Below are 1,153,433 nucleotides of genomic sequence, written 5' to 3'. Positions count from 1 at the left end.
TCTGTCGTCCCCTTCTCCTGCCTTCAATTTTTCCCAGCATCAGGGTCTTTACAAATGAGTCAGTTCTTCGCATCAGGTGGCTAAAGTACTGTAGTTTCAGCTTCAACATCAGTCCTTCCGAAGAATATTCAGGACTGATTTCCCTTAGGATGGACTGGTTTGATCTCCTTGCAGTCCAAGGGACTCTCAACAGTCTTCTCCAACAACACAGTTGAAAAGCATTAATTCTTCTGTGCTCAGCTTTCTTTATAGTCCAACTCTCACATCCATACATGACTATTGGAAAGACCATAGCTTTGCCTAGATTGACGTTTGTCAGCAAAATAATGTCTCTGCTTTTTAATATGCTGTCTAGGTTGGTCATAACTTTTCTTCCAAGGAGTAAGCGTCTTTTAATTTCATGGCTGCAATCACCATCTTCAGTGATTTTGGAGCCCCCCAAAATAAAGTCTGTCACTGTTTCCACTGTTTCCCCATCTATTTGCCATGAAGTGATGGGACCAGATGCCATGATCTTAGTTTTCTGACTGCTGAGTTTTAAGCCAACTTTTTCACTCTCCTCTTTCACTTTCTTCAAGAGGCTCTTTAGTTCTTCTTCACTTTCTGCCATAAGGGTGGTGTCATTTGCATTTTTGAAGCTATTGATATTTCTCCTGGCAATCTTGATTCCAGCTTGTGCTTCTTCCAGCCCAGTGCCTCTCATGATGTACTCTGCATAGAAGTTAAATAAGCAGGGTGACAATATACAGCCTTGACGTACTCCTTTCCCTATTTGGAACTAGTGTGTTGTTCCAAGTCCAGTTCTCACTGTTGCTAACAGTTCTAACTGTTGCTTCCTGACTGGCATACAGATTTCTCAAGAGGCAGGTCAGGTGGTCTGGTATTCCCATCTCTTTCAGAATTTTCCAGAGCTTGCTGTGATCTGCACAGTCAAAGGCTTTGAAATAGTCAATAAAGCAGAAATAGATGTTTTTCTGGAACTCTCTTGCTTTTTCGATGATCCAGCAGATGTTGGCAATTTGATTTCTGTTTCCTCTACCTTTTCTAAATCCAGCTTGAACCTCTGGAAGTTCATGGTTCATGTATTGCTAAAGCCTGGCTTGAAGAATTTTGAGTATTACTTTACTAGCGTGTGAGATGAGTGTAACTGTTCAATAGTTTGAGCATTCTTTAGCATTGCCTTTCTTTGGGATTGGAATGAAAACTGACCTTTTCCAGTCCTGTGGCCACTGCTGAGTTTTCCAAATTTGCTGACATATTGAGTGCAGCACTTTCAGAGCATCATCATTTAGGATTTGAAATAGCTCAACTGGAATTCCATCACCTCCACTAGCTTTGTTAATAGTGATGCTTCCTAAGGTCCACTTGACTTCGCATTTCAGGATGTCTGGCTCTAGGGGAGTGATCATACCATTGTGATTATTTGGGTCATGAAGATCTTTTTTGTACAGTTCTTCTGTGTATTCTTGCCACCTCTTCTTAATATCTTCTGCTTTTGTTAGGTCCATATCATTTCTTTCCTTTGTTGTGCCCATCTTTGGGTGAAATGTTCCCTTGGTATCTCTAATTTTCTTGAAGAGATCTCTAGTCTTTCCCATTCTATTGTTTTCCTCTATTTCTTTGCACTGATCACTGAGGAAGGCTTTCTTATCTCTCCTTGCTATTCTTTGGAACTCTGCATTCAAATGGTTATATCTTTCCTTTTTGCCTTTGCTTTTCACTTCCCTTCTTTTCACAGCTATTTGTAAGGCCTTCTCAGACAGCCATTTTGCTTTTTTGCATTTATTTTTCTTGAGGGTGGTCTTAATCCCTGCCTCCTGTACAATGTCACGAACCTTGTCCATAGTTCTTCAGGCACTCTGTCTATCCCTTGAATCTATTTGTCACTTCCACTGTATAATCGTAAGGGATTTAATTTTGATCATACCTGAATGGTCTAGTGATTTTCCCCACTTTCTTCAATTTCAGTCTGAATTTGGCAATAAGGAGTTCATGATCTGAGCCACAGTCAACTCCTGGTCTTGTTTTTGCTGACTGTATAGAGCTTCTCCTTCTTTGGCTGCAAACAATATAATCAATCTAATTTTGGTATTGACCCTCTGGTGATGTCCATGTGTAGAGTCTTCTCTTGTGTTGTTAGAAGAGGGTGTTTGCTATGACCAGTGTGTTCTCTTGGCAAAACTCTATTAGTCTTTGCCCTGCTTCATTCTGTACTCCAAGGCCAAATTTGCTTGATACTCCAGGTGTTTCTTGACTTCCTACTTTTGCATTACAGTCTCCTATAATGAAAAGGACATCTTTTTTTGGGGTGTTAGTCTAGAAGGTCTTGTAGATCTTCATAGAACTATTCAACTTTAGCTTCTTCAGCATTACTGGTTGGGGCATAGACTTGGATTACCATGATATTGAATGGTTTGCCTTGGAAATAAACAGATCATTCTGTCATTTTTGAGATTGCATCCAAATACTGCATTTTGGACTCTTTTGTTGACTATGATGGCTACTCCATTTCTTCTAAGGGATTCCTGCCCACAGTAGTAGATATAATGGTCATCTGAGTTAAATTCACGCATTCCAATCCATTTTAGTTTACTGATTCCTAAAATGTTGATGTTCACTCTTGCCATCTCCTGTTTGACCATTTCCAGTTTGCCTTGATTCATGGACCTAACATTCCAGGTTCCTGTGCAATTTTCCTTGTTACAGCATTGGACTTTGCTTTTATCATCAGTCACATCCACAACTGGGTGCTGTTTTTGCTTTGACTCTGTCTCTTCATTCTTTCTGGAGTTATTTCTCCACTGATCTCCAGTGGCATATTGGGCCCCAAACTTTGAGGTTCCCATTTGTTTGGCCTCACTGTGCATAAGGCACACAAACTTGGGTTTGAAACCACAGGTTCGTCCCTGTCTAAAGAAAATGAACAATCTGTTCTTCGTGTGGGAACTAATGCCACATCTGGGCTCCATTTCCATTCACCCTGACATGGAACCCAATAGCCAACAGTGTCACATTGAGTTCACAGTTAGCTTTAATAATCCCAACAGTGATTAGGTACTTGAGGGAACTGTGATACATGAAAAGAAAACATTGTGGAATAGAGAAATTATCTCATAGGAACACAAGAGATAGTTCAGCCTAAATAAGGAGCTTGAGAGAAATGAATTTGTATCTTCAGAGACATTTATGAACACACCACATCAATTAAACAAGAACATGCTATGAAAATGCTAATTAAAATGTTGGAAGATAAAATAGAGAAAACCAAAAGAAAAAGAGTATAAAATGATCATCAACAACAAAAACATTTAAAAATAACCCGGGGGCTCAATATCCAGCTGATGGACGATCCAAACGAAAAATATGTGGGAAGGAATTACAAAGAAATATTACAAAAGAATTTCATAGAGTGGAAGGATATAAAAGTTAAAACAGAAGGGCCTACCTACCCACCATAATGAATAAAAGATAGCACAAGCATCATTTAAAAATTCGGAATGTTGATATTAAAAGAGAGATCTTAAGTGCTTCCAGAGAGGGACAGAGACAGAGACAGGGAGAGAAATGAAGAAAAAATCAACAACCCACAAATAAATGGGCACTGAAGGCTTGAGAGCAACTCTAGATGATAGACTGTAATGAGATGCTTCGTATTATGAAGGAAAGCTCCTGTTCACTAGAATTCTATTCAGGAAAAATAATTGTGAATTTTGAAGGCAGAAGAAAAGACATTTTCAGACAAATGCAGTGTTGAAAAGGCTTGATTCCACACATCTTTGAAGGAAGTCATTTGAGGACACAGCTCTGCAAAAGGAGAGAGTAAAGCAAGCCAGAAGGAGACGTAGGATTCTGGAAGCAGTACCTGCAACTTGGACAGGAGGGAAGAGAAATGAAGATGACATTTTTGCTGTAGGTCTAACGAGAGATCAGTACAGATTTTACAGCTGAAGGAAACTCGGATTTGTATTTTCCGCCATTTATAAAGACATAAACACAGAATTGTTAAGTCAGTTGAAGCTGGCAATCTGGACCCAATTAGTCTAACTTCAGAGAGTGAATGCTTACTTTCTTTTAATCTTATGTTGCTTCTTCTTGTAACTTAAAGTGATTTATGGTTTCCACCAAGAAAATAAAAATTTTAGTATGCGTCGTGTATGCTAAGCACTCTTATTAGAGTCAGAATGCAAAAAAAATAAAGTTATGCAAAATTGCTAAATTAAGAAATGACTTTCTAGAAATCCAGAAATAGTTCCTAGAGAAATGAATGTAACCACAAGGAGAGAAAATTTTAAAGAGTGAAAGGTGGTTTAGTTGAGGGATTTCAGGGGCAGAGGGAAGAGGAGGGCAAGAGATTAAATTAATCATGTGCACGTATTCCTTTGAAATTTTAATTGTTTTTTGCTGTGTATTTTAAAAAAATATTTAAGTAATTTATTTGGCTGCACCAGATCTTAGTTGCAGCAGGCAGGATTCTTAGTTGAGGCATGTGGGATCTTGTTCCCTGACCATGGATGAAACCTGGACCCTTTGCATTGGGAGCACGGAGTCTTCCCTAATAGACCACCAGGGAAGTCCCTGTTTCTCTGTATTTTAAAAAGAATGAACAGGGCTTGTTTTGATGATAAACCAAATGAGGAATTACAGCAAGGCACAAAGGCCCGGAAGAGTAAAACGTTCTTGGCTTGGGGGAGGTCGGTGTGGCTTAAGGGACTGAACTGGAGGATGGCTGGGGGCAAGTAGGAGAAGTTGGAGATGACTCTGGAAAAGTAGACCAGGGCAGGGCTGTGAAAAGCATCGAATGCCACTCTAAATAGATTGGAATTTCCTTTGTTGGCAACAGAACGATGAAAAGTTTTTGAGCCGCGTGATTCCATCTGTGTTCTAGGAGGCGCATCCTTATTGCCGATGTGAAACAGGCGCTGAGTATGGGAAGGCAGGAAGCCGGAGGATGGAGGACGAGAGCAGCGCCGGGTGCAACCGTCTACGGGTCTGAACGAAGGCTTTCATCCTGGGAGGAAACTGAAGTTGCATACCAGTGACTGGAATCAAAAGTCCCCCTGCCACGTTAGCTGCCGCCCGGGCCTGCTGCTGTCTGCGGTTCAGCGCCCTCTCTCTGGTTGGATGGTCCCCGCCCCGGGATGCTCTGATGGACCTTGCGTTGAGGGCAGCGGGGTGGCCTCGTGGAATTGCAGCCCCTCCTCCCCCGGGAACCGCTAGAAGCCCACGCCTGGGCGGCGTCTCAGTTCAGCTTTTTAGACCTTCCTATAAAGTATTTTTTGGCTACTATTAAAGCCATGTTTTAGTTTTTCATATGGGATTTTTACCAACTTCTCTGCACCCCCTCCACACCCTTGAATGGTTCCCCTGGTTTTTATAAGCAGTTTTTCAGTTTTTTCCTCCTGTCTTGCCAACACATCTAAGAAGTAGGATTTTTTCTTCCTCCTTCTTTTATTATTAATAGCTTTAAAATAATTTAATGGAAAGAATGAATGTTTGTAAACTTCTGGCCTCCTGCTTTCTAGGTTCACACCCAGGGGTGCCCTCCCTCTGAGGCTAATTAACATTCTACGTGCTGGGTGTGGGTGTCTGTGTGGCTAGTAGCTCTCAGATGGTTTCAGCCCTGTCTCCCCAGTTACCACGATTTCCTCCCTGACTTCTTACCTACCTCCTTGTCTTTCTCCTGCCTCTGGTTGCTAGGCAACATAGCTCAGGGGCAAAAAAGTTTGGTTGGAAGTGCCCAGGTAAGGAACACTGGGAGTTGAGCAACATGCTGAAGGTCAAAGGCAGCCATCCATGGCTGTGGCATTCTCTCCTCTAGGCATGAACCTGACTCAGGAGGGGAAATATTTGAAGGCAGGGAGTGGTGTGAAGTAGGTAGCTTTCCCTTCACACCCAAGAGGCCATATGGTTCCTAGCCTTCTGGCAGAGAGGATCAAAATTGAGCTGAACAGGTCTTTGTGCATTTCAGGAATGTGTTCATTTCCCTCCAGGCTTCTCCTGACCTTGACTCTGCAAAAATGACAAACTCACTTGTTAGCAGAGGTGGCATTTGAGGGTTGGGGATCCACCTCCCTATTACCATGTCATTCAAAATTTGACCTGGGGACTGGCAGCAGAGGAATCACCTGAGAGCTTGTTAGAAATGCAAACCTCAGCCCCACCCCAGACCTGTGAGCCAGAATCTGCGTTTTGTCAGAATGGCTGGGTCGTTTGTGTGCACATTAAGTTTGAGACTTGGATCAGATACTCCGCTGTCAGTTTGGTTAGAATGAAGGCACCTGGCTGACAATGGGACTGGTGTCCCACAGAATCCTGCCTTTCCCTGGTCAGTGGAGCATCACAGAGCCATAGAATTGGGCTCTTCTATGGATTTATGGAGAAGTCCGTGTGCAAAAGCACAGTCTCTCCTTTCTTCATCCGCAATGATCTTTCCCAGGTTCCCCCGACCATGCATGCTCAGATTCGTTCTCCCACCTCATCCTTGCAGAATCCTAGTGGGTAGCAAATTGGGGTTATTAATCTCATTTTAAATAGTAAGCCTCCGTTTTATGGATGAGGGAATGACTATCGCATTCAAGGTCACAGAGCTGCTAAACTCTACTTACCCTTCTAATCTCCCAGCATCTCACTCCCAGACTAGACTTTCAGCCCTTTTCAGCATGAAGCTAAGAAAAACTAATTACTATGGAGAAAAAAAGAAAAGCCATCAGAAGCATCATGTTGGATTTGGTTTGAATCACAAATTCCACCACGTAGAGCTGCATCTAAAGCCTTCTTCCCGAGCCTGTGCAAACGATTCCAGTGGTTCAAAGGCCCTTGGAGCAAGAGGTTACACGGATTGAGTTTCAAAGAAAAGAATGTCGAAAAGAGATCTCCCAGATGAGGATGGAGTCCAGATGTGGACACGGCTCTTCCAGATGTGTGGGAGAGTCGGTTTGGGGAGCGAGTGGCCTCACATGTCTGCAGGATGAAATGGAAAAACCACTAGCAGCCACGAGAGAAAGTAGGACAGGGGGAAGAGGAAAGATGAGAGGGAACGGAATCCAAGCTCAACTCTGCAACACAGGACCAGACGAATTTGAGGTGCCTGTTCCCACGTGAGCTGACATTTCCAATCTGCGGTTCGTGTGGAGGCCACACCTCATACTGTGCTGCTGGAGAGAAAACTGAGACGCTGTTGTGCCTTCAGATCGCTGAATGAATCTGATCTGCCCCACAGAGGAGTTTTCCACGTGAGGCTGCAGGGCAGGCCAGGCACCTAGAGTCTTGCACAGGGCAAAAGGGAACCCAAGGCTGGAATGCGGAAGAAGGAGCCAGAAACTGCCTGGTCCTTCCTTCCCCCACAGTCTGAATCAGCAGCTCGTTTTCTCTGGCCTCACCTTGTTTTTTTCACCAGGGCTGGGACATCCCCTCTTTCTCAGATGAGTAAGTCTGCACAGAAAACAGAGATCTTGTGCACCGAGTCATCATGGTTTGTCATGTCTCTGAAAGCCAGCTGTTGTTGTTCTTCAGTTGCTAAGTCATGTCCAACTCTGTGACCCCATGGACTGCAGCATGCCGGGCTCCCCTGCCCTTCACCATCTCCTGGAGTTTGCTCAAATTCATGTCCATTGAATCGGTGAAAGCCAGAGTCATTGTCCAACTCCTGGCTGCAGGGAATAAACCCCCTTTATTTCCCTTGGTCAGCATCTTTCCCTTCTCCTGGAAGATGTGCCGGATCACTGCTCCTGGTGTGCTGTTGTTTCTCTGCACACCACTCCCGCACCCTGCCCTGCCACTCTCCCAAGCCTTCCTCTCCTTCCATGTAAGGACCATCCTCAAGTTCCTGAGGTCCTGTCACTCTTGGCCATGCATTCCCTCTTACCCTTCCCAATATGTTTCAGCAACACAAATAACTCACTCTGCGCTGGTCCCACTAGTGGGGTCCATGTTTCTATTTCCTTCTAAGGGGTCCCAGAATCCAAAGAATACATTCCAACAAAATGAGTACATTTAAGTTGTTAATTATGTATATTATTAAAACGTGCACATGTAACAATGCCTACATACTGATTACACACACACATACACACACACACACACACAGTCACAATCTCTGGCCAATATGCTAATAACATAATGAATGCTCAGTTGAAAAAGATAATTGCCATAAACACACTGGTGCTGCTGCTGCTAAGTCACTTCAGTCGTGTCTGACTCTGTGCGACCCCAGAGATGGCAGCCCACCAGGCTCCCCCGTCCCTAGGATTCTCTAGGCAAGAACACTGGATTGGGTTGCCATTTCCTTCTCCAATGCATGAAAGTGAAAGTGAAGTCACTCAGTCTTGTCCGACTCTTAGCAACCCCATGGACTGCAGCCCACCAGGCTCCTCTGCCCATGGGATTTTCCAGGCAAGAGTACTGGAGTGGGTTGCCATTGCCTTCTCCCATAAACATACTACTATATGTAAAATAGATAATCAATAAGGGCCTACTATATAGCACTGGAGAAGGCAATGGCAACCCACTCCAGTACTCTTGCCTGGAAAATCCCATGGACAGAGGAGCCTGGTAGGCTGCAGTCCATGGGGTCGAGAAGAGTTGGACACGACTGAGCTACTTCACTTTCACTTTTCACTTTCATGCATTGGAGAAGGAAATGGCAACCCACTCCAGTGTTCTTGCCTGGAGAATCCCAGGGACGGGGGAGCCTGGTGGGCTGCCGTCTCTGGGGTTGCACAGAGTCGGACACTACTGAAGTGACTTACCTTACCTTATATAGCACAGGGAACTCTACTTAATACTTTGCAATAACCTATATAGGAAAAGAATCTGAAAAAAGAATGGATATATGTATATGTATAGCTGATTCACTTTGCTTTACACCTGAAATTAGCACAATATTGTAAATCAACTATACTCCAATATAAGATAAAAATTAAATTAAAAAATAATAAAATATTCAAAGAAATTTAAAAAAGAGTTAATTAGTTTATTAGTTAATCTGTTTTCCTATGTGGTATCTAATCTTCCCTGGGTCTGCAGCCCAACACATTTTTCAAAGCCCACATCAGTCAGAGGTTAGATTATCCAGTTACAAGGTACTGAGGTCATTGCAGAGTAAAGTTAGGAGTGGTGCACCCTGGGTACAGAGATAAATGTCATTACTTTGGGAATCAAGTACCAGGAAGTATAGGACTGTAACCGATCAGGGCCCTATGAGGCCTTTCCAGAATAGACCCCTACCAATATCCTCTGTCTGCCTTTTGTCTTTAGAGAAACTTTACAAAAAAGAATAAATTTAATCTGAGAACTGAGGAAACGCAGGAAGAAAGGAAAACAGTCGAGCAAGACAAGATAATAATAGTTAAGCCATTCAACAAAGTGAAGGACCATTAGTTCTCCTTCAAGGACTATAGGTGATATTCTGAGTCATGTTCTTTGAGCTGTTGCAGAAACTGAAACTCCCACCAGATGGAAGAAGTTAACTATATGCTGCCCACAAGCACATAAGTTGGAACCAGAAGGCTGAAGATGCGGACTCCCAATTACCTCACCACCAAACCAATCAGAAGAATGTCCACAAACTGATCACATACCTCACAACCCCCCTCCCTCATCCTGTCTTTATAAACCTTTCCCTGAAACCCTTTGGCAAGTCCGCATCTTTTAAGCACTAGGTGTCCTGGACTCCTTACTTGTACCTGTATTAACCACGCACTTTCCTTCACCGCAACCCATTGTCAGTAGGTTGACTTTATGGTGCACAGGAAGTGGACCCAAGTTTGGTTCTGTAACAGTATCATTATTATCATCATCATCATTGTTGGCTAGTGGCAAATGCTTTATTTCCTTCATTTTATTTATATATTTTTTGGCTGTGCTGGGCCTTCTTTGCTGCACTGGCTTTTCTCTAGTTGTGAAGAGCAGGGGCTACTCTCTAGTTATGGTACTCAGTTTTCCCATTGTGGTGGCTTCTCTTATTGCAGAGCATGGGCTCTGGGGCTCGTGGGCTTCAGTAGTTGCAGAGCATGGGCTCAATAGTTGTGGTTCCAGGGCTCTAGAGCGTAAGCTCAATCGTTGTGACATGTAGGCTTAGCTGCTCCGTGGCATGTGAGATCTTCCCAGACCAGGAATTGAACCTGCTGCTGCTGCTGCTGCTAAGTCATTTCATTCGTGTCCAACTCTGTGCGATCCCATAGACGGCAGCCAATCAGGCTCCCTCATCCCTGGGATTCTCCAGGCAAGAACACTGGAGTGGGTTGCCATTTCCTTCTGCAGTGCATGAAAGTGAAAAGTGAAAGTGAAGTCACTCAGTCGTGTCTGACTCTTCACCACCTGATGGACTGCAGCCTACCAGGCTCCTCCGTCCATGGGATTTTCCAGGCAAGAGTACTGGAGTGGGTTGCCATTGCCTTCTCCGGAATTGAACCTGTGTCTCCTGCATTGGCAGGTGGAGTCTTTAACACTGAGTCACCAGGGAAGCCCTATTTTCTGTGTTTTAGTCTAAGTTGAGTTAAATTCTCAAGCTACTATTTGTTTTATATTTGATTCTAAGGGTAATGTGATATTCCAATTAGTACCTTGTCCAGTTTTATAAAATTGATTCTATCCTGGTTCACTAAAATGTACATCTTTAAGTTTTTATATGTAAACCCACTTAGAATTGGCTTCAGGCCTAGGCAAATAAAAAGCTAGGCTAAGTTCACTGTGTGGTTCAGAAAATGTTTACACTTCATCCTGGCTTTTAATCACCAACTTATGTATTTCATGCTTCTGAATTGGATAGATTTCTGTTTGGCATTTTGGGTGGCCCTGTTGGTCAAAAGTTCTTGTAAGCTGGTTGTATTCATTGTTATTTTAGAAAGATTCTAGAAAGCCTGGTGTTACAAGTAGCCTACCTTGCCCCCAAATACTGCCCTGTGGGTCCTTAATCACTGCATTTTGCTCAAGCTTTGGATTATCAAGCTTTTCCACCTTCTATTTCTGGGCTTTGCACAGAGTCACACGTCTGCTCCAGGAGTGATGGCATTTGGGTTTGCTTACTACCCTGGTTCGAGCAGGCCTGTTCAGGGAGGTAGGATAAGGCTTTTCTCCTATCAGAACTTCCACCCCTGCTGGAGAGAGAATCCCAGCCCATCACTCCTCAGTGGTGACTAAGGCTCAAAAGCCTGCCCTTGTCCTTGGCTTCCACCTGTGTGATTTCATTTGGAATGTACCTTTCTGTTTACTTGTTCTCCTCCTTTCTTTTCACCTATCTGTCATGCTTAACTCTAGCCTCGCATAGTGTCAATTCTAATCCTTTGGTGACCTAAGCTAGAGAAATGCCGCAGGAATAAACTGTTCGCCATCCACGAGTTTTCTCCCCTGCCTGCTATGGCGTCTATTCCTCTGACTTTAATGCACTGGTGTTACTGAACACACTCTCAGGTGCCTGATGCACAGTGAGGCCAAGCAAACCAAAATATCGGAGTCTGGAGAAGAGAGGTGTTTGTTGCAGGACCATACAAGGAGAGTGGTGGCTCATGTTCTTAAAACCCCGAAAACCCCCAAAGCGTTCCAGCAAAACATTCTTAAAGACCAGGTGAAGAAGGGGTGTGTTGTTGGTTTTTGCAAACTTCTTGGCGTCGGAATTCTTTGTTCTTACAGCTGTCTATGTGGGTCATGTCATAATGTTCCTATAAACCTCCAACTGGACAAATGTTATTCTCTGTTCTGCAACTTTTAATCTCTATGTGAATGAAAAACTGTTTTACCCTGAAAGGTGAGAGCCTTCAGAATGGGCTTTCCTGTACATTTCAGGCTAAGGCAACATTCTAAGTCATGGAACACAAAGAGTAAAGTAAAAGAAACAGAGCCAATCTGAAGTCAGATTTGCTCTTCCCTATTACATTGAGTTAAATCTATCATTTGCTATATAACTATGTGTCAAGAAATTGACTCATGTTTATCATATTTATTGCTACTAACAACCCAACCAGCTAGATGGTGTTCTCCCCATTTTACAGATCGAGGAAACTGAGGCTCAGAGTGGCTGAATGCCTTGCTCAAGTCCCTGCAGCTGGAAATCAGATGAAACCTGGTTCATGTGACTGCAGAGCCTCTTCTCCAAGGACTTTTAGTTCTAGTTCTGGGTACCCCAAGAGGTCTTCTGTTATTTCAAGAAATTCTCAAATGGCCAAACCCATCTGTTTCAATTCAGTGTATTAATAAAAACAATAATGTTTATAGGTCTCATAGTAATAAAGTGAAAGGAAGGAGAAGAGTGTTATAGCCTGAAAGGTTGGAAATCACCCTCTCTACACTGGAAGGAAGACTTCAGGTTACACATTAGATGTTTCCAGTAGAATGACTTTGGCCATAGGTGTGTGAACCTGTCACCGCCCTTTAGTTTGGTGGATGGATTTAAGTCTGCAGCTGAACCTGATGGAGGAGATTCCTTCTAGGTTCATGACCCTGCTCTTGGGGACGCAGAGTCTTGAGCTGGCAGGTCCTGAACGACAGAACAAAGACTGAGTGAGATGCACAGGAACAAGGGCTGGAAGTTCATTTCATCAAACAATTGAAAATGCAGATATTCTTTCTAGAACTTGTACCAAAATGGTGCTTTCTATTGCAAGAAAATACAAACCGCTTCCCCATCCAGTTTATTTCCTTGTACATACCCTCTGACACCCTTGACACGGATCCCTCTCGGCCTCTGGAGAACAAGTCTGTGTAAGTCTAGAGAAGCATGGTCTAGTGTGGGTTTACAGCTTTATCCTGCCTCCTTCCACAGAGTACTCGAGGCTGCACAAATAATACTGTGAGGCTCTGGTGATGTCATTTTTCCCAGTGATAAGTTTGCAGGCTTTGCTGTGGATGACTCTGCTGACAGTCCTGAGAGGGTCACACAGTCCTCTGACAGAAGCCCCAAAGCTGAAAGTCACGGTCTAACTCTGAAGTCTTATTGTGAGAATTGGTATTTCTGGAGGATGCACAGGAAACCTTTCTCATGGCATCAAGGAGATTGAATCCAAAAAGACTTGAGGAAAGGGTTTGTTTTTTTTTCAGCCTCCAAAACAAACTTTTAGGAAAGTGCCTTATCATCCTTTGTGTGTGCGTGCTAAGTCACTAGTAGTGTCTGACTCTTTGCAACCCTAAGGACTATTGTCCACCAGGCTCCTATGTCCATGGGATTCTCCAGGCAAGACTACTGGAATGGGTTGCCATGCCCTGCTCCAGGGTATCTTCCTGCCCCAGGGATCAAACCCACGATTCCTGTGATTTTTCATCATTTATTAACTGCAAACCAAGGAGAGAAGGCCATACCCTTCCAGGATCTTCCTTCTGGGCAATTTTTTTTTTTTTTTTTTTGCCAATGATGAGAGTGATATAAGAGAGAGAGAGACTGAAGTCTCTTGTTCTTCAGGTTAAATGTGAAGTTTGCTCAGGAAACATGAGCAAACATCTTGGAATCCTTATCACTCCATATAAACTGCTTTACTGGTCGACTCTACAGAGAGTATCATATTTACAGAAATGAAATGATACCTTTGTGGAGAGTCTTTCATCATAGGATTTCTTGGCCTGGTCATCTGACCCCTAATTTGCAGAGATAAGAATAAAAACTGAGAGAGGTCACAGTTGAGGAATAAGTCATCAGCAGAACATGATGAGAGCTTAGCCTTCACTAACCTGGCATCCAGTTCCAAGCCCTGGGCTCGGGACACGAGACTTGTTTGCACTCCCAACCCTGGATAAGCAACCTCATTGCAATGAAGCATGTGTAGTTAGCAGAATGGAGTGAGTCTAATTGCTGTTGAATTAGTTGAGAGTTCAAGATCAGCTGGGTTCTTTTACCACTAACCATCATCCAACAATACTATCGAGCATCTATATGCCATGGATGGCACTGGATACCAAGCAGAGAAAGGAGAGGCTGTGACATTTCAACATTTAACTTGTACAGAAGAAATGGCAGGCAGGGTCTTATACTTTTCTTTAGAGAGAAGGTCAGTAAATAAACATGAAGCCAGTAGAGAATGACATGAAGTATGCCATCAAAATGGCAAAGAAAAGAGTATGAAGAAACACTGAAGGGGATGAATGGGTGTTGGTCTCCAGGCCAAGGTTTGAAGGAAGCATGGACAAAGAATGGTTCAGAGAGAAGGGGAAGCTACATGGAAATGTTATTGTTCAGGCCAAGGGGTGGGAATCTCCGAGGTGCATGAAGGGCTGGATAAGAAAGTAGCAGACTAGACCTGTAGGGCTGTTTATGCTGAAGCAGGTGATGATTGGGTTAAGGAGTTCGGTTCAGTTGCTCAGTTGTGTCTGACTGTGACCCCATGGACTGCAACACATCAGGCCTCCCTGTCCATCACCAACTCCCGGAGCTTGCTCAAACTCATGTCCATTGAGTCAGTGATGCCATCCCACCATTTCATCCTCTGTTGTCCCCTTATCCTCCTGCCTTCAATCTTTCCCAGCATCAGGGTCTTTTCGAATGAGTCAGTTCTTTGCATAAGGTGGCCAAAGTATTGGAATTTCAACTTCAGCATCAGTCCTTCCAGTGAATATTGAGGACTGATTTCCTTTACAATTGACTTGTTTGATCTCTTTGCAGTCCAGGGGATTCTCAAAAGTCTCCAGCACCACAGGGTTAAAGGAGGAAGAAGCCATACGCAGTTCCCAAATCAGGTACAAAATGGTTTTTGAAGCTAGTTATTCTCACCAGCTACACGTGGTATCATTTAATTAAAAAAATAAAAAACAAAATACTACACATGTTATCATGTCTAGCAATAGACATGAGTTTGAGCAAGCTCCGGGAGATGGTGATGGACAGGGAAGCCTGGCATGCTGCAGTCCATGGGGTCACAAAAGAGCGACTGAACTGAATTGAAGGAGTTTAAAGGATGAAGCAGCGATGATAACCTTGGAATGGAGGAAAAGACCTCAAAACAGGAAGTGAGAAAGAGAAAGAATTAGCAGGACTCAGCAAAAAGGGGGAAAAAAAAAAGCTATGGCGGAGTGATATTGAGTGTATTTTGGCCGAATCTTTTCTGAATTTTTGAGTTGGAAAACACTTTAGTCCAGTATCCTTTTTTTATAAACGAAGAAACCCAGGCCAGGTCAGATCTGTAAAGAAGCTGTACATACAGAATTTAAGTGGGTTAGTGAAGTTCAGCCAGGCCCTTATCTTATTTAGAGAATAATGTAAGTCTTAAGGTTCAGTCACAGAAACTTCTGTAAAATTATGGGAAGATCAGAGGAAGCAGAATGTAAGGTTTGAACTCATGATTTCGGTATTCTGAGTCTAGAAAGATCTGACTCTTGGAGACTTTTGGTGGACAGAGAGTTATTTTGCAGTGAGGCTAATCTGGATGGAGGGATTCAGGTCGAGGATGGGGTAGGGGTGGGGGGGTTCCTGGAGTCATACCCTGCTCCTGGGGGCTCCAAGATCCGGGGATGATCAGGCCTGTGTGAATGGTTGGATCTTTTCTGGGGAGCCCCACTCTGGCTGGGGACACCCAGCTTCCCATCCAGACTCGTGCCAGCTTCACACCATGTGATTCTCTGTGACCCTTCAGCCAGCATCGTTTCTCCACACCATATTATAACCAAAAAAAAAAAAAAATTAAGAACTTTCCCATGGATTAGGAATGCATTTCATCTAGCTTCATTGAAAATACATTGTTGGACTTGTGTTCACAAATTTGCCCAATACTATAAATATGTATGAAATCGCAGAGGCTCCCACACCCATAGAAAGGCCAATTTTTGCACAGCTAACAGACAAGGAGAATTTTAAGTACATCCTGTTTCACTAAAGCTTAATATTTTCCCATTTTGTCTCTTCCTCCTTCTTCTTCTTACTCTGGCTCATCAACCTCCTCACCCTCGGCAATAGAAGTTTTGCTATGAGGGCTGAGCTTGGGCAGAGCTGAAGTTTTCCTCTTAAAGTGCTGCAAAAAATTTAAACTGTGATAGACTTAACAGCCCTCCCCACACACCCAACACAGCTCTCCTCTGTCAAACAGGAAACTAATACCTGGGCTTGGTGTTTGCAGCTCTGGTTACCTTCCCCCAGGGTCTTCCTGGCCATTCAACACGGTTAAAAATAGTAACCACCAGAGCCAGAGAAAAGATGATTTCATTGTCTGCCCACTGCCACTAGTGGCCTGATTTGGGTGGTGGCAGATGGAGCTAGTCCTCTGACTCGGCACCTTGTGAATTCTCGTGTAAGGTCAAGACTGGTCCCTCCCATAGGATTGCAACACCGTGGTGCTCCCCCAGGGGCCAGCCTGTCTTGGTGGTTGGCGGGGAAGGCAGTGAATCAGGCAGAGCCAGCTTGCCCTGCACGTGCACACACAGACACACAGCAGGTGACATAGTCACAGAAAACTGCCATCCCCTGTGGCTCAGCCAGTCCACGTGCAGACCCCCTGGCTCCCCGGCTTGAGAAGGCGAGGCTGGGGCAAGACCTCTCTGCCCTCTGAGTTGGCCCCTCCTGCTATGGTTTGAGGAAAATGCATCCCCCTTGGACCAGCCAGATACAAAAATTTGTACAGTTTACTGAAGCCTACTTGGCCTTAGGGAGCTGTCCGAGTGACAGGTGTCATGGGGACCCAGTGGTCTTCCAAGGCTGGGAGGAGAGCAAACTACTTTGAGAAGGAACAAAAGATTTGCTGGCGGTTAATCTTGGGGAATAAATGAGAAATCAGTTTTTACACCCCACCTCCAACTGGTATGTCGCTGGTATGTGAGTTAAACCCTCCGAGCGTGCTCAGTCGCTCAGTCTTGTCTGACTCTTTGTGACCCCATGGACTGTACCCCACCAGGCTCCTCTGTTCATGGGATTCTCCAGGGAAGAATACTGGAGTGGATTGCTATTTCCTCTGCCAGGGGATCTTCCTGACCCAGGGATTGAACCCTCATCTCCTGTGTTAGTAGGTGGATTCTTTACCACTGAGCCACCTGAGACGCCCTTAAAATTCTCTTAACAGAGGTAAATTCACAATGCTGAAAAAAATCTATGTCCCTCCATAGAGGGCTTATGGTCCTTACTTGTGTTAATCTGTTACTCAGTCAATCAGGCAAGTGGGTTTTAAAATAACATCTATCTGCCTGGCACCTCCCAAAGAGTTGTGGGCATTCAGAAGATTTACAAAACCTGTTTTGCTATCTTTGGGGACTTTAATAGAGAAAGAACTAACTCAACTGCAGTCAACTGGAAACAAAACATGCCAAGCACTCAAACTTGGCATTCCCTGGAGAATGTTGTGAAAAAAAATCATAAACCCCTGCCCTCAGAGAGCTGATGGGCTAAAAAGGCAATAACGAGGAGAAATAAGTAAGGATATATAACATGCTGGAGAGGGTAATTGCTTAGGAGAAAAAGTAGCAAGGAAAAATATGACGTGTCGGAACCTCCCTGGTGGTTCCATTCCCAATGCAGGGGACCCAGGTTCGATCTCTGGTCAGGGAACTAGATGCCGCAACTAAGTTCACAAGCCACAACTAAAAGATCCTGAATGATGCGACTAAAAAATAAGTCAATAAAGAACCCACAGGCACAACAAACATCAAAGATACCGCATGCCACAGCTATCGGTAAGGCTGGTGCAGCAAAATAGGTAAGTTGAATAAATATTTTCGCAAAGAAAGATTGGAGGTGCTGAAGAGAACACATACGCTGATTCACATTGTTGTAATGCAGAACCCAACACGACAATATAAAGCAATACTTTAAAGAAAAACGATTATATTGCATAATTACACCCTTTGGATAGATACATCAGGATCTAGAAATTTACCAGGGATGTCCTGGAGTGCCCATCCTGACATCTGAGGCTGGAAGGCTGTACGGGTGTGGGAGCGTCCCCTGCTCTAGGGATGCTCACTGGGGTGGTGGTGTGGGCAGAAGAGCACAGGCTTTGTTCTCAGCCTTGGGGACATGGGTTCAAGTCTTGCTCAACCAGTTCCTAATCCAGACATGATACTTCCTTTTCTGAGTCTCAGTTTCCTCATCTTGAAATTGGGAATACCGGCTTTTTTTTTTTTTTTTAAACATAGCCGTTATAAGAGATATACATAAAGTTCCATTATTATTAGTGTCATGAAATCGCAGGACTATGTGAAATAAAGAGATGGGCTCTGTACGGTTGTTGTGGAATCTTGTCATAAGTCTGAAGGATGTTAACAGTAGTCAGTGGAGAGCACTCAGCCTGGCGTGAGTGACTAAGTGGGGACAATGAGAGGATAAATGATGCACTGTTGACAGTGGACACTGGGGGTGAGGGTGGGGGAGTGTGTGGTTGGGTGGCACAGTCTGATCTGGGTCCTCAGGGAGGAAAGCATTTTGAGGGCCTTGACTCCACTGCTAATGAGAAAAGGCAGGGAGCAGGTAGACGGGACATCAGCCATGGGGCGGCGAGCTCCTGGAAGCCTTGACAGGTGCTGCTTCACCGGCATCGCAGACTCAGTGATCGCCTATCAGTCCTTCTCCGGGAGGGTCCCTCAGGATGAGGCCTGGGGGGGCTGGCCTTGGCAGTTTGGTCTCGCCAAGCAGTGTCTCTTCCTCTCTCTTCCTGATCTTGACAGTTCACCCATGTGAATGTTCGAAAGCCACATGATAAAAACCTGATAAACCCAACTAGGACAGCCTGAGAAGTTTCAAGCACTTAAAACTGGCCTGGAGAAGGCCTGAAGGAAGCCCTAGTAAGGGAGTCAAGAAGGGCAGAGGGACTTCCCTGGTGCTGCAGTGATTAAGACTCCTCACTTCCACTGTACGGGGTACGGGTTTGATCCCTGGGTGGGGGAACTAAGATCCCTCATGTCTCATGGTTTGGCCAATAAATAACTAAAGAAAGAAAAAAAAAGAAGGGCAGACAGCACTGGGAGGGTTCATAAATAAAGCTCGGGGAGAAGAGAGTGTTTCAGAGCAAAGGAAAAGTCCGAGGGGTCTGGTGGAGACGGTGACTTTCTGGGTGGTAGGAAAACCTCCCAACTGGGGCTCCCTGAATGTTTAAGCCACTTTGCCAACATGCGTGCTCACCACTGAGGCCTGGTCTCCAGGGGACAGGCATGTCTGAGGCTTTGCACATGTCCCTCCCAAGCATCATCCAGACATCCTGTATCATCATGGCACCAGGGCCCCTCTTGGCTTCACACAGGTCTGTCTGACAGGCATTCAATTACTTGCTGATTCATTGATCGACAAGGCCGTTACTAGGACTGCTTAACCCATCATTTCTTTTTAACACTTATTGAGCACTTATTATGTGTTAGGCATCATGCTTTGCTTGCACTATCTTGTTTTATTCTCATAAAAACTTTATGAAGCGTGTGCTCTTATTATATTTGTTTTGCAGAGAAGGAAACTGAGCTTTTAAGAGGTTACACAATATAGGCAGGCCTGAGGGTAAGTAGCCTCAGATGCCAACGTCTGCGTGCTCGAGCAGAATGCTATACAGCCTTACCATCTACCATTGCTTCAGTTTTGACTTCTTTATGTCTGTAAAAGTGAATTTTTAGACAGGAGATGAGTGATTTCTTTTTTTTTTTTTAAAGAGGGCAGGGAGATGAACATATTTGTAGTACATTTTCAATCTTCCATTCACTTATAAGCAAGTTTTGTTCTATAAAAATAATACAGCACTGGGTGAGAGGAGAGATAAATTAGGAGTTTGGGATTAGCATATACACACTACTGTGTATAAAGTAGGTGGACAACAAGGACCTACTGTGTAGCACAAGGCACTAAACTTACTATTGTATAATAAGCTATAGTGGAAAACTTATCTGAAAGAGAATAGATCCATATGTGTAAAACTGAATCACTTTGCTGTATACTTGAAACTAACATGGAACTGTAAATTAACTGTGCTTCAATTAAAATGCAAAAATAATAATAATAGAACACCAGCTATGCTTAGGCATGGTTGATAATTAGTGAGGACTCATATTTTTTCTTCTGGCATGTGCAATCTCAGTTCCCCAACCAGGGATCAAACCCATGCCCCTTGTCATGAAAGTGCAGAGTCCAAGGCACTGGACTAGCAGGAAATTCCCAGGTAATGAGTGAAGATTCAAACACGAAAGACCATTCTTGTCATCCAGGATCTTGCAAAGGAGGAGACTGACCAGTAAATGGGTATTGTATCCCCCTGTGATGAGTGTTAAGACCAGTGTGCTTGGAAGCTGCGGGAGCTCTCAGGAGGGGTACCAAATCCTCACTGGGGCAGAGGGTATCTACCTGGGGAAGTTGATGACTGAGCTGAGTCTTGAACAGCAGGTCTGAGGGAAGAAGCATTTCATCCAGATGGGACATCAAAGGGACCATGTGGCTGGGATGTGAGGCTTGAAGACCGAGATATGATCAGATACAAAAGGCCTTGTGTGCCGCCTGAGTAGTGGGTTTGTGTTGTACCTTAGCAACAACAGTGGGGTGCCATGAAATGCCTTTCCATAGAGGAGAGACGTGGTGGCTTTGGACAGTCACTCAGAAAAGCAGAGAAGAATCAGAGCAGTGCACCTTTAGTGGGGAGGGATGACAAGATGGGGAGAGGACACAAGATAGGGAGTGACTGCCGAGATCCGGGTGAGTGACCAGGACCAGGGCTGTGCTTTGGGCAGGTTTGATTTGGGTAGAGAGCCTTAAACACTCAAGTTCCCAAATCAGAAAACACATACTAAGCCTTCATGTTAGTGTTATTAGCATTATCCTTAAATTCAAATTGGTATTTCTAGTGTTCTTATACCAAATACCCTTTGATCATCACCAATGGAGTCTAAGTCTACAGACATGATTGAGACAGTGGCAGTTCTGTTCAAAGTTTCCACATAGGTCATATCTTTCTCTTCCTATCAACCTTCTGGGATGGCTTTGGTTCTCTTCACTTTAGAAGTGAAGAAGCTGAGGCTCAGAAAGATGAAGAACTGCTCAGAGGCCTTCAGAGTGACAAAGCTGGGCTTCAAACCAAGCCCAGTGCTCTCGGTGAAGTCCCATTGTAGATTTTTGGTATTTGTTGGAAGAGCTAATTCTTCCCTTTCCTACCCACACCCACACTTTATAACTAACTGTTGGTTAATAATCCAGGTTCTTTAAGAAGTTCATTCTTGTACCCTCCAGGTCTTGTCATTGAATAAGGGTTCAGATTGTGCTGGGCATTGGATGGAAGGATTTATACTCTGTAAAATGCTGTCACCTGTGTTACCATATTGTGTGTGCACTAAGTCGTTTCAGTCATGTCCGACTCTTTGTGACTCGAGGGACTATAGCTCTCCAGGCTCCTCTGTCCATGGGGTTCTCCAGGTAAGAATACTGGAGTGGGTTGCCATGCCCTTCTGCAGGTGATCCTCCCAACCCAGGGGTCGAACCCACATCTCTTATGTCTCCTGCATTGGCAGGGGGGTTCTTTATCACTAGTGCCACCTGGGAAGCCCATTACCCATATTAGACCCTCATCTATTCCTCTGAGGTGGGAAGGGCATTATCTCCATCTCACAGATGAGAAAACCAAGGCTCAGGGAAGCAAAAGTCATACAACTAAGTGATGCAGCTTACTGTTAATACTCTGAATTTATCTTTTTCCTTTTTATTGTCTTTTATGGACTGAATTCAGGTACAGTGGCATCACCTGGTGATCTTTTGGGAAAAAAAAAATGGCTTGGCTCTCTGGCTGCTTTTTGTTCATGTCCAACTCAACTCATTCAGGAAACAGGAACACCTACAGGGTCTAGGCACTGGGTGTTAGAGGATGCCCATCCTGGCCCTTAGGGAGTGAGTGGTACCCAGAGGGGGTGGGTACTGTGCAGTCAAAGGTGAGATGGCATGGCATATGCCATCCTAGAGGTACGCGTAGAGCCTCCTGGCTCATGGGCAGGGATTACTCACACTGCTAGGGTGGGATGGAGGGATGAGGAAGGCTTCACCGAGAAATTGACATTTGAACTGGCTACAGAGGTTAAACAGCATTTCTTCAGGGCAAGAAGGGCTGGACAGCAACAATAACACCATGGGTATCACTTGCTAAACCTTGGCTAGTCACCAGGCCCTGTGTGAAGAGATTTACAGATATTATTTCTTTGGTCCTCCCAATAAAACCACAAAGTATCAACTGGTATCATCCTCATTTGAGGAAGTGAAGGCTTAGGGAGGATTTGCCCTTTAGCAGTTTGATTCCACCATGTTCTTTCGATCACTGCAGTACAGGGCCAGGTACTCAAACTAAAGAACAGAGCTTGAACACAGTCTCCGAAAACAGGACCAGCACCCTTGAAGAGGGGAGTGGGTTTGAGGAGGGCCCAAGCTTGAAAGGTGGGCTGGGCCAGTGTGTGATGGGTCTTGCATGCATGATTTTATCTTGCAGATAAAGTTAAATTGCAGCCATGTGATCTGATTTGTTTTCCACACCGATAACTGATGGCAGGACACAGCAGGGGCTGAAAATATCCATGCCTACAGGAGACCAGCCCCCTAAAACCAAAAGATCAGGCCTAAAGGGGGAAGGGATGTCCCCTCCCCACCGAGGGTGGCAGGCTTCACACCTCCAGCTCTTTCCAGCTCATCTAGGCCCTTTGCTGCCTTTCCCTGTGAATTTTAAAGAGACCTTGGAAAACCACCGTCTTATTAGACATTTTCTGATTTTAAAGGTGAGGATTGTTTTTAGAACAATTTCTGGGCCAAATAAACTGTGTACGTGTGCTGTTAGTTCGTGACCTCTGGTGTGGAGGCTGGCTTGTAACACAGATCTTGTAGAGACAAGGAAACCAGTATCGGGAGACCACTGTGCTAGTCGAGACAGAGTAAGAGGCCTGAGCAAAGACCACAGCGGGGGATGTAAAGAGGAGGCGGACCTGAAATGTTTACTTTAAAATTCACTGAAATAGAACCTGGTGAGTTTGGGGACTTCCTTGGTGGTCCAGTGGCTAAGACTCTGGCTTCCCAGTGCAGGGGGCCTGGATTTGGTCCCTGGCCAGTGAACTAGAGCCTATATGCCTCCACTAAGAGTTCACATGCTGCAGCTGAAAAAAAAATAAGATCCTGCCTGCCTCAATGAAGGCCGAAGATCCTCAGTGCTGCAACTGAGACTTGGTGCAGCCAAATAAATACAGTACATAAATTTTTTTTTTTAAATGAAGAACCTGCTGAGTTTGGATGTAGAGGCTGAAAGGAGGACTCCAGGTTGACTGGGCAAATGATGGACCCATTAATTCATTTAACTTGGGGACAATTAGATATTGATTGTCTACTAGACTGAAGGAAATGGCAACCCACTCCAGTACTCTTGCCTGGAAAATCCCATGGATGGAGGAGCCTGGTGGGCTACAGTTCATGGGGTCGCAAAGAGTTGGACACGACTGAGTGACTTCACTTCACTAGACTGAAGGTGAAGGTGAAGCTGAAGCTCTAATACTTTGACCACCTGATATGAAGAGCCAACTCATTGGAAAAGACCTTGATGCTGGGAAACATTGGGGGCAGGAGAAGAAGGGAGCAACAGAGGATGAGACGATCAGATGGCATCACTGACTGAATGGACATGAGTTTGAGCAATCCCTGGGAGATAGTGAAGGACAGGGAAGCCTGGTGTGCTACAGTCCTTGGGGTCACAAAGAGACAGACATGAATGACTGAACAACAACAACAAATCTAACAGATGCAAGATATTGTGTTGGGAGTTGAGATACAGCAAGGACTAAGACATTCAGGACCTTGCTGAGAGGAGCTGGAATTTAGAGAAGAGGCCTATTGGAGGGAAGGGTGCACAGGGACTTGTGGACTCGGAGGGGCACCTCTCCCGGTCTTAGAAAGCGAGATGTTGGGCTGGCTCTGCTGATAAAGGAAACCAGAGACGTGCACGTACAAGAGAGATAGCGAGTCTGATTTAGAATGTGTCTGAACCGAAGCTTATCTACAGCCCGTCTACTCTGTGGTCTGATCCTCTCTCTGTTGCTTTTTGCTTAGTGACAGCGGAAAGTCCAGACATATGACACATACCTTTCTTGCATCATGTTTTCCCTTGCCCTTTGTTAAAATGGTCAGTACAAGTGGGTACATGGCCGAGAGTACCAAAGATGCTGACGTGACCGGTGTCATCCACGGGTTCCCCTCCTCCCTTCCCTCTAGCTATTCACCTTAGGTGTTGCAATATTTGTAAAAGGAACCTGGGCTTGTTTTTTTTTTTTTTTTTTTTTTTTCTTTTTTCAGTTTGCTCATTGCTGTTGTGGTGAATGATCTGGTTTCTTTTAGATATTATTGTGCTTCCCTGGTGGCTCAGCAGTAAGGAATCAGCTTGCCAATGCAGGAGATTCGGGTTTGATCCTTGGGTTGAAAAGATGCCCTGGAGAAGGAAATAGCAACCCACTCCAGTCTTCTTGACTGGACTGGGAAATCTCATGGACAGAGGAGCCTAGCAGGCTACTGTCCATGGGGTTGTAGAGTTGGACACAACTAAGCAACTAAACAAACAACAATTATTATTGTAGGGTTTTAAATTCAAATGTTTAAGGGGAAAATTCTCTGTGCTGTTATTCACTCTACATCCTTCCTCTGCTCACCCCACATTCTTTTTCAAAATGCAGGCAAGGTTTCGTTTCATTTATTCAGCAAATAATTATCAGGCACCTTCTGTGTTAATTCAGCAAATAATTATTGGGTGGCAGAGGATGAGATGGTTAGATAACATCACTGACTCCATGGACATCAGTTTGAGGAAACTCTGGGAGATAGTGAAGGGCAGGGAAGCCTGGCATGCTACAGTCCATGGTGTCGCAAAAAGTCAGACACGATTTATCAACTGAAAAAACAATAACTGTTCCAGGAACTGTCCTAGGTGCTTGGAATGCATCCATGAACAGAGAAGGACTTCTGTGCTCATGCAGCGTGACTCCCCTGAAGCCTAAATGGTTTCGCTCTCGCTGATTTCTCTGTTGCTCTCTGAGGGTGTGCATAGATGGATGGGCACCTCCCAGCCAGGAGAATGTTCCCTCCAGCTCTTTCTCAAGAGGGAGGCTGTGTTCTCCCTCATCTGAGACTCTCCAATCCTTGACCATGGATTGTCAGCAGTGTGCCAGGCTTCTTACCCAAGCAGCTGGAGTGCCACAGTTCCCAAAAGAACCTTAAGTACTTTGCCCAAGCTCTAAATATTAAGGTTACAGCCTTTTCGTGGACCATAACTAGAAGGCCGCTCCTCAAAATACTCTGAAAACGATTATGCTCTTTTGAGAAGACAATTTAACGGTGTCTTTATTAAAAAAAAAATACTGTATTTATTTATTTTTGGCGGTGCTAGGTCTTTGCTGCTGCACAGACTTTCTCTAGTTGTGGTGAGCCAGGGCTACTCTCCAGTTGCAGTGCTTGGACTTCTCCTTGCAGTGGCTTCTTCTGTTGTGGAGCACAGGCTCTAGGGCATGCGGGCTTCAGTAGTTGTGGCTCTCAGTTTCTAGAGCACAGGCTCAGTAGCTGAGGTGTGAGGGCTTACTTGCTCTGCGGCACGTGGGATCTTCCCAGATCAGGGATCGAATTCGCATCTCCTGAATTGGCAAGCAGATTCTTTACCACTGAGCCACCAGAGAAGTCCTTAACTGTGTCTTTAAACCCTCCCATGGACCAATCCACCAGATGTACCTTCTGTGATAAAGACCTTAGTCTTTCATTCTTTGCCCTCAACGAAGAGTCTTTTCTAGGGGGATGAAGGGTAGGTCTCCAGGTAGTCCAAAGCATGCCTGGAACCCAAGCTTGAGCTGCTTCATTGATGTGAATTTGGTAAAGCAGGATACTCAGGCAAAGGTCCCTGGGGAGGCTGACCCCCACCAGATCACAGGGCAGGCAACGTAGGCCCAGGATCGCCAAGATAAGCCTGCAAGAGTCATTTGTGCTGAGGGAGTTCCTCACCCAGAGAACTTGAATTTAGAGACCGCTTGGAGTCACAGCTGCTCTGTGAGTGTCTATAAAGCTCTAATTTGGACAGTGTCCAATTGAAGTAGCTCAAAACCATCTCACTTGTCTGGAAATTCTACAGCTTTTTGGACCATCCTAGATCTGTAGCAGACCCTTTATAGCTTCCAAGAGCCACAGAAAACTCAACAACATAGGGGAAAGAAAAACAGTAATAGTTAACAAACAGTTGAAAGAAAAAAAAAAAAAAAAAAACAGACCTGGGCTTCCTGGTGGTAGAGTGGATAAAAATCCAGCTGCAAATGCAGGAGACATGGGTTCAATCCCTGGTCTAGGAAGATCTCACATGTTGCAGAACAACTAAGCTCCTGCTCCACAAGAGAGGCCACCTCAATGAGAAGCCCATGCACTGCGGCTGGAGAGTACCCCACCCTCCACAACTAGAGAAAGCTCGTGCAGCAACAAAGACCCAACACAGCCCAAAACAAATAAACACCTAAGAGACCCCAGTGCTATTCCTTAATGGTTCTGTGGTCTTCATCAAGCTATTAGGCCTCTGAGCCTCAATTCCACCCTTTAAATAACATGAGAAAAGGAAGATGTTAAATGCAAGGAAAGTATATTTAGAAGACGCTATGCAAATGTAAGTTTTTGACTGTTGTTATCTTCAGCAGGCCTCTTTTCTGGAGTCCACAACTGTCTTGGACCTGAATCCTCAAAGTTGCCCCAGGGCTCCCCCTCCACCGGCCGAGGACAGCCCAACAGCCAGTGAAGGCATAAAATGGGTGAGGTGATGCCATGAGCCTGGAATTTCGGGAAATGGGTGTCCTCCAGCTGAGAACACGAATGAGAGGTAGCCAGAGCCGCAGAATATTTTAAATCTCAAATTCCTGGCAGCCCCCCAGCTTTAGATCATTAGGGTTGGGCGGCCTGATTTGGCTCCATTTTCTTAGATGAAAGATCAGAAGAACAACAATATGAATGGTCCATCATTGTTTATGGGATAAAAAGAGAAGGCAGAGGCCAGAGAGAGCTGGTTGGCATCCATTCATACATGCCTTGCACGAGTTTTTAGAGTTGGGAAAGGGGCCATAAGATATTGAGCCTCACAGGTGCCCTCCGAATCATGAGGAACAGGATCCAGAGAGCTTTAAGACATTTTCTACATCTGCATGCACTGCTCTGAGGGATGAAATCAATCCTACATGCCTGTCCAGTGAATGAGGGACAGAATAGTTAATAAGATGGCAAATATGACATTCCATGTAGAGATGTGCTATGTTCAAAGAGTTTTATCACAGTACTGCTTTCTAGTTACAGAAAAATCAAAGCAACATAAATATCCACTTACCCATTAATAGGGAATTGTTTAAATACTTCATAATAGAAGGCACGTGATGGAATATTTTGTAGGCGTTACAAATAAGGTAAGTCCCCTACCTACAAACAAATTCCATTCTGAGAGAGTTCAATTTGTTCGTTAAGTCCAGCAAGGTTAGCTTAGGTACTCAATGAACACAATCGGCTACATAGTACTTTACAGTGATAGTTTTATACTACTTTTCACACAATACATACAGAACAAGCACAAAAAATAAAGAAAACACTTTTAAGCTTACAGTATAATACCTTGAAAAGTACAGTAGTACCAGCTATATCAGCACTGCTTTTATGCTTGCTTCTGGACATCCTGGGCTTAAGATACTGTACTTCTGACTCTACACTGTGTGTGTGTGTGTGTGTGTGTGCACGTGCGCTCCCGTGCTCCATTGCTCAATCATGTCTGACTCTTCGTGACCTAATGGACTATTGCCCACAAGTCTCCTCTGTCCATGGGATTCTCCAGGCAAGAACACTGGAGTGGATTGCCATGCCCTCCTCCAAGAGATCTTCCCGACCCAGGGATCGAACCCTAGGTCTCCTGCACTGCAGCAGGACTTTTTACCATCTGAGCTGCCGGGGAAGCCCCACTCTATACTGTACTGTACAGCACACAAAAGCACCACCACTTGTGAGGATGCATGCATATGGCAACGTGCGCCAGACGCATGAACTAACTTACGGGACTGGACACGCGAACTCACACTTGCATCTTTGAAAGTTCACAACTTGAGGGCTTCTGTGTAGGGGACTTATTGTGATGACTATACCGCACTAAAACAATAAACAATTATGTGTATCTACATTTATTGACATGGGAAGCTGTGGGGCTTAGCTAGAAGGTCACCTCTGTTGACTTTCTATTGTGTGACAATAGCAGGCGTCAATGCAACATATACATCACCCTGGGTAAAATTTTATATACGTACGTGTATGTGTGTGTGTGCGTGTGCTCATTCGCTCAGTCATGTCTGACTCTTTGTGACCCTATGGGCTATAGCCCACCAGGCTCCTCTGTCCATGGGATTCTCCAGGCAAGAATACTGGAGTGGTTTGCCATGCCGTCTTCCAGAAAATGTCCCCAGTCCAGGGGTAGAACCTACGTCTCCTGCATTACAGGCAGATTCTGTACCGCTGAGCCACTGGGGAAGCCCACATATGTGTATGAATGGACAAAAAGGAGTCTTTGTAATAATTATCTCAGAGTGAGGTTTTGGATGACTTCTAACTTTCTTATTTACATTTTCATGCACTGTTGGAATTTTGTTCAGAAATCATGTTTTTTATAATCAGAGAAGCTGATTAAATCGGACATCCTCCTTGCTGTCATGGATCCTGTGAGGACTGCAGGAGGCAGACAGTGAATGTCCCCACATCTGGCTGGTTTGGAGGTGCTCTCCCCTCAGAACTCAGCGAGTGCTTCCCAGCACACCATCCAGAAAAAAAAAAAAACTTTCGGGAGGGCATGATGGATTTTCAAATGGAAATTGTTATGACCATGGGTAGATTAAGAGGTCCCCATAACATCAAGATAAACCTCCATTTAACAGTAAACAATTAGGAAGACTGAGGGTATTTGGTTTGAGTCTGTGGATGTGACCACTCTACAAAGAATCACCAATGGGTGGCAGAAGAGATGTAGGTATCCCCCAACTGTAATTAAGATGCTGGGTCACAGACCAGAATGGTTAAAGTGAATTTATAAGTAGAAAGATGAAATGGAATAAATTGCACGGGATAGCCCCGGAATTTGGATGAAGCATAGTTGAAACCAAGGTGGGGATGATCAGCAAAGGGTCTGGAAAAGGAGCTCTGTGTGTTTGTCAGCATTTACCTAGCTCTGCTAAGGAAGAATGGCTGTGAATTCTGTGGCCACAAGCTCTGCCAGGCTCCAGATCCTTGAGACACTTCTTACATACCACCCACAAAGAGTCAGGTGGCCCTGGCGTCCGTACGTTTGGAGGAGCAGATCACCTTGTGTATGTGTGTGTGTGCGTGTGTGCAAGTCATAAGGGTTTGAAAGAAATCTCTTTAGTCCTGCAAGACTTAACAGTTAAAACTATTATCCTAAGCAATTCTCCTGAAATTTAACCAGAAAGAATTTCCAGTGAGGCTGAATTATTGAGTCACTTTTGTTGTTGTTCAGTCGATCAGTTGTGTCCGATTGTTTGTGACCCCATGGACTGCACCATGCCAGGCTTCCCTGTCCATCTCCAACTTCTGGAGCTTGCTCAAACTCATGCCCACTGAGTCGGTGATGCCATCCAACCATCTCATCCTCTGTTGTCCCCTTCTCCTCCTGTCTTCAATCTTTCTCAGCATCCGGGTCTTTTTCAATGAGTTGCCTCTTGGCATCAGGTAAGTAAGTACTGGAGCTTCAGGTTCAGCATCAGTCCTTCCAATGAATATTCGGGGTTGATTTCCTTTAAGATTGACTAGTTTGATCTCCTTGCAGCCCAAGAGACTCTCAAGAATCTTCTCAAACACCATAGTTCAAAAGCATCAATTCTTCGGTGCTCAGCTTTCTTTATGATCCAGCTCTCACATCCGTACATGACTACTGGAAAAGCCATAGTTTTGTCTAGATGGACCTTTGTTGGATTGAGTCTCTTCACTTAGCATTTTTTTTTTTCCACCAAGAAGTGATCTGGGTCTCTGAAAGAGTTATAGCTTGGTCTCAAAGATCATTTCAAGAAGGTCCTGAAGTCTTGTGTGCTCTGCTGACCACAGAATCCCAGGGGGAAATACATTCTAAGACTTTCAGGCTGGACTGTCCAGCTTTATACCCCCTCCTCTGACAGTTTTCTTCAGGAAAATTCAAAGATACATTCTAACTGTTTTTCTCACAGTGCTGGGAGTTTAGCAAGCAGGTCTGCTCTGACCAGTATTGGAGTTCAAGGGGTAAATCTTGAAGGAGGACGTGAGATTCCTTTACTTGGGGATTGGACACTTGGTTGACTTTAATGGAACACAGGCTATGTGGTCAGCCTTCACCCTCTGGGCTTGCTGCCTTCAAGGCAAAGGGAGAGATAGTCAAATCTCTAATTCCTTATAAATATTCAATCCTTTACCTGAAATGGTCCATTAAGCAGTAGGGATAATGTATTCATGAGAGGCCAAGTGGTGAAGGTGACATACCTTTACTATTTACCTCCCAGAATGGACTACCATTGGCCTTGGTTGGAAAAAGGCAGAATCTTTGCACTTTTTTATTTTGATCACAACTGCTTGTTTGTATGCTTGTTATTCTCTGGTTATGAATCTGTAACCAAGCAGCCACAGATCAGGAGATCTGTTCTTTTAGCCATTCTGACCATCCATGCACATCCTGAAGAATAGATCACAGTGATTTATAACAGTCTGGTAATTGTAATTATTCACTTTCCCAGGTGGCTCAGCGGTGAAGAATCTGCCTGCCATGCAGGGGATGTGACAGGAGCCAAGGGTTCAATCCTTGGGTCAGGAAGATCCCTTGGAGAAGGCAATGGTAATCCACTCCAGTATTCTTGCCTGGGAAATCCAATGGACAGAGGAGCCTGGAGGACTACAATCCATGGGGTTGCAAAGAGTCGGACATGATTTAACAACTCAGCAACAATAACAGCTGTCCAAGGTGGTGGGGTCGGCTCACTTCCCCGGTGAAGTTCAGATGTCATTGTCAACACAGCCCTCCCTATTCTATAACTATTAATACCTGCATCATACCACTTTGCTAGCAAGACTTTCCACGCAGCTGAGAAGTACTCAGCCAAGAGCCTGTACTCTTGGAAGTTCTTGGAGTTTCATCAGTTTAATCTTTCAAAAGTAGTTTCAGGATAAGCTTGCTCAGAGACAAAAAAGGGGAAGATGCAGGGGGTACCTAGAGACCTCTCATTTCATGAAATCATATTCAAATATTTCACTGAGAGGAATATAGGAAAGTAAACAATAAGAACAGGAAGGAAAGAGTGGGTGGAAGGAATGAAGGCAGAAGCATAGCAGAAAGAAAGGAAGAGGGAGGAATATGACATTTTTGGTAAATCCTAAAATTTTAAACCAGAGTGGCAAGGACTTCATTTGACTTTGGAAGATGCTATACAACTTTTTTGGGGGAAGGATTGAAGGCAAAAGGAGAAGATAGCTTCACCAACTCAGTGGACATGAATCCAAGCAAACCCCAACAGATAGTGGAGGACAGGGGAGCTTGGCATGCTTCTGTCCATGGGATTGCAGAGCCGGACATGACTGAGCGACTGAACAACAGCAACAATATAACTTTCATTTACTTCTATTTACCTTTCAAACACTGTTTGCTAACATGAACATCAGACACTCCCCACACACATAATAGCTTTGTTTGTGTTCAGTCGCTTCCGACTCTTTGTGGTCCCATGGACTGTAGCGTGCCAGGCTGCTCTGTCCACGGGATTTCCAGGCAAGAATACTGGAGTGGGTTGCCACTCCTTCTCCAGGGGATCTTCCCAACTTAGGGATTGAACCCTCGCCTCCTACGTCTCCTGCATTGGCAGGTAGATTCTTTACCACTATAATAGCTTTGGGGAACATGTCTGAGATTCTTTTTGGCTAACTGAGCAAGTTCAAGCTCTTATGAGTTTTCTTTTCTGAGAGCAACAAGGGGCCAGACCTAACTTAGACGATCTATCCTTGTATCTTGTCCTGAAAAGCCCTGAATTTACACATCCATTTAAAGTATTTATGCCAGTTCATACTTGAAAATCTGCCCCAGATGGCATCGAGCCAGAAGCGGATGCCTGTTGCTTCAGAGGAGGAGGGGATGTATTCCTGCGTGTGAGCACAATGGTGTGGCAAATGGGCAAGAGGGGACATTCCTTCCCAGGGCTTTACTGAGGTCAAACGAAACATTGCCCAGTTCTTTACCCATGTGGAAAACCAGTGTGTCTAAGCCAAGTGGGGGAAATGGGAACTGAGAGCAGACAGGCAGATCACCCTGAATGATTTGAAACTGTGTGGCAGACAGAGTTGCATCCTTCAGCCCCACGTGGTTCTATACCCCTTTACCGTCTGCAGTCTCAAAGCTGTCCAGCTCATGGCCAGGAAGAGAATCAAGCTGACTATTTTCATCACATCCAGAGGCAGATTAAGCTGGAGCCTCCGCTGGGACAGATCCAGTTTCCTGCCCGGACTTGATAAATTTATAAAGAGAGTTCACTGACACGGCAAGGGTTAATTCCAAGCCTTTAGAAATCGCTAGACAGGGAAGCCCGGCATGCTGCAGTCCACGGGGTCTCGAAGACTGAGCAACTGAACAACAGAAATCTTCGATTGGCATTCGTCTTTTAGAAATACAGTAGGTCATCTGTATCTGAGGGTTCCACCTCCATGGATTCAACCAACCGCAGATCGAAAATACTCAGAAAAATGAAAAATTCCAGAAAGTTCCACAAAGGAAAACTTGAACTTGCTGTTTGCTGGCAACTATTTAGGTAGCATTTACTTGTATTTACAATGACTGACCTAGCATTTACGTTGCAGTAGGTATTGAACCTGCCTGCCAATGCAGGGGATGTAAGAGATGCAGGTTTGATCCCTGGCTCAGGAAGATTCCCTGGAGGAGGGCATGGAAACCCACTCCAGTGTTCTGGCCTGGAGAATCCCATGGACAGAGGAGCCTGGAATACTACAGTCTACAGGATTGCAAAGAGTTGGACACGACTGAAGCGACATAGCATAGCACACAACACAGGTATTATAAGCAAACTAAAGATGATTTGAAGTATATGTGAAGATGTTCACAGAATATATGCAAAAACTCAACATTCAGGAAACAAAGATCATGGCCTCTGGTCCCATCATTTCATGGCAAGTCTATGGGGAAACAATGGAAACAGTGACAGACTTTTTTTCTGGTCTCCAAAATCACTGCAGACGGTGACTGCAGCCATGAAATTAAAAGATGCTCGTTCCTTGTAAGAAAAGCTGTGACAAACCTAGACAACATATTAAAAAGCAGAGACATTACTTTGTCGACAAAGATTCATCTAGTCAAAGCTATGGTTTTTCCAGTAGTCATGTATGGATATGAGAGTTGGACCATAAAGAAAGCTGGGTGCCAAAGAACTGATGCTTCTGAACTGTGGTGTTGGAGGACTCTTGAGAGTCCCTTGGACTGCAAGGAAATCAAGCCAGTCAATCTTAAAGGAAATCAACCTTTCTTAAAGGAAGTACTGATACTGAAGCTGAAACTCCAATACTTTGGCCACCTGATGCGAAGAACTAACTCAATGGAAAAGACCCTGATGCTGGGAAAGATTGAAGGCAGGATGAGAAGGGGATGACAGAGGATGAGATGGTTGGATGGCATCAAAAGCTTGATGGACATGAGTTTGAACAAGCTCCAGGAGTTGGTGATGGACAGGGAAACCTGGCGTTCTGCAGTCCATGGGTTTGCAGAGTTGGACATGACTGAGCAACTGAACTGAACTGAATGCCATTTTCTATCATAGACTTGAGCATCACAGATTTTGCTATCTTTAGGATCCTGGAAGCACTCTTCTCACTGGATCCCAAAGACAACGGTATTTACACCACCACTGCGTGTGTGTATGTATTGAGATCAAAGCATTTAACATTTTCTCTCCAAGCTCTGAACGTCTCCCAAAGTACAAAGGAATGTGAGATTCACCAGGCCTACTTGGAAGCTATGACATGGGTTCATTTTAAGGTTGAATTGCAGGACAGCTGTCATTTCCTGATCCACCCCTCTGCCTCCCACCGCCAGGTGGTGGGAGAGGAAAACTAGAACTGTTTTCTGAGTTCTGTCCTCAGAAGTCCTTTCTTTTTCTTTCTGGCTGCACCCTGCGGTATGTGGGATCTGATCGAACCCATGCCTCCTGCAGTGAAAGGAGGAATCTTAACCACTGGACCACGGAGAAAGTCCCTAGAGCTGCTTTCTCAATCCACTGACTCTCCTTTGCAGAACAAGTATGGGAATCCAAGAGTCCAGAAGGACCAAATGACTCCTCTGCTCAAGCACCGTAAGACAAGTTTCTAATTTTTTTCCCCTTTGTTTACTGTTAGAGGGAGGCAGGAGGGAGATGGTTCCCTCCCCAACCCACTGTTCCCCAGCCCCAGATTTCTTTCTAAAAAAATGCAAGCAGACCACATACCCCTTCCTCAGCATCCTTGGACTCTGCTCCTGGACCCAGCCCCCTTTCGCGTGCCGCTGGGGCATGGGAGATTTTGAAACTGGCAGAAAGCCTTGGAGCTGAAAGGCAAGCCCCAGAACTGTGGGGGGAAGGCCTGCAGGTGGGGCGGCCTGACAAACTGCAGCTCAGGGATGCTGTGCCTTCATTCTGCCCTTACAGCCCGTGAGAATCTCCAGATCTCTTCATCAGACACCCCTGCTCCCTAGAGTTCGGCTGCTCTTGAACCACTGAGTTTCTCACAGAGGCATTTTTATTATCAGATGAGTGGTGGAGTAAGTGTGTGTGCATTTGTGTTTTTTCTTCATCAGTCATGTCAGATAATATTCCCTTCTAAATATTAAAAAAATATATCTTTTCTTAAAAACCAAAGTAATGTGGGTTTATGGCAGAAGATTTGGAAAATACAGAAATGCATCCCAGAAGAAACCTAAAATCCACCTACGATTTTACCACCTCGTTTCATTGGCATTTAGTTGAACAACCATCAGTCCCTACTCTATTCTTTTATGGAATATAAATTCCAAGATGACAGAGATCTTGCTCATATCTGCGACCCTGTGCTCTGAACAGTATGCTAGTGCATGGCTATGTTCAAATATATAGGCTGGATCAGTAAACTCTAGAAGGATAGTTTGAATTGAAATAAGTTGTCATGATACAGTAGAGAACAGCAGAACTGGAGTTGCTTGGGTGTGGCTGACCCGTGACTCAGCTGCTCCTGCTAATTTTCTGTTCTCCTTGGATCAGTTACTTCACCTCTCTGGGCCTGGGTTCCATCTTCAGTAAAATACTCATTCTAGTTAATATTTATCAAGGGCTTATTAGGTGCCTAGCATGTGATAAGCTCTCTACATGTATTTCTCACCATAACTCCAAGAGAGGTACTGTCTACCACTTAACGCCCCAGGAAATTGAGGCATACAGTCACATAGCTAAGTGGACAGCAGCCAGACTCTGGGCTCCAGTGGATGCCTGGCTTTGGGGTGACATGACTTCTAAAGGCCCCTCCCGGCTCTGGTGCTGAGCGAGAGAGGAGTGGGACAGGGAGATGGCTGGGACAATTATGCCCAAGGCGCTCAATTGTGGAGCAAGGTCCAGGTGATTATTTCTTAGAGATCAGAGAGCAAAGTCCTGAACTAGACGACTTCCTCCAGACTACTGTGAACGTGAGAAGCCTGGCTGGGCATTCCTGGAGCCTAATTACAAGGCTGTTCAGCCAGCCCCCCTTCATTCAGAGGCAGGTTTCGGAGGCCTCCTGGTGTGTTCCCTTTTTCACCCCTGCCCATCCCCAGGAGAGTGCCCAGGGTCAGACAGGGAAGTAATCAGAAGTCAACCTGATCATTCCTGACCGTGAGCAGCTGTGGATGTGTTTGGTGGGAGAGGAATAATGGCACACTTGTGGGATGATTAGCTGGGATGTCAGTGGGCAGGGCACTGCAGTCCCCCTGTTCCTGCCCCCACCAGATAAAAGTGTGGGCTGATCACCTGTGTTTTACTTGTATCCATGGCAACCCACTCTCCTTTATGGTGAGGAGGAATGGGCTTCAGTAAACAGATCTATTTGTGTGACTCCTGTTGCTTATTTGAAGCCATGTCACTCCTTTTTCCACTGTGGTCTGTGTGTCTGAGTCACAGGGAGCCTAAACTGGCTTCTCTGAATTGATGGCTCCCTCCCAGCCTGTCTTGACTGACTGCCAACTGAGCAGGGCGTAGCTTACTTACCAACACTTTTTTTTTTTTTAAGCCGGACTGATTCATAGAAACTCCTTTAAAACAGTAAAAAGAAACCGCCCATCACACACCCCAGCACACCAGCTCAGGAAACTTATAACCTCGGGAGGCCAGCCCTCTGCTCACTGTGTTCACAAACCTCCAGGAGAGCGGACGCCTGCCACCAGCTCCTGCCACTCAGGGCGCCTCGGCTGGTCACCGGACCCTCAGGTAGGACAGTTCCCGACACTGCCGGGCAGCCCAGAGAACTTTCCTTGCTTCCCACTGCTCTCCTCCTTCTGACCTCACTGAAGCTTTTTCTTATTTCCTGTGCTATTTTTCTAGGACTCCTTGAATTGAGTCCTTCAAGCTTTTTAGCTAAAAGTGGGCATTGATACAACTCTTTCCCTTAAGGTTCAGTAAAATCTAGTTTGACGGGGGCCCCGGGGTTGGGGCAATCAGTCCGTCTGGGCCGTGATTATGTCTTGCAGGAACGGGGTTCTTGTTCTGAAAGTGTGCTGGGAGCAGGGACTTTTGGAACACGAGAGGATAGCATTTTTTTTCTGGAGGAAACCCGACGTACCTTTGAAACCGGACAGCACTTGGGCTGCTTGCCAGACTTTGTCAATTGCTCTGTTGTGATTTAAATTGCTCAGGACTTGAATTGTTTCTCTGTTTGCCTGTCTTTTCGGGGTGAGGGTGGGTAGCTTCTGCTTTTCAGTTTATTTTCCAGGTGGCTTTTATGGGGCTGTCCTTTAGCTTGTTCATTCACTTTTGTATAAGTGTAAATGTTTTTGTTTTTTTTTTTTTCTTTCCACGGGATAGGAGGAGAGCAGGGTGGGCTTGTTTAAAGAAAACCGTTAGAGGGAGAGAGGGAGGGAGAAAGAGGAAACTTTCTCTCTTTAAGTGGTATTTGAAATGTAATGCAGGAGGGGCTTCTGGTGCCTGATGTGGATTTCAGAGCTCTCTCCCAGGGTCAGATGTGGAGGGTGGGGTCTCAGGGAAAAGTTGGGTTTGGAGGGCAGGGTGGGGCTGGGGGAACTTCATCTGTTCTTATTAAAAATAAAACAAAATACTGCATCGCTTTGTGCTTTTATCCCAGAAGCAGCCAAGTTCGGTGCAGAGCAAAAAGACAGCCTATCAGAAATGTTAAAATGATTTTTATTTCTTAGGTAGATGTGAGGTGTTTTTTTCCTCCTGCATTGTTTTGGAACATTCAACTTCTCACTCTTTCCAAAACATGCCGTACAAACGCAAACACTTGTGCTAATCATGAAAGGATCTGGAAAAGGAAGAAGGGTGATTTTTATTTGCTTTTTCTTTTCAAGGTTAGCATGTTGGTTGGTTGAGGTGTGGCCCATTTCAATATAGATACTGGGGTATCTCCCTGCCCCACCACCCTACTCTGCACACAAGATGAGGAGAAGGACAGGATGCAGCTTGCCTGATGAAATTAAGTTTTTTCTTTATAAATGTGGTTCATTGGAAGAGAAGATTCAAACATAATCAGCCTGGATACAGGCAAGGTGCCTGCTAAAATTGCCCTCCAGGGGATGATTCAGTTAGTACAAGGGCAATTTTTTAAGCTGCAGGGGACTCCCACCTTCGCTTGAAGTTTTGATTATTTCTAGATTACATCGACGTGGATTGGGGAGGCCATTGTCATTAATGGTATCCTGAGAAGCTAGAAACAAATCTTTGAGTCTGTGCAGGCTAAAGCTAATAAGAAAGATTTAACCAGTCAGGAAACAGAAAACAGTGACATCTGTGGGCACATAAACTGTCCTGAGTCTCACTATTTGTACGGTGTCACTTTACGCTGGAGTTTTATGCAGAGAAAAGCGTGCTGTGCGTTACTGCCTGGAGTTTGAGGGCAATTTTAAAAATGCTGTTCTTATTCCCGCTTTCCCATCTTCCTCCAACAAGTAGTGAAAGAGTTCCTTGGCTATGGGGGTTTTTCTGGATTTCAGCTATGTATGCTCAACAAGACTGGACCGGGAGTTTTTTCCATTTTTTCCTGTTACTGTCTCCCACCCTTGGGGGGTGGATTGAATTCCACCCCAGACTCTGAGGACTGGGGCAGGGGTTTGGGGCAGATCGGCAGGATGTCTGGTCTGGCGTCCTGGTCTGAAGACACCCTGGATTTTACATTGTTCGAGGGTACGAAACTATCCTGGGAGTTGGCAGGAGGCCCTAGAGCACCAACCCAAGGCAGATCACATCCTAGGGCAGACAGTGGCTCCCTCCCAGGAGGGGAAGAGACGTCCCTTCCGCAGACCACAGAAAAGACTGGGGCTGTCTCCTCTCTTCCTGCTCCCCTCCTAGGCCAGACTTGGCCCGTCCAGTTCCCATAGACATCCAGACTCCGGGGGATCGAGGGAAGGAGCCCCATAGAGCCCACCCTGGGGATGCAGACCGTCTTTGCTTGGTCTGCGTGGCTCTGGGAGTTTCAGCTGGTACCCAGACCCACTGGGACCAGTGGAGAGAAAGCAGCCAGTGCCTCAGAAGACTGAGAGATGAACCAAAATGGCTTTTCTGTAGGCGCCTCAGCATCAGATAGGGAATATATCTGAAAAACGGCCTCAGAAAAAGGCACAGGGCAAATATAGTTACGTGTCATCCTTGATTTGTGCATTGAGTTTGGTACAGATCTTGGAGGTCAACCCATTCATTCTCCTGCCATATGCAGAAATCTTATTTTTCATACCACCTTGGATGGATGAGTGTTTTATGCTTACCTAAAATTTCCAGAGAAGGGACTCGGCACCTTAGAGGGTACTTCCACACCCACCCCGCTTCACTGGACAACTCTCATCGCTAGAGTTTCTTACATCCGGCAAAATTGGCTTCTCTATAACGTCTATACTTTCTTCCAAGTTCTCTAGTCCTGAAAATATTCCATTTTTGCTGTTGCTGTTGATCCATCCAATGTTCCTTATCTTCTAAACACTCGACTCTTATTTAGTATTTGATGGATAAAACTTGATAGATCTGTGCTGCTGTTATTATTATTATGACTACCTAAGATTTGGAAGGAGCAGGGAACCTTGTTGAAGTTTTGAGGCTGTGTACATACTCCTCCCTACCCAGGTGATCTGATTCTGAGGTCTCTTTTTCTAAACAAGGTGTGTGGTTTATTCTTGAACTGACTGCATACATAGCTGCCTAGCACAAAAGCTCAGAGCCACCTGGGACTCTCAGATATATGTACTCAGAGGGACACCCGGTGGCAACCACGAGGTCATGGTTAAATCAATGCAGTGCCAGAAACACAGGCTTCTAACTTGGCCTTGTGGGGCTGGTCCCTTAACTTAGTCCATAGTTCGTGGAGCCCACGCCTTGCCCCTGTTACTTCCTGTAATGGTAAGTACAGCAACAGGCTGCCAGTCAACATAACCTCGGTCTAATTGCCGGCAGGCCATCTGGATGTCCAGCTCCTTGGAGAGGGCTCATAATCCTTAAGTAGTGTAGAACTGGAATTTTCTGACCATAAACTTCCCTTTTCCCATACTCCTTTCAGTTCTGCCCAGATGACCCTGGATTCCTATTTAGTAACCAAGGGAGCTGAAATACGCTTCTAATTAGGAGTTTGTTTGGATTCCCAATACCCTATACCCCATACACACATGTTTCAAAACCACGCTAAGTTACACTTCTGTTACAAGTCATTTCTCTCAGTTTAACTGGGAAATCCGCTGAAACTGAACCACAAAGATGAAAACAGAAGCCCATGTGGGCATTGCTGCTTCTCTCTCTTCATTTTAATCACAACATTTGGATCCACCTTTCCTTCTCTGTGGGCTTCCCTGGTGGCTCAGAGGTTAAAGCCTGCAATGCAGGAGACCCGGGTTTGATCCCTGGGTCGGGAAGATCCCCTGGAGAAGGAAATGGTAATCCACTCCACAATTCTTGCCTGGAGAATCCCATGGATGGAGGAGCCTGGTGGACTACAGTCCATGGGGTCGCAGAGAGTTGGACATGACTGAACGACTTCACTTTCTTTCTTTCCTTCTCTGCTGTGGAAATGGCATTTCTCTGGAACTAAATTGGACCCCTCTACTGGTGCCCCTGGCCTTACTGAGGATGTGGCAGTTTTCATATTTCCCAGGCCTGTTTCATGAATTCTGTCTTCCAACGGGGTAATTAAAATTGAGAACCCACTAGGCTTGGGTTGAAATTGGTGGCTGGAACCCTCCGGTAGGTGCAAGATGGCTAAAATAGGAGGCTTGAGGCGCTTGGTCTTGTCCTGAATCTGCCATGTGATGTGGGCAGAACATTTGCCTTCTCAACAGAGGGAACAGAGCTTGGTGGTTTCCATGGACCCTTGTGGCCCCGAGACCCTATCGTTCTAAGATCCGATAGTTCCTGTTTGGAGAAGTCCTGTGGGTTATGCCAACAGCAAGTTTAATCCATAAACACTGGTAGGAAAGTGAAATGATGTAACATGTCTGCATGGAAACAGGAGGATGGAGGACCCAGGTGGACTCCTCTGCTTCATCCACTTAGAGATTCTCCAAGTATAGGCGTCTGCAGGCTTTACCGCTGGGTAGCAGTGAGCATTCATCCAGCTCTCGGAAGCAAAGAAAGAGGTTTGATTTATGAAACCTGAGCAGTGCCTGGTTAGTGAAGCTTTGTGGGGACATTGACAACATGAACCCAGACCAGACTCCAGAGACAGAGACACAAAGGTGGTTCTGGGAAAGGAGCCTCACCCTCTTTTCAAGGAGGGTGTGGCCAAATGGTGTGGATGGGAGTGGATGGGAAGCTGGGCTTTGGGGAGGAAAGGGGAGGTGCCAGGAGGAAAGGGGTGGGGAGCAAAGGGACTTCCCGAGGTTTCTTAGGCCTGTATGCTGGCTGAGAGAGGGGGGCAGATGGAAAGGCCTAGAAGAGGGAGAAGAATTGATGCTTTCAAACTGTGGTGCTGGAAGACTCGTGAGAGCCCCTTGGACTGCAAGGAGATCAAACCAGTCAATCTTAAAGGAAATCAGTCCTGAATATTCATTGGAAGGACTGATGCTGAAGCTGAAGCTCTCATACTTTGGTCACCTGATTCAAAGAACTGACTCATTGGAAAAGATTCTGATGCTGGGAAAGATTGAGGGCAGGAGGAAAAGGGGGCAACAGAGGATGAGATGGTTGAGCGGCATCACCGACACAATGGACTTGAATTTGAGCAAACTCTGGGAGATGGTGAAGGACAGGGAAGCCTGGTGTGCTGCTGTTCATGGAGTCTCAAAGAGTAGGACAGAACTTAGCAACTGAACAACAAGAAGAGAGAGAAACTGGAAAGAGGAAGCAGGGAGAGGGTGAAAGAAGAGGGCAGAAGTGTGACGATGCTGTACCCCTGACTCCCTCCTCTGATTTGGGGACCACCCACTCTCAATGTCAGGATAGTCCTTGGGGCCAAGAATTTTGTTCTTTGTCTCACCTCTTCTTTCCCATCTGTGAAGAACCTTCTGTTGTTAAGGAGGCAATGTTAGAATTTCTGTGGATTACCTGTGCAGTGGTCATCTTTCCCTGGGGACACTTTTTTTTTTTCCCTTTCCAGAAGGGTCAGGTCAGGACTGACAGCAGAATGAGGTCCCTGATACTTTGATGTCTTCTTTCAAATAATCAAAGAACCCTGCCTGGGAGGCTGGATACCGGGAGCTGGGGAGAGGTTGCAGAGGTCAGGCCAGCCAGGTGTGTCCACACTCTAACGAAGCTGAGACCTCAAGCTTGCCTTGGCTGGCTGTGCTTCGCTGCCGGGGAGGGGGCCTTGTGCTGTGGGTGGGGGCCAGGGTGGAATGTTTGAAGCTCCTCTGGGGCCAGGAGTGCTAGCAGGGTGGGCTGTTTTGGCCTGGGCTGGTTCTGCTGGTGGACCTTCTCAGCAAGTCAGTAGGAAGAAGCAGTGACCCTCCAAAGGCCCTTTGTTTATTTCCAGTGGCATCACTTTGGAGAGTCTGTGCTGACCCTCTGATTAACTAGGAGGGGTTGGAGAGGCAGAATAAAGCAATAGATCTGGTAGAAGTTCTAGAATTCTGCCGCAAGTAGGAAAGAGAAGCTGTGCTGCAGTGGGGAAAGCCTGGCCCGGAAGATGCGAGGGAGTGGGCTTCATCCCGGTTCTGTTTTCACTCTGGGGACTCGCTTTCCCACTTTTGTCAAGGAACTGGACCGAGTTACTTCAACCCTGCTAAGCCTCTAAACAACCAACTGCCTGCAGAAAGAGCCACAAGCCCACAGCCCATGCCAGGCACCGGGGTGCCCCTGGCTACACCCGCGTCTGTCCCTGGGGGCCCCACCACCTCCCAGACTACAGCCTGCTGGTTGAAGCCTGTTGCTGGTTGAAGCCTGTTGCCGCCACCTACTGTCAGACCCGCTCAAGCACCCCCGCCCCCCCCACCCCCCAACCTCCACCCGGGCCGGGCCACACCTTGCGTTTCTTCCAGAACCCTAGTTATTATCTTGGCAGTCTCTCCCTCGGAGACGGTCTGGCCGCCAAAACACTCCTCTTTTGTCAGCAGCAGAAGACAGCGAAGGTTCCATCCTTGCCCTGGGGACATCGCCTGATGGCCTGACCAGCTGCGGTCTGGGGGCGGGGGCTGGCCTCGGTCACCCCACCCAGGTCTGGCCTTGGCCTTGGCAGATGTCACCCAGCCCCAGCCCCTCCCCGGACACAAAGAGGACAAGGGGAAACCAGAGAGAGAGAGAGAGGTTATTCTCTGTGGGAACATTTGCCAAAACAAGATGCAAGCTGCTTGTTTGCTTTTAGCAGATTTGCTGGCCCTCGGACTCTGCCTGAGAAGTTTCAAGCACATTTCACGGGGGTGAGTTTCTCCTTATCCATAAACGAACAAAAAGAATAACCAGCAGCCGTGCAGCCTTTGCTGTGTATCAGGCAAGAGCCCTTTGATCCTCACGCTAAGGCTGTGAGGTGTGCAGATGATAGTTAAAAGGGGCTGGGGTCACCACGATGTATGCTTGAAACAGCTTACAATTTCATGTGCTAACTATACCCAATGAATCTGAACTTTTTAAAAAAAGGAGTGCAGTCAGGAGTCGCACCCAAAATTCATGCTTTTTTTTTTTTTTACTACTCAATACTCTGTCTCTCCAGGAGCTACTGTCCAGAGAGGATACGTCATTTTCCCAAAGTCAGCAGAGTCAGAATTTTTTATGAGAACCTGGTTTTCAAAGAGGTGCTCTTTTTCTTTCTTGCTTTTGGTTCCCCCTAAATAACATGCTTGTCCCACTACCCCCACCCCCAGTTCCTTATCTCTAACTGTGTGAGAATCATGCCAATCTATACTAGGGCCAGATAAGCACCACCCTTTCTATAATATACCCTGTTCACAGGTGGGAGGTGTAGTTCCCTCACCTCCTGGATGATGAAAAACAAAATAGTTGTTTTCTTTGGAGCATGTAAATTCCTGTTGCTTTTGCTGCTTGACTGCTGATGTTTCTTCTGGTCATTAAAAAAAAAAAACAAAAAAAACTGCCCTGCATTTTAAAGAAAACAGACCCCAGTATGAGTGTACGCAGTGAATTACAGCCCAAAGTTCTTTCTTGCCATACCAAACATCCAGATGTCCAGAAGCAGGAGGAGATGGTGTTTTAGGATTCTTTCTCTCCACATATTTCCCATGGAGAAATTAACGGCCCCCCTTCCCCACCCTCACGTAAAAACAATATTTAGAATGGAAAAGTACACTTGATATAAAACAACAAGAACAATGGTCAGAAAACCTCATCCAAGGTCTCATTCACTGAGCCCGTCTTTAATCCCAGCCTTTTCCTCCTGCGGATACATCCTCTACGGCTGCTCCCCAAAGACAGTATTTCCTCTTCTGCTTTTGCGTTCAGTGGATATTCATTTTGCCAACCCACATGATCCTCAGTGGGAAATAAACACATCAAAACAAACCAACAAGAGCAAAATGATCCCGACGCATAGAGGACAGAAAGACATCAGTGCCACCACCCTATGCCGTGTTCCTAGGAGAAGCACAGCTGCAGTTCTGGGTGTGACGCCAAGGAGGATGGTCAGATGTGGGCTGACTCATGGAGATCGTACGACTGGGAGTGTCTCTGCCTTTCATCTTGTGCCTCCAAGAAAGCCTTGTGTCTTGGTCTGAGAAAGCGTTCTTCAAAGTCTGCAGTTATCCAGAGGAGATGGGAATTTCACTGAAAGCACCAATGGACAAAAAGACAGAGTCTGTCTGGCAGTCGGGTCATCTCAGGACTGTGTTATGATTTACTTGAGATCGGGGGATCTCTGGCTAATATTCTGATAACCTGGAAGTTCTGCTGGCAAAGTGACCACTTCAGAAAAATGCTGTTAAGGAAGCATTAGACAAAGGGCAGGAGTAAGATGGAGGTAGTCATTGCCAACAGCCACCTCTAATGCATTGTCAGGACTTTTCTGATGAAAGAGTGGGGAAGTTTTTGTAAGTAGTGAGTTACCCATGACTTACTCTTGCCTGGAGGGTCCCATAGATGGAGGAGCCTGGTAGCCTGCAGTCCATAGCGTCGTGGAGAGTCGGACACGACTGAGTGACTTCTTTCACTTTCCATTTTCATTCATTGGAGAAGGAAATGGCAACCCACTCCAGTGTTCTTGCCTGGAGAATCCCATGGAGGAGAGGCCTGGTGGGCTGCAGTCCATGGGGTCGCACAGAGTCGGACATGACTGAAGCGACTTAGCAGCAGCAATAGCAGCAGCAGAGAAGTTTAAGCATGATTTAGGTAGTTCCTGGTTATAGATTTGTAGATGAGTTTCATGTTCTGGGGAGGGATTTTAAAGCCTCCTTTCAGTCCAGAGTTTCTGTAATTGAAAGAAGTAGATAGGAAAGTAAAATTTGTAGATAAAATAGTACTTAGAAGTTTAAAATTTTTTATTTGCATTTACCTGTTTCTTCTTGAATAAGAGGAAACAAACACACATATAATCCTGCATATTCAAATGTCAAAGATACTCAGGAAATATTCTCAGAGTTTGCATATAGTAAGATGTTCAATACCTACTGTTGTTCAGTCTCTGAGTTGTGTCCGACCCTTTGCAACCCCATAGACTGCAGCTCACCAGGCTTCCCTGTCCTTCACTATCTCCTGGAGTTTGCTCATACTCATGTCCATTGAGTCAGTGATGCCATCCAACCATCTCATCCTCTGTCATTCGCTTCTCCTCCTGCCCTCAATATTTCCCAGCATCAGGGTACAGAAATAATTTCTAAAAATAACACAGGACTAAATTTCACCTAGATAAAAAAAAGTTTGGGGGGGATCATTTTCTCTCAAGAATTCTGTTGTTTATTATGAAGACTTCAGTTATCTTGACATTCATTGTTTTTCTACAGGGAAGAAAATATTGCCTTTCTTGATTCTTTTATTTGGTGGCTGAACAGATACTTGGCACATGTCATAGACAAGATTCTCCTTTCAGAAACTTAGAATCTTGGGGGTTGGGGAGCCAAACATTTCCACAAATAATTCTGTTACCAGGTGGGCTACCACTAATGATTTTAATAACAGGAGAAAAATGACTACTTTTGACCTCTGTATCAGGGAAGGCTTCCTAGAGGAGGCAGAATTTAAACTTCCTTGAAAACAATGTTATAGTTAACTGGAGGAAGGCTATAAAAACAGACCTTTAAAAAAATTTTGTTTTTAATCCTAGGATTTAAAATTCCTAGGATTCCCAGGGCCAGTGTGGAGCCCCTTTCCTGATTGGTGGTGGGGTGGTGGTGTGTTTGGAGGATGTGAGGAGTGACTTGGTCAGATAACCCAGTGGTACTGAGGATATACTTAAGAGGGAGGATCAGAAAGAGGATCATGGAGAGGCGGGTGGTCCCGAGCTAGACAATGACAGTGGGAGTGGAAAGTAAAGATGCGCGGGAGGTTAAGTACTGGAGGAAGCATGCATGACCTGACTGTTATTTTCAGCAGTAAAACTGGGATGAGAGGAAGGAGCAGTGTGGACTTTGGCAGCTGGTCACTATTGCTCCTGTCTCCCCAGAAGAGTCTGGGCTGTCTTGGCTGCCAGGGAAATGACTAAACTGTCTTCTGGCTCTCGAGACAGATCCACGTGCTTCTCAGAAAGTTATCTTGTGCCATCTGGTCGAGGATGCTTCCACTTTGCCTTTGTCTGGGAGACTCTCACCCACTCCGAGTGAATCACAGACATTCGAGCTCTGTGGGACTCCCCCACTCCCATCACTCACACAAGCCCCCGACTCACTGTTTCTGATCATGTGACACCCCCAGTCTCTGGCTAGTTCTTCAGTGACTCAAGCCCAGGATTTCCACCACTTCCTTTGCTGGAGAAGTAGGTCTTGGGGCTCTGTTCGGTTGTATTGCTCCCAATTACTGTTCCTCAGACTGCTCGAAGGCCCTGCTTCCCCCAGACTGTGGTAGCTACTCAATAAACACACTCCAGGGTTTGGAAGAAGTTATCAGTCAGCAATCTGACCCCTGGCTTAGTGATCATGCAGCCAAATTACCAACATCTCAACTGTCCAGATGAGAAGTTGATGATTCTCAATGTCTCTGCTATGAGTTACCCATCAGAAAAGGAAAGGTGTCCACAGAGATCTGATTAATTTCTCATGGTTGTGCATGTGTGCTAAGTCGCTTCAGTCATGTCCAACTCTGTGCGACCCTATGGACTGTAGGGTCCTCTGTCCCTACACCAGGCTCCTCTGTCCATGGAGTTCTCTAGACAAGAATACTGGAGTGGGTTGCCATGCTCTCCTCCAGGGGATCTTCCTGACCCAGGGATCAAACCCGCAATTCTTGTGTCTTCTGCGCTGCAGGCGGATTCTTTGCCACTGTGTCACAAGGGAAGCCCTTCTCATGGTCAGACCACCCTAAAGGTGTTAGGTTGCCTGCAAAGGGTGAAGAAGCAATAGAAGGCAGCCTCAGGGCTTTGTTCTTTTGCTTCTTTCATTTTGTGGGAGGAGATAAGAAACCAATAAATATTGAAGTGGATGGAGCCAGCTAGAGAGGGCCGTCAGCCCTTCACCCACATCAGCTGGGCATTTACAGCTCCAGTCACCAGCAAGCATAATCTTCAGGTTCAGTTTCACTAACTGCAATGAATATCCTATTAGCAAAGATCTTCATCCAGATCTGGAATGGTCAGTGGCTGTGACGCTTGTATCAGGGACAGGAGTGTAAAGAGACCGCTGCCCTAGTGTGGTCTGAGCGATGTGGGAAGGAAAGGGGAAGTGTGGTCAGAAACAAGGATGGCGGTGGAGGAAAGAGAACTGGCGGGCCTGTCGGTTAGGGCAGAGAGAGGAACAGGAAAGGGATAACTAGAGCCTGTATGTAGCTCTAAGTGGCTAACCTCCATTTTTCTTGACAGTCACTTCTCTGCTAGAGTCAGCATTCATGCCTCCAATACTTTTCTCAGTTTTCCACCCAGCCCCATGGAGTCCTGACCAACCCTGTCCCATGTCTGTTGGGGGTGGTGAGGATAAAGGGGGGATCCTACCCTGCTTCCAGTGCCAGGTGGGGAGACCTGTTCCTGGCACCCTGCATAGAACAGTCAGTGGACATCCTATCCCTTGAGAATGCTGTGGATTCAGTAGCTCTGGTGGCCTGGGTCCAACTCCAAGCACCACAAAAAATGTTGTTATGGAAGCCCCAACAGCAACATGACGAGCTTTGGGACTGCCTTGAGCTTCTATGCTCTATGAGGGGGTAGGTGTGTCTCTTAGATCTTCAGAAATGCCATGCTGTTTTCCGTTGCAGTCTGGTTGGAGCTCCCCAGCTAGGACAAAGTATCTGCTTTCCACTGGAAAGGGCCGTAAATAGCATTCTTTTTCATTCTTAAAAAATTTATTTATTTTTAATGGAAGCATAATTGCTTTATAATATTGTGTTCGTTTCTGCCATTCATCAACATGAATCAGCCATAGGTATACATATGTCCCTTCCCTCTTGAACTTCCCTAAAATGCTTCATTTCAAATGCTGTAAAATTATAATCCTTTAATTTCTAAATATACAATTGCAATCTTTGATAATTATTACTCAAGAACAGTTATGTTTTATGAGTATTGTTGTCAATTGTTGTCACCAATAGAGCAACACGCAGATGTGTCCATAGCATTTTGAAGAGCTCAGAGAGAGAAATCAATGACAGCTTTAGTGAAACCTACTGCCAGGACAGAAAGTTGTAGCAGCCAATACTTCCAAAGATATAAATGCTCGGAAGTGGTCTCTTTTCAGTACTTTCATATGAAGCAAGATTCACACGAGGGCAGGGAATGAGGCTCTCAGAAAGTGGCCCTGCATGTGATGGGTGGGTAGATGTCTCAAGAGCACTGGGTCCTCTATTATCTCTACCCAAACTGCTCTCCAATTTGATAGGTCTCCCCTCACCTGTTAAGTATGTGGACTTCCCAGGCGGCTCAATGGTAAAGAATCTACCTGCCAATGCAGGAGATGCAAGAGTTCCATTCTCCAGTTGGGAAGATCCCTTGGAGGAGGAAAGGGCAACCCATTTCAGTATGTTTGCCTGGAGAATTCCCATGGACAGAGGAGCCTGGCGGGCTACAGTCCATAGGATCACAAAGAGTCAGACACGACTGAGCACACACACATGCTGGTCCCTAAAGATCTTAAGAATTACCTCCCATCTTCCTATCTTGGAGTTTCTCTGCTGGGAGGGGGCAACCTATAGTATAGGGATAGACATTTAAGAAGGTAGTTCATTCTGCTTCCAAATGTGTTGGGGAGGGCTACTGAAATTCAAGGAAGCCCTTCTAAGCTGGCAATGGATGATCCCAATAAAACCTGACAGATTTCAGGCAGTGAAAAGATGGAGAAGCTACTACCTGTGTTATGTGATAGCTCCAGTAAACAGCTTCTACTTCTGGCTGGATACAACAGCCAAAAGCAGATAGAATTGTGTGTTCTGTGCACTAAGAACACTTGCTAATTCAAGGTATTTTGCTCCTTTTTTTGGTGGAAAGATATAGTGTGATTCAGTTCAGTTCAGTCTCTCAGTCATATCTGACTCTCTGCGACCCCATGGACTGCAGCTTGCCAGGCTTCCCTGTCTGTCACCAACTCTTGGAGCTTACTCAAACTCATGTCCATCAAGTGGGTGATAACATCTAACCATCTTGTCTTCTGTTGTCCCCTTCTCCTCCTGCCTTCAATCTGTCCCAGCATCAGGGTCTTTTCCGATGAGTCAGTTCTTTGCATCAGGTGGCCAAAGTATTGGAACTTCAGCTTCAGCATCAGTCCTTCCAATGAATATTCAGGACTGATTTCCTTTAAGATTGACTGGTTTGATCTCCTTGCTGTCCAAGGGACTCTCAAGAGTCTTCTCCAACACCACAGTTCAAAAGCATCAGTTCTTCAGTGTTCAGCTTTCATGTTCCAACTCTCACATCCATATGTGGCTATTGGAAAAACCATGGTGCGATTACAGAAATCTAAATACCCTGAAAGAAAATTGCTATCTTGCTTGATCTCCTCACCCACTCCTGCCTGAACCTCACAGGGGAATAGTGATCAGGTGGGGCTGTGGTTTTAGATAAGAAGTGAGAACTGGTGGGCAGGAAAACTCGTGTATGTGGAGTGATGGAGGTGGTGGTGAGGCAGTAGACTAGCCAAGGGGGATGAGCAGGGTATTTGGAAAGCATGAATGTTCAAATGATCAAAATGGAGAGTGTGAGCAGGGGCAAAAAGAATCAGGCTCAACACTGGAGGGTTACAGAGCAGTCTAAGGAGACAGAGAATTCTGCTGGATCCCCAGCAGTGTGTCAGAGAGGAAACTCCTAACATTCTCCTTGACCTCATATAGGAGGCCTTGCTTGGTGTACTGTATTCCGTCTCTGGCCCCTCAACCCCTATTAGGAGCAGGATGTTTGTCAATTAAAAGCAAAGGAAAAAAAAAAAAAAAAGTCATTTCTATAGCCCAAGGAGGATTAAGCACAATCTCGTTATATAATGTTTTAATTTCCTGCATTCAGAGAATTAATTCAGGCCTGTTCCCTTCCCTGTAAGGGGTGAGATCAGGATCTAGTGATGGTGTGAGTCTGGGGGGAGTGGGGAGGGTGACCAACACAGGGATGGGAAGAGTCAGTTTCTCCTCTTCATCCCCAAGGGTGGTCCTTAGTGGTCCCTCCCTGCAAGGAGCAAGGATTAGGTGTAGAGATAATTTCTAAGGGGAGCAAAATGATTTTATTCACACTGCCCTGTGACCCCAACAGCAGGTATCCTATTGCTTCACATGGGGCAGCCTGGTGAATGGATGACTCAGTTGCTGCTCAGTTTCATATAATAGCAATAACAATAACAGTAACAGTAACCCCATTAGTATCTGCCAAGCCCAAGCACTGTGTTGGGAATTCTCCGTCTAGGATTAAATGTAACACTGTACGATGAGCATTGCAACCCCCACCTTCCATAGGAGGGAACTGACACCTGGAGGTCCAACAACTTTATGTGATTCTAACTCGACCTGTGTCTAATTCAAAAATCTCCTTTCACTGTGCATTAAAGTCAAGCAGAAAATTGAGGAGGTGTGATTTAGGAGGTGTGCAAGGATCTGAGAAAAGCAAAAATGCACCGGAATGTATGGGGAGATTATGAATAACAGGCACGAAAGCTCTAAGCTCTGTCCTGAAGCCAAGCAGTAAACATCATCATTTTGATCATTCACAATTGGAGAAATTTCTACAGAAAGAGTCTGGGTGGTAGGGAAGTGCTTAGATGGCGAAGGAGGGTGGGAGCGGTTGGAATGGGTCAGGGTGGGCAGTGGAGGCCAGTGTCTGCCTTTCATTCTTGGCTTGTCAACAGCAACCTCCTCCTTCCCCCCACCAGGGTACAGTAGATCATTCTGGATTTGGAGTGCCTGATGAGGAAAGGGACAGATCAAAAGCACTGGAAGTGTTGCAATGGTCATATCCACGCTCTCCAATAAGTACCCTGTCTGAAGTGGAAGGGACTCAAGCTCAAAGCTTTAATTAAATGAGGTGGAGGGAGAGAGAGAGAAATGGGACACAGTTACTGGATGTGCACAGCCATCTCCTCCCTGGGAGGGGACAGCCACACATCCACCCTCCCTAGGGTGTGAGTAACATGAGCCCTTTCCTTCTGAAGTTCCAGCAAGCCTGCACCGCCTCTTAACTGTCTTGGGTGTGACAAAGCATTCCTGCCACTGTCATCAATCAAAGTGGCCGCCCCCTCATGCATCCTTCACACTTCCTCTATTCTAGGCTTGATGATCCATGGGCTCCCCTCTTCACTTCTGCTGAGATGATGACTGAATGCTTCCATTTACCCATGCACATTCTTAATCTGTTAGTTCCCCATCCTCCCATCCACCGTGTGATGGATGCATCTGCTGATGGGCTGTACTGAGTCCAGAAGGATTGGCATTTGGGTAAATGTCACACACAAGCCAAAGGCACGTTTGATCCCTCCCGCTGCATCCAGCCCTCAGAACTGTCATACTGAGTCGTAGGAAATATAATCCTCTGCCCCCAGACCAAAAGCAGAGTCCCTGCCATGATGTAGCCCAAAGACTCAGGTGCAACACAAGTCTTAAATATTCCACTGGTAGATGATCAGACCATTAAACTGTAATTGGGTTGTTATAACTATTGAATATCCAACAGCATTATTATAGTGGAAGTTGTGGCTCTCACATTTTATATTTCATACGGGATCAAATTAGTAGCCCATTTGGTCTCTGGGCATTGAGTAATAGCTGCCAGTCTTAGGAAGGCATCCGCTTCAATTAAAATCGCTGGGTGAGCAGTTTGATAGAAGTGTGGACAACTTCCCTAATGGAAAATGCAAATTTATATGACATTGTTGCATAGAGACCTGAAATGACAGCTGTGAAAGGCCTTTAAAAAACCAAAATCCTACTTTTGACCTGTACAATGCAAACAAAATAATAACAGTTACCATAAAATTTTTCCTGTTTTGAAACAGGCTGTATTAGAGGGATGAATATATAAATATCTGAGGTAGAATTTTCTTTCTGTTTAGATCTATGTAAACAGATGAACAGGCACTTGGGGAACTGGGCTAACTAATTAGGTGTTGGCAGGAATTTATGGAATCATGATGATTTTTACTGTAACTCCTCTTGATTTCAGCAGAGAACCCACCCACCTGGGAAAGCTGAAATAACGCATTGAATGAGAGTAACCTCTCCTTTGTCTTTCGTGTTCTCCTTTCTTTTCAGAGCTCTCTTCACCCTCAAGCCATAGAAAAGCCAAGATGCTGGTGTTACTGGCGAGTATCTTTGTGGTCCACATTGCCACCGTCATCATGTTATTCGTTTCTACCATTGCCAACGTGAGTCCTGTTCTTCTGTTCATTCATTCATTTGGAAGTTATTTGAATATTTACACTAAGTGCTACAAAAGATGTTTAAGCCATTGTGAATTTACAGCTTAGTTGTGGAAAAAATTAAACACATACTTGCACTTCAAACAACTAAATATTAATAACAAGTGTCTAAATGAATGATCTCGCCAGGTTGGAGAATACAGTGAGGCTTCTCAGGGGAGGTGGAGCTTGGAGGATGGGTAGATGGGTGGGGTTTCTCTCTGCTAGAGATGCAGAGTGAAAGGAACTTGGGAAGCATTCCAGGAGGTGTGCCCAGCCAGGGAGTACAGGTGGGAGGGACAGGCTTTGTTCAGGACGTAATGAAGACACCATGCGGCAGGCCAAACTTCCTTCTGCGAACCTTGATTAGAAGGAGAAATGGGAGTGAGATGATGAGATGCTTTGGTGGTCCGACCAACAAATACAAGTTTTGAGCAGAGAGTAGCATGTGAGAGTGCAATTATGCAAGATTAACCACGTTTGCCTGAATTAACTAAAAAAAAAAAAAAAAGACTAAAAATACAGAGTAAGCCATAGGCTCTGCTCTCTGAATCTGGGGCTACTCTGACCTCTAGTGGTAGTTTGCAGAGTCCAGTTTGCTTTTCTCGGAAAAAACAAAAACAAGACAACTCCTTGGACCTAAAAACCAAGGCCATGCATCACTAGATAAACAGATATGATCCCGGAATCTCTGTGGGTCCTTGTTACAGTTGAAGGATAATGGGTTTTAAATTTCAGAGAGAAGAGTTTTACCAGCATCGGTGGGTACGATTATAAACAAGAATCAGTGAGACATCACTGTGATGACAGACCCCTCGCCGTGTGGACTCCTCCAAACTTGAATTTAGTGTTCTGTACAACCCCCTCCCCCACCACCGAGTCTCTCAGTTTACCAGGTCCAGTAAATGGCTTCAAACTGTTTTAATGGATGCCCAGTGCTGAAATCTGAATTATCAGCCTCTAACATGGGGCTGAACACACAGCTGCTTATTAAGTCAAGAACAGGCAGGCGATTGGACATCCTGGCCCTGCTTTTCCAGTAACCCACATGAACAGACACTCTGTGTGGACAGGGCTGGGCGTTTGCTTTTCATCCCAGAAGGATAACTGTTTCTCTTGGGCCTGGAAGGAGGGGGCGCTGGCACTGTGGTGAGCCTCGGTGAATACATATTGGGTCGTTTTTCTACTTTCAGCTACCCCCACAGGATAGCTCTGACTGGACTATGTTATTATGAAATTACTTTTCATGTTGTGGCAATCAAGGTTTATCCTTCTATTTAGATGAACGTGGCTTATTGATCTCCCAGTCTCAAGGCTGTTTTCTTTGCTGCCTTTATGTTTCTTCCTTTTTTTCCAGTTGATCATTTTTTCCTTAGCTTTTTTCACCTTCTTTGCCAGGCCCTTTATTGGAAACAGTCTTGGTAGGGTGTATGAATTGTACATCTTTAAAATCAATTTCCTCACGCAGGGTTTCCGTTTCTTAGAGCCTTAGAATGATTTAAAAAAAAAAACCCAAAAAACCCAATGGTTGAATTAAATCTTTCTTTTTTAAGTAATGAGAGATGTGAAGTCCAGAGAGTGAGGTAACTTCTCCTCGGTCGTACATTCTTCTTTCTCTTTTTTTCTTGGGACCTCTGCGACTTCAGTTTTAGCAAGACGTTATTTCCACCTAGAAATGAGCTTCTTAGCCGTGTTTATGGCTAAATATGGCATCTTCCATAAGATTTAGTCTAGACACAAGTTGATGATTGTTTCTTTTTCTTTCAAGCCAGGGAGTTAGTTTTTAAACAGTTTTTTAAATTTCTTTTTTTTTTAAATTGGACTGTAGTTGATTTACCATGTTGTGTTAGCTTGAGGTGTACAGCAGAGCTAATCAGCTATACATATACATATATCCACTCTTTTTCAGATTCTTTTCCCACCTAACAGAGTACTGAGAAGAGTTCCTTTATGTCTTTTTGATTTCAGGTCTGGGTGGTGTCAGATTTGGGAACAGGATCAGTAGGTCTTTGGAAAAACTGTACCTCTGGTGGCTGTGGTGACAACCTTTCCTACGCTGGTGAAGGTACGTGCCAAGATATTGTACCCAGTGCCCTTGAGGAATGGCCAGCCCCTTGGGGACTGGGTAGCCTGACATCCTCACTCCCCCTGCCCTCTGTCCACAGATGCCCTCAAGGCTGTGCAGGCCTTCATGATCCTGTCTATCATCTTCTCCGTCATCTCCCTCGTGGTCTTCGTGTTCCAGCTCTTCACCATGGAGAAAGGCAACCGCTTCTTCCTCTCCGGGGCCACCATGCTGGTGTGCTGTGAGTATCAGCTTACTCAGAAAAAGCTTTCCTGTAGATCTTACCCTGGGGGCTCTCAGTGGCTTGAACAGCTGAGCACTAGGAGCAGTGAAACTGCCTTGTACAATTTACTGGCTTGGTTATTTGTGCTCCTGGGGAGAACCCCTGATAGCTACTTGAAATAAGAACCCTCATCAGCTTCACTGTTTAAACCTGGGGCTCCTGGGCAGACACCAAGGAGCCGGGGTCTGCCCAGCTGTAGCGCTTGTATGGGTTCGTGCTCAGTCACTCAGTTGTGTCCGACTCTGTGACCCCATGGACTGTAGCCTGCCAGGCTCCTCTGCCCATGGGATTTTCCAGACAAGAATACTGGAGTGGGTTGCCATTTCCTCCTCCAGGGGATCTTCTTGACCCAAAGATTGAACCTGTGTCTCCTGCAATGGCAGGTGGATTCTTTACCACTGAGCTACCTGGGAAGCCAGAGCTTGTATACAAGACAGTTGAAGGGGCAGGGGATGTGGGAGTCCTTAGATAGATGAAATTGCTGATGGCCATTGCCTCTCTCCCAATACACCACACAGTTTGATGGAAGGTGTATTCTTTTGCATCCCCCAAGGGCAGCCTGTCCTTGTGTGCTGGGGTCTAGATGGGAAAGCCAGTGGAGAGGAGGTGGGGAAGACCAGAGAAGCTGTGTTTTACTTCACAGCCACACAAACCAGTGCAGGTGTGAGAACTCAAACACCAATGGTACAGCAACATAACCATCAAGCCTGGTTCGGGGCCAATCAACAGAACCACCGCTGGGGGCCAAATTTCAGATTTCATTTTCCCATCGCCCACGAGGAACATAGGATCTTTCTAAAGTTATAAATCTTTTTCTCGCTTTGAATGTTAAGAAACCAAACCAACAGTGAATCATTTCTCCCCACTGCAGGGCTGTGCGTCATGGTGGGGGCCTCCATCTACACTCATCACTATGCCAACGGCTCTATAAACAACTACGAGCCGAGTCACCACGGCTATTCCTTCATCCTGACCTGGATCTGCTTCTGCTTCAGCTTCATCATCGGCATCCTTTATCTGGTCCTGAGAAAGAAATAAGGCTGAACACATTTACTGGGGACCTGGGGGGTGGGGAGGAGGGAGCCCTTGAATTTGGGAGGGGAGTGGAAGTTGCTAAGCAGGAAAAACCAGGAGAGGGATGGGGGGGAGGGGATGGAAGGGGGGAGGGGCTGAAACCCAAACATGATGGAGGGGGTCCTGTACTGTCCAGCCCCTGCCCTGGGAGAAAGCCGTTGGCTGGGACGGGTGCTCCCTGGATGTGGCTTGGCCTCCAGCTGTTCTCCGTTACACACACTGCCTGGGGCCCCAGCAGCTGCCACATCACTGGCTCCACTTCCGAGGGTGAATTCAGTCTTCAGACTCACTGCACCCAGTTATCACAGCGGTACAAGTTCCGGCCAGGGCAGATATTGTTTTTGTGTGGAATAAGCCAAGCCTGGAAGCCATCCTGCCCTTCTGACCCAGAGCAAAACATCACCATGTGAAGGGCTCGAGGGAGGACTTTGGCCAGTGTGCCAGGATCCCTCTTTGTTAAGCAGAGATTTAACTCTGTGGTATTTGTGACAAAATGGGAAGAAGAGACATAGTGATTAAGGCCAAGTTGGTGGCTTAGCTAAACTGAGAAAGAAATTTTCACAGTGGAAGGCCTGGGGCGTGGTCACAACTCAGACCAGGCCTCACACAGCTGTCCCTTGTGGAGACCTCTTGCCGTGGACTTTGCTTGGTCTCTCGCTTAAAGCCAAGGCAGCACTCTGGAATTTCTGTAAAGCCACAAACAAGCAATTCAGTGGTGGGAGCACCACACAAATTATGGGAAAAGGGGGCAGTCCTACAGCAGGATTATATCAGGGTTATGTTATTAGGAACCTCTCTCTGTGCAATCATGTTGTATAAGATGTGAGAGAGATGGACATAGATCCTTGCAACTCAATCTGTTACTCTTCCCCTAAATTATACCCTTTTGAGGAAGTTTTATCTAATTAGCCAAGGTGGGGATCAAAACTCCTAGGCTCAGAGATGGCTCTAGCTTTATGAGCTGAAGGGGTCGCCTATCAGAGGTCCTGCCTGTCCCACAATACGGATGAGGCAAGGCAATTTTGGAAGCTTCTTAAAACACATGCAAACCAAACCACACATCCTTGGGTGAAAGGTGCTATACAATTGTCAAGTATTAAGCATACTAGATTTCAGTCACAGTAAGAACAGAGTGTCTGTACTTCCAGGAAAATAAGAAAATTTCTGTGAGAGAAATAAAAATATAGGTGATGGGCAGATATTTTCTTTAAGGGAAAAGCAAAAACCCCTAAAAACTCTTGTGGTGCCCAGTCCGATGGTCACTGAGCTTCTCTGTTGCCGCAAGAGTGTTTCTTTGTAGGACTTAGAAGTATGGTATTAGTATGGTAATCCTGGTTAAGCAGTCATTGCTCTGGCCTGGCGCAGCTATGTTTAAGCCATCTCAGATTCTGGCTAAAGGGATTGTTTGTTTGTTTTGGTGGAAGACACTTCCTTTATCAATTTGAGAAGATCTACCCGAGGGAGAATCTGAGACATCTTGCCTACTTTTCTTCTTCCAGCTCCCCCTTCATTCCATTTCTTATATAGTTTTCCTTTTGGGGAGCTGTTATGCCACAATTGCTGGTATTTATATAAAAGGATTATTACTAAGTTTATTTCTTTATGTTCATTCTGGTTAGGGGAATGTGGAGGGTGGGCCACCAAATTATCTGGACTAGGGGTAAATGGGTTGGGAAGCAAAAAAATGTGGGACGATGAACTTTTTAATTATGATTTAATGATCATGCGATTATAGAAGGCTGTCTTGAGTGCAGAGGCAGATTTGCATATCAGGTATATCCAAAAGAGATACTAGCGTTGTGTTAAAAAGTTAAACTATGACTGGAGTGAACCATGTATTCCCTGGTCTTTTGTTTCTGTGCCATTTATGTCTCATGTAATTTGCATTACATTGGTGGGTTGTTCTAGTACTGTATTTGGCTTCTTCTTTAATAGATTGATATTTCATATACTATAATTGTAAATATTTTGATACAAATGTTTATAGCTCTAGGCATATAAAAACAGATTCTGATTCCCTATACTGTGTGGGTGTTTTCTTTCTAAAAATGTATGACATTTTCCCCTAATTAAGTTGTCAATCAGTTTGATTTGGACAACTTGGCATTTATCCAATATAATAAGCTACTTCCTATGCATTAGGCATTTATACAATAACTCTTTCAGAAAACTGAATGTTACTATACTTTCATCTTGCTTTCATTAAGCCTTTTAAGCAAAAAAAAAAAAAAAAAAAGAGGAACTTCACAAACTATTAGAGGTTATTATCTTGAATTAGAATGGCTTATGATATTAAGAAATGAGACACTTGCTAATTTTCTTTGAAATAGCCAACTCCACTAATGTGTCTTTAACATATAAAGCAATTCGCAAAGGTGTGTATCACATACATTTGCACGAACCCATTCATTGCACAACCTAGGATGTACCTGTATGACAGAAGGAAAGCTTTGAGGCTTTCTGGGTGCAGTGAGGCCTGGAATCAAGAGTGGAAGGCAGAGTTGATGCTGCACACCCCAGTTTCATGGTGACACCAATATGATGAGTGCTTGCAATGTGGAGTAGGTCATCTTTTAGTCCCTGGTGGCCTTGGATGAAATCACTACACAGAGTAAAGCACACACAGAAAAACCCCACAATGAAAGCTGAAAATAAGACTTTGACATATTTTAAATTAATCAAATTGCATTGATTATTGATAGCCACTTAGAGACCTATGTGTGTTGGTTCCAAAAGTTATCTTCCTAAGCTGATTGTCTGGAACTCACAGCATATGGTCCATAGAGATAATTTAAAATGATCTTACTTATGATATGGGCTAAAATGACTTTTGTAAGTCTAGCCTGGAAAATAAGTCTAATAATGATTTAACTATTATTGTTATCTTCCATGGAAATGACTTAGTCAGATTTTGAAACCTGGACCCCTCTGTTGCCCCTCCAGACCCCTCATTGCAACAGGAGTGTATCTGATAGAGGCAGAGATGGGAAATGAATAGGAGTCAATCGCCAAGGGGGCATGGCTGCCTGGGAGTCACTCTTCCCTGGTCATGTCAGAATTTGCCACTGAATATAGGAGAAAGTGGTAGGTAGCATGACTCTGACTGGCTTCAAATATATAATTTTTTAAACTGGAGGTTCTTAAACTTGGGACTGCTTGTTCTATTCTGCAACTGCAAGATTTAGAATCAATCTTAATTTCCCCATGTTTATTAGCATATCAATAGCTTAAATCCAGTTTACCTAGGAACATTAGAATGATTCCTATTCCTTGGTACAATAATTGACAGGCTTTTGGAAATGATGAAATCTTACTATTTTAGTTTGATTTCACAACTTTCCCTCGATCTCATAAAATAATTACAAAGGGCACACATATCTGTAATTTTGAAGATGAATCAAAAGTAAACCTGTTTTGAGTATTTGAACACAATTTGCAAGAGCTCTTGAGGTAACTAGGCCTTGCAAAATCAGTTGGAGAATTATAGCACTGGGTTTATGAGTGTGATCGATTACACAAATGAAGCTGACATTTGGTCATCTTGTTTTTAAAAAGTTAAAATCATTCTGGCAGTAATATTTAAATATAGATTTGCTTCCATAAACCAAGTTGTCAAACTCACTTCAACATGGCATGCTTGAACTGACTTTACTAATTTCTTTCTCCATACTAATTAACATTCTTTACCTCTCATTATATTTAAAGTTTGTCAGAGCTCCTGGAAGGCCAGCTAAAAGATCAATGCAGACAACTGCACTGGGTTGACCCAGAGGGATGGGATGGGGAGGGAGGTGGGAGAGGGATTCAGGATGGGGAACACATGTACATCCATGGTAGATCCATGTATGGCAAAACCACTACAGTATTGTAAAGTAATTAGCCTTCAATTAAAATAAATAAATTTATATTTAAAAAAGTAGTAAATCAATCACTATAAGATAAAAAATAAAAAAATTAATTTTTAGTAGAGTATAGTTGCTTTACAGGGCTTCTCTGGTGGCTCAGATGGTAAAGAATCCAGCCATTAAAAAGAAAACATTTGCATCAGTTCTAATCAGGTGGATGAAACTGGAGCCTATTATACAGAGTGAAGTAAGCCAGAAAGAAAAACACCAATACAGTATAATAACGCATATATATGGAATTTAGAAAGATGGTAACAATAACGCTGTGTACGAGACAGCAAAAGAGACACTGATGTATAGAACAGTCTTATGGACTCTATGGGAGAGGGAGAGGGTGGGAAGATTTGGGAGAATGGCATTGAAACATGTAAAATATCATGTATGAAATGAGATGCCAGTCCAGGTTCGATGCACGATACTGGATGCTTTGGGCTGGTGCACTGGGACGACCCAGAGGGATGGTATGGGGAGGGAGAAGGGAGGAGGGTTCAGGATGGGGAACACATGTATACCTGTGGCGGATTCATTTTGATATTTGGCAAAACTAATACAATTATGTAAAGTTTAAAAATAAAATAAAATAAAATAAAAAAAAAGAATCCACCTACAATGCAGGAGACCCTGGTTTGATCCCTGGGTCAGGAAGATCCCCTGGAGAAGAGAATGGCTACCCGCTCCAGGAGAATCCCATGGACAGAGGTGGGCTATACTCCTTGGAGTCGCAGAGAGTTGGACACAACTGCACACACACAGTTGCTTTACAATGTTCTATTAGTTTCTACCGTACAGTGACGTGAATCAGCATTATGTATATGTGTATCCCCTCTTTGTTGGATTTCCTTCCCATTTAAGTCACCACAGAGCACCGAGTAGAGACCTCTGAGGTGTACAGTAGGTTCTCTTTAGTTATGTATTTTATATTTAGTATAAACAGTGTATATATGTCAATTCCAATCTCCTAACCCACTTGCCCCCTTGGTAGCCACACATTTGTTCTCAGTGTCTGTGTCTCTATTTCTGTTTTGCAAATAAGATCATATACACCATTTTTCTAGATTTCACAGTTCAGTTCAGTTCATTCACTCAGTCCTGTCCGACTCTTTGCGATCCCTTGAACCGCAGCATGCCAGGCCTCCCTGTCCATCAGTAACTCCCGGAGTCCACCCAAACCCATGTCCATCGAGTCAGTGATGCCATCCAACCATCTCATCCTCTGTCATGCCCTTTTCCTTCTGCCCTCAATCTTTCCCAGCATTAGGGTCTTTTCAAATGAGTCAGCTCTTCGCATCACGTGGTCAAAGTATTGGAGTTTCAGCTTCAACATCAGTCCTTCCAATGAACACCCAGGACTGATCTCCTTTAGGATGGACTGGTTGCAGTCCAAGGGACTCTCAAGAGTCTTCTCCAACAACACAGTTCAAAAGCATCAATTCTTCGGTGCTCAGCTTTCTTTATAGTCCAACTCTCACATCCATACATGACCACCGGAAAAACCATAGCCTTGACTAGATGGACCTTTGTTGGCAAAGTAATGTCTCTGCTTTTTAATATGCTATCTAGGTTGGTCATAACTTTCCTTCCATGGAGTAAGCGTCTTTTAATTTCATGGCTGCTATCACCATCTGCAGTGATTTTGGAGCCCCCCAAAATAAAGTCTGACACTGTTTCCACTGTTTCCCCATCTATTTGCCATGAAGTGATGGGATGTCATGATCTTCATTTTCTGAATGCTGAGCTTTAAGCCAACTTTTTCACTCTCCTCTTTCACTTTCGTCAAGAGGCTCTTTAGTTCTTCTTCACTTTCTGCCATAAGGGTGGTGTCATCTCTGTATCTGAGGTTATTGATATTTCTCCCGGCAATCTTGATTCCAGCTTGTGCTTCTTCCAGCCCAGAATTTCTCATGATGTACTCTGCATATAAGTTAAATAAGCAGGGTGACAATATACAGCCTTGATGTGCTCCTTTCCCAATTTGGAACCAATCTATTGTTCCATGTCCAGTTCTAACTGTTGCTTCCTGACCTGTATACAGGTTTCTCAAGAGGCAGGTCAGGTGGTCTAGTATGCCCATCTGTTTCAGAATTTTCCACAGTTTATTGTGATCCACACAGTCAAAGGCTTTGGCAGTCAATAAAGCAGAAATAGATGTTTTTTTTCGGAACTCTCTTGCTTTTTAGATGATCCAGCGAATGTTGGCAATTTGATCTCTGGTTCCTCTGCCTTTTCTAAAACCAGCTTGAACATCAGGAAGTTCACGGTTCACGTATTGCTGAAGCCTGGCTTGAAGAATTTTGAGCATTACTTTACTAGTGTGTGAGATGAGTGCAATTGTGCGGTAGTTTGAGCATTCTTTGGCATTGCCTTTCTTTGGGATTGGAATGAAAACTGACCTTTTCCAGTCCTGTGGCCACTACTGAGTTTTCCAAATTTGCTGGCATATTGAGTGCAGCACTTTCACAGCGTCATCTTTCAAGATTTGAAATAGCTCAACTGGAATTCCATCACTTCCACTAGCTTTGTTCATACTGATGTTTCCTAAGGCCGATTTGACTTCACATTCCAGGATGTCTGGCTCTAGGTGAGTGATCACACCATTGTGATTGTCTGGGTCGTGAAGATTTTTTTTGTACAGTTCTTCTGTGTATTCTTGCCACCTCTTCTTAATATTTTCTGCTTCTATTATGTCCCTACCATTTCTGTCCTTTATTGAGCCCATCTTTGCATGAAATGTTCCCTTGGTATCTCTAATTTTCTTGACGAGATCTCTAATCTTTCCCATTCTATTGTTTTCCTCTATTTCTTTGCATTGATCGCTGAGGAAGGCTTTCTTATCTCTCCTTGCTCTTCTTTGGAACTCTGCATTCAAATGGGTATATCTTTCCTTTTCTCCTTTGCTTTTCACTTCCCTTCATTTCACAGCTGTTTGTAAGCCCTCCTCAGACAGCCATTTTGCTTTTTTGCATTTCTTTTTCTTGGGGATGGTCTTGATTCCTGTCTCCTGTACAATGTCATGAACCTCCATCCATAGTTCATCAGGCACTCTATCAGATCTAGTCCCTTAAATCTATTTCTCACTTCCACTGTATTGTCATAAGGGATTTGATTTAGGTCATACCTGATTGGTCTAGTGGTTTTTCTCCACTTTCTTCAATTTCAGTCTGAATTTAGCAATAAGGAGTTCATGATCTGAGCCACAGTCAGCTCCCGGTCTTGTTTTTGCTGACTGTATAGAGCTTCAATCTGATTTTGGTGTTGACCATCTGGTGATGTCCATGTATAGAGTCTTCTCTTGTGTTGTTGGAAGAGGGTGTTTGCTATGACCAGTGCGTTCTCTTGGCAAAACTCTAATTAGCCTTTGCCCTGCTTCATTCTGTATTCCAAGGCCAAATTTGCCTGTTACTCCAGGTGTTTCTTGACTTCCTACTTTTGCATTCCAGTCCCCTATAATGAAAAGGACATCTTTTTTGGGTGTTAGTTCTAGAAGGTCTTGTAGGTCTTCAGAGAACTGTTCAACTTCAGCTTCTTCAGTGTTACTGGTTGGGGCATAGACTTGGATTACTGTGATATTGAATGTTTGCCTTGGAAACGAACAGAGATCATTCTGTCATTTTTGAGATTGCATCCAAGTACTGCATTTCAGACTCTTTTATTGACTATGATGGCTACTCCATTTCATCTAAGGGATTCCTGCCCACAGTAGTAGATATAATGGTCATCTGAGTTAAATTCACCCATTCCCGTCCATCTTAGTTCACTGATTCCTAGAATGTCAGTGTTCACTCTTGTCATCTCCTATTTGACCACTTCCAATTTGCCTTGATTCATGGACCTAACATTCCAGGTTCCTATGCAATATTGCTCTTTACAGCATTGAACCTTGCTTCTATCACCGGTCCCATTCACAACTGGGTGTTGTTTTTGCTTTGGCTCCATCCCTTCATTCTTTCTGGAGTTATTTCTCCACTGATCTCCAGTAGCATATTGGGCACCTACCAACCCGGGGAGTTCATCTTTCAGTGTCCTATCTCTTTGCCTTTTCATACTGCTCATGGGGTTCTCAAGGCAAGAATACTGAAGTGGTTTGCCATTCCCTTCTCCAGTGGACCACATTCTGTCAGACCTCTCCACCATGACCCATCTGTCTTGGGTGGCCCCACACGGCATGGCTTAGTTTCATTGAGTTAGACAAAGCTGTGGTCCACGTGATCAGATTGGCCTGTTGTCTGTGATTGTGGTTTCAGTCTGTCTGCCCTCTGATCCCCTCTCTCAGTGCCTACTGTCTTACTTGGGTTTCACTTACCTTGGATGTGGGGTCTCTCTTCAAGGCTGCTCTAGCAAAGCGCAGCTGCTACCCCTGACCTCGGGCATGGGTTAGCTCCTCTCAGCCACACTTGTGCTCCGTCGCAGCCGCCTAGATTTCACATGTATACATTAATGTATGATATTCATTTTTCTCTTTCTGACTTGCTTCACTCAGTATGACAGTTTCTAGGTCCATTCATGTCTATGCAAATAATGCAATTTCATTCCTTTTATGGCTGAATAATATTCCATTGTATATATGTACCACATCTTTTTATCCATTTGTCTATGTCCTGTCTTTTGTGAATAGTGCTAAATGCAGACAACCCTTAATGCAGACAACTCTTAACTTCATTTCAGCCACTCATTCCCATGACCTTTCCTTGAACCTTCCCATTCCTACCTCTAGTTTTTGAATTTCATGCTATCTTAATTCCTTAAGGATACTTTTTGGCACATCCCTTCTTCCCGTTTTTCCAACCTCTCTCCCTCTCTTTACTGGAAATGTTCTCTTGTGGATAAAATATGTTTAATTTTATCTTGTTGTAAGCAAAAGAAAACGAAACACTCTTTTCTACCCTAATACTTTACCTCTTGCTGTCTGTGGGGCCCAAGTGAGAGTACAAATGGAGGTCTGCACACCTTGCCTGAATATTTATTTAGCTGTGCTTTGTGGCTTGTGGGATCTTAGTTACCCAACTAGGGACTGAATTGCACTTGGCAGTGAGAATGTGGAGCCTTAACCACTGGACTGCCAGAGAATTCCCATGTCTAAATATTTAAACATTACATATCAAGTTAAAGTGAAGTTGCTCAGTCATGTCTGACTCTTTGCAACCCCATGGACTGTAGCCCACCAGGCTCCTCCATCCATGGGATTTTCCAGGCAAGAGTGCTGGAGTGGATTGCCATTTCCTTCTCCAGGGGATCTTCCCAACCCAGGAATCGAACCCAGGTCTCCCTCACTGCGGGCAGACGCTTTACCGTCTGAGCCACTAGGGAAGGTCCAAGTTAACGAGCTGCTAAATAAAGAGTGTATTCTATGGTTCTACCTTGGTAAATATATGTCTAGAAAGTCAGGATGAGGTTTAGAATTGTCAGAGTCCTTGAGGTTCTGGGGTAGAATATGGTTTTGCAGAGGAGGCTTGGTGTTTGGTCTTTGCTTCCCAGCCTGCCTTCCTTACCCCTGACTTATGGCTCCATCCATCATCCTGAGGGTCCTTGAATGCTTGACTGTGGAGACCCTGGCCCACACATCCAAGTCCAGCTTTCCTCTCTTCTCTATCGTGCAAATGGCCACCCCTCAGCCAGTTCTTGGGCCAAGAGCCTGCACACTCGTGACATGGTCTGGCCTCTGTATGGAGTGGACTTGAGATGAAGCACAGGGGAGGGAGGCTACAAGTGAGCTTGGACTTTTGGGTGGGAACTTGGGGTCCTGAATAATCAGATATAATCTGGAAGGAGAGTGTGGGCTCCACTGGGAGTGCTCCTTTAACTCCAAGTTCAAGGACTTTTTGTCGACATAGACATGTGGCTAGGGGAGGGGCAGGCAGAGCCATAATACACTGGCCTGGGAAAGGCCTTCTCACCTGGTCTAAGGCACTGGTTTTCCAGCCTGACTCCTCACTCACTTTTGACAGTCTCACTCAAGCCAATCTGCTTCTCCCCTCCTCATTCCGAAACAATTGGTCTCTTATGGGTCAATGGATCCTTTAGATGCTCTAGTCCAGTGAACAATCTTTTTTTGTTTGGTTAGTTGGTTTTCCTTGACCCCCTGTTCCTTTTATCTCTGTATTCTGCATGAGAGACTTAATTAAAATTCATACAATGAATCACCACTGATCTTGTAATGATTTCAAAATCTGCATCTTGACTCAGACCAGTTTTCTGGCTCCAGTCCCATAAGCACCAAGAATTCGACAGAACCCAGTATGTTCCTCCCCCTCGTGTGTCCCTAGTCTCAGGAAACAACCACCCATCGCTTAGATGCCCTTAGATGCTATAAACCCGAGTACCATTCATGATGCCGCCTTCGCCCTCATTTTTTACATCCAATTAGTAACTGCATCTTGTTGATTTTAACTCCTAAATATTTCTAGACTCTTTCCCTTTATTGCTAACCATTTTGCTGTGATATTGGTTTAGACCTTTAATAGTACTTATTTAAAGTAGCTGAAAAGTCTCTTAAGAATTCACGGCTCTAACTCATTTTCCACTCTGTTGCAAAGATGATTGCTTATTCCCCTGCTTTTAATCCTTCCTTGGTGCCTTCACGTTGTTCATGATAAAATTCAGAACCCGTCCATCACCACCTTTCCTCCCCAACCTCATTCTATCCTGGAACTAAAACATACTACTTACTCCACACTGTGGGGAGTCTTTCCCCATGCTCCTCCCTTTTCCCTGCTTCCTTCGGATTCCTTAAGACTCAGCATATTCCTCATCTCTGGAAGAGTGGCCAGGCAAACACCAGGCCCTACTGGGATGCCCTTTGTCAATGTCTTCATAATACCCTGTGCATATTCCGTCAGAATGTTTTTCACGAACCATTTTAATTGTGGGTTTAACTGCACGGCTTCCTTTCGAGGGCAGGGAATCCACCTATCATTTATTACTGTCAGCATGTAGCACTCTGCCTGGCAATTAGCAGATGTTTAATATAATTGTGTGAGAGATGCCAGGAGAGGTGCTGGGGGGTAACGTGATGGGTTACAGACCCCATCTAAGGAGAACTGGACAAGTTGTTCCAATGCAGGCGTTGTGTGATTAATACTGAGAAGGAAGTGGGGATATAGGCTCTTGTGTGTTAGTTGCTCTGTCGTGTCCGACTCTGTGTGACTCCATGGACTCAAGCCTGTCGGGCTCTTCTGTCCATGGAATTCTCCAGGCAAGAATACTAGGGTGGGTAGCTATTCCCTTCTTCAGGGGCTCTTCCTGACCCAGGGATCAAACTCAGGTCTCCTGCACTGCAGGTGGGTTCTTTACCATCTGAGCCACCAGGGATGCCCAAAGATGCCCCTAGGTGGGTGTTTAAAAACCTTCTTGGGGTCATTAAATTTGATTTAAAAAACCCATCTCTACAAAATGTGCATACTTTTTTTTTTTTCCATGAAATTTAGGACACTGACAAATTCCCCTGGAGCCATCCATGGATTTCCTATATAACACATCCTTTTAGACTGTCTTAGAGAAATCTGCTCTGACCCTCACCCACCTGTGCTCTGTGGGCTCATGCCTCTGAGGAGCATCTGAGATGAATTTGAAGGGCAGGTAAAATTTTGGAAGTTGTACTTATGGGAGAAAGAGGGAAGCTAGTTCAGAAGGATGGGCTGAAAAAAGCATGGGGATGGGAAAGCTGGCTGGAACAAGTGACTTATTTGGAAAGGTAGATTGGGGTTTCTGCTACAAAAGGGGCCAACTCTGAGTTAGGAATTTGAAACTGATTGTGTGGGATCATGGGAAGTAATTAATTTTTTTTTTTTGGTGGGGGGCATGACATAATTGGAGTGTGCTTTGAGAGGATGGCTTTGGCAGATGGTTGAGTGGGTTCCAAAGCAAAAGAAAGACGATGGGGAAAGATGGGTGCCGTGGTTGATGAAAGAGATACAACTGAAGAAACTGGACAGAGTGGATGGGTGGGGATGGAAGAGATTTAGGCAGAAGACATGACTTAGTCACCCAGTGACTTAGCAGGAATTCAAGGAGAAGCCAATAAAGATTATTCTGATGTCACAAGGCTGGACTTTGGGAAACTGGCCATGCTGTTAATGAAACAGAAAAGCTGGAAGAAGAATTAATTTGAGGGAGAAGATGATAAACTCAGATCTGGACTTGAAAAGTATAAGGAGCAAGCTGGCCATTTAGGAAGCTCTTGACTTCACTGGGTCACAAAGAGTCAGACACGACTGAGTGCATGCGTGCACACACACACACACACCCTTTCAATGCTAAAGAGGTTCTAGAAAACTCTGGGGAGCATGCATATTTTTTTGGTCACGGTTGTCAATTCTGGATCAACTTGCTTGGGGCGGGGGACACTTCTTAATTCAGCTGTCCCTCCCTTAAAATTTTACTTTTAAATGATTTTATGGCCACATTTAGCTTCCTCAAATTAGTGTCATTTTTTTGTTTGTGTTAGCTCCAATGTTACTCCGTGGGATAACAAGGCCACTGAGATGGGGTAACCATGGAAGGATGACAAGAGAACAGGGCATGGATCCAGGGCACGCTCGGAGTTTTAATTTGGCATCCTACAAAACTTCTTGTTAAAATATCCGATTTGCTTAAATTTGCTTATCAGAAATGTTACCTTTTACAAACTTTCCCTTTGGACATGTTTAACATCTGTTTTTGTTTTAGAAGTGCTGGTCGTTTTTCCTTTTTAAAGACATCTTTTACTTTTGTCCAAATACTGTTATCCTCAAAATGGAGACAAACTACTTGGGAAAAAGTACTTTGCTGTTAAGCCTCTGAACTTCCATCTCACCAATGGGGGATCCAGAATGATGCCTAGACACAGGCAACAGGAACCTGGCGTGAACAGGAATCTGGTGATATGATGAACAAGCCCACGAGATACTAGGATGTATGGAGAAATGTGCGAATGAGTGCAATAGTTTCCCTATATTCTGAATTAGTCAGATTATAGTCTGAATTAGAGGACTGTGTTCAGCATCGGTCACCACGGTTCAAAGGGATGTGAAGAGTTTGGTGTGACTGTAGGGACATGCAACAAAGATGATTAAAGGGTTGGAAAATAGGTACCAGGATGAAAGAGGAAAAGGTTTTTTGATGTCTCGGGACGAGAAGACTAAGGTGGGGCATGATTCTGAAAGGTCTTTACAAAGGATTTATAAGGGATAAGGGAAAGATAGAACTAGAATGCAAAAGGGAGGAAGATCGGGAGCAAACTTAAGGGATGAAAAAGTGCCCCATCTTGGGTAATTTAGACCAGAGTCAACATTTTGCCCTACTCTTGGCAGACACTACCAATTAATCACAACGCCCTTTTTCTTTTGGTGAGGGGGTGGTGGGGTGGAGTTCAGTATTTTTTATTTGGCGAGGAAACAATCAGTAAAACCATAAATGATACTATTCAACTCACACAGGGCTGGTAAAATGAAAAAAACAACGTTTTCAGATGCCGGTAAGGAAATGGAGTGGCCAGACTTCTCATACACTTCTGGGGGGAATGGTATAAATCTCTCTGGAAGAGAGAAAAGACTAGATATCTCTCTGTTTGACTATGTCTATTTTTAAATGTTTTTAAATTAATTTTTTTATTGGAGTATAGTTGATTTACAATGTCGTGTTAGTTTCTGCTGTACAGCAAAGTGAATCAGTTATACATACACCCATCTTTTAGGATTCTATTCCCATATGAGTCATTACAGAGTATTGAGTAGAATTTCTTCTGCTGTCTCTCAGTCATGTCTGATTCTTTGTGATCCCATGGACTGTAGCCCGCCAGGCTCCTCTGTCCATGGGATTCTCCAGGCAAGAATACTGGAGTGGATTGCAATTCCCTTCTCCAGGGGATCTGCCTGACCCAGGGATCAAACCCTTGTCTTCTGCACTGCAGGCAGATTCTTTACTGGCTGAGTCACCAGGGAAGCCCCGAGTGGGTCCTTGTTAGTTATTTATTTTATATATAGTAGTGAATTACATCACTCTTGTCTGTGGGGCTTGGGCCAGCCCTCAAACATCCTTCATTTGGAGTTCCAGGGAGCCTCTACCAGTCCTTTGAAATTTTTGCATAAGAAACTCTTTTCTGACTTTAGGTTTAGACATTTAACTTTCTGAGGCAAGTTTTATCTGATGCTTTTCCCACCCTCTTTCTATAACTTTGATTCTACTAAATCTTTGGTTAAATGAGTTTCGTGAGAACTGGACACAGTGTATAGATGATAATGGATCTTGGCCCTTTGAGCAAAGTGGGACATCTTTGAAACACTTTTAGTTAAGGAGTGGGGGGGGGGGTTGCTACTATGTTTTCATATAAAGTTTAGTTATCCTCTCAAGAAAGCTCTTCAGAGTCGGCCTAGAAAGTCTCATAATACTGAGAAGCTTGAGCAAAAAGAAATATATGGATTAAAAAATAGAAATATACTGGAGCTAGTTACAAGAGCTTCTCCAAGAATCTTCTCTTTTAAAATGGTCTAGGAGGTGAGATTTCCCTGGTGGCCCAGTGGTTAAGACTCCGTGCTCCCAATGCAGGTGGCGTGGGTTCCATCCCCAGTGGGGGAACTAAGATCCTGCATGTCATGCAGTGCAACCAAAAATAAAGAAAGAAATAAAAAAATAAAAAAAAAATAGAAAAAGTGGTTCAGGAGGAGAAAAACTGGCTTTAGGTTGACCCTGAATGCTTACTGGCTGGGGAAGGCATCGTGACATGAAGCTAATTGAACTCTGCTTTTTCTGTAGCTTTTAATATGCTGTTATGAAAAGACCCGATGAACAGTGCTTTTCTGGCATCGAGTCTCTGGGAGGTGAACAGTGATAAATGGCAGATCAGGAAGCTGAAGGGCAGAAATCAATACTTGCTGTTTACTCTGTAGTAAATTATGAGAAGCTCTGGACGAGAGGGACAGATGCTGGTTCTCAAATCACACTGCTTGAACTTTAGTTGTTTATACATTTCCTCTCTCCCCGAGGATCTGAGTTTCTATTTTTGCCATGTATGCCCTAAACATATGGGGCTATCCACCAGGACAATTAAAAAAGTGGCATGTACTTCAACTTAATATCTGTATTTTCTTCTCTACTTTCTCTAGCTTTTCTAATGATGGCTAGCATCATTTGTTTTGTTGAAGGAAAGCCTTTGGATTGCAAAATGGATTAAACTAAAATAAAAAGAACTAATTGTGCTTAAAAAAAAAACCATAAGAATTTCCTATTCTGAGTTTCAAGGGCGTCTTTCTCTGTGCCATTTGGCTCACAAACATACATTCTGGAGCCACTAAATTTGAAATACAGAGGGATTTTAAAAAAGGTATTTCTTCCAATGAGGTCAGCACAATTTTCACCATATTTTAGACAAATTTACCATGTTCGTCCAAGTGAGAGACTTACATATACTCACTTGAAGTCTCATCTCTGAAAAATAATAAAGAAAAAAAAATCAGTCTTCAAAGATATTTTTGCTGTTTTCTGGGGACAGTTGTTGACCTTTAGTTTTTTTTGATTTTCCTATCTTTTCCTTATTTATATTCCTTGCATCCCCCTCCCATTTTTGGAATTAGCTTCTTGAAATTTGCGGCAACAAGGCTGCTGTTAGGAAATTTGCTGTTTTTTTTTTTTGAAAGGCTAAAGAATTTATTATTTACATGCATGAAGGCAACACGCTGCGTCATAGATGCAGATCAGGCTGATCACCAGGAGAAGTGTACGAGATGTCATTGGAGGAGGCTTCTTGCGGCCCATCACACAGGTGTGTAGGGATATTTACCTGAAGTAGCTATTGGGTAACTTCTAGAACAATCAGAGTCAAGACTGCAGAGAGAATAGACCCAACCCTATTCCCCATCAGGCAGGAACATTGTAACTCAGAGGGAGGGGGTTGGAGTTCTTGCCTAACCTGTCCCCCTACCCACGCTGCCTGCCTATGGACCGTGGGCTCACCTGTCCAACCTATAGACAGAGCCCAGAAGCTGGTGGAGCCTCCTACCAGATTTGATCATGATTATTTAGAGACAGAAAGTGAGCAAAATTTGTAAATAGCAACCAGGAGAGCCTTAGAGATCTCTGGGCTGTGAAACTGAGAAATAATAGTTTGAGGGGCTGAGTTGGGGCCAGATCATAAAAACTACTGACACATGATCTAATTAACCCAGGTATTTCTCCCCAACTTCCTCCCAACCCTCCCCACCCCCACCCCTCCATCGCCGCCCTTGACTGTAAGTATCTGGAGTGCTTGTTCAATGACTTTTTGTTCCATTGTTTGCCTGAAGTCCACCACATTGCCTCGCTCATATAGAAGAAGACACTGAATAAATATTCATTGGACAGATTAAACAAGAGAAGGGATGAAAGAATTTTAACTTAAGATGAAGGAGAAATAGACTTCCATTGAAGCGTCAGGGATACAGGCTATATTTGCAGGGGGTTTCCTGGCAGGGAATATTGTTGAAGTCTGTTATGGGTTACTGAGTTTCATGTAATCTAAAGAGACCCGTGATCACATGTCCACTGTACTGAAGTGATTTCAGTAGGCTGCCTGGAGGAGGGCACGGACTAGTTACTCACAGCCTCTCATTCTTCTCTTGATGCTGGTTTTGATTCTCAGGAAGCTTCCCTTTTTCCCTGCTCCCCAAACTGGCTGTGTCTATTTCCCAGATGACCCTAATTTCCTTATGGTCACTGCAGTACAGGAGCCTTGGGTCCTGCAGCATTTTTGACAGAATGGTCCTGGCAGTCATTTTCAGAGCAGAGATGATACCTTCTCTATTACATCAATGATGTCATCAGCCAAGGAGGCTGAAGAACTAAAACATAAGGGGCCAATGATCCCTCTGCTAAAAAATACAGTACATCATTCCTGGTGCTAGATAGCAAGTGTCAAGAAACAGAAGTCAGAAACTATTCCCACCCATCTTTTTCTCCATTGACATCCGTTGACCTATATTGTACATTGTGTAAAAATTCCATATAGCAGAGAAATTAAGAGTAAAAAGGTCAGGTGAAGGTAGAGAATGAGTTTGAGAGGACTCAGAGTAAAATGACCTGCAATAAGAAAACAGTTTATGAAGACCGAAGCCATAATTTCTGATTTTTTTTTTTTTTTCCAGCCAGAAGATAAGTAAACCTAAAGGATGCTATGTCAGTCTTGGGTCAGTCAGGCATATTTTACAAGAAGGAAATTAATGCATTCCATGTTTCGGATCCCACCTCGATCCTTCTGTCTTAGGGCTACCTGTGAGGTGTGAAGCTGCCAGCTGCTTCTTGATGGATCCTTCAGGGCTGGGGCCAAGAGCCAACCCTTAAGGAGTGCTCCGTGATGAGTATCTTCATTCTCAAGAGTGGCTGGTTCCTGGTCTGTTATTTCACACATTGACACTAGATGTCAGGGAAAGACTTAGCGTTCTAATTTGCAGGTCTCACACCACTTCAGCAGAAAGGAAGGCTGCCTGCAGAGAGGAATCGGATGTTGAAGATTGGCAAATTTCCCACCGTGAGCCACTAGGGACACCAGGGTTCTTATGTCAAAACATCACCACCCTGCTCGAGCTCTATTAGACATACTCTAGCTGCAGCTGGATCTAGTTTATAGAAAGGGTTAGATCAAGGTCATTTCGGAGAAATATATATATTTTTGGGGGGAGTGGGAGAGGAGAACCATCAGTTCAACTTTATTACAAAAGATATTCAATTTTACTTAGGAAAAAACGACGGTAGATATAGCATGGTCATGTTCCTATAATCCTTTTAATTAATGAATTAGGAAACAGCCAAACCAATTAAAAATTACATGAAAGTCTCACAAGATCATTCCAATACTCTGTGGTAGTTCCTTTCATTTTGTAAAACTGGTATTTTGTTTTAAATGATATTAAGTAAAAATGTGGTTTTACTGCAGAATAGCTAAATCTTAACCTGCTTTAGTTATATCGCCAGATTCCCAAAGCTCTCAGCCCCTTAGCAGGCTTTCTGATGTAATTAAAAAAATGTGCCTTTTCATTACTATGGATGCCCCATTCAAAAACATTTTTTTCTGTTTCTATTTTTCTTTTTTAAAATTTTTGACCTGAAAGAAGGCAATATGAGGGAACTGGAATCAGACAGGACAGTGGCAAAGAACAAAGCCAGAAAAAGGGACATAGTTTTCCTCATTATGTACATTCCCCCACCACCTCCAATTCTAAAGGGTCATGGCCACCGTGTTCTCAACCACCCTTTGGAAATAGCCAGTCATCTACCCTCCCAAGTTAAAAATAGCACTCCCGCAGCAGGAGAAGGGTCCACCCAGACGTGATGTTGCAGCCTCGCCTGTGGAAAGACGTTCCAGGAGGCCTCTTGGTGATTCTGGAAGCCTTTATATCATCATCATCAAAAATAGCATTATTAATGTCATATGGGTGTGTCCATTTATTTGTGAGCTGGATGTTGTACAAAGCACAGGGAGCATGGAAAAGAAAACAGAGCTTCTGTGAAAGCTCACAATGAAGACAGAATACAGACATGCCAGCAAATCATTCCAAGTTCATGAGAGATATTTACAACGATTGCTAGTTGTCCTATATAGCAATCTTGACAACTCTATCCTCCTGGAACTTTCAGATAAAAAACTGATGGGGACAAAGAGCAGAGGCAATTTCCCAGTAGAACTCGGATTAGAGGATTACTCAGACAAGAATAAAAATACAAAGGGTTATCAGTATTATTGATTCATTGATGGATTTGCTGACTGATTTACTGATTTATTTGTAAGACACACGACATATACTATATGCTAAGCATCATTCTATGGATTTTTCGATGTCAATCCATTCCAACCTTAAAACAACCCTACTAAGTATATGGGGGCTTCCCAGGTGGCACAGTGGTAAAAAAAATCTGCCTGCCAATTTAGAAGGTAAAAGAAACTCGAGTTCAATCCCTGGATTGGGAAGATCCCCTGGAGGAGGAAGTGGCAACCCACTCCAGTATTGTTGCCTGGAAAATTCCATGGACAGAGGAGCCTGGTGGGCTATAGTCCATGGCGTCGCGATCGGACACATACTGAGCACGCATGTGTTACTAAGCATATAGGGACGGGGGAGCCTGGTGGGCTGCCGTCTATGGGGTCGCACAGAGTCAGACACGACTGAAGTGACTTAGCAGCAGCAGCAGCATGAGCTCGATGTGTCAGATAAGTAAACGGTGGCAGAGATGTTAAGTAACTTGCCCAAGTATTGACAGGTATCTGGCGGGTTCGTTTCACTTACCTTTTCTTCTACCCAACCTGAACTCCCACAGGACCATCTGTGCTTTTTCTCTTCCACCCAGAGATGGAGCTTTATGTAGTTTAATAACAATCTTCCAGGTCGTAAGGGCCCTCCAACAGGCCAGTGAAGGCTCCGCATAGTGACGAATCCTCCCACCCACATTCAGCCTCACCTCACCAGTCAGGTGAGTGAGTGAGCCATTTTACAAGCAGCCCCAGTCTAACCTGATAGCAACTCTGGCTAAAATCTGGACCACAGCCTTATAAAAGACATTGAGCCAGAACCACCCACCCTGGCTACTTCCAGATTCCTGACCCTCAGAAATTACGTGAAATTTTAAGTATCACTGTTTTGGGCCACTAGCTTGTTACACAGCAGTAGGCAACTAATATACTTTCCTCACCTATTGGTCAATCAAGACTCTGATCTCCACTTCTCACAGAATAGTCTGATGTAAGTCTTGCGGATGAAGTTTGCCCTGCAGACTGAACTCAGGGGTCACTGTGATGGAGCAACGCCCTCTGTTGCTGACAGCTGGAAGTGTCTTAGCTTCCTCACGTAGTCAACCAGTTTTCACTGGCATTCAGCTGCCCACTACGTGTTAGTAGAGATGTCTCTTTGCAGGTATTAGAACTCTAACAGTGGATATGGATGAAGAAAAGACTTTGTGGTGTGGTATCTGTGCCAGGGTGGAGGCAAGTGGTGGGGCTGATGGTTTGAAGGAGACCCCTACTAAGTCACTTTTAGGGAGAGGATTCCCGGGAGTGTTAATTAGCAAGGACGTCTATGAGTTCACAATGTAGGATATAAAAAAGAATTGTTTGAGGGTTTGAAAACCCTGAAAAACTGAAAGCTGTCAACACTTTTGGGTTGAGTAACACCTATGTTCCTACATAGATTTTTTTTTTTGCCAGTTTGTAATTTGGGCCAGAAGCTTGTAAAGACCTAGGTGTTGGCCCAGAATGTCCAGCTCACCACCATTTAACTTCCTGTGCTTGTGGGATGTCTGGGCACGTTAGATTTAGTGAACCCGAGTATCAGAGGAGATCCCACTAACATGGTAAACATGCTTAGTGAAAAGCGGCTGGGACTTAAAGTCACACAGACCTGAGTAATCTCCCTTTAGACTTGGACAACCTGGGCCTGTGTCTTGGGTCCTGAAATTCTAGAGGGCTCTGTTCTGGGGGAGTCCAAGGGGCCGAGAGGACATTCTTGCCTGCAGCCCGACTCCTCCTAGACCACGCTTTGGGTGTGAGGGGCTTTCTGCCCAAAGAGACCTAAGCGTCCTTCCTGGATGCATCCTCCCCATCACCAGGTTTATCCTCCCGAGGATGGATCACCTGGACTCTTGGCTTGAGGGGTGAGCAAGGGATGTCTGTTTGAGGGGACAGATGACAGAGCTTACACGTGGGGTAAAGGGTGTCTACACACACATGTCTGTGAAACCACTTACGGCGCAGGATGGAGCAGAGTGGAAGAGAAATTTGGCAAGCTTGAGGCTTCCCCTTAATCCCTTGTCCAGGTCTTCTCTGGTCATTCAGTGATGATGAATCTGCCTGTCAATACACGGGACATGGGTTCGATCCCTCCTCTGGGAAGATTCCACAGTGTCTCAGGGCAACTAAGCCTATGTGCCACAGCTACTGAACCTGTGCTCTAGAGCCCATGAACCACGGTGAGAAGCCCACCTACTGCCACTAAAGAGTAATCCCTGCTTGCTACAACTAGAGAAAGCCCACACACACCAACAAAGACGCAGTGCAGACAAAAATAAAATAAATAAATAAAGTCTTGTCCTGAGCCCTGCAAATGTTGAGTATCGGCCCGGACACTTCTTATAAGTTTAAATAAAATTCAAATTCCTTATAATAGCCTATAGGACCTTTTGGGATTGGTCTACCACCTACATCTCCTGTTCAGCTACCAATCTACCCCTTCTCAACACACCCAGCCTATTCAGGCCTTTTTGTCCCAGGACAATGTTAAGTTTATTCCCTCCATGGGATCTTTGGCCCTTGCTGTTCTCCCTGCCTGGAATCCTCTTTTCCTGGAAGGTCTTCGCTTCTTGGTTCATTCTCACCATTCAGATTTCAGCTCAATGGCCCCTGCACAGAGAGGATTTCATTTATCAACCTGTTTGTAGGAAGTGCTTCTCTGCTGGACTCGATCACACTACCAGGCTATTATCCGGATAGCAATTCTCACTCTCTGAATCACTTCGTTCATTTGTTCACTTGCTTTTTTGACACCCACTCCCGCCATGTCACATATGCCTCCTGAGAGACGGGGTTATCTCGCTCACTTAGTGAATCCCAAGGGCTTTGAAGAGTGCTTGACATAGTGTTGATGCTCAATAACTGTCTCAGTGAATGAACTTTTCAGATAGATTTACTGGCTATAAAATGAGACTATATGTAGTCATCATGTAGAAATATGCTGCTAAGTCACTTCAGTCGTGTCTGACTCTATCTGACCCTATGGACGGCAGCCCATCAGGCTCCCCTGTCCCTGGGATTCTCCAGGCAAGAACACTGGAGTGGGTTGCCAATCCCTTCTCCAATGCATGAAAGTGAAAAGTGAAAGTGAAGTCGCTCAGTTGTGTCCGACTCTTTCGACCCCATGGACCGCAGCCCACCAGGCTCCTCTGTTCATGGGATTTTCCCGGCAAGAGTACTGGAGTGGGGTGCCATTGCCTTCTCCAAGAAATCACGTATAGATTAGAAATAGTAGAAAAGCACCAACCAGGACTTCCCTGGTGGTCCGGTGGCTGGGACTCCGTGCTTCCACAGAGGGGGCCTGGGTTTGATCCCTGGTTGGGGAACAAATATCCTGCATGTTGCTTGGTGCAGCCAAGAAATAATAAAAATTGTATATGTATATATATAAAGTAAAGCACCTAGCAACTGTCTCTGGTATGTATCGAAGTGAAAGTGGCTCAGTCGTGTCCGACTCTTTGTGACCCCATGCACTGTAGCCCACCAGGCTCCTCTACCCATGGGATTTCCCAGGCAAGAATCTGGAGTGGGTTGCCATTTCCTTCTCTAGGGGTGTGTTGTTGTTGAGTGTTAGTCGCTCAGTCGTGTCTGACTCTTTGTAACCCCATGGACTATAGACCTCCAGATTCCTCTGTCCATGGAGTTTTCCGGGCAAGAATACTGGAGTGGGTTGCCATTCCCTTCTCCAATAGTGATATGTATTAGGAATTCCATAAATGTGATTTTCCATTATCTCTTGCCCATATAACAAATCCATCTCAAGTTGCCTAAAATGATAAAATTCCATGCCTCTAGCTCCAAGTTCCCCCTAGATTACCCTACTCGCCTTCACCCTTTCCCATCTGTGTTCTGCTCCAGTTCTTGGCTCCTGTTCCCACCCTGGGCCTGCTGCTTTTCTGTCCCAAATTGTCAGTGTGAGTGTGCCCCCTGGTGGCCATTGCAGAAATCACCCTTAAATTGATCTCCCTTTCGCATTCTCCTCCTATCTCTTTTCTAAAGTTCAGATTGTGTTACGCGCCGTTAGTCTGCGTAGAAAACACTTAATGATTCTCTATTGTATGAAGAATGAAGTCTCATTACCTCAGCCTGGCGTCCCAGGTACTTCAAAGTCTGAGCACAATCTGCCTTTCCAGTTACAGTCTCTTCTACTCATTTGCTTCCTCTCATATACATTCTCATGTGTATGGTACCTTGACTTTTCTCCAAAAACACTCTTCTACTTCATCGACTTTCACGTTGTTCTCCCCATTGGAAATGCTCTCCCTTCATGTTCACCTGCCAGGTTAATCCCACACGCCTCAAAGCCAGTTCAAATGCTGGCTCCCATGAACTGATCACTCCTACCCTCGTGTTGAAATCCATGGTGCCCATACACCACTATTCATGTTTCCACCATCACAACTACATTATGCCTTATAATTGGTATGATTTTTTTTTACAGATTTGTCTTTGCCACTTTTCTAAGTTCCTTTAGTGCAGAGATGGTGTTTGCTTTGCCGATTACACCGATGGGCATAGTTGGTCAAAGACACTTGCTTAATGTGTAGATGAATATAAACGCTGAGACTGGGTTCCATGTCTTCTGGAGCCTGGCCAGGCTGGTCTAAGAAGTAAGAGGGCACATATGCTGATATTGGAACAGGATATTTGAAGACAGAAGTGCCTTGGGCAATCTGGTATACGCAGTCACCCTGCACCGTAAGTCGAGTCTCCTCTGGGGTCTTGTGAGCCCTGCCTCCTTAAGGGAGTGATGAACACAATCATTTCTGAATCCCCTTCTTTCTATTGAAAGGAGGGAGGTGAAGATCTGGGTATACTGTCTTCTATCCTCTGAGGAGCCAAAATAAAGGAGAAATGTAAAAGGTGATATTACTAGGGTATTGATCACATATGTATGGGAAACTGCATTTCTGCAACACTCTATCTTTCCCCAAATTTAACTGAGTTTCATATATCTTCACTTCGTATCCCAAGGTAGCTTTATATTACAAGTACTTGAGATGGACAAGACTTCGTTATGGTATAATCTCTCAACTAATCTTTAGACAAAAGACTCAGGAATATCCAATGAACACAACACAGTCCTGGAGAGTCAGTAACCAGATACATAAGTTTTTCTTTTCCCTGAGTCACTTTGTGGTGTCTCCTAATGACCTTTGTTTCAGTTTTCTCACTTGAAACTTGGAAATATCTGATTTCCAATATCACCAACAAATTAGGCTTCTAATGAAGTCATTGAAACACATCAACAAAACTGAACTTTTTGTTTTTCAGAAAAATGCCAATTATCTTAGAAAAAAATCAAATGTGATGTTATATATTTGGGATCTGTACACTCCAAGACCAGCATCATATGGTGCATGGCCTTCTATCATTTTTCTTGGCTCTTAGGACATTTTTCTGGACTCAGACAACAGCCTTCCTACTGTTCTGATTGCTGACATTCCTAATTTCTATGCACAAGATCCTCTTCTTGTTCATAAGGGAGCAGCAGGAGGCTAGTTGTGGAATACCCACTGTTAGGTTCCATACACAGGGTAATATCAGGCCAGGTCCCAACAACACAACCTCAATGGGAGACCCAGACCATCTGGAGAGACTGTTGGGAGCCACTGAGCCAGTATTTGGGCTCTGTCTCCATTTCTGGGTGGAGAAATACACTTTCTCATGGGCATGTCCTACTGAGGAGTAAAGGGGCCAACCATAGAGGCAACAGAGGATGAGATGGTCATATGGGATCATTGACTCAATGGACATGAGTTTGAGCAAACTCTGGGAGATGGCGAAGGACAGGGAAGCCTGACATGCAACAGTCTATGGGGTCTCACAGAGTCTGAGCGACTGAACAACAAATACTATATACAACCACTTGCCCCATGCGATGTAATACGTGAGACATAAATACTTAGCCCTATGACTTATAGCCATGTCAACTAAATGTGCGTGTGCTAAGTAGCTTAGTCATGTCCAACTCTTTGCGACCCTATGGACTGCAGCCTGCCAGGCTCCTATATCCATAGGATTCTCCAGGCAAGAATACTGGAGTGGGTTGTCATTTCCTCCTCCAGGGGATCTTCCCCATCCAGGGATCGAACTTGTATCTCTTGTGTCTCCTGCATTGGCAAGCACTGGGTCCTTTACCACTAGCACCACCGGGGAAGCCCCATCAACTAAATACTTGAGTGTCGATTTTAGAGAAATTGGAGTCTGGTGGGTTTAAGGCAGGCTTCCACAGTCCCTTGTTTTTGCTTTTAAATAATCCTAAATCAATCTTGGATCTTAAGTACTTTAAAGGCCAGTTAAGCTTCTCTGTGTCTGTTCAGGAGAAATTTCACTTAGTAGTGATCTGTTGGAGACCCTGAAAATCATCTTTGGGCCAAGGTCCAGAGATCCTGGAGGGCACTAGCTGGAACTTGGCATCCTCAAGTTCACCACGATGTAAATGCTCCCGAAGACCCACCCTGGGTCAGATCTTTCATGCTTATGCAAACTTGTGGATGTTATTCCAACAGCCCCACTCTCTACCCATAAGACCGTGTATAACTAATACCCTGTTCCCAGCAGACACAAGCTCCTGGGCATGGCTCTGGAGTTTAGACCACCACCCAGGAGGATCAAGCAGAAACCTCCATTTATAGCATTTCTGTATTCCCTGCCAAATGCTTCATGTCTCAGCACATTCTTCTTACAGCCAGATTGAGTCTATGAGAGAAACAGTTGTATGGTGCATGGTTATTCTGCTTTATTTGAAAGTCTCTTTCAAACATGCCACCCACCAGTACTGCTGTGGGTCCTGGAGTAACTGGGGCTGCTCGCTCCTAGGTTGTAGAGGAGCCAAGTTCAATAGCTTTCACGACTCTCCTCTGCGTTCAGGATCAAGGATACCCGCCAAGCACTTGCTGCAATGAGCTAGCCAACTGCAGAGCAATGCAAGCACAGTTAGATGAGGCTGTGATTCTAGAGCCAGTGTGCTGCATTTTGAAGGTAAAGAATGTCTTCCTTAAGACGCTGTCTTAGCCAAATGTGTATTCAGTGGTGTGATCCTCTCAGCCCTGTTCTAAAGATAATGCAGGGGACACAGGTTTGATCCCAGGAAGATCCCACATGTCGTGGAGCAACTAAACCTGTGCTTCACAACTACTGAGCCTGTCAGCCTAGAGCCTGTGCTCTGCAACAAGAGAAGCCACTGCGATAAGAAGCCTGGGCACCAAAATGAAGAGTAGCCCCAGAAAGTTCACAGTGCAGCAACAAAGTGCAACAACAGAGACCCAGTGTAGCCAAGAAAAGAAAAAGAAAGAAAACATTTGCATCTTAGAGCAATGGCTGTGGGATGTGTTCACTCTTACGCCACCCTCCATCCCATGTATAAGCTCCATGAATAGAACTTGTCACCAGCAGAGAATTTTTTTAAATTATAAATTAATTCCTATGTCAGCTTGAGCTTGAGTGAATGAGTGACAGATGGGTAGATAGGAAAAGAGGGAGAGAGAAGGGAGAAAGCAGGGAAGACAAACAGAAAGATGAATGAGGATGAATAATGGGAAGGAGAGATAAAAGAAAAGCAATAGAAAACGGAGAAGGGAGAGACATGAAGCAGTGGTTTCTGGTAATTGCAGAAATACATCACAGATATAATGGTAGAAAGGAAGGGATTAGAACAGTGAACAAAAACAGTGAGAGTGTGATTGTAGATGGAAGAAGGAAGATGAATAAAGTGGGGAAAAGGAAAAGCGAAAGGAAAACACTCAAGAAATAGGTAGGAAAGGAGATGTGCATTTGGAATTTAAATGAACTATGTTGTCTCCTAAGTTTCTAACGTACAATGTGTCCTGTGATGACAGTCTAATTCCAATTAAGATATGCTAATAAGGCTGACCATATACCATAGACTCACCCTGCCTGATAAGCAGTTTATTTTCCTTCTGGGTTGGGGGGAAGGCAGTTATCTTCACTTTCCACACCGAAGTTTCTCATTGGCATTCCTCCTCCACAGACACACAGGCAGTGAACACATATTATTCTGTCCCATTTTGTTTAGGTCCACCACACTTCACCTCTGCTGAATTGACCATTCACTGCTCATACAAACTTCCTCTCCTTCCACCCGCTTTCAGTTCCCTTGATCAAAAGTCATATTTACATGAATCTTCTTTTTTAACGGGGCAAAACTGATTTTGTCCTGGTTGATTTATCTCTGTAGACATATAATTATTTTTGCAGAATGTAAAGCATCTTAGGAGGCTGCGAAGATGCCTGAGAAGTAATGCTGATAGAAAAGGAGTCATCACGTCTCAGAGCCATCTTGCTGACCTGCCAGTTATCGACAGTGAAGAGGAGCTGAATCGTAGTAATTGAGTGAAAATCTGGATTGTTCTTCAAGGGATCTTAGAAAGAGGCTCCAAGAATGGCAGGAAGACTTAACATACATAGCAACCCATTACTGAGCGTCTGAGCCCTGTGACAGACATGATGCCGGGGTCATCACAGTTCATGGGGCGGGACGGGGGGTACTCATCCGTTCCACCTGCAGATTCCTCCAGAGAAAGTCTTTGTTCACGTACTGCAGGAGCTCAGCATCCTTCCCGAGGGGTTCTGAGGTTCCCAGGAATTGCTTTTTTGTCTGTTTTTTTTTTTTTAATTAAATTAATTTTTGTTGGAGTATAGTTGCTTTCCAATGTTGCATTAGTTTCTACTGCACAGCAAAGTGAATCAGCTATATGTATACATATATACCCTCTTTTTTGGATTTCCTTCCCATTTAGGTCAGCACAGAGCTTTGAGCAGAGTTCCCTGAGCTATACAGTAGGTTCTCATGAGTTATCCACTTTATATATAGTATCAGTAGTGTATGTCAACCCCAATCTCCCAATTCACTGTACCCCCTTTCTCCAGGAATTGCTTATATTTTCCTAATGTCATTGCCAAGCTCTTGCATCTAAATCAGCCCGGATTTCTCTGCCAACTCATTTCTATGTCTCCATGGTGCACCAACATGTCTGGTACATTCCTTCCCAAAATGGCATCACAGACCCTCCCTTTATTTATTTCCCAGGCAAACATGACTCTAAACAAAGATAAGAAAGTAGCTCTCTAGTCAGACTTCAGGAGTTGAAATTCAGGCTCTGACTCTTGCTGGTTGATGGTCTTAAGCAAGTAATGTCACCTTTCTGTACCTGGATTTCTTTCTCAGTGAAATGAGGATGATAATAATAGTTCCTTCCAGAGTTGCCATGAGGATTAATGGCTTAATAATATGTGGAACCCTTAGAAGAGCAGCTGGCACAATGTAAGACCTCAATAAATGTTAGTTATTACTAGTGATAGGTTGTAACTGTGAAGAAATTTTACTGAAGACTTTAGGTTATAGGAAAATTATAGCTTTGGGAAGAACAGTGTGAAACTGAGTAGGAGACACTGCTGCTGCTAGAATTCATCGGCCTCTCTCTAAAATTTGATTGAAGTGTGGTTGATTTACAATGCTGTGTTAATTTCTGCTGTACAGCAAAGTGATTCAGTCATACACATGTGTATTCTTTTCCATAGCTTTTCCCTTACGGTTTACTATAGATTATTGAATATAGTCTCTAGTGCTATATAATAGGACCTTGTTGTTATCCCTCCTATATAAAGGAGTTTGTACCTGCCAGCCTGAAAGTCCCAGTCCATCCCTCTCCCACCTTGGCGACCACAAGTCTGGTCTCTGTGCTCTCTCAAGTCTGTTACTGTGCTGTAGACAAGTGCATTTGTGTAATAGTCTAGCTTCCCTGGTGGCTCAGACAGTAAAGAATCTGCCTGCAATGCAGGAGAGCCAGTTTCAATCCCTGGGTAGGGGAGATCCGCTGGAGAAGGGAATGGCTGCCCACTCCAGTATTCTTGCCTGGAGAATCCCATGGCCAGAGGATCCTGGCGGGCCACAGTCCAGGGTGTTGCAAGGAGTCGGACACGACTGAACGGCTGACACTGTCACTTTCACTTAGATTCCACGTATAGGTGACATCACATGGTATTTGTCTTTCTCTTTCTGACTTACTTCACTTGGTATGCTCATCTCTAGCCCATCACTGGCCACTCTCTTGATCCACAGATTCCAACTGGCTGTTTTTCTCCTTAGTCCTCAGCCTCCACAGTCTTGCTGGAGCCCCACACTTCCCTCATTTATATACTCCTCTCTCTCATCTCCCATTCCCCCGCCTCCTCCACCATCCTGGACCACAGGGTCAATCTCTGAGTTCCGAGGAAGCCAAGAATAAGGAAACAGCAGGATGGTTTCTGCACTCAAGGTAGACAAACCTTCCACTCTTGCTATGTAGATGCCTTGGGTCTTCATGATCTTAATCCCTTCACCCAGTTTGGGGACTGAAGTACACTTTTGCATGACCACAAGTCCCACTTGAGAATTTCCCAAGCAAAACAGCAGTCTCTTGGCAAAGATGAATTCCCCTTGCATTCCCAGGATGGATCTAAGGCTGCAGGAAGTGGGAGACCCTCCGGAGGTTCAGGACTTCTCCACTAATATTAATCATATCAAAATCGTATCCCTTGACTGAGACACACTTATTGTGAGCCCACGGAGCTTGTTTGATGTTGTTGATGATCATCACCTGGAGGAAAAATTTGAGGTTCTTCAAGAAACTCAAAATCGGAGAAGGGCTCAAAATCGGAGAAGGCAATGGCAACCCACTCCAGTACTCTTGCCTGGAGAATCCCAGGGGAGGTGGAGCCTGGTGGGCTGCTGTCTATGGGGTCGCACAGAGTCGGACACGACTGAAGTGACTTAGCAGCAGGGCTCAAAATAAGTGTGTGACCATGACTCTGAGATCTGTTCCTTGGAAACATCTGATGAAGCTGGAAATTGAAGCCATATGCTTCCCTTTGCTACAAAACATTCTGTCTTCTAATCACCCAGGCTTGTAGTTCCATCACTTGGCAGAAGAGTTCTCTTGAAAACCATCAATATTCTGCAAGTTGCTATGTGGTACATCCAGCAGCCTTTTCTTAATTCACGTCTTCCTCCTGGACCCTTCAGAACATTGGACATGATTAAGATTCTGTTCTCTCTTCGCTCTCCTGGTCTTTCATCTCTTGGTTTTCCTTGACTCTCTGGTTGTTCCTTCTCTAACATTTTTGTAGCTTTCTCTTCCCACCCTTTTCCTCCAAATGCTGTCATTGCCTAAGGCTTTATCCTTGACATTTCCCCTGTTTCCTATACTTTTTCCTCTAGTAACCTTATTTATTGTTACATTTTCAAATATAATTTCTCTGCAAGAAATCCCAAATTCCCGTCTCTAGCCTTGATATTTCCCCTGACTAGACTCACTTTTTCAACTGCCTTTGCACCTTTCTATTTAGATATTCAGCTGAAACCTTAAACTCAAAATTTTCATCTTCAAAGCCACTGGCATTTGTTAATGTCTATTTTTTTTTAAGATACCGGAATCTTACATTGATGCAGGTTAAAAACCTCTAACTCAATTGTTTTATTTTTTTTATTACCGTATCCACTGTAAGAAATACATTTTACATCATGACTGTTATACATTTACATGTAACACACACATACACACACATACAACTGAAACAAAATTTCATAAAATAGTACTTACCCTTACTATGTGTGTTTCTTTCTAATCTATTTTATTCTAATCTACTCCATTAAAAAAATCTGGTTGTGACCCATTAAATTGATTTTATGATCTTCTGGGAGCCAGCGTGAGGAACTCTGCCCATGGCAAAGGTCATGAGGAAGGAGGCTCGGCATACGCAAAGGTGGGATCGAGCCTCAGGAGTCCCCCTGGAAATTCTTGAGCATCTACTTCCAAAACCAGAGTCTGCCTATGTTACTGCCTTGTGCTCTCACCTACACCTCTGACTTTATGGGGGGGCTGTCCCCCACCACCTCTCTCTGAAAAAGAGTTAACTCAGAGCTCCAGTTAATAATAATTCCTGGGCGTGACAGGAGTGTTTCAACCTACAAACTCCTCTGAAGGTTCTTTAGCTTGGCTGACAGGTTTGTCCGGCCACATGTGATTGTTCACAGCCTCCCAACTGTGAGACGCATGAGGTGCTTTAAACCTTCTAAAAACAGATTCTTTTGAGAAGTTAGGATATTATTAGTGTAGTATAGTGGGCTGATTAGAAATTGTATTGGTGAAGGGTTTTTCATTTGTTGAGCCTATGTTTGCTGCTAAGTTTCCACATCCCCTGCCCTTATACACATTAATGAATATATAGAAGAAATAAGTATTAACCTTTGATATTAATCATGTTAGACTTTAGGCTAAGCAAATTCTTTCCTTAATTAAAACCCACTGCACCCTCACCCTATAGGAATGTAACTTTATCTGGTACCTTCAGAAGGTGGCGTCTGTTTTAAGAATAATCACCCCTGGAGAAGTAAGTGTTCTGGTTGACTGACTGCTGTCACAAGGAGAGGGTCATAAATTGTTAGCAGGCCCCCTGGCCAGAAGATGATGTAACACCTCTAAGACCTTTGTATACATTTGTATGAAGCACCTGATTTTGATAAAAGTCAGGACTGCTGACCCCGCGTGACTTTTGTATTACATCTCTGTGTATAAAAGCAGACCCTGGAAAATAAAGAATGGGATCAGTTCCTAGAAAGACTGGTCTCCCCATGTCATTGTTTCTCTCACTTTCTGGCTGAATTCCCATCTGGAGCATGGAGGCTCGTCAAGCCTACTAATTATGCCTGAGCTTGTAAGATCTGACCGGGGAGGCCTTAGTGTCTCCTCTCCTTCGGCAGAATGGAAGGACGCCTGTGGCCTACGTAGGTGACGCAAATTTCTTGTCTTGAAATTTTATTGGTTTTCCATGTAAACCAAGTTATTCAGCCTCTTTTCTCCACTGAATTTTCCTGCTGAGCTATCCCCATTTAACCACTCTTTATATCTTTAATTAACGCTTAATTGATCTATTGTTTCCTGGTCACCGACATTGTCCCCGCTTTGAATTCCCTGGATCCACCGGGGCTGGACCCCGGCAATGATCCACTAAAGATATATGCATGGCAGCTTTAAAAATACTGCCTTTAAATAATTTTTGATTCATCTTTCTTTTTAAACTCCCACATCTAATCTGTCATGAAGTAATGGACTTATTTTCAAAATGTCTTGCACGTTCAATCTCTTTTTCCTATTTTCTCTCTGGCTTTTCCAAATGTTTCCTCCTGTATTACTCAGCTCAGGCTAATCCCCCATGCTCTCAGTTTCTTTGGTTGTATCTCTCTTAAATTACTTAAGTATCACACCCCATAACTTTCTGTTTTCTTACCTTGCTTTATTTCTTTCTTCCAAGACCTTCTCACTTGACAATATACAATGAATGTATATGTTTCTTTATTTTCTGCCTCTTTCATTGGATTGTGAGATTGAAGACACAATATCTCCAACACTTAGAACTGAACTGTGCTTGAGACACAGATCACTGATAAAACAAGGCTGGATATATTTAAAATGGATAACAAACAAGGACCTACCCTATAGAAAGGGAACTCTGGTCAGTGTTACATGGCAGCCTGGTTAGGAGGTGGTGTTTGGGGGAGAATGGATACCTCTGTATGTATCACTGAGTCCCTTCACTACATACATACTCACCTGTATGTATCAGGTGAGTCCCTGTTCACCTGAAACTGTCACAACTTTACTAATTGGCTAAACCCCAATATAAAGTAAAAAGTCATTGAAAAAAATAAACAACAAGGCTGGAGGGAAGAATGAATGAAGGAATGACTCCCAGCAGCAAAGAGACCAAAGCTTCCTCCAGGGCTAGAGGGAAGGAGTGTCCTGTAGCTTCCTTTTGTTTATTCTATTATTATTATTTTTAAACTACCTCTAATCTTCTGCCCAAGGTGACATGTGCTAGAATTGATTGATCAGGGGATTGACATGTGCTAATTGACTTAATACCTCAACTCATTGCCCATTACTGAGTCAGGCACTGTGAATGGCTCCAATCAAGGCTAACCCTTATAGCCGAGAGTTGGGTGTATTCAACCAAAATCCCTGAGTGTTTCACAGTTGGAATAGGGAAGGGGTTGAAATATACATATGTGTGTGTATATGTGTGTGTGTGTATGTGTATGTATGTATAATGTTCTTTCAGATGGCCTCTTTGGCAATTTTTAAAAACTGGCACCTTAAACATTTTTTTATTTATTGACTGTGTTGGGTTTTTGTTGCTACTTGAGGGTTTTTTTTTTCCTAGCTGCAATGAGCAGGGGCTACATTCTAGTAGCAGTGCACAAGCCTCTCGCTGTGGTGGCTTCTCTTTTTGTGGCACATGGGCTTCGTTGCCCCACAGCATGTGGAATCTTCCCAGACCAGGGATTGAACCCGTGCCCCCTGGCAGGCTTAACCACTGGACCACCAGGGAAATCCCTGGAATAGATATTTTTGAGAGGATGTTGAGAGGCAACCAAAATGCCCACCACAAGAGTTCAGACAAGGCCTATCAGAAAGTTGCTTTTTTTCTTTTTTTTCCCAAAATTGACTTTGCACTGTCACCTGCTAAGCTGGCCTCTACAAAGTCAGTGAAATGACACATCCCTTCCTTCCACCCCCTTAGCCACTCTGCCCCTCCTTTAAGCTAAATTCTTTGGTCTAAAATATACTGCCTGTCATTCTCCAAAATACATTAAATGATGCACTGTCACAGAGTTGCTTTGAATGGAATGAAAACACTGAGAGAATGAATCTATAGTTAAAAATGTGTACAAACTATGCACCCAGAAAAATGGAAGTGATGCAGAACACTTTCATCTGTATTCAAAGATGCCCTTGGGGAGAGATGGGGAGGTGCATTCAGAGACATGCTAAGCATTACTGGCAATGGTTGAGGTGGCAGTTGCAGAGAATTCACCCCAGAGAGGTCATTTCTGCAACTTACATGTGTTCTCCAGCAGACGGGATCACTTTCTGTAAAAAGTTTTAGTTGCAACCCTATGGACTGTAGCCCTTCAAGCTCCTCTGTCCATGGGATTCTCCAGGTTAAAATACTGGAGTGGGTTGCCATGCCCTTCTCCAGGGTATCTTCCCCTCCCAGAGACTGAACTTGCAGCTCTTTTATCTTCTACATTGGCAGGCTGGTTCTTTACCATTAGAGCCACCTGAAAATTCAATAAAGATTTAAAAAATGGTCCACATGAAAAAAATCTTTTAAAAAAATAGTATGATGCAGGATCCGGAGATAAGATGGTAGAGGGTGGTGTCCACCATGGAGTAATTGGTGGGAATGGGAGACATTTGTCCTCAGATGTCTCCTTCAACCTGAGAATGTGAAAATACAAGCTTCACGACTCTTTTGGAACAAAGTTCAAAAATTCCGACATCCTCTGGGAGGGTTAACACCTCAACACCATGGTTTGTTATCAACCACGAGTCCATCAGCAGAGACTGGTTTTCTCGGATGATCTTGTCTCTTCTGATACCAGGGCAGGATGAGGCTTTACATAGAGTGTTTCCCTGGATTTTCCAGACACCCTTACGTGGCAGATATTATATAGATAAGAAAATTGAGCCCTAAAGAAAGTGCAACTTTATTCGCTCATCTGTTGTTCTCTCTATCACTCAGCCAGCAAGTTTACTAAATGCCTGCAAAGTAACAGATACTGTGCTAGAAGCCAGGGTACAGAGATGAGTTTAGATGAGATAAGGCCTCTGACCCCAAGGAACTGCCAGTTAAGTAGGAGAGAAAGATATCGGATTCATGCTGGTCATTGTACATGGAATTGTGTCCATAGCTATTTAATGGATGAACTGGGATCATGACTCAGGTCTCAGAACTCCTAATCTAACTTTTTTTTTTTTTTCCATTGCCTCAAACCATAGCTTTCATTGTAGCAACTGATTTCTTGATTGTGAAATAAAGCTCATGTATGAGATGTGGAACAGCTAGTAAAAATCATTACGGTTCACCTCTTGTGGAGGACTCTTTTGAACAGACTTAATGGGCCATATGAAATAAAAATAATAATCAGAACACTTTTCAAAGTATCCTGCAAGATTGGCACTGGTCTTTCTCTACTCCTGATCATTCAGTGATGGCTCCTGTAATAGCAGTGAGTATTCACAGCCTCAAGAATCCTGGGCTACATTCTGTGGTTCATAATTTTGAGTTATATTAAAATTCTTCTTTTTGCAGAGTAGCATTTCTTTCCCAGTCAAAATAATTTGCATGGCTTTTGCTAATCGGCATGGCTGTCTAGCTTTATTAGAGGGGCAGGTAGAAGGAAGACCTAAGATGTCACCTGTCCAGAGAATTGAAGAGCAGCCTGAAGCAATGCCAGCAACATGCAGATGACAGTAATTCAGAATCACTGCTGACAATACCTGAGAGTCAGGTAGGACCTTAGAGAGATTATTTAACCCAACACTTGTGATGTAGCAAGGCTCAGGGCAATGGAAAGAACTGTCAGAAACACAGCAGGTGAGTGTCAGAGCCAAGACCAGGTTGAATGCAAGTCTGCTAATGCTTGGTCCTTGATCCTGATGCTGCCATGGCAAGGAAAAGAAACGTGTTCATCTGGCCAAATGCTTCAAGAGGAGACAGACTCCAACAAAAAGAATGAAGCTGTAGCAATCTAGGAATCCATTTTCACAAGTTATTATTTCTGGAACGTCACTGAACATGTATGTCAAGTTACCTGGGTCACAGAGCTGTAGTTCTGGTCTGTCTTTTTATAATATAACTAAATGATCTTTTGCTGGTTAAAGTTTCTTAAAAAAAAATTATTTGAAGTATATATGACAAATCCACAGCAATGGTGAAAAACTGAAAGCATTTCCTCTAAGATCGGGAATAAGACAAGGGTGCCCATTCTCACCATTACTATTCAACATAGCTTTGGAAGTCCTAGCTACTGCAATCAGAGAATGAAAAGAAATAAAAAGAATCCAAATCAGAGAAGAAGAATTAAAACTCTCACTGTTTGCAGATGACATGATTCTATACACGGTTAAAGCTTCTTAATCCTGTGTATCTATTTTCTTTGGATGGGGTTGAGTGTAGACTGAAGATATGATAAAAGCTGTAATCCTTTCTCTGGATATTTGTACACCCATTCCCAATTTTACAAACATTTTCAAGGGTTTCATGAGCTTCTTCAATCTCACTCACAGTACAAGCACACATTCAGATACCTTTTTAAAGAATATTTATTTATATCATTCATTTGGCTGTGTTGGGTCTTAATTGCCGCTTCCGGGATGTTTTGCATAGACTCGCTAGTTGGCTCGTGTGGACTCAGCAGTTGTGACATGCAGGCTTAGTTTCTCTATAGCATGTGGGATCTTAGTTCCCCAACCAGGGATCAAACGAGCGTCCCCTACAGGGCAAGGCAGATTCTTAGCAACTGGACCACCAGGGAAGTCCCTGGATACCTTTAAAGAGACTCTCTGACAAGATATGATTGTGACTCATCTCACTGTCTCCATGGGTCTCTTAATGGTGGGCAAGAAGGAATTCTGCCAGAAGACTGCCTCAGGACTCAAACTGCATACATCCTGTTGGTTCTATTTTCTGGAGAATCTTGACTGATACAGATTTTCCTCAAGGGGCATTGATGCTAAAATTGTGGCAAAAAGACTACGATGTCCAGAGAACATCTTGTTCCTGGCAGTGATAGTTGTATGTGCCTCTGCCAAGGTGACGGATAAAATTTGTGCTCATTCCAATTGATCAATCTTCCAACTGTTCCTTGAGAAGCATTATTTTAGGGAAATCTGAGCAATGTATTCAGTTTCAAAAGCACTAGGATGATCAGACTAAAAAGATCAGATTCCTAGAATCTAGTTTGAGGGAGCAAAGCATAGAGTGATCAGGTCAATCAGTAAGACTGTGCCTCAAAACAGGATTAAATACACTGACTGAGAAGGAAGGAAGCTTAGAGGTTCTTCACTAATGGGTTAGGGGAATGATGGCCGTAGAGGTCAACTAATCTCCTGGGTGGCTCAGTGGTAAAGAATCCCCCTGCCAATGCAGGAAATGCAGCTTTGACCCCTGGGTCAGGAAGATCCCCTGGAGTAGGAAATGGCAACCCACTCCAGTATTCTTGCTGGAAAATTCCATGGACAGAGGAGCCTGGTGGGCCATAGTCCATAGGGTTGCAAAGAGTTGAACATAACTGAGAGACTGAGCATGCAGCACACACAGAGGTCGATAATTTCAAGAAAGTATAGTTTTTCTGATTGTTTTTTAATTTTAATAGAATATTTTAAAGCAGTTTTAGGTTTACAGAAAAGTCATGTCAAAAGTATAGAGATTCCAACAAATCCCTTCCTCACTTCACATACATCTTGCATTAATGTGGTACATTTGTTATAATTGATGAGCTGATACTGATACTTTATTATTAATTGAAGTTCATAGCTTACATTAGGGTTTTGATTTTACCTTTTCCAGACTGTCATGAAGTTGGAATCATACAGTATGTATCCCATCTAGACGGGCTTCACTCACTTAGCAATATGCATTAAAGATTCAACCATGTAAAAACCAAAAAACAAAAATGGATTGAACTACTGTGGGTGCCCAGGGCTGCCAAATGCAGCTTCCTGCCTTCGTGCCTTGGCACATGCTGTTCCTTCTGCCAGAATATCCCTACTCACACTGTGTACTAATCAGGGTTCTCCAGGGAAACGCAACCAATGGAAACAAAATATATGTATATACTGAAATATATACATATTTCTCCCTTCCTCTCTCATTTATTTATTTTTACAAGAGTGGTTGTTTTTAAAGTTTATTGAGGTATAGTTGATTTACAATGTTAATTTCAGCTGTATAGCAAAGTAATTCAGTTATATATATATATATATACACACATATATATATATATATTCTTCTCCGCATTCTTTTCCATTATGGTTTGTCACAGGATACTGAATAGTTCTCTGCTATATAGAAGACCTTGTTGTCTGTCTTCTATATATAATAGTTTATTTATTTTAAAGAATTGGCGCCTATGTTTATGGAAGGAGGTGGGCATGCCCTAAATCTGCAAGGTGAAGAGCTGATGCTGCAGTTCAAGTCTGCAGGTCATCTGCAGGCAGGAATTCCCTTTTGTTCAGGAAAATCAATTTTTTATTCTATTCAAGTCTTCATTTTATTGGATGAGACCTACTGCATTTTGGAGGACAATCTGCTTTACTCAAGGTCCAGTGATTTAAAAGGTTAATCTCATCTAAAACATCCTCTCAGAAACATCCAGAAAATGTCCGACCACACATCTGGGGACCAAGGCCCAGCCAAATTGACACATCCACTGTTTGCCTGTGAACTCCTCCTAATTCTTTAAGGTCTAGTCTAAACATCTTACTCCCTTTCTATTTTGCCACTGAACCCAGCACATTCTTATGTTCGAATTCGAATTCCGCAGTATTGTAATGATTTGGTCACATGGCTGTGGACTTGGCTAGACATTGAACCTTCTGAGGGCAGGGACTGTGGGGTCTATTGAAAGGGGTGTTACAAGATGACACGCTAGGCCTACCTAGGGCCTAACATGGGGAGCTGCTTAGCATAGTTTATGGAATCAGGTGATACTTTAATGGAAGGACTCAGATGCTAGAAGCAATAACAGCCTTAAGTTATTTAAGTTCTGAATATCTGTTGCATCAGAGATATTACGGCCACCTTGTCATAAGAACGCATGTACACACACACCCATATTCATTTTGACAGATCCTGAAAAGATCTGCTGAGGTTCTTAGAGATGCATTCAGTGGTTAACCCTTCCTGCCTTCCTGGGCATAAAGAACCAGGGGAAAGCATCCAGGGTTATAACTTCGGAAAGATTTGCCTTTGGTTCATGTGGCAGCCCCTTGCTGATTGCCTGGACTTGGATATGATTTGCATATTCTCAAAGCCTTTTAACACTAATCATGTGAGAACAATAATATTGACATCTACAACATAGTGTTGGTAGAAAAATCAAGTGCCTGGGCTTCCAGGACTCAGATGGTAAAGAATCTGCCTGCCAAGCAGGAGACATGGGTTCGATCCCTGGGTCAGGAAGGTCACCTGGAGAAGGAAATGGCAACCCACTCAAGCGTTCTTACCTGGGAAGTCTCACAGATAGAGGGGCCTGGTGGGTTACAGTCCGTGGGGTTGCAAAAGGGTTGGACATGATGGTGACTACACAACAAAAGCATAGAGTAGCTCCTTAGTAAACATTGATTCCTCTTTCTTTCTTATGTTTAAATTTATCTCTACTGGATTAACCATTGGAAGTAGCTAAGAACATTGTTGATGAGTTCTTAAGACAGTCTTCCTGTCTCTTGATAATATAAGCTTCTTTTTTGTCTTCCTTCACTTTTTGACCAAGAGGGAGAGTTTAGATTGTCTAGGGCAGAGATCCCCAACATTTTGGGCACCAGGAACTGGTTCTGTGAAAGACAATTTTCGCATGGACCTGGGTGGGGGGAAGGTTTCGGGATGATTCAAGCATATTACGTCTATCGTGCACTTTATTTCAATTATTAGTACATCAGCTCCACCTCAGACCGTCAGGCGTTAGATCCTGAAGGTTGGGGACCCTTGGTTTAGGGGATGGTCCCACGTGAAAGAACAGGAAAGAGGCCTGGTGTGTGCACCATTTTGTTTTTTCTCCAACTAGTAGCTCCTAATCTTCTCTGGGACATGGTCACTTCTGAGGAGCTTCAGAAAGCGAAGGCCTCTTTCTCCAGAAATATGCACATACATTGTGTATTTGCATACAATCTCAGAGATCCGTGAATCACATATGTTCCAGATTAAGGGCCCTGGGTCAGAATCTCATCTGTTGTCTGTCTGTCTTCTGTCCCTTGCTTCACATTCTCCTTCTGTCTTTCTTTCCCTTGCTGCCTATCAGTTTAGTTCAGTTCAGTCGCTCAGTCGTGTCTGACTCTTTGCGACCCGGTGAATTGCATCACGCCAGGCCTCCCTGTCCATCACCATCTCCTGGATATTTTCACGTATTTAACTAATGTATTTAGGATTAGGATAAGGATTATGGATGGATAGATGGGTGAATGGATTAGAAAATGGAGTTAGAACGGCCCCTTCTTTTTTCCTGGAAAGTTCAGTAGTGTGTCACCTTGGACACACCTTGCTGATCTGGTATAAAGCAGAATGTGGTGATGGTTAAACTCTGGAGCTAGACGGCTGGGTTCAGATCCTGGCTGTGTGGGACTTAGGGCCATTAAGTCTTCCTCTCAGTTTTCCTGTTTTTAAGGTGATAGTACCACCGCAGTGAAGAGTTGCAAGATTTAAATAAGCCAAGACATACATGGGCTTCCCAGGTGGCGCTGGTGGTAAAGAACCCACCTGCCAATGCTAGAGATGTAAGAGATGCGGGTTTGATCCCTGGGTCTGGAAGGTCCCCTGGAGAAGGAAATGGCAACCCACACCAGTATTCTTGCCTGGGAAATCCCGTGGACAGAGGCACCTGGCAGGCTACAGTCCGTAGGGTCGTACAGAGTCAGATACAACTGAAGGGACTTAGTGTCCACTCAAGACATATATGGATTTTAGAATAAAATACTTTAGCAAGTGCTCAGTAACAGCTACTACTGTCATCAATTCTGATAATTTAAAATTGCAAATAATATAATTACTTATTCACAAAGCATGATACATTACAAATAATAAATTCAACACCACTGAGAGGAAAACTGCAACTAGTAATCCTTTTTTCAGAAAAAAAGACCTTGCCTACCCCTAAGGTGACGGACTCTTAAATAGAAACTGTGGTTTAACAGGGTAGCTAGGAAACCATCCTGGATTTTTTCTTGAGACCTGGTGGAAAGAAGGAGACATTGTGTATAAGATTTTTTTTTTTTTTCCCCATACTAACAAGGCTTTACTGTTAAAGGAGGAACCCAAGCCTACTTCTAGACATCGCTAGAGGGGTTTATGTCCTTTTGTCTTTTTCTTAGGAAGCATCTCTAGACTAAATTATTTCTGTGTGCATGCAAAGAGGCTTTGGTCATGTCCGACTCTTTGTAACTCCATGGACTGTAGTCCCTCAGGCTCTTCTGTCCAAGGGATTCTCCAGGCAAGAATATTGGAGTGGGTTGCCATGTCCTTCTCCCAATAATTATTCTTATCCTAAGGCAAATGGTGTATCATAACGTCAGATTATGAAGCTGATACTTTCCCACGGGAGGTTGCATAAAAGAAAAAGATATGAAAAGAGAAATGTAAATGTGTAGTCATCACTAACACTTCACATTTTTAAGGTAAAAGACTGTCTAAAATGGAACCGCTTTTCCCTAATTTATAGGACTTGTTTATATGTGGCCTTTCATTCTTCTCTTGCAATATGTTTCTTGTTGCTTTTTAAATAGAAAATATGAATTCTTGCAAAACTGCAGCTGAACTGTCCACTTAATGGAGGGCTAGCAGGAGGGAGAAGACTCATTTATTCCAGGCCAGATCTTTTTAAAATATTGTTTTATTTCATATTTAAAAATTTTTATTTTGTATTGGAGTATAACCAATTAACTACGTCATGATAGTTTCAAGTAAACAGCCAAGGGACTCAGCCAAACATATACATGTATCCATTCTCCCCCAAACTCCCTTTCCATCCAGGCTGCCACATAATATTGAGCAGAGTTCCCTGCGCTGCACAGTAAGTCCTTGTTGGCTATCCATCTTAAATGCAAGAAGCCATAAGTTCATTATCCAAGTCTCTGAGTCTCTTTCTGTTTTACAAGTAAGCTTATTTGCATCATTTCTTTTTAGATTCCACCTATGAGGGATGTCCAGACCAGCTCTTGACCTCTGACCTGTGCCATTGGAAGGAGAAGGTGCAGCTGAGCCTGAGTCCAGGAGGTGGCGCTGCCTGCACAACCCAGGAGGGAGGGTGGTCCAGTGCGGGAGAATGGGAAGGGTTCTTGGGAGAGAGCTGGGGGAGGAGGATGGGAACGTAGGGTGGAGGGGTGGGGGGAGGACTGAGCAGTGGCCATGGCTTTGTGCTAATGGTTCTAACAAACTGTCAGTTTCAAAGAGGGTGTAATTGAATTCGAATTGTTTTGAGGTGGGAACAAAATCTAAGAATGTTCAGATAGGGAACATCTGGAGATGCCAGAACTGAATGAGCTGGGTCTCCTAGTAGCCTATTTGCATGAGATTGAGGCCGCTTCTGGGACGAACTCCTCCCAAGGAAAGACAGAACTTTGAGGAGCAGGACCAGTTTGGTCCTGGATCACTTTGTGCTCATTTGCATGCCCCAGACGCGTCCATACTCTTTGCCTAGCCCGCCAGCCTCCTCTGCCTATGGAATTTTCCAGGCAAGAGTACTGGGCTGGGTTGCCATTTCTCCTCCAGGGGATCTTCGGGACCCAGGGATCGAACCACCATCCCTTGCATCTCCTGCACTGGCAGGCGGGTTCTTTACCACTGGTGATGCAGCACCACCTGGGAATCCCTGCTCAGTGTTGGAATGACTTGAAAGTGGCTCCTGAATCATGACACATGCCTGTGTCTTGCAGGGGCGAAGAGAGAGGAATATGTTAATGTCCCCCCACCCCACTGGAAGAGACGTTTACTAAAATCCCAGGAGGCAGGGAGGTACAAGCCTACAAGCCATACAACCTTGGGGCTCTCCTGGCAGAAGCTGACACTGGGGTGGTGGGAACATGGCCAACAGTGGCTGTAATCACCATGTACCCAGGACTTATTTTCTGGCTGACCCTTGCCAAGGGCTTTATAATCTTCTCTTATTTAGGTTTCAGAATAAATCTGGAAGGTAGATTTCTATCTCCAGTCTCATTTTACAGAAGAGGAAACTGAGGTGGACTTAACTTGTGGGCGGACTGAGGAAGTTGCAGGCTGGGTTTGCACCAGGTGGGCCTGGCCTCTGGGCACATGGCTGCTGCTGCCCTTGTCCTGGGTGCCTGTTTTTTCTTCTTCTTTTTTCTGGTGCCTGTTTGAATCTGTGACAACAATGGGACTTGCCCATGGTATGCATCTAAGGAGAAGATGGGGTTGTTGGGGAGAATTCAAAGCAGTGCTGACTGGCATGATCCTGAGGTTAACATGATGCTTTTGAGCTTGAACCAGGCCTTGATGACTTGAGTTTGGGAAAGGAATTGAGCTTTCTTTCTTTTCTCTTCTTTTTTCTTTTCTTCACTTTTTGCCCATATTTAGCAGCAGCAGCAGCAGAGATGTGGGATCTTAATATCCTGACCAGGGATCAAGCCCATGTCCCCTGCATTGGAAGCATGGGGTCTTAACCACTAGGCCACCAGGGAAGTCCCAGGAATTGAGCTTTTCAGGCAGGGGCCTGGAAGGAAGAAAGAAGTGGAGGCTGGAGCAGGTAAGGTGTGATCAGGGGCAGTGAGAGGCCTGTCTGACTGTGTGAAGGGGTTGGGGGCCTCAAGGCCGTGCAGGAGGGCTGGCCTGGAGCTGGCAGGCTGGAATGACATGGCACTGGTGGTGGCACACGTGGACACAAAGAACACAGTGAAGGGAGGGTGGGGTGGACTTCACTTCCCTGTGTGTATTAAGTCGATACAGTTGTGTCCGACTCTCTGTGACCCTATGGACTGTAACCCACTAGGCTCCTCTGTCCATGGGATTCTCTAGGCAAGAATACTGGAATGGGTTGCCATGCCCTCCCCAGGGGATCTTCTTGACCCAGGGATCAAACCCCGGTCTCCGTGGGCTTCTGCATGGCAGGCGGATTCTTTACGCACTGAGCTACCAGGGAAGCCCTGGGATCCCAGAGACTGTAGGTTGTCTTCGACTGAGGGCTCCCTCTCCCAGCTCTGACCAGCAGGTGTGGATTGTTAATGGGTCTCCATCAACCCAGCAGGAAGTCGACATCTCAACCCAGCAGGAACTCCACATCAGAAATGAATTTTTTTTTTCTTTCTGAAGAACTTTGCAAAAAAAAAAAATAACTTTATTGTCAATTCTCAATTATCTGTGAGGAAATAAGGTTAACCGAAATCTACAGATTTCAGTAGCTAATAGCTTTGCTTTCTTTTGCAACCCATCATTCACCTCAGCTTCTGGAAAATAGCACAATAGACTGATCAGATTTTTGCATCTAATTTTTCGTGTCCTCTACCAGAAGTGTTAACAAACAGTGAAATGGCCCAAAAGTGGACAGCAAGAGGGAAAGAAAGGAAAAGCAGGGGTTTGGAGAACTATCCACATAGATGTTAAATTCCTAAGAAACCCAGAATGAACTTTGCAATGTCTGTGTTCTTCCCATCTTGGCTGCCGTTTTGGTGGGGACGAGGAGAAAGGGTATGCTCTGTGTGTGTGTGTGTGTGTGTGTGTGTGTGTGTGTGTGTCTGTCCTTAATTGCTCAGTCGTGTCTGACTCTTTGCGACCCCATGGACTGTAGCCCACCAGGCTCCTTTATCCATGGGGATTCTCCAGGCAAGAATACTGGAGTAGGTTGCCATGCCCCCCTCCAGGGATCTTCCCAACCCAGGAATCAAATCCAGGTCTCCTGCATTGCAGGCAGATTCTTTACCAGCTGAGCGACCAGGGAAGCCCATGGAGAAGGGATGGGAGGTAGAATTCTGGGGCATAATAGGTGTGGATGTCATTGAACTTCAGAGTTCAAGGGCACCCTCCGAAGTCTACAGGTCTTGAGAAGTTTGACAAAATACCCTGTTGGGGAAGCTTACATGGGGAAGGGGAACATGGGAACAAAATTGGGGTGAGCTAAACTGAGCTAGTGGGGTAAAGAAATTCAACAAACAACTTCATAACCATCATCCTTCCCTACCGGGAGCCGGCATATTGCATATTGAGTGCATATTGCATATTGCATATTGAGTGCAGCACTTTCCACAGCATCATCTTTCAGGATCTGGAATAGCTCAACTGGAATTCTGTCACTGCCAGGAGCCAGCGTGAGGAACCCTGCCCATGACAAAGGTCATGAGGAAGGAGGCTCGGCATACGCAAAGGCAGGATCGAGCCTCAGGGGTCCCTCTGGAAATTCTCGAGCATCTAGCCCCAAAACCAGAGTCTGCCTACTTTCTGCTTTGTGCTTTCACCTACACCTCTGACTTTACGGGGGGCTGTCCCCCACTACCTCTCTCTGAAAATAGAGTTAGCTTACAGTTCCAGTTAATAATTCCTGGGTGTGACAGTGTTTCAACCTACAAACTCCTTTGGAAATCCTCTAGCCTGCCTGAATAGGTTTTTCTGGCCACATGTGATTGTTCAGAGCCTCCCAACTGTGAGAGGCAGGAGATGTTCTAAACTGTCTAAACACAGATTCTTTTGAGTAGTTAAAAGATTGATTAGAAATTGTATTGGTGAAGGGATTTTCACTTGTTGGGCCAATGTTTGCTGCTAAGTTTCCATATCCCTTACCTGCTGTGTCCCTGGCAGTGTATTGATTAATATAATTGGTGTAAATAGTAGCTTTAATGTTTGTAACCTGGGACCCTTGAGTTAATTCTTTTTCTTGTTATAGCCCACCACACCTTTGCTCTGTAGGAATGCAACTTTATCTAATGCTTTTGGAGGGTGGCGCTTGACTTATCACCTTTAGAGAAAAATAAGTTTTCTGAAGAAAGGGTCTTAAAATGTTAACAGGCCTCCGGGCCAGAAGATGATGCAAATCACCTAAGCTTTTGCATATGATATGTTTGCAGGAAGAAAGCCTGGCTTGCTGCATGACTCTACCCCTTCCCCCATTATCCTCTATGCATAACTTAAGGTATAAAAACTACTTTGAAAAATAAAGTGCGGGCCTTGTTCACCGAAACTTGGTCTCACCATGTCGTTCTTTCTCTTACCTTCTGGCTGAATTATTCAGCCTCTTTTCTCCACTGAATTTCCTCACTGAGCTATCCTTATTTCAGCCTCTTTTCTCCACTGAATTTCCTCACTGAGCTATCCTCATTCTATTACTCTTTATATTCTTAATTAACGTTTAATTAAGCAATTGTTCCCTGATCTTCGCCTACGCCGTCTCTCTTTCGAATACCCTGGATCAGCCGGGGCTGGACCCCGGCACTTCCCCTCCTCTTCTGTTCCCCTGGAGAGTGACTTCGGGTGGTAAATATTTATGTAATTATCTGAATTAGTGATGATATCATCCACGCCTGTGTAACTTAGGACATATTGTGATTTAGCTGGAAGTCCTTTATCATCTCTGTTTCTGCTGTTGTTGTTTCTGTTTAGTCCCTAAGTCATGCCTGACTTTTTTGCAACCCAATGAACTGCAGCCCACCAGGCTCTGCTGTCCATGGGATTTCCCAGGCAAGAATACTGGAGTGGGTTGCTTTTTCCTCCTCCAGGGGGTCTTCCTAACCCAGAGACTGAACTTGGGTCTACTGCATTGCAGTCGGATTCTTTACTGTTGAGCCACCAGGGAAGCCCCGTATCTGAATTAGTGGTGATGTCATGCATGCCTGTGTATCTTAGAACATACTGTGATTTAGTTGGAAATTTCTTATCATCTTCATTTCTGCTAAGTAGGATGTATTCTTGATGTGAGGATGCAGGACCCTGGGAAGAACATTTAGATTTGAGAGAAGCCCTGGTGTGTAGTCTCATGAGTGCCCCTTCTTTCTTTTATCAGTAGAGGAAATGGGGTTTGACTAAGGAGGCTGTAAGTGAGGCTGGTATTCGTGCCTGGGAAATCCCATGGACAGAGGAGCCTGGTGGGCTACAGCACATGGGGTCACAAAGAGCTGCACACGACTGAGCGACTGAGCACACACACACACACACACAAAGAGCTGCACACGACTGAGCGACTGAGCACACACACACATACACACACACAAGTGGGGGTGAGGGGGCTGCAGAGAGTAACTCGTATTTTCTACCTTTTTTTTTACTTTTCTAGTATTCTTTTTAAATTGAATTAACTAATTTATTGGTAGCACTGTGTGGCATTGTGTGAGAGCTTAGCTCCTGGACCAGGATGGGACCTGCGTCCCCGACGTCGGAAGCATGGAGTCTTAACCACTGGACTGCCAGAGAAGTCCTCTACCTTCCTCGATGGTAGGGGCACACAGAGCTTACCCCAGATCCCAGGGAGATGCTCCGGGGCTGAAAGAACTGTCTGCAGCCAGGGCATGTGGAGAAAGAGGACCAGCCCCTGGCAAGAGGAGAGAGGCCAGGCTCTGTGTGGGTTCAGCCTCTGCTCAAACCCTTATCTGCTGTTGGAACAGCACCTCACAGAAGAAGATGGTGCCACAGCTCCTTTTCTTATCTCATCGTGCGGCCCGTTCCTCTGCACGGCTCACCCCCGACAGCTGCTCTTCAGGCCTCCTGCAGCCCAAGAGCCCATGAGCAATGCCCCAGCCATCGCAGTGCTCTGCCACACCCGGCGCAACCCTAGAGCACAGTCTTCGGGGATCTCCAGATCCTGGAGGGACTTTCCGTGGGCTGGGTGCCTGGGGCTCCATGTCACGTGAATCAGAGCCTCAGAGAAGAGAATCCCGGAGAACAAACACCCACCCAGGCTCATCCCACACACTTAGTAACATCCCAGCATCTTCTTTTGGGATGTGCATGACTCTGAGGCTGGTGGAAAGATGAAGTTGGGTGGGAAGTTTGAATGCTGTGTTTTAACATGGAGTGGGTACTCAGCTTCTTAGTCCCGGCCGACCCTTTTCGACCCCATGAACTGTAGCCCACCAGGCTCCTCTGTCCATGGGATTCTTCATAGTGGAGTTGGTTGCCCTTTCCTTCTACAGGGGATCTTCCTGATCCAGGGATCAAACCAGAGTCGCTTGCGTCTCCTGCATTGGCAGGCAGATTCTTTACCACTGAGCCACCTGGGAAGCCGAGGTGACCTGGAGAGGAGATCCTTATATGAATTTTGGGCATGTTTGCTCCCTTGAGATCTCTTCAGTTATTCTGCTGCTTACTCTCGAGGTGAAGGAACTTCCCTACCTGGTTGGTCCTTTCCGATTTTCTGGAGGTAGATGTCAACTCTGACCGAGACCCTGGTGATCCTGAGGAGACTCGGCTCTTGGGTTGCTGGTTGGGAAATCCCAGTTTTGGTGCTGTGTTCCTGAAAAAGCCGGAACAGCTTGTTTACCAGGTTGTCAGGAGACTTAACTTTTGTTTCTGGCTCCATGGGTTAGGTGTGGCCACCAATGACGCAGGCTTGGCAAAGTCACGCCACCATCCTGACTTCAGTTTCCTTATCTGAGAAATGAGGGGGTTACGTGTAGATAAGGTCAAAAGGGATTGTTCACATCTAATAGGTTTTTATTCTAAATATCTGGGCAGACAGCTTACATCTCTGACTCTATTTCTTTCTCCACAAATGGAGGTCATAATACTCACCTCTACCTTCTAATCTATGTGAAAACACTTAGACCTCTGGGGAGGAAAAGCATTATTTAAATCCAGAGTAGAATTATGATTATGTTTTATTTGTTCCCTCCTAGTTATTTGTCATGGCTACGTGCTACAATTAGGCCCTGGGGTGAGTTATGTGAATAGTCATGCTGGTAAGTTTATCAAGTGATGGAGGGTTCTGATTGTGGATGTGGAAAAGACACCCAAAGTCTTTTATTTAGTTATTTTTGAGTGGAATCTGCTATCTTTTTTGTACCCTGATGGAATAGATCACTATCTCTAGAATATAAGTTTTGTGGTTAATTTGGACTTTGGTTTCTTGCCCTTGAAGGTCTGTGGGTGTTGTTTCTTCTAGTTCTGCCCTGAGGATGCATGGCATGGGTCCTCTTCAGCTCCCAGCAAGACCCTGCTAGTGCCCAAAACTCTGGTGGTACCTCAAGCATAACCAGAGTTCCCATGCCTCGAAAATCTTTCTAACCCCCATGCATAAACAAGCACTCACCTCACCCAGCTAGCAAACACACACAGGTCTATAATTGGTTTTGTATTTTCCCATTGTAACCACCAGAGGCCTCCCAAATTGTGGTCGATTTTACTGTCAGTGGAAATCTACTGGGAGTTAACCAAAAAAAAAAAAAAAATTTAATATTGAATAGAATGCCTATGAAAGTTCAAAGTCTGTTACCTTGTCCATTCAACATCGCTATTCATGCAAAATGTCATGCAAATCAGTCCTTATTTACTGAGCACTTTGCTTCAGTAACCAAAAAAAAAAAAAAAAAAGCTAAGAAAAAAAGCTGCTTATGTTTAGCCATCTATTTTTCCAAAAATAGGACTGCAATTAAAGTAGTACCACATGATGAGACCGATGATATCAGTGCAGGAAAAGAACACCATCTCAGTGGCTGGTGCTCACTGCTGATCATCGTCAGAGGCTGGGCTGTGTGGCCTGAAGAGAAGTTCTATAGCAGCAGAGCCATCAGCGATGTAGATGCTATGCAGGGCACGCAATGATGAATGCATCCTTCGTGTGATTAATCATGGCAGCTGTGCCTTTCAGCGGGGGACCTCAGGGACCCTTTGGGGACCAGATTTCATCCCTGTGGTGCTGTTTCTTTTTCTACAAACATGAGAGGATTGGGCTAGGTGATCTCCAAGTCTTTGAGAGGCTATTAGTGTTTCCTAAGACATTCAGGACCACTTACTATGTGTCTGCCACATGCAATTACAAGCTGCTTTGCAAATGTTTTCTTACTGAATTTTCAGGTCCACCCTTGGAAGTGAGACTAGCCAGCTCTATTTTAGAGATGGTGAAACTAAGCTCAAAGAAGTGAAGTCACTTACCAGCGATCACACAGGTTGTAAGTGACAAAGCCAGGATTTGTACTTGGATTAGTTTGCGTCTGAGACTTCTCACTGCCTTATCCTATGTGGCATGCCTTCTCAAACTGAGAGAATAAACTCAGTTAATCTCTATGATTTACACAGGGTTAATATAAGTAGTTATGTAGATGGAGTATACTATTCCTTGCCAGTTACTGCGCCAGTTAAGAATCACACTAGTGCTAAGCAACAGGCCAGACACTAATGGCTTAAACATGCATGAATATATTCCCTCTCATAAGTGCGGATGGGTTGTCTAGGGCAGACATGGAGGCTGTTGAGTCATCAGAGACCTCAATGCCTTCTGTCTTTCTGCTTTACCATCTCCTAGGATGTTGTTTCCATCCTTAGGGATGACTCATGGTACAAAATGGCAAATGGAGATCCAGCCATCACATTTGGGTTATCGGCTGGAAGAAAGAGGAAAGCAAACACATACAGTTGGCAGGTCTCTTCAGCTGACTTAACTCCATTTCAACAACATTTCAAAATGTCAACACAGCCCCCTGCTAACATCTCATTGGCCACAATTTAATGACATGGCGGTCACACAGAGGGGTGAAAATGTAAAGCTGACCAATGTTATCTTTATTCTGGTTGACTAACTGCTCAGTTAAGCACTAGGGTTTAATATTGTTAAGGAAAAAGGGGAAAATGGGTATTGGGCAGCGAGTAGCTATCTTTGCCATAGGGATCAACTCCACAGAGACCCCCAGTTCTTTACTGCTATTGCAGCCCGGATTTCATTCAGGTTTCTGCCTTTCCCCACGTTCTACAGCTGCATAGGTGGAGTCAGTCATGTCAGTCATGGTGGTACACTCTCCTTCCCTGTGATTGCTTGGGATTAGGTATATCACAGGTCCCCAGCCTTTTTGGCCAGTTTCATGGAAGACAATTTTTCCATGGATGGAGGCTGGGGTGGGGATTGCTTGGGGATGATCCTCATAAGGATCACACAACCTAGCTCCCTCATGTGCACAGTTCACAGTAGGGTTCAAGCTCCTGTGAGAATTTAGTGCTGCTGCTGATCTGACAGGAGGAGGAGCTAGGTGGTAATGTGAGCCATGGGGAGCGGCCGTAAATACAGATAAAGCTTTGCGCAGTAACCTGCCACTCACCTCCTGCTGTGTGGTCCAGTTCCCAACAGGCCATGGACTGGTACTGGTCCATGGCCTGGGGGTTGGGGACCCTTGAGGTATATGACTAGTTTTGGAAAATGAAATATGAAAGAGCTTCTGGAAAAGGTCTCTTTGCTCTTAAAGTTTTGGTATTTGGGTAAGAGACTGTTTTAATTTTTCTACTAGACTTTGTAATGTCTGGCAATGACATCTGAAAATGCGGCAACCATCTTTGTCACCATCTGGGGAACCTACTTCTGAGGACAAAGTCACACCTGGAAGATGGCAGAGGGAAGAGATGGAAAGAATCTCGGTCTTTGAGGATGTGACCAACTTTGGAGCTGGCCTACTTCTGGACTTCTTATGAAATAGATTTCATATTTAAGCCAGTTGAATCAGGGCATTTTTTTACTTGCAACCAAAGGTAGCCTGTCTGATATGTGGGAGAAAAAAAGGAAGAGACCCATTCCTCTCTGCTCGCAGGCTGGCAAGCGAGACACCCGTCTATGCCCCTGTATTTCTCTATTTCTTATAAGAAGTACCTTTGTTTTGATTTCTACAGAAAGGATACCTTTCTACAGAGTATTTAATAGGCTCAGGTTAGAATATTTTAGCGTATACAGTAGATAACTAATGAGAACCTACTGTACAGCACAGGGAACCTTATTCAATGCTCTGTGGTGACCTAAATGGGAAGAAAACCCAAAAAAGAGGGGGTGAATGTACATGTATATCTGATTAACTTTGCTGTACAGCAGAAAATAGCACAACATTGTAAAGCAACTATATTCCAATAAAGATTGATTTAAAAAATATTTTAGACTTATAAGGGACTTATCCCCCTTGCTTAAGGCTCAAAGGGAGTCAGTGATTTCTCAAGGGTCAACACCTTGTTAGGGCAGAAACGGAGCTGGGGACCAGGTCTTCAGAAGATCCCCCAATTCAATGCTCTTTTCAACACAGCTCTGCCCCTTTCCTCTGCTTTCAGTTCAACCCCTGCTGCAAGGTCTGAAATGCTGTGGGTTCGTTTTGATAATGGTTAGAACTTTCCCAAAGAGAGGCCCCTTCCCCCTAGCCTCATCTCTCAGCCTCTTCCACATGACCCCTCTTGGTTCCAGGCTCCCAGGCAAGTCACGCCTGGAAGGATGACTTACAAGGATAGGCAGAAGATGGTTTTCGGCACTGACTGTTGCAAACCACATCAGCCATGGCTGTCACCCCTCCTCTCTGACTTCTCTTGCCAGAGTGTGCTGGAAATCGTAAAGACGGCCACACTTCCTTCCCTTGAAATTGGACCCCACAGGTTTTGTGCACTCAAGTCCCATCTGCTATTCATTCCAGACCATGTCATGTCACAATTATTCCCAATCATGTCTCATTTGGCCAGCCAGGATGCACCTGACTGGGAAAAATTCCCTTAGTGAGAGTCAGAAGGGTGTGCAGCTGTCCAGGGCTGGGCTGGGGATGTTCTGGGACCCGAATGACAGGCTCAGTCATGGTCTGTGGATGTTCTCCAAGACAGGCAGAGTGGCAGTCCTGGGCTGTGAAGTCACACCAACCCCAGCTCAGCCACCTACTGATTTAAGACCTTGGACAAGATATTTAAATTCCTGGTGCCTCAGTTTCCTCACCTGTCAATTAAGTATAATAATAGCTTTCTTGTAGAGCTTGTGGCTCAGATGGCAACGAATCTGCAGGAGACCTGGCTTTGATCCCTGGGTCAGGAAGATCCCCTGGAGGAGGGCATGGCTATCTGCTCCAGTATTCTTGCCTGGAGAATCCCATGGACACAGGAGCCTGGCAGGCTACAGTCCAAGAGTCAGACATGACTGAGTGACTAATACTAAATGATATAGTGTATATAAAGTACTTAGCAGACACTCAATAAACAATTTTTAATTGAAATACGGGTAATTTACAATGTTGTATCACTTTCTGCCATATAGCAAAGTGACTCAGTTATGCATTCTTTTGAAAATTCTTTTCCGTTATGATTTATCACAGGGTATGGATTACGGTTCCCTGTGCCATGCAGTCAGACCTTGTTGTTTATCCCTTCTATGTATAGTGGTTTGCATATGCTAATTCCAAACTCCCAGTCCATCCCCCCACACCCCCAACCCTCTCCCATGGCAACCACAAGTCTGTTATCTGTGTCTGTGAGTCTGTTTCACAGATAAGCTCATTTGTGTTATGTTTTAGATTCCACATCTAAGTGATATCATACGGTTTTTGTCTTTCTCTTTCTGACTTACTTCACTTAGTATGATAATCTCTGTCTATCCATGTTGCTGGAAATGTCATTATTTCATTCTTTTTATGGTTGAGTAGTACTCCATTGTGTATGTATACTACATCTTCTTTATCCATTCATTTGTTATTGGACATTTAGGTTGCTTCCATGTCTTGGCTATTGTGAATAGTGCTGTTGTGAGCAGAGGGGTCCATGTATCTTTCCAAATTATAGTCTTGTCTGGGTATATGCCCAGTGGTTGTATTGCTGGGTCATATGGCAACTCTATTTTTAGTAAAGTAAGCAATTTTTAAAAGTATATAGAAGACACTCAATAATTGATTAAAAAATAAACTTTCCTCATGGAGTCACAATAGTATGTAGGCTTCAACTTGTGTCTTTTTTGTTTCTGAGCTGATGCTCTTTGCTTCTCTGACTTGATACTTGCTGGTTCCCTGGGATCTAGGGAAGAGGTCAAGTGTCCCTCCTCTCCAGTCAGAGATTCTTAGAGTTGAAGGGACCTCTGTGTTCTGCATCCTGACATGCTTGGTCTTGGTTTCTTACATTCTCTTGCTGAGCAAACATGATCAATCCAACAGGTGGAACTTGAGTTACTCTTATCCCAGGAGTTATCATCATCCTACCAGAAAATACCTCCCAAGGGACTATTGAAGCACCGGAAAGAACCGTGTCCTCTTCTGGTGGAGGTCAGTCTGGTTCTATCCTGTCCTGTCTCTGGCTGTCTAGGCCTCTCTGAGCCTTCTTCTAGTGGGGTTGTCCCCTTTCCTCTGAGGTCCCCTGGGTCTCATCTGACTTTTCAAAGGGTAGACAATCCTTTCCAAAGGGCAGCCCTGGGTATTGTCTTAACCACCCTTAGCAAGAGATGGAATTAAACAGAAATGGTATCACCTTTACCCTGACCTCTGAGCACTCCATCTTCTGACGGATGACCAGCTATATGTACCCTCAGCAGGTCATATGATCTTTGATGTTTACCATCCTCCCTGGCTTCCCAGGTGGCACTAGTGGTAAAGAATCTGCCTGCTAATGCAGGAGACATAAGAGATGAGGGTTCGATCTCTGGGTCGGGAAGATGCCCTGAAGGAGGACATGGTAACCCACTCCAGTATTCTTGCCTGGAGAATCCCATGGACAGAGGAATCTGGCCAGCTACAGTCCATAGGGTTGCAAAAAGTCGGCCACGACTGAAGCGACTTAGCACACAGCACACACTCCCTGGCAGTGAAGTAAGGGGAATTGAAGAGCTGAGTTCTCCCATGAGACTCTTAGATTTGAGCAACAACGACCTCATAATAGCTGGTAAATTTGGTTAATTCTATTAGTGTGCTCTGTTTAATTGCAGTGGTCCTATTAGCTTCCTGTTCAAACACAGCCATATCGTTCAACTCTTGCGATTAGTTTCTTATTTGTACTGATGACTTAGGAATGCAGCCTCGGCTATGAGGAGTATGATGGCTACATCAGCACCGGCATTCTCCAATCAACTGCACCACCATTCAGGAGATGCCTTTCATGTCTTCTAACCGCAAATAGGCTAAGGAGGTAGTAAATGAAAAAAAAAAAAGTTAAGCAGACTCTTAAGGGGGAACATTTGCTATTTCATGATTTGCATAGTTGGAGGAGTTTAGTGTCAGGCAGTCATCCTGTCTTGGCGACACTTGAAAAATCTTCACAAGGCACTTGTTCTCAAGGTTGGCCTGATTGGATTGGACACAGCCTGCCGAGGTGGAGATTTCATCGCAGTGTCAAGAGGCCAGCCCCGGAAGACTTCTAGAAGCCTCTGGCCTCTCTTGGCCATCTGGTCTTAAATGCCAGAGGACATGCTGGAGCTGGTGAAGGACGGATAAGGATGTCCTTAGGAGCAGGGCTCATGCAGGCTCTTGTGACACAAGTGGTTGTCTGCAGTTTGCCCCCAGGAATATTCAGAGGGGCTCTGGGTCGTGCCGATGTGATCACGGATCTGTGAAAGCCCTCTTGTGCTCCGAGCTCCACACTTTTCTTTAGAGGCAGCAGATGGCTCCCCTGGCAATGCAGAGGACCAGGCTGCCTGAGATCTGCCGCTTCCTCCTCAGCTCACTCACGCCATCAGTTTCTTTGTTCTTTGTCCTGTTTTTCCCCTAATGTGTATTCATCAATGTAGGTTCTTCCTTTTATCTCTGTTGTCTCTTTAATTCTCTAATTCTCAGCAATTTTCTGGCCTTTTCTCTCCATCCTTACCCTGCAACCTGCTTTCTTCTCTCTCGTGATTCCTTTCTTCTCTGTATCCTACCCACCATCTTATTCTCTGGGCTTCCCTGATGGCTCAGTGGGTAAAGAATCCACCTGCAGTGAAGGAGACACCAGAGACACTAGTTTGATCCCTGGGTCAGGAAGATCCCTTGGAGAAGGAAATGACCACCCACTCCAGGATTCTTGCCTGGGAAATCCCATGGACAGAGGAGCCTGGTGGGGTACAGTCCAAAGGGTCACAGAGTCAGACAGGATTGAGCGACTAAGCACATCTTATTTTTTATTCTCTCTCCCTTGTTATCATCTTACTTTCTCCATTTTGTTGTTTTTCTTCTCCACAAAGCTTTCTCGAAACATATTTTAAGACAGATGTCAGCATTCTGATAATAACAAAAACTCAACTCAGAAGGATTTTACTGAGGAACCTACCTCCCATGTATTCAACTTTGGGCCCCTCAGTAGCTCTCATGTCCCATCCCAAGTTGCTATTCACCTGGCATCTGTTCAACATGCTATTTCACTCCAGAATAAGATTGGTTTTCTTAAGATCAGTGTATTAATTCTTGGAGTGGGCTGTTACTCTAGGTGAGGAAGCTAAGTGGTAGAGCGTGATGTTCTACAAACTCTATAATGACCAAGGTGAGAATCAGGGAGCACTCGGTCCAGGAGTGGAGGTCAGAGCTTTTGGGAGGTCCTCCCTGACTCCCCATGGTGGGTTAGATGCTCCACCTGCATTTGGCCCCCATCTCCCTGCCTGGGTCCTTGGCTGTTGCTCCCACCAAAGCGTAACCTTGCACAGTATCTGATGGTAGTCGGTGCTGAGTGTGAGGAATCCACAGAACCCCAAGATTCTAGCAAGAGCCTTTCTCCCAGGAGTTTCTTTCCAGCTCACCTCTAGAGTGTGTGTGTGTGGGTTGTTTTCTATGAGTAGCCACACCGAGAATCCCCACGCCTATATGAAACCAGAGAGCATTCCATTTAAAACAACTTTTGTTTTGACATGTACCCAGTGCTTTGACTTCCCTCATGGCTTAGATGGTAAAGTGTCTACCTGTAATGTGGGAGACCTGGGTTTGATCCCTGGGTCGGGAAGATCCCCTGGAAAAGGAAATGGCAACCCACTCCAGTACTCTTGCCTGGAAAATCCCATGGATGGAGGAGCCTGGTAGGCTGCAGTCCATGGGGTCGCTGCAGTCCATGGGGTCGGACGCGACTGAGCGACTTCCCTTTCACTTTCAGTGCTTTATTTTGTTTCTGGCTGCGCTGGGCTGTTGTTGCTGCACGTGGGCTTTCTCTAGTTTTGGAGAGCAGGGGCTACTGTCTAGCTATGGTCCATAAGCTTCTTCCTACGGTGGCTTCTCTTGTGCAGCACAGGGTCTAGGCACCTGGGCTTCAGTACTTGTAGCATGTGGGCTTAGCAGTTGTGGAGTACAGGCTTCATTGCTCTGTGGCATGTGGGATCTTCCCAGACCAGGGGTTGAACCTGTGTTCTCCGCGTTCTAATCCACTATGCCAATAGGGAAGCTGATTAGGTATCTCAACGAACAGTTCAGCATTTCTTTCCAGCAAACATTTCTGGGCTTGGGCTAGGAAATACAGGTGTCAGGAATACCAAGTTAAATAAGCATGCCTCCTGTCCTTGAGGAATGGACAGTCCAGTGATAGGTTCTTCCTCAATCTTGAGTTTAACCTGACATCTGCTGGGTTGGCTCGTGGGGCCTGGATAGCAGACTCACTTCTGCTAGAATTTTCCAACGTGTAGTTTACCCATGTTAAGTACAAATGCATTTTCTTAACAAGCACTTGTGTAGAATATGTTATCAGGTACGGTATGTATTTTTTGGAGATTAGGACCCTAACATGATTTTTATTTAGGTCCACAGCCTATTTATTTTTTTCCCCAGAATTATTTCCACAGTTGTCAATAGATTTAAAAATCACTTGGTTGGGAAGTTACGTTTAATTCACAAAAATGTCATTGAGCTTTGCAGTGGTCACCAGAACCACTTTTATCCACAAAGTCACCTTGCTTAGAAACTGGTCTGACTTTGGGAAATTAAAAATTCAAACTTTGGGGCATGACAAAGAGGTTTATTATCTTGAGTGTGGTGATGGTTCATGGTTGTCAGCGTGCGTGCATGCTCTGCTGATTCAGTTGTGTCTGACTCTTTGTGACCCTATGGATTGTAGCCCGCCAGGCTCCTCTGTCCAAGGGATTCTCCAGGCAAGGATACTCGAATGGGTTGCCATGCCCTCCTGCAGGGTATCTTTCTGATCCTGGGATAGAATCAGGATCTCCTACATTGCAGGCAGATTCTTTACCACTGAGCCATGGGAAGCCCTCGTGTATGTCTACATATGCCCAAACTTATCAGATTGACACTTTCAATACAGGTAGCTTATTGTATGTCAATTATATCTTGATAAAAGCTGATTAAAAAAACCCCACTGGGCCCCAAATATGTCCCTTTCCTCTGCTTGAAATTTATCATTTTGTTTTCTTTCACTGTCTTTGACTTCTTTCATCAGATGTCATTTGATTCTATCAGATTTCACGAAGTAAATACTACTAGGGAAGGACAAGGACAGTCCACAAATTCTCACACTGTTGTATCAGTTAAATCAATTCACTTACTTTTTAACAACAGGAGTCTAGAGCTATAAGCTGGACTTCAGAGAAAGAGAAAAATAATTTTGGAGCCGGGGAAATTTGGAAGATGAGAGGACAGGGTGAAGTGACTTGGTGACCAAACAGATTCTAGGGAGGGGTCCCAGGGTATGAAAGTGTTAATTTCTGTGAATTTGAATCAAGGGTCAACCCTGTTATTGATCAAGAAATGTCCTCTAATTCTTTTCTGTAGGATCCATGGTGAATCTACTGGAGGCTTTGAAGTCAGGCAAACATGGATGTGACCACAGTTCCCTCACCCATTTGGCAAGTTTTTCAACTGACCTTAACTTCATTTACCAGATGTGTCAAAAGGTATAAGAATATTTATCTTAGATGGATGTTGTGAGGTCAAAATGAGATTATATAAATGGAGAGTGTCATCAAATGCTCTGCACGAGGTAGAGCTTCCTTTCCTCACTTTAGGGACAATTTTACCATAGATCTTTGTTTCTTAAGCTTTGATTATTAATTCTATAAATACATATGGTGTAGTTTCCAATGCACAAGTACCATAGATCTTTTGAAGCTTCATCAAGCCCACTAAAAAATACGTGTATACATTTCTTCCCAAATCACCAGAAGTAATTCATTATAATGGTTTTGAAAGAATGCAGAATACAAATCAGTCAATGGACTAAAAAAAACAAAAACAAAAAACAAAAAACTCCCTTCCCTGTGAATTAAGAGAAAACGTACACCTGAAAATATAAACATTCAGAAATAATGTCATTTACAGCAACCTGGATGGACGTGGAGATGGTCATAATAAGTGAAGTCAGTCAGAGAAAGACAAATACCAAAAGATGTCACTTACACATAGAATTTAAAAAATGACACAAATGAGCTTATTTGCAAAATAGAAACAGATTCACAGACATAAACAACAAGCTTATGGTTACCAAAGGGAAAGGATTAATTAGGATTTGGGATTAGCAGATACAAAATACTATATATAAAGTAGATGAACAACAAAGTTGCACCGTATGGCACAGGGAATTGTATTCTACATCCTGTAATGAACTATAAATGATAAAAAACCATTTATCATATATAAATGACAACTATATATGATAAGAAAAAAATATATATATATACATGTACATACAGGCTTCCCTGGTGGCTCAGACAGTAAAATATCTGCCTGCAATGCAGGAGACCCAGGTTCAATCTCTAGGTTGGTAAGATCCCCTGGAGAAGGGAATGGCTAGCCACTCCAGTATTCTTGTCTAGAGAATTCCATGGAGAGAGGAGCCTGGTGAACTACAGTCCATAGCATCACATTTATATCCGAATTACTTTGCTGTGCACTAGAAATTAGCACAACATTGTAAATCCACTATACTTCAATAAAGAGATATAAGCATTCATTGTAACCCTTACAGAGCCCTGTTAAGGGTGGGTGGCTGTGGATAGGTAGGTTATGTGACCCTGTGTCCTATCCTTTGGTCAGCTCTGATCTCCTTTTGATTCTGAAGATCCATGCTGACACTTATTTTCAGATATTATTGTCTTACTTTGAACTCAAGATTAAAGAAAATTTGGCATCATTTTAGATTGCAAAGTTCAAGAATGCTTGCTCAGTGTGGAGGGCGGAGAGTGGATGTACCACGTGACTCAAAGCAGATCTTGCAGTTCTGCTGTTTCTCTTTTAATAAGGCCAGACCCAGAGCATCCAGTCTTACTCTTGACTTGCTTCCAAGCACAACAGAATTAGCCTCCATGTTATCCCTGACCCTTCTCCTCCTTCCTCTCTTGCACCTTCTCCGTCACTGAATCACGCCTATTCCTTCTACACCTCAAATCTGCTCCACCCTTTATGCTGCTTCTCCAATCATCACACTACTCTTCTTTTTTCAAAATCTTACTTGCCTTATTTTTTATACATTTTTCATGTTCTTTTTCATTATGGTTTATTCCAGGATATTGAATATAGTTCCCTGTGCTATACAATAGGACCTGTTGTTTATCCATCCTAAAATACAATAGTTTGTCTCTGCTGATACCAAACTCCCCCTCCACCTCTCCCTCACCTCTCTCCCCCTTGGCAACCACAAATCTGTATTCTATGTCTTCATCACACTATTCTTTACACACACATGTCCTTTGTGAATCATTCCATCTTTAGGGGCATCTAACAGTCCTTTAAATTCTTTGTAGAGGCATGTTATCAAGAGTTAGAAGAGACTTCAGGGTCATAGTTTTTTGTTAATTAATTTTTGTTGGAGTATAGTTGCTTTGCGATGTTGTGTTAGCTTCTACCGCACAGCACAATGAGTCAATGGTACTATGTATATCCCCGCCCTTTTACGGTCATCTTTTGTACTCCGCCCATGGTATCAGTGCTTAATTCAAGGCCACACAGCTGGGGCTGCTGCACTGATGTCCTGATGCCCAGGGACAGGTGACCTGGAATGTGCTGGAGCAAGGGATGCACGGATCCATGGTGCTGGGCATGATCACCTGGAACCACTTGCTCTTAAAGCAAGGAAAGGCTTGAGAGTCCCTTAATGTTGGCATTTTTGTGTATCACAAGGAAAAACCCTCTGGACAGTTTATCTGCTTGTGTCACTCTTAAACCTAAGAGTCTCCTGCTCGCTTCCACTAAGGGGGCTGATGACGGGTTAGTCCCCTCAGGGTACCAATGCATCTCCTCACAGCCCAGGACGAGTCCTTTGCGTCCCTGTCCCCAGATGCAGGTAGCTGACTCTGCAGCCACACAGAAGCACTTTACTGTCCACGCACCTGCCTTTGCATTCCTGGTCCCGTTGACTAGAACGCTCTTCCCACTTTTCTTACGTAGAAAATGTCTAGTCCAACCCCCTTCTGGGCCACCTCCCATGTTATCGTGATCCCTTGACCACCTCGACAATGGTAATCATAGTGCAATGACAACCATGGTAATGAGGATAGACTGAGGGTGGGCTGTGTGATGGGCAATGTGCTCTTATAGACTTATTATTTCATTTCAACATCAGTTTATTGTTCAGTTGCTCAGTCACGTCCAACGCTTTGCAACCCCATGGACTGCAGCACGCCAGGATTCCCTGCCCTTTACTGTCTCTTGGAGTTTGCTCAAACTTATGTCCATTGAGCTGCTGATGCCATCCAACCATCTTATCCTCTGTCGCCCCCCACTCTTTTTGCCTTCAATCTTTCCCAGCATCAGGGTCTTTTGCAATGAGTTGGCTTTTTGCATCAAGTGGGGCCAAAGTATTGGAGCTTCAGCTTCAGCATCAGTCCTTCTGGTGAATATTCAGGACTGATTTCCTTTAGGATTGACTGGTTTGATCTCCTGGCTCCTCCAAGGGACTCTCAAGAGTCTTCTCTAGCATCATTGAAAACAATTTAATTAGAATGCTACATTCATGGATGAGATGCTTGAAGCTTAAAGAGGTTTAGTTATTTACCCAAGGTTACAGCTTGAAGATGCTGCCCCAAGGCTGACAGTCAAGTCTGTCTGATTCTAGATCCTAAGTCCCTCACTATGACATCACCTCTCACCACTGACCATGTTGTCTTAACAGTGATCTGTAAACTAGTCTTGCTGGTTGAGGACAGGGACCACTGGCATATTCCCAGTGCCTAAAATAGTGTCTGGCATATTTTAAGTGTCCAGTAAATGTTTGTGGAATAAGTCATAAACAGTTCATTTCAGCAGGGTCCTCCCCGCCTCCAACAGTCTTTGAACCAAGCCTGGTGACTTGGGTGGAGGGTGTTAGTCCACACCCAGGAGCAGCAGCAGATGGTACTTCTGAAGATGCTCCTCCCATCACTCCTGCCCTGAGCTGAACTTTCCATCTCCTCTCCTCCTCCGAAGAAGCCCCCCTATTCCAGGAAGGTGGCCAAGTGAGGCCATGAGTCTTCCAGCAGGAAACACCTGGCTGGTCAAAGGTTTTTGCAAAGCTTTGTGTCCCACCATTACCCATTTCTTCTCTATCCCTCTGAGATTTCAGGCAAGCCAACTGGTATCTCTTTCTAAACAGCTGAGAACACCAGATGGAAGGGGAGGGGGAGGTGGAGGCACAGGAAAAGGCAGGAAGGGGTCTGGCAGGGGCTGTGGATGAGGAGGACATGTTCTGAAACATGGGCTGTAGGGGAACTGCTGGACAGGCCGGTAGAGGAAGGAAAGGAAAAAAAGAACTGAGAAAGTGAACAGCTGCCATATGTGTGATGCACAGACACACAGGGCTTTCAACATACCATTAAAATAGAGACAGAACCGTTCTGGTTTCCGTAGCAACAAGGCCTATTGGTGCCTCAGCCAGAAAAACTTATTGGGAAAAAAGGCATTTGCCTGTTAAGGAGCCTGATGAATTGGGAGATAATTATACAGCGTTCTGCCACCACTAAAGATACACAAATATCCTCCAGGAAATAGTTTAAAGAGCACGATTGTCACAAACCCATGAAGTCAGGGGGTGGGAGGGAGAGGCAGCAGGCAAGGATAAAAGGCAACTGGAATGATTCTAGGTGGGCAGTCCCGGGGAGCAGGGGCTTGTGAGGGTAGGCTAGAATCAGTTGGCATGTCAGGCATCAGACACCCAGTGAGAGGCCAGAGCTGGACACAGCTCTGTATCTGATTCGAAGAAGCCAGTATATTGGGTCCTATTCTTTGTCCCTTCACGAAGTAGTGGGTGGATCTGGATCTGTAAAACCGACACTATTTGATTCAATATGAGAGAGTCTGTTGACCAGAGCATTGGGATCTGCATTTATTAGGGTCCTGCCAGTGCCATGGAGTGAGTCATGTGAATCTCATGGTACATCTGGTCCCTGAGATGGGGTGGGAGAGAGATTCTTAAAAACTGGGGCAACACAGACTTTTGCCTAGAGTAGAAGAAGGAGAGGAAATCAGTAATTATTTTGGACTCATAGCTTGGGACACAGTGCCAGACAAATGCTGCTGCTGCTAAGTCACTTCAGTCGTGTCTGACTCTGTGCGACCCCATAGACGGCAGCCCATCAGGCTCTGTCCCTGGGATTCTCCAGGCAAGAACACTGGAGTGGGTTGGCCAGGCATATAACAATTGCTAAATATAACAGTGAATGAAGGATTGAGTGAATAAATGGATAGATGGATGATTATATAAGAGAAATGACAAATGCATGGATAAAGAATCATGAAGAACTGGCTTCCCATCTTCTTTCCTCTTGTTTCTCCCTAGGAATTTAGCAGCAACTCAGTTTCCCCACCTAGAAGAAGGGGCAGGAGGGTGCACACTGTCAGCCATGGAGACTTAGAAGAGAGTCATGTCCCAAAGTTAGCCCTGAGGCCCCTGGGGCAAGAGGGTCCAGCATCTTTGGGAGACTTCAAGGAGTTGGACTTTCTGTACATGTCCCTGCACCACGGATGGTAGATTATCTGATACAACCTTCTAGGGACGTATCCTGAATTAGAGGGACGAGCTCGGCCCCCCGCCCCCTTCATCAAAGCACCAGGACCACTTTTCATGGCTCTTGGGGCTCAGGAAAACCTTCAACTTTGATCTGAATCCATTTTCCATCCTCTGGTTTCCTGTAGTGCTGAGTGATGTCTTCATTTGACCCTTAACACCTGCTAGAAGAGGGGGATGACAGAGGACAAGATGATTGGATGGCGTCACCGACTCAATGGACATGAGTTTGAGCAAGTTCCGGGAGCTGGTGACGGGCAGGGAAGCCTGGTGTGCTGTAGTCCATGGGGTTGCAAAGAATCAGACATGACTGAGCGACTGAACAACAACAAGCTGTGTATAATCCTTATTTATTGCTTGGTTTCTCCTGTGTGGACATCACACCTCTCCGACTAGACTATGCTCTTTAGGGGCAGGGGTCTCCCACAGAACCTCTTCTTCATGCAGCCCCTAGCAGGGTGCCCTGCCTTTCAAAGTTGGCAGTGCTAACACTGATCAGAGCCTCGAGAAAGGCATCAGGCTCCACTGAAAGCTGGGTTCAGCTCTGTGCTCACCAGACATACCTGTGCTCACACACCTACCATTTTGTGGGTGCTGCCCAACCCCCAAGGCATGGGCTTGAGGGCTGCGTGAACTGATGGGAAAGAAAGGGAGGGAGTCAGGGAAAGTGATGGAGGACTCAGCTGCCTGTACTCATAGGCACTTGGCCTGTTCTTGAACTCAGTGTACCACAGTTATGGCTCAAACGGGTCCTTCCCCGGGAAGAGAAGGCAGAACCAGCTTGGGGTAGCTTCTCTGTCCTGAATGTTGAGATGAGGGAAGAACCACAGGCACGACTCCTTCTTTGTCATCACAGTCCTGGAAGAGCATCTGGCTTCTTCATTTTCTTGACAAGGAGATGGAGGTTCAGAGAGGTTGAGCAAATTGCCCAAGGTCACACAGCTAGTGAGTGACCTATGTTGGACTTACACTCAGGCTTTACTCTGTGGCTCCAGTGTCCAGGCTCTTGACTCCTGTCCTGTGTTGGCTCCTGTGACTCAGACTCCCTGGAGGAAGCCAAAGTATGTTTGATTTCCCTGAATAGATGCCTCTTCCAAAATACAGCTGGTTTGCAAGTGTGAACGAAAAAAAATCGGATCAGAGCCCATTGCTAGTTGAAATAAAGAAGGAAGCAGAGTTCAGAGCAGGGAAAAACTTATACGTCTTATTTTGTGTAAGCATCATATTAAACAGATTCTGTTCCAACTGTAAACAGATTTTCACATTTCCACCTTCCTCCTCCCCGCCCCATTCCCTCCATCAGCCCCCACCATCTCTAACAGATTGTTCCCTGCCTTCTTGTTTAGATCACAAGTAAGAAAAATTGGCTTTCTTTTCATTCTCCACCTCCCTGGCCTGCAGCATCTGCGGAGTGTGTGTCCGTGTGTGTATGCGTGTATTTCTTACCCCTATTTCTCTTGAAGATCCTCCCTTGGCTTCCTGACCAGCCGCCCCGTTGGCTTCGGAAGCTCTGCGGAGAGTTTCTCCGGCGGCCGCCAGGGGTCGCGGTCGAGCAGGCGGAGCCTCCTCTCCGCAGGGACCTCTTGCCTGGAATCGCAAGCCCATCTCTTGTCGATCTCAGCTCGCGGCATTCATTAGGCCGCAGCTCTGCAGTGCTCGGCGAGGGGAGTGCCAGAGCAGGGCTGCGAACGGAGATCGGGCTTTTTCAGGTACCTAGAGCCCAGCCGCCTCAACTCTCCCGCCCTGGACTCGGAGCAAACAGGGTTCCATCAAGAGGAGCGAGGCCAGCCCCTCGCCCTGGCCCAGGGTCGTGCTCTGCCTTTTCAGGATTCCTGAAGGAATACAGGCGTGGGAAAACACAGGGCCCGTGACTCAGCAGAGGGCAGTACCCCCGCCAGGCCTGACTTCATGGGGAGAGGAAGGCTGCGCTTGCTCTAGGAGGGGAGGACATCTCTCCCAGCCCTGCCTTCTTACCGTCCCCCGGCATCCCGATCCCGGTAGACAGCCCAGGCCCCCAGAAGTGAAGTCCCGCTTTCCCTCCTGCACACACGTGGACGCTTGCAGCTCACCAGTGACAGCTCTGTCACCCCAGACAGACTTGGCCCAGCCTCGCCTGGTCTGCGCCAGAATTTTATCAGATGGGATGCAGAGGCGTGTGGAGAGGGGCGCGGAGGGTGGGGTGGTGGGGTGGGGTGGGGTGGAGCACGTGCTGCCTTTAACATATGAATTTTTCAACACTACATTTTCATCTCTCTGCCCTATTTCTCTCCATTCCCTCCCACTGCTCTTTTCAGAGGTGGAGATGCTTAAGATTTCAGGCAATTGCTGGGCTTCTAAGATGGAGGCACAAGGCGGGAGGAAGTAGGCAAGGGAGCAGAGGGGAGCAGGGAGAATGTGGCTGCCCAGGATACCAGCGGTTTGTCAATGAAGAGAGCCTGGGGGCTGGCCAAGGCTTTGCCAGTCCTGGGAAGCACTGCTGAGTGGTTTGATTCAAGACAGTGAGGTGAACCAGCAGAGGCAACTCTGCTTTCCCTTCTTTATTTCTCTGGTCCCTTCTTCTCTTCCCTCCTTCCCTCTGTTTCTTTCTTCCTTTCTTAGAGACGGATGTGAGCACTCATATAGAAAATTATACAAGCATGAAGACATGTTGACACTATAAAATGGACTTTGATCTTTTATGTGTGTGTGTGTGTGAGTTGCTCAGTTGTGTCTGTCGCTCAGTCTTGTCCAATTCTATGCAACCCCATGGATTGTAGCCTGCCAGACTCCTCTGTCCATGGAATTCTCTAGGCAAGAATACTGGAGTAGGTTGCCATTCCCTTCTCCAGGGGATCTTCCTGACCCAAGGATTGAACCTGGGTCTCCTACTTTGCAGGCAGATTCTTTACCATCTGAGCCACCAGAGAAGCCCAGATAATACGTTTTACTGGGGTAAGGAGCTGTGAGAATTTCCTTTAATGGAAGGCTCTGGGGACTTTGCTGAAATGAGTGAGGTATAAGTTGGATCTTGAGGGATGGGTAGGGCTCCTGCAAGAGGGAACAAGGCCTGTCTAGAGGGAAAAAAGAGCTTGAACAGAAACATAAAAGTGAGAGATTTTGTAGCATTTGGGGAGAGTAATGAGTAGGCAGCTGTGGTGCAGCAGCAGGTACAGAGGAAGGGATGGACTGACTGCAAGGAAGTGAAGGGAGGTTGGACCAGAAGATGGAGCGCTCTGCCTGCCTGGATGAGGAGCCAAGATTGCCTTTACACAGTAAAGTCTATCAAAGGTTCCCATGGCACAACAGATCTGTGCTTTAGGGGGATTCTTTCAAAGATTGGCAGATAAGGGACCTAGAGACTAGGAGGTTGCCAGGACGGAAGATTTGCATCATGGCGGTAGAGCTGGAGACAGTCAGGTCCTGAATAGAACTGCTGCGCTAGGAGTTGAAAGAGAATGAGAGAAACCAAGAGCAGGGGCTTCATGCTTGCATTTCCTCCCCCTCCCCCATCTCTTTCCCTTCTTCCACTGTCATCAGAGCTGGTGATCTCCCATCACTCTTCATTAAAACATGGAAACTATTGGAGGAGCGCTCCCTCTTCTCCCAGCCAGCAGGTCAGTATCTCTACCTGTGTAGGTACCTTTGTCTCCATCTTTCCTCCTCCTGGGAGGCAAAAACTGCCCCCTGTCAGAGGTCAGTGCCTCCCCTCTGCTTTTTAAAATTTTTATTTATCTGGTGTGCTGGGTCTTAGTTCATTGCACGTGGGATCTAGTTCCCTGACCAGGGATCAAACTCAGGCCCTCTCTACTGGGAACGTGGAGTCTTGGCCCCTGGACCACCAGGGAGCTCCCCTCTCTTGTGCTCTTTTGAAAGGTTTTTCTTCTTTGTGGTTCCTTTTTCTTGCATGATCAGTCTCTCCCTCTTTAATACTCATTCCTACCAACATACAGTCTTGCTCTGTTATTCCCTATCTCCACCAAGGCTTCGACTGATATGACATTCCTCCCTACCTCTAGCCCCGTTTATAGTAAAACTTCTCCAAAGTATTGTCTGCATGTACTGCTTCCACTTCTTCACCTACAAATTGCTATTCAGTTTGCTCCAGTCTGGCTCACAGCATTGCATTGCCAAAATTACTTTGCAGTCTCTATCCTCCTCATCCCAAATGGGTAGTTTTCTGGCTTATTCTTGGTCTTTGAGTAATATTTGGCATACTTGGCCCCTTCCTCCTCATGAAACACTCTTCTTAGTTTATAAGAAGCTCTTCTGGATTTTTTCTGTTATCACTGCCTTCTTCTTCTCGTGCAAGTTTGCCGACTCATCCTCTTTCCTTTCCTCTTCTCTTCCTGGCTTGTCTGTTCTCTTCCCTTCATCAGTGCGCTCCTGTGGTATAAATACCATCTCTACAATGATGTCTTCTAAATGGACCTCTCCCCATGGAGCTCCAGCTTGCTGTATCCAACCGTCAATTTGACATCACCACCAAGATGTCTCACTGGCATCTTAAATTTAGCATGTCTAAAACAGACTCTTCATTCCCTGCTGTACTCGACTGCCAGCTGGCCCTGTTCCTTCTTCTATGTCCCCAACTCATGAAACAGCATTATCATCCACCTAGTTGCTTACACCAGAAGCCCTGAGTCACCCCGGATTCCTCCTTTCTCCCTATCTCCATATTCAGTCCATCAGCAAGTCCTATCAATTTCTCCTCCAACGTGTGTCTCAAATTGGTCCACCACTCACCGCGGTCACTGGCATCCTGTGGTTCAGGCTGTCACTGTCTCTTACCTGGCCTTATGCAAAAGCTTTGAACTTGCTTCTGTACTCCAGCCCCATAATCCACCTAATCCCCATCCATGAAAGTGAACTTGGAAAAGCATAAATCAGCTCAGACTCCATGCCCTACTTAAATGCTGCCATTTGAGTTCCTATCACATTTAGAAGAAAATACAAATGCCTTGAGTGGACTCCAAGGCCCTTTCTGTTCTTATCTCAGGTCCCCCTCAATCTAATCTAAATATGAGGACTCCCCCTTCCATAAGACCTGCCGCGAGGCACTCACTGCTGCTCCTTGGACATGGGAAGCTCCTTCTCTGCCTGTAGCCTTGGCATCTGTTGGTTCTGGAACCTGGATTGCTTGTTCTTCCTGGGTCTTTTGATGAGAGATTCCCTACTCATCCTACTCAGATGCCCTTCCTGACCACCTTCATCGCCCGTTATTCACATCACCCTGCTTCCTTCCTTCACAGCACTGACCACACTCTGCGACACACTGCTTATTTACCTGTCTATTGTCTGTCTCCCAAGAATCAGAAACTTACCTGTCTTGCTCACCCCTGTATTCTCAGGACCAAGTAAAGCTCCTGGCTATGAATGACAGTGTTAGCTGTTAGGTAGAAATGAAAGGTTCTGGTGAGTTATTCCATATACAGAGTAGAGAAGGGAGACGTTTTATTAAAGATGGAGGGACTGGAGAATGCTAATGCCTGCACTAGGAGAAGGGACAAAGGAGAAAGTAGAGTCTCAAGTGGCGAGGTGAGTAAGGTCATGCTTTCACATTGAGTGTGAGTTGCCTGTGGGACATTCAGCTGTTTGATGAGGATGTGGGTCGATAGCTCGAGATGAAGGTTTGAGAGACAGCTATGCTAACATCGTAATGAAAGCCACGGGCATGGAAGAGGTGGAGGGTGGTGGGTCAGGTGGAAGGAAAGCAGGAGAGACACAAGGAGGGGACCTTCGGTAGGGCCCATAATTAAGGGATGGGAAGAAAGGAGGAGTCTTTCAGGCAACCAGGGAAGCAGGAGGGAAGCCAGGGGAAGGAAGTATTCCTGAAGCTCAGAAAAGGTGAGATTTTAAGAAAAAAGGGTGGTAAAATTTCAGTTCAGCTCTACTAATATTTATTGTGTTATTCCTCTATGCCAAATGCCATACTGGACCACAGAGCTCCAAATATAAATTCTCACTCCTTGTGGGGAGGAGTTTATAGAATCTTTAGGACAAATAAATATGTGAAAACAATTCTGTAAATAAAAACTATGTACTGACACAAAATAGCCCTGTGTACTTTGTAAGTGTAGGAAAGTGAAAAGTGAAAGGGGCTTCCCTGGGGGTTCAGATGGTAAAGAATCTGCCTGCAATGCTGGAGACCCGAGTGTGATCCCTGGGTCAGGAAGGTCCCCTGGAGAAGGGAATGGCTACTTACCCCAATATTCTATCCAGATATAAAGATATATGTCAAGTGTATTAGAGCTGTTTCCTGTGGGGGAGAACAGGAGTACAGAATAGAGATTAAAAGGTATCAGTACATAAATAAAACAAGAAAGGACTCAACCACACAAAGAGGTTAGAGTATCATGAACAGACTTCTGCCCACTCTCCAGATCCTTGCAGTTTTTCCTTTAATATCAAAACACTTTTTTTTCTATTATAAAGTGCTAAAAATTTTTTTGGTAAAATCTTTAAATGGTAGAGAAAGAAAATAAGCATCTCTTGAGATCCCATTGCTCCAAAACACCTACTGTAATATTTTTGTAACCGTGTATCCATGCATGTACATGTATGTATATTTTTGGTGTCTTTACTTATTTAAAATTTGCAGGGCATTTTTGTTTCACATTACCTAGGAGCAGATCCTCTTCTGATGAAGAACCTCTTGCCATCTGTTCATTTCAACAGTGGATCTAAGGGGAGTATACATTTGTCCATTGTCCTAGGAGGAAAGCATAATACAATGCATTTTGGTTGCACAAGAATCAAAAGCCTAGATATGGGGATAGGGGTGAGATCAGGTAGTGAACTTCCTTAATCTCCTTATGCCTCCATTAATTTAAGGAGTCAAAGAGCCTTTAAAAAGAAGGAGTCAGTGAGGCAAAATAAATAAATAAATAGAGGTGGGGATGAAGGGATGGGTGCATTCTATCCCCCAGGGTCTCATAAGCTAGTCTGGCCTTTGCATTTTGTTATATGATTGAACATCAGTGGAAGATTCACACAAGCGGTGACATGACCTGCTTATGTTTCTTACATGCACATCTAAACTTTTTCCATAACAGGGGCCTATGACCCACCGTCTTCTGTAGCTTGCTAGTTTTGCTCAGGCGTTTGTAATGTCCAGACTTCCTGGGTGGTGCAGTGGTAGAGAATCCACTTGCCAATTCAGGAGACATGGGTTTGATCCCTGGGTTGGGAAGATCCCCTGGAGAAGGGAATGGATACCCACTCCAGTATTTTTGCCTGGGAAATCCCATGGACAGAGGAGTCTGGCAGGTTACAGTCCATGGTGTCATAAAGAGTAGGACATGACTTAGTGACTGTGCATGCCTGGATGTAATATTTGGTCATATCTCTTTCATATGGGAGGTACGTATCTTTGCAGAAGTGCCCCTGGAGCACAGGAGAAGGCATGTCCAGCCTTAAGGAATCATGGAATCTTTCCTGGTAGAGATCCTTAAGCCATATAGATGATGAGAGGTAGCCAGCCTAAGAAATCAGTGACAGGATGACATATAGGCTCAGAGGAGAGACAGAGTGGGTAAGGCAGAGTGATTAGGCACAAGCTGCAGTTGCAGAACAGGACAAAGACGCCCCTGGAGTCAATCTCTTTTATTGAGATGTAGTTGAAATATTATATTTGCTTCAGGTGTGCAAACAAGACTTGATATTTGTATATATTGTGGAATGATTGCCACAGAAGTCTAGTTAACACCCATCATCACCCACAGTTACAATTTTTTTCCTTGTGATAAGAGCCTTTAAGATCTACTGGAGTCCATTGTTAAGAGGTGATGATCGGCAATCTTGAAAAGAAATCCGCTTTGGGGATGTTGTGAGGATGTGGTTTCAACAGGCATTATCGGATTACGGGGACAGAAACCACTCAACTGAGAAGGGCAGCTGGCTATTTTAAGGATCACAGACAGTCTAACAGATATCCAAGAACAGGATAGGTTAGGATTGAAACTGGAAAGTCAGGGACTGAAATCATACTCTGTTTTTCATGGTGAGAATCTGATTGGCTGATCTGAGTCCACGACTGGACCTGTCCACTCCAGGTCCAGTTGTCTTGGGCAGGTTGGTAATTCCAAAGCAAACAGCATGGGTTGAGCAGGCTTCCCAAATACGTGTCTGCGGCCATTCCAGAGGACAGACTCCAGAGCCAGAGGGAGGCGGAACCTCAGGGCTACCGCTTGCCAGCTGTGTGCTATGAGGTTAATGGCTTAACCAGTCTGGGTTTACTTTCCTGTACTGAAAAATGAGGATGCTAATGATATATATATATATATATATAAAAGACAATAATATATATAAAACAATAATATATATATTATTATTATTATTCCTTTTCAAAGAGCATTTTTGTTGGGGTCCAGGTCTGTGGCTTTGGTCTCTGTTGACAGCAAAGCTCTAGTTTTCACCTGTTTGACAGAGGACCCTGAATCTGACTGAGAAAACGCCAGCACCTTCACTCTCTTGGCTCCACTCTGAGGTCCTGCTGAGGCCTTTTCTCCAGTCAGTCTCTCCTCTTACCTTCTTCTTGTGCACACAATGCAGACCCTGCCTCGTACCCACTTCCGTGCCCTGGAGCAGCAGGCCCCAGCCAGGTACCAGGGACTGATTTCATGCAAGACAATTTTTCCGTTGACTGGAGGTGGGGCGATGGCTTGGGGATGATTCAAGTGCATTATATTTATCGTACACTTTATTTCAAATCTGATGCTGCCGCTGATCTGAGAGGAGGTACCAGTCCATGGCCTGGAGGTTGCAGACTCCAACCTAGAGGATCCACTCTACCTCCTTCTGGCAACTGCATCTGTTCTCCGGTTATTTATGAACCTATTTCCTTTAGCATGAACATCCTTTGAGGGCAAGACTCATGCTTATTTCACTTGAATACCTCCCCCCTCCACTATAATATAGTCCAGGTAGCTCAGGGCTGTGAGGCACACAGTGGGTGCTCAATAAATGCAGGTTTTCCAAATGTGGAAAATAAATTCTCAGTCTCGTTCCACTGATCTAATTCATCTCGATTTCCACGGTAACATCCTTTTCACAACACACACTGGCATTTTAAGAGACAATTTTACTTTCAAAATACGTCTAAAGTTCTTGAAGCTCTATTGGAAAAGGGTCAACTGTGGCTTCCAATCAGACATTTGGCCCCCAGTATTAGAATCACTGGGGCTTCTCAGATGGTTCAGTGGTTTAAAAAAAAAAAACATAAAAAGTCTGCCTGCCAATATAGGAGACATGGGTTTGATCCCTGGGTTGGGAAAGATCCCCTGGAGGAGGAAATGGCAACCCACTCCAGTATTCTTGCCTGGGAAATCCCATGGACAGAGGAGCCTGGCAGGCTAGAGTGGAGTTCAGAGTGCCATGGGCCTGCTTTCCTCTCTGGAGGCACTTGGATGCCGAAGGCTGTGTATGGGAAGGAAGAGATTTGTGATTATTGGCAACTTAGGAAAAACTCCTGTGAGTCGAGAAACACTCAGCTCTCCATCTTCATCCTTCTGTTTTACCTCTCTGTACTTCATCTGTCAGATTGGATAATGACATCTGCAGAACTTGCCTACTTATGATTTTAAAATATCTAAGATGATGAAAATGCTTTGAAAAGTGCCAGGTGAGATGTAAATACCAGGCATTCTATTTCTGCCTGCACATAGATTTTAAGGTTTCAGTTCTGACAGGTATGTCTCAACCACTGAAGAATATCGAGGAGACATTCATTATGTGTGTGGAAATATATACTCAGACACACAAACACTTTTTTTCCTTTATCTCAGAAGGATTTATTTCAAAGAAAATGTTATAAATACAGTTAAAATCCACTGGATACTCCTCCCTAATTTTGTTTCTCTCCTTCCTTTCTTAGAAATAACCAACACCCTGAGTTAGGTGTTTATCATTCCGCATTAAAAAAACAATAAACTTTTACTATATATATGGTCATAAAAATACATGGACTTGATTTTCATGTCTTAAATTTTATATAAATAGTCGTACACTGTACACATCATTCTGCAGCTTTCTTTTGTTTGCTCAGCATTATATATATATATATATATATATAAAATTGTTGTTCAGTCCTTAAGTCCTGTCCAGCTCTTTGCAACCCCATGGATTGTAGCATGCCAGGCTCCTCTATCCTCCACTATCTCCCAGAGTTTGCTCAAACTCATGTCCATCCAACCATCTCATCCTCTCTGCCCCCTACTCCTTTTGACCTCAATCTTTCCCAGCCTCAGGGTCTTTTCCTATGAGTCAGCTCTTTGCATCATGTGGCCAAAGTATTGGAGCTTCAGCGTCAGTACTTCCAATGAATATTCAGAGTTTATTTCCTTTAGGATTGACTGGTTTGATCTCTTGGAAGCCCAAGGAACCCTCAAGAGTCTTTGTATACTTTCTTGTAGTACAACTGGTATGTAAAAACTTCACACATTTAATGTACACATCTTGATGAATTTGGACATGTACCTACACATGTGATATTATCACCACAATCAAGGTTCTAAACTGATACAACACTGCATGGAGATTTAAAAATACAATCTGCATGTCTGTTTGTGCCTCCATTGATACCAGCAAGGATTTTTTTGGTAAGGATCTGTTCATGGCAAGTGTTTGTCGGGTATGTCATGATGATGCATTTGTGCATCCTGGTGTAGTGGGATAAACTTGAAGTCTGCCCCGAACATATCCAGTTAAGTTGTACATATATTTATTAGACCTACTCATACTTATCGACTCAGATATACCATAGGTCAATCCTGTTCCCCACTGAACATAATAGGCTCCTATTGCCAAAGTCAGATTTAATAGTTAGCTTCCTAGGGCTTCTCTGGTGGCTCAGATGGTAAAGAATCCTCCTGCAATGCAGGAGACCCAGGTTCAGTCCCTGGGTTGGGACGATCCCCTGGAGAAGGGAAAGGCTACCCATTCCAGGATTCTGGACTGGAGAATTCCGTGGATTGTATAGTCCATGGAGTCTCAAAGAGGGCGGACATGAATGAGTGACTTTCACTTCACTTCCTAGGGAGGTGCTGGTCCTATGTTCTCAACTGCAACATTTACTGAGAACTTCTTCCGCATTTTCATCTTTTATTTTGGGCAAATATCCAAAATAAATTGGCACTAACTGTTGCACATCTATCTCTCAGAGAGCTCTTTGTCTATCCTCTCTCCTGAAAGATAGTTACTCACTTGCCCAAGAAAGTTCCTATGTTTTGGTGGGAACTTTAATTCCAGGAAGAGATCTCTGAGACTTGTTACTACATTCCCGGGAAACTCAAGTACACAGCTTCTGACTTAGAAGCACACCAGGTTTATGATAAATGAAGATCCTACTTCCCATGACTGATTACATTTGACAAGAGAAGTACAGACCAGATCCTGACCCCAATTAATGAAATTGCCAATTGCTATTTACAGAGGTGAGCCCCGTGCCTGTGATATGTTTATAAAACCTCATTAATTCAGACTTCATTAATTTAGAATTTGGGTTCCTTTGGAGAGGGCTATCTGAGCTGCATTTATCCTTGTGTTAACTACAGAAAGGATTCTGCTGCAAAAGCTGGCGAAGTGAAAAGTCATTGTGGGGAGATATTTACCACACGTTGGCATAATTCCAGCAAACAGAACTGCTTCATGGTGTTCCACCAGCCTGGACTTAGTTGCTGCAAGACAAAATTGGGTGTGGGGTGGATGGAGCAGCATTGCATGAGGATTATAATCCTACAACTGTTGGATGAATTTGGACAAGTTACACACACCTGTGATATCATCTCCACCAAGATTCTAAACTGAGGCATCACTTCATGGAGATTTAAAAATAGAGTCTTATCAGGAAGATTCCACATGACGCAGAGAAACTAAGCCCAGGCACCACAGCTACTGAGCCTGTGCTCTAGAGCCTGTGAGCCACAACTGCTGAAGCTGTGAGGTGCACCTACTGAAGCCCGAGCACCGAGAGCCTGTGCTCCATAGCGAGAGAAGTCATGGCAACGAGAAGCCCGTGACCACAACTAGAGAATAGCCCACGTTCACCTCAACTAGGGAAAGCCCGTGCAGCAGCAAAGACCCAGCAGCGCCAAAAATAAAAATAAATGAAATTATTTTAAAAAATAGAGTCTGCATGTCTGTGTGTGCCTGCATTTATACCAGTGAGGACTGTCTGTAAATATCTGTCCATGGCAACTGTACGTCAGGTCTATCATGATGAAGCTTTAATATGTTCTGGTTTAGCGGGATGAACTTGACATCTGGCCCTGCACATACCCAGCTAAGTAAGGCTCTTCCTCCTCTCCTGTGACCACGAGTCTCTTGCTCATGGCAACTCTGTTTCTCTCTGACATGTGTCCCTTTTTCTTTTTAACCAGTTCTTCTGTCGGCCTGTAGTGTTCTGGGGCTGGAGAGCTTCATTTTACACTTGGTCATTGTGTTCTTACTGGTCCTAAACACCAAATGCCCAGTCTTCCAGCATTGTCTATTCCACCCCTTCCCACACAACTACTGTATTTTATGCGAAGTTTTGAAGGCTGTACGCTAAGGGCCAGATCCATACTGATAGCCCTTGTCTCATCAGTCTTCCCTAGTTGGAAAGAGCTACATGGTACAAGCTGTGGTCACTGTAGCAGCACAGTGCCTCTTATAATTGGGACACAGGGCAGGGCAGGCCAGGAGCCAAAGTAGTCGGTCCACTTGAGTCCAGGGAAGGAAACAGTAGTCCATGTAGGGCAAGCCTTCAGTTGTAGAAGCAGTCATAGACTCACACAGCACACCTTAACCTTCTCTCACCTTTGTTTGGGTCTAGTGTAAAATTGAAATTGTTAACCTGGGGTGAGACCCAGGACCCCTGAAGTCCATGGTACCTTCTACTGCCTTTAAGTATCACTCTTGCCCAGTGATGCGCCTTCAGCCTTCTTCTTTTCTTCGGATTCTCCCTGAGAAATCTTACTGAAGCCCTGGGTTTCAATCATCCCTATGCTCACCCAGAATGCATGCCTCCAGCCCAGCTCCCCACCAGGCTCCAAACAACAGTGTCCAGTTTCCTCCTGGTCATCTTATCTGTGTGTCCCACACATATCTGAAATTAGGTTTAAGCCAAAATTATTTTCTTGTCCTGAAATTTCTGCTTATATTTCCCAACCTCCTAAATTTTCCAGTTTAGGGACTGTCAAGAGCTACTCCCTGGTTGTCCAAGTCTGAAAAGCCCTAAGAGTTCTGAATCTTCTCTCTCTAGCCACCGATCATATCCATTCAGATTCAGCGCCTTCCAGGACTTCCCTGGTGGTCCAGTGGTTAAGACTCTGCACTTCCAATGCAGGGGGAAAGTTTTCCCTCTCAGGGTCCTTGGACTTATTCACATCTGCAGAGTCTCTTTTGTATTGGAAGACACAAAATCACAGGCTCCCTGGATTAGAATGTTAACATCTCTGCAGAGCCATTATTCTGCCTAATTTTAACACATATTAGATCCAACCAGTCCATTCTGAAGGAGATCAGCCCTGGGATTTCTTTGGAAGGAATGATGCTAAAGCTGAAACTCCAGTACTTTGGCCACCTCATGTGAAGAGTTGACTCATTGGAAAAGACTCTGATGCTGGGAGGGATTGGGGGCAGGAGGAGAAGGGGACGGCAGAGGATGAGATGGCTGGATGGCATCACTGACTCGATGGACGTGAGTCTCAGTGAACTCCGGGAGTTGGTGATGGACAGGGAGGCCTGGCGTGCTGCAATTCATGTGGTCGCAAAGAGTCGGACACGACTGAGCGACTGATCTGATCTGATCTGATGTATTTTATATACATATATCCACCCATGTATATGTGTATTATCCATATATATATATATATATGATCCATCCAAATATATATATGTATTATCCATATGTAGCATCCATCCAGATATATTATCCATTCACATACATATGTATTATCTATATATATAATATGTAATATATTTTGTTGTATAGTCACAGAGTCCTGTATGACTCTTAGCAACCCCTGGACTGTAGCCCACCAGGCTCCTCTGTCTGTGGGATTTCCAGGCAAGAATACTGGAGTGGGTTGCCATTTCCTACTCCAGGGATCTTCCCAACCCAGGGATGGAACCCATGTCTCCTACTTGGCACCTGGGAAACCTGTGTGTGTGTGTGTGTGTGTGTGTGTGTGTGTGTGTGTGTGTGTGTGTGTATACATATATTCACACTTCCTGGGAAAATTTGATTCCTGTTTAAAAAAATTTTTTTTTTTTGATTTGTGGTTTCTATGAAAAAGTATTAGTCACTCAGTCATGTCTGACTCTTTGTGACCCCATGGACAGTAACCTGCCAGGCTCTTCTGTCCATGGGATTTCCCAGGCAAGAATACTGGAGTGGGTAGCCATTCCCCTCTCCAGGGGATCTTACCAACCGAAGCTGGATCTACTTCATTGCAGGTGGATTCTCTACTGTCAGAGCCACCAGGAAAGCCTTATGGTTCAGCACGATTCACTCTGCACCTCAGGGAAGTTATCCGTTTGCTCACTTCCTGTGCCCAGCACACAGTTGGTGCTACATTTTATTGGAAAGCCGTTCCACTGTCCTAGCCCTCTCTGTGGGCGTGAGTGAGGTTGCAGCCGTACAGACACGGCCCTGGCCAGCAGGCAGCTCTCGTGGGCTCCACTGGGGGGAGCTGTCGGGGCTGCCCCGTGGCCATGTGTCCTCTACATGAGCACTGGCTGTAACCTCAACACCCAGGAAAGTCTCACACACCTTTCACGTATTTATTCCCCCAGCATCCAAGGGATGTGAAGCAGACTCAGGTGTGGAGAAAAAAAACAGAGACCCGAGGTCTTGGACTTTTCCAGTCAGCAGACAGGAGTCCACAGAGGTCAAGAGAAATCCCACTGCTGGACCTCACAGCTCGCCTTCCTGCCATTCACAATCTGTCACACAGTGAATGGGTTCTGTGGTGGAAAGACAGACTGTGACAGGAGGAAGTCCACAGTGCCTTCTAGAAGCCCAGGGGAGCTTTTCAGGAGACAGTACATCTGGCATTGCTTCAAACCAAGACAGGCCTAGATTCTGCAATGAAATAAACAAACATGGTGGATGCTTGTAACTCCTGGAGACCTTAGACATTGTCAATGACTCCCCACTTCTCTCTGGATAAAGTCCTGAATCCTTAACAATACCATAGTGTCCTGCATGGTCTGGGCCCTGTCTATTTCTCTGGTTTTCTCTCATCAATATTTTCCTGGCTCTCAACAGCCCAGCCAAGCCACTCATCCTCCAGCTCTCCAAAGTAGCCATGGCCTTTGCTCACATTAATTCCTCTCCCTTGCTCATTCCCTTTCCCTTTCCCTCTCCTTCATCTAGCGAACTCACATTCCACTGTAGATCTCTGCTTAAATTTACATTTTTAAGGAATACTTTCCTAATGCTTTTGAAATGTGGTACTGGAGAAGACTCTTGAGAGTTCCTTGGACAGCAAGGAGATTAAACCAGTCAATCCTAAAGGAAATCACTCCTGAGTATTCATTGGAAGGATTGATGCTGAAGCTCCAATACTTTGGCCACCTGATGTGAAGAGCTGACTCATTGGAAAAGATCCTGATGCTTGGAAAGATTGAAGGCAGGAGGAGAAGGGGATGACAGAGGATGAGATGGTTGGATGGCATCACAGACTCAATGGACATGAGTTTGAGCAAACTCTGGGAGACAGTGAAGGACAGGCAAGCCTGGTGTGCTGCAGTCCATGAACAACAGCATAAAAGGAAGACTTTCCTGACACCCTGTGCTGCAGTATTAGTCAGTGTTCTCCAGAGAAACAGAACCAGTAGGAGCTGTATGTAAAATAAATAACAAGTGTATAAGAAAGATACTTACTCAAAGGAGTTGGATCTCATAATGATGGAGGCTGAGAAGTGTCACATCTGCTGTCTGTGAACAGGAGACCCAGGAAGCTGGTGGTGTATTTCCAGTTTGAGTCTGAAGCCTGAGAGCCAAGAGCACTGCTGATGTAGATCCTCATTCAGGAGCAGGAGAGATGGATGTCCCAACTCAGTCAGCCAGGAGAGCAAGAACTCTCCTTTCCTCTGCCTTTGTGTTCTAACTAAGTCATCAATGGATTGAATGATTCTCATGCACGATATTGTTTAGTCGCTAAGTTGTGTCTGACTCTTTGCAACCCACCAGGCTCCTCTGTCCATGAGATTTCCCAGGCAAGAATACTGGAGTGGGTATCCATTCCCTTCTCCAGGGGATCTTTCTGACCCAGGGATCAAAACTGGGTATCCTGCATTGCAGGCAGATTCTTTACCATCTAAGCCACCACACACCATAGGGAAGGCAATCTGGATTAGATTCAGATGCTAAACTCATCCAGAAACATCTGCATAAACACACCCAGAAATAAATTTAATCAAATATCTGTGTACCCCATGACCCAGTCAAGCTGACACATAAAATGAACCATTACAGTCCCCCTATTAAATATAACAACACACCACAGCCGTGACTGATCATCTAAAGTGGTATAGTTACTACTTTATAAGGTCTGTCTTCCCTTTGTAGCCTACAAATTCCATAAAGAACTTATCTTGTTCACCATTTTATTCTCAGAGGATAGCACAGTGCTGGAATCGAGTTAGCACTTAATGAGAATGTTTTTGAATTAATAGCTTTCCAGGAAAATCCCACTACTTGCTAAGGAAGATATTACTAAAGCGATTGTGGGAGATGGAGAGATTCCAATTCCATTGCAAATTCTGAGGCAAAGCGCTTTATCTTACATTCTTTCATCCCTGAAAATTTTACCTCCCTGATTCCTTATTCCTGAGTCTTAGCAACTATTAAACAAATACTCAATGAGAGAAGGAAGAGAGCTAATGGTATGACACAGGGTGGGGAACTCAGAGAGCAGACGTGGGTCTGGGGCTGGTTTTGTTGATAACCCGGGAGATGACTGTGTGCGGTGACTTGACTTACTCCACTTCAGCTCTAAGCTTGGTCTGTGCCTCAGCCCTGCTGCTCTGTGGTCCCGAAGCAGAGGGGTTCTTTCCACTTTCCATCTCTGTTGGGGGAGAAACAGTGGATTCATGTCAGGGCATTGAGACGCCCTGACATTGCTCACCAACGTAACAAAAATGCAGATGGAAGTCATTTAACAGAGGAAGGATGAAACCAAGTGGTCGGGGCACAGTGGGATGGAAGACTGTGTCCCCTGAAAAATTGGAGCTGGTAGGAATCATCAAGTTTATCTAGCTCAGGTTCATATTTTATATGTGAGGCAGCTGAGGACTGATTAACTCACTGGTTCATCCAAGATTAGTGACCAAGCTGACTCAGAAATTGAAAGTGTTAGTTGCTCAGTCACATGGGACTCATTGCAACCCCACGGACTGTAGCCCACCAGGCTCCTCTGTCCATGGAATTCTCCAGGCAAGAATACCGGAGTGGGTAGCCATTCCCTTTTCCAAGGGATCTTCCCAACCCAGGGATCAGTCGTGGGCCTCCCACATCGCAGGCAAATTCTTTACTGTTGGAGCCACCAGGGAAGCCAAACTGACTCAGATTCATCTGTTTAAACTTCTAACTCTGGATTCTTCTTACCCTGTCCCTCCCCTAGTCCACTCTAAGGACTCATGGACACACCTGAACAGACACAGGTAAGTGGTGGACTTTATAAACCTCCACAACCCAGGTGCTAGCTATTTCCTTTGAAATGCAAATAATACTGGTCTGGGACCCTCATTCCTTGGGCAGTGGGGCTCTACTTTCTCTCCTAGTTTCCCCAGAGATTCTTAGACAGAAACTTCCTCCTCTGCTGGTTACCTCAGACTCTGAGATCTCTGCTTCCTCTGACTTAATCCAATTTCTGGATCCTCTGGGCCACCTGTGCATGCTGTCCCCCACCCCCAGAGCCTTCATGCCCTTCTGGCTTCCCCCTCGGCTGGGCGAGGCAGGGGCATGGGTGTGAAATTGGAGGGCAGGAAGCGTCATCTTTGGGAAGCAGCCTTAAGGCCAGTGGAAGCTTTGTCCCAAGAATGGCTGTGTTTTAGCCCCACCAAGATGGCTCCTGGCCCTTTCTGGCTTTGGGGAAGAGTGTTCAGAGGTTCCACCCGCCCTGTCTTCTCCATTAGAAGGGTGTGCGGAGCTCAGCTGTTATTACTTAGGGCACATTCCCATTTGGGCGGCTCTTTCACTGAGGTCTTTCTCTCCTGCTTCCTTCTCCATGTGTGCTCGCGTGCCTGTGCATTCTGGCCTCTTTCTCTCTCTTTGAAAGGCTGCCTGCCCTGTGTCATGTTGACAAGGAGAAGACACGCTGGGAAAATGTCACAGCTGAATGGTCCTGAGGGAGACAGCTTTGTCAGATGCCAAGCGTGTGGGAAGATAAGGCCAGCTGAGGTCTGGGGAGGCAGGGATTGAGTGGAAGCCAGGGGCTGGCACCACTGGTGCCCCCAAGATGGCCTGAGCACTTGTTTCAGAGCAAGCTGAGGGCAGAGGCCTGGTGTGGGGGAAGGGCGGTGTGAAGCTCCTTTTAAACTTCGTGGCTTGGCCCTGCCAGCCTGGGCTCTGTGGGTGATGAGGGTGGCTGACAGATGAGTTCGGGCATGGAGGTTCTATAGCACCTCCAGGGGTCTGGAGAAAGCAGCTTCCTCAACCCAGAAGGACACATCTGAATCCTTCAATGGGGTTTTGAGCACACTTGATAAGAGGAACACATGCTGGCGGGAAGCTGAAAGTTAGGATTTTTAGGACTCCTCCCCCAGTTTTAAATTTCCAGTGCACTTTTCCTTGGACCTTGGAATTTTCCAGAAGCAAGTGGACACAAGCCCAGGTCCTTCGGTAAAACCATTGTATCTGTGGTGTTTGGACAGGAGTTGGTTGTGTTTGGGGCTTATCTTGAACCATACTGAAACCAAGCCCATGTACTCAGCATGCGATAGACTGGGATTCTCAAGAGGCAATGTTCCTGCCTACGGGGAAATAGGAACGCTCTTGCTGAGAGGAGACATGTGTATGTGTAGCTGATTCACTCTGCTGTACAATAGAGACTAACACAACATTGTAAAGCAATTATACTCCAATAAAAATTAGTTTGGGCTTTCCTGGTGGCTCAGATGGTAAAGAATCTGCCTGTAATGCAGGAGACCTGGGTTTGATGCCTGAGTCGGAAATATCCCCTGGAGGAGGGAATGGCAACCCATTCCAATATTCTTGCCTGGAGAATTCCATGGACACAGGAGTCTGTTTAAAAACAAACAAACAAGCAAACAACAACAACAACAAAAACAAACAGAAAAAAGGTTCTTTCTCTTCTGCATAGTAAAGGGTCATCTCTCATTTATTTCTCCCAGGAGCATGTCAAATGCTAGATTTATTCAGCAAAAGGCCACACCTCTCTTTACCCTGGCATCTCCCCAGGCACAGACTTGGAGGAGGAGACAGGCAAGGGAAACTCAGGAACCAGATAGAAGACTGTACCATCATCCTCTACTACACTGACTCAGGCAGTGATCACTTCCTTTTATTCACAGCTATTCTCCAAATTCATGAGGTGCCCAGTCATAGGAATAAGACACTGTACATTTTCTAATCATTCACTCATTCATTCATTCATTTAGTGAACATACTATAAAATTTCCTTTTGTTCCATGATAGAGACTTTGGAGACGTTTAGAAAGCCTTGTCTTTAGGGATATTATAGGCTCATGGCAGAAAGAAGACAAGCAGACAAATAAGGACAATTCAATGGAAAAAGTAATTAGCATCATACCAAAGGTTTAGGAATTTAAGAGAATGAAGTTACAAACTTCCTTTACGGGTGGGACGGGGGGGTAAGGGGAAAGATGGGGGAAGGGATAGTCAGGGTTGACATGTACCCACTGCTATACTTAAAATGGGTAACCGACAAGGAACTCCTGTGTAGCACGTGGAGCTCTCCTCAATATTATGTGGCAGCCTAGATGGGGGCTGGGGGAGTTTGGGGGAGAATGAACACATGTGTGTGTATGGCTGAGTCCCTTTGCTTCGCACCTGAAACTATCACAACATTGTTAATCAACTGTATGCCCAATACAAAATAAAAAGCTTAAAAAAAAAAGAACTGTGTATGCCCACTTCTCATCGGCTAGAAGCAGACTATGGCCTCTGTAAACAACAAAAAAAGATTTGTTAAGATTGTGAGATCATAGATTAAGCTTTGAATGACAGAATTAAGGACAGTTCTTGGGAAGCCTAAATAGGGACACAGCTTTTAGGATTCTGCCTTAAGCTCTAACTACATCGTTTTGCTACTCCTTTCTCTTCCACCCTGGTCTGCTTGCACCAATCTTGCAGTGCCTTTTTCTTAGAGTAACTTAGAAGAGGCTACCAGAAGTAGTGACATCCAAGCCTGGGAGGAAGTAGCTTACACTCCCCATATATTTTACCAGCTCACATTATTTCATATCTCAGGGGCCGTCACTCCTACCAGCCTATTTCTGGGCACTATACCAAGGGAAGGTGGGTGAGTAACTACACGGGGCTTGGTCTGCTTCTGAGTCTGGGTGTGGAGGAGGGATCTGATAGAAGAAGAAACATGGAGGGAAAGATCTCAGGAGAGAGGACCTCAAACTGTCACCTACAGGTGATGCAGGTGCTCAAAGGGAGGAGAGGACTGGATGGCGGAATCAGAGAAGGTTTTGAGAAGGAGCTAGAGTAGGGAGTCTGCTATGAGACTGTCTGCCTCATAGCATCACAGGTATACCTGTACAGAAGCTCAGTCATTATACTTGATGATCCTCCCTTCCTTGGCCAGTGCTGGCAGGTGAGTTCAACAGCTGATAGTCCATTGGGAAGGCTGACTCAATGACACCTCCTTCCCCATCCATTGGGAATGGGATTAACTGGATGCTGGTTAACTGGCTAGTGGGCTTGGAGATGAGAAACATGGAAAAGCCTTCGGAGGCCATGTTTGATCAATATACATGGAAAGCTAGAAAAAGCAGAGTCTGAAAGCAGCAGAGCAGACTCATGGGAGGAAGTAGAAATAGAGCCTGAGTGACTATCGAGGAAGGAAAACTGGGGTGGGAGCAAGAGGCAGAGTGAGAGAAATGAATTGCTGCTCCTTGAGGCTTTCTCGTGTCTTTTTCTAGTCCCTTGTAAGATGTAATTGTAGTCAGTCCTTTTCATTTTCATGAGATATCCTTCAATCTTTCCAATCAATTCCTTTTGAGTCAGTTTCTGTTTCTTGTTATTTTTGAAGGACAAGGGGATGTGGACCTGTAGAGATGCGCCAGAGGTGAGGAAGAACATTACGGGCAGCTTGAACAAAGCCTAAATAAAGGAAAGAAGAGTAAGAATAGTTCAGTTTGGCTGGTTCCGTTTGTACACATGGGCTAGGAAGTGGGATGGGAGAGTACGTAAGGTTAGATTGCAAAGACTAAGGAGTTTGGAAGTTAATCGGGATGTAGAGCTTCCCTGGTTGCTCAGATGGTAAAGAATCTGCCTGCAATACAGGACACCTGGGTTTAATCCCTGGGTCGGGAAGATCCCCTGGACGAGGAAATGGAAACCCACTCCAGTATTCTTGCCAGGAAAATTCCACGGACAGAGGAGCCTGGCGGGCTATAGTCCATGGGGTCACAAAAAGTCAGACATGACTGAACGACTAACACCTTCACTTTCAGGATTGAATCACTGAAGTTTTGAGCCAGAAAATGAGTTCATCCGAATTGGTCTTTGGGAAGATCACAGTGAGTGGACACCACTTTTGTATCAAAAAAATGAGCAGTGCTCCTTCTCTCCTAGGAAGGGAAGGGAGAGGATATCCCTTCTAATCCCCACTTCCATAAGATCTGGCCTGAGACAACTTATTTCATACTGGGTGTGTACTCCTTCTTCACCTTTTATGGTAAGTAGCACCCCCAAAATAACCCAGGATTCTTCTATTCTGCTTCCCAGATTAGTCACCTCTAAACTGGGTGTGAGGATTCACAATTGGAATTTTAAAAACCTGAGTGATCAAAATCTCTGAAAAGATCTATTGTAAAGACAAATTTCCTCCCATCTACAATAAGAAGATTATGCAAAACAGTGTGTTCTGAGATCTTCCAGTTTTGAGAAAGTTTAAAAGTGAAAGTGAAAGTCACTCAGTCGTGTCTGACTCTTTGCAACCCCATGGACTATACAGTCCATGGAATTCTCCAGGCCAGAATACTGGAGCGGCTAACCTTTTCCTTCTCCACGGATCTTCCCAACCCAGAGATCAAACCCAGGTCTCCCACATTTCAGGTGGATTTTTTACCAGCTGAGCTATCAGGGAAGCCCTGACAATGTTTGCTGCTGCTGCTGCTAAGCTGCTTCAGTCCTGTCCAACTCTGTGCGACCCCACAGACGGCAGCCCACCAGGCTCCCCCGTCCCTGGGATTCTCCAGGCAAGAACACTGGAGTGGGTTGCCATTGCCTTCTCCAATGCATGAAAGTGAAAAGTGAAAGTGAAGTCGCTCAGTCGTGTCCGACTCTGTGCGACCCCATGGACTGCAGCCCACCGGGCTCCTCCATCCATGGGATTTTCCAGGCAAGAGTACTGGAGTGGGGTGCCATTGTTTGGGTGACTCCAAAAGGCAGAATAAAGTGGCCTAATGATGGAGGCTGTTCGTGATGTTTCTTATACTAATTGGACAGAAAAACATCTTTGTGCCCACCCCCAAACTCATGCAGCCGGGCAGAATCATCAAGGTGTGGATCTGAGGTCTTACACCTTGTGTGTCACTGCATGCAGTCATTTTCATGAGTCCCTGTCACAGGAAGAGACATAAGGAGTACAGGATCCGTGAGGACCAACTCATTTAGCAGCCAGTCTGCTCTCAGCAGTGATGGCTAACAACCAGGTTAGAAACAGGAGATAATTTTAAATAAAAATGATTGCCAAGGGTGAGTTGAAAGAATTCAGTAATGGCTTAGCTTAGGCAGATGAGTTCTGTGCTGGGCTGGGAGGAGACTCTTTTAGACGGAGGTGGGGATTTTGTAGAGCTAGGAAATGAAGGGATAAGCCAGAGGACAGTTATCGTACACATCCCTATGGCCGCTTGCTGGATACATAGAAGTTCTGGCCAATTACCCACGGCTCTTTCCATTCCCCTGCTTGCCAGTGCTGCTAATGGTGGTGGGGTCAAGAGAGCATCCCGCCTTCAACATCCACCTCATCACTGCCTGACTCTATTGACAGCAGTCAGTTCTGTGCTGACAGCTCTCAGCAGCCTATGTAGAGGTGCCCGTGGAGAGGGAAAAGTCCTGAGATGGAAATGGAGACGGGTGAAAACAGTGGAAAAGTTGTCAGGAAGCAGAGGGTGAATGGAAGGTGAAAGGAAAGTGAAAGTGTTAGTTGCATAGCTGTGCCCAACCCTTTGCAACCTCATGGACTGTAGCCCACCAGGTTCCTGTGTCCATGGGCTTCTCCAGGCAAGAATTCCATGGAGTGGGTGGCCATTCCCTTCTCTAGGGGGATCTTCCCAACTCAGGGCTTGAACCCAAGTCTCCTGTATTGCAGGCAGATTCTTTACCATCTGAGCCACCAGGGAAGCTCTACGCATGGAGAGCAGGTGGTCCATTTATCTTTGCCCAAGTTGTGTGGAAATGAGGCTTTGCCGTAGCACAAGAAAAGATGCTCAATTCTTGGTCTTAGTTCCATGCTCTCTAATGCTCTCTGAACAGAAGGCTTCAGGGCTTATTCTAATGCTCACGTGGTGTGAATCTATGGATTACTGAGCTCATTGGGGTTCATTCTCCATCACCTAGGGAGGATGCGGAAGAGGCTCTATGGCTGTGATGGAGGCCTTTTCTGCTACAGAGGCTTCGATCATAGTTTGAAGAGGAAAACAGGAGCAAAAAAGCCTGACTGGTTTCCCAGGGGTTCCTACTTGGTGACAATCTGATTAACTGGGGAGGAAGCAAAATACTGCCCTGTTTATTTTCAAGTGTGGTCCAACAGGCAGTACTCTCCCTTGATATCTGGGCAGACAGGGTTTGAACTCTATCTAAACAAACTATGTGGAATGGGAAAGGGGTCTTTCACCTTCATTTACTCAAGTTTTGAAAATTATCATTTCAAGTGTTTTTTTTTAAAGTAGTAGTTTCCATATTGTGTTGGTGGATGTGATTAAAATTAATAATGTTTCAACGAATCCCAATCATTTCACCAAATGCAGAAATCCCATCTGTAGCTGATTCCTCCCTGCCTGCCATTCCCCCTCCAATAGACATGTTTAATATATGTGCTCAGGACAGGGCAATAAGACTGAATAGAAGTTCACGTGGTTCAATATATCCTGGGTGGGAGTGGGGGGCGAGAACCACATAGACACAACTTAATATAGATGAAAGCACAGTGTCTGGTTCATGATAGAGTTTACTAAATGAATTTGTGTCTAAAAACCAGAAAGAAAGGAATTAATACACCCTCAGTAGTAGGTTTTTTTGGGGGGGGGCGCTGTGCTGGGTCTTCACTGTTGCTGGACTTTCCCTCTAGTTGCAGTGAGTGGGGAACACTGTCTAGTTGCCCTGCACGGGTTTCTCATTGTGGTGGCTTCTCTTGTTTCGGAGCACAGGCTCTAGGGCATGGGGGCTCAGTAGTTGTGGCTCCCAGGCTCTAGAGCACAGGCTCAATAGTTGTGCACCGGCTTAGTTGCTCCGAGGCATGTGGGATCTTCCTGGATCAGGGATCGAACCTGTGTCCCCTGCATTCTTTACCACTGAGCCACCAGGGAAACCCACACCCTCAGTAGTTTTGCTCTTTGCTTTTTGAAGAAGCCTTTTCCACCACTGAATAATTTTCTCAGAAAAATCTTTCTTTCCTTATTGAAATGATTTCTGTGTTTCTGTCTGCTCCACCTTCCACACAAACATACTGGCTGACCAGTGTTTGTTTTTTCTTCCTCTCAAAAATTTTTTCATCCTTTATGAACGATTTCAAGAACCACATTTATTTGCCTTTCCCCTCTTATATTTCTCTTTCTCTGTTGGCCAGGGAAGAGACTGAAATGATCCTTAGAAGATACGCCAGAGAGTGAAAGTCTTGGGCTTGCTTGGCTGTCTGAATCTCCTTTACTTGGGTTTAGTTTAGTTTAAAGGCAAAGGCCCAAAGAGAACCCGAGATGCTTCCTAACTGGGCGTCCTGCACTGGGGCCAGTGCATGCGGAGCCTGTAATCTTGCAGCCTGGTTACAAAGTATCTTTGGGTGATAATACCAATTTTTACGCCCACCTGTACCTGAAATGCAAAGTCCCTGATTAGCTTAAGCCTTTAAGGATTTTGTCATAATTTAGGAATGGTGAAATGTTACAATGTATGAGCAAAGCCATGAAACTCTAAGATTGTCTCTATTTATCCCAAGGTGAATGGGAAATAGGCACACTATTCAGTTTATAGCAGTGTTAGAGATTTGTGAAGGGGCCTCTCAGCAGTGATTTCAAAACTGGCTTGAGCATCTTTTTCTCTTGTTTCTTCAATGTGACCTTTCTCTTCCAAGTTAATCTCCTCAGTGGCTTCTATTCCCTCAATAGAGTTTATGTCCACTGGCTACTTCTAAAGCAAAGCTTGTAGCCCATTTTTGATCATTTTAATTTCAGTGTTTGTGGAACTTTCCCAGTGGTCCAGTGGTTAAGAATCCACCTTCCAGTGCTGGGGACGTGGATTCAATCCTTAATTGGGGAACTAAGATCTCATATGCCATGAGGCAATTAAACCTGGGTGCTCCAACTAGAGGAACCTATGCACTAACACCCAATACAGCCAAATAAATAAATAAATAAATAAATTTTAACATTTGTTCCCTGTAGTCTCTGTTTACTAGGTCACCAAGTCTGAAAACTAAACAAAACATTTTCAAGTTTATGAGGCTGAAGCTTCTTGGCAATAGATCTGTGATTATGGCAGCAAAACAGAATCAATTTTTAAAACTTGCTTTGAGGTACTGAACAATTGTTTTTGGAGAGATTTTACAACCTTGTGGGCATATATTTTGCAGTTCTCATTTCATGCCATAGGTTGGTCATTTTTATTTTCTCTGTAGATTTCTCCTCCAACTTTGGCGTCTCAGCTGGGCACAGTAGTATCACTTTTTTCTTTTTTTTTTTTATTGTGGTAAAGTTGCATAATATAAAGCATACTATTTTAACCACATTTAACTGTACAGTTCAGGGGCACTAAATACATTCACATTTTGTGCAACTCCTTAACTGAAACTCTGTCCCCATTAAACACAACTCCCCATCCCTGCCTCATACCCCTCCCCTGGAGCCCCTGGTATCTACCAATGTACTTTCTGACTCCATGAATCTGACTCTTCTAGGTACCACGTATAAGTGGAATCAAACTATATTTTTCTACACCTAATGTATACTGGAATGCATTTTTAAGGTTAACTTAATAGATGTCCCACAGATTGTACCTCCCCTTTTCCCCCCGTGCTACACGGTACCTAGTCATTGTTTAGTTGCTAAGTCATGTCTGCCTCTTTTGTGACCCTATGCACTGTAGCCCACCAAGCTCCTCTGTCCGTGAGATTTCCCAGACAAGAATACTGGAGTGGGTTGCCACTTCCTTCTCCAGGGAATTGTTCTGACCCAGGGATCCAACCTGAATCTCCTGCATTGGCAGACGGATTCTTTATTGCTGAGCCACCACCTACTCATTAGTTATCTATTTTATACATGAAAGTGAGAGTGAAAGTGTTAGTTGCTCAGTCATGTCTGACTCTTTGCGACCCCATGGACTGTAGTCTGCTAGGCTCCTCTGTCCATGAAATTCTCTAGGCAAGAGTCCTGGAGTGGGTTGTCACTCCCTTTGGTGTGTATATGTCAATCCCCATCTTTCAATTGGGAGTATCACTTTTTGAAACAGGGCAATGTTGCCTTGTGTCTTGCTCTCTAATCCATTATAGGTTCTGAACAAATAAAGCCAGGGTATGCCACCCTTATAGATGGAGGAGACAACACCTCTTCAGGAAGGTCTACAGAATCAGAGACCCCTTTTCCCCTTTTTCTAGCCCCAAACATAGCTGGGCAGTACTCTCTTTCCTCTTAATATAATACGAAGTTCCCAATGTATCAGTCCTAATTAATAAGACATTGGAAGTCAGAGTTGTGCATGTCTCATAAACTCTGAGTTTGGACTTTGCCTCAGTTGGCTGGGGGAAACTCATCAAAGTGTAGCAGAGAGGAAGGGAAGCCCAGACCAGGGCAAAGCCAGAGAAAGAGAGCTAAACTGAGCAGTATTTAAACTATTTGCATATGGCCTAGAGAAGAGCCTGCAGAAATACTAGCCATTCAGCTCTTGAAGATTTCAGCTTTCCATTTTGGTCTCTCCTCCCTTTCCTCAGCTCTTTATTGGCATGGGAAAGAACTTAATCCGTAGGCTGATTACTCTCCAGTTGGAATGACATCTTCACTCCAGATGTCAAACTGCCTTCCTTTCTTTCCCACTGGGTGACTAATGGATAACTCAGATTTAATATCATCAACCCAAGATGCTAAGGTCCTTCTCCCATATGTACTCTCTTTGCAGTCTTCCCCATCGTAGTCAGTGCTAGCTGCAGCCTTTGCGTTGCTGGAGTTGTTTCTGAAGTCTGTCTCTCATAATCCATATTGCTGACAACTGCAGTCTCATTAGCTTGACATTGAAACCGTGTCTACATTCTGATCATTTCCTATTACCTCTGCTGCTTCCGCCTTCATTCAAGCTGCCATGATTTCTCCCTTGGATTACTGTAATTGGTTCCCAACCAATTCCCCTAGGTCCACTCTACACCCTGTTCATGGCACAAGGGGGTTAAATGATCCTCTTAGAATTGATAGACTAGGCCACTCCCCTGCTCAAATTTTACACCTGGGACTTAAGAGGCCCCACATGACCCCTTTCCTCCCTGACCTCGCCTCTATCTGTTGTCCCCTGCACTTACTCTGTTCCAGCCACTCAGGCTGCCTTGTTCTGTGATGGAGTGGGCTCTGTTCCAGCCACTCAGGCTGCCTTGTTCTGTGATGGAGTGGGACACACTCTTGCCTCAAGGTCTTTCTATGTGCTTCCCCCTCTTCTTTGAATCCTCTTCCTCCAGAAATCTGAGAGGCTTGTTCTTTCATCTCCTTTAGGTCTTGCTCCCACGTCACTTTCTTATTGAGGCCATCTCTGGTCATCTTCAATAAATCATGCTCCCACTGAAAACCGCCCTTTCTGCTTCCTTCTTTTGTTTTTTATCTTGGGACTTATCACCATCTTGCCATTGTCTTCATACTATGAAAGTTGGCTAGTGCTGAGTATGAGGCTCTCAAAACTCATTGACATCAGTCATTTATTTTTCATGCTTGCACATCTGTGAGTCAGCTGAGGCCAGGTTTGGCTTTGAGCTCTGCTTCCAGCTGTAGGTCTGGTCTGTCCTTCTCCTGGCAGGTAGGACTAGGTGGGTTCCATGTGATTCCATCCTGGGGCTTACATGGTTGGCCCCAACCATGTCAGGACGAAGGGAAAGCTCTTGTCATGATGATGGCAGAGGTGCAAGAATATAAGCCCAGTCCACAGGCACATTTTGAAGATGTTTTCAGCCTTCTCTAAGACTGCTTGTCTGCAGTCAAACGCCTTTTGGTGATGTGCTGAAGGTCTCTTGTCCTGAGATGAAATGTTTATGTCAGCCAGATAGGAACTCTCCCATGGCTCACTCCATCATTTCTCTTGTTTAAATATCACCTTTCCAGAGTAACTTTCCCTGACAACTGTTTCAAACAGCATCCCTTACTCTATCTCTATGCTCTGCTATATTTTAAAATAACATTTCCCTCTACAGTATGTTTTAAATTCTTTTTTTATTGAAATATAGTTGATTAATAATATTATGTTAGTTTCAGATATATATCAAAGTGATTCAGTTATACACATATTGGGTGTATATTATATAATTATATATACATAATTTTTAGGTTCTTTTATACTATAGGTTATTGCAAGACATTGAGTATAGTTCCCTGTATACAGTAGGTCCTTGTTGGTTATCTATTTTATATATGAAAGTGAAAGTGTTAGCTGCTCAGTCGTGTCCAACTCTTTGCATCCCCATGGACAGTAGTCCACCAGGCTTCTCTATGGCATTCTCCAGGCAAGACTTCTGGAGTGGGCTGCCATTCTCATTCCAGGGATCGAACCCCTGTCTTTTGCATTACAGGCAGATTCTTTACCATCTGAGCCACCAGGGATAAACTCCTTATTTATCTCTCCCCACCATTTCCCTTTGGTAACTCTAAGTTTGTTTTCTAACTACATCACATTAGAGTAAATATTTGTTTCTTTTTGTCTCTCCTAGAAGAATACAAGCTTCCTGAGGGGAGGGACTTTCTGCCCAAATGAATTTTCAGCACCTTGAACAGTGCTTGAAGCCTAGAAGGCTTTCAGTTAACAGTGCTGAATGAATTAGGTCTAAGTCTGTATCAGAGGCTTCTCTGTGGAGGGGAGGGGCTTGCCCCTAAATTATGTGGTGTCATTCTATGACATCCGTTTATTCAGGGCAGAGCTCTTTTTGACACAACATCAATATTTTTGATATTTGTGTGTTTTTTATTTGCTCATAAAACACTGTCTGTGCCCCTGTAAGAACATCTCTAAATTTTTCCTGATACTGCATGTGATGCTTTGATTATTTCTGAAGCCATTCTCTGAGTTGCTAATATATTTGTCTCTCCTGTCTGCAGATACTTTGAAGGTGGTAGAGTAGAGCTAAAAATATTCAGAGGTAGCAAAGCCATCAGCTTTGTTTCAACCTTGTGCACTGACTGCTCTTGTGTCTTATCCTAGCATCTGGTATAAAAACAAAAATCTTTAACACAGGAAGATATTTAAGTCCTCAAGCAATCTATTATTGTCACAGATAATGAACAAGGCAGCTTTTAAAAACACCAAACAATGTTCTAACCTGTCTTTCCAGGCACCCACCTTGCTACCACAGAGAGAATGTTATCAGATTCATCTCAAATAACCTTACTTTTATATAACTTAGAATGTAATGATTTTTTTTTTTTAAGTTGCATGTTTGTATAGTGTTTGTTCCTTTCTGGAGAAATTTCACGTCAAGTATATTTTCCTTATATGTCAAAGCAGGCATGGCTGCTCCCATTTCAAATGGGACAAATCAGAGTTCATTGATATCCTTAGGTCACTTAGCTAACTAATGACTGAGTCAGGACAAAATCTTCAGCCTTCTGTGCTTACTGATTTTGAATGTTGAAGTAGTAAGGTCACTACCTGTGATTCCCAGTATGCTTGCAAGCATGCTCAGTTGCTTCAGTCTTGTCCAACTCTTTGTGACCCCATGGACTGTAGCCCACAAGGCTCCTCTGTCCATGGGATTCTCCAGGCAAGAATACTGGAGTGGGTTACCATTTTCCTCTCTGAGTGATCTTCCGGACCCAGGGATTGAACCTGTGTCTCCTGCATTGCAGGCAGATTCTTTACTGCTGAGCCACCAAAGAAGCCTTGATTCCCAGTATATAGACTTCCTGTTTTCTAGATTTGAAAACATATCAGTAAGCTTACAAAAGAAACATCAAAGGAACGGAAGTGTGTTTGGTAAAGCTGTGAGGCTTTACACTCTCCCCTTTGCCCCATCACCACATTTGAGGATAAAATCAGGTGCTTTTACTGGAAGTGGGCACAAAAGGGCACTATGAAATGGGAAATGGGAGGCACTATAAGGGGAGAGGGGGTTCTCCCAGCGGTGTATATAAGATGAGGACATGCATATTAAGGCTCTAGGCTCCAACTCTGTCTTTTTCATTTCTCCTCCCAAAAGCTTAGCTCTGTCCAGTACACAAGCCAATCCTGACCAGTTGTCCACAGTCTCAGGCCACCAGGTAATGGGTTCCAGCATTTGCTATCATGGACCAAGTATCTGATATGAGCTGTGGGAAATTCTATACCCATCAAGTCCTTGCCCTCTTTGGCCTTCTTTGACTGCAGCTATCACTTTGTATGATTGGGTTTCCATTTGGAGCCCTGGCCTGAATACTGAATCACTTATATGGGACACTGATGTCCTGGTGGCTCAGACAGTAAAGAATCTGCCTGTGATGCAGGAGATAATGGTTTGACTCCTGGATTGGGATGATCCCCTGGAGAAGGGAATGACAACCCACTCCAGTATTCTTGCGTCAAGAATCCCATGGACAAGAGGAGCCTGGTGGGCTACAGTCCATGGGGTTGCAAAAACTCAGACATGACTGAGCGCCTGATACTTTCACTGATGCCCTACCAAGCCCCCACCAGCTCATACCCTGAGGACAGGTGGCTGGGTTCTGCTTTCTGCAGGCTCAGGCCCTGGTTGGGAATATGAAGTAGTCAGTTTCTGGTAATACTGCTCCAACTGCCTGCCTGACTTTGAGCATGTCCTACAGGGTTCAATGCTAAAACCCCAATACCTTCCATCCTACCTGGAATGTAGTTGATAGTCAATGAATACATGAATGAATGAACAGAAACACTTTCTGACTTCCTACGTCCCCTCACTGGGGAGGGCCTTTTAGAAGGACACTTGTCTATCTCTATTAAAGCAAGTTCATGTACACTGAGGCCAAACAAACTGAAATGCTCGAGTACCAAATGAAGAAAGGTTTGTTGCTGTTGTTGTTTAGTTGCTAAGTCGTGTTTGACTCTTTTGCTATCCCATGGACTGTAACCTGCCAGGCTCCTTAGTCCATGGGATTCTCCAGGCAAGAATACTGGAGTGGGTTTCCATTTCCTTCTCTAGGGGATCTTCCTGACCCAGGGATTGAATCCATGTCTCTTTGTGTGTCTTCTGCACTGGCAAGTGGGGTCCTTACCACTAGTGACACCTGGGGACCCCAGAAAAAGGTTCATTTCAGGGTAATGCAAGGAGACTGGTGGCTCATGCCCTAAAAAGCCCCCAGTTCCCTGAAAGCTTTCTGCAAAGCACTTTTAAAAGCCAGAGGGAGGGAGAGGGGTCGCAGGGCTTGTGATTGGCTTGTGCACAATTCTCTGATTGGCTGATGGTGAGGCATCAGGTGGTGTCACAGGGGTGAACATTATCAGTCCTTAAGCTCCAGGAGGCCTGGGGCTATGTGCTCATGTCCTCTGTTCTGTTCAGTTTAGTTGCTCAGTCGTGTCCGACTCTTCGTGAGTCCATGGACTACAGAACACCAGGCTTCCCTGTTCATCACCAACTCCTGGAGCCTGTTCAAAGTGATGCCATCCAGTCATTTCATCCTCTGTTGTCCCCTTCTCCTCCTGCCTTCACTCCTTCCCAGCATCAGGGTCTTTTCCAATGAGTCAGTTCTTCATAACAGGTGGCCAAAGGATTGCAGCTTCAGCTTCAGCTTCAGCATCAGTCCTTCCAATGAATACCCAGGACTGATTTCCTTTAGGATGGACTGGTTGGATCTTTTTCCTATCCAAGGGACCTTCAAGAGTCTTCTCCAACACCACAGTTGAAAAGCATCAATTCTTTGGCACTCAGCCTTCTTTATGGTTCAACTTTCATATCCATACATGACTACTGGAAAAACCATAGCTTTAACTAGATGGACCTTTGTTAAAGTAATATCTCTGCTTTTTAATGTGGTGTCTAGGTTGGTCATAGCTTTTCTTCCAAGGACCAAGCATCTTTTAATTTCATGCCTGCAGTTTCCATGGTCATCAAGTAGTTAACATCATCCATTTGTGGGGGATGGGAAGGTTTTTTACATCTGCAAAACAACTCAGGAAATGTGCATCAAATACTGTTATCTAGGTACTTCAGAGAGGAGCTAGAGCAGAGGATGTGGTGAAGGGCCTGCCCCCCACCCCAAGGCCCCAATGGGGTCCTGGTACATCTGGACAAAACCTGAAAGCATCATCCTTTTGGACTTTGAGTCTTGGGCTCTCTATCGTTTGCAGCAATTCAGTTAATTCAGCTTTCTCGAGCAAGCTGTGCTTACAAGGGTCTCCCACTCAGTTGCCTCTTTTTTATCCAAGATGTCTGCCCTACCACCACTGTCTGTAGTATAGAAAGATGGCCCCTTCCTCTTTGGGGGACTACAAAAGCCATTTTGGAAACCAACAAGTGTGCTTTCACTAAATGAATTCTAAAATTGCTATTTGAGGAGCAGGAAGGAGAAATCTCTGGCTCGTGCTCAGGATTTTGAAGGCAGAATTAGATTTGGCAGTAGGAAAAATTCAATTCCATTTAACAGAGATTTATTTAATTTTAAAGTACTTTTATATGCTGTGAACGACAGGAACGAAGAAGAGGAGTCAGTCATGTACTCTGCTCTCTAGGGAATGACAATCCGGTAACTGAGAAAGATCCACTGATAATTGAGGTAGGCACAATAATTCCAGTATCAGGCAACTTTAGCAAGTGGAATAATGGGGCAAAGGCAGACCCCCACTGGCCCCCAAATGGGGAAGGTGGTAGACAGTTATGTATTTCTGGGAGGTCAGGGGAGGGAAAGAAATTCCAGAGTACTAATAACTTTTCCTTGATGAATGAAATGAAGTAAATTGAATTTAAAATTTGGATTAGTTAATACACTCCGGTGATCAAAACAGTTTCAGGTGACACATAATAAGTCTTACTCTCACCAAGTTCCCTTCCAGCCCATCCCCTACTCGTAGTCCCTACAGCTAAGTTTTTGTATTGGTTTCTTGTGAATTCTCCCAGGGCTATTTTATGTAAACAAGGCAGATGAGAATTCATATTCTTTTTCCATTCCTTTCTTACACAAAAGTTTACATTAAGTCCTGTTTCCATCCTGATTTTTTTTTTAATCACAGTATATACTAGAGATGATTCTGATCAATCAATAAAGAGCATCTTCATTCTTTTTTTTTTAAATAAATCCGTGAAAAGTCTTGCAGTTTATTTAACCAACTCCCTTGGTTGGGTGGTGGTGGTGGGGTTTCTAACAGTTTGCCATTAAAAGTATTGTTGCACCAACACACACTGTTCAATTTCACTTGTATGAGGTCCCTTCTAGAATAAATTCGTAGAGTCAGAAAGTACCTCGGTAGACTCCAGGGGTGGGGGTGGGTGGGGAGGGGGGGATGGAGACGTAATGTTTACTGGGGACAGAATTTCAGTTTAGGAAGGTGAGTAATTCAGGAGATGGATGATGGTGAGAGTTGCACATCAATGTGAATGCACTTTGTGCCCCTGAACTGTACAGTTGCTGCTGCTGCTGCTGTTAAGTCCCTTCAGTCGTGTCCAACTCTGTGCGACCGCATAGACAGCAGCCCACCAGGCTCCCCCGTCCCTGGGATTCTCCAGGCAAGAACACTGGAGTGGGTTGCCATTGCCTTCTCCAATGCATGAAAGTGAAAAGTGAAAGTGAAGTCACTCAGTCGTGTCCGACCCTTTGCGACCCCATGGACTGCAGCCCAACAGGCTCTTCCATCCATGGGATTTTCCAGGCAAGAGTACTGGAGTGGGGTGCCATTGCCTTCTCCGGAACTGTACAGTTAAATAGGGTTAAATAGTATGTTTTCTATTCTGTGACTCTTACCACAATTAAAAATACTATTGCAACACTGCAATACTTCATTTCATATGTGTGCAGGTGTATGTGTGTATGTGGGGGTGGGGGTGTTAGTTGCTCAGTCATGTCCAACTCTTTGCAACCCCGTGGCCTGTATCCTGTCAGGTTCCTCTGTCCATGGGATTCTTTAGGCAAGAATACTGGAGTGGGTAGCCATTCCCTTCTCCAGAGGATCTTCCTGATCCAGGGATCAAACTTCCGTCTCTAATGTCTCTTGCATTGCAGGCAGATTCTTTACCTTCTGAGCCACCAGCAGGTGTATATATAGGGCAAATACCCAAGTAGGGCTGCTCAGAATCTTCTCTTTTTTCTTTTTCAGACAGTCTCAGCATTATTCTCCGTCTCAGAGACACTTGCTTTGTCACAGAGACTCTCAAGGACCAAAGGACTGGTGTCTTCTGGTTGAATTCCAGTTCTAAGAGGAGATGTAAGGTGAGACCTTGAGACTTGCTACATCCTAAGATCTAAGAAGCCATTTATTTCCACAAGACCCACTTACTGGACTGGCTCTGTTATCACATCCTGACTTCAAGTTCCATTGATATTTGTGTCAGTCTAGTCAGTGGCTTGCTCTGCCCTGATTCATCTGTGCAGCCAACAAATGTTTACTGGGTACTTACCAGACCTTAAGGATTCCTGGAAAGGGGAATGGCCACCTGCTGTAGGATTCTTGCCCGGGAAATTTCATGGGCAGAGGAACCTGGTGGGCTACACGCCATAGGATCTCAAAGAGTCTGACATGACTGAGAGACTAGCACTAACACACTACCAGACCTTAAGCTCTGATAGACGCTGCAGTTCAAGTGGACTAATGCTTGGTCCCTGCTCTCTAGCTCACAATCAAGACAGAGATGGAAATGTCTAAGTATGCATTCAGCATGGCAGATGTTGCTCTAAACATATGTGTAGGTTGAACTTGGCCTCCAGAATCCGCACCTCCTCTGTGTGTGTTCTTGGCAACCTATTGGGATTCCTCACTGTCACTTGCCATGTGCTTCTCATAAAGCATGGAAACTTGGGTCAGAAAACTCTCATTTGGGTTTAACCTGTGTTACTTAACAGCTTGTAGTGTTTTGGAAAATCTAAACCTTCATTTGAAATGGATGTGAGTATCAAATGATATAAAAGCTTGAAAGTGCTTTGCAAATTATTGTTGGCATTTTTTCTCTCTTAGAAAATAGCACTGAGTGAGAACTGTCAAGGGTTGTGGGAATAATTTTAGTACTTGGCTCTGGACTGTGAGAACCTCTCAAATCGTTCTTCTTTTCTGGGTTGATTTGTCCAGGTGACCAGCAGTCAAAGGCAGACATTAAACTGTTCCTATAAGGGCAGTTGGTGCAATTTCTCAGGTGGGCTCAGTGTGCTGCTTACAGAGGTGCCAAGCTGGCCCACCTGTCCTCGTCACTGTTGGTGTCACTTCATCACCACTGAGGCCCTGAGCTGACCATCTTTCTCTCACCAAGGTTGGGGAAGGCTTTAGGAGATGATGTCCCTGGGAACTGTACCAGAAAAGTATGAGAGTAGTACCCGAAATATTCCTGCATACAGACGACAGGTCAAAGTCAGCACACGGTCAGAATCAGGCATCCATATTAGCCAGCATGTGGCCAGGAAAAGAAAGCCCAGGCCAGGGGATCCTGCAGAAGAGATGTTATACGGGGAGTGCATGTCAAAGGTAACGGAGGGGCTGAGAAGTGAACTTGGAGAGAATAGGTGGACAACCTAGGAACAGTAACATTCACAGTCAGCCGCCAACTCGGCGGGGAGAGAACGAGGGGCAAGTGGTAATTATTATCAGTGGCCAGAAGACAGACATACTAGTGGTCTGTCTTGGATCACAGAGTAGCCCCAGCACAAGGATGGGAATTAGAGAGAGGGGGAGATTCTGTCTTCTTCCTCGATCCTCTCCTCTAGTCCCCTGCTTGTATCTTCCATGAGCAGATCCAGCGAGAAAACCATTGGCAAGTGAGCCTGGGAAATAGATTTTGCGAGAGAAAGTTAGGGAATGCATCTGAGAGCAAACAGGCAAATGACCAACACAGAATCTCAGCTCTCTTAAAAAGTGTTTCCTCTAAGTGGGGAAGGTTGCTTCCAACTTCCCTGTTTTTTTCCTGAACCTATATTCTTTTGTCTTCAGGCCTATCAGGTTTTATAAGAATTTAATTTTTCATTTTATTGGATATAGTTACTTTACAATGATGTGTTAGTTTCTACTGTACAGGAGAATGAATCAGCCATACACATATATATCCCCTCATTTTTAGATTTCCTTGCCACTTACTTCACCACAGAACACTGAATAGAATTCCCTGTGCTGTACAATAGGTTCTCATTATGTTATCTGCTTTATGTATGTGTGCATGCTAAGTTGCTTCAGTCAAGTCTGACTCTATGCAACCCTATGGACCGTAGCCTGCCAGGCTCCTCTGTCCATGGGATTCTCCAGGCAAGAGTACTGGGGTGGGTTGCTGTGCCCACCTCCAGGGGATCTTCCCATCCCAGGGATAGAACCCACATCTCTTATGTCTCCTGCATTGGCAGGTGAGTTCTTTACCGCTAGCACCACCTGGGAGGCTCTATTTTATATGTTGTATCAAGAGTGTAAATGTGTCAATCCAATCTCTCAATTCATATCACTATCCTCCTTTTCCCTTGGTGTCCATACATTAGATCTCTGCATCTATATATCCAAAGGAATATTCAGTTCAGTTCAGTCACTCAGTCGTGTCTGACTCTTTGCAGCCCCATGAATCGCAGCACGCCAGGCCTCCCTGTCCATCACCAACTCCCAGAGTTCACTGAGACTCACATCCATTGAGTCAATGATGCCATCCAGCCATCTCATCCTCTGTCGTCCCCTTCTCCTCCTGCCCTCAATCCCTCCCAGCATCAGAGTCTTTTCCAATGAGTCAACTCTTTGCATGAGGTGGCCAAAGTACTGGAGTTTCAGCTTTAGCAAAAGGAACGAAATCAGGTCATTTGTAGAGACATGGATGGACCTAGAGACTGCCATACACAGCTAAATAAATCAGAAAAAGAAAAACAAATACCATATATTAATGCATATATGTGGAAACTAGAAAAATTGTATGTTCGTGCTCAGTCATGTCTGACTCTTTGTGACCCCATGGACAGTAGCCTGCCAGGCTCCTCTGTCCACGGAATTCTTCAGGTGAGGATACTGGCGTGGGTAGCCATTGCCTTCTCCAAGGGATCTTCCCGACCAAGGGATTGATTCCATGTCTCTTGTGGCTCCAAGACTGTAGAGATGATCTTATTTGCAAAGCAGAAATAGAGACATAGACACAGAACCCTGTCAGGTTTTAGATTCTTTGTTACTCTTTCTTCCCGCAGGCCCATCCAGTCTGGAGCAGAGAGTGCTTCCCGTAGGCTCAGTTGGGACCATCCTTCCACATTCTGCCGTTCTTTCTGATTCCTGCAGTTGACTAGCAAGTTCGTTCATCAGTTGCTTGGTTGGATGGATAGGTAGGAAGGGGAAGGCCAGGATAAACAATTCACCTCTTATCATCATCATCCAGAAGCCAGAGATTTATGAGAAGGAGCAAGATGATTGCTGAGGCTTCACCTCTGTTATTACCTACCACTCCTCCGGTGGTTACAGGAAAAAACTTTAACTCACTTTACTGTCAGCCACAGTCTTCTAGTCCTGATTAGAATGATAGCATTTTAGAGCTAGAAAGGTTGTTAGAAATCATCAGTCCCAATGTTTTCTTCTCCTTCGTTTTATAAACAGTGGAAATGAGGTCCAGCGAGGTTAAGTGACACAGTGAAGATCATGTAACAACCTAGCCGTGTGAGCAGATTTTAAACAATCTTTTTCCATCTGCTGGCATCAAATTTCAGTCAAGTTCCATACTGATTCACTGTCTTAATCCTGCTGCTGCTGTTGGCGCTAAGTCATGTCTGACTCTGTAACCCCATGGACTGTAGCTCGCCAGGCTGCTCTGATGATGGGGTTCTCCAGGCAAAAATAGTAGAGTGGGTTGCCATTTCCTCCTCCAAGGGATCTTCCCCACCCAGGGATTGAACCTGTGTCTCCTGCTTGGCAGGCATATTCTTTACCACTGAGCCACGTGGGATGCCCCACCATCTTAATAGATTCTTCCAAAAACATTTAAACACTTCCACGCCTACTACTTCAGAATTTCTCAGCATAGCAGATCAGTTTAGGTGGTCTCGGATCACTTTTGGGAGACCTTTATTTTCTCCTGCTGCTTCCGCCTCACCCGATATAAATTGTTCTGAGTTGAGGAACATCGCCAGTGAGTTCAGGTTTGAATTGGCCCGTGGCTTACAGTATCAGAAGAAGGCTTCCCCTTCCCCAGAGTTGTTTGTGGTTCAAGGATGCAGGGGCTCTTTCTGTGAGGAGTTCTGCAATTTTATTGCCAGTAAAGTAAAATGGAAAACCAATACTATCATTTTCACTGTCGGTTTTATTTCCCTGGTGATACATGAAGAAATTGGTTCAGCAAAGAAGCCAGCTGGAAGTGTGGAAATCTGCAGAGCTCAGGTCCACGGGCACGCTGGAGAGGATGTGGAATCTAGGGAAAGAGGAAGGTCCGATCCTTGGTGTAATGGCTGATCCCACAAGACCTCTCCCCAGCTTCAGCCAGTGACTTCTGCAGTTTAGTTTTTAATCTGAGTCGAAAAGGAGAAAAAGATATACCAAGAGGAAAAAGAAAAATGAAGGGGGGAGAGGCACAACAGAAACGGAGAACAAAGGAAAAGAAGGACATAGAAGATGCTCCCACAGGAACAAAGAGCCGGGAGCAAATAAAAACCAAAGGGGGGTACACGTCAACAAAAAGAGCATGGCAGGGAAATGTGACTTTTTCTTTTTTTTTTGGTCTGCGGCACTAAGCTGAATTAGCTATTTTTATCAGTGTGAGGTAATCAGACTCAAAGCATGTTTCTTTCCAGAGAAATCAGGGTGATCAAAAGAATAGGTCACCCTGGTTTACAGCTGCAGGGAGTACCACACTGAGATCTTGCATGGGTGGGAGTTGAGAATCTGGGGGCAGAGGACCACTGTCTTAATCCCCTGTGGATGAGGGTTCACTCATACCAGTCCTCCGAGTGCACTGGTTAAACATTCACTCCTTCTTTGGCCACTTGCTCTGATGCAGTCGTGATGACACCAACTTAGCATAAAGATTAATTCACCCATCTTTGCTCAGTTGTTGTGAGTCAATATTTGGTTGGAGATTGGCCATCCTCAAGTTTGGAAAACAGAGCAGTGAGTGAGAGGCAAAACCTCCTGGGTTAGCATCCGGGTGGGAAGGTGTTGGAGCTTCCCAGGTGGCTCAGTGGTAAAGAACCCACCTGCCAATGTAGGAGACACAGGAGATGTGGGTTCGATCCCTGGGTTTGGAAGCTACCCTAGAGAAGGATATGGCAACCCACTCCAGGATGCTTGCCTGGAAAAGTCCATGGACAGAGGAGCCTGGTGGGCTACAGTCCATTGGGTCACAAAGAGTCAGACACGATTGAGCATGCACGCACAGGCATAGGACGACGTTTGTTCTGGGCAGTAATGGAGGAGAAGGAATCTTCTAGAGTGGCCAGGTGCCAGAGGGTTGTATAAAATGGAAGCAACTGCATTGTAATCAGCTGGAAGAAGAGAAGGAATTGAGGTACAGCTTGAGATCCTCAACGTGCTTTGCAATTCCATATGTTGGTGAGGCTATCAGTTGAGGTACTCCACTGGACTGTCTCCTCGAACTTAGAATCATTGGCAGATGAAAAAAAACAATTGGAGCTAATTCATCCTATGGCTGCACCCTGATGAGTCCATCAATTGGCCTCTGTTACCTGGATTCCCAGAGTTGCCTGGCTTCTGACCTTTCCAGATCTGTTCTGCATCTTTATGCATTTCTTCAATTTTGGGAGCTACCACCCTTTCTTCCAAAATCTTCTCTTTTTTTAACTTCAGTTAGGAAGAATCTGTTTCTGTTGCTTTAAGTCAAAGAACTCAACCAATAGATGCTCTGACTTACCATTTTTTAAACATTGTTTTTAACATGGTCCATTTTTAGTCTTTATTGAATTTATTACCATATTGCCTCTCTTTTATGTTTTGGTCCTTTGACCAAGAGGTATTTGGACTTCCCAGGTGGTGCTAGAGGTAAAAAACTCACCTGCCAATGTAGGAGATGCAGGAGATATGGGTTCAATCTAGGAAGATCCCCTAGAGTAGGAAATGGCAACGCATTCCAGTATTCTTGCCTGGAAAATTCCATGGACAGAGGAACCTGATGGGCTACAGTGCATGGAGTCACAAAGAGCTGGACATGACTGAGTACACACATGTATACATATACATGTGGGATCCCAGCTTCTTGACCAGGGATCAAATCTGTACTCCCTGGAACTAGAAGGAAAGTCCCAACCACTGGACCACCAGGGAAGTCCCAGTACTCTATCTTACTTCCAAATCACTGACTTTCCCAATCTATGTTTTGAATCTCTAGCTTTTCCAATAATAAATACTTTCTGGACCTAAAATAGATGAATGTCCCCTCAGTATAATGGTACATCTAATAAGCCCTATTATGGTACAGCTAATAAGCCTTAACCCCTCTGTTTCCCTTGTGGCTTAACTGCTAAAGAATCCGCCTGCAATGCAGGAGACCTGCATTTGATCCCTGGGTTGGGAAGAGCCCCTGGAGAAGGCAACGGCTACCCACTCCAGCATTCTGGACTGGAGAATTCCACTGACTGTATAGTTCGTGGGGTTGCAAAGAGTCGGACACGACTAAGCAACTGTCACTTTCACTTTCAACCCCTCTGAAACCCCTGTAGCTTCCATTCTATCTTTAAAGGCTACAAATGAAGGTTTGCAAGTGTCCATAGATAAACACATGGCTCTGACCAGGAGAGGCAGCAGTCTCGTGCAAAGGATCAATCCCAGTTCTGTAACCAGTAAGTTGCTTCATCTCTCCAGCACATGTAATTTCCTTTCTCTAGCATGGATTTCACAGGGTTGATGAGGAGGCTGACTGAGCTCACCTAAGTCAGGGTCACTTGGCAGCTGGCACGTAATGGGTTGAGTCTCCATATTTGTTTGGGGCAATGCGTTCAATGACGTCCACAGTGAATGCAGATGAGGGACTCCAGAATACTTGGAAATGTGTGGGCCTTGACCAAGGTCACTGAGCTCAAAGCTTCTGATAAGATGGGACAGAACGACACCTAGGAGCCTAAAAATCAGAGAAGCGTAAAGGGGTCTTGATGCAGAGATAATAAAACAGGAGGGCCTTAAAGAGAGAGTTACACCAAGAGAAAGCAGAGCGCTGGAGAGGACAGAAACTTGTACTCAGAATATGTTTCTTGAGTTATCTCTGCTTCTGAACTCCTACTTTGTTTCGTAAACTGAAACCTGAAGGCCGGATTATGAGACTATTGAACCAGAGCACCAGGTTGGAAAGACTGGAGCTTGCATGAAGCTGAGGCAGTCTGCATAAGCTACAATTTCTGCAAACGACTAAGGCTCTCATTAAGCAAACTTTAATTTCTGTGTGTTCTCTCCACTGTACCTTAAAATAAATATATTCTTTATGATCTGGAGACGTGCCTACTCTTCTCATTTGGAAGAAATATAAATGTTGGTAGCATGGTCTCTGGAGGATGTTCCTACCTATCCTCATTAAGGGAGGAAGTAATGAGAGAGCGGGAGATTAGTTAGTTGGGGAATCAAGGAAGAGAGGGAATTGACACCTCGGGGCTTAATCTTGAAAATTGTTCTGGTGCAGGCAGCAACATGCTGAGCAGAGGAGGAATGGGATGGGGGATGCCAAAAAAAAAAAAAAAGAAAGAGGGAAAAGAAAAAAATGATCATCAAAATAAAATAAATATACCTAGAGATTATCATACTAAGTGAAGAAAGCCAAAGACAAACATCATAGATACCATCAGTTCAGTCATTCAGTCGTGTCTGACTCTGCAACCCCATAGAATGTAGCATGCCAGGCTTCCCTGTCCATCACCAGCTCCAAGAGCCAGCTCAAACTCATGTCCATTGAGTTGGTGAGGCCATCCAACCATCTCATCCTCTATAGTCCCCTTCTCCTCCTGCCCTCAATCTTTCCCAGCATCAGGGTCTTTTCAAATGAGTCAGTTCTTCATATCAGGTGGCCAAAGTACTGGAGTTTCAGCTTCAGCATCAGTCCTTCCAATAAACACCCAGGACTGATCTCCTTTAGGATGGACTGGTTGGGTCTCCTTGCAGTCCAAGGGACTCTCAAGAGTCTCCTCCATCATCACAGTTCAAAAGCATCAGTTCTTTGGCACTCAGCTTTCTTTATAGTCCAACTCTCACATCCATACATGACTGGAAAAACCATAGCTTTGACTAGATGGACCTTTGTTGGCAAAGTAATGTCTCTGCTTTTCAATATGCTGTCTAGGTTGGTCATAACTTTTCTTCCAAGGAGCAAGTGTCTTTTGGGGCTGCAGTCACCATCTGCAGTGATTTTGGAGCCCAAGAAAATAAAGTCTGACACTGTTTCCACTGTTTCCCCATCTATTTCCCATGAAGTAGGATTGGATGCCATGATCTTCATTTTTTGAATGTTGAGTTTTAAGCCAACTTTTTTACTCTCCTCTTTCACTTTCATCAAGAGGCTCTTCAGTTCCTCTTCACTTTATTCCATAAGGGTGGTGTCATCTATGTATCTGAGGTTATTGATATTTCTCCCAGAAAACTTGATTCCAGCTTTCGCTTCACCCAGCCTAGCATTTCACATGATACACAAGTTAAATAAGCAGAGTGACAATATATAGCCTTGACTTACTCGTTTCCCAATTTGGAACCAGTCTGTTGTTCCATGTCCAGTTCTAACTGTTGCTTCTTGACCTGCATACAGATTTCTCAGGAGGCAGGTCAGGTGGTCTGGTATTCCCATCTCTTCCAGAATTTTCCACAGTTTGTTGTGATCTACACAGAAAAAGGCTTTGGAGTAATCAATAAAGCAGAAGTAGATGTTTTTCTGTAATTCTCTTGCTTTTTCTATAATCCAACAGATGTTGATAATTTGATCTCTGGTTCCTCTGCCTTTTCTAAAAGCAGCTTGAACATCTGGAAGTTCACAGTTCACATACTGTTGAAGCCTGGCTTGGAGAATTTTTGAGCATTACTTTGCTAGCATGTGAGATGAGTGCAATTGTGTAGTAGTTTGAGCATTCTTTGGCATTGCCCTTCTTTGGGATTGGATGAAAACTGACCTTTTCCAGTCCTGTGGCCACTGCTTTCCCAAATTTTCTGGCATATTGAGTACAACACTTTCACAGCATCGTCTTTTAGGATTTGAAATAGCTCAACTGGAATTCCATCACCTCCACTAGCTTTGTTCATACTGATGCTTCCTAAGGCTCACTTGACTTCGCACTCCAGGATGACTAGTCTAGGTGAGTGACCATACCATCGTGGTTATCTGGGTCATGAAGATCTTCTTTTTTGTATAGTTCTTCTGTGTATTCTTGCCACCTCTTCTTAATATCTTCTTCTTCTGTTAGGTCCATACCATTTCTGTCCTTTATTGAGCTCATCTTTGCATGAAATGTTCCTTTGGTATCTCTAATTTTCTTGAAGAGATATCTAGTCTTTCCCATTCTATTGTTTTCCTCTATTTCTTTGATGACTTTAGATGCCATATGTGGCATCTAAAAAAAAAGATACAAATGAATTTATTTACTAAACAGAAAGAGACTCACAGACATAAAACACAAACTTACTGTTAACAAAGAGGAGAGGAAAAGGAGAGGGATAAATTAGGAAGTTGGAATTAACATAAACACACTATGGCACAGGGAACTATACTTAATATCTCATAATAAACTGTAAAGGAAAATAATCTGAAAAAGAATATATATATGTCATTTAAAAGTTATATATATTATATATATATATAACTATATATATAAAGCTTCCCTGGTGGTCCTCAGATGGTAAAGTGTGTGCAATGCAGGAGACCCAGTTTTGATCTCTGGGTCAGGAAGATTCCCCTGGAGAAGGCAATGGCACCCCACTCCAGTACTCTTGCCTGGAAAATCCCATGGGCGGAGGAGCCTGGTAGGCTGCAGTCCATGGGGTCGCTAGGAGTTGGACACAACTGAGCGACTTCACTTTCACTTTTTACTTTCATGCATTGGAGAAGGAAATGGCAACCCACTCCAGTGTTCTTGCCTGGAGAATCCCAGTGATGGGGGAGCCTGGTGGGCTGCCGTCTATGGGGTTGCACAGAATCGGACACGACTGACGCGACTTAGCAGCAGGTGGTCCTCAGATGGTAAAGTGTGTGCAATGCAGGAAACCCAGTTTTGATCCCTGGGCCAGGAAGATTGCCCTGGATAAGGAAATGGCAACCCACTCCAGTATCCTTTCCTGGAAAATTCCATGGACAGGTACAACTGAATCACTTTGCTGTACATCTGAAACTAACACGACATTGTAAATCAATTATACCTTAACAAAATTTTTAAAAATATATAATAAAGTGCTAAGCTATTTTAAATAACAGCTTTGGTATGACATCTTTATTCAGTCATAGATGACATTTATTAAAAATGCTCTAATTTCTCAAGCTGTTTCAGCACACTAAGCAGAGAGAGAGAAGCCCAAGAGTTAAACTGGTGATTTAAACCCAAGAGTTAAACTGCAGCTAGATTCCTCATCTCTCCATGCCGGGTGGGATGCCAGTCTGATGACAGCAACAGTAGCTAAACAGGTCTCCAAACTGGAATTGTCATAGGGCTCTTTGTTGAGTTCATCTACCTTACTTAGCATTTTAAGTCTCTCTGGCTTAATGAAATGTCATCTTTTCAAAGCCGGAGACCAAATAATTGTTTAAAGTGAATCAGAATGTGAAAGGTGAAGGTTTTCATAACTCGATGCTTAATTCATTGTGATACCGCAAATCATGCTTCACACTCACTAAAGGATGTCCTATTTCAGGACGTGTGACCTTTCGCCACTGCATGCTTCGCCAATTACAGCACTTCCCTTTCTCTCGAGTAGCTGAGGGGAGGTGGTTTCAATTTCCAATATTCTGATTAACTGGATATGGACATAAAATCCAATTATCAGAGAATGAAAATTTCTTCTTCTCTGGATGATGGCTTTACCTTTTCAGCCCTTCTGTTTCTTCTACCCTCTCTTCAGGTTAATCTTCTTGAAGACCAACTCATTTCTCCCCAGCTCAAATCTTGCAATAACAGGACTTCCCTGGTGGCCCAGTGGTTAAGACTCTGCACTTCCATTGTGGGGAGCGTGAGTTCAATCCTCGGTTTAAGAACTAAGATCCTGCAAGTTGAACAGACAAAGCAAACAAACAAACTTCAATAACCTCCCGTGACCCATAGAATAAAGCTGTCACTCAAGATTGCTCATGATCGCTCCTAAATGTATCTATTTTTACACCGATTTCTGTGCCCTCTGTGCCCCTCACACTCTTCTTCATAAATATCCTGACCTTTCCCCATGTTTGGTGTTCCCTCCACAGAGGAATTCCTTCTTCCCTGTTTCTGCATCCTTAAATCCTGCCCATTTCTGAAGACTCAGGTCAGTTCCCTCCTCTTCTGAAAGTCTTCCTCAACCTCTCCCTCTCCCCTACCTCCTGGTTTTACTAATATCTTCCTCTTCTGAAATCTCATAGTCTTTTTTTTTCCTCTATATTTTCTTTTTAAAAAATTATTGACGTATATTTGATTTCCAATGTCATGTTAATTATGGTGTATAGCAAAGTGATTCAGTTTTATGTATATATTTTTTTCATCGTAAGTTATTATAAGATATTGAAAATACTCCCTATGTTATACAGTAGGACCTTGTTGTTTATCTATTTTACATATAGTAGCTTGTATCTGCTACTCTCAAACTCCTAATTGATCACCCCCTGTTTTGGTAACCACAAATTTGTTTTCCAGGTCTGTAAGCATGTTTCTGTTTTGTAAATAAGTTCTTTTGTGTCATTTTTTTTTTGATTTCACATAGAAGTGATATATGATATTTGTCTTTGACTTACTTCACTTAGTATGATAATCTCTAGGTAGGGCCATCTGTACTGCTGCAAATGGCAGTATTTCATTCTTCTTCATGACTAATATTCCATTGTGTATCTGTATCACTTCTTCTTTATCCTTTCATGGGTTGATGAACACTTAGATTGCTTCTCTGTCTGATAATTGTAAACAGTGCTACTATGAATTTTATGGTGCATGTATCTTTTCAAATTAAAGCTTTCTCCAGATGTATGCTAAGGAGTGGGATTGCTGAGTTATATGGTGGTTCTACTTTTAGGTTTTTAAGGAATCTCCATACTATTCTCAATAGTGGCTTATCAATTTACATTCCTACCAACAGCGTAAGAAGGTTTCCTTTTCTCTACACCATCTCCAGCACTTACTGTTTGTAGACTTTTAAATTATGGCCAGTCTGACTAGTGTGAAGGGATACCTCATTGTAGTTTTGATTTGTCTTTCTCTGGTAATTAGAGATATTGAGCATCTTTCATGCATCTATTGGCCATGTGTATGTCTCCTTTGGAGAAATGTCTTTTTAGGTCTTTTGCACATGAAATCTCATATTCTTGATGTCTGCCTCTTTGGGGAAATGATTTTCCCCTTTAAGCCATTATCATTTACATCTACTTTATCTTACCAGTTAGTCACAATTTCCCTGAATGTATAATTTGTGACAGATACATCTCTGTCAGCCCCCTAGATATTGCCACATGTCTTGTACACAGTAGGTGTTCATTAAATAAATGAACCAACAGAACCATAATTTCATCACTAGGATGGGTCAAAAGGTGCTTTTCTCTTCCTTAGATGATTCATAGAGTACTTCAGAATCTCACAGTGCTTTTGATTTATTATGATTAACATCAACCATCATTAGAGAGGCTGCAAATAAGTCTGGTATTTGAATTTTTTGGTTTGGATTTCTGAACAAAACCAAGAGTAAGTACATTTAGCAACAAGGGGATGACAGAACCTAATGGAAAAATGCAAGGTTTCATTGACTTTAAATAAAACACAGTAAAGGGGATTAGGAGAAAATTAAATCCATCTGGACAATGTGGAGTGACTGGGTCTGGAAGAATCTAATTAATCATGTCAGAGTGTGATCAGAACCTTGGCATTACTACTACCCAGCATCCCCATTCCCTGGGGATGATGACTTTAGGAAACACAGCCATCCCAGAAGACAGTAGCAGGCTTCAGGCAGAAGCTAGGCAACTTCCTTCTTAATCATCAGAACCACAACTTGGATTGAAAATTTACTGTGGCTCCCTGCCCCAGAGGATTGAAGGCACGGCATTTATTTCAGGGCTGGTATAGTCTCTGCCCACAATGCCACGCCTGCAGGCTGACAAGCGTCCATACAGAGTCATGTACCTCCAGATAAAAATAAGAAAGAGGTTAGCGACCAGGCATGGGTTAAAAGGCAACACCCCTGACGCCCGGCCATGCTGGGAGCAGCGTCAGGTCAAGGGATCTGAGGAAGAGAGAAAAGGGAATGCAGGAGCTCAGGGAAGGATACGATCAGGGTAGCGGTGGGTCGGCTGCCAAGTAAGTTAATCAGGAAGTGGATGTCAGTAAGATATATAAGACCAGCCCAAGCAAAGAATCAACATCTCTGAAACTTTAAGAAGTTGAAGGAACAGAGCAGATAGGTTGTCGATACGGAGATAACTGGAGCATTTTGCCATTTTCTTTCCAGAAAACAGCTGCATGGCCCCAGAACAGAGGAGAGAAATGAGATGCCAGGGGAATTTGTTATTCCAGCCCCAGCTGCATTGATGTGCCCTCCAATGACACTCACTGTGAGGTCTCCTGTCTCAAGGGTTGGCAGATGATGCTAAATGAAGGCTGGCAGCAGGAAGTGTGAAGGTGATCACTGGAGGTGCTTCTCCAGACAGAATGATTTCCCCAAAACAGGGGCAAGTAGTTGTTTGGAAATGGACCCTCCCTGGAGCATTAAGCTGATCAGGATATCTACTAGGGATTCTCTTTCTTAGACTTTTATCTGATTTCTCCTTGAGGTTATAGGAACCCAGAGTTCACTTAAAATCATCTCCAAGTGCTCCCTGTCTTGGTCTTTGACACTGACTGACACAACTGATTCTTCCACAGCTGGTGGCAAAGAAACCTTCTCAAACCTTCTCTGGAGCAGCCCAAGTCCATCCTACAGTAACTTCCATGTGGACAGCGAAGTGCAGGTGTTTGTGTCATGGAATCTTCTAAAGAATAGAGTCGATCATGTTGAAGCTGTGTGTGTGTGTGTGTGTGCACTAAAGTTGCTTTAGTCGTGTCCAGCTGTTTGTGACGCTATGGATTGTAACCCGCCAGGCTCCCCTGTCCACGGGATTCTCCAGGCAAGAATACTGGAGTGGGTTTCTATGGCCTCCTCCAGGGGATCTTCCCAATCCAGGAATTGAACCCGAGTCTTCTGTGGCTCTTGCATTGCAGGTGGATTCTTTACCACTGAGCCACTGGGGAAGCCCTATGTTGAAGCTAGAAGAAGACAACTTTGTAGTTCACACAGAGGGAAGCAAGCTCAGAGTAGTTAAGTAATCGGCCCAAGGTCACAGAGTCAGAACCAACAGAACCCAGAACTTTTGATTTCCTGTCTATGAAATCATATGAATGTGGCCATCAGAGACCACATCAATTCCAAGTCAGGCTTTTAGGTTCCCACCAAATTAGTGAACAGGAAATTGTGGGCCACTGTCCATGCAGTGGAAATTGATTCTTGAAGTAACTGTCATTGAGAATGTGTAAGAATGGATGAGGATGTGTGAGCAATTTACCAAAACCGCTCTGAGCCCCCACTTCCTTATTTGGAAAATGAAAACTTCTCACCCCCCTCAGCAGTTTACTGTGGAGATAAAAGGGATAAAAATGTAGGTAGAACATTAACAAGATGCACACTAAGTCCTTGCTTCTTCAAAAACAAAAAAGATTCAAGAATGTTCAAGTTTGGCTGTGTATTTCATGGCTTTAGGATTTTGTAGAGTTTAGTTAACTCCTACAGAGTTTTTTGGTTTGTCTATTTTTTTTTTTTTGCCATGGTCTGGAGAAAGAAGCACAATATGTGAGTTATATGTGATTACATGATCAAGAAACAAACATATTGAGGTGTCAGTTCTAGCTCTGCAACTTGCAAGCTGGATAATCCTGTGTAAACATTTAGAGTCTATGCTGTATCAAGTTTCCTCTTCTCTGCAGTTCAATAATAGACTGTGTTTTCTGTGTCTACTTCATAGGATTATTGTGAAGATCAGATAAAGTAACAAATGAAGAAGTGTTTTACCATTAACTCAGTGGCCATGTATCGAGTATGTCCGTTTCCATCGGTCCTTTAATCTGCACAGTAATCCCATGTAACAGACATAAGCTTGCTCTATTTGAAAACCTGAGCTCAAAGAGATGTTCAGTGACTTGCTAAATCTTTGCAGTTACTAAGCAGGACAGCCACGTCTCAGAACCCAGCCTCTCAACTGCAAGTGCTTTTCTGACTATTATGTGGAATCATATGAAACTGCAATTTTTGGAGGTAAAAAAAAAAATCAAATGTCAGCAATTTCATATGGTTTAACCTGATATAACACTTCTGTATAAAGAACTATTGAAATTCAAGACAGCGTAACTGTTGAGTAGAACTTAGGCTCTGATTAGCACCATTCAAGAGAGTGTGCCTTTATATCATGCAGAGGATCAGAAGGGGGTCATAAATTTCACATTTCATCCAAATGAGAATTGGCAGAACCCTGCTTTGGTTGAGCATATTCACTTAATGGTTCAGCCACAGGTCATATATAGAAGACAGGCTGCATCAGTAGTGCTGTCCTTCTACTGGGGCCCTGACAGGCCATGTAATGGTGAATATCTACCTATTAGGAAAGTGTAAATTCATGACGGACCTGAATCCAAAGGCAGACTGACATCCTAAATTATTTACGAATGTAAAGTACATATCTTTAGCAAATATGCCTTTATGAGATTGAGGCTTTTTTTTTTTTTACTATTCTTTTTTATTATAGTATAGCTGATGACAATATTATATTAGTTTCAAGAGTACAGCAAAGTGATTTGTATTTTATTTATTTTAAAATATTTTATTTATTTATTTATTTGACTGTGTCGGGTCTCAGTTGCAGAATGCAGAGTCTTCCCTGCAGTGCAGTGGGCTCTCTAGTTGTGGCATGTGGGCTTAGTTGCCACATGGCATGTGAGATCTTAGTTCCCCAACTAGGGGTGGAACACATACCCCTGCAAGGCAGATTCTTTTGTTTTTCTTAATATATGTATTTTGTTGAAGTATAGTTGCTTTACAATGTTTCAGATGCACAGATGATTCAGTTATACATATACACATATTTTATTTTTGAAATTTTCCATTATAGGTTATTACAAGATATTGACTGAAGTTGCCTGTGCTATACAGTAAACCTTTGTTGCTTGTTGCATATCTATTTTTTAAATTAGAAATCTAGTATTCTATTCATACTAAGTCAAGTGGAGTCAAAATACCATAAGTTTTTAAAAAACTATTTTATTTTATTTTACTTTGGCATCACAATGCAGCATGTGGGATCTTATTTCCCTGACCAGGGATTGAACCTGCATCCCTTGCATTGGAAGCATGGAGTCTTAACCACTGGACCACTGGGGAAGTCCCCAAAGTGATTTTTATAGTGAATTATATAGATTAGACTCTAAAGTATTATAAAATATTGCCTATATTCCTTGCATTGTACATTACATCCTTGTCAGTTATTTATTTTATACCTAGTAGTTTATCTTATACCTGATAGTTTGCACCTCCTTAACCCATCTTGCCAAGTCCTGTTGCTTTTTACCCTAAGATCTCTCCAGCATCTGTTTTCTTTTCATCACTCCCTTGGACCCTTGGTGGTCCAGGTCACCAGCATCTCTCACCTGAAGAGCCTTCTAAATGATGAGATTGTTTTCTTAATATGAACTTAGATTGGTCTGTTCATGAAATTGCTGTATTTTGGGGGGAAATCTCCAACTATTTGCTGATAATAGTAGATCCTGGTAATCCTATGGGGGACGCTGGTTTGAGTTTCTCATCACTCACGCTGGAGAAAGACTGTGAATGGGCTCTAGGAGTTGACCTTGTGTTACCCAGACTGGAAATGAGACGTCCTCCACATGTCACACAAGATTGGACAGTTGACCTCTGGGGAGATATGTACAGAGTGTCATGATTGCTTTGATCACAAGGCTGGGTTATACCTCATAAATAAGGGTGGGAATTTTCCCTAAAGATAATAAGTATTCCTACTGTTGGTTATCCTGAGGAAGGGAAAGAGGAGTGCTTTGTACAAGGGAAGGGAAATCTCCCTGTGAGTTGAAGGGCAGCTAGGGGCCAGGATGGCAAATTAGGGAGGAGTTTGGCTATTCCTGTAGGGTTGAATTCAGCCACTTACTTCCAGACTGGAAGGACTGATGCTGAAGCTGAAGCTCCAGTACTTTGGCCACCTGATTCAAAGAGTCAACTCATTGGAAAACACCCTGATGTTGGGAAAGATTGAGGGCACAAGGAGAAGGGAGTGATAGAAGACGATTGGATGACATCGCCGACTCAGTGGACATAAGTTTGAGCAAACTTCAGGAGATAGTGAAGGACAGGGAAACCCGGCATGCTGCAATCCATGGGGTCACAGAGAGCCAGACAAGACTTGAAGACTGAACAACAACAACATGGGAAGATTCCCTGGAAAAGGGAATGGCCTCCCACTTCAGTATTCTTTCCTGAGAAATCTGATGGATAGAGGAGCCTGGTGGGCTACAGTACATGGGACCACAAAGAGTTGCACGTAACTGAGCGACTAAACAACAACAACAACAACACGGGTAGAAAGACGCCCTGGAGGCCTGCCCAGCCCTGCCAAGATGAGCAAATTCAAGTTACTGCATTTCGAGTTTCACTGGTGACTTTTGGAAATTGCAGCCAGTTCAACCCCTGGTGTGCAGGTCTTAGGGAGATGCCACGAGAAGGTGGGCAAGCAACTTCCAAATATGAGAACTGGTGATCAGGCCTGGCCCCAGAAAGGCAGAGAAAGCCCCAGATTTTCCTACTCAGATGTTGATGAAGGCAAGGGGCTTCAGATGCTGAACCTGGAGCTCTGGCCCTATTTGAAATGGAAACCCTTAGAAAGGCTCCCGGAACAGATATTCTGTTTCCAAAGTAGCAGTGCCAATGCCAAGTTTCTGGGCCAAGTAAAGGCCACAAAATCAAATAATATAGCTGCTTTCAAAGGACAGCTAAGTTATTGGATGACTGCTGAAGCATGTCTATGCCAGCCACAGAAGCTGACAGACCAGGATGGGTAAAAAACAGGCCATCCTTTGAGAGGTCCCTCATTTATCACTGCCCTGCATGGTCCATGATGCTGAAGCCTCAGCAGTGATCTCTGTCTTTGTCGTGCTGCTGTAGACAAAAAGATGAGTGCACAGCCATGAGTGTGTCCACAAGAAGACCGACGAAAGGCTTGGAGGCAAGAACAGCCTCAACCCAATGCCACGTGCAGAGTATGAACCTGGAGACAGACACAGAAGCCAAGACAGGATGTCTTCTCTTGAGAGTGGGTGCTGGTGTACTCAGGACAAATAATGCAAACCTTTTCCCTGAGAAAACTGAAGCCAGCCCAGTGCCTGAGGGGTGGGACAATTTACAGTCATCCTTCGTTGCCAGGCTCTCCATTGTTTCCTGGTGGGTGTATGCTTCCTTGTATTCCTCATTTTGCTTAGCTTCTATGTTGCACGCAGGCCTGAGTGCCCCCCTCAGGGGCCTAGCCCATCATGGCATGTGTGCTGAGTGTGCTTGAATTATTTGAGCAGTAAGAGGCTCAAGATGGTGCACAGAGATGAGTGTAATGTCATGCCTCCTGCTCTTCCTTATAACTGTTTCTCCCAAGCTGGATCCAAGGATGCTGGGCATCTCTGCAACCCGAGGCTGCAGTGACGGGGTGCATCTCCCCTGGGGTATTCCCAATCCTTCTTCAACAGGTTTGGCTGGGCTCCCTGACAGATTGTGAGTGGTTGCCTTTCCTTATGCCTGATGCTCAGGGACTAAAGATGTGAATTTGACCTTGGACCACTGGATAGCAGTTTGTATCTAAAAGGTCACCTGCAAAATACTACCTGATACTACAGAAACAGGAACAGCTCCCGACTTTGTGAACCAAAAATAATGAGAGTTTTCATTTCTTCTGGAAGATTATTCTAGTTTAACTTCCCTAGTGGACCAGTGGTTAAGAATTCCCCTTTCTGGAGAAGGAAATGGCAACCCACTCCAGTACTCTTGCCTAGAAAATCCCATGGACAGAGGAGCCTAGTGTCCATAGGGTCGCAAAGAATTGGACATGACTAAGCGACTTCACTTTCACTTAGGTAAACAATGAGCTTCCCTTGTGGCTCAGCTGGTAAAGAATCCGCCTGCAATACAGGAGACCTGGGTTCAATCCTTGTGTTGGGAAGATCTGGAGAAGGGAAAGGCTATCCACTCCAGTATTCTGGCCTGGAGAATTGCATGGTCTGTATAGTCCATAGGGTGGCAAAAAGTTGGACACGACTGAGTGACTTTCACTTCACATAAGAGTCACCATGCTTACTGATCTTCACCCGTGCAGAATTAGCATAGAGTAGTCCTTAATACTAACAATCTGGTGATCTAGAAAGAACAAGCTGGTTCTTTCACTCTACTGCATTTTCAACTTCTCTGACCCTATAGGAAAACTTCCTGTGGAGTCCACATATGCTGAACCCTGAGTATTTTAGATGCTTCTTTGAGTCACCCAGAGGAGGTTCCAGCCAGTGTGGAACCCGAAGTCTCTTTAGGGCAAGGCCCGAGGGCCTTCCTGTTAGCCAGCAAAAGGAGAGCAGGTCTGGGGTCCCCAAGGGATAATAGCAAGACCACTACTGCTTACTTAGGTCCCAGCCATGCTGGTCTAGGGGGCTGGTGAAGTTACTCTGATGGGAGACCAGGCTGATAGGGATTGGCAACTAAAAACAGCACCCAAGATTTTTAGGACAGTGGAAGTATTCTGTATGATACTGTAAAGTTTTATGACATACATTTGGTATGATAGAACTGTGCAAATGCAAAGAACTGAACCCTAATGTAAACTATGGACCTACGTAATAATACATAACGTTTTAAATAATATAACAATCAAATGTAGCTAAGGTACCATACCAGTAGAAGATGTTAAAAATAGGGAAACTTGGGGGCTGGGGAAGAGGGAATATTTGGAAATTCTGTAGTTCTTGCTCAATTTTTCTACTAAAATAAACTTTTTTTTACTCAAAAAAAAAAAAAAAAAAAAGAATCCCCCTTTCAATGCAGGGGACGCAAGTTCGATCCCTAGTAGGGGAGCTAAGATCTTACATGCCTCAGGGCTACTGAACCCATGGGTGGCAATGAGAATACTGTGTGCCACAAGTAAGACCTGATGCAGCCAAATAAATAAATATTTTAAAAAATTGCTGCTTGAAAAAATGATCTGCTTTGTATGAGTTGTTGCAGATAACATAGATTCTCATCCTAAACTATTTTATGAACTTGATACAAGAGTTTCTTTGTATTTTCTGAAAAGGGCCAAATAGTAACAATTTGAGGCTTTGCTGGCCACATATGGTCTCCGTGCTTCTCCTTAACTTCGCCCCATCTTGTCCTCTTCCTTCCCTCCTCTTCCTTCTTCCTCTCGTTAGAACCATAAAACAGCATTCTCAGCTTAAGGACTATAAAGACTGGCCTTGGGCTGGATTTGGCCCTCAGGCTTGGTTGCTAGTCCATGTTCCAGAGCCCAGTGTGAAGAAAATCATCTGGTGTCATACAAGGGAGCACTTGTTAAAGACTTAAGTTGAGTGGATCTAGGTGAAGAGCTCAAAGTAGGGTGTATTAGATTCCCCAGGGTACCACAGCAATGTACCACAAACTCATAAGATTGCCCTTTTCTCACGACATTCACCATCTCGCAGATTTATCATTCTTCTCCAGACAGAGCAAAACATAAGCCTTTCTGGGAAGGGTAGGTATCTCTTTCCTTTCCTAGTTCATCATGAAGCCTGGATATTCCTCATAATCACACACGATAGTGTACTTATGGCCAAAGTATGGTATGCTCATGTAACAGAATCTCATATCTGTTTCTCCAAAAGGCTTGGAGAAGGAAAACAGGATGCACTCAGAGAAGCATGTGTCACCCTAGAGGGGAACTCACAGGTAAACAGGCATATAGCACATAGCCACGTGGAGTCACCCAAATTGGCCCTCACCCAGGATACCTACCAGGCTTGGTCATGTGACTCTTTTGGCTGATGAGATGGAAATGAAAAATGACAGAAACTTCAAGATCCAGCTTATGGGTCCCGATGATCTCTTCTTCCTCTGCCATGAGATTTTTTTTTTCCAACCAGAAGTTCTCTGTCGACCTAGGACCTAGAGTAGAGATGGGGAGCACAGTGTTGTCCTTCTGGGGTGGATGAGTCGAATGGGTGAGAAAGAAACCTTTGCTACTGTAGACCAATGAGGAGTGCGGGATGTTTGTTACCACAGCAGTGAGTAGAATCTAGCTCATTCTGACTCTCCAAGTTGACTGTGTATTTGTATGAGGCTTAGCTACATGCCATGTAGCTAAGGGCTTCCCTGGTGGCACAGATGGTAAAGAATCTGCCTGTAATGCTGGAGATTTGGGTTCAATCCCTGGGTCGGGAAGATCCCCTGGAGAAGGGAATGGCTACCCACTCCAGTATTCTTGCCTGGAGAATTCCATGGACGGAGGATTCTGGTGAGCTACAGTCCATGGGATAGCAAAGAGTCCAGCAGGACAGATCGAGTAACACTTTCACTTTTCACTTTCATGTAGCTAAACTATGAAGTTAAGAGGTGGTAGACAAATTCATAATCAGGTTCAGTCTGCTCTGATGCTTGGAGATCCTTGGGGATGCAATTGATGTATACATTTTAAATACTTACATTACTCACATTTACTTCTCTTGGTATCCAGAGTCTGCTGCAGTTTTCTAGTTCAGACATTCTGATCCATCCTGCATTTCCTGATCCCCAGAAAAGTAAGGATTGCCTGAAACCAAGACGCAGGGATTGGCAGAATGCCAAGGTGGTATTATTGCCAGGCTAATAGTGCTTAATAATCAATTAGGCTTATTCATTAGTATTATTAACTCTCTCCTCCCAGCACCACCTGCAGTCATTTACACCATGGCAGACAGATGCTTTCCAGATGTTCACAAGGCCAGTTTCGTGGGTTTTCTTGACTCTAATCAGGCAGGCTGTGAAGATGCCTGAGGTGGAGAGAAAGCGGCTGGGAGTGGGGGCGGAAAAACAGGGAGAGCAATGAGCGCTCGTTTTCAGGGACTGCTGTTAATTCATGTCGGGTTTGTGAAGAACGCGGCGTCCAGGCTGCGGGAGACAGAAGGCACACCCCATCTGCGAAGCGCTCTGGCCAGGGAAGGACTGGATACAGGAAACAGCGGGTTCCTCTCGGGTCCCCCTCCCCCGGCCTGGTGAGCACATTCCACCAGGTATGGTGGGCTGGGAGTGGGATCCCTGGTGACTCCGCACCTGCCGGTTGTCTGGGAAGCGGGGACAGTGAGCTTCTGGGTGAATTACAAAGGCGTCATTAGTTTAAAGACCCAGGGCCAGCTTTTCAAGAATGTGAGAACTGAGGGTTTTCCACATTCACAGCAGCTTGGATAAATTACAACCTGCTGATCAAAACCGCGCAGTAGGAAGGAAGGTATCTAGACTGGTGAGGCCGATTCCGCCGCCCGGATCTGTGTCTTTTGGGCCAGATGTGTGCCCTGTCTTTGGGCAAGTGGGGCCTGGGCTCAGAGGGGGAAGACTGGGCGGAGCTGCACCCTGACCACGCCCCCTTCTCTAGTCCGAGCCCAGGGGCCCCTTTCCCAGATTCCGGAGGAAGCAGATGGAGAGTGGGAGGAACCAACAGCTCCTGCAGCCCTGGAGCCGGCTACTGGACGGCTGTAGTAATTATAAGAAGAAGAATAGAATTGTCACGAGTTATTAAAGATTTAGCAGGCGCGCTTTTAACCCTCACAACAACCCCGTTGTTGCATTGTGGCATTATTGTTCCTATTTTACAGATGCAAAAACGAGTCCAGAGAGTGTAAGTTCACATGCACATCATCTCAGTCCACATCCACACACGCTGCTAAAAGTTGCACAGTCGAAATTCAGACCTACATTGTCCAAATTCTAGCTGTGACTTCATTTCCCTGTTCTACCAAAACTCGCCATTCTTGACCCTAGGACTGTGTCTTGTGATTAGGTTTGGCAGAAGGTTTAATTCAAGGGTTTTATTTTTGGTAGCGGGGTGTTCAGAATTAAAATATAGTGTAGTCAACGGATGAAGAATTTTTTCAAGCTAAAAACTTATGAGCCTCTGTATTGTCAAAGACAATTCAGAGAGCTTTACTTGATATGAATATTTGATTAGCAGCAAACAAACCATTTGTGAACAGAGAAACTTCAAAAGTGAAACTGGTCTGAAACTCAGAGGCATGATGTTACCTGACACCTTATAAAGTGAAAAGGAGAAAGTTATTTAATCTTTTTAATGATTGGTTATTACAATGGGGGTTTCCAGATGGTGGGAGATTGGTTCCAAACGATTATCTTTTATCATTCCAGGAAGATAACCTAAGTCTTATTTATAATTATAAGAATCATTTAAAATACAGTAAGATTGACTTATGTTCATGAAATAGACTAGATTATTTTGTTTATTATGTTGCTGAACTGATTTTCTCTGGGGGATTTTTAAGGCTGGTCTCCTTTTTATTTTAACAGAAGGTAGGTTTAGGTAAAAAATTGGGGAAAGCCGGTTGGCACATATATTTTTTAGGGGTTAGATTAAAGAAACAACAAACACATGTGTATGTGTACACACACAATCTTTGTAACTGAATAACTGTTTTGGCTTCCTGATATCAGCTGCATGGGAGCAAGATGGCCTCTGAGAACACAAGTTCAAACACAAGAGGGCAGAGAGTGTCTGAAGAACAGCTGGTTGTGTGGGTTGGAGACAAAGCCCCTGCCTCCAGGGCTGCCCTTCAGGCTCTCATTCTGGGGTTGTTCACCCCATCAGTTCCCTGGGTAAAGCCAAATGGGAGATGGCCCAGGGCGAATGTGCCCCTAGGCTGCTTTCTCACTAGAAAATCCCTCATATTTGTAACAAAGACTCTTCAGTGTCAGTAGGAAGTGCCAGGGTTGGGAGGGCTGTGAACTTAGAGGCTTGCAATTGCTTGATGCAAGCCCTGATTCCCTCCACATGGAAGGGCTAAATGCTGAACTCCCAGCATACTTCCAGCCTCAGGGCCTGAGGCCCTCCAAGAGACTGAGATATTTGCTGGGAATGCCTGATTTGCTCATTTCTACATCATTACCCTTCATGTGGCTAACATATATTAGGCACTGATAAATGTTGCTAGAATGAATTAATAAACGTGTAACACATTTCCTGAGTTAGAGATCAAGCTGTGGGGAAACATTTCACACTATATTTAATAAAATTATTCATTCAGTGTCTATTGCACTCTTTTTTATATGGACCCACGTAAAGCATTGTGAGGGATATAAAACTAAGACATCTGGTTCCTATCCCTAAGGACTGGGAGCTGTAGTTAGGAAGGAAGTGTGTTATCACTGATAATTCTTCTTTAACCTGGATTCTTTTCCTTTAATCTCATGTCCAAATCTTTCCCATCCTTTAAGATCCTGTTCAAATGATGCCTCTTCCATGAACCTTCCCCCTTCTCTGCATCCTCAGAGTGTATTATTTCTGTACATGCATTAACTACTATTTTATGCTAAGCTTCTTCGGAATACCATTGGCATCTGAATCATGGATATATATTCTCATCTTAGAGCCTTATTGTTGTTGTTCAGTCATTCAGTTGTGTCCAACTCTTTTTGATCCCATGGACTGCAGCACACCAGGATTCCCTGTCCTTAACTATCTCCCAGAGTTTGCTCAAACTCATGTCCATTGAGTCAGTGATGCCATCAATCATTTCATCCTCTGTCGCCCCCTTCTCCTGCCTTCAAGCATCAGGGTCTTTCCAATGAGTCAGCTCTTCGCCTCAGGTGGCCAAAGTGTTGGAGCTTCAGCTTTGGCATCAGTCCTTTAAATGAATATTCAGGACTGATTTCCTTTAGGATTGACTGGTTTGATCTCCTTACTGCTCAAGGGACTCTCAAGAGTCTTGTCCAGACCTAAAACATAGCAAAATCTCAGTGTTTTTAAAATTAATTATTAAACCAATGAAAATGTGCTAACAAAGAAAGCAAATTTTGAGGATGGCACAGAAATTGGGATAGGTAAAGAGGGAGGAAGGGAATCTATTATTAGAATGCTTGAAAGAGTCCATTCAAAATGTGAATAGTGCCACCGCTGAGAAATCCTGAGTTAGAAGAAAGCAAAAAAGAACATGAGCTCCAGTAAAATTTTACATGAGAACCAGTAAAATACGTTAATGTACTCAACTATGGATCAGTGTAAAAATCGGTAATGTATAAAAAAGTAGAAATACAGGAGGAGGAAGGGGGAGGGTGAGACGAATTGGGAGAGTGGGATTGACATATATCCACTACCGTGTGTGAAATAGCTGGCCTGTAGGGAATTGCTGTACAGCACAGGGAGCTCCGGAGGAGGCAATAGTACCCCACTCCAGTACTCTTGCCTGAAAAATCCTATGGGCGGAGGAGTCTGGTAGGCTGCAGTCCATGGGGTCGCTAAGAGTCGGACACGACTGAGCGACTTCACTTTCACTTTTCACTTTCATGCGTTGGAGAAGGAAATGGCAACCCACTCCAGTGTTCTTGCCTGGAGAATCCCAGGGATGGCGGAGCCTGCTGGGCTGCCGTCTGTGGGGTCGCACAGAGTCGGACACGACTGAAGTGACTTAGCACAGGGAGCTCAGCTCAGTGCTCTGTGATGACTGAGAGGGGTGGGATGGGGTGAAGTGTGGGATGGAGGTTGAAGGGGGAGAGGATATATACATGTATATAGCTGAATCACTTTGCTGTACAACAGAGACTCATACAACATTGTAAAGCAACTGTACTCCAATTTTTTTTTTACTTAAAAAATTTTTTTTTTATTTTTTAACTTTTACAATATTGTATTGGTTTTGCCATATATCAATATGAATCTGCCACAGGTATACACGTGTTCCCCATCCTGAACCCTCCAGTCCAGGTTCGATGCACGATACTGGATGCTTGGGGCTGGTGCACTGGGATGACCCAGAGAGATGGTACGGGGAGGGAGGAGGGAGGAGGGTTCAGGATGGGGAACATGTGTACTCCAATTTTTTAGAAAAGGCAGAAATAAATTCTAGCAGTGGGAGGTAGTTTTCAGTAGTTGGTTAAAGTATGGTAAAGTCTTTGTTTTGTTAAAGAGGAAGATAGAAATAATTTTATGCTTTATATAAATAGTGTGTTTGTTAAAACAGTTGGGAATAACAATTAAAAAAAAAACAGAAATACAATCTACAGGTTCCAAGGTGGTAAATGAGGAAAATTAGGACTAAGACAACTTTATTAATTTAACAATAGGTGGAAAAGAGGGACAATGAAGCAGAAAAAATATGAAAAACAAAAAAAGCAAAGTAAGATATAAATAAGCTCAAACATATTAGTAGACACAAAAATGAAAAGGATTAATCTCACCTATTATAGGTCTCAAAAACATCATCTTGAATGGAAGAATCAAATGGTATGTTGATAAATACAGGCTGATGATGCCATTTGCGTAAAGATTTTATATAAATGAATGTCAGTCACGGATAAATGCATGCATAGTAAATATTTTAAAACATGAATGGAAAAGATACAAACTACCCTCAGGATACTGGTTTGTTGTGGGATGGGAGAGGAATATCACTGGAAAAAGAGAACAAAGGAGCCTTCAACCTTTCCTCTGAACTTCATTTCAAGAAAAGGAAAAATCTGAAGGGAAGATGGATGACATTTGGGTATTGAGTACACAGATGTTCATTAGCTTTCATACTTTTGTGAACATTTCAACTATTTAAAAAATCATTGTAATTGGATTAAAAATGGAATACATTCCCAAGAAAAAAGGAAAAAGTCAGCATTGATAGAGTTTTAGAAGTATATGTATTTTTTATGATGACACTTTCTTGCAAATCTGGTTTCATTACTTATTAAAAATGTCTCGTAATTGTTTTTAGATTGTATTTAATTACATATTTATTTTTCTATCAGATAGTTATATAATTATATGTAAAATAAACCAACCAACAAATAGGTAAATAGACATATACATAAATAGCTAAGTAGGCTTTCCCTGGTGGCCCAGTAGTAAAGAATCCGTCTGTCAATGCAGGAGACCTGGGTTCCATTCCCGGTCTGGGAAAATCCCAATGCAATGGAGTAACTAAGCCCGTGCCCCACAGCTGTGGCGCCTGTGCTCCAGGGCCCAGGAGTTGCATCTACAGATGCCCTCATGCCTAGAGCCTATGCTCTACAACGAGGGAAGCCACGGCAATGAGGAGCTCACGCATGCAACTGGAGAGCAGCCCCTGCTTGCTGCAACTAGAGAAGAGCCCACGCAGCAGCAAAGATCCAGCACACACACAAAATTAATTAATTAAAAATTTTTTATAAATAAATAGGTATGTACATAAATAAAATATCTTCAATTTCACCTGTAAGAGAATGCAGTGTCTGCAGGACATGTGGAAGTGAAAGGAAATCAGAGACATAAGATGTGTAATGGAGAGAGGTTTGCACCTGTCCCAGCCCTGCCATGTGGAACTTTGGGCAAGCATGAATCACCAGGTGATGGGATTCTTTGTAAAAAATAAAAGAGGTTAATAATCCTTGCCTGATACAGTTGAAATGACAAGGAGGAAAGCACTGTGCAAAATTTAACAGGCAAAGTAAAAGATGTGAAATAAGAACAGACATGAGCTGATTTGGCTGTGAAAATTCAGGTAGGGGAAATGGGAATAGAAGGTATGCCCCCCAAGGGCAGGGTATAGAAAGTGGCGATGCTTATAAAATAACCCTATACACCTTATACCTTAGGCCAAAGTGGACCAAAACTAATTGCAAACGTTACATCCCAGAGGGCATCTCCCTACTTGCTGCTGGAATTAGGTAACAGGCAGAGATGCAGGATGGGTCAGTTGGAGCAGTTGGCTGCTGAATACAGATGGGCCATGCACTTTACATATATATGTAATAAAACTGACAAATGTGTCAGTGTGCTGAGCAGGGTAATTGCTTTAGAGGCCACATCTCCAAATATTGACCCAACCTGGGAGACTTAGCATAACTATTGTCTCCTAACACCAGGGGAGATGGTAGGCATACTGGCCATAGGCTAAATGAGTTCTCACAAATTCTCTGGTCCCCATCAATCTAGTAGTTACTGCCATGCTGATCCCTGTGGCAGTTGGGCAACAAGTTATATTGGTTTAATATAGTTTGGAAATCTATAGCACTTTTCATTTTCCTATGTATCCCGAAGCATTTAGTCTTTAAAGAAATGAAGTCAGAATTTTCTCAGGACTATCATTGGAGCAGCAGAGAAGGAAAAAAAAACTTCAGTTGCTGTAACAGATATCAAAAGTGCTCTCACAGAATCCCCAGTGAGCCATGAAAATGACGCTTGGATAAAAGTTTCTCTCATTACCCCAAACAATAACCTCAATAACAACAAGTATCTTTTATTGAGTGATTAGCATGTGGCATGCAATTGGCTGAGTGCTTTATGTGGGTTATGTCATTTATACCTTGCAACAATTCTATTAGGTGGTTACGATTATATTGATTCTTAGGTGAAGACATCAAAGGTTAGAAATCATACAGTCAATAGTTAACAGAATGGGAATTTCAACCCCAATTTTTGGCTTTCCAGGACCTGAGCTCTTAAACACTATTTTAGTGTTTTTTTAGCCTTAGGCAGCTAGGTACTCTCATGACTTTGTTTCAAAGCCACATGTTGCCTGAATGATTATTTATTAAATATTTAACTCAACTTCCTTTCCCCAACATAAAAGAAACATTTCATAGATGAAAAACAGAGATGGAAAGCCACACAAACAAATGCATTAATTAATGAAGGCAAACATCTTTGAAATATATGTCAAGGTCTATTTCTATGTTGGATCAAGAAATAGAACTTTGCTACCTAGTGGCTTAGTTGGTAAAGAATCTGTCCACAGTGCAGGAGACCAGATTCAGTCCCTGGGTCGGGAAGATCCCCTGGAGGAGAAAATGGCAACCCACTCCAATATTCTTGCTTGGAGAATTCCATGGACAGAGGAGCCTGGAGGGCAACAGTCCATGGAGTCACAAAGAGTCAGATACCACTGTGCAACTAACTTTCACTTTTCACCTATCTCAGAACCTCCTCCATGCTTTGTGTCTCAACTGGAACTCCCTTCCCTTCTTCCACAAGTAACCACTATCTCAACTTTTTGGGTGTTTCCTTACAGTTTTATCATCCTAATTTGTATCCCTGAACATAGGAGTCTTGCTCTTTATAGAAACATGATATGTCTTTAATGAATTTTTCAATCTATAGATTCTCCTATCATTCTTTTATTTTATTTAAAATTTATGGTTATAGATCTAGGCTTTTTGCCTGGTAGAGTTTTAGTCGGTCTGTGTGTGTATGCGTACTGAGTCTCTCCAGTCATACCCGACTCTTTGCTATCCTGTGGACACCTGACCTTCAAGGATGGAGAACTTATATATTTAATGCTTGTGTAAAAGGTGCTATAGTCATTTTGGTCGTCTGAAACTTGTTCTCTGCTAGATTTCTCAAGAGGTGCTCATGAGAACAATATTCTCTGGGTTCTTGTATGTTACTAACAGTTTGTATTCTTCATCCTTGAAGGCTAGTCTTGCTTGATGTAAAATCCTTGGGTCATTCTTTCTTTCCTTGACTATATTACTAATGTTTCTCCATTGTCTTTTGCTATCTTGTTTTGTTGTTGTTGTTCAATTTTTAAAAAGAAATTCGATTTATTGAAGTATAATTTACATGCAGTAAAATTCACAAGTTTTAAGTTTCTTGAATTTATTGAGAAGACTGCATCTGTCTTACATTACATACATTGTTTGAGAAGTCGGAGTTTAACTTGTTATTCACTCAATGTAAATGATGGAGTTTTTTTGTTTTTTTTTTAGTCTGGCATAAAGCATTGCTGGCAAAAATCTGATAATGATCTAATTTTCTTTCCTTTGTAAGTCACTTGCACTTTTCATCTAGTTATTGCTCCCTTCCCCCCCAACCCCCGTTTTTAAAGTCAAGTAATTGTACGAATAGGTCTTCCTTGAGTTGATATGCTCAGATATAAGTTGTGCGTTTTCAATATTTTTTTCTAATTACAGGAAAATTTCCTTGGATTATCTTTTTTTTCCATTTATGATGATCTTTTGCTTTTCTTTCTTTTTTTCAGGAATTTCTATTATCTGTATACTGCAGTTTCTTTGCCTATATTTAATGTTTTTCTCTTTATCTCACTTTTCCTTTCTTTATTCCTATTTGATTTAAAAACTTGCTTCTTTTCACCTCTAATTTCTCTTAAGGAGCTGTCTGTTGTTCTTATTCCCCCATGTGTTCTTTCTTGTTTAGTTCTCACTTTTGAGAGGAATTATTCTTTTGTTATCATTTCCTGAGTTCTGTAGCCCCACTTCTGAGTTTTTTTTGTAATTCTGATTTATGTTATTCATTCATCTCTTTTATCACTTTTAAATGTCTTTCAGTTAGTTTTGAAATGGAAGGTTACAGTTTTGATCTCTTTGTGGGCATTTTTTTTTTTTTCCTGGAAGGCTTATTATTCTGGGCTTTATTCTTCTTTTTTTTCTTATAATTATTTGTGTGGGATTTGACCTCAATACTTTTCATATGCTTTTATATATATGAAATTAGCTTCTCTGAAATTTTAGGAAAAAAGCTGTATTCAGGTCAAGATAGTCTAACTTCACAAGGCTCTCTCTTCTGTGGTTTTGGGTAGCTTGAAAAAATAGCACTTCTCTTTCTGAAGTCTGCTGGCTGTGTTACCCTTTCCCAATTTAGTTTGCATTTTTTTCTCTATTTTCCTTATTCTGCTCAATTTTAATCTCACCCCAGCAATTTCTCTTCAGTCTGAGTCTCTCTTGGAAAGGGTTGTAAAGTGGTCAGTTTTGCAAGTTTATAGACGCTAGACTTCTCCATTACCTTTGAGCCTACCGCAGTTCACTCGTACTCACCCACAGCTGAGAGGGAAAAATAAGTGTTTGTCTCAGGATCTTTTATCGTAAACTTTCCCATAAACACCTGTTAGTTATTTTAACAATCTTCTCATATTGTCTGTGAACTCTTGGTTTTGCTGTCTAGTTGTTTTTGTTTTAGTGTGAGGACTCAGGAAGATTGAAAAACAAAAACAAAACTATGCTGTTGCTGTCTTCTGATTTCCCCCAGAATCTGCTGTTAACTTTTAGTTCCATTAAAAAAAAAAAAAAGTATCAAGGTGAAATCTACATGTAAAAAAGTCATCAATTTTGTATTTCTTGATCTATTGGAAATGTTGCTTTCTCATTGTTGACTTGCTCTGCTGAGTTTTTGAGAAGTTGGAGGCTAAATTGGTATCCATGAATTGTTAATGACTTAGTTTTTATAAAGTCTGCAGTCCCAGGAAAAAAGTTTTATTAACTTCAGTGTCTTAATAATTTTACTAGGCTATGTCCTAGTGTTCATTATTTGGGTTCTGGTGTTTTGAGATATAATATAGACACTCTGGGTCTAGTCAAGGCTATGGTTTTTCCAGTGGTCATGTTTGGATGTGAGGGTTGGACTGTGAAGAAAGCTGAGCGCCAAAGAATTGATGCTTTTGAACTGTGGTGTTGGAGAACACTCTTGAGAGTCCCTTGGACTGCAAGAGTTGACTCATTGGGAAAGACCCTGATGCTGGGAGGGATTGGGGGCAGGAGGAGAAGGGGACGACAGAGGATGAGATGGCTGAATGGCATCACTGACTCGATGGATGTGAGTCTGAGTGAACTCCGGGAGTTGGTGATGGACAGGGAGGCCTGGCGTGCTGCACTTCATGGGGTCGCAAAAAGTCGGACATGACTGAGCGACTGAACTGAACTGATAGACACTCTGAACATGCAGATTCAGTTCTTTTTTTTTTTTTTGGAAAGTTTTCTTGCAATGTGAAAGAAAGTGAAAGTGAAGTCGCTGAGTCGTGTCCGACTCTTGGCGACCCTGTGAACTGTAGCCTACCAGACTTCTCCGTCCATGGGATTCTATAGGCAAGAATACTAGAGTGGGTTACCATTTCCTTCTCCAGGGGATCTTCCCGACCCAAGGATCAAACCCAGGTTTCCCGAATTGGAGGCAGACGCTTCAACCTCTGAGCCACCAGGGAAGAACTGAACTGAACTGATAGACACTCTAAACATGCAGATTCAGTTCCTTTTTTTTTTATTTTTGGAAAGTTTTCTTGCAATGTAGTTTAGATATTTTTGTTTTGTTTGTCTTGCTTTCCTCTATGGAATCTTCACTTATACAAATGTAGGATCTTCTTTCTTTATGTTCCATTTATCACTTTCTCTCTAAAATTTTTTACCTATTTATTTTCTAATCATTCTCTTAGCTGTTTTCATTTCTCTTCTCAGTTTCACTTAATATCCTTTCAACCAAATCTATTTTCACCTGAACACTTTATAATCTAGTCTTCATTTCTGAGAATATTTTGTCTGATTTTTTCTTTTTTTTTTTTTTGCCGAGTTCATGTCCAGCCAACTCTCATTTTATGGCTTTTTTCCCCTAAGTCTATATTGAGATTTTTGAATTTCTGTTTGAAACAGATCTTTATTCCACAAATGCTGTTTAAATGCTATTTAATTCATGTTGAGGCACTGTTACAGTTTGCCTCTGCTTCATGGTTGATTTGGGGGAGAATTTTTTTTTTAATCATTTGGAAGTTTTGACTCTCAACTTCTATTTTCTTCTTGCAGCAGCTTTGCATGGTGTTTCCTGATATTTTCCATTTATTTTTTAAATGTTTTGGAAGTTTTCTAGACTAGCAACAGCAGAGGTTTGTATGGGGAGAGTGAGGAGTTGACTGACTTGCCATGTATCTTTGCTGTTTTTTTTTTTTTTAAATAGAGTGAAGTACACTTTTTTTAAAAATCTTTTTATTTGGGGAGAGGGACGCTCTTGATTTTCTGATGGAGTCTTCCATTATTTCTGTAGAACTCTTTTCAACTTCTCACTTCTTACTTTCCCTTTACCACTAAGCCACTCCAAGAGACACTAGATAAGTCAGAAGATAAAAAATATATCTGTAATTGGAAACTGAAAACCTAATATAAAGAATTGTTATCTAGTAATAGGTAGTTAACTACTAAGGGATAAAAGAGGACTCTCAGGATTCTAGAAGAAGCAAGTTAAAGATATCAGCTACTACTTTTAGGCTGAGGAAAAATAGAAATAAAGCAATTAAGGACATAGAAGAACATCCTTATATCCTTCAAGCATGAGACTCAGATTTACTAAAGAGGGATGTGCAGCCTGCCTGTAATGACAAGACTTGCTGGAATTAATGGGTCAAGTGGGGATGCAGTTGCCAAGAGTGTAGCTGCAGCTGCTGTGGAAGTGGCTCACTGGCACCAACCAGAACCAGCCGCTAAACGGGGAGAGGATGGTTTGAAGATGCAATTGGAGCTAGCAAAGAAGTAGCCCACTGGAGTGGGTCAGAAGTGATTACTAGGTGGGGACAGGGTGGCCTGAGGGCACAATTAGAGTGGATCCATGACTGCCACTAGGCTGCAATGCTGGATAAAAAATGGCAAACTAGAATCTGGAAGAAGAATCTACTCATACAGCTATCACCTTGGTGTTAATCCAGCATCCTCTGTAGATAAAGCTTTATTTTGTGTCAGCTGGCAAAAGAGACATGTTTACAGGGTCTAGCTTCAGTATCATGAAGTGGGTCAAGGAAGAGTGGGTGTGGAACAGTGAGATAGTAAATTGATAACTGATACAGACATGTTCTTTTTCAACTTGTCTTCTCTCCCAGAAGTTTTGTCTTTCCAATACTGCCAGCTTTGAAAATATATCCTTTCAACACCCTTATTTTCAGCTCTCAGTTGCCAGTAGTCTGATTTCCTATGCCGGACATTTTCTCAGCATTTCTCAGCTCAGGATGAAATCTTCACTTTCTGAAATTAATATTTATATTTCTTCTGTCATCTCTAGGACACTGCACTCTTCTTTTCTTCATAATCTTCCCCAGAACCGCTGCTCTAGCATGAGCTACAGATGTGGTTCTGCTGGTTTAGAGGTTTGTTTTCCCACTTACGTGTAAAATGAAGCTTGCAACTTTCTTTTTGTATCACTAAGCTATTATCATGTAAGAAATCACTTATGTGGCAGTTAACAAAAGCATTTGTTTCTTGCTTAATCATCTTTGGGTTTGCTGAAGTTTGGCTGAGCTTAATGTGGATTGGATCCAGGTCTATTCCATGTGCCTTTCATCCTCCTTGTGGCTCTGGAAAGCATGTTGTTTCATGACAAAAGACAGGAATTCAAGAATCCAAGCCCATCTATGAGAACGCATTTCAAATCTGTACTTGCAACACACCTCACTAACCAAAGAAAGGCATATGAGTGAATCCAAAATCAATGAGGCAGAAAAACTTGTTTTCTCCGTGGAAGTTGAAAAGACAGGAAATGAATATTTTCTGAACACTAGTACCATAGGCTTCCCTCTTGTTCATAAATAAATATCTATGTCCCTCCCATATTCAGAATAAACTCACTCTCATCCCAAAAGCCCCCAGATTCTTACCAAATCATGGTGTAAAGCTTGAAGTCCAGGATCTCATAGTCCACACCAAATCTGAATTCGGATTCTTCTCTTGATCCAGAGATTTGTGAACTAAGAAGGCAAATTGTTCTCTACCACCACTCCACATGTAGCCAGTATACAGTGATGGACCAGAAGCAGGTAACCTGCACCTAAGTCTTCTAACTACACACCAGACATTCTAATTTTAAAAGAGAGAGAATAGCAATCACATAGGATGTTGTCACCGATCCATAGAAATTCTGAAATCCTGCTGGTCTTGTGTTGTCAGATTTTTCTATATTGGAGGTGGCAATTTTCCTTCATTAGGCCCTGGTGCTCTCCTGTAAGGTCTGAAGACCTTTCTTCTTTACTGTGTTTGGCTCTACCCTTGGGGAGTTCCTTCTTGCTTTATCATTTGATTCCTATCAACACAAATGACAAAAGTCACACACACACACACACACACACACAAACACATGATACATGCCTTTCTTTTTCTACACTTAAATTGCAGCAAATTTGGACCCACCATTCTACTATGGAATCATGTTCACCAGCTTTATACTGGTCCTTTTTTTCAGTTGAAAACATCTGATAGACTTTACTTTCATCTTTTCGGGGATATGGCTTCACAGGTGGCTGAGTGGTAAAGAATCTGCCTGGCAATGCAGGAGACACAGGAAATGCAGGTTCAGTCCCTGGGTCAAGAAGATACCTAGGAGGAGGAAATGGCAACCCACTCCAGTGTCCTTGCCTGGAGAATCCCATGGACAGAGGAGCCTAGTGGGCTACAGTCCATGGGGTCTCAGAAGAGTTATACACGGCAGAGTGACTGAGCATGCACACATGCACTTTAGGGATAAAATCAAGTATTATAGCCACACCTTTGATTTGATCTTTATCCTGAGCTCATGTTTTACTGGAAATACCTGGATCTTGCATTTTCTTTGAGGCTGTCTCATAATGGTAGCATCTTTGATTTAGTAATAAGCACTTCTATTTTCCAACCCTGTAATTTTCTTCTAAATATTGCTTGGCAACTGGTAGTATTTTTTCCTGATCTAATCACTTTCATGCATTACTTTATCAACCAGTTCATGCTTTCAATGTTCTACCTCAAAACTTCATCAAACACTAAATATTTATTAGGTACACTTTCTGCTGTCTAAGATACTGCGGGTAATATTTATGGAATAATATGCCACTGTATAACATAGACACTATTTTTTATTGTCATTTTATAACATTTTTCTCATCACCTACTTCCTAGCCCCCAAATTAATATAAAATATTTCAGGTTTTTTTTATAGCAGCATCTCACTTCTGGTACTAATTTCTTTCAAAAGGAAATATATATACATACACACACACACACACATATATGTACATACACACACATATTGATAGTAAGTTCTTGTTGGTTATCTATTTTAAATATAGTAGTATATACATGTCCATCCCAAATTCCCAATCTGTTCCTTTCCCCAAACCTTCCCCTTTGATAAGCATAAGTCCATGAGTCTGTTTCTGTTTTGTAAATAAGTTCCTTTGTATCATTTTTAAAATTTTTCTTTTATAAACAAAATATGTGATATTTGTCTTTCTCGGTCTGACTTACTTCACTTAGTCTCATAATCTCTTCACTTAGTACGATAATCATGTTGCTGCAGATGGCATTATTTCATTCTTGATGGCTGAGTAGTATTCCATTGTTTATGGACGACATCTTTATCCATTCATCTGTTAATGGACATTTGGTTTCTTCCATGTGTTGGCTATTGTAAACAGTGCTGCAATGAACAATTGGGGTGCATGTATCCTTTTGAATCATGTTTTTCTCTGATATATGCCCAGGAGTGGGATTGCTGGATCATACAGTAGCTATAATTTTAGCTTTTAAAGGAACCTCCATATTGTTCTCCACAGTGGCTATACTAATTTACATTCCCACCAACAGAGTAGCAGGGTTCCCTTTTCTTCACACTCTCTCCAGCATTTATTGTTTTTAGATTTTTTGATGATAGCTATTCTGATTGGTGTGAGGTAGTTATCTTATTGTAGTTTTGATTTGCATTTCTTGAAAAATTAGCAATGTTTAGCATCTTTTCATTTGCCTCTTGATCGTCTTTATATCTTCTTTGGAGAAATGTCTATTTAGATCTTCTGTCCTTTTTTGATTGGGCTGTTTATTTTTTGGATATTGAGCCACATAAGCTGTTTGTAAATTTGGGAGACTAATCTCTTGTTGGTTGCATCATTTGCAATAGTTTCTCCCATTCTGTGGGTTGTCTTTTCATTTTGTTTGTGGTTTCCTTTGCTGTGTCGTAGCTCTTGAGGTTAACTTGGTCCTATTCGTTTACTTTTGTTTTTATGTCCCTTACTCTGGAGATGAATCAAAAAAGGTATTGCTGCTATTTATGTTAAAGAGTGTTCTGCCTATGTTTTCCTCTAAAAGTTTTATAGCATCTGGTCTTATATTTAGTTCTTTAATCCACTTTGAATTTATTTTTGTGTATCATGTTAAAGAATGTTCCAGTTTCATTTTTTCGTATGTAGCTGTCCAGTTCTCCCAGCATCACTTATTGAAGAGACTATCATTGCCTTGTTTGCCATAGACTAATTGACCATAGGTGTGTGGATTTATTTCTGGGCTTTCTATTCTGTTCCATTAACCTATATTTCTATTTTTGTGCCAGTACCATATTGTTTGGTACTAATTTCTATGTCTGTCAACGATTGGTGCCAAATAAACAACCCTAGAACTCAGGAGTAAAACATAATACTTATTTTTCACTTATGTTTTTGCATGTTGACTGAGACTAAGGTGATGTAGTCTATGTTTGGGTGGGTTTGGTTACAACCTGCAGGTTACAACCAGTTCTTATTCAAGTGTCTCTCATCTTTTTTTGGACCAGCTGCTAAATAAGGCATATTTTTTTCATGGCAAAAGACTAAATGCAACCATGTTAGCACACAGCAAGTTTCTGCCTGCATCACGTTCCCCACATGTGATTGGCTGAAGCAAGTCACATCTCCATGCTCAATGTCAATGGTGGTGGTAGTGATTCTTAGTTGGGAGGGAGAGTGACTATTTGGTGAACAGTAGTCAAATCATCATGATCATGATTGCCTCCTCAGCGATCAATGCAAAGAAATAGAGGAAAACAATAGAATGGGAAAGACTAGAGATTTCTTCAAGAAAATTAGAGATACCAGGGGAACGTTTCATGCAAAGATGGGCTCAATAAAGGACAGAAGTGGTATGGACCTAACAGAAGCAGAAGATATTAAGAAGAGGTGGCAAGAATACACAGAAGAACTGTGCAAAAAAGATCTTCACGACCCAGATAATCATGATGGTGTGATCACTCACCTAGAGCCAGACATCCTGGAATGTGAAGTCAAGTGGGCTTTAGCAAGCATCACTACAAACAAAGTGGAGGGATGGAATTCCAGCTGAGCTATTTCAAATCCTAAAAGATGATGCTGTGAAAGTGCTGCACTCAACATGCCAGCAAATTTGGAAAACTCAGCAGTGGCCACAGGACTGAAAAAAGTCAGTTTTCATTCTAATCCTAAAGAAAGGCAATGCCAAAGAATGCTCAAACTACCACACAATTACACTCATCTCACATGCTAGTAAAATAATGCTCAAAATTCTCCAAGCCAGACTTCAGCAATACGTGAACCGTGAACTTCCTGATGCTCAAGCTGGTTTTAGAAAAGGCAGAGGAACAAGAGATCAAATTGCCAATATTCGCTGGATCATCTAAAAAGCAAGAGAGTTCCAGAAAAACACCTATTTCTGCTTTATTGACTATGCCAAAGCCTTTGACTGTGTGGATCACAATAAACTGTGGAAAATTCTGAAAGAGATGGGAATACAAGACCACCAGACCTGCCTCTTGAGAAACCTATATGCAGGTCAGGAAGCAACAGTTAGAACTGGACATGGAACAACAGACTGGTTCCACATAGGAAAAGGAGTACGTCAAGGCTGTATATTGTCATCCTGCTTATTTAACTTATATGCAGAGTACATCATGAGAAACGCTGGGCTGGAGGAAGCACAAGCTGGAATCAAGATCGCTGGGAGAAATATCAGTAACCTCAGATATGTAGATGACACCACCCTTATGGCAGAAAGTGAAGAAGAACTAAAGAGCCTCTTGATGAAAGTGAAAGAGGAGAGTGAAAAAGTAAGATCATGGCATCTGGTCCTATCACTTCATAGCAAATAGAAGGGGAAACAGTGGAAACAGTGGCTGATTTTATTTTGGGGGGCTCCAAAATCACTGCAGATGGTGATTGCAGCCATGAAATTAAAAGACACTTACTCCTTGGAAGGAAAGTTATGACTAACCTAGACAGCATATTAAAAAGCCAAGACATTACTTTGTCAACCAAAGTCCGTCTAGTCAATGCTATAGTTTTTCCAGTAGTCATGTATGGATGTGAGATTTGGGCTATAAAGAAAGCTGAGTGCTGAAGAATTGATGCTTTCAAACTATGTTGTTGGAAAAGACTCTTGAGAGTCCCTTGGACTGAAATGAGATCCAACCAGTCCATCCTAAAGGAGACCAGTCCTGGGTGTTCATTGGAAGGACTGATGTTGAAGCTGTCCAATACTTTGGCCACCTTATGTGAAGAGCTGACTCATTTGAAAAGACCCTGATGGTGGGAAAGATTGAAGGCAGGAGGAGAAGGGAACAACAGAGGATGAGATGTTTGGATGGCATCACCGACTCAATGGGCATGGGTTTGTGTGAACTCCGAAAGTTGGTGATGTACAGGGAGGCCTGGCGAGCTGCAGTTCATGGGGTTGCAGGGTCGGACACGACTGCGCGACTGAACTGAACTGAACTAAACTGAGTCGAATCATCTAATCTACTATACTCTGTCTCCTGGTGATGTACTAAGACCGCAGTTTTAGCTATACTTCTTCCACTTGTCCACTTGTTCTCTGAGGGATACACGAGAAGTTTAGATTTAAGTAGCTGCCATTATCCTATGAGAAACTAGAAGTTCTCTGTTTAAATCAACTCATTTTTTTAGACAAAGTCTATTAAATAATAATAATATCCATTAACATTTTTCATGTGTTACATATATTTGTCACATGATTTTGCATATATATTATAATTTTAAGGAAAAAAATTTCCCTATACTACATACAACCTTCTGGTTTATTAGCTAGTGTACATGTATCAGACTTTTGGAAAAATACTGTATTACCCTGTAAAATTTCCCCAAATCACCAATAAAGGTGTCCTTTGTCCCTTCGTTGTTTGTCCTTTCCACCCACGTAAGCAATCCAGTCCATTAAGTAACAGTATCTTTAACCTAAGGATCTTAATTGCCTGGGTGGCAGGTTTGACTTCAGCACTTGGCATGCAGTGATAACCAACACACAGCACTCACTATGTCACAGAGGTGTTTCTAGCGCTTTACATATTAGCTAATTTAATCATCACAACCACCCTCTGAAATTGGCACTATTAGTTTCCCCACTTTACAGGTAAGATACCTGAGGCACAGGAGTCACAGACTTATCTGGTAGCTATTTCCTTCCGGGTTCAGATCCAAGCAGTATGATTTCAGGATCTACATGCTTTTTTAAAGTTTAAAAGTCATTAATTATTTTTAGTTGTGCTGGGTCTTCACTGCTGCATGTGGGCTTTCTCTAGTTGTGGTGAGTGGAGGCTTCTCTTCCTGTGGTGCTCATGCTTGTCATTGTGGTGGCTTCTTTTACCGTGGAGCCAGGCTCTACGGCCTGCAGGTTTCAGTAGTCGCAGCATGAATTCTCAGCACTTGCAGTGTGGGGGCTTCGTTGCCCTGCGGCCTGTGGGATCTTCCAGGACCAGGGATCAAACCTGTGTCCCCTGCATTGGCAGGCAGATTCTTAACCCCTGGTCCACGAGGGAAGTCCCCAGAATACACACTCTTAATGATTCACGTGTTCTACCTCTCATGGCAGGGGCTCGGTAAGGTTTTTTGGGTGAATGGATGCACAAAATCCACTACATGGTTAAACAGCAAAAAAATACAAACTTTAGGGCCGCTGTATGGCATTTAGATTCATAGACACCTTATAGCACCCTCCACCTCTCTGAGATTGTAGGACCTGTTGTTTGTTTCATAAATGGCCCTGTCCCCCAACCGGCCATTAAAGCAGTACTCTATTTAAAAAGGAACTCAATGTAATGTGCTATTCATTTGGTACTTTGCAGTTAAGTAGGCGTTAACTCATCACTAGACAGAAATGAACCTCTTTCTGCTCACGGTTCTGCAGCGCTCCTTGCTACAACAGTATCAACTGCCCCTGTGGGAGATTGACGTGGATCCTGAGAGGGTGAAGAGCTTCAGGCACCAACCTAAGGCACCCTGAGGAAAGATGAGCTCTTTTCTTTTTCCTTTCTTCCCCGAGGCAAACATTAACTCAGCTGGCTCTTAAAATTTATTTGTGCTTAAGATAAATTAACTAGAACCAAAGAGCCTTTCTGAGGTGTTGGTACTGGACTAGAGTGCCCTGAAGACAGTAATCCATTTCAATTCCACTATTGCTGCCTTTTGCGGAACATGTTGGAGGCCATGGTGTTTGCCATGGTCTTGGGCCAGGCACCCTGTAGGCTGCTGGAGCTGGAAGCTCCTCACACTTTGAAGCTTTGATATAGATTCCTCTTTCTGTCGCCTGTATGGAATTGTGAGGGGCACTCGAGCAAGAAAGAGTAATGTGACCTTCCAGGGCTGTGTAAACAATTGTGTCCTCTATGAACTTGGAGCTTGAGTGATGATGCAAATTAGGGCTTTGGCTTATTCTTCAGGGTGAAGTACCCAGACCTTGAGAATATTTCATCATTATTTCTTCATACCCAGGAAGAGTTCTGCCCTGCCCCCTTCTTAATTAAAGAATCCTTGTAATAAAATTTCACTCTGAGCATTTATCTCCTACCCCAGGCTTCAACTCTGCCCCCTCCCACCTCAGTGGTGGTAAGAATCAAAGGGCATTTCAGGCTGTTGTTTGTTACTGTTGCTGTTTAGTAACTAAATCATGTCCAACTCTTTTGAGATCCCCATGGACTGTAGCCTGCCAAGATCCTCTGTCCATGGGATTTTCCAGACAAGAATACTGGAGTAGGTTGCCATTTCCCTCTCCAGGGGATCTTCCTGATCTAAAGATTGAACCTGAGTCTCCTGGAATGGCAGGCAGATTCTTTACCACTGAACCACCAGGGAAGCCCCATCTCAGGATGACCAAAAGTCAAACAAAGGAATTTACTTAACATTCACTTAATGAGTATTTATTGAGAATCTTCTAGACACTGTGAGAGTCTTAGCAAAGCCCTACACCTTCATGATGGGTCCTGGGACAAAAAAGGAAAACCTGGATTTTATTTCGGGTCCAACTCTGTGATCTGGGATGATGAAACTCTGGGTTGCTTCATCTGCAGGTTAGGGGTCACAATGGAGCTTTGAAAAGAAATACTTTATGTATGATGTGTCTCATAGTGTTCTCCTTTGATAAGAGCTCAAAAATGTTGGTACTACTCCAATATTTTGGTACTACTAAAATGGTACTACTACAATACTACATTTGGTAGTACTCCTTTCCTCCCTCTCCCCAGAAACAGAGGAAACAAAGATAACTGGGGCACAGTCTTTCTTCTTGGGAGGCTCATAGTTCAGTGGGGGGAAGAGTTTTACAGAAATAACCTCTAATAAAATGTCTACAGAGGATGAATAACGTGCCCTGGGAGTCCAGAGGAGGAAGGAACTTATTTTCTAGCAAAATGAAAGCTGGAGAGGTTTTAAAAGGTAGGAAAACTCAGCTTCCTTATTTTACAGGTGAGAAAACTCAGGCCCAGAGAGGTCATGTGACTTGTTCAAGGTCATGTGACCTTTTCAAGGTCATGGTACATTCCTGGCAGAAAAAAATAAGTGTTACTCGCTCAGTCACATCCAACCTCTTTGAGACCCAGTGGACTGTAGCCCACTAAGGTCCTCTGTCCATGGGATTCCCCAGGCAAGAATACTGGAGTGGATTGCCATTACCTTCTCCAGGGGATCTTCCCAACCCAGAGATCGAACCTGGATCTCCTGCATTGCAGGCAGATTCTTTACCATTTGAGCCACTGTGGCAGAAACTGAGAGTAAAACTCATGACTCCACATCCCCAGCTTAGAGCTATGTCACACAGACTATGAGGCAGTCACCGACACAGGAAAGATTTCTTACTAAACAAAAGCAGAAAGCTAGATTTTGAGTAGAAGGATCTAGAAGCTGAAAAAAGGCTCTAGAGGAAAGAAAGCCAAAACTTCATCTCATGCTGGACAGAGCCCCTGCCTGCTCTGTAATTGGGAACTTGAGTACTGTTCAAGCTCTGATGATCCCCACACTCTCTCAGAAAGTAGGTATGTTGTCCCAGAAGCCAGACCTGAGAGTGAATTCTGCAGGACAGCTCATTCTAAGGGAGGGTACAGTAGAGAAGGAGAACTAGGAGGAGAAGGAAGTTTGTCCCTGATGTAGGAACCACCATGAAGGGCCTCAAGAACCTTGGTGTATGTAGAACAGGAGCCTGCAACTGAAATTAAACCTATTTAAATCTGAAGCGAGAGGTTCATTTCATCTAGACCCAGGTCACGCTTTTGCACTATGCTGATGTTTAATGAATGTAATTTAAAAAATTAAATTAAATATTAAGATAACTTAAAATTAAATTTAAAAATAAATTGTAAATGATCAGATTTAAATTAATTAAAATTAATTTTTAAAATGAAATTTTAAAAATTTACACATTTTTTCAGTCATGTAGATTTATCTTCAGAGACTCTGATCAGGAGCATAAAGCTCACCTTCTGCTCCTTGCTGCCTCCCCCACTGTTGCAGCCCCTGGGAGCTCCGGAGGGTCAGAGGTCCATCTGTGGGAAGGGAGGGAGGGGTCGATGTGTGTGTTCACATTTGTTACCAGTGGTTTTGGGATTAGCCTGAGATAGTAAAGACCAGTTCACCTAATCCTTCCTAGCCCACCAATGTTTCAATTGCATTGCATGCTTTAACTCTAGAGCAAAAGGAAAAAAGCATCCTAATGACCAGAGTGCTGAAAAAAGAAATAGAATAATCCCCACCTAACAGTTCATGTCCTATATCTGGTTCCAGTACGAGGCCATATTTACACTTCAGCTGTTCTAAGGAGGATGTAGTCTCTGTCTTTTATTTAGTAGGGGAAAAAAAGATAAGAATTGAGTTGAGCCTCAAAGCAGAATTCCACAGACAGAGGAGCCTGGCAGACTGCATTCCATGGGGTTGCAAAGAGTTGGACACAACTGAGCAACTAACACTTTCACTTTTTGAAGCAGCAATAAAACAAAACTGTATTCCCTGGGATCTTAAGTCCCTGGTGGGCAGGTGGCAATCTTAGGGGGTCTCCCCTCCCCGTGACTTCTTCCACTCTGTCCTCCCTGCCCACACCAAATGGAGCAGAGGCTCTTGTCAGAATGGAGGTGGGGGGGGTTCTTTCTAAGGCTTCTTTCTTCTTAAGACTAGGTCAGAGTCTAATTATTATTATTGGTCAATCTACTTAATTAAAAAGTCAGTATATCATAGTAGAAATAAAATTATTTCTCTGGCTAGATTTTGCTGACCCTTAGAAGACTCTCATTTTGGGTCTATTTTAAATCAAAACATACTCATTTTCTGAGTCTTGGCTACAGTATTAACATGATAGCAGGTTTCCTGATGGTGGGGTGGGGGGCCGCGGGGAGGGGGTAGGGGGAGACTGGGCCACTGAAGAGAAGCATCCTTTCAAATTTTAGTCCAAAGCTGGTGTCTGATAGCTGTTCATTTGGTGGTCCCAGGTGTGGACATGGTGACATGCTCTCACACCCAGCTCCAAAGCTAAGTTGCATTCACATGGAAACTGACAGCCCTTTGTCACCCCAGACTTGCCATGTCCAGGGCTTCATGCTTGTGGGAATAAAATCTAAAACCAGAGTTGTAGAACTCAGCTCATAGCAGCTGTTTTCTGGGCTTGGGATTCAAAGAATGACAATTCAAATGTGCATTATCAGTAGTTGCTCCATGCAAAGGAAAAAAAAAAAAACAACCCAGAAAATTTCATCTATTCCCAAGATGACTCTGGTCTATTGAAAGTGGGGCCTCCTGAAATCCCAAGATTATAAGTAATAGGGCCTGCACTAGTTGTACAGTTTATGAGGAGAACATCATTTTAATTTGCATTGGCCTTGTCCTTGCTCTTGTAGTCTAATACCCGGGTAGCATGATAAGGAGCGAGGGAACTAAATTTTCAAATATTAACAGTTATCCAAGGGAACTGCATTTCTGACACTACACTTGACACATGCTTTCCAGAAAGCTTGCCTGTGGCTGACAGCCTGCTTGGCACATTCCTGCTGAAGTCCTTTGGTGATGAAGAGCAGGGCTGACACATGGCCAGATTCCAGGCAGGCCAGTGAACTGGGGGAGATAGAGGCCTCAGAAGGGCATCAGCTGATGAATATATCTGATCTAGGGAAGGGAAGGTGCAGCAAAAGAGTCATCCAGGAGAAGCAGATTGAAAGAGCTTTGAAAAATTCATTTTCCTTTATTTAAAAAAAAGTTTTTGCTTTTTTTTTTTTAACTTTTTATTTTGTATTGGGGTATAGCTGATGAATGATATTGTGCTGGTTTTAGGTGTATAGCACAGTGATTCAGATATATATATATTTATTATATATTTTTTTCAGATTATTTTCTATTTTAGATTATTAAAAGATATTGAATAGAGTTCCTTGTGCTCTACAGTAGATCTCTGTGGCTTATTTATTTTATGTATAGTTGCTTTTTATTATATAATAAATTAATATTAAAATATTAATTTATTTTAATTTATATATAGTTATTTATTTCATGTATTGTTGTGTGCATCTCATACTCTTCTAATTTATACCTTCCTTGCTCCCTTTCCCCTTTGGCAACCATAAGTTTGTTTTCTATATTTGTGAGTCTGTTTCTGTTTTGTGAATAAGTCCATTTGTATTATATTTTAGATCCCACATGTAGGTGATATCTTATGATATTTGTCTTTCTTTGTATAAGTCAGACTTTATTTATTATGATCATCTCGAAGTTCCTCTATGTTGCTGCAAATGGCATTATTTCATTTTTTATGGCCAAGTAATATTCCATTATATATATTGCTTCCCTCATGGCTCAGGCAGTAAAGAATCTGCCTGCAATGCGAGAGACCCTGCTTTGATCCCTGGATCAAGAAGATCCTCTGGAGAAGGTAATGGAAACTCACTCCAGTACTCTAGTCTGGAGAATCCCATGGACAGAGGAGCCTGGTGTGCTATAGTCCATGGGGTTGCAAGAGCTGGACATTACTTAGCGACTAAACCACCACTTACACATATCGCATCTTCTTTATCCATTCATTTATCAGTGGACTTGTAGGTTGCTTCCACAACATGGCTATTGGAAATAGTGCTGCAGTGAACACTGGGGTGTATTTATCTTTTTGAATCTTTTTTGGATATATGCCCAGGAGTGGGATTGCTGGATCATATGGTAACTCTATTTTTAGTTTTTTAAGTACCTTCCATAGTGTTCTCCATAGTGGCTGTACCAGTTTACATTTTCACCAATAGCATAGGAGGGTTCCCTTTGAAGAATTCTGAAATAAGGATATGGGATGATGCCAGTCACCTCCACATTCCCCAATAGAAACCCACTTAATTCAAAGAGCTGGGCTTATTAGGAAATATTAAGCACCAGCCTCCTAGGTATTAAGCACTTTTCTGTGTATAATATGATGGAAACCACTGTTAATTTCCCAGCAAATGCTGCATAATAGAATTTTAGCTGAGAGGTAATTATTCACCCAAGGACTCGCTTCTGGTTCCTTTTGGAACCAGGCATGACCACGTGACAAACTCCCTCTCTAATGTGAGCAGAAGTGACATGAGCTCCTTTCAGACCTGGCTGTACACCTTGTTCATGAGCTCCTGCCTACCACCACACCACCCTGATGGGTGACAATAACTGGGGATTCCCAGTAAATTTTGGGGGCCATGAGTTGGGGACGATAGAGCCACCATCTGTCTGGATCCCTTAAATAGTCCTTGGAGCATAATGCTCCCCAGCTTCCTGCTCTAGGTCATAAGATGAAAAAGAAAAAACCTTCCATTATTCTTGGGCTGTTGCATTTTGGGGTCCACCCATTGTAGAAATTTAGACCTCACTGTCCTAGTCCATTTAGGCTGCTCCAGTGTGACACTGGAAGATCTGAGGCTCATGGGGGAAGAGAGGGTTGGATGTAGGAACTGAAAAGGCTGGTGGGTATGAGATAGGATAGCTCATGCTTTAAGGAACATCTGCATTTATGTTGGAGAAGGAAATGACGACTTACTCCAATATCCTTGCCCAGAAAATCTCACGGACAGGAGAGCCTGGTGGGCTACAGTCTGCAAAAGAGTTGGACACAACTTAGCAACTAAACAACAACAACATTTATGTTATCTGATTATTTTTTCAGAAGTGAGGATGAAAAGAGTAAAGGAAAGAGAAGATGAAGGGAAAAATAGAACTGTGAGAGGTAATGATCTTGAAGTCTGATGTTGAACTAGTTCTGATGCTGAACCAGAGAAAATTGTACCAGCCTCCATTTCCACAGATGGACTAAATAAAAGGCTGGTTAAGAGGCTTCGAGATTACTTCTCTTCCAATCACCACTGGAAAATACACATGGCTCTCCCTCCAACTAGATGCCTGCTACCTGGATATAGCTCAGTCGGTAAAGAATCTGTCTGCAATTCAGGAGACCCTGGTTCGATTCCTGGATTGGGAAGATCCCCTGGAGAAGGAAATGAAAACCCACTCCAGTATTCTTGCCTGGAGAATCTTATGGACAGAGGAGCCTGGCAGGATATAGTCCATGGGATCGGAAGAGTCTTAGCGACTTGACTTAGTGACTAAACCACCACCACCAATACACAGATATCCAAGATTTGCTGGGGAGAAACTTTGGCTCTAAAAAGTCAGATCTTTTTAGAGCTGGTTCCATAAACCACAAGCTCAGGCCACACACAGAGCTCTCCTCTAGGTCTCTTAGATTATGTCAGGTCCTAGGTTTATTGACACCATCACCTCCACTCAACAACTCTACAAGTTGCTAATCTCTCCAAAACAAAGGGCTTGCAGGAAAAAAGTGGCAGAGAGATGGCAGCGGACCAAGACCTAAGGGCAAATGCTGGAGAAGGTGCTGTGTTAGCATCCTTTGTGAGTCTGTGCCTTTGAGTTAGGGCTGTAGGTGTGGTCAGGTAAAGACAACTCATAGTTATTGGCTTTGCTGGTGGTGTTGAGTTGCTCAGTTGTGTCCAACTGTTTGCAACTCCATCGGCTACAGCGTGCCAGGCTTCCCTGTCCTTCACCATCTCCCAGAGTTTGCTCAAACTCATGTCCATTGAGTCGGTGATACCATCCAATTATCTCATCCTCTGTTGCCCCCCTCTCCTCTCTTCTATCTTTCCCAGCATCAGGGTCTTTTCCAATGAGTCAGCTCTTCGCATCAGGTGACCGAAGTATTGGAGCTTCAGCTTCAGCACTGGTCCTTCCAGTGAATATTCAGGGTTGATTTCCTTTAGGATTGACTGGTTTGATTTCCTTGCTGTCCAAGGGACCCTTAAGAGTCTTCTCCCAAGTTATTGGGTTCAGAGAGGGTAAGTCACAGCCTCCGGTGTCACTACTGGTAAAGAACCCAACTGCTAATGCAGGAAACGTAAGAGACACAGATTTGGTCCCTGGGTTGGGAAGATCCCCTGGAGAAGGACATGGCAACCCACTCTAGCATTCTTGCCTGGAGGATCCCATGGACAGAGAAGCCTGGCAGGCTACAGTTCATAGGGTTGCAAAGAGTTGGCCACGAATGAATCGACTTAGCATGCATTCAAGTCACAGCCCAAGTCCAGATCTGGGTCTTTGGACTTCGGAGGGCCCCCCACTCCCTTTTTTATAATACCAGCAAGATTTTTTTATATAGATAAGATTATTCTAAAATTCACAAGGAAAGGCAAAGGAACTATAATTGTCAAAACACTTTTTCAAAAATGGTATAGCTACTTTGAATATTGAATTATTCACTTGGCTGCTTTGGGTCTTAGTTGCAACACATGGACCTTCCGTGATGGCCCACAGGTTCTCCAGTTGTGGCACAAGGGCTCCAGAGTGTGTGGGTTCTGTAGTTTGTGACACATGGGCTGTCTAGCTGAGGTGCATGGGCTCACTGGTTGCAGTGCTCAGGCTTATTTGTCCTGAGGTGTGGGATCTTAGTTCACTGACCAGGGATCGAACACATGTCCCCTGCATTGCAAGGCAGATTCTTAACCGCTGGACTACCAGGGAAGGGCCCTCTTTTGCAGCAGGGAAAGTCTCCAGGTTCCTGGCTGGAAGCTCTCCTAGGCCCATATCTTTCCCTTTGCAATCCTTCCACCAGGCTGGCCTTCCGAGGAGGGTGCCATCCAGACCTGGGTACCCCTGTTAAGGACAGCAGGAAGGGGAGGGCTCTGGTGCTGTTGGGGACCTCACTGCTGGCTCCAGTCATCTCTCCCAGCCCTGCCCTTTCCTTTGAAGGGATGCAGTTGACAATGGGCCTATTAGAGCCCTAATTGAATCATTAACACACCAGCCATTAGCAGCTGCTAATGAGGGAATCCAGGGGATTACAGCATCAATTATCAAGTTTGACTTCTGAATGTGGCTCTGCCAACAGTGGGCTCTTGTGAGAGTCTTTAGAAAAATGTGACAGAGCCTGGGAGGAGCGGCACATGCTCGTGGTATGGCCATGCTCCAAAGATGCTCTTATAGGGCCTACTCTACGTGGCTGCACATCACAAGTCCTGAGGCAGTTGGTGCACTGTAGACAGGAGAGTGTCCCCCACACAGGCCCACATGCCTCTCTCCCAGAGCTCTGCAGCCTCCTTGAAATGCAATCGCTTCTTTGCCCCCCACAGCTATTTTTTCCATGAGTATTGTCATTCATCGATGGTCTTCTTAATGCCTTCAGCCAAAGCGAAAGTGTTAGTCACTCAGTCCTGTTCGACTCTTTGCTACCCCATGGACTGTAGCCTGCCAGGCTCCTGTCCATGGAATTCTCCAGGCAAGAATACTGGAGTGGGTTGCCATTCCCTTCTCCATGGGATCTTCCCAACCCAGGGATTGAACCCAGGTCTCCTGCATTGCAGGCAGATTCTTCACCATCTGAGCCACCTGGGAAGACTTGCAGCCAAAATCATTCCCAAATTCCTATCAACCCCATCCATCTATCAGTCACTGAGCCCTTGGAATTCCAGCTTGTAAATATCTCTTGATTCCTCTTCCTTTCCCTCCCTATTACTTTAGTGCAAGTGCTTATCATCACCATAGAAATGGTCATCTAGAGCAATTGTTCTCTCCATCTCCAGTTCATCTCCTCCTCCCTGTCCAAATCATTCTCTTTCTAAAAATTAAATTTGATTGTCCCCCCTCAAAACCCTGCAGGGATCCCTTCAGCTTACATGAGAAAGAGTAATTCCTCAACGGAGCATCACAGGACCTCCGTGATCTTGGATCCTTACACCTCACCCTCATATTCCCTTATTCCCTGCTTTTCAAATCTGGCTGGAGCCACAGTGCCCTGCTTGCCCTTTCCCAAAGTACTGAAATGTTGGAGCATCAGCTTACTTTGCACATGCAGATATATCTGTCTAGAGTGCCTTCCCCACTGGGGAGCTTGTTCCTGTCTATTAAGTCTATAAATGAAGTTTTTCTAACTCACCCGTTCTTTCCTGGGAGTCCTGTACATATTTTTCTCATTGTACCTAATCATAGTAGAATTATAATTGTTTACTTGTCTCCTCCCTTGGACTATGAGGTCATTAAGTGCATCAGCTTCAGTATTTCTTTCTGGAAGCGCATGTGTCTGACACATCAAAGACGTTCAGTGTGCTACCATCACTTCAGTGTGCATTTGACCAGTGGACAATGATGATGCTTCTTCCAGTTCCTTTCATGGACCTATATTGACATGCATTTTATTGTTCTATGTGGGACTGTTAGTTGTTCAGAGTCTAATTGTTTTGAACCCAAAGAGAAATGTTTTAGTTGTCAGAAATACCTCCCCCCAACTCCAAGAGCTCAGTGCACAGCCTTTGGATCCATGAATACTTAGGGAATTGAACTAAAATCTGTAAGTGTTAACTGAGCCACTTGTTCTACTGAACTCTAGAAGGAAGTGCTTGGGAAAAATGTCAGGCTGAAATAACCCATATGGGAAAAGCATCTGAAAAAGAATGGATATATGTATATGTATAACTGAGTTATTCTGCTGTACACCTGAAACTAACACAGCATTGTAAATCAAATATATTATAAAATAAAATTGAAATTGAAAGAAATTTAAAAAGCCCATGGGGGGAATAAACTAGAAGTTGAGGATTAACAGATTCACATTAGTATATATAAAATAGATAACTGAGCACCTACTATATAACATGGAACTATATTCAATATTTTGTAATAACCAAGAATGGAAAAAAATCTGAAAAAGAATATATATATGTGCATGTATACAAACATCTATGTTTATGTATAACTGAATCATTTTGCTGTACACCTGAAATTAATACAATATTGTAAATCAATTTTTGTTTCAATAAAATAAACAAACAAAAAACCCCCAAACTGTCATAACAGCCTCAGATGGTGTGCAGCCCTGTGTCCAACCTACATATGAGAAAACCAAATTCCGTGGAAAGAAGCAAGACGCAGAGCCAGGCTCACACCAAAGTGCCTGCTGCCAGGGCTCCAGGCTCCCACCCACAGTGACTCCTGCCTGGTAGCCGTATGTGGTTAATATAAATCAATCTCTCCATCTGGGAGGGACACTCTGCTTCCTCCCCTCCCCTCCATCTGTTAACACTTTGCAATCCCATGGGTTGTCCACACATCAAAGCCTGTGAATTTGGACAAAATGAGATAACAACGCAGAGGCTAAATAAACCCCTGCCCAAAGCTGTAGCCTTGTTGCAGCCCAGAACACTCTCTGGGAACTTTCTATTTTTTTAATTTATTTTTTCTCATTAGATAACTATTTTATACATGTTAGTGTATATATGTCAATCCCAATCTCCCAATTCACCCCACCACCCCTTCCCCCTCTTGGTGGGACTTTTTAAATTGTTCCCAAATGAGGGATGCAGTCCCAAAATGAGGACATTAAAGCTCTGTGAAAGAAGATAATTGTTCAGCGTGGTCTTCCTGTTGCCCAGAAAAATGCCTTGCACACAGTAAGCACTTAATAAATATTTATGGAAAACAAACTGCAAATGGTAGAAACAGGAGCATCTGAGCTGAGTTTAGAAGGCCACGCCCATTCTTCTGCTGTTGACTCGTACGGGAACACCCAGTGTTACTGAGCCGCTTCGTGTACACTCAGCCCTGTTCTTCATCTGTTTCCTCCATCAGTCTGGAGTGGAAATCCATAACACAGCTTGCATGACCTGCAGAGTCAGAGACTGCAGGCTGCCCACTTCCTGGAGAGCCTCTTCACCTCTGCTGCTGCTGCTGCTGCTGCTGCTGCTAAGTCGCTTCAGTTGTGTCCGACTCTGTGCGACCCCATAGACGGCGGCCCACCAGGCTCCCCCGTCCCTGGGATTCTCCAGGCAAGACCACTGGAGTGGGTTGCCATTTCCTTCTCCAATGCATGAAAGGGAAAAGTGAAAGTGAAGTCGCTCAGTCGTGTCCGACTCTTCTCGACTCCATGGTCTGCAGCCTACCAGGCTCCTCCGTCCATGGGATTTTCCAGGCAAGAGTACTGGAGTGGGGTGCCATTGCCTTCTCCATTAGTTCACTGAAAAGCAAAATTTCAAAACAGGCTCGGGACTAGGGTGAGCAAAAAGAGGCACTCGGATGCAAAATTCAAGGAGGTATTAGCTCTCAATCTGACCACGTGGTCTCACTCACCTTATGATATAGGTCTTGCTCTAAAGAAATTCATTCTGTCAGCTTTTTAAATGGGGGTGGGGCGGTCTGTGTGTGAGTGTGTGAAGTTGTTTCAGTCCTGTTGGACTCTTTGCAACCCTGTGGACTGTAGCCCACCAGGCTTCTCTGTCCATGGGATTCTCCAGGCAAGAATACTGGAGTGGGTTGCCATGCCCTCCTCCAGAGGATCTTCCTGATGCAGGGATTGAATCCGTATCTCTTATGTCTCCTGAATTAGTAGGTAGGTTCTTAGCAACATCTGGGAAGCCCAAATGGGGGTAAAACTGCCTGTTAAAAAATATGCATATATATATAAATTTTCTCCTAAAATGTATTATGTTAAATCATATATGTTCGACCTCATCCTGGGTGAATTTTTATTTTTTAAATTGGAGGATAATTGTTTTACAATGTTCCGTTAGTTTCTGCTGTACATCTCACCCTGGGTGAGTTTATTTAGTTTTTGAAATGGAGAAACAAAGCCCATATTGTGATATTTAAATCATGCCATGTGGATCCCAATCTTTCTTTTAAGTGAAATTTTGACTGAGATTATCATAGATTTATATGCAGCTTCCAGGTGGCGCTAGTGGTAAAGAACCTGCCTGCCAATGCAGGAGACACAAAAAATTTGGGTTCAATGCCTGGGTCAGGGAGATCCCCCGAAGGAGAAAATGGCAACCCACTCTAGTATTCTTGCCTGGAAAATTCCATGGACAGAGAAGCCTAGTGTGCTACAGTCCATGGGGCCACAAAGAGTCAGACACGACCGAAGCAACTTAGCACGCACACATGCCACTGAACGTTTAGTCAGTCTACTGGCTAGCGTTCAGGCTTGAAAAAAATTGAAATGGATTTATGAAAAAAATACAGAGAAACCCTATGTCCTTTATCCAGTTTTCCCGAACAGTAACATCTTGTAAAACTATAGTACAATATACAACTGAAATATTGACATTGGTACAATCCACAGGTTTTGCTCAGATTTTTTTCATTTTACTTGTCCTCATTTTTGTGTGTGTATTTAGTTCCATTTGATTGTGTGTGTAGGTTATTTATCCACCTCCATAGTAGGATGGTGAGCAGGCCCATCAACACGAGGATGCCTCTGTCTTTCTTCTGTAACCACACCCTCCACCCTACCCACACCCCCCTCCATATACAGTTCCGTGACTTTCCATGGTCTTTAACAATTTGAAGGCTACAAGTATTCCATTCTATGACTTTACCATATTTACCCAGTCGTTGAGAGTTGAACACTTTTTAGATATATCTTTTTGTTATTGTTGTTCATTTATTTCACTCTTCTGGGATCCATTTCACTTAACCTTTTCACACATCCAGATTTATTTTCCTAGGATAAGCTTGAGAAATCTATCCTTCATCTTCTAAATTCTTAATTTGATCCCTCAGAGCTGACTTCATGTTCCTTTTGCTCCAAAAGAAACAGAGGGCTCTTCAAAACATTAAGTTCTTGAACAGTGGACAGAGCCTGGCCAGGACTAGGATCCTCAAAAGCATGTGCTTCATTTCCCTAAGGCAATTTCAAAAGAGAAACTGTAATAACACTTGGGAGAAATGAGAATGTTATTAAAATAGGTGCAGGTCATCAGTTTGAAGACAGCAATTATCTGGAGGTGCAAGTTCGGGTTTTCAGACACCTTGCCTAGGAGCCTCTTTTCATATGATGGGGCAAAGGTAAAGGGAGTGGATGAGGCAGGATATTAGCCAAAGATGGTAAAGAGGGAGGAGGCTTGTCTGCAAACCCTGAGACACACAGCTCCCCTTGAGGGATGAAGAATGCCCCTGGATGGGAAAAGGTTGCCTGCACAGGACACAGCCTGGTGCAGGGAAAGATAGATGGGTGGATAGTCTGAAAATGCAACCAGGTCAGGTGTGGCCAGAGTCTGGATCAGGGACACTGGACAGGAATGAAAGCATCCGCAGCAGTTCCCAACCTTTTGGGAACCAGGGACGGGTTTTAGCAGACAATTTTTCCATGGATGCCTGGGAGGGGAATGGTTTGGGGATGATTCAAGAATATTACATTTATTGTGCACTTTACTTCTAATCTAATGCCACTGCTGATCTGACAGGAGGCATCCATCCATGGCCCAGAGGTTGGGGACGCCTGATTTAGAGGATATTGTTGAAAGAATTAGAGGAGGAAAAACCATTCAGAATGAGAAAACTTGACCCTCCCAGAGGAGGGAGGAGAGTATTCATTGGCAGGAAAGAGACAAAAGGAGCTGGATCTTGCTCTCTTCTGAGGCCTGGGTGGCCAGAACCTGTGGGTCTTATACAAACTTCCTGCCAGGCAACACGGTCTATGGAGAGAAGCTGAGACTCCCTGTGGAGGCTCTGCCCTGCTGGACCAATGGGCAGAGAGACTTCCTTCCTTTTCTTGCATGGGCAATGCTGTCCTAAGATCTGGGCAACCAGCCCCTGTCCTTGGTTTTATAGTCCCCAGGGTCCCAAGATAGCCCTCCTCTTGTTCTGTCTCTTTCACTCATCTCCACTCCCTGAGTGAGGGATTAACCAGGCTAAAGGGTGTACATAGTCAGAGGCCACCTCCACTGCTATAACCTAGACCACCATGTGCTGTCATGCTTTACACCTGAAGCCGAGAATTCCCTGCCCAGATGGTCTCAGGCCCATGCTAGGGCTTCTGTAAGCCTCTTTCCAGGCTCTGTGCTGTGTGGGTGACCCATGCTTACAGGTATGCCCCTGTGCCCGTGGGTCTGCATGGTGGGTATCGGTGTTGAACCTGGGGAAGGAGAAAAAACGGGGTACAGGTGAGTCCTTGGAGCAACTTGAACTAAACTGCACCCCGCCTCTTCCTGATGCCTGGAAATGCTTCTGATCTTATTTTGGTTCTGTTTGAAACGGAGAGTGCTTCATTTGTCACTTTGTCAGTTTCCCGAGCAATTACCCTTCCAGGATTCCAGCGGCCTCCCTCACCCTACAGTTTTCACTGCTGGCCATTCTGACATCCCAATGTGTTGGGCAAAGCATTCCACCCTTCCCACCTCTGTCCTGGCAAATGAGGCAAAGCATAAATACAGAGGGTTAGGGGATGCCTTCAGGGGAGGAAGAGGTCTCACTAGGGCAGTGTTCCATCTTATGTCATCATGATACTCACAGAAGGTGCTTATTAAAAATCCTAATTTCTAGGTGCTATGCCTGGAGAGTCTAATTCTTTTGGGTTTGGGGGAGACTCAGGAACAGTGGTTGAAAGCTGGAGTCCCCTGGGGAGCTTTAAAAAGTTCTAAGGGCCGGGTCCCAACTCTAGAAATTCTGGCTCAATTGGTCTGGGGTGTGGCTTAGGCATCAGGGTTTTTTTCTTTCTTTCTTTTTTTAAAGTGCCCTGAAGGTACAGAGAAGCACTGCTCAAGCCTCAGATGACTCTTCTGACCAGGTAAGGGTGGAAATTCTGCAGGTGGTTCTATAAAATACCACAGGGAAGAAAAGAATTACAGGCCAGATTTTCTACACCTAGGAGGTCTTGTTCTTTTTTTGTTGTTGTTTGTTTTTCAGAAGCAGCTGGCTAGCTCTTTTGTCCTCTGTCTCTTTCTCTCCAAGTTGTTTCCTTAATGCAGTAAGAGAATTGTTCCAGGGATTGAAAACTGTAAGGGTGCCCCTCCCATCAGCCTTTCCCACCCCTCCAGTAAAACCCTCCCTTTCTAGCTCCCTAAACCCCATGGACGGAGGAGCCTGGTAGGCTGCAGCCCATGGGGTCACAAAGAGTCGGATATGACTGAGCGACTTCACTTTCACTTTCATGCATTGGAGAAGGAAATGGCAACCCACTCCAGTGTTCTTGCCTGGAGAATCCCAGGGACTGGGGAGCCTGGTGGGCTGCTGTCTATGGGATCGCACAGAGTTGGACACGACTGAAGTGACTTAGCAGCAGCAGCAGCAGTGATGACTCATTTCCCCCAAGAAGTAGATGGAGTAGGTTACCCAGAGTCCTAACCTGGTAAATTTCAGGGTTTTGTTGTTGTTCAGTTGCTCAGTTGTGTCCGACTCTGCAACCCCATGGACTGTAGCCCACCAGGCTTCTCTGTCCATGGGATTTCCCAGGCAAGAATATGGTAGTGGGTTGCCATTTCCTTCTTCAAAATTTCAGATAATTTTTTTTCCTCTGGGATAAATGATTCCCTTCATTTCTTTCCTTTTATTTCTTTATTTTTTGACCATGCCCAACGGCATATGGGATCTTAGTTCCCTGACCAGGAATTGAACCTGAGATCCCTGCACTGGAAGCGTGGAGTCTTAATCACTGGGCCACCAGGGGAGTCCCATCTCTTTCCTATTATTTCATGAACTTTCCTATTATTCCAAGTCCCATCCTAGTCCATCCTTAGGGACTCACATTCCCAACATGTGACCTGGCTAAGCAAGGATATTACTGAAGACAGGGGCTCAAGGCTTTGCAGGAGGGGACTGAGATTAATACTGACTCAAGACAGGAAAGATGGTAGAAATATCTGAAAGGTCAAATGCAGGATTCTAGGCTTTTTATGAGATTTCACTTGCCTTGTTCTCACCATCATTATACCAAGTGAATCAGAGGCCAGTCAGTGGTTAGCCACAAGACCTTCAAGGATAACTCACACCCATGTATTGCAAACTTCTTTTTCCCCTAGTGTGGGCTTCACTGTTCATGGGGAGTCAACATATGGGCTGAAGTGTAACATACAACTTGGAGGGAAGGGCACACCTGTGTCAAAAAAGGCACCCTGCCTAACAGAGAAGAAGAGAAGAAGCAAATGACAGTGTCCTCACCAAATGTCTGCCACCATCCCTAATTAGCCAGAGGGGCAACGTATTCTCTAAGCTACAACCTGTGAGCTTGATGCCAAAACATAGCCAAACCTTGCTACCGAAGGGTCGCTTTGTAGCATCTGGAAAAAGATTCTATGATTTCATGGATCCAACCTGGATCTACGGAGGGCACACCGAAGCAGGACATCTTTCTCTGACAAGGGCATGTTAGGCTGGTCAGTGAGGAACACGTGGACTTCAGTCAGCAAAGTGACAAGGACTACCGTGGTCTTGTTTCATGGACCAGAAAGAAACACATGGTTGGATACACGCATATATCGACCTGTTGGTAACTAGCTGAACATCTGGGCACTGAAGGTACGATTTAATGAACATGGAGATAAATCATCTGTAGGTGCCTTGTTTGGAAGCCCTCCTTCTGTTCTGTTGCATTCAAGTTTATTATCTATGACTTAAGGTGACACAATGGTAAAGAATCCACCTGCTAATGCAGGAGATATGAGTTTGATCCCTGGGCTGGGAAGATTCACTGGAGTAGGAAATGGCAAGCACTCCAGTATTCTTTCCTGGGAAATCCCATGACAGAGGAGCCTGGGAGTCTACAGTCCATTTTGTGGCAAAGAGTTGGATACAACTGAGCACACACGCCATGCCATGCCACAAAGAGTAATATACATTTTCAGAAGATGGGGAGCTGAGTAAAACCTCTCTCTCACACACACATACATACAGAGAGATAATTGATGGATGATAGATGGGAAGATTTTTGAAAGTCTGGGTTCAAGAGAGAAACTGGGCAAGATGATATTTATCAAATGCCCCTAATAGCGTGATTGCAAGAGAGAGCATAGCTTGGCAGCATCTCATGTGGAAAGGCTTAGCAGTGTGTCCACAGAATCTGCAGTTGCTTTGTGAAGTCTCCTGTAAGGTTGCCTGGATCTTGGACTGTAATAATAGAAGCAGAGAGTCCCCAGCTCAGGAGATGATCTTCCATTCTGTACTGTCCTGGTCCAATGTCATTGGGAATTTTGCCTTCCATTCTGGACATCATGCTAAGAAGCTGGGACCATTCGAAATGGCAGAGAGAAGCTAACTCTTAATAAAATGACCTGAAACACTCTCAATCAAGGAAGAGAAAAGAAACATCGAGGGGGCATTTCAGGAGTCACATGGAGAGGGCATTGCTGTGTGAAGTTGTCTGAGATTTCTCTGATTTCCTCAAAGGTGGAAGGAGCATGTATGTGAGAAAGCTCTGGAGGACTGGCTTAGGGCTCAATGTAAAGTTCTCCAGAGATGGAGAATGCTGGGCTTGAACTAATCCCAACACACAAGGACAGATAAGTCAACATGCAGCTGATGTGGAAATTGTCAGAGGTCTGCCTTGCAGGTGGAAGGGGAAACGCTGTACTCAGTTTGGTTTCAGAAAAACTCCAAAAAAAAAAAAAACCTTTAATGGCCAGAAGCTTCTTTCTTGGCCATCCTAAAACTTCCCCATTTGTGAGCAGTCCCTGTAGGTGAAGGCTTTGATTCCTGTTCCATACAAACCTTCTGGAGGTTCTATCAGAGAGTCCCTGGGACAGCAAGGAGATCAAACCAGTCAATCCTAAAGGAAATCAACTTTGAATATCCATTGGAAGGACTGATGCTGAAGCTGAAGCTCCAGTACTTTGGCCACCTGATGTGAAGAGCTGACTCATTTGGAAAAGACTCTCATGCTGGGAAAGATTGAGACCAGGAGGAGAAGGGGGTGACAGAGGATGAGATGGTTGGGTGGCATCACAGACTCAGTGGACATGAGTTTGAGAAAACTCTGGGACATAGTGAAGGACAGGGAGGACTGGAGTGCTGCAGTACATGGGGTCTCAAAGAGTTGGACATGACTTAGTGACTGAACAACAATATATATAAATGTGAAAGAAGGAGAGAAGGGGGACTTCCCTGGTGGCCCAGTGGTTAAGACTCTGTGCTCCCAATGCAGGGGGCCTGGGTTCGATCCCTGGTCAAGGAACTAGTTATCATATTCTGCAGCTTAGACCTGGTGCAGCCAAATAAAAATAAACATATTTTTAAAAGGAGAGAAGTGAGAAAATTTAAGGCGAGGAGAGTAAAGAGAGGGTGTGAAGATAGGAGGCTGGAGGTAAATTGGGGAGGCTTTAAAGTGTAGGAAACCTGGCTTCATTTCCATTTGCCTGGTCTGTATCACCACTGCTGATGAACTCAGATGATCCCACGTCCACTGACTCAGTGGACTGTTCCCAGCCCAGGTCCTGGTGTCAATATCTCTAAGCACAGGTGGGAGCTTCTGCTGCTGACTCAGGCCTGGGAGCAGACCATGTGCAGACTCCCCTGGCTCCTGCCCCAAAATCGATCCCCAGTCCGCAAAGCTGGACACGAAAACCTCATGCCAGGGAGAGCAGAGGGAGCAGGTGCCTGGCCCCCTGCACCACCCGTCCTGGCAGGCTGGGAGTCTGGCTGGCATCACGCCCTGCTCATTTCCAAGAGCTCGCTAGTTAGATATTTACTGGGAGGGAGGCTTGGCAAGAGGAGACAGCTGGGCAGAAATGGTGGCACAGGCTCATTCACCCACTGGGCTGCAGCGGCCCAGGTTCATCGCCCCTCACGGAGTTTGGTTTATGTACTTGGGCCGCCCCTCGCCCGAATGGCCGGGGGAAGGGGTGGGGCGGTCCTTCCATCACAGAGGCAGCACGGAACCCTTATTAGATTTCCCTAACTCTGGAGCCTGGGAAATCTGATTTATTTTAGAGTTAATCCATCACCCTCTGGCATCCTTTCAAGACAGGCCTTGAGCATAATTGCAGGATCTGGAGAAAATGGGGGAAGTCAAGTTCAATTTACTCCATTAACATTTTAAAAAACATTTAATTACGATAAAAACCAAAGAGCATTTAATGTGAATGGGACTGTGGCTTTATCTTCTGCACATGTTCTTCCCACCCATCACTCTGTCCCTGCTGTCACTGGCCTGTTGGAATTTTGCGCCCTGGTTTTGGGGGTCCCACGAGCTGTGGCCCCTCTGTCACCTTTGGCTGACTATGGTGGGGCCGGGGTGGGGAAGGAGGTGATGTGTCCCCTCACTGCCTTTCTTGAAGATCTAGATCCATCTATTCCTTTCTGCATGGTCCTTGTGTAGTCTCTCCCTCTGCCGTACTCTACTTTGCAAATCTTCTCCCATCCCCTTTTTCCATCCAGGGCCAGAGGAGTAGGACAGGTGGGATGTGATTTTTTTACTTCTTTTTCTTTTTTTTAAGTTGGAGTACAGTTGATGTACAATATTATGTAAGTTACAGTTGTACAATATAGTGATTTACAATTTTTAAAGATTATACTCCATTTATAGTTATAAGATATTGGTTATATTCCCTATGTGGTACAATTTACCCTTGTATAGGTAGCTTATTTTATATCTAATAGTTTGTACATCTTAACCTCTTACCCCAGACCCTCTCCCGCTGGCAACCACTAGTTGGTTCTCTATATTCGTGAATCTGCTTCTTTTTTGTTATATTCACCAGTTTGCTGTATTTTTTAGGTTCTGCAAATAAGTGATATCATTTAATATTTGTCTTTCTCGGTTTGACTTAGTTTACTTAGCATAATGCCCTCCAAGTCTACTCTTGTTGCAAATGAGGAAATTTCATTCTTTTTTTATGGCTGAGTAGTATTCCATTGTGTGTGTGTGTGTGTGTGAGAGTGTGTGTGTGTATACACACACATACCACGTTTCCTCAAGGGGTGTGATTTTAGAAAAAACTACTGTATTTCACTTTTTTTCAAGGCCACCAAGTTGGATGAGAAAGACTAGCATTTTGTCAGATTTCTTTATACTCATAATGAAGTATTGCTTTTACTTTTAATTCCATATGGAATTGTGGTAGGCTGTGTGTGTGTGGTCGCTCTCCATGCTTCGGTTTCTCTATGTGTAAAATGGGCCTTACTATTCCTGCCCTCCCACCTCACAGAACGCCCAGGGAGGTTCACAGACCACAGGCACGAAGGTGTGTTGACACAAGAGAAGGTTGTATAATAAAAATGCAATGCACTGATGAATCGTAGCCACCCTGACAAGACAGCCAGATCTTCAGCTGCGCCAGGACAAAGCCTCATATGTGACAGGCGTATTGATGGCAGACTCAGCTTTGGGCTTTCAAAGACCAGAGTTGCCACCTGCAATCGAGAATCTTCCTTCAGAAACCACCAAGAGCACCAACCACTCACACTCCCTGTGCCTGGTCCCCTTGGGCTTGGTCCTCTGGCCTCTGCTTGAGGCTGGCGTGTCATTCCCAGCAACCGAGAAGCTGTTTCATTTCTCTCCAGGAAAATAGCCCTGCACAAAAGCCCCACAGCTCAAGAAGGGACTCTGGGCATTGCACAAAAGAAGCATCTACAGATGCTGAAAACTGAAAACATAATTAAAACACTTCTGCCTCCCTTATCTGAGACAGGGAAGAAAAATGAGTGGGATGATGAGTGAAAGAAAAAAAGCCCTTATCTCTCCTTTTGTAAATAAATTTTCTTTTGGCTTCAAGGAAAGGGTCACCGCCAAATTGTGTTCATAGCAAGAGGAGGCCTGAGCGTGCCAGGAGGAACGTGATGTGTGCCTGGGACAGTTCTTGGCGCCTTGGAGGGCATGGCTGTAGGTGAGGCAGCCACGGCTGTTCTGCAGCTGCCACGTGGTGCCACAGACTGAGACCTTGCAGCCTCCCATCCTGGACACGTTTCCTGCATGGTGCCAACCCCCCAGCTGCCTGGCCATACCTAGCCCAGGGAGAGGGGACTCAGCTTGCCTCCCCTGAGTCTCCCTGCTGTGCCCCACCTGTCTGCAGGTTGTCCCCTGCCCCTTGCCATCCTACCTCATTCTTTTCAGAGCATTGGGAATTCAACCCTAGCTCAGGCGCTCCCAACATTGAAGTATTCCTCCAGTCATCCTGCTCACAGCGGTTGGATCAGGATTAAGTGCAAAAGAAGAACAATACCCAAAAACAACCAAAACAAGAGAAACAACAACAACAACAACACAGGAGAGGCTGTAGAAACATCTTCCCTCCCTCCCTGCGATGAACCAAGAGCCCCTCCGGAGATTTCCTCTCACGTCCCAGAAGATGCCGGTTCCAACACTGCATTGCCTGACCTGGCAGATCCCCATGGAGAAAACCCGCTGAACACCCAGGTTTCGTTGGTCAGACCACTTTCTCAGCAGAGCAGGGTCTATGCAAGTGCCATGACACGGGGTGGCTGACCCATGTGGAATTCAAGAAAATCAACCTCACAAAGGATTTTCCGAAGACTTAATGAAAACATTCAGTTGCAGAGTCAGTAACAGAAGCAAAAGAAAAAATTCAGAGGTGTGGGCACAGGAGAAAGAAAGGCCTGGGAGAAGACTGTAGAGTGCAGGAGTTGATAAGGTCGTGAGCTGGGGGGAGAGGCTGTCCTGGGGGGTAGGAAGTCTGAGCACCCAGGTGGAGGCTGAAGCAGGTGGAGAACCAGATCCATACCCCCTCCATGCGGCCCTGGACACCAGGGAGCCCCGAGGAGCTATAAACAAGGTTTTTGCATTGATCCACCCAGAGGTCTGGCCGGAGGACCAAGGAATCCCATGAAAAAGCAGGACTAGAAGCCTGGAAGGAGGAGCTGGAGGGCTTAAGGCTGGAGTCAGTCAGGAGGTGTAGAAACTTGCAGCGGTTATTATGATAGGAAAACCATTCTGGCTGGAAATCAGAGAGAATAGGAAATGGGTCAGGAAGCTAAAGAACGCGTTTCAGCACATTTAGACTTTCGGCAAAGAACCAGGAAGCTGCTTGCTTCCTACGGGTTCTTATTTTAATGAAGCCAGTAGATCAAGACCTTTCCTGGAGGGGGCTCAGCATGAGCGGCGGACCTCGGAGAGGTGCCTGCTCATTTACCGAGCCCCGTCGATTCTATTGCCTTTATGCCCCTCCAGCTCCCACTGCTTTTCTACCTTAGTTCAGACTCTCATCTTTTTTTCTCCTGCATTATTAAAACAGCCCCCTAAATGGTCTCCCCACCTGTGGTCTCATCACCTTCCAATCCTCTCCTCCCTGCTTCCATACTGATGCTTAGACATCCCAAATCCGATTTGCCTTATTCAGGGGCTTAAAACCCTCCCAGGCTCCCTGCTGCCCCCGGGTGTGTTCTCAGGCTTCCTTGATCATTGACACCCCTGAGATGGTTGCAAGAATGCAGATTCCGAGACCCCCTGAGAATCTAATTTATTAAGTTGGGGGTTGAGCTTCAGAATCTGTACCACCAGTTAACATCCTAGTTGATTCTTCTGCCCAGGAACGTGTAGGAGACACTGTCTAGAGCTAATGCTGAACTCTCACTTGTGTGAAAGGTCCGTGTTTGAGTGGCTGTGCCCCTCTCCACTCTCACTGTCTGTGCACCCTGACAGCTCAGCTGCATCTCTGGGCATCACTACTTGGAGTCCAGCCAGATTGGGCTCTGAAATGGGGATCAAAAACCAAAGATGGGTTGAAACTACCAACCCCAGGCAGTTCAAATTCATCTGCAAGCAGTCCACTCAACTCTGGGCTGAGAGAAAGCAGGTACACCTGCTGTGGATAGATAGATTTTCTTTCTTTCTTACAAAAATGAGAGAACTACAGGCAGACAGGGAAAAGCAGTTCAAAAACCATATTATATGAAAAACTTGTGGTGGCCACTGCTTCCTGCCGTTCTGAGAGAAACAGTTTAGTAAGTAAACTGAGGCAAGACAGACATGACAAGTAACCATACTAACACGAGCTGGGCAGTGACTCTCCAAATTGCTTGCGGCTGAAATTTCCAAGCTCCAGATGGTAGAATCGTGACGTCAGCAGTTTGCCTGGATGTCCTCAAACCTCTCCCTTTGGCTTCTCCTCTTGCCTCAATTGTGCTTCCCAGGTGGCTCAAGTGGTAAAGAATCTGCCTGCCAATGCAGGAGACGTGAATCTGATCCCTGGGTTGGGAGATCCCCTGAAGGAGGAAATGGCAACCCATTCCAGTGTTCTTGCCTGGAGAATCCCATGAACAGAGGAGCCTGGCAGGCTACAGTTCATGGGGTCACAAAGAGTTGGACATGACTGAACGATTAACGTTTTCACTTTCACAAAATATTACTACTCCTATTCTTCCTCCAGTATAAACATCTAAGAGTAAGAATTCGAATTCCTGGTGAGTTTTTTTTTTTTTTTTTCCGTCTCTTGTGCAAGTACTATTCTCAGGTACCAACCCAGTTGGTGGGTTGGGATTTCCAGGTGGGATCTTCTCTTTTGCCCTGCTGGCACACCAGGACGGAGGGCTTTTCACTGTCCTGGATCATAACAAGCTTTGATGTGGATAGAACCCATCTTACTCTTAGTTTCCTAGAGCTGACATAACAAGGAACCACAAACTGAGTGGGTTGGAACAACAGAAATGTTTCCTCTCACAGTTCCAGAGGCTAGAAATCTGAAATCAAGATGTAGCAGAGCCACGTGCTCTCTGAAGTTCCTGGGGATCCTTCTTTCTTGCCTCTCCTTAGTTCTGTGCTTACCAGCAACCCTGGGCATGACCTGACTGGTAGACACATCACTCAGAACTCTGCCTCTTCAGGATATTCTCCTGCTTGTTTGTGTGACTATTTTCTCCTCTGGTAAGGACACGAGTCACTGAATCACGGTCTACTATAAATGCAGTACGGGGCTTCCGCAGTGGCTTAGTGGAAAAGAATCTGCCTGCAGTGCAGGAGACCCAAGTTCGATCCCTGGGTTGGGAGATGCCCTGGAGGAGGGTATGGCAACCCACTCCAGTATTCTTGCCTGGAGAATCCCATGGACAGGGGCACCTGGTGGGCTACAGTCCATGGGGTCACACAGAGTCAGACATGACTGAAGCGACTTAGCACAACACACACAGTGCAGTATGGTATCCTCTTAACTAATTACATCTGCAAAGACCCTATTTCTAAATAAGTTCATATTCTAAGGTTCTGGTTGGACTTGAATTTGGGGGAGGGGACACTCTTCAACCTAATACACTCCCCTTGGCACTTCTGTCCTCGCTTTCAAGCTCCTTGTATACAGCGAAGCCATCTAAACACATATCCATCTCTTCCTATTTTCCCATCATACTTCTCTTTGCTAATGGCTTTAGGTTATTTCCAAAGAGAGTGAAATATTCTTCTGTTCTTCCCAGAGCAGGGGCTGAACACCCTTGGCCAAAGAAGCCTGGGACAGAGAGTGGTCAGTGCTTCAGAAAGCTGTTTTCTCACAAACCTGCATGCAGAAAATGATTGTGCTTCTTAGCTCATCTTGCATTTAGGTGTGACCTCTAGACTGGGCTCTAATCTGTAGTTTGAGCAGAATCAAGTGCTCTATTTCCAGGCCAGGCCCTGGACCATCTCCCACGTAGGATCCTCCACGTTCGTTCCTTCTCTGTTGTGTGCTACGTCACTTCAGGTGTGTCCCACTCTTTGCAACCCCATGGACTGTGGCCCACCAGGCTCCCCTGTCCAAGGGGATTCTCCAGGCAAGAATACTGGAGTGGGTTGCCATGCCCTCCTCCAGGGGATCTTCCCAATGCAGGATTGAACCCGCGTCTCTTATGTCTTCTGCACTGGCAGGTTTCTTTACCACTAGTGCCACCTGGGAAGCCCTCCTCTGCTAGCTTGAGGCAGCTGAGCAGTACAGCCTTGAAAGCTGAATGCTAAAAATTGCAGAGGCAGAAGATAAAAAGAACTGGATCTCTGTGTTATTTCCTAAAAGAGAGCTGCCTGTAGGTCAGGAACACCATTTTGGATTTTGTATGAATAAGAAACACACTTTGCTCGTGTTAAATCTGGGGGCTTGTTTGCTATAGGTGTTAGCCTACTCTGAGTAACCTGGAGGCTAGACCAAGCTTATATGGCCACATTTTTATTAGTGTCAAAGACACAGGCTTTTAAAAATATATTCTTTTAAAATGTTTTTAATTGATTCTTTTTGGCTGCACTGGGTCTTGGATGCAACCATGGGCTTCCTCTAGTTGTAGCGAGTGGGGGCTACTCTTCATAGCCCCCATACTCATGGAGGTGGCTTCTCTTGTAGAGAGCGGACTCTAGAAGCTGGGGCTCAGTAGCTGTGGGGCACAAGCTTAATTGCCCTACGGCATGTGGGATCTTCTTGGATGAGGGATAGAACCCGTGTTCCCTGCACTGACAGGTGGATAACAACTGGACTACCAGGGAAATCCTTTAAAGTCTTTATTGAAATTGCTATAATATTGTTTCAGTTTTATGTTGGTTTTTTTTTTTTTGGTCACAGGGCATGTGAGATCTTAGCTCCCTAACCAGGGATGAAACCCATACTCTCTGCTTTGGAAGGCGAAGTCTTAAACATTGGATCACCAGGGAAGTCCGTGTGATCTCCTTTTTTAAGGGCCTTAATCACTTCCCCGGAGAAGGCAATGGCACCCCACTCCAGTACTCTTGCCTGGAAAAATCCCATGGACAGAGGAGCCCGGTAGGCTGCAGTCCATGGGGTCGCAAAGAGTCGGACACGACTGAGCGACTTCACTTTCACTTTTCACTTTCATGCATTGGAGAAGGAAATGGCAACCCGCTCCAGTGTTCTTGCCTGGAGAATCCCAGGGATGGTGGAGCCTGATGGGCTGTGGTCTATGGGGTCGCACAGAGTCGGACACGACTGAAGTGACTTAGCAGTAGCAGCAATCACTTCCCAAAGGGCCCCTCTCCTAATACCATCACAGTGAACATTAGGTTTCAAGATATGAATTTGGGGGAGGACACAAATACTTAGTCTACAGCATTGTATATTTGATTTTGTGATTTTATCCAACTATTTCAACTGAATTTCATGTTAAGTCTTCTTGGGCTTTCCTCCTGGTGTCAGTGTGTCCTTCAGCTTTCTCTGAAGAAGACTGTTCCACTTCAGTATGAAACCTCTTCCAGGCAGGCCTGGGCACCCTTGTCTAGCTCTGTTTTCTCACCAGATCCAAGATGTTTGGCCTCCATTCTCAGGAATCCATACACCTGTTACAGAGTTGTTGTCGAGTGGGGGTACCAGCATCCATCCATCTCCTAGGGAAAGACTCTCACAGGGACTGGATGGGACCACTAGAGTCAGCATTGGTGTAAAGTGGGGGCAAGGTGGCTTCCGTCTCTTCCTACCCTCCTTCATGGTTCCTAAAATAATTGCGACCTCTGGCTGCCCAACCCTCCAAAGATCTGCTCACTTCTGATCCTACCTGAGTGTTTCTAGATTTGTTATGTGTTCAGATCAGTCGCTCGGTCATGTCTGACACTGCGACCCCATGGACTGCAGCACCTCAGGCTTCCCTGTCCATCACCAACTCCCACAGTCTACTCAAACTCATGTCCATCGTATCAGTGATGCCATCCAACCATCTCATCCTCTGTTGTACCCCTCTCCTCCCGCCTTCAATCTTTCCCAGCATCAAGGTCTTTTCTAATGAGTCAGCTCTTCGCCTCAGGTGGCCAAAGTATTGGAGTTTCAGCTTCAGCATCACTCCTTCCAATGAATATTCAGGACTGATCTCCTTTAGGATGGACTGGTTGGATCTCCTTGCAGTCCAAGGGACTCTTAAGAGTCTTCTCCAACACCACAGTTCAAAAGCACTAGTTCTTTGGGGCTCAGCTTTCTTTATAGTCCAACTCTCACATCCCTACATGACTACTGGAAAAACCATAGCTTTGACTAGATGGACTTTTGTTGGCAATGTCTCTGCTTTTTAATATGCTCTCTAGGTTGGTCATAGCTTTTCTTCCAAGGAGCAAGCGTCTTCTAATTTCATGGCTACAGTCACCATCTGCAGTGATTTTGGAGCCCCCCCAAATAAAGTCTATCACTGTTTCCATTGTTTCCCCATCTATTTGCCATGAAGTGATGGGACCAGATGCCATGATCTTCATTTTCTGAAAGTTGAGTTTTAAGCCAACTTTTTCACTCTCCTCTTTCACTGTCATCAAGAGGCTCTTTAGTTCTTCACTTTCTGCCATAAGGGTGGTGTCATCTGCATATCTGAGGTTATTGATATTTCTCCCAGCAATCTTGATTTAGGCTTGTGCTTCATTCAGCCTGGCATTTCACATGATGTACTCTGTATATAAGTTAAATAAGCAGGGTGACAATATTCAGCCTTGATGTATTCCTTTCCTGATTCGGAAGTCTGTTTTTCCATGTCCAGTTCTAACTGTTGCTTCTTGACCTGCATACAGATTTCTCAGGAGGCAGATAAGGTGGTCTGGTATTCCCATCTCTTTCAGAATTTTCCACAGTTTACTGTGATCCACGCAGTCAAAGGGTTTGGCATAGTCAATACAGCAGAAATAGATGTTTTTCTGGAACTCTCTTGCTTTTTTGATGATCCAGCAGATGTTGACAATCTGATCTCTGGTTCCTCTGCCTTTTCTAAAACCAGCTTGAACATGTGGAAGTTCACAGTTCATGTGTTGTGAAGCCTCACTTGGAGAATTTTGAGCATTACTTTGCTAGCGTGTGAGATGAGTGCAATTGTGCGGTAGTTTGAGCATTCTTTGGTATTGCTTTTGTTTGGGATTGGAATGAAAATTGACCTTTTCCAGTCCTGTGGCCACTGCTGAGTTTTCCAAATTTGCTGTCATTTTGAATGTAACACTTTCACAGCATCATCTTTTAGGATTTGAAATAGCTCAACTGGAATTCCATCACCTCCTTTAATTTTGTTTATAGTGATGCTTCCTAAGGCCTACTTGACTACACATTCCAGGATGTCTGGTTCTAGGTGAGTGATCACACCATCGTGGTTATCTGGGTCATGAAGACCTTTTTTGTATAGTTCTTCTGTGTATTCTTGCCACCTCTACTTAATGTCTTCTGCTTCTGTTAGGTCCATACCATTTCTGTCCTTTATTGTACTCAACCCTTGGTATCTATAATTTTCTCGAAGAGATCTCTAGTCTTTCCCATTCTATTGTTTTTCTCTATTTCTTTTCATTGATCGCTGAGGAAGACTTTCTTATCTCTCCTTGCTATTCTTTGGAACTCTGCATTCAAATGGGTATCTCTTTCCTTTTCTCCTTTGCCTTTAGCTTCTCTTTTTTTCTCAGCTATATGTCAGGCCTTGTCAGACAATCATTTTGCCTTTTTGCATTACTTTCTCTTGGGGATGGTCTTGATCACTGTCTCCTGTACAGTGTCAGGAACCTCCATACATAGTTCTTCAGGCACTCTGTCAATCAGATCTAATCCCTTCATCTATTTGTCACTTCTACTGTATAATTGTTAAGAGATTTGATTTAGGTCAAACCTGAATGGTCTAGTGGTTTTCCCTACTTTCTTCAATTTAAGTCTGAATTTGACAATAAGGAGTTCATGATCTGAGCCAGTTAGCTCCTGGTCTTATTTTTGCTGACTGTATAGAGCTTTTCCATCTTTGGCTGCAAAGAATATAATCAGTCTGATTTTTGTATTGACCATCTGGTGATGTCCATGTGTGGAGTCTTCTCTTGTGTTGTTGGAAGAGGGTGTTTGCTATGACCAGTGTGTTCTCTTGGCAAAACTCTGTTAGCCTTTGACCTGCTTCATTTTGTACTCCAAAGCCATATTTCCTGTTACTCCTGGTAGCTCTTGACTTCCTACTTTTGCATTCCAGTCCCCTATAATGAAGAGGACATCTTTTTTGGGTATTAGTTCTAGAAGAGCTTATAGGTCTTCATAGAACAATTCAGTTAGAACGTGGTTACGTGTGCATGTGTGCTAAGGGCTTCAGTCGTGTCTGACTCTTTGCAACACTATGGACTGGAGCCCGCCGGGCTCCTCTGTCCGTGGGATTCTCCAGGCAAGAACACTGGCGTGGGCTGCCGTGCCCTCCTCCAGGGGATCTTCCTGACCTGCACTGGCAGGTGGATTCTTTACCACTGGCACCACTTGGGAAGCCCAGCTTGTTATACCCATTATCCATTTTCTTTTCCATCTTCTTGCTTTCTTTTATCCCCTGATTAAAAAAAATAATAAAAAATCTTAAAGTTTATTTTTCTAAGCTGAATGCCACTTGGTTATCCTTACTTTGTTGAGTCTATTTGTATCATTATTCTCCTGTTCTCTTGCTTGTGCCAGCCCCCAGCTGAGCATGAACACATCATTTCTAACCACTTCCAGATCATTAATAAAGCTGTGAGGGAAGACAGGTTCTTACCCTAAATCCTGTGGCACCAATTAGATACTTACCCCCAGATGGGCTCCTTGGCAATTTATTACCACCCTGCGGTCTTTCAGCCAGTGTTTAATCAATGAGGCTGGGTTCTGATCCAAGCTGACTTTCAACTAAGTTTCCAAGGAAACTTTCTGGAGACCAGTTGGTTTTCTGAAGCTGTCTTCTCTCTTGCAGCCCTTCCAAGCTGCTCATTTGGGAGCACAAAGACCTGCCAGACCCTTTATTTGGCTCTGAGGATTTTTGAGGGAGGTTGCATTCATCTGTCTTTACTTCTATCCGCCTTCCACTTTTTGAGGAAAGGAAATCATCTTGGACTGCTCCCTTCAGTTACTAAACTGTTGCCAGGATGGGATTGGAAAAAGGAGGATGTCTTCTACTCTGGGCAAGACTTTGACCACCGAGTCCTGCTTCCCAGACATGTCTAGGTGCAGAACTTTATGTAAAAGGGGCTGTTCTAAAGAGCACCAATTACACGGGGTGGGATGCCCACCCATGCTCAGTGAATCTGAAGGTTACATAATAAATATTGAGCACTGATCATGTTTTAAGAGTTGTACCAGAGATGCCCATACAAAGCTAAAGAAGCCATAGTCTACACCCTCAGATGACTCCAACTCTGGTCAAGTGGTGGTAGAATTGTTGGACTAAACAACGAGGTTGTTGTGTTAAGTTACTCAGTCATGTCCGACTTTTTGTGACCCCCATGGACTGCAGCACAGCAGTTTTCCCTGTTCTTCACTATCTCCTGGAGTTTGCTCAAATTCATGTCTATTGAGTTGGTGATGCCATCCAACCATCTCATTCTCTGTCGTCCCCTTCTCCTCCTGCCCTCAATCTTTCCCAGCATCAGGGTCTTTTCCAACGAACTGGCTCTTTGCATCAAGTGGCCAAATTACTGGAGCTTCTGCTTCAGCATCCGACCTTATGAATATTCAGAGTTGATATCCTTTAGCAATATCTAATGGAGAAGGAAATGGCAACCCACTCCAGGGTTCTTGCCTGGAGAATCCCAGGGATGGGGGAGCCTGGTGGGCTGCCATCTATGGGGTCACACAGAGTCGGACACTACTGAAATGACTTAGCAGCAGCAGCAGCACCAGCAGCAATATCTAAAGTTTATCGCCTTTATCTCCTTTTATCTCCTTGCTGTCCAAGGGACTCTTTAGTGTCTTCTTCAGCACTGCAATTTGAGAGCATCAATTCTTCGACACTCAGCCTTCTTTATAGTCCAGCTCTCACATCCATATATGACTTCATCTCTAACCTGAAAACCTAACAAATGGTCCCTGCTAGAAGTTAAGATATAAGCTGACCATGATAAATAGAAATACATTTGAAATTATATTACCTGCAACACAAAAATTTTAATGTTTATGAGTTGTTATGACTGTCAGCTGGGTTTGGCTATCAGAGAATGGGATGTGGAGCAGACACTTTTCTTGGCGAGTTGCTGGGTGGTTAGCTAGGTACATCTTCAGCATTACTGGATGTGGACACATTTTCCTCCAAAGTAATTGCACTGATTTGCACACGATAATGGAGGAAGTCTGGGTATCTGAATTAGCTCCAGCACCAGGCACATGAGGAACAACAAAGCTAGGAGGACAGCTCTCCAATCCATCACTCAAAACCTGGTGCTGGAGTCTCTGTACCACAGTCACACAGATGATAAAGATGCAGATTTCTTCATCCCACCCTAGCCTTTCTCCATAACAGTTTCTGAGCGTGAATCTGCATTTTAAACCAGGAGGCTTAGATGGTTCTAAAGCAGGAGATTTAAACCTGGGGTTCACAGGCGTGGTAGGGCAAGGTCCTCAAACTACAGTGTGTAGAAGAGTCACTGGAAGAGTGAGAAAAATGCAGACCCTGGAATCTAAAACTTACAGATTCATCTTCAGTGTGTCTGGAGGTGGGGCAGGGAGCCTGACGGCACTTTTAACTGGCATTTCAGGTCGCTCTAATGCAGGGGGTCCTGCGACTGCACTGTGGGAACTGCCCAGGAGGTCTCAGGGGTTCTCTGCTCTGCATCCCATCCTTCCACTCTCACGTCCTGACAACTTATACACAAACTTTTAATGTATGTGTCTCTGTGCCATTTAAAAAACATGTTTATTTATTTTGTCGCTCCAGGTCTTAGTTATGACACACAGGATCTTCAATGTGGCAGGCGGGATTTTTAGTGGTGGCATGTAAACTCTTAGTTGTGGCACGTGGGAACTAGTTCCTGACCGAAGATTGAATTTGGGCCCCTACATTAGGAACTCGGAGTCTTACTGGACCACCAGGGAAGTCCCCTCTGTGCTGTTTTATAACAACAGTCTTTTATTTTTTCAGATCTCCAAAGTGAAGGTGAAGTGATAAGTCACTCAATCGTGTCCGACTCTTTGCAACCCCATGCACTACACAGTCCATGGAATTCTCCAGGCCAGAATACTGGAGTGGGTAGCCTGTCCCTTCTCCAGCAGATCTTCACAACCCAGGAATCAAACCGGGGTCACCTGCATCGCAGGTGGATTCTTTACCAACTGAGCTATTAGGGAAGCCCAAAGAGATCTGAAAAAGAGTGCAGAAAAAAAGTTAAGATACACTGTTATAGGTACAGACTCTTCTTACTTTCCCATAATTTCTTACATCTCTGTGTAAGCAATATAGAAAAAGAATGTATCAGCCAGCAGCTGTGGACACTATCCTTCAGGTAAGCTATTTGCTCCTCAAATGATGCATAAGTCCTGTCCCAGCAGAAGCCCAAGGACAAGAACACAGGAAAAAATAAAAAGCCTCCAGTCTTCAGGTTCTGATTCAATATTCTCCCTGCCTAGCCTTCAGGCTTGATTTTAAGGAAGTCAGTTTTTAAATTAAAAAAAAAACAATAATAATGATTTATTTATATTACTAAATGTGCCGTCCCTGGAAATACACTTTTTATGATCTACCAGACTTGCAACTTCCCAGATCCTCTGAATGGTCTCCCCTGAAGGACAACTTTTGCTCTCCTCTTTATTTAAATGAAAGACAATCAAAAGCTGCATCTTCTCAATCTCCTATCATTTATAGTTAAACTGAGGCTCCCCGAAAATAATAGCAAATGAAGCAACTGACAAACAACTAATCTCAAAAATATACAAGCAACTCCTACAGCTCAACTCCAGAAAAATAAATGACCCAATCAAAAAATGGGCCAAAGAACTAAATAGACATTTCTCCAAAGAAGACATACAGATGGCTAACAAACACATGAAAAGATGCTCAACATCACTCAGTATCAGAGAAATGCAGATCAAAACCACTATGAGGTACCATTTCACGCCAGTCAGAATGGCTGCGATCCAAAAGTCTACAAGTAATAAATGCTGGAGAGGATGTGGAGAAAAGGGAACCCTCTTACACTGTTGGTGGGAATGCAAACTAGTACAGCCACTATGGAGAACAGTGTGGAGATTCCTTAAAAAACTGGAAATAGAACTGTCTTATGATCCAGCAATCCCACTGCTGGGCATACACACTGAGGAAACCAGAATTGAAAGAGACACGTGTACCCCAATGTTCATTGCAGCACTGTTTATAATAGCCAGGACATGGAAGCAACCTAGATGTCCATCAGCAGATGAATGGATAAGAAAGCTGTGGTACATATACAAAATGGAGTATTACTCAGCCATTAAAAAGAATACATTTGAATCAGTTCTAATGAGGTGGATAAAACTGGAGCCTATTATACAGAGTGAAGTAAGCCAGAAAGAAAAACACCAATACAGTATACTAACACATATATATGGAATTTAGAAAGATGGTAACAATAACCCTGTATACAAGACAGCAAAAGAGACACTGATGTATAGAACAGTCTTTTAGACTCTGTGGGAGAGGGAGAGGGTGAGATGATTTGGGGGAATGGCATTGAAATATGTATAATATCATATATGAAACGAGTCGCCAGTCCAGGTTCTATGCATGATACTGGATGCTTGGGGCTGGTGCACTGGGACGACCCAGAGGGATGGTATGGGGAGGGAGGAGGGAGGAGGGTTCAGGATGGGGAACACGTGTATGCCTGTGGCAGATTCATTTCTATATATGGCAGAACCAATACAATATTGTTAAGTTTAAAAATAAAATAAAATTTAAAAAATTAAAAACAAAACAAAAAACTGAGGCTCCCCTTTCCATTTTCTCATGTTTTCACCTGTGTTCACTTGAGCTCCAATTAAAGTCTCATAAGTTTTTGTTCGTTTTGCTTCCTTTTCTGTTTTCAGCTTGTGTTGATTCAAACAAGGGAAAAAATGATGTGCAGATGTGGCTTTATCTACTGGCCAGGTGGGTGGAAAAAACAAACATGTTTCAAGGCCAGAATCTGGGGAGTAACCGCCAAGTTTCCAACCTAAATGGTCCAGGGACACACTGCATGCTGGAGTGGGCAGAACTCCGGCTTTGAAAACTGCAAGTTCTCGGCAGCTTTACCTGTGTGACTCTGGGAGGGTAGCCTACACTCTCCGAGCCTCAGTTTCCCCAACTGCATGTGGGCAGCCGCTTTGGCTCCACTCCTCCAGGCAGACTGATGTTTTCTCAGCTTAGCCAATAGGAGTCAGCACCACTTTCTCTTTCCAGTGGATCCACCCACACCGTAGAATTATAGAGCCACTTGGAGTTTACTGAAGATGTTGTAGAGAATCAGAGGACGGTTTATATCACACACTTCTGCAGAAAACCCCTTGAGTTCCCACGAACAGATCTTCTCTTGCAAGTCTTTCCATCTGCTAATCCACAGCCTCTCATCTCTCTCTCTGCTTCACACAGAGCCCAGACTCACTCTCGGTCTCCCCACTTCCCACACCCCTGCTCCCTCCTCCAGTTTCTGTGGATCTCTAAGTCACTGTCCGCTTCCTTGTTGCTCAGACCTGCATTTCCAAATCTACAGTCATCATGTGCTCAGAAAACAAGGATTTTTCTTCTGCCCCTACCATTACCTTACTTTGGAAAAACAAAAACAATTCAGCACTCAAATATTATTTCCTAACCCCCTTCTTTTTAAGAATCTCCAAATGAATGTCAGTCTTTTTTTTTTTCTTTAATGTCACATGTAACAAGTGATAGCCTAAAGAGGTTTCCATGGGTAGAGCTACTTCCCAGGGCCTCCAGCCACCCCAACACCTGGGAGAAGGAGAAGGGGAGGCTAATGGCACATTACCAAACCCCTAATCCATCTGAGGCACAGTCACACACCAATGCACACAGGCCAGGAAGCTCGGCCTCTGAAGACAGAGGGTATGAAGAGCCCCCATACATTTTCACCTGTCAAAAGGGGCAAATGATGCCTATTGGATAGGGCTCAACTAATGACTAAATGAAATAAAACCTGTGAACCACCCAGCAAGTCTCTGCTATCAGGAGGTGATCAAGGAAGAAAATTAAACCTCAATTGAAAAAATTTTTAAATTTTAATTTATTTATGGCATGAGGGATCTTAATTCCCCTTTCAGGTTCTGAACACGTGCTTCCTGCAGTGAAAGCACGGAGTCCTATCCACTGGATCACCAGGGAAGTCGCTAGATTTTAAAAAGTTGATTCACTTTCCTGGGAAGAATCCCCCTTTTCTGGGAATTCTTTTACTTCCTTTATTTCTGTTTCATTTTTTAAAAAATGTCCATAAAATCTGTAAACTTATTTCTTTGAAGCCACACAGGCTAAGGTCAATTAGTTTCCCTGTTTGAAGGAATTGTAGTCCACTGGGCCTTGATTATGGTCTCCCCTGGGAGGGATTCATTCCCTCCACATTTGTATATATTGACTTCATTCACCCTGCCCCCACCCCTCACCTTCTACCAGCATCCCTCACCATCAGTCCCATATCCATCCTCCCTCTAGAGCCTCCCACTGCAGATGGCCTATGTCTCATGTCTCTTCATCGCATTTTGTCTTTTATCACCCACTCCTGGTTAGACATCTGTTCCTGGGAATCAGGGAGGCCTATGATTCTAACATTGTCATGCATTTTGCCTGCATGTCAATTTCAATCATGCATAATCTCCCTTGCAGATTTTCATGGAACCACTCGATTTTGTAGAAGAAGATACATACAAAATCCATCATGATTGATCTTATCATTCTGTTTCTCACTTTGAACCACCAGGCTCCTTGCTGTTCTGTTTCTTGAATACAGCAGCACCCTGCTGCCTTGGAGCCTTGACTGCTATCCCCGTGGCTGAACACTCTTCCCTCAGATTGCTGCTTGGCCTATGCACCCACCTGTTTCAGGCCTTGGCTCAAATGTCATCTTCTCCATGAGGCTTTCCTTACTGTGCCCCGGTGCCACTGAGTCCCTCCCTGTTTTATTGACTTCTAACATTGTGCGTGCATGCATGCATGTGTGGAGAGAGAGAGAGAATGAAATGTATATAGTTTATAGTTAGCCTGCTCCCACTAGAATGAAAGCTCCATGAGGGCAGGAATTTTGTCTTTTTTGTTTCTTAGTATATATTCTCTGTATTATATACATGTGTGCTATACACTTATTATGTATAGTACTGCTGCTGCTGCTGCTGCTAAGTCGCTTCAGTCGTGTCTGACTCTGTGCGATCGCATGGACTGCAGCCTACCAGGCTCCTCTGTCCATGGGATTTTCCAGGCAAGAGTACTGGAGTGGGTTGCCATTGTCTTCTTGATATATAGTACTATATATATGTATATATATGGGAAGATCCCCTGGAGAAGGGAAAGGCTATCCATTCTAGTATTCTTGCCTTGAGAATCCCATGGACTATATAATCCATGGGGTCGGAAAGAGTTGGATACAACTGAGCAACCCTCACTCATATATACATATATACATATAGTACATATGCATGTAGCGGGCTTCCCTGGTGGCTCAAATGGTAAAGAATCTGTACTATCCATAATATGTGTACAGTACATGTGTGTATAAGACACACGTGTGTGTGTGTGTGTATGTGTGTGTGTGTGCATGTGTTTTAAGTTGCTTCAGTTGTGTCTGACTCTTTGCGACTCTTTGTACCATAGCCCGCCAAGCTCCTCTGTCCATGGGATTCTCTACGCAAGAATACTGGAATGGGTTTCCATGCTCTCCTCCAGGGGATGTTCCTGATCCAGGGATCGAACCCACATCTCTTATGTCTTCTGCATTTGAGGGCAGACTCTTTACCACTAGCACCACCTGGGAAGCCCACATGTATGTATAGTACATGTATTTTATATATATATATATATCCCTTCTTTATATTTTATACCTAGAATATATTCCGTCACATAGTAGGTGCTTTGTATATAACTGTTGAATAGAATGAGTCGGTAATCATTTATTTCAGACAATGGTGGAATGAATTGTCCAAGTTCACACAGTATCTAAGGTAGAGAAGGAAGTAGCTCAGGTCTTTATGTGTGTTTGTGTGTGTGTATGTGTGTGTGTGTGTGCACTTAGTCACTCAGTCATGCTCTTTGTGACCCTTTGGACTATAGCCCACCAGGCTCCTCTGTCCATGGGATTTTTCAGGCAAGGATATTGGAATGGATTGCCATTTCCTTCTCCAGAGGATCTTCCTGCCCTATGGATTGAATCCACATCTCCTAGGTTTCTACAACACAGTTCAAAACCTTTCTCCTTCCTTCACTGCCTCCATTATCAACCACAACCTATAGAACTGCTCTTGGGTCACTGCCCCTAGAGTGAAGTTAAGGAAGGCTTGGGGTCTCTCCCTCAGCAAGGATTAAAGAATGTGATGTTTTTAATATATTAAATGTATGTTATTTATAAAAGTGGCTTCATTTACTATGTTTCGACCATGCTCTTCCTTCAGTTCTCTAAATCAACCTCATGCCTTTGCATACGTGGTTCTCCGGAATGCTCTTTGCTGACTTCTTCCTCATTTTTGCCCTTCAAGCCTTGGTTTAAATGTGCTTTCTTGAGGATCTGCCGCCAAGAAGCCACATCAAATAAGTTTCAGTTATTTATTTTATAACATTTGTTGCTATTTGTTTGTGGTTATTTGTTATCATTCTCCTCCTGTAGGGCTGGGGCTAACTCTATTTTTTACACCTTTGTACAACAAGGCCAACACAGCATCTGGAATGAACACATCAGTGGATAAATCTATTACTAAATAAAATTCAAAGAATTTGAGGGTAGGCCTTATTTTGCATTAGCCACCAAAGCCACATTTTGAGCACATGATGTCTATAGGAGCAGCCATCAGGGGGTACAAGCTAGTTGGTTCAAGCCCATCATTCTATGGTTGTTTATGTTTGCTTAGGCCTGCCTCTAACTTGCCAAGTAGATCCCAGGCAAGTGACACAATATATCTATATAGCAGTAGAAACCCAGACTCAGAAAATATATGTCCTGTGTGCATATGTAACATTGTAAGTCCCTACTTATAAACTAAGTTATATCAAGCTGTGATAATACTTGTTTTTTTCCTTTAAAAAATCTTTATTGAATCTGTCACATAATGTTTCTGTTCTCTGTTTTGGTTTTTTGGCCACGAGGCATATGGGGTCTTAGGTCTCCAAACAGGGATCGAACATACACCTCCTGCACTGGAAGGCAAAGTCTTAACCACTGGGCCACTAGGGAAGTCCCATCAAGCTGTGATAATGTGTATGTATTCATATCCAATTCAAGTCTTATTGGGTTATCTTGTCTAATGTCTGTCTTGTTAGATTATACCTCACTGGAAACTATTTCAGATCAATGGGTAACTATTCACTGGGAACTTAACCAGTGCCTAGCCCTGAGAAGAATATAGGAAAATTCTAAGATAATGACCCATTCATCTAGTAGGATGAACACAGTTTACACAAGATGATGTAAACAGGATTCTCCTTCCTAATGCACACATTACTCAGGACAGGCAGTAAGTACAAGGCAATTTGAAGGGAGGAAAACATATATGTGCTGAAGTCTGAAGAGAAGGGCTTATGATTGAGGTGGTATTTAACAGGAGTTTGAAGGATGGAGGAGAAAAAATCAACATATTTATTGAGTGCCTACTATGTGTAAGATACTAGACTGAGTACTATGGGGAATACAAAGACATAAGAATGGGTCTCTGCCTTTGGCAAGTTTTTCATCTAGCTGTAGAGACAAGACATAAATTAGTGAAAAGTAAATAACGTTATGAGAGTTAAATAGCAGCTTAAGACAAGAGCAACACAAGCGATGTCAGAAAGCACTGTGTGATGAATTACCCAGGGAATGCTACAGATAATAAAAACTTTAGGAGTTCAAAAAAGGTGGGCTGGGAAGGCTTCTCAGAAGACTTAGGACTTAAACTTGTGTTGAAAGGATGGGGAAGATTGGTTAAGAATATGATGGAAGATGAGAGAAGACCTTATCAGGGAGGAAGAGTGGAAAATTACATAAAAGTAGAAGGGTAGGGAAAGAAAAATGTATGTTGCAGGAAAACAAATGAACCAGATTGGCTGGAGTAGATAAAAAGTAAAAAAAAAACAAAAGAGAAAGAAAACTTCTCTAAAAACAGAAGAGGATGATTAAGACCAGATTATGAAGGCGATGAAAGCTGTCCTACTGAGTTTACATATCATCCTCTGTGCAATCAAGAGACCAAAACTTCTATAGGGGTGCGATGTTTCAGAATGATTTGTCTGGCAGTGAAATGAGTGGCTTTGAAAGGAGCAGCCTGGGACTTCCCTGGGGGTCCAGTGGTTAAGACTTTGCTTTCCAATGCTGGGGGTAAAGGTTTGATCTCTGATTTGGGAACTAAAATCCCACATGCCTTATGGCCATAAAACCAAAATATGAGACAGAAATAATATTGCAATGAATTCAATGAAGATTTTAAAAATGGTACACATCTAAAAAGAAAAAAAACCTTTTAAAAAATGGAGCAGCTCTTCAAGAGGCTGATGTAGGGGTCCAAGCATGAGGCTGGAAGGATCTAGTAAGGGCAGAGGTGACTATTCACAATGGAAAGTGCACACACATATTTAAGAAACAGCGAAAGAAAAATCAACAAGCTTCTATGACCAGGTGAATATGGGCTTGAAAAGAGAGAAGGGTCAAATGTGGGTGTTGAATATTTTGTGCCTGGATTTCAGGAGGATTCAGTAACACCCACCCACCTACACACACACACTCACTGTCATTAACTGAATACCTGAGATTTACCAGGTGCTGGGCTTAGAGGTTGAAATGCAAAGACAAATAAGACAAGACCCCGACTAGATTTCTTACAGCCTAAAATGGGATAATAATACATATTCAATGAGCAATATTAGAGTGCTCCATATATTCCAGAAATAACAACAAGCAATGCCATATAGAGAAGCTTAGAAACTAGGGAGAAGGGGAGGTAAAAGGAAGAAGCACTTCATTTAAATGCATAGAATTCAAGGTAACAGAAGGATTTTTCACATAGAAATGTTCAGAGGCACAGGTAAATGTAAAATTAAAGCTGAGTATGAAACCTGGGCAGGGAATTGTATATTTGAGAGGGCTTTACTCAGAGTGGATGGCTGCCAAAGAGAAGGCATCGAGAGAGAAGAGACGGAGGTCGAAGTCTGAACCTTAGGCTATGATTACATGTAGGGCTGGCAAATGAGATATCAACCAAGACGGGATCAATATAATCAGAGCAGAGTTGGGGCAGTGTGTATCACTCAAAGGCAGAGAGGCATTGACAATTCAACTGTGTGGACTGTTCTGCGGAGGTCAACATTGGGGGAGTTAAGAAAAGGTTATGCCTGGGTAATATTCTATTGTATCTATGTACCACATCTTCACAAAAAAGAATGGAATTGGGTCATTTTTGGAGATGTGGATGGATCTAGAGTCTGTCATACAGAAAGTAGTCAGAAAGAGAAAAACAAGTATTATATATGAACATATGTATATGGAATCTAGAAAAATGGTACATGTTCAATCTGTAAGTGTGTCTGACTCTTTACGACTCCATGGACTGTAGCCCACCAGGCTCCTCTGATAAAGGGATTTCCCAGGCAAGAATACTGGAGTGGGTTGCCATTTCCTTCTCCAAGGGATCTTCCCCACCCAGGGATTGAATCCACATCTCTTGCATCTCCTGCATTGGCAAGCAGATTTTTTTTTTTTAATGTCTTTTTTAAAAAAATTTTATTTTATTTTTAAACTTTACATAATTGTATTAGTTTTGCCAAATATCAAAATGAATCCACCACAGGTATACATGTGTTCCCCATCCTGAACCCTCCTCCCTCCTCCCTCCCCATACCATCCCTCTGGGTCGTCCCAGTGCACTAGCCCCAAGCATCCAGTATCGTGCATCGAACCTGGACTGGCATCTCGTTTCATACATGATATTTTACATGTTTCAATGCCATTCTGCCAAATCTTCCCACCCTCTCCCTCTCCCACAGAGTCCATAAGACTGTTCTGTACATCAGTGTCTCTTTTGCTGTCTCGTACACAGGGATATTGTTACCATCTTTCTAAATTCCATATATATGCGTTAGTATACTGTATTGGTGTTTTTCCTTCTGGCTTACTTCACTCTGTATAATAGGCTCCAGTTTCATCCACCTCATTAGAACTGATTCAAATGTATTCTTTTTAATGAGCCACCAAGAAAGGCCTGAGAAATGGTACAGCTGAATCTATTTGCCATAAAGAAAACTGAGTGCTGAAGAATTGATGCTTTTGGATTGTGATGCTAGAGAAGACTCTTGAGAGTCCCTTGGACGTAAGGAGATCAAATCAGTCAATCCTAATATTCACTGGAAATTGACCCTGAATATTCATGGGAAGGACTGATGCTGAAGTTGAAACTCTAATACTTTGGCCACCTGATGCAAAGAACCGACTCATTGGAAAAGACCCTGATGCTGGGAAAGATTGAAGGCAGGAGAAGAAGGGGGTGACAGGGGATGAGATGGCTGGATGGCATCACTGACTCAATGGACATGAGTCTGAGCAAATTCTGGAAAATAGTGAAGGACAGGGAGGCCTGGTGTGCTGCAGTCCACAGGGTCACAAAGAGTAGGACACGACTGAGTGACTGAACAACAACAACGATCTATTTTCAGGGCAGGAATAGAGGTGCAGACATGGAGAACAGATGTGTGAATACAGGGAATGAAGGGGAGTGTGGGATGAAGTGGAAGACTGGGATTGACATATGCACACTACACTATCTGTGTAAAACAGATAGCTAGCAGGAAGCTACTGTCTAGCACAGGCAGCTCAGCTCAGTGCTCTGTGGTGACCCATAGAGGTGGGACGGGGGGGAGTGAGGAAGTCTATGAGGGAGGGTATACATGTATATGTATAGCTGAATCACTGTTGTACAGCAGAACTCAACAGTGTAAAACAACTGTATTTCAAGGAAAAAAGAAAAGGCTATGGAATAGGTCTCATTAGCTAAGGAACCCTCTGGTCCTGAGGCTTTTTGGTGAAAATCTGGATAACCATGTCATTGATATCACAGAAACTGCCCACCCCCTCGCCAGCCCCCACATTTGGGAGGAAATTGAGTTAGATGAATAAATTTCAACTTAGGTGTTTCAAAGTGTTGTTATCAATGATAAGAAAGTACTTACATTTATAAGTGCTTTGCATTTGCATTTGAAAGGTAGCTTACCTGGAAAATGGACATATCTTCCAGCCTATGACATGCCCACTAATATTGGTGGCTCATTGAAATATCAGAAACACTGGTGTGTGTGGTTGAAAAATGCTGGGTGGCTTCAACAGATCTAGTCTTTTTCGTGACTTCATATTTCTATAATACCCTGATTTAACAATTAGAAGGCATAGGTTGTGAGCTGCTGGAGAGTGGGGCCTTGTATTGTACCTTTGCCTTGGTATCCCTCCCAAGATATGATCCACTTCATATCATTATGAAGTTAAGTACTTCATAATTTTGTATACGGATAAACTGATGGAGGGGCTTCCCACATGGCTCAGTGGTAAAGAACCTGCCTGCCAATGCAGGAGACTTGAGTTAGATACCTGGGTCAGGAAGATCCTCTGCAGGAGGAAATGGCAACCCACTCTAGTACTCTTGCCTGGGAAGTCTCGTGGACAGAGGAACCTGGCGGGCTACAGTCCATGGGGTTCCAAAAGAGTCGGACAGGACTTAGTGACTAAACAACAACAATAAAAGTGATGGAGGCCTTCAGGAGTGCAGTGCAACTTCCACAGAAGAGGAAGAATTTTTTTAATATCCAGTCAGAAAGACGATGAAGAGATCAGAAAATAAAGATGAGATGGAAGGTGGTGGTTTTTGTAATAGCTTCATATCAGTGAATGGTCATTGCAAGAGGACATATATCTGTGCTTTGATAAGAGTGACTTAAGTTGGATATAACAAAGCTGTTCCTAGTCATAAAGGCTAATAGATACTGAGCAAAGACTGCCAAGGAGGATGTGGATGTTGTATCTTTGAAAGTGCTTGAAAAATGAGTCATCTACACTTGAGGTCTACGTCTCTTCCTTTCCCTTCAATGGTTCAGTGATCCAAGCTGCCAAATACAATGTCTTTCCTTGAAACACATATTTGAGTGAATTTTTCATTTGTGAGAATTTTTATATTAACCACTTTTTGACCATTTTAGGGACCAAACTCAGTCTATTACATCTCCTAGAAAATGAAAATGATTCAGTGCATCTGCATGGAATGTTTAGCTGTGAAAATCAGGGAGTCAGATGTCACTAGCAAGGAACAATGAGTGTGTCTGAGAGGAGCTGTGTGTGTGTGTGTGTGAGATTATTTCAGCCCTCCTTCCATTCAGAGGGAAAATGTGCATCTTCTTCCTTGTAAGAGGACCCAGGATCACTGCTTACTGTGAACTGCAAACTCTATTTTCCATCCAAATACAGCAGGAATGGAAATCATGAACTTGAGTACATTATATTTCAACATCGCCCAGTTCTATTACCCTGCTCTCTGTTTACATTCATCCATTTATATATAACCTTGTATTGTGGCTAGACATTTATTGTAAGCATTGCTGGAGCCTTGAACAGTGATTGTCTTCACTTGACAGGTGATGCTTTGAGGAGAAAGGGCCAGAGGTACTTGAATTCGCTCCCTCCCCTCACTTGGCCTCAGTCTAACTTTCTCTCCCATTCACTTTTGTCGGTTTCCTGCTCTCTCATTTCTATCTTCTTGCCTCTCCCAAATTCATATTCAAAGATGCTTTCAACATAACACAACTGCTGCCAGAGCTAATTATAATTGCACATGGTTTCTGCAACACGACAAACAGTTTCTTCTAGCCTGAATATTTCAAGTTGACCTGTGAGAGGTAAAAAGAATTAATATGATCATTTTCCCAACCTCCCTCCCTCCCTCCCTCAGTTTCCATTCAGGGGAACTATTTTTTTCCTTCTGGGGTCTATTTTTATTCCTTGTCCCCTGAACTCTTATTTAAACCTACAATATTGATGAACTCTATTTCAAACTCAGCATTCTTTAGCAGGAACTACAGCTCAATTCAGTACAGGTGGATGCAAATTCCTCAGATTCCTTAGAGGCCAGAGGCAGTGAGATGCAGAGGCTAATGTGGGGAGAAAGATGAGATGACCCACTGATGCTTCCCTGGTGGCTCAGATGGTAAAGCGTCTGCCTGCAATGTGGGAGACCCTGGTTCGATTCCTGGGTTGGGAAGATTCCCTGGAGAAGGAAAGGGCAATCCACTCCAGCACTCTTGCCTGGAAAATCCCAAGGATGGAGGAGCCTGATAGGCTATAGTCCATAGGGTCGCAAAGAGTCGGACAGGACTGAGCGACTTCACTCATAGTTAGCTTACAGTGCTGTGTTAATTTCAAGGGTACACCAAAGTGACTCAATTATACATACCCATGTGTATCAGTATACATATATTTTCTTTTTTTCAGACTCTTTTCCATTATAGGTACTTACAGGACCTTGAGTAGAATTCCCTGTGCTATACAATAGGTCCTTGTTTACCTATTTTATATATAGTAGTGTGTACATGTTACTCTCAACCTCTTAATTTCCTTTCTTCTCTGGTAACCATAGTTTGCTTTGTAAATAAGGTCATTGGTATCATTTTTTAGATTCCACAAATAAGTGATATCATATGTTTTTTCTTTCTCTGTATGAATTGTTTCACAAATCCTGTACAATTATACAGTGGAAGTGACAAATAGATTGGAGGAATTAGATCTGATAGACAGAGTGCCTGAAGAACTATGGATGGACGTTCCTGACATTGTAGAGGAGGCAGTGATCAACACCATCCCAAACAAAAAGAAATGCAAAAAGCCAAAATGGTTATCTGAGGAGGCCTTACAAATAGCTGAGAAAAGAAGAGAAGCTAAAGGCAAAGGAGAAAAGGAAAGATATACCTGTTTGAATGCAGAGTTCCAAAGAATAGCAAGGAGAGATAAGAAAGCCTTCCTCAACGATCAATGCAAAGAAATAGAGGAAAACAATAGGATGGGAAAGTTTAGAGTTCTCTTCAAGAAAATTAGAGATACCAAGGGAACATTTCATGCAAAGATGGGCTCGATAAAGGACAGAAATGGTATGGACCTAACAGAAGCAGAAGATATTAAGAAGAGGTGGCAAGAATACACAGAACTATACAAAAAAGATCTTCATGACCCAGATAACCACGATGGTGTGATCACTTACCTAGAACCAGACATCCCGGAGTGTGAAATCGGGTGGGCCTTAGGAAGCACCACTGTGAACAAAGCTAGCGGAGGTGAAGGAATTCCAGTTGAGCTATTTCAAATCCTGAAAGATGTTGCTATGAAAGTGCTGCACTGAAAATGCCAGCAAATTTGGAAAACTCAGCAGTGGCCACAGGACTGGAAGAGGTCAGTTTTCATCCAATCCCAAAGAAGGCCAATGCCAAAGAATGTTCAAACTACTGCACAATTGCACTCATCTCACATGCTAGCAAAGTAATGCTCAAAATTCTCCAAGCCAGGCTTCAACAGTACGTGAACTGTGAACTTCCAGATGTTCAACCTGCTTTTAGAAAAGTCAGAGGAACCAGAGATCAAATTGTCAACATTTGTTGGATCATCAAAAAAGCAAGAGAGTTCCAGAAAAACATCTACTTCTGCTTTATTGATTACTCCAAAGTCTTTGACTGTATAGATCACAACAAACTGTGGAAAATTCTGGAAGAGATGGGAATACCAGACCACCTGACCTGCCTCCTGAGAAATCTGTATGCAGGTCAAGAAGCAACAGTTAGAACTGGACATGGAACAACAGACTGGTTCCAAATTGGGAAAGGAGTACGTCAAGGCTGTATATTGTCACTCTGCTTATTTAACTTATATGAAGAGTATATCATGTGAAATGCCAGGCAGGGTGAAGCAAAAGCTGGAATCAATATTTCTGGGAGAAATATCAATAACCTCTGATACACTGATGACACCACCCTAGTGGCAGAAAGTGAAGAGGAACTGAAGAGCCTCTTGATGAAAGTGAAAGAGAAGAGTGGAAAAGTTGGCTTAAAACTCAACATTCAAAAAATGAAGACCATGGCATCCAGTCCCACTTCATGGGAAATAGATGGGAAAACAATGGAAACAGTGACAGACTTTAGTTTCTTGGGCTCCAAAATCACAGCAGATGGTGACTGCAGCCATGAAATTAAAAGATGCTTGCTCCTTGGAAGAAAAGCTCTGACAAACCTAGGCAGCGTATTAAAAAACAGAGACATTACTTTGCCAACAAAGGTCCATCTAGTCAACACTATGGTTTTTCCAGTAGTCATGTATGGATGCGAGAGTTGGACTATAAAGAAAGCTCAGTGCTGAAGAAGTGGTGCTTTTGAACAGTGGTGTTGGAGAAGACTCTTGAGAGTCCCTGGGACTGCAAGGACATCAAACCAGTCAGTCCTAAAGGAAATCAATCCTGAATATATATTGTAAGGACTGAATATATATTGTAAGGACTGATGCTGCAGCTGAAATTCCAATACTTTGGCCACCTGATGGGAAGAACTGACTTATTGGAAAAATCCCCGATGCTGGCAAATATTGAAGGCAGGAGGAGAAGGGGATAACGGGATGAGATGGTTGGATGGCATCACTGACTCGATGGACAGGAGTTTGAGCGAGCCCTGGGAGTTGGTGATGGACAGGGAAGTCTGGCATACTGCAGTCTATGGGGTCGCAAAGAGTTGGACATGACTGAACAAGTGAACTACTACTACTACTACTACTACTACTACTACCACCTACTATCCTATGACTTGTTTCATTTAATATAATCTTTAAGTCCATCCATGTTGCTGCAAATGGCATTGTTTCATTGACTTATATGGCTGAGTAATATTCCATTTTATATATCTCACATCTTCTTTATCCATTCATCTGTTGATGGACATTTCTGTTGATTAAGCACTTATTTGAATGTTCTATGAACTTGAGGCATAGTCGTGTGAGCAGGAGAAATTTTGGAAACAATCTGGGAGAGTTGTCTAGGTCATCAGGATTCAGTGGCAGCATGTATGTGGTGTGAATTCCAAGGAAGGCAGGAAGTTACAGGGGAATGAATGTAAGCTTTCAATCAGGCTGCCTATGTTCAACTTCTAGCTGCAGATCTTCCTAGTTGCTTGATTTGAGGCATGATCTTTGCTGATCTAAGCAGCTTCCTATAAAATAGAGAAGGCAACAGTTCCTATCCAACAGGGCTTGAGGGAGAAACTAGAAAATGCTTATAAAAACATTCAGCACAGTGCCTGGCTTGTATAAAATAATTGGCAAGTAGCAGCAATCATTACATGTCCTCTGCTAATGTCCACCCATAATCAGCACACATTTCTTAAACTATCTCCATGAGACATTCTTAGCTCACGAGAATGATGTTTAAAATCTATCATCCTTAGAAAACAAGAATAAAGTCCCATGGAAAATTCCAGTAATTCTGGATTGATATTAATTTATTGTCTTCTACATCATTCAAGATCTTAATCTGTTGTTGATTTGTCTCAGTTATATCCTAGTTGTGAGATTATGTCTGTCTATCTGTCTGAAAGGTAATGCTCAAAATCCTTCAAGTTACGCTTCAGCAGTACATGAACGGAGAATTTCCAGATGTACAAGCTGGGTTTTGAAGAAGCAGAAGATCCAGAAACCAAATTGCCAACATTCTTTAGATCATGGAGAAAGCAAGGGAATTCCAGCAAAACATCTACTTTTGCTTCATTGCACAAAAGACTTTGACTATGCGGATCACAACAAACTGGAAAATTCTTAAAGTGATGGGAATACCAGACCGCCTTACCTGTCTCCTGAGAAACCTATATGTGGGTCAAGAAGCAATAGTTAGAACCAGACATGGAAAAATGGACTGGTTCAAAATTGGGAAAGAAGTACAACAAGGCTGTATTTGTCACCTGCTTATTTAATTTATATGCAGAGTACATTATGTGAAATGCTGGGCTGGATGAAGCATGAGCTGGAATAAAGATAGCCAGGAGAAATATCAACAACCTTAAATATACAGATGATACCACTCTTATGGCAGAAAGTGAAGAAGAACTAGAGAGCCTCTTGATGAGGGTAGAAAAGGAGAGTGAAAAATTAAAAAAATTAAAATCTTGACATCCAGCCCCATCGCGTCATTGCAAATAGAAGAGGGAAAAGTGGCAACCGTGACAGATTTGATTTTCTTGGGCTCCAAAATCACTGAGGGTGGTGATCTCAGCCAAGAAATTAAAACATGCTTGCTCCTTGGAAGGAAACCCATGAAAAACCTAAACAGTGTATTAAACAACAGAGACATCATTTTGCCAACAAAGGTCAGTATAGTCAAAGCTATGCTTTTTCCAGTAGTCACGTACGGATATGAGAGCTGGACTGTAAGAAAGGCTAAGCGCTGAAGAACTGATGCTTTTGAATTGTGCTGGAGAAGACTCTTGAGAGTCCCTTGGATTGCAAGGAGATGAAGTCAGTCAATCCTAAAGGAAATCAACCCTGAATATTTTTGGAAGGACTAATACTGAAGCTCCAATACTTTGGCCACCTGATGCGAAGAGCCGACTCATTGGAAAAGACCCTGATGCTGGGAAAGGTTGAAGGCAAAAGTAAAAGGGGGCAGCAGAGGATGAGATGGTTAGATAATATCATCAACTCAATGGACATGAGTTTGAGCAAGCTCTGGGAGATAGTGGAGGACAGAGGAGCCTGGCGTATTGTAGTCAATGGGGTCACAAACTAGAGATCTCTTCAAAAAAATTAGAGATACCAAGGGAACATTTCATGCAAAGATGGGCTCCATAAAGGGCAGAAATGGTATGGACCTAACAGAAGCAGAAGATATTAAGAAGAGGTGGCAAGGATATACAGAAGAACTGTACAAAAAAGATCTTCATGACCCAGATAATCACGATGGTGTGATCACTGACCTAGAGCCAGACATCCTGGAATGTGAAGTCAAGTGGGCCTTAGAAAGCATCACTATGAACAAAGCTAGTGGAGGTGATGGAATTCCAGTTGAGCTCTTTCAAACCTTGAAAGATGATGCTGTGAAAGTGCTGCACTCAATATGCCAGCAAATTTGGAAACCTCAGCAGTGGCCACAGGACTGGAAAAGGTCAGTTTTCATTCCAATCCCAAAGAAAGGCAATGCCAAAGAATGCTCAAACTACCACACAATTGCACTCATCTCACATGCTAGTAAAGTAATGCTCAAAATTCTCCAAGCCAGGCTCCAGTAATACATGAACCGTGAACTTCCTGATGTTCAAGCTGGTTTTAGAAAAGGCAGAGGAACCAGAGATCAAATTGCCAACATCCACTGGATCATGGAAAAAGCAAGAGAGTTCCAGAAAAACATCTATTTCTGCTTTACTGACTATGCCAAAGCCTTTGACTGTGTGGATCACAATAAACTGGAAAATTCTGAAAGAGGTGGGAATACCAGACCACCTGACCTGCCTCTTGAGAAACCTGTATGCAAGTCAAGAAGCAACAGTTCGAACTGGACATGGAACAACAGACTGGTTCCAAATAGGAAAAGGAGTACGTCAAGGCTGCATATTGTCACCCTGCTTATTTAACTTCTATGCAGAGTACATCATGAGAAACGCTGGACTGGAAGAAGCACAAGCTGGAATCAAGATTGCTGGGAGAAATGTCAATAAGCTCAGATATGCAGATGACACCACCCTTATGGCAGAAAGTGAAGAGGAACTAAAAAGTCTCTTGATGAAAGTGAAAGAGGAGAGTGAAAAAGTTGGCTTAAAGCTCAACATTCAGAAAACAAAGATCATGGCATCTGGTCCCATCACTTCATGGGAAATAGATGGGGAAACAGTGGAAACAGTGTCAGACTTTATTTTTTTGGGCTCCAAAATCACTGCAGATGGTGACTGCAGCCATGAAATTAAAAGATGCTTACTCCTTGGAAGGAAAGTTATGACCAACCTAGATAGCATATTCAAAAGCAGAGACATTACTTTGCCAACAAAGGTTCGTCTAGTCAAGGCTATGGTTTTCCCTGTGGTCATATATGGATATGAGAGTTGGACTGTGAAGAAGGCTGAACACTGAAGAATTGATGCTTTTGAACTGTGGTGTTGGAGAAGACTCTTGAGAGTCCCTTGGACTGCAAGGAGATCCAACCAGTCCATTTTGAAGGAGATCAGCCCTGGGATTTCTTTGGAGGGAATGATGCTGAAGCTGAAACTCCAGTATTTTGGCCACCTCATGTGAAGAGCTGACTCATTGGAAAAGACTCTGATGCTGGGAGGGATTGGGGGCAGAGGGAGAAGGGGACGCCAGAGGATGAGATGGCTGGATGGCATCACTGACTCGATGGACTTGAGTCTGAGTGAACTCTGGGAGTTGGTGATGGACAGGAAGGCCTGGCGTGCTGCGATTCATGGGGTCACAAAGAGTCAGACACGACTGAGCGACTGAACTGAACTGAAGCAACTGAATGACAACAACATCCATCTATCTATCTATTTATTATCTGTCAGTCTATCTATCTATTTATCTACCTACCTGTCTGCCAGTCTATCTGTCTATCTATTTATCCACCTACTGTCTGTAATACATAACAGGGTGGTGAGTAAAATGTTTCCTATTGTCTTGGAATTTGTGTCTGGGGTGCAACAATTCCCAGATGTCCAGATTTCTCCATCAGGAGACTAAGGAGGTGTAGGTGCACAGGTCTGAGAGCTGGAGGACACACAGTTGGAGGAGATCAAATCTGAGCTACATCTTCAGTATCAAAGGGCTGTGCCGCCAAGGGGCTCCTAGGCCACTCTGAAGGACACACACACATGTGTCCCGAGAGACAGCCCTCAGCTGGGAGCCAGCTGCACGGAGGGCTTCCATGGTCCACCTGTGGAAGCTAGGGAAGCAGCCACAAGCAGCAGAGACCATGACAGTGGTGCAGCCTCAGAAAGAGACACTTGTTCTCCTTTCTCTCATTTTCCCCCATCCCACCATCCCTGTAAGAGTCAGGGTTTGCAGAGTTGGGGCATAAGAGGTGTCTTTGAGTCAGATCACTGTCTTAGATCGCAGTTCGTTGTGCATTGAATTTTATGTCCCCATAACATATGTTGAGGAGAAGGCAATGGCACCCCACTCCAGTACTCTTGCCTGGAAAATCCCATGGATGGGGGAGCCTGGTGGACTGCCATCTATGGGGTCGCACAGAGTCGGACACTACTGAAGTGACTTAGCAGTAGCAGCAACATATGTTGATATCCTAACCTCAGCACCTCAGAATGTGTTCTAATTTGGAGATAGGATCTTTACAGAGGTAATCAAGTTAAAATGAAGTCATTAGGGTGGGTTCTAATAATACAACCAGTGTCTTATAAAAGGGAAATCTGGAGACAGGCATCCACAGAGAGAAGACAAGGTGATGAGACAGAGGAAAAAATGCCATGTGAAGACTGGAATTATATTCTATGAGCCAAGGACTCTTGGCTGGTAGCCAAGGGGCTACCAGCGAGCACAGCCCTCCTCACAACTTGATTTTGGAGTTCCAGCCTCTAGAACTGTGAGACCATACATTTCTATTGTTCTAAGGCACCCAGTTCATCACACTTGGTAATGGCTTCCAGGTGGTTCAGATGGTAAAGAACCTGCCTGCAATGCAGGAGAACCGGGTTCGATCTCTGGCTTGGGAAGATCCCCTGAAGGAAGCATGGCAACCCACTCCAGTATTCTTGCCTGGAGGATCCTACGGACAGAGGAGCCAGGTGGGCTATAGTCCATGGGGTCACAAAGAGTCAAATATGACTGAGTGACTAACACAACAGCAGACCCAGGAAACTAAGACAGAGCTCAAAACTGTGCTGGAGGGAAAGGAGATATGATTTAAAACCACTGCAACTTGAACCTGGACTGTACTTTAGGAGGCAAAAATGACCAGAAAATTATGGAATCTGCCCCCCATCTTGTTGAACGATGTGCTATGTATTAGGAAAAGGAGATTCTACAGAGCATAGACAGAAGCAGCAGCTAGAAAAATTACAATTATTTTATGAACACGCCCCACTGAGTTCTCACCGTTCAATAAACCAGTAACACACAGAGTCCAACATTCTCTGCCCACCAGTTACTGGGGAACTTTGCCAGGAATGCTCTCAGACTGTGTGCTGGTTGCCATGACAATGTAGGTGAGATACAATCCTGTAACTTCCCCAGTTTATAGCATAGCACCAGTAGCACAGTGCCTCTAAAGGTTCTGATCACTAATATTTTGTGTTGAAATCTGACATTTAATGATGAACTCTCAGAATGACAAATTTCTGAAATCGGAGGGTGCTCCAAGGGTTATGACTGAGCTCCCTCAACTGAAGAGCTACTTCCCCAACAGCTTAGAGAAAAGACCCTCTTCCACATCTTGCTTTTGTCTGTAGAATAGCACGAGGAAGCTCCATACCCAAGAGAATCTCCACCATAGTCTAATTCCATTAAGCTCTACTAGGGTAATGGACCTAGTTCTTCATCTCTAGTGTATCCTGCTGACGTGTACCATTAAGTTTATGCTTGACCCCAAGAGGGTGTGGGCTGCAAGCTGAGTTTCTGGGGTGGATGGCTACTCAGGATCTCTCTCCCTCTCCTTCCTGGACACTGAAGGCAGGGAGCAAAGAACTTTGTCAGGATGGGAAGTTAGTTATGTTCATCCTGCTGGACCTCAGCAGGGACTGAGTTCACCCCTCCCCTACTGTCATGGATAGTCTGATTGACTGAAACCAGTCAGAACACTCAATGACTGTTGTCCACAGTCATTGGTGTGTGAACGGGTGTAGGATAGATACTCCAATCAGAGTGAATCTCAAAGCTGGCTTGGAATGTGGAGACAGAAGCACACACCCTCTCGCTAAGTGTAACTGATGATGTCTGTAGCCCGAATTGTAGCTGATAACCATGAGGGAACTTGGCCAAGGATAGGGTTTGCCTTTGTGGTTGATAGATGATAGAGGGAGAAAATGGGCCCCTGACCACATCATTGAATCAGTCAGTCTGAAATCTGGCCTACTCCTGGAATTCTCATTTACATGTGACAACAAAAACCTTTTCTTTTTAAGCTAGCTTGAGTTCTGTGTTCTGCTATTTGCTACTAAGGCCTGACAATTATGACCCAGTAATTTCACTTCTAGGAATCTACCTTAATGAAAGAAACACAAATTCATACAAACAACTTAAGTACACCATTATTTATAAGAGAGAAAAGTAGGAAACGGCACGCACAAGTGTCCCCAAATGGGTGAAGGTTAAATAAATTATATTGTACTCATAGGAAGGAATTTTATGAAATGATTACAAATCATGTTTCTGAAGCATATTTAATGACCCTGGAAAATGCTCATAGTGTAAAGTATAAAAACTGAGATGCAAAATTGGATTCACATAATGTGATCTTATTATCTTATTTACATATAAAAAGATTAGAACCAACCAAAATATTAACCACTGTTTATGGGTAATTTTTATTTCCCTTTATGGGTTTGACACATTTCACTCTGATAAATGTACACATATCACTTTTATAATCAGAAAATTTCAATCAACATTGTTAATATTTTTATAGTTTTGATTCTTTGCCAGAGACTCCAAAGGGTAATAACATTTGCTAATTTTCTATTTAGCCGAGGCATGTATTTGAATGTTGCCCTGGGAGGCTGGCATAAGGAAGCACATTTTAAAACTCTGTTACCCTTACCATAGGTCAGATACTTAATGGAGTGAGTCCTGGAGAGAAATCAGGCTTGGGTGGTGATGGTGGTGGTGTTTAGCCACAAGTTGTGTCTGACACTTTTGTGATCCCAAGGACTGTAGCCTGCCAGGTTCTTCTGTCCATGGAATTCTCCAGGCAAGAATACTGAAGTAAGTTGCCATGCCCTTCTCCGGACGATCTTTGCAACTCGGGGATCAAACCTGGGTCTCCTGGATTGCAGGTAGATTCATCACCACTGAGCCACCAGGGAAGCCCAGGCTTGGGTGGGACTGTAATCAAATCTGTCATCTAACAGAGAAGCAAATACTTCTCAGTCCAAGAAAAGAGTCAGTGTCTTGCATACTTCTTCTTGAAGCCACGCTGAATCTGAAGCTCTGTCTACCCTTCCAGACTCTTCCTGCTCTCTCTGGTCCCCAGGCTCCATCTCTGCATTTGCAGATGGGAAATGGAAACTCTCTGGGAAGTGAGTCAGTCACAGCCAGACTGCCAAAGAGCCCCCAAGAAACAGCGTGGAACCAGGGCCATCTGCTTCTCCAGTTAAGGGCTTGATCCCCAAGGTAGCTGATCATGAGGGACTGTCTTCCCTCAGACTGCTGTGTGGGCAACATCCTGCGTCTTGCTGCCCCCTCTACCTCTTCTAGAACAATCCAACTGGGAAAAGTTCTAGAACCTGAGGCCTGAGAATAAGGGAGTGCTTTCTGTTAACCACATGAGTGAGCTTCAAAGAAGACCTCGAGCCACAGATGAGACAATTAGCAAATCTGGCTGAGACCTTGATTTAAGTGTTCTGAGACCCTGGTAGAAAACCCAGCCACATGGATGACTACACAGTGGTTCTACAGAACTGTGAGCCAATGAACAGGTGCTGTTTTAAACTTTGAAGTGTGTGGCGATTTATCATGCAGTCACCTGACACTCACACACATTGGAATTCACAGTATTGTTCTTTGTAAACATTTGTACATCTGAACTACTTCATACTTTTTTAACACAGCTAGGATGAAGCGAAGTAATCTTGCGGAGTTCTGGGCCTGATATAGAACTGGAAAATAATTACCGCAAAAGTAGGCTATATATTTGGCATATAGTAAAAACCCAGTAAGTATTGAATTGAAGACAAAGTGTGTCCATGTGACACTGCTGAGACTAACTTATCAAGAGGGTACCCCATGAGTGAACTGGGTATAGATCATGAGAGTAAAGGTCTTTATTGGACCAGACAAGTGGGAGCTTGGTGAGGTTTTCTAGAAGTTCATAGGATCCTAGCAAGACTCTACCACACTGGTTAGCATCTTGTGGTCTGTCTGAAAAATGTTGGGCTCTTAGGTCAAGTTATTCCTCTTGGGTTGGGATGGGGGAAGCAGGAGGTGTGAAAGTAGGTGGAGAGAGGAGACCTCCTAGGAGAGGCTGTGCTGGGCAAGCCTGTATTAACCCATCCTGAGGAAAATGCCACATCCTGCATCTGGGGTACCAACCAACCCCCACTTCTGTTCAATCACTCATCAAATCCTTATCTTCATCAAACTCATTTCAATTTCAAAATGTGATTCCTGGAGCTACATGTTTGGGATCACAGTTGTCTTTTAGGCTTGTGCCCTGGGATGACCAAGTCAGGCTATGGGAAATGGAAACAAGTGTGTGTATGAACTGGGGCTTCTCTCTTCTTCCTTCTTTCAGGAGACATTGAGCAATGGATGATGGCTGCACAGAGGAACTCTGTGCCATCAAACTCAGTTCTGCCCAGGTGATCTCATCGTCTCATCTCCCACCCCTACCCTTCCCATCTCAGACGTGTACTTAAAACATCATCATTCATCTAGTTTCTCCATTAGAAACTAGGAGTTACCCAATCATTCCAATGATTTTCCGTATTCTATTCCATCCACTCCTTATAGTGGTCTAAAATTTGTCACCTCCTTTTTCTTCTCAGTCTTGATTTATTTTATGTACATATAATTTCAAACCGTACAGAAAAATATTAATAATTGTGTAATTCCCATATGGCCTGTGTCCAAACTGTTTGTGTTTTGCCTGTTTCTCCTTCTTCCCCTCCTTCTTTCTCTCCCTGTCTCTTACTCCATGTGTGTGTGTGTGTGTGTGTGTGTGTGTGTGTGTGGTTTTTGCCTCTGAACCACTTGAGGCATCATTCCCCTTTACAACTAAATACTTCTCTCTGTATTTCCATATTTCTTGAGAACAAGAAGTTTTTCTTACATAACCACAGTACAATCATCAAAAATGGAAAATTGAATGTTGATATAACCCTGGAGACCCTGATGCTGGAAAAGATTAAAAGCAAAAGGAGAAGAGGGTGGCAGAGGATGAGATGGTTAAACAGCTTCACAGACTCAAAGGACATGAATTTGAGCAAGCTCCAGGAGATAGTGGAGGACAGAGGATCCTTGTACGTTGCAGTCCATGGGGTCACAAAGAGTTGGACAGGACTTAGCAACTAAACAACAGGACAGTTGTATTTAATCTACACTCTATATTCAAGTTTCATCAATTGTCCCAATCATGTTCTTTTTATAAAATTTGTTTTCCCTGGTCCAAGATTGAACACATTACATTTAGGTGCCATGCTTCTTTAGTTTCTTTGACTTGGAAAGAGTTTCTCTGCTTTTCTTTGTCTTTCTTGACCTTGACATTTTTCAGAGTACAGGCGAGTTATCTTGTAGAATGCTACAGAATTTAAGGTTGTCTGATGTTTCCTCATGAGTAAATTCAGGCTAGTCGGTTTTGGCAGGAATATCATCTTGGCAGGGCCACTGTGTCGGTTTGTCCCAATACTGGTGATGTTAACTTGGATTACTTGTTTAAGGTGGCATCTGCCAGTTTTCACCTGTTAAGTTACACTTTCTCCCTTTGTAACTAATAAGTGATCTATGGGAAAATAGCTTGAGGATAGGAAAACTTCCTGTGCTGTGCTGTCTGTGCTTAGTCTCTCAGTCATGTCCAACTCTTTGCAACTCCATGGGCTGTAGCCCACCAGGCTCCTCTATCCATGGGGATTCTCCAGTCATCAGAATACTGGAGTGGGTTGCCATGCTTCCCTCCAGGGATCTTTCCAACCCAGGAATCAAACCCAGGTCTCCTGCACTGCAGGCGGATTCTTTACCATCTGAGCCACCAGGGAAGCCCAAGAATACTGGAGTGGGTAGCCTATCTCTTTTACAGGGGTTCTTCTTGGCTCAGGAATCAAACTGGGGTCTCTGGCATTGCAGGTAGATTCTTCACCAGCTGAGCTACAAGGGAAGTCCGGAAATTTCCTCTTTCATCAAACTTTCACCCCCTAGTCTTTACATCCATTGATTTCCAAACTCTTTCATTCATTCTATATTTACTCATTGGGACTCTTTTTAAGGAACATTTATTTATTTATATTCATAAAAATGTATGGATTCTTATTTCATTCAATGTGTTATAACAAATCACAGTTATTTTTTGTTGTTGTTGTTTAAATTGCCCTGACTTGGCCAATGGAAGCTCTTTCCAGGAGGCATGCATATCCTATGGATGTATCCCCAACATTGTTTTGAGAATTTTCTTACTTTCTTATGCAACAAGATGTTTCAGGCTTATCTTGTCTTTTCCTTGCCTGGAATCAGCCCTTTCCTTTTAATAGACAATGGTATTTAAAAGCCAGAAGCTGGGTCTATATACAATTAGTGTTCCTGATATATCATTATTCCCAGGCTTTCTCAGGAGACAGAGAGAATATATATACATATATGATAGAAAAGTTGATTCGTATATACATATGTAGTAAAATCATGTGTCCTACGAGGCATAGTCTTTCTCCTCTTTTTTTTATGTATGATTCTCTTTTCTAACAGTAAGAACCCTGGCTCTTATTATCCTCAATATATTTACTTGTTTCTTTTTCAAGCCTAGAATAAACAGAAAATTGTTTTGGAGCTCATAACCTGTGCCACTGCTGAAACTAAATTTACTAATTAGAGTTCAACATTTGTATTTTTTCAGGGAAAATATTCAAATAGTGCAAGTGTACAGAACTTAAGCATATAATTTATTGAGTTGACAAATGCATATATATCCCATACTCTTATCATGATATTATATATCCACCACCCCAGAAAATCCTCTCAAGCCCTTTGCAGTCAATACTACCATTTCCCATTGGCAACCATTTTTCTGATTTTTTCCACTAAAGATTAGTTTTTTCTGTTCTAGAACATTATGTAAATGAGATAATAATACAGATACACTATTTCATTCTTTGGCTCAGGATAATATCTGTGAGAATCACTCATGTTATTGTGTGTATTAGTAATCCATCCTTTTTTTTTTTGCTGAGTTGCCTGCCACTGTATGAATGTACCTCAATTTCTTTATTCATTTTCCTATTGATGAACATTTGGATTGAATGTGCATACTATGAATAATGTCACTATGCATATACATGTAAGAGTCTTTTTATGAATTTTTCATTTCTCTTGGGCAAATAACTGGGAGTGGAATTGCTGAATCATGGGGTAGATATGACAGACCGCATTTTCCAAATGTGGCCACAGAGTATCTTTAGTCCCACAGGCTCTTTTAGACACTTGCTTCTTTCTTCTCTATCAAGAGGTAGAATCTATGTCTTCACTGCTTGAACCTGGGCAGACATGTTTGACAACAAAAACAAAGGCCACCGCATGACTGCTGAGGCCAGATCACACACTTCCCCTGTGCATTTCTCTTTTCTCAAGGCTCGCAGTCCAGTGCTTGCTATTTTCATTGTCTGAAAAATAGTTGTTTTGTGTATTTTCCAGTTTGGTAGTTTTTTCCCAATGGGAAGAAAAGTCTAGTACTGGTTATACTCTCATGAATGAAAGTCTAACTTCAATGGCTTAAAACAATGCATTTCTCTGTATTATAATATCTACAGATAAAGTATAATTTAGTGGGACTAACTCAGGGCTTCCCAGGTGGTGCTAGTGGTAAAGAACCCATCTGCCAATGTGGGAGATATGAGAGACAATGTGGGTTTGATCCCTGGATCAGGAAGAGCCCCTGGAGGAGGGCATGGCAACCCACTCCAGTTTTCTTGCCTGGAGAATCCCATGGACAGAAAAGTCTGATGGTCTACAGTCCATAGGGTCACAAAGAGTTAGACATGACTGAAGCGACTTAGAAGGCACACGGGACTAACTCAAGGCTGTCTCATCTGTCAGAAACATTCTCCACAATGCTGCTGCAGTGACCCACTTAGGTGGTAAATTTAACCACCTCATCAAAATAAAGTTCACGTGTCTCAGCATTTGACATCGATAATGGCCTCATTTGACATCGATAATGGCCTTCATGATCTGGCCCCAGTTTTTTCTCCTATCTCTCCCCTCCCTCCTTATTAAACTTTACCATCATCTCCATTTTCTTCATCTTCTATCTTTGCATGGAACAACCTTCTATCATGGTCCTGCAATAGTCTTCCAAAGTCATTGTCAAGTGTCTTTGACATTTACCTCCTCCATGAAGTCTTCCCTAATGCCTTCTCCAAAGACAGAATAAAAAAGTCTCAAATTTCTTGCCTGCTTGCCTTTCTCTTCTGGCACATATGACGCTGTATGTGTTCATCGGTTTATTTGTTTATCTTCTGCCCTAGATTGTAGTCTTTCTGATGGGGCATGTTTTCCTTTTTCTCTTTTCACCACTCTTTTTGCAGCACCTGGGAAGGTACCAGTCCATAGAGAGTGCTTATTCAACACTTTCTTTGGTGTTGAATTAGTGTTAGAACTATAGTCAAATACTGCTCTCATGCAATATTTAAAAACGAGAAATTCTAGCTTTAGAAAATGAAAGTGACTGGTGAAGAAGATCTGAAAGATGATTCTGAACCTTTTATATGTTTTTTTATTGGGTCTGAGTATCTCCTAATTCATTAATACTGAGGAAAAGGAAGAAGGCTGGCAGGTTTTTTTTTTAATTTTATCTCAAATCATTATGAAAACGGAATATTTTTTTCCCAAAATATTCTCTGCGTGAAGCACAATTAGAGTTTGTCTGAAAAAGCAGCCTTCAGGAAATGACTTGGGTCTTGACCTCATCCATAAAAAAATGAGACGGCGCTGTGGTTCGGCCTGGGGAGCCCATTCACTCTGCTCACATATCTTCCTGATGAAGACTTGATTCATGGTACAGATTGAAAAGTGTGTGCAAACTGGAACTCGTACTCTTCGCTCTCAGCCCAGCGCCACCTCCTGAGTTGCCTATTTTTGTTAATGACATCACCATCCTCCTCACCACCCAGGCTCAAAATCTCCTTGTTATCTTTGCTCCTCTCTCTCTCTCCTTCCCCTGCACCCCGACCACCTGTCTGTAGTCAATTCTGCCTTCCTATTCTCTCTCAGGCCTCTCCCCTGCTCTGTCCCCATGGCTGCTGCCCAGGGCTCATTACCTCTTGCCTGGCTACAGCAAAAACTCCCAAGTGGTCTCTCTGCCTCCCTCAAATCAGCCCTGTCTATGGGGTTAATCTGCCTGAAGCACGACTTTCATCATGTCTTAACCCAGCTAACAACATTTCAATGGCTCCTCAGTTCCCTACAGAATCAAGTCCGCATTCAAGGTGTGGCCTTTGCAACACAATTTCTCATTACTCCTTCCATGCTCCCTATGCTTCAACTAAATCAAAGGACTTTTCATTCACTCACTCATTCATGTATTCAATAGATACTTATTGAACCACTGGGCAAGGCATTGAAGATTCATGAATCAAAAACAACATTTTGGATCCCAAACTGTTTTCAAGCTCTGCCCTTTCCCATCTCTGGTTCATTAACCTTTCCATCCCCCACATTTAGAATATTCTTTTCCCCTACCCTCCATCTCTACCTGCCCCATTTCAACCCATGTTTCAATGCTTCCTTTCTCTTGATGCAAATATCACTTTCTTTCTGAAGCTTCCTCTGCCTGCATCTCTCTCTCTCTCCAAGCTGAAAGAAATCAATTCTTCCTCTCAAAGGTTATGGCATGTCACCTGCATTCTCTGCAGGCGATGTCTCCTTTTCTACAAACTATTTGCTCCTGAGAAAAAGATTTGTGTCTGTTTCACCTCTGCATCTGAAAGAACCTTCAAAACAATGCTGGGCAGATATATTAATTACTCAGTTAAATGTAGTTTCGTGAACACATTTCCCAGAGAAGACACCAGGGAAATGAGGCCCCCATGAGTCTTAGATTGTAGAACTGGAAAAGAAGCCTTTTCTGTTCTTGGCTCTGAATTATCCCAAAGACTCTGGCCTTTTCACAGCCCCACTCTTTGTGTCCTGGGCACAGTGCCCAACCCCACATGCATTGGAAAAATCAAAGCAAAGCTCAGACTGAGTTCCTTGGAAGCCTCCAGACCTTGCATTCCTGGGGAAGGGCTGTTTCAGAGTCACATGGTGGCTCTGTTCCTTGGTGACCTAGACTATCTAGGGTTTGCTCTATTTCCTCCTGGAGACATGGTGGACCTGGTCATCAGGAGATGGTCTCTGCCCTCACACTTGGTGGCCAAAGGAAGATGACTGGGAGCCAGGAGATGGGTACCCAGCAGCATGGGTGCTCCAGGCTTGCATGTGAGGGCAAAGGGCCACTGGTGGGTGGCCAGAATCAGAGGCTTCCATTGTTCCAGAACATTCCAGAGTCTACTGGGGCCCCAGTGAGCATCATAGCCTGGGGACAGGTTTGGGGGGAAGAACAAGACCTGGGACTGAGCCCCAGCTCAGTCCAGAGGTTTCAAGGGCTCCTGAAGCTTCACTAGCTCTCCATCAATGGAAAACAAAGTTCTCACCCTTGGCATCGATGATTCCTCCCTGACCTGGCTCCACCTACTTCCATCATCCTAGCATTACCACACCTCCAGGCTCAGCTTTTCTTCCCTTTGTATCCTGTTCATTCCTGCCCTAGGGGCTCCCTCCTGCTGCTGGCATCATTCTCAGTCTATTGAAAGCCACTGTCTTCAAAGTCCCATGGAAATTCCACATCTCCCTCTTCTCTTGAATATCCCACTGAAAATGCACCATTTGCTTCTCTAAGTTTAACTCTTATTTTATTGTGCTCTATCTTACACATTGCCTTCCTGATCACTTAGCAATAAAGAATCCAACTGCAATGCAGGAGACACAGGTTCAATCCCTGGGTTGGGAAGATCTCCTGGAGAAGGAAATGGCCACTCACTCCAGTATTCTTGCCTGGGAAATCCCATGGACAGAAGAGCCTGATGGGCTACAGTCCATAGTGTCACAAAGAGTCAGATGTGACTGAGTGCTCACATGTGCATAAGACAATTAGTTGTTGATAAGTCTGTCTCCTTCAGTGGATTATAAGAGCCTTCAAAACAGTCATATGTTATTCAGCTATATGTCCCAAAGTCTATCACAGCTCCCCACAGTGGCCCCATGGATAGCCAATAAATGCTTGTTAAGTAGATATCTGGATGAAATATCACCCTACCATTCCATAGAATTAACGTGCTTCCAGACGGTTCTTCTACTTTGGGAAGAGTGAGGCAAACAAGCATGCTACTTCCCCCAGAGCATCTTGCCCTGGTCCTGAGGATGTTTTCTGTCCTATTCAGTGCAAACCCCTCCATCAGATGTACCTGGTTAGGCTCTGCTCAGGGACACGCTGTGTTACTGGTGTATGAGATCCAGTTCTAAGAGTCATCTCTCTTTCTTGGATCTCTCATCTCTGCCCTCCCTCTGACAACTGGGGCTTACCTGGTCCCTGTCACTAATATCTTTGATCTTGGTAATCAGTCAGCACAGAAACGAGGTATAGTTGCTAGGGCCCCAGGGAGGTGAGGATGCTGAGACAGCAGGCACTGCACTCCACACTCTACTTTCCAATCATCTCCGTTGACTCACACATTTTGCAAAGTGCTCCAAGCCCCCAGCGTCTATGCAGCATGAGGATATCACACCGTAGCTTTTCCCATAGCTTCCGGTGGTCTCAAGTACATTTATCTCATTCTCAGCAAAATGTAAACTTCCTTTTTAAAAATGTTTCCTTATTGTGGTGAAAGTCACATAATATAAAATGTATTGTTGCAACCCTATTTAACTGGACACTTCAGTGGCACTAAATACATTGACACTGTACAACTCTAACCATCATCTGGCTCCTGAATTTTACTTTTTTATGTTCCTAAACTGAAACTGTCCCCATTAAACACTAATTCGCTGTTTCACCTCCCAACCTTAAGGTCCCAAGGCATCTACCAGTAAACTTTCTGACTCTATGGATTTGACTATTCTAGGTTCCTCTTATAAGTGGAATCAGACAGTAATTGTCCAAACCTAAGCTAAGAGCCGGACACGACTGAGAGACTTCCCTTTCACTTTTCACTTTCATGCATTGGAGAAGGAAATGGCAACCCACTCCAGTGTTCTTGCCTGGACAATCCCAGGGACAGGGGAGCCTGGTGGGCTGCCGTCTATGGGGTCTCAGAGAGTCGGACATGACTGAAGTGACTTAGCAGCAGCAGCAGCAGCAGCAGCAATGTACATTGGAAAGTATTTTTATGGTTAACTTATATGTCCTACAAACAGATTGTATCTTTTCCCCTCTGTGATTCTCAATAGTTTCTGTTTTATACACAGTAGTATATATATGTCAATTTTAATCTCCCAATTTATTCCACTCCCCTTTTTCCCCTTGGTGTCTATGCATTAAAAGTGTAAAGTTCTTGAAGGAGGGAATTGTGCCTTATAATATTCTAGAACCTGTAACACAGGGTTAAGCATATAGAAACTATACAATGAATATTGCTTCTTTTTACAAGTCAAGCTCCCAATCAGGGCATCCTCAGGAGTCGTGGACAACAAAGTTAAACACTGTGGTCTGTAATTAAAATATCTTCACTGTGATGCTATTTATAATGACAACTGGAAATAACTTAATATCCAAGGATGAGATAGACGATTCAATAAACAGTGCATCTCTTGATGGGATAGTATGTAGTTACTAAAATGATAATTATAATGTCTGTGGAGCAATATGAAAAATATTTATGATAGAATGGAACTGTTGAAAGAAAATTAAAAATAGTCTGAAACTATCATTGTGACTACTACCTGCACTATAGCAAACGTGGTAAGGTGATATGCAAAAATAAACCCTGCATCAATGCTGGAGAAGTTTGATTGATTTTTTCTATGTCTTTTAAGCTGTGGCTATATATTCAAAAATTCTTTTATTTTGTATTGGAGGATAGCTGATTAACAATGTTGTGATGGTTTCAGGTGGATAGCAAAGGGACTCAGTCATACATATACATACATCTACTATGGCTGTATAATATTTTGAACAAAAATGTAGATGTACCTTTAATTAATATAAAATAAATATTTGCTTGAAGTTTAGGGTTATTAGTAGTGAGAAGTCCATCTGGCAAAAGAATGGAAGGATAAAAAGGTGATTTTAATTAATGCCATGAAATTAAAAGATGCTTACTCCTTGAAGAAAAGCTATGACCAACCTAGCCAGCATATTAAAAAGCAGAGACATTACTTTGCAAACAAAGGTCCATCTAATCAAAGCTATGGTGTTTCTAGTAAGTCATGGATGGATGTGATAGTTGGACTATAAAGAAAGCTGAGTGCCGAAGAATTGATGCTTTTGAACTGTGGTGTTGGAGATGACTCTTGAGAGTCCCTTGGACTTCAAGGAGATCAAACCAGTCAGTCCTAAAGGTCAGTCCTGAATATTCATTGGAAGGACTGATATTGAAGCTGAGACTCCAATACTTTGGCCACCTGATGCGAAGAACAGATTCATTGGAAAAGACCCTGATATTGGGAAAGACTGAAGGCAGGAGGAGAAGGGGATGACAGAGGATGAGATGATTGGATGGCATCACTGACTCAATGGACATGAGTTTGAGCAAACTCTGGGAGTCGGTGATGGACAGGGAAGCCTGGTGATCTGCAGTTCATGGGGTTGCAAAGAGTCAGACAAGACTGAGCGACTGAACTGAACTGAATCAATGCCAAGATCCAATGTATCTTATGAAAGTGTTAGTCACTCAGTCATGTCCAACTCTTTGCAAACCCATGGTCTGTAACCTGCCAGGCTCCTCTGTCCATGGAATTCTCCAGTCAAGAATACTGGAATACTGCCATTCCCTTCTCCAGGAGTTCTTCCCAACCCAGGGATTGAACCTGGGTCTCCTGCATAGCAGGCAGATTCTTCACCATCTGAGCCACCAGGGAAGCCTATGTATATTATACACCTACCAAATGTATTTTGATAATGATGATATTGCTAATAATAAAAGTGAAAGTGAAAATCACTCAGTCATGTCTGACTCTGCAACCCCATGGACTGTACAGCCCATGGAATTCTCCAGACCAGAAAACTGGAGTGGGTAGGCTTTCCCTTCTCCAGGGGATCTTCCCAACTCAGAGATCGAACCCAGGTCTCCTGCATTGCAGGCATATTCTTTACCAGCTGAGCCATAAGAGAAAGCCCAATAATCAAAAGAAAGCAATATTTCTTTGACTGCTGTCTTGAAATAAATATGGAAACTGAAAACAACCATGGCCCACTATGAAAACTATGCTAACTCTGGTAGGTTCGGGAGTTTCAGGGAAGAGGGTTGTCCTGACTTTGGAAATAGCTGGTCCCTGACTGCATGATGCTTAAAGATGGAATGAGAGGAACAGGGAGCAGAAACATTGAAAGGCTGGAATAAAGTCCCAGTTCTGGTATTAAAGACCCACAGCATTTTGAAAAAGTCACTTAACCTCAATAGGTAACGTCCTTCAAGCATCTAGCCAGCTGACCCCATTCAACAAAAAACACAGTGAGTTCTCATGGGGAGGCAGCACCTAGCACAACCCTGGGCCATCCTTGGTTTCTGCCAGAGCTAGTTCACAGAGACAGGGGGAGGCTAAAATGAAATAATGCATGGAGAGATTGTGTGGAAAAGCTGCTCTAAATAAATGTGAGCGATGATTAAGGAACACAGAAGCAGAGCAGATCTGCTTAGTTCCACAATGCTGACAGCTGATTCAGATCGCACCCAAATGGAGACAATCAACCAGTAACAAAGCCGGAGAAAACAAAGCCCTGATTGAAATGGGCTGCAGCTGACTTTTCCAAACCTCCCAGCTGGACTCATTTGGATTCTCCCAGTGAACTTTGGTACCTCTATCAGAGCAATGATCACCTGCCTAGGGCACAGTTCTGTCCTAGGCGCTCATCCCCTCTGCAAACCTGTCACCTCACTCTTGAGGGCTGCTTAGCAAACATTTGTCAAATCTGAAGTCTGTGTGTGTGTATGTGAGAGAGAGAGAGAGAGAGAGAGAGAGAGAGAGAGAGAGAGAGAGAGAGAGAGAGAGAGAATGAGAGGGAGAGAATCTTCCATCTTGATGAGTAATATCAGACTTAGCATCAGGGGTGGGCAGTATGCCTCCTCTGAGCTAGCTAACTACTTTATTTTTTAAAGACACAAAATGGGACTTCCCAGGTGATGCTAGTGGTTAAGAACCTGCCTGCCAATGCAGGGAACATTAAGAGATGTGGGTTCGATCCCTGGGTTGGGGAGATCCCCTGGAGGAGGGTATGGCAACCCCCTCCAGTATTCTTGCCTGGAGAATCCCATGAAGAGAGGAGCCTGGTGGGCTAGGCTGAAGCGATTTAGAACACCTGCAAAGTGGAGCCTTAAGACTTGTGCAAAGACTTCTCAAAGCACAATATTTTTCAGTGGTAAAAGACCCAAAATGCCTAGATGCAGTCTTTTGATGGCAACCCACTCCAGTGTTCTTGCCTGGAGAATCCCATGGACAGAGAAGCCTGGTAGGCTGCAGTCCGTGGGGTCACACAGAGTCGGACACGACTGAAGCGACTTAGTGGTGGTGGTGGGAATACTTTTTTTTGAATACTTTGCCTTCTTCTCATTTGGGCAGAAATGAGATGACTTAGTCTAATGCCTCATGGAGGACATGGGGAGAAGATAAAAAGGAGCAGACAAAAAGCAGAAAAAGAAAAAGAAATGGACAAGAAACCATAGGAAAGGCAATCCAGTCCCAGAGGACAGAGTCTCCTTTGTGGAAGGGGCACCGACTCCTCTCTGCACCTTGGCACCCTCCCTCTCTGAGAAGGGCTGAGTAGGGACATTCAGGTGGCATCTGAGTTCAGAAACTTAGTCCCTCCTTCTCCAAGACAAATGGCTTAGAGATGTTAGTCACAGCTAATGAGCTCTGATGTATGAGTCAATAACCACAGTCGTACTTTCTTTACTGCTGAGTCACTTATTGGCATGTTGGTCAGCTGCAACTTCACCAGGCTTCGTGCACCCCAACAGTTATCATGCAGGAGTAGAAGCAGGTGGGAATACCAGCAGCAGGGCCCACTAGCTTCTCCTGAACTCATCTACTGCTCTGCCAGTGTTTAAAGTGGACAAAGAGGCTCACAGCTCTGTGTCTGCAAAAGTGGTTGTTGTGTTTCCTTTTATAAATTCCAAATTAGGACCATAACACTACTAATAGAGCTCATTAATCGAAGGCTTACTGTGTCCAGAGAGAGAGTCAAGATTTGTTCTTGTAATAGACTCAGACATAGAGAGCAGACTTGTGGTTGCCAAGGAGGTGGGTGGAGGAGGGATGGATTGGGAGTTTGGGATGAGAGGATGCAAACTGTTACACATAGGATGGATAAACAACAAGGTCCAACTATATAGCACAGGAAACTATATTCAGTATCCCATGATAAACTGTAATGGGAAGGAATATGAAAAAGAACATATATATATATATATACACATATACACATATTATATATATGTGTGTGTGTATATGAATCACTTTACTTTACAGCACAAATCAGCATTGCAAATCACCTATGTGTGCCTGTGTGCTAAAGTTGCTTCAGTCATGTCTACAACCCTGTGGACTGTAGCCTGCCAGGCTCCTCTGTCTACGGGATTCTCCAAGCTAGAATACTGGAGGGGATTGCCATGCCCTCCTCCAGGGATCTTCTCAACCAAGGGATCGAACCTTCATCTCCTGCGGCTCATGCACTGCACACATATTGTTTACCACTGAGCCACCTTGAAAGCCGTGCAAATCAACTATACTTCAATAAAATAAATTTAAGAAAGAGATTTGTTCTCGTACTTTCTGTAGGGTCACAGAATAATAAGTTGTACAGTGAGTTTTCAACTCTTAAGTATGGGACTGTGAACTTGATAGGAAACAATCATATTGAATATTTATTCAGTTGCTGGATCCTGATTTAGCAGCTACTGCAGGAAAAGTCCTGGGCTAGGCATTGTTGTTGTTTAGTCACTAAGTCCTTCTTTCTCTTTTGCGACCCCATGGACTATAAACCAGCCAGGCTCCTCTAGCCATGGGATTTCCTAGACAAGAATACTGGAGTGAGTTGCCATTTCCTTCTCTGGGGGATATTCCCGGCCTACAGATCGAACCTTGGTCTCCTGCATTGCAGGCAGATTCTTTATCACTGAGCCACCTTGGAAGCCTGGGCTAGGCATTAGGAGGGATATAAAAAGTTCTACAGCCTGACTGCCCTTCTTATCAAGCTTCAGGCTCATGTGATGCTCACAAAAGTCATGGGTTAAGATAGCATCTCCCATCATTGTCACCAGAGCTGTGACCGTCACCACCATAGCTCTGCCACCACCACCAGCACCTCCACCTGCACCCTGGCCATCACCACCACCATCATCAACACCAGAAAACATCCAGAAAGCATCTGTTGTTTGCATGTGGCCATGTGGGTTTTCTCCAAAGTGGCAGCTGGGTCACAGCTGGGGCGTGCTGAAGGATTAGGTGGTGCCTGAGTGAAGGTGACATGTGACAAACTCTCCTCCTTGCCTGGAGCAGGCTGCAGATGCCAGTCTCCCAGGAGCTGTCAATCCAGGACAGAACACAGTGCTTGCAGAATGGGAAATGAGCATGGTTTACATAACGTTTCTGGAGGAGTCAATGGCCGAGGCTTCAGTCTCCCTTTCTGCGAGCCCATTTGAGCTGACGTCTCTGTTGCTGATCAAAGGTCCCAGCAACCTGGCACAAAGGGTGCCCTATCCCATCAGGCAATGCCTCATCTCTGCAAAACAGGGAGATGCTGAACGCACTGAGGCAGCATTGTCATGCCAACTGTAATCTCTTGAAACTCACAAGAAAGGCAAATGCAGAACCAGAGAGCTAAAGTGAGTCAGAGTCTGTCTACACTGGGGATTTGTATATAAACAGATTTCATGTACATAGGCACACTTTTCAGAAGCATCTATATTCATGATATTACTTTAATTTCAGAGTCGAATGAAGCCAATCACTCTTTCAAGCATATAAAACCATTTCCGTGCCCATCTCCATGCTTTAGCTCATTTTCTACCTACAGCCTGAAATGCCTTTCCCTCTGCAAATGTCCAAATATTCCTTATCATGGGTAAAATGGTACCCCACAGAAGAGGCTAAAGTCCTAATGCCCAGTACTAATAAACGTGACCTTGTTTAGAAATCAAGTCTTTGCAAATGATCACATCAAGCCTCATACATTGCAGCTAACATCTTTATAAGAAAGGGACATCTGGACTCAGATACAGCCATGTACAGAGGAAAGATGATGTGAAGGTATAGGGAGAATGCACCCTACAAACCAAGGGCTGCCTGGGGCTACCAGAAGCCGGAAGACAGACCAGATTCTGCCCCAGGTATGTCCGAAGGGACCAGCACTGCCAACACCTTGATTTGGGCTCCCGACTTCCAGAAGTGTGGGATAATGCACTTAGGTTTTCTTAAGCAACCCAGTTTTTGGTGCCTTGTTACGTTAGACCCAGGGAACTAATACGTTAATCAAACTTCAGGATCAATGGTCTTTCTACAGAGCATCTTCTCTGAGTGTAGCACAGTCCTACCTGTGATGATACAGATGTGCCATGACTTTACCTCCAAAACTTCTATTAAGGTGGAATGTAAAGTTGCCAAAAACAGATGTCCAGAAAGCAAGGAGAAAGGAGCTACACAGGGAAGGTCTTGGAGAGGCGGTGGCAGGTTGTAAAGTGGCTCAGGTAAAGATTACCCCCTTTCCCTTGACATTACAGTGAAAGTGAAAGTGTCAGTCACTCAGTCATGGCTGACTCTTTGCAACCCCCATGGACTGTAGCCTGCCAGGCTCCTCTGTCCATGGGATTCTCTATGCAAGAATAGAGGAGTAGGTTACCATTTCCTTCTCAGGGGATCTTCCTGACTCAGGGATCGAACCCAGGTCTTCTGCATTGCAGGCAGATTCTTTACCATCTGAGCCAGCTGACAACACAGGGACCCACACTAATAATCTAATGGTCCCTGCTCTTGCTGCCATGTTTAAGTGGACCTTAAAGAGTCAGAGAAGGTGCTCAGCCTGGAGTCCTAGGGTGCTGCTGCAGGCATGAAGAGGTAGGAGAGACGATCCTAGGTAGGCTCTCTGTGTTGCTTCCCCTTCTGGAAACCTCTCTGGTGCTAACATGGAATTATGAGAAGGCTGAGTGTTGGAGCAGACCTGAAGGGTTCTTGCATACAGAATGTGGATGCTACATGGTATGCCTGTCTCTTGCTTTCTTTGCTGCAGTGAAAACTCCACCATCAGAGTCTGGGCTGGGAATGGGGAGTGGCTGACCATCCACCCAGTGCTGAATCTCAGTGATGCTTATCACCAGGGCTTTGGGAATTGCCAAGAATCTACCTTGGTCTATTTCCTAGTCTCAGAAGCTTAGACTGCCCCAGGACTTGTCCATCTGGAATACAAGGCAGAGTGTGACATGCATCACAAGATGGGAAGGAAAGAAGCAGAATGGACAGCACTGGTGGATGATGGAGAGGGTGAAGGAGGAGTCTCTCTTCGGTGTTCTCCAGACATTTCTCAAGAGCTCTGTCCACTAGACAGCATGTCCTTGGGTTGACCTCCAGGGCTAATAACTCAGGAAATCTGAACTCCGGTTCAGGATATTCACACTCTCCCCTGTGGCTGTCATTGTAATGTTGACCCTCCCAAAATCCTGCCACCTCCTCCACGAAGTCCTCCCCGATAATCTTAATTAGAGCGAATGGCCCTATTCTGGCATTTTAACTTCTGCTTAGCACTTATATCATCTTGCTTTATGTTCCAGTGAAATGTTGGTCTCAAGCCCTAGGCTTGAGTGCCTCAAGGTTAGGAAACATGTTTGATTTGTGTTTTTCTCCTTCTGGAGGCTGCCACAGTCCCACTGGTTCAATGAGAGTCAATAAATAAATGAACGGCTATCTATTTATTGAGTGCCTATTAAGTCTCTGCTGGGGAGATCAATACTTGAACAGAAAAGTGTCCACAGATGAAATAAGATCTGCTCTTCCTCCTCACCCCTATTTGTCTTCAGCCTTCAGCTCCCTGACTTACTGACCATGTCTGTGGGCTTGGGCCCCACTCAGCAAAAGGTGCATAAAATGCTATCTTATTGAACTGGGAGTTGTCTGCATTATGGATCTCCTGGTTGTAATGCCTTATTTCTGTGGTCAGGACCACTCACTGGGTCCTTTCTGTGTCTTGCTTTCCCAGACCCCTAGTTCCCAACTGCTCATCTAAGATTTGGCTTCTTTTTAAAAATTTTACTTATTTATTATTTAAGCATAGTTAATATACAATGTTGTGTTAGTTTCAAGTGATTCAAATTCTTTTCCATTATAGGTTATTACAAAATATTAGGAACAGTTCCTGTGCTATACAGTAGGTAGGTCCTTGTTGCTTACCTATTTTATTAATAAAAATAGTAGTGTGTATCCCAGAGAAGGGCATAGCAAGCCACTCCAGTATTCTTGCCTGGAGAATCCCATGGACAGAGGAGCCTGGCAGGCTACAGTCCATGAGGTCACAAAGAGTCAGACATGAGTGAGTGACTAAGCACAGCACAGCACAGTAATGGGTATATGTTAATCTCATACTCCTAATTTATTTCCCCCTCATACCCCAATATTCCCTTTGGTACCCATAAATGTGTTTTCTATGTTTGTGAGTCTGTTTCTGTTTCGTAAGTAAGTTTATTTGTAATATCAGATTTTAGATCTCACGTGAAAACAATATCATATGATATTTGTCTTTTTCAAGATTTGGCTTCTTGCAAAGGGAGGGGATGGGGTAGGAATGAATTGGGAGTTTAGGATTAGCAGATAAAAAGCATTTTATATAGAATAGATAAATAAGGTCCTACTGGGGACCACAGAGAAATATATTCAATATCCTGTGATAACCATAATGGAAAAGAATATCAACAGGAATGTCTATATAACTGAATCACTTGGTTGTATAGCAGAAATTCACAACTATACTTTAATTTTTTAAAAAAGACTGGGCTTCTTGCATTAGCTTGACTTCTCTGACTTCTTTTATCTCACCTAACTCTGCCCCCAGCTCTGCTTGACCATGGGCTCTCAGATTTCCCCTTGAATCTGGCTCCATCAGGCCAAGCCACTGGTTTTCATTCTGTCTTGTCTCACTATCTCTGTCTTAGATTTCCAATCCTTCTGATGCATATCTTGCCCTCAGGCAGGTCTTCTTGCAAGAAGAAAGAAAGAGAAATTTATGAATATGTGCTCCTATATAAGAGTATGTCACTGTTGAAACAACAACAATAATATCAGATTGAAAAGAAGAAAAAGAATAGAAATATCCAATAAGATGGTGAGGGAAAATGGAGCTGAGTATCATAAAGTCTTTATACTATCTATAATTTTAAAATTTTACACATTGAATTTTTTAGGGTAAGTACCAAAAGAATAGAAACAGCATGTATAACTCTCTAATAGAAGGAAAATAGAAATAATAAAAAATAAATAAAAAAGAAGACAATAAAGAAAAGGAAAACAAATGGAAATAGGACAAATATAAGCATAAATGAAGATGTAGATTTTTAACCTGAAATGTTAGAACTTAAGAAAACTTGAATGAATTAAACTCTCCAGGAAAAAACAACAAAAATTCCAAAGGTGTTCTGGCTATACATTTCTATACGTGCTGTTTCCAAGAGAAAAAATTCTAAAACATAAGGATACAAAAAGGTTAAAGATAATAGGATGAAAAAAATACAGGTGGCAAATATTAATTAACAGATGTCTTAGGAGAGTTCATTAATATGAAATAAAAATTCCATAAGAAATCTGTATGCAGGTCAAGAAACAACAGTTAGAACTGACCATGGAACAACAGACTGGTTCCAAATCAGGAAAGGAGTACATCAAGGCTGTATATTGTCACCGTGCTTATTTAACATGTAAGTAGAGTACATCATATGAAATGCCAGTCTGGATGAAGCACAAGCTGGAATCAAGATTTCTGGGAGAAATATCAATAATCTCAGATATGCAGATAACACTACCCTTATGGCAGAAAGAGAAGAAGAACTAAAGAGCCTCTTGATGAAAGTGAAAGAGGAGAGTGAAAAAGTTGGCTTAAAACCCAACATTCAGAAAACTAAGATCATGGCATCTGGTCCCATCACTTCATGGCAAATAGATGGGGAAACAGTGGAAACAGTGTCAGACTTTATTTTTTTGGGCTCCAAAATCACTGCAGATGGTGATTGCAGCCATGAAATTAAAGGACGCTTACTCCTTGGAAGGAAAGTTATGACCAACCTAGATAGCATATTAAAAAGCAGAGATATTACTTTGCCAACAAAGGTCCATCAGTCAAGGCTATGGTTTTTCCAGTAGTCATGTATGGATGTGAGAGTTGGACTACAAAGAAAGCTGAGTGCCGAAGAACTGATGCTTTTGAACTGTGGTGTTGGAGAAGACTCTTGAGAGTCCCTTGGACTGCAAGGAGATCCAACCAGTCAATCCTAAAGGAAATCAGTCCTGAATATTTATTGGAAGGACTGATGCTGAAGCTGAAACTCCAATACTTTGGCTATCTGATGTGAAAAACTGACTCATTGGAAAAGATTCTGATGCTGGGTAAGATTGAAAAGGCAGGAGGAGAAGAGGAGGACAGAGGATGAGATGGTTGGATGTTATCACTGACTCAATGGACATGAGTTTGAGCAAGCTCTGGGAGTTAGACAGGGAAGCCTCATATACTACAGTCCATGGGGTCGCAAAGAATCAGACATGACTGAGTGACTGAACTGAACTGAAGCATTACTAAAGAGTATAAATTTTACAATGACACATTTTAATTAACAAAACACTATAATTTAAAATATGTAAAAGTAAAGCTAAAAAAATTAAGCTTTAGAGTATATAAAATAAAAATTGATAGAAAAGGAGAAATAATAACCATCCAGTGGTAGACTGTAATGCTGTATATCTAAGTCATAGATACATCTTACAAGAAACAATCATAATTGTCTAGAACATTTACACCAGATTTTAAAATTTTACATGATGGATGCTTATAGACATTGCATCAAACAGTTGCAGAAAACCTTCTCCTTTTAGGCACATGTATAATGTTCATGTGAATCAACTATTTCTGGACCTTGGGTCAATCTCAATGAATTTCACTGAATTGAAATCACATCAAGTGTGATCTCCAATAAAAAATCCAATTAAGCTAGAAATACAAAGCAAAAATGGACTAAAATATTTCCATATAATTGGAAATTTAGACACGTGCTTCCATATAATCAAAGAAGTTCAGCTTAAAGAGAAAAGGCAGTTTACATTTGAATAAAGTGGGAGGGTAGATTAGGGGAACTGATCCTCTGAACAATAAAAAAAATCTATGGATAGGTCCTCCACATCCATAGTTCCCCATCTGTGGATTCAATCAGCTGTAGATTGTGTTGAATTGTACTATTTACTATTGAAAGAAAAATATAAGTGAGATCATGCAGTTCAAACCAGAATTTGAAGGATCAACTGTATAGTGTTAATTAGAACATATTTTGAAAACAATAATGGAAATACGATTTAAAATTTGAGACACACAACAGAGGTATACTAGAGTTGCCTTGCAGGAGCTGAATGTTAGATATTTAGGAATTTTGCATCTGGTTATTAACCCACTACTAGTCTGAAATCGAAGAAGGCAATGACACCCCACTCCAGTACTCTTGCCTGGAAAATCCCATGGATGGAGGAGCCTGGTATGCTCCAGTCCATGGGGTTGCTAAGAGTTGGGCACGACTGAGCGACTTCACTTTCACTTTTCACTTTCATGCACTGGAGAAGGAAATGGCAACCCACTCCAGTATTCTTGCCTGGAGAATCCAGGAGACAGAGGAGCTTGGTGGGCTGCCGTCTATGGGGTCGCACAGAGTCGGACACCACTGAAGCGACTTAGCAGCAGCAGCAGCAGTCTGAAATCAGTTGTAGTGAAGCACTTAAACACAGAAATATAAAATTGGCATGCTGCAAATCAGGACTTTTTCATTTCTTTTCATCCTTATTCCTTCCTTTTCTTTCTCTTCCTTCCCTCTTTCCTTCTTTCCTTATCTCCTTTCTGCCTTCTTTCCTTCCTATCTTTCTTTTGCAAATTAGTTACCAGAAGACCAAGAGATGCAGTTAAAATATTACATAGAGGGAAATTTATAGCCACAAAAGCATGGATTAGGAAAGAAGAAATATTGGAAATTCTAATTCAGAAACTAGGAAAAACAAAGCAATGTAAAATCCAAAAAAGTAGAAGAAAGAAACAATTAAGATAAATTAATGTCATAGAAAAATACTACACAAAATAGAAATATAATAAAGAGAACAAACAAACCCCAAAGTTGGCTCTTTGAACTATGAATAAAATTGACAAACCACTGATGAGGTTAATCAAGAAAATAAAGACGAAATGCACAAATAATCAACATTATGAGTGAAAAAGTGGACATTACTACAGACACAGCAAATACTGAAAATATACAAAAAACACCAACATGTTTGAAAATAAAAGCAAAATGCATACATTCCTGGAAAAATATAACATACCAAAACCCTTCTCAAGAAGAAATAAGTATCTTGAATTTTCTTTTAGTTAGTAATACAAAAACTTCTTATCTAGAACTCTCTAGGCCCAGATGGTTTTACCAATAGGTTCTATAAATGTTCAAGAAATATTTCCAATTTAAACACATTCCTTCAGACAATAGAATAAAAGGGCAAATCTTCCATTATGCTTTGTGATACTACCCCTAATCTTGATTCTAATGCTCGACAAAGCAAAATGAGAAAGAAAAATTAGAGCCCAATCTCACTCATGAATGTAAATGCAAAGCATGAACTACAATTAGTCAACTGAATCCAGCAATATGCAAAAAAAAAAAAAAATACATCATGAGTAATTTGCATTTCTCTTAGGAATGCAAGATTATGTAACTTTGGAAAAGCAATTCATGTAATTCACCACAGTATAAGAAAAAAAAACAGAAAAAAATGGGGTGATTATCACAGAGATGCGGAGAAAGTATTTAAGTAAAATCAACATTCATTCATAACAAAACTCTTAGCAAAATTGAAATAAAGTGAAATTTCCTTAACCCGACAAAGGATGCCTATGAAAACCTTATTGCAAGTGTGACATCACATGCTGAAACTTTGAGAACTCTCATTTTGAAATTTGGAACAAGAGAAAAATTCTTATGATTGCTGCTTCTATTCAACCTTGTCCTGGAGGCTCTTGCCGGCTCAGTGAAATAATAAAAAGAAATAGAAGGTATGAGAATTAAAGAGTGGGGAGAAACAACTGTCATTATTCACAGATGATTTCATTATGTGTGGAAAATCCAAAGGATTCTGCATAGAGATTACTGTAATTATTATGGGGGTTTGACACGGTTGTACTGCTCATGTTCAATACTTAAACAATACATTTAATTCATATAATCAAGCAACAAATTGAAAATGAAATAAAAGACCTACCATTGAGAAGAGCATAAAACAAGATGATATCCTTGGGAATAGTACTAACAAAATATTTTCGTCTGAGACATCCACAGAGAAAATTATAAAGTGTTATTGAGAGATGGTAAAAAAGAAAACTAAGTCGAGAGACATACCAAGTTTATGAATCAGAATAGTTAATTTTTATAAAGATGCCACTTGTCCTCAAGTTGAGTTATAAATTTAATGCTTATTCAAGCAAAATTCCAAAGTTTAAAAAAAAATTTGGCAGGCTGTTATTAAAATTTATATGGACATGCAAAGGGTTAATAAAAAAAAATCCAAGATATTCTGGAAGAAGTAGAATTCTTTGACTCTACCAGATTTAAAGATCAGCAAGGAAAACAAAATTTTTTCAACAAATTGCTGAGATGATTAGACACTGGATCTTTACTTTGTACCGTACCAAAAAACCTCAATTTCAGTGGATAAAAGACTAAAGCTGAAAGGAAAATCAATAAGGAAAGATATTGTCATGATCTTGGGGTAAAGATTTCGTAAACAGGACACAAAGCCCACAAACTATAAAGAAAAAATTGTAAATTTTTTCTACAGTAAAATCAAGACATCCTCTTCAGCAAATGGTATCAAAGGTAAAAATATAAACCATGACGTTGGAGATAATATTTACAACATGCAAAACAAACAACAGACTAGTATTCAAAATACTTTAAAAAAAATTCCTCCATTTCACTAAGGAAAAGGCAGACAACTTAAATAGGAAAGATGTGTGAAAGGTTTAAACAGACACTTCACAAAAAGGAAATTTCCGGTAAATATGAGACTAACGATCCTTGAACTCAAATACAATAACAATGGAATTCTTTCCATACTCGACAAGAAACGCTTGAAGTCTGACAGTGAAGGGGTGATGGAACATTTTGAACTCTCCCTGGCTGCTGATGTCAATGAAGTTGGTACAACCACTTGGAAATCAGTTTGACTTTATTTAATATATGGCCTCTAAATAGAAGTACCCAGAAATGTAACCCTAGGTGTACACTCTAGCAAACCTTGTTCAGATGGGTACAAAGCAATCCAAGAATATTCATAGCAGCACTGTATATAATACAACTTTGATGCAACCCAAATATCCATCAACAATAGAGTAGAGGAATTACTCTGTAGTTTTTCACGCAGTGGAATAGCCCAGGCACAGGTGTACCCAAAGGATGAACCCCACAAGCTCAATGTTGAATGAAACACTCCCGACAGAACGGTACCATTTCTACAGACTTCAAAACTGAGAAGCCAAAGTTTAGAAAATGAAACGTATCACAGTCACTGAAGCCAGCACAGTGGTTACCTCTAGGAAGCTTCTAAGACTCTGGCAGTGTTCCTTTTCTTGTCCTGGCTGGTGGATTATGTGGGTGTTCTCTTAGTTTATTTATTTGTTAAACTGTATTACAAGTGTTTGGGGGCTTCTCTGGTGACTCAGAGGGGAGACCTCCCTGGGTTGGGAAGCTCCCCTGGAGAAGGAAACAGCAATGCACTTCAGTATTCTTGCCTGAAGAATCCCATGGACAGAGCAGTCTTGTGGGCAACAGTACAGTCGTGTCCAACTGAGCACAGACATACACCGGGCGTTATTGGAGTACTGAAGGATCATTCAAGAGAAGGCAGCAGCACGCGGATACGTGAGAAACCGTGGGAGCATTCCAGAAACAACAAACAGGTCTGACTGTCTGGAGAGTCCTGAGTGAGTACATAGGGTTGATTCTTATAAGAAGGTTTACTGTGCAAACCCCATCCTTTACTGGCATGCCACAATTATGGGTTGTATAAGAAAATATTTTCAGCTTTCAGGGTCCCTGAGAGTATTCCTAGAAGGGATTTCTTTAAGTGTAAAAATCAATTTCATTACATTTTTCCTAAGAGTCTACTATATGCAGGGGTTTCCCTGGTGGTTCAAACAGTGAAGACTCCGCCTGCAATGCAGGAGACCTGGGTTCAGTCCCTGGGTTGGGAAGCTCCCCTAGAGAAGGAAATGGCAACCCATTCCAATATTCTTGCCTGGGAAATCCCATGGACAGAGGAGCCTGGCAGGTCGCAAAGAGTCGGACAGGACCAAGCAACTGAGCACACGCAACTGAGCAGCATATATAAAATAGGTAATTAATAAGGACTTCCTGTGTATAGCACAGGGAACTCTATTCAATACTCTGTAATGACCTATATGGGAAAAGAATCTGAAAAAGAGTCAATATATGTATAACTGATTCACTTTGCTGTACACCTGAGACTAACAGATTGCAAATCCATTGTACTTAAATAAAAATTTTGTTTAAAGGGGGAAAAAAGTATTTCTGTTGGGGCTTATGAAACATGGAGGCAACAATAATGCTTTACATTTATATAGTATTTTTCCACTTTTAAACTCTTCCACAGATATCTCATTTGATTTGAGACAGAGCAACCTGACCAGGGGTTTTGCCTGGTGGCTCTGCTTGTGATCAACACTGTCCTGCCCACTATTAGCAGGCCATCTCTTTGGTGGTCTGCTGATACTTCTCTGGGGTTTATTAGAGGGTGGGGTAAGTTGAGACATTTTGCTCATCTTGCGGGATTACTATGTGGCCTGGGAAACACAATTGAGCCCCTCAGGGCCTAGATTTTCCCTTGAGAAATCTTGAAGTCTTGCTTTGAAATTTTTGCTGATTTTTTTTTTTTTTTTGTACAAGGGCTATTTTCGATAGAGTTATTGCCAAGAAAGAACTAGAAGAAGAATAATCCTATAAGTGTCATTCAGGCTGAAGCAGCCAGAAACGAAGGGCCACACAAGCTATTCCCTAGGTTTACCTCGAAACGAAGAATAACGGGAGGTCTGTAATGCCTTCCACTTGTGGCAGACTGTCCTGAAAACACCATTGAGTTTGGGAGTAAAAAGATGTGGTTTTAGCACTGACTGAATTGCTACCTAGCTGTGTGACTTTAGGCAAGTTATCCAACCTCCCTGAGACTCAGTTTTCTCATCTGTAAAATGGGGGTGAAAGCTTCTACCCGTCTCCACCATTATGGCCAGAAAAATGTTTAATGTCTATGCAAATCAGCTTGTCTCGACCAAGGAAATTACTGTTGTTGTTGTTCTTGTTTGTTCTTACATAGCCTTTCTGTGGGACCTGCTTGGGAGGTCTGTTGTCAGACAGAGTTTATTTTTTATTTTTTTGTCTCCTGCAAGGTAGCTCTGAATTCTGTCTCCCCCGAATAGCAAATTGCTACGTTGCCTCTTTGTTGTTTGACACTTAGGTTCTCATCCTAATAGTCTGTTTACTTAAATATTTCAGAGTCTCTTAGCATTTCAAAAGAGTATTTTGAAACATTAGCTATGAAAAAAAGAGGAAGAAATAGAGGCACAATTGCTCCTTTTTCTAGGCTCAGCAGTTATGTATTGAATTATGCACATACACAAGCAGAGAGAAAAACACAAAAAATGAGACATGCGCTTGTGAACAGAAATCGGAATTATCTGTAAGTCTGTTAATCAGAGCCCAGCCTCGGTGGTTAATTTAAATACAGAATTTCACCCCTGCATGAAAACCAGGTATGAAAATGACAACTCCCATGGGAAGCTTCTGTTATCCTTAACAGCCATTCCGAAGAAGGCTGTGCGTCAATCTGGCAGTCTTGTTTCGTGACACATGGAGTGATAGGAGTTCCTTACAGCTGTGAAGACTGGAAACGAGGAGGTTCTGACTTTGACATCTAGATCTAGGCTTCCTTGTCTCTTCTTTTGTAATGTTACAGCCCCAGTGCGGTTTGGTTCTAGAGAACATTTGATTAAAATGTTATTTTTAGTGAATACATGACTTCCTACATTAAAATTCAAAAACCCAAGAGGGCAGCTTAGGCTTGTATCTGTTGTGAGACTGCCGGTCACTGGTGTCCAACAAAATCTGACCAAGAGGGAAGGGGGGAAAGAACTGGTACCCAAAACACACCCCAGCCTTGAGAAAAAGATGCCAGAGCCCCAGTCTCCCATACAGCAGCTTTGCTGGGGTGAGGCAGTAAAACCATCTGCAGGAACCCAGTGTCCAAACAACCTCTCTCATTTTCCAGGGTGGGGAGCGACCCTGCAGAGCGACTGTGGCCCAGATGCCAGGCATCCGGCAGGCAGCAAAGGGGAGGTGCTGAGGTTCTTGTCTCCATTGGCGCAGTCCTAAATTTGCTGTGATATGATTCAGGGTGCCGGGACACTGAGCAGAGTTGCAGCTCTGAGTCTGCTTCAGGCATCGCCCCCTGCTCATGTCTCTACACAGGGTGCGGGGCTGAGCATCAGACACGGACACCTGTGTCTCACTGGGGCTCCCTTGCTCCTCATGTCAGATCAAGGTCTTGTTAGGCCTGACCTGTTGTCCCCAGCACATGCTTTCAAAGAGATGCTGGTCCAGTCGGTAGGAATCCCAAAGTCTCTGTTGTTTGTTAAGTCTGAGTGATGGAGAGTTCTTTATGGTTAATTCAGATTAGAGGCTGAGTTCAATCTATTAAGAAAGGTTTATCATTCATAGCATTTGAACATTTACATTTCAAGGGATTGAAATTAATCTACTATTCATTTTGTGTTTCTGGTAATAGGGATAGAGTTGTTCAGTTGCTAAGATATGTCCAACTCTTTGTGACCCCATGAACACACCAGGCTTTCCTGTCTTTCACTATGTCCCAGAGTTTGCTCAAACTCAAGTCCATTGGGTCAGGGATGCCATCCAACCATCTCATCCTCTGTTGCCCGCTTTTCCTCCTGCCCTCAATCTTTTCCAGTATCAGAGTCTTTTCCAGTGAGTTAGCTCTTCACATCAGGTAGCCAAAGTATTGGAGCTTCAGCTTCAGCATTAGTCCTTCTAATGATTATTCAGGGTTGACTTCCTTTAGGATTAACTGGTTTAATCTCCTTGCAGTCCAAAGGACTCTCAAGAGTCTTTTCCAGTACCACAATTCAAAATCATCAATTCTTTGGCACTCAGCCTTGTTCATGGGATTTCTAAACCAACTATTTAATTGGTTTAGAAATCCCACTAGGGGATTAAAGACAGAAAAGGAATTTTAAGGGAGTTTGATAAACTGTTATAAGCTAATGACCACTCAAGAAAAGCATTCAGTAACCTAGCAATGGTCACCAGGGATCCCCAACCTCCAGGATCTAACATCTGATGATCTGAGGTGTGACTGATGTAATAATAATAGAAATAAGATGCACAATAAGTGTAACGTGCTTGAATCATCCTGAAACCACCCCCCACCCCATCTGTGGAAAAATTATCTTCCAGGAAGCTGGTCCCTGGTGGCTAAATGGTTGGGGACAGCTGACCTACCTTGAAGGAAGACCAGGTGCAGCCAAGGATCAGACACACTCAAGTCACAAACTCTGATTGTTAAAACACAAGAGAACAGATATGGTGTCTGAATCTTGTTACATGAAATTAGAGAGTTAATAGTCCTTGTGCATGTAACTAAGAAATGTAGGTGAGAGGGGAAATAAACTAGGTGAAAGAGGACATTATACCAAAACCTGAGGTGAGTATTACCGTATTTTAGTATATGTTACTACCCTTAGGCTAATATACATATGATTTAAATAATGCCATGATCAGATCAGATCAGATCAGATCAGTGACTCAGTCGTGTCCGACTCTTTCCGACCCCATGAATTGCAGCGCGCCAGGCCTCCCTGTCCATCACCAACTCCCGGAGTTCACCCAGACTCACGTCCATCGAGTCAGTGATGCCATCCAGCCATCTCATCCTCTGTCGTCCCCTTCTCCTCTTGCCCCCAATCCCTCCCAGCATCAGAGTCTTTTCCAATGAGTCAACTCTTCACATGAGGTGGCCAAAGTACTGGAGTTTCAGCTTTAGCATCATTCCTTCCAAAGAAATCCCAGGGCTGATCTCCTTCAGAATGGACTGGTTGGATCTCCTTGATAGTACTGGTTAAAACATACAGGGCCAAAGAAGGACCAGTAAGCCTTGATGTCTGCCCAAGAATGCGATAGAGGGTGGTCTTCTCCCCTTCCCCACTTTCTCTTTGATTATAAAATGGAGTCCTTTTTGTTCTCGGAGCTACTGTGCCCCCTTGCTTGCTCTCTTGTATCTCCCGAAAGCATCCTATGCTAATAACTCACTATTTATGTCTCATTGAATTCTTCCAACACCAAGATGAAAGAAACTGAACTTCAGTTAATCCTGACACCAGGTGCGTGCGTGCATGCTCAGTCGTGTCAGATCCCATGGACTACAGCCTGCCTGGCTCCTCTGTCCATGGGATTTCCAAGGCAAGAAGACTGAAGTGGGTTGCCATCTTCTTCTCCAGGAGATCTTCCTGACCCAAGGGTGGAACCCGTGTCTCCTGCATTGCAGGTGGGTTCTTTGCCACTGAACCATCTGGGAAGCAATACCAAAGCAAGAGAGAAAATAATTTAATCTGTCTTTGCCTGCTCAGAAGACTTATTAGGATTTTACAGAACTCCAGGATCTTTCTTGATTACAGTGTGCAGAAGCTGACTACCAGAGGGTGCCGGCTGAGAGCTGAGTCTCTGAAAGAAGAGAGGGCTGACCACCTTTGTTGTAGTCCCCAGGTCTCCTGGTGGCTCAGTTGGTAAAGAATCTGTCTGCAATGCAGGAGACCTGGGTTCAATCGCTGGGTCAGGAAGATCCCCTGGAGAAGGGAATGGCAACCCACGCCAGTATTCTTGCATGGAGAATTCCATGGACAGAGGAGCCTGGTGTGCTACTGTCCATGGGGTTGCAAAGAGTTGGACACAACTGAGCAGCTAATGCACTCCCTTTGGAGACATGAAAACTAAGCTATTTAAAAAATCAAATAAAAGAAACTTTGTTGGGTTAGTGAAAGGACCAGGGTATGTGATTCTGGTCAGAGAAATAGTTCATCCCCCAGAGCCATCCTCACTCACTTGGTAACCATGGGTCACACAGGAAATAGCTTCATGCCTTAGCATGAAAAATGGAACTAATAACAAGTCCCCTTGTGTGTAAATAAAATCAAGTCAGGGATAAGCACTATGCATATTATTCCTTATGCTCTCTGGAAGAAAATATTAAAATAGTTTCAAAGAATTATTATTATGATTACATTTGCCTGGAGACTCGGGGCTGATTTTTCAGTTCAGTGATTTCCTGGATCCTTCATGGTGTCTTTGAAATGGAAGGAATCTTTCAGTTGGAATGAGAATTGGAAGAGGCCCCTCTACTGGAGAAATGTTGGGCTTTGGGATCAGAAAAGCTTGGCCTTGAATCCCTGATCAATCACTTATTACCTGCACCATCTTTTTTCCCCCTTCATTAGAGAAATATGTATTAAGATCCTATGGTGTGTTCTGATAAATTATCTAAGTTCTCAGAGCCTCAGTTTCCTCACCAATAAAATAAAGATTAAAGTATAATTCTAACCTAAGTTCATGATGTCTGGCACATAATTCATGTTAGTTTTCCTCCTTTAATTAATGAATGAGGGAATTAAGTAAGACACGGCTACTTAAGAAACTGAAAGTCTGTAATAGGAGGAAAGGCGAGGCACAGTGCAACCAGTTTTGTGTGTGTGCTAAGTCGCTTCAGTCGTGTCCAGCTCTTTGTGACACTATGGACCATAGCCTTCCGAGCTCCTCTGTCCATGGGGGTTCTCCAGGCAAGGATACTGGAATGAGTTGCCATGCCCTCCTCTAGGAGATCTTTCCAACCCAGGGATCAAACCCACGTCTCTTATGTCTCCTACATTGGCAGGTGGTTATTCACCTCTAGCGCCACCTGGGAAGCCCACAGCTAGAGTTAGACATGGGAAAAAGGAGCTGAGACTGTCTGAATGGACAGGAGTGAACTAACTTACAGAATGTGTAGAATGAGAATGAGAATGTAGAATGAGTAGAAAACGTGAATGCTGATCTAGTGCTGCAGGCTACAACCAACAGGATGGTGTGAGGTGATGCAAAGACGTCTCCCACATCAAACTCCACCTTGTTTGCCATTTAGTTTACCATTGGCATTTGGGGAACACAGGCACATGCATTCAAGCGTTCACCCATCCTTTCCTTTATTCATTTATTCATCCACTGAAGAAGCGTTTATTACCCTCCTTCTCTGAGTCAGGCATTTTCCTAGCGCTTGGAATACAACCAAAGTACTTACAGAAGAGTGGAGAAGAAAGACAAGTAAACAGACAGTTATAAATCATCATGATGAAGGCTAAAATGGAATAAGACATAGGCCTGACTACTTCCTGTTGTGTAGTCACTTGGTCATGTCTGACTCTTTCACGACCTGATGGATTGTAGCCCACCATGCTCCTCTGTCCATAGGATTTCCCAGGCAAGAATACGGGAGTGGGTTGCCATTTCCTTCTTCAGGGAATCTTCCTGACCCAGGGATCGAACCCGTGTCTCTGGTGTTGGCAGGTGAATTCACCTGGGAAGCTCAAATGCTTCCTGGGCGGGGGTGGCGGGGGTCACGTAAAACTCGGTGTTGGCTTTGGCTTTGCCACTCACTGGCCATGATACCTGAGGAAAGAGGATAAACACTCAGTTACCATGTCCCTTCTGCCCTCTGGCTTATTGGTTTGAAAATAAATTGAAATCATGTACTTAAAAGCTCTTTGGAATCTGTTATGCCATATAAATGTACATTTTAATATATTAACCATTAATGAATTCATCATCTTATATTACCCCATCGGAGATCCTGTTTTAAATTTTCTGCAATAAATAGTGGCTGGCACACAGATTTTATTGTCATTCTTGTTATTTTTATTTCTTGACATAGCTTCTTTTGGAACCTCTGTAAACCTTATCTTCTGGTTCTTTCTACCAAGGTGGTTGTAGCCACACCTCTGTGTTCTGTGTCAGATAGAATTTTAAGGAAATCTAATGAGGTTTTCAGTTGTCTTTGGGAAGGGAGAAAGGAGACTGATCACTAATGAGGCAAAGACTCAGGCACAAAGATTAGAGGGCAGTCTCAAGTGTTCCAGAAAGATCACAATAAGAACATGAAGGGTGGGGTTTAGCAGCATAAAGGGAACAGAGATGGAAATAAAACTGAGAAGAATAGAATGAGTTGAGAGAAAGGGCGGAGGAAGAAACAGAGGCATCCATCCAGCTGGTGGAGAAGAGGAAAAGGTGCCTCCCATTTTAAACAGCTTATCTCTTCCATCTGCAATATTTCTGCTGGTGTCTGAATAGAGAGAAAAATGTATGTGTGTGTGAGTGTGTGTGTTTGTTAATAACAGGCGTCTATTTATAGGCTTTAAATTATACGCCATGAAAGCCTCTCTGAGACAAGATGTGTTATTTGGTTGCCAGAAGGAAAAGTTAAAGAAAAAATATCTACCTCCAAAAAAGAGTTTCTAGTTGTCTCTTCCTTCTCATCCTCTCTGTTCATCTTCTCATGGTTAATGACAACTGTCAGTTCTGTGTTTTGGAGCCAAACTTCACAGAGGCGAAAGGAGATTGTTAAAGATCTTCCTCCAGGATAAGGGCCCTCCCTGGTTTCTTGAACACATCATTTTTCCAGCTGAATCAGAAGGGAGATTAGACAGCATCCTTCTCGTTTCAGAGGATGCTCTTTCTATTATATCAGGGGGCCTGCCACATGATTGCCACCGTTTCCAACTCTGGTTCCCTCACCCACATATGAAACAAGAGATTCCTGTTTCTTTTTCCTCTGACCTCATCTTTCCAAAGAAGGGGCTGAATCCCTTAATGACCTCAAGATGACCTTAGGGTACAAGGCCTTCATACTTGGTTCCAAGTTCATAGAATGTAGAGAAGAGCGTGAGCTTTCGATTCAGACACAGGTCTCCCAATTACTTACTGTATGACTTTAGGTGGGTGATTTTTCTAAAGGTCTTTTCAAACACGCACCATTTTTAAAGTCTTTATTGAATTTGCTATAATATTGCTTCTGTTTTATGCTTGGCTTTTTGGCCATGAGGCATGTGGTATCTTATCTCCCCAACCAGGGATCGAACCCGCAACCCCTGCATGGAAGGCAAAACCTTAACCACTGGACCGCTAGGGAAGTCCCGGTATGTGATTCTTTACACGTCCGTTTCCTCAGTAGTGAAATGAGGATAATAGCAGAACTCTCATGGGGACTGGTGTGGAAATCAAGTGAGTGATACACGTAAAAGACTTAGCAAAGAGATGGAGCATGTGGTGGTGGTTTAGTCACTTAGTCGTGTCTGTCTCTTTGTGGCCCCGTGGACTGTAACCCACCAGGAACCTCTGTCCATGGGACTTTTCAGGCAAGAGTACTGGAGAAGGTTGCCATTTTCTTCTCCAGGGGATCTTTCCACTCAGGGATCAAACTTTGGTCTCCTTCATTGCAGGCTGATTCTTTACCAACTGAGCCACCGTGGAGCATAGTAACGTCTAATAATTTTTGTTGTTGTTGTTATTATCATAGCATTCTAGTGGGTTAGAAAAGCTGACTCCACGGACAAGAGTTTTGGATTGGAACCTTGAATGCAGTGGTCACTCCCTCTGAGAGGCCCTTCACGTGCAAGGTATTGATGAAGGAGATGGTGACCGGCCAGTACCCCGTCAGTCAATCTATAGACGGTATTATTGAGGATGTCAGTGACAAGGGGAAAAGACAATCGCGGGAGGGATGGGGGAAAATGGCCAGGGGCCATCAGTGAGTGTTAGATGAAGCTGGGCCTCTTCCTTTGATGAGAAAGAACGCATGTCTCCTGTCCTTCTCCTCCCTCTAGAGGCTGTGGGGGTGTCAATTTTGGATATCTATGTTCTACCAGAAAGGGCCCATTGCCGCTTTCTGTAGCCTAAAATGCCTTCCCCATCTCACATACTCACCTTCTAACCTTCACCCGTACAAAGTCTGGCTTCTGTTCAACTTCTTGATCACCTTTTGCTAGCGACTTAACATTTTCTTTCATGAAATATTTATGACTATTATTTTATTGGATTCAAAGGCTCTAACACGGTTGGAGAGCAGATTATGATTGCCAATTGTAGAGAAGTCAAATGTTTTCTTCAAGATCCTGTGTTTAGTAATTGGCCTCTTAAGTCCTAAGATGGCAGGGTGTGTGTGTGTAGGGGAAGGTGGGGTCAGAGTGTGTGTGTGATTTTCCTGCTATATGACCGGGCTAGTTCTTGGCAATAACTTTCACCTTTCTTTTGCTCTCACATATACATTCAGATGAATATGGATCCACACTTTTGAAAAACACCAGGGACTTCCCTGGTGGTTCAGTGGGTAAGATTCCATGCTCCCAGTCCCCCATGCAGGGGTCCGGGGGTCAATCCCTGGTCAGGGGACTAGATTCCACGTGCTCCAGCTAGTTCACATGCTGCAACTAAGATCCCACACAGCCAAATAAATAAATACATACATATATATATATATTAAAAGTTATATAGAAATATTAAAAAATTAAAAAATCACCAAAGCATTAAATATTAAGAATTTCTGTCTTAGGGTTAAACAGAACAATATATTCTCTTATTTCCTTTCCTTCTGGGGAAGCATAGGCCCTAAAAGTCAAGTCTGAAAAGATCTGTTAAGGAAGGAATAAATGAAGCCTCTGTTAAAATCTAGCCTCTAAGCAAAACATTCCATTCTCACATCCTTTGTAAACATCCCAAGGATACCATTACTATCTTATATATTTTATTTCCTATAATGTTTATGATGGTGCTTTGAACAAGTGTAGCATTTCAACAAGTGTAATAAATGAAACTGATTCAGAACATCTTTAGAGTGTGAGGTGGGGCACGGAATCCTCTCGGGAGGCCTCAAATGCTGATGTGGGTGGAATTGTCAGTCATGTTAGTGATTTTAACTGATTATACAATGCTAGGTAAGGCATATTTACAAAAAGCATCTCTAGTTCTCAAAATCATCCTGAAAGGTAGATATTGTTCCTGTTTTACAGCTGGGAAAATGGAGGCTCAGAAAGGTTAAATAATCTGTCCAATTGACTAGGTAGCTGTGAGGCAGAGCAGAATCTAGGACACCCTAGAATTTTGTTTCAGGATTTTTTTTCTTGACTCCCTTAGTTTTTTTTAATGTATGCTTTTTTAATTGAAATATAGTTAGTTTATAATGTGTTAGTTTCTGGGGTACATCAAATAAACCAGTTATTATATATGTATGTGTGCATGCTCTGTTGCTCAGTTACGTCTGACTCTTTGAGACCCCATGGACTGTAGCTCACCAGGCTCCTCTGTCTATGGGATTCTCCAGGCAAGAATACTGGAGTGGGTTGCCGCTTCCTCCTCCAGGGGATCTTCCAGATCCAGGGATTAAAACTGCATCTCCTGTGGCTAGTGCATTAGCCACTGAATTCTTTACCACTGAGCCACCTGAGGAGCCTAATATATATATTTATATATATCTCCACATATGTATTCTTTTTCATTTTCTTCTCCATTATGATGTGTTAAAGGACATTGAATATGGTTTCCTGTGCTGTACAGTAAAATCTTGTTATCTATTTTATATATAGTAGTTTTATCTGCTAATCTGGAACTCCTAATTCCCCCCACCCCCTTACCCCTTCAGTAACCAGAAGTGTGTTTTCTGTGTCTATGAGTCTGTTTCTGCTTGTCAGTCAGTTCTTTTGTGTCGTATTTTAGACTCTCTGTGTAAGTGATATCATATGGTACTTTTCTTTCTCTTTCTGACTTACTTCACTTAGGATGATCATCTCTAGGTGGGATGCCCTAGTTTTGTGTCCTTTTGTGTGGATCCAACACCGCCCGCCACCACTGTCATCACACTGGTTCCTCCTGGACCCCCCACGTGGAGTGCTTCTCTCCACTGGCCTTGTGGGGTCATTCTCTGTGTGTGTGTGTGTGTGTGTTCAAAGGGCCCTCGCTGAGAGTCGATTCTGCAGCCTCAGTAGGAGGTGCCAGTGGCAGGCTGAAAGCAGGCGGGCTGGGCCTGTGTGGGAGCAGCTCTTGAGAGAACTTGAAAAGTGGGAGGGGGATCTCCTGTAACTAAGCAAGGATCTAAGAACTGTTGTCAAGGAAGAATTCCAGGCCTCCCACAAAAGGAAGGCCTCCTTCCTCCACTGGTAGCAAGTGCTACCTTGCACAGGGAGCCTGGCATTTCTCCTGGCTGCCCTCTACTGGGGCAGCATTGGGAAGGAGGCCACTGGAGGCCACTGGGGGTGGGCACAGGAGGAAGTGGCCTGGAACCAGCAGGCAGAACCTCCTCTTGAAGGGGTCTGTCAAGGAGCATCTGGTGGAGGGGGGCAGCCCTCAGCGAAGCAGCAGAGCTGAGCTCCCCAGCCACACCTGGTGCAGGTCACTTGCCCTCCAAACTCATCCTCTCTGACCTGCCCACCAAGGTCTACCGGGGAGACTTTCCCAGGATGCCACAATCCTGCCTCAATGTCCTTAAGTGTTTGCTCATCATTATTGGATAAAACCCAGCTTTTTTTTAAATATTGATTTTTGTTCATTTATTCTTTATTTGGTCACACCCAGGCTTAGTTGTGGCACTCCAGATCTTTGGTCTTCGTTGGGGCGTGCAGGGTCAGTTGCGGCGTGTGAACTCTTAGTTTCAGCATGTGGCACCTGGTTTCCTGACCAGGGATCAGACCCGGGCCCTGCTCATTGGGACCATGGAGTCTTAGCCACTGGACCACTAGGGAAGTCCCCCAAGAAAGTTCTTTTTCCCGAGCTGACCTTTGCTTGCTTTATCTGCCCCTCATCCCAGGCTCTCTCTGGCTATTTCCAAGTGCTCGTCTGCCTCAGAACAGGGCAGGCTTTCCTGTGCCTCTGGGCTTTGCACACAGTGAGTCCTCTCTCTGGCGTGCACCATCCGCTCATACATACCAAAACCCTTCTAGGCCTGGAAAACACACTCAGAGTTTTAGCACAAGCATCTCAGATCCACACCAGGGCCACCCCTCCCGCCAGCCTGTCAGTTATAACACCACCCTTGGCACCACTTCATTCTTTCTGAGCCGTGCTCCTGCCCTGCCCACCCCTATCATCCTCCACCCTGGAAGAGCTAGACTTTGAAGAGAGAAGTGGAGGGGGTATGTTCCCAGTTGCCTCTCTGTCCGCTTCAAAACTGCTGATGAAAAGTGTAAGATACCAGGTAGCGTCACTGAGCTTCCCTCACTTGGGCCATTCAAGCTGCTATAACAAAAATGCCTTAGACCTGCCTGGGTGGCTTAGAAACAACAGAACTTATTTCTCACAGTGCTAGCATCCAGGAAGTCCACTTTCAAGGTGCCAGCTGATTAGATGTCTGGTGAGGGCCTGCTTCCTGCTTCATAGACGTCTGTCTTTTCAGTGTCCTCACACGGTGGAAGAGGACACGAGAGCACTCTGGGGTCTCATATAAGGGCACTGATCCCATTCATGATGTCTCCACCCTCATGACCTGATCATCTCCCAAAGATCCACCTCCTGAAGCCATTACTTGAGGTGTTAGGATTTAACATGTGAGTTTGGGGGCCCACAATATTCAGTCTACTGCATTTCCTTACCTCACCTCACCCTGAACTTCCTGGGAAAAGCAGAGGATAGGAGGTGTAAATCAAGCTTCAATGGCACACCACTCCCGTACTCTTGCCTGGAAAATCCCATGGACGGAGGAGCCTGGTAGGCTGCAGTCCATGGGGTCGCTGAGGGTCGGACACGACTGAGCAACTTCACTTTCACTTTTCACTTTCATGCATTGGAGAAGGAAATGGCAACCCACTCCAGTGTTCTTGCCTGGAGAATCCCAGGGATGGCGGAGCCTGGTGGATGGGGTTGCACAGAGTCGGACACGACTGAAGTGACTTAGCAGCAGCAATTACAAAAAAGAAAAGAAAAAACCTTAGGATGATGGAAACAGAACCCAAGATGCTATTAAAAGGAAAGACACAGTATACTAATGCATATATATGGAATTTAGAAAGATGGTAACAATAACCCTGTATACAAGACAGCAAAAGAGACACTGATGTATAGAACAGTCTTTTGGACTCTGTGGGAGAGGGAGAGGGTGGGATGATTTGGGAGAATGGCATTGAAATATGTATAATATCATATATGAAACGAGTCACCAGTCCAGGTTCGATGCACGGTACTGGATGCTTGGGGCTGGTGCACTGGGACGACCCAGAGTGATGGTATGCGGAGGGAGGAGGGAGGAGGGAGGTTCAGGATGTCGAACACATGTATACCTGTGGCAGATTCATTTTGATATATGGCAAAACCAATACAATATTGTAAAGTTAAATAAAATAAAATTAAAAAAAAAAGAAATAAAGGAAAGACACAAGGAGACTGGAAGGCAGGTTATATCTGAGAGGGCTGAGACTTCCCTCAAACTGGTTACATTCTATTCTTACTTCTGATTTTGACTGACTCTGTCCCTTGATCACTCTCTCTAGCATATGTTGAGAGATGTTCTTCCAGGGAGTGTATAAACAGCTGGTGTCCAACGCACATACTTGCAGGGGTGATGACTCATCATCAACTTTCACTGTAGGTTTCCTGTTCATATTACAAACAACCAGGGAACACCTGTGCTGACGGAAGCATCTTCATCGTCTCACGAGTCCTCTCAACCACCTGAAGTCTGATTCTGCCCATTTGTGCTGAAGAGGCTCCGAGTTACACTGTTTGCTCAAGGTCATGAAGCTGGCAAGTTCTGAGGCCACCACTGGTTCCGAGGCCCACAGTCTTTCTACAATGCTGTTGCTAAATTCAGCTTAAAAGGAGCATTTGTGAAGAGCCCACTGTGTACCAGCAACTGTAGACACCAGCGCCAGGACCCTTCAATGAAGAATGCTCGATTCCTGCCTTGGTGCAGCTGTGTTCTTATGGGGGAGGGCACATCGTGGAGAGTTCATTCAGTGTGATGTGGTGAAGATGGTGGTGACAGGCTGCACAGGGAGTGGTTGGGGCACGGAGGAGGGACACTGAAATCTATCATGAAGGGGTGATGCCTGATTAAGGAGCTGGAGATGAGTTTACCCAGGGGAGGGGTTCAGGGGCTGGGGATGCTTTGCAGAGGAGATGCCCAGGTGCCCAGGCACCGTCTCTCCACAGGTGTGAATTGGGAGACCTTGTTGTAACGTCCCTCCCCGCTCTTGCTCTGGGGACATTAACATTCACTGGCCCTTTAGTCTCAGTCTGTGCCCATGCCAAGTGTTTTTTGTTTTTTAAGTTCTATCTCAAAGTAAGGAACAGAGCATGTGGTCCAGAAGAAACGTCAGGTACTCTCTGGGCAGGGATGCAGGTTAGGAAAGATTATTATTATTATTTGCATAGTCTTTACTGAAGGCAATACCTGTTTTATTTTGAGTGAAGACTGACTGGACATCAATCCAATTCTCTTTAAGCAAATCCACTGAGACTTTTAGAAATTGCCTTCAGACAACAATCTGGGGTGGATCAATAGACAGAAACATCTGTTGTATTATCCTCATTTTTAAAGGTTTTAAAAAAAGTATTTTTTGTTGTTTTATGTTGGGGTATACTCAGATGGTAAAGAATCTGCCCCCAATGCAGGAGACCCAGGTTCTATTCCTAGGTCAGAAAGATCCCCTTGAGAAGGGCATGGCAACCCACTCCAGTATTCTTGCCTGGAGAATACCCGGGACAAGGAACCTGGTGGGCTACAATCCATGGGGTTGCACAAAGTCAGACATGACTGAGTGACCAATGCTTCCACTTTCAATAGCCGATTAACAATGTTGTGATAGTTTCGGGTGAACAGTGGAGGGATTCATCCATGCATATACATGTATCCATTCTCCCCCAAATTCTGAGGGAAGATCATTTTAAGGGGCCAGTGATCCATTTCCTGGATGGTATAAAATATGCCACATAGACCAATCCCTGTTGCACCTTCCCTAAACTGGTCCTGGGAGGTGCTGTCAGAGCAACACAGACCATCGAGGTGATAAGACTGTTAAGGGTACCACGGCTGCTGGAAGGGAGAGACTGGGTGCATCTTCTATAGAAAAGCTCCATATAATCAGAAGTTGGATTTACTCAGGGATGTTTGGGTTTTACAGCTACCCACTCAGAGCTATAAAAAGGGTTTACTTTTGAAATTCCTGCCAGAGAATAACTTTTTTTTTTATTGAAAGGCTGAATTGCTTTAGTCTTTAACCCATTTTTCCTATGGAAACAATTGTTCTTGTGATACACTTTTTGAACTCAAGCTTTCTCAGCCACACAAATAAAATAGAACTAAAGAGACTTTCCATGATAGAGTTTCATCCTGCAAGAGCTTACAAATTCATGTAGAAGACAGAATGTACAGAGTCGCTTCAGTTGTATCTGACTTTTTGTGGCCCCATGGACTGTAGCCTGCCAGACTTCTCTGACCATGGGATTCTCCAGGCAAGAATACTGGAGTGGGTTGCCATGCCCTCCTCCAGGGGAGCTTCCCGACCCAGGGATTGAACCCATGGTGTCTCCTGCACTTTCTGCATTGCAGGCAGATTCTTTACCGCTGAGCCCCTTGGGAAGCCCAGGAGACAGAATACACATGAAATAATGAACACTGCCTAGTAGTTGCCACTAAGTGCTACCATCTTTGATCTCTCAGCACCTAAGCTCTGTAGCTTCACATATGGGACTATGGTGTTTTCCGCAGGTGGGGCACATGTGTGACTGCAGTCTGTCCCCTCTGCTGTGATCCAGGTGCCACCCTGGTGCAGCCCATCCAGGACTTTTGCTCCAGCTACCAGGGCCAGCTCTGAGGCACTCACTTCCCTGAGGGGGAATGCCACAGGCCATTAGCACGGCAACAGGACCCAAAGTGGGGAGTGGTTAAAGAAAGGAAAACAGATGGACAGAGGCAGAACAATCACTGTGCACAACTCCAGGGGGCACCACTCACAGGGAACATATTTGAATACGTTATGATGGATCCCCTCTGGAGTAGCCAACAAAGTGGCCCACTGGGGGACTGAATTGGAAGATGAAGAGGAAAACCAAGGAGAGGAAGCAAACATAACTGCTTTGGGGGAGCTTTATTATTATCTACTGTTTTCTCTCTCTTTTTCCCTCTGACTCTCGGAATCTCAGCAAATGTCCCTCTTCCTCCCAGGGCTCCAGTTCCTTCATGTCTCTCTTTTTTGACTTAGTCCATCCAAGGGTCTCTCCCTGATTCCTCAGTCATCACTAATTTCCAGTCCCCCTTCATCGAATGCATTTCCTCTTTTCGCTTCCACTGCTTTCGCCTTTGTTTCTTTCCTTCCCCTGATAGATTTCAAATATGGGCTCATAATTTTAGGTTGACTGCCAAAGAAAGACATAAATGTGAAATTTTGTGCAAAAAGGTAAAGCTGGCCTAATGAAGATTACCCATAAATAACTCCTCTAGTTGAGAGCATTTCTCCTGGACTCCTCCAGTTCTGACTCATGCCACCTCTCTGAATCCTCCTCCTGGGATGGTCAGTGTTCAAATGTCTGGCTCTGACTGTGTGTCTGCCTTCTCCTCGGTGTCATCCTGGGTCCTCTTGTTTCTCTTGCTGACCCAGGCTCTCTGTGATGAACTAAACATCCTCTCCTTTCTGGTCCCCTCTTCCCTGTCCCTATCTGTCACTTCCCTCTCTCTGTGTCCATGAAGCATCTCACTCCTGGACCAGACGCCCAGAGCCAGTCCTTACTGCAGTCCTGGATCTGCTCCTGCAGGAGTCTCCTGTCTCCTAGTGACTTATGTTCAGAAGCACCAGCTTCACCCTCAGAAGCCAAGCCCTTTGCCTCATGAAGGGTTTCCAAACAAGTCTAATGGCAAGAATCAAAAGGAATGTCCATAACTCAGATTCCAGAGTTCTGCCCAGGTCTAAGGACCTAACAATCACACCATAAGGGAAAACCTTGGCCTGGTTTAAGGTCATCAGAATACTGGGGGGGTGGGGGTGCCAAGCCAGCGAGTGGGGGGAGGGCCAGGAGTAGGTCTGTAGCCCACTCAGAAGTCACATCCTCCCTGTCCCTCTGGGCCCCAGGTTAATTAATTCTGAAGCTGGGATGCAGAGAGGCCTGAACCCCACCAAAGCCCAGCTGGTTCTGAGATCTGAATCAGCCGGAAGCAACTGCTCTGGTCCCCAGAATCCGTGTCTCAGTTCCACCTGGCATCACCAATTATCTGTGCCTCTGACACAGGGTGATTTTTTTTTTCATTCCCTTGAAATAGGACTATAATTAAATCCAGAATTGTACTGGAGACTTTATAGTCATGGCAAAAGCAGAACACAATGTCTGCACACCAAAAAAAAAAAAAAAAAACCTCTTTCAATAAAAATTAATTATTCTCAGCTCGTGTCCTAGTGCTGGTGGTGATGCGGGGAATGAATGCACACGTGGGTGAAGTAGGGGGAGGGCCAGCAGGCACTGAATGGCACCCCCATCTCCATTCATGCCAAGCCCCACTGCACCTCCTCGCCCTCCTCTACTTCCCTCCCTCTCTCTGAGTAACTGCGTGTTCTCTGCAGCCCTGGAGGTCACTGCTTTTTTCGTTTCCCTCCTTCAGGGTCTGAGAAATTGAAAGCAGCCATAGAAGGGCTGGGAGGGTGAGAGAGAGAGGAGAGACAGGATACCAAAGAAGAGAGAGAACGTATGATCTGTCATCCCCATTCAATCTCTCTTTCTTGCATGAAGAGAAATCCTCACTGATGGGGAACAAAAATTTTGCTGGCAACTTGGGCCTCCTGCTTCTCTTCATGGGGAGTGTACAGTCTCCTGCTCCCCAGGTGAGCTCTGGAGGAAGATGGGAGCCTGGACCAGGACCGTGTAACACCCCCAGGATGAAGCCCCCTGGAACTCAGGCTTTTCTCTTGTCCAGAGCATTTGTCGGGATATGCAATGGAGTCAGAGCTGAGTTCTGGGGTGTGCAAGCCTCCTGTGGAGCAAGTACAGTGAAAGATGGGAGAGGCACGGGTGTGACCTGGGAAGGAGGCAGAGCAGGGGGGTGGGGAGGGGTGCAGGGGAGGGTGTCTCCCTCTGTAAACTAGTCATCAGATTTGACCAAGAAAAAAGGAAAAGAGCTGGTAAAAACCAAAGTGGGCATAAAGCAGGGTGGGACATCTTCCAACTTAGCCGATAGTGTAGTCACTGAGAAGGGGGAGCTTGGTTGTCAGTTGCTTCATCAGCATCTTGGCTTTCTTCCTGCAGTGGATTGGGTTTTCGCCATCTGCTCTGCCTGGAGGAGGGTCCCACCAGACCTCAGGGAAGCCCGGGATCAGAGTGCCCAGGACTATGATGAGTGGTACAGAGGGTAAGGGGCTTCCTCAACAGGACACGTCAGTGGGGCTCCCCCTGGGGTCAGTCCCAGTCCCTACGGACACTGCCGGGCTCACTACGGGCACCTCACCCAGGCCTCCTTAGGGGCGGGTCCAGATTTCAAGAAGCAGTGGAATTAAAATGTGAGAACCATTTCCAACTTGGTAGAAGGTGGAGGTGGTGGGCAGGTAACGCTGTGAGGTCAGGAACAGGCACGGACCATGGAAGCGTTGATGGGATGTTTCTGGAGAGGCTCTTAGATATAGAGGTGACCACAATTGTCCTCCAATCCCAAGTTTTTCAAGATATTCCTAGGGACCCATGCTTTGGGTAGAAGATTGAATGAAATGCTCTCAAAGACTAGGATTTGGTGATTCTGTTGAGTCAGATTCTCTCACATTGGGGGGATTATGCAGGAGACTTGGGTTTAATCCCTGGGTCAGGAAGTTCCCATGGAGTAGGAAATGGCAACCCACTCCAGTATTCTGGCCTGGAAAACTCCATGGGCAGAGGAGCCTGGTGGGCTACAGTCCATGGGGTCACAAAAGAGTTGGACATGACTGAGCGTGCACGCACACACACACACACACACACACACACAAGGACCAACACATCCTCATCTCCAGCTCATGGGACTCCATTTCCTCTTCCAGTACCATTTCTGCTAAGGCAAAGTCTCCTTCTGCATCCCATCCCCCTCTTTTATCCTGTTGCAGAGCTTATTGAAAGCTCAGATATGTTGACCTGAGATGAGGAGAGGCCCTGCTTCAAATTAAATGATTAAAAAACTCTGTCAAGGCTGCCTGATCCTGAAAATTAAACAGTAGTATGGTAGGTCCCAGCCAAGGCAATAAGAATAAGAAAAAAAAAGGACAATGATTGAAAAGGAAGAAATAAAGCCACTAATGTTGCAGATGGCATAACAGTTCATGTAGGAAAAAATTTTTTTTCAATCTGCAGATAAACTACTGGAATGATAAGTAAAGTAAAGTAAAGAATGTTGGACTCTGGATCAATATAAAATTCTTTATATTTTACATATTTATGCATAAAAATTTTAGCTAAATCTTTTTCAATAGTTACAATTTGAAAAGCATTCACAATATAAAATACATAAGCATGAATCTTACAAAATGATACACTTGCAGCCTTAAAACTTAATTGAGGCAAGTGAAGAGACCCAAACAAATAAAGGGATACATATCATGTTAATGCATTGAAATACTGTAAAGACGTGAATTCTCCCTGAATTGATCTATAGATTCAACATCAGTTCAGTTCAGTCGCCCAGTCCTGTTTGACTCTTTGCAGCCCCATGAATTGCAGCACAACAGGCCTCCCTGTCCATCACAAACTCCCGGAGTTCACCCAAACTCATGTCCATCGAGTCGGTGATACCATCCTGCAATCTCATCCTCTGTTTTCCCCTTCTCCTCCTGCCCCCAATCCCTCCCAGCATCAGGGTCTTTTCCAATGAGTTAACTCTTCGCATGAGGTGGCCAAAGTATTGGAGTTTCAGCCTCAGCATCAGTCCTTCCAATGAACACCCAGGACTGATCTCCTTTAGGATGGACTCGTTGGATCTCCTTGCAGTCCAAGGGACTAGATTCAACATGGTCATAATCAAAATTTCAGCAGAGTTGTGTGTGCATGTGTGTATGTTTGTGTGAAGTGACAGACTGATTCTAAAACTTATAAGACTGTGCAAAAGGATGAGGAAAGGCAAGGCATTCTTGAAGAAACACAAAGATGGAGCCCTTATACCACTGTGAATTCAGGCTTACTATAAAGTAATAATGAAAACAGTGTGGTATTGAGCCAGGATAAACAAATAGACAAATAGAATACAATAGAGTCTAGAAATATACCACAAATATGAGTTCACTTGATTTATCACTAAAGTAACAATGCAGGGTAGTGAGGAAAAATAATCCTTTCAGGAAATCTTTTTCCTTTTCTTTTGAGCTCAGTCATATCTAACTCTTTGTGACCCCATGGACTATAGCCTGCCAGCCTCCTCTGTCCATGGGATTTCCCAGGAAAGAATACTGGAGTGGGTTACAATTTCCTCCTCCAGGGATCTTCTCGACCCATGGATCGAACCTGCATCTCCTGTGGCTCCTGCATTGGCAGGCGGATTCTTTGCCGCTGAGCCACCTGGGAAGCCCTTTCAGGAAATTGTGCCACCTTAATCGGCTATCTAAATGGTAAATATTAATTTTACCCCATCTTACGCCATACACAGAAAACCAATTCCCAATGGATTGTAGCTCTAAATGTGAAAGGTAAAATCACAAAGCATCTAGAAAAAAAAAAAATAGGAAAAGGTCTGCATAAGCTTGGCACAAGGAACAATTTATTAGATGGAAATATAAAAACACAAATCACAAAGGGGGAAATGATCAGTTGGAGTTTATAAAAATTAAGAACTTCTGTTCTTCAAAAATACTATTATATTAAGAGAAAGTGTCACCCATAGAATGGGAGAACATATTCGCAATATACTTTTATATCTTTCTGTACCCAAGATATAGAAAAGACTCCTCCAGATCAATAAAAAAGATGACTATCCCCCAAAATGAGTAAAATGCTCGAATAGAGTTTCACAAGGATGTCCAAATGGCTCATAACCATTTGAAAAACAGCAAAATGTCAGCAGTTATCAGGGAACTGCAACTCAAAGCCGCAATGAGATTTCACTATATACCACCATAATCACCAAATCGTATAAAGTACACATTCATATGGGGCTTTTCAGGTGGCCCAGTGGTAAAGAATCTGCCTGTCAAAGCAGGAGATGCAGGAGACAGGGGTTTGATCTTGGGGTAGTGAAGATCCCCTGGAAAAGGAAATGGCACCCCACTCTAGTATTGCCTGGAGAATCCCATGGACAGAGGAGCCCGGCTGGGCTCCTCTGTCCATGGGGTCACAAAATCAGACGTGATTAAGCATACATGCACCCATTCACACAAAGTACAGATTTGCCAAACTCAATCTATGCTGTTAGAAGTCAGGCTGTGATTGTCTTTGGGGGCAGTAACCAGGTGGTAGCACAGTGGTTCATCCATGGTCCTGGGAAGGTTCTATTTATTGAGCTAAGTGCCGGTTATTCGGGTGAGGCCTCTTTGTGAAAATCCATTGAGTTAAACTCATGATTTTTATTACACTTTTCTGTAAGTATCAAGAAAAATTCACTAAAAAAAAAATCAGTTGAGGAAAGTCTTTAGATGAGGATAATCCTCCTGTTTGGGGGTGGGCAGAATGAGAAATGGAGGCAGGGAGGTTAGGTCACAGGTTCATGCCAGCCTTATAAGAAGGCAGAATGGGGACCACCCACCTGGTACATTTTGAGGATCATCACACATGGTGATCACAGTGTCAGAAGTCCCAGCACTGTAAATCTATTCACTCCTTCAAACTTTCAGTAGCCCTCTGGAAGCTTTAGACGTTATGCTCTGTGATCAGCTAACATGTCAAGATTTACTGTCAGCTGGAAGACGGTCCAAGTTCTAGAACATGGAATAAGCCCTGGGAGATCTAGTGTGGAGAGAGGGGACCACATGTGTGAAAGGGAGGCAGAAGTGTTCAGAGATGCTCTATCTACTCAGGGCTTCCCAGGTGGCACATTGGTAAAGAAACTGCCTGCCAATGCAGTAGACACAGATTCAATCCCCTGGGTGGGGAAGATCCCCTGGAGAAGGGCATAGCAACCCACTCCAGCATTCTTGCCTGGGAAATCCCACAGACAGAGGAGCCTGGCGGGCTACTGTCCACGGGACTGAAAAGAGTTGGACACAACTGAGCAACTAAGGGCACACTGCTCTGGGCAGCCGCTTACTATGGCCATTCCATGTCAATCGTTTCTTCATTGCTTTATATACAACATGTACTTATGAAGATGCTACTGTATTAACACGGCAGCAAATTACAGACGTGAACAAGATAGGCATGGCCTTTGCCCTTGCAGTGTTCAGTGTGCAGTCTGCAGACAGGCACACAAAGCTGAATTTCTAGTAGGAGGATAAGCTTACTCTTCAACAGGACAAGAACCTCACTGGGCTTCAGCTCCCAGTCCATTGAGCCCTCATCTCACAAGGAGATTCTGGGGGGACTGAATGGGACTCCCCATCACATAAGTTCAAGGGCCACAGGCTTGTTCTTCTCAGGGTTCAACTCAGAACATGAAAGCTTACTTTGAAATGGTGGAGGAGACATGGGCACAGGATATTTGCAAATGGGTTCTAGCCAATACTATGAAATTCCCATCATCTCACTTTATGTCATAATTACAGTCTACTTGCTCTTTACCATCAGCCAGAGGGGTTCTTATCGGAGTATTTGTCATTATAAACGTTATGTATATAATCATGGAAATTTGTCACTGAGGCAACAGAGGGAGAATAATCCTGTTGAGGAGAGACATAAAACCTACTAAGAAACACAAGACTAACTGGAAGAATATGCCTCAATATACCTCCCTGGGGACAGAACACCTTCCCTCATCCAGGTTGTCACGGCCACATTGGAGCCGACAGCCAACCCTGCAGCTTAATTTGTCTTTGTCTTAGAAACTGAAGAAAGACCAGTTATCAGAGAGAGCAATTTCATCCAAATAACCAGAATAAACCGTTAGTGCAGACTTCATGCTTAACCATGGACATTCTGGTTCCTTTTTATTTATCTTCCCATACCTGGGATCAAACCCATATGCCCTTCCTTGGCAGACAGATTCTTAACCACTGGACCCCCAACAGATTCTGGAACCTCAGTCTGAGGCATTCTTGCATGTCTTCAGCATCATTCATTCAATAAATGTTTAATGAGCTCCTCCCGTGTGTCAGGCGCCTGTTCACTCTTCCTGGGGCCCGTCCTCCCCAGCCACTCACCACCGACCATGAAGGCAATCTACAAATGACCCCTAATCTAAGTATGTATCCTTCCAGACCTTTTCCCTCCATCTCTGATATTCATTCTGAATCATGTGTGAATATCGATCCAGAAGTGCACCATCCCGCTTACTTGACTCTGTCAACTCTCACTAGCACGCAGATGTGCCCATAGGCCCTCAACACATGTTTGCTGGTTTGTTCTTTGAAGTAACCAGATGCTGACACAATTCCTCTGGCTAAAACCACATGTTGATACCGTACTCATGCCATAAATAGGACTCCCAGGTGGCGCTAGTGGTAAAGAATCCACCGGCCAAAGCAGGAGACATTAAAAGACATGGGTTAGATCTCTGATTTGGGAAGATCCCCTGGAGGAGGGCATGGCAACCCACTCTAATATTCTCACCTGGAGGATCCCATGGACAGAGGAGCCTGGTGGGCTATAATCCATAAGGTTGCAAAGAGTCTGACGCTACTGAAGTGACTTAGCACTCACTCATGCATGCCGTAAATATTGTGAGTTCATGCCTTTCTTGGTGGCGTGGGCAGACTGTCTTCAGTAGAATTTCCTTGTAATTCATGCCCAATCTAGCTGAGACTATGCTTCGGGGGAGTCTTTATATGTGCCATGGGACCTGCACATGGTTAAGTTAATACAGTACGAAGGCACGTTGTGTTCCTGACAACACATCTGGATTCACAGGGAAAGAGTCCATAGCCTGTAATTCAAAGATCACAACAATATCATTTCTATCAACACCACCTGAGAAGTTTGTCAAGCCTCAGGAGGCAGCCAGGGCAGGTGAGGCGCTTGGGGGTTCTTAAAGTATTGGGCTCTTTTTTTTCTGAGATGAAGACGTGGAAGCTGACACAGCGATTCGCGCCATGAGGAATGTGAAGAGATAGGATGCTGAGCCCACTAACAGACGAAAGTAGAAAAGTAGAGTGAACTTTTCCCGGATTTCTGTGGTGGTTGTTGTTGTTCAGTCACTAAGTCATGTTCAACCCTCTGTGACCCCATGGATGGCAGCACGCCAGGCTTCCCTGTCCTTCACCATCTACCAGAGTTTGTTCAAACTCTTGCCTGTTGAGTCGGTGATGCCATCTAACCACCTCATCTTCTCTCGCCTCCTTCTCCTCCTGCCTTCAATCTTTCCCAGCATTAGCATCTTTTCCAATGAGCCAGCTCTTGGCATTTGGTGGCCAAAGTATTGGAGCTTCAGCATCATATTCCTTCCAGTGAATATTCAGGTTGATTTTCTTTAGGATTGATAGGTTTGATCTCCTTGCTGTCCAAGGGACTCTCAAAAGTCTTCTCTGGCACTACAATTTGAAAGCATCAATTCTTTGGTGCTCAGCCATCTTTATGGTTCAGTTCTCACATCTATACATGATTACCGGAGAAGAAGCCTAATATGCAGCACACAGGCAGCCTTAAATCTTAAGACATATTCCCCAGTGCTCAGCGGCACCACTGAGATCTAGGCTGATAACTATTCTGCATCTTTACAAATTCATCTGGTAAAATTTCAAAGAAAACCAAGAATTGGGCTATAGATAGAAGAGACTATAAGACATTTGATTTTAAATTTAAGTGAATTTATTATTACTATAAACAAAAGGCCACACAAGTTCTAAGCAATAACAAGATGGATAATAGAAAGAATAGGTATAATTTTTTGGAAATGACTGAGGTCATTCAGTATGCTAGAGTCCCATGAAACATAAAAATTTTATAGTCATCTTAAACGTAATAGAGACTCAAGAGCTTATAATTTTAATCTAAACATACTGAATAACATTAACCAAATAACCTCCAAAGATAAAAATGTTTGTTATATATACAGAGAAAAAATATTAACTTGAGAATAAAAAGGAAAAAAATTGATGAAGGTCCTATAAGAGGTGTGAAGTTGAGGAGATGTGCTGTTAACCTCAAGGAGAGAAAAGAAGCGTCAATCCTGGACCCAATAGGAGGACGTTTATCTGCCGCTGTCCTCTAAGATTAAGCATGGGCTGGATGCCAGGGTCTACTGCAGGGAAATCAAGTGAGCATTAAGAGCCCAAAAGAAGAGGCCCGGAGTCAATATTTGGGAGGTGACTGAAAGAAAGGCATTTAGCTGTTCTTGCCAGATCGAGAATAAGTGTACAAATATACTTGAACTCTGCAAGCAGAAGTTGGCTAAAGCCCTGGATGGATTGCCAAGACAGAAAGATCCCTTAGTTCTCACTTCTCTGTATCTCTTGGCCCAAAGTCTTGAACATTGATTGGAGTTCAAAAAAACTGAGAGTCCCTGAAAGGTTTCTCAGTTTCCATATCCAAGGATAGATATATGTATTATATATATGTAATACACACATATACAAATTTATTTAAATATGTATATTGTGTATATATGCATAGTTATACATAATATGCATATGTAAATGAGTTTTATAAATGTATATTATATACATATATAAATAGATTTGATTTAAGAATGTGTATATTATATATATATATATATACACACATACACATTACTGTTTATGGCTCAGTTTATTGTTTGATTAGCATTGAGGTAAAACTCACTGGACAATGATCAAATTATTATAACTTATCAGTCAAAAATAACCTTCCCTACTCTGTGTTCCACATCCCCTCAGAAACACTCTGCTGAGCAAAACATGACACCCAAGCAAACAGCAGAAGGATCCCCAGTGTGAGGTACAACTCCCCAAAACGTGATGCCTCAAAATGCCTTCTTTACCTAGATTTAAAGTGGCATGAGATTAACTAGTTATATATATATATATATATATATATATATATATATATAGAGAGAGAGAGAGAGAGAGAGAGAGAGAGAAGGGAATGGCTACCCACTCCAGTATTCTTGCCTGGGAGATTCCATGGTCAGAGGAGCCTGGCAGGCTATATAGTCCATGGAGTCGCAAAGAGTCAGACATGACTGAACAACTAATAAAAAAAACAACAAAAAGAATATATATATATATATGTTTATTTACTTGTCTTGAATACATGTAAGATGAAACACTTGCTGTTAAACAACCAGGGCACCATGGAGTCATGGTTGGTTGATTCTAGTTCTGCGGCATGGAAACTTCAAGTTCTGGAATGTCTTGTAAGGAAATATCAGAAAGTAATGAATTGCTCAAAAATTGTGGGGAGGAACTCTGCTCAGTGTTATGTGGCAGCCTGGATGGGAGGGGATTTTGGGAGAGAACAGATACATGTATATATATGGCTGAGTCCCTTTGCTGTTCACCTGAGACTACCACAACATTGTTAATTGGCCATACTCCAATACAAAATAAAGAATTTAAAGTCTGAAAAAAAAAAACAAGAGGAAAAACGTCAAGGGAAATGTGTTAAAAGTACAGAGGAGGGGACTTGAAGTAGTCAATTTGGTAAAATTCAATCATTCACAAGAATAATAATACTGATGGGCGATAATAATACACTTACTAAAACAAGGAATCCCTGAATCCAGAATATGTCTACAAAAAAAAGGAGGTGGTTCTTCTAATGGAAGAATCCCAGGGAATAGATACAGAAGAAATCATAGAGTTATAATGTAACCACTGTATAATCACCAAAATAAGTCAGTATCATCAATGGATGATAAAGCTACTGGGAGAATGTTATTGGAAAAGGATATTCACACGGTCTGAAAGTATCATGCCACCAATTACATATTAACTACAAATGAAAATATGTGACACTTTGCAATGGAGAAATCCAGAAGGCACCCCCTCAACTGACTGAACACACTCAGCATCACCAACCAAGAGACACATTGACAAACTTCAAATTTGATGTACTAAGAAGCCACGATATCACCTATGTATATTCTTGGCAAAAGTGTTTAATATATTTATGAGAAAACAATCACATAAATCTAAATTGTGGAACAATCAACAACATACATAACCTGAACTCTTTACAGTGGTCCCCAATGTTTCTGCCACTTGGGACCAGTTTTGCAGAAGACAAAACCATTCCCCATCCATGGACCAGGGGTGGGGAATGGTTTCGGGAAGATTCCAGCACAGGACAGTAGAAACTAACACAAAATACTCCAATAAAAATTAATTAAAAAAACTAAAAAACACTACTACCTCCAAAAATAAATAAAATGAAAAATTAAACCCACCCTCCTAACAAGCTGTATGATCTTGGGCAATATGCTTTACTTTTTGAAACACACTTTTTTCATTTATATATGGGGCTAGTAATACCCATTCCACAAACTTGTGAAAAATAAAGTATGTGTGGTGGTAGTTTGGTTGCCAAGTCATGTCTGACTCTTGCAACCCCATGGACTGTAGCCTGCCAGTCTCCCGTGTCCATGGGACTTCCAGGCAAGAATATTGGAGTGTGTTGCCATTCTTCCCTCCAGGGGATCTTCCTTAGCTAGGGATCAAACCTGGGTCTCCTGCATTGCAGGTGGATTCTTTACTGATAGAAAAAAATGGGAAAACATTTTCTCCAGAAAACACATGGCTTGACTTGTGCCTTGTTTGCACATGGAGGAGAGAGTGCATGTCTGGCTCTGCTGGTAAGTAGAGAATTTTGTTCCCTTGGATTTCTGCCCGCCCTGCCTCCTGGGCTGAAGGATCTCTCTGCTTGGTCAGCCCTGATGAAGAAGACTGAGGGCGCCATGACCGTACTTCTATCTGTTGATGTTCTAGAAAGCTAAGTACAGGTTCCTACTAGTTTGGCATTTTTCTCAGCTGTGGCCTGATGCACTTGCACTCCATTTGTGATGAGCCCCTCGTTGAGCATGAAAGCTGGTTTCCTTTTTCCTGCCAGAAATCCTGGCTCTCTCATTTGCCATATTTTCTGGGTCTGTTGGACTCAGCTCAGAAACGCCCCAGCAGAGTCTGTCTCTAGGGAAAAGCAGCCCCCAAGAAAGGGCGATGAAAGACAGTGTCTGTCTCTGATTCTTCCTGGCAGCCATGTGCAGGTGAAGATGTAGAAAAGGGCAAGCCCACGGCTCACACGCAACCTGATTGTGTAGCTTAGCAACTTTCCACAAGCACTTGAGCTGGTGATGCACTTGCACTTCAAGGAGACTTCCTCCTGGCCCCCGCTGGGAGAGGCAGATGGGGGTCATTTACCTCAATAATGAGGTAAGTGTCCTACTTGCTGAGTCTGGAAAGGTGGGTGGCAAGAGTGGTGGCACCCATTTTTTTCTGAGAACACAGTTTGTCTCTTTGGCTCCATTTCCCGCTGGTAGCCTCCCTAGACAGGACAGTCCTGGACTTCAAGGTCATGGCTAAAGCCCTGTGAATCAAAGAGCACTCAACAGAAGGTAACCAGCAACACTTTCAGTGCAGTTTTCCCAGAAAACAGCATCAGTGGCTTTTGCATAGCCTGGAAATTCAGATTTAGTTCAGATATTCCGGGGAAATGGAAAGAAGGGTGAATCAATTTAGATAGGAGTTGTCATGGAAAATATTGTCTAAGTGACTTATGAACAGAATCAGTTTTGACGGGACTCCCCTGGTAGTCCAGTGGTTTACACTTCGCCTTCCAGTTCAGGAGATGCCAGTTCAATCCCTGGTCAGGGAACCAAGATCCCACATGCCCCGTGGCCAAAAAACCAAAACATGAAACAGAAAAAGTATTGTAACAAATTTAATAAAGATTTTAAAAACAAACCACATCAAAAAAAGTCTTAAAAAAAAAAAGAATGGGTTTTGACATCTCTTTATTGTTGTTGTTTAGAAGATTCTAAGTAAGAAAGATTTGAATACTACTTAAATTTCATATTTAATTTATAAAAGGTGCTACCAAAAAAAAAAAAAAAAACCCAACATCTCAAAAATGTCTTAGTCATTTATCTGGACTGATAAACATTAATTGTAGGAGTTATGTAATCTCCTGGAGAAGGCAATGGCACCCCACTCCAGTACTCTTGCCTGGAAAATCCCATAGACGGAGGAGCCTGGAAGGCTGCAGTCAAGGGGGTCGCTGAGGGTCGGACACGACTGAGCAACTTCACTTTCACTTTTCACTTTCATGCATTGGAGAAGGAAATGGCAACCCACTCCAGTGTTCTTGCCTGGAGAATCCCAGGGATGGAGGAGCCTGGTGGGCTGCCATCTATGGGGTCTCACAGAGTCGGACACAACTGAAGTGACTTAGCTTAGCTTAGTTTATGTAATCTCCAGTATGAAATATAAAACCAAAATAAAGATATCAGTGAACACTCCAGCACTTTTCCAGTTGGTTCCTCAAGATTCCTTTTATCATGGTCCCTAAAATATCAGATACTGTCTATTAGTGTAAACTTAAACTGAAGAATATGAAATCCATGTCATAACTATTGTATCCATTCATTGAAGGCAATCAAGAGCTAAAGGTTGATGTTTATTTCTGGGAAGGGTAACCATTTTTATTTCCCTTTCTAAGTCATTTTTTATTATGATCTTCAGCACCCCAATTTTTATTTTTCAGCCAGTCAGTGAAATTATTGAAAGAATACACAAAATAAACACTTTCCTTAAGGGGAGGGTCCCTGTGCTCTTGGTGCTATTGAGAAATACAGAAGATCCTGGGGGCACTTTTCCCATATTCCTGTTCTTAGTCCAGAACTCTGTAAACAACACTTTCAAAAGCTTAACTCCAGCTGCCAGTACTCTTCTTCCTTAGTTTTACACATCCCAGTGCTGCTGATCCCCCTAACATTTCATGAATATTTTCCTTCCCTTCCATGTTCTCTGCCACTATTCTAGTCCAGAGGGCTTCCCAGGTGATGCTTGTGGTAAAGAACCTGCTTGCCAATGCAGGAGACATAACGAGATGCAGGTTCAATCCCTGGGTCGGGAAGATCCCCTGAAGAAGGGAATGGCAACACACTCCAGTATTCTTGCCTGGAGAATCCCATTGACAGAGGAGTCTGGTGGGCTACAGTCCATATGGTCACAAAGAGTCAGACACGACTGAAGCAATTTAGCATGCACACACACATTCTAGTCCAGATCCTTAACACTCCTATCCTGGATGGTGGCATCAGTCTTCCGACTTATGTCCTTTCCCCAAAGCGGTAGACATCACTACTGCTCACCAGGATCATGCTCCCCTGGACTTGATGCCTCCTGGAATTATTAATATATAAACTCAAACCTTTTCCTGACCACTGAAATCTTAACAGAAGTCTGAACAGAAATGAAGTGTCTCCTGCTCTCTCTGTTCTATGATAGAGGGTTAGGTCATTCCAGAAAGTGAAGCCTGTGCCCATGGGGTCCCTGATGAGGATGTGGGGGAGCCCCCGCCAGTGTGATGCAGACATGCATAAGGATGAGAAAGAAACTGTGCTGGTTTAAGCCACTGAGATTTGAGTTTTGTTTGTTCACGCTGTCATTTACCTTAATCTAATACATTCAGTCTCTTCCTCCTCTGATTCTCTTTGTACATCTTGTTAGGGTCATCATCTTAAATTGCAAGCCGGACTGTTCCTCAATTGGAAGCCATCAATAGTTCACCATCAACCACAGATATAATGCCCCCTTTGCTGGCTTTCAAGAAACCATGAGCTCTGTCTTCAGTTTCCTTTTCCATCTTCCTCACCACACCCATGTTTCCAGCCCAATGGGAAGACTTGCTGTGACCTTCAAATGCTCTTTTCTTGACTTTGGGGGAGCCTTTGCCTGTGACCGCACCATGTTGAAATTCTACCATCCTTCAAGCACAGGTTCAAATGGTAAGATTTTCCTGACTCCCAGAAATGGATTAATACTCCCATTCTTCTGGGACACCCTAGCAATTATATCTTGTCTATAGTATTTATCATTTTCTATTGCACAATATAAGGGCTTCTCAGGTGGCTCAGTGGTAAAGAATCTGCTTGCCAATGCAGGAATCACAGGAGACACAGGTTGGATCCCTGGGACAGGAAGATCCCCTGGGGAAGGAAATGGTAACCCACTCCAGTATTATTGCCTGGGGAATCCCATGGACAGAGGAGCCTGGTTGGCTACAGTCCATAGGGTCGCAAAAAGTCAGACATGCCTGAATGAGCACATACTCACTTGGCATAATAGAGGTATTTGAATCTTTATCTCACCTCTCCTATTAGACTCTAAGCCACATTAAGGCATGTACCTGTATTACTTATTTTTGCAATTCCCTACAGCACCAAGCTGTGCAGTTACTCAATATATAATTTATGAATTAAATATTAATCTTCAAGGGAGGACCCTGGAGTTCTATTTTAATTCCCAAATGATCATAGTTTAGTAAGTGACTAGAAATGTCCCCCATAGAGTGGACATGCATTTTCCTGGTGAGCTTCCTCCTTTGGTGGAAGATTCTGCAAGACCACCTCTGGGTGAGGCATCAAAGAGAACCTGGTTCCCAGTAGATCTGATTAGACTTTAGACCCATGGTAATCTCTACCCTGAAAATAAGCTAAAAACTGGAGGAAATCCTAAGGCAATCATAGAGAAACACATTTTAAAAAAACCAAAAGAGTCTTTGAAAAAAAGACTTGATAATTCCTGGGTTCAGAGGGACTTGCTGTATTGGGGACAGTTTCTCAAGGTAAGATAACACTGGCCATTGAAGTCTTATAGCTAGTTTTTAGGGTAAAGAGAAAGGAGAAAAGGGGAAGAAAAGACTGGCAGGGCAGGTGAGCTTGGAGCAATTGATGTTACTGAAGGAGAACGGCCTGAAAAATCAACGGAGGGAATTCTTCAGAATGATGGCACGCAGCAAGGAAGATACATGAAAAGCCAATCTAGAGAGTTGCAGGTGGGGAAAGGTGGTACCTAAAAGGAAATATTTGTAATTTTGGTGCCATTGGGATGAGACCTTTGTAGTTATGGCTTGAATCAGGAAGGGCCTTCCCCAAATAGAAGTCCAGGACCAGCTCAAGATCCAAAAGGAGCAGGCAGCTGTGGAGTGAAAATGAAGCCCTGGGATGGTGGAGAGAGAGAGACAGAAAACCACGAGGGGCTCACCTGGTCTGGAAGCTGTGCCAATCTGAATCTACCTGGAGTTTGATAATCAATTTTTACCATCTGACCCCAACAAACTCCACAAAACCAGGGAGCCCACGGACTATGCCAATCCAACTCATGTTTTTTTTTTTTTTTTAATTGTAGGGTAGTTGCTTTACAATGTTGTGTTGGTTTCTGAATAACAAGAATCAGCCATTAAAGCATGCATATACCCTCTCGCTCTTGAGCCTCCCTTCCCTGCTCCCACCTCACCCCTCAGGTCATCTCATCAGGAGCATCAGGCTAAGCTCTGGGTGCTGTGCAGCAGCTTCCCACTAGCTGTCTGTTTCACACATGGCAGTGCATACAGGTCAGCGCTACTCTTTCCTTTTGGTCCACCCTCTCCTTCCTCTGCTGCGTCCACACGTTGGTTCTCTGTGTCTACATCTCTATTCCTGCCCTGCAAACAGCTTCATCAGTACCATTTTTCTAGATATCATATATATTCTCTTTCTGACCTACTTCCCTCTGGATAACAGGCTCTAGGTTCATCCACCTCAGTCCAACTGACTCAAATTAATTTCTTTTTATAGTTTCTATATACCACGTATATTCCCTTTCTGACTTACTTCACTCTGTATAACAGGCTCTAGATTCATTCACCCTAGTCCAACTTACTCAAATTGGTTTCTTTTTATGGCTGAGTATATATATATATATTCCAATATATATTCCATTGTATATACGTACTACAATTTCTTTATTCATATGAGTTGAAATAAAAAAGTACCATACAATTATAGAAATTAACAAATTTCTATTAATTTACAAAGTACTACTTTATGATGACAATTTTGTTTTCCTAAGAAAGTAGCCAAGCCCCATTCCTCTTGAATTTAGGAAAGAGGTGGTTTTCTAACCCCTTCCTTCTGCCCATGACAATAATGGGGGATCAGCACACACCTAGATTCTAGATGTGGAAACAGACATATGATATGGTCTTAGATGCCTGGAAATGAAGTCGTCATAGAGGACAGGGTAGCCGTGGGTCAGCTCTTTCTCCAGTGATCTCTGTTTTGACACAGTCTTCTTATTTATTGGAGCTGCTCATTCTCTTATTTCTCAGGGGGAAATGGGTGCATTTCTTTTGTACACAGAATACTGTGATCTTGAAACAAGACATTGAGTCATCTCTGAGCACTTAAAATTTTTTTAGTTTTCTTTGGTCACATCTATAAACTCTGGAAGTGGCAGGAAGTAGGAGAGATGAAGATACAGCTAAGCACATGTGAGTAACTGTTTTATTCTTACAGAAATCAATGAAATTTTTAAAGATTTTATTTGATGTGGACCATTTTTAAAGTTTTTATTGGATTTGTTACAATGTTTCTTCTGTTTTATGTTTTGTTTTTTTTTGGCCCTGAGGCATGTGGGATCTTAGCTCCTAGACCAAGGGTCAACCCCCTCCATTGGAAGGTGATTTCTTAACAACTGCACAACCAGGGAAGTCCCTCACTGAGATTTTAAATGGTTTTGCCTCAGTGGTTACATTGATCAGGCTAGACTTAGGGCTTACAGGCATGGGGAACATAAACGTAGAACATGACAGACTGAGTCTAATGAATTCAGAGACGGAAAGACGAGACAAAACACTACGTCTGAAGTCCTTAGCGTCAACAACCGTGTGGAAAACAAATTAAAATCACAGAAACACATGGACTTCAACAAAGCAGTGTGGTAGGAGGAAAATAAGATGGGCTTTGGAGTCATCTTGACCTGGTCCTGGATTCCAGAATCGTCCACCTACATTTAGCAAGCGGTTTGACATCTGTGATCCATTACAAGGGACTTTAATCATGAGGACCCAGAAGAAGGTCAGAAATTGATCCATCTTTATTCAGACATCAGCTAACATTTTGAGTTCTCTGTACACTGGGGGCTTGAGAAATAATGATGAAGAAACCAGGAGCCTACCTTAAAGAAATTCATAATCTATAGAATGTGATAGTGAGAGAGCAGTGAAATAAATATCAAGAAAGATATGTACACAGTACATGGAACTACCTTAAGAGACAGGTTGATGGTAGAGCTTTTTGAGCTTGTGAAGAGTATTACGATAGAACACACTCCTAGTTTGCTGTTCATAGTTGTCTTAGCGCATTCAGGCTGCAATGACTAAGTACTGTAAACTAAGTGGTTTAAGCAACAATTTCTTTCTCATAGTCATGGAGCTGGGAAGTCCAGTCATGGTGCTGACAGCTTTGTATCTGATGGGAACCTGCTCCTGGTTTGTAGATTGCATCCTTGTCACTGTGTCTTCACACTGAGGAAAGGGGTCAGAGAGCACTCCAAGATCTCTTTAATAAAGGCACTCGGTCAGTCAGTGGTTCAGTCATGTCCGACTATTTGTGACCCCATGGACTGTACCCCACCAGGCTCCTCTGTTCATGGGATTTACTTCCCTGGCAGCTCAGATGGTAAAGAATCTGTCTGCAATGCAAGAGACCTGGTTTCGATCCCTGGGTTGGACAGATTCCCTGGAGAAGGGAATGGCAACCCACTCGAATATTCTTGCCTGGAGAATTCCATGGACAGGGGAGCCCGATGGGTTACAAAAAGTCAGAGGGGTCCCAAAGAGTCAGACACAACTAAATGGCTAATATTTTCCTTTTTTTTCAGGCAAGAATACTGGAATGGGTTGCCATGCCCTCCTTCAGGGATCTTCCCGACCCAGGGATCAAACTCTCATCTCCTGTGTCTCCTTGCATTGACAGGCAGCTTCTTTACCACTGAGCCACCTGGGAAGCCCAATAAGGACACTAATCCTATTCAAAAGTCTCCACCTCTATGACATAATCATCTCCCAAAGTCCTCACCTAATACCATTACACTGAGGGTTAAGACCTCAGTGTATTAATTTGGGGGGGGACACAAACATGTGGTCCATAACAATGCTGTTTACCATGGCTATTTTTCTTTGCAATGCTGCAGCTGTGCAGAGGTGCAAAATGGCAGATGGCATGCAGCCAACAGCTGTTTCCTGGAATCCTCAAGCAGAAGAGCTATTAATGACTGTGATATCCAGGTCAATTCATTCATTTAAAGATGAGTAAACTGAGGAAGGAGAGTAATGTGACTCGGTCAGGCAAGTTGCCTAGCTATTGTTCAAGTCAAAGCTAAAACAGATCTTCCATTTCAAATAGTGCTCTTTCCTCCTCATCATACTGCCTCAGACTGACCAATAGTAGTACTCAGATGCTAGAACTACTTCTCAAAAAAATTATAGGAAGCAAGAAATCCCACAAAGATTTTTATGGATGGTCTGTAACAATTTTCATGGATAGTAAGAGGATTTGGAGGCTATAGTATAAGCTGCTGCTGCCGCTGCTGCTAAGTCACTTCAGTCATGTCTGACTCTGTGCAACCCCATAGACGGCAGCCCATTAGGCTCCTCTGTCCCTGGGATTCTCCAGGCAAGAATACTGGAGTGGATTGCCATTTGCTTTTCCAATGCATAAAAGTGAAAAGTGAAAGTGAAGTCACTCAGTCGTGCCCGACTATTAGCGACCCCATGGACTGCAGCCTACCAGGCTCTTCCATCCATGGGATTTACCAGGCAAGAGTACTGGAATGGGTTGCCATCGCCTTCTCAGATAGTATAAGCAATGCTGCCCAATAGAAATTTCTGCATTGGCGGAAATGTTCTATAGCTGCACTGTTTAATATACTGGCCACTGCCACAGGTGGTCACTAGCACTTGGCTAGTGTGACTGAGGAACTGAATTTTCAGTTGTATTTTCAAAGTAATAAATTGACACTATAATTTCAATAGCTACATGTGGTTCATGTCTACCATATCAGACAGTGCAATTCTTAAGCATAGCCTATAAATTTAATTTATGTATTAAATTTAAATAAATTAAATTAATTTAATTTAAATTAAATTAAATCTATACACTTAAGCATTGCCTATCAGTTTAATTCCCTGGTGGCTCAGAGGTAAAGAACCCCTCTGCCAATGCAGGAGATGGGATTGATCCCTGGATCAGGTCAATCCCCTGGAGAAGGAAATGGCAGCCCACTCCAGTATTCTTGCCTGAAAATCCCATGGAGGGAGGAGCCTGGCCACCATAGTCCATGGGGTTGAGAGACAAAAGAGTTGGACACAACTTAGAGACTAAACAACAACAATACCTTTAATTGTGTCACTAGATGTGTGATTGTCCTTATCCAGTTATCCTTTCTTTGTACTCCCCCAAGCTCACTCCATCTAGTCCCTGAGCCCTAACAATATATAATCGAACACAGTTACTGGTGGGTGGGGTCTGGAATTAGTCTACTCCAATAAGTCCATTTCACCCAGACTGTATTTCTAGAAGAGTTCTTGTCATATTCTCCCATCATAGTAAGGATAATTATAATTTTTTAGCATTGTCTGTGCATTCCTCATTCACCCTCTATGCTCTACAATACTACACTAATTGTGCTGTTCTCAGTCACTTTAGTCGTGTCTGACTCTTTGCGACCCCATGGACAATAGCCCTCCAGGCTCCTCTGTCCATGGGATTCTCCAGGCAAGAATACTGGAGTGGGATGCATGCCCTCCTGCAGGGGATCATCCTGACCCAGGGATCGAACCTGTATCTCCCATGTCTCCTGCATTGCAGAAGGATTCTTTACCGCTGAGCAACCAGGAATCTCCCCATAAATCCATATGTTCTATTACTATTAACAAGTGATCAGAAGGCAAATCCATCTTCTTCCAAAATCCACTTTTTTCACTGTCCTACACAGTCTAAGAACTGAAAATTGGTGTATAATCCCTGTAGACTGAGCAGGGGTGATTTTTATTCACTCATTCAAAAATATTTATTAACTGCCTCTTAAGTGCCTGGCACTGTGCCAGGTAAACTACATAGCCAGGGAGCAAATCAAATTATCCCAGCTGACACCCAGCTTGCCCTCTAGAAATGAAATGCTGGTTTTCTGAGAAAGAAATTTGGTAGATTCTGCCAAGTAGCTAAGAATTCGGTGTTTACATGCTGCAGACAACCTCCATGTTTATAAAGGAGGTCATTTCTTTGATGTTTGAAATGTGTGGTAATACTCTCTCAAGGCTAGGAGTTTATTTTCTTTTTTGCCATTAAAATATGAGGTTTCTTTCACTCAAGAGTTCAAATCCTGGGATTTCATCATGAACTACAATACAAGCTAATTTTACAAAAGGTCACCACAGAGACCCCCAAATTAGTATTGCAGTACTTGACCACAGCTCTGTGATGATTATACCAGCTTATAAATTGTGCCCATGAAATGTAAACATGTGAAGAAAAGGACTGTGAAGGATATTTAAGACTCTAAAAACTTTACTGAATAATTAAGTCATACAAAAGAAGAGTGATGAGAATCCAAAATATCACATACCACATTACATCAGCTCTAACAAATCACAAATTTTAAGGCACACCATAATTTTACATACCAGAAAAAAAAGAATGCTGCCATTTAAATTAGGACACAATGCATTGTTACACTGAATTTTTATTTAAGACTTCTAAAAAAGTTGTTTTTTTTAAAGCTCATTGAAACATACTTTTTCTTAGTGATATATATTCAGTTCAGTTCAGTTGCTCAGTTGTGTCTGACTCTTTGCGACCCCATGGACTGCAGCATGCCAGGCTTCGGTGTCCATCACCAGCTCCCAGAAATTGCTCAAACTCATGTCCATTGAGTCGGTGATGCCATCCAACCATCTCATCCTTTGTCGTCCCCTTCTCCTCTTACCTTCAATCTTTCCCAGCATCAGGGTCTTTTCAAATGGGTCAGCTCTTTGCATCAGGTGGCCAAAGTATTGGAGTTTCAGCTTCAACATCAGTCCTTCCAGTGAACACCCAGGACTAATTTCCTTTAAGATGGACTGGTTGGATCTCCTTACAGTCCAAGGGTCTCTCAAGTATCTTCTCCAACGCCACAGTTCAAAGGCATCCATTTTTTGGTGCTCAGCTTTCTTCATAGTCCAACTCTCACATCCATACATGACTACTGGAAAAACCATAGCCTTGAGTAGACAGACCTTTGTTGGCAAAGTAATGTCTCTGCTTTTTATGACCAACCTATGCTGTGTAGGTTAGTCATAACTTTCCTTCCAAGAAGTAAGTGTCTTTTAATTTCATGGCTGTAATCACCATTTGCTGTGATTTTGGAGCCCCCCAAAATAAAATCTGACACTGTTTCCACTGTTTCCCCATCTATTTGTCATGAAGCGATGGGACCAGATGCCATTATCTTTGTTTTCTGAATGTTGAGCTTTAAGCCAACTTTTTCACTCTCTTTCACTTTCATCAAAAGGTTCTTTAGTTCTTCTTCACTTTCTGCCATAAGGGTGGTGTCATCTGCATATCTGAGTTTATTGATATTTCTCCCGGCAATCTTGATTCCAGCTTGTGCTTCACCCAGCCCAGTGTTTCTCATGATGTACTCTGCATATAAGTTAAATAAGCAGGGTAACAATATACAGCCTTGATGTACTCCTTTTCCTATTTGGAACCAGTCTGTTGTTCCATGTCCAGTTCTAACTGTTGCTTCCTGACCTGCATATAGGTTTCTCAAGAGCAGGTCAGGTGGTCTGGTATGCCCATCTATTTCAGAATTTTCCACAGTTTATTGTGATCCACACAGTCAAAGGCTTTGGCATAGTCAATAAAGCAGAAATAGATGTTTTTCTGGAACTTTCTTGCTTTTTAGATGGTCCAGCGGATGTTGGCAATTTGATCTCTGATTCCTCTGCCTTTCCTAAAACCAGCTTGAACATCCGGAAGTTCACGGTTCATTTATTGCTGAAGCCTGGCTTGGAGAATTTTGAGCATTACTTTACTAGCATGTGAGATGAGTGCAATTGTGCAGTAGTTTGAGCATTCTTTGGCATTGTCTTTCTTTGGGATTGGAATGAAAATGGACCTTTTCCTGTCCTGTGGCCACTGTTGAGTTTTCCAAATTTGCTGACATATTGAATGCATCACTTTCACAGCATCATCTTTTAGGATTTGAAATAGCCCAACTGGATGGATCTTTGTTGGCAAAGTAATGTCTCTGCTTTTTAATATGCTGTCTAGGTTGGTCATAGCTTTTCTACCAAGGAGCAAGCATTTTTAAATTTCATGGCTGCAGTCACCATCTGCAGTGATTTTGGAGCCCAAAAAAACAAAGTCTCTCACTGTTTCCATTGTTTCCCCGTCTATTTGCCATGAAGTGATGGGACCAGACTGCCATGTTCTTCATTTTTTGAATGTTGAGTTTTAAGCCAGCTTTTTCACTCTCCTCTTTCACTTTCATCAAGAGGCTCTTTAGTTCTTCTTTGCTTTCTGCCATAAGGGTGGTGTCATCTGCATATCTGAGGTTATTGCTATTACCCCGGCAATCTTGATTCCAGCTTGCGCTTCATCAAGCCCAGCATTTCGCATGATGTACTCTGCATAGAAGTTAAATAAGCAGGGTGACAATATACAGCCTTGATGTATTCTTTTCCTGATTTGAAACCCTATATATATAGTGTTTCTCTGGCAGCACTGGTGGTAAAGAACTCGCCTGCCAATGCAGGAGACAATCGATGCGAGTTTGATGCCTGGGTTGGGAAGATCCCCTGGAGAAGGAAGTGGCAACCCAAATCCAGTATTCTTGCCTGGAGAATCCCATGGACAAAGGAGCCTGGTGGGCTACAGTCCATAGGGCCACACAGAGTTGAACATGACTGATGTGACTTAGCATGCACACATGCATATATATATATACACACACACACACACACACACACACACATACACATCAGGAAGAAAATATAAGATAGATGACTTAGTTAAGGAATTCCTAAATCTGTGACATATTGAGAACTTGACTTTTTAAAATGGTTTTCAGCTCAAAATTATCAATATCTTTGTTTTCCTGACAATGTCAGCCTCTGCGTCATCAGGGTCATTGGGATGTAGAATTTCTCAAGAGATTTTTCTTTGGGGATTTTCTTCTAAGCTGCTGAAACCCTTCTGCAAATTTTGCAAATGGTGCTTTCTGTGTTGATTTTTGTTCACACACCAATGAACTGACGTAACTAAGCTTCGTCTACTATTAAGCACCTTCCTTTCCCATGTCTTGGAGGGCACCTGGTGTTGCTTTGCAAGAAAACAAAGAATTGTGGTCGCTCTTCCAGTATCAAACATTTGCTCTCATATTAGCCCATGTATCTCCACCATTCTGTTTCTATAGTGCTCTGTGTATACAAAATAAGTATTCATTTCAAAGTCAGATCACTGAGACTCTTTTGTCTATGTTTTCCTCTAAGAGTTTTAAAAGAGTCTGGTCTTACATTTAGGTCTTTAATCCATTTTGATCTTATTTTTGTGTATGGTGTTAAAGAATGTTCTAATTTCATTTTTTTTTCAAGGGAGAAGGATGAGGGGAGGGAAGTTAGGGAGTTTGGGATTGACACATACACACTGCTATATTTAAAATGGATAACCAACAAGGATTTACTGTGTAGTACAGGGAACTCTGCTCAATGTTATATAACAACCTAAATGGGGAAAGAATTTGAAAAAGAATACATGTAAAACTGAAAAAAATGTATTGTAATCCTAGGGGGTAAAATCACTGAACTTTAAAGTGGTGAAATTTTGTGATATATGAATTATATCTCAATATAGCTGTTATTTAAGAAAAAAGTCAAATCACAATGTACTCTGTTCACAAAAAGTAACAACCCATCAAAGGAGCAATACAAATAACAGAGGAACCCTGTAAATGCACAGAGAATGGTGTTTCATAGGTGCTGCTAGCCCCCTACCCCCTAAGTTTATAAGATATCTTATTGGTAAGATTCTCCTGGAGGAGGAAATGGCAACCTACTCCAGTATTCTTGCCTGGAGAATCCCAAGGACAGAGGAGCCTGGTGGGCTACAGTCCATGGGGTTGCAAAGAGTTGGACACGATTGAATGACTAACACTAAACACTAGGTTGGTAAGAGGCAACTTGGTTTTAGATATTGTAAAATATGAAAAAAAGTTCATCTCAGAAGATGAACAAAAATCCTCTCCTGGCATTGCTATAGAAGAGACTGACCCTTCCAGCTTGGACTGACTTGAGACCATGAGGTTGAGCATCACGGGATGTCCACCCAGACATGTCCCTCACTGGCTTTACTTGTGCCTCGTGTTGTCTGGCCTGAACCCTGAAGGCCTGTGAGAAGGAGAAGCTTCTTCCACATGGGTTTTGTGCTTCCCAAACCGTCTGCTGGACTCAGAACAGGAATGGTCCCTCGTCTTCCAAGAAGATCCAGTTCTTCAGGTAGAATCTTGAGCTCACTCTGAAACTGGGTTTACATATATTTTTCTGATTAATAGAAGGAGCTTAGCGTTTAATCCCTCCCTTCCTTGAATTCCCATTTCATCAAAGTAAGGATTGGGTTCCTGCAGGTGCTAGACCATGGTCCTCGGGTTTCAGAGGTATGAGAATGCAAACCAAACCTTTAGCTTATATGCTGTCTTCTTACCCTAGTTTTACCTGGAATTGCCTGAGAGCTAACATAAAACTGGAAACTTAGTGGTACACGACGCTCCAAGGGAACAGGTTCCCTTGAGGTGTCCAGGCTGGAATTGAGGTCTTGGGGTTCAGAATCCACTCTGCTAACAGTCTACAGTCAGCTGCTTCTCTTGGAGGGTGGCACGCTGAGAGAGAACACAGGTGTGGGAATCTCAGCTGTGCGGCCACAGACAACCTCAGAAGCTGGGAGGGGTCAGCAGCTCCCTGCAAGCTCCCCACTCAGTGGCTGGGCTGCGATGAGCTTTCTTCAAACCCGTACCAGTACAAGCTCTGCTGAGATATGAAACTCTTTGTGGGGAGAGGAAGTGGCAGAGCTCAGATTCTCATGACTGGGAATAGAGGCAAGAGGGAGCCAGTGGCTCAACCTTCCAGAAAGGAAAAGGGAGAAGTTAATGTGCCAAGATTTAGAAGAATGGGGAGACAGTTTCTGTTTGCCTGCTCCCCCAACATGGAGGGCATGGCCTTTCTATGAGGATGAGGAATGCTGGCACCAGAGGCTTTAGTGTCATCAGTTGGTAGGTTGTAGTGATCGGGTCATGGTTCTGTAGGGACCTTGTGTGTACTTACCAGATCTTCAAGCCAGAGATGTGGGTAGGGGGGAGCTTCCCTGGTGGTCCGGTGGTTAAACTTCTAAAGCAGGCAGGCACAGGTTGGATCCCTAGCCAGGGAAATAAGATCCCACATGCCTGCCTCCAAAGATCTTTCAAAAAAGAAAAAAAAAAAAAAAAAGAGGAGACATGGGCAGATCTAAGATAGAGGCATCTAGAAGGTTATAATATCAGTGTTGATAATATTAATGTTGAAAGGTAAAAAAAGGCAAACACTGAATGATTTCTTTGTCAATTTCTTCAATAATCCTGTGACATTAGAGCCAAGGGACTATGTGTACTCAGTACACCATTAACTCATAGTGGATGCAGAAGACTGATACATGGCCAGATGACATATGGAAAAACTCACCGTAACAACAGAGCTGGAACAAGATTCTTAATCTCCCCAATTCCTGACCAGAGCTAGGTCAGCTGGCCACTCTGTAGTTGGAAAAGATGGTAAGAGAGATGGGGAAGAGGGAGTTTGGGAGAGCATAAGCAGAGGTCAGAGAAATAGAAGCTGAGTCCATGGAGGGGATCCAGCATGGCTGCCACACTTGACCAGGGTTGCCTGAAATGGATGGCAAGAAGACTCTTCACAACAGGCTCACACTTGATGAACGGAGTTGAATAATGTTCCCCACATTCACATCTACATAAAACCCATGAATGTGACTTATTTGGGGGTCTTTGCAGATGTTACTTAGTTAAGACAGGGTGAACCCTACAGATTATACTACAGGTGTCCTCATAATAAAAGGGGTATTTCAACAGATGGACACAGAGACACCAATGCAGAGGAGAATGCCATGTGAAGACAGCAGCAGAGATAGGATGTAGGGATGTGTTCACAAGCCAAGGAATGCCGAGGATTGCTGGCAACCACCAGAAGCTCATTGGAAAAGACCCTGACACTGAGAAAGATTGAAGGCAGGAGGAGAAGGGGACGACAGAGGATGAGATGGTTGGATGGCATCACCGACTCGATGGACACGAGTCTGAGCAAGTTCCAGGATTGGTGATGGACAGGGAAGCCATCACCATGCTGAGGTCCATAGTGCTGCAAACAGTCAGGCATGATTGGGCGACTGAACTGAACTGAAATGAACTGAACCAGAAGCTAGAAGAGTCCAGCAGGGGTTCTTCCCTAGAGCCTTTGCAGGGAGCACAGCCCTGCCAATGCCTTGATTTTGGACTTCTGGCCTCCAGAACTGTGAGGACATATTTTTTTTTTTAATTTTTATTGGAGTATAGTTGCCTTACAATGTTGTTACTCTCTGCTACTTATATAGCAAAGTGAGTCAGCTAGATATATACATATATCCCCCTTTTTTTGGATTTCCTTCCCATTTAGGTCACCACAGAATATTAAGTAGAGTTCCCTGAGCTATACAGTAGGTTCTCATTGTTTAGTCACTAATTTGAGTCTGACTCTTTGAGACCCCATGGACTATATAGCCCACTGGGCTCCTCTGTCCATGGGATTTTCCAGGCAAAAATACTGGAGTGGATTGACATTTTTCCTCCAGGGGATCTTCCTGATCCAGGGACTGAACCCACGTCTCCTGCATTGGCAGGCCAATTTTTTACCACTGAGCCACTAAGGAAGCCCTTCTCATTAGTTAACTATTTCATACACAGTCGTGTATGTGTCATTCCCAACCTCCCAATTCATCCCACCTCTCTTTCCCCCTGCCTGGTGTCCATAGGTTTGTTCTCTACATCTGTGTATATTTCTGCTTTGCAGATAGGTTCATCTGTACTATTTTTCTAGACTCCACATATCTGTTGTTTGAAGATACCTAGTGTGTGGTGCAGTGTTACTGCAGCCCTAGGAAGAGATTACACCTGAATTGGGGCTGCATTTCAGCACCCATCAGGGCTCTCTGCAAGGTGGCAAAGGTGCCAGTTCCTACTAACCTCTTCCTCTGGATAGACTGAGCTCTGGGTGATCTTGACTGATTTCTCTGTTTATGGCTCAGGAACCCAGCATCTACTCCTCATGTCCTGGAGATTCAGCACTAACTGAGGGACTATGAAAGCCTCTTTCCAGACACCACAGAGGCCTCCCCGATCGAGTTGGAAGTGCCAAACCATGACTTCTGCCATTTCTGTTGGTCGCATAGACCAACCATGGCATGTGATGGCAGCGACTAAACAGGATCTCTGGGCACCATCTTGGGGGCTGATGACCATACCCGCATTGAAATGTTTCTTGTGTTTTCTGAGCCTGGAGCAGGACACAGATTACTTATGGCTCCCAGAGTCTCAGAACATGACCAACTCCACCATGTAGTCCTTTCTAGAGGATCCAAATGTCTCTATTTTTCAATCAGTCTTGATCTTTCCACTGGGATAGGGAAACTGTGTTACTTTGTTAATTTCTCTTTGGTCAGACTACCTGGATTCATGTCTTACCTCCTCTGCTTATTAGCTGTGTGATCATGGACAAGTTACTCAACTTCTCTGTGCCTCAGTTTCTTTGTATGTAAAATGGGGCTAAAACAGTATATACTCCACAAGACTACTGCATGGCTTTAATGCTGTAATACATGGAAAATGAGTACCATGGTCCTAAGTGTGCCTTGTGTGCTCCCGTCTCTCAGTCAGGTCTGATTCTTTGTGACCCCATGGACTGTAGTCAGCCAGGCTCATTTGTCCATGGGATTTTCCAGGCAAGAATACTGGAGTGGGTTGCCATTTCATAGCTATAATGATCATTGTTTGAAAATATTCTGTTTTAGGAACCAGAAAGGAAGGAGACAACAAAGGTCCATCTAGTCAAGGCTATGGTTTTTCCAGTGGTCATGTATGGATGTGAGAGTTGGACTGTGAAGAAATCTGAGCACCGAAGAATTGATGCTTTTGAACTGTGGTGTTGGAGAAGACTCTTGAGAGTCCCTTGGACTGCAAGGAGATCCAACCAGTCCATTCTAAAGGAGATCAGCCCTGGGTGTTCTTTGGAAGGACTGATGCTGAAGCTGAAACTCCAGTACTTCGGCCACCTCATGTGAAGAGTTGACTCATTAGAAAAGACTCTGATGCTGGGAGGGATTGGGGGCAGGAGGAGAAGGGGACGACAGAGGATGAGATGGCTGGATGGCATCACTGATTCGATGGATGTGAGTTTGAGTGAACTCCGGGAGTTGGTGATGGACAGGGAGGCCTGGCGTGCTGTGATTCATGGGGTCACAAAGAGTCAGACACAACTGAGCGACTGAACTGAACAGAACTAAACGAAGGAAAAGGGATTATAGGGGATAGTAAAACATCGAGGAATTCTCCTTGAATATTCTGCTGCATTTGATGTAGCCTGGACTTTCTGAGGTCACTGTTACTCAGAGTAAAGGTTCTCATCCTTCCCTTCCCCTTCTTCTTACAAACACATTGCCATCAATTCCCATACATTTTACTGGCCAACTAAGAAGTCCCAACCAGTGGCAGCATGGGCGCCTTGTTGCACCTTGAGTTGAATTTCCACCAACATTTCAAAGCCAGCTGTGTGCTATGCTAAGTCACTTCAGTTATGCCCAACTCTTTCAAAACTGGCAACCACAGTCATTCCTCCTTATGCTTTAGAACAAAGTGTTGGGGGCCAGCGTGAGGTACTTCGCCCATGGCAAAGGTCATGAGGAAGGAGGCTCGACATACACAAAGGCGGGATCAAGCCTCAGGAGTCCCCCTGGAAATCCTTGAGCATCTACCCCCATAATCAGAGCCTGCCTACTTTACTACTTTGTGCTCTCACCTACACCTCTGACTTTACGGCGGACTGTCCCCCACCACCTCTTTCAGAGAAGGAGTTAACTTAGAGCTCCAGTTAATAATAATTCCTGGGCGTGACAGGAGTGTTTCAACCTACAAACTCCTCTGACGGTTCTCTAGCCTGCCTGACAGGCTTGTCCGGCCACATGTGATTGCTCACAGCCTCCCAACTGTGAGAGGCACGAGATGCTTTAAACCTTCTAAAAACAGGTTCCTTAGAAAAGTTAGAAAACCATCAGTATAAGTATAGTGGGCTGATTAGAAATTGTATTGGTGAAGGGTTTTTCATTTGTTGAGCTAATGTTTGTTGCTAAGTCTCCACATCCCCTGCCCTTACACACATTAATGAATATATAGAAGAAATAAGTATTAACCTTTGATATAAATCACATTAGACCTTAGGCTAAGTAAATTCTTTCCTTAACTAAAACCCACTACACCCTCACCCTATAGGAATATAATTTTATTTGGGTGGCGTCTGTTTTAAGAATAATCACCCTTGGAGAAAAAAGTGTTTTGGTTGACTGACCACTGTCACAAGGAAAGGGTCGTAAATTGTCAGCAGGCCCCCATGGCCAGAAGATGATGTAACACCCCTAAGACCTCTGTATACATTTGTGTGAAGCACCTGACTTTAATAAAAGTCAGGACTGCTGTCCCCACTTGACTTTTGTATAACATCTCAGTGTATAAAAACAGACTCTGGAAAATAAAGAATTGGGATCAGTTTCTCGAAATACTGGTCTCCCCATGTCTCTCTCTCTCTCACTCTGGCTGAGTCTCCATCTGGAGCGCGGAACCCACCATGCTTACTAATTATGCCTGGGCATCTAAGATCCAACTGGGGAGACCTCAGTGTCTCCTTTCCTTCGGGAGAACGGAAGGACGCCTGCGGCCTACGTAAGTGGTGCAAACTTCTTGTCTTGAAGTTTTATTGGTCTCCCACGTAAACCAAGCTACTCAGCCTCTTTTCTCTACTGAATTTTCCTACTGAGCTATCCTCATTCTATTACTCTTTATATCTTTGATGAATGTTTAAATAGTCGCCGAAGCCGTCTCCCCTTCGAATACCCTGGATCAGCCAGGGCTGGACCCCGGCAACAAAGAACTCAGGGCTTCCCTTAGGTCTGATCTTTATAGATCAAGGCAGTTCCTACTGGCAAGAATCCTTATGTTTCTTGTTAGTCTCCCAACATCTGACAACATAGTGCAGAATACAGTGGGTATTTCTCAGAAATGGAAGGTATGGGATAGAGGCCTCCAGACTGTTAATGGCCCACAGATTCAGCAGTCAGGCCAGAGAAGCTCTGATAATAAACAGGATTCTTTTCCAACTGGTTCTCTGCATCCTTTGCCCTTCTCCCCTCCAAAGGCTCTGCTTCCTGACACAGAAATTCATAATGGTGGAAAATTGCCAAAGCCTGCAAATTTCTCCAAGCAAAGAACAATTCCAATAAAGAGTGTTCAGGTTTGCAATAATTGTAATAATGAAAATGATCATATTTTATACACCTAAAGCACTTCTCCTCGTCTAGTCTCCTATTTAATATGTGAGGTTTGTGCATTTGCAGATGCCCAGAAGACGACGTGCACAGTGTACTGAGTCCATAAAATGGTTCGATGAAACATTGTCCTTTCTTTGATTAATTTCCAACATTTATTCATCTTGTCCAGTTTAAAATTTTAATCCCAAATATTACATTAGCCTCCTCCCAATCTCATCAATTTGGGCCATTTACATTTTTAGTGTCAAAGTTATTATCTTTTAATACCCAATAGGGGCTTCCCAGGTGGCGCTAGTGGTAAAGAACCTGCCTGCCAATACAGGAGACATAAGAGACGGGGGTTTGATCCATGGGTTGGGAAGATCCCCTGGAGGTGGGCACAGCAATACTGGAATATAGCATTCCAGTATTCTTGCCTGGAGAATCCCATGGACGGAGGAGCCAGTTGGGCTACAGTCCATGGGGTTGCAAAGAGTAGGCCACAACTGAAGCAACTGAGCACAATACCCTATAGATGGCTAAGAAATTGGGGGCATCTTCCTGTGAGAATGTCATTTCCTGTTAAAACCGCCAAGGTGGGACTTCCCAGGTGGTCCAGTGGTTCAGACGCCCAGGCTTTCAATGCAAGGGGTGCAGGTTCAGTCCCTGGTTGGGGAAATAAGATCCCACATGCCGCTTGGTGCAGCCAAAAAAAAAAAAAAAAACCCAGCATGAGCTCAGTGACCCCATGCTCTTCTCCCAGGATTCCCTAGCACATCTTTACAGTATTTTGTAGCACCTGGTACTGAAATGTTCTGTTTGCACATCCTCTTGTGGCAGGAATTGAGGGAGTTTTGTCTCGGTGAATGCTCACTGAACTGATTTCCTCCTACAACTCGTCTCCTTCTTCTCCTTTTCCCATCCACCCACTTCCCCTCGATCCTCACGGAAGAGATCAAAGATCCTGAAAGGGCCAGTAAGGGCTAAGCTTCCACCCACCATGGGCCCTCCTTGTCAGTCTCTGAAACCTAGTGATATTTTCTCATGTACCCTTGATAAGACAACAGGTCCCCTTCGCATAAAACTGGCCTTTCTCTTCACAGAGCTTGGGGAGCTCTATAGCTCGGCTCTGCCATCCTATGCGGAACCCAACCAGGAGAAGAGTGGCCAAAAGCAGATTATTTGAGAGGCTGGTGTGCATGCTAATTCACTTCATTGTGTCCGACTCTTTGCGACCCTATGAACCACAGCCCACCAGGCTTCTCTGTCCATGGGATTCTCCAGGCAAGAATACTGGAGTGGGTTACCAAAATTGCCTCCAGGGAATCTTCCCAACCCAGGGACTGAACCCTCATCTCTTATGTCTCCTGCATTGGCAGGCTGGTTCTTTCCCACGAGTACCACCTGAGAGGCCAAAACCCTAATGGAATACAATTCTTTTGCTGTGTTCATGAGTTGCTGTGGCTGCGGGAATCTCCAACTCTGCAGAATTTGGTATCTTTCATGTTTTGTGTCTAAGCTTGGATAAAATCAGGCTGGAGCATGCTGGTTCATATGAGCTGTTGCCCTCAGAGCATGGGGACAGATCACAGAAATCAAGCATAATCTCCTATGTCAAAATGTCTTGTCCACTGCTGTCTCTCAAGTTCTTTCTGCTTCAGCTTTTCTGATTCCTAAACAATTGAAAAGCTGAGCTGAGAGCCAGCTGCACAGACAGAATGCATTTCTAGAGTGGTCTAGAAAACGCACCAGGATCCAAGAAAACATGGAAATGCAGAACATGCAGAACATGCAGAACATGGAAATGCAGGGGCTATGAAGTCCTAGCCCCTTTGTGCCACAGGGAGTGATGGAAAGGTAGACAGAGCCAGTTCCCTTGGGACACTGCACACCATGCTAAAGAAGCTAACCTTATTCTTCTGGGTTTTATCTGGGGACAAATGGGATCTGATCTGTTTTAGATGGATCATTTCACTAGCGGTATATATTGAAAGGGCAACACTGGAGGTGGAGGGGTTGGCTTGCAGGTGATTGGAATCGTTCAAGAAAGAATGGCAAAAGCCAGAACTAGGACAGCGGTGGCAGGGAGAAGACAGACTAATTTGGAGACAAAAATCAATGGAACCTGATTGGTTACTTGCCAGATGGGGAAAAAGGGAAAAGGAGAATGAGGAGGCTTCTGGGACTGTTGTTTTCAAAGTGTGACAGCTGGACCAGCAACATCAGCATCACCTAGGAACTCATAAGAAAATGCAAATTTCATGGCCTGTCCCAGATCTCAAATCAGTTACCTCATTACTAACACTGATGCTGAAGCCCTAGAAATCTGCATGTTAAGAAACTCTGTAGGGGATTCAGATACAAGTTCAAGTATGATCACCAAACTCGGTAGAATAAACCCTAGGATTTTGCCTTGGGTTCTCGGGTAAATGAAGTTGCCTTCTGACTCAGACAATAATATTTCTGCAATGCAGAAGACATGGATTCGATCCCTGGGTCGGGAAGATCCCCTGGAGAAGGAAATGGCAACCCACTCCAGTATTCTTGCCTGAAAAATCCCATGGACAGAGGAGCCTGGCAGGCTATGGTCCATGGGGTCCCAAAGAGTCAGACATGACTGAGTAACTAACACTTTCACTTTAGGAGCAGAGTGATTTGTTTTGTTTGAGGATGAGAAGAAGACTGGAAGTTAAAGAAAGGAAGAGAAATAGGATAGACAGAAGAAGAATTAGAGAGAAGGACAGAAAAAGCAGAAAGGAAGGAAGAGGTGACTTTCAGATCCTGCTTGAGGTGAGCGGCTGGCAGAGGGAAAATTTTGGAAGTTGAATTGCTGTTCCTGGAGTAGTGATGGAACAGAGAATTTAGCCTGAATGGTGAGTTAGAAATTTTTTTTCTGAATCATTAAAGAAATAGGAAGTAGGAAATGAAAACCTACTCCAGTATTCTTGCCTGGGAAATTCCATGGACAGAGGAGCCTGGCCAGTTACAGTCCATGAGGTCACAAAGACTCAGACACGACTGAGTGACTGAACACAAAGAAATCTGAGTTTTTCACACTATTGATGGTTACATATCCTGCATTTTATACCAAGGCACAGTAGCTACAATATGGGAGGATCTGATGAGGTCTTCCTCCTGTTAGGTTGAAGACATGGAAAGAAATTGCAGAAACACAAGACATAGGTTCACAAGTCCTTTGCCCAGGTCTTTCTTGTGTCATGAGCATGGTGAACACTATGTTCAGACAGCAGTGTAGATCATGGCAAGACTTGGCCATCAGGTCAGAAAAGCCCTTCTCAAGGGGACGAGATCTCAAGCAATTAGCTCCTGAAGTTGTCTGTCAGTACACCAGGGTCAGAGTTCAAGTACACAGTACATGCCTCCATTGAACTGGGGAAGAGGGTGGGCAGAGTGGAAGACAAGGCACAGAGAGAGAAAGGGTGGTTCCCCTGCTACACACAGCGGCCTAGGCTGGGGTCAGAGATGAATAAAGTGGCTAAGGAAAGGCAAGAGCCGATGCATGGGGAGGTGGTCAAAGAAGAAAGTTCTGCTTGGATCCAACCCTGCATAATAGAGAGAAAGAGATGAAATAGCATCCTCATTCCTTTGAAATGGAGTGACTTGCTGGGGACATTCAAGTCTGAAAATAGAAGCTTTAGTGCACCAAGGAGGCCACTAACTCAGTCATGACAGATGCATGGAAGCTTTCTCCTAATATGGTATCTGAAGATAAAAGCAGCTCAAGAGAGACACATATTTTAAGTGCTGTCCTGCTAATACAAATGCATCATCTGCCAGCCATGCTCTTTGACCACTGTTTCATTGCCGAGAATGGTTAGTGCTGATGAATCCACGTGTTCCGTGCCAACATTTCCAAGCCCTTGGCTTTGCAACATCATGTTCCAACCAACTGTTCCCTTCCCTGCTCCAATTCCTTCTACATAGCACTGCCCGATTGATTTTCGAAAGTAGGTCCCACATTGTTCTTCTGCTCAAAAGCCTCCTAAAGCTTCCTCTTGTCTACACAATTGAATTCAAACTTTTCAACTTGGCCAAGGTACCGAGATTCCCATCATTAATGGCTGCCATGCCTCAAAAGCCGTGGTTGTATCAATAATAATGGAAGTATGATGACACGGGAAGGAGAACACATTCACTCTTAAGCACCAGATGGGAAATTCAACAATGGGTAAATTTAACAGATGGAAAGAAAGCAGGCTCCTCATAGACCTGGGATGGGCACTTTTCAATGAAGCTTCCTTCACACATTTAGGCAATTTTTATTATAGAAATTTCAGATGGGATATATTGATGGAGGAGTAGAAAGGAGGAAGGTCTAGACTAGAGCATGGTGTACTGCTGGGATGAGGAGATTTGAGGTGTATTATGAACAGCTTACTCTACCCAGGAAGGGAATGGACCTAGAAACAACAAGAGGGGCCTCCCAAGGGCCTGGAATCTTTTGCAGTAAAGTGCGTGCAGCCCAGTTACTCATTTCTCCCAGCTTCACCTTGCTGACCTTGGGAGATACTTCACCTTCTCTCCATGTCTCTGATTCTTCATCTGTAAAATGGAAATTTTTCTCATAGGGCTTCAAGGAAGTCAGTGCACTTTGAGCATTGCCTCCTTGATATATACTAGCTCTTAAATATCTTAGCTTTTAGTTTAATTGTTTAATTTAGTTTAATTTAGTTTAATTTAGTTTAATTTAGTTTAATTGTCTTAGCTTTCTTTCTCTCTCCATTACTTTTCTCTACCACCCTCAGCCCATACTCATGTAGTTTCTTAAAACTTTGGTACTTGATGTTCTAGAACGAGTCAGCACTCCCTAAAGTCTTCCTTCTCACAAGTCCATTCTGTTTCATTTCTTGATCAGAGGGTCATAGATTTTTACAATCTTGATGTTTGGGTACCACCATGGGGACTCTGATTTGAGTCAACTGCAGTGGGGCTCAGGCATTGTAATTTTTTTAAAACTCTCCATCTTATTCAAATGTGTGGTTAGCATAAACCCCCTGGTCCAGACTGATGGGAATCAGAAGAATGGAAGGAGGAGAAGAAACATACTGGACCACTCAACAAATCTACCAATGCCTCCTCTATAGGAAGTGGTCATGGAGTCTTGGTAAACACTCCAGGTTAACTTTGGAAGAACTTTGTGTTTTTGGAACGCTTATATTATCTTGAAGCACCCTTGCCTCTGGCTTAGCTACCTGTGGTGAGACTTACTACGGAGCCCTGCTCAGAGGTTCTGGGTTGGTGGGCAGGAGATGCTACTCTGGGGACATTGGTACTAAATTTTCAGTTACACTGTTGGAGAAATCACTTGGGCTACAAAGGGAGAAGTAACTCAGAGTGTTCCAGCTTCTGGACCAGAAACACTTAGTGTTTCTTTCTACATCCAGAGGCAGCTTTCACAGCCATTGCCAAAGCTTCTTTGCCTCAGGAGAAGGATTTCGGACTTTATTCTTTAAACTGTGGGTAACCTATGAATATTTGGGGCAGGAAAGCAATATGGTGACAGTAGCATTTTAAGAGGATGGATGGCGGCATGTAGAATGAATTGTATCAGAGACTGTCAGAAGGCAGCTGAAATCATTCAGGTGAGGAGTGTTGGGAAAGAAGAAAGGCTGTATGATGGGGTTCTGTGAGCACGGTCTGTTAGAGGTCAGTCTGGGGTTTTGAAGGAGAAGGAGGAGACTTTTCCACATCACTGCCCCACCAAATTATGAATCCCCAAAGTCATTGTCTCATCTCTTGTGCAGGAAGAAACATACGTAGTCTCTAGAATATTTCCCTTAGCATGCTGTGCCATGCTGTGCTAAAGTCACTTCAATCATGTCCAGACTCTTTGCAGCCCTATGGATTATAGCCCACCAGGCTCCTCTGTCCATGGGATTCTCCAGGCAAGAATACTGGAGTGAGTTGCCATGCCCTCTTCCAGGGCACCTTCACGACCCAGAGATCAAACTCGTGTCTCTTACGTCTTCTGAATTGGTAGGTGGATTCTTTATCACTAGCGCCACCTGGGGAGCCCCTTCCCATAGCATGATGCCAAGTAATGTATTTATTTTGTATTGTCTACCCGTTCCTCCCCTCCCACTGGGCATCAGGCTCTATACAAGCTGTACTGATGCCAGGTGAGGAGGGGAAGAAAGGGTAGACATTGCAAAATAAATACATTAGTGGGCATTATGCTGAGGGAAATAAGCCAGACAGAGAAAGGCAAACACGGATATCACTTATATATGACATTAAAAAGAAAATCAAACCCATAGAAACAGAGAGTAAAGAAGTGTGAGAAGCTTTCCAGGTGTGAGAAGTGGGGAGAGGTTGATAAAAGGGAATAAACTTTCAGCTCTAAAATGTTTAGGAGCTGAGGATCTAATGTGAAACATGGTAAAAATAGTCAATAATATTGTATAGTAGACTATAAATCTGCAAAAAGAGTAGAACTTAAACATTCTTACCTTCCACCTCTAGAGGTAAGCATGTGAGGTAATGAGTGTTTTAATTAACTAGACGGCAGGAATCCTTTCACAGTGTGTATGTCTATCAAGTTGTCACGGTGTACACTTTTAATATCTTACAGTTTTGTCAGTTATACCTCGACAAAACTTTAGTAAATGAATAAATGAGTAAATAAATAAATAAAAAAGCTGAATGCCATGCAAAGAAGTTGAGCTGTGAGAATGGGAAGAAGTGCTTGGTTGCTGGAACCTGGAGAAAATGCAATTATCAATGACAACAAAGTCAAAGGCATCAACCCAATTCTCCTTCTGCTTCCATCCTTTTTTGGGGCCTACAACACAGCAGGTGGGCTCTTAGTTCCTTGACCAGGGATCGAACTCTTGCTCCCTGCATTGGAAACACAGAGTCTTACCTACTGGACTGCCAGGGAAGTCCCTTCTGCTTCCATTCTTACCTCTTACAGCCCTCATGACAGACACCATGCTCCTTTAAACCACAATCTCCCATCTCCATGCCTCTGACTGTCTTTTGCTGGCTCCTTTTTCTTCAGGCTTCTCTTATTTAAGTAGTGCTTGTTCTTCTAGTCCTTCTCAAAGGGATCCTCCTTTGCCCCTGTCCTCTCCCCACATGTGAATGTCGTTAGCCAGAAGTTATCTTCATTGCTCTCTGATGGCACAATGTATAACATTTATGTAGTACTCCTTGTGGCTCAGAGGGTAAAGTGTCTGCCTGCAATGCAGGAGACCTGGGTTCGATCTCTGGGTCAGGAAAATCCCCTGGAGAAGGAAATCGCAACCCACTCCAGTACTCTTGCCTGGAAAATCCCATGGACAGAGAAGCCTGATAGACTACAGTCCTTGGGATCGCAAAGAGTCGGACATGACTGAGCGACTTCACTTTCACTTTATTACATATTGCCTTTTAGTAAATGAAATGCTTATTCTTGGATCTCAGCTACTCGACTAGGTTTTAAGGGCTCAAGGGCAAGGACCGTCATTCCACAACTTGGTATTCTGGTTCAGGCTTGGCTTAGTGCTTTCCTGCCGGTTGGAGCAGTACAAATAAAGCATCCAATCTCCTAAGCACAGAGACTGGGTAGTAGATGTTCAATAAATGTCTATCGAGTTGAATTACTGTCTCAGTATATCAGGAGCATCATTTTCTATTTCTCACATGAACCAGCATTCCTGCATGTTCTCTTTTTCTTTTTTATTTACTTACTTCCTTTTTAGGTTATGGCTGGGTCTTCACTGCTGTGTGTGGGCTTTTTCTAGTTGCTGAGAGCTGGCACTACTCTCCAGTTTCTGTACGGGGACTTCTCACTGCAGTGGCTTCTCTTCTGCAGAGGACAGGCTCTTAGGCACATGGGCTTCAGTAGTCGCAGCATGGGCTCAGTAGTTGTGGTACCCGGGCTAAGTTGCTCCTTTGCATGTGGAATCTTCCTGGACCCACATCCCCTGCATTGACAGGTGGACTCTTATCCATTGTACCACAAGGGAAGTCCCTTTTCTTTCTTCTTTATGACGTTAATAGCTCACGTCCAGTCCAGTTGTTCATTAGAGACCATAATAATAATAATGTTGAAACTCATATAATTCTTAGTTGGTGACAAGCACTATTCTAACTAATTTCTTTACATGTTTAAAAGATTTAATCCACATAATAACATCATGAACTGCGTGTTTTTATTATTCTTATGTCATAGAAGAGAAAACTATGATTTAGAGAAGTTAATTGTCCAAGATCACCCAGATATCATAGTTGGCAGTAGAGCTAATAGCAACAAAATTTAATAAAGTCCATGCTTTTAGCCAGTGTTTTCTAACTTTTGGACAGTGATCCATTGTAAGAAATATAACACGACCACCTAGGACAAATATATACATCTGAAATGAAAGTATCACAAGCTAATAATTCTCTTCGCTGTGTGCAATGCTCTTTTTTTTTTAATGTTATATCCTATTTTAGTTCATTAAAAATGTTAGATAGAACTCCCTAAATTGATTCCACAACTTCCTCATAAGTTGAGACTCAAAAGCTGAAAAACACGGCTCTAACCAATGTGTTTAACTACCTCCCTCGGCTGTAATAGATGAATGACTTCAATCTTTCCCCACTTCTCCCAAGTCACTGGACCAAGTTTCATTTCTTTAAAAAAAGCTCAACATCACTCATTATCAGAGAAATGCAAATCAAAACCACTATGAGATACCATTTCACGCCAGTCAGAATGGCTGCGATCCAAAAGTCTACAAGTAATAAGTGCTGGAGAGGGTGTGGAGAAAAGGGAACTCTCTTACACTGTTGGTGGGAATGCAAACTAGTACAGCCACTATGGAGAACAGTGTGGAGATTCCTTAAAAAACTGGAAATAGAACTGCTTTATGATCCAGCAATCCCACTGCTGGGCATACACACTGAGGAAACCAGAAGGGAAAGAGACACGTGTACCCCAATGTTCATCGCAGCACTGTTTATAATAGCCAGGACATGGAAGCAACCTAGATGTCCATCAGCAGATGAATGGATAAGAAAGCTGTGGTACATATACATAATGGAGTATTACTCATCCATTAAAAAGAATACATCTGAATCAGTTCTAATGAGGTGGATGAAACTGGAACCTATTATACAGAGTGAAGTAAGCCAGAAAGAAAAACACCAATACAGTATACTAACACATATATATGGAATTTAGAAAGATGGTAACAATAACCCTGTGTACGAGACAGCAAAAGAGACACCGATGTATAGATCAGTCTTATGGACTCTGTGGGAGAGGGAGAGGGTGGGGAGATTTGAGAGAATAGCATTGAAACATGTATAATATCATGTATGAAACGAGTCGCCAGTCCAGGTTCGATGCACGGTACTGGATGCTTGGGGCTGGTGCACTGGGACGACCCAGAGGGAGGGTAGGGGAGGGAGGAGGGAGGAGGGTTCAGGATGGGGAACGCGGGTATACCTGTGGTGGATTCATTTCGATATTTGGCAAAACTAATACAATATTGTAAAGTTTAAAAATAAAATAAAATTAAAAAAAAAAAAAGAAGTGTCCTAATTGGTATGTGTGGGAAATGAGACACTCGAAGTTGCTGTTTAATTACACAATGTCAAGCGTAAGTTAAATGACATATTCCCTCATGAACTACAAGTAACCCAGCTACAGGACTGCTGCAGCATTAGTTAAGACAATTCTAATTGAACAAGAAATATAATTACAGAGAGGTCAACCGTCTGTGAGCCAAACTGGTTTCCCATCTTGGGATCTTTTCTCTTCCACACTACACTAAGTAACCCTTCAGTAAGTAGATAGATCCCTGAATTAACTTTTTTCTTGTTTTGTCCTTCATTTAGTTACTAGCTTGCTAACTCTTTTATTTGGAAAAGAGTTATTTAAAGTGCTTCAAAGCTAAGCACTGTGATTAGCTTTCATGATGGCTCCTGGTAATATGGAGATGTTTGGTCCCTGTCTTCTGTCAACTAAGAAAAGTTGAGAGTTAAGTTTTATTCGGCGGGAATTTTTAAGACTTCAAACTTGGAAGGCAGTATCTCAAATAACCCTGAGATGACAGAACTGCTCCAAGGAGGCAGTGGGGAGGGGACAGGGTTAGGATATATAGAAGTTTTGCAACAAAGAGCAGGTAGTCAGGAACATCAAAAGATTTATGGTGGTGTCCTTCAATCGCTCAGTCATGTCTGACTCTTTGCCACCCCATGGACTGCAGCAAGCCAGCCTTCCCTGTTCTTCACAATCTCCTGGACCTTACTCAAACTCATGTCCATTGAGTCCGTGATGCCATCCAACCATCTCATCCTCTGTTACCCCCTTCTCCCTCTGCCCTCAATCTTTCTCAGCATTAGGGTCTTTTCTAATGAGTCAGCTCTTTGCATCAGGTGGCCAAAGTATTGGAGCTTCAGCTTCAGCATCCTTCCAGTGACTATTCAGGAGTGGTTTCCTTTAGGTTTGACTGGTTTGATCTCCTTGCAGTCCCAGGGACTCTCAAGAGTCTTCTCCAACACCACAGTTCAAAAGCATCAATCCTTTGGCACTCAGCTTTCTTTATGGTCCAACTACTGGAAAAACAATAGCTTTGACTAGATGGACCTTTGTTGGCAAAGTAATGTCTCTGCTTTTTAATACGCTGTCTAGTTTTGCCATAACTTTCCTTCCAAGGAGCAAGCATCTTTTAATTTCATGGCTGCAGTCACCATCTGCAGTGATTTTGGAACTCAAGAAAATAAAGTCTGTCACTGTTTCCATTGTTTACCCATCTATTTGCCATGAAGTGATGGGACCGGATGCATCAAAAGATTATCGTTAATTAGAGAAAACCAGATTTGTCAAATTAAAGAATTTAGTACTTTTCTATGTATAGGAAGATGCAAGAGTCTGGGCTCACTGAGATCATTCCTCTGGTATGCACCTCAGGTATCTGGGGCCAGTCTCCTGTGTTTTCACATTTTGAGTGTCCTCAGGGCTCACTGTAGGAAGTGGCTGCAATCTGATGACTGCTGTGCTGTGCTGTGCTTAGTACCTCAGTCGTGTCCAACTCTTTGCAACCCATGGACTGTAGTCTGCCAGGCTCCTCTCTTCATGGTGATTCTCCAGGCTAGAATACTGGAGTGAGTTGCCATGCTATCCTCCAGGGGAACTTCCTGATCCAGGAATCAAACCGGAGTCTCCTGCATTGCAGGCAGATTTTTTACCAGCTGAGCTACCTGGGAAGCTCTCTGATGACTGCTAGATGACAGGTATTCTTTCCCTTCCTGAGTTTCCCCCAGGGCTTACCCGTTCACTAAGACTATGACTTGGCCCCACTATCACTTCTTCTCTGAGAAATGATTCCTGTCACCTTTTGCCTCAGGCACAATTAAGGAAGTCTTCACTTTGCCCTCCCTCAGTGGGTGGGACATTTTTCCTTTGGGGCACAGTAATACTAAATTTTAAACTGAAGAGATAAATGGAATATTCCCTGCCATATCCGTAAACAAAGAATGTCAGATTGCAGCCACAGCCTTTGGTGAGCCAGTAAGCCCTGGGGGAACTCAGGAAGAAGAGAATACCTGCCATATCAGTAAATAAAGGAATGATGATGGGGCCACATGTTGCTGAGCAATAGGGATTTTCTACAGTGAGGAGCTGGAGAAAATGGGGGAGGGGTGGTAATGGGGAGAAAGCGGTGAATGTTCCACGTAGAAGAAACTGTGTGAAGGCAAGACCATCAGTGGAGCGTCTGGGGTTGGGAAGAGGATGGAACATAGAGCAACAGAGTGGACAGGTCTTGATTAGGAGATTTGTGACTTAAAGGAGTTTATTTTGTATTTTGCAGGTGACATGGGGCTGTGACAGAACGTTTGGCTGTTGAATGACATAGAGAATATAATATTTCAGGAAAGCATCTGATAGTGTGTGGAGTGTGGGTGAAACAGAAACTGGAAGTGAAGGTGAGCGGCAGGTTTGAGAGCCATTTAGCAGCTGAGTGGACAGAGTGAGTGACAGTGTGGAAGGTGTGAACAGTGGCTCCTAGCTTCTGCTTTGGGTGGCCCAGCAGATGACTGTGCCATTTGCTAAGCTATCGGTACAGGAGGAGCGGGGAAGGGAACAAACTAACAAATTCTATTTATTTTAGTAAAAAAAAATTTTTTTAAATTTCTTTGGCTACACCAGCTCTTAGTTACAGCAAGTAGGCTCTTACTTTCAGCATATGGGATCTAATCCCTGACCAGGGGTTGAACCCTAGCCTGTACATTGGGAGCAGGGAGTCAACCACTGCACACACGAGTGAAGTCCCAAGAAGTTTTATTTAGAGAGGAAGCATTTGAGCCTACCAAGAGACCCCCAGGTATGCATGTAACAGGCAGGCAGAAATGTTGTTCTGGAGCTTAGACGTAGGTCTGCTTACAGGTATAGATTTGGAAACAATAGGTTCTGATTGGCAGCTAAAGCATTAGATGTAAATGAGTGTGTGTGTGTGCGAGCTTGCACTGGCACACTAAAAACAAGAAGGCTAAAGTCCCAGCAAAGATGGGCTCAATAAAGGACAGAAATGGTATGGACCTAACAGAAGCAGAAGATATTAAGAAGAGGTGGCAAGAATACACAGAAGAACTGTACAAAAAAGATCTTCATGACCCAGATAATCACGATGGTGTGATCACTCACCTAGAGCCAGAAATCCTGGAATGTGAAGTCAAGTGGGCCTTAGGAAGCACCACTACAAACAAAGTTAGTGGAGGTGATGAAATTCCAGTTGAGCTATTTCAAATCCTGAAAGATGATGCTGTGAAAGCGCTGCACTCAATATGCCAGCAAATTTGGAAAACTCAGCAGTGGCCACAGGATTGGAAAAGGTCAGTTTTCATTCCAGTCCCTAAGAAAGGCAGTGCCAAAGAATGCTCAAACTACCGCACAATTGCACTCATCTCACATGCTAGTAAAGTAATGCTCAAAATTGTCCAAGCCAGGCTTCAGCAATACGTGAACCGTGACCTTCCAGGTGTTCAAGCCGGTTTTAGAAAAGGCAGAGGAACCAGAGATCAAATTGCCAACATCTGCTGTGTCATCAAAAAAGCAAGAGAGTTCCAGAAGAATACCTATTTCTGCTTTATTGACTATGTCAAAGCCTTTGACTGTGTGGATCACAATAAACTATGGAAAATTCTTCCCATCAAGAGAGGGGAATACCAGACCACCTGACCTGCCTCTTGAGAACCTGTATGCAGGTCAGGAAGCAACAGTTAGAACTGGACATTGAACAACAGATTGGTTCCAAATTGGGAAAGGAGTACGTCAAGGCTGTATATTGTCATCCTGCTTATTTAACTTACATGAAGAGTACATCATGAGAAATGCTGGGCTGGAGGAAGCACAGGCTGGAATCAAGATTGCCAGGAGAAATATCAATAACCTTAGATATGCAGATGACACCACCCTTATGGCAGAAAGTGAAGAAGAACTAAAGAGCCTCTTGATGAAGGTGAAAGAGGACAGTGAAAAAGTTGGCTTAAAGCTCAACATTCAGAAAACTAAGATCATGGCATCTGGTCCCATCACTTCATGGCATATAGATGGGGAAACAGTGGCTGACTTTATTTTTCTGGGCTCCAAAATCACTGCAGATGGTGATTTCAGCCATGAAATTAAAAGACTCTTACTCCTTGGAAGGAAAGTTATGACCAACCCATGCAGCATATTCAAAAGCAGAGACATTACTTTGTCAACAAAGGTCAGTCTAGTCAAGGCTATGGTTTTTCCAGTGATCATGTATGGATGTGAGAGTTGGACTATAAAAAAAGCTGAGAGCTGAAGAATTGATGCTTTTGAACTGTGGTGTTGGAGAAGACTCTTGAGAGTCCCTTGGACTGCAAGGAGATCCAACCAGTCCATCCTAAAGGGAATCAGTCCTGGGTGTTCATTGGAAGGACTGATGCTGAAGCTCAAACTCCAATACTTTGGCCACCTGATACAAAGAACTGACTCATTTGAAAAGACCATGATGCTGGGAGAGATTGAGGGCAGGAGGAGAAGGGGATGGCAGAGGATGAGATGGCTGGATGGCATCACTGACTCAATGGACATGGGTTTGGGTGAACTCTGGGAGTTGGTGATGGACAGGGAGGCCTGGCGTGCTGTGGTTCACAGGGTCGCAAAGAGTTGGACACGACTGAGCGACTGAACTGAAAGCCCCAGAATTTTTGGCACCAGGAACCAGTTTTATAGAAAACAAATTTTCCATTGATTGGAGGTGGGGGGGTGGGGGATGGTTTCAGGATGATTAAACCAATTTCATTTATTGTGCACTTTATTTCTGTTATTACATCAGTTCCACGTCAGATCATCAGGCATTAGATCCTGGCTTGAGGGAGTCCCTGATGTAACTAAAGTTACTCTTGGTTTGCGTGCATGCTCAGTCGCTTCAGTTGTGTCTGACTCTTTGCAAGCCCACAGACCATAGTCCGCCAGGCCCCTCTGTCAGTGGGATTCTCCAGGCAAGAATAATGGAGTAGATTGCTATTTCCTCCTCCAGGGGACCTTTCTGACCCAGGGATCGAAACTTAGTCTCCTGCCTTGTAGGAGTTTCTTTACGGCCGAGCCACCAGGGAAGCCCCCTACTCTTAGTCTGCCAGTCCCTAAAGTGGGTGTGATAATAGTGCTGTCAGAGAGTGAAAAACTGTCCCTTCTAGGTTCTTCTGCTGTGTGCTATGTGCTAAGTTGCTTCAGTCGTGTGCGACTCTTTCTGAGAGGTCTACGAATTAAACTGACATGAGGAAATCAGACAAAAGTTTAATAACATGTACACACAGGAGAGACCCAGGAAAACTGTGTGGCCAAAATGTCTGAAGCCCTCCCCTTAAATAGCAGCTCCAGATAAGGACAAAAGCGGATGTTGGGGGTGGTGGTTTGGAACTTTAAAGGGGAGGAAGGCAATTGACATAAAGATGGAAAAGCAGATGTTTGGTAAATAAACGTTTGCTGGGCCCCGCAGAGACCACAGGACACAGAGAGGACCCTGGGCTCCACGCCCTACCCAGTGTCCCCCATCACACCCAGCCCATGTTCTTTGCAGATCTCTCTGGTAATTATCCCCTGGAAATTCTAGGAACAGACCCTCAATTTAAATTCTTTCAGGTAGTTAGGGCAAAGGGCAAAGGGTCTTCCTGAATCTTTTGAGCCTTGATTGTTTTCAGCTTGAAATAACAGGCATGCTAAAGAGATATTTTGATGTGGCCAATGCAAGGAGATCCAACCAGTCCATTCTGAAGGAGATCAGCCCTAGGATTTCTTTGGAAGGAATGATGCTAAAGCTGAAACTCCAGTACTTTGGCCACCTCATGCGAAGAGTTGACTCATTGGAAAAGACTCTGATGCTGGGAGGTATTGGGGGCAGGAGGAGAAGGGGAGGACAGAGGATGAGATGGCTGGATGGCATCACTGACTCAATGGATGTGAGTCTGAGTGAACTCTGGGAGTTGGTGATGGACAGGGAGGCCTGGCGTGCTGCGATTCATGGGGTCGCAAAGAGTCGGACACGACTGAGTGACTGAACTGAACTGACCTAAAGGTTCCTTTCTCCCTGGTGGCTCAGACAGTAAAGATCTGCCTGCAATGCGGGAGACCCAGGTTCGATCCCTGGGTTGGGAAGATCCCCTGGAGAAAGAAATGGTCACCCACTACAGTATTCTTGCCTGGGAAATCCTACGGACAGAAGAGTCCGGTGGGTTACAGTCCATGGGGTTGCAGAGAGTTGGACATGACTGAGCAACTTCCACTTTCCTTTCACTGTGCAGTTCCTGTCTCACTGGGTCATTGTGAGAAACTGAAAAAAAAAGTGCAAATCACTTGGCCCAATGAACAGAGCCTCATCACTGCTCAATACGCATTAGCTAAATTCATGTGGCCACTTTTCCTGAGACTTGTCAGTGATGGAAATTAAGAGATCTGAGTATAGCTGAGTGTGGACCTAGGCCTGGAGGACAGGCGTTTCTCCATACAGGACAGACTGTGTACCAGGAAGAGGGAGGCAGGCCGAGGAGAACCAGAACTGTCAGGAGGAGAGTCGGAGACCAGGGGAGGGCCCGTGGTTGCCTCTGGGTGAGCAGCTGCGCATCAGAGCTCCCTGAGGCTTCAACAAGATGGAAAAAAATGACCCACTTTTGAGTGAATGACCTTGCACCTGAACTCCTGTGCTCCTTTATCTTTCACTCTCTTCTTATAATCTGTTTCTGGATCCAGGGCTTCCTTGTCACCCCTAGAGTAACCCCCAGGTGTGCTTTGGGCACACTTCACAGAGAGCAGCCCCATTGCTAGAGTGACCGTTCACCCCGAAGTCCCAGCACGATGTTTTTTCATATCATCTTAGAATTTCCATGCTTCCTCCACTGGGAGGGGTCCTCCTTCTCCAGATTCTGGAGGGGAGGTGTCAGGAACACACGGGCTGAGAAGGCAGACAGACCTGAATCCCAGTTCTGTTACCCACGAGCTGTGCAGCTGCAAAAAAAACTCTTTAACGTCTCTGAGCTTTTGTTTCCTCCATGGTGAACGTGACGATGAGAATACCTGCCTTATAGCATTGTTGTTGCTGTTTAGTCGTTAAGTCACGTTCAACTCTTTGTGGCCCCATGGACTATAGCCCACTGGGCTCCTCTGTCCATGGGATTTTGTGGGCAAAAATACTGGAGTGGGTTGCCATTTCCTTCTCCAGGGGATCTTCCCAGACCAGGGATTGAACCTGCATCTCCTGCATTGACAGGTGGGTTCTTTACCACTGAGCCACTGGGCAGGCCTGAGCGGTAATCTCATAGCACTACTGTGTGATTAAACTTGAAAATGCAAAGTACCTAGCCTGCTGTCTGGTATTCAGTTAAATATGGAGTAATTATTTTTTTCTCTTCTCAAAGAACCCCGAAGCATATAATGATATGTTTTATCATTAAATGATATGGAAATGATAAACACAAAGATCCATAGAGTATTACATAGCTGTTTACATAACGCTTTCTCATCTATAAAATGGGAACAACAGCAGCAAAGCCTCGCCCGCAGCATGGTGGGGATTATGTGACACAAGGATCTGGTGTTATATCTTTGTAGACAGTTTGACTGTGACTATTATGAAGGCAAAGGGCTTCCCAGGTGGCGCTAGCAGTAAAGAACCCAACTACCAATACAGGAGACATAAGAGACGTAGGTTCGATCCCTGAGTCAGGAAGATCCCCTGGAGGAGGGCATGGCAACCCACTCCGGTATTCTTGCTTGGAGAATCCCATGGACAGAGGAGCCTGGTGGGCTACAGTCCATGGGGTCACACAGAGTCAGATAGAACTGAAGCAACTTAGCAGAGCACAGCACCGCACATTATGAAGGCAAATATGAAAATGTTGAAGGCTACTTTCCATCAGGTGAGAAATCTTGGTGCCAGATGCTGCAGTGAGCTGGAACATTCGAGTGTGGGTCTCCATTGAGGGCCAGATAGAAATCCTTAAAACTAAGAGACAATGTGCATATAAAACTTCAAGCAGGGCTGCCTGCAGTCCAGCCAGCATCACCAGGATTTGGACATAGAGACCCTGCATAGACTGACCCTGTGACATGGAGCTCTGGGTGATCAGACCCTCCTCAGCAATGATGGCTTTGCACCACAATCATTGGTGTGAACAGATTCCCCGGTGGCTTGGCTCAAGTGATAAAGAACTCTCCTGCAATGCAGGAGCCATGGGAGACTTCAGTTTGATCCCTGGGTCGGGAAGATCCTTACAGAAGGAAATGGAAAACTACTCCAGCATTCTTGCCTGGGAAATCCCATGGACCAAGGAGTGTGGTGGGCTACAGTCCATGAGGTCGAAAAGAGTTGTACATGACTGAGCAGACACACAAACACTAGTGTGAAAGAGGTTGGAAGTAAAGATACATCCAGACATGTCAAAGGGCAGGAGAAGCATGGGCAGAACAGGCCACCGGTAAGATCTTCCCTGTCGTATAAAGAGGGAACCCAAGATCAGACGCCTGCCCAATGTCAACATAGGAATCCAGCAATGCTGCTGCTGCTGCTGCTGCTAAGTCGCTTCAGTTGTGTCCAACTCTGTGCGACCCCAGAGACGGCCTCCTACCAGGCTCCTCTGTCCCTGGGATTCTCCAGGCAAGAACATTGGAGTGGGTTGCCATTTCCTTCTCCAATGCATGAAAGTGAAAAGTGAAAGTGAAGTCACTCAGTCGTGTCCGACTCTTAGCGATCTCATGGACTGCAGCCTACCAGGCTCCTCCATCCATGGGATTTTCCAGGCAAGAGTACTGGAGTGGGGTGCCATTGCCTTCTCTGAATCCATCAATGACCCGTGTCCAAACACCCTGGTGTTGCTGGCATGGTCAACCCAGCTCTGTTGGACACAGCTACTGCATTGTCCCTGAAGTTTAGAATGTGTTCCCTGCCCTTCACTAGCTGCAGGGCTTTCTGCCATTCCCTTTGGTTTCTCCATTCCCATCTGATTTCCCACTGCATCTAGATACTCTGCACCTGGGAATCAGTCACACGCCATATGCTGAAATGCCATAGCTATAGAAAGCTGGACATTAATCCAAATGCTATGTCAGCACCACAATTAACTGGTAAATGGGGACTTTTCAAAGAATCTAGGCCCTCTGTTATATCACATACCCAGGATTGGTGTGCCTTCCACTGACTGGGATGCAGGGAATGGGAGCCAGGCTTTGACCAGTCTAAGCCACTGGCACTGATGATACTGATTTCCTGCCGTGAAGGTGAGCCTCTCTTAGAAGACAGTGAAGGTAGAAGGGAAAAAGAGAGAATTCAAACAAACTCTCCCTCCTGTCTTTCCTTCTCACCCAGCACTTCCCACACACCATGCATATCCCATCCACTGAGCCTTGCACTGGCCATTCTTTCCGCTCGGAAAGGTGATAACTAATAAAAGGAAAACTCACTAAAATGGAGTCAGCAGGCCAGAAGGGGGTGCTCCCAAGCACATGCCGTTTGAAGTGGAAGTGACTGGGATACTTCCCCTGGGATACAGTAGAAGTGACTAGGATATAGTCTCCAGCAGGAAGTGACTGTACAACTGCCAGCAGGAGGAAGAAAGATTTTCTCCTTCCTTGGCAACAGCTCAGCCAATGAAAAGTCACTATACTTCAACTTCCCAGTTTCCTCCAATAGACCTTTTGTTTACAACAGCCCCTCCCAACTTCCCCTTCTCCTCTATAAAACAGTTTCCTCTCCTTTGCTTCACTAATCTTGCCTGTGGTCCTCAAAGCTGCATGTCCTGAACTGCAATTCTTTGTTGCTACTGAATAAATCCATTTTGCTGGTAAAATAAGTGGCTGTTTTCTTGTTTTAGGTTCACAGAATGCTATTCTCTAAGCTGCTGCATGGTTCATTTTTTCTCTGCTCTTGAGGAACCATCTCTGGGAAGCCTTTCTGGCCACTTCCTCTGGACTCGCTCCCCCTTTTCCTGTTCTACTTTTCAACACAACATTAATTATCATTCAGTGAACTAAATCTCTCACATGTTTGGTTTATCTTTTGCCTCCTCTCATCAGACCTTAAGCTCTGCTGGAGAAAAAATTTTTGTCAAGTCTAATCACTGCTGTATCTTTAGCAACAAGCATTTACCTGGCATATAGTAGATGCTCAGTTATTTGTTCCAAGTGCAAACTACAAATTGGCACTTGCCAAGAGCATTTGCCATCTGCCTCTGCAAAGACTGAGCCCTCTGCTGCTGCAGCTGTTGACCTTCAACATGCCCTGAAGAGAGTTCAGGGTGGCGAGTAAGGCACTCTGCTCCAGTGAAATTGCTGAAACAGGTCTTTAGATAGTTAGATATTTTCGTGGTTTTATGATCCCAATCCTTGCATCTCTTCATATTTATAAAAGCACTAAATCCCCTCATGTTGACATCAGCTCCTTGGCACGAGCAGAAAACCTTTTGTAAAAATACGTGCTTGATTGCACTGAACTCTCCCTTCACCAAAATTATATTGACCTCCCCCACTACCTCATTGGAGCACTTTCTCAGAACTATCTGGGTGCTATCTCCCATACTGCAGTCTTCATTTTGCCCCAAATAAAATTTAACTCGAAACTCTTGCATTTTGCATCTTTTTTTAGTTGACACAAGGAAGGAAAGGAGGAGATGAAAGGGATGATAAAGGTATGAAAAAAAGGCAAAGTTGACATTTTTGCCCCCAGACTTTCCATTTAACTTAACAGACTTTGTTTCCATCGGTACTCTCTGCTGAGCCCCTGGTCACATCCTGGAGTAGTGAGTTAGTGGTCTCTCTCACTCAGGACCTCCAGATCTGGTTGCGATCTTTTTGAGAACAGGTGGGAAGCAAGTCGTGTGAGAGAGATGTGGGATCACAGAAAGGAGAGGCCAGTGACTGGCTCAGTGGTAAAGAATCTGCCTGCCAATGTCTTACGGAAGATATTTTAGGTGGCATTTTATGGGATAGAGGAAGTAGGCTATTGTGATTTATAATAAGAGATGTATACTTGGTGTTCATCCCCTTACCTGGCACAGAGCTTCTAAAACCTTAGAATTTTGTAAGTGATCAGAGAGATAAAGGTGTCTTTTGTTATCCATAATACACATCTGAGTTTATGTTGGTGGTGGTTTAGTCGCTAAGTCATGTCCAACTCTTGGGATCCCATGGGCTGTAGCCCACCAGGCTCCTCTGTCCATGGGATTCTCCAGGCAAAAATACTAGAGTGGGTTGCCATGCCCTCCTCCAGGGGATTTTCCTAACTCAGGAATCAAACCGAGGTTTCCTGCATTGCAGGCGGATTATTTACCAGCTGAGCTATGAGGGAAGTTTATGTTCATGAGATGATATTTACAAAGGCCCTAAAAAACTGCAGGATGGGAACCAGCTCTGTGACCAGAGAGTTGAAACTTTCCGAGTGACTTCATCCTCACCTCCATCTCCGGGAAGAGAGAGGGCTGGAGTCTGACTTAATCAGCAGTGGTCCATGTGTTTATCAGTCATGCTGACATAAAGCAGCCACTGTGAAAATCCTGAACAATGGATTTTGGAGGGCTTCTGGTTTAGTGAACAGGCAGCAGTACTAGGAGAGTGACCCTTTTCCCTGAGCATCTCTTCCATCCAGCTGTTCCTGAGTTGTATCTTTTTATAATAAACTGGTAATCAGGTAAATTCTTCCCTCGTGGCTCAGTGGTAAAGAATCCACCTGCCAAGCAGGAAATGTGGGTTTGATTCCTTGGTTGCGAAAATCCCCTGGAGAAGGAAATGGTGACCCACTCCATTATTATTATTATTATTATTATTATTGCCTGGGAAATCCCATGAACAGAGGAGTCGGATATGACTTAGTGACTAAACAACAATGATTTGGTAAGTAAACTGCTACTGAGTTCTGTGAGCCACTCTAGCCAATTAATCGAAACTGAAGTGGAGTTCCTAGTAACCTCTGATTGACAGCTGGTCAGTTAGAAGCATAAGTGGCAGCTTGGACTTACAACGGGCATCTGCAGTGGAGGGAGAGGACAGTCTTGTGGGGCTGAGTCCTTAGCCTGTAGGACCTGATGCTGTCCCCAGGTCATAGCATCTGAACCGAGTCGAATTGTAGAACACGGCTTGATGAGGGAGATCCCACCCGTCTGGGCACGGTAGTGTCAGTGACAGAGTAGAGGAGAACTGACATACAGGAGGGCTTTTCCCTACACAGTGGGGGTTGGGGTGAACACAGGAATAAGTGCATGAAAGCAGGCAGAAGGGGTGTGACTGAAGAATGTGGATGCTAGACAGGAGGCCAGAGAGGGAGGCCAGGTTATGATGTCAGGGGAGAGGTCCAACTTCATTGGGAGGCAGTTCGGAGCTAGGTGGTTTCTGTTGGAAAACGGCCGGGGTCACTTGGTGCTGGAAGGCAAGCCTAGTAGGTTTGTTGTTTTTTTTTTTTTCCTTTATACCGTGGACCATTTTTAAAGACTTTGTTGATTTTTTTACAATATTGTTTCTGTTTCATGTTTTGGTTTTTTGGCCATGAGGTATGTGGGATCCTAGCTCCTCGACCAGGGATCGAACCTGCACCGCCTAAATTGAAATGGGAAGTCTTAGCCACTGGGCTGCCAGGAAAGTCCCATGCCTAGCAAATTTGAAGGGAAGGTTGGCGTGAGGGCTCTGGCAGGGGAAGAGCCCTCAGGACACCACTGCCATTGTCCCCAGTAAATTTGGAGGGCCCGACCCGGACAAGGGAGGCCAGGGAAGGCATTTAGGCACGTTCCAGAAGCAGATGTGACAGAACATGATAACTGACTGACCCAGGGGCACAAGGAGAGTCAAAGACGACCCCGACTTTGAGCCTGAATGCGCAGAGGAATGGAAACTGAACACAGGGAGGAAGAGGCAGAGGGTGTGCGAACTTATCTATCCCCAAAGTTCCAGGTGACTCACTCTAATTTTTTTTCCTTTTGCTCTGAAGTTAAATTTTAATCAAACACCACTAATAACCACACATCCATCCCCACTATACCAAGATATGCGGACATTATCACTTTAAAAACACCCCCATTCAAGACACCAGGGCTCTGCCTTGTGGCTCTCCTGAGACCCCACCTCAAGAACCGTTGCCCTGCAGCAAGGTCTCAGAGGAGCATAGCCCCCTCTGCACCTAAGTTCCAGTTCTCCTAAAGAGGGGAGAGGCCCCATCTCTGCTGGGAATTCATTCACCTCAAGGTCGAGGTGGGGATGGAGCTCAGTTCTAGTCCATTAAGCTGAAAGCTCCTTCGGGGGAACCAAGGAGCAGCCTTGCCGGGTGAGCTGACGGGACTCACATGCTTCCCTCTGGTTCACCCTCATGCTGAGTAGGAAGCCTTAGGACTGGGATACCGAGTCAGCCACCCAGTCGGTTCACCCATCCAACCCCTCAGCCATCCTGGGGTACATGAGATGCAGTTACACAGAACGCCCGACCACGTGTTCCGAACCGAGCATCTGTGTCAATGAGGCAGGACTGCCTCACTGCTGAACTGAGCCACCTCTGGCACGTCCCCGAACCCGGGATGCCTCAGTTTCTTCTTCCGTTGGAAGCGGATGATGCTACCCTTCACCAACCCACAGGGCAGCATGAACATCTGAAGACAACGTTTTTGCTGTGTGCATTGAACCCCCGGCCTCACAGGGATGTGGTGGAAACGCAGTTGGTCTGTGCACACAAAGGGCTTGTCCTGTTGGAGGGGCTATTTATTGCGGGGGCGGGTCGGGGGCGGGAGGATCTCAGGATCAGGCCCGATTCCAGCTTCCCGGGCCCCAGCCTCCGTCGCGGTTTCCTTTGTGCTCCGCTTCCTTCTTGCTGTTGGCCTCCGGCAGTGGCTCTGCTCTGTTCTGCTGCAGATGGTCCACCCCCGCCAAACTCCACCCAGGAAGGGTTTGCATTTGTGATTGGAAAGAAAGGGCATTAAATGGGTCTGATAGACCCAGGCTGTGAAGCCCCAGGACGCTGGAACACCCACCGCAGCGGCCCGAGCAAAGCAAGCTTATTATTTTCCTTTCTCAACCATCCAAACAGGAAGCTACCTGTGGCATCTAAATTGCAAAGGCAAAACATGGAGCCGGCGTTAGACCTATTGGTTTGGGATAATTGGGAAAAGAACAGGGAGTTATTATGGGTTGAATACCGCCTGCCGAGTCCCGGCCCCCATGTGATGCAGCGGCTGCTGTGATGGGGGTTCAGGAAGCCTGTTACTTTCCCAATTGATGCCAAGGAATAAGCTTCGGCCCTGAGCAATGGCAGAATATGGGAAACACTGTATCAACTACAGCCTGAAAACCAGGGCTCTCCTTCAACTGGCAGAGTTACTAAGAAGGTAGTGCAAATTGAAGGGAGCCGGGGACCAGGTTGCAAAGGGAGAAGCCCAAGTAGGAGGCTCCATGGCCCTTCCTGAAGCATCACCGGAGTTAACGCGCCTCCATGCTCGCACTGCGGCTCCCTCTTTTTTAGAAGCCAAGACTCCAAGGGCAAGAAGTCAGTGAGAGGGGAGAGCTGATCTGACCTTCCCGCAGCCAGGCAGGGTACCAGCCTGCACTAACAAGGAAAGCATTCCCTTGAGGTCTTGGGTCTGTCTGACTCTAACTGTGGAGAACGCCCATCGGCTTCCTTCCTGGGGATTCTGACACTAGGATTCTCTCTCTTAACTCTCAACGAGTTCAGCCTAAGGCATGTTAGAGACAAAAGCTCAGAAGGAAGAGAAAGGTTTAAATAGAAAACAGAAGCCCGACCCATGTCTGACATTCACCTTTGTATGCAAAAGGAAGATTTGACTTTCCATGGATTAGTTTTGTTCTATTACTGGGAAGGGCACCTTAAGCACAGGGGAGGGTGTATGCTTGTGTCTACATTGGCTTTTCTTCTCCCCTCCCTTCTTCAAGCCTCACATAATTGTGTAGTGAAGCATTCAATCCTTTCCCCCAACTCTCTTGAGAAGATCCCTCTTCCAAATGAGTTGTGGTCTTTGCTGTTCCCCTCCTGTCAATCATTTTTGCAAATGTTCCTTTGAATTCTGCTTCTCTAGGGTTTACCCCAGGTAGGTCAAAGCCATCATGGCTCAGAACCCACGGGGCGAGGACAGGGTGTGAGAACAATGGTGCTGGAGCAAGCCAGGAGCTTCATCTTCTGATACTTAGGGTCGCCTATATTTTCGGTCCCCTTGGTTATCAGTGTGTCTTGAGAGTATCTCAATGGCCAAGGCTGGGTTTAGGGAGGATGAAATGAATCCTCCAGTGGCTGTGGGCAGCCTAGGGGCCCCTCATTCATCCCTCTTCCCACTTAGACAGGAATGGCAGTGAGTCGCAGAGTGACATGGGAGAGAGGTGACCGCCAACCTACAGATGCTAAAGGGTGGGGAAGAGGTACTTTAGAACCGGAAATACCAGGAGGTTCTAGCAAGTCAGTGCCCCAGCTAGAATCTGGCACATTTTTAGACCCTAGGACAACATCTGTATTTGCTGACTTAGCAGGATGGCGGGGGAGCGACACTGGGCAACGAGGGGCCTGAAGACAAGCTCAGATATGGGGGAGCTCGGGTTACAAGATGAGCAGAAATGTGGCTAAAATGCAGCCCTCACTTCACTGTTTCTCCAGGAACTTCTGTGCCGTTACATGTCAGCACCACAACTCAGAAGAGCCAGCATGAGTTCTGGGGTTTCATACGATTCAGCTCTTGTGGGCAAATGTTTTGAAAGGATCTGCCAGGTTGTTTTCTTCATCTGAAGGCCTTGTAGTAGTGACTCAGTCAAAGTCATAAGGAAAATGTGCATCTGTCTCTATCAGTTCAGTTCAGTTCAGTCGCTCAGTCGGGTCCGACTCTTTGCAACCCCATGAATTGCAGCATGCCAGGCCTCCCTGTCCATCATCAACTCCTGGAATTTACTCAAACTCATATCCATTGAGTTGGTGATGCCATCCAGCGATCTCATCCTCTGTTGTCTCCTTCTCCTCCTGCCCTCAATCTTTCCCAGCATCAGGATCTTTTCAAATGAGTCAGCTCTTCGCATCAGGTGGCCGAAGTATTGGAGTTTCAGCTTCAACATCAGTCCTTCCAATGAACACCCAGGACTGATCTCCTTTAGGATGGACTCGTTGGGTCTCTTTGCAGTCCAAGGGACTCTCAAGAGTCTTCAACACCACAGATCAAAAATATCAATTCTTCTTCAGCGCTCAGCTTTCTTTATAGTTCAACTCTCATATCCCTTTGTGACTACTGGAAAAGCCATAGCTTTGACTAGACGGACCTTTGTTGGCAAAGTAATGTCTCTGCTTTTTAATATGCTGTGTAAGTTGGTCATAACTTTCCTTCGAAGGAGTAAGTGTCGCTATACTTGGTTCCATTTTACCTTCACTTCTGTCTCATCATCCTTCATCATCTTATGTTACATTTAAAAAAAAAAAAAAACTCCTGCAATTGTCCATGTCAGTCAATCATCATGCAAGGAGCCTGGTGCCATGGAGAGAACACTGGGTTGGAAAATCTGGGACTCACTTTTTACTCACAGCTTCACCTTGGAACACTCCCTTATCCCGGTTTTCTCATCCATAATATGGTAGTAATAATACTATCTCCCTGCCTATCTGTCAGGGATGTTGTGAGACTCAGAAAGACAACTGTGTGGAAGCAATTTCTCTTCCTATGTCACTTACCTCTTTCTATCTCCACCCCCCAATTCCAGAGTTCTTCATACTCTTATATATCAATGTATCTATTTTTTCACTTCCATCCAGGTATGGTTTTCATCCTTTGTTGTGGAGGCGGTCCTGAAAATGAATCTGTTTGGAAGAGAACCCCTTCCCTGAAGAGGAATTAATGCATCATTCCGGATGCAAAGGCTGATATCCCAGGAGCTGGTACTCCATTGGAGCTGGCACCCCAGGCACAGTGAACACTTCTTGTGACCAGGATATGTGGGGCCAGATACAGTGTCCTGCCTGGAAGTCAATCCCAATGTTTGCTGGGACCACATATGATTTTCCAAGGCTCTGCCCAATTAAGAATTAGCATGGGAGTTTCTTGATGGAAGGACTATTCTTCTTTTTTTGCAAGTTGTTTCTTCTTTAACCTCTAGAACAATGTCTGGTGTACAGCAGACAGTAAATGGATGAATTAATAAAAATAAGTAGAAGCAGTGGAAACCCAGCTTTTCCCCCTAGAACCTTCATGTAAGCCTCACCCATGAATCCTTCCCAGAGTCCTCACCCAAGTTTTGTGATCATTGTTGATTTGGAGCAGACTAGCTTTAATAAGGAGAAGGCAATGGCACCCCACTCCAGTACTCTTGCCTGGAAAATCCCATGGACAGAGGAGCCTGGAAGGCTGCAGTCCATGGGGTCACTAAGAGTCGGACACAACTGAGCGACTTCACTTTCACTTTTCACTTTCATGCACTGGAGAAGGAAATGGCAACCCACTCCAGTGTTCCTGCCTGGAGAATCCCAGGAATGGGGGAGCCTGGTGGGCTTCCGTCTATGGGGTTGCACAGAGTCGGACATGACCGAAGCCACTTAGCAGCTTTAACAAGGGGTTTCTAGGTGGCTCAGCAGTAAAGAATCTGCCTGCCAATGCCAGAGATGTGGGTTTCATCTCCAGATAGGGAAGATCCCCTGGAGGAGGAAACAGCAACCCACTCCAGTATTCTTGCCTGGAAAATTCCATGGACAGAAGAGTGTGGTGGGCTACAGTGAATGGGATCACAAAGAGTCAGACATAACTGAGCACAGAATGACGGAGAAGAGAAGACAGCCTCGTTGAGTCAGCCTCCATCTGCCTTAAACCTCTGCTTTTAGGCTTCCCAGGTAGCTCAGTGATAAAGAATCTGCTTGCCAATACAGGAGACACAGGAGACTTCAATCCCTGGGTCGGGAAGATTCCCTGGAGGAGGAAATAGCAACCCACTTCAATATTCTTGCCTGGAAAATCCCAAGGACAGAGAAGCCTGGCAGACCACAGTCAATGGGGTCGCAAGAGTCTAAACCACCACCACCACCACCAGTTTTATCAAAAATTTCCAGTAAGTTTACTCTAATAAAAAGAGACACAGGCAAAATGATTAAGGCTTCCTTTTCTCCCCCACTGCCACCACAATCACCAGAATCAATATAAAACATGAAAGCATAAGCATTTACTTATATAAATTAAGTCATGTAGAAAATTAATTATAAATTATATATTATGTAACTCATCTTATGTAAATATAATTTATATAAAGTTGTCAGGAAATAATGTCTCCTAATAATATTCAGCTTGCAAGTTAATTAACTTGAATTCTCCTACTGATGTGATAAAGCAATGGAAGCAAAGCAAAATTCTAGTGTTAACTGTCACAAAGAAGTCTATGGAGTCTTTTCTTAACTAAAATCATCAATTGAGTTAGATCCCCATATTCCTACAAAACCCAGGAGATTTTTTTTTTCCATAAATACAACATCTGTTATTTGTCTAAAAGGGACATGCTTATTCAGGCTTCACGGGGGAGCCTGTGCAAAGCTTTTCCTCCATCTCCACTTTGTGCTCTGGCAGCCAGGTTATCAAGAGAGTGATGGATGCAGAAAACAAGTTTTTGATGTAACCCAGTGTACACATCGGGCTTCCCTGATAGCTCAGCTGGTAAAGAATCTACCTGCAATGCAGGAGACTCCAGTTCAATTCTTGGATCAGGAAGATCCCCTGGAGAAGGTATAGGCTATCCACTCCAGTATTCTTGGGCTTCCTTTGTGGCTCAGCTGGTAAAGAATCCACCAGCAATGTGGGAGACCTGCCTGGGTTCTATCCCTGGGTTGGGAAGATCCCCTGGAGAAGGGAACTGCTACCCACTCCAGTATTCTTGCCTGGAGAATTCCTTGGACAGAGGAGCCTGGCAGGCTACAGATGGTGTCGCAGAGAGCAGGACACAACTGAGAGACTTTCACTAATGTAGCCACTGGTGTTCAGTAAGGAAAGAGAAACCACAGCCAGTTATCTAAATGGAGAAAACTGAACTTGAAGAATGTTTCCTGAGTAGCTGAGTAAGTCCCTTACATACAAACCTTTAGGTTGTGAACTTTCAAAGGTGTGAACGTGCATTCCTACGTCCAGTCATGTGAGTCACTTCTACTTGAGGAGGCTCTGTTAATTTTTGAGGCATAGGTCTCAAATACAGAACAGCACAGGAAGGACGCAGCAGCCGTTCAGAACGCAGTTCAGTGGTAATCCCATCTACGATGAGAGAGAAAGAGCTACTATCCAGACATCACTGGATCATTTTTTTCAAGCGGCTAGACAGCACTGAATCCAGCAAGGAACCAGAACCCATGCCATCAACATCAGGTGTGAGTGAAATTTCAGCTTGCCCTCCATCTCCTATTGCTGACGATCCTTCAGCTGCACCATCTCCCACCTCCTCCAGTCAGTAACTCTTCTTGCCTGTCCACTTGATGCCAGCCCATGTGCTAGCTCTTGTACTATACTACTGTACTTTTCAAGATACTGCGCTGAAAGATTAAAAATGTGTGTGTGTGTGTGTTTTCTATGTATTATTTGTGTGAAAAAGTATTACAAACCTATTACAGTACAGTACTCTATAACCCATTGTCTTAGTTGGCTACGTAGGCTAATCTTGTTGGGCTTGCAAACATGCTCTTGGAACAGAACTCATTCGTATGTAGGGGACTGACTATAATTGTTTACTGGGGAGTGGAAGAGAACCCTGCAGAGAAGAGCTTCCACCCCTGGGACTGAGGGGAGGGTGAACAGGGAAAGACTTTAAGGAGAGCCTGCAAAGCTGAGACTTAACCACTGTGGCTGCACGCCCTGGCCCATGATCAGGGCGATTCTAGAACCCTGGGAACTGCCCAGCAGTGTGGTGTAGACTTGGGGGTCACCTGCACACGGAGAGGCTGGCTTGCTGACTGAGCAAAAGAAGTCTTCTTCCTTCTCCAGCGCCCTCTACTGGCAGAGCTTAACATCGGCTGGTTGGTCAAGGGGAAATGAACCCGCTGCGGAGTCACAAAGCAGAAAAGACGGGTGCACGTGGAGCTTGGAGCCAAGACTCAATAGCTCTCACATACCCAGGGGCTCATAGGGTAAAAAGTATTTCTGGGTTTTATGTATTCTAGCCATGAAAACTTCTCTGTTTTCACTGGGCTGCGGAAACGTGTTCCAGCCTCTTCCCCATCTTGTGGCCCTGATTTATTTGCTGGTATTAAATGAAACCACTTGTTCCAACCCTGGCTCCAAGTTAGCATCATCCAATGAGCTTTTACAAATTACTGAGTACCCAGCACCTGCATTTTCGATATCTGGTCAGGTAACTCTAATAAGCAGAGTTGAAAATTTCTGGATTAAGCAGTGTCAAGAAGGCAGGCTTCAGACTTCCCTGGTGGTCCATCATTTAAGACTTCACCTTTCAATGCAGGGGGTGAAGGTTCAATCCCTGGTCAGAGAGCTAAGATATCACATGCCTCATGGTAAAAAAGGAAGTAAGGCTGCGACAGAAGCAATGTTTTTAGGGGCACTGGAAACCTTTAAAGTAGTGGGAGGATTTGGGGGTTATGTGGAGATGTCCACCTGTGAAATTCCAGACACATTAAGTAACCCCACTGAGCTTCAGTTTCCTTCCCTGTAAGATGAGAGATGAAAAGAAAAATATGATTTGTCCCCACATTATTCGAAAGAGCAAATAAGATGACACATGTGAAATATTTAGCACAGTGCTGGTAAATTAAATCCTCAATAGATTGGATTTATAATGACAGAAGCAGTGGCTATTTTCACAGGCAAAGACCACTTCTGCATAACATTCTCAGAATGTCTCCCAAATATGACACTTTGGAAAAGCAGAGTGTTACAGCATCCAAAGGGGCAAGATTTGTCAGGAGCATTGCCTAAGTGAGTAGCAGTAACTAAGTTGGGTATCAGAAACAAGCAAGTGAATACCAAGCCATTAACAGATATGATAGCATGACCTTCCGTTTATCTGGAGTATGCTTCTGTTTTCAGAATGGCTTCACATGTATTGTGTTCTCCTTTGAACAGATCTGTAAGACTATTTGACTTAATGGTGAGAGTGGGATGTTTGGGATCAGCTTTGCTGGCTTTGAACTGCTAATCTTTGACTCAGTAGCATTGACACACATTTCTAAGCTCAGTATGGAGTTGTTTCTGCTCGGGGAGGGGGCATGTCAGTAAACCAAACCTTAGATAATGTTTGTGTCCCTGTGAATGCTCTGCTTGACAGCATATCTGGTCAGCCAATCTCCAAACACCAAGGCAGTTCTGGGCTCTATACTTATGTCCTGTTTTTTATTTTTCATCCCATAAACATTCCCCTGCCTTCTGCCTCACTTTACAGTTCTCTGGACCCTTGGGAACGGAGACTGCTTCATGAGGTTTTAAAAAAGTTTGTATCACATAAATTGTCTTCTTTATCCATGATAGCTGTGTGCCTTTGGGCAAGCTGATAAATCTCTCTGAACCTCAATAGTAACATTTGTGAAACTGGACTTATTAAGAGGATTACATAAGTTCTTTTTAATACATTTAAAATATATTTATTTTTATTTATTTATATGACTGCACCAGGTTGTGTGATATGTGAACTCTTAATTTCGGCACATGCGATCTAATTCCCTGACCAGGGACCAAACCTGGGCCCGCTGCATTGGGAGCACAGAGTCTCAGCCACTGGACCACCAGCGAAGTTCCAAGAGGATTACATAAGTTGGTAAATAAAGGGCCTGGAACAGAACAGGTGCGCATAAATGCTGGGATTTTTTTAGGTCGAACTAAAGGAAAAAATACCTTCTCTTCTGATGTCCAGGAGGTTTTCTGGATAGGATAAAACTCACACTGCCATATGCACTGGGAATAAAGAAGGATCTGTCCAAATATTAAATTTAATCTCAAAAAGAAGCAACAGAGAAAGGAAAAAAAACTTGATATTTAAAGTTATTGTGGGTATGTATACTTAAACATTGTGGAAGGTCATCTAGTGTACCATTTTATTAGTCATTGGTGGAACCTTGGTGCACAGAGAACAGGAGGAAAAACCAAACACTGTCACTGCTTTGACTTGAAACAAGAAATGCTATTTTCGTAGAGCCAGTACAACTTGTTGAGTATGTTGCAGCAGTTAGTAGATTGGACTTCAGTTAGTAGATCAGACTTGTGGACGTGTGTGTGTCGAGGGCAGATGGCATGGAAGAAGGAGAGTGTGGCAGACTTAATTACCTACTAAGGTGAGACAAGTAATGGTAACTGACAGGGATTGTACAAAACCCAAGAGCAGATACTATCTAGAGGCATTTGGTCCTTAGAAGACCATCGATCATTCCAAACTTTGGAATAAATCCAGCAATAATGAGACATCCAGTAAAACAACTTCCTAGAATAGGTGTCACTTTTTGGTTTTCTTCTTGTGATCATGGGAATAGTCATTTTAATTTTTTAAAATTTATTTTTAATTGGAGATAATAGTTTTACTACCATACATTGATGTGAACCAGCTGTTCAGTTCAGTTGAGTCGCTCACTCGTGTCTGACTCTTTGCGACCCCATGAATCGCAGCAAGTCAGGCCTCCCTCTCCATCACCAACTCCTGGAGTTCACTCAAACTCATGTCCATAGAGTCAGTGCTGCCATTCAGCCATCTCATCCTCTGTCATCCCCTTCTCCTCCTGCCCTCAGTCCCTCCCAGCATCAGGGTCTTTTCCAATGAGTCAGCTCTTTGCATCAGGTGGCCAAAGTATTGGAGTTTGAGCTTCAGCATCAGTCCTTCCAATGAACTCCCAGGACCGATCATCCTTAGAATGGACTGGTTGGATCTCCTTGCTGTCCAAGGGACTCTCAAGAGTCTTCTCCAATACCACAGTTCAAAAGCATCAATTCTTCTGTGCTCAGCTTTCTTCACGTCTAACTCTCACATCCATACATGACCACTGGAAAAACCATAGCCTTGACTAGACGGACCTTTGTTGGCAAACTAATGTCTCCACTTTTCAATATGCTATCTAGGTATGCACATATCCCTTCACACTTGTGCTTCCCTCCCACCCCACCACCATTCCACCCCTCTAAATCATCACAGAGCACTGGGCTGAGCTCCCTCTGCAATACAGCAGCTTCTCACTAGCTATCTATTTTACATATAGTAACGTATCTGTTTTAATGCTACTCTCTGAATTCCTTCTACCCTCTCCTTCTCTCACTGTGTCCACAAGTACATTCTCTATGTCTGGATCTCTATTCCTGCCCTGCAAATAGGCTCATTAATTACCATTTTCCTAGATGTCATAGTGTTTGTTTTGGGAATAGTTGTATTTAATGTGTGTGCATAGGTTTAAAATGGCTGTGTTGAATTTCCTGTAGGTAGACAAACTTTTCAGTCTATCTGGCCGTGGATTGTGTTGGTAGGCAAAATCAAAGAACTGGATGGTAAGAGTAAGCTGAGCCTTCCCTAGGTTCATTCTGTAGCTCCGAGAGAGGAGAAAACAGGTCTAGGAGTTCCAGAAGGTGGTCATCTGTGACATGTGACATGAGTGGTGAGGTGGTCTATAGTGAGCTTGAGAATGGGAACAGGCAGCAGCTACAGCACAGAGTTGAATTAGGAGTAAATATGAGACCTCCTCTCCTCCCCATACTCTGCTGCATATTAAAATCACCCAGGGAGGTTCTAAATGCCTGATGTCCAAGCAGCACCCCAGAATAATTGAACAAGAATCTTTGGGGGATGAGACTCAGGCATCAGTGTTTTATTCCCATACTCTTTTTTTTTGGCCACACCATGAGGCATCTTATTTCCCTGACCAGGGATCGAACCTGAGCCCCATGTGATGGAAGCATGGAGTCTAAACCATTGGACCACCAGGGGAGTCCAAGCATCAGTGTTTTAAAAGCACCCTAGATGACTCCACTATGCAACCAGAATTGAGGACCACTGCTCCAGGTAACCTGTGTTAGAGGAGTGGGGGTCAGGGGGGTGCTGTTATCTGGGCTGGAAGATGCTCAGAACCAAGGACCAGAAATGCTGACTTCTAGTCAAGACTTTGCTATATGTGTTAACTTGCTGAGGCCCCCATGTCATAAGATAGGGTTTTAGTAACTGTTCTCACTATAGTACTTTTCAGCACTAGGATTATAGGAGGAGCACATGGCTCTTCATAAAGTGATGCTGGAATGTGCTTATGATTTTCATTTGAAAAGCTAAATATATTTCTCTTATCATCAGAAAAACCATTTAATTTGAATAATTTAGAAATCAAGGTATAGTAAAGGAAATCATTCAGTATCCTTACATATACAATCGAAGACAGAACTGGGACTAGAGGAGGAAGAAAAAGACCATGCAGGCAAATGTAATAGCTCAAAAGGACTGGTTGAAGAGCCAGACCGAGCACTGTTTCTTGTCTTGACTGTGAGAGGAGCTTGGTCACACTGTGACTAGATCCACCTAACTCCCAATCACCTGGAAGATGTATCTGAGTAGCTAATTCTTCGAAATGCACTGCACACTGGTTAAAATGCAGGTTAGTTTGCTTTCCTGATATTTCTGTGCAATGGAAGAGAAATGCACTAAAGAGTAAGACCGAGGGCTTCCTGGTGGCTCAGTGGTAAAGAATCCACCTGCCAGTGCAGAAGGCAAGGGTTCAATCCCTGGTCCAGGAAGAACCCACAGGCCGAGGGACAAGTAAGCCTGTGTGTCACAGCTACTGAGACTGTGAACCATAACTACTGAAGCCCAGAGGCCTAGAGCCTGTGCTCCATCCATAGCAAGAAAAACCATTGCAATGAGAGACCCTCGCACCGCAGTGAAGAGCAGCCCCTGCTTGCCACCACCGAAGAAGGCTCTGTGGGCAGCAGCGAAGACCCAGCACAGCCACGAATGAATAAATAAATCTTAAAAAAGAAAAAAGGGTAAGAAAGACAGTTAACAATACAGATGACAGAGGAATGTGTTCGTCATGCCCTTGGGGATGCTACCAGCGAAATCCAACTGTGGGAATGTCTTCAGGATAAAAGACTCCATGTTTTTAACAAATAGATTTCAAAAAATAAGCTGAGAGGTGAAACTACAGATTCAAAAGAAATTTGAGAAATAGCAACCAATTGTGTGGACTTTATTTGGCTTATGATAAGAAAAAACCTGAACTGTAAAACAGTATTATATTCGAGACAATAAATTTGAACAGTAACTAGAAATGTTATCAAGAAATTATTGCTTATTTTTATGTCACAATGGTATTGTGATTACTCTAAAACAGAGGCTTTGATTTTTAGAGATATGTAGTAAAATGTTTACAGATTAAATTATGGAATTTGCTTTGAAATAATATAGAAGGGGGAAATATGGATATGGTTGAAATCAGACTGGCATAACTTGATAATTATTGAAGTTGGATGATGGCTATATGGAGGTTTATTATACCATTCTTTTTACTTTTGAATATGTTTAAAATTTTCCATGCCGAAAAGAAAAAAGTAGAAGACAGTTATTGTGTAGTAAGGAAAGAATGTTATGGAAACTAAAAAGTTGCTTTAAGATCATAATTATCTAGCCTCTTACCAACCCCTTACCAACATAATTTTCAGTATTACCAACAATTTCAGCATCAGCTAGCAGAAACAGACTCCTAACTTAACTGGATTCACCAGTCCAGACTACCACTGACCATGAAAAACTGTTTAGGAAAGGAATTTTTTCTGAACAGGATCTTATTATAACAAGCGTTTCCAAGCCACAGTAAAGAAAGCACCGAGACCAAAAGGAAAAAAAAAAAACACACACACACACTGATTCTGATTTTTTTACCCTGATAATTTGTGGTAGGTTTCTTTATTTTTTGAATATAAAGTGACAGAAATAATTTGCCATTAGAAAAGAGAAAGAATCTTTGACTATTTACAGCTTTTATACATCACAAAGTTTTTCTTGTTTTTATGTTGTGTCTTTTTTAAATTCATTTTAATTTTTGTTCCTGCATCATTTTGAACAAGTCCAAACTGGAAATCTATACAGCTCACAAAAAAGCCCTCCACCCAAAAGACCCCCCACCCCCACCCCACCCCAATGAGAAACAAGATAAATTAAAAGAATGAAATCAACTTATTTCTTTTTTTTAAGGTAAGTCATTTGCTTATATATATACTTGTAATTATTTTTTTTCAAGTTCAAACACCAAAATCCAAGAGAGAAAGGAAAAAAATAAAAAGACCCAGTCATCCGCCCCCTCCCCCCACTCCAGAATCTCAATTGACCCCTGCACGTCCAAAATAAGAAATATATATTTACAGAAAACAAAAACAAAACAAACAAAAAAGAGAACTCGGAGGTGGATGGGCTGGGGATCTGAGAGTCAAGAGGAAGGAGAGCCCACCCCAGGGAGGGAGGCTGGGCCTCACAGAGTCAAGGTAAGCCTGAATCCTCTGTTTTTTCCCTGGGGAGGGTACCACACCAGGAAAGCTAGAAACGTGTCCCTTCTGCCATGGAGCCTCTGGAGGGCTGCGGCTCTGAGTTTGCACCCCAACCCTGCTGTGAATTTGTGGTTTCCATCATCCCCCCTCACCCCCATGCTCACACACGTATGCACGTACGGACTCACAAGCACTCACACGCATGCGCGTCACTGTGGCTCAGTGTAATGAAGACGGTGCTGGAGCATCGGCTTCTGTCAAGTAGAGGAAGAGGTGCCCTTAAGGACAAGGGCTCACTGCCCCATCTCGTCCCTTTCTGATCTCCATTGTAACACGCCATCTAGCTCCCTCAAAGGCTTCCAGCTACTTGGAAATATTAATGCTGGGATGGTCATTGGGTAACCAAGCTCCTACTAAGATTTGCCCCTTGCTGGCACTCCTGCAAATGCCCTGAACAAACAGGTGCACCCACTGAATCAGGTGTGGGAGGCAACCTGAACTAGGGAGAAATCTGGGACTCAGGCACTGGAAACCACATTGTTCCCTGCTCACCTTTGGAAGGTTCCATTCCCAGGTGTCAGAAAGCAAACAGAGGGTGTGACAACCCCATCCCTGGCTTCCTTCCCTTGCTTCCTTCCTATATGAGGTCCTCTTAGTCTTCAGTGCATAAAGCACAATGTACCCCCTTGAGTTGGTCACAACATCCCCCCAGTACAAGAACTTAAGACGTGGCATCAGACAAGCCAGGGTGAACACAGTTGAATCTTTGGGGGAAAATGCCAGGCAGGGCGTGACTAAGCTCAGGGGTCCCTTCACTGGGGGACAGAGAGGCTGAATCAGTGGTAGCTGCAATGTGATGAAATTCATGCCTTGCTCAAGGTTCTGTGGCGGTTTGGAGAACTAGTGCACCAGAAATGGTTGAACAGCTTCTATCTGTTTTTCAGATTATGAAAGTTTTTTTTTTTTTTTTTTAAGGGCACAGGATATACAATAGAAAGAGCACACCATCTGTGTCGGAAGCACGTTCCTGGGGACAGACTCCAGGTTGCTCTTGCTAAATCTCTAAATGTCGATGCAAGTGGACTTTTTCCTCCTGCCTCCCTTGGTCAAATTTCTGTTTTTTTCGGCCCTTCTTAAAACCCCTCACTTGTCCCTTTTTCATGCAGCCCCACTCAAAAGTCCTTTTCTTCCTAACCCACTCCTGATCTTTCAAACCTCTCACCCAGGGTTTTTAGACTTTGCATCATTTCCTTATATTCCTCTCTGTCACAAAAGAAAATACTAAATAAAAACGATCCGTGAGAGAAAACTTTCATTGAGCAGAACTGGACAGAAGCAAAGCTGCTTTCTAATCCTTTTCACTTTGAGTTTTTCTAAAGATAAATGAAGAGAAAGGTGAACAAAGAATTATGATTTCCCCCAAGGAAACTGACTTTGTTGGGAACCTTGAAAATAGAAAGGACAAGATTTACTGGGAAAATGTGTTCATTCTAGGGCAAACAGTCAAAGTGCGGCCTCAAGCCACGATCACATGTGCTGACATCTATAAAAATAGATGTGGCCTACCACAGATGGCAATGGGGTTTTTAGTGAACATTAAAAACAACAATAAAAAACAACACACACACACACACACACAAATCCTTCAGGATTGAAGAAGAGGCACCAGAATGCCACTCGGTTCCCTGGCCTCTACTCCTTCAATAATCTTTTCCTCTACATAACAGCAGCCCCCATCCTATACCAGACCCCTGACCAGTAACTCCAACCTCTGTAAAATTGCAGTCTCAAGCATCACACATTCTGACCAGCTTCCACCTTCCAGATTACTCTTTCTGGAAGCTGGCTTAATCATTTGGTGACCCCAGCCTGCATCTCAGTCCTCTCCCCCTACTACACTTCATTATTTCCAGTTCCTTACAAAGCCTCACTTTTCTCTCACCTGGCTTTGATTTCAGGGCAAAGCATCATCACCATTTCGCAGTTGCCCTCAACCCTGTGTTTTGTGCTGCCCTCACTGAATTTGCGTGCTATGTCGCTTCAGTTATATCCGACTCTTTGCGACCCCAGGGACTAGCCCTCCAGGCTCCTCTGTCCATGGGATTCTCCAGGCAAGAACACTGGAATACGTAGCCATTTCCTTCTCTAGGGGATCTTCCCAACCCAGGGATCCAACGTGGGTCTCTCGCACTGCAGGCAGGTTCTTTACTGTCTGAGCCACCAGAGAACTACTCGCTCTTAAATCTGCACTCACTAGATCTGTATTCCTAGATCTGTCCTCATGCCTAGATCTAGTATCATGGGTTCAGACACCATCTGGATGCCTCCAAATTTATATTTTCAGGCACCACCTCTTCCTCAAATTCCAGGTTCAATTATCCAACAGCCTAATCAACATTTCCATTTGGTTATCTGATAGATATCTGAACCTCACTTAGAAGAAGGATCTCTTTCCCAGCCTACTTAACCCTCAAGATTCCCATCTCATTAATGGTGACTCCAAACTTCCAGTAGCCGAGGCCAAAAATTCTAGGCTCATTCTTGATCTTTTTCTTTGTCTTACTCAATATCTAGTGCCTCGACAAACCCCTCAGAATATTTCTGGAATCCAATCACTTCTCACCTCCCTCACTAACACCACGGCCCAAGCCACTGCATGTCTTACCTAGATGGAGGCAACAGCCTTCCAAGTGGTCCTGCTGCTTCTCCCAACGCCCACTCTCTCTCACAGGGTACTCCCAACACAGCGGTCACAAAGCTGCATTTGAAACAGAAGCTGACTCGTATCACTCTCTACTCAGAACCTTCCAGTGACTTCTCATCTTGCTCTTGGTAAAAACCCTTATGATAATGCCCTGTAAGTTCCCTACCCGTAGGTCAATGCCAACTCTCTGACCTCGTCTGCCATACTCTCCTCCTCACCCATGGGTCTCTTGGCTCTTCCTCAAGTATGTCCAGCATACTTGAGGAAGTATGTTCTTCAAGTATGTTCCTCAAGTATGTTCAAGTTCCTCAAGTATGTTCAACTTCAGGGGCTTTGCTTTCTCTTTGCCTGAAAAATCTGTCATCTTGAAAACTCCAAGGCTCGCTGCCTTGTTTCCTTTTAAGCCTTTGCTCAACTGTCACCTTTTTATAGAAACTTTTCCTTTCCATCCTATACGAAGTAGCAAGACCACACCCACCCTATCATCCCCAACCCCCTACTCAATCTGCCTCATTTTTTCTCCATGGTGCATTGAAGTATCTGACATGAAATACATTTATTGATTTCTTGTCTGTTTCCTCTCATCAATAGGTAAGCTTCAGGAGGCCAAAGACCTCGGATTCTTAAGTATTAATAAATATCAATGCAAGAATAAACCGTCTCTCCAAAACATGCTTCTACACTGCAGGCCAAGTCTCCTCAAAACAAGAGTTTCAGTCAAAAACAAAAATCTGGTTATCAACTCTAAACTTTAACAGATTTCTAAATGACAAGGGTAGAGCTCACTTTCCATGAGCTTTTCTGATTTAAGAATTGTCCTTGGGCTTACTGTGTTTTTCAATAGTTTAGGGAAAAAAAAATCACATTGATTCTTAAAAATCTCTCTTTTGATTGCCTAACTCTTAAATTCCTTGGGGGTCTGGTAGAATTTATAGAGACTCAATATTTGGGAGGATAATTTAACATTTTTCAGCATTTCTGGTTTGCTCAGAACACACAGATCTACTGCCTTTCAATACTATTTTATTGCTTAGAAGATCACGTCTGAGTCAGTAAATTCCATGTTAATATGTGTAAGACTCAGGATTAAATCGATCTGTTAAAAAAAAAAAAAAGCCTACTTGTAATCGAATCTACCAATTTCCTTCCTGAAGAAAATAATAATCTGGTTAGAAACCTGGAGTTTTCACTGGGGGTGGGAAGATATAATTTTATTTAAAAGATTTTCTTTCTCGGAGGTAACCTAAGTTTGTGATCCACAATCATTCCTAAATTGAAAAGCTTCAGCTAACTCTATTCCTCTGATTTATTTCATTCTCCCCAGCACCCTTTGCCTTCCCAATTTAAGTCAACATAACCATGATGGGGCTTGCGCTGTTCTACTCAGAACAGTTTTGACTGGAGAATGGAAATCGTTCAAGAGGAGCCACCCTAAGGGTTTGTAGACCCATTTGGAAGAGTTAAGATGTAGTGTTTACCCATGTCTACCTGGAAGGAAACCTATGTCTCTTTCTAAAGTCAATGTCCCCATTTTTTCTGAACAATCAATATCCGCACAGCCTCTCCTGCTGCCTCAGCTCATAGGGAACAGCAAACAAATCTTTTATAGAATAAACCAGAGCATCTGTGTCACCATCTCTTCCCCCAAAACTATTCTACCCTGATTTCACCTCACTGCTTTTGGATTTTTTGAAATGCTCAGTAAAGAGCATTTTTTGGAAGAAATATTTTTTTAATCTACTTGTTACTGTGTCTGGTTCCTAGTTCACCTTCTGTCTTTCATTCCAATAGAGAGATAATGTTAATGATTAAAAAATATAATGTACAACAGCTCACTGGATGTGATATTTAGAGTTTGTGGCCTTTGGGCCAAGGATAGCTGTGGAGAGGGTCATATCGCTGGAAGATTCAGATTAGAATGCAAGCATGCCCCGTCACACAGGCTTGTGCTCTGAGACAATAAAAAACAGAGATGATACCCATGACAACCATGAAATGCCTCTGTGCCCTTGATCAAAGTCTTGGTGCACATTCTCACAGAGGATGCCTGATATTCTACAGCACATCTCCCCTCCATTAGGTGAAAAAAAGAAAGTGAAAGTGAAAGCTGCTCAGTCGTTTCAGACTCTTCGACCCCATGGACTGTAGCCCACCAGGCTCCTCTGTCCATGGGATTTTCCAGGCAAGAATACTGGAGTGGGTTGCCATTCCCTTCTTCAGGGGATCTTCTCAAACCAGGGATCAAACCTGGGGCTCCCTCACTGCAGGCAGAGTCTTTACCTTGTGAGCGACCAGGGAAGCCCTTCTCCACTAGGTGAACCTGAGGTTATCACTGAGACAGGCACACACTTTCCCAGCACTTGACCTTGAGTTGAAACATCTGGCAATCAGACACTTCTTCTTTGTTTATCATTCTCCTTTTAAAGCTTCTCCATCTCCCAAGTTTAAAAAAAAAAGAGAAAAAACCATGAGAAATTACTAAGGGTTTCTTTGAACAATCTAAGAGTTTAGATAATGATGCAGCTTAAGGACTAGATCCCTCCTTAAGGAGGGGGATCCAGGTCCGTGAAGAGGACCAGGAGACCCACTAAGAAGGCTGAGAGGTGAGGAAGAGTTGGAAGAATTTCCATGTAAGAAATTTGAAGGGTTTAATGAGAAAAACCAGCTCTCAATGGCTAAAAACATGGGTATTTTGGTCTATTTCCTATTACAGTCACCATTCTTGTTCCACGCCAAACACTGAAATTGATTTTGGCATCATAGTGCCAGAAAAGGAAGAGAGCAAATGCCCCAAAGAAGAGATGCTCTGGAGAAGAGAAGAAGATCCCAGTCGGGATTAAAGGAAATACGCTGATACTATTCATTCTCTGTGAATTTCCCCACCAAACTCTGCCAGAAGGATGTTTGATCAGTAATGATCAAGTAGATTTCCCCGCAATGTGCCAAAGAAAATGAAAAATGAAAAAAAAGGAAACCAGAAAAAGATGAACACAGCCCCAGAAGATCACAGTTCTGTGCTTGATCTCATTCATCTTTTCACTCACCAGGCTTTACCCAATTACCTGAATTATCATGCAGATAATTCTTTCAAGTCAGCTGCAGAAAGCAAGAGGCCAAGGAGACATGTGAGCTGACCAAATGGGCAACCCTGTCTTGAGAAGAAATCGAAACCATGCTACCAGAGGAACTTACATCCTACCCGAAGTCTCAGTGAGAAGGTGTTTAAACTCACAAGGAGTCTGGTGCCCCAGGAAATACCTGGGCTCTAAAATGGACTCTCCTCTCTGCTGCTTCTCCATGGGATACCTACCACCCAGGCCCAGTAAAACCTCTTCAAATGAGAAGGTACATGTGCTCTTGGCTCAGCAACTCCAGTCTCATGCAGATGTGGATTTTCTTTGTAAATTTTTGCCATTAGAATGTTTCCTATCTTTTTCTATGAGCTATCTTTTTGGCAGCTTTGCTAAAGGGTTGGCTTTATCATTTCTACCATAATCTTTAATACTAAGCACAACATCTCTGTAGTTTTGATTGAATAATTTTCTGTTATTTCTTGACCTGAGGGTCCCCAGGAATCCTTTTATTCCCCTCTCTGCCTCCAATGAACAGAGCTGAGTCTAGCATGGAATAGTCATCCCAGGCATGAAAGATGCTCTGAATGATCAGCCGTTGGCCCTGCTACTCCTCATGAAGGAGCATTAGGACCCAGTATCTGTAGCATCACTCCTGTGAAGGATGACTCTCCCAGGGACTCAAGATGGAACCCCTGTCTCTCTCTCTTAGCTTCCTGTGATACCATCATGATTTCAGGCAGCCTCTCGGGTGGCAGACAGGAGAGAAAGGATATTTGTAATTGGCTTCATTCTAAACTTTGAGCTTAAGGAGGGCTCTAGTGTCTTCCTCTAATCATCCTTGTACATAGAAATTAAACTCACCTCTTCTCTCTGCCCATATTCTCTCTCAGAGCCAGGGTCCTGAACCAGGCTTTGAGGAATGACCATCCTTGTACATAGAAATTAAACTCACCTCTTCTCTCTGCCCATATTCTCTCTCAGAGCCAGGGTCCTGAACCAGGCTTTGAGGAATGACCACACTGTGCAATTGATGTACAGAACCCCTCCCCCACCCACTCCCCACTGCCCCAATCAGCTATTACTTTTCCAACGTTCTACTTCTTCTGTCTTTCCTTTGGGGCAGGCTGGACTGATGAAATGAAAAAACAAAACAAAACAAAAAACAAAAAAAAAAACCAACTTTATACATTGAACTAGGACATTTAAGAGCTCTTTCATGGCTCTTGGTATAAGCTGAATGCTCTGTACGTGAACCAACATCTGTTCTATGGCACAGACTGAAGACTGTTCTCTTTGGAAAGACTGATGATTACTTCCTGAGCTTGAACCATTCATCAGTGGGCCGGTGGATTGCAAAAGAGGATGGCTTGCAGGATTCCCTGGCCCTTGTTTGCTTAAAGATTTTACCATTATAATCCTGGGGCAAAATGAAGGCTTCACAAGAATTCTCAGGAGACCTTCATTAGTCTTTGCAACATCCATGCCACCCTTCTCAGCTTTAGGCAGCAATACTTATTATGGAGGTAACTCTTTCCTTCTGAAATTCATTGTATATGTGAACTTCCTTATGTTTCTACTTAGGCTTCCAGCACTAACTCCTGCCTTAAAATTAGCCTCAAGTTTGCTGTGTTTGAACTTGACTGAGTTACCCAGAGGAGGCTAAAAGGCTCTGTCTTGGGGTTGCCCTCTTCACTGTCAGCTGATTAAAACTGCTGACACCTTCAGAGTGTCATGGCTTCCTCACACAGATTCTAGAAGTCTCCTGTCCCCATGGAACACTCTGGAAGAAATCCTCTGTCTCAGTTTTTCTTGACCTTTTAATTTGAGTGGGTTTCATGCTACATAAAAATTTTTTTAAGGATGAAAAATTATTCACAATGTGTCACCCCACAAAATTCAAAAACATTTTTGTGATTTAGCCTTCAACTCATCTTCATTACAGAAACTTTTCTTCTCATTCCTCCTTTTGAAGCTTTTCTGATCTCTGTAGACTCAAATGTGTGTGTGTGTGTGTGTGTATGGTGTGAAGATTTTTTTTCTTCCATTAGATGCTGAACACAGGGTGTGGTGGACAATTCAGGCAACATTACTCTGTGACCGAGGCTGAGAGTTAGAAATTCAGACAAGTTTTGGTTCCTCCAAGAACTTCCTATATAATCTTAGTTTTAACTAAGCATCAGATTTTGCTGTGCTTCAGCTTTCTCATCTATAAAATTAAAAGACAATCATATTTCCATGCCAAAGGAAGCCATTCAGAGGGAAGATTATGGTGAAGGTGTAATTGAGCTGCTGGTGACCCTGGGAACCGCATCCTTCTCAAGGGAGGGGGAGCACAGTCGGGCTAGAAACTGCCATAGCTCAGGGCCATTTCACATGGGAATTAAGCTAAGAATGTTCAAGCGATGAATCCTCAAATTTCTATGTGCCCCATTTCTTGCACCTGCTACCAAGAAACAACCAATGCACTTGCCCTGGTCACTGCCAGTGCCCGGGAGGAGTCTAGTAATAAAGCTGTTCTCTTTTCTGGGATCCTAAGTACACGTGATGTGCAGCAAGCGTGGTCCTTCATCATTCAGATGCAGTGGGGCTGGTTGTACTAGGTTTGTTGGGCTCTGGTTTGAAAACATGATCCCAAGCACACGTGACAGCCCTGTGCTCACTCAGAGTTTCATTCTAACACTGTATGTGTGCATGGGCTGTGGCTGTTCTGAGGGTTAAGTTAGAATATAGAGCACCTTGAGGTCCTTGAACTGAGAACAAGAACGTAAGAGGACATGTGAGCAAGGGAAAACATGGCTGTAAGTGCCCTGGCTGTCTTCCAATTGCATCCACATGAAAGAAAGGGTATTTTTGCCATTTTATGTTTTTCACAATAAGAGTTCTGTCTGGATGCCTCTCTAGCCTCTTTGCTTCCTGCTGACATGAAGTCTTGATATTTTCCCTGCTCTCAACCCTGGGAGAAGAAAGATTATTGAATCTCCCAAGGTGTGTTTGCCATTTCTGTCCCCACTGAAGGCAGACCTCACCACCCCCGCTCATGTTGTTGTCAAAGAGGAGATGTGGGTACATGTAGAGATGTATTTATCTAAGCAGCAAGCCTGTCTGTCCTTGCAGAGAATGGCTTCTGCATCTCCATCCTCTTAGCATTGAGCACTAATGAGATATCAGAGGACCACACGGATTCCACAGGGTTCAACAGGGACCGGCAGCAGGGCAAAAACATTGTTCTATTAGGAAGAAATGCTCCCTTCACATAAAGCCTAGATACGCTATGAAATCTTGAGGTAATAGCCATCCACAGACTAGGAAGAGCCCAGAGAAATCACAGGCTGTAATATATCCACTGAGTTCCAAATGAACACTTTCATCTACCAAAGATGCACCCCTGCTCCCCGATAACGTGAGTGACATTGGCAGTGTGAGGTCTATTTGTTAGGAGAGTGAGTCTGTGCATGTGTGTTTGTGATGTGTGTTGGGGATGTGCACAAGCATGACAGAGAGACAAAATTAGGTGTTGTCATGCTGTTGGGGGGAGTCTGAGGAAGCAATTTATAAGCAACAAAGAGCACAGCTCAGACAGAGGGGGCAAGGCCAAGCCTCTGATTTTCGGATGGTTCTACCTCACAGCCAAAGGGAACATTCTAACAGCCCTTGATTTTGAAAGAAAATGATCAAAGACGATGAAAACGTGACGATGACATTGGGAGTTAACTACAAAGATGATTCTGTAGAAGACTGAGGTTTCAGGCAGGCATGTTTTAGTCTTTCAAAAAATTAAAAAATGTCCCCTCTGGAAACAGGAAATATTCTTATCTGAGATCAGCGGGCAGCCCAGCGCACTCAGAGTCCTGGGGCTGCATCCCATGATGCTCTGCTCCAGGTAGATCTCGGAGACTGTGCATCTCAACACAAAGAAGGCGATGGAGCCACAGTGTGGGACTTAGGTTCCCTGTTACCCCGTCTCTGCCTGGGGTGGGGCTTAGGGCTGGCCTGCGTGCCTTGACTCCCTGCGGACATCCCGGACGGCACACGTTTGGTAGCGCCCAGGTTTCTTCCTCCTCAGGAGGGGCACAGTTACAGCTGAAGGCTGCTGTGATGGGGTTCTCACTTCCCTGGCACTGCCCTGTACAGCTGTTACCTTCCCTGGTATTTCTGGCTTTGGATCAAACAACTTCCAGGCTACACATGGGCAGGAAGCTGCTTCAGAAAGTGCTTCTGAACCTGCTGCATCTCAGATTACAAGTGGAGAGGGAAAATGAGAAGTATGATTCCATCTTTACTCCAATTATACCCAGGAAACAAGCTCCAGGTTTGAATTCTCGTGTCCCGGGAAGGATCAAAGGAACAGACACCTAGAAGGGCATCAGCTTTGAGTCCTTTTCCAAAGCTACCAGCAACACCAGCCACCAAGGGGAGGGGGCCTAGGAGACTCAGGTGCAGTTCCGGGCACCTGACACAAAACCAGGCTCCACTGGCGGCCTCCCGTGCTTGCCCTCCCTCTTACGCTAACTTTCCTCCACTTCTGTAAATTTGTAAGCAAAAAAAAAAAATTGACATGAACACCTTGTGGATGTCCTGGATATATTCTGAGTTCCCTGGAAGTCTCTTCATTCCACTTGACCACAGGAGATTCATTAATGTCCTTTTTCATGAGGATGGCACCTCTCGACCCTTCCACCGGCTATTATCAGACTATTTCTTTCACTGGTTTTAAAAAAAGTGTCATAACAGAATGAGCTGGATTTTGCTCTAAAACATTAAACTATGCCCATTCCCTGAAATAGGACCATCTAGACTTAACGGGGCCTTTGGGATGAACACTTCTCCCCCAGACTTACATTTTAATTTTCATTAGGGTGCCTCCCAAGTTGTCTCATTCTGCCCTATCTTGCCCATAATAATTCCTCCAGCCCCTCCTGTCTCAGTGAAGAATGGAATCTGTTCATTTTTTTGAAGAACAGACTTGTCACTGCCTGTAATGTATTTGAGTTTGGTTCTCTAAAGGATGCTTTAAATTAGCACACAGTGGCAGAAGATGCCTCCCACAGAAAAATAACTCATGCTCAGTGGCAAAATGAAAGTTATAGAGAAGGCTGGTCAGGAGAAGGGAACATTATTGGTCACCAGAGCAGCTTGAGTGAAAAGACAAAACCAGCTCTAAGAGTTTGCTCAGGGGGTCAAACAACAACTGACGCTGACGGGAAAGAATAGGATAGACTGCTCACTAGACCACCAATGAGGTGGTGGGAAGGATGAATGGGGCTCAGAAACTAAACGAACAGGAGGGCCATAAGGTCAGAGGTGACCTTCCAATACTATGAATCCCTTCACATTTAGAGTGAAATTTGTGCATTAAGCTGAAGCAAAAAGTCAGGTCTAGAAGGGAATATTTAGACTTCATCCTCATCCAGAGAGTTGTTGAAGTTGTGGAAAACAGAAAGGTTGCCGTAGAAGCATAGAGGAAAGGAGAAGAGGGTCAAGCTCAGAACATCCCAGCAAGTCGATGCTGATGGGACAGGACTAAGAACAGGAATCAGTGAGGGAACACACAGAGAGGGCCAGAGGGCTAGGATGAAAATCAGAACGTACTGCTACGATTTATAATAGCTAGAACATGGAAGCAACCTAGATGTCCATCAACAGATGAATGGATAAAGAAGTTGTGGTACATATACACAATAGAATATTAGCCATAAAAAGGAACACATTTGAGTCAGTTCTAATGAGGTGGATGAAACTAGAGCCTATTATACAGAGTGTGAAAGTCAGAAAGACAAAGATAAATATCACATACTAATGCATATGTATGGGATCTAGAAAGATAGTACTGAAGAATTTATTTACAGGGAAGCAATGGAGAAACAGACATAGAGAACAGATTTATGGATATGGGGAGAGGGGAGGAGAAGGTGAGATGTACGGAGAGAGTAACATAGAAACTTACATTACCATATGTAAAATAGATAGCCAATGGGAATTTGCTGTATGTCTCAGGAAACTCAAACAGGGTCTTTGTATCAACCTAAAGGGGTGGGATGGGGAGAGATATGGAAAGGAGGTTCAAGATGGAGGGGATATATGTATACCTATGGCTGATTCATGTGGGGGTTTGACAGAAAACAACAAAATTCTGTAAAGCAATTATCCTTCAATTAAAGAATAAAAAAAAAAAAAAAAAAGACTACAGAATGTGCTGCTACCAAGCAGTAAATTTAGGGTAGTATTCATGAGACTGAGGAGCAGAAATAAAACAAACAAACACAAAATTATTAGATTTTGTAACAAGAAGTCTAAGACATTCATTGGAAGGTTGCCACAGTAATTTAAGTGGAGTGACAGAATGAAGCCCGGTTTTAAAGTTAAATCACAAGCATTAAGGGAGGAAATGAAGAAAGAAAGATGACCCTGCTGAGAAGCTTTTAAGTGAAAAAATTGGAGATAGGATAGGAATTCAAGGATCTAACTATTGACAGAAGTTTTGGTTTTAGAGACTGTTGCAGGATTTGCTTTTGGAGATGATGGTAGGATTGATTGTTTTTAGAGACGGTTGTAGGCCGGTGTGTGGAAAAGATTAAAGATGCAACAGAAAGAACTGCTATTGGCTGGGGTGCCACAGAAGAGATCAAAGGGTGAGTAGCAGTACCGGGAAGAGGGGCACTGAGTTGGGAGGGAGGGTGGTAAAGACGAATGAAGCACAGGAGAAATTTAAAGGTAGACAGGCGAGATCATGTAAGAAATGTGTAAAATCTGGTACCTTTTGTTAGTAATACAGTAGGAAGAGATGAGGTGAAAAAGAAAATAAAAACAAATTTAACAAATACTTGGGAGATGTGATGGGGAGTCAAGATTGGAAAATAAAAAAAGACGTCTGAGCTGGGTAGGGGTTAGGTGCAATTAAATGGATCTGAGCTGTGTACTCTGGCACAGATTTTGACCTTCTGTTCTTGGAGATGGAATGGATGTTGGGAGAATGGGATACAGAGTTAAAAACAAAGTAGGTGTGGTGAGAAGGTGAGAGGAAGAGACATTGCTGGGGCGGGTGTTGTTGATATGGGTGAATGCAGGGTGAGATCAAGGAGAGAAGTAAATGAAATCAGAGGGGTTTATGGACCAGAACAACAGAGGGACCTCGAAGAAAGGCAGACAGGATTATAGAAAAGGCCAGGTAGTGGGCAGAGAGGAAATTTTCAGAGTTTAAGCACTGGGAGGCAGAATAATTCTGAAAGAAGGATTTGGGCGTGGCCACTATGGGGAGAGCTGGATCTCTGCAGTGTTTTTAAGACAATATAATGCATAATATATTTGACTCATACCTTGAAGCCAGAAAAAATTAAACTTGCATGTATAAATCTACCCATTTATGCACACCTATTTATACATACATAGTGCATACATTCAAATACTGTATGCTTTTCTATTCACATATTATATATGAGTATAATATACTCCATTTTAAACTCTTTTCTATTCTTCACAGTACCAGCCCAGGGGCATAATAGGCATTCAGTAGACACTGGTTTAATTGCACTAACACATTTAACCAGAACTTTTATTTTTTTTTTCTCCTGTGTAGTATTGGAATCTACTCCACCCTGTAAATCACAATGCTAAAATAATTACAAAAAAGAGAGTTCAGGTTTAAACTGCAGAGACCAAATCTTTCAAGTAACAGATTTGTAATGGACTTGGTGTTGTGCTTTTTAATTGTACCCTTAATCCTCGCAGTGAGCTCCATTTCTTTCACTTTTGCCAAAGCACAAATTCTACACATGAGTCCCAAGGCTCTGGGGAATTCTACTCGTTTGCTCGGCTTTCTACCTTCAGTTCTCATCAGGAGTCCTCACCCTCATAACCACACCAGCAATTCTATTGTAAAGCACAGAACAGAACCAGAAACTCACTGTGATGAGCTCAAAGATAGATGCAAATGCACAGACTGGCAGAGAAACATGGATGACTCCTAATTCTGCCCACTTAGGCTCAGGACTGCTAGCCTAATCCATCACCCTTTGGGCAAAATTCTCTTTCCTGGCTTCAGCATTGTAAATTAGAGGCCCCAAACTAATCTCTCCAAAGCATGGAAAGAGCACTGCTTTTCATTTAAGGTTCTTGGGGGTATTCTTTGTCACGAGAGCACCCAGGTCATAGTACCCATTGGGCCCCTGTGTGATTAACTCAGTGTGGTTGGAATGGGCTGAAGAGGGGATATATGCAGACATCCTGGGATTTTACATAATACTGGAACCTCCAAACTAGAATGAAACCCTAGACCTAGAATATTATTAGAAGTTCTCAGACTGATGAATCTACGTTTTAGTGATGTCTGAAACACCTGGTAGGTCTAAAGAAAGAACTGCCCACTGGTTAAACTGTATCTTGTCCTGGAACTCCTTATCAGTTAGTGTGTGTTGGGATCACCCCTCTATGGAGGTAGAAAGTGGAGAATCCAAAACAACCTGGTTACATGGGAAAATTAATTGAACTGGGACAGAAGATGGAAGTTACTGTCACTACAGTAACTTTTTGCTATCATAATTTGATCTTTCCAGCTGTCTACTCAGTAACCTGTAATAAAGGAGAAACATCAGTCTTCCACTGCTTACAAAAGGAGTCAAAGCCCTTGGCCTGTCCTACCCGGTATCAATGTTAGAAATTTATGAACTACACACCCATGTGACAGCTTATTGGAAATGATTCCCAACTGGGAGTCTTATTTTTGTGTCACATGAGCCTTAAAAGCGAGAGAAAGATGAGATGGTTTATGTGTCTTTACACTCTGGAATCTCTTTCCTCCCTACTCTGTAACTCTCAGCGTTCTTTACCCTCTCCCTCTTCTCCTCTACCATCACTTTATTCCCAGGAAAGGAAATGAGAACCCTAATGTAAGCTAGGTGTTTCAATATCTAAATGTCTAATATGGCTTAATATGGCACCCTTCCTGGGATGACTTTCACTTAAATGCCAGATGAGCAGCTCAGGGCTAAAGGGATAACTCTGTGTGGGAAGACAGTAGTTGGAGTGAGGCTGAGGAATAAAAAGGAAAGGTCTTCTCAGGACCCCTGAAGTCACACCATGGGCCATATGCCATTTGTAAGGCCAGACCCATTCCAGTGTAACTGCCTACCCTGAGCTGCTTCTCATCCACAGAGTTCCTTAGACAAGGAGGAGAGTCTCTTGACACTCAAGTGAAGAATTAAACGCTCAACCAGTATTTGGCAATCTACTGAGCACACATTTCTTATATGGCTTTGGGTTCAGACAGCATAGAAGGTATGGCCACATACCTAGAAATCCCTAATGCATTCATCAATAGCACTGCAGCTGCATCATTTATGCACATATCTGAATCATTCTTAACACACCAGACACACACAGAGTGTCAAACAGACGGGGATTTTTTTTTTTTTTTAAGAGATGGAAATTAAAAGAATAAAGTGAGTTCCGGAATAGCTTTTTTCCAAAGGCTATTGCCCAAACAATCTGGTTATTCTGTGCCTAAATCCTGAACTAAGCAAAGAACAAACAAATTAAATTAAAAACAAAAATAAAGAAACCCTAGCTCTTAAATGAGATGTGCAGGTGACCAGCACGCTGCGTTTTGGCAACACAGTGTCTTCACCTCCCATGCAGAGAATTCACCCATGGGAGACTCTCTGATGGCCACGGAAGACTGGGTGGGTGATATTCCCTTAATTTTCTAGACGACTCCTATTTGTATCACATTACACATGCGTTTTGGCACTACTGACACCACCAACATTTAATGGAATCATTTGGGAATTTTTCTCTCCCTCAATACAACATGGCTGTGGCCAGTACAGGGGAAACCCACATCAAGGATGTTTCCCACATTCTGGCTGAAGATACACAGTGACATATTTTGAAATTACAAGATCCACTGTACATGCGTCACTCTGAAGGGTGTGCACACTTCAGGCAAATTCAAGGGTCAGATTATCTGAAGTCGGTAGAAACGCTGAAATTTCAGCATGGCCACCGAGAGGAGGGATACAGGACAATACCTACCAACTCACTTCCACAGTGGAAGGGAATGATGGAGGACACGAGAGAAAGCACGGATTCTGAACAAACTTGGAACCATTAGCCCTCTTGAGGGTGTCTGTGGAATCTCACAGTTTGAATAGATTGAGTCTTTGTCCAGACCCATGTGTGGAAGAGATGGGGCTGATAGTGGAATTCATCCTCATGGATTTGGAAGGAAGTAACATCTAGAACTTGGCATTGCTCAGCCTTCCTTTCTGTAAGATTTCTTGGGCAGGCTGTCAATATCTTATTTGGGCTCAATTTAAACATCCAGTTGAAGAGAAGTGACCAATTGGGGCCAAAGAGGGTTTTAGAGAAATGAAATTAACCAGCCAACAGTTTTTGATGATGGGACAATTGGACAGAAATGTAATGTAATATCCCAGTGAAATGGATTTGGAAATTTCATCCTTCAGTACAAAGAGAGAGAAGGCTGCCACCCTTCACAGAGACAACAATCCAGTGAAAGAAATTCTACTCGTCTGGTTAACCCCAGGTCCCAGGTTCTGAACACCTGGCTTGAGACAAACAGCACTTTCTTGATGGCGGAAGTGAGGACAAGGCAGATATAAAGTCACTACAGGCACCGTCCTTCCTGGACTCACCCTTCCACCTCTAAAACCAACTTTGTAACCTTTCTAAGAGAATCTCCTGGCCACTGAGTTTGGAGCAGATCTGGTAATCTTTTCCAGAAAAGTATGCAAATTTGTAAGACACAGATCCAGAGTTACCCTCCTATAACCAGATATCACATGTTTCCAGGAAGGAGACTTCATGGGAATTTTCCAGGTGTGCCTGTGGTGGTGATTTCTCAGGAGGAAGGAAGTGGGCAGGAAGAAGGCTGGAGCCCAGGTACTAGGGAGAAAAGACTGAGCTGCCGGGAGATTTCTCAAGACGGAGCTTCCTGAAATCTCTTAGCCACATCAAGAAGGAGAGATTGATTTGACCTCAATTCTGGTTTAAGCCTTTTGGGGAATCTTTCCTACCCTAGGTGCCCACAGGAGATATATGGCGCCACCAGCTTGATCTGGCATGGATGCTGGTGATCTGTGGTCCACCTGGAAGACAGAAGCTGGGCCTGGGGTTTGCCTGAAGCCAAACTGGACCCAAGCCAAGCCCAGTCATACCCGCGGTCTATGACTACCTCTCACAGGCCAGTGAGAAGACTGGTGAGGTGGGCGGCCAAGACCCACAGCCCTTCCCCAGCTTCATCACCACTGTGGCCTCCATTTCCGCTCACTGTTCTCCAGACACCCTGCAGCCAAAGCCGTACAAAACTCCCCCCCGAAACAGAAAATGAAATCCATTAACAAAACACTTCCCCCTTCATTCCCATCCCCACCCCGCTCCCTCCAGCCAACACCCTGAATACTCACAAGAGAACACTTTATCTATACAAAATGAATTAGAAAACAAAATATTTACATATGAAATAAACACCATCTTGATTTCTATCACCAGCGGAGACGACAGAGCCCCCTTTGTTCTAGATTGCTGTTCGCTATTGTTGGTTTGGTTTTTATTTGAAAGGGGTGAGGTAAGAGGAAGAGTGAGGGAGGAGCCCCTGACCTGGGATCCAGTCAGGGTGAAGAATGTTTGATGGCCCTTCGCCTTCTTCCTTCTGGAGACACCTCACGCCCTCTGTCCTCTCGCTCAAGTCTTTCCTTGAATCTAAGGTAAAGCACTCCGCGCTCCTCTCTCCAAATCTGTGAGAGGTTCAGCCCCTTGCCCCCAGGTTCATTTTAGAAAGAAAACAAAGCTTTACAAGGCCTTCGGTTGGCTTGAAAATGAAAGACACTGAGGTAAAAATCAAGGAGGGTGGGGTCGCAGTAAGGAGCTGGTGGGGAGGTGAGGAAGGGGCGTGAGTCGGGGTGGGTGGGATTTCTCGAAGAGACATGGCAGCTTCCTTCAGAGGAGGATGAGCACCTTTCTGGTTTATGTGTCCTGTGTGTAACATGGAGATCCTGTGGCCAAGCTTCCAAAATGACTCGGCTCTTTGGCTGCCACCTGGGGAGCGGGGAGGATGGCAGAAGAGTGAACCTGACCCCCGGAACACGTCTACCCCAAGTTTCGGGGCTGGCAGTGACAAGTATTCGTTTTCTTTCTTAAGTTTCCAACTTTGAGTGAAGGGGGCTTCCTGTCTGCCAGTACCCTCATCCCTGGAGTTTTATATGTGTATATATATATATATATATATATATATATATATATACACACACACACATAATTTTTTTATTCTTGAATAGTACAATCTGGGAGATGAAGGAGGTGCTGCAGGAAGGAGGAGGGGCTTCTACAGAGTGTCCACACTGGGCTCAATGTCACATTCTCTGGGAGCCAGACCCAACGAGGTAGCAGGGGAGTCCCTCTCCGCCTCCCGTCCCCTCTTTCAAATCTCTTCTCTTCCTTCTCCTGTCTCCTGAGCTGTACTTGAGGGGCAAGCTCAAAGCTCTGTACTGTCTGTTCCATATCACTTGTGGCCAATTCAGGGGGTAACAAGCCTGCTCTCCTAGCTCCAGGTTAAGTAAGAAGGGATCAAAGCATTGAAAACATCCCCCTCTCTCACTTACCCTATCATAAACGATGCCCCTTGCCCTTCAAAGCGTTCCTTTAGCTCCTTCCCACAAACTGGCCAGCTGAGGGTCTCAAAAGCTCAAATGAGCTTTGTCCACTCTTCTGCCCTCGGTTATATGCAAAAGAATCCTGGCTGCTTCTATGTCCTTTTAGCCTTCCTGGAAAGTTCTTGGCCAAGACTGATTGAAAGTACTGGCAACCATGAAGGAATTATTTTTGTATATGTTGCTCTTGTAGAAATGTTCACCCACATGTTTTGTCTAGGCCACAGAAACTTCTCATCAAGAACTTCCATTCTCCTTATTCAGGAAGGGTGTAGGGGGAGAGAGAGCCATAATTCAGATAACATAGGACCATCTTTGTTTGTACACAAGCCAAAAAAAGCCTGTTGCTTAGGGATACTGAAGAAACAGCTTTATGGGGTCAAGGTTGCCTTCTACACAAATAGGCCCCTGACAACAGGTGTGTATAGACAATAGGTGTGCAAGTGTATATAGACACACATGCACAGGCAGTCCCTCCTTCTTTGCCTCTAATGTACCACAAAACACTGCTCTAATATTCTTTCATCATCTGTCAATGACTTCACTCCAGTTCACCATCAGTAAGTCCCACGGAATTGGAGAAAACTATTTTTTGGCTTATATATAAACACACAAGGCTTCCCACCCTCTGCTTGGTGCCTGATCCCCAAACACATGCCATCTAAGCAACAAGAATTTAGCAAAAGCCTTTTTTCATTCACAGGCAGTATGCTAATAGATCTTATGGGAATGCTTTTGCTTCCTCACCTACACATACAGATCAGTTCAGCAAGAGGTATCCTGCTTTCTCCGTGGCCTCCTCCTGCTTCTCCTTGGCTTCACTCCAACCGGGTGGCAAAGAGTCCTTCCACACCAGGAGCAAGATGCCCTGCGGCCACTGCCTTCTCAGCTCCAGCGGAACGAGCCAGCCCACGTATCCACTCTCCGGAACTGGGAACGGCAGCCTACCGTATCCTCTCGCGGGAACTGGGAAAGGGGAGAGGATGGACAGACAGGAAGGAGGAGGAAGTAGGAAGAGGGTGCTGGAAAGGGAGCAGAGATGGTGCTGGTCACCAGGCTCACCCTCAGAAGGAATCAGAACTCCAGGATCCCAAAAATAAATGAAAACGACAAGAAAGGAGCAAATGGGAACCAAGTTCACCCCCTTACCCCCCGTTCGCCCTCTGTGACATGCGTGCCACACGCCCACAGCCAGACCCTCCCGGACGCACCTTTGGCCTCTCTCTTCCCTCACTCAGACATCAGACTCAATACTAGACAGTTTCTCATACACATGCCCATTGCTGGAGCCATTGAAAGCCCTGGGGTTTTTGTTGTTAGGCACACAGGGGTTGGACTGGTTCCCTATACAGATGTCTTTCTGGAAGCGGCCCGGCACAGCCCCGTGCAGGGCCGAGACCACCGGCTTGTTGCTCACAAGGGCCCGGAAGTCCGGCCTGGCCTTCGGTGCACCAGCCACCGTGGGCTGCCTGAAGAAGTAGGATTTGCTGCCGTGGAGCAAGCACTGGTCGTCCCCAAAAGTGGGGATGAAAGGGTTCTGCGTGACCCGGTCGGGGTAGAGTGACTTGCTGAGCATGTAGCCACCGCCGCCGCCGGGATTGCCATGGTGGTGATGTCCTGCGGCCGGCGCCGCCGCCTTGCCGTCGTTGCTGCCACTGAAAGCGCTCTCGCCCGCCGGCATCTCGAACATGTGCGCGTAGGGGCTGCCGTCCAGGAAGCGGCCCTTGTCCTTGAGGCTCACGCTGCGCGGGGCCAGGGCAGCCTCTTCTTTCTGCAGGTCCACGAACGTGTCGTAGGAGTGTTGGCGCCGCAGCTTGTTCCGGGGCTTCTTCTGCGCCTTGGAGTTGGTGGGGCTCTGCGGGTACTTAGACGCGGCAGATGTCACGGCCGCCACCGGGGCGGCCGGCTGATCCAACTCCTGCAGCGAGTTGTCCTCGCTGATGTCATACAGGTTGCCGGCCTTCTTGCACGCCTCGCAGCGGATGCAGGCCGGCCTGCCTGAGTTCTGGCCAGCCACCACTGCCGTTGCTGCCGTCGTCGTCGAGTAGTTGTGCAGCTTGGATGGGCAGCTGCGGCAGAAGTTGCCCCCAGGGCGCTCCTCCCAGTCCACGTTGGTCAGGTTCTTCTCCCAGGGGGCCGGGACCCCACCGACGACCCCCCCGCCGTGCTTGTCGCCCGTGCCGTGCTTAAGGTGATGAGCTCGGTTGGTACAGGGCCCTCCGCCACCCACCGAGTCGCGCTTGAAATCCTCGCCGCGCTCCTTATAGAGGTCAGTCAGGTCCACGTGCTCCCAGTGCGGCGAGGTCTCCTTGGCACGGAACTGGTCCAGGTAGAAGTCCCGTAGCCCGTCCTTGTCCCGAAAGTAGCGCTTGTGGTCTGGGGAGCGGGGCGGCCGGCGGCGGTAGGCCAGCTCTATCTCGTCGAACTCGCGGCGGGACTTGGCCGAGGCTGGACGCTTCTTCAGGCTGTCCTTGTACTGCTGCTTCCGTCTCTTGGCCGCATTGCCCTCGATGTTGCCGTAGGTGACCGTGTGGGTGGAGATGTCCGACACGTCGGAGCGGATCAGGTCGTCGTGGCCGCCATAGCGGTCACTCTTGAAAGAGAACTTGCCGTACAGGTCGCCGAGCTGGCTGTGCTTGGACGAGGGGAGGCCAATGTCCAGGGGCTTCTTGCCCAGGGCCCGGGGCTGCGTGGTGAAGGGCGGGTTGTCACAGTCGTAGAGCCCATCTATGGAGCTGGCGCTGCCGATGCTGTGGGGCCGGTGGTGGTGGTGGTAGTGGTCCTGGTACACGTTGCTGTCCTTGAGCTGCAGGTTCCCGAAAGTCCTTTCCACCTCACTGATGTAGTCACTGAACAGGTTCTCCTCGCAGGGCGGGTTGTTGTAGGACTTGCAGTCGGAGTGCGTGAAGCTGCGGCGGTGCTCGGAGATGTCATAGACAGACGACTCGCGGCGGATGAAGTCCAGGGCGCTCTGCGGTGAGCCATTCACACCCGACAGGTTGGCCATGTTCTTGGCCGTGCGCAGCAGACGCAGGATATTGGAGTGCGTGTTGTTCATGGTGGCGGTGGGGGAGTTCATCACGGACTGGCGCTCCTCAATGGCCACGCCATGGATGCAGCTGTAGATACCCTGCAGAGAGGATGAGACGGGTTAGGTCTCTCCTGAGGCTGGAAGGGACCCTCAAGTGGATCCCTACCCCTGCTAACTGCGTAAATGGTTGAGATAAGTCCAGGAAAACATGAAACAGATGGTCTTATAGACTCATAGAAACCTGTGTCTAGAAGCTTGCCTGCCTTGTGCTGTGCTGTGCTCAGTCCTTCAGTCGTGTTTGACTCTTTGGGACCCCATGGACTGTAGCCTGCCAGGATCCTCTGTTCATGGGATTTTCCAGGCAAGAACCCACTGTAGTGGGTTGCCATTTGCTTGCCTTATTCACCAGCATTTAGCAAGTCTCATCATGAACCCTAGGGCTTTCCCCGTGGGGCTAGTGGTAAAGACCCTACCTCCCACTGCAGGAGATGCAAGAGACAAGGGTTCCATCCCTGGGTCAGGAAGATCCCCTGGAGAAGGAAATGGCAACCTTCTCCATTATTCCTGCCTGGAGAATCCCATGGACAGAGGAGCCTGGCAGGCTACTATTCATAGAGTCACAAAGAGTCGGACATGACTGAAGCAACTTAGAATGCAACATGAGCTGGGGGTCTGATTAGATAGGCTTGGCTCTCCAAAAGGGGCCTCACTGCATACACCAAGTGATCTAAGCAAATGGTCTGGAATCACAAGACATTCAGGAGATTCATGCCTCATTCCGCAACTGATTTGTACTGATTTTTCTTTCTACACTAGGTTTTTGCCTCACAGAAATGAGGCCATGATATCAACTGATAGCAAACAACACTGTCAGCCTTCTGGAAATCAACAGCAATGCTTTACAGATGTTGGGGCTGTTCTGCCCTGGCTGGTCACCCCTGGCTGGCAGTAAAGACTGGGGAGCCCAGGTGCTCACAATTGCCACTCTTTACCAGCTCTGACAAATTTTGAGCAGCTTTTAGGATTTTGATCATCAGATCACAGCTGAGCAATTCTCTCCCTGAGCCAAGCATGAACCAAATTCAACAGGACAATTAGGCAGCTTTGAGGTCAAAGAAGGATATTTCTGCTGCTGTGCCTTACACCGTGGGAGGGAGGACCTGGGACAGATATTAAGGACTAAATAGCAATCATGAATCCCCTTGTTGGAGAGGAGTGGTTGAGGAGGGGTGGGGTGGGAGTTTGGGGTTGGTAGAGGCAAACTAGTGTATATAACATGGATAAACAACAAAGTCCTACTGTATAGCACAGAACCATATTCAATATCCTGTAAATGAAATATCTTGTAAATAGCCATAATGTAAAACAGATATGAAAAAGAATGTATATACATGTATAATTGAATCACTTTGCTGTACAGTGAAATTTTATATTGGAAATCAACTATACTTCAATAAAATGAATTTAAAAAGAATCCCCTTGTCGAATGCTCTCCTTTATTCTCTTTAGGTCCTGTTTTTTTTCTTCAAGTTTCTCACTCACTGTGATCATAAATAACTAGTATCTTAACATTAGTATTGATTGAGAATTCCCTGTGTGCAGCTTCTTGTGTAGAGCCCTAAAAAGCACCGTCTGGGAGAAGGAGAGGCTTGGGCTCAAGTCTAAAGTCAGGCCAACCTCCTGCCAATCTCTAGTTCCCTGCCTTGAAAGGTGGACATGTTTGGAACTTTTCCACCTGGCAAGGGAAGGTCTTTGCAGAAGAGGTTGTTTGAATAGTGTCTTTAAAACAAGGGGAATTCATTTGGAAAGGGGCTGTCCCTATTGAGGGAGGAGGATGAGAGGAGAGAAGATTCAAAGGTAGAGTGGCAGCTAGATGGGAAAGAAGGATGGTTTGCATGAGATGAGCATCCCTGCCCTGGAGGCAGCCACAAGATAAGAGATCTACAAGAAAATTGGGAGATTAATATATATGTACAAACACACACAATAGGGGCTTCCCAGGTGGCACACTGGTAAAGAATCTGCCTGCCAATACAGGAGATGCAAGAGATGCGGCTTCAATCCCTAGGTTGGAAAGATTCCTCGAGTAGGAAATAGCAACCCACTCCAGTATGCTTGCCTGAAAAATCCCATGGACGAGGAGCCTGGCGAGCTATAGTCCATAGGGCTGCTAAGAGTCAGACATAACTGAGCGCAGAAGAGAAGATATGTACACTACCATGTGTAAAGTAGCTAGTAGGAAGCTTCTGTATAGCATAGGGAGCTCAGCTCAGTGCTCTGTGATGACCGAGAGGAGTGAGATAGGGGTGGGGATGGGAGGGAGGTTCAAGAGGGAGGGGATATATGTGTACATACAGCTGATTCACTTCATTGTACAGCAGAAACTAACACAACACTGTAAAGCAATTATACTCCCATTAAAAAAATATAGAGAGTTCCCCTGCTTTCTTCTCCTTTCTGACCCTTCTTGATTACGGCCAAGAGAAAATGCACTTGTCCTCTTCAGAGCCATTGATTATGTCGAGGGGCGACAAATAGGATTTCTACTACAGGCTTCCTGTGCTGTGGCCAGCCCCCTGTCTGGGGTCTTGGGAAGCGCCACGAGGTACAAAAAGGTGGCTTAGGGACCACAAGTCCCAGCCTCCTGTTTCCAGGTAACTGAATGGCCTGAAGCAGCTCACAGCCAGAGAGGACATTTTTCTCTAGAACTAAAATACTATAGGAAAATGATCAAAAGATGGGACAATTTAATGAGTACTCCATTTTCTTACATAACCCCATTAGAGACAAAGTTGGTTACATCTGAAGCCTAGACCTCTATTCTAAGAGGACATCTGAGTTCACTTCTCGTGAATGAATCTCATAACTTTATTAACAAAATAAAAAAGTCTGCTTTTTTAAGTAAAGAAAAGAAAAAAAAAAAAAAAAACAAAAACTCTTCCCTGTGACCCTTTATTCATATTCAACACTGTGCTCCAAATCTCACTTTGGACTAGTCATGTAGAAGAGAACTAAATAAAGAAGGACTTGAGTGATACTCTTGCTCCAATTAAGGAAGTTTCTGGAATGTAAATTTCTTAACAGGTCAGGACTTATTTTTGAAAGTTCTGTTAAGCTCCTCCTGAATGCTCCAAATGCATACATGGTTAAAATATAAAGTGGGATGGTGAAACGACCAATATACATTTGCATGTCAGAATAAGAGAGATACATGTCATGATTTATACAGAAATGTGATTTTTTAAAAGGATTAAATGATTAATCCAGCCTATGCAGAATTAACTAATAGTGATGAAAGGCACCTGGGGAAAGGCCAAATGTTTCATTTTGATAGATCTGCCAGTTCTTTTTAAGAACCAAATGCCCAAACCCCACACAGAAAGCTATTTCTTAAAGGAAAAACAGCTTCACCTGTTCTCTGAGCCACTTGAAATGATGTCATCCTACCCCCTGGGGAAATGTACATGATGTGGCTTCTTGCTTTCACAGCCTCAGGCTGGAGTTAGTGCCCCTCTGGACTCTCTGCTTTGCATGGCGCTAGGCTAAACTTCCTTTCCCAAGTTCCAGGCACCTAAATCAAACCACTTACTCTGCTGATGGAGAAGACCATGCCAGGCTTGCCAGAACAGACACCCATAAAGCAGTGCCGGAACTGCCAATAGAAAAGGTGTTCACAGATGAAGGTGATGAGGCTGAGAGCCATGGCTGCCCCCAGCATGTAGAAGACACCCGCCATGTTGTCGATGTCCAGCTGGCTACTCATGACCTCGTTCTTCTCATTGTGGCAGATGCCTGTGAGCCACAGAGCTTCCAGCTCCTCCATCTCCCCTGGGGGCCGGGCAGGAAGGAGAGAAGAGAGGGAGAGAGAGGGGTGTTGGGAAAAGAAAGGAAAACATGAGAGAGAGGGGAAGAGACATAAAGAAAACCAAGAGAGAAAGTTAGTAATTTTATTAATACTGTTAAACTTATCACGTTATTCAACAAGTGGTCAATGAAAACACAATGTGGGTACCAGAGATGATACAAAGATAGAAGATATTACCTCTGTGCCCTGTATGAATGTGTGAAAGTTTTAGTTGCTTAGTTGTGTCAGACTCTTTGAGACCCCATGGACTATAGCTCCTCTGTCCATGGAATTCTCCAAGTAAGAATACTGGAGTGGGCAGCCATACCCTCCTTCAGGGGATCTTCCTGACCCAGAGACAGAACCTGGGTGTCCTACATAGCAGCAAGATTCTTTACGGTCTGAGCCAGGTAAGCCCTAGCTACCCAGTGTAAATGGGTATATAAACAATCAGTATGACAAGCTGTATGTAACAAAAGCTTCCCGAATTAGTCAGGGTAATTTTGTAGATGCGGTGGCCAGTGGGTTTTCACGAGGAAGGTAGGATTTTGAGGTGGGCATGGTGAATGAGTGAATTTTAATTGATATTGTACAAAAAGGGGCTCTAGGCATCAGAGATGGCATGATCAAGGGGAGGAAGGAGAAAAACACAAGTCATATTTGGGAAAGGCTGGCAGAACAATTCAAAAACAATAACAGTTGGTTAAAAAAAAGCTGAATACAAAAGGTTGATGAAACATTGCTGAGCACCTGAGTATCAGACTAAGCACTTTGCACAGGTTTTATTTTTTTTTTGTAGACAGCGAGGAACAACATAATGGAAGAAGCGATTCAGAAAATTGCTCTCAAAAAATGTGCAGAGCAGATCGAGTTGGGGGAGGAGAGACAGAGACAAATTGGTGGAGAGATTGATTGATTCCCTAGAGGCCCTCAGACTTCCTGATCTCTTGTTGAAAACATAAATATTCACAGGAAAAGGGAGGAAGCTGGAATAAAATGAGACCACCAAATTTGGACCTGCCTCCTTTTAATGCTGCTTAGAGAAGTTTTGATTAATTCAAGTCATGCCAGGTTACAACAACCTTGATCCACTTCAGTGGATACTAGGAACTAGAAATGTAGAAATCATAGGCAAGAGGAAAATAAAAGAAACCATGAGCCTGAGAATGCATCTGACTCTAGAGAAGCAAAAATCTGAAAATCTCATGAAGAAAATTGCCAGTTTGGCTTAAAACGTGAAATCTGTTTGCATAGTCTGACTGGAGCTCTGGTGTGTGTGTGTGTGTGTGTGTGTGTGTGTGTTAGTCGCTCAGTCGTGTCCAACTCTTTGCGACCCCATGGACTGTAGCTCATCAAGTTCCTATGTTCATGGAATTCTCCAGGCAAGAATAATGGAGTGGGTTACCTTTCCCTTCTTCAGGAGATCTTCCCAACCCAGGGATTGAACCTGGGTCCACCACGTTTCAGGCAGATTCTTTACCATCTGATCCCCCGGAAAGCCCATGAAGCTCCGGTAACTTTTGCAAATTGTCTCTACTGCTGCTCTTTCTTGTGGACAGAGGCCCTGTTATTGCCTCGAAGTGACAGCTACATTACTGTGACAGAAGCTCTTACACTAAAAAGGCTTGGAACCCTCCACCTAGAACCCCATCCTCTTTCCAATGTTCATCAAATCACTTTTTGCTCATTTCTTGAATCAAACTTGGATGATTTTCCTAACTGAACAACTGACCTCACCTGGAGTCTGCCAATCCAGCTATGTTATCTTCTCCTTACCAGCAAAGATTCTGCAGACAGAACTGGGGGAACTGCTGGGTTGATGGCCTGTGGGGCCAAGTACAGTCAGGCTGCTCGTTGTAATAGGATTAGCTTCTGTGAGACTAACAGGAGAAGGAGGTCCTTTAGACAATAAAGTGAAGTGGGATGTGGAAGGTGTGAGCAAAATAAAAAAAAGAGATTAGGTTTTCTCAAAGCAAGTTGTCTCTTCAAGGAATCACTCTGGCGAGTGAGTACCTTCCAGTGTCTGTCTCTGAGGACTTGGCCCTGCTTCCTATCTCTTCCACTGGGAGAGGCAAAATAGCAGAGGGAAGGATGAGCAAATAGCCATGAATGGATTTCTTTGCCCTTTCTCTGGGACCAGAGCAAGGGGTCTGTATAGTCAAAGCTACTGTTTTTTCCAGTAGTCATGTATGGATGTGAGAGCTGGACCCTAAAGAAGGCTGAGTGCCAAAGAATTGATGTTTCTGAATTATGGTGTTGGAGAAGACTCTTAAGAGTCCCTTGGACTGCAAGGAGATCAAACCAGTTAATCCTATAGGAAATCAACCCTGAATAATCATTGGAAGGACTGATGCTGAAGCTTCAATACTTTGGCCACCAGATGTGAATAACTGACTCATTAGAAAAGACCCTGATGCTGGGACAGATTGAAGGCAGGAGGAGAAGGGGACAACAGAGGATGAGATGGTTGGATGGCATCCATCACCGACTCAATGGACATGAGTTTGAGCAAAACTCTGGGAGATAGTGAAGGAGAAGGAAGCCTGGTGCGCTGCAGTCCATGGGACTGCAATGAGTCGGACATGACTAAGCCACTGAACAATAACAACAACCTCATTACGAAGCTTTAGAAAGCTAACATATACTACCCAATGTCCTAGCATACTATGAAATGCTTTACTGGAAATGCAGAGGTTAGAGGGATGGGGAAGGAAGAAGAGTTGATGTTTTGGACTGGTTGTAGGAAGAGGCCAAGTAGACACTTTCCCTTTCTTTAACTCACCATCTCCGAAGAGCTGCAGGATAGCAAGGTCCACCTGGCGCTTCCATCCAGAGTCTTTTTGGATGGCAATGCCATAACCAGTGGAGGCAAAGACCTTCCCACTGCCAATGGTCACCAGCTTGCAGCCCTCATCTCTACCGGCCATGTAGTTCAGCACGGCTGCATCGTAGATGAAGGCATCCAGTTTCCTGTGCAAGAAAGGAGCAAACAAACCAAGTCCAGTGGAGGAACTCGAGTCCAAAACTACCTATGGGGCCATTAAGAGGAGGAAGTAGGACTCCAGCAGATTATGGGGAGAATTGGTTCAAAGCAGAGCTCAAGGTGGAACTCAGCCAGAAGCTAAAGCCTAACTCCCAGGTGGTTCTTTGTGATTTCAGATTGAAAGGAGGAGTTTTTTCCCTCCTGTTGGGAATGATGAGAATGCTAGTTGGGCCCGGAGCCAACTCATAAGCTGTGTCTGAAAAGGAGAAGGAGTAAAAAGGAATCAATAAAAATAATAACAGAAATAATGAAAAGGAACCATCACAATGATAGCAACAAATAGCATGGGTTAGACTTACATAACATTTTTCATTTCTCAGTTCATTACAGTCCAGAGTGGGGATAAGCGTAGGTGGACGAGGAGCACTGGATGGGCAATGCTATTTTGGCGGTCAGAAAGGTTTTAGTATTTTGTTTTGCAGCACAAGGAGAGGAGAGAATTGCTGGGGGTGGTGACATTATAGGCTCAGGTCAACAGCGAATGCATGAAACCACAGCCAATGCAACATACAGGAGAATTCAGATGTCTCATGTTCCCAAACATATGAGAATCTCTTTGTATGTACAGTGCTTTGCAAGGAGAAGTAGGCAGGGAGTGGGGAAAGGCTAGGGGCAAGTTCAGGAAGGTACAGGTCAATATTTAAACACAATAAATGGAGAAGAAATTCAGATATATTCATATAGGTAATAGAGAGGTCTGCAAGAAAGAAAGCCAGGCATCATGACCTGCACTGTTCAAGTGCAGTTCAGTTAGCTTTACCCCTCCTTAAGAAAAAAGAAGCCCTTTCTGGCATGACAAAATGCAGAACACATTTTTTCCAAAGGTCCGTGAGTATCCTTTAGAAGTGTGTCTATCAGAAAGTCAAAGCTCTGAAGGGCTTGAGAACTGTGATTGCACCAGGGGCCAGACAACCCAGAGTCATCTGTCCCCCAAATTCAAATCCCACCTTCTGAAATCTGCTGTGGCTTTATAACAATAAGACAGAGTCTAACAGTATTTAAGTAAACATGCCTCTGGGAGGCTCATTCCGAACAGAAGCCACCAGAAGGTCTACGGGCTGTCAGTCATCCTACAACACAGGAAATCAGCTATGAGACCTTAACTCCAACAACTCTCATGCTCAACTGTCTGTCTTATTCCACAGCTGTGGCTTCTGAGGGAAGGAACCACCATGGCTGAGATTATGTAAGCCGACATATTTGCAGTTTGTGAGTTCTTTTGAATGAACAATCCACCCTAGATTATAGAGCTGGATCAAAGAGTGCCAATTTTGTTGGAATTGGAGATCAATTAACATATTCTTACTGTTTGTTATCTAAAAGCTTTCACCCTTTTCATTGTTTCTTTCTCCCTTGTCCATAAGACACCAAAATCAATTTCACTTTCAGGTCAGGTCTTTATTTTGTGTGTAACACATGAACTTGAGCCTTGACTCTCCTCTTTGACTTTTATATCTATTACATTCTTATTTCACTGTTACATTCATGCAAGTAAAATAGAAATTGTTGAAAATATATATAAGTGAATCATACCAGTGGAATATCCATACACTGGTCTGAATTATACCATCAATTTAACCTGGAGACCCACAAAATGCAAATGCAGTCTTCTTTGCTTGAACTTGGTGTGGCAAACAAAGACGGTCCATCTTATTACATGGATGTTTAAGAAATGTGAGCAACACAGCAAAGATTCTGAGCTTGGAAGCAGTTCTTACCCTGTTTTCAGGGAGAGCAGTGCATCATCGACACCTCTCTGGTTGAACTTCCCCATGTAGGCATGCATTTCTGCATAGTTATTGCGAATATTCCTCTCTGTGCTGCCGTTGGGCACAGTGCCAAAGCGGAAAGGGGGTGAGAAGTCATTAGGTCTCTGGAACTAAAAAGAGAGTTAAAGAGAGACAGAGAAGATGAATGCTTCAGAAAATGTGGACAGATATTCAGTTAACATTTGTGGATTTATCATGGAAGGGACCAATGAGAGTTCACCAAACATATTAGCCCTTGCTCAGGAGTAGCAATTGCTATCTGAAAGTGAACTTCAATTCAACTCAATTTAATCCATATTGTTGAGAGCTTTCTAACTGCCCACCCCTGACTTGAATCTGTCACTCTCGTCTGCCCCGTGTATGTACACTGCACAAAACCAGGGGTGATGGGAATGAGCTATTAGCTTAACTGCAGTGGGCTGGTTGCCTTTATTTCTGAAAATTGTGTGAAATCTGCTTCCAGGTCCCATCATTGGACTATTAAGGCTCTAAGATGTAAGGCAAGCTACATCACACTCCTGAAAATCACTTGTTGGGTAGCAAATATGTTTTGCTAAGAAATTCTGTCTTTACTTTCCTTGATGCTTTAAAAGCCCATATGTATCCTACATGAGTTGTAGGAGAAATTGTAAAAGCAAATGCAATTTTAATTATATTCCCTCTTGTGTTTAAGAACTGAGAGTGGATTGCCAGGGCATAGCATAATAAAGGGAAATCTCTTGAATTTTCACCCCTATGACATCAGCTTTGTTTCTGGCTATTGCCCTGCAGTGAGCAGTCTGCATATTGCTTCCTGAAAGCACAATTCATGCATTTGTATCTTCGTGGCCTCAGAGAGTCTGTTCCCTCAGCATGATCTCACCTTTCTCCCTGGGCCAATTCATGTCCTTCACCTCATTCATGTAACTCAGAGCAATTTTTCAGGACACTTTCTATGAGCTCTTTCTTCCATCAAGTTTACCCAAGAGTGAGTCATCGGTACTTGGTGTTCTTGGTCTAGATCCTTGTAATTAATACTACAAATTCATTTACTTTCTAAATAAGCTGGCCAAGTTCTGAGAGCTGGTCTCTGAGGTAGTCAGGAAGCTCTAGATTGAGACACATATGGATTGAAGACTGTCTCTGAGTGTGTGTTAGTTGCTCAGTTGTGTCCAACTCTTTTCGATCTCATGGACTATAGCCTGCCAGCCTTCTCTGTCCATGGGGTTTCCTAGGCAAAAATACTGGAGTGGGTTGCTAGTTCCTTCTCCAGGGGATCCTCCTGACCCAGGGATTGAATCCAGGTCTCCTGCATTGCAGGCAGATTCTTTACCATCTGAGCCACCAAGGCAAATAACAGGAGCTCTCTGTGCATCATTTCCTCATATATAATAAAAAGACAGTAATGTCTACTTTTCAAGATTGTTGTGTGTATTAAATGATACAATGCATTGGAAGTACATGACACAGAATCTTGTACACAGTAAGTGCTCAATAAAGACTTCTTATATCAGTTTAAATTCATATCTACATTCTACATTCTCTAGTAAATTTCATACTCTCTAAGTTTCTCATTCTATTAGGACAGCAATGATCAGCTAGAGTATGACTGGAGTTCACAGTCATATATGCTATGCCCTGGTATAGGAAAGCCAATGTAGATATTTAAAGTCCACTTGGTTTCAATATTAAGTGAAGTGCAGTGAAAGTCACTGAGTCATGTCCAACTCTTTGCGACCCATGGACTGTAGCCTGCCAGGCTCCTCTGTTCATGAAATTTTCCAGACAAGAATACTGGAGTGGGTTGCCATTTCTAAGTGAAGATATCTTAAAAATCTTTGAAGGTACCTTTGAAAGTCTAACTTAGGAGTACTCTGAAGTTCTGGAGCTGTCTGGGCTTACAACCATTCTCCTTTATCCTTCCCTTGACGTGAGACACTTACAGCTTCTCAGAATATGGGGATTTCATGGGCCACTAAATATCACAGCACCAGTAACCATAAATGCCATCTTCATTGCTTAGAGTTGGCTGTAGTTAGAAGTAAGGTCATGCAGTGGGGTTAGGTAATCTGAGATGCATCAAAAGATCACTATTTTCTGACTTACCACAATGCTTTTTGCCATTAAGAGTTTTTGTTTAATTACTTTTAAGGGGTTGTGATTTTTAAGAAAATAAAGATACTACAAAAGAGTCAAAGAATTTTAGAGTTGTATGAACCACTCAAGGTTAACTAGTCTAAACCTTTAATTTTACAAATGAAGACAGAGGCCCAAGGAGGACGAGTTATCTGCTCAATGTCATACCACGGCAGTGATGGCTAACATTATCAGAAATCAACTGGCTTAATTAATAGTACTTCTCATGGTTCCCAGCAGATAACAAGTTTAAAGTAAATACGAATATGCTTTATTGGAAGAGACAGAATGCTATGCATAGAACTGCCAGTTGTAACACTTCAGATATTTGAAAGACAGTGTCCCACAGTCAAAAGTAGAATATTCATAGATACCATGGCAGGCAGCAATATAACCAAATGTGCTCTCTTTAATCAGTAATTTCCCATTTTGTTAGGACAGTGAGAACTGATGCTTACAATGACTGAGATACTCTAGGGTCTAAGGTATTTTCTGAAACATCAATGAAAGTTGAAATCGTGTCCAGTACAATGTTGGTATAAATTTTTACATTCTAGTTTTTTGAAAATCAGTAGTCAATGTAAGATAGATATAATAATTATTTTCAAATTAAAAGTATTTTTATTGAAGTAGAGTTGATTTACAGTGTTGTGTTAACTTCTGCTTTGCAACAAGGTGATTCAGTTATATATGCATGCTAAGTCACTTCAGTTGTGTCCGACTGTTTGCAACCCTATGGACTATAGCCCACCAGGATCTTCTGTCCATGGGATTCTCCAGGCAAGAATACTGGAGTGGGTTGCCATGTCCTAATCCAGGGGTTCTTACCAACTCAGGGATCAAACCTATGTCTCATGTCTCCTGCACTGGCAGGCAGGTTCTTTACCACCAGTACAACTTGGGAAGCCCATTCATTATATATATATATATCTATATATCTATCTATATATATATATATATCTCATTTTCACTATGGTTTATCACAGGATATTGAATGTAGTACCCTGTGCTATACAGTAGGGACTTATTTTTCTATTATTGTACATATAACAGTTTTCATTTGCTAATCCCAAACACTTAATTCTTCCCTTCCCCACCAAGCCTTTCCCCTTTGGAACCACAAATCTGCTCTCTATAGATATGACAATTTTTGATTAACCAAATCAAATGGAATGTGATATCCAGAAGGCCTCATGTCCTGATAAAGCTAGATTATGGAAATTTTCTGTGCTACTCTTTATTAACTTTGATTTCTAAATTATCTTTAGACCTCTAGATGCTGTTTTATATCTTTGAATACTTAAAAACTAAAGAAACAATGGAGAAACTGGAATATCCAAGATGATTTTGAAAAAGGAGGACAAAGTTGAAGGACTCATACTACCTGACTTTGAGACTTACAAAGCTGTAGCCATCATGACAGTGGGACATTAACACAGAGAGAGTAAAGAGATGATGAGAACAGAGTGCCCTCAACAGATCATCACATATGGTACAAAGGCGATTCAGTAAAGATACAACAGTCTTTAACCAGTGGTATTGGAACTCTATATGTAAAAAAAAGAACTTCATTCCACATCTCACAAGATATATGGAAATTAAGACTAAGTGGATCAATGTACCTAAATACAAGTCCTAAAACTATAATATGTCCAGGAGAAAATATAAGAGAAAGGCTTTGTCATCTTGAGTTAGACAAAGATTTCTTAGATATGACACCAAAAGTATAATCCATCATCAAAAGCAAGTAAGTTGCGCTTTGTTAAAATGAAGAACTCTTTGAAAGGCACCGTTAAGATCATGGAAAGACAAGACACCGGCGAGATAAAAATCTCTGAAAACAGTTTAAAACTATTAAAGAACTAAAGGATTATATAACAACACAGCAAGACTGTGGTTACAGCATCTTCTGTAAGAAAATAGTCAGAAATAGCCAACACAAGAAGAATGGGAGGCACAGGCCTATGGAAAGCATTGGTCTCGAAGGCAGACAATTTGGATTTCAATTCCAGTTCTTTGACCAACTGTATGAACATGGGCTAGTTCTTTAACTTCATGGAGCCCCATTTTCCTGGAAGTATTGTTTTTAATTACTATTATGATAATATCTAGGATCACTTAACACAGTATCTGGCACATGGTAAATTCTCAAAACTATTAACTGCTTCCATGAGGGTGAAGTTCTCATACCTAAAACTGTCCCATGTTAGATTATGTCCCCTAAGATGGAAAACTCCTGTTTCCTGATTTGTTCCTTAAATTTGGCCAGTCTGGGGACCAAACGGGTGAGTGTATCACCCCAGAATCAGCCAGAGCAGAAGAAGTAAGCCAGCCTTTTCCTCTGAAAAATTCTTGTCCCAGATTGGTGAAGTTTAAATAAAACCTATATTTTTAAAACACTGTCACTGGAACTTGAATTTCACTAAAATTAATGGCCATGGAGAACTTTATTTTTAGCAAGGAAGAAGGAAAAGGAAGGATCTTCCAAATATCACCTTGATGTTTCCAATAAATGCCCAATAATAAAACTTACTCCAAGCTGTGAGGTGTTCTATGGCACTTGTTTTACCCGAACGGCAGTCAGTGCTCCTTGGGGTTTGGGGAAGGAGTAAAACTTAGTACTGTCCAGAACCAGGGGTCTTAAAATCCATGGAACAGGGAGGACTCTGAGAAAAATTTTTTTTTAAAAATTAAAGACCCCAATACACCAAGGAGACCAGCATGAATTTTATATAGTTATTCCTTATTAGTCACCTTTGGCTATTACAGAGCTTTCTTGAACTTGGAATGTTTCTCTACATTATAAAAACATGTGCTTAGTTGCTCAGTTGTATCCAACTCTTTGTGATCCTATGAACTGTAGCCCGCCAGGCTCTTAGTCCATGGAATTCTCCTGGCAAGAATACTGGAGTGGGTTGCCATTTCCTCCACCAGGGGATCTTCTTGACCCAGAGATCGAACTCGGGTCTCCTGTGTCTCCTGCATTGCAGGTAGATTCTTTATTTGCTGAATCATCAGGGGAGCCCCATAAAAACAGAGAGAGGAGAACAAAAACACAGAAATGAAGAAATTTTGGGGATCAGTCTCATTTCACAGATGAGAAAACTGAGGCTCTGAAGAAAGCGAGGAGTTGTTCCAGGCCACGGAGTGAAATAGGAGGACCAGCTTATAGGGCTTGACCCTTGAGCTGAGTCCTCCGACCACGGCTCAAACACCAGCCGCCAGGTCCTACCTTTGCTCACCAGCAAGGAACTCTATGCATGTGTATGTGGGGCCACCTGGCGAGGGCACCCTTCCCTTCCTGGCATATCAGATGCCAACTCCCTCTCAGGGTTCAACCCAGGGCGTCCAGCCATAACTGTAAGCAGGCTCTCACCCAAGGGCAGAATGTTAAGAGACCTGTAATCTCACTTGATCTTCCTGGAGAGCTGCTGGGAATCAGAATTCAGCCATCTGAGAGGCTCAGATGACCATCTCAGCCCCCACATTAATGACCTCAAAGTGAGTGAGTCTTGGCTATCAGGGAGGGGAAAGGTGTGGAGGCAAGGACAAGGCTCCACCCCAACCCAGAGATGAGGGGACTTGGGGGCCCTGGAGTGGTACTGGCTAATGCCTTCCATTAGACAGGCCCTTCTGCAGCCTTCAGAGAGAAAGGGAAAAGGCAAGATGTCAAGGAAGTGGCATCATCAACTCAATAGACATGAGTTTGAGCAAACCCCAGGAGATAGTGAAGTTGAAGGAAGCCTGGTGTGTTGCAGTCCCTGGGGTCGCGAAGAGTTGGGCATGACTGAGCGACTGAACAATAACAAGGGAGTGGAGATCTGGTCCATTTTGCTTGTTTATTAAATACATAAACTGATTTTACTATGTATACGGCATTATTAATTTGTTCATAGCAGCTACTAATACTCAACACCTATATATGTGCTGAGAATAACTCTCTTAACTCTTTTAATGATAACAGTTTAAATGCCTCCATTTATTTGATAAATATATATTCTGAGCATCTAATAGTGTACAGCCTGTATTTATGAGGATGCAAAGATGAAAACATCAGACTCTTGTTTTCAGGAAGTTTACATACCAGAGGGGGATGTAAACATTCATTCAGTTTTTCATCCCTTTACCTTTTCATTCATTCATTATTTCATTCTTATAGACATTCAGCAGGTATTTACAGTATCTATCACCATATTCTGGGTGCTGGGGATGCAATGTGACAGGAGAGGAAGAACCTGCCTTCAAGGAGTTCATACTGTAAACAAAGGGGACAGATAATAAACCTTTTTTTTTTTTGTAGTGGACTGGGGACTGTGCTGGTGGCCCAGTGGTTAAGAATCTGCCTGCCAATGCAGGGGACACAGGTTTGACTCCTGTCTTAGAAGATATCACATGCCCCAGGGCAGCTAGGCCCTTGCTCTGTAACTACTGAAGCCCAAATGCCCTACAGCCAGTGCTCTGCAACAAGAGACACCACCGCAAGGTGAGTAGCACCTGCTCACTGCAACTTGAGAAAGCCTGCATGAAGCAATGTAGACCCAGTACAGCCAAAAATAAAATAAACTATAATGCATAGTTGACCAATACACAGCCACAGATTCTTTTCCAGTCCTTGTATAAGAGATGAGGCCTACACGCTATGAACTTAATTCTGATCTGGGCTTGTGACTAGCTTGACCAACAGAATGTGCAGAAAGAACACTCTGGGACTTCTGAGGCTTGGTCATAAGAAGCCTTGTGGTTTCCACCTGGGCCTCTGTATGAAGTCAACAGCCCCATGGGCTCCATGCCAGAGCTGTGATGTGTAGGCACTTCTGTCTCCAGGCTTGGCTGAACACAATCTTCCAAACACTCCAGTCGGGGCACCAGGCAACCTTGCCCGCATATCTGACCCACAAGTTGGAGAAATACAATGAAATGGCTCTTGCTTAAGCCACCAAGTGCTAGGGTAGACTGCTGTGCCGCCATAGATCACGAGCCCACAGGTGATCTCAAGTAGTGAAAACCAGGTTCTGGGAAGACATTGACGCAGCTTGGATACAAGACACAGGGTGACTGACTGGCAGGAAAACGAGTTTAGCCCAGCTGGCCTGAGAAGGCCTGTCTGAGAAGGTGGCATCTGAACAAAGCCCTGGATGAGAGGAGGAACTCGGCATGTGAAGATCAGGGGAAAGCGCAGCAAGTCCAGGGAACAGCAAACACCAAGGCCAGACAAGGAGACAAGCCTGGTGTGGCTGGTGGGCCAGGAGCCACGTGCGGGGCATCACGGAATCATGTGCCAGTGACAGAGGAGCCCAGAGCAAAGGGCGCTGTCCTGAACAGGCCTACAAAGGCTGAAGGCCCTGGGCTAAGAGATGAAGGGAGAGTCTTCTAGCAGGGCAAGAGGAGCCGAAGGGTTTCTAGACAGACAGCAGTCGGATTTAGACACAGGGCCCTGAGAGAGGCTGGGCATTTGTCATTCAGTTCAGTCACTCAGTCATGTCCGACTCTTTGCAACCCCATGAATTGCAGCACGCCAGGCCTCCCTGTCCATCACTAACTCCCGGAGTTCACTCAAACTCAGGTCCATCGAGTCGGTGATGCCATCCATCCATCTCATCCTCTGTCGTCCCCTTCTTCTGCCCCCAATCCCTCTCAGAGTCTTTTCCAATAAGTCAACTCTTCGCATGAGGTGGCCAAAGTATTGGAGTTTCAGCTTCAACATCAGTCCTTCCAATGAACACCCAGGACCGATCTCCTTTAGGATGGATTGGTTGGATCTCCTTGCAGTCCAAGGGACTCTCAAGAGTCTTCTCCAACACCACAGTTCAAAAGCATCAATTCTTCGGCGCTCAGCTTTCTTCACAGTCCAACTCTCACATCCATACATGACTACTGGAAAAACCATAGCCTTGACTAGATGGACCTTTGTTGGCAAAGTAATGTCTCTGTTTTGTAATATGTTATCCAGGTTGGTCATAACTTTCCTTCCAAGGAGTAAGTGTCTTTTAATTTCATGGCTGCAATCACCATCTGCAGTGATTTTGGAGCTCCCAAAGATAAAGTCTGACACTGCTTCCACTGTTTCTCCATCTACTTCCCATGAAGTGATTGGACCACATGCCATGGTCTTTGTTTTCTGAATGTTGAGCTTTAAGACAATCTTTTCACTCTCCTCTTTCACTTTCATCAAGAGGTTCTTTAGTTCCTCTTCACTTTCTGCCATAAGGGTGGTGTCATCTGCATATCTGAGCTTATTGATATTTCTCCCGGCAATCTTGATTCCAGCTTGTGCTTCTTCCAGCCCAGTGTTTCTCATGATGTACTCTGCATATAAGTTAAATAAGTAGGGTGATAATAATCAGCCTTGATGTACTCCTTTTCCTATTTGGAACCACTCTGTTGTTCCATGTCCAGTTCTAACTGTTGCTTCCTGACCTGCATATAGGTTTCTCAAGAGGTAGGTCAGGGGGTCTGGTATTCCCATCTCTTTCAGAATTTTCCACAGTTTATTGTGATCCACACAGTCAAAGGCTTTGGCATAGTCAATAAAGCAGAAATAGATGTTTTTCTGGAACTCTCTTGCTTTTTCTATGATCCAGTGGATGTTGGCAATTTGATGTGTGGTTCCTCTGCCTTTTCTAAAACCAGCTGGAACATCTGGAAGTTCACGGTTCATTTATTGCTGAAGTCTGGCTTGGAGAATTTTGAGCATTAATTTGCTATTGTGTGAGATGAGTGCAATTGTGTGGTAGTTTGAGCATTCTTTGGCATTGCCTTTCTTTAGGATTGGAATGAAAACGGACCTTTTCCACTGGCCTTTTCCATGTGGCCACTGCTGAGTTACCTCTCATTTGTCATTACTGGAGGCTAATAGATATGGCCGTGGTAAACGGAAGGCATTGGGGCTGAAGAGGGAGGCGGTGCCTGGGTCCCAGTGGGAAGTGAATTCTGCACAAAGTCCATGCTCTAAGGGAAAAGAAACAGTAGAACCCCTGGAGTCAAACTGCCTGTGTTCAAACTCCAGCTCTGTCTCTTGATAGCTGTGTGACTTGGAGCACCTTACTTAACTTCTCTGTGCCCCAGTTTCCATATTTGTACAGTGGGGCTAATAATGCTACCTACCTCATTAGGCTTCTTACCATTCAACAGATTAATCTGGGCAACATGTTGGCATAGTGCCTGGCACAAGTTAAACACACTAGATTAGCTATTATAACTGTCATCATCATCATTATCAGAAGCAACCAGAGAATTCTGGCCGAGTGTCAACACTGGGTTTTTGTGCTGGAAAGAGCCCTGAGGCATGCAGGGATAAAGGAGAGTGACAGGAGCCGAGAAGGAGATGCACTGGGATGAGGGTCTGGGTGCCAGGGAAAACAAGGAGAGCAGGAACATTGTAGATAATTCCCTACCACCCAAGACTGTGAAAGATACCACGTGCACAGCTAGATAAAATCAGGACCACAGGGTGTACACCAGTGCCGCAACCTGGCTTCCTGGACGGCTCTTGAAGGAGGCTGGATTTAAGCTGGAGGAGTGGGTTGGGTTTGGAAGGGTGGAGGTGGGGCATGAATGTCCCTTCCCATTAGAAGAACTCTCCACTATAAGACACTTGCTCCTTGGAAGTAAGGCTAGGACAAACCTAGACAGTGTAGTAAAAAGCAGAGACACCACTTTGCCAACAAAGATCTGTATAGTTAAAGCTATGGTTTTTCCAGTAGCTATCTATGGATGTGAGAGTTGGACCATAAAGAAGGCTGAGTGCTGAAGAATTGATGCTTTTGAATTGTGGTGCTAGACTCCTGAGAGTCCCTTGGATAGCAAGGAGATCAAACCAGTCAATCCTAAAGGAAATCAACCCTGATTATTCACTGGAAGGGCCGATGGTGAAGCTGAAGCTCCATTACTTACTCTGGCCACCTGATGCGAAGAGCCAACTCATTGGGAAAGACCCTGATGTTGGGAAAGATTGAGGGCAGGAGGAGAAAGGGGTGACAGAGGATGAGATGGTTGGATGGCATCACCGACTTAATGGACATGAGTTTGAGCCAAGTTGGAGAGAGAGTGAAGGACAGGGAAGCCTGGCATGCTGCAGTTCATGGGGTTGCAAAGTGTCAGATGCGACTGAGCGACTCAACAGCCACTGTAAGACACTCCTCGTCCAGCTCTGTTCCCACAGTGAGAGGGGAAACAGGTCCTCACAGGGAAGTTTTGAGGCCATGATGCCAGGAAAACAGAAAACACAAACCCTTCTACATGCTGATGGCATCCAGGCTTTTGTGCTGACCACTAGACACAGTCCAATGAGCTTCCTTAGCATTAGATCCTGGGAATGACAGCAGGCAAATCAAAGGAGGAGGTGGCAGTAAGTCCCTTCAGGGGTAGCTGGGGACCCTGAAAGATGGCTTTTCTCCTTCAGTCAGAGTCCCATCAGCATATGCAAATTAGGACAAACCAGCACTGTGACCTTGCAGAGATGGATATTGTAACGTCCTGTTTGCAGAGTCCATCCACGTGAGACACAGAATCTGGGGGCTTTTGTCTGCAAAGCTTGACAATCCCATGCATAAATATTCATCCCAGCACTCCTGCTTTAACATTTGAATCACAAAAAGAATCAATGCCCAGATGCAGCTCAGCTCAGCCGTCTGAGGCACCCAGGAGAAAAGGTGGGAAGGTTTAGGCAGCAAGGGTGGCATTTGGTGATGTGCTAATGAAGAGGAGGTGGCAGAACGGCAGAATTTGGTGGGGAGCACATTACCTACCCAAGTCCCATCCCATCATCGCTGTTATTAGCATCAGTACCCTCTTTTTTCACAGGACTGTTTTATCATTGACTTCCTTTATTTTGACGTACAGTTCTACGAATTTTGTTATTCTAGTTATTCGTTCATTTTATCAATATACAGTCTGTGGAGTTGCTAAGAGTCAGACACAACCGAGAGACTAACACCACCATCACCGTACATAAAATGAGGGCTTCCCAGGTGGCTTAGCCGGTAAAGAATCCGTCTGCAATGTAGGAGACAAGGGTTCGATCCTTGGGTCGGGAAGATCCCCTGAAGAAGGAAATGGCAACCCACTCCAGTATTCTTGCCTGGGAGATCCCACGGACAGAGGAGCCTGGAGGGCTACAGCTCACAGGGTCACAAAGAGTCGGACATGACTGAAGCGCCTGAGCCCACACGTGTACATAAAATGGACTCTTTTTTGTTATCGATCTGTCTTTTAATCCATTATTGATAGTTTGGTTTTGCTTTGGGATCCAATCTGAGAATCTTTTGCTTTTAGTACAAGAATTTGCGCTACTTTTATTTATTCATAGGAAAAAACGTATCTGGCACTCATTTAATCTTCTTAGAGCTGTCCCTCTGTTCTAACAATAAAATTTACCATTTAAAATATTTCTAAATGTACGGGTCTGTGGCATTAAATACATTCATACTGTTGTGCACCATCACCACCATCCATCTCCAGAAATCTTTCATTTTCCTCAACTGAGACGCTGTACCTATTAAACAATAACTCCCCATTCATTCAATGAATTTTAATCACGCATTGAATCTTTTTAAAAATTTATTTATTTTTAGCTGTGCTGAGCCTTTGTTGCTGCTCGGGCTTTTCTCTAGTTGAAGTGAGTGGAGGCTACTCTCTAGTTGCACAATGGGCTTATCGTTGTGGTGGCTTCTCCTGTTGAGGCGCATGAGCTCTAGGGTGCTCGGGCTTCAGTAGTTGAGACACGAGGGCTCAGTGGTTGCAGCTCCCAAGCTCTACAGCATAGGCTCAGGAGTTGTGGCATACGGGCTTAGTTGCTCTGAGGCATGTGGAATCTTCCCAGACCAGGGATCAAACCCATGTCTCCTTTACTGTTAGGTGGATCCTTACTACTGAGCCACCAGGGAAGCCCTGACCATGTACAGAATCTTGTAACCAGCAGCAGGACAGGACACAGAACAAGTCCATCACCTCCAAGAACTCCTGTATGTTCTTTGTCTAGAGTTGTTCTCCCTCCACCTTTAACCTCTGGCGAGCGCTGCTCTGTCCTCTGTCCCCACAGTTTTGTCTTTTCCAGAATGTCTGTCCTACGAACGAAATCACACAGCATGTGACCTATTGAGACGGGCTTTTCACTTCTCATAATGCCCCTGAGATTCATTCATGCTGCTGCTTGTATCTGAAGGTCATTCCTATTTATTGCTGAGTAGAATTCCACTGTGTGGATACATTGGTTTGTTTATCCATTCACCCATGGAAGGACATTTCAGTTACTTTCAGTTTGGGATAATCATGAATGGAGCATGGATGTACAAGCTTTTGTATGAAAATAAATTTTCACTGAAGGTAAATACCTGGGAGTGGGAGCTGGTCATGAGTCACCCTCCTGTCTGGGACCTCCTCCCTCAAGTGCACCTCTTTTTGCATCTCTTCTCTCTCTTGACCTTTCCATTTTTCCCATGAATTATAAAGTAAATTAGCTCAGTTGGTAATGAATCTGCCTGCAGTGAAAGAGACCTGGGTTCGATCCCTGGGTCAGGAAGATTCCCTGGAGAAGGAAATGGCAGCCCACTCCAGTTATTCTTGCCTGGAAAATTCCATGGACAGAGGAGCCTGAGGGCTACAGTCCATGGGGTCACAAGAGTCAGATACAACTTAGTAACTAAACCACCATGTAAAGTAGGTACAGCCACTATTATTATCTTATTATTCTGCCTGATTCTCATTCCTTCCATAATATTATCCTACAGCTTATCTAGGATGATGTAGTTGTGTGTGTATATGTGACTTCAGACTCTAAGCAACACCCGAAGGTGGCAGGGAATGGCCGGAGAAAGTGGTTCCTGTCCTCTTCCGTGGTGATCGGTGACCCTTTGTTTGCCCAAAGAAGAAGAAGGTGAGATGACAACACAGACCAGACTCCTTGCGGGTATGACCCTCACTGTTTGATGATCCATCAGTGCTCGGGAAGATGCGGAAAGGAGGCACAATGTGCTTAGCCGGAAAAGGCAGTGTAATGATGGAACAGTAAGCCAGAACATGGGTCATGGGCTCAGAAGATCTTAATTCAAAACTGAGTTCCACCCTCTATTAACTAAGCGACTTCATAAACAAACCACTTAGCTCTGAAACTGAATATCGACAGTGTTCTAAGAGCAGAAATAATGAACAGCATCTCATTAGAGATCCTCCACTTCAAACCTGGGGCCCAGGGTAGCCACCCAGGGCCTGCCATGGAACAAGCTGGCTGTGGATATATAGTGACAGATTAGAAAGGCAGGCTGTTCATGAGAATTAGAATCTGATGGAAGGGGGAGGAAAAAAATTTGGTTTTCTATTTCATTCTACGTTATTCATTGGAGAGAATATTGTTAAAATTCATTTGGAACAGGTGACTGATTAACAATTACTGTGACAACAATAACACAGAATGTAGTTAGAAGATACAGGTATATCATCAAATTGCCCAAATCAACTCAGTTCTCTTGCTGGGTACCTGGAGAAATAGATTCCATTTTGCTACTGTCACAAACGGAGTTAGCATTCAGGAAGAACCTAACACCTTAGTCTTTTTGTTCTTTTTTTTCTTGTTATTAATATTAGTCCTATGCTTGTCTACAGTGGCAAACACATCTAAATTTGCACGTGAAGAAACCTCACTTATACAATGGAATATTATTCAACCATTAAAAAGAAGGAAATAATGCCATCTGCAGCAACATGGAAGGACCTAGAGATTTCAAACTGAGTGAAGCAGGGCAGCAGAGAAGGAGCAATATTGGATGACACCCTTTATTTATGGAATCTAAAAAGAAATGATACAAGTCAACTTACAAAACAGAAAGATATAGACTTAGAGAATGAACTTAATGTTGCCAGTACACACTGCTGTATTTTAAATGGATTACCAACAAGGCCCTACTGTATAGAGCACGGGAAACTCTGCTTAATGTTATGATGCAGTCTGGACAGGACTGGGATTTGGGGGAGAATGGATACATGCATGTGCATGGCTGAGTGCCTTCACTGTTCACCTAAAACTGTCACAACATTGTTAATCAGATATACCATAGCACAAAATAAAAAGTTAAAAAAGAAACCTGCCCTTGGCTCTAAGAAGCCTGGTAAGTAGTCTTCACAACTCTGGATGCTGTGCCTCTGGGGAAGGCAGCCCTTACCTCTCTGAGCTCAACATGGAGCTGGGGCTCCATGACAGGCTGCAGAGGGCAGAGCGTGATGGAGGACACAGTACTGGCTCACCTCCTGTCACTACCCTCCTGCTATGGCCAAAACAAGAGCTTGTAGAAAAGAAAATCATTGGATTCCTAGAAAGGAGTTAATGACCAGTTTTTTTTTTTTTTTTCTCATTGTAAAACAGTCACTTCTTTTGTATTTTGCAAAATTTGCATCTAGAAGCCTTAATAAATATTTCCTAAAATATGTCATAAGAGTAAACAGTAGCATTCTAGTTCATGTTAGCTCGCTGAGGTCTGGTCCTTGAGCTGGTAGAGCAGAACAGGTGGGCTGATTCCTGTATTCACTTTACCACATCATAGTGTACCCTGAGGTCTTAGGTGTCTGGCCATAAAGTATCAGCATCAACACACATTTCATGGGAAACATCCATACATAAGTCGCTGAGCTCTGAAATGAGAATCTGAAATGAAATGGGACAGTAGATACAATTCCTACATTATAGTTCAACTGGAAATAAAACTGTTAAGACAATACAGACACAGCTAACACATCCATGTTAATGCATACACGATTTACATATAGTAACTCACTAATCTTCCCATCAACCCTACGTGCTCAGTCATGTATGACACTTTGCTGGCCCCATGCCAGGCTCCTCTGCCCATGGAATTTTCTAGGCAAGAATACTGGAGTGTGTTGCCATTTTCTACTTCAAGAGACCTTCCCAACCCAGGGATCAAACCAGTGTCTCTTGCATCTCCTGCATTGGCAGATAAATTCTCCTTACCACTAGTGCCACCTGAGAAGCCTTCAACCCTGTGAGGAAGGTATTATTATCACCAGGTAACAGCCCTGGAAACTGATGCCCAGAGAGGTAAGTAACTTGAATAAGATCACCTAGCTAGAAACTAGTACAGCAAGGGTTCCAGTCCAGGGTCCTCACCCTTAACTGCAAAACACATCACAGAATTCTAGATACACAGAGTAGGTGCTCAGCAAACATGTAGAGTAGAAAAATCCAATGACTAAGGAATATACCAAGTTCCAAGTGGGACAAAAGGAAAGTAATGGCTCTGCAGGTTTAGAGGAGCAGAGATCATTGCGATACTCCAGGGAGGAAGCAGCAATGCAGCAACCCCTACAGATGGGCCAAGGTTTATACAGGCAGACATGCAGTGAAGACACTCAAGACAAGAGCAAAGACGCAGAGGGACCCAGGCTCGGTGTCTCAAGGAAAGTTGGAAAGAAAGTTTGTGCATGCGAATGTGGACCACGGCGCTGGTGTCCAGGCAGGAGCCCTGCGCAGAGCACGGGGCATGGTCAGGCTGGTGAAGGATGCAGCATTAGGTATCATTATGCAGCTAAATCAACAGCTTGAAGAACATTAGAGGTCTGGGCTGGAATGTTCACTGGGGGTCTGTCCAATTTCCAGGAGACAATAATGGGAGGAATATATGGAGAAGACACCTAAGTAGAGGCCTCGAAAGAATCTAAGTTGGCCTCCATATTGAGAAGGAGGAAAGAGAGGATGTGGCAGAGGGGCTCAGCCCCATCCTCCACTCCCATGGCTCTCCTCGCCGGCCCCGAGAGGCTACCCTGGCCTCCTGGAAGTTCCTAGAACACACCAGGCAACCTCCCACCTTAGCCTGCTCTGCTGTCCACCCAGAAGTCCCACACACCCAATGCTCCCTCACTAACTTCAGGTCAGAGACCTTCCTTGACCACCTGACTTCAAACTGCAGTTCCTCTGTCAACACTCTCTCCCTTCTCTGTTTTACTTGTCTCTGCAGCAGTGAACACCTTTTAAGATAGTATATGTATGCATGCTAAGTCGCTCAGTCGTGTCTGACTCTTTGCGACCCTATGGACTGTAGCCCACCAGGCACCTCTGTCCATAAGATAGTATATAATTGTCTTTTTCTTTCATTTTCTGCCCCCTCCCCTTTAGAATACAAGCCATATGAAGGACAAGATTTTTTTCTGTTTTGATCACTGCTGTGATCTGCTGTGACATGGAACAACGGACTGGTTCCAAATAGGAAAAGAAGTACATCAAGGCTGTATATTGTCACCATGCTTACTTAACTTATATGCAGAGTATATCCTGAGAAATGCTGGGCTGGAGGAAGCACAAGCTGGAATCAAGATTGCCAGGAGAAATATCAATAACCTCAGATATGCAGATGACACCACCCTTATGGCAGAAAGCAAAGAACTAAAGAGCCTCTTGATGAATGTGAAAGAGGAAAGTGAAAAAGTTGGTTTAAAGCCCAACATTCAGAAAACAAAGATCATGGCATCTGGTCCCATCACTTCATGGCAGATAGATGGAGAAACAGTGGAAACAGTGGCAGACTTTATTTTTTTGAGCTCCAAAATCACGGCAGATGGTGACTGCAGCCATGAAATAAAAAGACTCCTTGGAAGGAAAGTTATGACCAACCTAGACAGCATATTAAAAAGCAGAGACGTTACTTTGCCAGCAAAGGTCCATCTAGTCAAGGCTATGATTTTTCCAGTAGTCATGTGTGGATGTGAGAGTTGGACTATAAAGAAAGCTGAGAGCTGAAGAATTGATGCTTTTGATCTGTGGTGTTGAAGAAGACTCTTGAGAGTCTCCTGGACTGCAAGGAGATCCAACCAGTCCATCCTAAAGGAAATCAGTCCTGAATGTTCATTGGAAGGACTGATGTTGAAGCTGAAACTCCAATACTTTGGCCACCTGATGCAAAGAGCTGACCCATTTGAAAAGACCCTGATGCTGGGAAAGATCGAAGGTAAGAGGAGAAGGGGATGACAGAGGATGAGATGGTTGAATGGAATCACTGACTCAATGGACATGAGTTTGAGTAAACTCCAGGAGTTGGTGATGGACAGGGAGACCTGGTGTGCTGCAGTCCATGGGGTCGCAAAAGAGTCGGACATGACTGAGTGACTGAACTTACTGAACTGTGATCTGCTCTGTAACTGCTGTGTCACCAAATGGTGCTTAAAACAGAACTTGAGACTTAGTGGCTCTCCATATGAATGATTGAAGGACTAAATGAGTGAATGAATTAAATAGCACAAATAAAGCTATTTATTATATTTTTTAAAAATCCCTCAAAATGTCCTCCTTACTGGTGAATGTATTACCAAGCAACACAGTTGAGACTGACTGATGCTCAGAGCTGGTGCTCTTCTGGTATCCCTGGTGAATAAGGAGTTAATATGTCCTCACAGCAGTGGAGGACATCTTTCTTGGCCCAGTCTCCGTTTTCCCTTCAAAAAATACATCTGAGCTGTGATCCCAGGAGAGCTTGTCAAATTAGGACTTGACAATGCGTGTGGATATTTCTTTGGCAGCAAAAATGTGACAGAGCTGGAGATGATTCTGATAACACAGGGATGAAGGAAACAGAGGCAGAAGGGCTGAGGCATTTGAGTTTCACCCTGAAGCCATCCTGTGCCTGACAGGTGGTCTTGGTGGTGTTTCTTCAACCTCCCCTTAGGTGAGACCATTACAAAGAGGTGTGACAGCCTCTGTCCACTTATGCCGACCCCCCAGACAGATCTGTGAGATGGCAGTCACTGTGCAGGTATTCTTATGAAAGTTGTGGGTGCTGGCAAAGAGACACAGACTTTAAAGAAGATGTTAAGTAAACAGTACAGACGGATTCACCGTGGAGAGCTCCAGCAGCTCATCCACAGTTTGGGGGAGACTGCTTGCTCAGGGTTACTATCAGGATTTCCATATGCTAGGATGCCCTGGGAATTTAGGGGCATGCCAGATATTAGCATGACAACCTGAGGTTCCTATCACAGTGAAAACAGCTTTAGAGTCACAAAGTTGGGGACGGCCAAGTTGAGGTCTGTGCCAGGGCAGGGCTGGGAATCCTGGGAGAGGCATGGCAGGGAGACAGACACACCTCTGCTCTCCTGGCCATTGATCAGCTCAGTCAATTCCAGACTGAGAAATGGAAACCCCAGCACATGCTCACACACTCACACTGTGCCTAGTGTACACAGAGCAGAACTCTTTGCTCTGATCAATGGAGTAGACCTCCCCAGCAGGGGACACTCCAGACTGCAGAGTGTCAGTGCTGGGAGGGGGCTCAGTGACCCCACAGTGCCCACTGCATCTGCTTCTGGGTTCACTAGGGACCCACACGGGTGTGAACTTCAATACGTCCTTCAGTAAAGGGACATATCTAATCTTGATATGGCATTTCCCAGGACACATTCTGCCATGAATTTTTTTTTTTTTTTTTAAGAATACCCATTATGTCTCCCAGGACACTTGTGGGCTGTGAAACAAAGTTTGAGAAATGCCGATTGAACAATGCCCTAGTTGTACAAAGTGGGAAGCAGAGGCCTGGGCAGTCTGACCTATCCAGGGCCACAGGGCCATCCCCAGTTCCTCTCCCCTCCATCCCCTCCCTCATCTGGTCACCACATGTGTTAAGCAGCAACTCAGCACCAGAAGCTGCATGAGCCTCAGTGATGAGTGAGACAGAGGATTCTACGCCTGGGGATAATGAGGATCCAGTGTGATTGCCTCATCCTTGATGGGCCTCCAGTTACAAGGTGGACATCACTATTTTATGGTGACTGCTGTGCTCGTGCTTGGTTGCTCAGTTGTGTCCGACTCTTTGAGACCCCATGACTGTAGCCTTCCAAGCTCTGTCCGTGGGGATTCTCTAGGCAAGAATACTGGAGTGGGTTGCCATGCCCTCCTCCAGGGGATCTTCCCAACCCAGGGATCAAACCCATGTCTCTCACATTGCAGGTGGATTCTTTATCATCTGAACCACAAGGAAAGCAGTAAAAGATCAATAACCACATCAAGAGAGGAATGGATTTGATTTTTCCACTTGACAGGGTTAAGCCAAAAGCTCATTCACTTTCAATGTTTTTGCTGAGAATCAGTCTAACTTATGGTAATTCACACTCCTCTTAAGGGTTACCTTTGTCAGACATGCTCGGTGAGTACCACCATGCCTCCAGCTACTGGATGTAGATAGGGCATAGGAAAGTAGACCCGAAAGGTGAAAAATGGTTTAACAGATTGTGTTTAATGTGTATTTATGCCAGAAAAATCTTTGAGACTGGCTTCACTTTTAATAATTCCTTCATATAAGCTGGGTTTAATCATAATTTATCTCTTTTCCTCCTAAAAGTGGCAAGTGGCATTGCTATAGTTATTTCGCCTGCAATGTAGGAGACCCTGGTTCAATTCTTGGGTCAGGAAGATCCCCTGGAGAAGGGATAGGCTAACCACTCCAGTATTCTTGGGCTTCTCTGGAGGCTCAGACAGTAAAGAATCTGCCTACAATGTGGGAGAACTGGGTTTGATTCCTAGGTTGGGAAGATCTCCTGGAGCGGGGCATGGCAACCCACTCCAGTATTCTTGCCTGGAGACTCCCCATGGACAGAGGAGCCTGGTGGGCTACAGGCCATGGGGTTGCAAAGTCGGACACGATTGAATGACTAAGCACAGCACACCTCTTGTTACATCAGTGATGGGAAAGCAGAAAGCACTTACATGGGTACACAGAGAGCCTGCCGTACCCTGCTCACATATAAGATGAGGAGCAATCAGGGACTTTGGACAAAAGCAAATATTTTGCCAAATAAATCTTTCCAAGTCAAATAAATCCTGAAATCACTTTGTAAGTTAAGATCTGGTGAGCTACAATAGTGGTATTATTCAGTATTCTTCTTATACACATATTTGATTTAGATGATTTGACAGTAGAAATCACAGGATGAGCAAATTCTGACTACAAATATCCAATATTTCTCTACATTACCCTCTCTTCCTCACCATTAGTGATTAAACTATCCTCCACTGTTCCTCACATCTGAATGGCTAATAAAGAAAAGGAAGTATTGGTTTACTCTATGAACACTATGAATTATGTAACTATCTTCTCACTCATTTCATTCATTGATTAAATAATTCATTAACTCATCCTTCAACAAATATTTGAGGATATGTATTTGCCAGATTCTATTACAGTTACTGTGAGTATATCAGTAAATAAGGACAAAAATTCCTGCCTTCGTGGAGGTTATAGTCTAGTAGAGAGAGACAAGTATACATCGTGAATATGGTAAAAATAGGTGGTGCTAGTGGTAAAGGACCCGCCTGCCAATGCAGGAAATGCAAGAGATGTGGGTTCAATCCCTGCATCAGGAAGAACCCCTGGAGTCAGAAATGGCTACCCACTCCAGTATTCTTGCCTGGAAATCCCATGGACAGAGGAGCCTGGCAGGCTATAGTCTATAGAGTTGCAAAGAGTTAGACATAACTAGTGACATGGCATGCAAACACAAAACACTCATAAAGCAGATAGGACTTAAGAGATGAGCCAGGAGAGTGCCAACACTGGCATGACATTTGCATCTGCTGCCTGCTGCCTGCTGCCTGAAGGAAGAAGGACTGGTTGTCACGCCATATAACATAATTTCCACTAATGGGAAAAAAGAGAAAAACAGACAGGGAGGGAAAAACCTGGTTTAGAACCTCTTCCAGATTTTAGGTGGCTGCTTAACTGAGGACTTGCCCTACAGGATGTCCTGGGCTTAGACTGTCTTTTAGGGACATATAATAAGTCACCATTGCCTGGAAACTCTTGTCTCTATTAATGTACTTTCCTGTAAGAGCCTTCCTCCTTGAGTCTTGGTCTGGTGTGAATTTTCAGAAGAACAACTTCAAGTTTGCATTAGATAAGAAACATTAAAATTTATTTTTCCACTTAAAACCCAAGGTGTGTCTCATCTCAGGCTTGGAGAGAGACTTTTTATAGAATAAAGCAAATGAGAGAGAATTACTGGCAGGGTAGCTTGCTTATGAACTGCAATATATATTTGGGAGAACAATCTAGATGAATTTCATGTCACATTCCTATTTTGAAGACCCTTATCTGGGTGTACATAATTAGAGGTAAATGTGTGCACTAATTGGTTTATTGTCTCAGCCGCCTAGTAGGAATTTATGCAAGCTTCCTTATCAAGCTCCTTGACCATTCTTTAAAGATACCAGCCCACTGGGTCCTTTCAATGGTTCTAAGTGCATGTGTCATGTTCCCTTTGTCAATGGTTTACAGAGAACCTAGCCTACTTTAAAACTAGTCTATACAAATGGCACCCCACTCCAGTGTTCTTGCCTGGAGAATCCCAGGGACGGGGGAGCCTGGTGGGCTGCCGTCTTTGGGGTCGCACAGAGTCGGACACGACTGAAGCGACTTAGCAGTAGCAGCAGCATACATTTCAAATCAGGAGCTAATTAACAGAATGGAAGAAAAGTCTCTGTGCGTGTGTGTTAGTCACTCAGTCGTGTCCGAGTCTTTGTGACCCCGTAGACTGTAGCTCACCAGGCTCCTCTGTCCATGGGACCCTCCAGGCAAGAATACTGGAGTGGGTTGCCATGCCCTTCTCCAGGGGATTTTCCCAAACCAAGGATCGAACCCCAGTCTCCCACATAGCAGACAGATTCTTTACCGTATGAGCCACCAGTTTCTACTCAATGCCAAAGCAAACTGTAAAGAAAGACATTTCTCTTTATGAAAAGATAGATGGGCCATCTGGTGAAAGGGAAGACATGAGTGCTTGAGTGGGGAGTGTGGGGGTCACTTATTAAGCACACAGAGAAAGGTCCCATTTTCTTTAATTACTTAGATGATGGAATGGAAAACTTGCTCCTTAAATCTGCTATGACACTAAATTGGATTGGATGGCTGGCCATTTGGAAATAGAATTAAACACCAAAGTAGTAAGTCTGGCATGAGGAAAGAAGATATTAAGAAGATACAGTTCAATTAGAGAGTGTACAAAGGAACTCTCACAGGATGTAAAATCACACTGTCCCAGAGCAAGAAGGGGCAGGAACTGGCTTTGTCAAAGGATGGTCAGGAAGTATCATGGAGCCCTAGTGGACCACAAGCTACATGAGCTGACAACATAGTGCTGCTATTTAAATAGGGAGCCTATAATGGGAAGCTAAAGAGAAATGTGGCAGGTGGGAAGGACCTGGTCAGGCCCTGTGATGGGTCAGTGGGAGAGCTTTTGATTACTGCTTTCTTCTTTAATTCACAAGTGAAATTTGAGAAGGTTCAGAAAACCATTAAAGGTGAGGGGAGCAAGTCTTGCCGTGGAAAGTTAAAAGACTGGGTTTATTTAAGGAAATTCCTCTGTTCCTGAACTTGACCTAATATTGTGAGAGTCTGTTCTAGTCACCTAACTATGAAACTGGTGTAAGCACAACCTATCACTCGTAGGGTTCCATGAAATTTGGGGATAAACTTGTACTAAAATCATCTTTGCTGTTTAACCAGAAATTTAAATTTAAGTAGGTGCTCTGTTTGTATTTGCTAAGTCTGGCAACCCTACTCACAGGGTAATTAGTAGCCATCCAATAAATCCCTGTTGCTGCTAAGTCACTTCAGTCGTGTCCGACTCTGTGAGACCCCATAGACGACACCTCACCAGGCTCCCCCGTCCCTGGGACTCTCCAGGCAAGAACACTGGAGTGGGTTGCCATTTCCTTCTCCAATGCATGAAAGTGAAAAGTGAAAGTGAAGTCACTTAGTCGTGCCTGACTCTTAGCGACCCCATGGACTGCAGCCCACCAGGCTCCTCCGTCCCTGGGATTTTCTAGGCAAGAGCACTGGAGTGGGTTGCCATTGCTAGGATGCTGCTGCTGCTGCTGCTAAGTCGCTTCAGTCCTGTCCAACGCTAGGATAGACGGGGACAAATGTGTGGTTGCACTCTGAACTCAGGAATGACAGGTAGGTGACAGAGAGCGTGTTTGCACTAAGCTGTTCTGATTTTCCCACGCCGTGTTTCAGGCAGTGTTTTTTGGTATATATTTAGGGTCTATCTGCTGAATGAATGGGAGAAGGCAACGGATTTTCTTGCCTGGAAGTACTCTTCCAAGCAAGTACTCTTGCCTGGAAAATCCCATGGATGGAGGAGCCTCGTAGGCTGCAGTCTATGGGGTCGCTGTGAGTCGGACACGACTGAACGGCTTTACTTTCACTTTTCACTTTCATGCATTGGAGAAGGAAATGGCAACCCACTCCAGTGTTCTTGCCTGGAGAATCCCAGGGATGGGGGAGCCCGGTGGGCTGCCTTCTATGGGGTTGCACAGAGTTGGACACAATTGAAGCAACTTAGCAGCAGCAGCAGCAGCAGCTGAATGAATAATTGAGGAGTAGTCATGAAGACTGAAAGTCAATGAAACAGACTGTTTGTGGCAGATTCATTTTGATATTTGGCAAAACTAATACAATTATGTAAAGTTTAAAAATAAAATAAAATTTAAAAAAAAGTCATCCAAATTATTAAAAAAAAAAAAAAGAAACAGACTGTTTAGAGAACACCATCACATTAGGTTTGCATCACAGAGATACGCAAGATAAGGTGCACTAACACAGCGTGTGTTCAGTGTGACGTGGACAGCAGATACCCTAAGGGGTGCAGAAAGTGGGAAGAGAGCTCCCTGGCTTAGCAGCTGAGATTAGGAGCTTCAGGGAAGGAAACCACTGGGTCTCAGGTTCTCCCAAACCCACATCAAACTTGATTTTCTGGTAATCTTTTAAATGGCAAGGAGTGATTGGAGAGCATCAGTCTTTCCTTTATTAGAAGACAAACAGTGATACAGTAGCCAGCATTTAGGACAATAGGAACATAATTTCTGTTGCTAAACTAGTCAAAATGTGTACTAACGATAAAACTAGGAGTGTAATACATGCTCTGTTTTTATCAGTAATTCGCAGTGCAGCTAAAGCCCTTTTCCACTTCTTTAATAAGACACCTTGAAGTAGAAGCAGTTAGGTTTACTTTTTCTGGGAATCTGGAAGGACACACCCCTACTGGGCAATAATAAATATGGACCATGAAGGCAGGGAAGGCATAAAGAGGAAACCAGGTGTGCAATCTGTCCAATAAAACGTTTGTGGTAGGGACCACTTGCCCAAGGAAGTGATATTTGAAGTCATTGTTTTCCATCACAGTGGTGGGTGAACGACACAGACTTAGAAATGCCCGCTGAGGGACCTCCCTGGTGGTCCAGTGACTGAGAATCCACCTTGCACCGCAGGGTTCGATCCTTGGTTGGTAGGGGACTAAGATCCCACATGCCGTGGGGCAACAAAGCCCATGTGCCACAACTACAGAGAAGCTCATGTGCCGCAATGAAGACCCAGCACAGCAAAAAGTAAAAAGAAACATCCACTGACCTCTTACTCTGCACCTAGGAAAGGATGTTCCGTGCTTACTCTCAAAATTCCCACAGGATGGCTGCAAAGAGGTATCCGGTGCCTGCTTCCCATGGCAGAGACCCTCCTTCCAGGCATCTCTGGATCCAGAGCTATTTTCAGGGGGTCTAAGTACTGCAGGGTGGCACCTCCATCCTGCTCTGCATACCTTTCCAGCCCTGACATAGCACAGGTCCTCCCCACTCCCCTATTTCTGCATCTCACTGAAATCAAGTGCAGGGAGAGTCGAGGGAGGACGATGGGGTGGTCTATCATGCTTCGAGAGCAGTTTGTCTATGGCTTTCCGGGCACGTTAATCATCTACTGGAAACAGCACAGGTTTTGTAAGACGGATTTTGGCAAACCCTGAATCTGCCTGAACATTTACTGAGGGATTAGGACACACTCTTCTAAGCATTTCATGATATTGTAAGTACACAGTACTATACATCTTTAATCAACACACAACTATAGTGTAGGTAATATTTTTATTCCCATTTTGTAATTAGGAAACTGAGGCCTCAGAGGGCTTAGTAAGTTGGCCATATCATGTACTTTCCAGGGTGTATATGCAGCATGCTCTGTCATGTCTGACTCTCTTCCATCACATGGATTGTAGCTCGCCAGGCTCCTCTGTCCATGGGGATTCTCCAGCCAAGAATACTGGAGTGGGTTGCTATTTCCTCCTCCAAGGGATCTTCCCAATCCAGGGATTGAACCCGCATCTCCTGCATTGGCAGGCAGATCCTGTACCAGTGAGTCACCTGTGAAGCCATACTTTTCAGCAGCTGAGTCTCTGTTTTCCCTTCTGGAAAGCAGAGTTAGCATCTGCCTAAAAGGTCTGGGAGGAGGAGTAAAAGAGAACAAGAATGCAGAGTGTCTAGCCCAGGAAGGCCACCCCTGGGCATAGATGACTGGCCCACTCTGAGACTGTAAGTCCAGATTTTGGTTTCCACAGGAACTGCGTGGACAACAGCCACGGTTGCTCACATGGCAATGGAGCACACGACACAAAATTGGTTTATTTTTGGCTTTTGAAATGCAATTTTTAATAGGCAGCCTCCAACCTATGAACACATTGTCCTCAATAGTTCATTTATAAGTCAGCTGTTAGGAAACAGAAATACATTTCCCCAGAGAAAGAAGACTGTAAATGCTTAGCTCATTAAGGGCAATTTAATCCATAAGAGAGCAGAACTTTAGTGTTAATATTATTAGCTTCTGTTCTGGGAACACTCATTCACTTAACACCCTTCTGTGATGTACCAGGCACTAGCCCAGGAGCTGAACAGAGTTATTTTATTGAGAGCATGTCTGTTGCCTCAAGGAGCTTACAGTGTGATGAAGGAAATGGTCATCTGATCAGCGGTTCTAATGGAGGGTGACAGAGGTGGTTTCTGACTGTGGTCAGAGGATAGGGGCAGGATATCTGGGGTGGGGGAAGGGTAGGAAATGGTGATGAAGCCCTGGAGGAAGGGGAAGGGGTTTCCCTTGCTTGGGGTCAGGGCTGGCCCTCACACTTCCCTTTCTGTGATCACACTCCACTTTCTAAGCCCTGTTGCTTTTCTAAGCTCCCTTCCAGGCATCCCAAAGTCCCTATTTTCCTGTATGATCCATGTCTGTAAGACCAAAAGTCCATTTTTTTTTCAGTCCAAAGGATTTAGGTATCAAAGGGGAGATGATCTAAAAAACAAGTGCCATTCTTATATGTGGAATCTAAAAAGAAATGATACAAATGAACTTACTTATAAAACAGAAGAAATAGACTCAGACTTTGAGAAGGAGCTTATGGTTGCTGGGGAGAGGAGATGCTAGTTAGGGAGTTTGGGATGGACATGTACACATTATACACACACGTACACTCTGCTATATTTAAGATGGATAACCAATAAGCACCTATTGTATAGCACAGAGCTGTTGTTGTTCAGTCATTCGGTCCTGTCCAACTCTTTGCGACCCCATGGACTGCAGCACACCAGGCTTCCCTGTCCTTCACTATCTCCTGGAGTTTGCTCAAACTCATGTCCGTTGAGTTGGTGATGCCATCCAACCATCTCATCCTGTGTCACTTCTTCTCCTCCTGTCTTCACTCTTTCCCAGCATCAGGGTCTTTTAATGTTTTGTGGCAGCCCAGATGGGAGGGGCGGAGAAGGCAATGGCACCCCACTCCAGTACTCTTGCCTGGAAAATTCCATGGATGGAGGAGCCTGGTAGGCTGCAGTCCATGGGGTCTCAAAGAGTCGGACATGACTGAGCTACTTCACTTTCACTTTTCACTTTCATGCACTGGAGAAGGAAATGGCAACCCACTCCAGTGTTCTTGCCTGGAGAATCCCAGGGACAGAGGAGCCTGGTAGGAGGCCATGTATGGGGTCGCATAGAGTTGGACAAGACTGAAGCGACTTAGCAGCAGCAGCAGCAGCAGCAGCAGATGGGAGGGGAATTTTGGGGAGAATGGATACATGCATATGTATGACTGAGTCCCTTCACTGTTCACCTGAAACTATCACAACACTGTTAGTTAATCGACTCTACCCCATACAAAATAAAAAACTTAAAAAAAATTGTCACTAACTTGTGATTAAACTATTACTCAATGTCCCTAAGATCTCTTCATTTGAAGAAGCAGATAGTTTAAATTTTTTTAGTCCTCTATATAAATGTTTAAACTAGAAAGCACATGAAAATGTTCCAAACAGCAGGGGTCACACAGATTTCTCAGCCCTGCCTGAGGACTGCCCCGGGCACCCCTGTCTTTCAAGGACTCTTTATTTACCCCTGAACCACGCGTCCTTCAGATGCTGCACGAGTGCCTGCTGCTCTTTTTATGTGCACGTGCTTCCAGTGGGGGAGGGGGACTGGTAGTGGAACGGTGCCTTGTCTGGGTCATCTGTAACCCGGAGGGACTCATCCAGGGTGTAGAGATATGTGTGATTTCATGACCCTTCAAACCAAAGAACTGAGGGCACTTCATGAAGACTATTCAGGAGGGGTTGGAAAACTGCCCCGAATCCTGACAACCCTCCTCCCCTGCAAATCCTAGCCCTGTTCCTGTCACCACACCATCCATGGGTGTGTGGTGACATGGGACCAACCACACCATCAGGCAGAGATGCCCCCACTGCTGTGAGCTGTGTCGGGCCCAGGTCGCCTCCAGCAGGGAGAACCAGGGTGGCAATTACATAATTCTGTTAAAAGCCTCTTTACAATGACAGGATTGAGAGGAGAGATTGTAATCCTAACTCAAGACGAAGCTCTGAAGTGCTGGGGCAAGGTGACAGGGTGAGCGGACAAGAGAGAAGTCAACTCTCCCCACTGCAATGACTGGGAAGACTCCTGCTCTGCATACAGGGGCTCCTGAATGAACTATATTGGCCTTTTGCAAATAAATCAATCTCATAATCTGAGATCTCATGTGCATGCTAAATTGCTTCAGTCGTGTCCAACTCTGTGTGACCCCTATGGACTGTAGCTCACCAGGATCCTCTGTCCATGGGATACTCCAGGCAAGATAACTGGAGTGGGTTGCCATGCCCTCCTCCAGGGGATCTTCCCAACTCAGGGATTGAACCCGAGTCTCCTGTGGCTCCTGCATTGCAGGTAGATTCTTAACCCCTGAGCCACCTGGAAAGCCCCTGTGAGATCTTACTGTTCACTGATTTCTTCATGTGTGTGTGTTGATCCTTCTGTGTTCTTTACATGGTGGCCATGCTTGCTCTTGACTTCCAATATTCTTTTAAATCAATCATTTATATATTTGGTTGCGTTGGGTCGCAGTTGCTGCATGCAGGATCCTCGTTATGTCACATGGGATCTTTTGTTGCAGCACATGGACCTTCTAGTTGTGGCTTGCAGACTCTGGAGCGTGTGGGCTCAGTAATTGCAGGGCCCAGGCTCAGCTGCTCCTCGGCATGTGGGAACTTAGTTTCCCAACCAGGGATCAAACCCATGTCCCCTGCATTGACAGGTGGATTCTTAACCACTGGACCACCAGGGAAGTCCCTCCAGGTATTCTGAATATGGATACATTTATGGTTACACCTGATCCCCAGGTATCTCGTGGACTGGTAGGATGCCCAGGTATCTCGTGGACTGGTAGCTATGATCGTCAGACCACTGGGGTATTTAAAGGATCAATCTCTTCTGCCTACACTGTTTGGACTCCAAATCAGCCCTAATCTTGACAGATCTAGCAGTGACTTCCCACATTAGGACCCAATTCACACCAAGGTAGCAGGTGCTTGGGGAGCTGGTGTCAATTCTGACTCCATCCCCGCCTGAACCTCCTCAGCTTCCTCTGTCGGCATCAGAGGGTCACAATGTCCATGCTGGCAGCCTGGAATCACAACCTGGAATCACTGCCATGCTGAAAGCTGCTCTGCTCTTTAGCATCTGAACATCAGTTTGCATAATGAAGTGGGTGAGAGAGCCCTGGTTGGCAAAGAGAAAGGAATTTGGCTGTAATTGGCCACAGTTAACTTGATGTGCTTTTATAAGGAGAAATGCGTCTGATCCCTGGGTTGGGAAGATCCCCTGGAGGAGGGCATGACAACCCACTCCAGTATTCTTGCCTGGAGAGCCCCGTGGACAGAGGAGCCTGTCAGGCTACAGTCTATGGGGCTGCAAAGAGTCAGACACAACTGAAGAGACTAACACCTTCACACTAAAAGAAGAAAAGCGAAAAAGCAGAAATGGCTCAGCACTCCCTGTCAAGCCTGCATTGGCACCCTCGGGTGTGTGTGCGTGTTTGCAGTGATGGGTGAGTTTGCCCCAGAAAGGCACATAAGAGGATAACCTCAGATATTCAAGTGCATTTCCCGCCCCTCCGGGGGCACTGCTCCCTACTGGCACTTCTGCCTGGGAGGTCCGCGGCTGCAGTGTCCTTCCTAATGCAATGCTGTTTGCCATCTTGTTCAATTTGGACTTGAGGTCACTAGGAGACATCATTAGACATCACGGCCTTCTTTCTTCAGTACCAGGATGACATGCAGCTCAACAGCTCTTTTGTACTCAGTCCAGAAAAGGCTGAGCTCCAGCTGTCTCAGGGTCTGCTGGGAATCAGTTCTTGCAAGAAATGGAACTGTCTTGTCCAAAAATCAGAGCCCACTACTGTGCTAGTGATGAGCTGGGAGACGGGTGAGCAAGTTTGAAGGAATTAAGCATCCAGCTAGCACCTTTACTATCGAGGTGGTTTCTAGACTTGAGCTGTTCAGGGTCTCTTGGCCACAAGCACTTCAAAAGCAGTAAGTGAACACTGTTCTTGCTTTAGTTCCCTCCTAAGAAGACGATCGAATGGGGAGAAGGGTGCACATCTCACCTCTCCAATTCTTTCCTCTTTCTTGAGAGTAGGATCTTTTCCTTTCTAGCTGGATTAAGTAAGTATGTATATTAGTTACTTCGTAGAAGGGAGAAAACATGGCGTCTGACAACATTCATTCATCCAGTTACCATTAAGTAAGTGGCTCTTAAGTATGCGAGGGGCTATGAGTTCAGAAAGGCTTCCCAGGTGGCATTAGTGGTAAAAAACCCTCCTGCTGATGCAGAGGACTTAAGAGACACAGATTCAATCCCTGGATTTGGAAGATCCCTGGAGGGAGGAGGGCATGGCAACTTACTCCAATATTCTTGCCTAGAGAAACCCATGGACAAAGGAGCCTGGCAGGCTACAGTCCACAGGGTCACAAAGAGCTGGACATGACTGAAGTGACTAGGCACACATGCACACACATGAGTTCAGAAACAAAGACAACAGAGCCCTTGGCTATTCCCAGATTCCAGTGAACAGAAGACTCTCCTAGGGTCCTGTGCATCCACAGGTGGGTAGAGGGTCTACCCACTCCTAAAGGGTTGGTGAGGGTCCTTAATCATCTCCTTAAGAATCTGAGAAGCCAGGCCAAAGAGGGTCCCATGACAGGGGCTTGACAGGATTCTGCCACCCCAGGGCCATGCCTCTAAGAGTGTGTCCCTTGTCCCCATGTCCATACAGAGAGTACACGGGGTGGGTGCGGGCTCTGGTGTCAGTTCTGCCTGGATCAAATCCAACCCCCTCACCTGGTTGTGTGTAACTTCAGGGCATTTACTTATCCTTGAAACGACCCTCCTCGTCTGTAGAAAGACACTGGTAGTATCTATCGCACAGGGTGGGCATGAGGCTGCAAGGAGCCACAGATAATGATGAGTCCAACAGCTGGCATGTAGTACGTGCTCACTGAATAGTTCAATCACTGTTCAGTAACAAGGGTTAGGACGGCACGTGCGGCTGCAAGAACCCTAGCCCCTGGCAGGGGGCCGAGTGAGGTCAGCTCTTCTGGGACCTGACCCTGAGCTGTTCTCCCCTGTTCTCTGGGGGGCTTGGGTGGAACGCAGAGGGAAAGAGGAGCCAGGGATGGGTGGGACCCCCTCGTGGTGCTGTCCTGACCCGGCACTGTGCAAGATAGAGTCTTCTCCTGGTCAGGCAGGTTCACGGAGTTCCCATGGGCTTCTCAGTGAGTGCTCGGTCTCAGTTCCCTGAAGGCAGTCACTTGTCTACATCAGTCCCTTCAGCTCCTCCATGGGCGGCCCACCCCTCCTGCATATCTCTGGTTCGGGGGCTGCCTCATCCTGAGCGGGAAGCCCATGGGGAGGTATCTTTAACATCACTTCCCTCCATTCCTGCCCAGACTGGCCCCTCCTGCCCTTGTGGCCATGGACCTGGGGAAGGTAAACATGAGCATCTGGACCACCCCCTGGACCACCATCCAAGACCTGTCACCTGGGTCTTCTCAAGTTTGAGTGAAATGCCAGTCTCTCCCCCATTCTAACTGCAGGGAGTGAATCTCAAGCTCTCCTAAGGATCCCCCAAAGCCTGTATGTCTGAGGGGTAGAAGGAAAGAGGAGACATAGTCCTCCAGTAACTTCCTCCCCAGAGTAACTTTCTCTCACAACCCTTTTCATACATCCAGTTTCCTGGCTGCATCCTGGCAGGTGCTGCTCAGGTGGGACCTTCTTCCACCTGGACTTTAATTTCCAGTTGGATGGAAAAGGTTCCCTGAGTGACTTTGATATCAACACCCTGATCTACCCACCCTTTCCCGTGTTCACACCACAGACAGGCCTTCACAGACAGACTAACCCTGTAATGTTTACAGAGATGACATTGAGACTCCAATTTTCCTCTGACTCTGCCCCCTGAAAGTCTGAGCTGCCATACCTTGGGGACCCTCCACATGGGCAGCTCTGAGGATCACACTGGCCCGGAGCCACTGCCCTTGATGCTCTGAATCAGAGCCATCCAGCTAGAGCTGGATTAAAACACCAGAGGAAATGTCTGAGGTCTGGTCACAGAAGAGTCAGATAGGACTTAGTGACTAAACAACAATCGGAGCCTGTAGAGCGTGGCTGGTCTCTCTGTGGCTCTCTGTGATGGGCCCAGAATGGAAAACTTGACACTGAACTGTAAACTGAATAATGGGTCCCCAAGTTTTTTGGCACCAGGGACCGATTTCATGGAAGACAATTCCCACAGACAAGGGGAGGTAGGGGATGGTTTCAGGATATTTCAAGCTCATTGCATTTGTTGTGCACTTTAGTTCTATTAGGGCTTCCCGGGTGGCTCAGACGGTAAAGAATTTGTCTGCAAGGAGGGAGACCTGGGTTCAATCCCTGGGTCAGGAAGATCCCCTGGAGAAGGGAATGGCTACCCACTTCAGTATTCTTGCCCAGAGAGTCCCATGGACAGAGGAGCCTGGTGGGCTACAGTCCACGGGGCTGCAAAGAGTCGGGCATGACTGAGCTACTTTCACTTCGTTCTATTATGATCACATCAGCCCCATCTCAGATCATCAGGCTTTAGATCCCGGGGGCTGGGGACCCTTGAACTAAATGGGTGGTCTTCCCCAGCTTCAGGCACTCTAAGGCCTGCCCTCAACGCCTCCTCCCTGACCCTACCCCGAGCACATGCCCAGCTATGCAGAAAGCTTCCCAAAATACAATACAAGAGACTACACATGGCCCACTGAGGCCCTTGTCTATTCTCTTGCCATCATTATAGAAACGGGGAGAGGAACACTGGAAGAGCCAAAAGGCTGAAACACCCACAAAAGCCCAGAGCCAGTCCAGGCCACAGTTTTCACTGTGAATACAATTCTGACACCTCTAAAACTTGATTTATTTTAGGCTTGATGCCTTTGGCCACATATAAATTTTCATGGCTGCGTTAATTTGTCTCGAAGGACTTGAACTTAGTAATTCTTAATAAGTCCTCAACCCACAAGCCAAGATTTCGTCAGCTTGTGAAAGCTGAGCTCCCTCGTACTGAAACACTTATTTCTAATGTTTGCTTTTAACCAGACAGAAAAGGATGTTGAAGTACTCCCTTATTCTTCTTGGATGTCAATGAACTTCAGAGTGAAGACACTGCTTTCAGCTGTCAGCTAAATGCAACAGCTCCCTTCTGTTGGAACCAGAAATTGGACCAAAAGTAAATTCCAGCTTCTCTGGGAGTCCCCAGGGTCACTTGCTCTTCCCAACCTGGAAGACAAGGCCTGACTGAAAGAGGCCCCATATGGAAGCCACAGGGCTTTCCTGGTGGCTCAGTGGTAAAGAATCCACCTGCCAATGCAGGACATGCAGGTTCTATCCCCGGGTAGGGAAGATCCCCTGGAGAAGGAAATGGCAACCCAGTCCAATGTTATTGCCTGGGAAATCCCATGGACAGAGGAGCCTGGTGGCCTAGAGTCCATGGGGTCGCAAAGAGTCAGACACGACTAGCGACTAAACAGTAGCAACACTGGAAGCCACGCAGATAATTGAAGGATCCAACCAGTTCAGAGAAGCACTGTTTCCTCCCACTCCCAGGGCACTCAAGACTTGAGTGCTACATGCAGTGGAATGTGCTTGGATTTCTGCTAATAAAAGTGTTTGTTGTTTATTGCTGGCTTCTCTTTTGGGCCCAGCCCAATTCAATGCAGCTGGGGAAATTGTGGATTCATCCTCGTGCTAATCTGTGTAGTAGCAATTTAAAAACAGCTATGGCTCCAGGAAGGTGTCTAACTCTCCTATATCTTGCACAGGACCACTTTTCTAAAAAGAGTTATACAGAGCAGATCTAGTTTACAACTGGGTTCAGGTGCTTTTTTTTTTTTATTTCCTTTTTCCTTCCTTCATTCCATTTTGTTTCCTTTAACAAAATGATGATTCCACTGATAGCAGAATGAGACAACTCTTTTCTCTTTTTTCCAGATAAAGACAACTTTCTTAAGTTCTGTGAGCATGGGAAACTTACATTCCTTATGCAGGTCTGTTAAATGTCACATTCCTAATTAGCCAGTTATTTGATGCTTCAAACTCGGTTGGTGGAGAAGACCCTTGAGAATCCCTTGGACAGCAAGGAAATCAAACCAGTCAAGCATAAAGGAAAGCAACCCTCAATATTCATTGGAAGGAAGGACTGATGCTAAAGCTGAAGCTCCAACACTGTGGCCACCAGATGCGAAGAGCCAACTCATTGGAAAAGACCCTGATGCTGGGAAAGATTGAGGGCAAGGGGAGACGGGGGCACAGAGGATGAGATGGTAGGATGGCATCACTCACTCAATGGACATAAGTTTGAGCAAACTCTGGGAGATAGTGAAGGACAGGGAAGTCTGGCATGCTGAAGTTCATGGGGTCGCAAAGAGTCAGACATGACTTAGCAACTGAACAACAACAACTTTGGAGGATAGAGATACACATATATATGTGCACACATATGCACACACGTACATACATATGAGTGTGCCTTCCTATGTAACAAGGAAGATACTTTCATCAACATGGAGAGGACACCTGTTTGCCTTTGATGAGAAAAATAGCACCTGTGCCTGATGACCAGCTAGCATCCCTTTCAACTCTGTAATTTGAGCAGCACACCGAAACCCAGAATATTAAGAGGGCTGCATGAATAATATTTTCCCCAGAAGAGTTGTGAAAATGATACACCTTGCCAAAAACATGTCCACAGTCCCCTCTGACAATGACCTTCCTGCTCAGAGCCTGCGAGTGGAGCGCACACACAGCTCACACGCTACATCTGGGGATAAACTATCAGTAATCAGGCTCAAGGACACAGCAAACATGAGCGCACAGCAATACATGGGGCTTTTTATTGTCTCCTTAAAATGAAGCTACAGGAGAAGACTCCCTCTGGGTGTAAGCCATATCTTTGCAAATCTTCAGGGTGATGTAGATCTGTTCTTCCTAGCAAAGAGATTAGTGGGAAGAGGAACTGGATTCTGGGGTAAGAAATACCTGCTTTGGAAGGACAGGGTTGGGTGGATGACCAGAGAAGCTGAGTAGGAGAAGCAGTGGGATTTAAGCAGGGCAGGGAAGGCCCTGGAAGTGCGGGTAATGGGAGGGTACTGAGACTCAGTGTTCACTTCCTGGGGCTCCCGTAATGAATTCCTGGTGGCTTCAAACAACACAAATTTATTCTCACACGTTCCAGAGGCCAGGAGTCCAAAATCAATGGTAGGGCTTCACTCCCCTCGGAGGCCCTAGGGGAGAGTCCATGCCCGTGTATTCCAACTTCCTGCGGTTCCCAGTGTTTCTGTGGCTGCCACACTCTCTGCTTCTTACTCCTCCTGGCCTTCTCTTCTGTGTCAGCTTTCTCCCTCTGCCCTTCTCTTGTAAGGACAACTTGCTTTGGATTTAGCAGCAATCCACGGTGTTTGTAACTTGAGATCCTCAACTTAATTACAACTGCAGAGACACTTTTTCCAAACAAGGTCACCACTCACAGGTTCCAGGCATTAGAATGTGGATGTAGCTTTTAGGGGACCACTGTTCAATCCCAAGAAACTCTGACAGTATGGTAAGTCCCCTACATACAAACTTACAAGTTGTGAACTTTTAAAGATGCGAACCAGCAAAGAACCAGAACCTGTGCCTTCAATATCAGGTGTGAATGAAACTGCAGCTTGCCCTCCGTCTCCTATGGCTGACGATCCTTCAGCTCCACCATCTCCCACCTCCTCTCCTTCCTCTAGTCAGTAACTCTTGCTGCCTGTTCACTCGATGCCTGCACTGGATACCTGTTAGCCCCTGTACACTGTAGTAGTTGTTCTACTGTACTATTATACGTTTCAAGGTACTGTACAATAACACTAAAAATGTTTTCTTGTTTTGGTGTGTGTTTGTTTGTTTATGTATTATTTGTGTGAAAACTATTATAAACCCAGTACGGTGGCTTCCCTGGTGGCTCAGTGGTAAAGAATCACTCGCCAATGCAGGAGATGCAGATTTGATCCCTGGGTCAGGAAGATCCTCTGGAGTACGAAATGGCAACTCACTCCAGCATTCTTGCCTGGAGAACTGCATGGACAGCGGAGCCTGGAGGAGCCTGGAGGACTGCAGACCATGGGGTAGCAAAGAGCTGGACACGACTGAGCACACACACACGCACTGTATAGCTGATTGTGTTAGTTGGGTACCTAGGCTAACTTTGTTGGACTTACGAACAAATTGGACTTATGCATGTCCTCTTGTGGAATGGGACTTGTTCATATGTAGGGAGCTTACTGTATAGCAGAGGTGGGAGGTGAGGAACTCTGCATGGGGAAGTCACAGAAGGTCAGGAAGCAGTTGGTCATTCAAGGAGAAGAGGGCAGAGTGAAGCCTGACACTGTGAAGGGGACACAAAAAGGAGAGAAAGGGGACTCTGGGTCCCCTTGGGAGCCCCACAGTCAACACCAGGACATCTGTATCCCAGGACTGGGAGGGTGACCATTGCTAAGCTCCACTGGATGCCTCAGTCAAGACAGCCAGTCAAGTCAAGAATGAAATTGAGAATCAAGAGTTCAAGACAGCCACCTGGGGACCATAAGCAGTCCCATTCTCAAATAATCCTAGAGACGTGGTGAGAGCCAACCCTGAGTAACAGAGTGGGGGCTGCTGAAGCCCCAGGGCTTTGTTTTGGATCCATCTGGAGGGAGGCCACCCTGGCAGGAATGAGGGGGTGTGATACTGGGGGCGGTGGTCCACGTTTAGTATAGATTGGTTCAGTTAGTTAATTAGGAGGCAAAGGGGCTGGTGTCCCTCCCCCAAGCCATGTATGTCCTGTACCCAGTACAATCCCAGGGTCTGGGGAGTTTTCTTCTGTCATTTCCTCCAGAACTGTCCTTTTTCAAAAAATTTGTCTGTTTGTGTCGAGTCTTAGTTGTGGCATGTGGGATCTTCATTATGTTATGTGGGATCTTTCTTTGTAGCACGCAGACTCTCTAGCTGTGGCTCACGGGCTCCAGAGTACACGGCTAAGTAGTTGCTGTGCCCAGGTTTAGTTGCCCTGTGGCATGTGGGATCTTCATTCCCCCATCAGGGATCAAACCCATGTCCCCTGCATTGCAAGGCAGATTCCTAATCACTGGACCATCAGGAAAGTCCCCTTGGACTGTCCCCAGTCCCCCTGGAACTGCTCGAGACCAGTTCCAACAAAAGGACCAGAGATTTGACATCTCTGGGGGATGCCACACAATACATCATTCCCTTATTTTGCTCAGCTACCTGAAGGCCAGGCCCAGGCCCTCATTTCTAGGTCCCCAGCTAGTAGTTCATGCCTGTTGTGTGCTTTGGTGAGCTATTTTTAGCTCAGTATTCCAGGACCTAACCAAGATGGCCTGGGCCAGGACCAGCGTGTGACAGATCAGGCTTGAGATCAGCTGTCTCCCACTGGCTCCCAGCCTAAAGTTAATAGGGCGAGAAAGTCCCATTTGTACAGGGGAAAGCAAGGCCCATTTCCTGACTCATGATCAAATGCCCCCCAAGCATCACACATCAGTGTAGCTGTGGTGTAAATGCACTCCTCACCAGGCTGGGTTTCTTCCAGGATGCACACTGACACATTCGTTTGCACTCTGATTTAAAAAGTCATACAGTGCCTATCTGCCAGAAGGATATGAGGCAGTTTCCAGATGCTTGTGGAACTTCTCGGTAACTCAGAAGAGTCATTGTCTAGAAAAGCCATGGAGTCCTCAGTTTTAAGAAGGCTGTCCTGATGGCACTTTCAGTGCTGCAAGAGAAGATGCCTGCCCTCATTAATTAGAGAAACACCTCTTGACATTTCAAGTAAATAAAGTTCCAGTAGTTCCCCAAGGAAAAGAACCAACAAAATATAACGCGGGCATATGTCACTCACATGAGAATGAATGAGGTGGGATGCAGCCAGGTACCCTTAGGAGCCCATGGCCTGACAGCAGCCTCTAGTGACCTTGGCAGCCTCTGCACCCCCAGCAGGCTTCCTTCAGCCCCTGACTTCTTTCCCTGCTCCCATCCGTCTCCCACCTTCCAACCATGGCTTAAAGCTCCTGGTCACAGAAGGCCCAGGCTAAAGTCAATCTTGTGGGCAGTAAGCCTGCTCAAACCCAGAAAATACCACCCTCCATTCAAAGTCATGCCTCTGAAAAACTTATGGATTAAAAGGCAAATGCTAAAACACTATCTAATTATTTGGGGTGAGTTAATCATTTAGCTAGCTACTCTTTAGTAGAGGGGAAGTATCTCACTTGTTAAGCATCAGAAAGGTAGATGGGAAGGTTAGAAAGAAAGGATTAGCTGGAAAGAGCACTGGGATGTAGACATGGTGACACGCTGTTTAGGGGCTATTAGCCAGCCAGGAACATCAGAAGGGCAGATGACTTAACCTCTGCAAGCTTCAATTTTCTCATCTACAAATGAAGATATTAAAAGCACCATTACATAAGATAATCTATGTAATGTATTTGGCATTATGCCTGGTTCCTGAGAGCTGAAAAATGTTCACAGAGATATCATTGTTGAAGTTATATTAATAATAATGATAACTGTTACTATTATTATCAGTAGAAGTAGTTGTAGCAGTCACAGCAGTGGTAGTGTATGGTGACCTGAGAAGGGATAGATTAAGTGGAACCCAAACTGAAAGTCATTAAATGAGAAGATGGGAGATTAAATGAAGAAGTGGGTGCAGGATGTTAATACCAATCTTAGCTGTGCATAATGTTGTCTAGGGAGACATCTTGGCAAAGTGCTTTTTAGAGGCCGACACATAGGAACTCAAACCTTGGCTCTGAACTCAAACCTTGATAATGTAGGACTTTACAGAATCACTAAACTTCCTGGAGCCTCAGTGTTCTTATCTGTAAAATGGGAATAATCACACCTCATGAAAATCATTTGTGTAACACAGACGCAACATACTTAATGTATCCAACACCCAGAGACTATGTCTCCTGTTTGTCTGGCCAAGCTCTTTCCCCTCCACATGGTGGTTGGCAGACTGCGAAATGAGAAACCCGTCTGGAGAGCTGAGAATATGAGAATGAGCATTGTGGCTCTTTGTTAAGAGAAGAAAGATGTCACCAGCCCCCTTACAGCCTCCTCCCACCGGGGGAGCTGAAGGAATGTACAGTAGGGCTGCTAAATGTTAGAACTTGCAACCATTTTTAGTTATAGATGCAGTGGAGTCATTCCGAATTCACTGATGTAATGTGCTGTTGCAAGATGGAAGGCATCCAGTAAAAAGGAACCCCAAAATAGGATGCCATGGAAATTTAACTCTGAACATTCTGACTTTGAACCTTGACTTAAATAAGACCCAGGAACATTTTCCTGACATAAAATTGAAGTTAATTTCTTAAAATATATAGATTTAATGATGGCAAATACCTTCCCATCATCACTCCACAATATTTACGATTTCGTCTGATTTACATAGAAGATATGTCATCTTTGAGAGTCAAAACAAGTTTAGAAACGCTTCTCCACTTCAAACGTTACCTTCCCTGATGAAAATTTAATTACATTGAAAAAAGAATCCTAAAATCACCTCATTTCTTTGCAAAGCAAAATGTTATGGCTTTGATGGCTTTATTACTTTTTTTTCTAAATTCACAGCATATACTTCCTCTCACACAAAGTCATTCCCAAGACTTAGCTTTTAGTTTTGAAGGAAAACTAATAAGAATTTTGACGTTTTAAGTGTACTTTCGGCAAACTCTGATTTATAATACTGCTCCTGACACTGATATGCAGTCGTATGTTATTAGTTACTTGAATGTTTTCTATAATTATGTAAATGATGTTGACACTTTCTGGTAGGATGCTTACCATTTACTATTTTGTCATTTGCAGAGTTCTGAAATGGATCAGATCACCATGTTCAAGCTGAGCAGCTGTTAAAGGGCTCTTTTCTCTTGCTGTTTTCTTTGCCTGTCATGCTCAGTCCATTGCTCTGTGCAAGAGACTATTCAATAGTCACTTCTCTCCTTCTCTTCCCACAGACTTTTTATAAAAATGATAACCAAGTTATGGTCACTGACCTTGTGGAGCACATGGTCAAATAGGGGGAGAGGGATTTCCTTGGTGTCCAGTGGTTAAGAATCTGCCTTCCAATGCAAGGGATGTGGGTATGGTCCCTGATCGGGAACTAAGATTCCACATGCCCCAGGGCAACTAAGCTTCTGTCCTGAAACTACTGAGCCCATATGCCACAACTAATACTCAGTGCAGCCAAAAATAAATATTAAAAAATAGAGGGAGATACAGGTACAGGTCAGGTACAGGTCTGTAGATTACAATGCAGGAGACAAGGGTTATAACAAAGGTACAAATGATTGCCAGGACAGAGAAGACAATGACTAACTTCCCAGATGAGAAAGCTTTACAAATAAAGTGATCTCGAATTTGTCTTGCCATTTCAGTAGGAGTGTGGTGAGTGCAGAAGTGAGGAGAGCAACCCAGGCAGGTGCAGAGGCATGTGGTTGGGAAGGAGAAGGAGGCAAGGATGCCTGGAACATAGGGTATAAGAGTCTACACACGATGAGATGGAATTGATGGCACACACTGGGGATCATTAGTAAAAGCTCTGAAAGCCACATCTGAAAAAAGTCACCTTTACTCTGTAAACAATGGAGCCACAGAGCTCTTCAAGCAAAGGTGGGATCCATCTTTTCAGAACATAACCAACATGGCGTGGAGGACAGACAGGGGCAGAACCTCTCTGTTCAAGTGGTGTTGCCCAGAACGGTATGTTCTTTCAAAGCCGCAGAAGGGAAAACAATCTCCCTCCATCTCAATTATGCTTAGCTCAAGTAGCAAATCGTTCAGTTGTTGCCGGATGGCCCTTGAGAGGATGGAAAACATAAATACAGTGTCCTAATGAATTCTCGGAGGCATTGGAAGAAAACAATGTGATAAAAGTGGTGGCTCCCCCACCGAATGGCCCAGAGTGCCCTGACCTCAAGCACGTTGTGTACTGCAAAGGGACATGGTTCCACTGCCCTCTGCATGGGGACAGGACCGGCCACACCTCTGCCACTCCCTGATGTGAGGACACGGTCCCCCGTACCTCTGCCAGACCCACATGTGGGGATGAGCCCTGCCATGCCTCTGTCACATTTGTGTTTGAGAAGGGGCATGGCTTCCCTGGTGGCTCAGAGGGTAAAGAATCTGCCTGCAATGCAGGAGACCAGGGTTCAATTGCTGGGTTGGGAAGATCCTTTGGAGGAGGAAATGGCAACCCACTCCAGTATTTCTGCCTGGAGAATCCCCATGGAAGGAGGAGCCTGGCAGGCTACAGTCACAAAGAGTTGGACACGACTGAGTGACTAACACATACACACATACGGCCCACTGCAGCTAGGCTAGGTCCAGGTATGGAATCCTGTGGGATCAGCTCTTCTCAGCCCCATGACTGCCCAGGTTACAGAAATGGGCACAAAAAGCAGTTGTATAAGGGAGTGAGGGGAGAGGTCTAGCTCAGATTTTCTGCGGAGATCATGATGGTGAAGGAAGGATACTGACAAAGGAGCAAGGTGAGAAAGGCTTAAAATGAATGAAGTAAAAGATGGATGAATATCTGAATAAATGCATAATAAATCAGGAGTTAGAATAAAGAAGTAAAAAAAATAAAGCTTAAAAGTAAAGGAGAAGGAAATACAAGAGAGGGAATAGGTTAAAAAGTAAGGAAGAAAAATAAAGTGAAAAGGAAGACACACCAGAGAAAGAGCTGACATAAAGAGGAAAACATCGTGAGTGATCCTTTTGTGTGTATACAAATATATATATATATATATTCATTTCCTTAAAAAGCATGTTATCTTCTTCATGCTTCTGAATATTCTGATGAGTAGTGATGAATAGATGGAGAAACCGTAACTAGAGCCCCCAAAGAGACCATCTTCTCCTTTTCCCGCTTCCAAAACCATTTGCTCAGTGGTTAATTAGGTTTATCTTGAGGAAAGTTGTGCATGTGATAAACCATTAACTACACATGACCCATCTGGTCTGACACAGGTCTGTCTGTATCACACAGTTTCTCCTGGGGGTAGAGATGGGCAATCACAGTTTCTAAATCTTAAGAAAGCAGAGAGGAGGAGGTTTGTGGTGAGAGTCTCCAGAGGATTCTGGGGTGTCCAGAAGCTTTGCTGGGCGCTCCGGGAAGGCAGCCCCTAGTGCCAGGTTGGACCACCCCAGTTACCAGAAGTGCAGGTGACAGAGCTCCACGGAAAGTGGTGGTTCCAGCAGACCTAGAGAGTCACAGGTGCTGAGCATGGGTTTTGTATATCCTCATCCAGAGACCATGGCAACTGGCAGACATGCCCCCCCTACCCCAACCATGGCACAGGCCAGCAACAAGGCCTGCGCTGGGTTCAGGAACAGCCTGTTCATGGGTGCACCCCCCTGACACCCTGGACAATCATCTAGTTAAAGGGCAGCTACTTTTCTTCAGGACACAATGAGAACAATCCTCCTTCCCAGCCCTGGGACTGCGCAAGAGTGCAGGAGAACAAAGGGGGAACGCGCAGGTGAACAGCCCTGGGTAGAAAATGAAGGCCTAAGGAGCCGGTGCGCTCAGTGTGGGTGCGCGGGGCAGCCCTCTAATGACACCCCAAAGTCACAGCTCTGTGCTGAGCGTACCCAACAACAGGAGCCCTGCGCTCAGAAAGCCGCTACACACCAAGCCCCTCATTTGCAGCCCAGAGCCTGCTGGCGCCGACCTTTCACAAATGAGAAGGTGAACGTGAAGTGATATTATTTCAGTGGGGACACTGATTTCTGCTCCCGCATCCCAATTTAAGGAGTCATAAGAAAGAACGGTCGATTTTAGAGATTTAGAAAATTAACAGGTCCGTGAGAGCTCTGAGTACGGCTCAGAACGGAACCGAGGGAAAAGATGGGCGGTTTCAAGTGGCGCTCCTACCTTTTTGTCACTCAGGCCGGAAACCTGGTCCACATACTCCTCTTGGATCATGAAGGCAGCTAAGTTGGCAGTGTAGCTGGCCAGGAAGATGACGGCAAAGAAGGCCCACACGGACACCATGATCTTGGACGTGGTACCCTTGGGGTTCTGCACGGGGACGGAGTTGTTAAACACCAGACCCCACAGTAACCAAATAGCTTTGCCGATGGTGAAAGATGGGCCACCTGGCTCTGGTGGGACAAAAAGACAGGACAGAAGGTCAAGACAGACTCACTGGTTCCATTTAACCCTATAAGTACATAGGCTGATAAATTCCTGCTCAGACTGGACCCCAGCCAGTGAAGCCCCAGCCCTTTCATAGGTGGCCTTTTCAGTTGAGAGTTCATGTCTCACTTCTTCTGGGGCCCTCCAGAAGGCAGAAGAGAAAAACCAGAGGCCTGGGATGTGTGGGGGATCCTACTCCAGCCAATGACCATAACTCAACCAGGACAAAGGAGGAGCCAGCTTTCTGCCTCGGTGGATGGAAGACCATTAAGATCCCATCAAAACTGAGTAACAAAGGCAACCATCCCACTGTGGTCACCTTTGCATCCTCATTACTGTTGTTCTTAAAATTTACATTTGTATCTATCAAGAAAGCAATTAAACTTTAAAGAAGATGAGCAAGAACCATGCAGGGTCTTTTCTGCCCATTGGTCACAGACCTCCTCCAATTTTATTCACTGACGCTGTTTTGAATGCAGTTGATCCTGATTTTCCTTTGGCCTCTAGCACTCAGTACTCAGTGTTTCAAAGACAATCTTGACCTCACTCCCATGCCAACACCTCCCACCTGGTTGCCTCCAGCAGCACCTGGCTTTTGTGTAAGAGAACACCAGGAGGCCCAGAGAGTGAGCCGCAGATCCCTGGCTTGTCCACATGAATCTAAAGGCGGAAAGGTAGGCTGTCCTTGTCCTCCACACAAACTTTATGTAGATCATGCAGGGCTTCTGCCCATAAATTTATTGTGACCTCTCCGCTTTCTCTGCTTGGCGATGGTGAAACCTTGCCTGCTCCCTGCGTCTGCTGGCAGCTCCTCTGCTTCAGAAACGAACATCTGCGCACACAGTTTTACAGCACATTAGCACAGGTCTTACGACGCTTTCTGCGATCCTTTGAGCATCTGCTCTGCCGCCTAAATCATCAGTGACTACACATGTCAGGCCTAAGATCTAACTGCGCACACACATCTCTGTGTGTGGACCTTATTTCAGGGGGCAGATGCACATTCAAAGAGTTGTGTCTAAATCAAAGTTGCATACACTGTAAGATGCCCCAAGGGGACTTGGCATTTAAAGTGGCCCCGTGTTGAATTCCTTGGCGAAGACAAGCATCCTTTGGTAAAGTGAGTCATTGTAAGGTTTGAATTTGGTGCCTGAATATTTGCCGCTTTGATTGTCTTTGCGGTCGGGGAGGGTACATGCTGGCTTTAGTTCTTAACATTGCCAACATATGTAGGTACTCTTGTGCTTCTCCAATGTCTCACTTTTACTAATCGGGATGGAGAGTAGTCACGGCTTTTGGGTGACCTTCTGGCCCAAGCGGGAAGCACCTGAATATTCGGTATAGTGGAGAAGTTCAAATTTCCAGCCCAGAATGCACACCCCAGGTGAGAAGGTAGGTCTGCACCTGGAAATCCCTCAGTGCAGGAGTGGCTCATAGCCTGGACTGTGAATTCAGCAGAAGCACAAGGGGAGCTTTGACAAAATATCGCTGCCTGGCACCCCATCCCCAGAGATTCTTATTAAATTGGTGTGGGGTGGAGTGGTTATTCTAACACGCAACCAAGGTAGAGAACTGCTATTTTGAAACATGTAGTGGTTCGAGTCCCGCTCTGGACTTGAATATTGACTATTCAGAATATTGGAATGTGAGGTCTTTACATCTTTGTCTTTTAAGTGCCCTATAGTTAATTCTTAATGTATTGAGAATCTCTCCTCTTTGAGGCATAATTCCAGGATAAAGTTCACATTGTGGATGGGAAAAGACTCAGAGAAGGCATGATATTTCCTAATCCTGGGGTTCTCAGGAAGTTTTAGAAGAATCCCATGGCCCCCTTTGGAAATCTCAGTAAACTTTGTGTGAAGTCTCACAAATGCCTCAAACACATGGGTGGACCTTCATAGCCAGGAAGATGGATGCACCACTCCCAAGAGTAGCCGTGGGTGAGAACTGTTATCTCCTGGCCATTTTATTTAATACCCAAATCTATACCTCTTGACAGAGTGATGTGAGCTGTGGACACACGCTGTAGAGACCAGAGGTAATCCTTTGGCTGTGGAGAATTCTTTCAGTCACAACTACCCTGGCATGTACCCTGGGGTGACCTATTTTTTCTTTTCTTTCTTTCTTTCTTTCTTTTTTTTATTATTCTGGATGTTTTATTCTCTGAATTCAGAAAATTCTGAAACTAGTTCTAGCCCTTGCTTTTCCATGATTCAGTCTACTTTTTTTTTCTTATCCTCGATACACACATCTCATCTGCCTTGTTAGCCCATCTGATCAGACAGACTGCTTATCACAGCCTTAGGTTATCACAACAGTTTCCTCTAACACGGTTACATTACACGTATCTCCTGCCAGCTCTGCTCTCTCTTGCCCAGGGGTGGAAGTGGGCTTGGGGTCAGGCTTGGGCCGGGGAAGGGACATGCAGATTCAAACTAGCATCTTAATTGGGGTCTTTCTAACAAGTCACCAAGAGGACGACCTAGAAGACTGAGGGTTAGGGAGGAGGCAGACAGCAGGGGCACAGAGATTCAGAGCTGAGAACCAGGAAAAGGCAGACATGCAGCGGTTACAGCCGCCTTACCTCTGCCGTCAGCGAGGCACCTGTTGTAACCCACGGGGCTAAAGTACTCGAAGACAAAGACAGCCACGGCTGAGACGATGAGGAGCATCACAAACATCATGACCCACACGTCAGCGCTGAATGGCTCTGGGGAAGGAGAACATCAGTACTTGGTTAAAACAGTTAAAACAGTCCTGATTTAGTCATGTGTTCCTTCACTCCATGTGATGCGTCTCTTTGGGAAACACAAACCACAGGTGTGTGCTCCTTTCAGAGAGCCAGGGCCTGGGTTAGGGAGGAGTAAGAGGCTGTGTCTGACTATTTCCATTCCGCTGATAGGCACGTGGAAATTTATTTTCTTTCAAACATGTGAGAAGGACAGCCTCTTGCCTGTCCTTTTTGAGACTGTAGATATAGTTTCTGCCACAATTAGACCGATATCTGGGTTTTTGGTAAAAAGTGGAACTAAAATAAATATTGAGGTGGCCAAAAAGTTGGGCTTCCCCAGTGGCTTAGTGGTAAAGAATTCATTTACAGTGCAGGAGCTGCAGGAGTCGTGGGTTTGATCCCTGGGTTGGTGAGATCCCCTGGAGGAAGGCATGGAAACCCACTCCAGTATTCTTGCCTGGAGAATCCCATGCACAGAGGAGCCTGGTGGGCTATAGTCCGTAGGGTCGCAAAGAGTCGGACATGACTGAAGCGACTGAGCATGCACTCATGTGGCCAAAAGGTTCGTTCTGATTTTTCCATAACATCTTACAGAAAAACTCAAATGAACTTTTTGGCCAACCCTACACTAGACATGGAGTAAGTGAGTCCTGTGGAACCCACTCTTGGTTTACACCCTCCTCTATATGCCACACCCCACAGTGGGACCTAGGAAAGCTTTCAGTAACATTTTCAAGCCTTGCAGCCAAGTTCATTCCCAACAAACTCAGTCACTCTTGGAGGCTTGAATTAGTTCAGTAATACTTAAATACAATGAATGACTCCCTTGCCTCCTTGACTTATTTCTCTTTAACTTTCCTGCCTAGACTGACTTTTTCAACCTGCTTGGATATGGTATATTTTATTAGATATCATTAGTGTATAAGACTATGTCAATGTTAAAAAAAATCCATCTAAATTAAATATCAGTATCTACAACACTGGGAAAGTAGCAAATAACAGAGGAACATGATAATTAACAATACAGCACAATCCAGTTCTTATTTCTGGGTGACAGGGTTGATGGGACAAGACCAGGCAAGATAGCAGGAATGTTCTACACTTGCTTTCTTTAATTTCTTTAATCAGTTTTGGAGACTCTTTTCCAGCTGATCTAAATCTCTCTGGCTCAGAGGTGTCCAGTAATTGAACACTGAATTCCAGTAGCTCTCTCTCTGGAGGCCTGTGAAAAGGGACAATCACTCTTCAGTCCCACAATACAATGCTTCCTCAATTGTGCCTCAAAATAGTTCTGGCCTTTTATAGCTGTCACATCACATTGTAAACTCCGAGCTAAGTGAATTAACATGCTGTTTTCTCCATCTTCCAAATCATTAATAAAGATGAAACTGAAAAGGGGGAAAACGGACTGGAAATTCAAAAATATTTCCTTAACTTTGAAATCTACTTTACTTTCGAACTCCGAAGGGAATTATAACAGCCTGGTTACTTAATTAATTTAAAAAGAACCTTGATAAGGCACACTCCAACTGTGAAATGCAAAACCTTCCAGTGGTAGCCAGAGATGTGAGGGTGGAAGGTACATTTCAAAGCCTCTAGACAGTAGAGTCAAACCAGTCAAGCCTAAAGGAAATAAACCCTGACTATTCATTGGAATAAAAAGCCTCTTGATGAAAGTGAAAGAGGAGAGTGAAAAAGCTGGCTTAAAGCTCACCATTCAGAAAACTAAGATCATGGCATCTGGTCCCATCACTTCATAGGAAATAGATGGGGAAACGGTGGAAACAGTGTCAGACTTTGTTTTTTTGGGCTCCAAAATCACTGCAGATGGTGACTGCAGCCATGAAATTAAAAGACGCTTACTCCTTGGAAGGAAAGTTATGACCAACCTAGATAGCATATTCAAAAGTAGAGACATTACTTTGCCAACAAAGGTCTGTCTAGTTAAGGCTATGGTTTTTCCAGTGGTCATGTATGGATGTGAGAGTTGGACTGTGAAGAAGGCTGAGCACTGAAGAATTGATGCTTTTGAGCTGTGGTGTTGGAGAAGACTCTTGAGAGTCCCTTGGACTGCAAGGAGATCCGACCAGTCCATTCTGAAGATCAGCCCTGGGATTTCTTTGGAAGGAATGATGCTCAAGCTGAAACTCCAGTACTTTGGCCACCTCATGCGAAGAGTTGACTCATTGGAAAAGACTCTGATGCTGGGAGGGATTGGGGGCAGGAGGAGAAGGGGACGACAGAGGATGAGATGGCTGGATGGCATCACTGACTTGATGGACGTGAGTCTGAGTGAACTCTGGGAGTTGGTGATGGACAGGGAGGCCTGGTGTGCTGTGATTCATGGGGTCGAAAAGAGTTGGACACGACTGATCAACTCAACTGAACTGAACTGATTCATTGGAAGGACTGATGCTGAAGCTGAAGCTCCAATATTTTGGCCATCTGATGCTAAGAGCTGACTCATTAGAAAAGACCCCGATACTGGGAAAGATTGAGAGCAGGAGGAGAAGGGGATGACAGAGGATGAGATGGTTGGATGGCATCACTGACTCAATGGACATGAATGGGAGCAAACTCTGGGAGATAGTGAAGGACAGAAGGGCCTGGCATGCTGCAGTCCATGGGGTCGCAGAGTCGGACACAACTGAGCGACTGAACAATAAAAAAGAGGAGTAGAAACCCTCTCCTCCTTGGTTCTGATGGACTGCAATCCTACTCCAATCTCACTTTGCCCAAGATTAGGGAATAACTGAGTAAAAGCACATCTCTAGGCTTTCTTTCCCCTCATTAGGCCCAGGGCAACTTTCAGTACATAAAACACAAAAAATATCTGTACTTGTCTACACAACTTAGAAAGTACCTCATCACATAATTTCTATGGTCCTTTAATAATGGCCCTTTTCATTATGGATTATTATATGTATTTTACAGAGCAGTAAACTAAGACTCAATGGTCCCAGCCCTTTGTAAGTTCATACTCAGAAGGTGGCAGGGCCAGGTTATAAAAATTGAGGGCTTCTGAGGGCAAAAGTCTGTGCTTTTCCATTTAAAATCACATCTTAGTCTCAGCCCACTGGACTGGCTCCTGATTCAGGAGTCAAGCTCTGAAATGGCCCCACATGTACTAGAACACATGCTTCAAGGGCAGCCACATCTAAACTTTAATCCTGTATCTGCTCCTTACTAGCTGGAAGACTGCTAGAAAATTACATAAATGAGATTCAGTTTCCTAAGCCATAAACTGGGTATGTTAATAGTGCCAATGAAATAATAGAATCGAAGTTGGTAGAGCGATGCCTGGGCCTTCACATAATAAGTGTTCAATAAGTATTGACTTTGCTTACTCCTGTAATTAACTGGCTGTTCCTCCTCCACACACACACCCACCCCGCCTGGCATTTCTATGTCATCCTAGGGCTACACTGAAGTGTCCCTGGGTCTTCTAGTTCAGAAGTTAAGGTTAGTGCTGGGCTGACAAGGTGAGAATTACAATATGGTTTATTTGTATCTTTTAATGTTTCAATTACCCTTGTAAAGGAGAAAAAGCAAATAAAATATGTAAAACTGCTCTGAGGATTAATATACATGGTGTGTGCTATCCAATAACATTTCACATAAAATTGGCAGGGCGAGAGTCGCTTTACTGTAAGAGGTTAGTTGAGAAATCTGAGTAATTATAGAAAAAATTCTCTGGAATCTGTAACTCTGCCTTGGAGTATGTTCCTTCAATAATTCCCCCCAGATTGGAGATGAAAGAAGTGTTAGTTGTTGTTTATTCCAATATCCTCACAAAAAAGTATTAATGCCCTTTAGAGAGATGGTGGCTGGCCCAAGGACCTGCAGCTTGTTCAGGACCAAACCAGCTTCCTATCTCCTAGCCAGTGGTCTGGTTTCAAGGTGACATTTTATTTTCTAATCCCTTGCTCTCACAGTCCCTTCCAAAAAATATGGAGTATGAGCTCACAAAAGACCTCATCTAATTGAAATCTTGGCCTCACCTCACCCGGTCTTATATCATATGGAAGGCTTTTGACACATAAGTGATGCTGGAGAGTGAGGTACAGGTTCCTATGGGCAAGGGTGGGGGATAGGTTAGGGTCAGAATAGCTTGATTTGGCAAAGCCTCTGAAAATTAATATGAAGGCATATTAATTTTTTTTTGGTAGCACTGAGCTCCATTCTTGAAGATAATTTGAAATAAATAGGTATTTGAATGATATCCAGAATTAGAAGTTATTAAAGCAGGAAGCAGCTTCAGAGATCAGCTAATCAAAAACGCCTTCTTCTACGGATGAAGGCTGAGTGCCAAAGAACAGATGCTTTCGAATTGCGTTGCCTGAGAAGACTCTTGAGAGTCCCTTGGACAGCAAGGAGATCAAACCAGTCAATCCTAAAGGAAATCATCCCTGAATATTCACTGAAAGGACTGATGCTAAAGCTGAAGCTCCAATATTTTGGCCACCTGATGCTAAGAGCTGACTCACTGGAAAAGACCCTGATGCTGGGAAAGATTGAAGGCAAAAGGAGAAGGAGGTGGCAGGGGATAAGATGGTTAGATGGCATCACTGACTCAATGGACATGAATTTAGGCAAACTCCGGGAGATAGTGAAGGACAGGTGAGACTGGCCTGGCGTGCTGCAGTCCATGGGGTCAGGAAGAGTAGCACGCAACTTAGCAACTGAACAACAGCAATGATGGATGAAGAAACTGGGCCCCAGCAAGGAGCAAGCTTGTTTTAGCTTAAATGACAGGAAGTGGCCGGAGTGGGACTCACGTAGGATCCCTTGCTACTGGTCCTGCATTGTTTTGTTTTGTTTTGTTTTTTAATAGGGAATGATGCCTTCCTATTTTTGAGGGTGTTCTTCAATTTCTATGTTGGGGAAAGATCAGTTCTGAGGTCCCCACAAGGAAATCCCTGGCTGAGGGAAGCTCCTGGCAAACCAGCTCCTGACTGAGAGAGCCTGGCCTGTACCTGTTCTTCCTTTCCTCTACCTGTCCCTGCATCCATATTCTTCACACCTGCAAGCCCAGCACTCACCTAAGAAGGCAGAAGGTGAGACAGTCCCATTGCTGCGTGACACCATGACGCTGATGCCAGTCTCTATGAAGGGCACGGAGAAATCAACCACCTCGGATCGCTCCTCGTTGATGGTCAGCGACCCCACTGCCATGTAGGCCCTCTTCATGACCACCTGAGGAAAAAGGTGCAAGGCTCCAGTTAAGAGTGCCCAGGGAGGTGATGGGTCAACATGGGGAAAATATTCTGGGCCCTAGAATCCTTCCCTTTGTATAGTGGGAACAGTGCATTTCATTTAGTCATCCCTGTGTCCCCAGGTACCAATACCTGCTGTGGATACCAACACCTGAGGATCTTTAAGTCCCACAGTCAGCCCTCCTTATCTTCAGATTCCACCAACTGCCGCTAGTAAACAAAGGACAGGATCTGTGGTTGGTTGAATCCCAAGATTCAAAACCCATAGGTAAGGAGGGCTGACGATGTATTCACTGAGAAAAATCTATGCATAAATAGAGCCACACAGTTTAAACCTACGTTGTTCAAGAGTCAACTATACTATTTTGTATTTTCTATTTTTTTAAATTAAAAAAAAATTTTTTAACTTTACAATGTTGTATTGGTTTTGCCATATATCAACATGAATCCACCACAGGTATACACGTGTTCCCCATCTTGAACCCTCCTCCCTCCTCCTTCCCTGTACCATCCCTCTGGGTCTAGGTAGCTGGGGGGCGGGGAGGTTCCCTGGTGGCTCAGTGCTAAAGAATTTGCCTGCTAATGCAGGAGACAGGAGTTCGATCCCTGGGTTGGGAAGATACCCTGGAGAAGGAAATGGCAACCCACTCCAGTATTCTTGCCTGGGAAATTCCATGGACAGAGAAGCCTGGCAGGCTACAGTCCATAGGGTAGCAAAAGAGTTGGACCCGACTGAGTGGCTAAACAACAGCAGGAAGCTGCTGAATAGTGTAGGGAGCTCAGCTTAGAGCTCTGTGATCACCTAGAGGAGTGGGATGCAGGGTGAGAGGGAGGCAGAAGAGAGAGGGGATATAGGTTTACATATAACTGATTCATGATGTTATACAGCAGAAATGAACACAATATTGTAAAAGCAGTTATACTCCAATGAAAAATGCTGATTGTGAAATAAGCATTTTTTTATATTAGATGAAATAAATGAAACATGTAAATGGCCCTTAACTCCTGACACTCACCTCTCCAATCATACCATTCCAGGTTCCATTGATTTTCTTCCCATGCTTGCCATTGGTAACCAGGTAAAGATCATAGGTGAACTTCACAGATTTAGAAATTTTCTTAAGGATATCAATACAGAACCCCTTGCAGCACTTTTTGATGTAACCTGGCTCCTCATCTGTTTTATTTCTAACCGGGTAAAGAAACAAAAAAAAACAAAAACCAGGCTTTTATACAAGAGGCAAAATATTACCCTTTGCCATTAAAACTCCAACCACAAAGCAGGCACCCCTTCACAGCTCAGCACAATTTATATCAGGCCTGAGTGAGGACATAAATCAGAACACAACTAAAATAATCTCATTATCTCATCACACTGAACCATGTTTTCTTACAATTTTCAATGTTCTTTTGAAGTACAAAATGCATCAGGAAAGTACAGATATCCCAGCACCTTAGAGGCCTCTTGATCTTCCTTCCAGACCCTTTCCACCCTCACCAAAAACGAACCATTATCCTGACTTCTAACAATATAAGATTAGTTTTATCTATTTCCCAAAATGTTTCTAAATCTCACAATGTCAAGACATGCTGACCGAAAAAAAACATCTTTCAAAGCCAATGTAAATTTAAATCTCCATGAACTTGAATCTCATCGAGACCCAGGCAAAGCCTCAGAAATGATAACAGGTTGAGTGGCAATTCTTCCAGGTCATGATATGGGTAGAACTAGATGCCAGACCACAGGGCTGCCAGAAACCCCATCACTCAACAGTAACAGGATTCACACATGGCGCCCAATCAATTCTGTGCCTTGGATCCCAGCCTGGTGCCAACGGCTGGGGCCAATCTGACTGTCCCGGGCCCCACTCCCTCCCCAGAGCCCCGGGGAAGGTGACATACTCGGAGATGATGCGCTTTTGGCAGGGGACCGTGTTCCTCATGCAGGTTCCACTCAGAGGGTCCACGCTCTCCACAATGACAAATGGGGCTTCCTCCAACGTTACGATGCTCAGGTGGTCATCCTCCTGCTCTTCCGTCTCAGGACACATTCGGGGCCACACGTAGTACTTCATCTGCAGGGACTTGTCTTTCCACTTCCCTACCTGCACAGGAGTAAAGGAAAGACTCAGAAACCACTGGCAGAGACAGGATGGCCTCTCCTGGCATCACCCAGTCAGCTGTTAAACAAAGGTCAAAGATGCTGGCTTTGTCCATAGTAGAGACACGGATCCTCCTTAGACCGTGTGCTCAGGATGAGAATACTGTGTCTGGATCTAAGCAGGATATTCATTTACTCATCCATGTACCAAACGTGAAAAGAGGGCCTACTATGTGCCCCGGACACGCTGCTAAGCCCCAGGGCTCAAAGAAGCCCTGCCCTTCATCAAGCTCACATGGAGTGAAGGAGTCAAAGTGTAATCAAATGTTTACGGTGCCCAGTGACAAGTGCAAAAACTGATGCCTGTCCCAGTGCTGGGAGGAGGCCAGAGCTGCCTGCCTGGACTGCCTGGCGGTATTTTCTCCTTAACTGTAGTGAGGAGTGGGACGATGAGAGCAGAGTGTAGTTCTGGAAAGGTCAACAGAGCGACTGGAGCAAATGATCCAGAAGGATGTGTTTTGGCCCGTACCACAGGTCCAGGGGGAAGCCATGTGGACAACTGGGTGGATCTGAATTGGAATAAAACGGTGAGTCAGGATGAAAGACTAGAGCACAGCTTGCCTGGGGAAGGGAGTGTGGTTGTGGGGGTGATGAATGTCACAGGTCAATGCAGATACGCACCTGCTGGACTGGGTGGGTGCCCAAGGGGGAATCAGAGGGGTCTCTCTGTGAGCTGTCACATGTGGCCATGTGCCCCCATGTCACACACTGCAGTGTAAAGGTGGGTGCCCCTGGCATCAGGCACATGGTGGCCCTGCTGCCAGGCACTGGGGGAAATGTATGGGTTCCATTCCTTTTTAAAAGAGCCGTTCATTCCTGTTTTTTATAATAGAATCTGCACGCCTTGTTGGTAAGATTCTTGCTTTCACTCTATCATTGAGTTTACTGAAGAAAAAGGAAACACCTTTTAATTTTCTATAACCAAACATCTTCAATTAGCACCAGGAATTATAGATGAGAAGTTCCTGCATTTTCTCAGTCTATAATTTGCTCCATGCAGCAAAGCAAATTAGTAGCACAGGTGAGGCTCCAAAACTACAGAACGACTTAATTTACAAACCTCAAAAACCAACAAGGAGCAATAAATGGGCAGGACTGCATACACTTCCAAGCAAAAGGGCTTAGATTTCCACATTAATACAAACCTCAAAGCCACTTCTTTGTTTCTGCATTTGTCTACACCTCAGTTTCTACCTAGTGCCTCCCCAGCTGTGGTCTATACCTCCCCCCAGAATGTCTGGTGGGTATCGCCTACCTTCATGCCCAAGTTAGGCTGTATAGCCACCGCCTCTGTTCTCCTGTGTCACTCTAGCATGGGCAGTGGCTTGGTGGCCTGGCCTCTCTTGTTTGGCATTAACCTTGACGCTAATTTTCTTCCAAGAGTGTCAGCCATGTTTCACATCTGTTCAGAATTAGGCCCTGAAGCAAACATGGCTTCCCTTTACACATCTAGTCTCTTCCATACTGCTGGTCCCGACTTTGGTGCAAGCTTGTTTTTCTGCATATTGCTAAGACTACTCATTTCTAAAATGAAAATGTCCAAATAGCTGCATATTGCTAAGACTACTTATTTCTAAAACAAAAATGTCCATGTGGAGATCTTAATAATGGCTTTTGTGTGTGATGTGGGGGAGGTGGGGCTTGAAGAAGGGAGGCCCCAGCCCTGGGGGGCCGATGACATTGGGTCATGGCCCTATCCAAGCAGCCCTAGTTACCCCAGTGGCCAAATTGACACTTTCTGTATGTTCCATTATGTGAAAAAGATTGGGAAGCCCCAAAGTATCTATTTTTATTTTTTCACTGCTGCTGTGTTACCCCAAAAGTCTCACTGAATTTTCTTCTTTAAACTCAAATGTATATTCTCTTCCATCTTTATTGGTAGCCCAGTGGTCTGGAAGCCTATTTTGGGATAACTGTGAGCAACATCAAACCTCACATAACATGTTGCTAGCATCCACCATGGACACTGCTGCCAGATGGATCTTCTTAAAACATCGTATCATCATATAATTCCTATTCAAAAATTTCAACAGCCTTCCATAACTCTCAGGATTGTGTCCAGGCTTATCACCTAGATGGTCGAGGTTTGGGCATTGAGTCTAATCTATCTTGATACTGTTAACTTCACTGTTTTGAAACATACATCTCTTTTGTTAAAATCAGAAAAGGAAGTCAGTTTAGGAAGTTCAGATAGGTTAATCAGGAACAGGTTTCAACAAGTTGGCTGCATTTTCTTTTCTGACAGCTTCGCTGTATCAGTGAAATAAAAATGCTGCAGACATAGCATGCTGACAAGTTTTTTCATGAAACTTGTGAACAAGAGGGAATATAATACAGATCCTTATATACTTGATAGATTTGAAAGGAGTTTAAAATCTATACCCAAAGAGAAAAACAAATACAAGATCGTTTAATGAATCAATGCTAACACAGAAAGAGGTCTCTAGCAACATGTCTGGAGACTCTGTTTTTAGAAGTGGCCTGTATAGCATTTCAGAAAACAAAATAAGTCATGCTCACCAAGTTGCAGATAACACAAACTAGAACAGATAGAAGATAGACTGCAATGCAGAATTAAGGTAGGAAGCAACACAAATTCACTGGAATAATGGATTGAATGAAATGGAACAAAATTCAACAGTATTTATACTAATGTCTAGCATTCAGATTTTTTAAAGCAATTGTACAGTATTGAAAAGGAGCTATTTCAAGGAACAGCAGTCTACACAAGCTATTGCTATGAAAAATGGGATATTTCCAGACTTTAGAGCATTCAGCACACAGGGCGAGGGGAGGGAGAACACAGAACCCTGCTCTGTGTTCATCATATCACAGCTGCATCATATCACATAACCCTGCATCATATCGCATCATATCACATCATATCACATAACCCTGCATCTGTGTTCATCATATCACAGCTACACATCACACAAGCTATTGCCATGAAAAATGGGATATTTCCAGACTTTAGAGCGTTCAGCACACAGGGCAAGGGGAGGGAGAACACAGAACCCTGCTCTGTGTTCATCATATCACAGCTGGAGAGCTAGGTTCTGATCCTGCAGTCCTATGACCCATCGGTTTTTATTTACTATCTCATTCTCATTTCCCCAGCAATCATGTGCTCACATGGTCTCCTCTAGTGCTCTTTTCCCCAACTTCCTGTCAAGCTTGCTGGATCACATCTGTGCTTCACTTCAATGCAACGCAACTGACATCAACTGTACATCAGTTCCATGCCAGGCACTGAGTTATATGCTCGAGAAAACAACATCAGGCAATGTTTACTGAGGGCTTAGTATGTGCTGGGTACCAAACACATCCAGGAATTTCATGAATCATTACAGTGAACTTGTGAGATGGAGGCTGCAATTTAAGGTCTCATTTCACAAACGAGATCAGAGGGTTCTGATGACTTGCTCATAGTATCAAGGTAAGTGAGCACAGCGTTGGCTCTGAAGCTGACCAGCCTGACTCCAGAGCCCGGGCTCCCACCCACCACCCTGGACTGCTTCTCGGAAAATGAAGGAGTAAGACATGGTCCTTTGTCCTTCAAGGACAGTCTTCTGGGGAAAGACACTGTGCTAATTTCCTTCAGTCATGTCTGACTCTTTGCGACCCTATGAATTGTAGCCCGCCATGCTTCCCTGTCCACAGGATTCTCCAAGCAAGAACACTGTAGTGGGTTGCCATGCCCTCTTCCAGGGGATCTTACTAACCCAGGGATCGAACCTGCGTCTCTTATGTCTTCTGCATTAGCAGGCGGGTTCTTTACCATTAGCATCATCTGGGAAAGACACTCTTTCAGTTCAGTCGCTCAGTCATGTCCAAATCTCTGAGACTCCATGGACTGTAGCACGCCAGACTTCCCTGTTCATCACCAACTCCCAGAACTTGTTCAAACTCATGTCCATTGAGTTGGTGATGCCATCCAACCATCTCATCCTCTGTCGTCCCCTTCTCCTCCTGTCTTCAATCTCTCCCAGCATCAGGGTCTTTTTCAATGAGTCAGTTCTTTGCATCAGGTGGCCAAAGCATTGGAGTTTCAGCTTCAGGATCAGTCCTTCCGATGAATATTCAGGACTGATTTCCTTGAGGATTGACTCGTTTGATCTTCTTGCAGTCCAAGGGACTCTAAAGAGTCTTCTCCAACACCACAGTCTAAAAGCATCAATTCTTCAGTGCTCAGCTTTCTTTAAAGTCCAACTCTAACATCCATACCTGACTACTGGAAAAATCATAGCTTTGACTAAAGGGACCTTTGTCAGCAAAGTAGTCTCTGCTTTTTAATATGCTGTCTAGGTTGGTCATGGGTTTTCTTCCAACAAGCAAGCGTCTTTTAATTTCATGGCTGCAATCACCATCTGCAGTGATAAAGTCTCTCAGTATTTCCATTGTTTCCCCATCTATTTGCCATGAAGTGATGGGACCGGATGCCATGATCTTCGTTTTTTGAATGTTGAGTTTTAACCCAACTTTTTCACTCTCCTCTTTCACTTTCATCACCCTTGATGAAAGAACTAAAGGCTCTTTAGTTCTTCTTCATTTTCTTCCATAAGGGTGGTGTCATCTGTATATCTGAGGTTATTGCTATTTCTCCCGGCAATCTTGATTCCAGCTTGTGCTTCATCCAGCCCAGCAGTTCTCATGATGTACTCTGTATATAAGTTAAATAAGCAGGGTGACAATAATCAGCTTGATGTACTCCTTTCCTAATTTGGAACCAGTCTGTTGTTCCAAGTCTGGTTCTAACTGTTGATTCTTGACCTGCATACATATATCTCAGGAGGCAGATAAGGCGGTCTGGTATTCCCATCTCTTGAAAAATTTTCCACAGTCTGTTGTGATCCACACAGTCAAAGGCTTTGATGTAGTCAATAAAGCAGAAGTAGATGTTTTCTGGAACTCTCTTGCTTTCTCTATGGTCCAACAGATGTTGGCAATTTGATCTCTAGTTCCTCTGCCTTTTCTAATCCAGCTTGAACATCTGTAAATTCATGGTTCACGTACTGTAAAGCCTCACTTGGAGAATTTTGAGCATTACTTTGCTAGCGTGTGAGATGAGTGCAACTGTGTGGTAGTTTGAACACTTTGGCATTGCCTTTCTTTGGGATTGGAATAAAAACTGAACTTTTCCAGTCCTGTGACCACTGATGAGTTTTACAAATTTGCTGGCATATTGAGTGCAGCACTTTCACAGCATCATCTTTCAGGATTTGGAATAGCTCAACTGGAATTCTATCACCTCCACTAGCTTTGTTCGTAGTGATGCTTTCTAAGGCCCACTTGACTTCACATTCCAGGATGTCTGGCTCTAGGTCAGTGATCACACCATCGTGATTATCTGGGTCGTGAAGATCTTTTTTGTACAGTTCTTCTGTGTATTCTTGCCATCTCTTCTTAATATCTTCTGCTTCTGTTGGGTCCATACCATTTCTGTCCTTTATCGAGCCCATCTTTGCATGAAATGTTCCTTTGGTATCTTTGATTTTCTTGAAGAGATCCCTAGAATGTGTTTAGCTACCACAAATTGTTGGTTTAAAAATGTTACAGAAAATCCCAAATGAACTTCTTGGCCAACCTAATGGCTACCTCAACTTCTTTGTGAAGCAAGAGTGTTAGAAACAAGTAAACAAATAAAGTTAACATAGAGACTATTTATGTGTAAGAATAAGGTATGTTTTAAGCAATTCTTTCAAGGGGAGGAAAGTATGGTGAAAACTTTATAAATGGGAAAGTCTGTGAAAGTAAATGCAGAAAGAGAAGCCTGAGATTCTGAAAGGAAAAATCTTGAAGTCTTTTTAGGATATCTGAACCAGCATGAGTATATCATCTTGGAAATGCAGAGAGTAGGAGGAAATGAAGTAAACAGGAAATATTTCAGAGAAAATCCAGTGAGAAAAGCCGAATGAAAAATTTATAGTCAAGGAGTAAAATATGTTCAGGAGAAAGAAAAATCCTTAAGAAATAATGAAGAAAATGTCTGTAAAGCACCCTGAATTCCTCAGAGGGCGGCACTAAACAAACATCATCTCCACAAGCACATTTAACAACAACATCTGTCTATAAAAAATGCAGTTCCCTGCCACACTAACATTTCAGAAGCTCTCTGGAGACCTGAAATCATCTTCCTCAAGAGAAAAAAAAATCTCTGATTAGTTTTCTCAGGGAAACACGAAGTCATTTCGAGGATTTCTGATCAGTTCTCACAGTACAAGCTGAACACCTGTTTGGCCGGGGAGTCTCCTCAGAAGAAAGTCTGCCTCACAAAACTATAGCATGTTATGCCACAAGCCTTCCCTCAGGAAAATTCTAGAACCAATCTGTGCTGATTTGAGACGTCAAAGTCTTCCTTCTGCTTTAGAGTTCCTCCACCAGCATCAGTGAAGGTGGCAGCCGTCGGCACCCTGGGACACGGGGAACATATTCTTTCTGGAAGTCCCTGGGTCTGTCCCCTGGGGGAAAGTGTCCTCGTGGAGAAGGAGAAGGGCCCAGGCAGGGCTGCTGTGAAGGCTGCTGCAGTCCCTGCTCAGAGAGCAGAGGGCATCGCTCTTCCCGGACACCCTCTTTCATCTACAGGCAAAGTCATCTCTCAAGATTCTGGAATAAAAGCACTCATTAGAGCCTCTTTAAGCATCAGAGGTTATTTTTCCCAAATCAGAGCATTTTTGTTTCTGGCTGGAGATGACATCTGGATCTAACACTAAATGCTCGCTGCTTATTTGAAGCCTTCCTCTGACTGTTGGAATGCAAAATTTCAAACTACAAGGCATTTCCCTGGGCAAGTGGAAGGGACCGGCATAGTCTCTGCCAGGCAATGGGAAATCTGCACCTCCATCCCATCCCAAAGTGACATCCATCAGGCAGCTGTCCCTGACCGTGGGTGAGGGTTGCCCTGCGGCAGGCCTGAGACTCCTAATAGGACAGAAATCTGAGGAGAGCAGGGCACTCCTGTTTCTCCCCCCCCTATAGCTATGCCAACTCATTGGAAAAGATCTTGATGCTGGGAAAGACTGAGGGCAAAAGGAGAATGGAGTGGCAGAGGATGGGATGGTTGGATGGCATCACCGACTCAATGGACATGAATTTGAACAAACTTGGGGAGATAGTGAAGGACAGAAGAGCCTGGCATGCTGCACTCCATGGGGTCACAAAGAGTCAGACATGACTTAGTGACTGAACAACAACAAAGCTATGCATCTTAGCTCTGAGGATTTTCAAAGGTTAAGTATCTGATAACACTTCATTTTGCTCAATATTTTCTTCCCTTCATTCCTGGTAACCAAGTGAATTTCTGATGTATAACCATCCATTCTTTATATTCACACAGAATACACATACATTTGAGGAAGGAGTATATGTGAGTATGTATGCATTTTTCCAAAATCAGATCATAGTAGACACGTCTCTGCAGATTTGTTTTTCCCACTTAATTATACGCCATGGACTTCCTTCCAACTCAATAGATGGCAGACCTAATTCCTTCTAACAACCTAATTCCATTGTGTCCGACTCTTTGTGACCCTGTGGACTGTGGCCTGCAAGGCTCTTCTGTCCATGAGATTTTCCAGGCAAGAATACTGGAGTGGGTTGCCATGCCCTCCCCCAGGGGATCTTCCCGACCCAGGTATCGAACCCACATCTCCTGTGTCCTTCATTGTAAGTGGATTCTTTATGTTCAGCCACCAGGAAAGCCGTTTAGCTGCACAGTACTTCCTAATAATGAATGCATCCTAATTTATCCAGTCATACCTTTATTGATAAACATTTAGGGTATTCCCCCAAAATTTAACCAAAGCACATGGTACGTATCTTGGTATTTCCAAAGCATCGATTCCCAGTACTAAAAAAGCAGAATGAAAATGTGCTTGATGTGGCCAGAAGGAATACTTTACTAAAGGTTTAGAGTGACTGAAGTTCCCATCAGCAAAGCACAAGAGTGCACCTGGCTAACATTCTTGCCAGCACTAGGTTGTCATCCTTACTTAATGTTTGCTAATCTGAAGAATAAAAAAATGGTGTCTAAATGCTCTAATTTTCATCTCCTTGACTCGCAATGGACCAGAGCACCTTTGCACATCTGTTTCGGTTTTCCTCTTTAACCTTCTGTTCACATTTTTCACCCATTTTCTATTGAGTTGTTTGTCTTTCCTATCTATTCATAGGGAGCTGTGATATACAGCATGACAGGAACCCTTTATACTTGAAATATTCTTCTGTTCTAAGATTTGTCTTCTGACTGTTTTTGGTAATTTTTTATGCACAAAATTTTACTTTTGGTTTTTCTTTTGAAGTAAAGTATGACCAACCTAGACAGAATATTAAAAAGCAGAGACATTACTTTGCCAACAAAGGTCCGTCTAGTCAAGGCTATGGTTTTTCCAGTGGTCATGTATGGATGTGAGAGTTGGACTGCAAAGAAAGCTGAGTGCCAAAGAATTGATGCTTTTGAACTATGGTGTTGGAGAAGACTCTTGAGAGTCCCTTGGATTGCAAGGAGATCCAACCAGTCCATTCTAAAGGAGATCAGTCCTGAGTGTTTATTGGAAGGACTGATGTTGAAGCTGAAACTCCAATACTTTGGCCACCTGATGCGAAGAGCTGACTCATTTGAAAAGACCCTGATGCTGGGAAAGATTGAGGGCAGGAGGAGAAGGGGACGACAGAGGATGAGATGGTTGGATGGCATCACCGACACAATGGACATGGGTTTGGGTGGACTCCAGGAGTTGGTGATGGACAGGGAGGCCTGGCATGCTGTGGTTCGTGGGGTCGCAAAGAGTCAGACACGACTGAGTGACTGAACTGAACTGAACTGAATGCCCCTTTTAACATAGAATGTTTGGTTCCATACTCTCACTTAAAAAAAAATTTACCTCCTCTCATAGTGTTTTTTTTTTTTTTTTTTAATGTTTGGAAGTGTTATTTGCAATACTAATTTAAACATAGAGCTAGGAACAAATAATAAAACAGCTAATATTATAGGATGAAATATATATGCTATGAACCTTGACAATGGAAAATAACTAAAAGGGACTGGGAAGAAATATAAAAGTATGAATTTGTTTTAGGTGTGACTCTAGAGTATAGCATAAGTTGGCTTTTGCTTTACAAGCCAAACTGAAAGTCTTTATTAAGAACTAAATTTTGCTCATTTATATTAATTAATATGATGTATTTGGCTTTGTTGCTGTAATATTTCAGTCTTTACTGTTTTTTGTTTATTTTTAAGGATAGTTGACTTACAATACTGTATTAGTTTCAAGCACATAGCTAAGTGACTCAGTTATATTTCTTCAGGTTATATTCCATTATAGGTTATTACAAGATACTGAATATAATTCCCTGTGCTATAGCTAGGTCCTTGTGGCTTATTTATTTATGTACAGTAGTTTATATCTGTTGATCCCATACTCCTAACTTGTCTCTGCTTCCCTCCCTCTCCCCTTTGGTAACCACAAGTTTGTTTTCTATGTCTCCTTCCAGTGTTCTTTGTTCTTCCGTTTTGCACGAGCTTTTTCTGTACCGCGTGTGGTAGCTTTGCTTTCAGGGCTGCACAATCTTTCTTCCATCATCTCCTTCCCTGCTTCTCAAATGCTCTGCACTCTTCCCAGCCCTCCTTGGGTCTCAGGACCACCACGATGCTGTGCCTGGCCACCCTGCCCAGAGAAGAAGCTCGACGTCATCTTCCATCATCATTTTGTGGGTCAGCTGCTCCCCTGGGCAGTTACACTAAAATGTTAGCTATAGTTTGATTCACAAATTCCTTCTCTGAATGTATCTTTAAGCACTGGAGGGCAGAGACTATATTATTGACCTCTTTCTGTCCCTTGTACTGGCTTGAACAAGTGTATTCTCGGTAAATTATTGACTGTGTGTTCTTGGTAACTTATGATGTCACTAGGGGGGAAAATATTTCATATCCTCAGAAAGCCCCCAGTGCTAGGTATCAGTCCAGTGCTCTTCCATGGCGAGGCTTTAGGAAGTAGGAGGTGCCCCACATACTATGTCTCTCGATTCTGTCTCTAGATTATAAAGGTGCCCTGGACAGACTCAGTTCCATGTGGATGGCTATATGTACATCCACATTATCTATCTGCATACATCCTCTCATCACGTGCATACTCAGCGATGTCTAAGATCTGGAAAGCTATTGTCTTGGAAAAAATGTGTTAGAAAATAATTTCCATACTCAAATTTGATCTGTGACTGCCCTGATCTTTGAAACTTACTAAGCCGGGAGTGGGGGCTCTGGACGCACACACCCATCCAGCCTCTCTCGCCTGGCACCTGCGTGTGTCTCCCAGAGGCACCGAGAGTCAGTGGTCATCTCAGGCCTCAGCTGCTCTCCCCGGCTGACTCGAGCCCCTCTGAGAGAGCCCGGGGTTCCCTGGGGTTTGTGCAGATCCCCTGCTGCTGCTGGTCATGGCTGTCTGCATGGTCCCTGTTCTCCAAGGTTTCTCCCTCCATCTCTCCTGCTCTGAAGAGTGAAGGAATGGAGAAGTGGCATGCTGGGGTAGAATCTGGGTCCAGGAATGGAAGGTGCTAATTCCCTCGGCACCAGACAACACTTATGGTCATTTGAGATAACACCATGAGGAGAGACTGCGATGGCATTAGAGTCACTGTGGCTACTCTAGGTTAGGCCCTGTGCCAGGCACCTCACAGACTGAAGGCATTCCACCAGCACCAACTCCCAGATAGGTGAGTATTGTTATGAAAAGCTGAGGCTCATCGAGGCTCTAGGTATAACGGTCCCCAACCTTTTTGGCACAGGATTGGTTTCGTGGAAGACGATTTTTCCAGGGACGGGGGTGGAGGAGGGATGGTTTTGGGATCATTCAAGTGTGTTACACTTATTGTGCACTTTATTTCTATTATTACTGTATCAGCCCCACCTCAGATCATCCAGCATTAGGTCTTGGAGGTTGGGGACATCTGGTTTAGGATGTTATTGCCGATCTGTTTGACTCTGGAAGCCCAAGTTTCTTGCATTGTGCCACGTTGCCAGGAGACTATTTCTGACCTCCTTACTCCTTCCCTTCTGTGATTCTAGGAGGGAAGAGTCTGGAGAAGAGTCTGTTTCAGCTCCACAGCCTCCCACTTTCATCTCAGCCCCACAGAAACTGGGGTTCACAGTTGTGTCTAAAGACTTTACACCAAGTGTCAGCCCAAGTCTGTTGGGGGTGGGGGACATCGACAGGATAGTGGCAGGTGGCTGTGGGAGGCAGGACACAGGCAAGCTGTGCGACCTCGGGGGAGTGATTTCATCTCTGGGCATGGTGTGTGGTGGTTTTACACAACCAGTATCTCCTATTTTTGTCCTCCTTCTCCCCCTCCTCGCTGTTACTATCACTCCTGCTCCCAGAAACATCAGTGCAGCTCCTCAACATGACCGCTCTACTCTCAGAAACATGGTTTCCCCCATGCAACGGGAAATGTTAAACTACTCCAACTTCTCAAATGCTCAACTTGATGTGTTTCAAAATGTCAGAGTAAACTCTATGCAATTCTTCCAGTTTCACGCGATATTTTTGTTCAGGTGCAAATAAAATAGATAATGAGAATAAAATTGCTATGATCCTTCTAGGTTTGCCTGAGGCCTTGAACCCAATGAATGCCATCTAGCTGGTGTTCCTCTCCCATAAGCCCCTCCCCGGGGCAAGATGGATAGTTTAGAAAAGATAGTAATTCTTTTAGATCAGAGGATATTGTAAATAGTTTGCCAAATAGGCTCAAATAGGCTGAAGGATACGTCGTGTTTTCCTCTAGTATCTGATGCCTTCCTGCCCCGAGGGTTGGAAACTTCCCAAATTGACTATTGCTCCTTGGACAGCAAGCCTCTGAGTCCATTCCAGGACTTAGAGGGGGTCAGTTACTGAGACCTGAGCTCCACCTTCTCCTCTGATTCACCTTCCCTCCCCGCCAAAAGGCCCCTCTTCTTGAACATCAAAACTGAGTCCTGAACCATCTCCTCTTGAACTTCATCAGCACCAAGCTGTGTCCCACCTTCTCTGAATCAACTTTCTCCTGTATTGTGGGGCTCCAGATCTGTGTGCAACACACCCAAGGCTTTGGTTACTTGAGAACACAGATGAACAGGGATGCTGATGGACTGACTGACATATGAAGGTGGATTCATGACCTGCTGGGCAGACTTGGCTACAGGCTTTAGTCATGGACATTACTTATCATCAGGTTCCCCTCTTATTGCTACTTTGACCCTGGATTACAAGCTGGTAGGATAGAGTAAAAGTCCACAGTGCCTGAAGGTTTTGAATGTGGCTTCCTGGATTTGAGGGCTTCCCTAGTGGCTCAGATGGTAAAGAATCTGCCTGTAATGCAGGAGACCTGGGTTCAATCTCTGGGAAGGGAAACTCCCTTGGAGAAGGAAATGGCAACCCACTCTAGTATTCTTGCCTGAAAAATCCCCATGGACAGAGGAGCCTGGCAGGCTACAGTTCAAGGGGTCACAAATAGTCGGACACTAGTGAGTGACTAACACACTCCTAGATTTGAGAGCTGACTTGGCAAGGTCTAAAGTGATATTTCCATATGTATATATGTGTGCACTCAGGCATTCACTCACTTCACTAGTTAATTCTAATTCACCATCTTAGTTAAATGCATAGGCGTTGAACTAAAAAAAGGCCTAATTTGAGTCCTGGCTTTGGTTGTGTGTGACTCTGGACAAATTACCTAAACCTTTTAAATTCTGGGTTGTAGATATCTGCTAGTTTGTCAACCAACCAGCCATCTTCTGCCTGAACCTCTCCCCCCTCAACCCACTCTCTCTCCCGACCCCTTTTCTTAGCTCAGTCTCTCCTTTTGTGACTGCCCCTTCCTCAATTCCAGCCACGTGGTTCTCTGAGAGCTGCCATGTTACTCTATCTCCAGTCCATCCGCTGACTGAGCTGTAAACATCTCAGCGGCCAAGAAGTAAGCTGTGTCACCAGTGACAGGCAGATCACACCATCATTCCCAAATAAGCACTTCCTGCATGGGACCAAGGAGAAGCAGGACCAAGTTCTTGGGTATGAGAAAGGTCGATCAATCGAGTTCCTGAGATCAAGTCTCACAGTGACTTGTGGCTGCATCCACCATTGGCCTCCGGGCCTTGGGCTGGGTGTAATTTGGATAATCACAGGGTCTCTACTTGCAGACAATCTCACTTGGAAGGTTCTTTTACCCACTGGCCCATATGCTAAACTGTGCTGCCAGGTCCAGTTATTTTCTTTCCTTTCACTTCTGTTTCTGTTCTCCATGGACTCTGCCCACAAATCCTTTTCCAGAATCAATAGCTCATAACCAGAAGCTTCCAAGAAGATCCTTATATAGAGGTTTCAAAAGCCCAGGAGCAAAATTTGAATTCAGGCATTCTAATACCAGAGTCTTTGCTTTTACCACTCTTCTGTATCAGGGGTACCCAAACCCCAGGCCACGGACTGGCATCAGTCCAGTTAGGAACCAGGCTGCCCTGCAGGAGGTGAGCAGCAGGTGATATAGCGAAGCTTCCTCTGTATTTACAGCTGCTCCCTATTGCTCGCATTACTGCCTAAGCTCCGCCTCCTGTCAGATCAGCAGTGGCATAATAAATGTAATGTGCTTGAATCATCCTGAAACCATCCCTGCCTCCCTCTCTCCTCCAAGTCCACAGAAAAATCATCTTCCATGAAACTGTTCCTTTCCTTTTTCCTCTGGTATTTATAATCTAGTTTCACATCATCCACTAAAGGCCAGGGGGATACCTGGTCTCAAAGCAAAAGCACTTGGCCAGGAGTGTGGAGACTCACTTGGGCTCTCCATCTAAACAGCTGTGTGACCTTGTCCCTTAACTTTCCTGAGCCCGATTCACTATCTGTAAAATATGAGGGTAACAATATTTACCAAAATTCCCCGATTAGGGCTCAGGAGAGACAAACATGATAACATGTGTGGAGATGTCTTGAAACTGACTATTCCTTGCAAGCAGAATGTTTTCTATTTTCAAGCAGAAAATACCCAATGTTTAGAGATATCTTTTTAGAGTTTATTTACACTGAAGAGCGGCTTCCCAGGTGGCACTGAAAGTGAAAGTATCAGTCACTCAGTCATGTCCGACTCTTTGTGACACCATGGACTGCAGCCCACCAGCCTCCTCTGTTCATGGAATTCTCCAGGCAAGAATACTGGAGTGGGTTGTCATATCTTTGTCCAGGTGGCACTAATGGTAAAGAATCTGCCTGTTAATGCAGGAGACTAGAGACTCAGGTTTGATGCTGGGGTCGGGAAGATCCCCTGGAGGATGGAATGGCAACCCACTCCAGTATTCTTGCCTGGAGAATCCCATGGACAGAAGAGCCTGGCAGGCCCCAGCCCACAGAGGGGCCTATGAGTGGGACATGACTGAAGCGACTTAGCATGCATGCACATCTACTGAGGATGTGCCAGACACTGGGTTAAGTGGTAGATTTGGTCCCTGGTGCCCAAAAGGTTGGAGAAGGCAATGGCACCCCACTCCAGTACTCTTGCCTGGAAAATCCCATGGATGGAGGAGCCTGGTAGGCTGCAGTCCATGGGGTCGCGAAGGGTTGGACACGACTGAGCGACTTCACTTTAAAATTTCACTTTCATGCATTGGAGAAGGAAATGGCAACCCACTCCAGTATTCTTGACTGGAGAATCCCAGGGATGGGGGAGCCTGGTGGGCTGCCGTCTCTGGGGTTGCACAGAGTCGGACACAACTGAAGCGACTTAGCAGCAGCAGCAGCAATGGTACTCATGCTCAATTAATAATTGATAACTGATACTCAAATAATAATGTTCAATTAGTGGTACTGATGCTTGCTCCTTGGAAGAAAACCTACGACCCACCTAGACAGCATATTAAAAAAAAGAAACAGAGACATTATTTTGCCGACAAAGGTCCATCTAGTCAAAGCTATGGTTTTCCCAGTAGTCATGTATGGATTTGAGAGCTGGACTATAAAAAAAGCTGAATGCTGAAGAATTGATGCTTTTGAGCTGTGGTGTTGGAGAAGTCTCTTGAGAGACCCTTGGATTGCAAGGAGATCAAACCAGTCAATCCTAAAGGAAATCAGTCCTGAGTATTCATTGGAAGGACTGATCCTGAAGCTGAAGCTCCAATACTTTGGACACCTGATGCGAAGAACTGACTTACTGGAAAAGACCCTGATGCTGGAAGAGATTGAAGGCAGGAGAAGAAGGGGACGACAGAGGATGAGATGATTGGATGGCATCACCGACTAGTGGATATAAGTTTAAGCAAGCTGTGGGAGTTGGTGATGGACAGGGAACAGTCCATGGGGTCGCAAAGAGGTGAACATGACTGAGTAACTGAACTGAATGGTACTGATGCAGAAGAGCCCACCTGCCCTGCTCTTAGATAGTCTATGTCCTAGGGCCCAAAGCAGCAGCAGGATGGAAGACATGAAGCAGAAGCAGCACCACCATGTAGAAGACACCAGCTCCTCATGGAAGACCTCTGGAAGCTAGAGGCGATTACACTGTTCTTCAAATAATGTTTACTGAACCAGATCCTCGATCACTCTGCCCTTGGCCTTCTGATGAGTTTCATCACATCCTCCATCATAATCCTTCTCTGAATTTGAAATGTATTTAATGTTTAAAGACAAGGTTATTTGAAAATATGCAAGCATCTACCCATAAATCTTAGACACACAAGGCCAGCACTTCTATCAAGTACATCTCAGGACACTAAGAAAAATGATGCCAGTGTTGCACGTTGACTGAACTAACCAAACCACAAAATCGAGGTCTCATGCAAATCTTCAGGAGCTAAGGAGTAAAATGGCCAGGGCTGGAACAGGGCCTCATCAGATGAGGCTGCAGAGAGCTGTTTTCAGCACTGCAGGCTGCTTGGGCACAAGAGCTGAGAAGAAAGTAAAAGGAATATATTTCTGGAAAAGGAATATATTGCGTAAGTATAATGACAATGTTTTCCAGACCACAAGTCTGGATGTAAAGTCTGATGATTATCAATGTGTTTTCGGGGACAAGGAAGCAGCAGAGTCGAGAGCATGATCATTTAGGAAATCCAAGGCATAAGTTTGTGAATATATGTGAAAAGAAACAAGGCATACACATTGATAAGTCACAGAAAAATTACTGAAGCAATAAGGGAGCACAAATATGAAAGGTCAAAGTCATTGAAAATGTATTAAAATTTCTAAAAGACTAGACCACAGAGAAAAGAAAAAAATCTTGAAGATGTGTGTCCAAGAAGGTCCCTTAGAGAATTCACAGGATGGTTTGCTCACGCTTCACTAAGGCCATGCACAAGAAGACAAAATTCCTCATTAGAACACTCTAAGGCTGTTGAGGGTCTACCACCTCTCCTTAGCCAGAAAAAAGTCCCTTTTGTAGACAAGCATGGGCTTCCTTGGTGGCTCAGATGGTAAAGAATCTGCCTGCAATGCAGGAAATGTGGGTTCGATCCCTGGGTTGGGAAGATCCCCTGGAGAAGGGAATGGCAACCCAATCTAGTATCCTTGCCTGGAAAATCCTATGGACGGAGGAGCCTGGCGGGCTACAGTCCATGGGGTCACAAAGAGTCAGACACGATTGAGTGACTAACACTTTCCAACTTTTCACTTTGATACCTGTTACATATGTAGAAAATAGCTTTTCTTTTCCAGAATATTCTGGACTATGCTATCCCAAACTTGGATATCTGCAATCACCCCTTTTCTCACTGAAATGACTTTCCCCATCTTCACAGGGTAGAAATGGCTGGAAAGAATCTCACTCGGGCCTCCATTCTCAGATATTCTATCGCTTGCCTGGGGTTCTGGATTATTCCTAGGTGGTCTCTGCCCTCCTCCAGTCTTACCTCCTCCACTTGGCCCTAGATTTCTTAACATACAGATCAGACTCCACTCCAGCTCTTTACAAAACCTCTCAGTGCCTCCTCATTCACCTAGAGAAAAGTCCCCGACCTCCTTGGAAGAGGATGCATTTATTTCCCACACTTTGTCTTTCCCATTCCTACCCACCCTCCTTCCGTCCCTCTCCCTTTCTCTCTCTGTCTTTCTTGCCTTCACACCTTCTTTCTGGCTTATCTCTTCAGGATTCCTCACCTCAAACTCTGATAACAACACACTACATTCTTACCTAATGCCTTCACTCATGCTATAATATTCTCTACTTTAAACCCCTGCTCTTCTGGATGAAAGCCACACAGACTTTAGGATTCAATTCATACAGTATCAAGAAGCCTTTCTGCACCACCTCCAGGCTGCGTTAAGGGATTAGGTATCATTCTTTGGTACAGCAAGTCCCCTACATATGGAGGAGTTCTGTTCTAAGAGCATGCTCATAAGTCCAATTTGTCCATAAGTCCAACACAGTTAGTCTAGGTACCTAACACAATCAGCTATACAGTACTGACCTGTAATATAGGTTATAATATTTTTCACACAAATAATACATAAAAACAAACACAAAAATAAAAATATTTTTAATCTTACAGCACGCAAAAGCACAACCATTTGTAGAGGATGTACACATGTGACCATGTACGCCAGACATGGGAACTAACTTATGTGACTGGACACGTGAATACACATTTGCATCTTTGAAAGTTCACAACCTGAAGGTTCTTATGTAGAGGACTTCCTGTACTCTCACTGGAGAAGGAAATGGCAACCCACTCCAGTATTCTTGCCTGGAAAATCCCATGGATGGAGGAGCCTGGTAGGCTACAGTTCATGGGGTCGCAAAGAGTTGGACATGACTGAGCGACTTCACTCACTCACTCACTCCTGTACTCTCTAAATGCTCTGAGCAAATCTTTTTTTTTTTTTAATTTAATTTTATTTTTTAACTTTACAATATTGTATTGGTTTTGCCATATATCGAAATGAATCCGCCACAGGTATACATGTGTTCCCCATCCTGAACCCTCCTCCCTCCTCCCTTCCCATACCATCCCTCTGGGTTGTCCCAGTGCACCAGCCCCAAGCATCCAGTATCGTGCATCGAACCTGGGAAGGAGAAATCAAAAGCTTTACAGACAAGCAAAAGCTGAGAGAATTCAGCATCACCAAACCAGCTCTCCAACAAATACTAAAGGATATTCTCTAGACAGGAAACACAAAAAGGGTGTATAAATCTGAGCAAATCATAATCACTGAACTTGCCATAGGATACTATATTTATTTGCTTATGCGTCTCCTCTGCTCCAGCAGACTATGAGTTCCTCAATGGCAGAGGCTGAATAATATTTCTTTTTTCCTGAATTCCCAGCATAGCGAATAGTACCATCATGGGCACTCAGTAAAAGTTAGCTGAATGTAAAAGTGAATAGGATTTCAAAAAGAGAATCTGCTCTTGGTAGCTAATAAGGGCTAATGGTGATTCTACTAATGATACTACTATATAAGCAATGCACTGCTGCTAAGTCACTTCAGTCGTATCCGACTCTGTGCAACCCCATAGACAGCAGCCCACCAGGCTTCCCCGTCCCTGGGATTCTCCAGGCAAGAACACTGGAGTGGGTTGCCATTTCCTTCTCCAGTGCATGAAAGTGAAAAGTGAAAGTGAAGTTGCTCAGTCATGTCCGACCCTCAGCGACCCCATGGACTGCAGCCTACCAGGCTCCTCCGTCCATGGGATTTTCCAGGCAAGAGTACTGGAGTGGGGTGCCATTGCCTCCTCCGTGCACACACATTATCAAATTTAATTCTCAATATAATTTTACAGGGTAGATATTATTTTTATACCCACTTATGGCAGATGTTGGGCTACCCTGGTGCTTTAGATGGTGAAGATTCTGCCTGTAATGCTGGAGATCTGGGTTTAATCCCTGGGTCAGGAAGACCCCTTGGAGAAGGAAATGGCAACCCACTTCAGTATTCTTGCCTGGATAAGTCCATGGACAGAGGAGCCTGGCCGGCTATAGTCCAGGGGGTCACACAGAGTCAGACACGACTGGGCAGCTAAGCAGTAGCAGCAGCACAGTAGATGTCAGTGGCGCCCAATGAATCATATGTCTCAGGAGCCATGCCCTGTGACTTGCTTTGACCAAAAGGAGACCCAAAAATGTGACATGTGTAAAGATTTGACAGATGACAGTGCAGAGGGTCTTTCCTTATTCAAATATTGTTGACAACCCTGAAAAAACTTGGATCAGCTTCCTTGAGGGTAAGCAAACACACAGAAAGAGGTTCAGTCGACAGCCAGTACCAACAGCTAAACACGAGTGAGGCCATTTTGGATTACCCACCCTCGGTTGAGCCACCTGACTGCATCAGGTGAGTGATACATGGACCAAGGACCACCCAGCTTATACCCATCCAAACTCTCCCAAAGAATGATGAGTAATGAAATGGTGGTGGTCTCAGGGTCACTAAGTTTTGGGTGGTAGTTACATAGCAGAGGTTATTAACTGAAATATATCCACCTCTGGAAAAATGCTATGATAGCAGGCAAAACCAATGGAGAAGATAAGAAGCAAGACAAATGGAGATAGAATTAAAGGACAAAATAGCACGAAGTTCTTTAGAGTTCTTTAATAAGTACAGTGGTGACGTAAGTCCTTAATTGTAGTACTGTTGGAACAGTGCTAAACATAGAGTTAGAAAACCTGAATTTCAAGCCCAGCGCTACTCCTGACAAGCCCTGTGAATGTGACAAATCACTTAACCTCTTGGAATCTGAACTTATCAGCAAAGTAGAGTGATATGCATGTATACATATTTCTACAGGGCTAGTGGAAAAATCCAAAGTATATAACAAATTGTCCAAATGTGAGTATTAATGTGATTGAAATTAGTTAATAACTTTGGTTCACAAAAATGACTAACAATTTACCTATGAGCCAACAGAAGCAGGTGGGACAGTGAGGGAAATTTGGAAGTTAAACTGTCATGTTTCCATGGATCAAATAATGTTTCTCTAGTAGGTATTTCAATACCTTTTATATTAGTGCTATCTTATCATTTTCTTGTAGAAGGTGGTCTTTGCTATCTCATGAAACTGTTTTCTTTTTACCCCTGGTATTTATAATCTGGTTTCACAGCATCCACTACAGACTGGGTGATAACTGATCTCAAAGCACTTGGCCAGGAGTGTGGAGACTCGCTTGGCCTCTGCTTCTAAACAGCTTTGGGATCTTGTCCTTTAACCTTCCTGAGCCTGATTCTCTACCTGTAAAATATGAGAGTAATGACATTTACCGAAACTCCCCCACTGGGGTTCAAGAGAGACAAATGTGATAATGTGTGTGGAGATGTCTTGAAACTGACTATATCCTGCACAATGTCAAGGTAGCAGCAAGTAGAAAAAGCCCGATGATTAGAAGTATTCATTTATTTAGCAGTATTTGTATTGAGAAAATGCCCAGGCACTGGACCATGTGGTAGGTTTTGCAAGGGGAAAGGGGAAACTGACATTTTGAGATGCAAGATTATTCGCCTGTGTCCACATAATTAATAAGGGCTTCCCTGGTGGCTCAGACAGTAAAGAATCTGCTTGCAATGCAGGAAACCCAGGTTGGATCCCTGGGTTGGGAGGATCCCCAGGAGAAGGAAATGGCTACCCATTTCAGTATTCTTGCCTGGAAAATCTTATGGACAGAAGGGCCTGGTGGGCTACAGTGCATAGTATAGCAACAAGTCAGACATGACTGAAGTGACTTAGCGTGCACACACGCACGTAATTAATATACGGCTGAACTGGATTCAAATCCTAATAGGCCTCCCTCCAAAGCCTGGGCTTCTTGTATAGTTCTGGGCAGCCTCTAGATGGAAACTTCTCAGCCCCGCAGGAAAGCAAGATTATTGGCCAGGTAGTTCACCATTAAATGGGGTCACCAGCTTGTGGCTAAAGAAACAGATGATCAAAAAAGTGCTGGGGGAGAAACGGCCTGTTTACACACACAGCTTAATTAATTAGTCAACTCAGATGAGGCAGAAGAGGCCAGTTTCCAGATGCCTGACACGCAGGATTAATTAGCAGAGAGGCACCAGTCCCCAGCCCTGGATTTCTGTCCAGAGCACATGGTGGGATTAAATTACTATATTGTCTCAGTGCGCCTGTGTGTGTGTGTGTGTGTGTGTGTGTGTGTGTGTGTGTGTGTGTTAGTCTCTCAGTCGTGTCTGACTCTTTGAGACTCCATGGACTGTAGCCCGCCAGGGTCCTCTGTCCATGGGATTCTCCAGGCAAGAATACTGAAGTGGGTTGCCATTTCTGACTCCAGGGGTTCTTCCCAACCCAGGGATCGAACACTGTCTCCTGCACTGCAGGCAGATTCTTTACCACCTGAGCTACCAAGGAAGCTCCCAGTGCCCCTCATGTAATTTAACTAAAGCCACTTGACTGGGAAAAAAAAAAAAAAAACACACTTCATTGAGAGTGACAATCAAATTGAAAAGGCTCCACCAACTAAAGCTTCAAGTGTAGTCCAGAAAAGAAAGTGGTTTCCAGTGTTTCTAGTTCAAGAGACAAAAGGTCAGAGCAATTCCAAATCTGCACCTACAAAGAAATAAAATGGAAACATCCTAAGTCCTTCCAAGTGAAGCCACCAGTTTACTGCCACTATCTGCATGGTTACAGTGGAAGTGTGTCTGGGAAAATCTAAAGCACCCAGACCACTGCTTCCATTTTCTAGTTCATTTCTGCTTATTTAAGGGATATTTCATGTTTGTGCTCAGTCGTGTCCAACTCTTTTGTGACCCCATGGGCTGTAGCCTGCCACGCTCCTCTGTCCAAGCAATTTTACAGTAAAGAATACTGGAGTGGGTTGCCATTTCTTCCTCCAGTCGATCTTCCTGACCCGGAGATTGAACCCAAGTCTCTTGCCTCTCCTGCATTGGCAGATGGATTCTTTACCACTGTGCCATCTGGGAAGCCCATTTAAAGGATAAAGGGTTGTTTAGGAAAGAGAGATTTACTATATACTTACTTGAGTTACAGTAAATATAAAGTATAGCTATCCTTTGATATCCATGGGATATTGGCTCCAGGACTGCCTCCTCTCCTCCCATCCCCAGGACCCATATCCAGGGATGCTCAGATGATCAAGTCCCTTATATAAAATAACATAGTACAGTTAGTGCTCAGATCCTCAGATATGGCGGGCCAACTGTATAAGTGAAATCTGTTGGGATCACAACAAAGGGGGAATGGGTCAGCCTAGGGGAATAAATAATATGGAGTCAGTGTTAAATGCCATGTGTACTGTTTTGGCTCTCTGTGACCTCATGAGTCACAGTCACTTTCCAGGAATGAGTCTCTTCTCTGCTTCCACACTTAACATTTCCGAAGGGTTCTAAAAGTGCTCCTAATTCATTGTTTATGCTTCTGTCCGTGAATTTCCATGCATTCTGCAGTTGTTTGGGACTTGCCCTCTGCCTAATTAAGCAGAGGAAGTTAATGAGGTATGCAGTGCATTCATGTCACCCAGTGAATAGAACATAAAGTACATAGGGAAAGATAGCGAGGGGTCAGGGCGGAGAGTCAGGGAGGCTTGAGGGTTGGGACTGGGCAGAGGGTGGAGGGATGGAGACCAGGTGAGATTCCATGAAGGGGTGGAGGTGGTAAGGGTAGACTCTTAGATCTGGAAATGATCTAGAGAGATTCAGTGCTTTTCAACCAGGCTGTGTATGAAAATCACCTGTAAAGCTATTAAAATGCTGATCCCTGGGACTTTCCTGGTAGCCCAGTGGTTAAGACTTCACCTTCCAATGCAGGGGTTTCAGGTTCGATCCCTGGTTGAGGAGCTAAGATCTCACATGTCTTGCAGCCAAAAATCCAAAAAAATAAAACAGAAGTAGTATTGTAACAGATTTCAATAAAGACTTAGCCCTGTAAAAAATGCTGATTCTTGGGCCCTGTCCCCAACCTCAATCTTGGAATTTCAGGATGTAGTCTAAACACAGTATTATTAACAATCTCCCAAGAAGATTCCCACATGCAGCAGGATTGAGGCCCACTCATCTATGGTGAGACGGCTGGATGGCATCACCGAATCAATGGACATGAGTCTGAGGAAACTCCGGGAGATGGTGAAGGACAGGGAAGCCTAGCGTGCTATAGTCCATGGGGTCACAAAGAGTCGGACACGACTTAGCAACTGAACAACAACAACAGCATCTATGGCGACCTCTTCATTTCACTAAGGGGGCAACTGGGGAACAGACATGGGGAAGCAAAGGAGAGAGCCAGCGGGGGTCAATGGTGGTAGCGGACGTCTCACTCAGTTGCCCTGAGCAGCCTCACTTGCATCCACAGATTCGATCTGGCTTTAAGGGAAAGGCATTTCTCAGAACCTGGATCCTTCCCTTTGTCAGGCTGTCACACTTGGGCATGCCTTTGTTAACAGGAAGTGAAGCTGAGGGAATTTACACCAGTGATGCTCAAAATGTAGTCCACATGGCAGCCGCATCAGCATCACTTGGGAGCTTGTTAACAAGGCATGTTCTCAGGCTTCACTACAGACCCCATGAATCAGCTACTGTGGGGGCAGGGGGTGGAACCCAGAAATCTGGGTTATAACATACCTGAAGCACACTGATGTTAAAGAACCTCTGATTTAGAGCATCAGTTTTCAAAAGTGGGTCTTTAGTGGCAGGAAGTAGAGTGGGTGCGGATGGCAGTAAGAGGCTCATGAGGACACTGACCCCTGCAACTGAGGATGAAGGATGGCTGGGTTTTCTTTGGACGAATCAGACTGCAGGGCAAAACACAGAATGTCTGTCTACAATGAGGATTTTGATATTTACTGTGTGTCACCTGCCTGGCTACAGCTAACTGCTGAAAATAAAATGCCTTTTCTTCCCTTGAAGAGCTGTGATGTCAAACTGATACATTCCTGCTTTGATTAAAGCTCCAGTTTTGCATACGATAGGGGTTATTTCAGTACCCTACCTGCTGTTAACTTTAATATTTCTATTTCAACCCTTGATTATGTCTCATAATAGATAATAAGGAAATTCATATAATAGTAAAAAGATAGCATTTTATCTGCTTGCATGATGTATTCACAACCCACACCAGTCAATGACACCAGCACTCATCCCCAAATACCCTCCCCAACTTGTTTCTCATCCTCCCTTGGCTCAGGGCCCTTCTCAGCGCCTACCACACAGCTGTTGACAAGAGGAATATGCTGAGATGATGGAAGAGCCAGGTCACAGCAGATAATCCATTTAGGGATAATAAAAAATGTGTGTCACACTTCGCTGACCATGTCAGTTCTGAGCCCCTGTACATACAGAAGAGATCCTTCATCCCCAAGACGGATTTCTAAGCAAAATGAAAAGCCCATATGATTTGGCCATGTTCCTACTCATGTTTTAACTTACCCTACAATAAAACGTAGAGATAAGCTCTCTGACCAACACCTCTTTATTGATCACGTGGGCTCTGCCAGGTTGCATGTGAGACCCCATGGGGGATACTGAAGACACTTCACACAGACTCTGCTTTCAAGAAGCTTACAGACGTGCCCCAGGGTCCACTGGGAAATGGTTCCAGAGTCCACCAAAGATACCATATCTGTGAATGCTCAAGCCCCTGAGTTGGGCCTCATACCTGCAGGGTCCACATTTGTGGGTTCAAACAACCCCAGCTGGCTGGATTCAATCCTGGTTGAATCTGAGGACACAGGACCCAAAGATATGGAGGGCTGATGGCACAATAAAATGGAGGAAAAAGAAACATACATACTGAAAAGCACCTTACAGCATCTGGTGTATCAGCTCTGTAACAAATAATCTCTTAAGTGTTTTATAACTCCAACACAATAGAATCCCATTTCTGATTCACATAACTGCACCCAGGAGGCCAGAGAAGCCTCCTCCATGTAGGTACTTGGGGCCAGTGGAGACTCTTCCATCTTCAACAGGAGGCTTTCAAGATCCTTGGAAGTGTTTCCCTTGCAGCCAGACAGAGGCAGAAGGAGCAGAGTTGAGCTTGTGGGGAGGATTTTATGACACACATTGCTTCTGTTCATGTTGCATTCGTGGGCCATTAGTCACATGGCCACGCCTAACTATAAGAGAATCTGGAAAAGAGAGTCCAGTTGTATGCCCCTAAGATGAAGAGCAAACACATTTTGTTGAACAGTGACATCCTCTGCCATACTGAACATGGTTGGGGAGGGAGTGTGAGGCTCAGGTGTAGGGAGATTGGTAAACGCTTGTGCTATATATGATGGTCTTGTTTCGTTGCTTCCCATTTTCATGTTTTATTTTTTTAAATTAATTTATTTATTTTAATTGGAGGCTAATTAATTTACAATATTGCAGTGGTTTTTGCCATACATTTACATGAATCAGCCATGGGTGTACACGTGTCCCCTCTATCCCGAATTTTGAAGATCTCATTATCTGTACTTATGGCTACTCCCTGGATTTTCCCAAACCTCTAGGGAATACCATTCAGTACAGTCCACACCAGGGATGGGTACTATTATGATGCTTCTTTGACATCTTTACATCCCTCTTTTCAGCCAGTAACTCATTACTTAATGCCAATGCTTGAAAAACACTTTTGTGTTGGCACTTATCGGGAAGTGATGGATTTCATTTTGGTGCCTGGGCCAAGAGTGGTCCAGTAAGGCAGGACACCGAATGAATGTGTGTTCTGGGACCTGATGGGATGTTAATGCTAAAAGGAGATTTAAAAATTCAGAGGCCAATGGCATTACTTCATTCTTCTTAAAGGCTGAGTAATATTCCATTGTGTATATATACATATTCTTTATCCATTCACCTGTAGATGGACATTTAGGTTGCTTTCATGTCTTGGCCATTATAAACAGTGCTGCAATGAACACTGGGTACATGTCATTTGCAGCAACATGGACGGATGTAGAGATTGTCGTATTGAGTGAAGTAAGTCAGAGAAATAGAAATATCATATGATATCCCTTATATGTGGAATCTAAAAGAAATCATACAAACCTGTGGTGGATTCATTTTGATATTTGGCAAAACTAATACAATTATGTAAAGTTTAAAAATAAAATAAAATTTAAAAAAGTGTAAAAAACAAAAAGAAAGAAATTATTCTAAAAATGGAAAAAAAAAAAACAAACAAACAGAACGAGACTCACAGACTTAGAGAACAAGCTTATGGTTACCAGGGGGGAAGTATGGGGGGAAGGGTTAGTTAGGGAGTCTTGGATGGATGTGTCCACATTGCCGTAGTTAAGATGGAAAACCAACAAGGTTCTATTGTTAGCATGGGGAACTCTGCTCAGTGTTATGTGGCAGCATGGATGGGAGGAGAGTTTGGGGGAGAATGGATATGTAGATACATGGCTGAGTTCCATTGCTGTCTACCTGAAACTATCACAATATTGTTAATCAGTATATTCCAAAATAAAATAAAAAGTTAAAAAAACCTACAGAGTGTAGAGAAATATGAGAAAACAAGCCTCTTCACATGGAAGAGTGCAGGATGATGAAACAGTCTGCAGGACTAAAGAGGGACTGGAAATGGAGAGAGGGCCATTTGCACTTTTTCCTGTTTTCTACAAAGAAGGGAAATCAATAGACTCTCCTTAAGAGCTCCCTCTGGGCAAAGACCAGATACCTATCTCATTTTTCCCCCTCACTACCCTGCCAGCACTTTCCCAGACACAACTTTATTAGCTCAGGGTACAGGGAGGAGCAGAAGAAGATGGAAAAGCAGCGCACATCTGGGCTTGCAACACCTCCCCCCACCTGCTGCTTTTCTGCAAAGATAATTGTCTAAGTGGAATCAACAGATACTCATAGTCTGCTGGAAACAGCAGATGTAAGTCATCAAAAGATTGAGTGTGACCACAGAAGAACTGGCAAACGTGTGAACCTGGGCTCTTTAACTTGGTGCCCTGAATCTAGCCGTTTGCTTGCTTTAAGTAAGACATTCTGCTTCACCTAGACAGTGGCAGAGAGGAAATAAGTATGTGCTTGAGTTCCCATGCGTTATGCTGGGGAAGATATTTTACACCTCTGGCATTTGATGGTGGAAATGCAAGCTCAGGAAAAAACTTTCATATACCAACAGTTATAATTAGAATACAAGTTTTTGTTCATTCCTTCATTCAACAACTATACACCACTTAGAACACAGGCACTTTTCTAGGTTCTGAGGACAGAGGTGAACAATCCGCTCCCTGCCCACCAGAAGTTTAAACTCCAGTGAGGGAGACAGACAGTAGGCAAACATATAATAGAGGGTCAGTTGGATAGACGTGCTATTAAGAAAATTCAATGTGGGAAAGAGGAAGGTGTGTGATGGGACACAGGGTGGTCAGGGAGGTTTTCTCCAAAGATTGGCATTTGGGCAGACACTTGTATGAAGTGAGGGTCCTGTGAATACCTAAAGGAGGAGAATTTCATGTGGAATTCTGAAAGGGCATCAATCTTGCAATGGCATCTTCCTTGGAGTGTTTAAGGGATAGGAAGTTGGCCAATATGAGAGGAGCTGGAGAATCTGACGAAAGAGTGGCAGGAAATGAGTCTGGTGGGACCATGTAGTGAGGGTTTGGACCATCTGTGTTTGATGGATGGCTGTTGCAGGGTTCTGAGCAATTCGCTGACAAGAAATATTCTGTTTTGAATGTACCACTGTGGCTGTTACATAGAGCACTGACTATGGGCAGCAAGAGTAGACGGAGATGTCAAATGAGGAGATGGTGGTGTAATAGAGGAAGTGTGGTGTAATAGAGGGAGTGTGAATTGGTTAGTTTCAGGATACATTTAGAAGGTAAAGATGACAGGACTTGCTGACACATGATATGAGATGGAGAGAAAGAGAGGAACAAAAGATGACTCTGAGGTTTGGGTTCTGGGCCATGGGTGAATGGTGACACCATCTACTGAGACCTTGTACAGTTGAATATTAGTCAGCCATAAAAAGGAATGAAATAATGCCATTTATAGCAACACAGACAGACCTAGAGGTTATCATATTAAGTGAAGTAAGTCAGACAAAGACAAATGTCAAATGATATCACTTATACTTGGAAACTAGAAAAAATGATAGAAATGAACTTTTTCAAAAACAGAAATATATCCACAGACATAAAAAATAAGCTTACGGTTACCAAAAGAGATAGCAGAGGGGGCAGGGGATAAATTAGGAGTTTGGGATAAACATGCATAACAACATTGTAAATTAACTGTACTTCAATAAAAAATACAGGTCATGGACAAGAAATTAATGTGTTTTGAAAGCTAACAAGGAAAGGCAGGGTGGCAGAATCATGCACAAGAAGAGGTGCTAAGTTAGAGACTTGGGGGCACAGGGATGGCTTCCCTGAGCAACTGAGGTTTAAGCTGAAACCTGGGGGAAGAAATTCCATTCATAATTATGCTCACACTCCTCTTCATCTATTTCTGGTCATGACACTCATGGCCCACACTGAGCAGGTTAAAAAAGATATGTGCATAGAAAAGGACAATGAAAAAATGAATTGTGCATCTGTGTACATTTCCTTAGGAAAAACATCAGTGAGTCCTTTTCAATGAGATGTTCCATCTTTGGTAAAGTTCTGGCATCCCTCAGTGAAAGGAAATGTCAGAATTTCCATACATTTTGCATCTGCAGCAAGAAATGGTTCATGGCTTAGTCAGCATTTTCTCAAAACAATAATCACGACACTGAGCCTTGTCTAAGCTAAGAAACCATTATCCTTCATAACCTAAGTGTAAATGGGAGCCTGATGAAAAGGTTTACTAGTTTTCCTTCCTGTTTAGGTTAGTAGATCCTTAATATACATAGCTGCTGGACATATGAAGATGCCTGTTCACATAGTCCATCAAATAAATATTTCAGTACTCTTTTCCTTTTCCCTTCTACTTTGGGTGCCAAATCACTAAAGTCCAAGAGGCATCAGTAAACTGTATCACTAACTCAAACAGAGCTTTTTGAAGAGTTGAGGCCAAAATGATGTCAGTCAGTTCAGTTCAGTTCGGTCAGTCAGTCGTGTCCAACTCTTTGCGACCCCATGAATAGCAGCACGCCAGGCCGCCCTGTCCATCACCATCTCCCAGAGTTCACTCAAACTCATGTCCATCGAGTCAGTGATACCATCCAGCCATCTCATCCTCTGTCATCCCCTCTTCCTCTTGCCCCCAATCCCTCCCAGCATCAGAGTCTTTTCCAATGAGTCAACTCTTCGCATGAGGTGGCCAAAGTACTGGAGTTTCAGCTTTAGCATCATTCCTTCCAAAGAACACCCAGGGCTGATCTCCTTTAGAATGGACTGGTTGGATCTCCTTGCAGTCCAAGGGTTACTGACCTGTAAATAAGTATACAGATCTGACTGGCAAACGGGATTTAAAAGACCCAAGATCAGATTTCCCACTAAAATGGAAAGGAAGGCTTCTACTCTTCAAAGAGACCTGCTGTCATCTTTCCACTGTCCCAGATAGTGATAATTATGTACTCCTTGACCTAAGCCAAAGACGATGTAAGAGAAAACAAAGGGGTAAACAAGATCTGTCCAAGGAAACTGAGCAAAAGCCCATCTCCAATGGCTTAAGTACACAAAACAAACTTTCCAGACAAGGACATCTCCCTTGACCCTGTTTTCTAGAGTATGGTATACAAGATAACTGGAAAAAAAAAAAAAAAAACTAACAAAAACAACAAAAAACCTCAAAAGAAACTAGTACAAGGTTTCCCACAATACTGGGAAATGACAATAATAGATTTAAAGGACTTGAACTCAGTGACAATGATGATGATTTTTTTTTGGTAAGGAGTAATATATGAACCATGAACTTCCTGATGTTCAAGCTGGTTTTAGAAAAGGCAGAGGAACCAGAGATCAAATTGCCAACATCTGCTGGATCATGGAAAAAGCAAGAGAGTTCCAGAAAAACATCTATTTCTGCTTTATTGACTATGCCAAAGCCTTTGACTGTGTGGATCACAAGAAACTGTGGAAAATTCTGAAAGAGATGGGAATACCAGACCACCTGATCTGCTTCTTGAGAAATTTGTATGCAGGTCAGGAAGCAACAGTTAGAACTGGACATGGAACAACAGACTGGTTCCAAATAGGAAAAGGAGAACGTCAAGGCTGTATATTGTCACCCTGCTTATTTAACTTATATGCAGAGTACATCATGAGAAACGCTGGACTGGAAGAAGCACAAGCTGGAATCAAGATTGCTGGGAGAAATATCAATAACCTCAGATATGCAGATGACACCATCCTTATGGCAGAAAGTGAAGAGGAACTAAAAAGCCTCTTGATGAAAGTGAAAGTGGAGAGTGAAAAAATTGGCTTAAAGCTCAACATTCAGAAAACGAAGATCATGGCATCTGGTCCCATCACTTCATGGGAAATAGACGGGGAAACAGTGGAAACAGTGTCAGACTTTATTTTTCTGGGCTCCAAAATCACTACAGATGGTGACTGCAGCCATGAAATTAAAAGAGGCTTACTCCTTGGAAGGAAAGTTATGAAGAAGAAGACACTTGAGAGTCCTTTGGACTGCAAGGATATCCAACCAGTCCATTCTGAAGGAGATCAGCCCTGGGATTTCTTTGGAAGGAATGATGCTAAAGCTGCAACTCCAGTACTTTGGCCACCTCATGCGAAGAGTTGACTCATTGGAAAAGACTCTGAGGCTGGGAGGGATTGGGGGCAGGAGGAGAAGGGGACAACAGAGGATGAGATGGCTGGATGGCATCACTGACTCGATGGACGTGAGTCTGGGTGAACTCCGGGAGTTGGTGATGGACAGGGAGGCCTGGCATGCTGCAATTCATGGGGTCACAAAGAGTCGGATACGACTGAGTGACTGAACTGAACTGAACTGAAACCAAGGCCAAGATGTGTCCATAAGCATATATAGTATCATGGTGAATGAACATTGATAGACAGGTATATGCAGGCAGAAGGAGTTATTGGCAGAGGCAATCACTGGGCACTGACACTGATGAAAGAAAGTAACATCTTGGAGGGAAAGTCATGCTTTTCAATGATAGTGGAGCTGAGCTTTGTAGCTTTCAATCTAGTCCTCTGTCAATAGCACAAGTAAAAGTGAAAAAGTGAAAGTGTAGTCGTTCAGTTGTGTCCGACTCTTTGTCACCCCATGGAGTGTAGCACGCCAGGCCCCTCTGTCTATGGGAATTTCCAGGCAAGCATACTGGAGTGGGTTGCCATTCCCTTCTCCAGTGGATCTTCCCAACTCAGGGACTGAACTCAGGTCTCCTGCATTGCAGGCTGATTCTTTACCATCTGAGTCATCACAAGAAAGAGTCTCCTTAATTTGCAAGTTAAACACATCTCCAGAGTGTAGGAGTCCAACTCATTTTATGGAAGGGTGCTTGAACTCTCATTTCATAATGGTCCATCTTTAATAATACCAGTAACAGAGTACAGATGTCAGCTTTTAACACTGAAGAACCACTTGGCAAGTGAGAGTGGAGTGAGCTTCTTGTAAGTCATGTCACACTGAGAACTGAGCTCCTGGTGACCACAGGATGGCAAGCCCCATCCTACCTCTGTCTATGAAATGGAATGAGTGTGAATTTTCTGGGCATAGAATGTGGCCCCTCTTCTTTCCCTACTCTTGACTCCCCTGCTTATGACAGGTGATGGTGAAGGGGAGGCATTCTCTTCCCTTTGTTGTACCCCCAAGGGAAGGAAACAGGAAATGAAGGATAGCATTTATGGAATACCTCCAATCTCCTGTACCTGAGGAAGGTCTACATACCCCGCCAGGTAAGTTATATTTTCTCCTTTTTACTGAAGAGAGAACTGATGTTCAGGAACATTGAGTAACTTGCCCAAGGGCACTGAGCCAAAAGTTGTAGTGTCAACATTCAATCCCAGTTGACACCCCAAAAGCCACAATTCTTCCCAGGGAAGGCACTCTGGGTCCTTTTTTTTTTTTTTTTTTTTAACTTTTTTGGCCACACCCTGCTGCATGTGGGATCTTAGTTCCCAGACCAGGAATCAAACCTGTACCCCCTGCACTGGAAGATAAAATCTTAATCACTGAGCCACCAGGCAAGTCCTGGTTCTGATCACGCCTATCATACTCAAGGTCCCAGTGAAATCTCAGGAACAATGCTTCTTGATCCACACACCATGGCCGCCAGTCAGCAGCAGATCCCAGTGCCAGAAAGTGCCTTGGATGGGTCATGAAAATCAAAAGATTCTGCAGCAGCAGAGGCAGTAAAACTGTCACTGTGTTCACAGAGAGAGAGGAGGTCTGCCCTAACACTGGTTAACTCCTGTGGTTTTGGGCAGTCAGTGTTAACAGCTTTTTCATACCTGGCAACCATTTATAGGTCACTTCTCAATGCTCCAATGTCCCATTTCCTTTTAAGTTGCCACACGTGTTCCATTTACCGTCTTTTTAATCATCCTCTTACTTTCCAACAGACACTCACCAGGTTCTCTTTAATTCCTGTGGAGTCTGTAGTTTTCCACGGGATCCAGTTCTCTGGGGAGACTGGAAAAGTGCAGTGCGTCTTGGAAGAAGGATGTCCTGATCAACATTTAGAACGTGCTTGTCAGACGCACACCACGTCCTCTGCTGAGGTTTCACACCTCCCTCCCCTCATTTCACTGAGGCCTCCTTTCCCTCCGTGTCTTAACCTATCTCCCCCTACCGTATCTCCTTCTTTCTATCCCTGCTCTATTTTCCTCTAGTCATTTTCTCCTTTCATCTTTCTCTCCTTCACTTTTAAATTTGCCACAATCTTTTCTTCACCCTGCTCTTCCTCTTTTATATTTTTAAGGGCCAATTAGTTCAGTTTTGGGGCTTCCCAGGTGGCATAGTGGTAAAGAATCTGCCTGCCAATACAGGAGACATGAGACTTGGGTTTAATCCCTGGGTTGGGAAGACTCCCCTGGAGAAGGAAATGGTGACTCACTCCAGTATTCTTGCCTGGAGAGTCCCCACAGACAGAGGAGCTTGGTGGGCTACAGTCCATGGGATCGCAAAGAGTCGGACATGACTGAGCACAGAGACAATAGCAGTTGGTTTTGAAAACACAGGTACTGATGTCACACAAACCTGGTTCAAAAACTGGGCTTAGACACAATAACCTTCAGTGTGACCCCCTTCCCTCAGTCTTCCCACTGGTAAAGTATGTTTATCAACATATTCATGTCTAGATCTGAATATTACACGAGATAATGTGTGTAAATTCAATTCAGGGTTTTGTAAGGAAGTAGGACAAAACCCCCACTTCTGTCCTGTCTGCTGTCTTGCTGTTGTGAATTCTACCCTTCTCTCTGTTCCTCTCCTGGCTGTCATCTCTGCTCCTGGCTCAGAATCCAGCTCATCTCGTCCCCCTCACTGTGTTATGGGTTCCCTTTGGCTGACTTCTCTATTCTGAGTCCACCCTTACGTGGGAAGAATTAGACATCACGGAATACTGCACACAGACAAAGCGTTTAAGCACCTCAGTGACATGCTGATTTTAAATAATGGTGAGACCAACAATATTAAATACTTCTGGACCATTCTGAATTATCTGTGAAAAATGAGGAGCTTAGAATCAAAGAATGGCCAGGTTGCCCTATACCCACAGGAACCAAATGTGTAACTGAGGAGTCTACCTCATAGGTAAGGGCCACACTCACTACCTGCCCAGATAACGAAGATAATTTTTTTTTTCTTTTTTTTTAGCTAAAGGTTTTACAATTAGCGAGCAATATTAACCACGGGTTCTTATTTCAGATTAGTTTTTGGTGGACATAATTCTATTGTAAGAAGATCAGTGCAGGGCATAAACATCCCACAAAAACTTCAGACTCCATTCTCCTTTCCATAAAACATAGGATCCACAGATAGACACTGACTTGCATTGCTGCACACGGTGACCTCTGTAACCAGGTAACTTCATGCTCCACAACTGCATTGTGCTTATTTCCAGGTTCTCTGTAGCTTACATACCTTCTGGTAGTTCTCAGCCTGACCTGCCATGTCCATGTCTCAAAGTTTTCTTGTCTTTATTTTCTCTGCGTCCTCAACTTCCCTCTGCCCTTGTCTTAGCTGAACTTCATCCTGTTAGCTTCTGATTACTCGTCCAATTTGTTGAGACCATTTCCAATTCTAATCGCATCCCCCAAGGCTTTAGCCTCCACTTTAGATTCAGTCTCATCCATGAACTTAATGAGTATGCTGTTGCGGCATCCAAGTCATTGATGACAGTCTTAACTAGAAGTGGGTCCAGGGCCGGGCCCAGCACAAGACTTAGCTTTTATGTGCTTACTTGTCAAGAGAAGTGTGCGTGCAGGTGCTTTAATGATGTTTAGAAAAGAGAAGCCTCTCTTCTCTTCAGAATCTGGGGTCACTCAGGTAGACTTTGTGACATTTTTGGCAATTCAAGTCTGTAATTTGACTTTATGAGTCAAATTAAATAATCAAAATCATTGCTTTCTTTCTAAAAAAAAAGTCTCATTTTTTGAATGTAGAAGTCAGTACCTAGTTTTACTTTTCTTCCCTGGGAATCAGTCATTCACACCCTCTGCCCTGCTGAGGGGTCCTTGGGTGGGGAGGGCAAGGCCCTGGCTCCGAGTTCCATCTCTGCCATTTGGCATGTGACCTTGGGTGAATTACCTAACCTCTGCCAGCCTGGACTGTATCCTCATCAGTAAATGAGGGGCTCCCATCAGATGCCTGCAAATGTGCCTTCCTGTCTGAGAGGCTGTGATTCTCTCGTGATGAAGGGCCTAATTATTCTCAGTGGCAAATTGCTACACACATTCTTTGATTATAAGCTTTTCCCATGACACGTATATATAATGCTACAACTCTGAATACATTTTAGAAGTAAAATTTAGACTAGCTCCAGCATCATCTGGAATTTATCTGCCAGAAATGCATGTTTATCTGCTTATGTGTGCCTTCTCCGTGCATTCTCAAGTACTTGAATGCTAGGTATGTACGAGGTGTGCCCTGATGCTTGTCATTTCTTTGTGACATCACTAATAATCAATACAGCAGCCTCTTTCAGAATTCCCACTTGAAGAAGGAGGAAACTGAGGCCCAGATTGGTTGAGTGACAGTGTAAGGCAACAAAACTTGCTTGTGGTAAGGCTCAGGCTTGAACTTGGATTTCTAGGCTCTCTCTCTCTCTCTCTATATATATATATATATTTCATCCTTACAACCTTCCTATGAGTAGTTACTATTATTGCATTTTAAAGATGAATAAACTGAGGTATGAAGCAGTTAAGTAACTTAACCATAGCTAAAAGATATCTATGAAGTTTCAAAGCCAGGATTTTTGACTCTGTCTTCTGTACTCTTTCCATTTGGCATGTTCCTTTTCAACATAATTTATTGTTCAAACTCAGTATAGTATCTACATTAAAAGAAAATACCATCGATCATTTCAGCAGTCAACTACAATGCTTCCCTATGTTATAGAGGACCATCTCTCTTTTTCAATGATGAATAATCATTTAATTCAGCTGGTGGAGACAAAGTCATTCTGAATTTTCTTTCATTGTGTATATGTAAATTATTTTAAGTTATTTGACTCTAAGTCTGGAAACAATCATAATTTAAAAAAAAATCAAATTCTTGGTACTAAGTTCATCACAGAAATAAACAATTTCCTCCTCTTTCTCCCCAATCCCCCTTTCCTCCTCCTCCTTTTTTCATCCAGACCTTGATTTTTCTTTTCCACAGTGGATACCAGATTGGGCTCCAGATAGGAGGAATGATGTCAACAGCCCCCTTCCCTGATCTTCTGTAACATTTCTACTCTCCTATTCACTGATTTCTCCGATTCACTTGAATTTTTCCCGCAAGGCAAGTTCTACACAAATAAATATTTAAACAGCAGGGAAAAGATGGGAGATATCTATAGGCTCTGTTGTAGAATCCGGGAAAGAATAAAAAGAAAGACATGTATTTGAAAGGAATGATTAGAAGAAACCTGAAAGCATCATTTTGCCGCAGAAATGTGTGTTCTTCTAATCAGTCACCTTAACACCCTGAGAATTGTTTCTTTAATTCCTCAGACAATGCTCACTAATAAACAAGGGAACAGTCTGCAGTGGCTTTCTCCAGAACAAAAAACAAGAACATGAAACAGCAGCAAACCATAAGAGGTTAATGATTTGAAGCTCCTCTCTCTGGAATTACAAAAGAATAATCCAAAGAAACACATGTAATATTTCTAGTCAGAAGCTTGTGAATAGAAGCTGCAGTCCATGGAGTCACAAAGAGTCAGATATGACTGAGCAACTGAACAACTAGATTCTCCAAACATCTGCCTCAGTGTGTCTCCCAGACAGGAAGAAAGGAACTGATATATTTTTTTTTCATATGTTTTACATAGATGATCTCACGGAATCCTCACCATAACTGCATGTGGGGGTACGGGGAACAGATATTATTTCAGCAGATACACCCTAAGGCGACTCTTACTGAGTTACCACCTTGTGTAATCTCCTCCCTGAGGGCTTGTTTCTAACCAGTAGAATATGGCAAAAAGTGGTAAGATGCTCCCTTCTTGGTTAGGCTATGTTAATGGCAAAGGTGATGTAACTGTTACTTTCATGACTGTGTTAAGTTACATAAGATTTCTTCTTTACAGACTAGAGGGAGAGACTCTCCCACTGGCCTTGAAGAAGCAAACAGCATGCTGTCAACCTGCCTGTGGAGAGGACCATACGGTTAGGGGCCTCTAGACCACATCCCGCAAGAATCGCAAGCCAAGCAGACACGAGCAAATGAAAACAAAAGTGTGAAAGTGTTAATTGCTCAGTCGTGTCTGACTCTTTGCGACTCCATGCACTGTAGCCCATCAGGATCTTCAGTTCATGGAATTCTCCAGGCAAGAATACTGGAGTGGGTAGCCATTTCCTTCTCCAGGATATCTTCCCAACCCAGCATTGAACCCAGGTCTCCTGCACTGGGGGCAGATTCTTTACCATCTGAGCCACCAGGGAAGCCCACAAGCAAATGAATCCTGCCGACAAAACAGAACAAGCTTGAAGGGGATTCTTCCTCATTCAAGCCTTCAAATGGGAACACAGCACAGCCAATATTGGGACTGCAGCCTTGTAAGACCCTCAGTTAGAGACATCCCTGGACTCCTGATCTCCAAAAACTGAGATAATGAGTTTACCTCAACTAAAATCACCAGATTTGTGGGTATTTGTTCCACAGCAGTAGAAAACTACTATAATTCCTTTTTCTATTTCATAGAAGAGAAAAGCAAGTTTTGAAGACCTAAGTATGCAAGGTTTTGAGAAATTTAGTGACTTTGGTCAAGTTCACAAAGCCAGTGAACAGCAGAACTCATATTTCAACTTAAGTCTCCATAAAGCTAAAGGTCAAATGCTTTCCAATACAGCATGATGCCTTTCCACACTTTTCTTCTTAGTCACTGGCACTGTTGATGGAATATCACCACATTTGGCCTATGATATGACCTCTGGCAGTTATGAACCTCTAGTGGATATGGTCTTGAAGGTTAAAACGAAAGACCTGAAGTATAATAGTGCATTCCTTGCCTCCCTGGCCTTGATGTAGAAGAACGCTGCCTACTCTTCCCCCTTGAGGGAGAGGAGAAGGCCAAATGGGGAAGCTTAGAATGGAGGAGGCTGTCTGACTAGCCCCAGAGAGAGAGGTTCTCACCCACTCAAAAGGGAATTAAATAAATGTTCTCCAAAAAAGAATGGCTCCACCTAGGCAAAAAAGCTCTGAGAATCACAATAATGAGTTTCCCACCAGGAGTACCCCGGAGGCATAAGCCTGGGGCTGATGAATAAGGTTCGGTCAATGCTGGGTAACAATGAATCCCACAGCTTCACTTCAATAATGGTTGGCTTGGGTTGGATGAAAGGACGATGGCAGCAGGCTGACTTTGAGTTTGACAAGTCAAGGAGCGTGGATTCAGATATTTTAGGGGCTGTTTGTTTGATGTGGATTATAACGGCTGAAATTTCATTGGTTAGGCTTGGCTGGGCCTGTCTGCTGTTGGGCAGAGTTGTACTGTACTTTATATGTGCCTTGGTTAAATTACTGTAACTGTAATAAACTAAGTGTATCAAAATCTTGACATGCCAAATTACATGGGAGCATAGAGGGAGCAGCATAAATCTTAGCTCTCCCCAATCCATCATAATGCTCAGTTTCTATAGCACAGCTTCAGAAAGAGCTCAACAAACAGTTAAGAACCTATCCCATGCCAGGCTCAGGGTGGGGTACTGTGAGGCGACCAGGGGTGAGACACAGCCCTACCCCCACCCAGAGTCTATAATCCAGTAAGATAGAGAAGGGTGTACATTAATAACTAAGCAGACTTCCCAATGGTTGGAACTGGTCATCTCTAGAGCAGGCAAGAACGAAGAGCACTGCCAGCCTCAGCTCTAATGTAATCAATTAGGTAACACTAAGCCACTTGGAAGACCAGGTGTGTGTGTTAGTCACTTAAGTCATGTCCAACTCTTTGCGACTCCATGGAGCCCACCAGGCTCCTCTGTCTACGGAATTCTCCAGGCAAGCATACTGGAGTGGGTTGCCATTTCTTACTTCAGGGGATCTTCCTGACCCAGGGCTCGAACCCGGGTCTCCTGCATTGTGGGCAGATTCTTTACCATCTGAGCTACCAGAGAAGACCAGGTAGCAGGTGTGAAAGGCCTAAGGGACAGACTGTCATTTGCTATGAGAATTCCTAGAATTTCAGATTCCCTCCTACTGCCTCAAAGAAAACAGCCTCTTCCTGGATGAAAGATCTTATTCCAGGGACCGCCTATGATAGCAGGCAGGGTCTAATTGAAAAGGGGTGTGAGATCAAAGAACACTTCTGGACTTTATCATCTTCACCTTCCAAGAAAAAGGCATGCATAGGTAGTGTTCAGTGAGAACTTCAGAATGCAAATAACAAAGCCCTGACCTGCAGGATCTGATAATCAAGAAAGACTAAATTACATGCTAAATAAAAAAGCTAAGAGGCACAGGAAATATGTGAGCCTTAGGGTTGAACGTCCTTGTGAGTCCAGCATTCTCCTTTAACTTATTAGGGTATTGGTTTTAACATAAATGCCTTGTGTGGTTGACTTCACAAGGAACAGAAGAATAAGAGGCGAAAAATAATCTGGGGAGAGTAACACAACAGACAGCCATACCAGCTTTCATTAAGCACTGGTTTGAAAAGTCCCCAGAAGAGGCTGTTGGGAAAATATTCTGAAAGAAGAGGCCCATCTTCCTCATCAGTGCTCCCCTAGTCATTCAAACCTCTGGCCCTCTGTTTTCTCACTTGTAAAATAAGGGGTTAGAGACACATTCTGAGTACCCATCTAGCTCTAATAGTTGAACATTTACATGTGGATGAGAACTATAGGATTAAGGATTCAAAAATTATGCATGTTACTATGGCCCTTCTTAGATAACCAGCAATTCCTTTCTGGGAGGCTTTCAATGGTGGTCTCTCTGAGCATTCACCATGAGCCACGATCTGTGATAGAAATTCTTCACTCTGGATTCTCCCAATTGATTCTTAATTCAAGAACTCCCCTTACAAATAAAGCAGAAATGGTCACCTTGGTCACCTTCTCAGTGAGGACTTCTTCAGCTACTTATCTAGAATTTCAACACCTTCCCTGTTGCACTTCAAATGTCCTTCATTCACTTTATCTCTTTTGCATTTATCTCTATCTAACACTCTGTATTGGGCTTCCCCAATGGCTAGGTGGTAAAGAACTGGCCTGCAGTGCAGGAGGCATGGATTTGATCCCTGGGTCTGGAAGATGCCCTGGAGGAGGAAATAGCAGTCTACTTCAGTATTCTTATTCTTGCCTGGAGAATCCCATGGACAGAAGAGCCTGGCAGTTACAGTCCGAAGGGCTGGAAAGAGTCAGACACGATTGAGCGACTGAAAACAACAGCATACAGTATAATTTACTTAGCTCCATTGTTTTCTGTTGCCCCATCTATAAAGGCTACTCCATAAGAGCAGAGATTTTTGTCTTTTGGGTTTGTGACCAAATCTTAGTGCTAGAGGACTATTTAAGAGCCTGGTGGATAGTAGATACTTAAATTTTTTGAGTGAATAAATCAATGCAAAGAATGCCATTTAACCTAAAGGGTTTATATGGCATTTTACTGTCTGCTCTTATATCTACTAAATATTTCCATGAAGATGAGGTCATTCCACTCAGTAAGGGGAAAGTCCATTTTGAAGCACATCCACCAGTGGCAGAGAAAAGGGAATGAGAAAGATAGTTGGAGCATACTGCTCGTCTCAGAAACCTTGAGCTAAGCTGGTGTAGACCTCCTAACCCATGGTAGGGACAGGACCCAGGCCAGACTAGCAAGTGGAAGAAAAGAGAGAGGATGACAAGACTGATTTCCTCATGCAAGGAGAAAGGGTGATATGGACCCAGAGGTATGCAAATGGACCCAGACAGCATTCAAGCAGAAGAACATGTCTTTGGCGGTGACTCTGTCCTCCATTAAAATGGGCCTTGTGATCAATCAAATTTGTCATCAACCATGGCTTCCTTGAAAACTCAGCTGGTAAAGAACCCGCCTGCAATGAGGGAGACCTGGGTTTGATCCCTGGGTTGGGAAGATCCCCTGGAGAAGGGAAAGGTTACCCACTCCAGTACTCTTGCCTGGAGAATTCCATGGACTGTATAGTTTACGGGGTTGCAAAGAGTCGGACACAACTGAGCAAGTTTCACTCACTCATGTGTAGACAAGTGGGTCTCCAACATCTTTCCTGCAACCCAGTGGAGAGAGGAGCCTAAGAAGAAGCTTAATATCTTTTGAGGGAGAAACATAAATGAGAGAAGAGGGGGAAGAAAGATATCTCAGTGCAGACTTTCTCAAGCAGTGGCAATGCCAGCTTTACAGTCTCCAATGAGTCAAGCATATAATGGTGGCTCAGTGAATGCTAGTGAATTGGAGCACTGGTGTTGATTTTATAGGCATTAACAGAAATTTTGAGACTAAAATAAAGGCCAGCATAAAGTCTATCCATTTCACTGGGCTTTAGGATCTATTGCTAACTTTCCTCACTCTGACCCTAACTTGTTAATATGACTTTTTCCTACTTCCCTACCTTTCTCCTAACCATGCTCAAAGCTGTTCTATGTTAGAAGTTGCTTCGAGTGCAAGGAGATGCTGTTAGTGCCCATGCAAAGTCTCCATGAGGTTCAGACAGACCCACACTGCTCTGTGACATGATATTCGCATGATCCTGAGCTAGTTATTTAACCTCCTCAGATCTAGGTTTTCTCATCTATAAAACAAGGGTAATATTTACCCAGTGAGAAGTTGTGTGGATTAAATGAGATCATTTAGGATTTCATTTATTTGTTCGTTTAACATTTACTGAGCCTTTACTATGTTCTGGGCTGCATCATGTACTAAGGATACAGAGATTAAGGACTCAATTCTTATTTGGCAGGAACTTGCAGTCAGGAGAAAGATACACTCAAGCAAGCACATCAGCAAAGACACACATCAGCAAGCACAATATAGTGTGATAAGCGTATGGATGAAGGTACGTATCATTTGGTTCCAGGACAAACATACTCAGTTTCTAATCTACCTGGCAAGGAAGTCAGGAAAAGCTCACCAGAGGGGGCAACTTCTGTACTGAACCCTGAGGAGTCATTAAGAGTTAGCCAAGTGACTGACTGAGATCTTCGTCCAAAAATTAAGACCAACTCATTAGCTGGCCCAAGCTAAAAAAAATGTTAGCCAAGTGGAAAAGTCCTGAGACAGGAAGAGGGAAGTTGACCCTTCTAGACAAAGGGAAAAGTAGGTTAAGAGAGGGAGGTGAGAATCTGGCAGAGTCAGAGAATCATAATCAGTTTCTTGTGGATAGAACATCAGGTTTAAGGGGAGGAATGATGGAAAATGAGAATGAAGAGGCTGGCAGGAGTTTGGAGCCAGAACATGAGAATCAAAGCTTCTCAGAGTAGCTTTGATTTTCATCTTGATGTCACTGGAGCGCTAGGGCAAAGTTTGAGTCAGGGAACAGACATGAATAATTTTATGTTTAGGAGGATCCCTCTAATACGTGTGAAGGATAGATTAGAATAGGACTGGATCAGAGTCAGGGAAAGGAGGTAAGTGCACTGACTCATGCAATAAATGACAAAGACAAGAAGAGAAGAAAGAAAGAGAAGCAGGCAGATACGAGAGGGATAGACGAGAAAGAGAAATAACCCAGAATGGTTCCCAGGTTTCCAGCTTGATAACTGGATAGATGGTGGTGTCAATGTTGACGCGAGAAGAGAGGAGGAAACGAGAGTTTTGGTTTTGGTGGGCTTGAGGTCTCTGTGGGATGTAAGACTAAAGGTGGGGATTTCCCTGGTGGTCCAGTGGTTAAGGCTTCTCCTTGCAATGAAGAGGGTATGGATTTGATCCCTGGTCAGGGAGCAAAGATCCCACATATTTTGTGGCCAAAACACCAAAACATAAAAGAGAAGCAATATTGCAACAAATTCAATAAAGACTCAAAAAACGTGGTCCATGTTGAAAAAATAAAAAGACTAAAGGTGTCTGGACACATAAGACTAAGTCTGGGTTCAGGAGAAAAATCTGGGTATAGACATTTTTAAGTCATCACTTGTAGACACAGGCTGTTTATAACATCTGTGTAGATGAATCTGTGAGAGAACGAGAGGATTAAGGATGGAACCCTGGACATCACACAGTGAATATGGGGTGGGAATGAGAACAAGAGTGAAAGGTAAGCCAGTAAAGGAAGGAGACACGGACAGAGAGGGAGTCACAAGAATGAAAGAGGGGTCACCAGAATCAGCTCCCAAAGACAGGTCAGAAAGGACATAAGGGGATTAACTGGACTGAGAGCCAGGAAGGAAGGCCATTACAACGGGAGCACTTTGTATGGTATTATAAGTGTTGGAAGTGAGACAACTTCCATTCTGCTCATTGAGTATATACAGTGACATTATTGTGACTTTATCTTTGACATAAGTTTATCTCTTAAAATTTTCTTTAATTAAAAAAATATTCTATGGTGTTAAGAACACAACATGAGATCTACCCTCTTAACCTTTTGAAATGCATAGTACAGCAGTATTGATCACAGGTACAATGTTGCACAGTGGATCTCTAAAATTTTTTCATCCTGCATTACATAGACTTTATGCCCATTGGTTAGCAACGCCTCATATGCCCTACCCCCTAGCCCTTGGCAACCACCATCCCTCTCTCTCTGAGTCTATGACTGTGGCTATTTTAGAGCCCTTACATAACTGGAATGATGCACTGTCTGTCCTTCTGTGACAAAATATTCACACTGTTGAATACCGTAGATTCCCTTCTTTTTTAAGGGCTGAATAATATTCCATTGTTTCAAATAAGTATGTCTCCATCCAGTGACCGCAGGTGAGTTTTGTCTATGACCATTAACTGGTCACGTGCATTGTCCGTCATTCCCCTTCTCTGCAGGATAGGTCTACGGTTCTTTTACCTGAAAATTTCTATTCATTGAGCCAGACTTGGGACTAGGTATCTGCTTTTGTCAAAAATGATCAAGAAAACAGCTGCACAATTTTGCTACCTCCTTCCTACATCCCCCACTCTCTGATGATCAAAACACCAAGGGGCTACATCTGTGTTTACAGCTCTTTCCCTCCAAGCTCCAGAAGCAGAGGAACAGTGCACTGGTCAGTAGGCTGCTGGGCAGCCCTCACTGCTTGAGTGGCTCAATGGGAAACCACAGATAAAAGGCGTGAGGGAAGAGTGAGATGTTATTTCTGAAATTATCATGGTAAGAGGTGTAATGAGAAGCTCACTGCAGGGCTACAGAGAAAGAAGAAGGAGGCGGCGGCCAGGAAAAGAAAAGCTTCCCTGGGTTCCTTACAGAGAAGTTGTAGGAAAATATTTGAGAATGTGTGAATGTCGAGAAATAAGTAGAAAACTGAAGAATGAAAGGCTCCAGTGCTGGTGAACTAATCCCATTTGCTTGTTTGTATGCGAAAAGACCAAAGAGAGAATCTTGACATAAAGCACATCTTTTAAGAAATCTGTTGCTAACACTTTACAGCTGGGGGTCTCTGCTTAAACTTTCAGACAATAGCCTTGCAGGGTGATGCCCACGGAAAGATGGACAAGGCAGCTTAGCACTGGCTCCCCCAAACAGCTTGCTGCCCGTGAGTCAATTGGTTCTGTTTCTGACAGTTTATTTTCATTTTTGCTGAGTTCCTGTAGACAACAAGTACTGACTGTGTTCTCTTCTGGAGCTGAAACTGCTAAGGGCTCTGGAGTTTAGTTTCGGCCATCCTGCTGGTGTGTTTTGCTTTTCTGAGCTGGAACTGTCCTGAAACCTAAGGTTCTGGGATTCCTGTCCATTCGTTACCGTGGCAATTATAAGAAAGTGAGGCTAGGTCTGCCTCCATTTTTGCGAAGCCCAGTCCAAGGCTTAAGAACAGGTCTTAGGTGAAGGATGACATTCTAGCCTAGGTTCTGGTTATTTATCTGCAAATAAGAGAAACAAAGCTTCTGTCAGAGACAGCAGGAACAGTGAAGAACAATATTTTGACTGAAGAAATGGCATTGGGAATGTCAGCCTTCTCTCTGAGAGTTGAAGAAATAAACAAGCAACTCCCTAAGCTGGGTCCCTTGTTTTACTTGCTTAACTGGACTATACTCTCTTCTGTAGTTGGAATGTAATTGCTTTACAATGTTGTGTCAGTTTCTGATCTATGTTGTCGTTCAGTCGCTAAGTTGTGTCTGACTCTTTACAACACCATGGACTGCAGCACACCAGGCTTCCCTGTCCTTCACCATTTCCTGAACTTTGCTCAAACTCATGTCCATTGAGTCTCTGAGGCCATCCAACCATCTCATCTTCTGTTGCCCCCTTCTCCCCCTGCCCTCAATCTTTCCCAGCATCAGGGTCTTTTCCAGTGAGTCAGCTCTTTGCATCAGGTGGCCAGAGTACTGGAGCTTCAGCTTCAGCATCAGTCCTTCCAATGTGTGTATATATCCTTTTCCTCTTGAGCCTCCCACCCCACCATCCCATCCCTCTAGCTTGTCCCAGAGCCCCGAGCTGAGCTCCCCGCGCTGTATAGCAGTTTCCCAGTGGCGACCTACTTTACACACAGTAGCGTATACATGTCAATGCCACCCTCTCAGTTCATCCCCACTCCCCCTGTGTCCCTAAGTCTGTTCTTTGTGTCTGCATCTCTATTCCTGCTCTTGAAATAGGTTCATGACTACCATTTTTCTACATTTCGTATACTCTCGAGGACAGGCTAGAAATGAGTGGGGTGTCAGTTACATGAAACCAGCAGGCATGAGATAGCCAAGGTATTCAAAACCCACACAGTTCTCATCTCTCTCTGTATAAGCAAACATGTGGGCCAAATACCCTCTTTTCTCAGACTTGCTCTCCTGACTGGACTTGGCCCAGAATAGAACCTCTCAGCCCAACCAGCGACGATTATACTCAATGCCTGAGGCCAGAGCAAACATGCTGAGCATCTCTGGCAAACATGCAGCATGAGGCTTGAATTTCAGAGCAGTGAGAATTGAAGGGGAAGGAAACAGGCATCAGGACACTTAGAAGCTAGAGCATTAATCCATACTGCCTCCTGTCCCACCAATGGGCCATGAGTGGGACCAGATCTTTCCTTATGCTACATGTAATGGTGTGCGGTAGTCAACACCATCTCTGGAGTCTGACTGCCTGGTTCAAATCCTGGTTCCTCCACCTGTTAGCTGTGTGACCTTCAGAAAGCCACTACAGCTCTCTGGGCCTCATGATATTTTGATCTGTTGCTTTGTCCCTAAATAATGCTCCATACCAATGCTGTGAAGACTGCTTGGAGTTAATGTAAGTGATCTGCTTAGAACAGGGCCTGGGCTATACTGCTGACATATTGCAGAAGTGATAGCTATTACTAACTGTTATCTGTTAGCCAGGGCTCTTGTCTCTTTCGAGAATCCTCTTTAAAAGAACTGGCACAAACTAGGGTTTTGACTCCCCAAGTCTTCTGATTTCTTCCCTTCATTTCCCCTGTTTTCTGTCCTGGGTGCAGTCTACACTATTCCTTACCCCTTTTGAGAAATGTCCACCCTTTCTAACTTTTCTTGTGTTGCCAACCCTTTTCCTCAGTTCTCTCTTGCTTTCTCCATCTTTCTGTCCATTTTCCCTCACTCTCCTTTCTTGGAGAACAAATCCAGCACACTGCAGGCACTAATTAAAAATTCATCCAACCAATGGTAAACCAGAGCAGTAACATACAACTTAGTCTCAGAATACAATAGTGACTTCAAACATGTAAAGGAAAAAAAAAAATACCCTATAAGTTATTTCTAATATTGAAGGAAGGGATCTCAGAGAAAAAGATAAGTGATCACTTATCAAACAATATCCAGAAACACAAAATAAAGATAAGAGAAGTTTCCAGTGGGTGTGTGTGCAACCGTGACACTTACATGTAGGCAATACAGCCACCCACGCCTCTTCCATGACGGAGACACAAACAGTCAAACCTCATAAAGCAGACCATCAAAGCTTTCCCCTGAGTGCTCAGGAGCCAGGTCCCAAAGAAGCCTGCCCTCCCCCCCACCCCCCAGCATTATTTTGTCAATTACTAAAAAGACCAGAGAAGCAGGGCAGTGGAAAAATTCAACCCCCCTTCCCAGTTCCCATCCCAGAAAGGTGGCCGTTAAGAAAGCCTATGGATCCAAGGACAGAGCTTTCCCACCTAGGAAACTAAGTTCTAAAAATAAGCAATCCTTACAGCAAATTAACGAGTAAATAGATCCCATTAAAACCATGGCACAGTCAGAACACTGTGGAAAATCCAGGTATGTACTTGAAACCACAGACTGCTTGAACTAGAAGGGATCCTGGGGATTCTTGCTTTATAGATACGGAAACTGAAGTCCGAGGACCTTAAGTGATTTGTCCAAGGTCATGCAGTGATGGAGGTGGAGCCAAGTCTGGACAGGGCAAGGGGAATGGGCTTGCCTGTATCTGGGAATTTAGGGCCCACTGGGGCTGGACACCCTGCTTGAGGCAAACAGCAGCGAGGAGCCAGAGAAAGAAAGCAGGGAGGAGAGACTTCCCTGGTGGTCCAGTCAGTAGTTAAGTCTGCTATGCAATGCAGGGGACGCTGGTTCGATCCCTAGTTGGGGAATTAAGATCCCACAGGCTGCAGGGCAACTAAACCCACGTGTCATAACTAGAGCGCCCACATGCCGAAACTTCTGAAGCCCACGCACCGCAACTAGAGAGTCCATGAGCGGCGACGGAAGATCCCGCGTGCTGCAACTAGGACCCGATGCAGCCAAATAAATAAATACTTTTTAAAAAAGAAAAGGGCAAGAGAAGAGATCAGGAACTTCCATGCCAGCAGACTGGTTTCAGAGATTCAATGAGAGTTGAGGCCAGGATTGAAAAAGTAACACAGCGAGGAAATGGAGCAACAAAACCCACCAGGCAAACCACTTGCTGTCCTGGAGCGAGTGGTTATTAAACACTGTCGCGGGGATTTGGGGTTGTTCCAAGACTCGGCTCTAAAGGGCCAAATAGCTTTTTCATGTTCTGAAAACCACTGGAGCTCTCCTAGAAGAAGGGCCCAGGTGCTCATCTATTATTGAACATGTTTAAAAAGGCGTTTAGGAAAGAGCACCAGGAGACAGATTTGCAACTACAGCGGCAGTCCCAGGAGGGCTGTGTTTGCTCAGAGGAGGAGCAGAGTTCACGTTCAGTGATACAGGGAGGGCCAACACGGGCAGGTGCCCCGGCGTACTCGGGGCACCTGTTGGTGTTCCCCCTCTAGCAGGTCACCTGGAAGTGAGAGATGCAGGAGGCAAACCCCGAAAAGGGCAGCCCCCCTACTGTTAACACGCTCAGACCAATGAGCCATGGCCAAAACCTTGGACCTCATGTGTCAATGATGGGGGCGGGGGTGTGGGAAGAGGAAGGGGTGCATTGATGGGAGAGGGATTTTTGTAACGTATATCTACACACACAGATTCTAACTAATGAGATAATGTGAAGTTGCTCAGTCGTGTCCGACTCTGCGATCCCATGGACTGCAGCCTACCAGGCTCTTCCATCCATGGTATTTTCCAGGCAAGAATACTGGAGTGGGTTGCCATTTCCCTAGCACCAAAAGTTATGTGATAAATAAATAGATGAATAGAGATGGTTAGATAGCATCACCGACTGCATAAGCATACATGACAGAGGATGAGATGGTTAGATAGCATCATGGACTCAATCGACATTAATTTGAATAAACTCTGGGAGACAGTGAAGGACAGGGAAGGCTGGTGTGCTGCAGTTCATAGTATCGCAAAGAGTTGGACAAGACTTAGTGACTGAACAACAGCAATATGTAGATAATAGATCAATTAATGGCTTGATAAATATTTAATGATATATTTTCTATCATATTTTATTTCTTATATTTTAATGATACATATTTACAGCATAGCATTCACAACATATTGTTAAAAGAAAGCATGGATTACAAAACAGGATGTATAATATTATCTCAATTTTATAAAAATACACACTTACATTTATAAAACATATTTATAATCTAGAGCATGGTGGAAAAGATTGGAATGATAGAACCCAATATATAAATAGAAATTATCTCTGGGTGATAGAATTTGAGGTGAAGTTTATTTTTTTCTTTATGCTTTTCTCTATGAACTTTTTCTCAGTGAACAACTGCTATACTTTTGGATTAGACATAAACAACAAATATCAGTACATAAAAGACAGGTTTATTACTAAAGATGAAATGAGATTCCTCTGGTTCTGAAAAAGAGATCCTCACAAGTTTGTGTGCAATACATTTAAAACCACGGTTTCCTCCTCTGGGCTTTTATATAAGTATAGTCTTAAGTAGCCCAAGCAGTCATGGGGAAAATAAAAATATACATAGGGATTTGGGGGGTTTTCTTAGTGGCTGCCTACTATCGTCACATTCTTCCCTACATTATACCTGTGTGATATTCTCAACAGCACGAATTTCTTGAAGACAGAGTGTCTTGTTTACCTTTTCTTCTTAGCACCCTGTACAGAGTCCTTTGCAGAGAAGCCCTTCAGAATACGTTCGCAGAACTGAACTGAAGCCGCGTGATAAAGGAAGTGGTAACTGAATACAGGAAGGAAAAGCAATGCCTTCTGGTGGACTTTGAGATTCTGCTCTCACATGAAAAGAAGAAATGCCAGTGGAGATCCAAGAAGAAAGGTTTGTTTATCTGAACTTTGCAGAGTAGAGGAAAATGCTGCCTACTCACCGTAGTTCTTTGGATATAGGAAATTCTGTTCTGAGATGGAGCGTCTCTTACTTCTGGGGTGGGGTGGGGCAGGGGGCCTGGAAATCTACAATTCCTCATCTCCAGGACACAAAGAAATCGAGCACCCTCCTTTACATCCTTATTTAGCACTGGCAGGAAGATCAAGATACCCCTGCCGATACTGTCATGCTGAACCTGCCTTGCCTTATATCCTGAAAGCTCAGAATCTCATCTGAGTGTGGCTTTTTTCCTGCCTGGACAACCTCAACCTCCTTTTTCCCTGACTCTGCTGACTTTTCCTTTCTCTCTGCATTAGTTGAAGCGGACTAGCATAACGGGAGTCATCTTGCTCTCTCCCTACACTCAGACTCTTGCTCTGTCTTTAATCACTATCAGGTTTCTGTTCTTAAGATGTGACATTTCCCCTACCTTCAATTCTGGTTTCATTTTTCCTCTTCCACATCTCTTTCCTTTCATTTGCCCACCACTTTCCTTCGTTTTCTTGGTCTCCTGGCTGAGATTTCTCTCTGCAGAAGCCTTCTTTCTTTGCCAGGTACATGTCCTTGGATCACTCAAATTCCCCTTGAAAGCTCTCGTCTATGAAGCCTTTCCAGGATATTCATCTAGGTAGAATTATTTGTGACTTTGCCAAGAGAAAAGACAAATTCACACATGCCTAAAAGTTTTAAAGACATAAGAAGTTTTTATTTCTGTATTTCATTGTCTGGCGAATAGAAAGCCCTTTAGACAGCTAGTGTATTTTGCCTTCTACAAGTCTAAGGCGAATTTGAGAATTCAGTACAGTCCAGAACTGTGGATGCTCTGTGGGGCTGATGTGTTTTTAATACAGTGCTCAGAATTCTCAGCTGCCCCCTAGGGACCACAAGGAGAATTGCAGCAAGCAAACAAAGTGTTGCGTCCTCTACATTTTTACCCAATTCCTTAACACTTAATGTACCCATTTTTAAGGTACATGTTTTAAATTTTAAGCAGGGACTGCATTTTTTCTGAACTCATTCCTGTTCTAGGAGTTGCAGACTCCAATGGCTGCAGGAACTAGGCAGACTGTTAATACAGGGCTGGACCCCCAGAGGGCTGCATTGAATTGATAGCATGTATTCCTGGGGTTTCCCAGGTGGCACTAGTGGTAAAGAATCTGCCAATGCAGAAGACATAAGAGATATGGGTTCCATCCCTGGGTAGGAAAGATCCCCTGGATGAGGGCATGGCAACCCACTCCAGTATTCTTGCCTGGAGAATCCAATGGACAGAGGTACCAGGCGGGCTACAGTCCATAGGGTCACAAAGAGTCAGACACGACTGAAGCTGCTTAGCAAGCATGCATTCCATTCCAAGGAGGGTCCACCCCTCAGTCCCAGCAGAATGCGAGCCTAGGGTGGCCACTCTCCTGATTTTCTAGGAACCCACAAATCTGGAGTTTCAGGGTAATCTATAAAATTTTAAATGGTGAGCCAATTTAATCTTCACTACAACACCCCAGGTCACATAGAACATGTCTATGATCCATGTTTTACCCATCCTGTGATTTATTACCTTTCTTAAACATTCTCACCAAGTCCTCGTGTAGTGTCACACTGTCACCACAGGGTCAAATGGAGACACTTGATGGAGCGAAATAATTGACACAATAGCTGCAAACAATGTCATGTTCACTTGGAACAGTAGGTTAGGGTACATGACTAAATGCAGTTCTTAGTAAACAAAGAGGATTAACGCTTATCGACTCTTTGGAAAAATCAAGCATAAAAAGTGGAATGTTCATAGCCCAGTGTGTCAAAATTATAAAAATTCATATCCCAATTCTCTAAAACTTAGTAGTCAAGGGAAAAATGATAGATCAAATACTACCCACATTTTCCCTGTTGCTTGGAAGTGGGTCTGGAGTCTCAACAAAGCAGCTGCTGCTGCTAAGTCGCTTCAGTCATGTCCGACTCTGTGCGACTCCATGGACTGTAGCCCACCAGGCTCCTCCATCCATAGGATTTTCCAGGCAAGAGTGCTGGAGTCGGGTGCCATTGCCTTCTCCGCAACAAAGCAGCTGCTGCTGCTGCTGCTGCTGCTAAGTCGCTTCAGTCGTGTCCGACTCTGTGCGACCCCATAGACGGCAGCCAACCAGGCTCCCCCATCCCTGGGATTCTCCAGGCAAGAACACTGGAGTGGGTTGCCATTTCCTTCTCTGATGCATGAAAGTGAAAAGTGAAAAGTGAAAGTGAAGTCACTCAGTCGTGTCCGACTCCTAGCGACCCCATGGACTGCAGCCTACCAGGCCCCTCTGTCCATGGGATTTTCCAAGCAGGAGTACTGGAGTGGGGTGCCATTGCCTTCTCCGAACAAAGCAGCTAGACAACGTTTAAACAGGGGACATATGGGCATCATCTGAAAGGTTTTTACTTTAAGTTGCAGTTAAATTAATAACAGCCATTGGGTATACTCCTTAGAAATTTATCTGACAACTTAATTAAACTAATACATTTTAAATAAGCCCCTTCGTGTATGCCTAGTCACTCAGTTGTGTCCAACTCTTTGTGGCCCCATGGACTGTAGACCGCCAGGCTCCTCTGCTCACGGAATTTTTCAGGCAAAAATCCTGGAGTGGGGTGCCATTCTTTCCTCCAAGGGGACATTCCCAAGCCAGGGATCGAATCTGGATCTTCTGCATTGGCAGGCAGATTCTTTACCACTGAGTCATCTGCAAAGTCACTTTGGGGGCTGGTATTTCTAAAAGCCCCTTGGTGGCTGGTGTCATGTGGTTGAGAGCCACTGTACCTGATCTTCCCACCTTAATGGCACTTGATATTATTTGAAGTAATGATAGTTACTTATTTGTTGATGTGTTTGTTGTCTCATCTCCTCACCAAGACATAAATTCATGAAGGGTGGGGAATTTATTGATCTTACTCAGTACTGTTTAGCCCACACCTGGAATAGTGCCTGGTACTTAGTAGGGCCTCAGAAGATATTTCCTGAATGAATAACCTCAGACAATCAGCCTAATATCCTGGAGTTCCGTATCAGCAACTGAAGACCATGGATAATTCAGAATCTCCTGGAGGGAGAGGTACAGGTCTTAACTCTTTCCTGCTGGGTTTCTGGCTCTATCTTTAACTCTGTGGAGGGATAAAGATTCAGATTTATTTCAAAGTAAATGGCTGGGAAATAAAATGAGAACAGAACAGTGACAAAGTGGCAGTATTCAATATCCATTAAGTGGACATTTCTCCTTGCGAAAAGGCAACATCTGTGGTAAACTACCCCTGTGTTTTATAGGTCAAAACTCAGATTTTTGAGGTCTCATCCCTGGAGCTTCGGAGATAGGACCTGAGAACTTGCATTTCACATAAGTTCCCCAGTGATGCTGCTGTTGCTGGCCAGGGGACCACACTTTTAGAACCACTGGTATGAACTGTAAGACACTATTCATGCATCAACTGTTATATCATTCACTCTCCAACTTCACCGCTATCCCCTTTACAGTCAACCCTGACTGGGACTTATCTTTGAACATAAACCACCATCCCCTGTGGGAGGAATTCCTTTCACACTTGTGGGTCAACCTACCTGCTGCACAAAAAGGAAGCCATAAAGGAGAGATTGGCTGTTCTTTACTATCAACCACAAAGCGGTGGTTTATTACAATGAAACAAAAGCCAAGGAGATCGCATGCACAAGGACACATCATACATGAGGTTTCACGAGCAGTCACAACTGCCTAATGCGGTTTGGTGGTTATTTAATGGTTACTGAGAACCACAGGGTCCTAATCGAAGCTGAACATGTTTCCAATCCCCGTTTTGGGGGCAATGAGCCCGGCACGGACTGCTGTGCTGTACTGTGGGCTTGTACTACTCTTTTATTATTAATAAGACTCAATTTTTTAAAATCCCTGTATAAAACGTTGTCAAGAATGAAGGAAGAAGTGTATTCATCGCCGGTTTATCATCAAGTGTGTCAAGGATTCTGTGTGTTGTTTCCTAGCTACTTCCTTTCAGCAACTTAGGCCAAAATCCAGCCATGTCCACACAGCATCTTACGTGTGCACGTGAATCATTTTTCTTCATTTTCTTGTTTTCTAGAACCCAATTTCAGTTGTATTAAAACTGGTTTAACATATGTTCAATTATACTTCAAAGACAAACTCATATGAAAGAGCTTAGATTTATGGCTACCAAAGGCGGACGGTGTGGGTAGGTGAAACTGGATGAAAGCGGTCAAAAGGTATAAACTTGTAAGTAAGATAAATAAATCCTAGGGATGTAGTGTACCACATGATGAATATAATTAATACTACTATAGGATATATATGAAAATTGTTAAGAGACTAAATCCTAAGAGTTCTTATTAGCAGAAGGACTTTTTTTTTTCTTATTTCTTTAATGCTGAGTCTATGCAAGATGATGGATGTTCACCAAACTTATTATGATCATCATTTCATGAGGTATGGAAGTCAAATCACCTTACACTCATACAGGGCTGTCAATTTTATCTCAATAAAATGAGAAGAAAAAACACGTTCAAGTAAAGAACAGTGATCACTTGCACAGTGCCTGCTACACACCTGACACTGTGCTAAGAATTTTAAATGAACTAAAGTTCATTTGACCCTTCGAGCAACAGTTTGAGGTAGGTGCTACCATCCTTCCCGTTTTATAGATGAAGAAAGGGAGGAAAGGGATGAGAAAGCTGAAGCAACATTTATTCACACTGCTTTGTATGATTCACTGTTTTAGGCAGAGGGGAGCAAGATATGATGCCTCTCAGCTTTTAACTATGCTCCAAAGGACAAGTTCAAGAATCCAAGGTTAAGGAGAAAGCATAAGACAAGACACGCAGCCATAAAAGTACAGGAGATTGGGAGAAGGTGTTGTCGCAATTATGGTGGTATGTAGACTCAACACAGATAGGTGAGAAGGAAAGAGGGTGCAAAGGGCGGGCAGTCCTGACTCTGTGACTTGGGAACCAGGGGTCAATAACACCCCTTGCCTTCTGGAAGCATGTCCCAAATTTAACTCAAGAACTACTCTTCCAATTTTTGTAACATATGTGCACCATTTTCACTATTTTTAATTTAATATATGAAATAACCATCTTAAAAAATACATTTATTAAAAAATCCATATCATTACTGTGAATATAAGAAAAGTGTTACTTGCCAAAGATGGAAGATAACTATAAAAATAAATAGGACTTCCCTGGTAGTCCAGAGATTAAGAATCCTGCCAATACAGGATACTGTATTGGGACTGGGGACTGGGGTTTGATCTCTGGTCTGAGAAGACCCCACGTGCCTCAGGGCAACTAAGCCTGTGCACCAGAACTACTGAAGCCCTTATTCCCCAGAGCTTGTGCTCCGCAACAAGAGAAGCCACTGCAAAGAGAAGCCCTCTCATCACAACTGGAGTAGCCCCTGCTTGCCAAAATTAGAGAAAGCCGACACACAGCCACGAAGACCTGGCACGGCCAAAAACAAATTTAAAAACTTTTCAGTAGATTATTTAAATTAAAGAATACTCATTCTTCTTAACTTATGTACCACAGTGAAACTCAAAATCACACTTCGGGAAACACTGAAGTGGCAATGATGAATCACAGATCAGTGGTCTCAGCTATCAAATTTGGCTTCTACTTTCTCTTTTATATATTTGTATGTATTTTTCTCAATGGCTCTTTAGCTAGCTCTATATAACATCCCCAAACTCCTCTCTCCTAGCTAGTTGAACTCATAAAATATTTGGTTGATTCTGTTTTATAGAAAACAAAGTTAAAATTTCATGTCACTCTCCTGCTAAGATTTGAGGACTGTTTTGTAGGTCAGCTATTTTAAATTCTCCTTGGTGGTTCAACATTTCTCTGCACCTCCAGCAGGTGTCTGATCAATGGGGCTGCATGGCCACAGTGCCACTGCCATGATGGTTGTGTTTTAGAAGAGCTTTCAATTGCAGAAGTGAGCTCTTTGCTACCAAGTCTCCCCTATGCCATCAGAACCTAGACAGCTGCCTCTGTAAATAGCTATTAGGCCCTTGCTATTGGGAGAAAGGCGTTCTGTCCTCACAGTTTGAAGAGACAGGTTATTGTTCTAACTGAAAAAAAAAGACAACATGGATGCGTGTATTCATGATGTATTTTCAGGTGTGTGTGTGTCTGTAACGCGTGCATGCGTGCTAAGTTGCTTCCATCATGTCCAACTCTTTTTGACCCTATGGACCGTAGCCCACCAGGCTCCTCTGTCCATGGGATTCTCCAGGCAAGAATACTGGAGTTGGGTTGCCATTTCCTACTCCAGGGGATCTTCCCAACCCAGGAATCAAACCCACGTCTCTTACATCTCCAGCACTGGCAGGTGGGTTCTTTATCACCACCTGCCACCTGGAAAGCCAGTATCTGTAATAATAGCAAAAAGGTATAAGGATGTAAGGATACAGAAAAGCTTTTCTGTTGTTGCTCTTTCTATCTTTCCTGCCTCTCTCCCTTCTTCCACTCCTCCCCACCTTACTTTTTCATTTCGTGTTCCTCTCAGGAAAATATTACCCTGAAACAGCCAGTCACATTTTGAGCCAACCTCTCCCTCCTCCCAGTCCAGGATCATTTGTGAACACTTCGTTTAAATGCTCTCATGTGATAGGGCTCACATGTATCCATGGTGTGGTCTGTCCTCTGGTCTACAGAACAATTCCCATTGGTATTGCCACACTTTGACCCCATTAGTCTAGTTACAGTCTTTGTATTAAGGCAAAAAGCATATTGAACTTAAATGGAGCCAGATGTAAATATCTACACTCAGCACTGCCACTCCTTATGTGTATGAATTTGGCAAGTCAGACAACTTTTCTGGCCTCAGTTTATGTAACTGCACAAGTATTTCCCAGAGTTTTCATTGCAATCAAAATTAGATCCTATATGATAAAACTCTTCATAAACCACATTGCTCTTAAAGGGCCATATACATGTCGGATGTGCTAGAGACCAAATCTTCCTAAGATCCTTTGATCTCAGGCTACACTGTTCTAGAAACTATACATCTTCCTCAGACCCTATAGGGAGAACAGATGTTTTGCACTGTTCTATGAAGAGAATGTTGAGGTGGCTTAAACATCCACCAGAAATTCTAACTGAGAGGTAGGTCATATTCAAATTCTTCACCAGCAAGTTTCCCTCCTCATAGGATGAGTGAAAAAAAATGGTACGTTTTGCTACGAGAAGAGCCAAAGTTGATGATCTTAGAAGACACCACATATCAAACTCTAAGAGTAGAAGAAGAGAAAAGGAGATCTAGTGGAGTCTGGTGTAAAAGGAGAATATGGTGCACTTGGAACGCACAGCAGGAGATTGGTCCTCTTCCCCGAGGGGTCTATCACTCTCTCCCCAACGACTGCCTTCTGCTCTGCTCTCCTCCTTGCTTTGCCTCCCCAAGACCACACTTTCATTCTCATCATGCCCTTCGTGCTTTAAGTTTAAACCTTCAGAACACTTAGCTGATAGAACTAAGACCTGGAATGCATGTAGAAATAGCAATTGGCAGCCTTTATGGGCAGGAGAGAACAGCTGGGTCACATGATCACAGAGAAGAAGAGTGCACAGAAAGTGTGAGAGCCCCTCCTCCCCCAACTCACTCTCAAAATGAACTGAAATGTTCACTAAATTATGGACATAAATCATTCTAATAGAGAAAGAAAAATCATACCAAATAATCTGACTTCTATACCTGTTGTGGATGTTTGTATTCATGTTTTTTATTAATAGCTTTCATTCCTAAAGGTAGAAGTGAAGTGGCTCAGTCATGTCTGACTCTTTGAGACCCCATGGACTGTAACCTACAAGGCTCCTCTGTCTATGGAATTTTCCAGGCAAGAGTACTGGAGTGGGTTGCCATTTTCTTCTCCAGGGGATCTTCCCGACAGAGGAACGGAACCCAGGTCTCCTGCATTGCCGGCAGACGCTTTACTGTCTGAGCCACCAGGGAAGCCCTTATTTTCTTAATTAGACTTCCCTTTAAATTTTTGTACTAGGGGCCAATCAGGAGAGTTAACAAGCCAAGGTCAGTTGCTTCCCTTCCTGTACACACAAATTGCTTTACCCTGGTCTCAGCGAACTCTCAGAAATAGGTATGGTGGAGAGAGACACTGTGTGTGAACTTGCACAAATCCATCAGTGCTACAGGAAGAACTCAAAGCAGAAGATCTCCTGGTGGTAGGTCAACATAGGTATGCTTGCATATGAAGGACATTCAGATATTATAGCATTAATGCTAAACCTCAGGGAAAGTTAATAGGCTATTAATGTATGCACAAAGTAGCCGGTTTACTAGAAAATACATCAAGGAACAAAAGGAGTGGTTTCTGCCATGATGGCCTCTGACAGTCTTGAGGCACATCAGCCTGTGCCTGTGGGAGTCAGCCAGGTGCTGCCCCACTGGTGAAAGAAGGGGTTGCTCTCCAGTCTTTCTGGGTCACTTGGAGAAGGCAATGGCACCCCATTCCAGTACTCTTGCCTGGAAAATCCCATGGACGGAGGGGCCTGGTAGGCTGCAGTCCATGGGGTCGCTAAGAGTTGGACATGACTGAGTGACTTCACTTTCACTTTTCACTTTCATGCATTGGAGAAGGAAATGGCAACCCACTCCAGTGTTCTTGCCTGGAGAATCCCAGGGACGGGGGAACCTGGTGGGCTGCCGTCTATGGGGTCACACAGAGTCGGACACGACTGAAGCAACTTAGCAGCAGCAGTAGCAGTGGGGCACAGAGAATGGAAATAGCACTAGAAATGATGTCATAACAAGCATGAGCCCTATTAGCTCCTTGAGAACATGTGCCTGAATTTTGAAGGCCTCTAACTTGCAAGGAAATGGTCCTAGCATGATGAAAACTGCAGACACAGACCACATGACCAACCCCATCCTCTGTGTGTTGTAACTGACAAAGATGATAAATATTCTTAACAGCGAAATTAGAGGATCAGATGATCAGAAACAGAAAACCCTCTGAGATTCCAAGCAGACCAGGAACCACCAAGGAGAGACACATACCCACCACATATGTGTCTACTCTCCTGTTACTGAATTAATATAACCCAAGCTTCTCAGGTTAAGGGATGTCATTCTGAATGTTTAGAGTCATTATACAAAAACAAAAATGTGACCAAACCTTGTCACCTTGGACATCAATCTTATGGCATCGAAGTTGGATTATCAAAAACCCTGAAATTATTCTCATCTGAGTACCAGTCTCTACTGAATACACATGTGAATGCTTAATCATGGGAGGTTAGTTTAGAGATACAGGGACTTCTCTGGTGGTCCACTGGCGAAGACTGTGCTTCCACTGCAGGGGGCGTGGGTTAGATCCCTGTCTGGGTAACTAAGAACACACATGCCACGCGATGCAGAAAAAAAAAAAATAGTACAATACCTCTTTACAATGGGATATGAGGCAGTCATTAAATTTCATGCTTTCAGATAACATTAATAAAATAAGAATATGGCCACAGTATCATAGTGAGAGAAAGAAGATTGCAAACTGTTCATACATTGTGTTTCCAATTCTATTGTATCACACTGTATTGTATTATAATATACACAGAAAAAAGCATCAGATAAGGAACAGAAGAAATGTAAATGCTAGTTCTTTGTAGGTATGGAAATGGGTACATTTTATTTTGTCCCCTAAATACAATTAATAAGCAAATAAGAAAATTACAAATGTTATAATAAGAAAATCATAAGTGTTTTTAACTTGTCTATCAACACAAGAGTCTTGTAACAGCCCCCTACACCACTACTTCTTCAATACTACCACTGAAAAAACATCATAAGCCAGAATTAGAAAGATGGTTCAGAGACTCAGGAGCCAACCAGAGACAACTGTCATGAAATAAAAATCTCAATAAAATGTAAACAAGGTGGATGAAAGCCATCTTTCAGCTTTGGGGACACTTTCCTCTTTACTACGTTTCCTTAAGTCAAGGTCAAGCCAGCACTTCTGTCTCCAAGCTCCGTCCAGCTTTTCTCAAACCCGATAAGCGGGTATAGGTTTCAAAAGCAAAGTCAACCAAGGTTATCTTGGTATTTTATCCTTTTCATTCAGTGGCTGATGACAGCACATGAAGACAACCAGCCTTTCTGAAATGACATTTCTGAAATCTATTCCCCCAATACATCCTGCTCTGCTCTTCAAATTATTTTATAAACGTACACGGGGGCAGCAGCTTGACTTTGTGGACTAACAGGGCTGTGGAGACGTTGAGGGCTAAGCGCACACCTCCCCACCCCACAAGTCTCTTTCTGGAACCTCAGAAAAGGGTGTAGACTAAAAGCCACATGGGCCATGGCTCTTGGAGCTGAGGGAAACACATCGCTTGGATGTGAGAGTCTGTGATAATCAACAACTTGGAAAGACAACCAAAACCGTGCATCTATATGACACCGGCTTATGCCATGTCCATAAGCCAGTGTCATATACATGCACGGTCTTTACTAACCAGGCAACGTGAAAGGCCACCCAAACATTAGACAATAGATTTAAAAATCACCTTAGGGTATAGAAATCGTGTGTCACAATCAGTATCCTTCTCCTTGCAGCACTCTTTTTTTTTGTTTTCCCCAGCAACTAGGAAAATGTCAAGACTAATTTGGTGGGAGCAGTGCTAGGCTCACAGTAGGTGCTCAATTACTATGTGTAAGAAAGAAGGGAAGATCCAAAACCCTCAACACCTTGGAGGCCACACCTTGCTGTCAGGGCCGGACTGCCCCCTAAGAAATACCCCGGATTTTAGGTTCTTCCAAAGTCAGCCCCTGGTGCGGTTAACAGTTCTGGCACTCTACACTTCTCTCTACGAAGAAATTCTCCCGGGAGCTAGTAGAGATCCTTTCTGCTGGATCTTAAGCCCTCTTACTCTGGTTCTATCTAGGAGAAGAGAGAGTGAACAGCTGATGTCAACACTTGGTCCGATAATTCTTCATAGATTTAAAGAAAGTCATCACCTCCTTGCTCTCCTCCTTCCCCTCCATGACCCCAATTCCCACAGCCTTTCTCCATGGAGTCTGTTTCTTAATCCCTTAATCCAATGATGCCTATTAGGACGCAGTTCAAAGTCAGCGAAAAGAACATGTTGTTAAGCGGTGGTATCGGGAGATGCAGAGCAAAGACACCGACACGGGAAGGAGTTCATATTTCACTTCTCAGATACCTTGTGTGAGCCTGGAAAGTATGTGAATGGCACGTGGATCCTCCCCTGGGGTGGGAGGTGGAGTGAAGTGGGGGCAGGCGTGTTCCAGCCATCATCAAGTATTTCCTGGCCTGCTGAGCACTATCTAAGGCAGGGTACAGACATCTAGTGGAAAACCAAACAGATGTGGTTCCCGTGTTTGTGAGCAGCCTGTCAGCTTGTCCATGATGTGTGTGTGTGTGTGTGTGTGTGTGTGTATGTGTGTGAGCCCATGCAAGCACACATGAATAGATGGAGAAGCTGTTTTATGTCAAGAGTCAATGGCTTTCAAGTGGAATCTGTCACGGCAGTAATCAACCTTTCTCATATCACCACCAAACTGACCATCCTGGAATACGATTTTGCTAGTCCTCAAGTGATTCCCTAATGGTCAGCAGTAAAAGAATCCACCTGAAATGCAGGAGATGTGGTTTGATCCCTGGGTTGGGAAGATCCCCTAGAGAAGGAGACGGCAACTCACTCCAGTATTCTTGCCTGGGAAATCCCATGGACAGAGGAGCCTGGCAGGTTACAGTCTGTGGGTCTTGAAGAGTTGGACACGACTGAGCGACTAAACAACAACAGCAGGTACCAGTATGACAGAGCATCCACAGCCTGGGGTTAGTGCTGTCTCCTGGATACAGGGTGACCAGAAGCATCCTTTAACCTGACTCATTCATCTCAGGCTCCAAAGGCCAGTGGCGCCTTCTGTTTTATGATGTTGCTGCTGCAGCAGCTCTTGGGAGTCATCTTTCTACCAGTTCGGTTAGCCTTCCTCTCTCTTACTGATCCAGACGTTAATTCACAAATAAGACTACTGACCCAGCATTTCCAACCAACCACTTTCTCCTGGAATCCTTCTTTCACTGGTGAATGTGGCTCTAATCTGTTACGACTGTAAGCCTAAAATGATATCTGGGGATTGGGGAGCCCAAAGAATGACCTGGACAAACAGAGAATGCTGTACTCTATACAAGGAGGAGTATTTTCTGGTGGATGGAAGCAGGGAAGAGGGAGTGGGCTTGTAAAATACACGTCTGGTGTTTTTGGGAGAAAGGATAGCGGAGGTGAAAACCATACGTATCCTCGCAGTTCTGACCTAGACAGTCCCTTTAAGGTCTGTTTATATCCTACAGCTTGAAAATGCACCATCATCATTTCTTGAAGTCATTGCTCAGAACACACCCCCACTGCATTTCATTTTTATTATCCCCATTTTAGGAACGATTAAATGGAAGCAGGGAGCAGCAGCAATGAAGCAAATCATGAGAGGCTCAGATAAAGACAGAAGCCCGAATGCTTGTTGGAACTGCCTCTCTGTGCCAGACTATTTTTAATGCAAGTTTATGCGTCTGCCCCCCTCTTAGACTTAGAAATGAACCCTTCTGCACACAAATATTTTTCTACCATCCCCTATCCTTTCCAACTCACCAGGCTATGTATGTGTGTATGTGTAGTCCTCTTTAAATGTTCCTCACATTTCTACCTACCAGAGATATGTACTTGGCTTTCTGTGAATACAATTCTGATCTCTGCTATTCCAGCCCTCTGCCTCCATGCCTCCTTGCTGCTGCTGCTAAGTCGCTTCAGTCGTGTCCGACTCTGTGCGACCCCATAGACTGCAGCCCACCAGGCTCGCCCATCCCTGGGATTCTCCAGCCAAGAACACTGGAGTGGGTTGCCATTTCCTTGTTCAGTGCATGAAAGTGAAAAGTGAAAGTGAAATCGCTTAGTCGTGTCCGACTCCCAGTGACCCCATGGACTGCAGCCTACCAGGCTCCTCCGTCCGTTGGATTTTCCAGGCAAGAGTACTTAATGGCTACTTATATAGGATCCCATTAAAGGGTCACAAAAACATGTACCCTTTGTTTAAAAAGAAAAAAGGGGGTTGAGTAAATGTAGAAACTTTGTATATGCTTGGTGTGTTTTCAGAGCAAAAAGGTGACAGTGAGAACAACAACTGCTCTGAGGAGCAGTCTGGGGAACCAAGGCTCATCGATGATAAAAGGACATTCTTTTTACTGGATGTTCTTTTGCATCATTTGGCTTTTTATCATATGTAGATAGTATCTTTAAAAATTGTACAAAGAGGGTGGAGACTACCAATTGATATTTGTAAAATGCTGGCTATGTTTCAGCCACGGTTAACTAGTTTTACTATCATCTCCTTTATAGTTGGTTACTGTAAAATCCCCTTTAATCTATATAATAGCCTTAGGCAAAGCCCTATATTACAGAAGGAAAATAGACTCAGGTAATATCAGTGGCTCGGCTAACACAGCTCATAAAAAAAAAAAAAAAAAAAAAAAAACCAACTAGTGTGGGTCATTGAACTGGGCTCTCTCCCATTTCCAAAACCAAGCTCAGTTCTCTAGACCATCCTGCCTTCACTTTGAGTCTTTCAGAAGGAACCGAATTTATAAGACAGTGGCTTTGTAAAAACCTGAAGGAATCCTGTGACATCCTATCATGGGGTTCACACTGACAACTTAATGAATCTTCCTCCGGCCAAGGTGTCTTGTAGAGCACTGCTTGGGCACACCTGTCTGGAGATAAGGCCTCCCCAAAGGTCCCCTGAGTCCTCGCTGGTCCTTGGGGGCACTCACCCCAAGGGCAGGGATGTATCTGCTCTTGTGAGCTGTTCAGTAAACCACTCCATCTGCACAGGACAGCCTGAGGTAGAAGTGAGTGGCTAGTCACTACTCCAACCCCCCTAAGCGTACAGATTCTTCATTTATTGAACAATGGTCTCTGGAGTGAGCCAAGCACCCTTCTTAAGTGCTGGAATTACCGAGGTGAAAGAGGCCCTTGCCCCATGCAACATCTCTCCTGGTATGAGAAAACAGGCAGTAAACAGGCAGACAAATAAGCAAAACATCAGATAACAAGTATACTGAAGAAAAGAGACATAAACCTGACTGTGGCTGCTTCGGCTCGGGTCATGATATTTACCCAAGTGACAAGAATGACCTGGGAGTTACTGTCCTTAAAAACAAAGTCTTCTTCTGTATGCTCCAGCTCTCACCCAACTTCCACGCCAAGGTCCTATTTCTTTACAGCATGACTTTGTAATCTCGAGAAGGACCCACTGTTCATGCCACCATTCTAGACATGAGGAAAGAAAGACCTTAGACAAGTGAAGGGAGCAGATCACACAGTGAGTTAGGCATGTCACTGGAAGCTGACAGCACCGTCTCTTAGCCCACGTTTCTTCCACAAGCTGAGACTCACTCCTCGATTCTCTCCCCAGCGAGCAACTCTTCACTGTAGAATCCTCACTCTAAGGCCTGCCTCTCTGAGCTCTAAATCTTCCCAGGACCACTGGGAACCATCTAGAACACTACTAGGAATCCTGGGGATGCAGAAGGGTTCTGGGGACCAGGGTGATGGTGGAAGAAAAGGATGTTCGATTTCACCATGTCCCAGACATGCCTTTGACCTGAGCTTGGCTGCCCCTCTCTGCCCACAGGGGCTTCCACCTTCCACGTTTGGGAGCCATGAGGCTCATAAAGCCAAAAAATACTGACTTCTCTCTGCAGCAGCGTTCTCTGATGTAACCAAGTCAGTATGAAATATTCTATTCTATTTAGTATGATCCCAATCCCCCCAAAATGCTTTATCAAAGGATTATCCACAGAATTTCTTTAAATAACAAGCTCCCTTAGCACACTTAAAATACAATCTATGAAAACTCAATCTACATAAAGATTTTATCTCCTCTTGCCAAAAAAAAAAAAAAAATCCAGCTATTGTATCAAGGGCAACAACATAAACTTGGATTCTTAATGATGGATTTTAGACCGTTGCATTATGTAATGGTTCTCAGTTGTTCGACAGGTTTATTGAGCCATGTGACATGCTCCTTCAGGTTCCCATGAGGACAGGACGATATGAAGACACAGCCTCTGACCTCCAGAAGCATCACACACACAGCTCTGACACAGGCAGCTGTCACGAGTGCTGCTGACAGGGGTGCGGACCAATGCTACAGGGGATACGGGAGTGAAAAGTGAAATCCCGGCCAAAGATCAGGCAAGGAAAAAGCAGTATTTTAATTGGTTTCAAAGGATGATTATGATCTGTATAATTGGACCATTCGTTCCAGGAAAAGGGAACATCATGACACGCCGTACAGGGAGCAAGACGTACAGGGGCACCTTCTCAGAACAGCGACGAACCCAGTGCTGCTTGATGGTGATACAGGACACACCGAGGAAGAGAAGACGGTGTTGGAAAACAGACCGCTGCCTTGAATGCAAGAAGAGATAAAGTTTGGACCCAATTCACAAACCACCAGAGCTTTGCGGAGGTCTGGAGCAGAGAAAGAACATAACCACAACTGTGCCTTGGGAAGCTCATTCTAGAAGCCATGTCCAGAACTGAGCTGAATGGACAGAAGTGGGTGACATCCCGAGTGATCTTTTTTGAACACCTGGATCCAGGTGTGGTTGATGCTTACATTGGGCTCCCAATTAATAAGGAGCCATGCAATTAAAAATTTCACTAAGTGTTATCATTGAGTAAAACATATCATTTTACAATGTGAATCTTTATTTTTGTCAGCTAGGGCTTAATTTTATTTATGGATGATTACTGATGCCATTTGAATATGCCAATGATCTCTGAAATAAAACATATCTAAAAGTAAAAATATTTAAAAAAATAAGAAAGTGTGCATCAGAGAGAGGGAGGTCCATTTAAAACATTATTCACATGGTTTTTGGATCATATAAAAATAAGCAATACATATAAGAGTGAGAGTAAAGGTAGAATTGATAAGGAGGGGAGGGATCAAACCCCCAGGAAGGAGAAACTAGCTGTGGAAAGGGGTGGGGGTCCCAGGCCTCAGATTCCAGCCTAAGGAAGAGAAGGCAGCGCCAATGAGTGGAAGTGGTGTCTCTTTAAGACAGGACGGCTATGAGAGGCCCCATACTCGAGTCAGTAATCATGAGTCTATTGCATAAAAGCTATCCCCAGCTGGATGTCTTCTGTTCCACGTATGAAGCCTCAGTTTTTAATAACTCCTCTTCTGGAGATCTACAGAAGTGCCTGGTGTACATGCCGGCCCCAGAACACTTCTTAAATTATTATGTCTGCACAGCAGCAGTGAAAAGCAGCTTGATTGGGGTGAAGAGCAGGAGCCCAGAGAAGAGCCATTTTGGAACAAATGATAACTTCAATCAAGGACGCTGGGTATGATGTTAGCCTTATAGCTGAGCCCTTATTGGAGGAACACATGACAGGAAGACGTCTTTCATTTGAAGGGCAAGGCTCTGGGTCCCACTACCTGAGACACACATGCCCTGTTTCACCTGTCCACGTCTCTCTGTGACAAGATTGTGAATTTCAAGACGTTTATCTCTGGCTTCTTTTCCTGTTTATTCTCTCTGAAAATATATCGCCTGGTTTCCATCCTAGTTAGAGCCACACTGACATCCTGAAGTCTGTTCTCAGCCAACTGGCCCACAGAGTCTGCAGAAATTGCCTGAAATCAGTGTTTCTCAACGTGTTGCACAGAATCTGATTCCACAAACTAAAGGGTCTTGTGATAAAAATCATTTGGGGAAATGCCAAATTAGATAAAATTAAAGATGTTCCTTTGCTAAGAGACCTCTATTTGCAACAACATGGATGGACCTTGAGGGTATTTATGCTAAGTGAAGTTAGAGAAAGATAAATACTGCATGATCTCACTTGTATGTGGAATCTGAAAAAAAAAAATCTAGCCATAAATACAAAGAACAGACTGGTAGTTTGTCAAGGAATACAAACTTCCAGTTATAAAAGGAAGTCATGGGAATGTAAGGTAGAGAACGATGACTATGGTTAATAATACTCTTACCTATTTGAAAGTTGCTAAGAGAGTAGATTTTAAAAGTTATCATCACAAGAAAAAAAAATTTGGAACCATGCACAGTGATGGATGTTAACTAGACTCTCTGTGGTGATCACTTCACAATATACACAAATATCGAACCATTATATTGTACATACGGAACTAGTACAATGATATATGTCAATGACATCTCAGCAAAAAAGACACCTCTGAACTTTCAAATTAATATGTGTTCGGAGAATCTCCCAGAGTGAGACACAGTAGACAGCACCCCTTAATCTTATTTAACTGAGAAACCATTTCTCTGCAAAGCCTCTCAAGGCACAAGTGTCCTGATTCTCGTGAACACGTGTGACGAAATGTCTCTCAGGAACATTTGTATTGAACTAGGAATCAGGTATAATAATAGAAGCCAATACCTAGTAAGTGCTTACCATGTGCCAAGAACCCTTCTAAGTCCTTCACATATATCAATATATTTAATCCATATAGCAACCCAGTGATACTGAAACTATTATTTTTCCCATTTTTCAGATGAGGAAGTGGAGGCAGAGAGAAGTTAAGAGATTTGCCCAAGGTTGTAAGTAGCCAAGTTAGTGAGTAGAGAGCTGGGAATTGAACCCAGGCAGTCTGGCACCCACGTAAATTAATGCCTAATAGTAGAATTTCAGACACTGTGATCAGCTGACAGTGGGAGAGGTAGGACCTAAGAGCAAACCTCCAATCACAGGAAATCCAAATTTGTGTGCTCATGAATTAGGTTTCACAGGCCTCCCAGTACACCCTGTAGGACATGACTCCTGAACCATACCATCATTCGGTTTCTCCACTTAATTGTATTATCCCATGCCTGCACACTCTTCCATTAAAACAAAGTCATGCTGCAGACAGCACAGCTACCAATAAAAATGGTAATACACAGGGAAAATCATCTCTTGATTGACCAAAGTGGCAAGAAAATGAAGGCGCACGTTTGAGAAATGGCCTCCTCTGTGTTCTCAAAGTATTGATCTCCAGCTCAGAGACCAAACCAAGTGGCCGTTTTCCTCCTGTGTGTTGCAAAATTTCTGATCCCCACCCCTTCCACTTAGTTTGAGAATTGCCAAAGACATGTCCTACCCTCTCCCACTTCCTCTCCTTGTTCAGAAGGATGATCACCAGCTTTGGGTGCATCTGGTAGCCGTCTTCACTGAAGGACAGATTTCTCCCTTCAAAAGTCACATTGATCAGATACCTGTAAACAGAGAATGAAGAGAAGGTTACAAGCATGAAGAAGGTATGTCAGAACAAGACAGTCAGGAAGACAGAGAGAAAGGTGGATGGAGACTGACGTGTAGATAGCTCTATAAATATCATGTAAAGCTTGTGCCCCTCAGGCTTCGGTTTCATTATCCAATAACTGCCATCCAAGTTTTCACACTATAGGAATAGTAAGAAAGATAATGTAAAAATTTGACATAAGCGCAATGGGCTTGAGTTTAGTTGGCAGCTATGACTGAGCAAATTATTGAGCCTTTTGAATATCTGTTTTTTTCACGATTTGACAAAAATGGGGTAATAAAGAACCTACTCTATTAGGTTTGAAGGGCTTAAATGAGATAGCTGACCAAGGGGCAGAGTAAACCCTCATTAAGCGTTAATGACTATTATTCAAAAAAGGAGGTGAGTTCAAGGGAGGGGGGTGTAGAGACAAGATACAGTGGGAGTGGGCAAGACAGCTTCCCTTTTCACAGAAAATCGCAGGGGTGGGGTGGGGGTCCAGGGAGGAGAGAAAGACATTTTGCAGAGTGCTTCAGGTTCAGACATGTAAATTAGCAAAAACTAATAATGAGAGTCAGACCAATGGAGCTGTCTTTCAACACCTATACTCTCAGCTCACCCCATTCTCCCTTTCTGGCTGCTCTGACCTGATGAAGTTCCCTCACTGGGAATTCCCACAGGCATGTTCATTCCCATGGCATCAGTGCAACCGTGCTGATGGTTATTCAGGTCCCTTCACCACCATGGCTCAAGGCGTCAATAGTGATTAGCTCCATGTTCACATGACATGCTACTCTGGAGCCTTGCACCTGATGCTGCAGTGAGACCTATCTCTGTTCAGAAGCAGAATGGGCATCCTGTGATTGTTGGGAGTCTTCTGACAGGCTTCAAAACTTCGACCAACCATGGCTCCCTACTGCACTGAAGGAGAGAAGAACGTGCAGGAGGCAGCCTAAAGGCTCCTTTTGTAAGTCTTCTCATTTAACAAAAACTGTGAGCCTCTTCTTTGATGCTACCAGGTAACATTAGATTAAGCAACCAAGGTTGCTTAGGGTTGCTAAGATGTAGGTCTTTCAGGAAATTCTAAAGATGACTAGGTACTGTGAACCAAATCCTCATGGACCACATTCCTTCTTCTAAAGCTGCCTGGGACTTTTCAAGCTGTCATTTCCAGGGCAAATGCAGTCAAAAACAGAGACCACAAAAGAGCAGAGATTCCTAGAATTTCAAAATTGGAAGAGATCTTCATAATCAATGAGCCCAGTTCCTGCAGTTTATCTTTCCTTTCTATGACATCATAAAACCAGCCCTCTCAGCTCTTCTTGAATACTTCCATTGATGGGGAGCTCATCACTGTATTCCCTACCCTCAAGGCAGCAACCTCACTGTTGGGCAGTTCTTTTTTACCTAAAGGTGAAATCTGCTCCCCTACTACCTCTAGATCCTGGTCTCCTCCTTAGGAGTTATACAGTTATACAGTCTAATGCTTCTTTTGCATGGGAGCTCTTCAAGCATTTGAAGATATTCATCATGTATCCCACATAAAGGGCTTCCCAGGTGGCTCATGGGTAAAGAATAGGCCTGCCAATGCAGGACACACAGGTTTGATCCCTGGGTTGGGATGATCCCCTCAAGAAGGAAAAGGGCAACCCACTCCAGTACTTCTGCCTGGGAAAACCCATGGACAGAGGAGCCTGGTGGACTGTAGTCCATGGGGTCGTACAGTCAGACATGACCTAGTGACTCAACAACAACAACGAATCCCTTATAAAATGAATTTTAGTCTTTGAAGAAACTATGAGCTCATTTGGTTCTATAATTTTAACTTGATAGATAAGGGAACTAACTGAAGCACAAAGAGGTCAAATTATTTGCCCCCAGCTAATTGCGAGCAGAAATAACATTTTAAGAGCTATATTATCATATGTGAAATGAATCGCCAGTCCAGGTTTGATGCATGATACAGGGTGCTTGGGGCTGGTGCACTGGGATGACCCAGAGGAATGAGATGGGGAGGGAGGTGGGAGGGGGGTTCAGGATGGGGAACACATGTACACCCGTGGCGGATTCATGTCAATGTATGGCAAAACCATTACAATATTGTAAAGTAATTAGCCTCCAATTAAAATAAATAAATTTATATTTAAAAAAAAGAGCTGTTCCCAGTCCCATGTGTTCTCTAGCATCCCACTCTGATTCTCACACGCCACAGCAGCTTTAATATCCCCGTTCCTGCACCAAACTACACTGTGCCATGGTGTAACTCCCTCTCTACCCCCTCAGCTGTGATCTCTGAACACCTTCAGTTGGTAAATGTGTAACATCCTTGATTCAACTCAAGGCTCCACCCCGTGTCTTCTCCACTCTCTGTGCTGCTCCTCCTCTCAGCTCACTGCTGCCTGTTCCTGCCCATCACTCGTGAGAAGATGATATTCAGGTCTCCTGTAGTTTACAACAACTTCAACACTCCAGCCTAAGTTCCATGCAGTTCATTTCAGGGAGTATGCTTTTAAACTAAAAGACCAGAATTTAAGCATCAGACATAATCCATTTGGAAAGTAGGTTCTTACTACATCAATATGGCATTATACTTTAATTTCTGAAAGTTTTCAGAGGAGGTGTATGAGACTTGTAGAAAAAAATTAGTCTTGCCTCTTTTTTAAAAGAACACAAGAGAGGAAGTGGAGAGGGAGAAGGAAGGAAGGGAGAGAGGGAGGGAGGGAGGGGAGGGAAGGGAGGAGAGAAGGAGGGATTAAAGGAAAGGGAAAGAAAGAGAGGAAGAAGGAGGAAGGGATGGGGGAGAGATGGAAATTATCTGGCTAATGAACCCTCTTTTCCACCAGACATGGCTGTGAGTAATTCTGACTTTATCTAAATCACCATTAAGAATTATTTCAAAGAAAGTGTCCGTTTCAGAAGGCAATTATAAAAGAGAAGCCCCCAAATCATATAAGCAACAATCAGCATGAATGGAATAAGCATATGGCTTCTCAAGATGACTTTTTTGAAAGGGGAATTCAACTCCCTGAATTGAGTAGATAGGTTGGGAAATTCAAACTCCAAGAAAATAAAACCACATTCATGGGTAATTGCTCTGCAGTTAAATTTCTCTAGTTGTTCCTGCTCCCAATCCTTTTGATTTTCCTTATATATTTTTCTCTCTCTAGGATGTTCACCTTATTCCAGTTCTACATGTTCATTTTATTCTGTGTTGACACTTCTCATATATTTTACTTATCAAAAATATTAATAAAGTGTTATGACAGTACACAAAATACTCTTCTGCAAAGTATCCTTTAATTATTCATATCCTTCAGCAGTGTAAAGATTCATCATTCACATTGTGTTTTTCTGAGTAATTCCCCGAGACGTGCCAACCTTTAGCTATTAGTGAGGAGCTTGCAAATATACACTTGCCTTGGGTAACGATGCCCTTAGAATAGTGGAACAGACCAATCCATTCATTGGTAATGAAAAGTGTGAAAAAATAATTGGGAGTGTGGTCACTTCTAGACCTGTGACCTTGGCCCTGAACCTGAGTTTTTCCCTCTTTAAAATGGAAACACCGATTTTTTTTTTTACCTCGTTTACCAGGTTGTGATGATCACCTGAAGTATGGGGTAGAAAAACTATATAAAATATGACACAAATAAAAGGTTATATAGTAGGAAACATTTAGAAAAAAGTAATATACTTCGACTAGCCTGATTAGAATTATCTAAAGGCAGGGAACTTGCCTCATTTTGGACCTCAGTGAGTAAAAGTGGGACGATTACATTCATCAGGGCTGAACTATCAGTGGAACACACGGGAGAAATGGAAACTGCCTCCCACATATGGAGGATAAACTAGGTCAAATGGTCATATTAATCAGTTCAGCTTTCCATAAGACCTGAAAATACCTAACCACCTTTGCATCTGGTGGCACTTTGTCAATTTTGAATATTAATTAAAACCTCAAAGTGTCCGTGTATAAATCCTCAGTAAAGGATTTGACTATATTATTAAGAGATGCCACAGCTATTCTGTCTCTGAAAATGTCATCTTCAAGAATGTAATGAGAAAGCCTAGCTTCAAGTGGCACTCAAATTCAGAAGTTCTGCTCATAAGATCCTAGTCGCTTGGAAGGCCCATCAAGGTTTGGTATATAAAAAAATATTGCTTGATTTGTCTCTGGGATGTAGTTTGACCCATAAGCCAAATGATAGCTTATCTCATAAAGTTCTAACACTGCAAAAATCTCAGATTGCTGGAACTAGAAGAAAACTTAAAAACCATCCATTGAGAACTGCCAGTTTGGACGGGAGAAAATGGGTCCCCCCAGTACTACCTGACTTTCCAAGGTGGCTTGCCTGTTCAGGACTGGAGTTCAAGTCTTCTTATTTCAAGCTCAGGGTTCTTTTCATCACTTCAGTAAGTAAAGTGAAATCAGTGTCTCAGAGCCTCAGATGGGCCTCTTGGCAGTCTCACATCACCATCACGTGCCCTCGACTACAGAGACCCCCTCATACAAACTGCGGAAAATAAAACCGATCACATTTCCGGCCTGACTCTGGCTTGTGGAGAAAGTCTTGGAACCTGCTGGGCTCAGGTCCAACATATTTGCTGCCTGTGGCCAAAGTCATCCTCCACTGGGTTGAATGGGGTCAAGCTGAGGTAAAAAGCCTGTGTGCCTCTTTGACTTTGACCATGCCACTCAGAGCTCATCTGCTGCAATGATTTAGCAGTACACCATGTGTGGGAGGCGTCCGAGAGGGCCCTGCCAGAATCTCCCCAGAAAACCAAGTGCCCTGGCCCCACAGTTCTCATTGTGCCCTCCAGATTCTCACAAGGGACTATTGTTTTTTATTTAAATGAATGTCTTTTAATGTGGTAATAAGAGAGACAAGTTTATCCTCTCAGACGACCCTCTCATTTTCAGATGAAGCAGATGAAGTCTGGAGGGGTTTGTGTTTTCACCAAGATCAGATGACAGGGTTGGAAAGAGGATCCAGGTGTCCCCACCCCACACCAGTGATCTTTCTGCTCAACATCATGCCTCAAAAATGTGGAATTATTCTCATTTTTTTTGAGGAATCTCCATACCATCTTCCATAGTGGTTGTATCAATTTACATCCCCACCAGCAGTGCAAGAAGGGTTCCGTTTTCTCCACACCTTCTCCAGCATTTATTGTTTGTGGATTTTTTGATAGCCATTATGACCTGTGATAGGTGATATCTCATTGTAGCTTTGATCTGCACTTCTCTAATAATGAGTGACATAGCATGTTTTCATGTTTATTAGCCATCTGTATGTCTTCTTTGGAGAAATGTCTGTCCATCAACAGATGAATAGATAAAGAAATGGTGGTACTTATATACAATGGAATATTACTCAGCCATAAAAAGGAACACATTTGAGTCACTTCTAATGAGGTGGATGAACCTAGAGCCTATTATACAGCTTATACAGAAGTAAGTCAAAGAGAAAAACAAATATCATATATTAATGCACATACATGGAATCTAGATGGAGAAGGGAATGGTAACTTACTCCAGTATTCTTGCATGGAGAATTCCATGTACAGAGGAGCCTGGCCAACTACAGTTCATGGGGGTCACATAGAGTCAGACACGACTGAGCAACTAACACACATAGACATGGAATCTAGAAAGATTGGTGCTGATGAACCTATTTGCAGGGCAGTAATGGAGATGCAGACACAGAGAACATACTCAGGGACACGAGTAGAAGGGAGGAAGGAGAGGGTGGGGACGAATGGAGAGAGTAACATGGAAACATATATACTACCATATGTAAAATTGATAGCCAGTAAAAATTTGCTGTATGACTCAGGGAACTCAAATTGGGGCTCTGTAACAACCTAGAGGAGTGGGAAGGGGTGTGAGGTGGGAGGGAGACTGTAGGGAGGGGACAGATGTATACCTATAGCTGATTCATGTTGATGTATGGCAGAAGCCAACACAATATTATAAAGCAATTATCCTTCCATTAAAAATTAAAAAAAATTATTAAAAAATGTGGAGTTGTCCATAGCTCTCAATTTCCATTCTCCAGCTATTAGAGCAAAGTAATAAAGGAGGAAACACAGTTCTAGGGAAGAGACTCAAATTCTTGACCCCTTTGCTTATGATTTTCCAGCTCTGAAAACCTGTAACTTTGTTACTACATCTTTGGTTTGTCACTTACCTTTTAAAGCATTTAGCTCCTTCATCTATAAAATAGACCATCATCTAAAAATTCAGACTACCTCACTTGCCTGGTGTGGGAAGAACACAACTCCTAGGAGATGTTCTCTATCTTGATGCATCACCTGATTAATATCGTGGCTATTACACTGCTAAACTCCATCATCTAAATGACAAAACCAACTTTTAATCTGAGAGTCCAGGGTTTAGGTCCCTGCCCAGGCACCAAAAGTAAATAAAGAAATAAAATAAAATAAAATAAAAAATAGCAAAACCACAGATCTTTAAAAAAGCTTTTTGCTGGTCTCTTTAACACTTACTGTATCATATGCATTTCCTCCCGAAAACAATAGGAACAATTTTTTACAAGAATAGAAATAGTAGATGTCATGCAAAGATGGGCACAATAAAGGACAGAAATAGTATGGACCTAACAGAAGCAGAAGATATTAAGAAGAGGTGGCAAGAATACACAGAAGAACTATACAAAAAAAGATCTTCATGATCCAGATAACCACGATGGTGTGATCATTCATCTAGAGCCAGACATCCTGGAATGTGAAGTCAAGTGGGCCTTAGGAAGCATCACTACGAACAAAGCTAGTGGAGGTGATGGAATTCCAGCTGAGCTATTTCAAATCCTAAAAGATGATGCTGTTAAAGTGTTGCACTCAATATACCAGCAAATTTGGAAAACTCAACAGTGGCACAGGACTGGAAAAGGTCCGTTTTCATTCCAATCCCAAAGAAAGGCAATGCCAAAGAATGTTTAAACTACCATACAATTGCACTCATCTCACATGCTAGCAAGGCAATGCTCAAAATTCTCCAAGCCAGGCTTCAATAACATGTGAACTGTGAACTTCCAGATGTTCAAGCTGAATTTAGAAAAGGAGGAACCAGAGATCAAATTGCCAACATACACTGGATCATCGAAAAAGCAAGGGAGTTGCAGAAAAACATCTACTTCTGCATTATTGACCATGTCAAAGCCTTTGACTGTGTGGATCAAAACGAACTGTGGAAAATTCTTCAAGAGATGGGAATACCAGACCACCTTTCTTGCCTCCTGAGAAATCTATATGCAGGTCAAGAAGCAACAGTTAGAACTGGACATGGAACAATAGACTGGTTACAAATTGGGAAAGGAGTATGTCAAGGCTCATTATTGTTACCTTGCTTATTTAACTTATATGCAGAGTACATCATGTGAAATGTCAGGCTGGATGAAGCACAAGCTGGAATCAAGACTGCCGAGAGAAATATCAATAATCTCAGATACGCAGATGATACTACCCTTACGGCAGAAAGCAAAGAAGAACAGCCTCTTGATGAAAGTGAAAGAAGAAAAATCTGGCTTAAAAGTAAACATTCAAAAAACTAAAATCATGGCATCCTGTCCCATCACTTCATGGCAAATAGATGGGGAAACAATGGAAACAGTGAGAGACTTTATTTTGGGGGGCTCCAAAATCACTGCAGATGGTGACTGCAGCCATGAAATTAAAAGATGCTTGCTCCTTGGAAGAAAAGCTATGACCAACTTAGGCAGCATATGAAAAAGCAGAGACATTACTTTGCTGACAATGGTCTGTCTAGTCAAAGCTTTGGTTTTTCCAGTAGTCATGTAGGGATGTGAGAGTTGGACTATAAAGAAAGCTGAGCACCGAAGAATTGATGCTTTTAAACTGTGGTGTTGGAGAAGACTCTTAAGAGTCCTTTGGACTGCAAGGAGATCAAACCAGTCAATCCTAAAGGAAATCAGACCTGAATATTCATCTGAAGGACTGATGCTGAAGCTGAAGCTCCAATACTTTGACCACTTAATGTGAAGAGCTGACTCATTGGAAAAGATCCTGATGATGGGAAAGCTTGAAGGCAGAAGGAAAAGGGGACAACAGAGAATGAGATGGTGGGATGGCATCACTGACTCAATGGACATGAGTTTGAGCAAGCTTCAGGAGTTGATGATGAACAGGGAAGCCTGGTGTGCTGCAGTCCATGGGATCGCAAAGAGTCAGACATGGCTGACACAACTGAGCAACTGAACTGAACTGAAAATGTTGAAAAGCTACTTAGTTAGAGACCAATATTGGGAGACAAAAGTAAATATTTAAAAATCAGATGTTCCTTGTGATGGTTTGGGAAATTAAATAGAAAGTTCTGACTTTTCCCCAACATAGAGTGAAGTCGCTCAGTCGTGTCTGACTCTTTGTGACTTCATAGACTGTAGCCTACCAGGCTCCTCTGTTCATGGGATTTTCCAGGAAATAGTACTGGAGTGGATTGCCATTTCCTTTGCCAGGGGATCTTCCCAACCCAGGGATCGAACCCAGGTCTCCCGCATTGTACACAGACACTTTACTGTCTGAGCCACAAGAGAAATTCATAATAATTAAAATGAATCTAAAATGGCCAACCCAGTATAATGTGATCATTGTGGTAGATCATGGCCTGGGAACAATTCTCTCTGCTGCTGCTGCGTAGCTTCAGTTGTGTCCAACTCTGTGCGACCCCATAGACAGCAGCCCACCAGGCTTCCCATCCCTGGGATTCTCCAGGCAAGAACACTGGAGTGGGATGCCATTTCCTTCTCCAATGCATGAAAGTGAAAAGTGAAAGTGAAGTCGCTCAGTCGTGGCCGACTCTAGCGACTCCATGGACTGCAGCCTACCAGGCTCCTCCATCCATGAGATTTTCTAGGCAAAAGTACTGGAGTGGGGTGCCATTGCCTTAGCTTCTTCTGGGATCAGACTCAGAAGAAATAACTCATGAGTAAGATATCCTGCATTCACATGAACAACATAGACAATGCCCTAAATGCTGGTAGAAAGAAAAATGAGGGGAAATAGGAAAAATAAGCTAAGTGGAGAGGAAATGAATGTAGTGTGCACTAAATACATACTCTATCACCATCACCATCAGCAGCAGCAGCAGCAGCCGCCAGTGTGTGTGGTGTTTAAAGGCAAGGATGCTGCCATCAGACCACTTCTGTTCAAATCCTAGATCCATCAGTTCTTAGGTTATGTGACAATGTTTTCAAGGCACGTGAGTTATTTTATTCTGGTCATCAATGGTGTTCTCTTTGAGGAAAAGGGATTTGAAGAAGTTTTAAAGGTTTCCTTTGAGCCACAGTGTCAAATATAAAAATACTAAACCACGCTATTGAACAAAATAATTAGAAATACCAGTTTCCTAAGCTGTCAAGTGTAGGCCTTTTCTCACTTTTGCAAAGTGATACTTAGAACCTCAGGAAAAACTAATTTAAAGGGTAGACTGTAATATTAATTTATCATTACTTGAGGCAAATTAAAAATAGTTTGTGTGCCAGTGGATTAAACACTTTCTCTGCAGTGGTGTTTATGCCATTCATTTTATGAACCATTCTTTACAAATCATAAAAGCTTCACGTTTGGGCTAGTCCATAACTCAGTTATTGAAATTCTAAATCTGTAGTGTTAAACTAATGAGATATTAAAGTATCTTAAGACTGACTGATATACATTTAATATACTCCCTCTCTCCTGCTGGTGGTAAAAAGGATTGTGTTTTGGCCCCTTAGCAGTCTGGCTGAGGGTATGTAGTGATGTGTCAACTTCCCAACTATTACAGGGAAAGAATCTTCTCAGAGCCCTCAGCCTGTCAATGAGATTTTCTGAGCTCTATTACCCAAATTCTGTTTCACCACTGAATACCATGAATTAGTTTTATCAAAACAAAAGAAGAGCTTCCCAGGTGGCTGAGTGGTAAAGAATCCACCTGCCAGTGCACGAGACGTGGGTTCAGTCCCTGGATCAGGAAAGTTCCCTGGAGGAGGAAATGGCAACCCACTTCAGTATTCTTGCCTGGAGACTGCCATGGACAGAGAAACCTGGTGGGCTACAGTTCATATGACCGCAAAGAGTTGGACACGACTGAGCAACTGAGCACACACAAAATTAAAAGAAAAAGAGGGGCATTGTCAAGAGCTGCTGAAAAATCTCTGCTCAGATATATAAGAAGGTAGAGAGCATTTCCTCTTCCTCTAAATGTTAGCTCAATGAGCTCCAAGAGGTTCTGCCACCAGCTGCAAGGGCCTACTGTCTACCTTTTCATCCTCTTGTCTGTCTCCTTTCACCAAGCGCGGTCAATGTGGCAGGTCATGGCCAGGGGACAACTCTCCTCTGGACTCTTTCATCTGCGGTCAAAGCCAGGAGCTTGTTCTCATTATAAGATACCAACACTCAAACGAATGAAAAGTCCTGAATGCCTCAAATGCTTAGTGATGAGGAAAGAACATAGAAGGCAGAAATGGTACACCTAAAACTAAGACAATGCTGCAAATCAACCATACCTTAATAAAAAAGAAAACGAAAAAACAGCGATGATAAAACAAAGGGAGAAACAGGATATGTGAAGGGAAGATGAGAGAAATGCAGTGTGTATCGCACACCCCCCCCCCAATACTACCAATGTGCAGTGCAGCGTGGTGTGGACAAGCAAGGACTCTGCAGCCCGTTGACCTCTGCTCATGTCCTTGCTCGGCCGGTTCTGAAGCTGCGTGATCTCACAAGCTATTTAATCTCTCCCTGCCTCAGTTTCCTCACTATAAAAATGTGAACAGTAATAGTACTTACCTCACAGGACCGTTGTGAGGATACATGTACCTATACATAATGAGCCTTTAGTTTTAGCTGCTGCTGGTGTTATTATTATGATTACCTTTAACACAGTATTACCTGGATACCAGAGACTGTTAGAGATTGCAGGACTTCTGGATCACAGTCTGACCTTCCATATTTAAAGCTTAACAGAAGATATTGCCTGGGTAGATGTTGCCGCTCTTTGGCAGGATAAGTTCAGAGTCTGGTCTGCCAGTCTCTGGATCTCTGCTTTTCCATTAACCACACATTCATCCCACCCCCACAATATCCCAGCCATTCAGGCTTGGGGATGTGTGTTGTCTCTCCTGTGACTGGTTATCCCTGTGAGGTATTTTGCAGCGCGAAGTCATTTAATTGTACGACTTCAATGTAAAGTTCGCTTTCTGAGGAAGGCAAAAGATGAGCTCATATCCCCATAATTTTAGCCTAGAATAAATGACTCCTTGAAATGACCCCCATTATGACCTTCTAGAGCCCTGATTGGAACACTATGTAATTCTCTTTAAAATTTCCTTTGGTGGGGCACGCTTCTGCTTGTAGGTTCCTTAGGAACTGGCGATGCCAATTAATCAAGAGTGCTGGACATCAAAGCTTAGGGAACTGTGCACAGAACTTGAGACGGGAAAAGAATTCCTCCTGGTATTCATGTCCACAGCCCTTTATCACCTCTGCGATGGGTGGGGAGAGTGAAGGTGTGACGGGAAACCCAGAGTCATCAGAGGCACTGAGAAAGGTGACAGTCCCAGTGGGAAGGAATCAAGTAACTCTCCTGGATTCATTTTAAGCTCATGTTTTCACGTTGCACACAAGTTAAAATCACTTTCTTTTTCCAAAGCCCTGAATAAAATCCCTCTTCTCTTCCCTAGACGATGTGCTCAGTATATTGGAATACAGCCCAGCGTGGGCCATCAGAACTACGCAGTGAACCTTCCCAGAGAAAATGCCAAGGCAGATCAAAAGGTAGCTGATCACTGAGTACTCGGTATCTCTTGTTTATGCCTACTAATATTTTTCAGGTATTTCAACTTAATGCCTACTAATATTTTGCTGACATCCATTCTAGCTCACGAGCGGGCAGACCTACTCAGGGGTTATGCCAAAATCAGCCAAACAATGACTGGCAAAGATTTCTCTAGGACATCCAGCTCTGATCAGAAGCCTTTTCCTACTGTGAACCATTCAGACTTAATTGAAAGGAACCCTGGTCACATACACCCAAGAAGAAGCCTCTAGTCACAAATCCAAAGTGACCTGGGTGTGAAAGTGAGGGGATAAGGATGCTTTTCTCTCCCTTTTGACCTTTCTCCATTTCCTCAGTTTGCTTTTCCATGGGAGCCCCTTTCTACCCTCTCCTCTACCTGAGATGGCCAACAAGACCAACAGACTGGCAATCCCTCCATACACAAAGCACCTAGCCACTCTGTAGCTCCGATGCACTTAATTCCACAGCTCCCTGTAATAGCTCTACTGAAGGAAAGAAGAAGAGGTAAGCAAAGGAATTAGTGAGATGACTCTAGTTACAGGGACTGGGAATGAAGGTTATGAGGAACTGTCTTGTCATCCATGGAAAAAGGGGGGTTATGACTTAAGTCTTTCAGTAGTAGTTGGTACAGATTTTAAGTAGAAATTTCTAGAAGCAATTACACTGAATGGAAGGAAAAGAGTGGTCAAAAGAAGGAAGACATTCCAGGGGCAGGAGATGGTTTGCAACAGAGGACTCAGGATACCTGGGTGAAGATAATGTCTTTCAGGGAGATGGGTGTCTCAGAATTTCATCATGCTGCAGATGCAAGGCAGAGGGTGGTGGAGGCTGTGGCCTCATTCCAGAGCACATCTTCATCTTCAGAAGATGCAGTCACGAACAGCCTGTCCCAGGGATAATGCCCTTCTACATAGGACGTGAAGTGATTTACTCAGTCTATAGTCCAAGGAAAGACCAGGGGAATGGAAGATACACACGTCCCAGATGCAACACGGAACAAAATATGAGCGTGAAGAAAGTGAACTGTTGGGAAAGTTAGCGACAACGAGTTTGTTGATGTGGCTCCTGTAGCATGGTCTGCAAAAGAGCTTTCTTTGGCTTCAGTACAGCAGGAGGACCCACCTCTTAAAGTCTGGTTGAGTTTGAAGGTACCGGAAATGTACGCCTGTCAGTATTAAAAGGGATACGAGGGACCTGAAAACAGTAAGATGAAATGTATATCTTGTCAAGGAGAAAACATCAAGATAGAAACTACAATGCAAAAGTGCTGATCCAAGGTTATCAGTCAAACACAGCCTGTGTTTCTAGAGCTTCTGTAAGTGCTGCTGTGAAGCACGGTACTTCATAGCACAGTTTCTAGATCAAGTTAGAGCAGAGAGGTCAGGGGAAGATCAAATTTGTTTATTTATTTAACTATTTTTAGATAGTTAGAGACGTGCATTGATCTGTTCTAATAACTCTAACATGGCTTGACCCTTGAGTCAGAATTTGAAGCAAGGTGAGGGCAAGAGTTTATTTAAATCCAACCCCATTTCCCTCTTTCCTGGTCCTCAAGAGGACAGCACACATGAACCCCAACTGCATCTTCACAGGGAAGCTGAAAGAAACATGTAATCATCTCTCCCCGCTGTACATGTGGGGGCTAGAACTCGGCTGTTCCTTCTTTGTCAGGGGATCCTAGCTCTTTCTCTCCCTCTGTAGGTTGATGTTGCCATGGAAACATGCTCTTTAATGCTTCTGAAATTACTGTGCAGTTCTAACATTAACTCCTTCTCAGCCAGGGGAGGTCACAAAGAGATTTGTTTTCCAACTTCTGCAAAGTAATTCCATTTTCTACCTCTTTTTACTACAAACTTAAAGTAATTGACACCTGATGCCCCGACTTCCTTACCAGCCCTCTCTCCTTAACCTCTGCAGTCTAGGCTTTTGTCTCTATCACTCTACAGAAACAGATCTTACAAGGTCATCAATAACCAAAAGAAAATCGGTAGCTCTTGCTTTATCATTATTCCGCCTGACATTATACAACTAACAGATGACACTCCCACATTTTCAGCACTCTCCTTTCCTTTGTTTATTTGTGGATTAAAGTAGGATAATTTCTTGGTTCTTCCTATACCTTTAGAACCAGTTCTCTTTCCCTCTCCTGTCCATTTTTGCTGGGAAATCCCTAAGTTGGGGGCACTCAAGACTCAGGTTTTCACCACTGCTCTCTCTCGAAGACACATTCACAGCCAAGTATCAACCATCATCACCTTGATACCAAGGCCTCCAAAATCTCCATTGGAGCTCCCATCTCTTTCCTGACCTTAATTCAGTTCTATATTCCTGGTGGGACCATTCTACCTGAGTGCTCAGTTATCAGGTCAGACTTAACACGGTCAAGGCCAGGCCACATTCCCCTGTCTTCTGGCAATGAGACCACCACTCTTAGGGTTTAACAGTCTGCCACAGCTCTGGCTCCTCCCTCTCTGTTGTGCTTTCACCTTTATAACATGAGTGCAAAGATCAGGCTGGCTGCTCTTATGAACTGCTTTCTCAGAACGAGTCAAATCAGCTAAATCACCAGCTGGAGTTTACCATTATGTACAAAATAAGCTGATGGGTATTTTTTTCCCCTTTTTTTCAGAATTTTGTCTCCCCAAGGTAAATGAATCTCATGGCTTTCTAGCTTGTAAGTGAAATTGCTTAGAAGTCATATTTCTGCTCTGATCACTCAATTAAAAAATAAAAATAAAACCTGCTACCATTTTTTGAGTACATGCCAAACTCTATTCTGGATGTTTCGCATTATATGATATTGTCACAGCAATGCTATAAAATGATAGATCACGTTATAATGAAAACCCAAGGTTGGTGCTACCCCATTCAATTCAGAGTGGCTCTAAAACCCATGTTCCTCCCACTAAGGATACTATTGTCAGAAATGATGATCAGGGAAGAGGGAGGTAAGTCCCCAACTCCTAACATGGTCGAACAAAAATCTAAACCCAGTTCTAAATGGCTCAAAGCCTGAGCACTCAGTCACTATTTAGAGAACCAATAAGCAGTCCATCAGTTGCTTTTAACTGTCCCTTAAGCCAGCACCATTAAGGGAAGTTTTCAGGGAGGAGGTGAGAACCACATGGGCTCTCACAGCCCTGAGGAAGACTGAAGACACATTGCTGGTCAGGCAATACATTCACAGAATAACAAGAGAACTCCAGGTCTCTGGGGTCTGTCTGTCATTTCACAAGCACTAAACCCCAAAAAAGTTAGAAATGAAATTAATTTTCCTTATAAGAAAGCAGGAGACGAACCACAAAGCAGTAAGCCTGACTGAACTTATAGAGAAATTAATTCTCAGATCACGCTCTGGGAGGAAGTCAGTTATGAAAGTCTAAGACTATATTCTTGGAGCTCTTGTTAGAGGCAGACAACAAGAGTTAGAATATTTATTTGGCTCGGATAAGATGGGGAAAAAAACTTTATCCTGCTTTGGCACAGAATACTCAAGCTCTCTCTGGACTTAAAAAATACAATATTTAAAGTATTGCTTTGGAGCAGCAATCAACTCTCAGCAATCCTGCATGAGGGAGGCAGGACTATACTTATGATCTGGACAGTCAAATACATTGATTATCCTTGGTGCTCATCCACTGCATCTCGTCCTGGGTTTAAGCTGCACGACATGCCCCTCCTTTGGAAATGTGTCTAGTCTAGGTTTCATCATTATCTTGGTTCTTCTCCTTTACCTGCCATTGCTCCTTCTTTCCCTTCTTGGTTGGCTGCTTTAATTTCTCTTTTCCCTTATTTGAGGTTTTGTAGAAAATTTGTAGGAACCCTGAAATTATAGGGTCTCTGTTCATTTCAGCTGTCCTCAGGGAACCAACTCTTTCTCTGAGTTCTGATTCTACGCCTGCATTCCCCCTCTTTCTCATCCCCCACATTCACCCTTCGATGGCCATTTCTGCTCGCATTTTCCCCGTTACAAACTCTTAGGGCTGGAAATGCATTTGCTTTATCTTCTTCCTCACACTAACTGACTTTCTAATTCCTCTCTCTGACTTAGTTAATATTTACCAAGCATTTGGGATGCTGCCCAGAGCACAGTGCATATCGTTGTTCAGTCATTAAGTTGTGTCCGACTCTTTGTGACCCCATGAACTGCAGCGTATCAGCGGAACAAGGCTTCCTTGTTCTTCACTATCTCCCAGAGTTTGCTCAGACTCATGTCCATTGAGTCGGTGATGCCGTCCAATCATTTCACCCTCTGTAGCCCTCTTCTCCTCTTGCCTTCCATCTTTCCTAGCACCAGAGTCTTTTCCAATGAGTTTGCTCTTCACATAAGGTGGCCAAAGTATTGGAGCTTCAGCATCAGTCCTTCCAATGAACATTCAGGGTTGATTTCCTTTAGGATTGACTGTTTGATCTCCTTGCTGTACAAGGGACTCTCAAGAGTCTTCTCCAGCACCATAGTTCAAAAGCACCAATTCTTCATCACTCAGCCTTCTTTATGATCCAGCTCACCGTGAATATTAACTGGCCTCATTCCTGTGGTCTTGAAACCTCCCAGGAGTCTCTGCCATCTTCCTAGTTTCCCGTGTTCAGTGACCCACGCCCTCCCCTACACAGTCCTGTTTTTACAACATACTTCTTGCATCTGGCCCTTCCCTTCAAGTCCCATGACCTTCATGCTAGACCACACCTCATCACTTGGTAGACGAACACCTAAAGCAGCCCTCTACTGGGCCATCAGCCCGATATCAATCGCCCCACCTTCCAAATACTACCTGCACGTCATCTTACGACAAGACCTCTTAGGGCTGCTTGCTCAAAGAACTCCAATGACTGTTACGTAGAGAAAAAGTCTGCCCATGATCAAAGTCCTCTCTGCCCTGGCCCTGTCTCTCTGTGTGTTGTATGAACTCCTGCTGAAGCCAAGAGGCTTCTTCACTGTCCCCTGACCATGACCTGCATTTTCCTGCCTCTATTCTATTTTTTTTTCCATTGAATTCAGTACAAATCTTGCTCATGCTTATGGTTTCAAATCCAGTTTCCCCTTTTCTATTCCTGACCATCCCAGCTCCCTCTCTCCTCTTCTCTCCTCCTGCCCTTTCCAGCCTCCAGTCCACATGTCAGCATTTGATTAATTGTTGACCTGACCTATCTTGTTCCTTTTTTCAAAAACTTCTTTTGTCTTAAATTGGAAGATAATTGCTTTACAATACTGTGCTTGTTTCTGCCACACATCAACATGAATCAGTCATAGGTATACATATGTCTCCTCTCTCTTGAAACTTCCCCCTACCTCCCAACCCATTCAGCCCTTCTAGGTTGTCACAGAGCACCTCTTATTCCTTTTTGTTACTCATCATTTTGTATGTCTGGATTTTGTCTTCCAGATAGATAAGACATTGTTATAAGGTAAGTATCAAATCTTGCCCTTCAATTATTCTTTGCAGATTCCAAATTAGTGCCTTGCTTGTGGTATGCAGTCAATTAATACTTACTGATTTATTTTTGAACTTCCAGAAGACTAGTCCTGAAAGCCTTTCCTCTGCTTTCTTACTTCCCACCCCTCACACCCACCTTTCTATGTCATCTCTCTCTCTCACATACACACACGCACACACATAGATGGCACTGTGTATCGATATCAGCACTGAGTATTGATTCCCTGTGGAAAGTGACTCCTCCAATGATTGATTTAAAGAAGAGTAACTTCTAAAGAATATACACCTATAATCTTTCTTTTTGAAAAACAATGAGTCAAACAGTGGGGATGACTTCATTTCTGCACAAGCAGAAATGTTTTTAAATTTTTAAACTTCTTCCCTTTGAATCTTCTTACCATTCTCCCCTTTGAATGGTCCATAAAACATCTGTTTATCTCTGAGAATCATGTAACTTATTCAAATCTTATTCCATAAGAAAGCAAAAGGAACTTCTTGATAACAGAGTTGCTGGTAGTGATTTTTAGTTTGAAAAATAAAAGCACTAGGGGAATCTGAAATATATGTAAAATATAATATTAGGGGTGTTCTCTATCAATATAAATTCACTTTGCTAGTTTAGGAACAGAGAAAAATACTTTGTAACAATGGAATCGGAAGATCTTTAAAAAACAAACAGAAAAACAAAAGGAGAATTTGTTATTTATCTTCTAATATTTTCCAATTTTAAAAGTAAATTAAAAAAAATTAAAATGACCTCAGTGGGTGAGGGAGAGAACTTCCCCCCCAATGTCCACATAGTCAAACATGCATAAAACCTGTAATTATTCAAATAGGGAAAATCTTCAGTTATTCACACTAAGATCTTTTCTACATCTGGCCCAACACTTGATAACCCAGGATGTCAATATATTTCCTCTGAGACACCCTCGGGTCAGTACAGAAAATGCACAAAGTGAATTATTTCATGGGTGGGAAATTAGGAGCTGAAATAGTTCAGGCTTTCTCCTTTGTAGATAACACCAGGACATGAAGAAACAGTCCAGGTGGAAATCAGAAAAGTATTGTTAATAAGTCTCTCTGAACCTCAGCAAAGGTTTAATCCCTGTGAAAGCAGAGGGAAGTTAATTTGATTAACACTTGCCTGAATTCCCTCAAACTCCTGAGCATCCTAGCATAACTAAAGGAATTTAGCATTTGAGTCAATTTCCTCCCCTCTCTTCCAGTCACTCCCAGGTTGCTTTGATTATATGAAGTTAAAACACAGTCAGTGTGACTGGGGGCAGAGCGGCAAAATAGCTTGAAGAGATGTGGTGTTTGATGTCCTCAATTACAACGGGGCCAGGCTGAGTGCACAAGAGAGGATGGAGGGAGCGAGCGCACGCTGGAGAGAAAGGAAGAGATGGAGATGAGACAGCATGCAGCACGCGGGATAACATCTCCATGGCAACCACAGTCCACGCGCAGAGAACTGCCAAAATAAGTCAAGATCCAAGTAAGTAGGTGTTGGTGGGAAGTGGAGATAAGAACTCAGCAATGGACGAAAACCAGCTAGAGGAGATGAATCCTCTTGTGAGCTTAACTCTTCTTCTCATTTCTTTCTCTAACCATACCCAAAGTTCCTGCTTGAGTGAGAATGCAACTGATGTGTGGCTGCTGCCAAATCCGAATTTCATCCAGGAAGGTCTTGGGATCCTAGGAATGAGGCTTAAAGGCTCCCAGGAAAGCCAAGAGAGAGAAAAAAAAAAATTCCTGAGGGAGGTGAATAAGATCCCCATAGCCTATAGCTTGTTTTTCCAACTTTTTTTTTCCCAGAAATATTCACAGAAGGAATAGCTTTATTTTCACTCTTCAGTTGGCCTAAAGAGGGACAACAACACTGACGGAGATGCTGTTGAATGTGTAAGACAGGTACCAAGTCCCTACACTGGTGGTCTAGGCTACCCACAGTGGGGAATCCAACCCTGTAACATCGGAAGAAGCTTTGTCAAAAATAGAGTCAGATGTCCCTGGAAAACTTAGGTGCTTGGAGAGATTATTTTCTGAGAATCTGAAAATAATGTAGAATCAGTCCTGCTTTATAACTTTAGGATATCACATATAAGAACCACCAAGAGCCCCAGGATTTTCATGCCTTGTGGGGAGTCCCAGGCTAGCGCCTCATGTGAACTTCACACAGATTTCCATCCGAGTAAGGGACCCACTGAGTCTCTGAGACTCACCTGGTGTGTGTGTGTGTGTGCTCAGTTGCATCTGACTCTTTGCAACCCCATGGACTGTCACCTGCCAGGCTCCTCTGTCCATGGAATTCTTTAGACAAGAATACTGGAGCTGGTTGCCAATCCCTTCTACAGGGAATCATCCAAAACTGGGGATTAAACCTGCATCTCCTGCATTGGTAGGCAGATTCTTTACTACTAAGCCACCTGGGAAACCCTACAGTCTGCAGTAGGGCTCAGAAGTTCCTGTTTTCAACAAGTCACCCAGTGGATCTGAAGTGAGGAGTATTTGCCCACTGAGTTATAGGGTGGAGCCCAGGCTCCCTAACAAGACTTTCAGGGCCCTTCATCTCTCTCTGGTTTCCCAGCAAATTCCAGTCCTTAAACGTGTGACCTCGACTCACCAAACTCATTACTTTTTTTTAAGCTAATTTTTTATTGGAGTATAGTTGCTTTAGAATGTTGTGTTAATTTCTGCTGTACAGCAAAATGGATCAGCCATACATACACGTGACTTCCCTGGTGGCTCAGATGGTAAAGTGTCTGTCTACGATGTGGGAGACCTGGGTTCGATCCCTGGGTTGGGAAGATCCCTTGGAGAAGGAAATGGCAATCCACTCCAGTACTATTGCCTGGAAAATCCCATGGACAGAGGAGCCTGGTAGGCTACAGTCCATGGGGTTGCAAAGAGTCAGACACGACTGAGCGACTTCACGTTTTCATGTTCACGTTCATGCATATACGTAAGTGTGTATGTGCGTGTGCTCAGTCCCTCAGCTGTTTCTCTTTGTGACTCTACGGACCGTAGCCCACCAGGTTCCTTGGTCTGTGGGATTCTCCAGGCAAGAACACTGGAGTGGGTAGCCATACCCTCCTCCAGGCGATCTTCCCCACCCAGGATCGAACCTGCATCTCCTGCCTTGACAAGCAGATTCTTTACCACTAGCGCCACCTGGAAGCCCCAGTGCTCACCTGGGGAGCCTGTTAAAAATATGAATTTGTGAGCCACGCTCCAGAGACAGGTATTCACTGCGCCTGGGAAGAGCCTAAGTAACGTACATTTTAAAGCTCCCTGGTGGTTCTGTAGTGTAGCTGGGTGTGGAGACCATCCCAGGAAGCGAACTCCCTCTCCCCACTTTCTTGTGACTTCTTTACTCTCTGGTTCAGTCAGTAGAGAATCCGCCTGCAATGCAAGAGACCCAGGTTCAATTCCTGGATTGGGAAGATCTCCTAGAGAAGGAAATGGCAACCCCCTCCAGTATTCTTGCCTGGAGAATTACACGGACAGAGGAGCCTGGTGGGTTATAGTCCATGGGGTTGCAAAGAACCAGACACTATTTAGCAACAAAACCACCACCACCTGCCTCGCCAAAAAGCTTGAAGGCAGCCTCTCAGCCTTGGAATGGCAGAACCCTCAAGCCTGGCAGAGAGTTACCCCTCACTCCCCAAGCCAGAAAAATGTCATTCTGTGTTGAAAATGGGTCTGAGACCAGGGCTGGTCACCACCTACTCCACTAACCCAGCGGAACCCTATGGGGGCTTCCAGGGACAGGCGCTTCTCCCATAAGCTCTGCTTTAGCTCCTCTCGGCAATATCTGAGGCACATTTCCTGAGTTGTTTCGCAGATGTAAAAAATGTCGCCCTCTCCAACAAATGGAAGCTGTTAACTACTTGAACCTGGACTGATAACGTTAACCCCTATGACACCTCCCTGCGATCTCACCATCAGCCCATCAGAGAACTGTGCACAAGCTGACCACACACCCTGGGACCCCACCCAGCTTTTGAAAATGCTTTGCCAAAACCCTCCAGGAGAGCTCTGGACTTTTAGGGCATGAGCCACCGGTCTTCTTGCAAAGCCCTGCAATACACCTTTCCCTGCTCCAAACACCCTCAATTTAGTTTGTTCAGCCTAACTGTGTGTCAGAAACATGAACTTTTGCTAACACTCTTGTGAAAGAGAGTTTGATCTTGGAATCACTCTTTTATAAATGTTGGGGGGAAAGGGCTGAACTCGGGAGAAAGGGAACACCATTGACACTGAGGGCTTGCCCAGTAACTGAGAATAGTTAGGTCTTAAGGTAAAATATGGAGAAGGCAATGGCACCCCACTCCAGTGCTCTTGCCTGGAAAATCCCATGGACGGAGGAGCCTGGTGGGCTGCAGTCCATGGGGTTGCAAAGAGTCGGCCACGACTGAGCGACTTCACTTTCACTTTTCACTTTCATGCACTGAACAAGGAAATGGCAACCCACTCCAGTGTTCTTGCCTGGAGAATCCCAGGGATGGGGGAGCCTGGTGGGCTGCCGTCTATGGGGTTGCACAGAGTCGGACATATCTGAAGCGACTTAGCAACAGCAAGGTAAAATAAATAGCTAAGTTTCAAATGAGAAAGTCAAGTACTCTTAATCCTTCTCTGGACCCACAGGGGCACTCCTCTGCATCCTTCTTTGCCCCCTGCTCAATGTCACCCTTGACATCACTTATCTCAAAACTCCGTTATCTTTCAGTAACACCAGCCTTTTAATCCTGATTTCTACTACCAAACGTCTGAAGAAGCACTTCCCAAACTAACTCAATCATGCCTATAAAGAAGTAAAATTTACGAGGTGAGGCCTCTGACAGGAGCAACCTCAAGCTGATGGAGCCCTGTGATGTGTCAGACATGGTGAATACAGACAGAAGCTCCTGGCATCTCCCAAGCGCTCACTCTGTCGCAGGTGTCTTGCAGACAGTATCTCATGTGATGTCTTGTTACAGATGAGGAAACTAAGGCTCAGAAAGGTGACTCACTTCCTCAAATTCACGGAGCTACTAAACGGCAGGTGGAATTAAAATTGAGGTGTGTCTGATCCCTAAATGATACTTTTAAAATCTACTACAGGAGCACTTTCCCAGTTTGGGGTACACACAGATATGTGTGTACAAAATTCATATCATGTGTCCACTCTTCCCCTCTACTTCAATCCCTGAACAGGCACATGGACTTATCATGGGGGAAAAAATACCTCTTCTGATGGCTCAGATGGTAAAGAATCTGCCTGCAATGCAGGAGACCCAGGTTCAATTCCTGGGTTGGGAAGATCCCCCTGAAGAAGGGAATGGCAGCCCACTCCGGTACTCTTTTCCTGGAGAATTCCATCAACAGACGAGCCTGGCTGGCTACAATCCATGGGGTTGCAGAGAGTCGGACACGACTGAGCGACTAACACTTTCTGAGAAGAGACAAGAGATGTTTCCCACTCTTCTGTTCAGAGCTAAAGAGTGGAAAGAAAGCCTTTCCATGGGTGGAGTAAAGGAATATATTCGTATGTTGGCTCCCTTTGCCTATCGTCTCATTCTGCCCCTTTCACAAGACTTGAGGCTATGCATGCCCTTGAGAGGTGCTGACTGGCTCTGAAGAATGCAGAGGATTCCAAGTCCTGTTGAAGAGGAGGAGCCGGGTGCTTTGTGGAAAGCTGCAAAAAGATTCCTGCAGTAGCTACACTGTCCCACTCCACTCACTGAAAAAGACACAAACAAAGCACTGACCAAGGAAGTAAAAGAATCTGCGGACTTTTCCTGGCAGCCCAGTGGTTAAGACTCTGCGCTTCCATGGGTTTGATCCCTGGTCGGGGTATTAAGATCCCACATTCTTCAAAGCACAGCCCCCCCAAAAAAAATCTGTATTGGGGAGTGTGTCCCAGTGGTGGTACACAGTCAGGATAGGCAAGCCTTGCAGGAAACATGCATGTGTTTACTCACCTGCCTGTCCCCTATCTGCCTCCCCAAGTGCTGACTGCCAACTGCCTCACTTTCCAGGAACACAGCATAGCAAGGAGGAACCCAGCAGGGGATGCTGCTCAGGAGAGGGAAGACTCATCAACACAGTGTTAAGCTTGTGGCCGCCTTACAGGAAGGGAGAGCCCAAGGGACGCGGGGGAACTGTGTGGGGAAGAAGCTGATGGAAGGAGCTGTGTGGGGGGAGCTATTTTAGGGGCTTCTAAAGAATGAGTTGTTTATGTCCATTTCCCCTTCTCTGGCTGTTAACATTTGCTTTATGAATTGAGGTTCTCCTGGAGGTGTGGATGGACCTAAAGAGTGTCATACAGTGAAGTCAGTCAGAAAGAGAAAAAAAATACTGTATATTAATGCATATATGTGAAATCTAGAAAAATAGTATGTGTATGTGCTAAGTTGCTGCAGTTGCATCCGACTCTTTGTGACCCTATGGACTATAGCCCGCCAGGCTCCTCTGTCTATGGGATTCTCCAGACAAGAATACTGGAGTAGGTTGCCATTCCCTCCTCCAGGGGATCTTCCAGATCCAGGGATCGAACCTGTGTCTCTTATGTCTCCTGCATTGGCTGGAGGGTTCTTTACCACTAGTGCCACCTGGGAAGCCCAGGAAAATGGTACAGATGCCCTTATTTGCAGGGCAGAAATAGAGACCAGATGTAGAGATGTAGAGAACCAGTGTCTGGATACCAAGGGGATATGGGATGAATTAGGAGACTGGGATTGACATATATACACTACTAATACTAAGTATGAAAAAGATTACTCATGAGAGCATAACGGAACAGCACAGGGAACTCTACTCAGTGCTCTGTGGTGACCTCAATGGGAAGGAAATATGAAAGGGAGGGGGCATTTGTATATGTACAGCTGATTTCACTTTGCTGTACAGCAGAAACTAATACAACATTGTAAACCAATGTATATATATTCCAATAAAAATTAAAATTAATTAATGAGTAGTTTGGGGAAGAAAGGGCTGGAGAGTCTGTAGGAATGTTGGTGTCGTGGCCACAGGACAGGGTGGAGGAAGGGGAATAAGGTCACTGCAGTGGAAAGAAGCAATGACAGGGTTAATCCTGGGAAGAGACTGAGGTCATGAGGGAAGGTCTTGGACATGATGCTCCATCCCTATAAGTAAGAATCCAAGACAAGTCTTCAAATGGGGCAGATAAGTGAGCCAAATCATGTTTCTAATTAATTTTTTTGCTCTTGGGAAAAATAACACTTGGCATGAAGACACATTAAGGGGCTCATAGTCCAGATCAGAGAAACCATGTGAATGTGAAGCTTAGGAGTAGAAGCAGAGATTGAACGCAGGGGGGGACAATCTAAGGGACCCTGTGAATGGTGTGGATGGACGCAGGATGTGAACTGTAGTGGGTCTGGCTGCATTATCTACTCCCTCTCATTACAGGGAGAGAAAGTACAGCTGTGAACTCTGTAGGCCACTCTCAGGACACAGCATCTTGTGTTTAGGATCTTCCTTAGTAAAATGACAACCTTCTTAGGACTTGGGGATCAGTTGTGAATTGACTGGTTCTTATTCAAATTAGAAGACAGTGAAGAAGGAAGACTGGGGAGTCACAAAGGAAAGGGAGCTTGGAGCCTGAATAAAGACCAAGATGGGGGGCAGTAGGGCCATTCCACACACTGGAAGGTTGTGTTAGCAAAAGTGGGGAGCCTGCTGCCCATAAGCACCCTGTGGTATACCTGACAACACTTATTTAGCTAACTTAGAAGCCCCCCATCTTGAGGACTGAGCATTGTTTTTTATTGTTGTTAAGTAGAGTTAATTTACAATGTTGTGCCAATCTTTGCTGTATAGCAAAGTGAGTCAGTTATACACATATATACATTCTTTTTGAATATTCTTTCCCATTATGATTTATCCCAGGAGACTGGATATAGTTCCCTGTGCTATAGAGTCAGACCTTGTTGTTTATCCATTCTAAGTGTAATAGTTTGCATCTGCCAACCCCAAACTCCCAGTACATCCTTCTCCCTCCTCCACTCCCCTTTGGCAACCAGCAGTCTGATCTCCATGTCTGTGAGTCTATTTCTGTTCTGTAGATAGGTTCATTTGTGCTGTATTTTAGATTCCATATGTAAGTGATATCGTATGGTATCTGTTTTTCTCTTTCTGACTTATGTCACTTAGGATGATAATCTCTAGTAGCATCCATGTTGCTGCAAAAAGAACTGTCTGTTCTTTTTCATGGCTAAGTAGTATTCCACTCAGGTCTGAGAAATCAGCTTCCTTCTCCTTTGTGGAATTCCTTTAACTCTTTTCAGTGTTCTTTCCCAATTCCTCTCACTTTACATGTCAGGACATAAGATGATATACCACCCAAAGTCCATACCCAGACCTACCTCAAATGTTAGCATGCAGAGAAATCATTGCATTCAGTTTGAGAAAGTTGTCCCAAGTGATTCTAGACTCTACCCCTCCACACAGACTCACTCCTGTTGAAAGCTTCTATTTTACTTACCCACTCCGGGTGGGGACAAAGACTGAACATCAATTCGACCCTTCAGTGAACTCCTATGGATGATGCAGCCTCCCTCTCATCATGGTGTCCTGTCACAGGACCATGTTGAAGTCAAGGCTCACTGTGATTCTTAGCTGTGTTTTGTAGCTGTTTTTCCACAAGTCAACTCTTAATCACCAGGACTAAAGGAGGACAGGGAGGCATACATAACCCAAATCAACAGATAACTCAAACCTTGTTGTAGGCAAAGGCTCACATTTCTCCCCCACTGAGTCCTTTGTAGAGCTCTTATCACGAAGCAAAACTTAATAACGCTTTGCCCGTTCTCTTTGCTCCTCCACACCCACTGATGGAAGTCCTAACTAGCAGCAAAAATGACCGAAACTCAGCAGGAGGTGGAAGGGGACGGGGGAAGCAAAAGACCTAGAAACTTCATAAAATGGATAATAAGTGACTGAATGATAGGCTTTTGGAAAATCAGACCCTGGCTGATGAGGCTTCTTTTTTTCCGTCAAATACAATGAAGACAAATCATCAAGTTTGCTCCAAGATGTAAATTCTGAATTGCTGTGAATTACTCCCACAACTCAGGAGAGAGGCAAAGAATGGGAGAAGCCTCAATTTTCACTTTTTAAATGTGCAACCATAACCTTAAAATTCATCCAATTCAGGAAGCAGCTTGTCTCTAAATGTGATGAAAAAAAAAAAGAAAAAGAAAAAAAAAAAGTCTATTGCGTCTATCGGGGCTTCTAACACACTTACAGATGGTGCAATTAACATCCAGCTCAGCCGGTGTTCCCACCATACCCTCTTCCCCCTCGTCACTCTAGGCTTTGGGCAACGCCTGACTTCATCTTCCTTTTGTTCTCCCCTTTGTTTTCTCTCCTGTGGGTTCTGTAGTCACTGGAGGGAATCATTTCACTTCACAGTGACCTTCTAAGAGCACGAACTAGAGTGGAGAGGCTGACAAGATGCCCTGGCCCCCAGTCCTCATACCAAAAGACTTTTCTCCAAGACTATGTGTTGGGAGAGTATACCCACCATGAAATACTGTCTTTCAAAGAGATAGAAAGCAAATATGGACAACACTGATCTTCATTAAATCTGTGTAGAGTGGGCCTCCCCTGTGGGCCAGTGGTTAAGAATCCAACTTGCAATGCAAGAGACACTGGTTCAATCCTTGGTCCACGAAGATCCCACATGCCTCCGGGCAAGTTAGCCCGTGTGCCACAACTGAGCCCGAGCTCTAGAGCCCACAAGTTGCACTACTGAGCCCACGTGCTACAACTACTGAAGTCTGCGTGCCTAGAGCCTGTGCTCTCAACAAGAGAAGCCACAGCAGTGAGAAGCCTGCACACTGCAAATAGAGAAAGCCTGCACACAGCTACAAAGACCCAGAGCAGCCAAAATAAATAAGGAAATTTTTAAAAAACCTGCAATGGAATCATGGTATCCAAGTTAGTATTTTCTGTACTTCCCCGTGCATTTAAAGAATTTTGCATTTTAAAAATGTTACACTGTATGGAACATAAAAGACAGGTGACTTGCACCATTCTACTATTTCAGAGTTAAAGTAGAGAATGTTGATCCTAAGATATGTATTTTGCTATGTGTACAGTCTATGCCAAAGCCTTTGACTGTGTGGATCACAATAAACTGTGGAAAATTCTGAAAGAAATGGGAACACCAGACCACTTGACCTGCCTTTTGAGAAACCTATATGCAGGTCAGGAAGCAACAGTTAGAACTGGACATGGAACAACAGACTGGTTCCAAATAGGAAAAAGAGAACATCAAGGCTGTATATTGTCACCCTGCTTATTTAACTTATATGCAGAGTACATCATGAGAAACGCTGGGCTGGAAGACACACAAGCTGGAATCAAGATTGCTGGGAGAAATATCAATAACCTCAGATATGCAGATGACACCACCCTTATGGCAGAAAGTGAAGAGGAACTAAAAAGCCTCTTGATGCAAGTGAAAGAGGAGAGTGAAAAAGTTGGCTTAAAGCTCAACATTCAGAAAATGAAGATCATGGCATCTGGTCCCATCACTTCATGGGAAATAGATGGGGAAACAGTGGAAACAGTGTCAGACTTTATTTTTCTGGGCTCCAAAATCACTGCAGATGCTGACTGCAGCCATGAAATTAAAAGGGGCTTACTCCCTGGAAGGAAAGTTATGACCAACCTGGATAACATATTACAAAACAGAGACATTACTTTGCCAACAAAGGTCCGTCTAGTCAAGGCTATGGTTTTTCCAGTGGTCATGTATGGATGTGAGAGTTGGACTGTGAAGAAAGCTGAGCACTGAAGAATTGATGCTTTTGAACTGTGGTGTTGGAGAAGACTCTTGAGAGTCCCTTGGACTGCAAGGAGATCCAACCAGTCCATTCTGAAGGAGATCAGCCCTGGGTGTTCTTTGGAAGGAATGATGCTAAAGCTGAAACTCCAGTACTTTGGCCACCTCATGCGAAGAGTTGACTCAATGGAAAAGACTCTGATGCTGGGAGGGATTGGGGGCAGGAGGAGAAGGGGACGACAGAAGATGAGATGGCTGGATGGCATCACCAACTCGATGGACGTGAGTCTGAGTGAACTCTGGGAGTTGGTGATGAACGGGGAGGCCTGGCGTGCTGCGATTCATGGAGTCGCAAAGAGTCAGAAACGACTGAGCGACTGAACTGAACTGATGTGTACAGTATTTACTCCTACTGGAAACTAAGCTTCCACACCCAATTTAACTCACGTCTCTGAAATATGCACCAAAGTAACAGGGAAGTTGGGCTTCCCTGGTGGCTCAGTAGGTAAAGAATCTGTCTGCAATATGGGAGACCTGGGTTCAATCCATGGGTTGGAAAGATCCCCTGAAGGAGGGCATGGCAACTTACTCCAGTATTCTTGCCTGGAGAATCCCCATGGACAGAGGAGCCTGACAGACTATAGTCCATGGGGTTGCAAAGAGTCAGACACGACTGAGTGACTAACCACAACAGGGAAGATTGGCTCGTCCGTCTCACAGGTAGGATGAAGTAGACCCAACCCATTCTCCTCCATGAGGTCTGTAGCATCCTTCGTGAGGAGCTGGGGCATTGTTCAGAGGCGACCACAGTTGCACAGAATAGCATCATTTCGTCCAGCTTCAGCATTTAGCTAGAGGTCACCTCGCCACCTCATTACCAGCCCTGCTCCATGGTTTATGAGGCAATGAATGCATAACACGCTCTGCTAAAGGATGCGTGTGTGTGCTGCTCTATCCTGATGCAGCCCAACCTGGGAGGAAGTAATTTCATATTTAGGAATGTCTCAAAAATCCCAAGGAATTCCTGGGAAACAATGAAACTCTCTATAAGGAGAGTCCTTATAGAAAATCAAAGCATCAGGGAAAAAAAAATTCCTTTTGTGGAGACATGCAAACATTAGCTGAAGTTGTTGCTTTCAGCATGATCCCACTTCTGCATACAATAAAATGACATATGTGTGTCTATATAAACAAAATCTATTTATAACATATTTTTAAAGCCTGGAAGAAAATACTCCAAACTGTAACAATATTATCTCTGAGTAGAACAAAAATCTTTTTATTCTTCTTAGGCTTATGTAGATTTTTCAAATGTTTTTACAATGCACATGAATTGCTTTTATAGACAGAAAAAAAATATTTTAAAAACAAACAAACAAAAAAAAAACATCGATCTACTTTGGTCATCTGCCCAGACTATTACACTAGCAAATATAAATTATTATTATAAAAGGTAAAAACTTGGGGGAGAGTCCAAATATCAAAACATGTTCTGAAAAGCATAATGAAAACTGGGTATATGCCTGTAATGGCAATTGTATAGAAGTCAGTGGGCACAGCGTAAAAGGCTGCAGTAAAATTAAAACGCTTGTCTTATGGTGGTGGGAAAATAAGTCTATTTTCTTTTGTTTCCAATTTTCCTATTGTTGCTATCTATCTACCTACCTGTCCGCTACTTACCCATCTATCTAATCATCTATCTCATCTATCTATTATCTATCATCTATCTTTAAAAAAAAGGGACTCAGTATTATGGCTTGTTCAGTCAGTTTATCGGGAGATAGGGCCAAGTGCCTCCATATATGGAGAGAAGTTGGCTCTGCGAGGTAAACTAGTCCAGTTGGACCTATCACGGCTGATGTGGGCTTGCATAAAACATCACGAAGACCGTGGACTTAGGAAGACTGAGTTCACACCTGGAGGCAGCACTAAGGACCTCAGGTGAGTTGGCCTCTCAGACACCCCTTCTTTCCCAAATACCCACCGGTGCCTTGTAGCGCTGCCTGGAGACAGTGTAACACACATATATGCCTGGAACTGACAGGTCATTGATAAGTGGTTGCTACTCGAGTCACCTAAATTCAAGAAAAGCAAGCAGATTCTGGAACACTTACCAGGGTGACTCTAACAGAATAAGGAATCTGCAAAAGAATCAAATGAACATCTATAACTTGTAGGGCAGGAAATCTCTGAAGAGAGATTGAATTGATCAAGGAAATTTGTTTGAAATCTCTAGAAGAAAAACTAATGTATGTGAATTTGCTGATGACTTTTTTGGCATAGAGGGACAAAGAAAGCTTTTTGTTGTTGTTACAAATACATTTGACAAGTAACATGACAGTTGAGATGGATATATCACAACGTTGGTGACACTGGATAGATTCTCATACCATGGAATTCACTGCCTTGGTCTCTGCACACCAGGGGCTCTTCTTGTAAGTGGGTCATGGCAGCTCCAGTGTTTTAGTAAAAGAAGAAACATATGTGATTTGTGTGTGGGGAGGGTGGACTAGGGGATGTTGGCAGACTGAGACTTTTGTTAAAAAGACATCTGCATAATAAATGGGTCCCACTTAGACTGTACATTTATTTGCCAGGGCTTGGAAGGGGAGCTGATGGGAATTTTAAGGAAGTCAAGTCCCATCCTCTGGGCTATATAATTTAGCTAACTGAAACTTTTCTATAAGGAAGAAAATGTAATGAACATTCAACTTCAGTATTAAATCTTCTGAATAGATCTTCTCCAGTGAACATTTGGAGTTCAGTAAAAATGGCTACAAATTTTTATCACTTCCTCCATCAAGAGGTTCAGTTCAGTTCATTTCAGTCACTCAGTTGTGTCTGACTCTTTGCGACCCCATAAATCGCAGCACGCCAGGCCTCCCTGTCCATCACCAACTCCCGGAGTTCACCCAAACTCACGTGCATTGGGTCGGTGATGCCATCCAACCATCTCATCCTCTGTTGTCCCCTTCTCCTCCTGCCCCCAATCCCTCCCAGCATCAGAGTCTTTTCCAATGAGTCAACTCTTCTCATGAGGTGGCCAAAGTACTGGAGTTTCAGCCTCAGCATCAGTCCTTCCAATGAACATCCAGGAATGGTCTCCTTTAGAATGGACTGGCTGGATCTCCTTGCAGTCCAAGGGACTCTCAAGAGTCTTCTCCAACATCACAGTTCAAAAGCATCAATTCTTCGGTGCTCAGCTTTCTTCACAGTCCAACTCTCACATCCATACATGACCACTGGAAAAACCATAGCCTTGACTAGATGGACCTTTGTTGGCAAAGTAATATCTCTGCTTTTTAATATGCTGTCCAGGTTGGTCATAACTTTCTTTCCAAGGAGTAAGTGTCTTTTAATTTCATGGCTGCAATCACCATCTGATTTTGGAGCCCCCAAAAATAAAGTCTGACACTGTTTCCACTGTTTCCCCATCTATTTCCCATGAAGTGATGGGACCAGATGCCATGATCTTCGTTTTCTGAATGTTGAGCTTTAAGCCAACTTTTCACTCTCCTCTTTCGCTTTCATCAAGAGGCTTTTTGGTTCCTCTTCACTTTCTGCCATAAGGGTGGTGTCATCTGCATATCTGAGGCTATTGATATTTCTCCCGGCAATCTTTATTCCAGCTTGTGCTTCTTCCATCAAGGGGTAGTATATTTCTTATCCATCCCTCTCCCTTCCCTTGCCTTGGTAAATCTGAGCAGGGCCTGTGACTGCTTTGAACCAGAAAACAAGCAGAAGTGGCACTGTGCCAGGTGGAACCAGCGGCCACACTCTGAGGAAGCCCAAGTAGCCAAGTGGTGGCACCCCCATGGAGGAGAATTGAGTCATGATGACTACTATCTGACAGACAGAACCAGTCTGAGTGAACCATCTTGGAATTAGACCCACCAGCTTGAGTCAAACACTAACTGAGGTTGCTTGGAGTGAAAAATACACTATCCTTGTTGAGTCCTTCTCAAATAGCAAAATTATCAGCTTATTGGTTGTTATTTTAAACCAGACACAGTTCCTGCCCTCCCAGGATTCTTGGTCTGGTAGGTGCCCAGTTCATCTTTCTAATGATAATATCTGTGTCTGCTCTAACTGCATTGACTACAGCTCTGGACAGAGGAGCGTGACGGGCTATAAAGTACACGGGATTGCAAGAGTCAGACATGACTTAGTAACTAAGCCACCACCACCACTACAGTTCAGGCCAGATCTCAGTGGAGGTTTTGTTTTGGTGCGGAAGGTTGGCCCACCACAAGGAGCCCAGAATTTCACAGCTGAGATGCCTGTTCAATTGCTGTCACCAGTTCCTAGGGCTTTTCCTTAAGCTGAGCACCCCAAGAGGCAGGCAAGACTGTTCCCATCCTCCTGGATATACCCGCAGGTCAGGGGGCTCTGTGGATGAAAGACGAATGCAAAGCATGGGTTTACAGGAACTGTGAGAGGAATCCTGGGAGAACTGAGAAATTCACATGGAACTCTTCTAAGTGAGTTCAGAGTCTTTGGTATACAGACCAATACTGGCCAATTCAAACTCCAAGAAAGTTTTAGTGTTTTTTTTAATTTGAATTATCTCAGCAATAAGAGAACTTCAGCAATCTGCCAACAAATAATCACACTAATTAAGATTCGTATAATGAGCATCTTAGAATTCATGGACCTCTTTCATGTATATCCTACTTCTTCCATTATCAGTCTCAGAAACTGCTTCCCATGGGACCCTGGCTTGTTCCCATCTCAGCTGCCACCATCACAACCAAAGTAACAGAACTATAATTGTTAAAATATCTACCGTTTAATAGTCCAAAAATGGATCTTTCCCTTGAAGAGGGAATCTCAGGGTATCCACTTTTTACTAGAAAACTTGATGACTGGCAACAATCAAAACTGCCTGGAGCCAAGGAGCGCTTTATCATAGGACACAAAGCCAGAGCACAGGCTCGGAGTCTGTCTGCTCAGATATCTGTCAGCTTCCTGGTCTGCTCTTCGGCTCCTGACTTCAGTGAATTTGAATGATTCTACATCAGTGATGGATGAAAAGCTCTAGGATGGAAATTGTCATAAGTGGCTATAAACTACACCAAGAAGCACAGCTGCTAAATGAACATTATGACTTGAACACAGAAATAGATCGCATTAATCTGCCCTCCATAGGGGTCCACACACCATTAGCACAACAAGTCTATTCATCCCTGGGATGTAGCTCCAATATAAACAAGAGATTCAGCTCGCTTTCAAAGCTTCATGAAGAGGGGCCCCACAATAATCCAAGGACAGTGTCCCAAGACCTTCAGAATTCTGGAGACCACGGGCCAGCACTAAGAATCTGAAGGACAGCGTCTGGATTCCCCATCTCTTTGCTTTCTGCTCTCTCAGACCCTGGGTGCCCAGGTCCCTCTTTGTGCTTTAGGTTAGTGCCCTCTGTGGTTTCAGGTTCTCCAGAGTTTCTGGATTCAGAGCTCTCAGACATCTTCTACAAGGTGTTCCAAGGTCACTGCTTCTCCCACTGTGCCATGTGCTCCTGTGCTCCTGGAGACACTCCTCCTTTCGAGCTATGGTCTCAGCCAAACCAGGAGGAAAGCAACCTCCATGTCATTAACTCAAGCAATGGTGAAGGAATGTCCAGTTATATGTGTGCAGGGAGAGCACTGTACAAATTCAGGAGGATTGTTCTAACATGAATACAGTTGCTGAGTGCTTTAACTATGACAATTCTCCAGCACCTGGCAGGCCTTTATGGAATGGACATCTTTTTCCAATTTGCACAAAGATGACTTGTGGGCTAAAATGTCCTGTGAATCACTGGAAAATCTCTGCCCTTCCAGGGGTATTTATCACTTCAAATGAATTTCTAACTGGGGAAAACTTTTAGGCGATGTTCTGTGCCCCAAAGTAAGGTGAGCTGGAGGATGAGCTCCAGGCCTCATAATCCTCCCTTGTGTGCTCAGTCGCTTCAGTTGTGTCCAACTCTGTGGGACTCCATGGACTGTAGCTCACCAGACTTCTCTGTCCATGGAATTCTCCAAGCAAGAATACTGGAGTGGGTTGTCATGCCCTCCTCCAGGGGATCTTCCCGACCGAAGGATCAAACCCGCGTCTCCTGCATCTCCTGCATTGCAGGTGGATTCTTTACCTACTGAGCTACCTGGGAAGCCCTTATTTGTCTGTAATAATGACCTCTTCCCTTTCTGCCCGCTCTTCATATTTATGTTACTCCTAAAATACTGTTGTCACCTCTCATGATTTGATATTTTTTCTCAGTCACATGTTATGTGTTAACTGTAGCAAATCAGAAAACACAACTAAGAAGAATAATTTCACTTTCTGGGAGTAACCACATTATTATTTTAGCAATATGCTCAGATACTTTTGAAGCATAAATATGTAAACGCAATACAAATATACATCACATTATACACAACTGCTCTAATCTTCTATTTTCACTTTATACCTCCATCCCTTTCTCTACGTACATACACACACACACACACATAAGAATGAATATATATTTGGAAGAACTCATAATTCATTGACTAGCCACAATATAATTAATCCCATCATACATATGGACACAGTAATAAAAATTAAGGATGCATACAGTTTACAAAAACTGGATAATCACCTTCCAAGGCATGTTTTTATGCAGTTCACCTTGTCCTTATTTTAAGTAAGCCTGACCACAGGATTCTTTTGATGTCTTATCAATTTAATCCAAGCTGCTTCTTCCCACCCTGGGACTAAATATACACACAGACAAAAGAGCACAAATTCACACTTCATTCTGTACAGACCCTTACACTGGCACTTCCATTCACAGCTGTGTTCAGATTCAAGCTTGAACTCATATAGAAACTCACCCCATAGGCAGGGTCATGCCACTATATCTGGCACCCAAAGAAGGGGAAAGGGTAGGATGGGTCTAGGGGTGATGGAGGATGGGAACAAGGCAGGAGAGGAGTTCTGAAGGCTCCAGTGGAATGGAAGTCATCAGAAGGATAAGAAAGTAATGACCGGATCATGAGGGCAGCATCTGTAGTTATGTGAAGAGAAGAAGGCGTAACAGCCTTAGTCAGAAAGGGTTTGAAGCTGAGACTGGGAGGCCAACAGTGATACTCTAAGAGAACGATGACATGAGGATGATGTGAGCCAAATAGGGAGCCACCCTATGGGGCTTCCCAGATGGCGCAGTGGTAGAGAATCAGTCTGCCAGTGCAGGGACACAAGACACACAGGTTCGATCCCTGGTCCAGGAACATCCCCTGAAGGAGGAAACAGCAACCCACTCCAGTATTCTTGCTGGGATAATCCCATGGACAGAGGAGCCTGATGGGCTACAGTCCATAGGGTCCAAAGGAGTTGGGCATGACTGCACGACTGAGCACACACACACAGGGAGCCACCTCATAGCCATGCAGAGCCAGGGCTGGGGCCAGGAGGAATTGACCTATGGGGGTGGTCCTAGAACAGTAGGAGAGAAAGGAGAGGGGCGTGGGCTAACACAGAGAGGAAGGACTCTATCTCTGTGAAGCACACTTCATGAATGCCCAATCCCTGCACAGCAGTCACCCAGCATCTCTGATGACTCAGCCAACAGACATCCCTCATTCTGTGTCCATCTATTTTCAGAAATATGCTGAAATAACGCCTGCAGCATTACAGTCCTTCCTGGTCATCACATCACCCTTCAGTGAGCCCCAGTCTCCTAGGAGCAGCCACATACCTGCTCATCTGGTGCCCCAACTCTTTAAATGCTACTGGTATCCTCTCCAAGTGAAATTTGACCCCGCTACTGAGACCCATTGCTCCAGGAATTTCTACGAGATTTCTCCTCCGTGTTCATTTCCACATCTGTACCTCCATCCCATGGAGTTAAGACAGTATTGCCTCACAGCACTGTTGTGAGGGTTAAATAAATTAATACACGTAGATGGACTGAGAACTTTACCTGGGATGCTGTGAAACCTCAAAAAAACTATTTGCGAAGTGGGGAAAAGGGGGTGGGTTGAACTGGGAGACTGGGACTGACATATATACACTACTATGTATAGAATAGATCACTAATGAGAACCTACTGGATAGCACAGGGAACTCTACCTCAGTGATTTGTGGTGACCTAAATGGGAAGAAAATCTAAGGAAAAAAGTGGATATATGTACACCTATAGCTGATTCACTTTGCTGTACAGCAAGAAACTAACACAACATTCTAAAGCAGCTATACTCCAATAAAAATTAGTACGAAAAACTTAACCATTATTACAGTGATTTCTTCATTTATAGGTAAAACGCATGCCACTGGCACTTTCATTCCTCATCTCTTACTTAGCCTTAAACTTTGAGGTGCCAGTTTCCTCCCACCCGAAAAATCAGTGCCAAATGACTTATCTCAACGGAATAGCCACACAGCCCTTACCTCCTGGGACGGCCCCTCCTCCAGTGCCCAAGTGCCGTAGTATTGCCACACAAACATACCCTGATTCGATCATCCCATCTATTCATCATCCTTTCCCCTGAGGGTGATGTGCTATCTCTGCCCATCTTTGTATAGCCATGAGACCTACCACAGTGCCCACACACGGGAGGTATCTGATGAATGCTGAATCTCACCCCCCTGCTCCCCAACCTTGTGTATGTGTGCGTTCAGTCGTGTCTGACTCTTTGCAACCCTGTGGAATCCTCCAGGCAAGAATGCTGGAGTGGGTTGCCATTTCCTTCTCCAGGAAGGAAATCCTGATTATCTATTTACTTAGTGCATCCTGATTACCTATTTAGCCCCTTACCCTCTCTATGAACTCCAAAGCTATTTCATAAAGAAATAAAGCCGTATACTTTTACCCAGTTATTTGTCTATGATTTCAAGTTCTTTGGACAAGATACTCTAAAATACACTAACCACTCCCAAACTGATCAGATTAAAAAAAAAAAAAAAAAAGCACAATATAAGGCATAGTGCCCTGTCTTCTCTAGGTTTATAATTTAAAAGTAATTTTACAGAAAGAAGGCACATGGTCATGTCCACGAGAATTCCAGAGAAATGCAGGTGAACCACTATGAGATGAAGTCTGTTAAAACAATTTAAAGAAACAGAAACTTGTAATGCATTGTGTCACCAATAGCCCCACCTAAAATCTGGCCTCAGCAGCAGTCATTTTAATTTTCACCGAGAAAGGCCCATGATCTTGGCCACAGTGGAAGTCATCAGTGAGGTCTCCCAAACAGTTACTCTGCACTCAGTGTAAAGTAATGTTCACTATAGTAATTATTTTAAGAAAATGTAGAGAAACTCAAGAGTTGAGAAAACTTTAATAAAGATAGCTGAAGATACAGAAAGGAAACAGTTGATGAATAGTGCAAGAAACTGGAGTTGTTTCATCTAGAGAAGAGAGGTGGAAAGGCGATGAGGTTTTTGTCTTCAAGCTCATGAACAGCTGTTATTAGTGTGTAGTGATCATTTGCTGAACTTTCCTGGTGGCTCAGAAGGTTAAGAATCTGCCTGCAGTGCCAGAGACATGGGTCTCGTCTCTGGGTTGAGAAGATCCCCTGGAGGAAGGTATGCCAACCCACTCTAGTATTCTTGCCTGGGAAGACCCATGGACAGAGGAGCCTGGTGGGCTACAGTCCATGGGTCACAAAGAGCTGGACATGACTGAGCAACTAACACTTTTTTCAATCATTGGCTATCCTGATCCAAGCAGACAAAACAGGAGCAAATGAAATCAAATCAGGAAAGATTTCAATTAGACACAAGGAAGAACCTTCCAGCTGATTAATGACTAGAATGAGCTGCTTAAGGGAGGTTGCCAGCTTCCATCCCTGGAGTGCTAATAAACAACTCTTTTATCTATAGTGGGTTTGGAACTCATCTACCTATAGGCACAGTGACCTCCAGAGGTCCTTTACAACTATTTGATTTGATGACTCTCACAGTGTTTACTGGTGTCTCACTGATCACAGAAATTATTGGAACTGGCAAAAGACTGAGGATCAATAAGGCTGAGGAAGAGCGGGGATTAGCAGTAGAATTAAGTACTGAATAGACATCAGACGTGCCATCTTCCAATATGATCATATTCTAGTGCTATTAAGATCAAAAGAAAAACGCATGAACTCATACTTTCCCATAGGAGACTAAATGGTTAGAAATAAAATAAAGTTTCTTTCAGTGACCTAAGCAGAACTGAATTGTTAGAGAAAATGAAGAGGTCAAAGTAAAATCATTATTTAACTGTATTTTCCAGTAAACCAACATGTGTCACATATCCTAAGCCCCTGCTTTATGCAGTGCAGTTATATGAACAGCAAGTGTGTGTGTGCTCAGTCGTGTCTGATTCTTTGCAACCCGATGGATGTAGCCTGCCAGGCTCCTCTATCCATGGGATTCTCCAGGCAAGAATACTGGAGAGGGTTGCCATTTCCTCCTCCAGGGAATCTTCCCAACCCAGGAACTGAACTCGAGTCTCCTGCATTGCAGGAGGATTCTTTACAACTGAGCTACCGGAGAAGTCCACACGGAAAGCAGTCTCGCACATTTCTTCCTCCAGCCTAAGCCTGGGACTCCCAAAGCCCCAAGTCTGACCCTCAAAGTCCTCACCATCTCTAAAATCCCATTCAGATGCCACCTTCTCTCTGAAGATTTACCAAATCCCTTCAGCGCAGAGTGCACATCTCATTCACCCCATCACTGCCTTTGGATCTGGGTTACTGCACCCGTGAGGGCTCTGTCATGTCTGCTTGACTGGGCACCACAGAGTCAACAGAGCAGCAGTCCATGAGAGCAGGAGAAATTTTGGTCTACCACATCCCAGAGCATCTTTCCAGGCTCTGAGAGCTCCTATGGACCAGATGGCTGTCTTCTCCTCCTTTGATGCTAGTCCCCAAGACAGTCTCCTTCCCCTCCTCTCAGGAATATCCCCCATATTCCTTATCCTTTGTAAAAGCTCTTCACTCAAGGACTATACAAGGAAAATCAGTCTCTCCAATCCTTCACTTCTTGCTGTCCATGAAGGCCAATATATAAGCCGCTTTCTGTTCAAAGATGTTTTTTTAAAAAAATCACTATGGCCTTATATAAATGGGAATGAATTTTTAAAACTCAAGATTCTAATAAACACTCTCGGAGCCTGGTTTGTCTCCTCGGCCTTAATTCCCCTCTGAGACTGTAAATGAAGTCTCATTTTGTTTTTGTTCCTGAAGAACCTATCAAATGTCAATCCTATCACCGTTTACCCTACTAATTTGGTCCTTATAGTCTCTTTTTCATCCTAGAGAGTTTTTTTAATCAAAAAGGAAAAGGGTGGAGGAAGGATAAACTAGGAGTTTGGGGTTAACATACACACACTATGCTGTGCTAAGTTGCTCAGTCGTGTCAGACTCTCTGCGACCCCATGGACCACAGCCTGCCAGGCTCCTCTGTCCATGGGGATTCTCCGGGCAAGAATACTGGAGTGAGTTGCCATGCCCTTGATCCTCCCAACCCAGGGATCAAATCCAGGTCTCCTGTATTACGGGAGGATTCTTTACCAGTTGAGCTACCCGGGAGGCACCATGTACAGACACTACTATAAAACAGACAACCAACAAAGACCTACTGTATAGCACAAGGTATATTCAATATGTTTTTAATAATTTATAAGGGTGACTCAGTGGTAAAGAATTGTCTTACCAATGCAGGAGATGCAGGTTTGATTTTGGATCAGGAAGATCCCCTGGGGAAGGAAATGGCAACCCACTCAGTATTCTCGAATGGGAAAACCTATGGACAGAGGAGCCCGGCAGGTTACAGTCCATGGGGTCACAAAAGAGTCCGATACAACTTAGCGACTAAACAACAATAACAAATAACTGAATCACCGTGCTGTACAGCCTGAAACTAAGACAATGTTGTAAATCAACTATACTTCAATTTTAAAAAGGCAAACAGCAGGTATACCCTAGTATCGGGTGGCATCTCAGAAGATCTCTATACTGGACTGTGTCCAGTGAAGGAGGTCTCCTCACATGTTCCAAAGGATATATTTTGAATGATAGCCTGTGACTCTGGCTTCTGAGCTTCCCTGGGGGCTAAGATTGTAAAGAATCCACCTATAGTGCAGGAGACCTGGGTTCCATCTCAGGGTTGGGGAGATCCTCTGGAGAAGAGAACAGCTACCCACTCCAGTATTCTTGCCCGGAGAATCCCATGGACAGAGGAAACTGGCAAGCTACAGTCCATGGGATTGCAGAGTCAGACATGACTAAGTGACTTTCACTTTCTTTCACTGGCTTCTAACCCCTTCTTTGCATATTTAATCCCTATATCCTCTCCCTGAGTTCAGCAGCTCTGATGCCAAAGAGTAACAAACAGAGCTGAAGATCCTCACAGAGATGTCCATTTGCTACACATTCACACAGTTTGCAAGATGTTAACAGCGTCTTTCCATAGACTTCAGAATGTCTTCAGGAGTCTGAAGAAAAATTAAACAGTATTGTATCCATGAACAACTAAATTGAGGCAACCAAGGCATATTTTTGAACACTTGCCAGATCTCTTGCACAAAGCCTGAAATTTTCACTGAGCACCTGATGTAGGGCATGATGGGCGAGGTAGAAAATGTGAGGATGGGTAACATATGAATGCTGGGTGGAAGCAGTTGTCAAAAAATTGATTACTTCAGCTGTTTGGAAGTGTTATTAAGGATATTTCCACTCAATATCGGGAATGAAGGAATGAAAAAGAGAAAATTCTTTGGGTAAGAAATGATGTACTGAGAGTTAGTAACAGGCGAAATACTGAGCCAGGTGACTGGGCAATCTAACAGGTGAGAGGAACAGGATTCTGGTCTTTCACAGAGCTCTGGTACAGCGTTGCTGCGAGGTGGATCCAGGTTGAGTCTCCAAGCAAAGCTGGAAGCCTGATGGATGTGGAGTTTTGGTCTGCAGGTCCCAAAGAAATTGCAGGTTTCATGCAGTAGGAGTAAGGCAGAGTAGGCTGTGACTCAGCAGGCAGAGTTCTGTCAAACTTAGCCCAGCTCTGCTGGACCAAAAGGTCAACAGCAGCGAAATGAGTAAGGTTGCCAATTTACGCCTGCCCATTAGAACTGGTTTGGGGATGAGCTGGCAATTAAAAGATTCTCTTTGATAGGCTGGGAAATGAGAAAAGCCCATATTCTCCTGTTGCCCCCAAACGTTCATAATTTTTATCCTATTACACTTAGAACAGCTCTATGGAGTACATATTATGATTCTCGCTTTACAGAGATAATTTGACTTAACCTGAGGAAAGTTAAAAAAGTCACCTATGAAGCTCCATACTCGCTTTAAAGCTATGGTATTACCTTTTTCATGTTCCTTAATAGAGAAGATGGGAGGGAAATGGCAGTAGAATATTTCTGCTTCCATTTGCCATCTGTGTACACAAAACCAACTGCCCCATGAAATGAATCCATCTTTTGGTTATTCTTGCTCCCAATTTTAAAAGCTATTGTTATTGGCTCTGTATTTGAAGAGGAATGAAAAATAAATTTTGAATCTGTGCTTTTTTTTTTTATTGGTGCCTACTATGTGCTAGATAATTTCCATATTTTTTCTACTATGAAATAAATATCAATTTTCTCATTATATAAAAGAAGACAGTGACCTACACACAGAGAGAGGCTGATCAACTTGTAAAATGTCACAGGTATTGGTTATTTTAATTGGCTTCTGGTAATACTCTCAGTGAACATTAATGCATTCTTCCTTGTTTACTAGCTTATTTTTAATTCATTCTGAAATATTTATTGAATGCCTTTGATATTTATTTAGTTTTAGACAGTGTTCTGAGTATTGGGATACATTGGTAATATGACAAAGATCCTTGCCCTTAACCAGAGATAAATGAACAACTGGATTTTCTTTTGTCTTGTGAATGCATGCTTTTGAAATTCAAGTTCACTGGTTTGATTCCAGTAAGATAAAATGGAGAACATACATGACAACTTTGCTCTCGTGCTGAAAGCAGCTATTAAACCCAGACAGAATGCATAAAACAACTATCTGAGATCTCTGAAAATCAAACATCAACATGCAGGTTGGGAAGAACACCAGAATTCAAAGTACCATCAAACTAATAACTCTAAACAAGGTTCAGAGTCTCAGAACACAATATTCTGGAAATCCAGAACCCAACCTAAAGTTACTCATAACACACGGAGCCATGAAATCTTGACTTGTGTGGGGCAAGACAATCAACAGATGCCAACAATGTGCTGGCAGGGATATGAGAATTACGTGATGAAGATTTTAAAACAGCTACTATAAAAAATACTCGAACAAGCAGTCTCAAACACTCTTGAAACAAAAGTTGCAACAGAAAGCAAATGAAAGTTTTATAACTGAAAATACCATAGCTACCCACCAAACAGACTCAGTGACGAGAAAGTTGATGGCAGAAGAGCCAGTGACTTAAAGTTAACAAGAGTAACTGGACGGTATATCTTCTTAAAGCTCTAAGTAACGCATCAGATTCATATGCCACCAGACATATGTTTTCCTCTAATCTTATAAGTGCTAACCATAACCCTAACTCTAGAAATAATAGCTGTTCCTGCAGGCATTATTTCTCAGTATTCTCTTTTTCTTCTTTCATCCCTTCAATTTTCTACAGTACATTCCCTGCTGCTGACTGAAATATTCATACATTTATGGTGGAATGTAAAATGATATAACCACTTTGAAAAATGGTTTGTCCATATCTTACAAAGTTAAATATATACCTCTCCTCTCCCAACAGTTCTACTCTGAGGTATTTACCCGGGAGAAATGAAAAAACTATGTCCACAAAGGACATGAACAAAAATGTTCAGAGCATTTTCATTCAAAAGTCAAAAACTGAAATGATCGTCAGCAGAAAACAACATACTCTAGTATATTCATAATGGAATATTATTTAGCTTTAAAAAGGAGCAATTTATTTATAAATGCAACAACATGGATGAATCTCAAAACATTATGCTGAGCAAAAGAAGTCAGACACAAAATAATATATGTTGTATGTCCGTCCGTACTAAGTTCTAAAACAAGCAAAAATAGTCTATAGTGAAAAAATCAGTGGTTAACATTGCATGTCAGTGGGGGCAGGGAGGTGGTAGGATCAACTGGGAAGGGGCATAAGGCAACATTTAGTGATGAAAACATTCCATATTTTGGTAAAGATGTGGATTATACCTAAAAAGACATTTGTCAAAAGTCACTGAATACACACCTAAAATATATATTGAAGTACCTAGTGTACTTACTTTCATTAGAATTTTATTTTTAAAGCATATTTTAGAGTCTCTGAGTATCACTTTAAGCCAATCTTTTTTATTTTTTTGGCCTTTGAAACATCTTTCCATAAAGTACAAGCACATCATTTCTAACATCTAAATTTTAAACCGTTAAGTTAGTATGGTCAATATCCCCCAAAGTTCTAGTCACCTTCACATCTTCGACAGTTCTTGGACATAGCTTCTCTGGGTGCTTTACCCTCAGAATATGTTTATGTGGTGTAAATATTTTTTCATTTCAATTTACTTCACTTTGTTGTCCTTTAGTCACTAAGTCGTGTCCAACTCTTTGTGACCCCATGGACTGTAGCACGCCAGGATTCCCTGTCCTTCACTATCTCCTGGAGCATGCTCAAACTTACATCTATTGAGTTGGTGATGCCATCCAACCGTCTAATCCTCTGTCACCCCCTTCTCCTCCTGCCCTCAATCTTTCCCAGCATGAAGGTCTTTTCCAATGAGTTAGCTCTTCGCATCAGGTGGCCAAAGTATAAATATTCAGAGTTAATTTCCTTTAGGATTGACTGGTTTGATCTCCTTGTATCCCAAGGGACTTCTAAGAGTCTTCTCCAGTGCCACTTATTACTTCATTTTAATAAATATTTATTGACCAAATCTGTGTGCAAGGTCAGGTGCTTAGCAATGTAAGAAATACAGATAGAAGGCATACAGTCTACTCTTCCAGATGCTTATTATTTACAGTAAGATAACAGAATACCAAACTAACATATTAGTAGAATATAAGGAATTTTAAAAAGTATAATAGGGAGTCAATAAGATATGAAAACTTCACAATAAACTTGAGAAATGTTAGGTACTTCTTTTAATATCCTTGGTTGAGAAGCATTCTGTTAACAACGTGACTTTCTTACTCCCACTTCCAGTTCATTTGATGTGCCATTTTTATGCTCCCTCACAAACATAATTAGCAGACATTGACAATTTTATTTCAGTGAATTTCTGTTCCTATTAGTTCTAATAATTTAAGTAAGTGATCTTCAAAGAACATTGACCTTATTGGTGTAAACTTCACATATTCAAGAGGTCCCAGCTTACATAAGAAGACCAGTGTGGTTTCCCACCTAAAGAGGCACTAACTTCTTCCTAAAAGAATAAGAGAATCTAATTATCCTAAAAATTAAGCAGAAATAAGTATTTATATTTGCATTCTTCCAATGAAACAGCAGCCATGACTTACTTCTTTCCTAGGGATGAGCCATCACTATTGGTAACAAATTCTTGATAGAACAAGAAGTGTGTTAGTTGCTCAGTCGTGTCCAACTCTTTGCAAGCCCATGGACTGTAGCCCACCAGGCTCCTCTGTCCATGGAATTCTCCAGGCAAGAATACTGGAGTGGGTTGCCATTTCCTACTCCAAGGCATCTTCCTGACCCAGGGACTGAACCCAGGTCTCCTGCATTGCAAGAAGTTTCTTTACCAACTAAGTCAACAGGGAAGTCCAAATAAAGAAGTCACATGCACCAGTATTTCACTCCACATTAAATGAAAATTCTGTAAGTGAACAAGTCAGAATCTGGTGGTAGTTTTTGCTTTTTTTCCCCAAAAATCAGTGTCACCAATAATTAAGAAAGAAAACTAGGGCAAGGATGAGCCAAAAGTTGGTGGAAATCTGGGTTTATAAGATCATTCCTTCTTTGGAAAAATAAAAACTTGTCATCAGTATTAACCACATAGAGCTGTTAGGCTGCCTGGCTGGAGAAGAATGCAGCATGATACTCTAGCACTAGGGTTTGTAAGTTTTTCCCCCTTTCCTCCTAAGGATTCATTCTTATGGCTTTCTTTGTGACCTAACGGGTATATAACTTTCAGCTTCTTTTTTATTTTCATTTTTTATTGTGAATGCATGATTTTAATACATGTATATACTATAGAATTTATTACAAAATATAACCTTTACAACTATTTAAACTGATGTGGAAAAGAAACATTTGAATACCAACTCAAAAATATACAAGGGGATATTCAGTTTAAAATATCTTAAAAGCTAAGTTAGCAAAATTCTTCAAAATTACGTGTTAAAGAGTAGACATGAACATTCCAAACAATGGTGAGATGGATATTCCTGTGTAATTAACAGACTGAATAATCAATCAGTAGGTAATTGTATTAGTTTGCTAAAGTTACCATAACAGAATACCACAGATGGGGTGGCTTCAACAACAGAAACTTATTTCTTCAAAGGTTTGGAGACTAGAAGTTCCAGATCAAGATGCTGGTAGGGTACTTTTCTTCTCGGCCTTTTTCCTTGGCTTGCAGATGGCCATCATGTTTTCCCACAGACTTTCCTCTGTGTACATATCCCTGGCATCTCTCCATTTTCTTCTAAGGATATCAGTAAGATTGGATTGTCATTGTTTAGTCACTAGGTCATGTCCGACTCTTTGCAACCCCATAGACTTCTACACCAGGCTTCCCTGTCCTTCACTATCTCCCAGAGTTTGCTCAAACTCACGTCCATTGACTCAATGATGCCATCCAACCATCTCATTCTCTGTTGCCCCCTTCTCCTCCTGCCTTCAATCTTTCCCAGCATCAGAGTCTTTTTCAGTGAGTTGGCTCATCACATCAGGTGGCCAAAGTATTGGAGATTCAGCTTCAGCATCAAGATTGGTGCTCATGTAACCTCATCTAACCTTGATTACTTCTTTAAAAGCCTTATCTCAAAATATAGTCACATGGCTCAGCTTCCTTTTAGCAGTGACAAAATGGGTATTGTTTCTAGCCAGAAACAAAATCCCCCGAAACTCCAACCCAGAAATTAAACAGATTTCTAAAAACAGACCCTCTATCTTGCAACCAAAGTCCATCTATGGAAAGTGGGTGGGAATAGAATTCTTTCCTCTCTCTAGTCCCTCCCCTACCCATCACTGCTGATGGATAAGAGATGTCAGCTTGTCAAGTCTTATTGGGTGCTACCTGATGTAAGGCCACACTGAGGCAGTAAAAATCTGTTTGCAGTCAGCTCTTTTAATAAGTCCCAGCAAACAGGAGGAAGGCAGATCTATTCAGTAAGATGCTTCCTCTGATATGGCAGAAAAAAGAAAATAGTCCATGACAGAGGCTTGATATGAGGAGATTTTTAAACAAAGGACAGCTCCTTCTTTAGAGAAACTGGAGAGAAATAGCTTCCCTAGGGATTTTGGGATTCTAAGAAATATTATGTTTCTATGCTTATGATTTAAAGCTGACCTAGACTCCAAGCTCTTTGAAAAGGAGGTCATATCTTCTCTGTCAAATGCCCCCATTCCACAAAGTCCTGCTGAGTCCTAAGTATTCTGTGGGTTCTAAACTTTGATGAATAATATCAGTGCTATCTCTTAATCTCAAGCCCAGGGGGAAACTCTGGAAGGGTACCCAGCCTTCCATCCACCTGCAAAAGGATTAGAAAGTCTGAGAAGAGCAAGTGTTCAGAGAATAAGTTTCTTGACACTAGGACCTAATTCTTGAGTGAACCAAAGTTAAGTGTTCAGCCAAGAGATTTCAGAATTCTAAGAAATATGTTTCTATGCACTATACTCACATTATTATTACTAAGATCAAATTAGGTGCCAACCTCCTGAGACAGTGGTCCAGCCTCCTCAGTAAATGTTCTCCTTCATGGTACCTAGTGCATTGCTGGTGGGCTATGGGTCTTATAGTTCTAAATACTGATGAATGATGCAGCTGATGTTGGTACCAATAGTAAGAGCGATGAAGGAGACAATGAGACTAAGCCAAGGTGTTTTTTTTTTTTTTTTAATGACCTGACAGTGAACTGAGAATTATTCTGAGAGTGGTTTTTATGTATTTATTCATTCGTTCACTTTTCTGAAACCTCTCAACTCTTACCTTCCATGTCACACTCATTTCTAGAACAATATAGATGTGGCAGAAAGTGAGTTCCAGGAGTCAAGCTAACATCATTCATGCTAAAGTTCTTATATAATTACACTGAGAAATATCTTTCTGTCTGTATGGAATTAACAAACTAGGAGCTACCAAAGTGTTCAAGAATATTGAGCTTTTCAGAAATAATCTTGAACCAAAGGTTAAAGCACTGCCTTCATTCCTCACCTTCCAAGTAACATGCAAGAAACACTTGGTAAATGTTTTGAATGAATGCAGGCATGATTGTAAAATGAATGAATGAATCCATGAGTGAGTGAGCAAACAAGGAATGGCTCCTTGAACTATATTTCTTTGCTAATTAGAATAGCAACTATTGTATAGGTAAAAAAAAGAAAGAAAGAAAGATCACATTTAAGAATCTGGAGCTTATGCTCTGCAAGAATGATCTCAGAAAACCTGGACGCCAATTCTTAAAATGAGCAATGCAAGGCTGCAGGAACTCCAGAATTGCAAAATATGACCCCCTGATGACAAAGCCAAGCAAACTGGTCATAATGATCTCATAAGAGCAAGCTCTTTTGTAAGCCATTATAATTTTTCACGTCAATTTTAACCAGATGATTTGTGGAAGCAGAAGAATTTGATTCCAATGCAAAGTGGTGATGAAGTGTGTCTCTACCAGTGTTCACTTATTTCCTCCACAATATCTATCCCCAAATCATTACCTTGTCCATAATGATCTGAGTCCAACATGACTGAGCCATAAAATAATTTCTATAGGATTTTTAAAAAATCTACAACTAAAGTATCAATGGACCATTGGTGACATAAACCACCAAAAGATTGAAAACATTTCAGAAATAAGAATATACCTAACTTACTTCTCTATCTACAGCAAATATAATACCAAGTTTTGAATGAAACAATCTTTTAATAAATTGCCATTGATTAAACGCAGACCTGAGACTAAGGTGATGCAACAGGCAATAAATACTGTGCAAATTTAGAGACAGGGGAGCATAGTGTGGAGAGGTGAAGTCAGAGTGGACTTCATGGAGGATAGAGGACTTAAATAATGTATTGATAAATGACTGTGTTATCAGCCAGTGCTAATGTAAGTGCCTAATATGAAAAAGCCCTGGACTTCCCTGGTGGTCCAGTGGTTGGGAATCTGCTTGCGAATGCAGGGGACACAGGTTTGATCTGAGGTCTGGGAGGATTCCAGATGCTGTGGGCTAGGCTGAGCGCAGGCGCCACAACTACTGAAGCCCTGCCCCTAGAGCCCACGCTCCACGACAAGAGAAGCCACCGCAACGAGAAGCCCGTGCGCTGCAACTAGAGAGTAGTCCCTGCTCGCCACAGCTAGAGAAAGCAACAAAAACCCAGGGCAGCCAACAACAAATAAATAAAAGAAAAAGCCCTAAGCTCCCACGGTTCATGGCAATCTCCCAGGGGCACCTTACCCAAGGCTTTTCTGATGTTCGTATCTTACTGTTTCAGAGGGACCATGCCGGACAGAGGTGTGTACATTTGCTGTCATAGCGGACCATGGCGATAAAATATGAGATGCTTCAAAAGACAATGCAGTGAGAAGCATCACCATATAAGAGATCAAGGCTAAATTTTTCAAAAAGGATTAAAGACAGGGGTATGGGATGAAGGTGAGGAAGAAAGGCAGAAAGAAAGACATGGTTTCAATGAAAGAACTCCTTTCTCACAACTTCAGGTAAAGGATTAATCTGTCTTCCGGGAATGAATGTCATGTAATATTCTTTGGGAAAACATAAAATAGAAGGAGTTTACAACCAATTATTTCTATCATTCCAGTCCTGTTCTACGCACACGTGTAGTAATGTTAGTTCTTCCATTTATTCATCACCTATGAGGACTGTGCCTATCTTGATGTGATGACTAAATATTCAAGGGCTTGGTTCTTTAAGCATAAGAACAAGAATGATAGAAAACTATTCAATTTTATGTATTCACAGGAAATAAGAAGAGGGGGTTCTCACCAGAAGGGGGGATGAGGGAACGAGCATTAGTATTTCCTATCTAATAAGTGTGTTACATATGATATTAGGCTACATACATAACACACACAAAATGATGTATGTATTGTACATATGCATGCACATGTGTATACATATCCTGGAGTAGAAAATGGCAACCCACTCCAGTATTCTAGGTTGAGAAATCCCATGGACAGAGGAGCCTGATGGGCTGCATGCAGTCCATGGGGTTGGAAAGAGTTGGACATGACTGAGCACACATGTACATATTCACAAAATCCTCACAGATATCCTTAAAATAAGGAATTAATAACTCTCTTTTTTAACTATTGGTAAAGCTGAGGTACAGATAATTTTATACAAGTTAAACAGTAGGTGGTTATGAATCCCAGTAGACCCCAGTAGATTTATTGGGATTCATAATCAGGTCTGGCTGACTCTAAAATACACGACAGCTCAGAAAACAGGCAGAGCTTGACAATTCCTGGTAGCAAAACAAAGTTTTGATTTGAAATAAAAGCACGGTGTGCAGAATAATGAAAAGGTCATGAGAATTAGACTCAGAAAGCCCTGTTTGAACACTATCGCCTTCATCAACCCTTGGACAAATTATCCTATTAACCTTAGTTTTCTCTTCTATAAAATGGCATATGAACTGCCCCAAATAATAGCATCACAAACTAAGTCTGGTGCCTTTGTGAATGTACCTAACTCTGTAGTCGGTGCAGTAGGACTTCTGGAACAGAATCTGCATTAGGCATTGGGTAAATATTTGTTGAATGATAATGAAGTAGAAGTGAGAAACCCCAGAAGAACCATCTTCTTTTTGCAAAACTGTAACAGATGGTCAACTTAGTCTTAAGAATTTCCGATCTCTCCACCACCCTCAGAAATCATTCTACCTATGCCTTCGCTGTCATAAATCCAAAGTGAAAACACAAAGACACTGGAGGTGGAGGTAAAAACACAGCCTGAGGGCGGGTGGGGGCTCCAAAGTTGAAAACAGACTTGTCCTTGTTCTGCCAAGCAGTCTCTTTTTCTCTTCATCCCCTGAGGTCGCTTCCCCTAAGGCCACAGTTTCTCTCAAAGGAAGAACCAGGCAGGCGAATAATCCCACCTGGAGCACAGGGTGGAGGGCTCGCCCTCCATCAGGAAAGGGACTCCCGTTTCCTCTGGGGCCTCTTGGCTCATCTCTCTCCTCCACCACTCTGTGTGTCTGGAATCTAGAATGGTGACTTCCTGCTTCTCCTCACGAAGCAAAGTCTTTTGCATCTCGTGGGCAGCCGCTTTCTCCCCAAGTTTCACATGGGCATGCCAGCCTCCCATCCTGGGACTTGTTCCAACCACGCACAAACATACACACCATACACCATCTCCCCACACACCACACGCACACCATATACACTACACACACAAGCACACACACACCACACACACCAAACACACAATCACAGACACACCCCAAACACACACACACCATACACACCGCACACACACACACACCATATACACACCATATACACCATACACACACACCACACACATCTCTCTCCTTCCCCATCCCCAGCAGAGATCCAGCTCCTGGCTGACTCTCCAGAGGGGCATGGGAGAGCTCCAGTATCCAGAAAAGCATCTTTGCCCTCTGCATCCCCCCCACACACACACACCACACATGCTACATACACAATCACACATATACCACACACACATACACACCATACACACGCGCACACACACATACTATGCACACCATACACATACCACACACACACAAACACACCACACACATGCACACACAAACACACATTCACACCTCTCTCCTTCCCCATCCCCAGCAGAGATCCAGCTCCTGGCTGACTCTCCAGAGGGGAATGGGAGAACTCCAGTATCCAGAACAGCATCTCTGCCCTCTGCACCGCCCCCCACACACCACACATGCTACACACACCACACATACCATGCACACACATCACACACACTACACACAAAATCACACACATACACACCATACACATACACACACACATTACGCACACCATACACATACCACACATACCACATACACCACACACACACCATACACACTACACACACAACCATACAGACACATACCACACACACTACACACACACAGACACACACCACACCACATACCACCCCCCACACCACATATACCATATGCATACCACACACACACCTCATACACACTACACACACAACCACACAGACACACATACCACACACTACACACATGATCACACAGACACACACACCACACACATACATACCACACTATACACCACATACACACACTACACACACCACACATGCCACACACATATGATACACACTACACACACAACCACACACACACCTCTCTCTCTCCCCACCCCCGGTGGAGATCCAGCTCCTGGCTGACTCTCCAGAGGGCCATAGGAGAACTCCAGTGCCCAGAACAGCATCTCTGCCACCTGCACACCATACACACACACCACACACACACACACCACACACATACACACACTACACATGCTGCTCTTCCTCCTCCTTCTCCCTCCTTTAAGGTGAAGAGACAAAGCCTCTCAGACTCATCATTCAAGAAACTCAGCTAAGAGTATTTTCAGGAAAGAAGGGCAGCTATGAACGTCCACAAGAAGATCCAAATGTGAGGGAGGGGTCCTGAGGAAAGAAGGGCAAACACCTGGAGCCAGGTGGCTGCACAGATGAAGGGGGTTGGGGGCTGCTGCTGGCTTACTCCCGAGTGGAAATGCTTGCCTTGCCCGAGAGCACCTCTCCGGTGTCGGGAAGCGTGGCTAGCAACCTCCTGTGGGACCACAGATGATACAAACGCACAGGAAAGAAGCTGCAAGGCCGCCTCAGAACAGCCACTTCCAATGAGCGCCTGGAAGCCCCTTCAGTCAGTCATGTGACATCCTGGGGAGGCAATCCCTGGGGCGTGAGGCTGAGGTTAGGAGGGATGCGAAAGCTCACAGCACTATCACTGATGATATGGCTCCGATGTGTTCAGTTTGAACAGGAGTACGGTCACTGGCTGCCTTCACCCCAACAGTGAAAACAGGGGGAAAACATGCTCCAACACGCATCTCTCTCTAACTCAGCGCAAAGGATCATGCCTACCGACACCTTCATCCCCCAGGCCTCCCACTCTCAATACGGAGCCACACTGCCCCGCCCGCTTGGCCCACACCTGCTCAGCCTTCACCACTCGTGGAGTTGGTGAGAGGCCACCATCCACCCCTCACAACTGCTCTCACACAAATCCTCCCCAACAGCCCCTCACACACCAGGGTCACTTACACACACTCCCTGTCAGCCCTCATCACCCACCATCTTCCATTCCCAGAGGCCAAAAGCTGGCCTACCGCCACCATCACCAGAGGAGACCACTCACTATCCCTGCCCACCACTCCCGCCTCCCCCTGGCACACTGAACCTGTCCTAGGTGTACATACGTCCACAGTGCCTCCTGTGATTCAGCTGTGCTGACTTTTTCCCACTCAAATGAGTATTCGAGGGTAGACTTACTTCTCCATTCACTGATCCACACGAACCAGACAAGTATCAGAAAATCACCCCTGTTCTTCGTTATAAATTCCAACACATGAACATAGTTTCTTTTCAGAAAAATGTCTAAATTCTACGATGCGTGCGTGCCAAGTCACTGCAATCATATATGACTCTTTGAGACTCTATGGACTGTAACTGCCAGGCTCCTCAGTCCACAGCATTTCCCAGTCAAGAATACTGGAGGGGGTTGCCATGCTCTCCGCGAGGGGCTCTTCCTGACCCAGGGATTGAACCCACATCTCTTACATCTCCTGTATTGGCAGGCGGGTTCTTTACCACTAGTGCCACCTGAGAAGCCCAGATTCTCTGATATATATTTTAACAAATATTTGTTTTCATATGGAAGTGCAGCCAAGAAAAGCCCCTCCACACAACCAAAATGATGGTGACCCTCTGGTTTACTGCCTCGTCAGTGTGACAAGTCACACAGAGGCACTTTCATAGGATACCATCACAGTACAGTGTGCATGGGGTCTAGCAAAGCCACGCCCACATTTCAGTTTATTATCCAAAGGGCTCTTTTCCATGCATAAAAGCTTGTGTTAAGTCCAAAACGGGGCTACCGAATTCATGTGGCTACTTCTGGCGTCTTGACCTTGGATTCTGGTTCAGAAATCCATTCTCAGGCTCACTTGTCCCTTTTGAAATGTAGCTGCTCTAGGGCCACAGGCTCAGAGGCAGTTCTTTTGTTATCTTATTTCATAGAAACAGAAGGCAATTTGCTGCAGCAGTCACTCTCATTAATTGATGCTCCAGAGATTCTGAAGCCTCTGCTTGCAAGCACCCAAACTGTCAATCACAGCAGCGCTGCAAGAACCATGGAAGACTTCCGGTTCACTCTCTTATGCATCTTTCAATGGATAAAAGGGACAATTAACCCAAACCACCCATTCCTATGTGAAGCTAGGAAGGAGCTTCGCTCAGGGATGGTATATTTCGCTTACAGCATTGGGAGATGGGAGAACTGACAGGGCCAAAAAAGAAAAGCCTGAGTCTCAGTCCCCGGGGCTAATGGAAACATAGGTAAATGTTGAGTCAGACTGCTTTCATCTAATTTTTAAAAATAACCTCACTTATATCACTTTCCTAGCACCCATGTGGCCTGGCACCTGTCATGGGGTGTCTGGTTCCTTGGTTCTGGCACATTCCACCAAGCAGGCTTTCTTTTCTTACATTTCCAATTAAAAATGACATGGCCTTTCTCGCACCATGTCAGACTGTCTACACCAGCGCACAGGATGGATGTGATGGAAAGGGAGTGGTACTAACGCCACCGAGTAGGGAGAGTGCTGAGGGCTGACAAGCCTTCGTGGAGGCCTGAAGGAAGGCACTTAATTCGATGGCACAATTATTTCCTTGTGAATGTTCACCAGCAGGGCACTGAGCTGAGGCTCAGTGTTATCAGAAAGCAAGTTATGGAAGAAATATGTACTGATGCCTGTGAGTTCCTTCCTTCCACCGGCAGATTTCTGAAGAGTTGGAAAAACCTAGAGTGAGCCCTTGAAGTGAAAAGTGTTCGTTGCTCAGTTGCATCCGACTCTTCGTGACTCTATGGACGGTAGCCTGCCAGGCTCCTCTGTTCATGGAATTCTCCAGGCAAGAATACTGGATCAGGTTGCCATTTCCTTTTCCAGGGGATCTTCCCCACCCAGGGATCGAACCCAGGTCTCCCGTATTGCAGGCAGATTCTTTACCTTCTGAGCCATTGACCTTTGGGTAACTCCATCATTGCTCCTCCAAGACCCTTCATCCTCTGAAGTTTATTTTGTTCAAGTACTAGGGCTTCCCTGGTGGCTCAGCTGGTAAAGAATCTGCCTCCAATGCGGGAGACCTGGGTTTGATCCCTGGGTTGGGAAGATCCCCTGGAGAAGGGAATAGCTACCCACTCCAGTATTCTGGCCTGGAGAATCCCATGCACTGTATACTCCATGGGGTCACTGAGTCCATACGACTGAGCGACTTTCACTTTCACTTTCCCCTAAACAAACAAATAAGCATGTTATTCTTAGTCAGGGCTCCTAGAATTTCTACATAAGGAGAGCTGGGATGAGGGTGAGAGGCAGAAAACTGGTAGAAGCAAGATTCAATGATTTGTCTTGAAGTTGCTCCTGTTAAGTACACGATTTTTACTTCCTTGCTCTTTGGATATATATTATCTGCTCTATACTGGGATGGAGAAATGTTTCAGAAACGGATGTGAACAAGTTAGACTTGGAACTTGGACTTAGGACACTTATGTCTACAAAGAGTCAGACAAGAAAAAAAAAAAAAAAAACACACCACACAACATTGAGACAATGAAACAGTAACTAACAACAGCTGCTCCTTGGAGAATTAATTAGGGCCATTTGACAGAGTGACCAGGGCAGACAGGAAGGGTTGCTCCCAGCAAGTTCCAGTTAGACTGAGACTTAAATGGCAAGAGTGAGGTGGTTCAATGAAAAAACATGCCACCAAGAGGAGGAAGCAGGTTCAAGAATCCTGCGGCAGGAAGAAGCTCCGCATACCTGAGGGAAAGAAAGTTGATGGAGCCTGAACACACATCAGCCAAGGAAACAGAGTAAGGACACAAAAATGATGAGTAAGGTGCTGGGTTTCTAATTCCTCATGTGGGACAGGAGGCCATGGGAGGATCTTGAAGTGGTATCATCTGATTTCTTCTATTTACTTATTTTTGACGTGGACCATGTTTAAAAAGTCTTTATTGCATTTATCACAATATCATTTCTGTCTTTTTATGTTTGGGTTTTTTTTTTTTTTTTGGCCCTGAGGTATGTAGGACCTTAATTCCCTGACCAGGGATCAAACCCAAGCCCCTTTGAATTTGAAAGTGAAGTTTTAACCACTAGACTGCCAGGGAAGTCCCTGATTTCTTCTTGTTAAATTCATTCTGGCTGCTGTGTGGAGAGGATGCCTCGAGCATCCTGCAGTAATCCAGGGAAAGGACACTGGCATCTTGGACAGAGTGACTGGTGGAGAGGAGAGTGGATTGCTTTCTATGAGAAGGAGGGTTCCAGAGCTGTTGCTTATGCTTGGATGTAAGAGTGAGAAATGCAATGGGGTGAATTTGGTTGCCCATTGACCAAGATGTGGAAGACAAAAGAGATAACAATTTGAAAGGGGAGAAGTGTTCTCTTTTGGCAATGTTAGGTTTTAGGAGCCTTCCAGACGCTGTGTGGAAATATCTGGGAGGTAACTATCGAGGGTAGTATGTGGTTCTGAGGCGGTGGTCTGAGTTGAGGATGAACATTTGAAAGTCTTTGCATAAAGAAGACATGAAAAGCGATCAACTAGATAAAATCACATAGAAAACCTGTGTACATTAAAAAAATAATAAGGGAGCCCAAACAGGGCCCTTTGGACAGCCTTTAGAGATGGAGAGGGAAAAAAAATGAAGCTAGCAAAGAAGATTGAGAGGAACCAGCCAATATAATGGGAGGAAAATCACAAGAAGTGTGGCTTCATGAAAACCAGGGATTTCAATGAGGAAGCTGTGACTTGCATCAAATACTAAGCGAGGATGAGATGACAATAGGGTAACCACTATATTTGGGCAAATGGTGATTGCTGGTGACTCTAGCGAGTCACGAGAGCCACTCCATTAATACGGTGTGAACGGAATCCCAACTGGAATGGGTGGTGAGGAAGGAGAGAAGACGATCATAGGTAACTCTTCCAAAAAGCTTTGCTATTACGAGGAACAGAAAAAGGTGGAAGTAGTCAGAGGAAGATGTGGATTTTTGGTATTGTTTTATTTCTTTAAAATTTTTGAGGTGGACCTTTTTTGGAAGTCCTTTTTGAATTTGTTACAATACTGCTTCTGTTTTTTATGTTTTGGTTCTTTGGCTGCTAGGCATGTGGGACCTTTCTCCCCAACCAAGGGTTTGAACCCACATCCCTTGCATTGGAAGATGAAGTCTCAACCACTGGACTGCCAGGGAAATCCCTGTTTTATTTTTAATATAGGAGGTATTAGAATTTATTCATGGCTGGAGAAAATGGTCTAGTAGAGACAGAGAAAAATGAAAAACACAAGGTCTTTGAGAAAGGAAAAAGGTTGGGAGCCAGAATTTAAGAATTCAAGAGATCTGGATTCAAACTCTTGCTTTCTCTTAGACTGTGTTCTTTGTAGAGGGTTTGTCTCTAAGAGACAGGGAGCTTCATCCACAGAACCTGGAGAAAAGGCAGAAGGCAGTGGTGCTGATGCAGGTACCCTGGCAGATTTGGTAATATGAAAATGAGGAAGTTCCTGGCAGAATAATTCCATTTTCTCAATGAATTCTGAAGGCAGATTTACCAGCAGAGAGTGCTAATCAGGGAGCGAAGAGACGTAGCAGGTTTGAAGTGAGAAGAGAGAGTGAGAAGTGATTTTGGAGTGGGAGCAAGTTAATACAGTAGGAAATGCGGCAGGAGCTCTGGGCAGGATCAAGTCGCAGTTTGAGAACTGTGGCTTTGTCATCATGATTGTGTTTCTTCAACTTGGGAGGAGAAACTGGAGTCGTTCAAATGCTTTGAGGCAGGCATGAAGAGGCGGCCTACTCAGCCACAAAAAGAATGAAATAATGCCATTTGAAGCAACATGGATGGGTCTAGAGATTATCATACTTAGTGAAGTAAGCCAGACAGACAAAGGTAAGCACCATGTGATATCACTTACATGTGGATTCTAAAATATGACACGACTCAACTTATCTAAGAAACAGAAACAGACTTACAACATAGAGAAGAGACTTGTGGTTGACAAGGGGAAGGGAAGAATTGGGAGTTTGGGATTAGCAGATGCAAATGAATATACAGGGTGGATAAACAACAAGGTCCTGCTGTACAGCACAGGGAACTATATTTAATACCCTATGATAAACCATAATGGGGAATAATATGAAAAGGAATATACATATGTACAACTGAATCACTTTGCTGAACATCAGAAATTAACACAACACTGCAAATCAACTAAACTTCAATAAAATTGTTTAAAAAGGAAATATTTCAACCAGGGCTGTGTAACAGGCACCACTTGGGCACCACTGAAATCCTCTCACCTCCCTTGCTCTTCAGTCACAGATATGGTAACTATTTGGGCTTAGGTTCCAGCCAGCATCATGCAGATCTCGCCCTGGGCACATCCTGTCCAGCTCTGGCTTCTTGGCCCCCTGGGCTTCTCTGCTGCCATGACCTGGTATATTAAGGAAGGAACTGCTTGGTGCAAGTTGGCAGTGGGAGAGTGCCTGGGAGCCTACAGATAAGGCTCCCCCTTCCAGTACACAGTTCTAAAACATATTTCTTCAGACTCTTTAGACGATGCTGCTAGGATGAGGGACCACCGGCCTTTATCAGTGCTCAATCCAATAATGCATCCTTGCTTCAGCTTTCTCTTCTTCCTCATCTCACCCTTCTGGTCCCTAACTTCTGCTCTTTGGGGCTGCTTTTTTAAAAACCTACCTACATATAAGTCTTTGCCTAAATCTCTGCCTTCAAAGTAGCCTACTGGTATTAAGAAGAGTTACAGAAATTAGAGCCCCAAGATGGGATTGTGGGGTTCAGTGAAGGCCTCACTGCTGGGGTAAGCAGAGTAGTGGTAACTCCTGGCATGTGTGACTTCACAAATGCTAATATTCTCCCTGGCAGTGGCCTGGGACCGGGCTGAGGTAGAGAATGACGTATGGGGCTGTGTGGTGGCTCTTTTGTCTTTGAATATGTGGGCAACTGGCTGATTTGTCGATATATTCATGTTTTGCAAAAGGAAATTGAAAAGATCAAGTCAGCCAACTATCCACTCAAGGCTTTCTGCGAAACCCAGACAGCCATGGATAAAGAGATTTACACCATACAGACATAGGCAGACTGTTGAAAATCAGACCCAGTAGCAATGACAACACTACAAAGGAGACTAAATGCAGTCTTGGACTATCTCTTATGTGACAATAATCGGAAAAGAATGGGACCCCGAGACCTACATGGGGACCTTTGAGTGCACAGGGAAGGAGGGTATTCCTGAAACCTCAAGGGAGGCAAGAGATACAGATCTATAGCCTTATCCCACCCTCCTTCCTCACCAAAGGAAAGAGACCTGACATTTCACAGAGATTCTGCTAGGACTTCATCTGAGGCAGGTGCCTTTCAGTCTGACTCTGCTCCTAAGTCCAGGTGGGTAGGAACGATAGAGAATTTGTTGGCACGGGAGCACCTGCTTGTGAATCGAGGGTCAAGGTCCTGGCGAAGCCTCCTTGGGGCACTGCTAATATGCTCCTGGGTTGGTGGCTCAGGGAATGAGGCAGTGGGTGATGGAATGACTTTGGCAGAATCCAGGGTCAGAAGACTAGTAGGGTGAGAATGTCAGGCTGGAAGCACCATGCGAGCTTGAGACTGATCGCATGACTGCACTGAGCTGAATTCTGAAGCTTCTTCCAGAAAATGCTGGAGGGATTAAGCACTGGTCGCTACAGGATAGATTAGCTCAGTATAGCTCCTTTCATTGGCTTCCCTCCTTCTCACTCTCCCTTTCCTGGTCCCTATCTTCTCCCCAAGATTATTGTTGTTTTTCAGTCACTAAGTCATCTCTGACTCTTTGAGACCCCAGGGACGGCTGCACGCCAGGCTTTCCTTTCCTTCACTATCTCCCAAAGTTTGCTCAAACTTCTGTCCGTTGAGTCGGTGATGCCATCCAACCATCTCATCCTCTGTTGTCCCCTTCTCCTCCTGCCTTCAATCTTTCCCAGCATCAGGGTCTTTTCCAGTGAGTCAGCTCTTCACACTAGGCAGCCAAAGCATTGGAGCTTCAGCTTCAGCCTCAGTCCTTCCAATGAATATTCAGCATTGATTTCCCTTAGGATTGACTTCCACATAAACTCCCTGTGCAAAAACTAAGAGCTGCTTCCAAGGAGCAGAAGTTCTAGGCCAGGTAGAGAATCCCAAGGCTGCTCCTGTTCCTGTCACTGACTCCAAACATGATGGGGCCCAACACCTCCTACTGCACGTCCATCCAGCACACAGTGGGCCCTCATCAGATGACAACTCTCTCCTTCCCTTCTCCCTTCCCCTGAATCAGTAACTCTGGATGGCAGTTAAGGGCAAATACTTTCTAGAGACAGAACAGTATCTCTTCTGCTCAGTGCTCCCCACAGCCCCTCAGAACCCACTCTGGCTGAGGGGCCCTGACTCTGCTCTTCCTCCTCCAGAACATGGTTTGTCTCCCTCCTCATTACATAGCCTCAGGTTAACTATGTTCCCTGGAGGGTTTGCTTCCCCTTCTGGGGAAATCAAAGAGCAGATTGGGAGTTAGTCACCAGACTGTGTCGCTCTGAATACAAGGAAGAGGAGAAGACAGAAAGGAAAGGAGGCGGGGGAGGGGGAGGAGGGAAACAGGAGGATACAGTGCTGCGGTTGAGGAGTTCACACATCTGATTGCCTTTCATCATCACAATACATTTGCAAGGTGTTCTCCTGTCACACGGATGAGGACGTCAAGGCTCAGGGTCCCTGCCTTAAACACCTGCTTCCTAAGCTAAACTGACAGCCAGGAGGGGCAGGTGGTGCCACCATGAGAACCAGAGGCAGGGCTCGCTTGAGAATGAGGGAAACCAAGCAGACCAGACAGACTGATGCCTTAGGCCTCTGCCTCGTTGAGTGTGGACTTATTTGGAAATACCAATTTATAGGGGAAATTCATAGAACTGAAATGCAGGCAACCAGAATATTTTCATTTTCCCCCTCTGCTTAACAAGTGGTGTGGTTGCTAAGTCATGTCTGTTTCAGTCATGTCTGACTCTTTGTGACCCCATGGACTGTAGCCCACCAGGCTCCTCTGTCCATGGGATTCTCTGGGCAAGAATACTGGAGTGGGTTGCCGTGCGCTCTTCCAGGGGATCTTCCCAACCCAGGGATCAAACCCATATCTCTTACGTCTCCTGCATTGGTAGGTAGCTTTTTTACCACTAGTGCCACCTGGTCACCAAAAAGTAGAGATGGACTAGTTTCCAGGGAAGAGGGCACAAAGGCTTGTGAAGAAAAGCACCTGCTTCACTGAGCTCTGAACTCTGAGCACCAGGATGAGGCAGCCCAGAACCAGGGCAGAGAACTTAGGCAGCTGCTGTTAACTACACAATGAACTTGACCATGACACTCCAGACAACGCAACCAGACTCATATTTCCTGCATACCTTCTATGGTTCTGCTTTGCTTCTGGAAAATCGAGAGTCTTACACCACCTCCCTTTGCTTCCCTACAAAGATTTCTGCCCATGAATTTCCACCTCCATCAAGGAAACAGCTAATTTCTTCTTATACTACATCCCTTCTTTGAGGTTCCCACTGCAGTCCTCCTAACTCTTTGCCATTTCAGCATTGTTCTTTAGAGGCAAGTCCTTTGTAATCTGCACATTCTTTTTCCATATCCAGTAATAACTAAGCTTCAAAGAATCATGATACCCTAGAGCTGAAGGGACCTTTTTTTAAAAAATTCAGGAAACAATTACGTTTACCCTAAGCCACACACAGTGTTGAATCCCTTGAAATTATTAACCTATTGAATACTCATGACAATTCTATGAGTTAGGTATAGCACTTCATTTTTTCTCAGATGAGGAAACTGAGGCTCAATGAGATTAAATAACTTGTTTTGGGCCATACAATTAGAAAGTGGCAGAACCAGGAGGTCTGGCTCCAAAGTCCATGCCCTAAAAAATGTCTTAACCTGAGGGATCATTTCACCCCTTCCCTTCATTTTACAGAAGAGGAGATTCAGACACAAAATGTTAAGTGATCTTAGCAAAGATAAGCACACTGAGGCTGGCAGGCAGGTTTTCTGATTTCCAGTTCAATGTTTTTGCCCCAATATCCCATGGCTAGGCTCTATACAACAGTATTCACCTCTAGGTTATATTTCAGCAGTGGTTTCCCATGAGCTCTACAAGTGACCTGCAGATTTACAATATCACTGTGGATCACCATTTTACCAAGGTTGTGTAGAAACACATGGGTCATCATAAGACTCTGCACCTAGTCCTTTGAGGCTTTAGAATCTGGTGATCTGGGATCTAGGGTTCCTGATCAGCTGGGAGACCCTGACATGTTCCTACTCTTCTCTGGGAAGTCCAACTGGTGCATGGGAGGTATCGCCCTACACATTGTAAGAAACCTGCAAGCCCTAAAGTTACAGTGCTGATGATTAGCACTGTTAAAAACACCAAGTTTCACCCATGATTTCTGCAGACATTTTGAAATGGTGATGAGGATACAGACTCGGATGGTCATCTTAAGGTGGAAGTATCTGGTGCTGAGATGGCTATTGTGGCAATTAGGGAGGCTGAGGGTAAAAGCTGGACATGCAAATCATGTTCTCATCATTATCGGCTCTGGATAATGGTGTGGCAGGGCAAAATGTAAGGCTGTTAATAATAGAGAAACTGGGGGTCATGGAGACATACCTCTGCAGGGCCACCTTCCCGCAGACCTGGGGTGCACACCTTCACCTGCTGTTTCACAGCCACCCTTACTGCAGCATTGCAGGCAAACCTCAGGTATCAAAACTGATTGCATTTGGTATTTCTGCTGTTCTCTCAGAAACTGCTGTCAATGGACGTGGGGAGCCCTTCACCAACAGGAACCTTTGTCTTTTATCTCTTTATCTACAAAGCCAGCAGTGTGGTTGGCACCCAGGAAATGGGGGGTGAATAGGGAATGAATGAATACTCTTTTGACTTCCTTGAATTGCAACCATTTTGCTTTCACTCAGCAGCCCAGGGCTAAGGGTGTTCTGAAGTAACCTTCCCAGAGTTGCGGTCAGCAGGGCTAGCATTGGAGTGCAGAGTCAATGGAATTTTCAGGAAGATCCAGACAGTGAAGCCTGGAACTTCTGTTTGTGAGAACATATTGTATGATAGTTCTTCAGTATTTTATCACCCAACCACCAAAAGTGCCCATAACTCCCTCTGCATCAGAATGCCCTCCTTCACATATTAAAAAGCAAAAACTAAATCAAATTTTTATAAAACTCAATTCAGCACTTTGTTTTGTGGGCACTTTAATCCTGAGGAGACACTCAGAGAGTTGTAGTTTTTGGCTTCAAAGACAATTTTTAAAAGGAAGTGGGGATTAGAAAGACCCTGAAGGGGGAGATGCCAGTTAATACATTCTTTGTGTACTCTTCCATAATGAGAATATTGAGAATTCCTTAGTGACAAGAAGCAAGTATAAACTGGGCAGAGCTCCCATAGCACCTAGCACTCGGCTGTGCCCACAGTCAGTGCTCAACAAAAATTGGGTGGATGGATGGATAAATGGGTGGACAGATATACTTAAAAAATTTTTTTTTTGGTCATACCCTGTGGCATGTGGGATCTTAGTGTCCTGTCCAGGGATCGAACCCACATTGGAAGCATGGAGTCTTAACCACTGGAACACCAGGGGAAATCCCAGAGTACAATTTTCTATCGCCACCACTGTCAACAGTCATCTGTAACTCTGGTCAGAATGTCCTTGTAAGCTACCATGCTCTTTCCCCTTAATTCTCTCTTGACCTTTTTTGTATAGAACTGATATTTACTTATCACCTTCTTTATTCAGTCATTCAAAAGAAAACTGTCTCCCTCACCATCCAATAGTAAAACCCTGTACATACACAAGTGTCTTCTCACACAAATCAAACAACAAAATACAATGGGGTTTTCATTCACTGTATTGTGTTTCCATCTGAGTAAGAGATGAAATCAGAAATGTCGTTAAAGTCAAAGACAGATGCTTTCTTTTTGCTGTCATTTATTTGACACTAGTTACCCTGTGCTTCAAAACGAGAAAAATAAAACAGGCTAACAATAACCTAGCATTTGCAGATTACCTTGGGTGGAGGTGGGAGCTAACATAAATTAGTCTCTGCAAGTCCTTCCATCTGTTCTCTTTGTCCAAATAATTCATTGCCATTCCAACAGCTGCATCTGGCAGTTCAGGTCACTCATACCCATTCTCCTATTCAGAGAACTTTATTCCTTCTGTCCCTCCCAATTTTGTGTAGTTCCCTGTCTGACCCAATTTTTGAGTGATGGAGATTTTCAAGGCCAGATAATTCTTGAGTTGGGAAGAGGTGATTCACGGAGAGACAGTCTTGGAGGAGAAGGGAAGAAAGAGCATTAGAGAAGAAGTTTGGAATGTTTGGGGGTGGGGGTGGGGGTGGGGAAATCAAGGAAGAAGTACAATCGAATCTGTAGAAAAAACTGTTTCCCACATCTCTTGCTCATTCCAGAACTTTCAGAAAAGAAAGAGGTGATGAGACGGAGAGTGGATTTGGGGAAAGTAATCGTCTGTTCTATGACAGGATTCATTTTGTTACTGAAGGGAAATAACCTACAAAGGAAGAGAGAGACAGAAAGAAACCAGGAGTAGGGTGGGCGAGACAAAGAGGAAGACATATGGGGAGGGGGTGGAGGAGAAGGGTGAGGAGGAGAGAACACGGAATGCAGCGGGAACACTGTTGGAAACAGAAGAACCGCCCCCAGAGGAAAATGCCAGCATCTCTGGGCAAAACTCTAAACTGTCATCACATGCATCTTTGCTCTCAGAAATGTACACATTTTTTTTTTTTCCTTTTCAAGATGATTCCCCGTTCCGACATCAGTAGAACACTTCGAATTGAGAGACTAAGACAATTTCATTTCTGCTATCACATGGCATTTCCAGGTCCTTCTTCAGCATTCTTCATAAATGTGCCATCACCACCCTTTAGACAAATCAATGCTGGGAGCCCAGGGCAGGAAATATTCAGGGGTAAGTCCTTGTCTAGATTTCATGTAGATTTCATCTCACAAAACTAGAGTGGAAGAAATCTGTCCCTCTTAGGAAGAAATGAGGGAAAGAAATACAATCTTTAATGCTCACACTTTCTAAATACAGTTCTCTATTTTTTTTTTTTTTTGCCACATGGCATGTGGGATCTTAGTTCCCTGACCAGGACTCAAACTCACACCCCTAGCAGTTGGAAGTGAGGAGTCTTAACCACTGGATGACCAGGACATTCTCAGTTGTTAACATCAATAGAGCAGGGACAGTCCAATAAAACAAATAAAATAAAACAATAATAATAAAACCAATGACTACATTTTTGGAGCACTTGTATAGGTCCTTTTGTACATGCTTTGCATACATTCTCATTTAACCAGTATGAAGACAACAGGAAGCCATTAGTACTACCCTTGTTTTTACAGATGGAGAAGCAAGCTGAGAGAGATTAGGTAACTTGGCCAAGGCTGCTCAGCTGATAAATATAGGGCCAGAATGTTGAGAGATACCTCTGGCTTTCCATATCATGCAAATGACCCAAATTTTATTTTACCAACAGTGAGTATTAAGCTCCTTGCCTACCAACATTTTCCTATACCTGGAAACAAAGAGAAAATGTTTGAATCCTTCTCTTCCCTTTAAATCTTTCCCTACACTGTTTAAAAAATAATATAATGAGCCCAGAGTCCTTTGGCTCCACCATCTTGGCCGCTCCAATTGCCCTTTATCAGAAATAAGGGGGGTTTTTCCTGGTGGTCCAGTGATTAAGACTCTACACTGACAATGCAGAGGGCGTGGGTTCAATCCCTTGTTGGGGAACTATGATCCTAGATTTTTTTTGGCAAAAAATAATAGGCAGCTGACTTGAGTAATAATCAAAAACCTAAATAATCAGTCCCTGATCAATGACAGTTAATGGTATGAAAGAGGAAATAAAAGCTAGGTAGAGACCATATGTGCCTGCCCTATCTACCTCATTTGACGCTATGACCCTTTTTGCTTTTTTAACTTATTTCTTTTGACTTCACTACCCTGCCCCCTACAGAGCAGACCACACCGCTTGTCCCTCCCTGTCTCTACTGGCCTGTGACCTTCACTGAATAATGCTGCCTCCTTGTCCCTCCAGCTGTCCTGGGTGTTCAAGGCTCAGCCGAGCCTCACTTTACTTTTCCCTACATGCTCTTCTCCTGAGAGAGCAGATCTTTTCTCAGCTGGCCACTGACAGTTGTATCAACACTACACTGATGGATTTCAAATCTGTAACTTCACATTCCAGACTCTATTAGCTGGAGGAACTGCAAGACATCCTTACTGGCACATCCTGCCCTCAGCTCAGAATTTAACATGTCTTCTGTGAAAAACAGGTTTTCTGCTTCAACTTTTTCATTTCCATTGATTCATCACCAGCCGTTCAACCTCAAAACCTAAAAGCCAGCTTTGACTATTTCATCTCCTGTATTATCTCTATGGAAGGCACTACCAGATCCTAGAGTAGTGTTCTTCAAAATTCTCTTGCCATATCTGAGGTCACCAAAATCCTGGCTTTTGTCACCTTGCATTTGGAGTAGCTCTGACTTGTCTCCCACCTTGGGTCACTACTCTTTCCTTCCTTTCATGCAGTGGTTCGGGATTAATTTTCTCAACATAACCATTCCATCAAGTCTCTCCTCCCAGGAGAAAGTTAAATGACATTAATCTAGTTTTCAGGCTTTTCCATAGCCTACTGGTTAGCAGTCATACTCATTCAGCCCAAAGCATGGATTCAAAAACCAAATAGGCTGTTTCATAGAAGATTCTAAAGCAGAAAGATACCTCAGTGGTGTCCATTTCAACTCCTTTACAGGAACATAACATGTATTAACTAAAAGCTGATGTATCCCTACCTTTTACTGATGCATGCTCCTTACCATGCTATTTTTAAAATGAGATTTGAACAGACTAAATGACTTGAATAAGGTCACATAATTAGATGTCAACTCCCAATACAGTACCTTTCCAACCCTAACCTTTCCTGAAAATGACTCTGTCCCATGGTAACCCCACGCTTATTTCCCATTTCTTGTCTACAATTCCATTCAGATGAACTTGATCCCAATATAACCCTCACATGCTCAGTGTCAAGTCCAAATCTTAGTTCATGCTATCATTCTCACTTGGAGAAAGTCACCTACCCTTGGGCCCCTACATTCCATACTTCAAAGTCTAGGTCACATTCCACTGCCTCCAATTCTTCTAGTGTTTCAAAGCTGCAAGTAGTTAATACTACTTGACTGTAGCATATGAACTGTATTACCCATTTGAGGCAGTAAATCATATTTTGTCTGGCACTTTTACTCAAAAATTTCATGTATGCAGCCTTTGCTACTTCAACTAAACTCAAGTTTGGAAGAGAATTAGCTCATGTCTTTTTTGTTGTGCTGCCCATCACACTAACTATAGCTCTGTGCACAGATATACTGCACTATTTGTTAAAGACATAAAGACTCTAAGAATACAACCTGAAACAAAGTCTTAAATAGATAATCCAGAGGCCCAGAGGAAATCAAGTCCATAGATAATACAAAGCTTAATTTTCCAATTAGTTTAAGTTAATTAACTCGTTTTCAAATATTTAATAAGTGTCTGCTCTGGGCCAATTAAAGTGCCAAGCATTAAAATGCAATGGTGAGTGGAACAGACATATTGCTGCCAACATGGAGCTAATAGTCTAGTCAGAGAAAGACACAGACATTAAGTAATCACATACACGAAGTGTGAGCGTGTGTTTAATTTGACTAGATGGGCATGTATGCTTAGTCACTCAGTCGTGTCTGACTCTTTGAGACCCCCATGGACCCCAGGCTCCTCTGTCCATGGGATTTTTTTCCAGGCAAGAATACCGGAGTGGGTTGCCATTTCCTCCTCCAAGGGATCTTCTCGACCCAGGGATCAAACCCATGTCTCCCAAATAGCCTACAATGCAGGTGGATTCTTTACTGTTGAGCCACGGGGAAGGCCCAGCTTAACTAGGACTCTGGGAAAAATAGGACTTCCCTGGTAGCTCAGATGGTAAAGAATCTGCCTGCAATGCGGGAGACCTGGATTCCATCCCTGGGTCGGGAAGAACCCTTGGAGAAAGGAAGGCAATCACTCCAGTGTTCTTGCCTGGAGAATTTCATGGACAGAGGAGCCTGCGGCCTGGCAGTCCATGGTTGCAAAGAGTCGGACCTAACTGAGCAACTAACACACACACTAGGAAAAATGGGAAGTGGACAGATTAGAAGTATATTTTGCTATAGAACCAGTAAAATTAGAAAATTGATTAGATGAAGCATTTGAGAGAAAAAAAAGAATCAAAGATAACTTGCAAATTTCTGATACGTGCAATGGTAAAGATACCCGGCCATTCCTCTGAGATGAAGGGAAGTACTGGAGGGCAAGGTTGAAGTGACTGCATTGATATCATGAAAATTCAGCCTTGGGCATGCTGAATAGTTCATTACTAGAACCCTATCAAATAAGAAAAGTCAACAAGAAGCAGTTTGAGGCTCTTGTCCTGACTTTTACCCTGTTCACCTTCAGATGATGTTTCTTAAAGAGAAAATGCTCCACCCAAATTAGGCCTGAGAAGAGAAAAGCAGAATCAAGGAGCTCAGACAGCTCAGAACTGGGTAAGGAGACTGTGAATAACCGCAGGTTAGTGTTTGCTGAGACTGGAAGAATGCAAAATAGATCTTTTCAATCCAAGAAAATCAAATCTGGCCCATTTATTTTTCTTTATCAAGTGAATCAAAAGCTTAGCTGAACGGAAAACTAAGTCATTTGAAAAAGGACGGCTCCTGGTGTGTATACGCATGCAAAAGGCAGTCTTAACACACAGGCCCTGACTCCACTCCATTCCTGGTGCTCAGTCAGCTACTGTGTGCTGGGAATGAGGCCACAGTTCTGGATTCAAACCTATTCAAGTCTTGATCACAGGGTTGGAAGGAAACATGGAAGTTCAATACCTCATAAAAATCAAAGAATCAAAGAACCTAATCAGAAGGAACACAGGGCTCATCTTTTCCCAATTCTTTCCAGGCAATCATTTTCCCAAGACATTATCCTATAGATGAGGAAACCAAAGTCTGAAAAGGTGAAATGAGAGGTAAAATGACTCATAACACAGCTAACGGGTAGCAAAGCTGGGACAGACGCGTGTTCTCAGCACAGTGCACCTTCCACGCAAGAGACCGCCTCGCTGGATGGTAAAGAAAAGAGCAGGCTGAGAAAAGAAGTCCCTCTTGAAAATTAATTTGAGATCAGATTTTGAAAGCAGAAATTTGCTGTCTAGGGAGGATGACTGCTGTGCTAAGTTTCAATGTGGCTAAAAGAAGTCCCCACCCATCCTTCATCATGTAGGCAAAATGATCCAAATGATATTTGAAAAATATAAACCTGATGGTGAGTAAGATGATTTTTGTGATATTAATAAAAAGGGGACCCAGAACAGCTTGTTATGGGAATCTGGACACAAGCTAATGAGGACAGAGGTTGTGAAAGCAGAGAGGAAAGAATGACAACTTTGGGGAGCCATGCAAGAATGATGGAGTCTGACTATTTATAAAAAAGGCAGGAAGGGCAGTGAGAACTCATTTCTAAGTTCACGTTACTGATTAGAAGGCAGAAGGCTATGTGAGCACTCTGCATATAAAGCTGATGTTTAAAACTAGTCCAAAGTCTACATTTTATTGCCAATGAATCAGAAATATCACCTTCACACATGACGGATAACATATTGAATTTTTAAAAAGAATAATCACTTTTTCACTCCACAGGCATGAGCCCCACCTTTCATCTTTATTGATTCAATCACATTTTCATTCACCAAAAAAATGTGTGAGTCTTCTAGGCATTGAATCCTGGGGTGGCTGTGAAAATGAGTGAGACAGTCCAGCCTCAGGCGCTCCCAGATCTACTTTTAATTTGAACCGTCCTCACATCTAAGTGTGATAATAGCAGTTGTGAACACGGGGCTGTGGGAACACAAAGAGAGGGATGACAAATTCTGCCTGGAACTGTTAGAGAAGGCTTCATGGAGGAGGTGACATGAGTTAGATCTTAAGGGACAGTCATGTATCCATCAGGGAAGTTGAAAGAGGAATATTAGAGATACAACCACATGGATGCAAGGAGCAGTAAGAAACTGTTACATTTAGAGTATGGTTGGTCATGTCATTGGATGTTGCTGGATCACAAGCAGGGTGTGTTGGGGCCAGGCAGGGAGTTGGAAGAGGGAGGCAGTTGGATAAGCCCAATTGTAAAAGTTAGATCCAGGGATTTCTCTGGTGGCTGAGTAGTTAAGAATCAACCTTCCAATGCACAGGATGCAGGTTCGATTCCTTGTTGAGGAACTAAGATCCCACATGGCACAGAGCAACTAAGCCTGCATATCGTAACTAGAGAGAAGCCTGCGTGCCTCAATGAAGGTCCTGCATGGTGCAACTAAAATAACGTATTTGGCCGATGCACCCAAATAAATAAATAATTTTTTAAAGATTGTTTTTAAAAAAGTTAGACACAGATATTCAAGGTCTTTGATGGCTGGCTGAGAAATATATATATCTCATCCAGTAGATAAAAGGGAACCATCAGAGATTTGTGGAAAACAGCTTTCTGCTCTCAATATCCAATTCTTCATTCTTTGCAGGTCACTGAAATCCTATTTGTTATTTGCTTCAGCAAATCATGGTTGCAACTTCTTCCCAATTCCAACTTGATTTGAGAGAGATTACTTAGCCACATTGAGGTCTTCAATGGCAATGTCTCCACCCCCAGAAAAGCCCAGATGCAAAGGTGATGGGTTTCCCACCATTCAGGGTAGCCACCAGGCAGTAAAGTCCTAGAATATGCTTGCTGAGACCGTTGCCATTCTTGTCAGGCCTTGGTTCTTTCTTTGTAAAGGAAAGCAGAATATATTTGAGGAACTATGACCATACAGCCCCTTTCAGGAGCACACGCCCCTGCACTGAATTCACGAAGGCAAGATGCTGCTGCATTGAACAGACTGCTCCCCTGCCGTAATGTTACTCCTCTCCACACCATCAGGGAGGGCCAGAGAAGGCTGAAGCAATGGTAAGATCTGTGGGCTCTGTGATCAGGCTCTCAGTACCCAGGCATTACAAGATCATGCCCCAGTCTCATTTATTTCTGAAAAGTCTCTTCCCCCTCAGATATGTCCTGTTCCTTCTTTACATCTCCTGTCAATTTCTTTTTTTAATAGACATATTTCCCTGCTGCTTACTAATAACCAGAGTGACTGATTCGACAGCTGGTACAACCAAGTGTGCAGAAAGCAGGATCCTTTCCCAGGCTCAGAAGGAATGGAAGACAGGCTTTTTTTTTTTTTCCAAAAAAAATCACCAAAGCTCACAATCTGAAGCACGTGTCACCAGTAGGGCTGACACACGTAGCATGTGTGCTCTTTACATGGGACCCAAAAGATTTCGAGGCCTGAGTCAATGCTATACTTGCTTTCTTTGACTACTTGCCAATTTTACCTTTTCAGTGGAAAAAGAAGCATGTCTCAGTTTTCCTGACACCAAGACATATGAACTATCATCTACCACAGAAATAGAGGAAAAAGAAGCATCAGACAACCATTCAACTCCCAATGTATCCCTAGCTCCTCCAGAAGAGAACATGAAATTTATAGGTCACCATTTTTTTGGCAAGTTCTCTAATTCACTTTTTTTTACTTTGTATTTTATTGAAGTATAGTTGACTTACAATGTTGTGTTAATTTCTGCTGTAGAGCAAATGGATTCAGTAATATATACATTTTTTTCATGTTCCTTTCCATTCTGGTTTATCACAGGATATTAAACATAGTTTCTTGGGCTATACAGTAGGACGCTGTTGTTTACCCACCCTATATAGAATAGTTTGTATCTGCTGACCCCAAACTCCCAATCTGTCTCTCCCCCACCCACCTCTCCCTTGTCAATCACAAGTCTGTCTTCTACATCCATCTGTTTTATTTTGTAGATAAGTTATTTTCTGTAATATTTTAGATTCCACATATAAGTGGTATCATATGGTTTCTGTCTTTGTCTGACTCAATTCACTTAGTTTGGAAATCTCTAGGTCACCTTTTGGACTTAACACAGAAGACAGGACGGTGGGCTATTCTAGGGGGATTAACTCTGATGGCCCTTCTCCTCACTGACTGGTTCTGAAGACAACACCAAACAGCCAGGGTGAAATAAAGTTGATATGAAAACAATGGCTACAAGGAAAAGGAAACTGCTGTAAAGCACAAGAAACGTTAAGAATGGCCATGGTTCTCGGCCACGAAGAGCCATGGATCCCTAACTGTTTGAGGTTTGCGGTGCAGGGCAGTAACTATGCCTCCCTTTATTTGCCATTCACCTCCAGTGCAGAACCCAACATGGTCCTGTGCATCCCTGCCATGAAAGCTGGAAAAAACACTCTAAATACTTAGAAACAAACAGCTAAACACATAATCCTACTTACATCACCAGTCACTGGGCAAATGCAAAATAAAGATTTGACTGCCTTCATGAGACATTCTCAATCAACCTTAAGGAGCCAGCTTTCTATTAGAACATGCCTGGTCGAGCCCAAAAGAGGTACACGTGTTGTGTGACAATTAATAAACTCTTCTTAATAGTGATTAGTTCCTCCCTTCTGTTATGCTCTCAGTGTAGAGACACCAGAAGCCTCCATTTAAGAGCCCAGATCTGAAACCTGGAGACTGGGGGACCACAAGTGTTCTGCATTCCTTCCTTCCCATTTATTCAACAAAGCCCAAGTCTGATGGCCTTAAGGGTCCACTGCAAAATGCCATGTGTTCAGCCAGGAGATATGATAAATGTAGGAGAAATGGCATGGCGGGTGGAAGACAGGGGCATCAAGGCCAGAGATCACAGTCACCTAATAATCACCTGCTTGGGAAGTATGTTTGGAGACTGTCACAGCTCTCACTCACAAATCACAAAAAGTCTTGACAATAATAAAGCAGCATTTCTTTCTCTTCTTACTATTCCTCTGGACAAACATACAGTTTCTTCTGTCCTGCAGTGTCTTTAATAAGATGGATGGCATCACTCTATTTTGAAAAATTCTGTCCTCCTTAATATACAATTTCAAAGCTGTGTCTTGGCCTAACTTTCTTGCTTGCTCACAGCAGTCAGAATACCACACATTATGAAACCACCTGCAATCCGCCCCACCCCCCAACCAGAACATTCTCAAGCCCAACTCAGTGGGTTGCCATGAAGGAGAGAGCTCCCCTCGCCTCCAGGGATAGAGCTGTAAGATCAAGATAGCGCACTGTTTTTTTCTTATCTTACCTCTTACCCTGTGTCTTCCTCATTCTAAACTGCTTTTCCCTTCATTCTCTAACACTTTAGGGAGCAATTCCATTAAATGTAATAACAGTGTAGTAATACAAAGAACATCATTTTCTAGTGCTAATAACTTTAATTTTAAAACCACTTGTGTGCTCCAAAATTTAGTAAAGCCTCCATTTCTCATCAAGGCCAGCAGACATCAAATTCGAAGCATTAAAGTTCTGTTTCTCTGGCGTTGGTAATCTAAGTACAGGGGAATTGAAATGCCATTTAAAGTCAGATTTGCTTTGATGCTCACGTTGCCGGCTTTCGCGACGGAGACTCATTTCTGTGCATAAAATAGACACACAGAGTGCCAGCAAATGGACCCAAAACTGTATAAGGAAAGTGTGACCACCTGCAAGAGGACCAGCAGTGTATGACCCTCTAGGTACCCTTTCTGGCATTTCCTGTCAGCCACCAACTTATGTACCCTCTGTGTCCTTTCTACTGTTTCCTCTGTTTACTCTTTCTGAATTAAAATTTAAATTTATGGAATTAAAATTTCACAGCACTGATAGGGATCACAATTTTTAGACTGGTCATCAGGAGAGAATCAAAAGAAAATTCTCCCATTAGCACCAACTTCAAGTCTGTGCAAATGCTATCATTGTCTTTCACCGTATTCTGTTCATTCTCTCCTGTGTGTATTCATATTTAATTCTCTGTGACCCCATGGACAGTAACCCACCAGGCTCCACTGTCCATGGAATTTTCCAAACAAGAATACTGGAGTGGGCTGCCATTTCCACCTCCAGGGGATCTCCCTAACCCAGGGACTAAACCCAAGTCTCCGGTGTTGGCAGGCAGATTCTTTTACCATTGTGCCCCCATTCTGGTTTGGGGGGCTATAAAAATGGCAGCTGAACTGAGAGCAATGACTTGCACTCCTGGTTGCCTCTGAGAATCAACTTAGGAGCTTTTAATATATGTGCATTCCCAAGCCCTTGGACTTCCCAGGTGGCGCTACTGGTAAAGAACCTGCTTGCCATTGCAGGAGACATAAAAGACACAGGTTCAGTCCCTGGGTCGGGAAGATCCCCTGGAGGAGGGCATGGCAACACACTCCAGTATTCTTGCCTGGAGAATCCCATGGACAGAGGAGCCTGGCTAGCTACAGTACGTGGGGTTGCAAGGAGTCAGACACGACTGAAGTAAGTTAGCATGCATTCCCAGGCCCTTACCCCATCCTGTACACCTAAATCAGAATGTTGCTGTGGGGGGACCCTGGGATCTGTACACAGTTTCTTAAACCTTTCAGGGAAATCCTAACACATAGTCAGGACTGAGAAACACTGACATGGAAAACTCCAAACACAAGGAACTGAAGACAGTATGGTGGCAAGTCAGCACAGCAGTACTTCCCCAAGGCTGTTGAGTCAGCATCAGGTGGTACATTTGAGAAGCCTCCTTTGTCTGGAAAGGGAAAAGGTTAACTTCTGATGATCACAGCAAACATAGCTTATTTGCATTACCTCACTCTCTGTTACTACTTTTACCCTAGCCACCCTGCCCCTGCTCTCTGGAAATGTTTGTGGGACTCAGGACTCATTCCCCAGCAAGACCCAGCTTCTGGACCGGTCCCCATGGTTTTGAGCACATAGTAGGTACTGACTGATGAAAGAATCCTTTCCTTGTGCTGTAAGAACACAGAATCTGTAAAAAGCCGATCACATGGAGGATGGTTCAGAACACACAAGTGTTCCACTCGGCTAGTCTGGGTTAATTTCTTTTTTAACTTTTTATTTTGTAATGGGGTATGCTGCTGCTAAGTTGCTTCAGTCGTGTCCGACTCTGTGTGACCCCATAGACGGCAGCCCACCAGGCTCCGCCGTCCCTGGGATTCTCCAGGCAAGAACACTGGAGTGGGTTGCCATTTCCTTCTCCATAGCCTATTAAAAATGTCCTGATAGTTTCGTAAATAGTGAAGGGACTCAGCTATACATATACATGTATCCATTTTCCCCCAAACCACCCCTCCCATCCAGGCTGCCACATAACATTGAGCAGAGTTCCCTGTGCTCTACAGTAGGTCCTTGTAGATTACCCATTTTAAATATAGCTGTGTGTACATGTCCATCCCAAACTCCCTAACTCTGCCTTCCTCCTATCCTTCCCCCGGGGAACCACACTGAGTAAAGCAAGCCAGACAGAGAAGGAGAAATATAGTATTACATCCCTTACATGTAGGAAATGAAAAGAAATGATACAAATGAAGTAAAAAAACAGAAACAGACTCACAGACTTAGAGAAGGAACTGATGGTTGCTGGGTGAATTTTGGAATCTGCTAAATGTTTCTGTTCCGGGAAGCGCTTCCCTGAGGACTGAACCAGCCGCTAGAGGTCGCTCTGAGCCAGAGCCTTGGTCAACTGGGCATCAAAGTAAAATCACAGGGAACTGAAGGCTGCTAGTAGCCTGGGGCCTGGTGGGCTGCTGTCCTTTGGGTCGCACAGAGTCGGACACGACTGACGTGACTTAGCAGCAGCAGCAGCAGTAGCCTGGGAGTCATGGCAGCGCTGTGGCTCCTATTTTTAAACTTGTTGGTGAGTGAGCACACGACATGCGTGTGTGGGGGAGGAGGGGAATCTGATTCCTTTCCAAAGAATATTCTTTTATGAGGTTTTGAGTTTGCAGGTGGCTAATAATCTGTGACCATGAGATCAAAGAATTCAGCCACTATCAGCGATATTAGAAGGATTCTTTTCTTCTCCTCAACTCCACTACCTTGTTCTCTATCAGAGGAGATCCATCACAGTCTTGTGTTGGAAGGATCAGGCAATTCTGGAAACTTTTAACAAATGTATATTGAATTTTGATCTTGGTTTCTGAGGCTCATTCCTTTAGCCTCTTAAGCAATTCACTCTGTGTTATAAGAAAAATCAGTCTAAACAAGGAGATTGAAAGAGCTTTCTGTGGATGCTCCACTGCTAGTGATGTCAAGCAAATGGATGGCGTGTCATTTGTATGCCTAGCACCCAGGGCCCAGCACAGTGTGCAGGACATAACAAGGGGTCAAAAACTAACAATGAATGTGAAATTAAGAAGTAGAGAAAGCTACCCTCTTCATATCAGGTTTCTTTCATTCCCAAAGTGCTGCTTTCACCCTTACCCAGTCTCTAGCCAAGAGTTGGACGCAACTGAGCAACTTCACTTTCCCGTCTATGGGGTCGCACAGAGTCGGACACGACTGAAGTGACTTAGCAGCAGCAGCGGCAGCAGCCAAGTATTACCCTTAAGCAAATCCAAACTTATCTGACCTGTCAAAAATGAACAGCAGCCTTGGAGGACACCTGTAAATCATGACAGGGGCCGAGGTCTTGTTTTGTTTTATTACAAGCCCCTGACAGTGTTATTTCATATGCATGTCACCTCCAGGAGCCTTGCCGGATCTCAGAACAGAAAGTCAGCTCTCACTTCAGTTCAAAGGACTTTCAGGTCCAAGAACACTACACGTGGTTGTTTTTTCATATTCGTACTTAAAGGACTTTGGAATATGGACTAAGGAACATGGGGGGAAAAGTCAACCTTTCTCATTGAAAAGGAAAGTATAAGACAGACCACAGCAAGGCTGGGGAAACAGAGATGTGACACACTTTGGGAGGGGGAGGAAGAGAAGCAGACTCGGTCTGGAACGTCCTGAACACATGTGCACAGCTATCTGTTCCCGGACTGTTTCCAGATTGATCACAGCTTCAGGACAAGAACTCAGTAGAGCAGTCAAGAAAGGATATTATTATAAAACTACTTCATCCTGAGGTTAGTGATGTGTTCACCTACCTCACAGTCATGCCTAACTGACCTGACCTCCTCAGTCAGGGAAAGATGGACAGCATGGGGCAAAGTACACCTGGAACTCACCAAGACTTGGGTTTGAAACTCAAGTTTATCTGTATGTGGAGTAGGCAAGTGATGGAACCTTTCCAGATCTCAGTTTCTTTCTCTGAAAAATGGAAGTTATAATGCCTCTGAGCAGTACTTTTAAAATGAAATAAGGCTATATAAAACACTTGGCACGAAGTAGTCACTCAATAATCTTTTTTTAAGTAAATTTTCTAAATTGCTGAAGCTTCGTGTTTTTAAGTATCAAGCTTTTTCTTGATTATAGGAAGCATTTTCAAATGGAAAATTTCAGAAAGGTAGTATAGAGTTCACTGATGCCTTAAACAAAAGATAATCAATATAATTTAAGCCCTTATTGATGACTTAACAATGCCTGTGCTGTTTTGCTCTACAGGGATGCTTTTAAAGGGGATATATGTTTTCTAAGGAGTATAAGGCAGTCTGCCCCAAATGATCTTAGACAAATGTTCCTTTCAAGGTCTTCCACTGGGTTTTCCTAATACTTTGCGCACCTCATAATTGTATTTATTTCTTAATGCCATCAGTTCAACTACCCAACTCCCATCCTATTTATTATTTCTAAACTGTTGTCATCTGGGAAATCAGAGAAGCTAGTTATCTCCAGACACAAATGGTCACCTACCAAACACAGGGCCTTGACTTTGTCACTCTAGTTAAGAGAACTTGGATTTTTAACTGGGCCTATTACTGCCCAGGTCAAAAACTAAATTAAACTAGACTAAGCTGAACTGCCAGCTTCTCTTGCAGCTAGCAGTGCCCTGATTTGACTGATTTCTGACTGATGGGCTAGAAGTAAAGTATGGGCCTTCTGGGTGTTCTCCTTGAAAGGGAAACAACCTGCCCTCCTTCCTTCCTAACTTCACTCTGCTGCTTAAAACAGGCATCTTTAGCATGGGGATAAAGGCCACACCCTATAAACAAAAGAGTAGAAAGCTAACAGGTGGAGTCTGGGGCCTGATGACTAGGCAGCCACCACACCAGTTCTGGACAAACCACCTAAAATATATTTATGAATCTTGTTTAAACAGGGTTACAGATACTCTATGCTACATTTAAACCAACTGCCCCACAAGCTTCTTAGAAATATGTATTAAAATTACAGTAAATGAACTCTTTAGATAAAATAGGCCACGTTCATTTTATGGTAAGATTTTGTGTCAGTGGTTTTAGCTCAAAGCCCTTTTCTGCTTTCTTTGGGATTCTTGGTTATGTTCAGTGTATCCTATTGCTGAATTTATGACCACGTCTCTCCCAGGTAAAGGAGGTAAGTCTATATGTGAACACATGTGAGATGTGGGAACAAAACATAGCCTGTGGGGGGCTTTCCAGGTGCCTCAGTGGTAAAGAATCCACATGCAATGCAGGAGATGTGGGTTCAATCCCTGGGTCAGGAAGATCTTCTAGAGAAGGAAATGGCAACCCAGTATCCTTACCTGGAAAATCCCATGGACAGAGGAGCCTGGCGGGCTATGGTTCATGGGGTAGCAAAAGAGTTGCACACAACTGAGCGACTAAACAACAAGGACCTTCCTGGGGGTCTAGTGGTTAAGAGTCTGCACTTCCAACTCAGGGGGTGCAGGTTCAATCCCTAGTTGGGGAACTAAGATCCCACATGCTGTGTGGAGCTGCCAAAATTTTTATTTGGGCTTCCCACGAGGCTCAGTGATAAAGAATCCATCTGCAATGCAGGAGACTTTCAGGTGACAAGGGTTTGATCCCTGGGTCGGGAAGATCCCCTAGAGAAGGACATGGCAACCCACTCCAGTATTCTTGCCTGGAGAATCCTATGGACAGAGGAGCCTGGTGGGCTACAGTCTATGGGGTCACAAAGAGTTGGACATGACTGAGTGTACACACACACACAGCCTGTGGGATCACTCACCATTTTAAGTCATAATCTATAATACACTCAGATACCTGGCTTTTTCTCTACCTACTCAAAATGAGAGAAATTTGACTTATTAGTATAATCTATGTAATAATGAACTATATTATAATGCCATTCTATTGTGCTATTTCGCTTGAACAAAAGTTTCTGATAGATTTCTGTTCAATGACCAAGAAAAGTACGTAGGAATGTCTGGAAATGCTGGTGGGAAAATTAAAAGAAAGTAAGTGTCAGAGTTTTCTCTGTTGATCCCCACCGTCTATCTGTGCAGTGATCAGACAAAGCCCTCACAGCTCTGTTGTAATGAATCTGTAAGATGATGGACATGAAGATTCCGTGTATGAAAATGGTCACTTTGATTATCATCAGCCATGATCATGAATGAACTGAAGGTATTGATCATCAGGTTTGATATCAAACACTAAGTGGACTTTGATACACATGCTCACCTGGACCACACATCCTCACCTGGACCACACATCCTCACCTGGACCACACATCCTCACGTGGATGCTGCCCTGACCCCTTTCAAGGAGTGCTGAAAAGGACTGCTTAGAATGAATATGATACGGTCACAGTGTGGCTTCCACAGCTATTTCTGCTGCTTCATCAGGGAAGATCTTTCCTTCAGAAAAAAGAAGATATCTATGGACTTCTTCACATGATATAGACCCACTGGCCTACTATGTCTACCTCCTTTACCTAAACAGTAAATGTGGGGTTACTTAGCAACCAATCTTACAGCCACCAAGACTTTACAAATGAAATCAGAGTGGATGGAAATACCTTGTTGATATTCACCAGAGCTAACTGCAGGCAAGTCACATAGAAAGATTCTTCCCAATTTCTGTCCCATCTGCAGCCCTTTGTGGGCAATCAACAACACGGTCTCAGGGACAGGAAGAAGTGGAGAGATTTTCTATGTGAAATATTTTCATCCAGTTCTTTGAATAATTCTCTATTCACCTGAGAGATGCCAAAAGTGAAAGTCGCTAAGTCGTGTCAGGCTCTTTGAGACCCCCATGGACTGTAGCCTGCCAGGGTCCTCTGTCCATGAAATTCTCCAGGCAAGAAGAGTGAAGTGGGTTGCCATTTCCTTCTCCGGGGGATCTCCCAGACTCAAGGATGGAACCCAGGTCTCCTGCATTGCAGGCAGATTCTTTACTGTCTGAGCCACCAGGGCAGGGTACACACTAAAGCCCATGCTGTATGGATATCTAATGCACATGTACGTGGATGTGTATGCCTGTGTGTGCATGTGCAAGAACTCCACGGGGTCACGTATGACTACAGAAAGCTAAATGCAAGAAAGCTTTTAAAGCTTGGACAAGAAAGCTGGGGAGAAAGAGAGTGGGGCAGAAAGAGATCAACGAACAGAACACCCTACAGAGAAAGATGGAGAAGAATAAGCAGGAGGTGGGGAGCGGTGTGAGGCAACGATGAATGAGGGACAGTGAAGCCGGAGCAGCGAGGGAGGCAGTCAGTCGGCAGCCCCCGGCCTGCTGCTGCTGCTGGCAGCCCGACAAGAGGGAACAGATTCCAGCAGCAGGGGCTCTAATCTGTCAGCAGCAGTCCCTTCATGTGTGATCGGCCGGCCCAGCTTGGGGACCGGTGCCAGTCTGGGCACACTGACCCTGCTGGGCCCTCCTGGAAAAGAATGCGCCACTGATGAAAGCTTGAAGGGCTGGGGAGGGCTCCCTGACCCCCAGCCCCAGCCACTGCCCTCCTCCTCCACCTCTCTGGGTGCCCCTGTCTACAGCACGGAGTCAGTTCCCTCAGCAAGCCCCTCTCAAGGTCAGCCAGGCCCAACACCCTACTTCCTCCTGATCCTTATCAGCTACACCAGGTCCTGGAGGATTCTTTCCGAGAGATGACCGTCTATGCATCCATGACAGCTCCACTGGAGAGGAAAGGGAGAAAGGCTCAAACCATTACTTATTTAAAACGTGCGAGGTCTTACAGAGATGCCAAAGCCACAGAACCCTCTCTACTCTCAAGAAGCTTGTGTTCGTTAAGCTGACCTTGGCCGGCCGTGGTCCAGCCCTCACTCGGGCTTCCAGCCCATGTCTGTAACCATAAATGACAGCACTCGCGCTTTCTGGCAACTCGCCTCCGTCCTTACCGCCACCCAGCCAGCCTTTATCCTCTGGTGGGAAGAAAGAGCAGATGGAGAAATGACTCCCACTCAATTCCTAAATAACACCAGCTTCGATTCCCATTAACTGTGAATTTGCACCCTTGTCTGGGTAAGAACAAGGGAGCAAGGATCATGGGGACGTTGCCAGACCTGGCCAAAGGTTACCTGGGGAGCCCCGGCTGCCTGCCAGCTCCTCCAAGGCTGTGGTCAGGCGGCCAAGAGGGGTGTGTTCTCTGCAGAGTGTGGCTCCTCCCAGTGGGACCCCTGGGTTCTGCCGCTGCCCTGCCTCCGACAGCCAAGGGACAGCTCTGAGATTCTGTCCTCACATGTGTGAAATCCATTCACCATCCTACCTACTCTCTCTCTCCCTCGAGAATACATATCTTGAAAGGGCTGGATGAGATGAGCACCGAGGCCTCTCACAGCCGCGGTGCTCTAATTCTAAGGGCAGCCAGGGCTTCTTTAAAGCTTGATTACTATGCAGCAGGGTGAGGGGCTGACATCCAGGTCCCCCAGACAGACCCAGGCATCACACTACCCAAGCCTGGGCTTCGGGCTTCTTACAGACATAAAATGGGCATAATGGTTCCCAGTTTCATTCAAGCTTTTATGCACAAATATTTATCAAGTGCCTACAATGCAGACAACAAAAGATTTTAAAATAAAATTTATACAACATGTCAGATAAGTGCTACAGAGAGAAAAAAAGCACGGGATGGGGACAGGGAGCTTGGGAGGGTGGGAAGGACAAGCTGCCCTTAAAAGGGTGATAAGAAAATGTTTCCCAAGGACATTTGCATGGATCAGGATTTTTGCAGGGATCCAGTTAGATAATCGCACTATGCCGGGTGTGTAGAATGCATTCAGAAAGGCAGTCAACATCCGAGTTGTTAACTTTGCCAGACTGGCTGACAATGGGGCTGCTTTTGAGCATGTACTTATGACCATCTTCTTAACCCTGACCATCGCCACCAACCCACATTCTGAGGTTAAGCATGCTCTGAGGATGTCTGTCTGCTTCCTTCATGGAAAGCCACAGCCCTGCACTGCTCTTGCTTCCTTTCTCCTGAGACCATCCTATTCCTCCCCATGGATCCTGGGCCACCTACGTCTTCTCGCCCAGAGCAAGTGGGCATCCCACCCCCTCCCCAAACTGTCCTCAGTGGAATGGAATTCTCTTCCCACTCACTCCCCCTCTCTATTTCCTGCCTTCTCCTCCAAACTGTAAATAATTTTCTAGAGGAGGAAAGAAGAGAGTGAGGAGGAAGATGAGAAGGAAAATGAAAGAGAAGAAAGAGGAAAGAAAAACCAACCATGACAGTGTGTAATGAAATGTGTCAGTCACTCAGTCCTGTCTGACTCTGTGAGACCCCATGCCCTTCTCAAGGGAATGGCTACCCACTCCAGTATTCTTGCCTGGAGATCCCACGGACAGAGAAGCCCAGTGGGGTACAGTCCATAGTGTCGCAAAGAGCTAGACACGACTGAAGCGACTTAGCATGGCACAGGAATGATTCCCTTCTCCAAAGGATCTTCCTAACCCAGGGACTGAACCCAGGTTTCCCACATTGCAGGCAGATTCTTTACCGTCTGAGCCACCAGGGAAGCCCCAACTATGTCACTGGTAAGTAACGTCAGCCATAGAATTCAATAGTGACTAAGGAAGGAATCGTGCAGAGGTCTCAGTGTTAAGCAGTTCAGAATGCTCTTCACTGAATTTAAGGGAAAGGAGTCAGGCTCACTTACTGAAATGACATCTATATATCTGACATGAGGAAGGTGAAAGACTACAGAAAAACAGGAGAGCTTGAATAACCCTCACATTCAACCATTCCTCCATGAATAGTTAAAGCTTGCCTGAATTACAATCAGCAATGAATGTATCTTTTAGGATTATTAGATTCTTCTGTTATTTTTCCAAATTTCTATTTCCTGCTACACTACTGAGCAGCTAAAGTCTCTCTATACACAGATTGTGTCTTGCCTTACTAAACATTTTGTGTGAAAAATGGAGCTTTCCTTAGGTTCTAGTAGATTTCTTCAATCAGGTAAAGACCACCATGCCTAATAGTCCACTTAGAACAGTGCATTTGTGGAAACTTTTGACTCACATATAAACTCTATGAAATGAACCTATAATAACTATTTGCCTTACCTTCAGTCTGCCTGTGCTTGGCACTCCACTCATATTTAACAACAATAAGAGATGGGTGGGGCTTCCCAGGTGGCACTAGTGGTAAAGAATCCACATGCCAAGGCAGGAGACTCAAGAGATGCAGGTTCCATCCCTGGTGGGCTATAGTTCACAGGGTCGAAATGAGTCTGACACAACTAAAGTGACTTACCATGCACATAAGAGATAGGAACGACCAAGCTGGTCTTGCCCACAGTGCCTAAAAACTAACTGACTCAATTCCTAGTTTATTTCTTAATCTCTCAGCATTTTTCAGGCCAGGAGAGTCAAAGAGGCATCCCGTGGGAATGATCCCACGAACATAATGGTTTCGAGGGTGTGGCTTCTGCCCCAAGGTTAGAGGAAGATCGTGTTCATCACAGCTCTTTTAAAAAAGAACCTAACAAAGCACCTTCCTTCACATCAGCCATCCTCATCCCTCAAAGACCTCACTAGAGGAGGATTGTGGCCTTTTGAGATGGCAACTTTCACGGGGAAGGAAGAATTTGGGGGTGGCGGGGGTTAACACAAAACATTTGTTGAGCAAGAAAGCTGAGGACACCAGGGGAAAATAATTAAGAGAGATTCAGGTGGTGCTAGTGGTAAAGAATCTGCCTACCAAGGCAGGAGATGCAAGAGACGAGGGTTTGATTCCTGGGTCAGGAAGATTCCCTGGAGAAGGAAATGGCAATCCACTCCAGTATTCTTGCCTGGAAGATTCCAGGGGCAGAGGAGCCTGGTGGGCTATAGAACATGGGATTGCAAAGAGCTGGACACATCTGAGCACAGCAACAACAAGATAAGAGATTTGCTATGTTGAGATCTCAAAGAGCAACTGCTCTTTCTACAAGTCTCCATAGTTGCTATGGATGAAGAACAAGAGTACTGGGTCCTTAAGACAGAAAGGGAGCCCAGAGGTGAGCAGCAGGAACACCATCAGGTTTCAGAAACATGCTGGCCAAGTACTGGAGGCACACTGAGAAGGAAATTCACCGTGACCTGTTCCCCTAGGGAAATGATAAAGGAAGCACACAGATATGTGCCTGTTTTTTGTTGCTGTTCAGTGGCTCAGTCATGTCTGATTCTTTGGGACCCCGTGGACTGTAGCACTCCAGGTTCCTTGACCTTCACCATCTCTCAGAGTTTGCTCAAACTCATGTCCATTGAGTCGATGATGCCATCCAACCATCTCATCCTCTGTCACCCCCTTCTCCTCCTACCCTCAATCTTTCCCAGCATCAGGGTCTTTTCCAAAGAGTTGGCTCTTCATGCCTACTAAAAGCTACCAATCTTCTCTAGCTCAGGGGCATAAGAGAGGCTTTAGACAACTTGCCTGATCACTTCCTAAACACTTCCAGATCATCTGGTAGCAAAAGGTTTTCGGGCTTCTCTGGGCAACTAAGATCCTTCACTTCAAGAATGTATGGCATAAGAAATTCTCCAATTCTTTCAACCAAATAAAGTTCCCAGTTGGAACAAAATGTTCTCAGCATGTCTTGGTATAAGGGCGCTGTACTACATTTACTAATAAGGCATAGATGAATGCTATAAAGTTCTAACAGAAAATGAATTCCTATCAGTATACCAAGTAGGATTGTCATACTTGGCCAAAAAAGAAAAATAATACAGGAGCCCTGTTACATTTGAATTTCAGATAAACAACAAATTATCTTTTAATATCAGTATGTCCCATGCCATAACTGAGTCAGACTTATACTTAAAAAAATTCGTCATTTATCTGAAGATCAAATTTAACTAGGTTTCTGTATTTTTCTTGCAATCCTGGTAAACAGCTTTGTCCAGGAGCCTGTCTGGATATAGGCACCAGGCTTCCAAGAGCTAAGAAGTTATCAATAAGGAATTTGGATTGATGGGGAATAAATAACATTCATTTGACAGTGAAGGAAATAGCTCATTTTAAGGATTCTTTCTGAGAATGCTTATATATCATTAAAATTTTTTTTCCTCCTGCAACTAACAAGTGCGTGCATGCTCAGCTAGTCAGTTGTGTCCGACTCTTCATGGCCCCATGGACTGTAGCCCGCTAGGCTCCTCTGTCCATGGAATTTTCCGGACAAGAATACTTGGATTGCCATTTCCTCCTTCAAGGGAGCTTCCTGATGAAGGGAGTTAACCAGAGTCTCTAGTGTCTCCTGCACTGGCAGGATAATTCTTTACCACTGAGCCACCTGGGAAGCCCAAATAACAAGTAAATCCCTTTGAATATGTGTTTCTGTTTGGGATTCAGGGACAGCATAGAGCCTTCTGTCCGTGTTCCCCAAGTCAAGACTTAGGAACGTCCCTCACATGGAAAGAATGCCACCGTCTCATCAGGTATGAATGAGGGGCTTCCCTCCCCTTGCAGTTCTGCTGGGGATGGACGGACCACAGGGTCTGTGAATGCTCCTGGGTTTTCAGAAGGTGAGGCAAGAAGCCATTTCCTGACTCTGTATTCCTGGTGCCAACCAGGGGCCGCGTGCCCCCGGAATATGTCCTGAGGAGCCTTCCTGGGGCTGCTGCTGTTGCGGGGAGCTAAGCATCAAGCCAAAGGAAAAGTCCTCCTTGGGAAACAGCTCAGCATCTGCAACAATTTCATTTGCAAGATTTCCTGCTGTGGCTAAATGCGGTGGCTGCTTGGTTTGTTATTTAAAAGAGTGACCCTAGTGAGACCAGAGCTCTGATGGGAGTGGGGAGGGGCTGATTTCAGATCAGGAGGAGGAGGAGCACTTGAGGATGCCTAACTGAATTCCACTGATGAACTGAAAGAGTCCCTGTTAGTCAATCCCAATCCTTTCTGGATCCTAATGGAAAAACTATTCGAATACTAGTGTTCAAATACTAAGAGAGGCTAGGCATTGGATTCTAGAGCCAGGGGCAGCTGCACTGGGGAGAAGGGGAAGGAAAAGGCAACAGAGAAGCATGCGGGCTGCAGGTCCACGGACAGGGGAGATGTCCTGTCCAGGGGAGATGCCCAGCAGACAGTCAGAGACAGAAGCCTGGAAGAGTCAGGGAACAGGAGCAGAAGAGAACCTTCATGGAGGAAACAGCGGAGATGTGCTCTGGTAAGCCTGGTGAGCCCTTTATATGGAGCAGTTGGCAGATCGAAGGAAGATGGACTGTCTCTCTGCTCTGCACTGGTCTCAAGGAAAGTGTGAATAACCTGGACTGTGCCATCTTTGTTCTATTTAGGACCACTGTGCACAAGAAGGCGGAGGCGAGCGTTTGTGGTCCTCTTGACAATAAGCTGCAAGCAAGGAGGACAGAGGACTGGGGCTTCCCTGGTGGTCTGGTGGTTAGGACTCCGAGCTTTCATTGCCTAGAGCCGAGGTTTAATCTCTGGTGGGGCTACTAAGATCCCATTTTGTGGACAAAAAAAAAAAAAAAGAGCACAGAGAATGAAGGAGGCTGCCTTCCTGAGTGGCCAGAAGAGATGGCGGCAAGGTTAAGAACAATTATGGTTTCAAAGATATGGTGATTGGAGACCAGGCTTCACAGATATTTATAGTCTAACATGAAGTCAGCCAGATGAGAGGTACTATCTTCAGATGGTAGCTTACCCAGAGGAAGTTTTTAAGATAAAAGCAGGCATTCCTGAACCGTATTTGTGGACCCTAAGGTAATATCCACTTGACTTCCTTGGGTTGTTTGGCAGATGTTTTCATCTCGATATTCCTTCATTGTTAGTTTTGGTTTTTATGAACAAATATTTGGAAAAATCATCTGAATCAGATTTGAATTTAACACTAACAATGAGGAGAAAACATGAACGTACAGAACTGAACACATAGTAAGTTTTTAAAGGAAACGTCCCTTGTCTTGAAAAGAGGAGCAGAGCAGAGACGCTCCTGCGGGGCAGGGAGGTACTGGGTGATGGGAATCTCGGAGATACGTCCTGCAGTCGATCCAAGGATCTTTCTCATGCTGCATGAACAAAGCAGACAGAAGTGTCCCTGATTTCACAGAGCGTACAGGGAAGAGAGGTGATAAAGCACATAATGACGATCGTCTTTATTGGAAAGGCAGAGGATGCAGGGCAGGTGTGTAACAGAGTGATGTCAGCCCAGGGCTTGGCTTGCAGAGGAAGGGATGCCAAGACTGAATCCTGAGGGACAATGAAAAGGGGGCAGGAGAAGAGGGCACGAGCATCTGTGAACCGCCAGGCAGGGGCACCTGGGGAGCACACTTAGGCAGCAGTAGGGGCTGGAAGGGAGAGAGGGCATGGTAGGTTCAGCCTGGCAGGAAGGTGGCATTGAAGAGAGAGCTGCACGAGACAGTTTTGGAAAGCCAGGAAGGCTCACGCTGTGGAAGACTCTATAAACCATATTAAGGAGCTGGGACTTTATTACAGGAGCAATGAAAAGCTGCTGAAAGGTATTAAGCACAAGAGTGATGAAATCACATTTTCATTTTAGATCACTCTGACTGCAGAGGAGATTGAAAAGAAGCAGAACTGGGAGCCAGAAGGTGTTTAAGAGGCCCTGTAGCAATGCGAGTCAGAAGAGGTGGACTGGGATGCAGCACACGGGTCAAAGTAAGAGAAGGCTCTCCAGGGAGAATCCACAGACAAGGTCATGGTTGGCTGGGGCATCAAGGACATCTTGGACATTTTTATTGTAGGCACTGGGTAACAAGAGGTACTCTTTATAAAGGGCTTCCCGGCTCAGTGGTAAAGAATCCGCCTGCCAGTGCAGGAGACCCAAGAGATACAGGTTCAATCCCTAGGTCAGGGAGATCCCTTGGAGAAGGAAATGGCCATGGACTCCAGTAGTCTTGCCTGGGAAATCCTATGGACAGAGGAGCCTGGCAGGCTATAGTCCATGGGGTTGCAAAAAGTCAGACACAACTGAGTGACTAAATAACAACATCCCTTTATAAGAGGTGCCAATTTCTCTAGAAGAGTGTGGGGAGGGTTGATGGGAGATGAGACAGCAGTTGAGCTCTGAATATGGTGTGCTCTAGGGCCCACAGCATCCAAAGGAGAACAGATGTGGTCATAGTTAGAGGGATACACGTGGGGCTCAAGGGAGACATTGCAGCCAGAGACATCAATTTGGGGGAACTTACAGACATTGCACTCTCAGCAATGGATGAGAAATCTAGCAGAGGGTCTAGGACAGAACCCTGAGAGGCACCAATATTTAAGAGACGTGTAAAGAAACAAGCAAGCTGGGAGGCCAGGACAGATCTGCCAGGAAGGCAGGAAGAAAACCAAGATAGTCCTTAGCAACAAGTGGGAATAATGAGGGATGACAGAGAGAGCAGGGAGTTCAAGGTGGGGGAATGTCAGGGCTGGATCCAGGTCCAGTCACAGAGAGGCTATGGAGTTCAAGTCCCTTCCAGAAGTTAAACAAGCATTAGTTGGTACACATTCAACCTCCTGTAAATACAATATACTTGAACCTCTCCAGAGTACACTTTCTAATATTTTATTTTTTAAGCTGGATGGAGGGTACCTGAGTATGAATTAAGTTTTTCTGAATACGTTTCTATATGTCTGATATAGTTCATAATAAAGGTGAAATGGATACCCAAAACACATTGTTGAGTGAAAGAAAGTATGGTTATCAAACAGTATGTTTGGTTAGAGTTTCATTTATGTAAAACTGTAGATTCATCTCCACACAGGTACACATGCATAGGGAGCTAGTTATAAAGATGGTCATTGATTATTTCATCAATGATTGTTTCTTCAGATTTAAGGTCTTTTTAACTTTTGGGGGGGCCTCTTCCATATTATTTGAATTTTTATTGGCATATAATTGCTTTACAAAGTTGTGTTAGTTTCTGCTGTACAATGAAATGAGTCAGCTATTGGGCTTCCCAGGTGGCTCAGTGGTAAAGAATCTGCCTGCCAATGCAGAAGATGCAGGAGATGCAGGTTCCATCACTGAGTCAGGAAAATCCCCTGGAGAAGAGTCTCCCTCTTGGACCCCTCTCCACCCCGCACCATCCCACCCATCTAGGTCACCAGCTTTATACAAATAAAAAAACCACAGAAGCAGATACAGAACCTGTACCTGACTGGTTTATACAAAGGCCCCTATGAGGATGTCCTGCCATCAAAGTTGGATTCTGACTATAACCTGCCAGGCTTCTCTGCCCATGGGGAGGGGTGAGGCCAGGGAAGCAGAATTCCACCCATATCTTCTCATTCAATAAACCAGAACAAGGGCAACCATAAAAATTGTTTCTACAATGGTGCTCTCACTTAATCTCAAAGGCAGAGAGAGGAGAAGCAAAAAAAAAAAGTTTAATTAAAAAATTTTTTTAAGTAATAATAATAAAAACAATAAATGTTCAATGAGCCAAAAAGAAAAAGACATTACCATACATGTAATATCTATTTCTGTCATATTTGTAATGTCATATCTGTAAATACAAACTATTAATAACTAATTCCTGGTGGTGAGCACACTGTTATTTGTTGCAAAATTCTTTGTATTTACTAATTTTTTAACTTTTTTCAATAAAATCAAGAGTATTTATTAAAATGCAAAAATAAGCCAAGGGACAAACCCTTTTCATGTGCCTACAGACTCAGCTACCTTATTCCCTGTTCCTTCTCAGTACAGCATCATCCCGAAGGTAAGGAGCCAGTCCTCTCTCACATCTATGCCTGTCTCATCTTTTCCAGTGATCAGGTGTGTAGCCATCGGACAGATCTGCGTTCAACTTCAAACTGAACCTCTTAGTTTCAGCATGACCTTAGACAGCTTACACCTACAAGCCCATTCTCTTATATCGTAAAATGCAAGCAATTTTCAAAAGCTGCCTCGTAGAGTTGTTGCCTTGAGGGTTAAATGAGGTTGAACACACAAAACTCTTAAGAGGAAGACCAGACATGTGGGAAGTGATCAAGAAGGAGGGGAGCTGTTCTGTATTTCTTAAAACAAGAACACCGCACAGTGAGCTCTGAATCTGGGTTGCCCCCACCATCACTGGCCCGCCCAGTGGCCAACCTTCAACCTCAGACACTGCGAACCGCTCGTCCCGGTATGTGAACCTCTGACCCAGTCTCGGAAGCTCCCCTCCGACCCAGTCTTGGAAACTCCCCTCCAACATCCACCATCGGTGCGCCCTCTGCCACACACTCACCTGTTCAGCATATTGGACTGGTAGATCCTCTTCTCGTGGGTGTTGTAGCAGCTGCTCTTGGGCTCGGGGATGAAGCTGTGCTCGGACAGCATGTCGGAGGCCGCGGTGGTGATGATGGCGATCCCGTCCCTCACTCTGGCAGGGAGGCCGTAGTCCCACTCGTCGTAGGACACAGAGACCAGGCCGGTGGGGAACTCCGAGGGCACTGTGTCCGTGTCCCCCGCCACCAGACTAGGCACAATCCACGTGTAGCCGTAGCCGGTCAGCCCTACTGAGTTAGCCACTTCGAAGATGTAGGTGGCCTCTTCCTTAGTACAGTAAAGAAGAATGATGGGGCTCTGAAGTTTCTTGAGCTGGTTCTGGATCTTAGAATCCCCATCGTCCAAGGACATGTCCAGCAGAAGGACCTCCTCCAGCTCCCAGCCCACGAAGCTGTTCTCAATGGTGCTGCGAATCTTGTTGACAAAGTCCTGGTAGCCAGGGAAGTAGGTGGTGACGATAGAGAAGATGTACCAGTCATACTCCTCCATGATGTTGAGCATCACGGAAGCCTGCTGTTCAATTGATGGGCCGAACTGGAAGAACATGGAGGATTCATCCTAGAGCAGGAAACATAAAGAAAGAAAAAGAAAGAGAAAAGTCAAAACAAAGATGAGGAAGGAGAGCCTGAACCAGCTGGACGCAGAGGTTTGTTTGTGTCAATTACTCTTTCCACGTTAATGCCTTTAAAGAGGGATATGTTTGAATTGCAAACATTGGTAATACTCTCCTTCTTAAAACCTTCCCCTGGAGAAAACCAACCTGGATCTATGCTCTCTTTGAAGTCCTCGAGGCTACTGCAGAGCCCCAGACAGCCTCTCAAAATCAAATATGTTAGTATTTCTAGAGCAAAATGTAGGAAGAGCCACAAAAAGCAGGATAAAGACTAAAATGGCCTCATGTCAGTTGAGGTCAGGGTTTGCTGTCAAATGAGTTATATAAACACAAACTTGCTCTTTCCAGTTTTTGAGACTTTTGGATTCATCAGTTGTGGGTGTGTTTCATTCAATCCAGGGAATAATCCAAAACGCCCTCAATCTGCCCTTAAATCTGCCTCAAGTAGGGAGGGGGCAGGTGAGTGGCCCAGCAGGTGAGTGGCACTCAGGTATGGTGAGCTGGGAAGTGCACTGTAGCACAAGATTTGATCAGTGCATTGTCTATAAAGACATAACCGTTAAATGAATAGCACATGGAGTTTTCTCTCTGTCTTCTACTCTGGTAATGAGGCATATAGGTTAGAATGAGGCACAGATAGTCTATGTAAGCTACAAGTTACAATGACTTGTCTTCAAGATCATCTGTGATTAAGCCTGTATTCGAGAACAGCATATAGAGAATAGCTCTTTTTCTTTCCTCTATAATGCCAGGGGTCTCCATCTGACCTGTGTATTACACACAACCCTCTGTCAATGTTAAGCATCTTATGTTTTCTCCCACTTTGTGAGGGGAAAATCCTTTTACATTTCTCCCATTTGAAGCTGTATCCCACCTGCCATTTGGACATGTCAGGCCCTGCATTTTATCTCCATCTTACAGCTAGAAGAATCTGAAACCACAAAATGAAGACCCACTCAGCCTCATCCTTCTGTTTCAGTCTATTTTCGCCTGAGTTCCTCCTGGGTAATGGCGTCTCTTTTCTTGTTCAGTGGCCCCTGTCTCCTATCTGATGGTTTATCTCCATTTTATAACTATCCAAGCTAACAAAATTGTGTCTTTAATTCAAAGGGGGCAGTGCTTTTTTATCCCCAAAACCAGAGCTTTGAAGCATGGTTACAAGAGATCAGGCTTTTAAACAAAATGATGCAGTGATTTCTTAGTCCAGAAACATATTGTTGTACAGCTGAGAAATTGCTGAGTATTTTTTGGGCCCTCGCTATTGAAAAAAAAAAAAAAAAATGCGGGCTGGGAGATATCCAGCTGGTATCCAAAGACCCTGATTCGGCAGCAAGAGCTGCCAGCTCAAGGCTCTGCCAGGGCTGTGTGTGCATCACGTGCCTTGAACTCTTCACATTTTCTTACAAGTGATCCAAGTGAAACAGGAGCTGCTCAGTCATTTGGGGTTAATTCCTTCTGCTATGGGTAAAATGGTGCTTATAATGGCTCCCTCCCCTGGCTTAAACATACAGTCTAAGAGAAGCCTCTTATCTCTATAACTCAGGGATATAGAGAGGGTGGGGCACCAAGAATGCATGGGGAGGGAATGGAAATTATTTCAGAATAAAAGAAAGTCTAGGGCCAGATGGCTTCCCAGGTGAATTCTACCAAAAGTTTAGAGAACAGCTAACACCTATTCTGCTCAAACTCTTCCAGAAAATTTCAGAGGAAGGAAAACTCTCAAACTCATTCTACAAGGCCACCATCACCCTGATACCAAAACCAAAGATGCCACACACATACAAAAAAATTACAGGCCAATTTCACCAATATATATAGATGCAAAAATCTTCAACAAAATTCCAGCAAACAGAATCCAACAACACATCAAAAAGCATCATCATCAAGTGGGCTTTATCCCAGGGATGCAAGGATTCTTTGATATATGCAAATCAATTAATGTGATACACAAAATTAACAAATTGAAAAATAAAAACTACACGATTATCTGAATAGATGCAGAGAAAACTTTGGACAAAAATAAACACTCATTTATGATTAAAAAAAAAAAAAACTCTCCAGAAAGTAGGCATTGAAGGAATCTACCTCAACATAATAAAGGCCATACATGACAAACCCACGACAAACATTATTCTCAGTGGTGAAAAACTGAAGGCGTCTCCTCTAAGATCAGGAGCAAGACAAGGGTGCTCATTCTCTTCTCTATTATTCAACCTAGTTTTGGCAGTCCTAGCCACAGCAATCAGAGAAGAAAAAGAAATAAAAAGAATCCAGATTGGAAAAGAAGTAAAACTCTCACTGTTTGCAAATGACTGATACTACATATAGAAAACCCTAAAGATGCCACCAGAAAATTACTGGAGCTAAGGGTAAAATGGTGTTTATAATGGCTCCCTCCCTTGGTTTAAACATACAGTCAAAGAGGAACCTCTAAGGACTATAGCAAAGTTGCAAGATATAAAATTAATACTCAGAAATCCCTTGCATTCCTACACAGAACAGAATAGTGATTTTTAATTTTTTTTTTAAATGCGGCCAGCCCCTGCTCCTCGTCTTCTACTTCAACGCCAAGTATGGACTGCTCTTCGGGTGACACTGGCCTTGTTCTTGGGTTACAATATAGAGTGGGAATCCAAGACAGCAAAGCTTATTTATGACAAGACTTGTCAGGGGCCCATAGAGAGCTACAGTAACAGGAAAGGAAGGCCCGTGACAGAACAACTTACCCAGAATGGTTGTGATCACCTTAAAGTGACAGCCATTTGTTTTCCTTGTTATTTTCAGCTAAACTGGGGAGTTTGGGAGATTCTCAAATGAGATGTATTATCACTTGAGTTTTCACCAGCCCAGTGGACATGACAAAGGGACAGATGCATCCAAATATACCTTAAAATGCACGGGCGTAGGATGAGATGGGTAACACTACTGCCCATTCTATGTTAAATGAACATATCTTATCCCAAGGAGGTTCTTGAACACCCACAAAGCTCCAGCCACAGTGAAGCCACAGCTGATTCCAAAACACAGCTAGAGATAGCCTTGAAGGAAAACCCATAGGCATCCATAGTAAATGAGCCCACACTAATGAGACTGAATTGAAAAGAAAGCCAATCTACTGTATACCAACCTGACCCTCTCCTTTTTAGTCTTCTCTTAAAACTCCCTCACAAAAATAAATGAGCTCTTAAAGAAACTGCCAGCTATTATGTGAAGAAAGCCAATAAATAGTGAAAGTAAAAAAAAGAAAAATTAATATGGTTTCAAGTTACCTCCACCACATGCTCATCTTACCTACTAATTCTGTTGTCTTCCACAATCATCCTTTTCTGACTTCCTCCACTCCTGTCAATGCCCAGTTCAACCATCTTATCTTGCCAATCCTTCATTAAATAAGGAGGCCTTACAAGGCAATTTTATCTGGGGCACCAAGAGGAGGTTAATGAAACCAAATGGGAATCAAGAGACAAAGTTATAGCTTGGGCAAATGTTTCCTGGTATAATGATTGGTCCAGCGTTATTAATTTAGTTGACACATCAATCTGGTATATAGCAGTCGGGAATGGAACAGCTCTTTTTCAACAAAGCTTTGGGCTAACTATAAGTTGTAAGCAGTGACAGCCTTTGCAAATTATGGTCACAGCCACAAATCAAAGAGCAATCTTGATGTGTGCATGGAGTGGAAAGGACTGTGGCCATGCATCCATCTTGGCAGGCTCCCAGCATGCATTGTGATCACCACAAGAAGTAGCATCTTCTAGGATGAAGGACAGGGATATAACTCAGCTCACTATGCTTCCCCACTAACATTTTTATCTCCTGGTGTCATTACAAAATGTTATGTGCACAGGTCCTTGGAGCAGTCTCCTCAGATTCCCAGTCAAATTTATTACATGAATGTACTTCTTCAACTTACCTCCAGAGCACCTTTAAAGCAGCCCAAGATAAAGGGTTACCATGACTGATAGGTGCAGCCAGCACAGGGAAGCTACGATGGGACATTAGAGCCTGTCAGTCTGGAACTGTTATGGTGAACCCCATCATGTCGGTGTTCATGATGTTTATTTGATAAGAAGAAGAAACAAAAACAGGTACTATTTCCATTCTACTAACTGCCTCAGAAAATTGCTGCCTAGAAAATTAGCCGTACATGAGATTATTCTTCTATATCACTGAGATCCCTTACAGATCTGCTTCAGACATAAAGGATATACTAATGGGGTTCAGCTGCCAGTTCATCTTGGGGACTGAATCAGCTGAAGAGAAGCCCCTCACCCAAAGTGAATAGAGTGCACGGAGTGACCGGTGGTCGTGGAGTCTAAAGACCTAGTCCTCCTGCCTTAATTCTGGGCAACTCTGAAGGATGTGTCTGTCTTCAGAACTTCCCACAAGGTTCCATTAATACTGCATCAAAGGACTTCCTCGGTGGTCCAGTGATTAAGAGTCTACCTGCCAATGCAGGGGACACAGGGTCCACTCCTGGTCCAGGAAGATCCCATATGCTGCAGGGCAGCTAAGCCAGTGCAGCACAATTACTGAACTCAGCAAGCCCTGGAGCCCACGCTCTGCCGCAAGAGAAGTCACCACAATGAGAAGCCGGCACACCGCAACTAGAGTATAGCCCTTGTTCGCAGTAACTAGAGAAAGCCTGTGCACATCAACAAAGACCCAGCACAGTCAGAAATAAATAAAGAAAATACTGTCTCACACTGTATTTCTCCCTCTGTCTACTCCTGCCCTTCCATTCACGGCGTGTAGGACTGGAGAGCATTCCCTCCTAAACCTCCTATGCACCAACTTCATCTCAGATCACCTCAGGGAACCAAACTGGAGACTTTATCCATTTCCCTTTTCTGATGTGGAAAAGAGACAACTTGAAAGTGAACATGGTATCTGTTTTCAAATATAAAAATGATTTATATGGTATAAAAATAAGTCTCTGCCCATTGGCTCCAGAGGAGAAAACTGGGACCAGTGAGCAGAAGTAGTAAAAGGCAACATTGGGCTCAATGGAGAAAGTACATTTGCAACAATTATAGCTGTTTAAAATGAAATGGGCCTCGTAAGGTAAGGAGCTTGCTGTCGTTAAGAACATTCAAAAAGGAGTTGGATTATTAACAGATAAGGGATTCTCCCCAGCACTCCATGTGGAAAATGCCATGCTCATCTCTCAGGCCTATTTCAAAAGTCAGCTTTTTTTATGCTTGTTGTCTTTTCTGACTTTCCCAAGTCAAGATAATTCTCTTTGCTCTGTGCTTTCACAATATTTTATACATGCCCCATCACCATATTTATTTATTGAACACATTTTAATCAAGTATAATTGATGTACAATATGATATAAATTATAGGTGTGCAATACAGTGACTAACAACTTTATTTTTTTAATTTTATTTTATTTTTAAACTTTACAATATTGTATTAGTTTTGCCAAATATCAAAATGAATCCACCACAGGTATACCTGTGTTCCCCACCCTGAACCCTCCTCCCTCCTCCATCCCCATACCCTCCCTCTGGGTCGTCCCAGTGCACCAGCCCCAAGCATCCAGTATCGTGCATCGAACCTGGACTGGCGACTCGTTTCATACATGATATTATACATGTTTCAATGCCATTCTCCCAAATCTCCCCACCCTCTCCCTCTCCCACAGAGTCCATATACTCCATCTATAGTTATTATAAAATACTGGCTATATTCCCCATGTTGTACAATTTTTCCTGCTGGCTTATTTTATACCTCATAGTTTGTAGCTGTTACTCCCCTACCTCTATATTGCCCCTCCTTACTTGCCTCTGTGGTAATCACTACTTTCTTCTCTGTATCTGTGAGTCTTTCTTTTTTGTTGTTATATTCACTAGCTTGCTGTATTTTTTTTAGATTCCACATTTAAGTCATATTATTCAATATTTATCTTTCTTTGTCTAACATCTCATTTAACATAATACTCTTCAAGTCTATTCCTGTTGCTGCAAATGGCAAATTTTCATTCATTTTTATGGCTGAATTGTATTCCATTGTGTGTGTGTGTGTGTGTGTGTATACACATACACTCACAGACTACACCTTATTTATCTATTCATCTGTTGATGGACACTTAGGTTGCTTCTATATCTTAGCAAATGTACATGAGGCCACCATGAACACTGGGATACATGTGTCTTTTTAATCAGTGTTTTGCGTTTTTTCAAATATATACCCAGGAGTAGAACTGCTGGGTCTTCAGTTCAGTTCAATTGAGTTGCTCAGTCGTGTCCGACTCTTTGCGACCCCATGAATCGCAGCATGCCAGGCCTCCCTGTCCATCACCAACTCCTGGAGTTCACTCAGACTTATGTCCATTGAGTCAGTGATGCCATCCAGCCATCTCATCCTCTGTCGTCCCCTTCTCTTCTTGCCCCCAATCCCTCCCAGCATCAGGGTCTTTTCCAATGAGTCAACTCTTCGCATGAGGTGGAATTTCAGCTTTAGCATCATTCCTTCCAAAGAAATCCCAGGGCTGATCTCCTTCAGAAGGGACTGGTTGGATCTCCTTGCAGCCCAAGGGACTCTCAAGAGTCTTCTCCAACACCACAGTTCAAAAGCATCAATTCTTTGGCGCTCAGCTTTCTTCACAGTCCAACTCTCACGTCCATACATAACCACTGGAAAAACTATAGCCTTGACTAGATGGACCTTTGTTGGCAAATAATGTCTCTGCTTTTGAATATGGTATATAGGTTGGTCATAACTTTTCTGCCAAGGAGTAAGCGTCTTTTAATTTCATGGCTGCAGTCAGAGTTCTTTTTGCCTTTTGGTACTGTTCATGGTGTTCTTGAGACAAGCTTACTAGAGTGGTTTGCCATTCCTTCCTCCAGAGTTGTGGTTTTTCAAGTAGTCATGTGTAGATGTGAGAGTTGGATCATAAAGAAGGCTGAGTGCCAAAGAATTGATGCTTTCAAACTGTGGTGTTGGAGAAGACTCTTGAGAGTCCCTTGGACTGCAAGGAGATCAACGAGTCATTCTTAAAGGAAATCAACCCTGAATAGTCATTGGAAGGACTGGTGCTGAAGCAGAAGCTCCAATACTTTTGTCTACGTAATATGAAGAGCCGACTCATTGGAAAAGACTGTGATGCTGAGAAAGACTGAAGGAAGAAGAAGAGAGCAGCAGAGGATGAGATGATTAGATAGCATCACCAACTCAATGGACATGAGTCTGAGCAAACTCCAAGAGACAGTGAAGGACAGAGAAGCCTGGCGTGCTGAAGTCCATCGAGTGGCAAAGAGTCAGACATGGCTTAGGGACTGAAGAAGAACAACAACAATGGTAGTTCTATTTTTATTTTTTTAAGGGACCTCCATACTATTTTCCATAGTGATTGCACCAATTTACATTCCCACCAACAGTGTTTGAGGATTCCCTTTTCTCATGGGAAGCATATATGTGCACTTCGTCCCATTAAAAAATGTGCATTTCTCAAGAGCAGGAATTGCACCTTATTCATCTCTGAATCTCCAGAGATTGTGAGATGAATTTCCAGGCATGTGAAAAAAATTTAAATGTTTGTTGTATTAATATTACAAAGTACGTTCCTTTGTTGGGTGGGAGATGAACTGAAATGACCTTGATGGTCTCAACTGGTTCCAAATTTCTATGCTGATGGCACATGTCTGCAGTTATGCCTGAATGGTTGTGCACTTGTACAAAAAGTGAAGGGGATCCACCTTGGAGCCAGCCCGAGGCAGGAAGTGTACCAGTCATTTCTTCATTCTTCTCTACAGCAAATTCCATGAAGCATCATCTACACTTCTTCCAACTCCTCTTCTACCATTCTTTCTTGTACTAATTCCAATCACACTTCCAACCCCACTCCTCCTTCCCAAAAGATCATCTTGTGAAACGCAGTGGTGACATTTGAATTGCCAACTCTAATGTCCATCTGCAGCCTTTGACTTGGGTCATCACAGGCTCCTAAATATGCTTTCGTCCCTTGGTTTCCAGGGCTTCGTATTCACTTGACTTTCCTCCTAACTTACTGGTAGCTGTTCTTCCATTTCCTTTGCTGGTCCCTCCTCTTCCTTCTGATCCTTTGAAGCGGGCATGCCCCAGAGTCAATCTTTGATCCTCGTTTTGTTCCCCTTCTCAGAGATCTCACTCAGTTTCCTGATTTAAATCCCAATTCGTTGCCGATTGCTCTCACACTTCTTTCTCCAAAACTTCAGACTGATACATCAAACTGCCTATTCTACATCCCCATTTGGACATCTCTGAACCACCTCCAACATTTCCAAAATGGAAATGTTTCCAATTTCAGTTCAAGGCAATTCTCTCCTCCCACTGCCAACCCCGCTCTTTCTTTGGACTTCTACATCCAATCAGCCAGGACACCTTGACTGCCTTACCTTCAAAAGGCTGTCCATACAGAGCCTTTTACCACCCACGTTGTTTGAGCCACCCTAATCCTTCACCTGTCATTGAAAGGCCTGCTAACTGGTCTTCCTGCCTCTGCTCCAGTCTCATGTACAACAAAGAAGCAAGATGATTCTTTGAAAGCTTAAATCATAAGATGTTATCTTCTGTCCCAAACCCTCAATGACTTCACAACTCACTAAAAGGAAAAAGCTGACACCCATGATTGGAACCCCACTGGCCCTCAGATCCCACCTTCTCCAACTCTACCTCTCACTCTCCTCCAAGCATGCTGAATTAAATACACTAATTCCCACCCCAGACCTTTATTCAAGCTATAGCCTCTGCCTGAAACACTTCATCCAGCTTCCCAGGTACCCACAGGGCTAACACACACACCTGGTACAAGTCTTCACTAAAACCTCACCTTCTCAACAAAGCTCAATCCTGAGCCTGCGATACGATACAATAGTCACCCTCTCCCATCAAACGCAGGCCTGAGCCCTCTTATCCTGCCATCATATGAAACCCACTTTTAATTATGAATCCACTTTTGATTTTTGCCTCAGCATTCATCACCATCAAATATAATACAATGTATTTATCATGAATGTTTGCCTCTTCCCAACTAGAATGTAAATACCACAAAGGCCGGCATCAATTTATTTGTTTATTGCTGTAACTCAGCACCTCGAATGGCCCTGGCCCAAAGTGGACTCTCAGTAAACAGCTGTTGAATCTTAAAAAGTAGTAATTTGCCATTGTTTGTGTTTGTATGTGTTTACATTTTTCTGTGGGGTGTGGGGTTCATGTATCTTTTCTAGTTAGTGTGTTCACGTTCTTCAGATAAATATCCAGAAGTAGAACTGCTGAATCATACGGTAGATCTATGTTCAACTTTTTGAGGACCCCCATACTGTTCTCCATAGTGGCTGTACCAGTTTACATTCCCACCAATAGTACCCGAAGGCTCCCTTTTCTCCACATCCTCACCAACACTTGTCATTTCTTGTCTTTTTAATAATAGTCATTCTAAAAGGTATGGGCTCCTGTTTTACTATAGTTTTGATTTGCATTTCCCTGAAGATTTGTGATGCTGAGCATCTTTTCATGTGCCTGTTGGCCATCTGCATGTTCAGGAAAAACATCTATCCAAGCCCATTTTTTAATCATATTGTTTGCTTTTTTGCTATTGAGCTTTACGAGTTCTTTATGTATTTTATATATTAAAACCTTATCAGATATATGATTTACAAATATTTCTCCCATTCAGTAGGTAGCCTTTTCATTTTGTTGATGGTTTCCTTTGCTGTGCAGAAGATTTTTAGTTTGATGTAGTACCACTTGTTTATTTTTGCTTCTGTATTACTCAGCCATAAAAAAGAATGGAATCTTGCCATTTGTGACAACATGGTAGGACCTTGAGGGCATTATGCTAAGTGAAATAAATCAGGCAGAGAAAGACAAATACCATATGATTTCACTTATATGTGGATTCTTTAAAAAAAAAAAAAAAGCAAACAAATCAAATGAAAACAAAACAAAAAAACAAAGCCAAGCTCATAGATACAGAGAACAGACTGGAGGTTGCCAGAGGCAATGGATGGGGAGTAGGTGAAATGGGTGAAGGAAGTCAATGGTACAAAGTTCCAGTTATAAAATAAATACGTCACTGGGATGTAATGTACCACATGATGACTATAGTTAATAATACTGTACTGCATATTTAAAAACTGCTAAGAGAGTAAACCTTAAAAGTTCTCATCACAAGAAAAAAAAGTTTTGTAACATGTTTGGTGATGAACGGTAACAAGACTTGCTGTGATCATTTCACAGGGTTTACAAATACGGACTCATTATATTGCACGCTCAAAATAAATATAATATTACATATCAATTACACCTCAATTACAAAAGTGGCAATTGATGTTGCATCCAGATAATTCTCATGCATGCATGCTAAGTCACTTTAGTTGTGTCTGACTCTTTGCAACCCCATGGTCTATAGCCCTCCAGACCCCTCTCTTCATGGGATTTCCCAGGCAAGAATACCGGAGTGGGTTGTCATGCCCTCCTCCAGGGTATCTTCCCAGCCCAGAGATCAAACCCACATTTCGTATGTCTCCTGTATTAGCAGGTAGGTTCTTTAACCACTAGCACTACCTGGGAAGCCATAGATAATTTTCAAATCTAGTTTATTTTTGTTGGCTATTGAACTGATAACATTTTCCAGCATTTTATTTATTTTTTAATTGAAGAATAATTGCTTTATAGAATTTTGTTGGTTTCTGCCAAACATGAATCAGCCGTAGATATACATATATCCCCTGAAGTCCCTCATGCTACACAAATCTTAGCAATGTATAACATCCTAGGGATTACAAGCCTGCTAGGCCATTAAAGCAATTTCAGATTAAATAAATCTGACCTTTCTCCTCCTTCTGTTTGCCTTCTAAATTCAGTTCTTAAGAAGGATCTGTGTTTGAAAAAAGGCTAGAACCTCTAGGCTTTTGCTGAAAACCTCCACTACCCATCAGATTTAGAAGGCAAATGTAGAAATGACGGGCTAAGAGGTCAGGTTCCTCCAAGCTGGGTCAGTCCTGGGTATTTCTTCTCTACTTTTTCCATACCGAGCACAAAGTAGAAGCAGAATATGGGGACAAAAATCTCTCCTCTCCCAACACAAGGGGAGGATTTTTCTCTACCCCTCCAACTCCAAGAGATCCCCTTTTTGGTGACTATAAACTCTGATATCAACCATCATTTTTTTTCAGGTGACTAAGGCTGGTGTAGCTATTTAGAGTGGGTTTGGTTAGTGTCAATTCTGTGAGCCCTGCAAGAAAGAAGAAAACACCCGATGTTCTCGCCATTAATCAGAAATATCATGAGTGAAACACACAAATGAAGCTCACTGGTGGAGATGCATGATCTTTCCTGCCAGTTAAATGCCAGATTCATTCTCAGTAAACCCTTGCACACAAAGAGAATGCTCTGGGTTTTCAAAAGCCCATGAACAGACATTCAAGCAGATTGAGCTAGTCTAACAGCCATTCTGGATAGCTAAACAACTCCCCCAGAAGCCGGCATTCTTTTTCTTATTTGTTCTTTCAGAAGATAATTTTGCTTTCTCCTTGAATTGTGTCCTAGTTTCTTCCCTGAATCTCCCTCTTGGATGTGCTTCAATCGCTGAATTTTAGCCACAGCTGAGAAACAAACTAAAAGTATTCACTTTGAGAATGTCTACAAGGTCCTTCCTATTCTAGGTCTCAGGGACAATTTTTTAGCAAGAAGAGAGCTTACCAGCAACAGACAGGGCAATAAGAGGAGAAGAATAAAAAAGTCCAATTCCCTCTCACTAAAATACTCAAGTGAATTAAAGAATTAAGTCAGGAAGCAAAAGGCCTGGAGAATACCAAGAGGACTTTCAGAATGTGCTTGGGCTCTGCTATAAGGTATCAAGACAACAAAATCCTAACAAGGCAGCTGCATTTCATCTTAAATTAAAATTCTTCACTATGGCCAGTGTTTTCTGCACATCAAAACAACTCTCAGATGAACTGACTTGTATTTTTATTAAGAGATCCTTTTCTATAAAAGAACGAGCTGACATATTCAACAATCACCATGTTCTGTGACTGAATAAACATACTTTTAAATAAATGCAAGTGGAGAAAGCAGGGGAATGGGAAAAGTTGGGGGGAAAATGAAATAGAGAAAAATAGTATAAACATCAAACCAACAGTATTAATTAGGATTATCAATATCAGACTATATTTATTTAGACAAGTTTACAAAATCAAGTGTCCTCCACACAAATATAGATCTGAGCGTTTTCATGGATTAAAAAAAGCGCATTTCATAGATAAAAAGAAGGGCATGGTAAAACTAAACCACAGAACTAAGAGAAAAGAAAATTTTATTAGGAGCAAAATCCAAAATCAAAACTGCTTATACCATCAAAATCTTTCTATTTCACTTAAGCCAAGAGGGTGGAGTTTACCGAAGAAATGTGCTCATTAATAAAGAACAGGGTGAAGTACAGACCAGTGATGGTACTGGACGCATCAGCAGCATTTTTCGGAGTGAAGATGTAGACATTTGTCTCAAAAACATTAATGTTCCCATCTCTTAATATGTATTTGCTCAGAGCATCACATTCATATACCAATGGGAGTAAAGAATTGGGGAGGTGCTCACAAGAGGAGATGAGGAGGAAAGGCATTTTATACTTGACAAAGCTAAGAGTGCTGGTACCTTATATGTTGCTGAAAATAACAAAGCCCTGGTTCTAAATACAGTAGCTATGTTCATGCACATGGGTCTCTTCAAAAGATTCCTGGAAAACAAAAAGTTCTCTGTCCTTCTGTCCCTGCTCTATAGAGAAAGATGAAACGTTGCTGAATTGAGAATCTGGACCAATTGTGCTCTTTGGCACAGGTCAACAAGCCATTGCTGGGAGAAATATCAATAACCTCAGATATGCAGATGACACCACGCTTATGGCAAAGAGGGAAGAGGAACTAAAGAGCCTCTTGATGAAAGTGAAAGACGAGAGTGAAAAAGCTGGCTTAAAACTCAACATTCAAAAAGCAAAGATCATGGCATCCGGTCCCATCACTTCATGGCAAATAGATGAGGAAACAACAGAAACAGTGAGAGACTTTATTTTTCTGGGCTCCAAAATCACTGCAGATGGTGACTGCACTCATGGAATTAAAAGACGCTTACTCCTTGGAAGAAAGGCTATACGAACCTAGACAGCATATTAAAAAGCAGAGACATTACTTTGCCTACAAAGGTCCATATAGTCAAAGCTATGGTTTTCCCAGTAGTTATGTATGGATGTGAGAGTTGGACCATAAAGAAAGCTGAGTGCCAAAGAATTGATGGTTTTGAATTGTGGTGTTGGAGCAGACTCTTGAGAGTCCCTTGGACTACAAGGAGATCAAACCAGTCAATCCTCAAATAAATCAGTCCTGAATATTCATGGGAAGGACTGATGCTGAAGCTGAAGCTCCAGTATTTTGGCCAGCTGACACGAAGAACTGACTAACTGGAAAAAACCCTGATGCTGGGAAAGACTGAAGGTAGGAGGAGAGGGGGATGACAGAGGATGAGATGGTTGGATGGCATCACCGACTCAATAGAAATGAATGTGAGCAAGCTCTGGGAGATGGTGATGGACAGGGAAGCCTGGTGTGCTGCAGTCCAAGGAATCGCAAAGAGTCGGACACAACTGAGCGACTGAACTGACTGAACAAGCCATTGCCCCCAGGGGCATAAAGAAGTTTCCTGAAAAAGTTTTTCCCAACAAATATCCAGTGATCTGTTGCCCCAGGTCCCTGTACTGAGAAACTGATCACTACTTCCTCACAGAAAGCCAAGGATGGCTGTTCACAATTAACATGGCTTCGAAACTTTCACTTTTCCAAACCAATTTGGTCCTCTGTCTAAAAAAGGTAACACAGTTTGAAGGGCTCCAGAAATGAAAAGAAAATTGCATACAAGCAAATTAAATATACATATCCATCTTCAACCGCTTGTCATCACCTGCCTGACTCTGCCTGACTTGACTGTGGACTTAGAATTTTAGCCACCAGTTGTGCCTTCCACCCTTTAAAGCAGGACTGGTTGCATCCCATCCTCAGCCAGGACATCTTCTAGAGCGGACTGGGCTGCCCCAACTCCAGAATTTAGAGCACGTGATGTGAGCCTGGCTGGGTGCAGAAGAAGGCTTCCCCCTTCAGACTCACTATGTGCCCACCCAAACTTCTGCGTGACTTTTATTCCTGTCTCTACCAGATGAGACTGGGCTTCCCTGGTGGCTCAGCTGGTAAAGAATCTGCCTGCAATTCAGGAGACCTGGGTTCAATCCCTGGGTTAGGAAGATCCCCTGGAGAAGGGAAAGGCTACCCACTCCAGTATTCTGGCCTGGAGAATTCCATGGACTGTATAGTCCATGGGGTCGCAAAGATTTGGACACAACTGAGTAATTTTCACTTCCTACCAGATGAACAGCCCTACTCAGACCTTCCCACTTTCTGCACAGTCCCTGCTGAAACCCTTGATGCTGGACACTCCCTGCTCCCTATATCCAGGTGCCAACAGAGACTGGATACCCTTTCTTGCTCTTAATAATAAGAAGTTTATGTTGCTTTGTCCACTATTGTATCAAACCCCTGCATTCCCACACCATCCTGAATCACACCAAGTGTGGGTTATTTGATTCGAAATATGTTTTTTGGAGGGCTGGTGGTGCTAGTGGTAAAGAACCCACCTGACAATGCAGGAGGCATAAGAGACATGGGTTCGCACCCTGGGTTAGGAAGATCCCCTGGAGGAGGGCATGGCAACCTACTCCAGTATTCTTGCCTGGAGAATCCCATGGACAGAGGAGCCTGGAGGGCTTCAGTCCATGGGGTCACAAAGACTGAAGTGACTTGCATGCATGTACACATGCTTTTTGGAGCTTGCTGGCTCCTCCCTTGCAGCAGGCAGTGTACAAGGTAAGATCCACTCTCTCCCTGCCCTTGGCCTCTCCTTAAACTCGTTTAGACCTCAGAATGCCTGGCTTGCAAAAAGGTGAAAATGGTGTCCAGTGCTGGATTGTTTACATCTAAGTTTCTCTGAAATTTTCTTTGTTCACTTCATGCTGAAAATCACTCTCGGAGACTCACTATGGAAATTATTCAACTTTCACTTTGGCTATGCCTCCTTCGTGCCTATGGGTTAATAGCACAAATGACTCTTTAAGAGTTCAGAATTCCTAACGGCTTACCCTTCATTTTCTTTCCCTCCAGCTCTGGGACATGTGAGTATAGGAAGTCTCACTGAGTACACAGCTTTATCGGCTGGAACTAACATCTAGTCCCCATCTGGACAAAGGGAGAACCACAGGATCCTGTCCATGTTCCTAGAAAATACCTGTCTATTTCTCTGTCCACACACAGAAGGAATACTCAGCTGAGAAGGTACAGAATGCTACAGATCCAGTTTCCAAAGCAGTCCAGGGTAACCGTCTCTGGCCAGCCTGCCCCTCCCCCCACCAATGCAGCAGTACCAACTCTGCCAATATCCCGGCCATCTTGTCACTGGTGTCCTGGGCACTGGTGTCTTGAGCAATGCAACCCAGGCTGAGGCTTCTTCCTTTGTTGACTCTCTTTGCCCACAGTGTTAGTCCCACAGATGAAGACCCCACTGGAAGATTTCCCTGGTGACTCAGACAGTAAAGAATCTGCCTGCAAAGCAGGAGACCCAGGTTCTATCCCTGGGTTGGGAAGATCCCCTGGAGAAGGAAATGGCAACCCACTCCACTATTCTTGCCTGGAGAATTCCATGGACAGAGGAGCCTGTTGGGCTACACAGTCCATGGGGTCACAAAGCGTCAGACATGACTGAAGCAATTAATACACCCACAACTGGCCTACACTTTTAGCCCAGCATTTCCATTCTCCTCTCTGGGGACACGGGTAGCTGAAATGCTGTCAGTATCTCACTTTGATTCTGAAAGACTGGCAGTGGGCATCACACAAGGGCAGTATCAAAGGTGGCAAGATCACTTCTAAAGATAAGAACTGGATGAGGAAAGGAATGGCCAATATATACATTGTTCTTTTGAAGTTTGTATATTTGTTTGTTTTTAAACCACATTCAGTGGTCTCCTACTTTTCTATAGTTCATATACTTTACCTAAATACATTTCCTTTCATGGAAGCATGTGAGCAGAAAAAGAGTTCTTTAAAAGAAAATGCCAACTGGCATTTCAAACAGAAAGAAACTCAGAGCTTAGCCTTTCACCCATCCTCATCAGAATCTCTGTAGTACAGAGCCATGGTTACAATCAGATGCTGGCACTTATTAATCTCTCATCTAGGTTCTTCACAGTGGGGCCTCTGCCTACAGATGAATCATCCCAGACAAGTATGATTCTTACACGGTCTCATTATCTTTAGACTTGGCAGAAAAGCCACTCACCTATCAGGCTTTTATCAGCTGGCTGTGAATTCTGATCCAGGCTGACAAAAACAAAATGGCGGATCCTGATGGTCCACGGCGACATTTTGATGTTACTTTGGTAGCTTAAGTGTGTTAGTCGCTCAGTCGTGCCCTACTCTTTACGACCCCATGGATGGCAGCCCACCAGGCTCCTTTGTCCATGATATTTTCCAGGTGAGGATACGGGAGTGTGTTGCCATTTCCTAAACGCTCTATTAAATAAATGCCAGCCTGGGATCTCAAAGAAGACACACTAACCTGAGTGACTTGAGAATACTCTAATCCAGCTCACATACAATTAAACCAGTTCAGGAAAATGGGAGGAAGAACTAGACTATTTCCCAAGCCTTCAAAGAAAATTCCACATTCTTCCTCAGTTACATAGGCCAGTGAGTTCAGCAATCCTGACTTTCAGAAATTCTTCCCTAGCTCTGTCTCAATTCCATCATGCCACAGACGGAACACTTTGGCTCTCATATTTCCCTTGGTATGTGCATGCTAAGTTGCTTCAGTTGTGTCTGACTCTTTACGACTCTACAGACTGCAGCCCATCAGGCTCCTCTGTCCATGGGGTTCTCCAGGCAAGAATACTGGAGTGGGTTGCCATTTACTTCTCCAGGGGATCTTCCTAACCCATGGATCAAACCTGTGTCTCTTATGTCTCCTGCACTGGCAGGTGGGTTCTTTACCACCAGCGCCACCCGGGAAGTCTTTCCTTGATGAAAGGTCTTCAAAAATTTTGTCAAACTAAATTAAGGCAATGTCAACTTAGAAGATGGTGTGTGATTTGCTTTGTGTGTAAAGATTATTATACTTACTCTCAACCTTTTCTTCCTTAGACTAAACTGATCCTTTTATGTCTCAGCAATTATGGTTCTTATTACAATATTTATTGAGTTTAAAGTGTATTAGGTGTTTATACCTGTATTACATTCATTAATTCTCATACCTCTATGCAGTAAGCCCTATTACTCTCTCAGTTTCAGCAACAGAGAAAGAAAGCTTTTGAGAAGTAATGCACCCAAGGCCACTGCTAGTTTGAGACTCTAGCTGGGTCTGCCTACAGAGTGTACTTATATAACTACCACACCACACAGCCTCAAGCTTCTGTAAATCATCTTTATGGCTCCTATCTGAAAAATTTACACCTCCTGTTTTAGCTGTGAACCACAGAATGATCATAATCATCTACTAAACGTCTAATCCCAGCCTAGTATAGTACACAGACTATTTTCATGAGTCCTTAAGCTTATGTATCCATCCACTAGCATAGTTGTACTACCAACTAATGATGGACCTGGTACACGTTATCACCCTATTCAGTTCAGCTCAGTTCAGTCACTCAGTTTTGTCCAACTCTTTGTGACCCCAAGGACTGCAGCATGCCAGGGTTCTTTGTCCATTGCCAACTCCCAGAGCTTGCTCAAACTCATGTCCATCAAGTCAGTGATGCCATCCATCCATCTTATCCTCTGTCATCCCCTTTTCCTCCTGCCTTCAATCTTTCCCAGCAACAGAGTCTTTTCCAATGAGTCAGTTCTTTGCATCAGGTAGCCAGAGTACTGGAGTTTCAGCTTCAGCATCAGTCCTTCCAATGAATATTCAGGACTGATTTCCTTTAGGATGGACTGGGTGGATCTCCTTATAGTCCAAGGGACTCTCAAGAGTCTTCTCCAATACCACAGTTCAAAACCATCAATTCTTTGGTGCTCAGCTTTTTTTATGGTCCAACTCTCACATCCATACATGACTACTGGGAAAACCATAGCTTTGACTAGACAGCCCTTTGATGACAGAGTAATGTCTCTGCTTTTTAATACGCTCTCTAGTTGGTCATAGCCTTTCTTCCAAGGAGCAAGGATGGAAGGACTAAACTGAGCTGAACTGAATAGAGTAATCTCATGGCTGTAGTCACCATCTGCAGTGATTTTGGAGGCCAAGAAAATAAAGTCTCTCACTGTTTCCACTGTTTCCTCATCTATAGGCCATGAAGTGATGGGACTGGATGCCATGATCTTCATTTTTTGAATACTGAGTTTTAAGCCAGCTTTTTCACTCTCCTCTTTCATTTTCATCAAGAGGCTTTTTAGTTCCTCTTCACTTTCTGCCATAAGCATGGTGTCATCTGCATATCTGAGGTTATTGATATTTCTTCTAGCAATCTTGATTCCAGCTTGTGCTTCATTCAGTCCAGCATTTCGCACGATGTACTCTGCATATAAGTTAAATAAGCAAGGTGACAATATACAGCCTTGACATACTCTTTCCCAATTTGGAACCAGTCCGTTGTTCCATGTCTGGTTCTAACTGTTGCTTCTTGACTTACATACAGATTTCTCAGGACACAGGTAAGGTGCTCTGGTATTCCCATATATTTCAGAATTTCCCACAGTTTATGGTGATCCACACAGTCAAAGGCTTTAGCATAGTCAACGAATCAGAAGTAGATGTTTTTCTGGAATTCTCGTGCTTTTTCTATGATCCAACAGATGTTGGCAATTTGATCTCTGGTTCCTCTGCCTTTTCTAAATCCAGCTTGAACATCTGGAAGTTCTCAGTTCATGTACTGTTCAAGTCTAGTTTGGAGAGTTTTGAGCATTACTTTGCTAACGTGTGGGATGAATGCAATCATGTGGTAGTTTGGACATTCTTTGGCATTGTCTTTTCTCTTGTATTGAACGTTGTACAACTGGTTCTTTATTATCTTATTAGTTGTTTGCTAATCAATCAAATATTTATTAAATACCCGTCACGTGCTATAACAAGTAGTGATAAGGTATAAGTCTTTATCCTCATCCTCAGAGTGAGTCAACTGGACAATAAGATCAAAATATACAGAAGAATTGATGACTTTCTTAAGCTAAATGATAACACGAGGCTTAGAATATTTGTCATAGATTCAGTGTGGCTGGACAGCTCTATTTTTTAAGCTTCTTTTTACTTATCTCTTTCTTTGCCAGTTCTCTCTCCAGCTCTGTGCCGTGAGCAAATTAAATGCCTATGCATTTTAATCCAAATACCAGACTATGTACAGAAATATAAGTAGCACTGGCCTTGAACTCAGTTTTAGACAATTTGTCCTCAGGTGGACAACAGGCCTCTGATGTCCACTCTCTCAGGCAGTGATGTAAGGGCTGATAGAAGTACTGTACAGTATCATACCCAAAGCATTCCACTGTCTAAATGAATTATATATAAATCTTTCTCCTTGATCTACCCAGCCTTTCATTTTCATTTCAGAAGATTAGATTAGTATGACAGGACTTGTCCTTTATGAAGTCAAGCTACTCAGTTAAAAAACCCTCTCTCTTCAAATGATTGCAAATTGATTTTGTTAAGATTTCAGAGTTCCTTCAGAAGAGCTAGGGGAATGATACTTTCTAGTCTTTCCTTTCTCTCCATGAATTTTTTCTCTACTTTGGCCTTTTCCCTCTGACACTCCAACAGAGTTCGATAATTGTGTGTATCAATCAGGAGATCAATCAATTATTTTAGTGCTTCTTACATAAAAATTAGCTATGATGGCAAAATTAAATCCAAGCTACTCACAAAAGTAGCCTGACATCAAATTTTGTTTAGTTCAATTTATTAGTCTCTATGTCCCATTCATTCAAAAACGCATAGACAACTACCTAAACACTATCAATTTTCAAAGCTCCCACCATGTCTCTTAAATTAACATAAAGTTCTTTTTAATGTTATTTGCCTACTGATGAAGAAAGGGTATATTTCAAGATCTGCTTTTATTCTTGGCTCCATGAAATTAAACAAATACATAGTGGCAATGGCATCCTCAAGTATTCACGCAGTGGCACAGTTTCTCACCTTTTGCAAAAATAAAACAAAATTTTTAAAAAGGACACATCTGAACCAGAGATGCTTTCAGGTGTAACTGGTGTGAGAGACAATGTCCTTGTTTGTGTGTTGAGGCTTATGTTGATTACATATATAACGACTTATTCGCAAAGTTACTAGAAATAATCAGTTTAGCTTGCAAGTTATGCTTCACACAAAAAAGAAACATGTCTTGGCTCATAAGAAAACACCTCCTTGTATTTGTCTTCCTGAGTCCCACAAAGATGCAAAGATTTTCTAAGTTATCTAGACAGAGTTTTCAAAAGATTCCTACCAAGGACCTCCATGGAATCAGTTGCTTAGTTATACTAAATTCTTAATATTCAAATCTTTGGTGACAAAGAATAAGTTCATCTCTCTCAACTTCCTTTTTTTTGGCATCTTTTTATTCTATAGCAATATCTTTCAAAAAACAGACATTTTAAATCTGAAGCCCAAATGCATCTTTTAAAGTGGATCGTGCCTGTACTCCTCTAAATTCATCAGGAAAAGCAAGAGAAGGATTCTTCTTTAGCAAGTATGAAAACTTCTGCCAGTTTACAGCCTACAGGGAAATCTGGAAATTCAAGTTTCTCAGACAGATTCTTGAAAAGGCGCCCATTCCAAGCCTCAGCATTCCACTGTTCTTTACTAAGGTCCTTCACAATAAAATAAGAGACTTATTAGAAATATGTATCTGGTATCTTTTACACTTGCATTATCTTTAAAATTTAAATTTGAGGCTTGAGAGATAAGCTAAATTCTTCTCCAGTCTCCTAGGATATGAGACCATTTTCCTTGCATGAGCTCAAATCACCTCAGTCTTACTGCTTACCTTTTCTATCCCCAACCCATACCACCCCCCAGACAGAAAACTGCTTCTTAGAACACCTGGCCTGAACTTGGTGAGCAACGCTGGGCATTGTCTCTTAACTTCTCTCCTTCTTTTCTTCCATAAGGAGAATAATGCCCCAGATTCCTCTCTCATTTCCTTTCCATAAAGGCAAAGATCTTCCCGATGTGGTCACAGTAAAACACGTTGGCTACCTAATTGTTTTTTGCTTTATTTTTTAGTTTGTATTAAAATATGTACTAGAAGAGGTTTTCCGGGTCACTCAGTGAGTGACTTCTAGAGGCAGAAGCAGTTAAGCTTCTTTGATATGTTGCATGTTCACAAAACCACAACCTTTCACAGGCACTGAAAGGGTTAACCATAAGTTGCTTGCAAACAGGCTCCCAAAGAAATAAAGCAAGCCAGTCGATGATGTCAGGTAACTCAGATTATTGTGCACAGGTTGTACACGCAAAATGAAAAATGAGAAGCACAGGTACATAACTCAGCAACAAGACAGAGGCTCCACATTCTCTAAGGCCACGGGGACCCACACGAACCTCTGTCGGGCATTGGGGAAGGTTACTCCTGCAGTATCAGACCAACAGCTAACAGCTGAGAAAGTAAGCTATGGGTGTCACCCGAACCTCTGTTTTTTTAAAAGGTTTCTGCTAATCTGAACATGGCTCTTGGCTTCTGAAATTTCAATATATCCCATTCTCCACCATTACAAAAAAATGAAATTTCTTTCATCTTGCCTCGCTGACTTAAGGCCTGTATCCATACACCCTGAATGAAGCCAAATTCATGGCAGTCCTTGGCTTTTTCTCATGGCACATAAAGCTAGTGTGTACTCTGGCTTCCCTTGCGGCTCAGACGGTAAAGCATCTGCCTACAACGTGTGAGACCCAGGTTAGGTTCCTGGGTTGGAAAGACCCTCTAGAGAAGGAAATGGCACCCCACTCCAGTACTCTTGCCTGGAACATCCCATGGACGGAGGAGCCCGGTAGGCTACAGTCTGTGGGGTCGCAAAGAGTCATACATGACTGAGCGGCTTCACTTCACTTCACTCTGTTCACATCATGTTATTTCCTACATCCTTATACATTTAGGATGAGAGAAAGTTAGTGTTCTGTTTCTTCTGAATTATGGGGCATTTCACAGTGGCCTATCTGTCCATGATCACATCAATAAACTTAATGTCCTCTGATTTTGACCAAATTTGGCTCATTCTGAGAGTATAACCCTTTGTGAAATGGTAGCTCAGTAGCTGTCAAAAAGGCTAGTTTCCAGAATATTTAATAGAATTCACTGAAATTTGGTATATGGGAGGAGTTTCCAGAGTTATTTGCTGGCATTGAGATTAAAGTTTAAAACAAACCAGTGTCTCAGTGGTAAAGAATCTGCCTGCAATGCAGGAGATGCAGGAGACATGGGTTTGAGTCCTAGGTTGGGATGATCCCCTGGAGGAGGAAATGCAAACCCCTCCAATATTGTTGCCTGGAGAATCCCATGGATGGAGGAGCCTGGTGGGCTGTAGTCCATGGGATCGCAAAAGAGTTGGATATGACTGAACAACAAACTACCAAAAAACATGAATTTAGCCCTTGGCATTAGCATCTCAACACCCCTGATGTACAAACTGAAAACTTGGTTCATTTTAACCACACTTAAAGACAGATATGTATTATTTATCCCAGAGAGTAATGGTCTAAAGATATTCTGTGATGAATTCTGTCTGACAAGAACAGCTGGTCCTGATCTCCGAGATTTCTGCAAACATTAACTTGCCGGTTTCAATCCCAGATGCCTCAACCTTCTTTGTGATTTTGATAACCGGTTTCCCATAGCCACCACTTCATAAAGACCCCTAAGTGAACATCTAAAATTTAGATTTTGCTCTTTATAAACTTGGTGGTAGTGGTGGTGTAGTCGCTAAGTCATGTCCGACTCTTTCGGACTCTTTAGGACTCCTTCAAGAACTATAGCCTGCCAGGCTCTTCTAACCATAGAATTTTCAAGGCAAGAATACCGGAGTGGGTTGCCATTTCTTTCTCCAGGGGATCTTCCTGACCCAGGGATTGAACTCAGGTCTCCTGCACTTTAGGTGGGTTCTTTACTAACTGAGTTACCAGGGAAGCCTCTTTAAAAACTTATGTGGTTTCAAAAGGAAGAAACCAGCATAACAAAGCAGTAAGTACAAAAAAAGAAGACGCATACGAGGGCTATGGGAAAAAAAAACTGGATCTGGAATTCAGATCCAAATCTGCATACTTCTTTGTGATCTTGATTGTAATTTAACTTCTCCAAGCATTATTTTCCTCTACAAAATAACAGGGTGAATTCTTTATTTATAGAACTGTAAAGAGGATCAAATGTGATAATGCATATGAAAGTGGCTACTACAATGCCTGGCACAGATTAAATTCTCAGATTCGGTAAGTGTGAATCTATTTACCATATATTATGACCAACAACACAGTCAAGGAAGAGGTTTATTTCACACATACTTACATAGTTACAAATTGGTTAAGTTGATAAATCCATCATCATTTTTATTGTCCTTCTAGCCTAAGCATCAGTTGTGTGCCTGTGTGCTAAGTGGCTTCAGTCGTGTCTGACTCTTTGCAACCCCATGGACAGTAGCCCGCCAGGCTCCTCTGTCCATGGGATTCTCCAGGCAAGAATACTAAAGTGGGTTGCCATGCCATCCTTCAAGGGATCTTCCCGACCCAGGGATAGAACCCACATCTCTCAAGTCTCCTGCATTGGTAGGAGTTCTTTACCACTAGTGCCACTTAGGGAGCCCAAGCATCAATATAATTGACTAAACACAGCTTCCAAGTTTGACTGGACCTCCAATACAACCCATAAGAGCTGGGTTCCCACTTTGTCCTTTTCTGAGTGTGTGAGAACACTCCATCTTCTCATGTCTTGACATGGGTCCTATGGATTCTTCCATGACTTCAGTCATATGCTCAACTGAATGGCTGCTGATTTCCAGACCAAGAGACATACTCTTGCCTTTTTCTTGCTTCTCACTGTCCAGTCAACAACATTCACCAGCCCATGGATGATACTCATCCTATAGTTTCACAGAAGTCATCTTTTTCAGCCATTGTTCCCAGTGCTGGATCTCAGGTGGAAGAGCTTCCACTGGGTCTGATTGGCAGGTGCCACTTTGGCGGCTCTTTACCAACAGGTTACCTTATTTTACCAGACACAATTCCTCTTCACTATCATAAGGAAAACTGTCCCTCTCTTCCTGTGTGAAAATCACAGATTTCCTCTTGGCTTGCTCCAATCCAAGTTCTGTCCCCCGTCTGAAGAATACCGTTAGCTTCAGGCTCATTTGCAGATTGGTTTGCTCTGAGCACGAAGACAGACTAGGGACTTCCCTGGTGGTCTATTGGTTAAGAATCCGCACTTCCACCACAGGAGGCTCGAGTTCAATCCCTGGTGGGGGAACTAAAATCCTACATGCTTGTGTGATCCAAAACAAACAAGCAAAACACACACAAAGGAACAACAATAAAAAACCTGATGACCAAGGAACCTTCATAGAAGCTCTGAATTCAGACCTTCAGTCCTCTTCCATATAAAAGAAAAATAAAATTTACATTAAAAAAAAGACTAACACTCCCCATCTCTCACTCCAATTCATGCCCATGGTTCAGAATGCACCTTATTCCCTTGGTTCTCTTTCGTGACTCACCAGCCAGCATGTATGCAATGAAATAACCATCTCATGTCTGCCGGTCAAAGTTCTAGACTATAAAACTCTCTAGCACACACATAAAGTATGCAAAATAATTCTGAGAAAAAAAGCAGTATTTAAATCATGTCCTCATGGAGTAAATACCTGAACTAACAGCAAGAAGAGAGAAGGCAGAAATAATACATTGAAATTCTAAATATCTGAATCCCTTAAGACAATCCATTTCTATCACAGGCAACATAGTAGCCCTGTAACAGTTTTTTGTTTTTTTTTTTTTCTTTCACAGATCAACTAATTTCTAAATATCTTCACAGGTCTATAAAAATAATCACAGTTTTCAATGCTCTTAATCATTATCAAAACCAGCCCTGGCTCTCTAAGGAATGTATTCTCAATGAGCAAAGCATGAACCTTTATTCCTACCCACATCCTCAGCGGTGAAGTAAGTGCTCTAGGGTCCATTCTCTGGGAGGGTCCAGAGAGGTCACTGATTACAGTTGTGAATCTCACACTGAAACACTAGCAGAGTGGGAACTCTTGAACAACTGCAGTTTGCTGAGGTGCTGGGTTGGAGATGATGGTTAGAACTGCAGAAGGGACCGGTATTACCATGTGCCCACCTAGTGACTCATAATACAGCCTTGGTAAGTTCTTTCCCATCCAGTCATGTAGAAACTGCAAGGCTCGAATAAAGAGGCATTTTTTCCCCTCTACTCAAAGGTCCACTTTTTCTTGTTTTTCTCAAATTCAATGTATACATTCTCTGAAATAGCTAGTGTGCTCTCAGTTGTTAGTTTGTGTACACACACAACTGCACAATATTGTGTGTGCATGTGCAAAATAGGAAGAAGGAAGTCAATACAGAAAGATCTACATAGAGAGAGTACATATCTGTTGGACTTCCCTGGTGACACCGTGGATAAGAATCTGCCTGCCAATGCATAGGACGCGGTTTCTGACAACTAAGTGTATTAAAAAGCAGAGACATTATTTTGCTGACAAAAGTCTATATAATCAAAGCTATGGTTTTACCAGTAGTCATGTATGGATGTGAGAGTTGATCTATAAAGAAGGCTGAGCACTGAAGAACTGATGGTTTTGAATTGAACTGTGCTGCTGAAAAAGACTCTTGAGAGTCCCTTGGACTGCACGGAGATCAAACCTGTCAATCTTAAAGCAAATCAACCCTGAATATTCATTGGAAGGACTGGTCCTGATGCTGAAGTTCCAATACTTTAGTCACCTGATGTGAAGAGCAGATTCATTGGAAAACACCCTGATGCTGAGAAAGACTGAAGGCAAAAGGAGAAAGGGGCATCAGAGGATGAGATGATTAGATAGCATCACCAAACTCAATGGCCATGAATTTAAGCAAACCCTGGGAGAAAAAGGTGGACAGAGGAACCTGGTGTGCTGCAGTCCATGGGGTCAAAAAGAGTTGGACATAACTGAGAGACTGAACAACAACAAAGTATCTGTTAAATACACATGAGGCAGGGTCATGGTGAGGTGGAACTTAACACTGCTTAGTGAAAGAAGCCAGTGGCTGCTTCTTCACTAAGGTGGACCTCGGGAAAGAAGTCTGCATGGCAAACAAACAGCTTCTTTCCTGGAGGAGAAGTAAACGAAGGCTTTGGGGCATCCCAAAGTATCCTTCTTGGTATGGAAAACTGTGATCTCTAGAGAAGAGAAAGTAATACAGGTCAAGGATTCAGTTGGGAGAAAAGAGACTGGTATCGCCGAACTCTTGCAGAATTATGAGACATTCTTCTATAGATGGATATAGTTCAGACTGAGACCACTGACAGGAAAGAAAAATGGTGGAGCTCTCCATGAGGCAATGGGGAGTCTGCACCATGAACCCTGCTCAACTTAAAAGGGATTAGAAGTTCATGGAGGAGGACCAGTTTCAATACAGTATAAGGCTGAAGCTGCAAGTCCTTCAGATACAGACATCCCAGGACAATGACCCTGTCTTGGGAACAGTAGATGAGCAAATTAATGTAACTTGAAGCACTGCAAGCCCAAGACAAATCAGAAAAACAAACAAACAAACAAACAAGCCAAACCAAAATGGGATGTACTATGTAGACTGCTCAGACCATCCAGTTCTTTCTCCTCCTGAGGTCTAGTAAATTCCTTGTGTTCTTGAATAACCTGGCATGGTTATTAGTGAGACCTTCAGAGGGTGAAATTGCTTTTCCTGACAATATGGGTATGAGGGAATTTTAACAGTAAATTAAAAAAAATGTGATCCTTCTTTTAACCTAAGCTGATGACTAGTACAAATAGGGACATAAAACTAGTTACACATATTAGATAAAGATAGAACCACTTTGGGTTCAATTTAGTTAATTTTGCTAGTAGATTTTTATCAAAATGTGAAAAAGAAGAAGTGTAATGAGGGGAAAGGTGAACATCCAGATGGCTAATTATAGCTCATTTGCCCGATACTCTGAAACCAGTGTGGTTCCAAGCCAAATTTATTGGAGAATGTTCATCCCTGGGAGAAAAAATAAGACTCATGAGAATTGGACTAGTGAAATTCTTAGTCTAGAGCAGGTATTTAATCTGATCTTACAGGCCTTCCCTAGGGTACAAGGGCATCAAAGAAGGGGCTAACACCTACTGGGTTACTAGCTTTGCCAAGTCTACTGTACAAAGTTAGAGTAAATATCATTTTCCAAATCACTGCCATAATGTTATAGTGCTTTCCTAAAGTTCTTTTTGAATCAAGAGCTGTAGTTGGAGGATGTATTTTATGAATAATCTGACCTTGTCTATTTACCATTAAAGATATGACATGTATTTAATCATTCCTGAGCATACGGTACATGAATGATCCCATACTAAGCACTAAGGAGGATACAATAAGCCGTGGGAAATTAGCCCTGATAAAAAAGAATTTACAGTTATGACACCTGGAATGCACTAATGATAATAATGCAAACTGTAATGCAATTATCACAAAGTGAATTAAAACAAATGCTATGGAGTTTAGAAGAGAAAAGGATAACACATGATCAGGAATGGGGAAAATTTTCACAGCGGAGAAGTAAGACGATGGTGGCAGTGGTGATAACAACCAGGTACTAAGAGGGTGAGAAGCTGATTCTAGTGGTGGGAGCAGTCCAAGCACAGGTAAGAATTTGCTTCTGAGAACAATAAAGGTTCAATTAAACTATTCCTTCAGCAGACATTCATCAAGTGCCTAATAAATGCCAAACCCTGGGCTGGAGGCTGGGGGCGGAGACAGGAGCTTCTTGCCTAAGCTTTCATGGGGCTGAGCAAAAGGTAAACAGTCTTACTGCATTACAGCTTGGAGGTTAAGAGCAGGAGGTCTGTGGTAAGACCATCTAGGTGGGAACGGGACTCTGTCATCAACAAGCTGTTAATGTAGGCAAGTTATTCAGTCTCTCTTGCTATGGTTTCCTCATTTGTAAAATCAGTCATTTGTAATGTGCTTGCCTCATAGGGTAGATGAGACGATACCTGTCAAGCACCTGGTGTGGTGATAGACACAGAATAAGTGCTCAGTGAATAGTACTATAAAGAGTATCTGTGTGCTCATCAACAGATGAATAGATAAACAAAATGGAGTGTGTGTGTGTGTGTGTGTGTGTGTGTGTGTGTATATACACATATATAATGGAATACTGCTCGGTCATAAAAAAGAATGAAATCTTGGCATTTGCAGCAAAATGGATTGATCTTGAGATTATTATAGTAAGTGAAATAAGTCAGAAAGGGAAAGACAAATACCATGTGATAGCACTTACGTGTGGAATCTAAAACACGACACAAATTAACTTATCTTCAAATCAGAAACAGACTCACAGACACAGAAAACAGACTTCTGGTTGCCGAGGCGGGAGTGGGGAGAGGAACCGATTGGGAGTTCGGGGTTAGCAGACACAAACTATTACAGATAAAACGGATAAACAACAAGGACCTACTGTATAGCACATGGAACTGCATTCGCTACCCTATGATAAACCATTGAAAAGAATGTGAAAAAGAATGTATATGAGTGTGTATGTGTGTGAATCACTGAATCGTTGTGCTGTACAGTAAAAATTAAGACAACATTGTAAGTCAACTACACTTCCACAAACTAAATTGCTTTAAAAAAGAATATATCTCTTTGTACTTCTATGAGAATATCTGAAGTCATAGAGAGAGTCTCTTTAGAAGTAAAACTTGGGAAGACTCGGTCAAGGATACTAATTTTAAGTCACTAATGTATTTTTTACACACTGTTTTCCAAAAATGTTGTATCATTTCACACTCTTATAAGCAGTGTAGGAAAGTGCTGACCTCACTATACTCCACAGTTAATATATTCTTTAAAATTTTGCCAATTTAGTAGATGAAAATGATATATCATTGTTTTTTTTTATTTCTGTATTTCTCATTATGGTGAGGCACACATTCTTCATGTGTATCAGATGTGCGGGTTTTTCTTCACATAAAATGGCATTACCATTTTACAGGTGGGGAAAATGGGAATTTTGGTTGCAGAGATTGGACTCAAAGAGAGCAAAGATGTGATGTGCTTGAAAATTACTGAGAGGGGAACACACTGGTATGATTTTACACTACAGTGCACACGTGCTAGTTCCTTTCTTGTCATATTATTAGGAAAGAACAGAAATAAACTAAATTAATACTAAGGAAAGTTTAAGGGAGTTATGGAGCAGGAATGGATTAGAATAGAGACCAGAGAATACACTGAAAACTTTAAGACAGAGAACGGGATAGGGAACAAAATAAGGAGAAAGGAGACAGTGAGCACAATGTGATTACCAAAAGCAGGCAAAGAAGTGGATGAGAAGTGAGCCCCCAAATTAAAATTTATATACAGGGGAAAGGATCAGTTGGGGGATTGGGGTTAACATACACACACTATTATACATGACATAGATAACTCATGAGAACCTACTGTGCAGCACAGGGAACTCCCCTCAATACTCTGTCATGACCTATATGGGAAAAGAATCTAAAAAAGAGTGGATATATGGACATGTATAACTGATTCACTTGGCTGTACACCTGAAACCAAAACAACATTGTAAATCAACTGCACTCAAATTAAAAAAAAATCAATTTAAAAATAAATAAAATAAGAAAATTTTCATTTAGTTTGTTTCTTTTCATCCCCCAGGTTTGTACTTGAACAAATAAGCTTTATCTCTATGACTGGAGCTGCACAGTGATGTGGAGGAGAGGGCGGGGAGAGTAAGCTGGAAGGAGAGAGCAAGGACAGGCTAATGGGAGTCCCCAAGGTGCACTGTTCTCAAAGCCAAGGTAATCCTGAGCCCCATTCCATTAACCTAGTGGCCCTGTCTTTGTCCTGACCTGGAAGCAAAAAAAGAAAGACCTGAATAAGAACAGCTTCTGGACGTGGATCCTTTCGCCCAAATCATCTTTGCAATGGCCCCTTTTGGTTCCAAGAACAGAAGGTCAAGACAGAGAAAGTGGAGTTAAGACGGAGGCCAAGAATAGGAGTGAACTGGAGCCAAGGGCTTACTCTCGCCAACTTCCTTAAGGACACTTCGGCTCAGGAGCGATCACCTAACCAAACTCTCATCTACAACCTGACCGTGCAAGAGTTTCCAGCCTCCTTTGAACCTTGTCTTTTCTACGCCAAATTCAGCCCACCTCACCTATGCCAGGAAACTGCAGAAAAGGCAAGTCATTCAGGAGAGGAGAGGCAGCAGAAGAGAAAGTTCAAGGAGGTCTGTACTGTCACTGCTCTGAGGTTCTCTGCAATACCCCCCAGTCCACTGCAGAAGGAGAGCAACAAGCAGCTGCACGATCCACAGCAACTGGGATGAAAGGTCCCCAAAGGAGAGAAGACCTCACATCATTTGGTGTCTTCCTATCACCGGTGGGGCTCCCCAGGTGGCGCTAGTGGTAAAGAATCCACTGGCCAATGCAGGAGACATAAGAGACGGGGTGGATCCCTAGGTCAGGAATATCCCCTGGAGGAGGGCACGGCAACCCACTCCAGTACTCTTGTCTGGAGAATCCTATGGACAAAGGAGCCTGGTGAGCTACAGCCCATAGGGTTACAAAGGGACAGACATGACTGAAGCAACTTAGCAAGCACACACTTATCCCCAGAACCTAGAATGATTTCTCCTCCAAAGCCTTGTTATTCATAAGCCTTTCTCCTTTGTTCCTCCCTCTCAAAGAGGGATGTTTAGAAAATATGCACATATTTAAAGGGTGTGTTATGCCCAACATCTCAGCGAATGCCTCCCTCCTCTGGGACGGTATTATTGATGTTGGCCCAAGTATCAGTTCTCACACTGGCACACTCAATCTTTCCTGAACTTCTACCAGCTCCTGTGGCCTCGAGTTCCCATGTCTGCCCTGTTTGCCCACTGCTGTTCCACCCAGACCAACTGAAATCTGAAGTCCAGCCTTAATTGAAATCTACATAAAGGAGGGAAAAACCCACTTGTTTCATCCATCTTGTGAGCTCAGTAACTTGACATAAGATCTTGGTAGACCTAGGGAAGGGCCACAGTACTGTTGGAATGGACCAGCACCCTCTCCATGCTGGTCCACATCTGGCTCTCTCCTCCCTCCCTCTCTCTCTTTATACATACATATTTAGACCTTCCTCATATAATTCTTCATACACCAAGCAGAACTGTTTCTCAGACCCTGAAGTCATTCAAACTCAGTTTCTACCCCAGGCAAATTTTTCAAGTTGCTTCTTCTGAAGAATATGAATTAATCTCTCTGAAAGGTATTCTGGAGAATACAACTTCCTCTAGGGATATTACATGATGGTGCAAATTATATAAAATTAGAGAACTTACAGGCTACAGTTTCCCTTAAGCATGAATAACTTCTCTCGCTAGGAACTTGTTGTCCAGCCTCTGCCTTTTTTTCAGTTGGAGAAATAATGACCTAGAACAGTCTTACATGTTCAGCTAATTAGAGGGTGCCTATCCTGACCGAAATAGATTGAATGTAACAAAAAGTGAATTCAGCCAAGTACAGCCCAAGTACAGACACTGAAAATACAATTTTTATTTACCTGGTGAATTTATCTGAAGTTTTATTTATTCACCATTTAACTATTTTTTAAACCAGTCTTCTAATTTATGTAAGCAACTTCTATCTCTATGCTTGAATTCTTCCCAGCATTTCACGAATGTTTAGTCAGAGGAAAGCATTCACCATGATTTACCCTTCCAAATATTATTGTTGTATTTAGTTGCTAAGTCATGTCCAACTTTTTTGCAACCCTATGGACTGGAGCCCACCATGCTTCTCTGTCCATAGGATTTCCCAGTCAAGAATACTGGAGTGGGTTGCCGTTTCCTTCTCCAGGGGATCTTCCTGACCCAAGGATCAAACATGAGCCTCTTGCATTGGCAGGTGGATTCTTAACCACCGAGTCACCAGGGAAGCCCCAGCAGATAGAATATAACCCTCCAAGTGGCAGTTATAACACAGTAGATATTGCTTCAGTGTAAAGAAAATGTTGCACAGCCTGAATCGAATAGACGCTCTTGACCATTCAGGTAAGTTCCCTGCCACCAGAGACATTCCAACAAAAAGAGTCTCAGGACCACCTCCATCTCAGAGATTCCTGCACTGAGTGAAATATTGAACCAAATGATATTTTGGGTTCCTTGTGAGACTCTGTTAGTATGGTATTTATGTAGTAAAATGTGGACAAACTGAGTCAGCTCTGTCTGACTCTATAACATTAAACTGTGAGGTAATTACACATATGGCTTCCCTGGTAGCTCACATGGTAAAGAATCTGCCTGCAATGCAGGAGACACAGGAGACCTGCAATTAGATTCCTGAGTCAGGAAGATTCCTTCCCCCTGGAGAAGGAAATGGTAACCCACTCCAGTATTCTTGCCTAAAGAATTTCATGGACAGAAGAGGCTAATGGCCTACAGTTAATGGAGTTGCAAAGAGTCAGACATGACTGCACGACTAACGCTTTTACCCGTATTACAGAGTACTGTATTGCTGCCAAGTTGCTACTGACTCTTTGCAACTATGGACTGTAACCCACCAGGTTTCTCTGTCCATGGGATTCTTCAGCCAAGAACACTGGAGTGGATTGCTGTTCCCTTCTCCTGGGGATCTTTCCAACCCAGTGATCGAACCTGAGTCTCTTATAACTAACCTCCATTGGCCGGTGGACTCTTTACCACTAGCGCTGCCTGGGGACATATGTTATTACTTGACGCAAACCTTAGCTCTCCCATATCTGTAGATCAATTATGTCAACCGAGTTATGTGCTGGACTTTGAGCTAGCGAGGTTGAATGTAGAACATGATCAGAATTTATCTGAGTTGATGAAATAGCCTTCACTTTTCCATAATTAGAAAGCAGAGGTCAGTCAGTAGGCTTGTCAAGGGAAGCAAACAGGGTACAGAGGAAAAGGAATGGTGTTCATTTCTCCTGCCTATGTTGGCAACACAGGGGAAAGGAAGGGAGGGGGCTGTTTCTCTCTCTCTCTCACACACACACACACACACACACATACACACACACAATCACTCTCCCAGTAGCATCCAGGGACTAGGCTTCTATGACTGTCAACCTTTCTAAGCAGCTTGAGAGCAATCGTTCCCCTTCTATATCCAGATGATCTTTGCCATTGAGGTTAAGAATAGTATTATATTTTTCCTTCTCTCAAGGGATGAATTTGTCAGACTGTCAGATATCATTTTTGTCTCGGAGTGGAGGCTTCAATAAAATACACAAAGAATTCGGTATCATCTCTCAGCCCTTCCAGTTTTAAAATTGATGATTCAATATGGCTCCCTTTCTGAAAGTAAGATAATGAGGCTCATTTCTCGCAGCTTTGAGAAAAGATCTCTCACTATTTTATAGTTCCACTTTGCACGTCATTCTGAAGCTAGCTTTCACTTTGGTGAATCAAGCTTGGGAGGTTCTTTGTTCCAGACCTGAGTCACCCATATATTTTTATCTCCACATCACACTCCTGGTTTCACTGTAACTCCCCACTAAAGGTCAAGGCTGCAGCTCATCAGCACACTAGGAACTCAGAAGGTAGTGATATGGAAGGAGTCCATCCTTTAGTCTATGGAGATGGGAAAAAAAGATCTTTCCAGTCTTCATAGAAAGAGGCATATACTGTATGAGCACCCAGAGCTCTCTCACATTTAGAGAGAACCAATGATTTGACACAAGTCAAGTCTACCATCATTCCCAAAAGAAATCAAATTTTTATATACTGAGTGGGAGATCTTTTAAATGCTATTTAGTATAAAAAAACTACAATTTGTACTCTCAATGTCAACATTAAATAACAGAAAGATCCAACAAGTTTATAATATGCTACAAAAAAATAGGAAAATCTTCACTTTACTCAATGATTTCACTGAAAATTTATTTAGGTCTCCTCTACATCAGTTCATCCTTCTCCCACCTCAATAATCAAAGGAGCAGGATACTGAAGAAAAAAAAAAAAGAAGAAGAAGAAGAAGGACTCATGCCCTAGGGAGAAAGAGGGGAGTAAGTTAGTCATTCCATGTACAATACCTACATTCAGCTTATAAACGACAGGTTTCCCTACGTAATAAGCTATGGACATTCTACTGATGTCCAAAATATGAGACAAGAGAAATACTAACATGAATGGATTTTTAGAAAACCACAGCTAGTAGGGGGAAATGCAGCCCTTTGTTCCAAGCAATAGGCAGAGTTGGGTGGGTGTTAACAGAGAAAGTATTTCAAAGGCTAAAACACCATGATATTAATAATGAAGACATGATGATCTAGGCACAAAAATCTGGGACATATGAATAAAGGGAGTTTGACTGAGGTCTGTGAACTCCTGGCAAGATGAAGGACTTTGGGCTCTTCCATTGACAACTGTGTCTCTCTGTTATGAAGCAAATAATCCCAAAAAAGATATGAAATAAATTTATTCTGAATAAACAAAGAAGTCCACTCCCAGCAGCAAATCTCTAGAACCTTTTGGCTGGACTTGGTATAAACGAACTCAAGAACTAGGAGATGCTGAACCTGAAGGTACAATGTCTTCAGAATCTGCACTTAAGCAGGTCAGAGGAATACAGGAATGAATGCATAACTAACACAGAACATATCCCTTTGCATCCTAGCTAGTTACGGGGTCCCTGTCTCCCTGCTCAATAGGAAGCTTCCTGAAGGCAGGAAATGCCTGGGGTAGGGACTAGAATATGCTGCTGCTAAGTCGCTTCAGTTGTGTCCGACTCCGTGCGACCCCATAGACGGAAGCCCACCAGGCTCCCCCATCCCCCGGGGGGATGCCTGGGATTCTCCAGGTAAGAACACTGGAGTGGGTTGCCATTTCCTTCTCCAATGCATGAAAGTGAAAAGTGAAAGTGAAGTCGCTCAGTCGTGTCTGACTCTTAGCGACCCCATGAACTGCAGCCTACCAGGCTCCTCCACCCATGGGATTTTCCAGGCAAGAGTACTGGAGTGGGGTGCCATTGCCATCTCTGGGGACTAGAATATAGTAAGTGCTTAATACATGATTGTTACGTGACTACAAGAGCTTAATTTGAGCTGTTCCTATGTGGCAGAATGAACGTACTAATGGCTTTCATCAGTGGGTTACCTGGATCCACCCCTTGCAACATGTCTCTGAAGTTCCTCCCACTGAGAGGGATAGTCAAGCTCTTCATCCCTTGAAATAAACTTGCCTAATGACTCATTTCAGTGCATACGATGCAGAAGAAGTGTCAGTGTGAGAGTTCCAACTTTAGGCCTCAAGAGGCTCTGCATACTTTGGCTTTCTCTCTTGGGGACCTGTCATGATTTGAGAATAAGCCCAAGCTAGCCTAATGTAGGATGAGCGATCACATGGTGAAGAGACCAGCTGTCCCAACTAAGGTCATCCTAGACCAGCCTAAAGCCAGCCAACACTCACAGATGAGGGAACTCGGCCGAGATGTTCAGCTCACCACAGATGCATGCCTGAGTCCAGCTGAGACCAGAAGACCTGTCCAGTTGACTCCTAGGTTCATGAGAATTAATAAATGGTTGTAGTTTCAAGCCACCAAGTTTTGGATAGCGGCTTTTATCCAACAGTAGCAAACTGACATAGATCACTAAATGTTGCTTTTATCACTGACCTTGCCTTTAAATCCTTGTGAAATATTTTCACTTCTAATCATTTAATTCAAAAGAAAAATAAAAAAGAATCCCTATCATTCATTCAATAATAACTTATCTCTAAACGTCCATTCTCTTTCCCATCTACTTGCCTCTAACTCTGGAAGTCCTCACTTATGTCTGTTTTTCTAGTAAAATCAGTCCCTAGCTGGTCCCCAGGCCTCCATCTTTGCTATAATCCCATCTTAACACGTAAGAATTATCATCACAAAACATGTGTGCGATCAAGTGAGGCCCGTCATCAAAACGTTTAAGCCTTTCACATCGTGCACGGAACCAAGCGTGAACTACACAACACGGCCAGTCACGTCTCTTGCATTTTTGTCCCAACGCCTCTTCCCAGGCTGGCCTCAGACTGCAACCCCGACAACACCTCATGTCCCAGGACACCTGTCTTTCTCCATATTCCCACCTTCTCCACCTTCATGTTTCTGTCCAACTTGTTTCATAGGCTTGCAATTTCCTAAACACCAAATTCCTACCCAAGTCACCCACTCAAAGACGTTATCCTAATCTCCCACCATATCTTTATGTAATAAAAGTGACATCATAATAACAAAAATGCCAGTAATAATATTTAATAAACATACACTATGAACTCGTCCTGTGTTAAGCACTCCAAACGCCTTCTCTTTTAACCAGTACATCTATTCTAGGGCATAGCTATTCTTAATGCTATCTATATGCTATAGACGAGCAGATGAGACTCAGGAGGTTGATCAGTCCAACGTCAAATATCTACTAAGTGGCAGAGCTAAAATTGGATCAAGGACTCCAGGAGTAAAAACACTAAGCTACATCATGGTTTCATTTGAATTTCCCATACTTATTGTAATAAATGAGAGCACAAAGGAGTTTAATGACCTGCCCAAAGGCCTCAGAGTCTTCAGCAGAACCAGATCATGAATTAAGGACTCCAAATCCTCCAATCTCATGCTAATTTTGTGCCACCAGGGAAAATATATCTGCTGTGTGGTATCCCCAGCAGAGCATGTGCATTTTTGCCTTTGCCCATATTTTTTTTTTTTTAAGTTAGAATGCTTCAACTGAACTAAACATGTAGATTTTATTTTCTCCTGCTGCTGGACTCATACTTTGCACTTCAGCCAAGATTGCAAAGTTAGAAGAAGAAACTGAATCTAAAACCAAATTAAATTTTGGCTTCATCTGATTCACATGTGAAGAATAGTCCACCCAGTAACACTCTCAATACATAAATGAACTAAATTTCCCAATTGTGTCTAGTTCTGTTGGGACCACACAGGTCACACTGATGCCTTAAACATGCTAACCTCATTCTGTCCTGCTTTAGGTGTGCTGTGCTCAGTTACTCAGTCCTACTGACTCTTGCGACCCCATGAACTGCAGCCCTCCAGGCTCCTCTGTCCATGGAATTTTCCAGGCAAGAATACTGGAGTGGGTTGCCATGTCCTCCTCCAGGGAATCTTCCTGACCTAGGAATTGAAGTTGAGTCTCTGAAGCTGAAGCTCTAACACTAAGGCCACCTGATGCGAAGAGCCGAGTCATTGGAAAAGACCCTGTTGCTAGGAAAGATTGAGGGCAGGAGGAGAAGAGGGCGACCGAGGATGAGACGGTTGAATGGCATCACCAACTCAATGGACATGAGTTTGAGCAAACTCCAGGAGATTGTGATAGACAGGGAAGCCTGGTGTGCTGCAGTCCATGGGGTCACAAAGACATGACTTAAGGGACTGAACAACAATTCAGGCAGTGCAGGCAGATCCTTTACTTCTGAGCCATCGGGCAAGAACCCCCTGCTTTAGTTACTGGCTTCCCAAAGAGCACCCCATAGCTGAATATATCAAGACTTGCTTTTCAAGAACTGTGCTCCCTTTTAATTACAGAGAATGTCAGCCAGGGTTGTTTCTGGTCCTGAGGCATACACTTGCACTCTTAAGAAAGCAGGCCCGCAGTTGGCTGGTCGTTATTAGTCTCGAGAGGCTAGAGCCAAAGAAAGCAATGTGAACTAAGACTATAGCAGAATGCTAACCAAGAATATGGCACATTTTGACCACAAGAATCAGGGTTGAAAAAAAGAAAAAAGCGCTGACTACAAGCTCAGGTGAACCATGTAAGTTTAGAAATAGCTCCTTTACTAACTCAAAGGGGAAGGAAGAGAAACTGACACAGCTTGTTTGGCCACTGTGCCTGGTGTCCATTCCTTTCTTTGTCCACGCAGCTGCCCAGCGGGTGCGAGCTACCACCGAGAGTGGCAGGGGCTGCCGAGGGCTCGGGAGAACGGGTCTATTCAAGAGCGCTTAGTCCTCCCGGTTTGAGACTCTCCACAAAAGAGAGACAACAAATGCAGGCTTCAAAGGAGAACAGAAAATGTTACACTGATCCACCTCCTCCGAAGAACCTTTGATCAACAGCTCTTCCTGTGGTTTTATGTCCATCCTCTGCATCCCCCAATTCCTGCTCATGTAAGAGGCTTGTTTTTTTTTTTTTTCCTTAAGACCTATAAAATAGGCATAACAAGTGACTGGATGAAACAGAAGGTCAGGCTTCACCTAGGCTGGGAAAAGTATCCACTCAGTATTATTTGAAAAACTTTCTTAAGTTTATGAGAAGCCCTTATGTTGGTGGCACTAGTGGTAAAAAACCCACCTGCCAATGCAGGAGACATAAGAGGTGTGGGTTCAATCCCTGGGTCAGGAAGATCCCCTGGAAGAGGGCATGGCAACCCCCTCCAGTATTCTTGCCTGGAGAATCCCATGGACAGAGGATCCTGGCGGGCAACAGCCCATAGAGTCGCAAAGAGTTGGACACAACTGAAGCAGCTTAGTATGCAGGTGCACACCTGCATTAAAGAGGAACTTCAGTTGAATTCCAGATGTCTTCCGTTATTCATCGCTTATCTCACGTGTATCATAAGAAAAGGTGAGTGCTATTCTATTCAGTCCAGGAGAGAGGGAGGTAATAGCAGGTAAGATGGGTCTTTGCTACTGGGAATGCCCTTAGAAGAGAAACTTCCAGATTCTCAGGCTGATGTTCAGTCGTTCTTTCCTCAAAGTCTGACTCAACAGAACCATTGATTCTCCCCCAGCTCCTCCCACTCCACAGGCTTATGAGCACCTCTGCCAAAGGGTGGGCAGTCCCAGTGAAATGACATACAAATAATAGCCAATTCAGCTGGAAAAAGACCTCATGGAGGGAAAGAGCAAGAATTATGAGCTTTCATGTTTCTGAATTATCTAAGGATTTCATGTAACCTGTTGTTCTCCTAAGGCCTACAACTAAGATAAACTCCAGTAACAGACTCTTCAACACGTTGGAAGGTGGGTCAACACGTAGGTCAATGGGAGCAATCTTTTGTAAATAAGGTATCCAATCTCCTTTTCTTCACTCCAGATATGGTAGAGAAAAGGGAAGGTGAACAATCAGCATAAACATGTAATCTACATTTCTAAGAAAAAGAGCTCACCTTATTTTTAAAGTGAAATATAGTTGATTTACAATGTTGTGCTAGTTTCAGGTGTACAGCACAGGGATTCAGTTATACATATATAAATATTCTTTTTCAGATCTTTCCCATTATTAGTTATTACAAGATACTGAATATATTGTAGTTCCCTGTGTTGTACAGTAGGTCCTCATTTATCTATTATTTCATATGTAGTAGTGTGCATCTGTTAATTCCAAACTCCCAATTTATCCCTCCCTCCCCCTTTCTCCTTTGATAACCATAAGTTTGTTTTCTATGTCTGTGAGCCTGTTTCTCTTTTGTAAATGAGTTCGCTTGTATCTTTTTTAATTCCACATGTAAGTGATATCACACAGTATCTATCTTTTTCTGTTTGACTTACTTCATTCAATATGACAATGTCTTTGTCAGATCTCGCTTTCTTTATCTCTCTAACTAGACTGGTCATTCCCCAATATGCAAATGCACCACGTTCCAAAAAGTAACTCCAGAAAGTTTCCCTTAGAAACTCCAAAGCATCCTCCCACTGACCCAATGTAATAGATGGTGACTGCAAACTCAGGCCAGCCTGCAAACACCAATTCATCTTAAAAGGCCCTGATGCTGGGCAAGATTGAAGACAAAAGGAGAAGAGGGCAGCAGAGGATGAGATGGTTAGAAAGCATCACCAACTCAATGGATGTGAATCTGAGCAAATTCTGGGAGACACTGAACGACAGGGAAGCTTGGCGTGCTGCAGTCCGTGGGGTCGCAAAGAGTTGGACACAACTTGGTGACTAAACAACACTGGGAAGAGTCTTCCTAAGAGCCTCTGGCCTCTCTGAGCCTCACCCCATGGAGTCCCCTTGAGTCTTAAAGTCCCTTTGGTATCAGTATCCTGACATCTCAGTGCAAATTATAGTGGAGAAAGCGAAAAACATATCAAATTCCATCACTGTGGTAGCTGGAGAGAGACTCTGGTGGGAGAGGTGGAAAGATATAATATTCCTCCTAAAGTCAGGGAACATCAAAGGAAGGGAGACAGTATGTGATGAAGCTTTCCAGAACTAGACTCCTGGAACATCAGGGAGACTACTATAGCCTTTCAACAGAATGTTGAGTGCAGGTCTAACTTTTCCAGCAACAATCACTCATAAAATAACCACATTTCTCTCATAATACAGATTTTAACCATTATATACTAACTATAGAAAGGTACAATTTTAGAAATCTAGCTATAAAGATCTTATCCATAGACTCAACTCTTGGCAAGGGAATGGCTACCCACTCCAGTATTCTTGCCTGGAAAATCTCCATGGACAGAGGATCCAAAGGGCTATAGTCCATGGGGTTGCAAAGAGTCAGACATGACTGAGCGACTAACACACACATACTAATTATAGAAAGATACAGTTTAAAAAAAATCTAGGTATAATGATCTTATCAATATACTCAGCTGTTGCCAAGAATTTTCTAGAACCATAGAAGTTTTGCACTTAATGGAGCCTTGGAGGTCACCTACCTCGAGACCTTCATTTTTAAAACAAGGTCATCAAAAGATGGAAAACTTGAGTGATTTCCAGAAAGTTCTCCAGTTACTTAGACACAGAAATCACCCGGTGTCCACTGGGGACACTATTACATGTGCCTCTTATATAAACTTTGGTTTCTCTTCTTTCAGGAGCCTTTCATTTCTCTGCCTTGATGCTCCCCCTGGAAGTTAAATGCTGCTCCCAGCCAGAGAAGTTGTTTATCTGAGGGAAGGTATTAATAGCTTCACCCAAGGCATCTCCCTTTGAACTCTCAGGACTCCAGTGGAACTCTCTCTGCAGCCAGGAGAGCTCTTTTTCCTTTTTCTCCAGGGAAGGCCATCCTTGGCCCTTAGCATCAGGCCTTCCACACTCACTACCTCCCAAGCAAGTGGAAGACACTGGTGAGAGAGCAATAAAACTCCTGCAAGTGTCCAACTCACTTAATTTGCTAACTGATCAATGGCTCCTCTCCACATTTCAAGTCAGCCCCAGCTAAACCTTTGGAGCTTCTTGCCAACGGCTTCTTAAAGAGTCTTAATTTTTTTCCCCCTGTATACACTTAAAAACCTCATTAAGCAAGAGAGAATGTTTTTAAAACAGTCAAATAGTGTTTTATCCATAGCTTTGCATGCCGGAGGTTATAAACTCTTATATTCAACAACTGCCTCGACAGGATGCGTGCCAGGGCAGCACAATGATAAACCATGACAACAGTGCAATAATGGTTTCCTGTCACCAATTGAGATCTTAAGTGGCAATAACTGCAAAAGAATGTTACTATTAAACTAAGTGGGTGTGCCATCATATTCCAGCAACAGGTGTTAGAAGATGGCTGAGGTTGAAAGTAGCTAGAGGAGGACAAAGGGGGAAAGAGCTGAGGGTGCTCTGCTTCTCAGGGTACCCTGGGCCAGGCCTTCTCAAACCTCAAGACTCCCTACAATGAAGAAGACTATTTTGGTGGTAAACATCCTGCTGTTAGACCTGAGGGCCAGTCCAAGGTCAGCTTGTTCATGGCTCTGAATATTGCCTGACCACTATTAGACTGAGTTCCCTCTATTGCAAAGGTGATGATAATGGTCCCTTTCCTTGTAGAAGAACTGCTGGAAAGATGAAATGATCGGGAACAAGGAATGAGTACAAGAAGTAAGGGCTCAATAATGATAGCCGCCATTGTTTTTTAAATCTGTTGAAACAAGGTTTCTTTCAATGTTCCACATGACCACTGATATGAATGGTGGTAACTTGCTAGTACCATCACCCAGAAGTGTAACAGAGGATGGGGATGGGATCACACTGCTGGCCAGGAGGCTTGGAGTGGGAGGACAATCTTTGGCTCATCCTGCAGTGCTCCATCCATCTTCAGACCACAGAGCTTCTGAGGCCATGTGGTGATTTCACACAACTGGCTTTTAGTGACATGTGGAGGGATCCCATACCACAGAGGTGAGGCGAACCAGAAGCAGATTCTACTCAGCTAGTCTGGCATAAGTTTAAAGCAGAAACACACCCTCATCACCCTCACTCCACAGGCTCTGACACACTGCCTGATACTTGATGTATCTGCGGGGGACCGCTCCTCCTTTGAGATGTCCACCCAGCTTTCAGACTTCTGAACTCCTATGAAACTGGGTGAGCAAGCGCTACCTGGTCTAGGTATGAATCTGCCCTGTGCTCTCCCGGCCTCCACCTGTCTGTCCATCACAGATATAGTCACTCTGTAGTAAAACTCTCTAAGCTTCAGCCTGTAGGGCCTTCGGTCCCTTGTGTAATATTACTGCAGGGAGCAACCTCCTTTGCTGAACACTCGGCTCCTCAGGCTTCCCCGATCCCACTCATCCCCAAGCCCTTCTGATCTGAATCATCTCTCTTTGAGCTCATTATCTCTGCTTTCCTTGAATATATGTGCTGTGCTAAGTTGCTTTAGTTGTGTCCGACTCTTTGTGACCCCATGGACTGTAGCCCGCCAGGCTCCTCTGTCCATGGGATTCTCCAGGCAAGAATACTGGAGTGGGTTGCCATTTCTTCCTCCAGGGGATCTTTCCAACCCAGGAATCGAACCCAAGTCTCAAATCCAGGTCTCCTGCATTGGCAGGCGGGTTGTTTATAACTAGCGCTACCTGGGAAGAGTCAAATCCTTGAATACATAGATTTCATTTATAAAGGAAAAAAACTTATTTTTAAAAAATTTTATTGGAGTATATATTGCTTTACAATGCTATGTTACTTTTTTGCTATACAGCAAAGTCACTCAGCTATATGTATACACATATCCCTTCTTTTTATTACACTATTCCCCAATCATACATCCACCTGACCCAGATGAAAATGTTTTTATTTTCCTTTTCAAGAGGTGCAAATTGTTACGGACAGTTAAAGCCAGCATCAGCAGCTCCCAGAGGTCTCTTTTCAAGTTTTCCGTAACTTAAGGGGTCACTGCATTTTATAACAGCCATCTCGCATGAACACTCTGTGAAAAATCATTTCTCTTCTCTCTTCCTTTTTCCCTATTCTGTTTTTGGCAGGGGAAATAGTGGCAGGTCAGTGGGCAGTGGGCAGTACCTGTTGGCAGCGATTTTATAAAATTTGTAGTAGGAACCATAGGTCCAGAGAAGACACACGCCCCTGTTGTTGAAGATGTGAAAGTGAAATAAGCACCGTTATTAGGACCTAAGGCAGTGCTGAAAGAGGGCCCAAGGCGGGCAGTTTGGTTTGTGCAAGGCTGAGGCTGCAATAAGGACCCAGACAGCGGGGCCAGGGAGGAAAGGTCAAGCAAGGCCGGGGCTGCCCTTGGGGCCAGAGAGAGGAGGCCAGAGCTCCACCCCACAGGGAGACCTGGAGGACAGGGGGGTCACAGCCCCGGCCCCACCTCAGGCAAAGTAGAAGGTGCTCAGGGAGCCCCCCGCGTGGTTGTTACTAATTTCAGCACAGGTCACTGTATAATAACTACAGAAAAGAACGACAGTGCGGAGACAATGAAGGGGCTTCACTGGAATATGTTCCTGATAACAGGCTTAACATTCCAAACCTCTTGTGAAGGAGTCACAGAATTTTAACAGCAAAAAGAACCACAGGAGTGTGGAGTATACCATAGACAGGATAGCTCCATCCTCAGGAGGGTGTTTTGTTGTTTTTTAAATTAATTTTCATTGGTGTCTAGTTGCTTTACAGTGTTGTGTTAGTTTCTGCAGTACAGCAAACTGAATCAGCTGTACGTGTGTGTATATATATATACATACAGACACACACATTCCCTCTCTTTTGGATTTCCTTCCCATTTAGGTCATCACAGAGCGCTGAGCAGAGTTAGGATTGAAAGTGAAAGTCTTAGTTGCTTCAGTCATGTCTGACTTCTTGCCACCCCATGGACTGTAGCCTGCTAGGCTCCTCTGTCCATGGGATTCTCCAGGCAAGAATACTGGAGTGGGTTGCCATTCTCTTCTCCAGGGGATCTTCCCAACCCAGGGATTGAACCCAAGTCTCCTGCATTGCAGGGCACATTCTTTATCACCTGAGCTACAGGTTATCATTTTCTTACAATTCTCTGACTTCACCCTAAGAACACCACTCATTACGAACTTTTTCATTTTCTCAACAGATTTGTGGGTAGGAATGTTTAACTCAAATATGGAGATAAGGAAATTGAAGCTCAGGGATACTAAGGACTTGCCCCAAGGCTATGAAGTGGGTGGGTGTCAGAGGTGGGATGGGGGCACAAAGTCTAACTCCATATACCGTGCTCTTTCCAATCAGCCTCAGCTGCCAACCATAAGTGAGGGCAGAGTCTCTCATGCCTTAAAGGGCAGCAGCTGGCCTGGAACCCATGAAGGTCCTGTCTCAGCCTCAGCCATCATGAGTGTTTTCAATGTTCAGGCAGGTCTTGGAAACTAGAGCATGGGCTCTGAGGAAGACTATTTTCATCCTTTTATGACTGAATGAAAAGAGATTTCTGAAAAAATCCCCTTCAGTTTTGAAATAATGCCATTTGTAGCAACAGGGATGGACTTAGAGATTGTCATACTGAGTGAAGAGGTCAGACACAGAAAGACCAACATATATTATATGTGGAATCTAAGAAAGATGGTACAGATGAAAACAGAAATAGAGTCAGAGATGTAGAAAACAAACCTACGGGTTACTGGGGGGTTGGGGTAGGGGAAAGCTGGGGCCAGGGGAGGGGTGGGAGGAGGGGAGGGATAAACTGAGAAACTGGAATTGACCCATACACACTACTATATATAAAATTTTGTTGTTTTTGTTTGGTCGCTAAGTCATCTCCAACTCTTTGTGATCCCATGGACTGCAGCATGCCAGACTTCCCTGTCACTCACCATCTCCAGGAGTTTGCTCAAACTCATGTCCATTGAGTTGGTGATGCCATCCAAACATCTCATCTCCTCTGTTGCCCCCTTCTCCTCCTGCCCTCAATCTTTCCCAGCATCTGGGTCTATTCCAGTGAGTTGGCTCTTCACACCAGGTGGCCAAAGTATTGGAGCTTCAGCTTCAGCATCGGTCCTTCCAAGGAATATTCAGAGTTGATTTCCTTTAGGATTGACTGGTTTGATCTCCTTGCTGTCTAAGGATCTCCTTTACAGCACAGAGAACCCTACTCACTACTCTGTAATCACCTGTATGGGAAAAGGATCTAAAAAAGAGTGATATATGTATGTGTATAACTGATTCACTTTGCTGTATAGCAGAAACAAACACAGCACTGTAAATCAACTATACTCCAATAAAATTTTTTTAAGAAAAGAAAACTGGATCAAAAAAACATTTGGGGGCTGATGAAAATATTAAGACTGAAATGTAGTAATAGATTGTAACTGTACACATTTACTAAAGTCATTTAATTGTGTTCTTAGAATAAATGAATTTTATTATATGTTTAAAAAAAGTCTATTTTCACGAGAAACGAAGGAGCACCCTGGGGGAAAATTTTCCTTAAGAAGGAACCAAATAAATGCTATCCACTCACAAGGCTGTAGTCACAGGGTGGGAGGAGCAGCTTGGAAGCCATCGTAATGGTTATTGCTTAAGTTCCCCCAGCCTGACTGCAGGTCCTCAGGGAATGAGAAGGAAGGAGATGTAAGTAAACACTGAAAAGCTGTTTCATTAAAACCTTAGAAGAAATTATGTCACGAGCGTGCCTGCGGCCTTAGTAATAGCTTATAACACAACGGGGGACGAGAGCTCTCACCAGACACTTCTCCACAGCCCATGCTGACGCCTTGGCATGAGGAAGGCCCCAGTGCACTTGAGGAGGTGCGCAGTGGGAAAGCATCATATCCACAGGGAGACTGTGGTCCCCAAGGGAGGAGGCAGCAGGGTCGGAAAGAGGCCGACGTGCAAGGCAGATGCCACAGAACTCCATTGCTGTGCACATAGAACAAGAGGAAACGGCAGCAGCGCCAAGGGGGAATCCAGGAAACCGGAAAATGGCTGCCATTCCCAGCAAATCTGGTATCAGAACCACTTGTGAACCTGTGACGTGCCCTCCTGGGGGCTGCCTGAGCCACCCCAGCAGATAACGGCTTTGTGGGGACTGTGGTCTTACAAGAGTAGAAGGAAGCAAGAACAGATGCTCTTTCTTCATTGGAGAATAATTGCTTTACAATGTTGTGTTAGTTTCTGCTGTACAGCATCATGAATCAGCTATAATGTAAGCATATATCCCCTCCCTCTTGGACCTCCCTCCCATCCACCCCTAGAGGTCATGAGAAAGCACTGAGCTGAGCTCCTTGGGCTAGAGAGCACGTTCTCACCAGCTATCTATTTTACACCTGGTAGTGTATATATGTCAATGCTACTCTCCCAATTCATTCCACTTTCAAAAACAGATGTGATTTGAACTGTTACTGACATACACACACAGAGTGCAGAGGCCTGGGGAAATCAGTGCTACACGTTGTACTCCTAACTGCATTTTTTTTTGAAAGTAGAGTTTATTTACAATGTTGTGTTAATTTCTGCTGCATCTGTAATGTCTGCCATTCAAACTAAGCCCAGTGTGTACCTCAGTCTTCTGGATAAAGTGATGAGATTCATAAATCTATAGTCCTCGAGGAGATTTCAGGACACACTTTGTTTTCCAACCAAAAATGTGTTCAGCACCCTCTCTCCTTTCCAAGCAGAAGGAACTGAGGACCCAGGATGCTGCTGAATGTGGTCATTTTTCTCTTCCTCCTCTTTGGCTTGTGTTTCCATATTTCCTTGTTTGAATCAATTCCCAAAAGGGCTCCAGTAAGCTTGCCCCAGCACCTCTCCTCACTGACCACCGTGAGGTGGATCAGCCCTTTCTGGCCTTGGCTTTCTCCATGGTTTGGCCCCTACGTGAATCGTGTGTTCCAGTGGGGCTCTTTAAACCCTGTCTCAGCATCCGAGCACATAAACAATTTCTGCCTCACCATCATACTTTTGGGCTTCCCTGGTGGCTCAGATGGTAAAGAATCTGCCTGCAGTGCAGGAGACTAGGGTTCAATCCCTGGGTCAGAAAGATTCTCGAGAAGGGAATGGCAATCCACTCCAGTATTCTTGCCTGGACAATTCCATGGACAGAGGAGCCTGGCGGGCCACAGTCTATGGGGTCACAAAGAGTCAGACATGACTAAGTGACTAACACACAGACATTATACTTTGGGGGGGATATAGAAGCGGAGGGGGGTAAACTTTAATTCTGCTGACATCTATGTCTTCAACTCCCTAACGAAAGTAAAAAAAAAATTAAAGCAAAGGAAAGGTGAGTAGTTTACTTACTTATATGTTCGAGTAAAGACCACCTTCATTTTCTACCGCCATGGCCAGTGGATGATTCTAGAGCAGAAGGCCCACTTCAGCGCATCTGGAAAAGTTCCTCTCCACCAAATCAAACACTAAATTAAGATGTGAGATCACCAAAGCAATCATCCCTCAGTTAATTCCATTACTGTCACACCTCCCCCTTCCAAACCAAAGAGGTCACAGAGAGTCACTGACTACAGGAACATAGAATATTTTTACATCAGCACAGCTCCAGCAAGAAATTCCTCTAAGACTGTCTGACAGAGACATCATTTTTCCTCACAAAGTTGTTGAAGACAATTGAGTAATCAGAAGAAATGAGGCTAAAAATAATGCTAGCCATGGAGTGGGAAGACGTAGCTCAGCAAAATGCTGGCAAGCGCTTCTCTCATCGCCAAGCCTCAGAATACACAAATGCCCTTTTCTGTTCAGCCATGACAATCTAATTCAGGTTTTGTCCTCCCAGGAGGTGATCGGTGAGTCCAGATGGACACTGAGCCATCTCGTCTTCCTGGGCACAGAAGCCAGACTGCACTGCAGGTATGCGCTCTGAGTCTCTGCTGCCAGCTAGCCTGGCCAGGAGAGGAACTCACTGTGCCCGTAGCCAGCCCCCAGGAAGGCTGGGTAAGGCTACAGAGCCTGAGGATGGCTTCAGGCGACTCTGATGTTTCAGGACCTAAAGGAGCAGTCAGAACTCAGCTGGGCTCACCCACCAGCCTTTGGAAATAGTGTAGCACACGATCGTGACATGATCAGAACCAAAAGAGTAAAGTAACAGGAACAAGTGCCGCTTGGTACAAAGAGGCTGAGTCAGTTTGTAATAAGCAGAGAAAAAAAAAAAAAGTCCAGGAACATTTAGTGGACAATAAGCCAAATTAGTTAGTGATGTAACAAGGTAAGAACAAGTTAGATCAGAATATCTAAATTTCAGAATGCAAGGCAGACATAAGAAGGAATCTATTATGCTTAAATATGGTTAGATCTGTCAGGGAGGAAAAGAGTTCCATCTGCCCTTCTAGGTTCTTCTGGCTTGTCTAGGAACTAAATTGACATGAGACAGATTAACAGGAGAAAAACCACATGAAAGGTTAATAACGTGTGTGCATGAGAGTGTAGTAGTGTAGCGTTATTCACTCAGGCATGTTCGACTCTTTGCAACCCCATGGACTGTAGCCCACCAGGCTCCTTTGTCTATGGAATTCTTCAGGCAAGAATATTTGAGTGGATTGCCATTCCCTTCTCCAGGGGATCTTCCCAACCCAGGGACTGAACCCTGATCTCCTGAATTATAGGCTTCCTACCAAATGAGTGGTAAAGAGACCGCCTGCCAACGCAGGAGACATAAGAGACATGGGTTCGATCCCTGGGTGGAAGATCCCCTGGATGAGAGCATGGCAACCCACTCCAGTATTCTTGTCTGGAAAATCCCTATAAACAGAGGAGCCTGGCAGGTTGCAGTCCGTGGGCTTGCAAAGAGTAGGACACGACTGAGCAACTAAGCACAGCACACGGCACTCCTGAATTGCAGGCAGATTCTTTACCGTGTGAGCCACCAGGGACGTCAACTCACCAAAATGGCTAAAACCTTCACCTTAAATACCATCTTCAGCTAAAGCCAAAAGACGATGTTGAGGGTAATAGTTTGGGACCACAAAAGGGAGGAAGACTGTTGACATGGAGATGGAAAGGCAAGTGTTGGCAGGGTCTTAGAGAGACCTTGGGGCACAGAGAGGAATCTTAACAGACTTTGGTAGGTTCCTCCCTGTCTCCACCCCAAGTTCATACTATAGTGATCTATGCTGATATTTCCCTTCCTTGACCAGATCCTATACATTCTGTAAGTAGTTAGGGGGAAGGTCAAGGCATCTTCCTGAGTCATTCCAACTCAAAGTAATCCACATGCCAAAGAAAAACTTTGGAGTGGCAAATTTTGCTCCCCTACAGGTCTCTTCTAGAGAAAGAAGTCAGGTTTGGGCAGCAACAAAAAACAAAACAATACTATAAAATACAGGTTTACACTTCAAAGAACTGGATTTGACCTTGCTATGCATTTTCACTATGCCACCTGGCATAAACTCTCTGAACCTCAGTTTTCTCATCTATAAAATGGACATAATAATAATACATAATTCATTAGATTTTATAAGAATTCAGTGAGGTGATGTATATAAAGTGCTTTAAAGTACATGGCAAGGATAAGAGTTTAGTAAATGTTAGCTGTTCATGGAACACCTATTCCTGATATTGCCAAAGAAAGATGAGTGGAAACATACCGTACAGTTTTCTTGGGAAGCCTTACACACTTTAAATATTGTAAAAAAATGTCTCCTGGAAATATGATCAACCACAGACCTACAAAGCTAAGGATCAGGTGGGACCCTCAGTCTCTGTGCCCCTGCCCTGTTCTGCAAGGCTCAACCTAGGGAAACTGCCAGACTCCTTGGCAATCTCTCCATTTAACCTCACTTTGTGAGTGAAGGAAGAGGGCCAAAGGGGAACATAATTGTGACCACAGGGCACAGACCTGGATCAACTGCAGCTGGGCTTGCAAATGACAAGCCAAGCCCTTCCCAAATTCCAAAAGGCTTTCAGGACCATTTTAAGTAGAAGTGTCCATTAACCTTGAAAGCAGGCAATTAGTAATGCAAATATTGTCACCTTATAAAGGAAAAGGATCCACGTATTTTTTAAAAACCTTTGTGAGAGAAACAGGCTTCCTGCTGCAGTCCGCCTCTCCCATCTGGTGTGCTAAGCCTTCCCATCATCATTCCACCACTGGACTTGCCACTTCCCGTGCAGGCTTGGGAGGAGAATAGCAGAAACCCTGAAGTCCACCCAGATCACTCTTCATTTTAACAGATGAGGAACTTAGACTAGGAGAAATGAAGGTGTTTCCCAAGAATGCCAATTTAGTGGCAAAACTGGTACGATAGCCTGGTTTTTCTGATTACCCGCCATGCCTGACTTGCTCATTCTCACCTCAAAGATTTCATGACGACAAGGAATACGATGGTTTCACTTCTCTCTATTTAGACTGCAAGCTCCTTGCTGTTGTTGCTGTTGTTTAGTCACTCAGTCGTGTCTGCCTGTTTGTGAGCCCATGGCTCATGAGGCTCTTCTGTCCATGGGATTTCCCAGGCAACAGTACTGAAGTGGGCTGCCATTTCCTTTTCTAGAGGATCTTCCTGACCCAGGGATTGAACCTATATCTCCTGCATTGCAGGCAGATTCTTTACCACTGAGCCATCAGGGAAGCCCCAGCAAGGTCCTTAAAGGTAGGTAAAGCATTCAACTTTAGTATTTCTCACTCACAGCCATAAACAGATGATTAAATTGGCATGTATAAACTACTATTATAAAACAGATAACTAATGAGAATCAGTTCGAAGAACTGACACTTTAGAACTGTGGTACTAGAGAACATTCTTGAGAGTCCCTTGGACAGCAAGGAGATCAAACTAGTCAATCCTAAAGGAAATCGACCCTGAATATTCATTGGAAGGACTGATGCTGAAGCTGCAATATTTTGGCCACCTGATGAGAAGAACTGACTCATTGGAAAGACCCTGATGCTGGGAAAAATTGAGGGCAAGGGGAGAAGGGGATGACAGAGGATGAGATGGTTGGATGGCATCACTGACTCAATGGACATGAGTTTGAGCAAGCTCTGGGAGATAGTAATGCCAGGAGATAGTCTGGCATGTTGCAGTCCATGGGGTTGCAAAGAGTCGGATGTAACTCAGCAACGGAAAAACAACAATAAGGAGAACCTGTCCAGCACAAGGAACTCTACTCAATATGCTGTAATGACCTATATGGGAAAAGAATCTAAGAGTGGAGATACGTGTATGTATAACTCATTCACTTCGCTGTGCAGCAGGAACTAACACAACATTGTAAGTCAACTGTACTCCAATAAAAGAAATTTAAATACAAATCAGTGGTACCTTTATCGAAATAATGGTGCAGAAGGGAGGAACCAAGACCCATTTGGGCAAGGATTGATTTATTCTGCTTCACTCATGTCAGACCTAATTGTGCTAATAATTTTGAAAAATCCCCAAGGTTCACAGAATATGGATAAGACCTACCATTTTCAAATTAGCCCAGCGTCATGCAAGTGGGCAGAAAGCTATACATTTTGACTAGAGTAGCAACTGATTGTTCTCCATTTTCATACAGGATTAAAATAAACTGCAACAAGAGTTTCATGGTACATAAGGCAGAGATAATATCTTTATTCACTGGGCATAAAACTAAAAGAAAAATGTGGTGTGGTCTTTGCTTTTACAAATCTTATAAAATAATGCTGTCAGAAAACCTAAAAAGACATTTCTTCAAAGAAGAAATACAGATGATCAATAGGCACATGAAAAGATGCTCAAACTCACTAATTATTGGAGAACTACAAATCAAAATTATTGAATACAATGAGGTGCCAACCTCATATCAGTCATAATAGCTATAGTTTAAAAAGTCTACAAATAACACATGCTACAGAGAGGGTGTGGAAAAAAGGGAACTTTCCTACCTTGCTGGTGGGAATGTAAATTGGTACAGGCACTGTGGAGAACAGTATGGAGGCGCCTCAGAAAACTAAAGTCAGAATTATCATATGATCCGGTGACCTCACTCCTGGACATATATCCTGCAAAACTGTAATTCAAAAAGGTACGTGCACCTCTATGGTCACAGCCCTATGCACAATAGCTAAGACATGGGAACAACCACCTAAATGTCCACTGACAGATGAATGGATAAAGAAGGACGTGGTACTATATACAGTGGAATGCTACCCAGCCATAAACAAGAATAAAATAATGCCATTTGCAGCAACATGGATGGACCTGAAGATTATCATACTAAGGGAAGTAAATCAGAAAGAGAGACAAATACCGTAGGATGGCATTTATATGTGGGATCTAAAATACAACACAAACGAACCTATCTATGAAACAGAAACAGAATCAGGGACATAGGGAATAGACTAGTGGTGCCAAAGGGGAGGGACAGTAGGAGACAGTCATCCTATCCACCACCCACTCGGGAGTTTGGAATTAGTAGATGCAAACTGATACATACAGAACGGATGAGCAACAAGGTCCTACTGCATGGCACGGGGAGCTATATTCAATATCCTGTGATAAACCATAAAGGGAAAGAATATGAAAAAGAATGTATGTATAAATACATATAACTGAGTCACTTCGCTGCACAGCAAGAATTAACACAACATTGTAATTCATCTATAAAAACAAAAAGAAATTAAAATTTTTTAATTTTTTTCATATTTCAAAAAATATTTATTTTTATTTATTATTATTATTATTTACTTTACAATATTGTATTGGTTTTGCCATACATTTATTTATTTTAATTGGAGGCTCATTATGTTAAAATATTGTGATGGTTTTTGCCATACACAGACATGAATCAGCCACAGGTGTACATGTGTCTCCCCATCCTGAACCCCCCTCCCACCTCCCTCCCCAACCCATCCCTCTGGGTTGGGCCAGAGCTTTGAGTGCCCTGCTTCATGTATCGAACTTGCACTGGTCATCTAGTTTACATACGGTAATATACATGTTTCAATGCTATTCTCTCAAATCATCTCACCCTCACCTTCTCCCACAGAATCCAAAAGTCTGTTTTTTACATCTACGCCTTTTCTGCTGTCTTGCATATAGGGTCTGTCTTGTATATAGGGTTGTCATTACCGTCTTTCTAAATTCTATGTATATGTGTTACTATACTGGAGAAGGCAATGGCAACCTACTCCAGTACTCTTGCCTGGAAAATCCCACGGACGGAGAAGCCTGGTAGGCTGCAGTCCATGGGGTCGCAAAGAGTCGGACACGACTGAGTGACTTCACTTTCACTTTTCACTCTCATGCATTGGAGAAGGAAATGGCAGCCCACTCCAGTGTTCTTGCCTGGAGAATCCCAGGGATGGAGGAGCCTGGTGGGCTGCCATCTATGGGGTCACGCAGAGTTGGACACCACTGAATCAACTTAGCAGCAGCAGCAGTATACTGCATTGGTATTTCTCTTTCTGACTTACTTCACTCTGTATAATAGGCTCCAGTTTCATCCACCTCATTAGAACTGACTCAAGTGCGTTCTTTTTTATAGCTGAGTAATACAGCTATAATATAATATTACAGCTATACAGCAGTAATTAACACAACATTGTAATTTAACTATAAAAACAAATTTAAAACAAAATTTTTTAATTGTTAAAATAAATAATGCTGTCCAACTTGAATGGTCCAGTCCTTATTCCGTACAAAGACAGAACTGGAATATGCCCTCCTGTGAGCCTTCTCATCCTCTCTTACTTTCTGCTGTTTTATGACAGTGATGTTCTAGCAATGCTTAATTCCTTGCCACCACTGATCTCCTATCTCCAATAACACTCCTAGTCCAGGCTGTGCAGAGCCTCCACACGTACTCCACCATATCCAGCTTATCTTTTAAGTCACAGCTGTGATTCAGAAGATCTCACGTGCAGCCCAAGAATCTACACTTCTAACAAGGTCCCTGAAAATATGGACGCTGCAACCAACAACCCAACCCAACCTTGACCTGGGGTATCTTCCCATTTTCTCAGGTGTTTCTACCCTGACCTGGGTATCACTCTAAAACTCCCAGCGTGTCTACTCTGACCAACGATGTTTCCCTAATTCCCCAGGTGTGACTCCTATGACCTTAGATGTCTAATTACCATGGTGTGTCTACTGTCACCTGGGACCTTCCTTAGAGGCATGTATGTGTCAGCTGCAGCCTACTATGTCTGCCTAATGACCCATGTTATTCCCGACTCACCCCCTTTCCTCAGCACCTGTTTACTGAAATGTTTAAGATGCTCTGTGTGTTTACTGTAAAATGAACTTATGATCGCAGTGTTATGAAAATTAACCAATGGAGTCACTTGTTCAGTTAAAAATATTTAAGAATGTGGGATATGGCACATATCGTAGCAGACCCTAAGAAGACAAGAGATGAACAACACATAATCTTACTTGGAGACAGATGCCATGGCCCCGCGGGTTACTAGCTGATTGACCTTGGGAAAACTACCTGATCTGTTTGTATTAGCTTTTTCTTCTATAAAATAAGGATAACAATGTCTACCTCACAGGTAAGTGTAAGCATAAAACAGAACTATGTATGAGAACTCACAACATGCTCCAAAATGTATTATTAATATAAAAACCTGTAATGTGTTCATTCCTATCTGTTTTGGGCTCCCCTTTTATACTGTAAACTACCTGATGCTAACAAAAATCACTTTTTCCCTTCTTCCAAAACTAAGAGTTTAGCATAGTTTTTTACACCTTATGCAAGTTAAATTCCTTCATTGAACGTCTTATCTCTTTTTTTTCTGTTGTTGGATAAGCAGTACATCCTAGAACATTTCCACAAGAAAAAAATCAAACCAGATGGATACTAGGACACATTCTCCAAAAATCTCTGCTCTGCATGATTTCTCATTCCAACACTAAGTTCTTCTTTGAATTTAACAAGGTACTTCATTTCCCCATGGCCCCTTCCTTCCACTGATCAGAACAGTCCCCACAACCGCTGGCACTCAATAAACATTCACTGAGTGACTGAATTGATATTAGGGCTTGACATGTGTTAGGGCTTCCCTGGTAGCTCAGCTGGTAAAGAATCTGCCTGCAATGTGGAGACCCTGGTTCAATTCCTGGGTCCAGAAGATCCGCTGGAGAAGGGATAGGCTATCCCCTCCAGTATTCCTGGGCTTCCCTGGTGGTTTAGTCGGTAAAGAATCCGCCTGCAATGTGGGAGACCTGGGTTCCATCCCTGAGTTGGGAAGATCTCCTGGAGAAGGGAAAGGCTACCCACTCCAGTATTCTGGCCTGGAGAATTCCATGGACTGTCTAGTCCATGGGGTGGCAAAGGGTCAAACGTGACTGAGCGACTTCCACTTTCTTTCACTTGACATTTGTTAAATACAAGAAAATATTGACATGTTTGGGAACTGGAGCCAGGATCCCTAGCCCTCCTCTTCGTGAACAATTTCACTGCCCCATGTCAGGGCAGCCATCCCTCGCATCCCCTGGAAGCTGTATGAGACCTTGATGCTGTGCCTTAGGAGCACTTATGATTTATACACTTGTTCTTCAAGAATCATGGCCACTCATGTAATTGACACCAATTAGCCCTTCCCACTGCAGGCCCCCATACCAGGCCAAAGGCTAAAGGAGACACAAGCGCAGTCAGCTGCTCAGGGTGATGGAGGATGGCACAGAGTGGACAGGAATTTCAGGGTTTTCGCTGCCGTTCGCTGCATCTCTTTCACTCTGGTATTACACTGTGCTTCCATTTCCAGGGACTGTCAGTCTAGCACCAAATCCACTTAAGCAGAGGCACTGCCACCATGAGGCTGAGTCCAAAGGCTTTCAGATCACAGGACACCTGAGAGGTGGCTAAGCCACGATCTCAGGGTAGAACCCCAGGGCATCTCCTGCCCCTTGCCTTCTTCTCCAGGTGCTGTTCCCGCTGCCGCCACAGACAAGATTAACAAGAAGGTTATATTTAAACTTCCAAGAGGCGCTGCTGTGCCATTATGGCTCTATTTAAGATCCTCCGGGCAGCTGCAGTACATAATAACAAATCAGCGGGAGGGAGGGGGAGGGAGGAGAGGAGGAGGAGGGGAGGAGGAGGGGAGGTGGCCAGGAGCATCCCGGATTGTTTCCCTGAGAAATGGACTGTCAAAAGATGGCAGGGGGGTGTGGGCATGTTAAAGATGCCCCCCGTGGTGAGAGTGCTAGAGAGAGAAGCCTCAGGAGAATGTGCTAAGCAGGGGCTGGGAGGGAACCTGTGTGTGTGTGTTAGCTGCTCAGTCGTGTCCGATTCTTTGTGACCCCATGGACTGTAGCCCACCAGGCTCTTCTGTCTATGGAACTCTCCAGGCAAGCATACTGGAATGGGTTGCCATTTCCTTCTCCAGGGGATCTTCCCGACCCAGGGATTGAACCCAGATCTCCTGCGTTGCAGGCAGATTCTTTACCATCTGAGCCACCGGGGAGGGAATGAAGGATCCTAATATAAAACTCTGCCAGACCTGAAAACTTGCTGCCTGCCTGGGATATGTCCCAGCTCCAGAACACCCGACTTCTCCCAGGGGACCCTGCTGAACAGTAGGAGCCATTGGTTCAATGTTGATGAAAGATCAGCACCGGAATATAAAGAGTTCTGGTATCAGAAGTACGGAGCGACTCCCTCGGGCCCAACCGAAGCATGCCTCTCTGTCCCTCCATTCAATATCCAGGATCATACCTGGTAGAGGGCCAAGTGAAGGCCCCCTACAGGAAGTTCCCCATTGCAACAGCTTCAGGACCTAAGGACATACCTGCAGCTAGGTTCCGTTTTGACCCCACCTTCTGCTGCCTTTGCTAGGTTTGGGTATAGTTTTTACCCTCTCTTTGCCCTCTCCTATAGTGGGAGAGTAACAGTGTTCACTGAACTGTGGGCATAGCCATAGCTCATCTTCCTTTCCCAGCCCCTCCTTCATCCATGGTATATTTGTGACCCTTGGTTTGACTCATGTCATCCAAACTCCTGATCAGTTTTATCATTCTTTACTAAAGTCACTTCAAAGTTAATAACATTTCTCATGATTTTTCTTCACGGGCAAGTTTACTTAAATCTTCTCTATCTGTCCAAACAGTACTCTGTGCCCATTTCTGGGGCTTCTGTATGATATAAATTTCACCTCTGGTCCCACAAGCAGATTTACAATATGAAACCAACATGGCATTCCTGGGAAGCATGTACTTAAAATGAGAAAAACAGCTATTACTTCATTGATTTTGCTTCCGTGGACGACCTATTGGATGTCACAGGCTCAAAAGAATACTTACCATGAACATAATTCAGAAGACTTGGATGTCCACAGTGATCTAATAAACTAAGTAAATATCAAAAATTCACTTTCTACTGCATAGATATAGTTTAAATGTCATATCATATTCTGATATAAATATATAAGTAAATGATGTAAGATGTAAGTTCTCTCTATATATATTGTGTGTGTACATATATATATATTTCAAATAGAATATTCCAGTAGGTTAGCATTTGCTAACAGTTTATACAGATTAAGAATGTGTTCCTCAAGGAGCTTTATCTTCTTTTTTCTTTTGCTTCTGGTTGAATGCCTAATAAGCAGGAGATTTATAAAACTATCTGCCCCTACTAAAGTAACAACCAGCAAACAATAGACAACTTGTAATAAGTCCAAAGCTGTCATGTCAACATATACTCATTGACAGTAACTATAGATTTAGAATTAAGCTCTATAGTAGGGAGAGTAAATGCTTATTAAGCACATTATGCAGAATATATTGTGCAAATATTACCAACGCACAGAGACTGTATAAAGCACTCTGCCACAGTATATTCAAATGACAATCTGTGACCTCTGTGTCAAAACTCTGTAAAAATCTACAAATGGTTTATTATTTAGTGTCAACGTCCTTCCTTCTTTTCATTCCTGTACCTATTCCTGTAAATACCAGAATCTCAAAACAGACAAGATTCCAGAGAGAGAAAGCCAGAAGAATTCCTCCAGGAGCTTCACCCCCACCAGCCTCTCCAAACTTTTAGGGGACAGAGAACCTTATGACAATGTCCCAGCCAGGCTCCACCATCCACTATGAAAGCAAATGAAAATGACCTTCTCAATAATAAACAGAGCGAAGAACCTTCATATTCAAAGAGTTCCTTCTAGGTGACATGATCAATCAATTGAGGAAATCAGATATAACAATTCCAAAGTGTCAGATGGGAAAAACTTTGACAAAATAAAAGAAATGCAGTCCTGTGGACACACAGTGCCTCATTTGAACCTGTACTGATCATTCAGCTCTTTCTCTGAATCGCTGGCCACTTGACTCACTATCTTGAGATGCTTACTCCTTGGAAGGAAAGTTATGACCAACCTAGATACCATATTGAAAAGCAGAGATATTACTTTGCCAACAAAGGTCCATCTAGTCAAGGCTATGGTTTTTCCAGTGGTCATGTATGGATGTGAGAGTTGGACTGTGAAGAAAGCTGAGCACCAAAGAATTGATCCTTTTGAACTGTGGTGTTGGAGAAGCCTCTTGAGAGTCCCTTGGACTGCAAGGAGATCCAACCAGTCCATTCTGAAGGAGATCAGTCCTGGGTGTTCTTTGGAAGGACTGATGCTAAAGCTGAAACTCCAATACTTTGGCCACCTCATGCGAAGAGTTGACTCATTGGAAAAGACTCTGATGCTGGGAGGGATTGGGGGCAGGAGGAGAAGGGGACGACAGAGGATGAGATGGCTGGATGGCATCACCGACTTGATAGACCTGAGTTTGAGTGAACTCGAGAGTTAGTGATGGACAGGGAGGCCTGGCGTGCTGCGATTCATGGGGTCGCAAAGAGTCGGACACGACTGAGCGACTGAACTGAACTGAACTGACTCACTATCTTACATGTCATCCACCTGTGGTCAAACTAAGCCTTTGAGTCTGTCCCTGGGAGCACCTAAGAGCTCTGCTCACCAGCATGGTGTAGAGGAGGCCTACCTACACTGGCTGGTGTAAGTCTAGGAGAGCAGGCAGGCGGCATTCAATCCAGTTCAGCTTCATGTGTGTGTGCGTGCACATGCTAAGTGGTTTCAGTTGTGTCCAACTCCTCATGACCCTTGTGGACTGTAGCCCTCCAGGCTCCTCTGTCCATGGGATTCTCCAGGCAAGAATACTGGAGTGGGCTGCTATGCCCAATTCTAGGGGATCTTCCCAACCCAGGCAGTGAAATTGCCTGCGTCTTTTATGTCTCCTGCATTGGCAGGCAGGTTCTCTACCACTAGCACCACCTGGGAAGCCCCTCAGCTGCATACACTGCTTCCTATCTTTCCATTCACTTGAGACCCATCTCTTTGCACACCCACCAGAGGTTTACTGAGCCCTTATGCTGGTGCTCAGGATAGAAACAAATAAGATACAATGCTGCCCTGAAGGAATCTAAGGTGTCACCAAAGTAATAAACATGTAAACAAAGACTAATAATTTATTGAAGTGAAATCATGAAGACAGACCCAGGGGAAGAAAGCTTCCACTTGAAAGTCCTCACAGGAATAACAGTTGACAAAAGCGAAATAAAATGCAAATGGCTAAAAAGGATATTTTTAAAATTCAAGCTCATTGAGAGATCAACTAAATAGAAATTTAAACATTTTCCCTGTTATATTGAGAAATAATTGACCTACCTCCCTGTATTAATTAAGGCACACAGTATGATGGTTTGATACATATTATGAAATTATTACCATGTTTAGCTAATATCTATCTCCTCATCTAAATATAATTTTTAAAAAAGAAAGAAAAAAATCTCCTTGTGATGAGAACTCTTTGGATTAACATTCTTAATAACACCCTGTATATCATTCAGCTGTGCTAGCTATAGTCATCATGGTGCTGCTATTGCTGGTCAGTCGCTAACTCATGTCCAACTGATTGCGAGCCACCCCCCACCCAAATTATTTACCTTATAACTGGAAGTTTGAGCCTTTGAACCACCTTCCTCCAATTTCTCTTCCTCCTGCCCTTCACCTCTGGTAACCACAAGTCTGATCTTATTTACCAAGTTTTAAGCAATAACATTATACCTTCTTAAACATGAAAAGGTTTTTTACCTTCAATGCAAAGGTCACAGTACTGGATATTCTCAAACATATACACTTACACAAACATATATAATAGTTTTAAATCTTTGGACATCAATTTGATAATATACATGCCAAAAGTTACAAAATGTTGATATTATTTGACTTTAAGTAAACCGAGTTCTACAAGCTTATACTAAAGAAACAAGGACAGAGAAAAAGATTTATATACAAGACTATGCATCATTATGCTATTTGCAAAAGTCTTCATTTTGAAAGCAAAGTAAAATGCTGAACTATAGAGAACTGGTTAAACTGCAGAATTCTTTGCAGTCATTAGAAATGATATAGGATGCTTCTGACAGGAAAGAATAATCACTGTATGTTGATAAAAAGAAAAGGCTGGATACAAAACAATATGCATAGTATGACCTCATTTTTATTTTGCATAACATACTGAGAGACGTTTGCAGTGCTGCTATCTGCTGAGACGATGTCTGCTCTCATTTTTCCCTTCTCTTCCAATTTTTCTCCCATGTGCATGTATTGCTTTTGTAATAAGAAAAAAAAATTAAGTTACACTTCATTCTAGAAGCAAATTAAGTACATATCTTGTGCTGGGCATGGGGGATGTCTGTGCATACACAATCTCTAATTTTCACAGTCCTGCAGACAATGAGTGAGATTAAGTGACTCACCTAGTCAGACAACTGGTAAACCAGCAGTTGCACGAAGAAATCAGATTCTCAAACTCCTATCTCCCTCCCTGTTGGTTAGTCCATACTACCTGTTCCCTAAAATCAGACTTTTTTTCATCGATATCACTATGATGTTACAAAAAGTTTTTCATATAAGCCAAATGAAAACATTTTTTAAACCAACACAATACCTCAAATAAAATTTAAGGGATTGTGAATAGGCAAAAAAAGTGCCTTTAAGAGAAATTTCTTTCACTTGAGCTTATAGCTAAACCCCCTAAAGCCTATGATGAGACGGGGAGGGGATAGGAACAGTAGGAAGCCAAAAAAAGAAAAAAAAAAACCCAGAAGACACGCATGTGGGAACAACAATTCACGCAGAATTACCCACAGCCAAGTCTCAGCTGATGGAGAAAGTCAACCAGATGGGTATTTGCCTTTCTGCCTGTGAACCTGCAGTTATGTTTTTGCCAACCGGTCATTTTATGCACCTCTGCTTCTGTGTAAAGTACAGTCCATGGAATTACATTCTGCTCAGTAGGAACTGTCACTTCACTAAGTGCTTTATTCATTATTTACCCATTTTCATCTTTCTCTGAACCTGGAAAATTATATCTTTGTGCTGTGATATGCATTCTTGCGTGATCAAGTATGAACCTGTCAAACTTCTGCCTCTTCTTTCTGATCTCACTGTGTCTTGTGGTTTTTACAGAGTCTTTTTGTTAGCAAGATACTGTGTTGAGATAAGCAATCTTTTCAATGCTGCTTCAATCCTCTATTATCTGTTTTGTCCAGCCTACACTGTGCATTACTTAGATTTAATGAATTGATTTTCACTCTCCTCTTCCTGAAGATTAGAGCTTTCTTCATGTTTTAGGTTGTTATTCCTAAAAACCTGTAAATTCATATATTCTTCCTTTAAAGGTATTTAAAAAAAATAGTTATTCTATTTATTTGGATCTTAGTTGTGGCATGCGGGATATAGTTCCATGACCAGTGATCGAACCCCAGCCTCCTGCATTGGGATTGTGGAGTCTCAGCCACTGGACCACCAGGAAAGTCCCCATTCAATATTCTTAAGCCTTTTAGTGTTTCACAGTCATAGAGGCTTCTCCACATTCTAATCCAACTTATTTTTCAGTCCTTTTTCTTCAGTCCTTCAACATAAATCCAAAAGCAAGTCATCCAAACTCCTCATTCATGACAATTATTCCACTTTCATTCACACTTGGTCATGCTGCTTCCTTCACCTAGACTGCTGCCCTCTTTGCCCTTGGAAATCCATGAAATTCAAATACCACCTCGTTTTCTGATCACACTAATTAAAGCTTCCCTCTGCATTCATATATAACAGTTTTACAGCTCCTGCAGTGATTCTCATAGAGATATATATTATATTCCCTTGGTTATGTCTTATCTCCTCCAATAAATTCTAAACCCCATGAGGTCTAGAAGAGTGTCTTGAGGCAATAATGTCTTGCCCTTAAGAGGTCCTCAAATATTATTTTATGAATGAACAAATAAACCTAACTGTGTTTCTCCAAGATCCTGGCCATGAGGAAGAAGGCCAATGTGCACAGTGAACCCAGAGTTCATGGATTTTCTGGGCAAGAAGTGGCCCCTCTCCTACCCACAGCGCGCACACAGCCTTTCCGTTTAACTATTAATTTCAATCTGGCCTTGACTGTCAATTTACTTTATCTTTTAGTGTTTATTTAGTACTTCATGTTTGGGAAGAGCTTTGTAATCATTTATTAGTTATTCTTCTGTGAGACAGATCGGTACTGTCATCCTTCTTTTATGATCAGGAAACTGAAGCCCAGAAAACGTCTATGACTCATGGAGGAGCAAAGATAATGTCAATGTTAAACCCTACAGCACTGAAATTTCTTGCCCACAGGTTCTCCCACCTCACCACATTTCCCACCAGAAACCAGGCTCAGGGCTCAGCATAAAAGAACCTCCTAACCCAAATAAGAATGGATGAGAAAAACCTGAAGGTCACAAATCCAAACAGTTATCCCAAACTGCAGGATTGGTGTTTTTTCTTCCTTGAAAGTAATACTCTTCAGTGCTAACTATAGCACCAGAGAAAGGAAGCTGCTTGCGTCTCGGCTGTGAGGTGTTTACTTTTCTAAGAAACAACAAGCAAGCAGGTCGTTATCATGTATGTTATTAAAGATCTAAAAATATTCCGTTCAAATCCTAATTTGAGCAATATAGTCTGCCACTCAAATGTCCTGGAAGTGCTTCATAAATGATAATACTTTATATGAATGTGAGATCCATCACTGTGTTATGTTTATTTTCCTACAACCCCCATGAGACAGCTTCGTTTCTTTACTTTCTGTCTTGACTTTTTGCTTGAACAGGGCACTAGTTCCTTAAGGTCTCGGGTTGTTTTAGGGAAAGAGGCAGGCACATGAGAAGACTTCTATGATGTTCTCCTGCCCAAACTGCATGTATCTACATGGCTGCCATGCCAATTGGTTGAAATGACGGAAACATTTCAGGTAGGTGGGTGATCAGCATTTGGACAACTGGGGCCGGTGGCTTGACACCATGTCTAATAAAGGGCCCTAGAAAATGCCAACCGCTTCTCTGCATCTGTTCACATTTCACTCCCTCTCACCTCCTATCTCCTCTCTGACCACAGTCACCTTGCCTCCCCTCTTCTCATCCCAGGAAGCGAGATTTACGAGGCCAGGGGAGAATCTCACCACAGCGAAATCCGCCTCAATTTCAATCAGCCACAGAGAAGGGAAAGTGTCCAAATTAAGCCGCTTGATTACGGAAATTAATCTTGTCATTTAGCGTCCTGTTCTGCAGAACAGGGCCTCTGATTAGCCTCCTTGTTTCAGAATATTACAAGTTGCCGTTTATTAAGCGGGAGGCGTTTTTTGTACCCAGGCGAGTCAGAGGGAAAGCAAAGGTGCCAGGAGCTGCCGAGAGAAGGGCACCCAGTCGAGGACCCTCGCCAGCTTGCACACCAAGGTTCTCCCAGCGAAAGACGGTCATGGCTTCAGGGCCGCAAGCAGCCTGCCCAGCTGGGGACTGTGCCTTCCATGGGAATTCAAGAAGCAGCAAGATAATGCATAGTCCTTGATCCTTTTATGTAATGGAACGAGCCTTGTGCCCTAGAGAGAGTCAGATGACGGGTTATTTCATGCAGTGCACAATTAAAATCCAACGTATGGACACACACCCAGAGGTTATTACAAGATACTGAATATGATCCCCTCTGCTATATAGTACATCCTTGTTGCTTACCTATTTTACATACAGTAGTTTGTATCTGTTAAGCCCATGCTCATAATTTGTCCCTCCCTCTCCTCCTCTCTCCTTTGGTAACCATTAATTTGTTTCCTATGTCTGTGAGTATGTTTCTGTTTTGTGTATATAGTTTCTGTTTTAATTTTTATAGTCCACACAGAAATAATATCGTATAGTCTCTATATTTCGCTGACTTACTTCACTAAGTATAATATTCTCTAGGTCCATCCACATTGCAATGTTTTATTCTATTTTATAAACCATTCTCTTTTGTAAAAACTTATTGTGGTAGGAACATTTAGCATGAGATCTATCTTCTAAATAAATTCCTAAGTGCACAATAAATATAAAATACAATCCAACATGTGGAGAAGTTGCTGCTTTTATAGGGTCATTGCTATAGCAGCTCTGAATTGTGTTAGTGTCCAGGCTGAGAAAACCATAAAGATTGCATGCGTGCACTGTTGCAGGGAGGAGCACAGAGGTCACTCTGTTTCTCCCACTGGCATGCATCGGCATTTTAAAATTTTAAAGGTGCACGTTAGCTGGTAGAAGGCAATTTGCTTACCAGACCATGTTCCCAATTTCAGAGCTGAGGTCACTTTGAATTTGGTTGCGGGAGGGAGTCAGAGTTGACCTGCTCCCAATTCGCACGACTTTCTGGCAGAAGCGCTTTTTCCAGTGACGTGCACCCCTCCAAAGGAAGTCCAGCGTGGAACAATGGGGCAGCTCAGTGAAGGGGCCCCAGGATTCCACTAGAATGGCTCAGGGGCTCCTGAGCCCTAGAAATCAGAGCCCAGGTCACCAGCAACTAATAGATCAAGTGGTGCTAGGAGACAACCACTCATTAACCAAAGCGAAACAAAAAGCTGCTTGACAACAGAGGTCGCTCTTTCTTAGGTGTATCCTAATTTTTCCTTAGAATCAGAGCAAAGAAATACAATCAAGGTGATGAGTGATACAGGGGATGGGTACTGATCAAAGCGACCAACCAATCAGGAATACAGAAAAATGACTCTGGAACTGGATCTCTGAACCTTGGTTCTATTGGCAGTTTGGACAAAATAATTCTTTTATGTAAGGCCGCCCTGGGCCCCATAGATGCTTGAGCAGTCTCCCTGGCCTCTACCCATAAGATAGCAGGAATATCCTCTACCCTGGCTTGTCACAACCCAAAAGGTCACCAGATACTGTCAATGACCCCTTTCCCTTGAGAACTATGGCTCTAGAATAAGAGCAATCTCAGAAAAACCAATTTCCTAACTTTTCCCAATTAAGCTCATCGTGCCCTTCAGCTGAGAGACATTATGGTGTGGCAGGGAGACTGTGAGGTCAAGAGGCCCATGGTCAAGTCCCAGTTACCTCGTGTGCTAGTGTGTGATCATGGCCGAGGGACTGTATCTCTCTGAGCTTCAGTAGGGTGAGAAGAATGTCACTGCACAGTTTTTATGAGAATTAAAACATATAATACTATATGCCTGGCATGTGGTTATAGAGGAGATATTAAAAACCGGTGGTGGAACTTCCCTGGTAGTTCAGTGGTTAAGGCTTAGCCTTCTAATGCAGGTGGTGCAGCTTTGATCCCTGATCGGGCAGCTACGATCCCACATGCCTTGTGGCCAAAAAACCAGAGCATAAAACAGAAGCAATACTGTAACAAATTTAATAAAGACTTAAAAAATGGTCCACGTTAAAAAAAAAAGAAAAGAAAAGAAAACCCAACAGTGGCAATCATTAGTGCTCAAAATCTTAGACTCCATGACAGAGAATCTGAGACAGAGAATCACATGCCAAAGACAAGGAGAGAACTTGTAAAGTGAAACATTAGCCACCTTGGCTGGTCACCATGAAATTTTGTTATAAATGGTTTAAGGAAGGAAAGGAAGAGAGAGATAAGCAAGACCCTCCTGAAGCTGGGCTCCTTGAGGCTGGGAACATCTGGGATATAGCTGCACAACGGGACTGCAAGCGTGACCATCTAAACCGGCCTCCTGGCCACTTCTATGCCTCCACCTCATCTTCCTCCAGCACTCAGCGCTCTTCTGTAAACGTTAATGCCCTCCCATTTCTTCTCTGCACGCTTCAAACGGCACCCAGGTTTCTCAATCTGGCCTGAGGGTCTAGCCTATCCCCCTCCCCAACCTGAACTGCTGCTCCTTCCCCTGTTCACTTTGCCACATCCAGAAAGGCTTCTACCTCATTCTGCAACTGCCAAATGCCTTCCCGTTTCAAGCCTTCTCCACTGGCTCTTCTCTTAACCTAGAAAGTGCCTTCTCCTTCCCATCCTTCAAGCTTCTGTTCAGGCGCCATCTCTTCTGAGAGACCTATTTCACCCATCTTTTCAAAACAAACTCCCTCTCCATCGCCCGCTGTTCTGTATCCCCTTACCTTCTTTCCTTTCTTTGCAGGACTTCACTTCTGCCCCAAACTAGATCTTGTGTTATCTGTTTTCTTTCTCCTTCATGAAAATGTAAGTTCAAAGCAGGGACTCTGCCTTGTCCACTCAGTAGCCCCAGAATCCAGCCAGCCACGGGCACTCTGCACCTCTTTGTCGAATGAACGTAGTTGAGTTGCAGACATGCTTATTCTAAAGGATTTTCTTACTGGTGAGGGGAGCCAGTAGCCCACCTCCCTGAACACCGGCTCATGAGAAATGAGTAACCCCAGGCACTCCTGAAAGAACAGTCACTGTGTCCTTCTTAGTGGTGCTTTACGCCTCTGCCTAATGCCCGGCACTGTGCCTGGCACACAGCAGACACCCAAACATATGGATGGCTTCTACTATCAGAGGAATGAGGAATAATACACCTTTTTGCTCTGTCAGTACATCCCAAAACTGGGCCAGTTGTTCAAACTGTCTAAGAAGGGGGTCACAGAAGGCCTGTCTCCTCCTTTCCAGCACCCCTAAAACATCTCCACAAATAATCATTGTGGAGGGAGGTCTGACTGTGTGGACTGGAATTAATGAACCAGTGGCAACAAAGGATTGGCCGCCTGTCACATTGAGTAGGGTTCATTTATCATATCCAGCAGCCAGATTCATTTATCTAATCACAAGCCACTGCCACCCATGGTAACTAGCAGGAAACAGTGGCCTCGTTTCAGTCGGTGGACTCTGGGCACATATAACTGGGGAAGGCGATAACGAGGAAGATGTCAAATCAAACCAGAGATGACAGAATGGAAACCAAGCCCTCCCCATGATTCCCATTCTTCAAGGGACAGACCCTCTCTTTACAGTTGTAAAATACAGCCAGATATCCAGAAGGGTCCTCTCTATGTCTGCACAGTGACCTTCTGGACAATATTACTTACAAATGCTTCAGCAGGTTTTCTTTTTTTTTTTCCTTCATAAAATAGAGTAACTTGGGCTCCATGAAGCTACGAACTCTGGCAACTAACACACTAGCCTGCTTGGAGGGCAGAGAGTGGATGATGGCACTAAGACTTTCAGTTTGGAACTAGCCACAGAGGTCACCTTTCAATGGAGATAAGGAAGGAGGAAGAATTTATGAATCTATGGACAGGGGTGAACTATGAATAGAAAGAAAGGATGCTCTAAACCTGGGGTTTCTGAATGGGCCTCAAAGAATTCATGAAGCCCCTGAAACTGCACGTGGAATTGGGTATGTGGATATTTTCCTGAAAAGGGGGCCTACAGCTTCCTTTAGGGTCTTTAAAGGCTCTGTAAACCATGTCCACAAGTCTCCAAAGAGAAAAGGAAGGATGTCTGGTAACTCGTAAGATTTAGTGGTGTTCATAGGCAGTATTCAATTTTTCTGTTAATCAATCTATACAACCATAAAAATCAATTCAACAAATATTTGGGAAGCCCCAGACTTGCAAGATACTGTGTAGCCCATGCCCACGGGAGTGTGCCTAACAGAAGAAATTTCGAGAAAATGTTAGTATTCTTTTCTTTTATGTGGGAATAAAGTTCTTAGCAAAATGTTGACTGAAATAACTTCTGGGATCAGGCATTTAGACTGAATATGATTCACCTGTTACATTTGCATTTCCCACTATTGACTCTCCCCAACCTCGATTTTCATCTGTACATAATATTTTTTTTTCATTTTTCCTCTTCTCATCTGCTACCAAATCTGTTTCAACTTTGAACATTTTCCATAAGCAAAATCTTGCCACAGTGCTTTGCATTTCATATAGGAAGAACAGTATAAAATGAAACAAGTAAAAACTGCAAATGAAATAAAAAATTCTGTTTTACTCTATTAAATCTGAGGCAGCTGCAAGAGATTAAATGGCAATGTCTGAAAGAAACGGAAGTGAGGAAAAGAAATAAGAAAATTAATAGTAAGATAGAGATGCTGATCAGGGTGTCTACCATAGACACATGATGTTGAAAACCATGAAACCATGTGCATTGGGAGTGAAAAGACACTGGACTCGCCTTTAGAGGATCACTGTAGAAATCAGTAAAGGCATTTCATGGTAAACTGGAATCCGGGCTAGAGTGAGGTAAGCAATTGAGAAGTTTGGGGAAGTTTTATGTAAAACTGGAACTCAAGAAAAGTAAAGACCAAGCAATAAAGCTATTTAAAGAGTCATCCATTTGAATACTGAACATCAGAATTATGATAGAAGGCTAGAATAAGAGTGGGCAAAAATGAGAACCAGATGGCGAAGCAAGCATGTGAGAATGCTGTGGATCCCAAACACTACACTTCCGGGACTTGGTTACAGGAAGTTGGAAACAGGGGGAGGATAAAATTGGTGGGGGGAGGAGGCGGAGCAATAACAACAGCAGCCACAAAAATAAGCAGCCTACTATGTGCCAGTGCTTGACACATACTCTCATTTTATTCAAATGACCACTCTACAAGGTTCTGTAACAAATGAGGAAACAGAAGGAAAGATGGAGGCACTTGCCAGAAGTCATTTATGAAGGATTTATACCCAAGCTTGCCTGCCTCCTGGGCTTCCCTGGTGGCTCAGTGGTAAAAAAATCTGCCTGCAATGCAGGAGGCCTGGGTTCTATCCATGGGTCTGGAAGATTCCCTGGAGAAGGAAATGGCAACCCACTCCAGTCTTCTTGCCTGGAGAATCCCATGGACAGAGGAGCCTGGCTGGCTACAGTCCATAGGGTTGTAAGGAGTTGGACACAACTGAGCAACTAACACTTTCACTTTTTTGGGGGGAAGAGGGGGCCTGCCTCCTAAGTGTTAATTCACTCACTGAAGCATAAAAGAAGTCAAGAATTTAGAATACATCCCTTTTCTGAAGTGAGCACCTACAGGTCAATAATGGGTAATAGGAAATATCACAGCATAAGTAACAAAATTACCCTTCTCAAAATGCTTTCTTTTCCTCAACCTTGTTTTAATGAAGCTGTACAGTCCCACCTTTGCGGAAACTGGAAAATCTCAAGGCTGACAGTGTTTATGCTTCTGTGTACACGTGTTCTCACACTCCATCAACTGAGTCTTCAGATCAGCGTGGACAATGACTCAAGAGGCAAAAACTAGGGATGTGGCACCACTTCAGGGTTTCCCCAAATGGTTCCTTTTAGACACAATAAGAAAGTTACCACGGATGTTAAAAGGTCACAAGGAAGGAAACAGCAAAGATTCAGAGTGAGGACCAAACACCTGGGTTTCCAGGTAACCTGGGAAGTGTTTGGATTTAGGAACTTAAATCTAAAGTACAAGATGCTCTCAAAAGAGATGAAGGCAGGTTAATGAGAACTTCCCTCTCCAGTGTATTCCTCAGTGTGCAATCCTAGCCACAGGGACCCAAGAGAAGAAGAGCCAGGTCAGACCCCACATGTCACATTTAGGGTTGGCTGAGATGGCCAGCAAAGGACAGAATCACTGCAAGTATTTTCGGAATGTGACGCTTATTTTATGTATTCTAGGATTTAGGACCAGTCCCACTGGGACCATTAAGAGTTATGAAACAGTCACAAAGCTTAGTACCCAAGGAGAGAATGAAAGAATTTCAGTGAATAACCTGAGCCTCCGTCAAGTCACCAAACCTGTTCTCTATCATTACAGATATTCTTTAGGAAGTTTAAGTTGCTTTAACCTGAATTTTCTGCCATGACCAATACCCTCTGTGCCTTGCAGCACTGGTCATCAGAGCCTCTGGTGACGACAGGAATGTTACCTACCTTTGCTGTTCAGTGTGAGAACCACTAGCCACATGTGACTAGCGAGCACTTGAAATGTGGCTCATACCATTAAGAAACTGAATTTTTAATTTTACTTAGTTTTAAGTAACTGAAATTGAAATTTAAATAGCCACAGGTGGCGAGTGATTACTGTGTTGGTCATGGCAGAAACTTTAGAACTTTGAGCAGGCTCAGCTCTTATTTCCTAATTCTTCCTGTCTCTGAAAGCTATTTTCAACTCTTCCCTTAACTTTTAGCTCTCGGATTTTTTAAAATCTATCTTTAAATGTCAATCTTGTTTTTCAAGGTCTTTTTATACCGCACCTTTATCTTTGGTTAAAGTCTTAAAATTGCCCTTTTACAGGTCAAAAACAGTGGAATATTGGCAGTTTCCAATGGTTCAACTCTATATAATGTGTCCTGGGCTTCTTTGGTATGACTGACACATGACACAAAGAAAGCTCTGCACATAGAAACCATCTGTGGTTAAATAAGTGAATGAAAGGATGAACGAGTGAAGGAACAAAGGAATATTGACTGAATAAATGAATGATGAATTCAGGTGGCCAGCAAGTAACTTAAGCATTACTCAAGGTAACTTTCTTCAAATCAACAGGCAAACATAATTGATATTGAGGTTAAGCCATGAGGCAAAACCCTCTCAAATCAAAAAACGTGTAACAGGAATAGATTTCAACTGAATCTATTATCAGGTACCATTCAGAACAGACAACATATATTAAATCCTGACATAATAAGAATAAAATAATCATGGAGAATCCAGGGATTCACAAATTCCTGGAGCAGAAAATGATTAAAAGTCATTAAGGGTGAGATGCTTCTTGAGGGGGGAAATGGAGTCGTTAGAAAAGGGAGATCTATGGATATGTACCAGAGACATTTGAAGAGTCTGTAGAACAGATGTGTTCACAGTCTAATAATGGGTCTTTGGGGATGTATCTGTGTAATATGAGAACTGGAGAAGTGAAGGAAAAAAGATTGCCAGTTTTTAAAGTCTAACAAAATAAGCTGTCACTGCAAACAATCTGGCTTGGTGTAGTTCATGTAAGTCCATTGAGCCTCTCTTTGAAGTGGAAAGATGAGTTAAAACACACATACATTTTCCGCCTGTCCTTCTAAAAATGGACTTGTAGACTTTAGGCTTTCTTCTGCTACTTGTATTCATGGGCTTCATTTGACGTCATTCCTTACACAATAATCTTTCCATTAAAAGAACACAAGTAGGTGATAATTGCAAGTGTAAATCAATACCCTGAGTCAAGAGACCCAACACACACATACATACACAAACACACAAATAGCTGCAGTTCTCTGTGTATGAAATGATGCCACAAACCAACAGCCAGCAGTGCATACACAGGAGAGGTGTTTGCAGAGTGAAGAATCATCCATGGTCTGTCTCATGGTCCCCATTTGTGAAAATCAGTTCACACATACATATCATAGGATGGCTAAGACCACCGTCTATGCACAGATAGAACAGATAACAGGTCCCTAAAGGGTCAGATCCTGTATCCTTATTCCAGTGGGTTATTTAAAACAAACAAACAGGTATGAGTAGCTAACACCTGTAAAACTATGAGGTTTGACAATGCCACAAAATGGAACCCAGAAAAATGGATGCATATGGGTAAGACAACCAACATATGGTAAAATTTTTCTCTCCATCTTGTTAGAAAATTCACAGAAGATTTAAGGTTTACAGTTTCTACCCGTGATTTGGACTAGGTTCCTATTTTTTTTTTCCCACCTTCCTCCACTTATAAGAGGCCAGAACAACACGTTACAATGAGGTTACAATGAAAAGTCACAGTTTGGGCAAGAGGCTGCACCCTTTTTTGGATTCCATGCTATACGAAGCATGGAAATTCTACTCTGGGAAGGAGTGAGCGGCAGAACCTGGTTTCCATAGCACTGCCATGGAAACAGCTCTCTGCGACTCTGCCTCCCAGCCCTCTCAAACTGAAGCATCTCTCCCTTTTTTTGCTCCCACACCCACCTCCATTATCACATGCCCCCAACCCCTCACAAATGATTAAAGGGTATTTTGAGAAAGCAGGGCCCTAACTGGGCTTTTGCCTGGTGATATTAATATACATTAATATCCTTGAAAGAAGAAGAAAAAAATCAGATGTCTCTTCCTCTTTCATTGGGGGTGGAAGGGAGGTGGGGAATAAAAAGGAGAAAAATAAAAACCAAAAGGCCCAAACCCTGAAACTTGAAGTTGCAGAAATATAAAAAATCTTATCAAGTAGTGGACTAAAGATGTACTTACTAATCTCATACAATCGGTTCTCTGATCCTCTTTTGTCTGCCTGGAATGCCAGCATCCAAATATAAAGGACTTAACTGCTAGAATGTCTATGGACCTCTCTCCTAATCGCTAGTATATGGGTGATCAATTGGAGCTTTGGAATGAAATTTTTTCTCAGTCTGCATCCCTCAGTCAGAAATTTGAAAACAGAACGTAAGTTCAGAAAGGGCCATCTAGAATCAGGTAGAAAATTCCAACAGAAGGAAGCATGGGTGACTGCACAAGTTTTGTGTCCCTTGTATCTCTCTCTGGCCCCTCTGAAGGCTGAGTGACAGCCGGCCAGTGGCACACAGGACTGGAATCTGGCTCGATGATATGCACTCTGGTCAAGCTGGAGCGATGCCCGTGGACCAGGAGCAGCCGAGAGTTCAGAGGGGCTGGTCACCAGCAGATGCTCAGGAACTAGACAGAGCATGGCAGGACAGTTCCCGGCCCAGCCAGGGGACTCCAGCTTGGACCCTCAGAATCCCCTTCCTGTCTTCAGATCTTTCCCCACCTGATAAAATGTACTTAAGACACTGACCTTTCCGCACATGGAATGCACAGATGCACAAAAGCGTTACATTTGAGAAGAGCCTGAAGCTACAGTTTCCGGTAAAACCGCTGTGAGGAAAGGTAGCAAAGGAGGGATTCGAAAACTGCTAATGGGGAAAGATGGGGCTGTGGTTTTTAACCCCTTCAGCATCACCTGATGATGAGTTCAGAGCAGAGAGGGTACACATAGATAAGCAGAGAGGATGAAAGTCAGGCCCTGAGTTTCCAGCAGCCCAGGAATGCATCTTCAGGGCCAACAACTAAAATGCTCTATGTCTTTATTGCTTCACCTGAAAAGTCTCCTCCACCTGCCTGGCTGAGGACTGTGAAGTGGAAAGCAAAGCCGAGATCAGTCAGAGTTAGACGAGGGGGAGTAAAATACACAGGAGTTCTGAATTATTCATTTTTATTTATGTATTGTAGTGGCAATTGCTACAGTTTTTTGTTTCTCCTGGATGTTGAAATTGTAAAAAGAAGACTGAATAATTCAGCATGACTCAAGAAAACCTAAGTGGAGTACTGGCGGGGCAGTGAATGCCTATTTACGAAATAGGGTCATTTTGTTGTTTTTCTTAACTTTTGTGTATGCCCCAGTCTATAATTTAATTAGCAACCTATAACGGTGTTAATGAATGTGATAAAATTTGTAGAGCATTTCAATGTTCTAAATGTGAAAGGGACTGAACTGTCTCAATCTCTTCATTTTCACCACAGGACAAGAAGGAGCACAGAACCCAGTGGGAAAGCCCTGGGATGTTCTGGAACCAAAGGCCACTTCAGGAAGACATTGGTGCCCACACATGCCAGAGGCCCATTTCTGGGCACTAATTCCTGCTCTGGCTTTTGAGCACAGTGCTGAGCTCTGGATGCAGTCTTATTTCATACCACTGCAAGCTTACAGACAAAGCAGGATTTATTTTCAAAGAGGGGTGTTATTTCAGTCTAAGAGTCACAGGTGAGTTGAGGAAACAGAAAGTGTCAATTTCTCATTATTCCTAGAGACTGAGGAGCCGAAACTCCAGTCCAAACCTCATATGCTTCAATCCACTTCCTCATGACATCTGCTTTAGAGGGATCTGCCTCTAAAGCATCTGCCTCAGGGAACCAGTCAAAAAGGGCTTGAAGAGGGGAGAGTGGACATTGGATTGAAGAAGAGAATATCCATCCCCTGAAGATGACCTCAATTTCCCAGCAAAGGCGGGACCACCCTGACATACCTCATCCCAGGGTCCAGGTCTTTCTTCGGCTCCTCCCTCCATGGTAGGCCTTCGGGGGAGAGGGGGGCTCTCTTTTATACTACAGACTGTTTAGCAGTTCTGTGAGAATAACGTCACAGTCATTGTAACCTCTAATCTGCATTCACACATTTCAAAACATCCCATGGGCTTAGTACAAGATGAACTGTGTTCCTCTGAAGTTCATGTAGCGGAAGCCCTAACCCACCCTCTACAATTTCACAATATGACTGCATTTGTAGACAGGGCTTCTCAAGAGGTGATTAAGTTAAAATGGGGCCATTAGAGCGGGGTCATTATCAGAGCCACTAATGACCAGTACCAGTGTTCTTATAAGAAGAGAAGATCTGGACACCAGGGACATGTTCATAAGAGAAAAGATCACAAGAGGACCTACAGCAAGAAGATGCAAGGCAAGAAGAGAGGCCACAGGAGAAACCAAACCTGCTGACACCCAGATCTTGGACTTTTAGCCTCCAAAACTTTAATAAAATAATTTCTGTTGGTTAAGCCACCCAGTCTGTGGCATTTATTATCACAGCCATAGTGAACCAATACAGGAGATAATACCACCTCTGGTTGAGAGGCAAAACAAGATTCTGTACATCTTCAAAACCCAGCTCACACTCATTTTGTCCAAAAGGCTTTAAATCCATAAGCCTTATATCTAAGACTCCAGGAGCAGCATATGCTTGATCACTTAAAATTTTTTTTAATTCTAAAAGTAACACGGTGGTACATTTCCCAAATATTATACAACAGCCCCCCTTGTCTAGGACAAGATCCTATAATCAAACACATAAATGTTTCCCCCCACAAAACATAAAAACTGAACACTTGTAAGATTAAATTAAGACTATAAATTGATTCACATCACTTTAGGTCAGATTTTGTTGCCAAATGAATTTATATTAGATCAGACTTCAACCATAATTGAACTACACAAACAAAATGCTTTGTTTTTCAGAATGTATTGGATTTCTCCCCAGCAAATAAGCAATCATGAACTCAATCCACCTCCCTTAATAAATGAAATTCAGAACTTCCAGAGTTGAGAATTAAATGGAGGTTCTTCTGGTGAACAGGAGCAACCAATGAGCAACATAAACTTCCTGCTATGAGGTTTCTCTTTCCTCACTGGATTCTCCTACTTTGGTTCCTGGCCCTGGGTGAATACTTTTTAAATCTCTGGCAAAGTTTGGACAAAGGCTTTCCTTTAGTTTCCCTTTTGAGAACTTACAAAAAAAAAAACCTTTATTAAATACCAAAGGGGAACAAATAGTTACTCTGACTCTACTCTGGGTATCTAGCTCTCAGTGGCTAACAGGGCCCCCTAAATAATACACATCCCAAGACAAAAGAGGAAACAAGATCCAAAGCCAAGTAACTAGTGCTATCCAAAGCCAAGTAACTAGTGCTATCCTAAGCCCACCACCTAGAGACATGATCCTATCCATTTTGACCCTTCCATTTTCAAAACCAAGAGAAAGGTCCCTCTCTAGCCTACAACAAAGTTGTCATTACACATACACCCAAGCGCAAATATTTATTCAACAAATATTAAATAACTGTTAGATTCTTCAACTCAACTAAGTGCTTAGGATACCACCATGAATAAACACTAAACTTACCCTCAGGGAACTTCTTAGAAATCTTTTCGCTCTGTATACCAACAGCACACATTACTTACCTCTGCTACAGTGCTCACCACACAGCATTTTACCTGTTAAATGCCAACCTCCCCTACTAAACTTTGAATCTGTTACAGAAAAGAAGCCATGTCCTTTCTAGTTCTCAAGTTCATAATGCTTGTCCTATATTAGAGGTCCAGATAAACATTGGTTGGATTAATGAACAAATGAACAGGGATGATAGAGAACTTGGTCACTAAATGTTTTTAATTACCTAAAGGCAATCCTTCTTTATTCCCAGAGCTGGGCCTTTACTAACTTTTGGCTAATTACCATAATAGTCTGATAACTGGTCTTCGTGCCCACAAAAATTCACACTCCATGTTGCTACCGAAGAGAGCTTTCTAAAACAGAAATTGGATCATTTCACTGCCCTTTGACAAAGATCAAATTCCTCTGAATCACAAATATGACCCTGCACAATCCAGCCCAAGCTGGTTTTTGTTTTGTTTGCTTTTTTGTTTTTTCCACCCTCCTTGCACTTCCTACTATGCAACATTTACCTATTACCCAAGACTGCTCCATGTTCCTAAAATATACACTGTGCTCTTTCATCTCTGTGTCTCTCCCCATGCTGTTCCTTTTTTCTTTCTATAATGCTTAATTACCACTCCTCTTTCCTACCTCTGTTCCCTATCTCCAAATACCTCCCCACGAGAAAAAACCCACTGTCCATTGTTCAGCACCTAGCTCAAGTATCATTTCTTATATGGAGCCTCTCCAACTCTTCAGGCAAACTCATTCTCTTCCCCTGAAACCAAGCAATATAGTCAAGGAAGGTTCCAGAATGAAGGGATCACTTCTTCCCTTACACATAACATATACTTGGAATAGGTCATTTCTGGCCCCAAACTCAAAACTGGGAAATGTACTCCTCTGTGTGTAAGGAGATCTTGTTAAAACGCTAATATCTAAAAGATATATCACAAGCAAAGGCTAACCTAATGATCAGTTAATTGCTATCAGGGATTAATCACCAGCTGAGGAATAGAAAGCAATGAGTGTCCAGAAAGAAGGAGAAATCAGAGAGGAAGAAAGGGGCTACCTACAAAGAGAGGTAGAAAGAAATATAAAACAAACTTTCCCTGTTTTACTATTTGTCTCACATCAACACTGAATCATGTAATAGGCTGGCCAAAAGGTTCGTTTGAGTTTTTCCATTTTATGGAAAATCCCAAACGAACCTTTTGGTCAACCCAATAGTAGCAGAGACCCTGATCATTCAGTCATTTAGGAAAAATTCAGTACCAGGCACTGTGAAATGTTCCTTTGCAGCCATATATGATTAAGACACCATCACTATCCTCAAGCAGCTTACAATCGAGTAAATAGTTGAATTCACAAGAATTACAAGCCTGTCCTCCCACCCAGGGCCAGATGTTTTCTACTAATTGAGTGAAAAATGAAGGAAATGTATTCCTTGGACTTTTGGACTCCATGGAAGTTTCTGAGACTTCAAAGATGACTAACTTTCTCCATTAAACAGAATAAACATGGGAGGCAATGAAGCAGTAAGAAGCTGCCCATAAATTTTCTCAATCCTAGTCATGAAATATGTCCTAACTCTTAACCCATATAACAAGTCAAATGCAACTAAAGGAATGAGATGCAAAGCAATTTAATTTGCTCTGTCACTCGACTCTCTTTTCTGTACTGTATTTCCTAAAGGGCTGGGCCTAAAGTCTCGTGAATTACTAACACAAGCACTTCAGAAGAGAATTTGGATATGCAAAAAGAGAGAGAACTCTATGAAAAAATTATGGAACCAGGTTTGCAACATATTTAATGAAAAATAATGGTACCACCCTTCTAATTTATTTGGTCAAAAGGAGCCAAACAATCTAACAGATTCTGAAAAACATTCTTAAAGCGGTTTAGCCCTCTCAGTCTGTAATGCAGTAGTCAAAAATCTAAATTGTATCAGGCACGGGGGATGGGTGGTTTAGGGGTTACAAAAAGCACACAGCCCATGGACTTACGGACTATTTGATAAAATAAATGTGCCTATGAGGAGAAGTAACAAAAATATGACAGAATCAGATGAAGGTTGGTGATATGAATGGCAAAGAAATCAAAGTATGGGGTAGTATTAAAACAAACCTTTATTGAGAAGCTCTATGTGTCAAGTAGTTTACAACACTTGAGTCTCATAATAACCATACAAAGTAACTACACTATAAGCCTTCTTATCTGATAAGATCAGGATAGACAGAAAACTTTGGTTGAAGCAAGTAATATTTATACCTTTTATATCTTATTTTAAGCTAAAATATATAAATGAGCATCCATTTTGCTAATCTTTTGATTTAGAGACAAAGCTTTTTCATTGATCGTTGATTTGATGACTAAAGTTCCTATCTTTCTTACAAAAATGACAAAGTCCATAATCTACAATTACTAGTTTTAATCTCTTTAAGATACCTGCCAAAGGTTGAGAATAATTTTTTTTATGATTTGATTATCCAATCGTTCCATCACTTTTTATTGAAAAGCCTTTTTCTCCTTGAATTATGCTGGCATCTTTAATGAAAATCAACTGAACATATTAGTATACAGTCCATTTAAGAACCATATTCTATTCCATTGATCTGTATATCCATCTTTATGCCAACACGACACTTTCTTTATTACTGTAATGTATTAGTAAGTTTTGAAATCAAGAAGTCTAAATCTTCCAACCTTGTCCTTTTTCAGAATTTTACTGGCTATTCTAGGTCCTTTGTAATTCCAATTTTCCATAAGCTTTTTTATAATAATTTGTCAATTTATACCAAAAAATTCCCTGGAAATTTGATAGAGATTTAGATGAATCTAAAGATTCGGGTGAAAAAATCTGAATCTTAAAAGAAATATTAAATCTTTTGATCACAGTCTATCTTTCCATTTACTTAAGTCTTCAGGTGCTCTCAGTAATGCTTCACAGTTTTCAATGTATTAGTGTTACCAATGTTTTGTTATATTTTCTATAACTATTTCATGTTTTTAATGCTATTATAAATAATATTATATCAAAATTTCTTAAATTTCCAATTCTTCTTTGATAATATATAAAAATGCAATTGATTCTTACATATTTTGAATCCTATAACCTTGCTACATTCACTTGTTCCGGTGATTTTATTCCTATTCCTTAGAATTTTCTAAGATCATATCATGATACTTTCATCTCTCCCTTTCTCATCTGTAGAGTTTTTCTTTTTCTTAACTTCTTCAGTATGTCTCAAGACTTAGTATAACGCTAAGTAGAAGCAGTAAGAGTAAACATTCTTGCCTTATTTCCAGTCCTAAGATAAAAGGACTCACTCTTCTACCATGAAGCACAATGCTAATTGTAGGTTTTTCACAATTTGTCTATCAGGTTGAGGAAGTTTCCTTTTATACTCAGTTTGTTGAGAGTTTTTATCAGAAAAGAGAGTTGAATTTTTCCAAAATGTTTTTCTGCATCTATTAAGATGGTCACATGGTTTTTCTCTTCTTTTTCTGTCAATACAGCAAATTACATTAATTTTCACATTTTATACTACCATAGCATTCCTGAGAGAAACACCTCTTGGATATCATGTATTATCCTTTTTATTTCTTGCTATATTTCCACTTTCTATTATTTTCTTGAAAATGTTTGCTTCTGTGTTCATGAGGAATATTAGCGTATATAGTATTCTTATAATATCTCATTTTATAAGGTAATAAGTGAATTCGCTCAGTTGTGTCCAACTCTTTGCAACCCCATGGACTGAAGCCTACTAGGATCCTCCGCCCATGGAATTTTCCAGGCAAGAGTACTGGAGTGAGTTGTCATTACTTCTCCAGGGGATCTTCCTGCGCCAGGGATCGAACCTGGGTCTCCCGGGTCTATGAAAAGTAATACTAGTGTTTAAATGGTCCTTCCTTTTCTATTTCCTAGAAGAGTTTGTGTAGAATTTATATTATTCTTTCCTCAAATAATTCAGTGGAATTCAACAGTGAAGACACCTGGATCCAGCATTATCTTTATGAAAGGATTTACCTAGAAATTCTATTTTTTTGATAGATATAAAGTTACTTAGGTTAGCTTCTCTAGTTAATTTTGGCAGTTTTGTATATTTCAAGGAATTGACTCACTCACCTAAGTTGTCAAATTTATTAGCATAAAATTGGTTATGATACTCCTTTAATAATTTTTAATTTCTACAGGATCTATAGTGGTGTCCCTCTTTCATGACTGACATTGACAATTATATTTAATTTCTTTAATTCTCAGTCTTGCTAGAGGCTTATCAATTTTATTGATCTTTTTGAAGATACAGTTTTTGGATTACCTTGATTTTTTTCTTTCATTTATTTTCTATTTCATTGATATCCCCTCTTATTTTATTATTTCATTTCTTCTGTTTATTATGGATTTATATTGACCTTATTTTCCTAGATTCTTAAGCTGAAATCTTAACTGATTGAAGACCTTGCTTCTTTTCTAATATAAGCATTAAATTCTATAAATTTCCCTCTAACCACTTCATTAGCATATGGCACAAATTTTAATGTGATGTTTTTCATTTTAACTCAGTTCAAAGTATTTCCTAATTACCCTTGCGATTTCTTTTGGACCCATTTGTTTTTAGAAGTTTATTGCTTAATTTTCAAAATTTGAGTATTTTCCAGCTATAATTCTGTTTAATTCTAATGTGGTCACAGAATACATCCTGTAAGACTTCAGTCAGTTTAAGTTTATTGATATTTGTTTCATGGCCCAGAATATTGTCTGTCTTGATGTTAGATGTGTACTAGAAAAGAATGTATATTCCCCTGTTGTTGAATAAAGTGTTCTATAAAAGTCAATCAGTCAAGATGATGGGCAATACTCTCCAAGTCATCTATATACTTAATATGTTTTGGCATACTTGTTTTGTAATGAATGAAAGAGAAGTGCTGACACCTCAAACTACTAATGTATTTTTGTTTATTTCTCTTTACCAATAGCGTTCCATTAGTGGTCATTCCATGTATTTTTAAGTGATTAGATGCACACACATTTAAGATTGTTACATTTTCTTGGGGAAAAAGGATACTTTTTTTATCATGAAATGTCTCTTTTTATGCCTGGTAATATTGTTAATATTCCTTGCCCTGAATTCTTTTTTATCTGACATTAATACAGCCTAATCAGATTTCTTTTGATTAGCATTTGTATAGTATATTTCGTTTCATCTTTTTTTTAAAACTTACCTATGTCTTTATATCTAAAGAGAGTTTCTTATACAGCTCTCATTTTTTATCCAATCTTACAATGTATGTCTTTCGATGAAGTATTGAGGCCATTTTCATTTAGCATTATTAATAATGTTTGGGTCTCTATTTACCATTTTGCTCTTTTCTTCCTACTTTTTACATCTATTCTTTGTTCCTTTTTTTTCTGTTTTCTGCCTTTTCTTGGATTGTCATTGTTTTGGATTTGGGGTTTCTCTAGGATTTGCAATATTCATCTTTAAACTAGGTTACTCTTTCTTCAAATAATATTATACCACTATTCAGACAATATAAGAATCATCCATTTTCTTCCTCATTATATTCATATGTTCCTTTATATCCTTGAACAGATTTATAACAGCTCTTTCAGTATCCTTTATTTATGCTTTGAATATCTTTGTTATTTCTGCCTCTAAAGTTTTTTTGGAGTCTTTTCCCTGTTTACAGTTCATATTTTCCTGGTGTGTGTGTGTGTGTGTGTGTGTGTGTGTGTGAAATTTTAAAATTCCTTTAAAAAAGGTGAGATTTCTTTTCTGGCAGAGCTACTTATAGGTTAGTTTATTCCTTTCGATGGCATTCTAGAATAACCCTTATTTTATCATGAATTTAACCCCACCTCTAAGACATGGTCCTTCTGAGATCTCTATTGAATTCAGTAGTCTTTCCACCCTGGCTTAAAGGAACTAGAAAGGTCCCTGGCCCTACATAAGTTATGAGACTATTCTTACGACTCCGTGATAATTGTTATTTCCTCAGAAATTGTTCTTTTCCAACCTTAGGGAGTTTCTCTTGAAATATGCAGACTGATATTTGGACAAAGACTCAAGAGGAGCCCTATGCATATTTCTGGAGCTCCTTCTCATTTTAGATGTTCAATCCCACAAAAATCCTTCCCAGCCTCCTGAAAGTATGATCTCTGTTTCCTTACCTCAATGAGACTGCTGAACTCGACTCAGGTCAACCCTCCCTGTGCCTCAGACATGGAATTACCTCCAGGTAAACAGCCTAGGATAACCTGACTTCACTTTTCCCAGAAAGATGGGTCCTATGCTGGTTATTTTCCAAGGTTTAAAATTAGCCATTTTCTTTTTTCCTTTCAATTTTCTAGTTCTTTATGGTGGGGAGGGAGGGCTAATTCTAGCTTGTCTTACCCCTTCATGGCTGAGAGTTGAAGTCTCATACTTTTCATTTTTGATATTAAAGTGCTGTTAAATTATATCATATTGTCTCTGCTAAGAAACCTTCAATGGCTTCATATGACAAGTGGAATTAAATCCAAAGTCTTTACCATGGTCTCTAAGGATGTACATGACCTAGTGCTTGTCTTTTTTTTTGACTTCAATGCCTACCCGTCATCCTCTGCTTACTCCACTTCAGCCACATTTGCCTCCCTTATTCTCTGCAATTCCTCATCAGAGCCTTTACCTTGCTGCTAACTCTTACTAGGGTGTGTCTACCATAGATTTCACATAGGTGGCCTCTTGTCATTCAATTCCAGTCCAAACTTTACCTCCTTGGGGACTTCTGCGGTGGTCCAGTGGCTAAGACTCTGCCCTCCCAATGCAGGAGGCCCAGGTTTGGTCCCTGATGTCACAACTGAAAGTTCTCATGCTGCAACTGAAAGATTCTGTATGCCACAACTAAAACAGATCCTGTGTGCTGCAACTAAGACCCAGAACGGTCAAAGAAACAAATTTTTAAAAATTAAATATTCAAACTTTGCCTCCTCAGAATCTTCACTGGATACTCAATCTAAGCTAGCTACTCTCCTGGTCATTTTGCATTAGAAGATTCCATTGTATTTCCTTTATAAAACTCACCATTATCAGAAGTTATCTTGTTTATTGATGTATTATCTGAGAACCCCCAAGATTAGGACATGTAAACTCCATGAGACCTGAGACAAGTCTCTTCATTCCTGAATATCCATCACCTAAAGAATACCTGCCTATACTGGGTATTCAATAAGTATATGTTGAATAAATAATATCATTCACTTTTAATTAGAATTTAGAACATGGATAACAAACTGTGGTCTAGAATGAAGAGAAAACAGTGAGGAACTGAGCCCTCAGAGATGCTGACACCCTTTCTCTCCAATTGCTCTTTCAACACACCCACTCCCACTTCATTATCTGCAGCCCTGGCCTAACGGATCAATTTGAGACCTAAGAATGATGCAGATTTCACTGGATCCTGGTTGAATATTTGAGATTTATCTTTATCCAAATTAAAATTAGAATCCTCTGGGATGCCAGTCTCTAAGAGGGAGATGTAGGAGGCAAGAGAACACCAGCCGTGGCGAGTCCACCTGCCAGGTTTCAGCAGCCTTTCTCTTTGTGTCTCAGATGAGGCTATTCCTGAATCCAGGGCAGGAAAGGAGGACTTCCCTTACAGAAGCAGCTGCCCCATGCTTACATGAAGGCATCCTTGCGAGGCCAGGGCTCTGTGTCAAAGAAAAGGGCCACCTCAAAAAAGTGTCCTCCTCCTCTTGCCAAGATGTATGAGAAGGTACAGGCGTGGAGAAGGGGTGCAGAGTGCTGGCGGGAGAGGGGCTGCAGGAGGGAATGAGACAGGAGAGTGTGTGTGGAGGTTTGGATCAAAAAACTCAAAGCGCCCAAGACCGACTCACTCCCTGGCAGACACAGATGGTGAGTGTGCTGCCCTGTGATCAGAAAATAGTTGAGGTCTGTCAACAAGCCCAAGTCCTTTAAGACACCCACACAAAACATACTCAACAAAAGCAAGGAAGCTTACAGAAGACATTATGTTATAGAAAGTAAGGGACTACAGCCCAGGAAGAGGCCAAACCAGGGCAGGACCAAGTTAGTCGGCTCATTCTTATGCCTTGGGTTATGACCCAATTCTATTATTTTTGTGACTTGAATTATAACTTATTAATGCAGACTAAGATAAGAAAACTATAAGTCTTGCAAAAACTGAAACAAATCAGGTTAACTTACTCAGGCTTCTACCTGAGGAGTACATGGTTTTGATATAAGACTTCCAGCTTTATGATCCTATACAGACAAACCCAAAGAGAGTATGTCTTTGATTTCTTAATGAAAAAGGAAGTTGTAGAGAAATTACAGAGAATATAATTGGAGAAAAAGACAAATACTGTCATTTTCTCTGGAACAAAAACTAGCATTAGTTTATCTTTATAACACACCTTATCAAAGGAATAAAGAAAAAATTAAAATATATAACACATATTATATATATATATATAGACACACACACATATATACACACACACATATACACATACACACACACATCCAGGCTAAGAAACTAAGCTATAGGACAATGTAAGCCATATAGACAGATCTAAAAACACTACCAGGGCAGGCAGGTAGTGTTCACAAACAAACATGGAATGCAGGAAAATTTAGCAAATTTCCTAGGACCTGTTTCTTTTTCATAAATATGTATTCTTATTGCAAGAGTATTATTATATCTAGGAATGTGGAAAATTGGGGAATTATAAAGAACATAGAGAGGAACATTGAAACCATGTCCATTATCTTCATTCGGTGATCATAACATCGTTTTTGGTGTCTTTTTCTCATTGCTCATAGCATCACAGTGTATTCATTTTTATAAGCATGTCCTCCTCCTAAGGTCAATTTTCACCTCAGCAAAACACACACCACACCACGCATCATCTTCCATACAGCACAGCCCACCGCACCACTACCAGGTAAAACTTGCAGCATGCAGCCCAGTCCTCGATGGATGGGATCTTCTAGACTGCACTGGCTGTCTCTCTTATTTACACTCCATCCCCCACATATCACAGTAAATACTGCGTCCTGAACACAATAGGGAATCAATAAGTATTTGCTGACTAATTATTACAACTTTCTTTGTTCATGTATTTATCGAATATAACATTTTACCGTTTCATTAATTTTTTGTCTTCATTAATGCAATTTTTAATGGTTGTTTATCCTCCATACCATAATTTAAGTAGCCATCACTGAACATGTAAAATGTTTCAAATCACTATGATAAATAATGCTTTGATAATCATCTTTCAGATAAATATTTTTTGCATTGTCATAGGGTCATTTTCTGTAAGTTCAGCAGCCGTATATACATATTTTTGTGTATACATATTTTTGAGGCATTAATTTCCAAACTGTCTTCCTGAAAGGTCATTCTGGTTTATATTTTTACCATGAATTTATGAGAGTGTCTATTTCCCTGTATTCTCACCAAAACTAAGTATTTTAATGAAGAAAAAAATTGTCACTCTGATGGCTAAAATATAGTATCTCATTACAGTCTGAATTTGAATTTCTTGATATCAGTGAAATTGAGCTTCCTGTGTTCTTCGGCAAAGTTTCAAAATCATGTTACTTACCAAAGAGATAAAGTCAATTCTCTACCTTTTACCATCCTGCTGCTGCTAAGTCACTTCAGTTGTGTCTGACTCTGTGTGACCCCATAGATGGCAGCCCACTAGGCTCCCCCATCCCTGGGATTCTCCAGGCAAAAACACTGGAGTGGGCTGTCATTTCCTTCTCCAATGCATAAAAGTAAAAAGTGAAAGTGAAGTCACTCAGTCGTGTCCGACTCTTCGAGACCCCATGGACTGCAGCCCACCAGGCTTCTCCGCCCATGGGATTTTCCAGGCAAGAGTACTGGAGTGGGGTGCCATTGCCTTCTCCATCCTAATCTTCTGTTATTCTCCCCTTATCTAACTGACATAAAAGCCAAAATGGATATTTGCTGTTCCTCCCAGGCCAGCTGTGCTCTGTAGCCCTGATCTTCCTCTATCTGATTTCCATCCTCCACACCATCTCCACTTATAGGAAGCCCACCCTTCCTTCAAGCCTTCTCCAAAAACAATACAGTAAGTTCCCTACATACAAATGAGTTCCGAATGAGAACGCGTTTGTAAGTCCAATTTGTTGGTAAGTCCAACACAGCCTAGGTACCCAACAAACACAATCAGTCATATAGTACTGTACTGTAATAGGTTTGAACTACTTTTCACACAAATAATACATATAAAACAAACAGAAAAAATAAAGAAAACATTTTTAATCTTACAGTACAGTACCTTGAAAAGTACAGTGGTACAGTACAATGGCTGGCATGATGGTTATTATTAAAGTTGGAGTTATTACTGGGCTTGCATGCTTCTTGAAAACAGTGCCTGGCAGGGCATTTGGCACTTGGAATCCCTGGTGGTTCAGATGGTAAAGAATCCACCTGGAATGCTGGCAACCCAAATTCGATCCCTGAGTTGGGAAAATACCTGGAGAAGGGAATGGCTACTCACTCCAGTATTCTTGCCTAGAGGATCCCATGGACAGAGGAGCCTGGTGGGCTACAGTCCATGGGGTCTCATAGAAGTCGGACACAACTGAGTAACTAACACACTTTCTTTTACACATGGTATTAAAAACAATTATCTCTTGAATTGAAAGTAGACAGGTGCTGTGGATCTGTGTTGACCCGGGAACATACCATAAATCTGACCTTGGAATATGGCTGACCATTAAGATAGTCTACAGTTTTTAACCAGAGGGTTGTAGGCATTGGAATGTAAGAATCGTTAGGCTTGGTCCAGGGGATTAATACACAAGAGCCTGCCTTAGGACAGCCACCATGGGCCTCAGAACATTCTTCCTTTCTGTCTCCTCAGACCCTTGGCCTTTTTCTATTTTTACTCTGTGATTTGTCCCTGATTCCTAAATCCTGTTCATGAAACTAGTTGAGTAAACTGTAAGTTCTGTTATAAAATTGTTACAAATTCAGTTGTTTTCTGATTTGGTTTTGCTGAATGAACCCTGAGCCCAAGATGCTCCAAATCCAGAATTCCTCTCATCTAGTGTATCTCTCGTCCTGGTCTAGGATGGGGCTGTCACTGTGTGGCCACCTGCTAGGTAACTGTGAGCACATGACAACTGCCAGTGTGAGACCAATGGAAACAACACCCTTAGAACCCAAGAGGCCCTAACAGTCCTATCTTGCTCCCATTCTCATTCTTTTTATTTTATTTTTTAACTTTACAATATTGTATTGGTTTTGCCATATATCAACATGAATCCGCCACAGGTATACATGTGTTCCCCATCCTGAACCCTCCTCCCTCCCTGTACCATCCCTCTGGGTCGTCCCAGTGCACCAGCCCCAAGCATCCATTCTCATTCTTTTTACAGATTAGGAAGTGAGGTCCCAGGAGATAAGGGATTGGTCCACAGCATCACAGCTTATGATGACAAAGAGGTGTCAAGTCCTTCCTACAGCCCTATGGTTCCTCCTCCATGAAACTCATAGAGGAAAGAAAGAAAGCTGATGGCCATTCTAGTGATGCTTCCTGAATGTGATCAAAATTCTGGCTCGCTATTTTTTGCTTATGTCCACTGCGCACAGACAAAAGCAAGAAAAAAGAGCAAAATGAAAACACAGTTCTTCTATCTGACAATGTCTCGAATGAGAAGACGCCCTTCCACAGGAAGCTCCATCAGCAGCTTTAGGTCAAGCTCCAGACGCACATCAAAATGCCAAGTCATGTTTCTTTCAGGCTCACCACTAAGAGCATCATCTTTCGACCTGAGTGACCGCCAGAGCGCACAATTTCCCTGCCCCCAGCACCCTCACATTAGGCACCCCTGACTCTGCCTGGGTTCCCATCTTGTCATCCCGTCGGCTGGAAGACCTTCACCCTAGGACAGCTCCCGCCTGTTTATCTGGCTAATTGCGCGGTGTTCTCCCTTCACCGCTTTCACAGGTTAAAGAGTGGTCATGTTTCGTGAGGACCCTACATCTTCTAAAAGTGATCTGCAGAGAGGGAGGGGGAGGTCTGAACTCAATCTGAGAATTCTGTGCCTTTTTTCCCCAAAGATTTTAGAGATGGCCGCTTCATAGCTAAGGGTACAGAAGCCAGGATCACTTCCTCCCAAACAATCACCAGCTAAGCTTGTAAATCTCAACATCTATTACACATTAGAATCACCTGGAGGGATTTCAAAAATGACATTTGGGTGCACCCCAAAACAATGACATCAGAGCCTGAGGGTGGGACGGGCCTGCATAACAATGCAGGCACTTGGATTTCTTTTTTTATTTTTTTAACTCTCCAGGTGATTCCCAAGTACAGTGGAGTTTGGGCACCTTTGTTCCAAGCATGGACCAAAGGAACCTTCTCTAATTGACATTTATGTGCCGAGGACAGAGCACCAGCAATGGAAATGAGGAAAAGGAGAGTTAAATCTGTGACTTGTTCCTTATTCTCTCTCTTCCCCCATTTTCATCATAGGCTGTAATTCAAGTGACTCAGAGATTCTACCATCTACAGACCAGAAATAATCCTGAAGGAAAGGAATATCTCCCCCTGCCCCCTTTTTAAAGCACTGGCCAACTTCTGTTCTTACTCTCAGATTACTGAGCTTTCTTGATTTGAAGCTCATATTTTCCCAAGATCCTAAAATGGGTTGTAAGGGAAGAGACAAGATGCATGCACGCTCATTTATCCAGAATCCTGGTTATCTTGTGAACATCCCCTAAAGTGATTATGTGCTTAGTGAGACGTTTCTGAGAATGAATACTCAACATCTCAGCTCAGCTGTCTCTACCTTACCATTTCTCATTCACAGCAACCTTGATGTAAAACAGAAACTTATTTGCTATGAGCTCAGCCCAGAGAGAACAGGAGCCAAGCCAGGAGTGAACCCAGCAGAAAGGACTGTGTGAAGGCCACTGAAATGACCGGAACAGACACAACCCCTCATGCAGTGGGATGAAGGGGTGGGGGGTTAGGGGTTGGGATGAACCTCAGGAAAATGCCCCCTTAAGCTGGGGACCTAGCTGGTCCTGGGGACATGCACTTAAATTAGCATTCTGGGGGAAAAAGAGAGGGAAGGATTTAAAGACGCAAAGGAGTTGTGTGAGGGAGAAAACCATACCATGTTAAAAAAAAAAAAAAAAAAGGCAGCAGGAATATGTCCTAATTTGGAGAAACAGGCCACATTGCCATGGCAACTCTGAATCTCCAAGAGGCAGCCAGGCATATCTTTAAACAGCGTGTTAAATAGTTCAGCTATGAAGAAGAGAGAGAAGAGTGTAGGGGGTCTGAGAGAGAAGAAAGAGGTCTGGAGTCGCTGTGGGCCAGAGGGCCATGCCACCGAGGGCCCAGCTCTTCATCAAGGGAGGTTTACTAAGTGAAGCCTCAGGTTCTGAGAAGGATCTTTCCTCTGGGACTTGTGCAGGTTGGGGGCTGTATTTGCCTAGAGTTACCCTGTATCTTGGGCTTCCCATGTGGCACTAGTGGTAAAGAACCCGCATGCTACTGCAGGAGATATAAGAGACTGGGGTTCAGTCCCTGGGTCGGGAAGATCCCCTAGAGGAGGGCATGGCAACCGCTTCCAGTATTCTTGCCTGAAGAATCTCATGAACAGAGGAGCCTGACGGGCAACGGTCCATTTGGTCACAAAATAGTCAGACACGACTGAAGCGACTTAGGCACACAACCTGTAAGGAAGATTTTCTCGAAGGCATAAAGTTATTAACTTAGTATTTTAATCTTTTTCATGTGAACTGCTGCTTCAACACTGAAGCTGCCCTCTGGGCTAGGACCCCCAAGGAGACTGTGGTCTTGTGCCAAAAAGGAAGGGAATCCAGCAGCCCGGAGGGCTGGGGAGAATCACATCTATAACCGATTCATGGCACACTGGTCGGGAATTGTGGCCTAAGGGAGGGAAAATTGTTGATTAAAAAAAAAAAAGGTTTAATCCACCTGGAAACCATGTCTAAATGAAGTGATGCCATGTGTGGTTCTTTGGGATCAAGCCAGTGATGACAGAAATTCAGGAAACAGTTTACTGAGTGGCTCTGAACCTTTTGAAAATATGAGTAAGAATATAAAATTGTTCTCCCATCTGGAACGTTAATTGCTTGAATTATGCACGTCATGTTTGGCATTTATTTTGCCTTGCAACTAATTCTCAATCATCTTCAGCTGTCTTTGTCTTCCACATTACTTTGTATCCTTTCCTCTTAGAATGTCCCTCACCTGGTCCCTTCTGACCCTGCCCACCTGCCCTTCCACACTTCTCCTCTGTCAGGGTCTCGGGCTGCCCCTTGATGGAACAGGAGAACAAAGCAGCTCCAGTGGATGACCAAGGGGGATGGGGTGGTGGGGAAAGGTGTCACAGGTCGCCCAATGGGGAGTAACAGCAACAAGAAGACTAAAAGCAGAAGTATATTGTTTCCCCAGGCCTGGGCTCCCTCTCTTTTCGCTCATCTGCTTACATCACATCAGTTTCCCCATAGATTTCTTCTTGGCAGGTGAAGCTCAAATTTCCACTTGTTCTGCTGTGAGCTCTCAGAAAGTGTCCTGTTCCGTGAACATCCCACAGCCCAGTTGCAGGCTCCTATCTAGTCCTGTGTAGCCACGCCTCCAGGTAGAGACCTCAGGCCCCCTCAGGAGGCCTCACGAGATCCCAAGCTGAAGAAAACCAGGCCTTGCCCCTCCATCAACACCCTCTCCCCTGGCCGCCCCCTCCACTTATACTGTATCTTCCCCTCTTTACTTCCTGTACACAGACTCAAACCACAATCCCCCTGAGTCCTAAATGTCTTCACCTGTACAACAATCTCCACCTCCTAGGATTGCTAGGGGAACTGAATAAGATATCTGTGTAAGAGTGAAGCCCAAGTGCAGAGTAAAGTGAGAAGAGGGTCCCCAAGTGTGTGTGTGTGTGTGTGTGTGTGTGTGTGTGTGTGTGTGCCAAGAACCATAAGGCACTTCCTTCTCTGTCGACCCCACAAAGTATTACGACTCTAATTTAAAATGAGAGCCTGAGGTTCTAAGAGGTTATATAACTCCCTGTGTTCTAAGAGCTAGGAGTGGGCAGACCCCGATTTTGACTTTCATAGTCACTGCACTTGGCTGCCACCCTACTCTCAACGGTGGCTCAGGGTTTCTGCACAGAAGCACTTGGGGCTGGCGGTCTGGTTGGAAGGTAGGGCTTCAGGTGTTGGCCAACACTGTACTTCATAGCACAGTCAGCACTTATTATTATGTGGGTTTATTTGGGGTAACTCAGGGTGAGGCGGTAGAGCTGATGGAAGTCTGGGAAGGTATCTCCTCACCCCCCCACCTCCTACCCACCATCTCTCTTGGTGTTGCCCTGAGCACATTGCCCTTTTGATAAATGCAAATCAATATCTGTTTAATAGAAAATGCCATGTCGTGGATTCTTTGGTAGCAATTCTGCTTTTATTTTCCCAACTGGAGCTCCATGAATTACCAAGGGATTTAAAGATTCAGGAAGGAGATACAAGAGGAAACGTGAAACCATTTGTTTTTATAAAATTTAGACGAGCAAAAGGCTGCCTATTAGAGGGGTGAGATTAGGAAAGAATGATATAAATTGCAAATGGGGAAAAGGAGAGAGGAAAATGTTAAGTGTTTAATAAACTCATCACTTAAAATCCCGCTTAGGACAATGCCTGGAAAACAGCCAGACGTGACCCAAAGTGCTCCGTTCCCCACCCTTCAAAGCCCCTGTTACTTCCCTGGACGCCTCACTCTCTAAGGAAAAAACTCCTAGTCTAACAGTCCATTTGATCCACAGAAACTCCCATGTCTGTGTACCCCAGTCCCTTAGAACTCAAAGACTCTGGCGCTGTTTTTCTTGCCAATCTCTTATTCTTTCTATCTGACCTTCCTGTTTCTCTTTCCATCCCTCTGGCGAATTAACCTGCATTTGAAAAATAACTGAATTATCTTTGTACTGTTTCATCACGAGACATTTCATCTGGTGACAACACTGCCAATCCTCTGGCCTCTACCTCCTGTAAGGTCTGAGTCTGGTCCTCCTCTCTCCCACCTATTCCCTCTCCTGGCACCTATTCAAGGACTAATAGAGTCAAACCCCTCATTCAACCTGTAGTCACTGATGATTAGGTGTGACACATGAGGATTTCTAACATGGCCTCAGAGCTGTTTAACAGGCAGGGGGAGTGGTTACAAAAACCAGATGTTTTGCTTAAGAGATACATATATTTTAGGGGTGTCATACAGAGGGAACTGGCAGCTTGCTCTTGGCTCCCCGCTGATGCTGCTTCGAAGTTATCCCAAGCAGTCACTACTCACCCTCTCTGATAACCTGACTCACTTACTCACTTGGAAGCACACCTCTGGGGAGCTCACTGAATCTGCAATCATTGAGCAAGGCCCCAGGACCTGAGCTGCTTTTTGATCAACCCTTGTACCTGTCCACTTGGCCAACATGTGGCAGAAAAGGTGCCACCAAGGACCCTTATAACATGTGCTGATGGCACTTGGCGGTCAAGTCAGCTCTGATACTGTGAAGCCCACATGTGCAAAAAGGTGAATGAGCCTACGAGGAACAGCAAAGAATCCAGTGGTTTCCACAGTGGTCTGGCAGGCTGATTTCCCCTCGTTTATAATTAGTTACATGTGTGATGTCACATACACAGCCACAAAAGAGCGGAGTTTGAATAAAGGCTAAGAAGTGACAGAGTGAGGGTGATAGAGCCCAGGAGGTGCTTTACCACAGTTTATTTACACAGAGGAAAGGTTGTGGCTAGAACTTTTCCTAGATGATGGAAATTTAAAAGGGGTGAAATGTCACCACACACACAATCACCGTGGTGATAATCCCCAAGTTCTTTTCAATTCCTTCTAACCGGAGTAACAATCACACCTAATGCTTGTAGAGTGCTTATAGCTTAATAAAGCACGCTTATGTGTATCATCTCATTTTTAATTGTTACGTCATCCAATGTCATTTCATGGACAGAGAAACTTTGGCTCAAAAGCTTCAATAATCTGCCCAAGGTCACGCAGCCAGCAAGAAGCAGAGCCAAGTGGAAGACCCACGTGTCGGACAAAGGTCTGGTGACTACACGCCACAAATTTATGCCAGTCGCCCCAGTCCTGGGAGGAACAAGGACAGGCGCAAGAAAAGCCCAAGATCCAAGAATAATGTGCTCATGAAAAGCCACCCAACAGCATCAATTAGCTATTGAAAATGCAGCTTCTTTAGCGAGTAATAACCAGGTCAAAGCTTTGATTTTATTGAATGGACCAGTATAGCTCATTCAATGAACATAAAGCATGTCCATAATAGAAAATTTGCCTATGTGTGTATTTATATACGAATCATGGAATATTTTTATACTTGAGAATCTTTCTGAATAAAATGTACCATTTTCTGTAATGAAGGACCGAACCACTCATAACTCAAATGGTGAGCTGTGTTCTCATCATCTCTAGGAGGACATTATGTATACTACCACAGTGTGTGACGCACTGCTCTATTTCATTCTGCGCCTCTCAGTTCTGCCCCAGTGCACCCCTCCATATCACTGGAGCCAGCCCTGCTCCCCTGGAACTTGTTTATTCGGTAAGAATCCAGGCATTCTAGAAACATACAGCTGGAAAGGACCTCAAGGTCATCTCACTGGAAAGGAAAAACAACAGAGTGAGACAGGCAAAGAGATTCCAATGCTGAGAAAAGTGCCTTGGACACTTATCGGCATTAGGAAGTGGCAATGAATAAATGTATCAGTGTGGGGATATCTTGCAATTTGGAGCCAGGATGCCTGGTTTAACTCCTGGCTGTGCCTCTTACCTGATGTGCAGCCTGGACAACCACTTGAAATCTCTTGGCCTCAGTTTTTGTTTATGTAAAATGGGGGTAATAATATCTACCTCACAGGATTATAGTGAAACCAAGATACCAGTAAGATTATAGAATAAGTAACATAATGGTGTTGTTTAGTTAGTAAGTCATGTCTGACTCTTTGCAATCCCATGGACTAGGGCTCCTCTGTCCAGGGGTTCTCTAGGCAAGAATATTGCAGTGGGTTGCCATTTCTTCTCCAAGGGATCTTCCCAACCCAGGGACCAAACCCAAGTCTCCTGCACTGGCAGGTGGATTCTTTACCACTGAGCCACCAAGGAAGCCCAAATAATACAAGTAAACAATAAAATCAGATTTGATAAAATATATTTTGAGCTGAACAGGTACTCAACAAAGTACCTTTTCAGTTTAAGTTATATCCCTTTTCTAACTGGGTCCAAAAGCACTGAGTATTTCTTTGGTGATTTAATTTTAAAATAATACTATATGACTGATTTTTATCTCTGATGTGCTACATCTTCTGTTTTTTTTTTTTTTTTTCCACTCTGAGCCTTGAATTGTTTATCCTGTCATTTTTAACACATTTCTGAAGAGTAAATGTATGAATCTCTTCTTCAGCTTGATTCTCTAGAGGCCAGAAGTAAGAAGTGAAGGCAGCTCATCCTTCACTACAGGGATGACATAATGCCCTTAACCATGTGTAATCATAGTTTTCTTCTTTTTATGAGTAGGTACTGGAGCAGTATGAGATAACCGTACATCAGTGAGCTTATATATTGGTAACTCAAAGCAAAGGAACATACTATTTTTCTTAGCCTAAATAGCCTGAAAGTGAAAGTGTTAGTCGGGTCCAACTCTTTGCGACCCCATGGACTATAGCCCGCCATGGACAGGCTCCTTTGTCCATGGAATTCTATAGGCAAGAATACTGAAGTGGGTTGCCAACTCTTCTCCAGGGGATCTTCCTGACCCAGGGATCGAACCCGGGTCTCCTGCATTGCAGGTGGATTCTTTACCATCTGAGCTGCTAGGGAAGCCCTTGTTGCAGCTAAACATAAGGTTACTGTTGGGTTTTTTGGACACTGAAGACAAGCTGGTGGTCCCCAGGGTATACAATATCTTCTCTTATGGATAAGGAAACTGAGACCAACGAATGAAATGACCTGTCTAAGGTCACTCAGCTGGCCAGGACAGAGCCAGGACACCTACCCAGGACGTGGGACTCTCAGATGAGCCCCTACCTCCTCAACACCACAATTGTGAGATAACCTTCCCACCAGAAAGTTGTGCCTAGATCTTATTTTCTCAGATTATTGATGAATATGTCACACAGGACAGAAATAAAAGCCTCGCTAAAGTTGAGACAGAGTACATCGATCACTCCCCCCCAGGGTGCGAGCCTCATCAGTCAGTCACTGAAGGAGATTATGATATACCCCGGAGAATCTCAGTGCAACACTCTTTATTAAGCGATGTGATTTCTGGCAGAGAAACAGGATATGAGTGAAGCCCCTAACCTGTCAGGCTCCAGACCAACAGTTCAGGGGACGCATCTGGATCTGCTGCTCTTAGAAGTAATTTCCTTGGTAACGCCGCCTCTAGCAATAATATCTACACCAGTGCTTCCCAAACACTAGTCCATGGATCAATGACAGTCCATGATGAAGTTATCATTGTTGTCCAGAGAAATGAGAAAAAGAAGAACAATGCAGTGTGTGTTGATACTGCTAAAAGTATTCAGTTTAAAGGACTCTCCTTTATTCTGAGATCATGTAGTTCCTAGCATTGTTTTTAGTAAATATCCAAGGCTTTTCTTTTTAAAAAATAATTTGGTACAGAGTTTGCAAAATATATCTTTAATTGGGAAAATGAAGACTCACCATGCTCTATCATGCCACCACTGCCATCATGATTAGAAAATAATTAGAATCTGTGGATCAGGAAACCAGGAATCTCACCTCTTAGCAGCAGGCAGCACAGGCTGTGTGTCAGGAAGCAAAGTCTCCCCTGAGGTTGGGGCATTCCCAGGAGAAGTGAGGCCCGGGAAGGGCCTGCCACCGCCATGTTCAAAAGACTTCCCCAGGCATCATAAAACTATGGGCTTTCCAGGTGGCACAGCATTAAAGAATCCATCTGCCAATGCAGGAGAGGCAAGAGATGCAGGTTCATTCCCTGGGTTGGAAAGAACCCCTGGAGAAGGAAATGGCAACCCACTCCAGTATTCTTGCCTGGAAAATCCCATGGACAGAGGGGCCTGGCGGGCTATAGTCCATGGGGTAGCAGAGAGTCGGACATGACTGAGTGACTGATCGCACATAAACCCATAGTCCAACACAATACTCACCACTCAGTATCTTCTGAATTTAGTTACATAGGTTTTTCATTGTGTACGTTTGGGATTTTGGTTTTAATTTCTTTGCTTCCATTTTTCATATCCAACTAACACTGGTAGGTAATGACCCACCCAAGCACCAACATGGCTATCAGCAGCTCTTACAGGCATCATTTTTCTGAGCAAGCCTTCAAAGTATTCACAGTGACCCTGCCTGGTTTTTGTAGCTCATGGCTACAAACTTTTCATGCTGACCTCAGGACAGGTCACTTTAGTTTCTCAAATTACGTCTTCTTCATCTAATTTCCAAGCCATTTTCTCCCTTAGTGAGGTGTTCTGCATGTTACTATAGATTAAAATTCTATTTCTGTCCATCTATTTCTCTAACCTCACTATGGTGCTCCCAGTGACAAGCACCAGATCCAACACATAATGAATGCTCAATTATATTTACTGAATGAATAAATAATTAATCCTAGACCACTTTCCAAGAAGCTAATCCTAAAACCATTCAATGAAATTATCAAAATGTTGACCTTTTTGTGAAAATAGACCTGGAAAGAAAGCTAACGTCTACAGTTCGTTATAGAAATAGGTTGAACATGAGGTTCAGGGAAGTGATGGGTTTTCACCCGCAAAAATAATTAAGATAATTATAATGAGATAACACAGATAAAGTTTTGTACACAGCAAGGATTCCACAAATCTTCTTCCCTTTCCAAGCCCTCTTCTTATTGTAGGAAAGCCAGGGTGATTTATTTTTTCTTTTCTAGAAAATCTGCTTTGTTGCAGTCACAACACTGCTTTTCAAAAAAACTATAGTATCAATACCGAGCCAAGAAAAAACACCTTGAAAATACCCTTTCACCACTTGTTATGTTCTTCAGAATACACACGCACGCACACACACACACACACTCTTCCAAAATTTTGGTTGACATCTTATAAGTGATTTTGTTTTGTTTTGTTTTGTTTTGGCTGCCCAGCATATGGGATCTTCATTCCCTCACGAAGGATCGAACTTGCCCATCCTGCATTGGAATTATAGGGTCTTTTTTTTTAAAAAAATACAGAACAAAGTTACATGTAGTCCCACTATCTATTATAATTATTTTTTAAGTAGATAAATCAAGATCTTTAATTGGAGTCTCAATATCAAACTCTTGAAAATTAATAGAATGAATATATGAAAAAGTAGAAGGATACAGTAGGCCTGAAAAGCACTATGAACCAATTCAACATAATTAAGATTTATACAATTTTCACGCAACAGTAGGATACAAATTCTATTCAAATTCCCATAGATTATAAACTAGGAGACACTGGAACACACCCAGGAACATAAAACAAGGTGCAAGATTTCATGGTCTAAAGGTATTAAAATCCTGCAGAGACTGTTCTCTTATCACTATGGAGCTGTGTTACAAATCAATATCAAACGTATTTGAAAATAATCACATGTTTTCAAGTACAATGTGACATTTACCAAGAGAGATCTTTGACTTAGCCATTGAAAGTCTTAATAAACTTCGAAGACTGAAAAAACACAAGAGGTTGATTGCAGAGAAGAAAGCTTAAATGAGAAATTAATATCAACGTACAGAGTCTCAACAACTGGACCACCAGGGAAGTCCCTTGGTTGACATCACATTGCTAATTATTATAAATATAATATCTTCCAGATACCTGTGTCCACATCAAATACTTCTAAGGGTCGTTCACATTTGATCCAATTTTCAAAGTTTTCCAATTTTTCGTGGATGATCAAATCAAAAGCTTCTTCAAAGTAAAAATTAAATATATCTTTTTTCTTTTAAAATGTCTGCACCTTCAGGCTTTCATGGTATATTAAGGCAGTGTAACAGGACTTTTAGGAACACTGGGAAAGCTTCTGAAAAGTGAGTGCTATTTAATTCTAAGAGCACCTGTAGCTGATAAATATTAAATAGCCAGAAGTCACCGATGAGGGCTAGAAACACCAACATCCCAAGAATCACACAAGATTATTATGTCTATTTTTGAAAGAGGCAGTTTTTAAATAATAGGTAAAAGTTGCAGATCTCTCAAGATCCTAGCATTTTCTGGATCCAACATGACTCAGATTTTTATCATTCATTGCAACAAATCACCAAATCTCTCTGAGATGTATCATGTTATATTGGCATGCACACTTCTTTCTGCTTGTGCCTCTGTATTCTATTTACACTGCCCAGTGTAAAATAGTGCTTAATATCCATGTTAAAGCCAATGTTATCAAAATATATTTCAGCCTACATTCAACAGCTCTGGAGTAGGCCAAAGCCCAGTACATTTTCTCCTCATTATCACCTCAGTACGAGTCCCTTGCCAGGATCTGGCTAGGAGGCTTACATCTGACAAACCTTAATGAAGTGTTAATGAAGGGAAAATGTCCCCGCCATTCTAAGCTTTATTCAGAACAGGTTTAAGTGTACCCTGGTAAAAAGCTCTACTGCTGCTAAGTCACTTCAGTCGTGTCCGACTCTGTGCGACCCCATAGACGGAAGCCCACCAGGCTTCCCCATCCCTGGGATTCTCCAGGCAAGAACACTGGAGTGGGTTGCCATTTCCTTCTCCAATGCATGAAAGTGAAAAGGGAAAGTGAAGTCGCTCAGTCGTGTCTGACTCTTAGCGACCCCATGGACTACAGCCTACCAGGCTCCTCCATCCATGGAATTTTCCAGGCAAGAGTACTGGAGTGGGATGCCATTGCCTAGTGGCTCTTTTTTCCCCCAAGAGAGGACAGATAAAGTAAGAGGTTGTACTGTTGGCTTTGCCACCTTTTGCTTGAATGATGTTGACTGTCGTTCATGAATGTTGAGGTTTAATCCTTGTCCTTACTTTAAAATTCCTTTGTATGGGCTTTACCTGTGATCTCCCCATCCTAGATACGGCCTCACCTTTCTGATATGTCCATACAGATTTAACATATCACGGCTTGTTTTTCTCCCCTCTAAATAACTTCTTGATCTTCTCTAATTCCACCTGAGCTCTTCATTCACCTAAAATCTCATCAGCCAAGGCCTACCAAGAATCCCTGTGGCTACCTGCTCTGGATTCTGTATGACTCCCTATGACACCACCTGACACCGCACTCAACACACTTCAGTGCAGTTTATCTGGTTCTGTCCTCCCTCAGGCAGTAGCTTAGATTCCAGATCTGGAGCCTATAATTTTCCCGTCTCTGATATATCATTTAGCTTCCTGAATTCTTTGTTTCCATATCTGGGAGAAGGGAAATGATGCTTATGGTTACCTGCATTCTTCAGAGAGACAAGGTAAAGCTGTACTTCCCATCTTGTATGACTGTTGTATCAAATTAAGATAAAGTACATAAATTGTCTCTGAAAAGTGCAGAATATCATAAAATGTAAGATTTGGTTATGGTCTAACCACACATACTAAGGAGTTTCCTTCTCATCTCTCTCCCACACTCTTTCTTTCTGGAGGCTTCCCTGCCCTTCCAGGAGGAATCCCCCTTTGCAGACAAATGTCCATGTATACTTGAGTCCTGCTTTCCTAGTCATCTTAGTGAGAAGAATGGTTCAAAATGAAAAGTAAGAGGAGTAATCCCAAGGCACCATTTGTGGAGAAAAATGTGTATTTTCTTATCTGTAACCTGTAAGTTACAGGTTACCACCAGGGCTTCCCTGGCAGCTAAGAGGTTAAAGCATCTGCCTCCAATGCGGGAAATCCTGGTTCAATCCCTGGGTCGGGAAGATCCCCTGGAGAAGGAAATGGTAACCTACTCCAGTATTCTTGTCTGGAGAATCCCATGGACGGAGAAGCCTGGTGGGCTACAGTCCATGGGGTCGCAAAGGGTCGGACACGACTGAGCGACTTCACCTTCACCTTCACCTTCAACCTGTAAGTAGTTTGGAAGATACCTGCTTCTTTGATCATTGATGAGTCTCACCGAGATGGAATTTACTTTATCTAAACCTACTTTCCATCTGTATACCTTGATTATCATAAATTCATACAACCCCCAGTATATAGGTCTTTTGTGTGCGTTGCATGCCTGCGTGCATGCTAAGTTAGTTCAGTTGTGTCTGACCTGCAACTCCATGGACTGTAGCCCACCGGGCTCCTCTGTCCAGGGGATTCTCCAGGCAAAAATACTGGAGTGGGTTACAGGTCTTTTACCATAGTTCAAAAATTCATTCAATATTTACTTTTATCAATATCTGACAGATTTGTTAAAAATACTTTTAATCAATTACCTCAGACCACATTCAGTGCACAAAAATGGTAAAAAAGAAAAGAAGTTTTCCCCTCATCCTAATTTCAATTTGCCCTTGTCCTTCACCTCTAGTCAGGAAAGAGAAGAGACTGCAATTCATTACATCACATTTTCTGCTGGAGCATGAACTAGTAAACAGGATTAGTGATTTGTGGATGTAAAAGTCCTACCAGAGACTGACCTGGTAATCTGGAAAATCAGGCCAACTCCAGGAGACAACTGAGGTGTGGCCTCAGGCAAGTCACTTTATCTTCCTTGGCCTCAGTTTCCTCTACCATGAAACAAGGGCAGTGCTCTAGTCTGTGAGATTGCTTCCAGGCCAACAGGCCTCTCACACAGGATGCGAGATAACATGTGCACCCAGACTTCTGCAGAAGGGTGGGGACTAGGATGGGGTAAAGACGAACACAGAGAGCTTCTGTTCAGAAATTCCCTCTCCCTTCCTCACCGAGTGAAGGGAGCTGCAACCTTCTCTTGGCAACCCTCTGTATTTCAAACCTCAAAATCTATCAGAAAGGGTGCAGCTGGAAAACTCAGTCTGACCACATGTGTCCATATTTATCACTGTCCCTCACTGCCTTTGTTTAGTTTTATCTCCTCATCCTGACTCCTTTTTTGTGGCTTCCCTGTAATTGCCATCTGCTTCTCTTGGACATCCTATCAGAAACTTCCAGAACGAATTATCTGCCTGGCCTTTGTAGCTCATTGCTGTGAACTTTTCATGAAGGCCTCCCAAATCTTGGTTGATCAAATTTGGTTTTCCTCCTCTAATGTCTGTGCCATTTTCTCCTTTAGGGAAGCATTCCACATGTTATATATCCCCATCCCTCCATCTTGCAGATGAACAAAACTAAAACTAAGCGAGATCAAGGGATATGACCAGTCAAAACAGCTATAGTTGGTTATGAAGGAAGATTGAAAACCAGGCCTTCTAACTCTGTAGTTCAGTCTAGGCTTTCTGCAGTAACCCCAGCTACCACTAAGTGAGTATTTCTATCCAGCCCCATAGAGCAGCTGAAAGAGGATACAATCTTCCCCCCAAAAAACGAGCAGAAGTCTTCCATCGACTCCATGGCTTCTATGATTCAAAGTGGTTTCTAAAAAACTTAACCCCTCAAATTCAGATATTGGTGATACATATCTTTTATAGTCCGAGCTGGGTATAACTGCCTATCTTTTTTCAGTTCTTTGACAAACATGATTAAGTCTGCTATAGACTTTTTTGTTTTGTCTGCACTGGGTCTTCATTGCTGTGCAGGCTTTTCTCTAGTGGTGGTGAGTGGGGGCTCCTCTCTAGTCCTGGTGCACCGGCTTCTCATTGCGGAGGCTTCTTTTGTTATGGAGAACAGGCTCTAGGGTTGGAGGGCTTCAGTCGTTGCAGCACATCGGCTCAGTAGTTACCGCTCCCAGGCACTAGAGCAGAGGCTCAATAGCTGTAGTGCACGGCATTAGTTGCTCTACAGCATGTGGGATCTTCTCAGATCAGGGATCGAACCCGTGTCTCCTGCACTGGCAGATGGATTCTTTACCACTGAACCACCTATAGATTCCTTATAGCTGCATCGCCACCTCAGAGCCACTCAAAACAACCCTTTTTCCTCATAGAAAAAGTGCCAGCTGATATGTTCCACTCCATCATCATCCAGCCCAGGATCTACATGGAAAAGGTAATTAAGTCAGTTCTGTAATTATTCTCTCCTGCTTATAAGTAATTAAGGGCTGTACGTTCTCCCAGAAGCCACAAAGGGCCTAGGAAGAGTGAATGACAGGGGGAAACGGATCAGGACACGTGTCTTGGAAAGGAAGTGAAAATTCAGAGATGGGCTGATGGAGAGACAGCAAGAAACTAGGATGAGGGGCAGGCTGAGAGTCAGGAAAATGGAAAGAGAAGCACAAAACAGGAAGAATAGAAAAGAAGAGGAGGGGAGAGAAAAAGCAGACTTTCTAGAGACTTTGGTTAAAAAAAAAAAAAAGACAGTTAAGGAGGAAAACAGCATAATTGAAGACGTAGTAACAGAAGAGACAGGGGAAGGCATGCAGGCAGAGGGAGGCTGCCGGAGGCCAAGCGTGCCTTGTTGTCATCACAACCCTCGCCTCCCTGCTAAGGAAACTGAGGCACAGAGAAGCTAAGCAACCAGGCTAAGGTCACAGACAGTCAGAATCTGAGTCCAGGGCTGTCTGAGCCTGGATTCTGTCCATAATATTGAGCTCAAATCTTTTTCAGACCTTTAACAACATAAAATGCGAATCTACAATAATCTCAAAGTAAAAATATAATTTAAAAAATAGACATATATAATATTATTACTGATGTCCTTTATCAATAAATTAGCACGGATTCCACCAGAGCCCTTCAGCCACCGCCTCCTTGTGACCAAGGCTGTGGACAAGAAAAGGGCGGCTCACAGAGTGGGTCCTACAGAGACGAGACATATCTTTGGTTGGCCTCATTAAATACCAGGTTCTGACCAACTGAACCCACTTGCCACAGCCTATAAAAGTACTGTTTGACGTCCACGAGCAGACCACCTGGGAACTTTTAACTATGCCAGGTCCAAAGGTGGGCCACTGAGGGACCCGGACGCTGACAGGATGAAGCATGAAGGTGGCTGTGTGCACCACACAGAGTATAAGTCACATGGAAGAGCGGGTCACAGAATACAGGGGGAAGGCAAGGGGAGAAAAGGACAGAGAAACACACGCCAGAACCTAGACGAGAGGGGAGCAGGGAGCAGAGAGGAGAGGGGAAAAGGACAGAGAGAAGGAGAAATCAGAGAGTCTAAGAGCAAGACATGCAAAGAAGGATCCAGATCCAGACAGGTGGGGAGCAGAGCCCTAGGGGCATGCAAGGACAGCTCTGGGTTCTTAGAGCAAAAAATAGGATTTGAGCCTTCTCTGTGGTGTGAAAAATTAAAACATCTAGAACTAGAATCCATTGAAGAGTCTGGGCTTCCTCTTCTACAGGATTCTCTTCCACTTTTCAGAGTGAGCTGAGATGCCTCCTGGCTTCTTGGCCAAGATGCTCCCCAAGGCAGGCTGTGTGCTGTGCCAGTCGGGGTTAGCTGACACCCTTCTCCAGTGGCTTCCCTTTAGTTTCTGTTTGCAACCAGGTCCCCTAGTGGAGCCTAGGCTGATGCTGGCCCAAGCGAAGCTCCCTGCGAATGGCAGGATTTGTGGGAGTCAGGGAAGTACCTTCCCTTTTAAATATGCATTTCCCCTATGACACAATATGGTATCTGAAACTCCATGAATTCAAGTCCTTCCTCTGAGTTAAAACATAAATAAATGCCCATGGAAAGGGTCACACATCAGCTGCTTTTGTCTATTTAAAACCAGGCAAGGATTTAACTGATTAGATTGTCTCCCAGATTGAAATGAAACAGGGACCCACAAGAAGGACATCCTTGGGGGGGTGGTGCTCCTTGGAGGACAGACCCAAGATGGAATCATATGACACTTCTTAGAGGAAGCCCCATCAGTGAGCAGAGCAGGGAGCTAGAGGCAGGGAGCTAGGAGTCCTCTAGGCAGCCAAGAGGCAGAATAAGGACACAGGATGGTTAAATAAGGTGGCAGCTGTCAAAAGAGGAGAGAGGAGCATGGGAAAAGGGAGTTTTAAAAAAAGATTAAAAATACATTATTTTCCAATTGCGTCATTTTCTCAGGACACACCACGGAGGTCAGGATGACAAAGGTGGCCCTGGTTGCTACTTGAAAGTCCAAAAACATAAAAAAAGAACCCTATTCAAGCCCTGCTGCTCCCTCCCAGTGGACAGGAAACCGGTTCCAGATATCTGCAACTCTTAGAAGCAGAAGCCCTTGCCGTAATGATGGGGGAGACTCACTATTGGATCAAAAGGCAGAAGAGTAGAAAACAACAAAGAAAGAGGAGGTGCACCTCCTCCTGGCCCCTCCTCGGCTGGACAGACGGGTTTCCATCCTAATCACGACATAGGTATCCAAAAAGAACCAAAATGACCTCAGTAACTCTTCAAGGTGTTATCAGGTGTCCCCTTCCACTGACCAATGAGACTTGTCCTTGGACACAGAAACTCCAGGGATGAATGGCAGAAGTTCCAGAACCCCAAAGGCCACATTACTTTCCTTGGGGAAATTAGCCACCAATATTAGTCTCAGCTGCAATGATCAAAGACCAAGGCTTCATAAGAAAAGTATCTGAATCTACGGATTCTTCTGGTACAGATGGGTTAGATGTCTCTGGGAAGATCGTGGGGCAAGCAGGATGAGGACTAGACTCTGGCCACCACTGTATTTGCCCACCTCGCTGAGCAGTTGTGGGGCTCTGCTGCTTTCCCTGTGCCCCTCCCTGGCCCCCAGGACTGCAACCAGAGCTGCTGCTAGTGACAACTTCAATGGATGCATCCCACTTCTCTCCTGTCTGGTTTTGGGGATTACGCGTTCACATGTCCTGCCCCAATTCCTTTGTCTCTGGGCTCCATCCAGACCTTTCCTCCTCTCAGTATCAATGCTGCCTTCCAGAACCATCCATCCAGGGTAGGAGACCCTCTGTCATCCCCACTCAGAGGGGCTGTAGAGGGAGAGCTGTGGCAGAGAGATTCCAAGCAAGCAGCCATTCTGGGCCAGGAGGAGGAGAATTAGTCACAGGCTCACAGATGTTAGAGACGAAAAGAACTTGCAGACACACACCTCACTCATCCATCCCACCTTGTGAGGTAGGCCCCTTTCCAGGAGCATATGTCCTGTTCCCGTCCGACTGCAAAGGCTCTTTCCTTACAGTGAGGTGTGTACCGAGTGCGCCATGAGTGCTTGGTGCTGCCCCAACCTAGGGAGGGGGAGACGAAAGGACTGTCCTCTTCAGGAAATGGCTGTCACGCCTCAAGAATGCCATACCTCTCCTGGGTGCTGCCTGCATCTCTGTCCCTCCATCCCAACACAGACACCCTTGGCACATCTGAATACCACCCTTGCCCATAAACAGACCAGACTCTGATCATCAGGGAAACTAACAGGGGAAGTGTGGGTGTTGAAGGCCCAGCAAATAGAAACAGCACAAAGGGGCTGAGGAGGGAGCTGGTTCAAGCGCCCTCTGATTATCATCCCCAAGAAGGTGATACCCTCTGAGACTGATCCAAAGTAACAACAGTCAGAGGAGCCTGGCGGGCTACAGTCCATGGAGTTGCAAAGAGTCAGACACGACTAAGTGACTAACACACTCACAACGACAGCCACAGCTGATTTTCTATAACTATTCAGAAAGTAGGAAGAGACAATTTTCTCCACGACCTACAGCCATCCAGGGCAGTAAAGCAAAAATATTCCTCCTTTGTCAACCTCTCATCTGCTTAGATGGAATCTCAGACCTATGTATATCTGATTTCACTTTCTCCAGACACACAGCAAGCTGGAAAAAAAATAATCTTTCCAATTCCCCAAAACGTCAGTGAGGAGTCTGATCTGATCCAAGACTCAAATCCTGGGGTATCTACTTGGAAGTGGGTGGGCTTGAGGGGGGGCAGGTACACTCTGGAGAGTGGAGACCTCAGTCCCTGGAACCCCCAGAACCCCCAGACTGGGAACCAACCCACAGTTCTGTCCACCCTCACGGACCTCTCTTTAAAAAAAAAAAACAAAACTCTTTTGGACCATTTTTTAAAAAGTCTTTATTGAATTTGTTATAATATTGCATCTGTTTTGTTTTGGCTGTTTGGCTGCAAGGCATGTGGGATCTTATCTCCCCAACCAGGGATCAAACCCTCACCCCCTGCACTGGAAGGTGGAGTCTTAACCACTGGACTGCCCGTTCTGCTTCTTGTCTCTCATCTCAATCTCTTCTCTCCTTCAGAGCTGTTACCTTGTTTGGAGCAGTTAGGTCCTAATCAAGACCGACTAGAAGAAGAAAGAACCGACTTTAAAGATCAAGCTCCAATTGGTCACTCTCTGGGCAGCTGGGATAGTCGCCTCACACAGGCTAAGCTAGATGTTTCAGGAAAACCAAGTCCATGATAGTGACCCCGGGCAAGTGCAGCCCCCCGCTGAAATCCCTGAACATTACTCTCATCAGACAAGGGTCCTCGTTGCCACCCTGACACTGCCAGTGCGTGACCGTGGCCAGTCACTTTCCTTTCCGACCCTCAGTTTCTGCATCTGTAAAGAAAGAGAACAATCCTACTGTCTAAATCCCCGGGTTCCTTTGAGAGTTAAACTGGCTAAATGTAAGTAGGCACTATCTCATATAAGGTGTAGCCCTAAATTGTAGGAGGCACTTGGTTTATTCAAAGGGGGAAAGAGAATGAAGCTGACTTCTTCTGAAACTCCAGATCTAGTCCTCCCCAGTCGCTCAATAACCAGGGAAAATCTAGAATCAAAATACATCCAAAAAAGCATGTTAATTACTTCCGGACCAAGACAGAGCCTGCGTTCCAGCTGAAAGTCGGGGGCAAGGGCATTGGAGCCCAGTGTCTGATGGCTGATTGTCTCCGCCCCTGATCCACAGCTCCACCTTATAATTTTCACATCGCTCCCTCCCAACTTTCTTTCCTCTTCTCGCCTCCTTTAGCCTCTTCTCATCCTTCTCCAATCCCTCTTCCTCCTCCTTAAATGTTATGCAGCAGCCACACTAATACACTGCATTGGAGACCACAAAAATAAACTCAACGAAGAGATTTTGACCCATCGCAAAACTTTACAACCTAAAAACATGCCAGGTTCTACTCCTCAGTGGCACCCAAACCTGGCTGTGCCTCAGTCCCTTGGGTGAAGTTTGTGAAAATTGCCATTAATGGGCTTTATTCCAAACCTATTAAATCAGAATCCTTGAGTATGGGATCAGAGATGCTCTACTTTTAAAATAATAATTACAATAAAATTTTAAAGTTTCTCTGTTGCTTCTAAGTTCCAGTCAGTTTAAGAACCATAGACTGTACAACTAAACTGCAAAACTCTATCAAGCTCCTTTCCCCTCTTTTCTTTGATGATTTTTTAGCTCCTTCATTCCCATCACCCTCTCAACTTATGATGCCATGTGGCTTTACTTTCTGAGAATTTACTATATTTGCTTTCATATGAGCAATGAGAACCCAGAAATGGTAAGAGAAAGAAAGGCAAAGCAGTTGGAGGGAACCAGAAGGACTACGCAGACAAGGACCTATGGAGGCAGAGGTGTGAGAATGCACACAGAGGGCAGGTGGGAATAAAAGTGAGGGGGAGGCGGGCAGGTGTCGGCAGGGGTAGGTGGGAGGGGTGGGTGACAGCATCCTGGAGTCTGACTATAGTTGTCTGTTGTCATGGCAACACGACGCTGAAGGCCTGAAGGCTGTTGCTCTCTACAACACCGGACCACATGTTCTCAAGGCAGCAGAATGCATCCAGGACACACGGTGGCCAGCCATGAGGTCTTGGGGTGTGCCAGGAATCCTCAGCCCAAGGCAGGCTATACTGGCTGTGCTATTACACTACCTCCCACCCTCAATGCCCACACCCTTCACCCCCAAATCTTGCCCTGGGTGCTCTGTTCCCTGTGGCACTGTTCTCAGTGCCAGAAGCCCCATTCGGAAAGGCGGGAAATTCTATTGGGCTGCAATGATGTAGGTGCAAATCTAGGAACTGGCCACTGGCCACTGGGAACTCTATGAACTCAAAAGGACAGGAAACTACTTAGGGAGAGGAAAGCCAATCTCAATGTTCCTTCCCAAGTCAGTAAACAAATTTTGTAAAAAACAACAAAACCACATCACTGGTACATATATCAAGAGTAAAATGATGCCCAATTCCAGAGGAATTTGTATTCAATCATATCAGAAATGATAATAGCATTGATTTATTAAAACCAGGAGTGTTCCTAACAGAGTAATGGGTCCTGTAAATGTTATTTTCTTTTGTTCCATAATAGGTCTTTGAAGTTGATGCATATTAACCCCATCACAGAGGTGAGAAGAAACAGATCACAGAAGTCACACAACATGTCAGAGGTCACTCAGCTTCTGAAAGATGAAGCCAGGGCTCAAAATGCACCAGGGTGTGTGTCCCGTCCACCACACTCCACTGCTTCCATCTGAAAAGATGCTAGGCCAAGTTACACTGCTCCCTTCTTACACTTTCTAGAATGGATTAAAAATACCCATCTTTCTGCTAAGACTCAGATTCTCATGTTCTCCTCATACAAATCTTAAGCACCACCTCCTCAGAGACCTTCCCTGACAACCCTAAAACAGCCTACAACATCCCTTTCTGCTATTTTCATGAAAACATTCACCACTGCCTGAAATAACACTGTTCCATTTATGTGTTTGTTTATTGTCACTCAATGTACCATGAGGACAAGACCTCTCTTATGGACTGTATCTTTAAGACCTTGAACAGTTTCTGACACCCAGCTGACACTTAATAAATATTTTTGGAATGAATGAATAAATCAAGGAGAAAGGCTGTTGTTTGCTAAAGCAAGTTTCAAAATCCCTTCCTTCTACCATTGGAAACTTAATTGCACTGATTAAATTTCCTTGATGTTACCTGGCTGATTTGCACATCTCAGGAATTGCATACGTTTATCTTTCAAAACTTTTTGAAAATGTTTGTTTCTTTCTGCATCTCTCTTTGAAAGAAGCTAATAAAGTCAAGATAATCATCAGCACCCATCTGCTTTGCATGATAAAAGCTTTGCTCTGCCACCCCAGAATGCACCCTGACCTGAGACTGTCCTCTTGCCATGACTGATGGAGATTAAGTGGATGTGAGTGCCAAGATATTGACTGCTGGCATCTGGCAGGTGTGAAGAATGGAAGGATGAGAGACAGCAGCCTGGACAGAGATAAGGAAGGTAACTTGCCAGTAACCAGAGATGAATCCTAGCATCCATTTTCATTTGGGTTTAAAATATTTTTAATTGCTACTGACAGCTGCTGCACTGAAATAATGAATCCAGCCACACATGTAAATAAGTGTATATTAAGGACTTAGCCTGAGGTTATATGTTAGGATCTGCAGATATGGAAAGGAAAACGACATAGTCCCTTGTCCTCATGAAGCCTGTAGTTGAGCAAGACAGGCAGCTAATAAAAAAGGATGGTGATTCATTACAATGGTGATGAGGATGATGAAAAGTATGAAGTGGAAGAGAATAAAGGGGAAAGAGGCAAAAATTTTTACTTCAGGGGAGAGAATAAGAAAAATCTGAAAGCAGGACATTGGATGAGGAGGGCAGCCTAGGGGAGATGCTCTGTCCTGAGCACTGAGAAGAGAAAGAGACAGGCAACCAACCGTGGTGGGAAACACACACACATGTGAATGCACACAAAACAGAGAAGCAAAAGCAAACCCAAGGAGAGAGGAGCACAGAAAAGGATGCTCAAAATGAGCCTCGCTGCCCTGAAGTTCCACCAAAGCAGAGCTGCCTAACTGTATCACCCCACCTCTCAGCACTGCCTCAGGTCCCAGGAATCCAGAATACATGAGCCAGTTACCACGGAGCCTGGTGAGTTCTGATCCGGTCGTAGATGCCTTGCATTTATATTCACATCACTATACTCATTCCTGTATTCAATGGAGACTTACTGAAAACCTCTCACAGACCCACTCTTAACGATTCCTGCTATTTACCGGGCCTTTTCTAAGTGCTGTTTAATGGCTTTACCTAATAACCTTAAGAAACAGGGTCTATATTTGCCACCATTTTAGAGATGAGGAATCCAAGATTCAGAGAAGTCAAGTTATTTGCCAAGGGTCACACAGTAAATGGTGGAGCCAGGAAACATCCAGGCAACGAGACTCCAGGGTGCCCCTCTTCACTGAGATGTTGGTGTTACCAGATTCCTAGGGCTGCCCTAAGAGATGCATCACACACTTGGCAGCTTAAAACAATAGAAAAATTGTTTCTCACGGTTCCAGAGGCCAGAGCCTAAAATCAAGTGTCAGTGGGATCATGTTACTTCTTTAAAAAAAAAAAACAAAAAACAAAACTCTTTATTTTGTATTGCTGCTGCTGCTGCTAAGTCACTTCAGTCATGTCTGACTCTGTGCGACCCCATAGACGGCAGCCCACCAGGCTCCCCAATCCCTGGGATTCTCCAGGCAAGAACACTGGAGTGGGTTGCCATTTCCTTCTCCAATGCAGGAAAGTGAAAAGTGAAAGGGAAGTTGCTCAGTCATGCCCGACTCTTAGCGACCCCATGTACTGCAACCTACCAGGCTCCTCCGTCCATGGGATTTTCCAGGCAAGAGTACTGGAGTGGGGCGCCATTGCCTTCTCCGGATTTTGTATTGAGGTGTAGCCAATTAACAATGTTGTGATAGCTTCAGGTGCACAGCGAAGGGACTCAGCCATACATATACATGGATCCACTGTCACGCAAACGCCCCTCCCATCCAGGCTAAGTAGAGTTCCCAGAGCTCTACACCAGGTCTTTGTTGATTATCCATTTTAATACAGCATTGGCTCCAAGGGAGAATCTTCCCTGGCCTCTTCCAGCTTCTGGTGGTTTGCTTGGTTTGTGGCTAAATAACTCCAGACTCCATACCATGCCTTCTCATCTTCCATCTCCTAGAAGGACATGTGTCACTGGACTTAGGGCCTGTCTGGCTAATCCAAGATGATCTCATCATAAGAACCTAATTTACATCCTTAAAGATCCTTTATTCAAATAAGGTCACATTCACAGGGTCCAGGAGTTAGCACACAGATCTATATCTTTGGGGCCACCACTCAACCCACTGGCATGTGTATAGACAGTCCATTTTTATAACTGCTAATCATGTAATAACAGTTGGCTGTTGTTATTCAGTCGCTAAGTCATATCTGACAGAGAACCAGTGATGTTATCTAACCATCTCATCCTCTGTCATCCCCTTCTCCTTCTGCCCTAAATCTTTCCCAACATCAGAACTTTTCCAATAATTTGGCTCTTTGCATCACGTGGCCAAAGTATTAGAGCTTCAGCTTCAGCATCAGTCCTTCCAACAAATATTCAAAGCTGATTTCCTTTAGGATTGACTGGTTGAATCTCTTTGCTGTCCAAGGGACTCTCAAGAGTCTCCTTCAGTACCACAATTTGAAAACATCAATTCTTTGGGAACTCAGCCTTCTGCATGGTCCAACTCTCACATCTGTACATGACTGCTGGAAAAACCATAGCTTTGATTCTACAGATCTTTGTCAGCAAAGCAGTATCTCTGCTTTTAATACGCTGTCTAGGTTTCTCATAGCTTTTCTTCTAAGTCGGCTACTGCTATGCACCAGACACTATGGCATGTGCTGGGAACACAAAAGTTAGTAAAGCCTGGCCTGCACTACAGTGGGCCCACTATACAGGAAACGAGACAGATAAGGAAACAAATGGGTTATCATAAAAGCCCTTAAATAGGGCACAGGTGAAACACAAAAAATAAAAAGAAGAAATAAGAAATTCTGTGAAGATCAGAGTCAGAAAAGGGCGCACAGATGTGCCATGATTTCTCTTGGAAAGTGAGTAGGTTCTTCAGGGTGGACGAGGAGGGGGAGAGGAGGCAGCAAGCCAGAGCTGTAAACCATCAAGGACCAGTCCAAGGAGTGGTAACTAACTCAGTGTGTATTCATGACACGGGAGGGCCAGGAGGTGAAGAGGAAATCCTGGAGGAGTGGCCTGGGACCACATCCCAGAAGGTGTCCTAGTCTCAGCTGTGCGAAGCCAGGGGAAAGTTTTAAATGAAAGTGCGTCATAGTCGGATCTGAGTTCGTAAGGAATCACACAGGTAATCTGCCATGTGGTGAGAGGCATAGAGGGCAGGAGTGCTCAGATGGCAGGGGACCCACAACAAGGCTTTATTTATTTATTTTAACTTTTTATTTTATGTTGGAGGAGAGTCAATCAGCAATGTTGTGACAGTTTCAGGTGGACAGCAGAGGGACTCGGCCATACATTTACACGTATCCATTCTCCTCTCAAATGCTGAGTGTCTTGGCACTAGCAGTGAAGAATCTGCCTATCAATGCAGGAGATGCAAGAGACTCGGGTTCAATCCCTGAGTTGGGAATATCCCCTGGAGGAGGAAATGGCAACCCACTCTAGTGTTCTGGCCTGGAAAATTCCATAGATAGAGGAACCAGGTGGGCTACAGTCCACAGGGCCACAGAGAGTCGGACACAGCTAAGCGCACACACCTTCTCCCCCCAAACTCCCCTCCCATCCAGGGTGCCACAGATTGAGCAGAGTTCCTTGTGCTATACAGTAGGACCTTACTGGGTATCCGTTTTAAAAAGCAGCATATACATGTCGATCCCAAACTCCCTAACTATCCCTTCCCCTCATCCTTCCCTCCCTAGTAACCGAAAGTAAGGCTTCCTTACCATTTGCCGGCAGAACTGTCCTAAGGGGAGGGGAGGGGCCGGTCGATTCCCAGATTGGTCAGTTGCTCCCTGCTGCTTTATACAGAAGCCTCTCTTTCCCCTTGTTTATGTTCTTATCTAAGAAGTTTTTTTAGCTCTTTCCCATTTCCCCCTCCTCTGGCCGTCCCTCAGATGGGGGTTCTATTCTGGATACACTTCCCTCTTAGTCCCCTTGTTGGTTCTGAGCCTCTCCTCCACCCTCCTACTTTCAAGGATCCTCTCCTTGCTAACAAGGCGCATCTCTTAATTTCCAGCCCAAATCACTCTCTTTAACCTCCAGTCCCAAATCCAGCTGCTTCCCAGACACTTCCCCTTCTGTGACCTAACCATGTTTCAATCCTACTCAGCCTCATTCCTGCTGTCACCAAATCTGTGACAAATCTAACGGCTCTTGTCATCACGTTTGTAACAGCACTAAAAGGGTCAACGGTGTTCAGTGCCACAGAAGGTCACCAATGACTTGAAAAGCCCATTTGGATTGGGCATTTTGGATAAAGGGAAAGATGAGGACATGAAAACGGCAATTTCAAATGATCATTTAAGGAATTTAACTATGAAAAGAAACAGCAAGGGAGGAAAAACTGGGGTCAAGGAAAGCTTTCAGGTTTGTTTATTTATTGATATGAGAGTGATCTGAACAGGTTCAATGAGGGCAAAATTGACATTTTGGGCAAGACTATTCTTGACTGGTGGGTACTATCCCATGTACTGCAGGACACAACACGCCTGGCCTCTGGGTTCTAAGCACTGGTACTGGGCACGTGCACACCACTAAGCTAGAGGGCAGATTCCAGCAAGGAGGAGGAAGTGGATAATTAAAGGGAAAAGGGACATAATTGACAAGCCAAGGCCCAAGTTCTGGAGGACACATGCACAAAAGAAGTTTAGTATGAAGCAGGAGAAATGACAGATGAGAGATGCTGAGCTTTAGAGTTACACAGATACTGGTTGTATTCCCAGGTGATCGCTTAACTTCCTTTGAGAGATACTGCTGATGAACCTCAAAGCTGGTCCCAACACTTGTCCCCTTGCCACTCTATCAGGGAGCCTGCAACCCCCACGGGGTGGCCATGTGATAAAATATGGGGTTGTGAGATCCAGGATATGGGAAAGACTTTTCCTGATTTAATAGCCACCTCTGCCTGTCCCTGCTTTTGGGTATGAAGTGGGATACCTAGCGCTAGAGCAGCCTCCTCATTTCCATGATCAAAATGTCAAGAGAACCCCAGAGATGAGCCCTGACTTCCTCAGTGTGTAGACTGGGAGTTTTAAAGTCAACCGAAAAAGTTAAAACTTCAGTCCCACAATTTTCTAGCTATGTGACTTTGGCCACAATACATAAACTCTCTCTGATTTCTTTTCCCTGTCAAATGAAATAATACTATGTATTTCATAGGATTGCTTAAGAATTAACATACTCATTAATATCATGACTGGCACAAAGTTGGCATCTGATGATATCAGCTTTGTTACTGTCTTGTCCTTCCCACCTCTATGTCTTAATTCTGCTCATCCCCCAAGAGTGTCCTAACCCCACCATTTGCTCTTGAAGAAAGAGCAAGAAATACCAAATGCTGTCCCAAGAAATATCATATCACAAACAACTAAGAAGCAAGGTAAAACCTCAAAGTCACTGAAACATAGGGAAGAAGCATAAAGTGGGCTATGAACAGCGTGGCCATCTTGGTACAAGATTCTGCTGGAGATGGAAACCTACAAGAGCAGATGGAGGCAGTTAAGACTATTTACAGCAGGGGTCTCCAACCTTCTGGGTTCTAACGCCTAATGACCTAAGGTGCAGCTGCTGTAATAGTAATAGAAATAAAGTGCACAGTGAAGTAATGCACTTGAATCCTCCTTAAACCATCCCCCCAGCCCTGATTCCATGGAAAATTGTCCCCGGTGCCAAAAAGGTTGGGGACTGCTGATTTACAGGGTTACACACCACCGCTGGCTCAACTCCCTCCAAACCTATTTCCATTAGGTAAGGGGATGAGGAAGGAGTACAGAGAGAGTGAGAGGAGGAGATGGGGACAAAGGAGAATAAGGGCTATCTTCCTCACTAAGTTGGATTCCAGAGCATGGCTCTCTACACAGAAAATTAGAATGCTAGTCAAAGTATGAATTCTCAGCCAAGAAATTTAGAAACAAAGGAATCATAGCAACAGATGCCAGAGTAAGAATATTTTCACCTGTCCTTCAGGGAGGAACAAGGTAAGGAGCATGACACACGTCTCAGTTACTGCTCTATATCTGATCAATGCATCTATTTTCAGACCCTGATCCTTTACTCAGAGACATACCTGCTCTCTTCCATTCTTGCAGCATTAGAGCTTGGATCTTCTATTCTTTGGCCTGATCCTACTGCAAGTCTCACTTTCTGGGTTCCTTCCTACAACCTTCCCAAGCTCTTTCATTGGTCCTAATGGGTGTTTCTTGGAAGGAATGATGCCAGAGCTGAAACTCCAGTACTTTGGCCACCTCATGCAAAGAGTTGACTCATTGGAAAAGACTCTGATGCTGGGAGGGATTGGGGGCAGGAGGAAAAGGGGACGACAGAGGATGAGATGGCTGGATGGCATCACCGACTTGATGGGCGTGAGTTTGAGTGAACTCCGGGAGATGGTGATGGACAGGGAGTCCTGGTGTGCTGCGATTCATGGGGTCGCAAAGAGTCGGACGAGATTGAGCGACTGAACTGAACTGAACTGAAAGTATCTGTTTGCCCAGCACTTTTCCAACTATTTTATTTCATTTTATCTTCAAAATGTTGTAAAGTGCACAGGGCAGAAAACAAAATTTAAATCTTATAAAACAGAAGTATCATGGAGTATCCATGAGTATCATAAAGCTAAAGCAATTTGTTTGTCTCAATTCCCAAAGCTCGTAAGAGTGGAGACTGAAACAACTCATGACTTACAATTCTTAGTGCGGAGCTTTGTTGGGCAGAATTGTATAAATAGAAAGCACAAGCTTCAAAATAGGTACTTCTGGGATCTGAATCCCAGTTGCTCATCAGCTGTGATATCTTGGACTAGTTACTTAACCTATCTGAGCTAAAATCTGAAAACCCAAGAAAGAGTTCAGCATCAGCAGAGAAACCTCCAGGAAAGAAATGAAAGTTTATGTCTAGCTTCAGTTCATTATTTGGATTCAGATGGGCATCCTAAATCCAGCATCTCAGGGAGAATAAAAGCAATTATAACAAAGGCAAAATAAAATAGACACTTTATACTCAGGTGGGGAACTGCCAAAAATCACCTCATACATTTTTAAATGGATTCTGCTACTATTCTAAACAGTCTCTTGCAACAAGCGCCTAGCAGTTCTTTCCTTGTTAGAGTTTTCCCTTAAATGAATGTGCCCCTTTTGAGCTGGCCCTGGAGGGGCTACATCACGGATGAGTCTCAGCCTCCCTGGTGGGGTGAGACTGATGTTCCCACCACACCTCAGAGCCCATTCCCAGGTTTCCAACTGAGCTGCCTCCTTGGTTGGTCTGCAGTTCAGCAATGTCTCTATAATTGGCTATGATTCTAATCAATTCTCCTGTATCATGAAGCCGTCTCCCTTTCTTCTGCTCCTGCCCTTCAGCTTAGCCTACTGAATGCCTTGCTGGACACTTAGTGAAGCACCTGCTTTGTATGACCTCATTTAATTTTCAACAACCCTGTAATAGAATACATTATAATCCCCATGATACAGACAAGAAAACCAAGGCTTAGAGTAAGTGGTTGGTAAGTTGGCCAGATCCTCACACCTAGCAAGTGCTTGTTAAAAGTGCTCTGACTGAATTCTGAGCTTAAAAGACCTCTGCTCCACCAGCTCCCATGCTTCTTTCTGCCACAGTACAAGAACATTTCCTCAAAGGGAAAGTACAGCACTAATTAATATTTGTGATTAATTAGCACATGCAAAAAAGTAAGCTGACCAGATGCTGAACTCACGTCTCCCTACTTGTGCCAAAAAGTCTTTATAACTCCATGTGCTACCTTCCTTCCATCACAGACTCCCTGCATTGGGAATTTCACCCCTGTAAAGCAATCTTCCACAAAGACACGTAATAAGTGAGCTTTATTTCAAACAAACAAAAAACCGAGTCAAAACAGTGGCAATTTCCTATCTCTTAGAAGAAGAAAGCAAAAGAGAAGGCTTAGTCACCATCCTTCAGGTAGCAACTGCACCTTCAACACTACGCCTTACATGCAGTAAAGCTGTATTTCTTAGATTTTTCTGCATTCGTTCCACTTTCAAATGCGTTGGCCTATTGCCCCCATAGTTGATTCAGTGTTGTCAAACTCCATGTCCCCATTCTATGTCGGTAAAATATGGTCATGGTACCAAAAATACACTTCTATCAAAAAAAAAAAAAAAGCTGGCCTCAGAATTTGAAGTTATTTTATTTTTGAAACTTGTCCCCAAAGCTTATTTCTTGGAGATGTGGGGGCCTCTTTTCATTTGCCTTCCACTCAACCTCTTCAGCCTGTGAATGTCCCTCTTCCACAGCTGCCCACAATCTGTGCGTTGCTGCCTTTGGGGTCCCGGTGGTCCTTGGGCCCCTCCCTATGCCTGCTGCTGCAGTTGCCCCCTGCCCATCGGGGCTTCTCACCCCCAGGACTGAACCTTCAACCCTCCCACTTCTGTGGCACCAGGCTTTTCTGCTTGCTCCTTTCTCCTTTTTCTTCTTTCTACCTGCCTTTCAGAAACTTCTTTTCAGGTCCAAAGTCAGTCAGATATTACGTAGGCTATTTTGAGGGAAGTGCCTAAAAATCTGGAGAAGGAAATGGCAACCCACTCCAGTACTCTTGCCTAGAGAATTCTGTGGATAGAGGAGCCTGGTGGGCTGCTGTCCATGGGGTCGCACAGAGTCAGACATGACTGAAGTGACTTAGCATGCATGCATGCATGCATTGGAGAAGGAAATGGCAATCCACTCCAGTATTCTTGCCTGGAGAATCCCAGGGATAGAGGAGCCTGGTAGGCTGCTGTCTATGGGGTCGCACAAAGTCAGACATGACTAAAGCGACTTAGCAGCAGCAGCAGCAGCAGCCTAAAAAGCATTACCTACCTCCTTTTTTGATGGAGAGAGAAAAAGATAAGATGGGATCTGGAGGTGTGGCTGTGGTGTGGGGGGAGGGTATGGGGGTTGAGATCAGAGGGGAATTCTCATTACAATGACCCAGAAGAGGCCTCCTCACTGGCTTCCATTGTGCGTTTTTACCCCTGGAGCTGGTAGCCAATGGGCCCCCTACAGAATTATGCTACTCAATGGCACCCCACTCCAGTACTCTTGCCTGGAGAATCCCATGGACGGAGGAGCCTGGTGGACTGCCATCTATGAGGTCGCACAGAGTTGGACACGACTGATTCGACTTCACTTTCACTTTTCACTTTCATGCATTGGAGAAGGAAATGGTAACCCACTCCAGTGTTCTTGCCTGGAGAATCCCAGGGACGGGGGAGCCTGGTGGGCTGACATCTATGGGGTGGCACAGAGTTGGACACGACTGACATGACTTAGTAGTAGCAGCAGCAAGCTTCCACTATTTCATATCATTAATCCTCTCCTCTAGTCAGACTCCAATATTGCCACAATGAATCAAGCAATGGATCCCCTGTCGTCAGATCCCACCACTAGGTAACAGAGGAAGAAGTAAAGAATATCATGGTATGTGAGACCTTAGCCAGACTCTCCATTCTCTTGAGAGGTCATCAAGCACATGGCCTGTGGAGCCAGCCACCAATGTCACTTGTCACTTACTAGCAGCATCATTTGGGAGGTTATTCAACCTTTCTGAGCCTGTTTTCTCATCTGCTAAATGGAAATGAATAAATACCACTTAGCTCACTGGGCTGTTGAGAGTGTTAAATAAGATAATGCAGGCAAAGCAACATGTGCCCAGCACATGGTAGACACTCAAAGCACCTTGGATACGTCAGTGAACAAGAGAGGCCTGTCTCTCCACACCACCTGCACCGTTCCTCAAATTACTACACTGTTATTATTATGCATTTGTAAGAGGCGTTACAAATAACTGCAAAAAAGAGACACAATCAACCAGTTTAGCCAACAACCTTTTATACTGGGGAGGGGTGAACCTGAAACAACATAGGTTGCATAAAAGCCCACAGGTGCTAAATCAATCAATCATTTCCACCTGTCTTGCTCTCGCAGTAACTTTGCACTTATTTATCACTCAAAAATTTGTCTCATCCATCTTGGCATTCTTTCCATGCATATTTTGCCCTCAAAATACCACTGCTAAAATATAATCCACTAAGGACAAAAAAGATCTTCCTGAAGTAAAAAACTCAGTGTTTTGCTACGTATGCTTATGTATGACTAAGTCACTTCAGTTGTATCCAACTCTTTGCAACCCTAAGGACCATAGCTCACCAGGCTCCTCTGTCCATGGGATTCTCCAGGCAAGAATACTAGAGTGGATTGCCATGCCCTCATCCAGGGCATCTTCCCAACCCAGGGACTAAACCCACGTCTCTTACGTCTCCTGCATCAGCAGGCAGATTCTTTACCACTAGTGCCATCTGGGAAGCCCTAGTTCTTGCTATAGTATAGTATAGTGTTAGTCACTCAGTTGTGTCCAGCTCTCTGAGCCCACCAGGCTCCACTGTCCATGGGATTCTTCGGGCAAGAGTACTGGCGTGGGTTGCCATTTCCTTCTCCAGGAGATCCTTCCAATCCAGGAATTGAACCCAGGTCTCCTGCATGGTTTCTTTACTAGATGAGCTACCAGGGAAGTTTTTGCTGTGTTAAAGTCACTCAGTCGTGTTCGCCTCTTTGCAACCCCATGGACTATACAGTCCATAGCATTCTCCAGGCCAGAATGCTGGACTGGGTAGCCCTTCCCTTCTTCAGGGGATCTTTCCAACCCAGGGACTGAACCCAGGTCCCCAGCATCGCAGCCAGATTCTTTACCAGTTGAGCCCCAAAGGAAGCCCAAGAATGAGTGGGTAGCCTATCCCTTCTCCAGCAGATCTTCCCAACCCAGGAATCCAACTGGGGTCTCCTGCATTGCAGGCAGATTCTTTACCAACTCAGCTATCAGGGAAGCAACTTTTTGCTATAGTCAGTCTGTAATTTCCATTCTGTTCAAGTTTATCCCACTTCCCTTAACATGTGCTCTTTGTTGCAGCATTTTTCTAGCATCCTTACCTGTGCCTTTATCCATGCAAATGGGACAATATCTTTCTCATATGGTACTGAAGTTCCTCCATTTAGTACTTTCCACTTGACCTTTCCTAGACTGAATAAAGGAAGCTCCTAAACGGACATGAGTCGTCTCCGCCTGCTGCCAACAGATGGCGATAGGGATCATGCAAGGTTATTTCACTCTGTTAAGCCCTGCACCCTGATGGTTCTCTGCTTGCCAAGTTGCAGGCTTATAGTGTCTGTGCTAGGTTTTGAGGTGTTTGCAAACATCATTAACCCCACAACATGTCTTTTAAGTACAAAACTGAAGGCAGTTTTGAAAATGGCGTTAAGAAGTATAAGATGACAATGCAAAACACTTTAAGAAACCCAAAGTGATACAAAACAAATACTGCCTCTGTGAAACGGATCATTCTAAGATGATATGATATGATATGAATGACTAAGATATGAATGATATGATATGAATGACTGCAAAGACAATATGTATGTGAAAATAACTGTACTTAAGCAATAAGCAGTGATCATTGTATAAAGCAAGGAAAAATAACTAATCAAAAAATGTAAAAACAAAACATAACTACAGACAAAACACTTTTCTGCAGTTAGAGGGTAAGCATCAGTGTCATAGGATAATTACTTTGTCATGTGACAATTAATCTAATATTAATGCAGCAGAGACTATGATTTATTTGTGGCCTTACAGCAGTGGTTCTCAGCCTTAACTACACACTAGAATGATCTGGGGAGCTTTTAAAAATCCTGAAGCCCAGACTGTGCCCCAGAACCTCTACGGGTAGGACTCAGGCACTGGTTGTGCAGAAAGCTCTTAGGAAATTCCAATGTGCGGTCAAGGTTAAGAACCACCACCTTTCAAAGCTCAGCCTGGGGGAAAACACAGCTGTGACTGGTTCTATGGATTAAAATCCATTCATATGTGCAGATCGATGCATGTTGAGCCTTGACACCTTAGCAAGAAGTACTTCTCGAGGACATTTGTATCTCCAAGGAGATAAACTACCTGCCTCAAGGGATTTTGCTTTTTAGATTCCAGAAACTGGTATGGGGAGAGAAAGGATATTATCAAGGAAGAATAGAGTTTGGAAGGAGCTATTCATTCATGTATTTGAAAAAAAATTTATCACCGAGCTACCAGCTTCAACATCTCTTAGCCATTTCAGTAAATTCATTTACAAACAAATGGACACACAACCCGTTCAAAACAGAAGGAGCTTCTAGATACAAGCACCTTGCCCTCACTTTAATCTCCAAACAGTTAGACTAGTTCCTGGACTATCCCCTCACCCAGTGTATTCTGGGTACCCTCCATCTTTCATAACCAGGTTTGGCATGTAAACAAATGGATCATTTAGTTCTCATACACAGCCCTCAGGCTCTTCTCACCGCAACCCCCTTTTACCTTGTCCGCCATTATCATCGAGGAGCCCCCGTGGATGCCCAGGATGGGCGTGAGAGTCTGGGCTGAAATGAAGTCGAGGATCTGGGCAATGGCTTCCTGGTCTGTGTCATCAGCAAACACCACCCCCTGGATCTTCCGGTCGGACATGAGATCACAGATGCGGGTTATGATGCTCTTCGGGTCCGTCTCGTTCATGGCCACCAGCTCCACGCGGGGCACCACGGAGAGATGGTGGAAATCATCTTTCTCGTGGGCGTCCTTGATGGCCACCTCGTCTGAAGTGCCCACGAGGATGACAGCAATGCCGATGCTGGGCGGGCTCTTCTGAGAACGAGCTCTGCTGCCGGACACGGCCAGGACAGCCAGCACCAACCAGAACTTGGGGGAACAGCACTCCGCTCTGGGCTTCATCTTCAACTTGTCGACTCCCTGGAAACACACACACACACAGAGGTTAAATTACAACCTACACTGTCTGGGGAGAGGCTGGATACTCCAAGTCAAGGAACTTATCTCCTTTTCCTGATCCTCAAACCCAACTTTTATCTTCTAGTTTGGTTTCTTATCTCTTGTGTTTGAGCAGTAGAGTAAGAGGGGAAAAAAAAAAAAAAAACTTTCCCAAAGCATCAGAAATCCTTGAGCAAGACAGTCAGAGATGTTATTGCTCTAGCCATCATCAGCAGACAGGCAAGGACAAGCCACGGGAAGAGGATGCAAGTGGTCCAGGCAGTCACACCAAGTACACCAACACAGGATTCTCCAAAAAGGGGTCTGACTGTTGCTATGAGATCCCTGGTACCCCAGTCACAATCCACCCTATAATGGCTCTTGAGGCCAAAGGATGGCAAAGGCCAGGCAAAATGAGCAGCAAAATGGGCTCAGCAGAGGCTACCAACAAAACATGACCTGGAGCAGCCTGATATAGGAAGCTACAAACACTGAAGCCCCCATTCTTGCTACCTGTACTTCATGTTCACCTCAAAGAGGAAAAGAGCCTGCAGATTCTTCAGTAACCCATCTGCCTCTTATTACTAAATCAAAAGCAACCCATACATAGGCAGTACTTTTAAAAATACCTCCTTTGATCCTTACAATAACCCAGCAGGGGGAAAATAAGAAAAACATTATTATCACCATTTTATGGATGGTGAAGCAAAGCCTAAGAAATCCGAGACCGTGAGCCAATAAAGTGAAATGAACATGCACCCAGATCTTCCAGCTTTCAGGCCAGTTTACATCACACTGCCTCTTACATCATCAGTTATTATGAAGATAGTTTTATTCCCATTTGATTATGCATCGAAGTATGGTGAATTTGACGAATGCTATTAAATTACTGATAGAGTCTCCTTCCTGAAATGACTGACTTCATGTCTGCATACTATTCATCACTTTCTACCTTTTACAACGATCTCCTGCCTATCAGCCCTGGGTGTTCTTTGGAAGGAATGATGCTAAAGCTGAAACTCCAGTACTTTGGCCACCTCATGCAAAGAGTTGACTCATTGGAAAAGACTCTGATTCTGGGAGGGATTGGGGGCAAGAGGAGAAGGGGACGACGGAGGATGAGATGGCTGGATGGCATCACCGCCTCGACGGATGTGAGTTTGAACTCTGGGAGATGGTGATGGACAGGGAGGCCTGGCGTGCTGTGATTCATGGGGTCGCAAAGAGTCGGACACGACTGAGCGACTAAACTGAACTACTGCCCCTAAATATTAGGAGGCAGAGGCCCCTAAATACCAGACGGAGGGTGCAGCTCTCCACAGAGACGTATAATCATTTGTTATGCGTCTGGGATGTACTAGGAACCGTATTAAGCATGTCTTCCTGTGCAATCTCTTTGGTCTTCCTAGACACCCGATAAACTAGTCATTTTATCCTTGCTTCTCAAAGAGAGAAACTTAAGCTCAAAACACTTATGCAATGTTGCCAAGGTCAATGATATTACAACAGCATGCCAATACATACACATAGCATCTTTATACTCCAAGGAAATAATCTACAAACTGCACCCGAAACCAAAACTAGGGTTTTTATTCTTCTCCAAAGAGAGAGAGTGTGTAACCAAGGATGAAAACGCTGCTTCATATCTCCTGCTTGTTTGGCGGCGGGGGCAGGGGGGGGGCGTGGCAGGGTGGGAGGAGAAGTAAGATATTAAGAATCTAAAAGCTTTGCGAGTCTAGCAAACAAAAAGAAAACAATAATGATGAGGGTGTTGAGCAAAGAAAGATAAGGCAGTATTCAGGGAGCAGACTGACTGCAAAGAGCATTAATGATTTGAGGCTAAGATGCTGGGGACATTTTGTGGCTGAAGAAGCACAAAATCCAATCCAGGTCTTGGCAGAAAACATTCTGGAACCCTTGCTGTTGTGGTCATCCTTACACACTGCCAAGAAAGAGCCTTGTGTCGATGGCGTTGTCTTTCTTGCGCACACAAGTAAGAGGAGTGGCTCAGTGGTACACATCTGAGCAAAGTTTGCTCTTGACGGCTTTGTTGGCTATGTCTCTGTGGAAACGGAATGATGACGAGGCCCTGGCAACCTGTGTGCTGAACTGTCCCCAGCAGGGCAGGGCAGCTGAGGTCTGAATTCTCCATCCCTGAGCTCCCAGCCAAGCAGCACTATATAGAGTCCAGCAGCACTGAATTCTCAAAAGAAGACAGATGGGTTTAGCATCTCAAAGAGCTATTGGCATCACATCTATTAAATTTCAAGGACTGACTCTCAAGGAGAACCAAAAGATTTAGAAGTTGGCAAAAGTAGCAACTAACTTCATTAAAGTAGGGCTCTAATCCTACCATCATCAGTCACTACATCAGATTCTTTCACACTGAAAAGTGGTCCATTCTGTCATGACAGTTTATTAACTTTAATGCACTTCCCTCTCCCATTCTGATGTTTTATTTGCTCTCTTTAAGACACCTCTTACATTCCTCTATTTCTTCTCACACAATATATTACACTTTGTTATGCGATGGCGACTGTGACACTCGAAGAATAGACTCTGGTTTTACTGAGCATCTCTTTTATACTCGGGATCGAGCAAAGCACTTTACAAAGCAATACATTATGGAAGATATGAGTAACAGGGACTGCAAGACAAAGAAGACCTGTGAATACAAACTCAATTTCACACATCAGAAGGGGGTTGGTGGAGAGGAAGCTTGTCGTCCAAGATAAGCAAATTGGTTTCTCTCCCTTCCACCCACAGACCACGGTTAGTCTTCAGGAACCTGCTTTATGAAGCGGCACCCCCTCCTCTGTACTGCACTCCTCCTCCCCCAGGAGAACTGAGCATTCTGTCTCCTGGGCTCTTGCCATGGCCTGTGCGTGTCTATCTAAATACCTATTACAGTGTATTAGGGTTATGTGATGATGCATCTGCCTATCTTCACTGCTTGCTCATCTCCTGGTGGGCATGAACTTTTTCAGTTCAGTTATTAAGCACCTCCTCCCTAGCAGACATTGTTCTTGTCATCTGGGAGGCAATGGAGACAGGTTCTAACCTCCACGACCACAGTCTAGAAGATAGAGACACACGAGAAAACCTCACCTCGCCTGTATTTGCAGTTCCTGGGGCCTAGCAGGGCCGTGGATACAAGGAAGGACTGAACCACTGACTTCCTACCATTATGAAATTACCAATATTTGGCCATTTTTACCTGTATTAGTAACCTATTTTACATATTATATATTTACAGTAACATTTTACCTATAATCTACCCTATGCCACACACTATAATTGCCAGGTAATTTCCATGGATTATTAAATCACATATAAACATTATATAATTTTCCCATACATTGGCTCCCCCAATGGTTCAGTAGGTAAAGAATCCATCTGCAATGCAGGAGACACAGGAGATGTGGGTTCGATCCCTGGGTGGGAAAGGTCCCCTGGAGAAGGAAAAGGCAACCAGCTCTAGTATTTTTGCCTGGAGAATTCCATGGACACAGGAGCCCGGTGGGCTACAGTCATGGGGTCACAAAGAATCAGACACAACTGAGCATGTGGCACATGCACAAATCAGGAAACTGCTCTTCTGAAAAAGGGGTTAAGTACACGAACAGGATCACACAGCTAAGAAGGGATGGCATCAAGTTTCAGACCAAAGTTTGTCCCCAAAACCTTTGCTCTTTCTATCCTGCTGCCTCTCAGTACGTGTGTGAATTAATTCACAAATTCACTAACCAAACCAAGCTGTGTTCTTATACCAGTTCCACATTAATTAAGTACCTGAGGATGGGCAAGTCCTCATCACTGTCTTTATTTCTTCACAGGTGAAATTCGGATAATACACCTAACCTAAATACCTGAAAGAGTTTTTTAGTGACGATCAAATGATCATATGCAGCTGGAAGTGCTTTGAAGAATATAAAATGCTCTATAGATGCAAAGGATGTTACCTTTCCGCTTCTGTAGAAGTTGTTCAAGGAACCTGGCTATTTATGAAAGCATCAGGTCAGCATATGGGAAGTGGGGGGTGTGATGGCTGGCAGAACCTGAGAGGAAAGCTAAGAGGAGCCTCACAGTGGGGGGCACGAGGGGCGGCAGGAGGTATGAGTTCCGTGACGTTCTAACTCCCTGAAGACGATGTCACTTATTGGCCTGAGGGTAGCAGCAAACTCCCCAGACAGCTTACCAGTCAAGTGTAGCAGAATTCAAGAGTCATTTGGGCCAGGGACAGTAATGGGGATCAGTGAAGCTCGGCACCCCCTCAAATGACGCTGTCGATTCAGACACAAGGGTTCACAAGCAGAAACAAGAAAGCAGCAGGATTAGAGAATCAGCTGTTCACCTCCTGGTCCTCTGCCTCCCTGTGGCTTGAGATGAGTGGCCCTTAGATTTACAGCAAGCAGAAGACCACAGCAGCTTGCGTTGATGCCTCTGAGCGGAGCCGGTTAAGTCTAACAGGAGCCAGTCTACACTTTGCTCACAGTGGACTCCAAGGGAAGACATATCTGAGTGAGAAGCTGGACCAATCCTGTCCTCAGAGAAAACTGAGTCCTGGGGCAACCCCAACAGGAAGGATAAAATGTGACTTAATAGATGATTAAGTCACATTCTCCAAGTACCATCCTTAATGCAGTCAGGACAGTGTTCAGAGTGACCCAATTAAGGCAACTGTGATTAGAATATGACAGGCAGTGAATAAATTGAAGATTAAAAGTGCCAGAACCATGCATCAGGTCCAGTTTACCAAGATACCAATAAAGACAGAAAGTTAAGATGCACAGGCCTTAAAATCTGTTACACAGGAGAATGCAGGGACAAGAAGTCTCACACAGTATAAGTCAAGTGAAATATAAATGAATATAACCTTTATGGAGGGCAATGTGAGAATGTCCATCAAAATTTTAATATCAAGACAAAATAAAATTGAAGACGAAAATATCAAAATTGACAATGAGAGATGTCACACACTAGGTCCAAGAAGATACCATAATCATGAATATATATGAATCTAAAAATAAAGGTATAACATGTATAAAGCAGCAACTAAAATTACACTAAGGAGTAACAGATACATTCAACAGAGAAATGTAAACAATGACAAATGATCAAAATGATAAAAACCAAACCAAAACAGTCCAAAGCATAAGTAATCAGCTTGAACTAGTTCAGATATCTAGCAATACATATACAACAAAAAATATATATTTTTAAGCACATGAAAAATAGTAACTCAACAGAAGTGCCTCAGTATATTCCAAAGAATCAATATGAAATGATTGGCAGTTTCTATAATGTGATTAAATTTAGAAGTAAAAATTTAAAGGTAGCTAAAAATATCACACATCCAAATATTTTTTTTTTAATTTATCTGTTTGGCTATACTGGGTATTAGCTGTGGCATGTGGGATCTAGTTCCCTGATCAGGGACTAGAACTGGGTCCACTGCATTGGAAGCACGGAGTCTTAGACACTGGACTACCAAGGAAGTCCCACATCCAAAACTTTTTAAAAACAATAATAAGTAACACTAAGGTTATGAAGGAAATCATAACAGAAATGACAAATCCTTTGAGCTAGAGTGACAATGAAAATATTAAATATCAAAATTTCTAGAGCATAACTGAAACAGTTTAGAGAGAAATCTATACCTTTAAATTCATTTTTAAGAAAATAAAATATAATTAATTGTAATTAAATTTTCCCTTATTGAACAATGAACAGAGTCAACCCCAAGAAGGAACTAAATAAGAAAAGAAAGGAATCAATAAGATAGAAAACAAGGAAAAAACGAAACCATAAGCTGATCCTTTAAAGACTACATTAGACAAAATTCTGACAAGATCAGAGAAATGGAAGAGAAAATGCAAATGCAACTGAAAAAGAATCAATAGCAATATATACAATAAAAATTTTAAGATAACAAAAGAATATTATGAAAGCTAGCTTCTTTTAAAGTTAATGCATAAAATCTACTTTTAAAAAGCAAAAAGAGGTTCAAAATAATGCAGGACGTTGGAATATAATAATAATCATTAAAGAAAATAAAATGCTTATCAAAAGTCCCCAATCCAAATCCACCAAACACACTCACCCCACCTTTGCCAAAACAAAAGGAAATAAAATAGGTACATATGAAAGAAATGAGCCTTGTTCGTACAAGTTGAACAAAACAGAGAAAAAAGAAAAGTTTAAATATAAGTCCAGATAATTATAGTACCAGAAAAGGTTATCATAGGTCTCTTTCACTTATGAACATAAAGGCAAAAAAAATCCTAAACAAAATATTAGCTAACAAAACAAATAATATATTTAATAATAGTAATAATAATAATATTCAAGTGTGGTTTACACAAGAAATTCAGGGATGCTTTAATATCAGAATATAAGTCAAAATAATTACCACATTAATGGGCCAAAGGAGACATTTGCATGAATATCTCAAAAAATGAAGACATTTGATTAAGGGCAACACCTATTTATGATATAAATGTTAGAATATTTTCTTAACTTTTTGATGACAGGAAATAAAGGAGATCATCAGTCTACCTGTAAGAGTATATACCCAAAACTTTTTTAAAATTTATTTCTAATTGGGAAAAAAAAAAGTGAAAGTGAAAGTTGCTCAGTCGCGTCTGACTCTTTGTGACCCCCAAGGACTATACAGTCCATGGAATTTTCCAGGCCAGAATACTGGAGTAGGTAGCTTTTCCCCTCTCCTCAATTGGAGGATAATTGCTTTATGCTGCTGTGTTGGTTTCAAAACATGAATCAGCTGTACGTATACATATATCCACTCCCTCTTGAGCCTCTTTCCTACCTCCCCATCCTACTCCTCCAAAATCTCTTAAGAAAAAAATTTTTTGACAATGAGAAAAAGGTAAGTTTAGTGCTATCATATTGAGAATCCTGGTAAATAAATCAAGAAAACAGAAGTTTTAAGACTAGAAAGATAGAGAAAAATAGCAAAGTAAGATAATATGGTTATCTGGACAGAAAATCCAACAGAATTTTAAAACTATTAATTAACATGGGGAGAATGAGATTGCTAGATAAATACTACTCGGAGAAAACATCAATAGGTCTTTTAACCAACCAGAAAATGTTAACAGTCATAACAACAAAAACAACTATAAATTATTTAGGAATTAGCAAAAAATGCACAAGACCTCTGCAGAGAAAAGCTGAAACTCTTATTAAAGGATATGAAAGAAGTCTTGAACAATGCAATCATACACCACATTCACAGAGGGGATAACATAATATTTAGAGAGTTCTATTTTCTTTCAAATTAATCCATAACTTCAAGGCAATTCCTATCAAAATAACAGCAGGATTTTTCAAGGGATTTTATTATCTTACGCTAAGAGATATACACAAAAATAAAGGTACATAGAGAACAAATTAACTAAGCAAGACATCCTTATCTGAACCAATAATGAAAGTGTGCCGTAAACAGAGAAGTACGATTAACTTAACACTGAGGAACAGATCCAAAATAAAAGAAAAATTTTATTAAGAACATTTTTTAAATATTTATGTTCCAAGTCGATTTTAGGTTTTAAGTTATACTTCCTAAATTCAAATTTGTAAGAGCAGAGCAAATGTTGAACCAAAGAGGTGCTTTTGAGTCAGAATAATAGCTTAGGCAAATGTGTTCACCAATCATCTGAAGCCAAAAGTATAACTGATGTCACACGTCTACCATCCAGTGCCGTTCTGAAGTCAAATGCCATTTACATATTCAGGGCATCTGGAAACCCAATTTCAATCCTCCAGATGCATTCAACATCTGCTAAACACATGTAAATCTCATCTAAATCTGTAGCAATAACATATAAAAGGTGGTGCAGTGGTAAAGAATCCGCCTGCCAAACTGGAGATGCAAGTTCAATTCCTAGGTCAGGAAGATCCCCTGGAAAAGGAAATGGCAACCCACTCCAGTATTTTTGCCTGGATAATCCCATGGACAGAGGAGCCTAGTGAGCTCTAGTGCACAGGGTTGCAAAGAGTTGGACATGACTGAGTGACTGAGGAGGCACACACTTTTAATTTTAGTGTCCTTAGAACCTACAACTTCTCTCTGTATTGTCATCTTGCTCTTTTTCATACTATTATTATCATCCAAACTCTTGGAGCTTCTGAGTTCCCTTGCCGCTGCTCTTTGTTCAAAAGGAACAAAGTAAGAAATCCTGGTAGTCTGGAGTTTGGGGGCTGAGACTGTGCCTATGAAATGAACGACAAAATAAAAGTTTACCTGTACACCCTATAAACATGCCGAACCCAACTTTAATGTAGTGACTGACGTGGTAACAACAGTTTAATGGTCCTGCTGGGGTATTTAGCTAATCTAAAAACACTTCTGTGCAGAGCTAACCCCAAATCCATTTCAACATACCATAGCCACAACCAATGATGTAAATATAAAAATCAAAGAAAAGGGAGCCTTTAGTTAAATCACTTCTGGGAAAGGGCTCGATCAGGGAAGAGCAGGATCAATGGGAGAAAGGAAAATGATACAGGTAAAATTTATCTAAACTACTATGGAGTAGATGGCTCCATCAAGTTCTCCAGCAGAGCAGGAAAGGATGTCCCCAAGACCCTATGAGAACTCAGGTGGTCCCCACATTGGAAAGGGCCAGTGTGGCATGAATTCCTCAGCAGGGAAATTTGCTTTCCTAGGACTTCTGTCACCGAAGAGCCTTCTTGTTCTTAGTCCAAGCAGACATACCACCTCAGCCTTGTTCTATTAATACAACCTACCTCCTTGTTCTGCAATACTTTAGTAGATAAATCTTGGCTTTTCTATCTCATCTGTTTTTTCCTTCTGTATGCCCAAAGCAGAAGTATCACTTCTACTGTCACCCAAGTTCTTGACATAAGAGTTGAACAGGCAACTAATAAAGGATTATAAGTCACTTTACATGTGTGCATTTTCATAGGAATTTGTAATACAAACATAGATGCTGATCGATACTCTCACCAGCAACAGCCAGTCATAGGTTTTTTCTCTTTAATATTCTGCAAGAGCAGACACCAAAATTGTTCAAAATTTCTTTTGTAACATCTGCACACAGTTCTTAATTATAATTAATTTATATGCCTCCAAGGACAGTGTGGGCAGCCTTGGTGAAATCCAAACCTTTTGAAACCTGATTCTGATTATTACCATTTGGCAGCAGATTAGGGCAATTGCGTGTATTGGTTTAACAGCAAAATAGCATTTTCAAGTGTTAATAAAAATTATTGGCTTGTCACTGACTATTAAGAGGGATGATGAGCAGTAAAAATGGGTGATGGATGATAAGAACGACAATCATGGGAACAGTGTAGCAGGAAAAATATCTACTGGAAAGGAGGTCAAAGTAAGACATTGGGAAGATAACAGTGAGCCAGGAATGGGGCAAGGACCATGAGAATTTCATGCATTCAGCCAGAAAACACTGGTGTTCTGAGATAAAGAAAAACAGCCTGCGCTAAAACAGAATTAAAAATGGGGTGTTGAGAAGGGCCATTTCCAAGTGTCCCTTATGATCACTCTACTGCCTAAGCATATCTCAAGCTACTGCAACCTTCTACCAAGCTCTTCTGCAACACCAGTGATAACTGTGCTGTGTTGTGGCAAAGAGAGCAAAACTTTGTAGTTAAGAACACACTTTTCATTTACTCTCAACTTGTTATGTGATCTGAGATCAGTTTCTTTACCTCTCTGACCCTCAGCTCCCTCATCTGTAAAACTCGAGATAGTAACAGCTTTCACAGGATAACTGTGAAGATTCACTCATCTGACAAATGTTTATTAAATGCTTTCCATGGGTTTCCCTGGTGGCTCAGTTGGTAAAGAATCCTCCTGCAATGAGGGTGACCTGGGTTCAATCCCTGGGTTAGGAAGATCCCCTGGAGAAGAGAACAGCCACCCACTCCAGTATTCTGGCCTGGAGAATTCCATGGACTGTATAGTCCATGGGGTTGCAAACAGCCAGACACGACTGAGCAACTTTCATTTCACTTTCCATGTGCCAAAGAACGTGCTAGGAGATGGGACCCAACATGGGATAGAATACAATCTACAAAGAGCCTTTAGTCCAGTGTCCAAGACAAATAAATAAATAGGAAGTCACAGTACAATGTGATGAGTTAGCAAAGAGCATACCCGGTGCTCCATGAGGCCATCTAATCCACCTGGGAGACCAAGAGACTAACAAACTAATTACTAACAGGTAAGCATGCATGCTGTCCCACTCTTTTGCAACTCCATGGACTGCAGCCCACCGCGCTTCCCTGTCCATGGGATTTCCTATGCAAGAGTACTGAAATGGGTTGCCATTTCCTTCACCAACAGAAAGCAGGAAACAGTAATGAAAACAATATATTACGACTCAAAAAATAAAATATTAGTTAGAATATTAGAAAGAAGTCAAAAGATGTAGAACTGACATGCTTTGACACTTAGTCCCCTTAGGTGCAGAGGAGGCAATAACTTCAATTACCTGGACCTCATTTTCTTCATTGTATTGGGTTGGCCAAAAAGTTCATTCAGGTTTTTTCATACACTATTTCACGAAAACCTGAACAAATATTTTTTGGCCAACCCAATAAAATGGAGATGCTTAACTTCACCTTACAGAGTTGTCGTGAATAATAAACAGTTTATTTGAAAATTAAACCTAGCAAACAGCAGGTGTTGTTGTTGTTCAGTCACTAAGTCATGTCCCCTCTGTGCAACCCCATGGACTGCAGCATGCCAGGCTTCTCTGTCCTTCACCATCTCCCAGAGTTTGCTCAAACTCATGTCCAATGAGTCAGTGATGCCTGGCTCCTCTGTCTCTGGAATTCTCCAGGCAAGAAGACTGGAGTGGGTAGCTAGTCCCTTCTCCAGGGAATCTTCCTGACCCAGGGATCAAACCCGAGCTTCCTGCATTGCAGGAGGATTCTTTACCATCTGAGCCACCAAGGAAGCCCCAAATAACAGGTGCTGTGCTGTGCTAAGTCACTTCAGTCATGTTCGACTCTGTGACCCTGTGGATTATAACCTGCCAGGCTCCTCTGTCCATGGAATTCTCCAGGCAAGAATACTTGAGGAGGCTACCACATCCTTATTCAGGGATCGAACTCATGGTTCCTGTGGCTCCTGCATTGCAGGTAGATTCTTTGCTGTTGAGCCACCAGAGAAGCTCCCAAATAACAGGTACCTGATATTTATTTACTGAATATGAATATACTCTGTTCAGAGACAGATAAGGAACTTCTTTTGCCTTGAATTACTTGGAAGTCAAAGACTGCTTCCTTCACACCCCTCTCTCCAGCTTTAGTACAATTTCTACTAATCTTAGACATAGCTTGTTTTTAAAAGTTAGTCTATAAGTAACCACCTGATATCCAATATAAACAATATTTAAATCCTAGAACCAACCAGCAGCAGAACCCACTCCCCCATCTCCCACCAGCCACAAAACACCCACCAAATTTGGGGCAAAGTAATCCAATAACTTCAACTACATAAAAACAGTTATTTATTATCTTTGGAACCCATATCTTCACTTTATTGTTGTTGTTGAGTTGCCAAGTCATGTCCAACTCTCTGCAACCCCATGAACTGCAACACGCCAGGCTTCCCCTTCCCCATCCTTCACTATCTCCCAGAGTTTGCTCAAACTCATGTCCATTGAGTTGGTGATGCCATCCAACCATCTCATCATATCTTCACTTACTAATCACCAGATCTTCACTTACTAATAGTGATTCTCCCTACATGGAATATAGGAAGGGGGAACCCAATTCTCACTAGTTTGGCTAATAAAACAGCTTTTCTAGAAAGCCCTAATGAAGTGAAGTCAAGGAATACATGTGTCTTCCTTATCTACCTCCAGTACTTAACAGAGTGTCTGGCATATAATAGGTGCTCAATAAATGTTTGTTGATGACATTACTTAATGAAATAGTGAATAAGTACCTAAGAAAGGCAATAGTAAGTTGACTCTCTCCATCTCTGTTGACACATAAAGGAAGGTTTAGATCCTTCACTCCCAAGGGTTACTGACATATGAGGGGAATACCATAAATACCAATACCATTCCCAAACTCTTGATATTCTGCAGGGTCATTCTTAGGTCAGTGTTGTTAGCTGATAATTGCCTATATATATGAGTGTTCATTTGCATATGTACCTGTATATGTAGGGGTTCCCTTGTAGCTCAGTTGGTAAAGAACCTGTCTACAATTCAGGAGACCTGGGTTCGATTCCTGGGTTGGGAAGATCCCTGGAGAATGAAATAGCAACCCGCTCCAGTATTCTTGCCTGGAGAATTTCATAAACAGAGGAGTCTGGCAGGCTACAGTCCATGGGGTCGCAAGAGTCGGACACAACTTTGCGATTAAACCACTACTATGTGTGTAAATGAACGCCTATACTGGTGATGTGCAATATGTTAAAAATTAGCCCTACTTCCCTTGTCTCTGAGTTGTAAGATGCTGCTGCTGCTGAAGCATGGTACCTAAACATGATTCAGCCTTCACTCAAAGGTTTAAAACAAGACCCTGAGGCCATAAAAGATCCCAAAGAGAGCATGGTGGCAGGACCAGAATCAACAGGAGACAACCACACCATCTGAGCAGCCTGGTTCTCAGGCCAACTTCAGATGCAGTCATACGTTTCTTAATATATAATGCCATCTCTATTTTTGTCATTGATATTCATATTTGTTAACCACACAACCAATCATAACTGAATCTGAGCTCACTTAAATTTCTCTCTAACCTTTTATGTGGAACTGAGCACCTACTCAGAGAACTAATCATAAGGAGAAACATTCCTCTCTAATTTCACTCACCCTTCCTCGTCTCACTGTCCACTTAACTGGACGAGAAGAACACATAGTAGAAGGAACGCAGAACTGAGGATTAGGAACCCCCAGGCCCTCTTACAAACCTGATATGAATGAGCCAGGACACTCGGAAAGAACTACTCAGCCTCTCTGTGACTCTGGTCCTTTATCTGTGAAATAAGAGAAATGGACTGGTTGTTCTCAAAGTCTCTTCCAGCTTTAAAATTTTGTGAATTGCTCTGTCTTCCATTTCTCCCTCAAGTTCAACTCTCTACTCTTCTCTGAGCCCTGGGAGGCAGTCCTGTTTGGAGCACATCCATGGACATCCTAGTCCTCTGGTGTTCAGTTGGGTTTAACCCAACAGACAGCACAGACAAAAGGAAAGGGAATAAGAAAGCCAAGACTGGGCTCTTTCCCTTCTGTGCCTCCATTCCTGTGGGTTCCCTGTGGGTTGGCTGTATCACCTGACTGAAGGTCATGGAGTTCGTGAAACATCCTTCTCCACATGACTCTCTCCATCAGGTTCCCCCTCCAAATTCCAGAAATCCCTCCTCCACTTCCTCCTTCAGGACTAAAAGTAGTGGTAACTTCATGAAGTCGCTTCTAGTTCAGAACACTATACCACCTCTTGTGGTTTCTGTGCATTGCTGACATCTTAGTAAATTCTCTTCAAATTAAATCAATTGAAGGTTGCTATCTGTTTCCTACTCTGACCATAAATGATACAGCTTCCTCCTGCATTTCATGTATAATGCCTAGAAAACTCTCAGGTTTGAAATGGCAAAGGCAGGACTTGACCTCCACCCCATCCACCACTAAATAAGGTATGGCCTCTCCTGAAGGTATGGCCTCTCTTGCTAGGGACTTCCCTGGTGGCTCAGATGATGAAGCGTCTGCCTACAATGCAGGAGACCCAGCTTCAGTCTGTGGGTTGGGAAGATCTCCTGGAGGAGGAAATGGCAACCCACTCCAGTATTCTTGCCTGGAAAATCCCATGGATGGAGGAACCTGGTAGGCTACAGTCCATGGGGTCGCAAAGAGTCAGACATGACTGAGTGACTTCACTTTCACTTTCTTTCACTTGTACCCAAAGAATGGAGTCTTAAGTAGAGACTGTGACTGCCTTTAGACTGTATTTTCTACTGCTAGTGCTTCCTGTGTATCTTTCAGGCCCAGGTTTCGTCAGCAGCATGATAAACAGTAACATTCTCCGGGTGACTGGCTTCCCTGCAAAGGATGGATAAGTGTATGTAGAATATGTCAAGAGAATAGCCGGGAGCTAGCATTTGCAGAGTGAGGACTGTAAAAGCACTGGGCATCAGAAAAATCCACCAGGCAATTATCAGACTGATTCCAAAGCACAACCCAGAGAAAGGCCGAGTCTTTTCATGAAGGAAGAGGACATTAAATGGGAATTTATGTTACCAAAGAAACAAACTGGGTAAGGAAACATTAACTTTCATTCATTCGATTTGATTTGGATGGAATCTGTTTCATGAAAAAAATGAGTTTTAGAGTCAATTTTCATTGTAAAATTGTAAGCCAATAATTTCTTTGTAAACAAAGAAATATAGCAACACAAGAAACCATAAAGGTGATATTTCAAGGCAACATGACAGTTAACTCTGTATTTTTTCTTCTTTTCCTTTTTTTCTTAACGTGGAAAAGATGCTGTAATGCTAATAATATAGTTGTAATCTGGTCGCCCTTAACATTTTATACTGTTTTGAAAAAACAATGATACTGAAGCTAAAGCTCCAATACTTTGACCACCTGGTGCAAAGAGTCATTGGAAAAGACCCTGATCCTGGGAAAGATTGAAGGCAAAAGGAGTAGGGATAACAGAGGATGAGATGGTTAGATAGCATCACCAATTCAAGGGACATGAGTCTGAGCACACTCTGGGAGATAACGGAAGACAGAGGAGTCTGGCCTGCTGCAGTCCATGGGGTCGAAAAGAGTCGGACATGACTTAACGACGGAGCAACAACAACAAAGCTGTTCTCTCTACCTAAGCCCAGCATTTTTGCACTGTTAGAAAAGCACATATATTTTGTTTATTTATTTTTTTACTTTACAATATTGTATTGGTTTTGCCATACATCAACATGAATCCACCACAGGTGTACACGTGTTCCCCCCCCCAAAAAATGGAATGACTCCCCCCAAAAAAAATAAAAAAAAAAGAAAAGAAAAGAAAAGCACATATATCAGGGTGCATCGCCATGTCCTCCATCACCATAGAGATGGAGCGACAGGGCCAGTTGGCCAGGCCTGTACCTCCCCTCCCAGGCCTGGTCCAGGGCAAATGAAACTCCTCTCTGATACAACTCAGCCACAGGCCATGCCGGAATCCACTTGCCAAGATCTGAGCATCCGATATCGGGAGTGCGCTCAGGGTACCTGCGGCTTTCCAGTTACAATCAGAACTTGATACAGGAGACAACAGATGTTAATTAAACTTATATGGTAATCATTTCACAATAAGTTAAGTCATTATGCTGTATGCCTTAAACTTACTCAGTGCTGTATGTCAATTATATCTCAATAAAACTGGGGAAAAAACAGATTCTGAAAGCAAAAAACCTGACCTCACACACCAGCTCCTACCCCTTTCCCCTCAAAAGTCCAATGAATCAACACATCCTTACTGAAGACTCACTCATTTTGCAGATCAGAGAGAAGTGTTGCAGGCAGTCAAGGACTGGGCTTCTGCTCACAAGGACGGCCAACCCCAGCAAGGAGACAACACAGACTCCCCAACACTGGACCATCAGGCGGCATGAAGGATGAAAAGGAGGACAGAGATGAACAGAGAGAGACTGGCTCTGGGCTTGGGTAAGTGAGGACAACTTTCTCAAGAAGCAGCTCTGAGGGTATCTGAGGTGAGGAACTGGGCTCGGATGCAGAAACAGAAATGAGGCAGGCAGCACTAGGCGGTGAAATTGTGAGGCACAAAGTTTATCGGGGATGGTAAACAGTGTGGTCTGGCTGAAGAAGAGTTCATGGAAAGAGTGGTCATGAGATAAAGCTGAAAAAGGACACAGAGGAATCCGGGTACCCAACTAAGGTGCTTTACTTACTGCTAGAGAGGCAACAAGACACGATAGAAGAATGGGAAGGGAGGAACAGATATCCGCTCACCAGATTCAGTTTATTCTCAACTGCCAAGGCAAATAAAACTCCAGCGCTATTTGGGAAATCAACCAGGCTGGCCTGTGATAGCATGGCAATTCCTGCTCTGCTCAGAATAATAGCTGCCACTGTTCTTGCTATTGTTCAGTTGCTAAATCGTGTTTGACTCTGCAACCTCATGGACTGCAGCATACCAGGCTTCCCTGTCCTTCACTATCTCCTGGAGTTTGCTCAAATTCATGTCCGTTAAGTCAGTGATGCCATCCAATCATCTCCTCCACTGTCGACCCCTTCTCCTCCTGCCCTCAGTCTTTCCCAGCATCAATGATTCGGCTCTTTGCATCAGGTGGCCAAAGTTGTGGAACTTCAGCCTCAGTTCTTCCAATGAATATTCAGTTGATCTTCAGGATTAACTGGTTTGATCTCCTTGCTGTCCAAGGGACTCTCAAGAGTCTTCTCCAGCCCCACAGTTTGAAAGCATCAATTCTTCAGTGCTCAGCCTTCTTTATGGTCCAACTGTCACATCCACACATGGCTACTGGAAAAGCCACTGTTGAGAAGACCCCAATTTTGACGATTAAGAAACTGAGGTGCTAATGAAATGTCATTCATTGAAGTGTTTTTAATTCAGATTCTATTTATGGAAACAGCGTTCTTAGATGAACTTTACCACCATGGCCTTGGACCACTGCGTGAAGCTGCCCCTGGGCTCAGATGTCTCTTTCCTTCTCTCATCTCCATCCTAAGATGAATCCCTCAGCTCCTCCAGCTTAGGACCCTTACTTGCTCATTCAAAGGCTGTCTCACAGCCTCATTGAAACCCTTCATCCTCAGGCAGCCTTTTTTCAGTTTGCAAATTCTCTCTGGCTTCACAGTGGCTGATGAAAACATAAGAGGTTCAGTGTGTGTGTGCACACCTGTGTGTGGATTTGAGAGCAACAGGAATATCTCATTCTCATTCATTTGGTGTCGCCTTCTCCAACCTCTTCATGGCATTCCTCACCTCGCTTTTCAAATCTGCTTTCCCTTTTTCTTAGAATTTTCTAGTCCCAAGTTCTTTTTGAGCGTCTTCTCACTTTCATCCCCTCCATCTGACTAAAACTACCTTGACAGGAGTCACTAATAATATGTTCATGAAAAACTCCGGTTGCCTCTTTGTTTCTGCTGTTCTATTTTCCCTGACTGTGCTTGACAGTATTCATCATCTGTTTCTCCCCTGTCTCATCATCTCTCTGGAAGCCTAACCGCCTTGCTTACCTTGACCTGTTTGCACTCAAGTGTCTCTGCTTCTACTCTCTTACTTTCTCTGACCATTCTTTTTCTTTCCTCATCCTATCTCTTCAGAGAACTCCATTTTTACCCAGAATTTAATACTTTTCCCTCCCTCAACTGAGCTGGTGACTCAAATCTTACTCAGTCCTAACCTGTTAAAGAAAGGCCTTGTTTTATACTTTTCTCCATCTGTTTGGTTGCCCAGCGTCACTTCAAGGTCGACATATCTGAAATGCTTTCACAGCTCTTTGCATGCCCTTGTCATTTTCCTTTGTCTAATTTATATTCAGATCTAAGTCAGACTTTGCTACTTTATTTTGGCACCAAAGTCTTCCCATCACCTGATGTGAGCCCTTAATGTCTTCATACAACCATCTTTCCTCCAATTTCTTCTCTCACTCCACATCAAAATATCCCCATCAGAATCAACTCCTCCTGGTTGCCAAACAAAAATTTTTTTTTTCTTTAAAAGCTGACATCTCATTTCTTAGTCTCTTTTTCCACTAAGAGCCTACACAGACATTCAGTGATGTAGCTTGACAAAAACGCAACAGATCCAGTCTGAACTCCACAGAGTTTAGTGAACAGTCTGCTGAGCCTTTACCCCTGCACCTAATTAATCATTCTGCCTGGAAATTCACTTATTCTTCTCCTAGCCACACACTTGGTCATTCCCACGCCAGTCCTCCAAATTTCCATCTGTCTCCTTGTCCAGAATCAACAAGCTCTTTCTTATGCAAATCTCTCCAAGCGACAGATGAAGCAATAACATAGAGATTCACTAGTTATAGCCAACACAAACGACAGTATGTGTCATATTTGCCATGGGTTCCAGAAGTGACTGAGCTCATCAAGAGCATTTTCCCAGGAGGCCTAAGGTCTGGAGGAAACGAAAGGGCTCTGACAGAGCACGTGTGAGAGGGGAAGAGACTGAGTGAAGCACCAGGAAGCTCCCTGGAGTGCAAGGCACCAAAGCAGGAATTTCCAGCTAGTCCAGGGGAAGAAAGAGCATCCAAGTAACCCATCATGAAAAACAATTGTTAAAGAGGCACTGGGGACTTCCCTGGTGGTCCAGCGATTGAGACTCCAGGCTTCCAGTGCAGGTGGCTCCTGTTTAACCCTGGTTGGGGAACTAGATCATGCAGGCCACGAGGCATGGCCAAAAACTAAAATAATAAATAAAGGGGCACTGAGGACTTCCTTGGTGGTACAGTGGATAGGAATCCTCCTGCCAATACAAGGGACGTGGGTTTGACCCCTGGTCCGGGAAGATCCAACATGCTGTAGAACACCTAAGCCTGAGAGCCACGACTACTGAAGCCTACATGCCTACAGCCCGTGCTCCACAACAAGAGAAGCCCCTGCAATGAGGGGCTGGGGAACCGCAACGAAGAGTAGACCCCGCTCACCACAAACAGAGAAACTCCGCATGCAATAATGAAGACCCAGCAGAACCAAAAATAAACAATTATTAAAACAAACCAAAAAAAAAAAAAAAATGAGGCACTGAAAAACTGTGGGAAAAGCCAAGAATTTGAAAAAATTTTACCATGTGACATTAAGCACATCACCTAGGCTCTCTAAAGGTCAGAGAGGAGGTCCTCTCTAAATGTGAAAAAGGATGTGAAAATTACACAATTTCACAGAGTTAGGAGACTTACATGAGAAAACAGGTATGAATATAGCATTCAAATTGAAAAGTACCATGCAAATGGGGAAGTCTGTTATTACTAAATGGAACTGACAAATTATTCATTGATGCATACATCAGTATGTAAATTTTAACAAATAACAATTTTTTTTAGGTCTAGTTTACTGGAGTATTATTTGCATATATTAAAATTCACCCTTTTAAGTGTACAGTTCTGTAAGTTTTTACCAACTTATACAGCATGTAAGTTGGAGAAGGAAATGGCAACCCACTCCAGTGTTATTGCTTGGAGAATCCCAGGGATGGGGGAGCCTGGTGGGCTGCCATTTATGGGGTCGCACAGAGTCGGACATGATTGAAGCGACTTAGCAGCAGCAGCAACAGCATGTAAGTAACCATCGCTATAATCAAATTATAGAATATTTCCATCACCCAAAAATTCCCTGTATGTACTCCTTTATAATCAATCACTTCACTCCCCAACCCCTGGCAACCACTGATCTGATTTGGTCTTTGTAATTTTGTCTTTTTCAGAATGTCTTATAAATGGAGAAGGAAAGGGCAACCCACTCCAGTATTCTTGCCTGGAAAATCCCATGGACAGAGGAGCCTGGTGGGCTACTGTCCATGGGGTCGCAAAGAGTTGGACACAACTGAGCGATTTCACTATCACTATAAATGGAATCATACTGTATGCAGTCATATTGTATGTCTGACTTTTTTTTTTTTTTTGCGCCACTTTTTGGATAACTGCTTTACAGAATTTTGTGGTTTTCTGTCAAACATCAACAAGAATCAGCCATAGGTACACCCATATCCCCTCCCTCCCAAACCTCCCTTCTAACTCCCTCCCCATTCCAACCTTCTAGATTGTCACAGAGCCCTTGTTTAAGTTCCCTGAATCATATGGCAAATTACCACTGGCTATCTATTTTACATATGGTACTGTAAGTTTCCGTGTTACTCTCTCCATACAGCTCACCCCTTCCCTCCTCCCCTCCCCTCCGTGTCCATAGGTCTGTTCTCTGTATCTCCTTCTCCACTGCTGCCCTGAAAATAAATTCATCAGCACCATCTTTCTAGATTCCATATATTCACTTGACATAGCGGCTTTAGAGACTTCTCAGTATTGGGGCTTATGTTGGTACTTGGTTGTCTTTACTGACAAGTGATATTCCTTTGTATGAATGTATTTATCTACCCACTTTTCGTGATTTTTAAAATAAAGATGCTATACCATTCACATACACTTCTTAGACATATGTTTTCATTTTTCTTAAGTACCTGGGAATGAAGTTTCTGGGTTATATGGTAAGAGTAATACTAATTTTATAAGAAATTACCAAACTTTTCCAAAGTGGTTATACCATTTTGTGTTCCCACCAGCGGTTCTTTCATATTCTTAGCAACATTAGATTTTGTGAGTTTTCCTTTTTCCTTCTTAAATTAAAAAAAAAAATTAATCCATGCCACTGGACGTTTAACAGTATCTTACCACAGTTTTGATTTAAATTTCCTGCCAACTAATGATGATGAGAATCTTTTCAAATGCTTATTTACTATCTGTATCCTTATTTTCATAAAATGTCTTTTGCCCACTTTTTAATTAGGTTGTCTGTCATACTATTGAGTAGTAAGGGTTCTTCATATTAATACAAGTCCTTCATAGAAGACAAGCATTTTGCACATATTTTCTTACACTCTGTGATTTATCTTATCATTTCCTTAACAACGACTTTCAAAGAACAGAAGTTTCTTTTTTTAATGAAATCTTATTTATCAGCTTTTTCTTTTATGGTTCATGCTTCTGTAAATCTAGGAAACCTTTACCTGAACAAAAGACACAGAGACGTTTCTCCTGTTTTCTTCCCAAAGTATTTTAGTTTCAGTTATAGTTCTATGATACATTTTAAGTTAATTTTTTCGTGACAAAAGATATAAGCAGAGGTTCTTTTTTTTTTTTTTTTTTGTCAAAAATCACTTGCCCACATGTGTGAGTCTACTTCTGAACTCTCTCTGCAGCCTGACTGATCTCTATCTCTATTCTTATGCCATTCCTGCACTAACTTGATTACTATTGCTTTATCGTAAGTCTCATAATCTGTGTATATCCTCAAGTTTTTACTCTTTCATCCCAAAGTTCTTTTGGCTTTTTTGCTTTTCCATATAAATATTAGAATCATCTGTCAATTTCTGCCAAAAAAAAAAAGTCTGCTGGGATTTCTATGGGGCTTGTGTTGAATCTTAACAAAACTTTAAGAACTGATTTTCTAACAATACTGAATTGGTGGTGGAAATGATTTCCTGGGTATTCATTTTGCATTTTATAATAATTCACTGATTTGTATACTTTTGTTCTGTGTTGTCTTGAAAAAAATATATTTTAAATATAAAGACACAAATTAAAAAGAAAATACTCGGCTTCCCTGGTGACTCAGTGGTAAAGAATCCACCTGCCAATGCAGGAGACATAGGTTTGATCCCTGATCCGGGAAGATCCCACATGCTGCAGAGCAACTAAGCCCATGTGTCAACTATTGAGCCTGTGCTCTAGAACCCGGGAGCCACAGCTACTGAAGCCCACGCACCTTAGAGCCCATGCTGCAAAACAAGACAAGCGACCACAATAAGAAGCCTGCCCACGACAACCAGAGAGTAGCCCCCGCTTGCCCAAACTAGAGAAAAGCCCTCACAGCAATGAAGACCCCGCATGGCCAAAAATAAATAATTTAAAAAATAAAAGAATGTTTCTTTAAAAAAAAATACCGAGTTAGAAATTTTATAACGTTTATCCCTATGAATATAATGCTTCTGATGTCATAAATTTGTTTTTTACATTTCCACTTCTTTTTAAAATTTTATTGAAATACAGTTGATTTACAATGTTGTGTTTCTTTTGTACGGCAAAGTGACTCAGTTATACTATATATTTAATTACATATATGTAACATATATACATATCCTTTTTCATATTTTTTCCATTATGTTTTTCACAGTATCTTGAATATAGCTCCCCGTGCTATACAGTAGGACCTTGTTTATCCATCCTGTATTTAATAGTTTGCATCTGCTAATCCCTGTGCAGCAACACGGATGGACCTGGGTATTATCATACTAAGCAGAGTAAGTCACTTATATGTGGAATCTAAACTACAATACAAACCAACCCATCTACGAGACAAAGACAGACTCACAGATACAGAGAACAGACTTGTGGTTACAGGAGGGGCTGGTTAGGGGATGGACGGAACGGGAGATGGGATTAGCAGAGGCAAACTATTAAATTTCCCTTTCTAATTGTTCATTAATAGCATTTATAAATACAATTAATTTTGGTATATTGGTCTTTGACCTTACCAAACTTACTGGTTCATTTTCATACTTTTTTGGTCTATTCTTTGCTACTTTCCACATAGATGATCATAAATACACCTTTCTTTTTCCCTTTCCCTTCCTTTTCTGTTTTTGTTACACTGGTTAGGACTTCCTCCAATACAATTGCTCAGAGGAGTGGTACAGGAAGCATCCTTGCCTTGTTCCTAATCTTAAGGGTAGAGCATCCAGTCTTTCAGCATTAGGCAGGATATTACCTGTAAGGATTTTCATAGATGCCCTTCGTCAGGTTGAGGACGTTCCCTTCTAGTTCTAGTTTGATGGATTTTTAAAGTCATGAACATGTATGTAAAGTTAGGAGGTTTTGTTTCCTTTACTGGAAAAAACAATTTTTTTTTCTTTCTTTGTGCCTTTGCTTCAAAATTCCATCTGTAGGCTTGGCTGCTCACAGGGACTTGAAAGAGTGCTACAGATGGAGTGGGTTATTCAGCTTAGAATTTATCATATTGACTGAAGTCTAACAGAAAGTGAGAAGCCTCCCCAAGGAAGTTATAGCTATTCACGTAGAAGATAACCAGGCTATTAAAAAATTGCTGGAGAAATGATAACACGTCTGAAACTCATCAAGGAATAAAACACAGTAAGATGTGGTGCTGGAGAACACTCTGGAGAGTCCCTTGTATAGCAAGGAGATCAAACCAGTCAATCCTAAAGGAAATCAACCTTGAATATTCATTGGAAGAACTGATGCTAAAGCCGAAGCTCCAGTACTTTGGCCACCTGATGCGAAGAGCCAACTCATTGGAAACAACCCTGATGATGGGAAAGACTGAGGGCAGGAGAAGAAGGGGACGACAGAGGATGAGATGGTTGGATGACTCACCATCACCGATTCGATGGACATGAGTTTCAGCCAACTCCCGGCGGTGGCAAAGGATAGGAAAGCCTGGTGTGCTGCAGTCCATGGGTCAAAAAGAGTCAGACACAACTGAGTGACTAAACAACAAAGATGTGGAAAAGGTGGGAAACTAAAATTGTACTAAAACTGTCCCCTACAACAATGTTTGGAAGGCGAAGTCCATGATGGAAGATAACTTAGGGAACAAGTTCTGTTTATTCCATTTCAGTTTCCAGGTGTCAGCAGTACATAGTCCTGTAGAAAATATTACAGATAATGAAGGATAAATGCTATACCACAGGGAAAAAAACGCAGAGCCCCAAAAAACTAATCTAAGTGACAACTAAATGGAGATGAAACCTCTTTCAAAATTGAAAGCACAAATACACATCCTTAAGAGAAGAGCTTCCTGTCTCCCTGGAATGGTTAGAAACTACCCCAAACAAACTTTTCTTCCCTATTAATGTAAGAATTTTCACTCTCCCTTCATGTCCACTTGGCTCTTTATATAAAAGCTCTTCTACTGTCGTGGGGCCTTCATCACTGTCCCTAACTATGATCCACATCCCATCCCAACCCATCCTTCGCTTATAACCAGTGCTGCCAGCAACAGGGTCTGGCTGGTAACAAACCAGAAAGCTTAACGAGGCTTTTACATGTTGGCTTTAGGAATCTACCAACCTTCCCAAAAGAGGTGTATTCTTAAGTTCTTTTGAATGAAAGTCTCAGAAACAATTTTATGAATACAACTTGTTCATAAGATAGAGTATTCGTGCACAGAGAGGACAAAAAGGACGGCAAGGATTACTGTTTATTAAAGAACCCACATCCAATGCTGTGTATCTCCAAAGATGAGCGGCAAGCACTTTGCTTCATAACTACTTGAGCAATTGGCAAAAGCTATAGATACCTAGGCCTAACACCAGAAAAGGTGATGCAGAATTTCTGAGGATAAAATGTGGGGATCTGTATTTTTCACAAGTGCCCCACATGATCCTGTTGTGTACTCTAGGTATGTGTGTGCATGCTTAGACGCTTCAGTAGTGTCTGACTCTTTGCAACCCCACGCACAATAACCCACCAGGTTCCTCTGTCCATGGGATTTTCCCGACAAGAATACTGGAGTGGATTGCCATGACCTCTACCAGGGGACTTCTCTACCTAGAAATCAAACCCACGTCTCCTGCCTTGCAGGTGGATTCTTTACCACTGAGCCTCTGGGGGAGCCCACACTATACGTAAGGGAGTCCCCATTAGAGGAGTGCAGAAAAGCCAATGGGTCCCCACATTCATCTTCCAGCACACTCACAGCTGATGCCAGCAGAGGAAAAGAAATACAATTTCAAGCTAGAAAATAATTACAAAAATAAACAGAAATGCTTTTAAAAACTCTTCAGTGAGACAGAAGAAACAAAAACACAAAGAAGAAAACAGATTACAGAAATATGAATAACATAAGTGACTTTTTTAAAGTTTTTTTTAATGTGGACCACTTTTAAAGTCTTGAATTTGTTACAATATTGCTTTGTAAATTTGATTTACTGTATTGTCTTATATTTTGGTTTTCCAGCCACAACGCATGAGGGGTCTTAGTTCCCCGGCCAGGGATCAAACCCATATCCCTTGCATTGGAAGGTGAAGTCTTAGCCACTGGACCACCAGGGAAGTCCCTAACATGAGTGACTTTTAAAACACTGTTCATTAACCGATAACATTTACACAGATGAATACATACATTATAAGTATGCACACAGCTCAATGAATTTTTATCAAATACACTACCACTGAAGTTTTTTAATGCCTTCGTAATTAAATACAGAGAAATTATCATGGGGATGCTTGATGCTTGCTCTCTCTACCCCTAAAACAAAATTAAAAAAAAAAAAAAAAAAAACTAATACAGAGAACACCAAGCTGTGCTCCCTGTGTTATACAGCAGCTTCCCACTAGTTATGTTTCACACATGACAGTGTAAATGTGTCCGTGTTACTTTCTCAGCTTGTCCTATTCCCCCATTCCCCTGCTGTGCCCCCAAGTCCGTTCACATCTAAGTCTCCATTCTTTCCCTATAGTTTCAACAGAACCATTTTTCTAGATTTCATATATATGTGTTAAAATGTGTGATATTGCTAGGATGGGAGGGTAGAAGGGAGGCTCAAGAGGGAGGGGATATATATATACATATATTAATAATTATGACTGATTTGCATTGTTTATGGCAGAAACCAACACAAGATTGTAAAGCAATTATCCTCTAATTTTAAAAAAGTTCTAATAAAAGAAAAATGGAACAAGAAAAAAAAACCTAATATAGAGCGGCAAGAAGATAAAGCAGAGAATTCAACAGGACTCTTACAAAAAAAATTAGCAAAAGACAGCATGAATGGAAGGAGAAAAAATAAACTAAAGGAAATCACAACTCCTAAAAGAATCATTCAATTCTTAGTCAAAGTGACCTGCTTTCAAAACAGTTTGGGGATTTATTTCAGACTTACTTACACTTACCCACTCATCTAGGACACATAATAATTATACAAAGTGAGTAATGAAGACTGCGGGTTTCTGGATCTCATGGATTTTATTTCTTTGAAACAATCTTGAGAAGGAGAGAGGTCTAATAGCTCTTAGGTATTTACTTCAACAGCCTGCTCTGGGGGTAAGCACTATTAATACCTTTATACAGCAGTATCACTCTGAAATGTGAAGGAGACCATGCCATGTCCTCAAATGCAGGGGGACAATGTCTCTGTCTTAGTGGCCATGGACTGATGCAGTCTGCAGTCCACCTTCATCCACTTTCATAAGCCTGTTTGCTCCCTTGTCCCAATTCCAAGTCAGTTGAGCAAACAACAGAACAGCTGAATCGGCATAGGAAAGAGAATGCAGAGAGATGAGAGGCAAAGGGAGCTAGCAGAATAAGAATAAAGAGGACAGACAGACAGTAGCATTTACCCTGAAATTAACATATATAACATCTCTAGGCCAGGAAAACAGGGTTGCCATCACCTATTATTAGCACAGGATATACATTAAAAAACCTTTACTATCTGAGCTGCTGAGGGAGTTTTAGATAAGCACGATCTAATTACCCAACTTAATATCACTGAGGGCTTCATCTTCCAAATACTTCATAACCTTTACCTAATTAATTTTCACCAAACCTCCATAAGGTCTGAATGTATTAAGCACCCACCGTAAATGGACAAACCAAGTGCCCGAGTTTACATAACTTACCTAAAAATGAAGAGAAGCTGGCATGTGAAATCAGAATGGGAACAGCAATGAAGTATTTCTGTTCCCCAAGACCATGCCAAACCCATATTTTTCCAAACTGCTTGTGTTTTCAACCTCCTAGCATGTATGGAATGGCACCAGGGATAGAGCTTTGCACTTAGTAAAAGGTACACACACCTGGCTTTCATTCAAATGACAAAAAGAGGTACACTTCCCACAAGTAAATATGAGCCTGGGAAAACTAAAACACCCAGTAGTAATAGGAACAGAGAAGCACAGTTCAGTTCAGTTCAGTTGCTCAGTCGTGTCCGACTCTTTGCGACCGCTTGAATCACAGCACGCCAGGCCTCCCTGTTCATCACCAACTCCCGGAGTTCACCCAAACTCAGGTCCATCGAGTCGGTGATGCCATCCAGCCATCTCATCCTCTGTCATCCCCTTCTCCTCCTGCCCCTAATCCCTCCCAGCATCAGTCTTTTCCAATGAGTCAACTCTTCGCATGAGGTGGCCAAAGTATCAGAGTTTCAGCTTTAGCATCAGTCCTTCCAAAGAACACCCAGGACTGATTTCCTTTAGAATGGACTGGTTGGATCTCCTTGCACAAGCAGGGCACAAAAGCTCACCATCAGTCACTGTCATTCTATAGCCTTGCCCATCAGCAGATTTCATCTTTTTTTAGGCTTCTGAGCAAAGCGTGGCCAAGGCATCAGTCAGTGTCCCTTCAATTAGTGGGGACTGAAATGGTCGTGTGTGACTCTGTACAACCCCATGGATGGTAGCCCTTCAGGTTCTTCTGTCCATGGGATTCTCCAGGCAAGAATACTGGAGTGGGATGCCATGCCCTCCTCCCAGGGATCTTCCCAACCCAGGGATCGAAGCTGCATCTCTTATATCTCCTGCTTTGGCAGGCGGGTCTTCCTATCTTAAGTCTGTTCTCCTGGTGCCTGGGAGGAACTGAGACCCTGTTGCCCAGCTGTGGGGCTCATCCTGCCCATATGGCACATCTACCTTCCCTCCTTGATCACCCCACAATCACCTGTTACAGTGGGAGGCTTTCCCTGAATTCCAGTCACAAAATAAGAGCCCTGACCCTCTGCGTGGCTCTTGACGGTTTCTCCTTTCTAAGTGAACAGAAAGAGTTCAGGAACCTGCTCAGACTCTATCAATTGGTGCTTCCTCCTCCTGTGTGTCTGTCCATCTGTTCCTCTCTTTTGAAATAATTTTTTTAAGCTATCTCTACTGCTGAATCAGTTCTACTTTCCCTGACCTCTGCCACCATATTCATCCTCCCTTTTCCCCAGTGACTACTGCAAGGATCCCACGACATCCTTAAAGTCAAATCTCCATGAACTATAAATGTGAAACACGAAGGACACTATTTCAATGCAGATGTCCTCTCTCCCAGATATTTGCCACTCCTTACTACCAGCACATTGTTGTCACCTCCAGCAATTTCCTCTTGCTCCATCTGTCTCTTCTCTCTGACCCTTTTGGTTGTTAACCACCTGCCCATCTACATCAGGGACTTCTGGACTCTGAAGAGTCCAGGTTATTCTCAGATTATTCTCTAACTTCTGAAAGCCATACGGGGATCTGTAAACCACAGCATCTCAACTGAGTCTTATCATCTGTCTACTGCTGACTAGGGGTAGTGTTAGTCACTGAGTTGTGTCTGACTCTTTGCAATCCCCTGGACTATATCCCGCCAGACTCCTCTGTCCTTGGAATCCTCCAGGCAAGAATACTGGAATGGGTTGTCATTTCCTCCTCCAGGGGATCTTCCTAACCTAGGGATCGAACCCTGGTCTCCTGCATTACAGGCAAATTCTTTACCATCTGAGCCACCAAGGAAGCTGGGGTATGTGTCCCTCAGTGTGACCATTGGCAGTACTAGAATGCTCATTTAAGACAAGCTTAGAAGCACCAGTCTGGTGAGAAACGAAGCTAAGGGACTTGTCATAAGCCAGCATTTACATAGCAAGCCCTATGTCTACTTGGTGTGTGTGTTTACTGAGGCGAAGGAGTGCTGTAGGAAGGCTTGTAGATATTATGGGATAATGTTTCCCCCACCTTACTCCTTGCTGTCACCTGAACAATCTTGAGTGTTTAGGTCTCTAAGGCTGGAAGAGTCAGTGAAATCTAGCAGATGGTGGGTGTCTGGTCCACAGCCTTGTGAATGGTGCAACTCCCACCCAGCTCAGCTAGGATTTCATGGAAAGCTGTGCTATTGGGCACCATGCAGACTTTTCACTTTGGGAGAGAGGCAATACCCTGTCTGATTCTGGAAAGCCCAGAGTGTTCAGGACCCATCTGAGAAGCATCCCCTGCAGGTGAGGATGCTCTAGGGCAGTGGCTGTCCCACTCGTGCACTTGAGCCAAGCCAGGCGATCTCTGCTCCCTGTCAGCATAACTGATGCGCAGCTGCCTTTAGCTGACTGCCATCTTTCATCTCCTGGAATGTGACTTTTAAACGTGTTATGTACTTCATCTGTGCAGTGCCCTGGACCTGGATCGGAACACAGCTGCAGCAGATTACACTATTTATTTTACATACTTGAAGATAGAGCCTCTTGAATTCGATATGCAAATGCATGTGAATAATATGCAAATCTGTGTTTTCCGCCAAGACGCTGGCATTTTTCTTTTAATGGGACTGTGATTCTTATTCAAGAAGGAAGAGCATCTTCCTCATGTCCCTCTGCATTAGTGCTCTCCCGCTCTTCTCCTCAAGGTCCTGACCAGCTTGTAACTTCACTAAGCTTCAAAGCCCTGAGAAAATTACAGGTGCCACTGAATTACATTTAAACCTATAATGGTCATTCCAAGACATTATTTAGTGCTTTTCAATAGGTGTGCTACAAATGCAATGAGGGTCACACTCCTTCACTGCCAATTTGGGATTTTATTCTTAACCTCATGGAATCTGACAGTCTCCTTAGTAATTCTAAATTTAAGTGTTCTCACCTACTGTACAGATGCAGCCACATAACCTTTCTAAAGAAAAAAAATGCAGTTTACAAAGATTTTTAAAGTGATATTTAGAATTTAGAAAGATGGTAACGATAACCCTGTATACGAGACAGCAAAAGAGACACTGACGTATAGAACAGTCTTATGGACTCTGTGGGAGAGGGAGAGGGTGGGAAGTTTTGGGAGAATGGCATTGAAACATGTAAAATATCATGTATGAAACGAGATGCCAGTCCAGGTTCAATGCACGATACTGGATGCTTGGGGCTGGTGCACTGGGACGACCCAGAGGGATGGTATGGGGAGGGAGGAGGGAGGAGGGTTCAGGATGGGGAACACATGTATACCTGTGGTGGATTCATTTTGATATTTGGCAAAACTAATACAATTATGTAAAGTTTAAAAATAAAATAAAATTAATTAAAAAAAAATAAAGTGATATTTACAATGGGACTGGTAAAAAGTGTCAGACTGGCACCTACAAAACTGAACCCTCTATTTAGCCTCAGAATAGCAAATTCCATGGACAGAGGAGGCTAGCAGTCCATGCGGTCACAAAGAGTCTGACATGACCTAGTGACTGAACAACAACAACAAAGTAAATTACATGTATCTTACGCATGCGACCGGAGCCACCACCCTCATCACCACCACTCCACCACCACAGCCATCATCAAAGCTACAAGGAGAAAAAGACTTGCTCAGATCCAGGAGAGGCAACTGAAGAAACTAAGCATGTCAAGCAATTATTTGCCTACTATGTTCAAGGCACTCTTCTGAGTTGTTAAAAATACAAGCTTAAGATCAGCCTTGCCATTTAGAAGGGTACAATCTAATAAAAATAATGACAGGAACCAATATCCACTTAGCACTTATTTTTGCATCATGCTTGACACTCAACAGGAATCTTTCATAAGTTCCTTATGACAACAGTACTTGCAATACGGTTACAGTACAATCTTACAGTTAAAAAATGGTAGAGGCCAGGTTCAACCCCCCAAAAAAACCATCCTAGTGACTCATGTATAAATAATTGTTTGGTGGTCCAGGGTTAAGACTCCATGCTTCCAATGCAGGGGAACGCAGGTCTGAGACCTGGTCGGGGAATTAGTATCACACACCTTGTGGTGTGGTAAAAAAAAAAAGGTTTAAAAAATAATAATTGTCAAATGAATTGAGTTAAAATTTCATAGGCTAAACACAACTATCCCAAAGAACCAAGATAAGATCCTTAAATTAACTCTCAGAAAAGGCTTTCACTCAGGGCTATAATAATACAGAGGAAGAAAGGAATCAGAAGTTCCACCTCCCAGTGGCCCAGTTCTAATTTGTATTTAATGCTTATATGTCAAATTCAATAAAATAGCCTCATGGTTCTCTAGTCCTACTGCCTTTATAAGGAATATCATTTTTAAAAAGCTACTTCCAATTCTCATAATGAAATATCACAGAGTCTAGATTTATCCTTCCTATGTTGGGAACGGAATAAATGAAACTCCCCAAGGGCTTCCCAGGTGGCTCAGTGGTAAAGAATCTGCCTGCCAATGCAGGAGACACAGGAAATGTAGGTTCAGTCCCTGGGTCGGGAAGATCCCCTGGAGTAGGAAATGGTAACCAGCTCTAGTATTCTTGCCTGGATAATTCCATGGACAGGGGAACCTGGCAGGCTACAATCCACAGGGTCACAAAGAGTCGGGCACTGAGTGAGCACCACACAAGTGTCTCAGGGGGTGATGAAGTCTCAAGATTTCCAGGTACCATGAGCTGAAACATCACACTGGTGAAAAATGAAGCTCTATCTCCCACTGGCTCTATTCCTCAACCATTTGTTTATCCCTCTTGGTTTTGCAGAGGTCAGAGAGGCAAAGACTGCCACCTCGGATAAAGATGTTCCTCCCTGTGAATGCATAACACTCTCGAGAGCCTAGAATACAGTAAGACACCAGGGCTTCCAATGGGAGTCTCAGGGGCTAAGTATGGTCCACATTAACCATACAGTTCTCCTGAGGACTTCGGGGAATGAAGGTTATCCGGTTAGCCCTCCAGGAAGACATCATATGACAAAGGTTTCAGAGAATGAATCCTAAAGCTTGCTCCAGAAGAATTCACCTAACATCCTGAAAGCATCTTCTCTTCCACAGAACCAGTAGATCCAAAGCTCAGAGCAACATGCTCGAGGATGAGGACCTGGAGTCAGAGCTGACAGGTGACCTGAACACACACCTCCGTCCCTTGAGAACCATTCAGTTGGTTTCTGGCTTTGTTCGCTATGCAAATAACTTGATTGACACTGATCAATGACTAGCACTTGGCCCATATCTAAGTGCTTGTGTACAAATAAAGATGATTAAATTGCTTCGAACAGCTTCTGAATTACATCTGAGCAGCTATATTTTAAAATAGCGAGCACACTCTATTTCACCACTGTTATCAATAAAATATTCATGGAGCTTGTACACACATTGATTTCTAATCATATGGCCAAGTACCGAAGAAATGTGCCTTTGGTTTTCCCTATGCTGGTAAAGACTGATGCAGAAGACAGATGGTGTGAGTTAGGAGTGGGTAACAGAAACCCTTGAAAATGTTATTTCCTGAGGAATTTTTTGGTAGTCATAAAAAAATCCTAAACTTGTAATGTCAAATGAAAAGTGTGAGATAAAAAATTGAGATTTCAAATTAATAGAATAATACATAGAAATAAAGGAAGAAACATAACCAAAATATTAGATGAAAAACATTCATTTAATTCTTTGTTTAATCATTACTATAATAACTAACATTGAACTGCAAAAACTTAAGGTTCCAGCTACCTGGAAATCTGTGAAAAGATATACACGATTGCATTTCACTTTATTTAATAGACACGTTTCTGAAAGCTACACATTATACTTAACTCTATGTATTTATTACATAGATATTTGAAAGCCATTATGTTCATAAATATAATAAAGAATTTTTAAAATACTGCAGATAAGAGCAGAAATTTCACAAAATAGAAACTACGGATGAATAACCAACACGAAAAATTGTTCAATGTCACTGGTAATTACAGAAATAAGAATTAACCAAGCAAAGGAGTATAATTTTTACCCAACAGATCATAAAGATATTTTTAATTTAATTTTTACAGTGGAGTAGCCAAGGATATGGTAAAAAAAAAAAAAAAGACACTCTCACATATTGCTATAGGAAGTATAAATTGATGAAAAACCATTTTGGAAAAGCCATTTGGCATTATGGATCAAGAGCCTTAAAATGTTCATACCTTTGACCCTGTAATTTAATTTCTGGGAATCTATCCTAAAATAATAATGTAAAATAGAGACAGAGAAGCTTCATACACCAAAATGTTCACTGCAACATCATTTATAATAGTGAAAAATTCAAAGTAATTAAATGGCTGACAGTAAGAAGGTGGCTAAGTAAATTATGCTATAGCTGTATGACAGAATGCTAAATACCCTAAAAAATTATGTTTACCAAGAATTTTTAATAACATAGAAAAATCCCTTATGGCTGCAGTGTTAAATAAAAATCCAGCACAAAAAATATTGTATGATTCCATCTATATAAAAATTCATACACAAATGCTGCAAGGAAATATATAAAAATGTTAACAGCAATTACTTTATTGGAATTTAAGTGATTTTTTTTTCTTTCTGACAACTTTTCCATTTTTCCCAAATATTTCACAGTGAATATATATTACTTGCATATTAAAAAAACATTAAAAGTATATATTACATTTCAAGTATTCACACCAACCGATTAATGTCTTAAAAAAAGATAAAGACAGAAATGGATAAAACTGAAATAAGGCAGAGACACAGATTAATGGAGCCTCTTCCTGTCCCCTTTTAGGCACTGCCTCTAAATTTTTTAAGGCCATGTTGTGTTAGCAACTGCAAGCGTATGAAATATTTACCCCATTAGCTGAATAAAATTAACTTGGATGCATAAATCCGTTCAGGGTCACATATTTCCTATTTCTGACCTAAAGGAATCACAGAATGAATCATTTTGGAAAGAATCATTTCTGTTGAATGAGAGTCATGCTCTAATTCTGAGTTTTCAAGTTTATTTAAAGGGTTGCACCCTCTTTTGGGGGTTTCCCAGATGGCACTAGTGGTAAAGAACCTGCCTGCCAATGCAGGAGACATAAGAGATGCCAGTTCGATCCTTGGGTCAGGAAGATGCCCTGGAGGAGGGCATGATAATCCACTCCAGTTTTCTTGCCTGGAGAATCCCCATAGACAGAGGAGCCTGGCGGGCTAGAGAACATAGTGTCTCAAAGAGTCAAACACAACCGAAGCGACTTAGCATACATACACATCCTCTATAAAGGCATGTGTACTTTGTGTAAATAATGTGGATGTGCCTGCAACATGTAGACACATACTAAAGAATATAAGAGCAACTAAGAGTTGTATGGGTTGATTTCTCTTGCCAGATGAAGAAACTGAGACCCAGAGAAATCATGAAGCTAAAAACCCTTGCTCAGGGTCACTTGACTGTCAGTGGCAAAGCCAGTGCAGCTGGACGACCAGTTTGGAGGTTTTCCACTGACCTGGTCGCCAAGTTTATACCCCAGGAATGTGACTGTTAAGAAACTAGAGAGTTGAAATAAAGTTACTGTAACACCCTACTCTTACCCTACCCAGAAAATGAGCACTGTCACCTTATCCACTCAGTGTACTGAAGGGACTTCAAAAGCTTTTGGGAGCATATGACTGGAAGCTTTGATCTGTGTGTAATGGTCTTGGGTGGTCACTAATTGCTCAATTAGCAGAATGAACTGAAAGTGGAGGCTAAAACACTGTTTGTTTTATGGGTATTGTGAGATCAAAACGGCTCTTTCCATAATCTGAAAGGCCAAGAATTTGAGACGTTCTTGAGGAATGACAGAAAAGTGGGTTAATAATGTAAACTGAACTCTGCAGATAATAAATATTTTACTGCTCCTGTACAACATTAGGCTGGCTAGCCCTGCCTTGTGATTCTTGGTGGCTGTGATTAGCATATGTAAATTATTTCAAGGTGACTTATTAGGCTTGTTATCTGAGGGCTTCAGAAAAAGTTTTTGAATGTGGATCTTCAGATCTTTTCCTGCTGTATCAGTTCTTCCAACTTTGGGGTCTAAGGAAGTGTCTTTCAGCTTAAGAATCCTTGTGCATATTAATAAGGGTATCCTTATACGTAGCAGAGGTTGACTAAATCAGGATTTAAACCACTTTGGCAGAACTTGTCAACTCCATTCATATCCAGTGGGCTTTTACCAAATATATGTGTGCATGTTATAGTTGGTGCATATACTTTATGTATTTCATCTATGCTATTTTGGCAAATTCCATTTGCAAATATTTTCTACATTTGTCGTTGCTGTTGTTCAGTCACTAAGTTATGTCCACCTCTTTCACGACCCCATGGACTGTAGCCCACCAAGCTCCTTTGTCTATGGGATTCTCCAGGCAAGAATACTGGAGCAGGTTGCCATTTCGTCCTCCAGGAGATCTTCCCTAACCAGGGATCAAACTCACGTCTCCTGCATTGGCAGGCAAATTCGTTACCACTGAGCCACCAGGGAAGCCCATTTTCTACATTTAGAAACTCAGTATTGATAATGCAACAGAAAATAATGCATGTAGAAGATTACAGTGGGCTTTAGAGAAGAGGTGGGATGTAATGGAGGGCTCATCCAATGTGGAGGCTCCTTTAACTGGCACTAAATTCAGAGCTGAGGACAGGAGTATGGTGCCAAGGGAAATGAGTAATAGTGAGAGGACTGGACAGGAGTGCAGAGCTGACGAAGCTAAGGTGCAGGATGAGCTTGGCTACGACAAGTACATAGTGGATTGTAATTAAAGATCAAGGCAGATATTTGGAATGGAATTCAGAAGGGGAGAGGGTGTCCAATGAAAAGAGCAAAGTGATGCAGTAAGTCCTTCAAAAGGTCTGCAGCATCCCCACTGGCAGAGAGGGTATGCAAAGAATCCAGAGTTACAAAAACACAGACGATATAAGAAGCTTATCATTGAGGCCATAGTGGTGTTTGTAAAATTTGCAACACATCTCCAAAATGAATGTAAGGCACAACTACATGGTGATGATATCCATAAATCATCCTAGAAAACCCATTTCATTATTTTATCATACTCACATGGTGATCTCATGGCTCTGTAGACAAGGGAAGTCTTTGAAAAAGAAAAGCCCAGAATATAAAATGTCTTTGGGGGTGGCCTTTAGAAATCCATATATATAAAGACTATTATCACTTTATGGGCAAGTTAAGCCTTATCTACATATTTAACTCTCTAGCAAGGACTATAGACAGAGCTGACCTGGCTTGACATGAGTGGTCGTGAGTAAACTCTTTAAACTATCTAAGCCAAGTTTCCTCATCTGTAAAGATAACAGTAACCGAGATAATAATATCCATCATAACTCCTGGGAGAATTAATTGAGATCATGTATGTAAAGTATCTAGAAAGAAGCCTGTCACATTGGCCCCCATAACAGACACTACTTATGATAATAATTGTGATGAGCTATGATAATAATGCTACTTACTTAAAATACTGCAAACATTTAAAATTCTCCATCCCTTGCTCTTTTTTTTAATTGAAAGATAATTACTTTACAGAATTTTGTTGTTTTCTGTCAAACCTGAACATCAATCAGCCATAGATATACATATATCTTCCTTTTGAATCTCTCTCCCATTTCCCTCCCCATCCTCCCTTGCTCTTTTTAACTGCCCTAAAAAGAAGCATCATTTCACTGTCTCCTGCACTCCCTACAACTCTCTGAGAAAAGCACAAGAAATACGGAAAAGCTGATATCTTAGGAAAAGTTTCTCACTGACTGAGCACATTTCCTCAGAGCTTCTTGCATTAGTCAGCCAAACTCATGCCTCTCTCATGCAGGGAAACCACAGCCCAGACTAGCCAGAGCCTTGCTGCAGACACTATCCAAATCACTCCACCACCTTCTCTGACAGATGGCATGTTCTCAATAAAAGAACATGCTAAAGTTCTGCCTTGCTAAAGCCAAAAGTTACAAATGAGCACGTGCAGAGGAGAGAGACTGCTGTGCAATGAAAGTGCATCAGACAATCGGCAAGAGACTCCTAAATCTTTCATATTTGACAAGAATTCAAATTAAACTATTAACCTCCTTACCTACCATTACCCAAAACAATTTTCTGGAGTGTCTGCATGCATGCTAACTTTGTTTTCAGTCTATAGACTGCAGAGGCTCCCCACTGAGTCAGGAGTCCTTAGACCTTCAGAGGTAACTGGCTATGGGATCTCATGCAAGACACTTCTTTTTCTGAGCATGGATTCTCCCTCTGGAAAATAAAAATGCTGTGTTAGGTAATCTTAACAGTCCATTTCAGAGATAGACAGACAGATTAATAGACAGATAAATACAACTGACTCAAACAATGTAGAGGTTAGGAGCATTGACTCCTGCAGAGCCCAAGAACTTTACAACTGTCCCTCAATGACACAATTCTGCACCTCCACTTAACTGTTGATTGTATGGTACTGTAGCACATATTTATTGAAAACAATCTGCATACAAGTGAATCTGGTACTCTTCAAATCCATGTTATTCAAGGGTCAACTATATTTAGATAGAAGATCAAAAGATGATAGATACACAGTAAGAGTACATTTTTACTGGAAAATACAAATAATTGAGTATGCCTTAATTATTTAGTTCTACTGGCTGGAGAATTATGTCCTGCACCCAGATTATGTTTAGTAATTTGATCCTCATTGAGAACAAAATCCCAACACACCAAAACTTATGGTTTGAAATAAAAGGAGTACTAAGGGGGAAGTTTATTGTGCCAAATACATTAAAAAGGAAGAAAAATCTCAAATCAACAATCTAACTTCACACCTCAAGGGACTAGAAAAGCAACTAAACTCAAAGTTAGGAGATAAAGACTAGATCAGAAATAAACAAAATATAGAATAAAAAAATAGAAAAAATCAATGAAGAGTTGGTTTTTTGAAAACCTCAATGAAATTGACAAATCTTTAGCTAGACAAAGGAAAAACGAGAGGATTCAACTAACAAAAATCTGGAATGAAAGAGGAGACATTATGACTGATATCAAAGAAATAAAAATGATCATTGGAGACTACTATGAATAATTACACACTAATAAATAACATAATCTATAAGAAATGGACAAATTCCTCACAACCTACAACTTACCAAGACTGAATCATGAAGAAATTAAAACTCTGAACAAAGCTATAACTAGTAAGGAAACTGAACCAGTAGTCACAACCTCTGAACAAAACAAAGCCAGATTGCTTCAGCCAATCTGCTTTCCAGATTGTTTCACTGGAAAATCCTACCAAACATTTAAAGACAAATTAACACCAATTCTTAAACTCTTCTGAAAAATTGAAAAAGGAACGCTTCCAAACTCATTTATCAGGCCAGCATTACCCTGATACCAAAAGTCAGACAAAGATGCTTCAAGAAAACTATGTACCAATATCCTTGATGAACATTAAAGCAAAAGTTCTTAACAAAATATCAGTAAACCAAAATGACACATTAAAAGAATTATACACTACGACCAACTGAGAATTATTCTTGTAATACAAGGATGGTTCACATATGAAAATCAATTAATGTAGTACACCACGATAACATCATGAAGGACAAAAATTACATGATCATTTCAATCGATGCAGAAAAGCATTTGACAAAATTTAACACTCTTTCATTGATCAAAACACTCAACAAACTAGAGATAGAAGAAAACTACTTCAACATAATGAAAAACATATGAGAAACCTATGGCTAACATCATATCCAAAGGTTGAAAAACTGAAAGCTTTTCCTCTAAGATCACGATCAAGCCAAGAATACCTACTCCTGTCACTTCTACTCGGTATAATACTGGAAGTTCTAACCAAAGCCAGACAAGAAAACTAAATAAAAAGCATGAAAATTGAAAAAGAAGAAATGAAAATATCTGTGTTCACACTTAACATAATCTTATTTATAGAAAACTCTAAAGATTCCACAGAAAAACTGTTATAATTAATAAATGAATTCAGCAAAGTTACAGGATATAAAATCAACACGCAAAAGTCAGTTGTGTTTCTAGACACTGACAATGAATAATCTGAAAAGGACATTAAAAACAATCCCATTCATATTATCATCAAAAATAAGATATTTAGAAGTAAACTTAAGCAAGAAGGCAAAAAGACTTACACACTGAAAATGACAAAATAATCCTCAAAGAAATTAAAGAAAATACAAATAAATGAAAAGATATCCTATGTTCATGGGTTGGAAGATTTAATATTATTAAAATATTCATACTATCCAAAGTGATCTACAGAATCATTGCAATTCCCATCAAAATTCCAAAGGCCTTTTTTTTCTTTGGCAGAAATAGAAAACCATCCCAAAATTCATATGCCATCTCAAAGGACTTTTAATAGCCAAAAAATCTTGAGACAGAAAAAAAAAGCTCGAGGCCTCACACACTTCCTGATTGTGAAACATATTACAAAGCTATGGTAACCAAAACAGTATGTTACTGGCTTAAAGATAGACATATAGACCAATGAAGCAGAAGAGAGCCCAGAAGTTAATCCTGATATATACGGCTGAATGGTTTTATAAATGACAAGAATGCTAAGGCTACATATAGAGGAAAGCGTAGTCTCTTTGATAAATGGTGCTGGAAAAACTGGATAACCACACACAAGGAAGGAAGGAACCTGGACCCTTAACTTACACCACATACAAAAATTAACTTAAAATGGATTAAAGACCTAAATGTTAAGACCTGAAACTATAAAATTTCTAGAGGAAAACACAGGGGAAAATCTTCATGACATTAGATTGGTGATCATTTCTTGGATATGCCACCAAAAGGAAAGGCAATGAAAGCAAATGTGGACACATGAGATTATATCAAATTGGAAAACTCTGTGCAGCAAAGGAAACAATCAACAAAGTGAAAGCAATGTATGGAATTGCAGAAAATATTTGCTAATATATATCTGATGAGAGGAAACATCCAGAATACATAAAGAATATAGAACTCACAACAGCAACAAAAATTAATAATGCAATTAAAAATGGACAAAGGACTTGAATACACATTTCTTCAAAGAAGATATGCAGACAACGAGCATATGAAAATACACTTAATGTCACTAATCATCAGGCAAATACAAATCAAAACTATAAAAGATATAGCCTAACACCCAATAGGATGGCCATTATGAAAAATAAAAATAACTAGTGTTGGCAAGGATATGGATAAAGTGAAGCCCTTGTGCACTGCTGTGCACTGTTAGTGAGAATGTAAAATGGTACAGTTCCTATGGAAAAACAGTATAGAAGTTCCTCAAAAAATTAAAAATGGGCCTACCAAACGAAGAAAATCCTATCATATGGACAAACTATAAGGACATGATGTAAATGAAATAAGCCAGATACAAAATGACAAATATTGCACAATTCCACTTAAATTAGGTATCTCAAGTTGTCAAGTAGTAGGAATGTAGCTGCCAGGGGCTGGACCAATTGAAGAAAGGAAACTTGCTGTTCAGTGGGTACAGAGTTTCGATTCATGATATGAAAAAATTCTAGATATCAGTTGCAAAACTATACACATGAAGTTAACAATACTATATCAGTTCAGTTCAGATCAGTCGCTCAGTCATGTCCGACTCTTTGCAATCCCATGAACTGCAGCACACCAGGCCTCCCTGTCCATCACCAACTCCCAGAGTTTACCCAAACTCATGTCCATTGAGTCAGTGATGCCATTTAACCATCTCATCCTCTGTCATCCCCTTCTCCTCCTGCCCTCAATCTTTCCCAGCATCAGGGTCTTTTCAAATGAGTCAGTTCTTCACATCAGGTGGCCAAAGTATTGGAGTTTCAGCTTTGACATCAGTCCTTCCAAAGAACACCCAGGACTTATCTAAAGGAGATAAGTTGTCTAGGTTGGTCATATTAAAAAGCAGAGACATTACTTTGCCAACAAAGGTCCGTCTAGTCAAGGCTATGGTTTTTCCAGTGGTCATGTATGGATCTGAGAGTTGGACTGTGAAGAAAGCTGAGCACTGAAGAATTGATGCTTTTGAACTGTGGTGTTGGAGAAGACTCCTGAGAGTCCCTTGGACTGCAAGGAGATCCAACCAGTCCATTCTAAAGGAAATCAGTCCTGGGTGTTCATTGGAAGGACTGATGCTAAAGCTGAAACTCCAATACTTTGGCTACCTCATGTGAAGAGTTGACTCATAGGAAAAGACTGATGCTGGGAGGGATGGGGGCAGGAAGAGAATGGGACGACAGAGGATGAGATGGCTGGATGGCATCACTGACTCAATGGACATGCGTTTCAGTGAACTCCGGGAGTTGGTGATGGACAGGGAGGCCTGGCGTGCTGTGTTGCAAAGAGTTGGACAAGACTGAGCCACTGAACTGAACTGAGGTTGGTCATAACTTTCCTTCCAAGGAGTAACCGTCTTTTAATTTCATGGCTGCAATCACCATCAACAGTGATTTTGGAGCCCCCAAAAATAAGGTCTGCCACTGTTTCCGCATCTATTTACCATGAAGTGATGGGACTGGACACAATGATCTTAGTTTTCTGAATGTTGAGCTTTAAGCCAACCTTTTCACTCTCCTCTTTTACTTCCATCAAGAGGCTCTTTAGTTCTTCTTCACTTTCTACCATAAAGGTGGTGTCATCTGCATACCTGAGGTTACTGATATTTCCCCCAGGAACCATGATTCCAGCTTGTGCTTCTTCCAGCCCAGCGTTTCTCATGATGTACTCTGCATATAAGTTAGATAAGCAGGGGGACAATACACAGCCTTGACGTACTCCTTTTCCTATCTGGAATCAGTCTGTTGTTCCATGTCCAGTTCTAACTGTTGCTTCCTCATCTGCATATAGGTTTCTCAGAGGCAGATCAGGTGGTCTAGTATTCCCATCTCTTTCAGAATTTTCCAGTTTGTTGTGATCCACACAGTCAAAGGCTTTGGCATAGTCAATAAAGCAGAAATAGATGTTTTTCTGGAACTCTCTTCCTTTTTCCATGATCCAGTGGATTTTGGCAATTTGATCTCTGGTTCCTCTGCCTTTTCTAAATCCAGCTTGAATATCTGGAAGTTCACAGTTCACATATTTTCCTGGCTTGGAGAATTTTGAGCATTACATTACTAGCGTGTGAGATGAGTGCAATTGTGCGGAAGTTTGACTATTATTTGGCCTTGCCTTTCTTTGGGATTGGAATGAAAACTGACCTTTTCCAGTCCTGTGGCCACTGCTGAGTTTTCCAAATTTGCTGGCATATTGAGTGCAGCACTTTCACAGCAGCATCTTTTAGGATTTGAAATAGCTCAACTGGAATTTCATCACCTCCACTAGCTTTGTTCATAGTGATGCTTTCTAAGGCCCACTTGACTTCACATTCCAGGATGTCTGGCTCTAGGTCAGTGATCACACCATCGTGATTACCTGGGTAGTGAAGTTTTTTTTGTACAGTTCTTCTGTGTATTCTTGCCATCTCTTCTTAATATCTTCTGCTTCTGTTAGGTTCATACCATTTCTATCCTTTATTGAGCCCATCTTTGCATGAAATGTTCCCTTGGTATCTCTAATTTTCTTGAAGAGATCTCTAGTCTTTCCCATTCTATTGTTTTCCTCTATTTCTTTGCATTGATCATTGAGGAAGGCTTTCTTATCTCTCCTTGCTCTTATTTGGAACTCTGCATTCAAATGGGTATATCTTTCCTTTTCTCCTTTGCTTTTCACTTCTCTTCTTTTCATAGCTATTTGTAAGGCCTCCTCAGAGAGCCATTTTTCTTTTTTGCATTTCTTTTCCATGGGGATGGTCTTGATTCCTGTCCTGTACAATGTCATGAACCTCTGTCCATAGTTAACCAGGCACTCTGTCTATCAGATCTAGTCCCTTAAATCTATTTCTCACTTCCACTGTATAATCATAAGGGATTTGATTTAGGTCATACCTGAATGGTCTAGTGGTTTTCCCTACTTTCTTCAATTTCAGTCTGAATTTGACAATAAGGAGTTCATGATCTGAGCCACAGTCAGCTCCTGGTCTTATTTTTGCTGACTGTATAGAGCTTTTCCATTTTGGCTGCAGAAAATATAATCAATCTGATTTTGTATTGACCATCTGGTAATGTCCATATGTAGAGTCTTCTCTTGTGTTGCTGGAAGAGGGTGTTTGCTATGATTAGTGCATTCTCTTGGCAAAACTCTATGAGTCTTTGCCCTGCTTCATTCTGTACTCCAAGGCCAAATTTGCCTGTTACTCCAGGTATTTCTTGACTTTCTACTTTTGCATTCCAGTCCCCTATAATGAAAAGGATATCTTTTTGGGTGTTAGTTCTAAAAGGTCTTGTAAGTCTTCATAGTACCATTCAACTTCAGCTTCTTCAGCATTACTGGTTGGGGCATAGAGTTGGATTACCGTAATACTGAATGGTTTGCCTTGGAAATGAACAGAGATCATTGTCATTTTTGAGATTGCATCCAAGTACTGCATTTTGGACTGTTTTGTTGACTATGATGGGTACTCCATTTCTTCTAAGGGATTCTTGCCCACAGTAGTAGATATGATGGTCATCTGAGTTAAATTCACCCATTCTAGTCCATTTTAGTTCGCTGATTCCTAAAATGTTGACATTCACTTTTGCCATCACCTGTTTGACCACTGCCAACTTGCCTTGATTCATGGATCTAACATTCCAGGTTCCTATGCAATATTCCTCTTTACAGCATCAGACTTTGCTTCCATCACCAGTCATATCCAAAACTGGGTGCTGTTTTTGCTTTGGCTCTGTCTCTTCATTCTTTCTGGAGTTATTTCTCCACTGATCTCCAGTAGCATGTTGAGCACCTACTGACCTGAGGAATTCATCTTTCAGTGTCTTATCTTTTCGCCGTTTCATACTGTTTATCAAGGCAAGAATACTGAAGTGGTTTGCCATTCCCTTCTCCAATGGACGACATTTTGTCAGAACTCTCCACCATGACCTGTCTGTCTTGGGCGGCCCTACATGGCATGGGTCATAGTTTCTTTGAGTTAGACAAGGCTGTGGTCCATGTGGTTAGACTGGTTAATTTTCTGTGATTGTGGTTTCTGTCTGTCTGCCCTCTGATGCCCTCTCTCAGCACCTACCGTCTTACTGGGTCTTCTCTCACCTTGGACGTGGGTTATCTCCTCACGGCCCTGTTCCTGACCTTGGATATAGGGTATCTCCTCATGGTCCCGCTCCTGACCTTGCACATGGGGTATCTCCTCATGGCCCCACTCCTGACCTTGCACATGGGGTATCTCCTCACGGCCCCGGCTCCTGACCTTGGACATAAGGTATCTCCTCATGGCCCCGCTTCTGACCTTGCATATGGGATATCTCCTCACGGCCCCACTCCTGACCTTGGACATGGGGTATCTCCTCACAGCCCCGCTCCTGACCTTGGACATGGGGTATCTCCTCACAGCCCCAGTTCCTGACCTTGGACATGGGGTATCCCCTCCCTGCCCGGCCACTCGCCACTCCAGTGCCACACAATTGCTGCTCACCATTGTATGGCACACTTAAAAAAGATTATGATGATACCTTTTATGCTATGTGCTTTCTACCACAATGAAAATAAATCAATAATTTGGTCCTTATTGTCCATCTCCTACTTCCCACCTCCCACTGCCATCTTCTTAATAATAAAGAGAGATCTTAAAACACCTCTGGCTCTGCCAACAAGGTTTGCTTTAATGGTGAGACAAAGAGAGATAGAAAAGAAACAATGATAATAAATACCCACAAGAGCTGCTTATGTCCCTCTCCTTCTGAGCTAACCAAGACCACAGGCTGAAAATGACCCATCAGGGTCAGAGTCTGAGATGGAGGGATTTTTTTCCCAGTCATTATTTCTAGTGCCTTATATTCTTGATTAATATTACTATTTCTAGAGTTGACAATAATATTTATTGAATAATTATGTGTTAGCCACTATGCTCTGACATTTATGCCCAGAATTGCATTTAATACTTAAAGCTTTCTAGAGAGAGGTTATGTTATTAAGCAAAAGTCACACAGCTAATAAAGTCAGGGTAAAGATACAAACCCAGGCTTGCATGATTCCCAGGCTGATGCTTTTAACCACAGGAGAGAACTCTGTTGACACTGCACGGTTACTTTGTGGCCAGAGCATCCTTCTTGTTGGATGTAGAGAGAAATCAAGAGACAGAGCACAAATGCAGCTCTTCCTTGTCTGCTCAATGCATTTCCTGGCATATTCTCGAGTGCAAATAATAACGACGTCTACTATTACTATTAATACCACTTAGTACTACTACCATCGCTTACTGAAAATTACATTTTGTCAGATACCATCCTAGGCTTACATGAGAATTATTTCCCTCATTTTATAGATAAGGAAACTTAAAATCTAGAGAAGCCAATAATTTGCCTCAGGTCAAAACAGCTTGTAAAGTGGAGATGAATCTTGCGCCCAACACTGTCCGACACATCCTGAAATATATTATTAAAGATTTGGATATGGAATTAAAACCACATTAATTAAATTGACATATGACACTAACCTTTGCAGGGTCCTAAACTTTTTCAAAGTAAAAAAATATAATATATATTTCAAATCCTAAGAGATGATTCTGTGAAAGTGCTGTACTCAATATGCCAGCAAATTTGGAAAACTCAGCAGTGGCCACAGGACTGGAAAAGGTCAGTTTTCATTCCAATCCCAAAGAAAGGCAAGGCCAAAGAATGCTCAAACTACCGCACGATTAGACTCATCTCACATGCTAGCAAAGTGATGCTTAAAATTCTCCAAGCCAGGCTTTGACAATACATGAACCGTGAAGTTCCAGATGTTCAAGCTGGTTTTAGAAAAGGCAGAGGAACCAGAGATCAAATTGCCAACATCTGCTAGATCATCAAAAAAGCAAGAGAGTTCCAGAAAAACATCTATTTCTATTTCTGCTTTATTGACTATGCCAAAGCCTTTAACTGTGTGGATCACAACAAACTGTGGAAAATTCTGAAAGAGATGGGAATACCAGACCACCTGACCTGCCTCTTGAGAAACCTATATGCAGATGAGGAAGCAACAGTTAGAACTGGACATAGAACAACAGACTGGTTCCAGATAGGAAAAGGAGTACGTCAAGGCTGTATATTGTCACCCTGCTTATCTAATTTAGATGCAGAGAACATCATGAGAAACCCTGGGCTGGAAGAAGCACAAGCTGGAATCAAGATTGCCGGGAGAAATATCTTAACCTCAGGTATGCAGATGACACCCACCTTTGTGGCAGAAAGTGAAGAAGAACTGAAAAGCCTCTTGATGAAAGTGAAAGTGGAGAGTGAAAAAGTTGGCTTAAAGCTCAACATTCAGAAAACTAAGATCATGGCATCCGGTCCCATCACTTCATGGGAAATAGATGGGGAAACAATGGAAACCAGTGGCTAACTTTATTTTTCTGGGCTCCAAAATCACTGCAGATGGTGATTGCAACCATGAAATTTAAAGATGCTTACTCCTTGGAAGGAAAGTTATGACCAACCTAGACAGCATATTAAAAAGCAGAGACATTCCTTTGCCAACAAAGGTCCATCTGGTCAAGGCTATGGTTTTTCCAGTGGTCATATATGGATGTGAGTGTTGGACTGTGAAGAAAGCTGAGTGCCAAAGAATTGATGCTTTTGAACTGTGGTGTTGGAGAAGACTCTTGAGAGTCCTCTGGACTGCAAGGAGATCCAACCAGTCCATCCTAAAGGAGATCAGTCCTGGGTGTTCATTTGAAGGACTGATATTGAAACTGAAACTGCAATACTTTAGCCACCTGACGCGAAGAGCTGACTCATCTGAAAAGATCCTGATGCTGGGAAGGATTGAGGGCAGGAGGAGAAGGGGATGACAGAGGATGAGATGGTTGGATGGCATCACCTACTCAATGGACATGTGTTTGGGTGGAATCCAGCAGTTGGTGATAGACAGGGAGGCCTGGTGTGCTGCGGTTCATGGGGTCGCAAGAGTCGGACACGACTGAGTGACTGAACTGAACTGAACTGACGTAGATATACATGTATATATATATATACACACACACATACATATATGGGTTTCCCTGGTGGCTCAGATGGTAAAGAATCTGCCTGTAATGCAGGAGACCTCAGTTTGATCCCTGGGTCAGGAAGATCCATCCGCTGAAGAAGGAAGGGAATGGAAACCCATTGCAGTATTCTTGCCTGTAGAATTGCATAGAGAGAGAGGCCTGGCAGGCTACAGTCCATGGGGTCGCTCAGAGTCAGACATGACTGAGCAACTAACATACCCACTATACATAATATTTTTACACATAAGATATATATAGCTATATTTAAAGATATGTATATGTAACTATTTTAAAGATAAAAATACACACACACACACACACACACACATATATATATATATAAAATTTTTAAATGGAAAACCTGACCTTAAAAAGAAAAAGACTGGATAACATTCAGTAGAAATAAGATAAGACAGTATAACCTGACAACAATAAGTGGGTCAGTGCCAAGTTGAAGATGGTTTAGTTGCAAAGCAGTTGGGCAGGTGCCTTACACAAGCCATGTTCAATCCAAATACAAATGAACACAGGTAGGAATGTCCAGAGGGGTGTCTACTTTTGCCCCAAGAAGCTCTGCTAGATAACATAGCATGCCAGTTAAAAGTGCCAAACACACATTAGGAAATCTATAAATACTAGATATGATTGCTTTCTACATCAAAATAATAAATTAAAGCAAATGATTCATCTGTAATTAAATAAATCAAATGGGGAAACTGCCAACTGTCCACTTCCTGTCAGGTGGTATAAACAAAGAATAATATGTTACGATGTTGAAAACTTTTCTTATTCTGTCTGATGCCAATGGGGTTATGGCCGTGGTCGTGTTTTCTTTCAAGAAATCCAAAGATATGTTTTGCAGAAGATGATGTATTTATCTATGAAGGGCTTTTTCTTATTGAAGAATAATTTAAAAATTGCAAGTCTAGGAGGAGCTCTCATGATACATCTCTAACCTACATAACAGCTTTATTTCCCAACAATTTCCACCTTTCCATAAAGGATGCTGGGACCACTGACAGGACTCAAATAGGCATGTCTTCCCACCTCCATGCTGTTTTCATGATGTTCTGATCCTAGAATGTTCTTTCCCCATCTCTATTCATATCAGTCTTAAATATCCTTCCTATATATAACTTCTTTTCAAATATACTCCAGAATATATAAGTGGCCTGTGTGTGCTCAGTTGTTCAGTTGTGACCGACTCTTTGTCACCCCATAGACTGTAGTCCGCTAGACTCCTCTCTCCATGGGATTTCCCAGGCAAGAATACTGGAACATATTGCCATTTCCTCCTCCAGGGTATCTTCTCAACCCAGGGATCAAACCCGCATCTCTTGCGTCTCCTGCACTAGCTGGCAGATTCTTTACCACTACTCCATCTGTGAAGCCCAGCTTAGGGCTTCCTTTCTTATTGTGGAATATACATAGCAAAAGTTGAAAAAACCTTTATGTACAATCTTCCAAGTAATTCTAGAGCAAACACTCCTATAACACTCAGATCAAAGAACAGCATATGCTAACTACCCCCAAAAGACCCCTGTAAGCCCTTTCCTTGTTATGATCGTTTCCCTCACCAGTGGAGGAAACCACCAGCCTACTGAGTATTATATTAATCATTTTCTTCCTTTTCTTCATAAATTTCACCTTATGAAAAATCCCTAGATAGTATGGTTTAGTTGATTTATATTGTTATATAAATAGAATCATACCATGTGTGTTAGTTCACATTCTGCTTCTTTTCCTATCACACCTGTGAGATTTAGCCATGCAGCTGTGATTCACCTACCTTAATTGCTATACACTGCTGCATTCAATATATCAATACTTCTCTACATTAGAATACAGATAAGACCTTTGGGTTGATTGCAGTTTGAAGTTAATCTGCCATGTGAATTCTCATCCAAGAAACCCTGGTAGGAAAATGTTTCATTATTCATACCAAGAGAGATATGAAACTCTCTTGGATTTTTACGTGCATGTGTGATTCAGAGCAGGGATATATACATATGGGTGTGTATGTATGTATGCATATATATTTTTTCCCTATGAACTTCAAACTTATCCTTTATGTACTTTAGATTTAATAGATAATACAAAACTATTTTTCAAAATTGGACTATTACATTTCTACAAGGAGTGTAGACGTTTCTGACACTTGGTGTTCAAAATATTTTAGTCAATCCTTTGAGCATACACCGAGCATACAGCAGCAACTTGTAATGTTTTTGTGTTAACTGCTCAGTCATGTCCGACTTTTGCAACCCTGTGGACCGTAGTTCACCAGGCTCCTCTGTCCATGGAATTCTCCAGGCAAGAATATCGAAGTGGGTAGCCATTCCCTTCTCCAGTGGATCTTTCTGATCCAGAGATTGTACCTGAGTCTATACGTTTTTAATTTGTATTCTTCTGCTTCCTTAAGGGGTTGATACCTTTTCAGATGTTTACTGACCATTTAGGTATCCTTTTCTAGGAAGGACCTATTAAAGCCTTTTTACTACCAAGTTGTCTTCTTCATTATACAAAAATATTCACTTCTTTACAAATTATGGAAACCTTATAAAGATATATGGAACTATCTTTTATATAATCTGGATATATATTTCTTTAATATATATTAAAGACATGACCGGGCAACTGAACAACAACAAATTGGTGAGCTCTATTTTCTAATAATTTTTCTATTTTAATTTAATTTTCTTATTCATCTGCATATAGATTTTATGACAATTTTCTTATCTTTTTATTTTATGCAGAATTTATAATTTATTCTCTTTTTCATTCCCTAGATTATTTATGCATGCCCTTTATCATTTTTTTCATGACTAGCCTTACCCTACATTTGTAAGTATGTGAATACTTCACATATATTATCAATTTCTTTCATTTATACTCTTGATTATTTAGTTCCTTCTATACTCTTCTAGGTTATTTTATTTCTCTTTATCTAAGTTCACGAGACAAATACCTAGCTTATTAATTTTTAGCCTTTTTCTTTCATAATACAAGCTATAAAGACCATAAACTTCCTCCTAAGGTCTGTTTTATCTGCATCCCCCATGTATAAATATGCAGCATTTTAAAAATTCATTTATTTGGCAGCACCGGGTCTTAGTTGTATCAGGCAAACTCTTAGATGTGGCATGGAGGATCTAATTCCCTGACCAGGGATCGAACCCGGGCCCCCTGCATTGGGAGCATGTAGTCTTAACCACTGGATCACCAGGTAAGTCCATAATTTTTGTCATTTTCGACTCAAAATACTTTCTAAACTTCTATTTCGATTTTTCCTTTAACACATGAGCTTTTTATCCCACATATATGGGATTTTTCTAGCTATCCTCTCGTTCTTGATTCCTAGCTTAATTGTGGTCAGAAAGAATAAGGTCCTTTTTATCTTGATTTCAGTCCTTTGAAATCTACTGAGATGTGATTTAAGTTCGGTTAACGGTATCTTAAATGTTCTGTATGTGCTTGAAAAAAAATGTATTCCACAGATTTGTACTGCAGTGTTTTGCATTTATCTGTTCTGTCAAGTTTGTTAATCATATTGGTCAAATCTTCTATAACCATATGCATCTTTTGTTTGCTTTTTCTATCAGTGACTAAGAGAAGTATGTTTTAATCTCCTATCATAATTTTGAATGTTTTTATTTCTCCTTCTACAAATGTTAAACTTTATAACACATATTTTGAGGTTGTATTACTAGGTTCACCTGAGCCACAGTCCATGGGGTCAGACACAACTGAGCCACTTTCACTTTCACTTACTAGGTCCATATAATCTAAAAGTTTTATATCTTCCTAGTAAACCAAAATTCTAATCATTAAAGTGATCCACCTGCATAAAATCTATTTTGTATGAAACTGACATACCAATATCAGCATTCTTTGGGGTTTTTTTTTAGTGTTTTTAATTATTTTTTAAATTTGTACTGAAATATAGTTGATTTACAAAGTTGGATTAATTTCAGGTATACCAGTGATCCAGTTTTATGCATATTCTTTTTTAGGTTCTTTTCCATTATAGACTATTAAAAGATACTGAGGAGAGTTCCTTGGGCTATACAGTAGGTTCTTATTGGTTATCTATTTTATATATAGTAGAATAGATAACTATATATCTATTTTATATATAGTAGAATAGATAACCAATAAGAACCTGCTGTATAGCCCAAGGAACTCTCCTCAGTATCTTTTAATAGTCTATAATGGAAAAGAACCTAAAAAAGAATATGTTTTAATCTTAAACACCTAATTGATCCCTCTCTCCCCTTTCCCCTATGGCAACCATAAGTTTGCTTTCTAGGCCTGTGAGTTTATTTTTGTTTTGTAAATATGTTCGTTTGTATTAATAGCATTTTTTCAGATTCCACATATAAGCAATATCATACATTTATCTTTCTCTGTCTGACTTACTTCACTCAATACAATAATCTCTAAGTCCATCCATGTTGCTGCAAATAGCATCACTTCTTCGTATTCCGTTGTGTATATATACCATACCTTCTTTATCCATCCATCCATCTGTCAATAGGCACTTACATCACTTCCACGTCTTCGCTACGTTAATAGCGCTGCTATGAACATTGGAATGTGTATATATTTTTGAATTAGAGTTTTCTGAGGATATATGCTCAGGAGTGGGATTGCTGGATCATATGGGTAGCTTTATTTTTAGTTTTTTTGAGGAACCACCATACTGTTCTTCCTAGTGACTGCACCAATTTACATTCCCACCAACACTGTAGGAGGGTTCCATTTTCTCCACACCCTATTTCAGCATTCTTTTGGTTAGTATTATAAAGTATATATCTTTCCAACTTTTTATATTCATTCTTTCATTATCCTTATGTTTTAGATATGTCACATAAAAATAGCAAATAATCAGATTTTTAATCCAGTCTGATAACTGTCTTTAATTAGATCATTTTTAGTTTCTGTAATTGATGAGCTTAAGTTTATCATTTTATTTTGCATTTTCTATTTGTTCCACCTCACATATGTTTCTCTTTTTTTATTTCCTCTTTCTCTGGCTTCCTTGGGATGATTAAATATTTTTATCATTCTATTTCCCATCTGCTACTTTAAATTATACACAGTTCTATTGCTTTAGTGGTTATCTTAGAAATTATAACATACCTACATAATTTACTAAAGTTTAAAGTTCTTTACCCTTCTCTCAGAAAATATAAGAAACTTAAGACACTTTAACGCCATTACTTTCTTATCACATTTTTGTTTTCATTTTCTCCATTTTTATTTTTTCATTATTAGTTATTATTCTTATTATTTTATATAGTTAATATTCACTTAGGTTCACATGTTCATTACTTGTTCTTCACTTCATCTTGCATCTCAGACCTTTCCTCTTGGGCTCCTGTTCTTCTGCTTAAAGGATAACCTTCAGAATGTTCTTTAGTGACTAAAATTCTACTTTTCATTTTGCTTAATGCCTACAGCTTTTTTCATTTTTAGATGGTATTTTCACTAGCATAAATTCTAACATACCCATTACTTTATTTCAGCATATTAAGTTTCTAGTTATCTTCTGGCTTCTGTTGTTGCTGTTGAGAAATCAGGAGTTAGTCTGCTTGTCATTTCTTCATAATATCCTACCATTTTTCTATGACTTCTTTTTAAAATATTCTTTATATACTTGATTTTCTGCTGCACAAACCATTGTGCAGTTGATTACTGCACAAGTCATTTTGAAATATAAATTAAAAATACACATATTCATATTTTTTTTAATGTTCATTATACTTCTTGAGTCTGTATATTTTGTTCTTTCCTCTAAGAAAACTATTAGTTTATAAGTATAAACAGATCAAGATAGATATATAGCTATTTTAAGTCACTGTCTTAGGTATATACAAATTTTAAATTGGTATGTATTTCTGGTAGAACTTTTTATCATTATGATGCAATCATGGGATCTATGCTTGTGATATATGGCATTATTTCTTCAAATATATCGCTTCTACCCTATTATGCCTTCCCTGGTGGCTCAGACAGCAAAGAGATTGCCTGCAGTGCAGGAGACCTGGGTTTGATCCCTAGGTCAGGAAAATTCCCTGGAGAAGGAAACAGCAACCCACTCCAGTATTCTTGTCTGGAAAATCCCATGAACAGAGGAGCCTGGCAGGCTATAGTCCACGGGCTCACAAAGAGTGGGACACGACTGCATCACTTCACTTTTCACTTTCTTCAAATATATTGCTCTTACCCAATTATGCCAGCAAATCTGGGAAACTCAGGAGTGGCCACAGGACTGGAAAAGGTCAGTTTTCATCTCAATCCCAAAGAAAAGCAATGCTAAAGAATGTTCAAACTACTGCACAATTGCATTCATCTCACATGCTAGAAAAGTAATGCTCAAAATTCTCGAAGCTAGGCTTCAACAGTATGTGAACCAAGAACTTGAATCAAAGATCAAATTGCCAACTTCCGTTGTTGGATCATTGAAAAATCAAGACAGTTCCGGAAAAACATCTACTTCTGCTTTCTTGACTACACCAAAGCCTTTGACTGTGTGGATCACAACAAATTGTGGAAAATTCTTCAAGAGATGGGAATACCAGACCACCTTACCTGCCTCCTGAAAAATCTGTATGATTATCAAGTCAAGAAGCAACACTTGGAACTGGATATGGAACAATAGACTGGTTCCAAATAGGGAAAGGAATATGTCAGGCCTGTATATTGTCACCCTGCTTATTTAACTTACATTCAGAGTATATAATATGAAATGCCAGGCTGAATGAAGCACAAGCTGGAATCAAGATTGCCAGGAGAACTAACAATAACCTCAGATATGCAGATGACACCATCTTTTTGGCAAAAAGTGAAGAAGAACTAAGGAGCCTCTTGATCAAAGTAAAGGAGAAGAGTGAAAAAGCTGGCTTAAAACTCAACATTCAGAAAATAAAGATCATGGCAAATAGATGGGGAAACAATGGAAACAGTGAGAGATGTTATTTTTGGGGGTCCCAAAATCACTGCAGAGGGTGAGAGCAGCCATGAAATTAAAAGAGGCTTGCTCCTTGGAAGAAAAAATATGACCAACCCAGATATTACTTAGATATTACTTAATATTATTTGTAATAATATTACTTATTATTACAAAGAGACATTACTTTGCCAAAAAAAGGTCCATCTAGTCAAAGCTATGGTTTTTCCAGCGGTCATGTATGGATGTGAGAGTTGGACTATATAGAAATCTCAGAGCCAAAGAATTGATGCTTTTGAACTGTGGTATTGGAGAAGACTCTTGAGAGTCCCTTGCACTGCAAGGAGATCCAACCAGTCCATCCTAAAGGAAATCAGTCCTGAATGTTCATTGGAAAAACTGATGTTGAAGCTGAAACTCCAATACTTTGGCCACCTGATGCACAGAGCTGACTCATTTGAAAAGACCCTGATCCTGGGAAATGTTGAAAGCAGGAGAAGGGGACGACAGAAGATGAGATGGTTGGATGGCATCACCAACTCAATGGACATGAGTTTGAGCAAGCTTTGGGAGTTGGTGATGGACAGGGAAGCCTGGCTTGCTGCAATCCATGGAATCGCAAACAGATGGACACGACTGAGCAACTGAACTAAACTGAACTGATTACTTCTACCTAACTTCTCTCACTGACCTAGAGCCAGACATCCTGAACTGTGAAGTCAAGTGGGGCTTAGGAAGCATCATTACAAACAAAGCTAGTGGAGGTGATAGAATTCCAGTTGAGCTATTCCAAATCCTGAAAGATCATGCTGTGAAAGTGCTGCACTCAATATGCCAGCAAATTTGGAAAACTCAGCAGTGGCCACAGGACTGGAAAACGTCAGTTTTCATTCCAATCCCAAAGAAAGGCAATGCCAAAGAATGCTCAAACTACCGCACAATTGCACTCATCTCACACACTAGTAAAGTAATGCTTAAAATTCTCCAAGCCAGGCTTCAGCAATATGTGAACCGTGAACTTCCTGATGTTCAAGCTGGTTTTCGAAAAGGCAGAGGAACCAGAGATCAAATTGCCAACATCCGCTGGATCATCGAAAAAGCAAGAGAGTTCCAGAAAAAACATCTATTTCTGCTTTATTGACTATGCCAAAGCCTTTGACTGTGTGGATCACAATAAACTGTGGAAAATTCTGAAAGAGATGGGAATACCAGACCACCTGACCTGCCTCTTGAGAAACCTGTATGCAGGTAAGGAAGCAACAGTTAGAACTGCACATGGAACAACAGACTGGTTCCAAATAGGAAAAGGAGTACATCAAGGCTGTATATTGTCACCCTGTTTATTTAACTTATATGCAGAGTACATCATGAGAAACGCTGGTCTGGAAGAAACACAAGCTGGAATCAAGATTGCAGGGAGAAATATCAATAACCTTAGATGTGCAGATGACACCACCCTTATGGCAGAATGTGAAGAGGAACTAAAAAGCCTCTTGATGAAAGTGAAAGTGGAGAGTGAAAAAGTTGGCTTAAAGCTCAACATTCAGAAAACGAAGATCATGGCATCCAGTCCCATCACTTCATGGGAAATAGGTGGGGAAACAGTGGAAACAGTGTCAGACTTTATTTTTGGGGGCTCCAAAATCACTGCAGATGGTGACTGCAGCCATGAAATTAAAACACGCTTACTCCTTGGAAGGAAAGTTATGACCAACCTAGATAGTATATTCAAAAGCAGAGACATTACTTTGCCAACAAAGGTCTGTCTGGTTAAGGCTATGGTTTTTCCTGTGGTCATGTATGGATGTGAGAGTTGGACTGTGAAGAAGGCTGAGAGCCAAAGAATTGATGCTTTTGAACTGTGGTGTTGGAGAAGACTCTTGAGAGTCCCTTGGACTGCAAGGAGATCCAACCAGTCTATTCTGCAGGAGATCAGCCCTGGGATTTCTTTGGAGGGAATGATGCTGAAGCTGAAACTCCAGTACTTTGGCCAACTCATGTGAAGAGTTGACTCATTGAAAAAGACTCTGATGCTGGGAGGGATTGGGGACCAGAGGAGAAGGGGAGGACAGAGGATGAGATGGCTGGATGGCATCACTGACTCAATGGATGTGACTCTGAGTGAACTCCAGGAGTTGGTGATGGACAGGGAGGCCTGGCATGCTGCGATTCATGGGGTCGCAAAGAGTCGGACACGACTGAGCGACTGAACTGAACTGAACTGAACTGAACTGAAACTTACTAATCAATCATATGAGTTTTCACTTTCAGGGTTTTTTTGTTTTTGTTATACTTCTAAAAGTTCTGATCTGTTCTTTTTCAGCTGAAAATAGTCTTGTATTTTTAAAAAGTGTGTGGTTTAGCTCACAACTGAATCACCAAGTACTTTTCTTCAAGATATCCATGATACTTCAGAAAAAGATGTGCTTTATGCATACTTTCCATTTCATCACACAAACTATTTTTTAAAACACATATTCAAAAGTATAGCATTAACAAAATTAATAAAATTGTAATATTTCATCAAATAAACTTAATATATCTGGAATTGCTTTATTGTGAATGCATGGTGGTGTTTAAAAACAAAAATTACTAGAATAGCTTGGTACCACTGTCTTGATTTATATGAAGTCACCAGCGGTTTACCTATCACTGCCATTGAATTATCAGTGCAAATGTCAACATAGTGAAAGAGGAAAATAGTATCTATAAGATATTTTGTTATTACAATAGTATTGACTCCCAAACCCCTGAGACTCTCAGGAAAACTCCAGGAGACTAAAGATTACACTTTGAAAACTGCCACACTTAGGCAATGCTTCAATTTTTTTAAGAGTATACATTTAAATACAACACTCTCAAATGCAAGTGTGCAGATATATATATAAAGTATGTGTTGCTGCTGCCGCCGCCTAGTCGCTTCAGTCATGTCCGACTCTGTGCGACCCCAGAGACAGCAGCCCAGCAGGCTCCCCCGTCCCTGGGATTCTCCAGGCAAGAACACTGGAGTGGGTTGCCATTTCCTATTGGAGAAAGTATGTGTTAGTCTCTATTAAAATGCCAGAACTAACATTTGCCAGCTGTGTGACATGAAGTGAATTATTTCACTTCTGTGAGCCTCACTTTCCTCAACTATAAAGGAAGGATAATAATAACTCTTTCTTCAAAGAGATTTTTAAAAATTAAATGGGATTAATTTATGCATAGCAATTAGCACAAAGCCTAATAAATATTACCAGATGAATAAATATTAACTATTACCACTACCTATTACTTTTTTAGAATTTTTTTTCACTAACTAAATATATGAAGGCATATTTTCAGAAATAAAAGCTACAATAGCATCTCAGCAATTTTCCCAATCAAGAACTCAGAGCATTTGACCTAGTTTATAATCTTAAATAGCTTACCATTATGCAGTATCCATTCCTGATTTTGAATCATATTTTGATGGCACAGTTTTCAATACTGCATCTATTTAATTTAAGCATATTACCCGATTTACAAACAGGATGGGTAGTTAGTTCCTGGATGAGCTACCATAAAGATAGTGACATACTCTGATGCCAATTATGCTCTTATTGGATGACTACCGATAACAGTCCAAAACCTCAATTGGGTATTGCTGATACTGACAAATAGTGCCCAATGTATCCCTGAGCAGACTGCATAGTTTCAGAAACACTTCTATTCCAGGTTGAGACAATGGCTGAACAATAACAGAACTACCTGAAGATCTAGAATCAGGATAAAAATTTACAGGCTGCACTGGATTTTCCAGTAGTCACGTATGGATGTGTGAGCTGGACTAAGTGCTAAAGAATCAGAAGACCGAGTGCTGAAGAACCGATGCTTTTGAACTGTGGTGTTGGAGAAGACTCGTGAGAGTCCCTTGGACTGCAAGGATATCAAACCAGTCAATCCTAAAGCAAATCAACCCTGAATATTCATTGGAAGAACTGGGAGCCTGGTGTGCTGCATTTCATGGGATCACAAAGAGTCCGACATGACTGAGCAATTGAATAACAATTGGATTTGGTGCTGGGTTCTCCTAGTGCTGTCCTGTAGTCATGAAATCAGCAGTAATATATTGATTGAGAGCACTATTCTTTATTCCTTTGAATAGGAGCTGTGTTCAAAATATTTGAAATTGCTGGCTTTGACTTGATATCCCTCTGACCAAGACTGGTTCATTACCATACTCATATGCTTTTACTTCCTTCTGCCACAGTTCCAACTCTTCTTCACATAAGGAGTTCTGCCATTTTATAAGGAGTTCTGCCATTTTAAAATTATTTGGGGGTGAAAAGAAGGTGTCACCCACCAAGTTGCAGAAATACTTCCTGACCTCCACTTTTAGTAAAGAGCGTGCAACAAAAAGCGAAAGTGAAAGTGCTAGTCGCTCAGTTGTGTCCGACTCTTTGGGACCTCATGGACTGTAGCCTGCCAGGCTCCTCTGTCCATGGAATTCTCCAGGCAAGAATACTGGAATGGGTTGCCATTTCCAACTGAAAGCTGCTGACTTTCAGCAACCTGCCACCAATTTAAATCTAGTAAATATGGCTGTTTCACAAAGTGTGTCTGATGATCACAAAGTCTGAAGATGCTGCTGGCCTTTCTGCACAGTGTTTCTTCTGGCTGGTGCTGGTTTTCTTGCAGGCTTCCCTGGTGGCTCAGATGGTAAAGAATCTACCTGCAATGCAGAAGACCAGATTGGGCAGGTCCCCTGGAAAAGGAAACGGCAACCCACTCCGGTATTCTTGCCTGGAGAATCCCATGGACAAAGGAGCCTGGCAGGCTACAAGTCCATAGGGTCCCAAAGAGTCAGACATGACTGAGCAACTAACACTTTCCCTTTCGCTTTTTGTTGCACGCTGTTTACTAAAAGTGATGGGAAGGAAGTATTCCCAATAATCTTATGAAGGATGAAGGTGTGTTCCCCCTAGATTTTGCATTGGTTCTGTCAGGTGCCTAAGAGTAGTACTAGGAACCCAGAACCATCTCTCACAGCTGGAGAGTTCCTGACTGTCCATTTATGCAAATATGGTTACAAGTACCTGTTGGGGTGAAGGTCTGCTGTGGTTGCAACTTCTCGGCCACAGGTTTCTTTCACCTGCCCATCCCCAAACCCTTTCTGCTCAGTCTCAAGGCAGCTCTCCATAGACTCACCTGGGGCTGTGATGCTCATATTTCTGGTTCAGAGATTCCAGCTCTAATATGGGAGGGTTTCCCTAGGGTCCCACACTAACTGTTTTGTGCCCTCTCTTGCCAGGCCATCAGAACAGCAGCTCCATTTCCTAGATCAACAAATACCACTGGGTAAAAGGAGCTCCCAGTGCTTTTCTCTCTCTTACATTTCAACCCCTGATTTCTCATTTTCTTATAGCAATTTGATGCTTTTAGGACAACATCCTTTTTGTCCAGTATTTTAATTTGTTTTTAGCCAGAGGGTTAGGCTGAATAGCCAGATTGCCATATTCCTGGAGCTGAAATGGCATTTATTTGTACTCCTGTCACTTAACGTGTTTCATCTTGTACCTGGTGTCCTAACTACAAGCAAATCCACAGGTGCTCAGAGCTGTACCCCTAATCCTCCAGTATCAAAGCTTAAAGGGCACTGCCCACTGCAGGGCAATTTTCAACCTGACTTCTATCTTCTCCCATCCTCTCACTATACAGTTTTGCTACATTCAGCCAATTCCAAGAATAACATTTTGAGTCTCACAGACAATACTATTGTGGGGGGACAGTGACCCACTTAATCAGATAGCAATGAATGGTTATATCCCAGTAATAAGTGGTTTTCACAGGGTCTGTTGAAGGTGGTATATATGTGCTTGTGAGTATGTGTGTGCGTGTGTGTGTGTGTTTGTAGTCACGTGCACACCCATAAGAGAAAGTGAGAACAAGAAAGAGAGAGGATGAGTGGGTTAAGATTTAGACCAATTGATTCCATTTTGTTGTACCTAGAGCTTTATGACTGTGAATGGGCATGATGACAATGATTTCCTTATTTGGACAATCGGAATAAGCTATTCAAAAAATGTCATTGTCAAAACATATGTATACAACCTAAGAAGCCAGTCCAATAGCAAAGAGGTTTGATTTGTATCAAAGTAATTTATAATTTTAAATAATTCAAATTCTGTATGTAATTCAGACACTGTGTACATGATTCTCACTGAGAATAAAGCTTGCAGTAGACACATCTAGGTGAAGATACAGCATACTACATCACTTGGTCATGCGTTAACCATGAAAGTTACTTAACGTAATTTAGAATCAGATGCTTCATTTGTTAATCACAGGCCTGGACATGAAGTTGTGTAAAACTCTTTATACTCTCACATTTCTTCCAAAGATTAGAGTATGGCTATTTGTATGCATACAACTGATTTACTTCATTGTACAGCAGACTGACTGACTTCATTGTACAGCAGAAACTAACATATTGTAAACCAATTATATTCCAATGAAAAATTTTTAAATAAATTAAATACAGAAAATGGAAAAAACATTCTAGAAATAAGTTTTTGTATATTTTTATATGCAACAATAAGAAAGAATCTCACAGACAAGATGTTAAGCAAAAGCCATTAGACACAAGAGTACATATTGCCTTATTTCCTTTACATGCATTTCAAGAATAGACAAAACTTATTTAACACTTGACAGAAGTCTGAATACCGGTTATATCACTACCTGGGATGATACTGATCGGAAAGGGGCATGAGGGAACTTTCTGGCCCAACGATAATATTTTATCTTTATCTGTGATGGTTCTGTGAGTATATACATACATAAACATTCATCGATCATGATATTTGGTATTTCTTCACTTAACTACATATATATTATACCGCAGGTTTTTAAAGTGTATAAACAAGGACTCAAAAGTTATATACTTTATTATATCAATGTTTATAAAAAGATAAGAACAATTCATCCTTTTCTTTTTAAAAAAAGATGAGCATGAATGGCATTTTACTTATTACCACCCGTGAATGCCTTAGTTAGAAATGCGTATGATATTTTTAAGTCTTAAAGCTTAATTCTTTTATTTAAAAAAGAAATCCTCATTCAACTTTTGCCAGGTCAGAATGGCATCCTCATCCATTCTCCCTGATGCTCCCATTATTTTGAATTCAAGACAATGTTATTGTTGCTGCTCAGTCACTCAGTCATGTCTGACTTTCTGCGACCCCATGGACTGCAGCATGCGAGGCTTCCCTGTCCTTCACCATTTCCCGGAGCTTGTTCAAACTCATGTCCATTGAGTCAGTGATGCCATCCAACCATTTCATCCTTCCCCTTCCCATCCATTCCATGCCCTCCCCTTCTCCTCCTGCCCTCAATCTTCCCCAGCATCAGGGGCTTTTCCAATGAGTCAGCTCTTCACATCAGGTGGCCAAAGTACTGGAGCCTCAGCTTCAGCATCAGTCCTCCCAATGAATATTCAGGGTTGATTTCCTAAACATTATGGGAATAGCTATGCAATTCAACTTTTCCTGGAAGCTAAGCTTCTCAGTTCTCCATTGTAGGGAGCAAAATTTGCTACCCCAAAATGTCTCTTTAGCATGTAGTTTATTTCAAGGTGAAAACAATCAAGGCTCGAAAGACTCAGGAAAAAACTTTGATCTTCCCCTTAATGACCTAACAGAGTTTAGATTAAGGACCTGTTCCCCTGAATAGAACTGTCACCAGAGATATCTGCAAAGAATATGGGTTGGATGTGGTGGCAGAAAGTCCAGGCGGGACCTTACAGATCTCAGTCCACTTTGTGTCTCATAGTCTCTCTGTGGCCCAGCAAACATTTATTTATGAAACATTTGCATTTCCATCTTCATATAAATTGCCTTCCTCCCCTGTGAAGTCCCAAAATACTACTCCCAATATCCTCTTTTGTCTTTAGCTGAAGATAATATTGAAGGTGAAGATTTTAGCCATTTTCGCAAGTTACTCTGTTTTCCTGGGCCTCCCTCATATACACATATTATTAAACATTTGATATTCTCCTAATAATCTGTCTCAGGTTGATTTCATTTTTACATCAGCCAGAAGAACCTAGAAGGGTAGACGAAAATTTCTTCCTTCCTGACACCACCAACCTCCTTCATCAAAGGAAAAAAGTATTTAAAAACAACCCATAAATATTCTAAAGAATTTCAATTGTGAAAAGAAAAAATTATAATGCTCAATTGCAATGGAAATGATGGAAACTATCATTAAACCCATATTCTATCTTGAGACAGTTTGGACTGTTAATAATTGCCAGTATTATCAAGTACTCACTGTGAATCATGCACGGTAAGAGCATTTATCTGGTATTATGTTATCAGGTAACCACAGAAATTCATGAGATAGATACTAATATTAACCACATTAAATGAAAAAAGAACCTAAAGATTAGTAGAGTTTTAAAAAAATTACCCAAGTGTGGTTAGTAACTGGCAGATGGTGGATTTAAACTCAAGAAGCTTGATTCTAAAACAAAAATTCTTCACCATCGAGCTCTAAAATTCTTCCTTATGATGACTGAACTCTGTCCTCCCTCTACTTTGCACCTAGTTCTGCTCCTGAGGGATACACAGAACAACTTTAATCCCCTTCCATATGACAACATTTCAAATGCTTGAAGAAAACTGTCGAGTCCTGCCCCGATCTTCTCTCCTACAGATTAAACACCGCTACCGCCCCCACCTCCTTTTTTTTAATATGACTTGTTTCAAGTCATGTCCGCTTGCTTAAAACCTCGCACAAAACACACCCCAGTGTATTCAGTAATTGCCTGGAAATGGAAGAAAAGATGTTCCAAGTGGTCTGAAACGTATACAACACAAAGCACACTGCTAGTCTGCTCCAGAAGAGAAGAACCACTTTAACGGAAGCTAGAAATGATCCGTACGTAGTGGAAGAAGTGGTCAGAAGAAGGAGCCCTGGGACTGTGTGAGGGAAAGTTACATGGCTCAAAATAGCCTGGAGTTAAAACTCCCCTCCAGGTCCTCCCCACAATTCTATGCAAAACAAAGAACTCTCTCATCGGAAGAAAAAAAAAATGGACATTAAGGTTGATTACACCCAGCTCCCAGCCCGTCCAGCCTCTGGCCGATCTCCAGAATTCCTTGCCCCAGCCGTTTAAGAGATAACTACTCTGAACAACCTTAGAGAAGAACAAGCCCCTTAAGACAGTGGATTTCCACATATATGCCTATATATACCTAATCTTTCCTTGGGTTAGTGCAGCAGCTCACTAATCTGACTGCTGCCCCTTCTCGCCTTATTAAAGGTGATCTGTTCCTGTAAAGTGCTGGTCTCATTCTTTTTCCAAAACTCGCCTTCTCTGACTCCCTTATCCTACACTACACACACACCACACTCAGGATAGACGTCCTTGCAACAAGGGATGGCTCCAGGAAAGCGACATGAAGATATTTTCTTCTCACCTTCTACTTTCCTAAAGCCTGATCAAAGCCACTGATCCTTGAGCAAAATTTTGGAGCTCCAAATTTCATGGCTCAGACAGGCAGGCCATGTTGGATAGCTATTGGATTGGTCAACAAGTTCATTCAGGTTTTTCCATAAGACGTTAAGGAAAAACCCAGACGAACTTGTCACCCAAACCAATACTTCTCGTATGCATAGAAGTCCCTGTGAAAACTCATGGCTGGCTGTGAGACAACCCAAGTGGATAAAGATGAGCAGTGCTCACTTGTGCAAGCCTATCTTGGATCAGGACCACCTGGGTTCAACACAGGGTGGTCAGAAGCCTATTGGGATGGTTGGTAATGATATCCCTCCACAGGGCCAATAGATACATGCTGTGTGTCCTAGTGATGGAGAGTCCAAACAGGAGTGGGGGAGGCAAGCAGGAAATAAAGAGCTTTGTTCTTAAATCCAGTAAAACTTCCTAACCAGGTTTATCAAAGTCTCTGGGAAAGATATAAACAAGATACATCGCAACAGACAGGAGCACAGGCAAGTCTAGCACCTGAGGCACTGGGAAAATACACTGTATCCAGCAGCCTGATGGCTGATAATCTGACTGGTCCCTAAACTGGAACAGAGATTAGAAACACTCAAAGAAGGATGCAAACAAGAGGACTGTAAGGTTGGAGGTATACCCAGGAGTAACGGAGATAAATGTGACAAGGAATAAATACGAGAGAGAGGAGGAGGCTGCAACTAAGAGACAAACAAATGGTGTTTTTTCTGATTCATATAAAACATCAGAGAAGAGAAAAGGGACCCAGATTCGAAAACATCAGCCATCTTTGTAAAAACCTCTTCTTTCTCAAGATAGATTGATTGACTGTCAGAGATTAAGCAACAACAATGAAATACCATCTCCTGCATTTTAAGAAACAATCTCCAAAAGGCAACTAAAACTATTTACCTAGGAAAACCAAGAGCAGAACTATTTATATTTCAGGAATGGATGTTAATGTGTTCAGAAGTTCAAATACTTGAGATTCTTCTTATAATTTTTAAACTTAGACAAAGTGCTTCCAAACCTCCTCCTTCCTTCACTGACAAATACAGTAAAGCTCCTGGGGCTTAGATCTTATTATTATTAAATACTTATTAAGTCTCCCTGGTGTGCTGAATGCCACACATAATAGATGGGTAAATACATCGTGTGCCCTCCTTTGAAGAGCTTAAGAGTCTTATAAAACTGATAGGACACACAAATAAACACCTCCAAATTTCTGCCGGCGAGTATTTACAAGAATCAATGTCATTACCACACCTTGGTGCTGGGTGCAGGGGCGAAAACAGAATTGGTCTCATTTGATGAAAAGGGAGAAATGCTGGGACAGAATTATTCCAGCAATATGCAGCCTGCTCTCTCCTTTCCCTCCACCCCAGAGAAGGTGCACCCCCCTCCTGTCCGTAGCTAATCTTTCCATCCAAGTCCTCCCTCCATCTCGTCTCCCGCTGCCGCTCAGGCTCACTCCTTCATCTTTTTCCGGCCAGGATCACTGTAAAGGCCTCACCGCTCTGAGCAATCCTCCTGCACACCGTCTCCTAAGGAATTTTCTTAATAAAATGTAAATTTCACCATGTCACTCTCTTCTGTTTAAAGATTCTTCAGTGGCCTCCCGCAGCTCTCAGGATATAGTCTGAATTAATCCCCTCGCAGGACAAGAAATGATCTTTGCGGTTTGCATCTTTCAGAGATTTTTCATTCTCACCTTATCACTCCTCAAGCTTACTGTCCTTGACTTGAAGGCTCCTGAATCTGCTGGACTTTTACACATCTCCCCACCTTAACTCATGCCCAAGGGGGCCTGGGCATTCTCTCCTGATGGAGCAGTTCAAGCATCACCTTCTCACAAAAGGCCTTTTCAAGCCTTCCTGCATTTCCCTGGGCTGGCCCTGCTCCAGGCCTCTTTCTGTTCTCAGGCAAGACCCTACAGGTGCATCTCATGTGACAGCACTGTGTCAGTCCTTGGCTATCTCAACTAGACCAGAAACAACTCTAGAAAACAACTGGATCCCATTCCTTTCTATATCTCTAGCACTGACACAGAATTTATAAAGAAAAAATAAGAGCTAATGAGCGTACTGCAGTCCATGGGGTCAAAAAGACATGACTTAGTGACTGAACGACAACAAATGAACCTAAAGCAAAATAAAAAAATATTTTTGAATACAAAAATGAATGAAGGGGCTGTCCATGGTTAAGAATCCAACTGCCAGTGCAGGGGACACGGGTTAGATCCCTGCTCCAGGAAGATTCCACATGCCGTGGGACAGTGAAGCTCATTGACAACTACTGAGCCCTCACGCCTAGAGCCCGTGTTCCAAAAACGAGAGAAGCCACCACAATGGGAAGCCCACGCACTGCAACTAGAGAAAGCCCACATGTAGCAACAAAGACCCAGAGCAGCCCCCAAAAAAGAATGTATGAAGGATCACTGGTGGTCCAGCCTCGAGGAGATCTTAGTAAAGGATTGGATGCCTAGTGTGAACTCCAAGGTTCTGGAGAAGCTGGAATTGGGAAGAAAGAGGGGAGGGATACGAGCACAAGGGCGCCCAGCCAGGAAGCGAATTCCTCTCAGGGATCTGCTCTGACCTCCCAGCATGGAAAACAGGAACCAACCTGCAACCCCTGTAGACTTTGTGTCAATATCTATTAATCTTTACACAGTTCTCCTTGGTGAGCTGCTCACTACAGGCCATACATCAAACTCCCAATCTGCTGGCTTTCTGGAAGGCCCCTTATCTTCTGTAGCTTTGCAGGAAGATAGTCTCTCTCCCTTATTGGGAGCCCCATCTAGGTCTGAGGCTCCCCCCAGCCCCTCGCACACAGGTACCCCCCACCAAGCACAGGAAGCTGGGGTCAGCGTGGTCCCCGCCCTGCAGAAGGTGGAGCTGCTGGGACACACGGACCTCTCAGTTACCCGTTCATTTCAGCCTCTTTCACTCGCCTCCTTCTCTGGTTTTTTGCACCTCTTCCTGAAGAAAGTTTTAGCTGGAGAACAGCAGGCTTGACCACCCAAGCCCTCCACCGTGCACACAGGCCAGCAGGTGAAGTTAGAACAGCCCCCAGCACAGGGCACGGGGAATAAGGAGGAGCGGGATTAATGGAGTCCCCTGTAACCCAAGGCCACCTCCCTCTTCCATAGGAAGGGGGTCCTGCTGCTGTCTCCTCGGGGCTTCCCACCCCAGGCAGCACAGGGCGGTCTTAGGATGGAGCTGATGCCACTGCCCCTCATCACAGTCTGATGCTCACTCCGGTGAGACTCAACAACTGTATGCCCTGAACAATAGCCAACCAGGCTCTCTTACTATTCCCAGAGCAACAGGAGAAAGAGGAGTGCAAAGGATAGGGGAGACAATCAGAGGTGAAGGGGGACATGAGTGGGACATAAAGAGAGAGAAGAAAGTGAACGACATCTTGCATGTAAAGGAGATGCTTCATGAACAACACTAGGAAGGAATTCGTGCTCCTGTCCAAGTGCGTATTTAATACGACTGGAAGGAAACCACCGTGAGAGTTTCAGAGAGCACAGAACATCCAGGAGCCGCCCTGAGCCTCCTCAGTACTTACCTGCGGGCACAGGGTCAGGATGAGACCACGTGAAGGCAGCCTGGGTTTCAGGTGGTGTCTGAATCTGCACTGCCCTCTGTAAGAATCAGGGCTTCCCTGGTGGCTCAGAGGATAAATCTGCCTGAAATCCAGGAGACCTGGATTCGATCCCTGGGTCAGGAAGATCCCCTGGAGAGGGAAATGGCAACCCACTCCAGTATTCTTGCCTGGAAAACCCTATGGACAGAGGACCCTGGCAGGCTACAGTATAAGGGGTCACAAAGAGGTGAGAACAACTGAGCAACTAACACTGTAAGAATCAAGGTGACTACAGTGTAGAAGGAACATGGCCTTAGGATTTAGGGGTGCCGGGTTCAAACTACTTTTGCTGTATGACTGGCCTCTGTGAGTCTCGGTTTCCTTATCTTTAAGATGGGGCTGAATATAATACCCTTCACAGATTTGTCTGGGAGGAGTCCATGCATATGTATTTTGCAACATGCAGTAAAGTGTCCGCTCTGGGTGCCTCCCAGCCTGGGGAAGTAACAGACTTCCCTGGCAGTCCAGTGGTTAAGACTGTGCTCTTCCAGTGCAGGGTGACAGGTTCGACCCCTGGCCGGGGAACTAAGATCCGCATGCTGTGAGGCACGGCCCAAAAAAACCATAGGAAAGCAGGAAGCAGAAGAGTAAGAGGGCCCAGACGCACACTACAAACCCTTGGGGCTCCTCCTCCTGTTCTCTGCTTAGAAGAGCAGGTAGGCAGGCTCCTGGTCCCACGGGCAAGAATCTCAGCCCTATGGCTCAGGGGGCTGGGTAACATCTCACCTTACTCCGCAATCTTCCCACTGGAAAGAAACGACCCTGCCCTCCTCCTTATACCTGAGCCAAGAGTAACAGTGGCAGTGAGCATCACAGAGCCCAGGTAGAAAGAATATAAAGCCAATACCCAGAGTCCACATGGCCTGGATGGAATACCCCGTGTCTATCTATAGGTCTATATAAGCCATGTTCACCACATTTCCTTTTCTTTTCTGAAACAAAAGTCCCATTAGAGCATGTGCATATATGCTAAGTCACTTCGATGCTGTGCAACCCAATGGACCATAGACCACCAGGCTTCTCTGTCCACGAGATTCTCCAGGCAAGAATACTGGCGTGGGTTGCCATACTCTCCTCCAGGGGTTCTTCCTGACCCAGGGATCGAACCCGCATCTCTTGCATCTCCTGCATTGGCAGGTGGGTTCTTTACCGCTAGCACCACCTGGGAAGATCCATTAGAGCACAGGCAGATGTAGCACTAAGACATGGGTTTTAACACTAGAATCTTCTATTCAATGCCTCCTATGCCTTTCAAATCCTGAAAGATGATGCTGTGAAAGTGCTGCACTCAATATGCCAGCAAATTTGGAAAACTCAGCAGTGGCCACAGGACTGGAAAAGGTCAGTTTTCATTCCAATCCCAAAGAAAGGCAATGCCAAAGAATGCTCAAACTACTGCACAATTGCACTCATCTCACATGCTAGTAAAGTAATGCTCAAAATTCTTTAAGCCAGGCTTCAGCAATACGTGAACTGCGAACTTCCAGATGTTCAAGCTGGTTTTAGAAAAGGCAGAGGAACCAGAGATCAAATTGCCAACATCCACTGGATCATCGAAAAAGCAAGAGAGTTCCAGAAAAACATCTATTTCTGCTTTACTGACTATGCCAAAGCCTTTGACTGTGTGGATCACAACAAACTGTGGAAAATTCTGAAAGAGATGGGAATACCAGATCACCTGACCTGCCTCTTGAGAAAGCTGTATGCAGGTTAGGAAGCAACAGTTAGAACTGCACATGGAACAACAGACTGGTTCCAAATAGGAAAAGGAATACTTCAAGGCTGTATATTGTCACCCTGCTTATTTAACTTCTATGCAGAGTACATCATGAGAAACGCTGGGCTGGAAGAAGCACAAGCTGGAATCAAAATTGCTGAGAGAAATATCAATAACCTCAGATGTGCAGATGACACCACCCTTATGGCAGAATGTGAAGAGGAACTAAAAAGTCTCTTGATGAAAGTGAAAGAGGAGAGTGAAAAAGTTGGCTTAAAGCTCAACATTCAGAAAATGAAGATCATGGCATCTGGTCCCATCACGTCATGGGAAATAGATGGGGAAACAGTGGAAACAGTGTCAGACTTTATTTTTTGGGGCTCCAAAATCACTGCAGATGGTGACTGCAGCCATGAAATTAAAAGATGCTTACTCCTTGGAAGAAAAGTTACGACCAACCTAGATAGCATATTCAAAAGCAGAGACATTACTTTGTGAACTAAGGTCCATCTAGTCAAGGCTATGGTTTTTCCAGTGCTCATGTATGGATGTGAGAGTTGGACTGTGAAGAAGGCTGAGCACTGAAGAATTGATGCTTTAGAACTGTGGTGTTGGAGAAGACTCTTGAGAGTCCCTTGGCCTGCAAGGAGATCCAACCAGTCCATTCTGAAGGAGATCAGCCCTGGGATTTCTTTGGAAGGAATGATGTTAAAGCTGAAACTCCAGTACTTTGGCCACCTCATATGAAGAGTTGACTCATTGGAAAAGACTCTGACGCTGGGAGGGATTGGGAGCAGGAGGAGAAGGGGACGACAGAGGATGAGATGGCTGGATGGCATCACTGACTCGATGGATGTGAGTGTGAGTGAACTCCAGGAGTTGGTGATGGACAAAGAGGCCTGGTGTGCTGCGATTCATGGGGTTGCAAAGAGTCGGACACGACTGAGCGACTTAACTCAACTGAACTGATGCCTTTCTTATATCAGCCTGAATACTCAGCACAACCCAAGACACATATGGACTGGCTGGAGTGAAATGGATGGTGGAGGACAGATTCATACTCTGACACACACAGAGAATCTCCAGAAACTTCTACGTGGTGCTGCCTTTAAGAACCCGCTATCCCAAGAAGGGGTCAGAACTGGAATCTTAGAGGCAGGGAGAGGTCTATAAGGGTTCCTGGAATACTAGTGTTGCCACTTACTCTCTGAGGCACCAAGAGAGTCATTTCCACCCTTTAGGCCTCCAATTCAACATCTGAAAAATGAGTGGTCTGCAAGGTGCCATCTGCAGATGAGCTTTGGGGAGGGGGCTCACAGAGGTGCTGCTGCTGCTAAGTCGCTTCAGTCATGTTTGACTCTGTGTGACCCCATAGACGGAAGCCCACCAGGCTCTGCCATCCCTGGGATTCTCCAGGCAAGACCACTGGAGTGGGTTGCCATTTCCTTCTCCAATGCATGAAAGTGAAAAGTGAAAGTGAAGCTGCTCAGTCGTGTCTGACTCTTCGTGACCCCATGGACTGCATGCAGCCTACCAGGCTCCTCCATCCATGGGATTTTCCAGGCAAGAGTATTGGAGTGGGTTGCCATTGCCTTCTCCACACAGAGGTGCTGCAGATGCTATTTAATGTGACTAGAGAGCACTGGGATAGGCATGCACTCCTGCTCCACTATTCCTGACATTACCCACCCCGCACCCGCTCCAGGGCCATCAAACAGAGACAGCGGTTTCTAAGATGCCACCCCCTCACTGCCTGTGCCTTTGGAAACTGACTTTCTCTCACCAAACCTCGGTTTCTTCATCTATAAAACAGGGGTACAAATAACATCTACTTCCTAGGGAAATCACAGGATTAAATTAGTTACCTTACGCATAGCCCTTAGCATAGTAGCTGGCACCTTGAGCAATATTGACTATCTAATTATTCTTATTGTCATGACTGCTGATGTATTTTCATCTTTGAATCTAAATTCCTCATTCCACTCACTAACCCTCCCATGGAAGGAAAACCCACCTCAGCATCAGTCCCTGACAACAGGCCATGAGCAGGTGGCTAACCTCTGACCAGACTCCAAGGGACTACTAGATGGAGCCACTGGGTTGAATTCTTCAATAAATGGCACCTGGACTGGTTCTCTGCCCACCTACACCCCCTTCCCTCTCCCTAGCCCTAAAGCCAGAAAACCACTGAACTGGAGTTAGAAGCACCAAATTCCAACTCAGACCCTGCCGCTAAGCGGCCTTCTACACATTACTTAATGCCTCTGAGCCTCAGTTTTCTCATCCATAAAAAGCAGGCAAGGAGCCACCGTGTTAGAGGCAGAAATAAGGTAAGCGAGGTGAAAGTGACCAGCACAGGCCCTGGTGTGCGTTAGTCACACAGTAACTTAGGTCGATTTCAACTTGAATCTGAGCCACTCCATTTCCTTGCTCTCCACTAGCTGTTTCAGACCTGCTAGTGGGACCTAAGGGCATCACCCATGTCCTGGCCACAGGCAAACCAGCACCATTTGCTGTCCTCTCTCTCTATTTTAAGCAGTGCCTCCCGGGACTGCTCCTGGCCATTCTGGAACAGTCAGGCATCTTGCGGATGTAACGCTGGAGGCGTCCAGGTCTCTTGGAGCAGCACTGCCCAGGAGGACTTCCTGCAGTGATGGCCATTTCTATCTGCAGGGGCCAACATGCAGCCCTTGAAATACAGCTCAGCAATTGAGAGACTGAACTGTTATTTCATTTAACTTTAATTCATTGAAATGTAAAGATGATCTGTGGGTACTGTATCCCATACTGGACAACACACCCTTAGAACCACCCCTGCTGCTGCTGTTGCTAAGTCGCTTCAGTCGTGTCCAACTCTGTACGACCCCATAGAAGGCAGCCCACCAGGCTTCCCCGTCCCTGGGATTCTCCAAGCAAGAACACTGGAATGGGTTGCCATTTCCTTCTCCAGTGCATAAAAGTGAAAAGTGAAAGTGAAGTCGCTCAGTCGTGTCCAACTCTTAGCGACCCCATGGACCGAGCCCACCAGGCTCCTCCATCCATGGGATTTTCCAGGCAAGAGTACTGGAGTGGGGTGCCATTGCCTTCTCTGAGAACCACCCCTAGTTGATGTCAAAGTGCTAACTCCAGCCACTCTTCCAAGCAAGACATCCCAACCCTTCCAACCAGCTGGCTGGTATCTGTGTTTGGACTTTGCTACTTCCACCAGGACTGGTTTGGGGAAGCAGGAAAATCAGGTCACTGAACGGCTATTTCCAATGCCCTCCACAATCATGAGGCAGCCAGAAGACTTGTTTTTAACATGCAGGTAAAATCAACATTTCCCTGGTTCACTGTATTTGGGGGAATGTATGTAAATTTCAGCTACCTTTTTGTCAATAATAGTTGCTAAGGGTTTTGCTTGCAGTGGGATTATTTTGTGGGGAATCTCACCAAAGGGCAGAGCTTTCAGGCCAGTGATAAAAAGGCTGTACCCTGACTGAAGATAAGGGGCAAATGGCTGGGGACCTTTTCAAACATGAGATCTCTGGCAATTTAATTTCACTTGGTCAAAAGCCTACAAGAATTACCTTACTTCACAATATTTTTTACATTAATCTTGCCAGGATCAGATTCCAGGAAGCAATAAAGAATATTAAGTTAGCTTTTACTTTAAATCAGAAAGCTTGTTAGGTTTCATATCCTACACAAATTATCATCTTTGCCAAACTGAGACTGGCCCTAAGGGGGTTGAGAGAGAGACAGGATTTGTCCTCTTGTTTGGAATGTGTGAACCTTGAATAGAGTCATGACCTTCATCCAGGGTATTAAATGTGTCCTGTGGATGGTTCTCAGTCACTTACTCTAGGCAAAAACAAAACAAAACACCACGGTCCAAGTGAGAGAAAATATGGGAAAGTACATCTGCTCACTTGATAAAAATCTACCAAGCCTTTACCATTTATATGTCCATCACCTACTCAATGGACATGAGTCTGAATAAGCTCTGGGAGACAGTGACGGACAGGGAAGATTGGTGTGCTGCAGTCCATGGGGTCACAAAGAGTCAGACATGACCTAGCAACTGAACCACCTGCCCAGGAAGTCACAGACAATAGGGCTCCAAGTACAGTTGCTGCTGCTGCTGCTAAGTCGCTTCAGTCATGTTCAACTCTGTGTGACCCCATAGACGGAAGCCCACCAGGCTCCCCCATCCCTGGGATTATCCAGGCAAGAACACTGGAGTGGGTTGCCATTTCCTTCTGCAGTGCATGAAAGTGAAAAGTGAAAGGGAAGTCGCTCAGTTATGTCCAATTCTTAGCGACCCCCATGGACTGAAGCCTACCAGGCTCCTCCATCCATGGGATTTTCCGGGCAAGAGTACTGGAGTGGGTTGCCATTGCCTTTTCCACCAAGTCCAGTTAGAGATAAATTTATAAATGAATAATTACCATGTAAAAGATACACAGCCCACACAAGCTGCCTGGAAGCACAGACATTCCATAGGGAAAGTCAAGGAAGGCTTTCCCAAGAGGTAGCCTTCAGTTGGGACTGAAGACTAGAGAGAAGAACACCAGGCAACAAGGGGAGAGGGAAGAGCTGTACTTCCAGAAGAGTACAAAACCACAGCAGGGGAACGAGTCTTCTACACCTGGGATAAGCTCCAGAACTGGCCTGTTTTCAGAAGTCTCTCCATCTTCCCAGTCTTCACTGGCTACCTGAGCCCTCTTCCAAATGGAAGCCACCAGTCCAAGAACATCCTGCCCATTCAGGTCATGCCCCATTATGGGAAGGCTTCAAGTTGAGTCCTGCTAACGAAATCCCACATCAAGGATACTGCTTCTTTATACAAAGCCCCAGCAACCGGCCATCCCCATAAATGGTGTTTGCTCTTTCTGAAAATAGACCCCTCACTGCCACTGGAGGTAGCCATTTTGGATGATGATCCAAAAATTTTAGAGGGAGCTGAGGACCACAAGGGTGGGCCGGCTGTGTTGGGAAGTGCTGTAGTACTATTATAAAAGAGAGAAGAGATGTTAAGTGATAGCTGATGTAATGAGAGGAATGTCAGGAGGTTAAAAGCGGCTGCAAAGTACAGTACAACAGAATGATGCAGAAGAAGAAAAAGACAGTGATGACCAATGTAAGTGTGGGCTAGCTGGACTTTTTTCTGGCATGATATTAGATTCCTAAAATTGATCTTCTAAGCCATGCTTATTGAGGACACTAGTTTTCAGAAGGTACATTTACCCCAAGCTAGAATATTCACAGGAAACTATACAATATTACAGATAAACATATACTCAAAACTAGCCTATAATTGTTAGATGAGAAATATTTGTTCCAATAGATGACGAATATTTGTTCCATTAGATGACAATATCTCATTTTAAGTGACAATTTCAGAATATACAAAAATGCTTCTTTCTGCTTTCTTATTATTCCGGATGCTAGAAAAGTGTTGGATTTTTTGGGTAGAGTTTCTTTCTTTTTTTTTTTTTTTGTATCGTCTTATAAATTAGGTCACCTCACCAGGCTTTTTGGACATGCTGGGTGGATTTTCCCAAATAAAGACATCACAGTGGTCAGCTGGCAACATCAATGATAGAATTCAGGTCCCCAGAAACTGGGACCAAGTAGGGCACATTGTGACAATAGCCCAGGACCTGCCATCAGACAGCCATCAGATTTAGCTTTGGGTATGACAGGTCCATTCGTTTCTCCTTATGCACATTTAAAAAGACAAGTCTCCTAACTCCTCTGGACCTCAATTTTCTAATCTGTAAAAGGGGAACAGTAGGAATACCTCCGAGTATTGCTAAGAAGATTAAAGACAATGTTATAAGCAGAAAATAGTAGACAATAAATCTTGGTTCAGTTGACTCTGATAAATACCATGCATTGATTCATAATAGGAGTTTGATGGCCTAGATGTTTAGGGGTAGTTGTTTTTTTTTTTTTTTTAATTGGAGTATAGTTACTTTATAATATTGTTAGTTTCTACTGTGCAGCAAAGTGAATCAGCTATATGCATACATACATCCCCTCTTTTTTGGATTTCCTTCCCATTTAGGTCAACACAGAGCACTTAAGTAGAGTTCCATGAACTATACAGTAGGTTCCCATCTATTTTATACATGGTATCAATAGTGTATAAAAATATACATATATATGTACATATATGTGTGTGTGTGTATGTCAATCTCAGTCTCCCAATTCACCCCTCCACCCCCATTCCCCATTGGTATCCATACATTTGTTCTCTATGTCTGTGTCTCTATGAAATCTGGACGTTAAATAAAATGTGTACATAGCTATCAACAATCCTGGCTTCTCCTCACTTGCCTAATGATCAGTCACAGACTGAAAACATGAATCCCAGTTCCTAGCATTTTCTATCCGTTTCATATTCTGCAGTGGGGACTTGATTAAGGAAAAAGAAAATATATTAAAAGGTGGTTATTTGCTTCCTCCCCCTAAAAGCCTGTGGACAACTGACTCACAGACTACCCATTATGAAGGTGGGGGTCTCCTGCTTTGTACAGGGTTTGTAGCTCCAAAAATGAATAATTTTATCAAAATAAAGCTGGAAAAGAATTCCTTAGTCCCCTCCTTCTGTGATCTCTTTTTGGAACAATCAGCTTGAAAGTCAGCTTTCTTTGTCCAGATTCTTCTCAATCTTTTCCACCCACTCAGAACTATTGACAGTCCAACTAACTTATTTATTTCACTTATTTAATACCTCACTTGTTCTCAAAAGGAATAAAGACTTCTAACTTCAGCTAAAAAGGGAGATTCACTTGCTTTCAAATCTCTTTTGTGGGGAATTCCCACCAACAGCCTGAGCTTCTTTACCTCCACATGCAGAACCCAAAAGCTCAACATTTCCCTGCTTTATTTCAGTGTATTAATGCACACAGAATCAAACCTTCCCACCAACAGGCATGTAGACCTTCAGTCTTCTAAGTCAGAGTGTCTATGTTCTTGGTGACCTTCTGAATGTGGTTTAGAGCCTATAGTTATATGAGACCCAATATACAATCCATACAGAAAGCAAATAAAGCCAAGTTTAAGATATAAATTAGTATTCTTCATAGATGCTATTCAAACTCTTCCAAAGAAACATTTGCTCATAAATTAAATCATTTGCTTCTCTCACAACTTTTCTAAAATTCAAACTCTTTTCTAAGCTAGTGTTCTCTAATACATGCTTTTGGAATGGTCCCAACATTTCGGAAACAATGGCCCTGTCTGACATGAGCGATGCCAGGGAGAGGCCATATGGCTTCTTTTTCTTACAGGCTTAATGGCAGCTCTAACGATAATTCAAAAAACAAAAAACCATGTGATGCAGTCTTTTAAGACAGTCCATCAACTTAATTGGTGTGAGTTAAAAAAACAAATGGTGGTATTCATTTACATAAAGGTGCTGCTGCTGCTGCTAAGTCTCTTCAGTCGTGTCCGACTCTGTGCGACCCCATAGATGGCAGCCCACCAGGCTCCCCTGTCCCTGGGATTCTCCAGCCAAGAACACTGGAGTGGGTACATAAAGGTAAGGAAGCATCAAAATGAACCAACTGAAGCTTTTGGCCAAGATCTTGCTTAGAAGTTGGGAGCTGAAGAAGAGCAAGTCTACTTGAAAAGGAGTGGAAAGGCTCCCCATTCTGAGAGTGGTTGGGACCTCAGGGACTAAAAGAAAACAGACCTTCTTCTTTAGCTTCATATCAGAAGCGTCCTGATGATGCAGTCAGAGATGCTGCAGATGGACTGGCTGGAGCACTTAACTCTTTACCACAGGAGGAAGTCACATTCATTCAGAGGTGTCTGTGTGTTAGTCGCTCAGCCACTGTCTGTGACCCCAGGGACTGTAGCCCGCCAGGCTCCTTTGTCCATGGGGATTCTCAAGGCAGGAATACTGGAGTGGGTTGCCGTTCCCTTCTCCAGGGGATCTTCCCGACCCAAGGATCGAACCCGGGTCTCCTACATTGCAGGCAGATTCTTTACGGACTGAAACAAAACGGAAGCCCCTTCCTTCAGAGGAAAACCCCACAAATCTTTTCAATCAATTCAGCTTTTTACCCTGTGTCTCCCTAAAGAGCTTATCTCTGAAGAGTGTTCAGATGATAAATTCCTCCAAGGAATAGACACACGATCCTGAGACTAACAGCCCTTCTCTTTCCTAAAAGAAGAGGATGGGAGAACCAAGAGGGCGGCAAGTGGAAAAGTGAAATAAAAAAGGAAGAGAGTCAATGAAACTAACTTTCCCCACCACGGTTACATTTCTTACTGAAACCTCATTCCTTGGCACTTTAAGCTGCTCAAGGGGGAGGCTGAAAGGGATAGGATTGCAGTAGTAGAAGAAGAAGAAAAAAAAAAGGAATGGCTACTGCCTTACCCTAGGCCAAATGTCACTTTTGGTTGTGCAGTAAGGATATATTATTTGCTGGGGACCTCCCTGGCAGTTCAGTGGCTAAGACTCAGTGCTTCCACTGCAGGGGGCACAGGTTAGCTCCCCGGTCAGGGAACCAAAATCCCACATGCCTCGCGGTGTGGCCAGAAAGAAAAAAGGATGTTGTCTATTGGTCTTCAGCACCATCCTCACAGCTCCAAGCTCTCCCTCGCATACCTGCTCTCAGGACTTAGAAACTGCCTTTCCTAGGTGCCCTGGTCAGTGTGTTTCCAGTTAGACTCCACCACTGAGAGGCAAGGTGTGATGGGGAAGCAGAAAAGAAAGAGAAGCTACTATGATAGAGAAGCTACTATGATCCAGGAACACTTGGAAGTGAGGACCCAGCGCTGGCACCCGGCAAAGGGGACTTGGCCTGAGACACCAGACATCTAAGATTAACCCATGGGCTTCACTCGAGTCCCTGAACTCACCTTTTTCCTGAACAGAGCTTTCTTGGCCTTGCATCCCCCACCAGCCTTTCAAAGGTTTCCAAAACTCTGAATTTCTGGTATTAAACCACTTGCCATTCAAGACAGCTGTGGAGGCTTCTGAGACTCCTGGCTGACACACTAGACTCTTGCACGCTTCTCAAATCAGAGTATATGGACCAGCCCCCGAGGGCACTGGGGGTACAGAAACAGCCCAGAAACACAGTACATATCCTTGAGCCACGGCTTACTCTGCAGTGCCTACTTTAGGAATTTATTTTTACATCAAAATAATCATTGAAATGTTATGGGGGAAAGGGGCATTTTAAAAAACAATTTTAATAGACTCACAGAGAAAACAAACTTATGGTTACAAAGGGGAAAGGGGAGGAGGGATAAATTAGGAGTTTGGGATTAGCAGATACACACTACTGTATATAAAACAGATAGACAATAAAGGTCCTACTGTAAGGCACAGGAAACTATATTCAATATCTAGTAATAACCTATAATGGAAAAGAATCTGAAAAGGTATACTTATACATAAAACTGAATCAATTTGCTATATACCTGAAAGTAACACAACACTGACGCTGAGAAAGATTGAGGGCCAGAGAAGAAGGGGGCGACAGAGGATGAAATGGTTGGATGGTATCACTGACTCAATGGACATAAGTCGCAAACTCCAGGAGAGAGTGAAGGACAGGGAAGCCTGGCGTGCTGCAGTCCGTGGGACCGCAAAGAGTAGGACACAACTTAGTGACTGAACAACAACAACACAACATTGTAATTCAACTATGCTTCAATTTACAAAGGAACTAAAATCTTAAGATAACATACAAAACCCAAGAATGTAACTCTTGCAGAAGGTCATTCTACCACACACTCAGAATCTGAAGAACGTGTTTCCACTCTCGGCAATCGAGCCTATCTTGGTGGAAGAGTTAGAGACGTGACACACGTAAGTCTGTCTGTCTATCCATCTATCTGCCTATCTCTCTATCTACCCATCTGCCTACTCAAGCTTCTCCCATGTTTCCATTCCAGAAGGGATTCTAGACAGCATGGTAGCCTTGGGGATACACTATGAACAGCACAGTCAGGGCACACAGTGGTGAAGGGCACACAGTGGTGAAGGGCACACAGTGGTGAAGTCCCTGGGTTTTCGTACACTGTTAGAATTGGCTACTAGAATGCAAGCTCCCTCCTGGCAGAGAAGACGTCGAGTCTAATCAGCTCTGCCTTCCGCACCTGGTGCCTCCAACACTGCTGGCCCATCCTAAGCTCTTGATTCATATCTTAGTCACTGAACTGAGGAATCAGTGAAGAGATGGCTGGACAGATAAGTATTTACCTAGCCTGAGCGGCTGCACAGCACAGAAGTTACAGTACATAAAATGTGTATTTGTAAATGTGTAACTTTGGGCAAGTTATTTTGCCCCAAAGCCTTAGGTTCTGCATTGGGAAAAGGAGGCTAATAATTGTACCTTCTTTATAGGGTTGTTAAGGTTCAGGTGAAGGTTCAAGAGAGATGATACAGGTGAAGCGCAAGGTGTCTGACGCATAGTAAGCGCCCCATAACTATTAGCTATTAACATTACCAATGTCCCCTGGATTTGAAATAGCCTCAAATATGCTTGGATTATACTGCTATACCAAGGCTAATTCAATCTTTCCTCAATGGTTCAGAGAGCGCTAAAGTGCTTCGGCAGGTCATCTGAAACAGAAATCATGTCTCCAGTTCATTAGCCAGAATGGCAGACAGCACAGTGCCCTGGTTGTCCTAGCTCAGGCCCTCGCTCTCACAAGGGAAGCTGGCTAGGGAAAGCTGATGTTTTGGCCACGTGGCAGTCCTCCACACTGAACTGTTATTTGGGGTCTGATTACAAGATTAGTAGAGAGGAGCACACAGTCAATGAAATAATACATTTTGACTCTAGGAAAAAAAAAAAAAAAAAAGATACAGCAGCTCTTGGAAGCTTTACTCTTTATGAAATTTAAACTGGCAGGAGTGTGAAGCTCATCACAGAGGCTAAAACCTCACTAAAGGCAAATGAACAATTATCAATGATAATGTAAAGAGTCAGAGGAACGCCTGGTGGGGAGCCTGTGGCACCCAGGGTAAGTCCAGTTTTATTTAACGTCTTACTTAATGATCTGGAAGAGAGATAAACAGAAGACTAAAGAGACACGCTGCACTGGACATCTGTTGGCTCTGCCTGCCGGGCACCCATTCTCCTGCTGGTGGTAACAACACCCAAGTTGTGCTTTGGGAAACAACTCCTTCTGCAGTGGATAAAACTTCCATGGGACTGTCAAACAAGATACCCCATGTTGGACCAGAAACATCCTCTCCTCCTGGAATCTGAATCTTAAGTAGAGCGCCATAGTGACTTCAGAAATCACAGAGCCATCCAACACCATTTGCTCTGGGAATATAGTCTCTGAGAGAAAGAAAATGCATTTATTAATTCCTGCTACCCAGATTCTTGGAAGCACTGTGACACGTTTCCCTTTCCTTTCCCTTCAGATCTAAAATACATCTTTTTCCCCCTTATATGAGTTAATACCATTTTCTGTGGACTGCAACCAAAAAGTCCCACTAATAAAGATGCAGCTTCTAAGACATCTGAAGTAACTGGAAATCTGTGGGTCTGACCCTCCAGCAATTCTCAAAATACCCTTTCAGACATTAACATAAGGAACAATGCAAGCGATCTAAAAATCAGAGCATTTTGATTTGACTTGAAAGAAATTCACGTTGACATTTTTCTGGGCAAAAGAAATGATTCTAATATTTACGCACCAGAACAAGTCACCTGATCTTAGAACTAAGGTAAAAGCAGAGGACCAGACAGGCGATCTCAGTGAGATGAGGCACTTCTAAATGCCATTAAAGTTCTATATTGCATAAAATGCAACCCATCAGACATTAGCAAAGTACAACACGGTAAGTGACCTCTATGGTACGTTGTCTGAATCATTAGGTACACTCTTTATTTAAAGAGAGAGAGAAAGGAGAGAAGAAACCCAATGGGGTTTGGAGAAGCAGCGTAATAAAAAATAAATCAAGCCGTTCAGGGTAAAGGGATGAATGCTAAGGAGACACCAGCTTTGTTTTCCAACAGCCCTGCTCTCCTAGGTGGAGCTGGAAGCTAAAAGCCACTCCAGGCTTAAGTGCCACACCTGCTGATTACAGAAACCCCAACCCCAGCCACCCAGGCTCCAAAGTGGAAGTGAAGACTAGGGGTGAGGCCAGCCCAGCAGCTGCTGCCGTTGTTCTCCGTCATCATCAAATCCTACTCTGCCTCCACGATGACTCACGTACATGGGTTTGGAGTTAGAAGGAGCTGCCTTGTCAACAATGAAAAAATGAGTGGAAGGATGGAAACTGGGTCTAAAGGGACAAACCTAGGAACACTCATCTCCATATCTATACTGAGATCGCTTTCTTATCTCACACCTTGACAACTTTTCACATCTTCCTCCAAAGGACGCGATGTTCACTTCAACCTTTTACTCTCTGTAAGATCTTCAGTGCTGTCTACTGTGCTCTGTAGTATCCAACTCTTTGCAACCCCGTGGACTATAGCCCACCAGTCTCCTCTGCCCATAGGCTTTTCCAGGCAAGAATACTGGATGGAATGGGTTGCCATTTCCTACTCCAAGGGATCTTCCCAGCCTAGGGATCAAACCTATTTCTCTTCCATCTCCTGCATTCACAGGTAGATTCTTTAGTAGCACACCAGGTAGTTCAGTTCAGTCACTCAGTCGTATCCAACTCTTTGCAACCCCATGAACCGCAGCATGCCAGGCCTCCCTGTCCATCACCAACTCCTGGAGTCCACCCAAACACATGTCCATTGAGTCGGTGATGTCATCCAACCATCTCATCCTCTGTCATCCCCTTCTTCTCCTGCCCTCAATCCTTCCCAGCATCAAGGTCTTTTCAAATGAGTCAGCTCTTCGCATCAGGTGGCCAAAGTATTGGAGTTTCAGCTTCAACATCAGTCTTTCCAATGAACACCAGGATTGATCTCCTTTAGGATGGACTGGTTGGATCACCTTGCAGTGCAAGGGACTCTCAAGAGTCTTCTCCAACACCACAGTTCAAAAGCATCAATTCTTTGGCACTCAGCTTTCTTCACAGTCCAACTCTCACATCCATACATGACTACTGGAAAAACCACAGCCTTGACTAGATGGACCTTTGTTGACAAAGTAATATTAAGTCTCTGTTTTTTAATATGCTGTCTAGGTTGGTAATAACTTTCCCTCCAAAGAGTAAGTGTCTTTTAATTTCATGGCTGCAATCACCATCTGCAGTGATTTTGGAGCCCAGAAAAATAAAGTCAGCCAGTTTCCACTGTTTCTCCATCTATTTACCATGAAGTGATGGGACCAGATGCCAGGGATCTTAGTTTTCTGAATGTTGAGCTTTAAGCCAACTTTTTCACTCTCTTCTTTTACTTTCATCAAGAGGCTCTTAAGTTCTTCTTCACTTTCTGCACCAACCCTCCCTAAATACTAATCTACATTTTCCTTAATTTTCTCAGTATATAAAATAAAATTGGGGGAAAGGATGCAAAAGTAGTATTTCCTCCTACTCCATCATCCCCCCCACCCTGCCACACATCAAAAGAAACAAAAGCTTCCTTAATCACAAAGGAAAAAGGAAGATGATGATAGAAATGCTAATATCCTACATACCTCAAAGGAAAAGGAAATCTTTGCTAATCTTTGCTTTAACAACACAGAACCCAGGTATCCTCTAAGGTACACCCAGTATGAAAGCCAGCCTTGTGTTTCTTTGTTTTGTGGCAGAACTGGCAGCACTGCCCTCCACCTGGCATTGCCCATGTTGTCAGCCCGACTCCATCTTAGGGACCTCTCTCGGCACCTCCTTGTCTCTAACTATAGACTAAGTCCCAGCCTCCCATGTGACTTGACCCATCCAGGACTCTGACTCCTACAAAATCCTCTTCACAGCACGTGACGGGGCAAGGATAACAGGAAGAAATTATAGGGTAATTTAGGAGCACGGTGTTAGAAGAGGTTCTCACAAGATGAGAGGTGTTATGTCATGAAAGGGCAGCACTAGAAAGTGGGACGGCTGTCCTTTTTGAGCATCCGCTGACAGAATCTTCAAAGCACGGCTTCCTTTTCTGACCCATCCCCATGCGTGCTAGACAGGAGTGTGTGCACGGCTCTGTAGGCCAGAATCACTGGTGCGTCACGTGCTTCGTCTCTGCTCTGACAGGGGCACCAGGAGATGTTTTATGAGTGAACTCACTCACTGCCCTCCATGACATTGGCCTCAGGCTTTCGAGAAGAACCCCAAACACCCTGAGGTTCCCTTGGGACCTTAAAACCAAGGGAGCCCCGTAGTCATCTGTTCCACCTTTAATCCCTGACAGTTAAAATTCAAGCATTAGAAACAGTTTTTAAAGCTATTAATAGTGAGATTTTGATGAGCTAGTTCAAAGTCAGCATTAATGACCTGTTAATGATTTTAATGGTTCTTGCAATAAACCCTGTGAATGACCTATTGTTAAAATACAGAATAACTGGCTTTTATATAAAGGCATTAACTCTTCTTTTCTCATAACTCTATCCCAACTGAAATATCCTTTTTTCCTTTCAATTTGAAGGGTTCATGGATAAATAAAACAGACACACACAAAGAATACATTTTGGCGACTGTGAATCAGAGAAGGCAAAGGAAAAGAGCCAAGAAGAAAAGGACTCTGAGTTTCTGTTTGTATGCACTGGTGGCTTATTGAGGAAGTAAATCCAGCAGGGGCACAATCAGACCAAGAAGGGGGCAGAAGATAAAAGCAGTTTGAAGGCAGAAATGAGAGGGTGATGGAGATGGAATGGTAGGGGCAGGGACCCATCAGCGTCCAGGAGTTGCACCTGCTTCAATCATACACACCCAACAACAAAAAAGCAGCATCCCACTCTGATGTGTCTGATGAACTAACAGGTTCATCTCTCTTGCTCTGGACCTGGCTTAATGCCTGAGCCACTGCGCCTTGCCAGCTTATGTCCTCTGAAGCCACGATCCACCCCTAAACAAGGTACACAGTCCTTTCTCGCCAGGCAGCAGAAGCAGCTATTGTCCTGGCTAGTGTGGTCTTTCTTCAGTTGACAACACTACGTAGAGACCACCTCGTATAATGCCCACCTTATACAATGACCCTCTGGTTTCAGCTTCTCCCCAGTACCATTCTGCTCGGTGGCTGGAAACTGGTGAGAGCAGGGAAGTCTGTCCCACAATGAAAGCATAGGAAGCAGATGAGTGTGTTTGTCTCTGCTGGCAAGCGACAAATGAACAAAGTCAAAGACTTGGCCCCGCCCCCCGGCTCTGCTGGCATTATGAAATACAAACACGGAAAGAATGCATTTAAGGTGTTGTCGACTTGTCTGGAAATTCATGAACCAGGATCCATGGCTGACAGCATTTGCATCAAAGAGCAAATAAGACAGAAAATAGCGTCACAGTAAGACGAGACCACCGAGCATCTCAGCCTGACAGAGGATATTGAAAATATTTCCTGAAAGAGATCACAAAACTGGCAGAGAGGCAAGATATGTTTGTGAGATGAGATTTCAATTATTTAGACATGCTAGAAGTTTAATTCTTTTAAAACAGCATATCTGATTTTTCCCTTCTGACAGCAGTATTTCCCAGAAGGCTAGGAAATCTTTGAGAAGAGCTGCTGCAAGGGAGGGGTTAAGGTTCCTCCCTCAGGAAGCCCTAGCAGTGGGCCAGCCAATTTTTTTTCCCTGTAGAGGGAAATATTTTACACTTTGTGAGCTATACAGGCTCTGACACAGCTATTCATCTTGGCCTTTGTAATGCAAAAGCAGCCACAGACAATAGGCAAACAAGTGAACAAGGCTGTATTTCCATAAAACTTTATTTACAAAAACAAATAGCAGACCCAATTTAGTCTGCAGGCTATAGTTGAAGGATGTTTGCCCTAGATGGTTATGTAGAATTAATGATATCCCTATGAGAAAATGACCGCATCCTCCTGGAATTTATACTAAAGAAATGGGATGCGGTGAAGAATAAGACGTGTCATTTAGTAAGATGATTTCTGAGGTTAAATTAAAAGTTGGAAATAATGCATTTGAGTCTACAGACATTTCTAAAACAGCAATGTGATTCAAAAGAGATGTAATGTACTGCTTTAAATGATTTGATTCTGGCTGTTTAATAGCTAATCATCCCAATGCTCAGTAGCTCAGTCCTGTCCGACTCTTATGAGACTCCATGACTGTAGCCCGCCAGGATCCTCTGTCCATGGGATGTCCCAGGCAAGAATACTGGAGTGTGTTGCCATTTCCTTCTTCAGGAAATCTTCCTGACCCAGGGATTGAACCCGCATCTTTTGCATATCCTGCACTGGCAAGCAGATTCTTTACCATTGTGCCACCTGGGAAGGGCAACAATCCCAATGCAGATATTTAAGAGACAATATGGTTACCCAGGAAGTCTATGATTAAATCAGATTTTATCAGAAAATGTCTAAAAGTAGGATGTGTGTGCTTAGTCGCTCAGTCATGTGCAACTCTTTGCGACCCCATGGACTGTAGCCTACCAGGCTCCTCTGTCCATGGGATTTTCCAGGCAAGAATACTGGAAAGGGTTGCTATGCCCTGCTCCAGGGAATCTTCCCAAATTCAGGGATCAAACCCAAGTCTCCTGCATTGCAGGCTGATTCTTTACCATCTGAGCCACCAGGGAAGCCCATAAAAGTAGGATACACTTCTAATATATAAAAACAGGACAGTTACAAAAACAGGAGGATGAACTTATAAGAAAAGTGGCTCAAGTCTAAGAAAAAACTGGTTGAAAGAGTTGTTAAAGTTGGGTTCAAAAGAAAGTGATCCAGGAAGCTTTTTAGGATGATGGAAAGTTAAAAGATGACAGAGAGAAGGCAGAGGTACTCAACTTTATTCTTGCTTTTCATCTCTTCCACCAAGGTGAATGATCCTCAAACTGAAAAGAGTAAGGCAAATGGGGCTAAGATGAAACAAACCTTATAGGGGAAAAGAAACAGTAAAGAAGAAGCCAGTCCCTTAAACTAACACCGCGTGTATGATGGCAACTCAACCACAGTGGTCAGTGTTCACTGAGTTCTGAGTGTATTATGCTAAACACTTTGATATGATTAACTAAGTTAGTTCCTGCTGCTGCTGCTGCTGCTGCTGCTGCTAAGTGCTGCAGTCATGTCCGATTCTGTGCGACCCCATAGACGGAAGCCCACCAGGCTCTCCCATCTCTGGGATTCTCCAGGCAAGAACACTGGAGTGGGTTGCCATTTCCTTCTCCAATGCATGAAAGTGAAAACTGAAAGGGAAGTCGCTCAGTCATGTCCGACTCTTAGCAACCCCATGGACTGCAGCCCACCCAGCTCCTCCATCCAGGGGATTTTCCAGGCAAGAGTACTGGAGTGGGTTGCCATTGCCTTCTCCAGGGGATCTTCCCAACCCAAGAGTTGAACCCACATCTCCCAGCATTGGCAGGCAGGTTCTTTACCACTGAGCCACCAGGGAAGCCCATTACAATAAAGCAAGTATTGCAATAAAGCAAGTCACACACATTTTTTTTCCAGTACATGTAAGAGTTATGCTTAGGGAGTGCCCTGGTAGCCTAGTGGTTAGGATTCTGGGCTTTCACTGCAGGGGCCCAGGTTCAATCCTTGGTCAAAGAACTGAGATCCCACAAGCCTGCAGCACAGCCAAAAAAGGAACTGTGTTTACAATATACTATAACCTATTAAGTGTGCAATAGCATTATGTCTAAAAAATGTACAAGCCTTAATTTAGAAGAATTTTGTTGCTAAAAAATGCTAACCATTATCTGAAACATCAGCAAGTCACAAAAGTAACATCAAAGATCACTGATCACAAGTCACCAAATAAATATAATAACAATGAAAAGTTTAAAATGTTGGTAGATTTACCAAAATGTGACACAGAGAAAAGAAGTCAGCAATGTTGTTGGAATAAAATGACACTGATAGATTTGGTCAATGCAGGGTTACTGTAAATCCTCAACTTGTTAAAAAAAATGTATAATTGGGAAACAATAAAGTGAAGCATAATAAAACCAAGTATGCCTATATGTACTATCATTATCCCCCATTTTACAGATGAATAAGAGTTTAAGAAACCTGTCCAAGTTCCTAGTAAGTACAGACGTAGTTCTGAATTCAAGTCTGCCTAAATACCAAAATCCTGCTTTTAAGGACATTTCAGTAACCTGAAGACTTGTTCAAGAATCACTGTCACTGATCCTTTATAGAACTGGACCTCTAAATGGAAGACTGGCATACGATCAGCTCTAACTTGCACAGATTCATAGAAAAGCTCCAAATCAGAATGATAAACAAGTGGTGTGGTTGCTTTAAAAAAAAAGAATGAAAGAAAGATGTGATCATCAGGAATGAGCACTCATTCACTGCTGGTTCATTTCTGCCCTGACCCCACTCAGTATCAGTTCAGTTCAGTTGCTCAGTCACAAGAGTCTTCTCCAACACCACAGTTCAAAGCATCAATTCTTCAGTGTTCACCAGTATAATAACATCCAGACAATATGGTCTCCGCCCAGCTCCATCCTGAGCCTGGGAAAGGCAGGCCCCAGGATGTGCCAAAGAAGAGTTCCCCATAAGTGATGGACATCTGAGCACAGTCTTCTGCCACATACCTGGTGCTACTCCGCTTGGCCCAACAGAGCCTGGGTGTCCAGGGGAGCACCAAGCTTCAGCTTTCCTCACCCCCCATCACCTGTGAACAGCAGTGACCTCACCACCTGTCCAGGTCCCCATTCCCAGGCTCCCACGTCAGTGGTCTGGATCCTAGTTTGGCCGGCCCTTCATAAGCGGTCCTGAAACCTAGGCTAAGCTATTGTCTTCTTTGATGATGAATTTATCTGCAAAATGAAGCACCCTAGGCCTCTGGGTTATTGTGATGGCTCAGTGTGATGGGTAAGTGAGAAAACACAGATTAAAGCGCTCTGAAGACGATAATGTTCTAAACAAATATTAAGGATTAGAAGTTATTTTCTTATTTTTTTAAATTAGAACCATACTGTAACTGTCGTTGATCAGGCTGCTGGACATGTGATTCAGAGAAAAGTATAAAGAATCTTGATTTAGTGGGACAGTAAGCCAAGTTTCCCATGAGACCTTTGAGAATATGACAGAGAAAGATGGGCAGGATAATAGACCAGCCAGAGAGGTTCACGATAGGATGAGGAGAGGATAATGCAGCTCAGAAAGCGCTTTGGGGAACCGGACCAGACACATCCAGGTGACAGAAGCATCATTCCTGCCTGTGATCTTGAGCAAGTAAGAACCAGACCCTCTGACTTTGTAGGGCCTTCCTCACTCTTAAATTGTGTTTAAACAGCATTTGACCTGTCTATGTGTATCTATCAGTAATTTATAGGGGTTCCCTGTAGCTCAGCTGGTAAAGAATCTGCCTGCAATACAGGAGACCCACGTTCGATTCCTGGGTCAGGAAGTTCCCCTGGAGAAGGGATAGGCTACCCACTCCAGTATTCTTGGGCTTGCCTGGTGGCTCAGATGGTAAAGAATCCATCTGCATTGTGGGAGACCTGGGTTCAATCCCTGGGTTGGAAAGATCTCCTGGAGGAGGGTATGGCAAGCCACTCCAGTATTGCCTGGAGAATTTCCCATGAACAGAGGAGCCTGGCAGGCTACAGTTCATAGGGTCGCAAAGAGTCAGACACGACCGAGTGACTAAACACAGCACATACATCAGTAATTGATAATTTATGCCCACCCACTTTCACAAAATATGAGAAGCAATTAACATGTTTATTAATGACTTGGATGAAGGCATAGGAACTGGTTTATAAAAGGATGTCCCTGAGTGACAGAATCTGGACCCAAAATAAACTTCAACAAGCCAAATCGAACAAACACGATGAGCGAAACAGTGACAAGCTTCAAGTACAGCACTTGAATCCAGAAAACAAACAAACAAACAAGAGAAAACACCATCCATTTAATAACAGGATGGAGAAATGGCTTTGAAATAGTCTGTTAAAGATTTAGAGCTCTTAGATGATAACTAAATATCAATCAAAAGTTCAATATGTCTGTCATAAAAAAATAAAGAAATGTTATCTATCTTAGGCTGGAGTCATAGACAGAAAATACTGAGAATGAAAGGAATCATTTCCCCAGTATATTTCACACGGGACAGATCACACATGGAGTATCATATTCAGTTCTGGGCATTACTTAGAAACACCTGAGCTCATTTAGAGGTGGTTGACCGGGGAAAAAAATTAAGAAAAATCTAAAAATTATATCATGTTAGAAACAGTTAGAAAAAAACAGTATATACAGCGGGTACAAAAGAAGAGGAAAACTGAGGCATTCATCTCCTAATAGTTGCAGAACATCATTTACTCACATTCCATTCTCCTTTAACTCTACTAACACTGCTTATGGAGAGGTCCCCAATGATCCTCGTAACACCAAATCCGAGGGTCAGTTTACCGTCACATCTCTCAAGTCCATTCAACACTGTAGACTAGCCCCTGATTTGTGAAACATGTCTATTCTGGCCTCAGTAACACTGCAGTATCCTTGCCTCCTCCTATTTCAGTGGTCAGTCTTTGCCGTTCCTTCTCTGCCTCTTTGTTTCATAACAAATGCTCCAAGTTTTTCCCCTGGCTACCTAGGGTCACTCGCTAAGTGACTGCATGCAAATTCAGAGTTTTCAATACTATCTGTGATGCTGGCTCCCAAATTTATATCGCTAGTCCTGACCTCTTCCAAACTCAAGACTCAAATAGCTTTCTAAATCAGAAATACCTCAAGCTGCTTTATATAAAAATACTGCATTCTTTCTGCTCCCTCCTCAAGTCTCCCCTGTCTCAGATAATAACACCACCATGTCCCAATTGCACAGTCACCCAGGATTCTTCTTGCTCCTTCACCCCCATCCACATGCAATACACACGCAAGTTAAGTCAGCTCCGTAAGGAACAAATATCTAGAATCTAACACTGCCCACCACCTTCACGGCTTCTACTTTAATCCCCATCATTTCTCACCTGTATTTTGAAACACTGTAGCTGGATTAAAATATAAATCAGAGCGTGTCCTCCAATGACTCTATGACACAGAATAAAAGTCCAAACTTCTTACCATAGCCGAGAAGGCACCACAGGATTTTGTCCCTATCACTCCAGTCTTATCTTTTAGTGTTCATATGTTCATTACATTCCAATCACATTGACCTTCTTGCTACACTCAAACATGACAGGCTTGCTCCAGTTTTGGGAAACTTATGTTTGTTGTTGGCCCCCTATTGACATTTGTTTAACTTACAGTTTCCAAGGGGTGGGGAGGGAGGGATAAATTGGGAGATTAGGACTGACACATACACACTACTATATATGAAATAGATCTGCTGTATAGCACAGGGAACTCTACTCAATACTCTGTAATGATCTATATGGGAAAAGAATCTTAAAAACAGTGGATATAAGTACATGTATAACTGATTCACTTGGCTGCACACCTGAAACTAAAACAACATTGTAAATCAACCATACTCTAATAAAAAATTTTAAAAAAGAGTAAATGTCTGTCATTAAAAATAATAAAAAAATAAAACTACTGACATTGGTTTGTTGGTACCGCAGGATGACAGTTAAAGTGGTGTTTGCATTCAAAAGGCCTTTGTGTGTCTGTGTCTGTGTGTGTAGCCACAGTTCATGCTGGGCAGCCCCTCCCATAGCCACAGTTCTCACCAGGTTTCTTAAACATTGGTCTTTCCCCTTCCCTCTGTCAGGTATGGGCTTCCCTGTGGCTCAGTTGGTAAAGAATCTGCCTGTGATGTGGAACACGTGGGTTCGATCCCTGGGTTGGGAAGATGCCCTGGAGAAGGGAAAGGCTACCCACTCTAGTATTCTGGTCTGGAGAATTCCATGGACTGCATAGCAAAGAATCAGATATGACTGAGCAACTTCCACTGTATTGGAGAAGGCAATGGCACCCCACTTCAGTACTCTTGCCTGGAAAATCCCATGGACGGAGGAGCCTGGTGGGCTGCAGTCCATGGGGTCGCATCTCCCAGCTGTTGCTAGCCTCTGAATTTATTCATCAGTTCATGGTGAGTCCCTTATTTCTCACCATACTTCTGTTAACAGTCCCCTTATGATGCTCTCTTCAATTAAACCCTTGGAGTATTCATCACCTTCCTATCAGGACCCTGACCAAAACATTAAAGCCTGAAGGATGGCTCCTTACCTGGGGCAGCACTTTCTAGCCAATCAACTTAAGGTGAGGACCATTCCCTTCTTTAGTTGCCCACTACTTGAACTCCAAGACCAGCAGATTAACAACAATCTGTTTTTGTTTCCAGCTAATTACCCATTGCATCACCATTTCCCCAGGCATCTACCTGATACAGTCCCACTCAAACAGCTTTACATTTATAACTCTATCCTAATTTCAACTTTCACCTACCCTGGCTTCCCAAATGCAACCATATCCATTCCGTGTCATGGCTCAAGAGGTGCTGCACCTCTGTAGAGAAAGTCCAGCTTAGCCAATCGACTACGGCTCAGAGATGGCCTCCTGTCCCACCGAGATGCAGGAAGATAAATCAAGAAAGCAGAGTATCAATAGACTCATGGCAGGACTGCACAGGACATGCTGAAGGGAAGACTGCAGGTATGTGGCCCAAGTCTACCCGGTTTACCAGACCCCAGGCTTAGAGGAACCTGATTTGTGTCACGATCCTACCGATTGGAGGGTAGAGAATTACCTGCCTTGGTAAAGCCCAGTTTGGGAGAGGAACTGATCGAAGCTGACAGAATGAGGTTCACCCTGCCTGAAGGTGAACAGGGCTGGGAAAGGCAACAGGGCTGGGAAAGGCAACAGTGGGCATTTGCCTCCTCCTCAGACCTTCCTCTTACCTCTCAATATCGCCCAGTCACCAATCTTCCCAAACGGCTGCTTCCCCTGAAGCATCTGTTCGCAGGACCCAGTCTTACTCCTTAAGGACACTATAGCCCACAGAGGGTAGGAAATCTACCTTCTCTTCTGCTGTGTTCTCCGAAGCCTCTGGCACAGTGCTGAGCACCAGGAGGGCTTCAGAAAAGGCCTGGTCACTCACCACCTCATCTCAGCAGCCTACTTCGGTTACTCTCACAGACCCAAATCCTAACATTCCTTTCTTCTGTGAATCCTTAAGTCTCCCCAGCCAACTGGTTCCACCTGCACTTTTTTCTAAAATCCAGAAAATGAACAATAATGAAATTGCCAGAAGTTTCATGCCATTGACTCTCTTACTCTCAGAAAATGATTTGGAAACTGGGTTAGATAAAATAGTTTTCATGAACATACTTTTAGGGGCTACTGCTCAGATGGTAAAGAATCTGCCTGCAATGTGGGAGACCTGGGTTCAGTTCCTCAGTCAGGAAGATCCCCTGGAGAGGGGAATGCCTATCCACTCCAGTAGTCTTGCCTGGAAAATCCCATGGACAGAGGAGCCTGGTGGGCTACAGTTCACAGGGTCCCAAAGAGTCGGACAAGGCTGAGCAACTAACGCTCAGTTTCAAACATACTTTTATTTTCTCAAAATTATCTTTAAGACTGGATACAATAGGCATTATGATTCCCATTTAAGAATTAATGAAACCAAGGCTCAAAAAATTAAGTAATTTACCCAAGAGCACTTGTAGTGATTTTAACTCTAATTAGAACCCAGGTCTCTGTGTGTGACCCCACACTGCTTTGCTATGAGCTCACCTCTCCCTCAGGCCCAGGTTAACACCCCTTCCTCCACAGATGACCAAACAAACATATCATGATGGGGCGATACAACAGGGCAACTGGGCATAACTCATGGCTGAATCACTAGTGCAGAACCAAGACCCTCATCCCCCATACACATGGCTGAGCCCTAAATCTTGGCTTCCACTTGCTGCTGCACACACTTGCAAGTGAGGCTCACCAGCCCTCTATACAAAAGGTAAGTCTCTTGGTTCGATCCCTGTATGTTCACACAACTCCATCTCCTGGTCATCTGTCAAGGCTGCTATGAACAGCAACCAGAAAATAACACCTTCTCATGGAAGACTCTCCCATGCCTCCAGCTAACAAAACCCAACCACAAGCAGCAGCTTGATGCCTTGTATCTTCCATTCTCCTCTCACCTAAATGGATGAAGTGTTTATTCCCATTTGTGCTCTAAAAGGAAACTCAAGGGTTCTAAGGATGGAGAGCCGAAAGTTTCTGGGACTTTAAGGCAGAGATGACAGGAGGCATAGGTGGTCCACTCCTGGAAATAAGTATAAAACTGATAGAATACATGAAGCAACTGTTACCAGGCAGTGGACAAAAAGCTGTATAAGATTTCAATTCCTGAGAAAAGGGAAACTCGTGAGAAAAGTCTGTGATTTATCTGGCCTTTTGCAGAGAGTCAGTTTCCTGACTGGAGAAGTAAAGAAAGCTGAAGTTCAAACACAGCACAGTGGTCACACCATGCTGAGGGGGCAGAGGTCAGAGTTCCTGGCAGCTAAAAAGGTTGGAATCTGCAGGGAAGTGTATCAGAGGGAAATTTGCAGAAAGGGGACCCCATAAGTTCATAAGTGAGGGCTGGATATACATCTTGGGGCAAGACATCCATAATTTTCTTGATAGAATTTCCTCCAAAGGTGGAAGTAAAAGAGATACTAGAGGTTGAGCACCATTGGGAATAGGGAAGTGCTAGAGTCTGCTGGAGCCCTTCCTGAATGGAGATTTCCAGAAATACCACTCCTAAGGAACAAGGTGCTCAGTGGCTTGGTTGTGTCCAGCTCTTTGCAACCCCAAGGACTGTAGCCATGGACAGGCTCCTCTGTCCATGGGATTTTCCAGGCAAGAATACTGGAGTGGGTTACCATTTCCTCCTCCAGGTGACCTTTCTGACCCAGTGATCAAATCAAGTCTTCAGTGTCTCCTGCATTGGCAGGTGGATTCTTTACCACTGTGCCACCTGGAAGCCCTTTAGGAACAAGGATCATACCCTGAAATAAGACTTACTCTAGACTCACTCTAATAAACACTAATTCTAAACCCCAACAAGATCCACAAGGAGATAAAATTTAGAGATTGATTTCCACCAAATTAGAGGGGCTTGGGAAAATGTCTATTAAATAGACATTTAATAACAAAGCATAAAACCAAGTCTGCACAAACTCACTGTGATGAGTCAGTATTTAAACTGAAAATAAGAATTAATACTTTCCCAAGCAAAATAACAGAATCCAGAGACTCAAAATATATTATCCACAATGTCCAGCATTCAATTAATAAAATCACTGACACATATAAAGAAAATGGGAAATGTGATCCAGATTGTGGACTTGGTAAGTAAACACTTTAAAGTAGCTATTAGCAGTTATTACATTCAAAGAAGTAAAAAAAATGTTCAAATAATTAAAGGAAAATGTATTAATGAGTGAACAGATATGGAACTTCAGTAGCAAACAGAAATTACAAAAAGATGCCAATGAAAGTTCTAGAACTAGAAAGTACAATAACTGAAACAAAAACAAAATCACTTGTTCAGCTTAACAGAAGATTGGAGATGACAGAGAGTTGGTGAACTTGAAGACAGATTAATAACATCATTGATTTAGTCTTTTTTTCATCCTGGCTCTCTGCCTAGAGACAATTTTCTGTCCATAATAAAGAGAACTGGAGTCCAAGCACAGCACAAAAATAAGGAAAAGCAGGGAGAAAGGCTGAATAAAAAATGAAAGAGCTGCATATTGATATTTGGCACAGTATCAAATGATCTAACACACATATAATTGGAGTCTCAAATGATAAAAAGAATGATCTTTAAAGAGAATGAAACTGAAGCAGAAAAAAATATCTGAAGAAACAACAGCCAAAAACTTCCCTAGTACACTGAGAAACACTGACTTAACAATTCCAAGAAGCTCAGCAAACTCCAAGCAAGATTAACATAAAGGGAATCACAATATGTAAATCAAAACCAAACTTTTGGAGACTAAGCTGAAAAAAACAGAAGATATTGAAAGCAGCTCGCAAACAAAAGATGAACAGAGAAACAAGGGGGAAAATGATTGCTAACCAGAAAACAATGGAACAATATTTCTAAAGTGCCACAAGGAAAATAACTGTCAAACCAGAATTCTATTATTAGCAAAAAATGTTAAGAATAAGGATAAAATAAAGACATTTTAAAATAAATAAAAGCTGGGCAAAAGGATGGTCTTTAGGCTGAAGGAAAATAATACCAGATGAAAATACTCAGGTCCATAAGAATGAGAACCACTGGAAATATCAAATGAGCAAATATAAAAGACTATATTCTCATTCTTCTCATAAGTTACAAGAAATAGTCCTGTTTATTAAAGCCAAAATAATTATAGCATTATAAAGAAAAGTCTTACAGCCTAGGTAAAAGTAAAAGATAAGACAACAGTCTTGGAGAGAACGAAGTGTGCAGTTAAATAAAATTTTGCTGTTGTGAGGTTATTACATTTGTGAAGTGGGAAGTGTGAATCAGGAAACAAACGTGGGAACTGGAAAGTGACAGATCTGAAGCAAGAAGTGGGAAGGAGAAACTATGGGAAAACTATGTGATCTGTGAAGCATGAAGGATATAATATCGACTCTAAACAGGCTACCATAACTAAAAACACATAGAGTTAGCCCTAACTAAACTAAATATAAATAGTTTTATTTAGAGCAACAACTAAAATAAATAGTTAAACAGAGGTATAACTAAGAAGTAAACAGAGGAAATAAAATGGAAAACTAAGCAACATTTTATTAACCTAAAAGAGGATAGAAAGAAACAACAGAGAAATGAAGAGAAGCAAAAGAGACAAACGAAATCCAAATAGCATGACAGTGGACATAAACACATCCACAGCAATAATTACATTAAATATAAATACACTAACTCTCCAGTTAAAGGGAAGAGACTGTCACACCGGATAAAAAGCAAACTCAACTATACGCTATTTATAAGGAATGCATTTTTAAATCCCTGGGGGAGGGCATGGCAACCCACTCCAGTATTCTTGCCTGGAGAACCCCATGAGGAGCCTGGCGGGTGACAGTCCATGGGGTCACAAAGAGTTGGATACAACTGAATCAACTTAGCATGCATTTTTAAATATAAAGACATATTCAGGCTAAAAGAAAGAGAATTTAAAAACTAAATCATGTAACAACATGATCCAGTATTTCTAAGATTTCTAGACATATGTCCATAAAAAGATTTTGACGTGAACATTCTTTGCAGATTTAGTCATAATAGCCAAAATCTGAAAATAATCCGTATGTCCATAAATAGGTGAAAAGATAAACATATTACAGTATATCCATAAATAAAATACTATTCAACCAAAGGAACAGACTATCGATATATACAACAAAATGGATAAATCTCACAGACACTTTGCTGAGCCAAAAAGGCTAGATTCAAAAGACTACATAATGTTTAATTCCATTTATATGAAATTCTAGAATAGACAAACCAATCCTTAGAGATTACAAATCAGACTAATAACTGCCTTGGGTGAAGGAGCTGGGGAGTAAAACGACTGCAACAGGGCAGGGGGGAGCTTCTGAGATGACAGAAATGTTCTATTTCTTAATTAGAGTGGTGATCATGTAGTTGCATATATTTGTCAAAGATTATTGACCTTATATGTTTAAAATATCTGAATTTTATTTTATGTAAATTTTACATAAATAAAATTGATTTAATTTTTAAATAGAGGCAACTAAACATTTCTCTCTTCTTTTTGTCATCACCATCAAACTTGATTAACTCACATTCATCCAGGAAAGAAAAATAGAGGATTAAATAAAATTAAAACTCACCTCAAAACAATTGAACTATTCCCCCATCCCCTAGCTATTCTGAATGCAGTCTTTGAATTACCACCTAATATTATTATTACTGAACAACTTTATTGATCTGTTTAGTTCAGTTCAGTCGCTCAGTCGTTTCCGACTCTTTGCGACTCCATGAATCACAGCACACGAGGCCTCCCTGTCCATCACCAACTCCCGGAGTTCACTCAGACTCACGTCCATCGAGTCAGTGATGCCATCCAGCCATCTCATCCTCTGTCATCCCCTTCTCCTCCTGCCCCCAATCCCTCCCAGCATCAGAGTCTTTTCCAATGAGTCAACACTTTGCATGAGGTGGCCAAAGTACTGGAGTTTCAGCTTTAGCATCATTCCTTCCAAAGAAATCCCAGGGCTGATCTCCTTCAGAATGGACTGGTTGGATCTCCTTGCAGTCCAAGGGACTCTCAAGAGTCTTCTCCAACACCACAGTTCAAAAGCATCAATTCTTTGGCGCTCAGCTTTCTTCACAGTCCAACTCTCACATCCATACATGACTACTGGAAAAACCATAGCCTTGACTAGATCTGTAGAAGAGCTTAATTGACTACTGTGCATGCATGCTAAGACACTTTAGTTGTGTCTGATTCTTTGCAACCCTATGGGCTATAGCCTGCCAGATTCCTCTGTCCATGGGATTCTCCAGGCAAGTATACTGGAGTGGGATACCATGCTCTCCTCCAGAGTTGACTACTAATTGCTTCTAAAATTCTCTTGTGGAACCAAAGCAGTTCAAAAACACAAGTGTTTTTAATCCAAGAAACACTGTTACCCCACTTGACTGCACAGGATACAAGGCCCCCCATGTGTTAGCTCCAGCCTCGAGGTAGGAGCTGAAAAGCTACTACAGTGACCTGAAAACCCACAGACACAGGTTGACAGTCCAGGAGAATGTTTATCACAAGCTTACGGAATGTGAAAGAAAGAGTCAGAAATCCACAGATTATATTACTAAATTTCACCAGTTCCCTAAGATATTTACAGCTTCAGTAATGTAAATGAAACCAAGACCATCTTCTGCCGGGAGCGGGGTTGCCGGGAGCGGGGTTGGGGGGCTGGCTTTTCAAGCTGCGGCTCTGTTCCCCTCAGCAAGCCCCATGCAATTAGCACTCCCCTACATCTGCTGGCAGAGGAATACAGTCCCCCAGATCCACCATGATGTGGTTTACCTGCTTTGTGCTTTGTGGAAGAGTGGAATAAGGAAGCCTCCTAACCTTTACAGAACTCCAAGGAGCACAGCCAAAGGCATTTTCCCCAGTGTTTTGCGTTTTTTCCTCATCTTCTCATTTGCTCTCAACCCGTTCCCCCACACCCATCCCACAAACGCAGAAACAGATAAGGCTCCCAATCACCAAAATGATGAAGTGGGGGAAGAGACTGATTTATGAGGGTGGTACGGGGGGTATAACTGACTCATAAAAGGTGACATTGAGCAAAGGCACGTGTAGGCTGAATATCAAGAGATATCTGAAACTCAACAGAACGTGAAGCTAGCTAGCAGAACAGAGGCCAGGGAAGCCGTCCAGCTGGAAATCACCGCATACTCAACAATGGGAAATAAGGGGTCTGGCCAGGTGGCCAGAAGGGAGCAGAGGTGACATCCTGGAACTGCTCTGCTAAGTCAGTCAGTGATGAGTGAATGTTTCTGTCTTCATCCTCATTCTCTCTCTCTCTCTCCCTCTAGCCTTCTCACATACAGGCCCATTTCACAAGCATCCATGCTCTCCACACACCTTCCAATATGATGACCAGAAGCAGGGGGCTCACCAGGCGCCTCACAGGGCCCTCCAGGCTCCAGCTCACCCTGACCCTTTCTCTCCTAACTATCTACTACCTCATCAACCTCCTCATCTCCCACCACTCATCCTGTCTACTCTCCCTTCATTTCTCACATTTTCTTTCTTAAACCACTATATTTAAGCTGTTGCCCCGCCCCCAACAGTACCACTGGCCCCAAGCAGATGGGAGAAGGGGGTAGATGGGTTGGTAGGAAATTCACACTGGTGTGTGGCTCTTGGATAAAGCTAAGCCAATTACCAACAACAATCAAAACAGTGTTGCTAGATAATGAGGATGATTTTATATTCCAATGCCTCCTCCTATTTTTAGTACATTGAGACTACATTATGTTCCCATACTGAGCCTGGTCAAAAGCTAAAAATGCCTGCAACCAGCACAGAGCTCCTCACAGACCTTGGGGCTAAAAAGTTCTCGGAAAGTCGACTGTCTTAATCATATGCATGATAAGATGGGGTCAGGGCACCAAATCTTCCAGCAGTGAAGACAGACTAAGGGACAAGAGAAAAATAATGCTACTCGCATTTCAAACCCTGTGCAAGGCATGGGATTTGGCAGGATCTCTTGTTTCCAAGGCACCCAGCTCTATAGTAGGATGGAGACGCTAACGCTGGACAGTGTGATTTGCTAGTCTAGTTAAGTTGGGACTAGGACAGCCACCTTCACAGCCGGCACAGAGCAGCATAATCTGCCCTTAAACTTGATCCACGGGGACGAGGTAGCCGAGGTCTGCAGCACTCACAGCACTAAACACAGCAGAGCCTCGCTGCAGGTTTCCAGAATGTCAGTGTCCTGTGGACGGGTGGAAAGTGTCACTTCCAGATCTGTGTGCCTGCAGACCATGGGAACCGAAGGCTGAAAACAAACCTAAGACTAAATATTTATTCGGTGAGAATGAAAATGAAGCTCACCTGTGACTAACGCTATGCAGGCTCCTGCAGCATTAAGGACCACTTGGAAAAGCTTAAATGTTAGCATGTTACTGCCCTCTCCTGGGCAAAAGGTCAAAGATGGTGCAGATGCATGAGTCACAACTGGCTCAAGTCTGCCTGCCCCAAGGCAGTTAATCTTGAATCCACTGTTCTCTGAACAGCATTGCCTTCCACCGTCTTCTGCAGACAAACCTCTCCCTCACTACCCCTTTGGCCTTGCCCCCTGATACCAAAAGCTCCTAAGACCCTAGACCTCATTAGTGGGTGCTTGTGGGGAAGGGACTAGAATTGTCCACTGGGACAGCTGATCTGATGGAAGTGGGAGAACAGCCCAGAACTTCCTCCTGGTTTACTTCTTAGGCAGCAGCTCCCTTCACTGTTCTTGAACAGTGAACAGTTCTTGCCCTAGAAACATTCACCTGGACTTGAGAAAATTTCTTCTTCCAATCCTAACTGCTCCCCTCACACACCTTCTCAGTTCTTCCTTATGCCAGAGCACTGCCTCTGCCGGAACCTAACTTGTACAACTGAATAACATAATTAAATCGAGTTCATTTGCAATTTTGAAGAAGGGCTAGAATATCTTACCAAAATTAATGAAAACTCAAATCTTTCGGAAATAATTATTTTATGACTTTCGGTGGCTGTACAAATAACAGTTTAAAGGAAGATACACAGGAATACTAAGTAAAAGAAAATGAGACAAATTAATTAACAATGCCCTGATCAGCCTAAATTAGGTAAGAATCTATTTTTTTTTTAAAAAGACCTGAGGTAAGTCACTTATTTCCAACTCTTACTTTTGCAAGAAGTACGAAAACCAGGTCTGACATCATACAAATGAAAAGGATCCAAATTAATGGGAATTTACCATTCGATATCCTTCAATAAGGACAATAATCACTTTCAAGGATTCTCATCCTCCACAAATATTTACCCAGGGCCTGCTGCACACACAGCACTATACCTGGGGATGGAGCACAATTTCATTACCGGTCTCCCCGTGAGGATCAATCACAGGGAATCTTGAGAGCCAACAGAGGGGGCATTTTGATCTTATGTCCCCCGCTATCCTCCCTGACCCCTCCTGAAGAGGCCCTCCCCATCACCATTCCAGAAAAAGTGTATCCTCAGTGGCATGCAGTATGGGGTAGCCGTGAGGGAGGAGCAGGGGGTAAGCCTGATGAGGGACCTGACCCCCAGGCTCAGAGCTGCTCACTTTCCTCTCTGAGGAGAAGGGCATCGGCCACCATCCACGAAGCAACGTGCCAGCTCTGCAGGGATATTTCAGTTAGCCCTCAAAACAGTCCTCAAAACAGATCTGCAGGCGGATCTTAATATTATTCCACCATTTTAAGGCTGAGAAAAGAGAAGAGTACCGAATATCAGCATCTTGCTCAAAGTTACAAAACCTTAGGAAGTAGAGTCAAGAGTCATGTCCAAGTCTGCTGAAGCTAAAGTCCAGGCCAGTAACTGCTGGCCTCTAATGCGACCTTCATGTGGGGACTGGAACCCTCCATCATGCTTGCTATGCAAATGAAATGATAATTTAAAGACAGCGCTTTCGAGATGATCATTTGCTTACGTAAAGGATCATTAAGTCATGCCTGTGCTCAAAATTCGCCACTGGTTTCCCACTCAATTTAGAATGAAATCCCAAGTTGCCATGACTCACAAAGCCCCACGTGAACTGGCCCTTGACTACGTCTGCGGCCCACCTCCCCTTTTTCTGCTCATTCACTGCCCTCTCGCACAGCTGACTTGCTGTTTCTTGAACAAGAATGCGTATTTCTGCTTCAAGGTCTGTGCGTGTTTGTTGCCTCTGTCTGAGACACTCTCAACCCAGTTCTCTACTTCCATGACCCACCTCCTCACTTGGTTCTGCTCAGTGTCACCTTCTCCAAAAGGCCTCTCCCTGCCCAATCCCCCTAAAATAGAAACATCCATCCCTTCCTGTCCCTTCATCTGTCTTCAGCTTTACTGAGAGCCCTTATCACCCTCTGACATCAGTACAATCACATCTGTTTGTTTACTGTCTTCCCCATTTCAGCAACATGTCCACGAGGGCAGGAAGCTGGTCTGCCCTGATCACTGTGGAATCACAGGCACTATGACAGTTCCCGGCACATAGCAGAAACTCTGTAAATGTTAACTGAATGAATGAAGGAAAAGTGAAAGTATTAGCTGTTCAGTTGTGTCCGACTCTTTGCAACCCCATGAGCTGTAGCCCGTCAGGCTCCTCTGTCCGTGAATGAATACATGTACTTACATTCTCTTATCAGCAGATCCATATTTGCCTCCTTCCCTTTGCTTTTCCTTTGTAAAACAAAGCTAAGAAGGACAACTTCAATTTTATGCAGATGGGCTATTCAATACCCATTTTATCTAATTTTTCCATTCCCATCTAAGTGTTAATGTTAGTCACTCAGCCATGTCCAACTCTCTGTGACCCCATGGACTGTAGCCCGCCAGACTCCTCTGGCCATGGGATCTTCCAGGCAAGAATAACTGGAGTGGGTTGCCATTTCCTTCTCCAGGGCATCTTCCCCGATCCAGGGATTGGATCTGTGTCTCCTGAAGTGCAGGTGGACTCTTTACCATCTGAGCCACCAGGGAAGCCCCATCTAGGTCCTCTCTTATTTCATTCCTCAAATCCAAAACACTATGTGCTTAACTGCCACATGCTCCCCACTTCCCAGAAGTGCCTTCAATGATCTGCTACAACTTTCTCTACCACATAGTAGGGGGACGGGGATGACAATTTCAAGACTACTACCTCAGTCACACAACCCAAGATTTCATAGCCTAAGTAACCAAATGACGATCACAGGCAGAATCCATCCTCTGCCCCACACAGAGCCGGGGGTCTGTACAGTCTCAGAGCTGTTCGGCTCTTTAGGCCAGCTTCTAGCTCAGCTTCCAGCTCAGCTCGTGCACAGAGGATTCATATTCCAATGCCTTTGAGGAAAATGGTCCTGATTGCTCAGCACCTGCTCTGCATTTCACCCTTGTTTTCTCTCAACTACAAAGGCAGACTCTGTACTTTTCATTTTACAAATGATGAAAGTGAATGCTATCAGAAAAGTAAACCAATGATCCAAGGTCACAAAGTCAGTAAGGTCAATGAATGAACCCAGAGCAGACTCAAGGCCAAGGAAGAAATATCTCTTTCCGTTCTAAGAGGTAAACGTTAAGGCTTTTGCCTAACTGTTCAAGTGTTTTTCATGCAGTTAATATGTGTCTCAGACCAGGACTTTTTATATTTTTTTAAATAATTAATAATTTTTTTTTATTTGGCTGCTCCCAGACTTAGTCGTGGTACGTGGGATCTCATTCCCTGACTGGACTCTCCACCCCCTACATTGGGAGTGTGGAGTCTTAGCCTCCAGACCACCAGGGAAGTCCACAAGATAGATAATCTAGAATACAAAAGAAATATATAGGTTCCCAGCTGAGAGGGAGAGCTGGAGCCATCAGTGTGGTTAACTTGTGTGGATCACAATAAACTGTAGAAAATCCTGAAACAGATGGAAATACCAGACCACCTGACCTGCCTCTTGAGAAATCTATATGCAGGTCAGGAAGCAACAGTTAGAACTGGACATGGAACAACAGACTGGTTCCAAATAGGAAAAGGAGTACTTCAAGGCTGTATATTGTCACTCTGCTTATTTAACTTCTATGCAGAGTACATCATGAGAAATGCTGGGCTGGAAGAAGCACAAGCTGGAATCAAAATTGCCGGGAGAAATATCAATAACCTCAGATATGCAGATGACACCACCCTTGTGGCAGAAAGTGAAGAGGAACTAAAAAGCCTCTCGATGAAAGTGAAAGAGGAGAGTGAAAACGTTGGCTTAAAGCTCAACATTCAGAAAACTAAGATCATGGCATCTGGTCCCATCACTTCGTGGGAAATAGATGGGGAAACAGTGGAAACAGTGTCAGACTTTATTTTTCGGGGCTCCTAAATCACTGCAGATGGTGACTGCAGCCAAGAAATTAAACGACCCTTACTCCTTGGAAGGAAAGTTATGACCAACCTAGATAGCATATTAAAAAGCAGAGACATTCCTTTGCCAACAAAGGTCCATTTAGTCAAGGCTATGGTTTTTCCAGTAGTCATGTGTGGATGTGAGAGTTGGACTGTGAAGAAAGCTGAGCACCAAAGAATTGATGCTTTTGAACTGTGGTGTTGGAGAAGACTCTTGAGAGTCCCTTGGACTGCAAGGAGATCCAACCATTCCATTCTAAAGGAGATCAGTCCTGGGTGTTCTTTGGAAGGACTGATGCTGAAGCTGAAACTCCAGTACTTTGGCCACCTCATTCGAAGAGTTGACTCATTGGAAAAGACTCTGATGCTGGGAGGGATTGGGGGCAGGAGGAGAAGGGGTCGACAGAGGATGAGATGGCTGGATGGCATCACTGACCTGATGGACATGAGTTTGAGTGAACTCTGGGAGTTGGTGATGGATAGGGAGGCCTGGTGTGCTGCAATTCATGGGGTTGCAAAAAGTCAGACATGACTGAGCAACTGAACTGAACTGAACATATTCATAGCTTTAATTTTTCCAAAAGCTGGACAGTTGGGTAAATTTATCTGTATGGTTCCTGTGAACTGTGAGTTGTTCATCACACATCACTTCACTTCTCAGATGCCTGTGGCTAGAAGAATAAACTGCTTTGCTAGTATCACGTGCTTTTCAAGAATAGAGGGATTCAACACAAGTTCCTAAATTTACACTATGAATATGGAGGGGCTTAGAGGCTTAAGGTCTGACACAAACGGAGGGGGTAGGAGGCTGATCAACAAAAAAAAGAAGCTACAGGCATCCCCACCCCAAACAAAATGCAACTAAGGAACTGCTACTCTCCTTGCTCCAGAGGCTTAATCCATTGGCTGTATCATCGTTAGGACATGAGAAAGAGTGAGAAGTGTCAGGGTAAGCATTTTTCTGAGGTGTTACAATTTTGTAACTAACCTACACTTCCTTTCTCTAAGAAGTGGTGTTTTCTGTATCACTACAGATTCTCATTGCAGTCCTGGGTGTTACAGCTGAAGTCTGGCTCTGCCCTTGTGATCCTGGGGAAAGCTTCTTTAGGAATGAATTACAGGGGCTACACTTGAGCCTTTGTCTTACTTGTTGCCTGTTAGGTTGCTTCAGTTCTGTCTGACTCTTTGCAACCCCTGCCAGGCCCCTCTGTCCAAGGGATTCTCCAGGCAAGAATACTAGAGTAGGTTGCCACTCCTTCCTCCAAGGGATCTTCCCCACCCAGGGATCAAAGTCTCCAACCCGCATCTCCTGCACTGGCAGGCAGGATCTTTACCTCTAGCACCACCTGGGAAGCCCCTTGTTTTAACTGTTAGGACAGCACTAAGTCCCTGTGAACTCAATGGCAACAGATTTTCTCTACTCCCCTTCACCTTTCTCTCTCCAAAACTAGCCTTCCCACCCAGCACAGCAGACACATCAGTACCCAGAAGGGTGGTAAGCCTGCAGTGATATGGGCTGCCTGAGTCAATGATGGGGACTGGCTCAGATGCCCGTGAATGCTACAGTAGCCTAGTTGTCAAATCAAGACTATAAGGACAGTGGGATTTCCCTGGGGGCCCAATGGTTATGACTGTGCTCACAGTGCAGGAGGCCTGGGTTTGATCCCTGGACAGCGAACTAGATCCCACATGCTGCAACTAAAGATCCCTCATGCTTCAACCAAGACCCAGCTCGGCCAAATAAAATAAAATAAAGAGTTATTAAAAAAAAAAAAAGACTATAAAGACAGTGGCAAAACAGATCATTCCAACCCCGGCTGAAGTGTCTGAGCCAAGGTAATGTAAGCAACTGCTTCTTCACCTGACTGTAATTTCAGGAGCAAAGTATGATGCATTCGGACTTGGAAGTAAACCAGTCATCACCAGACTCAATTCCTGTGCAGGTGCCGGAGAAAAGATTTAGACGAGAAACCTCTTCCTGTAGTACACAACTCAGAGATGTCAGGGGTGAATGAACGAGCCCCATTTGGGAACGGAGGTGAGCAGCCCCATGCGACAGTCCAGAGATCGTGCAGACCACTGCATGAGGAGACAGAGTAAAATGAATGGTGGGCCATTCATTCATTTCCACCAATGAAGGTGAAACAGGAGACGTCAGGTTTCTGGTTTTGTTTCATTTTTTAAAATTTTTATTGGAGTAGAGTTGCTTCAAAATGTTGTTATTTTTCTGCTGTACAGCAAAGTGAATCAGCTATATATATACATGTATCCTCTCTTTTTGGATTTCCTTCCCATTTTGGTCAGTACAGAGCACTGAGTATGAACCGTGTACAAGCCCCTCTGTCCTTGTCTTCTAAAGGGAAAGGCTGACTCAAGGGTTAATGATTGGGAAACGTGAAGATGTAGAAACCAAGACTAGCTGTTGGGCTGGGGAACTGTTAACAATTTAGACTATATTTCTGCCATATAGCAGAATCACTGAACTCCCAGTGAAAAATATAGATAAAGGAATGGCACACATTCCTAAATTGTTCATCTGGAAGACCCCCCCCCCCCACATGAAAACTGCTGACCACAAGAACACAGACCCTAGCCTGGTTGAAGCCAGAAGGTTAACGATGCTTGAAACTTCACCTTGATGCCAACCATCCAAGAACCGTCCATGAGCGGATCACGCCCTGCTTCTTGAACACTATAAAACTCCTCACTACTGCGCCTCCAGGGTGGGTCACGCGGTCCTCAGGGCAGCCCCCTTTGCCTGGCAAAGCAATAAAAGCTACTCTTTTCTACTCCACCCAAAACTCTGTCTCTGCATTTCTATTCGGCACCAATAAGCAGAGGCTGAGTTTCAGCAACAAGGAGAGTTCCCTGTGCTATTTAGTAGGTTCTCACTGAGAGTTAGGCTTTGAAATTAGTATCAGTATATAAAATTTGGAGTAAGGGGAGCAGCATAATGTCTTCAAAACTTTTGCTAAGTTAGCCACAAAAAAGATTCCTTAAAATGATGCACCCTGGTGCCCGAATTTAAATTGACATTTAAGTTTTTTCTCACCATAGTCTAAACGTTCCAAAGGATACAATTTCTGCCATACAGTAAATATACACACTTTAAGATAAACTGTTCCATCACTCTTTTAAATGTATTCAATGGAGTGTAAATACCAGAGTAACTTGGTATCTACCACCATGCACTTTCAAAATATAAGACGGAGCTCTTCTTTAAGTGTCATAAATTTTATATCATTTCCTTGGTTCCCTGCATTGTATTTCTGTCTCATTTCCCCCGCAAGATTGTGTGGTAGTACAATATATATCATGCTCAAAAGTATTAATACTGGAATGATCACTCTCTATCATGCTTCTTTGCAATCAAAATAAATTGAAGTTTATGACTATTGTGTATTACCTATAATCATGAACTCTAAGTGTTTAACTGTTCTTTTGTGGATTGAGATAATATTACAATTATTATTTGTAAACGTTCAGGGAAAATAACATAAATACATGATAAATTTTGACAGATGGGTATTCAACATGAATAGTAAAATCTTATTAGATTTTATGTTACATGCATTTTGCCACAATTGAACAAAAACTACTATAAAAAGATTTTATTTGAAATATATCTCTTAGTAAGCTGGATACAAGATAGTTTATGGTGTATTGAATAAAGGAAGTTTCCCCTGACGCCAGTATCTCTTGTGTGTGTTGTGCTCAGTCGTTCAGTTGTGTCTGACTCTTTGCAACCCCATGGACTGCAGCCCCCCAGGCTCCTCTGTCCATGGAATTTCCCAGGGTTGCCACTTCCTACTCCAGGGGATCTTCCCAACCCTGGCACCAAACCCACACTCTGGCACCTCCTGCATTGGCAGGCAGATTTTTTACCACTGAGCCACCTGGGAAGCCCCTCCAGTATTTCTAATTATTCCTTTATGTGTACCCTGCCCAAGAAGGGTTTTCAGCTTAGGGCAATGTATATAGTAAAATGCTAAGAAAATGAGACAGAACCTTTTCTTTTGTAAAGTAGACAAGGACAACCATGAACGGGAGAGAGCACTTTCTCCAGCAGATAAATTTTTAGGAAAGAATATACTAGGAAACTGGAGATCTGGAAATTCAGTCCCTTAACACTGTCCCTGCCTTCATATTCTTTGGGATGTCTTCATGTGCTCACAAAAGCATCTGTTCTCCGGCTTGAAGGATATTGTGCTGGAGAACTTCTAGAACACTGAAGAACTGTGGACTTTCCTGCTGACCTAAGTGTAGCCAGTGAAGCTAATAAATCCTGAAGTTGCATGTACGTATCCACTCAGGGTAGGAAACGGCTGAGGCTCGCCATGTCTGTGAATGATCTTGGGATTACACCACCTAGACTGTGTGTTGCTTTCTTCTCCTCATTATCTCCCAACAGGGGAGAGTCAACAGCTTGGCCCAGCAAGCAGCAGAGCCCATGAACCAGTCTTTGCCAGGCAAGTTGGAACATAGCTCAGAAATAAGCTTCCCATCACTAGAGGACTGTGATCAATAACAGGAGCAAAGACAGCCACGATCCCACACACAGCCCCAGACACACACACACACACACACACACACACATCCAACAGCAACCCTCTCCTACACCCTGCAACATAATATTTCAACATCTCCATGGACATTCTCCAGCCTGTGTCTTGTATTTTCAATAATTCCATCTTCTCCTTTCCAACTTGAAACTCTGACATAAAAAATGTGGCCATGGACCCTGTAGGACCCCACCTGTGGCTGTGGCTTATTCACAGTCCCTGCTCAGATCCTCTGCTGATGACACCTGAAGCATCACCATGGCAACCATCATACCAACAGCCAGCGTGAAGCTGAGGATGAAGCATGGATTCTTCTTCAAATCGCTTCTACAGAGTGAATCTCATGTTATCTATCACCCTCTAGGCTTACTGGCCTGTCCCAGAACCAAGGAAGCAGCGCATTTTTAAAATTCAGTGACGCCTTTTAATAACAGTTATTTTTCATTAAAAAGCAATAGGAATGTTTTTAACGCATAGGAAGGAGAGAGGAAAGGTTTACCTATAATTCCAGTATACTAAAATATCTAGTCTTAGCACTGTGATCTCTGCAGCAGCAATTTTAAACTGAAATTGTTCTCTGCACTCTCCCCAGGACATCTCTCTACAAGAAAACTATGACAAACATTGCCATAGTTCCATCTAGACCCTTACAGTGGCACTTATTCATACGAAAGCCAACTATCTTTCAGTTAAATATAGAAAAAAATGCTATTGGGGGAGGGAAAGATGGTACACCCAAAAAGTAGCACAAGGGTAAGTAAATACAGTATGAAATGCCAAACTGTTGTTGGATGGAAACAAAAAAGAACGTTCTGGGGCAAACACAGCCACAGTGCCTCATAGAAAAAGCCTAAAGAAAGTCCCTGCCAGCGGGTATCCTTCGGGTAAATGCTTTCTTTTCATAAGGATCAATCCAACCCTGCCCCATATGTTTAAATGCTAAATTCAAAAATGCACCACGATGAAAGAACAACAAACCTCTGCGAGCCCTCTGGGGGGACTGAAGATGCTGAAGTGTGTGCCTTGCTGAGACAGCACTGTAAATAGCAAAGAAGTCCTATTTTTCTTTGTTCACAGATAAAGCACAGTCCTACAGATTTGGGCCTTAGACTTCTTTTTTTTTTTTTTTAAGATCCTCTCCAATTCATTTTTGCCAGAGTCATCCAGTTCCGCTCTGATGCCAAAGACTGTGGCACAGTTGGTGGCGACACAGCCAACACTGGTGACTTAACAAAGTCTATTCATTCAAAAACCATGTTCCTGAAGGGGAAAGGGGTCCAGACCTAAGAGACTTGGATCCTGCGAGAAGCAACTCTACCTCTGGTTAGAAAATTTGAAACTCTTCTGAATGCAGGTTACACCCATGCCATCGGCAAAACCAGAGATGCTGTGTCCTAATTCACAGTCAAGACCCAGGAGGTGCAGTCTCCAGAAAGGCCTCAATGTAAGCAAGCTGATCAGTGAATCATGAGAATAATGGGGACGGGCTCTGCGCACACAGGGAACATCTAGGATGACTGGCACTTTGGTCCCTCTAAACTGATGGGCAGCTACTTGGGCAACCCAGGGACCATAGACTTGCCATACTGCTGAGGCCCACTTTTTCTTGGAAAGAACTAAGTGCTTAGGAAAGGAGTGTTTAGCTGAATGACCCTTTAAAGGATGCTCCCAGAGACCCTATGACTTTTCCTGTATCTCAGGCCCCCAGGAAAGCAGGCTGAGAGTCCCTGTAACAGATAACAGCAGGAATATCTGGGTGTTTGCTGGACATCAGAGGATCCCTGCTTCAGCTCCAGAAGTGAGTGCTCAGGGCTCCAGATCAGGGCTGAGTCCCTAGATTAAAGAACCCAGAGTTTCTGGAAAGAAAACAGTGGGGAAGGTCGATGTGCGCCCTCACTCTGGCGTGGACAGCAAGCAATCCTCAGCTGGGGAAAAGAATGATTATCAGAGACATCTCAGAAGCAACTTGCTGCTACACAGGAATTTCAACAAAGAAAGTTTCCAACTGTTTCAGTGCCAGAGCTCTCCCACATCCAGGCTCTCCGAGATCACCAACAGCAGTTTTCCTCTCTGCTTCTCTTTTCCCAGAGCTGCTCAGGTTCCCAAGACCCTCAGTCTGAACACTCAACCAGAGAGACAACGGGGTGTCCTAAAGTCTTTACAGGACTTAAAGCATGAAAGCTGCTGGGGCATCTGCAAGCAGCTCCAAGACACTGGTGTGGGACTCTCCGGCTGTGTGGAGCACTACGCTCTTATGATCACATCCCATGTGACATCTGCACTGTCATTGGTCTCTGTAACACGTGTCAAGCATCCCATGGTGGACACAGGATTTTTAACCAACTCCTTAATTTGTGTACACGTTCAGGTATTTTTGAGTAAGCTCACAAACCACAACACCAAGAAGAAGTTACACTCAGTGGCATGCACACTGGTAAGCAGCCAAGCAAACAAAGAGATGGATACAGAAAGACAAGACCCAACATTCGATATGTACCAAGCTAGGCTGCGTCTGCAGCACATAACACACAAGATCCAAGTCCACTGAACTCATATTCACTATGAACTTAATCCATGTAATTGAGGAGGAATTCAAAAGAAAGCAACAGAAGATACTAAGCGTTAAGAAATGGACACTTGAATTATCTTTGATCATGATGACTACAGAAACTAAGAGGAAAGACTCGAGGTGGCTGGAGGAAACAGAAGAGCCACTACTTTACACAGAAAGGCTGATCAGGCTGCTTCTCCCACTGATGCCGAGGAATGGTTTTCTACTGTGGACGGGAAGATGTCTTATTCATATATGGAAGAGCCACCCATCAAAATGGGGCCTCCCACACCAGAAGAAGTCACTAAAGAGGGGGTCATGGATCCCTCCTTGTTAGAAATCGTTAAGAACAGAGCAAGTAAATCAACCCACAAAGGTCTACTGAGACCCACCCACCACACAGCCCAGGCCTAAGCATCGTAGTTAAAAGCAGGACCCCAGAACTAACTAGGGTTCAGATCCCAGCTTGCGCACTTACCTGGGGCCTTGGGCAAGTGATTCAATTGCTTTCAGCCTGTTGCCTCACTTATAAGACGAAGGTGACAAGAGTACTTACCTCATCAAATTAGTGTGAGGATCAAATGAGAACATTCATGAAAGCATTTAGCGCAGTGTCTGGCATGGACGGCAAGCTCAATAAATTACCGGTGCTGCGTGGATCTGGCTCCTTGCCAGTCCAGGAGCCACTTGCCCAATGAAGAAATAAACAAAAAGCACTTCTGATGTGTCAGGTGAGATGTCTCGGGTTCCTGCCTGACCGTGAATGCTCTTTGCTCCCTCAGCCTTCACTCCCACCTCTGACTCAGGCTTCCAACACAGTTCCTTATGAAGAGCTTTCCACTTAAAGTCTGTGGGACAAGATAAGTTTTAAGTACAATATCACTTGGGTAGATGCAGTTCAACCAAAGGCCAGATTTTTAATATCACCAGAGTTCCCCATCAGAAGCAAGCTCAGCACAGGTGCTCTGACTGACAGGTTAAATCACGCTCAGCATAGGAAAAAGCTAAGCTGGATCAGGAAAGAGGAGAACAAAGGATAAGACTCCACTCCAGAAGAGGCGCTTCTAGAGATAAAAGCTGCAGACATTTCTCACTCCCTTGTGAGCATTCCAAGAAGAATAAAGCCAGGACTTCGCCGGTGGTCCAGTGACTAAAATTCTCCCCTCCCAGTGCAGAGGTTCAATCCCTGATCCAGGAACTAGAGGCCACAACTAAAGATCCTGCATGCTGCAAGGAAGATGGAAGATTGTGTGTGCTGCAACTAAGACCTACTGCAGCCAAATTAATTAATTAATTTTTTTGTTTTTAGAAAAAAGAAGAGTAAAGACAAGGGAGAGTGATGATATGGCTTTCCAGACAAAATACAGGGCACCCAATAAAATTTGAATTTCAATGATAAATAACATATATTTTTAGTATAAGTATGCAAATGTTGCTATACTTAGAACATATACTAAAAAAGGATCTTTGTTTATCTGAAATTTAAACCAAACTGAGTGTTAAAGTATTTTTAATGCTCTAAATGTGGCAACCCTAGAGATGGTACGGGTAAACTTTCCATATGCCGACCAGCCAAGGCCAAGAATGGACTGGCAATACTGAAAACCAGAGTGAGCCCCCAGACAGTCTCTCTGCGTGGTAGACTGGCCAGAGAGAATTCGTGCCAGGGGAAGATGGGAACCCCAAAGCTAGAATAAGAAAATCCAACATGTAAAGCATTTAGCCTAAATGTAAGGGGTGAAGAGGTCCCCTTGGGCAAATTAGCTTGTCTCATTAAGGGATATTCAAGTCAAATAATCCAGTCTGTTTGCAGAAAGCTCACTGCACCCAAAAGCCAAGCATATGCAATTCATGGTTGATAGAGCTACTTAATTGCCCCCATTTGTCAAAACTCCAGGAAGATTTCATTGAAACTAAGTGTCTGTCCAGCTACCCAGCATATCACACCCACCACTCCCGTCTCAGCACCCACCACACAAAACAGTCTCAACCACCATCTATTCATCTCTCCTTCCAGACTGTGAGCTCCTCCAGGGCCAGGACATCATCTGTGAACCCACACCCCAACAGTGCTGACCCCCATAGTACAGCTGGGGGACTTGTACAGTTCTCGAAAGGGAATTCATTCATGGTAAGAAGGCAACAGGGGCTGCCCTGGAGGCTCAGTGGTAAAGAATCCACCTGCCAGTGAAGGAGACTCAGGTTTGATCCCTGATCCGGGAAGATCCCACAGGCCGCAGAGTGACTAAGCTGTGAGCCACAACTATTGAGCCTCTGCTCTAGAGCCTGGGAAATGCAACTACTGAAGCCTTTGCACCCTAGAGCTCGTGCTCAGCAACAAGAGAAGCCACCGCAATGAGAGGCCTGTGCACCCACCATTAACTAGAGAGTAGCCCCCACTGGCTGCAACTAGAGAAAAGCCCAACGAAAACCCAGTACAGCCAAAAATTAAAATAAATTTTTTTAAAAAAGGTGATAAATAGGCTTTATGCAGATTGTCAGAAAAGGGAGAAAAAGTATGATTTTTTATTAATCCTCCTCAATACTCAATAGATTAGATATGTTTATTTGTACAGGTTTTCTACATAAGTACATTTTATTTCATCAGTACATCTGTGTATATATAAGCAGAAAAGAAAATTCCAAAACCTTAGGTCGATTTTGGGAGCTGGGGTAGGGGATAGAACTACATGTATACAGTGATGTAAGGATGAAGATGTAAATAAGGGCCTTAAGTATGTACCTATATCTGCATACCATGTATACTGATGGAATCCACTAGAGGTCTTTTAAAGGAAATGAGAGATACTAGACAAAAGACTCCACCCAATCTCTTCCTGAGATGGCTCAAGTGGTGCTAGTGTGAAAGACCACACAGGGCAATGCAGAAGACGTAAGAGACGTGGGGCTCAGGAAGATTCCCTGGAGAAGGAAATGGCACCCCTCTCCAATATTCTTGCTTGGAGATCCCATGGACGGAGGAACCTGGCAGGCTACAGTCCTGGGGTCACAAAGAGTCGGACACCACTAAAGAGACTTAGCATGCATGCATGCAATCTCTTCCTGGAAATATGAAGATGACTGAAGCACTTGATTCTAGAATCAGCTCTCAGTCATGGTTCCTATTGGGTTTATTAGACTGTAACACATCTCTGCACACTAACCGTGAGAAGTACCGTGTCCATAGGAATTAGCATTGGGTGATGTGATGGTCGAGAATGGCACTGTAGAAATGAAAGTCAACTCAGAGCCTCAGAGCCTCACACTGCTTCAGGACAAATCTCCACCAGTCTAGGAGCCCTGCCTTCCACCTCATGGGATCTCCCCTCCTCACTGCCTACCTCCCTGGGCACTTCTGCATCATGTCTTTCCTATCTCTGACACTGCCCCCCAGTCTTTCCTCCTCATAGACTGCTCAAGTAGTCACTGGCTACTTAGAAGACCAGAACTTCTAAGTAGCCGTGATTCCATCCTCTTCTGGACATGAATCTAATGTATAGAATAATATATACTCTCCAGAATCCCAGGTTCTGGGCAAGTCCATTCACTAGGCATGGGAAGAAAATGTGAGAACTTCTATTTACATTCATCTCACCCATTTTTAATTTCTGGTTTTCTGTGTGCTTTATAATGGACACCACATATTAGACAGCACACACATATAATTATGTACTAAATAAACATCTTGGTCACTTGTGTTCCAATTATAGATAGATGGCTGTGGAAGAAACCACTGCAAAATTTAGTGGTATAAAATAACAGGCCTTGTATTATGCTTACAGATTCTGAGAGTTAGGAGTCTGGACAGAACTCGGTGGGATTGCTTGTCTCAGACCGTGACATTGGGGGCTGAGCAAGAAAGACTCAAATGGCTGGGAGGTGATTCCGAGGGCCAGATGCTAGAATTGACTGGAACTTCTCCAAGACATGGCTGGCACTGGGCTCAGCAGGGACCCTGGCCTGCACCACAGAAGTGGCCTCTGCAGGTGGCTTCTCACTGTCCGGAAGCTGGAAGGTCCAGAGAGCAAATGAACCAAGAAACCAAATGAGAGCCACTAGGCGACCTTGCCTCAGAAGTCCCCTAGGATCTCTCTCCAGACCCAGTTGATGGAAGCGTTCATAAAACTGCCCAGACACGGGGGAGGGGACTAGGCTCCACCCACAAAGGGGAGCAGCCAGCTCACACTGCAGAAGAGCAGGGAGGGGAGGTGGTGTCGCTGCCACCCTTGGAAAGTAATCCACTTCCATTTTCCTGTTTGGCTCTAAGATCTGTCTCCCTACACTTCCCCTCCACTGCTCTGGATTGTAGGGGGCACACCCTGTGGACCACCTTCCCCAGGCTTTGCAGCCATAGACTCGAGCTAGGTTGCAAGATCTTAGTTCCCCCATCGGGGACTGAACCCATGTCCCCTGCAGTGGAAGCGAGAAGACTTAATCACTGGGCTGCCAGAGAAATCCAAACTCTGGCCAGGTTTAAACAATAAAGGTACTGCCCAGAGATGGAGGGGTACCAAAGCCAGGAGAAGCTGGGATATTCCACACTGGTCAGCACACCCCAGGGGCTATACCTCCTCCTTGGTTTCCTTTCTCAGCTAAACAGCCACCATGCCTTCCAGCTCCCACTGGACAGCTTCCCTCCTGTTCCTTGTGACTCAAAGGTCAGTACTGACTTCCTGTTTTGCTATCTGGGGTTGATATGGCATCAGCCATGCCCCACTTATTGTGTCAGCTCTTCCAATCCCTTTATCAAACCACCTGATGTGGACTTTTATTTTCCTAGCAATGTAATAAGTATACACACACTGAGGGTAAATATTCCAAAACATTTTACTAGCCAAAATGTGGGATCAAAACAACGTGTCAACCATTGATGTAGTTTTCAAAAAGATGTGGAATGGGAGCCAGGTTGCCTGAGTTCTGGCCACGGAACAGGCACTAGTTTCGCTCTTTGACACTTGCTCAGTACAGTCTTAGTATCCTCAACCACACAATGAGTGGTCCCTCTCTGTATTTACATTCTATGACTTTATCTTTCAGATATAATCTGCCCACTAGGTTCAGGCCAAATCTACACTGACCCTGATTATGCATCTCATCTCAGCTCTAAAAAAGATGACCATCACAAACAAACATAATTTTGCTACATGATTCAACAAAGGGAACTAGCCAGGCTAGAGACAGTAGGAGCCTGCCCATGGCAATGAACACTGGTGAGGTGCTGCTGAAGGTGAGACGGAGGATGGAGCCCAAGGCTACCAGGCTCAGGTCAGCTCTGGCTTCTCAGCTCTACATAAAAGCATGACAGTGTTTGCCACCGGACCTTTACACAGCAGCCAGGCCATCTGCAGACCGAGCACCATCCAAGATCAGAGGAACCATCTGGGGACATACAAACCAGAGAAAAAAGAACTTTTTCTTCTTTTCCTTTTTTAAAGGGGAAAAAAAAATTCTTATGACGTAAGAGGAGCATAGGCTGTTGCAAAACTGGGGAAAAAAAATTAAAAACCTTGTGCAATGAGCCTGCCAAGAATCCAATCAAAGAGGAAAACTTCCACTTTAGAGAAATGCCTTCATGATGGAGCTGACAGAGATAGGGGCAGTGGCAAGTTAGTGCCCTCTTTTCCTCCAGGTGCATATAAAGGCACCCTAGTTTAATTGTGAGTCATAAACATTGCATTCTTTTTTTTTTTTTTTTTTTTACAAACTGAAGGTTTGTGCCAACCCTGCATTGTCAGATGATGATTCCCCCCCCTTTTTTTAGCAATAAAGTATTCTATAATTAAGGTTTCTACATTGTTTTTTTTTTTTTTTTTTTTTTAGATACAACACTCTTGCACACTTAATAGACTACAGTATAGTGTAAGTATAATTTTATATGCACTGGGTAACCAAAAACATCACATGACTTGACCGCAATACTCACTTGATTGACAGGGGAGCCTGGCGGGCTACAGTCCCTGAGGTAGCAAAGAGGGGATCACAGCTTAGTAACTGAGCACACGCGCACTGGATGGCAATGGTCTGGGGCTAAACTTTCAGAATCACCGAAGTCTACTTGTAAAATGATTCCTCCACCAACTCACCCATCCCCTCATCATCTTCCCATCTCAAGAGATCAACAAAATTGATCATAGATTTAACATAACATCTTTAAGATATGTGAAGGAAGGAAACGGAATACTTCAGTAAACTACAATTTGATCATAAATTTTAAATCACAATGTTCTATTCGACTGAATATTATTTGAGATAAATGAGTTAGATCTTTACTCCTGGCATTCTTTGGTAGTAGAGAGGTTTTCATGTTCAAGCTACTTCTTCTAACAGGATTTGACCTGTTGATCAATCTAAATACCAGTCAGAAACATAGTTTAGGAAAACACACATCCAAAACCGACACCCTGAAATAATATTAAAGATGTTAACCCAATGGGTTAACCCAATCAAAAAATGGACAGATTCGACATTTCTCCAAAGAAGACATACAGATGGTCAAAAAGGACATGAAAAGATGCCCAACATCACTAATTATGAAAAATGCAAATCAAAACTATAATGAGATATATCTCACACCAGTCAGAATGGCCATCATCAAAATGTCTATAAACAATAAATGCTGGAGAGAGTGTGGAGAAAAGGGAACCTTCCTACACTGTTGCTAGGAATAAAAATTGGTACAACCACTATGGAGAACAGTATGGAGGTTCCTTAAAAAACTAAGAATAGGACTACCATATGATCCAGCAATCCCACTCCTGGGCACCCATCAGAGAGAAAAGCATAATCTGAAAGAATACATCCACCCAGTTTATTGCAGTGCTACTAACAATAGCCGACACATGGAAGCAACCTAAATGCCCATTGCCAAAGGAATGCCAAAGAAGATGTGGTACATACATACAATGGAATATTACTCGGCCATAAAAAAAATAATGAAAGAATGCCATGTGCAGCTAAATGAGTGGACCTAGAGATTATCATACTAATTGAAGTTAAGTCAGACAAATATCAGATATCAAATATCATATAATATCACTCATACGTGGAATCTAATTTTTAAAAAAGATACAAATGAACTTATTTACAAAACAGAAAGAGACACACAGATATTGAGAACAAACTTACAGTTGCCAAAGGGGAAAGGTGGGGGTTGGGGGGTATAAATTAGGAGCTTGCGATGAACATACACACACACTACTATGTATGAGAGACATAACCAACAAGGACCTACTGTATAGCACTGTAGGGAACTCTACTCAATATTTTGTGATAACCCAGATGAGAAAAGAATCTTAAGAAGAATGAATATATGTGTATATATAACTGAATCACTTTGCTGTACACCTGGAACTATTACAATCTTGTAAATCAAGTACACTCCAATTAATTTTTTTTTAAGAGATGCTTAAAGGCTAACAATGAGAACTGAGGCCTCATCACACATTTGCAGCCAACTTAGAATTTTGCCTAAATTTGCCACCCTGGTTCTAACTGAACAGAGTACAGTTGTCCCTGGGTGCACAAGAGGGGTTCATTCCAGGACATCCCCCTCCCTGTCCCCTCTGCAGATACCAAAGTTCCGTGATACTCAAGTCCTTTGTATAAAATTACATGGTATTTGCATAAAACCTAAGCACATCCTTCTACTTTAAATCATCTCTAGATTACTCACAATACCTAATACAATGGAACTGCTATGTAAAAAGTTCAATGGAAATGCTCTGTAAGTAGTAGTCAGTGAGCAGCAAATTCAAATCCTGCCTTTTGAAGCTTACTGGGATCCACACTCCCACCCCGGGTATTTTCCATCCACAGTTGGTTGCTTCCCTGAAAGTGGAACCCTACGATATGAAGAGCCAATTGTATTCAAATCTGAAATTTTAAAGTGATGGCTTTAAAGAGCAAGAAACAAGTTCTAACTGGAGCAAAATGTATTTATTCTCCTTAGTTAAAATTATTTCTGTCTCTGAATGATTTTGAGACGAACTGGGCAGAATTCATCACAGACACAGGGGCAGCTTTCGTCCATTACCTGATTCCACGCTGGGGCCTGGACACATTATACAATACTTAGAAACAATCAGGCATAAAAGGCAGATGAAGAGCTAAAGGTAAACAGCCAGCAGCGTCAGCGAAGAAACAAAGGACAGATCCACTTAATGTGCCTACCATATGCAAAAGGCTACCCTCATAGCTCAGCTGGCAAAGACTCTGCCTGCTACATAGGAGGCCCTGGTTCGATTCCCGGGTCAGAAAGATCTGCTGGAGAAGGGATAGGCTACCCACTCCAGTATTCTTGGGCTTTCCTTGTGGCTCAGCTGGTAAAGAATCTGCCCGCAATGCAGGAGACGTGGGTTCTATCCCTGGGCTGGGAAGGCTACCCACTCCAGTATTCTGGCCTGGAGAATTCCATGGATTAGTCCATGGGGTCGCAAAGAGTCGGACACGACTGCATGACTTTCACTTCACCACATGCAATGTGCCTTCCTGGATCCCATGCAGAACATGAAGATAAGCAGAGGCAGCCAGACCGTCCAGGGCCCACCATCCAGTGGTGGTGTCAGATGTGTGTATTAATCATCTGAAAGCAGACTTGGCAGTGACGAACGCCATGTAGAGGACAGAGAGGGGTGCTTAAGACTGCGGAAGAGAGAAGGTGCTGCCTGTCTGATAGTTATGGGATGGCTTTTTAGAGGAGGTGGCCTCCAATGAGACCTTGAAGAATGGCTAGAATTCTGACAAAGCCAAGAGTGGAGGGGCACCAGAAGATGAGCTGTTGGGGCCAAGGCAAGTGTAGCAAAGGACAAAGGAGAAGGTAATGCAGTGGGCAGGAGGCTGCCTAGCCTCTAAAAGTCAAACCCTGGAGCCTGGGCCACCAGCAGGCGACAGCGAGGACTTGGGTCTACAGGTTGTAATGAGCCATGAAAGGTTTCAGAGAAGGCAGATGCTATTAGATCTGTGATTTAAAAGACAGCTTGTGGCAATCTGAGTTACTTTCTCTCCCTCCCCACCCCACCCCTACTCATTGTACAACATGTGGGATGGTAGTTCTCTGACCAGGGGCAGAATCCATGCCCCCTACATTGGGAGTGCAGCGTCTTAACTACTGGACTGCCAGGGAAGTCCCTGAGTTACATTCTTAAAAATCTACATTCCTGGGAGAAAATTCTGCAAAAATCTCTTGTCGTTTGTTGTTTAGTCGCTAAGTAGTGTCTGACTCTTTTGCGATCCCATGGGCTGCAGCCCACCAGCTCCTCTGTCCATGGGACTTCCCAGGCAAGAATACTGCAATGGGTTGCCATTTCCACTTTCATGCATTGAAGAAGGAAATGGCAACCCACTCCAGTGTTCTTGCCTGGAGAATCCCAGGGACGGGGGAGCCTGGTGGGCTGCCGTCTATGGGGTCACACAGAGTCGGACACGACTGAAGTGACTTAGCATAGCATCTCCAAGGGATCTTCCCAACCCCAGAGATCGAACCCACGTCTCCTGGGCAATAACTCTTGATCACAGCTGCCCTGAATGCTCCCACCTTGGTTCTGCTTTAAACCCCTTAGTCTGAAGCCCAGAACCTTGTTCCTCAAGTCACTGCCTCCAGCTGTCCATTCTGTGTGGACCCTGGAAGCCCTGGGTGGTGTCACAGCACCAGCAACCAGCTGTAGCATCAGGGATGAGACCCAGACTGTCCCCTGAGAGTTCACCAGAAAGCTGCTGAATGACCAACTTCTACTTTTCTATAAACGTCCATGGCAATAAGGAGCCAAAGGATACATTTTACCTGTATAAGTAGCCTCTATGTCCCTTAAATGATACTGAAGCTCCAATACTTTGGCCACCTGATGTAAAGAAACAAAAAGACCCTCATGCTGGGAAAGACTGAGACAAAAGGAGAAGGGGGCGGCAGGGGATGAGATGGTCAGACAGCATCACGGACTCAATGGACATGAATCTGAGCAAACTCCGGGAGACAGTGAAGGACAGGGAAGCCTGATGCACTGCAGTCCATGGAGTCACACCGTCGGACACAACTTAGCGACTAAACAACAATGAATGTGCCTGAAACAGTTAATGTCAAGGTTATCTTGTTCCACAATTTCTCTGGACTCAGAGAATCAGAGCTTGGAACCCTCCCTCTGGTCCTGAAATTAAAGGCTGGGTTTTGGAGCAGAGCCCTTTTTCCCTCTCCCCTCCATTTCCACGAGTTTGTTCCATTTGTGGAGGATTAGAGCTCCCAAAGCCTCTGTCCCATAGGTTAAAAAGAACTCAGTAGTTCCCCTCGTAGGCATTAAATAATGAATCAGATTAAAATTCAAGTTGAGCAGAATATGAAAACAAGAAAGGGGAAAGACACACGCAAAGAGAAGGTCAGGTCAGGCCAGGCCATCAACCTATCGCTTTCATTAGCTCCTCTCCTGGGAGTCGGGGGTCATTTTCTGAGGCTTCCACTGGACTTGGCAGCAACACATCTGCCTCCCGGAGCCTCTGATGGGGGTCCAGACTCAGCAAACACTAGGACTGCTAAGAAATGCAAGTTGTGGGCAGGAAAGTATGTGTGTACACACACTGACACACACAAGAGAGGTGAAGAGCTGTAAAGAAAGGCTTCAACCACAGGGACTCCTGAGGTGTGTCTCCATGGACACTGGAGACAGAAGCACTTATGAGTCTGTTTGCATCTCCTCAATAACCTTCCCGTGGACCACACAGTGATGGTGGGCTACACAGAGCCCCCTCCACATGGCCCAGCCTCCCTCAGCCTGGGCCCCTTGGGAAGAGGCTGAGGCCCCCCAGATGTGAGTGCTAAGCTGGCCTGGGGCTGCTGGGGGCAGGGGACAGGGAGGGGACCCAGGAACTGGTGGTTCGTTCTCTGTAAACCCTCCCTACCCGGGACGGCAGGTGGCTCTCAACACTCGCCTCTCTCCTACAGATGGTCCAGGTTCTGATGACACTGCTCCCCAGCAAGCCCCCACCTTCAGTTCTTCATGGTGAACTGGGACCTCCCAAGAGGTAAAAAGGGAAGGCAGATGAGGTAAAAAACCCAGATTAGACAAATTACTGACTCTGTTGAGTATAAGGAAATAGCGACTCTAGAGCTTCGATGCCCAGTGGGGAACCACTGGCCACCTGTGACTATTTACACTTAAACTCTCCAGGCACACTTGCCATGTGTGGCCAAGAGCTACTGCATTGGACAGAAAAGATATAAGACATTTCCCTCATGGTAGAAAGTCCTACTGGACAGCACTGGTCTTAAGGTTGTCGTGAAGAGGCCTTTGGACACCCCAGATTAGGACTAAAGTGTGGGGGTGACAGCAGCACTAACTGGGAGTTAATTCAAGGCCCCACTTTCCTTCCCACAGGCTTTAATGTCATCCAGGAATCCCTCAGCAGTCCAACCTCGATGATAAGCACAACGGAATGGGATGTGTGACCCCTAACACCTTAGCTGACAAAGTAAGATGAGGCAGTGGGCCCCACAGGGAGAACCCTGAGTTTACAACAGTCATGAGGACCAGAGGCAAATCCCCCAGCCCTCAGTTTCAACCCTCGGCTGCAGAATGGAATGTCTTCATCTACTTCCCAAATCACATTAACATTGCTTCATGACATACAGGAAAGTTAGCAGAGAAAGTTCTGAAAGCTCTCAATCCCAAAAGGGTTTTTTCCCCCCTTCATTCCTTGCTATTTCCATTTCCTTTCATGAGAACTATGTGAGAAGATGGATGTTCGCTGCACCTATTGTGGTAATTACTTCATAATATATGCAAATCAAACCATCATCCACCTAAAATGGATACAATGATGGATGTCAATTATCTCTCAACAAAATGGGGGAAAAAATTGCTGCTAGGTGCAAAATGCTAAACAAGAGCTAGGTGTTACCCTCAGAAGCTAAAACACCTGGCGTGCACAGTGTTTTAGGGTTCCAACTTCTCTTTATCCCCATGAAGCATCTCTGTTACAAGTGCCCGGGTCGAGGCACTAGTATGTTTTTTCTCACAACCACATCCTTGCTCTTGATAGCTGATTCTTTAGCAGAGCTGTTTTGTTGGCTGTGTTTGGCAAAACCAAATTTCCCCCCTCCATCCTCCTCCTCCTCTTCCTCCCAACACCAATGTAACCAGAAAGAGAAGAGAAGGTTATTTTAAAGTCACCCATAAAACACAATCTTGGAGTTCCTCCTGGAGTCCCCTTAAAAGGAGGGGGGCGGAGAAGACAGTTTCAGAGACACCATTTATTGAAGTCCTACAATACGCAGTGTACTTTATTTGAGCCATGGGAATTAGCTTTAAAAAATAGAGGTACGACCAAAAAAAGGTGGAGGGAATGAAACACGCACATACAGAAAGGCTTTCAAAATGCTTAGGGATTCCTTATACACCTCAGCAGGTGTAAACTAGCGTAGACCAAATCTAGTAAGTACTTACGACCAAAAGAGAGTCGGAGTAAGAGAATCGGGAGAATACGGTGGGCTATTCAGGAAGCTTCCTCAGAGAGTTCAAAACTGAGCCAGACTTTGAAAGAGGTAATGGAGCTGTTTGGGCAAAAAAAGAAGAAGACCTTCCAGGGCGGGAGATTATAAGATGCCAAGTAGCAAAGACAGGATGGGGTGGCCGGGGGGGTCAGACAGGTAAGCGCCCAGAGACCTGGGGGGTGGGCAGTAACACAAAGGCTAACGGCCGCCGGGGCCGGGGCCCCAAGCAACAGGGAGGTCAAGCCTTAATGGGCTTCGTGGGGGAATTTCCTTTTGCTAATAAGTGGTAATGCAGAGCCACTGTGGACTCCTGAGCAGAGGAAAACAGTGTTTAATGAAGACAATTCCAGCAGCCGTGTGAAGGATTGGGGCGAGGAGGGGAGGAAGGCAAGGCAGCCTGAGTCCTGCACTAGCAGTAGTCATGGAAATGGAAATAAGGACCAAAGGAAACACTGGCCGAAAGTGGCGTGGGCTGGAGGCAGGAGCTCCCGGGGAGACAGCCAGTGGGAACCTGGGCCAGGACAGTGTGCGACTGGCAACGGGGGAATGTTGTGAGGGTGGCCATCTGAACAGAGAAGGGAGAGGTCTTTTTTTTCTAATGCTTTTCCTTTAATTTTCCCATTTTTGGAGGATGTGCCTGGGGAGATCTTTCTGAAAAACTTTCACACTGGAGACATCATCAGGATGCCGGAATACTGAGTGGAGTAAGTCCGACAAATACATGGATCATATGATATCGGTTACATGTGGAATCTAAAAAAATGGGTACAAGTGAACTTATCTACACAACAGAAATAGAGTCACAGATGCAGAAAATAAACATGATTACCAGGGGGAGGGGGATAAATTGAGAGATTGGGATGGATATACACAGTACTATGTATAAAATAGATAACTAATAATGACCTGGGCTTCCTGGAAGGCTCACGGGTAAAGTATCCATCTGCAATGCAGGAGACACAGGAGACGTGAGTTTGATCCCTGGGTTGGGAAGATGCCCTGGAGGAGGAAGTGGCAACCCATTCCAGTATTCTTGCCTGGGAAATTCGGACAGACAGAGAAGCCTGGTGGGGTACAGTCTATGGGGTCGCAAAGAGTCAGACATGACTGAGCACAGCACACACAATAACGAAGTATTGTATAGCACAGAAAACTCTACTGAACACTCTCTATGACCTATATGGGAAAAGAATCTTGAAAAGAGTGGACATATGTATATGTCTGGCTGATTCACTTTGCTGTTCAGCAGAAACTAACACAATACTCTAAAGCAGCTATACTCCAATAAAAAAAAAATTTAATGTTTTTTTCTTTAACATCTTCCAAAATTGGGAAGATGTTTCAGGGAAGATTTTTCTGAAAAACCACTGGAGATGCCATTAGGATGCTGGAAATGGAGATTTCAGAACCATGGGAATAAGTACATCACTGAAACCAGGTGATAAACTGAGTCTTCCGAAGACCTGAGGCTTGAGGAATAAAACAGAAGCAGACACTAGATTACACCTTGAGAAGGCGGTGGCAGGGTCTGGGCCAAGATGCAGGGCAGAGTTTCTACTGACATTGTGACTGGACTGTTGTTTCCAGGGGCTGTCCCACGCCTTACAGGACACTGAAGACTCCTGAGAGTCCCTTGGATGGCAAGGAGATCAAACCAGTCAATCCTAAAGGAAATGAGTCCTCAATATTCATTGCAAGGACTGATGCTGAAGCTGAAGCTCCAATACTTTGGCCACCTCATATGAAGAACTGACTCATTGGAGAAGACTCTGTTGCTGGAAAAGATTGAAGGCAGGAGAATAAGGGGATGACAGAGGATGACATGGTTGGACGGCATCACCGACTCGACGGACATGAGTTTGAGCAGGCTCCTGGAGTTGGCGATGGACAGGGAAGCCTGGCATGCTGTAGTTCATGGGGTGGCAAAGAGACATGACCGAGTGACTGAACTGAACTGAGCAGCATCTGGGGCCTCCACTCACTAGGTGACAGTAGCCCTCCTCTCCCCAGCTGTGAAATTCAAAACTAGCTCCAAATGTGGCCAAGTGCCTCCCAAGAGGCCACATGGTCTCCAGCTGAGAACCACAGACGTGAGGTCATAGGAACATCGAACATTTATTTGCTGGACTCTCACAATGTGCCAGGTACGGTTTTAAATACTTGAGAGATATTTAGTGATTTAAGTCCCAAACATTTTGAAACAGCTATACTATTATTACCCCGATTATATGCGTAAGGAAACGGACACTCAGAGGTCAGATGATTTTTCAAAGGTTTCACTACTAGGAACTGACAATGTTGGGCAGTTTAGGTTCAAGGTCCATGATCTGTTAACACGAGGCTTGACCAGTGTTTTTGTGGAAAGGAAGAATCATATGTGAAAGTGTTCTGAAGACAGAGCCCATCAGGGCTGGAGACAGGGAGTTGGGGAGATGCATAGGCTCCCAGAAGTGCCAGCCCTGAGGCTCTGAGAGAAAGACATGGGGGCTTCAGAAAGGAGCGGGGAAAATGAATGAGTTGGAGGAAAATGAACGTTGCTTTGGAGAAATAAAGGATTTAGGGCAACCACCTAAAAAGTCACCATTGAAAGCAGCAGTGAAGAAGCCATGGGAAGACAGGATTTCATCATGTCAGGAGAGGAGCCTTGAACGTGACAGCAAAACTTCTAATGAAAAGACGAGGGGCGGGGGCGGAGCTGCGGGCGCGGGCGCTAGGGGTGTGCGCGGGGCGGGGTCGCAGCCACCCCTCCCGCCCGCGGCTCTGAGAAAAATTTAAAAAAAAAAAAGAAAAGACGATTGGGCCAGAAATAAAAAAGCTTGTCCAAGTCGTGAAAGATGGAAGGGAGGCCCCTCTGCAGTTTCCAGCAAACAAAAGACAGACATGACCATTTGCGTTGAGAAGAGGAGGATGGTGGACACGTACATCAGAGAGTGTTGACTTTTTCAGCCAAGTGTCAGGAGACCGTGGACCGTGAACAACGGTTTGGAGCGAATGCCTGGGGAGGTGATGCTTTCGGGACAAGGTGAGCATGTGACTCTGGGGCTTGCAGACAAAGGCTGGTCACCCCCATCCTTCAGGGATTATGGTGTTTTGGAAGGAAGGACTCTGAGCATGACAAATGAAATGAGACTTCTGGGACTTTTGTCATCCTCTCTTAGTAGTGTGAGTGACAGAACAGAAAAAGCAGATACGACTGCAAGTTGATGGGTCAGTGGTGGAGATATTAAACCAGAGGGTGAGGAAACCTCAGTGGTCGAGCAGGGAAGGGAGAGAAGCAACAAGGGTTCCACATGGTCAGGTCAGGGGATCCAAGAGAAATGGAGGAAGCAGAGCTTGAAGGTCACAAAGAGGGCAAATTGAGGTCTTCGGGGGGAGGGGGTGAGAAAGACATGATAATTTAGGGGAAGGACATTGCTGGAGACCTGAGGTGCAAGGCAGACAAAGTGGAGGATGTGTCTCGGTTGGTAAGGGGTTGATGTGCCAAGGAAACGTGCAAGAACCCATGAATCCAACATATTTCCAAGTTCCTTTAGTGTATATTTTGAAATATAGCAGGAAAAGGAATCAAAAGTAAAAACGTTGACTATTTTAACTGAATAGCTAAATAAACACTTGTTCTATTAAAATTAGAGAAAGTTCTTTCCCTCTGGGCGATTTGAACAATCCACTTAGAATAACAAATCTAAGAACCGTTATTTCCACAGCATGTAGAGCCGTGTGCATAAAATTACAGGGTTAAGAGCATTTATTTAATCAATCCACCATGTCTTTCAGAAACACGGGTCCATTGGACAGGCAGACAAGAATGGCCAGGAGTTTCAAAGAAACTGGGGACTCGATCGCTTGGAGCAGATGCTGCAAAGAGCCGTGTGGGTGATAAAGCAGCACCAGAGACAAAGGAGCAGGTGAGGGAGCAGCCAGGGCGCTGGGTCTAGGGGAGCAATTCTCCAGCCTGGCTGTCCATCAGAATCACCTGGGCAGCATTTCAAATATCCTGGTGCCCGATGAAGAAACTGGAATCGGTGCCCCAGGGAACATTCTCTAAGGCTTCTTGTATCCCGTGAAGGAATGATTTTTTCATTCATATTCTCATCTTCTCTCTGTCTTTCTGTCTCTGTGTCTTTCTCTCTCTGTCTTACACACACACACACACACACACACACACGCACCGGGCTGGCTCTTTCACACAGCAAGCAGCAGAGAGCACGGCTTCACTTGGCAGCAGCTCCGTGCTCCAGCTGCATCCAGGCTGGAGCCCAGCGGCACAGAGGAACCCGGCGGGAGCAGAGTGGGGCGGTCCCTGCCTCCACGCCCACCTCATCCCCACCCCTGATTCCCTGATTTGGACACCAAAGGGAGACCAGGATCCAGTGCCTTCAACACATCCACCTCTTCTCCCATGGAAACAGAAGGGTTTCACAAAGACCAATAACCCACCAGTCTGCAGGTACTCAACTCAGAGGTTCGCACGCGGCATTCATTCTGTATAAAATTAACCCTGGATTGCCTAAGCGACCGGTAGACACCGTGACAAAAACCAAGGAAAAAGTCCAAAGTGATTTCTATTTGCTGTTTGAATGCTTGACATTCTATGAATTCATAACGCTTAATTCCTTCCCAAAATGTCTGTCTGCCACCATTTAGAGGCAGGACTGAGAGAGAGATGGGCACAGAACAGGCTGCAGCCAGCACATGTCTGCCGGGCAGCAGGTTGGCCCGTGGCTGTGATGCCCAAGGAAGCCCAGGAGAGGCTGGGCCAGCGGACAGGCTGGCTGACCTCCACCAAGAGGTTGCAAAAACTACCCCCAGAGTCCAGACAGAACTTCCCAGGGTTGAGGAGAGCAGCTGTCGCTCTCCAACTCTCCCCGGAAGTCTGCCAAAACTGCAGATGACTCCATCCTTATCATCATCAGCCAGGCAGGCAAGGTGGGCAGGCAGGGAAGTAGGGGTGTCCCCTCTTGGGGGACTACAGTCAGACCTCAGACTGACACTCTGCCCACACAAGTCCCGTCCCCAGGGTCTGGGAAGGGGAACTTCCTTACAGCCCTTTCCTTTCTGCCCCTCTCCCATTTTCTTGCCCTCCCTGTATTTTTTGTCCTCAACACACAAAGGGGAAGAGAAGCCAAAGAAACTGATTGAAGCTGATGTCCTGAATGTGCCACTTTCCTCTTTTTCCTTCTGTCACTCTCTTTTTCCTTCTGTCACTCTCTTTTTCTGTCTCTCCCTCTTTCTTTGCTGCTGCCATCGTCTCTAATAACGTCGGGATCCCAGGCTCAGCTCTCTTTGGATAGTGCACACATACCCCCAACCCACCTATCTTCAGGACCAATTTAGAAACGTTCCCCACTCCCCAAGGTCATCCTAGGCCACCAGCTTTCACACACTTCCTCTGCCTTTCTCATACTCGGAAAAAAAAAAAAAAAAAACCACTCCCAGCTTCTGTACTGCTTCTCCTCTGCGCACTAGAGCTGGAGTGAAGGATCGCTGAGGGATAGGCTGGGGAAGGTATTTGTGTAAGAGAATCGGAAGACGGAGAAGACCAATACAGAGCATCACTTTTCCGCTGTCCTGCCCTACTAAGAACTCCCCAGCCCTGTTCCTAGGGTGTGGACGGCAGAGGCCAGGGAGTTAAAGTTCCAGGTACTTTATATAATACTTTGCCTCATCGAACCTTCACATAACCTGCACTTCACACAAGAGGGGAAACCCAGGGCCAAAAAATCAAATGCCTAATCCAAGGTCACTCGGTGGCAAGTGGCAAATTCAGGGCCGTTGACTCCTGTGGGCTGATGATCTGGGCAGAACTAAAGGGGCTTTGGCCTTTCCCTCCAAAGGCACTATTCAAAATCTCCAAGTTTGCTTTGGTTTAAAAGCCACAGGGATTCCAGCCTAGAAATCCTAAAGATGCTGGCCCCAAGCAGCTTGGAAAAGCACTGTCTGATACCCAGTAAAAATACAAAGCTCCCACCTGGAGGAAGGGGAAGAAGGGGATCCAAAAAAGTTATTTTCACTGACTGTCCCTTCTGTTGGAAGGGGAGGGGAGTCCTCTCAGAAACCTAACGAAATCCTTACTCTGGGTCCCAAAGGAGCATTTGTCTCTGGTTAGACATTGTCCTCAGGGTCTTAGACAAAAGCCCAGGAGTCAGATGGAGTAGACTGGGAGAGGCATGAGGTGGTAGTTTCTGCCCGGAATCTGCTTTGTTTGAATCACATCTACTACTTCCAAAGCACTCCAGTCCCCTCACCCGCAAGCGGCCGTGCTGGCTGGCTCATGTCTGGCCAGATGGCCAAGGCTACTACATCACTTGCTTAGACCATCTTGAACTTCAATTCTGCCTGCTCCTTCAGCCATTTGTGCTCTAGTATCAGCTCCTAGCTTGTTGGCACTTGGAGAGACAGGCATAATGCCTGATTCCACAACAAAGGGAGCCTGGAGTCCAGTACTTGACCTCATAAACATTCTGTAATCAAACCCATGAGGGTGGTTGAACCTGGAAGAACACAGGAGCTGGAACCTCAAGGAAAATTCTTCACCACAGCCCACTCTGTTCCACAGACAAAGAAGTGGAGGAATACGTGCCAGGGTGTTTCCTGGACATGGGGCCTAGGGCAAGGGTTCTGAACCTGGCCTTCACGGCACCCATGCCTAACCTCTGGTGTGGAGTTGGAGGAGTTGGCTTGAAAGTGGGTTTTTCTGGGAAGAGGGTCCAGAGGACACATTTTAGAAATCACTGATCAAGTGCATGTGTGGGGAGGGAGGGGGAGGGGTGGTGGCAGATAAAGCGGGGCGCGGGGGTGGTGGCAGGACTTGCAGAGGCTGTAAGTGGAGTGTTCTCCACACCACAGCTGCAGAGCCACCTCTGGAGGAACACCCCCACCCCTTAGCCAGGAGAATAGTCCCCGAGGGGCAGGCAGAGCGCCGGCTTCACCATCCCGCCTTGTCGAGGACAGAACAGAGGCTGAGTTCAAGTGCTCCCAGGCGAGAGGCAGTCACGTTTCCACAGCATCTCCAGGGCCAGCTGCACTGCCCATCGCTCCCTTCTGAGCACCGTCTATTCACCTCGCCCCATTTTTCTGCTTAAAAGGTAGACTCTCCAGGGAAGTCAGATCTAAAACTTTCATTACTTCTTCTTAATTACATGTATCAGTTGCCTACAGTCTGCCAAGCCTGTCCTTCTCAGAAAACCACAGTTCTAATAGGGTTTGTTCCTTAAAAACCCATGTTGATGGTTGCCAAGGCCTGGTCTCTTTAAGGAGCTGGAAATGGACTGGGAGGTTCAATATTTTTCCACTGTAACATTTATGCTCCTGAGTTTGTAACTTTCAGTCATCATCTCTTTTTTAAAAAAGGTTAGAAGCTGGCCCTCAGACGTCTTTCCAATCCTCTGTGATTTTCTCAAATGGCAGCCTTTGCCCTGCAGTGACCACTTTCTTGTTAGAGGCAGCTTAGAATCTGCCTTTAAGACCTGGGGTTATTCACTATACTCTTCTTGATTAATGTATCAAAATACCCTCCAATTTTAATTTGGTTTTGTGTTCCCTAACCCACGCTAGAACCCAGGTTATGCCCACCCACACACACACATAACCCACAAACACACACATGTGATTGTATGTGAGTAACCAGTTCCCAGTGATTTTCTAAGAAAGCAAGGGTATACGTCTGGCCCTTATGGTGATGATCTTTACCCCTTTACATTTATCTAATTCTTGATATAATTGAAAGTCTTTATTTTTTTATTTCCTATAGCATCTTTTCTGAATAATTCACTTTATTGTGGAACTTTGGAAAGTAAAGAAAAATATAAAGAAGTAAAATGATAACTCCCTTCTCCTAAATTCTTCTGTCTTTTGCACAATATGTTGGCCTGACCTTTTCAGGTTTCACAACCTTCACTTTTCCTAAATAGGCTCATCCGCTCACCAGAGTCAGTTTTCCTCCTTGTTTCTTCAATCTGGCTTTCTCACCCAAGGTAACAAGCATCTCTCCTTGTCTCTATCAAAGTGGAGGCAGAGAAGAAAGAACACTGGACTTGGAACTCAGAAAAGCTGGGATGGAGCTCCATCTCTTTTTTTCTCTTCAGCTGTACCCTTTTGTATAATCACTAGAGCACTCTGCCTCAATTTCATCATCTGTAAAATGGGGATAACAGTTTCTGCCAGAATTTCTCCTACACTGGGACTATCAAAAATATGCAGGGAAGAAAACATGAGAAAGCCTAGAACAATTTGTTTTGTTTGTTTGATTAGTTGCTAAGTCATGTCGCTAAGGGTCTCTTGAGAGTGCCTTGGACAGCAAAGAGATCAAACCAGTCAATCCAAAAGTAAATCAACTGTGAATATTCATGGAAGGACTGATGCTGAAGCTGAAACTCCAATACTTTGGCTACCTGATGCAAAGAGTCGACTCACTGGAAAAGACCCTGATGCTGGGAAAGATAGAGGACAGGAGGAGAAGGGGGCGGCAAAGGATGAGATGGTTGGATGGTATCATCGACTCAAAGGATATGAATGAGTTTGAGCAAACTCTGGGAGGTAGTGAAGGACAGGGAAGTCTGGTGTGCAGCAGTCCATGGGATCCAGTGTCCAAAGTCAGACACGACTTATCGAATGAACAAGAAGTCAGGTCTAACTCTTTTGTGACCCCATGGACTGTTGCATGCCAAGCTCCTCTGTCCATGGAATTTCCCAGGCAAGAATACTGGAGTGAGTTGCCATTTCCTTCTCCAGGGGGTCTTCCTGACCAGGGGTTGAACCCAGGTCTCCTACAAGTCTCCTGTATTGCAGGTAGATTCTTTACTGCTGCACCACCTGGAAAACTATACAGCACTCCAAAAATGTAAGTGATTATTACTATTACAAACAAGTCGGTTTGTCTTGGCCTCTGTTTCCTTCTTTCATTGAAAACTTCCCTTTCTTGCTCAAATTGTTTGTTTGTTTACAGGTTTCCTTACATCTTTCTATTTTCCCCCTCTGATCAGTTCATAGTCATTCTGCCCAAAGCTCACTTTAATTTTTAAATCTTTGATTCAGTTCAGTTCAGTCCAGTTACTCAGTCGTGTCCGACTCTTTGTGACCCTGTGAATCGCAGCACGCCAGCCCTCCCTGTCCATCACCAACTCCTGGAGACTGGGGCCTATTTATGCATATGATCTGCATTTTTTTGTGTGTACTTAGATTTCATTTTCTCTCAATATTCTAGGAACATGTCAGCTCTTGACCATACTTTCTTCTCTTGCCATCTATGATCTAATAAGATATTCAAAGAGGTCAATGCCAGTCTTCATCTGGAAGGCCTTAAGCCAGAAATGACTGCCCCAAACATGGGACAACTACGCATTACATCCTCACCACCAAACTGGCTCTGGCTGGGTGGGGACCAAGGGCTGTCATAATAGTTATTACTTACTGAATGCTAACTCTGTCACAAGTACAGTTCAAAGTGAAATAAGTCACTTAATTCTCATAATGACTGAAAGGCCAGAATTATGAATACCTCATCTTGAATTTCCATCTTAAAGGAAATCAATCCTGAATATTCACTGGAAGGATTGATGCTGAAGCTGAAACTCCAATACTTTGGCCACCTGATGCAAAGAACTGACTCATTTGAAAAGACTTGAAAAGACCGTGATGCTGAGAAAGATTGAAGGTAGGAGAAGGGGACAACAGAGAATGAGATGGTTGGATGGCATCACTGACTCAATGGACATGAGTTTGAGTAGGGTCGGCGAATTGGTGATGGACAGGAAAGCCTGGTGTACTGCAGTCCATGGGGTGGCAAAGAGTTGGACACAACTGAGCGACTGAACTGAACTGAACATCTTGAAAAGTCAGTGTTAGTCGCTCAGTCTTGTCCAACTCTGTGCAACCCCATGGACTGTAGCCCGCCAGGCTCCTTTGTTCATGGGATTCTCCAGGCAAGAATACTGGAGTGGGTAGCCATTCCCTTCTTCAGGGGATCTTCACAATCCAGGGATCGAACCCAGGTCTCCTGCATTGCAGGCAGATTCTTTACCATCTGAGCCACGAGGGAAGTCCCTCGTACAGGTAAGGAATCTGGGGTTACAGAGATATGAAGATCTCTGCCCAGTAAACCAAAGGAGCTGTATGGAAGTTCTGGCTGGCTGACTCCTGAGTGCTTGTTTTCAACCACTGTTTTCTGGACCTGCCACCATGTTAGACCGTTATAAGAAACAATGGAGGGGTGTGCGGGTTAGCAGGTCCCCTTGGAAGAGATGGTGACCAGAAAACCTTAAGGCACCAAAAGGTGATGACAGCAAGAAGCAGAGAAGCACAATCCACTCCATCCACAGCAAAGCTGATCACTGACGATGCTAACACATGCCCTTGCTTTTCTGGAATACGGTCCTGGGTGTGTCTTATATCTAAGGAGCATGGTCCCAACCATGTGCACTCTCCTCATTACGGAGAACCGGACACAAAATATGTCCAAGTGTCTGACCGCTTGAGTCGGCCATAAAAATTTACTACAGAGCTATAGAGCATAAAGCTTAAGAGCATGAGCTCCAGCCAGACAGCTGGGTTCAAATCCCAGCTCTGCCACTTGAGCTACACAAGTTTTAACCTCTTTGTGTCCTTAGTATTCTCTTCCATAAAATGCAGGCAATAACTACACACACTTTCGGGGTTGGGGGATTGGGATTGTCAGATTCATTCATGCATGGACAGCGCTGACACAGAAGCTGTCGGTGCTCAGATCACAGCACCAGCCACTTGGTACAAGCCCACCCCATGCCAGAACTCTGCTAGGCTCCCCAGGGGTAGAGGGTAGAAGCGTTTTCTGCCCTTGAGAAAGCAGGATGGATGGAATGGAGACACGGTAAGAGTCATTTCAAACCAGAGGACCATGGTCAGCAAGGAGGCAGTGACTCCAGCCTGGGGGTACCAGGAGGACCTGGAGCAGAGAAGTCCTGAGCAGAATCTTGAAGACAGGACAGGAGTGAGGCAGGTGAGCGGAGGTGGGGAGGGCACCGCGACAGAGCAGGAGGTGTGAGCAAAGGCGGGAGCCTGAGACTGCCTTTCACATTTTCCTTTTCCTCTGCCTGCATCGCCATCTTCATCTCTCCCCTTCTCGGATCGTGTAAAGATAAAAGATAAGCCTGGGAAAAATGGTTCTATACATAGAGCTAGAAAGATTAGTCTTGCTCTCCTTTCTGACAAGCATTTATCTAGTTTTCTAGATAAATACTGTGAAAGAGAACCGGAGAAGGAGACAGAGACCAAATATTAAAAACCACAGGTCACAGTGCCTGTTGCTGCCCTGGGTTCCAAATGCCGGGGCCTCGCTGCCTGCGGCCCCCATCAGATGCCCCCTCTTCTCCTGCCCACGGGGAGTATGTGGTCCACGCATCGCACTGGAGGTCGTTCCAAAGCCGTGATGTTGAGCAGGGTGGAGTTATTAACAATGATACCGTGTGTATATTAAGCTCATGGTTTGAGGGGTTCTTTACATTTCCTCACTTGCTCCACAACACAATCCCTGTATCCCCTAAAGGTCTCATTTTACAAATGAGGACGTGAACTCAGAGAGGTTGGGTAACTTGCCTGAGTCCCACAGCATGCACGTGGGGCTGAGATGGGACCAGATTCCTGGCCCCTCAAGCATTCCTTCCCCAGTACCACTCTGCTTCAAATTACTGAAAAGTAGTTTTAAGATCCACACATGACAAAGCTAAGCACCAGAATGCCCTGCAACACCAAGACACAACCTCCTTTCTTAGACAGAAAAGTAAAGACACAGGAAATTGATAGAATTACCAACTCAATGGACATGAATTTGAGGAAAGTTGGGAGACAGTGAAGGACAGGGGAGCCTGGCGTGCTGCGGTCCACTGGGTCAAAAAGGGTCAGATATGACTTAGTGACTGAGCAACAACAGGGAAACTGAATCTTTGTCTTGTATTTTTACTTAAAAAAAAAGTACCCTCTGAGTCACTAGTTAATGCAGATATTTGAAATGAAAAGAGTTCCTTCTTATCCTTCTTGGAATGAAGCAAATGTATCTCATGGAATAATAATAGTGAGTCCTGCTACTAGTAAAAACCCAATGATGAAGCCGGATGCTTGATCGCCATTCTCTTATTCTAAGCACTCAAAGTGGTAGTGTACACCTGGGTTTGAGAAAGACATAGGTGGGAGAAAATGGGTAATCATCAGAACGTCCAAGACTAAGTAAGTTCAAAGGGGACTGTTTCCTCTTAAAGAAAGTATCTTCAAGTTGGAGGTGCAGGATATTTACAGAAGGGTAGGAATAGGCTAAGAAGATGGTGTCCAAGCCTTAACCATCATGTGAAATAAAAGAGATGCCGATTGCCAATGCCATGACTTTCTCACCTCTTGTCCTCACTAAATTAAATTACAGTCCAGAAGTTGGCTATTTTGTAGGATGCATTTTTCTACTTGAAAACAACTTTGTCTTTTGCCAAGAGCGAAGCCCAAAGAGAAGGGATCAGAAGGAAGTCACTTCAGCTAAGTTTCAGAGTACATGTGCTTATGGGGCCCTCTACATGCGACATAAACCCTCCCCGCCTTTTACATGGAAGTGGCTCTATAGAGTGTCAAGAGCCAGAGGTTAGAATCCAAGGGTGTCGGCTGGAATCCTTGCTTGCTGACTGCTAGGTGCCCTTGTGCTCTCTAACCTTCACTCTGTCCATCTGAGAAAAAGAAAATAATGTCAGCCTGCTGGTAAGGATTGAATGAGATAACATATGTAATGCAAGCCAGAATATTACATATATAATGTAACCACAAATATCTATTGCCAATTCAAGGCCCAATTTCAACAGAAAATTGAAACTGTCCTAAGCAAAAGTGAGGCCATTCCTTTTAGATGATTATTATACTTAAACTGACAGCAATAATTCTTAGTATTTTCATTCCACCATTTCTCTCCCAAATGATCTATAACTTCTGGCCACCTAATTCCAGGACCTTCTCATTTCCTTCCCTAACCTCAAACTGAGGTTCCATAAACCGAGGTACATAAACGAAGACTGACCAATAGCTGAGATTCCCTGCTATGGTGGTAGAAAGACATTCATAAGTTTCAGAACCAACTTTGAATTTTATCTTGAAATCAAAGCCTCTCTGTAAAGAGTGACAGAATAAAAAGGAGAGGTTGAGAAGGTGAGTAACCATGTTCCTATTTATTCCAGAAAGCCCGGTGCAGTGAAAGCAACTGGGGCACATGAGATGAAAAGGCCTTCCTAGGGATTTGCCCCCAAAGTTAGCATGAGAAAGGTGAAAAGAAAATAAAAAGAGGATGTATACAGATGACTTGAGAGGGCTTATTTCTAGCTGGGAAGATCAAGCAGGACTTGGCGGAGGAGAGAGTCTTACAGATGGACCTGGAAGGATGACAGTATTTTACATGGAATTTGCAGCAAAGGGGAAAAGCACAGTAAGTGATAAGGGAGCGCTTTTGGAAGAAATGCCCTTAATAAACACAATGTAAAATGAAACTCAAAGAAGCGAGGCACTGAGAAATGGGTATGTTTTCATCACCAGTCTGTAGCAAGCACTAGAGACACTCGCATCCATACAGCTCTAGTGAAACACACCGGAAGCATCACGAGGTGCTTGGATGGCCAGGAAATGAAAACGTTAGACGTACAAATATGTCAACTGTATCCTCAATGCATGTTAATTTCTATCACATCGGTATCGACAAGCAGCATTTTTGAGCAGTGCCCATGTGCAGAGAGCATTCTGCTAAGCACCAAAGACTTAAAGTGACATAAAGCAGGAAGAGGAGTCTCATTCTCATGGAAAAACGGCAAATTCATCAACAAGCAAAAGTGATTTCTCTTCTATACGGAGGAAAAAAAACCCACCCAGTATTTTTTTTTTTCCTCAAAAAATCCAAAGGGTCAACGTTCTCCTACCTAAGAAAGACCTTCCATTAAATCTGAGCACCTATATTTGGCCAGGGTCAGATTTCTTCTGCAGTCTCTCTTCCTCTGTGAGCTGAAGGAAAAACCAGGACACACACGTAAACAAGACCAGCACAGGACTGAAATGAGTTCCGTCTCCCCTTAAGCCCAGAAACAATCCCAGAGTTTCTAACAAGGTGATCGAGAGAAGAGCCACGAACCCCAAAGACAACAGCTCTGGCCCCACAGAACGCATGGTCTGCATGGTAACAAACCCAAAGCAAGAGGCTGCAGTATCTCCATGATTCGGATGTTCTGCTTCCAAAGGACCAACCAATAGATATTGGGAAATGCAGATCAGTGAGTCCTCTGCTCAGGGTTCTCCTAGACAATCATCGGCTCACACCTCTGCACATCACACCAAACTCCACTGTGAGTCCAAACCACACTAATCACCTTTCTCTCCAACTGCTCTGAGCAGACGTCCAAAACAGAACTATTTTTACTTTCTTATGATTTGTCCTTTTAAAGGAACACAGATCCAATAAATCTGCTTTCTCCTCTCACCTCTGTACATTTAGGTTCACATTGATTTTAAAATGGGGAAGGGAGGGAGACAAAAAGGAAGCAGGTGAGAAAACTATTAAGCCAGCCAGCTTAACAGTCAGTGATTAAAGTAACAGTCACAGAAGAACGAAGCTTACTGCCTCCCACCTTCTTCCTCCTCTTCATGCCTTTAATATTCAACTCCAGGCGCTGAGAGGGAGGGGACGGGGGCCAGTGGATCCCAACCGCACTCAGATAATTGCCCCATTCACACCCCTCACCAGTCAATCAGGGTCCGCTCAGCCAGCCCCATTTATTAATAGTTTTCCTACATTTACAGTGTTACACAGGAGTGAAATGAGGCTCTCTCTCCGAAATGAGAAATGGGGCACCCTCAATACAGACTAAGTGGAACAGGGGATGGGGCCATGCGCCCTACTTGCAGGCAGGCACACCTGTTTCAAGGGTGTCCGGGAAAGCAGTCCCCCACCATCCCTCCCCCCAACCACCCCGTTCCCAGCGCAGGTCACTGGTGAGAGAGCCCAGGAACAGGGTTACTATAGCTCTCCTCTGAAGCTCACACCAGTTCCACCCTTTGGGTACACTCTGTATAGTACATGCCCTCACGCTCCAACCACTTCTTCTGACCTCTGACTTAGGGACCCTCTGCTGGTTATGGGACCATTTCACAGCCTTAGGGTCTCCATTTGCACATTCAAATACTAGGGCTGTGGGATGCTAAGAGCTAACAGGTGCCTGTCAGTCATCTCGCCCAGCGGTTCTCAAATATGGCCTCACATGAGGCTCCCTGGGAAACATATTTAAATGACCACAGCCTGGCTATCACCCTGAGAGATTTTAATTGAACCATTTGGGGTCGGCCTGGGCACGGACATCCATGACCTTGGGGTGGTGTTATTTATTTGTCTGTATTTATTTTTGCCAAAGTTCTGCAGGTGATTGTGTGACTGACCTGGGGCTAAGGAGCACTGTCTTGCTTGGTTAAGGAGCCTGTCTTGCTCTTTCAGAAATGAGGAAGTCAATGCCCAGCATCCCTGGGGGTCACGTGGTCACGGGGTAAAGAACACAAGCAGAAACCAAAAGGCGTTTCTGATTGCCAGGACCACCGCCGTCCTCACCACCACGGAGGACACCCTGGGAAAACGTAACTCTGTAAAGACCCCTCACACTCCCAGGGGGAACAGGATACCCTGGGCTCCAGAAGATGGGGCCAAGGGCTCACCACTGGCTGGCTTCGGGGTCAGGCAGGCCAAGGAGACAAGTGGGGCCGGGCAGTGGAGGGGAGGCACCGAAAAGGGACTCCGTGGACCTGACTCTGCCACACGCACGTGGCTTTAGGCCACGTGGCTAACCTCAGAACTAGTTTCACAGTTTCAAAATGGGGCCTGTGGAAGATAATCTCCAAGGTGCCTGTCAGCATTAATATGCTGCTGCTGCTGCTAAGTCGCTTCAGTCGTGTCCAACTCTGCGCGACACCATAGACGGCAGCCCACCAGGCTCCCCCGTCCCTGGGATTCTCCAGGCAAGAACACTGGAGTGGGTTGCCATTTCCTTCTCCAATGCATGAAAGTGAAAAGGGAAAGTGAAGTCACTCAGTCGTGCCCGACTCTTAATGACCCCATGGACTGCAGCCTACCAGGTTCCTCCGTCCATGGGATTTTCCAGGCAAGAGAATTGGAGTGGGGTGCCATTGCCTTCTCCAATTAATATGCTACTTATCCTATTTCTTTCATATACACATATACACACCCACATGCATTACTGTACCTAAATGCACAGACACATTTACTGTATTTAAGAAAATCTTTGACTACTGTTTGGCAAGTAAGTCCCTGCACAAACATGCCCATATGTACACAAGTCTAGTGTGTGTGTGTATTTGGATACACACACACACAAAAACTGCTCTCTAATCTAAAGTGACCAGACTAAGACCCCTGGGAGGTGAGAGGGTCGACCCAGAATGTCTGGGCATTCTCATGGGGTACAGAGGGCTTTGGGGAAAGGATTAAAGACATCAGCTAAGCTCCAGGTTTCTCCCAAGCCTCTCTTCTCCCCTCCCAGAACAATGCAGCTTTCATCCGGCCCTTGTTTTGAAGTCCCTTCTCTCCGAAAGAAACGAGATCCGATTTCCTAAGAAATTCTCACCAGTTGAAGCTCTGAGAGGGTCTCTATAAAGAGTCATAGGAAATTGAGGCTTGACATTTCTCTCTAAAGGAGGAGATTTGTGGTCTGAATGAGGCGGTGAGCAAAGCCACAGACGATGGCATGTGTGGAGCGCGGTGTGGCTGTTAGAAGTCGCGCGAGTTAACCAGTTGAAACCTTCAACTGTCTTGATCTAGGAAGCTCTCCACGACAGGTGACAGATACTTCCCCTTAGAAGGGTGGACCCCCAGCAGGGCCCAAAACTGCATCTCTTTTTCCTTCCAGACCTGTCACTCCCTTAGGTCTGGCCTCCTCCTGGCCCCTGGCCCCGCTGCTCTAAGCACAACCCTGTCACTATGCCTTCCCTGCCCTGCCCCTCCGGTCACCTTGAAATGAATGTCCCACCACCCAGCCGTGCCACCTGCTCATCTACACACCCTCAGGTGTATGCTCTCTTTACATGTAGGTGGCTCTTCAGGCTGAGCTTAGGTTCCTTTTGCTAATGAAACGTATACAGACCATAATATCCAGAGAAATGGTGACAGTGCGGGGAAAGGGGTAGAGAAGGATGGGGAGCAGGAAAAGGTACAAATAAAATTTAGCAGAACATTCATTTCCAATCCCTCTCCCCTTAGGCTCCAGTGCTACAGTTCACTGAAGTGCTAGCTGGAGGTGTCTTCTGAGCATGTCTACACCAGGACAGCCCCATGAGGAACACTCCTGAAACAAGAAGCCCTCTAAAGAGGCCACCAAAACATTTTGTGAATGTCCTAAGAGCAAGTAACTGAGCCCCTCTTCTTTCATCACTCCCCTTCACCATTAAAGAAAGTAGCTAGTGTCTGCCTGGCATAGCCTCTCTCTGCCTCCCTTCCTCTAGAAACACATGGGGCTCGGCTGGGCCTTCATTCCCAGTAGCTTGGCCCGGGCTAGGATCCAGCTCTCTCCCTGGCTACAAACCAACTAACAGCTGTCCCTTTCTTTATAACGGCCATCAGCAAAGTTAGCAGCAAGCCGTGGCCTGAGATGAAGATGGTGTCCTTTGCTCATTCCAGAGGCAAGCCTTATAAACAGGGCTAGGATTCATTAACTGTAGAGCTGCTAAACCAGAAAGGACTCTCTTCCCTCTTCTTTCAACAAGACCCTCACATTATCCTCTGGCCTCATCATCTGGAATCTGAAATTCCTTCCTAATCACTGAACCAGCACGATGACGTGCTGATCTTCTCCCCAAGTTAAGGGATGTGAGCAAAAGCGGGAGGCTTGCCCCGTGACAACACCTGCCTCTCCGTCTGTTCTCCATCCTCCTGAAACGACCATTCTCTCCTTCTTCTAGGAAACTGCTAATTAAAGATGTAGTTTAAATGTCACCACCTCCATGAAGCCCACCTCTTTATCCAAGGTTGCTCTCTTTTACATCTCTTACCCAAGGACACAGTGGTCTCCTTACATGTCTCCCCCATTAAATCCCCAACTACTGGAAGGCACAGCCAGAGCTAAATTTTTTTTATAACACAGTGCTTGACAAAAATTGGTTCTTAACACATGTTTGTTGAATAATTGAGGAGAGCAAAAGTCATAAAAATAAATGAAGTTAAAAGAAGAGATAGTGTGAAAGAAAAGAGACCAAGAGATAAATAAACTCAGAAGCTGGAGTACAAGAAAAGAATCGGTGATGAGAAGGACCGGAATAAGAAAACCAGAGAGGACCGAAGGCAAAGAGGCAAACGACATCTGTGGGTGGAAGAGTGAAGGAAGAAAGGACAAGGGTGAACTTAAATACAAAACCTCCTCTCTGATTTTTTTCTTTTCTATTTTTAAGAACAAAGCAGAAAGGCTGGAAGTCCCCAGAGGAACAGAAATACATGTGGAACTGCCAATGTTCACGATGATACAGAATTGGGTTCAGGAGTGATGTAGACCCACGATCCATGGTCAAGTAATTTGGGCATCACTTGGGAGATGGCCAAAAATGCAGAATCTAAGGTACCAGCCCAGACCTCCTGATTCAGAATGGACCTTCTAATAAGGTCCCCGGGTGATTGTTATTCAATAAAGTTTGAGAAGTGCTGATGGAGACATCTGAAATTCACAAATAACCTCCATATCTCACTCTGTTAAGAGAAGCGGTACACAAAGCCTTGGCAGTAAGCAGCTACCCAACTTAAACAAATCACTGAACGTCCCTGGATCTCAGTGTCTTCATCTATTACGTGAGGTCAGAGAAGATGCTTTCAAAAGTGTCGCAGAGCTCTCAAACTCTTGATCTCCTCTAACATCCTAACTGTGAACCATTCCTAAACCCACCTGAATGAATAACAAGTAGCATCTTTCACTAATTAATATTTCACTTCTTCTCTCCACTCATTCACTTACTATTTTCCCAAGTCTCTATTATGTGCTAGACACTGTGTCAAGTAAAAATGATTCCAAGGTGAATAAACCCCTCCGTGCCCTCAAGGGGCTCACAAACTTCTTAGGGAAACAGGGCATATAAACAAAACTAGGATAAAGTGGACTCATGGTCATCTGCAAGTACTAGTGATGGAGAGAAGGCAGGACTTCCCAGGGTAGGCACAGAGGATTTCAATGACAGGTTACATAGGCACGAGGTCCCTTCTCTGCCAACCTCAGCTGAAAGCAGTGGAAAGTGAAAACACAAAAATAATATGGTTGGAAGTCACTGAGGAACCAACTGCAAGGTTCTGAACACACCTCTCTGGGCTCACCAAACCCTAAGAGCTGATCCACACCACGGATCTTGTGTCATGGCTGCAGGCACCTCATTAACAGCCACAGGTATACTGTAGAAACCCACCTCCTCTGAGTTATGCCTGCCCCTTCACATTCTATCTTCTGCAACCTTCTGAAAGATAATATCAATTCAACCACTAATTTACTCTCCCTGGAGACTTCTTCTTGTGGTTGCAAAGAGGAGATGCACTTTAATAAATGTGAACAATTCATTAGACTCTTTGGATTCATATTTATTTACAGAGAGAGCGGATATTACAATCCAACTGTATGCACCATAGCAGAGACTGCAAATGTAGTTTACCGAAAGGAAGAAATTTCTAGAATTCTTAAGGAGGGTGCAGAATGGCAGTGAGGAAAAGGAGCTTATCCACTTCTGACCCCAGCAAGTTAGCCAAGATGAGCTGTTTTGTCAGCCCTACTGTCCATCACTACAGAGAGAAGGCCATCATTCAGAACAATAGTTTCCCTGCCTTTAGAATGACGAGCTCCACCTGGCTCCTATAGGCTGCTATTTTGCTCTGGTTTCTTCACATACAACCGGTCCTTTCCCCTGCCTCTATTTCACAGTCTGTAAATATTAACTAAATTTTTGCTTTAGCCTGTCAGTACTAGTCGATATGTTATCTCAATTTTCAGATCCTTGAACAAGAAAATAGGGGGAAAAAAAAAACTCTATATCCTGGGTTCATCATATTCATGGAGGAGATGGGAGATGGTTATACAAGGTAATGATGATGTGGCCAAGGACTGAACCCAGCTCAGTCCTGTGCAGCCACTCATCCCACCAACCAATTTTAGTCCACGTGTCCACCCCCCAGATGCCCATTGCCCCCCACACACACACACACACAAGTCTGGGTGCGTGAATGTGAAGGTCAAGGGAGACGGTCAAGGTTCTGAAACCATATTTCTGGAGGTAAAGCAGGAATACGAAATCAAAGTACCTGCTGTTCATCCCTTCACCAGAGGAAGTCTCTCTTCTCTCTCAGCCTAACAGAAAGGCACTGGGTGTGCAAAGTAGTGACTAGAGGAATTTTTTCTCTTACTCTTCCTTTTCTGTCATTTCTCCTCCTTCCTTAGTCTCTCTGCCTCTAACCCCCCCTGATAAATTATACAGATAGTGTGGCAAAGCAAGGCTCTTCAGACAGACAGGCTTCCCAGGGATGGAACCAATGGAGAGAAGGAACTAGACACTCCTGGGCACACCCTGCCCCCTCCTTGCTTCCAGTATCTATTCTAAGCTGCCACATCGTCCTGTGTTCACATCTCCATCAGGCTTTGCTACACCTGAAACATATATACAGAAGACACCATGTTGTTCTGCTTCCCTTGAAATCACCAGTCTAACATCCTTAACCATGCTTTCCTGGGAAGTCTTTATTTCCTATTAATCTTTTTCTTAATTGCATATCATGGAGGCACCTCGATTGGAATTAAATGTGCTCTTCCTCCCATAAGGAGCCACATTTCTTTCCCACGTAGCCCACACCATCAGGGGAGTTGACAGGAGGGAAGACAAAATAGAACCCAGTCAGCATTTTGCACAGTGAGGGGAAAAAAAAAAAGCAGGGGTAGAAAACAATGGCCCCGAGACAGCCCAGAACACCACTGAGTTCAGGGCATCTGCTCTCGAGGACCGGACACCTGCCTCCTCCCAGGGTCTCCAAAAGGGCTTTGGATGTGGAAAGGCATGGATCACCTGTGGTGACTCCTCCCTGAATCCCAACAAGCTCTTTCCGGATAGATTCCATTCTTCCTCTTGGAGGCTTTCCCACCACTTAGTCCTCCCTTCCTCCCCTTTCAGTGTCTTGTCCTTTGCCCAGTCTTAGAGCCTGCTAAGGATGGCCTGGAACCTGTCTTCACCCCATTGGCATTCAGGGCAAATGGGGCTGAGACTCTGATCGCAAGGCCTCCTGACAATCTCGTCACCAACCAACCTGATGAAGGACCTACTTGGTGGAGAGCACTGGGGTGGCCTCAGAAATGCAAACGAGGCAGAGGCCCATCTCGACTGGTTCATCCTACCCATGGGATCATTGCACATGGAGCTGCTATTGTCACCCAGACCTCTGCTCTATTCTGAAGTCAAATTCAGACTTCATCCTCCCACCTGAAGGGGCAGAGCAGATGGGGAGCCACTCCGGTGTCTCAGGTGAGCGCACAACTAGATCACCCCGGCTATTTGTAGATGGTGAGAGCGTGGCTCCAAGTGGGATCCCAACCTGTCACTCTGATAACACCATGGTTACAAATGAGAGTTGAAGCAAGGAATGTTCAGAAGAACGAAACCTGGGGCAGGGCAGCAGTGAATCAGATTCCAACCATTCTTTCTGGACAATGAACTAACTCTCCTCTAAAGTGATGTTGAGTGATAAGGACCTTCCAGGACTTCTCCCACATCCCTTTAGTATTTTAGATTGTTTCAAAGTATTATAAAAAAAAAAAAAATACTGGAAAAAAAGATTTGGAGGTGGAATACTTTCAGGAAGATTACTGGTACTAGTGATTCTGCTACATTATGTTGAAAATCTTTATCTCAACCCGATTCCTACCCTTGGGTGCCTTCGGAGTTTGGGAATATACGGTCAGTGGAGTAGCCAGCTCACCACCTTGGCCCTCCAGCCCGTGGGCGATCTTATTTCCTAGGAGTAGTCTTGGATTGCATGAGTGGCTAGCTGAAGAGCCATTAGCTAAGTCTTTTCCATTTCTCCTGCTATTTCTCTTTCCAAGTCCATGAAAATACCGCCAAACCACACTGCTCATGTTGTAGAATTCGATGAGACGGAGAAAAAATGTAAGTGTTCATTCTCTTTGGAGGGTCCATGGCTAACCCAAGCAAACTGCACATCTCTTTGTTTAACACAAAGACTCACGTGTCAAATTCTGCACCCCTGCCACACGCACAGCATTTTAGAACTCTGCAAGATAGCCATTTTGCAAGAGTGTGGAAGTAACAGTTTGCTTGGAGGATGTGTGGGTATAAATAGATGTGTAGACAGAAGGAGAAATTTATAGCTCAAATATAATAGCACACCAAAAATTACAAATGAAAAAGCAGAATACTGACAGAATTCTTTCTTTCCGAGCCTAAAATTTGAGTCCTCTTAACCTGCAGCATCCTCCAATTCCAGGTGTTCTGAGAGCAGGCTGATTTCCTACCTAGACCTGTCCCTCTGCAGTAGGCCTCCCGGGATCTCTGGCCAAGGGTCGGCGTTTACACAGCAAGTGGACTTCGGGGCAGCAGCTACAAGAACCTCATTCATTATTTCATTTTTAAAAAGGGCATAAAAAGGATGCCCAGGAAGGTAGAGACAGGAGCTAGAGAGACATGGAAGTGGCAAGGGGGAAAGGCAGCCTGAAAAAAAGAAAAAAAAATAAAAAAAGCTTTCCCGATTCCCATAAAAATCAGAGCTTTAGCTCAGGGTGAATAAATTTGCTATTTGACTTGAAAATCACACAGGTCTCCCAGCCCTTCTGCCATCCAACGGCTGTCCCTACATATATCCGGCCCCATGCCTTCAAAAAAACCCCAAACCTGTTTGATGAGGCAGGAAAAGAAATAACATGGGAGATCTCCCCCTTTGTAACAAGCCTTTTCCCCCACACAGCATTATTTGAGTATCTTGTTACCCTTTCTTCCCCCCTCAAAAAAATCCACTTGAGGGACTTGAAGAGAGAGATAAACAAGGAATCCCTACCCCAGGTGAGAAGAAAATGAAATTGGATTTGCCCTACCTTGGTTTGTAGAAGCCAAACCTCTAGACGGACAGATTAAGGGAGTGAGCATGGTGGGAATATCCAGTCGCTTCTTCTCGCTTGCATATCCACATAAGAAAGACGAAGGATAAAGAAAAGGAAGATCATTTAAAATCCAATTCAGCGTGAATTTTGTTTTAATCTTGTGTCTTGAAGAGAGGCAAATTCAAAGAAAAAAAAAAGATGGAATTCAAAGGTAATTCAGGCTATGGAGAACAGCTCACAATGCAGAATCCAGAATGATTATTCCGTGTGCATGTGAGGTTAGTGGCCGGACTATTTTTTTTTTTTTTTAAACAATTCTTCGGGCAATTACGGTTTTTGGTTTTTGGAGCTTTAGTGGAGGAGGCTCTGTGTAGAGAAGCTGGGGACCGGCTCTGTCCCTCCGTGGAGCGTGGTCATTCCCAAAGCGTCCCCTTCCTAAGGGGGAAAAAAGAGATGGTCAGGGTTTGATTCGAGTGTCCCCCAGAGGATGAGAAAAATGCATTCCGAAAAAAAGAAATCAATTCGTTTTAAGGAAAAGGGGGGAGGAAACCCTGCATTTCCCACAGAGTGCACACCAGAGGAATGGAAAACAGCTGGCACCGGTCTATAAATAATTCAGAAAAGGTCTGGCTATACCATTCCTGGGACAGGCATGGATGCGAGGTGGGAAAGCCAACCTGAATGGAAGAGGAGAGAGGGAGAGAGAGGGAGGGAGCGAAGGAGGGAAGTGGGAAGCAGGGAGGGAGAAGCGGCTCCCTGTAGCAACACACACACACACACACACACGCAGAAACACAAGCCCCACTTAACTCGCCAGCAACTGCGGCCCCCAGCCCCATCTGCAGTGCTGCCGACATGTCTGTCTCGCCGTCCCCATCGCCTCCAGCAGCAGCGCCTCCTCCCACCCCGGGCTCGTGCTCAGTGGGTTCTGATTGTGCACCGGGTGCACACTGGGCATTCCTTGGAAGGGGCACACTGACACGCGCGCGCGCACACACACACACACACACACACACACACACGCCCCCGGCGCGCACGCGCCCCCGCGCGCACACTCACGCCGCCGCCGCGCTGATGTGCAGCGCACGGGGCTTCACCTGCAACGTGTCTATTGGACGGATGGTCGCGGCGCGCGGCTCCGGCCCCGGGCACCGATGCCCAGCCTCTCTGCTCGGTAAGGGGACGAAACCCCGCAACAAAAGGATCAGAGAGTGCCCTACCCCTCTACCCTGAAAAATCTTAAAAAAACAAAAAGCCACGTCCAAATGAGCAAGTGCTGGTTTCTGCCAGCTTTAAGAGCCTTACCTAATAACCAGGTTGGTTAAGGGTTCCACCGCCTCGACCCTTTATCTTCCTGACACCCCCCCAAACCCCAAAATTGAGACAAGAGACTCCAAGGCGAATATTTACTTACCGGTTCGGAGCTCCTGGGCGATTGCAGGGTCTCCGGAGATGGGGTGGCTGGGGATGGAGGGTTTCCCTTTCCTGCAAAGCAGGATTAATTATCCGTCTGGAAGGGTCTTGAAGTTCACGACTCTTCTTTGCAAAGCAAAGGCAAATGCATCCGGACGCCAGCACTTCTGGATGGTGGTGCTCAAAAACCGCCCAGACGAGCACTTGCGATAGAGCAAAGCCCCGAGATTTCCTAGAGGTGAAGAAGCCGAAGGAAGTGGTTTTTTTTTTTTTTTCCCCAAAGGGGGTGGGGGACCTGCCTTTCTCCAAAAAGGTGGGGGGTGGGGGGTGGAGAGGCAGGAGCCCAGATTCCAGTTGGTGGTGATGGGAGCCGGGGGAGGGGAAGCGGGCGGGGGCAGGCTGTGCAAGTCAACCGCGCGGCAGCGGGAGAGGGAGAGGAGGACGAGGGGAGGATGGGGAGAGTAAGAAAAAGGGGGATTTATCACCGGGGGCGGGGGCAGGGCGGGAGATCACAGGTCGCCTGGTCTGGATTTGGGTCTCACACTCAAAAACGTGCCACACACACACACACACACACCCTACCTCTCACACACTGCCCTGGTGGGCGGAGAAACCCACGAAGCTGGGGGAAGACGCTCGTTCTCCCAAGGTGTGTGTGCGCGCGTGTCCTCTTTCTCCAGACCCCCCACCCCACCCCACCCCCAAACCCCGTCACCCCCTCACTCCTATTGCTAAGACTCTGGCGGAGGCAGCTTCCCACGTCATGTGTTGGGGGAAGTGGGGTAGGAAAAAGGGGGAAACGGCTTAACCCGAGTCTGTGGCGCCTCCTGCTGGTCGGATTGGGGAACAGCGACGAGGAAGGGCGGCCAAGGGGTGGGGGGAGCGAGACAGGGCCCCCGGTGGGCGGCCCGGCTCCGCAGCGGGTAAGCGTCTCCCCAGGCCGGACTGCGGTTTAAAATTTAAGATCCTGGCTTCATTGTCCATAAATCAGCCTTGGCTTCGTTAAGTGCCCGCGTGCTGCAAACAGTTGAAAGCCGGGTTCTTGCCTTCAAGAAGCTTAAGATCTATTTTGAGCACAGGAGGCTGACGCCTTAAAACAACGGGAAACAAAGCAAGGCAAATGTAATTAAGGGCTAAATTGTATAGTACGGATTACATGTGTGCTTTGCTGACTGCTAGTGAAGGTTTGAGGAATTTGGAATTTTTTATTAAAGTAGATGCTGGTATTTAAAGACTTTGAGAAGAAGATGAGACAGATGAATAATCCCTAAATAAAACTAGATTTCCTGACATTTGCAAACCCACCCTCTTGTGAAAAGCAAACTTATCTATTCATTTCTCCCTCTTAAGCTGCTATTTTAACAGTAGTTTCACCACCTGTAGTATTATTTTTAATATTAATATCATTGTGCAGGTATCATTTTTATTCAGATCCATTGTCTCTTCAGAGATACAGAATGCTATGGTGGTAGGACATTTTCATTTTGGTGACATCATGAGCTTCTCACCCATTTCTGAGAAGGAGCCACACATACACAGGTCACAATCCTGTGTGAAGCGTTTACACCTAGCAGCTGGGCGCTTTGATCTTTGTAGAATGCAGTCCTACACACCAGACAGCACCCCCAATGTATCTGGACTAATTCTTTCATATTTCTGCATTTTGATAGGCCGAATCTTTGAATGTAAGATTTTTAAGACAAATACATAAGCATTACGTGAAAACACAAATACCCTGTGTTCACCTGCAAATTACTCTTTGGCACCCCACTTCAGTACTCTTGCCTGGAAAATCCCATGGACGGAGGAGCCTGGTGGGCTGCAGTCCATGGGGTCGCTAAGAGTCGGACACGACTGAGTGACTTCACTTTCACTTTTCACTTTCATGCATTGGAGAAGGAAATGGCAACCCACTCCAGTGTTCTTGCCTGGAGAATCCCAGAGACCGGGGAGCCTGGAGGGCTGCCGTCTATGGGGTTGCACAGAGTCGGACACGACTGAAGCGACTAGCAGCAGCAGCAGCAGCAGCAGTAATAGTAGTCCTATTTTTTTTTTTTTTTTTTTTAAGTCAAGGTAGAGCTGGTCTGGGCTTCCCTTGAAGACTAAAGAATCCATCTGCAATGCAGGAGACCCAAGTTCAGTCCCGGGGTTGGGAAGATCCCCTGGGGAAGGGAATGGTAACCCACTACAGTATTCTTGCCTGGAGAATTCTGTGAACAGAAGAGCCTGGCAGGCCACAGTCCATGGGGTTGCAGAGTAGGACACGACTGAGCGACTAACTCAAGACAGAGCTGATCTTCCATCTCTTTGGAGAAAAGCAAAAACATCTGGAATTGCTGTGCCCCTTGACACACAACAGCTTACCCAACCCAGGCCCCTCTGTACATAAATTTCCAGTTGTTAGAAGTGTGGGTTCCAGGAGGGGTGTAGGATGAGGAGAGCCAGGGCCCTGTGGGAATTTCCTGAAACCCTTTTCCCAGAGTCTTCCAGGAATGCCCATTAACTTCAAAATAATATCCAAGCTCACTCAAGGCTTTTTTTTTTTTTTTAACTTCAGAGCCCACCATCCCCTTCCTATCCCCAATCCCCTTCACCCTAACTGGACCAATCCTCTTCTTTTATTCCATTCCTGGACCCAGCAATCCTGTTCTTCCAGTTCACTTTTGCAAGTGCAGAGGGAGGGAGGAGCTGTCAGACCCCCTCTTCCTCATGAAGTCCACTCTCCCTTTCAGTGGCTCAAGTGCCACCTCCACAGAGGGTATTTTTCTGTTAACCCAGCCTGAATTGATTTCTGTACCAATTTTAAAGATTTTTAAATGAGGTCTGGCACCTCACTACCATCCCCACCTCTAGTTTTCCCAACTAGTTGTTTGACTATTTAGGGAGACAGACCAGCATCTAGGTATCCATATATTCCCAGCATGGACTGTTGGTTAGCAACCAGAGGAGTTCCCCTGGGGTGATTCAAAATGGCCTCATACATGGAGGGCAAGGAGGGACCAAAGGAGGGGCAGACCACTCCAGATTGGTGGGTGGCAGGTTTTTTTTATTATTATTAATTTGTTTATTTTAATTGGATGCTAATTACTTTACAATATTGTGGTGGTTTTTGCCATACATTGACATGAATCAGCCACGGGTGTACTTGTGTCCCTCATCCCCAAAGCCTTCCCACCTCCCTCCCCATCCCATCCTCTGGGTTGTCCCAGAGCACCAGCTTTGAGTGCCCCACTTCATGCATTGAACTTGGACTGATCATCTATTTCACATAAACATGTTTCAGTGCTATTCTCTCGGATCATCCCACCCTCGCCTTCTCTCACAGAGTCCAAAAGTCTGTTCTTTACATCTGTGTCTCTTTTGCTGTCTCGCATATAGGGTCATCATTACCATCTTTCTAAATTCCACATATATGCATTAGTATACTGTATTGGTGTTTTTCTTTCTGAGTTACTTCACTCTGTATAATAGGCTCCAGTTTCATCCACCTCATTAGAACAGATTCAAATGCACTCTTTTTTATAGCTGTGTAATATTCCATTTGTATATGTACCACAACTTCCTTATCCATTCATCTGCCAGTGGACATCTAGGTTGCTTCCATATCCTGGCTATTGTAAACAGTGCTGCAGTGAACACTGGGGTACACCTGTCTCTTTCAATTCTGGTTTGCTCAGTGTGTATGCCCAGCAGTGGGATTGCTGGGTCGTATGGCAGTTCTATTTCCAGTTTTTTAAGGAATCTCCACACTGTTCTCCATAACAGGTATACTAGTTGGCATTCCCACCAACAGTGTAAGAGGGTTCCCTTTACTCCACACCCTCTTCAGCATTTATTGTTTGTAGACTTTTTGATAGCAGCCATTCTGTCTGGCATGAGATGGTACCTCATTGTGGTTTTGATTTGCATTTCTCTAATGATGAGTGATGTTGAGCATCTTTTCATGTGTTTGTTAGCCATCTATATGTCTTCTTTGGAGAAATGTCTGTTTAGTTCTTTGTCCCATTTTTTAATTGGGTCGTTTATTTTTCTGGTATTGAGCTGCATGAGCTGCTTGTATATTTCTGAGATTAATTCTTTGTCAGCTGCTTCATTTGCTATTATTTTCCCCCATTCTGAAGGCTGTCTTTTCACCTTGCTTATAGTTTCCTTCGTTGTGCAAAAGCTTTTAAGTTTAATTAGGTCCCATTTGTTTATTTTTGCTTTTATTTCCATTACTCTAGGAGGGGGGTCATAGAGGATCTTGCTGTGATTTATGTCAGAGAGTGTTTTGCTTATGTTTTCCTCTAGGAGTTTTATGGTTTCTGGTCTTACATTTAGATCTTTAATCCATTTTAAGTTTATTTTTGTGTCAATGGCAACCCACTCCAGTACTCTTGCCTGGAAAATCTCATGGACGGAGGAGCCTGGTGGGCTGCAGTCCATGGGGTCGCTAAGAGTCGGGCATGACTGAGCGACTTTACTTTCACTTTTCACTTACATGCATTGGAGAAGGAAATGGCAACCCACTCAGTATTCTTGCCTGGAGAATCCCAGGGACAGAGGAGTCTAGTGGGCTGCCGTCTATGGGGTCGCACAGAGTCCGAAACGACTGAAGTGACTTAGCAGCAGCATGGTGTTAGAAAGTGTTCTAGTTTCATTCTTTTACAGGTGGTTGACCAGTTTTCCCAGCACCACTTGTTTAAAGAGATTGTCTTTTCTCCATTGTATATTTTTAGGTGGCAGTTTTAATAAGGAAAGGAACTCACATACCAGGCTTGCTGTCTTTGGCAGCTGCAAGATGAGTAGATCTCCATTTCTATTGGCCCTACATAGAAGCCCTAATGGAGTTCAGTCACATACACATTCCAGCGTGCAAAGGTGCTTGTCACACAATTGTGTCCAACTCATTGTTACCCCTCCAGGCTCCTCTGTCCATGGGATTCTCCAGGCAAGAATACTGGAGTGGGTTGCCATTTGCTCTGAAACAATTTCAGGGGATCTGAACCCAGGGACTGAACCCAGGGATCGAACTCTCATCTCCTGTGTCTCCTGCATTGCCAGGCAGATTCTTTACCCACTGAGCCATCAGGGAAGTCCTATACACTCCAGATGATCTTAATAACATGTCCTCTCAAGGCTGCATCCTTGAAGTGGCTCCGAGTGCGAACAGTGGGTGAAATGAATATTCCAAAGACAGGGGAGGGTGTAAGGAGTTTTTATATTGCCTGGGTCCATTGGCGGTCACATCCTCTTAATGATCTCCTCCAACAGTGGTGCAATTCCAGACATGCAGTGGGGTCTCAGTGAATCTTAAGGAAATTTTTATGACTGTTAGAAACCATTTTCCCAAGCAGCCTTGCTGACCATCGAAGAGCTGATTCTAGGGACGATGCAGCTTGTGAGTGGAAGGTGGTATCACTTCTCTATGATGTTCACTGCCTATTTAACGGGGGAGACCTCTCTCCTTATTTCTGACTTCCGGTCACTCACTTACCCTCGTAATGAACAACCTTTGCCTCCAAAGACCACAAGCCTTTCAATAAAACTGTTTTCAAAGATCACCCAGATTCATGAAATTTGAAACACCATTTCTCAATGTTGCAAGTATGCACTTCCTAACTCCTAGTCCAATAGTTCAGAAAGCAATATTCTAACATGACAAGATGCTGGCTTGTATTTCACAGCATTGTTTATTGAGGTAAAAGATCTTGCTCCAGGCTGCTAATGACACCGTTGGAGGTATTCTGCCAGCTCACTTGACCCAAAGGATCCCCGGAGATGCAGACTCTTGTCCATGGCCCACTCAGCAGATGCAAAGCCCATGCCTAGTCTAGGGGAAAAGAAGTATATTTATCTCACAGCATCTTTCAGATCAAACACTAAAACCAAAAGGTAGGGCCTGAAGCTTACAATTCAGGGTCCTTCTTTAAGGAAAATAGTAGAAATTTTGATGTGAAAGCAAATCTTTACTTAACATGAGAAAATAAATCGCAACAATTAAAGAATTCTGATATTTATAAATGTGACATTTTTTAAAATTAAATAACAGGTTTTACTAGTTGCTGCTTGACTCTTTGGTAATACTTGCTTTTCTACCTTTTTAAGCTTCATACTCTTTGAACACCTCTTCACATTATGATTTATATCATTTTCTATAAAAATAATAGAAAGAATCCAATCTGATGGTTGTTCAAAATTTTGTTGTTGTTGTTGTTGTTGATCATTCAGAAAGATTTCTTACTTATTGGTAGTAGTGAAATGTACATTTTTTTTTTGAATTGTTGTAGAATTGGGGAAAATCTTTTCTCAAATTTCTTTCATATATAAATTGTAAGGCTTCAGGAGTTTCAGTTTTACTGTACAGTGACTCATCTTATATATCTTTGGACTGATGACACTCATTAACCAGTTTGCAATGTATTATAAAGTTTTACATTATCTTCATCCATGTCAGTATTTTGCCTCAAACCTGCCAGAAACTTAAATCATTTCCCAGTGTGTACAGATGATTCACTCCTCTTCATTAACTGGATTATCGAACAATCCAGAGGGCTATTCATTACTTCTATTCAGAATTTCTCTTTTCTTCTTAAAGAACTAAAGTATAATTTAAAAAATAAAAGAAAAAGGTTGCAATTCACTTCTCAATGTCAGATTGATTTCTATTGATGTCAAAGCTAATCTTTTTCTTTTTTGTTTCACATTCCATTAATTATTATCTAAGTTTTCTCTCAACTCTTTGATAAATAAATGTAGATTATAAAAGAAGGAACTCTTCAAATATGTCCCAAACACCAGTCTGTAATTTCTCACTTCTTTTATTAAAATATCCCAAAATGTTTTTTCCAAATTACAGGTTAGGTGGTGCAATCAAGCTTTATCAACTCTTTGAATAAACTTTTTTACATTTCCATGTTTGGGTTTCTCTTCCCTGCCGATGAAAAATCTTAGAGCCTTAATACTGATGTACACATGTTACAAAGCTTGAGCAGCTTTCTCGTGGGAAACATAACGCTTTGGTTCTTTAACAAAAATTCTAAGTGGTCACATACTCTCTTTGGGAGAAAATTTAAACGGAAAGAAAAAAACTGTGACAAAATACAAACGTGGTCAACAACTTCAGGTGAGGTGGGGAAGATTTTTTTTCCAACGAGAAAAGGAATGACCCAAAGAGCACATGTTCTGTGGCTCTTTCATGCCACAATGCTGGGCGAGTAGGTACAAGGCGCAGGTGGTGTTTTCTGGAAGCTTTCCCTTGGGACAGCTGGCAATAACTTCACAGGAAACTGATTGCAAGCCGCATAAATGTATCTCACTAAATCCAAATTAAATTATTCCCAGCTCAACTTCCTCCTAGCTTCATCTCGAAGATGCGCACCACCATTTCAAGGACATTCAGCATGAGGGTGTTGTAGCCACGCGTTCTGAGAAACAAACTCACTCAGAAGGACAATGCAGATAGTGGAGTGCAGTTTATTACAACAGTGGGCCCAAGGCAGAGTCTCCTTTTAGCCAAGGATCATGACCGACTTTTGTGAAAACCTTAAATACCCAAAGTGTACTTGCTCAAACCCACCTCCCCAAGTTCCTTGAAACTAGTCCGGACAAGGTAAAAGAGAGATATGATCAAAGTTAGCTTATGATTCATGTGTCACAAGACTAGATAAACAGTGGACATTTATCAGTAGGACTGTGGTTATATCCTGATAAACTTAATGGAATTTACAACTGTGTTCTGTTACAGAGATAATTAGCATATTCTTTTAGGCAACGGAGAGTCCAAGTACAAGTCCTGAGGCTCTTTTATCCTGGGGTCTGGTTTCCCATTAGCATGCCATTTCTATAGACACCGGGCACAAAGTTCAGAGTCCTTTAGGAGGGTGACCATGCATGTAGCCTAATGTTCACCGCCTGGCCTAAGATGGAGTCCAGCTCTGTCTGTTTCCTCCTTCAAGGGAAAAATCAGAGAAGATTGGAGTGGAAACAGATAGCAATCTTAAATTATTTGCAATTTAAATATGCTACTTTCACAAATTCTACTAAAACATTTGGACACGTTATTAGGGCCTCTCTCACAGCTTTAGAAAGGGCCCAGGTGAGTGGCTGGGAGTCTGAAGCTGCATTAGCTTCAAAGTCAGCCTGCCCCTGCTCGTTACTTCAAGTAAAAGAGGCTTTCCGGTTTCTAGAGAAAATATTCAAATGTTTATTATCTCTGAAAAAATAATTGGTTAAAGGCTTAGTTGACAACATGCATATTAATGCCTTCAGCTGAATCCAATCCATCTTATTTTGCTTGCAGTTCCTGGAGTGTACAGGAAACACGGGCAGAGCATTCAGTTTTAATCACCCTCACAAGCATACTAAGATTCTGACTCTACCATCATTACTCTTTTAAAAGAATCTCTGTTTTGTTCTTATCATAATGATATTAATTATTCAACTCGGGCAGTCTTTTTTCAAAGGGATAAACAACTTTCATTCCTGTGTGAAGACCTGCCTGTCCTCCAACAATGAAAGCAAGTCTTCATTATCCACTGTGGTTTTTTGAGCTTGTTGTATATATTGGGAACAATACATTTCTAGACATTTGCATTGTGTACTCAGGGGAATATTTCTTTAATACATCCCCAAATAGGCCCTTTTCTTTTCCAGATTATACAGTGGGGGCAGAAAGGAGGAAAGAGAAAAGGGAGGAATAAATAAGACTTTCAGAATGAAGACTGAATCTAGAAAGCAGGAGACATGATGTGATGCGATGTGGTGGTAAGAGTTCTCTGTAACAGAGAAGGGGAAGAATCCGCATGGTGTTATTTCTAGCATCACTCAACTCCTGCGAGAACACGACCCACATGGAAATAACTCCCTATTAAGCACAGTCAGAGTTGGCACTGCCTTATTAATTGTTTTTTCCCTTCCTGCAACATAGCAAAAATATGACAACTCTGTATCTGACCCAGCTTGTTTTTCTTTTTAAAAAGGAGTTCTTTGGAATCTTGCTTTTTGCCACCTGTAAAGGTCTTTTTATTTTTTCCACCTAAACACTTTGGGGGTGGGGGGGAACCGTCTCTCGTCTCACCATTACGATGAAGAGAAGATGCACTCTTCTGATGATACAGAATCAGATTGTTGAAGCTTCTTGAGAAATGTGCCCCAATGTCTTGTACTCAGACAATATGGATGAGAGACTCCATCTCCATCTGAAGGCATCTTGAAACATCTTATTCCCAGAGGCAGTCGGATAATGATGCAAATGATAAAACAAAATGGAGATAACTTTTATAACTCTTCTCTCACTAGTTCCTTTTTCTCTTGTCATTTCACGCTCTTCTCTTCAACTTTTAATGTCTTCCTTTGTAAGTCACACGTCTGGGCCCCCAATTTATTTTTCCACTTTATCATCTGCCTCCTTCCACGTGGTCCTTTACTCCTGGAACAGTCCCTGTCACCATCCTCTGGGCCGATACCACCTCTTTTTCCTGCCCCCTTCCTTTTATCATGCTTCTGCCCACTTCTGCTGGCCCCTCTGTTCCCATCACCCTGCACCCTCTGCCTTCGTAAGCAAGAGACCTTTTATAGAAACTAATTAAATAAAGGAAATAAGGACAAAGCAGCGTAGGGTTCTCCTGCTGGAGTTGAGGGGATGAAGAGGCTGCAGGGAGACCTGGGCACCCTATTGAGACAACACAGAGTCACAGGGTGTGAGATGATCACAACGTGGAGTCAGTGGTTCCACAAAATAAATGTGAAATTAATGTGAAACTGTGTGAATTAAGCAAATTTCATTAGGGGCTGTGTGTATGTGCATGTCCCCACAACACATCAGACAGGACTAGTCTGGTGGCCAATCCCATGGGAGCCGGGAAGTGTAATCTTTTCGAGGAGGAGTAGATCCATAAATTCTGTGAGCAGCAATGATACCTAGTTCCTCAACCAGTTTCTCTCCTAACAACCAGAAATTAGACATTTAAGTCTTAAAGCTCAAAGTCAAGGTGAAAGCACTAATTTAAAATGTCTTTGGATAAGCATGTATACTCATATATCCTAATTTCTACCTCCCTTCTCAGAATCTAGGGTGTTCATGCTCTGATCCGCTTCACCACTCTTATTCCTGTCCAGAGAGACTGAAAAGATCCAATGACATAATCCATATGCTTTGCAAACTTTAAAGCACAGTATGAGTAGTATCATTCTGTCTGGTATTAGAATCTTTATTTACCCTCAGTTATCAACTGAGGGTCAAGTCATTCAGTAGTCATGGAGCACTTACACTAAAGTTATTCTACTAGGTACTGTGCGTATGTGCTTTGTTGCTCCAGTCGTGTCCGACTCTTTGTGACCCCATGGACTGTAGTCCACCAGGCTCCTCTGTCCATGGGATTCTCCAGGCAAGAATCCTGGAGTGGGTTGCCAATTTCCAACTGAAAGGGACTGAGCCATGTCTCGGGCAGATTCTTTACCACTAGCACCACCTAGGAAGCCCACTAGGCACTGTAGAAGATACAAAACAAATTAAACACCTATCCCTGCCCTCAAGGAAGTACAGTTTCATTAAGACACCAGGCTGTGCCTGTGAAATGTTAATAAATAAAAGCAAAGCAGCAGAAAATATGTGACAATTGGCACTTCTCACTGGAAATACTATTCCAGAGATCATGGAAGAAAAAAATGTGGAATTTTTCAAAACGGTTTTCTGGGACAATCTTAACAGTTAAAGAAATGGCTAACTCAAATGCATGAAGTAACATAATGTAAGGATGATGAAGTGTATGCTGAACTGAAAAGTGTATGCTCTATCCAAAGGCTTTCAAATTCTGGGAGGAACACACAAACACACCATGTGGATCAAACAAAACACAGCTTCCTGGAAGTGTCTGGACTGTGACCTCTGCCTTAGAGTACCTTTGTGCTGGGAAAAATAAAAAAAAAGTCAAAGTGTTAATCGCTCAGTCGGGTCTGATTCTTTGGGACCCCATGGACTGCAGCCTACCAGGCTCCTCCATCCATGGATTCTCCAGGCAAGAATATTGGCGTCGGTAGCTATTCCCTTCTCCCGGGGATTTTCCCGACCCAAGGATTGAACCTGGGGTGCTACTTGATAACAAAGCTTTACATTAAAAAGGTAATTTTGATACTGCAAATTCATGTGCCCTACACACAGTGAAGCCAAACAAGCTGAAATGTCAGGGTTTAGAGCAGAGGAAGCTTTACTGCAGGACCATGCACGGAGATGGGTAGCTCCTGCCACAAAAAGCCCCAGACTCCCCAGAGGGTTCCGGCAAAACACTTTTAAAAGCCAGGTTGGGGGTGGAGACAGTCACAGGGTCGGTAATTGTGCACAATTCTCTGATTGGCTGATGGTGAGGTAGCACGGTGGTGTCACAGGAGTTAACATTATCAGTCCTTAGGCTCCAGAGGCTCAGGGCTATGTACTCATGGTCATCAAGTAGTTATCTTCCATTTGTTGGAGAGGGGATAGGTTTCTTACATCTACAAAACAACTCAGGACTTGTGCATCAACTCCTATTATTGAGGTACTTTCAGTTCAGTTCAGTTCAGTCTCTCAGTCATGTCCAACTCTTTGCAACCCCATGAATCACAGCATGCCAGGCCTCCCTGTCCATCACCAACTCCCGGAGTTCACCCAAACTCATGTCCATCGAGTTGGTGATGCCATCCAGCCATCTCATCCTCTGTCATCCCCTTCTCCTTCTGCCCCCAATCCCTCCCAGCATCAGGGTCTTTTCCAATGAGTCAACTCTTCCCAAGAGGTGACCAAAGTACTGGAGTTTTAGTTTCAGCATCAGTCCTTCCAATGAACATCCGGGACTGATCTCCTTTAGGATGGACTGGTTGGATCTCTTTGCAGTCCAAGGGACTCTCAAGAGTCTTCTCCAATACCACAGTTCAAAAGCATCAATTCTTTCTTCACAGTCCAACTCTCACATCCATACATGATCACAGGAAAAACCATAGCCTTGACTAGATGGACCTTTGTTGGCAAAGTAATGTGTCTGCTTTTCAATATGCTATCTACGTTGGTCATAACTTTCCTTCCAAGGAGTAAGTGTCTTTTAACATCATGGCTGCAATCACCATCTGCAGTGATTTTGGAGGCCCCAAAAATAAAGTCTGACACTGTTTCCACTGTTTCCCCATCTATTTGCCATGAAGTGATGGGACCAGATGCCATGATCTTCGTTTTCTGAATGTTGAAATTTAAGCCAACTTTTTCACTCTCCACTTTCACTTTCATCAAGAGGCTTTTTAGTTTCTCTTCACTTTCTGCCATAAAGGTGGTGTCATCTGCATGTCTGAGCTTATTGAGATTTCTCCTGGCAATCTTGATTCCAGCTTGTGCTTCTTCCAGCCCAGAGTTTCTCATGATGTACTCTGCATGTAAGTTAAATAAGCAGTGTGACAATATAGTCTTGACCTACTCCTTTCCAAATTTGGAACCAGTCTGTTGTTTCATTTCCAGTTCTAACAGTTGCTTCCTGACCTGCATACAGCTTTCTCAAGAGGCAGGTCAGGTGGTCTGGTATTCCCTCTTTCAGAATTTTCCACGGTATATTGTGATCCACACAGTCAAAGGCCTTGGCATAGTCAATAAAGGAGAAATAGATGTTTTTTCTGGAACTCTCTTGCTTTTTCAATGATCCAGCAGATGTTGGCAATTTGATCGCTGGTTCCTCTGCCTTTTCTAAAGCCAGCTTGAACATCTGGAAGTTCGCAGTTCACGTATTGCTGAAGCCTGGCTTGGAAAATTTTGAGCATTACTTTACTAGCATGTGAGATGAGTGCAATTGTGTGGTAGTTTGAGCATTCTTTGGCATTGCCTTTCTTTGGGATTGGAATGAAAACTGACCTTTTCCAGTCCTGTAGCCACTGCTGAGTTTTCCAAATTTGCTGACATATTGAGTTCAGCACTTTCACAGCATCATCTTTCAGGATTTGAAATAGCTCAACTGGAATTCCATCACCTCCACTAGCTTTGTTCGTAGTAATGCTTTCTAAGGCCCACTTGACTTCACATTCCAGGATGTCTGGCTCTAGGTGAGTGATCACACCATCATGATTATCTGGGTTGTGAAGATCTTTTTTGTATAGTTCTTCTGTGTATTCTTGCCACCTCATCTTAATATCTTCTGCTTCTGTTAGGTCCATACCATTTCTGTCCTTTATTGAGACCATCTTTGCATGAAGTGTTCCCTTGGTATCTCTAATTTTCTTGAAGAGATCTCTAGTCTTTCCCATTCTGTTGTTTTCCTCTGTTTCTTTGCACTGATCACTGAGGAAGACTTTCTTATCTCTTGTTGCTATTCTTTGGAACTCTGCAATCACATGCTTATATCTTTCCTTTTCTCCTTTGCTTTTTGCTTCTCTTCTTTTCACAGTTATTTGTAAGGCCTCCTCAGACAGCCATTTTGCTTTTTTGCATTTCTTTTCCATGGGGATGGTCTTAATCCCTGTCTCCTGTCCAATGTCATGAACCTCCGTCCATAGTTCATCAGGCACTCTGTCTATCAGATCTAGTCCCTTAAATCTACTTCTCACTTCCACTGTGTAATCATAAGGGATTTTATTTAGGTCATACCTGAATGGCCTAGTGGTTTTCCCTACTTCCTTCAATTTCAGTCTGAATTTGGCAATAAGGAGTTCATGATCTGAGCCACAGTCAGCTCCCAGCCTTGTTTTTGCTGCCTGTATAGAGCTTCTCCATCTTTGGCTGCAAAGAATATAATCAATCTGATTTTGGTGTTGACCATCTGGTGATGTCCATGTGTAGAACCTTCTCTTGTGTTGTTGGAAGAGGGTGTTTGCTATGACCAGTGCGTTCTCTTGGCAAAACTCTATTAGCCTTTGCCCTGCTTCATTCCATACTCTAAGTCCAAATTTGCCTGTTACTCCCAGTGTTTCTTGACTTCCTACTTTTGCATTCCAGTCCCCTATAATGAAAAGGACATCTTTTTTGGGTGTTAGTTCTAAAAGGTCTTGTAGGTCTTCATAGAACCATTCAACTTCAGCTTCTTTAGCATTACTTGTCGAGGCATAGGCTTGGATTACTGTGATACTGAATGGTTTGCCTTGGAAACGAACAGAGATCATTCTGTCGTTTTTGAGATTGCATCCGAGTACTGCATTTTGGACTCTTTTGTTGACCATGATGGCTACTCCATTTCTTCTAAGGAATTCCTGCCCACAGTAGTAGATATAATGGTCATCTGAGTTAAATTCACCCATTCCAGTCCATTTTAGTTTGCTGATTCCTAGAATGTCGATGTTCACTCTTGCCATCTCCTGTTTGACCACTTCCAATTTGCCTTGATTCATGGACCTAACATTACAGGTTCCTATGCAATATTGCTCTTGACAGCATTGGACCTTGCTTCTTCACCAGTCACATCCACAACTGGGTATTGTTTTTGCTTTGGCTCCAACCCTTCATTCTTTCTGGAGTTATTTCTCCACTGATCTCCAGTAGCATATTGGGCACCTACTACCTGGGGAGTTCTCCTTTCAGTATCCCATCATTTTGCCTTTTCATACTGTTCATGGGGTTCTCAAGGCAAGAATACTGAAGTGGTTTGCCATTCCCTTTTCCAGTGGACCACATTCTGTCAGACCTCTCCACCATGACCTGTTCGTCTTGGGTGGCCCCACACGGCATGGCTTAGTTTCATTGAGTTAGGCAAGGCTGTGGTCCATGTGATCAGATTGGCTAGTTTTCTGTGATTATGGTTTCAGTGTGTCTGCCCTCTGATGCCCTCTTGCAACACCTATCATCTTACTTGGGTTTCTCTTATCTTGGACGTGGGGTATCTCCTCATGGACACCCCTCCTGATCTTGGAGTAGCTCCTCTTGGCCCTCCTGCACCCGCACAGCCGCTGCTTCTTGGACCTGGGGTTGCTCCTTTTGGCCGCCGCCCCTGACCTCGGACGTGGGGTAGCTTTAGAGAAAAGCAAAGGCAGAGGATAAGGGGGAAGGCCTGCCCCCATCCCAAGGCACCATGCTCTGTTACAAGTTTCAGACTGATAAGAGATAAGGAAGATTGGAGGGAGTGGTCTTCAGAATATCTGCTGTCCCAGAGAATCTGGCCACAGGAAAGTTTGCCTAATCTAGTAAAACTAGATTCGAAGAGAATTTAAGTACATTTTGCTTAAAGTATCACAAATTTAAACTTAGTAAGGTCAAAATTAATGAGGTTTTCCTGTACTTTGAAATCAGATCTGATGGCATGATAGATGTTAGAACTAAAAAATTAATAATTATCTAATAACTTCAACATTTAAAGAAAGAACAAGGAAAGAACAATTAACTAACATGATTGCAGAAGGAACAATGGATTGGCTTAATTAAGGCCTTCGAAAGACATGCGCTATTATGCTATAGGTTTTCTGAGTTTTTAAAAGAGTACGTTCACACTTGACACCAAAATTCTTAGAATTTGGTTAAGCAGGACAATTACTTTATGTCTTATCTTGACCCCTGAAAAAGACTGACCATCTCATTTAATTTGAAAGGAACTTAAATTTAAAATTATTACTAAAGATTAAAATATTTTCTTTTGTACTAGTATTTCTAATTACTTTTACATTAAAATAACTCTTTAGCCTATGCCTTAATTTCAAAACACTAGCTATTTGTGTTATTTGTTTCTATTTTTATAGATATTTATGTATATATTTAATTTTTATGTAGCTGTAATATATGTGATTACATAACTTGTATTCTTTTTTCACTTAAATCTACTTTTTATATTATTTTCTAAGTAATCTACATAAGTCATATATTGATGAGGATAAAGGTCATAATTTGCTAATCCATTCCTTAAATTTTGTTTCTAATTTTTTACTGTGATAAATAATTTGCTACTGCTACAGCTGGATATAAAAATATACATTTTTTCTCTTAGAAATATTTACTTGGGGTGCATCCCCCAAAGTGGGATTATTGATCATTGAGTACTATCACATTTATTGACTTCATTTCCAACTTTTCTCTAAGGAGATTTCTTTGAGGGGGCACCCAACTTCACAGCATGTGGGATCTTAGTTCCCTAACCAGGGATCGAATGCAGGCCACAGGAGTGAAAGTGCTGATTCCTAACCACTGGACCATCAGGAAATTCCCATCTAGGAAAACTTTATGAGCTTGCAAAATCTTATTTGCACCTCTTTCTCACTGCCCTGCAAACTTGCTTTATATTATTTTATTTATATTTGTTTATATAACGTAACAAGGAGTATCTCCTATGAGCATCTCCTTTAATACATATTTCTGTAGTTCTTATCAAGCTCATTAATTTAATATTCATCCTCTGAGCAAACGATTTGCTCATCTTCTTTGGTCAGTCATTTTGTGGAGAAGAAATATTGATTTTACCTATAGTTATTTTCTTTACATTTGTATATTCAAATTATACCCATCACATTTATTTTGCACATTTACCCTAGTATAAAACTTTAATTTTGAAGATTTTTATATTAAACTATTTTAAAATATTTATCACAGAAGCACTTACAAAAATTCCTAACTATCATAAACTTCCAGAAAATTCACATTGCCCTAAGTTAGTCTTGATTCAGTGAAATTTTGATCAATTTCAATTTTCCTTGCAATATTACTTTACTGTTTTGACTTTGTGAATCACCCAGGTTGACCTGTGTTACAGAAGTTGAGTTAAGGTTTGATCTGGGTTTATGTTGTTATAGGGTTAGCAAATATAGTATAGAAAAGGCTCGTGTGGTAGCTTTCCATGGAGCAGCGATCATAAAATGTATAGTACCACCTAGCAACCTAAATCCACACTATTATTCCAATAATACATTATTGGGCAATACTTTCAGAAGCCACGCTAGAAGCATCCTGGTGAGACTCTCACTAGTAATAGAAATAAATAAAAATTCACAGTGATGGAGCACTGCTGAGAAAAAGGCCCTGTTCCTTCTTGCAACAATGTTAACTATTTCTCTTTTCTGTGACAGCCACAGTCATCCACCATTTCAAAGTTAAAGAAACAATAGCCTCCTCTTAAAAAATTCCCTGTGCTTTCTGATGCTTCATTCTTATTAAGGAAAAAAATATTGCATTAGGAAATTCACTGGAGCAGTACTATGACCTCTGCAGAATCACTTTCTATTGGTCTCATCTACTCCCATGGTTTCCAACACCCAAACTGTACAGCTGGGATTTCCAGTGATTTCCTGTACCCTAGGCCAAACCTTTCTTCCAGACTTGAGAGCCACATTTTCAAATGCACTGGAGATTGCTGCCCAGGAGACTGATGTCTTTGAAACATTGCACACTCAACATGTCCACACTTATCCATATTCTTTCTTCTCTCCTCCTCCGCTACTATGTTCCCTACTGGGGATAGTATCAGCATTTACCCAGATGTCCAATTCAAAATTCTGAAGATGAATCCAACTTGTCCCTCTCTCACACCTCTTACTCTAATTCTTTCTCATGAATATCTCTTGAATCCATCTTATCCTTAGCTTCTCTACTCTCACGATTTCATTCCAAGCTCTCCATAGCTTTACCCTGAGCTGTTGTAATAGACCCATAATCATTCTTCCAACTTCTAGACTCAACTCCCTCCCATGCATCCAGCATACTACATTAGGGGGATCTCTTAGGAATACACATTGATCAAGACACTTCCCGCTTTAAAATTCTTAACTGTCTCTCATCACTTACAGGATAAAGTCTAAACTGCTTAGCATGGAAGCATGTTAAGAGGACATTCGTTATTTGCAAAATGCCTCCAAAGAACAGATAAAAACTTGAAATGATGACTCTACAATGGTGATGAATTGCACTAACAACTTATATAGTTAGTATATAACTGTTATATACAGTAAACAATTTTTATAATTAATAACACAAATCTTATATGACTAAGTGGAAATAGAAATGCAGTCAATGACTGCATCCCTAGTTTTTCATACTTTCATCTTAGAAATAGACAGCTATGTTCCTTAATCCAATTTCTATAGTTTTTGGAGGTGAAGCTTATATTATCATAATGGTTTATTATTAACTCAGTAGTGGGGGCTTCCCTGATAGCTCAGTTGGTAAAAATCCATCTGCAATGCAGAAGACCCCAGTTCGATTCCTGGGTTGGGAAGATCTCCTGGAGAAGGGATAGGCTACCCACTCCAGTATTCTTGGACTTCCATTGTGGCTCAGGTGGTAAAGAATCTGCCCACAATGCAGGAGACCTGGGTTCGATCCCTAGGTTGGGAAGATGCCCTGGAGAAGGGAAAGTCTACCCACTCCAGTATTCTGGCCTGGAGAATTCCATGGACTATCCATGGGGTCACAAAGAGTCAGACACAACTGAGTGACTTGAAAAATAAAAAAGTAGTGGATCAATATTTATCAACATTGGGCTTTAATAGTGTGGTTATTTAATATGTTATGTTGTTTTTATTCACTAAGTAGTGTACAACTCTTTGTGACATTATGGACTGTATTCCTCCAAGCTCCTCTGTCCAAGGGATTTCCTAGGCAAGAATACTGAAGTGGGTTGCTATTTCCTTCTCCAGGGGATCTTCCCAATCCAGAAGTTGAATCCAGGTCTCCTGCTTGGCAGGTGGATTCTTTACCACTGAGCCACCAAGGAAGCCCTTGCATACTCTGCTGCTGCTGCTGCTGCTAAGTTGCTTCAGTCATGTCCGACTCTGTGTGACCCCATAGACGGCAGCCCACCATACTCTACACATGCTTAATAATTTTAGCATAATTCCTGAATGAAAGAGTTTATTGTAAGAAGTTAAACCCACATGCTTTAATGACATACCAGAGTTCAAAAGGCAAGTGTAACTTAATTACAACCAAGTCCAACAGAAAGATTAATTCACAGAATGAATTTATAGATCTACTCATCATAACATTTCTATTTTTTCATTTCAACATTTGAGAGTAAATAGTGATTTGATATTTTTTTAAATGAAAAAACACACAAGTGACAAAAAGGAAACAGTTGACCAGAAGGACAGCTCTAGGCTTATAAACTATATTGCAGGGTTTCAACAGGGCATTCAGAGAAGCCACAGGTTTAGGATTGTTAATCATGATCAACTATTAAAGTCAAGCTTGAAAAAAAAAATCACTTCTAACAATAGAATGGAATATGAAATTTTTCCAAAAGGGTCGATAGAAAATCTGGTTGTGGCACTGTTTTAGTTAATGGATCGAGGAAAGCTGTTTTGCCTACTTTTAGAATGTTTTCAAATGAAGGATTGGACAGAACCCACCTGGGTCTCTTTCCCTTAGAAAAGTGGAGCACTGGCAGAATTCTTTCCTCCACTCTCTTGTGCTTTCTCTTGAGCCCCAAAGTTATTCAGGCTCAGGGAAAAGAAGACAAAGAAGAGAGACTTTCTCACATCAGCTCAAAGGTATTCCTCCTTTTGTGGATTTTCACTTCTATTCATCCTAATAAATCCTCTCATTTCTTTCTCTTTGATCCTTTCACCTTCAAAAAAAGGCCTGGATGTAAATATACCATACAGTGACTAAGAGAAACACCAGAAAGAAAAGAGGCGACGGTGGTGTTTTACCTAACCGCTAGAAACAATTCATTCTCTCTCGGGGCTTCTCGCTCTGCCAAGCAAAGTACAAAAACAGCTATCACGTTATCAGTTCCAACTTTGAACCTGGAGCTTCAGATTCCTGCTCAATGCTGGCCCTGCCTCTCTAGCCCATGAATTTTCCCAGTATTCCTAACCAAAGACCCGAGAAGACTGGATCACCTGTATTCAGAGTTTGTCAGATCCAGAAGAAGAAATGAATTACTTTCAGCCAAATGAATGGTTCTCTGATTCTCTGTACATCAACCTAACCCTCCGAGGCATTCATCCAAACTAGAAAACATGTCTACGGATTGCTTCCTTCCTATTCCTTAGGGAAGTGGAATTAATAACAATTTTTAAAAGAACTTCCAGGTTAAAAACATATAAAACTCAATATTATCTTGCCTAAAATAGTCTTTCTTATAATAACATCTTATGTCTCCCTTTAGCAGAGGAAATAAAGTTTTTTTATTATATTTAATACAGAAAGTTTTAAGGCAGGCTAGATTTTTTTTTCTCGATTTGTCCATGTCTTGCTTATAACAGTCAGGTCACATTAGGTTTGGGGGAGACAAAGGAGACATAGAATAGGGTAAGTCAGGTAAGTTCCTTGAAATAATTGATTGTTTCCAAGTATTATGTTTACCCCAAATACCCTCTTCATTATGATGGAATATAAAATTCTGATCTACAAATAAACACTTCACAAAAATGTTCATTAGACTTTTTTTTTCCTTTTGACTGAAGAAACACCACTCTTGCTCAAGAGCAAGGATTTAAAATTATGAGTTAAGAAGTTGGGGGATTTGATGAGTTGTTCCCAGGCTCCTGTGTGTGTAAGTTACTCTTCAGCCATTAAATAAATGTTCACTGAGAGGAAACTCACCAGCACGAGTGTCAAGCTTCTGATTAAGCACTTGCAGTACAAAGGTGGAGGCAGAAGAGAGGTCACGTTCATTCTAATATCATTGTTTTAAGAGCAAAAAGGAAGCATCAATAGCATTAAGGTACCAAACATGTTTTAATGATATTTTTGAAGCAAGAAAAAGCTTCCAGATATTCAAATGGGATGGGAAGGTTAAAACTACTCATAAGATGGATGAGAATAAGGTATTTAGTTGTCATGGGAAGTAGATTTCAACATGGAGTTCCGCCTTCTTAACGTTTATATCCACTTCCTCTCATCTTTATAGGGAGGAAGATGAATGCATCAGTGTCCTTACAGGTGCTTATTACACATGAGTCCTTACATCACTTCTTCCCTATCCTTCTCTCCAGCAAAGTCTCCGTGGAGTAGGTACCCACTTACTGTTGCTGCTGCTAAGTCACTTCAGTCGTGTCTGACTCTGTGCGACCTCAGAGACGGCAGCCCACCAGGCTTCCCCGTCCCTGGGATTCTCCAGGCAAGAACACTGGAGTGGGTTGCCATTTCCTTCTCCAATGCATGAAAGTGAAAAGTGAAAGTGAAGTTGCTCAGTCGTGTCTGACCCTTAGCATGGACTGCAGCCTACCAGGCTCCTCTGTCCATGGGATTTTCCAGGAAAGAGTACTGGAGTGGGGTGCCATTGCCTTCTCTACCCACTTACTGTGGACCATACCAAATTCATAAAGGTTAGTTTTCTCTAACTAACACATTTGTTAGAAAACACATTTGTTCCTCCCTCTCTTGGTCCTCATCACTCCTCAGTCCAGCCCAGAGACATTTCAGCACTCTGGTGGGTGTGAGTAGGGAAGGACAATGCCTTCTCCTCTTTCCCAAATGGGATCTGGGATCCAGGATACGTGGCCAACATGATATTAAGGTGTTTCTCTTTCAGGCCACTTTGCTCCCATATACACACAGAGAAATGTATACATTCAAATGAATACATTCAAATGTATAAGTCATGGACTGATTCTTGACAATTTTCACCAGTATATCTGATCCTTTTATTCCACTTTCTGGTATGCTGTAATCTTGTAGAACTGAAGTTCCAGTCTGTTCATTTCCATACAGATTTAAAAGGACCTTATTATTTGAAATGTTCCCCCCTTTTTAGAAAGTATTACTAAAATCTTTCCAGAGGGTACAGTATTCCTAATATTAAAACTAGTCAAAGATATAAAATCACACAGGTACACTTGTATAATGAAAAACATGCTTGAGCGGTAACTGGAATGTAATCTTCCAGGGAAATAGGTCCTTTACTCTGGTTCGCTTATCAGTAAATGCCACATCCCGTACACTGTTGAAGCCTGGGACCACTTGTCACTTCAGAAAAAATGCCTGGATTTTAAGAATCTTCAATTTTCAGTTTTATGAAGTGTACAGCAACCAGATCCATTGTTCTGTTCAAAAAATTTTAAGCGTTTTTAAATGTCTCAAATGACACTTGGCATGCAAAATGGTATTATTATTGCTGCAATCATTTTAATATTTGGATAAATACAAGAATCTCCTAGAAGACCCTGGGGAAGAATAATCCTCCTTCTCTATTCTACCTTTCAGTACTATTTCCTGAAATAGGGAATCCCATTTTTTGTACTCCCGAAGTCAGCCATGTATTTGACAGCATCGCCTAGAATGGAATTCTTTCACATTTGGGAAAGAAGATGAAGGTGAATGAAAAGAACTAGAAAATTTTTGCACAGTGAATAGCCTAAGAGATGGCTTAGTAACAGTATTCAAGGGTATAAATGTTTACTCTAAGAAAGATGATGGCAAGCTTAACTTCATTCCACTCAGGACAGAGTGCAGGAAAAAAAGAACTTAAAATTGCCCTGGAAAAATATGTTGTCCCTACGAAAATATTTAAATGCACACATGGAAACTGGACATGCACATATACAGACATAAATACATTCAAAGCCTTCATAAAGCCCTTGTGTATTGTATTTTCTTTAACGTGTGTGTCTTGCAGTTTAATAACTTAGTTTAGATTTATGATAGAAATAACCTGTGCCGAAGTGAATTTATGAAACTGTAGGCCAACCATATTGTGCAGTTATAACAGTATATACTAACTGTATGTCCTATGTCAATAGAAATGGCTTCCTTACATAAAAAGATAATGGTTAATTTTGGCTATGGAATTAGTCAGTATCAGTCTTTGAAAGAAAATTTCTTTTGACTTTTATATGATATACATATGCTATTTCTATCATATCTATAACCCAAGTTATGAAACTTTAAAAAGCTATATCTGGACATTATGAAGCACCTGTGTGTGTGTGTGTGTGTGTGTGTATATATATATATATATATATATATGATAAATTCTAATATAAAGATTGAATCTAAAAGTAAATAAAAGTTTGCCAGCTTCTTAGACTCCTAAGGAAATATTTTGTTTGAATGTTTTGTAATTTCAGTCTCTTTTGAGTAACAACACCATTTCCTAAAACTATTCAGGACCCAGTACTTTTTCCCATATCTTCTCATATATAATTCTTCCTCAACCTTCTTTGAAGACACTTCCTTTCCTCCATATCCTGTAGATATTGAGTCTTAGTGAATAACTATGTGTCTTCCTATATGTATGAAGGCAGAAAAACTCAGGTGAGAGAGGAGAGAATTCCTCTCCCAGAGGAAAAAGCCAGAGGAAAAGCACAGGGATATGGAACAAAGTAACGTGTTTAGGGAAATGCAGGTACCTGGAATGTGCCTGGAGAGTGGATGCTTGTTTGGTGGGGGGAGGTGGTGAAGATGAGGACATGATGCTGAATGACAGATAGGGCTATGGATGGGACGTAGGTAGACAGGCTTTGGGACCTTTCACCACACTCTGAGGTTTAGAGTTTTTGCAATGGGTAGCTCATGATGGTTTTAAGCAGAACATTGGGGTCATCAGGTTAGGACTTGAGAAAAAACATTCTTGCCACGGTGTGGAAGACTCACTGGAGGGTCCAGAAAAAACTAGGTGGATGCTGAACTAAAGCAGCAATGGGGGAATGAAATGGAGGTAGTTGGTCTGAAAGAAACTGACAGGAAAAAATTTATAAAACTTAGTAGTAGTTAAATGAGAAATTAAGCAAGAGAGATGAATGGCAGATGATTCAGTGGGTTCTGAATTTAAAACATGAGATGTCTGATGCTACCATGCATTGAGGCAGAGACTCGGTTCAGTTCAGTTCAGTCGCTCAGTCATGTCCGACTCTTTGTGACCCCATGAACTGCAGCATGCCAGGCCTCCCTGTCCATCACCAACTCACAGAATTCACTCAAACTCACGTCCATTGAGTCGGTGATGCCATCCAGCCATCTCATCCTCTGTCGTCCCCTTCTCCTCCTGCCCCCAAATCCCTCCCAGCATCAGGGTCTTTTCCAATGAGTCAAATCTTCGCATCAGTGGCCAGACTTTTGGAGTTTCAGCTTTAGCATCAGTCCTTCCAATGAACACCCAGGACTGGTCTCCTTTAGGATGGACTGGTTGGATCTCCTTGCAGTCCAAGGGATTCTCAAGAGTCTTCTCCAACACCACAGTTCAAAATTCTTCGGTACTCAGCTTTCTTCACAGTCCAACTCTCACATCCATACATGACCACAGGAAAAACCATAGCCTTGACTAGATGGACCTTTGTTGGCAAAGTAATGTCTCTGCTTTTCAATATGCTGTCTAGGTTGGTCATAACTTTCCTTCCAAGGAGTAAGCGTCCTTTAATTTCATGGCTGCAATCACCATCTGCAGTGATTTTGGAGCCCAGAAAATAAAGTCCGACATTGTTTCCACTGTTTCCCCATCTATTTCCCATGAAGTGATGGGACCAGATGCCATGATCTTCATTTTCTGAATGTTGAGCTTTAAGCCAACTTTTTCACTCTCCACTTTCACTTTCATCAAGACGCTTTTAATTCCTCTTCACTTCCTGCCATAAGGGTGGTGTCATCTGCATATCTGAGGTTATTGAGATTTCTCCCAGCAATCTTGGTTCCAGCTTGTGCTTCTTCCAGCCCAGCGTTTCTCATAATGTATTCTGCATATGAGTTAAATAAGCAGGCTGACAATATACAGGCTTGACGAACTCCTTTTCCTATTTGGAAGCAGTCTGTTGTTTCATGTCCAGTTCTAACTGTTGCTTCCTGGCCTGCATACAGGTTTCTCAAGAGGCAGGTCAGGTGGTCTGGTATTCCCATCTCTTTCAGGATTTTCCACAGTTTGTTGTGATCCACACAGTCAAAGGCTTTGGTATAGTCAATAAAGCAGATATAGATGTTTTTCTGGAATTCTCTTGCTTTTTCAATGATCCAGCGAATGTTGGCAATTTGATCGCTGATTCCTCTGCCTTTTCTAAAACCAGCTTGAACATCTGGAAGTTCACAGTTCATGTATTGCTGAAGCCTGGCTTGGAAAATTTTGAGCATTACTTTACTAGTGTGTGAGATGAGTGCAATTGTGTGGTAGTTTGAGCATTCTTTGGCATTGCCTTTCTTTGGGATTGGAATGAAAACTGACCTTTTCCAGTCCTGTGGCCACTGCTGAGTTTTCCAAACTTGCTGGCATATTGAGTGCAGCACTTTCACAGCATCATCTTTTAGGATTTGAAATAGCTCAACTGGAATTCCATCACCTCCACTAGCTTTGTTCATAGTGATGCTTTCTAAGGCCCACTTGACTTCACATTCCAGGATATCTGGCTCTAGGTGAGTGATCACACCATCATGATTATCTAGGTCGTGAAGCTCTTTTTTGTACAGTTCTTCTGTGTATTCTTGCCACCTCTTCTTAATATTTTCTGTTTCTCTTAGGTCCATACCATTTCTATCTTTTATTGAGCCCACCTTTGCATGAAATGTTGCCTTGGTATCTCTAATTTCTTGAAGAGATCTCTAGTCTTTCCCATTCTGTTGTTTTCCTCTATTTCTTTGCACTGATCACTGAGGAAGGCTTTCTTATGTCTCCTTGCTATTCTTTGGAACTCTGCATTCACATGCTTATATCTTTCCTTTTCTCCTTTGCTTTTTGCTTCTCTTCTTTTCACAGTTATTTGTAAGGCCTCCTCAGACAGCCATTTTGCTTTTTTGCATTTCTTTTCCATGGGGATGGTCTTGATCCCTGTCTCCTGTACAATGTCACGAATGCCAATCCATAGTTCATCAGGCACTCTATCAGATCTAGTCCCTTAAATCTATTTCTCACTTCCACTGTATAATCATAAGGGATTTGATTTAGGTCATACCTGAATGGTCTAGTGGTTTTCCCCACTGTCTTCAATTTCAGTCTGAATTTGGCAATAAGGAGTTCATGATCTGAACCACAGTCAGCTCCTGGTCTTGTTTTTGCTGCCTGTATAGAGCTTCTCCATCTTTGGCTGCAAAGCATATAATCAATCTGATTTCGTGTTGAGCATCTGGTGATGTCCATGTGTACTCTTGTGTTGTTGGAAGAGGGTGTTTGCTATGACCAGTGTGTTCTCCTGGCAAAACTCTACTAGCCTTTGTTCTGCTTCATTCTGAATTTCAAGACCAAAATTTGCCTGTTACTCCAGGTGTTTCTTGACTTCCTACTTTTGCATTCCAGTCCCCTATAATGAAAAGGACATCTTTTTTGGATGTTAGTTCTAAAAGGTTTTGTAGGTCTTCATAGAACCGTTCAACTTCAGCTTCTTCAGCATTACTGGTTGGGGCACAGACTTGGATTACTGTGATATTGAATGGTTTGCCTTGGAAATGAACAGAGATCATTCTGTCGTTTTTGAGATTACATCCAAGTACTGCATTTCAGACTCTTTTGTTGACTATGATGGCTACTCCATTTCTTCTAGGGGATTTTTGCCCACAGTAGTAGATATAATGGTCATCTGAGTTAAATTCACCATTCCAGTCCATGTTAGTTCGCTGATTCCTAGAATGTTGACGTTCACTCTTGCCATCTCCTGTTTGACCACTTCCAATTTACCTTGATTTATGGACCTAACATTCCTGGTTCCTATACAATATTGCTCTTTAGAGCATCAGACCTTGCTTCTATCACCAGTCACATCCACAGCTGGGTATTGTTTTTGCTTTGACTCCATCCCTTCATTCTTTCTGGAGTTATTTCTCCACTGATCTCCAGTAGCATATTGGGCACCTACCGACCTGGGGAGTTCCTCTTTCAGTATCCTATCATTTTGCCTTTTCATACTGTTCATGGGGTTCTCAAGGCAAGAATACTGAAGTGGTTTGTCATTCCCTTCTCCAGTGGACCACATTCTGTCAGACCTCTCCACCATGACCCACCCGTCTTGGGTGGCCCCACATGGCATGGTTTAGTTTCATTGAGTTAGACAAGGCTGTGGTCCATGTGATCAGATTTGCTAGTCTTCTGTGATTATGGTTTCAGTGTGTCTGCCCTCTGATGCCCTCTTGCAACACCTACCGTTTTACTTGTGTTTCTCTTACTTTGGACGTTGGGTATCTCTTCACGGTTGCTCCAGCAAAGCGCAGCCGCTGCTCCTTACCTTGGACGAGAGGTATCTCCTCACTGCCGCCCCTCCTGATCTTGAACGTGGATTAGCTCCTCTCGGCCCTCCTGGGGAACCATGCCTTGAGGCAGAGACTCAAACAGAAGCAAAAGTAGAGAAAAAGAGGAGGTAGAGGGAAGAAAGGACAACAAACTCTGTTTTTATATTTTATATTTGAGTTGGTTGTAGGATATTCATCAATTTTGAGCTCAGGGAAAAGATGAATTTTAGGACACCACCTAAAACATCTGATGTTAGCAAAAGCAAAGTTCTGATGCTGCACTTCAGAGCTGAAGTCCTTGACAACACTCTTGTAAATGATAAAGAGAGAGGCTTCCCCTTTTCAGTCTTCTTTAGAGTTCCACACCAAAGGGTTCCAAAACATTGTGGTTTTACTATTTTGTCTCTTATTTCATACACATAACCACTTCCTCTCGGAGAACATTCACCTTTCAAAGAACCTGCATGTGATCATTAGCATGTCAATTTGCCTAGGCTATACATACCCAGTTGTGAAACACTAATCTAGGTATTGCTGTAAAGGTATTTTGTATATGTAGTTACCATCTATAATCAGTTGACTTTAAGTAAAGAAGATTATCCTCAATAATCTGGGTGATGGGTCATTCAATCAGCCAAAAGGCCTTAAGAGCAAAACTAAATCCACAGCAGCATCATACTTAAGGGTGAAAGATATTTCTTTCACCTAAGTATTTCTCTTCTCCTTAAGAGCAGGAACAAAACAGGGTATTTGGTCTCACCACTTCTATTCAGTATATTACTTGAGCTTCTAGCTAGGGCAATTAGGCAAAAAAAGGAAGTAAATAGTATTCAAACTGAAAGGAGAACTTACACCTCCTGATTATAAAATACATTTACAAAGCAGTGGTATACAAGACAGTGTCGACAAAGATAAACATATAGACCAACAAAATAGAAATGAGAGCCCAGAAATAAATTCATCTGTCTATATATAATCAACTGGTTTTTGACAAGAGTGCCATGACCATTCAATAAGAAAAAACAGTTTTCTAAACAAATGGTACTGGGACAACTGGACAGTCTTGTGCAAAAGAATTCAGTTGGAATTTCATCTCAAGCAATATACAAAAATTTAGTTAAAATTATTCATGTTGAGGTTTGACAGAACACAACAGAATTCTGTAAAGCAATTATCCTTCAATTAAAAAAAAAATAAAATTTTTTAAAAAGTCAAAAAAATTTACTCAAAATGAACCAAAATCCTAAATGTAAGGGTGAAAACTATTACTCAGAAAAAAATATAGGGGAATATTTTCATGCTCTTGTATTTGTCAAAGGATTCATAGGTATGACAACAAAGGCACAGGCAACAGAAGAAAAACCCAAATCAGGCTTAATAAAAATCTAAAACATGTGTGATTCAAAGAATATCATCAAGAAAGTAAAAAGACAACTCACAAATATTTGCAGGTTATGTATTTGATAAGATATTTTATATGCTATATAAAAAACTTACTGTTCAGTCGCTGAGTCATGTCCAACACTTTTGCAATGCCTTGGACTGAAGCCCACTGAGCTACTCTGTCAATGGGGTTTCCCAGGCAAGAATACTGGAGTGAGTTGCCATTTCCTTCTCCAGGGGATCTTCCCAACCCAGGGATCGAACCCATGTTCTTGAGCATTATTGGTGGATTCTTTACTACTGAGCTACCAGGGAAGCCCATAAAGAATTCTTACAGCTCAATAATTGCTATTGCTAAGTCACTTCAGTCGTGTCCAACTCTGTGCGACCCCATAGACGGCAGCCCACCAGGCTCCCCCGTCCCTGGGATTCTCCAGGCAAGAACACTGGAGTGGGTTGCCATTTCCTTCTCCAATGCATGAAAGCGAAAAGTGAAAGTGAAGTCGCTCAGTCGTGTCCGACCCTCAGCGACCCCATGGACAGCAGCCTTCCAGGCTCCTCCATCCATGGGATTTTCTAGGCAAGAGTACTGGAGTGGGGTGCCATTGCCTTCTCCGGCAGCTCAATAATAAGAGAACCCAATAAAAAAATGGGCAAAGTATCCAAATAATCATTTCTCTAAAGAAGATATATAGTAGCTAATAAGCATGCAAAAGGATGCTCAACATAATTACTAAATTAAAATCACAATGAGATACCACTTCTCACCTACTAAGATGACTAGAATAAAAAACACAGATAGCCAACAAATGATGAGAATATGCAGAAACCGGAAGTCTCATGCATTGCTAGTGAAAATATAAAATGATCCAGCTATTTTGGATATAGTCCAATAGTTGATCAAATGATTAAAATTGAGTTAGCATATGATCCAGAAATTTCACTCTGATGTATAGATCTAAGAGAAATGAAAACATGTGTCCACACAGAAAATTGTACACAAGTGTTTATAGCATCATGGTTCATACTAGCCCAAAGGTGAAAACAACCCAAATGCCCATCAACAAAACAATGGATAATTCATCTGAATCTAACAATCCATTCAATGGAATATTACTTAGCCATAAAATGGAGTGAAATATAGATACATGCTACAACATAGAAGAACCTCAGAAATACTATGCTAAGTGAAAGAATCCAATAACAAATGTTACTATATATCCAGGAACACACATCATATAATTCCTAGTATATAAAATTGTGAAACAGGTACATTTGTAGACCCAGAAAGTAGATTAGTGTTTCTTCAGTGTAGTGCATCAAGAGGATAGCTTTAGGGAATGGGGAAATGGGAAGTGAAAGCTAAAGAATATGGAATTTCTTCTTTGAGGTGATGAAAACATTGTAGAATTGACTGTGGTGATAGTTACACATACCTGTGAATATATTAAAAACCGTTGGATTGTACGTGTTAAGTGAGTGAATTGTATGGAATGTGAATTATACCTCAATAATGCTATTTTTTTAAAAAGCGTGAAACTGATTTTCTCTGAAGAAGAGAATCTGTCCCTGCACAGTAGTGTCAGTTCCCATCAGAGCTGCCAGTCTGCTGACATGCCCTACAGATTCTGGACTTGCCAATTCCTTGAAATAGAGAGATTAAATAACAGATACAGAACAGATGGCAGATGATGAATGGATGGATGGATGAATGGATAGCTAGGTACATGTATGTATACATACATAGTATAAAATTTCTAGTATAGAATCTAGTATAAAATCTCCTGCTGTTTCTGGTTCTCTGGTAGAGCTCTAATACACATTTTGGCACTGAGAAGTGAGGTGCTGCTGTAACAAATACCTAAAAATATGGCAGTGGCTCTGGTGTGGGTTTTGAGTAGAGGCTAAAATGGGCTTTCCAGTAGGGCTAGTGGTGAAGAACCCACCTACCAATGCTGGAGACACGAGAGACATGGGTTTAATCCCTGGGTCAGGAAGATCCCCTGGAAGAGGGCATGCCAACCCATTCCAGTATTCTTGCCTGGAGAATCCCATGGACAGAGAAGCCTTGCAGGCTACAGTCCACAGGGTCACAAAGTGGACAAGACTAAAGCAACTTAGCACTCACGCAGAGTCAAATAATTTTGAGGTGCTTGACTGAAAAATCTTACGTTACTTTATGGAGATAACTGGTAGAAATGTGAATGTTAAAGGTATTTCTGGTGAGATGTCAGAAGGAAACATTATTGGGAGCTGGAGGAAAGATCATCTTTGTTGTTGTTGTTGTTGTTGTTCAGTCACTCAGTCATGTCTGACTCTTTGTGACCTCATGGACTGCAGCATGCCAGGCTTCTCTGTCCTTTACTATTTGCTCCAACTTATGTCCATCGAGTCAGTGATGCCATCCAACCTATTCATCCTCTGTCGTCCCCTCCTTCTTCTGCCTTCAGTCTTTCCCAGCATCAGGGGCTTTTCCAATGAGTTGACTCTTTGTATCAGGTGGCCAAAATCTTGGAACGGCAGCTTCAACATCAGCCCTTTCAGTGAATATTCAGTGTTGATTTCCCTTAGGATTGACTGGTTTGACCTCCATGCTGTCCAAGGGACTCTCAAGAGTCTTCTCCCAGCACCACAGTTTGAAGGCATCAATTCTTCAGCATTTAGCCTTTTTTATTGTTCAACCCTCACATCCCTACAGGACTACTAGAAAAACCATAGCTTTGACTAGACCTTTGTCGGCAAATAAAGTCTCTGCTTTTTAAAGCAGGGGTGGCTCAGAGATTAAAGCATTTGCTGCAATGCGGGAGACCTGGGTTCAATCCCTGGGTTGAGAAGATCCCCTGGAGAAGAAAATGGCAACCCACTCCAGTATTCTTGCCTGGAAAATCCCATGGACAGAGGAGCCCGGTGGGCTATACTCCATGGGGTAGCAAAGAGTTGGACACTACTGAGTGACTTCACTTTTTTTTATCTTTGTTAAAAGTAGCAGAACTTGGGTGATCTTGGAAAAGCAGAATGTATAAGAAATGGACTCAAGTATTTTATACAGAGTACATCATGAGAAATGCTGGACTGGAAGAAACACAAGCTGGAATCAAGATTGCCGGGAGAAATATCAATAACCTCAGATATGCAGATGACACCACCCTTATGGCAGAGACTGAAGAGGAATTAAAAAGCCTCTTGATGAAAGTGAAAGTGGAGAGTGAAAAAGTTGGCTTAAAGCTCAACATTCAGAAAACGAAGATCATGGCATCCGGTCCCACCACTTCATGGGAAATAGATGGGGAAACAGTGGAAACAGTGTCAGACTTTATTTTTCTGGGCTCCAAAATCACTACAGATGGTGACTGCAGCCATGAAATTAAAAGACACTTACTCCTTGGAAGGAAAGTTATGACCAACCTAGATAGCATATTGAAAAGCAGAGACATTACTTTGCCAACAAAGGTTCATCTAGTCAAGGCTATGGTTTTTCCTGTGGTCATATATGGATGTGAGAGTTGGACTGTGAAGAAGGCTGAGCGCCAAAGAATTGATGCTTTTGAACTGTGGTGTTGGAGAAGACTCTTGAGAATCCCTTGGACTGCAAGGAGATCCAACCAGTCCATTCTGAAGGAGATCAGCCCTGGGATTTCTTTGGAAGGAATGATGTTAAAGCTGAAACTCCAGTACTTTGGCCACCTGATGCGAAGAGTTGACTCATTGGAAAAGACTCTGATGCTGGGAGGGATTTGGGGGCAGGAGGAGAAGGGGACGACAGAGGATGAGATGGGTGGATGGCATCACTGAGTCGATGGACGTGAGTCTGAGTGAACTCCGGGAGTTGGTGATGAACAGGGAGGCCTGGTGTGCTGCAATTCATGGGGTCGCAAAGAGTCGGACATGACTGAGCGACTGATCTGATCTGATCTGATTTCCAAGCAAAGCATTTAAGATACTGCTAGGTTTTGGGCTCTTTTGGTTTTGGGGTTTTTTTGTTTGTTTGTTTGTCTCTGCTGCTTATAGTAAAATGCATGAAAAAATATATAATTTGAGGGAAGAACTGTTAAGTAAAAAGAAACCAGTACTTGATGATTTGAGAGATTTTCAGACTATCCATATTGCAAAGGATGCTAAAATTAGGAAATTCAGTGTTAAGGAAGTCTGCTCTGGAGAAAAAGCTGAGTGTAGCTGGACAGCCTTTTGTTGAAGAGATTTTAGGCGTGTGACTCATTTCCCAATCAACCATCTCAGTAGAAGCCAAAAATAAGGATGAGGTTATCCAGGAAGGATCTGTGAAGAACTCTCTCGCCTGATGGTATGAACACTCTTTACAGACATAGGAGGCTCGTGAGGGTTTTGATAATATTATACTGGGACAAGCATTGCCAATTTGAACTGATAAGGATGGGGACTGGACAAAAGGAAAGAAGGTGGTCTGCTCCCAAAATCCTACAGGAAGTAAATGGAAACACAGAGCCACTCAGCTGCAAGCATGAGCTACTCTTAAAAGAAAGAAGAAGAAGAAAGACTTAGAAGGTGGTACTGCCACGGACCCAGAGGTCAAAGACAATGGAGCCATTGCCGAGGGCATAGGGCACAGGAAGCTGCAATTGAGGGTACAGAGGATAATGGTGCAGGCACAGAGGGAAGACCTTGAACTTCACACTACTATTCTCAAGTTTTGAAACCTAATGCAGTTGGCCCTGCCAGATTTCAGAGTTGCTTGGTACTTGTGACCTCTATCTTTTCCAATTGCTCCCTTCTGCTATGTAGCTATCTGTACTAAACTTGTCTCACCACTCCATTTTGGAAGCAAATAACTTGTTTTCTACGTTTTCAGACCACATCTGCCCCAGGATAAATGATACCCAGAGTGCCACCCCTCCTTGATTTAGATGATTTAGAAGATGAGATTTGGGCCCTTCAAACTGATAATATTTACATGAGATTTTGGACTAAGAGTTGGTGCTGTTGAGACTTAGGGTGATATTGGTATGGAGTGAGTGTATTTTATAAGTGATAAAATACAAAACACATAAACTGAAGGGAGCCAGAGAATGGACTTGGTGTGTTGAATAGCAGCCCTCACAAAGATAAATCACCTGGAACCTATGTATGAGAACGTATTCAGGAAAAGAGTCTTTGCAGACTTGCTTAAGTTAAGGATCTTGAGACAATATCATCCTGGGTTCGATGAGTCTTAAAGCCAATGACTGGTTCTTTGGAAAAAAGAAAAGGAGAAACAGACCCAGAAACATTAGAAAGAAGACCATGTGAAGACAGAGGTAGAGACTGGAGTTAAACAGCCACCAGATGCTAAATGAAGAAAGAAAGGATTCTCCTTGCAGGATCCTGCCAACACTTTGGTTTCAGAATCCTGGCCTCCTGAGCTGTGAAAGAATAAATTTCTGTTGTTCTAAGCCACCAAGTTTGTAGTAATTTGTCACAGCTGCTGCTGCTGCCGCTAAGTTGCTTCAGTCGTGCCCGACTCTGTGCAACCCCATAGATGGCAGCCCACCAGGCTCCCCGGTCCCTGGGATTCTCCAGGCAAGAATTTGTCACAGCAGCCCTAGGAAACTAATACACTGGGCAAGGATGAATTTTATGTTTGTACATACTCTTTATCCAGAGCCATCACCCCCTCATAATAATATAAATCTAGATATTGAACCCAGTTCTTATTGCAGACTCACCTCTACACTGCATAAAATTTATTCTTAGGAGTCCCATTGTCCTCTTCGGCAACCAGCTTCAGTTGGAGCCAGCCCCTTACAACAGGTATTATTTTATGTATATGAACCTCAGTTGGAGGTGAAGTGGTCAGAGTACCAGCCCATCTTCTCCTAAGAGACTCCTCCACTCCTATGTAAATTTGTGGAGGCAAAAGAAACCTGTGGGGTAGAATGAAACCAGTTTAAGTTGCCAGAGCACCCAAACTCAAATAAATGGATCAATACTCCACCCCCTACAATATCTGAATCTCAAAATATCCTGTGGTATTACTATGAGGGTTTTAATTTTAATTGTATTTTAACTTATTTTTGACATATTATGATTGTAATTATTAAAGGCAAATGTCCTGGGGTACACATTTAAGACATAACTTCTGTCTTCTGGGGATTAATCATCTGGTAGGAATAATAATTGCTAATTATTTAAACAATAATTTAAAAATAAATAAACAGACTAAAATATACTGCTGCTGCTGCTAAGTCGCTTCAGTCGTGTCCAACTCTGTGCGACCCCATAGACGGCAGCCCACCAGGCTCCCCCATCCCTGGGATTCTCCAGGCAAGAACAGTGGAGTGGGTTGCCATTTCCTTCTCCAATGCATGAAAGTGAAAAGTGAAAGTGAAGTTGCTCAGTCGTGTCCAACTCTGTGCGACCTCATGGACTGCAGCCTACCAGGCTCCTCCGTCCATGGGATTTTCCAGGCAAGAGTACTGGAGTGGGGTGCCATTGCCTTCTCCTAGGCAGGTACAAAAAGTTTCTTTGAATAATATATATATATATATTTATATATAAATATATATATTATTTGAATAATATCTAATATATAATGTGATAACTAGTTGATGATGCTGTGTTGTATAATTGAAATTTGCTAAGAAAGTAGAAACCAGAAAAAAAAAAAGGCAGGGGGAGGGGTACAGGTGGAGCTTGACCAAGATGATGGAATAGAAGATGCTGAGTTCAACCTCCTCCCATGGACACACCAAACTACAGCTATTTACAGAGCAACTACTGATGAGAAAGACCAGAATCCAGCAGAAAAGATCTAAACTAAAGATGTGAAGAAGGAACCACCACAAGATGTTAGGAGCTTAGTCAAGATCCAAAATCCCAAGTAGGTGACCCACAAGCTGGAGAACAATTATAATTTCAGAGTTAATCCCTAAGGCGAGAGGAGTTTGAGCCCTATATCAGGCTCCCCAGGCCCGAGGTCCTATACCAGGAAGTCGAGCCCCCACAACTAATATAATACTGTAAATCGAGTACATCTCAGAAAAAAAAAAAAAAAACTAATAAGTAAAAGTAAACATTAAAAATGTAAATACATGAGGCAAATACATTAATTAACTCCATGAAGAAATCCTTTCACAATACATGTTTATCAAAGCATCATGTTGTACTTTCAATATCTAACAATTTCATTTGTTGATTATACCACAGTACAAATGAAAAAATTCTTAGTTAAGAATTTAAACTCCTCCATTTCATCTATGAAAGTGAAAGTGAAAGTCACTGAGTCGTTTCCATAGACTCTCCATGGAATTCTCCAGGCCAGAATACTGGAGTGGGTAGCCTTTTCCTTCTCCAGGGGATCTTCCCAACCCAGGGATTGGACCCAGGTCTTCTGCATTGCAGGCAGATTCTTTACCAGCTGAGCCACAAGGGAAGCCCAAGAATACTGGAGTGGGTAGCCTATCCCTTCTCCAGGGGATCTTCCCAACCCAGGAATCAAACCAGGGTCTCCTGCAATGCAGGCAGATTCTTTACCAACTGAGCTATCAGGGAAGCCCTATGGAACAGAATAAATGGAGGTTTTAGTGTTTAAGGATACCTTGTATCTTATTACTGTCTGAATTTCTTACATTATTGATGTATTATTTTTAACAAATAAACAGCCCTCACTAAGAGGCAGAAGATGTAAGGAAATTGACATACGGCAATATGAGATTCTTTTTATGGATTACAAATGGGGTTTATTTAGCATTGTTCATAACAAGGTTCCCAAGAGGCACAGCATGGGAAACAGAATTATCCTCTCTAACTTCAATCTCAGAAGTTTGGTATTTAGCCCAGCTTCATTTCAGAGCCATTTATGACTCTATGATTCATAAATTTAATCATTTATTTTTAACTAATATATGAAATGCTTCAGATAAACTGGATGCTGTAACAGCTGCCCTCTGAGATGTTATTTCATAATGAACGATTCCTAAATCAATAGCTAATAGTCAGGTGCTTTATTCTTCTGATAGTGGGGACAGTTCATCTTCCTCTTGTGCTTAGCAAATGCATTCTGTAGGAATAACCCTCAACTGTGTATTCTAGGAAAAAAAAAAAAAACAGAAAAAAAACAGACTGTCTCAAATAATATAGAATGCTGTTTTTTCCTTAAACCTAAAAGAAGACATATGCGGGCAGACTAGAGCCACCACAGTGACTCCTCAAAGTCTTTAGAAGGCAGGTTCATTGCATCTTTCATCTCAAACCACCTAACACATGGCTTCTAATTCCAGCTATCACATCCACATGAAGAAAGAGAGGAAAGAATGCTTTTCCCCTCACTTTTAAGAGGTCTTCTTCCACTAGTATCTCACTGGCCACACCAATCTGTAAAGGAGATAATATTTTCAGCTGGGCCCATTGCAAGGATTTGGTTACAAAGAAATAAACAGATAATAGATTTGGAGAAGCAATTAACAGTCTGTAACACAGCAGATATTCAACATATGCCACAGGCCAATTTCTGAAGATCATGCTTAGAGTCACAGTGATTATGCAAAATCTACTCCTGCTGTGACATTTACCATTTATGTTCTATTTATCATCTTGCTCAAGCAGCCATAATCCAGAAAAAGAGAAGAAATTCTTCCACTATCAAATTTGTGAATAATATGTAATCAACTAATTTTATATTTTAAGCTTCTGCTATGGAAATAAAGATAATATTAACAATATTTTTTAAAGACTAGACCCAAGAGTTTTTAAAAATATCCATTATTCTATGTGCTCTACCAGGGACTTCTTAATAATAATGGTAAGTGTTGAAATGTAGTAAAGCTCACTACTAAGCCATCATCCATCATTGTGTTTTTAGGTATACCTGCATATGTTTGTCAGATTGAGGGAGTACCCTTTTCAGGGAGTCCTAAAGAACAAGACTGACCCCTTGAGTCAGAGGAGAATAAGGATTCTGAGACCCACAAATCCAGACTAAGAACATCAGTTCCCAACACCATTCCTTTGGTGCAGGTCTGAATCATAAGGAAAAGGAAGACTATGATTAAAACTAAAACTCTTTGGGTTTCCCAGGTGGCTCGGTGATAAAGAATCCACCACCAATGCAGGAGATGAAAGGAAAGCAAGTTTGATCCCTGGGTTGGGAAGATGCCCTGGAGGAGGGCATGGCAACCAATTCCAGTATTCTTGCCTGAAAATTTCCATGGATAGAGGAGCCTGGTGGGCTACAGTCCATGGGTCACAAAAAGTTGGACATGACTGAAAACACACACACAAGACAAAAATCTCTAAACTCTCTAACACTTTGGGGGCTCAGCAGCACTGTCTCAGGACACTTCTAACACACTGCAACCCAAAAGATAGGAAGGCATCTTCTCCAGTTCCACAGGAGGGGCACTCCAAAGCTTTGATGTGCTGAGATCTGGGTGCAGCCTCCTGGGCACAACTGGCATGGCCAAGGCCCAGTGCTGGAGCCATACAGACAGACACAGTCTTCTGCCAGTTGTTTGATGATACAGCTTTGTATCAAAGGATGGAGGGCCAGGTGAGAAGCACTATCTGCCATACCTGGAAGTGTAAGAATAGCTACAAACAAGGAAACTACTCTATCCAGAAGAGCAGTGACAATGTCAGGAGGGCAAAGAGCACTTGAGTCTACACGTGAGATAGTCCCTGGGTTGCTGAGAAAAACTGCAGGATTTCATAAGAGCCTAAAGAGTTAGTGGTCCATCAGTTCAGTTCAGTTGCTCAGTCATGTCCAACTCTTTGTGACCCCATGGACTGCAGCACACCAGGCTTCCCTGTCCAACTCCCGGAGTTTACCCACATTTGTGTCCATTGAAGGGTGATGCCATCCAACCATTTCACCCTCTGTCGTCCCCTTCTCCTCCCACCTTCAATCTTTCCCAGCATCAAGGTCTTTTCAAATAAGTCAGTTCTTTGCCTCAGGTGGCCAAAGTTTTGGAGCTTCAACTTCACCATCAGTCTTTCCAATGAATATTCAGGATTGATTTCCTTTAGGATGGACTAGTTGGATCTCCTTGCTGTCCAAGGGACTCTCTCCAACACCACTGTTCAAAAGCATCAATTCTTTGGCCTTCAGCTTTCTTTAAGTACAACTCTCATATCCATACATGACTACTGGAAAAACCATAGCTTTGACTAGATGGACATTTGTCAGCAAAGTAATGTCTCTGCTTTTCAATATGCTGTCTAGGTTGGTCATAACTTTTTTTCCAAGGAGCAAGCATCTTTTAATTCCATGGTTACAGTGATTTTGGAGCCCCCCAAAATAAAATCTGTCACTGTTTCAACTGTTTCCCCATCTATTTCCCATGAAGTGATGGGACCAGATGCCATGATCTTAGTTTTCTGAATGTTGAGCTTTAAGCCAACTTTTTCACTCTCCTCTTTCACTTTCATCAAGAGGCTCTTTAGTTCTTCTTCATTTTCTGCCATAAAGATGGTGTCATCTGCATATCTCAGGCTATTGGTATTTCTCCCAGCAATCTTGATTCCAGCTTGTCCTTCTTCCAGCCCAGCATTTCTCATGACGTACTCTGCATAGAAGTTAAATAAACAGGGTGACAATATACAGCCTTGACGTACTCCTTTTCCTATTTGGAACCAGTCTGTTGTTCCATGTCCAGTTATAACTGTTGCTTCCTGCCTGCATATAGGTTTCTCAAGAGGCAGGTCAGGTGGTCTGGTATTCCCATCTCTTTCAGAATTTTCCACAGTTTGTTGTGATCCGCACAGTCAAAGGCTTTGGAATAGTCGATAAAGCAAAAGTAGATGTTTTTCTGGAACTCTCTAGCTTTTTTGATGATTCAACAGATGTTGGCAATTTGATCTCTGGTTCCTCTGCCTTTTCTAAAACCAGCTTGAACATCAGGAAGTTCACGGTTCACATATTGCTGAAGCCTGGCTTGGAGAATTTGGGGCATTACTTTACTAGCGTGTGAAATGAGTGCAATTGTGCAGTAGTTTGAGCCTTCTTTGGCATTGCCTTTCTTTGGGACTGGAATGAAAACTGATCTTTTTTCCAGTCCTATGGCTACTGCTGAGTATTCCAAATTTGCTGGCATATTGAGTGCAGCACTTTCACAACATCATCTTTTAGGATTTGAAATAGCTCAACTGGAATTCTATCACCTCCAGTAGCTTTGTTTGTAGTGATGCTTCCTAAAGCCCGCTTGACTTCACATTCCTGGATGATTTGAGTTACAGGTGTATTTTCCTTGGCAACAATATGAAAGCATCAAACCAAAAAAAAAAAAAAAAAAATGACAATTTTCTAAAATTACAAAGCAACTTTAGATACTACTAAAAAATGCAGTGAGGTTTTGGCTGCATAGTAGATACTAAAAATTAGAGTTTTAAGACATCCTTATTACATACGATTCAAAAAAATATGTATTAAGCACCTATTATATGTCCTGTGCTGGGCTTCTCTGGTAGCTCAGCTGGTAAAGAATCCACATGCAATGCAGGAGATCCTGGGCAATTCCTGGGTTGGGAAGATCCCCTGGAGAAGGGGATCAGGAACAGAGGAGCCTGCCAGTCTACACAGTCCATGAGGTTGCAAAGAATTGGACACGACGGAGTGACTAAGGACAGCACAGCAGCACAACGTCCTGTGGTAACTGCCAGGAATGCAGTGGGAACTGCAACAATGTGGATGTTGAGCTTGGTTGAAGTCAATATTAGATACGGGCTGTAGAAGCCAGCAATTCAACTTTGACTGCACCAAGAAACTCACCAGCAAATTTCATTTATTTGAAGAAACTATGTATGTTTACTGTGACAAAGTGAATTATTATCCTTCTTATTATATAGTTATGTATTTTTGTCATGTGACTTTTAACAGGTTTATTGAAGTATAAATTAAATACCATAAAATTCACCCATTTTAAGTGTACAGTTCAGTGATTTTTTTTGGTAAATGTATACTATAGTGGAATAGTCACCACAGTGCAGTTTTAGAACATGCCTCTTACCACAAAAAGGTTCCCCATGCTCTACACAGTCAATCCTGTCTCCCAGCCCGAGGCAACCATCTCTATAGTTTTCCCTTTTTTAGAAATTTTATATAAATGAAATCACACAATAAAGAGTCTTTTGTGTCTGGTTTCTTTTACTTAATATAATAGTTTTGAGAGTCATTCACATTGTGTCCTTTACTAAACTTGATTTCTTTTTCTTACTAAGTGGTGTATCATTGTGGATGTTCCCAGGTGGTGCTAGTGGTAAAGAATCTGCATGCAATGCTGGAGATGCTACTTCAATCCCTGGGTTGAGAAGATCCTGGAGAAGGAAACAGCAACCCACTCCAGCATTCTTGCCTGGAAAATCCTATGGACAGAGGAGCCTGGAAAGCTACAGTCCCTAGGGTCACAAAAAGTCAGACATGACTGAACATGTACACACAAAAAATACCATTGTATGGGTGTCCGAGAGTCAATTTATAGGCAGGTTGATAAGAAGTCCTGGGTCCTCAAGGAGGAGAAAGGGGTCTGAAATTCTCAAGGAGGAGGAAAGGACAAATGTCTTTTTTTTCTTCTCTCTCTCTCTACATTCCTTAGCCACACAAAACGTTTTTTTCTTTAAGCCCTGAACAGATGATTACAGTTCAGTTCAGTTGCTCAGTCGTGTCCGACTCTTTGCGACCCCATGAATTGCAGCACGCCAGGCTTCCTGTCCACCGCCAACTCCTGGAGTTCACCCAGACTCATGTCCATCGAGTCAGTGATGCCATCCAGCCATCTCATCCTCTGTCATCCCCTTCTACTCTTGCCCCCAATCCCTCCCAGCATCAGAGTCTTTTCCAATGAGTCAACTCTTCGCATGAGGTGGTCAAAGTACTGGAGTTTCAGCTTTAGCATCATTCCTTCCAAAGAAATCCCAGGGCTGATCTCCTTCGGAACGGACTGGTTGGATCTCCTTGCAGACCAAGGGACTCTCAAGAGTCTTCTCCAACACCACAGTTCAAAAGCATCAATTCTTCAGTGCTCAGGCTTCTTCACAGTCCAACTCACATCCATACATGATCACAGGAAAAACCATAGCCTTGACTAGACGAACCTTTGTTGGCAAAGTAATGTCTCTGCTTTTGAATATGCTATCTAGGTTGGTCATAACTTTTCTTCCAAGGAGTAAGCGTCTTTTAATTTCATGGCTGCAGTCACCATCTGCAGTGATTTTGGAGCCCCCCAAAATAAAGTCTGACACTGTTTCCACTGTTTCCCCATCTATTTCCCATGAAATGATAGGACCAGATGCCGTGATCTTCGTTTTCTGAATGTTGAGCTTTAAGCCAACGTTTTCACTCTCCTCTTTCACCTTCATCAAGAGGCTTTTAGTTTCTCTTCACTTTCTGCCATAAGGGTGGTGTCATCTGCATATCTGAGGTTATTGATATTTCTCCAGGCAATCTTGATTCTAGCTTGTGTTTCTTCCAGTCCAGCATTTCTCATGATGTACTCTGCATATAAGTTAAATAAGCAGGGTGACAATATATAGCCTTGAAGTACGCCTTTTCCTATTTGGAACCAGTCTGTGGTTCCATGTCGAGTTCTAACTGTTGCTTCCTGACCTGCATATAGGTTTCTCAAGAGGCAGGTCAGGTGGTCTGGTATTCCCATCTCTTTCAGAATTTCCCACAGTTTGTCGTGATCCACACAGTCAAAGGCTTTGGCATAGTCAATAAAGCAGAAATAGATGTTTTTCTGGAAATCTCTTGCTTTTTCCATGATCCACCGGATGTTGGCAATTTGGCCTCTGGTTCTCTGCCTTTTCTAAAACCAGCTTGAACATCTGGAACTTCACGGTTCACGTATTGCTGAAGCCTGGCTTGGAGGATTTTGATCATTACTTTACTAGCATGTGAGATGAGTGCAATTGTGTGGTAGTTTGAGCATTTTTGGCATTGCCTTTCTTTGGGATTGGAATAAAAACTGACCTTTTCCAGTCCTGTGGCCACTGCTGACTATTCCAAATTTGCTGGCATATTGAGTGCAGCACTTTCACAGCATTATCTTTCAGGATTTGAAATAGCTCAACTGGAATTCCATCACCTCCACTAGCTTCGTTTGTAGAATGTGGTCCACTGGAGAAGGGAATGACTAACCACTTCAGTATTCTTGCCTTGAGAACCCATGAACAGTATGAAAAGGCAAAATGATAGGATTCTGAAAGAGGAACTCCCCAGGTCAGTAGGTGCCCAATATGCTACTGGAGATCAGTGGAGCAATAACTCCAGAAAGAATGAAGGGATGGAGCCAAAGCAAAAACAATACCCAGCTGTGGATGTGACTGGTGATAGAAGCAAGGTCCGATGCTGTAAAGAGCAATATTGCATAGGAACCTGGAATGTCAGGTCCATGAATCAAGGCAAATTGGAAGTGGCCAAACAGGAGATGGCAAGAGTGAACGTCGACATTCTGAATCAGCAAACTAAAATGGACTGGAATGGGTGAATGTAATTCAGATGACCATTATATCTACTACTTCGGGCAGGAATCCCTCAGAAGAAATGGAGTAGCCATCATGGTCAACAAGAGTTCAAAATGCAGTACTTGGATGCAATCTCAAAAACGCAGAATGATCTCTGTTCGTTTCCAAGGCAAACCATTCAATATCACAGTAATCCAAGTCTATGCCACAACCAGTAACGCTGAAGAAGTTGAAGTTGAACAGTTTTATGAAGACCTACAAGACCCTTTAGAACTAACACCCCCAAAAGATGTCCTTTTCATTATAGGGGACTGGAATGCAAAAGTAGGAAGTCAAGAAACACTGGGAGTAACAGGCAAATTTGGCCTTGGAATACGGAGTGAAGCAGGGCAAAGACTAATAGAGTTTTGCCAAGAGAACGCACTGGTCATAGCAAACACCCTCTTCCAACAACACAAGAGAAGACTCTACACATGGACATCACCAGATGGTCAACACCAAAATCAGATTGATTATATTTTTTGCAGCTAAAGATGGAGAAGCTCTATACAGGCAGCAAAAACAAGACCAGGAGCTGACTGTGGCTCAGATCATGAACTCCTTATTGCCAAATTCAGACTGAAATTGAAGAAAGTAGGGAAAACCACTAAACCATTCAGGTATGACCTAAATCAAATCCCTTATGATTATACAGTGGAAGTGAGAAATAGATTTAAGGGCCTAGATCTGATAGATAGAGTGCCTGATGAACTATGGACTGAGGTTCGTGACATTGTACAGGAGACAGGGATCAAGACCATCCCCAAGGAAAAACAATGCAAAAACGCAAAATGGCTGTCTGGGGAGGCCTTACAAATAGCTGTGAAAAGAAGAGAAGTGAAAAGCAAAGGAGAAAAGGAAAGATATAAGCATCTGAATGCAGAGTTCCAAAGAATAGCAAGTAGAGATAAGAAAGCCTTCTTCAGGGATCAATGCAAAGTAGAGGAAAACAACAGAATGGGAAAGACTAGCGATCTCTTCAAGAAAATTAGAGATACCAAGGGAACATTCCATGCAAAGATGGGCTCGATAAAGGACAGAAATGGTATGGACCTAGCAGAGGTAGAAGATATTTAGAAGCGGTGGCAAGAATACACAGAGAACTGTACAAAAAAGATCTTCACGACCCAGATAATCATGATGGTGCGATGATTACAGCTCAGTTTAAATTCTGTACTATTTATTATACAACAACAATGTATCCTGCCTGAGGACAGTTTTTGCTTCCTGAAAACCTGACTAATCCTGTTATCTTAAAATGTATATATGGGAGTGGGTCTGGTAAAATCTTTCTACTGTTAAATTTTAACGCTGTTACCTTAAAATGTAAATTGTGAGAGTGGGTCTGGTAAATTTTTTACAACTTTGAGACATTCTTTTGATCTATTGTAATAACCAATTTAAAAAGTATATAACTCCCTTGCTTAAACTCACAAGGGGGACCTTCTCCATCCCTCTTCTGATGTCTATGTCAGAAGTGTTCTCTGTCCCTTTCATACTTTAATAAAACTCTGCTACACAAAAGCTGCTGAGTGATCAAGCCTGGTCCCTGGTCCTGGAGCTAAATCTTCTTTGGAGATCACAAATCTGACACTGTTCACCATAAGCTATCAGGTATACCACATTTCACTTATCCATTTCCTACGTGATTAAATCAACAAATATAGATTTCCAAATTTGGGTTATTAAAAATTAATGCTGCTGTGAGTATTCACAAGTAGTTGTGAACATTTCTCCTGAGTAGACACAGAGGAGTGGAAATGCTGGACAGGATGGTAAGTATATGTATAACTTGTCAAGAAACTGCCAACCCTTTTCCAAACTGGATGTAACAATTACATTCTCATGAGCTTTGTATAAGGATTTCAGTTTGCCCATCTTCTTGCCAACCTTCATGGTGTCAGACTTTTCGATAATAGTCAATCTGATGGGTCTGTCATAATACTTCATTGTAGCTTTAATTTACCTTTCCCAAATGTTTTCATCTCTTCGTGTGCTTACTAGCCATTTGCATGTCTTTGATGAAACAGCTTTGCCAACAAAGGTTCATCTAGTCAAGGCTATGGTTTTTCCTGTGGTCATGTATGGATGTGAGAGTTGGACTGTGAAGAAGGCTGAGCGCTGAAGAATTGATGCTTTTGAACTGTGGCATTGGAGAAGACTCTTGAGAGTCCCTTGGACTGCAAGGAGATCCAACCAGTCCATTCTGAAGGAGATCAGCCCTGGGATTTCTTTGGAAGGAATGACACTAAAGCTGAAACTCCAGTACTTTGGCCACCTCATGCGAAGAGTTGACTCATTGGAAAAGACTCTGATGCTGGGAGGGATTGGGGGCAGGAGGAGAAGGGGACGACAGGATGAGATGGCTGGATGCCATCACTGACTCAATGGACATGAGTCTGGGTGAACTCCGGGAGTTGGTGATGGACAGGGAGGCCTGGCGTGCTGTGATTCATGGGGTCGCAAAGAGTCGGACACGACTGAGCGACTGAACTGAACTGAATTGATGAAACAGCTATTCAAATCTGCCCATTTTTTAAATTGAGTTTGTCTTTTTATTATTAAGTTGTAACAGTTATGTATTCTGAATATGTCTGTTGATATGTGACTTACAAATATTTCCTCCTAGTCTGTGGCTTGTGTTTTTATTTTCTTGATGGTGTCTTTTTTAAAAATTTATGTATTTATTTTTGGCTGTACTTGGTCTTTGTTGCTGTGTGCAGGCTTTCTCTAGTTGCTTTATCACATTGGCTGGAGCATTCAGTAAAATGTTGAATAAAAATAGTAAGAGTGCCTTATACCCAATCTCAGTGAGAAAACTTTCAGCTATCCACAATTAAGTATAATGTTAGCTGTACATTTTTCATACATGCCCTTTTTCAAGTAGCAGATATTTCTTCCTATTTTAATTTGATGAGAGTTTTTTTTTTTTATCATAAATGGATATCAGATTTTGTCAAAAGATTTATTCCTGTCTATTGAGAAAATTGTATAGTTTTTTCCTTCCTTCTATTAATATAAATATTATATTCATTGATTTACAGATGTAAAATCATTCTTGCATTCAAGGGATAAATCCTATTTGGTCGTGGTATATAATTTTTTATATATGTTACTTGTTCCACTTAGCTAATATTTTATTGAGGAATCCTGCATTTATGTTCTTTAGAAATAGTTTTATACTTTTCTTTCTTGTGTTATCTTTGTCTGACTTTGGTATCACACTAAACCCTGGCCTCACAGAAGATACCAGAAGGTGTTCCCTCCTTTTTTTTTTTTTTTTCCCCCTGAAAATATTTGTATAGGATTGGTTTGTGTCTTCACTGTTTAATAAAATTTACTAATGATGTCATCTGGGCCTGGGCTTTTCTTTGAAAAAGATTTTCAATTTCCAATTTAATCTCTATGCATTTTAGGTTTATTGATATTTTTATTTTTTCTTGAGATAGTTTTGGTAACTTGTATCTTTCAATATATTAACCGTTTCATCTAAGTTGTCTAATTTGTTTATATAATGTGGTTCATAATATTCCCTTAGAATCATTTTGATTTCCGTAGGGTCTGTAGTGATATTCTCCCTCTTAAGGACTTCCCTGGTGGCTCAGATGGTAAAGTGTCTGTCTACAATGTGGGAGACCTGGGTTTGATCCCTGGGTCGGGAAGATTCCCTGGAGAAGGAAATGGCAACCCACTCCAGTACTCTTGCCTAGAAAACCCCATGGACGGAGGAGCCTGGGGCAGGCTACTGTCCATGGGGTCACAAAGAGTCAGACACGACTGAGCGACTTCACTTTCACTTTTCACTTTCTCCCTCTTATTCCTGATTTTATTAGTTTTTTCTTTCTCTTGTTTTTGTTACTGTAAGCAAATGTTTGCCAATTTTGTTGATCATTTATGTGAACTAGCTTTTGGTTTTCACAGACTTTCTGTTTGTTTTTCTGATTTTTATTTCATTTATTTCTTCTCTGGTCATTATTGTTTCTTTCCTTTTATTTACTTGAGATCTGAAATGCTCATATTTATCTAGCTTCTTGAAGTGGGAGCTTAGATTGTTGATCTTAGATGTCTTTCCTGTCTAATATAAACATTTAAAGTGGTAAGTACCCCTCTAAGTACTGCTTTAGCTACATATCATTTGATGTTTTGATATGTTAGGTTTTAATATGTTATTTTTTGATATGTTAATATGTTAGGTTTTCATTTCAAAGATCTGTAGAAAAATGTCAAGCCTATCAATTGTACTTGCAATAGCAGTCCCAGGAAAAAATGGAGAAACACAAAGGGAAAATGTTTATTGAAGAAATAATGACCATAAACTCCCCAATTTGATGAAAAGCCTCAATCCATAGGTTCGAGCAGCTCAATAACCACCAAGTAGACTAAACATGAAGAGATCCACACATAGGCCAATGATACTAAAAGCTCCAGAAAGCCAAGACAGTCTTAAAGCAGCAAGATAGAAATGACTCATCATGTATGGAACAATACAAGTAAGGGCTGACTTCTAACACAAATATGGAGTCTGTTAGTAATGGAAGAACATATCCAAAGTGCTAATAGAAAAAAATGACCAATAAAGGCTGTTAATCAAGAATTTTCTATCTAGCAAGACCATCTTTCCAAATGAAGGCAGAATAAAGATCTTCCCAGATAAACAAAAATAGACCACCCTATAAGACCACCTAAAGGCTATCCTTCAAGCTGATATGTTAGGTTTTCATTTAAATCCAATTCAGCACATTTTCTAATTTTCCTGTGATTTCACCTTTGACTCATGTTTTTTCAAAAGGATATTGTGAAATTCAAAATATTTGGGAAATTTTAAATTACCTTCTGTTGCTGGTTTCTTATTTAATTTTGTTGCAGTCAAAATAGTTTGACTCATTTTGTTTCCTATAATATAGTTAATATGAGGAGACTTCCCTGTGCACTTGAAAAGAATGTTTATTTTGTTGTTGGATGGAGCATTCTGTGTCATTTTTACCTAGTTGCTTGCTTGTGTTTTTAAGTCTTGAATATTCTGTCTAGTTCTATCAGTTACTGAGAGAGGAATTTTGAAATTTTCAACCACTATAATACTGAATTGCTACCTAGTTTTCAATTCTGTCATCTTTGCTACAAGTATTTTGGTGCTCTGGTGTTAGGTATGTATACATTTATAATTGCTCCTTCAACCTGATGTATTGAAAATCTTACCAGTATGAAATGTTTCCATTTGTCTCTAGTAGTATTTCTTGTCTTAAAGCCTATTTTTGTATATTAATATAGTCATTCCAGTTCTTTAATAATTATTGTTTGCTTTTTCATCCTTTTACTTTGTAACTATTTGGGTTTTTAAATATAAATACATTTTTTATAGATGATATTTAGTTGAATCTTGCTCTTTCTTCTATTAATAGTTTGGAAAAAAAAGTGAAAAATGTTAGTCTGACTCTTTGAGACCCCCATGGGCTGTAGCCTGCCAGGTTCCTCTGTCCATGAAATTCTCCAGGCAAGAATACTGGAGTGGGTTGCCATTCCTTTCTTGAGGGAATCTTCCCAAGCCAGGGATCAAACCCCAGTTTCCTGCATTAAAGACAGATTCTTTACCGTCTGAGTCACCAGGGAAGCTCTATTAATGATTTGCCTGTTTTTTTTAATTACTTTATTTTAATTGGAGGCTAATTACTTTACAGTATTGTGGTGGTTTTTGCCATACACTGACATGAATTTAGCGTGTGGGCGGCTGCGACCGGCTCATTTAGCATGCGGGCAACTACCCCACGTCCAAGGTCAGGGGCAGAAGCTGGGAGGACCCCTGCCCAAGAGGAGGTGGCCAAGAAGAGTTACCCCAGGTCCAAGGTCAGGGGTGGCAGCCGAGAGGAGCTACCCCACATCCGAGGTTAGGGGCAGAGGCCTGGAGGACCTACCCAACGCCCGAGGCCAGGGGCAGCAGCCTAGAGGAGCTACCCCACGTCCGAAGCCAGGGGTGGCGGACAGGAGGACCTACCCAACGCCCGAGGCCAGGGGTGGCGGCCGAGAGGAGCTACCCCACGTCTGAGGCCAGGGGTGGCGGACGGGAGGACCTACCCAACGCCCAAGGCCAGGGGCGGCGGCCGGAAGGAGCAACCCCACCTCCAAGGAGCAGTGGCTGTGCGGGCACAGGAGGGCCTAGAAGAGCTATTCCATGTTCAAAGTCAGAAGTGGCGGCGCTGAGGAGATACCCCTCGTCCAGTGTAAGGAGCAGCGGCTGCGCTTTGCTGGAGCAGCCGTGAAGAAATGCCCCACGTCCAAGGTAAGAAAACCCAAGTAAGACGGTAGGTGTTGCAAGAGGGCATCAGAGGGCAGACACACTGAAACCATAATCACAGAAAACTAGTCAATCTAATCACACTAGGACCACAGCCTTGTCTAACTCAATGAAACTAAGCCATGCCTGTGGGGCCACCCAAGACAGACGGGTCATGGTGGAGAGGTCTGACAGAATGTGGTCCACTGGAAAAGGGAATGACTAACCACTTCAGTATTCTTGCCTTGAGAACCCCATGAACAGTATGAAAAGGCAAAATAATAGGATACTGAAAGAGGAAATCCCCAGGTCAGTAGGTGCCCAATATGCTACTGGAGATCAGTGGAAAAATAACTCCAGAAAGAATGAAAGGATGGAACCAAAGCAAAAACAATACCCAGCTGTGGATGTGACTGGTGATAGAAGCAAGGTATGATGCTGTAAAGAGCAATATTGCATAGGAACCTGGAATGTCAGTTCCATGAATCAAGGCAAATTGGAAGTGGTCAAACAAGAGATGGCAAGAGTGAATGTCAACATTCTAGGAATCAGAGAACTCAAATGGACTGGAATGGGTGAATGTAACTCAGATGACCATTATATCTACTACTGCTGGCAGGAATCCCTCAGAAGAAATGGAGTAGCCATCATGGTCAACAAAAGAATTCCTGATGCAGTACTTAGATGCAATCTCAAAAACAACAGAATGATCTCTGTTCATTTCCAAGGCACACCATTCAATATCACAGTAATCCAAGCCTATGCCACAACCAGTAATGCTGAAGAAGCTGAAGTTGAATGGTTCTACGAAGACCTACAAGACCTTTTAGAACTAACACCCAAAAAAGATGTCCTTTTCATTATAGGGGACTGGAATGCAAAAGTAGGAAGTCAAGAAACACCGGGAGTAACAGGCAAATTTGGCCTTGGAATACGGAGTGAAGCAGGGCAAAGACTAATAGAGTTTTGCCAAGAGAACGCACTGGTCATAGCAAACACCCTCTTCCAACAACACAAGAGAAGGCTCTACACATGGGCATCACCAGATGGTCAACACCAAAATCAAACTGATTATATTCTTTGCAGCCAAAGATGGAGAAGCTCTATACAGTCAACAAAAACAAGACCAGGAGCTGACTGTGGCTCAGATCATGAACTCCTTATTGCCAAATTCAGACTGAAATTGAATAAAGTTGGCAAAACCACTAGACCACTCAGGTATGACCTAATTCAAATCCCTTATGATTATACAGTGGAAGTGAGAAATAGATTTAAGGGCCTAGATCTGATAGATAGAATGCCTGATGAACTATGGACTGAGGTTCATGACATTGTACAGGAGACAGGGATCAAGATCATCCCCAAGGAAAAACAACGCAAAAAAGCAAAATGGCTGTCTGGGGAGGCCTTACAAATAGCTGTGAAAAGAAGAGAAGTGAAAAGCAAAGGAGAAAAGGAAAGATATAAGCATCTGAATGCAGATTTCCAAAGAATAGCAAGAAGAGATAAGAAAGCCTTCTTCAGGGATCAATGCAAAGTAGAGGAAAACAACAGAATGGGAAAGACTAGCGATCTCTTCAAGAAAATTAGAGATACCAAGGGAACATTTCATGCAAAAATGGGCTTGATAAAGGACAGAAACGGTATGGACCTAACAGAAGCAGAAGATATTAAGAAGAGGTGGCAAGAACACACAGAAGAACTGTACAAAAAAGATCTTCACGACCCAGATAATCACGATAATGTGATCACTGACCTAGATCCAGACATCCTGGAATGTGAAGTCAAGGGGGCCTTAGAAATCATCACTACGAACAAAGCTAGTGGAAGTGATGGAATTCCAGTTGAGCTATTTCAAATCCTGGAAGATGCTGCTGTGAAAGTGCTGCACTCAATATGCCAGCAAATTTGGAAAACTCAGCAGTGGCCACAGGACTGGAAAAGGTCAGCTTTCATTCCAATCCCAAAGAAAGGCAATGCCAAAGAATGCTCAAACTACGACAAAATTGCACTCATCTCACACGCTAGTAAGATCAGATCAGATCAGATCAGTCACTCAGTTGTGTCCGACTCTTCGCGACCCCATGCCAGGCCTCCCTGTCCATCACCAACTCCCGGAGTTCACTCAAACTCATGTCCATCGAGTCAGTGATGCCATCCAGCCATCTCATCCTTTGTCATCCCCTTCTCCTCCTCCCCCAATCCCTCCCAGCATTAGAGTCTTTTCCAATGAGTCAACTCTTTGCATGAGGTGGCAAAGTACTGGAGATTCAGCTTTAGCATCATTCCTTCCAAAGAAATCCCAGGGCTCATCTCCTTCAGAATGGACTGGTTGGATCTCCTTGCAGTCCAAGGGACTCTCAAGAGTCTTCTCCAACACCACAGTTCAAAAGCACCAATTCTTCAGCGCTCAGCCTTCTTCACAGTCCAACTCTCACATGCATACATGACCACAGGAAAAACCATAGCCTTGACTATGCCCTCACGCTAGTAAAGTAATGCTCAAAATTCTCCAAGCCAGGCTTCAGCAATACATGAAGCGTGAATTTCCTGATGTTCAAGCTGGTTTTAGAAAAGGCAGAGGAACCAGAGACCAAATTGCCAACATCCTCTGGATCATGGAAAAAGCAAGAGAGTTCCAGAAAAACATCTGTTTCTGCTTTATTGACTATGCCAAAGACTTTGACTGTGTGGATCACAACAAATTGTGGAAAATCCTTAAAGAGGTGGGAATACCAGACCACCTGACCTGCCTCTTGAGAAATTTGTATGCAGGTCAAGAAGCAACAGTTAGAACTGGACATGGAACTACAGACTGGTTCCAAATAGGAAAAGGAGTACATCAAGGCTGTATATTGTCACCCTGTTTATTTAACTTATATGCAGAGTATATCATGAGAAACCTTGGACTGGAAGAAGCACAAGCTGGAATCAAGATCACCGGGAGAAATATCAATAACCTCAGATGTGCAGATGACACCACCCTTATGGCAGAAAGTGAAGAGGAACTAAAAAGCCTCTTGATGAAGGTGAAAGAGGAGAGTGAAAAAGTTGGCTTAAAGCTCAACATTCAGAAAGTAAATATCATGGCATCTGGTCCCATCACTTCATGGGAAATAGATGGGGAAACAGTGGAAACAGTGTCAGACTTTATTTTGGGGGGCTCCAAAATCACTGCAGATGGTGACTGCAGCCATGAAATTAAAAGACGCTTACTCCTTGGAAGGAAAGTTATGACCAACCTAGATAGCATATTGAAAAGCAGAGACATTACTTTGCCAACAAAGGTCCGTCTAGTCAAGGCTATGTTTTTTCCAGTGGTCATGTATGGATGTGAGAGTTGGACTGTGAAGAAAGCTGAGCGCCGAAGAATTGATGCTTTTGAACTGTGGTGTTGGAGAAGACTCTTGAGAGTCCCTTGGACTGCAAGGAGATCCAACCAGTCCATTCTGAAGGAGATGAGCCCTGGGATTTCTTTGGAAGGAATGATGCTAAAGCTGAAACTCCAGTACTTTGGCCACCTCATGCGAAGTGTTGACTCATTGGAAAGGACTCTAATGCTGGGAGGGACTGAGGGCATGAGGAGAAGGGGATGACAAAGGATGAGATGGCTTGATGGCATCACTGACTCGATGGACATGAGTCTGAGTGCACTGCGGGAGTTGGTGATGGACAGGGAGGCCTGGCATGCTGCGATTCATGGGGTCACAAAGAATCAGACACGACTGAGCGACTGAACTGAACTGAACTGACATGAATCAGCCATGTATGTATATGTGTCCCACCATCCTGAACCCCTCCCACCTGCCTCCCCACCCCATCCCTCTGGGTTGTCCCAGAGCACCAGCTTTGAGTTCCTTGTGTAATGCATTGAATCTGCACCAGTCATCCATTTTACATACTGTAATGTACATGTTTCAATGGTATTCTCTCATATCATCCCACCCTTGCCTTCTCCCACATAGTCCAAAAGTCTGTTCTTTATATCTGTATCTCTCTTGCTGTCTTGCATATAGTGTCATTGTTGCTGTCTTTCTAAATTCCATATATATATATATGTATATATATATATATATATATATATATATATTCATATACTGTATTGGTATTTCTCATTCTGACTTACTTCACTCTGTATAATAGGCTCCAGTTTCAACCACATCATTAGAACTGATTCAAATACATTATTTTTTATAGCTGAGTAATGTTCTATTGTGTACATGTACCACAATTTCTTTATCCATTCATCTGCCGATGGATATCTAGGTTGCTTCCATGTCCTGGCTATTGTAAACAGTGCTGCAATAAACATTGGGATGCATGTGTCTCTTTCAATTCTGGCTTCCTCAGTGTGTATGCCCAGTAGTGGGATTGCTGGGTTATATGGCAGTTCTCTTTCCAGGTTTTTAAGGAATCTCCACACTGTTCTCCATTTTAGCTGTACTTGTTTGCATTCCCACCAACAGGGTAAGAGGGTTCCCTCTTCTCCACACCCTCTCCAGTATTTATGGTTTGTAGACATCTTGGTGGCAGCCATTAGGACCGGCATGAGATGGTACTTCATTGTGGTTTTGATTTGCATTTCTCTGATAATGAGTGATTTTGAGCATCTTTTCATGTGTTTGTTAGCCATCTGTATGTCTTCTTTGGAGAAATGTCTGTTTAGTTCTTTGGCCCATTTTTTGATTGTGTCATTTATTTTTCTGGTATTGAGCTGCATGAGCTGCTTATATATTTTGGAGATGAATTCTTTGTCAGTTGCTTCATTTGCTATTATTTTCTCCCATTCGGAACCTCAAGAAACAAGAGAAACATCAAATAAGCAACCTACCTTTACAGCTAAAACAACTATAAGAAGAAGAAAAGAAGAACCCCGAAGTTAGTAGAAGCAAAGAAATCATAAAAATCAGATCAGAAATAAATGAAAAAGAGATGAAGAAGACTATAGCAAAAATCAACAAACTAAAAGGTGGTTCTTTGAAAAGATAAATAAAATAGACAAACCATTAGCCAGACTCATCAAGAAAAAAAGGGATAAGAATCAAATCAATAAAATTAGAAATGAAAATGGAGAAATCACAACAGACAACACATAAATACAAAAGATTTAGCTATTATTTTAAAAATTATTTTCTTAATAGTTCATCTAAATATTACAATACATATCTTTAACTCATTACAGTCTGCTTCATAATAATCACAGTAACAACAATAAGAATAGCAAATTTTCTCTGATATATTTTTATTTTCCCTCTCATTTTAATGCTAGTATTATTATACATATTACATCTATCCATGCAACAACTCCCAAAAATAAAGCATTATAATTGTTGCTTCACATAGTCTTTGTTTTTAAAGAAATTAGGAGGAAGAAATAAGCATTCTTTTATGTTTACTCACATATTTAACATTTTCAGTGCCCTTCATTCCTTCCTGTTGAGGTGAGTTGAGTCATATCTGCTATCATCATTTCCTTTCAGCCTGAAACAGCCTTTAGGATTTCTTATAGTGTGGTCTATTTTTTTTTAACCTGGAAATATCTTTATTTTGCCTTCATTTTGAAAGATGGTCTTGCTAGATAGAAAATTCTTGATTAACAGGCTTTTTGGGTCATTTTTTCTATTAGCACTTTGGATTGTTCTTCCACTACCTTCTAGACTCCGTATTTGTGTGAGAAGTCAGCCCTTACTTTGTATTGTTCTCCATACATCTATGCAGAGGTTTGCTTAAGCACCTCAAGTCCAAAAGTACTTCCACCCTCTGTCAGTCAACCTGTGTATAGTTTGGGAAATGCATTCGACATTCAGTTACTTCTCAAGTAAGCCTTTGCTTTTACTTTCCACTGCATTCTTTTTGGGCTTCTCTGAAATGAGCATAGTTCATAGTTCCACTCAGCCAGGAATGTGTGGAAAGCTTATGGAGTCCTTTTATGTCTCTCTTACTTCTAAGGATTCACATTGGCAAGTGGGTTCTTTATATACTGTGTCACCTGGGAAGCCCCACCTTGGATGGTGCCTGGCCTTTAAATAAAGAAGCATGTAGTAGATCTACATCCAGTCTTAAGCCTGAAGCCAAGCCCAGCTGAGCTCAACCATATTCAGCCAAACTCTAGCTGAAACCCTACTGACCCACAGACACATAAATAAGAAAATAAATATTTGTTATTAGGAGCAACTGAAAATTTTGACATTACTTTTTATGCAGCAAACTTATGCAGTCACCTAATAACAGACAGCATCATATCTAACCTGTTCCATATCACCAATAAAGGAGTGTAGTGCCATGATCTGCTCTGTACAACCTTTTCAAAGGATCCCAGACTGAAGGGTGATGTCTAGGTTACAGGCATCATCAAATGCCATGGGGAGATAATGAAGTAATTGGCATGGATTTATCATGAAATTCCTTACAGAGTCAAGAAAGAGCAATGAGCTAGTGTAAGCCTAAAGAAGCCATTTACTTCTAAGGGTTATTGACAAAGAAGTAGAGAAGCATATGAAAAATGCCATTGTGTTTTTTGAGCCTGATAGACCAAGTTGAGAGGTAACCCAGCATTACTCTCGTACTCTGCATTATGAACTGAGAGTTCATAAGCAAGAATGCATCTAAACCTGCTTTGTTGAAGGCTCTGCATTCTTTGCACACCTTACAGGGCCTCTTGAGCAGTTTCATTGGTTCAGTTCAGTTCAGCAACAGCCACAGCAGAATACCTACAATACTCTGAGAGCAGCCCAAGGCATCCTAGAATCCTTCACTTAATTGATAGAACTTACCAATAAATAGAGGCTTCTAATAGGATGTTATATGGGTTATAAGATTAGATGTTTATGTGTTAGGGAACAGTATTATATTCCAGATCTAAGAATGTTAACTTAAAAATCCGATCTCTCACCAGTATCCTAAGAAATATTGTCAGTCTTGGCACTGAAATAATCCTCATATTGACATGCCCCTGGAATGTGTGTATGCAGAGAATGCAAGACAGCAGGACACTCAAGGACCTATTGTGTATGATAGCTGAGGCTGGAAAAATCACAGGCAAGGAAAGCAGGATAAATGCTATAAGTACACATTGAAACACAGCATCAAGCAATGCAACAGAGCTTTAGACTGCTGCGAAACAGCAGCAATACACAAAACAGCCCGAGCTCAGCTGTAAGGAATGTAGAGAAAGCCTTCAGCTGAATAGCTAAACAACAATAGGCTACATCCGCTAACAGGTTCACATTTCACATGAGCATGGTTCATTCTGCTTAGCCACACTTGAACACAGCAGCTGTGGCTTGGACCCACAACACTGTCTAAAAAAAAATTTAAAAAACAGAGGTCAACAGAATAATTCTAGCTATTGCCTATCAATCCCTTATATATTTTATATAGTTATCTCAACAATTGTATACATAAATTCTAATGTCATCTGAAAGTGCCACACTGAAGGTAATAGATTAGTGGGATGACTTCTGGCAGCCACAGATATCTCATCCAGAACGTCTAATCCAGAAGCCAAAAAATCAGTGCCTTGCAAGAAAACCAGCTGAAATAAAACCCCTGGACTTTATCTATAGAAGAAGCAGGTCTACCATGGGCACTCAGATCTACAATTCTATAAAAGTTTACAGACCTCATAAGGGGCTTGTCTGCTTTTTCTAGAAAACTGTTCAGTTCAGTTCAGTTGCTCAGTTGTGTCTGACTCTTTGCAACCCCATGACTCGCAGCACACTAGGCCTCCCTGTCCACCACCAGCTCCCGGAGTTCACTCAAACTCATGTCCATCGAGTCGGTGATGCCATCCAGCCATCTCATCCTCTGTCGTCCCCTTCTCCTCCTGCCCCCAATCCCTCCCAGCATCAGAGTCTTTTCCAATGAGTCAACTCTTCGCATCAGGCGGCCAAAGTACTGGAGTTTCAGCTTTAGCATCATTCCTTCCAAAGAAATCCCAGGGCTAATCTCCTTCAGAATGGACTGGTTGGATCTCCTTGCAGTCAAGAGTCTTCTCCAACACCACAGTTCAAAAGCATCAATTCTTCGGTACTCAGCTTTCTTCACAGTCCAACTCTCACATCCATACATGACCACTGGAAAAACCATAGCCTTGACTAGACGGACCTTTGTTGGCAAAGTAATATCTCTGCTTTTGAATATGCTATCTGGTTTTCTTAAATCATAAGGGACATACAGGTTGCACTAGAAAGGGCATAAAGGTATCCTTAAGAAGCACTGACAAGCATTGGGGAAAACACAGCCAACATTCCTGACTATAATCATACATGAATCAGGGGCCATTTTATATGAGAGCAATAGCCCTATAAGCTTCATTAACTCATAAGGGCATCGATAAAACCCAAGATAAAAAAATATTAAGCTCCATAAATGATGATATTGACTTATCAAGGAAATGTTACATTAAGTTGCTTTTTCTGATTAAGAAGATGTAGAAGTGTAGTATGTGTAAGAAGACTTTCACAAAAATAATTGACACAGTGAACATTTAAATGTATCTGGAAAATATAAACATGTGAATTGCTTCATCACACAATGGCTCTGGATCACCACTGCTCAGCAGAAACAAAACATTGAGCCAGCAGTGGAAGCCAACTATGTAATTTTAAGTTTCTAGCAGATATATTAAAAGAGTTTTCAAAAGAGTAAAATTAATTCCAATAATAAATATAATTTAACCCAAAGTAGTGAAAATACTACATTATTATGGCACTTCAATGTACAATCAACATAAGAATTATCAAGGAAATTTTGCCACATTTCATTTGTACTAAGCCTATGAAATCTGGTATATGTTACACTATGGCATGTCTCAACCCAGACTAGACACATTTCACATACTCAGTGGACACACTTGGCTGATGACCACCATACTAGACAGCACGGCTCTCAATACATGAAGTTTTATTGAAGAACAACTGAAATTAATGCAAATGCAACTGGAGTATTCCAACCCCGTATTCAGAACTACTAGAAGAAATGCAAATATCAAGACACATATGTTCTCTCAGTTTCTCCAAAGATTCATAAACAAAGTCAAAAGAATTGAAGATGTGTCTCTAATAACCATTACCAAGGCAGAAAAAAAAAAAGTACTAACTCCTAGTAAGAGGAAGGAAAGAGTCATAGACTCTTCGAAAATGAGATTTATGAAGAAGTTTTCTTTGTCAGATTTCCTCGAGCACTCAGAAATGAAGTGTTATCTTTGATGCCACAGTCCTGGCATCTGGAGAGGAGGAAGGAGAATTGTAAACACCCAAAGCTATTTACATAGTCACTTCTGAGATTAATAAGTTCAATCTTCAAAGCTGTAACTTTGAACTTTCAAAGATTGTTCCAATGTATGTCTAGATCACAGTAAGAAAGGCTCTATTAAGTACATCTAATAAAAATATTTTAAAGTAAGTCTTTTCTTCACATGTCTATCAATATAGGGTCATTTGACTGTATATAAGTTTGTATTATAGTTTGGTGCTATTAAAAATCACATGTAAATTTCCTTGTGTTTCACTGCACTTTCTAAAATAAAAACAAATTTTAAAAATCTTACTAGTGTAACATTAAAATTAAACTCTTTAATGATCAAATGACAACAAATGCAAAGAACATGTTTCTTAGGGAAGTAGGCTTTCTCTGTGATCTAATTCAGATCTTGTGTCATTCCACATTTTTCTACAAGTCCTGGTCCACAGGACAATGCCTTGTGAAATTTTCTGCTTAGCCACCTCCCTCAAACCAAAAAAGTGGAGGGAATGTCTTTTTTTCTCATTGGATGAGAGCCAGGGCAAAGTTTAGCAAAGAACCAGATGAACTGTAGGCTTCCACTAGGACAACCCTGTGTGAAGGAAAATTCTTAAATGTCAGGTCCTAAGAAGCAGATGGAGAATAAATCTGTACTCTTTACCCCACAAGGTGATAATTAAGAACCACTGGAAGATGCAGAGGTTTGGGGAGACACAATGTATTCGTGGTATGGGAAATGATGCTCGAGTAAATTGAGGACTCAGAGGAAGAAGGATGGCAAGAATACAGCTTATAAGACTATTACCTATAAGGTTTTATTTACTGTGGACTTTGTGGGTTTAAGTGTATTGATTTTGAATGAATTATAAGTTTGTTATATTTTTATACAATAATTATGTAACCATTTTCTACAAAGGTCTGCTGATTCTGCATCTTTTCATCTTTCTTCACGATTTTCATCTAATACTTGATTACTCTTACATGAATTTTCTCAACATTTTCTTTCTCTTCTGAGGTGTTGAGGATTTTAATACAACTCACAGTATATATGAAGAGTCTAACTACAGCTGAAGTGCAATAAGAGGAAAACCCATGGTCCTAACATTAACTAGCTCTTACAAAAGATCTTTGTATCACAGGTTGATTTTTAAAAATCAGACTATTAATGCATGCTCTTTTTGATCTGTCTTTGGCCCTCCTTAATCCCATATTCCCTCCTAGCTTTGGAGGATCCTTTAACAATCAGGATGATGAATGCACTTTATAGTAACCATGTGTAATAGATTTGATACTATTATCCATCAGTTAATAGGAAAAAAACTGAAATGATTGCTTAAGGACAGATATATGAGGTAAACTTAGGCTTTCACTTTAAGGTTTAGCTTCAAGATCCACTCATCACTCATCTCTCAAAGTCCTCCAGACGACTCTCATGATATCTGACTACCAGAACAAGTACCTGGTGTCCAGAATTCATTATTATTTTCCACCATCACTCAAGTAGTAAAGTTCTGGCTACCCTTTCCTTTATAGATGTCGGTGAGTAGACAGGCATTTAAAAGTAAATGGAAGTTTGGGTGACAAAGAGATCAATTCACACTAACTAACTAAAAGCCACATGAGACAAAAGTAAACATCAAAGGCTGATGTGTTAATTTACAGTGAGAAATATAACACCGCATGCAAGAAATACCATGTTGGCTTGATCAAAGCATTTTTTTTCTTGGGGTCCAACCACATGAAAATCAAAAGATGGTTTCGTGAGCACGGACTCAAAACAACAGGAGGTAGAGAAATCAAGTCTTCAATGCAGCCTTTCCCAAATGTGCTTTGTGCTGGGAGACACTTTAATAGATCTTTCAGCAACAGAAGGTTCAGTGATCAAGTGAGGTTGAAAAGTGCTGGATTAAACCAAGGAAAACAGCTTTCATAACTGCACATTTCCTTTGGTCTGCAGATGTACACTGTGGAGTTGTGAGCTCAGATAGGCAGCTTTTCTAGAATAAATTTAGCTCCTGTCATTATAGAATATCTCAGAGAACAATATTATTTTTCAGATACAGTTTAGGATTAACTGACCAAATTCTAGCCATAAGGACAGATTTTTAGTGGTCTTAGTGTATCTGGAAAGCAAGGACTAAAGTCCTGCATCATTCACCCTTCATGGACACACCATGAAAGTGAAATGCGTTAGTCACTCAGTCATGTCCGACTCTTTGCAACCCCATGGACTGTAGCCTACCAGGCTCCTCTATCCACAGAATTCTCCAGGCAAGAATATTGGAGTGGGTTGCCATTTCCTACTCTAGGGGATCTTCCTGACCCAGGGATCGAACCTGGGTCTCCCGCATTGCAGACACATTCTTTACCATCTGAGCCACCAGGGAAGTTTTTTTAAATAAAAAATTTTTTAATGTTTTTTTTTTAATAACAATTTAAAAAATAAACAAAAAAGAAAAGAGAGACTCAGAACCAAGAGAAATGAAATAATCAATACCAAAATTTTTATTAAAAAACAAACAAACAAAAAACATTTGTGGCAGCACTGCACAGCATATGGAGTCTTAGTTTCTCCACCAGGGGTCAAACGCATGCCCTCTGCATTGGAAGTACAAAGTCTTAACCACTGAACCTCCAGGTAAGTCCCATCCCTTTTCCTTTTTAGTGATTGGACTGCCAATATATATCTATATTATTGTTCTTTTCTTCTATTTTATTTAATTCTACCATTGATATTAAGACATTGAAGAGATTACAGTGAAGGCATGCTTGCCTACCAGTAATTTCATCTTCTTCAGATGATTTTTCTCTATCTTTATGGTAAATTATATAATATTTAGATAGAGTCCCACCAACTACAACCCCTAAATGCTTATAGAAGGAACTTCCCTGACACTCCAGTGATTTAAGACTTCACCTTCCAATGCAGGTGGTGTGGGCCCAATCCCCAGCTGGGGAGTTAAAATCCCACATGCTTTGGGGCTAAAAGGCCAAAACATAAAACAGAAGCAATATTGTAACAAATTCAATAAAAAGGTTGTGGACCTTTTTAAAAAGAAGGTCCACAACAAAAAATCTTTCTTAAAAAAAAGTATATAACCAGAAAATAATACAACCATGGGAAATAGATTAATACCTTCCACTCAAAACTCTATCTCCAACCTCTAGAACCTGAAAATATGTTAACCTTGTATGATAGAAGGCCAAGCGCCGAAGAATTGATGCTTTTGAACTGTGGTGTTGGAGAAGACTCTTGAGAGTCCCTTGGACTGCAAGGAGATCCAACCATTCCATTCTGAAGGAGATCAGCCCTGGGATTTCTTTGGAAGGAATGATGCTAAGCTGAAACTCCAGTACTTTGGCCACCTCATGCGAAGAGCTGACTCATTGGAAAAGACTCTGATGCTGGGAGGGATTGGGGGCAGGAGGAAAAGGGGACGACAGAGGATGAGATGGCTGGATGGCATCATTGAGTCAATGGACGTGAGTCTGAGTGAACTGCGGGAGTTGGTGATGGACAGGGAGGCCTGGCGTGCTGCAATTCATGGGATCGAAAAGAGTCGGACACGACTGAGCGACTGAACTGAACTGAACTGTATGATAGAAGGAAGCTTGCAAATGTGATTAAGTCAGGGATCTTGTGATGGAGAGATTATTCTGGATGACTTGGGTGGGCCAGTGTAATCACAAAGGTTCTTATAAGTAGAAGAGGGAGGCAGGAGAGTGAGAGGAGGAGATGTGATGATGGATGAGATGTCAGAGTGACACAACTGCTAACTGGAAGGGGGCCACAAGCCAAGAAATGTGGGCAGCCTCTAGAAGTTGGAAAGGGCATGAAAAGGAACTCTTCTCTTGAGACTCTGGTGCCTTGCTGACACCTTGATTTTATATTAATTTTTTAAAATTCCTTACTGAATTTGTTGCAATATTGTTTTTGCTTTATGTTTTGGTTTTGTGCCCACAAGGCATATGGGATCTTAGCTCCCTGACCAGGGATCAAACCCATACCACACTGCACTGGAAGGCGAAACCTTAACCACTGGACAACCAGGGAAGTCTCACTGACACCTTGATTTTGAACCCATGAAATGGATTTCAGATTTCTGACCTTCCGAACTATAAGGCAATAAATTTGTTTTGTTCTAAGCCCCTAACTCTGTACTAATTTCTTTAAAGCAACAACAGGAAAGGAACAGAACAACCAACATCTTGAAGTCACTTGTCCCCTGTCCACTTGGTCTCAATTACCCATATGCAACATGTAACCCTCTGTGTTCAACCTTGAGTGATAACTAATACCCTGAGCACAGTATCTATTTGTCCTCTAAAACTTATTTGGAGACTCATGTGAATGTCACTCCATAGTGCTTAAGAAGTTTCGACAAGCATGAAATAAATCATTGAATGCTGCAGAAAGAGACCAATGTAGTTAGAGAGTAAAAAGCTGAAACTTTTAACTGAAGATGACAACCACTTGAGAAATGTGTTTTCAGAGCCCTGACAGTAGAATGAACTCAGAAGAACTGACCCATGTTAAACAAACTCACAAGACACTTGAAATAACTGTCAGGGTTCTCCAGAAAAACAAATCCAATAGGAAGCGTACATAAATAGAAAGAGGTTTATTTTAAGGAATTGGCTCACGTGATTATGGAGGCAATCTGAAGGGTGAGCTGTCAGGCTGGAGACCCAGGAAAAGCCAATGTTGAGTTGAAGTCCTAAGGCTGCCTGCTGGCAGAACTCCTTGTTTGGGGAAAGGTCAGTGTTCTGTTTATTCAGGCCATCAGCTTGTTAGATGAGGCCCACCCACATTATAAGGGCAATCTGCTTCAGAGTCCACCAGTTCAAATCTAAATTTCACCAAAATAACACTTCCACAGAAATATTCTGAATAATGTTCAACCAAACATTTGGGCACACAAAATGCCAATTTATTAATTTAAATTTGGGACATTTCTTCCCATTGATTGAAGTATATATGTCTTCTAACCAGACAACTTTAGTGTCAAAGCATGTGACAGAGTAAATTTAAGCCCTAAACTACTTGTTGGACTTCCCTGGTGGCTCAGACGCTTCCCTGGTAAAGCGTCTGTCTACAATATGGGAGACCCGGGTTCGATCCCTGGGTTGGGAAGATCCCCTGGAGAAGAAAATGGCAACCCACTCCAGTACTATTGCCTAGAAAATCCCATGGACAGAGGAGCCTGGCAGGCTACAGTCCATGGGGTCGCAAAGAGTCGGACACGACTAAGCGACTTTACTTTCAAACTACTTTTTGGGTGTGAATTAGAACAAAGTTAGTAGGACAGCTGTGGGGAATAATTCACTATACTGGTCAGGTTCTGGCAGGTTCCTATAATTTTACCATCCTTCAAAGAAGCCTGCAAGTTCTTGCCTTTTTGAAATTTTCCTTGTCAATAGATTTCTATCATTTGTTCCACATGATGGAAAACCATCTAGAAGGACCACCATCTAGAGGTCTAAGAGCTGGCCTTGTATTGATTGTATGTAACTTAATAGGTTCATTTATCCTTGAGATTTTGGTTATGAAACCTATGGAGAGAGAGGGAAAGAGAATAAGTAAAAGCCTTAAAACATAAGAAACAACATCTTGGTAGAAGCAATATAGAAAAAAAATGGAGATGGGTTGTTGTTCAGTGGCTAAGTCATATCCAACTCTTTGAGACCTCATGGACTGCAGCACGCCAGGCTTCCCTGTCCTTCACTATCTCCCAGAATTTGCTCAAACTCATGTCCATTGAGTCAGTGATGCCATCCAACCATCACAACCTCTGTTGCCCCCTTGTTAGTTTGGCAAACATAAAACAAGTACAAATAGAAAAAGAAGTAAAGTCTGAAGTGCTGAATCATGGCTCTTCAGCCAGTGAGAGTCACTCAGGTGCTCTGGTTATACACCACTTTCTAGTTCTCCCATGTATCTTACAACAAACCCCATTTGTGAAGCCCTACAGTAAACACATTCACCCTGGGCCCCAGGAAAAATCCATAAACATTCACTATCCCACCAGAAATTGCATCTCTCCCAAAGACCAAAGAATTCCTATGCCCTGGGTCTGGTATCTAGACCCTAGGTTCTCTGGATAGTGTTGGAGACTTAAAACTTCTGTAGGCTTGTGACCCCCATCTCAACATATATTACAACATGCAAGATGCATATGCCTGATGTATGGTCAGGTCAGTGCTCTGACCTTGTTATTACTGCAGAATATGATTCCACTGTTCATCTGTTTCCAGGAACGATGTCCTGGTTACACACTACTTTCTAGTTCTCTCAAACTTTCAAAAATTGTGGTACCATCTCATCTTCCCAAGACCATACCCCAGTCTTGGTCTATATACCACAGTATTGCCCTCTAGACACCAAGTTCTTGATTATTCCTCAAGGTGTGCACATTTTAAGGATGGCTGACCTCATCCACTCTATGTGGACTTTCTGAGGTTTATTGTCACAAGTCAACCTTATTTTACAGTTCCCATGTGACATTCCTCATTTCCCCTCTTTGTGCTGATAATAGCATCACACTTATTCAAATCTATCAATGAAAAATTAAGAGATTTAAGATTAATTACACAGTACACCTTAGGCATTGTACAGGAGACAGGGATCAAGACCACCCCCATGGAAAAGAAATGCAAAAAAGTAAAATGGCTGTCTGAGGAGGCCTTACAAATACCTGTGAAAAGAAGAGAAGCAAAAAGCAAAGGAGAAAAGGAAAGATATAAGCATCTGAATGCAGAGTTCCAAAGAATAGCAAGGAGAGATAAGAAAGCCTTCCTCAGCGATCAGTGCAAAGAAATAGAGGAAAACAACAGAATGGGAAAGACTAGAGATCTCTTCAAGAAAATTAGAGATACCAAGGGAACACTTCATGCAAAGATGGGCTCAATAAAGGACAGAAATGGTATGGACCTAACAGAAGCAGAAGACATTAAGAAGAGGTGGCAAGAATACACAGAAGAACTATACAAAAAAGATCTTCACGACCCAGATAATCACGATGGTGTGATCACTGACCTAGAGCCAGACATCCTGGAATGTGAAGTCAAGGGGGCCTTAGAAAGCATCACTACGAACAAAGCTAGTGGAGGTAATGGAATTCCAGTTGAGCTATTTCAAATCCTTAAAGATGATGCTGTGAAAGTGCTGCACTCAATATGCCAGCAAGTTTGGAAAACTCAGCAGTGGCCACAGGACTGGAAAAGGTCAGTTTTCATTCCAATCCCAAAGAAAGGCAATCCAAAGAATGTTCAAACTACCACACAATTGCACTCATCTCACATGCTAGTAAAGTAATGCTCAAAATTCTCCAAGCGAGGCTTCAGCAATACGTGAACTGTGAGCTTCCTGATGTTCAAGCTGGTTTTAGAAAAGGCAGAGGAACCAGAGATCAAATTGCCAACATTTGCTGGATTATGGAAAAAGCAAGAGAGTTCCAGAAAAACATCTGTTTCTGCTTTATTGACTATGCCAAAGCCTTTGACTGTGTGAATCACAATAAACTGTGGAAAATTCTGAAAGAGATGGGAATACCAGACCACCTGACCTGCCTCTTGAGAAATCTTTATGCAGGTCAGGAAGCAACCATTAGAACTGGACATGGAACAACAGACTGGTTCCAAATAGGAAAAGGAGTACATCAAGGCTGTATATTCTCACCCTGCTTATTTAACTTATATGCAGAGTACATCATGAGAAACGGACTGGAAGAAACACAAGCTGGAATCAAGATTGCCGGGAGAAATATCAATAACCTCAGATACGCAGATGACACCACCCTTATGGCAGAAAGTGAAGAGAAACTAAAAACCTCTTGATGAAAGTGAAAACGGAGAGTGAAAAAGTTGGCTTAAAGCTCAACATTCAGAAAACGAAGATCATGGCATCTGGTCCCATCACTTCATGGGAAATAGATGGGGAAACAGTGGAAACAGTGTCAGACTTTATTTTTTTGGGCTCCAAAATCTCTGCAGATGGTGACTGCAGCCATGAAATTAAAAGACACTTACTCCTTGGAAGGAAAGTTATGACCAACCTAGATAGCATATTCAAAAGCAGAGACATTATTTTGCCAAAAAAGGTCCGTCTAGTCAAGGCTATGGTTTTTCCTGTGGTCATGTATGGATGTGAGAGTTGGACTGTGAAGAAGGCTGAGCGCCGAAGAATTGATGCTTTTGAACTGTGGTGTTGGAGAAGACTCTTGAGAGTCCCTTGGACTGCAAGGAGATCCAACCAGTCCATTCTGAAGGAGATCAGCCCTGGGATTTCTTTGGAAGGAATGATGCTAAAGCTGAAACTCCAGTACTTTGGCCACCTGATGCAAAGAGTTGACTCATTGGAAAAGACTCTGATGCTGGGAGGGATTGGGGGCAGGAGGAGAAGGTGACGACAGAGGATGAGATGGCTGGATGGCATCACTGACTCGATGGACGTGAGTCTGAGTGAACTCCGGGATTTGGTGATGGACAGGGAGGCCTGGCGTGCTGCGATTCATGGGGTCGCAAAGAGTCAGACATATCTGAGCGACTGAACTGAACTGAAAACCTTAGGCAGGGGCAAAATTATAATGTGAAAATCCAGGCTTATTTAATCAATTTTAGTGGACTCAACTTTCCAGGGAGGAGCAAGGAATCTAAAAGCTGATGTCGAGGAATTCTCTGACCTTCTGGTAAGTTCCTGACTCTGCAGATAGTTGAATGATGACAGAATCTGACTGTCCAGAGGAGGCCAGAATGGGGGTCTCTGAGTTGAAGCAATCTGGCAGCTGCTTCTGGCTAAGGCCCACAAGCCCTTAGGACCAAGTGTCAAGTCGTAGCAGGAGGATTCAGCAGATGCTTCGGGATCAGGCAGCTAAGAGAAATCTTGACTAAGAGCAGAATGTGAGCCAGTGGCAGAAAAAACAGTATGGCAGCTCTGTCAAACAGGCAGGGGTCCTCTGGTCCCAGCACAGTGACCCTCTGCCCCCTGCCCAGCCTTAGGGTTGGCTCGGTAGGCTGTGGGAGACTCTGAACTTCTAGGGCTTGTTTCCAACTAGCAAGAAAGGGTTGGTCTACAGATGCATCCCAGGCCTGGATGATGCCTGGGCACAGAGCTCAGCTTGCCCCACTTTCTTGTCACAGGAAACAAGCTGCCACAGAAATGCCTTAGAACAGTAGTGATTCTTTTCCTAATGGTTAGTAAGACAACCTTTGTTCAAGTGAAATTTTTCTGTGGGATGTTAAATATATAAAAATAGTTGAAAGCATATCAGTGCAGAACAGTGCCGAACCCAACTAGGCTCCCCACTGGGCCCCACCCCCACGGCATCCTAGCGGCCCCGCCCCCACTGGACCCCGCCCCCACGGCAGCCTCTATGGCCTCTCCGCAGATCTGTTGGCACCGGTGAGACACAGTTTGAAAGCCGCTACTTCAGAATGCCACGCCGTGTGCCTCTGAAAGCTTGCAAGCATAAATTTAGGCAAACATGAAATATAAAAATCATGCATCACACCAACTTAGAAAACCTATCAAGGTTGAAACAACTGGTCCCTGGAAAACTCTGTGTCAAAGGCATCTTTGAATCCTACCACAACCACAGTCTGCTGCTGGAAACACCCTTACTGGGAAGGCTCCTGAAAGGCCATGCATTGCATGGAAAGGGTCACTTGTGGTCTAAACCCTGGATATGAGTCACAGCTCTGAGACTTACTAGCTGGGTGACCTTGAGAAAATGTTCTAAACCCTCTGAGCCCTGATTTTCTCAACAAGAGAAATATCACGCGTTTTTTACTCACCTTACGTTGTTATGAGGATCAAACAAAAGAATGCATTTAAGAGGTCTATAAACTGTTAAACTGTGTTCATGAAGATTGTTGACATTATAAAAACCTGCTGCCTACTGTGTCATTCTTTCACTCTGCAAATTTTTATTGAATAATATTCTAGCTAGTGTAAGACTAATAAATTGAGCTAATTGGAGTGTGACTTCTCTGTATCCCATGGACAGAGGAGCCTGGTGGGCTACAGTCCATGGGGTAGCAAAAAATTGGACATGACTGAGCACTAGCACCCTCTCTCTCTCTCTCTCTCTCTGTATATCCCACTGAACAGGGCACTGCTCAGGAGTGGCAACTCCCTTCTAGGAGCAACGATGGGATCCTGCTGCTGGAGAGGGTCCCTCCCCACTCTCCAGCTCCCTCTCCCCCACCAGGAGCTCCCTGAAGCGAGTGACGCTATCTCATGGGAGACTCTACTCCTGTCACTCACTGTTACCTCCACGGGAGCTGGGGGCCTGAGCTTCCTGATCTCCACCTCTATACGGAAAATTCAGAGCTAGCTGACTAGCCTGACAGATAAACCTCACTTTCGGCAACCCCCGAGATGCTGGCAGCACTGCCCAACAGAACTCTGCGGTGGTGGAAGTGTTCTGTATATGTACTGTGTAGAGGACAGCTGCCAGTCACATGTGGCTATTGACCCCTTGATTAGCAGTCCTGAAGGAGTAACCTAATTAATTTTTTTTAGTTAAAAAGATATGCGTATTTATTTTATTTGGCTGCTCTGAGTCTTAGTTGTAACATGCAGAATCTTTAGTTTCAGCATGCTGCTGCTGCTGCTGCTAAGTCGCTTCAGTCGTGTCCGACTCTGTGAGACCCCAGAGACAGCAGCCTACCAGGCTCCCTCGTCCCTGGGATTCTCCAGGCAAGAACACTGCAGTGGGTTGCCATTTCCTTCTCCAATGCATGAAAGTGAAAAGTGAAAGTGAAGTCACTCAGTTGTGTCCAACTCCCAGCGACCCCATGCACTGCAGCCTACCAGGCTTCTCTGTCCATGGGATTTTCCAGGCAAGAGTACTGGAGTTTCAGCATGGGAACTCCTAATTGTAGCATGTACGGTCGAGGTCCCTGACCAGGGATGGAACCCTGCAGGAGCCCTTGCATTGGGAGCACTGAGTCTTAGCCACTGGACCACCAGGGAAGTCCCTTAACTTAACCAACTCAAGTAGCCGAATTTGGATAATAGGGCTTCTCTGGTGACTCAGATAGTAAAGAATATTCCTGCAATGCAAGAGACCCAGGTTTGATCCCTGGTCAGAAAGATCTCCTGGAGAAGGAAATGGCAACCTGCTCCAGTATTCTTGCCTGGGAAATCCCATGGATGGAGGAACCTGGTGGGCTCCAGTGCATGGGTTCACAAACAGTTGGACATGACTGAGTAACTAAAACTTTCACACTTTCATTTGGATAGTAAACAGCACAGTACTAAAGGAATGGAACAGAGGTCAAGCCTGATCTTTCCAATAAAAGTTTTAAAAAGTGTAGTAGTTACATCCCTGTCATTTTTAAAAATAAAAACATTGCCAAATAAGCAAGTAATGGTGTCTCTATATTCATGTGCTCTTGTGAGGAGCAGATTGAGTTCCCTGTCCTAATTCAATCTTCAATAGTGCTTCTAATTATTGAAGGTGGTGAGCAGAGGCCAATGTCAGACAAGAAGACAGCATGCATCTGTGGGACTTAGAACTGTGATCAAATAAAACTTACAATAGCATTCATCGGACACCTATTAATGATGTGCATAATAGCTGTGGTGCATGCTGTAATTAGTTATAAAGGGTAAGTCACTCTCATAAATTACTAAAATTAGCATAATTTTTATACTATTTGTTCTCTGGTATTAACAAATTACACCAATATCCCCAGCTTTCCCCTATCTCTGTATACAGAGAATCCCATGTACAGAATTCTCTATACTTGTTCATAGATGGCCCGTCCCCAGCATCACTAAAAAAACAGTATTTCAACTCCAAAGCTGTTGCTCCATGTTCTGTCTCCATGTTCATTCCCTTCCCAAATAGTCCACAGTTGAGGTGTTGGGCACTCTTGGCCTTATTGCCAAGTTGTCCCCATCCCAGCCTTGAGATACTGGTAAACAGGGTGATTTTCACTCTTCCCATCTTAAAGCTTTTGCCCTGGAGGACCAGTGGCAGAAACTCTGAGGCAGATTGTAGATGGAGAGCTCTATTTGGTCACCATGCAGCAAAGAAAAGGGAAGGAAGAGAGGAAAGAACAGAGGCCAGGAAGGAAGTCAGACACGGGGCAAACGTGCCTATTGGAGGAGCCAGAGGAAGTGCTGGAGGTGGAGTCTGGGTACTGGGTGGATCACAATTTGGTAGGCAGAGGGGAAGAACATGGAATAAAAGAAGACAGTGCAGCAGTGAGTGAGGTGAGAGGACCTGTCCTTGCAAATGCCATCCTGGTCCTGAAGCCACATCCAACAGAAGCCAAAAGACATGCAGACCAGGTGGCTTCCGGACACATGCAGTGCTGCGCGGTCCTGGGAATGTGCTTCTAGTGACTCTAGTTCTGACACAGCTTCCACGCTGAAGAACACAACTAGCACCGCTGCAGTCTTGACCTCGTGGAAGATAAGAGGCAGTGCAGGGGTAGCAGGTAAGAGAGAGGATGGGGGGAGGAGAGGGGTTGAAAAGCCCAGGAAAGAGAAAGACTGCGTTCCTTCGTGACTGGAAAACCCTGCAGGAACCCTGCCACATTCGCAGGAAATATTCATGTCCGTAGAAAGCAGTGGATTATAAATACCTCAAATCAACCATAGCAGGCCCTACGGGCACACTACCTGCTTTCCGGTAGTCTCAGAGCCCAGGGCTTTGAGGGAAACTAAATGGTACAGCTTCCCTGGTGGCTCAGTTGGTAAGAAGACTGCTAGCAGTGGGTTCAATCCCTGCTCAGGAAGATTTCCTGGGGAAGAAAATGGCAACGTGTTCCAGTATTCTTGCCCAGGACAGCCCTTGGACAGAGGAACCTGGTGGACTACAGTCCATGGGGTCGCAGAGAGTCAGACACAAGTGAATGACTAAACCGTAAAGGGTCCCGACGTCATCCTGCTCCATGTGCTTTCTCAAAGGCAGAAGCTGTCAAGCACTGGTTTGTTTTTCCAAGGTCCAAAAACACAAAGGAGTAGGAGGAGCTCAGCAAGGCTTGTACTAACCACATCCTTTTCTCTCCAAGGACCCTCTCTGTCTTCACAGTTTCCAGTTGTTGACTAAAACAAAATACCAGTAACAACTACAGACCCATCATGGAAGCATTTGCGTGAGCTGCCCTCAGTGTTCCCACCTCAGCTCGGCCTCCCTCTCTTTTTCTCTCTCTCAGCTGCCTGCAAGGCTACTGTGCAGCTCTTGACATCTTCTCCATTCCCAGAGCCAGCTCAGAGAGAAACCAGCAATTTCTGTCCTCAATTTAAACTCACTGGGAGGGAGAATTACCTAGCCCTGCTTGAATTAAAAATCCACCTTGGTTGAATCAATGGACACCAGAAGCTTGGGAACTTATAGAATACAAGTACATAATGGGGTCCCATTTGAGGGAGAGAGAGGTTGACTGCCCCCACAGAAGAGACATGCGAGCTGGACAGACAATTGGGAACATGTTTACTGCCGTGCAGCACTTCAGTGTTGTTCATCTTAGACTGTCTTCGAACTTTAGGAAGTTGTCATCACCGGAGGTGAGGAAATTCTGAAATGCAGTATGCAGTAACTTCTAACTGCAGCATGGTCTACCTAAGACTGTCTCAGTTACCTCCAACTGACCAGGTAAAATGGTTTATCTAGTGGTAAAGAATGCTCCTGCCAATGCAGGAGATGTAAGAGAGATGCAGTTTTGATCCCCAGGGACAGAGGAGCCTGACAGGCTACAGCCCATAGGGCTGCAAAGAGTTGGACATGACTGAAGTGATTTAACATGCACACACATAGGACCGGATAAATAAAAGCTGTGTCCAGAGAAATCTAGCCTTGCCCGATGGCAAGTACAAGAGAGGTACAGTCACAATCTCTTTTGGAGAAAGTGCCTCGGAAGAGAAACACTACTGATGTTAAAGTCCTTGAGCTGAGAGATTATTGTGCCCCCTTCCTTTCAGAGAATCAGAAAACCTGGTTGGGAACAAGTGGCTCAGGTGGCAGGACATGGGGCAACTGTCTGTGAGACTATATGGAGAGAATGAGCTTCTGATCCCCAGCGGAGCTACTGATCAAGATTCCTGTTCCAGCGATAGGTGATTAAGATGTCTACTGCAATTAGTATTAAGGAGTTACCTTTATTAGGCTCCAGCAGAGGAAATAAGGACCAAAGACCAGATGATTAGGCTTACCTTTGGCAGCCGCTGATTGAAAGTAATTCTGAGCTGCATCTATGATGGTGAACCCCTTATGACTAAGAAGAAGACACCAATGCAGAAATCCTTCTGTGGAAAAACTTTAAATACTTATCTCCTAGGAAACCAGTTCACTCCTCCTCATTTTCTGTTCAGAAAGGTGGCCAGCTTTCCCTTTTCCCTTCCCCAATCCCATCCCCATTTCCTTCTTCAAAAGCTCACAGTTTATCGAAGCAAGCAAGCATCCTAGATTTATATATATATATATATATATAAATCTGAATTGTATCCAGCTGTATTTAAAGCTGAATTGTATACAGCCAAGTTCCAACATCATTTCCAGATTCAGAATCCATTTTAAAAAGATATTTGGGATATAAACTCACAGGCAGGTGCTGAATAATCACTTAGATATGACAAGGAAATCAGGCCTTGAATTAGAACACAGCTAGAACCTACCTATATAACCTTGTTTTCCATAGGGTAGAAGTTAGTGAGTAGTATCTCTATTATAAAGGACCTGGTTCCTTATATCTCTCATAAGCAGTTTTACTGGTGCTATGGCCTCAAGGCACAGTGCCTTATAGAAGCTGTCATCCACTCATTCATTCCCTGTGAATTGAGCACCTATTACAAGCGAAACACTAGGCAGGGTACTAGGGAGGTAAAGGTTAAGAAAAACAAGGAACTCAAAGTGTAATAGACGAGGCAAGCACAGAAGTGAATATTGCATCTACTAAAATAAAGACGCAAGCCCAAAGCACAGTGCTGGTATAAGAGAGGGTCAGTTCTACTAAGGATAATCTAGGAAACATCACAAAAGAAGAGCTCTTTGCGTTGAGGGTCTTAAGCATAAATAGAATTTTGCCAAGAAAGCTACTGCACAGGAGGGTAGGAAGACCTCCAGATCTGGAATGGTATGAGACATGAAGCTCTAAGTAAGTAATTCAAGAAAACCAGCACCAGGGAAGACAGTGGAGTGGAGGGAAGTGACTGGAGTCATGAAGGTTGTGTTTGGTCATGGCTGAGGGGAGACCACCAGATTGCCTGTGGTCCTCAGAACCATTCCCACTCCTCCTAAGCACTCTCCTGTGTCTCAGGAGTTGGAAATCTGGGAGTACACTTCCTGAATCTCTTGTCAGCAGTATTCCAGTTTCAGGTCCACTAATTTAGAATCCTGCCTAATTAAGAAGGTAAAATGAAATCAAAGGCCACCATTCCTCCTCCAATAGTAGCATGAATGTGTGAGCTTCAGTAGATTTAGGTTTTGTCAATGTTCTGCTGCATGTTCAGTACCCACTTTGGCACGTCAGACAGCTCTGAACTTCAGCAGTGGTTTTCTGAAGTCCTTAACCCAGGTGACAATGGTTGCTTCCTCATCCCCGGAAAGCTTGCTGTCACATTGTAGACCTACTGGTAAACTGCAGAGCCATCGACAACCTTCTCTGACCTACAATCCAACAACTTTTCCAGTGTTTTATAAGCATTATTTAGTGGTTTTAAATCCACCCTTGCCTAAAATACTTCGTGTGGTTTCTATTTCCCTGATCCAGTTTAGTATGACCCTCATGGCTTCATGAAGAAAGAACTGAAAGAGGAAAGGACTAGGGTCAGGGAGATCAATAGATGGATTATTTCAACAATACAAAGGAGAGTTGATGAAACTCAAAATTATTAATAGGACAGTGGCAATAGATATAGAAGAGAATGACTTTAAAAATATTCAGGACATATAACCACTTGGATGGAGGAGTAAAATAAAAGGAGTTTAGGAGGCACTCAGATTTCTGGTATAGGTGATTGCACTAATGATATAGAAGACAGAATATAAGACAGGGAAGAGGGGGAGAGGGATACTCGCCCAGCATTATAGATGATGAGTTCAGTTTAGAATGTATTAAATTTGTGGTCTGGATATTAAGTAGGCAGTTGGCTTAGTAAGTCTGAGGGTAAGGGGACTGAGGCTGAAGGTATTCATTTTGAAGACTAGGAGCACAGAAATGGTCATTAAGCCGCGAGAGTGGGTAAAATTGATTAAGGGAAATGTGTAGCATGAAAAAAGTGGAAAGTTAAAAAAAAAAAGATCCCTGGAAAACATCAAAGGTTAAAAGCAAATACTAGAAGAGAATTTAGCAAAAGAGATCAAGAAGTAACCAAAAGAGATAGAATAATCCAGACAGTATGGTATTAAGCAGGAAGAGGTTATCTGAAATCATGGGTAAAGACATGAAGATGACATAAATGATAACTGATGGAAGACATCCATTTAAAAACACAAGAAGGATTCCAACTGACTACTCACATTCATTCAAATGTCATTATTTATTGCTTTTCCACATGGGTGTGGTTTTATACAACGAGAAGAAGAAAGGATGTTTTTTGCAGCTTCACCTTTTCACTGGCTTTCGTCTCTTCCACTATCTTCCCCCTCCATCCTAAAGGCAACTTTCCCTTTCTTCACTGCTTAATCTCCTCATTTCATTCCCTTTGTTCTCATGGAGCTTCCCTGGTGGCTTAGGTAAAAAATCTTTTTCTTCTCATGATGAAGCCAATACATTTCTGCCTTTACAGATGAGGTCATATCTCATATCTCCCAGATACCTAGTCTGCATTTGTTTAGCCAGCAATCTGAATCAAAGCTTTGTGGATCTGATGCCCATGCCAAGTTTGGATGTGGCCATTCACAGACTTATGGGTTCAAAAACTGTAAATAGACTTCTAGTGCTGTGTTGAAATCAGTTTAACTGGTCGTGACCAGACTGCTTTTTAAATGAAATATAAGAAAGTAAAATGGAATGGAAAACACAAGCATATGTTACTGGTAGTGAAGATAAATATTATCGCATGGAACATTTGTGATACGTTATGTGTGTATTTCATCTTCATGCACAGTATGTGTGAAGAGTCAGTCACAAAGTAACAACCCAGAGCAAAGTCTCATAAATGTCAGACAAAAGAGGACTGAGTCCTGTCTTAGTCTTAGTCTACCTTTACAGACAAGGTCCCAGGCGCAGGTAGTTTCTTTGGAAAGTAATCCTAGGAAACAAAAGGGAGGAAGAAGGGAAAAGAGAGGAAAGGAAGGTCAGAGCCCATAAAGTGTGCGTAATCTACTGGCTACCACTGTGGGCAGCCCATCTCCATCTTTCTGGTAATCAACTGAGAAACTGTCTCAGAACTGTGTTCCTCAGAACTGACCCACTTAGAGGGTTATTTTCAAGTATCTTTTGATACTTATTTCTAACAGAGTCTGTAAGAGAACAGACTCTGTAAGATTTCAATAACTTTAGACCATGAAATTTTTTTTTAATCAAGAGGTTTTTTTTTTTTCTTTCTTTTTTTTTATTGAAGGATAACTGCTTTACAGAATTTTGTTGTTTTCTGTCAAACCTCAACATGAGTCAGCCATAGGTATACATATATCCTCTCCCTTCTGAACCTCTCTCCCATCTCCCACCCCATTCCACCCCTCTAGATTGATATAGAGCCCCTGTTTGAGTTTCCTGAGCCATAAGCAAATTCCCATTGATTATCTATTTTACATGTGCTAATGTAAGTTTCCATGTTACTCTTTCCATACATCTCACCCTCTCCTCCCCTCTCCCGATGTCCATAAGTCTATTCTCTGTGTCTGTTTCTCCATGGCTGCCCTGTAACTAAATTCTTCAGTACCATTTTTCTAGATACCATATATATGCATTAGAATAAGATATTTATCTTTCTTTTTCTGACTCACTTCGCTCTGTATAATAGGTTCTAGGTTCATCCACCTCATCAGAACTGACTCACATGTGTTCCTTTTTATGACTGAGTAACATTCCGTTGTGTATATGTACCAGAACTTCTTTATCCATTCATCTGTCAGTGGACATCTAGGCTGCTTCCATGTTCTAGCTATTGTAAATAGTGCTGCAATGAACAATAGGATTCATGTGTCTCTTTCAGTTTTTATTTCCTCAGGGTATATGCTTAGGAGTGGGGTTGCTGGATCACATGGTGGTTTTATTCCTAGTTTTTTAAGGAATCTCCATACCATCTTCCTTAGTGGTTGTATCAATTTACATTCCCACCAATAGAGCAAGACCATTCCCTTTTCTCCACACCCTCTGCAACATTTATTGTTTGTAGACATTTTGACGAGGGCCATTCTGACTGGTATGAGGTGATATCTCATTGTAGTTTTGATTTGCATTTCTCTAATAATGAGCAATGTTGAGCATCTTTTCATGTGTTTGTTAGCCATCTGTATTTCTTGTTTGGAGAAATGTCTGTTTAGGTCTTTTTCCCAATTTTTGATTGAATTGTTTGTTTTTCTGGTATTGAGTTGTATGAGCTGCTTGTATATTTTGGAAATTAATCCTTTGTCAGTTGTTTCATTTGCTACTATTTTCTCCCATTCTGAGGGTTGTCTTTTCACCTTGCTGATAGTTTCCTTTGCTGTGCAAAAGCTTTTAAGTTTAATCATGTCCCATTTGTTTACTTTTGTTTTTATTTCTTTTACTCTAGGAAGTGGGTCATAGAGGATCTTGCTTTGATTTATGTCATTTAGTGTTCTGCCTATGCTTTCCTCTAAGAGTTTTATATTTTCTGGTCTTACATTTAGGTCTTTAATCTATTTTGAGTTTATCTTTGTGTATAGTGTTAGGAAGTGTTCTAATTTCATTCTTCTACATGTAGTTGCCCAGTTTTCCCAGCACCATTTATTGAAGAGACTGTCTGTGCCCCATTGTATATTCTTGCCTCCTTTTTCAAAAATAAGGTACCCATAGGTGCATAGCTTAATTTCTGGGCTTTCTATCTTGTTCTGCTGCTGCTGCTGCTGCTAAGTTGCTTCAGTTGTGTCCGACTCTGTGCGACCCCATAGACGTCAGCCCACCAGGCTCCCCTGTCCCTGGGATTCTCCAGGCAAGAACACTGGAGTGGGTTGCCATGTCTTTCTCCAATGCATGAAAGTGAAAAGTGAAAGTGAAGTCGCTCAGTCGTGTCTGACCCTCAGTGACCCCATGGACTGCAGCCTTCCAGGCTCCTCCATCCATGGGATTTTCCAGGCAAGAGTACTGGAGTGGGGCGCCATTGCCTTCTCCCTATCTTGTTCTATTGGTCTATATTTCTTTTTTTGTGTGCCAATACCATACTATCTTGATGACTGTAGCTTTGTACTATAATCTGAAGTCAGGAAGATTGATTCCTCCAGCTCCAGTCTTCTTTCTCAAGACAGATTTAGCTATTTGGGGTCTTTTGTGTTTCTATATGAATTGTGAAAATTTTTTCTAGTTCTGTGAAAAATGCCATTGGTAATTTGATAGGGATCTCATTGAATCTGTAGATTGCATTTGGTAGTATAGTCATTTTCACAGGATTGATTCTTCCCACCCAAGAACATGGAATATCTCTCCATGTGTTTATGTCATCTTTGGTTTCTTTCATTAATGGCTTATAATTTTCTGTGTACAGTTTTTTTTTTTTTTTTGTCTCCTTAGGTAAGTTTATTCCTAGATATTTAATTCTTTTTATTGCAATGGTGAATGGGATTGATTCCTTAATTTCTCTTTCTGATTTTTGATTGTTAGTATATAGAAATGCAAATGATTTCTGTGTATTGATTTTGTACCCTGCAACCTTGCTAAATTCACTGATTAGTTCTAGTGATTTTCTGATACTATCTTTAGGGCTTTCTGTGTAAAATATCCAAAGAAGGCAATGGCACCCCACTCCAGTACTCTTGCCTGGAAAATCCCATGGACGGAGGAGCCTGGTAGGCTGCAGTCCATGGGGCCATGAAGAGTTGGACACGACTGAGCGACTTCACTTTCACTTTTCACTTTCATGCATGTCATCTGCAAACAGTGAGAGCTTTATTTCTTCTTTTCCGATCTGGATTCCTTTTATTTATTTTTTCTTCTCTGATTGCTGTAGCTAGACTTCCAGAACTATGTTGAACAATAGTGGTGAAAGTGGACACCCTTGTCTTGTTCCTGATCTTAGGGGGAATGCTTTCAGTTTTTCACCACTGAGAAGAATGTTTGCTGTAGGCTTATCTTATATGGCCTTTACTATGTTGAGGTAGGTTCCTTCTATGTCCATTTTTTGAAAAGTTTTAATCATAAATGGGTGCTGAAATTTGTCAAAGGCTTTTTTTGCTTCTATTGAGATGATCATATGGTTTTCATCTTTCAATTTGTTAATATGGTGTATCACATTGATTGATTTGCATATATTGAAGAATCCTTGCACTCCCAGAATAAACCCAACTTGATCATGGTGTATGAGCTTTTTGATGTGTTGCTGAATTCTGTTTGCTAAAATTTTGTTGAGGATTTTTGCATCTATGTTCATCAGTGATATTGGCCTGTAGTTTTCTTTTTGGGGGCTGTCTTTGTTTGGTTTTGGTATCAGGGTTATGATGGCCTCATAGAATGAGTTTGGAAGTGTTCCTTTCTCTGCAATTTTTTGAAAGAGTTTTAGAAGGACAGGCATTAGCTCATCTCTAAATGTTTGATAGAATTCTCCTGCGAAGTCATCAGGTCCTGGGCTTTTGTTTTTTGGGAGATTTTTGATCACAGCTTCAATTTCAGTGCTTGTAATTGGGTTGTTCATAATTTCTATTTCTTCCTGGTTCAGTCTTGGAAGAACTTTTATAAGAATCTGTCCATTATTTCCAGGTTATCCATTTTATTACCATATAGTTGTTCATAATAGTCTCTTATAATCTTTTATATTTCTGCATTGTCTGTTGTAACTGCTCCTTCTTCATTTCTAATTTTGTTGATTTGATTCTTTTTTTCTTGATGAGTTTGGCTAAAGGCTTGTCAATTTTGTTTATCTTCTCAAAGAACCAGCTTTTAGTTTTATTAATCTTTGCTATTGTTTATTTCATTTCTTTTACATTTATTTCTGCTCTGATTTTTATGATTTATTTACTTCTACTAATTTTGGGTATTTTTGTTGTTCTTCTTTTTCCAGTTGTTTTAGGTGTAAAGTTAGGTTGTCTATTCGATGTTTTTCTTGTTTCTCGAGATAGGATTGTATTGCTATAAACTTCCCTTTTAGAACTGCTTTTGCTGCATCCCATAGGTTTTGAGTTGTCGTGTTTTCATTGGCATTTGTTTCTAGAAATTTTTTGATTTCCCTTTTGATTTCTTCAGTAACCTGTTGGTTATTTAGAAATGTGATGTTTAATCTCCATGTGTTTGTGTTTCTTACAGTTTTTTTCTTATAATTGATATCTAGTCTCATAGCATTGTGGTCAGAGAAGATGCCTGTTACGATTTCAATTTTCTTAAATTTACTGAGGTTTGATTTGTGACCCAAGATGTGGTCTATCCTGGAGAATGTTCCATGTGCACTTGAGAAGAATATGTATTCTTCTGCATTTGGATGGAATGTCCTGAAGATATCAATGAGATCCATCTCATCTAATGTATCATTTAAGACTTGTGTTTCCTTATTAATTTTCTGTTTTGATGATTTGTCCATTGGTGTGAATGGGGTGTTAAAGTCTCCTACTATTATTGTGTTACTGTCAATTTCTCCTTTTGTGTCTGTTAGTGTTTGTCTTAAGTATTGAGGTGCTCCTATGTTGGGTTCATAGATATTTATGATTATTATGTATTCCTCTTGGATTGATCCCTTGATCATCATATAGTGTCCTTCCTTATCTCTTGTAATAATCTTTATTTCAAGGTCTATTTTGTAGGACATGAGTATTGGTACTCCAGCTTTCTTTGGCTTTCCATTTGCATGGAGTATACTTTTCCATCCTCTCACTTTCAGTCTATATGTGTCTTTAGGTCTGAAGTGGGTTTCTTATAGACAGAATATATATGGGTCTTGTTTTTATATCCTTTAGTCAGTCTGTGTCTTTTGGTTGGAGCATTTAATCCATGTACATTTAAAGTAATTATTGATACACATGTTCTTATTGCCATTTTCTTAATTGTTTGGGGTTAACTTTGTAGATCTTTTTTCTTCTCTTGTATTTCTTGACTATATAAGTCTCTTTAACATTTGTTGTAAAGCTGGTTTGGTGGTACTGAATTCTCTTAACTTTTGCTTGTCTGAAAAACTTTTTATATCTCATCAATTTTGAATGAGATCCTTGCTGGGTACAGTGATCTTGGTTGTACATTTTTCCCTTTCAGTACTTGAAATATATCTTTCCATTCCCTCTGGCCTGCAGAGTTTCTGCTAAAAGATAAGCTATTAAATATATGGGGTTTCTTTTGTATGTTACTTGTTGCTTCTCCCTTGCTGCTTTTAATATTCTTTCTTTGTGTTTAGTCTTTGTTAGTTTGATTAGTTTCTTGGCATGTTCCTCCTTGGGTTTATCCTGTAGGAGATTCTTTGTGCCTCTTGGACTTGATTGATTTCCTGTTGGGGAAATTTTCAACTATAATCTCTTCAAAAAATTTCTTATATCCTTTCTTTTTCTCTTCTTCTGGGACCCCTATAATTTGAATGTTGGCACATTTGATATTGTCCCAGAGGTCTCTGAGACTATCCTCAGTTTTTTTCATTCTTTTTACTTTACTCTGCTCTCCTGAAGTTATTTCCACCATTTTATCTTCCAGCTCACTGATTCATTCTTCTGCTTCAGATATTTGGCTATTGATTCCTTCTAGAGTATTTTTGATTTCAGTAATAGTGTTGTTTGTCTCTGTATGTTCATTCTTTAATTCTTCTAGGTCTTTGTTAATTGATTCTTGCATTTTCTCCATTTGTTTTCAAGCTTTTTAATCATCTTTACTATCATTATTCTGAATTCTTTTTCAGGTAGTTTGCCTATTTCCTCTTCATTTATTTGACTTCTGTGTTTCTACTTTGTCCCTTCATTTGTGTAGTATTTCTCTGCCTTTTCATTATTTTTTTTTTAACTTATTGTGCTTGAGGTTGTTTTCCCAGGCTTCAAGGTTGAACTATTTCTTCCTTTTGGTTTCTGCCCTCTTAAGATTGGTCCACCGGTTTGTGTAAGCTTCATATAGGGTGAGATTTGTGCTGAGTTTTCGTTTGTTTGTTTTTCCTCTGATAGGCAAGGCTGAGAGAGGTGGTGATCCTGGCTGCTGATGATTGGGTTTGTGTTTTTGTTTTGTTTGTTGTTTAGGTGAGGTGTCCTGCACAGGGTGCTACTGGTGGTTGGATGATGTCAAGTCTTGTATTCAAGTGGTTTCCTTTGTGTGAGTTCTCACTATTTGGTATTCCCTAGGCTTAGTTCTCTGGTAGTCTTGGGTTTTGCAGTCAGTGCTCCCACTCCAAAGGCTCAGGGTTTGATGTCTGAGGTTTCTTCACCTTAATAATCCAGGTGGGCAGAACAATAACAGCAGTATGAGCCCCCAGGGACAGGGTTCCTCAATGTGATGCAGCATGAAGCAGGTCAGCTTATTGTGAAATGCCTGCTTGCACCAGAACAGCTGATAGCCACAATCTCTCTACTGTGGAAGGAGAAATTTTGCTGGAAGTCAACATAGAAGGAAAATTTTCCCATTGGAGCAGATCTCAAATTAGACCATGAAATTTTTGCATCTTGTTTTATGTCCCTAGATATGTTCCAATGTCTCCTGGTTTATAGTCTATGAGAACTTGAAGAGAATTTGCATCCTGCTATTGTGTGAAAATTGTATAAATCTTAATTATGTTGAATTGGTTCATAGTGCTTTTAAGGTCTACTATATCCTTCTACTTTTCTGTCTATTCATTCTGTTAGTTTTTGAAAGTTTGATATTGAAACTCCAACTAAAAATCATTATCTGCTTAAAAAATTGTAATATATAGTAGAACTATTTGTAACTTTGTTCTGTATTTTACAAGTCTCCTGTAAATGTGTTATCATACTTTTATAATTTAAAAAAGAAAGGAAAAAAAAAAAAAAAGAACTGAACCACTAAGACAGAGATTGGCAAAGATATCCTGTAAAGAGCCCAATATTAAATAATTTCCTCTTCACAGACTGTGCAGTCTCTGGTAACTATTCAACTCTGCCACTGTAGCATGAAAGTAGCCATTGACAATTTGTAAATAAATGGGTATGATGGCATCTCAGGAAAACTTTATTTACAAAAATAGGCAAATTGGGTTTTGCCCACAGGCCAGAGTTTGCCAACCTCTACACTACAGTGATAGCTTCCCTGGTGGCTCAGTGGTAAAGAATCGCCTGCAATACAGGAGATGCAAGTTTGATTCCTGGCTCAGGAAGATGCACTGGAGTAGGGCATGGCAACCCACTCCAGTATTCTTGCCTGGAGAATCACATGGACAGGGGAGCTTGGCAGGCTACAGTTCATAGGGTCACAAAGAGTTAGACACAACTGAAGTGATTTAGCATGCACACACCCACACTAGAGCAATAATCTTCTTTCCATTGCTCAGTGGGCATAGACAGTGAGAAACCAACACAAATGGATACCCCATGTGTTTGATGGAGAAGCCTGGTCCGCAAGGATATATGGGAGTATCCTTGTGTGCTGGAGTCAGACGGACTCAGGGGATGTGATGGAGTGCCTCCCAGATGCTGCAGGGAACCAGCTGAGATCACAAAGTTCTGGAGAAAATACTACCATACTCTCATCTTTGCTGAAATGACTGCACAAGTCTCTCCTAAGTCCTAACACATCCAGCCATACCACTTTTTTCTCTGGAAATGATAAGACTTGGTGTTTTTATATTCAGTATGACCCATTCCCTAAGGAAATGAGTAGCTGCATTTCAGAAAAGTTCTTTTCTTTTACTTCTTCAAAGTTAACTGTGTGTTCAGCTCTCATACCTAGCTTTGCACACACTCTACCATTTCAAATCATTTTCTCTTAAAATTGGCCACACAGAGGGGTTTCACCTAATTATGCTTACACAGCCTAAAAGACGCTGTCTCTTTATGCTTTTAAGCTCATTTTCTTTTCCACACACTTTCCGTTTTTCCCCAAATGGATATATCCAATTATTCTCCTCTTGGGTGTTTTAATTTCACACATTTTTGTACACTTAGAAAGACCATAGATTGCACTACATTCACTGGTAAATCATCAAAAAAACATTTAGATGAAAGAAAATTTTTGTAAAAACATATCTTTTGTAGCAACATAAGCAGAAGATCATTCCTTGTTTTAAACCACGTAACTAGAGATGAGGAGGAAAACAAGATTCCATGATTTGAATTCTTTTTTAACAACGTTTTCATTATAATAGCATTTTTTACAGTTCACAGAGCTCTTTCTCATTGAAGTTGTGTAATTTACACATTTCTTTATTTGACCCGTAGCAAAAATGAGACTCAGAGGTTAAGTGCTTTGTAAACTTTACACAGAAAATCAGTAACAAGACTGGGTCTACAATTCAATATCCCTTTATCTCAATCCAGTATGCTTTTGGATGGGAATTATTTATAACTTTCCTGTGAATTACAGAAATTTTAAGTTATTTATTTATTTATTTTTGGCTACTAACTTCTCACAGAGGCTTTATAATGCCGTGTCATTCAACTTTCTCCATGTCCAGATATTGGCTGTAACTGCTTGATTTTTTTCTTTGTTTGTTTGTTTCTGTTCTAATGCAGATAGGTCCTAAGCATGGTATGTGTTCACTCAGTTGTGTCCAACTCTCTGTGACCCCGTGGACTGTAGCCCACCAGGCTTCTCTGTTCATGGGATTCTCTAGGCAAGAATACTGGAGTGGGTGGCCACTTCCTTCTCCACTAAGCATGGTAGATTATTTGCAAAAATGGCTACAAAAGCCTCTTACCCTTATATGCTCATGACTTTGCCATTCTTTCTAGTGAGAGATGGCATCTATTCCCCTGCTCTTGGGTCTGGGCTGACCTTGTGATTTGCTTTGAACAGTAGAATGCAGCAACGTGACATAGTGGAACTTCCAAGCCCAGGCCTCAAGATGCCTCTTGGAACATGGTGATGCCATGTGAAAGAGCGTGGCTCTCTTGCTTGAGAATTAAGGGCTATGGGGAGAGAGTTCCAGCTAAATGCCAATGCTGAATGGCAGGTGAATGAAGCCCCCTTGTACTATCCAGCCCTATTCAAGCCTCTAGGAGACTGAACCACACAAGTGATTCTAGATGACACCAGTAGAAGTAGACAACTAAGCTCATCCCAAATTGCTGATCCAGAAAATAAGGAGTGAATAAAAACTGTTGTTGTTTTAAGCCATGAAGTGAGGGGGTGATTTGTTATGCAGAGTATACATAACTGATAAATAAGGGATGAGAGATTTCATGGCCATCATTTTGAGGAGGCAGTGGAGATTCCCCAAAGATTGGGAGCTACATTTAATGCCTCAGGGAATGATGAGTTTCCTCCATTCTTGCTATATCAATTTCCCAGGCTTATTTCAGAGTAATGCTCATGCATACTCAGTCGTGTCTGACTCTTTGTGACCCCATGGACTGTGGCCTGCCAGGCTCCTCTGTCCTTGTAATTTTCTAGGCAAGAATACTGGAGTGGGTTGCCATTCCCTTCTCCAGGGGATCTTCCTGACCCAGGGATCAAACCTGCATCTCCTGCCATTGGCAGGTGAATTTTTTACCACTGAGCCACTGTGGAAGCTCTAATAGATAAATAGCATTGCCTATTATATTAAGTTCTCACAGACCTGCTCAAGCTCTCCATAGGAGTGATCTCTGGTAGCAACTTTCTGTTGCTTGACTCTTCGCCATCAGCCATAACTAATTTATCCATGAATGAATATCCAAGAACAGATACTATTACAAGTTGGGCAAGTTTATCTCTCCTTGGTGAGTCTGAAATACTGAATGGAAATCTAGAGACTAGAAACCTTTGAGAACTAAGTATCTTTAATAGTATGGCTCTGGAACAAAGGCTCAGGCTACTCTGAGGTCCCCAGAGACACACCGTCCCCCACCCTTCCTAAAGAAATGGCTGTTCAACTCTTCATTAGACTCTGTGACATATTTTAGTATTCATCCAATAAACCCCCTTTCTCACATAAGCTTCCTTGAGTTGGTTTTTTTGCCTGGCTGCTGAAAAAAGTAAGTCTAAATGCAAGTCCCAATCCCCGCTTTAGCAGAGTGGAAGCTCAAGGCTGGGGTTCCTGTGGGTTTCTCAGGGGGTCTTGCACCTCTCCCTGCTCATCTACTGTGTGGGAGATAGAAGGAAGCAGATGCCTAGGAAAATAACCTCATAGTATAGTGAGATCAGGGGAGCTGGTATCTTACCTTTCTCCCCGGTTCCACCTACTGCTCAGATCAGTGCTAACATCAGATACAAGCAAGTCTCTGTCAATAATAATTTCACTGATGAAAGCTCTCCCTGTCCCAATCACTACATGCTCCTATCACATGGACATCAACCCTGTGCTGTCCAGTTCACCCTTGGTGATGGCAGTAGGAAGAAGCAAGTGTAGATGATGACATCTGCAACTAGTTTCTCAGGAAACTGGGTTTTTGGTAGTCTGTGGTGCCAGGTACAAAGTCTTTCTCCACTGCCCACCTTTGCATCTCAGACCATTGTATTCCCTTGTTCCCTGTGGCCTCTGTAAATTACTATAATATACTAATTTTATTTAAGAAATCTTAGTTAAAAGAGCAGGGATCTTACATAATTACCACAATTCAGGGCCCAGAAAAAAAGACCGCAGGTTACACAGTCATTTTGTATTATATTTGTTCAGGGAAAGGTGAATGCTGCCAAACAGCTCCTGAGGGCATCTTGTTTTCAGTAAGAGCTCACACAGTCACGTGGCTAAATTTCACCTATTTCATTCAGGACAAGTCTGGGAATTGATTCAGTTTTGTTACTGAAAAGGGAAAATGGTCTTAGTAAATGTCCAGCAAATAAGGGTTACCAAACTCTACAATATCATGACAATTTTTGCAAAGGCTAAATCAAGGATAAAAGTTAGGCATCCTGTGGGCAGATGTCCTAGTACCTGGGTCTCTTTTTGATTCTCTGAAAAATACGAATAAGGTCTTCGAGTGAATTTAAATCTGAGGAAGTTGGTATCTTTTAGTAAACAGTTTTGGGCTTCTCCGATGGCTCAGTGGGTATAGAACCTGCCTGCAGTGCTGGAGATGCAGGAGGCACGGATTCAATCCTTGGGTCAGGGAGGATCCCCTGGAGAAGGAAATAGCAACCCACTCTAGTCTTCTTGCCTGAAAAATCTCATGGACAGAGAAGCCTGGCAGGCTACAGTCCAAAGGGCTGCAAAGAATTGGATATGACTGAGCACATACACACAGAGTTAACAGTTTCAGGTTGTGGTCTACAGATTAGTGATTATTCATGTTTGTATAAAAGCAAAATCCTTGGTTCTTGATCATATTCAAATCTCGTCCTCCATTTTCAGAAACCAAAGAGTTGAGGTTTCAACAAAAGTTAGTGGTCTGAAGAAACAAGTCAATTGATTCCAGTTTCTTGTGACTTGGAAAAGGAAAAAAGGGACAGAATTATACAATGTAAAAATGGAGATGATGTCTTAATCCCACTCTATAAATACAAACTTGCCTAGGTTGTTCTAGTTTTAGTAATCCTAGAGAAAACACATTGTGTATGTAAAACCTCTATTCAAGTTAAAAAACAAAATTTTTTTTTTAAAAATCCCTAAACTAAAGCTTTAGTTTAATCTAAACTAAAGTTAGAACCACTTCCTTAGAAAGGAGTAATTACCTACTGGTAGGACCTTGTGTACTGAGTATGTAAGCATCTGCGCTTGAGTACAAAGAGTACATAGATACCAAGATGATGCCAAGAAAGGAGTGTATTTGGCCACTGGCAACTGCCATTTTTTCAACGAACTATACTCATGACCTATGAGTCATTTTTCTTTCATTCACTCACTCCTTCACTCATTCACTCCTTTGCTCACTCATTCATTCACTGGTATGAATGCAGTGATGACTGTAATGTACTAGGTAGGCACTGTGATAAACGCTAGAGAGGAAGAGAATTTTTATAAAATCCAGCTCCCAGCTTCAAGAAGTTTACACTCTGATCTTGGAAATTCTCCATTCTCTTATCTTTTGCATCCAACTGTGAAAATCAATATAAACCTCTTTTCTTTTCATCTCTTCCTTGCCTCCACCATGATTAATCATTACTTGATGACTGAATGGTTATAGTTGTTTCCTGTTTGGAATTCCTACATTTAGCCTTTTCTTTTTCTGCAAATTCTTTATACCACTGCCTAATTCATCTTTGAGACCTCATGGACTATACAGGCCATGGAATTCTCCAGGCCAGAATACTGGAGTGGTTAGCTTTTCCTTTGCCAGGAGATCTTTCCAATGCAGGGATCGAACCCAGGTCTCCCACATTGCAGGCAGCCAGGTGAATCAGGCTGGAATCGAGATTGCCGGGAGAAATATCAATAACCTCAGATATGCAGATGACACCACCCTTATGGCAGAAAGTGAATAACTAAAGAGCCTCTTGATGGAAGTGAAAGAGGAGAGTGAAAAAGTTGGCTTAAAACTCAATACTCAAAAAAACTAAGATCATGGCATCCAGTCCCATCACTTCATGGCAAATGGATGGAGAAACAATGGAAACAGTGACAGACTTTGTTTTTTGTGGCTCCAAAATCACTGCAGATGGTGACTGCAGCCATGAAATTAAAAGATGCTTGCTCCTTGGAAGAAAAGCTATGACCAACTTAGACAGCATATTAAAAAGCAGAGACATTACTTTGTCAACAAAGGTCCATCTAGTCAAAACTGTGGTTTTTCCAGTAGTCATGTATGGATGTGAGAGTTGGACTATAAAGAAGCTGAGCACCAAAGAACTGATGCTTTTGAACTATCATGTTGGAGGAGACTCTTGAGAGTCCCTTGGACAGCAAGAAGATCCAACCAGTCCTAAAAGAAATCAGTCCTGAATATTCATTGGAAGGACTGATGCTGAAGCTGAAACTCCAATACTTTGGCCACCTGATGTAAAGAACTGACTCATTTGAAAAGACTCTGATGCTGGGAAAGATTGACGGCAGGAGGAGAAGGGGACGATAGAGGATGAGATCATTTGATGGCATCACCAACTTGATGAATATGAGTTTGAGCAAGCTCTGGGAGTTGGTGATGGACAGGGAAGCCTGGCGTACTGCAGTCCATGGGGTCGCAGAGCCACGCATGACTGAGTCTCTGAACTGACTGACTGGGCTTCCCTGGTGGTTAGTTGGTAAAGAATCTGCCTGCATGCAGGAGACGTGGGTTCATTCCCTGGATCAAGAAGACTCCCCGGAGAAGGAAATGGCAACCCACCCCACTATTCTTGCCTGAGAAATCCTATGAACAGAGAATCTTGGCAGGATACAGTCCATGGGGTCGCAAGAGTCAAACACCATTTAGCAACTAAACCGCCTCCACTGAAGGCTCACTATGTGCCAGGAACTGTGCTAAAGACTTTCTGTGCATTACATCATTTACTCTGCATGACAAACCTTTAAGGCAAGAATTATTATCTTCATTTTATAAAATAGAAAAATAATGCTAAGAGGTGATCACTAACTTTCCCAAGGTCACATAGAAAGTACGGAGATGACCAACTCCAAAGCCCCCACTCTTTTTTTTCCCTAAGTATTTGCTTTATAAAATTTATTTATTTGACTGTGCTGGGTCTTAGTTGTAGCATGCAGGATCTTAGATCTTCATTGCTGCCTGTGGGAACTTTTGGTTGAGGCATGTGGGATCTAGTTCCCTGACCAGGGAGTGAACCCAGGCGCCCTGCATTGAGAGCATGGAGTCTTAACCACTGGACCTCCAGTAAAGTCCCTCAAATGCCATGCCCTTAACCACTACCTTGAACTACCATTCTGCTCCTGAGTCAGTTTCAACCCTGTGCAAGCACCTTTGCTCCCACTGGGTCCCCTACATGATACTGTCCTTCTCCTGCCTTCCAAGCCCTACTGACACTCATTCAAAGCAAAGTTTAAATCCCCTCTCCTCAGTGAATTCTTCCTAGAGCACACTAGTCTGTGTGGACCTCTTCATCCTCTGAGTTCTAACAGGGTGTATTTCTACCACTCATTTGGCACTGAGATGTCCCATATCATATTTTATAGAAATATCTCATATGTCTCAGGTGCTATGCTGTGCTTAGTGGCTCAACTTAGTCATGTCCAACTCTTTGCCACCCCATGGAGTGCAACCCTCCAGGCTCCTCTGTTCATGGGGAATTCTCCTGGCAAGAATACTGGAGTGGGTTGCCATGCCCTCCTTCAGGGGATTTTCCTGACTCAGGGATTGAATCCAGATCTTCCGCATTGTGGGTGGATTCTTTACATCTGAGTCACCAGGGAAGCCAATGTCTCAGGTACAGCAATTAAAATCCCTTGGAAGCACATGATCTGCAAGATACTTAATAAATACATGTTGCTTTTGTGGTGTGTACACTTAATTGGTGGTGATGGTAGTTTAGTCACTAAGTCGTGTCCATCTCTTGTGACCACGTGGACTGCAGCCCTCCAGGCTCCTCTGTCCATGGAATTCTCCAGGCAAGAATACTGCAGTGGGTTGCCATTTCCTTCTCCAGGGGATATTCCAACCCAGGGATTGAACCCAGGTCTCCCACACTGTACGAAGATTCTTTACCAACTGAGCTACAAGGGAAGCTTGTGTGAGAAATTAAGAGCTTGGACAGTAAACAGTGATGGAAGCCTGTCACTTAGTATGAATGGTAACAAGGCACATGCCATTCTCTTGTCATGGTGGATGGAAAAGGGTGATGTTGGAAGTGCTGCATCTCCCTGCCCCAGCATGCCATAAAGAACAGGAAGTTATAGGGGAATCATAAGGGTGCCCCAAATCTTGCCTGAGTAGTCAGACAAAGAAGTATTTTGAAAATCCTTGACCTGATCCTTTGTTTGAATAAGATTTAAATGGAACTTAAGTCCCAGAGCCTTGCCAAGTTCCAGGGTAGAAATGATGAACTTCCCAAACATTTGGCAGCAAGGTAGTCTGGCTAAGACTGGGTGGTGTAGATGCTGAGGACCCCCACCCTCTCCTCAAGATACAAGAAGTTATTTTAATTCTAGTCTAATCTAAGCCACATGGAGCATCCACAGACCTCTTCAGCCCCCAACCATGTCCTTCCACACTGAGCCCCTCCCCACCCAGTACATGGCAGGATGTGATGACCACCCCATGTGTCATACCTGGAGTCTAGCCAGAGAGAGACTGCCAACTGGATGATAATCTCCAGTGGGAAAGTCTGGCTGCAGGCAACCTGTGACTGACCGCTCGATATCATTATTTCCTTTGGGAATCAGTAGCAGAGCAAGGTCCATGCCTTCACTTCTTTGCTAAGGATAAAATGCCACCTCCCTCAACAATGGATGATTCTCAGCAGAGCCTCAGATGCCTTCAAGTAAGCATCACATTCTCTGGAAAAGAACTGATAGTATGCTATGCTTGGAATTAGCCTTTCCCATTTTTAAAGTGGGGTTTCATAAGTTTCCATATAACTTCAGCCTCTCGTCAACCCTAGGAGGTGTTTCAGGCAGCTGTAAGCATCCTCCATTGTTCACACATGGTAGCAGCAGCCCAGAGCCTAGTCGGAGGTCCCGCTGCTGGTGACAGGCAGCACCAGGGCTAGACCCTCAGTGCCGCTCACCCTTCCTCTAGTGCCCTGCCCGACTCAGCACACTGTTCTTCCCCCTGAAGGGACTGGAATATACAATTTCTTGGTTTGATTTGGTTGGCTTGGCTTTTTTGGTTTGTTTGTTTTGTTTTGTTTTTGCTTCCATTCCTGTTTTGACTTTGTTCACTTTCTTTCCCTTCCTTCCGACTTTCACTTCTCTCTCCCTCCCCACAACCCCTACGCTCTCAGATGCTGCCTCACTGGCCAGCCAACCTCCCATCTTTAGAGCCAACATTTGAAGCCTGCAGATTACAGAGCTGTGTCCTCAAGCTGCCTGTTGCTCCTTCTCTTGGTTAGATGATTATTTTTTAATGGAGGAGGGGTGTTAGAGAGGAAGAAGAAAGAGGTGAATAATTACTGGAATGAACAGCGATTGGTGCTCACCTAACAATGTCACTGAGACCTCAAATCATCTCAGTCTAACTCTTCAGGTTTATGATGGACAAAGTTAGGGGCCAAAACCCCAGGGTTAGATGCTTCCATTATTTTGAGATAGCTGACTGGTCAACATCTTGTTGTTGTTGTTCAGTTGCTAAGTTCTGTCCAACTCTTTGTGACCCCATAGACTGCAGCACACCAGACTTCCCTGTCCTTTACCATCTCCTGGAGTTTCCTCAAACTCACACTCATTGAGTCAATGATGCCATCCAACCATCTCATCCTCTGTCACCTCCTTCTGCTTTTGCCCTCAATCTTGGCATATAATAATCAAAAAGACTCTAAACAGAGATCTCGAGTGAGAATCCCCCTCGCTGACTGCTAACTTGTGAATGAGAGACACCAAAGAGGGGGCAGGATGTGCTGGGAGCTGTCAGTCTGGCCTCTTACTGGCATTAAATTCACACAAAGCACAAATGAGCAGTGAAGAGAGAGCAAGGAGAATCAGAGGGCTATGTTGTCATTCTACTCAGAGGGAAAAGTGTTTTGAAATTGTGGAAGGGAAGGTCCCACTCTGGGCCTCTCTTTATTCCACAACAAAACTGGGCAACTCTCACCATGACACACTCTTCCACTGAGCTCACTCGGGGAGGCAGCGACTTAGACCTCCAGTGCTTCTCCCATAATAAAGATTTTACCAGCTGCATGGAACGTTGCTGTGGAATCCAGCTATGGCTGTCAGGCTAATAAGAGAGAAGATTCCCTGTTGTGAATCGAGTAAATAAACATGCCTAGGAAACACCATGGCAGCAGATAACACTGAGAAGAGAAATGAGAATTGGTACTATTTTTAGTGCTAGCATTCTGATTCTAATTGTACTTGAAGAGCAACTAGCATGAACAATATAAAGGCAAAGTTAATTTCAGATCCTGAGCTTGCCGCACCATTCTTGGATGATTTGAAACTCAATGTGATCTACAGTCATTTTTCAGCTATGAGACAAGGAAACTCGGAGATGGCTAAGTAACTGCTGGGAGGCTCATGGGTAAATGGGAGTTGAGTATATCTCATATCATGTACCCCATTCTCCCTTATACGCTAACATTTCCTGAAGACTTCTAATGTGCTAGGTAACACATCAATTGCTCTCATGAGAATTATCTCATTTAATTATTACAACAACCTGTGTGGTGGGTACTGTTATTGCTTCCATCAGATAGAAGCCATACAGCTTGCAAGGACAGAGGTAAACTTTGAACCCAGTCCTCTGACTCTAGAGCCAAATCATTGCACTATTGTAGGTAAAGAAAGGAGATGGGACTTCCCTGGTGTCCAATGGTTTAAAATCCACCTGCCAATGTAGGGGACATTGGTTTGATCCCTGGTCAGGGAAGATTCCACCTGCTCAGGGGCAATTAAGCCCACATATCCAACTTTAGAGTCTATGTGCCATGACTAAGACCTGAGGCAGTAAAAAATAAATAAATAAATATTTTTTTAAAAAGAAAGGAGATAACTCATCCTTCTACTTTCTGTCCTTTGATGAGAAAAAGAATCACGTCCCACTACCAGCACTGACCTGCATGTGTGTGCATGCTCGGTCGCTTCAGTTGGGTCTGACTCTTTGTGACACTATGGACTGTAGCCCACCAGGCTCCTCTGTCCATGGGAATCTCCAGGCAAGAATACTGGAGTGGGTTGCCAGTGGTCTCCTCTAGGGGATCTTCCCTAGCCATGGATCGAACTCACATCTCTTATATCTCCTGTATTGGAAGGGGGATTCTTTACCACTAGTGCCACCTGACTTGCACACCCATCACTAGTGACAGCACCTATGGTTGCTGCCCCAGTGATGCAGGAAAAAAATGGCAGTATGCCTTCCCAACACAGCTGGAGCACCACTCCCCATGGATCTGCACAGGGGGGACCCTCTCCCCCACTCAGTCCAAGCCTCATGACAGAGCTACTCTTCTCTCTCTTCCCAGATCAGAACCCTTAGAAGCAGACACTCAGGTCCAGCTTTGAATCACTGCTCTCTTACCATCATCCAGGGAAGCAGAATGGAAGGCAGTCACTTCCACGACTCAACATCACTCAGTGTCTCCTTTCTTTTCCTGCCACGGAGCTACAAAGTAGCCAGGTTCAGACTCACTAAATGCATATATGAAAACAACTTTCATTCCTATACACTGTACCAAATGCTGAGCTTACAAGATCGGTGTAGTGAGGAACAAATTTGTCCCACATTATGTGATGCTCTGAGTAGTAAAGTACTAGGTGTACATGTGCATGGCAATATCTACAGGTGGAGCTCATTGTTAAACACTGCAGGTCTTTCAGACTAAAGAAAGATGAAAATCAAACCAAGTTGCAAGGATAGGATTAAGAGAAGAAATCCCCATTAACTGGAAAACATAGCATGCCTGCTAACTGACCACAGGGTCCAGAGATATGGTGGTCAGTTCAGTTGCTCAGTTGTGTCTGACTCCTTGAAACACCATAGACTACAGCGTGCCAGGCTTCCCTGTCCATCACCAACTCCCAGAGCTTGCTCAGACCCATAACAATCAAGTTTGTGATCTTGATGTGGTGGTACTGATGTCATTTCCAAGTTTATGGAAATATTTCTTAGAGAATGCTTTATCAGTTCAATTCAGTCGCTCAGTCGTGTCCGACTCTTTGCGGTCCCATGAATCGCCGCATGCCAGGCCTCCCTGTCCATCACCAGCTCCCGGAGTTCACTCAGACTCATGTCCATCGACTCAGTGATGCCATCCAGCCATCTCATCCTCTGTCATCCCCTTCTCCTCATGCCCCCAATCCCTCCCAGCATCAGAGTCTTTTCCAATGAGTCAACTCTTCGCATCAGGTGGCCAAAGCATTAGAGTTTCAGCTTTAGCATCATTCCTTCCAAAGAAATCCCAGGGCTCATCTCCTGCAGAATGGACGGGTTGGATCTCCTTGCAGTCCAAGGGACTCTCAAGAGTCTTCTCCAACACCACAGTTCAATAGCATCAATTCTTCGGCGCTCAGCCTTCTTCACTGTCCAACTCTCACATCCATACATGACCACTGGAAAAACCATAGCCTTGACTAGATGGACCTTTGTTGGCAAAGTAATGTTTCTGCTTTTCAATATGCTATCTATGTTGGTCATAACTTTCCTTCCAAGGAGTAAGCATCTTTTAATTTAATGGCTGCAGTCACCATCTGGAGAGATTTTGGAGCCCAAAAAAATAAAGTCTGACACTGTTTCCACTGTTTCTTCATCTATTTCCCATGAAGTGGTGGGACCAGATGCCATGATCTTCGTTTTCTGAATATTGAGCTTTAAGCCAACTTTTTCACTCTCCGCTTTCACTTTCATCAAGAGGCTTTTGAGTTCCTCTTCACTTTCTGCCATAAGGGTGGTGTCATCTGCATATCTGAGGTTATTGAGATTTCTCCCAGCAATCTTGATTCCAGCTTGTGCTTCTTCCAGTCCAGCGTTTCTCATGATGTACTCTGCATATAAGTTAAATAAACAGGGTGACAATATACAGCCTTGATGTACTCCTTTTCCTATTTGGAACCAGTCTATTGTCCCATGTCCAGTTCTAACTGTTGCTTCCTGACCTGCATATAGGTTTCTCAAGAGGCAGGTCAGGTGGTCTGGTATTCCCATCTCTTTCAGAATTTTCCACAGTTTATTGTGATCCACACAGTCAAAGGCTTTGGCATAGTCAATAAAGCAGAAACAGATGTTTTCCTGGAACTCTCTTGCTTTTTCCATGATCCAGCGGATGTTGGCAATTTGATCTCTGGTTCCTCTGCCTTTTCTAAAACCAGCTTGAACATCAGGAAGTTCACGGTTCACATATTGCTGAAGCCTGGCTTGGAGAATTTTGAGCATTACTTTACTAGCATGTGAGATGAGTGCAATTGTGTGGTAGTTTGAACATTCTTTGGCATTGCCTTTCTTTGGGATTGGAATGAAAACTGACCTTTTCTAGTCCTGTGGCCACTGCTGAGTTTTCCAAATTTGCTGGCATATTGAGTGCAGCACTTTCACAGCATCATCTTTTAGGACTTGAAATAGCTCAACCTCCACTAGCTTTGTTCGTAGTGATGTTTTCTAAGGCTCCCTTGACTTCACATTCCAGGATGTCTGGCTCTAGGTCAGTGATCACATTATCATGATTATCTTGGTCGTGAAGCTCTTTTTTGTTCAGTTCTTCTGTGTATTCTTGCCACCTCTTCTTAATATCTTCTGCTTCTGTTAGGTCCATACCATTTCTGTCCTTTATCGAGGCCATCTTTGCATGAAATGTTCCTTTGGTATCTCTAATTTTCTTGAAGAGATCTCTAGTCTTTCCCATTCTGTTGTTTCCCTCTATTTCTTTGCATTGATCACTGAGGAAGGCTTTCTTATCTCTCCTTGGTATTCTTTGGAACTCTGCCTTCAGATGCTTGTATCTTTCCTTTTCTCCTTTGCTTTTTGCTTCTCTTCTTTTCACAGCTATTTGTAAGGCCTCCCCAGACAGCCATTTTGCTTTTTTGCATTTCTTTTCCATGGGGATGGTCTTAACTCCTGTCTCTTGTACAATGTCACAAACTTCATTCCCTAGTTCATCAGGCATTTTATCTATCAGATCTAGTCCCTTAAATCTATTTCTCACTTCCACTGTATAACCATAAGGAATTTGATTTAGGTCATACCTGAATGGTCTAGTGGTTTTGCCAACTTTATTCAATTTAAATCTGAATTTGGCAATAAGGAGTTCATGATCTGAGCCACAGTCAGCTCCCAGTCTTGTTTTTGTTGACTGTATGGAGCTTCTCCATCTTTGGCTGCAAACAACATAATCAATCTGTTTTCGTTGTTGACCATCTGGTGATGTCCGTGTGTAGAGTCTTCTCTTGTGTTGTTGGAAGAGGGTGTTTACTATGACCAGTGCATTTTCTTGGCAAAACTCTATTAGTCTTTGCCCTGCTTCATTCCATATTCCAAGGCCAAATTTGCCTGTTACTTCAGGTGTTTCTTGACTTTCTACTTTTGCATTCCAGTCCCCTGTAATGAAACGGACATCTTTTTTGGGTGTTAGTTCTAAAAGGTCTTGTAGGTCTTCGTAGAACCGTTCAACTTCAGCTTCTTCAGCGTTACTAGTTGTGGCATAGACTTGGATTACTGTGATATCGAATGGTTTGCCTTGGAAACAAACAGAGATCATTCTGTCGTTTTTGAGATTGCATCCAAGTACTGCATTATGGAGTCTTTTGTTTACCATGATGGCTACTCCATTTCTTCTGAGAGATTCCTGTCCGCAGTAGTAGATATAATGATCATGTGAGTTAAATTCACCCGTTCCAGTCCATTTGAGTTTGCTGATTCCTAGAATGTCAACATTCATTCTTGCCTGACCACTTCCAATTTGCCTTGATTCACGGACCTGACATTCCAGGTTCCTATGCAATATTGCTCTTTACAGCATTGGACCTTGCTTCTATCATCAGTCACATCCACATTGTTTTTGCTTTGGTTCCATCCCTTTATTCTTTCTGGAGTTATTTCTCCACTCATCTCCAGTAGCATATTGGGCACCTACTGACCTGGGGAGTTCCTCTTTCAGTATCCTATCATTTTGCATTTCCATACTGTTCATGAGGTTCTCAAGGCAAGAATACTGAGGTGATTTGCCATTCCCTTCTCCAGTGGACCACATTCTGTCACATCTCTCCACCATGACCTGCCTGTCTTGGGTGGCCCCACAGGCATGGCTTAGTTTCATTGAGTTAGACAAGGCTGTGGTCCTAGTGTGATTAGATTGACTAGTTTTCTGTGAGTATGGTTTTAGTATGTCTGCCCTCTGATGCCCTCTTGCAATACCTACTGTCTTACTTGGTCTTCTCTTACCTTGGGCGTGGGGTATCTCTTCGTGGCTGCTCCAGCAAAGTGCAGCCACTGCTCCTTACTTTGGACGAGGGGTATCTTCTCACCGCTGCCCTTCCTGAAATTCAACGTGGAATAGCTCCTCTAGGCCCTCCTGTGCCCGAGCAGCCACCACTCCTTGGACGTGGGGTTGCTCCTCCCAGCCACCATCCCTGGCCTCGGGTGTGGGACAGCTCCTCCCGGCCGCCGCCCCTGACCTCAGACACAGGGTAGCTCTTCTCGGCCGTTCCTGCGCCGTCGCAGCCTGGCACTCTCCACCACTGCCCCTGACCTCAGACGTTGGGTAACTCCTCTCGGCCACACCTAAGTTCTCTGGTCGCAGCCGCCCGCGCCTAAGTGCGCCGGTCGCGGGAGTTAATGGGACAATAGTTTTGTCTTTAAGGAAGAGTCTTGTACAGATAACTTGGCTAGAATACATTTGTATCATTTTAAGAGTTTTTTGCTTCCCTGGTGGCTCAGATAGTAAAGAATCTGCCTGCAATGCAGGAGACCCAGGTTTGATTCCTCAGTCAGGAAGAGTCCCTGGAGAAGAAAATGGCTACCACTCCAGTATTCTTGCCAGGAGAATCCCATGGAAAGAGGAGTCTGACAGGCTACAGTCCAAGGGGTCACAAAGAGTCAAACGTGACTGAGTGACTAACACTTTCACGTTCAAGAGTTTTTCAGTTCCAAATGAGACAAGAGCCAACTCAAACTAGCTTGGATAAAAAGGGCCCTTGTTAGTTAAGTAACAGGCCTAGAGCTGGCCTCTGGCACAGACTAGCCCAAGAGCCAAGCTCCATCACCAGAGCCTGTTCTCTCGCCACACTGCATTCCTCCTTCCTTCATATTGCTTTCCTTGTTGGTGTCCATTTGGTGGCAGAAAGGATGATCAGCACTTTGTGGAATCCTACACTCTGTGGAGCTGGAGGAGAGTTTGAAGGATAAATGTTCTGGGCTCCACTCTGATTGACCTGACTTGTTTCAAGGACTCATTCTTGATCACATTCCTATGAATTTGAGTGTGTCCTTTGGCCAAGTTGAATTACATGCCTGCCTTCCATAATGGCTGTGAGAGGAAGAGAACAGAAATTCAAGGAATTATTTCCAAAAGAAGGGGGAAAGAAGGCCTACAATCAACAGATGTCCTCTATAACCATAACACAGAAGTCATTGTGTTCTTTTATTAAAAGTATTCAGTGTCAACACATAAAACACTTGACTGTGAGTATGCTTAAGTTTCCCCCCACAAGTAGCATCTCGTTACTGTTGTTCAGTTGCTCAGTCAGGTCCGACGCTTTGGGACCCCAAGGACTGCAGCACACCAAGCTCCCTTGTCCTTTGCTATCTCCAAGAGTTTGCTCAAATTCATGTCCATTGAGTCTGTGATGCCATGCAACCATCTCATCCTCTGCCTCTCCCTTCTCATTTTGCCCTCAATCTTTCCCAGCATCAGGGTTTCTTCCAATGAGTTGGCTCTTTGGATCAGGTGGCCATAGTATTGGAGCTTTAACTTCGGCAACAGTCCTTCCAATGAATATTCAGAGTTGATTTCCTTTAAGATTAACTGGTTTGATCTCTTTGCAGTAGATCAAATGTAGCATTTTAGATGGACCTAAAATATTGGCACATATTTTAAAGCTTTAGCTTCCCATTGGTATGAACATGATTGCAAAGCTTATACAGGTCTAAAATTAAAATCGAAGATCAAGTCCAAAGAATCTTGTATTTCTATCTCAGATTGACCTCTGAGCCATAAAATGTTATCCTGATAAATTCAAGTAAACTTTCTATACTATTTTTCCACTAGGTATTGTGCAAGGGGATTGGTTTGGGGGGAGAAGACAGGGAAAGATTTTATGGTTGCTCAGTAACCAGAGAACAATTACCTGGAAGCATTTAGCCCATATCCTATTAGAAGCAAGGACCACTGTTTGGTATGGTTCTATGAACATGGTCGAGAAGAGCTGACTTACCCATATTTGCCTGTTCTTTGCTAGATCAAAAGACATTTTTTGTTTATAAAGAGGGGGAGTTGGACTGTCACTGTAGATGATATAGTGAACAACAAAAATAGAGCAAAGAGGGAAAAACAGAGAGTGTGATCCTTAACACCACCCCCCCCCATGCCTTTATTTGTATCAATATTCCTGTGGATAGCTCACTCTCCTTCTGCCTCAGGCAGGAGAACTACTTAGAAAGTAGAATTGGTTATGCTATCCCTGCAAATTTCTGCTGCTGCTTGTCTATTTTTTGTTTTTAATTTTTTTAAAAAGGCAGTGGTAAGAGAACCAAGGAATAAGAGAATATACTCATTTCTTACTGGCCCTTGGCCTTTCTTAAGTCCATGTTTTGTTTTGTTTTGTTTTGTTTGACCCCATCCATGGCAGCTGTTTTCAGTCGCCCAACTGAGTCTGAATTTTAAGGAAACGTGCTATCCTCTTCCTATTCAGTTTAGGATAATTGTTGCCCAGGCAAATCATTATAATTAAATTCAATTTAAAAGTGAGAACCCACCTGCAACCATATGTTAAATCTGCCTTTGGGTAAAGAAGTTGGTATTGTCACTTTGTATTTAAAGTAAAGTTGGGTAATGGTAAGATTCTCAGTGGTGATGGTTAAAGAGATTTGCTTCTTTTTTAAATGATTAATTGCAATTCACCTGTATCTGAAAGGATATTACTTGATTCTTAGGAAAACATTTTCATTAAACAGAACTACCATTGAGCAGGCTTCTATCAAGTGGATTTGGTATTGATGCAGAAAAATAAATTGAAATAAGATGCTTTCATTAGATATGTGAAATGAAACTGAAACATAGGAGGCTCCTATATAAAACATGCAGTATCGTTTGGCTGCCCAGTGTCCTTTCCATTTCCTAAGAGTGTTCTGAAATTCTTCTGAAAAAAACATTTCTCATTCAGAGTTTGGAAGAATTAGATCCTCCCAAACTAAGAGCTAGGCTTCCCTGGTGGCTCAGAGGTTAAAGCGTCTGCCTGCAATGCGGGAGACCTGGATTCGATCCCTGGGTCAGGAAGATCCCCTAGAGAAGGAAATGGCAACCCACTCCAGTATTCTTGCCTGGAGAATCCCATGGACGGAGGAGTCTGGTGGGCTACAGTCCATGGGGTCACAAAGAGTTGGACACGACTGACTGAGCGACTTAACTTAAACCAAGAGCTGGTGTTACTTAAGCCAGTCAGATTAAGCCAATCATCCTAACCCCATTCCTCTGGCCATTGTAACCTGACTAGGAATCAGAGTCAGTAAGATGCTATGTTGGAACTTATGGGAAGAAAAGAATTCCTCTCTCTTCTTCAAGAGTTACTTAAAGAGATATTTTTCTCTAGAATGTATAGTTTAAAGATGCAAGATTTACAACTGTGATGCCATTTTGCAAGCTGGGAGGAAAACCCAGAGTGGTTAGGGCCCTCTAAACATGAAGCTTTTACCTAGGAAGGCAGAGCAATGTGATTGCCTTGGTGACATCATTGAAGCCATTAGACCAAGCTTGTGCTACCTCTGATTTCTCAGCCATGTGAACCCACCTTTATGCTTCAGCTAATTTAGGTTGACTTTTCTGTCATTTGCACCCATGAGAATCCTGGAGGAGTGAGGCAAAAGTCAGACGACCTCCAATCTGTGATAGGGTAGAAAAAATGCCAGTGCCAGTGCCTGGGACAGTGCATTAGAGCAGGAGTTCCTGGGTCTGGGTAATCATCTGAATCACCAGGAAACTTAGCAAAAATACATGTGATGGGCTTCCCTGGGGGTCTGGTGGTTAAGAATCTGCCTGCCAATGCAGGGGAACACAAGTTTGGCCCCTGGTCCTGGAAGATTTCAAATGCTGTGGAGCAACAAAGCCCATGTGCCACAGCTACTGAGCCACTCACAGAACTACTGGAGCCCCCACACCCTAGAGCCCTTACTCTGCAACAAGAGAAGCTACCGCAATAAGAAGCCCATGCATTGAAATTATAGTAGCCCCCACTTGCCACAGCTTCATTGCACAGCAATGAACACTCAGTGCAGCCAAAAATTAATTAAATAAATAAATCTTTTTTTTTTAATTTTATTTTATTTTTAAACTTTACAATATTGTATTAGTTTTGCCAAATATCGAAATGAATCCGCCACAGGTATACCCGCGTTCCCCATCCTGAACCCTCCTCCCTCCTCCCCCCCCCCACCCTCCCTCTGGGTCGTCCCAGTGCACCAGCCCCAAGCATCCAGTATTGTGCATCGAACCTGGACTGGCGACTCGTTTCATACATGATATTATACATGTTTCAATGCTATTCTCCCAAATCTCCCCACCCTCTCCCTCTCCCACAGAGTCCATAAGAATGATCTATACATCGGTGTCTCTTTTGCTGTCTTGTACACAGGGTTATTGTTACCATCTTTCTAAATTCCATATATATGTGTTAGTATACTGTATTGGTGTTTTTCTTTCTGGCTTACTTCACTCTGTATAATAGGTTCCAGTTTTATCCATCTCATTAGAACTGATTCAAATGTATTCTTTTTAATGGCTGAGTAATACTCCATTGTGTATATGTACCACAGCTTTCTTATCCATTCATCTGCTGATGGGCATCTAGGTTGCTTCCATGTCCTGGCTGTTATAAACAGTGCTGCGATGAACATTGGGGTACACGTGTCTCTTTCCCTTCTGGTTTCCTCAGTGTGTATGCCCAGCAGTGGGATTGCTGGATCATAAGGCAGTTCTATTTCCAGTTTTTTAAGGAATCTCCACACTGTTCTCCATAGTGGCTGTACTAGTTTGCTAAATAAATCTTTTTAAAAAATATGCATGAAAACTTGAAGATCAATGATTTTAGGAAATTAGTTTTTAAAAATAAGTGAATTGCTAAAGAGAACTAAGATAAACATAATTAATGAACTGTGTCTAAAAGAGGAATGAGAGAACGATGGAAGATATGGACAAATTTTCATTCTCTTATTCAACTAATATCTATTTAAAGTCATTTAATGGCAAAGTACGGTAATAGAACTTGATAGAGATGATTACAAAGCTGTGTGAGAAAAATACGTCCGCACAAAGAATTTTTTTTAATGCAATAGGAAAGCTAAACATGTATGCTCCAAAGTCCACTGCAATTCAGTACAAGGCAAATGCTGAGAAGTTATTTCTATAGTCTTTAGCAGCTTACCAAGCATATTCACACTCATTATATCATTTGATTCTCACAACAACTCTTTGAGATAGGCAGTGGCACTTCCGTATCTGGCATAAAGAAACTGAGACTCAGAGCACACAAAGATAAATATAAATGAATGTCGCAGTGGCATTATTTGAAAGAGAAGAAAACTAGAAACTGCATAAATAGCCAGGAATAGCGGAGAGGCTAAATACATTATGTCTCTCCGTACAAGGGACTGGTAGGCAGCTGGTAAAGATAATAAGACAGGGCTTCCTTGGTGGCTCAGTTATAAAGAATCTGCCTGCCAATGCATAAGACATGGGTTTGATCCCTGATCTGGTAAGATCCCATATGCTGTGGAGCAACTAAGCCTGTGTGTCACAGCTATTGAGCCTGTGCTCTAGAGCCCAGAAACCACAACTACTGAGGCAATGAGCTGCAGCTACTGAAGCCTGAGTGCCCTAGAGCCTGAGCTCAGCAGCAGGAGAAGCCCTCGCATCACAACTAAAGAGTAGGCCCTAGTCACTGCAACTAGAGAAAACCCCTCAAAAGTAGTGAAGACCTAGCACAGCTAATAAATAAATTCAGAAAATAATTAAAATTATTTTTTAAAAAAGAAATATCTTTTAAAAATGTTAATAAAAATGAATTATCATTAAGGATCTGAAGCAAACTTTTTTATCACAAAAAAATGTTTTAATCTTCTCATATACTCTGTTCACTTATTCAATAACTATTTATAACTTGGCAAGTATTCTGGAAGGAACCAAGGACATAACAGTCAGTGATAAAACCACTGCTGACTAATAATATTAAAAATATATGACATGTGTCCAGTGTACATGCCAAGTGAGTTACAACAGTTTTTTGCTTACAGAGGTGATGAGAGCTGCCTGGGCTATTCCAGCTGAGAAGTGAAATAGTGGACTTCTTAGTTGTAATTCTTGCCTGGAGAATTCCATGGACAGAGGAGCCTGGGGGGCCCCAGTCCATGGGGTCACAAAGTGTCAGGCACAACTGAACGACTCACATACTAGCTGTAATAGGCAACATTCAAATCTGGTTTGGTTGTCTCTAGAGCCCGAGTTCTTAACCACAGAGCTATCGGGCTCTTCTGGCAGACAATGTTTGTTAAAGTACAAGTGTGACAAATGAAATAGTAAGTAAATCTAAGGCACCCAAACTTGCAGGTGGTCAGAGGAGACCATCATGGCCACGACATTTTAGCTGAATAAGAGTTAGCTAAGGAAAGCTGGAGTAATTGAGGAGATTGTGCAGAGAAGTAGAGGAAAAGTAGGGGCAAGATGCAGAGAAACTAAAAAACAAACAACAACACACCGCCACCCCCACACACGCACACACAAAGACAAAACAAAATTTGCATGGCTAAAATCAAGTGGTGGGAGGATGGAGAAAGGGCAAATTGTAAGATGCAGGCTTACTGATGAGCTTTATTAATAACGCAGAGCTGGATCTAACTGCAAAGGCTCGTAATCCTACCACCGAAACACAGATTTCCTATGTTTGAAGAAAATTCTTAACAGAAGTAGAAATGAGGAGTGGAAAATCTTACTTATATAGAGTAGATTTTTAAATATTTGTTACAATTTGTAATATTGTTTAAGACTCGTACGATGAGAGAAACTGAGGCTCAGGTAAGTTGAGTAACTTGTTGAAAGTCATATGGTGACAGAATCAAAAGCATTCTTACACATCCCTAATGTTCTTTTCAATAAATGACAATGAATTCAAAAGAAAGTTAGGAAAGTGAACTTTCCTGGTAGTCCAGTGGTTAAGACTTCGCCTTCCAATGCAGGAGGCTTGAGTTTGACCCATGGTCAGGGAACTAAGATCTCACATGCCACACAGTATGGTCAAAAAAAAAAAAAGGTTAGAAAGGGAAGACTGGGGTTTGGGAAAGACTGTGTTAAGGAAGAGGTATTTGGTGTCATACCTCAAAGGACAGAAAAAAGTTAAAAGGCGGAGATAACGAGAAAACATTTTTGGCAAAGAGACTCTTAAGTGCAGGGGCAGGTTCCAGGTTATTTAGATAAACTATATAAGTATACATATAGCATGAGTATAAGGTGATTCAGAGATGTTACAGGGCCCGAGAGCTTTATAAACACTGTATGGGGTTTGGGAATTGGAAATAATTAATAATACATTAATAGCCTTCAGAGAAGCCAGATGAGATTAAGCCATCTTAGTTTGAGGATGGACAATGACTAGCTGTGATTTCCAGAATAAGTAGTTACTTCCCAAAAATATGATTCAAAATCTATCTGGGTTTATTTGCAGGGAAACTTGTGTTCAGCCCAGTTAAAAAATGATGTTTCACCTGTATAGCGTTTAAAAGAATCTTTGGTGCTCTGAAAACTGAGAAGCATCCTGACATTATCCTTCTCATCAGTTATTTAGCAACAATCTTAGCTGTTCTGGGATGCTTATTTCCAGAGCATTCTGGCCCATAATAGTAACCTCTCGCCTACACTATGTAATATATTAAGGAAAGATAAATCGTAGGTCTAAGGGTTGTTTGGGAGCAGGATGTCACAGTCTACCAGCACTGTTTACTAATTGGATTTAAGATTTGTACTTGGTTTTGATGCAGCCAGGCAAGTTTGACAATTAAGTGGTCCTGAAATCTGGAAGTCGGCTTTGCTTCTCTTTTCCTGGCTCTCAAGAGCTTCCTCCCCTCCCCAGGTTGGGTGGGAGTGTACAGACAGAAGTCTCAGATGAGCACCCAGCTCATGGACACACTGCTCATCATCTTTGTCTTCTCCTGCCTCTTATTCTCAGGTTTCCCTGGTGGCTCAGCAGTGAAGAATCCACCTGCAATGCAGGAGCCACAGGAGATGCGGGTTCTATCCCTGGGTCAGGAAGATCCCTTGGAGGAGGCCTTGGCAAGCCACTCCAGTATTCTTGCCTGGAGAATCCTATAGACAGAGGAGCCTGGCTGGCTACAGTCTATAAGGTCATGAAGAACTGGACATGACTGAAGTGACTTAGCACCCACACACACGCCAGAGTAACCTGGGTTCTGGTCTACAGGATAGACAAGGACAAGAGACTGAAGGCAGAAATGGAAAAACTGGGTAAAAAATTAAAAAGAAGAAGGAAACATTAAAAATCAGCTGGTTGACCACCAAAAACTAGAAAATAGGCAAGAAGAAAAATTGAAGAATAACAACAGATGTGCTGTGCTGTGCTTAGTTCCTCAGTCGTGTCCAACTCTTTGAGAGCCCATGGACTGCAGCCTGCTGGGCTCCTCTGTCCATGAGGATTCTCCAAGCAAGAATACTGGAGTGGGTTGCCATGCCCTCCACCAGGGGATCTTCCCAACCCAGGGATTGAACCTAGGTCTCCCGCAAAGATGGCTTGAATGAAATCCTTGTTTGCAATTGGCGTTTGTTTTACTGCTCAAGTGGGAATCTTCAAGTCCATATTTGATGGTAGAATGGTGACATGGGTCTCCTCCGACTCTGCTTTCCTTCATCTGAGGACTACCTCAAGGGAGTCTGTTGGAGGCTGACACCATAGACTGTTCCACCATCTTCCTGTGTATTCTCTGCACCATGTCATTGGACAGAACATCCAGAAAATCTCAGCCTTGCCCTTTCACAAGCTGCCACCAAGCACACAGGTGGATTTCTTGGCCCTCTGCCTCCTTCTGGCAAGTTCTTTAGAAATCTAGAAGAACCCTATAATTCTCATTCTTTTTAGACGTTCAAATCAGACTGGCAACTATTTTATAGCAAGAATCATAGGCAGCCTTAGCAAATAGCCACTTTCTAGTTTTGAGTTATTTCTAGATGCTTTGGATATGATTCCAATGAGAATGGCATCCAACAAACAAGATGATGCTTTTAGTTACAGATTATTTTTTTAAAACTAGTGTGTTGATTAGATAAATTCAGGTAATGTTTGTGTAATGAGAAACAAAATCTTGTTTTGCTCATATAAATAATTCCTGTAGGAATGACTCTCGAGTATGTGCTGTCTGCTATGCATCATGGAAGTTGACTCTCCATGAGCATTTAGAAATCCAGAAGAAAACCGTAGCTTCTGTAACTTTTAATTGGAACTGTTTATTGTGGTTTTTTCCCAAGCCAAATATATGACCTGCAATCAGTAAAGAGGCCAAAATTTCAGCTATTTCATCTACAAGAAGAAATCTGTTTTGTTTTGATATATTTCTAGGTACATGTTTTTAGTCATCTGAGCATAAGGGTGAACAGTGCCCACAAAGGAGTAATGTTTTAACCATTATTGTTTTAACTATTATTTTATTTATTTATTATTATTATTTTATTATATTAAACCATAATGTTTTAACTATTATTTTACCAAGCATGCATGCTAAGTCACTTCAGTTGTGTTCAACTCTTTGCAACCCTATGGACTGTAGCCCTCCAAGCTCTTCTGTCCATGGGATTCTCCAGGCAAGAACACTGGAGTGGATTGCCATGCCTTTCTCCAGGGGATCTTCCAGACCCAGGAACTGAACCCATGTCTCTTATGTCTCCTGCATTGGCAAGCAGGTTCTTTACCACTAGCACCACCTGGGAAGCCCATTATTTTTACCATGCCTGCTCAGATTGTAGAGTTGTCCTATTATAGGAATTGAGAAGCATGAGGGGAAAGGGATGACTCATATGAGTATTAAAGATGACAATCCTCAGCAGTTCCCTTCATACCCCAGTACAATCTATTGGATTCTTGGGAAGGCATTCTTAGTCCTCCCTGGAGGCATTTCATAGTTATACGTGGTCAATCTTGGGCTTCCTTTTAGTTACAATGGCCTTCAGTTCCTACCATGTTTCCTGTAGGTGCCATTCTTATACCATGATCTTCCTCTCCTTTCTGAGAGAGTTTTGTAGGGCTTTATATTTAAGTTTCAGTTCAGTTCAGCTCAGTCATTCAGTCCTGTCCAACTCTTTTAGACCCCATGAATTGCAGCATGCCAGGCCATCCTGTCCATCACCGACACCCGGAGTTCACTCAAACTCACGTCCATTGAGTCGGTGATGCCATCCAGCCATCTCATCCTCTGTCATCCCCTTCTCATCCTGCCCCCAATCCCTCCCAGCATGAGAGTCTTTTCCAATGAGTCAACATTTTTGACGGGTCATGGTAGAGAGAGGTCTGACAGAATGTGGCCCACTGGAGAAGGGAATGGCAAACCACCTCAGTATTCTTGCATTGAGAACCCCATGAACAGTATGAAAAGGCAAAATGATAGGATACTGAAAGAGGAACTCCCCAGGTCAGTAGGTGCCCAATATGCTACTGGAGATGAGTGGAGAAATAACTCCAGAAAGAATGAAGGGATGCAGCCAAAGTAAAAACAATACCCAGTTGTGGATGTTACTGATGATAGAAGCAAGGTCCCATGCTGTAAAAAGCAATATTGCACAGGAACCTGGAATGTCAGGTCCATGAATACAAGGCAAATTGGAAGTGGTCAAACAGGAGATGGCAAGAGTGAATGTTGACATTCTAGCAATCAGCGAACAAAAATGGACTGGAATTGGTGAATTTAACTCACATGACCAGTATATCTACTACTCTGGGCAGGAATCCCTCAGAAGAAATGGAGTAGCCATCATGGTCAACAAAAGAGTCCGAAATGCAGTACTTCGATGCAATCGAAAAACAACAGAATGATCTCTGTTCATTTTCAAGGCAAACCATTCAATATCACAGTAATCCAAGTCTATGCCCCAACCAGTAATGCTGAAGAAGCTGAAGTTGAATGGTTCTATGAAGACCTACAAGACCTTTTAGAACTAACACCCAAAAAAGATGTCCTTTTCATTATAGAGGACTGGAAGGCAAAAGTAGGAAGTCAAGAAATACCTGGAGTAACAGGCAAATTTGGCCTTGGAGTACAGAATGAAGCAGGGCAAAGACTAATAGAGTTTTGCCAAAAGAACGCACTGGTCATAGCAAACACCCTCTTCCAACAACACAAGAGAAGACTCTACACATGGACATCACCAGATGGTCAACACCGAAATCAGACTGATTATATTCTTTGCAGCCATAGATAGAGAAGCTCTATATATAGCAAAAACAAGACCAGAAGCTGACTGTAGCTCAGATCATGAACTCCTTATTGCCAAATTCAGACTGAAATTGAAGAAAGTAGGGAAAACCACTAGACTATTCAGGTATGACCTAAACCAAATTCCTTATGATTATACAGTGGAAGTGAGAAATAGATTTAAGGGACTAGATCTGATAGATAGAGTGCCTGATGAACTATGGACGGAGGTTCATGACATTGTACAGGAGACAGGGATCAAGACCATCCCCATGGAAAAGAAATGCAAAAAAGCAAAATGGCTGTCTGGGGAGGCCTTACAAATAGCTGTGAAAAGAAGAGAAGCAAAAAGCAAAGGAGAAAAGGAAAGAAATAAGCATCTGAATGCAGAGTTCCAAAGAATACCAAGGAGAGATAAGAAAGCCTTCCTCAGCGATCAGTGCAAAGAAATAGAGGGAAACAACAGAATGGGAAAGACTAGAGATCTCTTCAAGAAAATTAGAGATACCAAGGGAATATTTCATGCAAAGATGGTCTCAATAAAGGACAGAAATGGTATGGACCTAACAGAAGCAGAAGATATTAAGAAGAGGTGGCAAGAATACACAGAAGAACTGTACAAAATAGAGCTTCACAACCCAGATAATCACGATGGTGTGATCATTGACCTAGAGCCAGACATCCTGGAATGTGAAGTCAAGTGGGCCTTAGAAAGCAACCCTGTGTACGAGACAGCAAAAGAGACACTGATGTATAGATCAGTCTTATGGACTCTGTGGGAGAGGGAGAGGGAGAGGGAGACGGTGGGGAGATTTGGGAGAATGGCATTGAAACATGTATAATATCATGTATGAAACGAGTCGCCAGTCCAAGTTCAATGCACGATACTGGATGCTTGGGGCTGGTGCACTGGGACGACCCAGAGAGAGGGTATGGGGAGGGAGGAGGGAGGAGGGAGGAGGGCTCAGGATGGGGAGCACGGGTATACCTGTGGCGGATTCATTTTGATGTTTGGCAAAACTAATACAGTATTGTAAAGTTTAAAAATAAAATTAAATTAAAAAAAAAGAATCAGACATTACAAGATTAAAAAAAAAAAAAAAAAAGAAAGCATCACTACGAACAAAGCTAGTGGAGGTGATGGAATTCCAGTTGAGCTATTTCAAATCCTGAAAGATGATGCTGTGAAAGTGCTGCACGCAATATGCCAGCAAATTTGGAAAACTCAGCAGTGGCCACAGGACTGGAAAAGGTCAGTTTTCATTCCAATCCCAAAGAAAGGCAGTGCCAAAGAATGCTCAAACTACCGCACAATTGCACTCATCTCACACACTAGTAAAGTAATGCTGAAAATTCTCCAAGCCAGGCTTCAGCAATATGTGCACATGAACTTCCTGATGTTTAAGCTTGTTCTAGAAAAGGCAGAGGAACCAGAGATCAAATTGCCAACATCTGCTAGATCACCGAAAAAGCAAGAGAGTTCCAGAAAAACATCTGTTTCTGCTTTATTGACTATGCCAAAGCTTTTGACTGTGTGGATCACAATCAACTGTGGAAAATTCTGAAAGAGATGGGAATACCAGACCACCTGACCTGCCTCTTGAGAAACCTATATGCAGGTCAGGAAGCAACAGTTAGAACTGGGCATGAAACAACAGACTGGTTCCAAATAGGAAAAGGAGTATGTCAAAGCTGTATATTGTCACCCTGCTTATTTAACTTATATGCAGAGTACATCATGAGAAATGCTGGGCTAGAAGAAGCACAAGCTGGAATCAAGATTGCTGGGAGAAATCTCAATAACCTCAGATATGCAGATGACACCACCCTTATGGCAGAAAGTGAAGAGGAACTAAAAAGCCTCTTGATGAAAGTGAAAGAGGAGAGTGAAAAAGTTGGCTTAAAGCTCAACATTCAGAAAACGAAGATCATGGCATCTGGTCCCATCACTTCATGGGAAATAAATGGGAAACAGTGGAAACAGTATCAGACTTTATTTTTGGGGGCTCCAAAATCACTGCAGATGGTGACTGCAGCCATGAACTTAAAAGACGCTTACTCTTTGGAAGCAAAGTTATGACCAACCTAGATAGCATATTCAAAAGCAGAGACATTACTTTGCCAACAAAGGTCCATCTAGTCAAGGCCATTGTTTTTCCAGTGGTCATGTATGGATGTGAGAGTTGGACTGTGAAGAAAGCTGAATGCCGAAGAATTGTTGCTTTTGAACTGTGGTGTTGGAGAAGACTCTTGAGAGTCCCCTGGACTGCAAGGAGATCCAACTAGTCCATTCTGAAGGAGATCAGCCCTGGGATTTCTTTGGAAGGAATGATGCTAAACCTGAAACTCCAGTACTTTGGCACCTCACGCGAAGAGCTGACTCATTGGAAAAGACTCTGATGCTGGGTGTGATTGAGGGCAGGAGGAGAAGGGGACGACAGAGGATGAGATGACTGGATGGCATCACGAACTTGATGGATGTGAGTTTGAGTGAACTCCGAGAGCTGGTGATGGACAGGGAGGCCTGGAGTGCTGCAATTCATGGGGTCACAAAGAGTCAGACACAATTGAGCGACTGAACCGAACTGAAGAACTTATATTTAAGTTTACTCATAAAAAAAAAAAAAAAAAAACGGGCATGAGGGCATCTCTGGTGGCTCAGTGGTAAAGAATCTGCCTGCCGATGCAACAGACAGGGGTTCCATTTGTTCTGGGAAGATCCCACATGCCACAGGGCAAGTAATCCCAGCACAACAACTATTGAGCCTACCCTCTAGAGCCTGGGGGCCTCAACTACTGAAGTCTCACACCTAAAGCCAGTTCTCCATGATAAGAGAAGCCACCGCAACAAGTAGCCCATGTAGTGCAAGGAAGAGTAGCCCCTGCTAGTCACAGCTAAAGGAAAGCTCTTACAGCAATGAAGGCCCAGCACAGCCTAAAAAAAAATAAATAATGGGCATGAACTATCAAGGAGAAGCAAAGAAAGAAAGGCAAAGGAAGAATAAATCCAAAGAAATAGAGATATGATATTGATTATAAATTTTAGTCATAGAGAGCTATTTAAATAAATTACAATAACTCATGCAACTAAATTACTATATAGTCTTTAAAAATAAGAATAACATTTTTTTTAGGTTTTTTAAAAGTTTATTTATTTTTAATTGAAGGATAATTGCTTGACAATATTGCGCTGGTTTCCTCTCTAGATACTAATAAAGAAAAATGTCTACCACAGTACACATCTCTATACTGTTAGTCCTAGAAGAAAACATATGTCCGTGTTCAAGACATGTGTCTTTATGATCAAGACAATGAAGCAGAAACTGGATTTGAATAATATTGGTAGAAATTAAAAAAAAAAACATTAAAAACAAAATTGCTGAAAACATAAAGTCTTAAAAGCAGCCGAAGAAATAAGACTATCTTCAAAGGAGTAACAATTTGGTATATGACTTCCCAACAGAGATAATAGAAAGTAAAAGATGAAGGAGTTACATTTTCAAAGTGCTGAAAGAAATAAATAGTAACCAAAGATTTATAGCCAGAAGAATCACCCTTCAAGAATTCAGATGCTCATTAATAACCCATTAATAACTACTCAGAAATAGTAAAAATGTAACCAAGCTCATAGGGAGAGGGGAGGCAAAATAAGAAAAGTTATTCAATACAAAAGGAGTCAAGAAAGGAAAGAAAAGAGAATATAGGATAAGTGAAATAAATAGAAAAAAGTAGTGAGATAGAATAATAAAACTCAATGCATACCGTCACTTAGATTTAATGTAAATGATCTAAATGTTTTAATTTTTTCAAAAATATATTTTTAGGATAGATTTAAAGATAGAAACTATACACTACTTACAACTAACACATGGGAAATATAAGGTTACATGTGTCCTCTCCCCAGTGAGCCCACCTTCCAATATTCATACCCTTTTGTACTCTCCTCCCCTTGAATCTGGGATGAATTTGTGGCTTGCTTTGCACTAATAAAATATAAGTGCTGCTTTGTGACTTCCAAGTCTAAGTCAAAATAAGCCTTGTATCATGTACTTAATTTCTTAGAAAATATGCCTTGGGGAAAGATAGTCACCATGCAAGAAGTACAAATATTCTAAAATTACCATGCTTTGAGAAATATAGATTGAAAGGAACTGTGCCCAAGTGATACAGCCAAAAAGCCTCATCTGTACCTGGACATAATTCATATAACGAGATCCTTGACTTCAGGAAGGAGCTTAACGCCACAGTAGAATGAGACTTCAGGGACCTTGATGGATAGATTCATGTGGAAGAGATAGAAACCATTCCAGGCCAGAGAGCAAATTGTGGTAACTTAAGTTTTCAAAAATAGCCTTTAGTGAATCATACTCCCCAGTATTTACACTCTTGTATAGTCTCATCCTCCTTGAATCTGAGTCAACCCTCTAACTCTGAACAAACAGAATACAGTAGAGTGGTGCTACATGACTTCCATTAGTTCAGTGCAGTTCAGTTCAGTCACTCAGTTGTGTCCGACTCTTTGCAACCCCATGGACTGTCGCACTCCAGGCTTCCCTGTCCATCACCAACTCCCAGAGCTTGCTCAAACTCATGTCCATCGAGTCAGTGATGCCATCCAACCATCTCATCCTCCGTTGTCCCCTTCTCCTCCTGCCTTCAGTCTTTCCCAGAATCAGGGTCTTTTCCAATGAGTCAGTTCTTTGCATCAGGTGGCCAAAGTATTGGAGCTTCAGCTTCAGCATCAGCCCTTCTAATGAATCTTCAGGGTTGATTTCCTTTAGGATTGACTGGTTTGATCTCCTTGTAGTCCAAGGGACTCTCAAGAGTCTTCTCCAACACCACAGTTCAAAAGCATCAATTCTTCAGCACTCAGCTTTCTTTATAGTCCAACTCTCACATTCATACATGACTACTGGAAAAACCATAGCTTTGACTAGCCAGATCTTTGTCAGTAATTGAATGTCTCTGACTTCCATAGCTAAGACACAAAACATCTGTAGCTTCTTCCTTAGTCTCTTGGATCATAGCCCCTGGGGGAAGCCAGTCACCATGAAAGAAATCCAACTACTCTGAGCTTGACGTGCTGTGAGAAAACCTGAGCTAGCCATATACAGAGGTCCTGTGAAGAAAGGGTGATGACTGATCATCCCTCAGCTACTTCAACCATTCCAGCTGAGATGCCAAATAAGTGAGAAAAGAAGATATTTTGGCCGTCCAGTCAAATCAAGTCCATACATGATTCCAGCATCAGCTGCCATAAGACTGAAACTACATAAGGGACCCCCTTCCAGAAGAGAACTACTGAGCTGAGGCGTATGAACCCACAGAACCATGAAAGATAATAATACACTGTTGTTTTAAGCCACTAAGGTTTGGGTGTCATCAACAGATAACAGAAACAGGACTGCTGCTAAGTCACTTCAGTCGTGTTCGACTCTGTGCGACCCCATGGACTGCAGCCCACCAGGCTCCTCCATCCATGGGATTTTCCAGGCAAGAGTACTGGAGTGGGGTGCCATTGCCTTCTCCTAAAGAGGTCAAAATAAAGGGAAGTAACATAAATATACTACACAAACACAAAAAAAGAGCAATAACTATATTAACACCAGACAAAGTAGATAAAATGTGAAAACCTTTACTATAGATTAACAGGAAACTTTCGCAATGATAAAAGATTTAATCCACTAGGAAGATGAAAATTTTAAATATGTGAACACCTGATAACACATCCTTGAAGTACATAAAGTTAAAATAGCACTCTAAGGAGAAATAGATAAATCCACAACTATTCTGGGCAATTTTAACTACTTCTCTCATTAACACATAAATTAGGCAGAGGAAAACTATCACAAAGGATAGAAGATTTGGGAGTTCCCTGGTGGCGCAGAGAATAAGAATCTGCCTACCAATGAAAGGGACAGGGGTTCTATTCCTATTCTAGGAAGATTCTACATACTGTGGAGCAACTAAACCTGTGAGCCACCATTACTAAGCTCACACACCTAGAGCCTGTGCTCAGCAACAAGAGAAGCCACCACAATGGGAAGCCCATGCACCGCAACTAGAGAGTGGCTCCCACTCACCAGAACTTGAGAAAGCCCACCCAAAAAGCACTGAAGATCCAGCACAGGCAAAAATAAAATAACTGAATAGAAGAAGACTTGAACAATAATATTAACTTGACATACAATATTAATTTGACATACTGCTAAGTTGCTTCAGTCGTGTCTGACTCTGTGCGACCCCATAGACGGCAGTCCACCAGGCTCCCCCGTCCCTGGGATTCTCCAGGCAAGAACACTGGAGTGGGTTGCCACTACCTTCTCCAATGCATGAAAGTGAAAAGTGAAAGGGAAGTCGCTCAGTCGTGCCCGACTCTTAGTGACCCCATGGATTGCAGCCCACCAGGCTCCTCTGTCCATGGGATTTTCCAGGCAAGAGTACTGGAGTGGGATGCCATTGCCTTCTCCAATTTGACATACTAGACATATATAAAACTCTGCATTCAACAACTATAGAATATATATTACTTTCTACTGTGCATAAAACATTTTCAAAAAATTGATTGTAAGCTGGGCCATAAAATAAATATCAAAAAATTTCAAAAGACTGATATAGAGTACATCTAATACCACAGTGCAATTAAGCAATAAACTGACAAGAGAAAGATATCTAAAGATCATCATATCTTTATAAATTAAGAGTGTATGTAAATAAAATCATAATAGAAAATATCTGAACTTACTAATCATTAAGATATTACACTTTGAAACTTGTAAGATGCAATTAAGCCATGCTTTAAAGGATATTTATATCTTTAAATGCATATAAGAAAGAAAAAATGCTGAAAATCAGTGATCTGAGAATCCATTTCAAGAATTAGAAAGACAGCTGAAATTTAAATCTTAAAAGAAAGTAGAATAGGGGAAACAGTTAGGAGAGAAGAAAAAAATTAATGAAATAAATTTAAAATGTACAATAATGAATCAAGGCCAAAAGTTGGTGTTTGGAAAAAAAACTAAAAACAAACAAACACACACAAGGAACTGAGCTATGAACACTCTGAAATTTAATTAAGAAAAAATCCAAAAAAAAAAAAGAAAAAATCCACTTACAATATCATCAAAAAGAGTAAACTAATTTAGAGTAAACTTAACCAAAAAATTACATAATGTGTACACTGAAAACTATAAAACATGGTTGAAAAAAAGTTAAGAAAGCTTTAATTAAATAGAAAGATATTCATAATCACAGACTGGAAAACATTATTACTAAGATACTGATACTACCCAAACTGACGTACAGATGAAGTGCAATTGCTATCACAATCCCAGCTGGCTTTTCGCAGAAATCAAAAAACTGATTGTAACGTTTATCTATTCCATGCATATGCAAGGTTCCAGTCACAGGCAAGGAACCCGGAGAAGACAATCTTAAAAAAAAGACAAAGTTGGAGAACACATACGTCTCATTTCAAACTTATTACAAGGCTACGGGAACAAAGACAATGCAGTGGTAGAATAAGATATCAATGGAACAGAACTGAGAGTACAGAAATCATCCCATACACTGTGCTCACTGATGTTTAAGAATTCAGTGGGGCTTGTGGAATAATCGTTTCCGGGAATGATATTGGAACAACTGGATACTGACATGGAAAGGAATAAAGTTGGAACCCTCCCTCACACTATGTACAAAAACATTAAAATGAGTCATAGATCTAAATGTAACTGTTAAAACTGTAAAACTGTTAGAAAAAAATAGGAGTAAATCTTTGTAACTTCGGATGATATAATGGTTTCTTACACATAATACCAAAAACCCAAGTGTTAAAGAAAATATAAACAAATGAAACTGCATAATTAAAAAGGTTTATGTTTCAAAGTACACCATCAAGAAAGTGGAAAAACAATTAACATATGAGGAGAGAATATTTACAAATCATATATCTGATAAGAGCTTTCTACCTAGAGTATTTAACAAACTCCTACAACTCCATAATAAAAAAAAAATTAAAAAATGAAAAATGGTCTGAATAAACATTTCTCCAAAGAAGATATAAAAATAGTCAATAACTATATGAAAAGATGCTTAACATCACCAGTTATTTGAGAAATGTAAAGCAAAACCACAATGAGATACTACTTCATTCCTACTCACTAGGATGACAAAAGCAAAAAAGATAGACAATAACCCATTTGGGGAGGATGTGGAGAAATTGGGACTGTTAAGCATGCTGGTGAAATTATCAAATTATGCATTCACTTTGGAAAACTATTTGACAGTGCTTCAGAATATTAAACCTAGAGTTACCATATGACCCAGGTATTCCACTCCTAGATATGTACACAATGAATTGAAAACAAATGTATAGGCAAATCTTGTATACAAATGTTCATAGGAGCATAATAGACAAAAAGTAGAAAACAAACCCAAATATCTGTCAACTGGTGAATGAAAAAACAAAATGTGAAGTATCTATGTAATGGAGTACAGATCTTCCTCCACTTAAAAATGGGGTTACATCCCGATAAACCCATTGTAAGTTAAAAATGCATTTAGGGCAACTAGCGTAGCCTGGCCTACATTACGTGTGCTCAAAACACATTAGCCTAAAGTTGGGTAAAATCATCTAACACAAGCCTATTTTATAATAAAGCACTAAACATCGCATGTGATTTATTTGACCCCATACTGAAAGTCAAAACCAGAATGGTTGCATGGGTACAGAATGATTGTAAGTATATTAGTTGTTTACCCTGGTGATTGTGTGGCTATAGCTTGCTGCCGCTGCCCAGCAGCATGAAGGAATATCTCAACTTACTGTGTATCACTAGCCTGGAGAAAAGATTAAAATTCAAAATATGAAGTATGGTTCCTACTGAATACATATCATTTTGCACCCTTATAAAGTTGAAAAATCATTAAGTCAAACCAGTATAAATTGAGGACCATCTGTATTATTTGGCAGTAAAAAAATCAATGAAGTACTGATACATGCCACAACATGAAAAAACCTTGAAAACAGTATGCTAAGTGAGAGAACCCAGCAGGATTCCATTTAAATGAAATGTCTAGAATAAGCATATTCATAAGGATGCAAAGTAGATTAGTGGTTGCTTAAGGCTTAGGTAGGAAGAAATGGAGTCTCTGTTAATGGGTGCATTAGCAGGACTAATTTGGAGTAATGAAAATATTCTGAATTAGATATCAGTGATGGTTGCACAACTCTGTGAATATACTAAAACCCACTGAATTGTACATTTTTCAATTTTGTGGTATGTGAATTTTACAGTATCTGAATTCTGTCTCAGTAAAGCTGTTATCAAAAATGAAATGCTTAAAGACTAAAAGTCTAAAAGAAGTCATATATTACCATATATATGGTTAGAAGTCATATATAACCAATAATAATAAAAATAGGAGCACTGTACTATATCCCCAAATATTAAAAAAACAATAAAATAGGATGACATGAAAAACTTTATACTAATATTTGAAATTTTTGATGAAATGAATCAACTCCTAGGGGGAAAAATATCTTACCCAGAATGATATGAGAAAATCCTATAGCTCTTTAAAAATTTTAGTCTATAACTTAAATTCTTCCTAGAAACAGATATTTTGCAGGTAAAGTTAAATTACTATATAAGAAAACTGTTGCCATATTTACACATACTTTTTCCAGAAAATACTTTTCAACATATTTGGGGCCCATATGTTCTTGATATCAAAACTTAAAAAAGACATTGTAAGAAAGAGAAATCATAAATGTACACACATAATCAATCAATATATAATATTGATTAACACCAAAATTTAATGGCTAATGTTGCTAAAGCAAAATTCTTTAAATAAACCAACTATCATTAATAAGGAAAATAATATTATATACTAATTACAATAGATACAAATAAAGCAATGTATTTACTTCAACATTTCTAAGAAATATGCTCTTAGTAAATGGAGAATGAAAGTGAAAGTGGCTCAGTCGTGTCTGACTCTCTGAGACCCCATGGATCCATGGAATTCTCCAGGCCAGAATACTGGAGTGGGTAGCCTTTCCCTTCTCCAGGGGATCTTCCCAATCCAGGGATTGAACCCAGGTCTCCCACATTGCAGGTGGATTCTTTACCAGCTGAGCCACAAAAGAAACAGAAGAATATTGGAGTGGGTAGCCTATCCCTTCTGCAGGGGATTTTCCTGACCCTGGAATCAAACCTGGGTCTCCTGAATTGCAGGCCAATTCTTTACCAACTGAGCTATGAGGGAAGCCCCAGTAAATGGAGAATAGAAGGGAGTTTTCTTAATGTAATAAAGTGTATCCAAACAAGTTATCTAGTGTCATCTAGCCAGGATCTAATGTTAGTCGCTCAGTCATGTCTGACTCTTTGCAACCCCATCGACTGTAGCCCACGAGGCTCCTCCATCCTTGGAATTCTCCAGGCAATAATAGTACTCTTGCCTGGAAAATCCCATGGACGGAGGAGCCTGGTAAGCTGCAGTCCATGGGGGCGCTAAGAGTCGGACATGACTGAGCGACTTCATTCACTTTTCACTTTTATGCATTGGAGAAGGAAATGGCAACCCACTCCAGTATTCTTGCCTGGAGAATCCCAGGGACGGGGGAGCCTGGTGTGCTGCTGTTTATGGGGTCGCACAGAGTCGGACACGACTGAAGTGACTTAGCAGTAGCAGCAGGTTATAGCAGATATTTTATTTAATGATGAAATCCCAAATGCTTTCCCTCTGAGATTAGTAACAAGACAATAAATCCTATTCTCATCACTTCTAATGAACATTCTACTTCAGTCTTAGACAATGCAGCAAGGCAAAAATAAATAAAGGAAATTTATTATTTATTATTTGCAGATAATATGATGTGTATTTAGAACACTCAAATAAGCTACAGATAGATTATTGAATTGTGAATGTAGCAAAGTTACTAAATACATGGTGGTGATGGTGGTTTAGTCACTGAGTCGTGTCCAACTCTTGCAACCCATTGACTGTAGCCCTCCAGGCTCCTCTGTCCATGGGATTTCCCAGGCAAGAATACTAGAGTGGGTTGACATTTCCTACTCCAGGGGATCTTCCAGACCCAGGGATTGACCCACTTCCCCTGCATTGCAGGTAGATTCTTTACCAGTGAGCCACCAGGTAAGCCCTAAATACATGATCAATAAAGAAAACATAATTATATTTATATACACCAACAATAAACACTAAGAAAAATGAATTTTAATAACTTAAATTTATAAAATCATCAAAAAAACTTAAACTAGGAACAAATTTATAAAAGCATGTGAAAGAACACAATCCATAAAACTAAAGCATTTCTGAAGTGAAGACACCAAAATGGAAAATAGGAGACCCCAGCCTCTGTTTCCCATCTTTGGTCAGCAGTTAGTTATCCACAAACAAACAAACAAACAAAAAACACATCTGGGAGAGCTCTAGAGTCCACTTGAGAAATTTTAGCAACACAGTAGAACAGAGAAACCTGAGAATGACAGTTCAAGAAGAGAACAAAAAACAGTTTCATTTTGCCTACATCATCCTGTCCCCCTAGAAAGCATCAGATCAGATCAGATCAGATCAGTCGCTCAGTCGTGTCCGACTCTTTGGGACACCATGAATCGCAGCACAACAGGCCTCCCTGTCCATAACCAACTCCCGGAGTTCACTCAGACTCACGTCCATCGAGTCAGTGATGCCATTCAGCCATCTCATCCTCTGTCATCCCCTTCTGCTCCTGCCCCCAATCCCTCCCAGCATCAGAGTCTTTTCCAATGAGTCAACTCTTCGCATCAGGTGGCCAAAGTACTGGAGTTTCAGCTTCAGCATCATTCCTTCCAAAGAAATCCCAGGGCTGATCTCCTTCAGAATGGACTGGTTGGATCTCCTTGCAGTCCAAGGGACTCTCGAGAGTCTTCTCCAACACCACAGTTCAAAAGCATCAATTCTTCGGCACTCAGAGAAAGCATGGTGTAGTGCTAAGAGGTAACTTTCCCAACTTTTCTTTCTCACCATGAAAGAAGAGCAACATGAGAATTCAGCTTCTCCAGCCTTAGACAGCAGCAAATGAATTTCCCAGCTTAGTTTTACCCCTATCCAAACCAGCAAACCTCAGCAGTCTCTAGACTGCTAGGAACAGGGGTAAAAAGCAGGGGCTACCAATAGCAGTCATGCAGCAGGAGCTATTACACAGTGGTTTGCTGTACAAACTCGACAGCCTTAGCCACTGAAGAAGTAACCAATGGTCAGCAGAACTGCTGCAGACTCCCTGCAGATATATCAGCTTTGGTCTCCCAAGTATTTATGTTTGATAAATCAGCTGCCTAACTCTCAGCCCACTCTCTAACCCTAGGACCCACTGACTCCTGGGAATCACCGGTAGCCATCTCAGACCTCTGCAACTGCATCAGTGCAAGACAGTAGCCTGGACATGAGTGACTCTCACTCATAGTGCAGATTTGCACTTGCACATCACTGACCCAACACCTGTCACCAGCCTCCACTGCAGTGCACAGGCTGGGGGCAGGGGGTAGAGGGTGGAATTTGCACAGCCTTGGAAGAGCACATTGACAGACACACTACGTGTGTGTCTGCAGTTGGCCCCCACCACAGCACAGATACCTATAACTGGTCCCAACAGCCAAGTGTGTGCACACCACCATCTTGGCCGCTACCACTGCCTGCTATGGTCCCTAGTGCTGCACCTGGATGTGCCACTGAGGACTTAGCAGCCCTTACAGCCACAATGTCTGTCAAAGGCCACACAGTCATCAGTGCTATGGGACTCAGTGGCCTGAGCTGGGAGGCCTGACCTGGGTGCAATATCACCACATACCCCTGCACTTGGCACCCTGCACCTCTAGATCCTGAGTCACAGAACACTCCTGGGTGCCCCAATCCACAGATAAAAGTCTTCGATTACCAAAATTACTCCGTAAAACCTAGAGGAGGTGACTGTTTCTTCAAATGTGTAGACACCTGTGCGAGGTTATAGGGAATCACAAAGAATCGAGAAACATATTTCCATTAAAGGAATACAGTAAACCTCCAGTTGTTCTAAATAAATGGAGATTTGGGAACTTCCCAACAAAGAATTCAAAGTAGTTGTTCTAAACATTCTCAGAGAGCTACAAGAGCACACAGATAAAATTCTCAACAAAATATTAGAAAACTGAAATCTGTAGCACATTAAAAGGGTCACACACCATGATGAGAATAAACATCTTGCAATGCCAGGATGTCTCCATGTATAGAATGAAAAATAAAAACCATCTGATCACCTCAATAGATGAAGAAAAGCATTTGACAAAAAAGTAACATAATTTCATAAAAAAAAAAAGCACTCAATAAATTGAAACAAACTTCAGCTTAATAAAGGCTGTATACAACAAATCCAGAGTCAACATCATCCTCAACAGTGAAATGTTGAAAGTTTTTCTTCTAAAATCAAGAATAAGACGAGGGTGCCCACACTTGCTACTTTTACTCAACATAGTAATGGAAGTTCTAGCTAGTGCAATTAAGCAAGACAAAGAAATAGAAGACATCAGAAAAGAAGATATAAAATTGTTATTATTTGTGGATGATATGATTTTATATGTAGAAAATCCTGAAGATGCCACCAAAAAATTATTGGAACTAATCAACGAATTCAGTAAAGTTGCAGGATATAAAATCAACATATAGAAATCATTTGCATTTCTACATAAAAGTAATAAAATATTTGAAAAATAAAGAAAACTCTCCCATTCACACACACAAATTAGGAATAAATTTACCCAGAGAGATGAAAGATTGGTGCAATGAAAACTATAAGATCTTGACAAAAGAATTGAAGGAAATACAAACGTGTGAACAGATATCTCATGTTCATGGATCAGAAAAATTAATATATTAAATGTCTATACTATCCAAAGCCAGCTAAGAGTCAGTACTGCTGCTAAGTCGCTTCAGTCATGTCTAACTCTGTGCGACCCCATAGAAGGCAGCCCACCAGGCTCCTCCGTCCCTGGGATTCTCCAGGCAAGAACACTGGAGTGGGGTGCCATTTCCTTCTCCAATGCATGAAAGTGAAAAGTGAAAGTGAAGTCGCTCAGTCGTACCCGACTCTTAGCAACCCCATGGACTGCAGCCTACCAGGCTCCTCCATCCATGGGATTTTCCAGGCAAGAGTACTGGAGTGGGGTGCCATTGCCTTCTCCAAAGAGTCAGTATAGTCTTATCAAAATTCCAAAGGTATTTTTTACAGAGATAAAAAAATAATCCTAAAATTTATATGGAATCAAAAAAACCCTAAACAGGCAAAGTAATTCTAGAAAGAATAACAAAGCTGGAGGCATCACACCTGATTTACCACTGTATTACAAAACTGTTGTAATCAAAAAAGAATAGTACATTTACAAAAGTAGACACATAGGCAGATGGAATAAAACTGAGAGTCCTGAAACAAACCCAAGCATACAAAGTCAACTATAATTTGACAAGTGAGCCATGAACATTCAAATAGGGAAAGGACAGTCTCTTCAATGAACGGTGTCAGCCAACTGGATAACCACCTGCAGAAAAATAAAACTGGACCCTTATATTACACCACTTGAAAAAATTAACTTGAAAAGGATTAAAGACTTAAACATAAAAACTGAACCACAAAATTCTTAGAATGAATCATGGGGGAAAACTTCATGTTTGTGTTGGCAACAATTTTTTTGGATATGATAACATTAAAAAAAAAGGCAACAAAAACAAAAATGAACTAGTGGGACTCCATCAAACTAAAGTCTTCTTCAAAGCAAGAGAAAAAATGAGCAAAATGAAAAGGCAACCTACAGAATGGGAGAAAATATAAAAATACATATTTAATAGATACCTATATAATAAGCAGTTACTATCCAAAATATATAGGGTTTTCCAGGTGGTTCAGTGGTAAAGAATCTGACTGCCAATGCAGGAGATGCAGGAGACCTGGATTCGATCCCTGAGTCAGGAAGATCCCCTGGAGGAGGAAGTGGCAACCCCTCTAGTATTTTTGCCTGGAAAATCCCCTGGACAGAGGAACCTGGTGAGCTGCAGTCCATGGGATCACAAAGAGTCAGATACAGCTGAGCAACTGAGCATGCACGCACAAATCCAAAATATATAAAGAACTTATACAAATCAATATTATACAAAATTCAATTAAAATGTGGGCATTGGGACATTTTTCCAAAAAAACATCAAATGACCAATAGGTACATGAAAAAATGCTTGACATCACTGGTCATCAGGGAAATGAAAATCAAAGTAATAGTGAGCTATACCACCTCAAACCTATGGAATGACTATCATCAAAAAGAGAGAGAGAGAGAATTGCTGGTGAGGATGTGAAGAAAAAAGAACCATTTGTACACTGTTAATGATAATGTAAGTTGGTAGAGCCACTGTGCAAAGCAGTATGAAGTTTCCTCAAGAAATTAATAATAGCACTACCATATGTCCAGCAATCCTATTTCTGGATATATATCCAAATGAAATGAAAACAGAATCTCAAAGAGATCTGCACTCTCATGTTCATTGCAGCACTACTCACAACTACCAAGATATGGACACAACCTAAGGATCCATCAATGGATGAACAGATAAAGAAGATGTGGTATATACATATACAATAAATATTAGTCAGCCATCAGAAAGAAGGAAATTCTAACTTTCAACAACATGGATTGAGCTTGAGGGTATTATACTAAGTGAAATAAGTCAAGCTGAGAAAGACAAATACTGTGTGTGGCATGTTTATATGTGAAATCTAAACAACTAAAATCACAGGAACAGGCAGTAGAGTGATGGTTACCAGGGGTAGGAGATGAGAGCAATGGGAAATGTTGGTCAAAGGGTACAAGACTCAAAAAAACTGGAAATAGAACTGCCATACAACCCAGCAATCCCACTGCTGGGCATACACACCGAGGAAACCAGAATTGAAAGAGACATGTGTACCCCAAAGTTCACCACAGCACTGTTTACAATAGCCAGGACATGGAAGCAACCTAGATGTCCATCGGCAGATGAATGGATAAGAAATCTGTCGTACATATACACAATGGAATATTATTTTGCCATTAAAAAGAATGTATTTGAATAAGTTCCAATGAGGTGGATGAAACTGGAGCCTATTATACAGAGTGAAGTAAGTCAGAAAGAAAAACACCAATACAGTATATTAATGCATGTATATGGAATTTAGAAAGATGGTAATCATGACCCTATATACGAGACAGCAAGAGATACACGGATGTAAAGAACAGACTTTTGGACTCTGTGGGAGAGGGCAAGGGTGGGATGATTTGAGAGAATAGCATTGAAACATGTATATTATCATATACGAAATAGATTGTCAGTCCAGGTTTGATGCATGAGACAGGATGCTCAGGGCTGGTGCACTGGGATGACCCTGAGGGATGGGATGCAGAGGGAGGTGAGAGGGGGGTTCCAGGATGGGGAACACATGTATACCCATGGCTGATTCATGTCAATGCACGGCAAAAACCACTACAATATTGTAAAGTAATTAGCCTCCAATTAAAATAAATAATTTTTAAAAAAGGAGTACAAGACTCCGGTGATAAGATGAATAAATTCTGAGAATTTCATGTACAATATGGTGATTATAGTCAATAATACTGTATTGCATACTTGAAATTTGCTGAGTAGATTTTATATGTTCTTATCACACACAAAAAAAGAAATGGTAATTATGTGATATGATGGATGTGCTAGCTAATGCAATAGTGATAATCATTTTGCAATGTTCAAATATCAAATCAGCATGTTATACACTTTAAAATTACACAATGAAAAAAAAATTTAAAAAATAAAATTACACAATGTTTTATGCCAACTATATATCAATAAAACTGGAAAATAAAATAATAATTCTAAAACATTTCTAAAAGATATTAAATGAGATCTAAATCAATGAAAAGATAGTCCCTGTTTATAGACTTGAAGACACAAAACAAGATATTAACTGTCCCAAAACTGACTTACAGATTCAAAGAAATATCAGTAAAAACCCTAACCAATAGTTGTTGTTGGCAAATAAATAAGTCAACTCTACAACTTACACGAAAATGCAAAGTCCAGATGCGCTCAAAAAGAATCAGGTTGTAGGACTTGCTCTGCTAGATATAATGACTTTATAAATCTACTGTAATTAGGATAGTATAGATACTAGGGCATAGACCAAAGGAGCAAGAAATGGACCCATATATATAGACACACACACATACATACATTTTACATATATATGAATATATATATATATATGGGTACTTGTTTTATGACAAAAGTAGTACTGCCTAACAATGAGGACTTGACAGCTTTCAAAAACTGCACTTCAATAACTGTAATGTCTATGTGAAAAATAATTAATTCTGACCTCTACCTGATGCCACATAAAAATTAATTATAGGTTAATTGCAGACCTAATGTGAAGGCAAAACAATGGAACTTCTAGAAGATAATATAAGAACACTTAGTGTCTGTGGAGTAGAAAAGATGTCTTCAGCAGGCACAGAGAGTACAGTATGTTTTCACATATAATATTATTACTAAAGAAGAAATTCATTAGATTGAATTACCTTAAAATTAAGGACTTATATTCATAAAATAAATATTAAGAAACTGGAAAAGACAGGTACAGAGTGGAAGAAAGTATTATATCATATATAAGTGACAAAGGACTTGTATCCTGAATTTATAAGGACCTTCTACAAATTCAACAACAATAAAAAGACAGGTAGAGAGACTTGAGGAGGTACTATATACTGGAGTAATTTTTAAATGGAATTAAGGGGAAAATGGAAAGAATTGATTATTTCTCAGGCTATTTAATATGAAACACTTGGTTATAAACTTTCTCTGTAATACTGAACATGCTTCACTGAAAAATGTGATTGACACTAGTAATACACAGCCCTCCTTTTGTCCCCCCACCGTCTGACTGATGAACCACACATCATTTGAGGGATAAAAGGACAGCTATTGAGACTCGTCACAGATGGAGTTTGCAATGCGAGTGAAAACCAACTTAAATTTAGACAGTGCTTTTAGCTCAAAAATTACACAGACAAGAATACATTAAAGAACTTTTAAAAGAGGCTGATAAAATATGTTCATCTTTAAGCTTTATAACCAAATGTTTTTAATGGTCCCACTACACTTTTACTAACATTAAAATAAAAACTCAAAAACCATCCCTGGTTATTTTTCCTAAATGGATTTGAAGAAAATGAATGGGGAAAATGTATTTACTTATTAAGCAACACGTTTGTTTTTAATGCAGCCTCTTACATATTTAGGCAATTTAATGGAGTTTAAATTTCCCTCATGATTAGTCTGGGGCCCTGCCTATCCCTTGAAGTAGAAAGACACTGACATCTGTGTTCTCAAGAGGGACCTTAAATAATGAATAGGAATCTCTACACATCAATTCAGCTGGAGTAAACTATATTGAGATAGTACAAAGAAAGAAAGAAATTTAAATATGTTTAATTAGAAAAACTCTAACTCATAAATACTGTGTTTCTTTGGAAGTTGAAATAACTATAATAATATTGGATGCTCTAGGATATGAACGTGGGCTTCCCTTGTGGCTCAGCTGGTAAAGAATCTGCCTGCAATGCAGGAGACCTGGGTTTGATCCCTGAGTTGGGAAGATCCCCTGGAGAAGGGAAAGGCTACCCACTCCAGTATTCTGGCCTGGAGAATTCCATGGACTGTACAGTCCATGGGGTTGCAAAGAATTGGACACAACTGAGCAAATTTCACTTCATTTAGGATACAAACTTACAACTGCTCCTGAGACATCCTTCACTCAAGTGCAAATATATGTATGTTTCAATATTAGAGATGATTATACCACACATTTGATTAAAATGAGAAATATCTTCCTCATACTAGTAGAAAGCAAAAGAGAAGTTCTACCACTTGAATACATAAGAGAAGAGCCAGTCTTTGGCATAAGGAAAACATGTATTGAGCTGATACCACATCAAGCACTATACGTGTTCTAATCATTACATTTGATTTTCACAACTCTACGCAAGAGATAATATTAACCCACTGAACTGAACTGATGGAGCTGAAGTGAGTTGACCAAGGTCACAAAGATATGGAAGAGTCTGGATTCCAATCCAGTCCTGTGGTTTCAGTCCTGTGATCTTCCTAGAGGACCAAGAAGAATGATTCCCATTTCACACAGTCCAGTCCAGCTGAGGTTCTGAGCCCCTTCAGTGTGAGGGATATGATAGTGACTGAAAAAAGCTGGATAGATTAATTGCATTGATGGCCCCAGTTCTTTGCCTCCTCTGTTTTAATGCCACTTTGCCAGACGAGTCTACATTTCTCATGGTTTTGCCATGTCACTTGCTTTGGCTAATGAGATGTAGGCAGATCTGATGCAGGTGTAACCCTGAAAAAGCACTTCTGCTCTTAGGCTTTGGCTGCTGGCATGAGGACGTGCCTGGGCTCACCTGCAGAAGCATGAGAATCCAGGGTCTCATTGCCTCAGCTAACACTCAGCTGATCACCTGACCGCTCAAAGAAACCAGCTGAAACTGCAGAATTGTCCAGACGTGCAGCCTCTGACCTGTAGACTCGTGAGTGAGGTAAATGACGGTTGCTTTCAGCATCTGTGAGTTTTGGGGTGGCTTGTTTTCCCTGCAGTAGTTAACTGACACAGACACCTTCTCACAATGAGGGGAAAGGAACACTAATTCTGGGGGAAATATATGGTTGGTGAGTATACAGAGGCCTTCAGAACACAAAATGAATCCCTAATCACCACTGCAACAGATCAGAAAATGTCAACCTCTAAACTGAAAGCAAGTTAAAACAATGAAAGTTCATGAGAAATATCTACAAACTATACTATTTCCCCACTCTCTAATGCTTCAAGTAACAAGGAGGGTGTAAGGACCAGTCCCCACTTGTCACTAAAAATGAGGCCCCTTGGATGAGATTCCCACTCCATCCTGAGAGCCTGAAAGTATCCCTTGCACAAATTTTTATATCATTTTTAACCATAATTATATACAGAATTATCAGTAGCTTCTTAAATAAAAGAGGTGGGAGCATCATGTCTTTGGGTGACAATTGCTACCTTTAATAACAACCACAGTGTACATAGGACATACTTTTCCTCTTTCACAATAATAATGACAAGAATCACAAAGGGTTCCAAAGGTGTCCTGGGGAAAAGAAAACATAGTCCACATGTTTTAACGAAGGATGAGTGCAAGTCTGCCATGAGTCAAGCATTGGAAAGACAGCATGTGGGATGGAGGGCCGTGGAGATCAGTGAGCTATTATTCTGGAGTACAGGGATGTACAGTCTGTGGGGGAAGACAGATGTGTAAGCTGCCAACTGTAACTCAAGGTCAAATGCAGCAAGAATTCTGTCAAGTTACAAGCTGTGGAAGAGACAGGATACCTAAGCAAATTTAAACAGATATTACAAGGGGGAAGAAAGAATTTTTTTAATTTTTTAAAGAAGAAAGTCAAACTTTGTTTAAATGACACACTGATTCTTCATTGCATTGTGTATATTTTGCTTTCTCTAAATATAAAGCATTAGGAATAACTCTAAATTATTATGATTTTCATGTCTGGTGTCCCTACAATGAAGTTACACAAAATTGTGGGTGAAAGTAATTTCTTTACAGCTTTTCAGGAGAGAGTTGACGCTCGAAGCCTGTCTCTTATCTAGATTGTGTCCTCTCCAGGGAGGAAAATGTGCCTTATATTCTCTGTATTTCCCAGTTGTCAACAATGTCTAGCACGTGAGCAATTTTTGAGTTTCTAGTGAGAGATTAATATTATATAGAAACAGGCCTTGATTTACAAATTAGCTGTTTTAAAGGTCCTGTTTAAAGTCTGTGGTTTAATCTCAGAATGTGTTTTCCCACAGAAACACAGCTATTAGTGATAACAAGCTTCCTAGGTTAGACTTCCTCCCTCCTCCCCATTATACAAACAAAAAAATTTGTCAATGTAGCAGCAGCATATCCTTGAATTAGACAAACAACTCTATGAAAACTCTTCAGTAGACTACTGACGTCTCCCTCTGCCAGCATTTGGATCTGACACCTCCCTGCCCTGTTCTCTCCCCGGTTCTACCTACTAAGCAGTCCAAGTGCAGGACTCCGCTAAATCCAAGCCACTCTTAACAGGCCTTGGGGTATAGGATAGAAGGTGATATGAGGTCATTTTTTCATTCACTTGCTCATTTACTCATTCTTGAGCATGTAATATGTGTGATTCACTTTTATGTTTGAAAATAGAGTAAATAAAACGGACATGATGCCTGCCTCATGGAGCTTACATTCTAGTGGAGAAGTTTTAAGTAAACAAAAAATTGCATAAGAGCTATAAAAGAGATGAGTCAAGGGCTGGGCCTGAGGCTAAAAGTGGGTGTTTGTTTGAGCTCCAGTGTTCCGGGGAGGCCACTGTGAGGAAGTGGCATTTAAGGTGAGTCCCACAAAATTATCTCCCAGAGTGTCACCTGATGGGTGACAGGTGGGACCTGATGGATGCAATTTAAAATAAGCCCCTGCACTGCTCAGACTAGTGGGGCTTGGTTCTCCCTGCCCCTTGGGATATACCCATGGTCTGCCCATAGGATACACCCATGACTTCTACAATTTCACCCAAGTAACTGGATTTCTTCAGTCTCTTAAGTCACTTCAAGTCACGCTATACTCCCATTTCAGTCATTAAAATGACTATTCCTATATTATTGAATATTTATTTTTGTGCTAAGCCCTAGGTAGGATGCTAGAGGTACTAAACTAAATAAGAAAAGATCCCTTCACTCAGAAACTCCTATTCTCACCTAACAACTAATAGGCAATGCAATTAGGAAATCATTCACCATATCCATGTTTTGGCCGTGTACTTCATCTTTCTGTGCTTTACTGTCCTCATCTATAAAATGAGGATACTAATAATGCCTACTGAGCAGGCTGGTGAAAATAGAAAAATACATATTTGTAAAGGCCCTAGAACATAATAAGTGCTCGATAAATAATAAAACAAAAAACTAGTCCCGTGTCATTGTCAAAACTCTGTATTTCAAGCTTACATTAAAAGTAGAAGAGTACAATGACCACTTTCTGTCCATCACCTCTATTTAAAACAATTTTACAACTATACGGCTATATGGTGCATTCAGGCAGATAACTGGTCCTCAAGCCAGGCTGAAGAATGGGGAATGGGAGGAAACAGGGAGGAGGACAGTGAGGTATAGTTTGTGCTCATCAAACATTCCATCATCCTCCCTTCATTCCCATCCTCCCTTGCATATGTCGTCTCTTAGCCAGTGAACATCAGTGGAAGTGATGTGTCATCTATGGGTCAAAGCAGATGAGACATTACACCTCTTCCATCCCTGGGTTCCCCTGCCATTGGATGAAGGAAGGCCGCCTCTCCTGCATAGGCTGCATGTAAACACAAAACCAAAGCTGCATTAAGCTGTATTAAGCCTCTGGGATTCAGAAGTCGGTCTGTACCCAGGGTTATCTCATATAGCTGCCCTCAAACAACAGGGAAGGCCTTCATGGCTGGCAGTGCTATGAGTTAGCGTCCCTGCTCCCTGGGACTGGCAGGTGTTGAAGACACTTCCTCTCATGGCATTTTCATGAGCTCTTCAGAAAGGCTCCCACACACCATCGGAAATGGCTTACCTTCCGTTCCCTTAAAGCAACAAATGCACATCCTCAGATGGTCATTCACATTTCCTCCTTCAGGGTTTGCACACCTGACGTTATACTTTCTGCTGTGATTTCCTGCCCCTTGCAAGTTACCCTCTGTGTGGTGTAAAAGAAAAACCCAGCCAGTTTTTTCTCTAAGCAAAGCACCTATCTAGTATGCCTATGATTCATAGAAAGCCCTCTCTCATCCTTTTATTCTGACCAACTGTGTTTCCTTCTCCCTCCAGCCTCTCATGAGCCACCTCTTGTTGCTCTACTGACCCAGAGAGCATCTCCAGCCTCATCACTTGTCTCCATGTGTCACAAAGCAGGGAGCAGACACAGTCCATAGCATTTCTGCTGAAGCCCCGTAACGAGGCCTGAGTAAAGGGGAAACACCCTTGCTCCTTCGCCCTCGCAGGTGGGTGAATGGGTGGCTGTTCAGGTGTAAAATGCCAGTTCTTATACTCCCACTTAGGGGGCTGAGCTCTCATTCTCATGTTAGAATGTGGAGATACCTTTGGCCTATTATTTTCAGGCCTATTATCAACCTATTTTTTCAGTTCAGTTCAGTTCGGTTGCTCAGTTGTATCTGACTCTTGGCAACCCCGTGGCCTGCAGCATACCAGGCCTCCCTGTCCATCATCAGCTCCCAGAGTTTACTCAAACTCATGTCCATCAAGTCGGTGATGCCATCCAACCATCTCATCCTTTGTCATCCCCTTCTCTTCCTGCCTTCAATCTTTCCCAGCATCAGGGTCTTTTCAAATGAGCCAATTCTTCGCATCAGGTGGCCAAAGTATTGGAGTTTCAGCTTCAACATCAGTCCTTCCAATGAACATTCAGGACTGATTTCCTTTAGGGTTGACTGATTGGCTCTCCTTGCAGTCCAAGGGACTCTCAAGAGTCTTCTCCCACACCACAGTTCTTCGGTGCTCAGCTTTCTTTATAGTCCCACTCTCACATCCATACATGACTACTGGAGAAACCACAGCTTTAACTGGACAGACCTTTGTTGGCAAAGTAATGTCTCTTCTTTTTAATACGCTGTCTAGGTTGAGTTTTCCAAATTTGCTGGCATATTGAATGCAGAACTTTCACAACATCATCTTTTAGGATTTGAAATAGCTCAGCTGGAATTCCATCACCTCCACTAGCTTTGTTCATAGTGATGCTTCCTAAGGCCCACTTGACTTAGCATTCCAGGATGTCTGGCTCTAGGTGAGTGATTACACCATTGTGATTATCTGGGTCATGAAGATCCTCTTTGTACAGTTCTTCTGTGTATTCTTGCTGCCTCTTCTTAATATTTTCTGCTTCTGTTAGGTCCCTACCATTTCTGTCCTTTATTGAGCCCATCTTTGCATGAAATGTTCCCTTGGTATCTCTAAATTTCTTAAAGAGATCTCTAGTCTTTTCCATTCTGTTGTTTTCCTCTATTTCTTTGCATTGATGGCCAAGAAAGGCTTTCTTATCTCTCCTTGCTATTCTTTGGAACTCTGCATCCAAATGGGTATACTTTCCTTTTCTCCTTTGATTTTCGCTTCTCATCTTTTCACAGCTATTTGTAAGGCCTCAGAGAGTCATTTTGTGTTTTTGCATTTTTTTGGCTGGGAGATGGTCTTGATCCCTGTCTCCTGTACTGTCACAAACCTCCATCCATAGTTCATCAGGCCTATATGGGAATAGAATTTGAAAAAGATTGGGTATATATATGTGCATAACTGATTCATTGTATAGCAGAAAGTAACACAAGATTGTAAATCAACTATAATCTGATAAAAGTTAATTTTAAAAAAGGAGTCGGGGGAGAGAAGATGGACAGTCCATACTAGAGTACAGTGAGTGACTGAGGAGGTAGATACAAGTTAAGAGAAGCAGGCAGGCTATATCAGGCAGGGCCTGTAGAACATTACTTGAAAATGCATTTTTTTTCCTATATACACCAGGAAACCATTGATAAGTTCTAAAGGGAAGTTATATCTGGTTTTTGCTTTAACGATTACTCACATTGCTAATGGAGAACTGATTATATGCATACAAGAACAGAACAGCCAAATGATGCTTTAGAAGACTGTTGAAGTTGTTCAGCCAAAAGATAATGCTAAATTGATTGTTTTCATTAGTCAAAGTGGAAAAGAAGTAGGTGCGTTCAGCTGTGTGTTGGTGGTTAGGACACAGGAGTGGTGTGGTGCTGGGTAGCAACACACATGAGTTTAGAGTTCTGGTTTCCAGTCTCAAAGCCGTCATTCCATTTTAACTATAAGAAAAAAGCTGAACAAACTGAAAGATCAACAGCTGTTCTTAGATCCATCAGGGAAGTGATGTCACAGGGTAAACTCTTCCCCACCGGCCCCCACCCCCCAAATAAGAGAGACAAGTGATTAAAGACAATCACAGCTTTCATGAGTAGAAACCTGTGAGCAGAAACTCATGAACAGAAACTTCTATAACCAATCAGTTCAGTTCAATCGCTCAGTCATGTCCAACTCTTTGCTACCCCATGAATCGCAGCACGCCAGGCCTCCCTGTCCATCACCAACTCCCGGAGTTCACTCAGACTCACGTCCATCGACTCAGTGATGCCATCCAGCCATCTCATCCTCTGCCGTCCCCTTCTCCTCCTGCCCCCAATCCCTCCCAGCATCAGAGTCTTTTCCAATGAGTCAACTCTTCGCATGAGGTGCCAGAGTACTGGAGTTTCAGCTTTAGCATCATTCCTTCCAAAGAAACCCCAGGGCTGATCTCCTTCAGAATGGACTGGTTGGATCTCCTTGCAGTCCAAGGGACTCTCAAGAGTCTTCTCCAACACCACAGTTCAAAAGCATCAATTCTTCGGCGCTCAGCCTTCTTCACAGTCCAACTCTCACATCCATACATGACCACAGGAAAAACCATAGCCTTGACTAGATAGACCTTTGTTGGCAAAGTAATCTCTCTGCTTTTGAATATGCTATCTAGGTTGGACATAACTTTCCTTCCAAGGTGTAAGCATCTTTTAATTTCATGGCTGCAGTCACCATCTGCAGTGATTTTGGAGCCCCAAAAAATAAAGTCTGACGCTGTTTCCACTGTTTCCCCATCTATTTCCCATGAAGTGATGGGACCAGATGCCATGATCTTCGTTTTCTGAATGTTGAGCTTTAAGCCAACTTTTTCACTCTCCTCTTTCACTTTCATCAAGAGGGTTTTTAGTTCCTCTTCACTTTCTGCCATAAGGGTGGTATCATCTGCATATCTGAGCTTATTGACATTTCTCCCAGCAGTCTTGATTCCAGCTTGTGCTTCTTCCAGTCTAGCGTTTCTCATGATGTACTCTGCATAGAAATTAAATAAGCAGGGTGACAATATACAGCCTTGATGTACTCCATTTCTTATTTGGAACCAGTCTGTTGTTCCATGTCCAGTTCTAACTGTTGCTTCTTGACCTGCATACAGATTTCTCAAGAGGCAGGTCAGGTGGTCTGGTATTCCCATCTCTTTCAGAATTTTCCACAGTTTATTGTGATCCACACAGTCAAAGGCTTTGGCATAGTCAATAAAGCAGAAATAGATACTTTTCTGGAACTCTCTTGCTTTTTCCATGATCCAGCAGATGTTGGCAATTTGATCTCTGGTTCCTCTGCCTTTTCTAAAACCAGCTTGAACATCAGGAAGTTCACGGTGCACGTATTGCTGAAGCCTGGCTTGGAGAATTTTGAGCACTACTTTACTTGTGAGTGAGATGAGTGCAATTGTGCAGTAGTTTGAGCATTCTTTGGCATTGCCTTTCTTTGGGATTGGAATGAAAACTGACCTTTTCTGGTCCTATGGCCACTGCTGAGTTTTCCAAATTTGCTGGCATATTGAGTGCAGCACTTTTACAGCATCATCTTTCAAGATTTGAAATAGCTCAACTGGAATTCCATCACCTCCACTAGCTTTGTTCACAGTGATGCTTTCTAAGGCCCACTTGACTTCACATTCCAGGATGTCTGGCTCTAGGTCACCAATACTGGGGTACAAAATCTTATTCATCATAGATGAATTGAGGAGACTCAGTTTAAAAACAGCAAGGGAAGCAGTCATGAGGGGCCCCTACACTTTTATGAGTTTTACTGCTAGGAGTTCTTCCAGGGTGAATACTGGGGGGGAATTTTTCCTTGTGCTTCTGGAAAAGCAATGAGGAAATAACCATTTTGAAATACTCAAGAAGATTCTGTCTTTAACAGGGCCTGCCTCCAAGAGAAACTATTTAATCAGAGCCTAATCTGCTGGGGCTTTATCAGAGCCTAAGTTACCTGGGAGAAGGGAAATACCCAACTCCAGCCCACTCTATCATCCTGTCCCATTGTGGGGGAAGGGGGAGGGCTGGGGAAGTTCCCAGTCCAGGGTACTGAGACCTAATCATAGGACTAGGGAATGCTTCTCTGTCCATAACAGCTTAGATCTGTTTACTGAAGTTTCTTTTGCTCGGTACATCTTGTCCAGCTATCAAGAAAAACTACAAAGCACACTATAATTCAAAAACATAGTTCAAAGAAACAGAGCAAGCATTAGACCCAGACTCATACGGCAGTGATGTTGGAATTATCAGACAGGGGTTTTAAAACATCTATGACTAATATAGTAAGGAGCTGAAACAGGTAAACCAGACAACATACAAGAACTGATTGGCAATGTAATCATAGAGGGAAATTCTAAGAAAGAATAAAAAAGAAATGTTAGATATCAAAAACACCATACCAAAAATGAAGCAAGCCTTTGATGGGCTCATTAGTAGACTAGGCATGGCTGAGAAAAGCTCTGAGCTTGTGGATATGTCAATACAGACTCCTAAGATGGAAAAGTAAAGAGAAAAAAAAAACAAACTGAAAAATACAGAATAGGATGGAATATCCAAGAGCTGCAGGACAACTACAAAAGCTGTAGCATACTTTTAATGGGAATACCAAAGAAAGACAGACAGGAATAGAAGGAACATTTGCAGTAATAATGACTGAAATTTCTCCAGATTAATGTCAGACATCAAACACAGATCCAGGAAGCTCACAGAACACCAAGTGAGATAAACTCCTCCAAAATAATAAAGAATTACATATGATGTCACCTCAGAAACCAGGCAAACAAGAAGACAGTGGAGTGAAATATTTAGAGTGTTGAAAGAAAAAACCACCAATTTAGCATTCTGTACTCTGTAAAATTATCCTTCAAAAGTAAAGGGAAAAAGATACTTTCTCGGACTAGCAACAATTGAGAGAATTTTTCGCCAGTAGAACTGCCTTATAAGATATGTTAAAAGAAGTTCCTCCAAGAGAAAAGTGATACACATCAGAAACTCTGTCTACATAAAGGAAGATCACCATAGAAGGAATAAATGAAGGTGGAAAAAAAACTTTTATTTTTCTTATTCTTAACTGAACAGATAACAGCTTGTTTAAAATAATAGCAATAATGCATCCAATATTGAGCATGTGTGTGTGGTATGTGTGTGCCTCCACTTATGCATAAGTGCAATGAATGGCAGCAATGACACAAAGTTTGGGAAGGAGAAATAGCATTATTCAGTTATTGGAAGATACTTGCACTGCTCACGAAGAGGTATAGTGTTATTTGAAAGTGGACTTGGACTCATCATAAATGTGTATTATAAACTCTAGGGCAACCAATAAATGCTGGAGAGGATGTGGAGAAAAGGGAACACTCTTGCATTGCTCGTGGGAATGTAAACTGATATAGCCACTGTGGAAGATGGTATGAAGACTCCTTAAAAACTAGGAATAAAACCACGATATGACCCAGCAATCCCACTCCTAGGCATATACCCTGAGGAAATAAAAACTGAAAAAGACACATGTATCCCAATATTCATTGCAGCACTATTTACAATAGCTAGAACATGGAAGCAACCTAGATGTCCACTGACAGATGAATGGATAAAGAAGCTGTGATGTATATGTACATTGAATACTGCTGCTACTGCTGCTAAGTCGCTTCAGTCGTGTCCAACTCTGTGCGACCCCATAGACGGCAGCCCACCAGGCTCCCCCATCCCTGGGATTCTCCAGGCAAGAATACTGGAGTGGGTTGCCATTTCCTCCTCCAATGCATGAAAGTGAAAGGTGAAAGTGAAGTCGCTCAGTCGTGTCTGACTCAGCGACCCCATGGACTGAAGCCTACCAGGCTCCTCTGTTCATGGGATTTTCCAGGCAAAAGTACTGGAGTGGGGTGCCATTGCCTTCTCCAATTGGAATACTACTCAGCCATAAAAAGGAATGCATTTGAATCAGTTCTAATGAGGTGGACAAAACTAGAACCCATTATACAGAGTGAAGTAAGTCAGAAAGAGAAATGTAAATATCATATACTGACACATATATATGGAATCTGAAGAGATGGCACTGATGAATTTATTTTCAGGGCAGCAGTGGAGAAACAGACATAGAGAACAGACCTATGGACAAGGTGGGAGGAGAGGAGGGAGAAGGGGAGATGTATGGAGAGAGTAACATACAAATTTACAAGACCATGTGTAAAACAGATAGCCAGTGGGAATTTGCTGTATGATTCAGGGAATTCAAACAGGGCCTCTGTAACAGGCTGAAGGGTGGGGTGGGGAGGGAAATGGGAGGGAGGTCCAGAAGGGAGGGAAAATGGGTGTACCTATGGCTGATTCTTGTTGATGTATGACAGGAAACCACAAAATTCTGTAAAGCAATTATCCTTCAGTTAATAATTTTAAAATATATATATAATCTTAAGAAGAATAGGAATAAAAAGAAATGCAGCCGAAATGCATAGAATGGAAAAAAGCATTCATATAAAATACACATGTGTGTTCAATCTTGCCAACTCTTTATGACCCTATGGACTGTAGCCCGCCAGTTTCCTCTGTCTATGGAATTTTCCAGGCAAGAATATGGAGTGGGTTGCCATTTCCTACTCCAGGATGTTTTCCCAACCCAGGGATCAAACTTGCATCTCTATGTTTCCTGCATTGGCAGGTGGATTCTTTTACCTCTGTGCCACCTAGGAAGCAGTTAAAACCAAAAGAGGTGAAAAGAGTGGAAGACAAAAATAAAAACAAGCAAAACAAAAAGAGCAACAGATAAAAAAGTTACAGTTACAGTAGAGATTAATCCAACTATATTTGGAGTTCAGGAAGATATCAGGGACAGAGATATAAATAAGGGAGCCATCAGCACGTAGATGTTTTTTAAAGCAATTAAATTAGATATGATTACACAGAAAGAGGGGGTAGGTAAAGGATAGCCAACAGCCTGGAATCAAGCCTGAGATCATTCCAGCTTTTACTCCAGATAGAGTTGAAAAACAAGGAATTGCTGTGGAAAGAGGGAAGCAAATAATCAAGGTAAGGAAATCCAAGTTGAAGGAGGAAAACAAGTTTGACCAGGCCACCCATCTAGGCCAGTCTTCATCAGGGGGATATTTGTTCACTTACAAATCAAGTTGGTCATGGCCACTGTTAAATGTTATTGTCAATAATTTTTTAAAGAGGGCTAAGTCAGTTCAGTTTAGTCACTCATTCATGTTCAATTCTTTGTGACCCCATGGACTGCAGCACACCAGGCTTCCCTGTCCATCACCAACTCACAGAGCTTGCTCAAACTCATGTCCATTGAGTAAATGATGCCATCCAACCATCTCATCCTCTATTGTCCCCTTCTCCTCCTGCCTTCAATCTTTCCCAGCATCAGGGTCTTTTTCAAATGAGTCAGTTCTTCACATCAGGTGGCCAAAGTATTGGAACTTCAGCTTAAGCATCAGCCCTTTCAATGAATATTCAGGACTGATTTCCTTTAGGATTGACTGGTTGGATCTCCTTGCAGTCTAAGGGACTCTCAAGAGTCTTCTCCAACACCATGGCTCAAAAGCATCAGTTCTTTGGTGCTCAGCTTTCTTTATGGTCCAACTCTCAAATCCATACATGACTATTGGAAAAAGCAAAGCTTTGACTAGATGGACCTTTGTCAGCAAAGCAATGTTTCTGTTTTTAATATGCTGTCTAGTTGGTCATAACTTTTCTTCCAAGGAATAAGCATCTTTTAATTTCATGGCTGCAATCACCATCTGCACTGATTTTGGAGCCCCAAAAAAGGAAAGTCTGTCACTGTTTCCATTGTTTCCCCATCTATTTGCCATGAAGTGATGGGACTGGATGCCATGATCTTAGTTTTTTGAATGTTGAGTTTTAAGCCAGCTTTTTCACTGTCCTCTTTCACTTCCATCAAAAGACTCTTTAGATCCTCTTCACTTTCTGCCGTAAGGGTGGTGTCATCTGCATATCTGAGCTTATTGATATTTCTCCCAGCAATCTTGATTCCAGCTTGTGTTTCTTCTAGTCCAGCATTTCTCATGATGTACTCTGCATATAAGTTAAATAAGCAGGGTTACAATATACATCCTTGATGAACTCCTTTACCTATTTGGAACCAGTCTGTTGTTCCATGTCCAGTTCTAACTGTTGCTTCCTGGCCTGCATATAGGTTTCTCAAGAGGCAGGTCAGGTGGTCTGGTATTCCCATCTCTTTCAGAATTTCCCACAGTTTATTGTGATCCACACAGTCAAAGGCTTTGGCATATCAATAAAGCAGAAATAGATGTTTTTCTGGAACTCTCTTGCTTTTTCCATGATCCAGTGGATGTTGGCAATTTGATCTCTAGTTCCTCTGCCTTTTCTAAAACCAGCTTGAACATCTGGAAGTTCATGGTTCATGTATTGCTGAGGCCTGGCTTGGACAATTTTGAGCATTACTTTACTAGTGAGTGAGATGAGTGCAATTGTGCAGTAGTTTGAGCATTCTTTGGCATTGCCTTTCTTTGGGATTGGAATGAAAACTGACCTTTTCCAGTCCTGTAGCCACTGCTGAGTTTTGAGTGCAGCACTTTTACAGCATCATCTTTCACGATTTGAAATAGCTCAACTGGAATTCCATCACCTCCACTAGCTTTGTTCATAGTGATGCTTTCTAAGGCCCACTTGACTTCACATTCCAGGATGTCTGGCTGTAGGTCAGTGATCACACCATCAAGATTATCTGGGTCGTGAAGATCTTTTTTGTTCAGTTCTTCTGTGTATTTTTGCCATCTCTACTTAATATCTTCTGCTTCTGTTAGGGCCATACCATTTCTGTCTTTTATCGAGGCCATCTTTGCATGAAATATTCCCTTGGTATCTCTAATTTTCTTGAAGAGATCTCTAGTCTTTCCCATTCTATTGTTTCCTCTATTTCTTTGCATCGATCGCTGAAGAAGGCTTTCTTATCTCTTCTTGCTATTCTTTGGAACTCTGCATTCAGATGCTTATATCTTTCCTTTTCTCCTTTGCTTTTTGCTTCTCTTCTTTTCACAGCTATTTGTAAGGGATCCTCAGACAGCCATTTTGCTTTTTTGCATTTCTCTTCCATGGGGATGGTCTTGATCCCTGTCTCCTGTACAATGTCACGAACCTCATTCCATAGCTCATCAGGCACTCTATCAGATCTAGTCCCTTAAATCTATTTCTCACTTCCACTGAATAATCATAAGGGATTTGATTTAGGTCATACCTGAATAGTCTAGTGGTTTTCCCTACTTTCTTCAATTTAAGTCTGAATTTGCCAATAAGGAATTCATGATCTGAGCCACAGTCAGCTCCCAGTCTTGTTTTTGCTGACTGTATAGAGGTTCTACATCTTTGGCTGCAAAGAATATAATCAATCTGATTTCAGTGTTGACCATCTGGTGATGTCCATGTGTAGAGTCTTCTCTTGCATTGTTGGAAGAGGGTGTTTGCTATGATCAGTGCATTCTCTTTGCAAAACTCTATTAGTCTTTGCCCTGCTTCATTTCATATTCCAAGGCCAAATTTGCCTGTTACTCCAGGTATTTCTTGACTTCCTACTTTTGCATTCTAGTCCCCTATAATGAAAAGGACATCTGTTTTGGGTGTTAGTTCTAAAAGATCTTGTAGGTCTTCATAGAACTGTTCAACTTCAGCTTCTTCAGCATTACTGGTTGGGGCATAGACTTGGATTACTGTGATATTGAATGGGTTGCCTTGGAAACGAACAGAGAGCATTCTGTCGTTTTTGAGATTGCATCCACGTACTGCATTTTGGACTCTTTTGTTGACCATGATGGCTACTCCATTTCTTCTAAGGGATTCCTGCCCATAGTAGTAGATATAATGGTCATCTGGGTTAAATTCACCCATTCCAGTCCATTTTAGTTCACTGATTCCTAGAATGTCGACATTCACTCTTGCCATCTCCTGTTTGACCACTTCCAATTTGCCTTGTTTCACGGACTTAACATTCCAGGTTCCTAGTCACTCAGTCATGTCTAATTAGTCACTCAGTCATGTCTAATTCTTTGCAACACTTTGGACTGTAGCCTGCTAGGTAGGCCCCTCTGCCCATGAGGCTTCTCCATCCATGGGATTTTTCAGGCAAGGATACTGGAGTGGGTTGCCATTTCTTCATCCAAGGGATCTTCCTGATCCAGGGATCAAACCCACATCTCCTGTGTCTCCTGCATTGGAGGCAGATTTTTTACCCAAAATGCATAACTAATAAGAATCTGCTGTATAGTACAGGAAACTCTACTCAGTACTCTGTAATGATCTATATGAGAAAAATATCTAAAAAGAAAAAAAAAGAGTAAATATATATGTATGTATAACTGATTCACTTTGCTGTACACCTGAAACTAACAAAATATTGTAAATCAACTATATACCAATAAAATTTTTTAAATGTAAATATATTTTTTAAGTCAATATGGGCCTTGCTCCTTTTTTTAAACCACTGGACCACCAGGAAACTCTGGGCCTTGCTCTTAAGGAACAAATAAATTTTCTTCTAAATACAAGTGTCAAAAGATTTTCACCAGCATTTACAGTTACAGGATAGACAATCTTATAGATCAGGGTTCTCTCTGACTTAAAAAGACTGAAAATACTGCTTCCTCCCTGAATAACCTGACTTTGAAAGTGCCCAAATCTTAAAAGGCTTTGTTACTTCCATAGAATTCTATACCAAGATACATTATGGTCAAACTTGTGAAAACTAAAGCCAAAGAAAAATCTTGAAAGTAGCACCATATCAATAAGGGAAAAGCATTCAAAATACACTGGATTCCTCATCAAAACCATAGAGGTTAGAATATAGTGGCACAGCATTTCTCATGTACTAAAAGATAAATTTGTAAATCTAGAATTCTATATCTAGCAAAAATATCTTTTAATAATAAGAGAAAATCAAGACATTCTCAGATGAAGAGAAACTAAGAAATCTTGTTTCCAGCAGATCTATTCTTTTTTTCAGCAGATTTATTCCAAAATAAGTTATTTAAACAGAATAAAATTATTAAAAATATAAAAATAGATGGAAGATCTGACCACAATGCAGTAAGATTAGATCTCAATTACAGGGGAAAAACTATTAAAAATTCCAACATAGGGAGGCTGAACAACACGCTGCTGAATAACCAACAAATCACAGAAGAAATCAAAATATGCACAGAAATGAATGAAAATAAAAACACAACAACCCAAAACCTGTGGGACACTGTAAAAGCATTGCTAAGGGGAAAGTTCATAGCAATACAGGCATACCTCAAGAAACAAGAAAAAAGTCAAATAAATAACCTAACTCTACACCTAAAGCAACTAGAAAAGGAAGAAATGAAGAACCCCAGGGTTAGTAGAAGGAAAGAAATCTTAAAAATTAGGGCAGAAATAAATGCAAAAGAAACAAAAGAGACCACAGCAAAAATCAACAAAGCCAAAAGCTGGTTCTTTGAAAGGATAAATAAAATTGACAAACCATTAGCCAGACTCATCAAGAAACAAAGGGAGAAAAATCAAATCAATAAAATTAGAAATGAAAATGGAGAGATCACAACAGACAACACAGAAATACAAAAGATCATAAGAGACTACTATCAGCAATCATATGCCAATAAAATGGACAACATGGAAGAAATGGACAAATTCTTAGAAAAGTACAACTTTCCAAAACTTGACCAGGAAGAAATAGAAAATCTTAACAGACCGATCACAAGCACAGAAATTGAAACTGTAATCAGAAATCTTCCAGCAAACAAAAGCCCAGGTCCACATGGCTTCACAGCTGAATTCTACCAAAAATTTAGAGAAGAGCTAACACGTATCCTACTAAAATTCTTTCAGAAAATTGCAGAGGAAGGTAAACTTCCAAACTCATTCTTTGAGGCCACCATCACCTTAATACCAAAACCTGACAAAGATGCCACAAAAAAAGAAAACTACAGGCCAATATCACTGATGAACATATATGCAAAAATCCTTAACAAAATTCTAGCAATCAGAATCCAACAACACATTAAAAAGATCATACACCATGACCAAGTGGGCTTTATCCCAGGTATGCAAGGATTCTTCAATATCCACAAATCAATGTAATACACCACATTAACAAATTGATAAATAAAAGCCATATGATTATCTCAATAGATGCAGAAAATTCCTTTAACAAAATTCAACATCCATTTATGATAAAAACTCTCCAGAAAGCAGGAATAGAAGGAACATACCTCAACATAATAAAGCTATATATGACAAACCCACAGCAAACATTATCCTCAATGGTGAAAAATTGAAAGCATTTCCCCTAAAGTCAGGAACAAGACAAGGGTGCCCACTCTTACCACTACTATTCAACATAGTTTTGGGGAGTTTTGGCCATAGCAATCAGAGCAGAAAAAGAAATAAAAGTAATCCAAATTGGAAAACAAGAAGTAAAACTCTCACTGCAGATGACATGATCCTCTACATAGAAAACCCTAAAGACTCCACCAGAAAATTACTAGAGCTAATCAATGAATATAGTAAAGTTGCAGGATATAAAATCAACACACAGAAATCCCTTGCATTCCTATACATTAATAATGAGAAAATAGAAAGAGAAATTAAGGAAACAATTCCATTCACCATTGCAATGAAAATAATAAAATACTTAGGAATATATCTACCTAAAGAAACTAAAGACCTATATATAGAAAACTATAAAACACTGATGAAAGAAATCAAAGAGGACACTAATAGATGGAGAAATATACCATGTTCATGGATCGGAAGAATCAATATAGTGAAAATGAGTATACTACCCAAAGCAATCTATAGATTCAATGCAATCCCTATCAAGCTACCAACAGTATTCTTCACAGAGCTAGAACAAATAATTTCACAATTTGTATGGAAATACAAAAAACTTCGAATAGCCAAAGCTATCTTGGGAAAGAAGAATGGACCTGGAGGAATCAACCTGCCTGACTTCAGGCTCTACTACAAAGCCACAGTCATCAAGACAGTATGGTACTGGCACAAAGACAGGAATATAGATCAATGGAACAAAATAGAAAGCCCAGAGATAAATCCACGCACCTATGGACACCTTATCTTTGACAAAGGAGGCAAGAATATACAATAGATTAAAGACAATCTCTTTAACAAGTGGTGCTGGGAAAACTGGTCAACCACTTGTAAAAGAATGAAACTAGAACACTTTCTAACACCATACACAAAAATAAACTCAAAATGGATTAAAGATCTAAACATAAGACCAGAAACTATAAAACTCCTAGAGGAGAACATAGGCAAAACACTCTCCGACATACATCACAGCAGGATCCTCTATGACCCACCTCCCAGAATATTGGAAATAAAAGCAAAAATAAATAAATGGGACCTAATTAAACTTAAAAGCTTCTGCACAACAAAGGAAACTATAAGCAAGGTGAAAAGACAGCCTTCAGAATGGGAGAAAATAATAGCAAATGAAGCAACTGACAAACAACTAATCTCAAAAATATACAAGCAACTCCTACAGCTCAATTCCAGAAAAATAAATGACCCAATCAAAAAATGGGCCAAAGAACTAAACAGACACTTCTCCAAAGAAGACATACAGATGGCACAAACACATGAAAAGATGCTCAACATCACTCATTATCAGAGAAATGCAAATCAAACCACTATGAGGTACCATTTCACGCCAGTCAGAATGGCTGTGATCCAAAAGTCTACAAGCAATAAATGCTGGAGAGGGTGTGCAGAAAAGGGAACCTTCTTACACTGTTGGTGGGAATACAAACTAGTACAGCCACTATGGAGAACAGTGTGGAGATTCCTTAAAAAACTGGAAATAGAACTGCCTTATGATCCAGCAATCCCACTGCTGGGCATACACACTGAGGAAACCAGAATTGAAAGAGACACGTGTACCCCAATGTTCATCGCAGCACTGTTTATAATAGCCAGGACATGGAAGCAACCTAGATGCCCATCAGCAGATGAATGGATAAGAAAGCTGTGGTACATATACACAATCGAGTATTACACAGCCATTAAAAAGAATACATTTGAATCCATTCTAATGAGGTGGATGAAACTGGAGCCTATTATACAGAATGAAGTAAGCCAGAAAGAAAAACACCAATACAGTATACTATCACATATATATGGAATTTAGAAAGATGGTAATGATAACCCTGTAAGTGAGACAGCAACAGAGAGACACAGATGTATAGAACAGTCTCTTGGACTCTGGGAGAGGGCAAGAGTGGGATGATTTGGGAGAATGGCATTGAAACATGTATAATATTATATATGAAATGAATCACCAGTCCAGGTTCAACGCATGATACTGGATGCTTGGTGCTGGTGCACTGGGACGACCCAGAGGGACAGTATGGGGAGGGAGGAGGGAGGGGGGTGCAGGATGGGGAACACGTGTATACCTGTGGTGGATTTATGTTGATGTATGGCAAAACCAATACAATATTGTAAAGTAATTAACCTCCAATTAAAATAAATAAATTTATATTAAAAAAAAACAAAAATCAAAAAAAAAATAGATGGAAGAAAGAACACAGTAAGAAAAAATAATATAGTAGACTTTCTCCTTTTGAATTTCATAAATTATGTCTGATGATCAAAACAAAAAAATATAACATGGCCTGATTTGGTTCTGAATATATATAGAAGAAATATTTAAGAAATTATGTTATAAATGAGAAGGGGTTAAAAAAAACAAAAGGGAAATAAGGTTTCTACACTTCACTCTAGCTGATAATATGATGATAGACATACACTGCAATAAGGTATGGATGTGCAATGTAGCAATACTTAAAGAAACCATTTTAAAAAAACTATACAAGGAGATTAAAAACATTATAAGTAAATCAAACTGAAATTCTAAAAATGTTCAAGTAAACCATGGAAAGGTAGAAAAAAGAAAGCAGGAAAACAAAAAACAAGGGAAAGAACCAACAGAAACAAAAAACACCAAATGACAGATTTATTCCCTAATTCATCAACAATTATTTTAAATTTAAGTGGTCTAAATACACCAATTAAAAGATAGAGATTACCAAAGTCAGTTAAAATATGACCTAAATATTTCTATACTGTCTTAAAGAAACTTCAAATGAAATGGTATAGGCAAAAAGTAAAATGGTATGGGCACTAAGTACAAAAAAATAAATGGATAAAGATGTATCATGCCAACATTAATCAAAGGAAAGCCTCTATGAATATCAGATAAAGTAGATGTTAAAGCAAAGACAATTTAAAAAGATAAAGAGAGATATTATATAATGATAAAAGGGCCAATTGACTAAGAAGGCATCAGTTCAGTTCAGTTCAGTTCAGTTCAGTCACTCAGTCGTGTCCGACTCTTTGAGACCCCATGAATCGCAGCACGCCAGGCCTCCCTGTCCATCACCAGCTCCTGGAGTTCACTCAGACTCACGTCCATCGAGTCGGTGATGCCATTCAGCCATCTCATCCTCTGTCGTCCCCTTCTCTTCCTGCCCCCAATCCCTCCCAGCCTCAGAGTCTTTTCCAATGAGTCGACTCTTCGCATAAGGTGGCCAAAGTACTGGAGTTTCAGCTTTAGCATCATTCCTTCCAAAGAAATCCCAGGGTGGATCTCCTTCAGAATGGACTGGTTGGATCTCCTTGCAATCCAAAGGACTCTCAAGAGTCTTCTCCAACACCACAGTTCAAAAGCATCAATTCTTCGGCACTCAGCTTTCTTCACAGTCCAACTCTCACATCCGTACATGACCACTGGAAAAACCATAGCCTTGACTAGATGGACCTTTGTTGGCAAAGTAATGTCTCTGCTTTTCAATATGCTATCTAGGTTGGACATAACTTTCCTTCCAAGGAGTAAGCATCTTTATGCACAAAAGAACAGGGAAATGTGTGAAGCAAAAACTAACAGAACTGAAAAGATAAATAGATAAATCCAAATTATAGTTGGAGACTTCAACACTCCTCTCTCAATAATTAATAGAGCAATTAAATACAAAATCAGCAGGATATGGAAGAACTCAATAATACCACTAACAGGATCAGTAAGCATCTATAGAACACTCCATTCAACAACAACACAATATACATTCTTTTCAAGTGTTCGTGGAACATATATTAAGATAGAACAAATCCTGGGCCATATCACAAACCTCAAAAAATTTAGAAGAATCTATATCAGAGTGTATTCTCTGACCACAAGGGAATCAAACTAGAAATCAATAACAGAGAAAAGGAAAATTTCCAAATACTTATAACCAGAACAAGACACTTTTAGGTAATATGTGGGTCAAAAAAGAAATCTCAAGGAACAATTTTAAAAATACATTGAACTGAAGCAAAATGAAAATAGAACATACCAAAATTTTTGGGACACAGCTAAAGTAGTGCTGAGAAAGAGATTTATAGCATTAAATGCATATATTAGAAAAGAGGAAAGCATCACATCAATAATTTTAGCTTTCACCTGAAGAACTTAGAAGATGAAGAGCAAAATAAACTCAAAGCAAGTAGAAGAAAGGAGATGATAAAGATAAATGCAGAAGTCAATAAAATTGATAACTAAGACAATAGAGAAAATCAATTATAAAAGACTTTTTTTTTCTCAAAAGTCAATAATATTGACAAACCTTTAGTAAGACTTACAAAGAAAAAAGAGAAGACTGAATTATCAGGAACAGGAATGAAACTGGCTATACTACTACAGATTCAGAAGATTTCAAAAGAATAATAAGGCAATACTACAAACAACTCTATTCATACATTTGACAACTTAGGTGAAATGAACCACTTCCTTTAAAAAAATGCACAAACTATCATAGCTTATAAAAAATTAAATGTGTGAATAGTCCTAGAGTTATTAAGAAATTAGAGTTCACATTTTGAAAAATTTCCAAGAAATGAATCTCTAGGCCCAGATGGCTCCATTTGAGAATTATACCAAATATTTAAAAGAGAAACAACACCAATTCCACACAATTTCTTCCAGATAATGCAAGAGAAGGAAACAGTTCTCAATTCATTTTATGAGGCTAGTTTTTAGTATTACTAAAACTAGAAAAACAAACAATAGGAAAAAAAACCCCCTAAAATCCAATGTTTGTCATGAATGCAGACACAAAAATCCTTATTACCAAATAGAACTGAAACTAAACAGGACCTTGGGGGACTTCTGGGCACCAAAACCTTTTCTGTGTCTCCTATTTTCCTTTTGGACATGCCACAAGGCATGCAGGATCTTAGTTCATGGACCAGGGATTAAACCCATGCCTCTTGCAGTGGAAGCACAGAATCTTAACCATTGGACAGCCAGGGAAGTTCACCCACCTACCATTTCTTCATTAGAGGAAATAGGCTTCATTCAGCCTCCTTGACCTTCCCCGAGTTCCAACAAGCAGAAACATTTGGGAAGTGAGGGGATGCAGAAACAAAGGAGGAACAGACAAGAGACAATGGTGCAGCGTTGGAGCAGGGTCCAGGTTCCACCTCAAGAGATACTCATAATATTATCTTTGGGCTGATTTGCAGATATTGAGGAGAAGGCAATGGCACCCCACTCCAGTACTCTTGCCTGGAAAATCCCACGGACAGAGGAGCCTGGTAGGTGGCAGTCCATGGGGTCGCACAGAGTCGGACACGACTGAGCGACTTCACTTTCACTTTTCACTTTCATGCATTGGAGAAGGAAATGACAACCCACTCCGGTGTTCTTGCCTGGAGAATCCCAGGGACGGGGGAGCCTGGTGGGCTGCCCTCTATATGGTCGCACAGAGTCGGACACGACTGAAGTGACTTAGCAGCAGCAGCAGCAGATATTGAAACCCCTACTACGTGGGAGAAGTTAATTGTATGCTGCCCACAAGCTTTGTAGACCCCAGATTGGTTGGAACCAGAAGATGATGATGCTAACTCCCACTTATCTCACCATTAACCAATCAGAAGAATGTCCCCAACTGATCCTGCCCTCTTTGAACTTCACTACCTGCTCTGTGTCGGGACAGACAGTTTTGAGGACATTAGCCCACTGTGGCCTCTTTTGCCTGGCAAAGAAACAAAGCTATTCCTCTCTACTTCTCCTAAACTCTGTCTCTGAGATTTATTTCAATGTCAGGGTACAGAGGCTAGATTCAGCTTCACTACCAGAAATATTTAAAAACAATTATACACCATGACCAAGTAGGGTTTATTTCAGGGATGCAAGACTGGTTCAATATTTGAAAATCAATAATGGTAATTCATCAAATTATGCTACACACAAAAAACCTCACATGACATAATCAATGCAGAAAAAGTATTTGACAGAGTTCAACACCATTTATGAAAACAACAACAAAACAAACAAAAAAATCTCTCAGAAATATGGAATGGAAGGGATCTCCCTCAATTCAATAGAGAACATCTACAAAAAAAAAAAAAAAAAAAAATTCATGGTGAAAGACTGAATGTTTTACCCCTAAGATCAAGAACAAGGCAAGAATGCTCACTCTCACTGCTCTTATTCAATGTAGTATTTTAAGTTCTAGCTAGTAGAATAAGGCAAGAAAAAGAAATAAAAGGCATGCAGATTAGAAAGAAATAAAGCTGTCCTATAATCAGATAACATGATTGTGTACATAGACAACCCCAGGGAATCTATAAAAACTTCACCTAGAACTAATAAGTGATTCCAGTAAGGTCACAAGACACAAGATAAACATACGAAGTTCAATTGTATGTATGTATACCAGTAATGAACAAATAGATACCAAAATTTAAAACACAGGGACTTCCTTGGTGGTCCAGTAAAGACTCCATACTTCTACTGCAGGAGGCACAGGTTCAGTCCCTAAGTGGGGGAACTAAGATCCTACATGCCATGCAATGTGACCAAAATGTTTTAAAATTAAAAGCACAGTATTATTTAAAATTGCTTTAATAGAAATAGAGTTACAGATGCAGAAAACAAACTTAATGGTTACCGGGGATAAGGGGGTAAGGATAAACTGGAAGATTGGGATAGACATATAACTAATCAATACATATATATTAACTAAGACCTCCTGTATAGCACAGAGAGCTCTTTTCAATACTCTGTAATGACCTATATGGGAAAAGAATCTTAAAAAGAGTAGACATATGTATATGTATAATAACAGAGTCACTTTGCTGTACACCTGAAACTAACACAATTTTTTTTGTTGTTTAGTTGCTAAGTCATGTCCTACTCTTTTGTGACCCCACAGACTATAGCCCTCCAGACTCCTCTGTCCATGGGATTTTCCAGGCAAGAATACTGGAGTGGGTTGTCACTTCCTTCTCCAGGGGATCTTCATGACCCAGGGAATGAACCCAAGTCTCTTGCACTGGTAGGCAGATTCTTTACCCCTGAATCAACAGGGAAGCCCTAATCAACTATACTTCAATAAAAAAATTTTTAAAAATAACTATAAGCTTATGGTAATGACCTAAAAAAATTATTTAAAAAAAAAACAATATTTACGTGTAGATCTTATATGTACAGAGCTTGTGTGCCGAAACTAAAAAACACTTATGAAAAAAAAATCAAACAAGATCTAAATAAATAAAGAGATGTATTTTGTTCCTGGATGGAAAGACTCAGCATGGTAAGGATGTTAATTTTCTCCCAAATTAATGTAATTCCTATCAAAATCTCAGCAATATTTTTTTATATATAGACAAGATTATTCTAAAATGTATATGAAAAGACAAAGGAACTGGGATAAGTTAAAAATTGTTTGAAAAAAAAAAAGATTAAAGTGGGTATATTAGTCAATAGGGCTTCTGAGGTGGTGCAGTGGGAAAAAAAAAAATCCTCCTGCCAGTGCAGGAGATGTAGGAGACGCAGGTTCGATCCCTGGGTCGGGAAGATCCCCTGGAGAAGGAAATGGCAACCCACACCAGTATTCTTGCCTGGAGAATTCCATACACAGAGGAATCTGGCAGGCTACAGTCCATGGAGTCGCAAAGAGCTGGACACGACTGAGCACACATACAGGCAGGCAGCGCTCCCATAACAAAAAAGCACAAACTGGGTAACTTAACAGAAATTCATATTCTCACAATTCTAGAGGCTAAAAAGTCCAAGATAAAGATTCCTGCAGGGTTCAGTTTCTGATGAAAGGTCTCTTTCTGGCTTGTATATGGATTGCTATGTCTTCATCTCTCATGGCCCTCTCATGGCATGGTGTCAGGGTAGAGAGAGAGAGCTCTCTGATGTCTCTTCTTAAAAGAACACTAATTCTATTGCATCAAAGCCCTATGCAAAGATCTCACTCAACCTTGATTACCTCTTTAAAGAGAGGTAATCAACATACACATTTGGGCAGTAGTGGGGACAAAACCATTCAGTCCAAATCATCACGAGAAATCAGTTTACATGATTTCATTATTTATTATTTCATTTATTGTGTAGCAACAGTAATCAAGACTGTGTAGTATTGGCAGAGAGGTAGACACACAGATCAATGGAACAGAACAGAGAATGCAGAAACAGACCCACATGAAAATGCCCAAAAGATTTTTGACAAAGGTACAAAAGCAATGCAGTAGAGGAAAGTTACCTTTTTCAACAAATGGTGCAGGAGCAATTAGATATCCATGGAAGAAAAATTTTCCTGGTAGCTGGTTAAGAATCTGCCTGCAATGCAGGAGATCCCGGTTTGATTCCTGGGTCAGGAAGATCCCCTGGAAAAGAGACAGGCTACCCACTCCAGTATTCTTGGGCTTCCCTGGTGGCTCAGATGATACAGAATCCACTAGCAATGCGGGAGACCTGGATTCGATCCCTGGATCAGGAAGTGGGTATGGCAACCCATTCCAGTATTCTTACCTGGAGAATTCCCATGGACAGAGATCCTGGTGGGCTACAGTCCATGGGGTCATAAAGAGTTGGACACGACTGAGCAACTAAGTACAGCATCAGTTCCGTTCAGATCAGTCACTCAGTCATGTCTGACTCTTTGTGACCCCATGAATCGCAGCACGCCAGGCCTCCCTGTCCATCACCATCTCCCGGAGTTCACTCAAACTCACGTCCATCGAGTCGGTGATGCCATCCAGCCATCTCACCCTCTGTCGTCCCCTTTTCCTCCTGCCCCCAATCCCACCCAACATCAGAGTCTTTTCCAATGAGTCAACTCTTTGCATGAGGTGGCCAAAGTATTGTAGTTTCAGCTTTAGCATCATTCCTTCCAAAGAACACCCAGGGCTGATCTCTTTTATAGCACAGGGGAAAAGTATAAACTTTGATCTAAGTCTCACTTCTTATACAAAAGTAATTCAGAATGGATCACACAATTAAATGTCAAACATAAAACTATAAAACTTTTAGAGGAGAAAATCTTTAGGATCTAGGGCTAGGCAAAGAGTTCTTATACTTAACACCAAAAGCATAATCCACGAGGAAAATGGATAAATTTGGCTTTATCAGAATTAAAAATTTTGCTCTGTTAAAGACCTTGTTAAGATGAAAAAGCAAGTTATAATCTGGAAGAATATATTTGCAAACTGCACATCCAACAGAGGACCAGTATCTAGAATGACTCAAATCTTCAACATGCAAGTATCCTTTGACCCAGTCAATTGTGATCTGGGTATTTACAGCAGAGAAATAACACATGTTCACACAAAAGCTCTGGACATGAATGTTTCCTGCAGCTTTATTCATAATGGCCCCAAATTGGAAACAACCCAGATAGATGTCTTTCAATGGATAAAAGGTTAAACAAACGGTCATATGATCATACCATAGAATACAATTCAGCACTGAAAAAGAACAAACTATTAGTACATATAGTCTCCAGATAATTATGCTAAGTGAAAAAAAAAAGCCAGTCCAAAAAGGTTACATACTGTATGATTCTAACTACATAATATTCTTGAAATGACAAATACCAGATTCCTGGAACAGTTTTCAGGGATTAAGGAGGGAGTGGAGCAGAAGGCAAGTGAACATGACTGTAAAAGGGTGACATGAAGGACCTTGTGGTGATGAACACCTTCAGTATCTTGACTATATCAATGTCAGTAACCTGATAGGCACAGTAGAGTATTGTTTCCTAAGATGTTACCATTAAACTAGGTAAAGAGTACACATAATTTCTCTGTATTATTTCTTACAACTCATGTAAGTCTAAAATTCTCTTAAAATTAAAATTTTAATTAAAAAATGAAAGCTCAGACATTTCTAAAGGTCCTTATGAATCTGACATTCTAATTGTCACCATGAGTTGTGTAGATACCTCTCCGGCAGTACTTTTCAAAATATTATCTATGGAACAGGGGTCCACTTCAAGATGCTAGTAAATAGTGAGTGGTTGAGAGGGTTGTTTCTACTGTCAAATATGTGTAGAATGAGCATTAATGTAATAATGAGAATAAAAACATTTTAATAACTTTGTCATAATTTCCAACCCAAAACATGGCCAGAGTCCTTTCCCTTCCTTTTGTTTTCCCTTTCTTTACTTTACTTTTCTTTGTTAATATTTATTTGTATTTAGTTGACTATTCTGGGTCTTAGTTGCAGCACTCAGGATCTTTGATCTTCGTTGCAGCATGCAAACTCTTAATTGAGGCATGTGGGATCTAGTTCCCTGACCAGGGATTGAACCCTGGCCCCCTGCACTTGTACAGCAGGGTTTTAGCCACTGGTCCATCAGGGTAGTCCCTCCGTTCTTTTCATTTTTCCTTAGGAGGACCTAGTAGCATCAACTGCTGCTAAGTCGCTTCAGTCGTGTCTGACTCTGTGCGACCCCATAGACAGCAGCCCATCAGGCTCCCCTGTCTCTGCAATTCTCCAGGCAAGAACACTGACGTGGGTTGCCATTTCCTTCTCCAATGCATGAAAGTGGAAAGTGAAAGTGAAGTCGCTCAGTAGTGTCCAACTCTTTGCGACCCCATGGACTGCAGCCTACCAGGCTCCACCATCCATGGGATTTTCCAGGCAAGAGTACTGGAGTGGGGTGCCATCACCTGGGGGTCCACAAAACCCAATTTGAGACATGCTGCTATTATAAACAGTCAGTTCCTTTGGCACAGGATGCAACTTTCCATTTTCACCTTCAGCCCTCTCTCTGACCCTCTGACTGTGGGTAAGTTCTGATTGGTGCCTTCCATTCCACCTTTTTCTCTTTGGTTCTCAATCTTCCCTTCTGCATTCAGAGCTCCCTGAGGACAAGAGCTTTGTCCTCTTCCTCAGAGTTAAGCAAGCACTTGCTTCTACCCGCCTCCCCTTTCTCCAGCCACTCTTCTGACTGGGCCAGCATTACTCATCTCAGTCACTCTTCTGAGGTAAACCACTGTTGCTCCAGCCTTCCACGACCATTCCACTCTCCTTTGGTGATACAAATCATGTCATTCTGGTGACTGTCACCTCCTTGACATGGGACACACAACATGGTCAGAGAGGGCCCCATTCTCCTAGCCAAAGTAAGTATAACACCCAAACCAAGCTAACCAAAGTTTGTCCCTGGGAATATCCAGTTTGGAATTGGAATAGAAGGAGTCTTGCCTCTTAGGTCATAGAAGCTGGAAAGATGTAAATCTGAGCCATGTTATCAATTTTGAGAAAGTCTGTCTGTGGTAAGCAGAGAATAAAGCCACTCACAGACAATCAGAGTTAATGAACATAACAGGTTCTGATGCCAGTCATTTGGATCTCTGGGATCCTGTGGACAGCTCCACTCCTGGACTTCCCGATGACTTTAGCTAATATATTCTTTTTTCTTAGGTAAGCTCAGGTTGGATTTCCAACACTGCAACAAAAAATGATTTCTAACTAATACTTCTCATTCAGCTTCTCATTCATTCCTGATCACCCTAATAAATAGCAAGGATTGGAGTTTTTCATGCACCATTTTACTCTATTTGGATACACTGAATACACTTTTACATTTTGATTTAAACCTGATGAGCTATCCAGATACCTCCTGTGTTCTTTCTTCATGAATGGGATTGAGAACAGATGTGTTCTGATGAAAAGAAGTCAGGAAAGGACTGAAGCCTGGAGGGATGTCATGTGAGGACATGAGGCAGCTGATGAGGAGACTGAATGACTGTGGAGAGTCAGGTAGAAAAGGTCTCTTAACAGAGAGTGTGACTCCTCAAATGCATACATAATTGTTATTGTTTAGTTGCTAAACTGTGTCCAGCTCTTTTTCAACCCCATGGACTGTAGCCCGCCAGGCTCCTCTGTCCATGGGATTTCCCAGGCAAGAATACTGGAGTGGCTGCCATTTCCGACTCTAGGGGATTTTCCAGACCCCAGGGATCAAACCTACTTCTCCTGCGTTGGCAGGCAGATTCTTTACCACTGAGCCACGAAGGAAACCCAATTGTATATATCGGTTCTTCCAAAACACTATACAGAATTGAGCTGGTTACAGTCAACCAGAGCCCAACAGCAGGGAAGGGGAGAAGCAGGTACGAATGGACAGGAAAACCAGGGAAGAAGTAGAAGAGATTAACATTTAGCCAGTGCCTAATACATGCCAGACACAGGCTCAAAAATGTCAAATGATGATTAGCCCAAGGTGGGTTCAGGATTCAAACACAGGTCTGTTTGCCTCCAGAGCCAGTGCTCTTTACACTCTGACATGGAGGGAAGAGGGGAAGGGGTTTTTGGATCCCAGGATCTGCTGATGGGGTGAGAGTGAAGCTGGCTGAGATGACAGCAAAACCAGGTCAGCTTCAGAGCCACTTCCCTGACTGACCTGCACACAAGGCTGCCTCTCTCCTCTCTGGAACAGAAGAAAGCTCCCGGCGGTAGTCTCCTGGTGGGTTGTTGGAGCCTAGGGCATTTGAGGACCTGATTGGAATTGGGATGGAGGGGGTGGAGGCAGATATTTCTATGGAACTAGGTTGTCAGAAACTGGAGAAATGCTCAAGAAAGGCACTACTGTACACGGAGATGGGGATGGGTGTGATTATAATCTTGTTTCTTAGTCCCCAGCAAAGCCAATGACCCAAGGCTGTTGGCTAGGGGGTGGGGAAGTGAAAAGGAACAGCATTTTCACAAAGAGTCCGGAAGTGAGGAATCGGGTTCCATATTACATAATCTAAAAATGCCCCCACCACCCACCCCCACCCCCACGCACAGGAGAAGGAAAGGGGGAAAAAACTCCCAGAAATCACACAGTCAAGGCAAATGCAGCGAAATGGCTCATTGGTTACTGTGGCAACCGACTCTTCCCTGCTCCTGCTGCTTATCCCACGATCCCTCTGTCACCCTATTTTTAGACTGAAGACAACGAATGAAAACGGCTTTAAAATATTTTTTTTCTTTTCTGTATGTTGAAGACATGCATAACCTTTAAAAAAAAAAAGATTCAGAAAGCTGAGCTCCAAGGTAGGGGCAAGTCCCCCAGTCCTGATATAAGGTGATCCTCATTTCTCTGAGACTGGAGCACCTCCATGGAGGAAGGAGGGTGCTGGGTTTCCTAGGAGTTAAGGGGCAGCAGATAAGGAAGAGAAGCCTGAAGAGACTGTAAGGAGTATTAAGAGTATAGCCACACATGCAAAGCAAGGTGGAGAAACGAAGTCATTAAAAATACATAGAATAACAGTTTTTGAGGAATGAGAGGAGTTTTGAACCATCTGGCTAAGAGTGACTATGTAACTCACTTCACCTCCAGGTTTACCTGTCCTCATATGGAAAATACTGGAGTGGGTTGTCATCTGCTACTCCAGGGGATCTTCCCAACCCAGGGATCAAACCCACATCTCCTGTGTCTCCTGCATTGGCAAGTGGATTCTTTATCACTAGCGCCACCTGGGAAACCCATATGTAAAATAAAGGGAATGGTGGTCTTCCTGAATCTTAATAACCTCCAAGAGTCTGTAAAGCTCTAACATATATGAGCATATCATTTTTAAATTAGCTGCAAAGGCGCTTAACCTTGCAAAAGAGCCAAATTGTAAGAATCCACTAGATTTTCCCTGAGAAACAGTCCCGAATCTTGTTACTATATTTGGTTTTATTCCAATTGTGATATTTGAGGAATGTCATTGTGGACTATCTCTGTCTTTTATTCTGCTGGAAAGAAACTTTAAAACAAACAAACTTTTTGTGCTGAGGAAGATGAAAAATGAAAAAAATATATATCTTTTCCTCCTAAAAAACATGAATTAGTGCAACATACACTTAAACATGTTTTCAAAAGAAAAGTGGCCTCCTACAACTCAATGGCCACTAATTTATCAACTAAAACGCAAAGTAATAGACATGGTCTGTGGCAAAAGATAGAGCAGGGTGAGAGGAGGGAAAAAGTGGAGAAAGCTAACTGAAGGAGGAGAAAATCTAGCCTAGATATAAGCAACATGCTTGGTTTAGTTGATTCCTCACAGTGGTAGAAAGGGGCCCACGTGTCCACAGGGTGGGAAGGCTCAGTAATAAGAGCCTCCCTTCCCCACCTCCCACCCCATCCCAGTTCAGGGCTGAGTGGAGAAAACAGAAGAAGAGTTTTCCCCACAAGTGGTTGATGGGGAGACCGAGGTACAGTCCATTATGCATGAGCATTACTGTAGTGCTTGTTAAAAGTGCACATGCTCGTTTGCTTAACATCTGTCTTCTACACTGGACTGTAAGGACTGTGACCTTCATATAGGACTCGCACCACATCTGTCTTATTCATCCATCTATCCTGAGGAGCCAATGCCAGGCCTAGCACACAGTATCAGGCCTAGGAACAGTAAGAATTTGTTGAATGAATAAACATTATAAAGCATGTCCATGCCATGTTGAATAAAGTTCCCCCCCCCCCCCCCACCAAATTCATCAATTCAAAAGCATCAAATCTTGAGCTTCACTGGTGGCTCAGATGGTAAAGAATCTGCCTGAAATTCAGGAGACCTGGGTTCAATTCTTGGGTTGGGAAGATCCCCTGGAGGAGAGCATGGCTAACCACACCTGTATTTCTTTCCTGGAGAATCCCCATGGACAGAGGAGTCTGGTGGGCTACAGTCCATGGGATCACAAAGAATTGGAAACTACTTAGTGACTAAGCACCCCCAAATTCATGACTGCTTTGGAACCTCAGAAGGTGACCTTACAGGTTCTCAATCCAATGATTGGTGTCCATATAAGAAGGTCACATGGGGGGCTTCCTTAGTGGCCCAGTGGTTAAGAATCTGCCTACCAATGCAGGGGACACAGGTTCAATCCCTCCTCTGGGAAGGAAGATCTTACATACTGAGGGGCAGCCAAGCCTGTGGGCCACAACTGCTAAAGCCCTCATGCCCTAGAGTCCATGCTCCACCCTGAAACTTGCACTCTGCAGCAAGAGAAGCCATCACAATGAGAAGTCTATGCACCACAGCTAGAGAGTAGCCCCCACTTGCCCCAACTTGCCCACACACAGCAACCAAGAGCCTGTGCACTGCAATGAAGACACAGCACTGCCAAAAATTAATTAATTAACTAAAAAGAGAAAAGAGGGTCATATGAATGCAGAGGCAGATATTGGAGAGCTGTCTCTACACTAAGGAGTCTTGAGGATTGCCAGCAGCCAGCAACAGCTGGGAGAAGGACATGGAACTGACTCTCTCCCCAGAACTCCAGAAGGAACCAACCCTGCTGACAGCTTGATTTTGGATTTTTGGCCTCCAGAACGGAGAAAGTGTAAATTTTTGTTGTTGTAAGTCACCCAGATTGTGGTCATCTGTCATGGCCACACTAGGAAACTAACACAATAGCCTGTCTGTTCTGGCCACATTTCCGCTCACTTATTACTCCTTTTGTTTAGTCTCAGATTCTTCTACATTCCATTCATACCGCCAAAATTCTCAAATTTTCTACTCTAATTAAGCAGTTAGAAGTAACAGAAACCCAAATTGGTTTTAACAATAAAATATTTATTGCTCGCAATCTGCAAAATACAGAGTGAGATGAGCTTCAGTGATGATAATGAGGAATCACGTTCTTTCAAGCCTCTCCTGCTTTGCCTTCCAAACTGTAATTTCACCTCAAATTGGATCCTTCCTGTGGTCACAAGATGCCTGCCTACAACTCTCTGGGCTACAATTTTTTTCTCTTATATATTATTTATATCTGTGCAACAAGTTACATTAAACCAATGATAATCGTTTATTATCTCCCAAAGTTACTGTGGAATTCTGAAGTGGTTTAGTTATTGGTTCTGGTTAGGCATTTCTCCTGAAGCTGTAATCAGATGTGAGCTGAAGTTGCAGACACAAAGGTCTGCCTACAGCCGAAGGACCCACTTCCAAAGTGGTCTGTTCATATGGCTGATAGACTGATGCTGGCAAGTTAGTTCCTCTCCGTGTGGACTTGTATGCAGAACTACAAGCATCTTCATGACATGGTGGCTAGCTTTCCCCAGAAGCAAGATGTCAAAGAGAGAAGGAAGGAAGCTGCAATGGTTTTAGCCTCCAAACTCATGCACCATTTCTTGCATGGTATTCTATTATTCTGTTGTTCACACAGTTCAGCCATGATTCAGTATGGGAGGAGACTATGTAAGGCCTGGATCTCAGGAGGCCATTTGAGGAACTGGCTACCACATCTCTGTCGTAGTGAAGCAAGTCTGAGTCATATCCTAGAGTTTGCTCAGAAGAATAAGGAATTTCTTTCCCAGAGATCTCCAGAAAACTTCCTTTCTCTCTAACTGGTCCATCCTCAAACTAGAAAGTGTAGCTAAGATTTGGGATTGAGCTAACTTTGGCCACCTCATGAGAAGGGTTGACTCATTGGAAAAGACTCTGATGCTGGGAGGGATTGGGGGCAGGAGGAGAAGGGGACGACCGAGGATGAGATGGCTGGATGACATCACTGACTCGACTGACATGAGTCTGAGTGAACTCCAGGAGTTGGTGATGGACAGGGAGGCCTGACGTGCTGCGATTCATGGGGTCGCAAAGAGTTGGACATGACTGAGCGACTGATCTGATCTGATATGAAGCCTGCGCTCAGTTCAGTTGAGTCACTCAGTCATGTCCGAGTCTTTGTGACCCTGAAGACTGCTGCACACTACATACCCCATTACTGGGGCTACACAGAGCAGAGGGGTTTGGACACACAGAAATCTGGATCAGTACCAGGAAAATCTGGGGAGACACCATAATCTTTGTCAAATCCCATGGCTTGACCCCAGGAACTTCTACTTCAATAAATGCTCTAGTATGTATGTCTGGGGGCTTCCCTGGTTGGTCAACCCACTGCAGTATTCTTAACTGGAAAATCTCATGAACAGAGGAGTCTGGCAGGCTACATTCCATAGGGTCGTAAAAGAGTCAGACATAACTTAGTGACTAACAACAACAATCTATGTCTGAAAATATAAGGACTTATTTAAAAAGATAACTGGGTTTCCCAGGTGGTACAGTGGTAAAGAATCCACCTGTCGATGCGGGACACTGAGTGATGCTGATGCTATTGTTCTCAGACCCATACTTTGCGAACCTCTGCTTTAGAACACGGTAGTTTAAAGAGAGGCTTTGACATCTGAAAACCTAAGATGGAATTCTGCCATATGTCAGCTGGACAGTCTTGGGAAACTACTTGATTTCTCTAAGCCTCAATTTCTTCATCTGTAAAATGGGTGATAATAATGCTCACTGTAGATACAGAGGTAAAAGGATTAAATGATATAATGCATGTGCACTTTAATATTGAGCCTTGTGAATTGTCAATATTTGATAAAAGGTAGTGGTGTTAGCATAATAACTATAATTATCAACATTATTATTTCTTTGCGGGTGTTATAACTTGCAATCAGGCCATAAGTTATTGTAACATAACAGTAGGGAGAACTCTGCCTGAGAGATCTACAACCCCAGAGATATGAGTCTTTGGTCAAGTTGTGTCTGTCAACTATTTCAAAATGGAAAATAGGAAAGAAAATGGAGGAAAGTTCTGTTCCTATTCAGAGTTGACGGTTTTCTTCTAAACAGAGCAGTGAGAAACTCGCCCTTCCTACCACAAACACCACACCTGCCTCAGAGATGCTCAGTAACTTTTCCCAGTACTACAGATGAAAGGACTCATCTTTCATCCATCAGAAGAACAGTTTTAGCACTGCACAGGCAGTGCAGACACAAAGACAAGTGGACCAAAAAAAAACAAAGACATTCAAGAAAAAATAAAAATAGTGGCAATGAGTAGTTTGGAAATAGAATTAAGAGTATTTTTTTAACTTTACCAGTAATTATGAATAAATGCTGAGGATTCCCTGGGTCACTGTAACTTCCCTGTTGCTACCATTACTTGATTTAACTGCCAGCCCAAAGCAAGCTGAAGGGGATTTGGGTCAATTTGGGGGAAGATAAGAATACCAGACCACCTAACCTGCCTCTTGAGAAACCTGTATGCAGGTCAGGAAGCAACAGTTAGAACTGGACGTGGAACAACAGACTGGTTCCAAATAGGAAAAAGAGTACGTCAAGGCTGTATATTGTCATCATGCTTATTTAACTTTTATGCAGAGTACATCATGAGAAATGCTGGGCTGGAGGAAGCACAAGCTGGAATCAAGATTGCTGGGAGAAATATCAATAACCTCAGATATGCAGATGACACCACACTTAGGGCAGAAAGTGAAGAAGAAATAAAGAATAAATCACTTTCTTGATAAAAGTGAAAAAGGAGAGTGAAAACATTGGCTTAAAGCTCAACATTCAGAAAAACTAAGATCATGGCATCCAGTCCCATCACTTCAGGGCAAATAGATGGGGAAACAGTGGAAACAGTGGCTGGCTTTATTTGGGGGGGGCTCCAAAATCACTGCAGATGGTGACTGCAGCCATGAAATTAAAAGACACTTACTCCTTGGAAGGAAAGTTATGACCAACCTAGACAGCATATTAAAAAGCAGAGACATTACTTTGCCAACAAAGGTCTGTCTAGTCAAGGCTATGGTTTTACCAGTAGTCATGTATGGGTGTGAGAGTTGGACTATAAAGAAAGCTGAATGCCAAAGAATTGATGCTTTTGAACTGTGGTGTTGTAGAAGACTCTTGAGAGTCCCTTGGACTGCAAGGAGATCCAACAAGTCCATCCTAAAGGAGATCAGTCCTGGGTGTTCATTGGAAGGACTGATGTTGAAGCTGAGACTCCAATACTTTGACCACCTGATGGGAAGGGCTGACTCATTTGAAAAGACCCTGATGCTGGGAAAGATTGAAAGCAGGAGGAGAAGGGGACGACAGAGGATGAGGTGGTTGGATGGAATCACTGCCTCAATGGACATGAGTTTGGGTAGGCTCTTGGAGTTGGTGATGGACAGGGAGGCCTGGCATGCTGCAGTTCATGGGGTCACAAAGAGTTGGACACGACTGAGCGACTGAACTGAACTGAAGACTGAAGAAAGGAGGAGATGACACAGAAACAGTCATAAGACTTGAGCTAAGATTAAAAAGAGGTTACTAATGCCTAGCAAAGAGGGGTAGGAGGTTAATGAAATATATATTTATATATGCATGTATATATTTATATATGTTAAATATGGAAATTCTAGAAACTTCAGTTGGGGAAGTAGTACAGAATAATGGGTAAGGGTAAGCAGGTCTAGGTTTCAATTCTGTTTCTGCTATTCGTAGGCTGTGTGGCCTTGAAGAAGCTCTACAATCTCTGAATCTCAATTTTTCATATATAATGATGACAATTATTAATTGTTATTACTGTTATCATTTTGACAGGTATGTTTAAGGACAGTATATCCCATCCATGGTCTCTTCTACTTTCATGATCCTCATTCAAGCTAAAGAATGTAACTCCCAATCATGGTGGTTGTAAATAAAGTAAAGGAAAAATAAACTTGCCAGTTGGAGCAAACACTCTTAGAGGTAATGAACATAAGGAATCTGCCTTAAAGAGGCAGCTAAAGAAGGAAGATTAAGGCACTGATGACTTTTAGGAAGACTGTCAAAAGCAGTAAAGAGTCTGAGATTTTCCCCTACCTTCCAGCTAACCATGTGGTCCACCACAGTTTCATGGACAGAAGACAGCAGATTTCGGGGTCAGAGACAAAGGGCTTTTTACTCACAGCACAGTGAGTAATGTGAACATCAGCAGATTTGCCTCAGTTATCCTTGCTGTCAAGTCCAACAGGGGTGCCATGATGGAACCAAAGACACCTGCACACACAGTGGGCTGCTTTACAGGAGAAAAATCCATGGCCTACAGCCAAGCACTTTTTTTTTTTTTTTAATGTGGACTATTTTTAAGAAGTCTTTACTGAATTTGTCACAGTATTGCTCCTGTTTTATTATGTTTTGGTTTTGGGGCCACCAGGCATTACAGTCTTAGCTCCCAAACCAGGGATGGAATCTACACCCCCTGCACTGGAAGGCAAAATCCTAACCAGTGGACCAACAGGGAAGTCCCAAGTCCAGAACTTTTTTATCAAGAAGCAAATGATACAGCAAGCAGAAAATAAAGATATGTAAAATGACTTTTAATAAAAGAAGCACTAATGGGTATTTTGAAGTTAGTTAGTCCCCTTTCCTCTAGAGAGCAAGGTAGTCACATTGTGGTCACTTAGACTTACTTAGTTGCCTGCGTAGCTAACTCCAAAAACTGTTCAACCTCAGAAGATGGATAAGCCTTGCATGCTAGTATGCTTGGCAAGAATGTCTAGAAAATTCAAAGCCTGGGAAGATTGCCTCTACCAATAGAGTACTCACATGTCCTGAGGGTCTTCTAAGTCCCAATAAGTCTGCTGATGCTCTATTCATATTTTTATAGGTATTTTTCATTTATTTAGAGTTGGAGTGGTCTATCATCAAGACAGGAAGATAAGTCAGTTTTTAGAAAGTATAATAAAATATTGACTTGCCACATCTCCAATGTATATGAATATTATTTCAAATAACACAGGATATATGGGGTTCAGATTCCTACCAGTAACCTCAATTCTGAAGTGTCTTTTATAAGTTCCTAATAAAAACCCAGTGAAGACTGCTGATGCTCAAGAAAGATAGACTGTGGTAACTTTAACTTTTTATTGTCCTTGTATTTCTTTTAGAATTTCTAGGCTATATCATGTCATCTCAACAGAAACTTATATATCTGAATAGTGCTCTAGCTCTTTATAGAAATGGTTTTACAAACTAAAATTTAATATCATGCCCTCTTTTTATAAATCAAAACTTTGTATAGACAGAATTAAATAAAGAGCATCTTATTTAGTTGAAGATATGCCTACTGTCTTGATCAACATTCCCAAAGATTCACAATACAATTTTTTATTTACAATTTAGCTCCAGGAAGATATTTGTTCAATATGCTTTTTCATAATAGATGTAAGAGAGATGTAATCGTAACCTTGGCTATGGGAAAACCTGAGACTATGTCTTGAACTTAAAAGTAAACATTTCCCTCAGTCCAGATTTTCTAGAATAATTATTCAATGACTTTCATTGCTTTGTCTTCATCCTTATAATTTTATTTCAGTGGTTTTAAAGACTTATGGTACATTGTCTCAAATCATTTTTTGAAAGTAGGCAAAGTAATGAATGAACAAACAAATCTACCCAGGTTTTTGGAGGAGGGTTAATTTGTTATTGTTAGTATTTTGCCAAAATACCCACAGACCTTTTTAGTTTAAGGCATAATCCTCAAATTAGTTTAAGATTTATAAAATGTAAATTGAGCTTCCAAGAGTTAGTTAGCATACCTTATATTATGAATTTTCCTGACTGTGCTTTTATTGGGGTTTAATCAGAGACCATTGTAAGAAATTCTAATCTGGGTTCTAAGCCTTTGACATTATTAAACAGCTGAATGAAAGAGAACATAAGAATTGCAAAGTAGAAAATACATTTATTTTTAAATTGAGTAACATTATAAATGTAACAACATTGAAATGCTAAGAAGCATTAGGCAGCTCCATCAGTTCCTGTTTCACAGGCCTTAATGCAACTGGAGAGCAGTGTCTGAGGAGCCAGAGGGTAAGGATCTGGTGTCTGTCCCAGGGCAATTCCCTGCAATAAGGGCAGAAGTTCCATGTACAGTTGAAAGACTCTCTGAGGACTATGCTGCTGGCTGTTGGGTTTGCCCAAAACACATCAGTGATAACAGGATGGCCTTGGGCCAGTCATACACAGACACTCTCATCACCATGGCAAGGCCTAAAAGGTGCCTGGAACTACTAAGATGGGCCGGGAAGGCCCCTTTCCAAGGGCAACACATCCAGGCCAGCACCTTTCACTTAGACTCTGCCTTGAGCTAAGCTCTTCCTGAAGACCAGAGGAACGAACACTTAACACTGTGCTCAGCCAGAGAACACACAAATCCTCAAAGGCATACAACCTCTTCCTGGGGCCCTAGATCAGCCCCTGCTCTGTGGGCAACCTGAATGAGAGTGAAGACACAGCCATAGTCAAGGGCAGCAAATGTACCTTCTCATTACCAAAGGAGGTCAGTCGACATCCCATCCTGTTTCCCAGCATCGCCTGACTCCTTCACACCATCTGAGAATTTAGAGGGGGAGGGAGTTAGCTTCCCAAAAGTAATCTGTAATTAACTTTAATAATTTTACCTTTTAATTTTAAAAATAAACATTTGTCATCCAGTAATCTGTTGGCTCAGATGGCCATCTGCCTGCAATGCAGAAGACCCAGGTTTGATCCCTGGGTTGGGAAGATTCCCCTGGAAAGAATTCCATGGACAGAGAAACCTGGCGGGCTATAGTCCATGGGATCGCAAAGAATCGGTCGTTGACTGAGTGACTAAGACTTGCACTTTTTCTTTTTTCTTTTCATATGGGTTACACTGCGTGTGTGCTTAGTGGCTCAGTCGTGTCCGACTCTTTGTGACCCCATGGACTAAAAAACAACTAACTTTGTGGTTAACTTCAGAGTAGTGACTTTGGAGTGGTTGAGAAAAGAGCATCCTTTGCTGGGCAAAGGTGTCTCTACAACCTGCCTGGTGGGGCTGGAGCTGAAGGCAGGCGAGTGACCCTCCGGGCTGCAGTAGTCCCCAGAGTAGAGTAACTGTGGCAGCCTCATGGCTAGTTCTCCAGCTTTGGACGTGAACTCAAGAAATACACAGGTGGAAAAGAGAAAAAGACCAGGAAGCCAGAGCAAACAAAGGGCATTTTTCTGCTTCTCTCTCCTGTTGGTGGCTGCTCACAGTGCGGGATCACTGAGGAGGGCAGGCTACAGTTTGCACTGGCTCTTCCCTCCTCCCCTGTCACCACCTCCCTCCCCACCTCCACTCCAGACAGAGGACCTCATTCTAACAGGAATCTGCATGCTTTTGTAGCTCTTTCTACTGAAATATTCATCCTGCTAAGGGGCCAGCAGATGAGAGATAAGCTACAGCTTCTCCCTGAGACATCTGGATTTCAAAAAGAGCATCTTGTAAGATACATCTTCAGTCTCCAGTGAGAAGGGGTTTGGATTTATCTGAAAAAGGACCACACTTCTTGGGGAGAGGTTTTCCACACACACCTCAAATGAAGGTTGACCCTTCAACAACGCAGATTTGAATCATATTGATCCACTTATACACACATTAAAAAATATATATATATATATATACACAGCACTATAGAAGTGCTGCTGCTGCTAAGTCGCTTCAGTTGTATCCGACTCTGTGTGACCCCATAGATGGCAGCCCACCAGGCTCCACTGTCCCTGGGATTCTCCAGGCAAGAACACTGGAGTGGACTGCCATAGAACTGAAGTTGGTTGAATACATTAATGTGCAACTGCTCATATGGAGAGCCCACCATGAGACTTGAGCACCCTCGGATTTTGGCATCCACTGCTGGGTCCTGGAATCAATCCCCGACCATGGACACCAAGGGACAACTGTAGATTGCCTTGGGTGAAAGTGGAAAAAAAGTGAAAGTGTTAGTTGCTCAGTCGTGTCCAGTTCTTTAGGACCCCATTGTATGTAGCCTGCCAGGCTCCTCTGTCCATGGAATTCTCCAGGCAAGAATACTGGAGTGGGTTGCCATTCCCTTCTCCAGGGGATCTTCCCAAACCAGGGATCAAATTGATTCTTTACCATCTGAGTCACTTTCAAATGACTTTGTTCAGGGCAGACTTAGGACTACAGGACGCTCCAGAGTCAGCAAACAGTAGCCTGAAGAAATAATAATCCCTGTCTCTAACTCAGAGAAGTACAAGATCTTAAGGAAGAATGATCAGTATTGGGAAAAGGATGCTTTATCTAATTTTGGAAATGACATAAAGAGTTGGTTGATTCAACTTCACAAATGTGTATGAAGACCCTCTTGGGAACTATATCGTGAGATACTGGAGTATGCAAACAATGATAAGACATGATGCTTACCCTCAAAGTGCCCAGTCCAATAGGGAAGATGTGTAAATAATGCAGTGTGGTTGGTACCTGCTAAATAGCTTCACATGAAAAGTGCCATCCGGAGAGAGAGGAGAGGGAAGCAGCCTGCTTCAAATCTCAATAAGTGTGAAAGAGATATCTTCACTCTAGAAATGCTGAGATCTCAAATAATTTTTTTTTTCAGTGAGGCTAGTAATAGATAAGGGGAAGAAATGGAGAAATGAAGCAAAAATGAGGTCTGTGATTTAAATAGGACCTATTGCAAAAGGATTTTTGCTTTTGCCTTTTAAACTAGAAACTATTTCAGACACATAATTATGAACTGTATTATAAGAATAAAAAATAAACAGAGCATGGAAGATGATACTGCAAGTTAATATTAGAACTTAATATCCATGAAACCGTGGCCATTCAAGTACATTTAGGGTTAGGGCAAGGGAACCGGAAAGTGAACAGAAAGAGAAAATTATAACATAGAAGGAAAATCAGACGAAAGCATTGCTGAATATTTCAATAGAAGTGGAATTAAGGCAATGGCACAAAAAGGCAAAGCTGCAGAGGTAGATGATTTATTAACAGAGCTACTAAATTCTGTGTCAGGGATAATTCCAAGTTACAAAGACTGAAGTTAAGAGAGACTGAAGCGGAAAGTACAGAGAATGGAAAGTTTAGAGACCAAGGTCTAGCCTTAACTCTACTGCTAGCAAATAAGGAGCCTTTTCTAGACCTTGGCTTCCCTATCTTTAAAGAAATAAAGTACAGTAAAAGGCTCTCATCTCATTGGGGAAAAAAAAAAGGCATGGATTGAGTGTAATACTTATTTATTCATTTCAACAAAGTGAGCATGTGGCACATGCCATGAACAGAGGGACAGAGTGGAGAACAATAGAATTAAACTGTGGTTGGGAAGACATCAGCTGAGATGTGAAAGGGAAGGAGCAGTACTTGACGAAACTGAATTCTGCTGTTGAGCACTGTGGTAACCAACCTCGAAATGGCCCAAATAATCCCTGTTTTGAGTATCTGCATTTCTGCGGAATTTGTTCCTGTGTTGTACTGGGTCTGGTCTCCTTGACTGAAACCATGCAACTTAGATTGGGACTCAAATCCAAGGTCTTTTCATGGAGATCACACCTGATCTCAGGACTTAATGGAGCTCAGGTTCTTGATGTCTCGTCACAGAAAGAATTCAGTGAGAGACAAACTAAGGGGTAAGAAGTAGATTTATTTAGAAAGAAACACACACCTTACAGATTGCAGGTGATCTCAGAAGGCAAAAGGCCCTGAAATATGGTGTGGTTAGTTTTTATGAGCTGGGTAATTTCATAGGCTAATGAGTAGAAGGATTATTCCAACTATTTCAGGGAAGGGAAGTGGATTTCCAGGAATTAAGCCACTGCACACTCTCTGGCCTTTTATAGTTAGCCTCAGAACTGTCATGGCACTGATTAAGGGCATATCATTAAGATGCTAATGTATTACAAATAGCATATGATGAGGCTCAAGGTCCACTGGAAGTTGAGTCTTCCACCCTTGGACCTAGTTGGTTCTAACCAGCTTGTGTTGTGTCCAATGGCTGTGTCATTCCTTTAAAAGTTATTCCCTGCCCCCTTCCCTCCTGTTTCATGACCAACAGTCCACAACAGAAATGATGGCCGACCTCCCAAGTGGCGATAGTGGTAAAGAACCCGCCCGCCAATACAGGAGACAGCAGAGATGCAGGTTTGATCCTGAGTGGGGAAGATCCCCTGGAAGAGGGCATGGCAGCCCACTCCAGTATTCTTGCCTGGAGGATTCCATGGACAGAGGAGCCTAGTGGGCTAGTCCATGGGGTTGCAAAGTAGGACTTGACTGAAGTGACTTAGCACCACACACACTTCCAAGTTTGCTAGACAATAAAATATTTGAGCCAAGTCTTGGGCTTCCTCTTCCCCCTCATCTGTCTGTAAGTGTGTCTCCAGCTCTACCTTTCTTAGCTCTCTTGCTCTGGGGGAAGCCAGCTGCTATGCTGTGAGCCTCTCTATGGTAAAGAACTGAGGCTTCCAGTCCTTAGCCACTGAGGAACTGAGGCCTGGGATAATCACTTCAAGGAACTTGGGAGCTCAAGGTTTTCTAGCCCCAAAGTGACCTCAAAATGACTGTAGCCCTGGATCTACAATGTGACTGCAACCCAGTGAGAAACTGAGTCAGAAAGTGCATGGGATCATATACATTTGTTCTTTAAAGCTGCTAAATTTGGGCATGACTTATTATACAACAATAGATACTAATCCACACATGTACACATATATACATGCACAGTTTTAGCTATTCAAAAGTTAATATACACAGAATTTTAGAACTGAGGCTTAAGGAGGTTAATACCACTGACCGACAATAGAGCAGGGACGAGGACCAACGTCTTTTGACTGATGTTCAACACTCCTTTTGCTAAAGTGTGCTGACTCTCCATAATGGGTTAATCTCATGGATAAAGAAATAAGGTCCAAGTGGATTAAGTAATTTGCTCAAGATTTTACAGCAAGCAAGTAGCTGAGCCTCTGCACTAACGTATTGAACACGATTCCATTCTTTATAGTAATCTTTTTCCTGCTCTCAAGGCTCACTGACCTTGAGATAATTGAAGATTAGAAGAAACAAGAGCTGTCCTAAAAGGGTAAACTGGGCTCTTACCTTGGGCCTTTACATTCAAAGTGAGCTCCGTGTTGGTGATTTACGCTTGGCAATATGATCATCTGTTTATTCAGCAAGTATTTTTTTTGACACCTGCTTTAAACCTAGCAAAATCTATGGGTTATAAAAAATATATATATTAGATGCTAGGACTTAAAAATCTAATTAGGGATAAAACACAAATGTGATGAAAAATTACAATGAAGTCAGTATATGTCTGCCTGCTGAATGAACAGTAGGAACAATACATGCAATAAGCATTTTTTAAAAATCATAGACCAAAAAAATGAAAGAATAAAGGAAATCCACTGATTCCCCAGTTAAAGTCATACCCCACCCTCAGGTAATCTAGACTTAGGAATCTAGACTTAGAAATCCCCATTGCTGCTGCTGCTGCTAAGTCACTTCAGTCGTGTCCGACTCTGTGTGACCCCGTAGACGTCAGCCCACGAGGCTCCCCCGTCCCTGGGATTCTCCAGGCAAGAGCACTGGAGTGGGTTGCCATTTCCTTCTCCAATGCAGGAAAGTGAAAAGTGAGACTGAAGTCGCTCAGTCGTGTCCGACTCTTAGCGACCCCATGGACTTCAGCCCACCAGGCTCCTCCGTCCATGGGATTTTCCAGGCAAGAGTACTGGAATGGGTTACCATTGCCTTCTCCAGAAATCCCCATAATCATTCCCTAAAAGCTCTTTTCTCCCCAAGGATAAAATATCAGGGGCCTCTGCTTCTTTCTTCACTGCTGTGGGTGAGACTTGGTTGTCAGGCTGGGCTTCCCTGGTGGCTCAGATGGTAAAGAATCTGCCTGCAATGAGGGAGACTGAGGTTCAATCTCATTGGGAAGATTGAGAAGTTGGGAAGATCCCCTGGAGAAGGGAATGGCAACCCACTCCAGTATTCTTGCCTGGAGTATTCCGTGGACAGAGGAGCCTGGTGGGCTACAATCCATGAGGTCGCAAAGAGTCAGACACAACTGAGCGACTAACACTTTTGCTGGTTGTCAAGCTATGGAATTTAAGCTCCTTTTATATAATTGCTGAAGATTTTTTGAGCTAAGGTTGCATCAGGGATGAGAGCTGATTGGTGTCAGGCAGAGGGAGTCATGTCAACAAGCACAGGCTCACACAGGTCAGTTGGGCAGGGCTGCCACCTGGTGATAGGCATGGGCAGTGTGCCCTCTGAAGTGAGAGCCTGGAAACTAGAGGTGAGTGTGGGAGCTTAGCCGTGCTTGATTGGCTGGCAGCTGAAGGCTTTTTCATGTCTGTCTTGAAGAGACCTTGTTCTAGCTTGATAAAGAGAAAACAGAGACAAGTGTGGGCCTTTTAAGAAGATCAATATGACCCTAGTTATCAATACATTTAGCTATTTGGCTCTCTTGTCACGATAAAGATACCAGAGGGAATTCCCTGGTGGTCTAGTGGCTAAGGCACCGAGATTTCACTGCCAAGGGCAGAGATTCAATCTCTGGTTGGGGAACTAAGATCTTGCAAGCCACATAGCGTGGCCAAAAGAAAAAAAAAATAAGGCAGGAAAAAAATTTTTTTTCTTTAATTTTCTCTTATTAAATTACATTTCCTTTAATTAAAGGAGAAACGTTTCCTAAAATTAAAATTAAATTTCTTTTAATTTTCCTCTTTATTCTTTTTTTTAAAAAAAGATACCAGAAACTATATACATCCAAGGATCTGCATATGTTCAAAATCATGAAGAAAAGATTTGCAGAAGTAAATAGGGCAAATTCTGAGCAGCAGTGAGAAACATATTTGAGCTCTGTGTGTTCTTCAAGTCAGTAGATAAGCAAGAGTCCCTCTACCCCTAAAGGCCCCACAAGGAGTTTGAATTTAATATGCGTGCCTGCGTGCTAAGTCACTTCAGTTGTGTTCTACTCTTTGTGACCCTATGGGCTGTAGATGTCCCACTTCCTCTGTCCATGGGATTCTCCAGGCAAGAATACTGGAGTGGGTTGCCATGCCCTCTTCCAGGGGATCTTCCCAATCCAGGGATCGAACCCACGTCTCTTATGTCTCCTGCATTAACATGCAGGTTCTTTATCACTAGTGCACCTGGGAAGCCCCGAATTTAATACATCCCCCCCCAAATATTATTCATATTCTCCTTAGTACCTGTCCTTCCTTCTGTGTTCTGTGATTTGGTGAATGATATCACTCAAAGGTGGGGAGCCACCCAAACACTCTCTTCCCTTCTTAGCTCCTCTTCACCTCCCAGCTGCACTGTCAGTTCTCCTTCCTGAGTATCTCTGTAGCATGTGTCCTCTCCTTCATATTTGCTGCCAGTCTTCGTTCAAACTCTCATTCTCTCTGCCCAGATAGAGCATGCTCCTTGAAACCTACAGATGTTTCTCAAGAAGTTTCCATAATTGCATGAATCAGGGGCCCAGCAAGAAGCTGGGTCACATTCCAACATGGTAATGTGAGATACTTGAATGAAGGGACTTTTCACAAAGGTGTAAGGATGTTACCTGAAAACTGGGTTCTCCTCTTGGTGGGTGTCAAGCCAAAAAACCCAACCAAGCCAAAGAGAGGGAGAAAGAAGGATTTATTATTACTTGTAGCAAGTAAGAATAACACTAGGGATCTTTCCCAAAGCAGCGCCTCCTTGAACAACAAAATGGGGAAGTTTTATGCTAAGAGTACATGCATATTTATGAAGGGGCTTGGGCAGTCTGGCTAACAGAGTTCAAGCTTTGGTTAATTGAAGTCACTGAGGGTCAGAAAAGGTCAACATCCCTTAGGCTCCAATTGTTCTAGGAGTTGAGTGCCTAGGGGACTTAAATTCTGTGAAACAGCTCCAGAAAAAGCTTCAGGTTTGTCTTTACCACTGAAACAAAACCTGAGTCTTTGCAACTCATTTGTTACCTTTGCTACTGTTAGTGACTGAACAACAAATTTTTACTTCTCTTGCTTGATAACTGTTGGTTCTTTTGTTCCCTTAAAATCCTTATTACTGAGACTTGTTCAAGGGCAAGCACTGTAGCCAGGCTTAGATCACAAATGGCTTAGGCCAAAAATGACTTTTCTTACGTCAAGAAAGCCATGCCTGGTTCTCTTTCTCTGGGGACCCTCTACCCTATCTGCTTACCAGCAGGCTAAAGAAACTAGTAAGATATGGTGATCCTGTCCTAGATTAGTGATAGCAGGAAGGCATTGCCACTGCTGAGTCTGAAGGAGAGAACTGTAGCTCTAAAACCCAGAACAAGCTGTGGCTATAGATAGGAACCACCCAGCTAGAACTGTGACCTCAGGTAGTATGCGCAGTCGCTCATTCACGTCAGACTCTTTGCAACCCTTTGGAGTATAGCCTGAGAGGCTCCTCTGTCCATGGGATTTTTCCAGCAAGAATATTGGAGTGGGTTGCCATTTCCTCCTCCAGGGAATTGTCCCAACCCAGGGATCAAAGCTTTGTCTCCTGTGTCTCCTGCATTGGCAGATGGATTCTTTACCCACTGTGCTATCGGGGACCACAGGGAGAATACTGACAAATCAAGACCCCATGGCAGGGGTTAATTTCTGTCCAGTCTCCCCAAAAAAAGTGAAGTCGCTCAGTCGTGTCGTGTCCGACTCTTTGCGACCCCATGGACTGTAGCCCACCAATCTCCTCCATCCATGGAATTTTTTAGGCAAGAGTACTGGAGTGGGTGCCATTTCCTTCTCCAAGGGATCTTCCCAACCCGGGGATCGAACCTCGGTCTCCCTCATTGCAAGCAGACGCTTTACCACCTGAGCCACCAGGGAATCCCATCCAGTCTCCCAACCTACTGTCAAATCTCCTGTGAGTGCCTCCCACTGACTGAACCCAATGTGATACCAAAAGGCAGGGGACTTTTTCAAACCATCAGCTTCCTAGGGTAAGGGTAGAGAGGGTGGTGTGCGGGTCTGGAGGGGCAAAGAGAGTATGTGTGTGTGTGTTTAGTCACTCAGTCGTGTCTGACTCTTTGTGACCCTATGGACCGTAGCCGTCCAGGCTCCTCTGTCCATGAGGGTTCTCCAGGCAAGAATACTGAAGTAGGTTGCCATGGTCTCCTCCAGGGGATCTTCGAAACCCAGGGATTGAACCCAGGTCCCCTGCATTGTCGGTGGGTTCTTTACTGTCTGAGCCACCAGGGGAGCAACAAAGCCATTTCACAGCATTCAGTCACACATTGGCAATGCATATGTGCATGCTCAGTCATGTCTGACTCTTTGTAACCCATGGACTGCAGCCCACTAGGCTCCTCTGTCTATGGGATTCTCCAGGCAAGAATATTAGAGTAGGTTGCCATTTCCTCCTTCAGGGGATCTTCCCCACCCAGGGATCGAACCCAACATCTCTTGTGTCTCCTGCTTTGGCGGGCAGATTCTTTATCACTGTGCCACCTGCAAAACCCCATTCACACATTAGACATTTTAAAGAGAAATCTGGCAAAGAAATCTCTTCAAATTTGTTTCACTCTTTTCCTGGTCTTTCGCCATCTGATCTTGCCCAGCTGTTTCTACTTCCTCCTAACTGCCACTAGATGTGCCTTCTTAAAGCACAGATCTTAGCAGGTTACCCCCATGCTTCTAAATCTGTCAATGGTTGGCATCATTCTTTGAATGAACACACCTCCCTAACTTTACACCATAACCCCACCCCCGGTGCACACAGATACCACAGCATCACTGACTCCTACTCACCATTCTGATGTCATCTCCCTCCCAACAGTCTATACTCTGGGCTTCCTGAGCTGCTGTGGATTCATGACTCCATGCTATCCTTCTACGTGGAATGCCTCAGTGTTCCTGAGACCTGCATTAACATGATCATGTGGCTCCTTCTCTAGAAACACTTTCTGATGCACCAGACTGGAGAGACCTATTTTTGTGCCCCTGCTGTACTTGAAGCCTACATCTGTTAGAACATTCCTCCATCACACAGTATTAACTGTTTTTATATTTGTCTCCTCTTTGAGGCTGAAGAATTTATTGAGGTTAGGGGTCATGATAATATATCTTGGCACAATAGGTACTCAGTGAATATTTGTTGAATTAAGTTCCTCCTCTATGTAAGGACCACATGGGTGGTTGGTAATCAGAAATGATATCTTTCCATGACACACACCCTGGTCATAAGCAGAGGAGATTTCAAAAACTTCTACAGTGTGGGTTCCTTGCATTTGGTCTATCATTCCTGCTTAGAAAAGACAAGGGATCAAAGTCAGTATCTTGAATCATAGACAATTTATTTCTTGAATAACTCCTAAATATCTGTCTGTAGATGCCAACACCAGGAATTGTGACTCCCCTCAAATACATCAGAACACAAATGTCCTGAGGAAAGATTGTGTTTCCACAGTCTCTGCCTTTCTCTGCACTTCTTGCACAAGACTGATTGCAAACGCCGATTTTCTCAGGTTAATCTGTACCGTGAAACAGTTGGCCTGTAGGGTCATATGTGGGTCCCCACATCTCCAGATGTCCTGGAGGCATGACCACCCTGCTACAGACAGCTCAGAAAGGGCGGAGAGTTGTTGCCACAATTGACTGCTGGCCTCACTGCAGGGCAGTGATGGGAAAGCACTGGGTTGCTGATCAGACAGAAAAAGGGTGCAGGAATGTTTAAAACCTAACTCTGCCCCTTCTTGGCTGGGTAACTTGGCCAAGTTACTCCACACTTCTAGGTATGTTTCCCTATCTGTGAAATGGGATCAAGACCTTCCTCAGCAGGTTCTTGTCAGGATTGAGATAAATCAGAAGGAGATTATTAGGAAGGACCCAGGAAATTTTTCTTTCCCCTTTTACCATCTTAATGATCTCCTCCTTTGAGAGGCTGCCTTTCTAATTTTAGAGGGAGGCAGGTGAGGTGTGGTGAGGTATGCTACCTTGTTTGTTTAAATTTTTAAAAAATACTTAATCTCAAAGCTTCCTTATGGCAATACTGTGACAGAAATAAAACTAGGCAGTTGTTGCTATGCGACATCAAGTAGTTTGCCGAGGGACTGGATATATCTCTGCTGTTACTTATCTTTAGTTGAATTTTGAGCAACATTTTTCTGACTACCCAGCGTTACCCTGTTCTTATTACGTAAGGGGAAGCTGTTGCGATGGGAAGTCAGGGAGGCAATGCTGGGCTGAGGGTCACTGGATAATGGCCTTCTCGATACTGGGCACTCTGTGTCCTCTTTTCATTTTTTGTTCTTTTCCCTTAATCTGTTTTGCTTCCTATTTTCTTCACCGTAATAAAAGAAGATAAAATGTTTCTTTCAGCCCTTTTTGGACAGTAGCTGGATCAGTGTTGGTCGGGGATTGTATTTGTCCCTCTTGGAGCAATAAAGATTAGAAGTTATCTAAAAATTTATTTATAGCCAATCCACCCAATAAATGTCTCTACTTTTCACTTAATAAAAGGCATATCAAAATTAATACAAGGCCTTTTGTAAAATATTTCATTTTATGTTCTTGAATTATTAGCCTTACCCTGTATGCTGGTGTGTAATCCTTATGCCTCGTATTTTCTTTCAGAAAGCTCCCTCTTAAAAAAAAAAATCTGCAGTACAACAGACCTGCAGTAAAATGCCTAAGCTTGTCTTGTTCCCCAGCCCTCCCTCCCAACACTGGCTGTTCGATTTCTCCACTCCTCTTTTCCATCCAGAGTGCTCACTGACCTGCCATTTTTATTCCTTTTCGCTGACTTGTCTGCTCTCATCCAAGCATATGCTAGGCTTCATGTGACCCTTCTGCTATCTCCCATTCTAATCTCACTGGAGCTAACGTGTTGAGATTCTGGAAAGGTGCAGACACAGAGACCACAAGACCTCTGGAGGACCACATGACTAAGTGTGAGGAAAAATTTCCAGGCTTAGGGGGCATCTTGGGGAAGGGGTTTTGAGCTAGAAGCAGCTACTCTGTGCTGAGAGAAATGTTAAACAACAACAACAGGACACTCTAGAATTTTCTTGGGGTTTTTTTGACCAGGCCGTGTCCCTTTTGAGTCCTGATCCAGGAATGGAACACAGGCCCTCTGTAGTGGGAGCACAGAGTCCTATCCACTGGACTGACCGCCAGGGAAGTCCCAGGACACTCTAGTTTTGAAGGAATGCTAGGGCTTTCATGCTCATCCCTGTCCCACCTTTCTTATGCCCCCTCTACTGCCACCCTGGAATATACTTGCCTGTCCTTTGCCTCATCCGCTTTCCCAGGATCAACTATGTAGAAGCTAAGCCGTCAAGACCATGAGGAACCTCAGAATATGAAGTCTACCTCCCTGATTCCAAAACCTGAAGCCCAGAGACCAAGAGAGATCTGCTCAAGTCACACGGCTTGTTGGAGTTCTAAGGAGAGAGAAACCTGGTGTCTCAGGCCCTGGATCTCCAATTAGTGGACTGACTGGCTAAACCAGAGGTCAGAAGTGTGGTCTGTTTTATTGTCTCATTCATGTCTAATTAATGGCTAGAGAACAGAGAATTGTTTTAGTCGTGGATGGAGGGGATGAAGACCCAAAGCAATAATGGGTATAGTTCTAGGCCACAGGGATTGTTGGTGCATTTTAAATGACAGTATGAACAAGTTCCTGCTTCTCTTATCAGTATATCTTGCCCCGTGGTCTTCCACAAGCATTCATGTGGCAAACATATTAAGCACCTGCCATTTCCACCCATGCTACCGGGCATTAGGGTGCAGAGAGACAAAGAAGAGTATGATTCTTGCTCAGCCCTCAGAACCCTTGAAGACTAAATGTTCAAACAAAACAGCAAAACAAACGACAGAATCATGTGAGAAATGCTTATTTTCGCAGAGACACAGAGTGATTAATCCACCTCATGTGAAAGAAGAGGTCAGAGATGGTTTCACAAAGGAGGTAATGTTTGGGTCTTCAAGGATAACTATGAACGCAGCAAGCAGGCAGAGAGGAGGGAGCAGGACATCCACACAGCTGAGGCAGGACCAGCAAACAGAGAGAGGCCGGGCCTGGTAGGGCGCCTGTGGTTCCAGCTGAGAGGGGCTGTGTCTGTGGGTGTGTGGGAACTGGAGGCAGGAGGTCAGACAGAACGCACAGACCAGGGCTGGACCATAGTGCACCTTGTATATTCATGGTAAGGGCTTGATTATCAATCTTATTTACATATTTATAGTCTACTTGGCCAGGAAAAAGATTTGCAGCTGTGGCATTTGGACTTTATCCTGTGAGCCATGGGGAGTAAAAAGGTTTTTAATAATAAGAGCATTGTTACTGGATTTGTATGTTAGAAAGATTTTCAGATTTTCATGACTGACCTTTCAAATGCTAGGTGAAATGAGTAAACGCTGCATCTTTCTGAGGCTGAAAGAACTGTAAAAGCTAAGCTATATTTACAGAGTAAGGAATATCTCAAGAAGACTTAGCTTTTATGTCTGTTGAATTCTAAGTAACAATGGTTATGGGTTAGGATAAGACCTGAGGATGAAGAGCACATCATCGTTTACTCTGCAGGGGCCCTTTCAATCTCTCCTAAGCTTCTAACTTCATTAAACCTTACAAAGGCTTATTTACAATGTATAAAGTGACCACCTACTTAGACAGCCACATAATAGCAATCACTAATATTTGGATAACTCTCTATATTCATTAAAGACTTTAATTCCACTTTCTATCTTGATTCTCACAACAGTTGGAGAGACTGGTGTTATTTTTGTCTCTACTTAACAGATGAGGAGACTGTGAATCAAAAAGACAGAGCAACTCACCTGAAGTAGCAGGGTCAGATGGGGGAATAGGGTGATGTTCTTTTCACTGCAGCTTGCCGGCCATCAGTGGGGTGAGAGCCAGATCACCTTCACAGGGACTGTTATCTGCACCAAACTGCCCCCAGCTGACTGATGATACTGGTCATGCCTTCACCCATCCAAGTAGGAATACGCATCCCTCACTGACGGTAAGGATGTTTTAAGAATACGATACCACTTCGCAGAGTAGAGTACTAGATAAGCAAAATGGTCCTCTGCATTCACTCAGTATCATAGCCTGATCCCCCAAAGTCGAGAAGCCATCCATATGTTAGAATTGATAGCAATAGTTTCCCCTCGAATCTGCCTCCGTGACATGGGGAAGGGAAAACAGAAATAGTCGTATATCCATAATCTTCCAGATTACAAAAAAGGAAGGCACACTTTTACAACTACTCATAGTTACACATAAACCAGGCCTTGAAAAAATAAGTTTTATATAGACTTTGTTCAAATTTCACACACACAAAAATCAATTTTTAAACTAGCAATTTACATTGGGCAAAGTTATTTCACTTTTCAGGACCTGTGAAGCCATATCTGTGAAATGTTGAGGTTGGACCTGATGAACTCTAAGGTCTCTTCCTGTCCTAAGACTAAATTATTCTATGTGTAAGTGAAGGAGGCTCATATAAAATCTGGTTAAGATCATTTTGAACGTCCAGAGATGAATACTGAGAAAGCAGTTTTGAAAGCCTGCTTCTTGGGGGAGGGAGGGATGAATTGGGAGACTGACATATATACACTACTATGTAAAAAATATATAACTAATGAGAACCTGCTGTATAGCTCAGTGCTCTGTGGTGGCCTAAATGGGAAAGAAATCCAAAAAAGAGGGGATATATGTATATTGTTGTTGTTCGGTCACTCAGTCATGTCCAACTCTTTGCGGTGCCATGAACTGCAGTGTGCCAGGTTTCTCAGCCTCTCACTATCTGCCTGATTTTGCTCGAACTCATGTCCAAAGAGCCTCTTGATGAAAGTGAAAGAAGAGAATGAAAAAATTAGCTTAACGCTCAACATTCAGAAAACTAAGATCATGGCAGCCAGTCCTATCACTTCATGGCAAATAGATGGGGAAACAGTGGAAACAGTAGCTGACTTTATTTTTCTGGGCTCCAAAACCACTGCAGATGGTGATTGCAGCCATGAAATTAAAAGACGCTTACTCCTTGGAAGAAAAGTTATGACCAACCTAGACAGCATATTAAAAAGCAGAGACATTACTCTGTCAACAAAGGTCCGTCTAGTCAAAGCTATGGTTTTTTCAGTGGTCATGTATGGATGTGAGAGTTATACTGTAAAGAAAGCTGAGTGCTGAAGAATTGATGCTATTGAACTGTGGTGTTGGAGAAGACTCTTGAGAGTCCCTTGGACTGCAAGGAGATTCAACCAGTCCATCCTAAAGGAAATCAGTCCTGAATATTCATTGGAAGGGCTGATGCTAAAGCCAAAGCTCCAATTCTTTGGCCACCTGATGCAAAAAAACTGACTCATTGGAAAAGATCCCGATGCTGGGACATACTGAAGGCAGGAGGAGAAGGGATGACAGAAGATGAGATGGTTGGATGGCATCACTGACTCAATGGACATGAGTTTGAGCAAGTTCTGGGGTTTGGTGATGGACCAGGAAGCCTGGTGTGCTACAGTCCATGGGGTTGCAAAGAGTCAGACATGACTGAGTGACTGAACTGAACTGAAGCCTGGCTTGGAGCATTACTTTGCTAGCGTGTGAGATGACTCATGCCATCCAATCATCACACACACACACACACACACACACACACACACACACACACATAAAGCAGAAACAGATGTTTTTCTGGAACTCTCTTGCTTTTTTGATGATTCAGTGGATGTTGGCAATTTGATCTCTGGTTCCTCTGCCTTTTCTAAAACCATCTGGAACATGTGGAATTTCACGGTTCACGTATTGCTGAAGCCTGGATTGGAGAATTTTTTGCATTACTTTGCTAGCATGTGAGATGAGTACAATTGTGCAGTAGTTTGTGCATTATTTGGCATTGCCTTTCTTAGGGATTGGAATGAAAACTGACCTTTTCCAGTCCTGTGGCTACTGCTGAGTTTTCCAAATTTGCTGGTATATTGAGTGCAGCACTTTCACAGCATCATCTTTTAGGATTTGAAATAGCTCAACTGGAATTCCATCACCTCCATTAGCTTTGTTCATAGTGATGCTTCCTAAGGCCCACTTGACTTCACATTCCAGGATGTCTGGCTCTAGGTGAGTGACCACACCATCATGATTATCTGGGTCATGAAGATCTTTTTTGTACAATTCTTCTGTGTATTCTTGCTGCCTCTTCTTAATATCTTCTGCTTCTGTTAGGTCCATACCATTTCGGTCATTTATTGAACCCATCTTTGCATGAAATGTTCCTTTGGTATCTGTAATTTCCTTGAAGAGATCTCTAGTCTTTCCCATTCTATTGTTTTCTTCTATTTCTTTGCATGGATCACTGAGGAAGGCTTTCTTATCTCTCTTTGCTATTCTTTGGAACTCTGCATTCAAATGGGTATATCATTCCTTTTCTCCTTTGCTTTTCACTTCTCTTCTTTTCACAGCTATTTCTAAGGCCTTCTCAGACAGCCATTTTGCTTTTTTGCATTTCTTTTTCTTGGGGATGGTCTTTCTCCCTGCTTCCTGTACAATGTCACGAAATTCTGTCCATTGTTCATATCAAGCACTCTGTCTATCAGATCTAGTCCCTTAAATCTATTTCTCATTTCCACTGTATAATCATAAGGGATCTGATGTAGGTCATACTTGAATGGTCTAGTGGTTTTCCCTACTTTCTTCAATTTAAGTCTGAATTTGGAATGTTAATCAACCATAATAAAGAATGAACTTCTAATATATGCTACAATATGGATAAACCAAGAAAACATTATGCTAAGTAAAATAATCCAAACAAGAAGAACAAATATGATATGATTTCCCTTATATGAAACACCTAGGCTAGGCAAATTCAAAGAGACACGACGAACAGATTCAAGGTTGTCACGGATTCAAGGGAGAAAAACAGGGAGTTTTTGGTTTAATGGGTACAGAGTTTCAATTTGGGTGATGAAACAGCACAACACTGTAAATATATTATAATTAAGGTCACTGAATTAAACACTCAGAAAAGATTAAAACAGCAATTTTTTTATTTATATATTTTACCACAATAGGAAGAAGAAAGAGGGGCCAGGAATTGTTCTGTTTGAGGGTATAAAACAAAGAATGTTGCTCACCATCCTGTTCTCCAAGGATCAATTCATTAGGGACTGCAGTTGCTAACCTCCAGTGTGCCCTGAAAGGAATTCAAGACAAAAACAAAATAAGGCACTCTGTGCTGTGGAAAAACAGTCCCTTAGATAGCTAGAGATACTTTGGAAAAAAAATTTTTTGTGAAAGGTTTTGTGTTTTGTTTTGTTTTTAAATGGGGACCATTTTAAAGTCTTTATTGAATTTGTTACAATATTACTTCTATTTTATGTTTTAGTTTTTCGGCCAGGAGGCATGCAGGATCTTAACTCCCCACCCAGGTATCAAACCCTCACCTGCTACATTGGAGAGTGAAGTCTTAACTACTGGACCACCAGGGAATTCCCTTGGGGGAAAATTTTAATGAACCCAGATTCCTGCATCTTCCCATAACATAAACTCACTAAAACTATTAACTGAGAAATCTGCTCCTCATGATGTATACATGACTGCATGCATTCCCTAGCCAAAAGTTTATATATATATATGTGTGTGTGTGTGTGTGTGTGTGTGTGTGTGTGTATGCTGGGAGGGATTGGGGGCAGGAGGAGAAGGGGGCGACAGAGGATGAGATGGCTGGATGGCATCACCGACTTGATGGACGTGAGTTTGAGTGAACTCCGGGAGTTGGTGATGGACAGGGAGGCCTGGCGTGCTGCGATTCATGGGGTCGCAAAGAGTCGGACACGACTGAGCGACTGAACTGAACTGAACTGATACATATAAAGTGGTTTCTTCTCCGTCTTTGGAGCAATTACCCTCAGAGCTACTGAGAGACTGTTTCTCAGGCAATAATCCTCAGTAAGGTCCCTGAGTAAAACTAAAACTTACAACTCTTAAACTACATTTTTCCCCAGTCAACAGATGTCTAAGCAGTCTAAGGCCATCAGGCTTGTTGACCTGCCTCCAGTGCAAGAGAAAGAGCATCACAGAGCAGGGCACAGGTGCATAACCAGGTTGAGAGGGACATACAGTCTCCTTGGGTTCCTGTTTCCTGAGGCACATAGAAGATAGATTCCACAAGTGGATACAGACCCTGAGTAGGGGGACGTGACTGGCAGATAGCCCTGAAACTTACAAAGGACTACCAATGCCAATGGAACCTGCAGGGTGGAGCTTCATCAGCAAGGCTTAGAGGAATCTCTACAGCTTCCACTGGACCTTCAAGCAATGAGCCAGAGCAGTGAGAATGATCAGAAGAAAGGAAGCATTGAAAGCATTTCCTCTAAAGTCAGGAACAAGACAAGGGTGCCCACTTTCACCATTACTATTCAACATAGTTTTGGAAGTTTTGGCCACAGCAATCAGAGCAGAAAAAGAAATAAAAGGAATCCAAATTGGAAAAGAAGAAGTAAAACTCTCACTGTTTGCAGATGACATGATCCTTTACATAGAAAACCCTAAAGACTCCACCAGAAAATTACTAGAACTAATCAATGATTATAGTAAAGTTGCAGGATATAAAATCAACACACAGAAATCCCTTGCATTCCTATACACTAATAATGAGAAAACTGAAAGAGAAATTAAGGAAACAATTCCATTCACCATTGCAACGGAAAAAATAAAATACTTAGGAATATATCTACCTAAAGAAACCAAAGACCTATATATAGAAAACTATAAAACACTGGTGAAAGAAATCAAAGAGGACACTAATAGATGGAGAAATATACCATGCTCATGGACTGGAAGAATCAATATAGTGAAAATGAGTATACTACCCAAAGCAATTTATAGATTCAATGCAATCCCTATCAAGCTACCAATGGTATTCTTCACAGAGCTAGAACAAATAATTTCACAATTTGTATGGAAATACAAAAAACCTCGAATAGCCAAAGCTACCTTGAGAAAGAAGAATGGAACTGGAGGAATCAACCTGCCTGACTTCGGGCTCTATTACAAAGCCACAGTTATCAAGACAGTATGGTACTGGCACAAAGACAGAAATATTGATCAATGGAACAAAATAGAAAGCCCAGAGATAAATCCACACACCTATGGACACCTTATCTTTGACAAAGGAGGCAAGACTATATAATGGATTAAAGACAATCTCTTTAACAAGTGGTGCTGGGAAAACTGGTCAACCACTTGTAAAAGAATGAAACTAGAACACTTTCTAACACCATACACAAAAATAAACTCAAAATGGATTAAAGATCTCAATGTAAGACCAGAAACTATAAAACTCCTAGAGGAAAACATAGGCAAAACACTCTCCGACACACATCACAGCAGGATCCTCTATGACCCACCTCCCAGAATATTGGAAATAAAAGCAAAAATAAACAAATGGGACCTAATTAAACTTAAAAGCTTCTGCACAACAAAGGAAACTATTAGCAAGGTGAAAAGGCAGCCTTCAGAATGGGAGAAAATAATAGCAAATGAAGCAACTGACAAACAACTAATCTCAAAAATATACAAGCAACTCCTACAGCTCAACTCCAGAAAAATAAATGACCCAATCAGAAAATGGGCCAAAGAACTAAATAGACATTTCTCCAAAGAAGACATACAGATGGCTAACAAACACATGAAAAGATGCTCAACATCACTCATTATCAGAGAAATGCAAATCAAAACCACTATGAGGTACCATTTCACGCCAGTCAGAATGGCTGCAATCCATAAGTCTACAAGCAATAAATGCTGGAGAGGGTGTGGAGAGAAGGGAACTCTCTTGCACTGTTGGTGGGAATACAAACTAGTACAGCCACTATGGAGAACAGTGTGGAGATTCCTTAAAAAACTGGAAATAGAACTGCCTTATGATCCAGCAATCCCACTGCTGGGCATACACACTGAGGAAACCAGAAGGGAAAGAGACACGTGTACCCCAATGTTCATCGCAGCACTGTTTATAATAGCCAGGACATGGAAGCAACCTAGATGCCCATCAGCAGATGAATGGATAAGAAAGCTGTGGTACATATACACAATGGAATATTACTCAGCCATTAAAAAGAATACATTTGAATCAGTTCTAATGAGATGGATGAAACTGGAACCTATTATACAGAGTGAAGTAAGCCAGAAAGAAAAACACCAATACAGTATACTAACGCATATATATGGAATTTAGAAAGATGGAAACAATAACCCTGTGTACGAGACAGCAAAAGAGACACCGATGTATAGATCAGTCTTATGGACTCTGTGGGAGAGGGAGAGGGTGGGGAGATTTGGGAAAATAGCATTGAAACATGTATAATATCATGTATGAAACGAGTCGCTAGTCCAGGTTCGATGCATGGTACTGGATGCTTGGGGCTGGTGCACTGGGACGACCCAGAGGGAGGGGAGGGGAGGGAGGAGGGTGGAGGGTTCAGGATGGGGAACGCGGGTATACCTGTGGCGGATTCATTTCGATATTTGGCAAAACTAATACAATATTGTAAAGTTTAAAAATAAAATTAAATTAAATTAAAAAAAAAAAAAAGGAAGACGTCACATCTGTGTCCCTCATGCGTGTCCCTGACTCAGTCTTATAGAGGTAAATAGGAGGAGGAAAGAGGAAGATGAAGGGGAGCAGGTGATGCCAGGTATCTTCTAGACCCATAGAACTACCAATCCAACCTGAATTGGGAAGAGGAGGAGGAGAGTTGTAATTTAAATTTTTTTTTGTTTGTTTTTTCAACTGCACTATGTCTTCATTGCTGCCTGCAGGCTTTCTCTAGTCGTGGCAGGCAGGGCTACTTTCTAGGCGCTGTGTGCGGGCCTCTCTTGTTGAGGCGCATGGGCTCTAGAGCTCATGGGCTTTAGTAGTTGTGGTGCATGGCCTTAGCTGCTCCACAGCATGTTAATCTTCCCACACCAAGGATCAAACCTGTGTCCCCTGCATTGGCAGGTGGATTCTTAACCACGGGACCACCAGGGAAGTCCTACATAGATGTTTTTAAATGAAAAGATTGGGAGCTCACAAATTGAAATGAGAGTGTTCTGAATAGCCCAAAGTGACTAAGTTTCTTCATTTGCTGCCACATAAATAGGAATTATTATTCACATCCTAGAGATGGAGATGCTGACACTTAAAGAAATTGAGTAACTTGTCTAAGGTCACACAGTTAGTATCTATAGTGAATGTGTTAGTTGCTCAGTTGTATTCGACTCTTTGTGACCCCACAGACTGTAGCCCACCAGGCTCCTCTGCCCATGGGATTCTCTAGGCAAGAATACTGGAGTGGGTTGCCATGCCTTCCTTCAGGGGACCATCCCGACTCAAGGATCAAGCATCTGTAGAGCCATGATTAAAAACCCAATCTATCTTCCTCCAGAGCCATGCTCTTAACCACTACCCATCATGCTGGCCTAAAAGTTCTTGCAAAGATCTACTTGTGCGGAGATCTGGGATAAACTGAACTGCAGTAAAATTTCACAGGATTTTTATGATATATTCAGAAGGGATTTGTTGGTGTTGGGTGGTAATGATATTTTGTAATTAATAAAACAACAAAAGTTGTTGTGGAATTTGATCTCTTGGCTACTATATCTCATACTATAGGTCTACAATGCAGTTGTTTAAATAACTATAAATAATTAATTCTCAGTCTGCTTATAAATTAAGAAATGCTGTACTATAATGTGAACCCAAGGATATGTTGGAAGATAGCCACTAAAAGATATATAACATTGAGAAAATGCTGTGATAACAAACCTACAATTCTGGCCAAATAGAGCACATAAGTTGCTACTTGTGATAAATCTCATAAAGCAGATTATTTGAGCTTATTTGTATTGCTATGTGAAAAGAAAAATTCCTCTGAAAAGATTTTAAAATTTCACTACCATTGATAAAGAAGCTGAAACAAACATTAAATTGGAACATTAAAATAAAACATTTACTTTAAGTGACCAATTAGTCTATATATACTGGTTAAATCTTTCTGAGAGAGTGCTGATTCTAATTTACTGCCACTGATTCAGAAAATGGTTTTTAGGAATATTCATCAGAGAACCAAGAATTCCTTACATTGAGTCCATGCCATAGTACAGACATTGTCATATTGTAGATATTTAATAAGTATTTGACAAAGGAAAGGATAGGTTGATCAAGGTGAATTGATGGTGATTGGGTGGATGAATGGATGGATGATTGAATAGGAGAAAGTGAATGCTACTTTACCAGTTTCAAACAATTTTTATAGGTATTCTCTCATTTGATCTTCAAAAGTATCCTCTGAGAAATATACCTGAAATGTCCCTCACTTGTATTCCCCCTTCAACAACAACAATTTGGCATAAACCCATTAACAAAAATGCCTTTGTGGGAGTTGTGGGATCCAGCACCATATGCCAAGGGACTTGGGAGAAGTACCACCCATCCTTGCAAGTAGCATTCACTGACAGGGAAGAGAGAGAGAGTCTGAGTGAGAACCTGGCTTCCACAGAAGTGCAGACTCTGCCAAAGAGGTCTATTTCTCTCTCAACCCATCCAGAGTTCTGAGTCATGATTTCTATGACTAGGAGGTATGAAGGGGCTGAGAGAGTGGCAGATGGGATGCTGGGAGGGCACTAAAGGGATGAGGATCCTACTAAAGGCATCATGGACTCCATCAAGAAGCCTTCCCATGAGCCATTAGTGCTCCTTTCCCATGGATCCCCCGCAACTGTTCCATGGTACCCACAAAGCTCCATATGTCCCCATAACACACCGCTACCCTGCGGTCAGCTCTCTGTGTGTACTCCTGATGGCATCAAGAGCTTGCTTTGGCAAATAGCTAGTGAGCACAACACAAAACTGATCTAAATCTGCAGACCAGGAAAAGACTACAAACTTAAACTTTAGCACTGCCCTCGGGAAACCAAAAGAACACTGAGTACCTTGCCTGGTGCATTGCGGGGTCCAGCGAAGGTATAAAACTTAAGAATTCTGCCACAAGAGGGAGCAAGTGAAGGGGTGGAGAAAGATACTCTGCTGCCGCTGCTGCTGCTAAGTCGCTTCAGTCGTGTCCAACTCTGTGCGACCCCATAGACGGCAGCCCACCAGGCTCCCCCATCCCTGGGATTCTCCAGGCAAGAATACTGGAGTGGGTTGCCATTTCCTTCTTCAACGCATGAAAGTGAAAAGTCAAAGTGAAGTCGCTTAGTCATGTCCGACTCTTCTCGACCCCATGGACTGCAGCCTACCAGGCTCCTCCGTCCATGGGATTTTCCAGGCAAGAGTATTGGAGTGGAGTGCCATTGCCTTCTCCAAAAGATACTCTATGCAAATGGAAAGCAAGAGAGAAGAGATAGCTACACTTACATCAGACAAAATAAACTTTAACTCATAAGCTGTAATAAGAGACAAAGAAGGTCATTATATAATGAAAATAATAATAAAGGGGTAAACTCATCAACATGATATGATAATTGTAAATATATTTGAACCCAACATCAGATCACCTAAGTATATTAGGCAAGTACTAACAAATCTGAAGGAAGAAATAGACAACCATACAATAATTGCATGAGACATCAGTAACTCTTTCAACAACGTATATATCATCCAGACATAAAATCAATAAGGAAATGTTGGTGTTAAGCAATACTTTAGGCTAAATAAACCAGAGATATATACAGAACATCCCACCCAACAGCAGCAGAACAACACATTGCACACTGAGCATTCTCTAGGGAACCTCACTGACAGATCACAAAACAAGTCCTGGCAAATTTAAGATTAAAATCATATCAAACATGTTCTCCAACAACAATGATGTGAAACTAGAAATCATTATAGGAGGAAAGCTAGAAAATTCACAAGGGTGTGAAAACTAAACAACACATTTCTTGAACAACCAATGAGTTGAGAAGAAATTAAAGGGAAATAAAAACAATATCTTGAAAAGATGAACAAGGAAATATAGTATATTAAAGCTTACAGAATGCAGCAAGAGCAGTTTTAAGAGACAGTTTTATAGAGACTTGCCTGTGGGTGTTCGGGAGTCTCCAGCGAAGGCGTGGGTCGGTGGTGGCCTGCTGCAGAACTGTAGAGGTACATGCCTGGGATCTTTTGAGGGAAGTCACCATTATCTTCATTACCTCCACCATAGTTTGGCCCCAGGTAAACAGCAGGGAAGGAACACAGCTCCACCCATCAACAGAAAATTGGATTAAAGATATACTGAACATGGCCCAGCTCATCAGAACAAGACCCAGTATCCCCCTCAGTCAGTCTATCCCATCAGGAAGCTTTCATAAACCTCTTATCCTTCTCCATCAGAGGGCACAGACTGAAAACCACCAACACAAAAAACTAACCAATCTAATCACATGGACCACAGCCTTGTCTAAATCTATGAAACTACGAGCCATGCCATGTGAGGCCACCCAAGACGGACAGGTCATGGTGGAGAGTTCTGAGAAAATGCGGTCCACTGGAGAAGGGAATAGCAAACCACTTCAGTATTCTTGCCTTGAGAACCCCATGAACAGAATGAAAAGGCGAAAAGATGGGACACTGAAAGATGAACTCCCCAGGTCGGTAAGTGTCCAATATGTTACTGGAGATCAGTGGAAAAATAACTCCAGAAAGAATGAAGAGATGGAGCCAAAGCAAAAACAACAGCCAGTTGTGGATGTGACTGGTGATGGAAGCAAACTCCGATGTTGTAAAGAGCAATATTGGATAGGATCCTGGAATGTTAGGTCCATGAATCAAGGCAAATTGGAAGTGATCAAACAGGAGATGGCAAGAGTGAATGTCATGGACTGGAATGGGTAAATTTAACTCAGATAAACATCATATCTACTATTGTCGGCAAGAATCCCATAGAAGAAATGGAGTAGGCATCATGGTCAACAAAAGACTCCGAAATGCAGTACTTGGATGCAATCTCCAAAACGACAGAATGATCTCTGTTCATTTCCAAGGCAAACCATTCAGTATCAGAGTAATCCAAGTCTATGCCCCGACCAGTAATGCTGAAGAAGCTGAAGTTGAACAGTTCTATGAAGACCTACAAGACCTTTTAGAACTAACACCCAAAAAAAGATGTCTTTTTCATTATAGGGGACTGGGATGCAAAAGTAGGAAGTCAGGAAACACCTGGAGTAACAGGCAAATTTGGCCTTGGAGTACAGAATGAAGTAGGGCAAAGGCTAATAGAGTTCTGCCAAGAGAATACACTGGTCATAGCAAACACCCTCTTCCAACAACACAAGAGAAGACTCTACACATGGACATCACCAGATGGTCAACACCAATATCAGATTGATTATATTCTTTGCAGCCAAAGATGGAGAAGCTCTATACAGTCAGCAAAAACAAGACTGGGAGCTGACTATGGCTCAGATCATGAACTCCTTATTGCTAAATTTAGACTTAAATTGAAGAAAGTGGGGAAAACCACTAGACCATTCAGGTATGACCTAAATCAAATCCCTAACGATAATACAGTGGAAGTGAGAAATAGATTTATGGGACTAGATCTGATAGATAGAGTGCCTGATGAACTATGGACAGAGGTTCATGACATTGTATAGGAGGCAGGGAGAAAGACCATCCCTAAGAAAAAGAAATGCAAAAAAGCAAAATGGCTGTCTGAGGAGGCCTTACAAATAGCTATGAAAAGAAGAGAAATGAAAAGCAAAGGAGAAAAGGAAAGATATAAGCATCTGAATGCAGAGTTCCAAAGAATAGCAAGAAGAGATAAGAAAGCCTTCCTCAGTGATCTGTGCAAAGAAACAGAGGAAAACAATAGAATGGGAAAGACTAGAGATCTCAAGGAAATTAGAGATACCAAGGGAACATTTCATGCAAAGATGGGCTCGATAAATGACCGAAATGGTATGGACCTAACAGAAGCAGAAGATATTAAGAAAAGGTGGCAAGAATACACAGAAGAACTGTTAAAAAAAAAAAAAAAAGGATCTTCACAACCCAGATAATCACAATGGTGTGATCACTCACCTAGAGCCAGACATCCTGGAATTTGAAGTCAAGTGGGCCTTAGGAAGCATCACTACAAACAAAACTAGTGGAGGTGATGGAATTCCAGTTGAGCTATTTCAAATCCTAAAAGCTGATGCTGTGAAAGTGCTGCACTCAATATGCCAGCAAATTTGGAAAACTCAGCGGTGGCTACAGGGCTGGAAAAGGTCAGTTTTCATTCAAATCCCTAAGAAAGTCAATGCCTAAGAATGCTCAAACTACCGCACAACTGCACTCATCTCACACACTAACAAAGTAATGCTCAAAATTCTCCAAGCCAGGCTTCAACAATACGTGAACTGCGAACTTCCAGATGTTCAAGCTGGTTTTAGAAAAGGCAGAGGAACCAGAGATCAAATTGCCAACATCAGCTGGATCATGGAAAAAGAAAGAGAGTTCCAGAAAAACATCTATTTCTGATTTATTGACTATGCCAAAGCCTTTGACTGTGTGGATCACAATAAACTGTGGAAAATTCTGAAAGAGATGGGAATACCAGACCACCTGACCCGCCTCTTGAGAAACCTGTATGCAGGTTAGGAAGCAACAGTTAGAACTGGACATGGAACAACAGACTTGTTCCAAATAAGGAAAAGGAGTACATCAAGGCTGTATATTGTCACCCTGCTTATTTAATTTCTATGCAGAGTACATCATGAGAAATGCTGGGCTGAAAGAAGCACAAGCTGGAATCAAGATTGCTGGGAGAAATATCAACAACCCCAGATATGCAGATGACACCACCTTTATGGCAGAAAGTGAAGAACTAAAGAGCTTCTTGATGAAAGTGAAAGAGGAGAGTAAAAAAGTTGGCTTAAAGCTCAACATTCAGAAAATGAAGATCATGGCATCTGGTCCCATCACTTCATGGGAAATAGATGGGGAAACAGTGGAAACAGTGTCAGACTTTATTTTGGGGGGCTCCAAAATCACTGCAGATGGTGGTTGCAGCCATGAAATTAAAAGACGCTTGCTCCTTGGAAGGAAAGTTATGACCAACCTAAATAGCATATTAAAAAGCAGAGACATTACTTTGCCAACAAAGGTCTGTCTAGTCAGACAGACTGAGAGTTGGACTGTGAAGAAAGCTGAGCGCCAAAGAATTGATGCTATTGAACTGTGGTGTTGGAGAAGACTCCTGAGAGTCCCTTGGACTGCAAGGAGATACAACCAGTTCATCTTAAAGGAAATCACTGCTGAATATTCATTGGAAGGACTGATGTTGAAGCTGAAACTCCAATACTTTGGCCACCTGATGTGAAGGGCTGACTCATTTGAAAAGACCCTGATGCTGGGAAAGATTGAAGATGGGAGGAGAAGGGGACGACAGAGGATGAGATGGTTGGATGGCATCACCGACTCAATGCACATGAATTTGAGTAAGCTCTGGGAGTTGGTGATGAACAGGGAGGTCTGGTGTGCTGCAGTCCATGGGGTCGCAAAGAGTCGGACATGACTGAGCAACTGAACTGAACTGATCTGATTGCTAAGACTGGCGCTCATAGGACCTGAAGGCTCAGTTATTTTCCTCTCACTCTTTGTCATGTTTATTCCAGTTAGCATCTCTACTTCATTGGAAAGGACTAGGATTCAACATTTTTATAGTTTTCCTTTCTTCACCATTGCCCCTTTCAACACGGACATTGCTTACTTTTTGTTAGTACTATTTAGACACATGCTGCCTGGCACACCTGGTTGGGCACCTGTAGTCCAAGCGCATATTATTGCATGTTTATGTAGCAGCCCAGGTGCAACAGGAAGAACAAGAGAACTGCTGGCAAAAGACTTGGGTTCTCTCAGGAAGTATCCGTGTGTGACCTTGGCAAGTCATTTCATTCTTTTAATGTCTCCATTTATCTGTAAAATGGGGGAATCTAAACACATTTTCTCTAGGGACCCACTCAGAAATAATAGTTGATGCTTCTACACTTTACTTGAAAAGTGCTTTATTCATTACTTGCACTTCCTCTGTACTTCTACAAAACAGAAATCTCAAAACTACCTAATAATCATAACATAGAATGATAAGATTGGAAGCCATGCTTTACAGAATTCTTGATTTCTTATATATTTATATTAAAAGGTTTTATATAACTATTAAGAATAGCACTGACAGCCCATCAAGATTTCAGGGACAGAAGAAAAGGCGAGTACAGTGCTTTTCGTGAACTTGACATGAACAGCTCTGAACCCTAGCAAAAACCATTTTCCCTTCAAGTCCACCAGGGAATCAGAGGCATTCTTGTGATGGTTAACTTTATATGCCAGTTTAGCTAGATTACCATACTTAGATACTTGGTCAAACATATTAAGATGTTTAAGGTACCTTTTACAAAGGTAACAACATTTGTTAACATTTAAACTTTGAGTAAAGTAGATATTTAAACTACTGTTACCATTTAAACTTTGTTACCATTTAAACTTTGAGTAAAGCAGATTATTCTCTCAAATGAGAATGGGCCTCATCAAATCAGTTGAAGGCTGTAAGAAGAACACCAGGGTCCCTGAGGAAGAGGACATTCTGCCAGCAAACTGCCTTCGGACCTGAACTGCAACATCAGCAAGGATTCTTCCCAGCTCCACAGTCATGGCAGCTAATTTCTTAATCTGCCTCTGTCACTGTCAAACCGGCCATCGCTGATTTTAAAGACAAAAGTGGGCCACGAACCAATGAATGTGGGCACCTTGAGAAACTGAAAAAGGACCAGGACCCTGAGTTATAACACTGGTCTTGCACAGGAGAGTGATCTGTGTTACCAGAGATCCCTATATGGCATGGTTTTCAGGAACACATTGTAGACATAAACAAGGGCTGTTCCAGGAAGTGGAAAGGACACGAACCAGTGAAATCTGAAACACACTTGCAACCAACCACAGGATCTGGGTTAAGACAATTTATGATTCCAAGGGAACTTGGGGAAGAACCCTAAATGAAATTTAATATATTGTTCCCTGAGTTATTTTTGTTTATGACTCTATAGGTGGTTATTTGTTTTCCTCAATCTTGTTGCAAAAAGAACTGGAAGAGAAAGGAAGAGCAGGAACAATTTGACCCTCAGTGAATTCTCAATAAAATTTATATATATGTCCCATATATGTACGTATTTTGTGTATATATTGTATATATGTATTTTATGTATCCCTTATGGTTCTGTTTCTCTGAAAAACCCTATAACATCTTCCTAGACTTTTCTACCCAACCCTGCCCTTATCCCACATCTTCTGATTGAGAAAGGACTAGTCCCAGTCAGTGGGTCCATAACTCAATAGTGAATGCAGGTGAAAGGGATCTACAAACTATAAAATCTTGTGAACATGTATGCTAACATCATTATTATCATTTTAGCGTTATCATTTTAGACATTCGATTTGAAACACTAGATACAAGGTCTGCTCAGTATTACATAATGTGAAAGGCTGGAATCTGAGAGAAGGAAGAGCACACAGGGCAGAGTGATACTGTGCTCTGCTTCCACAGCCCACCAGCCCAGCCACACATCAGATTATTAAAACCACTTCTGGGAAAGAACAGAATTCGTTGATTATGCATTCATCCCACATAGCTCTTGGCTCCAGCAATTCTCTACACCTCCAGAGACCTCTCATCTTACTCTTCATCTACATTATCCAGAAAAGAAAAAAAGCCAGCTGTCAGAGGGAGTGATCCTTTTAGCACTTTTCCAATCAAAACCAGCCTTTGCTGACTTCCTAGAATAAATCCTGCTCTGCTCTCCAAAAAGCCTATGATAGCTTTTCAGTGCACTGGCGCCACCTAGTGACTGCTGTCAAGAATGCACCCAAATCTTCTCAGTTTGGATTGTAGATAAAATTGGCAGCTAAAAATCAGACGATGTATTTACAAGAGCAGTCAAACCTAGATTTCAGTTCCAGAGATTTCCAGGGAACACTATACATGCTTATTTTAGGAATGCCTAGCATAATGTTAATAGTATGGACACTGGGTTCAGATCTCTGAGTTTTGTCTCTGTGACTTTGGACAAGTCTTTTACCTTATTTCAGTTCAGTTCAGATCAGTCGCTCAGTCGTGTCCGACTCTGCGCGACCCCATGAACTGCAGCACGCCGGGCCTCCCTGTCCATCACCAACTCCCGGAGTTCACTCAGACTCACGTCCATCGAGTCAGTGATGCCATCCAGCCGTCTCATCTTCTGTTGTCCCCTTCTCCTCTTGCCCCCAATCCCTCCCAGCATCAGAGTCTTTTCCAATGAGTCAGCTCTTCTCATGAGGTGGCCAAAGTACTGGAGTTTCAGCTTCAGCATCAGTCCTTCCGAAGAACACTCAGGACTGATCTCCTTCAGAATGGACTGGTTGGATCTCCTTGCAGTACAAGGGACTCTCAAGTGTCTTCTCCAACACCACAGTTCAATAGCATCAATTCTTCGGCACTCAGCTTTCTTCACAGTCCAACTCTCACATCCATACATGACCACAGGAAAAACCATAGCCTTGACTAGATGGACCTTTGTTGGCAAAGTAATGTCTCTGCTTTTGAATATGCTATCTAGGTTGGTCATAACTTTCCTTCCAAGGATTTTTGTTTGGTAATAATTGGAGAAATTCTTATATAATTTTTAAAATTAGGTTAATTTAGCTACCTAGGAGGAATTTCTTAATAATTAATGTAAATATATAGAAGAGTATCTAGTAGACTAATTAGTCTTTAATAAATAATAATAAATCATTATTATTTCTATTATCAGCTACTTGGAGGAGTTACATAGAATATCCATTTCTATATGGGTTGCTACTCCCTACTCTTCTAACTAAATTAAACAAGAGATGATGATCAATTTTAGAGTACTTACATTAGCACAGTTTAGGTCTGATTTCCCTGCAGGAATTATACATTCTTTGTTATCCTGCTGCCTAAAATAAATATTCTAATGACTCAATAAAAACACTGAATTTTTTTTTTATTGAATGTGTTCACATCTGTTCCTTTCTTTGTTATTAAAATAAAAATTTGAAGTTCATTCTTTGATCTATGACCTTGGGAATGTAGCCACTTCAGTTATCTCTAATATCTATTCCCAAAACAAATATTCAACAGCATAACTTTGAGTCTGTCTTGAATGCAAAGACAAAACAAAAACTTACTTCCTAATGAATGGGCAATATTTTTTAAAGCACAAGTATTTATGATTAGTTGGTCATAATGTACCTTTGTTCAATTTCATAACCAAGTCTTACTTCTAGAATCGCTTAGTTTACAATATCACTCTTAGGCAGAAGAACCCAGCCTTGCTCCTAACCCTGTTCTTTCTTTTCTTTGGTTCTTTGGAAGTGGGTATTTTATATCCAGTTGCAACTTTCTCTGTCTTTAGTTCTGGATATGGTTTTTTTCCTCCACAGAGAGTGCTTTGTGATGGAGAGAAGAAAGCACTGGACTAAGAGCCGTGGAACTTGCAAGCTCATCGCAACTGAGTCAAACTCATGAGACCCCACATACAGGCTACAGCTTAAGTCTCTGTTTCCACATCTGAAAAATCAGGATATCTACTTACTTTATCCTACAGAATTGTGGTGAATATAATAAATGAGTGTAAATAAAAGATCTTTGTACATTATAAGGTGCTCTACAAATACAAAATGACTGTAATTATTGCCCAGGATGAGAACTACTGGTTTATCAAGATCCATTCCCAACCTTTTAAATGTGGAAACCCTGAGACACCAGTAACTGTATTTTTTCCTATGTATTGACTGAGAATATACAAGTTTTCATTTGGTTGTCAAACCCCTTACAATAACTTCAAGGCCTCCCAGAGGGCCATGGTCATATGTTCAGATGCTTAAATCAATAAGGACATCGATCAAGGATACACTGGGCTGGTTTCATCTTGTTTCTTAGTTCCTCTAAACCAACTACCTTCCTTTCCTAGATGTCTTCTACCACTGGCTCTACCGCTGGCCCCTGTTCTCTGCTGCTTCTCAAGGGCCATTTCTCCCATAACAAATCTTTATAAATCCTTAACAGTTACTCCTAGATAAGTGCATCTACCTACATACCTCAAGAGAGGAAAATAAAATTGCTACACATAGGAAAGATTTGAGTCCAAAGTGCTGATAAGAAGTACAAAGTTAGTCCCTTCCCGCAGCCCTTGAGTGATTAATCATCGTGAGGTTACAGCGCTCAGGCATCTGTCGGATAAAAGGACAGACTAGAAGGAGGCAAGGAAATCTGCCCAGACCTGAGGCGGATGCTTCCTCTTAGATTTGGATCCATTATCAATGCTTCATGTTCTGACTCTCCCACAGATTTTAGTTTCAACATCACATTTCTCTAATGTATTAAAACAACTTCGGACTTCCCTGGTGGTCCAATGGCTAAGAATCCACCTGCCAATGCATGGGACATGGGTTCGGGCCCTGGTCTGGAAAGATTCCACATGCCACTTGCTGCAACTAGAGAAACCCTGCCCACAGCAACAAAGACCCAGAGCAGCCAAAATAAATGAATAAAAATAAATAAGTAAATTGAAAAAAACAACTTCAGTGGAGGTAGACTTTGAGTATAAGGAGTCCCAGGCATTATTGGACCACAGCATTCAGTCATTCATTCAAAAGCATGAGCTGAGAACCTACCCAGTTAGCCCTCAGTTATCCTTGAGGCTTGAGACTCAGAGATAAAAGACACAGATCTTGCTCTCCACGAGTGTTTGCTATCTACTGCTGCTGCTGCTGCTAAGTCGCTTCAGTCGTGTCTGACTCTGTGCGACCCCATAGACAGCAGCCCACCAGGCTCCTCCGTCCCTGGGATTCTCCAGGCAAGAACACTGGAGTGCATTGCCATTTCCTTCTCCAATGCATGAAAGTGAAAAGTGAAAGTGAAGTCACTCAGTCGTGTCCGACTCTTAGCGACCCCATGGACTGCAGCCTACCAGGCTCCTCCGTCCATGGGATTTTCCAGGCAAGAGTACTGGAGTGGGGTGCCATTGCCTTCTCCGCTATCTACTGAGGGACTCGTTTAGGATATGGTGGCTTCAACCCAATGGTACAAGGAACCCAAAGCGTTCTAGGGCACCTGGATCAGCACCTAAACCAGGAATGAAAGGGGAGCTAAAGTGACTTCCTGGGGAAGGTGAGACCTAAAGTAAGGTTTGAAATATAAACATAAGCTCATCAGGTGAGAAAGTGGTAACCTACTCCATGTTAACCAACAGGGTTCGGAGACTCAGAGAGAGCTTGTGCTTAAGATGCCAATTAGAGGAGTTGGGAGATAGGAGAAAGATAGCTGAAGGCTCTTTAAGGAAGAACTTGGGAATTTCCTAGTGGTCCAGTGGTTAGGCCTTTGTGCTCTCACTGCCGAGTGAGTTTCCTGGTCAGGGAACTAAGTGGGGGTTGGGGGGAGGGAGCTTTCTATGCCAAGAGGATGAGTTTATACTGTGGCTGAGACAATGGGAGCTACTAAAGGATCCTGAGTGGGAGAGCGGCTTGGATCCCCCTTTCACAGTTTTCAGTATGGTCTATGCAGAAAGTGAAGTGATTTCAAGGTTTAAGGAGAGCTGGATTTAGTTGAGTTATATGGATCAGAGAGGCAGAGTACAGGAAAAGAAAAAAACAGGAAGGAAATGTGTGGTGAGATGAGTTTGCCACCTATATATTTTTAACAATCTACATCCCTTATTCTCTGCTTTTCTCCCTCGCCACCCTCAATACCATTTCTGGGTTTGACCTCATTATAGTCCACAGTATGTATATCATTGACTCAACTACTTGGAATAAACGCATTTAGAAAGAAGATAAGGTGGATAGAAATACTGCAATACAAAAGCTTTTCTCACAATGTGGGAAGAAGTATGTATTTTTTTATTCCAAATTTCACATAGTCCAAGAAACACTGTAAGTATAAGTGCATGTTGCCATGGAAACTAGATGTCATCATTAGCATCATCAACATTTGCTAAATGCCTGTTAGGTATTGTTCTGAGTTATTTCCTACTTACACTGGAAAAGAAAGATCTGATGTTCACTGTGAAGGAATTTCTAATACAAAGCACTTCTGGAATAACACATGCTTGGTAAGAAAGGGATCAACCTTTTATCATTCATCACTGCCTGGTGCTAGAGATACAGAGATTAATAAGACTCAGTTTCTATCCACAAAGAGTTCAGTCTGGTATGGGATGCTGATGCATAAATGATTATTAGACAACATGGAAATGCAGTGGTAGTGATATACATGGGGTATTATGCATAACCCCTAAGCCATGAAACACTGACACCATAAGAAGCCCATGCTTACTCAAGAAAAAAAAAATCTGTTTCTATATCTATTTCTTGTCTCATTATTTACCCCTGAACATAATGTTTTAAGTTTTATAATGCACAGAGAAGACTCCCTTTGTCCTCTCCCTAAATACTTCTCACCATTCCTAATTTTAACCTTAAGCAGTGAGATTCCCCCATTCAAATGCAGAGCTCCTATAACGGCTGTAAAGAGTAGAATCGTGGTTTCTACAAGCTGTTAAGTTAAGGAACGCATGAATAATTTAGACTCCACCAACTGCCAGTAATCCTGTGTTCCAAAACTCTCGATCCAAGAACTGAATGATAGGTAGGGCACTTGGGATGGATAATCTGGGCCCCAGGAGAGTGATTCATCTTTGTTTCCTCTGTGTTTGCATGAGAAAACCCTGATGCAGGCTGTTGACGGTCTGTCTGGATCTGCAGGACTCTTGGATTGCCCTCTGGGGCCCCACTTGTTCCCAGTGTTCCACTTGTTACTTCTTGCTGGACCTCATGGCTTGGCCAACTGCCGAATCTTCTACACCTATCTGCACCATCCACCATAGATGATGCTTTTCGATCAGGCTTTTTTCTACTCCTGCAGAAGAGTCTGCCCTCAAGTGCCTGCTCTTACCAGGAGGATATAGAGTTTTCATATTCTAGTATAAAAGCATACTAGAATTCTAGGATTAATAAAAGCATTCTAGGATTCTCTAGAGCAATCAAAGCAAGAATAAACAGGCTTACCACATACAGTGGCCAAGGACAGGGAGCATCCAAATCAGTTCCAGGAAGTCCTGGAGTTTTTCAAGGAGCTTTGATCCTAAGTGGTTCAGGACCTACTGAAGACTTAACACTTGCTTCCTTCTAATCAATAGCATAGTGATATTTAATGGACCTGTAAGAGTTGCACTAAGTTTCATGAAGAGAGTGATTAAAGAGAGACACCTAGTTCACAAATGGCTTAGAGTGAATTTGGGGATAAAAGTCATCATTGGGCTGACTGAAGGACTAGTTTATGTCAGCATGTGCAGCCAGAATTATGCTCGATACAAGTTCATTTCCCTTCCTTTACTCAGCTTCTCATCATTGGTCTTCTTCTCTAAGGTTTTTACTCATGACCCAAGTTCTGTCCCCCAAATAACTGTTCCTCAACTCTGCAACTCTCAGTCCACTGTCCTATCTCTGATGCCTACCTGTCTCACCCATCCTCATAGCCTCAACCAGACAACTCTCCCAACTGTGAGTGTGAATGTTGCTCTCTCTACACCTAGAACCTTCAGCTTCCAGGCTGCTGTGGAAGAAGGGGAAACCCAAGCAGAGCCTGCTGGTCTCTGTGATTAGGGGAGATGATGCTGGGTATCCAAAAAGGCAAAGTGGCTAGAGTCTGCAGGTCAGAGTCCTGGGGAGGAGCCAGCTAAGACCCAAGAGAACTCCAGAGATCTTTAAAAGTTTTCATCAAGCATCCAGCTGAGTTTTGAAAGGAGCATGCATGTGAGGAAACACCTTACATGCAAGACCAGGGAAAGAACCACAAGAAAGGACTAGAGGATTGAAGCTGTAATTCAGTATATTAATAAGTGATATAAGAAAAAAACTACATGGTCATCTCAACAGGAATGGGCAGGCAAGAAGGAGAGATTACAAAGGGTCATAAAGAAACTTGTGGAGGTGACAAATATGTTCATTATTTGATTGTGGTGTTAATTTCATAGATACATGCTTAGTAAATTGTATACTTTAAATATGGGTATGTTATATCAATTATATTCTTATAAAGTTGTTACAAAAGGTAACTAATTATAGTAGAATAACTATATATATATGTTTATACAGTAAGTATAAATATGCTGTTATTGCATATTTATATGCAGTATAATCACTAAGTCATATCTGACTCTATTGCAGCCCACTTGACTGTAGCCCACCAAGCTCCTCTGTCCTTCGTATTTCCCAGGTAAGAGTACTGGAGAGAGTTTTCATTTCCTTTTCCAGGGAAACTTCCTGACCCAGGGATCAAACCCACATCTCCTGCATTACAGGCAGATTCTTTACCACTGAGCCATCAGGGAAGCCCAAGAATATAAATATACTAAATATTAAATATATTTTATATAGAAAAAATAACAATTATCATGGATAGATAACAAATGTAGAAGTAAACTATAATAGAAACACAAAGGAAAGGAAGGGATAAATGTACATATAGTACTTTTGTATTATTTTTATACTGTATGTGAAATAGTAGGACATTATTTGTAAGTAGACTGCAAAAAGTTTAAAAAATATATTGTATTTTATAGAGCAGTCATTAAAATTTTTTAAAGTGTTAAAAGCCTAGTGGAGATAAGATGAAATGAGAAAAAATTTCAATCCAAAAGAAGTCAGGAAAAGAAGGAAAAAAAGGAAAAAAGCAATTGAGACAAATAGAAAACAATTAACAAGATAGTAGATTTAAACCTAACCATACACGTATTTACATTACGTATAAATGGTTCAAAGTATTAAAAAGTGGAGATTGTCAGGTTGAATTTTTTTTAAAGGCTTAACGTGAAAGAAAGTGAAAGTGAAGTTGCTCGGTCATGTCCAACTCTTTGTGATCCCACGGACTATAGCCTACCAGGCTTCTCCATCCATGGGATTTTCCAGGCAAGAGTACAAAAGTGGGTTGCCATGTCCTTCTCCAGGGGATCTTCCTAACCCAGGGATCAAACTCAGGTCTCCTGCATTGCAGGCAGATGCTTTACCCTCTGAGCCACCAGGGAAGCCCTTAAAAGGCTCAACTATATACTAAATGCAAAAAGAAACCCACTTTAAACATAAAGACACAGATGGTTAAAACAGAAAGGAGAAAAAAAAAGATATAACATGCAAATGCTAATCAAAAAAAGAAAGCTAAGTGTCTATATTAATATAAGATTAAGTAGATTTTAGATCAAGAAATTTTACCAAGTTTAAGATAGATACCAATTCATTAAAAAATACATATAATCATTATAAATGCATATTTACCTAATTACAGAGTCTGAAAATATATAAATCAAGAACTGATAGGAGAAATAGAAATACCTACAAATATGTTAGAAACTTACATATTCCTCTTTTAGTAAATAGTAGCACAAATAGACAGAAATAGCTGTAGAAGACAATGTGTTGTTAATCGCTCAGTTGTGTCCAGCTTTTCGCGACACCATGGACTGGAGCCCACCAGGCTCCTCTGTCCATGGAATTGCCCAGGCAAGAATACTGGAGTGGGTTACCACTCCCTTCTCAAGGGGATCTTCCCAAGCCAAGCATCAAACCCAGCTCTCCCACACTGCAGGCAGATTCTTTACCATCTGAGCCACCAGGGAAACCTCAAAGACTTAATGCTGTCAACCACTTTGACCTAATTGACATTTATAGATCATTATACCCAACAACAGCAGAATATACACTCCTTTTGACTCCTTGGTCAATGGAACATTGACCAAGCTGGACTATCCTTTTGGCTATAAAGCACATTTTAATAAATCTAGAAGTATTTAAATCTTATGCAGTATGTTCTCTAACTACAACTAAATAAAACTGGAAATCAATAACAGAATGATGTCTGGAAAATCCTCAAGTATTTGGAAGTTAAACCACATAATTATAAATAATCTGAATCAAAGTATAAAACCCAAGGGAAATTAGAAAATATTTGAAATAAATAAAAATGACAATGCATGATATCAGAATTGTGGGATGCAGCTAAAACAGTTCTTAGAAAGAAATGTAGACGGTATTAGTGATTCTTTATTTTAGGAAAGAAGTGAAAGTCACTCAGTCATGTGACTCTTTGAGACTCTTTGTGACAGTCCATGAAATTCTCCAGGCCAGAATATTGGAATGGGTAGCCGTTCCCTTCTCCAGAGGATCTTCCCAACCCAGAGATTGAACCCAGGTCTCCTGCCTTGCAGGCAGATTCCTTACCAGCTAAGCCACCAGGGAAGCCCAGAAAAGGAGAAGGGTATAAATCAATTATCTGAAACTCTACTCTAAGAAACTAGAAAGAGAAGAGCTAAACTCAAAGCAAGCAGAAGAAAGTAAACAATAAACAAAAATGTAGAAATCAATGAATTAAAAAATAGAAAAATGATACAGGAAATCCAATAAAACCAGGACTTCCCTGGTGGTCCAGTAGCTGAGACTCTGCTCTCCCAATACACTGCCATGTGTAAAACAGATAGCTAGTGGGAACATGCTGTTTAGCGCAGGGAGCTCTGTGATGACCTAGAGAGGTGGGTGAGGGGGGAGGTCCGAGAGGGAGGGGATATATATATATATATACATATATATATATATACACCCACACACTTGGAGCTAATTCATTTTGTTGCACAGCAAAAACTAACACAACATTGTAAAACAACTATACCACAAATTTTTAAAAAATAGAAAAAAAAGAAAAATTTGTATTCTTTATAAATATTATATAATTTATAATATTTTGAATTTAGTCATTCCAAACTTGGAAATAAGGCAAAATGATAATTACTTGAGACTTTTATATCATACCAGAGAATATTTTCAATAAGCTTATTTGATTTTCATGTGACTCTCTCAGAAAATGTTACTTTAAAAAAGTAACTCACCACTGACAAGGGACATTTTACGGACCTGAAAGAATACAGACTAACCTGGTAAGGTGTCACGGCTTTGTAGTAAATAAGAAGGAACAGTTAGGCTATTGTTACCCTGTAGAACATTAACTAGTTTTGCATACAAATTAACATTGTTATTTTGACATTTCTATTTTTTTAAGATATTGAAAAACTTTTATTTATAAATGGACCTACATGTACTAGGTATAACCCTATACTCTTTTTTTTTTTTAATTATTTTTATTGGAGTATAATTGATTTACAATATTGTATTAGTTTTTCCAGACAATACTAGAGTGGATTGCCACTTCCTTCTCCAGGGATCTTCCCCACCCAGGGATTGAACCCAGGTCTCCTGAATTGTAGGTGGAGGCTTTACCATCTGAGCTACTAGGGAAGGCCATACTGTGAAATGAATCATTTGCATACATATATATCCACTCTTTTTTTAGATTCTTTTCCCAAATAGGTCAGTACAGAGTGTTGACTAGAGTTCCCTGTGCTATACAGTAGGGTCTTATTAATTCTCTATTTTTTATATAGTAGTGTGTGTATGCCAGTCCCAAGACATTTTTTCTTATCAGAATGTATAAATCCCCATTCTTTAATACATCTTGGAGCCAGTATTTTTCCTACTGATTCCCTCGTCAGTGAGTTACATGTAATTTAAGCTCTTGCTTACGTACAACTCTTTGAGAAGTGAGATAGGAAAAAAAAAATTAAGCTAAAATCAACAGGGTGGAGAGGAGCTGGCTGGATACTGCCAGTTGGGTGTGCTGGGCAGAAGGGAACACACATTCTAGACAAAGTGACACTGCAGTGCAAAAGCACTAAAGTTTAAAAAACAAAATGCAGAATAAGTTCTAGAAACTGGGAAAAACCTTAAGTAGGACAGAAGAGAAAGTATAATAAGATGAGGCCAAAGAGCAAGGTGAGGCTCACTGAACAGCAGAGCAATGAAAGGATCCATGGGAATTTAATCTGGGCAGGGACTTGACTGAGATTCTGTTGACTGAAATATGAAAAGTGAAATAGAAGAAAGCAAATTTGATTCGGAATAAACTCTCAGGAGGCCCTTGCAATCATTTAGGTGAAAAAGATGATAGTTCAGTGTCAGGCAAGAGTGGCTCAGACAGTAAAGAGTCTGGGATGTGGGAGACCAGGGTTCAGTCCCTGGGTCTGGAGAAGAAAATGGCAACCCACTCCAGTATTGTTATCTGGAAAATCCCATGGACAGAGGAGCCTGGCAGGCTACAGCCCATAGGGCTGCAAAGAGTTGGACACGACCTGAGTGACTAACACATTAAGGAGAAGAAGAAAAGCAAAAACAGTCAAGAGATAATTTGGAGATGAAATCAACATAATTGGCTATTGACAAATGGGGAAGATAACAGAAAGGGCAGTGACCAGGGTTGCTCCCAGGTTTCTGGCCACAGCAGTGAATGGTAATGCCCTGCAGAGTACCAGCTGTGTTGGCTTGAGTCTCTGAGTCACAAAATACTCCAGGGAAAGAGCAGGTGTCATCTTTAGCTGTGACCATAAAGTGGCATGCTGTTAGGAGCATGCCAGCCTGTCTGGGCCACTTCACCTAGGAATATGATACTTACCAGGTCCTCTACTCCAGCCCCTGCCTAGGGCACCACCATGATGCTTATTTGCAACAACCATCTCCCTTGATCACCTGCCTGGACATCTCCTGGGCCACAAAAATAATCCTCAAAATTGGCAACAGACTTGATAGAGAAAGTGAGGACTTCTGGAATATAACCATCTTCCCTTTCCCTAGCATCTCTTGGGATCCCATTAATTCTCTTCTGTGTTTTTAGGCACAGAAGGTGACTCATACCCTTCTTGGGAGAAGGAACTATTGGCTGTAACAATCCTACCTCCCAACCCTTAGCTACCTGAATTCTCCTGGTGAAGCCCCACCACCTAGTAGCTTCTCCTTTCATGAAATTTGAATGCTTCAGGCTGAAACCAGGAATGCTTCCTGAACAGCAAGATGCAATTACACCTATCGGACTTTGAATCCTCCCAGCACAGAAAGCTGAGTGGGAGGGATATTGCGATGCCATCTTGCCTCAGTAGGGCTCACTATCTTAGCCCACAAGGGGCTCTCTACTGCCTCTTCACCTATTCAACAAAGATTTTAAAAATATTGCTAAGTGTCATTCTCTATGCTAGGCAATTGAATAAAAATAAAAATTTCCTGGTATTTTAGATCTTACAGTTTTATAAGGAAGACAATTAGTAAGTAAACACATAAATAAGCAACATACTATAAAAATAGAATTACCCTATGATCCAACAATCCCACTTATGTGTGTGTGTACATATATATATATGCAAAGCAAATAAAAACAGGATCTCAAACTGATATTTGCACTCCCATGTTTATTACATTATTCATAATAGACAAGATATTGAAACCACCCAAGTGGTCATCTACAGATGCATGGATAAAGAAGATCATTCAGTCATGAGAAAGGAGGAGATCCTACCATTTGAGACAACATGGATGAAACTTAAAGACATTATGCTAAGTGACAGGGAAAGACAAATATTGTGTGATATCACTTATATGCAGAATCTAAAAAAAAAAAACAAACCAAACTCATAGAAACAGAGAGTAGAGAAGTGGTTACCAGAGGCTGAGGGGTAGGGGAAAATAAGGAGACACTGGTCCAACAGGGCAAACCTCCAGTTATAAGATGAATAAGCTCTGAGGAAATGAAGTACAACCGGAGATTATAGTACATAATACTCTAATACATGCTTGAAAGTTGCAAACAGAATAGACCTTCAATGTTTTTACCACAAAAAAGAAACAGTAATTATGTGATGTGATGGAGGTGTTAGCTGATGCTACTATATCATTTTGCAACATACACATATATTAAACCAACATGGTATACACCTTAAATTTATGCAGCATGGCTGGCCAAAATGCTTAACCTAAAAATAAAATAAACTGGAGTTTATTTTTAGAAAAGGAAAGCAACATAATACATTATGATAAAAAGTTATGAATAAAATAAGCAGAATGACAAGATAGAAACTAAGGAAAGGCACTCATCAAGAAAGCTGTTTCCGAGGTGGTGGCACTTAAGCTGAAACTTGAAAGGTGAGAATGAGCCTGCCTGTGTTTACCACAAGTGATGCAATAAAAATAATTATACTATATATTGAGAGTTCTTCAGGTTATTAAGGTGCTGTTTGAGCTCAGTGGTGGTTATGTGATGGCAGAAGTGATACTGTTGAAATTACTTGATTCATAACACTGTGCAAGAGGAAACAGTATTTTTTTTAACAGACAAATGTGATTTTCTCTTTCAGCTTTTTGGAAACATGAATGTCTTCCTAGTAAACCCAAAGCATCCTGGGAGAGAAGGAGGTGCACTCTGGATCAAGATTGTCAAAGAAGGAAAGAAAAGAACAGAAGTTATTATTCAACTTGTAACAAAGAGAATTTTGCAGCATAACAATAGACTAGAAAATACACAGTTGAGAAAGAAAGGATTCTCAAAATGTTTAACTTGCACTACATATATCAAGCGTTAGACCTGATAGACTATATCACATTTAAGTAGAGTAGAGGTTAATGATATATTTTTTCCTTACCCAAGGGACTGTGGGACTGGAAGTGGGGAGGGCTGGAGAAGGTGAATGACAGCTCAGGCGACCTGCCTTGCTGGGTTTCCAGGTCCCCAGAAGTGGGACGGACAGGCTGAGGAGGAACACTGGGGACTGCAGGGTCTCTGCTCCACTCCTTATTGGACACCCTGGGAGGAGCAGGCTGCATCAACACAGGGAAGAAGCAGGAACCAGCATGACTTAGGGCGCTGTTCCTCCAAACGCCTGTATACCGGCTGATTTTTATTGTTTGTTTTTTTCCATTCAGCCCTGGTACATTTACAAAATAAACTAAAGATAAATCAATAGGAAAAGGAAATGAAAAATAAAGCAAGTTAAGACATAGGAAATACAAGCCCAAGTTTTTTTTTTATTAGATTCAAACAGACATAGACTATCAAATTGCTTTATAAGTTTCTATACGCACTTTAACCAGATTCTCTTGGAAGATGGAGCAGAGACTTTAAGCTCAGCTTTCAAAGGACATGGGGGCCTCACAGCTTGCCTGCCCCTTGAATAGTTGCTGTCTGGCACCCAGATATATCCTTGGCTGGGCAGGTGATTGCCATGAGTCATTATCTAAAAGTTGTTTCTTTATGAAAACACTGGGTGGAACCTAGGACAGACTAGGGTGAGAGAAAGACAGGCCAAGAAAGGCAGAAAATTGCCCTGACGGAGAATGGAATTGCTTTTGACATCAGGAAGAGCCTTGTACCCCTGCAGCCTCACTAAAACCACCCTGTGTGATTATGTTATTAGCAGACACCTTGAGGGATCCCCTACTGAAACCCTAACAGTAGTCTTGCAAATAATCACTTGGCCACATGCACAGAGCCAGCAGCAGAGACTAGCTTTTATTATTTTTTTTCCAGGTAATATACAGGCTTTCTGGCTTGAGGTAAGAGGGGCTAAGTAAGAAAAATATTTATAATAGAATGAGGGACAGTTCCAACTCTGGTGAGCATACCTGAGTCTAGGCCTGGCTCAAAACACAAGAGAATTTTATATTTAACACTGTTATGTTGGGGAAAAGAAGAAGAGAAAGAGAAATGAAGAGGGTAACTGGCATCCGCAAACCCTGCCTAATGATAACCATGGCTTACCCTTCTGAGGCTGGCTCATTCCACTGTTTTCCTTTCTTTGCCGTAGACACTGGGGTTCTGGGTTCTTTCTCCACCTCACAAATGCCAGCAGTTGAAATTTCCATATTTACCAAGACAAGGCAGTAGGAAGACAACAGGTTCCATGGACTGTGGTCTTGTTCTGCTATTGTTGATGGTTAACGGGTTCTTGCCCTCAGTTAGAATAGGGTTCACTGGGAGATTTGTACCACCACAAACTTTGTTCTAATAGAGCCTCCCTTCCGTGTTGTATTAGAGTTCTCCAGACAAACAAAACCAATAAGATATATAGATAGATAGATAAACAGAAAGAGGTTTATAATGAGGGCTTGACTCATATAGAGGCTGAGAAGTCCCACGATATGCAGTCTGTAACTAAACACCCTGGAAACCACTGATGTAGTTCCAGCTCAGACCCCAATGCCTGAAAAATGTACAAAGACCCAAGGACCAAGAGTGCTGATGTCCAAGGGCAGGAGAAGAGGGATGTCCCAGCTCAAGCAAGAGATAATCTGTGCTGCTTCTGCCTTTTTGTCAATCATGAACTAACCAGCAGCTAACGAAGATAAAAGCAATAGGGTCCTCTTGGTCCTAAATGGATTACTTATATACCTGAGGACTTTCAGACTAGGTAATTAAGAACCAAATAGGCCACTACAAGTCCAGGATTTAGTGCTTCTGCCCTTACTATCACCACCTCAATCCCAATCTGTTTCCCAGGAGTTCTGAGCAACAAAGGTCTGAAGTTTAAACTGTCCTCCAAAGGCTTTCATAGAAATCAACTGGGCTCTAGAACTTGGGCTGCAGACAAGTGTTTTGGAAAGGGACATCACATTGAATAAGCACACCAAATAAGTAGTTCATTCTAAAAATTCTGCCTTTCGTGATTCCTACTATTGAACCATTCTGCTCAGTTGATTTGGACAGACCATGCTGGACTAGTAATTACTGACTGAATCAAAAGTCATGAGTGCTTGCAAAAGGAAAGAAAGAAAAGAAAAGATAGCACAAGGAAAATAAATTCAGATTGGGTGTTGAACACTAAAACCATTCCTACTATTTTTCACACTGTCTATGTAGTAGAGAATAAATTATCAACCTTCCCATTATTAAATTGGAAGGCCAGGGAGATTAGATATGGAAACAAAAGGTAAATATTGTTTGATCTCAGGAAAAAAGATATACCTTCTTCCAAGCTGGAAAATATTTGTCAGTGAAGGATGACTTATTTATTCAAAGCCCTAATCTATGGCTTTTCATTCTTGGTACCAATGCAATAAACACAAGAGAAAGTTAAAATTAAGAATATATCCCTTTTTCATATTACCAAATAAATTTAAGACTAAGGATATTTAAACCTGGCAAGCTGAAATACTCATTTTAAAACAATATATTTGTATAAAAAATGGTGTTAGCTGGAAAAGGAGTGAAAACTTTTTGCTCTCAGCATCATAAACTTATTCCTCTTGAAACACACTCTGAATTAAGTAGTACTGTCTGCTTTGCTTGGTAGAATTGTTTCACCTGAGGAGACCAAAAAAGATTTTGCTGGGATATATAAATAAAAAGAATTGGTGCTTCCACTTCTGAAAAGCCCCATCCTAAAGTTTATGCCCAACTTTTCAAGCCTAGGCAGTTAAACCGTCATGTCAAAAAATAATGTTGGGTGCAGGGGCGGGGTGGGGGGCATCCCCAGTGGTCCAGTGGCTAAGACTCTGCTCTCCTAATACAAATGGCATGGGTTCGACCCCTGGTCAGGGAACTAAGATTGCACATGCCATAGAGTATGGCCAAAATTTTTTTTTAAATAATAATAATGTTGGGTGTTTATTTGAATACTTTAACAACAATTTCTGTCACCCAAATATGAGACATGGGTAAACCACTTTGCTTCTTCTTCCTGCAAACTAAGGATTGAAATGTTGTTGTTGTTCTTTAGTTGCTAAGTTGTATCCAACTCTTTTGTGACCCCATGGCATGGACTGTAGCCCACCTGGCTCCTCTGTCTGTGAGATACTTCTGGCAATAATACCAGAGTGGGTTGCTATCTCCTTCTTCAGGGGATCTTCCTGATCCAGAGATTGAACCCACATCTCCTACATGGCAGGCGGATTCTTTACCACTGAGCCATGAGGGAAGCCCAGAGATTGAAATAAGAGGAAGGAAAAAAGAAAACTAAGAAAGGAAAAGATAAAAACTTAAGAAGTACATTTGTTCATTGCAAAGCAGCATAAAATGTACAAGGAAACACTTTGAAATACCTTCTAACTCAACCATAACAGCTATGCGACTTTTGACAATTCACTTGGTTTCTCTAATCTCCCAATATCCTCAATGATAATATGAAGAGAGTAGGGTTTTGCTAACATCATGATGAACTCGATCCAGCTCATGTGCTGTATCAAACAGCTTGACCGAATCTGCCCCACCTCCTGCGTTGCTTGCTAAATGAGAGCTGCCGGCCAGCTACTGCCTCTGCTTCCTCTCTTCACACCACCCACTGTCTCAGCCTCCCTGAGACACGCCATGCCTCTGGCGTCCCCAACAGATGCTCAGAGGAGCCAGATAACACCATCTAGAAGTCAGGGAAATTTTAAAGTAATTGGGTGATTGTGGGCCAATGAGAAGCAGGAAGTAAGAAGTCGCTGACCAACGCACCCCTGATTCACCTCCTTCCCCAACCTAACAGTCTGTCCTAGGGCACAGCAGACCTTCACTACCTTTCAGGAGATGCTCCATGTGAAGAGCACTGGCCACAGCTCTTAGTGAAGCAGAGGCCTACTTGGTAATATGCCAACTTATGTTTTCTTATCCTCCTTCCCTGCTTTACTTTCCTTTTTCTCTCACTCTTGCTATCCTGGGATTCCACACCAAACAAAGCACTAACCTATCAACCTTGTCTCAAGCTCTTTTTTAAAGACAAAAGGAATTCTATGGAGAATTCCCTGGTGGTTGAGTGGTTAGGACTCCATGCTTTCACTGCTATGGGCCCAGGTTCAATCCCTGGTTGGGGAGCTAGCATCCCACAAGCTGCATGGAGTGGTTAAAGAAAAAAAGGTGACGTGCAATTAAATTATATTAAATTAAATGGAATATGGAAAAGCCATTCCTAAATTCAAGTAATCATTATGCTCATAAAAAGTCCATAAGATCTTGGACAAATAAAAAAGCAGTACAAAATGTCATGCCCAGAGCTTGTTACTGAGACGTTTATAAAGGGTTACGGGCTTCCCTGGTGGTTCAGATGGTAAAGAACCTGCCTGGAATGTGGGAGACCTGGGTTCGATCCCTGGGTTGGAAAGATCCCCTGGAAAATGAAATGGCAACCGACTGCAGTATTCTTGCCTGGAGAATCCCATGGACAAAGGAGCCTGCTGAGCTACAGTCCATGGGGTTGCAAAGAGTCAGACATGACTGAGAGACATTCACTCCACTTCACTTCACTTCACATGGAATAGAAAGAAAGGAACACCTAAATAGGCTGGAGTAGGGGCTTGGAGTAGAAGACAGAAAAGCCCCAAATAAAAGAGGGACCAGAGATAACACCTAAAGAGACAAGAGACAGGCATTTCATGAAGGCCAGAGAAAGCACGTGAAGTCTTGGGAACTTAGCTGAGAATGAGGTCACAGAATGGGCAGGGTCAGCTCATGAAAGACCTTGAACATCACACTCCAGAACTCACTTTTTTCTCAAGGCCATTGAGAATTGAAGAGGAACAATGTAATCAAGGATTACATTGTAAAAAGATCAGCCAGACACTGGTGTGGAGGAAAGACAGGAAGACAATGAGGCAGGAAGTAAGGAGAGCAATTAGGACTCTATTGTATAAGGACAAGAAAAGAATGATGGGGCAATGTAAAGACTGTAGGATTAGAATGATCAGAGGAAGTAAAGTCGGTTTCCTTGAATGTGGAAATCTAAACAAGAAGGAGGCATCTAAGAGGGTCTCAGGTTTCAGATGTGAGCAGACAGACTATTAACCAAAACTAGAAATGAAGAACAGAGGTTTGCTTACTTTTGGTGGCCATAGATAGAGTGAATGCTGAATTTCTGCAGTCTAAGAGATATCGTAATAAGCAGTTGAAAATGTGAATCTGAAATCCAGTCAAGAATCTCTAAATTAATGTTAGAAATTTTGAAGAATGCTGAGTCAGAAAAGAGAGTAAAGGAGGAAATTCTAAAATACCAATGACTGAGGAATAAATGGAGATAAAGGAGACCCACAAAAGAGAAAAGGGGAGCTATCTAAAAAGTAAAAAGGAAACCAGAAATGACTAGCATCAGAGATGAAGGCGTGGGAGAGGTAAGTGGATGTGAGTGATTACCAGACAGACCAAGTAAAATAAGGCCTAAAAAATGCTTGTTGATAACAACTAGGAAATCCTAACAAAAGAAACTGGATAAGGTGGTGAAAGTGGAAAAATGGCTGCAGTTTGTTCAAAAGTTAATGAAAAGTGTTCATTTGTTGCTGGTGGGAATGCAGAAAGCAAAACAGTGTAGTGGTTTATGACAAAACTAAACATACCCTTATCACAGATCCAGTAATCATCAGTTCAGTTCAGTTCAGTCGCTCATTCATGTCCAACTCTTTGTGACCCCATGGACTGCAGCATGCCAGGCCTCCCTGTCCGTCACCAACCCACAGAGTTCACTCAAACTCACTTCCATTGAGTCGGTGATGCCATCCAGCCATCTCATCCTCTGTCGTCCCCTTCTCCTGCCTTCAATCTTTCCCAGCATCAGGGTCTTTTCAAATGAGTTAGTTCCTCACATCAGGTGGCCAAAGTATTGGAGTTTCAGCTTCAACATCAGTCCTTCCAATGAATATTCAGGACTGATTTCCTTTAGGATGGACTTGTTGGATCTCCTTGCTATCCAAAGGTCTCAAGAGTCTTCTCCAACACCACAGTTCAAAAGCATCAATTCTTCAGTGCTCAGCTTTCTTTATAGTCCAACTCTCACATCCATACATGACTACTGGTAAAGCCATAGCTTTGACTAGACAGTCCTTTGTTGGCAAAGTAATGTCTCTGCTTTTTAATATGCTGTCGAGGATGGTAATAACTTTCCTTCCAAGGAGTAAGCATCTTTTAATTTCATGGCTGCAGTCACCATCTGCAGTGATTTTGGAGCCCAAGAAAATAAAATCTCTCACTGTTTCCACTGTTTCCCCATCTATTTGCCAGGAAGTAATGGGACCAGACGCCATGATCTTAGTTTTTTGAATGTTGAGTTTTAAGCCAACTTTTTCACTCTCCTCTTTCACTTTCATCAACAGGCTTTTTAGTTCTTCTTCACTTTCTGTCATAAGGGTGGTGTCATCTGCATATCTGAGCTTATTGATATTTCTCCCAGCAATCTTGATTTCTGTTTGTGCTTCATCCAGTCCAGATTTCTCATGATGTACTCTGCATATAAGTTAAATAAGCAGGATGACAATATACAGACTTGACATACTCCTTTCCTGATCTGGTATAAGTCTGTTTGTTGCTCCATGTCCAGTCCTAACTGTTGCTTCTTGGCCTGCATACAGATTTCTCAGGAGGCAGGTCAGGTGGTCTGATATTCCCATCTCTTTAAGAATTTTCCAGTTTGTTGTGATCCACACAGTCAAAGGCTTTGGCATAGTCAGTAAAGCAGAAGTAGATGTTTTTCTGGAACTCTCTTGCTTTTTCAATGATCCAGCAGATGTTGGCAATTTTATCTCTGGTTCCTCTGCCTTTTATAAATCCAAGTTGAACATCTGGAAGTTCACGGTTCACGTACTGTTGAAACCTGGCTTGGAGAATTTTGAGCTTTACTTTACTAGTGTGTGAGATGAGTTCAACAGCACGGTAGTTTGAGCATTCTTAGGCACTGACTTTCTTAGGGATTGGAATGAAAACTGACCTTTTCCAGTCCTGTGGCCACTGCTGAGTCTTCCAAATTTGCTGGCATATTGAGTGCAGCAATCATGCTCCTTGGTATTTACCCAAAGGAGCTGGAAACTGATGTCCACACATAAGCATACACATGGATGTTAAACCAACTTTATTTGTAACTGCCAAAACTTGAAAGCAACTACAATGTCCCTCAGTAAGTGAATGGATAAACTGGTACAGCCAGAAAATGAAATACTATTCAGTGTTTAAAAGAAATGAGCATTCAAATTATGAAAAGACATGGCAAAAACTTAGATGTATATTACTAAGCAAAAGAAGCTGATCTGAAAAGGCTACATACTGTATGATTCCAACTATATGATATTCTGGAAAAAGCAAAACTATGGAGACAGTGAAAGGATCAGTAATTGTTGGGGGTTAGGGAGGCAGAGATGATGAATTGGCAGTATACAGAGGATTTTTACTGCTTGACACTATTCTGTATGACAGTATAATAGTGGTGGTGGTGGTGGTTTAGTCACTAAATAGTGTCTGACTCTTGCAATCCCATGGACTGTAGTCTTCCAGTCTCCTCTGCCTATGGGATTTCCCAGGCATGAACACTGGAGTGGGTTGCCATTTCCTTCTCCAGGGGATTTTCTCGACCCAAGGACTGAACTCCTTCATCACGAGCAGATTCTTTACCACTGAGCCACCAGGAAAGCCATACTATAATGGTGGATACATGTTATTATACATTTTTCAAAACCCACACCATGTGCACCAGGAATGCACTGTAATATAAACTGTGAACTTTGGGTGATAGTATGTCAACATGGTTCATCAATTTTAACAAATGAGCCATTCTTGTGTGAGATATTAACAGTGGGAAAGGGCATGCTGTAGGCAGCTGAGCAGGGTGGGTATGTGGGAAACCTCTGTACCTTTTCCCAGTTTTACTGTGAACTTAAAATACTCTGTAAAATAAAGTCTGTTTGGAAAAAAAAAAAAAAGAGTAAATAAGAGATAATAAGATGGAGATGGTGAACACATTTAGAATGTAAGAAATTTGTGTGTTCAAAGTTGGAAATCACTCCACTGATCTCAGTGGCACTGGAATACATAAAGAAACTTTGGAAGGAACAAAAACTAATAATAGGAATTATTTCTGGGAGATTGTGGAGAAGTAGATGAGGATACTTGGGGAGGGGGTACCAGAAGGGGACTTTTCTCTAAATCTTTTTATATCTTTTTGTTTCTAAAACATGTGAATTATTAATTCTTCAAAAAACTAAATGTAGCATCTACTATGTGCCAGATGAATTTCTTCATATCTTGGAGACTGGCAACCTCCTAAGGAGCCAAGACAGAGAGCCTTGTAGGACCTGAGATTATGACCTTAAAATTCCAATCAATAGCTCTGAGAGCTGATGAGACTAGCCTCATAAATACCAAAGGTCTTGTGGGGGGAAAATGACAGAAAAGAGAAATACCATAATTTCTGGGATCCCAGGGAGCTGGAATAGAATGAATAAAGAAGAAGAAAAAACAGGGCTCAGAAACAGTGTATTAGTTAAAGCTTAGCTAACAAAGTAGCTAATGCGAACAGCCGGCTCATTGGAAAAGTCCCTGATGCTGGAAAAGATTGAGGGCAGAAAGAGAAGAGCATGTCAGAGGGTGAGATGGCTGGATGGCATCACTGGTGCAATCTACATGAACTTGGGCAAACTTCGGGAGATGGTGAGGGACAGGGAGGCCTGGTGTTATGCAGTCCATGGGGTGGTAAAGAGTCGGACAAAACTGGGAGACTGAACAACAACAAAGTAGAAGTTAAGAAAACGTTATTGTTTTGTAAGCCAAAAATTTTGGTATTAAGCAGCCAATTTAGTTGACTCTTCAAAATGCAAATCAATTTCACTATTAAAAACCATGGAATTATTTCATTGACCAACTTATATTGACAGATGAAATCAGCCACTGGAACTTGATTATAAAGATTTTTAAACCAATTAAATTTTGTTGTCCTCAAGCCACTGGATTTTGATACATTTCCATGACCTGTAGCCCTCTTATTTATGTATTCATCATAGCTGGCTCTCAGAATATCCCACTAAATAAAAAGTAACCCAAAGAATACCTTCCACTGAACTCAAAGAATGAAAAATTTGCTTATTATTATTAACAAAACAATGGAATTACCAAATGTAGCACAGATTCACCAAAGAAATGAAAATAAAACAAATAAGAGAAATTCCAGATCTCCCCACTACAGACCTCTCAACACACAAAAAGTCGTAACAAAGAAATGAACGATACAATACTCTTAAGAACACATAAGTTGACATTCTGTTTGGAAAATATATGTAAGGAAAATTAAAATTAAATATTAACCTCACACAAACGATCTGCAATCCCTATTGCCAAATACTGATAATTACTGGAGTTCTTTGTCAAAAAAGCAGTCTGGGTAGGACTTCCCTGGAAGTCCAGTGGTTAAGACTGCACTCCCAATGCAGGGGCACAGGTTCCATCCCTGGTGGGGGAAATAAGATCCCATATGCCACATGGTGCGAGGCCAGAAAAGGTTAAAAAAAAAAAGAAGAAGAAAGAAAGAAAGAAAAATAGCAGTCTGGATAAGTAATTCTAGATAGGGAGACATATTAACTCTAATTTACTCAAATATTTTCCTCTCTCTTTATCTTTTCCCTTAATCCTCTGAGGGAAAAAAAAAGTTTTTTTTTTGTTTGTTTGTTTTTTCTGCCTTATTTTCCTCTAATGAATTGTAGTGGTGTTGAGGCTTGGAAAAAAGAAGAATCATAATTGCAACCTAAATGTGGAATTATTACCACATTATACTTTGTATAATTAACTGTTATTTGTTTTATTTAGGTACTTCCTGTTTTTGTTTGGAGAAAAAAATCAGTTATGCAGCTGACAATATATGTGTCACATTAATAATGTTTGTCCCCTTTTTAAGAGATAGCATATAGCAAAAATTCTGCTAGTGTTTCCAACACAATTTAATTTTAAGACAGAAGGATATTTTCTGTGTCATATCTGGGTTGAGTGAGGCAGTAGAGAAGCCTAGATTAACACAAACAATCTCTTTTGGCTCCTATTTCGAAGAAATCTATATGTTCTCTTTCCTGAAGAAATGAAAAATGAATTTTAATCAACTTGCTGCTGCTGCTGCTAAGTTGCTTCAGTCGTGTCTGACTCTGTGCGACCCCATAGACGGTAGCCCACCAGGCTCCCCGGTCCCTGGGATTCTCCAGGCAAGAATACTGGAGTGGGTTGCCATTTCCGTCTCCAATGCATGAAAGTGAAAAGTGAAAGTGAAGTCGTTCAGTCGTGTCCGACTCTTAGCGACCCCATGGACTGCAGCCTACCAGGCTCCTCCATCCATGGGATTTTCCAGGCAAGAGTACTGGAGTGGGGTGCCATTGCCTTCTCCGCTTAACCAACTTAGCTCTCTGTAAATTAACCTGAGAGCTACTGGGGGAGATAAATATCTTTATGCCTACACCCAGGTATAATTACATTACATTTAAATGTTTATGTTCCCTTTGAATTCTTGATTAGCTAAAGATTGCCCGTGTTGATAGCTGGGGAGCCAGTCTGCCTTAGAGAAAATATTGTACCAATGTTACTTGTACCTAGTTCCAGGAACAATGTTCTAGGAACATAATGCGTACTTCCTTATTAGTAAATTATTTGAATATGGGTATGGGACTTGTTTTTTGCATTTCTTTTCCATGGGGATGGTCTTGATCCCTGTCTCCTGTACAATGTCACGAACCTCCGTCCATAGTTCATCAGGCACTCTATCTATCAGATCTAGTCCCTTAAATCTACTTCTCACTTCCACTGTATAATCATAAGGGATTTGATTTAGGTCATACCTGAATGGTCTAGTGGTTTTCCCTACTTTCTTCAATTTCAGTCTGAATTTGGCAATAAGGAGTTCATGATCTGAGCCACAGTCAGCTCCTGGTCTTGTTTTGCTGACTGTATAGAGCTTCTCTATCTATGGCTGCAAAGAATATAATCATTCTGATTTCGGTGTTGACCATCTGTTGATGTCCATGTGTAGAGTGTTCTCTTGTGTTGTTGGAAGAGGGTGTTTGCTATGACCAGTGTGTTCTCTTGGCAGAACTCTATTAGCCTTTGCCCTGCTTCATTCCGTACTCCAAGGCCAAATTTGCCTGTCACTCCAAGTGTTTCTTGACTTCCTACTTTTGCATTCCAGTCCCCTATAATGATAAGGACAACTTTTTTGGGTGTTAGTTATAGAAGGTCTTGTAGGTCTTCATAGAACCATTCAATTTCAGCTTCTTCAGCGTTATTGGTTGGGGCATAGACTTGGATTACTGTGATATTGAATGGTTTGCCTTGGAAATGAACAGAGATCATTCTGTCGTTTTGGAGATTGCATCCAAGTACTGCATTTCGGACTCTTTTATTGACCATGATGGCCACTCCATTTCTTCTGAGGGATTCCTGTCTGCAGTAGTAGATATAGTGGTCATCTGAGTTAAATTCACCCATTCCAGTCCATCTTAGTTCACTGATCCCTAGAATGTCGACGTTCACTCTTGCCACTTGACCACTTCCAATTTGTCTTGATTCATGGACCTGACATTCCAGGTTCCTATGCAATATTGCTCTTGACAGCATCGGACCTTGCTTCTATCACCAGTCACATCCACAACTGGGTATTGTTTTTGCTTTGGCTGCATCCCTTCATTCTTCCTGGAGTTCTTTCTCCACTGATCTCCAGTAGCATATTGGGCACCTACTGACCTGGGGAGTTCCTCTTTCAGTATCCTATCATTTTGCCTTTTCATACTGTTCATGGGGTTCTCAAGGCAAGAATACTGAAGTGGTTTGCCATTCCCTTCTCCAGTGGACCACATTCTGTCAGACCTCTCCACCATGACCCGCCTGTCTTGGGTGGTCCCAGGGGCATGGCTTAGTTTCATAGATTTAGACAAGGCTGTGGTCCATGTGATCAGATTGACTAGTTTTCTGTGATTATGGTTTCAGTGTGTGTGCCCTCTGATGCCCTCTCGCAACACCTACCGTCTTACTTGGGTTTCTCTTACCTTGGACGTGGGGTTTTTCCAGTGGTCATGTATGGATGGGAGAGTTGGACTATGAGGAAAGCTAAGCACCAAAGAATTGATGCCTCTGAACTGTGGTGTTGGAGAAGACTCTTGAGAGTCCCTTAGACTGCAAGGAGATCCAATCTTCCCATCCTAAAGGAGATCAGTCCTGGGTGTTCATTGGATGGACTGATGCTAAAGCTGAAACTCCAGTACTTTGGCCACCTCATGAGAAGAGTTGACTCCTTGGAAAAGACCCTGAGGCTGGGAGGGATTGGGGGCAGGAAGAGAAGGGGACGACAGAGAATGAGGTGGCTGGATGGCATCACTGACTCAATGGACATGAGTTTGGGTAAACTCTGGGAGTTGGTGATGGACAGGGAGGCCTAGTGTGCTGTGATTCATGCAGTCGCAAAGAGTCAGACATGACTGAGCAACTGAACTGAACTGAACTGATGGGACTTGTAAACAGCACATCATACCAACACACATACTCAACTTTACTGCAAAGTTTCCAGTCAAATGTCATAGATTCTATGCATTGGGCTGTAAATTCAGGCAGTCCCAGCAAAGCTCACAGCTAATCCTACAGGGAACTCTAGGGACAGAGTAACACTCCAGTTTTACCCCAGATTAGGGTGAGAGGACCAGGCCTTTACACTCTCATAACAACCAGCGATTGGATATAAGCTGCTCCTAGGAAGGGTCAAGACCTTGGACAAGGTGGGTCTCTTCAACCAAGTCCAAGTCCCAGAGGAGGACTCAGCCAAGAACAGTTGGCTGACAACACTTCCAGTCAGGAGGAATGAGGTAGTGGAAATCTGAGGGGTGCAGTGCAGCATTCAGAGTCCATCCCTGAGCCTCTTGAATGCACTTGCTTTATATAAATTTTAAGAGCATCTCCTCTAGTATTTTAAAGGACTTTGTGGCTCAGCTGGTAAAGAATCCGCCTGCAATGTAGGAGACCTGAGTTTGATCCCTAGGTGAGGAAGATCCCTGGAGAAGGGAAAGGTTATCCACTCCAGTACTGTGGCCTGGAGAATTCCATGGACTGTATAGTCCATGGGGTCGCAAAGAACTGGACACAACTGAGCGACTTTCACTTTCAGCTGGCAAGGGGTTGGGAAGAGACTTGTAAGAGAAAAATTAGTGAAATGAACTCGAATACCCACTGTGCAACTTGTCTCAAGACCATAACTGGTACTCACCATCATTCTCCTCTATCACCACGTATTGATGCCCTTTATTCTTCTGGCCTCAGGTGACTTACCTAGGTGGGTGACCCAGAACCCCATCCTTGAGGAGTCTCAGACCCTGGTCAGTATCCCCTTCCCGCCATGTGCCTATTTTACTTGTCATTTACAGTCAAAATTGGGCAAAGGTGTATTAAGAAGACAAGTGGATCATGTAGGTGACAAACATGTTCTTTCTAATGTTCAGAGTTCAGAGTTGATTACCTCTCCCAGGATAGTAAATACTTTCCTTGGCTGCTGGTCTTTGGGGAGAATGAATCACTGAGCGACAGCCACAGCCTGAGGTTTAATAAAATATTCACTATATCCCTTAGTAGAAGTGATCTCTCTTAAGAACCAGGATCTCTAAACCTGCAGTGTTTTAGAAATAGAGAACACAAGTTCCCCAGTGAGTCACTGGGGAATGATGATTAGTGGAACCAATCCTGCCTTGCTGTGGTTGAGAATATAACTTTCTCTGGAGCTTTGTTACTCTTATTACCCTCAGCTCCTGGGTGCCTCCAGGAGATGAGAGTTTCTTTTATACTATAAAGAAGGCCTCTGGCTTTCATACCCATCTTTTAATTAATAATTTAATCACCCTTCCTTTGTCTTTCTATAGAGCTTCCATGTTACTCAGCAATAGCCATCCAATTTCATAGTCTTTATATTTACTATTTTCTTTTTTGTTCTCAAAAGAGTGATACACTGCACCCAACAGTACATTCTGTCCACTCCTATACCAAGTTCACCACTGGTGAAAGTTTTTAAAATTGCACTGCTACTACATGCCCTGGACTATGCACTATTTCCACCAGCACTGATGGGGCTCCCGTTGATATTTGGCCCATTGAGTGACCCACGTCCAAAGTCCTTTCTTAGAGTCTGCTTTCTGAGACACTCCTGGTCCCATTTGTTATAGACTGGATTCACCATGAATCAAATTCTGAGACAGAGATTTGCATACAGGGGCTTCATTGGGAGTTGCTTTTAGAATCAACTCCTTTGGGGGAAAAAGGAAACAAAATTGTGTAGAGAGAAAAGCTGAACTGCGAGTCAGTCCAGACAAAGACTTTAGTTTATCCAACAAAGTTCTGGAATTGGGGTGGTCCTCCAGAATTGCCCATATTGAAGCAACAAGGTTAGGACTTTATACCCCTGCTCTGGCTTCCCAGGTATCACTAGTGGTAAAGAACCTGCCTGCCAATGCAGGAGATGTAAGAACCACAGGTTTTATCCCTGGGCTGGGATGATCCCTTGGAGAAAGAAAGGGCAACCCATTCCAGTATTCTTGCCTGGAGAATCCCATGGACAGAGGAGCCTGGCCGGCTATAGTCCATAGGGTTGCAAAGAGCCAGAGATGACTGGAGCAACTTAGCATGCATGTATGAGCACCAAAGAATTGATGCTTTCAAGTTGTCGTGCTGGAGAAGACTCTTGAGAGTCCCTTGGACAGCAAGGAGACCAAATCAGTCAATCCTAAAAGAAATCAACCCCGAATATTCATTGGAAGAACCAAGGCTGAACTTGAAGCTCTAATACTTTGGCCACCTGATGTAAAGAGCTGACTCATTGGAAAAGACCCTGCTGTTGGGACACATCGAGGGCAGGAGGAGGAGGTGACAAAGGATGAGATGGTTGGATGGCATGATCAACTCAGTGGACATGAGTTTAATCAAACTCCTGGGGATAATGAAGGACAGGGAAGCCTTGTGTGCTACAGTCCATGGGGTCACAAAGAGGACACAACTTAGTGACTGAACAACAACAATGAAGATCCACACCCAAAAATGAAGACATGGTTGTCTTCTCCTGGAGTTAGAAGGGGAAAGAGTGATTATCTGGACATAGTCAAGGATATGTTGGGAAGGAAGAGGGGAGAATAGATGTTGGATACTTTTGCTGTCAAAGTTGTAGCCATGAGAAAGAGTCTCCATTGGGGAAGGGAAGGCAGGGAGAATCCTGTGTTACAACCTCAATCTGCCAACCGTATTTTTCTGCTCTTCATTTCTCTCCAGTTACGTATTTCAGAAGAAATCAACATGGAGGGGGAAAAATCAGATTACACTTTCCATACCTGTTCCTTTTCCCTCTCCTCCCACGCTCCTCTCCCCACTAACTTACCAATGGTCCTTAGTGCACCACCAAGGAAATACAGCATAACTTTTTCTCCTTGGACTTAGTAGAATTCAGTTTCAGCTTGCAGTGTTGAAAATATAAGAAAACAAACTTGATGCTTCAGATCATTTGCTATTTAGGGCTTTTCAAAACTCTTGCCCAAACTCAAACTAAATAACTGGGGAAGCCAGGTTTTGGATCACTGACCCTCATTTCTTGTTGGTTCAGTTCTCTTTCCTCTTAACCATATCTTTCTCATCATTGGTTGTATGCACACTAGACTCCTGATTTTAGGGAATAGAGAGCATAAGACCATCTTTTTTTCTTTCTTAAAGAGGCAGTTGTTCAACAATTAGCAGTATGTATACACTGAAAATATTAACGTATAAAATTCAGTTCCCATCTGAGATCACGTATCATTAGATTTAGACTTTTTCTTTCTGAGTGAAAAGTTTAATAATCTCTGAGTTTGTATACACATGTGTTCTTTTCCACATTGTTTCTAGGTATTGGCTAAAGATTAATTTTTCAGTTTACTTTTGAATCAAGGCCAACTAAAAGGCTTTGTTTTCTCTGGGCATTTGTGGAAATAAAACGTGTACTTTGTGTGTTTAATTGGGTGTGAATGAAAGACAAGCTCAGACTGCAGGTGTGAATTTGCAAATACCTGGGATCACATTGCTTTGTGCTAGAAGCATGAATGTGGGTTTGCGGGGGACCTAACAAGGATATGAATGGGAAAGTCAAGGTAAGTAGTGTTACATCGAAGTCAGTACAAGTCTTCATTCTCAAGAAGACGAGTTGCTTTTCAGTCTCCCAGTGACTTCAATCCAGCCTATCGGAAAGCTATTTGGTTCTTCAGACAGCAGCCTCTGATTTCTAACCCAGGAACTTTCTTTCAGCTTCTATTGCTGGAGAATTTCCTGCTTATTTCTTTTACTTCCTTGTCAGTGAGGTCAAAACCCTGCCCTGCTTCTTATATGGCACAGGAATAGGCTTTGCTACTTAGCCAACTAATGGACACCATAGGAAAGCGGAGGGAGGGCGGGGGTGTGATCAAGACCTTCCTCTCAACTCCAGACCCACATCAACATTGAAGTCCCTGCTACCTTTTCTAATCACCCTGCTACCTTTTCTATCTCTGCAGGCCTGGCTTTGAAATACCCTGGGGAATCGCTAGGTCTGGCTCTTCTCTAAATGCAAATGAATGCTACTGAAGTCCTTTCTTTACCCCAAAATTCACTCTTAAAATTCCCATACTCAATCTAAGTAAAAAAAGAAGGAAGTGAGAACACAGAAGAAAATGTGTGGGAGGTCTGTGTGTGTGTTTGTTTTTGCAGAAGGGAGCTGTTTTAACTTACCACAGATTTTCATCATTATTAGCTTAAAATAAGATAAAAATAATATAAAATTAAAATAAAAACCCTCAAAGTACTTCAGGACCAGGTGAGTGGGGAAGTTTTTAGATGTTTGGTTTTGGTTCCATCCCTTTCTGCAGAGCCGTGAGCTAGTGAAAGAAGCCATACTAGTTAAAAAGGAAAGCAGGTAGGCCAGTTCTGAGGCCTCAGAAGAAAGCTACAGATTGAAAGTTATCACCAGCTACACCAGCAACTGGCCCAAAACAGGCACTGGGACTGACTGCCCAGCAGCCATTGTCTATTGTTTACAATATTATAAATCATGGCAAGCCCATCCTCTTTGCTACTGCTTGGTTTGAAAATGAACTAATGACCAAAGTCTGGCCAATGAGACATGAAGGGAAGTTTGCTGTGGAAATTCTGGGAAATTTTCCTTTGTCTTGCTACAAGCTAGGAAACGAGGTCAATACTTGGAATAGTAGAGCGTAAAAATTGAAAGTCTATGTCTCTGTTAACATAATTAAACCACTGGGATAGCCTTGCCCTGGACCCACTCTTACGTGAGATAAAATTTTTTCATTATTTAAGACCTTTGAAAACATCCTACTAGATACGTGCTCCTTGCTCATAATCCCCTGTAACTCTTACGACACCCAAGAGCTACCCTCAGAGAGTCAGAATTGGAGAGTATCTCTTACTGTGTCCCCAAAGATAAAACTGGGTGTAAAGGGGGGTCTTATGACTACCTCAGGCGACAGAGTGCTGTGCATAAAAGCCAAGTTCACCTGTAGTAAATAGAGTGCAAGATTATATGTCAAGTACAGTATTAATAAAACAAACTGTTAAAAATTATTGTATTACATGGTTTCCATGGAAGATGGATTTTCAGTTTGAGACAACTGATTTACAGAATACAAACTATGGTAAATTTGAGAACATATATGTATTTTAGTTTTCACTGGAACCCTTAAATGAAGAATAACCTGGCCTGACCTAGATGTTTGGAGATTTTTTAGCTGGGTTGCCATTCCCTTCTCCAATCCTTGCCAGAGTCCAGCTCCAGCAGCCAGGGAATCAGCCTGAAGGGATGAGCGGTGTCGGCAGACAATGATGTAGCCTACATGTTTATTTCAAGCTTCAGGTTTTTCTTTTATACTTTGACAAAAGCATTAGGTTAGAGCCTCGACATTTTCAGTCCCCACCCCCACCCAGATTTACTGTCTCCAGAAATCACTGTTGCCCTGCAAACTGAGTTCCTGCTTCAGTGATTCTCTCAGAATCTGCTTTACTGTCTTTTATCTACTTCCTCTTACGTGTCCTATACTTAACTTGTGATTACATTGTAACTCATGCCGTATTCCTGTTTATTTCTTATCTTTCTAAATCCTATTTGCCCCTAGTCTCTTAAGATCACTATCTCCTAAAAGGGCTTCTAGCTATTAATATCTCTAAAATTCCTAATCTCTATAAGCTATAGTAAAATATGCTAACACTACAGCAATTCTTAAATTTTTACCTTCTAACTATTCTTCAGTTCAGTTCAGTTCAGTCGCTCAGTCGTGTCCGACTCTTTGCGACCCCATGAATCACAGCACGTCAGGCTTCCCTGTCCATCACCAACTCCCAGAGTTCACTCAGACTCACGTCCATTGAGTCAGTGGTGCCATCCAGCCATCTCATCCTCTGTCGTCCCCTTCTCCTCCTGCCCCCAATCCCTTCCGGCATCAGAGTCTTTTCCAAGGAGTCAACTCTTCACACGAGGTGGCCAAAGTACTGGAGTTTCAGCTTTAGCATCATTCCTTCCAAAGAAATCCCAGGGCTCATCTCCTTCAGAATGGACTGGCTGGATCTCCTTGCAGTCCAAAGGACTCTCAAGAGTCTTCTCCAACACCACAGTTCAAAAGCATCAATGCTTTGGCGCTCAGCCTTCTTCACAGTCCAACTCTCACATCCATACATGACCACTGGAAAAACCATAGCCTTGACTAGACGGACCTTTGTTGGCAAAGTAATGTCTCTGCTTTTGAATATGCTATCCAGGTTGGTCATAACTTTCCTTCCAAGGAGTAAGCGTCTTTTCATGGCTGCAGTCACCGTCTGCAGTGATTTTGGAGCCCCAAAAAATACAGTCTGCCACTGTTTCCACTGTTTCCCCATCTATTTCCCATGAAGTGATGGGACCGGATGCCATGATCTTCGTTTTCTGAATGTTGAGCTTTAAGCCAACTTTTTCACTCTCCTCTTTCACTTTCATCAAGAGGCTTTTGACTTCCTCTTCACTTTCTGCCATAAGGGTGGTGTCATCTGCATATCTGAGCTTATTGATATTTCTCCTGGCAATCTTGATTCCAGCTTGTGCTTCTTCCAGCCCGGCGTTTCTCATGATGTACTCTGCATAGAAGTTAAATAAACAGGGTGACAATATACAGCCTTGATGTACTCCTTTTCCTATTTGGAACCAGTTTGTTGTTCCATGTCCAGTTCTAACTGTTGCTTCCTGACCTGCATACAGATTTCTCAAGAGGCAGGTCAGGTGGTCTAGTGTCCTCATCTCTTTCAGAATTTTCCAGTTTATTGTGATCCACACAGTCAAAGGCTTTGGCATAGTCAATAAAGCAGAAATAGATGTTTTTCTGGAACTCTCTTGCTTTTTCCATGATCCAGAAGATGTTGACAATTTGGTCTCCGGTTCCTCTGCCTTTTCTAAAACCAGCTTGAACATCTGGAAGTTCACGGTTCATGTACTGCTGAAGCCCGGTTTGGAGAATTTGAGCATTACTTTACTAGCATGCGAGATGAGTGCAATTGTGCGGTAGTTTGAGCATTCTTTGGCATTGCCTATTTTTGGGATTGGAATGAAAACTGACCTTTTCCAGTCCTGTGGCCACTGCTGAGTTTCCAAATTTGCGGGCATATTGTGTGCAGCACTTTCACAGCATCATCTTTCAGGATTTGAAATAGCTCAACTGGAATTCCATAACCTCCACTAGCTTTGTTCATAGTGATGCTTTCTAAGGCCCACTTAATTTCACATTCCAGGATATCTGGCTCTAGGCCAGGGGCAGTGGTCCGGAGGACCTACCCCATGCCTGAGGCCAGAGGCCACAGCTGCGAGGAGCAACCCCTTCTCCAAGCAGTGGTGGCTGTGCGGGTGCAGGAGGGCCTAGAGGAGTTATTCCACGATCAAGGTCAAAAGGGGCAGCAGTGAGGAGATACCCCTCATCCAAGGTAAAGAGCACTGGCTGTGCTTTGCTGAAGCAGCCATGAAGAGATACCCCATGTCCAAGGTAAAAGAAACCCAAGTAAGACGGTAGGTGTTGCAAGAGGGCATCAGAGGGCACACACACTGAAACCATAATCACAGAAAACTAGTCAATCTAATCACACTAGGACCACAGCCTTGTCTAACTCAATGAAACTAAGCCATGCCCCTGGGACCACCCAAGACGGGCGGGTCATGGTGGAGAGGTCTGACAGAATGTGGTCCACTGGAGAAGGGAACGGCAAACCACTTCAGTATTCTTGCCTTGAGAACCCCATGAACAGTATGAAAAGGCAAAATGATAGGATACTGAAAAAGGAACTCCCCAGGTCAGTAGGTGCCCAATATGCTACTGGAGATCAGTGGAGAAATAACTCCAGAAAGAATGAAGGGATGGAGCCAAAGCAAAAACAATACCCAGTTGTGGATGTGCCTGGTGATAGATGCTGTAGAGAGCAATATTGCATAGGAACCTGGAACGTCAGGTCCGTGAATCAAGGCAAATTGGAAGTGGTCAAACAGGAGATGGCAAGAGTGAACGTCGACATTCTAGGAATCAGTGAACTAAAATGGACTGGAATTGGTGAATTTAACTCAGATGACTGTTATATCTACTACTGCGGGTCGGAATCCCTTAGAAGAAATGGAGTAGCCATCATGATCAACAAAAGAGTCCAAAATGCACTACTTGGATGCAATCTCAAAAACGACAGAATGATCTCTGTTCGTTTCCAAGGCAAACCATTCAATATCACAGTAATCCAAGTCTATGCCCCAACCAGTAATGCTGAAGAAGCTGAAGTTGAATGGTTCTATGAAGACCTACAAGACCTTCTAGAACTAACACCCAAAAAAGATGTCCTTTTCATTATAGGGGACTGGAATGCAAAAGTAGGAAGTCAAGAAACACCGGGAGTAACAGGCAAATTTCACCTTGGAATACAGAATGAAGCAGCACAAAGACTAATAGAGTTTTGCCAAGAAAATTCACTGGTCATAGCAAACACCCTCTTCCAACAACACAAGAGAACACTCTACACATGGACATCACCAGATGGTCAACACCAATATCAGATTGATTATATTCTTTACAACCAAAGTTGGAGAAGCTCTATACAGTCAGCAGAAACAAGACCAGGAGCTGACTGTGGCTCAGATCATGAACTCCTTATTGCCAAATTCAGACTGAAATTGAAGAAAGTAGGGAAAACCACTAGACCATTCAGGTATGACCTAAATCAAATCCCTTATGATTACACAGTGGAAGTGAGAAACAGATTTAAGGGACTAGATCTGATAGATAGAGTGCCTGATGAACTATGGACGGAGGTCCGTGATATTGTACAGGAGGCAGGGATCAAGACCATCCCCATGGAAAAGAAATGCAAAAAAGCAAAATGGCTGTCTGGGGAGGCCTTAAAAATAGCTGTGAAAAGAAGAGAAACGAAAAGCAAAGGAGAAAAGGAAAGATATAAGCAGCTGAATGCAGAGTTCCAAAGAATAGCAAGAAGAGATAAGAAAGCCTTCCTCGGCGATCAATGCAAAGAAGTAGACTAAAACAACAGAACGGGAAAGACTAGAGATCTCTTCAAGAAAATTAGAGATACCAAGGGAACATTTCATGCAAAGATGGGCTCGATAAAGGACACAAATGGTATGGACCTAACAGAAGCAGAAGATATTAAGTAGAGATGGCAAGAATACACAGAAGAACTGTACAAAAAAGATCTTCACGACCCAGATAATCTAACTATTCTTAATTATTCTTAAACCCTAAATTCAGCAAACTTCTTTTGCCATAAGCATTTCCCTCACAAACAGGTCTCAGATAACAACCCTTCCCATGGCCTCAAGCTGTGACCTACGTGCTCATCCTGGAACATTCTTTGTAAAGATCCTTGAACAAATGTCAATGTTTACTTTATAGATTATTTTCTGGGCACAACTGCAGAAGGCTTTGTGCTTTCTCATGCTTCTCTCAAGAACAATAAGCACCTTAACATTCTTTCCAGCCAACTCAACCGAAGAAAGGAAATAACAAGTCAGAATCACAAGACCTAACTCCTTCATCCTGGGACCATGCCTGCGAGATGAGGAGGAAGGGTTGGGGCCGTGCCTCCATTGTGTCAGTAATGCCTAAGGTGGCTCCTGACAAATCCTAATATCAGGAGGGAGAGGAAACACAGACTTGACTCCATGCGACTAGTCAGGGCTTCACCTGGTCCAGTGTGCTCACATGTGTGCATGTGAGGGGAGGGACTGGAAAGGAGAGGAAAATGTTATTCAGTCACTAAGTAATGGCTGACTCTTTTGTGACCCCATGGACTGTTGCCCACCAGGCTCCTCTGTCTGTGGGATTTCCCAGGCAAGAATACTGGAGTGGGTTGCCATTTCCTTTTTCAGAGGCCAATCTCATGGTTTTCCCCTACACTCTCATAGTTTACCCCCACCCTCCAGTGTTGTTATCTGGCAAAGCAAGGTTAAAACGAACATTAAGAGCTGTCTTGAAAATCAAAGAGTCACGAAGAGCAGTTGTACCCTGTGAGGTTTCATCTTTTAATGCTGGTATGATAAAAAAGATGTATGTAGGCCAACTGCATGTGTATGTGGAGAAGGCAATGGCAACCCACTCCAGTACTCATGCCTGGAAAACCCCATGGATGGAGGAGCCTGGTAGGCTGCAGTCCATGAGGTCGCAAAGAGTCGGACACGACTGAGCGACTTCACTTTCACTTTCACTTTCATGCATTGGAGAAGGAAATGGCAACCCACTCCAGTGTTCTTGCCTCAAGAATCCCAGGGACGGGGGAGCCTGGTGGGCTGCCATCTATGGGGTCGCACAGAGTCGGACACGACTGAAGTGACTTAGCAGCAGCAGCAGCAGCAGCAGCATGTGTATGAATCTTAGACATACCTTTAGAATCAGATAGAAAGCCCTTTTCTCTTTGCCTGCCCTGCCCCTACCCCAGGACAGCAGAGCCTGTGAATAGGAGGGAGTTTGTGTGGTTGACTCAACTAGATATTAATCTACAAAGAGTGGACCAAGTGGGAAATAACCTAGTTTTCCCACAGTCCTCATGACTAGGATTTTCCCCTTACTAAATTTCTAGCCAGTGGAAAATGTCTGAATCATCTTTGTATTCACACCCGTGTGTAGTAATAATAACAGTTGCCTTTATCTAAACACTTGCTGGGCACATTTCTTACATTATCTCATTTAGTCCTCACATCAACACAGTAACATGCTTGTTTTGTTGTTGTCATTGTTCAGTTGCTAAGTTGTGTCCAACTCTTCGTGATCCCATGGACTGCAGCAAGCCAGGCTTCCCTGTCTTCCTCTACCTCCCGGAGTTTGCTCAAGTACATGTTCACTGTGTCTGTGATACTATCTAGCCATCTCATACTCTGCCACCCTCTTCACCTTTTAACTTTCCCAGCATCATTCCAATGAGTCAGCTCTTCACATTGGTAGCCAAAGTATTGAAACTTAAGCTTTATTGAGGGTTGATTTCCTTTAGGATTGACTGGTTTGATCTCCTTGCTGTCCAAGGGAATCTCAAGAGTCTTCTCCAGCACCACAATTTGAAAGCATAAATTCTTCAGCACTCAGCCTTTTTTATTATCCAACTCTCATATCTGTACATGACTACTGGAAAAACCATAGCTTTGATTATATAGATTTTTGTCGGCAAAGTGATGTCTCTGCTTTTTAGTATGCTGTCTGGGTTTGTCATAGCTTTCCTTCCAAGAAGCAAGTGTCTTCTAATTTCAAGACTGCAGTCACCATCTGCAGTGATTTTGGAGCCCAAGAAAAGAAAATCTGTCACTGCTTCTACATTTTCCTGTTCTATTTTCCATGAAGTGATGGGACCAGATGCCATGATCTTAGTTTTTTGAATGTTGAATTTTAAGCCAGCTTTTTCACTCCCCTGTTTCACCTCCATCAAGAGTCTCTTTAGTTCTTCTTTGCTTTCTGCCATTAGAGTAGTATCATCTGCATATCTGAAGTTGTTGATATTACCCCCTGCAACTTTGATTCCAGCTTGTAACTCACTCAGCCTGGCATTTTGTGTGATGTGCTCTTCATATAAGTGAAATAAACAGGGTGATACTATACAGGTTCCCACAAAATATCATCGTACCTTTTTAGGTCCTCTTCATATTATCCCTTTCTACTTGGAGAAGAGGGAAATCCCACAGATATTTTAAAGAAAATTTCAAGATAAATTCAAAAGAGAAAGATGTTAGATTTATGTTTTGAACATCTACTTGGTACGCAGTGTCATAACCAGATACAAGGGTGTAGAAGATACAGAGCTAGAGTGGAACCAGGTACACAAACATTTACAATAGAGGGCAGGATGGCACGGCTCTCTAGACACTGAGCAGTGAATGGTATACACTGAGTACCACAAGAATGAAAAAACAGTATCAGGGAGGAATTATGGAGGAGGAGGTATTCTAGGGAAAGATGCAAGGAACAAAGGAACAAAGGTCTTTATGATAAAGTACACTAAATGTATCCTGCCACCTCTCTTTGCCCTGTACCAATCCTCTTTCTGAAGCTGTTTGCATATATACTAGAAATACGGATGCTGCTGAGGTGAGTTTTACATAGATAGGATCTCATAAAAGATCTTTCCAGTCCATACATTTCTGTGGTGTGTTTTCCTAAATCTGTAGCAATAATCTTATTCTATAGAGGTCATGAAATCAATTATTGCCACTAAAGGCATATTAGAGTGAAAGGAGCCTGGGTTATGAAGCAAAGAGAAACCTGGGGTTCACATTCAGAGTTGGCCACTTCCTTGGGCAAATTACACACTCTTTGTGCCATAAAATTGCCATAATTATACCCATACCACATCCTAAATATACTAAATAAAAACATTTAGTGGCTAAATGTACGCACTCAATAGATACCTGCCCTCTTTCTTCTTATCCCAATTACACCCACTACTCAGGCAGATGGAGCCTATGACTAGAGTCTCCACAGACCAGAGTCTTCACAAACTGATCATTTATATGAGCTGTGTTTTCATATGCCCTGCTCAGGCCAATTACTGGCTGTTGAGAGTACAAAGTTGAAAAGGACATGGTCTTGATCTCAAGCAGCTCTCAGGTTGGTGAATAGGCAGGGAGGGTGAGGAGAGTACCAACCACTGTATCAGTAATCAGAAGTGCCTGAGAGTAGAAGAGCTCAAGAGTATACATCATCTACTCTTGTATATGATGTATTACATCATATTTTTTGAACTTAGAGAAGCTGGTGCAAAAAGAAGTTAAGTGATAACTCAAGGTCACACATCTACTCATTAGTAAAGTCTGACTAAAACTAAGAACTACTAAGCCCAGCCTGGAGCTCCCTTCCTGCTTTGACACACTTTCTCCCCTAAACTTAAGGTGTCGTGGGAGGGTTTTCCCATTTCAGATAACTCACCTAAGGATCTAAGGCTTTGTCATCTGCAAGTGGCCAAAATAATTCCCTGAACTTATCCTCTCTGACAATACCTTGCCTTCATTCTCATTATGAGCACCAGTCAATATACCCAAATGAGAAGAGACTAGAAAGGCACTTTTGCTAGAAAGCCCATGTTGGAAGTCTTTATACTCTTGACTTTTATATTCATTATGCTGACCAGTAATAAAATCACTGAGACTCCAGGAATAAGCTATGATTTATAAGCCTGGAATATTTTTTGCTTTTTTTTTTTGGCTGCTCCGGGTCTTTATTGCTGCACAGAGGCTACCATAGTTGCAGTACCCAGGGTTCTCACTGCAGTGGCTTCACTTGTTGTGAAGCATGGGCTCTAGGCACGTGAGCTCAGTAGTTACAGCATGTGGGCTCAGTAGTTGTGGTTCATGAGCTTAGTTTCTCTGCAGCATGTGGGATCTTCCCAGACCGTGGATCAAACCCATGTTCCCTACACTGCTAGGCGGATTCTTAACCACTGGACTACCAGGGAAGTCCCAAGTCTGGAATTTTAAAGGTTCAGAAGATAGAAGAAAACTTTAGGAAACTTTAAAGGAGAAAAACATTCATTATCTTTTTTTCCTTTTTCTCCAATTAACTCTAAACATTTCGTGGATGTGCTAAGAGGAGTGTCTAGGTATACAGTAGTGACTGAGTAGTCACACACACTCTGCCTCACCACAGGAAGACAGTGACAAACCATGCTCACTTACAGCACAGTGGTTGAACACAGCATTACTGAATCCAGTTAATTTAGCATTACATAGTTCATATATCACAAAACTAGCCTGGAAAGCATTTACAAATAGATTCCATTAATTAATTTTCTTTTATTTGGAAGCTTTAAAAATTCTCCTTGTACAAATATGTATAATCATAAAGACCAAATGTATGTTAATTGAAATATTTAATTAAATAATAAAGTAAGAATAATGAGCTAATTGAAATTGTTGTAAAATTGGTACAGTGATTCATGACTCAAATATTTTCATCTGCTGAGGTTAGCTCTGATACCAGCTATTCTCAGGATTAGGTTCATATATCTCATCTAGATAAATTTAGTAGTCTGACTTTAACAATTTTACAATCCATACAAAAACAAATTCAATTTTTTTTTTCTGACCACAAGGGAATATATTTTCACTGTGAGTAATACAAAATATTAAAAAATAAAGAATTAAAAAATAATTACCCACGATTACACAACCAAGTAATAAGCAATTTGATAGTGTAATATATATATGTATGTTATTATATGCTGAACTGTACAAAAAAAGATCTTCACAACCCAGATAATCACAATGGTGTGATCACTACCTAGAGCCAGACATCCTGGACTGTGAAGTCAAGTGGGCCTTAGAAAGCATCACTACGAACAAAGCTAGCGGAGGTGATGGAATTCCAGTTGAGCTATTTCAAATCTTGAAAGCTGATGCTGTGAAAGTGCTGCACTCAATATGCCAGCAAATTTGGAAAACTCAGCAGTGGCCACAGGACTGGAAAAGGTCCGTTTTCATTCCAATCCAAAAGAAAGTCAATGCCAAAGAATGCTCAAACTACCGCACAATTACACTCATCTCACATGCTAGTAAAGTAATGCTCAAAATTCTCTAAGCCAGGCTTCAGCAGTATGTGAACCGTGAACTTTCTGATGTTCAAGCTGGTCTTAGAAAAGGCAGAGGAACCAGAGATCAAATTGCCAACATCTGTTGGATCATGGAAAAAGCAAGAGAGTTCAAGAAAAACATCTATTTCTGCTTTATTGACTATGCCAAAGCCTTTGACTGTGTGGACTACAATAAACTGTGGGAAATTCTGAAAGAGATGGGAATAACAGACCACCTGACCTGCCTCTTGAGAAACCTGTATGCAGGTCAGGAAGCAACAGTTAGAACTGGACATGGAACAACAGACTGGTTCCAAATAGGAAAAGGAGTATGTCAAGGCTGTATATTGTCACCCTGCTTATTTAACTTACATGCAGAGTACATCATGAGAAACGCCGGGCTGGAAGAAACACAAGCTGGAATCAAGATTGCTGGGAGAAATATCAATAAGCTCAGATATGCAGATGACACCACCCTTATGGCAGAAAGTGAAGAGGAACTCAAAAGCCTCTTGATGAAAGTGAAAGTGGAGAGTGAAAAAGTTGGCTTAAAGCTCAACATTCAGAAAACGAAGATCATGGCATCTGGTCCCATCACTTCATGGCAAATAGATGGGGAAACAGTGTCAGACTTTATTTTGGGGGGCTCCAAAGTCACTGCAGATGGTGACTGCAGCCATGAAATTAAAAGATGCTTACTCCTTGGAAGGAAAGTTATGACCAACCTAGATAGCATATTCAAAAGCAGAGATATTACTTTGCCAACAAAGGTCCGTCTAGTCAAGGCTATGGTTTTTCCAGTGGTCATGTATGGATGTGAGAGTTGGACTGTGATGAAGACTGAGCTCCAAAGAATTGTTGCTTTTGAACTGTGGTGTTGGAGAAGACTCTTGAGAGTCCCTTGGACTGCAAGGAGATCCAACCAGTCCATTCTGAAGGAGATGAGCCCTGGGATTTCTTTGGAAGGAATGATGCTAAAGCTGAAAGTCCAGTACTTTGGCCACCTGATGTGAAGAGTTGACTCATTGGAAAAGACTCTGATGCCAGAAGGGATTGGGGGCAGGAGGAGAAGGGGACGACAGAGGATGAGATGGCTGGATGGCATCACTGACTCGATGGACATGAGTCTGAGTGAACTCTGGGAGTTGGTGATGGACAGGGAGGCCTGGTGTGCTGCGATTCATGGGGTCGCAAAGAGTCGGACACGACTGAGCGACTGAACTGAACTGAACTGAAACATACATATATTTAAATAATTTTAAATTACTATTTGGAATTCCCTGGGGGTTTAGTGGTTGGCACTTGGAGCTTTCACTGCCAGAGGCATTGAGTTCAATCTCTGATTAGGGACCAAGAATCCCACAGGAGTGGGATGCCCCCCCCAAAAAATTTTTTTAAGTCATATCAGATCACCAACTCCCGTAGTTGGTAGGAGGGGCACACAAGCAATGTAATCAAATCCCATACCATATGAGTGAAAGTGAAGTGAAGTCGCTCAGTCGTGTCCGACTCTTTGCAACCCCATGGACTGTAGCCTACCAGGCTCCATTCCTGAGATTTTTCCAGGCAAGAATACTGGAGTGGGTTGCCGTTTCCTTCTCCAGAGGATCTTCCCAACCCAGGGATAGAACCTGGGTCTCCCGCATTGCAGGCAGACGCTTTACCGTCTGAGGCACCAGGCAATTGAGTGGATGACCCACAAATTGGAGAATAAATACATTGCAGAATTTCTCCCACAGGAATGAAAGCTCTGTGCTCCATGTCAGGCTCCCCAGGCTACGGGTCCGGCATCAGGAGAAGGAGTCGCCAGAGCATTTGGTTTTAAAAGCCAGTGGGGCTTGAATGCAGGAGCTACGCAGGACTGGGGGAAACAGAGACTCCACTTCTTTTGTGCACTGGGACCCAGGGCAAAAGCAGTGACTTCATAGAAGCCTGGGCCAGACCTTCTTGCTGGTCTCTGAGAGTCTGCTGGGGAGGTGAGGGATGACTATGACTCACCTAAGGGGATGTGATCACTGGTGGCAGGGATATCAGGGAGTGTTCATCTATGTGAATACTTGCTGAAGCAGACATCTAGCTGGGTCGTTAGCACAAGACCTGGCCCCACCCAACAGCCTGTAGGCTTCAGTGCTGGGATGCCTCAGGTCAAACAACCAACAAGGCTGGAACACAGCTCCATCTGTCAGCAGACAGGCTGCCTAAAATCTTCCTGAGCCCACAGACACCCCTTGACACAGCACTGTCTCCTCCACTCACCAGGAAGCTTGCACAGGCCTTTAGACCAACCTCACCTACCAGAGAGCAGACATCAGAAGCAAGAAAATGACTATCCCAAAGCCTGCAGAACTGAGTCTGAAACCACAGGTCTATGCATAGAAAATCTTAAAGAGGCTATCAGAAAACTACTAAAGTTCATCAGTGAATTTGGTAAAGTTGTGGGATACAAAATAATACAGAGAAATCTCTTGCATTTCTATACATTAATAATGAATGATCAGAAAGAGAAATTAAGGAAACAATCCCATTTACCATCACATCAAAAAGAAGAAAATACCTAGGAATAAACCTATCTAGGAGGTCTTGTAGGTCTTCATAGAATCATTCAACTTCAGCATCTTCAGCATTACTGGCTGGGGCATAGACTTGGATTACTGTGATATTGAATGGGTTGCCTTGGAAATGAACAGAGATCATTCTGTCATTTTTTGAGATTGCATCCAAGTACTGCATTTTGGACTCTTTTGTTGATCATGATGGCTACTCCATTTCTTCTAAGGGATTCTGGCCCGCAGTAGTAGATATAACAGTCATCTGAGTTAAATTCACCAATTCCAGTCCATTTTAGTTCTCTGATTCCTAGAATGTCGACGTTCACTCTTGCCATCTCCTGTTTGACCACTTCCAATTTGCCTTGATTCATGGACCTGACATTCCAGGTTCCTATGCAATATTGCTCTCTACAGCATCGGACCTTGCTTCTATCACCAGGCACATCCACAACTGGGTATTGTTTTTGCTTTGGCTCCATCCCTTCATTCTTTCTGGAGTTATTTCTCCACTGATCTCCAGTAGCATATTGGGCACCTACTGACCTGGGGAGTTCCTCTTTCAGTATCCTATCATTTTGCCTTTTCATACTGTTCATGGGGTTCTCAAGGCAAGAATACTGAAGTGGTTTGCCATTCCCTTCTCCAGTGGACCACATTCTGTCAGACCTCTCCACCATGACCCGCCCGTCTTGGGTGGTCCCAGGGGCATGGCTTAGTTTCATTGAGTTAGACAAGGCTGTGGTCCTAGTGTGATTAGATTGACTAGTTTTCTGTGATTATGGTTTCAGTGTGTGTGCCCTCTGATGCCCTCTTGCAACACCTACCGTCTTACTTGGGTTTCTCTTACCTTGGACATGGGGTATCTCTTCATGGCTGCTTCAGCAAAGCGCAGCCACTGCTCCTTACCTTGGACAAGGGATATCTCCTCACCGCTTTCCCTCCTGACCTTGAACGTGGAATAGCTCCTCTAGGCCCTCCTGCACCCGTGCAGCCACCTCTCCTTGGACGTGGGGTTGCTCGTCTCAGCCACCGCCCCCTGGCCTCGGGCAGTGGGTAGCTCCTCTCAGCAGTTCCTGCGCCGTCACAGCCTGGCACTCTGGGCTGCTGCACCTGACCTCGGACGTAGGGTAACTCCTCTTGGCTGCCGACCCTCGGGCATGGGGTCCTCCCAGCTTCTGCCCCTGACCTCGGACGTGGGGTAGCTCCTCTCGGTCGTGCTCTGTGCGCTGTCGCGGCTGCCCACAAAAGAAAGGTACCCTGAAAACAATAAGACACTGATGAAAGAAATTAAAGACAATTAAACAGATGGAAAGATATACCATGTTCTTGGATTGGAGGAATCAATATTGTCAAAATGACTGTACTACCCAATCAACAGACACAACAGAATCCTTATCAAATGACTAATGGCAATTTTCAAAGAACTAGAACAAACATTTTTTAAATTTATATGGAAACATGAAAGATCCCAAATAGCCAAAGCAATCTTTTTTTTTCCCCTACGTGGAGCCTGGACTTTATAAAGAATCTTCACCACCCTGAATTAGCCAAAGCAATCTTGAGAAAGAAAAATGGATCTGGAGGAAATCAGGCTCCCTGACTTTAAACTATGCTACAAAGCTACAGTCATCAAAATAGTATGGTGCTGGCACCAAAATAGAAATATAGATCAATGGGACAGGATAGATGCACCTGTAGTCAATTAATCTACAACACAGGAGGCAAGACTATACAATGGGGAAAAGACAGTCTCTTCAATAAACGGTGCTGGGAAAACTGGACAGCCACATGTAAAAACATGAAAATAGGACATTCTTTAATACCATACAAAAAAATAAGCTCAAAATGGATTAAAGATGTAAATGTAAGACTGGATACTAGAAAACTCCTGGAGGAAATGTAGGCAGAAGGACATCCCGACATAAATCACAACAATATATTTTTGGATCCATCTCCCAGAATAATAGAAACAAAAACAAAATAAACAAACATGACCTAATTAAACTCAAACTTTTATACAGCAAAGGAAATCATAAAACAAAAAGACAACCTACAGAATGGAAGAAAATATTTGCAAATGATGCTACCAACAAGGGATTAATTTCCAAAATATACAAACAGCTTGTACATCTTGATATCAACAAGCAAAAAAACAACCCTCCCCTCACCAAAAGGGCACAATATTTAAATAGACATTCCTCCAAAGAAAACATACAGATGGACAATAGATACTTGAAAAGCTATGCAACATGGCCAAAAATAAAAAGCCTACAAGTAATAAAAGCTGGAGAGGGTGTGGAGAAAAAGAAACCCTCCTACACCATTGGTGGGAATGTGCATTGGTACTGTGACTTTGGAGAATGGTATGGAAGTTCCTTAAAAACTGAAAACAGAGTTACCATATGACCCTGCAATCCCACGTCTGGGCATATATCTAGGTGTGTGTACTCAAACACTCAGTCATGTCTGACTCCATGGACTGCAGCCTGCCAGGTTCCTCTGTCCATGGAATTTTCCAGACAATAATACTGGAGAGGGTTGCTATTTCCTTTCCCCCAGGGATCTTCCTGACCCAGGCATTGAGCCTGCATCTCCCATATTGCAGACAGATTCTTTACTACTGAGCCACTAGGGAACCCAAATATATCTGGAGAAAACTATAATTTGAAAAGATACATGCACCCCAATGTTCATAGCAGTACTATTTAAAATAGCCAAGACACAGAAGCAGCCTAAATGTTCAATGACAAATAAATGGATAAAAAAGAAGTGCCTCATATATATAATGGAATATCACTCAGCCAAAAAAAAAAAAAAAGAATGAAATAATGCCATTTGCACCAACATGGATGGATCTAGAGAATATCACACTAAGTGAAGTAAGCTGGACAACTTTGTCCAGGTTACTTCACTTAGTATGATATTATATCCACTTATATATGGAATCCCAAAAAAAGATACAAATAAACTTATTTACAAAGCAAAGAGATCCACAGACATAGAAAACAAACTTATGGCTACCAAAGGAGAGGAGTGGGGAAGGATAAATTAGGAATTTGGGACTAACATACACACACTACTATATACAAAATATTAATAGATAACCAAGAAGGATCAGGAGATCAAAACAGTCAATTCTAAAGGAAATCAACCCTGAATATTCTTTGGAAGGAGTGATGCTGAAGCTGAAGCTCCAATATTTTGGCGACCTGATGCGAACAGCCGGCTCATTGGAAAAGACCCTGATGTTGGGAAAGATTGAAGGCAAAAGGAGAAGGGGGCAGCAGATGTTGAGATGGTTAGATAGCATCACTGACTCAATGGACTCAATGGACAAACTCAATGAGTTTGAGCAAATTCTGGGAGATTGTGTAGGACAGGGAAGCCTGGAGTGCTGAAGTCCATGGGGTTGCAATGAGTCAGACATGACTTAGCAACTGAACAATACAAAAACAACAAGGACCTTCAGTGCAATGCGGGGAACTATACTAAATAACTTGTAATAATCTATAATAGAAAATAATATGAAAAAGAATATGCATATATATGTGTATATATATTATAAATATGTATATATATATATACATGAATCACTCTGCTATATCTGAAACCAGCACAACATTGTAAATCAACTATATACTTCAATTAAAAAAAACTTTAAAGTTTCTAAAGTTATGAATCTTATTATATTATTATTTAACTTGCCTATGTTCAGAGGATTGGAGTAGGAAATGACAACCTACTCCAGTATTCTTTCTTGCCTGCTTGGAAAATTCCATGGACAGAAGAGCCTGCAGTGCATGGTATTGCAAAGAGTTGGACATCACTGAGCACGCACACACACACATGTTCAGAGGATATAAATATCTAGGATAATGACTATGGATTATCATAAAGTTAATTAGGTGGTGTCTTCAATTGAAGCTACTATTTTAGATCTGACTTCTTTGCTGGAGTGAATTGATACAGCCCCTTTCATCTAGTCTGCTGGTATTGACATGTCATGTGCTTATTTTGTATAACAAGGTATAAAAACTGGAGCAGTTTGCTTTCACCTGATAGGGCCAGCAATATACTCTCAAGATTGTGTCACAGTTGTCTATGCTAAGTTTCTTGCTCTTTGCCATAATCTAATCTAGCCACTGGGCTTCCCTGGTGGCTCAATAGTAAAGAATCTGCCTGCAAATGAAAGAGACAATGGTTCAATTCTTGTCCAAGAAGATTCCTTGGAGAAGGAAATGGCGACTCACTCCAGTATTCTTGCCTGGAAAATCCTACAGACAGAGAAGCCTGACAGGCTACAGTTCAGGGGTTACAAAGAGTTGGACATGACTTAGTGACTAAACTCACACACACATAATCCAGCCATTGGCAAATTACAATCCACAGGCCTGCCATATATGGCTCACAAGACAAGAATGGTCTTTATGTTCTTTAATAGTTGAGAAAGATTCAAAGATGAATATTTCATGATACATTAAAATCATGAAATTCAAGTCTCGGTGTTATAATAAAGTGTTATTGAGACATAGCCAGAGTCGTGTGCTATTGATGTGTTATTGATGGTTGTTTTCACATGACAACCAGAGCTGAACAGTAGAAACAGAAATCATATGGTTCACAAAGCCGAAAATACCCACTATCTGATCATTTACAAAAAATTTCAACCTCTGATCTAGTTCACAGAGACCTTGACTATATGGAAATACCACAGAAGGCCATGCCAGCCTACAACATGAATGACATCATGCTAAGTTGAACTGATGAGTAAGGAATAGTAAGTATCCTATTTGCTACAGTGATACACATGTATGGCATGGGATGGGAGATAGGCCCCATTAGATTCTGGGCCCTGTCACTTTAGTGAGTTTCTAGGGACTGTGTGGTCTGGGTCAAAATAAAGGACAAATACCTGAACATTGCACTTCCCACTAAGAAAATGAGACACTTTGAACGTCTCTCTTGATTTGGAAGGCAATAAATATTTGAGTGTGCTGCCAGTTTGAATGGGCCCATAAGCAGCAAAAATTTCTGCAACAGGTCCTGGATGCAATGAAGAAGCCTAAGTCCTGTCACTTAGACCTTATGACCTTGCAGGCCCATATTCAGGTTTGCAGCAGAATGAATAACACTAGAAAGTGCAGTAGGAGAACCACTGGATAGCCATCTAAAATGTTGGAGTATAACCACCTTTCCTTCTGTAGATAACATCTCTTTGGACAAATGTGTCCTGGAATTCCACTGAGCCTTGGTAAAGGTTAAATGCCTGATCATCAGCCCTGAAATGCCCAACAGAACTGAACTGCTTATCACAAATATTGTGTTGAGCAAACACAATGGTCCTTGTAGTGTTTATAATATTAGTCTCCAGGGCTTTCCTGGTGGCTCAGTGGTAAAGAAACTGCCTGACAATGCAGGAGACACAGGTTCAATCCTTGATCTGGTAAGATCCCACATGCCACAGAGCAACAAAGCCCATGCATCACAACTGCTGCAACTACTGAGCCCATGTGCCCTAGAGCCCAAGCTCCGCAACAAGAGAAGCCACCACAATGAGTAGCCCGTGCACCACAGCTAGAGAGTAGCCTCCACTTGTCGCAACTAGAAAAATGCCCAGGCAGCAACAAAGACCCAGCACAGCTATAACTAAAAATTTAAAGTATATAATATTAGTCTCCAAAATGTACTGAAGGAATAGACAGTTGCTTGAACAGGTGGTGGCAGATTTCCAGAGCATCTACTCCTGCTTCATTACCTCTACCTTCATATCATCTTCCCCCTGTACAGGTCTGTGTCCAAATTTCCTCTTCTTGTAAAAACACACATCATATTGGATTAGAGTGCACCTTAATATAGAGAAGGCAATGGCACCCCACTCCAGTACTCTTGCCTGGAAAATCCCATGGATGCAGGAGCCTGGTAGGCCATAGTCCATGGGGATGCTAGGAGTCGGACACGACTAAGCAACTTCACTTTCACTTTTCACTTTCATGCATTGGAGAAGGAAATGGCAACCCACTCCAGTGTTCTTGCCTGGAGAATCCCAGGGACGGGGGAGCCTCGTGGGCTGCTGTCTCTGGGGTCGCACAGAGTCAGACACGACTGAAGCGACTTAGCAGCAGCAGCAGCAGCAGCACCTCAATATGTTTGTTTTAACTTAATTACCCTTTTAAAGATCTTATCTCCAAATAGTCATAGGACTTTAACATATGAATTGAGAGGGACAAAATTTAGCTCATGACTCTTGGCTATAATTTTGTATGTGGATTATTTCCTTGGATATATACTAACATACTATATAATGGACAGATATGGGCATAAACAGATAGGAATAAAAATATACCATGTAAACTTTATGGTCTTTTTATCACAACCATGGATGGTATCCCTAACAAATGGTACAAGTCTCTGAACGTTGAAGAAAGTGGGTGCATCCTTCAGATACATGGTTTAGTCAACAAATTACAACCACTTTGTCATTTTACCAGGTATTTTCTAAAATCTATTTTATAATTTGTTTAATAGATAAACTTTTACCAATATTCATTGTGATCATGAACAAAAGTAAGACTTCTTGACTCCTTCGGGAATACCTATTGTGAAATACAATACTCTGGGCATTTTTTAACCAAGAAATACCCTGACATTAAGGAAAACTGCTGTATGTGGTTATCATCTTGTGTCATATTTCTTCCCTTAGAGCTTTGTAGACCTTGATGTCTTCTGGCATTAAAAATGAGTATAAATCCTTCTTTCTCGTCTTTTAGGGAACTTGAAGGAGGAGGTGGTTGCTTAAAGATTATTTATTTTACTCACGTCTTGTTGCCGCTCATTGTATATCGGTTTTCCTCTTTGTGTAAAGTTTTGATCTACTGATTCAGCTATTTCTTTATACTAGGAAGTTTCTTCTTTTATATCTCTGAATCTTTCCTATAAAGATATTTTAATAGAAATATTCCATTTGGGGAAGGGGAGGCTCTAACCACTAAAAAGTAGAAATTATTCTACTATCAGATTATCTTTGGCCTCCATCACTGTGGTTTTCTTTTGAATTGCTTTCATCTTCATCTCTTTTCTCAGACACTGTTTAAGCACTGCTGCCGCTACTGCTGCTAAGTCGCTTCAGTCGTGTCCGACTCTGTGCGACCCCATAGACGGCAGCCCACCAGGCTCCCCCTTCCCTGGGATTTTCCAGGCAACAGAACTGGAGTGGGTTGCCATTGCCTTCTCTGTTTAAGCACTAGTCAGGTCTTGATTTATTTAACTCTAATAATGTATTTATGGATAACTGCTATCATTAGTCCTGTTGTTTTGGTCAGGGGCCCAGCAAGTGATGTACGCAAGCCAAATGATTTAATGAATACTTAAAAGATCTTTTACACAAAGGTATGGACAGACAGTTGGGTGACCACAGGGGACACTTAGGTACTGTTACTCTCCTTGGCCTCCAAGGATATAGGGACAGTGATTACTACTTCTCTAAGATAGAGTGAGCTGTTTCGGTAAGGGCCATTTCCAGTAAACGTGGCCTTCAGTTAAGTAGTAGGTAGAAGAGCCCTGTGGCCTCATAGAAGGGGATGAAGGGGATGGACACCCCAACTTTACTCTCTTCTCTCCCTTTATTTTCTTTGAATGCTTCCTATTTCCCAGGAAGTTTATTGATATAGCCCATACAGGTGAGTCTCTACTTCCCAGGACTCAAAGAAGAATACAGAAGCATGGTTAACAGATCTCAAGGGGCAAAATTAAGAAATTAAGATACTTAGCATATTGATTTTATAACCAAGTACTGTACCATTCAGACTCCAGCAGTAGCTGGTTAAGAAGGAGATATATATATATATATATATATATATATATATATACATACATACACACACACATACATATATATGCACACACACACACCCTTGAAGATACAAAAAAGAAAATGGAAACTTTTTTAGAGCCGCATATCACTTTACTTTTGGAAATCACTGTATATGAACTATATAAAAGAAAGCTCTTTGATTGTTACAGTCCTTAATAGCATCCAGAAGATGGCAGCATTGGTAAACTATAGCACTAGTTAGACCTGTTTAAAATGTTTTTTACAATTGTCACTGATAACAGACTTCCTAAAGGGAAATAACCTTTTAAAAGCAGTGATTGGTCCTAAGTAACAAGATGCAGGAATACTAAATTATTGTCAATTAATAGTTTGGCTTTAGAAAGGTGGATCCTCAAGAGTACAGATATGGTTTAGCCCCTAAGTCATGACTGACTCTTGGGACCCCATGGACTGTAGCCCGCCAGGCTTCCCTGTCCATGGGACTTTCCTGGAAGGAATACTGGAGTGGGTTGCCATTTCCTTCTCCAGGGGATCTTCCCAACCCAGGAATCAAGGCTGGGTCTCCTGCATTGCAGGTTGTCTCCTGCATTGCAGGTAGATTCTTCAATGACTGAGCCACTGGGGAAGTCCAAGAGTACTTATATCCCTGTACTTACCTGATAAAATACTCAAATCTGGCAGACACATATCTATAGACAGTACTATAATGACTTTATAATATTTGCATAAATTGTTAGAATTTTAAAGCTTGGGTTGTAAGCCATAATCAACAAATTGTGCTCCCAAGCAAATGTAATAGCTACAGACAATTACTCATAAAAATACACAAAGTATCATATTTCAGATGCAGGGACAAGTTGCAACCTGGATATCAGAGATATCACATCAGCTATGAGGAAAAAATTAATTTGCTTTTATATTTCATTTCTAAACTGCTTCAGTCACACCCAACATTTAAACTTATAATGTTTTAAAGATTCAAATAAATATTGTCAATATTGTAGGCTGCTAGGTACTTAGCTAGGTATGTGTGTATGTGCTCAGTCATGTGAACTCCTCGCGACCCTGTGGACTGCAGCCCACCAGGCTCCTCTGTACATGAGATTTCCCAGGCAAGAATACTAGAGTGGGTTGCCTTTTCCTCCTCCAGAGGATCTTCCCAACCCAGGGATGGAACCCACATCTCTTGTGTCTCCTGCATTGGCAGGTGAGTTCTTTATCACTAGCACCACTTCTGAAGCCCTTAGCTAGATATAGAGGACAAGAATTTTAGAAACAGTCTGGCCCTCTAAACCCTGTGTCTGATATGGAGGAAGGCAAATCCAACAAATTGGAATACAATCTGTAACTGGGAGGGCCAGCTCACCTAACTCTGTCTTGGGGGTCATATAAGACTTCACTGGAAAGAGGATTGAGACACTGGAAGGTGAGCAGGTGTTTGCCATGATGATCACAGGGAGGTCACCCCATGTAGAAGAAATAAGTAGAAAGGGAATGCAGACATGGCAGTGTTTAACCAAAGGCAATTTGAGCCCCTAGAAGATAATTGGCAATGTCTGGACATGTTTTATTTGTTACAACTGAGTATATGCTACTGGTGTCTAGCAGGTGGAGGTCAGTTATACAGCTAAATATCTTACCACACTCAGGAGAACTTCCCACAACAAACAAGTTCTCTGGCCACCCCCTATAGTGCTGCTACTGAGAAACTGTGCTCTAACCACAACCTGCATCTGGTGGAATGGCTCGCTTGCAGGGAGGGATAGGAAGAAGGCAAGAGATAAAGCCAAAATGATAGGGCACAAAATTTTTAAAAATCTCATTGGCCAAAAAAAAAGGTTTAGATTTTGTCCTAAATGTGTGAGAAAGCCAAACATGATCAGATTTGCACAGTAAAAAAAATTGCTGTGGCTGCAAATTAGAGATGGTTGGGTTGAGAAATGACCAAAAAAAAAAAAAAATGAAATTTTAACAATTTCACTTGTTTTTTATCAATAGAAATATTTTCAGAATAAAAAAAATTAGAATTAAGACTGGCAAAAGTAAATTAAAACCCAAGATGGATGACAAAAATTGTAAGACGCTGAGTAGTTGTTCTAAATACCGAGATTTCTAACTCAGATAAATTAAACTCACACATCTGCATCTCATTTCCTGAATCCCTCTCTCTCACTGGCCAGCACTGCTGCCCCTTCCTCCTTCCTGCCAGGCCTGGTGCCTCAAGACCCTTCCCTTGGCTCCATTATCTTGGCTCCCTCTTATTTATCCTACTAGGCTGGCAAACCAGATCTGACTTGCTCTTCCAGTGTGTCTGTGCCAAGTCGCTTCAGTTGTGCCCAACTCTGTGGGACCCTATGGACTGCAGCCTGCCAAGTTCCACTGTCCACAGGATTCTTTAGGCAAGAATGACTGGGTTGGGTTGCCATACCCTCCTCCAGGAGATCTTCCTGACCCAGTGTCTCCTGCATTGGCAGGTGGGTTCTTTACCACTAGCGCCACCTGGGAAGAGTGCTCTTCCAGTGTTGACATGGAAACTATGAGTTTAGTCCTTTGTGCCACTAATGAAGATTAGAGATACTCCACCTTTTACTCTCAAGCATACCGAAGACTGACTCAGAAGGCTGGGGAAAAGAAAGAGGATTTGCCAAAGTATCAGGGCTTCCCTGGTGGCTCAGTGGTATAGAATCCACCTGCTAATGAAGGAGACAGGGGTTTGATCCCTGGGTCAAGAAGGTTCCCTGGAGAAGGAAATGGCAACCTACTCCAGTATTTTTGCCTGGAAAATCCCACTGACAGAGGAGCCTGGTGAACCACCAACCATAGGATCACAAAGAACAGACACTACTTAGCAAGTAAACAAAAACTCCTAAATGACAAGCAAATTTGCAGATGAGATTAGCAAAATGATTTTGTCAATTCAGAAAGCAAGGTGAGAACCAAAATCCTGCTGTTACGGTGGTGATCTGTACAAAGAGATAAAATACCCCATTGAAAATAAAGGAACCAGAGCTGCATGTACAACATGACTTGTTATCAAAGTAATACACAGTGGTGAAAAAAAAGAAAGGTGGTGACAAAGAAACTTATACTGTACCCAGTCAACTTCCTATAGTGTTCCAATAGTGTTCTATAGTTTCCTATAGAACTAATTTCCTATAGTGTTCCACTTCCCCTACTCACCCCATCTCCAACTCTGTTCCTACAATCCTATTCCTCGGTCACTCAGCTCCAGCCACAACGGCCTCTATCTGCCTCAAAAAGTTTGCACTGGCTGTTCCATCAGATGAAAAACAATTCCCTTTGTTACTGCTCAGTTGCAACCCCATGGACTGAACATGCCAGGCTTCCCTGTCCTTCACCATCTCCTGGAGCTTGCTCAAACTCATGTCCATTGAGTCAGCGATGCCATCCAACCATCTCGTCCTCTGTTATCCCCCTCTCCTCCTGCCTTCAATCTTTCCCAGCATCAGGATCATCTCCAATGAATCTGCTCTTCGCATCAGGTGGCCAATTCCCTATGGAGCTATAAACTAAATGCCCATATCCAACCTTCAGATCTCTTTTTAAAGGGTAGATACATTTTTCCTTCTGAGTGAGGCTCCTCACCCCTCTTTCCTTCGCTTCCACCTGTATCGGCACCTCCACCCACCCCACATTCACTATAACTCATGCTTTGTAGAATACTTAAGTAAATAACAAAACACTAAGCAAAATAGTGATATAAGGAGGACACCTGAGCTTCAGTCTCCTCCCACCCTCTCATCTCCTTTTGGATGCTCACTAGATGGATCCAGTTGGAAGCTACAGAGCAGGAAAGGTCACTGATGTATTCCATGTGGGTCACTTTATGCCTCTTTCAGGCACACAGCAGACTAGAGAAAAAGGACCTTGGATCTAGAGAGGAAAAATAAAGATATTCAGCACAATTTTTGTTCAGACCATTATACCTGTGCTCCACTGCTCAGGTTAAGAACTGAGCATTACATTAAAGCATTAAAGCACTACATTAATGCATTAAAGCATTACAGATGTCACTGACTCTCCCAACAGACTCACTTGATCTCCGTTCCCTTTCTCCTTCTCCAAAGGTAACAGCTATCTTAAAGTATGTGTTTCTCATTCCCCAAGATAATTTTATATTTCTACTACAAACACATATCTAGACATTTCTAGGATACTGTTTTTATGTTTCTAAACTTCATATAAATGGTTGGGTACAGTATGAATTTCTTTGTTACCACTTTTTTTGCCCCACTGGGTATTACTTTGATAACTAGTCATGTTGTACATGACACTCCAGTTCCTTTATTTTCAGTGGGGTATTTTATCTCTTTGTACATATCACCACAGTAACAGCTAATTGCTCACAAGTTTTTATTGTTATCAACAAGTTTGTAATTAGTAGTCTCATAGATATCTCCTTAGGCACATGTGTAAAGACTCTCTCTATGGAGCTAGGAGTAAAAGTGTAAGCCTAAGAACTCAAGAAAGCAGAGCCTGAGGCAAAAATTAAGGTACTGCCAGTTTATTGAGAAAGTATAAGCCCAGGGCAGTGAGAAGAGGATAAAAGGAAGTGAAGCAAGAAAAGATACAAAACGATACAATGCAGTTCATTACCTTGTATCACGGAAGCCCGGATAGTGCCAGGATCACTTGGCAGATGTGCTTACACAGTGTGTGAGTCTTGCCCCAGAACGAAAACACGTTTAGAGCAAAATTCATAGCACAAAAAAGGGAGATGGGGGTTTATCTGCCCAGCTCTCTTCCCCTCACCCTCTTCCCATAGGTCAAGGTGAGCTCCTTGTTGCTCACCCAACAAGGAGCTGACTACTTCTCTACCCCTGCATTTAAGGTTGTGTCATCTGGCTTCTTGGCAGTTTCTCCAAAAGCCAAGTCCTATAACTGACAAATCCTATAATCCAAATCCTATAATCCGATAACCTGTGGGTAGGTTTATATCCAAGTCTGGAAGCCTAGAGACCATTTATTGTGAATAGGACTTGGCATAAGCAGTATGAACGCTATGAAAGTCTGGGTTTTCAACTCAGACTCCAAGCAACTTAGGGAGCGTGGCAAAATCACAAGCAGAGGCAGCAATATTAGTGAAAACTAGAAGATGGACAGTGCCTTCAGAAAGAAGGAACCTGAGGAAATGTACAAGGTTTGTGTCCAATAAAGTATAGGCATACCTCAGAGGTGTTAAGGTTCAGTTCTAGACCACCACAATAAAGCAGTCTCAGAATTTTTTTCTTTCTCAGTGCATATAGAAGTCATGTTTATGTTATATTGTAGTCTATTGTGTGCAGTAACATTATGTCTAGGAAAACAATGTACATAATTTAATTTAAAATACTTTATTGCTAAAAGATAATGCCAAAACAATTACAGTAGCACTTCAGGAATTTTAAAATGGGGCCTAGAGACATGAAGTGAGTTAATGCTGCTGGAAAGATGGTACCAATAGACTTGCTTCAACTTGCAGAAAAAGTAATATCTCTGAAGTGCAATAAGTTCAGTTCAGTTCAGTTCAGTAGCTCAGTCGTGTCCAACTCTTTGCGACCCCATGAATCACAGCACGCCAGGCCTTCCTGTTCATCACCAACTCCCAGAGTTCACTCAGACTCACGTCCATTGAGTCAGTGATGCCATCCAGCCATCACATCCTCTGTTGTCCCCTTCTCCTCCTGCCCTCAATCCCTTCCGGCATCAGAGTCTTTTCCAATGAGTCAACTCCTCACATCAGGTGGCCAAAGTACTGGACTTTCAGCTTTAGCATCATTCCTTCCAAAGAAATCCCAGGGCTCATCTCCTTCAGAATGGACTGGTTGGATCTCCTTGCAGTCCAAGGGACTCTCAAGAGTCTTCTCCAACACCACAGTTCAAAAGCATCAATTCTTCGGAGCTCAGTCTTCATCACAGTCCAACTCTCACATCCATACATGACCACTGGAAAAACCATAGCCTTGACTAGACGGACCTTTGTTGGCAAAGTAATATCTCTGTTTTTCAATATGCTATGTAGGTTGGTCATAACTTTCCTTCCAAGGAGTGTCTTTTAATTTCATGGCTGCAGTCACCATCTGCAGTGATTGTGGAGCCCCCCAAAATAAAGTCTGACACTGTTTCCCCATCTATTTGCCATGAAGTGATGGGACCAGATGCCATGATCTTCGTTTTCTGAATGTTGAGCTTTAAGCCAACTTTTTCACTCTCCACTTTCACTTTCATCAAGAGGCTTTTGAGTTCCTCTTTGCTTTCTGCCATAAGGGTGGTGTCATCTGCATATCTGAGCTTATTGATATTTCTCCTGGCAATCTTGATCCCAGCTTGTGTTTCTTCCAGTCCAGCATTTCTCATGATGTACTCTGCATATAAGTTAAATAAACAGGGTGACAATATGCAGCCTTGATGAACTCCTTTTCCTATTTGGAACCAGTCTGTTGTACCATGTCCAGTTCTAACTGTTGCTTCCTGACCTGCATACAGATTTCTCAAGAGGCAGGTCAGGTGGTCTGGTATTCCCATCTATTCAAGAATTTTCCACAGTTTATTGTGAAGTGCAGTAAAGTGAGGGTCTTTTTAGCCTTATCTGAATTGCAAAATTGCTCTCCAAAGTGATTGCACCAATTTATACTTCCATCAGCAGTCTGTAAGAATTCCAGTTGTTCCACACTTCCATCATTAAATTTAGCTAATCTGATGGATAAATTGGCACTTCATATTGTTTTAATTTGCATTTATAACAGTGAGATTAACTATCTTTTCATTCAGTAAATTCTCTGTTTGACTCTTTCCCCAATTTTTCTTTCAGGTTTTTTTTTTTTTTTTTTTTTAATGTTGATTTGTAGCTCTTTAAATCTTCTGAGTAAGAATTTGTTTTAATATTTCAAACTTTCTCCCAGTCTGTAGATGATATTTTCACTTTCTTTTGATGAAGAGAAAATTTCACTTTAATATAGTCAAATTCATCAATTATATCCTTTATTGCAGAGTTTTATCAGGAATGGCTACTAAAATTTATCAGTTATCACTTCAGAATCTATTGATATGGTATGATTTCTTAAAACTTATGAATACAATTATATTGATAGTTTACTGCTATTGAACTATCCTTGCATTCCTATAAATCTTAATTATACATTCTTTATTATTAATAGGATAAATTTCTGAATTACATTTATTAATATTGTATAGAATTTCAGGTGGCACAGTGGTAAAAAAAATCTTCCTGTCAATGCAGAAGATTCAAACGACACAGGTTCGATCCCTGGGTTGGGAAGATCCCTGGAGCAAGGTAACAGCAACCCACTCCAGTATTCTCTCCTGGAGATTTTCCATGGACAGAGGAACCTGGTAGGCTACAGTCCATAGGGTAGCAAAGAGTTGGACACAATAGCATGCACACACACCTCAAATTCATTTTGCATTCTAGAATATATTCATAGAATATTGCATTCATAGAATATATTCTATATTCATCTGTATTCTATTCTGTTTTCTGTATTATTTGTATCAGGTATTGGTATTAAAATCAGATGGACTCATACAAATAATTCGAGAGATTTTCAACTTTCCCATATCTGTCTGATGCTAAATACCTTAGTTAAATTAAAAGCAACTATATAAAACTTTCTGGAGTTTTGTCCCTTTCATTTAAATTTCCTTCTTCTTCCTTCAAATTCCTCAGTTCCAAAAAAACACACATTGAAAACTCTGTCCAGGGCACACATTGAAAACATCCCTTCTTGGGGGCCTCAGTAAACCTATCTTTCACTCTAGTAAGATGTCCTTTTCATAATAAGCTAATCAGTGGTGTGTGGCTATATGTTTAACTGCCTTTTAAAAACAAAAATAAAAGAACATAATTTGTAGCATTTTCCAAAAAGCCATCATGGCAAATTTCAAGTTACCAATGTGATATCACACAATGTGAAATTAGAAAGAAATGCCCACAATTGGCTCTTGGGAGTCAGTGAGAACTAGTTACAGAATACCACTGAATCAAGATCCTACCTCCTTACCTGTTAGAGAACTACGCCAGATTGTGGAAGATTAAAATGTTCAACAAAGAAGACTGGACTTTCCCTGTAGATAATAGAAAGAACAGTACTGTCCTTTGACCTGGGGAAATAAAGCTCCTTTCCTCAGTCCTCAGTCTCAGGGCCTCCTTTCCCCACCTTTCAGATTTTCGAAGGATCTTCTCAAGATTTTGCAAGCCCCTGTCCAGTCCCTGGGACCAGTCAAGTTTACAGTGTCCCCATACCCATTTCTTCCCTTCACAACAGTCTCCAAAACCTAACTTCTGTGCTCTCCCTCTCTCCTCCTCCCCAGATATCTAAGGGAGTTTCAAACTCATACCTATGGGTGTGCACAGTTAGCACAGTTCCATAAAGATACCTGGTAATAAAAGTATTATTTTGTGGGATACTACAAGATTGAGCTGCCAGAAGAAGGAAGACATGCTGATTTGGGGGTATTTCTGCTTTATTGACTATGCAAAGACGTTGACTGCGTGGATCACAATAAACTGTGGAAAATTCTGAAAGAGATGGGAATACCAGACCACCTGACCTGCCTCTTGAGAAACCTATATGCAGGCAGGAAGCAACAGTTATAACTGGACATGGAACAACAAACTGGTTCCAAATAGGAAAAGGAGTTCGTCAAGGCTGTATATTGTCACCCTGCTTATTTAACTTCTATGCAGAGTACATCATGAGAAACACTGGGCTGGAAGAAGCACAAGCTGGAATCAAGATTGCCAGGAGAAATGTCAATAACCTCAGATATGCAGATGACACCACCCTTATGGCAGAAAGTGAAGAGGAACTCAAAAGCCTCTTGATGAAAGTGAAAGAGGAGAGTGAAAAAGTTGGCTTAAAGCTCAACATTCAGAAAACAAAGATCATGGCATCCGGTCCCATCACTCCGTGGGAAATAGATGGGGAAACAGTGGAAACAGTGTCAGACTTTATTTTGGGGGGCTCCAAAATCACTGCAGATGGTGACTGCAGCCATGAAATTAAAAGACGCTTACTCCTTGGAAAGAAAGTTATGACCAACCTAGATAGCATATTCAAAAGCAGAGACATTACTTTGCCAACAAAGTTTTGTCTAGTCAAGGCTATGGTTTTTCCAGTGGTCATGTATGGATGTGAGAGTTGGACTGTGAAGAAGGCTGAGCACTGAAGAATTGATTCTTTTGAACTGTGGTGCTGGAGAAGACTCTTGAGAGTCCCTTGGACTGCAAGGAGATCCAACCAGTCCATTCTGAAGGAGATCAGCCCTGGGATTTCTTTGTAAGGAATGATGCTAAAGCTGAAACTCGAATACTTTGGCCACCTCATGCAAAGAGTTGACTCATTGGAAAAGACTCTGATGCTGGGAGGGATTGGGGGCAGGAGGAGAAGGGGACGACAGAGGATGAGATGGCTGGATGGCATCACGGACTCGATGGACGTGAGTCTGAGTGAACTCCGGGAGTTGGTGATGGACAGGGAGGCCTGGCATGCTGCGATTCATGGGGTCGCAAAGAGTCGGACACGACTGAGCAACTGATCTGATCTGATCTGATCTGAGAAGCAACACTAGGTCTCACAGCACATAGCTACCAACAGAGGATGATCATAAAAAATGATCCGCTCAGAATAAGGATCCTTCACAGTGAAGTTCAACGTTGTATTTTTTGAAGACAGCCAGTGCATGGTTCCTCTAAGAATCCAATTTAGCATTTTCATTTGAGTGAGGTGTCTCTGTACACTTTTGTACTTCAAAATTAGTTACATGTTTCCTTTATCTTTCAAGGATTATGAAAAGAACTCTGAATTTTTTAAACAATACCAGTATTGTCCTATAAAACAATGGGTTGGTTTGATTCAACATACTCAGTGATTCAAGATTAAATCATAACATACTGGCATTATAAGAAAACTTAGATGTCATGGAATATTTGCTGGATTCTACCTACCATTATCTGTTCCCCAGTCTCTCGAGAGCAGCATTTTAATTTCCTTTGGAGAAACACCTTCTTCCCTACTCTGAGTCCCTGTAGTTCAAGTTGGGGCACTTTATTCTCATGCTGGATCCAGGGATGGGCATGTGACCCAGAACTGGACAATCAACATAGCCTTTTGCCCTGGCTCCAGTGACTATCCCAAGGATATGCACATATCCCATTCCAGGCCAGTTCAGTTCATTCGCTCAGTCATGTCCGACTCTTTGCGACCCCATGAATCACAGCACACCAGGCCTCCTTGTCCATCACCAACTCCCAGAGTGCATCCAGACTCACGTCCATCGAGTCAGTGATGCCATCCAGCCATCTCATCCTCTGCCGTCCCCTTCCCTTCTTGCCCCCAATCCCTCCCAGCATCAGAGTCTTTTCCAATGAGTCAACTCTTCACATGAGGTGGCCAAAGTACTGGACTTTCAGCTTCAGCATCATTCCTTCCCAAGAAATCCCAGGGCTCATCTCCTTCAGAATGGACTGGTTGGATCTCCTTGCAGTCCAAGGGACTCTCAAGAGTCTTCTCCAGCACCACAGTTCAAAAGAATCAATTCTTCAGCACTCAGCCTTCTTCACAGTCCAACTCTCACATCCATACATGACCACTGGAAAAACCATAGCCTTGACTAGACGAACCTTTGTTGGCAAAGTAATGTCTCTGCTTTTGAATATGCTATCTAGGTTGGTCATAACTTTCCTTCCAAGGAGTAAGCGTCTTTTAATTTCATGGCTGCAGTCACCATCTGCAGTGATTTTGGAGCCCAGAAAAATAAAGTCTGACACTGTTTCCACTGTTTCCCTATCTATTTCCCATGAAGTGATGGGACCAGATGCCACGATCTTTGTTTTCTGAATGTTGAACTTTAAGCCAACTTTTTCACTCTCCACTTTCACTTTCATCAAGAGGCTTTTGAGTTCCTCTTCACTTTCTGCCATAAGGGTGGTGTCATCTGCATATCTGAGCTTATTGATATTTCTCCTGGCAATCTTGATCCCAGCTTGTGTTTCTTCCAGTCCAGCATTTCTCATGATGTACTCTGCATATAAGTTAAATAAACAGGGTGACAATACACAGCCTTGATGTACCCCATTTTCTATTTGGAACCAGTCTGTTGTTCCATGTCCAGTTCTAACTGTTGCTTCCTGACCTGCATACAGATTTCTCAAGAGGCAGGTCAGGTGGTCTGGTATTCCCATCTCTTTCAGAATTTCCCACAGTTTATTGTAATCCACACAGTCAAAGGCTTTGGCATAGTCAATAAAGCAGAAATAGATGTTTTTCTGGAACTCTCTTGCTTTTTCCATGATCCAGCAGATGCTGGCAATTTGATCTCTGGTTCCTCTGCCTTTTCTAAAACCAGCTTGAACATCAGGAAGTTCACAGTTCACGTATTGCTGAAGCCTGGCTTGGAGAATTTTCAGCATTACTGTACTAGTTTGTGAGATGAGTGCAATTGTGCGGTAGTTTGAGCATTCTTTGGCATTGCCTTTCTTTGGGATCGGAATGAAAACGGACCTTTTCCAGTCCTGTGGCCACTGCTGAGTTTTCCAAATTTGCTGGCATATTGAGTGCAGCACTTTCACAGCATCATCTTTCAGGGTTTGAAATAGCTCAACTGGAATTCCATCACCTCCACTAGCTTTGTTCGTAGTGATGCTTTCTAAGGCCCACTTGACTTCACATTCCAGGATGTCTGGCTCTAGGTCAGTGATCACATCATCGTGATTATCTGGGTCGTGAAGATCTTTTTTGTACAGTTCTTCGGCAAACACTAGTGGAGGTGATATAATTCCAGTTGAGCTATTCCAAATCCTGAAAGATGATGCTGTGAAAGTGCTGCACTCAATATGCCAGCAAATTTGGAAAACTCAGCAGTGGCCACAGGACTGGAAAAGGTCCGTTTTCATTCCGATCCCAAAGAAAGGCAATGCCAAAGAATGCTCAAACTACCGCACAATTGCACTCATCTCACACGCTAGTAAAGAAATGCTCAAAATTCTCCAAACCAGGCTTCAGCAGTATGTGAACCGTGAACTTCCTGATGTTCAAGCTGGTTTTAGAAAAGGCAGAGGAACCAGAGATCAAATTGCCAACATCTGTTGGATCATGGAAAAAGCAAGAGAGTTCAGGAAAAACATATATTTCTGCTTTATTGACTATGCCAAAGCCTTTGACTGTGTGGACTACAATAAACTGTGGGAAATTCTGAAAGAGATGGGAATACCAGACCACCTGACCTGCCTCTTGAGAAATCTGTATGCAGATCAGGAAGCAACAGTTAGAACTGGACATGGAACAACAGACTGGTTCCAAATAGGAAAAGGAGTACATCAAGGCTGTATATTGTCACCCTGTTTATTTAACTTACATGCAGAGTACATCATGAGAAACACTGGACTGGAAGAAACACAAGCTGGAATCAAGATTGCTGGGAGAAATATCAGTAACCTCAGATATGCAGATGACACCACCCTTATGGCAGAAAGTGAAGAGGAACTCAAAAGCCTCTTGATGAAAGTGAAAGAGGAGAGTGAAAAAGTTGGCTTAAAGCTCAACATTCAGAAAATGAAGATCATGGCATCCGGTCCCACCACTTCATGGGAAATAGATGGGGAAACAGTGGAAACAGTGTCAGACTTTATTTTTCTGGGCTCCAAAATCACTGCAGAAGGTGACTGCAGCCCTGAAATTAAAAGATGCTTACTCCTTGGGAGGAAAGTTATGTCCAACCTAGATAGCATATTCAAAAGCAGAGACATTACTTTGCCAACAAAGGTTCGTCTAGTCAAGGCTATGGTTTTTCCAGTGGTCATGTATGGATGTGAGAGTTGGACTGTGAAGAAGGCTGAGTGCTGAAGAATTGATTCTTTTGAACTGTGGTGCTGGAGAAGACTCTTGAGAGTCCCTTGGACTGCAAGGAGATCCAACTAGTCCATTCTGAAGGAGATGAGCCCTGGGATTTCTTTGGAAGGAATGATGCTAAAGCTGAAAGTCCAGTACTTTGGCCACCTCATGTGAAGAGTTGACTCATTGGAAAAGACTCTGATGCTGGGAGGGATTGGGGGCAGTAGGAGAAGGGGATGACAGAGGATGAGATGGCTGGATGGCATCACTGACTCAATGGACGTGAGTCTGAGTGAACTCTGGGAGTTGGTGATGGACAGGGAGGCCTGGCGTGCTGTGATTCATGGGGTCGCAAAGAGTCGGACATGACTGAGTGACTGATCTGATCTGATCTGATCGGCAACCACAAAAATTTTTACTAGAATTACCCAGAAAAAGGTATTATCTTTCCACTGCATTTATTAAATCATTAAAAGTATACTCTAGAGTTGTCAAAGGGCCAGTACATAAAGGTCTACTTGAACATAAAATCAACAAAGAAGAAAGCAAAAATAAACATTAGACAGAGAATCCTGAAGACCTCATTTTAGTCCTCAATCCAAATATGTGAACTGTTATACATGAAAATAGTACTGCTACAGACAAAACTGTGTATGACAGAAATTCATATGTTGAAGCCTTACCCCTGATGTGACTGTATTTGAAGATAAGCTATTTTAAAAAGGATTCTGGTTTTGGTGACAATCTCAAGGAATGTCGATAAAAACAAATGTACCAATATTATAAGGGAGTTGGATTGCCTTAGAAACCCCAGGCCTGGGAAACAAAGCTCTATAATTACTCAACCTCTAAGGCAATTAATATTCAAGTCTCCCCAAACCTTCCCTAAAGGAATATGCTGGAAGAAAAAAGGAATCTTCTTTAATGACTATTTCAGCTGTGGCCACAAGGGGCGATAGAGACCAGAGCCCAGGAGAGACTAGGGACAAAGGAATTTATGCCACTGTTAGGTTAGGGGTCTGTGATATTCCTGTTCTGCATGACATTACGTATGCCACAGAACAGCAGCCATTATATATCATCTCCCTTTCTTTTTCCCTTTTTTTTGGCCCAGCCACGTGGCATGTGGGATCTTAGTTCCACAACCAGGAATTAAACCTAACCACTAGACCACCAGGGAATTCCCGAAAATTATGTTAAATGTTACTTTTAAATTATGGTAATCCTCTTTTCCTTTCATAAATGTGCGATAGGCCAGGATGGTTAAATATATTATTAAGCTACAGATTCTAAAATCGTAGGAGATAACTCTAAGTCCAAACAAGAGGAATCTGTGACATCTAGATATCGTGAACTTTGAGCTGAGTAACAATCGCTTTTCCCCTTTTGCCTTCCTGTCTGAGATGATCCTTCCTTGCATTGTGACACACTGAAGTATGAATGTATTTCTATTACAGCGCTTTTTATTGTTCAGTCGCCCAGTTGTGTCCGACTCTTTGCAACATGGACTGCAGCCTGCCAGGCCTCCCTGTCTCCCACCATCTCCAGAAATTCGTCCAAGTTCATGTCTCTTGCTTTGGTGATGCCATCCAGGCATCTCATCCTCTGATGCCCTCAATCTCCTTCTGCCCTCAAAGACTAGAAATTCCTAGAATGGAATTGTTCCATCTCTGTGAGCTCAGGCAAGTTGCTTAAGTCTCAGTTTCAAGTTATGTATGATGATTACAGCATGCAGAAAACAAAAACCTGGCAGATGGTAGAAACTCAATAATTTTTTTTAAGTATTGTTAAAATCAAGAACTTCCACTATCTGAACCTAATCCAGATTTTCAAACTTACTTCACACTGTGACTCATGAGGCATCAAACACTCTAGCCAGAAGCTCCTTTTATTGTACTCTACTTCTCCAAGGTCCAGTTCCAAGAAAACTGCTAAGGGGAAGAAGAAGAAAATAAAAACCTCAATTTCCTCTTCCTTGATAGTAAAAGCATAAGTTTCCTTTGAAATTATATTGTCTGTGTTTACAACACAACACTACATATAGTGACCTTTTAGAATAGCGCTGTTCAAAGACCATATGGCATGTTGCACTTTTGCGACTACAGACATTTAAGTGATACTTCTTAAAATTTTTATTTTAAGCCAAACAAAATAAAGCAAAGATTGTGTTCTCTTGAGCTTTGTCACAGTACTTCTTCACGGAGAAGCCAAAATTCCCTGTGAGAAAACAATAGGAAACATAATATTTCATTCAAAGATGAGAAAATGATGGCTAGCACAGGTTAACTAAATCATGCAAATGCATATATATAGAGAGAGAGATAATAGCACATTGAAGACAGGAAATCAGGGCTGTCTCTACTGTTCTCAAGGAAGGTTGTGGGGGAGATTAGACAGCTAATGACAACCTAGGTTACTTCTCCCATCTTGGTTCAGGGTGGGATTTTTATGAGAATGAACACAAGCAATAGCTCACTACTCATAATCCAGAGAGGGGAACAGAGAGGTGGAGCCAGAAACAAGTAGGGAGGGGATCAAGAGGGAAAACAGTGAGGAAGAATAATTAAAGGAGTGAGTGCTGACTAACTTTCCTCCCTACTGGCTTTGCCAGGGGCGAACAGGAGCTTGCTCCCTTGTGTGCTCTGGCAGAAAAGCAGCACATTCCATTTAGTTAAGTCTCTGCAAGTGGAGCTTGTGTCACTGAACTGCGGAAAAATGAGGTGGGGGTAGGAGTGAAATTAATAAGAGGGATCATTTTTCCTTTCTTTTCAAAAATGTTAAGAGGAAGGAAATAGAACACAATACAGAAAACCATTATTCCTTCATGGATTAGTTAGGAGAGCCAATTCCATCCAGTGCTACTTCCATCCAGCCTCACAGTACAAATGGGTCAAGCTCTTTGGCCTTCCATTTCCTCAACGAAAAAGTAAGGGATTGTGCTGGTTCCAAATTACTAGGGTTTTATATTAAGGAAGTCATGACTTCGTGTTTTCATGGAAATAAGGGAGGAGATAAGAAATGAACATTTAGCAATAGTCATCTTGTGCCAGGTAAATGAGACTAGGGTTTTATATACATAGATTCAGAACCCAAACAGCCCAGGTTTGTTTATGTGTTCTGCCACCTAACTAGCTGTGTTACCTTGGGGGAGTTACCTAACCTCTCTGTGCTGTCAATGTCCTCAGCAGTAAAACAGACACAAACACAATGATATCTACGCCCAAAGTGTCACTGGGATTAAATGACTCTATCTATCTATCTAGTCATATATTGATGTAGAATACTACACAGATGTAGTTTATGTATATAGAATAGTAATGGGCATAAAGTAATTGCTCTACAAATGCTATTAAAATGATTATTACAACACTAAAAAGTGGACATTCACTCCATGCAGATGAAAGTGAAAATGGATAAGAAAACCAAAACTTCAGAGCTTTGAGCTTTTCTGACTTCCAGTAGTTTTAGTCTCTTAACTACTACCTTATACCAGTTTAAAAAGGGTGAAAGTCACAGCATTTTGTAGGCAGCTAGGGAATTCTACAAGTTACACAACCATCAGTCAATCAAAACCATTCAATGAATACAGAATAAACCACAGGTCACAAAAGTCCTCCAATCCCTAGCACAGCTTTTGGAAGAGTGTAATAATAGTTAATTTGCCTAGGTAAAGAAATGCCCCTAAGGGATTACTCTTGTTTTGGGCTGAAGTCCAAAGAAAAGACTGACATCTAATCTAAAGGTTCTCAGAAATGCAAATTGCCTACTTCAAATTCCAGGGAATTTAAATCTCTGCATGGAGGAGTCTTTCTCTGGACTGGAGGAAGAGACTCTTTTGAAGAATTGGTAGACCCTTTCCCCATCACAGGGAAGGTTTTGATGGGGGTAAGGGGTGCGGGGAAGGGAGCACCAAGTAGCACCAAGTAGAGAACTCCAGGTTCAGAAATCAAAAGGGGGGAAGGGGAACATGGTGGGGAGAGATGTTTCAGAATAAAATCAGATACCACAGAAGAGAAAACACAGACTGTATGAAACTGATGATTAATCTGTTTCTTTTTTAGGTGGCTTAAAATTCGAGGAACTGTAACAATTCCATTACACTCAGTAGCTCTCACACTATGAGAAAAGGAGCTCTAAAACAAATCAGTAGTTTCTGAGAGTTTCCAAGAGAGGAAAAAACACAAGCTAACTCTTGAAAAACCTACAAGGTATAAAAGAAGAAAAGTAGTCCAGAAAGTACTGGACTGGAGCTAGAAACAGGGTATTTGAAATTAACTTATCTGTTGAACAAATATTTATTCCTTGTTATTTTACTTAATTATTTATTTTTGGCCAAGTACTCTTCCAAAAGCTGATTATACAGTTCTGATCAGATAGGCATGGCCCTTAGGGGATTTAGAAAGCTAATGAAGGAGAAAAAGAATATTCAAGAAAACAAATATACACAATTGTAAGTTAGAGTGATCCTATAACAAAAAAAGAGAGGATGTCATATAAGAAGATAACAAGGAATATACTTTTATATAAGGAATCTACTTTTAACCAAGTATAAGAAATCTAGTTTTAACCAGGCAGGAAGGCTTCTCTGAAGAGGTGGCATATAAGAAAACGCTTGATAGGTGAGGCTTAACCATGAATAGGAGGAACTGGAGGAGGGAGAAGCATTTTAAGCATGTGAAACAGAAGGTGTGAAGATCCTAAAGTAAGAGATATCTACCAAGAAGAAGGTTGATCTGAATTACCTGATCTCCAATACAGCAATATACTGCTTTTCTTTCCACAACAACCACCTAAGATTTGTAAATCTCTTAAGTTCAATTAATCGACTCACCTTTTTTATGTACATTTTTTTCTTTCTCGGGGTAGTGAATCACTAGACAAAGCCAGCCGTCTTCTAGTGCATATTAAAAATAGCTTTTCCAGATCTACTGTTATCATTGGCTTTTTTCCAGGGCTTTATGCTCTACGGAAACTAAACACTTAAATGAGCAATTTAACTCGGGTTTTTAGCCTAGGAAAAATGACGTTTTTGATTCTGTTTTGAGATGTAGGGCTGAATTTTAAGTTGCTCAGTTATAATTAATCCTTTGTAACACTGCAGAAGCAAAACATCTGTGATCCTTGTTCAGTAAAAGAGCCCTGTACCAACCACGTAAGTAAGACAAAATGAACACGAAACAAGGCATTGAGGACGATTCTGAGTAAAGCAGCCCAGTGTTTGTGCTTCGACATATAATTGAGACAGGCTCAAAAGGCCTTGCGACATCGTGACACACTGCTCACTTTGGCCACCAGAGGGAGACCAGAGAGTCGTCAAGCACCTAATAGAGCCACACCCCGAATATGGTTGCTTATTATCTCTCTTCTGATATTTTAAAACCACAAGAAGAAAAAGAAAAATTATTGTCCAGAAAACGCTTAAATTTTAAGACTGAGGTAAAATCCACAATAACAGAAAATTAGCCATTTTAGAGTGTACATCTATTACCTCCACAGTATTGCATAATCAGCCCCTTCTCTCGTTCCAAAACATAAGAAATGCTTACATTTCATACAAAGAAAACTTACAAAAGCCCAGCCCTGTCCTCTCCTCATTTCGTCACATTCTGAGTTTTGCCTCCACCTGCATTACGTTAGAAATCGTTCCCGCGCATTCTCCGAACAGCCTTCCCCACTAAACAATTCACAGAATCTGATCCAGGGTTAAAATTACATGTTCAAAAACCAAAACCATCTCAAGTCTTCAGTTTTTTCTCTGGGAATCGTGAGGTTGCAACAGCCAGTACAAGTAACTGTTAAAAAATTCTCTATATATTATGTTTTGTCCTTTCTCAACAAAGAAATGAATAAATTATTTTTATTTGCATAGTTACAAAACAAATTAACAATGTAATACACCAACACCTTTCAGTCTTTTATGTGAAATTTAAAGTTCTTTCCATCTAGAGTGAAATTTTAAGATATTTCTAGGTTAGAACGAGAGCCAAGATTTTAAGGGCACCATGTCAATTGGTTAGATAACAAATTTTAAAAAAATAAAAATAAAACAGTTAATGTCCCAAAAGCTGAAGGTTTACAACCTAAACCCACTATTTTATTAAAGAATTTAATCTACTTCATGGGGCCTTGGCCCAGGGAAGGGTAAAAAAATGCCAAACTGGAGAGGCAGGGGGAGGGGAATTGCTGGTGGTGACTCTGGGAAAACAGGAGGGAGGGAAACTGAAGAGCAAATGAGGCCGGATCCGCCCTAACAAAGAGGCAGAAACTGTGTCTCAACAGCCACCAAATCCAGTTCAGGGCGGTTTGAGCCAGTTTCTGAGCTGGATTGAGAACAACAGCCACGGCTGAGACTTGACGAGGGTGAAACAGAAAATACAAAATGGACTTCGCAGTGAGAAGTGGAATTGGCCTGGACTCGCAGGAGCCTAAAGCTGTTTCCTGGAGTAGCAAAGTCAGATAAAATATAAGGCCTGGAGCCGGAACAGCGGCCTACTAAGTAAGGAAAAACGACAGAGCACTGCCTCTGTGCCTGGATCCAGTCCGCATTTTCCCTCATACTTCCCCTAATTGTGGCTGGTGAGGGAAAAGGGCCTCAGGGTATCAGTTTTCAGAGAAGGCTGGCTGCGGTGTGGGGGGAGGGGAGGATTGTGTGTCTAGGGTGGTTTAATGTGTATCCCTGGGGGTTGGGGGTGTAGAATGTATAAGAGTCTGAAGGAGAGGGAACAACACTTCACACCCTGCAGTTCACACCGCCTCTCTGCACCTCTGCTGCATTATTGCACAACCTCAACATACACCGCACAAAGGTGTCTTGGGAGCGCGCTACACTCTGGATACTTGCAGATGTAATTACTAGGCTCCTTCGGCTCTATGCATTAATAACAATACACGAATCAGGACTGTCCACATGCTCTTCTCATTTCGTGCCCTAAAATACATACAAGCCGTACATACGCTCTCAACCAAGGGACACAGCAGTATTAGGTAACGGTGGAATGATAATCCTATCCTCGCTTCCCCTCCCCCAGGTGCCAGGACCTCTGACATTTGATCAGTCCCACCCTGAAGTGGCTCCTCTCAGAGTCCAACAGTCTGAGCTGTGGTCCATAGCTGTCCAGGGTGTGCACATCCTGCGGCCAGGTTGGGCTCAGAGCCTTCCTGGACCACTTACATCTCTTGATCACCCCTAAACTCCAAAGGCTACCTAGGAATTCTAGTCAAAGTCCGGACTTAGCGAGGTGTGAGGTGTGGGGGAGGGGAAGAGCAAACTTGGGGTGTGGGGTGCTAAATTCCCTTTCTCCTGAGTATCCCAAAGATGTTTAGACTCTTCCAGAGGCACTAGATAAGTGCCTCCAGACCCCAAGGCTTGTTTGAGTTGGAAGGCAGCCCTGGTGTGGGGAGGACTGTGGGGACCCCTGTGAGTGTACAGATCTCTCTCTCTCACACACATACTCAAAGACATTCAATGAAAACCGGGTCTGTAGAGTTTCCAAATATCCTGAGAGATTGGGGGAGGGAAGAGGGAGAAGGTCAAACTAAAAGACGTCACCGTGCTATTTTTATCTTTATACCATAAATGCATGTATGGGTGGACCATTGAAACACATTCACTTTGCATTATTTATGTTCGACAGTCTTCCATAAATGAAGCTTGTTACTAGCATGCCCTAGTTGACGCTGTTACACAAATAGATAACTTACGCAGCCCTTCTATATTCATTTCATTAACTGTTAGACTGGGGCTGATATAGATTCTGCCAGAAGGTTTTTGTTGTTTAGGTTTTTTCGATTTGTTTTTTAGTAGGGGCAGTGTTTCTCCCCACAGGAACAAGCAGAAGGCTATAGAGGAGATGAAGGTAATCTAGAAGTAAACAGAATCATAACACCTAGAGCTTGCTATAAGCTATACACAATACCAAGTACTTCATATATTACAGTATGTTATTCAGTATTCATATATACCTCTGAGTCAGACATTATTGTTCCCATTCTAGAGATGAGGAAAATGGAGCTTGGAAAGATTAAGTATTTCATCAAATTCATCAAATTAAGTGACAGACCAAGATTCTGGTCGAGTCCTTGTTTTTAACCCCCTGTTAAACTGCCACCTCGCTGGCAAATAGTCATAAACTTTTTTTCAGATCCCATTGTGTGTCTGCCTACTTTGGGCTGGGAGGTAACATGGTTAGGTGAGAGGGGAGCATTGCTTCAGCGATGAGGACGTGGTTCCTGCCTTCAACAAGCTTTCAATCTAACGGCTGTTTTTTTCTAAGACAATTCAGGACTACCGTACAAGGAATTATTTTTTTTCTGCCTTTGGGTCTCAGAGGCCATCTGGGAATTATAGTTTGGAATTTCCCTGCCATTTCCGTGCTGTGTGGGAGGAACGTTTGAAGTCAGGACAACCCTGGTACAAGCAGGCAGCATGGGCAGGCCGGGTGGAAAGGGGCAGGGCGAGGCCGCTGGGGAGCCGTAGCCATGGCAACCCAGCCTGCTTTCCAGAACAATGTCTCCAACCAGGAAAACGGCTCCAGAGAGCTTTCTCTTCATAATCCCCGCGGCCCGTTGGGCCAAGGAATGCACCAAGGGGATCCTTTCTTTGTAGAGAAACGACTCTTTACAAGACCCAGAACAAAGGAAGACATTTGTTGTATAGGGTCTGTATTTGTTTGGAATAAAATCAACAACGCGCAGTTGCTTGGTTCCTCTTCACTGTTCAGAGGAAACGAACACAGCTTTGTTACACAAGCTTCCTATTTTGGGATAATATTTGTTTAACTTCTGTTTCATCCCCATTTTACAGATGGGAGAGTAGTAATCATGAATGAACTGGTTCTCTGTAAAACTATCATTAAAACACTGGTGCGTCCTTTCAGACGACCTCGTGAAGGGGACCTGCCTTTTTGCATAATTTATGATCATTCTACAGATAATGTGAACAGAGTTCCTGTCCACGTGCTCAAGGGCCCGGGAGCTACCGGGCCTCCTAGGACTCCGGTCCTTCCCACTCTCTACTTCCAGCCACTCGGCCCTCCCCCTCCCCCTCACCCGCACCAGCAACCGCAGCCTGGAGGAGGCGGTGAAGGGGGTGAAGGGGGAGGAGGAGGAGGAGGAGAAGAGAAGAGGAGGAGTGGGGGAGGGGGAAGAGGGGTAAGTGAGTGGGAGAGAGAAGGGAGGGGAGGGGAGGGGAAGGGAGGGGAGGGGAGGGGAAGGGAGGGGAGGGGAGGGGAGGGGAGGGGAAGGGAGGGGAAGGGAGGGGAGGGGAGGGGAGGGGAGGGGAGGGGAAGGGAGTGGAGGGGAAGGGAAGAAGGAATGAGGAAGACATTCCAGCCCCACCCCTGCAAGCCTCCAACTCCAGCCGGTTGGGAAACTCCTGCTCAGAGAACTGAAAGAAGACAGTGTGTCGACCGGTGATGACTACTTCAGGCTTTCAAATGATCTACAGCCAGACTACACCCTGAGCCTTGAAGACTGTAGCTTTGCTGAGCCAGGGCGTGACCTCGCTAAAGATGACATCAGGGCCACGGAAGTCAGTCCCCACCCGCAAGGCCGAGAACAAAACTTAATACAAGCTCAATAACAAACGATCTACCATAAAAGCCCAAACTTATAAAGAATGTAATTTTTAAATGTAAATTTCCGGCAATGTGAGCCAGAAAGAGTAAGAGCTCAGCTACTTCGTGGCAGTAAAAGCCTGGCTACCTGATTCTGGGTGGCCCCCAGCAGCCGAATCCCTTATAAAGTCTCTAAGACCAAAATCAGATTGGCCTGCCTCTATGTCTCCCCATTGTGCAGTGACTGGGGAGGAAGGAAAACAGGTCACCTTCTCTGGGTGACTACAGGAATTGCCTGAGCAATTTCCTTAAACTACACTTCTCCACTGCATCCCCAGATTTTTTGTTGCCAGAGGATGACCTAAAGATAGATGTCATCCCCCAATATGGAACAAAGCTGAGAACTGCTGCCAGTGTCACGCTTGTAAGGAGTTATTTGAGTGACCTTTGATTCTAAATTAAGGCCTAAATTTATTGACCTTTCTCCTGGTAATGTATTTCAGTAGATAATGCTAACTTACCCCGCTTTAGGAGTGTAAACAATGGATCTTTACAGTGAATTTTTTGAAACTCAAGAGTATTTCCTAGAACACAGGGACGTACAATCCCTCTCCCCAAGATTGATCCTTGTAGTATTAAATATCCATTCAACATTCCTTGAACACTTCTTAAGAATCAAGCACTATGTTATTTTTCACTACATTAGAACTGTGGATTTTAAAAATCACATAAAACATGAAACTTACTTTCAGAGAGCTTACAGGCTGGGAAGGCCGATACCCAGGAAGTCAGCTATTGCAGAGTGGTATGATACATGCTTTGTAAAAATAGGAATAAGAAGATATATGTGGGAGAAGAAAGGGACATGAAAAACAGAGTAAGGCTATGTAGAGCAATCAGATAACTAGAGGGCTTCCTGTCAGGAACTGGAAAATAAGATGGAGTTAGCTAAAGTGATACCAGAGCTCAGAGTCAGAACTGAGTTTTAGTTCCAGATTTATCAGTCTGTCAGTTATCAGGAAGACATTATTAAAAAGAGGGTAATAAAGGGCTTCCCTGATAGCTCAGTTAGTAAAGAATCTACCTACAATGCAGGAGATCCCAGTTCAATTCCTGGGCCTGAAGATTCTTTGGAGAAGGGATAGGCTACCCACTAGAGTATTCTTGGGCTTCCCCTGTGGCACAGCTGGTAAAGAATCCACCTGCAATTCGGGAGACCAGGGTTTGATCCCTGGATGGGAAGATCCCCTGGAGAAGGGAAAGGCTACCCACTCCAGTATTCTGGCCTAGAGAATTCTGTGGACTAGTCCATGGGGTCTCAAAGAGTAGGACTCGACTTTCACTTTCACTTTTAGAACAAAGGCAAAGCAGGGAACGTGAAGTCCAGAAGGTCAGGAGCTTTGCAGGACTGGAACTAGAAGACTGACATAGCAGAATTGATCTATTCCCTCACCCAGGAGGTTTCCATGCATCTTGTAAAAAGAAAAGCCGTGTCATAAGTATGAAGAATCCTGCAAATTTAGCTATTGAGCAGCAGGTTTCAACACTGCGACACTTTTAACATTTCAATATGTTATTTATAACTTGATGATTATTAGCAAAATTACACATTATTAGACCTGATATCCAGTATGTTTGCCTGGGAAATCCTCTGGACAGAGGAGCCTGTGGACTATGGCCCATAGGGTTGCAGAGTTGGATGTGACTGAAGTGACTTCACATGCATGCAAGACCTGAAATCAGAGTGCAATTAAATACCTGATGCTGGGTCAATACTGTTTTCACTGAAATTTTCAGTTAATTTGCCAAGATCTGTTCACATATGTTACACTAAGATGTAGCACCAGCAATTAACACTTGATCTATTCCACCACTTCTGCTCTTAAAAACAATAACAACGAAAGAGAGATTCCTTAAGAAGTTTGCAAATGTTAGAGGGTAGAGTGTAGAAAGTCTGTTTTCAAACTGCAACTCCAATTTCTGGTCCCTCCAGCAAGCAGGTTTTTCAGACACTGTTTTTCTTCTTCTGGTAATTCATTAGTAATGTTCACCGAATATTTCTACATTTCCAGTTTCTGATCACAACATAAGATTGCATGATCTGACCACTTTGAAATTAGTGGTATATTTACTTTGGTCAATAAGATAGAGGAAGTGATACATGTCACTTCCTGGAAAAAGCTTTAAGACCTAGTCAACCATTAGCAGCCTTTCCATCTCACTTCTGGGGAGATCACAAAAGCAATGTTGAGATGAACCTCTTTCAGCTGGGGTCTTCTAGCAAAACCACGTTAGTAGGTAGTATGAGAGATGAATGAACTTTTGGTGCATTGCACCATAAAGAATTGGTGGCTATTTGTTACACAGCATGATCTAGACTATCCTGATTGACTCACCTCAATATCCATTTATCTAATCTACTTCCTTCCTGTTGTTAGGTATGTAGAATAGGGGAAAGGAGTCCAAAATGGCAGTGGTTAAAAGACAAGGAAGGTCAAAGGAAGGTCTGAGGAGCAGAGTGAAGACTTCAGGCAGAACAAACAGAACAAACAGCACTCCTGGCTAAGCCCAATTTGCATAGGGCAGGCCCAGGTGGAGGAAAAAACATATAAAAGGAGGAGCCAAAGTGCTTTCTCTCGGACTCTCTCTCTCCCACATGCGCGTGCTCTTTTCTTTCTTTCTCTCTCTTTCTCTCACTCTCTCTCACTCTCCCTCTCTCCTGCTATCTTCTAAATAAAATGGAGCTGTAACACTGATTTGCCTAAGAGCTGTAACACGGTTTGTCCCCAAGACCCGAGAGCTGTGATGCGCCGAGGGCTTTAATGTCCGTTGCTCCAAATCTTGGTTGTGACGAGACAAAGAACCAAGGAACATACACTCGCGTGACACTGTCAAAAGTCAAAACTCTACAAAGTCTTCTGTTTCAGAGAGACTGACTAGCTCCAGCTTGAGGGGGTGGATCTTCAGCATAAGTCAATCATGATGATAGTCCCTTACCAGTCAGTGATTGAGAAATTGGGAGGTGACCGACCAAGTTTGGCCATGTCAAAAGAAATCTACTGGGAAGCCTCAGAAAAGTTTCTAAAAAGAGTTAAGACAGAGAGACAGACAGACAGAGAGAAAAAGCTGCTCCTTTCTTTCTCCAGCTGTTGTCATCTATAGATAAGGCACTAGTTATCCAGTACTATGCTACAATTTACATGTTTATTTACATATTATCTCAAATATTTATTATTCCACAGTTTCTGTGAGTCAAGAAATCAGGAGCAGCTTAGTTGGGTGGCTCTGACTCCGAGTCTCTCAAGAAGTTGTGGTTGAGACACCTGCTAGGGCTGCAGTCATCTAAAGGCTTGACTGGGCTAGGAACTTTACTTCCTAGATTATGCCATCACGTGGCTGTTAGCAGAAGGTCTCAGTTCATTGCTAGTTCTTGGCAGGAGGCTTATTACTTGTCATGTGGACCTCTCCATAGGGTTAACTGAGCATTCTCATGACATGGTTACTGGCTTTCCCTGGAGGGAGTGACCCAAGAGAAAGTGTAAGGAGGAAACCCAAATGCCTTTATATCCTAATTTCAGGAGCAACACATTGTCATTTCCATGACATTCTATTCTTTAAATGTGAATCACTAAATGCAGCCCAACTTTAAGAGAATTATGCTCCACCTTTTGGGAGAAGACTACTAAAAAATTTGTGTTTAAACCAACACAGGTGTATCAGCAGAAAGTACTGTGGCTGTGTAGAAATTATGAGGGGCTCAAGCCTAAGGGTCCCCTCACACTGAAGAAGGCAGAGCAGATATGGAAAGGCCCTTGATGACATTGCTAAGGTACAATCTACTCTGGACTACTAATTATGTGAGAAAAAATAAATTTCTTACAATTTCAGCATGTTTAAGATGAAGCTGACTGATAAATAGAAACATCTAATTCTTCTTTATTGACCATGCCAAAGCCTTTGACTGTGTGGATTACAATAAACTGTGGGAAATTCTTCAAGAGATGGGAATACCAGACCACCTGACCTGCCTCTTGAGAAACCTGTACCCAGGTCAGGAAGCAACATTTAGAACTGGACATGGAACAACAGACTGGTTCCAAATAGGAAAAGGAGTTCGTCAAGGCTGTATATTGTCACCCTGCTTATTTAACTTCTATGCAGAGTACATCATGAGAAACGCTGGGCTGGAAGAAGCACAAGCTGGAATCAAGATTGCCAGGAGAAATATCAATAAGCTCAGATATGCAGATGACACCACCCTTATGGCAGAAAGTGAAGAGGAACTCAAAAGCCTCTTGATGAAAGTGAAAGTGGAGAGTGAAAAAGTTGGCTTAAAGCTCAACATTCAGAAAACGAAGATCATGGCATCCGGTCCCATCACTCCATGGGGAATAGATGGGGGAACAGTGGAAACAGTGTCAGACTTTATTTTTTGGGGCTCCAAAATCACTGCAGATGGTGATTGCAGTCATGAAATTAAAAGACACTTACTCCTTGGAAAGAAAGTTATGACCAACCTGGATAGCATAGTGAAAAGCAGAGACATTACTTTGCCGACAAAGGTCCGGCTAGTCAATGGTTTGCCAACAAAGGTCTGTCTATGGTTTTTCCAGTGGTCATGTATGGATGTGAGAGTTGGACTGTGAAGAAAGCTGAGTGCCAAAGAATTGATGCTTTTGAACGGTGGTGTTGGAGAAGACTCTTGAGAGTCCTTTGGACTGCAAGGAGATCCAACTAGTCCATTCTGAAGGAGATCAGCCCTGGGATTTCTTTGGAAGGAGTGATGGTAAAGCTGAAAGTCCAGTACTTTGGCCACCTCATGTGAAGAGTTGACTCATTGGAAAAGACTCTGATGCTGGGAGGGATTTGGGGGCAGGAGGAGAAGGGGACGACAGAGGATGAAATGGCTGGATGGCATCACCAACTCAATGGACATGAGTTTGAGTGAACTCCGGGAGTTGGTGATGGACAGGGAGGCCTGGCGTGCTATGATTCATGGGGTCACAAAGAGTCGGACACGACTGAGCTACTGAACTGAACTGAATGGATATTCAGCATATTTGATTATCAATATGTATTATAAATTAACCTATATATCAGTGAATATAAAGGATACATTTTTGATTTCTAAATTATAAAAGATATATATATGTGGGTTTGTCTATATAAAATTTTTTATTCTGTTACATATGTAAGGTATGTATCTGTGTAGAACTATGTACCATAGGATAAATGCTTGATACAAATTGTTCTTCAAATTATTCTAATTTCCAAGTAATTTGTTGATTTTTAGAAATAGTTGGAAATATGGTTTGATACAGTGTTCACTAGCTAAAAGATGCCCCAGTATGAGTCATGATTCCATGGAAAGACCTGCCATAAAATTTTTCCAATAACATTTTAACTGAATTGATAGTCATCATGTGGCTTGTATTATGAGTAAGTTTTCAGTTTGTCTTAACGCCAGCAATGATTTTCATAGTGCTGATTTTTCAGTTGCTGCTGAACCATTCCATTCAAAATTTTTCTAGAACAGTTTTAATAATAATTAATTTTATATAATCAGTATACATATATCAACAATCAAATAGGAAATATTATTTAAAAATAGGATAAAAAAAATTCTTCAGGCCAAATGAAAGGTGGCAATTAATGTGAGCTCATGTGCCAGGCTGAGTTGCCTGGATTCAAATACTGGTTGGTCAAGTAAATCTTAACTAATTTTCTCATTTTAAAAATAGGATTGATGATGATTTCTTGAATCAGTTTTAGACTTTTAGATTAGACCTGATACAGGGAAAATGCTAATATAAGTAATCGTTAACATTTTTTATTAATAAAAGTAATGTTAATGTCCTTGATCAATGGGCATTCCATGAATTTTAATGAATTAATCACCATTAAATGGATGTGAAATTCAAAGAGAATATTAAAAAGTGGTTCTTACACCTCAGATCATTCTTGGCTCCAAACTGATCCAAAGAGCCTTGTCTTTTTTTCCGTTTTCCTGTTTTGAGAGTGCCTGTAATGATAGCAGAAAGTACAGACTTCTGTCTATCCATGGCTGCATTTGCCCCTGTTTGACCTGCCCATCTGCATTTTCATTCCTTTTTTTTGCTCACAGCCAAAACACTACAGAAACTACATCTCCCATAAGCAGTTGTATGAGGGTCATAGGGGACCATCAACAGGTCCCTTAGGTGTATCCTGGGTCTTCAATGCCAAAGTGCCAGCACCATATTAGAAGCCCTGTCTTCCCCACTGGGCTTAGGATTCAACTCTCACCAAGGCAGGTGCCTCCTGGATGTGGGCTAGACAATGAGTCCCAGAGCCCAGCCCTGAGGCAAGGTCATTAACCTTTTAGTTGCTTGAATTCCAGAAAGTATGGGAGGTTCCAAGGGAGGGCCCATGATAAGGTATTATTCTTATTGCCAAAGAAGTGTTTAAAGCAAAAAGAAAATAGTCTAGTATATAACTGGACTTCATAAAGAGGGAAATTCATGCTTGAGAATGACAGATGTTAATTACCTTCACAAGCCTTCACTGTAACTCAGACTACTGATTGGGAAAAACCTATGTTATGGAAGATGTTCTGAAAGATCTCCATATGGGGCTCAGCCTTGGTAATGATTTTTTTAAAACATTGTTTTGTTGCTTATACTTTTCAAATTTATCAAAAAAGAGTACTAAAATATCATTACTTATTCTTAAGCAAAGTAGATCAAGGTCACTAGAGTCTTTTCATGAAATATATTTACATATCTGTACTAAGAACAAAAGCTATGACCAACCTAGACAGAATATTTAAAAGCAGAGACATTACTTTACCAACAAAGGACCATCTAGTCAAAGCTATGGTTTTTCCAGTGGTCATGTATGGATGTGAGAGTTGGACTGTGAAGAAAGCTGAGCAGAAGAATTGATGCTTTTGAACAGTGGTGTTGAAGAAGACTCTTGAGAGTCCCTTGGACTGCAAGGAGATCCAACCAGTCAATCCTACAGGAAATCACTCCTGAATATTCATTGGAAGGACTAATGCTGAAGCTGAAACTCCAATACTTTGGCTACCTGCTGTGAAGAACTGACTCATTGTAAAAGACCCTGATGCTGGGAAAGATTGGAGTTGGGAGAATAAGGGGATGACAGAGGATGAGATGATTGGATGGCATCATTGACTTGATGGACTTGAGTTTGAGGAGGCTCCAGGAGTTGGTGATGGACAGGGAGGCCCAGCGTGCTGCAATCCATGGGGTTGCAAATAGTTGGACATGACTGAGTGACTGACCTTGAATGTGTAGCTCCTCTAGGATGGCTGTGCTTTGCTGGAGCAGCCATGAAGAGATAGCCCACGTCCAAGGTAAGAGAAACCAAAGTAAGGCAGTAGGTGTTGCAAGAGGGCATCAGAGGGCACACACACTGAAACCATATTCACAGAAAACTAGTCAATCTAATCACACTAGGACCACAGCCTTCTCTAACTCAATGAAACTAAGCCATGCCTGTGGGGCAACCCAAGATGGGCGGGTCATGGCAGAGAGTTCTGACAGAATGTGGTCCAGTGGAGAAGGGAATGGCAAACCACTTCAGTATTCTTGCCTTGAGAACCCCATGAACAGTATGAAAAGGTAAAATGATAGGATACTGAAAGAGGAACTCCCCAGGTCAGTAGGTGCCCAATATGCTACTGGAGATCAGTGGAGAAATAACTCCAGAAAGAATGAAGGGATGGAGCCAAAGCAAAAAGAATACCCAGCTGTGGACGTGACTGGTGATAGAAGCAAGGTCCGATGCTGTAAAGAGCAATATTGCATAGGAACCTGGAATGTCAGGTCCATGAATCAAGGCAAATTGGAAGTGGTCAAACAAGAGATGGCAAGGGTGAATGTCGACATTCTAGCAATCAGCAAACTCAAATGGACTGGAATGGGTGAATTTAACTCAGATGACCATTATATCTACTACTGCAGGCAGGAATCTCTCAGAAGAAATGGAGTAGCCATATGGTCAACAAAAGAGTCCGAAATGCAGTACTTGGATGCAATCTCAAAAATGACAGAATGATCTCTGTTCGTTTCCAAGGCAACCCATTCAATATCACAGTAATCCAAGTCTATGCCCCAAACAGTAACACTGAAGAAGCTGAAGTTGAACGGTTCTATGAAGACCTACAAGACCTTCTAGAACTAACACCCAAAAAAGATGTCCGTTTCATTATAGGGGACTGGAATGTAAAAGTAGGAAGTCAAGAAACACCTGGAGTAACGGCAAATTTGGCCTTGAATACGGAATGAAGCAGGGCAAAGACTCATAGAGTTTTGCCAAGAAAATGCACTGGTCATAAAAAACACCCTCTTCCAACAACACAAGAGAAGACTCTACACATGGACATCACCAGATGGTCAACACAGAAATCAGACTGATTATATTCTTTGCAGCCAAAGATGGAGAAGCTCTATACAGTCAGCAAAAACAAGACCGGGAGCTGACTGTGGCTCAGATCGTGAACTCCTTATTGCCAAATTCAGACTGAAATTGAAGAAAGTAGGGAAAACCACTAGACCATTCAGCTATGACCTAAATCAAATCCCTTATGATTATACAGCAGAAGTGAGAAATAGATTTAAGGGCCTAGATCTGATAGATAGAGTGCCTGATGAACTATGGAATGAGGTTTGTGACATTGTACAGGAGACAGGGATCAAGACCATCCCCATGGAAAAGAAATGCAAAAAAGCAAAATGGCTGTCTGGGGAGGCCTTACAAATAGCTGTGAAAAGAAGAGAAGCGAAAAGCAAAGGAGAAAAGGAAAGATGTAAGCATCTGAATGCAGAGTTCCAAAGAATAGCAAGAAGAGATAAGAAAGCCTTCTTCATCGATCCAATGCAAAGAAATAGAGGAAAACAACAGAATGGGAAAGACTAGAGATCTCTTCAAGAAAATTAGAGATACCAAGGGAACATTTCATGCAAAGATGGGCTCAATAAAGGACAGAAATGGTATGGACCTAACAGAAGCAGAAGATATTAAGAAGAGATGGCAAGAATATACAGAAGAACTGTACAAAAAAGATCTTCACAACCCAGATAATCACGATGATGTGATCACTGACCTAGAGCCAGACATCCTGGAATGTGAAGTCAAGTGGGCCTTAGAAAGCATCACTATGAACAAAGCTAGTGGAGGTGATGGAATTCCAGTTGAGCTATTTCAAATCCTGAAAGATGATGCTGTGAAAGTGCTGCACTCAATATGCCAGCAAATTTAGAAAACTCAGCAGTGGCCACAGGACTGGAAAAGGTCAGTTTTCATTCCAATCCCAAAGAAAGGCAATGCCAAAGAATGCTCAAACTACCGCACAATTGCACTCATCTCACACGCTAGTAAAGTAATGCTGAAAATTCTCCAAGCCAGGCTTCAGCAATACGTGAACCGTGAACTTCCTGATGTGCAAGCTGGTTTTAGAAAAGGCAGAGGAACCAGAGATCATATTGCCAACATCTGCTGGATCATGGAAAAAGCAAGAGAGTTCCAGAAAAACATCTATTTCTGCTTTATTGACTATGCCAAAGCCTTTGACTGTGTGGATTACAATAAACTGTGGGAAATTCTGAAAGAGATGGGAATACCAGACCACCTGATCTGCCTCTTGAGAAACCTGTATGCAGGTCAGGAAGCAACAGTTAGAACTGGACATGGAACAACAGACTGGTTCCAAATAGGAAAAGGAGTATGTCAAGGCTGTATATTGTCACCCTGTTTATTTAACTTCTATGCAGAGTACATCATGAGAAACGCTGGGCTGGAAGAAGCACAAGCTGGAATCAAGATTGCCAGGAGAAATACCAATAAGCTCAGATATGCAGATGACACCACCCTTATGGCAGAAAGTGAAAAGGAACTCAAAAGCCTCTTGATGAAAGTGAAAGTGGAGAGTGAAAAAGTTGGCTTAAAGCTCAACATTCAGAAAACGAAGATCATGGCATCCGGTCCCACCACTTTATGGGAAATAGATGGGGAAACAGTGGAAACAGTGTCAGACTTTATTTTTCTGGGCTCCAAAATCACTGCACATGGTGACTGCAGCCATGAAATTAAAAGATGCTTACTCCTTGGAAGGAAAGTTATGACCAACCTAGATAGCATATTCAAAAGCAGAGACATTACTTTGCCAACAAAGGTTCTTCTAGTCAAGGCTATGGTTTTTTCAGTGGTCATGTATGGATGTGAGAGTTGGACTGTGAAGAAGGCTGAGTGCTGAAGAATTGATTCTTTTGAACTGTAGTGCTGGAGAAGACTCTTGAGAGTCCCTCGGACAGCAAGGAGATCCAACCAGTCCATTCTGAAGGAGATGAGCCCTGAGATTTCTTTGGAAGGAATGATGCTAAAGCTGAAAGTCCAGTACTTTGGCCACCTCATGCGAAGGGTTGACTCATTGGAAAAGACTCTGATGCTGGGAGGGATTGGGGGCAGGAGGAGAAGGGGATGACAGAGGATGAGATGGCTGGATGGCATCACTGACTCGATGCACGTGAGTCTGAGTGAACTCTGGGATTTGATGATGGACAGGGAGGCCTGGCGTGCTGTGATTCATGCGGTCGCAAAGAATCGGACACGACTGAGGGACTGAACTGAACTGTACTAAGCCAGAATGAATAATCTATGCAAATCCACTGAGGCTCTTTAAGGCAAATATCTTCCCAAAGAGATAAGAAAGAAATTTGTCCCTTTATATCCTAAAGAGAACAAAACAAAGATGCATTGAGATTTCACTTAGGGTAGAATTCTAATTCAAAGTCTCTACTGAGGATCTTCAGCATTCATTATGCAATTAGGCAAACAAGAACCAACCTATTCTTTCAACCAGAAGATATTTAAATAAAGGAATTGGTTAACCTTATTAGGAAATCTGGAGAGGGGAAGGTTACTCTTCGAGTAATCAAGACTACCATTTCCAGGTTCAGTTCAGTTCAGTTCAGTCGCTCAGTTGTGTCTGACTCTTTGCGACCCCATGGACTATAGCAGGCCAGGCCTCCCTGTCAATCACCAACTCCCAGAGTTTACCAAACTCATGTCCATTCAGTCGGTGATGCCATCCAACCATCTCATCCTCTGTCATCCCCTCTCATACCACCTTCAATCTTTCCCAGAATCAGGGTCTTTTCAAATGAGTCAGCTCTTTGCATCAGGTGGCAAGTATTAGAGTTTCAGCTTCAACATCAGTCCTTCCAATGAACATTCAGGACTGATCTCCTTTAGAATGGACTGTTTGGATCTCCTTGTAGTCTAAGGTTCTCTCAAGAGTCTTCTCCAACACCACAGTTCAAAAGCATCGATTCTTCTGTGCTCAGCTTTCTCTATAGTCTGTCTCTCACATCCATACATGACTACTGGAAAAACCATAGCCTTGACTAGACGGACATTTGTTGGCAAAGTAATGTCTCTGCTATTTAATATGCTGTCTAGGTTGGTCATAACTTTCCTGCCAAAGAGTAAACATCTTTTGAAATCATGGCTGCTATCACCATCTGCAGTGATTTTGGAGCCCCCCAAAATAAAGGAATTGGTTAACCTTATTGGGAAATCTGAAGAGAGGAAGGTTATTCTTTGTAATCAAGACTACTGTTTCTGGGTTAGGAGAGCAAAAGCATTAAGCAGAGATCAAGGATGTTTGCAGCTAAGGTTTCTGTTACTGGAGCCCAGCTGCCTGAGCCACAGCCCAGGAGCCTGAACCCTGGGCTGACAAAGTCACTGCAGCTTCCCCTGACCCAGACATCACTGCTACTGTTGCCTCTGACACCAGTACTATTGTCCCCTTCTTTCTTTGATCACTGAGGCAGTCTTTGTTGTTTCAACTACTGTTTGAACCTGGAAAAAACTGGAGAGTCACATCTCCCCTCCTCTTGCTTTTAAATCTCCCTCCATCAGCAGAATCTGACCCCAAATCATCAGATATATGTCGGTTACAGAATTTAAGCACCTTACAATGTTCTGCAGAGCACACAAGTGTGAGAATGAGGGCTGAGAACAAATACGTAAATAACCAGCCTAAGAGGCTGTAAGACAATTACACCACGTGGACTTAACATGGCCGAGACACTCCTTCACATCCCTTGGAAGGTTTTCTGAAGACAACAGTAAAGCTCCGGGTAGCTTACTCAATAGTCTTCAGCCTTCAGACACAGAGACTAGGAAACTTCACACAATTGTAGATTCCCATTTTAAAGCAAGGGATATGGGACAAAAGCAGTGTTGGTAAAATCTAAATATTGTTTTTGTGAGTGAATTTGATAGTGGGAAAAGGACCTGTGAAATCCTATGGCATTTTCCTCTTGATGTCCTAAAATTTTGTTTCACTAAAATTAAAGTGCAAGCTTATCTAGGGATGAAAAAGCACCATTATATTTGGAAGTCTAAAACTGCATGCCATTCATATTAGGACAATGCAGATGGAGAAGATAAGGTATAACTTCAAATACTAGCCCCATGTAGAAAGTTACAAGGGTAGGCATTATGTGGAAATAAAAGCAAAGACCTATAGCAAGGGAGTCAGCCACTATCACTTGTGTTTTGGCAGAGACTCAAAGGCAGGCAGAGGAGTGGGAAAGCTTCATAGTGAAATAAAAAGGGAAGCCTTCAAATATGCCTGAAATAAAGGCTATTGGCATGGGGAAACTGCCAGGTAAGCTAACTAGAAGTGAGGTGTCCTACGTGATTGGTTAGGGTGTATGTATGGCTTTCTCTGATTGGTTCTAAGTTGGAAGTAGGAACAAAAATTAGGTAAGCTGTCAATCATTAGGGGTTTCTGGGTGACTCAGTGGTAAAGAATCCGCCTGCCAATGCAGGAGACACAGGAGACACAGATGTGATTCCTGAGTCGGGAAGATCCCCAGGAGTAGGAAATGGCAACCCAATCCAGTATTCTTGCCTGGAAAATTCCATGGACAGAGAAGTTTGGCAGGCTGCAGTCCATGGAGTCGTAAAGAGTTGGCCATGACTGAGTGACTGAGCACATGTCAATTATTAATCAAGTCTTGACCATACAGTTCTAGTTGTCATAGGCGTTATTGTTTGGTTTCCTGGACTATCTCTAAAGATGGCAATTTGTCTTCCACAAGCCTGACTGTCATGCTGGCTTTCTGAGCTTGTTATTGAAAATAATACATTGGATTCTGGGACAAGTTGCTTCAGGTTATGGATATAGGGGAGAAAACACTTTTATCCTACCCTCTTAGGTTTAGTAGATGCACTCTGATAATTAAGCTGACAGAAGACTGATTAAGAGGAGAAGAGTACACAAGCTTTATTTGATGTTAATATCTTTACATGGTATGAGGGCTTCATAAAAAAGAACTGGAAACCCCAAAGAAGTGATTCGACTCACAGGTTGACATATCATTTTTATCAAGGGCTATAAATTGGGGTAAAATGACTAGACAAAGGAAAGGAGTTTGGGATTCTGTGGGCAGTAAGTTGTGCAAAAGTGACTACAAATATGGGGGAAACTAATGGAAGAAAGGTTATTCTGCTAAGGTTTGTTACTGCAGTCTCATCTTGGTGTCAACTGTCTCTGGTGATAAGAATGTTCTCTTCTTCCTGGCACCAGGAGGCCACCTTTTTCATGGGAAATTTGTGACCTGTTTTAAGGCAGAAAGGGGGAGGGTGGGAAACTCTTCCTAGATCTGCTGTTTCTCTATTGCCTTCTCAAAATTATCAGTATTATCAATATGCCAAAATTATCAATATTCCTCAACAGCGTGTACTGGGTAACATGTTCTGATTCCCTCTTATGGGTCAGAGTTCTACTTTTATATATAGTTTGGCCATTGTCCGCTTGTGTATTCAGTCTCTCAACTCCAATGACAGAGGTAGGGTTGAGATCATTCTTCTTCTGACACTGACAACTCTATTAGGCTGTCTCCAATATGAGGTATTAGGAGTTTAACTTACTTCATGATGGTTAATGATTTTTCTGAGCAATACTGAGGCCAGGTTGAAAATTAACAAGAGGAAAACAACATAACCAAATATTTTCCCCTAAGATATGGAAAAAATATAACCAATTTTTAATCCTGAAAGGGAAATTTGAATTTCTCAACTTCATACCCGACACTCCATATGCATCTCTAATGGGTAAAATTTCAAGTTTGATAAAATGGAGAATTTTAGCCAATTATTTTGGGACAGTCCCACAAGACAGCTGTCTTGGGGTGTATTTTTTGGAAGCAGATCCTACACAAAAGATTTCAGTGCAAGTAGTTTGAGAGGTGATCTTAGGAAGCCTTGATAGGGAAAAGAGAGGTAAATTAGGGAAGGGGAGGAGCAGTTACAGTAATTGGCAAATTACCACTGGGACAACACAGCCACTCTGCATGTTATTAGACAAGAATTACACAACTGTGGGAGGAGCTGAGGAAGTTAAGATCTGGAAGGGGAAGTTGGAGGAATAGTTGTTATAAGCAATCCTCGTGAAGCCCTGGGGTGGGTGGACAAAGGAAGCTTGCAAGGAAATCTGAGAAGCCAAGCACATCCATCAGTGGATATTAGGGCTGTGAATGGGGAGCTTGCTGAGCACTCTACTGGAAGCTATGCCTCTCTGTAACTGTAACTTCTGTGTGTGTCCACTGCTATGTCTGGTGGTGGGCCTTCAACTACTGTTGATCAGCAGGGCTAGCAGCTGGGAAGAAGAGTCTAGTGTAGAAAGGAGCAATTCCAGGTGTGGAATCCAGCAATTCCATACCTGGGTATATATCTGGAAAAAACAAAAGTCACTAATTTGAAAAGATACATGCACCCCAATGCTTATGAATCATGAGTGGAACCTCTGAGCAGTATCCCACTAGGGGAAGAGGAAGCTGGGGCCCTTATTCTCTCATTCTTCTCAGTCACTTGCTGAGAGCTGTTCCCATGGGTATTAACTTCCCAGCACTTAGAACCTGCTCTACCCCTAGGCTGAGAGAAAGCCCTCAGGCAGTCATGAGGCAGCAGTAGGACACTGCATGTACAGAAATAGTAAGTTGTGGGAAGGGAGCATGGGGTTGATGGTATCTTCCATACTGGCCAACAAAATAAGGCCTCAGATTCCCTAGAGAGTACTGGGATCTAAGAGAAATCAGAAGAACTTTGTAGCAACTCTTGTTGCCTGTCTTCTTTCTCCCTTCCCTGTATGTGTATATAGTAAATTCCCAAGATGTACCATACTTCTGACTTTAGTTTCATTTACAGCCCAAAGTCAGGCTCTGACCTGTTCTTTCAGAATATATTGGGGCTGGATTTGGGGAGAGGAAATTATATGCACCACAGTAGAAAACAATGAAAATAATACGAAGTATTATACAGTGTTCCCACCAGATCTGATATCCTGAGAAAGAATCATCACTTTTATTATTTGTCAATCAGGAATTCGTAACCTGAATCAGATCATGAGGAAACATCAGACAAATCCAAACTGAGAAACATTCTATAAAATAGAATAGAGTCTTTAAAAATGTCAATGTTATGAATAGCAAGCAAAGACTGAGGAATTTTTCCATATTGGAGACCAAAGAAATATGACAACTAAATGTAATATGTGATCTTGGATCCCATGCTTGAAGAAAAAAAGGGTAACATAAAGGGCATTACTGCGACAAAATCAGAATATGTTTCCTAGAATGAAGTATCCATGTCAACATTTTGAATTGGATAACTGTATAGAGCTTTCATAAAGAATATACTTGTCCCTAGGAGTGTATCCCTGGTGACTCAGATGATAAAGAATCCACCTGCAATGCAGAAGACCCAGGTTTGATCCCTGGGTCAAGAAGATCCTCTGGAGAAAGGAATGGCTATCCAATCCAGTATTCTTGCCTGGAGAATTCCATGGACAGAGGAGCCTGGTAAGTTACAATTCCCAAGGTCACAGAGAGTCAGACTCAACATAGTGACTAACACCTTCACTTTTCACATTTTTGTTCCTAGGAAATGTACTCTAAATTGTTGAGACAAAGGGCAATAATATATCTATTCCCAAACATGTCTTCTTTAAAAACTTAGGTTGCTTTATATAGTGAAGAACTTACACCAAGCCTCCTCGAATTATTAAAAATTCAAGAGGAGAGAACATTCCCAAATTCATTCTGTAAGATCACCATTACCTTGATATCAAAACCAGATAAAGACACTACCAAAAAAGAAAACTACAGGCTAATAACTTTGATGAATATAGATGCAAAAAAACCTCAACAAAATATTAGCAAACCAAATCTAACAATATACAGAAAGGATCATACACCATGATCAAGTGGAAATTATTACAGTCAGAAGGATGGTTCAACCTATACAAATCAAACCATGTGATACATCACATTAACAAAAGACAAAATCCACATGATCATCCAATTGATGCAGAAAAAGCATTTGACAAAAGCTTAAGAGCTTTTTGCACAGCAAAGGAAACGATCAACAAAACAAAAAGACAACCTACTGAATGGTAGAAAATATTTGCAAATTATGTGACTGACAAGTGGTTAATACAAAATATACAAGTCACTCATACAACTAAATATAAATAAAATGAAACAAAACAACAATAACCGACCCCCCCCCAAACAATCCAGTCAAAAAATGGGCAGACGACTTGAATAAACATCTTTATAAAGAAGACATGCAAATGATTAAAAGGCACATTTTAAAAATGTTTAATATCACTAATTATTCAGTTCAGTTCAGTCGCTCAGTCGTGTCCGACTTTTTGCGACCCTGTGGACTGCAGCATGCCAGGCCTCCCTGTCCATCAGCAACTCCCTGAGTTTACTCAAACTCCTGTCCATTGAGTCAGTGATGCCATCCAATCATCTCATCCTCTGTCATCCCCTTCTCGTCACGCTTTCAATCTTTCCCAGAATCAGGGTCTACTCAAATGAGTCAGCTCTTTGCAACAGGTGGCCACAGTATTGGAGTTTCAGCTTCAACATCAGTCCTTCCAAATAACATTCAGGACTGATTTCCTTTAGGATGGACTGGTTGAATTTCCTTGCAGTCCAAGGGACTCTCAAGAGCCTTCTCCAACACCACAGTTCAAAAGCATCAACTCTTCAGCACTCAGCTTTCTTTATAGTCCAACTCTCACATCCATACATGACTACTGGAAAAACCATAGCCTTGACTAGACGGACCTTTGTGGGCAAAGTAATGTCTCTGCATTTTACTATGCTGTCTAGGTTGGTCATAACTTTTCTTCCAAGGGGTAATCATCTTTTAACTTCTTGGCTGCAGTCACCATCTGCAGTGATTTTGCAGCCCAAAAATATAAAGTCAGCCACTGTTTCCACTGTTCCCATCTATTTGCCATGAAGTAATGGGACCAGATGCCATGATCTTAGTTTTCTGAATGTTGACTTTTAAGCCAACTTTTTCACTCTCCTCTTTCACTTTCATCAAAGGGCTCTTTAGTTCTTCTCTCTTTCTGCCATAAGGGTGGTGTCATCTGCATATCTGGGGTTGTTGATATTTCTCCCAGCAATCTTGATTCCAGCTTGTGCTTCTTCCAGCCCAGCATTTCTCATGATGTTCTCTGCATATAAGTTAAATAAGCAGGGTGACAATATACAGCCTTGACGTAGTCCTTGCCCTATTTGGAACCAGTCTGTTGTTCCACATCCAGTTCTAATTGCTGCTTCCTGACCTGCATATAGGTTTCTCAAAAGGCAGGTCAGGGGGTCGGGTATTCCCATCTCTTTCAGAATTTTCCACAGTTTATTGTGATCCACACAGTCAAAGGCTTTGGCATAGTCAATAAAGCAGAAATAGATGTTTCCTTGAAACTCTCTTGCTTTATTGATGATCCAGTGGATGTTGTCAATTTGGTCTCTGGTTCCTCTGCGTTTTATGAAACCAGTTTGAACATCTGGAAGTTCATGGTTCACATATTGTTGAAGCCTGGCTTGGAGAATTTTGAGCATTATTTTATTAGCGTGTGTGATGAGTGCAATTGTGTGGTAGTTTGAGCATTCTTTGGCACTGCCTTTCTTTGGGATTGGAATGAAAACTGACCTTTTCCAGTCCTGTGGCCACTGCTGAGTTTTCCAAATTTGCTGGCATATTGAGTGCAGCACTTTCTCAGCATCATCTTTTAGGATTTGAAATAGCTCAACTGGAATTCCATCACCTCCACTAGCTTTGTTCATAGTGATGCTTCTTAAGGCCCACTTGACTTCACATTCCAGGATGTCTGACTCTAGGTGAGTGATCACATCATCGTGATTATCTGGCCCCTGCCACAGTGACAGCAGACTTGGGTATGACATAAGCCCTCTTGGAGGAGGTCACCATTAACCCCACCATAGAGCTGTCAGAAATTACACAGGACTGGGAAATAGTCTCTTGGAGGGCACAAACAGAACCTTGTGCACAACGACCTAGGAGAAAGGAGCAGTGACACCACAAGAGACTGACTC

General features: G+C 42.9%; 2 protein-coding genes and 1 pseudogene across 6 annotated transcripts; 2 read left to right on the top strand and 1 right to left on the bottom strand.

Moving 5' to 3' along the window:
* The first annotated feature begins 36,206 nt into the window (after positions 1 to 36,206).
* EMP1 (epithelial membrane protein 1) lies at positions 36,207 to 57,900 on the top strand. Of its 3 annotated transcripts, none has more exons than XM_010805479.4 (6): positions 36,207 to 36,351; positions 42,875 to 42,926; positions 52,312 to 52,424; positions 54,426 to 54,522; positions 54,623 to 54,763; positions 55,677 to 57,900. In XM_010805479.4, the coding sequence occupies exons 3-6, from the start codon at positions 52,347 to 52,349 to the stop codon at positions 55,841 to 55,843; spliced, it is 483 nt and encodes a 160-aa protein (XP_010803781.1). In that variant the 5' UTR covers positions 36,207 to 36,351; positions 42,875 to 42,926; positions 52,312 to 52,346; the 3' UTR covers positions 55,844 to 57,900. The 3 variants fall into 3 exon arrangements, with proteins under 3 accessions (XP_010803781.1, XP_010803782.1, XP_002687810.1); XM_010805480.4 differs by having other exon boundaries at positions 42,872 to 42,926; XM_002687764.7 differs by lacking the exon at positions 42,875 to 42,926.
* A 314,226-nt stretch (positions 57,901 to 372,126) lies between these two features.
* Positions 372,127 to 867,283, bottom strand: GRIN2B (glutamate ionotropic receptor NMDA type subunit 2B). Of its 3 annotated transcripts, XM_059886576.1 has the most exons (14): positions 867,042 to 867,283; positions 865,622 to 866,062; positions 719,664 to 720,092; positions 597,407 to 598,005; positions 507,203 to 507,317; positions 439,564 to 439,766; positions 438,678 to 438,849; positions 437,488 to 437,641; positions 432,299 to 432,424; positions 429,451 to 429,680; positions 386,680 to 386,840; positions 384,701 to 384,888; positions 381,664 to 381,902; positions 372,127 to 378,173 (listed from the first exon to the last, which is right to left on the bottom strand). In XM_059886576.1, exons 3-14 carry the CDS (start codon positions 720,072 to 720,074, stop codon positions 376,278 to 376,280), a joined length of 4,494 nt encoding a protein of 1,497 aa, XP_059742559.1. In that variant the 5' UTR covers positions 720,075 to 720,092; positions 865,622 to 866,062; positions 867,042 to 867,283; the 3' UTR covers positions 372,127 to 376,277. The 3 variants fall into 3 exon arrangements, with proteins under 3 accessions (XP_059742559.1, XP_059742558.1, NP_001179850.1); XM_059886575.1 differs by lacking the exons at positions 865,622 to 866,062; positions 867,042 to 867,283 and adding an exon at positions 722,050 to 722,948; NM_001192921.3 differs by lacking the exons at positions 865,622 to 866,062; positions 867,042 to 867,283 and having other exon boundaries at positions 376,278 to 378,173; positions 719,664 to 720,074.
* Positions 867,284 to 971,208: 103,925 nt separating this feature from the next.
* On the top strand, positions 971,209 to 973,300 carry LOC100139060 (calcium load-activated calcium channel-like; annotated as a pseudogene).
* The last annotated feature ends 180,133 nt before the right edge of the window (positions 973,301 to 1,153,433 follow it).

Source organism: Bos taurus, chromosome 5, assembly GCF_002263795.3.
Source record: "Bos taurus isolate L1 Dominette 01449 registration number 42190680 breed Hereford chromosome 5, ARS-UCD2.0, whole genome shotgun sequence".
In the NCBI taxonomy this organism is placed as follows: domain Eukaryota; kingdom Metazoa; phylum Chordata; class Mammalia; order Artiodactyla; family Bovidae; genus Bos; species Bos taurus.
This window is presented reverse-complemented; position numbering and strand designations above follow the sequence as displayed.

Coding starts and splice junctions, on each gene's coding strand:
- EMP1 (XM_002687764.7), top strand. CDS start 52,347: ATGCTGGTGTTACTGGCGAGTATCTTTGTGGTCCACATTGCCACCGTC. Junction 54,523..54,622: donor CCTTTCCTACGCTGGTGAAG/GTACGTGCCAAG, acceptor CTCTGTCCACAG/ATGCCCTCAAGGCTGTGCAG. Junction 54,764..55,676: donor GGCCACCATGCTGGTGTGCT/GTGAGTATCAGC, acceptor TCCCCACTGCAG/GGCTGTGCGTCATGGTGGGG.
- GRIN2B (XM_059886575.1), bottom strand. CDS start 722,262: ATGGAGAATTCAGACCTCAGCTGCCCTGCCCTGCTGGGGACAGTTCAG. Junction 437,642..438,677: donor GGAATGGTATGATTGGAGAG/GTGAGTGTCAGG, acceptor CTTTTTCCTCAG/GTGGTCATGAAGAGGGCCTA. Junction 386,841..429,450: donor CCGGCCTGAGTGACAAAAAG/GTAGGAGCGCCA, acceptor CTCTCTTTTTAG/TTCCAGAGACCTAATGACTT.